The following is a 1,153,433-nucleotide window of genomic DNA, read 5'->3' as shown; positions in this document are numbered from 1 at the left end:
GCTCCTCCCACGGGCTCTAAAACAGTCGCATCTTGCATAGCTGAACCAGTTGCAGACTTCTGTTTTTGTTCCTTTTCCATACGCTTATGTGCAGCTCTTGTCATCCTGTTTTTTTGGGTCTTCCTTTAATATCAAATTCTGCTCTATGGCCTCCGGTTTCTGGATCTCCTCAGGGGGCAGTAACATTGCCTCTTCACTCAATTGTTTATCATCTTGTCTAGCTTCTGTTCTCTTAATTCGGGGAGATGGTGGTAAACCTGCTTTCAGGACCTTAGTGTAGAAATCTTTTGCTTTTAAGATTGTATCCAGTCTGTATCTGGTCCCTGCATAATTTACCACAATCCCAATAGGAATTTCCCATCTGAACTGGACTTGTCGCTTCTTAAGCTCATCAGACAAAAAGGCAAAGTCTTTCCTCTTTCCAAGAATTTTTGAAGGTATCTCCTTTAAGATCATAATATCTTGGCCTGCAATCTGGAATTTTTCCCGATAAAAGGCCTGGATAATAGAATTTCTAGTTGATCTCCTGGAAAAATAGATCACTACATCTCTAGGTAGACTTTTTTGCCTAGCAATCCAGGAGTTAACTCTAAATATCTTATCCATTTCCTTAAGTAATTCTTCAGGTTCCCATTTCAAAACAGGAGCCACTACTTGTGCTATTTCCCATTCCAGATTTTCTTTAGGATTCTCTTTGAGGCCTCTAATACGCAAAGCAAACTCCATGCTCTTATACTCTAATATAGTGACCTCATCCCCTGTTCTGTCAATCTTGGCCTCTGCTCTATCAACCTTCTGCTCAGCATCAGTAATTTTATTTTCCAAGTTCTCCACATACTCCATAACTGAATCCACACGAGCATCCAGGCATTCTATATGTGCTGCTAAGCCCTGGAGTGCAAGCACTATATCTTCCCTCATCTGGTTGTTTTGATTCTTTATTTCTTGTTGCAGAACTTGCGTTGACTGCATCACAACTTGCTGGATGTCTGTCAGTGTAAATGCAGGAGGTGGGGGAGAGGGTGGTTGTACTGTAGGTTTCATCGAAGTCTGCCCTGCAGTTTGTGGCATAGGTGAGGAGATAGCGTTCTTAGAAAGCGGGGGCCCTCCCCCACGTTTCGCAGCCATCTCTTAAGTTTCAATTTCCTCTGTCACCCAGCAGAATCAAAGTTCAGGAAGAAAAGGGGGGAAAAAAAAGTAACAATTCTCCCAGAGTTTTTAACTTTCAATAAGAAGAATAGGGAACAGGCTTTCAAATACACAAAATCAAATACACAAAATCCAATACTGAATAGAGTCAATTGCGAGTTGTATCTCTTGCTTTGTAGCAAAATATAACACTTTTCAAACACAGTCACTTCACACAGGAGAGAAACACTCCAGCGCCATTTTCACTCCATTTCACACTTGAAGCTTGAAGAAGATAATGAAACTGAGTTAAAGTTAAGATCCAGTTTAAAAATCCAGATCTTCCTGCTTTGCTCTGCCTGCTTTTCAAAATACTCACAGTCCCCTCTAAGCAGCAGGTGCAGTTGTCGCGTCTTGTTCCACTCCTTTTGGAGCGAAGACATCCTGGGAGCGGAGAAAGCCTGGGCTCCGAGGGAGCTCACCCTTTTATCCCCCAAACTACTTGGGAGGATCGTATGGGGGCTCTACCTCTATCCAGGCAGGCTCGCCTCTCCCTCTTCTCCCGAAGAAGAAGCTCCAGTGCCGCGGAACAGCTGGTTTTGCTGCCTCCGGGCGTTTTGACGCTTCCCAGGATCGGGCGGCTTCAGAACGCCGCCATTCGAAGCGGCAGTGCTGCCGGAAGTCCCTGAGAACCCTTCTATCATATCCACCTCTAGTCCTTCTTTTCTCTAGACTGCCTATAAAAAGTATATAAGTACTGCTGTTGTATAAACTATTTGATGTAGTGATTAAGGTGCTGGCCTAGAAACCAGGACACTGTGAGTTTTAGTCCTGCCTTTGGCATGAAACCTGGCCCTGTCACTTTGAACTTGGGCCAGTCAGCCCCGCTCACCTCACAGAGTTGTTATTGTAGGGAAATAGGAGGAGGTTTGCCATCTTGAAATAACTATAAAGTAATAAAGGATAAAAATGTAACACAAATAATAAAACAATGTAAAAGTCTCTATTGTAGAAATATATATATCAACAAGAAATGTCATAGGCTTTAGAGCCATTATTGTGGAACAGATGTATGACACTTGCCTCAAAAACTTCATTTTGGATAAAATTAAAATTATACTTTCCAAAAACAAATTCCAGAAAAATTGGAAAGATTGAAGTAATGACAGTTTGAGGGAGGGGTAACTGTGACTTCTTGAATGTTCCTAAAAATAAGAACAAATTACGTATCCTGAGGCAGCAAGTTTTCTTCAGTATATATGAGTGCTTGAATTTGATTCCTGGATAGTATTCAGTGAATTTAACGAGCCTTCTATACCTATTTTTTATTTACTTTATTTAATTAAATTTATATGCTGCCCATCTCTTTATAAACTTTTATATACAAAGCACTGCAGGCAGAATATAGCATAGTGACATATATCAAGTCAGTCTATTTATCCATCTACTCAAAGACTGTCTAGAAAAAAAATATCTAATCATATCCTAACTGGAAATGCCACAAACTATGACCTTCAGCATATACATCCATCACTGTAATCCCTTTCATTAATAGAAAATTAACAATTAGTAAAACTTTTTTTAAAAAAAATAGCACAAGTTTTTTTTAAAAAAAATAGCACAAGAAAGAACAATGAGCAAAAAACAAAACTAAACCTCTTTGCCTTTATTTATAAAAAATGAATACTTAGTAAAGACCCACTACATAGTTTGGGAGTATAATATTGTTACTCTTAAGAAAAAACAGAAAATTTGAAACATCCATATACAATTACAGTTATGATAGCAATTGGGACTGGAACAGCCATCACTGAGCAATATGCTCATAAAGCTCAACATCACATGACTGCATTGTTTAATGACAGCACTCCCCATTTTTATTGTAAACCAAATTTCACAGGTTGTTAGGCAAGCACCAGCCCGATCCAAACCATTCCTGGTTTGGTCCTTCTTAGCCCTGAGCCTCAGTTCTTTCAAAGTAAGGAATGCCTCCCCTTCAACTCCCACCCAATTGCCTATCCCCCCCATCTCTGCCCTTTTGACTACCTTCTACCCTGCCTTGCAAGGTAGCAAGCAACCCCAAGAATCACACAGCTCTGGAACTGCTTTCCAAAATGTGGTTCCGTGGTTTCTTAGTGTATCATGGCTCTGGGGCTGCAAGACGCCTTGAGCCATAATGCCCTGCACTCAGACACCTCTGTCACCCTGCACTCCACCATCCCAGCTGATCTTCACCATCTTCTTGCTGTTACTGCTGGCAAATCATGCCTATCCTGGCCCTTTGTGAGACAGCTGCTGGCCATTTGAGGCCTTCTTCCCCAGGTCTCATAATGAAACTGCAATGCACAACCTCAGGAAGAAAGCCTTGTGTGGTCAGCAATGTGATGGGTCAGCAGTGAGAGAAAGAAGACGGCAATGGTTAGTTGTGTAGCAGAATAGAGGACAGCATGAGCTGTGGCATGCAGGGGGCCAAAAGGGCATAGAGGCCAGGAGATTAGGCAGGGGGAAGAGTTGAAGTGTCACTGGGGTAGTAAGTGTGGGCCAGCTGCCAAGTGCCCAAATTTTGATCATGTGACCATGGGAGTGCTGCAATGGCTGCAATTTCAGGGATGAGACATAAATACCATTTATTCAACATCACTGCAACTCTGAACAGTCACTGAACAAATGACTGTAACTCGAGGTCTCTCTGTATCTAAAAAGATAGTGATATAGCTCAAGGTAATCAATTGGCTATTATTTTTTTATTAATATAGTATTTTATAATATATAATTTATCCATTAGAATGGAAGTAAAGCATCAGTAAAACAATCTTCATAGGATTTTTCAAGTTTCTTTAATATTGTGCTGATTTTTCAATATATGCTGTTCCCAACACTTTAAATACATGCAATAATAATCTGGTGACTAATAATAACATTAATTTAATTTCTTGGTTGTGTCATTGCATTAGACCTTTAGTCTTTTTTAGACCTCTTTTTTCAGGACCCAACACACACCAGGAGAATGTGGCAAGGAATCCACGCCATTACAGATTACAAGGTGACTCCATTGAGATGCAAGGATGACACAGACTTCATACACAAACTGAATGCATTTTTTGGTAGATTTGAGGCATCAAATAGCACTCCTGCTAGGAAAGCTGTGCCCCATCCTGACAAGAAAGTGCTAAGCTTTGATGTCACCTCTGTCTGGAAAACAGAAAGTTAACATTTGCAAAGCTGCAGGCCCAGATAACATCCCTGAACATGTCCTTAAGGAATGCATAGATGAGCTGGCTTGTGTTCTCACAGATATTTTCAGTCTCTCATTGCAGTAGACAGTGGTCCCATCATGTTTTAAGATGGCCATCATCTTGCCAGTACCAAAAAAATCCACAATTACAGGCCTCAACGATTACCGTCCGGTTGCACTGACATCCACCATTATGAAATGCTTTGAGAAGCTGATAAAGGACAATATTGTATTTAGCCTCCCACCAACATTTGACCTGCTTCAGTTTACCTACTGACCAAATCGCTCTACGGAGGATACTATTTCTTCTGCTCTCCATCTGAGCTTGAAGCACTTAGAGAAAAGAAATAAGCATGTGTGTTTGTTGTTTGTCGACTTCAGTTCAGCATTTAACACAATCATTCCCCAGCATCTAGTAGACAAACTGGGCCTTTTAGGCTTAAACACTCCTTTGTGCAACTGGATTCTTGATTTTCTTACCAGTTGGAACAAATACCTCTAATACCATTTTCTTGAGCACAGGTTCTCCTCAGGGCTGTGTCCTAAGTCTGCTGCTGTTCACCCTGTTGACCCATGACTGTTGTGTTTGGTTTGCCACCAACCATATTGTGAAGTTTGCAGATGATACAACAGTAGTGGGCCTTATTCATGATGACAATGAGGGTGCTTACCGCAAGGAGGTTGAGGTGAACTGGTGTAAGGAGAACAGCCTAGTTTTAAATACCGGAAAAACAAAAGTAATCATTGTTGATTTCAGAAAAGGCAGGCACAGCCACACTTCTCTGTGCATTAATGATTTACCTGTGGAAATGGTTACCAGCATTAAATTCCTGGGTGTGCAGTTAACAAGTAGGCTGGCTTGGTTGCTCAATTGTGAGACATTGGTGAAGCGGGCACAGCAGCGCCTGCATTTTCTGCATTGCACAAGAAAAACACATCTTCCTTCTCCTATCCTTACCACTTTCTACAGCGGGACGATCGAGAGCATCCTGTCATATAGCATCATAGTCTGGTTTGGAAGCATCACTGCTTCAGACAGGAAGGTGGTGCAGAGAGTGGTGAGGATGGTTGAAAAGATCATTGGCAGTTCCCTCCCTCCCATCTAGGACATAGCACAGAAGCATTGCTTGAGCAGGGTCTGTAAGATTATCTGGGACACTACACATCCTCTTCACAACCTGTTTTCCTTGTTACCTTCTGGGAGGCTTCTTCATGGTATCCGAAGCAGAACATCCAGATTCAGCCATAGTTTCATTCCATACAGCATTAACCTTGTGAACTCTCAAGCTTCCTCCTTCCATTATATATTCAAGATAGACAGTGTTTAATATTTCTTATGTATATGTAGGGGTGTGGGTCTATACATATGTTGTGTATAGTATGTTTAGATGTGTGTCATGTATGTGTTCACTTTGAGTACTCAAAAATAACCTGTCAAAGCAATTAAACAGTTTTGTCATCAAAAATTTCAGTATCAGCTGGTCTCTGGAACTAGAAAGATTTTTATTGTTTTATCACCATTTTAATTTTTAATGAGTTTTTTCCATAAATTACAAATTGTTAGGTTATTAAAGTAATGTATGTTGAGTATGTGATAATAAAATATCACCTACCAGTTATTTTTATACTACTAATTAAATTGCCTCATGTTACTTATTCTTACTTATTCTTTTTCTATTTTAAATAGTATTTAATTACTACTATTAATGGCATAAAGGATAAAGGTAAAGGAGTCCCTGTGGATTTTACTCTGTAGTTGTTGCTGACTAAAGGGGGCAATGCTCATCTCCATTTCAAGGCCATTGAGCCAGTGCTGTCTGAAGACATTTCCATGGAACTATGGCCAGCATGACATCACAAAGCACTGTTACCTTGCCACTGAAGTGCTACATATTTATTTACTCGCATTTGCATGCTTTCAAACTTCTAGGTTGGCAGCAGCTGGGGCAAGAACGGGAGCTTACCCTGTTGCATGGCGCTCAGGTTTTGAACCTGGGCTGCCAGCTTTCCATCCGATAAGCCCAGCATCTTAGCCGCTAAGCCATTGCACCACCCATTAATGGCATAAGTATATAATAACAGAATTCCTTACTCCAAAGTACCTCAGTTGCAACAAACCTTTTGAATCTTTTGAATATAGATTCCTTCCCTTAGGCCTTTTGAGAGCTATATAACAGTGATTTTTAAAACCAATTGATCTATATTGCTCAAGTGAACTTAGATTTCAAATAAGTAATTTGGAATACAGAATCAGAGAATCCAAATAAATGACCTCAAATTTTGAGAAATGTCAAATATGCTTCTTGTTATTTAAAAACTTGGTTGTATTTTTGGGTTATATTGGGCTCCTTGAAAATGTTTAAAGAAACTTAACTATCATATTTTCTGTGCTGGAAATGCAATACTGTACAATGCTCTGGGTTAGAGATTTTTGATTTCAGATAATATTGTTTTGAATTAGATGCTTGGAGTAAACTAAACTTCAAAGATAATGATATTCCAAATATTTAGCATTTGTCCATGTAGGACAAGAGCTATATCAGTAGCAAAAATAATGTTGCATTCTTAGAAAGAGTTTTAAAGTTGTTTAATTATATATGTCGTTTCTCAGCCTATGAAGTGGTCTTGTATTGATGGAGAGGCAAGAATATGATTCTGTGTGTTCTAACTTTAATTTATGTTCAAAACTGAATAAAACAATATACATTTTTATAGGCAATCGTTATTTATGGGTTCCATATTTGCAGATTCACCTACTGACTAAAATTAATTCATTCAAGAGGTAGTTACGTAACTTTACAGCACCAACAGTGCCAAAATGCCTTAAGGAATATCTCAATCATACTAATCTGTTCCTGGATTACATCTGCTCTCGTATTACATTTTTTGTTTTAAGTATGAGTTATAAAATGAAGTGGATGTTTCTATATAATATATATAATTAACACAAAATATATTATACAAAGGAGCAAAATATGATTCATTTTTTCATCTAAATATGTTATCAATAATAAGAAATCAGAACATTTTGTTTGCATCCTAATGCATATAGACACTTTCCAGGCTAAAAGGACATGATTGACCCAGTATTGATATATTTCATGAATGTATGAATTAATCAATATTCAATTACAAAACTAGTTCTTTCAGTTACTGTTTGAAATCCTGGGAAGAAGAAGAAAGAAAAAAGGAATGTTTGGAGTATTTTGATCAGAATTTTATTTTAAAAATAAATAAATTCAAATACTCACTTGGGATTCCAGGAACAGTTTTATTGAGATTTAAAACTTTTGCAAAAGTTGGTGGTCTTAGTCTCTCACAGGAGATGAAGCCACACCAATAATAGTTAAAATCACATATTTATACCCTTTTCATGATGCTGGTTTCCCACCACCCCTATCGCACTCAAGCCCACCTGCTTCAATCAGCTAATCTGGAGCGTTTAAACATAATAAATTTTGTTCATATCCTCCCATTAAAAAGGCCCTTTGCGCCTGTTGTACGTGCATCGTTTAACCATTTAACCATGACCTTTAGCTTAGCATAAACTCTATCTTTATTCTTGTGTTTCCTCTGCTTGCGGTTCTGCCTACCTTCTGTTAACCTACTTATGTAAACCACAACAGCTTATCTTGCATGTAGCCCCTAAAGTTAAAAGCCTGTTACTCCATTTTATAATTGATAAATTCACTCCTGAAATTTTAGTTAAGATTATTAAGATTAAGCGTCATTAAGCAATTTCTAATCTATATATTTGTATATATACTTTTGCCTCTTACAGGAGGAAGAAGAAATAGCAGAAGGAAATAAGAAGTAGAAAAGAGATAGGGCAAGGCAAGTATTACATGGCCAGTACCTAAAAAATCTAGCATGCAAAGCAGATAACAAGGTCTAGCAATAGTTAAGAGAAGGAAAGCTGAAGAAAGAGACCAAGGGTTTAATTCTGGTTGCACAAGACCAAATGCATATAAAGCCAGAACTGAGAAGACAGCAACAGACCACAAATTGCTTAGCACATTGATTTGTGCTTTAAATTGTAAGCCGCCCTGAGTCTTCGGAGAAGGGCGGGATACAAATGGGATTTTAAAAAAAAGCCAATTCTGCAAAGAAACTGGAGAAACAGCAGTCTATCTAATTAGCTGGTGCAGGTTCACACAGTCTGATTACAAACAATGACATGACAAAGTAACAACAATCATGCTTTGGAATATTGGCAAGAAATACCAGTTGCCTATGAGCAAAACAGACAAAACGACAGAAAAAGAAGTTCCGTGCTCAGAGTTTAGAATTCAAACAGATGATCACCAAACTTAACAAGGGTGTTAATTTTTCCAGGAAGAGATTTTTGATACAAACACAGAGACACTTATTTTTCTGAGCAGTATTTATTACCTTGAAGCTGTTTAATTTCAGAAGTTTGATTCCTTGGGAAAATAGCTTGCACACTTCCCAAAGAGGCAAAGCTGATGTAACTGCCTGTCCATTATCACCAAGTATAGATTGGATGCAGCACAGCATTAGGGTGGAAGTATGGTAATACATATAATAATAATAATAATAATAATAATAACATTTATATACCGCCCTTCTCCCTGAGGACTCAGGGCGGTTCACAGGGCAGAATAAAATACCAAATACAAACATTAAAAAAAGATTAAACAGTTGCCCTAGTTAAAACAATAGAAGTACAATTCTAAAAACCCCAAGATAAAATTAAGAGACCAAAGATAAAACAACCCCACCGATCCCCATCAGGCTAGGCCAGCTTGTACAAACAAAAACGTCTTGAGATCGCGACGAAAGGAGCGAAGATCGGGCGCCATCCGGAGCTCTACCGGTAGCTGATTCCACAGCTCCGGAGCGCCCACAGAGAAGGATCTCCCCCTGGGGGCCACCAATCGACATTCTCTGATCGGTGGCACCCTGAGGAGGCCCTCTCTGTGGGAACGCACAGGGCGCAGGGAGCTTGATGCCGGCAGCAGATGTTCCCTAAGGTACTCCGGCCCCATGCCATGGAGGGCTTTGAACACCATTACCAGTACCTTGAATCTCACCCGGAAGACAACTGGCAACCAATGCAGCTCACGGAGCAGAGGTGTAACGTGGGAGTATCGGGAGACTCCCAACACAACTCTCGCGGCTGCATTCTGTACCAGTTGGAGCTTCCGGGTGGTCCTCAAGGGCAGCCCCATGTAGAGAGCATTGCAGTAGTCCAGACGAGAGGACACGAGCGCATGAGTGACCGTGCACAAATCATCCCGGCTAAGATAGGGCCGCAACTGGCGCACCAGGCGAACCTGGGCGAAGGCCCCCCTAGTCACAGCTCCTATATGGTCTTCCAAGGTGAGCCGTGAATCTAGGAGGACTCCCAAGTTGCGAGCCCTATCTACGGGGGGTAATAGTTCACCCCCCATAGCCAGAGGTGGAATGTCCGAATAGACCCGGGATGAAGGTATGCAAAGCCACTCAGTCTTGTCGGGGTTGAGTTGAAGTCTGTTCCTCCCCATCCAGACCCGAACCACCTCCAGGCAACGGGACATCACGTTGAGGGCATCACTGGGGTGGTTTGGGGTCGAAAAGAAAAGTTGGGTATCATCAGCGTACTGATGATACCCAACTCCAAAGCCACGAATGATCTCACCCAGCGGTTTCATGTAGATGTTGAACAGGAGAGGCGAGAGGACCGACCCCTGAGGAACTCCACAAATGAGAGACCTCGCGGTCGACCTCTGCCCCCCTGCCAACACCGACTGCGAACGTCCCTGGAGATAGGAGGAGAACCACTGTAAAACTGTGCCTCCCACTCCCAGTCCCCTGAGACGCCGCAGCAAGATACCATGGTCGATGGTATCGAAAGCCGCCGAGAGGTCTAATAGGACTAGAACAGAGGAATGCCCCCTGTCCCGAGCCCTCCAGAGATCATTCACCAGCGCGACCAATGCCGTCTCCGTGCTGTGCCCGGGCCTGAAACCCGATTGGTACGGGTCTAGATAATCCGCTTCATCCAGGACCAGAGGGAGCTGATGCGCCACCACACTCTCAACAACCTTCGCAAGAAAGCGAAGGTTGGAGACAGGACGAAAGTTGTTCAATACAGCTGGGTCCAAGGCAGGCTTCTTGAGGAGAGGCCTCACCACCGCCTCCTTCAAGACGGCGGGGAAGATACCCTCACTCAGAGAAGCCGATATAACTGCCTGGAACCAGCTGCGTGTCCTCTCCCGGGCTGCATAGACCAGCCAGGAAGGGCACGGGTCCAATAAACATATTCACCTGGCTTTGAAGATGGTAGAGATGCAATCTCTGAAACCTAAAGTTTCCCAGGAATTCACTAACTTTAATAACATTTAGTTGCCTTTTTTTCATTTCAATATAAAGGATGAATTTCTACATTAAGCCCCCCCTCCCCCCAAAACTGCTGTGAATCACTGATTTGGAGACCAATTGGGAGGTTTTTAAGCATGGGAATGGAGGCAAGACATCTCTTGGAGATTTCTACTTCTACTGCTCAAGCCAAACAAATGCCTAAAAGGTCAATCCAAACATATTGATTTAAGACAGATTTGATAAGTTTAAATGGTGTGAATGGTCAGCAGATTGTTTGCCATGCTTTTATCCACATCCACTTCTGAAAGGGTGTCCAAGATGATTTAACATATTTCAGTCTTATTCTTTTCTGATGTCATTTGTCAGAAAATGGCTGCCACCCATTTTTATGTAATGCTTTCTTTGGATGTCTTTTTATTATCATATGAAACTAAAGACCTAGATAAACCCCTGGACATCCTGGTGTCAAACATTAAATAATTAATCTGAGAACTGATGTTATTTATGAAATGAAGAATTAATCCTGTGGCTACCTCAGACAAGGAATGTGAACTCCCATCAATTCCTATATGGAGAAGAGGAAGTATTCAGAATACAAATTAGAGCAAGACACAAAATGGGTAGGCTTTGTTGAAGGTTTCAGTGGGAGTGAAATTGAAACGATGGTAAACGAATTCCAGTTTATGAAACCAACGTGCCCAATCTATTAGGTTAAAATTAAGAATTATTATGAACTGTACCCAGTGGGAATCCACCACAATTTCAGTGCAATTACCTTTGTTGAAAGAAAAATCTTCATCAGGGTCTAGTCCAAGCTGGGAATAAACAACATGGAGACTACTTTAGAAAGAAGGTTGTAGTTTATTGAAGAGGAGAGCCAGACAGAAAGCCACATGGAGCAGAGTGGTGGGCTTTTTTACCTTCTGGGGCTCTTGAGGTTGTTTCCTGTTCCTGTTTGAGGCTTTGTATTTCCTGTGTCATGTACTTGACCTGAGTCTGAGTGTGCCCTTTTGGTATTGGTGGTACAATGTAGTCCCATAGTATATGTTATTGTAAAAAAAAAGACTAGTTTTTTTTGTAGAACAGTAAGAACTATCAAGTTTGATCTGAATATTTAGTGGAAAAGAAGGGAAGATATTGTCTCTATCATCACTGGGAAGTTGCGAGCAAAATTAAGCAATTTTAGGCTTGGTATAGATTATGTTTCTGATTGGTGTCTCCAAACACTAGTTTGGAGATTACTCATAGAGTAAATATGCTTGGGGGGACGGGAATGTTCTAATCCTGGACATCCTGGTGTCAAACATTAAATAATTAATCTGAGAACTGATGTTATTTACGAAATGAAGAATTAATCCTGTGGCTACCTCAGACAAGAATGTGAACTCCCATCAATTCCTATATGGAGAAGAGGAAGTATTCAGAATACAAATTAGAGCAAGACACAAAATGGGTAGGCTTTGTTTTTTTTTTATTTAAAAAGTTTTACAATACATTTTAACTTTAATCCCCCCCTCCCCCACCCCCACCCAACCCTCCCTATCCCTTCCCCCCATTCCCTCCTTCCCCCCCCCCCCGACTTCCCAGAGCTAAATACAGGGTATAAAATCAAAAAACAAACATAAGCACCCCTATGTTATCAGCAATAAACTATTAGTTCTATCTCCCTCTAGCTCATGTAAAATGAATACAAACAATATTAATATTACAAATAAAGTAAAAAAGAAAAAGAGAAAAACAGAAAGGAGCTTTACTCAGAATAGATTTTCTTAATCCCAGTCCTTATTCATATTAATTTCAAAGAAAAAAAAATAAACAAATTCTCAGTTATGCGCCAAAAGCGCCTATCTATTAGCCTTAATAATCTCCAACCAAACTAAACCATAATCAAAAATAATTCTTGCATGTATCGCACCAAATGTCTCACAGTTCCAAGTCATCCTTGAGTTCAAATAAAAAGAGTAAAAAAAAAAAGGTTTAAGCAGTCTGTAAGACAACTTGTTGTTAATTAGGAGCTTGCATACCCATTCTTAGTTCAACACATACTTTTAGTCCATAACCCTAATATACTTTTCTAACAAGCAAATAACATCCATCTTAAATTGTGTTAAATATTAAAAAAAAACTTTCTTTCTCCTCTATGATAAATTTAATCCATTAAGATACTAATTTAAAAATTTAATCAGCAATCTTAACGCCCCAAAACTTTTGGAGCACGTCTGTCATGACCCCCAAAACTTCTTTGGACCGCGCCCCTCCCACATCTTCACTGTAAATACACTTTGGAGATTCCATATTTCAGACCCCGTCCGACGAGTCACCAAAAGAATGAAACCGGAACGGGAGCTGGTTCTCCTAAGCCACGTTTATTAGCTTCATAAACAGTTGCTCGAAGACAGACGAAGTCAGCGTTGATTCTTCAGTATCATCAACGCTGATAAATAGCCAGCCAAGCCGACACCCTCCACCCCACCCCTAATTGTTTCACCACGCCCACACCCTACTTAACCACCACCCCCCATGGAACTTGCCCTTTGGCACCCGCCCCACCACCATTGCAGCCGGTAAGCCACCCCCCAGCCCAAACCACCCGCTCTGCCCCCGGAGCTCCGTACGCTTCCATCCTCCCCCCCAGCCCTCCACCGCGAGCCTTGCCCTGCGCCTCTCCTCGCCCCGCTGGGGGTCTCCACCACCCCCTGAGTTACTCTGGCGCCCATCTTCAATAGCCGGTAGGTTGCTCCCCGGCCGAATACGGCAGCCGCGCTCCCCGCCGGCTCGTTGGCCGCTTCCGGGAGCCGCCGGACTGGTCTGCGGCCTCCCCAGCTGACAGGCGGGCCGCCGCTGCGCCGTTACTCCGGCTGCCACTCTTCTTGGATTTCCAGGACGCCGTAGACGCTGGCGGCCGTTTTCGGAGCGCCGCAGCTTGTCGGGAAGAGGAGGAGGCTGGCAGGAGTCCCTGGAAGCAGGTAGGCTGTTTCGTAGCTTCCTCGGGCGCCGGGCGGCCGGGTGCTGGGGTGCAACCGCGGCCGAACACCTTCCCGGCCCTTCGGGACTCTGCGGCCGCCGGCAGTTGGCCTCGGGGCTTGGCGGGGCACTCCTTGGGCGGCGGTGGCGAGACTCGGGGCCCGGCAGGCCGCTCCGCAGCCGTCAGCGGTCTGGCGGGACGCTCCGCGGCCCGTCCGAATGTCGGGTGCGCCAGGCCCGACATGCTGCCCCCCCTACCAAGGGTCCTCCTGCAGATGTAGAGAACAAGGTCACAGGGTCAGTTACTCTGCATACACCTCTGTGTCCCCTACCCCCCGGCCTGCTAGGGTGGGCACGGTGGAATGCCCGGACCAAACGTGGAGCGTGGACGTCTTCCCGCGACACCCACGTTGCCTCCTCCACCGGGTACCCCTTCCACCGAAGGAGATACTGTATGGTGCCCCTTCGCACCCTGGAGTCCAACACCACCTGCACCTCATACTGGTCAGCGTGAACCGGACCGGGACCCCCCTCCCCTGCCGCTGCAGTAGCCGCTGGAGCAGGCTTCAGCAGGCTACTATGGAACACCGGGTGGACCTTACCTAAGAACTTAGGCAACCGCAATCGCACCGTCACCGGGTTTACCACTTGCACCACCCGGAGCGGCCCGAGGTATTTGGGTCCTAGCTTACGGCATGGGACCTGTAACCGTAAGTACTTGGTGGACAAGTAAACCAGGTCCCCCACCCGCGGTGTAACAAAGGGTTTTCGTTTCTTGTCCGCCTGTGCTTTGGTTGCCACGGCGGACCGATCTAATGCGTCCTTCGCCGCCCCCCAGGCGGCCGTGATTTGACGCATCCAGTCATGCGGTGAGCACGGAGACCCCTCCTCCTGGAGGCATTCAGCGAAGGGAACAAATTCGTGACCGGTGACCACCCGATATGGAGAGAAGCCAGTACTACTGTGAACCGCATTATTGTACGCCACTTCAGCAAGCGCTAACAGGTCTACCCAGTCCGTCTGCCGAAAGGAAACGTAGCTCCGTAGATAGCGTTCAACGGCAGCGTTGGCTCGTTCCGCGGCCCCGTTGGTGCTGGGGTGATAGGCAGTACTCAGTCCCTGCGACGAGCCGATATGACGCAGGAACTCTCTCCAAAACCGAGCCGTGAACTGCACCCCTCTGTCTGAGATCACACGCCGCGGCACTCCATGCAGTCGGTATACTTGTGTGAGAAACAGCCAAGCTAGTCGCCGAGCTGATGGTAACCCCTTGCACGGAACAAAGTGTGCCTGTTTGGAAAACAGGTCGACCACTGTCCAAATAACGGTGTGACCCTTACTCTCTGGGAGGTCCACAACGAAGTCCATGGCGATGTCCTGCCATGGCCGAGTCGGGTCAGCTACCTGCTGCAACAGCCCCAAAGGCTTCCCAACTTGGGGTTTTGTAGTGGCACAGACATGGCAACGCCGTACATACTGCTCGATATCACTCTTCATACGGGGCCACCAAAATTGACGACGTGCCAGATGTAAGGTTTTCACAAACCCGAAATGTCCCGCCTGTTTGGTGTCGTGACACCCATGCAGAACGCGTGGCCGCACAGCTTCAGGTACATACAATCGTGTTCCATGCCACGCTAGGCCGTCCCGCATAGTTAATAGTCCCGGATTACTCCGTAACCAGGCGTCCTCCTGCAAGGCCCTTTGGATGGCCTGGTTCAAACTCTCCTCCGCCACCTGTCCAGCACTCTCTGAACCAACCCCCTCCTTCGCCAGTGTCGGGATGAGTGCCTGCACTACCTCCTCCCTCTTGCTGTCAAACTGTGGCATGCGGGACAAAGCATCCGCCAGAAAGTTCCGTCCCCCCGGCACATACTTCAGCACAAACCGGAAGCGACGGAAGTATAAGGCCCACCGGACATGCTTAGGCGACAAGCGGCGAGGGGTTTGTAATGCTTCCAGATTTTTATGGTCCGTCCACAGTTCAAATGGACGGGAGGCCCCTTCCAGAAGGTGCCGCCAGGTCTCCAAAGCCCAACGGACCGCAAAAGCCTCCTTCTCCCACACCGCCCAGGCCCGTTCAGTGGGAGTCAGTTTCTTAGAGGCATAAGCACACGGCTGCAGGACCCCGGCACGGCTCCGCTGAAGAAGGACGGCCCCAAGAGCAACATCGCTTGCATCCGCCTGTACGACATAAGCCAGTTCGGGGTCGGGGTGTCGCAAAACGGGCTCCTTAGCGAAAAGGGACTTCAGTTCCTTGAACGCCCGCTGACACGCTGTGGACCACTCCAATTTAAGCCCCGGACGCGGGCGTGTCTTTAATTGTCGTGTGCGCAGAAGATCTGTTAACGGCAGGGCGATGGCCGCAAAGCGTGGGATGAACTGTCTGTAAAAGTTGGCAAAGCCAAGGAAACTTTGCAACTGTCGACGAGTCCGCGGAGCCTGCCACTGTTGGATGGCGTGTACCTTTCTAGGATCCATCTCCACACCTGCCGCCGATATACGATAACCAAGGTAGTCCAGCTGGGCCTTGTGGAACTCACACTTGGACAGTTTAACATAGAGCTGCGCTTCCAGCAGTCTTGTCAACACCTGGCGCACAAGGAGTACATGCTCCTCCAATGTGTCCGAGTAAATCAGGATGTCGTCTAAGTACACCAGAACACCCCGATACAGGAACTCATGCAGGACCTGATTGATCAATTGCATGAATACAGCTGGAGCTCCCTGTAGGCCAAACGGCATCACTCGGAACTGGAAACTACCAAGGGGACAATTAAACGCGGTCTTCCACTCATCCCCGGCTTTGACCCTCACCCGGTAATAAGCTTCCCTCAGGTCCAACTTGGTGAATACCCGGCCTGTTGCCAAATGGGCCAGCATGTCCTTCATCAAAGGAAGGGGATAGAGGTGCTCCACGCACACCGCATTAACCCCCCGGTAGTCCACACACAAGCGCAAGCCCCCATCCTTCTTCTCGCGAAAAAGTACTGGCGCCGCCACCCGAGATCGTGCTGGTTGGATAAACCCTCTCTCCAAGTTCTTATCTATGTACCGCCGTAACTCCTGCATCTCCTTCGGAGACATGGCGTACATACGGGGCTTAGGCAACCTGGCACCAGGTTCGAACTCGATGGCACAATCCGTCGGCCGGTGGGGTGGTAACGAATCGCACTCCCGCTCATTGAAGACGTCCATTAAGTCGGAGTAAACTCGGGGTACATGCACCTTCGAGTCATCCTTGACCCCGCAAACCTTCTCCCGCGTTCCCGTGTCCTCCGGCCCCAGCAAGGAATGGTGGGGGGGGGCTCGGGGCCCAGACCCACCCAGAGATGATGACAACCCCCCTCCCACCAAATCGTGGGGCCCCATTTGTCAAGCCACGTAAGGCCCAGGATAACAGCTTCAGTCATAGAGGGCACCACAACAAAACGCAGAGTCTCCCAGTGGGCCCCCAATTCCAGCCGGACTGGTTCGGTGACATGGGTGATAGGAGCCCCCCCAAGGAGCGACCCATCCACTTGCTGGAAGCGAAGAGGGGTTACCAGGCGTTGCAACCGGATACCCACTGTAGCCGCTGTTTTCCGGTTGATAAGACACCGGGTGCTCCCCGAATCGACCAAAGCCCTAACCGCCCGCCTTTGCCCAGACACGGGGCTCACTAATACCACCGGGAACACGAAGGGACACACCGGGGCGCTTACCATCGGATCCTCCTCCAACTCCAGATCCTCAAGGTCTTCTGTCGGCGAGGACTGGGTGGTTACGGGTCCGGTCGCCAAGGGAGGAGTCGTCACCCGACGGTTGTCGTCAGCTGCCTGATAAGCAGTTCGGGACCGCTCCGAGGTCTTCCTAGCAGGCAAAGCCCGTGTCGAGGTCGCTGGGGGAACCACTCGGGCTGGCGGGAGCGGGCATTCAGCCGCCCGATGACCCGGCTGGTCACACCGGAAACACCTTATACCAGGCCGTGGTGGCTGTACAGGGTTGACTTTGGCCGCCGGTAAGCCAGGCCGCTCCTCCACCTTCACCCTTTCGGCCGGCCGCCGGACTCCGGTCACCCCCTCAGATCTTACTCGAGTATCCTGTAAGCCAATGTCCAACTCAACAGCCACCCGGAACCAGTCCTGCAGACGGGCCGGCACCCCCCTTACCACACAAGCTCGCCGCAAGGCACTGTCTAGTCCAGCCTTGAAATGACGCACAAGAAGGCGTTCAGGCCACGACCGTAACCTCCCGGCCACCTTCCGGAACTCCCCAACATAACGCACCGCCGGTTTTCCTTGCTGGCGCAGATCCAACACTTCAGCCTCGGCGCGGAGCACCCGTGAGATGTCTTCAAAACGGGCCCGAAGAGCCTCCAGGAAAAGACCAAGGTCCCCAAGCTCACGGGCATGATCGCCGTATAGGTCGGCCGCCCAGGCTGCGGCCTCTCCTTGTAGACATGCCGTCACAGCCACTACCATTGCCCACTGGGACGTATAGGCCGGGCCGTATTGGTCCATATGATTAATCACCTGGCCGAGAAACATTGCCAGGCGGTCTGGATGGCCATCATAGACCGCGGTCAAGGGCGGAGGGCCCCACGCCAGCCCTGGACCCCAAGGACCCAGCGGCATCCCCTGGACTGGAACCCCCACATCTGGTCGTGACGGCTGTTGTCTCGGCCTTCCGGCCACACTATCCCAGGGGGCCATGCCGCTTGGAACTGCCGTTGCGGGAGCCGGGACCCCGGGACCTCCATGAACCTCAGGTTGGCGGACCGGTCCCTGGTATCTCGGGCTGTCCATACGGAAGCGGGGCGGGCTAGACCGCGGAGCAGGGCCACCTGGGAGGGACCACTGCCCCTGGTCTGACTCATCTGGAACAGACCAAAACCCAGGCTCCCGACCCCTCACTTCCCCGAACCGCTCTCTGAGAACCTCCATAGTACGGCTGCCCGGAGCAGTGGAGTAGCTCCATTCTTCACCGCTGTCCTCCATGAAACACCGCTCCCTCCACTCTGTAGACGCACCTTTAGGCCGGGTCATCTGGCCTTGGCCGAGCCCTCTACGATCCCCATCGGAGTGTGTCCACCGATCACTGCTGCGACCCCGCACTCCAGCCTCCTGAGGCCCCGGACCAGGGCCGTCGAGTGGGGGAGGCCTTTCCTTCCGCCGCACCGAGGGCAATGCCTCCTCCCCCACCTCTACCGACTCCAAGAGCCCAGCCACAGCTCCAGCTTCCTCCTGCTCCTCAGCCAGCGGTGCAGAATCCTCCGTACCTTCTGCCATAGCAAACTCCCAGGGAAAGAGCTCTCCACAAAGGATAAAGGAACGCTGACTTACTTTCAGACCCCGTCCGATGAGTCACCAAAAGAATGAAACCGGAACGGGAGCTGGTTCTCCTAAGCCACGTTTATTAGCTTCATAAACAGTTGCTCGAAGACAGACGAAGTCAGTGTTGATTCTTCAGTATCATCAACGCTGTTAAATAGCCAGCCAAGCCGACACCCTCCACCCCACCCCTAATTGTTTCACCACGCCCACATCCTACTTAACCACCCCCCCCATGGAACTTGCCCTTTGGCACCCGCCCCACCACCATTGCAGCCGGTAAGCCACCCCCCAGCCCAAACCACCCGCTCTGCCCCCGGAGCTCCGTACGCTTCCATCCTCCCCCCCAGCCCTCCAATCCACCGCGAGCCTTGCCCTGCGCCTCTCCTCGCCCCGCTGGGGGTCTCCACCACCCCCTGAGTTACTCTGGCACCCATCTTCAATAGCCGGTAGGTTGCTCCCCGGCCGAATACGGCAGCCGCGCTCCCCGCCGGCTCGTTGGCCGCTTCCGGGAGCCGCCGGACTGGTCTGCGGCCTCCCCAGCTGACGGGCGGGCCGCCGCTGTGCCGTTACTCCGGCTGCCGCTCTTCTTGGATTTCCAGGACGCCGTAGACGCTGGCGGCCATTTTCAGAGCGCCGCAGCTTGTCGGGAAGAGGAGGAGGCTGGCAGGAGTCCCTGGAAGCAGGTAGGCTGTTTCGTAGCTTCCTCGGGCGCCGGGCGGCCGGGTGCTGGGGTGCAACCGCGGCCGAACACCTTCCCGGCCCTTCGGGACTCCGCGGCCGCCGGCAGTTGGCCTCGGGGCTTGGCGGGGCGCTCCTTGGGCGGCGGTGGCGAGACTCGGGGCCCGGCAGGCCGCTCCACGGGCGTCGGCGGTCTGGCGGGACGCTCCGCGGCCCGTCCGAATGTCGGGCGCGCCAGGCCCGACACCATAACTATCTGCTGGTCTTGCTCTTGCTCTCGTCTCGCTCTTCTTAGGGCGGCACGGGTCTTCCTCTGGCCTCCTGCAACATCCAATGAAACTGTATCTTGATCCCCTCCAACACCATTGTCCTCTGTCTGTCTGCAACATCTTGAAGCTTTCCCTCGCCGTATCCCTTAACAGCTTCCAAAAATGATAGGGGGGTTGCTTTTAACACATTGCTATAAAAATCACGTGCCTGGGCCACAGTAACCAGATGCGTCACCACCAGTCCAACTGGAATCTCCCATCTAAACTTAATATCACATTTCTTAAGTTCCTGTACTAAAAATGCAAAATCTTTCCTTCTCCTTAAAATCTTCGGAGGAATCTCTTTTAAAACCAAGACTTCTTGCTCAGCCACTACCAGTTTAGTATCATAAGCAGCTTGAATAACTTCATCTCTAATTACTCTCTTTGTAAAATAGACCACCACATCTCTGGGTAACTTCCTTTGTCTTGCAATCCATGAATTTACACGAAAAATTTTGTCCATATTTCCCTCAATTTCAGATGCTGGCTGGCCCAATACCCCTTCCAGAGCCTCAGAAATCAGCTGCTTTAAATCTTCTTTACAGTTCTCCTTTAAACCCCTGATTCTAATAGCATACTGCATCTGATGATACTGAGCAAGGCTCAATTCTCCGTCCATTTTATCCCTTATATTTTCATTTTCTAATACCTTTGCTTCTAATATAGAGTTCTTTTGACTGAGATCCTTCACTTTTTCATCCAGCTGTTGCACACATTCAGCTACAGATTCAATCATAGACAACATGTCCACCCTCATTGCTCTAAACTTCTCTTCCATCTTCTTCTCCAGTTTCTCCTCCAACTTTTTCAGCTTTTCATCCATCATGTCAGACATCAATTGTGAATGCTTTCCAAGAGCGTCTTGTAAATCCTTAAGCGTCAATGCCGGAGGAGGTGCAGGAGGAAGCAAAGCTTGCAATGAGGTCTGTTGCACCAGGGAAGACCCCGCACTCCGAAGAGCTTTAGAAGTTTTAGCCGCCATCTTCCCCCACTTTCACTTATTGCGCACTTTCACTTTAAAGCTATAAAATCCATTGAGCTAGAGAGTAAAGATAAGAGTCCACATCACCTTGACCTCCTGTACCGCTCTGCCTGCATCTTGATAATCAAAAGTATTTCCTTTTGGCAGGGGTGGTTGCTAACGCCTGGCTCTGCTCCATAAATCCCGGAGCAGGGGCGCTGCGCAGCTCGGAGCAACCCAGGCTTCGGGGGGGCTCAATCCTTCAGCCGCCCAAACTCTCAGCTCAGGCGGCCCCAGAGAGCTCAACCCCTACCTGGGGCCTCACCCCTCCTCTTCTCCCGAGGAGGGGGCTTCAAATCCATCTAAACAGCTGATCGGCGCTGTTTACAACGGAAAAACACAGCTGCGGAGCGGGCAGCCCGAAAACGGCTGTCTTCGGCGTCGCGTCGCCACCAGAAGCCGGGTAGGCTTTGTTGAAGGTTTCAGTGGGAGTGAAATTGAAACGATGGTAAACTAAGTCCAATTTATGAAACCCACATGCCTAATCTATTAGGTTAGAATTAAGAATTATTATTAACTGTACCCAGTGGGAATCCACCACAATGTCAGTGCAATCGCCTTTGTTGAAAGAAAAATCTTCATCAGGAACCAGTCCAAGCTGGGAATAAACAATATGGAGACTACTTTAGAAAGAAGGTTGTAGTTTATTGAAGAGGAGAGCCAGACAGAAAGCCACATGGAGCAGAGTGGTGGGCTTTTTTACCTTCTGGGGCTCTTGAGGTTGTTTCCTGTTCCTGTCTGAGGCTGTCATGTACTCTGACCTGAGTCTGAGTGTGCCCTTTTGGTATTGGTGGGTTAATCCTATTATGTCTCCTGTCCTTAGAATTTGGGTGGGGGTATGTAGATTTTAGGTGTCTTTGTCTTCCTAATTTTTAGCTTCTTGGCTCCAACCTTCCTGCATGGATTATTACATCTGCATTTCTAAAAGCTGGTTTCTGCTGAGTTGTCTGGGGGCGGGGCGGGTGGAAGAAGTTTCTGCCTTTTTAAAGATCTCCATTATTCCTTTGGGAAAATATATTCTGCCTTTTTAATATTCCCCAAAATATTTCTTTCTCTGGATTCTTCCCACACATTATTTGCATTGTTCTTTGTTCTGATTCCTTTGAGCGGTCCATAATGCTTTGTGAGCTGGTTGTTTTCTTGCAGATATTTTATTATTCAAACATCACCATGCTGATGATGTTACCTAGTTTGGGTAATGAAACATCTGCAAAAAAACAACCGAATGCAGATAGCACCAAGGACTCCTCATTTTAACGTTGTGCTACAAATATTCTCCTTGATTGCTCTTTTATAATTCTGCTTCCAAACTCTTGCCCTTAACTTTTAATTTATTTGTTCCTTTGTAACTACTCTTTTTCATAAATTGCCTATGGAAGTGCTTGTTCACTAGCGGTTGGAAGCCACTATTGTATTAGTAATCTAATTACTAATGGGCATGATTTTAGATTCATACTGCCCGGAATTTGTTCCCCTGCTGATCAGTACATCCTAGATGATTAATCTAGTTTATATAATTCATACTACATATACATCCATGCACATACACATACAATATATGGTTTAGAAAAATAGAGATTGCTGAATCACCCATTTATATAGCTATAAGATCCTTCAGAATTTATAAATACAATAACAAAAATAAAAAACTTACATAACAGAATTGATGAAGAGAAAGTGAATGAGAGAATCTTTCTCACTCTCTTACTCTGTGTGTGTGAAAGAGAAGCTTTTAGTAAAACCCACCCATTTTGCATAACATTCACTGTCACATTCTTAGAACTGCTAGACAAAAATTTACACATTATGGATAATAATAGACCTATGGATTACTAAGAGTAAAGAAATATTCCAATCATCACCTCCACTTGACAGTTGGCTTATCAGGGGTCAGATTAATATGGCTTGTAAATCTCCATACAATTACAGTATGGTAGATGTGTCATATATCTTCTATAGCTCGAGGATCACATGGCAAAGGTGTTCATAGTAGATGAATCTTTTATTGTAAAAAGATCATGGTTGTAGTTATCTGAAGGAAAATTTTCTGAGTCTGTGTTATCAATCATAATCTCTCTGTTAACGATTAGAAGCAGTTAATAAACTCATAGATTTAAAAATAGTTGTAATAGAAAAGAGTTGAATATATCCTTTTCAAGGGGAAATTTAAATTAATATTATATACAATACTTTATAATATTAATTTGAAAAGGAATGGTGAAGCCTAGAAATGCACATAATGGCAAATTTAGGAAATTTTACCAGGTTGTTGGAAGTTTTCTTTCATTGTCCTTCTGTTGTAAAGAAAATCCCACCTAATCTGTATGTTGATAAATGTGATATAAGTTATCCTTCTAATGTTGTTTAATAATGGCTCTTGTCTCAATATATTATAAAGATATTATGCTTAGCCTTTCAAGTTCCCACAGAGATTATTGCCATGGCTCACGTGTGAAATATTGCAGTGTTTGGGACCCTAATAGAGAAGGAAGAAAAAGGAGTATTCAGTCAATGTCAATGTTTAGTGACCACGTAGATAGATTTTCTCAGGAAGATCTGCCCCATATGTAGTCCTTCAGTGTTTTAATACTCTTCAAACAAATTTATTTATTTATTTTATTTATTTATTTGTTCTTATATACCGCCCTTCTCCCGAGGGACTCGGGGCGGTGTACAGAGTAAGGTAGGTATACAGATTGAACAATAGTGAAAAACAATAGTAAAAACAACTGAGACCCCAAGAGCTATCAGGCCAGGCCGGACTGCTGGAACAGGTAAGTTTTTAAATCACGCCGGAAGGTGCGGAGGTCGGGGGCCATCCGGATTTCGGTAGGCAAGCAGTTCCAGAGGGCTGGCGCACCCACTGAGAATGCCCTCCCCCTGGGGGCCACCAGCCGACATTCCTTGAGCGGTGGCACCCTGAGGAGGCCCTCTCTGTGGGAGCGCACAGGACGGAGGGGTGTTGACGTTGGCAGAAGGTGTTCCCGTAGGTAGTCCGGACCCATGCCATGTAGGGCTTTGTATGTCATTGTTAGCACCTTGAATTTCACTCGGAAGGCAACCGGAAGCCAGTGCAGCTCACGGAGGAGAGGTGTGATATGGGAGTATCGGGAGGCCCCCAAAAGTGTCCGTGCAGCTGCACTTTGCACCAGTTGAAGCTTCCGAGTGGCTCTCAAGGGCAGCCCCATGTAGAGAGCGTTACAGTAGTCTAGGCGAGAGGTCACAAGTGCATGGGTGACTGTACGTAAGGCGTCCAGGTCCAGATAAGGTTGACTGGATCTCCAACGGCTCTCTAGGCCCCGTCTCCGACGCTTCATCTCCCGGAGCTCCGCAGTGAACCATGGGGCTCGCTGGGATCTGCGCCGGGTCAGATGAATGGTACAAGGTAGTACCATTTGGCGATTACTCATACAGTAAATGTGCTTGGGGGGAGGGGAATGTTCTAATCCTATGCCACGTGGTTAATCACTGATCCTCACTTGGAAAGTATTAAGTTGCTCAAGTGTTTAGTTGAAGAAAACAAATTCTTTATTGGATTTAATTCCTCTTTCCAAAGAAGAATAAGGGGACTTATTATTAGGCTATTTAATCTCTCCTCCCTTATCTTCTTTTCTGAGATTTATACAGAGCACAGAAAATATTTTTATCCCCACAAGATCTGGTAAAACTCTGCTAATAAAATATTACTACTAGTCATAATTACCTGACCATGTTACGTTGTTTTGCCAAATAAAGTGATTTACAGTTTTGACAAGAGTAATATTCAGAAAAACCTATGATGTGTAGCTACCACTTTCAACATATATGAGCTAATTGGTAAGGATGGATTTGGACATAAGTGCAGTATTCAAGAAGTGGCTTGCCCAAATTTTAAATTGCTTTTCCAGCTTCAAATAAATATACTGGCAATCATTGACCTACAACTATAAGTGAGCCTGGAATTATGGTCGTAAGTCACAATGGTCATAAAGTTGAGACATTGCATGACCAGACCTGATCTTTTAAAATTTTTGTGACAATTGTTAAGCAAATACATGGTCGTTAAATGAACACCATGGTTGTTAAATGAATCCATTTCACCCAATGGCCATTCTTGCTGGAAATCAGAAGTAAATGTTGCAAACTGGCAAAATACATCAAAAATCATGGTCACCTGCTCATAGGACACTGTAAAAAGCTGTAAAGGTGAGCTGATTGCTAAAAAGAAATCATGTAATCAAACAGGAAGTGCAGCCATTGTAACCTCAAAATCTGGTCATAAATAGCTTTGGGGATGTCTTGTACAGTCATAAGTTACAGGTCATAAGTCAAGGAGCACCTGTTTTGTAAGTTTTCTTAAAAAATGTCTTTGTAGGGGCTTCTTTGTTCCACTTGGAGTGGTATCTGTTTTGGAGCACAAGAACCTTAAGAAATCAAAATTCTTCAGTATTTACAATACTATAAGGTTTCATTGAGGTACAAGTAATTTTTCCCTCTTAATTATTAAAACCAATTCAAATACAATTACTTTAGGAACTGTTTAGAAGTGATTGAAGTACACAATCTTTATAAGAGGATTCAAGTGCTGAAATGTCCATACTAAAATGCATTGGTTTTTTTCTTTGTTGTTGTTAGCTGCGAAGTCATGTCTGACCCATCGCGACCCTATGGACAACGTTCCTCCAGGCCTTCCTGTCCTCTACCATCTTCTAGAGTCCATTTAAGCTCACGCCTACTGCTTCAGTGACTCCATCCAGCCACCTCATTCTCTGTCGCCCCCTTCTTCTCTTGCCATCAATCTTTCCCAGCATTAGGCTCTTCTCCAGTGAGTCCTTCCCTCATTAGGTGGCCAAAGTATTTGAGTTTTAGCTTCAGGATCTGGCATTCTAAAGAGCAGTCAGGGTTGATCTCCTCTAGGACTGACTGGTTTGATCACCTTGCAGTCCAAGGGAATCGCAGGAGTCTTCTCCAGCACCATAGTTCAAAGGCCTCAATTCTTTGGCGCTCAGCCTTTTTTATGGTCCAGCTTTCACTGCCATACATTGCAACTGGGAAGACCATAGCCTTGACTATATGCACTTTTGTTGACAGGGTGATGTCTCTGCTTTTTAGTGTGCTGTCTAGATTTGCCATGGCTTTCCTCCCCAGGAGCAAGCGTCTTTTAATTTCTTGGCTACAGTCCCCATATGCAATGATCCTGGAGCCCTCCATTTCTTCCCCATCTATTTTCCAGGAATTGAGATGGCCGGATGCCATGATCTTGGTTTTCTTAATGTTAAGTTTCAACCCAAGTTTTGCACTCTCCTTCATCTGCAACAAGAGGCTCTTTAGTTCTTCTTCACTTTCTGCCATTATAGTGGTATCATCTGCATATCTTAGGTTGTTGATATTTCTTCCGGCAATCTTAATTCTTTTGTATTCATCTAGCCCTGCCTTTCTCATGATGTGCTCTGCATATAAGTTAAATAGGCAGGGTGACAGTATACAGCCTTGCCGGACTCCTTTCCCAATTTTGAACCAATCAGTGGTTTCGTGTCCAGTTCTCACTGTTGCTTCTTGGCCCACATATAGGTTTCTCAAGAGACAAATAAGATGGTCTGGTACGCCCATCTCTTTAACAACTTGCCACAGTTTGTTATGATCCACACAATCAAAGGCTTTAGCATAGTCAATGAAGCAGAAGCTTCATTGAATTATGCAAGCCCCTTCGCCACGACAAGGCAGTAATCCCTGAAGGGGTTTTTCTTTTTACAATTTTAAAAATTCTCCAGAACTTTTCTGCTCCATATTCTCATTGCTGATATTTCTGCCTCTGCTTTTTATTTAGAGCTATTTTTCACTGGAACTGAGACTGTAAAAAGAAACCATAAATGCTGGCAATATAGGAATATGCCTGTAAGATATCAGGTGTGCCATTTGAGCTGGTTATCAATTGTTAATTGCCTAGAGATCCTTAAACTAGATACCTAAATTGAAAAGACTGCTATCAGCAGCATATGCAAATTATATATATCCTGTAGGTCAGGGGTGTCAAACTGTCAACGTCACGTGACATGTCACTATGTATCGCAACTTTTTTTCCATTGCCGGCAATGGGATGGGCACGGTTTCACCATGACGCATCCAGTCCATGGGCCTGCAGTTTGACACCCCTTCTGTAGGTGTTCAGGGCTTTAAAGGCAAGTGGGTTACTAAATTTTTGTTGCTTTTCTTTGCTGCTTCAATCTCAGTTTTTCTCCTTTGGTTAGAAAACTCACACTAAACTAGGGAAATAGTGCAATACAGTAAATACATTTCCTGTATTTTCATACCAAATGCAAATGCAACCAAATCCAATGTATGGAACCAACTTCCCACGGAACTTAGGACTGCCCCCGACCTTCGCTCATTTCGCCGGGACCTGAAAACTTGGCTCTTCGAGCTGTCTGGCCCAGGCTGAGGGGTTTTAATTTTTTATTGGGTTTTAGTTTTAAATTTCGGGGACTTGAATTAATTGTTTTAACTGATTTTAATTTTTGTATGTTATGTTTTTAATTTTTCCTGTAAACCACCCTGAGTCCTACGGGAATAGGGCGGTATATAAATTTAATAAAATAAAAATAAATAAAATAAATAAAAAATAAATATAAGACAATAATTGTGATTTATGGCACAGGCTTGAATTATTTAAAACTGAAACTAGGATTCATTTATGATGAGTGACAAAGTGTATTCTACAAAATCTCTGCGTGTCAAATATTCGTGATAAATTACAGTTCTTAGGAATAATTAGAAATGAGAATTTAATTTAAAAAAATCTGTGAAGTTTAAAATGGCATAAATTTGTTGAAAGAAAAATCTTCATCAGGGTCCAGTCCAAGCCAGGAAAAAAGAAAATGGAGACTGGTTTAGAAAGAAGGTTGTAGTTTATTGAAGAGCAGAGCCAGAAAGAAATGTGGCTCTGGGAAAAGCTGACTACATGTTGCTGGGAGTGATTAGTTTTTACACCTTCTTGGGCTTTTGTGTTTGAAGTTGTTCCTATGGCATGAACTTTGACCTGAGGTTCAGTGTACCTTTTTAGTATTCTGATGGTGGTGGGTTAATCCTATTATGTCTTAAAGGTCATATCCTGCTTCCCTGGGGCTGTAGCTGATGACTATGTCTTGTGTTGGTTTTTTGAGTGAGAGGTTGTTGCTTCAAAGGATCTTTGTCTTTCTAATCCCATCAGCTCTAAACTTCCTGGCTCCTGTCTTTCTGAAAGGATTATCAAATGTGCATTTCTAAAAGCTGGCCTGCTTGGTTTCTTCTTATGGGAGGGAGACTTGGCGCTGTCTTTGCCTAAGATTTTTTATTATTCCTTTGGGGAAATATAATATTCTGTCCTTTTTAATATTCCCCCAAATATTTCCTTCTCTAGGAGGGTGGGTGCTGACTTCCAACAAATTGAAATTATTAAATGTGAAAATATGATAGCTGTTCTGTAAAATCACCAATATTAGTGTATGTTCTTCCTTCCACTATAAAAACAGATGTGTGCAGGACAACAACAGGAAAAAGAAAACACACACAATAGCTCAAGAATTTTCAAAATGGCCATAAACTCCTTTCAAAATTCACTGCAAATTTAGCAAAGTGCAAAAATACTCTTTTATGGATAATCAATATTACTGTCTTAACAGTAATAACCCAGTCCAGAAAATATACAAGCTTTAGTTATGTGCTTATGTATGTATACCAATCAATATACATGCTTTATTTATGTGCTTATGTATGGATACCAATCAATTTTTAAGCCACCACAATCACAATGTAACCTTACATGAAATATAAAACATTGAAAACATTAAAACAAGACAAGAAAAACAATGAAAGTAAAATACCGGTAACCAACCTTAAATTATCATATTGAAAATGGAAAGGATTATAAAAATATTAAAATAATATTCCAATATCTGTGGTTCACAAATCACCTTGTCCTGAGCCTGGTGAACAAAGAAACATCTTTCAAGGCTTTATTAAAAGCAGGGTTAGGGCTGTGTGCACGTCAGAGGCAGATGCTACTCCATAAGGCAGGAACAGCTATTGAAAAGGCACATCTTCAACATCCCATAAGATGACCTAATTTTAGCAATGGGACCTGGAGTATAAGTTAGATTTCTATAGCTGAGAATAAACTTGAACCTTAGTCTACCTACTTTGCTTCAACACTGTAATCTCTATACACTACACTGTCATTCAGAAGGACAATGGATTTCAGCAGAATGATGGACTGCTTTTCTCCAGTAGGCAAGGGCAAAATATTTCATTGGTCAAAAGACAGACAACCTACTGGACTTAATTGTTTTGTCATGAGGCAAAGGGTAATAAAGATGAAGTTTCAGAACTGCTGACAGATTTACCTCCTATCATTCATTTAATCTGAAAAGAACTGAATCAACAGAATAAAGATCCCACAAAAACTTCACAGCAATCAACAATGCCCTTCAGAGTGATACTTTTGTCCTTTGAGGGTCATTCAGGTGCTTTAGAAAAATGATAGCTTAAGGCCTTAAGCATTAAAAATAGCAGAAAACATGCAAAGGAGAAGAGAAGGCCATTGTTCACATAAAATAATATATTGCACAGCTTTCTTTTTTCCCCTTTCTGCCTCTTTATTGTGTTATGTTTTGTTTTATAGTAATTATAACCAAAGTCTAATTAAAGAGTAAATGAAAAGGATTTTCTCTGGTACCAGAAGCAATGTCTGTTCTTCTACATCACTAGTAAAAGTGAATTGCTAACTTTAGGTATTACTCACTACAGCTCTCAGCATCCCTCATTATTGGGTATGTGACTTGAACTGATTAATATGTGATTATTTCATAAGAAAAGAAAGCTTTAACACTGATTAAACTTCACATTTAAAAAGTGCATAAATGCTACATATCACCTTTGTAAAAGTAATTTCAGTCAATATCACTACATACTGTATTTTTCTAAAGCATTTTAGTAGCTGACAGGACTACTGTTACATGTAAATTAAATAAATTAAATATAAATGATATTACATATAAATTAAATAAATGGCTTATGAGCTTCCCAATTTACTGCTTTTATTATTTGTTTAATGCATACATGATTTAGATCACTTATAATTCACTCTCCAAGTTTTGCTTCTTGGAAAACCTTTGGGAATTATTATAGACCCCTTCAAATTGAACACATATAATTTCAGAAATAATAATAATAATAATAATAATAATAATAATAATAATAATAATAATAATAATAATAATAATAATAATAATAATAATAATAATAATAATAATAATAATTTTATTTGTATACTGCCCTTCTCCCAAAGGACTCAGGGCGGTGAACAGGGCAAACATAAAAAATACAAGAGTACAAACATTAAAAGAGATTAAACAGGTGCCCAGAAACTAAGAACAATGAATTAAAATACATTAAAACAATATTAAAATCTAAACCCATCACCCATCAGGCCAGGCCGGCTTGTTCGAACAAGTAGGTCTTCAGATCGCGTCGGAAGGAGCGAAGGTCGGGCACCGTCCAGAGCTCAACCGGCAAACAGTTCCACAATTCTGGCGCGCCCACAGAGAAGGACCTCCCCCTGGGGGCCACCAGGCGACATTCTCTGACCGGTGGCACCCTGAGGAGGCCCTCTCTGTGTGAGCGCACAGGGCGGAGGGAAGTTGATGCCGGCAGCAGGTGATCCCTAAGGTACTCCAGACCCATGCCATGTAGGGCTTTAAAGACCATTACCATCACCTTGAATCTCACCCGGAAGGCAACTGGTAGCCAATGCAGCTCACGGAGCAAAGGTGTAACGTGGGAGTATCGGGAGACTCCCATCACGACTCTCGCGGCTGCATTCTGACTGTATCATGTAGCAGTCTTGAGAAATATGAAACTAATCTTTAATAACAACAATCTATTTCATTACATAATGTATCTGATACACTACATGAGTTCAAAAGGGCTAAAAGTATTTTGCTGCTGATTTGTACTCAGTGCACAATGCATCTCACTGCAGCGTCCAACAATAGTCAGCCAGCATTGATGCCCAGTTGCCCTGATAACTGTTTTTCCATTATGGCAATACCCTGATGAAAACTTTCAGGTTCATCAGTTTATCAGTGCTTTACAGGTGACTATTCTCTGGTCCTACTAACAGATCTTCAAACCTTTTGTCATTGATAATATATCTGATCTATGGACCACCAAAAATGCCTTCCTTAATCTTGCATTAGTTATTCTTGTAAACATCTCTTCTAAGTACAGAGAAGAGCAGCAAAGATTATCAGGGGACTGGAGGCTAAAATATATAAGGAATGGTTTCTGGAATTGGGTATGTCTAGTTTAATGAATAGAAGGATGAGGGCTGACATGATAGCAGTGTTCCAATATCTCAGGGGCTGCCACAAAGAAGAGGGAGTCGAGTTATTCTCCAAAGCACCTGAAGGCAGGACAAGAAGCAGTGGATGGAAACTAACCAAAGAGAGAAGCAACGTAGAACTAAGGAGAAATTTTCTGACAGTTAAAACATTTAACCAGTGGAACAACCTGCCTCCAGAAACTGCGAATGCTCCAATACTGGAAGTTTTTAAGAAGAGACAGCCATTTGTCTGAAATAGTATAGGGCAGGGGTCGGCAACTTGAAACAGCAAAAGAGCCACTCGGAACCGGTTCCGTCACACACACAAAAAAGTGGGAGCCGCAAAATGTGCGCACACATGCGTGCACACATGCGCATGCGCAGAACAAGGCAAAACGTGCACCAGCCCTGCCCCCCGTCCACCTCTAGTATGGATGGCTCTGCCGTCCTGGCTTTTCCTCCCTCAGAAAAAAACTGCTCTCCCCATGCCTTGCGCGCTCTCTCTCTGGGACTTTTTTCTTTCCGCCTTTTGTGAAGGTTCCAAAGAAGCGGAGGAGAGGCTTTGCGAAAGAGGGAGGCGGTGGTGGGATTAAAATAAAACGGGAGGGGGGAGGTTGAGGATGTATGCTTGTCAGGTTTGAAAGCCTCCGTTTAAGTCTGTGCATGTGCACAGACATAGGCTGACTCCTTGTCTCCTGCCCTTGCTGCCTCTCTTGTCTCTCTCTACCACTTAAAGCCATCCTGCACTCAAAGCCAGACACCCCTCTTCTTTTCCCTTTTCTCTCTCTCTGTGTGTGTTTGTGAGAGAGAGAGAGAGAGAGAGAAACGCCCAGCTCTTGAGGCACTGCTCACAGCAGAGCAGCCACTCAGCACCTCTTGCCACGTGGTGCCTCCCGCGGACAGCCCCCTCCGCTTTCCTCCGGCCAGGCAGAGCGGTTTCCCAGGATCACCACCTTTCGGTAGCGCACAAATGGCATTGCCCAGCAGCGGCTCCAAGGCCAACCGAATGCAGGGGGAGAAGGGTAGTAGTCGGGGGGAAGGAAAGGGTGGGTTACCGCAAAACAGGTGGGCCGAGCAATAAAAAGCCCACCCAGGGACACCGTAACTGCAAATGAAGTGCGTGGGTTCCAAACATAAAACTGAGCGTAAGCGCACGCCCTGGGCGCACTTTATTTTGCTTCTCGGTCAGAGGAAAAGGCATCGGAGGTGCTTTTGCTAAGCTTGGCTCCTCGCATGGCTTTGATTATGGTACTGCGCACACGTGTCCTGCTTTGGCATGAACATTGCCGAACGTATGTGAAATTTAGTTCCCGAATAAAAACAACATCTCTGAAGTAATGAAAGTCCCTCTCTGCAAAGAGTTTTTCTTCACAGCTTGCACCTCCTCCTGCTGCCGGCAGCATCGTCCACACCCACTTGCCAAGTACTGCCTGCCCCGTCGCCATTTGTGCAAGGACCCGAAAGCATCCCCACCCCCGTATGGGGATCTGCCTCCCTCCGCCGCCCCCTTCGTTTGGGCCAGGCAGCTGAGAGAAGGGGGCGGCAGAGGCTGGATCCCCCGAAAGAAAAGCAGCCAAAGGCAGCAGCTCTGCAAGCCTCTGCCCCCCCTTCTCTCAGCTGCCTGGCCTGAACAAAGCAGCAGCTCTGCAAGCCTCTGCCACCCCCTTGGTTCAGAATGGGGCGGCGGAGGCTTGCAGAGCTGCTGCTTCATTCAGGCAAGCCAGCTGAGAGAAGGAGACGGCCAAAAGGTGGGGGCCAACAGGGGAAGCTTCTGAGACCCCTGATGGGACCCCCCCGAGGCTAGCAGAGGTGGCGGCAGAGCAGGGCAAGGGGAGACCTGCTGGGCAGGGAAGAGGCAGGCCCGGGGCACCCCGAGACTGGCCTCCCCCATCCACGCAGCAGGTAGAAAAAGGGCCCACTCACCTTTCCAGTTCTCCCGTCTCTTCCTCCGCTGCCGCCCTTTGCAGTCCGAAGAAGCAAAGAGGTTTGTGGGCAGTCCCACAAATGGCTTGAGAAGTTCAACCAATCAATTCAAACTTCGGGAGATTTTTTTTGTGAGCATTTTGAATTGATTGATTGAACTTTTTTTACTCCCACTTTTTTTCAGAATTGCACATGGCAGAGGAGGAGTGGGAGCTGCAGGAGACAGCTTAAAGAGCCGCATGTGGCTCCGGAGCCACGGTTTGCCGACCCGTGGATAGGGTTTCCTGTCTGAGCAGGGGGTTGGACTAGATGACCTCCAAGGTCCCTTCCAACATTATTATTATTATTATATTATCATCATCAACAACAACAACAAAAACCTTCACCTTCCTCATTCATTGCTTTCACAAAATCTTTCATCAACCCATGTTTTCTTTGAAATGGAGGCAAAAATATCTTTGTTGGGTCAACCAGTGTTTCATATGCCACATTTTTTCTTCATTTTTTTTTCAGAGTGGCCACCTCTTTTTAATGTACTGTGATTCTCTTCCATGGCTGTTGAATTTGCACATAATACAACAGTACTTAGTATATCCAAGCTACATTTCAGCAGCATAGTTGTTACTGTTAGATATCTCCAGATATTCTGCTTGGTGTACTGGATGTGCTTCAATAACAATTCTATGTTTCTATATGTTTCTTTCATGTGTGTAGCATAGACAACAGGTACTGAAGGGTGTAAATTGCTATTGTGTAAAAACTGAAGATTTCTATAAAATGGTACATGATAGATTAAATTACAGGTTATTTTCCGGATTAGCAGCCCAAACTCTAGAAGATATATGCAAAAGTGTTCAGGAAGTAAAATCTTTGTTGTCCAGTGTAATTATAAAAGGTAAAGTTGGAAGGAATCTTAGAGTTCATGTTATCTGTCCCACTGCCCAAGAACACCTACTAAAGCATTTTCCCCAATGTAGGCCATTCAATCTCAATTTAAAGTCTTCTAAGGAAAATTTATCACCTCCCATGATATTTCCACTGTTGAATAACTGATTGACTTGGAAATCTTTCCTGATATCCTGCTGAATTCTGCTTCCTTATATTTTAAACAAACTCTCATGTTTAAATGACAGTCTTTCAGATACTTAAAAATAGACATTTCCCCTGCAGTCTTCTGATTGCCACGCTAAAAATATGTAGTGTTTTCCACTATTCTTTGTAAGATCTTTCTTACAAGCCTTTTACCATCTTGGTTGCTCTTTCTCCACTTTATCAATATTCTTCCTAAGGTGTAATACCCAGGTATGGACACAATAATATTCTAAATATGGTCTGACCAATATGAATAGAGAAGAATAGTTACATCTCTTAATCTTGACTCATCTACTGTTGATGCACCCTAGGATTATATCCATGGGCTGTCAGGCTCTTGAACAGGAAATAACTTTATGTATGATTGACTTGTGAGGCTGGTGTTTGTGCAATTAGCTCACATGGTGTAACAAAATGGTGGCTTTGTTGTCACTGTGAGTTGGGGGGGACACGAAGGGAGGCTCAGCCAATCTCAATGTATACATAGTTGTACTTTGACAATAAAAGGTTCATTCATTCATTCATATTATTTGTAATGTATTGGGCCTAGTTTAACTTGAGTTGTACCACGTGGGTTTGGTTGCTGTGAGATTGCTTAAGCAGAGAGCTGGGTAACAGTCGCCAGCTCCTCAGACAGTCAGTCTCCAGGACCACCATTGGTTGGCTCTAGGGCGGCAATAGGTTGCTTTAAACCTATTGGCCGCCACCTAGTGGCCAGAGTATAAATAGCTGCATTGCAGCCCTGGTTCTCAGTTCAGTTCCTGGATTCAAATAAAGCATGTTCCTGCCTGAACTCTCTTGCTTCAAGGAAAGAACCCAGTATACAACACTGGAGACGAAGCTGGGATGCTGCTCCTTCCAAAGAGCTGAGAGTCACTAGGGGGTGAGGCCAGCAAGTGCCTGGCAGGGAAAGCAATTTCCCCCCTTGGTCTGCCTAGCACAGCCACACTAGCGACCACAAGCCCTGTGGACCAGTCCCTGGGCCTACAAAGGAGCAGGACAAGGAAGAAGACGAGCCCCAGCCGTGAAGACTTCCCAAGATGGCGAAGGTCGGAAAGCTGGAAAGATGGTCTTCATACATCTCGAGGGTCAAAAACTACCTCAGCGCCAACCAAGTTGCCGAAGACAGCCTGAAGCTCCTGTGCATCTGCGGCCCAGCATCATTCGACATCGCAGAGAATTTGGTTGCACCGGCACAGCTGGAGTCCCTAACATTCGTGGACTTGAAGAAATGGCTCGGTGACCATTTCCAGCCCAATCTTTTGGTAATAGCTTGGAGGCATGCATTTGAACAGAGTGTTCAGCAGCCGGGTGAAACAGCCACCGAATTCATCGTGGCTTTGAGGCAAGCTTCACGCCTTGCCAGTTCACCGATTTAGAAGAGAGGCTTCAAGACCGACTCATCTGTGGCCTTCAGAGCAGAGACCTGCAGCAGAAGGTCTTTGCCGAAGAGACTCTATCGTTCCAAGATGTGTTGAAGGACATCATGGTGGACGAAACTGCCACCAGGGCTCTAAAAGCCATGTGGCCTGCCAAAAGCACACAGCACAAGGAGGCCATCCACCACGAGGACACTGAACTCACAAAAGACACTGAAAGTAGCCACAAAATGGACAAACTTCAATGGCACAATGACCAATGATGGCGCAACGACCAACAACCGGGGACTACTTACAAGGCAAGTCCCTTCTCTCGATGTCCGGGTTGTGGCGGCCACCACCAACGCATGGACTGCAGGTTCTGGACAGCCATGTGTTGGGCCTGCGGAAAGACTGGCCACATCCCTTCAGTCTGCAGAGGTCACCAGAGGGACCACCAATCGGACCAAATCAGACATTCCAATCAGGAGAGGTACTGAGGCCCCAGAACAGTTTAGCATTGGGTTTTGCTCCAACCGCTGGAGCATTTGCCGCACGGGAGCTTGTCGCCCCCTTAAGCCAAAATTTCGACTTCAGGTTGAGCTGCAAGGCATCCCTTGCAGGATGGAACTGGACATTGGGTCAGCCGTGTCCATCATTTTGCTTGAAACATTCTGGTTCATCTGCAACCGCAGCAAGAGGTGGGCCAAGCTTAGACCATCCAACATCATCCTGACCGACTTCCAGTACACTCGAGTCGCCGTCAAGGGCGAGGCCACACTGGCCGTCAAATTCAAGGGGTTTTCAGGGGTTCTGGACGTTACTGTAGTGGAGGGTCAGTGAACGAGCCTGATAGGACTCGATTGGTTTGATGCATTAGGCATCCAGGTCACTGGAATCAACCGGAAACAAATGGCGAACTTAGCATCAGTATGCGAGGAGTTCGCAGATGTTTTTGACACTAGCCTTGGAACGTACAAGGGCCCTCCGATAGCCTTTAAACTTGATCCTGCTGTAATGCCTATCAGGATCAAGCCCCGCAGAGTGCCATTTGCACTTAAACACAAGATAGATGCTGAGTTGGACAAGCTAGTTGAACAGGGGGTACTACAGCCCGTAGATGGGGGTGAACAGGAAACCCCAATTGTCACGCCACTTAAGGCCAATGGGGAGGTCAGGATTTGCACTGATTATTTAATTGGGCACTTAAGCAGCACGCGTACCCGGTGCCAGTCATGAGCCACATCCTGGCATCACTGCAGGGGGGTACGGTTTTCGCAAAATTAGATTTGGCACAGGCTTATCAACAGCTACCTGTGGACAAGGCCACAGCTGCTGCACAGACTATTGTAACACACAGGGGGGCTTTTAAGGTAAAGCGCCTCCAATTTGGGGTTAGCGTAGCCCCTGGCATTTTTCAAGGTATTATGGAGCGTACACTCAAGGGCATTCCGGGTGTCTGTCCCTACTTCAACGATGTAATCGCCGGTGAGTCCACTGAGGTGCTTGTAAGGAGGCTCAAGGCCGTCCTTCAATGGTTCCGTGAAGTGGGCCTCAAACTGAAAAAGAACACATGTAGCATAGGGGTCCCCTCAACTGAGTTCCTGGGTTTCTGTATTGATGCCAACGGCATCCACCCTGCCAAGTCCAAGCTGAAGGCCATTCAGATGGCATCTAGCCCCAGGTCAAAGGGAGAGCTCCAGGCATTCCTGGGCCTCCTCAATTTTTACATGCATTCCTTCCTAACAAGGCTGCATTGGCAAAGCTGTTACACCAGCTCTCAGATAAAAACACCCCATGGAAGTGGACCAGGGTCCACGAAAGCAGTTTTAAGGCAGTAAAGTTACTACTGTCTTCCAATTCAGTGCTCACTCACTTTAAAGAGTCATTGCCAGTATGCCTTGCGTGTCATGCATCCCCTTATGGAGTAGGGGCTGTTTTAAGTCATTTGGAGAGTGATGGGTCTCAAGTCCAAATTGCTTATTACTCTAGGACATTGTCCACTACTGAGCGCAATTATGCTCAAATTGAGAAAGTTTTTGGCCATTGTGGCTGTGGTGAAGAAATTCCATGATTACTTGTATGGCAGGGAATTCACCATCTTCACAGACCATAAGCCACTACTGGGGTTATTTACTACAGATAGGCAGACACCCCAAATCTTGTCCCCTGGGATGTTAAAATGGTCCGTTTTCTTGTCAGCCTACACCTTCAGGCTGGTTCACAAACCCGGCCAAGACATGGGCCACGCAGAAGGCCTCAGCCAGTTGCCATTGCCACAGACCGAGCCAGATCTGGCTCCAGCAGCTCGTATTTTGTCCATTCAGGATTTGCCTGAGTTTCCCCTCCATGCAGGGGATGTGGCTGCAGAAACTGCTGCAGACAAGGTTTTAAGCAGGGTGCTATCCTGGATTCACACAGAGTGGCTAGAAAACAGTCCTGGACCCGAGTTCCAGAGCTACTTCACATGTAGACACAAGCTTTCAGCTCACAAGGGTTGTATTTTATGGGGGAGCAGGGTCATTGTCCCCACTTCACTAAGAGACAGGGTACTTCAATCTCTACATGAGGGACATCCGGGCATTGTCTGGATGAAGGCATTGGCATGAAGCTACCTATGGTGGCCTGGGCTAGATAAGGCTATCGAGGCTCAAATACATGGGTGTTACAAGTGTCAACAGTCCAAGCCAGAAATGCTGCATGTTCCTGTTCACAGATGGGAGGAGACTCACACTCCCTGGTCAAGGATTCACATTGACTTCGCTGGGTCCTTTCGGGGATAGCTCTTTTTTATAGTGGTCGGCAGCCACTCTAAATGGCTGGAAGTTATTCCAATCGCAAGTATGACTACTGCTAGGACCATCCAGGTGCTTAGAAAGCTTTTTGCAACACATGGGCTGCCAGACGTTGTAGTGTCCGATAACGGGGCCCAGTTCACAGCGGCAGAGTTTCAAGCCCTCTTGAGGACTAACCTCATAAGGCATGCTATATCGGCTCCCTTCCACCCTTCGACTAACATGCAGGCCAAACGGATGGTGCACACCACAAAGGAGTCACTCAAGCACATAGTGACTGGGGATTGGCACCACAGGCTGGCTGATTTTTTGCTTTGCCAGCACACCACGCCTTGCACAGTGACAGGTAAGAGCCCAGCAGAGCTTTGCTGGGGGAAAAGGCTTATCAGTAAACTGGACAGGCTGCACCCAGACTGGGTGGCAGCAGACACCTCTCGCCCTAAGCTCCGAGGGGGTTGCAAGTGGGTGATGGGGTGTGGGCCCAGAACTATGGGCATGGGAACTTGTGGGTGCTAGGCAAAATTGCTAAACTCTTGGGCCCTCTCTCATACAAGGTGACTCAGGATGGCGGGCAAGTCGTTCGCTGCCATATTGATCAGCTGTGGAAACAGTTCCCAGAACGGCCACAAAGCGAGGACCTCGCCACAGGTCCGCTCCTAGAGCCAGAAACTGGCAGCCAAGCGGGACAATTCACATGCCCTGAGGATTTTAGCAGTCAGAACAATGGGGAGGTGGTCGTAGATGGACAAAGCCAGGGAGTGTAACATGGGTCCCCCAACGGGGAAAGTCAACCTGACCAAGACAGCCACTGTGCTAACTCTGCTCCAACAATGGACATTGGCTTGGGCCAACCCAGAATGGCCAGCCAGAGGGACTCGAGTCAGTCTGACTCTTGTGGACTCAAGAGTCCTGGTCTACCCAGCCTGGCGGGCAAGCTGGTAGACTGGGAGTTGCCTGGGTCCCCCAGGTGATCTACAAGGTCACATAAGCCTCCAGCTTATTTGCAGGATTTTGTCCTGAAATAATTGTACTATTGTTAATGATGTGTGACTGCTGTAATTGCTTCCTGTTCGGGAAAGTATCTGTATTATTGAAACCAATTGTACACTGATGTACTTATTTCTATTACTGTTTATACTATTGGAACTCTGTAAACTGCTGTACTTATTTTTCTTATGCTATTGTTTTATTATAATGTGTGTACATTCTAGGGGGGAGGGGTGTAATGTATTGGGCCTAGTTTAACTTGAGTTGTACCACATGGGTTTGTTTGCTGTGAGATTGCTGTAAGATTGCTTTAGCAGGGAGCTGGGTAACGGTCACCAGCTCCTCAGACAGTCAGTCTCCAGGACCACCATTGGTTGGCTCTAGGGTAGCAATAGGTTGCTTTAAACCTATTGGCCGCCGCCTAGTGGCCAGAGTATAAATAGCTGCATTGCAGCTCTGGTTCTCAGTTCAGTTCCTGCATTCAAATAAAGCATGTTCCTGCCTGAACTCTCTCGCCTCATGTCTTGCTTCAAGGAAAGAACCCAGTACACAACATTATTTATTTATTTCTTCTCTCTCTCCCTCTCCCTATCCTTCTGCAACTACATTACACTGTTGTTTCATGTTCACTTTTTAATCCATGAAGACACCTAGCTCTTTATGACATATACAATTATTCAGTATATTGCCTCCCATCCCTTCTAATTTTTCCTACCCAAAATTAAGATTCTGCATAGGTCTTTATGAAAATTGATCTTGCTAGTTGTTTCTCATTATTCTAATTTAACAAGAATCTTAATCTTGGCAATCTGTTGAATTTTAATATCATCTTTTGTTTACTAGCCACTTATCTATCATATCTAATCCTTTATCTGAGTCATATGCAAGGATGTTGAATATCATAGCTCAAGATTTTCAGATATAATTGGTATACTCCTGAAAACCTAATCACGGATTATGATCAGGCATTACTTTTTTTTTACTATTTTATTTTATTCAAACGGTTAAAATGCAAAATACAAAAGAAAAAATTAAACAGAAACAAAACAAAAATAAACAAAAACATTGAAAATAATGTGAATAAAAAAAGATACAAACATATATTATTTCCCCCTAGTTAAACACTGACAAATCGGTTGCAACAATAATAGCTTCCCCTCTCTTGCAAAGCAGGTCCAAAATTTATCTTGTATATCTATTTGTAACCAAGTGACCTGTCATACGTTACATATATGAAAGAAAAAATAGTTAACAGGTTAAACAACAGCGAAGTTAAAATTCAAAGCACTCTGTTAACAGTCTGTTATTGTAATTAAGTGATAGAAAGTCTACATGGAAAAAGAGAAAATATGTAATGGAAATAAAAATAAAAAGATGAATTTAGTAATATTTAGTGAACCACATACCTACTGAATTTACAGTTGATGGAGAAGAAGTGAAGAGAGTAGATCATTTGGTTCCCTTAGATTCAAACTGGAAAGGTTGGTGGTGGGGGGGGGGAGAAGCAGAAATTCTGGAAAAAAATGTTATTGACAATCTTTGCCTTTTCCTGAATATGACCTGGTGTTGCTTCTGTAGCACATTCCTTGAAAGAGCCACTGGCAATCAGGCCCTTTTATCCCTCTCCCAGGTGACCAGCCTGACCTGGCCCAGGAACACCAACACACCTTGGAAAGAGTTACAGGCTTTAATTAAAAATAATGGCCGTTGACATAAATCATTTTAAACAACACAATAATATAAAACATTAAATATTATGATGAACAATGTTGCTCAAACTAAAAAACGTGCCAAAGATTGTCTGTCTTTGGCCAATTGGCCCCTCCCTAATCTGTTGTCTCATAAAAAGATTTCTCTAGCAATCTTCTCCAAGGTCCTTTTCTGTCCCAATTCCAGGGCAAAGTCCCAAACAGGGAATGCTGATAATGGAGCAAGCCACATTTCTACACTTTCAAAGGCACACATGAAATAGATTTCTCCTATCTGGAAAAAAAAACCAAACATAGAAAAGATAAATAGGTACAAGGGACTTAAACTGATACAATATGTTCCCCAAATGAGTGCCTGGAATTGGTCTACTAGGAATCCTTGCAGTGAATTATGGTTTCATAATAGGTGAAGTAGAATGCTGCCCTGCCGTATTCTTTCTGTTATCTATTGATACTCCTAAATCTTTCTGCATCTTATCTTCTTTAGTTCTGGAGAATAAAATGGTTTTAGTAGGTTTGTCTCTTTTGTTATTTTTACTTGCTGTTTTAACCTTAATATATAAGAAAGGTATAGAAAACTAATTAAATAAATAAATATAAGCTGCCTACAGTTATTTCAGTGGCAAACAAGTTGTTAATGAATAAAAATTGTCTCCATATTTTTATCCTAAAATAAGATAGAAAAATGAGCCAGTTTGGTGTGTAGTAGTTGAGGTATCATAGAAAACAGAGACAATGTGTTTTGTGGCCTTAGGCACAAAGACAGCTGGATGACTTGAGCCAGACACCTTCTCTGAGCCCTAGGGAGGAGGCAATGGCATATCACTTCTGAAATTTTGTGGCAGGGACTTGTCTTAAGTAGTTGCCAAGAGTCAACACTTACTTTAAGGTGCATATGCACACATATACACACACAACAGGAACGCACTTTATTTCGCTTGATTTATTATGATATATTATTAATATTGGCACATGCAATATGGCCAGGATATATTGTTCCGAGCAATTCAGTAAGTTCATCAACTAAGATTTTGTTAAAACAAGCCCCCCCCCCAAAAAAAACCCAAAATCCCCAACCCAGTTTGTAAATACATAAACCAGAATATAACAATGCATCTGCTTGAACACAGCCTATTATGCAGTAATAATGGTTATTCTTTGGTTATTTATTTCTACTTGAAAGTATACAAGTGATCCAGAGTCATGTATGTGAGACAGGACACTATACAAATTGAACAATAAATCCTTTTATTCCTCAATACAGACATGTTCAAATATTTTCCAAATGACAGTTAATTTACATTCGTCTTTACTCCATCAGTTACCAGGACCTGTATCCTATAACCTGTGCTCATGGAGTCAATAGCCAAGGCTCAGCTACCTCTCCTCATGATCCCTTTGCCCTCCCTTCCAGGAGGCAGATAATTTTAACTTCAGCATCGAGTCTGACAATTGGCTGGCTATAGAAGGCTGAATTATTTAAGTTTGTGTTTAAGCCGGATTCCTAAATTTTAACCTGATTGTTATCTTCTGTAAAATTTATGCATGCGTGACTTCCCTGAAAGATGTTTTAAAAGATACCACATGAAAATGGTGCTAAATCACTTTTTGTTGCCAGGAAAACTGTCTGAATGTGTCAGTGAAATTTCCAGGAATAAATATTTTTTTTAACCTTTTTATCCTTGATGCTTGCTGTCCCTTCTACTCTAGGCCAGGGGTCCTCAACCCCTAGTCCATGGACCGGTACCAGGCCGTGCATGCCAGCAACTGGTCCACACAAACAAACGGTGCCTCAAATATTGGAACATTGCTATCATGTCACTCCAATTATTCTTTTCATTAAATTAGACATTCCAAATTCCTGCAACTGTTCTTCGTATGCTTTAGCCTCCAGTCCCCGAATCACCTTTGTTGCTTTTCTTTGCACTCTTTCTAGAGTCTCAACATCTTTTTTACATCGTGGTGACCAAAACTGGATGCAGTATTTCAAGTGTGGCCTTATCAAGCCATTGTAAAGTGGTATTAATACTTCACATGATCTTGATTAACTCTCTGTTAATGCAACCTAGGACTGTTTTGGCAGCTGCAGCACACTGCTGGCTCATATTTAAGCGATTGTCCACTGGGACTCCAAGATCCCTCTCACAATTACTACTAGCCAGGGACCATCTATTCTATTCCTGTGCATTTGATTTTTATTGCCTAATGAAAATAATAATTTTATAATTTTCTCATCATTGAATTTCATTTTGTTAGATAATGCCCAGTGTTTGATTCTGTCAAGATCGTTCTGTACCTTGAGCCTATCTTTTGGAGTCTTGGCTATACCTGCCAGCCTGGTGTCATCTGCAACTTTGATTAGTTTTCCTTTGTCTAAGTCCAAGTAAATTATTTTGTCACTTTGACAAATATGCAATACAATTTGTCTGGCATGATCTGTTTTTGACAAACCCATGTTGACTTTTGGTTATGACTTTGGTTGCAGATACTGTTGAAATTACTCAAGAGTAAATACTGTTACAAAAGGTAACCATACATAGGAAGTCCAAATGAAATGTAATCCTCCCACATTCCTAGGACTAAACTACCTGCAACAACCAATACATGAAATATCTTCTGATACAAGTTCTGCCCTCTTATTTATAGTAATAGAACATAACATGAAGGAGATTTTGAAATTGCACATAAAGTAATGTGAAGGAAATTTGGAACTGTTCTTTCAAAATATACTGCTCAAAAAAATAAAGGGAACACTTAAACAACATAATGTACTGTATTTAATAGTAGGATGTCTTATTTCTGTTCCCTTTATTTTTTTGAGCAGTATATTTCAGAGAAACTTTGACATTGGATAGGCATTGCTTCCTTAGCTATATTGCTGGTTGTTCTTAGGATTTTCAAACTCTTGACATTTATTGCAATAGGTAAAAGCCATGTAAGAATGTTGTCCTATAACAGGTCTATTCCTCTTAGGAGGTTCCCATCTTTTTCTTCAGCATCATATATTTGACATGGTCCAACACGTTCTTCATGTATCTGTTTCCCTTTGCTGCCTAATGGGCATGCCACACAATAAATTCAATGTCTGTAAATAATAGTCCTAAAATGAATTAGGAATGACACCCTAATAATCTTAATGTGTTTTTAGATGTAAAGGATGATGACTACCATCCGTCAAAATGAATTCATATCAGTAAACTTTTTTTTTGAGGTCTGTTGTAATCTGGTTCTTCTTAGTGGCAATCAAAATATCCAAACTTCTCCTGGAATTTTTTAATCAAATTTAACAATACCATGCAAATGATTAAACCGTAATCTTGTCTCTGAATTCAATCTGATTTAAAACATACCTGGCGTTCCTTGGTGTATTTGACAATCCAAGGCATAACAATAGGCTGTGCAAGTTAAAGAATTTTTTTACTTTGTTATAAAGGTGATAACTTATGTAATTTCATATTCATTGCACATTGGCATGTCCTAGAATGCATCCAGATACTTGAGCATGAAACCTTTTTAAGTAGAGCAGAACATAAAACCCCTTTATTCAAACTTTATCTGAATAAGGTCAGCCATTTTTTTTGGTCTTCCCCCTCTTCTCAGCTCATCTACTTTTCCTTCATATATTTGTTTTGTAATTAAATCCTCATTCATTTTCTTTATATGACCATATCATCTTAATGTACACATGTTTGTATTCAGTCCATTTTGAGTATTATATTCAGTCCACTTTGCATTATTGACCTGATTTTGTTTTACCAGACTTATTCTTAAATTACTCATTCCTCCTATTGTATGATTTCATATCTTTTCGCTAATTATGGTTATTAGACAAAAAAACACAAAAAAATTAACATTGTTGTATTTTTGGACTTCCGGTGGCGACGCGACGCTGAAGACAGCCATCTCCGGGCTGTCCGCTCCGCAGCTTTGTTGAATCACTGAAAACAGCGCCGATCAGCTGTTTTGGTGATTCGGAAGCCCCCTCCCTGGGAGAAGAGGAGGGGGTGAGGCCCCAGGTAGGGGTTGAGCTCTCCGGGGCCGCCTGAGCTTTAAGTTTGGGCGGCTGAAGGATCGAGCCCCCCCGAAGCCTGGGTTTGCTCCGGGCTGCGCAGCGTCTCTGCTCCGTGATTTTTGGAGCAGAGCCAAGCGTTAGCAACCACCCCTGCCAGAAGGAAAGACTCTTGAGTATGAAGACGCAGGCAGAGCGGTACAGGAGGTCAAGGTGAAGTGGACTTTTATCTTTACTCTCTAGCTCAATGGATTTTATGGCTTTAAAGTGAAAGTGCGCAGCAAGTGAAAGTGTGGGAAGATGGCGACGAAAGCCTCCAAAGTTCGGGGGCTTCCCCGGTGCAACAGACTTCGTTGCAAGCTTTGCTTCCTCCTGCACCTGCTCCGGCATTGACGCTTAAGGATTTACAGGATGCCTTTGAAAAGCATTCACAATTAATGTCAGATATGATGGAAAAGCTGGAGGAGAAACTGGAGGAGAAGATGGAAGAGAAGTTTAGAGCAATGAGGGCAGACATCTTGCCTACAATTGAAGGTGTGGCTGTATGTGTGCAACACTTGGATGAAAAAGTGGAGGATCTTAGTCAAAAGAACTCTATATTAGAAGCAAAAGTACTAGAGAATGAAAATATAAGGGATAAAATGGATGGAGACTTGAGCCTCGTCCAGTTCCATCAGTTGGAGTTTGCTATCAGAATCAGGGGCTTAAAAGAGAATCCTAAAGAAGATTTAAAGCAGCTGGTCTCTGAGGCTTTGGAAGTGGTACTGGGTCAGCCAGCAGCTGAAATTGAGGGAAGTATAGATAAAATCTTTCGTGTGAATTCATGGATTGCAAGGCAGAGGAAGCTACCTGGAGATGTGGTGGTTTACTTTACAAAGAGAGCAATTAGGGATGAAGTTATTCAAGTTGCTTATGATACTAAGTTTGTGGTTGCTGAGCAAGAAGTTTTGGTCTTAAAAGAGATTCCTCCAAAGATTTTAAGGAGAAGGAAAGATTTTGCCTTTCTAGCACAGGAACTTAAGAAATGTGACATCAAGTTTAGATGGGAGATTCCAGTGGGCATGGTGGTGATGCACGAAGGTAAAAGACATCGTCTGGTTACAGTGACTCAGGCACGTGATTTTTACAGTAAAGTTTTAAAAGCAACCCCTCTACCACTTCTGGAATCTGTAAAGGGAAATGGCGAGGGAAAGCCTCAAGATGCTGAAGGAATACAGATAGAGGAGAATGGTGCTGGAGGGGATCAAATTACAGTTTCATCGGCAGCTGTTGGAGAGCAGAGGATAACGCGTGCCGCCTTAAGACGAGTGAGACAAGAGCAAGAGCAAGATCAGCAGAAAGTTATGGAACCTCCAAAGCATACTTACAGTGAAGCTGTGGGAGGGGCGCGGCCTAAGGAAGTTAAAGGGGTCCTGGCAGACGTGCTCCAGAAGCTTCGGGATGCCAAGAATGGCGACTAAGTTCCTAACCTGGAATGTTAATGGATTAAACTCACCACAGAAGAGAAAGAAAGTTTTTCAATATTTAAAACAATTTAAGACTGATGTTATCTGTTTGCAAGAAACGCATATTAGGGTTATGGACCAAAAGTATTTGTTGAACTCAAGGCTGGGCATGCAATTTATTGCTTCTGCAATGAATAAGAAAAATGGAGTGGTTATTTATGTCAAGAGTACTCTGACAGCGGAACTAATTGAAGTAGACAAACAAGGAAGATATGTTATGATAGATTTGCTGTTAGAAGGCAAAAAAACGCTTTTAGTTGGACTGTATGCTCTTAATCAACAACAAACTGATTTTTTTAGTTTACTACATACAAAGATTACCCAGTTGGATTATAAATCTTTTATTTTTATGGGAGATTGGAATGGTGTCCTGGATGTACAGCTGGATAAATCTGGTTTCTTTAAGCGTGCCCCGAGTCATGCTAGACTGCCTAAATCTTTTTTTGAAATGAAGGATGATCTGGAATTGCGAGACATTTGGCGAGATACACACTTACATGAAAAGGATTATACTTTTTTTTCTGATAGACATCAATCTTTTTCTAGGATTGATTTTATACTACTGACTAATGATTTTTTTCTAGGACTAAGAAGATAAAGATTTGTGCAAGAACTATATCTGACCATAGTCCAGTCTGGTTAGAGATCAACAAGGACAATAGAGATAGGCGCTCCTGGCGCGTAAATGAGAATTTGTTTAGAAATCAGAGAAATGTGGAAGAATGTAAAAAGCAGATGAAGGATTTTTTTGAAATTAATATGAACAAGGATACCTCTATGGACATGGTTTGGGATGCTAGCAAAGCCTATATGAGAGGGGTGTTAATATATATGAATAATAAATACAGACGTAATTTGGAAGTTAGAAGGAAAGAACTGGAGAATGAAATTAGGGAAAAAGAAAAGGCCCTAATTTTGAATCCATCGGATGCGAAGATTAAGGAGGTCATTAACCTGCTAAGAGGACAATTTGATAAGTTGATGGCTGATCAGGTGGCAACTAACCTACGGTTTGCTAGGCATAATACTTTTTGCAATGCCAATAAACCAGGTAGGTGGTTAGCCTACAGGTTAAGGAAAAAACAAAGGGCTTCTAATATAGATAAAATTGAATACAAAGGAAAGGTTGTGTTTCAACAGGATCTTATCAAGGAAGCCTTTGTGGATTTTTATTCCAAATTATATGTTAAGTAGAAGATTAATGAAACAGATATTGATGTATATTTGAAGAATGCTAGCATCCCGGTTCTCACACAAGAACAAAAGGAAGAGATTAATCAATTGATAACAGAAGAAGAAATTCTTTTAGCAATTAAGGAATTGAAGGTGGACAAAGCGCCAGGTACGGATGGACTGACTGCGGTCTACTACAAAAATTTACAATTGGAGCTGATAAAGCCATTAAGGGAATTGTTTCAGACAATTCAGAGGGGGGGAAGGGTGCCTCCGTCTTGGAGAACTGCTTTTATTTCTTTGATTCCGAAGGAAGATCAGGATGCTACTCAAGTAAGAAATTACAGACCAATATCACTTTTAAATACAGACTACAAGATATTTGCTAAGGTGTTAGCTAACAGATTGATGAGGGTTTTGCAACAGATGATTCATGGGGATCAAACTGGGTTTATTAGTGGTAGACAAATGAAAAATAATGTGAGGCATATAGTTGATGTGCTGGAGTTTTTGGAAAGGAACAACCAGATCCCTGCGGCGCTAATTTTTTTAGATGCTGAAAAAGCTTTTGATCAACTGGATTGGCAATTTTTAATGAAAGTTTTAGATAAAATGAATTTTGGGGATAAATTTTTACAACCAATTAGGGCACTATATCAAAAACAAACTGCCCAAATAATAGTTAACAATAGCCTGACTGAAGTATTCAATATTGAGAAGGGCACAAGACAAGGGTGTCCGTTATCACCTTTATTATTTGTTTTAACATTGGAGATATTATTGATAAAAATACGAAACTCGGAAAAAATTAAGGGTATTCAAATTAGAGATCAGGATTATAGATTGAGGGCGTTTGCAGACGATCTGGTTGTTACGGTGACCCAGCCAGAAAACTCTGTTGTGGACCTGATGGAGATAATAATGCAATATGGGAAGGTTTCTGGATTTAAGGTTAATGTACAAAAAACAAAAATTTTAGCCAAAAATATGACAGCATTGCAAAAGGCCCTTTTAGAAGGATTAACTGGATTTGAGATTGTTAAAAGGGTTAAATATTTGGGGGTGTATTTGTCACCCTCCAATGCAAAGTTATATAAAAATAATTATGAAAAGTTATGGGGAAAAATTCAAAAAGAATTGGAAAGCTGGGAAAAACTGCAATTGTCTTTGCTGGGAAGAATTGCAGCAGTGAAAATGAATGTCCTGCCTAAATTTTTATTTTTATTCCAAATGATACCGGTCCTTAAAAAAGACTCTAATTTGGAAGAATGGCAATGGGGTATCAATAAATTTGTGTGGGCAGGGAAAAGGCCACGAGTTAAACTTAAGATTATGCAGGATACTCGTGAAAGAGGTGGTCTTAAAATGCCTAATCTTAAATTATATTATGAAGCTGCTGCGTTGTCAGGAATAAGTGACTGGATTAATTTGACACAAGGGAGATTATTAAATCTTGAGGGCCACGACTTGTTATTTGGCTGGCATGCATATTTGTTGTATGATAAGAAGGTAGATAATGTGTTTAAAGTGCATATTTTAAGACAGGCATTGTTGAGAGTTTGGAAGAAGTATAGACATAAGTTAGACTACAAGATGCCGTTGTGGGCAATCCCGAAACATGCAATAGAAAACATAAATGTTGGCTTCAAACATGATGTGACTACGTATAAGGAGATCTTAAGCTTGGAAAGGAACGTCTGGTGTTTGAAGCCGTACAATCTCTTGCGAGATGAGAAGATCATTCAAACTTGGTTTCAATATACTCAATTACGTGCCAGGTGGAAAGAAGATCAGAAAATTGGTTTCTCAATGACTGATGAAAATTTGATAAAGCAAATTAGAAACCAGGGGCCAGCACATATCAAACGGATTTATCTTACATTGATAGATATTGACTCAGAAACAGAACTTGTTAAAGACTGTATGATAAAATGGGCCCAGAATATTCAAGAAGTTATTACAATGGACACGTGGGAAAAGATCTGGGTGAGGAACGTAAAATTTACGCAAGCCCAAAACCTAAGAGAGAACTTTTATAAAATGTTTTATAGATGGCATTTAGATCCTAAAAAGCTTGCAAGTATGTATCCGAATTATCAACCTAAATGTTGGAGGTGTGGTGGCGAAGATGCAACGTATTTTCATATATGGTGGACCTGCAAAAAAGTTAAGGCTTTTTGGATAAAAATTTGGTGGAATATGCAGAAGATCTTCAAGCAAAGGATAAAGTTTTGTCCGCAATTGTTTTTATTGGGCATAATTACAGATGCTACTGTTGTGGACATTAAGTTGATGTTGAACTTAATCACAGCAGCAAGACTCTTAATAGGTCAATATTGGAAGAAGGAGGAACTGCCGACTATAGAAGAATGGACTCTAAAAGTTTCTGACCTGGCGGAAATGGCAAAGATTTCGGCTTACTTGAAAGATCATTCGCAAGAACGTTATATTATGGAGTGGAAAAAGTGGATTGATTATATCCAGAACAAATATGGGACTAAAAAGTTTCATTTAGCATTTGAATAAGTTTTTTTTCTTTTTCTTTTTTTTCTTTTTATATGTAATATTAGTATTGCTTGTAGTCATTTCATATGAGCTAGAGTGCGATAGAATTAATAGTTTGTTGTTGTTAGCATATGGATGTTTATGATTGTTCTTTGTTTTTATACCTTGTACTTAGCTCTGGGAAGTCGGGGGGGGAGGGGGGAATGGGGGGGAGGGATAGGGAGGGTTAGGTAGGGGTGGGTGGAGGGAGGGGGGGATTGTTAAAGATAAAATGTACTGTAAAACCTTTCAATAAAAAAACATTGTTGTATTTTTAAATTAAAATATTCCTTAGCTTTGTTCTCCATATACGGTTTTAAAAATATTTGAGCAGCACCTAGTTTTTGAGATGTTTAATTAGAAATTTAGTGACAGTTTCTTTTGGCTTTCTCACCTCAGATTTCATACAAATGCTACTTCACTGGTTCCATCAAATACTGTGAATACTGACTGAAGGTCAGGATAAGTAGTGGGATCTTATGGATGGATGGTGGGTGGAACATCTCCCACTCAGTGAGATTGAATTGGTGTGGTTGTTTTGGATATGATAATTTGTGTGTAAGAGGAAATTCTGTGTCGGTGTGTGTGTGTGTTAATGAGGGGTTTTTAGAGATGCTGAGATGTGCAAGCTGAAGGACCTTGGTATTCACAGTTGCCTTTCCTTGTTGTAGGATATGATGGCAATTAGTATGGAGTGTGGATCCCCTAGGCTTTCTTAGAGATGAGGGTGGCTGATGAATGAAATGCTGGGAGATCTGGGATTGGCCAGATATCTCTGTGGTAATTGCTATGGGCAATTATGATGGGAGACAAAAGGCAATTTGCTCTCAGGCAATGCATCCCCTGTGTTTACCAGTGCTATGCTCCAGCCTTCTGTGTTCAGTCCTAATTCCCAGTCATCATTAATTCCATCAGTGGCCCTGGCTTCCGGTTATTATTACTGAATGCCAAATCAATCTGTAAGGAACCCTCCCATATCAATGACTTGAGGGCTGACCTGGCATGTATCACCAAAACTGGTTGGATCCTGAGGTATTGTCCTGGTATTGATTTGTGACAGAAATATTAATTATGTTACATTTAATTGTCTTAATTGAAAGGCCAAAGCAATCTTCTGCCTGAGGAAATTTGTGTGTGTCTGTAGATTAGCAGATGGTTAATAGGTTTTTTTAAAATCTCTTTCAAAAATAGCTTTTGATATGGCTACTTCTAATTTGGAACCACATGGGAAACGGTAGCCCAATTTTGCAAAATATTTAAAAATGATCCTATGATTCAAAAATATGATGTTTATTATATTTGTGAAATTTAATTTTGCCTGTTCTATTTATACAGTAAGCTGTCTAGAGCCTGATTTCCATAAAGCTCAAACAGTGCGTGGTATAATGTTTTGCATGTGGGTTTTGTGTCTGTGTGCATTTTTGTGTCTACTAACCAGAGTAGAGTGGGAGGAATGTATAGTCAAAAGTTTTAGATTAATCTGTATAGAATTTATGTTGTATTCTATTCTCATTAGCTAATGCAAAGAATGCTTCACATATTTTCATGATAACCACATTTATTGTACTTCATGCAAGTATTGTACTTCATGCAATGCATACCATGAGATTTTACTTGAAGTTACCAAAATTGTTGGCTTTGAGTGAATTCAATAAATTCAGCACTGGAGACGTGCAGATATACCTTTTGCAATGAATTTACTGCTTATTTGGTCAAAGGATTAAATTTTCTCCAGTAGGAGCAGTAAAGCAGGAGTCTAGTTCTACCATATAAGCGATCTGGATTCAGAAGTTTTTATTTGATGCCTGCCTCTAGACTTTCCTGATGTCCCAGCTAGTGTTCTACTAGCTACTTAGAACACTTGGTTGACCATACCAAAGTAGCCAGGGTTATCCAAGTAGCCCGCCCTGATATTTGTTGTATGATTGGAAACATAATCAATAAAAGCTTGAATATTCCTGGAGGTATAGTATGTCATTTGCTAATCATGAAAGTCTTTCTGTATTTTATCTGAAATCTCAACGGTTTTTGTAATGAAGAAACCTTTCTCCTCATGTATACTGTAAATATGAGAAAGAACTTTTCAGTGGGCTAAACTGGAATTTTGCAAGCTAATGAATCTTGTCTGCCTGATATTCCAAGCAGGCCATCTATTTAGCACTGCAAAAGCAATGTTACTTCCTTTGATGCTAAGCAATTAGATGTTCTTAGTGTCCAAAAATTATTCCCAACAGCTGTGGAGGCTAAAAAATATGAAGAAATGTTGCAGGAATTGGTTATATCTAATTTAATGAAAAGAAGGACTAGGAGTGACATGATAGCAGTGTTCCAATATCTAATGGGAAGATGGGTCAATCTATTTTCCAAAACATCTGAGGGCAGGACAAGAAGCAATGGATGGAAACTAATCAAAGAGAGAAGCAACCTAGAATAAGGAGTAATTTCCTGTCAGTGAGAACAATTAATCAGTGACACGACTTGCTTCCAGGAGTTTTGGATACTCCAATATTGATCCAACAGAGATTGGACAACTGTTTGTCTGAAATGGTATAGGGTTTCCTGCTTGAACAGGGGATTAGAAGACCTCCAAGATCCCTTCCAACTGTGTTATTTGGAAAAGTCTTTAGAACATACAAAATTGATATTTGCTGATGAATCCCTCTTTAATCCATTTAAAATAAAGAAAAATAAGTGTTTCCAGCTCTGTGTGAATTTATTTATTTATTTATTTGTAATATACAGCAAAGGGGGACTATAGTGTTGTTTTAGTTTTTAAATGCAAAGAATTGGAAGAAATTGATTTAAAGAAAGATGTGGAAGTGAACTAAAAATATCCTCTCTTGTGGGACAGAATGTCTGTGTTGATAAATTTGAAGGCTACCCATTAAAAAACACCAGATGGCCTCCTTAGAGAAAATTTACAGCCAATGACCTTAAAGAATTGTGTGAGTTACTTAATCCTGTACTGCAACCAAAAAAAAGAAAAGCTCCTTTAAATAAAATTGAAAACGATATTATAGAGGACTCTGTGATCCCTAAGAAAGAGATGGAAATATTAGATATACAAATGAACCTAGAGGACTACTTAAAAACAATAGAGATATGCAAATAAGATACCAAAAGAATGATGTTGACTATATCACTTGAAAAATGAGAGCTTTGTTTGAGAAGCTACATTGAAAGTACAAATTGAATTTTATGAAATGCAAAGAGTTTTGAGGACAATCATTCTCTCTCAGGTCAACCTATTTCACATGGATGAAATTGTAGTGGAAAATAGTGGATATTACCTATTTGACTTATGAGCACAACTGAGCTCAAAATTTCTGTTTCTAAGTGAGACTGTTGCTAAGTGAGTTTTCCCCCATGTCACAACCTTTCTTGCCTCAGGTGTTAAGTGAATCATGGTTATTAAGTTAGAACATGTTTGTTACATGAATCTGGCTTCCCCACTGACTTTGCTCATCGGAAAATTACAAAAGCTGATCGTATAACCTTAGGACACTGGAACCATTATAAATATGAATCAGTTGCAAAGCATCTGAATTTAGATCATATGACCAGTGGTCATAAATTTGAAATGTGAAGTCATGTCATGTCACTTTTTCAGTGCCATTGTAACTCCAGTTGCTAAATGAACTATTTTAAATTAAGGACTATCTTACTAGTGTAAAAAAGAAATATCCAAGAACAATAGAAGAAAAATAGAACTCACAATAGGTATTTATGAGCTGAAATCTGTAAGCCTAAAGCCAACTAGATTTCATTGATTTTTCTTCCTTCATTCAGAGACTAACATTTCCCATTGTCTTCCCTTGCAAGATGCAGCTGTAGGAGGCAAACAGGTACAGCCCAGATTAGCGTTTGATTAATTTTCAACTGGGAACATCCCAATTATTGGCATTTCTGAGGGCTGAAATTGCTACATGTGAACTTCATTCCAAAATATTTTCTGCATTATCCAGCAACCTAGACTTTTTCCAGACTGAATCATACCCAAGAAGGCCAAAGTATATCCTCTTCTAGCATTTTTCTGTTCCAAAGGCAGCCTGTTACTTACGAACCCTGTGAAACATATTTTCCTAATTCCTTGGATTCAGGAAAAAGTAATTATGTTCTGAATTTAAAAATATGGTATTATTGGTGGAAAATCTCAAAATTAGGCCCTGTAGAAAATGTGGCGAGCAGATTAGTTAATTTATACAGAAATAGTTTTCATTCCCATCAATACACCATACTGTATACACTCCCACCCTATGATTATATAACATCCAATGGCATCAAGAAAATTAGCACACCATCTTATATGCACCTGTAATTCAGACATTTAACCTCAAATAGAGCCTAACTCATCTGCCTAAAGCTACAATTTATTCCAGAATCTATCAGCCTTTTTATTGGATAGAAAAGATTCCATCTCACACTTTCTTTTTCTTCTCCAAACATCGGTTCTGGCTGCCAAATCTGGAGCCTGTCCTTCTCATCCTGTCAAAGAGGAATAAAATGACACTTGAGTAACAATTGCCCAGTATAGAAACAATGACAAAAACTCTATCTATTTGTATTTTTTATTAAATTTATACCTTGCCTATGTGTTGTAGGTTACACGAGGCTGGATCCTAGCAGTTATCAATGCCTCACTAAGTGAAGGGTACTTCCCTGCCGCCTTGAAAGAGGCGGTGGTAAGGCCCCTCCTTAAGAAACCTGCATTGGATCCAGCTATTTTAAATAACTTTCGTCCTGTCTCCAACCTTCGCTTTCTTGCGAAGGTCGTTGAGAGCGTGGTGGCACGGCAGCTCCCTTTGGTTCTGCAGGAAACTGAGTATCTGGATCCGTACCAATCGGGTTTCAGGCCCGGGTATAGCACGGAGACGGCATTGGTCGCGCTGGTGAATGATCTCTGGCGGGCCCGAGATAGGGGTTATTCCTCTGTCCTGGTTCTATTAGATCTCTCAGCGGCTTTTGATACCATCGACCACGGTATCTTGCTGCATCGTCTTGAGGAGTTGGGAGTGGGAGGCACCGTTCTGCGGTGGTTCTCCTCCTACCTCTCGGGCCGTTCGCAGATGGTGTTGGCAGGGGGGCAGAGGTCAACCCCTAGGCCCCTTAGTTGTCGGGTGCCTCAGGGGTCGGTACTCTCGCCCCTCCTGTTCAACATCTATATGAAGCCGCTGGGAGAGATCATCCGTGGCTTCGGGGTGAGGTATCATCAATATGCTGATGATACCCAGCTTTTCATCTCCACCCCGAACCAACCCAGTGATGCCCTCGATGTGATGTCCTGTTGCCTGGAAGTGGTACAGATTTGGATGGGAAAGAACAGGGTCTGGCTCAACCTGGCCAAGACTGAGTGGCTTTACGTACCGGCATCTCGTTTAGTCCAAGAGGTTCCATCTTTGGTTATAGGAGGAGAGATGTTACCTCCCGTTGATAGAGCACGCAATCTAGGCGTCCTCCTGGATTCACGACTCAGTTTTGAAGATCATATTGGAGTCGTGGCTAGGGGGGCATTTGCCCAGATTCGCCTGGTATGCCAGTTGTGCCCCTTTCTGGACCGAGATGCCCTACGTACAGTCACCCACGCACTTGTTACCTCCCATATAGATTACTGCAATGCTCTCTACATGGGGCTGCCCTTAAAGACCACCCGGAGGCTTCAGCTGGTGCAGAGTGCGGCTGCACGGGTAGTGATGGGAGCACCCCGATACTCCCATATTACACCCCTCCTGCGTGAGCTGCATTGGTTACCGGTTGCCCTCCGGGTGAGATTTAAGGTGCTGGTACTTACCTTTAAAGCCCTACATGGCTTAGGCCCGGGATACTTGCAGGACCATCTGCTGCCGGGAATGAATTCCCATCGCCCAGTACGCTCACACAGAGAAGGCCTCCTCAGGGTACCGTCAGCTAGACAATGTTGGCTGGCGACCCCCAGGGGGAAGGCCTTCTCTGTGGGAGCACCAGCCCTGTGGAACCAGCTCCCCCATGAGCTTCGGATGGCCCCAGATCTCCAGTCCTTTCGCCGCGGCCTCAAAACACTCCTTTTCCACCTGGCTGACCTGGACTGACAGGGATTTTAATTAAGTTTTTAATTTTTTAACTCTAATTTTTAATTTATTTTAATTTTAATTTTAATTTATTGTACAGAGGCCTTTAATTTTAATTTTATCTTAACTTCTGTATTTATTGTATGTTATTGTTGTTAGCCGCCCTGAGTCCTTCGGGAGATAGGGTGGCATATAAGTCCCAATAATAATAAATAAATAAATAAATAAATAAATAAATAAATAAATAAATAAATAAATAAATAAATAAATAAATAAATAATTCACTAAGCTAAAGCAAGCCTGAAATCATTGATCCAAGCCTTGAAACTCAAAATTATCTCCTTAATTGTCAGGTGTCTTAGCTCTCTTTTGAATTTGTAATATTTTCTTGGGTCATTTCCTCACTAGCTAGGTAAATACATTCTTGGATTATATAAGGCACCAGAGCGGAAAACAGCACACAGTGAGTTCTAGTCATGCTTAAGGCATGAAAGCCAGCTGAGGGACTTTGAGCAAGTTTCTCTTTCTCAGCTCACCTCAGCTCTCTTCATTCCACAGAAACATTTTTGTGAGGAAAATTGGAAAAGGAAGGAGTGTTAAATAAGTTTGCTGCCTTTAGTTATTTATAAAAATAATAAAGGTGGGATAAAAAATAATAAAAATCATAATGACATGTTAATATTGCTGCAATGATGGCTATAAGCGAGTAGGACAAAAATGTCCTCTGTATCTTAAAAATGCCATAGAATCAAAATTGATTGCCATTTGAGTCAAAGCTCATTTAAATAAACAACCAGATTGGATACAAGATAAATATTTATGTTATTATATTTAGAAGGTTTTTGCATTGCACTGCATTGCATAGCATAGCATATAAAAATTCAAAAATTCAGTACCTGAAACCTAAAAGAGCAAATGGGTTAGCACAAAATAATCTCACAGGAATGCCTACTTTTCTTCATTAGCCTTTGATATCTAGTCAATGAAAATCTTTGCCTAGCTCTAATTTTTGTAATTAGAGAAACTGTTCATGAATTGTTACAGGACTGTTTATTCCTATTTCTCAATTAGTATTTTGCAACCCTTTAGAACAAAATAATGCACGAAGATGAATTCCACCACCCAAACCTACTGGATTACCAAACACAGTCACACTATGTGTGATCAATCAAAGTTGGCATTTCTGCTTGCAGCATCCTGAAATGATATGAAACTTGTCCACAGTTGTGTTCTGTCAGCATACAAGAAGGAGTAGGAATGCTAAAATCTGCTGTGATTCACTAGTTTCAAATCCTGCCATAGTTGAAATAATGTAGGTTAATCTTGGCCAGGGGTGTCAAACTGCCAGCCTGTGGGCTGAATGTGTCCACTTTACTTTTTTTTCTCTTCTCTTTGTATTCTGTCTGATGAGAGGATGTAGTCAGTTAAGTTCTTTCTTTGATTTTCCAATTAAAGTTTTATATACAGTAGAATATGCCTCAGGTTTCTTTATTTTTACCTGATGTTTACCATGCGTCAAAAGAACCATGGTTCATCACCCTCTGATAGGGAAGTATTGATTTATTTCCCTGACAATAACAACCATGGACTTGTGCCTCAATGTCCTTGTCAAGGCCAGGCCACCAAAGGTAGCTTCTTGCTAAAGCTTTCATTCTGATAATGTCTGGATGGCCTTCATGTAATGACTGTAAAACCCTGTCTCTCAGGAAGAGGGAATTATGACTGTTTCCCCATAATATGCACCCCTTGTGGGCTGATAGCTCATGCCTTCTGACAAAGTAATTCTGAAACTCAGAACCTGGGCTTTTATCCAACCACCCCGTGTGTACCCAAGAAAGCACTCTACTAAGTGTTCTATCTGTACCTGTTTCTGCAGCAATGTCCCCAGCATGGAGGGGAAATTCAGGCAGGTCCTGTATGGACAGAATTCTGGCTGCAGGAGCCAGGTCTGGTTCCATTAGTGGCAGTGGAAGTCTGCTGAGGCCATCAGCATGGCCCATTTCTTTACCAGGTTTGTGAACCAATTTAAAAGTGTACGCAGATAAGAAAATAGACCATCTCAGCATTCTTGGGAAAAGTATGTGGGGGGTTTGTTTGTCTGTTGTGAAAAGTCCCAGCAGAGGTTTGTGGTCTGTAAAGACCATGAAGTCCCTGCCATATAAATAGTCATGGATTTTTTTTTATTCCAGCAACAATGGCTAGGGCCTCTTTGTCAATTTGAGCATAGTTATGCTCAGCAGAGGACAGTGTCCATGAATAAAATACTATAGGGACCTATGTTCCATTCTTTTCTAAATGACTAAAAACTGCCCCCACCACGTAAGGAGATACATCACATGCTAAACAGACTGGTTTAGATTCTCTAAAATGAGTTACAGTGGATTTATCTGACAGGAGTGCCTTTAAGTCCTGGAAGCTTTTTTCATGAATGCCGGTCCATTTCCATGGAGCTTTCTTATCTAAGAGCCTGTGAAGAGGCTCTGCCAATGCAGTCTTGTTAGGCAGAAAGGCATGGTAGAAATTGAGGAGGCCCAAGAATGCTTGTAGCTTTCCTTTGGATTTAGGACCAGGAGCCATTTTAATGGCCTTCACTTTGGATTCAGCAGGGTGAATACCGTTAGCATCAATTTGAAATCCCAGAAATTCTGTTGAAGGGACCCCAATACTACATTTGCTCTTTTTTAATTTGAGGCCTGCTTCGCGAGCCTCTGTAGGACAGCCCTGAGCTTGCTGGCTAACACTTCTGTAGATTCCCCAGCAATAAGAACATCATCAAAATAAGGGCAGATGCCCTGAATGCCTTTAAGTGTGCGTTCCATGATCCCCTGGAAAATGCCTGGGGCAACGCTGACTCTAAACTGTAAATGCTTTACTTTGAAAGCCCCCCTGTAAGTCATGATCATCTGAGCCGCGGGTGTGGCCTCATCGACTGGCACTTGCTGATAAGCCTGTGCTAAATCTAATTTAGCGAAAATAGTACCCCCTTACAAGGAAGCTAAAATGTGGTTGACCACTGGGACAGGGTAAGCGTGTTGCTTAAGGGCTCTATTAATTGTACATTTATAGTCTGCACATATCCTAATTTCCCTGTTGGCCTTAAGCGGGGTGACTATAGGAGTTTCCCACTCCCCACCATCAACTGGTTGTAAAACGCCCTGTTCTACAAGCTTGTCTATTTCTGAGTCAATTTTATGTTTGAGGGCAAAAGGGACCCTTCGTGGCTTAACCCTAATGGGAACTATGTTGGGGTCTAGCTTGAATGAGATAGGCGGGCCTGTGTATGTTCCTAGGGCTGAATCAAAAACGTCTGCAAAGTCCTCACAAACTGACGAAAGGTTTGCAGCTTGTGTCTGGTTGATACCAGTAATCTGAATGCCTAAGGCATCAAACCAATAGAGTCCAATGAGACTCGTTCTCTGGCCCCCTACTACTAGGTGCCCATAAAACCCCTTAAATTTTACAGTCATGGTGGCTTCTCCCTTAACTTGAGCATTTTGAAAGTTAGTTAAAATTATGTCTGAGAGCCTCAGCTTGGCCCATTTGTTACTGCGCCTGCACACAAAATTGAAGGTGTCCTGGGAAATAATGGAGACAGCAGAGCCAGAGTCCAACTCCATTTTACATGGGACTCCTTGCAGCTCTACCAGCAGTTTGAGTTTAGATTTGAGGGGGTGTTGGGCCCCAGTGCCGCACACGCTTCTACGGCTTCTGCAAAACTCCACACTAAATGGACCTTGGGCCCTGGTACCTCTCCTGGTCGGATCTTCCGACTGGTGTTTGGGTGGCCGGTCCCTCTGGTGAGCTCTGCAGACCACTGTGATGTGGCCTGTCTTGCCCCAGGCCCTGCATGTGACTGACTGGAATCTGCAATTGGCGCAAAAATGATTGCTGCCGCACCCTTTACATCTAGGTAAGAGAACTGCCTTGTAAGTGTTCTCTTGCTGTTTTCTGCTGTGTTGCTGTGCATTGGTTTACTTGTGAAGCTTGTTGACTTCAGGATCTTCTTCCTCCAAAGATTCCTCTAAGCGCTTGGCATCCTCATGGTGGACTATTTCTTCATGTTTCATCGTTTTGGCAGGTTGGACTGTTTGGACTGCACCCCCAGCGGCCTCGTCTGCCATAACTTTGTCTTGAGCTTCTGAAAATGTTAATTTCAGTCTGACAAAAATTCTTTGTTGGAGCGTTCAGTTCCACAGGCCACAGACAAGCCGGTCTCGCAGTCGCTCCTCAAGGCTCGAAAATTTACAGAGGCGTGCGGCCTGTCTCAAGGCCACGATAAATTCTGATGCTGTTTCACCAGGTTGCTGTACTCGCTGATCAAACATGAAGCACCAGGCAATCTCTGACATCTTTGGCTGAAAATGTTCTCCCAGCTTCTTCTTGAGGTCCGTGTAGGAAATCGATTCTAGCGGTGTCAGAGCGAATAGGTTTTTGGCCAGGTCGAAGGTGGCTGGGCCGCACATGCAGAGCAACATGGCGGCCTACAGCCCCTCTTCTGTGATTTGGTTTGCCCTCTGGGTGCTTGACGTTGAATTCACAAAGTCTTCCGACCTTCAGCATTCTGTCTTCGGCTGGTTCCTGTGGTTTCCGATCCTGCTTCCCAAGGCCTAGGAAATGAATCCACTGAGCATGTGGTTTCTAGCATGGCTTGCTAGCCAACCGTGGGGGGGGGGAATGCCTTTTCCCTCCAGGCATGAGCTGCCTCTCCCCTAGTGGGCTTCAGCTCTTTTTGGGAAGCAGGATCCCACCTTCATCACCAGTGTTATGTAGTGGGTTCTTCACGCAGGAAAGGAGACGAGGCAAGTGAATTCAACAAAGCTCATGGTTTATTGCTTGCAGGATCTGAACTGAGAATTGGGCTGCAACTAGCAGCAATTTATAGCCTAGCCCCTAGGCAGCAGCCAATAGGTTTAAAGCAACCATTGCTGCCTAGAGACAGCCAATAGCAGCACTGGAGACCTGGAGTCTAGGTTGCTGGAGAGCCGTTAGCTGCTCCAGCTAACCACGTGGTATAACAATTGAGCCCAATACATAACATATACAGTATGTACTTGCTCTGCCCTGGGTATATGAATTGATTAAGAACCTGCTGGGTGCAGTCTAAACTGAATATTACCCACTGAAACTTTCCAATGATTAATTGATCATCCTGATTTGTAAAAACCTCATAGAAGACATTTTCTCAAAACTGAATGCAAAATTATAGAAACACTGGTGTCTGTTGATAAAATATGTGACATCCCATAAATACCTTCTAAGAAGGCTTTGTCTACCATGACTTCCTATCTCACTTCACCTATTGTGGGAACCCCCAAAGAAGGTATTCAAAGAAGACTAGGTTGTTTAAATCTGCAAAGTAGCTTTTCAAGATGGCGGACGTGTTGGGCTGAGCTCCGCAAGCTCCAGTTGTTGGGCGTCCCTTGGGAGCCCCCCAGGGGTCCTTTTGAGCCCCTGGGTAGGGGATTTGGACTATTAATTTTAGAGGCAAAGAATGAGGTAGCTTGCTGTTCGTTTTCTCCCATCTGTGAGTGGCTGTTTCCATCTGCTCCGTCTGCTGCTTCGCCCGCTGTTTCCATCTGCTTCGTTCGTGCTGCCGCTGTGTTTGCTGTGTTTGGTCTCGGCCTGCCGGTTTCTACAGCCTCGGCGTCTCCGGGCTGCTTCGCCTCGACGTCTCCGGGCTGCCTCGGGCTGCTCCTGACGGGTTGTAGCTGGTGGTGACGGCGTTCTCTGCTGTTTCGGGCAGCAGCGCTGTTGCTTCTGGCCGGCTCTCGGTGGTTTTCGGCGGCGTCTCTGAGGTTCCAGCTGATCGGCGGCGGCCTCGGAGTTCCAGCTGATCGGCGCCTCCATTTTGGCGCTTCCGTGTTGGCGGCGATGTCAGCGGCGGCCTCGGAGTTCCAGCTGATCGGCGGTGGCCTCGGAGCTCCAGCTGATCGGCGCCTCTATTTTGGCGCTTCTGTGTTGGCGGCGATGTCAGCGGCGGCGGCGGCGGGGATCTCTCTGTTGGACCTGCCTCGGGCCGCTTTCGGCGGCTGCGGCGTCTTCGGGCCGTTTCGACGGCGGAGGGGACGACCGCTGGTCAGCTTGGTGGCAGGGATGTCCCTGGTATTGTTTTTCGCGCCGCTGCCGGCGGCGGAGGTGGTGACGGTGACGGCATCCTCGGGCTGCCTTGGGCAGTGGAGAGGACGACCGCGGCGACGGCGGCGGTGCTGCTGCTTCGTTTGCTTTGTTCCGGCCTTCGACGGTGATGGCGACGACGGCGTTTTCGGGGCTTGCTGGCCCGTTCCATCGGCAGCGATATGGCGGTGGTCGGTGCTTTTCCATCTGGTCTGCGATGGCCGTAGCAGCTCCGGTGGACTGCCAATTACTAACTCTCCATCTGCCTCCCTATTCCCCTTTGGACTGGGACGGACCTGGGTGCAAGCCGCAGTGGGAGAGCGGCCTGTTTTCACATCGGCACTCCCATAGAGGTGGGAGCTCTATGGGTTATGCCCCACCCAGGGTGTACATTCTGGACCATCCCCCTGGTTCAGACTCTCGACCTGTCGTGGGAGGACGGGTTGGGATCTGCCCCCGGGAGCATCCAACCGGGTGGCAGTAGGTTGGTCGATGGCCCGAATGTTTCACTTCCGTCCTTTAGAACCTCCTACTGGACTTTTCCATTATGGGACTGCCTTATCTGGACTTGTTGGACTTATGTATAGATACTCCAGCACGGACTTGCTCGCCCTCAGGGGTGCCCCCCTCTCCTGGGTGCGTCCCGCCTTTTTTGCCTCTCCCAGTCTCAATGAAGGGCCCAATTATTGGGACCCTGAGAGATGGCCGGGTAAGGTCAGGGGCTCTCGATCCAAATTTAATAGGAGGCCCCTGGTTACTTTTTTAGTTAAATTTTTTAGGGGGTTAGGGAGAGGGGCGGGGGGTAATGGTTGTTTGACTATGGGGGGTGGCCATACAACCATGGTGCAGGCCAGGCCTGGGTCTGACTGCGTTCGGGGGGAGCGGGGTGTGGTTACATCTGGGGCTCAGGAGCGGGTCGTGGGATTACCGATTCCCACGACACTGGGGTATGGCAGCAGGCGTATGGACAGAGGGCCGTATCGTTACCGGGAGGGCCGTCCCCGCTGTTTACAAGCGGTGAGGCGCTCCGACCCTCTGTTTCTTCCCCGAGGTGCCGGGAGCGAGGATGCGCAGCCTCCTGAGCTCCGGCTGGTGTACCTGAATGCCAGGTCCGTGGTTAATAAGGCTCCCCTTGTGCGGGATTTGGTGGAGGGTGAGCATGCGGACCTGGCTTGTATTACCGAAACCTGGTTGGGCCCAGAGGGTGGGGTCCCTTTGGTTGATCTTTGCCCACCAGGTTTCCGAGCGTTACACCGGCCCCGGGCTCAAGGTAGGGGCGGGGGAGTGGCGGTAGTTATCAGGGAGACCTTATGTCCGCGGGAGACCACCGTCCCTCAGATAGTCGGGTGTGAGTCTCTCTTTTTGAGGTTTGGTTCGGGGGCGCAGTTGGGCTTGCTGCTGGTGTACGTTTCGCCTAGTCACACAGCGGCAGCCCTGCCTGAGCTACTCGATGTCCTCTCCGGTTTGGTGATTGAGTTCCCCAAACTTTTAGTTTTGGGTGACTTCAATCTACCATCCCTGGGAGGGTCATCTGAGTTGGCTCGGGAGTTCATGGCTTCCATGACGGCCATGGACCTGACGCAGGTAATTTCTGAACCAACTCATGAGGGAGGCCACACCCTGGACCTAGTTTTTTTATCTGGACGATGGTTGGATGATCTTGGTGGGGGCTTTCCATTTATCATGCCCCTGTCATGGACGGATCATCACCTCCTGCGGCTGGTCTTCCGTTTTACCACCCCCCGCCGTGGGGATACGGAACCAATTAGATGGTACCGCCCCAGGCGCTTAATGGACCCCGATGGGTTCCAGGCAGCGCTGGGATCCCCACCTGCCTCCGTCGCTCACAACTCGGCGGATGCCTTAGTGGAAGCCTGGGAAAGGGCAGCCACTGAGGCACTGGACCGAGTTGTACCCTTGCGGCCCCTGACCCGGTGCAGATCCCAACGAGCTCCATGGTTCTCCGCGGAGCTCCGGGAGATGAAGCGTCGGAAACGGGGCCTAGAGAGCTGCTGGAGGTCCAGCCGATCCGAATCCGACCGATTGCGGTTAAGAACCTATATTAGGTCTTATCTCGCTGCGATGAGGGTGGCGAGGTGTAATTACTTCTCCACCCTCATCGCGTCCGCAGATAATCGCCCGGCCGCCCTGTTTAGGGTGACTCGCTCACTTCTTAATCAGGAGGTGAGGGGGGATCCCTTACAGGGTCGTGCCGAGGAGTTTGGTCAGCATCTGTCGGATAAAATCGCTCGGATTCGGACCGGTTTGGACTCCAGCTGGGCAGAGTCTGACGATCAGGACACGGGCGGTCTTGTCAATGTTATCTGGGAGGAGTTTGATTCTGTGACCCCTGATGAAGTGGACAGGATTATGGGGAGGCTGAGCTCCACCACATGTTTATTGGACCCGTGCCCTTCCTGGCTGGTTTATGCAGCTAGGGAGAGGACACGAGGCTGGTTCCAGGTGGTGATATCTGCTTCTTTGAGTGAGGGTAATTTCCCCACCGTCTTGAAGGAGGCGGTGGTGAGACCCCTCCTCAAGAAGCCTGCCTTGGACCCAGCTGTGTTGAACAACTTTCGTCCAGTCTCCAACCTTCGCTTTCTTGCGAAGGTTGTTGAGAGTGTGGTGGCGCATCAGCTCCCTCTGGTCCTGGATGAAGCGGATTATCTGGATCCGTACCAATCGGGTTTCAGGCCCGGGTACAGCACGGAGACGGCATTGGTCGCTCTGGTGAATGATCTCTGGAGGGCTCGGGATAGGGGATGTTCCTCTGTCCTAGTCCTATTAGACCTCTCAGCGGCTTTCGATACCATCGACCATGGTATCCTGCTGCGGCGTCTCAGGGGATTGGGAGTGGGAGGCACAGTTCTTCGGTGGTTCTCCTCCTATCTCCTGGGACGTTCGCAGTCGGTGTTGGCAGGGGGGCAGAGATCGGCCCCTAGGTCTCTCGTTTGTGGAGTTCCTCAGGGGTCGGTTCTCTCGCCTCTCCTGTTCAACATCTACATGAAACCGCTGGGTGAGATCATTCGTGGTTTTGGAGTTGGGTATCATCAATATGCTGATGATACCCAACTTTTTATTTCTACCCCAAACCACCCCAGTGATGCCCTCGCTGTGATGTCCCGTTGCCTGGAGGCGGTTCGGGTCTGGATGGGGAGGAACAGACTTCAACTCAACCCGGACAAGACTGAGTGGCTGTACATTCCGGCATCCCAGGACATTCAAAATGTTCCATCCCTTTCTATGGGGGGTGAGCTGTTACCCCCCGTGGATAGGGCTCGCAACTTGGGAGTCCTCCTAGATTCACGACTTACCTTGGAAGATCATGTAGCAGCTGTGACTAGGGGGGCTTTCGCCCAGGTTCGCCCGGTGCGCCAGTTGCGGCCCTATCTGGACCGGGATGCCCTGTGTACGGTCACTCATGCGCTCGTGACCTCTCGCCTTGACTACTGTAATGCTCTCTACATGGGGCTTCCCTTGAAGACCACTCGGAGGCTCCAACTGGTACAGAATGCGGCCGCGAGAGTTGTCTTGGGAGTTTCCCGGTACTCCCATGTTACACCTTTGCTCCGCGAGCTACATTGGTTACCAGTTGTCTTCCGGGTGAGGTTCAAGGTCTTAGTGATGGTTTTTAAGTCCCTACATGGCATGGGTCCGGAATACCTCGGGGACCACCTGCTGCCGGCGTCAACTCCCCTCCGCCCTGTGCGTTCCCACAGAGAGGGCCTCCTCAGGGTGCCTCCAGTCAGAGAATGCCGGCTGGTGGCCCCCAGGGGGAGGGCCTTCTCTGTGGGCGCCCCGGCTTTGTGGAATCAACTGCCGGTGGAGCTCCGGATGGCACCGGATCTCCGCTCCTTCCGGCGCGGGTTAAAGACCCACCTGTTTGAACAAGCTGGCCTGGCCTGATGGGGAGTTAATTTGGGTTTTAAATATTTGTATATTTTATTGTTTTATCTTGGGCATTAATTTAATTCTATTTTAACTTTTGTAGTTTTGTATTTTTATCATATGCCCTGTTCACCGCCCTGAGTCCCTCGGGAGAAGGGCGGTATAAAAATTTAATAAAACTAAAACTAAACTAAACTAAACTAAATGTTGACTACTGTAAGAATAGGATGTTGAACTCAGTCATTCTCAATCACTCTCAAGGGAGGATGGTGGGTTTTGGTTTGATGTTGTTTGTTTGTTTGTTTGTTTTGGGGGTTTTTTGCTACATTGGATAGACATAACTTTCTTCTTCATTAGAATCAAGCACTGCTTACTGAGGAATGGCATGGGAACAAAACACATTTGAGTAACTCCCCTGCTTGAAATGTAATTTAATTTTAATTAAAAAGTTCAATTTTACAGACATATCTTGAAAACAATAAGCAATAAGCTTCCAACTCTGTTCCCCTTGATTTCCCTTACATTAAAATAAAGGATATATTAGAGGAGGATATATAGTACATGGACACTATATATCTTCACTTTCTGCTCCCAGATATTATGATAAATATGCTTTATCAGCCATCTGCAAGCTGCAGGGCTATGCCAGAGTCCATGAAAAGAAAGTGGTATAGGCCTTGTAGTTTGGAAGTGGATAATGAAATGTAAGCATTCCTTTACTTAGTAATTGTAAACTCCTTTGCAAACTCAAATGCTTTGCTGGCATTTAAGCTTTCCATTTCACCTTTAACCTCTCCAAAGGATTCAATTTTTATCCACTTAGATGGCACTTAATATGTTGCACAAAGACTGATTCAGGTCTCAAGATGGTAGATGTTATTCACACTAGAAATTGGTAAGGGGATAAGAGAGGAAGAATGAAAGAAAGGGATTGGAAGAAGAGACCGGAAGGGGAAAAATACAGCAGTGGAGAGAAGTAGAAACTGGAGATATTACAGTATCTAGGAGCTTCTTTTGACTCTCCTCTCCCTGAAAGGCAGAAATCGTGGCAGAGAGGAGACAGATCTTTTTTTAAAGAAAATGTTATTGGTTTTCTAGTTTTACATTTAAATATTGGAAAATATTGGAAAAGCAACGTGGTAGCTGAGTTGGTCAATAATTCAATAACATACAAATATATTTAGTACAGATCTCAAACTATTACATTAAATGTTTCCCCTCTTTTCCCTTTATTATTTACTGTCTCATCTTTAAATTAATACAATTTTTATTATATCAATTAAATAGAAAATATTGTAACTTTCTTGCATTTTGCAATAATTTTTAGTTTATACATATCCTAGTTGTTTTAACATTTAATCTTTTTAGACAATCAATGTCCTGGTTAATTTTTCCCAATTTTTGGTTTCCCATTAATATTTATATTTAATGTTTGATATTTATAATTGCCAAGTTTTAAATAACCCCAATTCCCTTTATCACAATTTATCACAAGATCTAATGTTCACAGTACACATCTTATCTATTTGAGTTCTCACCATCTTACATCAACAAATTAGTAATACAATATAATATTCTTATTTTCTGGTAATTTCTAGATATCTTAAATTTAGTAACCAAAATTCCTCCTATTTCAACGTTTAATACTTCCTGTCTTTTTCTCTTAATATCTACTATCTCATATTTAAGCTAATAATTTTTATTATTACCGCTAAGTAAAAAAAAAAATTACATTCATTGACTGATTTTTAGCTTATATATATCTTAATTACCTTTACATTTAACCTTTATAAGCAAATCAATGTTCAAATTTAACTATTAATATTTATACTTCTAAGTTATAACCAGTTTTCTTTATCTCATCTCATAACAATATCTAATATTTCAAAGTACACGTCTTATCTATTTGAGTATATTCTATTTTAATTCGCACAAGCAAGTCAAAACCCCAATTTTCTTCAGTCTTATTCTAACTTACTTTCTTTGCCAAATCATCTTCCATGTCCATGCTTTAGAGTCATTAAACAAATCTCCCTGTATTGTTATATAGATTGTTTGTCACAGAAAAAAACCATCTGGTCACCATTTTTTTGAGAGGACTAACAAATTGTCTCTTTATTTTTTCATCTCAACGTAATTGTCCTGAACTGTTTATCTTCTCTTCAATCTGTTCTTCTTCTTGATCCTCAGGTTCTTTTTGATTTATGTAGAAAGTCTTTTCCTTTTTCCATATTGTCAGTCTCTTTTCTGGGTTTTCCATTAACTGTATTTGTTGATCAGTTGAATCTTCTGCCATAATCTTTAATTGTTTCACCTTTCCAGTTATATTCTGTGTAGTTGATTTTTTAGATGTAATCAAAGTCTGAGTTTGCATATCTGGGCTGACATCTTGTTCTTTTCTGTAATCTCTTATTTCATCAGTAGCTGTAAGAATAGTTTGATGAATTACTTTCAACATAGAGAGAATCTGTTCCTGATCTTCATCCATATTCTCTTAGTAATGTATTAGGTTAAAAGCTTTACAATCAGAGAATGCAAAAAAAAAAAAAGATTTTGTCACTGAATAAGGAACACAGCTGGGCTTCTCTCAGCTGATGTCTCAAGGTTGCATAAGTCTTATCTATTGTCTGAGCTGCTGGCCAAGTCTCTTTTAAACAATAACAAATTGTAGTATCAGGTTTAGCCACAAGATGTCACCCCTACCCTTAAAAGTTTTCTTTTAAATCCAAAGTTTTTATAATCTTTTCAGTTTTGCTTCTTTCTTATAAGTAAAAACTGCAATCTTCAATAAGCATAGAAAATCTTTTAGTCCACAAACTTTAAAAAATAGAATTCCAATTAGGATCAATTTATTCTTTCAATGTTTTAAACTTCCCTAGATAGTTAGTCACCGCTGTTTCTAGAGGGAGGGGTAAAATCTCCCTTCCCTCTCCACAGGGGGGAAAGTACTTAAGGCAGCTTATGCAGGTAAAGAAAATAGTTAGGATTTAAGAGAGGTAGATTTCACCCAATCTCATTCACGTGCTTTAAAATTGCCTGGTGGTAATGTGACTTTGGCTGTCTGCAGCTAGTGATCACCCATATTACTATGGTTGGTTTTTTGTCTACTGGTTGGAGGGCTGCTCTGGATCAAGCGGAAGAGCTACCACCCTCACACGATCCAACGGGGATCCCCTCCTTGCTGGTCACTTCTATAGCATGATTTTCAACAGTTTCCAGGGTCCCCCAGTGAAGCGAAACTGAATGCAGAAGAAGGATCTTGCCTTCCAGACGTCCATGGCAGCTGCCTTGGCAAACGAGAAGCCAGGAGACAGATCTTCTCAAGGTGAGTCCGGGGAAGCAGGAAGAGAGGGGGAAGCAGTTGTGGGGGAGCACGGGGAGGGTACAGTGAATGTTGCAGAGCCTCTGCAGTTATTTGTAAGGGTGAACAACTGCCATGGTGATGCAACATTTGTAATTTTGGGATTTTCTCATAAGGGGTCGCTTATCACATAACTTCAAACGAGTGTTAAGTGAACACTCGTAACTCAGGAATTACCTGTATTGAAGTTTACCTTTATATTGAAGTTATCTAGCAATGGGGGATATTTTGTGGTACCTCACACTTAAAAACCATTAAGTTGTAACAATTCTTGTTGTACGTTGTTGAGAGCTTGACTGATTTAGTAGCATACAGATTTAATAGTGATAAAAATCAGACCCAACTATTTTCACCCTAATGCCCTTTAAAACAATGAATAACCTCCTCAGCAATCTTCTATTTAAATAAGCAGAGCATATAATAATAATAAACCTTTATTGTCAAAGTACAACATGTGTACATTGAGATTAGCTGAGCCTCCCCCCGTGCTCTCCCCCCAACACACAGTGACAACAAACCCTCCATCCTACCACACCATGTGAACCAACTACACCACACACCGGCCTCCCAAGTCAATTCTGCATAAGTTCACAGAGCTGCGAAGTTGTGTCCGAACCATCGCAACCCCATGGACAACGTTCCTCGGGGCCTTCCTGTCCTCTACCATCTTCTGGAGTCCATTTAAGCTTGTTGGAAAAGAGTGTTTGCTATGACCATCATATTCTCTTGACAAAATTCTATCAGCCTGTGCCCTGCTTCATTTTGTACTCCAAGGCCAAACATGCCTGTTATTCCGGTTATCTTTTGGTTTCCTACTTTAGCATTCCAATCTAATAATAATAATAAACCTTTATTGTCAAAGTACAACATGTGTACATTGAGATCAGCTGAGCCTCCCCCCGTGCTCTCTCCCCCCAACACACAGTGACAACAAACTCTCCATCCCACCACACCATGTGAACCAACAACACCACACACCAGCCTCCCAAGTCAATTCTGCATAAGATTTTGTCCCATTTAAAAGCCTAACAGCCCACGGATAAAAGCTATTTTTCAGCCTGTTGGTACAGCTGGCTATATTCTTATATCTCCTACCGGATGGTAGGAGAGTAAAGAGATACCGTCCAGGGTGTGAGTCATCCCTGAGAATCTTCCTCACTCTTCCAAGGCAACGAGCCCTGGCGATGTCATCCAGTGGTGTCAGGGAACAGCCCACAATGTCTTGTGCTGTGCTCACTACCCTCTGTAATACTTTCCTATCCACAGCTGTCAGACCAGCATACCAAACCAAAATACCATACGAGAGGACGCTCTCTATAGTAGACCGGTAAAAGAGGGTCATTAGCCGTTGTTCTACCCTGTTCTTCCGCAAGACCCTAAGAAAGTGAACCCTCTGTTGGGCCTTTCTAGCCACCTGGGTTGTGTTAACTTTCCAGGTCAGATCTTCACAGAGATCTCCCAGAAATTTAAAGGAGGAAACTCTCTCTACACAGTCCTCCCCGATGTAAAGTGGGGCAGGTTCCTCCTTTTTTCTCCGGAAGTCTAACACCATCTCTTTCGTCTTGCCGATGTTTAGGTGCAAGTTGTTGTTACTACACCATATGGATAGTTTTTGTACCTCCGCCCTATATGCTGTCTCATCCCCACCTGTAATGAGACCCACCACAGTTGTATCATCTGCAAACTTGATTATCGCAGTGGATGGGTCAGATGATACACAATCATAAGTGTATAAAGAGTACAGGTAGGGGCTAAGCACACAGCCCTGTGGCGTGCCGGTGCCCCACAGCTCTTTGCTGCAACTATCAGCAAAGGCTGCAAAGTAAATGTAATTTCCCCATTTGCACAGCCACTACTAATTATACCTTCTTTAATGACTTCCATACACCAAGAAATAATCACCTAAAGTAACCTAAAAATCAAATTCTCCCCTCACAACTCTTTTCAGTTCTTCAAATGCCACATATAATGTTCTTCATATCCAGAAGCAATGTCCATGCACTTTCCTTGAATTTCAAGTTCTTATTATTTCTTCCTAGACCTGTTCACTTCTTTCATATTCTGTCACCCAGAATTTATGTCCTTCACTGTATAAGTAGAATACCTCTGTTAATAATTAACAATGGTAGATTACTGAGGTCAATAATTAGCTACAGTTCCTTTCCACCATAAACACAATACTTCCCTACGCCCATTTCCTACAAGCTAGTTACAGTTTATGATTTTCACAACTTTCCTATTTCTTTTTTCCTTGTCCACCCACCCTTGACTTCACATTTATAATCTTCAATCTTTTCCTTGGTTCCCATCCTTCTTTGTTTCTTTTTTTTTTCCCTTTCCTTTCTCTCTTCATATACTATACACATGATATACTTCCAGCAATTTCTAAAATTGCAGCAATTTCTAAAATCATACCAAATTCCAAAATAGCATTCAGAAAACTGCCCTGCCCATCTTCATATCTTCTAACAGGCAACCGCAGTTCTTATTAAAAGAAAAAAGTATGCTTTCCCCACAAATGGCAATATGCATAAAATCTGATGTGCTTTGCTGTCCATTCAACTAGTGATGAGATCAGATGACTAACCAGGAACTTACTGGTCACTTTAAGTTGCTATGGACATTCTCCCTCTCTTCCTCCAACACCATTTTATTCCCTACCAAATGGTACCATTTTTCATAAAAGGCATATTCCATGAGTGTAGGAGGCTTTTCTCCCTCTGACAAATGTTGGGGGCCTTGTTTTTTGTGATCCTTCATCCCTATTTTTTATACTGTATGGTAGATGCAAACAGGGCAATTAGTCGAATTGCAATTGTCTAAAACTTACCTTATAAATACTGATGTAAGGCTGCAGCTGCTGTTGATGTTGTTGCATAAAGTAAAATTGCATAATGGTACAAGTGCTGCATTTTTCCTGCTTTTCTTGTGAGCGGTGTGTGTCGGTAGAAGTGAGGGAGAAAGAGAGGGAGAGAGATGATCCTATTCCCTTTTCAGTGTTTAATCTTTATTTATCAACAGAAAAGGCCCATGTCATTGTCACGACTGATGGAGGCTTTCCCACTTACAGTATTGTTGATATTCAAAGGGAAAAGCTCTGAAATTGCAGAATCAGAACTCCTACTCATAAGGAATTAGGAAAAAAAGACTTTTGGGATCCAAAACGAGAGAACAAATGCTGTGCAAGTATAGTTTTCTGTCAATTCAAGAAAAGCTAGCTCTGCCGTAGAGAAAAATCCTTAGCAATTTGTGTCCTTGATTTCTTTCTTTCTTTCACCACTTTACAAGTGAGGACATACTTTCAAAAATGTAATGATTTTATTCTTTTCTAGGAGTTCATAAGGAAAATTATGCTAAATGTTTAAGGGACATTATTCACCGAATTGACTGTTCAAACTGGTTATATCCCACCATTGTACTCTTGTCCAGAGAAACACCCTTCTTTAAGGTTTGGTCATATCAGAACTTGGGTCGCCTGTAGACTCACTGCTGGTCAAGCAGTGACCTCTACTGGTGTTGGATAGGAAGATACCTTAAAAACCTGGAAAGCTAAAATTGTTCCTTCACATTAAGTCCCATTTATAGATTTCTGACTCAACAGTTATGGATGAATAACATTAAAGGAACTTAAGTCGAATCTACCCTATATATGTCAGCATCCACAGCTTTCTTGTCCAATGCTTTATACATCCTTTAACAGATAAAAGTAGAAGAAAAATAAGCTTGACTTACTATGCTTAGATTCAGAAATAAACATACCAAAAAGCTTAAGAATTATTTCTCCAAATTGGGAAAGCACTTTCATCTTTTTTACTTTCAGTTTTAAATTGGGGAAGCTGTATCAAATGATGTTGAAGTCACTAGGGGAAAAAGATTTTCAGTTCTTTTCACATTTGAGGGAGGGAATTGGGAATGTTTAAGATACAAACAGAGGCATCAAGGTGACTGTCAAAAAAATTGCTCTCTTTGCTCCAAATTTTTGGTAATAAGATATGGGCATGTTCTATGGCTATAAAATAGGGCACTGGTTACAATATGTAGCAGGGGATTTGCTTCTCCTGTATAAGGAAAATACACACAAGAATGGAAATGAGGCTCTTGCAACACATTTCACAGAATAAATGAATTTAGATGACAGACTTGAATGAAGCTGAGGTAGTGGTAGTTCTTATTTTTGTTATTAAGTTTTTAGTTGCATCCAACTCTTTGTGACATGATGAAGATCAATTTGCCAGAATTGTCTGTCACTGAGTACTTCACTGAGTTGTTGTAAGGTCATGTTTTTGTCACCAATCATAGAATCTGGCCTCTTGCTTTTTGTCAGCCTCTTTTTCAATTACCTTCAATTTTTCAAAACATCAGGGTCTCCTCAAATAACTCTTCCAAACTACTTAAGCTTTAATGTCATTATTATTGCTTCAAGTGAGTAATCTAAAGAAATGACATAAGTCTGTAAACCCGCATCTAATAATATCCAAGATGTTTCAGATACTATATTTGTAAAGTTGAAGTTAAGTTTATTCTAAAATCTAAGGATCCAGGATCAGTATATTTGGAGACCTAAATTTTGCAATGGGCCAGAGTATTTTCTTCAAACAGTTGCTTCCAACACAATGTGAACAATTATCTGAAGATCAGCTATGTTCAGCAGTAGTAGCAGAATAGAAGGTTCACAAAACATAAATCTATGTTGATTAATTGCATGTTTTAAAGCATTTATTTCTATTTCATTAGCTAAAATATTCTCTCTCTCCCTTCCTCCCTCCCTCCTTCTCTCCCTCCCTCCCTCCCTCCCTTCCTTCTTCTGAATCCTTGTCGGCAACTTAATGCCATTGATACTCTGGCCAGCTGTTTTAAGGGATTTTCTCAAAGTATTGCTCTAAAAGAAATATTGTCCAAGCAACACTTTTTGGGCAGTAGACAAGATGGCAAGATGATTTAGAGAGCTCAGAGATCACACTGTAGGTGCAATAAAGCAAATTCTCCAGGAAGCATATCCAGAAAACACTATGTGCAAGTTTGGATTTAAAGCAGGTGGGGTCAGGAGAACTCCAATCTTTCTTTTTAAAAAACTATTTTTTCTTTATACTGATAAAATTAACATGATCACATTTACTGAACCAAGCACTGTCTTATCTCAGTATGGGTGCTCTTTTTAGAATTATAAAGAGAAATAGTTCTGTTATATCATGCAAACTATTTCTTGATCAAAGGTTAATCTTAAAGGCCATTATCTGGAACCTTAGGTAATGCCACACACTTAAAGCTGAAGATGTTACACAGATGTGAACAGACAAGGCTATAAAAAAATAATTGCCCCTTTGTTCTGAGTAAGGATTCATTCTATGTACCACTGAATGCACAATAAGTCAGCACTTGTAGGGCAATTTTCATCCTGAGGAGACGTAGTTGCCTATCTTGGGAATATCCCTTTGTAAATGAATTTAAGAATAAATACAAACAATATTCAAACCTTTTCTATTTATTCTCCAAACAGATAACACTTGTAGCGAGAAATAGAAACTGGCTAAGGACCAAAACTAAAGTATGAAGATATAGGGTGCATTATAGGTTCAAGTTTTCCCAGGGCTTGAAGGAAAGTATAAGGGGATATTTTTTTACATGTAGAGTCAGGCTCTTATCAATTTATTTCCACTGAAGTCAATTTAAGATACTACAGAACTGAATGTGATCTGAAAGATCTCAATGAAGGAGAGCTCTACACCCATCAGCTAAAAAAGTACCATGCATCTCATCTAACATTTAGATAAAATATTTATTTTCTTGGCTTCCTAAGCAACAACAAAAACTTTCATGCCATCTTTATTCAACAGTGAATCCTGAAAGATTTAAAATATCCAGTAGATGACACTTCAACTGCAGAGATTTATCTACATGATTCTTAACTGTTTGAATTTGGATTTATTTATTTAAATGTATATTAGCGCCAATGGATTTATAAAACAACAAAGTGACATAATAAAACCATAATTAAGTACCTTAATTTTTTAGCCGTGAGCACAAGGTTTAGGATGTTTTTCTAAGTGTGATTCAAGGATAAATCAATTTTAGACTGGTGGTACCATAAACCTTTGTAGTGGTGGCAGATAGATTATAGCTAGTCTTTGAGTTACAATTGAAGTTACCATAGACCCCAAATACCTAAAGATAAACTTATATTAAAATTATATTTCTACAGGCATCTGAATGGGTTCTTACCCAATTACACTTTTTGAATTGTCTTGGTAAATAATATTAGAATGATTAATATCAGAAACTGTTTGAATCTACCAGTTCTTCTGGATTTCTTTGCAATTTTCTATTGAGCAAGGCAATTCTCTGGATTCTCTGTTAACGACAGGCCTTGTTGACAGTATTTTGGTTTCTATCCTTCCTAAAAAAATCACTTAGGTGATGATTCTAGGGAGCTACTGTTTTACACCTAAGACTGTGATATCCTAGGATATTTATCCTGCCCTTTATATTATTCTAATATCTACAAGAAACTGCTAGTTAAGCTATTTGACATTTTGAAGTAAGATTCTGGCATCAGCATGCTAATGTGCCTTTGTTCTATTGTTCTGATTTGGAGAAATAAATCAGCACCCTTGAATGTTACTTAATTGTATGGGGTCTAGATAAGGGGGAGAAGGCTAACACTGAATCCAGGTACAATACAGGCACATTCTGTGAAAGCATTCCATGGAGACTGAAATGAAGCCCATTTAGATGTGGCAGCAGATTCACAGTTGGGAGCTGCCCCTTGATACCGTTGAATTGGCAAGGGATGACTATGACTGGTCTTAGGCTAGATTCATGGAAATTTAAACAGCTCAGTTAAAGATCTCTGGCTGCATTTAAATAATATTTGAAATGTGATTAATATTAATCTTTCTAACATACCCTTTTTCTTTTCTTTTTTTTTTCTTTTTGATAACTAGGTAACTTGTGCAAATATAATTTATGATAGCTGACTATGGATTCAGTTTCTATATGTTTCAGATCCAGAAACTGGATTAATTTAATTAAACATATTGTATCAAAAGTGCACTATAACTATGCACTTTTAACATTTTTTAATCCCAAAGTGCAATTTCATTGATTAATTTTGAGATGTTATACTACCCCTCTTCAGAATCCACAAGTTTTCTGGTAGACGTTCACAGTTATATAGAGCGCAATAGCAACATTCAAATTTGGATGGGAATTCAAGGTGACAGACATGGGAGCTGTTAAATAGTGGGCTCTGGACCACATGGCCAAGATGGACGACTCAGGACATCAGGGTTCAGCATAATCACTCTTTATTGATGTAGCACAGACTGGGCAAACAAAGGGGCAACTGCCCCACTTATATACCTAGCCAGGTATACTAGGAACCAATCCCATTATCTGGATTTCCCGCCAAAGACTACCCTACCAATCCGGACAGGGCACCCTGCCACCTGGTGGTGTCAGTGGTTTATGTCTGTGTAACATCCCCTATATACATAACAGGAGCTACTCTTTATTTTTATATCCCTGAGACACAGAGTGAAAATAGTTAAGAGGGACTGACTGCAAGAAATCCATTCAGCTCCAAGGTCAAATGTTATATGGCTATGAGATCTATACTTTTCTTGGCAATAAACCAGCAGTCTTAAGATAAGCAGCAACAAACAAATATAAACAGTGAAGGCAGCATGGCAAGCTACAAATGCATAATTATTTGTAGCCAGGATCTTTTGGCATTAGATACAAAATTAAAGATAGCAATTGTAAGCAACTCCAGAAAGAAGCAATAAGGTTATTTATATCTTCCAGTTTTTCAAGGATCCCTGCTGGTTTCAACCAATCACTTTACCTTAATTCCTTAATTCCTTCCTTTAGGAACTGAAGGAAGCACAAATTCTAACAGCTCTTCTTTTTTCCAACTGTTCCTGCTTTAAGAGTATTTGATTCTTTATCCTCCTATAATTCTGAAGCAGCATCACTTGCCCTTTTTTTCTGTATTATTGTTATTTTATATAATTTTATTGTACTGTATATCTACTTTTTAATTTTATTAATTATGGATTTTTGTATTTTATTATAGTGCTTTCTGATCTAAAGGCCATAATAAAGTTTTTGATTTTTAATCTGACAATTCTATAACCTTATAAGTCCAATAAATACATTTATGAATAGAAAATATTGTATTAATTTGGGAAAATAATATCCATCCTCCAAAGATACATTGCTTGACTTTTCACTGAAAAGTCACATTTTCACATTTCATCGTATTTCACAATTATATGTTTATTTGTTAGTTTATATCCCGCCTTTATTAATTTCACAAATAACTCAAGATAGAACATTCGCATTTCATCTTTGACAGTGAATTTGGTCAAAATCCTGCCCTCTTTGGAGTTTGAAATGTTCTTACTCTATCTTAATCAAACTTGCTTTTAGTAAAATTACTTTCAAAATCAATACTTTCTAGATTCCATATTATTGCCAATACAGATTTCATAGTTTAAAGATCAGGGCATTCCATCACCGCTAACCCTACCATTTTGCTGAATATCCAGCAATGAAAAAAGTTCTACAGACATTATGGCAGTTCTTATTAAAGAAATTGCCTTAAGTAATATAAAGGATGCCAGTTTTTTGTTGGCAGCCCTTAAGGCTCACATTGCTTTTTTTTTCCATTTTGAATGTTGTTGTGCAGCATTTTATCTCAGAAACTTGCTCCAGGGGTAGAGGGGGGAAATGATTGCTGAAAATTTGATATTGCAAAACTGCTTCAGGCATTATTGAAACTGATACTTTTCTCTCCAATTTGCGTGTTCTTTTTCTAAGCTGTTACACTGATATATTGTGTAAAGGTACTAGTGGGTTGTCATTGCTGTTGGATCATGGAACAATGGTAAAATACCAGATATTGTGTTACATTCCAGTTTGCAATTGACATCATCAATATCATTCTTACTGTAAATCACTCAATTCAGAAAATGTAGGGGTTATTAGCAAGGCATTTTCAGTGGCTCTATTATTAGAAATTGTAGATATAAATTCCTTTAGCTGCTTGTTTTATAGAAAATAGGAGTAAACAACCTGGTATCCAAAGACTTTTTTTGACAATTTCCACCATGCTGTTGCTTTTATGGACTTTTACTATTTTTATTCTTTAAAAATATATCAATAATAAGTAAGCAGAATTTTCCCAGAATTATCATGGATTCTAAAGAGACCCAACTTATTGACTTAAAATGTTTATTTACCTCTGAGTTACGTGGATTGTATTTTTGTCCACTTCCAAAGTGTCCATTATCTAAAGATAATATATAGTATGATTAGTGTCATAGCACTGAAAGAACGTTAGCCTTCAGTCCAGGGATAATACCCAAAGAACCAGGACAATTATAGCAACAGTGCAATCCTAAATTGCTATGAGACAAAACTGAGGTAAGACTCTGGGAAATGTCTTCAAATTACCCTGGCAGATTGGAGAAGATAGTTAAAACATGAATATTTGACGAGAAACAATGGATGAAAATTAATCAAGGAGAGAAGCAAGCTAGAAATAAGGAGAAATTTCCTAACAGTGAGAACAATTAACCAGTGGAATGGCTTGCTTTCAAAAGTTGTGGGTGCTCCATCACTGGAGGTTTTAAGAAGAAACTGGACAGCCACTTGTCTGAAATGGTATAGGATCTCCTGCCTCTACAAAGGATTGGACTAGAAGACCTCCAAGGTCCCTTCCAATTCTGTTATTCTGTTACTTCTGTTAAATGTAGAGAACAATGTTTTAAATTTGGTCTTTAAAAAACTGTATGGTCTAAAAACCCAACTATTCCAATTACAACTTGAGGTTCCATCTACAACCTGAATTAATCAGACAAACATTAATATGAAACAAGACTCAAATAGGGTATAAAACTTACTTCAAATTACTAGAAAAAGTTACTAACAAGGTAATAAATGACTCATATCTCAAGGCGCAAAATCATTCTAATTTTTTTGCTTTAATGGCCATTTCATCTTAATAGTTTAATCAAAAGGAAAGCAAACTTGGCTACTAAATTTCAGTGGCCCACATCCAGCTTCGGCTTTCTGGGTGACCTAGCACTAATTCTCAGCCAAATCAAGATGTTTGCACAGCATGACTGAATTAATGCTATGAAAAATCTACCCGGTAAATCTACCCAGAAATCCTCTGAATCTAAAGATGGAGAACAAACTTCCTACTAAGGTAGCTAATTCAGCGCTGCATTGTCTTTGACATCTTTCTAATAATGAAAAAGTAATGAAAACTAAAAGTGAAGATCTAAAAAAGATCAGTGTTCCATTTCTAATAGCAATAGCAATAGCACTTAGACTTACATACTGCTCCATAGTGCTTTACAGGACTCACTGAGTGGTTTACATTATCAGCATATTTCCCCCAACAATCTGGGTCCTCATTTTACTGACCTCAGAAAAATGGAAGGCTGAGTCAACTTCGAACCCTTCAGCATTGAACTTCAGACTGTGGCCACCAGTGGTTAGAATGCAATGTAAATGGTCCAGGTATAAAATCTTCCCTTTTTTAAAAAAAACAAAAAAAAAATTCTTTCAGATGCACTAGAAAGAAAAAAACTCAAAAGAATCTTCTCTACCCTTTTGTATCATTTTAGCTTAGACTATTCGGTAATGCTACAAAATGATTTATTTTAAACATTGAACATTTTTATCCTACATAGCTTTATCTGGAACAGATTTAACTAAAATTAATCAGACTTACTTCTAAACAAAAGGCATCTGGGATGTGGGTAGAAATTATAAAAAAAAATACTTGATTGGTCTTGATTCATGCATAGGAATTCTGATTTAGAGTTTGGTGCAACATATTATTAAGGCATAGTCCTTGCTTTCCCATCAAAGCTAAAAGGTTTTTTAAGAAAACAAAAAGAAGACTTCTACAATTAAAGGTATCTAATAAGCTCATTTCTTCTCTTTGTTCTCACTTGGTCCCTTTCAAAGCCAGTTGCCTTGGTAACTAGTTTCTGTTATGTCATTTGTTGGTCTTCTCTGGAAATAAGTATGCAAGTTACCTGGATTGGGAATATGTCTTTCCCCTTTTCTCTAGTGTGGGTATACCTAACTTCAACACAGTTCAGCACAGATGTTCTTCTAATTTCTTAAACCCAAACTCACTTTGAACATCACAGAAACTGTGGTCTATAAAACTAAAAGATGCTAAGAATACAGAAAAAGCCTTCTTCAGATGTATTTAACATTAAATTTTAAAATGCTGAGTAAAAGATAACAGAGAAAGAACAGAGCTACTCAAGTGTTATTCTCAGTGTTCTCTAAAAATAAGGTATGCACTCAATTAGGTAATTTTAAGAATTAGGGAGCAGATTCATACCTTGAATCTGATAGACATAGGCCTTTTGTAGAACACTATTTTTTTACCACTTCAATCACTGAAGTAATTCTAGGTGGCTTACATAGCAGAGTTAAGACCATCATAAAACCAATATAAATAACAAAAAAGAGTATACCACATAACCATACATCATTAGAAGAGTGAAGTAAGCAGTCAGTCTAGCAGCAATGTCTGGAAAGATTACAATCAGATTATAATGTGTTCAATATATAAGCACTTTGAAAATAATATAGTGATTACTAGAGGGCTGTTTATCATGAAACTTATCAGTCTAATCTTATTTCAGTGGATTGTGGGAATGCTATGAATTTTATCCTGATCTTAGCAAAAATTTGATAAAATACCCATGATATGCTTTTTTAAAAATTGGGCTCTAATAACATATTAGATGGACACCCTGTTGACTTGAAAATGATATTTAAAGAGTTCTCATCAACTGTTTTTCATCTTCTAGGATAGATATGAAATGGGATGCCACAGGCCATTATTGTGAAACAATTTTATTAATGATTTGACATATAAAGGGGAAAATGTGTCAGATATGTACAGCACACAAAATTGAATGAGACAGTTAACAGTTTAGAAAATCAAAAAGATCTTGCCACTTCAAAGAAGCAAGTTAAAAATAGCAATTTAAATACAGGCATGTGCAATTCCTTTTGCTTTATGCAAAATAAATAAAATGCACAGGTACCAACATTGCTGGGGATATGTGGCTTCCTAATAGTATACATGAAAAGTATCTTGAATTACAGTTGAAACTGAATATGAATTAGCAGTGTAGCAGGGTTATAAAAAAAGAAATACAATTTTAAGCTCCATAAACTCCAGTTCCTGGAGTCTGGATATCACATGTTTAATAACAATTCAGAGAAACTATTTCAGATACAAAGAAGGAGAAAAGGGATGATTAGGAAACTAGACATTAAATCTTCAACCCAAACTAGTTGCTAACTATGCCAAAGAAAATGATTTTTAAACCATGCTAATTATGAATGAAGGCAAATATACATGTCCCAGAATACTGTTGCAGGATTCAATCTGGGTCGGCCACAGGGACCAGAGGTTTAGTTTTCTGAGCTTTCAGATTCATGCTGGAGCCCATCCTGAAGGAAATGTCTATATAGATTCTCAGTCATCTAGGTCATGGTTGTCCCAAAGGTTTTTTTCCCAAATGGCAATTGGACTTTCTTTGTCTTTCCTTGAAGACATTTCACTTCTCATCCAAGAAGATCCTTCAGTTCTGGCTAAGTGGTGGAGAATGGAAGGATTTATATCGATTGCAGTTGTCTGCTCATTAGCACTCTCTGAGAGTCTTTGAGGCCACTTGGAGGTTTATCTGTGCCCTCAGGGTCACCTGTATAGTGCAAATGAGTGTGGAACCTTCTTGGAATTGCTGAAAGGACTATATTGTAAACAGGAGATAGGTAGTGTCATATCCCTCCCCCTCTGTGGAGAGAGGGCTGTTCAATTTTAATGTAGATGGCCTCTTTGACCCCTCTTTCAAAGCAGTGGTCCTTTCTACACAGAATGTGGACTTTGCTGTCTTCAAAAGTGTGACCTGTGTCTTTCAAATGCAGATGGACCCCTGAATCTTGTCCTGATGGGTTTGTTCTCCTATGTTGTGCCATGCATTTGAAGTGGTTGTTTTGTTTCTCCAATGTGCAGATCTGCATTGTACTGCATATGTCACATTTCTCAGTTTGTCTGAGTGTTTTATCTTTGGGGTGGACAAGCTTCTGCCTTAGTGTATTTTGGGGTTTAAAGTGTGTATGTATATTGTATTGGTTGAAAATCCTCCTGAGATTTTCAGATTTTCCTGCAATGTATGGAATGACTTTGTTTGTTGTTCTCTTCTTTGTTGTGGAGGAGCTCTTGCTGGGTCATTTTATGGATTTGATGAAGGCTCATTTGGGATAGCTACAAGTTCTGAGGGCTTCCTTGATGTGTTTTAGTTCTTTTTCTTTTCCATCTTTGCTAGTAGTCAAATCTTCAGCCCAATGGTGTAGGGTTCTGATCACTCCCATTTTGTGCTCCAGTGAGTGGTGAGAATCAAAACATAAATACTAATCTCTCTGTGTGGGTTTTCTGTAAGCTTCAATGTTAAAGTTTCTGTCTTACACATTAAGAGCACATTAAGGAAGAATCCCTCTGTGAAGAAGATGGGTGGTTCAAAAATGTGATAAATAAAAAGAAACATATTTGCCAAATATATGAAATATACAATGTATAGTGTATTCAGAAATATGAAAACATTTCATGAGAAATATGTAAGAATAATATTGGAGCAAAGTAAAGGAGAAAAAATATATAAAACAGCTGTAGTCTTAATACTCTTTTAGTAGTAAATTTAAGTAGTAAGAGTAGTACGCTTAATAGGCTTGGTAGAGGAGCCAAATTCCTTGTGTGTCTAATCACACTTGGCCAATAAATTTCTATTCTATTCTATTCTATTCTATTCTATTCTATTCTATTCTATTCTATTCTATTCTATTCTATTCTATTCTATTCTTGTCTTCAAAAAACACAAAAAATTGGGGAGGGGTAGCAGTTATTTTTTTCTTCTTTCTTTTGGAGATAGTATGTCTCCAAAATTAAAAATATAGGAAAAATGCTTTGGATCGCTTAATTTGTTTCCTCAATTGGGATTTTATTAAATTAGATTATTTTTCTTTTTTCTGTTTCTGCTCTCATCATGAACCCCAAATTAGACAAAAAAAAACAATTATACTTATGTCTGGGAAGGTTGTAGGATGCGATGTGGTCCTAAACTTCTTATTTGCTGTGTCCAAAAAACTGCTCTGTTACCTCGACAGAAGTACAAATTAAAAGACTTTTATGTATTTCTGTTTGATCTGCTTGGACTATATTATACTGAAATTGTGTATTTAATGTATGTTCTCCAGTCTTCCTGTACAAAAATGGCTGTATGTGTTAATGAATGAGCCATAATGTATTCCTTGCTTGTGGGTAATTATAGCAATCAAAATTGTTTGGTTACTGTACATATATCTTCTGGCTCATAAATCTAAATGAAGATCTCTGATGTCTGACAAAAAAACAGAAATAAGAAAAAAGAAGTGGGGATTTTACCAACACACAGTAAATTAGCAGTACACCTGGAAAAGGGAAGCCAAGCCTCCCAGATTTCTTATTGTTATTTGCACAATTTTCTTGTGCTTCTTATTCCGAACAGTTTTTTATTGAGAAAAGGACATGGTGCAAATTCAAACCAGTTCCCAGGATGGCATTAATTCACTAAATGCTCTTTAGATGATCATTATTTAGGAATAATTTTTATTATACCCATAAAATCTCAAAATCTCAATAGGAATAGCTATGTTTTCAGGAGAGGAGTGCATGTGTGATTTTCCATCGAACATACATTGATTATAGTTCTTGCACCAAAATATATTTCTGCACCCATAACAGGGAAAGTGACACTGAAGGTGATTCTCTGGGAGTTGTAAAATAGCCGCACTCAAGAAACATGCAATCTCAGCAATGCTCCAGGTAACATGGACTGTTGATGACTTCCTATTAAATGGATTCACTCATTTTCAATTAGGGCAGAACCAGAGCAAAGCATACAAGAGCAAAACATGACCTGGGGTTCCTATTCTCTTTTTTTTATTGAAAAGTTTTACAGTACATTTTATTTTTAACAAAACAAAACAAAACCCCTCCCAACCCCCTCCCCTCTTCCCAACCCTCCCCAACACCTACCTCCCTCCCCCTCCCCCTCCCCGACTTCCCAGAGCTAAATACAAGGTATAACAGTAAAAACAATCATAATCTACCATATGCAAACAACAATAACTATTAAATCTGTCGCACTTTAACTCTTATAAAATAACTACAAGCAATATAAATATCACATCAATACTTATTCAAATGCTAAGTGAAACTTTTTAGTCCCATATTTATTCTGGATATAATCAATCCATTTTTTCCACTCCACAATATATCTCTGTTGCGAATGGTCTTTCAAGTACGCTGAGATCTTTGCCATTTCTGCCAGGTTGGAAACTTTTAAAGTCCATTCTTCTATAGTCGGCAGTTCTTCCTTCTTCTCCACCTTCTTCTCCATTTATTCGAACAAGCTGGCCTGGCCTGATGGGGGAACGTTAGGGTTTTAATGGGTTTTATACTCTGATTGTTTTAATTGGGCAATTATTTAATCCTTTTTTTTAACTTTTGTATTTCTATTTATATGCCCTGTTCACCGCCCTGAGTCCTCCGGGAGAAGGGCGGTATAAAAATTTAATAAATAATAATAATAATAATACACCCCGTGCTATATCAAGGCCCCTCCCTCTAGCCCAGACATGTGCCATGGCGGTATTAATTCAATTCAGCCATGGCACCATGTTACTTACAAATGTTTGTATATCCCCAGTGACTTAGGTGGTCAAGCCAAGGCAGGCCACTGGAAAGTCCTTTATTACTCTCAACAAATGTTCCAGCAAACAGCCCTCCAATGACTAATAAGGGTCCACCGCAACACTACCCTGGAAGCAGCCACCCTCAGTCCATCAAACAACAGCCCCTATAGTACAGATAAAGCACAAAGAGTATGAGCATCCTGGCAGGGCAAGGTCCAGGGTTCCAAGTCCAGTCCACAAGGCAGAGTCCGGGCACAAGACAATGGCAATCTTCAGGGCAAAGAAAAGGTCCAAGGCAAGAAGCAGTTCCAAAGGCAGTATTTATTTATTTATTTATTTATTTATTTATTTTTATTGCATTTATATCCCGCCCTTCTCAAAGGCCAAAACCAGTCCACAAAAGAAGGGCTAGGTCCAAGACAAAAGGTGAAGAGCAATCTTCCAAGTGAGGCAAGGCAAACAGCAACAGGCACAAGTCAAAACGAGTCAAGGGCAGTGTAAGCCCAAACAAACAATTGTTCCTGTCAAAGACTAACTCCCCACGGCTTCCCTTTAAGGTCCCAAGAGATAATCACATGACTCTGGGACACTGAAACTATCATAAATGTGAACCAATTGTCAAACATTTGAATGTAAATCATGTGACCATGGGAAATGCTGCAACGGTCATAAGTGTGAAAATAGTAATAAGTCACTTTTTCAGTGCCATTTCAGTCACTAAATGAAGTTGAAGACTACCTGTATTTGCCTATTTGGTTCAATTATTCTCCCTTAATGCACACCCGACCCACACCCACACACTTAACACAGGTTAAGATTTCACAACCTTAAATGATACTGAATTATTGTCACAAAAGTTGGATGAAGATTCAGATTTACAAGGAGTGCTCAGTGTATCTAGGCCATTTGCTAAATCTTGCTTGTATTCATTCCTCACACTTGTATGATCAAAATATAATGGTGTTTGGTTGCAATATAAATTTTGTATGTTACAATCTTATTCAACCAGTCTTTTCTTGAACATTTGTTTTTTTACGCTTATGGCCATTGTCTTTTTTCTGTAACATTCAGGAGTCTTCCTTGAAGTTTCAAGGAGTCTGAAAATAAATATTATTAACTGAACTATTTACAGTATAATAAACGATCAGTAAAAAGATATTTTGGTATGGTCCTGGATGAAAGAGAAGTAACTGGATAAGCAATTAATTACTCAATTAAGAACTATCTAGTATCTAGTGTATTTAACACTAGATACTATATAGTTACAAGCAAGTTATCTTTCCTTTGAAATATGGCATTCTAATGATTGCACAAAAGGTAAACTGCAGAAAATTCAGCAATGTTAGAAGCAGATGCCCTTGTGATCTTATCCTTGCGACCTTGTAGCCACTGATATTACAAGAAAGAGCCAAATGAGATTTTTAAATGAAACTATTTTTTTTTAAAAAAGTAGCCATTTTGTTTTACCTGTAAAAAGAAAAAAAAAATAGATAAGATATCCATATTTTATTCATTCAAAGCAAACAACAGCTATGAGGTTTTCTAAGTTCTAAATTATCTCATTACTGCATATAAAATGTTTGATTTGTATCCTATCTGATATTTCTCCATCAAATCTGATTTACCACAAAAGAATTACTGATAATTTCTAGGAATCCAGAAATTTGTTCTTAATCAGTACTCAATGTTCTGTTATTAGTACTGCTTTTTTGTTGGCTAAATATAATAAAACATGACAACAAATGTTTGGAGATAGTGTGTAAAGAAACACATGGGAGATTTGCATCCAAGCGTATGCGTAAATAAAAAAACATGCAGTGTTTCTAAAAATTGAAGTGTGGTTTTCATTAACTGATTCTTTTTTCTCATTTTGAGACCTTGAGCAATGAAAGTTGGCAATTTTCAATCTGTTTCTTTCTTACTTTCTAGCACTGAAAATAGAATTATATGGTTCAGAAGCTATACACATTTTAGCTTAAATATGTATATTTTGCAAATTTATACACAAGAAAAATTGTTTCATGCTCTCATGTAACATGGGCTACTAATATCAGACAAATGCCTGAATAAAGTGGTTTATGAATTGGGTATAATTCTATCTATCAATGTGCCATTCATTGTTGTTGTTGTTAGCTGCGAAGTCGTGTCCAACCCATCGCGACCCTATGGACAACGTTCCTCCAGGCCTTCCTGTCCTCTACTATCTTCTGGAGTCCATTTAAGCTCACGCCTACAGCTTCGGTGACTCCATCCAGCCACCTCATTCTCTGTCGTCCCCTTCTTCTATTCCCCTCAATCTTTCCCAGCATTAGGCTCTTCTCTAGTGAGTCCTTCCTTCTCATTAAGTGGCCAAAGTATTTGAGTTTCAACTTAAGGATATGGCCTTCTAAAGAGCAGTCAGGGTTGATCTCTAGGACTGACTGGTTTGAATGCCTTGCAGTCCAAGGGACTTGCAGGAGTCTTCTCCAGCACCACAGTTCAAAGGCCTCAATTCTTTGGCGCTCAGCCTTTCTTATGGTCCAAATTTCACTGCCATACATTGCAACTGGGAAAACCATGGCCTTGACTATACACACTTTTGTTGGCAGGGTGATGTCTCTGCTTTTTAGTATGCTGTCTAGATATCCCATAGCTTTCCTCCCCAGGAGCAAGTGTCTTTTAATTTCTTGGCTGCAGTCCCTATCTGTGGTGATCTTGGAGCCCAGGAAAATAAAATCTGTCACTACCTCCATTTCTTCCCCATCTATTTGCCAGGAATTGAAAGGGCTGGATGCCATGATCTTGGTTTTCTTAATGTTGAGTTTCAAGCCCACTTTTGCACTCTCCTTCTTCACCTGCATCAAGAGGCTCTTTAGTTCCTCTTCACTTTCTGCCATTAGAGTGGTATCATCTTCATATCTGAGGTTGTTGATATTTCTCCCGGCAATCTTAATTCCAACTTTTGATTCATCTAGCCCTGCCTTTCTCATGATGTGTTCTGCATATAAATTAAATAGGCAGGGCGACAGTATACAACCTTGCTGGACTTCTTTCCCAATTTTGAACCCAGGGCTTTTTTTCTCATAGAACGCTCAGAACGGAGTTCCAGCACCTTTTTTGGATGGAGCCTTGTAGGGTAGGCAAGGCAGGTTGTATGACATGTGTGAGTTCTGGCACCTTTTTCTTTTACAAAAAAAGCACTGTTTGAACCAATCAGTGGTTCCGTGTCCAGTTCTCACTGTTGCTTCTTGACCAACTTATAGGTTTCTCAAGAGACAAATAAGATGGTCTGGTATTCCCATCTCTTTAAGAACTTGCCACAATTTGTTGTTATTCACACAGTCAAAGGCTTTAGCATAGTCAATGAAGCAGAAGTAGATGTTTTTCTGGAACTCCCTAGCTTTCTCCATGATCCAGCATATGTTGGCAATTTGATCTCTAGTTCCTATGCCTCTTCGAAATCCTGACTGTACTTCTGGTAGTTCTTGATACACATACTGCTGGAGTCTAGCTTGTAATATTTTAAGCATAACTTTACTAGCATGTGAAATGAGTGCAATGGTGCGATAGTTTGAACATTCTTTGGCATTGTCTTTCTTTGGAATTGGAATGTAAACTGACCTTTTCCAATCCTGTGGCCACTGTTGAGTTTTCCAAATTTGCTGGCAAATTGAGTGTAGCACTTTTACTGCACCGTCTTTTAAGATTTTGAATAGCTCAGCTGGAATACTGTCACCTCCACTAGCTTTGCTGTTGCTCAGATTTCTTAAGGCCCATTTCACTTCAAATTCTAGGATGTCTGGCTCAGGGTCAGTGACCACCCAATTGAGGATATCTGGGACATTAAGCTCATTCTTGTATAGTTCTCCTGTGTAGTTTTGCCAGCTCTTCTTAATCTCCTCTGCCTCTGTTAGGTCCTTGCCTTTATCATGCCCATCTTTGCATGAAATGTTCCCTTCATCTCTCCAATTTTCTTGAAGAGATCTCTGGTCCTCCCTATTCTATTGTTTTCTTCTATTTCTTTGCACTGTTCATTTAAGAAGGCATTCTTATCTCTTCTAGCTATTCTCTAGAATTCTACATTCAATTGGGTATATCTTTTTCTTTCTCCCTTGCCTTTTGCTTCCCTTCTTACCTCAGCTATTTGCAAAGCTTCCTCAGACAATCATTTTGCTTTCTTGCATTTCTTTTTCTTTGGGATGGTTTCAGTTGCTACCTCTTGTACAATGTTGTGAACCTCTGTCCATAATTTTTCAGGCACTCTGTCTATCAGATCTAATTCCTTAAATCTATTTGTCACCTCTACTGTGTATTCATCAGGGATATGATTTAGTTCATATCTGAGTGTCCTAGTGCTTTCCCCTACTTTCTTCAGTTTAAGCCTAAACGTTGCAACGAGAAGCTCCTGGTCTGAGCCACAGTCAGCTCCTGGTCTTGTTTTTACTGACTGTATAGAGCTTCTCCATCTTTGACTGCAGAGGACATAGTCAATCTGATTTCTGTATTGGCCATCTGGTGATGTCCTTGTGTAGAGCTGTCTCTTGGGTTGTTGGAAAAGAGTGTTTGCTATGACCATCATATTCTCTTGATAAAATTCTGTCAGCCTGTGCCCTGCTTCATTTTGTACTCTAAGGCCAAACTTGCCTGTTATTCCAGTTATCTTTTGGCTTCCTACTTTAGCATTCCAATCACCCATGATGATAAGGATATCATTTTTTGGTGTTATTTATGTATTTATGTATTTATGTATTTATGTATGTATGTATGTATGTATGTATGTATGTATTTATTTATTTATTTATTTATTTATTTATTTATTTATTTATTTATTTATTTATTTATTTATTTATTTATTTATTTATGGGACTTATATGCTGCCCTATCTCCCGAAGGACTCAGGGCGGCTAACAACAATAAAAACAACAATACAAAAGTTAAAAAAGAATTAAACAAACAGCCCCAAAATAAATTAGCTAAACAATTAAAAATTAAAACAATTTTAAAACCCGTCATCAATCCATGTCAGTTTGATAAAAAAAGGAGTGTTTTGAGGCCGCGGCAAAAGGACCGGAGATCCGGGGCCATCCGGAGCTCAAGGGGGAGTTGGTTCCACAGGGCTGGCGCTCCCACAGAGAAGGCCCTCCCCCTGGGGGTCACCAGCCGACATTGTCTAACCGACGGCACCCTACAGCTCCTTAGTTCTATAAGGAGCTGTAGGGTTTCATAGGACCAGTCAATTTCATCCTCTTCGGCACCAGTGGTTGGGGCATAGACATGAACTACAGTGATATTGGTTTTGATCATATTGATCATTCTGTCGGATTGTATCCCAGTATTGCTTTTCCTACTCTTTTATTGACTATGAAGGGTACTCCATTTCTTCTGAGGGATTCTTACCTGCAGTAGTATACCTGATGGTCATCTGAATTAAATTCACCCATTCCTGTCCATTTTAGTTTGCTGATTCCTAAGATGTCGATGTTCAGTCTTGTCATCTCTTGTTTGACCACATCCAGCTTGCCTTGATTCATGGATCTTACATTCCAGGTTTCTATGGAGAATAAATCTTTACAGCATCGGACTTTCCTTTTATCACCAGATGCATCCACAGCTGACCGTCCTTTCATTTTTGGCCCAGTCACTTCATTCTTTCTGGCACTACTAGTACTAGCCCTCTGCTCTTCCCCAGTAGCATATTGGACACCTTCCGACCTGAGGGGCTCATCTTCCAGCGTCATATCGTTTTGCCTTTTGGTACTGTCTGTAGGGTTTTCATGGCAAAGGTTTCCTTCTCCAGTGGATCACATTTTGTCAGATCTCTCTGCTATGACCTGTCCATCTTGGGTGGCCATGCACAGTATAGCTCATAGCTTCATTGAGTTACGCAAGCCCCTTCACCGCAACAAGGAAGTAATCCATAAAGGGGACTGGGCAGTAGTTTAATGAAATATCAACCAAATGAGGAAGATAAAAACTACAGTCACAGAATTTTCAAACATGTACAGTGTTCCTATCTTAAGGCTGCTTAAGTATATAATCTTTCATAATTTCCTTAATCAATATAATGATTTAAATGTTACTGATTTCTAGTTTTTCTATTAGCAATTGTAATTAAATTCCTAACAACACTTTTATTAATACTGCTTTTAGCTTACATATTCTCAGTTAAGACATAGGAAGCACTTGCTTTATAAGCAACTTTTAATATTAGGCTTTGATGCTTAAAATTGTTTGCCAAATCAAAATCATTACTAAATGCTATTCAGTTATTCAATAGTGATAGTATAATGTAATTTGGACTTGATAAATGTGTTACCAAAAAATCCTAACTGACAATAATGCATTCAACTTGTAAATGAAAGAGAATTGAAAAATCTAGCATCTGAGCAAGTTAAATATTTGGGAATCTTGGAAACATCAGAATTTGCACAGCCAAATAAAGAGAAAATTTAGCTCAGAATATTTCAAGCAGTTAAGGAAAATTCTAGAGTCTAACCTAAATGATGGAAAACAGATCTGTTGAATCAAAGGAGATACCAATAATTCAATATACTTCAGGAATAATTGATAGGATACAGATAGTTCTTGCAAACCAGAAAATTGATGCCTATGAATAATATCCTACAATTTATAGTTATCTTGTTAGATGATATCTTCGAAACAAGACTGGTGGGTACAGAGGTAAAACAAACTGTGGAGGAAGATAAATGACCATTTAATGATTATATTAAGACCACGGAAGAAAATTTATTGAAACAATTTCATTTGTATTTGCTGAATTGTAATGTAAACATATTATAAAACAATCATTTAATATGAGATTAGAATTGGTAATCAAAGTATTTCATGAGCATTTTTAAAGAAAGTGCAGAAAATCATATTACACTAGAACATATTGCACCACGCTCAGGTGAGGTGCTTCTTGATTGAAAGGATTTGCTGGTGAATCAGTGTTGCCCAGGTGATGCCCAGTTGGAGGTCCCTTTCATGTCCCTGGCAGGAGCTGGAGTGAATGACAGGAGCTCACCCCGTCCTACCACAGCACTTGGATCTTGAATACAGGCTTGCTCCTTGTCAACCCAGTGTCCTAACCACGGGAGTCCCTGTGCTCCTTACTAGAACACATAATAGCTTAAGAATAATATGTTAAAAAAGAAAACAGTTTTTTTTTGTTGCCTAAGAACATGCTACATGCTTGATGCCAATGTCATCAAGTCAAAGGTGCCATGATAAGGATGAAATAATGGATTATATAATAATGAATACAGCAAAATCTGACTGATTACACATGCACGCATACACACACACACAAAGAGGCATGATTGATTTGAGAAGATATTATACTGATAAGGCTGAGGAGAGGCAATAGTGAAGGGGCAAGCTGTACTGAATCTGTGCAGATTATTATTAAATCAATCTGTGCAGATTATTATTAAATCATTTTTTCTTTTCACGACCATTCTTATTTTCCTAGGAAAAATGCCATGTGGAAATTAATAATACACATGGTTAAAAAACAGCATTCCGTTCTCTAGGTTAATCTAAATCAGGGGTAGGCAACCTTGGCTCTTTTATGACTCATGGACTTCAACTCCCAGAATTCCTGAACCAGCATGGCTGGCTCAGGAATTCTGGGAGTTGAAGCCCATGAGTCATAAAAGAGCCAAGGTTGCCTACCCCTGGTCTAGATCTCCCATATGCTCCATTTCTACATTTATTAGTGGAAATGGATGTACAAAAATAAATTTCTATATGCAAAGTGTATAAAGTGACATTAACCACTAGGAAGCACCGCTCCATTTTTATTGAAACTCTTCAAAGACAGGTAGCCAGATGTTACTCAGAGTCGTCTATCAGGAATGTGCAAATCTTCATGGTTTTGATGACTGTATATAGCACATATGTTTTAGGAGCTATATAGGCATTGTTGCTCAGTGGTTTCTAGAAGAAAGATCTAAAAGCTCTTTAGAATGATACAGTATATATATTTCACCTTCTCTTGAGTACTCAAATAAGACATACAAATGTCACATTATGTTATGCTGGCATGCAAGGGGTTGAAGTCATATAAAACCTATACATGGAAACATGACATAATGTAACATTTTTATCTATTTCCTTCTTAAGGTAAACTACATATATATCAATTCATAGGACTTCTATCACACTAATTTGAGGTGTTGTAATTAGTTACTCACTGAAGCAGTAGGCGTGAGCTTAAATGGACTCCAGAAGATGGTAGAGGACAGGAAGGCCTGGAGGAACATTGTCCATAGGGTCGCGATGGGTCGGACACGACTTCGCAACTAACAACAACAAAAAATTAGTTACTGTTCTGTTTTGCAAAATGGAAACTTCGACAGTCCAAGGTGCCCCATAATGGAAAACAGATAATTTGATTTACACAGAAGTCTAGCTTCTGTATTGAAACCAAATAGCACTTCATACTCTTGAGTAGTAAAGACATTCACCAATGACTGTATATGTTCTTTAGGCAAGATGAGCAATCTTTTAATCTCCAGAAAGATTGATTGATTTTCCTGGCATAGTATGTAGACTGAATGACTTTTGTTTGTGCCTAGCACAATATAATTAAAAAAGAATAAATTTGCTCACAGCAGAGGATTTTAGAGGGAAAATTTGCTTCATGAAAATAATGCATAGTTGCCAATTTCCTCAAGCAAAAGTCTAAGTTAGCCAAGCATCTATGTTACAAAACTGGGTGACTAAATATAACATATTGCAAGTTCTTCTTGTTCTATTCAAAATCTATTAAATTCAATACACTCAAAATATACTAAGAAAATATAACTAGTGAGAAAGAAGTAAATGTACTATTTAGTTGTCATTGCTATTTTTCAAAAACTGAAAGAACATTTAATCATTTATTTGTATGAAAATTGAAAGGCCATCTTTCTAATGCATACATAACATTCAGGATGGATAAGAATCATTGAAATAGTTTAAAATTAAAATCATTTAAAATAAGAACAAGATAAAACCACTTCAAAAATACTGAGAGAAATTATCTCATAAATGCAAACTGATGCAGCAGATAACATATGCAAATAATTTGTACAATATCTAAGAAATAAATGCTTTTAAAATTAGGAAGGCCTTCTCTGAAAGGAAGTTCTATAGTTAAATCTGTGCCATCTGCAAGACCCTTCCTCTTTAAATAAACAATTACATTATAACAATGAGAGAACTGATGGAAAATTCAATAAAATTAACAGAAGCTATAATTATGGGGGGAGAGGTCATGTAGAAAACTTCAAAAGTACTGGAAAAAACACACAGAATTAATTAAAAGGTTAAAAAAAATTGAACCGAAACCTCAGGACTTTTTTTCTACCAGAAAACTTTTCAGAAGAGTGATATTGTTGTTGAATGTCAAAATTTAATATGACATATACCAGACCGGGCCATTTTATGGCCTGCAGGCCACATCCAGCCTGTATCGGGGTGGATTGAGAGAGGGCGGGGTGGTGGTGCAGCGTCATAGGTGAAGTGGGGGCATCAGCAGCATTGGGAATGAGGTGCTTGCAGGGGCAGAGTGTTGGTATAGCGGCATTGACGGGTGGCATTGGCAGAGACAGCATCAACACTGGACAGGGTGTCGACATAGTGTCAGTGGTGGGGGCAGGGCATTGACGGCAGCCCTCCACATCAGTCCCAGTTTCTCATGTGGTCACTTGGGAAAATTAATTGCCCACCCCTGATGTATAATTGGATGAGCAGGAGGGCAAATTTGGCCCAACACTGGAAAAGAGAAATTTGTCGATAATATCAGACTGGAAAACTAAATTTGAGGAATATGCAGCAATGACAAAATTAACAGTATGTATTCACAATGGAAGTTGACTAAATTTAAGCAACAACAACTTCCCCATATATTACACGTCACACAACAAGGCTAGCCTGTAAGAATTAGCAGTGCCAATAAGCTTGCATCATTGCTGTGCAGTTATGGTTAATAGAGCACTCACCACTCATGTGCTATATAGCTTAGAATTTGGCGTAGTTCTACTGTCACATCAGTGAATTGCATCAGCTGGAATAATCATAACATTTGCCAGCAACAGTTCACATGGGTTCCAGATGTTTTCACAACATGTTTGATTCAGGTGTAACTGCTGTATTATGTTATCAATGTAGTATTTAATTAAGATCTTGGTGAGGTTGGTGGAAGTTCTTTCTTTGGCATCTGCATGACCTGTCCATCACATTAAAAGAGAAAGAAACAATACAGCAAAAATCTGGTTTGTCTGTCAATTCATTTAATGCCTGTTTTGGCAAATGGATATCTAATAATGAGATGAGCTCTGTGTGCTGAGATGTCTGAAAACCTGCAATTCATTTGCAAGATGTGGCTGTCTGGGGAAATGCTGAGTATTAGAAACAGACGTCTGCCTTTCCTTCGTTGGATAATATATTTTAGCAGAAAGTATTCAAAAGAACAGACATTAAGCCGGTTGTAATTTTCAGTTAGTTTAACACTGTATATCCACTTTATTTTTTATTTTTTTATTAGTTTTCCAATATTGCAATAGTATCTTTAAAAAGTGTCTGGGTTAAAACAGTTCCATTTCAGACAAATACATATTATTACAAATCTCCAAATTGTTGTAACCAATACTTCCTCTCTCTTTTTTCCTTTAATACAGTACATACTATCTCTTATCTAAATTAACATACTTCTCATTGCTATCCAACAGTCATTTAATAGTTTTCTTATATTTATCAATACTTTAGTATATTTTATATTTTAACATTCCATCTTTAAAACATCAAACACCTTATATATTTTTCTAGCTTTAATTTTACATTGATATTAAAATTAAACGTTTAAAATTTCTCATTTTCATATTGCTAAATAACCTCCTTTCCCTTTACACATTTTTCTCCAATACCTAGTAATGTAATCCAGTTCTTATTTATCTCATTTCCATATCAATATTAGTAGTACAATATTAGAATAGTAGTCATTAGAATACCAATTGCAAGGAGGAGAAAGAGGAGGAGGACAATATAATATTCTTGTTTCTCATTTATAGTTTCCACATATTAAAAATTAACCAAAATTTCTTCCGTTTCAACATTTAATACATCCTGTCATGTCACTACATCCAAGTATATTAGTTACATTCTATCATTTTTAACATATATACATCTTAATACATATCATTTAAGGAACTCAATATTTCAATGTTAGTATTCATACATCTGTGTTTTATTTTTATTTTTTTTAATTAGTCAGTATTTTTATCTAATCAAAACAATCTCTCGTAATCCAAGTACAATCCTGTCTATTTTGGTATTATATATTTCAGGCCTCTTAAGAATGTTCATATTTCTTCAATCTTATTCTTGCTTTCTTCCTTTGCCATGTCATTTTTCGCTTCTTTGCCTCAGGATCATCAAAGCATTCTTGTGTTGTTATATCATATTGAAGTGGCCCTCCAATCTCCACTTTTGAAGGATTGAGGAGTCTGTTAACAGCACCAAATCTTCTCATTATTTTCGCCTCTTGATATAATTGTCCTGGTCTGAATAGGTTTTTTCCCCACCTTTTTTCCATTATAATCTTCAAAAATCCTAAAATGAAGAACATAGAAATATGTCCTCACAAAGCTACCTTACCCAGCCCACCCTAACCTCAGTGCATTCTTTGAATATTTTAAGGAGAAAGGATTGAGAAAAGGTGAAGCAAGAATCTGTATAGCTTCTTTAAACCTTTAGCTAAAGGTTATTTTTTTTCCTCAGGGCCTTGCACCATCAATCCTACAAGATAAATTCTGTTCATGGATCAAGGCTATTGAGTCCAATCTTGTCAAACTAGGCTTTTCTCCCTGCTCAATACTCAAAATGGACTGTGAGCAGGCAAAACAAACCCTGAGACAAAGGGTAGATGATGTTTAGAGAGGCAAGCAGACTTAGAGAAAGCTCCATTGTTTCTGGCTCCCAATTCTACCAAATATACTGTCAGTTATCTTAGCCAGTAGACATAGCAAATCATTGGAAAGCCTTTTCACTTGCACAATGCCATGCCCTTCTATCAGCCATCCTGGGTGGTAAATATAAAGGGATACCACTGGCTAAAAGGCTCTATCCCCGTGATTCTGGAGAGGTGAAAATCTATGGACATGTTCTTCTTTGCTGTTCTTTTTATAGAGACATTTGAACAAAATTTATCATGGTATAATTTATCTTATCTAATTAATAGGTATCCTGGCCATTCCAACACCATTATTTTCAGCAGCTGCTTAAAGAGGAATGGATCGTAGTCATAGTGTGGGTAGCTAGATTCTGTGCAGCTGCACTAAAGATTCGTCAGAACCTGATGAATAATTCATTATATCTATTTTGCACAATTAATGCATTAGGTCTTTTGGTATTATCACCTGGTTGCATTTTAGTATCTAACGAGCATAGGCCTTCACAATTTAAGGACTAATATTAGATTGTAGCTTAGGCTATGTTCTTGTTTATATACAACCAACAGAGAGGATGCCAAATTATGATTTTAACATAGATTTTATTTGTTATTGTTATGATTTTATTCTAGAATTTTTAACTACATCCTAGTTGAATTAATACACTCAAGCACTTTTCTGCCAGTAGCACATAACACATTATGTTTGTTGTGTCACACTACATCCTGTAATTATTTTACCATATTGTGCCATAACAGAGGCTGGAAGACTACGATTTGTGTCCTCACTCTTTTGGATGGATTTTTTGAAATTTGTTACACTATAATTGGGAATTGGGACACAGTGTGATGATACGAATGAACTCCTGTTAAGACCATGTATTGATGGACTCTGTTTAGGACATCATTTCAGTGTTATTTGTGAAGAGAATAAATTCACAGGGGACTGGGGAAGTCTATTTTGGTCTCCTGCTGCCAACCCAGATCTACTAGTTGTCACAATGACTTCTTCTAGGTAAATAATGCCATTCTTTAAGATATCTAATTTAGAGATAGATGTACAATTTCCTCGAGACAAAGGTATTTTCTTTTAAAATTCAGCTTCATATATACAGATTTTGCCTAGAATACAGAAAATAATGGCCAGAAATGCTAGCACCATTACAGATTCAAGCAAAAGCCATACCTGAAATAGCATAATTTTTGCCAGACTCTGCAAAACTGGCCTTAATAACATGTGCCTTAATTATTATGAAAAAGAATTTAAGAGGGCAAAGATGAAATCTGTTATTTAAACTAAACACACTGGTTTTGTAGTTGTGTTACCTAAAGGTAATAATAAGGTTTTTGTCATGTTAGATGTTCAAATGAGAGGTAATCAAACTGTCTTTTAAAAATAGATGTATTATTTCATCAAGATTTAAACATACACGTATACACACTGAATCACAACAATGCCAACAGACATTGGTATTCTCCAAATGTGACATAAACCGCTAATATTTCAAATAGGATTTATCTTTATGACCTTGATAACAGAAAGTCAGCAACTGGTTGTGAATAATATGTATAGTTCAACTTGTTAAATTGAATCTCTTGAGAAATGCATTGGTTTTGGAATGTAAGACCATCAGAAAAAGAATATTCCATATAAAGAATATTGTTGTAGATTGTGATGTTAAAGAAACCAATTTGATCTTGAATTTGATAACAGCAGCACGATTTCTAGTGGGACAATACTGGAAGAAGGATAGTTTGCCTACTATAGAAGAATGGGTGTTTAAAGTATCGAATCTTGCAGAAATGTCTAAGATTTCTGCTTATTTGAAGGATCATTCACAAGAAAGATATATTTCAGTTTGGAGGAGATGGATAGATTATATTCAGAATAAATATGGGACTATAAAGTTCCATTTAGCTTATGAGTAGATTTTAGAGGGATATTGTTATTAATTTTAGTGTTAGTCCCTTGTATGTATCTATGTTAAAGGGGAGTTAAAGCACATTATGAATTTGGTTAATTTTATATTATGGATAATTTTTAGTTAGAATATGATTATTATATCTATAACCCTCTGGGAAGTGGGGGGGAAGGGGTGGTGGTTTGGGGTGGGTGGGTTTTGGGGATATGTATTGTAAAATGTTTTTTTTTAAACTCTTTAATAAAAAAAAAGAATACAGGTAGTCCTCAACTTACAACCACAATTGAGCCCAAAATTTATGTGGTTAAGTGAGAAATTTGTTAAGTGAGTTTTGCCCCATTTTATGACTTTTCTCACCACATTTGTTAAGTGAATCACTGCAGTTCTTAAATTAGTAACATGGTTGTTAAGTGAATCTGGCTTCCCCATTGACTTTGCTTATCAGAAGATCACAAAAGGGGTGACATGACTCTGGGACACTGCAACCATCATAAAAGTGAGTCAGTTGTCAAACATCCAAATGCAAATCACATGACCAAGGGGATGCTGCAATGGTCATAAGTGTGAAAAATGGTTATAAGTCACTTTTTTCAGTGGCATTGTAACTTCAAATGGTCACTAAATGACCTATTGTAAAGATAAAACTATAATAAAATCACCATAGAAGCCATAGAATTGCAGTGTGATAGATATAATCTGATATCTCAGGAAGCTAATTATCAAACTGCTACTGATGTGGTTGTGATGGTACCTACTTAAGAAACTTTGCCTTAGTTCAGGCATGACCTGTCCTGATTCTATTCAGGTGGTTCTATATTTTTCGGGGCAACTGCATTCCTAGAAATTGTTTTATTAAGTGGTTGCTTAATAAGAAATGTTTAGAAAATGTGTTCCTACTTGCTTTATTCAGAGAACTGAAAACACAAAGAGGAAAGGCTTGTTATCCTTGTCCCAAAGGTGCTTTTTCAAAAGGCAACTGGACTTTGTTTTTTGTTTGCAAAAAATAAAGTCCAGTTGCCTTTTGAAAAAATACCTTTGGAACAGCCATGTTCTGGGTGATTGAGAATCTCCATAGATATTTGTTATCCTTCAAGTATGGATGGTGAATATATAAATACTTAGATTTAGTTCCTTACTTAACCCCTTTTAATATTGTTGATATGTTTAAATAATTAAAGTAATCTTATTATGGCTTTTATAGTTAAAAAGTATTTGCTATCCAAAATATATCAGCATTTCTGTGTAAAAATCTAATAAATAAAATAAAATAAATAAATAATGTAATATAATTGTGTGTTGAGAGAAATTTTCATCTTTTAACTGTATTTATGTAGCCTGAATTATAACACTGGAGCTAATACTGAGTTCAAGAGATGAATCACCGAGATATTTTCCAAGTAATTTCTTTTAGTTCCTATAAATTTTATTCTCATCAAACTTACTGCTGCACCCCTTTCTACCAGTGGGGGCGATCTAGAGAGAAGCTTCGCTTCTTGCAGTAGAAAAGAATATTTCACTTCTGTGAACATTTACAGTATTTGTTCATATAATTAGGAAAAATCACACAGGTACATGAGCAGTATACATATGTGTACAATTAAGAACTTTAAGGTATTAAATGAAAAGTCCACTATCCAAACACCAGCCAACTGCTGAGTCAGTGATGCCCAAAGAGTGGTGGACCACCACCACTGTAAGGTAATAGGAGTGGGCTACTAGAAGTAATGACATCTCAGTTAGGCAAGGGACTCAGCTGAATCAAACCATAGCAAAAGAAAGGCTGCCTAAGGGTTGAAAGAATGTTTGTTATAAATATTTGATAGCTTTCTTTTTCTTGGGGAAAAATGTCAGCAGATGATACTGTGAAAAAGACAACATTTGAAATAAGAAAACTTAGATTAAATAATTTTAGAATAAATATTTGAAATCTGTCTTCATAAATATAGTACAGTAATATATTCTCAATTCTAGGACTTCCTTGTCAGCATTCATATCGTTCCAAAATATTATACTTAATGATTTAACGATGATATTGAAAGCATAAAAGAGGTAAATTTTGCAGCTAATTATTATTGCACATTTAGATAGCAGCATTAAATATTTGACATATTTCATATAAGTGAACAAGGAGAAAAAGACCCATGTTCTACCAGCAGATGTTGCTACAGCAAGCTAGAAGTGAATTATGCAGGCACCCATCAGTTCATTTGCTGGATCTGTTAGCCAGTGCTGTCTCTCTCTTGACTTCTGACACTGTCTTTAAGTACTCATGCAAGTGGAATTGCTTCAAAAAATCACATTTATCTTACTATCACTTTTAGTAGAAAAGTATTCCCGGACAGGATTTTTTTACTCTTTCTTTCTAAACTTTCTAAAATGACAAAAGCTTTGCAACTATGAAAAAAAAATGGTCATGGATATATTTAGAGGGAAATTATTGATCTTGGCCTCATATATGAATGGTGTCCCGCAGAAAGTTGGATTCTGTTTTTAAAATATCCACATCAAGCAATGCATCCATTAATAGCTATTAAGCTATTTAGTTGAATATAATCCCAATAGTTATTTCAATATTTGGATTTCCCCATGAGTCCTATTTACCAAGCTATTGACTTAACAACTGAACAACAACAAAATCACAAGGATACAGTGAAATGAAAATGTATACAAGGCTTTTGAAATTAATATTCTGTTTCATATCACTGAGTTTTAAGAAAGAACAGAAATACCAGTTATTTCTCTTTAAAGCAGATATTTAAAACCAGGAAGTTTCTTTCGCACAGACTTCACAAAAAAACCTGCTGGAAATAATATTCCTGTGAGCAAAATCTACTGAGAAAATAAGGCATATAAAGTATTTCAGACATTCTATAGAGCATAGATTCCTAGGAGAATGATAAACTAATTATATTGGCAGGATAAAAATGCAGTATAGGATTAAATACTTTGAAATAAAGGTAGTCCTCTATTTACAACAGTTCATTTAGTAACAGTTTGAAGTTACATCACTGAAAAAAGTGACTTGTGACCATTTTTCACACAATCTTTGCAGCATCTCCATGGTCACATGATCAAATTTCAGATGCTTGGCAACTGGCTCATATTTATGACCATTGCTGTGTCTCAAAGTCATGTGATCACCTTTTGCGACCTTCTGACAAGGAAAGTCAATGGGAAAGCCAGATTCACTTTACAGCTGTGTTATTAACTTAACAACTGCAGTGATTCACTAAACAATTGGGGCTGGAAATATCATAAAATGGGGAAAAATTCACTTAACAAAGATCTCACTTAGCAACAGCATTTTAAGCTTACTTATGGTCATAAGTCGAGGACTACCTGTAATTTGAATCAATAGAATCTGCTCAATTTTTAGCTGTCTCACACACATAAGTAGTAGAATTTTTCTTTGGTTTGCTTTCCTGATGTTTGTGCACAGTTTTGTAATTCAGCTACCTTATTTCACATTCTGAGCCATGCTACATTCTTGCTGATGAAGTATACCACCAAATTATTGCAAAAATATCTCTATTACTTACAAGAAAATATCTCATGTATTGATTGATTACTCCCTGCATTGGATACCGTATTCAAAGTATCCAAATGCTCTTCTGTAACAATGCAGACAGGGGAAAAAAATAGTACATGCTATTTAGACAGCTGTTCAGATTCTGCTTCTTGCCTCAACATTTTTGCTTTCTGAATACACTTCCAGCTGGCGCAAACATAGTCTGGAGTGGAATGAAGCCTCAGCCAAATAAATGTTGCCTGTGAAGTTCAGCAGAAGTAAAGAAGAGAATAGAAATGCATGCACAAGATAGAAGTGAAATAACGTCATCCAGCATTTATTTTTTTATTTTATTTTAATTCCATTTATATCCCGCCCTTCTCCGAAGACTCAGGGCGGCTTACAAGCTTAGCAGTAGCCTTCATTCTATGTATATGCCTGCTTATTAGGGCTTTCACACACACACCCAAGCGGCATTATTACAAAGTCAGCTTAATTGCCCCCAACAATCTGGGTCCTCATTTTACCTACCTCGGAAGGATGGAAGGCTGAGTCAACCTTGAGCCTGGTGGGATGCGAACCTGCACTAATTGCAGGCAGCTGGTGTTACTTAAGGAGGCATTAGCCCACTGCTCCACCAAGGCTCTAAAAAAGCATCTGCTTTTTTCCCCTAAATAAAACTATAGTTTTAACAAATATTTTAACATTTGGTGGACATTACAGGATTACTTACATAAAACTTGCAGATATTAGGAATCACCACTAGGGATTTTATAAAACATTGTGCCAAGGATGGTCATTGGGAGTAATCTCAGGCATTTCATTTACAGTGGATCCATGATAAGATGAAAGCTAATAGAAACAAACTCTGGTTTCTATGGTGATTTATGAGAAAGATTGGACTAATGAACTTACTTTTTAAATGTGAGAAATGCAACCTCTCTTGTGGTGCAGAGACAATAATTTGGCTCTCAACACAACTAAGACCAAGGGGCTTATAGTACAGGGGTGTCAAACTGCCGGCCTACAGGCCGGTTGCATCCTGCAGAAGCCACGCCCACCCCAGCTCTGGCAATGGGAAAAAAGTCGCGATATGTCACGACACATCACGTGACATGGCGAGTTTGACACCCCTGTTATAATAGATTACAGAAGGAATAAATTAGACATTCAGCCCCTGATGATCAGCAGAGACTGTGTGCAGCAGGTGGCAAGCTTTAGGATTCTGGGTGTTACCATAAAGGAGGACCAGACCTGTAGTGCTCATGTTGTAGCATTGATTAAGAAGGCCCAGCAGAGATTATATTTCTTGAGACTTCTCAGGAAACAACAACAACAACTGAATGAAGTGACTTTCTACCATTGCTCCATGGAGAGCATTCTAACCTACGGCATTTGTGTGTGGTTTGATTGCTGCACAGTAACAGGAAAGTGCTCCAGAGGGTCATTACCATCGCCCAGAGGATTATTGGCTGCTCTCTCCTCCCCCCACCCCGGATGAACTGTACAGTTCCCATTGTCTTAGGAAAGCTCAAAATATTCTTATAGACTCATCTCATCTCAGACATTCTTTTTTTGAACTATTACCATCTGACAGATGGTACAGGATAATAAAAACTAAGACAAAAAGGCTGAAAAATAGTTTTTATCTCAGAGTTGTAACCATATTAAATATCACTGTATTGTGCAACACTGAAGTGCAATATTAGGGGCAGCACAATGGTGAATAAAATGTGAAGGATGTGTGTGTATGTTCTTATTTGTGGTTTTTTACTTGTGTGTAGTGTGCACTGCGGACAGCACTTAATTTTGTTGGGAGTTACACCATGACAATAAAGATTATTCTATTCTATTCTATTCTATTCTATTCTATTCTATTCTATTCTATTCTATTCTATTCTATTCTATTCTATTCTATTCTATTCTATTCTATTCTTCTATTCTATTCTATTCTATTCTATTCTATTCTATTCTATTCTATTCTATTCTATTCTATTCTATTCTATTCTATTCTATTCTATTCTATTCTATTCTATATCTTTCATCTTCTGTTTTCACACTATAAATTATCCTGCGTCTCTTACAACGGAACAAGATTTTTGACCCAAATTTCTGACTTTACTTTCTGGATTCAATGATAACACAATTGAATATAAACAAATTGGCTTACTAAGCCACTGGTTCTTGATTTTTTTTCCTGATTGATTCCAATTGAAGAACCATGGTGGCGCAGTGGTTAGAAGGCAGTATTGCAGGTTAATTCTGCTGACTGCCAGCAGTTCAATTCTCACCGGCTCAAGGTTGACTAAACCTTCCATTCTTCCAAGATTGGTAAAATGAGGATGCAAATTGTTGGGGGCAATATGCTGACTCAGTAAACTGCTTAGAGAGGGCTGTAAAGCACTGTGAAGTGATATGTAAGTGCTATTGCAATTTCTATTCTTCTCCCTCTTGCTCTCACGGTCAATTTAGGTTGCTGAATGTTTTCTTACAAATTGTCTTCTTAAGCAGTTCAAAGGTGCTGGGGGCATGGTATCTCAGAGGTTTGGTAGTGAAGGCAGCTCACCTGTGTAGGAGGGGGTATAACACAATGTAGATTTAAAAGGCAAAAGCCTGCTCCCAAAAGCAGACACATAAATGGAGTGTATTTACTCTGGTTCACTTTACACTAGACATTATAAAAAAAGGTACATTTGCCATGTTTTTCCTAACCATTTGAAATCATTCTTTTAAATTTTAAATTGCCTCTTTTTAAATTTAGCATTTATTTATTGTCTGAATATCAATTAAGCTATCAAAAACAGAATAAAAATAGCTTCTTGTGTCTCTGCCTTTTTTGTTATGAATTTGTGCTTGTCCTTTGCTGTGCAACATTGAATGGACTGAGTTGTAAGTTGTCCAGTTTACAAAATGTGGAAAGGATATGTTTTGGCTGGAAATAGCAGATGGGGATTTTTTATGTAGGATTTTATTTTTCTTGATCTTTTAATACCTCGTTTAACATATATTCTTCCTATATATTTAGAGGTGAATAGTCTGTAGCTTGATCTAATCCTGAAAGCACACATACCAATTTCTATCACTTCTCTTAAATTTATCAGAGTTGGAGATAATAGATGTGGCAATAATTCTAGCAATGGATATAATGCTCCCATCCATATCCAAGCACTTGGAAGATTGGCTTACCTAATTAAAAGCTGAGCTAAGGGATCAGACGGGAGGGTGGAGATACATCCATTTCCATGGAACAGGACAATAGGAAGCTGAAAATTTGGCAGATATATTCATAGATGCCTTTCTTCAACTTGAGTCTGGGATATCTGTAGCAGCAATTTGCAACATTAGTCTCTAAAACAGGGGTGTCAAACTGCCAGCCTACAGGCCGGTTGCATCATACAGAGACCGCACCCACCCCAGCTCCGGCAATGCAAAAAACGTCGTGATACGTTGCGACACATCACGTGGTGTGGCGAGTTTGACACCTATGCTCTAAACAAACAAGTTACTAAATGGTTAATAAAACAGCTACTTTAGATTTACTAATTGATATTATGTAGTAAGTTAGTAATTTGTTAATCTATTTTAAATGGCGGCAATGGATAATTAATTGCTATGGTATGCCCACAAAGAATTTTTAAAGCTCTCTGGAGAAACTATTAATTTTACTAAGTGATATATGAAGTGGTGAGTGAGAGACATCCAAATGGTTTAGAAAATAAAATAAAATATGAAATACATCCACAATTTCCTGTTGCGACAAAAGCTACTGAAATGTAGCTGCTTTTCTGCTTTGGATACATGGTTATTCATGCAGAGCAAAGGAGATATTTTTGCAGAATATATACATCTAGAAGTGAATTTATGGATATGCATTCATCAGGAATTCAAGGTAGCTCTTTAATCTCTATGAATTTCTGATTTAAGAAATCCTTAGGCAAGACATAATCATATTTGTTCTTTTTCATTTGTTTTATACTGTCAAATGCACATCACAAGAGTAGCTAGAAAATGTTATTCCTATTGTCCATTCCTTTAATCTAAGATAAGATAATCTTTATTGTCATTTTTTTACTGTGGGCATAATGGCGTACTTCAAAAATGAAATTTAGTTGCCCGCTCTCAAAGTGAGACACATACACGACACCCCCCCCAAAACATACTACATACAACCTATGTATAGACCCACACCCCTACATATACATAACAATAAAATATTAAATACTGTCCAACTTGAATATATAACAGAATATATAACCTTTGCTATTGGGAGGTGTGTTTTTAATGAGAAATTCTTTTAGTGAGGTAGGTTTTTAATCAATGCTGTCACTGTATACATCCATATTTAGACTTTTCTGAGTTAATATTAAAACTGGATTCACAATTCTGACATGTTTTTTCTATTTACCACAGGATGTTTTTAGCCCTACATCCTCTTCTATGAAACTGAACTTCTAATAATAACATACATATAACAATATTGTACTTACTTACATTCTTCAATCCATAATCCAGAACTCTAATTTGGCAGAAATCACAGAGAACAATTTCAACAGGGAGAGATGCTAAGTAATAAATATGAGCAGGAAAAATCAGAGGCACAATTATTAGAGGTGGAGGGACCTGATTGGACAGCAGAATATATTGAAAGTACCTGCATGCAAACATAGAAATAAATATATTGGTGATATTGACATTGATAATACCTCCCTATTCTTTATTAATCAGCTGTTTATTTGACTGCATTATTAACCAGCAATATTTTGTAGCCAACACAATGGACAGTATTTTCAAAGGCAGGAATGAAGAGATGTGGCAATGGCACAATATTACCAAAGAAGAAGAAGTGGATTTTTTTTTACCTTTTTTCACAATTTGAGAGCTTTTGATATATATTTTTTTAGAAAAAAGTTTTTCTGCAAAAAAATTTGAGGAGACCACTGGTTAGCCACTATTCTAGAGTTTAGAAAGCTTTGAGGAAGTGCAAAAATACTATTTCTAGAAACAGAAACACAATATTTAGATTATTCAGGCAGTACAATGAAAAGCTTCTTTTAAAAGAGAAGCTGGGAAAATATTGTTTCAGAGAACAATATAGACCAGGTTAATATATTATTGTGTCTGCCACAGTAGATCAATCTTTTAACTGTATTCGCATCTTAGTCTGCTAGAATTAGTTCATTTTCCAACAGTTTCCAAACAGTTTCCTATTTATGGAAGAGCAGGGAATAAATGTCTTATTTATTAGACTTGATACAGGTAGTCCTTGACTTACAACCACAACTGAGACTTGAATTACGGTTGTTAAACAAGGCAATTGTTAAATAAGTCATGCCAAATTTTATTACCTTTTTGCCATGGTTGTTAAGCAAATCACTGCAGTTGTTAAGTCATTACTTAATTGTTAAGCAAATCTGATTCCTTCATTGACTTTATTTATTTATTTATTTATTTATTTATTTATTTATTTATTTATTTATTTATTTTTATATACCGCCCTTCTCCCGAGGGACTCGGGGCGGTGTACAGAGTAAGGTAGGTATACAGTTGAACAATAGTAAAAACAATAGTAAAAAACAACTGAGACCCCAAGAGCTATCAGGCCAGGCCGGCCTGCTGGAACAGGTAAGTTTTTAAGTTGCGCCGGAAGGTGCGAAGGTCGGGGGCCGTCCGGATTTCGGTAGGCAAGCAGTTCCAGAGGGTTGGCGCACCCACTGAGAATGCCCTCCCCCTGGGGGCCACCAGCCGACATTCTTTGAGCGGTGGCACCCTGAGGAGGCCCTCTCTGTGGGATCGCACAGGACGGAGGGGCGTTGACGTTGGCAGAAGGTGCTCCCGTAGGTAGTCCGGACCCATGCCATGTAGGACTTTGTATGTCATTGTTAGCACCTTGAATTTCACTCGGAAGGCAACCGGAAGCCAGTGCAGCTCACGGAGGAGAGGTGTGATATGGGAGTATCGGGAGGCCCCCAAAAGTGTTCGTGCAGCTGCACTCTGCACCAGTTGAAGCTTCCGAGTGGCTCTCAAGGGCAGCCCCATGTAGAGAGCGTTACAGTAGTCAAGGCGAGAGGTCACAAGTGCATGGGTGACTGTACGTAAGGCATCCAGGTCCAGATAAGGTCGTAGTTGGCGCACCAGTCGAACCCGGGAGAAGGCCCCCTTGGTCACAGCTCCTATGTGATCTTCCAAGGTTAGCTGTGAGTCTAGGAGGACACCCAGGTTGCGGGCCCTATCAACAGGGGGTAATAACTCATCCCCGATGTTAAGGGATGGAATGTCCTGAGTATCCTGGCTTGCCGGTATGTACAGCCATTCAGTCTTGTCCGGGTTGAGTTGAAGCCTGTTCCTCCCCATCCATTCCCGGACCGCTTTCAGGCAACGGGACATCACGTCGAGGGCATCACTGATGCTGTTTAGGTTGCAAATGCGATCACATGACTCTGGATGCTGAAACCCATCATAAATACATCAAAATAAATGTTGGTCATGTGACAGTGGGGATGCTGCAATGGTTGTAAATATGAAGACCGATGCCTTTTTCAGTGCCTTATAACTTTGAATGGTTGCTAAAGGAATGGTTGTTAGTTGAGAACTACCTATAATTGAAACTATATTTATGCTATGGTGCTCAAGAATGTAGAATCCTTCATTCTGTTCTAAAACTGTTTTTATAGTGTTCCAATGGGTTAATATCCTGAAACTTCTAGGAGTGATATAAAGACAAAAAACTATAATGACCCTACCTCACAGCTTTTTTCTGGGGTCCAAAGTTTTCTTATAGACTTATGTCCACTGGAATCATTCTCTCTCTCTCCCCACCCCCCACTTCTATTTTGATCAGACACTCATGCTATATAACAAAGTGCTTTAAAATATTTGTGCATGTGTGTGCTTAAGAAACCAGAGGGAGCTTTTTGAGAAATGTAAGCTAAAATTTCCATCATTAACTTTACAGTACTTTAGATCCCAGCTTGTAACAGTAGAGGCAAATTTCAGCAGCAAGCTGCCAACATAAACCCACCCTTCTTTTTATATAATTCTTCTTTAAAAGATATTTCTTCAGTGAAATATTCTGGTTATGCAAGTATGCATTCCACATCTGAATAGCTACCACAATAAAAATGCACTTGAGAGTATTCTAAGAATATTTTATATCCATGCAACAGGAGATAATTTTAAATAAAAATTAGTAAATATTGGCATGGAACCTAAATGTCTTTATTTTCATGCTTAAGCAATGCTTCATCTCATGATCATAATCTATGAATTAAAAATAAAGGAACAAAAATGAGAATGTAATAAGAAAAACAGATTTATTATGGCTTCAGCAGTTTGATGTCTCCACTTTAAAGGAATCATCTTTGGACGTGAATGATCAGGTATTCTTTCTACTGTGATAATTTTAATAAAGCATGGACTGACATTTTTTAACATTCCCTATTAGAAATTTAAAAAATCAAGACTTGTCAGTAATCATATAATATTGAAAACAATGGCTTTGCATGGATGAGGAATATTGGGCTAAATTTGAGCCTTTCAGAAAACATTTGAAATATTTTCAAAGATACTTCTCATTTCATGTATACAATGAAGCATTATATCAATAGACAGGGAGAAATTCTTCCCCATCATTCAACATCAGATTTATTTAAATTACTTCTATCATCAGAAAGTTTGTATTACTGTTTGCTTTGTTCAAGACTGTGGCAGAAACTCATTTTTATGATGGTGCTGTAGCCAAGTTCTAAGATACTCTATTCTGGCAAAGGATAAATGCCCCTAAGCAGGCATAGGAAACCATTTGAAGATCATGTTTTTAAAAAGTAAGATTAAAACTAACACATTAACTTATATTTCCCCTGTAAGATGGAAAGCTTATGTTGTGATTATTTCTTGAGGATTTAGCAAGGTTGATATTTAAAGAGGGCAGGAGAGCAGTCATATTTTGTATTAGTATTCAATAATATATGACTGTTAATAAGAAGTGCTGATATCTCTAGTTATTGTAAATTTTAAAAATGTAGGAGATAACAGATCAATTGAGATAGAGAGATAGATAGACAGACAGACAGACAGACACTTTTAACATTTATGTATATCTAGCCAATCTCCCAGCATATCAAAATCAGACCAGAATGGAGTAGCTGTGCTATGCTTCCAAATTAAAATATATCTAACCATTCAATTATAATATTATAGTGGCCGAACCAGTTATAAATTTATATTTTTCCACCTAATCTATTTTGCAACTAACCTTTATTTTATTACTGTTTCTTATATTTCATGCTGTCTTTATTTCCAATATCACATTATAGCCTAGCTCAGACATGTCAAACTTGCAACGTCACGTGAGAAAGGGAAGGGAAGGAGGGAAGGGAAGGGGAAGGAAGGAAGGGGTTTAAAAATTGTTTTTAAAAATTAATGCACCCCATGGTGCAAAATTGAGATATATACAATTTCTTACCAAGCTTTTGAAACACAGCTGTAGCACAACTTAATAGAACTTCTTCTTTTAAGGGCAAATATTTTGAGAGGTTTACTATAGCATGAATCAGAAAATTTTGAGAGCTAATTCCATTTCCTAATGAGAAGTTTAAACAGAAATTATACAACTGAAATATGAGGTGTTGCCACAGTATTCACTAATTGGTTCTCTCCTCCTAAAATTTCACTTCCTTCTGAATAGCTATTCTGTGTCTTAAGAGGGATGCTTGGAGGAAGTGTAAACTCCAGTGTAAAACTTCAATAGTATAATATTCAAGCAGCCAGATGCCTACTGAAATACGCTTTCAGAAAAATTGCCCTTTTTGCTTTCACAAAACCTCTAGCTATTTCCATTTACTCTTCATTTCTCCACCCAGTCTCAAACTTTTTTTCTCATTTAGTCATAGGGACAAGATACAGTACTAGGCTCCCAATTCTGCCTGAATGTACTTGATGCTGTTATTTCCATGAACAAAGTTAAAAATTATACATTGGCAGATTCATTTAGCACCTAAAGCATGGCAGTCTGGTATTAAAATATACAAATATGGAGAGCATGCCAATTTGATTGACTAATGATAAGATGATGTATATTTTGAAAATGACAAGATATATCACAAAAGGGAATAATTAAAGAATGAAGAATGGCAGCTGTTTGGCAAAACCTATAAAAGAAAGCCTATTCATTAAGCAAAATTCCAAAATAAAACTAGGAGAAAACTACAGTAAAATAATTAGAAAGGCAATATTATTTTGAGAGTATGTACTATAATCACAGTACCTATGGTGCCCTGGAGATTACAACTAGAAAGATCAATTCTAAAAGAATCCCTGCCAGCAAATAATGGAAGGACCTTATCAGGCAGTAATACTGCCAACTGGTGGATCACACACTTGGGGAAGGGGAGGTTGTATTCCTGTTCCCCACACTTTTTATATAGCACACTGCTTAATATTTTTTTTTTTGCAATCTCTATACCCAAATCAGTTTCAGATGCACTTGAGGCTGCTTTACAATGCAGCCAGCAAGTAAAGTAAAAAAGAATCCAAATTTATAGAACAAGTTAAATGTGGCATGGAGTCTCATTCATATCCCATATTAGACTCTAAAAAATGTCAAAGCCAGAACACTATTTCTTTGCTATTATCTAGTAGAGCAATACATACGTAGAATTCAGTGCTGTCCAATACCTGTATTTCTTTGGCAAATGGTCATAACAGAATTCTGAAAAGAATTTCAACACATTCTTAAAATATTTGCATTTGGAACCGTATTGCATAAACATAAATGGACTTCTTAGTTATCAATAATTTTTGTGTTTTTCAGGAAACTTAAAAATAAAACCAACAATGCACAGCTATTGGAATGGTGACATAGGACAATCTACATATTCTTGTTGTTAGTTGCAAAGTCGTGTCCAACCCATTGTGACCCCATGGACAATGTTTCGGCAGGCGTTCCTGTCCTCTACCATCTTCTGGAGTCCATTTAAGCTCACACCTACTGCTTCAGTGACTCCATCCAGCCACCTCATTCTCTGTCGTCCCATTCTTCTCTTGCCCTCAATCTTTCCCAGCATTAGGCTCTTCTCCAGTAAGTCCTTCCTTCTCATTAGGTGGCCGAAGTATTTGAGTTTCAATTTCAGGATCTGGCCTTCTAAAGAGCAGTCAGGGTTGATCTCCTCTAGGACTGACCGGTTTGATTGCCTTGCAGTCCAAGGGACTTGCAGGAGTCTTCTTCAGCACCATAGTTCAAAGGCCTCAATTCTTTGGCGCTCAGCCTTTATTATGGTCCACCTTTCACAGCTATATACTTCATGTCAATTGTTACTGTTACTGTAATGTATTGGGGTTTTGTCTTACTAACGTGGGGTTAATTGCTGGAAGGTTGTTTAAGCAGGGAAGCTGACTAACGGCTCCCAGCTCCTCAGACAACCCATTCCCAGTGCCGCCATTGGCTGCCTCTAGGGTGGCAATAGGTTGCTTTAAACCTATTGGCCACCATCTAGAGGCCAGGGTATAAATAGCTGCATTCGCAGCCCTGTTTCCCAGTTCAGTTCCTGCAACCAAATAAAGGATTCTTGCTGAACTCACTCGCCTCTTCTCATCAATCAAGCAACGAACCCAGTATATAACACTGGCGACGAGGATGGGATCCTGCTTCTCCAACAGAGTGGAGAGTCACTAGGGGAGAGGCTGAAGGCGCCTGGCAGGAAAAGCAATTTCCCCTCCCCCTATGGTTGGCCTAGCACAGCCATGCTAGCAACCACACGCCCAGAGGACCAGTCCCTGAGCATACGGAGGAGTAGGATAAGAAGATGTCGAGCCCCAGCTGCGAAGACCAGCAGAAATGGCAAAGGCTGGAAAGCTGGAAGAATTTGATATAGCTCACCCAGAAAGATGGTGTTCATATCTACCCAGGGTTGAGAACTATCTAAGTGCGAATCAAGTCTCTGAGGACAGCCTGAAGGCTGCTACACTCCTGTGTGTGTGCGGCCCAGCCATGTTCGACATCGCAGAGAACTTGTTTGCGCCAACGCCATTGGAGTCCGTAACGTTCACGGACTTGAAGAAACGGCTCAGCGACCATTTCCAGCCCAAGCTGTTGGTAATCGCTTGGTGCCACACATTCGAACAGAGGGTTCAGCAACAAGGTGAAACAGTGTCCGAATTCATCATGGCCTTGAGGCAGGCCGCACGCCTGTGCCAATTCTCTGACGTAGAGGACAGGCTCCGAGACCAACTTGTCTGCGGTCTCCGGAATCGAGAGTTACAGCAAAAACTCTTCACCAAAGAGACTCTGTCGTTCCCAGATGCGCTGAAAGAGATCATGGTGGACGAAGCTGCCGGCGGGGTCGTACGAGCCATGCGGCCCGCCAAAACAGCACAACACAAGGAAGCTGTCCACCATGAGGACACCGAACACGTGGAAGACCCCTAAGACAACACGGAAGTTGACAAGCTACAAAAACACAACGACCAAAAGTGTCACAGTGACAAGCAACAAGGGGTGACTTACAAGGCAGATCCCTTCCTTAGGTGCCCAGGGTGTGGCAGATGCCACCAAAGCATGGACTGTAGGTTCCGCACAGCCATGTGCTGGGCCTGCGGGAAGACCGGCCATATCGCGTCCGTCTGCAGAGGTCACCAGAGGGACCGGCAATCGAATCGCCAGTCGGACATTCTGATTAGGAGAGGTACCGGGGCCCAGGGGCAGTATACTGTAGGGTTTTGCTCCATCCGCAGAAGCATTTGCTGCACGGGAGTTCACCGCTCTATTAAGCCAAAGTTTAGACTTCAGGTGGAACTGCAAGGGGTCCCTTGCAAGATGGAGCTGGACACAGGCTCAGCCGTATCCATTATTTCACTTGAGACATTTAATTTCATCTGCAATCGCAGTAAGAGATGGGCCAAGCTGAGGCCATATGACATTATACTGACCAACATCCAGAATGCCAGAGTCGCAGTCAAGGGTGAGGCCATACTGGCCGTCAAATTTAAGGGGTTTTCTGGGCACCTGGATGTTGTCATAGTAGGGGGTCAGTGAACAAGCCTGATCGGGCTTGACTGGTTTGATGCACTAGGCATCCAAGTAACCAGAATCAACCGGACGCAAGTTGCGAGTCTAGCGACAGTATGCGAGGAATTCGCACATGTGTTTGACTCAGGTCTGAGGGTGTACACAGGCCCACCAATGACATTTAAACTAGATCCTACTGTAGTGCCGGTCAGGATTAAACCTCGTAGAGTGCCATTTGCTCTTAAACACAAGATAGACGCTGAGTTAGATAAACCCGTAGAACAGGGAGTACTTCAGCCCGTAGATGGGGGTGAATGGGAGACCTCAATCATCACGCCACTAAAAGCCAACGGGGAGGTCAGAATCTGTGCTGATTACAAATGCACAATTAATCGTGCATTCAAACAGCATGGGTACCCTGTACCAGTAGTAAGCCACATCCTGGCGTCCTTGCAAGGTGGTACAATTTTTGCAAAAAAATTAGATTTGGCTCAGGCCTACCAACAGATTCCTGTAGACGAGGCCACAGCCACGGTACAGACAATTGTAACCCACAGGGGGGCGTTTAAAGTAAAATGCCTGCAATTTGGGGTCAGCGAAGCCCCTAGCATTTTTCAAGGCATCATGGAGCGAAAGCTCAAGGGCATTCCGGGGGTTTGCCCCTATTTCAATGATGTGCTCATCGCTGGTGAGTCCACTGAGATGCTGGCAAGGAGGCTCAGAGCCGTCCTTCAAAGGCTGCGTGAAGCAGGCCTCAAGCTTAAGTAGAATAAGTGTAGTATTGGAGTCCCTTCAACTGAATTCTTGGGTTTCCGTATCGATGCTGATGGCATTCACCCTGCTGAGTCAAAAGTGAAAGCCATTCAGATGGCACCCAGCCCCAAAACGAAGGGAGAGCTTCAGGCATTCCTAGGCCTCCTAAATTTTTACCATGCGTTCCTTCCTAACAAGGCCGCAGTGGCAGAGCTCTTGGACAAAAATACTGCGTGGAAGTGGACTAGTGTTCACAAAAGAAGCTTTCAGGAATTGAAGGCTCTACTATCCGTCAGTTCAACGATCACTCATTTCAAGGAATTGATGCCGGTATGCCTTGCATGTGACACATCCCCATACGAGGTGGGGGCTGTCCTAAGTCACATTCCAGAACACTGTCCTCCACAGAATGTAATTATGCACAAATTCATAAGGAGGCACTGGCCATAGTAGCTGGAGTAAAAAAATTCCACGACTACTTATACAGCAGGGACTTCATGGTCTTCACAGACCATAAACCGCTATTGGAGTTATTCACTACAGACAGACAGACACCCCACATCTTATCCTCTAGAATTTTAAGATGGTCCATTTTTTTATTGGCTTACAGTTTTAAGCTAATTCACAAACCCGGCAAGGATATGGGCCATGCAGATGGCCTGAGCAGGATTCCACTTCCTCAAATCGAGCCAGATCCAGCCCCAGCAGCCCATGTTTTGTCCATTCAGGACTTGCTGGAGTTTCCCCTCCACGCAGGACATAGCTGCAGAAACGGCAACAGACAAGACTCTAAGCAGAGTGCTATCTTGGGTCCACGCGGGGTGGCTATAGAAATGGGGGAACAGGGTCATTGTTCCCACCTCATTAAGGGACAGGGTATTGCAATCGCTTCATGAAGGTCATCTGGGTATTGTTTGCATGAAAGCTTTGGTATGAAGCTATTTATGGTGGCCAGGATTAGATAAAGCCATTGAAGCTCACGTACACGTACACGGGTGTTACACGTGTCAGCAGTCTAGGCCTGAAATGTCGCATGCTCCTGTGCATAGATGGGAGGAGACACACACACCCTGGTCAAGGATTCATATAGACTTCACTGGGCCATTTCAGGGACAGTTATTTCTTATAGTGATCAACAGCCACTCTAAATCGCTGGAAGTTATACCAATCGCAAATATGACTACTGCTAGGACCATCCAGCTGCTTTGGAAACTTTTTGCAATGCACGGGCTACTGGACATCGTAGTGTCCGATAATGGTGCCCAATTTACTGTGGCAGAATTTCAGGCTTTCCTGAGGGCAAACCTCATTAGGCATGCGACATTGGCTTCATTTCATCCATCTAGTGATGGGCAAGCCGAATGAATGGTGTGCACTACGAAAGAATCACTGAAGCGCATAGTGACTGGGGACTGGCACCACAGACTGGCCGACTTTTTGCTCTGCCAGCATTCCACATCGTGCACGGCAACGGGCAAAAGACCAGCAGAGCTGCGCTGGGGGAGGCGACTAATCACGAAACTGGACAGGTTGCACCCAGACTGGGTGGCAGCAGAGGCCTCTTGCCCAAGACCCCCGAGGGGGTTGCAAGTGGGCGACGGGGTGTGGGCCCGAAACTATGGGCATGGGAACTTGTGGGTGCCAGGGAAAATCACCAAAACATCGGGCCCTCTCTCATACAAAGTGGGCCTAGAGGGTGGGTGAGTCGTTCGTTGCCATATCGATCAGCTTAGGAAGCGTTTTCCAGAACGGCCACAAAGTGAGGACTTCATCCCAGGTCCCATCCATGGACCTCAAACCGGCAGCCAGGCCAATCAATCCATATGCTCTGAGGTCCCAAGCAGTCAAAGCAACAGGGTGGTGGTTGTAGAGGGGCAAAGGCTGGGAATGCAACATGGGGCCCCTAACGGAGAAAGTCAACCAGAACACTACAGCCACTGTGCTAACTCTGCGGAAGGATTAGACTCTGGGGTGGGCCGACCTGGAATGGCTATCCAGAGAATTCCGAGTCAGCCAGACTCGCTTGAACTTATGGACCCTGGTCTACCCAGCCCGGCAGGCAAGCTGGTAGACCGGGGAGTGCCCGGCTCTCCCAGGCGTTCCACGAGGGTTCGCAAGCCTCCTGCGTATTTACAAGATTTTGTTCCAAAATAACTGAGCTATAATGTTGTGTGATTGAATTGCTACTAGCCAGGAGAGTCTCTGTATTAGCAAATGGAAAAGGTGTACTTTGCATACTTCTTTTGTATCTCTGTAAAACTTGAAATTGCTGTAATCATCCCTTTTGTTATTATAATGTGTGTACATTCTAGGGGGGAGGGGTGTAATGTATTGGTTTTTTGTCTTACTACAGTAAAGAGTATCACGTGGGGTCAATTGCTGGAAGGTTGTTTAAGCAGGGAAGCTGGCTAACGGCTCCCAGCTCCTCAGACAACCTGTCTGCAGCGCCGCCATTGGCTGCCTCTAGGGCAGCAATAGGTTGCTTTAAACCTATTGGCCACCACCTAGAGGCCAGGGTATAAATAGCTGCATTCACAGCCCTGTTTCCCAGTTCAGTTCCTGCAACCAAATAAAGGATGATTCTTGCTGAACTCACTTGCCCCGTCTCATCAATCAAGCAACGAACCCAGAATATAACAGTTACTATGTTGATTGAGATTGTGTGTTCTATAAAATTATCTGGAGGTACTATGTTGAAGAATGTAGTGATTAGTTGCAAGCTTCCAATCTTCAACCAGTTATGAAACTTGAAAGAGGTCATGATAATATTTCATTTTTATTTTAGCATTTAAATATATTTGCCAATGACATGAAAACATAGGGTGGAAAATCTGATTTCAAAATTAAAATTTAAAAGCAAATAGATCTGCTGAGGAAAAAAGATCTGTCTTGCTATCTGTCAATTATTTTCCTATAATATACAGTATTTGATCATCTTCTTAGGTGATTTCCAATGTGGAAAGATAATTTTAAGATAGTTGTAAGATAATTTTGGGTGGAAATGATACATGATAGTATAAGTCACAGTTTGGAGAATATTTACTTTCTTTTAAAAAAAATACTTGTAACCATCCTCTTCTGATTCAGGGATGAACTCTTTCAGTATTTTCATCTCACTGAATAGCCCTGAACTTCCATTCTTAAAAGGCAGAGAAAATTTGCAGACTGGACTTTAGCTTGTTGTGGAAGAGAACTCAGCTAACTCATTTGGGATTGTCCATCAACATATTTCCCTAAGCTTTCTGCAGAGGTGCCCTTTTGCTTTAATTAATCAAGAAACCACCCAAGGAGAAAATCACCATACACACACCAAAACTGGCAGGAAATAATGGAACTGACCCACCTGACCCATGCTGACAGAGAAAGCATGCTGTGGAACCCATCAGTCAGGGAATTCCAGCTGGCAGGATCCAGGAAAAGGGCCTTCTCTGTTGTGGCTCCTGCAATTTGGAATGGGGAAGTATGGTGGAGGTGGTGGATGTATCAATAGCAGATCCCACCTCCCCACTCATATGTTCTTCCTTCCTCCCCAACTTTTAGTCATAATCTGTATTTTTATGGTGAATATATATATATATATATATATATATATATATATATATATATATATATATATATATATATATATATATATATATATATATATATATATATATATATATATATATATATATATATATATATATATATATATATATATATATATATATATATATATATATATATATATATATGTTTTCTGAGGTTTTCGCAGGTGTTTGTATGTGGATCTTTGGTTATTCGGGTTTTTCCCCGCGTAGAACTAAAGGTGTAGGTGCAACGTTTCGACGGAATCCCATCCGTCATCATCAGGCTGGTGGCTTTAGCTTCCTTCTTCTGGGAGAAGCATGTGGCTGTTTGTTCCTCTTTTTTAAACTGCCAGAGGGGGTGTGTTCTGTGGGTGGAGGTGTGCTCTGATTGGATATATATGTGTGTGTGTGTGTGTGTGTGTGTGTGTGTGTGTATGTTAAGTGTTTTGTTAAGTATTTAGAATACCTTGCTAGGCCCCAAACACGGGACAAATCTTATTTCCTGTTTCAGCCTAACCCAAGGCCATCCACAGGCAGTAGTCACAACAGTGACAGCTCATATTTGTGTAAATTCTTTTTTTTTGGGGGGATTCCCTTTCTTTGTTAGCAATCCAAAAAAAATTTACACACACACACACACACACACACACACAGATATATAGATGATATATAGATATATAGATATATAGATATATAGATAATGATTTTATTGTTTTCAGTGTTGTAAGCTGCCCAGAGTCACATTGTGGCAAGATAGGCAGCAAACAAATTTCATAAATAAGTAAATAAATATAAACAGGCAACCAATACCACACTCACTCACACTGATGAAGTTATCTAATGAAATGTTTGCAAGCTAACAACCAAGTTCAGCGAATATCAAGAACTCCACACATCAGTTGCAGTTGTTGCTATTATTTTTGTATACTGCCCAATTCCCAACAACTCTGGGTAGTTTGTAAGTATTTTTTTTAAAAAATATAATAAAATAATACAGCAAAGGATAAGAATAAAAGATGACAAGATGGACAAGAGCCAAAAATAACTTGCACTACCCAAGAAGGACTTCAATCATCCTTGCCAAAGGTCTGGGCAAAGACCCATGTCTTCAAGGTCCATTGAAACACCAGGAGGGGGAGGCCATCCAGATTTCAGGGAGAACCTCATTTCAGAGGGAAGGTGCAGAGACAGGGACAATTCTGCAGGCCTGAGAACATTCTGCTGACATAAATCCCAGGCAAAACTGTTATATTCAAACAGGTATTCTTTTAATTGTCATCTGCTTCAGCATATTTGTCTTTAAAAGAAATCTAAACATTTGTCCATATATTAGCTTAAACTAAGGAATGTGCTTAAGTATAACAACTCTTATAAAACACAGAACTTCCTATTTTTCATGTAATAATTACTTGATAAAAAAACACAAGTTCATGCAGCTTGTATGCATTCCAAGTTAATGAGGCATAGTGAATTGGTATGTGACTTTAGAAAATGGCATAGTTATAAAGAAAACACATGAACTTGGTTGCTGACACCCTGCTTTACCATAAGTAAAGCAGCAGTATTTCAAATATATTTTTCTCCTCCATTTCTCCCAATCTTGGCTGCAGTAAGTGTCCTATTAGTTAAATGATGATGTTTAATTTTGCATATCATGAATATGAAAGGCCAGGCCTATTTTGTTATGCATTGGATTCCACATGCTATGCAGGTAGAATTTATTACACAAAAGTTTTCTCTGCTGAAAGTTATATAGGCTATACCAGGGATCCCCAACCCCCGGTGCGTGGACCAGTACCGGGCCGCAGCACACCAGCAACTGGTCTGCACAAACAAGCAAAGCCCCATCTGCAGGATGCAGGCAGCACACAAAACTGTGCCCCCTCCAGTCCACAGAAAAACTTCTCTCTACGTAACTGGCCCCTGGTGCCCAAAAGGAGGGGACCTCTGGACTGTACCATTACATATAGCTCTCACATAACGTCTATTTCTTCAGTGACCATTCAAAGGTATGACAGTGCTGAATGGACAAACTTGCTACCCGTCCTCGAGATTCTGGCTGTTGCAGCTGCTCGTGGTCACATGAACAAAATTCAGGTCCACTCTGGCCCAGTCATATTTATGCCCCACTTTTGGCTGCCTGTCTACCCATTGTACCACCTGCCCTCCCCCTCCTCTTAGGCCTGCCTGCTGCTGTCACTGCCCCAGTATGCAAACCTATTGCATTGGCCGGGGCCACTTTTCATATCACCTTCTTTTGCACCAATTTCGTTTGTGCCTTGCTTAGAGCCTCCATTTGTATGCCAGACAGATCTCCATTCATAGCCTGCCCAGGGTCTTCATTTATGAAAGAAGCCCGGCATGTGAAAGAACACTTCTACCAGTAGTTCTCTACTTAGGCAGGCCACATGCAAGTTTGGGGGTACTGAAGTGCAGCACGAACGTAGGGAGACTGGGGAAAGAAGTCTCTCTGGCTTAGGGGTTCTTGGCATGCCATGGCTCTGGGCTACAAGAACTCCCTGACCCACATGCAGCATGAAGCTATGGATTTATGTTACCAGCTAAAGCTAGTAATAAAATGTTTACTCTAAAAATGTTTCTGCCTCAGAGGTAAGTTTTTAATTTAAGAATTGTTCTTTCTGATTGAGCCTTTCAGTCTGTTGGTGATATCTCAAAATTAAACCATAAAATTGTATTTTTGATAGAACTGCCTATTGCCATGGAAATAATAATATTCATTCTTTGTCTTCACTAGGGAATCCAAACAAATCTATATGTTCTGTATAAAGATGAATTCATTTAATCTCACGTCATCCATGAGCACAAGGCTAGGATTTTACAGATGGGAAGTATTAAATACAGAGGAAGTCTGTGGCTGAATGGGGAATAGACTCACAGTGGTTTGCCTCTCTGACTTCTTCTTTAATCACCAAATTGTTGACTTATTATCCTACAAATTTAAAAGTCATGTTAATGGAGACTGAACATGAGAGCATGATGCTTGCCATCTCTGGATTAAAAATCAAAGGTGAGATCATTTTTAAAAGATGTGCTTGAATTTATTCACACATTTTCATCCTCAGAATGCTATTTATGATTTACAGTATGACAGCAGTTATCAGTGGGATACTACAATTTGTAACTTTATTCCTCATTTTAGTTTCTAAAATCAGTTATCATTTATATTGGAGTTATTCATTGTGCTGATCTATAAGAATTTATTTTAGGCTCAATAAGCAGACAGTGCCTTACCACTTTCATAATTATTTTCAAACTTTACAAAATTGACCATTTCTTATTAGTAAGTTTTCAGAGGAAATTCACAAGTATAATTTTTCAAACTTTCCACTAAACTGTGGGTCTTCCAACCTTTCCAGCTTTGAGGAACAGCAGAGAGGGAGAAGGGATGGTTCTGCACGAGCAGCCAGTATGCACGCAAGTGCAGGTCCATTTTCACAAGTGGTGGGTGCATCTGCCCACAGCTCACACAAATGGAGCTTTGCTCGCAAGTGCCAGCACCTGCCAGTCATGCAAATGGACCTTGCTGCACAAGCGCCCATCGCTCACATGAATGGAGCTTGCTCAGCCAACAATCAGAGCCAACAGCTGCAGGACTACTGGAAGAAACATTGTTTATTTGTCACAAATATATGAAGACTGAAAACAAAAAAAATGATGATCTGCTTTTACAAATCAAGTCGAACAAGAAAAGGATATCTGAAGAGATGCATAGTACTGGAAAGAACAATATCCAGAATTAAAAATAACAGAGCTAGGAAATCCATGTTGATTTATAATATGAAATAAAGTATTCACAAAAGTAGAATTAGAAGCCGAGATCTTTGCCATCTCTGCCAGGTCAGAAACCTTTAAAGTCCATTCTTCTACAGTCGGCAGTTCCTCCTTGATCAACTTGAATGTGGCATGGATTGATTACAAGACATTTGACTCTCTGCCACATGATTGGATAATCAAATGCCTAGAAATAATAGGATTTAGGGGAAACATCAGAAACTTTGTGCAAAGATTGATGGCATATTGGAAGATACAGTTGCTGGTCAATGGTGATTGACTGCAGGAGGAGGAGGAGGTGGAGGTGGTAGTGGTTACAGGAATGCTGTCTGTGTGAGGCATGAAAAAACTCCAACCTGTGTATAAAAATAATCATAAACGTTGATTTTGGCTTCAGTACAAGCTACAGTCTGTTAGTCATTCTAGAAGGCTGTGGATATTTTCCTAGAATATAATAGAATAAGACTGAGACTATCCAAAAATTGGGAGTATAATAATATCTGTGTATCATGTCAAAAATCTGAGAATGTAAATGTCTGTAGGGGAAAAATTCTTCTTGGAGAGATCATAGTTTACAATGACCTAATCTAAGAAAAATCTAAGAGCCATATGTTCTCTTGGCCTGGTTTTTATTTCATTGAATGCTTTTAGAATACTAATATCCTTGGAAGAACTGACTCTGAGCATATGACTGCAAAAATTCCTCTTCCTATATTTTATTTTATTTGTGCTAATAGTTATTTATTCACATCAACCATATGCTGGGAGCCAGATATAATGTCCCTGCAGACAGAGGACCTAATAATACAATGGGGGGAGGGGGGAAACACACACAATATTGGAGGATCCATTGTCACACATACAGACTCACACATTTCAAACCAATCCCCTACAATTTGCTTTTTTTAAAAAAAAGCTGATTAGATATTATGTGCTTAAAATCTGAGATCAGAAAAAGAATATAAGATATGAAGTCTGTTTTAAAGTATAATTATAAATATACTTCTTTGCTCCTTAACACATATGAGGAGATGACTCAAAAATGATTGTTAGTATGAGGGTCAACAACAGAAATATATTTTCAAGTAAGTTTCCCCAAATTGGTTTCTGCAAATGTGCTGAATAATATACCAGTTTGGAGAAAGCTGACCTAAAGTTTACAGAGCAGACATGATTCATCAACCATGTTATCTAATCCTAAAAAAAACAACCTCTACACAATGCTTGGTTTTTAAATACTTCTTCTAATGGCATGTGAAAATGAGCTTGGGGAGAAGAGATGCAGCCAAGGGAATGGTCAGATAAAAGGCAGCTCATTGCAGAAGGAATTTTCCCTAGGTTCTTGGGCTGTAAAGGAGACAGGGAGAGAAATATAGTTTCAGATTTGTAAGATTCTGTTAATATAACCTCATAATAAAGTAGAATTAGTTCATTCTGATTGGGTTTTGTTAGAATATGTTGTTGAAAAAATGGTTTGTTTAACAGAGTATTATTAATACACAGTGGAAGTTGTACTGGGACTTTTAGGCAAACAGTAATGCACTAACACGAGTTTTATAACTTATTTTTACTCAGACAACAAAAAGAAACACAGTAAGAAATAGTCCAAGTATCAATCCAGTATCATGCACATAAAAGTCAGTCCATAAAAACATAGTATCAAAATACAAAAGCTGCTTACCAATATCAAAAACAATATACACTGTAGCAAGCAGTTGATTCTTGAGAGAATAAATATCAAGTTAGCAAACAAGAGAACAAGAGGTATCCAAACACTAACATCAAACACATATACAAGAACAACTACGTGTAACATCTAACTCTCTTTTATGTGGAATAATTACAGCCACACCCTTAGACTGTTTAACTCCTTAAAGGTGCTTTTACTCCATTATATAATATTGTCACCCAAATCAAGTTTAATCTCTAACAATCTCCCCTTTTGGGTGGCATATTATACATATATTTTTACAATCTCAAATTACACATATCACAAACAGATTTATGCTTTATAGCACCCTGAGCTTTAGTAAACTGGTCAGCAATATTATCTTCAGTTGCACAATATTCCAGTTTAATCAAATTATCTTTAACACATTGTCTGACATTTAGATACCGTAGATCCGTATGTTTTGATCTAGTTTTCACTGCAGCATTAGTTGCTAATTTTATAGCTGCTTGATTGTCTTCATACACTTTTATTGGTTCATTACAATTTAAACCCATATCAAACAATAATTGTTTCCATACCAATAGCTCAGTACATAATAAAGATAGACAAGAAAATTCGGATTCAGTTGTTGATAAGCCTATATGCTTCTGTCTGTTAGACCTCCATCCTACTAAAGCGTTTCCCAATAATACAACCAATCCTGAAGTGGATTTCCTGGTTACAGTATCAGATGCAAAACTAGCATCTGCAAATGCTTTTAGTTCCAATTCCTTTGTTGGCTCTAGATATAGAGAATAATGTATGGTGTGTTTCAAATATCTTAAAACTCTTTTCGCACCTTGCCAACATCTGGTTGTAGGATTCTCACAATATCTAGCTAAATGATTAACTGTAAATGCTATGTCAGGTCTTGACCAATTACATAAATACATCAAGCTGCCTATTAATGATTGATATATCTTTTTATCAAAGACATTGCTGTTATCTGCTGAACTCTCAAAACCTTGAACCATAGGTGTTTTTACTGGTTTACAGTTTTCCATATTATAACGTTTCAGCAAACCATTAATTTTCTTAGCTTGAGACAGTTTAAATCCTTTACTAGTCCTGACAATATCCAGCCCTAGATAATGACTAATAGCTCCTAGATCTTTTACTCTAAATTTTCTTTTTAACCCTGAAATTATTCTTTCAGTTTCTGTTTCATCTTTTGCTATAATAGCAATATCATCAGTGAATAATAATAACAATGATAATTCACTATTTTGCTGTTTTATAAATAAACAAGGATCTGCAATACTAGCTTTAAATCCCAAACTATTTAACTCTTTTACTAAACATCTATTCCACTCATAACCTGACTGTTTTAAACCATACAAACTCTTATTCAGTTTCCAACAGTACCCTACCTTACTTTCTATTCCTGATGGAACTTTCATATATATATCATGGTTTAATGTTGCATGCAAATAAGCAGTTTCAATATCTACATGTTTTATACTATAATTCTTATTTGCTGCCCAAACTAAAGCAGCCCTAAGAGTGGAAGCTCTTAACGTTGGGGAAAATACTACATCATAATCACTATTATTCTGTGCAAATCCTTGAGCAACTAATCTTGCTTTATGTATTACCTCTCCTGTAACACTTTCTTTCAGTTTAAAAACCCATTTACATCCAATTAACTTTTCTGTTTTAGGTATTTTAACCTCTTGATAAACATTAAGATCTTGCAAAGACTTTATTTCTTTATCCATAGCTACTTTCCAATTCTTTCTTTCATTCTCAGGATACATTTTTATTTCTTCAACATTAGAAGGTTCAATGTCTATTTGACAAATGCACTAACAGTAATGCACTAACACGAGTTTTATAACTTATTTTTACTCAGACAACAAAAAGAAACACAGTAAGAAATAGTCCAAGTATCAATCCAGTATCATGCACATAAAAGTCAGTCCATAAAAACATAGTATCAAAATACAAAAGCTGCTTACCAATATCAAAAACAATATACACTGTAGCAAGCAGTTGATTCTTGAGAGAATAAATATCAAGTTAGCAAACAAGAGAACAAGAGGTATCCAAACACTAACATCAAACACATATACAAGAACAACTACGTGTAACATCTAACTCTCTTTTATGTGGAATAATTACAGCCACACCCTTAGACTGTTTAACTCCTTAAAGGTGCTTTTACTCCATTATATAATATTGTCACCCAAATCAAGTTTAATCTCTAACAATCTCCCCTTTTGGGTGGCATATTATACATATATTTTTACAATCTCAAATTACACATATCACAAACAGATTTATGCTTTATAGCACCCTGAGCTTTAGTAAACTGGTCAGCAATATTATCTTCAGTTGCACAATATTCCAGTTTAATCAAATTATCTTTAACACATTGTCTGACATTTAGATACCGTAGATCCGTATGTTTTGATCTAGTTTTCACTGCAGCATTAGTTGCTAATTTTATAGCTGCTTGATTGTCTTCATACACTTTTATTGGTTCATTACAATTTAAACCCATATCAAACAATAATTGTTTCCATACCAATAGCTCAGTACATAATAAAGATAGACAAGAAAATTCGGATTCAGTTGTTGATAAGCCTATATGCTTCTGTCTGTTAGACCTCCATCCTACTAAAGCGTTTCCCAATAATACAACCAATCCTGAAGTGGATTTCCTGGTTACAGTATCAGATGCAAAACTAGCATCTGCAAATGCTTTTAGTTCCAATTCCTTTGTTGGCTCTAGATATAGAGAATAATGTATGGTGTGTTTCAAATATCTTAAAACTCTTTTCGCACCTTGCCAACATCTGGTTGTAGGATTCTCACAATATCTAGCTAAATGATTAACTGTAAATGCTATGTCAGGTCTTGACCAATTACATAAATACATCAAGCTGCCTATTAATGATTGATATATCTTTTTATCAAAGACATTGCTGTTATCTGCTGAACTCTCAAAACCTTGAACCATAGGTGTTTTTACTGGTTTACAGTTTTCCATATTATAACGTTTCAGCAAACCATTAATTTTCTTAGCTTGAGACAGTTTAAATCCTTTACTAGTCCTGACAATATCCAGCCCTAGATAATGACTAATAGCTCCTAGATCTTTTACTCTAAATTTTCTTTTTAACCCTGAAATTATTCTTTCAGTTTCTGTTTCATCTTTTGCTATAATAGCAATATCATCAGTGAATAATAATAACAATGATAATTCACTATTTTGCTGTTTTATAAATAAACAAGGATCTGCAATACTAGCTTTAAATCCCAAACTATTTAACTCTTTTACTAAACATCTATTCCACTCATAACCTGACTGTTTTAAACCATACAAACTCTTATTCAGTTTCCAACAGTACCCTACCTTACTTTCTATTCCTGATGGAACTTTCATATATATATCATGGTTTAATGTTGCATGCAAATAAGCAGTTTCAATATCTACATGTTTTATACTATAATTCTTATTTGCTGCCCAAACTAAAGCAGCCCTAAGAGTGGAAGCTCTTAACGTTGGGGAAAATACTACATCATAATCACTATTATTCTGTGCAAATCCTTGAGCAACTAATCTTGCTTTATGTATTACCTCTCCTGTAACACTTTCTTTCAGTTTAAAAACCCATTTACATCCAATTAACTTTTCTGTTTTAGGTATTTTAACCTCTTGATAAACATTAAGATCTTGCAAAGACTTTATTTCTTTATCCATAGCTACTTTCCAATTCTTTCTTTCATTCTCAGGATACATTTTTATTTCTTCAACATTAGAAGGTTCAATGTCTATTTGACAAATGCACTAACAGTAATGCACTAACACGAGTTTTATAACTTATTTTTACTCAGACAACAAAAAGAAACACAGTAAGAAATAGTCCAAGTATCAATCCAGTATCATGCACATAAAAGTCAGTCCATAAAAACATAGTATCAAAATACAAAAGCTGCTTACCAATATCAAAAACAATATACACTGTAGCAAGCAGTTGATTCTTGAGAGAATAAATATCAAGTTAGCAAACAAGAGAACAAGAGGTATCCAAACACTAACATCAAACACATATACAAGAACAACTACGTGTAACATCTAACTCTCTTTTATGTGGAATAATTACAGCCACACCCTTAGACTGTTTAACTCCTTAAAGGTGCTTTTACTCCATTATATAATATTGTCACCCAAATCAAGTTTAATCTCTAACAGGTTTCCTGTCTGGTCAATTTCACAAGGCTGGCACTTGTTTAAATTTACATCAATTCATGATTACAAGAAATCTGTTTTGTGGCAGGATGTGCCTGTAACTTCAAAACCTAGATTACTGACTCATGTGCACAGGTTAATTCTGTACAATACCCAGCAAGATAAAAACACTAGACAGACATAGTTCCTAAGCTGTGTCACAACATAGAGAAGTATTAAATCTAATATAAAAGGGGGGAAATGACATTGCCATAGGTGTATACTATAGGCCGCCCAACCAAGCAGAGGAAATAGATGAACTTTTTGCTAGTCAGCTAACTAAGGTATGTAAGAAGCACAACACAATAGTAATGGGGGGCTTTAATTACCCTGATATCAACTGGGAGACAAACTCTGCACCAAGTGGAAGATCTAACAGATTCCCGTCAAACCTAGCAGACAACTTTCTCTCCCAAAAAGTAGAGAAGAGAACTAGGGGATTAGCCATATTGGATTTAATTCTCACAAACAGAGATGAAATGATAGAAGTTGTCGAAGCCACAGGAACCTTGGGGGGAAGTGATCATGCAATATTGGAATTCAACATTCTGGAGCCACAAGCAATAGAATACAGCCAAACTAGAGTCTTGGACTTTAAAAGAGCTAATTTCAATAAACTTAGAGAGACCTTGGGAAGAATTCCATGGATGGGAATCCTAAAGGGGAAAACAACTCAAGAAGCTTGGGAAATTTTGAAAAGTGAGATAATAAAGGCCCAGTCTAGTACAATACCAACAAAGAAGAAAAATAACAGCTCTCAAAAGAAACCAGCATGGCTGCATAAAGAACTCTCTGATAAATTGAAAGATAAAAAGGACAAGTATAAGAATTGGAAAGAGGAGCACATAACTAAGTCAGAATATCAGCAAATAGCCCGTGCCTGCAAAGATAAAGTGAGGAAAGCTAAGGCTCAAAATGAACTAAGGCTTGCAACCAAAGTCAAAAATAACAAAAAATGCTTCTTTCAACATATAAGAAACAAGAAAAAATTTAAGGAAATGATTGGTCCATTAGTGGGGCAAAGTGGCAAGAAGGTGACAAGCAATAGGGAGAAAGCAGAACTATTTAATTCGTTTTTTGCATCTGTCTTTACACAAAGGGAAAAAACAGTCCAACCTACCCAAACCAGTGCCATAAAAAACAGAATAGAAACGCAAGTTAAGATAGGCAAGAAAATGGTAAGTGAGCACCTGTCCAGCCTAGACGAGTTCAAATCACCAGGACCAGATGGATTACACCCCAAGGTTCTCAAGGAACTGGCAGACGTGATCTCAGAACCACTGAACTATATTTTTCAAAGATCCTGGAGCACTGGGGAACTACCAAAGGACTGGAAGAGAGCTGATGTAGTTCCCATCTTCAAAAAAGGGAAAAAATACATCCAAGAAACTACAGACCTATCAGCCTGACCTCAATACCTGGGAAGATTCTGGAAAAGATAATCAAACAACAAATCAGCAAACACCTTGATGCAAACAAAGTCATCACTAAAAGTCAACATGGGTTTGTCAAAAACAGATCATGCCAGACAAATCTTATTACATTCTTTGACCAAGTGACAAAACTAGTGGACCAGAGGAATGCTGTAGATATAATTTACTTGGACTTCAGTAAGGCATTTGATAAAGTAGATCACAACCTACTACTTGATAAGATAGAAAAATGTGGGTTAGATAGCATTACCACCAGATGGATTCGTAGCTGGCTGACAGGCCGTACTCAGCGTGTGGTCCTCAATGGAACCGCATCTACATGGAAGGAAGTGTGTAGTGGGGTGCCCCAGGGCTCTGTTCTGGGCCCAGTGCTCTTCAATATCTTCATTAATGATTTGGATGAGGGGATAGATGGGGAACTCATCAAATTTGCAGACGACACCAAGCTGGCAGGAATAGCCAATACTCCAGAAGATAGGCTTAAGATACAGAAAGATCTGGACAGACTCGAACACTGGGCACTATCTAACAAAATGAAATTCAATGGTGAAAAAAGTAAGGTTCTACATTTAGGCAGGAAAAATCAAATGCATATGTATAGTATAGGTGGTATCTTGCTCAATAGTAGTAACTGTGAGAGGGATCTCAGAGTCTTAGTAGACAATCACTTCAATATGAGCCAGCAGTGTGCTGCAGCTGCCAAAAAAGCCAACACAGTGCTAGGCTGCATTAACAGAGGGATAGAATCAAGATCACGTGAAGTACTAATACCACTTTACAATGCTTTGGTAAGGCCACACCTGGAATACTGCATCCAGTTTTGGTCACCACGATGTAAAAAAGATGTCGAGACTCTAGAAAGGGTACAGAGAAGAGCAACAAAGACGTTTAGGGGGCTGGAGGCTAAAACATATAGGGAACGGTTCCTGGAATTGGGTATGTGTAGTTTAATGAAGAGAAGGGTGAGGGGTGACAAAGATTCACAAAGATTTACTTTTTAAACTCTCCTATACTTGTCCTATTTCAAAATGTCCTTAAGGAAGAAATGGTTGACTGTCAGTCTTTTTACTGCAGTGTGAGAAAAATTTCTGATTACTACCGATTATTGTATTGTTTTGAAACATTTTAGTTATGTTGAATTGTTAGCCATTTAGATAAAAGTGTACTTTTGTGTGTGTGTTCTGTTCCATTTCAGGATTGGCAAGGATTGCCATTTGTTCTGAAGGTTTCATTAACACAATTTGCCTAGGGCCTTCTGTCTTTGAATTAAAATTACTTCTTTCCTTTTCTAAATTAGAACAATTCATGAAAGTAGGGTGTGGTGCATCATTTCCTGGCTGGCAAAAAAGAGAGGAGAACTACCTGCCTAGGAGCAGTTGGCTACAGGCCTGCTTTTCAAACAATCATAAAGAAACTAGATAGAAAAAAAAGGCAGGCAAAGAGATTGCAACTTAGATTACGCCTCTCTTTATTTGACCTGCAGCAGTTGAAGGGGACGCATAATAATTTTTTTCCGGCCACCCACCCATCCTGCCTGCCTCCTTGCCTGCCTGCCTGCCATAATGGAATGGGCCAAAAGTCCAGCTAGTTTAATATCCTGTTCTTACAATAGCCATCCAAATGGAGATTCCACAGTACATCTCTACTTGTTTGTTTCTGGTACTCAGAACAATGGCAAATGGTGATAATATTTTCTAGGAGGAGAAACAGATATGTTAGGAAGTAACAGGCATAAAGCTGCAGCTGCTACATGTTTCTTACTATTCCTAGAGTTAGATAATGTAAGAATTGAGGCTTATAGTCAATGTTTATGCTGTAGTTTTTAATGTTATTTTTATGTACAGTTTTATTTTCAGGTAGCGAGTCATTACAATTTCTGTAGTCAGGCCACAGATACATTTAATGAATGGATAAATAAATAATAAGCAGAAATGAATGTCAATACAGCACATGAGGGTGGCCATTATTATTTGATTTTTTCTCCATCTCTCCATTGTTATCCTACTCCGGCCCCAACAGTGAATCATTCTAAAAAGTTTCTGCTAAAGTAAATGAGTATGCTCCAAAAAGCCTCTTAAGTCAAATTTTTGAAATGCTGCCTAATGAAAAGTATTATTCAGTTTTCAGTTACAACAAATAGTAATTTCTAAAGCTGCCAATTCTAACAGGAGGATTTAAGGACCTTTTTGATAACTTTAAAGAAAAGCTGCAGCTACTGCTTCGTATTTCTTTCTGTGGCCCAAATTGTACCAGTATTTACATACACAAGGAATTTCACCATAAAACATGTTTTGCTATCTAATATAAGGACAACTTCTTAAGAATATTCTTTCATCCCATCCATGACTGAATGATTGAATCCAACAAGATTTGTACTTTTAAGCATAAAAGTTATAAGTAAAATGCTCCCTTGCCCCCAAATGGTAAAATTAGATATGTGGTTTTATTCATTTTATAACATATTTTAAGGCATATCAATACTTTATTAATCCTAGTAGCCTGCTTACATAAGGTTTCTACAATATTTAAGATGGGGAAAGATATTTCTAGAGTCAACAAAATACATGTGTAGATATGAGGCAGCAACCACTTTTATTACTACTGAACATAGCAGTCACATAGTTTCCCTCATAGAAAAGGTATTCTTTGTGTACTGGGCAGTAGACAGACTCATGAAGGAGAACTCAGAAGGGGCCAGGTCTGCCCTCACATGAAACAGTTCTACTGTCTTACAAAAGTATTATAGATGAGTGGAGTACCTTTTTGAACAACCCAATTCACAGAGACCTTAAAGAAGTATGGCGACTTCATAATTTGTAGCAAGAAGGGCCAACTTACAAAGCCTCATAATCCCCTTGTATTCCTCTGTACGTTCTTTCAGCACAATATATGGGATAACAGTAGGCATCAACTGGGGATTATAAGGCTTGTAGAAACCACAATTGGTTCCTTTTCTTGAAATCTCTTAGGAACAGCTACTTTGAGATGGCAAAATCTGAGCATAAACATGGGTACAAGTAAGCTTTTGGTTCAGTTATGATCACAATCCAGATATTTAAATCAGTTGTTTTCACTCATGGTTTTCAACTCCCACAATCTTCAGTTCCTGAAGACATTATGTTGGGGGATGCTATTATAAACTTTAGGTAAAGGAACAAGAAAAGCAATGAGAGGTGGTTCCTCTAGATTACATGTCCTAGCAAGCACAAATAATAACAATAATTGCCATATTCAGATATATATGCACTTTCTAATAACAGAAGCTTTTGAAGTTTTGCTTACTGGGTGTTTTCACACTATGAATAATTTTGCTGATTTCAAGCATCATTATTCAGAGTGTAAAGGGATTTATCTCTAGTGTACTTAACTTAATGTTTGCATCAGAAATACAGAGTTGGCAGTGAAGTATCTATTTGATAATAATTCCAAGACAGGAAACAAGACAACATGTAGTTTTCACTTCCCTTACTGCCTATCCTTACTAAGGAAATACTATCCCACAAAAGCTATCATATGCTTTTATTGTGTAATCAATGTCTATCTAACATGTTCTAGGATTCATCTTATATATAAGTAACTAATCTGTAGTGTTGAAATGTGGAGATAAATCTGTAATAAAGCAAAGGTCACAAAACCTCCTGGTATGGACAAGGAAATAACAGCTATCCACTGATATGTTCCAAGGTAATTTAATTGGAGAGGAGAGAAGGATGTTTACCAAATATACAGCAATTTAATCAGAATTACTTTTTTCACTATGATTATACAAAAACGCAAGAAGCTTCGAATTACTTCAAATGAATGGGGAGAGGAGCAACTTTATTCAGAGAACCCTATGAGATTTCCCATATTTGCCTAATCATATCTTCTTTTTTTCTTAACACATAAATTATATAAATAGAGAAAAACAGAAACGCTTTATCCAGTCCCTTGGTTGTTTAGTGTTGTGTCATGCAGAAGCACTTTCAACTACAAGCATAGTGTAAAAGAACTTTTGATTGTTTCCCTCTTAAAAAACCTCTCATTGTGTATGATTCTTTGGGCATTTAAGAAAAATCAGATAAATTGTTCATGGCATAATATAATGTGATAAAAATATTTTTAATAGAAACAGGTATATAAACTGAGGCCTGCAGGAATTCTGCTTTCCATCTAACCAAATAGAGCTTGTTGAGAGTCTGACTCTTTATTTAAATTCTGGGCTCGAAACATTCAAGATTGTGGTATACTACACTAAAAATATAGAGTGGCCTCTAAACATTGCAAACAACATGTTTGACCTTCTCACCATCCATTCTGAATGCTAAGAAGCTAGCTAACTAATCCTTTTATAGGTTAATGAAAAACAATCAGGATGGAGAGTAGCAATAAGCATTTTGGAAGGAATTATAGCCAAATGATAGCTTACTTCATAACTGGGTAATACTTTTAACAGAACTAGTCAAAATAAAAGAAAGTGCCAGGTTTTTTTTATTTCTCCAGAACCCTGATTTCTCCTGAACTGTGTAAATTAAATTGTTACATGGGGCTTTAGAAGAAGCAAGAAAGTCTATTCATTAGGCTAAATTTATGTTTCTCAAAAAAGGGACGCGGTGGCTCAGTGGGTTAGGACGCTGAGCTTGTCGATCGGAAGGTCGGCAGTTTGGCGGGTCGAATCCCGAGTGCCGCGTAACAGAGTGAGCGCCTGTTACTTGTCCCAGCTTCTGCCAACCTAGCAGTTCGAAAGCACGTAAAAATGCAAGTAGAAAAATAGGGACCACTACGGTGGGAAGGTAACAGCGTTCCGTGCGCCTTTGGCGTCTAGTCATGCCGGCCACATGACCACGGAGATGTCCTCAGACAAGCGCTGGCTCTTCGGCATTGAAACGGAGATGAGCACCAGCCCCTAGAGTCAGAAACGACTAGCACGCATGTGCGGGGGAAACTTTACCTTTAACTTACGTTTCTCAAGCTCGGCAGATTTAAGATAGTTGGACACTCCCAGTGAAGCAAGGTTTGCTAGGGGATTCTGGAAGTCGAAGGCCACCCATCTCAAAGTTGCTAAGATTGAGAAGTAATAGCCCAGATGTTTCTACACATGGCAGTGCTGGATTTAGGCACAAAGCTAAACAAACTACAATTTAGGGCTTCACAAAATTTCAGATTTAGTGGGGAGGTGTAGCTTTTAGAATTTGATGTAGCTATTATGTGTAATGTAGTTTTTAAAATCTTATGTATCAATTTTTTATGTGCAGTTTTAAAATGGTTTTATATGTAATTAAAAGGCTCTTTGGCCTGACTTATCTGCTTGAACTTTCTTAGTACTTTCTCAGCTTTTGCCAAATACTCAGCCTTTAGATTCAAAAAATCACTGGTGACAATAACCCGATGACAGATGTAAACAGTTTCAAATATTTGGGAAGCGTTGTCTCAAGTGATAGGCCTTTGAATAAAGAAATTGACTCCAAGATCAGAAGGCCACTGGGGCAGCTGCATACTAGTTGTTTGTTTGCTCAACAAACACAATATCTCTATCTCCATAAAGCTAAACATTTACAGAACTGTGGTTATCCCTTCCCTCCTATAAGGATTCGAGTCCTGAGTTCTGTACCAAAAGCACATCAAACAACTGGAGAAGTTTCACATTGCACTCTCCACTCCATCCTTGGTATTTTTTTGCAAAACCGTGTCAGAACTGCTATCTTAGCTTTATTCATTTTCATTGTAGATACTGCTGCAATGCTAATTTTTGCCAGAGGAAGTCTTTGCATGATATTGGGACTCTGCAGCATCCAGATTGCTGTTCACGTGGAAACATGCATGCATAAAAGTCTTTCTTTACAGAGAGTAAGGAAAGTCACCTTGACAGAGATATGCATGAACCATTTCTTAAGCAAAAGGGGTTGAAATGTTTTTTTTAAAAAATCTAGAACATTGAGATGATATTTAGGAATCTATCAGGTGAGGCTGATATTTTCGTCTGTAGGTATCAGTGCTATAGTATCAGACCTCAAGACATTTGAGCAATTTCAATGCTGATGACATATACTGGTGCCTACCATGATGAGTGCATCTTTGCAGAGAGTTAAGGCTCTTTCATTAATCTATTATGCATGTATTTATTTTATTAATTTACTAACATTTATATTCCCCTTCATGGATTACTGCCTTGTCGTGGCAAAGGGGCTTGCGTAATTCAATGAACCTATGAGCTATGCCGTGCAGGGCCACCCAATATGGACAGGTCATAGCAGAGAGTTCTGACAAAACATGGTCCACTGGAGAAGGAAATGGCAACCCACTCCAGTATCTTTACCATGAAAACCCTATGGACAGTACCAAAAGACAAAATGATATGACGCTGGAAGATGAGCCCCTCAGGTCGGAAGGCGTCCAATATGCTACTGGGGAAGAGCAGAGGGCTAGTACTAGTAGCGCCAGAAAGAATGAAGCGACTGGGCCAAAGCCGAAAGGACGCTCAGCTGTGGATGTATCTGGTGGTGAAAGGAAAGTCCGATGCTGTAAAGATTTTTTCTCCATAGGAACCTGGAATGTAAGATCCATGAATCAAGGCAAGCTGGATGTGGTCAAACAAGAGATGACAAGACTGAACATCGACATCTTAGGAATCAGCGAACTAAAATGGACAGGAATGGGCGAATTTAATTCAGATGACCATCAGGTATACTACTGTGGGCAATCCCTCAGAATAAATGGAGTAGCCTTCATAGTCAATAAAAGAGTAGGAAAAGCAATACTGGGATACAATCCCCAAAATGACAGAATGATCTCAGTTCAAATCCAAGGCAAACCATTCAATATCACAGTAGACCAAGTCTATGCCCCAACCACTGGTGCTGAACAGGATAAAATTGACCGGTTCTACGAAGTCCTACACCACCTTATAGAACTAACACCAAAAAATGATGTCCTTATCATCATGGGAGATTGGAATGCTAAAGATAACCGGAATAACAGGCAAGTTTGGCCTTGGAGTACAAAATGAAGCAGGGCACAGAATTTTGTCAAGAGAATATGATGGTCATAGCAAACACTCTTTTCCAACAACCCAAGAGATGGCTCTACACATGGACATCACCAGACAGTCAACACAGAAATCAGATTGACTATGTGCTCTGCAGCCAAAGATGGAGAAGCTCTATACAGTCAGTAAAAACAAGACCAGGAGCTGACTGTGGCTCAGACCATGAGCTTCTCGTTGCAAAATTTAGGCTTAAACTGAAGAAAGTAGGGAAAAGCGCTAGGCCACTCAGGTATGAATTAAATCATATCCCTGATGATTATACAGTAGAGGTGACAAATAGATTTAAGGAATTAGATCTGATAGACAGAGTGCCTGAAGAACTATGGACAGAGGTTCGCAACACTGTACAAGAGGTAGCAACTAAAACCATCCCAAAGAAAAAGAAATGCAAGAAAGCAAAATGATTGTCTGAGGAAGCTTTGCAAATAGCTGAGGAAAGGAGGGAAGCGAAAGGCAAGGGAGAAAAAGAAAGATATGCCCAATTGAATGCAGAATTCCAGAGAATAGCTAGAAGAGATAAGAATGCCTTCTTAAATGAACAGTGCAAAGAAATAGAAGAAAACAATAGAATAAGGAGGACCAGAGATCTCTTCAAGAAAATTGGAGAGATGAAGGGAACGTTTCATGCAAAAATGGGCATGATAAAGGACCAAAATGGCAGGGACCTAACAGAGGCAGAAAAAATTAAGAAGAGGTGTCAAAATTACATAGAAGAACTATACAAGAACGAGCTTAACATTCCTGATAACCACGATGAGGTGGTCACTGACCTTGAGCCAGATATCCTAGAATGTGAAGTGAAGTGGGCCTTAGAAAAGCTGAGCAACAACAAAGCTAGTGGAGGTGACAGTATTCCAGCTGAGCTATTCAAAATCTTAAAAGACGGTGCAGTAAAAGTGCTATACTCAATTTGCCAGCAAATTTGGAAAACTCAGCAGTGGCCACAGGATTGGAAAAGATCAGTTTACATTCCAATTCCAAAGAAAGGCAGTGCCAAAGAATGTTTAAACTATCACACCATTGCACTCATTTCACATGTTAGTAAAGTTATGCTTAAAATCCTACAAACTAGGCTCCAGCAGTATGTGGATCAAGAACTACCAGAAGTACAGGCAGGATATCAAAGAGGCAGACGAACTACAGATCAAATTGCCAACATATGCTGGATCATGGAGAAAGCTAGAGAGTTCCAGAAAAACATCTACTTCTGCTTCATTGACTATGCTAAAGCCTTTGATTGTGTGGATCACAAAAAATGTAGCAAGTTCTTAAAGAGATGGACATACCAGAACATCTTATTTGTCTCTTGAGAAACCTATATGCAGGTCAAGAAGCAACAGTGAGAACTGGACACGGAACCACTGATTGGTTCAAAATTGGGAAAGGAGTCCGGCAAGGCTGTACTATACTGTCGCCCTGCCTATTTAACTTTCATGCAGAGCACATCATGAGAAACGCAGGGCCAGATGAATGAAAAGTTGGAATTAAGATGGCCAGGAGAAATATCAACCACCTCAGATATGCAGATGATACCATTCTAATGGTAGAAAGTGAAGAGAAACTAAAGAGCCTCTTGTTGCAGGTGAAGAAGGAGAGTGCAAAAGATGGGTTGAAACTTAACATTAAGAAAATTAAGATCATGGCATCCGGCCCTCTCAATTCCTGGAAAATAGATGGAGAAGAAATGGAGGTAGTGACAGATTTCATTTTCCTGTGCTCCAAGATCACCGCAGATAAGGACTGCAGCCAAGAAATTAAAAGACGCTTGCTCCTCGGGAGGAGAGCCATGGCAAATATAGACAGCACACTAAAAAGCACAGACATCACCCTGCCAACAAAAGTGCGTATAGTCAAGGCTATGCTCTTCCCAGTTGCAATGTATGGCAGTGAAATTTGGACCATAAGAAAGGCTGAGCACCAAAGAATTGAGGCCTTTGAACTATTGTGCTGGAGAAGACTCCTGCGAGTCCCTTGGATTGCAAGGCGATCAAACCGGTCAGTCCTAGAGGAGATCAACCCTGACTGCTCTTTAGAAGGCCAGATCCTGAAGTTGAAACTCAAATACTTTGGCCACCTAATGAGAAGGAAGGACTCACTGGAGAAGAGCCTAATGCTGGGAAAGATTGAGGGCAAGAGAAGAAGGGGACGACAGAAAATGAGGTGGGTGGATGGAGTCACTGAAGCAGTAGGCATGAGCTTAAATGGACTCCAGAAGATGGTAGAGGACAGGAAGGCCCCGAGGAACGTTGTCCATGGGGTTGCGATGGGTCGGACACAACTTCGCAGCTAACAACAACAACATCAACATTTATATTGCACTTTCCCCCAAAAGCTCTAAGTTGTTAATATTAAATAAGAAAATCATAACACTTCCAAGAGTAATAATCATCAAAAAGCATAACAACAATAAGAACAATGACAACACATCTCAAAGGACATAAGGGCTAAAAACAAATCCATTGCATCTCCTCTAATTTTCAATTTTTTTAAAAGTAGGTTTTTAGTTGCTTTGCATTGCAACATTACAGATTGCCAGAGGCAGCATATTCCATAGGGACAGGACACCTATATAACAAGCCTATTTTTATATCCATACTCCCTTTACATTCCCAGGAGGGAGAACTCAGAGCTCATGAGCTAATTGAACATAGAAGACAACTTACCTTTGGAGCTAGCAGTTTGATTGTGGTTCATAATTTCATGGTTCACTAACATGTGAATCACATTTGCCCCCTATTGGAAATGTTTCTTGTGTTCAGTACAGTACAGTAACAATTTGAAAGTTCTAAGGTTTTAATCCTGCAATCCTCTTTACTTAGAAAATAAATTTTAAGTAAGCAACAACAGAAAAGAGAAGCAGAAATTAGCAGGTATATTAACTAGAATCCATAGAATGTGTCAGAGCTGGCTTCCCTCTGGAGTGAAAGGAAGCTGCCTCTCTTGTCTTTCTACCAGCTTCTGAAAACAGTTTCCAGAGCAGATATCTTGAAAGCCTAAACATAATAGACTGACTTGTCATGCTTCTATCTAGCAATCCTGTTTCAAAGTTCTAATGGTCTATCTGTGAGGTTGACAGAAATTGTTTCATTTTCTGTGGCTCTCAGCACAATGAAGACTAGCCCTGACACAGGTCTGGTCCCAGTGTCCTGCTGACTAGCTTTGCAGCTGCTGCCTTAGTAGCAAAGCAAAAGGGAAGGAAAAAAAACACTGTCTCATTGTCAATAACAAACCATTTGCTTTTTTTCATGTAGTTGCTATGATTTGAACTATCTTCCCAAATTTTCAACAGAAAATTCATAGCTGCCATATTTCATCTCAATACAGCAGTGAATGATTACTCCAATAATTGTTACTGGGACACATGGACTACAACAGAGAAGGAAGAGATTAAATAAATTCACTCTTGGGCAGGGATTTCTTATGCTTACTTGCTGTTTTTAAGCAATTTTGCATTCTGGTGGTAGGTTCAGGATTTCAGCAATGAAAGTACTAAAAGATCTGATCACTACTTCCAGTTAAAGGTAGGTTTAGACTCTCTTAATGAGAGAAAATGGGCTACTATAATTAATGTTCCCTTAGCAAACAGAACAACATGTGCATACAGATAAAGCAACCAAGGCTGCTTCTGTATAATTAGTTCTTACAAACCAATAATCAAGAGCTAATTGCTTTTATTTCTGTTCTAACAGCTCACTAAATGGCTCTTTCCCTGCCTACTTCCAACCCTCTAATTTATTTTTAAAATGCTTAATTATTTTATCATTTTATAAGTAGGAGATTGAGTAGATATATATTCAAGTTCAGAGCTGAGGATAGTGGAATTTCTTTATCATGAAGAACAGAGGTTTCATTGATTTCAATGAGTCTTCTAAACATGGAATTTAGACTGGAACAGAAAACTTTACATTCTTATGTTTATTGCACTGATTTTTTTTACAGCCTTGGTTGCCCTATTATGCCTTCTATTCATTATAAATTTAGGATTCAAATACATTCTTTTAAAAAAAATCCCACTCCTACAATTGATTCTTATACTTATATTTCCAATTAAGCCTAAAAAGCAAGAGATAATAAGTTTTATACTATAATTATGGTGTAATCAGTAATTAGCATGGTTTTAAGATGGGAGGAACAAATATTAATATCTCTCTTATGGTAATACTATCCTAACAGCCAAAAATGCAAAGGATGTGCAAACTCTAGCAATAAAAGTCAAGAAAGAAAGTGAGAAAACGGACTATAATAAATAAAATAAAGTTCAAACTATTGACAACATGTAGATTAACCAGTCTTAACATTAACAACAAAGATATCAAAGTTGTGCGTGCCTTCTGTCTTTTATGATCAATCATCAACAGTAAAGGAACAAGTGATTACAAAATACACCCAGACTAGCATTTGGTAGGATTGTGATATTCTTTTGACATTCTTTGGAAGAGAAAGTTGGACTCTGAAGAAGAAAACAGGATGAATATTACTGCTTTTGAACTTTGGTGTTGGAGAAGATTCCTGAGAACATCATGGACAGCCAAGAAAACAAACGAATGAATCATCAAGCAAGAGTTTTTACTCAAGCCACAACAAGGCTGACTTTATCCAACTTTGGATACATTATGTGAAGATCTAGCTCTTTGGAGAAGCCTAATGCTGGGATATGTAGAAAGAAAGAGGGCATGAAGATGACCAGCAACAAAGTGGATGGATTCAGTTACAATGGTGGTGAACACACTGTAACTTGAAAGACCAGGCTAGGGACAAGTTGTCATGAAGAAAATATCTATCTGGTCATTAAGAGTGAACACTAATGGCACATAATCAATCCATCAATCAATGATTAAATTGTTTGTTTATAACTGTCACATGTGATCTTTCCTACTTTTTAAATTTCAGTTTGCAGGAATTCTGAAAAAATACCTGCCAGGTAAAACTGATGTAGGGAATGATATAAGTTACTTGGAAGTATTTCTGTTGACTCATTCAGAAGCCAACTGTTATGTTAATTTAGATGGAGCATTTATATGATTCAGAATCTAAATCAGTTTTCATTGTTTTTGTGAGTCTAAAACTGTTTAATTATAAGAGGAGTGCTTCACATATTCAGCAAATGAGCCCTTTAACTTCACACAATTATAAGAGAAGGTGTTAAATAAGATCATTTGTAGAAAAGGCCGCACTAAACAATTAAAACACTTCCTTGTAAAAATATGAAGAAATGCATTATCTCCTTTAAATCTTGCTAGTAACTGTAAATAAAGGAAACCACTGACAACTATATCCCTCTGCCACCAGCTCTTCTCTTCTCTTCATTTTATATACTTTCTTTTGAGAGCGGGCAACAGAATTTCATTTTTAATATGTGCCAGTGTACTCACAGTAAAAAACTGACAATAAAGGTTACCTTTATTTATCTTATCTATCTTATTTTACTTCACATTTTCCTTCCCAAAATTCTACTATTTTGAAATAAGTTAGCCATTTTTGTTTGCCTATTGTTTTTCATTTATAAAATGCTTCTAGGGATGGAAGCCACAAAGATACAAAACCTACGTTTTTATCTATTCCATATTGTCAATCAAGATTGCACATCTAACATAATGCTTTTTTAAAATCTCCATTAACCTTGACTTCGTCATACTACAAATACAGTATTCATGTCAGGTCAGGTCCTTCAAGGGCCTTCAATTTTTCAGCAGCACCCCCTTTTTCATCTAAACCAAACAGCAATCTGAAAAATATAATTTCAAATCTTGTAGACCCAAACTTCCATTTTCTTTGCATCTTGTAATACCTTATTTGTTGTGGTATTATTATTACGTTTTCTAAATAAAACATAAAAGATGTGTTTTTTAACCTTTTTTATGTACAGAGAACCACATTCTTGATATGAAGTAAATGAAGCCTGCATTTTATATTTGGCTTTAATATTTATAGAAATTGCTAGTCATTTGGGAAACTTTTTTTATTAGGATATGTGGGAAGTCAGCTCCCCAGAGAAGGAAATATTAAAAGGGCAGGAAAATACATTTCCTAAGAAGAAGTTAAAGAGGCAGAAAAGCAAGCCCAGTTTTTCTTAATAGCCCCAAGTCTCCCTCCCCCAAGCAGAAACCAACTCTATAGAAATGCAGATGTAAACCATTCAGGAAGGCTGAAGCTAAGAGGACTTCAGACATCTAAAATCTACATACCCCTGCCCCAGGGAGGTGGGCTGGGACATACAACCAGCAAGAATCCTAGAGGGGCACACCTGGGCTCAGGACAGAATACATGACAAAGGAAATACAAAGCTTGAAACAGGAAATAACTCCAGACAATAGAGTCCAGGGGGTATAACTACCCACATGTGGTCAGTCTCTTTTTTCTGTTGGATCCATCTTTCTGTCTGCCTTTCCTCTGCAATAAACTACAACCTTCTTCCCATAGCAGTTGCCATGTTTATTCCCCGCTTGGAGGAACCATGATGAAGACTTTTCTTCCAACAGATAAGAATACAAATGAATGAATCAAAATAATTTCCACTTCATTGTATTTCGCATGAAGGCCAGGCCAAGTCTATATTTTTCATTTACTGTTTCCTGATAAACTGAAATTTGAAATTCCAGTTATTTAAAGCAGCAGAATTCATCATTTATAGCTCTGATCATGCCAGACCTTTTAAAACTGTGTTCCTTTTTTCAGAGAAAGTGGTAGATGTTATAATTCTTGTTTATTACAAGATAAGACAATTATGTTTCTACCTGTTGAATATATTGGTGTGTGTGTGTGTGTGTGTGTGTGTGTGTGTGTGTGTGAGGGCAGAACCAAGTTGTTAGCCAGACTTCAGTGATATGATATCTTTATTACAAACTAGCCCCTGTATCCAGAATTCAATCCATAAAGAGCGTAAGAGAAAACCCAATGTCCTTATATTCTCAGTTAACTAATTTAGTTGCTGTTTTGTAACAGTTGCTGTTATCCTGGAGTAGGAGAAATGACTTTGGAAAGGCTGGATATGAAACAGGTTACATGATGTCAGGCTGTAGAGTCTTTCCTGATAATTTTTAAATATTTTGCACCTTAGGATAGAGGACCCTGAAACTTGAAGAATGAGAACAATATATTGCATCTTTTTATCTTTTCTAATTGAAAGTGTCTTTGGAGGTTGATGCTTCCTTAAAAGTGAAATGTAATAAATAGACTGACTATAATCCTGCTAGAAATTTACATCAGACTGACAGCTTGGTACTAAAATAAATTTTGTATCATTAAATATAGGAAAAGTCTTAATGTTAATTTCCATTTTAGAGATATAGAGGCAAATCCAGCAACTCATATTTGTCCATATTCATGTCTCCTATGAAAACCTGTATCAAAATATAGCCTAAAAAGGTAAAGGTAAAGGTTCCCCCACACATGCGTGCTAGTCGTTTCCGACTCTAGGGGGCGGTGCTCATCTCCGTTTCAAAGCCAAAGAGCCAGTGCTTGTCCGAGGATGTCTCTGTGGTCATGTGGCCGGCATGACTAGACGCCAAAGGCGCATGGAACGCTGTTACCTTCCCACCGTAGTGGTCCCTATTTTTCTACTTGCATTTTTACGTGCTTTCGAACTGCTAGGTTGGCAGAAGCTGGGACGAGTAACAGGCACTTATTCTGTTATGCGGCACTTGGGATTCGACCCACCAAACTGCCGACCATCTGATCGACAAGCTCAGCATCCTAACCCACTGAGCCACCGCGTCCCTTAAATATAGCCTACTGACTATATATTTTAATAGAATCTTTTTTAAAAATTCAGTGTATAGTTGTACTAAAATAATTGGATCAATGTAGTCATTTCATCGGTATCTTTTTATGAATTAATAATCAGCTTTAGCAATTATAGCACAAGCAATAAAGTCACTCCCATGAGTGTAAAAAATTATCAGTTTTTATTCATACTTCAGATGCATTTGCTTTGCAACAACTGCTTCATAGAAACCATAGTATACAGTTGGGAAAGATACTTCTTATTAAGGTTTAATTTATGTAAACTTTATAAAGCAAAATTAAAATAAAGTAGAGAGCACTGATAAAAAAACTAGCAAAAATGGAGTAAGAGAAATCTTCCTAATTCTTTCTATATTTTTAATCTTTCCTAAGAGTTATAATTAGGAAATAATCACTAAATATTATTGCTGCACAATATTCATTGAAACTTCAGTGAACTGTGACTGAAATCAAAAAGGTGTAGTTTTCCCTTTTAAGAGACATCTACCATAGGAGCTCATAGTTGTCTTACTAAGTATTCTAGTTCAGCCAGAGAGATCCTCCAGATTTCTTTGTTTCCTGGGAATTATTGAGCTTATAGTGCCATCAAGTTGATTCCATGTTTTTCCTTCTTATTAGTGGAAGGAATAAAAGTATTATTCAGAAATTTCTAATGAGTTTAAAGGTTGAAGCAGAAGCCAACTGAAGATCAGAAATAATATCTAAGTATTAACAAGTACAAATACAAAAAGCAGAAGTTAAAAATTGTAAGGAGCGGCCTGTAGAACACCAGATGGTGAAAGATAGGCTATGGACAAAGGGGCTTCCTGGAACATGGGAGGGACAATGGGTTTAGGCAGTCTGGAAAGTTTGTCGGATGATTAGGGAAGGGGTGTTGAGTGCGATAGGGGAGGTGGAATTTGCATAGGGGATAGGATATAAAAATGTGTTAAACAGCTCTGTAAGGTGTGGCTAAAATCCTGTGTGTGTTTCAGTACACCAAGCCTTTGCAAACGCTTCTTTTGAAATAAAAACTTTGTTGCTGGAATTCCAAGTGAGTTTGTTTTGTTTTGGATCTTGAGCCACGTTCCAAACATTAGCGTTAAAAAAATCACCTTTGTTTAGATGATAATATGCTGTATGTATGAAGGACTATCACCCAAAAGAAAGCCACAGCATTGTTCAGGACATGAAATTATAATCAGGAAAATAAAAGCCAGTTGATAATGGATACATTGGGAAAACAATGGGATCTCTTTTATTGCATATGATAGTCTGAGAATCTAATAGACATTGATCAGACATTTTAATTTAAATTCCTGCTCTGAGCAGAGGTTTGGAGCCTAAGACCTAACTAGCTTCCTTCAGCTCTATGAGATATGCTCATTTCATTTAACAAATAAATATATCAGAAAATATAAGCCACAGTTATTCTATCATATTAAAAAATCTACAGAGTAGATCTACATTAAATTATTGTATGCATACATTAAAATGAAATCCAGGTGGTATTATTTTAAACTTATATTTTGCAGGCATACTCTTCTATGGTATCACAATGGTGGCAATCAATCATATTACACTACTAGTATATAGTTGAAAATAAATACTTTGTATTCACATTTTCTGTATCTGAAGCATTGAAAACAATATTTTTGTAGTGGAATAAATTTCTACAAAAGGATGCTATAAAGCAGACATGTCAAACACAAGGCCCGGGGGCCGGATCCGGCCCGCGAAGTGGTTTCATGTGGCCCACAAAGCCATCCTGGAAACAGTGAGGGAACGGCCCCCACTGCCTTGGCCCTGGCCCTGAGACCCTCCTTCTGCCAAAGACCCTCAGATCTGTCCCACTCCTGCCCAGGCCCCCATAGGCACCCTTGATGTGAACGATGTAGAGCTGGCCATGCCCACCCAGTAGGCCATACGCACTCTAGCCATGAGCACCCAGTAGGCCACGCCCACCCAGGCCACACCCACCCGGCCCCTTGAGGGCAACCGCAATGCTGATGCGGCCCTCAATGAAATTGAGTTTGACACCCCTGCTATAAAGGCTTTTCAAGACATACAGCACCATTACCAAGCACAAAGTAGACTAAAGAAAAACAAACTGAGTATGAATGTTTGGAAATGGGAAATAGTGATGGGAAAGTAGGAATAATGAACATGTCTTTCAAAATTAGAGACATGTGCAGTACCAGCAATACATACATATTTAGTTAAAAGCAAATAACACTGAAAAAAATTAAAGTAACAAGCATGAAGAATATTGTAAAACCACTTGCAAGTCTAGGAAAAGGATGAAAGTACAGTGGTGGTTATTATTGTGTAGTGGGTCCGACGCAAGGAAGAGACGCCAGCCGGTGTGTGAGTTCAGCTCTTTATTGAAGGGGGTAGTGAACTGGGGAATGTGGGCTACCTGGCCTCCTTATATACCTGGCCAGGTAAGCTAACAGCCAATGGGGTTGGCCCTAGGTTTCCCGCCAAAACTGGGTTTCCCGCCGAAACCATCCAGGCCAACGCCCCCCTGGTGGCTGTTGCTATGCAGGTGCCTGCATACATAACAGTTATCTCAATCAGTTCAAGAGGAAAACTAGTAAAACCATTCCCAAAATTGTGATTTATATCACTGTTTCCAAAAGTCTACATTTCCTTCCTTTCCTTTTCTTCTTTACCATCCCTTTCTCAGTTTTGTTCTCCACCACCATCTAACACTCTCACACACATTTGTCTTTCAAGACACTGATCAACTACTCTGTAATCCAAGAAAGTTTAATGGACACTAAATTTATTGTTTTTTTTAAGCTGATGCTGCCTTCAATTCCTGAATAAAAGCTTAAATATAAATCTAACAAACAAATAATTAATTGCAATAATGTTTTCAATGCACATTTGGTTTTTAAACATTCCTACTACAGGAAAGACAAATGCAAAGGATAGATAAAACTCTTGCACAATTTGCTGCAGAGCCAAAGGAAAAATTGCAACAGATGTAACTATTCTCACCCCTGAACTATAAATGATACTTGCCAAAAAAGCTTCTTCCAAATAGCTTCCTTCAGAGTTGAGAATTACAGATATTGGCTGCATCCACACATCATATTAAACTTCGTTATTTTTAAGCTTATCCATCTCCCTGGAGTTCTACAGCAGATTGCACCACAAATTAAACACATTACAGTATCTTAAGTTCAAACAAGATGCAAAAATATAAATCCTAGCCAAATTAGTTGAGAATGTTGGCCAAACCACAGCTGCACAAATCGCTCTATTCCTATCTAATGGTTGTTTCATTAAGTAGCATTAGAACAGGCATGTCAAACTGTCGGATGCATCATACTGAAACCGCGCCCACCCCATTGCCGGCAAAGGGGGAAAAGTCACGATACGTCACACGATGTCATGTGACGTCACGAGTTGGACATGTCTGAATTAGAGTATTATTTTTCTGGTTTTGGGATTATACTAAGAAGCCATATAGGTTTCTAATGTATCTCTTGTTTCTAGCTGGTACATTAATAAAGTAATGTTTGCTTTATGCTTAGCTTTTGACATATTATATGAATTCTGTCATATAGTATTTAACACTCCTTTGAAATCAGTAGGGGAGCACATGACACATATCCAAGGAGAGTCTGACACATATCTGACCTCTCTTTTTTAAGATGTACAGATGAGGCAATGGAAGGCTAGACCACAAAAAAAAGGCAGAGACAAGGAAATTTTTGTCTTTGAATTTGTGAAGGAGAAAGTCTTGTCAATTCCTTGGACCATAAGACAGGGGTGTCAAACTCAATTTCATTGAGGGCCGCATCAGCATTGCGGTTGCCCTCAGGGGGCTGGGTGGGTGTGGCCAGGGTGGGCGTGGCCTTCTGGGCGGGCGAGGCTAGAGTGCATAGAGCCTATTGGGTGGGCATGGCCAGCTCTACATCGTTCGCATCAAGGGTGCCTATGGGGGCCTGGGCAGGAGTGGGACAGATCTGAGGGTCTCTGGGCCAGGGCCAAGGCAGTGGGGGCCATTCCCTCACTGTTTACAGGATGGCTTCACGGGCCACATGAAACCACTTCGTGGGCCGGATCCGGCCCCCGGGCCTTGTGTTTGACATGTTTGCCATAAGATGACATTACAATAGCCTGCTCACTGGTCTGTTAAAGCTTGAATAATCTGAACACGTAAAAAGAAAGCAAGGGATGCTGGACACGGCTCTTATGCTTGGGAAAAAACCCAGAGCAACAGAAAAATAGGCAACAACAATGCTGCATAATTCCTCTTCCACCTATGAATACAGGTAGTCCTTGACTTATGACCACAATTCAACCCAAAATTGATGTTGCTAAGTGAAACATTTGTTAAGTGAGTTTTGCCCCATTTTATGACCTTTCTTGCCACAGTTGCTAAGTGAATCTTTGCAGTTGTTAAGTTAGTAACACATTTGTTAAGTAAATCTAGCTTTCCCATTGGCTTGGTTTTTCAGGTGGCAAAAGGGGATCACGTGACCCTGTGACACTGCAACTGTCTTAACTATGAGTGAGTTGCCAAGCATCCGAATTTTGTTCACGTGACCAAGGGGATGCTGCAACAGTCCTAAGTGTGAAAAATGTCCATAGGTCACTTTTTTCCAGTGCCGTTGTAACTTTGAACCTTCACTAAATGAACTGTTGTAAGTCGACGACTAACCGTACCTGTAACGCAGTCGTTCAAGAATTCCCCAACCCCTTAGTAAACGGAGTAAATTGATTCGATTCTAATTTCAACCGTTTGAGTTGTATATCTCGCTCTCTTGGAAAAAAAAAGAAAAGAATTATTTTGGGATAGGCCCGGCGCTACTTCTTGGCTAAGCCGGCAATTCTCCCTTCGGTCACTTCTAGCAGGCGGAGGAAGGCGTGCGCGCGCCCGGGCCGAGGCAGGGAGGCGGCCGCTCGGTTGGCCTTTCCTCGCCAAGGGCGGGGCGGGAGCGAGGGAGGCGGAAAGGAAACGAAGCGGGAGTTCTTCGCCGGCGCTCCGGCTGGCAGCGAAGACCTGGCGGGTCGCTGCTTCTTCGCTCTCTTGAAAGGGAGAGAAACCCAATTTGGCTGGAAGCGATTCTTCCCTGGAGAAATCCAGGAAGTCGACCCAGCGAGCTTAGCGGGTGCGCGCGGGAGTTTTCCCCGAGCCTGTCCCGCCAGCTGTGGGACCGGGGCAGGCGGCGAGCTCCCAGTTTGCCTGCAGCAGGCTGGCAAGAGCTCCGCTGCAGCCTTCCCAGGTTGCTGAGCCAGGTGAGAATGAAGCAGGGAGCGGTCAGTATGGGCGGCTGAAAGCTGCCGAGCGCGCCGTCGATGGCTGGAGATCGCCGGGACCGCCTCGACGACTCCTCTCCTATCCCCACCCTGGACACTCCCGAGTCTTGGCCGGGTGACGTCTGCCATGGGCTCGCCCTTCCTCTTTGGGAAGACTCCTTGAGTCCTAATTTCTCTCAACGCCGCAGGGAGCTTCTCTCCTAGGGAAGTGGAAGGGACGAGCGACGCTGAACCCGGCTCTGCCGAGGGAAAATGCGAGCCGGGTGGTTGCTGGCCGGTTTCTCCGTGCTCAGCCTCCTCACTCGAGGTTACCTGGCTGGGGCGACGGCAGAAGACTCCGAGGGATCGAACGGGACGGCCAAGTTGGAAGAACTTTCCCCTTTCCAGCCCCACCTCATCTTCATTCTGGCGGACGACCAGGGCTTCAGAGACGTTGGTTATCACGGCTCGGAGATCCGGACTCCTACTCTGGATAAACTAGCCGCGGAAGGAGTTAAGCTAGAGAATTACTATGTCCAACCAATGTGCACCCCGTCCAGAAGTCAGTTCATCACTGGGAGGTAGGTGATATGGGGGTGTGTGTGATCATTAACTTGATCTCAGTGACCTTGTCTGAAAAAAAGATTTTTATTTTATTTAATGAATAGATTAGTCTTTTTTTTAAAAAAATAGTTTTTTTATTTTTATTTTTTAATCCCATTTATATCCCGCCCTTCTCCGAAGACTCAGGGCGGCTTACAATCTAAGCACAAATCAATGTGCTTAGCAATAGCCTTCATTCTATGTATATGCCTGCTTATTAGGGCTTTCGGGGGGGGGGCAAGCGGCATTTGGTGTGCTTATGTCCTCTTTTATTTCCCAAGTGCTCTTTGACAACACCACACAAATTTGAGGACATTCTAAACATCAATTTAGCATAATTCTAAATATGACCGCTCAGAATTAAGTCTCATTAGATTTAGCGGGTGGGCTTACTTCCGGTAAACTGAGAATCTTATTTTGCTGATGAGAGAATCTTACGAGGTCGTTTTCTTTTTAAAGCATCACAACTCCACATTGTTTGTTACAGACTAACATATCACACCTGGAAATGGGGACTTATTGGAAGCCCAAATCAATACCTGTACTTCATTAAATCCATTCTTTCTTAGGTAGATGTAACTTAAAATTACTGATTTCATAATATTTCGATAGCACCTAATTTATATAATTCCATGTTTTCGTCACTCTGTCCATGTCAGTAGTATCAGATAGCCCAGTTTATTTTTCTCAAACAGTATTCATTTTTAGAAAGTATAAAATTTAAGTAGTATATAACAAAAATACATAATAAAATAATAAAAAATATCAAATTAAACAATCCATACTATCAAAAAAGAAAGGAATGGAATGAAACAGAAAAAAACTACCTTATATATTAAACTCACAATCATTACCTTACAAAAAAATTGACATAATCTTAATGGAAAACATTATTGTATAATATCATAAAACCTATGCCAAAGAAGGACACATCAATTCATTCTTTGATAAGTATGAAACAGATAAGTTACACATTTTCAAAGGCAGTCTTTACTATCTGGAATAATGTCACTTTTCCAATTTTTCAGTGGTACAATCATACTTCCTCGTGGACAGTTATTCCAGAGCTGTGGTATATAATTGAATATCACATTAATATCTTTAATATTTAAAAATTTCCCCATAAAACCACTTGCATACAAAAAATATAATTCCTCCCAAAGTGTGGAAAGATTCACAGGATCTTTCTTATTATTCAGCTGGTATCAATACCATTTAAATACATTTAAATACCAATACCATTTAAACATGTTTAAGAACATGAATCTATTGATGGGACAATATTGAAGATTTCAATTCTGTAGCCCAGGGGTCTCCAAACTTGGTAATTTTAAGACTTGTGGACTCCCAGAATAGGAAAGCATCACATATGCTTCTGAAGCAGCCAAAATTTCTGGCCAGAATGAGCCATTAAATGTGTTTAAGTTGAAAATATGGCCACTGTTGTGAGTTCAGATGACCCAATTCTCTTTAAAGTCAGGAAAAATCCTTAAAAATAGTCTTATATAAGAATTTACTAAAGTTGTTATCCAGGCCCCCACCCATACTTTCCAATAAAATATTTATCACCTATTTTTAAAGTAGAATTTTTCCAAAGAGTTAGATTCATGATCAGAACCCAGTCTGCACCACAATATAGCCCAAGGATTTCTCCCAGCCTGTAGTCCTGGAAATAAGACTCCTTTCCCACTAGATGTTCTAAGAACTTATATCATGATTGCCAAAGGTATAAATAATAATTTTCCAATGAAGGCCATGATGCACTAAATTTTGATTTACATATTTATGACTGATATAATTTAAGTGCAATGATATTTTTGCAAATCAGATAAATTAAACCATCTTTCCTCAAATTGTAAGTAGTTCACCTAATGAAAGCGTTAGTGGACTACCATCCCAAATAAATTTCCTAAGTAACCTATCAACCTGAAATTTTTTTTTGCTATTAATGCTTCTAAGATACTTCTAGATATTTCTAAGATCATACATCAAATAAGGGAAAATATACATTTTAATAAAATTATTGTTACTCTCAGACACAATGGAATTTTAATACATCAATTTACAGTTAATTTTTTTTTAAGTTTCAACATATTTTTACCTATTTAGAAATCTTTTGGGGGAATATGCCATCCCAATTAATGAATATAATCAGTGGAAATCACAAAACTCAGATCTTTATACTCTTTACATACTGCAATGATATGCTGAACAGGGGTCTTCAAACTTGGCCCTTTTATGACTTATGGACTTCAACTCCCAGAATTCCTCAGCCAGCATGCCTGGCTGAGGAATTCTGGGAGTTGAAGTCCACAAGTCATAAAAGGGCCAAGATTGAAGGCCCTGTGCTAGAGACTGAGGAAAGTAAGCAAGATTTATCCCAGTTAATTTTATAGCCAGAAAATTTTCTAAACTGCTGTACTACCTATATAAATTATGCTGTGTATTTATTGCAAAATATCATTGGGCTATAAAAATAATATCCCACCAAAGCAAAATCCACATTGCCCAAAGGTTCCCATATAATCCTAGCTAAAGGATCAAGGATTAAATTGGAAAGCAAGGGTGGAGCGGCAGCCTGCCAGATACCACACTGTTGTGGTTTCTGACACTCTAATGTAGCATGGCAAATAATACATCTTAATCCAATGAACAAAACCCCTTAGAAAACCAGCAGAGCTAATTACTTGCTTTGAAAATTTAATCTGAACTAAATCAAAGGGCTTTTCTGAAACTATAGATATTAGTAAACTGAAGTCCCTTCTGTCTTCAGCTATATCTAATCAATTAATAAATATAAATTGCCTGTGGGAGGGAATTTTCTGAGGAATGGTAACGTGTAAATAGAATGGAAACATACAGTAAAAGAATGTAGCCTTGGAGTGTCCAGCTCACAGAAGTGTATCACAATATGCCTATGATAACCCACAGACATGTTTCTTTTTTATTAAGATATTTTTTAAAGATAGTAACAGTACAAGGGAGAGAAATAACTTGAGATCTATTACTTAATTAATATGTATGCTTATATCATCTGTTACCTCTGCATATGTATGCCTGCATCATTTTCTTTCCTTTCTGAAATATATAAATATCAGGGCATCTCTTTGCAGTGACTTTCACTCTTCTTTTGTTAGACCCCCTTCAGTACATACTGTCGAAAAACCACTATAATGATCCTTGATTGTTTGCCTTGGGTTCTGCATTTAATGCTTGTTGATTTTTTTATAAGCCTTGACTGGGAGAGTTGATTGCCTTCTGTAACCACCTAACCAATAAAGTAGTTAAAATCATACTATCCACATTATTTAATGAAATAGACCTATCACTTATGTATAACTTAATATCTTTACATAGTTTTAAAATCAGCCTTAGATATACCCCATAGAACAACAGCATCATTCTTGACCTGGTTTTATTTATACTGCCTGTCTTCCTGGGAAGGAAACATAAATCAAGGCCTTTGTGCACCATGAGGTTTTCACCTGCAAAATTAAAGTTTCAAGTGGATAAATGAAAGCTAGGATCGTTTCATCTTAAAATCTTAACTCCTTTTTGTGGCATTATTTATGGATTATCTAATCGGAAATGTGTCATCTGAAAGATATATAATTTTGCCAAATTTCAAATCCAATAAAACTTGATACAGGGGGAACACATCAATATACAGTTTTAACATACTTGGCATTCTTTTCCTCAGGTTGAGTTCATTCCATAATGGTTCTGGTTCTCTATCAACGAGGTTCAGGATTTCAAAGCAATTCCTGATGTTCTCCTTGAATTTCTGAAAATATACCTTTAGGTTTATTTCTAAAGTATTTCATTTTGAACCAATTTCAAGGGTCATGTTTGCTCTTAAGATAATACATCATTGGAGATGAACTTATTAACTTTAATTCCTGATGATATTTTAAGTTGTAGAACATCTCCAAAGAGACTTTGCTTGACCAAGTCCAGAAAAGACCATAAGCATCTTCTAAAAATGTTTAAATATGCTTACTATCAAAATGTTATCTTCTATATAAACATCTATTTATTTACTTACATATGTTAAAAATAGTTCTGGTCTCAGTTGTAGAGAAAAAATATCAAAGTTTGACTACTTTTCTGTGATGTTCTCAGATCTTTGAAGAATGCTAGAGGGCATGCTTAAATATTCTCTTCATGTAATTAATATTACTGCCAGTCTTACACACAGATCTGTTGGAGTTTCTAATGCTTTCAATGTCATATACTACAATTTCAAATGCTTATTAGATTTATTACTAAGAAATGTATTCCCATATAATTGTTAAATTATAGTTGTAGATATCATTACAGTCTCAAGGAGCTGCCTACTGATATGTATGTATATATGTGTGTATATATATTTAAAAAAGAGATTTCCTTTATTAAGATTCATTTAAATTTCTCATTCCGTGCCTACGTTTCTCCACCATACTCTTAACTATTTGGGTTAATGCCATTTCAGTGAGTTCTCTTTACAACATTGTGCTCAGGTTCACCTTACCTCTCTTCATTTATTGTAATTCACAGATGGAACAAAAATATAAAAAATATAGATTTATTAGCAGAGAAACATTTAGATGTATAACAATTGAGAAAGTCACTTAATGATACAAAAAGATTTAAGAATAATTATCTAAGAGCATAAAATCTATTGTAGTAATTGGATAACAAAGTAAGAAAAAAAATGAGAAAATTGATGTTTCTTACATGAGATCTCTGTATCAGAATTGTGTGATTTAACGATTCATGAGCGAGCGAAATGTAAATGGCTCTTGAAATGTCAGCAAATATTCATAGCTGTAATATTCAAAGCAAACAGAAAATCCAGAATTTTAGTCAAAAGAAGTTAGTGGAAATAAAGTGATAGATGGACTCCAACCTAAGTCAATACAAAATAAGAAATGATGGGGCAAAACCAATAAACACTCCTGATTTTAGCCATAACAATGTTAAATTATAGGTGAGTTATAACAATGTTAAATTATTGGTGAGTTATTGGAGGGAGTTTTAAATTGGTTGGTTGTTTGATTGGTTATGCTCCATCAAGTCAGTATCAGTTCTTAGTGATCAAAAAGGTAAATTTTTATTGAGGAGGATGTGTTTCCAATATGATCATTCAGGTCTTCCAGTAATGCACCAGTCACTGTTGTAACTGAGCTCATCTTGCTGCTGCTTGTCCTCCCTATTTTTTTTATTACTTTTTCCAAGGTTTATAGACACCTCTAAGAGGAGAAGTCTTCTCATATTATATTCAAAACATAATTTTCAGACTGGCTATTTGTGCCTGAAGTGAGAATTCTGGACTGAATTGGATTTTTTTCCCTTTGGTTGTCCATGATATTCTCTGGAGTCTTCTTGAACACCAAATTTCAAAAGTGTCAATGCTCTTTTTATTCTGCTTCTTCAAAGTCCAACTTTTGCTACCATAGACCATTGCCTGCATGACTATTTGTAGGTATCGACACATTTCAGCATCTTGGTATCTTTCCCAAGGCCTTCAGGTCTGCTCTACCAAATAGTAGTTTGTGGTGTATTTTTCATTGCTGGTTCCTTTACTGTTGATAGTTAATACTAAAAGGCAATAAATCTCTCTCTCATACACTTTTAGTGCCTCCAATTAGTTCGATATTTATATTTAATCTACTCCCACTTTTTCAATGTACTCCATGGCTTTTTCTACTACTGCATTTCTCAAGAATGTTCATTTTATAGCACTTGGCAGAACACATTTTTCTCTGCTGGAAGTATACAATATTATGTCAAATGACAATTGTTAGTGCAAAATATGTGTTCACTTTCACATTACTTCCAAAATAGCTACAATTGAGTACCCTTTTGTAAGAATACCTCTGCTTACTTATAGCAAGAATAATTCATGCCTATCTTTTTTTCATCAGATGAAAAGTCTAACTTGACCATTTAACTTATTATGAATAATGGACATTCAGATTTTTTTATAACAACATGCAATATAGTAGAGGTTCCACCCATTCTTCAGTTCCTAAGAAGTGTCAGTCATACAGTATTTGTAACGTTACAATGGGTCCTTCCAATTCCTCTCATTTCTTTGAAGATGGGTGTCTTATAGTATTACCATGAATGGAATACTTGACAAAGTTCATTGGTTCTTCAGTTGTTGAAAATAAGGTGTCCTAATCAATTTCATGTTAAAATATCCCTATATATTTTCCTCTTCAATTTAGAAGTCTTCTCTTTAACCTGTCCTGTATCATTTTGTCATTTTGTTTTCAGTTCCATACCAGGTCACTGAATAACTCAAAATAGCTTTAGTATCTTAGCAATGTTCTCTTTTTTTGCTGACAGGTTTTTTTTATTATGAATACCGCGAAATATTTACTAGACTAGATTAGTTTAGTAATCTTATCTTGACAGTCTTTTTAATTGACTGACAGTCTGACATTTCAAAGGTCTTCAGAAAGCAGAAGTTTGAGTCACAGATACTGTATCTTATATTCCGATATGTTTATTTAGGTAGTTTTGTTGGACTTGTCTTGTTATACATGAGCAAGGTTCCATTAAACAGGGTGGAACGTGTCCATTTTATAGTACCAGAGCCATTTAAACTTACCATTGAACTCCTTTCTTCCTATACTTGTGAACTTTCCACCATATGAAGCAAATTGTATTGCGTAGAAGGGAACCAGATGTGTGTTGGATTGTGAGCCAAAGATAGTGTGCTTTCTGGATATAGCATATTTAAAATATAGTGCTTTATTTCAGATTTTTACTTTAAAAGGCTAGAAGATGTGTTAAATACAATTTCAGTATTCCATTGCATTAAAAAAAATAATCCATGAACAAAAAACCACAAAAACCTAGTGGTAATATGTCAAGAAACAGGGAGATTAAAGAAATACAAAATACATTGTGAGCTTTGTTTTACAACTTGGGCACAAAAAATATTTTTTCAACATACAATATCTGTTATTATGTACATCTCTCAACAGAATGGGAGAATAATTGGGAAGCATTCTTTTTCCATCTTTCCTCTGTCTACAACAAAAGTAAACCAATGTTTCAGGGGAGTTAATGATGGCAGTTGTCTCAGGACACACATAGGCTCCTTCCACCATTCTCAGGTAGGAACGCCTCTTATAATTTCCAACAGAGCCTTGGGGCTCCCAGCAACCCTAGGAAAGTTGAGTGGATTAGTTCTGCATATTTATAAGCTCAGCTATTTCTCCAAAGGAAATATTGCATAACACTTTTGGAATGTTCTTTTGGGAGATACTGGGTAATGTAGCTTCCCATTGATGGGGAAGCTTGCCTTGCCTTTTTTTCCTGTAGGATTTCCTACCCACTTCCTGCAAGAGCCAAGACGTTATGCTGCCTCTCATCCACCTCAACTGAACAGCTTTGCCACTTCCACAATAAGAGCGAATATGGTAGCTATTTTTATTTTGTACCCTACAAAAGACTAACGTAAACAGGTAAAGAGTAGAATTGGGATGCTGTCTGTCTCTTGTTTTTCCTTTGCAGAACAGTAATGGTTGCTGTTGTATCATCTTAAGAAATTACAGGTAGTCCTCAACTTACAACAGTTCATTTAGTGACCATTCAAAGTTACAAGGGCACTGAAAAAAGTGACTTATGACCATTTTTCACACTTATGACCCTTACAACATTCCCAGAGTCACATGAATAAAATTCAGATGCTTGGCAACTGACTCATATTTATGACGGTTGCAGTGTCCCGGGGTCATGTGATCCCCTTTTTCGACCTTCTGACAAGCAAAATCAATGGGGAAATCAGATTCACTTAACAACTGTGTTAATAATTTAACAACTGCAGTGATTCACTTAACAAATGTGGCAAGAAAAGTCGTAAAATGGGGCAAAACTCACAACCAATCTCTCTCTTAACAACATAAATTTTGGGCTCAGTTGTGGTTATATATGAAAGACTACCTGTACTATCAACAAATTCCAGATGATTGCAGGTGGATATGAGCTGTTTTTAAAAGAAGTTTTCAATTTTAAAAAGAAGTTCTCATAAAATCAGTCTGACATCATTGCATGAAAAGATTTCAGAGCAGATCATAAAGGGAGTGATTTGTAAACACCTTGGAAAAAGTGTCGTAATTACCAGAAGTCAATCAGCATAGATTTCTTAGAAATCTTGCCAGACTAATTTTTTTCTCTTGTTTTTAAACAGCTGTTTGGGAATGCTGTAGACCTAATATAACTTGACCTTTGCAAAATATTTGACAAAGTACTCCACAACCTGTTGATAAGAAAGCTTTGATTTTCAGATAACATAACACCAGATGGGACAGCTAATAGCCTAAAGATGGAAAGAATATTCAAAATAATCTTAATAGGTTAGAGAAATGGGCTAAAAGTAACTAAGTGAAATTTAATAAAGACAATTCAAACACAGAGATATGGGATGGATATATCCAGCTTGTGTTTTTATGTGGGTTCAGTTTCTTTGGAATTATTTAAGTGGAGGCTAGAAAACCATTTCTTTGGGATGCAAGCATTTATTTCTTGCATTCATCAGGGGATTGACCTCTATCAACTAAATTCTAATTTTAAATTTTAACTAAATTTTATACTAAATTTTAATTCACATACATACATACAATGGTTTATTACATTGCTTTGGGGAGGAATTGTTTAAGTGGAGGCTAGAAAACCATTTCTTTGGGATGCAAGCATTTATTTCTTGCATTCATCAGGGGATTGACCTCTATCAACTAAATTCTAATTTTAAATTTTAACTAAATTTTATACTAAATTTTAATTCACATACATACATACAAGGGTTTATTACATTGCTTTGGGGAGGAATTGTTTAAGTGGAGGCTAGAAAACCATTTCTTTGGGATGCAAGCATTTATTTCTTGCATTCATCAGGGGATTGACCTCTATCAACTAAATTCTAATTTTAAATTTTAACTAAATTTTATACTAAATTTTAATTCACATACATACATACAATGGTTTATTACATTGCTTTGGGGAGGAATTGTTTAAGTGGAGGCTAGAAAACCATTTCTTTGGGATGCAAGCATTTATTTCTTGCATTCATCAGGGGATTGACCTCTATCAACTAAATTCTAATTTTAAATTTTAACTAAATTTTTATACTAAATTTTAATTCATATACATACATACAATGGTTTATTACATTGCTTTGGGGACCGGAGAGAGACAGATATCTCATCTATATCCATATCATGAATGTACCTACATGAACTCCTACATGTGACCATGTAGGCTTCATCTATTCCCACCTTTTCTGCTGGATTTTTCAGCCATGGTGCTGAATGGCTCTATGCATTGATACAGTCATAGAGGTGATACTTCAAGAAACACCATTTTTCCAGGAATTCATATTGATATCAGGAGAAACATAAATTTGTAATAATTCTGACCATTCAGAATTACTGGAAAGGAATATATCAAAATATTCAGGGAATTGCAAAAATAAAATTTCAGTTTAAAAGACTTTGTAACCATTCATTACAAATGATTCATAAGAGTATGAATGAAAAGTATCACAATTTATTGAAATAAATGCTGATAGCAGAAAGAAAGTGGCACAATACTGGAAAAACAAAAATCTTGCCAATCATATGATACTGAGGCAAAATTGGAGAATTTTGTATTGGAAGCGGAATGGGAGGGAAGAAAGGAGAGGAGAGAGGGAAGAGAGCAGAGGAGGGGGAAGGAAGTAGGAAGGTTGGAGGGAAAGAGGAGGAGAAGTGGTGAGAAACGGGAGGGGAGTGGTGAGGGAAAGAGGAGAGGAGAGGAAGAAGAGGGAAGTAGGAAAGAAAGGAGAAAGGGAGAAAGAAAGTAGAGAAGAGGGAAGAGAGAGAAGGAGGGTGGATACAGTGAAAGGGGAAATGGACAAGCAACACCCAAACTTACGTGTATGTATTTTATGTATGGTGATATATTTGTTGACTTGTTTGTGTAAGAAATGGGAAAATAAAATTGAATATTAAAAAATATATGAGGTAATGGTGAAAGTGACAGTATATATTTATAACTGGAGTCTAACCAAATTCAACAGGAATGGCTCCCTTTTAGACAACGTATTACAGACCAAGGCAAGCTAAAACATATAAACATAGCTTTTGAAGATAAGAAAGAAATTAACAAACAACTAAAAGACTTAAACAGACATAAACACCATCAGTACAAGTTTAAAGACAGTATAGATATCTAAGTAACAATTGGTGGTAGGGAAAAATAAAAGGAAGAGGGTGAAAATATTATTCATTTATTTAATTTCTATATTTGCTCATCTCAACAATTGACTGTGGGTAGTATCCATCATAAGACATTAAAACAATTAAAACAAGTCAGTACAAGTGGTGAATGCTCCAACACTGGAAGTTTTTAAGAAGAGACTGGACAGCCATTTGTCTGAAATGGTATAGGGTTTCCTGCCATAGCAGGGGGTTGGACTAGATGACCTCCAAGGTCCCTTCCAACTTATTATCATCATCATTATTATTATTATTATTATTATTATTATTATTATTATTATTATTATTATTATTATTATTATTATTATATATAAAATATAAATGGCACCAAGTAAAACTCTTATCAGTAATAAGTCTATGAAACAGGGCCCTTAACACAGAGAAGTTGAATATTACTTTTTTACAATGTCCTTTTTTATTATACTATATATTTTTTTATTTTTTTAAATTCCATTTATATCCCGCCCTTCTCCGAAGACTCAGGGCGGCTTACAAGCTTAGCAGTAGCCTTCATTCTATGTATATGCCTGCTTATTAGGGCTTTCACACACACACCCAAGCGGCATTATTACAAAGTCAGCTTAATTGCCCCCAACAATCTGGGTCCTCATTTTACCTACCTCGGAAGGATGGAAGGCTGGGTCAACCTTGAGCCTGGTGGGATGCGAACCTGCACTAATTGCAGGCAGCTGGTGTTACTTAAGGAGGCATTAGCCCACTGCTCCACCAAGGCTCTTCTTACATATCTATTTTTTATTTCCCACTTCACTACAATATTTAAGCAATAATAGCACTAATAAAAGGCTTTTTATTTTTATATTTTTAGAGAAATTATAAAGCTCTTGCTGCTCTCTGAGCTTTGTTGTTTGCTGGCAGATATTTCATTACCTGGCTAAGTAATGTCATCAGTGCAACACTGATAAAGTTTGTTAGATCAAACCCTGAGCTTTATATATTCTGCCCTATTGAAAGAAAAGAGAGCAGAACTCTGTGTACAAAGAGCTCAAAGCTGCAAAGGTGATTCTTTTACCATCTGCATCTCCTTCCCTTCATCTTCATTCCTGAAATATTCTATTTTATTCCCCATTCGCAAGGGAAGTAGTTCTGTGCAAAAGCTGCTCTTTCTTAGCAAATATTTTATGTGTGTCTTTGAGAGTGCTTTATCTTTGGGAAATTCTCCCACTTTGCTATGGCAGGAAAGCTAAAAAAGGAAATCTTGGCTTGCTTCTTTCTTTCTCTTTCTTTTTCTTCCTACAACTGAACATTGCATAAAAGGAATCGCTGTCCGCAGCCTTTCCCTTGCCACTCTCTTTGAACTACTGCTTTGTTGTTTCTTCACTCCGACTCTCTGAATTCCATCTGTCGCTGAAATGAATGTGCTAAAATCATCATAGATTGTCTGCTTATTATCTGATTGCTTGGAATACCACTACTTCAAGTATTATTTCAAATATTGTATCAATTGCCAACTATAATTTTATTTTTGACTTCTAAAACATGTCATCCAGTTTAATAACCTAAAGAGATCAAAGTCCCAAAAGAATTGGCACTACAAAAGACTCTAGTTCAGTGATGGAAAGTTTTTGGGCTCAGCATGTCAAAAATTCAGGAAATGCCTAACTTGACTCTGCAGGTGTGTCAACCCCCACTGAACAAAATGGAAGCAATTGTCTATCTCTTGTGGGACTTCCAGAGGGCCTGAAGGCCATGTGAGAGCACATCTGATCTTCACATGGCCTCCACAGCCTCCAAACATCACATGAAACAGGGCATGTTGTTAAAATAGTTGTTGTCAGGTCTTAATGAATACTGGCATGTCACCTAAAGTTTAATGGTGTGTCTCCTTTAACATGTGTTTCATAAATTCACATCAGTGTTCTAGATTACAGTATAGTATCCTAAATAGTAGAGCTACCTGGGCTTTATATTAATTCCTTTTTGCTAGCTCCATCTTTGTCAGATGTCTGGAAACCTTATTTATCAGACTCTTTCTTACCTTTCTCCCTGCCTTGGTTGTGTAGAACTGTGTGAAACAAAGTGCTTAGAACTCAGTTTCTCCTTGCTTGATTCTGTCCAAGAACATCATTCTTGTTGGATGAGCTTAAGAGCTCATTTAATTTGCTTTGGCAACTGGCTTTGGAACTGTTCTATCATACTGAATATTCTATAGTGGTATCTGAATTGACTTCTCTCAACCATCAGTTAGTTTTGCTAACAGTGCAAAACTGTTTTATGCAGCTTTTTTTTTTACTAATGCTAAGAGTGGAGTTAGCAGTTCTACAGCATGAGCTTTATTTTTTGGACTCTTTGTCAGGACCCACCCCAATTTACATCTTAGGAAATAAGGGCTCTTGGAGCCGAGTTGTCCAAAAGGAAATTTTTTTACTAAGGATAAGATTGGTTGTGGAGATATGAGAAAGGATCTGATCATGAGTCACATTTCAAATCTATATAAGCATTCCCGGTTCAACCCACTCCCCTCAAAACTCCATTTGGTTAGGATCCCATCAATTTGGTTGTCAGGTCCTTCCGTGGGAAGAAAGGAACTTCATGCATTCCTTTGTTGATTGCCTTCTTCCTACAGCCCCAACAGACAGATCACTCCCCCCCTTTGTTACCCCAGATCAAAGGTTCTTTGAAAGCAGCTACAGATAGACTGAATAAACAATCCCCCCTCCTTTTACCAGTATGGCAGAATCCCGGTAGGCACAATATTTTAACCATACATTTATGAATGTGATATCAATGGATTCTGACACTCTTTTTATGGGATTGCTGTTTGATGACTGTAGAGAATATAATGAGTCTTAACACAAATGACACAACCCAGGAAGTAGGAAGTCTTGACTCACTCTTGGTATCAAAAAATGCAATTCACAGAATATTTATGCACTGCTCAAAATGTGGAAAATGAAAGCTCACATGACTTATCAGAAAGTTGCCAAGTCTATATAAAATACAAATTTTTATTTCATATCAGCTATACAGTGATCTCTGCAATGTCTCCATCACAATTTATGAATATAATAAGAATTTACATTGTGTCTCCTATAAAGTTATAGACTAAGTATCTCACATATATAGACAGCTGGACAGAGCTAAGTATAAATATTCTGCCTGGAAAAAATACATATAACACAAAGGTAAATTTTGTTTAATGACATCAGGGGAAAATGAGTAGGGAAAAAGTTTAATTGAAGGCTAACTATGATGTCATTGAATTAAGAGGTGAGTATCTACTGGTAATATTTATTAGATTAACATCTTTAATATTACTATTGTTCTTTATTGTCCAGGGATACACAACTCTTGCTTACTAAAAGCACACTTGCTTTTTTCTCCTTCTTAAATGCAAAATTAAGAGTGGAGGAGAAACTGAATAGACTTTTTAACTGATTTAGTAAAATGCCTGCCAAGTGATCTACTCACTGAGTTGTTAGAGTAAGGTGCCGTAATAACAAACAATGGTAGCTAGTCTGAGAGAATAGAAGGAAATATAATTGCATTTGCAAAAATTGTCGCAGTCCTAAGATTCGTTTGGATGTTTGGATATTAAAACCAAAAACCATTTATCTATCTTTCAACTGCTAGAGTAATCAATATTTATTCGGTCAGTGACCAGAAAAGTTTAAAAGAACAAAAATAGAGCAAATCAATATAATAATACATGAACAACTAGAAAAGTAAATCATATTATAACTCTTTGATGTTCTATTACTATTTAATGCAATTCCATGGGTGGATATAAATCTAAAACATTGATCGGTATAAAATAGAAAACTGCTAGAGTTGAAAATCTAGTTTCCAAAACATTTGCAAAGCAAAATAAAAAAGGACTTTCCAATTAATTTAATCTGTTTACCTTGTCCCTCCAAGAAACAATCCTCAATATAATTTGAAGGAGTATATCAGTCTGTTTGGGTAATGTAAATGCATACAAAACTGGGTCAGATGATTCAAGTACTTAGTCTTTAATGTCATGATACATTTCAGCTGACTTATTTCAATCCTTGTTCTATAATGATGTATTCAAAAAGGAAATAGATATTTCCAAAAAGTCAGTTTACTCTTTCTCTTTCTCTCTCTCAAACACACAAATACATATATAAATAAGTATATTTAATATTTTATTTATTAAAAAAATATGGCTGCACAACTTAAGGTGACTCCAGGAGGCTTACAAAATTCCAGTACAAAACCCAATATATGATACTTTTAAAATTAATGTTGAGCTTGTTCTTGGAAATGAAGCTAATCTCCTCTGAGATAAAGTAATTTCATCTTGCATGCGTACATCGTGTTTGTACATTTGTGTTTTCAATAACAGAAAGCACCTTCTTTTATTATACCTGAAAATAAAAAGAAATTAGGTGTAAATCATAATCTTGTCCGCATATCACTTTTATTTTGTGATAATACTTTCCTAGCTTGGCATGCATCCTTACCCAAGAAATTGATTTCACAAATATTTCAAAAGCACATTGACCTAAATAGCTAATTCTACCACTGTTTCATGATCTAAATCAGGGGTAGGCAACCTCGGCTCTTTTATGACTCCTGGATTTCAACTCCCAGAGCTGAGACAGGAATTCTGGGAGTTGAAGTCCATGAGTCATAAAAGAGCCGAGGTTGCCTACCCCTGATCTAAATGAACCTGCCCACTCCCCATCTAATATTTTCTATTGGATTGCAACTCTCATCAATTTCTGCTAGCATTAATTATCTAGTTTTTCAGTTAGAAAATTCTGGACTTTAGAATAGTAGAGAATAGTTGTTTCATCAAAAAAAAAGGCAGGAGATAACCCTTGGAAATAAGGCCTTTTCTTGTCTTTACAATTCTTTTCCCATGATCTTTGGAACAGTCTCCAACAACTCCAGGAATGAGCAGAAAAAATATTGTCCCTGAATTCCTGGAGACTTGCAATTTATCAGTTTTGACAGCACTAGGTTAGATGGCTTGAGAATCTGACTTAGAAGGAAACGATCTCCCAAATGTCTTTTTTATAGCTTTTCAATTTTTTTATTTTTAATGTATCAGTTAACAATTATTTTATTTAAGAAAATAAATATTGGTTTCTTTTTATTTAAAAATGTTTTGCACTATTATGAATTTAATTGGTTGTTATATGTTTTAAAAAATGGCAATGTATTTTTATAAAATGTAAACAACTGCCATACATTGGTCAGGACCTAGAAAGTCAGTACTGCTAGAACAATTTAAAATGCACAATGATCTGGAACAAATTAGGAAATAGGTAAGAAACACCCCTGAACAAGATCATGTTGCCCAGGTAAGTTTCAGACAGAATAAGAAACCTTTCAATATCTGTTCAGAAAGTGGTAATTCACTGCAAGCAAAATTTTTCAACTTAATGCTACATTTGATAGGCCAGAATAAAAGTTTCTCCATCTAGCCTGAACAGTTTCTGATGAATATATATTGCAAATATTTCTTATAGTGCTAGTGGTTCTATAATAGAATACAGAGCTAATAGAATTACCGTATATACTTGAGTATAAGCCGACTCGAGTATAAGCCGAGACCCCCAATTTCACCCCCAAAAACTGGGAAAAGTTGTTGACTCGAGTATAAGCCGATCCGCCGTTCTGCATGCCTCAGAGGCTGGATCCGCGCTCTGCAAGCCTCTGCCGCCAGCAGAGGCTCGATCCGCCATTTTGCAAGCCTGAATACACAGGAATACCCTGTGTGGCCGCGGCTCTCGGGGAAGCCCTGGCTGTCCGCTTCCTCACTCCACGCTGCCATTCGGGGCCCGCGCGTTCCCCGGGCAAATCGCGGCGCCCAGCAGGCGAGGAAACACGCCCGTTCCAGTCGCCCCCCCTTCCCTCAGGAGACGCGAAGCAAGTGACCGCCCGGAGCTTACCGAGGACTTGCGCGCGGCCGAGGCTTCGGTACTTCCAGGATCGCGCGCACCTCTCCCAAGCCGCCGCCGTCCGGAGACCTGCCGAAGTTTGGGGAGGTTTGGGGAGGTACGCGCGCACCTCCCCAAACCTCCCCAAACGTCAGCAGGTCTCCGTTCCTCCGCGCAGACCTGCCGACGTTTGGGGAGGTTTGGGCGCCTCCCCAAACCTCCCCAGGTCTCCGTTCCTCCTGCCGAAGTTTGGGGAGGTTTGGGCGCCTCCCCAAACCTCCCCAGGTCTCCGTTCCTCCGCGCAGACCTGCCGACGTTTGGGGAGGTTTGGGCACCTCCCCAAACCTCCCCAGGTCTCCGTTCCTCCTGCCGAAGTTTGGGGAGGTTTGGGCGCCTCCCCAAACCTCCCCAGGTCTCACTATACACATTCACCCAGAAGTGACTCCCTCTGTCCTGACAGGGGATTATTCCCCTCCAAGTACATCTAGAATGGTAGTCAAAAGAATTGTTAAGTAGTTTTTACCTTTCACAAATCTCTTTCAACTTCTTTAGTTGATTGCTTTGGCATTCTTCTGCTACATCTGTTAGCTTTTGTATAAGCTTAGGAGGGGGAAAAAACAGATATGTCATAGACTGTACCAGCCACACATTCTGTTGATAAGTATTGCACAGATAGTCTTCAGGTTGTGACCCTAATGGAGACTGCCATTAAATAATGTTAAATGAACTGCCTCAAGTAATGACCAGCCATACGTATTCTCCTCAGTGCATTCATTAAAGAGTGCACTGGTCATTAATTGAGGGTGGGGGAGATCCTGGGAGGCCTAATGCAAGCACCAGCCCGCCTGCCTCAGGTCTCCCCCACCCCCAGATACTGGGCTTCAGCACAGCTGGCTGTCTTGCCAAAGAGAAACATCTGGGAAGGAAAACCCTGTCTTACCTCTTTCCCAATTCTGCCTCTGCCCTTCCTCCTACCAAGGTGTTCTGGGACTAGTTCCCTAGCCTTTTGGAGCTTTTGGTGTTCGCCCATCAGCTGTCTACGGGGAGGCAACAAAGCTGCCTCTCTAGGCTTTGAGAAAAGGCCCCTTGCACAAAAGGCAGCTTCAGGACGAGCTTCCAAAAACCCTTTCCTTCCTTAACGCCCTCCCCACCTTCCCCCAGAAAGCCATATTTCTTTTTTTTTTATTGAAAATTTTTATTGAAGTTACAATATTATCCCCTCCCCAACCCACCCCAGAACCCCTCCCCCTCCCCCATATTTCTTCAATAACAAAAACATAAAAAGCTGGTTGGGATGTACTCGCTGATTTCCCCCCCCCCTTTTTTTAGATGCTAAAACTAAACTCTCCCTCTGCCTTCCAACCAATATCCCTTTTTAAAATCTTACCTTGGCTCCAGATGGAAGAGTAGAGGAACTAAGCTAGTAAGGAGAGAATTTTTTTCTGCAACTTTTTACTCCTGAAGTAGTAGTAGTAGTAATAGTAGTAGTAGGAATAATAATAATAAATCCCTAAAAGTTGTGCCAGAAAATGGAGGACGCTGGGTCTTTGCAAGTTTTAGCTGTCTGTCAGACTGCCTGAAAAGGGTGGCCTTCAGGCAGCCAGGCGGACAGCTAAAGCTTGCAAAGACCCAGCGTCCTCCATTTTCTGGCATAACCTTCGGAGATTACTTTAAAAAAAACACAAAAAAAACTTCAGAGGAAAAACAGCTGCAGAAACATTTTGTCTCTTTGCTGGCTTGGTTCATCTACTCTTCAGCCAGGAGGGAGTCCAAGGCCTAGAGAAGGAGAGCTTTGCAGCATCCCTATGGACAGCTGATGGGCAGACAGCTGAAAGAAGCAGGCAGGCAGGGCGCGGAGGAACGGAGACCTGCAGGTCTCAGACGGCGGTGGCTTGGGAGAGGTGCGCGCGATCCCGGAAGCACCAAAGCCTCGGCCGCGCACAAGTCCTCGGTAAGTTTTTTTTGTTGACTGGAGTATAAGCCGAAGTGGAATTTTTCAGCCCAAAAAGTGGGCTGAAAAATTCGGCTTATACTCAAGTATATACGGTAGCTGAATGATAGCTAATTATTAACCCATACAAAAGGTTGTTTCATGCTAAATCACACAACTAATTTAGCCCAGGTTCAGCTGTTTTTTGACAGTGGCTTTCCAAAATTCTGCTATGTTATAGTTGGCATTCACTGAACAACTTTCCCCAATTTGTTATTGGTCAGATGCACTGCCTACAGCCCTCATAATTGAAATTTAACTTAGCCATTTGCTGGAGGACATAATGTTGTGGAATTTTATGTGCAATGGATAGGCTTTTAAACAGATTTTTTAATCAATTTGTAGTCGTCCAGTCTTTAAAACTTTAATCTTGATAATATGCTGTTGTTTTTCCTGGAGGAGCACTGAGCAGTTTAAAATTTTAATGAAGCCTACCCAAGGGATAAGGGACGCGGTGGCTCAGTGGGTTAGGACGCTGAGCTTGTTGATCAGAAGGTCGGCAGTTTGGCGGGTCGAATCCCAAGTGCCGCGTAGCAGAGTGAGCGTCTGTTACTCGTCCCAGCTTCTGCCAACCTAGCAGTTCGAAAGCACGTAAAAATGCAAGTAGAAAAATAGGGACCACTACGGTGGGAAGGTAACAGCGTTCCGTGCCCCTTTGGCGTCTAGTCATGCCGGCCACATGACCACGGAGACGTCCTCGGACAAGTGCTGGCTCTTTGGCTTTGAAACGGAGATGAGCACCGGCCCCTAGAGTCGGAAACGACTAGCACGCATGTGCGGGGGAACCTTTACCTTTACCTTTACCTTTACCCAAGGGATATTTCAGCAGAACATTCATATGTGCGTATAATAATTGCTTTTATTCTATCCATATTATGAAATTGTCACAAATAACATTTTTTCATTTGTAATATCTCGAGAGACCGTTATTATTTTAAATGTCTAAATGATTTTTAAAAATACTCTGATAACAGCTAACAGATAACAGCTAGTGATATATAATATGTGATTCACCAATGGGAAACATGCTTAATGAGATATTAAAATAGCTGGCGGAGTCGTCCTTGCAGATTAGAATAAATTCCCAAATTAGACACTCTCTCTGAAGAGTATTCCTTCAGAAGATTTGTGCCCAGGAGATAACAGAACAGGAAAGAAAAACAGCAGCTGGAGTGATTAGGGCACCAGAACAGATCACCTGAAAAAATGTTACAGTATTTGGGGTGGTCTTTAATTAAAGAAAACACAGTAAAAGTGTACAGGCACAGGTAGTCCTCAACTTATGACTACTTGCTTAGCAGTTGTTTGAAGTTACGATCTACCTGAAAAAGGGCACTTACAACCCAGATCCAAAGTTCTGATAGCACTTTGGACACTCAGCAGCATAGCTGCCTTCATGGCCATTTGAATTGTCCCATGATTACATGATTGCATTTTCTGCCAGTTTTGCTGAAGATCGGCACTGCCCAAAACCCATAGCAAACAATGGGGTCGCACTTATGGTGTCATTTTCATTTAAAAACCACAGCATTCACACTTATAAACACGTTTGCTGAACAACCACTACAGAAAACATTGTAAAAAGGGGTCGGTCACACATGACTGACCTGTTTTACAACTATCATGATATATGACCATAATGGGCAGGCTCAATTATAGTTGCACGTTGAGGACTATCTGTTGTCCTCCCTTAACGAACAAGTCACTTAATAATTGTTTGAAAATGCAACAACCCTGGAAGGGGGCTTTATAGTCTATAAAGCACTTCCCCCATCATAGAATGTCACTTTGGGCACTTATAACCAGCTCACATTTACAAGTGGTTGCAGCATCCGACAGCCACATAACTATGATTAATTATGGTCTTATTGTTGTTTTCCGAGGAAAAAAACGGGAAAAAAGTCCATTGGCTATGCTGGATTTGGTTGCAAAATTAAGTCAGGACAAGTAATGACCACCTCAGCTTACAAGCTAGGTTTCAGGCCCAATTGTGGTTATAAGTCAAGGACTCCCTGTATGCAGGTCAGGTCTGGAATTAAAAATACAAACACATAGTTTTTGTCCCTTGTTTTCAGTGCTAGAATAGAGAGTCGAATGTTGAAAACAAGTGTGGAGAAATTTGGGGGCATAGTTAAATTTTTGGGATGTGCTGCCATCATATTTGATGGCAAACAATTTAAACTAGCCAAATCCATGGGTATAATTATGCTATTTTTAAGTATAAAGGTTCTTTTTTGCCTCCTGAGTCTCAGGCAACAAACTTTTACCGTCAGCTGATGGAAATTATCAATGGAAGGTTACCATCCAGGGCACAGTGCTGCCCATGTTTTGTGAAATTCCTGAATGCATTTAATTCTTTTATTTAATAGTAAACAATAATAGACCCAAATTCTACATATCCTGTAAAGTTTTGTTTATGACTGGGAGGCAAATGGAACCAGTACAGTCCTTAAATTACTGTTGCTTCCATTAGCTCATTATATCACATGAGTTATTACTCTTTAAAATATTTCAGTGCTCCAAGTACTCAAGCTGTTGCATATGAACTCAGAATAGAGTTTAGCTAGATTTGGTGTTGATAGGTAGGAGCACTGGGTTTTTTTTTGTTTGTTTTTGATATACAGAGATTCAATACAATACAGCTGTAAAATTCCAGGAAAGATCAAGAATATATTACAGCAGTCCTCTTAAGACTGCTGCAAGAATTCCTTTAACCTTTTCAAATATTTATTTTTGACAAATACATCATCTTATGTAAAAGATATCAATTAAAAATAACAAGATTACACGAATGGACTGCAGGACAGCCTTAGAGGAAAGAAATAACAACATAAATGACTTTTCAAAGCAAGACAGTAGATTTAAATCACTGCTTCTGCAACGTTTTGAAAATGTGGACTATTACCGTAAATACATTCAGAAAATGTGGGCCCTGCCTCCCCCTACTTTTATCTTTAAGAGCACGGACTTCATGCTTTTCAGTGAATGAGGTACTTGTGTTTGTATATTCCTTCCATTTTCAAAGTGTTATTCAGTCATCCATTTGCATCTGTGACTTGTTTGAAATAATTTCACTGGTTTTTTTAAGTTTGTCTTTGTGTCATTGTATTGTCACCTCTTTTTTGAAAGCCTTTCATTTTTCTATGTATTCTCCCTTGACTTTTCCCTTTACATTATGCATTCAAAATATTTAACCTTTAGTTTCATTATTAATGCTTCTAGTGAGCATCCTAGTACTGAATAATTGGTCTTTCTAGCAGTCCAAGGTGATCTCAGACATTTTCTCCACCATCACAATTCAAAAGCATTATTTTACATTTTGTGTAACTTGTAACCAAAAATGTAATTGCTACAATGTCATCTGGGTGACATAGTGCTTATTCCATACAAAATAAACATGAGGATTCCTTGCATATGTTCCATATATTAGTTGGAATGATAACTGGGCTGTTTTTGATTAAAGATATAATGTATATTTATGCATGTGAATAATTAAAAACTCTGGAAGTTTTTTTTTAAAATCTAAACATTCCAAGCTTCTTTTTATAGGTTTTTTTGGCAGTGGTATTTGTACAACTAGCTCATAAGTGAGCATATTCTTTCTCCGATTGCTTTGCTGGGGTTGGATGGACAGGAAGATCTGCTTTTATTTAAAGCTCTCATTCTACAGGAAATGAGCATGACAAGTCAGCATCAAATTCCATCCAGCTTTCCTTTCTAGTGTTCATATAGATGCCTGTCTTCTGTAAATATAGTTTTTTTGTGTATTTGAAGATCCCATAATTATTTAGACTAATAAATGAAGTCACGGGGATTATTTCTTTTAATCCACCCAGTAAACAAAATGGTCTGCATGGATTACTATTATTTAAAATATTACAAAAATGTAAACACTGTAATAAATAAATAAAAACAATAAAATGCAAATTATACAGTAAGGTACAATTTTTAGCATAGGAAACAAAATGGCCACTATTCCAGTTACCGGTAGATCTTAAAATCTTAAACCCATATTGGTTTTAAAACTGTAAAAATGCCTGAGAGAAGAGAACTGGCTTTGCCTGGTGTCTGAAAGACATTATGCCAAGCATACCATCTTGGAGAAAGCACAATATTGGTGAGGTTCCATAACTGAGAAGGTCTCGTATCTACCCTCCATGTTACTTGGCAAAGAGCCTTCAGAGGATAAAGAAGGAATGCCTTTCTTGACTAAAGTGTTTCAGCAAGAATGACTCTTCACACAACAGATCCAAAATCTCAGATCTGGAACCCAGTATTTAGCTTGAGAATCATAAGGAATGTATGTGGGCTTGCTTCCAGGTAAAGATGGATAGAACTGTGCTCCTAGCTCCATTGTGCATTCCATCCTGTTTATGATACCTGTTTACATTGTGTCTCCTTTATCTAAGGCAGACATGTCAAACACAAGGCCCGGGGGCCGGATCCGGCCCACGAAGTGGTTTCATGTGGCCCGTGAAGCCATCCTGTAAACAGTGAGGGAATGGCCCCCACTGCCTTGGCCCTGGCTCAGAGACCCTCAGATCTGTCCCACTCCTGCCCAAGCCCCCATAGGCACCCTTGATGCGAACGATGTAGAGCTGGCCATGCCCACCCAATAGGCCCTATGCACTCTAGCCTCGCCCACCCAGAAGGCCACGCCCACCCTGGCCATACCCACCCGGCCCCGAGGGCAACCGCAATGCTGATGCGGCCCTCAATGAAATTGAGTTTGACACCCCTGATCTAAGGTGTATTTTCTTTCTTTCTTTCAGGTATCAAATCCATACAGGTCTTCAGCATTCTGTCATACGGCCCACCCAGCCAAACTGCCTGCCTTTGGACAATGTGACACTACCTCAAAAACTGAAAGAAGCAGGTTATTCAACCCACATGATTGGCAAATGGCACTTGGGCTTTTATCGTAAAGAATGTATGCCAACTCAACGGGGGTTTGATACCTTTTTTGGCTCTCTTTTGGGTAGTGGTGATTATTACACTCATTACAAATGTGACAGCCCTCGAATGTGTGGCTATGACTTATATGAAAATGACAATGTTGCTTGGGATCACGACAATGGAATGTATTCTACACAGATGTACACTCAAAGAGTGGAACAAATCTTAGCCTCCCATAACCCCAGAGAACCTATATTCTTATACCTTGCATACCAAGCTGTTCACTCACCACTTCAGGCCCCGGGCAAGTATTATGAACGTTATAGATCAATTAATAATATCAATCGGCGCAGATATGCTGCTATGCTGGCATGCTTGGATGAAGCTATCAACAATGTGACCCATGCATTAAAGCGATATGGTTATTATAGCAACAGTGTTATAATTTACTCTTCAGACAATGGAGGCCAGCCAACAGCTGGTGGAAATAACTGGCCTCTCAGAGGAAGCAAGGGTACTTACTGGGAGGGAGGGATTCGAGCCATTGGCTTTGTTCATAGCCCTTTACTTAAAATAAAGGGAAGTATATGCAAGGAGCTTATACATATAACTGACTGGTTTCCAACACTTATTACCTTAGCGGAAGGGCAGATTGATGAAGATATACAACTGGATGGCTATGATGTGTGGGAGACCATCAGTGAAGGCAGGCGGTCTCCAAGAATAGATATTTTACACAATATTGATCCCATATACACAAAAGCCAAAAATGGTTCTTGGGCAGCTGGCTTTGGAATATGGAACACTGCCATTCAGTCAGCCATACGTGTAAACCACTGGAAACTACTAACAGGAAATCCAGGATATGGTGACTGGGTCCCTCCTCAATCTTTTAGTAATGTTGGCCCCAATCGCTGGCACAATGAACGGGTTTCATGGACAGCTGGTAAAACTGTGTGGTTGTTCAATATCACGGCTGATCCTTATGAACGAGAGGATCTTTCTAGGAAATATCCAAGTATAGTCAAGCAGCTGCTGCGAAGGCTTTCCCAGTTCAATAAGACAGCCGTTCCTGTTCGCTACCCACCTAAAGACCCCAGGAGCAACCCAAATTTTAATGGAGGAGTCTGGGGCCCATGGTTTAAGGAGGATAAAAACAAGATATTAAATAAAAATAAACTAGGTAAAAAGCAAAAGAAAACCAAGAAGAAATCTAATAGGCAGCAAGGACATTCCTTGAATTGCCTTATAAATCAATGATTTCAGCTGGAGTTTTATGCTGCAATTCTTATCATACTTACCTTCGTCAAAAGCATTATAGGCTGACTTCCAGGTAAAGGTGTGTAGCCTCAGGATGTCACTACTGACATGAAAGTGAAATGTTCTCCAATATTTGTAATTGAAATATCAACACTAAAATGTCATTTTTGCATTCCTGCAGTTTTTGTTTAGGCTTTAATTGGAACAGAATAATCCATATGTAAGATGTGGTTAACATCAACACTTATGCAGAGAATTATAAAGTCTTATGGACAAGTGATATGTTTTGCACTCATGACTAAATCAACCCCAATTTCCAGGACACTTGACTATAGGGTCTTGAACTCAGACCCATCTGCACATTTAATTAGATGTGTAAAATCTCCATTGGATTAAAGAAAATAGACCAAAATGAAAAAGATAAAATGTTAAAAAAGAGTTTGGGGTTATCTCCTAATTTTGACTGGATGAAGCAGATTCAGACATTGCTACCAAAGTAACTTAAATAAGTTGTAAAAAGGCTGCTTTAGATTTTACCTGGCTTTCAACTGGAAAAGAATTTTTTTCTTTTCTAGAATGTGCCAGGCTATAATTCCTTCCAATAAAAATAAAATATACACAAAACTTCGTATAAATGGTTATAATTACAAAAAGATGTAAACTGAAATCCTGGATTAGATGATGGGTGCATGAGTACACTCAAATTACTACATTATCCACAAATAAGTTGGCAAAGAATGGCAGTCATGTAATACACCAAGTACTGCTAAGGAATATCCTCTATGTAAACTGAATACACATGATGTCTGAGATCACTATTAGAGAAATCTGAGCATGTTTTCACTGAAATGTATGATTCAAGATTTAAATACAAGATTCTACTTGAATCTGTTAGACATTTAATTCAATAACCACACAGGCATCTAGTAATAACCACAACATAATAAAAAAAACTTACATTGTGATATTACAATGTAACTCCAGCCTTTCATAGTTGGTATCCCTACATGTAAGTCATGTGATTTGCACTGCATTATCACAACATATTATCGTTTACCTTCATGCAGATGTGTCTTTTGTCATGGAGAAAATCTAAGTCAGGGGTTTTCAAACTTGGCCCTTTTATGACTTGTGGACTTCAATTCCCAGAATTCCTCAGCCAGGCTGGCTGAGGAATTCTGGGAGTTGAAGTCCACAAGTCATAAAAGGAGCAAGTTTGAAGACCCCTGATCTAAGTGGTTGCTAAGAATCAACACTGATTTGATAGACATTGTCCATTAATCTATGTGTCTACTCAGTAATAAACTCTTAAGGGGCAAGCATCAAAATGCCAGCATTTTGTTCAAACTATAAAATCAAATGAAAATCTGTGGATTCAAGGTTTCACCCAAATAAATCCTTGAGATATTTATATATATATCTTTAAGTCCCAAAGTAAAATGATAGCATCATACTCTCTCCATTGTCTATCAAAGAACATATAGATAACTATTTATATATTTATTATTGATTTATTGATAATTTTTCTTTCTACAGTTGTGAATATTTAAAATAGTTAAACTGTATTTATTTTAGATTTTTTTTTAAAAAAAATCCTACTTTTATTATTTTTATAAATAACTCAAGGTGGCAAACAGGTGGCCTAATAGTCCTTCCTCCTCCTATTTTCCACACACCAACAACTCTATAAGGTGAATTGGACTGAGAGAAAGTCACCCAGCTGGCTTTCATGCCTAAGGCAAAACTAGAACTCACAGTCTCCTGGCTTTCTAGTCTGCTACCTTAACCATTAGATCAAACTGGCCTATATTTAATAAAAAATAAATATTTGAGGCAACATTGCTAGTCCAACATTGTTTTAAAAATAGAAATATATCATAATTGCATATATAATGCACTACAATGTAACATTTACAATGACATAAAAATAGTTTGGATATATATGCATCCTAGAGTTCAAGCTGTAAACTCGGTCACTTTAGACTGAGCTAGGACAAGATATAGGAAATACAGGCAACAGCAGAAAAAAGATTTTATGTTGACTTTTGACTATAAATCAATAAATGTTTTAATCTGAGGGGAAAGTAGAAAAAGTAAGAGCATACAAACTGGATACAAAGCTGGGTTGGATTATACTACAAAATAGATTTGTCTGATAAATGGTATGATGTAATAAAAGGAATATAATGTAAATTTAGGGAAACATTGGAGGATCAAAAAGGTCATAGTAAAACTGATAAAAGGAGCAGAATAAATCCGAGTCTCCCTTTCAACAAACCTTCCTAATGAATTCTATCAGAAGAGGGAAACAGACAAGGGTAGCAAGGCAATTAAAATAATTGGCTTGCTACTCATGTCACTATCAGTTCATCACACCATTCAGCTTCTCTTTTCAGCTTTGAAAAACTGCAAGGGTGTTTGAAGATCTTACAAAGCCAAAATTTTCATTAACTCTCCTACACCCTTTAAAATCACTCTTGGCTGATTTGAAGAGACTGTTTCCCAGCCGTTTCAATAAATCTCATAGATTCAACATAAGCCAAGAAAGCCTGCAGCTAGGAGACCTTTATACTAGTTTTATAGTCATCATGTGAATTCATTTGGCAGAATTTAGCCACAAATATATCTTACTAACATATAAGGGAATTGCTTGTATGTAAGGGCAGTGGCTAAAAGCTAAACTCTCATGAACCAATATGCAATCCAGATCCAAGCTTTCTTGGTACTTCTTTATGTCTTGCTGGTTTTCAATATCTTGGAATTGTTTTGGAGAGTTGGGAATGAGAGACTATGCTTCAGTGGTTCTCCTTTCCTTTCTATTTGGTGCTGGGAAGGAAATAATAAACCTGAAGTCTTTGCTTTGTGGGATATTTCACAGTTGTCACTTACCCTGCTCTTTGTTAACATCTACAAAAAGCTGCTGTACATGATCATTGGCCAGCATGAGATCAGGTAACAATATGCTAAGTGATACAAATATGTGACACAATATGCTAAGTGATACAAATCCTATTCTGGATCAGTCACTGGGTGCGATTGGGGTCTAGAATTGGAGGAAATGGTTTAGATCTAACTCTAACAAAACTAGATCAGGGCTTTTCAACCAGTGGTACGGGTACCACCTGTGGTACATTGGCACCTGGCAGGTGGTACGCAACCATCCTAGAAAAGTGGTAGTGGGGGAGGGGAATGAGCTGAACCGGTGGCAGCACCACACAAGCCTGAGCGAGAGATGGCTGGAGCTGCAGGGCTGTCAGGGCTCAGTGGAAGCGCTAGATCAGCACTTCTTCAGGGCTGTCAGGGCTCAGTGGAAGTGCCAGGATCAGCGCCAGGCTCCAGCTGGAGCTCGGCGCTGATCCTGGTGCTTCTGAGCCCAGAAGAAGCACCGATCAGCTGGAATATTGCAGCATCTCCAGGGTCGTGATTTACATTCAGATGTTTGGCAACTGATTCATTTTTTCAGAGCCATTGAAACTTTGAACAGTCACTAAGCGAACTGTTGTAAATCGAGGACTACCTGTACTTCATCACTTTTTTCTTTTTTGTTGGTCATCAAGTTTTTGACACCTTGCTAGGTAACTAGTGGTACTCGGATGTTGCCATATCCTAAAAGTGGTACAATGGGTGAAAAGGTTGAAAAGCCCTGAACTAGATGACTTTGGATTTAGGGATTCTTCATTTTTAGGGTCTGTATAAGCTTACTGGCATGCAGTTTTGATGTCCTACCTAGATTCCTACTGTGAGCAAATGGCAGCTGCAGCTGGAAAAACTCTTCCACAGATTTATCTCCTGTAGTAATTGCACTCTTTTCCTGTATCAGAAGATCCTATTTCAACAGTCTACATGAGGTTGCCCTTCCTGGTTCTGGATCCAGAAGTATGAGCAGTTATTTCAGTATATCTTTACAGCAAGCCTTACCATTTAGATTTCACTTGCCATTCAAAGTGCTGATTGTTATCTAAAAAAAGCCCTTGATAGCTTAGGCTCTGTATATTACAGGATAACCTTTCTCCAATTGTTTCAACCTGTCCTACAAGAATTGTCAGGGTAAACATGCTCCAGCTCCCATCAAGACATCCTCCTCCTAATGAACCTTGGATATATACCTTCTCTATAGCTTCTATCCCTGGACCAGCATTATCCCATTGTCCATACAGTGTGTCACAAGTCCAAATATTTTGGCTTGTACTTTATGGGTGGTTAGTTTGTTACTCCATTGCTATTCCTAAGAGAATGCTGTTTCATGTAGCTGTAAATCAGAAAGACCTGTGGGGAAAAAACTTACTCAGGTGCATCTCTTCACTATGTGCTTGCCTCCCTTGTTTTCAAGGTAATGATTGGACTGTGTAACCAATTACTCTATTTTCTTGGGAAAAAGAAGAAAAAGCTATGTGACTATATTGTATATATCTATTAAAATAGTTTATTTTTATGAAAAGTTATACTCTGTTATGGCATTGACTTTTCAAATTTAAAAAATATATATGTTGAGATGGCTTTATAAAATATGGTAAAAGAATAGCCCAGAAAAGCAAAAAATCCACATGGCTCCAATCGTCTTGTAGCTGCTCCGCTACTCCAGAACGTGGTCCTGAGAAAGAAGAAAATGCCCTTAGCCATGGAAGAATAACCTACCCATGACTTAAGTCTTTTGGCAGGAGAAATGTTAACAAGTGTATGAAATGTGCAGTTACATGTACCGGTGGTAGTACAAGTTACTAGTTACTACTAACTGCCTGTTGTGCATCTTATACATTTTGCACAAAAGTTGCTTGCGTTAATTATAGAAATCCACACATACATTCTCTCTTGCTCTCCATACACACACATACGTGCACACTCATACATGAGTACAAATGAAATCTGTTGAAGAGTAACAATTGGCACAGCCTTCCCTAATAATGGGGAGGATTTCTGGACTACATAGTCTCAATATTGAAAGGTATGAGAGCAGAAAACACCACGGCCATAAGGAGTAGGGCTGGAAGTGGGAAAGACCCTATATTATACTAGATTTCTATACTAGGATTTCCATTTTTGTAAAATCATTGATGCTATTGTTCCTGTTGACACATTAAGGTTAAATCACTTATGCAGACAGATGCAATTATGTATGAGCAATGATATGAATGAATAACTAGAAAAATGTTCACAGAAAAGACTGAAATTAACCATGATCAGACTAGAAGACCTCCAAGGTCTCTTCCAATTCTGTTATTCTGTTATTCTAGTCTATTTTAACAAGAATCCATGCACAGGGAAGAGTCTCCATAAACAGGGCATACATATTCAAGGGGCCACAAAGACAGGAGGCAGCCTTCCCAATACAGGACTGTTGGATGCATTGGATCTGCATGATCCAGAAATCCTAGCCAATGTGGCTTGGAATTGTTTTACTGAAAACCGACTGTCCACAGTTACAAATGCACATACTGTATGAGAGGGATGAAAATGCAATTTAAAACTGAATTTAAACTATACATTTTAGAACCAGCTCATTTGAAATATGATCTTTTCTTTTACAAGGAAAATAAAGAGCTTCATTTGACAATTTCCATGTTGTGGCACAACCACTATCACCACCTCTTTCCTCTAAAAAGACAAATTGTCCTTTAGGGAATCATTTTAAGAGGATTGAGATGCATTATGGATTCATGCTGAGCAGAGGTAAATTTAATATTTCTGCAAACTGTTTTGTTTACATTTTAGCATTCTTACTAAATACAAAAAGATATTTGGGCTCTAACATTTCTTCGGTTCTTCAGATTCCTTTGAAATAATTTTGTCAATATCTACAGGTATATCTTCATTGTCTTAATCCTTGAAAGATCCTAAAAAGAATCTGATTATCAATAAATCAGCAGCTATTTATTGCCTATTAATATAATGTATAATAAATAATGCAGATGGCATTGCCAAAACAGGTGAAAAATACAGGTAGTCCTCCACTTACGGCCACAACTGAGACCAAAATTTATTTTACTAAGTAAGACATCAGTTAACTGAATTTGCTCCATTTTATGACCTTTCTTACCACAACTGTTAAGTGAATAACTGCACTTGTTAAATTAGCAACACAGTTGTTAAATGAATCTGACTTTGCTTGTCAAAAGGTCACAAAAGGTGATCACACAAATCCAGGATACTGCAACCACCATAAATATGAGTCAGTTGCCAAGCACCCAAAGTTTGATCACATGACCACAGGGATGCTACAATGGTCCTAAGTGTGAAAAATGTCGTAAGTCACTTTTTTCAGTGCTGTTATAATTTTGAACAGTCACTAAACAAATTGTTGTAAGTTGAGGACTACCTATATTGGCCCAAACTTCTTTCACACAAAGGTATCAATTTCCCCTAGGCTGAGGTTCCTGTCCTAAATGTACCACATAAAACTTTGATTTACAGACTCCATATATACTGTTGCTAAGACTACATATATACATACATACACACACACACACACACACACACACACATGGCATGTACAGTTCATTCAGAAAGTATTCAGACCCTCTTCACTTTTGTCAATTTTATTATGCTGCAACCTGATTTTACAGCTGTTGAAATTCATTTTTTTCTCATTAATCTATACTCAGTTTCCCATACTGACAAAGTGAAAACAGAATTTTAGAAACATCTGTAAATTTATAAACAAGAATAAGATGATTTCATAACAAAAATAATAAGATATATATTGACTGCTTTAGCAATGCACACTTACCTTTGAGGACCATGATAACCTTCAATTTGGGATTAATCTTAATAGACAAATTCTGTTGAATCTACAGCCTCCCCTGCTGTTTGAGTATAGGAATTTCAGGAGGGAGGTTGCAAATCACACATCCTAAATATGATTTCTAAATTAGCAATCTCTGGAAGATCACATATCCCCTATTAATAAGAAGAAGCAATCCATATTGCTTCTTCAGTATAGATCCATATATGTTACCAAAAAGAAAAAAAAATATTGTTTTAAACTGCTGTGGGAAAATGTTTTATTTATCTTTTCTGAATGAAATAAACATTTGCATTAGACTGGAAAGTTGAAGAAACATTCTGGAAAAAGGCATTGGCAAACCACTTCCACAATGCTGCCAAGAAAACTGTGTGGATGTAATCATCTGGAATCGAGCTTGACTCAAGGATGTCTTTACTATTCATGCCAAAGCAGCAAAACGGAATTAGATGTTGGATATGGTGGATTTATTATGTTTCACGTTGGACCCACTTCAGCATAAAACTCTTGTTATATTTTGCTTGGGGGCGGGATCCAAAGGTGCTTTTTCAAGAGGCAACTGGACTTTGTTTTTCCAAACTGAAGAAGCTTCTTGGATGAGAAGCGAAGCATTTTCACAGAAAAACAAGAATGTCCAGTTGCCTCTTGAAAAAGCACCTTTGGGACAACCATGACCTGGATGACTGAGAATCTCCATAGACTTGGGGTGGGGGGGACTTTCTCAGCATGTAAATTAATAAATAGCGAACATATAGGACTATACAGGTGTGGTGAAGGGCAAGCCAACACTTTGGTGGGCTGAAAATCATATTACAGCCTACTAAACTCAAACTATTTTTAAGACAAAGAAGGTAAGAAACAAAGAGTACAGCTTGATTCTTATCTTAGTTAGAACAGCAAGTAAATTTGTGGCATAAACAGTTGACTTCTCTGGAATTTTTGTGCAAGGAAGGAATGTCAATCCTTAATCATGTGTGATGGGCTAGCAAAAAGAAACCAAGATTCTTACAGATTCCCAGCACATAAAAGGTAAAAGTTTTTCCATTTGGTCATGTCCAACTGTAGGGGGCACTGAGGGAGTCAATGTTGTCAGAAGACATTTTCTGAAATTATGTGGCCAGCATGTCTGTATGCTCAGGGACATGGAGCACTGTTATTTTCTCTCCCAATGTAGACAAAGGCTGTTCTTAAGGAGGGTGGGGGGAAAAATCCCTTCCCTCTCTCCTCACAGGGGGAAGCAAATTCAAGAAGCTTTTGACAGGGAAAGTAGACAATTAGGAAAACAAGGAGGCAATTCTCACCCAGTTTTCAAGTGCTTTCAAGTGCTTTGTTGTTGATTATTGATTATTTTAATACTATAGGAGAGGGGTATCCTAGTCTTTAATGCTGCTGCTGTAGGAATGATCCAGTCCAATCAAAAAAGGAACACAGAATTACTTTTCGAAGTGAGAGGGGCAGAATATAAATTTAATAAATAATGCTGGATACATTCCATTTGGTTTTCCTAAGAACTGACCTAGTTAGAAGAACATGAAACAACAAAACCAGAATTTAGTTCCGCAGAGCCTTATTCCAAAATGAAAATTGCACTGACTTCTTTATAAATCCATTCCTATATAGCCCTCGACATACAGCCTCAACTGAGCCCAAAATTTCTGGTGTTCAGCAAGACATTTGTTAAGTCAGTTTTGCCCACTTTATGACCTTTCTTGTCACAGTTAAGTGTAGGACTGCACTTGTTAAATTAGTAACATAGCAGTTAAGTGAATCTGGCTTCCCCATTGACTTTGTCAGATCACAAAAGGTGATCCCATGACCCTGGGACACTGCAACTGTCATATCAGTTGCCAAATGTCTGAATTTTGATCACATGACCATGGGAATGTCGTAATGGTTGTTAAGTGTGAAAAATGGTCATAAGACACTATTTTCAGTGGTGTTGTAAATTCAGCCACTAAACAAACTGTTGTAATTCGAGGACTACTTACATTCTTGTATCCTTCCCTTTTTTTCTCTAGTCCTGCCCATGTTATGCCAATAAGACAGATCCTGTGACCATCTGAAGAAATTTCCTTTTTCTCCTGAACAGTGCAACAGCAACAGTAGACAATTGAAATATTTTACACCTATGCTCTTATGTACCACTGTGTTCTGGATGGCAAAGGGAAGAATCATACAATTTAAGTTTCCATCTAGAAAAGAATTCTGACAGACCAACAGGAAAAGCTCTTCTGACGACTCTCAGCAGCCGTCAGTCAAGCAGCAGTTTGACTATCTAGCATGTAAGAAATGGCTTCCTCCTAAACAGTACTGAAGTTTTCTTTAAGAGACGCACCTGGTCCCTCCTAATAAAATGTGAATGATCTTTTCAAAATAAGGAAGTAGAACTTGTTGATCTTTGCTTTGACAGATGTGAATAATATGTGAAAATACTTAGAGCCGGGTACTATCCCCCCCACAAAACATGCCAATGATGGGCACTGGCAATACAACTGTTGTATTTTTTTTTCTTTTAAATGTTCATTAGTATACATGAGAGTGATGTGAACTTAACTATGTGTGTAACTTTGGTGGCAAAAGTTTCCAAAATTCAGAGTTTTCTCCTACACGCAAAAGATGGGATTTTACATTTTCTATTGATATCTAGTACGGGTAGTCCTTGACTTACAACCACCCAGAAGGTCACGAAAGATGGTCACATGATCCCGGGACACTGCGAATATGATAAATATGAACCAGTTGACAAGCATCCAAAGGTAAATCATGTGACTCGGGGGGGGGTGTGCTGCAACGGTCACAAGTGTGAAAAAAGGTCATTAATCACTTTTCTCAGTGCTGTTGTAACTCTGAACAATCACTAAACAAACTGTTGTAAATCAAGGATTACCTGTATTTGCTCTGGATACCACTCTGTTTTATAGTTGCTTTTTGTTCCTTCCTTTCTTTTCCCTCTTGCATAAACATAAACAGAACTACCTAGGTCCAAAAGTAAAATTATTCCAGAATAATCTACCAAAGACATTTGGGATTTAAAAATTACTTTATGACTATAGTGGGCCTGAATGAATATGGTTATGACTGGTCCTCAGAATTCTGGCTGCCCCAGCACCCCACTGGTCACATGATCACAATTTAGGCATGTGGCAACCTGTTCACACTTATGACATATTGCAGCACCTCATGATCACATTATCACTGTTTGCAGCCTTTCCTGCCAGCTCCCTCAGAGAGTCAATGACAAGCGGAAAGGAAAGGTCGCAAATCTCTCTCTCTCCTATGTGTTCTGCCTCAACCTCTCTGCAGTAGCACCATGATGGCCATCATGCTCCCCAACCCTCACCACACCTCCCTTGCAGTCTCTCATGCACTCTCCCTTGCTCTCTCCCTGACCTGCTGCGCCTCTTACATACCACTTTACAACTGCATTGCTTAGCAACAGAAATTCCAGCCCCAACTGCTGTTGTAAGTTGAGGACCACCTGTAACGGCAAGTTTCCAAAATGTTTCATCTATATAAAGAAAAACACTGATTCAAAGTCAAGCAACTCTGTAGTGCATGAAGAAAATGTAAAATTGATGATGCTGAGATGTACAACATCTACATTCTTTATATTATTTAAACCTGTGCTGTTCCCTCAATCATAATTCAATTAAAATAACTTCAAGCAACAGCAGAACAACATAAAAACACAATTCCTATCGTTACTCTTGAACAACAAAGAGAAAAGGACTGGTGGGTTTTCAGTATTAGTCTAATAAGAGAAAATGACACATAATACTGCATTTATATAAAACAATTGCATAATTCAAAATAACAATTAGGATTAAGTAATAATGAAGATTTAAATGGAAATCCTCCAGACTGTATTAAGATAAAGACTGTGATCGGAGCAACCTGTGGATTCTCAGGCTTTGATAGATACTCAGTGCAAGACATGACATCAAGATTTGTTAAATCTTTTTATTAAGAAGCATATTAAAGTGAGAACATGAATTTTAATTTTTTAACCTCACTTGGCAAGCAAACTAACAAAATTTTTCCATCCTCTTAAGCCATAGTTGATAAGCAATTGCAGGAAGTCAGTCCCCCCCGCCCCGAGAAGGAAATAGTTTGAGGGATATTAAAAAAGGCAGAATATTATATTTCCCCAAAGGAATAATAGAAAATCTTAGACATAAATCAGCCCCCAGAAACCAACTCCCTCTCCCTGCCCCAAACAGAAACCAGTGCTGTAGAAATGCAGATTTGATAATCCTATTCAGGAAGACTGGGGCTGATGGGATTAGAAAGACAAAAACCCCTAAAATCTACATCCCCTACCCAAAATCTAAAGACATGACCTTTAGGACATACTAGGATTAACCCACCACCATTAGAATACCAATAGGGCACACTGAACCTCAGGTCAAAGTTCATTGCACAGGAACAGGAACAACCTCAAACAGGAACAACAACAACAACCCAAGAAGGTTTAAAAACCCACCACTCCCAGCTCCATTTTGTCAGCTTTCCCAGAACTGCATGCTGGTGTTGTTCAGTTCTTCAGTAAACTGAAACTTCTTTCCTAAGCAGCTTCCGATTGTTTATTCCCAGCTTGGACTGGACCTAAAGATTTTTCTTTCAACACAATTTAATTTGCAAATTGAGAACATTTAGGTGATTTTATTCAAGACAGCCTAAAGCATAATTCTACAAGTGCATATTTTCAGATTATGATGTGAGCTTAACTTTATCCCTACATCATATCCCTACATCATACTAGTTTTAGAGTTAAGAAAGGATTTTCAGAGATTAGTTGTAGGTTGCTTTCTCACGCTGGCAACTGGCCCTACTTTCTCTAGTTGGAAAACCTTTGATTTCTTTTTCTTCCAATTCTCTTCAACTTCACAAAGAATCTTCTGCCTGCAGTAAAGAAGTCCCTATAGCAGTTCCTCCTCTTCATATCTTCAGAACACTTCTCAGGATTGTACCCAACAACTCATTTCAGCAAACCTCTCCAGCACTCTCTCAGACCAACAATCCTTCAGCATGAAACATAGCCCATCCAACTTGAATTTACCAGCACATTTTGTTCTTTATTAAAGCTACATGTTTTCAAAAGCCAGAGCTGTCAACTCCATTTTAGTTCCAAGGCATTATCTCCATACTAGTTCTCTTCCTTTCTTCTTCCCAAAAAAGAAGAAAAGGTGGCCTTTAAAAAAGGCTTCTCTATTCTCCTCACAAAGCTTTTGTTGATGTTTACATTAAATATAGATATCAGATAAACTGACAAAAAGTCATGGTAATTGTAGGCATATCACAAGGTACGTTTTCCAGTGTTAGAAGGTAACACATGCATTTTGGAGCTACTAAAGCCGTTGCTGGAAGTAAGTCACTCCTAAAATGCCTTCCAAATAAGACAAATCCCACAAACATTTGTCATCATGACTACTGATGATGTGAGCTGGGAAACAACTGGAGCCAAATTGCAGCAAGTTGTAAATGACAACAAAGTAGGATAGGCTACTCTAAAGCAATATTTTTGAATCAGTAGACACAAATGAAAATTTGTCATGGGTGACCTCACAAATTGGCTGCCCATCATTGGACACCCAATGACCAACACCCTACCCCAGCAACTATAAGTTCAGGAAGTCATTATATATGGCAGCTATAAAACTCCCCAGATCAGCGCAAGAATGTGAGAGCACATACGCATAAAATAAGCAAGCTTATTTCAGAAGCTGGAATTCCAGGCAGACAAATTGAAGATGCAGGCAATAAAGATCAGCTAGGAAAAGAGAAATGGCACAGGAAATCAGGTTCAAGATGAGAAAGATTTGTGCCAACAAAAGTGTGACTCCCAAGCTCTTTTTATATGGCCCTGCCTCAAGCATGTCTATTTTACTGAATCGTCCCTATTCCTTTTAAGGAACTTCATTTAACATCTTTATTCTACTTGCTTGATCTTTCTGTGGGTCAAGGGCTAAGATCTTTTCTTCCTCAGTCTCTGGAGCTGCCAACTTAGCTTGTTGCTTGGTTTCTACAACAGGTAGCTAATTATCTGATTGCACCAGAGCTGCAGGCTCATGTTCCGCAGATCCTAATCTTTCTAAGCTCCATCTAGAGAGAATTGGCTTCTGAGTTGCAAGGTTAGAACCTCTTAAGCTCTGCTCCTCCAGTTCAGTGTGTGACTCATCTGAAAGCCAAACAAGCTGAGTGACTCCCAGCTGTACTGTCTAAACATTCTAATAACCTCTCTATCATTTGTTATAAATTTGTCTTTTTTATTGACAAGTGGCACTTTACCAAACAAAGCACTGGGTTACAAACACACATCATTTTTAATCTAAGAATGATTATTGGCCTATATGACACCTAAAGAATTTTTGCAGATAAAGATGCTGCTAAAATCTGGCACTTTACATTGCTATAGGTCAACCAACATTTGATTATGTTTAAATTTAAACCATCTTTTGTTTAAAAAAATGAAATCATGTGAATGTGGGAACCTGCTGAGAATCAAGGGATCAACCCCTGCTGTAGAGTACGCTAAACTATTTTGCATGCTTATCCAGGATTTTATAAATCATAGGTAGTCCTCCTTATGTGCGTACATAAAAAGACAATATTTTAAACATAGGTTTTATTTTATCATGACACTCCCATGATTGCTGAAAACTAATTACATGGATAAATGTAGCTACTACGTCTCATACATTAGAAAAGAAACCTAAGGCATTTCAGACCCATAACAATAATATGCAGACTATATTCTCAAAACTCTATGGGTCAAATACCTCAAGTGAACTATCACAGCTGAGAGTTGCAGTATCCACTAGGATGCCAGGTACAGGTTTTATCTAAACAGGTTCCAAAGACAGTAGCTTTTGTTTTAATAGAAACTAGAACTAACTTAGTTGTAATGTCATGGTTCCGACAGATGAATCTCTTCAAAAGAACTTCGAGGTATTGTTTTCCTTAAAGAATCTTTTATTCGAGAAACAAAGTATTGGCACTATAGAGTTGAAGCCAAAAACTGAATTCCCCTCCCCTGGCACAAAGAAGCAAAGCGCAATTCCCTCCTCCAATTAACAGTTATAAATCACATTCCCCAATTAACTTGAAGTGTGGGCTTTCTCCCCATCTCTCCTGCCCGCCAAATTTCTATCAACTCTGGATCTAATAACCTTGAGTTCCCACGGCTGAGTTATTATTGTTATGACTAGCTGGACTCTCATCCACATTCCCCCTCCCAGCATCAATGAACTCTAAAAGCAATAGAGAAAAGATGGCTATATTTCCATCTGTTGCCAAAACAAGAACATCCGATGTTAGCAGCATTGACATTTATCTGGAGTACACATGTGGAATGCAGGCCTTCAAAAGATGTTTGTTAACCTAGGCATGAATTCTATGTATTACAAACAGCTTTAAGATCCAGAATATTTTTATCAGTTTGGCAATGCTTATATATCATGTGCTTAGAGGAAGGGGAAGAGACTTGACCTCCCTTTTCTAAATTTCCATTACCACCCTGAGTATTTGGTCTCTCTTTTTGTATCACACTTAGCAGGCATCCACAACAAGTGCTCTGCAACAATCCCCTAACAGAAGCGCAAATCTAGAAGGCTACCTGACATGTGGCAGCTTACATTAAAACTTCTATATATAACCCAATACATAAGGCATGTAAACTAAGTCTAGAACATCATCAACACTAGGGTATTAAAATATACTTTCCAATTCCATTCTTTCAATTCTATTACATTTATGCTTATGATGTACCATGGCAAGACAGCTGTACTGCCTAAGGAAATAAAGGGAAAGGGGGTCTTATAAATTTTCCAAATGACTGTAAGGCCAAGTTCTGTGTATGGTTTTAATATTCTTCCTTCTCTTTTTCCCAAGATGTGCCTCCCATACATGTTATTGGATTCTTGGCTTGTTTTTCCATTTTGTGGAATATCTTGCTTTCATTATTGTTTTCCTTGTGAGACAGTTAATGGCCTCCCCGCTGAACAAAATTCTATCCGTTTGGCTGACATCAAGGTGGCTAAAGAAAAAATGCTAAAATGCATTTCTGAGCCAGGAAAAGGTACAGACATTTGATGAATCTGGATGCAACACAGATAAAAGCCTGTGATTTTGATTTTGTTATAAATTTCATCAGGGGTGGAATCAGTCCAACATAAAAAGGCCTTTTGCACAACAATTGAAGAGCTGGCAGGCAAGTAGGAACATATTGCTAAAATCAATGGTGTCCTTCAAGAAAGAAGAAGCAACATAAAAATACTTCATTTCATTCTTCCATTCTTTTGCTAAACCCCATAATCCGTAGGCATCAACTATACTGGACACTGTAGTAGTTCCACTCAGTCAAACAGCATCTAGTTGAAGGAAAATAGTTTTAATTATTTGGTGTTATAAAACCCAACTTAAAAACAAAACAGGATAACCTGTTTATAAGGTCTTATCTTGCGGCGATAAGGACGGCGAAGTCTAACTACTTTGCCGCCCTTATCGCGTCCGCAGATAATCGCCCGGCCGCCCTGTTTAGGGTGACTCGCTCCCTCCTTAACCAGGAGGTGAGAGAGGATCCCTTGCAGGGACGAGCCGAGGAGTTCAGTCATCATCTGGCGGACAAAATCGCTCGGATCCGGACCGGCCTGGACTCTGACTGGGCAGAGTCTGATGTGGAGGAATCAGGCGGTCTTGAGCACGTTATCTGGACTGAGTTCGACCCTGTTTCCCCTGATGATGTGGACAGGATCATGGGGAGACTGAGCACCACCACCTGTTTGTTGGATCCGTGCCCCTCCTGGCTAGCTTATGCGGCTCGGGAGGGAACACGAGGCTGGTTCCATGCAGTAATAACTGCTTCTCTGAAGGAGGGTGTCTTCCCTGCCGCCTTGAAGGAGGCGGTGGTGAGACCCCTTCTCAAGAAGCCTGCTTTGGACCCGGCTGCTTTAGACAACTACCGTCCAGTCTCCAACCTTCGCTTTCTGGCGAAGGTTGTTGAGAGTGTGGTGGCGCATCAGCTCCCTCTGTTCCTGGAGGAAACTGATTATCTGGACCCGTACCAATCGGGTTTCAGGCCCGGACACAGCACGGAGACGGCATTGGTCGCGCTGGTGAATGATCTCTGGAGGGCAAGGGACAGGGGTTGCTCCTCTGTCCTGGTCCTATTAGATCTCTCAGCGGCTTTCGATACCATCGACCATGGTATCCTGCTGCGGCGTCTCAGGGGGTTGGGAGTGGGAGGCACCATTTTACGGTGGTTCTCCTCCTACCTCCAGGGCCGCTCGCAGTCGGTGTTGACGGGAGGGCAGAGATCCGCCCCGAGGCCTCTCATTTGTGGAGTCCCTCAGGGGTCGGTTCTCTCGCCTCTCCTGTTCAACATCTATATGAAGCCGCTGGGCGAGATCATTCGTGGCTTCGGGGTGGGGTATCACCAGTACGCTGATGATACCCAACTTTTTCTTTCCACCCCGAACCAACCCAGCGATGCCCTCTCCGTGATGTCCCGGTGCCTGGAGGCGGTTCAGGTCTGGATGGGGAGAAACAGGCTTCGTCTCAATCCCGCCAAGACTGAGTGGCTGTGCATATCGGCATCTCGGGTTAACCAAGTTATTCCACCTCTAACGATGGGGGGGGTGAGGTGTTACCCCCCGTTGATAGGGCTCGCAACTTGGGCGTCCTCCTGGACTCACGGCTCAATTTTGAAGATCACATAGGAGCCGTGACCATGGGGGCTTTTGCACAGGTTCACCTGGTGCGCCAGTTGCGTCCCTATCTGGACCGAGACGCCCTACGCACAGTTACTCATGCGCTTGTGACCTCCTGTTTGGACTACTGTAACGCTCTCTACATGGGGCTGCCCTTGAAGACCACTCGGAGGCTTCAACTGGTGCAGAATGCGGCTGCGCGAGTTGTAATGGGGGTCTCCCGATACTCCCATGTAACACCTTTACTCCGCGAGCTGCATTGGCTTCCGGTTGCCCTCCGGGTGAAATTCAAGGTGCTGGTTATCACCTATAAAGCCCTACATGGCCTGGGTCCGGGGTATTTGAGGGAACACCTGCTGCCGGCATCAAACGCCCTTCGCCCAGTGCGCTCCCACAGGGAGGGTCTGCTCAGGGTCCCGCCGGTAAGAGATTGCCGGCGGGTGACACCCAGGGATAGGGCCTTCTCAGTGGGGGCGCCTGCCCTCTGGAACCAGCTGCCGGTGGAGCTGAGGACTGCTCCTGACCTCCGATCATTCCGCCGGGGCCTGAAGACCTGGCTCTTTGAGCTCTCAGGCCCAGGCTGAGGAGATATTCATTTTAATTGGGGTTTTTTAATAGTACAGGGTTGATTTAATATTTTTTAAATTGGGTTTTAACTTTTGTATAGTTGTTTTTTAACTCCCTGTAAACCGCCCTGAGTCCTCAGGGAAAGGGCGGTATATAAATGCAATAAATAAATAAATAAATAAATAAATAAACCTTAGAGAAATGGGATTAAACAGTACTCAGATATGCTACATAAATATGTCAGCTCCTATAGCTAGCTTTGAAAGAGATTGTTGCTAGGGCAGATTAATATTAGCATTAGGATTACTAAGGATTTGGAGAGTCATTGCAGGCTTTCCTTAAACTTGGTTAAATGGCACTCAGTGCCAAAGGTAGTGTCACATCTATATTTCTTTCAGAAATATTGTTGGTAATAGCCTCTGAAGTATGCCAGGTCTAAATTGGAAGAAATATTACATGGAGGCTACAGCATTTCTTATATGGCTACACAACAGAAAATCTACGAACCAGGAGCAATTTATTTAGGGGCAGCTTTGTACGTTCAAGCTAATCACAACCATTTTTCATCCTTCCAGTGTAGCTTTTAGACTTCTCGTCATTAGTTTTCTCTGCAGTGGCTTTCTACTTTGAGGCAATTTTAGGCCTCTTGAGATTCTATACTCAGTATATTGTGCCATTGCTTTGCCTGATTCACATACACAGGAAGGGATAAATTCTGAGTTGGACTTCTTTCATCTATAATCTTTTTAGATTTACTTTCTGCCTACTTCCTACTTTTTTTGTTCTGTATCACAGAAAATGTGTTACACAAGGAAGGATGTGGTGCAATGGCTTTTAATTGGTAGTCACTCGACAGCCGAGTGGCATACAAATTTAATCAATAAATAAATCACTCCAGAAGCTACTAGTATAATGCACTTGTTAATGTGCTGAACAACCAGTGGAATCATTAAGAAACTTGACAATCAAGCTCACTTGGTGATTTTGTGACCATCCCTCTTTCTGAGCCTGGCTGCCAGCCCTACACTAGGAAAAGTCTGGAAAAAGGCTCAACAAGTTTGACTGCAACTATATTTTACTGGTGTAGGCTATAGTTATAATCTTGAAAATCTGAATTTTCTATTTTCACTCTCTTATATGGTAGTGAATTAGGGTATGGCTGGTCTGAGCTTCTTCCTCACACTGTTTGCCAGGCTTAAACCATGTTTGCAAAGTTTCTCCAAGGTCATCTCCATGGCTCTCTATACCAAGCCATCAGATAATTGTAGTGGGGCTAACATTAGAAGAGCGCTTCCCATATATTATCTTGAGCAAGACTAGTTTTTAAACTAAAACCTTAATTTGCAGGGAAATCTGTTTTGTACCCAGTTCAGTATTAAGAGTCATCTTTCTCTTCTGTATAAACTTTCTTTCTAAAGCCTGAAGTTTGCATTACTTATCTAGGCTAGTCAGTCATCCATAAATGGAAAACATTTTCCAAAGGTTGAAATGACATGATTTTCATCATGCAATACTTCTCCCAACTCAACTGTTAAGATTGGAAGCTGCAAACATACTCATATTTCATCAATCCCTTTATGAAGAACTCCTTATTTCCAGCATCAGGAAGCACAGAATGTGGCCCATAAAGAAAAAAGCCTGAGCAATTGTGGAGCTTTAAAAAAAACTACCGGTAGTTCTTTTGTGAAGAAACGTTTGCTAAATTGAGCAAAATAAGGAGCAAATTTGCTTTCCATGATAAAGCAAGCAATAAACTACCTCTTTTGTTAATAAATCACTGACATTTTTGGAAAGATAGCCATACTAGTTCTTTGCCTCCTTGTCATGCTACATTAATTACATAGATTAATTATGTATTATCTAATACATAAATAAAAACAGACCTGCTGTGTCAAAGGAATCATGGTATTTTATGCCGTGCTAGTTCATGTGAGACTGGTCTTTTAAGTCCATAGTAGCATCTCTCAAATTAATTAGCTCTGTATTTTCCCTTAATTTGCCTTTCCCATGCCATCTTCCCATGACAATAGGTGCATGATGGCAGAGGTTTCTATCACGCTAAGGACTTCATGTGCAGAGGTGTCACTGCACGTTTTTTTATGTTCGTCAGAAAAGTTCATTTCTAACTGTACATTTTTCCCTGCTCTCTGCACCTGTTGTGATAACTTATCTGGTAACCATAGTGAATCCCATATGACTAGTTATGTTATGGTTTCAGTCTGTTTAGTGCGCATGTCTAGAAGAGGTTCCCACAGTTATTATTTTATTGTTTTATTCACTTTGCTGTTACTGACTGTTACGTTAGGATGTAGTGAGCTAGCTCTGTATAATATATATTTAGTAAAAGGTATTTAGTAAGATTATGCGTCGTGTTTTTCTTGCCTTCCTGCATGCATATCATGCATTCTCTGAAGCACGGTCCTTCGCCCTCTACAAAGGTGATTTTTACCTTGACAAGAGGGAATTCTGCAGCATCCTAAGAACTTGAGAATTACAGGGTTGAGTATATGCAAGAGATAAATGAATTCAGAAATCAGTCAAATGAATACAGGATTTAATAACTGAAATGGAATGTATGTTCTTGTTTCTTGATTTCACTCCCTTATTTTGGGAATCCTATACTTATTAAGTGTTGTTTTATTAATGCATTTAAATTGATATCTTATGTGTCCATACTAATTGAAAAATTACAAATAACTTTCCAACTATAATTATGATCATGTATTAGGTAAAGGTAAAGGTTCCCCCGCACATGCGTGCTAGTCGTTTCCAACTCTAGGGGCCGGTGCTCATCTCCGTTTCAAAGCCGAAGAGCCAGTGCTTGTCCGAGGACATCTCCGTGGTCATGTGACCAGCATGACTAGACGCCAAAGGCGCACGGAACACTGTTACCTTCCCACCGTCGTGGTCCCTATTTTTCTACTTGCATTTTTTACGTGCTTTCGAACTACTAGGTTGGCAGAAGCTGGGACGAGTAACAGGCGCTCACTCTGTTATGCGGCACTCGGGATTCGACCCGCCAAACTGCCGACCTTCTGATCGACAAACTCATGTATTAACCATTACCAAAAAACTAAATTATTATACTGCTATGAAACAGATAATTAAAATTGAGGTCCTAAACTTATCTGCCAACTATATAGAAAAATAAGGTTTTTTTTTAATCCTTGTGTCAACTGTCTAATAATGCCTAGGATATATCACAGCTATACTATAGAATGAAATACTACAGGAAGCTAGCCTTCCTTCCTAACATCAAGCATTAAATCACAAGCATTTTGCTTCTTTCTTTGTGATAAGCATTTTTCATTTTGGTAATTAGAAGGGAAAAAAAGGACAAGAAAGGCAGGCTAAGCACAATTTTGTGATATGTTTAAAGAGAAAAGGCAAGCAAGTGCACATACGTGACACTGCTATAAACAGTGCTGCTGGGATTATTTGGAAACATCATGAGTCATACTGATTTAATATTCATAAACTCCATTCAGCTTTATTATAGCTTGACCACCACCAAGGGATTTTAAGAAACAGGCAATAAGTGCTGCATGTCATCTTGACCATTTGGATAGACAGCTTGCAGCTACCCACACCAATTAGATGGTAAATGGGCATCTTTAGGTTTGGATTATGTCCAGTAATATATGCCCAATAGCCCACTGTTCAAGAGGGGATAGCTCAGAATGTATCATGGGCATGCCTTGCACATCTGTCTCTAGGAGGAATGCTATCCACACAATCTAGACTCATGACTGTTTATCAAGCTTTGTGATACTATTATGATGAGTGGCAATGTGTGAACATTAGACTAAAGACATAGATATGATGGGGCACTTTTCACCTCTGTCCTGCTGTTCTGGAACAGATATAGCATTGCATTTGCACATAACTCTCTAGATGCCACAATTATGTTAACATACCATATACATCAGGCTATATTTCTGTGTGATATGATGTTTGATGAAAGCTCATAATTTGCATTGTTTGTGTGATGACAACATCAGGCATTATCCACTGCTACCTGACTCCCCATATAACTGTTGCTTGCATTTGTGAACAAGTCAACTTCTGGCATACCCAATTCCATCATTATGGAAGAGCCGTGGTGATGCAGTAATTAGAATACATTTTAGGCTAATTCTGTCCACTGCCAGAAGTTTGATTCTGACTGGCTCAAAGTTGACTCATTCTTCCATCCTTCTGAGGTCAGTAAAATGAGAAGCCGGATTGTTGGGGGAAATATGCTGACTCTGTAAACCATTTAGAGAGCATTGCAAAGCACTATGATGGGGTATATAAAGTGCTATTGCCATTATTTGTTAGGAGATGTCTTCCTCTTCAAGTTCCTGAATCTGGAGCCTCCTTTAGGGTTTACCTGGATTCCCAATGAAAAGTTATTCATACACATTAACAAATGATACTCTAGCACAGTGATGGCGAACCTTTTAGAAACCAAGTGCCCAAACCACAACCCAAAACCCACTTATTTATTGCAAAGTGCCAGGGGCGCATCAGCATTGTGGTTCCCACAGGGAGGGTGGGGTGTGTGGCCCACTGTGGTTCCCTCAGGGAGGGTGGGATGTGTGGGCAGGGTGGTCACAGCAGACTGGGTGAGTGTGGCCAGCTAGGCGTGGCCACCTCAATGCTCTAACACCTCTACTTGAGCTTGCTAGCTGGCCATTTTGCCTGCTTTGTGCTGGGCAGGGCTGTTGCTCCGGGCGGCAGCAGCAGCGCCCTAAGGGACCTGCGTGAGCTGCTAGTGGTGGCGGTGTGCATGCCCACAAAGGTGTGCATGCCCACCTCTGGCACGCGTGCCATAGATTCGCCACCACTGCTCTAGCACATCCAATGCCAAACAGATCATTCTTAGTTTTATTTTATTTTGAGATTATAAAACCTGGATTAACTTCATAAAATGAGATTCCTAGCTTTACAGAGAGATGTCAATGGTGATCTAAACTTTGACCAATCCCCAAGATTGTATGTACTACTAATATAGTAATTGTATCCTTTTCTCCAATATTTTCAACCAGATATGTAGGTTACAATTACGGAATTGGTAAAGTGCAAATTAGTCTAAAAAAAAATCAACCTATGGCCACTGCCTTACAGCACTTGCTTATCTGAAATTGATAAAGCTAGAATGATCAATCAAATCTAATGACTCCCTAAGATAACTTTGGGTCTAAAATTATTTTTTTTAACATATGGTTATCGTGTTCAATACATTACAAAAATATTTACGAACACTAGCGTTTGCTATTTGAGACTCCCAATTGTAGAAATTTACCCTTAAAAGTGTACAGAAGCAGAAACATTAAAATGATAATGATGATGATTTAATACAGCCACCCACTTCTTTGACATGTTAGTCAATGCCAGAATTTATGATGCTACATAAAGGACAAGAAACCTCCTAAAAGGCATAAACCTAGTATAGGTTAATATTCATAAATCATTTGTAAATAGTGCCATAAATATTAAACAGTTGTTAATCCCAGAGATAACAAGCAGTAAAAGTTAAAGGATTTTTTTAAACCTATGCCACCAAACTGGTAATTTCTGTAATTTAGTGCCCTTGAAATCTATTATATGTTGACATGACTTTTAGGGTCATACAAACTTAAGATAATTAAAGATTGCAGGTGTATTTCCAGACACAAGTCTGGAAAGTCTTCATAAGAAATAAAATGTTGGTGCTTAGTCATAAAACACGTAGAATACATAAATCTTTGGAAGGGTTCGTTCTGGATACATACTTTAAAATCTGAATATTTTAATTGTAGTATTCTGAGAACTGGGGTTATTTTCACATTCAGTCAACGCTCAATTATGATTGCAATTATATTGTTTCATTTTAAATTATAGTGAGAAGTAAAGATTTGAGGCCACTGAGGAAGCATTTAAAATGCTTCTCACTTAACCAGTGCCAAAGTTTCTTTGAGATATTTCAAAACATTTCATCTCCTTCACATTATATTCTGCTACCATCCTCAGAGAACGGTAGAGACTTAGCAGAAGGCATTTCATACCACAACTATTGCAAGCAATTTAGTATGACCCTCTTTATTTTAAGAACTCCTTTCCCACCAGTTCACCTCCCGATGACCCTGATGTGATGTAACCTCCCCATCACAAGCCTCTCACTGAAGATTCACATCTGAACCTCACAAGACCCTCACTCAACATACCCACACCTGAAGCCCTTATAAACAGAAGAACACTGACACTGACATCCCCTATACCACAGGTCGGCAACCCACAGCTCTGGAGCCGCATGCGGCTCTTTGAGCCATCTCCTGCGGCTCCGTCGCCCGGTGTGCATGCACGTCTTCGAACGGGCGGAGGTGCGCGCACACGTCTTCGAACGGGTGGAGGTGCGCGCACACCTCTTCGAACGGGCGGAGGTGCGCGCGCACCTCTTCGAACGGGTGGAGGTGCGCGCGCACCTCTTCGAACGGGCAGAGGTGCGTGCGCACCTGCACGCGCACCTCCGCCCAAACGGGCAGTGGCGCCGCTCATTGGGAAAGCTGCTGCGGCCCGTTTGCAGAGCTGCCGCCTTCAGAGGAAGGCGGTAGCTCTGCAAACGGGCCGCGGCAGCAGGTCTGTAAACGGGTGGCGCCGCACATGCACCTCTCCGAACGGGTGGAGGTGCGTGCGCAGCTCTCCAAACCTTTGGAGAGCTGCGCGTGCACCTCTCCAAATGGAAAGTTGCCGCGGCCCGTTACTAAACTCTACATATTGCAGAGCACACATAACTTGCCAGTTTCTAAGGAAACTGACCGGGGCCTGCGCACACCGGTATCCCTCGCATACCTTCTCTATACCTGCGGGGGCGCGTACGCGGGGTGGTGGTGGTGGTGAGCACCCTACGCTTTGAAGTGCTATTGTTCAGCTTGCAACTATTTCCTGGAAAGCCTTGAATGTGGTGTCTTTGGCACCATCCACGCGCCCGGTGACAAGTCCAAATGGCGTGGATTTGCAAGGGAAATGCTAAAAGCCATGATTAAGGCATTGATTGCGGCCCTCCGCCGGGGGCTTAAAAGAAGCCAGTCAGGCTTGTCGCGGTCCGATGTTGATGACAAACAAGCTTACATTTCCTTTAAAATAAAATAAAATGGATTCCCCTTCCCCTCCTTCCACCCCCCCACCTTGCCCCCCGAAAGGAACACAGTACAACACTAGGCGTTTTACGTGAGGGGAAACGTCTCTCGTCTTCGCCCATCTTTGCCGCCGATGCTGTTTCCCGAGGCGCTCGGCTAAGGAGGAACTTTTTTTTTTGAGCGTGGCTCGGACGGAGGACTTGTCCTGCGCGTCCACAGGCAACGAGGGCAAAACCCCTTGCGACCTGGTTGTGAGAAATGGGGACAATGAACACCCCCCCACACACACACACTCGGCCTCCCCGTCGCCTATATTCTCACTTCCCCTTCAGGCGTGCTCTGAGACTCAGGCGCGCGGCACTTTTCGTTTGTGGAGCCGGGGGAAAAAAGTTGCCTTTCCCCAAAGTGCCGCAACTCCCTTGAAGTGACTCGTAGAGGGCCACGTTTTCCGCCCCCCCACCTCTGCGCAACTTCTGGCTATCCCCCGTTTGCCAGGTCTGCAACTAGAGGCGAGCGCCTCGCCTTCAGCCAAAGGGCAAAAGCCCAATCTCGTCCCACTCCCGTTCCCTCAGAGTGCTGCTTGACGGGCTCTCCGCGCGGGTTGAATGGTCGTCTCTGTCCATTCCCACCCCCCGCCCAACCCCATCGATTCTGTAAGTACCGCACACGACACTCCCCCCGGGGCAATTGAAGAAAATAGGATGATGAAGGACTGCAAACTAATACGTTACACGTCTCCATCGATTAACCATTATTTCCCTGAATGACAAGCAAGCCGGTGGTCAAGTAAGTGAGGCTGATGATTTATTTACACGTGAGACAGGGAGAGACGATTTCTTTATTCCGCCGGCGAGCTTGGCGCCCGGCAACCTTTGGCGAGTCAAGAGCGCGGCTCTGGGAAGCGCGACGGCCTTTCCTGCCTGGGTTTTATGAGGGACGAAGTGAGTTGGGCTGGAAAGCTGCGAAACGACCGCGCTTCTCCGTTCTGCCCGGGAGGATAAGGACGAATACCTGCAGTATAACTACAGTTAAGGAGAAGATCATTTTACGGATTCAATATTTACACGAATATTGATCGGTGTTTATTGAACTTTTAATTTAATTCTCTGGTTCACACAGCGTCTTATTGGCAGTTAAGCACAAATGTATAAAAGAAAGAATTAGAGAGGCTCCAGGTACTTTGAATATTTTGGCTTGAAGCCACTAGGCTTCGGTGACCGAGGCCGCGATCGCGGCGGGTAAGGAAAAGGGAATCGGGCTTCTTTCAAGGGTTTGTCTTATCTCTGCCACCCCCCTCCACCCAGTCTCGCCCCTTGTGGTCTTTCTGCTGCATGGGAGGCAGAAATACTGGGGCAGCCAGCGCTGCCTGAGGGCTGATCATGCTAAATTTCTGCCTTTCTCGTAGTTATTAAAGCATCGAATGGCACCAAGAAGAGGGGTGGGATTCTGCCATTTTGTCGAAATGGGAAAACGTTGAGGTTGGGGAGCAAGTTCCTCGGAACTCTCCTGGACTTTTTAAATTAAATCAGCACAATACTAGGCTGTGTGGAGAGCTGATGCAATGGAGGAGGGCTGCCAGTTTGTAAGGTTTGGGCTTTTATGTCGTGGGGAAAAGAGCACTTTAACAACAGGATCTTTTCTCATAAAGAAAAAACAAAAGGCTCACGCTCTGTGTTGCTTTTCTTTCTCCCTGTATTTCTAAGATTACGGAAGCTTTGCCAGAAAATTTTATGCGGGTGGTTGAAAGATGGCATCACAATAAGGAGGTGACCGTTTGACTGGGTGCCAGATTAATGTCGGCTCTGCAAATGGGCCGTCGCCGCTGTGCAACCGGTTCCATCAAACATAAAGTGGCAACCGCGCGTGCGCATCTGTGCAAGAAACAAAACGTTTTGCGCACGCACGCGGCTCCCACTTTTTTTATGTGTGATGGAACCGGTTCCCAGTGGCTCTTTTGCTTTTTCAGGTTGCCGACCCCTGCCCTATACTCAGCTGAAGATGTTACCTAGCCTGGTAACAAAACATTTGGAAACCAACCCTCAAGCTCAGAGAAGGAACTTTCACTCTCATTCCTCACTGGAGCTAGATATTCGCCACTATTGCAAACTTTATTTAAACATTTTATGCATGCTTATTTTTTTGCAACAGTATTTCCCATTTATATTTATTCTAGAGTTTTTGTTTTTGTTTATACTGCAATACCTAATCATCAGATACTTTATTTAAATTCTCTTAAATAACTCTCTGGATTTGGCTGGATCCATTTGACAATAAAAATAAGATCTAGCAAATGCTATCAACTTTAGTCTGGTAGATTTATTTATTTATTTATTTTATTAGATTTATATACCGCCCTTTCCCGAAGGACTCAGGGCGGTTTACAGGGCATTTTAAAATCATACCAATACAAAATACAAAGTTAAAAGACAAATAAAAGATTAAATTATCCCTGAAAATAAAACCCCAGTTAAAATTCTCAGCCTGGGCCAGAGAGCTCAAAGAGCCAAGTCTTCAGGTCTCGGCGGAATGAACGTAGGTCAGGGGTAGTCCTGAGCTCCACGGGCAGCTGGTTCCAGAAGGCAGGCGCACCCACAGAAAAGGCCCTCCCCCTGGGTGTTATCCGGCGGCAATCTTTTACCGGCGGCACCCTGAGAAGACCCTCCCTCTGCGAGCGCACTGGACGAAAGGAACTTGATGCTGGCAGCAGGTGTTCCCTCAAATAACCCGAACCCAAGCCATTTAGGGCTTTATAGGTCATCACCAGCACCTTGAATCTTACCCGGAGGGCAACCGGAAGCCAATGCAGCTCACGGAGTAGAGGTGTTACATGGGAGTATCGGGAAACCCCCATCACAACTCGTGCGGCCGCATTCTGCACCAGTTGAAGCCTCCGAGTGGTCCTCAAGGGCAGCCCCATGTAGACAGCGTTGCAGTAGTCTAAACGGGAGGTCACGAGCGCATGAGTGACTGTGCGTAGGGCATCTCGGTCCAGGTAGGGTCGCAACTGGCGCACCAGGCGAACCTGGGCAAAAGCTCCCCTGGTCATGGCTCCTATATCTTCAAAATTGATCTGTGAGTCCAGGAGGACGCCCAAGTTGCGAGCCCTATCAACGGGGGGTAACACCTCACCCCCCATCATTAAAGGGGGAATAGTTTGGTTAGCTCGAGATGCCAATACGCAAAGCCACTCAGTCTTGGCAGGATTGAGACGAAGCCTGTTTCTCCCCATCCAGACCTGGACCGCCTCCAGGCAACGGGACATCACGGCGAGGGCATCGCTGGGTTGGTTCGGGGTGGAGAGAAAAAGTTGGGTATCCCAGGCATCCACCAAGACATCAGCTGGGCTGTGAGTGAGGGTGGTAGGTATACAGTATTGCTAAAATGTTGCTAAAAAAACATTCCTGGCAAAGCTTTTCTTTCTAAGCATTTATGGATTGTGTCTTCCCTTTAGTAACCATTTATACTAATGATTGAGACAAAACATTTGCAAAATAAAATTATAATAAGCCTGAATGTCCTTTGCCAATTAACACAAATTATTCAAAAGTCATGGCCATTTAAGGCTACAGAAATAAGACTGTAGCTTAATGGTTTGCAATATTTTTAATCTATATATTTTCCTATATTTTAATTATAAGCACACATATAATTTACCACAATATTGAACAATGTCTCATACAAACCCTAAAATTATCAAGCTGATGATTAGTCTCATAATTTGGTAATTAAATACTCATTCTGTCATTATAGACATTCTAAAAATAAGTTCTGTATAAAACAGACACACTGCGTGAAACAATAACATTATAGTATGCTGCACTGAAATGGAAGTTTTCTTATAATTTTATATTTATTGGTGTTATTTTTGTGTTTTTGTAAATAAAATGTTCCTTTGATATCATCAGCTTGACATCATAAGCTGATGTCATTGGCTTTATTTGAACCTATGTGTAGAATCTACAGAGTATTTTTTAATTTTAAGAAGCGGTTCTTGCTTTGTATCAATGAAAGGCTCCAGGAAACTTGACTTTATTTATTTATTTATTTATTTAATAATATTTCTATACCGCCCTTCTCCCGAAGGACTCAGGGCGGTGAACAGGGCAAGAATAAAAATACAAACTACAAAAGTTAAAAATAGATTAAATAAATGCCCACATACTAACATACATCCATAAAACCTAGTAAAATAAAACTAGCAGACCCCCCCCCAATCCCCTCATCAGTGCCAAAAGGAAGAGTTGCCATAATTCATGAAAATACGCACACCTCCCAAAAGGAATGAAACCAGCAAGCTGCACTGAGATACAGTATAGATTTTTTAAAATCTTAATTAGCTACACAGTCATAATCACTCAAAGGCAATTCCCACAAATTAAATAACTCCAATAGCATATTCCTTATTCACACATGATGGCGTCAGTTGGAAAGAGAATGAATGGATGAGGCTGAGGAATTTCTATGTGAATTTTTGAAACGTAGAATACATTTGACTGAGCTCCGCTTCCTTAGCGAATAGCAGACATTGCAACTTTGAAAAGCATTACAGTATCTTAAATCAGGCTGACCAATATATAATTGTGTAAGCCCAAACCACATGTATAGGTAAATGGAAGGGCACTGGAATCCCCTATCTTTGTTCAAAGGACCCCGCTTTGTCCCTTACTCTCATAGACTTCAGCGAGATACCCCCACAATTACCTGCACCGTCGTTTGCACGGATTATGCGGAAAGCTTTTACAGTGTCACGTCTAAAAGCACACAGTGCCCGGATCACAGCCTTCTAATCTCATCTTAAAGACGTGACTCAGAATCCTTTCGAGTGGGAGGTGAGTGTGTGTGCTTACCCTGACATGCTCTTATTCCTATAAAGTATAATGCATAACTTAATTTTTTTTAAAAAAAATACAATTAAGACTTCCAATTTAAAAAAAAAAAAACAACCGCAGCGCCCTGCTAATCAAGACAGCTTACAGCCGAGCATCCTCCCTAAACGTTCCCCAGAACCCAACCGCCCCCTCCATATAAAATAGGCTGGGCTGTCTCGCGAGAATTGGAGAAGCGACGTTCGGCTTTCTCTCCTCCCTTTTTGTTTCCAAACGGGAGAGTGGCCGGATGGAGCGCACGAGGTTTCGTGTCGGTTGTGACGCCAAGGAATGGAAGGCGGAGGAGAAGGACGGGGCGGGGAGGCTTTCGCTCCTACAGCCTGGGAGTGGAACCTGCTTGGCTTCGGCTGCCTCTAAAGCTGGGCGATTTGGGCCGGAAGTCGTTCTAAAGCAGAAGCCCTGCGGTAAAGGCAGCAGTGCAAAAGATATCCGTGACCCGGCATTCTTTCTTAGCGCCCTCGCATCGCCAAATCTTTCCTTTCAGACGATCTGCTTAGAAAGCTTTACACGTTCGGCACATTCACACGTAGAGAAGGAAGGAAGGAAGGAAGGAGGGAGGGGCCCTCATGGAACTGGCCACAAAACCTGTTAGGGCGCTACATTCCGCAATCGGGGTAGAGACTTAAAGGAAAAGCCGGGAAGATCGGGGGCTGCTTTGCTCCGCTCTGCCCAGCCAGGCAACGGGGCTCGTCCAGCCGTCGCTAGAGGGAGGTGTGGTATAGAGAGAAAGGAAACAGCCGGGAGACTCGCCAAGGCGACGGCTGCTGGAGAGCGAGCAGGAAGGACAAGCTGCCGATCGGGCTTCCCTCGCTTTGAATCGAGCGCAAGAGTCCCCGGAGGCGCCGCTGGCGAGGCAGCCCTCGGGAAAGGGGCGCTTCGGGGGACTCCCGGTAGAAAGAGGCGGTCCTAAGAAGGGGCGGAATATGAGGTTGCCCGAGCAGGGGCAAGGGTGTCATCCTCCCCCGCCTCTGCTTCGTCCCGTTCCCTCCTGCTAAATCTGCCCGAGGGCTGCTGCTTCTCCCGCGTAAGCGCAGGCTCTGCTCGGCGGCTTGGGGTTTCCATTTTGGATGGGAGCGTTTCCCTAGCCAGCTCTACCCGGAGAGACCCCCGAAGCGTGCGCGCCGAGAGAGAGAGAGAAGTTCGCGGAGAAGCCCGCCCCTGCCTCCCCTCCGGCTCCCCTCCTAAACAAACAAGCCAGCCGGAAAGTCTCGAGAAGCTGCCAAGAAGGAGCGTGGCTGAGAGACTCGCCCGGAGGAAAAGAGGAGGCGGAGGAGGAGAAAAAGAAGCGCCTTTGCCCTCCCATCTTCCGTCCTGACCGCCTCCCTTTTGCTGAATCCACCTTCCCTCAGTCCTCTCCTTCCTCAGAAGCGCCAGGGGCTGCGAGAGCCGGACTAAGCATGGCTTCAACCGCAACCTGCACCAGGTTTACCGACGAGTATCAGCTCTTTGAGGAGCTTGGAAAGTAAGTGGCCGAAAAGCCGCGGAGGGGCTCGCCTTGCTAGCGGCCACCGGAGGGCTTTGGGCGGCGGTGCGGGGAGGAAGGAGCTTTGACAGCTGGGAGGAATGGCGCGCCAGCGAGGAGCTGCGCTCGGTCTAGCCCTGCCCTGAGGTCGCTCCTCGCGAAGGGGACAGCGCGCTTGTTCAGCGGCTCCTCCTCGCCGCCTTCGGGGCCCGCAGCCGGAGCTGCGGGAGGCTGAGCTGGGCTGATGGCCGGGCGGAGGGAGGGGAACGCAGGTGGCTCGGATAAAGACCATCAGCTTCCCTCGCCTGTTTTGCTCGGCGTGAAGCTTCCGACCGTCAACTGCCGCGTTTATCGACGCATAAAGTTCAGCCCGGGCTGCAGGGCGTGTTTCTGTGTGTGTGTCAGGTCTTCCCGCTCTGGTCTTGGTTTTTTACGCGGGGTGTAAGCTCTTGCAGCGGTCGGTCTTGTCGGGAACAAGATCCTGACGCGGGATTTTCCACCCTGCCCGCCTCTCGTAAAGTGGAGGGGGACACATGATCCTGGGAGAACCACCGATGACGAAATTGGCCCTTGGGCAGCGTGGGTGGCTTGCCTTCGGGCGTCCGTTCGAACGACGGCAATCGAAAAGAAATGTGGGCGGCAGGAGGCTTGACCCACGTTTAAGTACCGGGATATGTAACGCAAAGGTGCATTTTCTTCAGCGAAGATTGCAATTCAGAGTTAAATCATCAGGCTCCTCCTCTTGCTTCTTTTTATTACTGTATTTCCTTACCAAACAAACAAACAATCAATTCAGTCCCATGTTAAGTCTGTTACATAAACGACTTGAAAATGCTTGACCAATGGCAGGCAGAGTATTAGCGTTGGGAGCCTGTCATAAAGAATAGCCTTATTTCCGTGCTCGCTCTGCAAGGGAATTGCACATGAATGCTCGTGCTTAAAACTGCAGGTAGTGAGATTTATGGCATCCAAGCCACTCCATGCAGGGTTGAGCTTAAATAGAATGGGTGTTTTGGTTGGTATATCTGAGAAGAGGAAAAGGGATAAAATGTAAGAACATTATTCCCTGCAAAAAAAAAATATTCGCTCATATCTTTGAATCAAAGCACAGTAAAAACACAAAATGGGTGTGAAAAATTTACACAATTCTGGTGTTAAGGTAGCCACTTGCAACAGTACGTGCATGCATTCAATATATTTGAAGAAGATACCTTTTCTTTACAGTTTAAAACCATTGCTGCAAACCCAAATTAAGGCAGTATTTTTTAAGAAAAAAAATGTCTTGTTCTTGACACTGTTCAGATTATTAGATGGTTAAGTAGCCTAACCAAAATTGGCATTTATGTTACTCTTGTTTATTGATTTCCAGGGGAGCTTTCTCAGTGGTGAGAAGATGCATGAAAATCACTACAGGACAAGAATATGCTGCCAAAATTATCAACACTAAAAAGCTGTCAGCAAGGGGTGGGTACTCTTAAACTATTGTGAAATATACTTGTAGTAATGCAGATAGACATGAATTAACTAGATGGGAATGAAAACAAAGATGTTTGCTTTTTTGTTTTAGAAAGCCATATTTATTCTAATGTATTTTATGGGAAAATTTAAGAGTGCTTCCAGTGCTATTTAAATTAACTATTTAGATCTGTAATTTTGGAATTAGCTATTATATTTAGGTTTTCTGCTTTTCTTTGCTTTCATTGGAGAAATGGAGGACCAGTGTTAATTTAATAACACCCTTTTATCTACACACCCAAGTCAATTCAGTGTGGCATTAAAAAACAAAAAACATGTGGCATGCTTCTCTGTTAAAACATACTTGGTTTAAAGTAAAACTGATAGTTGTCTTTCTCCATGCTGTAAATTAAATATTTTCAGCTTGGTTCAGTCAAATTTCCCCCCTTTACATATAACTTTAAGATTTGCAGTCTTCAATGCATCAGGATTATGCAAATTCAATTTTAACATGTCTGGGGCACTCTCCAAAATATTACAAGTAACATTTATTTTTCCAAAAAACCTCTGCTAAGTTGGTTGGAAGTTGCGTAGAGCAAGCTTTTCTCTGGAGCTTCAGTGTTATTATGTAGGAAAGGCTTCCAATGGATTATGCTCTCTCTGTGTATGTGAGATTGTCTCCTTAAATTTGTTTGCTCGTTCATGGTAAAGCCATATTGATGTATTTCCATGGAATATTGAGATTATGGATTATTTTCTGATGACATATATCAGAATAATGTATAACTTTTTCATGAGTATGTAAATAAATGGAGCCTTTCAGTATACAAACCCATAATGTATAGCTTAACAATAAAAGCTATGGGATTGGAACACAACATTTATCATGTATTTATCATTGATAATGAACTGTTTCTGTACATTTGTTTTTACACATATATCAAACTATGATATTTAGAAGATTATTAATGGTAAATTGGCAGGCAGTTTTTGTCTGAAGGATGTTTGCTTAAAATTGATAAAACAGGTTTTAATAGAATATATGGCCTAATCCCTATGTATGTTTATTTTGAAATGTTACAGATACCTGGAAAATAGCAGTCCTAAATTTAAGGCAATCTTTTCTTTAAAAAAAAGCAAGATTAAATGAAAATAAATAATTTGTATAACGTATACTAAATATTCTTTCTCATTGTTTCCTTTAGTATTACATCCCTAGCCTTTTGCCATCTGGAGTTTGAAGTGATACACTGCAGTAGCATTTATTTGTTTGCTTGCTTGTTTGTTTGTTTTTTCTATTAACCACCAGAGCTATGTTGTAAACTGAAAAAGATTTAATGTATTTTAATATTTTGCAGCTCACAAACATTTCAGCCAGATTTTTCATTTCATTATAAATTCAGTAATTAGGATTTGATGGACCAAATTGTTAAATATTGTGCAGTTGCTTTGTAGATAGCTAATTGCATATTTTTAAAACTGTGCTGACTTTAGTATTTTCTGTATATGGAGGAAATAAAAAAATAATTTAAATAGACCTTTGGGAATTGTGGAAATGCCTAAAATAACCAACTATTATACTGGCTTTAGAAAATAAGTAATACAGACATTTAAATGTTCCATATTTAATTTAGATGTGAATGAGGTGAGCTTCAACTCTCCACCTTAGCTATTTCCATTGTCCTCCCAGATTAATATAAGAATGGCTTGAATTTTAAAAAAAACATTTTTATCTGAGATAACTCTAAAGAAGTATTTTTCCCATCTGTGGTTTGAAAGGGACTTCTTTATATGTTATTGTTATGAAATATGAAAGTTCAGGTGTGAACAACTCTGTGAATTTTATCAGTATACAGATTAGTGCTCTTAGGAACACTTAGCTTGAAAATATTAATATTATTTTGAATACCTACATTGTGTATCTAAATGTCCTTTGACATCATTTTAAGATTGTTTTATACAATATGCTATTCATTGGTGGACTTTCACTTTTGAGCATATTTATGTTGCTAACAGTTTGCTGTGATCCTGAAATGCTTTTTGTTATGAAAGAGAATTGTAACGAAGCAAAGGAAATAGGACCTATGATTCTTGTCACCCTGAGGGCATCCTTTCTGGAATACTAAGTGACTAAGAGGCTATTTTAGAAATAAAATGGATAAAGCGGTATTGTGAATCTGTTTACGCTTCTGTAGTCTAACTTGGGAACTTCAGACATCAATAAGTGATTTTTATAACTCCTGGATTGTAACTGGAAGTGATGTTCAGTGCTTGTTGGTCCAGTGCTTTCAGTCTGAAAATCATTTTTTTTCAATTCTTTATTTTCTTTGAAAAACTGCAGTCAGTTTTTGTATCTTTCAACACAGATACCAGTACTGTTTAATTTGTAATTTGAAAGGAAAAAAATAAGAACACATAGGGATGATTTCCTTAAGGTTAATATGGTTAAAAATCTTACTTTGAGGGGGCTTAATGCATTAAATATGATTTACAAATCAAACATACAATATTGTTAAGCAGAAAAGACAAATTCCATGCACATTATAGTCTATTTTTTTTCTCTTTCTCATCTTTTAAATCCATTACTGCTGCTGTTTGATGTGTTGTAGCATCACCCTCTCCTCATTTCCTCTTGTCTTGTTTTTGGAAAATGTCTTAATGCTTCTTTAGTAGCAATGCAAGAAGAATAGGAAGAATGAAAACAATGTTAGTTTTTTAATTTTTTCTAACTAAAATTAAAAAGCTAAAATTTTAGTTTAGTTTGTATATAAGTGGTTGTCCCTGTTGTTTCAGAAGTAAGGGCTGGCCATATCAATTCAGTTTTGTCTTCCTGGTATGATTGATGTGGAGCATAACCCATAGTGGTGCACTGGTTAGAATACAGTATAGCAGGTTAATTTTGCCGATTGCCAGCAGTTTGATTCTCACCAGCTCAAGGTTGACTCAGCCTTCTATCCTTCCGAGGTCGGTAAAATGAGGACCCAGATTGTTGGGGACAATATGTGACTCTGTAAACTGTTTAGAGAGGGCGGTAAAGCACTTTGAAGTAGTATATAAGTCTAAGTGCTATTGCTATCATTATAGGCAAAGAGGAAGACACCACAGGATGTACTTCCTCTGAGAGTAAACTAAACATCTGCTTAACTTTGAAGAAGTTTTACTATTCTTCTGTGTATCGATGTGAATGTATAGAGAAAGAGAAAATGAGACCTGCTGGCTTATGTTCATCTAGTCCAGTTTCTTATTTTCACACTGAATAGCTAGATACAAATAGAAGGCTAGGAAGAACTGCAAGCTATGGCATTTAACATGTAGTACCTTTCAATATATAGATTCCAGACAGTTATTATGGTTTAGAAATGTCAACAAAGCTGTTACCATTTCATTTGTCTATTCTCAGTTTGTTTGGGTTTAAGGAATGCAATACAAGAAGCTTGTTAATTTTCTTTGAACTAAAAACTAATATCCACATTGTGTTCTTTATTTTTTAATTATCACAATATGGTATATAATACATTTATTGTATAAATGCAAAGTCAATCTATGATGGTTTGGAGCTTTAACAGATTGGAATAGTCCTTGTTTTCCCTTGTGTACTAGTTCTTATGAAGTGTGTGCTTTGCTTTGTCTCAGAACTAGAACCATTGTGGTCTCATTCTAGTCCAAGTACAGGATGGAAGAAAGGGTTGAAAGGAAGAAGAATTTGCTAAGAAAATTGAAATAAAACAATTGGAAGTAGTTATTTAGCCTAATACCTACTCAGTATAAACCTCCAAATTAAAGCATCCACAGCAAAGGTGTGCCAACTTCTGCTTCATGATACTGTATTTCCTGCATAGGATGCTATAATTTCCTTTGGTAATTGATTCTGCTGTTTAGCTCTTCTTATTCATAAAACATTTTTTTCCATCCCTGAACTAAAAGCTGTTTTCTTGTAATTTAAGACTATTTAAAAACTGTTTTCTTGTAATTTAAGACTATTTTTCCATGTCTTTGCTCTGGGATAATAAAGAGTAAGTTGTGGTTGTCTCTGGTGCCCCTCCAAGGTACTTGAAAAGTGCTATCATATTTTCACTTGGTCTTTTCTTCTTAGGGATAAGCATTTCCAGTTTCCTCATTCTGTTTCAACTTTTAGTCCCTTGTTTACTTTCATTTCCCTCTTCCAAATTGCTAAATCCTTTTTAGAGCATGGTGGCCAGAACCGCACATAGCACGAGAAGCAGAATCTGACAGTGTGGAAAGTTACTACAGGTAGTCCTCAATCTAACAACAGTTCATTTAGTGACAGTTCAAAGTTACAATGACACTGGAAAAAAGTGACTTACGACTGTTTTTCACACTTAAATAACCATTGCAGCATCCCCATGGTCATATGATCGAAATTCAGATGCTTGGCAACTGACTCATATTTATGACAGTTGCGAAGTCCTGGAGTCATGTGATCCCTTTTGCAACCTTCTGACAAGCAAAGTCAGTAGGGAAGCCAGATTCATTAAACAACCGTGTTACTAGCTTAACAATTATAGTGATTCACTTAACAACTGTGGCAAGGAAAGTCGTAAAACAGGGCAAAACTCACTTTACAAATATCTCAGCAACAGAAATTTGGGACTCAAGTGTGTTCATAATTGGAGGACCAACTGTGTATAACTATACCCTGCTTGGCAGATTATCCCATATTGTTAATCCTTATTCAACCTGTGATCATTTAAAATTCTAAGATCCTTTTCACGTATGCTATTATCCAATCAGGCATATTGCATTCCTCTGCCTGAAGTGAAGGCTATGCTGAAATATGTTTAAACCTCATGTTTCCCTAATTTGGCCATTGTGATTTGAGCCCTGGAAATGTTCGTCTGCTTCCTAAAAGCTTCTACAACAAGGGGTGGAAAAAAGAGAGCCATCTATTCCATCTGTATAACAGACAGCAATGAATAGGACCCATTTCTGTTCCAAAGTTCCTACAGTTTAGCTGTCAACAGGAAAGAAGACATGGGACAACACGTGCTTTTGCACACATACACTTAATTATGAAACATAATTCTTTCTACAAGCTGGTCTCCAAGGAGAACGCAGTTTGTACCTAGCAGAATGTTTTGGTATATAGAATAATATGATGCAGAAAAGGATATTCCTGACTACGACCTTTTGTTCTTATATAAACCAGGAGAGAGGAACACTGTGCTGTTACACTTTAATAATAAGTTTGGAATATGAAATCCCAGTTTTTAATATATGAATGAGTTAGAAAGCACTCATCTTTCCCTAAAACTGAATTTCAAGGTCATTCATTCAAACTGAGAATATTGCAGTTTGCTGTTCCTTCTGTTTTGGGCTTATATGCCTTACATTTCTTGAGTGAATGAAGGAAAGGACTTAGAGGTCAGCGGCTGTTTTTGGCATATATTCATTGAGTGCTGATATTGCCTTCAGCTTTTATGTAATTTTAATGAGTATAACTGGATGTCAACATCTGGGTCAAAAACTAAGCAGGGCTAGGCCAGTTTAATGTTTGGATGGGAGACTTAGAAATAATACTGGGTGGACTCTATGGTAGGCTTCAAAGCTGAAAAAGTCCTGGAAGAAGATAATAGCAAAACATATTGCTGCCAAATCTCAACCCGTCAGAATCTACACAGAGATGACTATGAAGTCAGTCAGAGTTAGGCTTGACTTGAGGCACTTTAAAAAAAATTTGCAGAACCAAAAGATAAGAAAAGCAAACGGAAAGCCTTTCTAGTGCAATGTCTTACTTTCCTACAATGGCTGCTACATGCATCAAAAAAGCCAATCAACAACCACAATTAAGAATGAAAACTAATATTAAGTTTTGGTATTACAAGTTAGTATGGTTTATGATATCAACCCTTGAGGTTAAACTAGGTTAAACTTGAAGCAGAAAGCTCAAGAAATCCAGGAATGCTATTTGATTGCTGTAGGATATCATAACAGAATATTGAGTGGAGTTTCCCTCTGCCTATGTTATACCAAACAGTGTCAAAGTGGGGTCCTTTTGAATTTCTTATTTCTTCCCTAGGACTGAGTTATCTTTTATTTTCTTTAATTTCTCTTGTATACCTTCATCAAGATTATATCCACATTCCTCTATGAATAACAAGCCAATAATGCAGACCACCCATCTCTTGTATTTGTCATGCACGGTGCAGACTTTGTGCCTTTTTCCAGACTATACACTCATTTTATCCGCTTTCCTCCTATTATTGGGAACCTACTCGATTCTTAACCTGGATCTGGCTTTCCTTGCTGGCAAATTGGTGAAAAATAGAAGGTCAGAGAGGTCAAAAATTATTACCCTCTTCTTTGCTTCCTCTTGCGAGGTAAACTAAACTTTTGCCACTGCCGCCAATGGTCCAGCTGCTGTGCATCCTCAGGGATAAGAGTCACGTTTAAAGCTGGAACAACATCGGTCAGGGCAAGCTGGGGTCACAGACGATATGGAGAGGATGAAAAAGTGTCTCATGCATTTATCTAGCCCTGGGTGCTTTCTCTGTGCTCTGCTTACTAAGTGGCAGTGTGAGTGCAATTTGAAAAGGCCTGCAATAATTGCACACATAATCATTGAGAATTTGAGTGGACAATTTATGTACTTCAAGTGCTTCTGCATGTCACCATCCACTTTACATTCATGTTGAGGAGAGTTTGTTCCTCTTCATAGGATATCTCCACCACTACTCTTTACTTATTATATGCCTTATGGGCTGGAGCTAGCTATTGGACACCGTTAAATGTATTGCTGCAAATGTTAGTTAAAATTAATTATTTGTAATATATTAAATTAAATCTGAATGGTGTTCGTGGCAGCTACAGAAAAATTGTACACTGAAAATACTCTAATTTCTGTAGTCTAGATTTATTCATCATAGTAAAATGATACATTTGTGGCATATAGGATCACCTCTTTAAAGTCATTCCACATACAGCCTTCCCAAAATGAGCTACACTATTTTTCTAAAATCAAAGGAGCTCCTTTTTCTACAATATATTAAAAATATTCTAGTTTCTTATTTTAAGCAAATCAGCAAACTTTCCTTCTTTTGTTAGATGTTCTTTCTTTTGTTCTTTTGCTTAGGAAGGCACATGAAACTGTTTCAGAAGTAGACTTAATTTTCCAGGCAGTCCATACAATGTTTTTAAAGTAAATCTTTAAGCCTAGCATAATATTTTAATAAGCCAAATGTTCAGGGATTTGAGATTTTAATCAGTTTTGATTCATGAAATAGTTCATAGTTATTAGTTTTTATTAATATTTAGTTACATAAGAAGAACAATTACTCAGTAGAATAGCTTGCCTCTTGGAGTTGTCGATGCTCCATCACTGGAGATTTTCAACCATTTGACCGAGATGGTATAAGGTCTCTTAGTTTGAGCAGGGGATTGAGCTAGATGACCTCCAAGGTCCCTTCCAACCCTTTGATTCTTTGCCAACAGAAAGGAACCTAAGTTGTTGCTAGAGCAAACTAATATTTATGGAAGGGAACATGAGTGTATTTGAAACAAATGCATATATGTACAAATTGTATATGTATGCATACATGTATAAGTATGCATACGTATTCATAAGTAATGGATTTAGCTGGTTTGATAGAATATAAATATTTGAAAAGAGCTAAATTATATACATTTTTTATTATTGAAAACCCTGATGTGTACTGAATGACAGTAACAACATGAATAAACTGTCCAGAGAGAAATATCAGGACGGGAGGAGAAAGGGGTGTGTAAGTGCAAGACCTGACCCTTTTGTGTGTCTGAACATCTATCATTCTGTTAATATTACCCATGTTATTTACTAAATCTACTTTGTTATATTCAATAGTACCCTTCTCTAAAATTTAGAAGCCTCATGCAGACATGTCAAACTCATGACATCACGTGACGTCATGAGACGTATCGGGACTGTTTTGCCATTGCCGGCAATGGGGTGGGCGTGGCTTCTGGATGACATGTCCGGCCCGTGAGCCGGCAGTTTGACACCCCTGCAATGCAGTATTATAAAAATATCCCAGATCCTTAAGAGATGACACCCATCAACTTGCTCCCACCAATACCAATCCTACCAAGACAGTGGTATGACTAGTCTGCTTTAATTGAAAGACTATAGTGTTTTGAAATCTATTATAGTATTTAACATCTAACTAGCTTGAATATGTAAATCTAAATATATGTTCTTTTGCTCCGAATCTAAAATAAGGAATGGAAGCTTTCTAAGATCATTTCTCCCTTATACAAAATTATTGCTTGTTGAGGTTATGAGACGCTACACACAATACTTCCAGATTTTTCTTATTAATTCATTTCTGATGTCTTGGAAACTGTGGTGTGTGGTTGATGGTTCATGTATTCAGGTCAACGTTTTTTAGAAGCTATTCGGATATTTAAAATACCGTGTTTAAACTGCAGAAGCAGCCATCATAAAAGGGGGACAAAGTTCTTGCAGAATTAGACGTGGTGTGTTAGGACGCTGAGCTTGTCGATCAGAAGGTCGGCAGTTTGGTGGGTCGAATCCCGAGTGCCGCGTAACAGAGTGAGCACCTGTTACTCGTCCCAGCTTCTGCCAACCTAGCAGTTGGAAAGCATGTAAAAATGCAAATAGAAAAATAGGGACCACTATGGTGGGAAGGTAACAGAGTTCCGTGCGCTTTTGGCATCTAGTCATGCCGGCCACATGACCATGGAGATGTCCTTGGACAAGCACTGGCTGTTCGGCTTTGAAACGGAGATGAGCACCGGCCCCTAGAGTCGGAAACGACTAGCACGCATGTGTGGGGGAAACTTTACCTTTTTATACCTAATTATGCATTGGAATTAAAGAATTTACACCACAGCTAACCAACATAAAGGTAACCAACAGGAAGTTAGAATGCTGTTTATATGGTACTAATTTAAATTACACATACAGAACACACAGAATACACATATTAAAAAAGGAAAATAAAATCTTATCCAAACTAAAATAAAGTAAAAATAAATAAATAATGAAAAAGTTAAGATGATACTGTTTTACAACAGTTGTAAGTACAAATATGAGATTCAAGGTGCTGGTGATGACCTATAAAGCCCTTAATGGCTTGGGTCCGGGTTATCTGAGGGAACACCTGCTGCCGGCATCAAGCTCCCTTCGTCCCGTGTGCTCCCACAGGGAGGGCCTTCTCAGGATACCGCCGGTTAAGGAATGTCGGCGGGTTATTCCTAGGGGAAGAGCGTTCTCTGTGGGCGCGCCTGCCCTCTGGAATGATTTACCCGTGGAACTTAGGACCGCCCCCGATCTGCATTCATTTCGCCGGGACCTGAAAACCTGGTTTTTTGATCTATCAGGCCTGGACTGAAGGGGTTTTAGCTTTTTAAATATTGTTTTAATTGGGCTTAATTAATTTAATGTATTTTAATTTTATATTATCTTTTATATTGTATTTTATGCTGCCCTGTAAACCGCCCTGAGTCCTTCGGGAATAGGGCGGTATAGAAATTTAATTAAATAAATAAATAAAATAAATAAATATAAATTTACTTCTTGCTCTATGGTTATAGCATGACTCTCTTCCTTTATAGTCTATCCTGTCTAATCATCAAAACCATAGATCATAAGTTCATTTTTTTCTGTTTTACACAAAAAGTTTCTTGTCAGCTAATCAAAATTCTCCAATATACCATGAGCAATAAAAAATGAAATGTATGAATTAATTTCTCATCACAAGGGGAAAAGACAGTAAACAGCAGGTTAGAAATGACTTTTCCAGATGTTTTTTTGTTTTACAGATTTATTGTTATTTTAGTATTATTTCACCGGCTTCCCAGTTCTTTTGTTGTCATTCGTTGGAAGACAGATTCTCAAGAAAATGAAAACCACAAACTCTTCCGCTAACCAGGCAGCACCTGCTGGGTTCACAGTCTGGTAAACTAGACAGATGGCCAAAAATATTTTTTTTAAAAAATAATAATAATAACCCCTACCAACGAGTTTTGATATTTGCATATAAAAATATTACAGAGGAAAATGTATGTCAGTAATTGCCCTATTTCTGGCTATGAACTTGTTCAAGTACACAACCTTTCAGGTCCTTTCCCTGAAATCTAGTGGGACGTTGGAAGTGTGCCTTGTCCATGGCTGTCCCCACCTTATGGAATATTCCCTCCCCTTGGAGATTTGGCAGACTTTTTTAGCCTTTCAGAAGACCATCAAGTCTCGCATTTTAGCCAGGTGCTGGGACAGAATGATGACATTCGAAGCTGCTTGCAGGCATCTTGAGATGACTAAGGCACCATTTGATGATGATGATGATGATGATGATGATGATTTTATAGTTGTTGGTTTGATTGTTTGTGAACTTCCAAAGTTGTGTTTAAAATAGATTTCAGTTTTTTAAGTAAAAAATGCCTTCGTGCATTTACTATAGGTAGCCTTTGTATCAATAATAGAAGGATTTTTTTAAAAAAGTAATTCTACAGAAGAGCCATCGTTTTTTGGATCTATTAATTGCAACATGCAGAATTCAGATTCTTTCAGCAAGTAAGAACCTCTTTATAACTATTTTATTCTAGATTAATCATGTTTGAAGTTGAATGAAACATCTGCTTTGAGTCAGAAGGCCCCATCAGTCCAACTGTCAGTTCGCATTAGGAAATATAGCAAACCACCCTTGTGTTTATATTTAGGTATATATTTATAACTTTCTTCCTCTTCATGCAGTTGCAGTGTTACTGAAAATGCTTTTATGTTTGTTTACATCCTTTGCCACATTGCCCTATCTATACAATAATTCAGTATCTGAATTTTTCTCCATTCTGGTTTTATATTTTTCCCTTTTGTTGTCCCTCCTCCTCTTTTACTTGTGCTGCTTCTGCTACTTTTACCACCACCACAATTTACAAAGATTTAATGACAACTCACCGCAGCCAACTTGCCACGGCTAACTTGTCATGGTCAACTCACCATGGCCAACCATGGGACAAGAGTTACACTAATATAAAAGAAATAATCCAATAGAATCATTAAAGAATGGATACCAAAGGAGGGACAAAATAAAATGTGAATGATAAAAATTAAAATATTTTTTAAATTATTTTAAATAATTAAGTTGAATTGTTGAATTGTACTGCAGTGAGTTGTCCTGTGGTGAGTTGGCCATGACGAATTGTCCTGCAGCGAGTTGGCCTCAGTGAATTGGCCATGCTGAGTTGACTATGACAAATTGGCCGTGGCAAATTGGCTGTGGAAAGTTGTCCCATTCCACTTTACAAATGCCTTACCCAGAAACTGTTTGTAACTACTCTTGAAAGAGGTTGATTACAGAAAGCTGATTTGAACTAATGATTTTAATCTTACAGGTAGGAATGTCCCTATTAAGATGTAACTAAGTAGTTTAGATCATATTCCCAAATCTTTTTCAGATCCAAAGCCATACTTCTCCATTGAGTAACATGCTGGATATGCATTAAAAATGGGCACAGTTACGAAAAATAAATGGTGGGGCCAGGACAAAAACTAAGATTGATTTAATTTAACATTTAAAGGTGTAATTTAATATCCATTTGTACAATTATTTCTCAGGTTTTTAATAGTTTCCCTCATCTGTCACATTAAAATGTATAATTTGGTGAGAACCTTTTATGAAACTTGGGGAGGATATAAAGGCTATGTACCTCTTCTCTCTTTATTCTAATTGCAGATTTATTTATTGAAGAAATTCTCTAGACAGATGAGCAGTTTGCTTTTTCCTGCTAATGTTTTCATAAAATTTATTTTTGTTTTTCTCCTATGAGCTTGTATCCTGACCATCACAGTTGCATGTACAAAGGTTCCTTAGTAAACAAATCCTTGCTGAATATGCAGACATATTTGTAGACCACATGGCATTAGTGATCAGGTTCTTCTCCAGCACTCACTTAAAGTGTGTCTACTTTTATGTCTTTGTTCTTGGTCATATACAAAATTTACAAGCAGGTTTCTACTCACTAAACTGACTTTTTGAGATCATTTTCAGAGTAGTGCCTTGAATTGTAGATAGGCACCTTGTTTGCTGGGCATATATTCTGATGGTATGTGGAGCTTGACCCCTCCAAAAGCATCCATTAATCAAACAATCAACAGTCTCTAGGATGGTCTCTGCCATCTTAATGGAATTTTTGTGAAAAAGGCATTGCTTTAGATCAATAGGTTGATGGATTAAGACTGATGCTGTATGTTACAGCATGCCAACTCACTATTTATTTAAGTAAAAGACTCTTTTAAACAGGAATATGGAACATATAGCTTGGATAGCAACAAGGGTGATATCTATGTAACTTCTAAGCTTTAAAACTCATTTTCTGATCCCAGTGAATAACAGTTACCCTGCAAACATGGTTTATATTATATAAGGCCACCACTTTCGAGTAATATTTCATGCCTTTAGCTAAATAGATTCTTCCAGATTAGAGATCCTAGCTTGCATAGAATAGTATGATCTGAGAACTCCCTATATATGGAAGAATATATGATTTTTTTATATTAGAATTTTTTTTTGCCCAGAAGCATAGCATGCTAGTTTACTATGTATAGATTTTTTTATATGTATAATGTTTTTATGGATAAACATTAAGTTAACCCCAATGTGTGATCAGGAGTGATACAGAGGCATAAGTAGAATAATCTGGGGTGAAGTATCCATGGCCCGTATGAAATTCTGATGTCCCTGTTCTGTACATATCAGATGTCACCAAATTCAGCAGCAAAATATTGGTGTTGCTTGAGGATGGGAGCAGTTCTTGAATAATCTAAGCAAGTTAGCTTATGGACAGATAAGTATGGTGTACCTATTTTGATTGGTTTACTCTTTGAATTGAGACACTCTGGCTGTACTTCCTTCCTTGATGAAGCGGCTTACTAGTTCTTGCTATCATTACTTGTCCTGCAGAGGCATCCTTGTTTGTTTGACATTCTCAATCTTAACCCAGGTGAGTGAAATAAATAGGGATACTAGATCTTATATATTTTGTCAAGTAAAAAAAGGATTAAAAAACAACTGATAAATTCTATAGTGCCAATTCCTGGCTCTGAACCTTGTGACTAAGGAAATCAGTCTCCTCTTGTTAATGAGTTAGCTCAATCTCAAGGGCTATAATTATAATCATCCTTTATATGTTTAAAAAGAAAAGAGCAAAGGTAAAAATTCCTTTGAAAGCTGTCACATTCAAAACAGTGGTGAAGGAGATATCATTGTTCACAGCATAAATTGCTTTTGAAAAGGAAAGATACAAGATTCTGAGCAGATCATGACATAGAATTACTCCTCATTTAGAAGAAACTGTTCAGTTGTGCAAAACACACAGGAGTACTGAGTTAAGCATAAAGAAAATAAACATCAGAGACAATAATAGTAGAGCTTTATCACATCCTCATAGCTGATATCTTGCCCTTTTTTTAACCACCCCTGGGTTGAGCCTGTATTATGCTTATGAAGATCCTACTTGAGACATGATTTTGTTTTGAAGAAGAGTAATCTGTATAAGAGACAGCTGACTGTCTATTCTCTTGTCAAAGACAGTAGACAATAGTCCAAATTGCATGGCCCTGAAAAGAGACCGCAATAATAATGAGTTTTGATCCTAATCATTTGAAACCAACTTGCTGTTAAAAAAAACACTTCGTTTTGTGATAGATATCTTCATATTTGTATTTGTACAGTGTTGAGATTTACCAATTCATTGTCTAATAATAGCTTTGATTTGATTCCATAGAAGATAATGCATTTTATCATTCTTATAAATCAAAATATGATGCTTGATTGAGAATATTTTTAGAAAACCTGCATTTCAGAGAAGATTCGTATTATTCTACTAGATTAACTTGATTGATCCTGCCACAAGAGGTGCCTTTCCATGAACCCTAATGACGATTCAGCCTAATTTCAGGAACCTAACAACATTTCCATTTAACTTGTTAAGGTAGGGAGAAGTTATGGAATCATCTTTAATGAATAAGAACCATGGATGACAATATATATTGACAATATATATATGAATAAGAACCATGGATGACTACTGCAATGCTCTCTACATGGGGCTGCCCTTGAGGACCACTCGGAGGCTTCAGCTGGTGCAGAATGCGGCCGTGCGAGTTGTGATGGGAGTCTCCTGATACTCCCATGTAACACCTCTCCTCCGCGACCTGCATTGGCTTCTGGTTGCCCTCCAGGTGAGATTCAAGGTGCTGGTGATGACCTATAAAGCCCTAAATGGCATGGGTCCGGATTATCTTAGGGAGCACCTGCTGCCAGCATGAATTTCCCATCGTCCTGTGCGCTCCCACAGGGAGGGCCTCCTTAGGGTACCGCCAGTCAGGGAGTGCCGGCGGGTGATCCCCAGGGGAAGGGCCTTCTCTGTGGGTGCGCCTGCCCTGTGGAACGATCTGCCTGTGGAACTCCGGACTGCCCCCGACCTTCTTTTGTTTTGCCGGGACCTAAAAACTTGGTTATTTGATTTATCTGGCCTGGACTCTGAGGGGTTTTAATTTTTAAACTTTTAAATTTTAAACTTTGGGCTACTAATTGTTATTTAATCTTATTTTAATTCTATTTTAACTCTTATTTTGTCTTTTAATTTTGCCCTGTAAACCGCCCTGAGTCCTTCGGGAATAGGGCGGTATATAAAACTAATTAAATAAATAAATAAATAAATAAATAAATAAATAAATAAATAAATCATTGCATATTTGTACTCTATACCTTCTAAAGTTTATGTGGCCTACTTGAAAGCAAATTTTTCTTTTAAGTTTAGAGAAACTCAATATAGCAGTCAAATCAATACTATTTGTTTTGTTTTTTCTCTTTGCTGGTATATAAGGAATCAAGAAGCACTTCATTCATCAGCAGAGTACAAAACAGATTAAATAACCATGGCTTAGGCTTAGCAATGCAGTGTTTTATTTGATTACATGGGGTGAAAAGTACCTATCAGGAGCTTATAAAGTCCTAAAATGTGGTTGCATTTAAAACAAATTAAAAGCCACAAAATGTAGACTTTCAAATTCATCTTCGTAAAAAAACTATTGTTATTTGTACATGCTAGGCATCATAATATTTAAGATCTAGTCTGTGACAGTTTGCTTTGAAACTTGGATTTGGTTGTGGTTTTAACTTTTAAACACATTTTTTTAAAAATCTTATATCAGTGGAAGTGAATTGTATGTTTCATTTTACTGTTTGGTTGTGATCTGGTTGTAGGTTTATTGTGACATTTATTTATTTATTGCTATTATTCGTATTCCTTTTTTCAGGATCAAAATTGTTTCTAAACAATTGTAATAAATACATTTTAAAAAAAATAACATCAACAAAGTCCTGGGTTCTTTCCTACCAGCAATTGCTGGTTATGCTCTTTGGGTGAAAGAGGGAAGTGTCCTTTGAGCAGTCTTCTGGGATGGCCAGAAGTGTAGCCATCAGAAACAGAAAATACATGTTGGGGAGGCTATGGGGGACATGCCATATCTCCTGGTCCCCCATTAGCAGAAGCTGTGCTTTCTAGGTCTACATGATTGCTGTGCAGTCCCTGGAGAATACATGAAAGGAGCCACTAACAGGGTACTACAAAAGGATTTGTAGCAAGCCTGGTCATTATGCTTTTTATGATATAGTTTGCAGAGGATGGTTGTCACAGTATTTTTGTGGAGGAGGCTGCAGTGAGCAAAATGACCATGGAAATTGGGCAAAGCACTGTTACAGATAGAAGTGGGACTGTGATTTTAGATTTGGAAGAGATTTCTTAATTTAAATAATAAGGTTATTTAACTAGGATGCAGTTTAGGTTTGGGGTCTCGTCGTGTTTGCTACTTGAAATCTATGAAGGAAGTCGTATGCATGAATGATTTCTGCTTTCCTGGGATAATAGGCTAGTCAAATGGAATGAACTGTTCTCTTCCTCAGCATTCTGTAAATATTTTAAAGTATGAAGTTGGATCAATTTCATGAATAAGCAATTTAATTATAGAAAAAATAGAGCAATGCAATATGGTGCAGTGCTGATTATAATGCAGCATATATAAAATTATTGGAACAGTGTGGAGTTCCTATGATAGTAGCTTCCGAGTTCTTTTTACAGTTCACAGAGAGGGAATAGATTGGAAACTGTTCATTAATGTAGTATGTAAATATTAAGTGGCCAAAAGCATTAAAATGAGTTATTTTTTTACAATAATTCTAACAGAATTGAAGCGGATGGATTGATGGACAGATGGCTGGATAGGAGAGATGGGGAGAAAGAGATATTATATGTCATCAAATCAATGTTGACTCTTAAGATCCACATAGATAGATTTTCTCAAGGATGATTTGTCACCATCCTGGTCCTTCAGATATTCCAACTGTGTACTCATTGCTGCTGTAATTGAGTCCATTCACCTTGCAGTATTTCTGCTTGTCCTCTTCTCTTTCTTTCCAATGTTCCCAGTGCTATGGACCTCTCCAGAGAGTAGGGCTTTCACATAATGTGCGTGAACTATGATAATATAAGCCTGGCTATTTGTGCCATCAGTGAAAACCTGGAGTGGCCACCCATAGTATTCTCAGCAGTCTTCTCCAATTCAAAAGGTCAAAAGCATCAATGATGTTTCTGTGCTGTGACTTCAAAGTCCAACTTTCACTTCCATAGAGTGATACAAGAAAACCATTATCCACTTCTGATCTTTGTAGGTGTAGACATATCCTGGCATCTTAACCTTTTACAAGGCCTTCATGGCTACTCTTAACAAGTGCTAGTCTGCAGTGTATTGTGTGATGGTTCCTTTATTGATTATAATAAATTCTAAAAGGAAGTATCTTCATTGTCAATTCTAAAGCTGATTGCTGTGGTCATTTGGTTTCCTTTAAATAAACTTAGTCCCATTTTCTCATTATGCTCCTTGACTTTCATTACTATAGCTTGCAGATCATTTACATTTTCAGCTATCAAAGTAGCATCATCAGCATAGCACAGGTTATTGACCCTTCCTCCAGTTTTAAAACCATGCTTATCTTCCAGTCCAGCTTCTCTCAATATGTATTCAGCATACTGGTTGAATAAGTAAAAGGAAGGTATACAGTCTTGAATAAATAAGGGGAGAGCATACAGCCTTTTGACCTGTGAATAGGTTTCATCTGGGATGAAAAGGTGTTCAGGGATTCTCACTTTTCTAAGCATATTCCACAGCTCGATGTGACCATATCAATTGAAAGCTTTTCTATAATCAATGAACTATTTTTTGTATTCTTTAATTTTTTCTCAATTATCCAGCATGCATTGGCAATAATGTCTCATTTCCTTGGCCATTTCTAAAGCTAGTTTGAACATTTGACTTTTCTTTTTCCATGTAATGCTCTGATCTGCGGTGCATGATCCTAAGCTTTATTTTGCTTGCATGTGAAATTAAGAATATTGTATGATAGTTTGCACACTGTTACTTTCCTTATTCTTGGTCTGTATGTTGACCCCTTCAAATCTGCTCTGTCATTCTCCAGATTTCCTGCCATAGCAAATAATGGAAGTGGCATTATGGAAAGTGGCTGTTTCTGGCTTCCTATTTTTTTTTGAAGCTGTTTCTATGACCAAGATAGGTCCCATAGATGTTAGAAAACTGAAATAGTGCAGCCTAGTTTATTGATTGACAATGTCATCTGGTTCTGAAGAAAAGATGCAAAAATGGGAGTAGTAACAATAATAGATGATCACTAGGGAAACTGGCATCGTTGAAAATGAAAACAAACACTTTGAAGGCAAGAAGATAAAAGGTGAGTACGTCGTGAACATGATGTTAAAATCCAAGCTCAGTGGGGATAGACCATCAAGCAATTAATACATGGACAATTCAACAGCTGGAATAGTGGACTGGACCGAAGCAGAACTAAAAGCCCTGTATAGTAAGACCAGAAAAATAATAACAAGGTATCATGCTCTTCATCCACACAAAAATATTGACAGACTCTAGTTACTAAGGAAAATGGACACTGGACAGTTGAAGAAAAAAAAAGGCATTGGAAGAATATCTGAACGACAGTGAAAAAGATGCAGTGAAACTAGTATACCATGAAGGCTTACTAGGTACCGGAGTGATTAAGTGGCCTGTAAGAAAAAGACCAAGTGAAGAACAGAAAAGAGATATGCCGAGACAAAGTAATACATAACCAGTACATTAAAAAATGCAGGCAAAGCAGAAAACAACCTGGCAATGGTGAAGAGCAGGGGAATTGAAGAAAGAGACAGAGGCGCTAATTCTGACTGCACAAGACCAGCCTTAAGAACAAATACATGCAAGGCCAGAATTGAGAAGAGAGCAATAGAAAGCAGATAAAATAGGGTAAAATTCACTTAACAACTGTTTTGCTTTGCAATGGAAAGTTTGGGCTCAATTGTGCTTGTAAATCAAGGATTATCTGTACTGTACAACTGGATTCCATTGTTCATTTCCAGGGACTTTGAAGAATATCTCTTCTTCTCAGTTCACTGCATGCACTAATATTTTCCTTTCTCATTTTAAATGCACCCCTCTCCTCAAGCACCATCCTATTTCAATTAACCTTATTAAATAACTGCTATAGATTTTAAAAGGGACGTGGTGGCTCAGTGGGTTAGGACGCTGAGCTTGTCGATCGGAAGGTCGGCAGTTTGGCGGGTCGAATCCCGAGTGCCGCGTAACAGAGTGAGCGCCTGTTACTCGTCCCAGCTTCTGCCCACCTAGCAGTTCGAAAGCACGTAAAAATGCAAGTAGACAAATAGGGACCGCTACGGTGGGAAGGTAACAGCGTTCCGTGCGCCTTTGGCGTCTAGTCATGCCGGCCACATGACCACGGAGACGTCCTCGGACAAGCGCTGGCTCTTCGGCTATGAAATGGAGATGAGCACCGGCCCCTAGAGTCGGAAACGACTAGCACGCATGTGCGGGGGAACCTTTACCTTTACCTTTTTATAGATTTTAAGACACACAGAGAGAATACAGCATGAAAGGGTTTTACACAATACTGCAAGGTCCTGGAGAAATAAAAGGAGAGTCTCAGATTTCTGCAGCTGGCTGGGCATGTTGCTGCCAATACTAGATGACTGGCACAGTAAGGAAACATTTGTAATTGGACGCAGGTTTGAAATAATATGCTGCAGAAAGAGAAAAAGATTTCAGGCATAATAGGCTGCATCTACAAAACACTTGAATTATAAAATTTTAGTGCAGACAGGCTACTGATAATTATCAAATTTTTTTGGCCAAAGTGGTCTTTGCCAATTTGGTCCTCTCCATATCTCCTGGACCACTCTAATAATCCCTAAACAGATTGTCTGGGGGATTATATGAAGTTGTTTGACATATCTGGAGGACACCAGCCTAGAAAAGGCTAAAGGAAGTGGTAGGTCTGCTGCTTGTATCACCTTTTCCAGTTGTGGCTTAAAATGGCCAGTAAACTTCAAAGAGGTTAATCTGAATTCTGGCGTGGATAATTGGTGAATTGCAACTGCATTAGATTCATCAGGAAAAATGTAAACATTGCACTACAGATAGATGATATTTTAAAATTTAATGGCTGAAACCCTAAAATACTTCTGTTACCTAATACAGGTAGTTCTTGACTTACCAACACTACTGAGCCCAAAATTTCTGTTTCTAAGCAAGCTAGTTGGTAAGTGAGTTTTGCCCCATTTTTACGACTTTTCTTACCACAGTTGTTAAGTGAATCACTATAGTTGTTAAGTTAGTAACACGGTTGTTAAGTGAATCTGACTTCCCCTTTGGCTTTGCTAGTCAGAAGATCGCAAAAGGGATCACATGACCCAGCATAATGCATCTCTCATAAATACATGCCAGTTGCCAAATTTTGATCATGTGACCACAGGGATGTTGCAACAATCATAAGTGTGAAAAATAATCATGTCACTTTTTTCAGTGCCATTGTAACTTTGAATGATCATTAAACAAATGGCTGTAAGTTGAAGATTTACACTGCTATTGGCAGAAGTAGTATAGATTGTGAAAGAATGTCTGCCTTCTTCCTACAGTTTTTCAGCACTTATTTGAAAAGCAATTGTGAGGGAACTGAGGGACAGAAGAAACAATAGATCCCATTACATTAGTTTAAATTCAGTAGGTGAAGGTTAAATATTCTAAATTTTAATGTAAATATATGTAAATATATTTTATGCAACCTATCTCATTTTCTTATGGACTTCATGGTATCATACAATGAATTCTCAGGTGATTTCTGTAGCTCTGCATTTCTATGTAGCTTCTGCAAGCTCTGCAACTATAACAGTAACAGTATTGTTCTCTGTGAAATAAAACCCGGAAGCCATATCCATGCTACCTTGAGTTGTTCAAACTATGCGTCAAGCGCAGGGGAAATCAAGAAATCTGGGCAGTTCAAATGAATATAAAGATTTATTTAAAGTTTAAGCTCTCTACAACAATGGTCCCCAACCTTTGCTGCTTGGTGGCCCAGCTGTGTGTGTGGGAGAAAAGTGAACTGGGCCATATGTGTGATGGGCCGATGCGCACGCACATGCACATGCAGCTCTACAAGTTGAGTGCATGCATGTGCACCATCCTGCTGCTCGTACGAGTCAAGCTTTGTGCGTGTATGCTGGCCCACCACTTGCATGGCCCACTTGTGCATAGGCCATGGCCCGGTAGTCAGCCACACCCTGGGGTTTGTGGACCCCTGCTCTACAAGAATCTGGACTACTAACAGTCAAAGCAAATTGGCGGCAGATAAGAGTTAATGGAATTCAAAATGGGCTGGACTTAGATATCTTGGTGGCATGAAGGGACTCATAACTGATAACACATTTGATTCCTCCCTTGAGCTCAGCCTGGTCGTCTCCAACACTATAGAGAGGGGGGAAGAGATGGAGGAGGATGTGGAGGACAAAGATGAGGATAATTTTATACATGCAGTTAATATAATAGTTGCCATTTTATTGATGGTTACCTAATTCAGACATGCTTTTAGTTATAACAGCTTGTATATTATGTGCTGTGAAAAAGATGTTGTATTTATAGATACGTCCACCAGAAATGTTCTACTATTATAATGTATGCCTATTAAAGCATATTTATATTTAAGTATTAATTAATATAAGGAAAGTTTGCATAGTAAAACTTCATTTTAGACAGTATCAGCTTAAGTAATGTAATGATAGTGTAATTATTTTTAAATAATTGTATTTTAAAATATGCTTATTACATTTTTATGCAAAAATATATTCTACATTTCTACTTTCTTTGCATTACTGAAAAATACTTGAAAAAAATTAAATGTTAAGTTAAAGAAATATTAAAATGTTTTACAACCGCAGTACTATCAGTAAAGCTTAGCTTTACAAAAAAGAGCCAACTGTTTTAACAGGCAACTTCTGCTATATAAATTGTATTTTTTTGCCAGTTAGTAAAGAGATGGAGGCATCTGGAATTAGATATAAGAAAGAGAAAAAAATTGCAGGTTTGGTACAGCTAGATAAATAGCTTTATACCAGCCAAAGAACTGCAAATAAATGATCAAGGAAGAAGATTACAAAAGCCACACGTTAATACATTAGCAAAGGCCATCAGAAGCATGTTAGATTCATCAGAGCAGAATGTATTTTCAACCTATTTCCTGATGTTTCATTAACACAATCCATCACAGTTTATATGATAGCCTTCAAAAAGCCAATTAGTGCTACATGAGTGGGTGACTGTGTATAGGTTTTGTCTTACAAATTTGAGGTACTATTTTCAAAGGTTCTCTTTCCCTTCCTGAGAGATATTACTTAGCAACAAAATACTTATTCTTTACAAGGTATTTCACAATTCCATCAATAGATAAATATATTGTGCTGGAAGAGCAAATCATATTCTTTTATGCAGCTTCTAAGGAAACTGGCACAGGCTGTGATTGCTTAAGAATGGATAATTCTTGGATCCTTCACTAATTTATCCTATTTTTCTATTTTCTAAATGGGAGGTATGTGTGTGAAGATACTTGAATGGCAGAAATATTAATGTTGGAAGATACAGACCTAGGTTCAAGGTCTTTTCTGGGCTTGGCAATTTTAATGTAGTTACATATTGCACTTACATTGTATTTTCAAGATTCAGTTGCTTAGAATTTCTTGTATCAATAACAAAATTATTTTGTCAATTAGTCATTTATCCATATCAAGAATATAAACAGCAGCAAGAAAAAGGTAAAAACTCTAAGCAATGCATCTCATTCCATCCTACGGTGTTTTTTCTGCAAAACAGATTCCATGAAACTTATTGTACTTTGCCTTAGAACTGAGTCAGTGGCGTAGCGTGGGTTGTCAGCACCCGGGGCAATTTGCGCCCCCTAACCCGGTGATGTCATGGCACCGCCGAAAAGACGCGCCCCGCAGCGGCGTAGACTTTCCAAGAAGAGTCGCGCGCATGCGGGATGCTTCTGGGTCCCTCTCGAGGGCGGCTGGGCGGGGCTCCGACCTGCAAGAGCCGCTGCATTCAAGCTCGCACGTGAGCCCCGCTAAATAAAGCCACGCATGCGCACGAAGCTAGGCCAGCCGGCCGGCGGGTCCGTCTTCGCTCGGCCAAGCCTGCCAGGGCGCCTGCGGGGCGCTTGCGGTTGGCCTGAGCCTGGGCGGAGAGTTGGGCGCTTCTATTTATTTTATTCAGTTTATGTGGCCGCCCATCTCACCTGCCGGACTCGTTTCGCTTTGCAAGAAAGAGCAGCTCGAGAGCGGAGCCAAGCCGACTCTGTGCAGCCCTTGGGGATCCCTGAGCAGCTCAGTGCGAGCGCGCCCTCCCCAGATGTTGCGGCCGGTGCGGCCGGCCCCCCCTGCACCCCCCACGCTACACCACTGAACTGAGTTGCCATTGCTAGAGTAAATGTTTTGTAAATTCTAAATGCTTTTTTATCTGGAAAACAGATATATGTTGTGCCAGACTTTTCAAGGACTTAGCACATTCAAGAGATGTGAGGTCATCTTAGGCAGTAATATCCAAATTTGTTTGAAACCTTATTTTACTTCCCTGTTTGAACTGGGAATGAAACTGAAACCATTATAAAATTGTAGAATTTGAACAGCCAACCTGTGAGAGGACTTTTTGAAGCTTTGCTCTTCAAAGCATAGCTTTAGTAATATAATTGAGTCCATTGATAGAATCTTCAAGTAGTAATTAAATTCTATAATTGCATTAGGCTTAGGAATATTCCTAAATCTATCCTAAATGCAGATGCTGGAGTGGATTTATCCAACATACACACAGACACATATACACAGAGCAATCTGTAATTTTAATTGTATGAGGAATGACTGATTTACTGATTTACTCCTTGGACAATTTTACAACTTAAATTTTATTGAAATCTTTGCAGATCTGCCTACAATTTCAGTGGTCAGTGGTCAAAACGTTTTTGATAAACAAGTGCTTTGGCATTCTTCTCATTGCTTCTTTGTTATAATGATTGCATTTATTTTAATAATTTATTTATTTTATTTATTTATTTTGATTTATTTATTTTGATTTATATACCGCCCTTTTCCCAAGGGACTCAGGGCAGTTTACAGGGCAGGTTAAAACAATGCAATATACAAGTTAAAATAAAAATTAAATTAGATAGCCCCAAAAAATAAAAATAAAACTTTAAAAACCTTAAAAACCCTCAGTCCAGGCCGGCAAGCTCGAATAGCCAAGTCTTTAGGTCCCGGCGAAACGAGCGAAAGTCGGGGGCCATCCGGAGTTCCACCGGCAGCTGATTCCAAAGGGCAGGCGCGCCCACCGAGAGTGCTCTCCCCCTGGGGGCTGCCAGCCGGCACTCCCTGACCGGCGGCACCCTGAGGAGACCCTCCCTGTGGGAGCGCACAGGACGATGGGAAATTGATGCTGGCTGCAGGAGCTCCCAAAGATAGTCCGGACCCATGCCATTTAGGATTTTATAGGTCATCACCAGCACCTTGAAACTCACCCGGAGGGCAACCGGAAGCCAATGCAGCTCACGGAGAAGAGGTGTTGCATGGGAGTATCGAGAAACCCCCATCACAACTCGCGCGGCCGCATTCTGCACCAGCTGAAGCCTCCGAGTGGTCCTCAAGGGCAGCCCCATGTAGAGAGCATTGCAGTAGTCTATCCGGGAGGTCACAAGGGCATGAGTGACTTTACGTAGGGCATCTCGGTCCAGGTAGGGCCGCAACTGGCGCACCTGGCGAACCTGGGCAAAAGCCCCTGGTCACTGCTCCTATATGATCTTCCAAACTGAGCCGTGAGTCCAGGAGGACGCCCAAGTTGCAGGCCCTATCTACGGGGGGTAACACCTCACCCCCCATAATTAACGATGTAATAGAATGGTCAATCTGAGATGCCGGTATGCACAGACACTCAGTCTTGGGGTTAAGTCGAAGCCTGTTTCTCCCCATCCAGACCCGGACCGCCTCCAGGCAACGGGACATCACATCGAGGGCATCACTGGGTTGGTTCGGGGTGGAGAGAAAAAGCTGGGTATCATCAGCATACTGATGATAGCCCACCCCAAAACCACGAATGATCTCACTCAGCGGCTTCATATAGATGTTGAACAGGAGGGGAGAGATACATCATTGATGTATCCATTTTTCATACATTGTTTAGATTTAATGGAATGTCATTCAGGCCATTTGCTTTTCTGTGATGATCAAGTATTATTTCAAGGGCAATTTACTCTCTGGGTATTTAGTTATTGCTCTTTTTAACTACCAGTAGCAACACAGAGAAATTGGATGTATAATTTAATTAAGCTGCAGTTGATTTTTAAGGACATAGAATGTTAATACTTAAGAAGAAAGCTTTTTTCTAAATTTTGTTCATAGCAATGTAGCGTTGGAAGTAATTTATATATGGGGTTAGGGATAGTTTATATGTATAGTGCAATATTTTGACTTTTCAAGAATTGATAGTTGTAGTCTATTATTTTTATTATCTATAGTGCTGGTTATGGTAGAAGCCACTTAACTATCCTACTTTTCTGTGTTAATAATCAACTGTTATTTGGTTATGGATTATAGAAACAGCCTGCATCTTATCTACATGAAGAAGATAAGAACAACCAAAGGTTGATTTTTTTCTGGATTATAAAATTATATTATTTTCAAAATAGTGCATTTTTGTCTAAACATTATGTTATTGTCTGTTGTTAATCTTTGCTAAAACACATATTCAGAGGTCTGTATTGAAGGTTGCTTGAGATTTATGGTGGAGCTCAGTCTGGTACAAAATTTGAGAGGCTCTTATGCAAGAAATGACAACAATAGGCTTAAAGATCTATTTCATCCCTTAAGTGACTCTTTGCAGTTGTGATATACTGATAATTTTTGCCATTTCAGGTTTAACATGCTGTAATCTGGTGAAGTGATTCATAGTCCTCTCATTGTGTTACTCAAAGTGGAAGCAATGTTTAACCTATAAATAGATACTTCTTGTAAATCATGCAAATACATTTAGAAAGGGAAAACATATTGATGTGTGAATAATTTAGTCTGTTAAATTCATGTAATGGCTGTTTAGCATAAACTGTGAATGATATTTAATTTTGCTGAAACACTAACATCCATTCCATATGATGCATAATAACTGCCTCCCCCCTAAAATTTTGGTATTCTGTCTTAAGTTATCAGAACTAAAACTGCTGTGCCATACTGGTGTAATATTTTTGTTTAATTAAGTGCTAACAAAACTGGTAAAGTACTTTGCCTTATAAATATGCATATATATCAAATATTAAGTGTAGGATTGTTTTAATTTTTCCCTTCATACTGAAATTATATCAACTTCTTTCTATTGATTAATTGGTGAAGTGATTAATTTCTATGCTACTGCAGTTTTAAGATTGCTGGCAGTACACAACATAATCCAAAATAGTAAGGCAGTCAAGATAATAATAGGAATAAAATCAGCATCCATTTTAAAATGAATGAAACACCAGTGAATGTGTGTATCTTAAATGGGAAGATTGATGTATGATGTTTATATGATAATGTCATTCATTTAATCTATAAAGAAACTATAGAAGAACTCTTAACTGACTTCTAGACAGCATTTGGCACTAGGGAAAGTCTACCCTCTAAGGCAGGGCTGTCCAACCTTAGAAACTTTAAGACTTGTGGATTGCAACTCCCAGACTATCAGCAGTTTTTTTCCTGGTTATGCATATTAGACAGTTAATTATGGTTGGATAAGTGTTGTACGTTAAGACCCGCACTTTAAGTTCATTGACAATCCCTTGTAACACCCATTGCTCAAGTATGATATGTTCCTGGGACCTTACACTAGTTAATAATCAGGCTGCTACAAGTTATAGCAAGACTGCCAATTTGTCCACCAGTTCTGCTCATCCACCAACAACTTGAGAAGAAGCAAAGTCTTACTATAAGCAGATTGGTGTTTACCACCAACAATCTGAAGCCAGTGAAATAGCCAGTAGAGTCAGGATTGTTAACTTCAAGTTGAGAGAGCCATCAGATTGTGGATTTATCTTCTCTTCAGCCCATTCTCTTTCTGGCCCAGGGGGGCATATACTGCTTACTGCTACTATTCTGGACCTCTCTCTTGACATCTACATGGACAATAGAAAATCCTTGCAATCTTCCAAAATCATCCAGCCAATGGATGTGCTTACTGCTATCTTCAGAGATGATCCACCACTCTTGCTTTATTTGGCTGCTTGTACTCTTGGTCCCAGCTTCAACATGAGCAAAATTGATCTGTATCAACAGCAGCTGTCAGCCCACATTCTTCACATTCCATTGACCATATTGACATAAACAGTTCACAAGCCTGCCACAAGGCCAACAGTTCTGACTTTAAATCTCATTTTAGAAGTGTGACACTTGCTGCAAAGCTTCTAAAACCACTAGTGGGCCCAACACAAAACTCAACACAAACTATGTCCATAAATCTTTGTTTATGTTTCCCTCTTTATGTTTATGTTTCCCTCTTTGTTTATGTTTGTTTATGTTTATGTTTCCCTCTTTGTTTATGTTTCCTACTATCTTCTGTAATCTAACTTCTAGCTTTCTACATATATACCAAGGAGGTAAATTCCCATCTCTTTTATATAACCATCCAAAAACCATTAAAATATATATTTACAAATTACAAATCTGTCTTTCTAAAAACAGATGGTCCTTCATGGACAGATTTTTAATCCAATAGATATCTATTTTAATTTTTGGTGATTATCCCTTGTTATCTCATGCATTGTTGTTAAAGGATATCCAAATTATCTAAAATAGATTTTATGGGAATATAGAGGATAGCAGGGTACATTAGTTAAAATCATTTTCCCTTTCCCATTTTCTTTGAGAATGTAAAATTTCACTTACACCCAAAGTGGGCAATTCATAGCTGATTACATGAGATTTTCTGGAGCTGTTTTTTTTTCCTTTGAATATATTAGCGCGCAAAATTTTAGTGTGCTGGCATAAGAAATCCAGTTCAGTTTGACAATTCATAAAGCTATCTTGATTTAAAAGTAAAGGTAAAGGTTCCCCCGCACATGTGTGCTAGTCGTTTCCAACTCTAGGGGCCGGTGCTCATCTCCGTTTCAAAGCCGAAGAGCCAGCGCTTGTCCGAGGACGTTTCCGTGGTCATGTGGCCGGCATGACTAGACGCCAAAGGCGCACGGAACGCTGTTACCTTCCCACCGTAGTGGTCCCTATTTTTCTACTTGCATTTTTACGTGCTTTCAAACTGCTAGGTTGGCAGAAGCTGGGACGAGTAACAGGCGCTCACTCTGTTATGCGGCACTCGGGATTTGACCCGCCAAACTGCCGACCTTCTGATCGACAAGCTCAGCATCCTAACCCACTGAGCCACCGCGTCCCTTTATCTTGATTTAGGTGTTAGATTTGAGTAATCAGATTGATTCTGATTTTTTGACCCTATAAAAAGAAACATCAAATCATTTGAATCAATTGAAAAATATTCTGTTCAGTTTGGATATTCAGTTCCGGGTTCTAATTTGAGACAGCAGATTTATTTAACTTGGACATTGGTCAAATCAGCTTTCATCACAGTTGAATATCTGAAATGGAGCCTTAGAATATACAACCTATTTAATAGCTTTTCAATCTTCCATGACAGGCAGTCACCTTATTTGATTTTATGATGCTGCTAGCCTTGCTTCAGTAACAGTTGCCAGATGATGTAGTGACAACTTGGTATTCCTAGGGGTGAAGAAAGGCATTGCTGATCAGGCAGACTTTTGAGTCTCAGTCTTGCCGCTTTTAGATTTTTTTCAGAAAATGTATGTTTACAAATATCTTTGTTAAAAATAAGCTAACTACCTTCCTTTCCCCCCTTCTTGCATTTCATAACTCATAACTTTAGTAAAAGATCAAACATTATTACATTTTCATTGGACCTTAATCTTCTTTATGAAGTTTGAATTAATAATAATTAGTTGCGTGAAAATAGGGTTGAATATTTGGGGGTTTGTTGGGATCTTTTAAGTACCCTCCATCAGATTTTGGATAGAACAATATCTTAATCACCTAGTCAATTAAAAAAATGAGCAGTTTAGGGATTTGAAAGTTTAAGTATCTTGAAGTGCTCAAAATTGTGTAGTGTTACAAATTGTTTACATGATATGACCGTGTGCTCCAGTGCCTCCCTATTGGACAGAATTTGTTTCCCACATTAGATTTTTCTGAAAGACTTATTGGCTTTTATAGACGCACTCTCAGCCCTAATCTTGCCAGGAAAACTGTAGGGCTTCAGTCCAGGTAATTGTCAAGAGTCAATATTGACTCAAAAGCTCTATTTTTTTTTAAAAAAAATCAGAATACTGTACTGCAGCTGTTTGCTTAGTTCTGTTCCTCCTTAGATGAAGAAGTCTGTCTTTGGAGAATTAAAGACTCCTCCTTTTCTGGACATTAAGTGCCTGAATTTTCCACCTGTAGTGCTTGCTATTTATTTTAATGAAATGTACTGACTAATAACAATAATGCCTTAGTAGAGCTTTTTATCCATGCATGCTATTCTGTGGAAAGAGAAAAAAAATCCAATCTTTGATTACAATTATTGCTTAGAGCTGAATGCTTTTTCCTGCATTCTGAATGGAAACATGTAGTTTTTGTATGGCATGGAGCACATTTAAAAGTTGACACAAAGAATACATGGAACAGGAGTAGAGCCAAAATTAAAGCCTCATAATTTTCTGCTTCTTCTTGATTAGGTTAAGAGGAAGATTTTTGTATAGTTTACTTCTACCTTCTTGGCAAAAATCCCTTTCCCAAGGACAAATGTTTATGTACTACAGTACTGTAAATATTTGGCCACTTATACAGATATTTGAGCAGTGGAGAGAGGTCTCTTTCATAATAGATTGATGTGGATTTCATTTGCATAGCTTATTTGTGAAAATCTGTCTATAGAAACTAATCTAGAAAAGGTAAAGGCTTTTATAAAAAAAATTAAAATTGTTGTCATGGTAATGTGTTCCTGCACAGACAAAATTAAGATGCCAGAATAGGTTTTGGGTAGCTGATTACAGGTAGAGGATCATATGTCTAAATGAGTCCTCAAAAAGACAAAATGGACTTTCAAATTTTCATATATTATAAATATTTATAATAAACTCCTCTCTCTGGCAGATTTATGCAGGTAATCCTCGACTTACGACCACCACTGAGTCCAATTTTTTTTTTAATCCCATTTATATCCCGCCCTTCTCCGAAGACTCAGGGCGGCTTACAATTCTAAAGCACAAATCAATGAGCTTAGCAATAGCCTTCATTCTGTTGCTAAGTGAAACATTAAGTGATTTCTGCCCCCCCATTGTACTACTCTTCTTGCCACAGTTGTTAAGTGAATCACTGCAGTTAGTAAGTTAGTAACATGGTTGTTAAGTGAAGCAGGCTTTTCCATTGACTTTGCTTGCCAAAGGGAATCACATGAGCTAGTCCTAGGTCATAAATATGAACCAGCTGCCAAGCATCCAGATTTTGATCACATGTCTATGGGGATGCTGCAATGGTTGTATAAGTGTGAAAAACAGTCGTAAGTCACTTTTTTTCAATGCCGTTTTAACTTTGAACGGTCACTAAATGAACTGTTGTAAGTCAATGATTATCTGTATCTGCAAGGAGGGCTTGATTTGATGACGTATTTAACCCCACCTGTTTTCTACACAGTCCAGTAATCTTTCTTTTTACTGTTTTGTTTTTACTGCTAATGATACTCAATTATCCTCACTAAAACCTTTTGACTTTTTTTAAGTAGGTGATTTTTAAGTTCAGTGTCTGTTTGAGACATAATTGTCAGAATAGACCTTTGGGGGTTACGGTATATCCAAGCCATGGCACTTATACACTCTGTAGACTGGGTGCAAAAGAATTTGTAGCTTACTTTGGGGAAAGAATGAGTGACCTGTTAAAGAGGGATTTGATAAAAAGATTACAGTCTTCAGACTGAAGAAGCTTAAAACAATTCTGTTTTGTTTAGTAGAAGGTGGGACTGAAAACCACACAAGGTTTCAAAAATTCTATATCTTATAGCAATAAAATAGTACTCCTGGAATTCCTGCCTTAACTTTCAAAATTCTAATTTTTAAGCTCTTGATATGTTATTTGTTAATTTTTGTTAGACTTTTAACAATAGGTCTCCAAGTTTACAAGAAACTAGTAAAATGCACATATTCAAATGAAAATAAAGTCCAGTGGAAACAATGGAATCTTTAGGAAATCAAGAAATAGTCTGTCATGGTTCCGACAGATGAAACTCTTCAAAAGAACTTCGAGGCACTGTTTACCTTGAATCTTTTATTTGAGAAGCATGATATCGGCACTACATAATTGAAGCCAAAAACTGAATTCCCCTCCCCTTGGCCCAAAGTAGAAAAGCACAATTCCCTCCTCCAACTAACAGTCATAAATCACATTCCCCAATTAGCTTGAAACGTGGGCTCTCTCCACAGCTCTCCAGCCCGCCAAATTGTTATCAGCTCTGGGCTTAGTAACCTTGAATTCCCACAACTTGAAATTGTTGTTATGACTAACTGGACTCCCATCCACATCCCCCCTCCCAGCATCAATCAGCTCTAAAAGCGAAAGAGAAAAATGAATGCATTTCCATCTGTTGTCAAAGCAATAATACCTGAAGTTAGCAGCATCGACTTCGTCAGTATAACAAGACAAGTATCTTAATTTAAAAGGCAATATTTAGGAATGAATGATTCTTTAGATAGCACTTGTAACTCAAACAACCCTAAGGAACATCATCAAAATATATTAGCCCATGCTTAATTTCATCCTCTAGTTTCCTCTTTAAGAACCCAGAATATTAAAAATCTGAAAGAAACAACATAAAAATATGATAGACCGATTTGTGCTGGTAAGAACAGACAACACAGATGGAAAAGTTTACAAGAACAATCAAAGAATTCCAGCATAAGATCAAGAGCCTGGGCTCAGGAATATCTTTAGCCAGCTGAGACCTAACAAATGCATACTGAACCTCTAGACCTGGACTACAGGAATGAATTTGTCCAGTCAAATAGATTCAGAGGAATGATAAAAAAACTCTTGATGCATAACGTGATTTCTTTGCCTTTTAAAAAACAATTCTGTTCCATTTTGCATCAGTTTATTAAGCAAAAGTCACAAGAGATATTACTCTTTGAAAGAACTCCCCTACACTTTGCATTCTGTTTCACTGTTTCCAAGTACCTATAGCAAATTGCCCATATGTCTTACAGATTGTTTACATTCTACCTGCCTGAAATACTGTCCCATTTAGATTTCCTGTAACTAATGATCTTGAGACAGACTGAACAGAAAAAAACCTGATCAGGTGTCATTATTACTATCTTGGTATCCAGAAAGCTATACCAAAGAAGGTGTTATTTGTTCTGTGCCTGAACCTAGAAAAGGACTCCTTATCTAGCAGTATTTCTGCTCTCTGAATTTGTACAAGAGACCTAATTTTGTCTTAAGTCAATCATATTTTAAGCCGTTGTGATTTAAATAGAATTCATATCTGCATGGTAGGCAAAGCATTAAAGAAATTTCTCACAGTGTAACTCTGCAAAGGAAAATTTGACATTTTCATTTGGAAATGAAATAATACAACATGATGAAAAAGAAATCACAATAGGTTTTCCAATTAGTTGATGAATCAGTGACTTCTTACAGGGATCTAAACTTCTAAATGAAATTGTATAATGAAAAATGTGGCTGTTGTATTGCTACCTTTGGTATAGAGAGGATTTAGATTTTGGTATCTCAGGGCTGATATTTTATAATGTTGGGATTCAGATCATAGCTCAGAAATGAAAATATAATTATACATACTAAACGGATAAATATTTAAGCAGAGAAAAAAGCAACAAAGAATATAGTATTGAATACCTTATTGTATTAGGAGTAATGTTAATTAATTGGTTTAAAGGGAAAGCTGTACTTAAAAAGGCACCAATTGATAATGTAAGATGATTTTTTTTCCAGAATACATTCCTTTTGATTACATTATTGTCTGGCTAAAAGTTAACAATAAACAGGATATTGAACTATTTTATTTTCTGCCCAAAATGTCTGTGCTCACAGAACTAGAGCCTTCTCTATTTTGATGTATAAATTTTATTGCTTTAAAATACTGTTGACATATTTCAACTCAGCATCATTTAGTCTTTTTTTGCCATGTTTGTTTTTGTGAAAAAAGGATACAGAATCTTTATATACAGTAGTTGGATAGATTAGCTATACTGGTAGTCTTCAGGTTATGACTGTTCGTTCAATGACTATTCAAAATTACAAACAGGATGAATTAATGGTACTTAGTTACAGCTGTTGCAGCATCCTCCTAGTCATGTTATAATGATCCCTGTGCCCTGGTCCACCTTGCAATTATGTTACAATAAGCTATAGTCACATGGTTACATTTTCTGACATTTCCTGGTGGCTTCTTTCAAACAAAGTTAATAGGAAACCTGATAGGAAGTCAAAAGGTCACACGTGGTCCTTACTTAACAACCCACACAGTCTTTTAATCATACTGAAGGAATTGCTGTTGCTAGGTGATGTGGTCACATAATGTCATGTTACAACAGCATTGGTTGCCATTGTAAGTTGAAGATTACCTATAGCGGGTGTCAAACTTGCAATGTCACGTGACGTGTCGTGACGTATCGTGACTTTTTTTCCATTGCCAGCAATGGGGTGGGTACAGTTTCGCTATGACGCATCCGGCCTGTGGGCCGGCAGTTTGACACCCCTGACCTATATCCTTCTAAGCAGGTCAGAAGTTGAAGGGTGGTAGAGAGGATATTAAAAGTTTTTCAGATGGTTGTCACTTACAGCAGATTTAGAATCCTAAACAGTGTTTCCCCCTTTCAGTTTGACCATCATTTCAATATTACTGGAAAGTAAAAGGTATTAGCTCAACTGTACCTAGAAGACATCAATTTACAGAAGCAATAGCACTTAGGCTTATATATCACTTCATAGTGCTTTACAGCCCTCTCTAAGCAGTTTGCTGAGTCAATATATTGTCCCCCAACAATCTGGGTCCTCATTTTACCAACTTTGGAAGGATGGAAGGCTGAGTCAACTTTCAGCCAGTCAGGATCGAATTCCTGGCAATGGGCAGAGTCAGCCTGCAATACTGCATTCTAACCACTGTTAGGTAAGTTAAGAAGGTGGGTTAGCTAAGATAGATAGATGATAGATAGATAGATAGATAGATAGATAGATAGATAGATAGATAGATAGATGATAGATAGATAGATACACACACACACACACATACATACATACATTTGAAAAATTGCAAGAAGGTTGCAATTTAGAAGAGCTTTAATGTTATTATGAGATTTAGGTTTGAGCTGAATGAAATCACAACTTGATCTTTCTATAATAAATAAACAGATTGAGGAAATGGTAGAATGGACAAGCTTAGTCTACCAAATTCATTATTTTATATATATGCAACTACCTATATTTCAGTGAGGTTCTGTCTCTTTTGCTAGCAACTTGGGAGTTTATATCTATATTAGTCCCAGAAATAAATCAATTTCCTTGAAGATTCAAATTCAAAGGACAGAAATGAATCATTTTTAATATATAATATTTTGAAACTGATGGCTGATCTCAAAATATAGACATTTTGGATTGTACACTTGGAAATTAAACCCTAATATTACAAAATACTACATGTTACCTGCTGTATTCTTAAAAAGAAAGTGTAGGTAAGCACTTAAACATTTTATCTCAAGTGGAATCAAGTACACAAACCAGTAAAATCTCTGCTTTTGCTCTACTTATTATGAAAGAGTAAAGCTTTCAATATTAAATGAGAACAAATTTGTAAATATTAATAAAAAGTTGTCAGACCCATGACCTATTTAACATTGTGTTGACTCTGGGCAGTAGCTAAATGTGATTTTTGTTTATGTCCTATACTGTGGCTGAGATCAGAGGTAACAGATAAGCCACAATGAGTATAGTGTAGAAAATCCTCTTTTGTATTTTCACTGTGATATATTGAATATATCACTTTGTTTTTCAGATACGTTTACAGATTTCTTCCTTCAGGAAGGCCTGGCTTCCTTTGTCCTGTAAAGCATGTTTCTTTTCAAATGTAGAAACAGAGCAGAAATGTGGATAGAATTCTTAATTGAGATTTGCTCCCTTGGAATTACTATATCTGACAGAGCTGTGTCTGTTGATAGTAACATGTAAAGACTTTGTGGAAAGCTTAAAGCTATTTGGGGATCTTACTTTCCACTAAGGCAGGATGGGTAATTAATTAGCTGAAGGAACCTGATAAAGCTCCAGTTGCTTAACAACATAAAAGCAAACAAGATCTGCCACTTGTTTTCTCACTAAGTTCATTTATATCTAACATTGCATATTGCATGTCAACTGGGGAGGACAGATAAATATAATTCAGATAAATTATAGAGTTAAGTAATGTTAGATTGAAATCAGGTGTTGTGTATATTTTCCAATTTATGTATTGGAATATGAGTTATGTGTTTGCAAGGTTATGAGGAAGCTTTTATTTACACGGACTATTCTAGAAAAAGTAAAAATGAAAGGCAAATTTATTTTGGAAATACAATGGGTAGATACTTTTAAAAGAGTTGGATATTTTATAGGGTAGTAAGTCGGTTTGGTGTTGTTAAAGCGCCAGGCTAGAAATGGGGACATTATAAGTTCTAATCCTGCCTTAGGTTCAAAGCCAACTGGGTGACCTTAGTCTGGTTGCTGTCTCTCAGCCCTAGAAAGTGGAAAACCATTTCTGAAATTTTGTCAAGAAACCTGAAGGGACTTGTCCAGGTGGTCACCAGGAGTCAACATTAACTTAAAGGCACACACCCACACAAAAGTGATTCTAGGATTGCCATTAAGGTTTGACAAAAAGTTATTACTTTTCCTGGATTCCCAAAAAGTCTTTTTGAATGATATGTCAGTGCATTTTTAGGTATAGACTTCAAGCACAAAAAGGCACTTGAGTACTTTCTTTGTTGCAAAATTGCACACCCATTTTGTTTAAAACCACTTTTCGTGATTTCCTCTCATTTATCCACATTGCAAAATGCCTAAAAACAACTTTTAAAAAATTGTACTACTTTTTTTCTAAAACTTACACGCCAAAGCATGTGAGCTTATAAAAATGCAGTAATATGAACAGATTTAGGCTGATTTATGTTAAATGCTATGTATGGTATTAAGGAATACAGTACACATACAATGTAATCCATGAATATTTCTACAATTTTCACTTATGGCTACAATGCTTTGTTTCTTTCTTGTATTAATGACACTTAAGCCATTGTCTATAGACCTCACAGGTATTCTTTACATTTGTTTTTACCCTTACTTTCTTTGGAAAAAAAAATGATGGTTTAAGAATGTATTAAACAATATATGCTAATGGATAATTGCAAAATGCAGTGGGTGAATAATTTTGAGGATTCTTTTTTCTATGTGCACAAAATATAAACATCTCTATTCATGTATCATGTTAAACTATTTTTTGTAAAGGAGTCATTGAGACCAATAGACATCTTTTATTATAATCCCCTTGAACTGCTAATCTTCTCTAATTTTATTTAAAACTTTTACTTTCAGATTCAAATGACTCAGTTTCCTTAAGTGGGGCCAAATTTTGTCATGTAACATGTAAGATGGCCAGTCGTTTGTCTGATTGACATATTTACCTAATTAGTTACTGAGTATCATTTTTATGTACATAAGATGTTTTATGGACACTTCATTAACTACAGTGTTCTTCTTTTTGGTAGTATATAGAAACCTATACAAAATTGGACTCAAAACTGTTTTTCAGCTTCTTCTGATTGAGACCTTAATGGTTTTTAACCTAAGTACTGTAATTTTTTCAGGAAGAGAAATTTTCATCATGCATAATTCTCCACATCATATTGGTATGCAGGTGTTATTTCTATAGGTACAAAAATGTATCTATAGATACAAAAATGAAATTCAGTGCTGAAAAAAGCAAGGTTCTACGTTTAGACAAGAAAACCCAAATGCACAGGTACAGTATAGGTGGTACCTCACTTAATAGTAGTAACTGTGAGAGGGATCTTGGAGTCCTAGTGGACAATCACTTAAAATATGAGCCAGCAGTGTGCTGCAGCTGCCAAAAAAGCCAGCACAGTGCTAGGCTGTGTTAACAGAGGGATAGAATCAAGATCATGTGAAGTGTTAATACCACTTTATAATGTCTTGGTAAGGCCACACTTGGAATATTGCATCCAGCTTTGGTCACCACGATATAAAAAAGATGTTGAGACTCTAGAAAGAATGCAGAGAAGAGCAACAAAGATGATCAGGTAACTGGAGGATAAAACATGTGAAGAATGATTGCTGGAATTGGGTATGTCTAGTTTAATGAAAAGAAGGACTAGGGATGTCATGATAGCAGTGTTCCAATATATCAGGGGTTGCCACAAAGAAGAGGGAGTCAAGCTATTCTCCAAAGCACCTGAAGGCAGGTCAAGAAGCAATGGATGGAAATTAATCAAGGACAGAAACAACCTAGAACTAAGGAGAAATTTCCTGACAGAACAATTAATCAGTTGAACAACCTGCCTCCAGAAGTTGTGAATGCTCGAACATTGGAAATTTTAAAGAAGAGTTTAGACAACCATTTCTCTGAAATGGTATAGGGCAGAGCTCCCCAACCTTTTGGGCACTAGGTACTGGTTCCGTGAAGAGAGGTTTTTCCGTGGACCGGAGGGTGCATGATTTCATATGCTGCCTGCATCCCGCAGATGGGGCTTTACTTATTTATGCGGACAGGTTGCTGGCATGCTGCAATCTGGTACTGGTCCATGGACCGGGGGTTGGGGGGCCCTGGTATAGGGTTTCCTGCCTAAGCAGGGGGTTGGACTAGAAGATCTCAAAGGTCCCTTCCAACTCTGTTATTCTATTCTACTATAAATGTAATTAAAAACTTGGCTGTAATTTAATTTTAAAAATGCTGAAAATTCTGATGTATATACAAAAATATACCAATAAAGCATAACATCTTATCTTTTATAGAAAATAATAAACAAGAGAGGATAAAGAAGAGCTTGCTCCCTTACAGGAAGATAGAGTATGCTGGATATCATGTACAGGAAATATTTTTAAATTATGTCCTTGGGAGCAGCGATTAAAATACGACATTTCCTGTTTAAAATCCATAAAATCCATAATTTTAAATCATTTCTTTTAATTCAGTAATATTTATCAGAGGCTTTGGTTTTTACCTGGTTTGAGCTTTCAAAGCTAAAATGTTGAGTCAGAGGTTCAACTCAACTTACAATAGTTCATTTAGTGACTGTTCAAAGTTACAATAGCACTGAAGAATGTGACTTAAGACCATTTTTCACACTTACAACCATTGCAGCATCCCCAGGGTCACATGATCAAAATTCAAATGCTTGGCAACTGATTATAACAATTGCAGTGTACCAGGCTTATGTGATCACTTTTTGCGATCTGCTGACAAGCAAAGTCAATGGGAAAGCTAGATTCACTTAACAACCATGTTACCAACTTAACACCTGCAGTGATTCACTTAACAACTGTGGGAAAAAGGTCATAAAATGGGGCAAATTTTACTTAACAAATATTTCTCTTAGCAATAGAAATTTTGAGTTCAATTCTCTTAAGTCGTGGACTACCTGTATTGATAAATATAATAACCATAATGTAATTTTCTTTTTTAAAATGATGGCAGAAAACATTTCACATAATAATAGCTTTCAGTGCAACACATAAGCTTTTTTTTCTTCTTTGGCTTTTGCCTAATGAATCCATATGATGTGTATCTCCTAACTAGTGTTATGTGTTAGAGATGTAAATGTAGAGTCTCTTAAAAATTCTCATTAGTATTGAAATCTGGGAGGGAAAAAAATCATGAAATACCTTACTATATGATAGAAGCTTCATTTTCTATTCAATGTGATTATAATAATTTTTATTAAATTGTAGATACTTAGAAACAGTACCTTGTAGTGCTGTCTTTAATATACAGTAATATTAATGCAGCAAAAAGCTTCCCTTTTATTAGAGTTGGATGAGGAATATCTACATATATATGCAGAACAGACATAATCTGAATTCATTTCATAATATCAAATGTTAATTGGTAATCATTAACCAGACTTATATAAAACCTGTACAAATGCTATTCTGGCAATCCATGGAAAAGATTTCATAAAATGTATATTCATTTTATTTTAAAATTTTAGAAGCTAAGCTTAAATTTTGCTTGAATCAGGCATTGTGATATCTTGAAAATTTCATTGGTATCCAAAATCAAAAATAAAATGTTTTATCACCCAGTGATTTTATTCCTGTAAGAGAAGAAGACCAAGAGGAAAATTCTTCTTTTATATGCAAGTTGTACACCAGTACAGGGCAACAGTTACAGAGCAGTTCATAATTAGGTATTTGCATTTATCCAGCTATTTTTATCATCTGAATGCTTGCAAGCAATCGGGGCCCATGACAAGCTACCTTCACTTTTGTAAAAATGGGTTGTTGTTTTTTTATTTAAAAAGTTTTACAATACATTTTAACTTTAATCCCCCCTCCCCCACCCCCATCTAACCCTCCCTATCCCTCTCCCCCATTCCCACCTCCCCCCCCGACTTCCCAGAGCTAAATACAGGGTATAAAAACGAAAAACAAACATAAGCATCCATATGCTATCAACAATAAACTATTAATTCTATCACCCTCTGGCTCATGTAAGATGATTACAAACAGTAATAATATTACAGATAAGAAAAAAAAGGAAGAAAACAGAAAAGGAATTTTACTCAAATGCTAAATAAAATTTCTTAATCCCAATCCTTATTCATATTAATTTCAAAGAAAAAACTTTCATCTACTATTTACATTCTCCCACATTTCTCTAATCTCTAGACAAATTCTCAATTACGCACCAAAAGCGCCTATCTCTATTAACCTTATTAATCTCCAACCAAACTGAACTATAATCAAAAATAGTTCTTACATATATCACGCCAAATATCTCGCAGTTCCAGATCATCCATCTATACGTCTAGAACACCATTCCAATCTCCAATAAGAATAAAATAAAAAATGTAAAAAAATTATAATCCAATTAGGTAACCTTTGTTTATAGTAAGTTAAGAAAAATCAACTTGTTGTTGATTAGAAGCTTGCGTACAAATACTTTTAGTCCACAACCCTAATATACGTTTCTTGCAAACAGATAACATCAGTCTTAAATTGTTTTAAATATTAAAAAGCTTTCTTTCTCCTCTATGATGAATTCAATCCATTGACATTCTAATTAGAAATTTAGTCACCAATCTTGACACTCCAAAGCTTTTGGAGCATATCTGAAATGACCCCTTCAACTTCTTTAGACCGCGCCCCTCCCACAGCTTCACTGTAAGTACGCTTTGGAGGTTCCATAACTTTCTGCTGGTCTTGCTCTTGCTCTCGTCTCGCTCGTCTTAGGGCGGCACGCGTCATCCTCTGCTCTCCTGCAGCAACCGATGAGACTGTAACTTGATCCCCTCCAGCACCATTCTCCTCTGTCTGTCTATCTGCAACTTCTTGAAGCTTTCCCTCACCATATCCCTTTGCAGCTTCCAGAAGTGGTAGGGGAATTGCTTTTAACACATTGCTATAAAAATCACGTGCCTGGGCCACAGTAACCAAACGATGTCTTTTACCTTCATGCATCACCACCAGTCCAACTGGAATCTCCCATCTGAACTTAATATCACATTTCTTAAGTTCCTGTACAAGAAATGCAAAATCTTTCCTTCTCTTTAAAATCTTTGGAGGAATCTCTTTTAAAACCAAAACTTCTTGCTCAGCAACTACCAATTTAGTATCATAAGCAGCTTGAATGACTTCATCTCTAATTACTCTCTTTGTAAAATAGACCACCACATCTCTGGGTAACTTCCTCTGTCTTGCAATCCATGAATTAACACGAAAAATTTTATCCATACAGTACTTCCCTCAATTTCAGATGCTGGCTGGCCCAATACCGCTTCCAAAGCTTCAGAGATCAGCTGCTTTAAATCTTCTTTAGAATTCTCCTTTAAGCCCCTAATTCTAATAGCATACTGCATCTGATGATACTGAGCGAGGCTCAATTCTCTGTCCACTTTATCCCTTATATTTTCATTCTCTAATACCTTTGCTTCTAATATAGAGTTCTTTTGACTGAGATCCTCCACTTTTGCATCCAGCTGTTGCACACATTCAGCTACACTTTCAATCATAGACAACATGTCTACCCTCATTGCTCTAAACTTCTCTTCCATCTTCTTCTCCAACTTCTCCTCCAGCTTTTTCAACTTTTCATCCATCATATCAGATATTAATTGTGAATGCTTTTCAAGGGCATCTTGTAAATCCTTAAGCGTCAACGCCGGAGGAGGTACAGGAGGAAGCAAAGCTTGCAACGAGGTCTGTTGCACTGGGGAAAACCCCGCATTCCAAAGAGCTTTAGAAGTTTTGGCCGCCATCTTTCGTCACTTTCACTTATTGCGCACTTTCACTTTAAAGCTATAAAATCCGTTGAGCTAGAGAGTAAAAATAAAAGTCCACATCACCTTGACCTCCTGTACCGCTCTGCCTGCATCTTTATACTCAAAAGTATTCCTTCTGGCAGGGGTGGTTGCTAACGCCTGGCTCTGCTCCAAAAATCACGGAGCAGAGACACTGCGCAGCTCGGAGCAACCCAGGCTTCGGGGGGGCTCAATCCTTCAGCCGCCCAAACTCTCAGTTCAGGCAGCCCCGGAGAGCTCAACCCCTACCTGGGGCCTCACCCCCTCCTCTTCTCCCGAGGAGGGGGCTTCAAATCCATCTAAACAGCTGATCGGCGCTGTTTACGATGGAAAAACACAGCTGCGGAGCGGACAGCCCGGAGGCGGCTGTCTTCGGCGCCGCGTCGCCACCGGAAGTCAAAAATGGGTTGTTTTTTTGAAGAGAAATTGGTGTTCTTTTTTTCCATATATTTTATTGCATTTTTTAAACATAAATCACTTAATAGCTGGTAAAGTGTGTGTTTTCTGGGTTTACATTTGTAAAGAAAAATCATTAACAATTGGTTTCTATAATCCATAATCCACATAGTACATTTAGTTGATTTCCCCTTTTGCCCAAAATGTCTTCTTTGCAAACCTTGAAATAATACAGTTCTTATTATTTTGATAAATAACAGTTACATATATGATTTTTTCCCAATATTCCAAGAAATAATGATCACATCAATATAATATTTCTTTTCTATCTAATCATTCTGTTTGCCTCATCTTATATCCTGTTACAGTCCTTATTTAGATTTGTTTATCCCATAAAGTTCAAAGTATTCTTGCTGGTTAAGATTTTCTCAACAGTTAATTATATTTAAAGATTTAAATCCATTTTCCCATATAAACCATCTCAACACTTTTACATTTCTTAAAGAATAGGTAAACACAGTAAACAAAAGGGAAAGAGAGCAAGAGTAAAGAAACATAAAAAGTAAAATACTATTTAAAATATATATTCCTCCTAAGCTAATATATATTCATTCCCAAAATTTCTTATTCTTTTTAACCATAATTAAAAATATATTTAATCTTTAAATATTACATTTAATGTGACTAGTCATCTAATCCTTTAACTCTTATTCAAAACATTTTTTTCTCTTATACATTATAATTTCCCTAAATTCAAACACATTAAATTATCTAAAACATTTCCTAAGCCATTTCAACAGTATTATACCAAGAAATAAAATGGAAAAGGGAAAAACATACAGTATTATTTAAGTAATTCGTCCCTCTTAGAATGACATATGTATTCAGAATCTTTTCTATTTCTTTAACCATATTCAAACAAATGTTTCTTTTTAAAATATTCTCTGGTAGATCCCATCATCTATTTTCTTAATTTTCACTTTGATCTTTTTCCTTTGACCAGTATCTTTCTTGATCAATGTGTTTTGCTGAATCAAAAAGTTTTTCCATATGTTCATGACTTGCTGTAGGTATAAGAAGTAAATCATATAAAATGTCTTTATATGAGGTTTTTGCCTTTCCATGTTTCTTGAAAATCTTTTTCTTTTTCTCCCTTTCCTTTCTCTCTGATGTTTTCAACATCTCCACATTCCATTTTATCCAATCTGTTTTTATGTCAGATTTATTTTGTAGTCTTAAGGGATGAGTTGTTTTTTCCATTTCTTGTAAATTTTTCCCCACTAGGATTAAATCATGTTTTCTTGCTTTGTTAAGTTCCGCCTTTGAGTATTTTCAATTTTATGTCCACTTATTTGTTTTGTCTGCTCCTTCTCTGTTATTTTTTCCTGGAAGTTTTTTTGTTGTAGAGTTAACTTAGAAATAGATTGATTTATATTTTCAAAGTTATTTTGGATTTCATTGTGATTTAAACTCAGTGTTATTTGAATTAATTGCAGTACACTATGTAACTCCTCCTGAGAGGTATTTATGTTTTCTTGGTGTATTCTATCTACATGTCTGATCCATGATGGCCAAAAGTGGAAGTTTTCCTTCTTATCTGCAAATAGCTTTAGAGTCCCAATTAAATAGATATTTATAATCCAAAGAGTTCAAAAAAGATTTTTTTCCTAAAGTTTATAATTCTTTCTTTCTCTGCAGCGCAGATTGTTGTCTTTTTTTGTCACAGCTGTTCTTTGTTACTAAAGCTTTGAAGGTCACAAACACAGATTAGTTTTTCCCAGGTTTTGGCAAGTTCTCTATGGAAATCATAACTGTCATAATCTTCATCCACCACTAGGTGTCAGCATCTATTTAGTTTTCAATATGAACAATGGTCTTTAAAATGAGAGTCTTAACCATTCAACAATTTTAAACTTGTCCAAAGTTAAATTTTAGCTTTCAAGTTTATAAATTTATTTCACTACCATATATTTTGATCCTTAATGGAAATTTTAATTCACTGCTTCCGTTAGTATAATGGTGGAGCAGAAGTCCCCCTCCTTCACTTTCAGAGGTATTTTGCTTCTTGGGGATCTTTTCCAGGAAATTAAGTATAGAATAGAAAAGGGAAAATCAGATTCCTTACCTAGTTTCAAGCACGCTATTTACTGTTATGCTGGTTAGTTCTTTTGGACTTTGGTTGCAAGTAGCTTGGGCTGATCGGTGAAATACAGCCTTTCTCTTTTCTGGTTAGAAGGCTTTCCCCAAGATAAATGAAGCGACCGCCATCATTCCAGAGTCATTGGGGCACCCTTCTTTCTTCGCTGCCTCTCCGGGGTGGCTGAGATCCATTAGGGTCTCCAGGCAGGACGAAAATTAGCTGCGGAGGTGTGGCAGTTCACAAGCCCACAACCAGTCACTACCACACAAGATCAGAAGTTCCAGAAATTGGTGTTCTTTTCCTTCTTTAAGATGAACCAGGAATCTCATCTTGAAGAATCAATTGAAGGTTCCATAGATGCAGAATGGCTGAGCAAGCTTCTTCCCTTACATTGTTTTATACTCTACATTTTCTGAAAAAGGGATGGGTTGAATACCTCCTGCTTTGAATATCAGAGCCTAATTTTAAATAGGCTGTTATGCTCTATATAGCAGGTTATTGGGAAAGAGTTGGTTTACTTTGGAAGAGCAAACTAAAGAAGATTATTAACTGTTTACATTTGTCCAGGCAGGGGAAAGAAAGGAGAGGAGGCTAAAAGTTAGATCAGATTATATATTGCTCATTTATAAAGGCTGACATTAATTCCAAGTAAATTTCTATAGAAAGAGAGTTGTGCATTATTTTGGTATTCGGTACTTTGATTGGTTCGGCAGCAGGAAGGTAATAACCCCCTAATCTCTTGGTCTCCCACAAAGGGTCACAACATGGCTCTGAGGCCTTGCATGGGGGAGCACAGAGGACTCCGCAACCATAAGTCTGGCTAGTCTCTTCCGAGCCCTCCCCCCATGTAATAAAATAATGTTAAATGGCCATCTTAAGATTTCCCCCCCCTTTTTTAATTCCATTTATATCCCGCCCTTCTCCGAAGACTCATGGCGGCTTACAAGCTTAGCAGTAGCCTTCATTCTATGTATATGCCTGCTTATTAGGGCTTTCACACACATCCCAAGCGGCATTATTACAAAGTCAGTTTAATTATCATTATTCTATAATTTTTTAAAAAATAACCCTAATTTTAATGTTATTTTTCATATGTTGTTTTATTTATTGGTTATATTATATTATACACCACCCAGAGCCCCTCTTTGAGAGAAATGTGCTGTTTGGAAATATGATAGATAGACAGACAAACAGACAAGGAGCACACACCATTTGGAAAGATACTCACCATTATGAATTTTATCCTTTGTTTTTCACCTCAGGATACCCAGCCCACACCCTTGATTCCTTATCAGTAAAGTGAGAGCAATTAGTAGCACAGTCATTGAAAGATGTAAAAACTGTTGGATGTGTATTTTTCAAACTATATTTTCTAAAGCTGCTTTCTGATTTTTCATTTGTTCTTCTTCATATTGTAAAAAAACCGCAGCATTTTGTTGGATTTGTTTTCCCAACATTCAATCACATTGCGATGCTCTGTATTGGTTTCTTAGTTTGGTTTAGTTCCACACAAGTGGAATCTGTAACTATTTCAAGCTCCATGGTAATACACTCTGATTAAGGACTCCAGCCAACATAAAATAGCAGTTCTTATGTGGAAATATTTCTTAAGAGGAAAAGCGGGAACAGACAACAGTTCTGTTTCCTGTCTTCTTATTTTCCCCAATATGCTGGAATGTAATAGGTCCCAAGTCTCCAATAAAGAGTCCATAGTTGTCACGCTGACATCTCCCTTGGTTTTTGCCTAGCTTTATGCTCTTGAGGAAGCCATGAGGAAGCTGCAAAGAAAACAAATCAGCCTTCAGCATCACTTTTCTTTAGAGATATTTCTGAGCACTACTACCCAGACCCTTGATATATATGGGCTCCTTTTAGTGCCAGGTATCATACTTAATGTTTTTTTTAGACAAGTTTTATTGATTTTTTTAATATTTACATATACATGTATTTGTGAAACAATATGGTGGTTGGGTAGTTAAAATAAGAAATAACCAGTTGTAAATAGTTCAGGTTACACCAACAGAGATGCCCTCTCTACTTCCCTTAGTTATTACAAAATCAAAATAGGCAAGTTAGTACATTTCTAGTTGTAATCTAGTCAATCAACAAAACTTAAAATATATTTTCAGTAATACATATCAATGTCCTGTTTTTAAATTTTATCTAATTGCAATAGGATATTCTAGAGTGGCCTATAGTATATAGGAAAAAGCTTAATTTTTGGGTAACCCACAATTCCCTATTTCAATAAAGAATAATTCTTTTGTCTACAAAACTTATATTATTCATTACAAAGCATTCTTATATTTTACCATTAAAATCTAATTTTCATCTTAACAAATCACCAGTTATTAGAAATATGTTTTTTGCCTTAACCATTCAACAATTATTAAAATACTATCTTTTATATATAAAATTCTAGGTTCTATACTATGATTCAAAAGTGACCACTGAATATTCTATAAGTCATTTGACCGTACATCAATTATTAAAATACTATCTTTTGATATGTCATTCCAAGTTCTAAGATATAGTTTGGAGTTATATTCTAAAAGCTTACATTTGTTTACCTTTACAGATCTAAAAGCTAAATGTAAAATCAGTTATATTTTTTAGGGATTTCCCTTAATCCATAAAAAAGATATTTTTATAGTCTATCTTTAGGAATCCCAAAAGAGAAACAAGTTTAGTTTTTTAAAAAAATCTAACTCTTGCCTTCTTTTTGTGCCAATCATGCTTCCCTCTTGGCATCTTTAAAATCTCAAATGTATCTTCCTTTCTTTCTATACCCCTTATTTGAATCCAGGGAGCATATCCAAACGTCAATTTTGCAAGGAAGATGTCCCCTTTGTAACCATTGTATTTTTGATAATTCAGTTTTTGATGGTTGATATAATATAGTTGTCATTAAATCAGTCAAATCTTTTTGTTCTTCCAATTCTATCTGGGTTAGGTAGAAAGTAGTAGCTGGTATTATGATTGTCCTTTGATTAACAGTTCTCAATATATTGTATTTGAAGGCCTTTAGTGTCTTCACTCTTGGTGTTGTTTTTTCAGGTGCTGCTGCTTTTTGGGTTGCAAGTTTTGTAGTTGCCATTAAAGTTTGGACTTTAAGGCCTTCTGTAGGTTGTTTTTGTTGTTCTTTGAAATCTCCTATTTTAGTGTTAGTTTCCACTTCTTCTATTTGATTTTGGGTTATCTTTTCCTCATTTAAAATCAAAATTTGATTTGGCGGCTTTAAGTTGTCAGATTTTTCTTGCAATTTGACTTTAATTTGCTCTGTCATTGCCAAAATCGTGTCTAATATCAGTTTATAATCAAGTAGTGGGATGTATTTATCCATTTTGTTGTTGTTTGCGGTTAAATCTTCCATGGAGGCTGTTTTAATAATAGTCAAAAATTTTCTACCTCCTGGAGAGTTATATTCAGTGCCAGGTGTTCCCACCCTTATCTTAGTGTCAAGGACAGCTCTGTTATTCAGTGAGCTCTCACAAGAAAAAAAAGGAAATTTACTTGCTCTACCAGGTTTTGCCACAAGATGTCATCAGTAACATAACATGCAATGTAGGAATTTTCTTTTCTTTTTCCAAATTAATATAGAACTTTTGTAGGATTAGTCCAAATATTTTCCTTAATTCATACCTTAGAGAAAAGATAGGGTAGTGGATTCCTAGCAACAAATAGAAGCTTTTTAGTAAATACAGATGAAATTACTTAATTTCTTTGCTGAATTAATTAAAGTTCTTTTGTAGCTTTGAGGCTTTAAAATTTGTTCCCAGAGTAGATATTCGCCGTTTTCTCAAAAAATGAGGAAGGAGGTTTTCAGGAAAGTCCCACAGGAAGATGGTTAGGGAATAAGAAAGGTAAAAGCTCACACAGGTCCTCCAGATTGCTTCTTAGTGCTAGATAGTGCATTGGCTTTCAGCAGGGAGCGGCTTAATGATCGGCCATCATTATGGCCGGTCTCTACTTCTTCGAGCCAAAGGAGATGATTCTGGATTCCAGCGGAGGGCTGCCGCCCTTCCACGATCACAGGAAAGTCCTCATCTCGGTAATTGCCCCTCCAGGGCGATTTTTTACCCTTTTCAGGGTCTTCCAAAAAAGAAAAACGCACAGCAGGAAGCAGGCTGTTCCTGCACATCTGGAAGCGCCACGCGCGCAATCCGGAAGCCCATACTTAATGTTTCAATTATGCAAAATGAGTAAGGCAATGCTACATGATGTGCTCCAAGATTTTCTGTACATCTACTTTTGTTTGAGTTTTCTTTTTTAAAAAAAGTAAAGCTGTTTTAGTATTTATATTTGTGTGTGTGTGTGTCTGTGTGTGTGTTTTCTGTTTAGAATAATGGGTCACTATGTTGCCAGTTTTTGGCAGTTGCAGACCAAGAAGGGTCTGGAGGCCACGTAAATGGGATTTGGAGGCCATGTGTGTATTTGCAAAATGCACATTGTGCATCCTAAGCCATGAAATTTGGCTGAATTCATTAGGGTGATCCATTTTCCTTCTATATTTTCCCTGCTTTTTTCCCAATAGAATTTCTCTTCTGTTATTATTCAGAAAGGATCTATGATATATGTGTACATGCAAATGTTTTCTAGTATGATTTTTAGGCTAAATTATTTCAAGTATTGTACAATAATATGGTGTTTTGGAGCATTCCTACTTGTTAACTGGATAAATGATTGCAACGTTTTCTTTCCCAAAAATATTTTCACATATTCAGGTATTAAATTTGTTTTTCTCCCCTCCTTCCTAGGTTGCAAATTGACGGGGTACAGTTACAGAAGATCGGTTACAGTTTTAATGTAATGGCCATTAAAAAATCCTATAACTTTTACCATTTTGGTGGATTCAGTTATTTTCTGTGGTGACTTCATAAATACTAAATTTCTTTTAAAACTACCTACAAAATCAGCTCTTGAATTGTGGCACAACTTGCAGAAATGAAGACTAGCTAGGAATCTTATGTTATAATCTCTAAATGAAAAGCAGGACAAAATAAATATAAAGAGTGAAATCCAAGAGGAATATTTGCACCACAGAATTATTCTGTCATCCTAACCAGGCATATTTCTTTATCTCCTGAAACTGCCTCAACATACTTTGAAAATCTGCCCTGAAGGGCCTCAAATCTTCCAAAGCAGATTTTAAGAATTATAGGGGTTGGAAATAGGCAGAAAAGCCAGAGTCATGAAGAGAAGCCTGTTATTGTGACATCAGATTTTATCAGACGAAAACTACAACACAATATGTCTATATTATAAGTAGGGATATTGAGTTATGTAGATCCTGTCTGCAATTCTTTAAGACCAAATGCATCTTTTCCTGAGTTTGTGTTAAATGACACAGCCAAGCAATCCCTACCTATAAAATATACAGGGAGTTGGAGACAGATGTTTAAACTATTTCCACATGTTTAAAATCTGAAGCACTCCACAGCCTTAGTTATTAGAAATGATTATCATGTTTTTCCTTTGGATTGTAGGCTTTTTCCTTCACCACGAGTTAGCTGAAGGCTAAATAAGAGGATTTTGATTAAGCAGAGAATTTCTTTTAAAAGACTTAGGAACAGCAAGTCAAAATAATTTTTAAAAAGTATGTCTGCAATTTTATTCCAACCTTGGTAACCTTCAAAAATCCATAATAATTAGGAGAAGCTTTCAGGCAGGTATTTAGCTCAATTAACAATTATGTCCAAGTAGAAGAAAATGAGTCCCAGTTTTGTGAGATAAAAGGTTAACCATCTTCAGTTCTTTGTACTTGGGACTGTCGGACCTGCCAATAGGTGCTAACAAGTTTTGTGAAAATGAAACTCAATTCTATTTAGGTTTTCCTCCAGACTATTTAGAAGTGAAGTGAGGGGAAATCTGCAGATCCAATGTAAACCTTGTGTATGAATCTATTCCTTTTATTTTATTTATTATACAACAGCTTTGTCTAAGCTCAGTAAATTTAATAGCTGGGAGTTTTAAATAAAGTTTAAAGAAATGATAAGGTTGGCTATTTTACAAAAGATGTAGTTCCAGACCTAGGCACTTGGTGTTCGCCAGATGTTTTACAGCTCCCCTAATCTGATCAATAAACCTAATGTCTGGAATTTATGGAAATTATCATTTAAGACATCTGGAGGTGCCAGTTTGTCTCCACAATGTAACCAGTGGTGGGATCCAAATATGTGAACAACCGGTTCTCTGTGTGGATGCCACTTCCGGAAGTCCATTCTGGGCCTGGGCAACAAAAAATTAGCTACTGGTTCTGCAAAAGTGTTGTGAACTGGCTGAATCCCACCACTGAATGTAACCCCTAAGAAATTTACTAGCATTTTAAAACACCTAATTCCTTAGTAATTGTGCTTAGGCTGAAATTATAGTAATTTCAACAAGCATTTATAATAATATAATGACATTATACTAAATTCATTTTATACTTAAATATAGATTATTTACAGGGAAATTATTTTTCCCTGAAAGAAAATAGACATCTCAGAGTCATTTATATGCTGTTTTTGGAAACCACTTTGTATTTCTGAGTCATTTCTTGAATGTACTGAAGTGCTACTGGCCAAAATTTAGAAGGTTGGAATATTTAGGCAACAAAAAAGCAACAGAGCAAAGCTTCAAACATGACTCACCATTTATAAGCTATGAACTTTACTTCTCAATGGAACTCTTTGAGGATGAGGTCTAATGTCAAAAAGGAGACATGTCAGAAAGATGATTTAAATAGGACTTATTTTTATTCTAATACGTGATACTGAATGAAAGTTTGTCCACATTGTATATGCATTAGTGTTCAAAGAAGTCTATACCTCTTGACATATGATTTCTTATGTGAGGGAAGATGCCTGAATGTTTTGAGATTCTAGTCAGAGGTCTTAATTCTAAAAATTATGTTGCCTCTTATTCATCCAATCTGTCCTTAGGATTCTCTGGTCCAAAGAAATCATTGTTATTCTTTGCAACTTAAGACATAAGAGAGTAAATGGCCCAATAGTGAAAAATTAATTTTGTTTAGTCAAACATGGTTAAAGAAAATTTGATCCATTTCCTTATCTGAAAGTTGAAAACAAACTGTCTTGACCTTTGTGCCCATTTGTATATGGGTGATTAGGAACTGTCTTGATGCTTTCTTCCCAATTTGGCACCTCTTTTTGGAGATATTTAAGGTTCTAAATGAGTAGCCATTTAATATATAAAGGATATGTATACATTTTACAGTATACACCTTAAACAATATTTAAACAGTTTACACCAGTGGTGGTGGAACCTATGGCACTCAGAGCCCTCTCTGTGGGCATACATGCTGTCACCTCAGCCCCGCCTTCCCCCACAACCCCCTCCTCACCAGCAGCTCCCCCGGAGGAGACTCACCCCTGAGCGCAGCCCACACAGAGCAGCATAGCCAAGCACAAGGAGCTGGGCAGCAGGGACAAGCACAAGGAGCTGGGCAGCAGGGACAAGACTCCTCCCTCGCACTCCATTGCGCACAGATGCTCCTGCAGGGTGTGGGCAGAGGGCATGGCCGCCTTGGCACTGCTGGGCCACCTGGGCAATCTGCGGTGGGTTGTGGAGGCGGTGAGTGGCCTTGCGGACGGGCGGGGTGGGGGCGGAGCAGGCTGGGAGTGAGGTGGAGTGGTTGGGATGGAGTGGAGCAGGGTGGGGGCGGGTTTTGGGCACTCAGTCTCTAAAACCATCACTGGTTTACACCTTAAACAATTTTTTTAAAAAATAAGCCAGATGACTGGTAAGGAGTATGTTATTGAGCCTTACTTGAGTCTATCCCCTATCATGAAAATAATTTAGGGTAGCCTCAGCTTGAGATAGATGTAGCTTCTGTTTGTGGAACGAACCTTGAGTTAACTGCATTGCCTTCACATTTCTGAATTGTTCCTCCTGAACTGAAGGCATATTCCAGACTCTTGATAGTTAAGTGAAACTTAGTTTTATTTTGGGGAATATTATCTTTTCCCTTTCATAAAGTAGGATTACAATCTTAATTGCAAAAATTTGGATGACTGTTAGATGAGTATAAAGCGGTAGTCTGTCTCTTTGCTTCCATCTAGTGGTTCCCTGTAATTTTGCAACCCAGGACTGAGAATTCTGCATGAAATAAAGAGTAGGGGATGCAACATCAGTCTTCAACATTTCCATCCTAATTATAATGTTTTTTTCCACAGTTATCTTTAATAAAATATTTACATTTTTAAAAATCCTTATCCTACTTCGTCACTTCCATCAACACAGGCTCAGAATTTTGTAAACCTATCTATAATATGTGGGGAGGGAAGAAAAAGATATTTCCAATGCTCTCAATAGCCACAACTTCATTGGAAGATATATTTTGTCTGGTGTAATCGTGAAAAGTTAAGCTGAAGAGTTGTATCATTGTCAATAGAGACCACTAGACAATAGCAGAAATATAATCTAATCTAGGAATTTGAGGGGGTGGTGGTTGAATCCCGTAAGAAGACAAGGGCAAACTGCTTTCCTGTTGCCTTCATGAAAAAAAAACCTATGAATTTTAAAAAGCAGTTGCTATTAATTGTCACCTACAGGCAAAAATACTGTTTTTTGCAGAGTTAGTTTTGGAAAGGTTACTTCACTAAAACCAATGATTGACAAGATTATCAAGATAATATTTTGGGACACGTAGAGTCAGCCGCTAATTCCCATCTCAAGCAGTTATCAGGGAAACCTTAGCAAATGAGCCTGTTTGTCTAACTGTACTTTTCCTATCTCGTCCCCTTTACTTTCTTGGTTGAGACTTTTGCTCTGAAGTATATATAGCAAATTAACTATAAGGGAAACTTTTAATAAATAAGTATATAATGATCACTAATTTTCAGTTTACTTAGACATGATCTGCTGCTTTCTATACACCTTTGGCTTTCTTACGGAATCAGTCCAGGGATGATATAAAAATATGGAATGCACTTGATCACCAATAACTACAGCAAGATCCTCTCTTTCAAGAGATTTATTTCTAATAATTTAAACTACTGGAGAAAAAGTCATCTTCCTGTATGTAAATTAGAGACCTATGAATCTTTGATCATGCTTGCCCTAACATCAGCCAAAAGCATGATCTTCAACTCTGCAAAGAAGTGATCACCTTCCATATACTAATAGATTGACAAATTGTATTTCCAGTTATCATCATAACATGCAGACAGTACATCAAATAATACAAATACACAGTGCTTTTTTTGTAAAAGAAAAAGGTGCCGGAACTCACAAATGTCATACAACCCGCCTTGCCTACCCTACAAGGTTCCATCCAAAAAAGGTGCCGGAACTCCGTTCTGAGCGTTCTATGAGAAAAAAAGCCCTGCAAATACAAGATAATTGGCCAGGTATCTGAGAGCTATTTTTTTTTAGACAGAGTAAATACCTACCTCCCCACAGAGTATGAAAATTGAGAACTGTGAAAAACAGATCACAAGCCTGCACTCACACTGAAATACATTTCCATTTTCAGTTATGAAATACATCTTCAGTGTTGTCTATTCTTTTTAGCCTTTTTTGAGATCTGAACCAGTTAATATTTGAAACTTTAAAGATTAGTTATTGGGAATGCTGTAATTGTTGGATATTCTTACATTAGTTGTTGGTCTTTTTTCTGCGCAGGGGAGCAAAATAGATTTGTGTCTGTTGCTGGGGGAGATAAAATACAGATAAAAATCTCATTTGCTAAGGTTTTCATGTGTATACAGGTAGTCCTCGACTTAGAACAGTACATTTAGTGACCAGAGTTACAACGGCACTGAAAAAAGTGACATGACCATTTTTCATATGTACAACCGTTGCAGCATCCCCATGGTCACATGATCAAAATTCAGATGGTTGGCAAATGGTTCATATTTATCTATGATGTCCTGCCATCATGTGGTCAGTTTTGTGACCTTCTGACAAGCAAAGTCAATGGGGAAGCCAGATTCACTTAGCAACCATGTTACTAACTTAACAAATGCAATTATTCACTTAACAACTGTGGCAAAAAGTCAAAATGAGGCAAATTCATTTCACAAATGTTTCACTTAGTAATAGAAATTTTGGTCTCAATTGTGGATGTAACTCAAGAATTACTTGCATTTACTAAGATTGTCACATCCTTATGAGAAAAATGTGAATAGTAGGATATTTTTCTTTACATAAGTCTTTTTTTCCTCCCATCGTCTTCTTTTTTCCTTTCTTCATCCCTTCATTCCTGATACAGTGTTACGTATCAGATCTCAAGTTATTAATATGTAGGTACTACAGAATGCTCCTGTAGTAACCATATAGTTCCTAGATACACAACTGAGATATGGATTTTTTTTTCTGCCAAGGCAGCTCTAAGCATTTCTCTTTTTTCATATTATCTTTTGCTGTTGCATACAACAGTTCTTCATCTTTATTTTCCTATTTTCCTAAAAAGGAAATATTCATATAAGATATTAAAATAAATATATTAAGTGGTAGTTGTAACATTTACAAGTTCATTAAGATTTTCATTTTCTTTTAAATATTAAATTGAAATAAGCTATAGTTTCAGTAACTAGTACCAGTCAAGAATCAATATTTTTTTTCCAATTGTAATACTATATGCCATGGGCAAAACCACAGAATTTGCATGTATGTGTTTCTGTGTGTTTTAATATGCCAAAGGGAGTAAGTACAGAGCTTTTCATCTATGTAAGTCTCATTTTTAGAACCATTTTTTTAAACATAGATATTATTTCTGGAATTGTAAATTACATTAGTGTTTTTGAATTAGAATCTGAGTCTTCCTTAGAATGTGAATATGAAGATGTTGAATTACAGTTGAAGCTATAATTAAAGTAGTAATTAAAAAGAAACAAAAGGATAACTCAGGTAAAAGAATATTAGGAACATAAAATAATGAAAATATGAGTGGATGCATTGTTAGCTAGATATGAATTCATAGGATGACTATTAATTTGGCATTCTGCTGTTGAAAAGAATGACTACTGTCCACATTGCTGCCCATACAATGAGATTAAAAGTGAGTAGTCAAATTTATTCTGTGATCATTGTAGACCTTCACAGTGATTAGAAATTTGGGGAAATGAGAATTCTAATCATAGGAGGACCTAGGTCAGCGATGGCGAAACTTTTAGAGACCGAGTGCCCAAACTGCAACCCAAAACCCACTTATCTATCGCCAGGTGCCAGGTGGGTGTGGCCCACTGGGTGGGCGTGGCTGTGGTCATGGCAGATTGGGTGGATGTGGCCAAGGTGGGCATGGTCACATCAATGTTACTCGTGGTGAGGGACGCCTGTGGGGGGTGGGCAGGGATGGAAGAGATCCAGGAGTTATCTGGCAGGCAGGGTGGTAGGCAGGAGGCTTGTCCTGCGGGGTGAAGCGAGACAGGGCGTGGGCACCATAGCCATGGGGCAAAGCAAGGGCCGGGGCGGCTGTTGTTTGACACCATCAGCCCCTGCACACAGAGGCCAGCAAGCAGACGGGGGCCCTTGACTGGCACACTCTGGGGCTCTGCAGCCCACCATCAGCAGTTCAGAGAAGCCGCCTCTGAGCTGGATGGCCGGCTGACAGCTGAGGAGGCGATGCAGTGGGTTTTGCCCGGGAAAAGGAGAGCATGCGAGGCCAGGAGGGACGGGATGGAGGGTGGAGGGAAACCAGCCATGCTGGGATGCATCCAGCCACGTGGGACCTCAGCGAGTTAGTGGGCAGCTGCTTGAAGAGGGACGGTTGCCATCTCCAGGGCATGGTGAGCATGCCCACAGAGAGGGCTTTGAGTGCCGCCTCTGGCACGCGTGTCATAGGTTCGCCACCACTGCTCTACCCTATCATTAGGCTCACCAGATGTCCAGCAAAAGAAGGCTACTATGTCTTTTTAGTTTGATGAGCTCCATCTGGCAAGCATAGCTTTAAATACTATCCGTCTTTTTGGGTATCTCTTTGAGCAGCTTTTCTTCAGGTTTTAGCACTTCTTTAATATTAACCATAAGTGAACAAGCTCAGCTCTGTGACTTCCATTATTTGATTAGTACCCTCTCAAGGGCTTAAGCTACAGTCTGAAATTGGCAAAATCTTAATCAATTACATGCTTTTGCCCCCTAACCCCGTGGTGGCGAACCTATGGCACACGTGCCGCAGGTGGCACACAGAGCCCTCTCTGTGGGCACACGTGCCGTCGTTCCAGTCCTAGGCCTTCAGCTGGGTTTTATAAAACCTTTTTGCTTTAGGCCTCCTGTGCAAAAAAAAAAAGGTTCAATCAATCAATTTCAACTTCTCGCAGGAAAAAAGAGATCTCGCAAAGTTGGAATTGATTGATTGAACTTTTTAATCCTACCCAGTCTGCCGTTACCACCACAGCCATGCCCACCCAATGGGCCACACCCACCCAATGGGCCATGCCCACCCGGCACCCGAAGATACATAAAAGTGGGCTTTGGGTTGCAGTTTGGGCACTTGGTCTCTAAAAGGTTTGCCATCACTGCCCTAACCACTTCTCACACATTCCTTCAATTGAAGAGCCAGTCTTTCTGATAATGGAAATAGTAATATACGTGGGGGCCTATGTACTTTTTTCTTTTCTTTTCACAGTTTTTGTAGTTTGTACTTTTTGTCATGGATGCCAACAAAGTCCAACAGTCCTCTTTTACTTATTTGTCCTCTTTCCCAAGTGTCCGTGTCCTTCTTTGCCCTATTCAGATATTTGGTTACCCTATCTATCCCCCATTTGTATCAGTCGTTACAAAGTGTGTCAGATTAATTGAATATGTTTTGCCTAATCTTATTCAGAAGACTGAAGGAATGGCAGTGCCCATGCAAACAAATAACTTTAGGCATATTGTGTGTCCTCATTTAGTTTCCTTTCATCCAACAGGCCTTTAAAAATAATTGGCTCTTTTTATGGCATTGCCTACAAGAATCCATTATACTTTTGTAATCTGTGTGAGAGTTGTCTTGGCAATCATGGCTACCTGACAAGTATTTAAAAATAGGAAATATTAGTAAGACTGGGCTCTGCTGAAAGAGAAAAATACTTTTGCCATTGAAGTCTGTGATATATTAGAACCGGATCTTATTTGGGGGAACACCAGATAGCACTCCAGAGAAGTCATGAATAGAGAAGATAAATTCAAATGTTACCCTTGGAGAAGATTATGTTTCCTAAAGGATTTGGTTGGGGGAAGTAGGTTACTTTGAAAAGTCCAGAAACTAGCCCTGGCTTTAGAGAATTTTAGATGGATAGGGACCAAGGATTGTGTTCTTTCTCTTCAAAACTATTTGAACAGAATGGCTTCCTGGACAAGAAAGCCATGTACGATGTGACAAGAATAAGCAAGCTGTTTTTGAATTGTCTAGGTTTGGAAATCCACGTCTTGTGAAAAATAGCAGTTCTATAAAATGTCCTTGATTCTGAAAGAGAAAAATTAGAGTAGTTTCGGAAATGTTTGCAGTCTGGCATGTTTTGCTTGGATGTACTATTCAAATAAAAACAATTAGAAAACTTCCTTGAATACATACTAATTCTTAAGCATGTCCAAAATAAATTCTGGATGTTAGCCTCAACACTTTAAATAAAAATACTGGCTTGTGGTATAATCTGTTGCTGCTTGAATGGATTGCATCAAATTATGTTCAATGAAAATGAAAAGGAAAGATTTTTTATTAAAAAAAACAATTGGTAGCAATAGAAATTATCAGAAGTCCGACATAGTTTACATTAGACATTGTTTTAATTCTTTTCACAAAAAATGGAAAGATGTATTTTATTTCCAAAGTTCTCCATCTGCTATCCACAAAATTTGGTATCCCCAATGTTCTGCCATATTTAAGCAAATATGTATTTTCCATTTTTTTCTATTGAAGGTATGGGGGTGGTAGAAACATCCATCAACATGCAGAAAAGAAAAGGCTGTTACTTATCGCCACAGTTCTGCTTCTACCCCACACAGAGAGGAAAATCTGTTCCCCTTTTAATCAATGAGTGTTACGCTCATCTGCAGATACTGTCAATATTTCAACTCTTGTATGAAGAAACCCAAAGATGAGATCCCTCTCATATATAACCTGTCCCAGTTTTATGTCTTGGCTAAGGGACTGCATCAGGTCTTAGCCTCAACTCTTAGCCAGCTCTTGTCCAGCTTCTGCCATCAGGCCACTTAGTGCTTGATGCAAGTGAAAGACTGTTGGTTGATAAAATCCATTTTAGGCTATATTCCTATGGAAAATTTTAGACATCCAGGTCATGAAAAGGCAACTAGAATACCGGTATGTTTTTTCAAATTATATATTCTTTACTATCTGCCTGATTCCATACTTGAAATACTTTCTTTTTCTTGTTTCCTGTGATGGTGGGCAGTGCAACTTCCCCTGACTCCTTTTACTTTATATTTCTATTTGGTTTAAATCCAATGTTAACCTAATTAGTTGCACTTTTGCTTAGATTAACTTGAAAATTAAGATCAGATGACACACTGTAACAGGATAAATAGCAGTGCTCTTTTTTTAATATAAAGATTTAAATTTCAATTGACTGTGTAAAAATAGAGAAATATACTTCCTGATATATTACTTTTTATTATACCATTCATCATCAAATCTTCATAATAGTCAAAAATCAGCAAAATCAGATGATAACTGGAGTGTTTTCTCTGCCATAATACCTGTTTTGTTTACTGTTCATTATCAAGGAATATTTTAACAGCTTGGCATTAATGATTAGTATTGTGTAAAATGAGATAAATTATTAAGTGTGGTATGAAGTCCATTAGGTTGAGTAAACTTCATTTTAATTTATTTAGCGACTCTATAAGAAATTAAAATGTTTCACTTTTATATATGTCATTATGCAGGTGTTAAAATATTTTGCTCACCATGGGTAGCCAGACTAATTGAAAACACCAGCTAAAACATCAGAATAATTCATTTTATTTTATTTACTTCCTTAAGTGTTCAGCCATGTCAAATTTGTATGGTAATTCTTCTATTCACTATGAGTAGTGATTCATTATGAGATTAAAACATATTCAAAGTTTTCAGGGCAAGGCTGTTAGCAACTGCAACATAGGGCTGACTATCTCTTCAGTTTCAAAGGCTGAAATACATTCTGGGGTGGACCATGGCATTTGTAAGAGCCAAATATGTCTTTTCCTGGAATTATGCAACAATGAGGGATCCTGGATGGAAAAGTGCAGCTGCTTTAAGAAATTGCAGAAGGATGGTATGCTCACATCCTGTATGTGCAGAAGCATCTCTTCCCTTTATATTCAAGTCCTACACAGCCCTATTTATCCCAATTATATTATAATAGTTGTCTTAGAAATTCAGTTCCAAACCTGGCCACTTTTTAGGAGCATTGCAAGATACTTTGTAGAATGTACAGTATTGTTTTGTTTGCCTCATGACTCAAGTTTCCAAAATACTCTATTGTATATTATATTTATACAGATACAACATCTGATTGCATACCTGCCTCACATACCTGCGAGAATTTGACTTATATAGTCCATCTGTCATGGTTCCAATTAATGAGACAGATCAAAGAACACTGCATGATTGTTTATTCCAAAAAAGTCTATAATAATGAGAATGGAGCATCGGCAGTCATGGATGGATGCCAGAATCTGAATTTTCCTCCCCTTAACCCATCATATCATACAGAATCTCCCTCCCTTAATTACACGTCATGAATCACATTCACCAATTAGTTTAACACACAAAGTTTCACTTCCCTTCTGAAGCGCACTCTTACCTTCTCAAAACATCCGGCTTGAATTCCTCCCACGCTTTAGTGATTCAAAGCCAAATAGTTAAAGCAAAAGGATGCCTCTTGTATTGTCAGTGCAAAAATATGTCAGTGTTTGCAGCATTGACATCCGGCCCCCCTTACAAAAAGGACAGATCCTGTAATGTAAACAAAACACAAGTTAAGAGCTGGCTTTTGGTTTGTTGGGGTGTTTCTCATAAATTTTTTTGATAAGTCTGTCAGCTTTCATATCGCTAGATTTCACCCAAATGGCTTCAGACAATGGGTATCCCTTCCATTGTACTAAGTACTGTAATTTTCCCTTAAAGATTCTAGAGTCAAGAATACGTTTCACTTCATAATGGGTCTGACCCGCTACTACAAGGGGTCCAGGTGCCTTCTTAGGGGAGGTCTTAAAGTGGAGGCCCAAAAAGTTTTCAGTAAGCTACAATGGAAAACCGGGTGAATTTTTCCCAAAGGTCTTGGGAGTTTCAATTTTACTGTGACTGGGTTGATGATTCTCACAATAGGGAAAGGCCCCAAGAATTTCAGTCCTAATTTCTTGCTGGGTAATTTGAGGCATAAATATTTAGTTGACAGATTAACCTTTTCTCCAACTTGGAATGTTCTTTGGGGATTCCTCTTTTTATCAGCCTGTTTTTTATAAGTCTCAGGAGTCTTTTTTACTGCCATTTTCGTGTTTTTCCAAACCTCTTCCCACCCCCTCACCCATTGATCAAGTGTCTGGGAAGCGGGGGGCATCTGAGGGTAGTCAGGCATTGGGCTGAACTCTTTGCACCATTGACACCATCATTGTATATTCCACTGCCATATAAAAAACACATTCAGAACACTTACCTACTACTAAGACTGAACGGTTGCTCAGTGGCAGGTTAACTCAGGCAAAACTATGAACTCTTCTCAAAGAAGCAGAAAATTAGATTAAAGTTCATGAAATAATTGGCTTATAAATTATTTGCTCCATTGCTAGTAATAGCAGCACTCCTTGAGGCCTCCTATAATAAGCCCAGCTTGGGGCTATGATCCAATGATGCTCAGTTTCAGCTGCCTGTGTTAGCTCTCTACATACAAACATTTTTAGCCTCAAAAGCTTTAATGTTAAAAATTATATTGCTCAATTTTTAGTTATACTTTGTTAGCAAAAATGATTATCAGTAGTAAATACTAATTGCTTTCCTTATCCATATAGGCACAGAGATCCTTTTTTGGTATATATTTTATTGGTATTTTTTTATCATAACATAAATCATTCAGTAATTTGTAAACAGTATGTTGTCTGGGTAACATTCATAAGACAATCTTTAACAATTGATTTCTGTAATCTATATTCCATATGTTAATTTCAGTTGATTTCCCCTTTCCCCAAAGTATCTTTCTTTGCAAACATTAGATTAAAACAATTCTCATTATTTTAATAAACAACAATTAAGTATATAATTTTTCCAATATTCCTATTTGTCATTTTAGTTGCCTTATTGTAAATCCTGTTACTGTGCTTATTTCAGCTTATTTCTCCCCCCAAATTCTAAATATTCTTAGTAATGACAATTTTCTCAACAATTAACTACATTTACATTTGGTAGATTTAATTCTATTTTTTCCATATAAGCCCTCTCATACTTTTATATTTCTTAATCAATAGGTAAAAAAGTAGAAAGAGAAAAGAAAAGAGGAGAGAGACAAAAAAAGAAGAGGAAAAACAAGAAAGAAAAAAAGACAAAAGCACTTAAATACAAAAAATAACATACTACTTAAAATATATATCCCTCCTAATTTAATATATATTTATTCCCTCAATTTCTTATTCTTTTTTACCATAGCTGAGAGTGTATTTAATTTATTTAAACTTTAAGCATTCCATTCAATAGATCTAATCATCTAATCCTTTAACTCATTCAAAACACATTTTTATGCTTTTCTTATCATCACATTTAAATAACTAAAACGTTTGCTTTGTTTAAATCATTTCAACTTTTTTTTACAGAAAGAAAAAAGAAAAAAAGCATATTGTATTAGTTAAAAAAATATTCATCCCTCTAAAAGTAATGTATTCCAAATTTTTTCCATTTCTTTAGCCATATTCAAACAAATGTTTCTTATTGTATTAGTTAACAAAAAAAATCATCTCTCTAAGAGTAATATATTCCAAAGTTTTTCCATTTTTAGCCATATTCAAACAAATGTTTCTTTTTAAGTATTCTCTCTGATAAGTCCCATCATCTATTTTCTTGATTTCCATTTTAATCTTTTTTCTCTGGCCATTGTCTTTCTTAATCAGTATGTTTTGCTGCATCATTCGTTTCCCTGTAAAGTATTTTTTCCTAATACAAAGTGGATAAGCCTAGCATGAACTGTATTTGTCTGTCTGTCTGGGTTATATTTTTGGAAAAAAATTAGGGGAAGTAACATAATTAAATCTGGGTTTTATTATGGACTTGGATATTTTTTCCCTTAAATATACATAGTCCTTGACTTACAACCATTCATTTAGCAACTACCGGTATTTCAACTTTCAATGGCACTAAAAAAAGTGACTTATGACTGCTTGATACACTTACAACCATTGTAGTATCCCAGTGGTCACATGATTAAAATCTGGATGTTTAGCAACTGGCATGTATTTATGACAATTGCACTGTCCCGGGGCACGTGATCACCATTTGTAACTTTCCAGCTGGCTGGAAATCAACAGGGGAAGCTAGATTCACTTAACAACTGCAATGATTTGCTTAACAACTGTGACAAAAAAGCTCATAAAATGGGGTAAACAGTGAAAATGTTGGGCTCATTGGTGGTCGTAAATCAAGGAGTACCTGTAAACTAGGAGTTATTTGGATTAAGGGAGTGCAGTTGAAGAAGTTAGGCATATCTAGGTGGCAAATACTGGAGAACCATAGAGGGCAACAATCGAAGCTTTATGTACATTATCTGGTGGGCATCTAGATTTTTGCCATCAAGATATGGTATACCTACCTCTTCCTCTGCCTTCTCCGAATACATTTCTCTCCTTCACTCATTAATTATGGTTATCATTCACTGAAATTTCAAAACTGGAAGTGATTTGTATAAAACATAATTTCTGAAAGGTATTAATGATACTGTTCTGTTCCCCCCCTCCCGGGGTACAAACAGACAAACAAGCAGGCACGACTAGCAAGGGTTAATTCCTCAGGCTTTAGTAATTGCCTTCTGATAAGGCCTTGGCAGCAAAATACAAACAGTCAGAAGCAGCCGCTGGAATGAGATAACTTCCAAACAATTACTCAAAATGAGTCCAAGCAAACAAGCAAACAGTCCAGAAACAAAAGTCCAGAAGCGTTGTCAAGAATTCAGGCCAGGGTTTCAAACAGGTAGTAAATCCGACAGAATTCCGAAGATGTGACCAGAGGTTAATTAAATTATTGTTCATCACAAAGTCCTGAGAGCAGCCACACCCCCTTTTGTACCTTGTGGGGTGTGGCTCAGTGACTCAGCTAATCCCTGAACCTCCTACTCTTCCTACGCTGCTGTAAACGCTTGGCTCTGCGCCGTTCTCGGGGATCTAGCCATGATTCATCTCTGCTACTCTCCATCTGCTGCAGCTGCTATGGCTCACTCCCAGCCTGGCTAATCACAGGCTGCTCCTGTCGGCCTTCAGATGGAGATGGAGGCCTTGCCAGAGGGGAGGGTCCTGGAGAGGGAGGCCTTGCCAGTTCCTCCCCATCATCCTCAGAGTCCTCTTCCTCGGGTAGGACAGGCTTGGGGGTCGGGGCCACAACAGACACTGTTAAGCTTTTGTAGAAGAAGAGCAGGCCTATCTATTCTCTGATTGGAGTCTCTTCATTAAAGTTGTTCACAGTTATAGTGAAAGCCTATGCTCATATAATATATTTTCTCCTAATTGTTATACTTTCAAATATCTCCCTTAGGAAAGGGAAGAAGAATAAAGAAAAAGGGAGAGAATCAAATTAGGAGGTAGAACTAGAGGACATGGAAAACGCTGCTTTATTGTCCATGTCCACAATTTCTGACTTGCTTTTCCTTGTCAAAGCCAGAGTTTTATACTAAAAACTGAACAGGATATGAAAGTGAAATTTTATACTTTCAATTTTTGACTTGAGTAGGTGTGATGATCGTTTCTTGTTTTCTTTCTGACAGGAAAACGTCTACCTGGAATACAGAATTATTGCAATTTAAATTACACAAAGTGAATTATATATTGTATGCTCAGGTTATAATTTGTTTTGCCTCTGTTAAATCAAAAAAATATTTTTGTAAAATTATATATATTTTCATTTCTTACAGATCACCAGAAATTAGAGAGAGAAGCTAGAATCTGTCGCCTTTTGAAGCACCCTAATATTGGTAAGGAAGGATACCTCCATTGAGAATCTTAGTAGCGCAATTATCTTGAAGATAGTTCCATAAAAGTAAGAGGGGAAGCAATAATATTTTTACTCTGGTGTAGTACTGTTGTCAGACATAAGTTCCTTTCAGATGAGGATATTGTAATAAATGGTGGTCAAGCCTAGCATCTCTATCTCACCTTTAGATCTCAATCTCTTCCTTTTATGCCCAAAATGAGGAACTTGAAGAATTGATGGTAATTAGTGTCTTCTAAAAACTCTAAACTTGTTTTAGATAAACAAGTTTCATAAACTATGGTTTGCAGTTGGGTTGTTCAAAAAATTATAGTTATGATAAACAAGACTTTTGGTTCAAGCAGTATTATTTTAAAGTGGAGATGAAAACTTATAGTCTTTAGGGTTGTCCAAGAGGAAAAATGATTCCTTTTTATGACTAGGTTTGGAATCTGGCCTAGGAAAGCATTCTGTTTTCTCAGAATGTGCTGTATATTTTTGGATATGCAAATATTTCCCAGTTTCACAGAATTTCCCTTCGCCATTCAGAGACAATGATATGTCATTTTACTATACCTTGAACAAGGGACAATGGGGAAGGTCTTGCTAGATTTGACCTCATTCTTTGCTATAAAGTTGAAAACATTATAGCAAGTCAGATTCAGTTCTACACATTGTACAGGTAGTCCTTGACTTATAATCACTATTGTGACCAGCATTTCAGTTGTTAAGCAGTGTGGTCATAAGCATGATGTTGTATGACTGCATTGCTTAGCAATGGCAATCTTGACATTTGCTGTTGCTGTCATTAAGCAAAGTAGGCAAGAACCCACCCCAATCCAAGCCATTCCAGGTTTGAGCTGTCCCAGCCCTAAGATTTGGTTCTTCCAAGATAAGGAAATGCCTCCCCTTCAATTCCCCCAAGTACTTCTTCATTCCATCTCTTCCCTGGGAAACTCCCAAGAGCGTGATGCAAAGCCACAGCTTTACAGGAAGTATCCCAATCCAGTCCCAGCCATTGTTGCTCTCACCACTATGAACTCTGAGGCCCCTGCTGCTCCATCTAATCTTCATCTTCTTCCTTTTGCTGCTGACAAGGCGTTTCTACCCTGTCTCTTCAGTAGGGCCACCTGAAGCCATATCCCCCTGGTCTTGAGAGAAGACCACTGTGCATGACCTTGGGAAGAAAGTCTCATGCAGCTACCAGTTACCTCAGGAACGGCCAGGCTAGCCAGGCTTATTCAAGACTGGGAACAAAAGGACAGTGAAGGTCAGCTAAAGTGGCAGAGGCCCTGGAGTACAGGGGGCCAGAAGGGCATATATGGGGTGGAGAGAGTTGAAGTGCCCCTGTAGTCATAAGTGCAGGCAGCACCCATATTTTGATCATGTGACCACACGGGCATAGCATTGGTTTATAACTTCAGCAACCATTTCTGACTCCCTTTGTTCATTGCCACTGTAACAATCACTAAACAAATAGTTGTAAGTCGAGGACTACCTATACAGCTTAGCCATTCTTTCATATGGTTGCATTGCTCTGTTGCATTGTCCTGTCTAAACTGATGTTTTGGTGGTTCCTGTCAGTTTGAATATATTTATGGACATAGAAAAGCTATTGCTTGTCTTTGGGCCTCTGGCATAGAGTTCAGCAGTTTTTTTCTTGGGCCTTACCGTGCACCTCTGAAAAATACAGAATGTTAACATTATATAAGATTTGGCTATTTGGTCTGAGAAAATAATACCCACTTTCATAATGGTGAAATAAAAATGGTTTATTTTTCATTCTATATTATACTGTAGAAGAGAAAAATATGAAATAGGCAATTCCAGTGTGGCAGAGTTAGAAAAGACTTGAAGCCAAAAGATTATATTTTGTTTCTTGCATCAAAATGTTGGAGGTAATTTTCTCCTTGAGTTGCTACTCTTTGGGGAGGAAGGAAGTCAGAGACCAGAGTATTTCAAGGATAAAGGGCTTTCTGCCCGTTCCAGAATATATATCTCAGTATAATTAGTCTTGTAATTTTATCTTGCTTGAAACACTTGGTTTCCTTTTGTAATCACTAAAATTCAGTGTAATGCCTTTAATTATTTAGAAGACATGCATTTTAAAAAAGGGTTAAACATATTAATCTTTAAATAGAATGACTTAAAACTGCAATTATATGCACATACACATTATATATATATATCTTGATCAGTTTGGAAATTTATCTGCCTGCTCTGTTCTTCATTTTTAATGTGTAACTTGAAATTAGACACTCCACTCAAAGCATATCTGTCTTGATTTTTTAAATATATTCATTTTCAGACACAACTGTCTTGGTTTCTGATACCTTCATTTTCAGTTCAAGTGGTATGTTGCATCATTCAATCCATTTAGGATTTGCTGAAAATAATTTGGTTTTTCAGCCGAGACATAATCTGCATAAAAAAGTACACACGTTTAAATTCCAACCAACAAACCTCTTCCATCACCATGCACATTTGTTATACATTTAAGTATAAATACAGTAAACAACCAAGAAGAAATCACACATTCTAGGCTTCTGTCTTGAACCATTTGCCAAACATTGAATTTATTCTCCCACATATATTGCATTTAACAACTATCATTATTATCTCATTCAGCAACAATCTTTCATCTTGTAGATTTCTGACTTTTTTGCTCATCCTCCACCTTTCTCTTCATTGAGTACAGTTTATGTGTTTTCATTCATTCATGCACTTTACCAGTTACCTCTTACATTTCAAGTCAAGTCAATCTTCCAAATACACTGACTTCAAGTCACGTTCATCTTCCAAATACATGAACCATACTAGGTAAGCCCCAATATATTCATTGTAGCCATTCATCATAGCTTTGGTAAATTATTTTCTTGTAACACAATTTGGCAAGCTGGAGGAGGAAGAGATAGGTTGCCACCCTTAAATATTTCATACAAAATTTCCTTTCAGTAATAAGGATTGAACTATAATACATTTTGACCAGTGTGTTATAAAGATAATCAAGGTCCAAATTTATTCCATGCACGAACACACTGTTTTCTAATCTAGATGCTATTGATTGCATCCCACCAATTTGGATATATTATGCATGGAATGTAGTGGCACATCCTCAGGATATAAAATACTGTACTAGGTAGATAATGATGTCGATCATTAGTTTCATTTGAGAATTGTAAGATGAAATTGATATATATGAATAAGTTATTTGTAAGTACTATATTACTTTTATGTACATATTTGTGTCTCTGTACACAGATGCATAGGGACGCGGTGGCTCAGTGGGTTAGGACGCTGAGCTTGTCGATCAGAAGGTCGGCAGTTTGGCGGGTCGAATCCCGAGTGCCGCGTAACAGAGTGAGCGCCTGTTACTCGTCCCAGCTTCTGCCAACCTAGCAGTTCGAAAGCACGTAAAAATGCAAGTAGAAATATAGGGACCACTCCGGTGGGAAGGTAACAGCGTTCCGTGTGCCTTTGGCATCTAGTCATGCCGGCCACATGACCACGGAGATGTCCTTGGACAAGCGCTGGCTCTTCGGCTTTGAAACGGAGATGAGCACCGGCCCCTAGAGTCGGAAACGACTAGCACGCATGTGCGGGGGAACCTTTACCTTTACCTTTACACAGATGCATAAAGAGAGAGAGATTATAGTATAAAACCTCAGTGTCTTTCTGACTGTTTTCTACCCATGTACAATAAATACATGAAAGCTGGATGATGTTTAAGTATATAGACCCGGTGTGAATTTTTCTATACATAAAATCTGTACAAATAGAAAAGGAGATTGTTCCTATTCCTGCCATAGGCAGAAACCCAGCTGGGTAACCTTGGGCCAGTCATTGTCTCTCAGCTCTGGGAAGGAGGCAGTGGCAAACCACTTCCATAAAACTTTGCAAGAATGTTACAGGGACTTCTCCAGCCAGTCTCCAGGATCAAAAACTGATTCAAGGGTGCATATGCACCACCACAATATGCACACATTAAGAATGTGTTTCTTAACTTCTAGGCATCTTTGCACTGATTATACTAATGAGGAACTATGGAGACCACTATATAGGACTAGACAGAGAGAACCTGTCCATTATATACAATGAGCATAGCATATAGAAACGGTGGTAGTGGAGGTGGGCATATTAAATATATGGTTGTTACGTTTCACTTGTTTCTTGCCGTGCGTTTTCCATTTGTGTACAAACTATACATGTCATTGTGAAGATTCTCAATTGATAGCCAACAATTGGATTTGTTAGGAGAATGGCAACAATTCTAGGCATCATTGTAATAAACCTGCTAAAGTTTTCATTGATCAAATAAACATTCTTAAACCTTGGTGTCTGTCTGGGAAATTATTGGCACTTTAATTACCAGAGGAAGCATGTAAATCTTCAGAGGAACCATATGAAAGTATCAGTAAAGCAGTCATTGTTCCACATGCTTTTTAGAATGTCATTTGGTTCTAGAAGAAAATAGAGAAACAGCATTTAAAAATCCAAGAAAAATACAAAAAGCAACCCAGTTTTAAGTCTTCTGAAACGTCTTCCTTGTGTGTAGCTGGATGGCCACATGAAAAGGGCAATTGTGTCTGTGAAATGAATGGAATTTATGTAAGAGAGAAAGAGAGTTCGAACTTAGTTAAGGCTTCTTATGTAAGTTCTATTGAATAGCGCCAAATTTCCTTGGAAGTCAAAGGAAATGGTAGTGTGTGAGAAGAATCTGGGTCCTGAGGAAAATAGGGTCTGTCTGTCTTATCTGTCATTGCACACATTTCCTGACAGCTTTTTTTTTCCTTTGAATCAAGATCAGAGAATTTTCAGAAACTGATTTTATGAAGCTTTAGTCCATTGGCATATGTTTTTTTAATGAAATTAATTATTTATGTAAAATGTTTTTATCCCACTTTTCTACATCAAAAAGCACTTAAAGCTTCATTTAACATGAGATTAAATATTTTTACTTCAACTTTTCAACTTCTGAACAAGTTAAATAAATATTTCAACTGCCATAGTTGACCAGGAAATATACTTCTCCCAAATTATTATTAATGAAAACCTTTGTATCTTTGGAGAATTTGGGAGAATTAAAACTTATTCTTTAAAATGCAATTAAAATATAATCTTCTGCCATGATTGTCTATTCAAATAATTGGTACTGGTAAATATGTGCCATTCACCACTAGATGTATCTATAAAATTATTTCCTCTGAAGAATATTTTATTAAAAAGAAACCTTTTAAAAACAACATTGCATGGTAAAAATAAATTATCTGTTTGGATTTTCTCTTTCATTTTTGAAAAAAGAAAATATAATTTTAAAAGTCAGTTGGATGTTTACAGAAAGGAGTCGCAAAACCAGTATCTAATTCTCATCTAAAATATTATGAACTACTATTTAGAAGGAAAATATTATTACAGAACATTGCTGGGCAGGACATGAAATGCACATTACTTTTTTCAAAGTAAATTTGTTTTTGAGGAGAATACTGTATGTTAATATATCATCTATTTGTTGGTAGTTGCCTTATTTGTGCAACTAACTGATTTTTAACTATTTCTAATGAGAAATGGCAGTATCACAAAATAATTATAAATACGGCTTTGTAGATGAATATGGAGATCATGTTTAACTTTTTAAATATTTTAATCATTTAAACCTATACAAATAATAACAAAGATAATACAACAGTAAAAATTGCAAACAGAATTACTAAATTTCATTTCAGGTAAAATATTATACAAGAACTGGAGCCAGTTTGGTGATGGTTAAGGCATCAGCTAGAAATTAGGACACTGAGTTTCACATTAGGCACAAAGCCAGCTGGTTGATCTTGGGCCAATCATTTGCTGTCTGCCCTGTCAAGAAGGCAATGGCAAACTTTAGAAACTTTGCCAAAAATCTTGTAAGGACTTGTTCAATCAGCCACAAGGAGTCAAAAACTCAATATGGGACACTAAATAAATAATATACAACAACTACAGTATATGATAAAAACAAACTATAGAAGTATAAAAACAAAAAAAGAAAGGTTTCAAAATAATAATAATGAAATATACTATATAGCATTGTGTGCCTGTTATGCAGTGTCCTAATTCTGTTAGTGGGGCTGTTTTGCAAAATGTTGACTTGTAATTTTCACCAATCTATGTGTTATTGTTTATGTTGTAAGGGTAAGATAGTTGAGTAATTGCATAATTTAATTTGGAAAATGCACATTCTTAACACACTTTCGTGTATAAATTTGGAAATTGTAAAGAATTCAATCCTTTTTTGTGAGAGACTGAAAGAAATGAAGTTGGTTTGATAATTAGAATTATATTGGAACTATGGAAATAATGCATACAAATTTTAGAGTAAAAGTTTTTACTTGTATCTATAACAAAGAAAATTGGAAGTCAGTCTTTTTCTATTCTTTTTCTTTTTTGTACCTTTACTTCTTTTCTTCTCGGCCTTTTATTTTTTTCAATTTTTTTCTATTTGTCTTATCTTTTAATTTTGTATTTTTTTGAAAATCAGTAGATATAGAGGGAGAGAGAGAGAGAGGGTTTCACCCATTTAAATAATAGCTTTATTGTAAACTAATAGTCACATATATGCAGATGATTATAAAATATAGGATTTCCAATATTAATGAGTGTGTGTAGGGGTAAGTGTGTCTCTGTGTGTGTGTGTGTCTGTGTGTGTCTCTGTGTGTGTCTCTGTGTGTGTGTGTGTATAGGTAGACTTTGACTTACAACAGTTCATTTAATGACCATTCTAAGCCACAGCAGCAATGAAAAACAGTTGCTTATTACCATTTTTTGCACTTATGACTGTTGCAGCATCCCCATTGTCACATGATCAAAATTCAGATGCATGGCAACTGACTCATACATATGATGGTTGCAGTGTCCAGAGGTCATGTGATCATCTTTTGCGGCCATCTGACAAAGTCAATGGGGAAGCCAGATTCACTTAACAACTGTGTTACTAATTTAACAACTGCAGTGATTAACTTAACAACTGTGGCAAGAAAGTTAATAAAATGAGGCAAAACTCAGTTAACAAATATTTCACTTAACAACAGAGGTTTGGGGCTCAGTTGTAGTTGTAAGTCGAGGATTACCTGTATACATGTATGCCAACTCAAGGGTTTAAATCCTAGAGTCTTTCTGGCTCTCTTTTTGCTGTTCTTTTCCTAGAATATGAGACGGTGACACATTACCGTTTTTTCATAACAGGGTTGGTCTACAGCTCTTTCCTTCTGGCCTTGCAGGTTTTAGCCATCAAACTTTACAAAACCTGCAAGGTATGGTTATTTAACACACCTTGTTTAAATAAGATATCATAAGAGCCCTGGTGGTGCATTGGTTACAATGAAGTACTGCAGGCTGTTTCTGCTGATTCCCGGCTGCCAGCAGTTCAGCAATTCGAGTCTTACCGGCTCAAGGTTGACTCAGCCCTTCCATCCTTCTGAGGTTGGTAAAAAAGATTGTTGGGGGCAATATGCTGACTGTAACCGCTTAGAGAGGGCCGAAAAGCACTGTGAAGCAGTATATAAGTCTAAGTGCTAAGTGCTATTCACAATATGGTTGCAATTTTTATCTTTTCCTCATCTGGCTTTTTGATTTGATGGAGATTGACTTTTGGCAAATATATTTTTGTATATATACATATCTACATCTTCAAACCACATATACATTTGTTTTTATCTATCTTTAAATATCTATGAACAAATATTTACTTTGAAGGGTAAAATATCTACTACTGGTGTCTGTTAGAGTGGGCAGCCCCAAATTTTGTTTTTTCCTCATTCCATCTACTATTCTTATAGAATATAGAGGAAAGTTGTCGTATACCCAGGATTGTATTCTTTTAGGTAACTATATTAAAATAACGTTGTGATAATTCATTTCTCATAAGTTAAAAGAGTAATGAAAAGATTGAAAGCTATACCATTATTTCTGTGTGCACATAGAATTCAAGGCCACATATCTCAAGTAAAGGAACTGTTAGACACAATTTGATATATGTAATTGGAGAATAACAAGTATCATTTTTGTGGCTACAATAAGATTGCTTTTCTTGGATTCTATTTCCAGTGCAATTTACCTGTCTGTGTAGTTCAGGTAAAAATGTACATGATACTGCCAGAATTTTGCCTTTGCTGGTGCTTGAAATTACTCTTTAATTAAGCAATATATGAATCAGGATTAGTATCCATCAAATAAAGCTTTTAAGACCAATGACTCGTGATGTAATGTAACTGAATGACTGATGATATTTGGGCCCTTTAAGTTGACTATCCAGCTTTAATTTTGGATGGAGTTGAATAAGATTGGTGTTCAATCTGGGGATAGTCTTAGACTCAGAGTTCATGCTTGAAGAACATGTGACAGCTATGGCATGAAGACCTTTGTAAAGTTCTAGTTAATATGTATGTCCATGGATTGGGAGGCTCACTAGATAGTCATTTAAGATTTAATCACCATATGGTTGAACTATTGCAAATATATGAGGCTGCTCTTGAAGATGACTTGGAAATTACAGCTGGTGCAGAATCCAACAGGACAAGTGCTGGTTGCTGGTCACCTTCCAGGTACACATAGTGTCACAGATGGAAATGAGCACCTCACTACACTTCAGATTCTTCTGTATTGAAAGGACTAGCCAACTATAAACTGTTGCCCAGGAGAGGCCCAAATGAGTTAACAGCACACATACTTTGGGGAGGCCCTTTTCATGTACCTCAGACCCAGAGACACTCTGAACAAATGGGCCTATCCAGTGCCTTCTGCCCTTTGCAATTATGGTAACATGCAGACAACAACACATATGTATACCTGCCATTTGTGCCCTGATTAGTATATACTTAAGGACCTCATGGCAGCATGACAAAATGTAATTAATGTTGCAGGCTTCCAGTTTTGCGCAGTAGCACAAGTAGCTGAGGGATCATGGTGCTCTGCACCCTACGACCAATTCTTTTCTGTTTGGGGACCCTAAATGGGCCTAAAGTTGCCCCAGAGAGGCAGCAAAGAAGGACGGAAGCCCCACTGACCGTGGATAGACAGTAGTTGATCTGGTCATTCGGGGAAAGCCCTCCAGAAACCAACAGAAGAAAGGCTAGCTTTACTCCAGAGTCTAGCCCAAGCTACAAGCAGCTGAAGCAAAAAAGCACTAAGCTAAGCTTGATCGTAAACAATGTGTTTGGAACTGGGTAAGAATACTGATTCTCTCTCTTCTACTTGATAATTGATTTCCTGAAGAAAAAAAATCAAGACGCAAAAATCCTCCAAAAGTGAGAGAAAGGGGATTTTTGCTCCACCCTCCCACAGACGGAAGTGGCGAATTAATGTTTTATGGCGGACAGAAATATACTGAAATGAAATGAATATAAGACTTAAATCTGGATAAGTGTGAAATTGGTAGAATTAGTTAAGACCTTGGCAAAAGATTACCAATGAAAATTGAAGGCAGTTGCCTGTTTTGAAAACTGAAATGATGCTGACATCTAGTGGTGGATTAAAATATATAATTATAGCTGCTCTAATACAGGAACTGGCAAGCCCAAGAAAAGATAACTTGTTTTTCTGACCTTCAACACTTTAACTAAACAAAGAACAGTTTTAATAAAGTAAAGAAAACATTTTGGGCTATCTATAAAGTGAGAACCATAAAACCTAGGGAAAAATTGACCTTCCTGGATTATAAAGATTTATTGAATTGTGACTCTAAAGCTGTTTGCAAAGAAAGGAAAACTCTGATTTTTTGCTATCATGGAACATCAGAGATCTGCTGAAAAAACATATCAAGAAAAATGAAATACTTTCCAGGAGGAAATGTCTGCTATGTTACAACTAATACAAAGGATAATGACTTCAAACCATGAGGAAATTAAAAATAACTTTGAAAATTTAAATGAACACATCTTCAATTTAACTTTGCAACAAAAAAACTCTCAGAAAGTAAAAAAAAGGGAGCGATCAAGTAAAGCAGACAACTGAACATAAACCAGAGGAAAGAGATTTAAAGATGGAATTCAACAATAGAAGGAAATATGATTTAACCCAGGTAGAGAAAAACTTGCCAGAAATATTGGACATGGAAAAGACAAGTTATACTTCAAGATTGCAAAATAAGTCTAAGGACAAGAAAAAAGATTCAACAAAATGGATTACAGAGCTGTCAGGAGAACTACGAGAACTTGAGAGACAAAAAATGATAAGAGAAACTAAGAGAGAAAGAAAGAAAAAGATTTTCAAGGAATACGAAGGGGCAAAACATTCCCACAAAAACACCTTATTTAACTCCTCTCTTGTTCTTACAACAATATCTACAAAACTATGGGAAGACCTTTTGGTCCAGCAGAACATATTGATTAGGAAAGATGTTTGGCAAAAAACAAAAGGCTAAAGTTAGAATTAAGAAATTAGATGATGGGATTTATCAGATGGAATATTCAAAGATTAAGCACCTGTTTGAATATGGTTAATGAAATAAAAATTTAGCTATAAATGAATTTTAATTTAAGAGGGATAAGCTCCTTAAGTAACATAGTATTTTTTATGATATGAGAAATATAAAAATGTGGGGATGATTTATATGAGGCAAATGTTTTAGATACTCAAATGTAATGGATTTTGAGAAAATTTCAATGAATAGGAATGTTTTGAATAGTTCTAAAGGATTAGCTGTGGATTTATTGGACAGAATACTAAATATTTGTTTGAATATGGTTAAAAAGAATAGAAAATAATTTGGAAATAAATGTAATTTAGCTTAAGAGGGACATGATTTTTCAAATAGTATATTATTTCCTTTTTTTCTTTTTTCTTTTTGTTTTAAGGTATGAGAAATATAATTGTTGGGATGGCTTGTATGAGGAAAAAGACTCAAATACTTAAGTGTAATTAACTCTAAGAAAATCTTAACAGGTAAAAATGTATTCGAACATGGTGGGAAAAATAAATTTAAATAAGAACTTTTAAAACAAGATCTATGATAAGGTGATTAGGATGATTAATTAGAAAAGAAGTTTCACATTGATGTGTTGTTACTTGTAGAAATACTAGAAAAATGTTTATATTTAATTGTTATCTATTAAAATACTAAGAATTGTACTAATTTAAGGTTGACAAATGAGAATATTATTGGAAGAAGAGAAAATCAAGGAAAGCTACTATGTGGATTACAGAATTATAGAAATTAATTCTTATTGATTGTTTGTAAATATAATCCCACACAACACACTGTTTACCAATTATCAATGTGATTATGTTAAAAAAATTAATAAAATATATTTTTTTAAAAATGCAATTGATGTTGCTAGTTTCTGAGCAAGATTTGTTTAACTTGTCATGCTTTAATATTGTATTTTATATTTTATGTTTAAAATGCCTTATTTTAATTGTGATGCTTCTGACACAAATAAATAAACCTTCGAGGTACAATTCAGGTTGATGATTATCACCAATTAAGCCCTTCATGGCATAGCTTGTTTGAAGGACTTCCTATCTTCCATGGTTTCTACCTGTCTAATAAGAACTGGCAAACGTTGGGTCTTATCAATTAAATGTTGTCATCTACAAGAAGTAGAAAGCTTGCCTTTTGGAATAGCATTTCCCAGAGATTTAGGAAGTGCCTACCTTGGTGGTGTTGAATCTAATTATTCTCCCAGACCTTGGATATAGGATAGCAGTAGAACCCATTGTATATAATTTTATAGCATATTTACTTGTCTTTCTCAGATATGTTTTTTACTATTTTATTCTTTTAAAACGTAAGCCTCCCAGAATCATTCTGATTTCAAGCAGCCTTTAAATCTATCATCTGTCTGTCTAGCTATCTATTCTCTATCTGTCATCTATTTATTTACTATCTATATCTACACACACACACACACACACACACACACACACAAAATACATATATTTCTTTTAGAATCTCCTGTTTCAACCTGCTTGCATTTGGCTATACTGTACCATATTCTTACATTTATATCTTATCTGAAATACTGTCAAATAATAATAGGTTATTTGTTTTTGAAACTCGTCAGCCTGAGGAATTTTGTTGTGAAATTCAGATAGCTAGATGTTTGCATTAATAAGATATTCAGAAGTTGTCATTGTTTTCATCTCTGACTAAGTAAAAAAGATTTAGTGAGGAACCGGAAGATGGTAAAACTGATTAAATCAAGTTAGAAATAAATATACCATGTTTCCAATAAATGTGTTAATTAGGGAAATGTAAATTTAGACAGAGTGCATATTCTTTGTTTTGAGGGATAACACAGTGATGAATCATGAATTGATCAGTAGACAGAATGGAAAATGCAGAATTGGGAGGTGCCAAATAAAAGTCAAATTTCATGTCTACCTGTGTTTTATTAATCAAAATTGAAATAGCTCCTGCCAGCCATCAGTTTGATTGATTTTAGGAACCCTTGCTAAAATATTGAAACATTTCTGTTTCTAACAAAGTTGTGTGGAACTTGACTGCACAGACTTGACAACTGGAAGTGTAGTGCCAAATATAGCAGCAATGATTTCCTTCCCTTTCATTTCAAATGTTGTTTCTTCTGACCTCCTTCCCCTTTTCTTTCTCTCTCTCTCTCTGACATCTAAATGTATTTAATATAGTAAAGCAATTGCAGGCAATATGGAATGTGTAGGCAGTAGCATGACTATTTACCCAGTTGTCTAACCTGAATGAATGTTTAAAAGCTTCTTTTAATTATATAAAGCAGGGGTCCCCAACCTATGGTCCACAGCCTGGGACTAGGCCATGGGCTCTTGGCCAGTGGGCCACAGAAAGGGCTGGCCAGTGCATGCATGCGTGGGTGCGCATTCCCCCCCACTCATGTTAGTGCCCGCAGCCCTGTTTGCGCATGCATGCAAGCGTGAACAGGAATGCTAGTGGGGACAGGTGTTCGCAGCCCATTTGCTCATGTGCTGCTAGGCGCCATGGGGTCCTAGTTTCGCACCAGTGTGCATGGCCTCGTGCACGCGCACGCACACCAATTTTGAAGCTGCTCTCCTTTCCTCTGGTCCTCGAGCCCAGAAAGGTTGTAGACTTCTGATATAAAGCAAATAAAAAGGAAGCAGCATTCAACGAGGCAAAAATCTGTAGACTTCATCATATTACAACTTTTTTTTTAACAAAAGCCTCTGGGTCTAATAAGCATCTTTTAAAAAACAGATAAGATAGTTGGTTATAGCCCAATGTTAGAGAAATCTCATTTGTAAACACACTGCACAACAATTTAGGACAGGAAGAATTTCAGAACTGAATTTTGTCATTGCCTGTACATTATCATTTATATCCATGCTTCTTTTTTTTTAAAAAAAGTTTTTACTATTACAGTTTGTTTAGTTACACTAATAATATAAATTATGTCATTAGCTACTTTAAAATGGAATGCTCGTAGAGAAGGCCCAAGCTCTTATTTTGGTATATATTTATACCAAGAGCCGTGGTGGCGCAGTGTTTAGAATGCAGTATTGCAGGCTACTTCTGCTGATTGCTGGCTCCAGCAGTTTTCAGTTCTCACTGGCTCAAGGTTCCATCCTTCCGAGGTCAGTAAAATGAGGACCCAGATTGTTGGAGGCAATATGTTGACTCTGTAAACCACTTAGAGAGGGCTGTAAAGCACTGTGAAGCGGAATATAAGTCTTAAGTGTTATTGCTATTTCTTAATCATAATGAGCACAAAAAAGGAAAATAAATTTTAAAGCTTAATGAAATGTAAAACATTAGTTTACACAATAGCAAATTGTTCTTGTTCTGAAATATTCCGAAGACAAAAAATGCTAATAGTTTTGTCATTGTTTTAAAATTTTCATAGTCTTAAGTTTTATTACCACGAAATAAAGCTGTATAGGCTAGTAGAAAAAAAATAGGGAAGATACCATTAATATTGATACAAGGGCTACAGGAAGAACTAGCATCAGTCACAGTTAACATAATGGAGTGGTAATGAATTGATTTTGCATTTGCACACAAGGATGGAAAATAAATATTAGAAGCATGTCACTAATATAACAGCGCTCTTGGATTCAACTTAGATACATTTTTAAGGGGCCCCTTTAAAACTTCCATAACAGAAAAATAAACACAGTATTGATTTCTTTATTTATTAATCAAATTTGCATAGCAGACCATCTAACCAAAGGCGAGTCTATGTGTTTTGTTTTCATATGTTCATAGAATCATGCAGTCACTGAGGAGGTAATTTACGCTATTGATTCAAAACCTGTTTCAGTACTGAAATCTCAATAAAAACATGTTGAATGGATAGCTGTCTAGCATTCACTCATCCAGTCTAGAGGAAGTTATCACTGTCTTCATAGCTGGTTCCTCTATCAAACTGATCTACTGTTACAGATTTTTATTTCCTTAAAGGGTCAACGTATGCTGTTTCCTCAGACTCACCCTATAAAATTTAGTTTAGTAATCTGGTTATCCTTATTTCCTTTCTCTATACCTGCTCTTTCCTGAATCTGTGTTAAAATGCATTAACAAGAAAACATTAGTCAAATATTGCATAAAATTCCGAGTAACAAGCTAGTTAAGTTGGAAAGAGATAATTTAGACATTAGTCACATACAAAACTAGCTTAGAAATTATAGTGAAAGAAGCTAAGTAGTTCATAATATGATGCAAAGAAGCTTAATTTTCCTTACAGTCATGTGATTAAAGGAATATAGTATTTGGACTGCTGGAGACAGTAAAATGCCTGTATTCAAGACAGGATTTCAGTTGGGGACATAAATGATAATTCAAAGTGACGGGTGAAAGGAAAGACATCCAGCCTACATTGCTTGCCACAGCATATTTCTTCCTTCTCCTTTTTTAGAAATATGTATAGTTGGGAGAGGGTGGCTAAATATAAGTTACAGGTTCTCAGAGTTTTATTTTTACTTTTAAAATACAGTGCTATTTTCTGAAACAAAATAGTACCTGTTCTGAAATAAGAATTTGGATAACTGAAGAGGTGATAATGATGGTGGTGGTGGTGGTGGTTAAAAGATCATCAAGTGCAGGATCTGAAGCTGGCAGTTATCAGTGGCCAAATGTTATTTATTGAAGAATCATTCACTATGGGAAGGTATGGCTATGAATGCATTGTGGGTCCAGCTTTCAAGAAACCAAAATGATTTTTTGTTAGTCCATAAATTCCACTGATCATAAAGAAGTAAAAGAGGTTTTTGCAAGTGAAATGTATGCATTTCTACTTAGGAGTCAAATGAATACATAATACAATTAGTTGTTCACTTACAACAGTGGCCCCCAACCTTTAGGGCACCAAGGATCGGTTCCGTTGAGAGAGGTTTTTCTGCGGGCCAGGGGCAGCATGGTTTAGTGTACTGCCTGAATCCTATGGATGGGGCTTCATTTGTTTGTGTGGTCCGGTTTCTGGCATGCCGTGGACCAGTGCTGGTCCACGGACCGGGGGTTGGGGACCCCTGACTTAGAAGTTCAGACTACTGGTTTCAGCTATCAAAAATATGTTTTGAATCAAGGGTTATGTCATTTCAAGCTTGAACTTGAAAAATGGAAATATATGGTTAAACTAAACTACCTTTCTGTACAATAGATCTTCTGTCAGTATAAACTACCATGCCCTGACTGTAAAACAAAATATTTTGAGTTCCGTATCTATTCCTGTCTAGCTAGAACAAAGTGTTTTTGATAGATTGACTATGAAGTGTGTGAAAGAATGAGCCTTGATTATTGTATTATATCATTTGCATATTTTCATTTTTAAAGTAATGATTGATCAGCTTATTCTGTTTGCTACCCAGTATTTGCTGACACTTGAAACATTGTATGTGCTGATTTTTATTTAATGGATTCAAGAAAAAAACATTTTCTTTCTCTTAATGGATAGATTTCCTTACTCGGGGCCTGCATATAGCTATCAAAACTGAAATTTAATTTGCAAACATTTATGAATGTAAAAGAATATATTAACTGTTAATCTATAATATTTACAGAATTATGCTAAGATACTGTAAATGTATCTGTTTTGTATGACAGCATTGTTTTCAACTGAAGAAGTAATCCAAGGAAAAGAGTAGAATATTATATATTAACAGAAGGGTAGAAGGAAAGGATAATAAAATTATGAGTACCTAAGAAAAAATAGACAATTTTTTTTCTTCTTTCAACAGTGCGACTTCATGACAGCATATCAGAAGAAGGATTTCATTACTTAGTCTTTGATTTGTAAGTTGACTTGCTTGATTAGTTTGTCCTACATCATGTAATATATAAAATGAATGACTATGTCATATGATCCAGATAAAAAACAAAGGGAGCAGAGATTTCCAGAGGACCCCATAAACAAATCTCTAAACATATTTTTATATATTTAGCCCCAATAAGTTGTTGTTTTTGGCATACAAAGAACCAGTAACCATCTTCTATCTGCAAGGGAAGCCAGTGCCTTCCAGGCAACTGTGGTTCACCATTTCCAGACAGTATCACTGTGAAATCCATGTTTATAACTACTGAAAACTATTTATGGAATAGAAAGATTTTGATGGACTTTCTTAGGGGGATTCTAAGAATGAAAAAAGAATTGTGAAAAACAACCCAAATTATCTAAGCATAGCGCATAATATTGATGCTTGGTAATCATTATTCTAATAAAGAATAAAAGGAAGCTGTAGTCTGTACATTCTGATCAGTTCTTGATTTCTAGCTGGAGTTAAACTAGAATTTCCAGGTTAACAAAGCCAGGATGTTGTTTTCTGCAGCAACATTGATGCTATTTTGAAGAGAAATTAGAAGAAAACATACAACTTACACAAAATTAGATCAGAAATAGTCTGTGGTATGTTTTAAATTGTTTTTGTTGCTTGGTATGAATTTCTCATTTTATCAAGACAGATATTTCAAATAAACAAAATTATTACAATTTAAGCAGAAATGATGAAAAATAAATAAACTGGAAATAATTCAAAATCTGTAAGATTTGTCAGAAAAATGGGTACATTTTTATACTGTTTAGTTTTTCAGGCAACCCGATTTACTAAAAACATAATAAAGATAACTAAGCAAAATATATAATTGCTGTTAAGTAAATGTAGTCAATAAATATAAAACATCTTGCCCCCAGGGGTAAGGTGGGCGCCCCTACTCTTATGGTCTTCCACATGAGCATTAAGACCACCTTTGCCAACTGGCATGGGCATTTAAGAAGGATATGCCACCTTGGGAGTGGTTTGTACCTTAAGAGCACTCCTTTTGCCTCTTTAACTTTTTAACCTTTTAATTTTTAACATTTTAAAATTCTGTTTCTAACTCTGATTTTAATTACGCTTCTGCAGCAATGTGTGGTTTTTATTTGTAAACCACCTAGAGTTATTCAGGTGAAATGGGCAGTCTAGAAATTTGACAATAAATAAAAATAAAGCGTCCTTTCACCCAGTTATATTCAGCATTTAAGAATATTTTTATAAAGAATTTGTCTTTTGTTTATGAAGCACATTTCTCTTTGCTGAAAACACTATTGGGTGAAATGTAAAGGTCATTAAGTGGGCTTGTTGTTGCCTGAACATTTCTTGTTCAGACTTCACAGAACGATGTGTTTTGAACTAAATAAAAAAAATGAAATGAAAAGCCTCATTTTATATAAATTGTTTTCTCTCGATTCTTTATTGGATGCTTTATTTGGACTTTGTTTAAAAAATTAGCTAAATGTTGAAAATCTTCAGTATTTAAATAATGATGAATAAAAGATAAAGACTATATAAAATTCATCAAAATCATTAAAAAAATAATGTGATTTGAGCAGATGAGCAGAATTATACTCTGTTTGCAATGACGTCATTGGAACGCAATCCTCCTTTTTGTGTTGGAAAACCATCAAGTTAAGTGTTGAAGAATAGCCAAATAGAACTGGTATCTCATCCAAAGTGAGAGAGTGGCAGTTTGAAATGGTATAAACCCTTGGAAGATAATCCTTTGCTATTTTATCAGCTTAAAATAGTGTCATTGGACAGTGCAATAAATTGTGCAGTTGATTTATGCATTATATTATAAAGGTCCAACAATGAAATATACCTACTCATTCCTGGTTTTTCATGCAGTTTTGGAAAAAAAAACCCAGTAAAATAAGCCTTCCTTTTGAGAACTATATGATGCAGGCCAGAACAGTGAATGACTGAAAGACCATAATACTAAAAGAAGTTTCATACTTTATGTAGGCAAAACTTCACCTGTGCAGAATGTTTAGAAGTCAGTAATGTTAAAAAAAAATGTGTACGTCCAATAAATATTTATTTATTAAGGATATATAAATTATCTGTATCCAGAACCGAGTCTTGTTGCAGATCCTTCATTATATGAAGCAGCCATATAATTTAGCATTTGCAAAAAAGTTGGGTAAAAAATAAATTTCCAACTTAGTTTTTTTTAACTGTAAAAATGTTTTATATCATTACTAGAGTTACTGGAGGTGAATTATTTGAGGACATTGTTGCAAGAGAATATTACAGTGAAGCAGATGCAAGGTCAGTGCTATTTTTTATTTTTTTTAAAAAAATCATCTGGGTAGTCTTTAAATTTAATAAAATAAAAATAAATTTAGGCGATACCCTGCAACAAATTACAGTAACTTTTCTTAAATCTCAATCTTGGAAAACAGTATTCATTTAGCATATTGGGATTCCACCTGTTTGCCTTTACAGAGTCTATTTTTAGATATTTCTTTCCACAATGCATGTCTCTTTGGAATATTACCATATGAGAATTTAGTTCTACAAATAAATGTGCCATTATTATTCTATGGGTTGTATCAATACTACTTTCCTCTTATATTACCTTTCCTCTGTCATTAGACTAGAGCAACATGATGGTAGTAAAGTACGGTTTTTCTTTCTTCAAATACCACCCAAAATATCATATTCAACTATTCCTGAGGGAAAAAAGGAAAAATAGGTATGGCAGTGATTGATTTGCTCATGTAGAAAGTTTCATACTAGAGTTTTAAAAAGGAAAAGGGTGATACTTGTCTAAATAATTTGTGCCCATTAAAATCAAGGAAGCCAGCAAATTCTAAAAGATTCCAAAAGTAAGGAGTTCCAACACCCCTAACTAGCCTATATCTGGAACCCAAACCATCAGCTTTTTTTTCATCCTTTTCCACTGCAGACAATAAAAAACAGTTCATGTGGCTTTATTCTTTGCCTGCCACTGTAGTGGTGATATCAGAATAATGTTCAGTCTTTTAATCATTGACATCAATAAAAAAGTTCGTCTGTTGCTGTAAAAGCAAAGAATTAGTCTTTACTTTCTTTAGTACTGAACTCAAGGCATCTAAAGGCCTATCTTTATAATTTAGTATCTATTTTTTTCCATATTTAGCAAGTGTGTAATAAATATAATGGCTGAGGTAGAGAGAAAGATAAATAAATGAATGGGTTGAAGGGTGTGTCATCTCTAACACCAGAAAAGTAACGGTTCATAAGCAGAGTTATCTCTGCTGGAGAAAAGAAGTTATTTTTGCTGACTCTGCTTTCTCTAAAACATCATGGAGCACCTTATCAACTTCTGTGAAAGAGCACTGCAGGCATCTTTAGCAGAAGAGGAAGAAAAAAGAGATACCTCTTCTCAGTGCTTTTTTTGTAAAAGAAAAAGGTGCCGGAACTCACACATGTCATACTACAAGGTTCCATCCAAAAAAGGTGCCGGAACTCCGTTCTGAGCGTTCTATGAGAAAAAAAGCCCTGCCTCTTCTTCTTCAATGAGGTTATCTACTGAATTTCCCCCCTAGGATCCTACTAAATTAATTCCAGAGACTCCCTATTGTTTTTTTTAAAGATGACTGCTAGTAACTGACTGCTTCAAATGCACCTTTCAATTACACAAACTGATTCCCCCCCCCACCGTTTCCTGTTCTATTAAACTGTTTGGTTTTCAATAAGCTTTGTGCTTTTTTTAATTTGCTTTGTTTTACTTGTTTCCTTATGCACCTATATAAAAATGTTGTATATATGTTGGAGTTAAACATGAAAGAATAATGCACATAAAAATAGGCATTATGCCACTTATTAATATGTGGAAAGCATGCATATATTAGAAGGATTTGCATTGTATTTGTTTGTTGTTCAACTAATATGCACTCTCTGCTCTCTTAGTCCCACTACAGAATAGAATATAACCTACACTGGTTAGCAAATATTCATGCTCTTCAGGTTGTAAAATACCCATAATTTCATATTTTTCAGCATCATTCCAAGCACACTGACTAGTCATTGAGCAAAATTCTTTGTAGGTCGCTATGCTTATTCTTGACAATCATGACCAGTGGTTACATAAGTTCTCTGTGCTACTTATGTTGTTGTTTACACTGCACAATAAGCTAGAATAAGCTTGTATTATTTACTATAGATCTATCACCTAGTATATATTTAACTTTTCCTCTCACATTTCAGCAAATATTCCACCAAAAGTTTATATCTAGCAGCATTATATGTTATATGTTAAATGTCATTTCTTTTGAGTCTCTTGACAGTTTTTCCAAAGAGAAGGAGAAAAATGCTGTGTTTGAGTTCTGTGTGTAATTAAAACCTGTCCAAAATGTGATTTGATTATTTTAAGTTATTGCTATTTTAAGTTATTTCATTATTATTAAATTATTTTCTGTAATGTGATTCTGTGCCTTAAAATGTTTTCCCCCCTCCCATTCTGCCCTTGTATCTTTGCAGTCATTGTATACAGCAGATTCTAGAAAGTGTTAATCATTGTCACCTAAATGGCATAGTGCACAGAGACCTCAAGGTCAGTATCTGATGCCCCGTAGGTTTGCTAAGACGTTTTTATTATTTTTTTTGTTTTTGTCTCTCTTCTGTCTCTTTTCTTTTTTTCTTCCTGGCTTGAGTTTTAAGGGTGGGTCGGCTGAGAAGTTCCCTTGGCTATCCTCCTCACCCTTAATATGAGAAATGGGTAATGCATGATGCTGCTTTCCACTCTGCAAGTGTCACAGGTTTAATGTCCATCACAGAAAAAGGTAGAATATGTACGGCTAATACAGGGACCTTCCAAGAGGTGTGGTAGGTACCATAGGTATCAGGAACTGTTTTGGAAGGAAATTTCCTCAGTCCTGTAGCCTGTATCTGTAACTGACCTTTGTCTGTGATAGATGTTAGCCTGCAGGTTTAAAACACCACTTCTGTTCAGAGACAATGGGTTATTGTAGCAGAATGACTGGTTATGCATTGCTCTGCTAGAGTAGGATAGATCCCTCAGGCAACAGTGATCAAATAATTGTTCGACTAAATGAAACCATGAAGGGTGAATAACTCATCTCAAATACAAAACTACTTAAAGTAAATTTACTTTCAGGGTTGCTGGTGCAAAAAGGCCTCCAAGGCGGGTAAGGGAGAGAAGGAACAAACTGCACCAGATATTTAACCCAACCATATCAAAGCAATGATATGCTCTCATTGTCTTCTTTTCAATATATTATGTATATGCCCAAGAATATTGCCTTCAACCCTTTCGTTGAGGTTGAGCCCAAACATATCCCTATCCCTCCCATAATGCCCTACATAAAAGTGGGCTAAAGCATGCGTGTAATTGCAGTGCACATTCACAGTGTTTGAGGAAATAGCTGTTCTAGCAGAGGAATGCAGGTCCCTACATTTTTTAAGAGGTTGTGAATCACAATCTCAGCTTGTTCATCATTTTGCACTTTAACCCAGTCTCACTGAGGTTATACAGACAGTGAGTGTACTGCTTCGAACTAATATACGCCCCCTGGTGTTTGCATGCAGTCATTGCATTCAGCAGATCCTGGAGGCTGTGCTACACTGCCATCAGATGGGCGTAGTCCATCGGGACTTGAAGGTGAGTAATGCTGTGGGGGAAGATAATCATATATCACAGATTCAAAGCACTACATAGCTGCATTTTTGCATCTAGAAGCAAAGAGGCATCCACTGATTATTTTGCAAGTTGTTCATGGTGGCAAAAACTTTTTTCCTTGCAGATTTAGGATTCTTGTGATGCTTTGCTTACTTTATTCCCAGCTCTCTCTATATATATTAATTCAGTTATGCAAATATGGCTAAGGTTAATCAGCTTTCATATATGATTAGTTTTGTCAGTTTTTTCCTAATGTAACATTATTGACTAGCAGTTCCAACTGATTTTTTAAATCTTATTTCTACAATTAAAAAAAATCTTTAGACCTAAAATATATAGTTAGCAAATGTAGAACAGTAGTAATGAATATGAGCAAATGGTTTGTCATTCTTTTGAAACTTAATTCAGAACTTACATGCACTTACACATAAATGCACATTTTCTTTTCATAAATTTAGAACAACATATTTTCTATTATGTTTTACAAATTGTAACAATAATTTCTAAATAACCCAATCTGAAAACTAAGCAGAATCTCATAGATATAACATTTTAAAACAATTTCTTTCAGTTGCTTCCTGTTTGGAAGAGATCTGTACAGTAATAAATTATAGAACTGGCTGTTATTGTTGCAACACATTTTCAGAAGGAAGAGACTCAGTGGGGTCTCTGGAATTTAGTAATATATTTCATACTATGAACATTCATCAGAGCAAATCTGCATGGCTCACTTTAGATAACAGTAGTTCCTCTTGACAGTTATTTGGAATGATTTATTCCCAAACTAGATCATATTCTGCAGTCATTTATCCTCTGTATGTTACAGTACGTTGATGTATTTATTGCAATATCTTCATTGGCTAACCATAACAAATGTCCAACAGTACCTTACACTGGGTGAGGATAATTGGGGAGGTTGAGTGTGCATATATCCCTGTACATTATTTCTAATAATTGTCCTAAATATGCTTAAGGGACATGGTGGCTCAGTGGGTTAAGACGCTGAGCTTGTCGATTTGGCCAAATACCATTTTTCCAGAAGAATCATAGAGAAATTACCCCTTGTGACTTGTGATTTTTTTAAATTTTTTTTTTGCCAGCTAGGTCATCAAGTATGTGGTGGTAAAATATAAATTTAGATTTGTAATATTCTTTTAGGATACCATTTATACATACAGGTGAAACTTGAAAAATTAGAATATCGTGTAAAAGTTCATTTATTTCAGTAATGCAACTTAAAAGGGGAAACTAATATATGAGATCAGTGCTTTTTTTGTAAAAAAAAAAAAAAAGGTGCCGGAACTCACACATGTCATACAACCCACCTTGCCTACCCTACAAGGTTCCATCCAAAAAAGGTGCCGGAACTCCGTTCTGAGCATTCTATGAGAAAAAAAGCCCTGTATGAGATAGACTCATTACATGTAAAGCAAGATAGTTCAAGCCATGATTTGTCATAATTGTGATTATTATGGCGTACAGCTCATGAAAACCCCAAATCCACAATCTCAGAAAATTAGAATGTTGTGAAAAGGTGCAATATTCTAGGCTCAAAGTGTCCCACTCTAATCAGCTAATTAAGCCATAACACCTGCAAAGGGTTCCTGAGCCTTTAAATCAGGGATCTTCAAACTTGGCCCTTTTATGACTTGTGGACTTCAGCTCCCAGAATTCCTCAGCCAATATGCCTGGCTGAGGAATTTTGGGAGTTGAAGTCCACAAGTCATAAAAGGGCCAAGTTTGAAGACCCCTGCTTTAAATGGTCTCTCAGTCTGGTTCAGTAGGAATCACAATCATGGGTAGACTGCTGACTTGACAGTTGTGCAGAAAACCATCATTGACACCCTCCATAAGGAGGGAAAGCCTCAAAAGGTAATTGCAAAAGAAGTTGGATGTTCCCAAAGTGCTGTATCGAAGCACATTAATAGCAAGTTATGTGGAAGGGAAAAGTGTGGAAGAAAAAGGTGCACAAGCAACAGGGATGACCGCAGTCTGGAGAGGATTGTCAGGAAAAGGCCATTCAAAAGTATTGGGGACTTTCACAAGGAGTGGACTGAGGCTGGAGTCAGTGCATCAAGAGCCACCACACATAGGACATGGGCTTCAAATGTCGTATTCCTCTTGTCAAGCTGCTCCTGAACAACAAACAATGTCAGAAGCGTCTTACCTGGGCTAAAGAAAAACAGACCTGGTTTGTTGCTCAGTGGTCCAAAGTCCTCTTTTCTGATGAGAGCAACTTTTGCATCTCATTTGGAAACCAAGGACCCAGAGTCTGGAGGAAGAATGGAGAGGCACACACTGCAAGATGCTTGAAGTCCAGTGTGAAGTTTCCACAGTCTGTGTTGATTTGGGGAGCCATGTCATCTGCTGGTGTTGGTCCACTGTGCTACATTAAGTCCAGGGTTAGTGCAGCCGTCTACCAGGAGATTTTGGAGCACTTCATGCTTCCTTCTGCAGACGAGCTTTACGGGGATGCTGACTTCATTTTCCAGCAGGACTTGGCACCTGCCCACACTGCCAAAAGCACCAAAACCTGGTTCAAAGACCGTGGGATTACTGTGCTTGATTGGCCAGCAAACTTGCCTGACCTGAACCCTATAGAGAATCTATGGGGCATTGCCAAGAGAAAGATGAGAGACATGAGACCGAACAATGCAGAAGAGCTGAAGGCCGCTATTGAAGCATCCTGGTCTTCCATAACACCTCAGCAGTACCACAGGCTGATAGCTTCCATGCCACGCCGCATTGAGGCAGTAATTGCTGCAAAAGGGGCCCAAACCAAGTACTGAGTCCATATGCATGCTTATACTTTTCAGAGGTCTGATATTGTTCTATGTACACTCCTTGTTTTATTGATTGCATGTAATATTCTAATTTTCTGAGATTGTGGATTTGGGGTTTTCATGAGCTGTACGCCATAATAATCACAATTATGACAAATCACGGCTTGAACTATCTTGCTTTACATGTAATGAGTCTATCTCATACATTAATTTCCCCTTTTAAGTTGCATTACTGAAATAGATGAACTTTTGCACGATATTCTAATTTTTTGAGTTTCACCTGTACAGTTTAGTTATTAACACAAAATATGTTGTATGCTTCTTTTAACAGTATTATAATAAGCTCAAAAATAATTGTTTTCTGTCTACTATATGCACATCTGCAGCTAAAGTGCAACTTTGTGATCCACACACTGACTTGTTCCTTTCTTGGATGGAGTCTCCAGATTCCATCAAATCCCCCATATTTTTGTCCAGTTGTGTTCATTTGCCCCAACCTATTCAGAACTCATGCATGACAAATCTATTGACATTTACATCATCCTGAAATGGCTGATGCATGTTTTTAAGGGCATAGTCAGTTGCCCAGAAGTCAGATGAGCTTGCTATTGAATGTATGGCTGTTTTGTAATTATTCGACCATATTTCTTTCCTTATGACTGCAATATTTGCTTCACATATTTATGTCCAAAGTTACTTGTTTACAATATTCAGTGTTTCTCATGGAGTGAAGAAGATTAGGTTGTTATCCCAGTTTTGTGTTGTGCAAGACCTAGGTATTTGCCTATCGAAATGTAGAAATGTAATACAATGTGCTCTAAATTGACTTTATGAGAATTTTTGAAATTCCATTCCCAGCCATCCAAAAAGTGCGAGTTTAGACAGAAGCTGGTTTAACATGACAGCTCTTGCATAGGAAAGTTATAGATAGAAAGCATTGATAATCTTACTAAGAACTAAGCTTTAGTAACTTTTCTCCTGCCTCAAAAAACTTTACAGATTAATTAGCCCGGCAAATTATTTGTAAAATTGATGACACTTCTTATAATATTGTTATAAACAATCTTTTTTTAAAAAAGTTTAGATTCCAAAATACAAAAATACAGGTAGTTTTTGACTTACAACAGTTCATTTAGTGACCATTCAAAGTTACAATGCCAATGAAAAAAGTGACTTATGACCATTTTGTAGCATTCCCCACGATCATGCGATCAAAATTCAGATGCTGGCAACTGACTCAAGAGCCTTGGTGAAGCAGTGGGCTAATGCCTCCTTAAGTAACACCAGCTGCCTGCAATTAGTGCAGGTTCGCATCCCACCAGGCTCAAGGTTGACTCAGCCTTCCATCCTTCCAAGGTAGGTAAAATGAGGACCCAGATTGTTGGGGGCAATTAAGCTGACTTTGTAATAATGCCGCTTGGGGGGTGTGTGAAAGCCCTAACAAGCAGGCATATACATAGAATGAAGGCTACTGCTAAGCTTGTAAGCCGCCCTGAGTCTTCGGAGAAGGGCGGGATATAAATGGAATTAAAATAAAAAATAAATAAAATAAAAATTATTACCGTTGCTATTTCCCAAAATAATGTGGTCACTTTTTGTGATCTTTTGACGAGCAAAATCAGTGGGGAAGCCAGATTCACTTAACAACTATAGCAAGAAAGGTCGTAAAATGGGACGAATATCTCACTTAACAGAAATTTTGGACTCAATTGTGGTTGTAAGTTGAGGACTACCTGTAGTGTTGAGTATGTTTAGATATAATGGAATGTTGACATTTTAAGATGATCTTAATTATAATATAAGCTAAATCCTAGGACTATCATAACTGAATTGCAAGAAAGTTTTATTTGTATCTTTATTTGTATCTAGCAGTCATATAGATTTTGACAAGACAGATATAGGTAACATGTCTAGGTAATATTTCCTTTTTGTAATAAACTATGTTTATGATATATCTATTTTTTGCAAGGAAAAATATTTGAGGGTTGATCTCATATCAGTAATTGGTTATATGATACCTACAAGAGGAATGCTTTGAAGAGGTGGTTCTGTGGGCCATCTAATGTTCTCCAGAAGTGTTAAAGAGCTTGGAATTCTGGGAATTTCAGGCCAACTAATTTGATGGGCTTCAAGTTGGTGAAAGTTAATAATTCTATTATTGGGGGAAACTTCAGATTCCCGAATAAAATTTGTAAATACTTGACAGACCAGTTTTAGAGGCTTCTAAAAGGGTTTCTAAAGAGAACAGAGGGTTTAAAAATGTAACAGAATAAAACAGCCCTACTCTAAATAATTTGTGGATTTTGGATCCATTTAAAATTTCTTAGAATCAAACATTTATTAGTTATCTTTGAAAACAGGAAAAGCATGTTGTCTCTGTCTCCAACGTAATCTACATAAAGTAAGTACTGAATTAGAAATGCTGACTTAGCTTCTACTTTCTTTTTCCTTCCCCCCCACTTCTACCCTACATAAAGCCTGAGAACTTGCTTCTAGCAAGCAAGTCAAAAGGAGCAGCTGTAAAACTGGCAGATTTTGGATTAGCAATTGAAGTGCAAGGTGAACAACAGGCCTGGTTTGGTAAGAAAACATTTTCAGTTTGTATTATGCCTTCCCATTTATCCCAACATCGCTACACCATATTAAATTTGTGTGCCTGCAAGTGGGACATTAAAGAAATCTACTACAGATTTGCAAAGGTTGTCTTAATTATCATTGTATTAATAAACCAAGCTTTTCTAGCATCCATTTTTGTCCAGTTAGAAATCTACATTAACCCTTGCTCCCAAATTAGTATAAAATGCATGCCTTTTTTAAAAAAAAATCTGAAAGTTACAAAACTGACTATCTGTACCTATAAGCTTACTTTGGAGAAATATTTTTTTAAACCTGCATAAAAAGATTTTGAAAAAGTTCTCCCCAAAACTATATTTATATAGGTGATATTAAAAATATTTTTATAATTATACAAAATGAACAAAAATTCAGATGATGGAGATGTTAAAAGGGATGTGGTCATGCCAGAGGTCTTATTTACTATTGAAAAAGGGAATCATTAATTGGCTGCCCTTTTCTGTTTTCCAAAATATTCAAAAATCCCTAGAGCGGTGTCTCTCAACCTTGGCTGCTATAAGATATGTGGACCATCTCCCACTGTGCTGGCTGGGGAATTCTGAGAGTTGAAGTCCAACATCTTAAAGCAGCCAAAGTTGAGAGACACTGCCCTAAAGCATAAAACAAGTGGTAAAATGGTAAAAAAGGAAGGGTTAAAAAAACCCACATTGGTATAGGTTTGGAAATAATTCACAAATGTTTCTACAAGTATTCCTCGATGTATGGCCACAATTGGGGCCAGAATTCCCATTGTTAAATAAGGTGACTGTTAAGTGAGTTGCACCTCTTATTGCAACCTTTTTTGCCATGGTTGTTAAGCAAATCACTGCAGTTGTTAAGTAACAACTTTATTGATTAGCCCTTGGGCCATATCGAAGTGCAAAGTTCCAGCACAAATTGTTACTAAAATTTGATAAAAGCAATTTAAAATGGAATTAGAATAAAATACGATTTAAAATGAAATGGTAATAAAATACAATCTAAACTGAAATTGTAATAATGTACAATAATTTAAGATAAAGATAAAATATGATAAAATTATATTTCGGAGTCGCCCTTGCAATCTACCCAAATCAGTCCCACATATGCGGATCTCAACTGGACCATTTTGCAGTTGTTAAGTGAATCGGGCTTCCCCCAATAACCCCAGGACACTGTAATTGTAAATACATGCTGGTTGTCAAGCACCCAAATTTTGATCATGTAACTGTGGAGATGCTGCAACTCTCATAAGCGTGAGGATAGGTCGTAAGTGACTTTTTTCCATGCTGTTGTAACTTTGAACAATCGGTAATCGCGTGGTTGTAAGTTGAGGACTATACAGTATGTATTACAAAAGAGAGAGACGAGGGGAGGGAAGAGAGGGAGAGAGAGGTAAAGCTAAGGTAGAATAGATGGTGACAATGTAGCCTAAACACAGCTACTTAAAAAGGGATTTTAGTATTTGCTTTCTTCTGAATAGCTTACTATAGCCACTAAGCAGACTTACTTTTCAGGTTTTGCTGGTACACCAGGATACCTTTCCCCTGAGGTGCTACGAAAAGATCCATATGGGAAGCCGGTAGACATGTGGGCCTGTGGTAAGCCAGTTATGACTTTGTAGGATGGGGAGATAAGATTTGGGAATGCATACATATCATTAAAGCAGGCAACTTTGTTGTCCTTCTCTGTATATTATTGCTATATATATATATATATATATATGTGTGTATGTGTGTATGTGTGTGTATATGTATATATATACACACATACATACACACAGAGAGAAGGACAACAAAGTTGGCTGATATATATATGTGTGTGTGTGTCTATATATATATATATATATATATATATATATATATATATATATATATATATATATATATATATATATATATATATATATATATATATATATATATATATATATATATATATATATATATATATATATATATATATATATATATATATATATATATATATATATATATATATATATGTTAAATGTTTGTTAAGCATTCAGAATACACTTGCTTAGTCCCAGACACAGGACAAATCTTATTTCCTGTTTCAGCCTAGCCCAAGGCCATCTACAGGCAGTAGCCACAGCAGTGGCAGCTCATATTTGTGTAAATTTTTTGGCTTGCTAACAAAGAATAAAGGGAGACCGATATGATCATTTCAAACTTATTTGTTCTCATCAGTCAGGCATACCCTTCTGAGATTCGAACCTGGGCCGACTGCGTCTTAAGCAGTTGTTTTAACCCCTAGGCCACAGGCTCTCTCTCTCTCTCTCTCTCTGTTAGCTGAGAAGCAAGGAAGATATGTGTTAAATGTTTGTTAAGCATTCAGAATACACTTGCTTAGTCCCAGACATGGGACAAATCTTATTTCCTGTTTCAGCCTAGCCGAAGGCCATCTACAGGCAGTAGTCACAGCAGTGGCAGCTCATATTTTGTTGTCCTCTCTCTCTCTCTCTCTCTCTCTCTCTCTCTCTCTCTCTCTCTCTCTCTCTCTCTCTGTGTGTGTGTGTGTGTGTAAACAAAAAAAGGACTATATATATTTCATAATTAGGCCTCCTCTTTTCCATTTTGTTTTCTATCTTCTATCACCATGAAAATTTTAGCAACCCATGAGAGATTATAAAGAAACTGGGAAAGGAATGCAGTGGACATAATCAAGGGATAGTAGGCCTATCATCTAACAGCTGATTGCCCAAAGAGCAATTTAAGCCATATAGGAAAAAAATGGGAAGATATCTTTCAGATCATTCAAAGACAGTTTGTCTTAACTCAGTACAAATGAGGGATGGAAATTCCTCTTACTGTTTCTGTCCTTCTGGCTTGGCTAGAAACCAAGAGACTGTGAATTCTAGTCCCACCTAAGACACAAAGCCCAGCTGGTGACTGTGGCCTTGTCACTCTTTCTCAGCCATTGGAGGAAAGCAATGGCAAACCACTTCCTCCAAAGAAAACTGCAGAGACTTGTCCAGGCAGTGCAAGGAGTGAACACTGACCACCCCCAAAAAGTATTAAAATACCTTGTTGAAATATCTGTAGTTTTTGTTGATCTTCCCCAACTGTATGAAGCTTAATATTTATTAGTTTGTTTGTTTATTTATTTCCCACTTTAATTTTTTTTGGAAATAACTCAAGGTGGTGAACATACCTAATACTCCTTTTTCCCATGGCAATGAACTTGTGGATTGGACTGAGAGAGTGTGGCTGGTCCAAAGTCATCCAGCCAACTTTCATGCTTAAAGTGTGATTAGGACACCCAGTCTTCTGGTTTCTCATCTCGTGCCTTAATCACTAGACCAAACTGGCTCTCATACCCCTTGGGCAACCTTGGCTTACTCAGGAATTCTGGGAGTTGAAGTCCACAAGTCATAAAAGAGCCAAGGTTGCCTACTCCTGTGGGGCAATACATGCTAATAAGCATTATTATTCATTGATATAATTAATATATTGCTTTCTATCAACAAGCATTGGTCAGTTGCAAATTTTAGTGGTCTTGTGTGTATCCACCTTCAATTCGCACCTTAACTTGAAAACAATCTGTCTATCAGAATTAAAAAACAAGATAAGAGCAGTTGCAAAAAGAAAACCTACAAAATTTGTTGTAATATACTTTATTTAATTCATATACATTTGTATTTCATTAGTTTTCTGTAATATCAAGTGAAACCCTATAAACAGGTCAGAATGCTTATCAGATTCATGAAAATAGTTTACATTTCACACCAATGATGCTTTACATTTAAAAAGCTAAAAAATATAGTTAGAACAACATTAGGAATTCAGGGGACACATATTTCAATCTACTATAAGGATCAACATGATCTGAAGATATCAAGGCATCCATGAAACTTCTAGATAGTGTTCATGGAGAAATGGTTGCCAAATCTCCCATTTTTTGCACAGATATTTCAAGGTCTTAGGTTGGACAAACTGTCAACCTTGCAAGATTTCAGGTGAGATTATTTGGGAGGATGTAAGTTATTATATCACAGATGATACTTGATGCCTGAAAAGTTTGCTAACCTCAGTGTAGCTTTTAAGGAAAGACATTGTCTCTCCATTGTCTCCTGAAGTGATTATATTTGTAGATTTTCCAATGTGCAAATTATATCATGTATCCTCTAAATTTCACGACAATACTAGTTTAGATGTTTGCTTGCACACAGGTTTTCTCTTTGCAGACATCAACCTGTCAGTAAAAGGGAAGAATTAGTGTAACATGAGGCTATTGAGTAAGGTCATTCATTTAGCCTCTCTCCTTTTATACATGAAGAAATTGGTAACCCTAATGTTGTTTATTCTGTTTCAGACTGTATGTGGGTAAATATTTTTCATATTCTTCATATCTTTTCTTTCTATCTATTTGCAGGCTCTACTTTGGGGCTCTAAACAAAAACATTTACTGTTTTCAGCAATTCCATTATAACACTGGGTGCAACTCAATTTGATATTGTAGATAACTACAAAAAAGAGTGGGGCAAGTTTTAAAACCAACTCTGATAAATAAAAAAACCCTACTCTGCTGTGGCTGAATTGCAAAAATATATTTGAGGTTTGCACAACTGAGCAAAGGGAAAAAAATATCAGTCAAAGGAAACTATTTCTACAGGAAAATAGTTCCACCAGTCTATACTACAGGTAATCTCCGAGTTGCGAATGTTCCCTTAGCGAACATTCGAAGTTACGCAATAAGCGCCTCCTAGTGCTTACAAGCAAGTCCCAAAATTATGAATGTTGCTGCACCATGGCAGCCGTTCACACTTACGAACAACCACAGTGGCACTGCAACATTCACCCTGATTATTCCCTCCACCTCCACCCCGGGTCTCCATAGGCACTTAGGCCTTCAATACTCACCCTGCAAAGATCAAGGTCCTTCACTTTCTTGGCTGCTCCAGGCCTTCATTGCATTCACAGAGAATGAGGCCTAAAGTAATGCAAGATCATGTGTGATCTCATGGTACTTTAGGCCTCTGTTCTCTGCAACAAAAAATGGAACTGAAACAGGGGGACACTTCCACAGCCCTCTGGAGGCCCATCTAGGTGCCGGAGGCCTTTTCCAGGCCGCTGCCACCCAGAAATGGGCCTATAGAGGCATGCAGAAGCATCCCCTGGCCTCAGATTCAGGCGGCAGTGGCCTGGAAAAGGCCACCGACGCCTGGATCCAGCCTCCAGAGGCATGGAGAAGCATCCCCCAGCCTCAGATCCAGCCGGCAGCAGGAACCACAGTAGAGAGGAGACAGATTTTTTCAAGGTGAGTCCGGCATGGCAGGAAGATAGGGGGAAGCATGAGGTATCTTAGTGGATCAGGGAGGCCTTGGGGGCTTGTTCCATCACTAGGCCCTCCATGACCTTCCCCACCCTGAGATACCTCATGTGCAGTTAATGAACTGCACATTCGTCCATGCATTTGATTAGTGAATGCGTGGGTGAAAGCAGGGAGTGAATCATGTTCAAGGTACGAGATTCACTTCCACGAATTTTCGAGTTACGAATGTAATGAGTAGTCTCCATTACATTTGTAACTCAAGGACTACCTGTAATAGTTTCCCTCTTCCACTTCTCATAGATCTGAAATTCAAGTCTGCCCCTAATTTCTGTGGCCAGGATGCTTATGGAACATGCATGCACCTGCATTTGGGTCCCTATATTCAGGAAAAAGAAGGTTTAGTGAAAGAAAATGCTGCTGATCTTTCTTCAGCATGCTAGTCTGATTAAAATTAGTATCCATGTGCCTTATGCACTAGGACAGGGGTCGGCAACCTCGGCTCTTTTATGACTCGTGGACTTCAACTCCCAGAATTCCTGAGCCAGCATAGCTGGCTCAGGAATTCTGGGAGTTGAAGTCCACGAGTCATAAAAGAGCCGAGGTTGCCTACCCCTGCACTAGGAGATCTCATGGATTTCCCATGTATCTTCTCCCTCAGTTATTCTTTACGTGAGCTACTTTTACTTATTAGTTTAATACCATTTGCAGGTGTTATACTCTATATCCTCTTGGTCGGCTACCCTCCCTTTTGGGATGAAGATCAACATAGACTCTATCAACAGATCAAAGCTGGTGCTTATGATGTAAGTAACATAGGCCTCAATTTATGTTTGTTTTTATCATAATTATTTATTATCTCCAAAAACATAACACAATTAAGTATTTGTGATTCTGGCATTCTCCCTCCCTCCCAACCTCTGAAATTGTTCTGATGATTTATTTTTTTCCTTTGTAGTATTTTTTCTTCTATGTAGTATAACCCACTACTAGTTGGTACTCAAATTTAATTTAATTTAATTTAATAATTTTATTTATATACCGCCCTTCTCCCGGAGGACTCAGGGCGGTGAACAGGGCAGATATATAAAAAATGCAAAAATACAAAAGTTAAAAGAAAATAAAACATATGCCCAACTAAAAACAGTAAATACAGATATTAAAAATGACCATAAAAACCCAACCCATCCCCCATCAGGCCAGGCCGGCTTGTTCAAATAAGAGTGTCTTCAGATCGCGACGGAAGGAGCGAAGGTCGGGCGCCATCCGGAGCTCAACTGGCAACCGATTCCATAGCTCCAGGGCGCCCACAGAGAAGGACCTCCCCCTGGGGGCCACCAATCGACATTCTCTGATCGGTGGCACCCTGAGGAGGCCCTCTCTGTGGGAGCGCACAGGGCGGAGGGAAGTTGATGCCGGCAGCAGGTGCTCCCTAAGGTACTCCAGACCCATGCCATGTAGGGCCTTAAACACCATTACCAGTACCTTGAATCTCACTCGGAAGACAACTGGTAACCAATGCAGCTCACGGAGCAGAGGTGTAACATGGGAGTATCGGGAGACTCCCAACACGACTCTCGCGGCTGCATTCTGCACCAGTTGGAGCCTCCGAGTGGTCCTCAAGGGCAGCCCCATGTAGAGAGCATTGCAGTAGTCCAGACGAGAGGTCACGAGCGCGTGAGTGACCGTACATAAAGCATCCCGGTCTAGATAGGGCCGCAACTGGCGCACCAGGCGAACCTGGGCGAAGGCCCCCCTAGTCACAGCTACTATATGGTCTTCCAGAGTGAGCCGTGAATCTAGAAGGACTCCCAAGTTGCGAGCCCTATCTACGGGGGGTAATAGTTCACCCCCCATGGAAAGAGATGGAATGTTCTGAATGTCCCTGAATATAATTGTGCAGACTTGAGTATTTACAATACGTGCTTTCAAGAAGCACAATAAGAGTAAATTGATGCATGGTGATTGGCATGTAGTCCTATGTAGTAATATAATTTGATTTCTTTTAAAAGCAAAGTCAAAAATCTATTTTAGAAACAATAAATAAAGAATTTCTCACATAAGTATCTACGCAGCTATAGTTACAGTTTTGGAATCAGGCATAGAGATAGCTAGTTTGCTGTAGTGGTTAAGACACCACGTTAAACCAGGAGATTGTGAGTTCTAGTCCCTTTGTAGTTAAAAAGCTAGCTGACTGATCTTAGAGCAGTCACTCTCAGCAATAGGAAGAAGACAGTGGGAAGTCACTTCTTCGGAACTCTGTAGGAACTTGTCCAGGCAGTGTACAGGAGTCAACACTGACTCAAAGGCACGCGTGCATGCACACACACACACACACACACAAGAGAAGTAGCTACAATTTAAAAAAAAGGATTAGACAAATTCATGGCCATTAATCTTCCAGGCAGCAAGCCTTAAATATCAATTACTAAAGAGTGAGCATTGAAGTCTATCACCCCCCTGTTACCACTTGTGGGTTGCAGGAATGGGGGTGGTTTACCACTGTGTAATGCAACATGCTAAACCACATAGGTCCCTGGTTAAGCTGACTGATCTCTTACATTTTAAAATCAACCTTCCAGAGCTCTGGCTATCCATATATTTCCCATTTGCCCTTTGAGATACATACGTGCTCAAGTAAAAGCAGGACAGCCATCTGTTCATGAAGCATTTACTTCGATTCCTTGCTTGAGCACAAGGTTGAATTAGGAAGTCTGAATTGACCTGTCCAGCTTGAGGAATCTATTTTTCTAACCCACAGCCCTCCAGTACTGTTAGACTGCAGCTTTCATCATGCCAACCACAGTTAATGGGAGGTGTAGTCCAAAAGAGCTAGAAGGTAGCTAGTGATGCTGATGTAAATAAACATTGTCAGTATAGTTTTTCTGCCATCATATTGTGCCCATCCCTGACACATCACTCATTGACCACAGTTTATTACAGATTCCCACACCTGCAATCTGTATTGATATTTTTACAAGTTTGTGTATGTGGATCTGAGACAGAAAGATGTGAAATGAGCCATGAAGAACTGGTGCCGCCCACAATGTTTCCATCCTATTTTCTCACCACTCATAATTTTCAAGTCCAGCAATTGCAGCCACAAGAATCATTTTTTTAAAAAATGATAGGTTTTCCTCCCACCCTGCCTTTTAAGCACTGATGCCTATTGGAATGTATTTCCAAATAGACAAATATCTCTTCTGCAGCATGATTATCCTTCTTGCTATCTCAGAGGAGTCCATCATATAAATTGCTTTTCATAAAATAATAGCTTGCTTTCAGAAGGACAGCCAGTCTTACAGGCTTCAGCCATGCTGAAATGTACGTGAGTGATGGCTTTCCATAATCAACAGGCAAGAATCAGTGGCATGCAGTGGTCAATTCAAGAGTTGATTATCTTTCCCAATTATCTGAATCTATTACAGCTATATCCCTCTCTTCATATCTCATACAATTGAGTTTTCTTTTATCTAGTCTTGACTCAGGTTTTCTGTGTCTCAGTTCAATATTAATTAACTTGTTTGTTTTGATTAGTGCTACGCTATTCCATTCACCTTGTTTTTAATTGGTCAATTTGTGAGAATGGGAAGAATTCGAAGTGAAGTGAATGGGGGAAATAGCTGTACAAATGCTGTTGTAAGTTCATAGGAAGAGAGGGAAGATTGCCATATTTGAGAGAGGGAGAAAAGTCTTATCATTCACCCGCCCACATTAAGACAACCTCAAAGTCTGTGCAAAATTATTTATTCCGTAGAAAAGAGGCAAAACAATCCTTGCCTTGTTTTCAAGGAGTAAAGATCTCTACAAAAGCTGCAGCTCTACTTCAGAATATGGCTAAAAGACATACTCATTTACTTGGTGTTTTATCAAAAGCCTTCTTATCGTAATTCACAAATTAAAACAGTTCACTTCCATCTTGGTTGCTATATTGGTTTGATTTTACCTGAATTTGTGTTTTTCAAGTTTCCTTCCCCAGAATGGGATACGGTGACCCCAGAAGCAAAAGATCTTATCAACAAAATGCTTACAATCAATCCTGCCAAACGCATCCATGCGTCAGAGGCCCTCAAACACCCATGGATCTGTGTAAGCAGTATTTACTTCATTAATCAGGTTTTGCCCAGCAGTCATGTGGTTGGAGGCAAAATGCAAGGTTAGGTATTTGGTTACACATGAACATATACATACACACCTTCTCTATTCATTTTACTATTTTGCAGCCTATTAACTTCCTCCTATAAAATCTTAACTCAGTATTGTAGCTTACCCTCAGACACACAGAATTTATACCACAGTAGTAGAAGAGATTGGACAATCATTTGTCTGAAATGATAAAGGATTTCCTGCTTTGAGTAGGGAGCTGGACTTGCAAGGCCCCTTCCAACTCTTCTATTCTGTTAGCTGTGTTTTTTCCTTTGTTCTCCAGAGTACTGGGTGTTCTGTAGTGCCAATACATGAGGTTTCTGTTAGAGGGACGTCTAAGATAACAGCTATAGGTTATCCTCATATAGCAACTGCCTCATTTAGTGACCATTCATAATTACAACAGTGATGAAAAAGTATATTTGTGTTCAATCATATTTACAACCTTCACATAACTGTAAGCAAAGGAAAGCTGAAGTGAGATTGTAAGTATTGTTGCATTTTCACTTAGTGACTGCTTCACTTAATGACCAAGTTGCCAGGTCCAATTGTGGTCACTAAATCAGGAATACCTGTACTTTTAATTAAGCAACTAAATTAAACTTACAAAGCAGAAGATATAAAAGCAGGATCTGAATAATATCTTGGAATTGATAATCTGTGATCAACTTAAAGACAAAAAGGGTTTAAAGATCAAAAAGTCCCATATGTAGCGGCAACACAAATTAAATTGATCTTAAGTAGTGGGAAGGAACATTGTTATTCTGACTGGGAACTCGAATTGTCACTGACTTCTGGATGCATCTCCAAAAAAAGAGTTATATTAAATAACAGTGTAGATAAAGCTGCTTGCATTGAAACATATACTCTGTTCTTGTCTTTCAGCAACGCTCTACTGTTGCTTCTATGATGCATCGGCAGGAAACTGTAGATTGTTTGAAGAAGTTCAACGCAAGAAGGAAACTCAAGGTAAGAGGGCAATTTTTTACAAATCCTTTTGTTTTCTTTATTTATTGTTCTTTAAATAGCTGGCTGGGAAAATAGCATTCCAAAAATATATTCTAACTAATCCGTACTAATTAATTTTATATGTAAAAGTATCCAATTTACATGGATATCAGCTTTTATTCTTCTTCTTTGTGCAGATTTTGTATTGCCTTGTGGCAGAATTTGATGTCAGTACTCCTTTGTTTTAATATTCAAACTAATAAAATAAAGCCAGTTTCCCAATTTGTATGTGCAAATTCTTGCTCTCTGTGTGTGGGAGTACAGCATTCTCAAAATACTGAAAATAATGTAGCAGATACTGATTATCTGAAACCACATTTACATTGAGCCCTAGAGAGATTTCTCTTTTAATATTCCTTTTCCTCTCTTTTCTATGTGGGGCTGAATGTGTGTTTACATATGTGTACTTTGGAAGGGTGGAGGGAAATTTGTGTTCATGAGTGAAATTGAAAATAAATTGCAAGCTTAACTCCCTTTTTAATATGACATTGTGATGCTTTTTTTTTTTAAAAAAAGTACCAAGTATTGTCAGTTTATGTTTTTAATTGCGAATACAACTGACACATACTTTTACCATATTTGAAAACAAAACTTCAACAAATGCAAGAAGAAAAGTATACTGTCTATAAATACTATATATTATGATGAATAGATTTAGGAATCTATTTTGTATTTGATATTTAAAAAATCATAAGGTTTTATCTTCTAAAATATTGGCATTATGTTGGATTTTCAGGGAGCCATTTTAACAACAATGTTGGCTACAAGAAATTTCTCAGGTATGTGCAGTTCACTTCTGTGTCTCTGTATTGTTAACTGTAGATATGCATTCATGATTTTAAAAAATCATCAATTTGTTCACATACTATTTGGTTTGTTTTGCCAAATATATTTTTTTTATTTATGCATTCTCCAGTTATAAATGGAATGGGATGAAATAACCATTTCTTATCATTTCATTCTTTCTACAATGTTTTTTCTAGCTTCTTTTGATGTTACAGCTGAATATTCCACAAGATTTGAAAGCATTTATTAAAATACACAAACATGAGATTCACAACAAACCCTTTCCTAAATTTTGTTTTATATTTATATTGGAAAAGAATTCTATAATTAATTCTTGATAGACTTTATTAAAATATTTCTGTCAATTGTTCGAGTTACGTTTTCCTTTTAAATGTGTTTGGAGGAATATTTGGGTACATGATACGAAGGATTTTTCTTCAGTATTCAGTCAGTCCTCCTTCTGTATTAGATTACATCCTTGCCATATGCAGTATGTGATGAAAAACCGCTTGTTCAAAATGTATGGTAGTCGTCTGCTAGACTCCTATGCTAGGTATATCAGTTTCTTCCATAATCTCTTCATTGTGCCAAAAATATAATTTGAGCAGAAGTTCTGTGATTGTAACCTTAAAATGCTTCTGATATTTAAGTTTACTTATATTGTTCTAGATAAGACTTTTCCAGCTAGCATGAGAAATGACAGTAGGCAGTATTACAGGATTGTAATAAGTCAGCCAGATGTTTAGATTAGAGTTGACATTTTTGTCCACCTACCAAGTACCTTATACAGGCAGATGTTATTGTTTCATAATATTAAAGGCATTCTCCTAGAATAATATAAGCTGTTCCAAACATCTGGCTGCCTTTTGCAATTGATTTATGGCAGTTTTGTCAATGTGAACGATGCTCGAGTGATGCTATAGATTGTTTGGAATTACACCCAAGGTGCCGATTACTGTTGGTACTATCTTTGCTTTCTTTTGCCATAGTCTTTCTAAATTTTCTTTGCAGGTCTTTGCTATTTTGTGTTATGGTTGGTCTCACAGTTAGTCGGATGTTTAAAACTGGTTTTGGCATTTTTGTCCACCTATCAAGTCCTTCCCAAGGACTTGTATTATTATTTTTTATGGTTTGACGCATAGTCAGCCAGATGTTCAAACTGGATTTGGGATTTTTGTTCATTTATTTTCAAGGACCTGGGATAGGCAGATGTTTTTGTTTGATGGTGTTACAGACAACAGTGTGAAATCATAGCTGTCAGTTCTTTACTTGTTGTTGGTCTTCATACACATTGAGTTCTTCCCAAGAATATAAAATGTTGTAATGTATAAGTATAGTATATGTGCAGATTCAAGCAAGTGGTCAGTTTGATACTAAGGAGAACTTAGAACTAAGGAGAAATTTCCTGACAGTTAGAACAATTAATCAGTGGAACAACCTGCCTCTAGAAGTTGTGAATGCTCCAACACTGGAAGTTTTTAAGATGAGACTGGACAACCATTTGTCTGAAATGGTATAGTTTCCTGCCTGAGCAGGGGGTTGGGCTAGAAGACCTCAAAGGTCCCTTCCAACTTTATTATTGTTATTGTAATTGACAGGTAGAAATTTGTCAATGCACAGATTTTCTGAGTGCCAACCAATATTGTTTGGTATGATGCCTAGAGTGCAAATAACAACTGGGCTACCACAGTCTGTTTATGCCATAATCTTTCAACTTGGCTTTTCAGATCTTGATATTTTGTGATCTCCAATTCTTTGTCTGCTATTCCACAATTCCCTGGTATTGCCACATCAATTATCCACACTTTGTTCTTTTCAACTACTGTTAAATCTGGTCTGTGATGAACTAAGAGTTTTATAAACATTGTTTGCAAAAAGAATCAGTGCAGACTTCTTGCACAAGCTGAGTATATGATCCACTATCCACTGCCTCTTTGCACAATTTGCACTTTGATTCATTTGACAATTTTTCAATTCTGTCCTTGATTATATGAGTTTAAATAGCTTGCTCTTGAGCAGCCAAAATTAAACCTCCAGATTCTTTTTTAAAATCTTCCAGTCATAAGCCATTGCCAAATTTTATCTTTATCCACCATTCCCTTGATCTTTTGTAGAAATTGACCTTAGAATGCTTTTTCTTGCCAGCATTCTGTTCTTATTACATCATTTCAATATTCATGTTTTGTTTCCTGCACATTCAGTAAGTTCCAATTTTTAACTGGCATCAGTGCTTGTTCTTGGCTGTCTTATATGTAATCAGCCAAAGTTTGCTTTTCTTCTTTGACCATTTGTTTTACTTGAAGTAAACATCTACCTCCATTTCTGTGGGGCAGGTATAATCTATCAATATAGGATGTAGTGCATAGTAAATAATCATTAACTTTCTTGTTTTTCAGTTCAAACTGCCTGGTTCAGTTTGTGTCTAGTTAATAATTCCAGGAGTGTTTTGTATCCAAGGTATAGTCCAGGTATTGATGGCTGTGATGGTGTTTCCACCATCCAGTTTTGTCTTTAGCACTTTTCTCTCTCTAGATGTATCCTTTACTAATCACATTTTTAACTTTTCCACATTTATTATTATAGTCATGCACTCCAATGTACTTTGGGCACCTTACAAAATATTACTGTATTTATCTGCTTCTGTCTATTTACATGATATATATTCAAGTAGATGGATTGGTGTTCTATAATAAGATTATAAAACAAAACTAAATACAATTATAATTTAAAAAGCCAAGTTTCAAGATAAGATGTAGAATAGAAATATGAAAAAGTCAAATTTTCAAAATTTAGTCATTGTTTGCTCAGACGTCTTTTTCACTTCTCTTGTTTTACCCTTTGTTAATTGGGATTTTGAAAAATATGGAATTCGGCATATATTGTTTTCTGTATTCCTTTAGATTTTAAATCCATATTTGTACCCTACTACATGGAGACCTTTTTTAAAAAAAACAACTAACTGATGGAAATTATTTTGAACTTTGATGGAAGCTACATAAAAAATACACAAATTATATTTGAAAACTTAAAATAACCCAGTGATAATTGATTCATGTAGAATAAGAAAAAAAGCACAAATACATACAAGCGTATAATGAATTTATGTGTTATTTGGAACACCAGGATCAAGATCAATTCTTTTCTTTATTTTTTTGTATTTACTCTTTCTACAATTCCATTAGTGGCAGAGAGATATACACCTCTTACATGTAAAAGTTTACTTTTTTCAAATTTGGTAAGGCTACTCCATTGTTCAATCTAATAAATTCAAGCAGAGGTTTAATATAGAACAGCTTCCAAAGCATTTGGAGGGAGGATTGGCCCTTCATATCAAGAGGATCCTTACATTTATAATCTATAAATCTCTTCTATTCACAGAAGTTATGCAACCAAGAAAAATTAAGAATGTACAAATCTCCTAAATTTTAATAATTAAATATATTTATAATAATTTTGTTGGAGGAATTTAAACTTGCCATTCAGGTGGCCATTCACTTTTGCCTGTTTTGATAGCCAAAGGAAGCCCTGCTCTTTCATTTCGTCTTAATATGTATACTGAAGTCAGAACAATTTTGTAATGATTTCTGAATATATGTTCCAAATGGTTGTTTCACTTAAAAATGAAACTTTTGTGAAATACCTATTTCTGCTTAACTATAGATGGAGTTCCAGGAAAGATTCCTTATCATTAAAGATTTATAACAATACCTATCATTTTCAGCACTTACTGGTCCACTATGTCAAATGTGATTCTGTATCTTGATTTAGCTCTTTACTCTTTTCTTAATCAAGAGTTCTGTAGATCAGTTTTTGGTATGAAACTAGGTCATCCCCTGGGGTACACCTTGGAAAGCTTGCGAGCGTAAACCAAATGGGCTAGTAGTCTTAGGCAGCCAAACTGCCATACACTAAATAAATAATAATTGTAGATCAATTCTTTCATTCAACTTGTGTGTTGTTTGTTAATACATGTCATGGTACCCAGTGTATGTAATTTAAGACAATGTGGCACCCAGATATCACAAGGGCATTTGATTTTAATTTATTCATTTTCTTTTTGTACATGTTGTATACAACATGCTACTCTTACTTTTTTCTTTTAGTAATTTTTGTGCATTTCAATTTAGTTATAAACATATTTTACTTTTCCCCCCTTTTGATTCTTCCTGTAATGTAGAATATTTGTTTTTGTGAAGTAAGCTCTTAAGAAGCTGAAACTCCTAAGAAATGCTTGCTCAACCCATGTGATGTTGTTGCCTTTTGTATGCTGCTTTAGAACAGAACAAAATCTTACAGGAAGTACATCATAGTATCATGTTCAATATCCCCTCCATTAAATTGTCTATTGCTTATGTGACCATGGAAGTTTATAGCAGGATGACATGTTTCAAAATCCTAGATATTGAGGAGGAAAGCTGAGGACGCTTCGGGGCACTGCTTGTCATGGCTCCCATAACTTCCAGTTTCAGCCTCATATTCAGAGGAGTTCGTTCAGTTTGGATGTACATTTTACACTTTGTTACAATATAGCTTTGATGTCTGAACAGAAACCCCTCTTCTGTGGCATCTGTAATAAGCTACAATGATATCAAAACAGATGCAGTATGATATTGCACACAAGTCACAACTATGTATTTGTGTTACGATGTCTGACATACTTGCTTACTTTATTTTTCCTCTTTAGGAGGAATCTTTCTTTAGTTTTATGTCTGTCAAATTTTTCATGGACCCATTTACATAGAATATAAGATTCTTTTAACAAGATTTATTGAACGGGATTATGAAGATTTTAGAAATCTCGGTATCTGGATTGACAGCCCAGTTTTTGTTCCACATTCTAAAGCAAAAACTCTCAGTCTCTTATGGCTCTTGTGTGAACTAGTGAAAAGGCTGTTCCCTTACATGGTAAATGTACAGATACCATTTTAGTGTTCTTGGTATGACTGAAAAAGGGGGCTGTTTTAATATTTTATGTATCAATTCTTAAAACTCATATAAAGTATAGGCTTATAGGTTTTGATTAATAGACTAACATTTAACCACAGTTTCTCTTTCTGTACGATACATGCACAAGGCAATTTAGTTAATCAGGATTAAGACCATGAGGAGGCAAAGACTTGGAATGCATTGTCAATATCAGTCTCTTTCAATAAGATGCCCTTTAGATACATTGACCTGCAACTCCAAGAATTTTTAGCCGAGATGGGAATTCTGGGAAGTTATACCAATTTGGCTGGAGAAGGTTGGTGTAGATACTTTCAGTAATAAAAAGATGAGAAACATGATTACTAATTCAAAGCAAGTCCACAATTTTCATCACTGAGTTAGATTTGGACTTTTGTGCTTGATATTGTAACCTAGCATTTCAGCCATTGCTCTACAACACTGTGAGTGTTGTTTTAAATGCAGTTCTTAAAGAAGGATGGATTCATTTGGATCCTGTTAATATTTAGCTAAATGTAATCCAAAGAATTACAAAAAGTTAATCAGGTAGGTGCTTATTATACCCAAGCTAAAAGGCTACAAATTCACCAAGCTTAGTGATTAGTAAAATTATACTAATTTCATTTGTGCTTGTATCTATACATTGTTGTTATGTTTAGAAATGTGTTGTCCAAAAATATCAACTGCTGGAAGAATTATTCCTCAAATAATGTTTTACAAGAACCTTTCCTCATTGCTTCAACCACATAGGCAGTTTCAATTATTGAAGACTGATATTATTTTTGAAACATAAGAAGCATTAATATATTATTGTGGTAAACATGATAAAACTTTCTTGGTTGGGTTCTTGAAGTGGCAGGACTTACATAATTTCCCCATAATATATTTATTGGTTTAGAAAATTTATATTTTACCCATTTCCTTAATGGCTCTTTGCAGTGTACAAAAACAACAAAAGTAAAGTATCTTAAAAATAAAAAACACAAAAGAAAAAGGCCGAAAACACTAAAATATTAAAATGTATAAATACTCAATTTTAAAAAATCTGAGGAATTATATTTTAGTGAATAAATATACTTAGTCTTCCTAAAGTGTCTTATAAATTGGATTTTGCAATGGAGAAAGTAAAATTAAACAATGCTAACAAATACATTTGTTCTGGGACCTGCATCAGCCATCCAATTGTTGCTGGGCAAACTTTTGTACTCCTACTTCAATTTAAATATTTTGAGTTAAATTACACCTATAAAAGCAGCATAATCCTTCTGCCACAGAAGAAAGTTTTTGGAAAGTGCAAAGTCAAATTGTTTATGCAGATACAATCTTGTATATTTTTTTCTTTGCCATCTTGAAAACAGAATTCATATCCATAAAATATTTCTGTTCAGAGCGGAAGTTAATAGTGCCACAGATAATCCTTCACTCTCATTAAGATAATTGCATTTCTGTTTGGTAATATGATTTAATTTAGAAACCCATTTGCTCAAAATGGTTTGTTAAATTTCTAGTTCCAAATGCATTCATAATTTGAAAAGTTACTTATTTCACATGACAAGTAATGTTATTGCTATACAAACTTCATTTATATAGCAATAATGATATCTAAAGTATAAATTCTAACAATATTTTAGTTATATTATTAATGCTAATTTTTCATATATCTGTTAATGTTATGCTCATATAATTTCAACAAGAATACAAGTGAGGGTGGCACTGAAGAATAAGTCATATCTGCCCAATTTTCCAAATCTGATTTTCTCTTGGAAAAAAACAAAATAAATAGCTAGGTCATTTACAAAAGCTTATCAAATAGATTCATTATTCTTAAGTGTACAACTTTTACCTTTAAAAAAAATATTCAAGGACATGCCACAGGGTCATAGGTGTTAACACGCACCATTCAATCTTCTTTTAATCTTTCTGCTTTGTTCCTTTTTGGAGGACAAAATGTTTCTTGATACTTCTTCCCATCTTCTTTTTTTTTTATTCTCCGCTGCTGAGAATTCCTAAATCACATGATCCAGATCTTGAAATCTTCCCCAAACCATTAGGTAGAAATGAGGAGGAAAGGAAATGAGCTTCTGGAAAATCTCAATTTGATCAATCCCCTTATAGCTTGGCTTTCAACACCATTCTGCCAAGCATCCTGATTGAAAAGCTGACTGACTTGAATTTTCCCCCTCCATCTGAGATTGGATTAAGGGACCGGCTACAAACAGTGAGGGTCGGGTCTGTTTTATCCACCCCCCTGAAGCTTTGCACGGGCTTGCCACAGGACTGTGTGCTTAGCCCCTACCTGTACTCACTGTACACATACAATTGTGTATCGTCTGACCCGTCTACTGCGATCATTAAGTTCGCAGATGATACTACCATAGTGGGTCTTATTACAGGTGGAGATGAAACAGCATACAGGGGGGAGATACAAAAACTATCCATATGGTGTCTAGAGAACAACTTGCACCTGAACATCGGCAAGACAAAGGAGATGGTGCTAGACTTCTGGAGGAAAAGAGAGGAACCTGCCTGGCTTTACATTGGGGGGGCTGTGTGGAAAGAGTTTCCTCCTTTAAATTCCTGGGAGTCTACCTCTGTGAAGATCTTACCTGGAAAGTCAGTACAACCCAGGTGGCCAGAAAGGCCCAACAGAGACTCCACTTCCTCAGGGTCTTGCGGAAGAACAGGATAGAACAACGGCTAATGACCTTCTTTAGAGAGCATCCTCTCGCACTGTATTCTGGTTTGGTATGCGGGTCTGACAGCCGCGGATAGGAAAATATTACAGAGGGTGGTAAGCACAGCACAAAACATCGTGGGCTGTTCCCTGACACCACTGGATGACATTGCCAGGGCTTGCTGCCTTGGAAGAGTGAGGAAAGTTCTCAGGGACGACTCACACTCTGGTCGGTACCTCTTTACTGTCCTACCATCGGGTAAGAGATACAGGAGTATAGTCAGCCGTACCAACAGGCTGAAGAACAGCTTCTATCCATGGGCGGTCAGGCTCTTGAACGGGAAATAACTTTATGTATGTTTGTGCAATTAGCTCACATGGTGTAACAAGATGGTGGGTTTGTTGTCACTGTGATTTGGAGGGGGGGCACGAAGGGAGGCTCAGCCAATCTCAGTGTATAAATGGTTGTGGCTATATTTTATCATTTATATAGTACTTTATAATAGTAACAATAGCCTAATCTTTTTATAGATGGAAGGATTTACAGTAAGAAAAGTTTTTAAACTAACAAACAATAATGTAAGATCATATAAAATTGTGACCTATAATTTTCTGCAGTTTTGTCTGTTTCTCCTTTTTGTGTACTTTACATATCAAAATGGCAACAGTTTTGAGTAAGAGCTGGATATTACATTACATTTGCTTTCTTTTACTAGCAACCAATTGGGATTGTGCTAGATGCTTGATAAAATCTAATTTAAAATGATCACAGTACCTGGCAGAAACCGAATCCACCCTCCATATTTTCCAAAAGGTTTTGGATGACTCATAATTGTTGTTTGTTTAAGAAAGATATCACACTATTATGAAAAACCTTTGTTAAGAGATGGTACAAAAATGAAATGGCAAATAATGATAAATTCACAAAATTAAGAAAAATATTTTTCAGTTTTCTTGTTAAATTAGTTAACTGACACTATTTGTTTCCTTCTGATTTATAGCAGCCAAGAGTTTATTGAAGAAACCTGATGGAGTAAAGGTAAGTTACAAATATAAAGGGCAGCTAATTAGTGATAATTAGCTAATTGGTGATAATCTCACTAATTTTTCACTAGCAAATCACCTTCTAAATTCCATGGCTTTCGGCAATGATATAACTGCTCCTGTTCTTCATTTAGAAGTCTATATATGTATGCACATACACAAGAACATGCAAACAAATGTGCACACACATATACACCCAAACACAAACAGGATGGTATCATCACTGCCCTGTTGTTTTTTACAGTGAAGGGACGCGGTGGCTCAGTGGGTTAGGACGCTGAGCTTGTTGATCAGAAGGTTGGCAGTTTGGCGGGTCGAATCCCAAGTGCCACGTAACAGAGTGAGTGCCTGTTACTCGTCCCAGCTTCTGCCAACCTAGCAGTTCGAAAGCACGTAAAAATGCAAGTAGAAAAATAGGGACCACTACGGTGGAAAGGTAACAGCGTTCCATGCACCTTTGGCGTCTAGTCATGCCGGCCACATGGCCACGGAGACGTCCTCGGACAAGCGCTGGCTCTTGGGCTTTGAAATGGAGATGAGCACCGCCCCCTAGAGTTGGAAACGACTAGCACGCATGTGCGGGGGAACCTTTACCTTAAGAATACAGTTCTCTTTCTTTTTGCCTTCTTTTTAACAGAAAATTAAGTTTTTTTCCGAGAGGCCTTTGGGTCAGCAAATAATATTTACATAGAAGTAGGTGAGGCAAGGATAAATTATAATTACTTAGTTCAAAAGCCACATAATGTGTTTTACTTGTTGAATTTCTTAATATTTCAGAGTTGCATATGTTTTGATTTTCCTTGTGGCCTGCTTAGAGTCTCATCTTAGGAAGGGGCAATACATGAATTGATGTGTTTTTTAATTAATTTACTTTCTAGTCATGTTAGTGACTTATCCCTTTCTAGCCATGTTTTGAATAGCAGCCATTTTATGATATTAGCATTGAAAAAATTATCACAAAGTTGGTCAATCATTGACCTGTATACTGCAAGAAAAAATCAGTTTATCTGGCCAGAAAATAATGCATTTTAAGATTTCAATTACAAGTTCTGATCGAGTAAGCAATATTAGTAAGAAATAGAAGAAGGTTGTAGCTTTCCTATATGACATAGAATTTCTGAGCCTCTGGCCCTAGAATGGCATACAAGGAGAGATTGTTCCATGTATAATGTTTCAGGTAGTACATAAAAATTAGCTTAATCCAAGATTATTAGGATTAAATGAAATGTTTCAGTTGTTGTTAGAAGTGTAATCTCTATGGATCTTTCTGTTTATTTGAACATTCTTGGAGTTAAGTTTCTACTCTTGAATTTTTCTTTTCTTGAATCTGAACCTTTGAGTAAAAGACTCGTATGTTTCTATTAAAGTTGTGATATACATACATTTATATATTTCATGTTTAAGCACGCTGGTAATCTTAAGCCAGCCACTTTGAAACAACCAAATTCAATATGATTTATTTCTGGACCCGGCCGGTGCATTTCCCAAGATTAGCTGGACCTATTGAAGAATGCTATTTGTGGTACTGAGAATATGTTCTACTCCTTTTTCAACTAACCCCAATAACTATGTCAGATTTCTCTGTATCCAAAATCTATCTCTTCCAGTGAAACAAAATGGCTGCTTCTTTCCCACTATTGATCAGTTCAGTAGAAATGTCTTGCCTTAATGTATCTGTAATACTGAGTCCTTCGGGAGAAGGGCGGTATAGAAATTCAATTAAATAAATAAATAAATAAGTATGCCCCAATTCAGGTAGTTCAATAGTATTTTTATTGCAAATCTCTAACAGTCTCGGGTTAAAATTGTTCTATTTAAACAGATGTGCTGATGATAGTTACTACCAGCAATTTGCATTATTATTTTTGGAGTGGGGGTGTTATGACAAGTATTCAGAATTCTTTCTCATAACTGTTCTCATAGGGCACCATGAAAGGAGAATTCATTTTTCAGTGCCTATCAAACAGGAGATTCTATTCATATGCAAAATATTTCTCCCATTTCTGCAAATTGGGCATTTTTAAAATAAGCAGCCAAACTACAACAAACATGTTGTTCTCCATGCATTGATTCTTTAAATCCAACCAGTCATATTTTCTTCTTTTCCTTTCTCTCTGACTGGTCATATCAGAAAAGGAAGTCCAGTTCGAGTGTTCAGATGATGGTGAGGAACTTTATCTGCCAGACTTTTCATCCTATGAAATGTTCACACTTAGAAATGAAATAGATGTATTTATCATTGAGTTGGTAATGTAACATCAGAAGCTACAAGTCTTTTAAAATGCACACTTGTGACTTCTGTCATTGTAGTGTTACATCCTAAATAAATCATTTCCATTTTTTTACACACTGTGCAAATATTGGCATGAAACTGATGGAATACTGGCCATGATCCTATTCCAGTATAGTAGCATTGTTATTTGAAAGCCTTCCATATTTGTCCTATAAATGTCTTGAACTTAAATCAGGTAAATTTCTGGAAGGTAAAGAAAAAAAGTGATTACATTCATTCCACTAGTCTTAGAACCTGGCAGGAATTTGGAGGTGTCAATTTAAACCATCACTGGAGCCACTATCCACTGGTGGGTATTGTGCAGTATTTATACCAAATAATACAGTTTCTGTTATCACATACTTGTTTTAAATATAATTGAGTGTGATAGATGTTGAATCAGATAATTCAATTGAGTTTATTTCTGTAATATTTATTTTATCAATACGATTACTCTGGTTTTTAAAAAAAAATAAAAACTGTTTGAAAAGCTAGCTTTTTTTCTTTCTAGTGTTTTAATGTAGAACACTATGTTTACTATGTACTTAGAACTGCAAGCCTGTATTCATAGACATTTATCCATAAAAACAAGGAGCAAATAAAAACAAGTTATTAACAAATGTTGCAGAGTATCATAAATAGTTAACTCAAATTTTAAAAAAGTAAAATGACATTGGTGAACAGTAAATGTTGAATCCAACTTGACTATGCTTGTGTGTTTCCTGGGAGATTTTAAATCTTTGTTAAATTTTTAGGTGATTTAAATATTTTTATAATATTTAATATTGTGGCAAAATAGATTAGATGTGTGAATCAGTCAGTTAATATTGATTTTTCCTGTCAGAATAGTTTCCTTATTTTTCTGTTTCTATCATATTTGTAATACATCTGCAAAAGATGCACTCTGTCTAAATTAAGACAAAAGAAAAAGTATTTTTATCCTACTGATTCGTGGGATATCAGTCTTCACGAAAGGGTCTACAATTCCACATTCATTTTAAAAGGTATTGGTTAATATTACTTTGGAACCATAAAATTTTAAATTAGCTTCTAAAACCTTTTTCTAAATCTAAGTCCTTTTTTAAAAAAAGTATATGAGATTATATGCACTGAAGGTGATAACTATCATTATTAATAAAAATAATGCTCTTAATTGTAATTTCTGAATGGTTTGTATATAATTATAAAATGACTATGCAGATAGAGCCTGAAAACGCATGTAAGTTCTAAAAGGTATTTACACCACTGATGTACAGATTTACATTGTAAAGTATTTTCTGTTGGCCAGATATCCTTCTTGAAATTAAAATTGCTTGACTAATACTTAATATTTGATTCCTGCTCACGATTTTGATAAGCCACATTTTTTCTTTTTGTCTGTGGATATTTTCCTCTATTTTTAAAGTACTAATTTTGTGGTATGCCAGCTTGTGTTCATATTAACTTTATGACTTTCTTTTATTATGAGCTTGCTTGAGATTATAAGTTACTTTCATGTTATATAGAAAAAAAAGCATGAAATTAGTTTTTTCACCCATCTTTTAATTCAAAGTAAATTGGTAATTTTAAAAAAATGGTTTCATTGAAAGGATACAAAAGTTCCTGAACAATATAGGAGTGGCACATTGTCTGTGGACATATCTGTTATGTTTGTAGATTACTTAAATTGCCATTTACAGAGCTTAGCTAGTATGATTTTTGTCATACTGCAAGACCCCATTTCTAAAAAAATGATTACTGTTTATTATATATACTGTATTTTTTGTTAAAAGCATTGTGAATATTTCCCATTTTAAGCATACTGTAGGTCAGGGATCCCCAAACCCCGGTCCGTGGACCTGCACGAGTCCGCAGCATGACAGAAACCGGGCTGCACAAACGAGGAAAAACCTCTCTATGGAACTGGTCCGTGGTGCCCAAAAGGTTGGGGACCTCTGCTGTGGATGGTTAACGACAAACATAGTTGATATATCCCCCCGCCACATTGTTATATCTCACATCTATGCAAGATAAGCCATCACACAGTTTCAATCACTCCTGTGAATTGATTTTTTTGTTTTATTTTTATGGGTGACACTCATAACTTCTTTTCGCCTTAAGCTATCCTTTGAATTCCAAATTGTTACCATCTTCCCTTTAAATAACCACTTCAGATTCATCATCTGTGGGGTTTCAATGTTTTACTCCCATTCGTGCTTTTTTTAAAGATAGTAATGCATTTGACATCCAGTGTAGTCTGCCTGAAATATCACTTGCATAACCAATAATAAGTCTAAATGTGACATCATTAGCTGATCTGTATTCATATAATGTTGGTCAAAGAAGATGGGTGAAAAACAACAGTATTATTGTAAAAGTCTTCATTTTCTTTGTGTTGGTAGAAATAGCAATACAAAATATTCTGTGTTGCTAATCAGGTAAACCTTTTGTCTGTTCAGCTCTATTGTTTGATGGTTGCTTCCATTCTCCAATCCCTATGTTTCTCTGTGTTTATGCTTGTATATGTGGGTATGCAAGCATACATATAGACACACATACACCTGAAGCATACATATAGACACACATACACCAGATGCCTGAATATATATATGTGTGTGTGTGTGTGTGTGTGTGTGTGTAAATTACTAACAAAGAATTAAGGGAGGCTGAGATGCATTTCTGACTCATTAGTCTTCATCAGTCAGTAATACCCTTCTGAGATTAATTTACACAAATATATGAACTGTCCGGTGTGACTACAGCCTGTTCGATGGCCTTTGAGATAAGGCTGAAAACAGGAAATAAAGATTTGCCCCATGTTTGGGGCCTAGCAAGGTAATCTAATAGTTAACATATCTCTCTCACACACACACACACACACACACACACACACACACACACACACATATATATATATATATATATATATATATATATATGCATGATAGTTCTAAATTTTAATTTGCTTATATGATCAAGAAAAATAAGTCAAATTTCCAAAATTATATTTAACACGTGAGGCAGTTTTTTAAGCTGCAGATACAAAACATGCATTTAACACTAGTTCATAATGTGGATTAGACAAATTTTGGTTGAAATGATCTATTAATTTTCTATGTAATTTACTTTAAAATTTGCTTGACAACTAAAAAAAAATTATATATTCATTGTTATGAAAACTGTATGTTAATTATTCAACTGAGCAATGTTCATTAATTCAGTTCATGCCTAAAGTTAGATTTCAGGAAACCAATCTTTCTGACTACAATGTTTATTAAGGCTCAATATAGAGGAGATATTTACTATAGTACTTAAGTAATAATAAATATTTTATTATTGACTGAATTGATTTTGTATCTGGAGAAAAAAATATATTGTGCTGAAAATTTAGCATGAACTTTAGATAAGAACATTTTTCTTCCTTGATACTGAGTTAACATAATTTTTCATATTTAGAGATATTACTTAACAAAATAAAATTAATATTTTTCTGAAGAAATTGTTTTCTTATAAGTAACCTTGCCTGAGGTTGGATGGATGGATTCATTCATTCATTCATTCATTCATTCATTTATTAAATGTTTATGCCACCCATCACCCTGCAAGGTGAGTCTGGGCGACAGAGTCTATTTAAAGGTAGATACTGAATCTATGTGATCAATAGCAAGAAAATATTGCCTTATGTTTACAGTAGGAGACTGAGATATATGTCAGTCTGAAAGTGAACTCATACCTGAGATACTTCTTCAGTAATCAACAGCAAGCAATGGTTTGATTTTCAAATATTCAGTTCAGTTCAAATATACAGTTCCCATCTTTTTTTAAATAATTGGCAATGCTAGCTAAGGTTGATGAGATTCGAACAAAACATCTAGAAAACACTTCGTCATGTTCAGTAATATCTCATATAAATGTGGAAAGTGACAAATCAGCTTTTAGAAATGTGGTCCTATCTAAATTTACATTAATAACACATTGCTTAATACAAAATATTTTTAAGAAGCTGCTTTGTAACATGTTTGAAATATAATCTGTAAACTTCCTCCTATACAGCAATGTTAAACTGGATTGAAAAGATGGTGCAGTCGTTTCTCTTCTTGCCATTTTGTTGCTGTAAATTCATCTGTTTATCTTTATCATCACAGAGCAGCTATTCAATAGCATTCTGTAGAAGACAGACTCAATAGCATTTTACAGAGGCAGATATATAGATATGATTATGTGAAGTGAGAGGTCTAAGGCTTGTTTTGTTTCTATTTTCTGCATATCTACAGATAAACAACAAAACCAACGTAGTAACCAGCCCTAAAGAAAATATTCCCACCCCGGCGCTGGTATACCTGGCTTTATCCTTCACTTGTTTTTGAGTTCCATTTCCATCTTTTTTCTCACTCTCTTTCCTTTGTCTTTCTTTCACTTGTTTGTTTTTTAATTGTCGAGTTTTCTTCTTTTTCTGTTTCTTGGGAGCTGGGGATTGTACTTCTTAGGAGGCAGCTTATTGTCAAAAAGTGTGTTTCTAATTAGCCGGTGTACCATGGAAGCGGATGCACTTATGCAGTAACATTGATCGCTGCCACAGTTGAGTTTTCTTTGCATGCTGTGTAAGAAAGTGAATAGAGTGTGCTTTTGTGTTGCCTTTAGCTTTTTGCCTGATTGCTATTTCAGTATTTACAAATTAGGTTTCAACCAAATTTCTTCAATTTAAGAAGAGTGTCAAAGTCAAGGAGAGCTAATGAGATTATTGCTAGGCAACAACCAAGTAGACCTTATTCAGCTTTTCATTCCTTTACTTTCTCAGCAGGACTTTGCATGACTTTGCTTACTGAGATCTAGAGGCATCGAATACCGAAAACTTGCTATATACCACAGTTATCTTTTATTATATAAAAATCATTGTGCTGTAATAGCCTCTGTGGGGAATGTGTAACTAATGATTTGGCTATTTATATCATAACCTTGCTTCTTTTGTTTATTCTGATTTCTCAGGGCTATGTGGGAAAGCTTTAAAATTAAACCCTGTTTTTATTAATTGAAAGACCTATCTCACCTTGCATATTTCATAAGTTTGAAGAAATTTTGTTTTTGTCAAGTTTTGCAAGACACTCCTATTTACCTGGTGGTACTAGCTTGGTAACATATGTCTTCAAGGTATTTCCCAAATGCCTTTGCACAAATTATGAAAATGCCTAAATCCATCCCAGATAGAAAATGTTGGGCTCACATCTAAAGATTGTGTGGCCCTTGAAGACTCTAAATGAAATGAATTAGAGGCTGTCAGCACTCCTTATTGCTTCTTGGGTTGTTGCAAACCTATCAGTGCACATGCAGGGGCTTAGCCTATTATGGTCCCCTGTATTTTTGCAACTTCAATTGTGTCCTAGTTAATTAATATATTTTTCCCTCATGGAAACTGACATAAAATAGGATGGTATAAATGATGTAAAGAACAGGATGGTCATATAATGATCAGTGCATTTGCTTGAAAAATTCAGTGCCTCTCTAGATCTCCAGAACTTCAAAGCCCTGCGAGTTTCCAGATCATCACTAAGATTTTTTGCATGCTGCTACAGTATAGATATGATTACCTTTCTAGCAGTTTGGCCAGTAACATCCTCTGGCAGCGGTTAACATTGCTTTAGCTCGTCCATACTTAACACATTTCATCTGGTCATTTCATTCTTCCTTCTCTTACTAATGAAAATCTATTGACCAAGAACTGTTTTTTCTCTCTATTTTACTCTCACTCAGGAGCCCCAAACTACAGTAATCCACAATCCAGATGGAAATAAGGTATTCAGTAAGGGGAACTCTGCTCTGCTCTTTTCAAGTTCCATGTTCCATTCAGTTTTCCAAATCACTATGTTAATACAAGTATTAGCTAGGAAATTAATTAGGAATTCATGAAGTCTGTAGAGCCCTGTGCCATTTGTAACTGGATCCTGATGATCACTTTTCCTCGACCCCAATAGAGGTCAGATAGGTTGAGAATCAAGAAATTGTAGTGCGAGCTGTTTAATTCTTCTAGTTTCTATTTCAGCTTCTGGTTTGGAATAGGAAAAAAATGCAGTTTTCTTCAAATGCAGGATGGTCTTTTTTAATGCAGTAATTACTAAAATTCAAGGAAGACCCTTGGAGGTCTGTTTTGTCTTCTGTTTCTCAGCCTGGTCATTCATCTTTATGCAATCAAACTAGGGATTCTTTGACAAAGCACTGCTAATTTTAAATTCCCTGGTGGCCATACCTTTGTATGCATTTTAGCAGATGCTGTTCTCATAACGTTGTAATATCTCTTCCTCCATAGAAACTTGAATACAGATTATCAACTATGTTTGGTTATTTATTTCTTGATTGATTGATAAAATTTATATGGCTATCTATCTCATAAGAAGTGGCTAGGCAGCATACAGCAAAAAGTAGAAAAATAGTAAACATATCAAAAGCAGTCAAATTAAAAAGTTAAAAATGCATCAAACATAAGAGATTGCATCAGGCAAGGGACCTACCTCAAGATATCACCAGTCGGATCATCATCTTAAACTTTTCCAGTTATGAACAGCAATTCTGTTGTTGGCAGTCAAAATAAATTTATGTCCCTTATGTTCCTCTTTGCCTTCCTGGGGATTCCAATAGCCCACTGCATATAACAGGTTGATACAACCCTTGAAAAAGATGTAGAACCAACCAAAACAATATGGTCCATACAAGTAGCTTTCCCTTCCTAAATGGAAGAATAACTTCACCATTGAATTTCAAACTTCTTTCCAAAAATCAATCAGCTGCTCACACAATCAGGGACAAAATTGTTATTGTGGGTACTACCTGTTACATTTTTATTCTAATGTTCAGCTGTATGTGTAGGATTGAATTGTGTTAAAACTTCATTTTCTTTCTGTATAAACTTGAAAAGGGGCTAAGTGACTGTTAAATCCTGAGGTAAACAACTATCACTTTAAAGAAGAAACCCTGTGCTACAGTGTTTAATTTTACAATGTTTAATTCTACAATGTGATTATTGCTTCATAGTCCAGTAATTGCTATGTACTTTGTCATCAGTATTCTTGTCTGATTTAATTTACTTGTAATCATTCTGTTGTGTTTCTGGATGTTAGTATTAATACTATAATCTTTCCTCAAGCACATGTACTAGCTCATTTTATATAGATCTGTGACTTATTTTCATTTTTATATATGTTAGATTTTTAAGTTTGCTTTGCTATCACTTCCTCATTATATCATATTTTGGCTTTGATATTATATGTAAACAATATGAAATTTACACTGTATATTTTCACTAATATCAAAATTTTACTTGGCCTCAAAGTCCATATTATGCAAACCATCATAACTCTCTTTTCTCTGTATAATTATATAAATGGTTATAAATCTGCTCCTCCTACTACCTGTTAAACAGAAAACAAAATGAGTTTCAATATGGAAGAAAAAAAAACATTTGTAGAGGAAATATTTGTTAAATATGCATCACTTACCCCTGCCCCCAATAAAAATAAAGCCCCACATGATGGGCAAATTCTATGTTTCCATGGAGTTGGCTTCAAAGGTGTTGCATGAAATTTCTTCTGCATATGATGTGTGTCTAGGTTTCATAAGCATTTCTAAGAGTGACTTTTATAACCAAGCATGATACAACTCTCTGTATGTATCATTTTTAAACCAGTCAGAGCATGATGGTTCATTTGGAATGGATGGACAAATATTTGGGATGGTGTGGCATTCACTGACACATTTGTTGATGTGCATATATCTTGCTGACAATACATGTTTTATTTGAATTAGCATTACAGAAAGAAAGGACACTACCAAGATCTGTTCATATTGTTTGTGAATTATGTTTATCCCAAACAATAAGTTAAGACTTATAAATCTCAATCACATAATATAGTGTTGTAGTTTTCCCACATGTACATTTGGGATATGAAAAAAAGAATTGTCTCTTAACCTGGTGATGAATCTTAGTTGCTTCAATGGTTAAACTAATAGTCATATACAAGTCTATACTTTGTGGAAATCTTTATTTGATGAGCTGTTAACCTTATCCTTCAGTCATAAGAACTGTGCTTAAAAGGCTCTTAGTGCTCCATAATTCTTAGTCACATACCCTTAATTCTTAAATGAAGTTTTATATGTCTTTTCTTATTTTATTTATTTCTTATTTTACTTCTTATTTTATTTTTAATCTTATTTATTTTTCTGCTTTTGTTTTTTTCTCTTTTCCCAAGTTTCTATAAAAACCTTCGCAAAGTCATTTTTTTTAAAAAATATAAGACTAAACTTTTTACTATCTTTGATAGTGTCCTTTTAACTGTTTCAACTAACTATTTTTTGTTATTTATAATCCACCAAACATCAGAGGTACTTGCCTTTTTGATACTAAAGTAGGCTTTTAAAATCTGCTGTCTGAGAAACTAGTAATTTTAAACTGGCAGAGAACAACATGTCTGAAAAGGATAGAGTCAAAATTTCACAAAAAACAAACATAAACACGGGCATTGTTTGAGCACATCTATATTATGTAATTTGCCAATACTTCTCTATTGAATATATTTTTAAAAAAATTGCAATAAAATAAAAAGTGTTATTTATATTTCAGCTATATTTGTACTACAATATTTCTCAATACTGAAATATATAATATTCATAGGAATCCTTGTAAATCATCAACACCCACGTTGGACTGTCAACGCTTTTAAATCCTACAGTGTCTCTGTAATTTTAGTCATACCTTTAATAAAACACACTTTTATTTATGCATTCAGGATGAAGGCCTATTATACAATATCATGCCTTGGAACTCCCCATTTTCATATTATCAGAGGAAGTGGGAATGGTAGGGTAGGAGCTGCTACTGTTTAAGAAGCACATGCTTAGCAGCCCTTGAGCAAGTGGGACCTCTTGGTTTTAAAGTACTCTGAATCCTAGCAATAGAAAGCCAGTTTGGTCTTGTGCTTAAGGCTAGAAAGCAGGAGACCATCAGTTCAAGTCCCATCTTAGCCATGAAAGTCAGTGAGTGGCTTTTGGCCAGTTATTCTCTCTCAGCCCAACCCACCTCATAGAATTGTTGTTGTGGGGAAAATTGGAGAAGGAAGGTATTTTTGCTCCCTTGAGTTAGGTAAAATTAATAGAAAGGAGAACGCTAAATGTCAATAAATGCCACAGACTGAATTGTGTCAAGGTAAAATGGGAGGTTTTCTATGTCTTCAAAAGGTTGTAGATCGAGCTGCAGTATTGGCCTGTTTTTTTTACATGGACTATTTAGCTCTACATCTTGTGCTTGCCAGTCTTAAATGGCTAGTTCTGACAGTTAGTGTCCATAGGTTTGTTACCATTTGTCTAAAAAGTGTCAAAAGGGTTTAAGAAAACCAAATCTGTCCATTCTTCACAGTTGTATTTCCTTTTTGTTCCTATGAAGTCCAGCATAGGTCAATAGGAAATGCATCTCTTTCAATGTTCTTTCAAACTGCCTGATATTTGACTTAAACTAGAAGCAGTCATTCTCTGTGATTATTTGTCTGAGTCTTAAATTCATACGGTCTGCTTCAGAGCTTTGCATGATTTGTTTAATACTGTACATCCAAAGCAGATGTTAATAGTGTGGGATCATTTAACGAATTACTCTTGTACTTCAACAGGAATCAACAGAGAGTTCCAACACAACCATTGAAGATGAAGATGTAAAAGGTATGATGTGAAGAGATGTCATATTTTTTATACAAATGTAACTGTTCGCGTTTGGTATTATTTGTTTAACGCATTAAGTAAAAAAAATCATTATACTAGAAAAAAATTCATAGAATAGGAATATGAGGTGGGTTGCATCAATTCATCTGTCTATATAAGGGCATTTACATCACATTCAGAAGTTTGCTGACTTTAGAACTTTAGTAGTTTATTTTCCCAGCAGCTATAGGTTGTTTGTGCTGTTTTAACTATTATCCACCAGTCCTGAACTTGAACACCCTATGTTAATTGGCATGTGTATTATGGAGAGGACTCCATGCCATAGTTGTGCTGCTTCCTCAGATTTCTAGGAATATATTTTGTCTGGTCATTTGAAGTTCTGATGGACCTATCTGGTGGATATTTATGACAGATTTGGTTTCCCTCCTCTGCCCATGCACAGTCACATGACTGTATTTTGAGTACTCGTAACTAGGCTGCATTTACAACTCTGCAGCATCCCATGGTCATGTGACCATATTTTATGATGGTTTTCTTGAAAACTGGCCTTTACTTCTGGTTTTCAGCAAAAACACACCCATAGTGAACTGACAAGGCAGTCAGTAAACAGTGTCAGGTACAAGCTGAGAGATGAGACAGCAAGACCCAATCGAGTTTCACCCTTTATTTCCTTATACCTAATAGGCAGAATTTTGCCAAACTAAAGCTATAATTCTTACCTACTAGATGCATCCTGAAATATTCTAACGTACAGTATGACTACCTTGAATCTCGGGAATTACCCAGTCCCCTACCATCCAGCTCTGGACTGTACAATCTCTTAATCTAGACCTCCTACTGGGAAAGCTCTGTGTGGCCAAATGTTTCCCCTCTAGTCTTGCAAGTGCACATTCCATCAAATCAAGGACTTTTTACAGATACCAATGCAGACATAGATATAAACATAGATGTAGCTATAGCTATATGGAGTATTTTAAAAAATAAAACCTGTTTAGATGCTAGTTTTTGTAGCTTTCTAGGTAATTGTTAAAAATTTTGACTGATTTTTTTCTATTATGATAGCATGTTTTCAAAATAATTCAGATATGAATGGAAGACTCTGGCCATTTGGATATTAGCACACATCCCTGATCAGGGAAGGATGGAAATCATAACTTAACAATTTAAACAGTCATCAGTTTCTTACCTTTATTCTAGAGCTATGATCCCTCCAAAATTAAATGGCCGAAAAAGACTTTGCCATGTAAGTTCAAAGGCATATTTTTCTAAATAGAGCACTCCCTTGTACTGTAAATAGAACTAGATAGTCTATGGGCCATTGGGTCATTGTTTCAACAATGACAGAATTCCTAATCTACTGCCTTCACTGGAAATATTGGGATACATTCAGAGATGTATCTGCCATGAAAATAAACATCATTTTATATTATGTCATAAATTGTTTTATGATCATCTTTATGTCATAATTTTTTTAATATAAAATTTGCCATATTTCATTTCCATGGGAGTCATTGATCCCAGATTTTGGACACATTTTGTAAATTAGCTCATTTGAAGTATGTTGGTTCAAAATATTTTGACCTACAGTGCACCGTTTCGCCCAGGAAAAGGTTACAGGAGTCAGCGTTTTAGTAATATATAGATATACATTACAGGTGGCTAGTACGGAGACAAATTGTAGGAAAAGAAGAATTAAGAAGGCCTTCTCATACTGATAACATCCTAGGCGGGTTTTCGTTTTTTAAATAAATTCCTAAATTCTGAGATATTGTACCTCACCACTTTTTATTATTGGTAGTTTCAGTGTAGGATTTTCTCAATAGAGAGATAAAAGTTATAAATATTAATGCTATTTAACTATCCTTAGTTAAATGTATGTTAGAAATTAGAATAAACATGTAAAGGAAGTGGACAGGATTATGAGAAGGTTGAGCTCCTCCACATGCTTACTGGACCCGTGCCCTTCCTGGCTGGCCTATGCAGCTCGAGAGGCGACACGAGGCTGGTTCCTAGCGGTCATCTCTGCTTCTCTGAGTGAGGGTCACTTCCCCACCGCCTTGAAGGAGGCGGTGGTGAGACCTCTCCTCAAGAAGCCCACCTTGGACCCATCCTCTTTGAATAACTTTCGTCCAGTCTCCAATCTTCGCTTCCTTGCGAAGGTTGTTGAGAGCGTGGTGGCGCACCAACTTCCTCAGATCCTGGATGAAGCGGTTTATCTAGACCCGTACCAATCGGGTTTCAGGCCGGGCTACAGCACGGAGACGGCATTGGTCGCTCTGATGAATGATCTCTGGAGAGCCCGGGACAGGGGCCATTCCTCTGTCCTAGTCTTATTAGACCTCTCGGCGGCTTTCGATACCATCGACCATGGTATCTTGCTGCGACGCCTCAGGGGACTGGGAGTGGGAGGCACGGTTCTGCGTTGGTTCTCCTCCTTTCTCCAGGGTCGCTCGCAGTCGGTGCTGACAGGGGGACAGAGGTCGACCCCGAGGCCTCTCGCTTGCGGAGTCCCTCAGGGGTCGGTCCTCTCGCCTCTCCTGTTCAACATCTACATGAAACCGCTGGGTGAGATCATTCGCAGTTTTGGAGTAGGGTACCATCAGTATGCTGATGACACCCAGCTTTTTATCTCAACTCCTAACAATATCAGTGATGCCCTAGACGTGATGTCCCGCTGCCTGAAAGCGGTCCGGGAATGGATGGGGAGAAACAGGCTTCAACTGAACCCGGACAAGACTGAATGGCTGTACGTACCGGCAAGCCAGGAGATTCAGAACGTCCCACTGCTTAACATTGGGGACAAGTTACTTCCCCCTGTTGATAGGGCCCGCAACCTGGGTGTCCTCCTAGACTCGCAGCTCTCCCTGGAAGACCACATTGGAGCTGTGACCAAGGGGGCCTTCTCCCGGGTTCGACTAGTTCGCCAACTACGGCCTTATCTGGACCTGGATTCCTTACGTACAGTCACCCATGCCCTTGTGACATCTCGCCTAGACTATTGTAACGCTCTCTACATGGGGCTGCCCTTGAGATCCACTCGGAAGCTTCAACTGGTGCAAAGTGCGGCGGCACGGACACTCTTGGGAGCCTCCCGATACTCCCATATCACACCTCTCCTCCGTGCGCTGCACTGGCTTCCGGTTGCCTTCCGTGTGAAGTTCAAGGTGCTAACAATGACATTCAAAGCCCTACATGGCATGGGTCCGGACTACCTACGGGAGCACCTTCTGCCGATGTCAGCACCCCACCGTCCTGTGCGCTCCCACAGAGAGGGCCTCCTCAGGGTGCCACCGCTCAAGGAATGTCGGCTGGTGGCCCCCAGGGGGAGGGCATTCTCAGTGGGTGCGCCAGCCCTCTGGAACACCTTACCAACCGAAATCCGGATGGCCCCTGACCTCCGTACCTTCCGTCGCGACTTAAAAACTTTCCTGTTCCAGCAGGCTGGCCTGGCATGATAACGTTAATTGGGGTCCCAGTTTGTGTTCATTAGTGTTTCTTATTATTTTATTGTTCGGTCTGTATACCTTCCTTCCTCTGTACACCGCCCCGAGTCCCTCGGGAGAAGGGCGGTTTATAAAAACTAATAAATAAATAAATAAATAAATAAATAAAAAAATGAGAGCCTTTCAGTATCTTCCTAAGTATGAAACAACTGTATAACACAATATAAACTATTGCATCAATTATTTGTTTTTCAAGTCCTGGTTTTAGCAATGCTTTTTAAATTTGTTTGATAAGGTTAATTTATTCTTTCAATATTATGCAGTGGACTTCATCATTATAGTCATACGTTTGTTAGAAAGGACAATATAAGATAATAGTTTGGGACAAGATTTAATGGTTCACAACCAGGCTCAAGGTTGACTCAGCCTTCCATCCTTCCGAGGTAGGTAAAATGAGGACCCAGATTGTTGGGGGCAATAAGCTGACTTTGTAATAATGCCGCTTGGGGGGGGCGAAAGCCCTAATAAGCAGGCATATACATAGAATGAAGGCTATTGCTAAGCACATTGGTTTGTGCTTAAATTGTAAGCCGCCCTGAGTCTACGGAGAAGGGCGGGATATAAATGGGATTAAAAAATAAAAAAATTAAAAAAAATTAGTTGCAGCACATTATGGTTCTCTTATTCTTACGCAAGATACTTCCGTGCATTTTATGGAATCATTTTTCAAATTGGGAATTATTATTAAAGCTTGTAGTTCTTAGGACTAATAATCTGAGATATCCTCATTAGAATATGCATAATTAATGAAATTTGTATATTAATTAGAGGTTCATTTACTGATTTACATTATTTGTAGTTGGACCACAATGTTATAAACAAACAAGTATATTGACCTTGTTTATTATGATAATCATTTATCTTTGTAAGATGACATATCATTGTGGGAATTTAAGAATATCTTTTATGCTACTGGTATGTAAATTGAAACCAAATGTGATTTGTCAGTCTCTTTTTTTCTTATATATCTTATTGATGTTGCAGTGTTCTTTTTTCATTTGTTTGTGTACTTAAATTATTACTTTGGGGTTTTATTCTGGCCCTCTTTTCTTTTCCTTTTATCTCTATCTATCTCCCTCCACCTCCAGTACAGTTCTCAAAAAGAGGGTCACATGTAGATGTTAAGTACTATTCATCATTCCTCTTCTCCTGTGGTGGAATCACAGGCTGAAATAGAGTAGAATTAGACAACTCAGCTCAGCCAACTCATTGTGGTCAACTTGCCACTGTCAACTCGCCGCAACCAATTCACCATGGCCAGCTCATGGCAGAACAACTCACTCTGGCCAACTCGCTGTGGGAGAATTTAATAATTCAATTTAATTATTTAAAATAAAAAAATATTTAATTTTTTGTCATTCACATTTCATTTTGTCTCTCCTTTAGCAACTTTTCTTTGATGATTCTGTTCCACCATTTCTTTGATATTATATAACTTTTATCCCATGGTGAGTTGGCCGTGGCAAGTTGGCTATGGCGAATTGTCCCGTGGCCAGTTGGCTGTGGTGAGCTGACTGTGACAAGTTAGCCATGGCAAATTGTCATAGATCTGAAGTAGAAGGAGCCCTTCCAGGGTGGAGTAAAGAGACATTCCAGCATGGAGTCGATTTGGGGAAGAAAATCTCCGAGATCTAACCCTGCTGTTAGATCTGTATATCTTCTTTTTCCTAAGGGAGGGCAGTCAGTTTGGTAAGACTCTTGTAAATAGGTGTTCAACAAGAAAGGATAGTTTTATTCTATTCAGAGTTGTTCTGGTTGCTTGCATCTGACCTCTCCCCTTACTGTTTCATTTTACTGATCATGTTTTTATTGTCTTACTAGCTATTCCTATATCAATGTCTCCTGACGCTTCTCCTTATACTCTATAGTTTCATCTTTATTCAACTGTTGTGTTTCTTTCCATCAATTCAGTGGCAAGATTTAAGGATCTGACAGATTCACAGGATATCTTGCTTGAATGTGAGCCTTCTCAGTCCACTCCTTCCTCTCCTTTGTGCAAGTTGAGAGATATAGTACATGTAACTACTAATCCATTCCCAGTTGAAATTAAGAGATAAGTCATTTAAAAATAGCTTAAGGTGGAATGAAAATAGGTACTTACTAAAATTTGAAGGCTTAGTCCTTCTCTGTTGTTGTGGATGAATATATTTTCTTATTTCCATGATTTCATAATGAACAGGGACTAATACAATAAATCAGTGGTGGCAAGCCTATGGCAGAGGCGGTACTCAGAGCCCTATCTGTGGGCACCCGTGCCATCGCCCCAGCCCCGCCTCCCCCATGGACCCCTCCTTACCAGCTGCCCCCCCAGAGGAGAATCACCCCCGGGCGTGGCCTGTGCAGAGCAGCACAGCCAAGGACATGGCAGCCAGGTAGTTGAGATGAGACTCCGCCCTCATGCCCCGTCACGCGCAGATGATGCTGCAAGGTGCGGGCAGAGGGCGTGGTTGCCATGGCACTGCTGGGGCTGCTGGGCCCCTTGGTAGATCTGTGGCGGGCCGTGGAGGTGGTGGCTGGTCCAGCGGGTGGAGGGGGGTGGGGAAGGGGTGGGGCAGAGTGGTGGCAGGGTGGGGTGATGGGGCGGTGGCAGGGTGGTTTTGGGGCACTCGGTCTCTAAAAGATTCGCTATCACTGCAGTATATGAAAGAAAAAAAACTAAAGAATTATTTTTTCTCTGCAAAGTTAGTTGATTTTTAATTGTATTATATTGAGAATACATCAGGAAACATTTTTTCTAATGTATTATATATGGACACATATCAGTAAATAGTTAATGAGAAGACAGTTAAAGAATTTTGCTAATATTCTTGGATATATCATTTTGTCTTCTCTTCCTCAGTCTACTAAATCTAAGCTGCTACTGTTCAAGAGACATTCTCCTTGATAAATCCCATTGAATGAATTGGAACAACCCCATACTGTATCATGCTTACATTCACTTGAACTTCCAGAAAAGGAATATTTGGGTTATCAGGCCATTAGGTAGAAATTGTAAGTCAGTTTTCAATCATATATATTTCCCAACCATTCATGTTTTGTTTTAAGCATCCTACTTGGTATTTCATGTGCTGTATGTAGTGATATCTCAAGTTTGAGGTAGCTGTGCCTAAAAAATCTGTTCTTGAAAACCATAGTAAGGAATAAGGAAAAGTGAATGAATGGAAGAGAAGACCATCTGGTCTCTGAATAGCTTGGGATGATGTATTTGTTTCTATCATTCGCAGCCTGCTATTTGTTTTCAACAAAACCCAAGCATTTGCTATTCATATTGTTGTGTAGTTAAGGAACTTTGTGGGTAGGAATAATCAGATATTTATTCATTTGTTTGTTGCATATTTTCCCATCTTTCATCTGAAAGCCGCATATATAGCAATAGACTTTTCTTTGTTACTGTTAGACTACTTTACATATCAGTTTCCATTCCTGAAATTTTTAAAAAAATATCCATATAATTGATCATACATTATTTTCTTTGATAGACAGATTAACTGAACTGTCCTTTATGGTATCTGAATCAGGATAGGTATTTTTACAAGCATAGAATGAAAGGAAGGTCATGTTTCGACCCCAGTGATGCCCTTGACGTGATGTCCCGCTGCCTGGAGGCGGTCCGGGTCTGGATGGGGAGGAACAGGCTTCGACTCAACCCTGACAAGACTGAGTGGCTGTTCGTGCCGGCATCCCGGGAAATTCCGATTATCCCATCTTTGGCCATGGGGGGGTGAGCTATTACCCCCCGTAGATAGGGCGCGCAACTTGGGGGTCCTTCTAGATTCACAGCTCTCTTTAGAAGAGCATATCAGAGCTGTGACTAGGGGGGCCTTTGCCCAGGTTCGCCTGGTGCGCCAGTTGCGACCCTATCTAGACCGGGATGCCTTGTGTACAGTCACTCATGCGCTCGTGACTTCTCGTCTAGACTACTGTAATGCTCTCTACATGGGGCTGCCCTTGAAGTCCACTCGGAGGCTCCAACTGGTGCAGAATGCAGCCGCGCGAGTTGTGCTGGGGGTTTCCCGATACTCCCATGCTACACCTTTGCTCCGCGAGCTGCATTGGCTGCCGGTTGCCCTCCGGGTGAGATTCAAGGTGTTAGTAATGACTTACAAAGCCCTACATGGCATGGGTCCAGATTACCTACGGCAACACCTGCGGCCGGCGTCAACTTCCCTCCGTCCAGTGCGCTCCCACAGAGAGGGCCTCCTCAGGGTGCCTCTGATCAAAGAATGTCGATTGGTGGCCCCCAGGGGGAGAGCGTTCTCTGTGGGCGCGCCAGACCTATGGAACCGCTTTCCGGTTGAGCTCCGGACGGCCCCCGACCTTCGCTCCTTCCAGCGCGATCTAAAAACGTATCTTTGAGCAGTCTGACCTGGTCTGATGGGTTAGGGTTGGGGTTTTAAATACATTTTAATTATTGTTTTAACCTTGGGCATTTATTTAATCGCTTTTAACTTTTGTACCCTGTTTTGTATTTATTGCCCTGTACACCGCCCTGAGTCCTTCGGGAGAAGGGCGGTATAAAAATATAATAAATAATAATAATAATAATGTTTAATTCACATACAACTGCAGTAGAGAGTAATGTGCTGCCAAAAGCCAAAAGTGCTTATAGAATGAAGTATATGTAATTTAAAATTATAGAAATATATTCTTGAGGGAATGGATTATGTTATCTTTCTTCTTTGCAGACCTATGGTACTCTTGGCATGACATATTTTTGTTCAAATTTTAGAGTCATGATGACTTTAGATCAAGGGTGTCAAACTCTATTTCATTGAGGGCCACATCAGCATTGTTGTGCCCTTGGGGGGGGCGTGGCCCACTGGGTGGGCATAGCTGCGGTGGTCACAGCTGATGTGGTTGGTGTGGCCACCTTGACATTACTCATGGGGGAGGACACCTGTGGGGGCACAGCAGCTTGGGGGAGATCCAGGGGATCTCTGGTAGGTGGGGCAGTGGGCAGGAGGATTATCCTATGTGGTGAGGCAAGGCAGGGGCCAGGGCAGTTGTTGTCTGACACCATCGGCCCCCGCACACAGAGCCCAGCGAGCGCATCGGGACCAATGGTGTCCGTCAGCAACCAGAGCTTGCCGGCCCCTCGACCAGCACACTCTGGGGCTCTGCAGCCTGCTGTGAATACTGGGTCAGCCCTCCAGCAGCAGGTGGAGTAGAGGAGGGGGAGGCATGTGATGCAGACTGCCGGACATGCCTACTCCATCCCATCTGTTTTTGCTTGCGGTTGGAGAGCAGGTCACTGCTGATCATTTCCTTGGCCCCCTCACATATCTTGCTCTTGGCCTGCTTGTGGAGCCTGTTCCCCTCATGCACCCGATGCACCTTGGGCCCGCCTCGGGGCACTACCGCCAGCAGCTCGCGTAGGTCCACTAGGCTGCTGCCGCTGCCCAGAGCAGCAGGCCCGCCCAGCACAAAGGAGACAAAGCAGCCAGCTAGGAAGCCCTGAGTAGTGGTGCTAGAGCATGCCCAGCAACCAAAAGACCACCCTGAGCGGGGAAATCTGGATCCCCATCAGCGCCGTGGTCCCCCAGTCCCAGCTAGGATTGCATGCCTCCCCCCATCTCTGCTGGCCCTGGGTGGTCCTGGTGCCAATGGGGATCCAGCTTTCACCACTCAGGGTGGCCTTTTGCCTGCTGGTCCTGGGCGTGCTCTTCCACTTCTACTCAGGACTTCCTAGCCAACCGCTTCACCTCCTTCATGCTGGGAGGGCCTGCAGCTCTGGGCAGCAGCCTAATGGACCTGCATGAGAGGTTGGTGGCCGTGTTTGCGGCGGGTACCAAGGTTCGTGAGGGGAATGCACACCACCCACAGACTATGGGCAAGACCCACGAGGGATTGAGGATATCACTAGTGGCAACCTGCTCTCCAACAAAAAGAGATGGGATGGATTATGCGTGTCTGGGAGTCTGCATCACGTGCTACCAACCCCGACTCCACATGCTACAGGTGCCGCCGCAGCGCTGTTGCTGGAGGGCCAGCCTGATATTCACAATGGGGTACGCAGCCCCTGCTGACAGATGCTGTCAGCCCCCGCGCACTCACCACCTCTGATGTTTGCACCTTGGGGGCCACTGACCTGGCTGGGGCCAGGGCAGCGGGGGCCAGTCACAGCTCTGTTTTTGGAGCATTGGAAGCAGGCAACTTGATGGCCCCGCTGGGGGAGAGAGGAGAACCAGGCTATGTGAGCAGTGAGCCAGTGTGCACGTGCAGCTCCACTCATGCAAGAGAGAAGATAAGCCTTTGGGGCGCCGCTCACATGAATAGAGCTGTGTATGTGCACCGGCCCACCTCTCGTACAGCCCAGTTCTGAATAGACCATGGCTCGGTAGTGAGACACAGCCCGGAGGTTGGGGAGCCATGTTCTAACAGGCTGATGTTGTTGTTGTTGTTAGCTGCGAAGTCGTGTCCGACCCATCGCGACCCTATGGACAACATTCCTCCAGGCCTTCCTGTCTTCTACCATCTTCTGGAGTCCATCTAAGCTCACGCCTACTGTTTCAGTGACTCCATCCAGCCACCTCATTCTCTGTCGTCCCCTTCTTCTATTGCCCTCGATCTTTCCCAGCATTAGGCTCTTCTCCAGTGAGTCCTTCCTTCTCATTAGGTGGCCAAAGTATTTGAGTTTTAGCTTCAGGATCTGGCCTTCTAAAGAGCAGTCAGGATTGATCTCCTCTAGGACTGACCGGTTTGATCGCCTTGCAGTCCAAGGGACTCGCAGGAGTCTTCTCCAGCACCATAGTTCAAAGGCCTCAATTCTTTGGCGCTCAGCCTTTCTTATGGTCCAACTTTCACTGCCATACATTGCAACTGGGAAGACCATAGCCTTGACTATACGCACTTTTGTTGACAGGGTGATGTCTCTGCTTTTTAGTGTGCTGTCTAGGTTTGCCATGGCTTTCCTCCCCAGGAGCAAGCGTCTTTTAATTTCTTGGCTACAGTCCCCATCTGCAGTGATCTTGGAGCCCAGGAAAACAAAATCTGTCACTACCTCCATTTCTTCCCCATCTATTTGCCAGGAATTGAGAGGGCCAGTTGCCATGATCTTGGTTTTCTTAATGTTAAGTTTCAACCCAAGTTTTGCACTCTCCTTCTTCACCCGCAACAAGAGGCTCTTTAGTTCTTCTTCACTTTCTGCCATTAGAGTGGTATCATCTGCGTATCTTAGGTTGTTGATATTTCTTCCGGCAATCTTAATTCCAACTTTTGATTCATCTAGCCCTGCCTTTCTCATGATGTGCTCTGCATATAAGTTAAATAGGCAGGGCGACAGTATACAGCCTTGCCGGACTCCTTTCCCAATTTTGAACCAATCAGTGGTTCCGTGTCCAGTTCTCACTGTTGCTTCTTGACCCGCATATAGGTTTCTCAAGAGACAAATAAGATGGTCTGGTACTCCCATCTCTTTAAGAACTTGCCACAGTTTGTTATGATCCACACAATCAAAGGCTTTAGCATAGTCAATGAAGCAGAAGTAGATGTTTTTCTGGAACTCCCTAGCTTTCTCCATGATCCAGCGTATGTTGGCAATTTGATCTCTAGTTCCTCTGCCTCTTCGAAATCCTGCCTGTACTTCTGGTAGTTCTCGATCCACATACTGCTGAAGTCTAGCTTGTAGGATTTTAAGCATGACTTTACTAGCATGAGAAATGAGTGCAATGGTGCGATAGTTTGAACATTCTTTGGCACTGCCTTTCTTTGGAATTGGAATGTAAACTGATCTTTTCCAATCCTGTGGCCACTGTTGAGTTTTCCAAATTTGCTGGCAAATTGAGTGTAGCACTTTTACTGCACTGTCTTTTAAGATTTTGAATAGCTCAGCTGGAATACTGTCACCTCCACTAGCTTTGTTGTTGCTCAGCTTTTCTAAGGCCCACTTCACCTCACATTCTAGGATGTCTGGCTCGAGGTCAGTGACCACCTCATTGTGATTATCTGGGACGTTAAGCTCATTCTTGTATAGTTCTTCTGTGTAATTTTGCCACCTCTTCTTAATCTCTTCTGCCTCTGTTAGGTCCCTGCCATTTTGGTCCTTTATCATGCCCATTTTTGCATTAAACGTTCCCTTCATCTCTCCAATTTTCTTGAAAAGATCTCTGGTCCTCCCTATTCTATTGTTTTCTTCTATTTCTTTGCACTGTTCATTTAAGAAGGCATTCTTATCTCTTCTAGCTATTCTCTGGAATTCTGCATTCAATTGGGCATATCTATGTTTTTCTCCCTTGCCTTTCGCTTCCCTCCTTTCCTCAGCTATTTGCAAAGCTTCCTCAGACAGCCATTTTGCTTTCTTGCATTTCTTTTTCTTTGGGATAGTTTTGGTTGCTACCTGTTGTACAATGTCGCGAACCTCTGTCCATAGTTCTTCAGGCACTCTGTCTATCAGATCTAATTCCTTAAATCTATTTGTCACCTCTACTGTATATTCAACAGGGATATGATTTAATGCATACCTGACTGGCCTAGTGCTTTTCCCTACTTTCTTCAGTTTAAGCCTAAACTTTGCAAGGAGAAGCTCATGGTCTGAGCCACAGTCAGCTCCTGGTCTTGTTTTTACCGACTGTATAGAGCTTCTCCATCTTTGGCTGCAGAGCATATAGTCAATCTGATTTCTGTGTTGACCGTCTGGTGATGTCCATGTGTAGAGCCGTCTCTTGGGTTGTTGGAAAAGAGTGTTTGCTATGACCATCGTATTCTCTTGACAAAATTCTATCAGCCTGTGCCCTGCTTCATTTTGTACTCCAAGGCCAAACTTGCCTGTTATTCCAGTTATCTTTTGGCTTCCTACTTTAGCATTCCAATCCCCCATGATGATAAGGACATCATTTTTTGGTGTTACTTCTATAAGGTGCTGTAGGGCTTCATAGAACCGGTCAATTTCATCCTCTTCAGCACTGGTGGTTGGGGCATAGACTTGGACTACTGTGATATTGAATGGTTTGTCTTGGATTCGAACTGAGATCATTCTGTCATTTTGAGGATTGTATCCCAGTATTGATTTTCCTACTCTTTTATTGACTATGAAGGCTACTCCATTTCTTCTGAGGGATTCTTGCCCGCAGTAGTATACCTGATGGTCATCTGAATTAAATTCACCCATTCCTGTCCATTTTAGTTCGCTGATACCTAAGATGTCGATGTTCAGTCTTGTCATCTCTTGTTTGACCACGTCCAGCTTTCCTTGATTCATGGATCTTACATTCCAGGTTCCTATGGAGAAAAAATCTTTACAGCATCGGACTTTCCTTTCACCACCAGACATATCCACAGCTGAGCGTCCTTTCGGCTTTGGCCCAGTCGCTTCATTCTTTCTGGCGCTACTAGTACTAGCCCTCTGCTCTTCCCCAGTAGCATATTGGACGCCTTCCGACCTGAGGGGCTCATCTTCCAGCGTCATATCGTTTTGCCTTTTGGTACTGTCCATAGGGTTTTCATGGCAAAGATACTGGAGTTGGTTGCCATTTCCTTCTCCAGTGGATCACGTTTTGTCAGAACTCTCAGCTATGACCTGTCCGTCTTGGGTGGCCCTGCACGGCATAGCTCATAGCTTTATTGAATTACGCAAGCCCCTTCGCCACGACAAGGCAGTAATCCATGAAGGGGAACAGGCTGATGTAAACCAGAGTAAATGCTAAATATTAATAATATGACTGCAGATACTTTGCTTAAATAGGAATATTATGAAATCGATGAGTGGGACCATTTAAGTGGCTGCCTGGAAGTTCTCTGCACCCTGACTTGATTTTCACCCATAATTTTTAGTTCATTTGATAAAGGTGGCCCTGTGTCTAAAAACAGTAAAGCTTGAATCCCAGAACTAAAACAAATCTTCGTAAATAGGTGGGAATACCACATTAGTTCCTTATTATGAAACATAATAGAGTTCTGTATTGAATGTTAATTGCTGCTACAAACTTCAGAAATATCAGTGGGCAGGAAAATGTTAAGCATTTTAAATGAGAGATAGTGCGTTCAAGTAAGGGATTACAAGCATTCACTAGATTTGAGAACCAAAAGCATCTTGTTCCTAAAGTATATAGAAAACATTAGTATGTGACTTCTTACTAGATAGATATGTTGCAGCCCTTTTCTTTTCTAGATGATATTGTTGATTCCGAAAACGTGTGAAATGGATGGGGCTAATGAGGATGCTCTACGCAGCATCTATAACCAAACTTTGGACACAAAAGGAGAATGAAACCTCCCTCAGGAAATCAGGTCTGTGCCTTGCTTATCCGGAAATAATTGAGATGTGCCTCATTTCCCACGTATAGGCAAAAAAATATTGCGATGACTTCAAATGTAGGATTATTTGTTTATTAGATTTATATCCTATTTGTCCTCCAAGAGCTCAAGGTAACCTACATACAATCTCTCCCTTTGTGCTCCACACAGAAACTAACCCTGCGAAGTGGTTCTGCCTAAGAGATGCAGAGTCACTCAGGGAGCTTTTATGACAGAGGATACATTGGGTAGACCTCAGAATTAGGTTTCAATATCTGTTTTAAATCTTAATTATTTTTTTAACCTTCCCATTAACTCCTTGATTTCCTTTTTCTCCCCCAAAAGGAAAGCCTTGTACTGAGAATGAAAGAAGAGGAATAGTTGGAGGCTCTCTATGACTTCAAATCCTTCTTGATGTGTCTTTTTCCATTGGCTGTAAGCTGCAAGCCCCAAAATTTCTAGAAATGGATAACTCACGGGACATCCTTTCCCATCTTATTATTTTCCACGGTCTTTTTCTCAGATAAGGATTTCTTTGCTGGTACAATGGAGGGAAATAGCAGAAAAGAAAGAGAGAAGTGGTGCGATGCAGAGCCTCCCATTTTAATGAAGCTCACTCCTTGACTTGAATTCATTTAATCAGGAGCACGTTCTCGTTTTTTTGTTTTCGAACACGTCTTTCCCTATGTGTTAGAGTCTAAGACATGATGTGTTATAAAAAAGAATTTTTAAAAAATTATAGTCAGTATTAAAAATACTGATCCCAGAAGTAACCCGCCCCATAAATTCACATGCTGTGTGTTCTCACTCATAGTGTCACTAATTTAAAGACAGTGATAAAAGAAATTGTCTCTGCACTGCCAGCTAGCAATTTTATAGTATTATAGAATTTGAGGAAGTATAAATTTTCAGTTTTTTGACTTCCCCAAAGTCAAGGCATCTAGTCTTGCTGTTGCTGTTGGACAAAAGTACATGGACCAGACGTTTTCCACTACTGTGATCCCATATCTCTAATCTATTTGTACTTAATACAATCTATACTTGCATATAAGCCCATCCCTGGACAATCCAACACTTGACTTTTTAACCAAGGTATCATGAAAAATGTGCCACCCATGCATAAGGCCACCTTTGAATTTTGGTATTTTTAATTTTCACATTTGTTTTATTCATGGGTACATTAGCTAAAAAATCGAAAGCTTATCCATCGATGGGCTTTCTGCGATTATTTTTAAAAAGCTTGAGGGAAAATACTATATACACTTATGTATAATTAATATTCTCTATTATCTGTGTATAAACCAAACCCTATTTTTGGGGTATATATGAACACCTGAAAGTTTCGAGTATATATGACATGTGACAAGGATATTATTTACGTTACTCAATAAACGTTACTTTTTCAATTGCCACAACATAGTTCTTTCTCTATTTCTCTCCTTTAAAGACTGAGAATCATATTCCTTGGCCATGCATTTTCTCACTTTCTAGATCCCATATTTCAGTAGGTCCTGTTGCAGGTTGAGGTTGCTTATCAGTTCTTATTGGGTTATGCTTTTTTTGGGGGGGGGGGGAGAACCAATTGTTCATTGCTGATTGGTTGTAGCTAGTATACATCTTAGAATGCTTGTGATTGTTAGGCCCCATTCCACCATACGGTTTATGTTCAGTTTCAGTTCTTTCAATCAATTTTATTCAAAATAGAGCTGGAAGGGACCTTAGAGGTCTTCTAGTCCAACCCCCTGCTCAAGCAGGAGACCCTATACCATTTCAGACAAGTGACTGTCCAGTCTCTTAAATACCTCCAATGATGAAACACCTACAACTTCTGCCGGTGAGCTGTTCCACTGCTAGGAAGTTTCTCCTTAGTTCCAGGTTGCTTCTTTGCTTTCATGCACAACTTGTTTCTCCTTCAGTTCTCCAAGTCAATTCCCTTTCTCTCTTTCATCAACACCCACACTGTGTGCCTTCAAAGTTTCCCTTCATCTCTCTGAAGCACAGGTGTGACCCACTACATTCTTAAAGTCCTTGTATTTCTTCCAAATTTTAATTGTTTTTCACAATGTTCATAAGACATTTTTTCCTGTTTGGATGATGGAGGAAAGTTCTCACTTTGCTGGATTTCATGCTTGGAAGTAGCAAATATAATTGTTTTGGATTCAGAATTCTTCTAAATATTGAGTGAGTAAAAGAGCTTAACTTCTTGGTCAGCTCTATTTATCTATTTGGGTTGCAGTTGCTACTTTGTAAGTTTGAAAATTGTCCATGGATTGATAGACTTTCATGCCTTGAGATTGGCTTTGGTTTTGAGTCTTAGTTATTAATGATTAAATATACATATCTTAAAGCCTTTATTTAAATATTTGTGTACATGACAAGTGCCTACATTATAAGCACTTTTATGCTGCTGCTGCTATGGGTACTATGTTGACACCAGATGGAAGGACAATGAGAGGGAGGGAGAGAACGGAAGTGAGGGAGGGAAGGAGGAAGAGAGAAGGAAGGAGAGGAAGGACAATGAGGGAGGGAGAGACAATGGAAGGGATGGAGGGAAGGAGGAACAGAAAGGGAAGGAAGGAAGGAAGGAGGGGAAGGACAATGAGAGGGAGGGAGATACAATGGAAGGGAAGGAGGGAAGGAGGAAGAGACAGAAGGAAGGAAGGAAGGAAGGAGGGGAAGGAAAATGAGGGAGAGAAAGAATGAAAAGGATGGAGGGAAGGAGGATGAGACAGGGAAGGAAGGAAGGGGAAAGAATGAGGGAGGAAGAGACGAGGAAGGAAGGAGGGGAAGGACAATGAGGAAGGGAGAGACAATGGAAGGGATGGAGGGAAGGAGGAAGAGACAAAGAGGGAAGGAGGGGAAGGACAATGAGAGGGAGGGAACGACAATGGAAGGGATGGAGGGAAGGAGGAAGAGACAAAGTGGGAAGGAAAGGAAGGAAGGAGGGGAAGGACAATGAGGGAGGGAGAGACAATGGAAGGGAGGGAGGGAAGGAGGAAGAGACAAAGAGGGAGGGAAGGAAAGGAAGGAAAGGACAATGGGAGAGAGGGAGTGAAGGAAGGCCCCCACCCCCTCCACCAGAGACCCACGGATCCCCCCCACAGGCCCCCGGCAACCTGAGTGATAAGCTGGCCATGCCACGCCCCCCTGGCCATTGATCACATGACCCAGGGACACTGTGAATGTCATAAGTATGAATCAATTGCCAAGCATCTGAATGTAAATCACATGACCCTCGGGATGCTTGAACAGTCATAAGTGTGAAAAATGGTCATAAGGCACTTTTTTCAGTACCGTTGTAACTTCGAATAGTTACTAAGCGAATTGTTGTAAGTTGGGGACTACTTGTACTTTATCATTTTTTCCCTTTTTTTGGGGGGTCAAGTTTTTGACACCTTGCTGGGCAACTGGTGGTACTCGGATATTGCCTTATCCTAAAAGTGGTACAATGGGTGAAAAGGTTGAAAAGCCCTGCTCTATAAGAGTTGGGAGACCTCTACAAAATTATTTTTTATGGATAATTTAACTTTTCTTTAAGAAAGAACATTTCTCTAAGGTCTGATTAGAGGTCAGGTTGATGCAGAATGAGACACATTCCATGTGAGGCCCTTGGCTTTTAACATGTACGGTGGTCCAAACTCCAAATATTATGCTTTCTGTTCCTTGTTTATCCCAAATACACTTTTTCAAGAGGCAACTGTACTTTGTTTTTCTTTGAAGATGTTTTGCGTCTCCTCCAAGAAGCTCCCTTCCATTCTCCACCATCCAGTCAGAGCTGAAGAAATTTCTTGGATGAGAAGCAAAACATCTTCAAAGAAAAACAAGAACATCCAGTTCCCTCTTGAAAAAGCACCTTTGGGACAACCATGACCCGGATGATTGAGAATCTCCATAGATATGTTCCTTGTTTATTTATTTTCTTTTTGATCATTTTTGTAACCTTTTATTTACATGTGGGGTTAATATAGCTACTGCTTTGAATATTGTAACTGTTTAGATTGGTATTAGCCTCACTGGATGTTTTATTTCTGTTCATATCAAAGCAATTAAATGTTTGATTGCTGCGGGATAGAAATATTAAAAATAAATAAATGGTGCATTTTGTTGGGTGGAAATGTGTTTATCTTATAGAGTCATACAATTTTATTTCATATGTTTTGTGTAAACCATTCTGCAGCTCACAGGTCGGCAGTTTGGCGGGTCAAATCCCGAGTGCCGCATAACAGAGTGAGCGCCTGTTACTCGTCCCAGCTTCTGCCAACCTAGCAGTTCGAAAGCACGTAAAAATGCAAGTAGAAAAATAGGGACCACTACGGTGGGAAGGTAACAGCGTTCCATGCGCCTTTGGCGTCTAGTCATGCCGGCCACATGACCATGGAGACGTCCTCGGACAAGCGCTGGCTCTTCGGCTTTGAAACGGAGATGAGCACCGGCCCCTAGAGTCGGAAACGACTAGCACGCATGTGCGGGGGAACCTTTACCTTTACCTTTATATATATATATATATATATTTATATATATATATATATTGTTTTACTCCTCCTTTTCTGAGACTGTTGGTTGTTGTTCTCCATGCTAGAGCCTATCTATCTACCTACCTACCTACCTACCTACCTACCTATCTCATACATATTTCTTGACAGAGTTAAGTGCCCTGATCAAAAAATTGATTCTGTCTTCCTTTTCTTGTTTTACAATAAATTGAATGAGAAAGAGTTTTGCAGGACTGAGGGGAGAAGGTGATCTGAAAACTAAGAAGGAATGGAATGTATGTGATTACACTTGAGGAAAATGTACCTTCACTTGAGAGTAAGAAAACTCACTATTAGAAATTGGAAAGGGGAGTAATAGTACTTTCTCCTGCTCTGGGGAAGGTATTGTTTGTGTGCTATCAGCAGCCATAACCAATGTACCTGCACTCAGTTTACATGTGAATGATTATGATCTAACATTATTCATATTTAAATTTAAAAATGCAAATGATTGCTGCAATTAAAGGGTCCCATAAAAAAGAGTAAAGATTAAGGTTCTACAAAGTATTCAAATAGTCTTGTTCTATTTTGTGTTTTTATGTGATGGATAGATTTATTTTTATTTATTTATTTTATTTATTACATTTATATACCGCCCTTTCCTGAAGGACTCAGGGCGGTTTACAGGGTAATTAAAAACCAAAATACAAAAGTTAAAAACAAGTTTAAAAAAAAAATTAAATTTGTCCCTGTATAAGTAAAACCCCAGTTAAAAAAATTAATCCTCAGCCTGGGCCAGAGAGCTCGAAGAGCCAGGTCTTCAGGTCCCAACGGAATGAACGGAGGTCGGGGGCAGTCCTCAGCTCCACTGGCAGCTGGTTCCAAAGGGCAGGCGCCCCCACTGAGAAGGCCCTATCCCTGGGTGTCGTCCGCCGGCAATCTCTTACCGGTGGCACCCTGAGAAGACCCTCCCTGTGGGAGCGCACTGGACGAAGGGAACCTGATGCCGGCAGCAGGTGTTCCCTCAGATATCCCGGACCCAAGCCATGTAGGGCTTTATAGGTCATCACCAGCACCTTGAATCTCACCCGGAGGGCAACCGGAAGCCAATGCAGCTCGCGGAGTAGAGGTGTTACATGAGAGTATCGGGACACCCCCATCACAACTCGCGCGGCCGCATTCTGCACCAGCTGAAGCCTCCGAGTGGTCCTCAAGGGCAGCCCCATGTAGAGAGCATTGCAGTACTCCAAACGGGAGGTCACGAGCGCATGAGTGACTGTGCGTAGGGCATCTCGGTCCAGATAGGGTCGCAACTGGCGCACCAGGCGAACCTGGGCAAAAGCCCCCTGGTCACGGCTCCTATATGGTCTTCAAAATTGAGTCGTGAATCTAGGAGGACGCCCAAGTTGCGAGCCCTATCAACGGGGGGTAACACCTCACCCCCCATCGTTAGAGATGGAATAGTCTGGTTAACCCGAGATGCTGATATGCACAGCCACTCAGTCTTGGCGATAGACAAACATCATGGAACGAGTTTAAACTACAATTAAATCTGTCCATATGATGTGAAATTAAGGACACTTTCAAAAGATGCCATACAACCCACCTTTGAAATTACAAGGAGAATAAGAATAAATAACCTGCATGTGTATCAGAAAGATATTCTGTCAAATGCACGGAACTCATCAAAGGATTATTCTTATTATATCCATGCTTCCTTTTACATCCTTTCTGAATAGTTTTGAAGCTGCAAAATTCACTGAAGGCATAAAAAGCCATAGATTTCCAATTCTTGCCTCCGATTTGTCCACACAGAAATATATATTACATAAAATTGGAAACAACTCAACTTGTAGCTGTTTTAACAGCAAAGGATGAACACAGAAGCTGTTTGAATGCATGACAATCAATTGATCAGAGAGAGACAACTCTGTGATTGTGACTGTTATTCATACAGTCTTTTGTTCCATTGACTTTCATTATATATTTAATCTTGTCATTGTACATATTTTTCCCTTGTCTCTAGCTCGTAAACAAGAGATCATCAAGGTTACCGAGCAGCTGATAGAGGCTATCAATAATGGGGATTTTGAAGCCTACACGTAAGTTTCTTTCTACTCCCTATTCTGCTTTCTCTTACTTGGATATCAGTATAATGTTAGAGTATATTTCCATCAACTGGTTGTTTTAACAGAATGTGACTACAGTTCTCTTGATCATATTGAGGAGAAGAAGAAAGAATTTCTCATATTGGAGCTAAAGGACATTTTAATGGTCAGCCAGGTATTGAGGGTTATGATAAATCAGCTCATTATTTAAGTTTATATCACAGTTGTGGACAGAGATTGGGTTTTTCTGCTTTCAGGGAACAGAAGTTAAATTCTTCTTTCTTTTAACTGTTTGAAGTTTCCCTATATTTTTTGCCTCAGATTGGTAAGAAACCACACAACCAGGATTGTTAGATGGTGTTCAGCATGAAGATTTTCATATGTTTAATATATTTCCAAAATGTACTGTAGACAGTGACATGTAATCTGTGCAGTGTTTATCTCAGCTTACACACATCATCAAAAATTAGAGAGAAAAGAGAGAAGTGGGTCAAAGGTGCAACAGAACATTCTTGGAACATTTTCATCTAGTAGCATCCTTAGTGCTTCCTGTTGCAGAAATGCATGCATTAATGGGAGCTGGAAGAGCCTCCTGAAGGCAATCTCAGCTGAGGACACTATCAGCAATCTCAGAACTGGCTTCACCTACTGTGTCGTGCGTGTGTGTGTGTGTGTGTGTCAAAGAAAGGAGGAAAAGCACCAGGATAGCTCTTTTTCAAGGCAAAACTAGTGCCTTAAAGCTGTGGTTCTCCAAGGGGATCACAAGAAATTCAGGATTTAAGAGGCTTCTGGTTGGCACGTCCGGTGCTTCCGGACGTTCAGGAAGAGTCCGCTCCCTGTCGTCTGATCTTTCTTCCTTGGAGGACCCTGAAAAGGGTCGGAAGTCGCCCTGGAGGAGTGACCACCATGAGGAGGCCCTCCCTGTGATCGCGGAAGGGCGGCAGCCCTCCGCTTGAATCCGGAGCAGCTCCTTTGGCCCGAAGAAGAAGAGACCGGCCATTAAGATGGCTGACCATTAAGCCGCTCCTTGCCGAAAGCCAAAAGCACTACCTAGCACTAAGATGCAATCTGGAGGACCTGGGTGAGATGCTACAAAAGTTTTATATTAATATGGGGTGGGATTTACATTGCATTCTATATTCTCTTGATGACATCTTGTGGAGAAACTTGGTACAGCAAGTAAATCTTTTTCTTATTGTGAGAGCTGACTGAATAACAGAGCTGTACTTGACATTACTTTCAAAGATAAGTGAGGGAACACCTGGCACTGAAAACAATTCTTTTGGAGGTGGAAAATCATTGACTCTTATTAAAATAGCCTCCATGGAAGATTTAGCTGTAAACAACGAAATGGATGAATACATCCCACCACTTAATTACAAACTGATACTGGACATGATTTTGGCAATGACAGAGTAAATTAAAGCCAAACTGCAAGATAAATCTGACATCCTAAAGCAGGGGTGTCAAACTGCCGGCCCATGGGCTGGATGCATCACAAAGAAACCACGCCCACCCCATTGCCGGCAATGGGGGAAAAGTTCCGATACATTGCGTGACGTCATGTGACGTCGCGAGTTTGACATGTCTGTCTTAAAGCCACCAAATCAAACTCTGACCTTAAATGAGGAACTGACAATCCAAAAGCAAACAGAAGTGGACACTAACACTAAAATAGGAGACTTCAAAGAACAACAAATGCAACATACAGAAGTCCAAATTTCAACATCAACTACAAAACTTACAACTCAAAAAGTAACAGCACCCAAAGAAAGCAACATTAAGAGTGAAGATATTAAAGGCCTTCAAATACACTATGTTGAGGATTCAGCTAATCAAATGACAACCATAATACCAGCTACTACTTTGTACCTAACCCAGATGGAATTGGAAGAAGAAAAAGACCAGACTGATCTAATGACAACTATATTACATCAAACATCAAAAACTGAGTTATTAAAGCAAAATTTTAATGGCTACAAAGGGGACACTTTCTTTGCAAAACTGATATATGGATGGTCTCCCTGGATTCAAATAAGGGGTGTAGGAAGAAAGGGAGATAGATTTTAAAATTTAAAGATGCCAAAAGGGAAACCTGATTGGCACAAAAGGAAGGCGAGGGTTAGATTTAAAAAAATGAATTTGTCTCTTTTTTGGGATTCCTAAGGATAGAGTCTAAAATATCTTTTAATGAATTAAGGGGAATCTCTAAAAAATATAAACTGATTTTACATTTAGGTTTTAGATCTGTAAAGGAAAACAAATTTAAGCTTTTAGAATATAACTCTGAACTATATTATAGAATCTGGAATGACATATAGAATATATTAGTTGTAATGGTATAGACAGAAACTCATCTTGTATTCAACTTTTAAAGGAAAGTTGGTTATTAGAATCGATATATATTACAGAATTTGGAAAGGTATAATGTAAGATATTTTGCTATAATTGGTGAATTGTTAAGATGATAAATAGACGTTACTGGTAAAAAATAAGAATGTTTTGAAATGAACAATGTAAGTTTTGTAGACAGGATAATTACTCTCTATTGAAATAGGGAAATGTGGGTTACCCAAAAAGTAAGCTTTCTTCTATTTATCATAGGCTAACCTAGATTGTTGTTGTTAGTTGCGCAGTCGTGTCCGACCCATCGCGACCCTATGGACAATGTTCCTCCAGGCCTTCCTGTCCTCTACCATCTTCTGGAGTCCATCTAGGCTCACGCCTACTGCTTCAGTGACTCCATCCAGCCACCTCATTCTCTGTCGTCCCCTTCTTCTATTGCCCTCAATCTTTCCCAGCATTAGGCTCTTCTCCAGTGAGTCCTTCCTTCTCATTAGGTGGCCAAAATATTTGAGTTTTAGCTTCAGGATCTGGCCTTCTAAAGAGCAGTCAGGGTTGATCTCCTCTAGGACTGACCGGTTTGATCGCCTTGACCGGTTTGATCGCCTTAACCTAGATTACTTTATTGCAATTAGGGAAAACCTAAAAGCAGGATATTGATATGTATTAGTGAAAATATATTGAAAATTGTTTTAATTGACTAGGTCACAATTAGAAATGTATTAATTTGATTAATTTGACTACCGTATGTTATAACTAAGGGAATCGGAGAGGCAATCCTTGTTGATGTAACCTGAGCTATCTACAAATAACTTGTTATTTAATATCGTTTACTTTTGATTACCCAACCACCGTATTGCTTCACAAATATTTGAATGTAAATATTAAAAAAAATAAGAAATTCAGGATTTAAGGAAAGAACTGAGATTTTGTAAGGTGTCCTGCATGTAGATAATGGCTTTTCATTTTTCTCACATAATGTGTATAGGAGATTTTTTTTCCCTTTACTTTGTAGGAAAATCTGTGATCCTGGTCTGACTTCATTTGAGCCTGAAGCTTTGGGAAATCTTGTAGAAGGGATGGATTTCCACCGGTTTTATTTTGAAAATGGTAGGCAGTTACCTGATGTTTATGTCTTTTGAGTCAAACTTTTTAGATTACTGTTACAAAGTTCATATACAGATAGTTCTCGACGTATGACCACAATCGAACCCAAAATTTATATTATTAAGCAAGACATTTGCTAAGTGAGTTTTGCCCCATTTTACGACCTTTCTTGCCACAGTTGTTAAGTGAATCACTGAAATTGTTAAGTCAGCAACACAGTTGTTAAGTGAATCTGGTTTCCCTGTTGACTTTGCTCATCAGAAAGTCACAAAAAATGATCACGTGTCCCTGGGACACTGCCACTGTCATAAATATGGGTCAGTTGTCAAGCATTTTAACTTTGATCATGTGACCAAGGAGATGCTGCAACGTTCGTAAGTGTGAAAACCGGTCATAAGTTACTTTTTTCCAGTGCCATTGTAACTTTGAACGGTCACTAAATGAACTGCTGTAAATTGATGGGCATCTGTATAGCTAATCGTATCTACGGGAACATAAGCAGTTCCCAGCTGGATCAGATCCCTGCTCCATCTATTCTAGCACTATGTTCTCACAGTGGCTAACAAGCTGCAAAAAAGTGATCTCCCAGCAGATGGCCTTCACATTGCCATCAGCATTAATACCCATTGATCCTTATGACTTCCACGAATTGGTCCAACCCGTTTTTAAAGCCAGCAAATTCAGATAATTTAAGGAATTAACTTATATTGGGAGGCAACATTTCTTTGATCAAGGGCCACGGTTAGTTTCCCCAACCAACTGGAGGGTCACAAGTAACATCACTTGAAAAGGAATGACATCACCAGAAAAAATAAATGTTTTTGTTTGGGTGGGTTCAGAGCAGAAGTATAGGTCTTCAGAGGTTCTTCTACTCTCAAAAGGTTGTTTAGGATGTGTCAAAACTGCTGCTTGAGTAGAAATTGATTTTGTTTACAACCAGAAAGGACTGTTTTTCTGATTGTAAACCACCCAGAATTACCTTGAGATAAGAAGGGCAGCTAATTAATTAATTAATTAAGTGAGCAAATAAATAATTACTTTAGGGAATGATTTCCTCTACATAAAGAAAAATGAAAACGATAGGACTGAGGACAAGATGAAATTTGACCAAATCTAATGCATAGTTCTTCACATAGGGAAACCAAGACAAGTGGAAAGATAAATGACTGAAGGAAAGCTGTGGGCGTAAAAATAATTTAGTTTTGGGAGATGATGACTACATGTGCTACTCAATAAGCTTTATACTATGTTCTGTACTCAGAAAAATGGATTATAATGTGAACAAACAAGCTCTTATAAATTAATATGTTCAGATAGTATTAGCAACGATTACATTTTAGTTTGATTTTTTTAAAAAAAGATACTACTGCCCCTGATAATTGAAAAGCAAGATGTTATCTATCAGCAGCCTGAAGCTATTTGTAAACCAAATCATTTAATCTGAACATTGTATGTTTTGTATCTGTACTTTCCCAGTATAGACCTATTTTAGCAGTCAATAACTTTAGGAGAAATTCCTAACCACATTTTTTTCAAAAATACTCATGTTTTTCCTTAGCATTAAAACTAAGCAGTTATGTTTTCGAACTGGTAGAGCTGCATTAGTATCTTATTAGGGCTTTTCATTCTTTTCATTGTGAAGAACATGATTCCTCTTGAAGATTTTGCCACAAAATTTCAAGCTCTTTTTACTGTAAAATGAAGATGTGAGTTGAAAAAACACAGTGTTCCTTAAATGAGTTTGTATAAACTATAAATTATAATTTTAACACTTTGAAATATTAGAATAATGGTTCCATACAGGTGTTGTAAAAAAACTTTCATGTTTTACTGTATGTTGGAAGCAACCCATCAATATGCTACCGAAACTCTTTTGTTATAACCTTTACTTGGGCAAAATGGTGTGGCATAAACAAAACCTTTTGAACCAACATACCTTAAAAGCACTTATTAGAGGTTTTGTCATTGTTGGAAACATTGAGGAATTTGGTACGGGAATATCGCTGAAAGGATGACCCAAGGGGTCTTGAGTTGTCTAGTTGTATATAGAATGGAAAACCTATGGCGTTGTCAGTGAAAACCAAACTGAGTTTAGTTTTATTGTTCTCTTTGCTTCTTCCAACTGCTATAACTCCAGGGTTTGGGGGGGGGGAACCCAGCTTCGGAATGGTAGTCACCAGATGTTTGGAATTTTAGAGCTCTAAAGTTGAAACCTATTTGCTCTCAGTTGCTGTATGTAAGTGTCCTAGAAAATAACTTTGGATTTTATTTTATTTTTTGTTAAGTTTTAAGTCTATATACCAATCTCTCTAAAGGAGGACAACAAAATCATAAATAAATAAGATGGTAGGAACTGCAGACTCCTTCAGCAGAATAATTTATGATTTGATGCAGTAATGGCATATTTCACAGCAAAAATACCCCTGTTCAGGGCATGTTTTAGGCTGCAACAGGTGGACAATATTTAAAATGTCATAGATCCAATTTTGATCCTCACCTAATTTGGTCAAGAATTCATGTTTTTAACTACTCACTATGTAATTAAGATCTCCTGTGCCAATAAACATATATTGCTGTGTGATATATTCATTGGTGCTTTTACTCCGTGAACACAATCCATAGAATTTTAGAGGAGTTTATCGGTGGCTGCTCAGAATTTCTTTTTCTTTGATCCTAAGAGGGATCTGATGATCTGGAGTGCAACTGTTTTGTGCACGCAGGGTTTAGATATAATATGTCTTTCCTTCCATAGCTTTGTCTAAGAGCAACAAGCCAGTCCACACCATTATCCTGAATCCCCATGTCCACCTGGTAGGGGATGATGCTGCCTGCATTGCCTATATCCGACTGACTCAATATATGGATGGAAGTGGAATGCCAAAAACGATGCAGTCAGAAGAGACACGGGTTTGGCACCGCCGGGATGGAAAATGGCAAAATGTTCACTTTCACCGTTCAGGATCACCAACTGTCCCTATCAAGTGAGTAATGGATTCGTGTCCCCTCATTGCAACTTTTCTACGTAACTAAGTTTAGACCTTTGTTGCATCATTTCATCCATTTTATCTTTTGTATTTTTCTCATTCCACGTTTCTCTTTACCAATTCCACTCAAACTAATCATCTCTGGGAATTTGAAGTGATTTATTTTCCACCACCCAGCATCTGTATCAATTGGGGCAGTATAAAAATACTCTCAAATAAATAAAGCCCCATATTTACATCACCAGTGATTTGCATATTATTTTTCAGTAGAACTCTGTCCTGAGCAGCTCACAACATTAAAAAAATTAAAATAGATTGTACTAAAATCTGGTATATTTGCATAGCATGAATAAGTATTCAGTGCCATTTTGCATAAAATAAACCACACCGAGACAGTGGGAATTAATGGAGTTAGGGGCATATTGGATGTAGCCAAGCAGAAAAGATCACAAGAATAATTTCCACTTTGTATCTTTCTTATATTTATCAAATCAGCTTTGGGAAGGTGACAGATTGTTTCTTAGAATTTGCTTCAATGAACAGTCACAGATTCAAGAACAGATTTGAGTTGACTAGGCTGTAACAGATGAATGTTCTGATATTAATTTGGCTGTGGAAATAACCACAAATTATTACGTATTGTGTCAACAAATGAATAAAAATCTGAGACCTCAATCTGTTTCATAGCTTCAGACTAAAACAATGATTTAGCATGACATAACCCTTCAAACCAAATCTCCAGATAAGTATTGCCAAAAAGTACCAGAAATAGGGAAAAACGGTTCAGAACTATGCAACAATTTCAGAATGTTGTGTCCGAGCTTAGGTAGTCTTGATTAGAGTACAGTGTTCTGTCTTTTGTTGAGTGACCTTCATGTTCATTCTTGGCTTGCTAAATAATGTTCAGGAAGGATTTAACCTCTGTTCACATGCTTTTAATTTCCTTCATTACAATCAAGAAGTGGTGGGTTTATAATACAATAATGTTCATACAGAAATCACAACACCAATATCAATAGAATTGAATCGGTTGTCTGAATATGATGTAGATTATTACCCAATAATTGTTAATAGCAAGATGCAAAAAAAATCCTCTTGTACAAACTTAAATCAGTTTTTCCTACTTTTTAAAAAAATAATATAATTATTTGAATATAAATATACTCAGTATTAGTATTTGAAGAAGAAAATAGGTTTGGCATTTGATTTGTTTGGGTCTTTTTAATGAACAATAAAAATAAGTTTGTTTGAAAAATATTCCCTAAATTTAGCACAAAATAATGAATTAATAATTCATTCCCTCCTTTTTCTCCCTCCCTCCCTCCCTCTCTCTCTCTCTCTGTCTCTCTCTGTGCCTGTCTCTCTCTCTCCCTCTTTGCTTGTTGTCTTTTAGTTAAATGTCAGCGCCACCCACGTTGTGTCCACGCATTCTGCACTTGGTTGGCTCCCCTGAGCCATCCCTTGGCTCTCTTCATGCATGTTCTCCGAGTGCATGAAGCTGTGAAGTTTCTTCAAGTGATTGCATCATTTTGTTGTATATTCCATTGATAGCTTTTGTTTACCCTTCATTGAAGGAAATGTTTCATGGCAGTTGGAAAGAGAGGTACAAGAATAAAGTGTAAAGGGAAAAATTGAAATGTGAGAGTATATTCAGACTATACATCTCCAGCAAAAATACAAATATCATCTGCATGTGCACCCTATAAAAACAAAGGTTAAAAATAACTTTGTTTTCATTTTTATTCTTTTCTGAGTCATTTGTTTTTAAAGGTTGTTGCCTAATCCTTGTGTCATAGAAGGATTAATAAAATTCCTACAAACAGCATCTTTAATGTAGGATGTATGGTAGACATAATGACTTAGACCAAAGCATTTCTATAGGTTTGAGATCTTGGGAAGTTGCCTTTGCTGTGATTCACTATGTATAACTGGAAGAAGAAGAAAAAAGGACAACATTTGCAGATTTGACTTCAACAAGAATAATTTGTCACTGCAGTCATTTGTTCAGCAAATGTAATGGCAAATAGTTTTTTTCTTTCTTTTCTAATTGCTTATTCAGCATCATTTTGAGAGGGAAAAAACAGCATTTTTAGCTTTCAGAAGCCAAACAGTAAACAGATTCAATGTAGCTTCTGATGATATAGCTTATAGGTAAAATAAAACTTTTCTTAATCATTTTTTGGATGTACAGTACATTTATTAAAGTAAGATGTAGAGGATTTTTTAACTGATATTCTAATAAGATGAATAGAAATCTAGAACAATTAGGTCTTAAAAGGTTAGTATCAGAAATCTAAATTTACTTTGTATCAATTTATTACCAGGAAACACCTTTTTTCTAATAATGTTGTCAAATTTATCAGTAATTTATCCACTTTTCATGGCTTGTTGACAGCCTTGAAAGTATGAAATACAACAGTAATTGTAGATTTATTATTTTTTTTGTTTTCCTACATGTCAAATGTCCCTTAAACGTCTATTACTCCATGTATACCTGCAAAACAAGCAGTTGAACACATTATTTGGATAATGTTTGTTTGCTTTTCTTATATAAATATAACATTATATTTCCAAAAGTACTGCTCCTTCTATTTCAGTTTTTCTTAAAAAATGTATTAATACTTTTCTTTCTTATTAAAATATTTTTCTTTCATTAAGTAGGGCAATCAATTTTCGTAACACTGTATAGCGCATGATATTTTGATTAATATTCTTTTTGGTAACTAAAAATTTACAACTTATAACAGCTTGAAGATTTTTAAAGACAGAGGAAAAAAGTCCCGATTTGTATAACTTTCATTTCTCTATACTGATTATTAATCAAAAGTGGATCTTATTCTTTATACCTTGATGTTGTAAACATTATGTTAGAAAAATTTAAGCTTTTCTGATGATAATTATTATATACTTTCAACTCACAGAAGTATTGAGAACAATCATCAGTAAATGTCTCAAGCCATATTAATCTGCTAGTGGGATCTGTGAAAAGATAATGGCCTCATGCATAATTTTTATTAATAAATTTCTTTTGTGAAGCAGATTTAGGTGGCATTAGTGTATTTTTATGTTATGGAAATATGGCATAGATTTTTTTTACTCTTTTACCATAGCATGCGGTGATGCCATATTATTCTAGATCGTCTGTCTTCCACACTAAGATGTGAGAAATACAATGTGAGTTAGTTCTCTGCACTCAACCTGAATTACACATCTAATTTTTGCCATTTTAATACACTGCAGTTTACTATGAGACAGTGTATAGCTATTTGTGTGTTTATACATATATATGTCTCTGTGTGTACACATATATGTGTGTATGCATATATATGTACATATATGTGTGTGCGTGCGCGTGTATCTATATATTAATATATTGATATAGATATATAGATATATATCTCCTGCCATAATGGTAAAGAACTGACAAATATATTTAAGAATTAATAAATTTGTGATTTATGCTGACATTTGATGCTTCATTGTTTTCCTTTGAGATTGCAGGCTTCATCATTCCTTACCTTCCATTTACTACCAAAATGACCATTATCCTAAAGCATTGTATATATTGGGGCTATGTGAGGTGATTTGTATTCAAAATATTTTGCACTGTAATAATAGTTGTTTCAAGTTTAAAACAGGATATTCCCTCTTCCCAGAAATATTTTAGCACCACTGTCGTATTTTACAAAAATATCTGTGGTGGCACTCCAGTTTGTGGATAAAGAATCCAGACCATAGAAGATTTTTCAAAACAAAACAAAACAAAACACCCTTGTTCATTTCAAATTGCTATTAGTGGTGTTATTATATTGTACCGCCATCTAGTAGGCTATCTTCTAGTACTGTTCCAAGAATTGGTTTCAGAGCACTATAAGTTTAAGGGTTTTTTTTCTTTGTACTAATTATTCTGGACACTTTACTATATTAGCGACTTGTATTGAGGTTAATTTTGCATAACATAAATAATGTAGGGCATTTTTCAGTGCTGCAAACATATCTGTAAATGCAGTGACCTATTCAAATCTTGGTTCAAGACAAACAGCTACACCAAGACACTGGTAATTTCATATCAAAAGCTAATGAAAGCCAGGTTTCCTTAATATTTTAATTAAAGAGGTTGTGCTATTTTTTTAAAAAAAGGGGGGGGATTAATTTATCACATGAATTGTTTTAATTTACCTATTAATTATGTTCATTACTTTAATTTTATGTTTGATATAGGAATAGTCGGTGGATGTGGGAAAGTATGTGGTTTGCTTTGAGAAGATGGATAAAGTCTTCTGGTTACTGTATTTTTCAGTTTTCAGTGTAGTGTAGTGGTTCAGTGTGGTTCTAGTGGTGAACTGGCTCAGGATCAGGTTCATCCTTAGCCATGAAGACTCAAATGATCTAACAGATAAAAATTTTTAAAAAACCATTATGCTTTAAAAAACAAAGGTCCTTTCCAAACCAGCCATTCAGTTTTTCCAACAGGTTGATTTATAGCCATCACAATTAAAAGTTCATTCACTATTACTATTCATTCCATCAAAATACCATCAAGTGTCCATGGTATAATGGTAGGCTGAATTTGGTTGGATACAATACATGCAGTCTGATCTTAGAATTTTTCTCCAAGTGGAAATGATCATGATACTACATGCTGGCACATATGATCTATAAGATCATTTAATAATAATAATTATTATTATTATTATTATTTTATTTGTATACCGCCCTCCTCCCGAAGAACTCAGGGCGGTGAACAGGGCAATAAATACTAATACAAGGATACAAAAATTAAGAAAAAATTAAACAAAGTGCCCAATACCTTAAAACAATAAGTTAAAATACGTTAAAAGCAATAATAAAACCCAAAACCCATTAGGCCAGGCCGGCTTGTTCAAACAAGTAGGTCTTAAGATCGCGTCGGAAGGAGCGAAGGTCGGGCGCCGTCCGGAGCTCAACCGGTAAATGGTTCCAAAAATCCGGCGCACCCACAGAGAAGGACCTCCCCCTGGGGGCCACCAGATGGCATTCTCTGACCAGTGGCACCCTGAGGAGGCCCTCTCTGTGGGAGCGCACTGGGCGGAGGGAAGTTGATGCCGGCCGCAGGTGCTCCCTAAGGGACTCCGGACCCATTCCATGTAGGGCTTTAAAGGTCATTACCAGCACCTTGAATCTCACCCGGAAGACAACTGGAAGCCAATTCAGCTCACAGAGCAAAGGTGTAACATGGGAGTATCAGGAGACTCCCAACACGACTCTCGCGGCTGCATTCTGCACCAGTTGGAGCCTCTGAGTGGTCCTCAAGGGCAGCCCCATGTAGAGAGCATTGCAGTAGTCTAATCGAGAGGTCACGAGCGCATGAGTGACTGTACGCAAGGCATCCCGGTCTAGATAGGGCCGCAACTGGCGCACTAGGCGAACCTGGGCGAAGGCTCCCCTAGTCACAGTTAATATATGGTCTTCTAAAGAAAGCTGTGAATCTAGGAGGACTCCCAAGTTGCGAGCCCTATCTACGGGGGGTAATAACTCACCCCCCATAGAAAGAGATGGAATATTCTGAATTTCCCGAGATGCTGGTATGCACAGCCACTCAGTCTTGTGAGGGTTGAGCCGAAGCCTGTTCCTCCCCATCCAGACCCGAACCGCCTCCAGGCAACGGGACATCACGTCGAGGGCATCACTGGGGTGGTTTGGGGTCGAAATAAAAAGCTGGGTATCATCAGCATACTGATGATACCCAACTCCAAAACCACGAATGATCTCACCCAGCGGCTTCATATAGATGTTGAACAGGAGAGGCGAGAGGATTGACCCCTGAGGAACTCCACAAACAAGAGGCCTCGAGGTCGACCTCTGCCCCCCCTGCCAACACCAACTGCGAGCGTCCCAGGGGATAGGAGGAGAACCACTGAAGAACCGTGCCTCCCACTCCCAGTCCCCTGAGACGCCGCAGCAGGATACCATGGTCGATGGTATCGAAAGCCGCTGAGAGGTCTAATAGGACTAGGACAGAGGAATATCCCCTGTCCCGAGCCCTCCAGAGATCATTCACCAGAGCGACCAATGCCGTCTCCATGCTGTACCCGGGCCTGAAACCCGATTGGTACGGGTCTAGATAATCCGCTTCATCTAGAACCAGAGGGAGCTGATGCGCCACCATGCTCTCAACAACCTTCGCAAGAAAGCGAAGGTTGGAGACGGGACGAAAGTTGTTTAACACAGCTGGGTCCAAGGCAGGCTTCTTGAGGAGAGGTCTCACCACCGCCTCCTTCAAGACGGTGGGGAAACTACCCTCACTCAAAGATGCAGATATAACCGCCTGGAACCAGCCTCGTGTCCCCTCCCGAGCTGCATAAACCAGCCAGGAAGGGCACGGGTCCAATAAACACGTGGTGGAGCTCAGCCTCCCCATAATCCTGTGACTTCCTCCGGAGTCACAGGATCGAACTCCTCCCAGATAACATTGACAAGACCACCCATGTCCTGATCGTCAGACTCTGCCCAGTCGGAGTCCAAACCGGTCCGAATCCAAGCGATTTTGTCCGACAGATGTTGGCTAAACTCCTCGGCACGACCCTGCAAGTGTTCCTCCCTCACCTCCTGATTAAGGAGGGAGCGGGCCACCCTAAACAGGGCGGCCGGGCGGTTATCTGCAGACGCGATGAGGGTAGCGAAGTGATTAGACCTCGCCACCCTCATCGCCGTGAGATAAGACCTAATATAGGTTCTTAGTCGCAATCGGTCGGATTCAGACCGGCTGGATCTCCAACAGCTCTCTAGGCCCCGTCTCCGACGCTTGATCTCCTGGAGCTCCGCGGAAAACCATGGAGCCCGCTGGGATCTGCACCGGGTCAGGGGCAGCAAAGGTACAACTCGGTCAAGTGCCTCCATGGCCGCCCTTTCCCAAGCTTCCACTAAGGCATCAGCCGAGCTGCGAGCAAAGGAGGCAGGTGGGGACCCCAGTGCTGCCTGGAACCTCTCAGGGTCCATTAAGCGCCTGGGGCAGAACCATCTAGTTGGTTCAACACACCCACAGTGGGGAGTGGCAAAACGGAAGACCAGCCGCAGGAGATGATGATCGGTCCATGACAGGGGCAAAACAATTGGAAAAACCCCACCAAGACCATCTAACCACCATCCAGATAGAAAAACCAAATCAAGGGTGTGGCCCCCCACATGAGTCGGTCCATGAATTACTTGCGTCAGGTCCATGGCTGTCATGGAAGCCATGAACTCCCGAGCTAACTCAGATGATCCTCCCAGGGATGGCAGATTGAAGTCACCCAAAACCATACGTTTGGGGAACTCAATCACCAGCCCCGAGAGGATATCGAGAAGCTCAGGCAGGGCTGCTGCTGCGCGACTAGGCGAAAGGTACACCAGCAGCAAACCCAACTGCGCCCTAGGACCACATCTCAGGAGGAGGGACTCACACTCGACTATCTGGAGAACGGTGGCCTCCCGCGGACACAAGGTCTCCCTCATAACTACCGCCACTCCCCCGCCCCTACCCTGAGCCCGAGGCCAGTGCAGCACCCGGAAACCTGGTGGGCAAAGATCAACCAGAGGGATACCACCCTCTGGGCCCAACCAGGTCTCCGTGATGCAAGCCAGGTCCGCATGCTCACCCTCAACCAGATCCCGGATTAGAGGAGCCTTATTGACAATGGACCTGGCATTCAAGTACACCAGCCGGAGCTCAGGTGGCTGCACATCCTCGCTCCCGGAACCTCGGGGCGAAAACGGTCGGAGCGCCTCACCGCTTGTAAATAGCGGAGACGCACTCCCAGATGTCGATACGGCCCTCTGTTCGTACACCTGCTGCCATTCCCTAACGTGGGAATAGGTAATCCCACGACCCGCTCCAGAGCTCCGGAGGCAACCAACCCCAGCTCCCCCCCCCCACGCGGTCAATCCCGGACCTGGCCTGAACAACAGTTGGTGGGCTCCCCCCCATTTTCAACCAACCACGAAATCCCTCCCCCCTCCCTAACCCCACAAAGAATTTAACTAAAAAGGTAACCAGGGGCCTCTTATTAAATTTGTACCGGAGGCCCCTGCCCAGCCATCTCTCGGGGTCCCAACAATCGGGCCCTTCATCAAGATGAGAAGTGGAGAGAGAGGCGGGTCGCACCCAGGAAGGGGGGGCACCCCTGAGGGCGAACAAGTTCGTGCTAGTATAGCAAAGGCGAGTCATGATTGTCCAAGCAAGTCCACCAAAAGACAATCCCATAATTAATCAGGAGGGTCTAAGTCAGAAGGTAAGTGGGTATCCAGACCGCCGACCCAGCTCCACTGCCACTCAAGCTGGGTAAACCTCCAGAACAGATCAACCACCATCCTCTCACGACGGTCGCAGCTCTGATCCAGGGAGCGGCCTGGAACACACGCCCAGGATAAGGCATACCCCATAGATCTCTCACCTCTAGGGAGGACAGCAGATGTTAAGTCTAAGCCACTCTCTCACTGTGACTTTATACCCGGGTCCTTCTGAATCCTTTGGGGGCACGGCAGACAGAAGAATTAAGCAGCTATTCGTCCAAGGCATAAGAGCCTGATGAATCATAAAATAGCAAAATATCCCGGTTGCAAATGATCTTCTCCGTGGGAGGAGAGGGTCAGGTGATAAGTAGGCAAACAGGGGAGGAAACCAAGATCCCCGCCGATCTACTGCTAGGCCGCAAACTCGATCCAACTGGCCTCCCGGAGCATGAGCGACATAGAGATGGTCTGTACCGCCCAACCGTCTGCGACACGAACCATCCGCACTCCACCACTGGGCCGCAGGTCTCCACGTCTGAGCGGCCACAGCACTCCAGCTCACCTCCACACCAGCTGCTCCAGATGCCACCGCAATTCCTCTGCCACTCCACCATTCCAAGCGCTGTTCCAAGCCGTGGCTCCATAGGCTCCGAACATCAGCTGATCGGAGCCTTCCAGAGCGCGGCTCCTCCGGGCCTTCCAGGCTCTTCCAGGCTCCGCCGGGCTCCATCGGCACCAATAATCTACTGATAGGTGCCTCACAGAGTGCAGCTCTTCCGGGCTCCTCCGGTCCCACCAGGCTCTCCTAGGCTTCACGGGGCTCAGCCGAGGCCCCTCCGAAGGTCGCCGGGACTCACGGAACTCACAGAGGACCCCGCCGCCGCCACCAAAAACACTGAAAACGCTGCCGCCGCCAAAAAACACCACCCAAAAAACGCCGCCGCTGCCGCTGCCAAAAGCAGCAAACCAACAGCAAACCGACAGCCGTTTGTCTGCCTATCCTAACCCACCAACACAGAGGGCACAAAGCACCTCTGTGGGACTCCTGTGGGACGCCAAGCAGCTGGAACTCGCGGAGCTCAGCCAAGCACGTCCGCCATCTTGGGCATGCTCAGTAGATCAGTAGAAGCCCCTTTTTTTATTAAGAGCAATGGCAGAATTATTTTACTTTCACACTCAGCTTTCATAATTTAATATTAATGAATCCATCTGTTTTTCATTTCATTTTCCCTCCTTTTCCTGGCAGCTATTTGGCTCTTTTCTTTTGTTCTTGTAGCTTTGCCAAATGAATAATGCCTTGTTTTATTTTCAGAATTTATGGAGAATTTCTGCAAACACTTCATATCAAAATAAGTACTTGTAATGGGTTGCATTCAGTTTATGGCTGACACAAATGTGGGGAAAATAACTTACAAGAAGGATCAGATTTGAGGAAAGTAAAGACAATAAGTGCAGAATTGCTTATGCTTAAATTAATGATACAGAGTCATATTTTTCATTACAAATTTACAGGTTTCCTTTGGCCAGATAAATATGTTCTAAACATGTCAGAACCACTTTTAGTCTAGTGGTTAAGGCACCAGGCTAGAAACTGGGAGACTGTGAGTTCTAGTCTTACCTTAGACATGGAATGTTGCTGTGTGACTTTGAGCTAGTCAGTCTGTCTCCACCCAACTCATCTCAGATGATTGTTTTGGGAAAAATAGGAGGATATGGGAGTATTATATATGTTTGTCACCCTTGAGTTATTTATGAGGTAACGATGTGATAAAAATGGTCTTGTCCAGCAACAGGAAGGTAAAACACTAATCGCCAAAAGAGAATGATGATGATACTCAGGGTTTTGTTTAAGTTGTCTCCAGAAGCTGAATCATGTAATATTGAAGAAAACTTTTTTTCCTATGTTTCAATTCCACATCTCTTCAGAGGAAATATGTAGAATAAATGAATATAAATTATCCTACGCCAGACCACAGGCTGATGAAAAAACTTCCAGTGTGGTTCACCAGTGCTCTTATTTAAGTATGATTCAGTTGATATGATTTTTAAAAAAGGTGAAACCTATAACTGTCACCCTGAGATAACACTTAAACTTTAATCAGTAGAAACAAATGTTTTATGTCTTAGTCTTACTTGAACTTTAAAAGGATGTTCTTTCAGAGTGTCTCGTGTCTAGGATGCTACTCATTCTGCCAAATGTAATGTTGGGAGAGTTTCAACTTTTGCTTTCCGAATTTAATCGATACTGCCTTCCTGAATGTCCTGCTATTTTTGGGGCTTCTCTGACAGGCAATAAAACAAGAATGCTAAGGACATGAACATAGATCCTCAGGCATAAGGAGTCATATAATTCCAAACAAAAGCAATAAATATGGTAGCTAAAACAACCTACTGTCTCTATTCATTTCTGTAGGCTTCATTTTGATGGTACTTGCTTTCAGTTGGATAACCAAATTAACTTGTCAAAAGAGAATTATTAAAATAGGTCAATCATGAAAGGAAAAACTCATTTGAAGGATCACAAGCAATTAAACTACCTTGTGTTTTTTTTGTTCTACCTGTCTATGCTAGGGCCCACTCATAGCATTATTTAGATGATACATTGCTCTCCTGTGTGGATCCAGTTCTACATGCTTATCATAACCCAAAGCCAGAGTCACTTGGGGCCAGGGAAGAGGACGTTTTGCTTTAAACATGGATGGGTAGGCTTATTCTTGAATGGATATAATTTGCTAGATGCCAGTTTCCAGTTATTCGAAGAAGAAGCAACAATTACAATGTCAGAGAAAAATGTTCAATGGATGAAAAGTAAAAGGCTTTACAAAAATGTGTACACTGGGAAAAATATGTGCAAAGCAGCGTAATTGGATAAATGCACACAAACAAAGTTGTAAAACAAATAGATCCAGGAAGTTACAGACCAATCAGCCTAACATCAATACCTGTGAAGATCCTGGAAAAGATAATCAAGCAACAAATCTGCAAACACCTAGAAGCAAGCAAGTTATAACCAGATGCTGACAAATTACACTCAATTTGTACATCACCGTGGTATGCAGACATACACAGTGGGGTACCCCAAGGTTCTGTCTTAGGCCCAGTAATCTTCAACATCTTCATAAATGATTTAGATGAGGAATGGAAGGGGAGCTCATCAGATATGCAGACAACACCAAGCTGCAGGGAATAGCCAACACTCTAGAAATTAGGCTTATGATCCAGAAGGATCTCAACAGACTAGAACATGACCCTATCTAATAAAATGAAATTCAATGGTGAGAAAAGTAAGGTTCTACATTTAAGCAAGAAAAACCAAACACACAGGTGTAGAATAGGTGATACCTGGCTCAACAGTAGTAACTGAGAGGGATCTTGGAGTCCTAGTGGACAACTACTTAAATATGAGCCAGCAATGTGCTGCAGCTGCCAAAAAAGCCAATGTGGTCCTAGGCTATATTAACACGGATAGAGTCAAGATCGCATGAAGTTTTAGTATCACTTTATAATGCCTTGATAAGACCACACTTGGAATATTTATCCAGTTTTTTGTCATTATATAAAAAAGATTTTGAGACTAGAAATTGCAGAGAAGAGCAACAAAGAAGATTAGGGGACTGGAGGATAGAACATATGAAGAACAATTGCAGGAATTGTACATGTCTAGTCTGATAAAAAGAAGAACTAAGGTTGACATGATACTGTTCCAATATTTGAGAGGGTTACAAAAGGTTCATAGGTTCCTCATGGCCACTTTGGGTAAGTACTAAAAGACAAATTATTGTCACCAAATTGAATCAGAATTGTTAGAAAAGATACAAAAATCTCTCTTAGCATTTCATGTGTGTTTTTTTAACAAAAATGCATATATATTTTCTTGTCATATGTGTAATGGTTGAATGTGGATCAGAAAGACCCATGTTCAAATTTCCATTTGACTGCTTCAGTCAGTGGACATTTTTGGACAGTCCACAGTAGATGTTTTTCTGGAACTCCCTAGCTTTCTCCATGATCCAGCGTATGTTGGCAATTTGATCTCTAGTTACTCTGCCTCTTCGAAATCCTGCCTGTACTTCTGTTAGTTCTCGATCCACATACTGCTGGTAGCTTGTAGGATTTTAAGCATAACTTTACTAGCATGAGAAATGAGTGCAATGATGCGATAGTTTGAACATTCTTTGGCACTGCCTTTCTTTGGAATTGGAATGTAAACTGATCTTTTCCAATCCTGTGGCCACTGTTGAGTTTTCCAAATTTGCTGGCAAATTGAGTGTAGCACTTTTACTGTATCGTCTTTTAAGATTTTGAATAGCTCAGCTGGAATACTGTCACCTCCACTAGCTTTGTTGTTGCTCAGCTTTCCTAAGGCCCACTTCACTTCACATTCTAGGATGTCTGGCTCGAGGTCAGTGACCACCTCATTGTGGTTATCAGGGACGTTAAGCTCGTTCTTGTATAGTTCTATATAATTTTGCCACCTGTGGTTGGGGCATAGACTTGGACTACTGTGATATTGAATGGTTTGCCTTGGATTCGAACTGAGATCATTCTGTCATTTTGGGGATTGTATCCCAGTATTGCTTTTCCTACTCTTTTATTATGAAGGGTACTCCATTTATTCTGAGGGCTTCTTGCCCACAGTAGTATACCTGATTGTCATCTGAATTAAATTCACCCATTCCTGTCCATTTTAGTTCGCTGATTCCTAAGATGTCGATGTTCAGTCTTGTCATCTCTTGTTTGACCACGTCCAGCTTGCCTTGATTCATGGATCTTACATTCCAGGTTCCTATGGAGAAAACAAATCTTTACAGCATCGGACTTTCTTTTCACCACCAGATACATCCACTGCTGAGTGTCCTTTCGGCTTTGGCCCAGTTGCTTCATTCTTTCTGGCGCTACTAGTACTAGCCCTCTGCTCTTCCCCAGTAGCATATTGGACACCTTCCGACCTGAGGGGCTCATCTTCCAGCGTCATATCATTTTGCCTTTTGGTACTGTCCATGGGGTTTTCATGGCAAAGATACTGGAGTGGGTTGCCATTTCCTTCTCCAGTGGATCATGTTTTGTCAGAATTCTCTGCTATGACCTGTCCGTCTTGGGTGGCCCTGCATGGCATAGCTCATAGCTTCATTGAATTACGCAAGCCTCTTCGCCATGACAAGGCAGTAATCCATGAAGGGGTGTGCTTCTTTTACTGTTAGTTTAATGTCTGAATCCTCAATGAATATTTTTTTAATATAAAGTTTGATGCTCATGGACCCTCACCAGCAGCATTTGCTCTCTCCAGTATTTCTGTAGCATATTGGAGAGAAGCAACAGCAAGAAAATAGGATCTATCAATTCCATTTGCAAAATATGTGCTTGTGTTGTTGTGGTGTGCATCTCATTCTTAGCTGATGAATTTTTCAATTGTTCTCACTTGTAATGAGTACCCACTATAGGAAACAGATAAAGTCTCCCTCAAATCAATCTGGACATCTAATGATTGTTGATTCATCCATGTAAATTTCTTGGCAACAACATATAAATTATTTTCCATTGCTAAAATATTTAATTTTCCATTCTAGGCTACAAAAACAAATTTACTATTATTTTCCATCCAAATGTTTAGAGCTTTTACAGGTCTGCCAAGATCAGTTGCATCCTCTTGTTTTATTTTGTAATTTATTGTGAAAAGCCAAAAGTCTTTCTAAGAAAAGGAAGAATTGGGGCCTATGTAAATAATGCTGCAAAGGATCTGCAAGCTCTAGTATTAAAAAAATCAAAGGCCAAAACCCTAAAATTAAAGATCAAATTAAAAACAACTAGTACAATTGCTCTTAGGTTCGACAATTATTAAATGATGGGTAGTCTCTTCTGTTTAGAATCAACTATCAGTAGTAAAGGAACAAGCAGTCAAGAAATATGCCACAGACTGGGACTCAGTAGAGCAACTATGATTGAAAAACATATTCAAATGCCATGGTGTGTCTGTACCTACAGAGATCAGAAACATGCAAGCCATGGTATTCCTGTGACACGCTATGAAAATAAAAGTTAGACTTTAAAGAAGCATGATAGAAAGTGTATTAATACTTTTGAAAACAAACCGATGAATCATTGAACAAATCAAGCCACAGTTCTTGCTTGATATGCAAATGACCAGGATCACAATAACAGAGTTGGAAGGGATCGTAGAGGCAGTGGGGGGATTCAGCCAGTTCGCACCACTTCGGCAGAATCTGTAGCTAATTTTTTGTTGCCCAGGCCCAGAATGGACTTCTGGAAGTGGCATCCACACACAGAACCGGTTGTTCACATATTTGAATCCCACCACTGCCTAGGGGTCTTCTAGTCCAACCCCCTGCTCAGGCAGGAAACCTATACCAACCCTATATCAGGTTCAAATTGTCCTACTGCAGACAATTTATGCAAGACCCATCTCTCTGGAAAAGGCTCTAATGCTGGGAAAAAGATAAAAGAGGAGAGGATGGCCAGCGGCAAGTCAGATGAACTTAGTTATAGGTAAAGGTAAAGGTTCTCCCGCACATGCATGCTAGTCGTTTCCAACTCTAGGGGCCGGTGCTCATCCCCGTTTCAAAGCCGAAGAGCCAGCGCTTGTCCGAGGACGACTCCGTGGTCATGTGGCCAGCATGACTAGACGCCAAAGTGCACGGAACGCTGTTACCTCCCACCGCAGTGGTCCCTATTTTTCTACTTGCATTTTTACGTGCTTTCAAACTGCTAGGTTGGCAGAAGTTGGGACAAGTAACAGACGCTCACTCTGTTACGTGGCACTTGGGATTCGACCCGCCAAACTGCCGACCATCTGATTGACAAGCTCAGCGTCCTAACCCACTGAACCACCACGTCCCCCGAACTTAGAGATGATGAATTCATTTTTGGGAAACCTGAAAAACAAGTGAGGGATGGATTGTTTTGGAAGAAAAATTATCTGTGTGATTGCTAGGAATCAGAAAGCCTGGCACATAATCAGAAATACTAGTGATGTACGTTTAAATGACATATTGGCAATTTCTCTGTTACTTCTCTTCTTCCCAAAATGTAAAAGAATAGAAGTCATTGAACAATGCTAAAATACTGGTCTCTTCTTTCCTGCTGACAGATTTTAAAGTTCTGATTTATCTCAGATAGACAAATTGGGATGATCTAACTATAATGAAATAAGGAAGAAAATTTAATATGTGGACCAGCTCTTATTGCACAGAATAAAAGAGGTTCTCCAGAAAGAGCAGTCTAAATATGTTCATTCCCACTGGCCCAAAAAGCCATTCATGGGAATGGTGAGTTTGATTTCAAAAACCTGTCAGGTCTGCTGCCAAATGACTGTTATTTCGAGGGAGCTGATTTATTTGGTGTTGATGGCTTTCACAAGACAAATGTGCTGCTGTTAACATTGTTTTAGCAATAAATGTAATTTATAATTGTATCACTCAATCCTCTGAATCCCCAAAAATGGTTTTAGGTTTCACTCAGTGATCTCATTTAATGATGTGGATGAAGTTGCAAATAAAAGGCTCATATAATGAATTATATGTTCTTAAAGGAACTAAATAGCCTTCTCCAATGCGTCTTACTCCATTTCTAATTAAATCATGAGGTTTAATGCTTAGTTTTTATGACTATACTACTATAATGCCTGAGATCAGAATTTCATATTCAGGTCTCTATGATGACAAACATGAAATATGATATTAGGAGCTGAGCAATTGAGATTCTAAACTGGCTTTAGAAACCATTTGTATGTATGTAAATATTTATTTATTTATTTCAATTTACTGTATATATTTACTCATTGCATATCTGTGACTATATAAATGTAGATATTCTGTATTCAGTCTCATTGCATATATGCTGCTGCTTTTTCATTCTGACCAGCAAACAGAAAATACATCAGAAAAATTTCCTTCTGCAGCCAGGGTCTTTTATAACCAATGGTGAAAGTGATGCCAAAAAAGAAAAATATAATACTATAATTTATACGGATTTAATGCAGCATGCCGAAATGCCATTTTTAACATTGTGAAACATCACTAAATTACTATTTGTCTTTATTAAAGGTTTTGCTTTTAATAAAATAGATCTTTCTCTATTTTATTTTTTAAAAAATAGTGGAAAGAAACAAGAAAAATATTTTATATTTTTATTAACTTTGTATGCTTCTCAGCTCCTCTATAAGGTGACTCTGGGCAGCTTACAGATTATAAAAAGATAAATAGTAAAGTAATTTAAATAATAAAGTTGTAAAAAAGTTTTAATACCAAGTTTTAACAAGGCCAAAAGGGTAGGATCAGTTCTCACCTCCGATGATAGAGTGTTCCACAGGGTCAGGGCCACAACAGAAAAGTTCCCATCCATTGAAATTCCTTAGCAGACAGGGTCAATAGCAAGCTTCTCCCACTGGCATGAATGGGATGGGCTAATTCCATTGGGTGAGATAGCTCCTTAGAGACCCTTTTTAAAGTGCCATATACCAGCAATACATTGATACATGTTTTACAAAAAGTTTCAATAAGAGTGACCTTATTTCATTACAATTGTTCCTACATAATCAACCTGTGTAACTGACTCATTCATAAGTCACAAGTAACATCAGGTCTTCAATCCTACGAATAACAGGGGCCATATATTGAAGGACAAGTCTGATGGCAATCAGAAGATCATGGAGAATTCATTTGCATTGTCCTGCCATCGGTTTCCAGTAATAGGTATGTTATACGGAACAATAAGGACATGTGGAAATATTAAAATTTGTCTCAAAGTCAAATTAATAAATGAAATTACTTCCTTCCAGAATATAACTTTAATATGTTTCAAAATAAAAGATAAAGGAGTCCCTGCAGATTTTACTCCACTAGTTGTTGCTGACTCTGGGGTGGGGGCGGGTGGTGCTCATCTCTGTTTCAAGGCCTTTGAGCCAGCGCTGTCTGAAAACATTTCCGTAGTCATGTTGGCCAGCATTATGTCATGGAGCTACTTGCATTTGCATGTTTTCGAACTGCTAGGTTGGCAGGAGCTGGGGAGAGGATCGGAGCTCACCCCATCATGTGGCATTTGTGTCTCAAACCTGGGCTGCTGCCTTTCCAGCCGAAAAGCCCAGCATTTTAACTGCTGAGCCACACGTTTCAAAAACATGCTTTAATGACACATTATTCTGACTAACTCTCCAACAACACAACAGTTTAGTAATTCCTTTTCAGTACACATGCAATATTGTCCAATTAGTGCAGAACCTGTTTTTGTTGGCGAAGACATTGCTGCTGCATGGGGAGGGAGGTGTTACAGGTTTTTATGTTTTGGATCTTTGAATGTTGTAAGCCACTCACACCTATGTGTGAGTTGGGCAGCCATATAAATTTGTTTAATAAATAAAACTAAATTGAAGACATAAACTAAGATTTATTGGACTGTTTGATATTGACAGTTTTCTATTGTTTAAAAATGGGGATCTCGAATCCATATTCCAATCAGCTTTAATTTTTGCAAATTTATTGATTACAGGTGTTTATAAAGACCTATTGTGGAGTGTTTGTCTTAGGATTTAGTGATCATATGTAACACTTTAGTAACTCTGAAAATTAAAGTAAAGCTGAAAATTCTGCTAGTCCAAATTGAGATATCGTTAAAAGTTTTAGCCATAAATACTGCAAGTGGTTGTTAGGGATAAAATATATTTAACTTTTAACATGGAAAAGATTTTCATCCACCAGTTGATCTAAAATGAGCCTCCCTGCATCCATCCAAATTCTCCATATAGAACAGGGGTGTTAAACTTCTGGCCCACGGGCTGGATGCATCACGCAGAAGCCACACCAACCGAGCTCCGGCAAGGGGAAAAAAGTCGCAATACGTCATGACACATCATGTGACATGGCGAGTTTGACACCTCCGATACAGAAGGAAGTGAGGGAGTAATCAATTCTCAGATAAATTTATCATTATTTTAACATTATGACTTTTAAGTTGATTTAAATCAGATATTCCCAAATTCAGTAAATCTCAAAATCTTTTAATCAGTAAATCTCAAAATCATCAACTCATTTTTGTTCATTTTCAGGAAAAAAGTCCATAAAAGTCCATTCTTTGTAAAAAAAAAAAGTTGTTGTTCCTTTCCGAATCAAACAAATCAATTTGGCCAATTCAGCAAGTTCTGCCATGCTCACAATCCACTCCTCTATTGTGAGTATTTTTATATTTTTCTATGTTTGTGCATATAATAACTTTGCTGCAGTTACCATACCTAAAACCAATTTTCCATTAATCTTAAAATAAATCAAGATTCATTATGAATCATGTTCATAAGTCCTAGTAAAAATAGTTCTGGTTTCAACTGAAAGTTTTCAAAATTCTCTGCATCACCTTATACATCTTTGTCCAATATTTTTCACTTTTTGAAAGTCCGGCATGCATGGTAAAATGTCCCTTCATGCTTTTCACATTTCCAGAAAGAGATAGAAGTACTGTTATGTAGAACAGGGATCCCCAAGCCCCAGGCTGTGGACTGCTACCAGTCCACAGCCTGCTGGGAATCGGGCCATGGAAGAAGCGAGCAAGCATGCAAAGCTTCGTTTGCACATGTGTGGCATCTAGGTTGCATGCACAAAACCATTCTATTTCCCCTGCCCACCATCTCTGCCACTGCTGCCAGGCAGTGGAGCCAGAAAGGTGGGAACTGAACTGCTGTCTTAGATTGATTTTCTGGTGCCAAATACCAATGGCGCAACATTTTATAGAAATTCTCTCTTAAATTGTAAGACAATTGAATTTCAACGGACTAAAGCTTTTTGAGAAGGCTAATAATTCAATAGTCATTGGTTCATTAGTTTCAGCTAAAGAATTAGCTGAAAAGCAAGAAGTGGGAAAGAGCTCTGCCTGAAATCAAGGAAAACACTATAATTTGAATTGGTAGTTTGCTAGAAGAAAATCTTGCCAAAGATACAAGACAGCATTCTAGATTATTCATATCACCCCTTCCCCATGTGGATTTCAGATATGCTAATATACACATTGTGCCAGCCTTACAAGGTAGACCAGACAGGAAACATAAGCAGATGGATTAATTCTGCTTTATTGTAAAGCTACATGAACCAAATCTTGCCTGTTTGAAAATACAATTCTTCCCCCAATTCCTTTACCCCTCAGGAAACAAGGTGTTTCCCACATACCATTACACACTGGTATAAGCAATTTTTAATCTTTTATCTACATGAGGAAAATATTATGGATGAAGAGAGAAAGTATTGTATTGTTTTTGCTTTTCTAACAAAATGGGAACGTGGTTTGCAATTTGACCCATATTGCATGCATTTTGTCAGTGAAACAATGCGACTGATTGGCTTTTAGAAAGTTCTAGAATTGTTGTAACAGAGATGATAGAAGAATGAGAAATGGAATCATACTGAATGAATTAAAATTTTCATTCAGAAATGATTGTAGGAGGAATGTTACTATTGATTGATAGGGTTTTTTATAAGCCTACAATAAATGAGAGAAAAAGGAGAGGGGGGCAGGAGACCAAAGGTTATATATCCAACAAAATGCATATTAAATAATGATCCCTATTATAACATTAAATCTGCCTGCATATATTTGTACTTGAATATAAATAATTCTAGAGAATTATTTTTCATTTCCTGTTATATATACTCATGTTGCTTGGTCAAAGGACAAAAATCTAACATTTACAGTTGGACATAAATAAATAATTAGGAACAAAACGAAGAAGAAAAATTCTAAAATTAGTATGATGTTAAAGGCATGGTGAACAACTTAAAATCAGTTTCAAAATGGAGACATTAATATTAATGCAATAGGTACTATAAAGTAGCAGATTAAATTTAGTACTTGGAGAAATACTAATTGATTTTCATTTTATTCATCTAATCCTATCCCTCACATAATGTTCTGATAAAAACAGGGCAATTTGAATGCGTTGTTTAAAATAATAAATCTATTGGAATAGGTCCCTGAGAATTAACTAGCATGCACAGAATTCAGCCAATACTTTCACAAAAGCTTGTCCCCAAAGATTACATATTGGCAATTGCTGGAAAATTACTATCTACTGCCCTCCTGTGGCGCTACAGTATAGTCATTTGCATGATTTGTTTTAAGGAGAATGAGGGCATTTTGACTGTAAACTGCAAAAAGGTTTTCCTCAGAAAGAGAAGAAATGAAGAGAAGAAATAATACAGAAAAAATACTACAACTTTTGACAGCTTTCAACATTTAATGATGAATGTTGAATTTATCATTAATGTGGAATACCCTAATGTAGAAATGCATTAATTGCTGAAAATCAGATGCAAATTCCAGAAGTGTCCATTTTTTAAGGTTTCATGTGATAAAAAGAAACATTCTTAATTATATAGTTTAAGAGTTATCCTCTCAATTATATATTAAAATTATTTTTGTTCAATGGGGAAAAATAACCAAAACCCAGGATGAAGCACACTGTTTTTTAGAAATGAAAATATTTGGAGGGTCACTCAATATTTTGGATTGCACTCCTCAGCCTTTTTAGACCATCTCTATTTAACAAGAATGAGCAAAAACTTAAAGGCAGTTTGGTTGAATCATTCCTAAACTTTTCAGATGATTTAATCTGTTTCTGCTATGTACAACTTTCAGCCACTAATCTTATAAAATCTGTCAGAGATTTTCTTACCACAAAACTCCACCAATTTTACCAAAATGAGTGTCCTATGAGCCCTTGTCCCAGAAATGATAGCTGCAAAGCCTTGGGACATCACTAGTCCCCCAATTGATCAGTACATTTCAAGTTAGTATGAATTTGAGAGATGTGATCTGGGCTGAGAACTGAGTCTATAATGGAATAATGAGGGTGTGAGGAAAAACCAGGTGTCTAGCTTTTCCTGTAGTCTGGCTTTTATGGTAATATTGGTGTGCAATGAATCACAGAGGCTTCTTTGGTGCCCATCAACGTATCGTGTTTCCCTGAAAATAAGACCTGGTCTTATTTTATTTTGTCTCCAAAAGAGGCACCAGATCTTATTTTGGGGAGGTGTCTTTTCCACTCACCTCATGGTGGTGGCACCAACAGCCCTGCCCAGCCAGCCCACTTCCTCTGCGGCCGAAGGAGCAGCTTCATTCTGCAGCTGAGAATGGAGCTTGGGCCTGCATTTCGCAGTAAGAGGCCTTTCCAGAAGGCCTGCGCAGCTAAAAACTGAGCTATGGTCCATAGCTTGGTTCTTGGGTGCACAGGCCTTCTGAAAAGGCCTCTGACTGCAAAATGCAGGCCCGAGCTCCATTCTCAGCTGCAGAAGGAAGCTGCTCCTTCGGTCGCAGAGGAAGTGGGCCGGCGAGGCAAGTGTCAATCCATGGAAGGCCTGGCTGCAATGGTAAGCTCCAACCCACCTCCCCAGCTTGTTTTTTAGGCATGCACCTCGCCTCAAAACTAGGGCTTATTTTCAGGGTAGGGCTTATATTAGACCCATCCCCAAAAATCAAGCTAGGGCTTATTGTTGGTGTAGGCCTTACTTTCAGGGAAACATAGTAGACTTGATAGGAGGACACTTGTATGCAAAGGAAAACAAATTGCCAGCCTGCAACAATTTCTTTATTTTCTATTATTCCCCCGGTTCTAAATGACCTTCATGAGCTTCTTAAATAATTAAAATAATGACTGCTTACAGTGTTTTGGGGGTCCACCTGCTCAAACAAGGACAAAGTAATAATGGGAAGCTTTGGCTGGAATGCTGGAAGGTGAGATAGGCAGCATTTTGGCAAACAGCTGCTGTGCAGCTATCAAAGTGCTGCATGTCAACAATTCGTGAATGGACAAGTCCCACCAGCAGACTTTGGGGGAAATACAATGTTAAATAGCGGGTTCTTTGACGCAGGAATGAAGACGCGAACAGAGTACAAGTAACTCATACTTTATTTCGTGCTGTGACTGTACCAAGGGAAGTGGCTGCAACCATCTGCAATATATAGTCTAGCCCCTAGGCAGCAGCCAGCCAATAGGTTTGAATCAACCATTGCTGCCTGGGGATAGCCAATTGCAGCACAGGAGACTGATAGTCTGGGTTGCTGGAGAGCCGTTAGCTGCTCCAGCAACCCACGTGGTATTCCCTCAATAAGCCCAGTACATAACATACAACATCTTTCAAAATTCCAAATGTGCCCACTACCCCAATGTTAGAGATCCCTTTGATATTTGGCATGGTATGTTATCTACTGTACATTTTAAACACCACTTTAATAATTTAATTACACCACTACATCTGCATATAAAATAACAGGATTAAAACTTCATCTCATACTTAACATCCCTCCAATTTTGTCATGTTTCTCTGTGGACCATAGTTTCCGTTCTGTGTGCATTCCACCAGAAAACATTAAAGAGTTTTTGGAATTCTTCTATGACACCTCTCTTCTACTTAACAATGAATGGGAAAATTTGCCACATCAACTCACTGCTGCCAACTCGTCATGATCTACTTGCCACAGCCAACTTGCCTTGGCCAACTCTCATGGGACAATTAAATAATTCATTTTAATTATTTTAATTGTTGGCATTCACATTTCATTTTGTTCCTACTTTTTCATCCTTTCATTAACAATTCTATTCCACCATTTCTTTGATTTTAGTGTAACTCTTGTTCTGTGGCCAGTTGGCCATAGCAATTTGGCCATGGTGAATTGTCATAGACCTGCTGAAGAAGCTTGCATCAGGGCAATTTTTCTGTGTGTTGCCTGTCACCTTTGTTATCAATGGTATCAGTTTGTATTTGATTACAATAATCTATGCAATCTATTTCTTATATATGTATTTGGTGGCTTAGTCACCCTAGTTAACATTGCCTAACAACTTAGTGTATGCTGGGATTACAATATCTGAGCTGCATATGTTCACATGAACATTAGATGGCAGTGAAGTGAAGATACTAGGGTTTTTTTGCAGGGGGAATGGTGCCCTCTAGTGTTTTGGATAATATTATTTATTCTTGGAAAGAGAAAGATAATGGAGATAAATATTGATAAATATTGACAGAGATATCACGTTAGGAGTGGCATGGTGGCCTAGATGTGGAGCTCTTGCCTCACAGTTAGGAGGCTATGAGTGTGATCCTAGGTAGCGGCAGTTATTTCTCTCTCTGGGCTCAATGAGTAATTGTCTGCTGTGAACTTCACATAAGCACCAGGAAGGGCATACGACCAGTAAACCAATAATAAAAGTAACTGAATGAAACAATTAATATAGCATTGAATTGTCCCGTGGCAAGTTGTCCCATGATGAGTTGTCCGTGGTGAGTAGTCCAGCGGGGGAGTTAGCTGTGGCAAGTTGGCGATGGCAAGTTAGCCAAGGCAGGTTATCCCAAACCCCAAAGACAAGGCCTCAAAAATCTTAGTAGAACCAAGAATGGTTTTTTCTCAGCTCAATCCATGCAGTGAAACCCATAGAAATTGATTCTTACATTCTCCAACCTTATACATTTGGACTGTAGCACCAAAAATTCTGAAGTTCTATTTCCAACCTGGAATGCATGATTGAGACAAGAAAATATGTAGCTAGAATGGGGCAAAGATTAGCAATAGTGTTTGGTAATACTGTTTTATTTCTGTGTCTTTATTTTTATAAGCTGCCCAGAGATGTTGTTTATATCACAGGCAGCCTTATAACACAAATAATAAAATAAATATAAAATATAAAATAATAAAAGGCAAAAAGCCAGTTTGGTCTAGACTCTAGTGCTTAAGGCATCAGACTAGAAACCAGGAGACCGAGTTGTATTCCACCTGAAAACTGGCTGGGTGACTTTGGGCCAGTCACTCTCTCTTAGTCCATGATGTCAGGCTGGAAAAAAAGCAGGCTTTGCAGTTGTAGGTAAATACTAGGAAGAAAGAAGGAAGGAAGAAAGAAAGAAGCAAAGAGAAGGAAGGAAGGAAAAGATTTGAATGTATAAATAAAGCAATACTTCTATCCTTTTAAACTTTCTTCTTTGCCAGTCTTAGAATAGCTCTCTCCCCCTTTTAATTGACATGCACCATGAGAAAATGCAAGGCAATGTTTTTCTCACATTACATGATTGTTATTCATCATTGCTTGCAAATAAAAACAATCTTGGTTTTCCTGTATCCTGGAATATAATTTTTTTAAAACCTTGCCACATTTCCTTCACAATTAATCATTTCAGTTTGCCTGTTCTCTCCTAGCATTTTTGTTGAGGTGATTGAAACTGATCGATGTAAGAAAGTTTAGTCAAATGGCTTCCCTTAGAAAACAGCACACTCAGTATTCCATTTCCAATTGGCAAATATATGTGGTTTATATTTTGATTAAAATCTTAAGAATTGCATAGTAACCAATAAGAGGCAGTGCAAGTATCTAATAAATCATTTACTGCCAAGGAAATCTACAATAGCAAATGTATTGATGTCACTATGTTTTTTTTAAAGCATAAAAATATAAGGAATAGACAAACAAGCCCAAAGGATGTCAGTTCTACACGTTAGCATATTTTAGCTGTCCAAAGTTAGCAGCTGCTATCAAGTTATATTTCTTTAGAACTGACGAACAGTTGCCTCTAATGCTTCAGCTAGTATGCAAAAAGACTTTCAGCAAAAATCCAGTGTTCTGCTGAAAAACACAAATGTATGGGTGTCATTGTACAGGTATAACTTGCTTAACAACTGCTTTGTTTAGTGATCAAAATTACAACAATGCTGAAAAAGTAACTTTACAGCTAATCTTTGTGTTTACGATCATTGCAGTATTTTCCTAATCACATAATAGAAATGCAACTGGTGCATGCACTTACAATCATCATCGGACTGTCCTTCAGTCATGTGATCACCATCTGTGCACTTCACAACCAGCTTCCAACAAACAAAGTCAATGGAAAAGCCAGCAGTAAAATTTCAAGTCACAGTCACATGTCTCGCTTAGTGACATGTCATTTAGCAATGGACCTGCTGATCCCAATTGTGGTCTCTAAGCAAAGTTTACGTATATGCCATTATATGTATGTGTATTTACATATGCAACCTACATCGGGTTGTCCAACCATGCAAAATAAATTATTAATTTTACTCGATTTTTATTCTATTAAGTTACTTTAAAACAAAAACAAAAACAAACTAAAGCCAGTAATGAAAAATCCCCTAATAACAACAGGCAGAGATAGCAGGCAACATGTTTATCTCATCTTTAGAGTGAAAAAAGAGGCCTTGAGAAGTTGCCTTCTTTTGGAAGTTCTACATCAAGACGGACTTTTTCTTTGTTCAATCACATGAGCCTTTGCCATTGTTGGGACATAGAGAAAATTCTCTCAGATTTGAAGATTTAAGATGGACAGAATGGAAGAAATTGACCCTGGGTCCTTTAAGACCTTTGAAGGTCAAACATTAACACTGTGTAAAATTAATCATAACAGTGCCAGGTTTATAATTTTGCAATTAAAGTTTTCAAATAATTTCCCGATTCTAAGTTGCAAAAAAGAGAGCATACTCTCATGCTACATTTAACACTTTTACATTTTTATTTAATTAAATCAGCCATTGTACACATTGCAGCTATGTATTGTTAGTGCTGTTGTTTTACATCTTTAATACATGCCCTCATAGATATATTCAGTTAAGTGTTATCACCATGGGAACAAGATGCCAATTTATCAACTTAAAATCACCTTCTCACAGTATTCAAGTTCTCTGATAACACAGCAAAAATCAAAACTGAAAAAAGGAGAATAGCCATTATGCTGTTACACAGAACATCATCTGCACCGCAAATAACACAACAGAAATGCATTTCTTGTAGAGCCCCAGTCTTGAAGGTTAAACAGTGATGTTCTTGACAATGAGAAATGAGCTATTGTGTATCCTGCAATTAGGTCTCCTTTCATTTTGGCAGTCATTTAGTGCTTGTGTCCTGCTTTGCCAACAAAACAAATTTGTATGGCACTGAGTAGGGGTTTTTTTTAAACCAGGAAACCGAAACCTCCTCAAATGTTTCTTTTCTCTTGACCTTGTTTAATGATGAGGTGCCATTTGTAACATTTATTTTCAATGTTCTGAGCACTGAGTCTGGTTGTTTTGTTTAAAGAAACAAAGGCTAGCAGGGTTTTGAAAAATATTCAGCCCTAGAGGTCATCATCATTGCTGAATATGTTTTGTGTTTATCAAATAACTGACTCAAAATGTATATCATTTCATATTATATATATATATATATATATATATATATATATATATATATATATATATATATATATATATATATATATATATATATATATATATATATATATATATATATATATATATATATATATATATACATATATATATATATATATATATATATATATATATGCATATATATATGCATATATATATGCATATATATATGCATATATATATATATCTAATTACATATATATGTTAAAATACTACAGAGCTTCAGACCATTATTAGAATTAGGTACAGACCACAAAATAATTCCAGGGTCATATATGCCTTCTTGGAAAATCAAAGTGCAGACATTTACATGAATAATGCTTGAAAGGTGGTTAAGAACTATAAATAAAATAGCAAGAAAAAAAACTAAACAAATGCTCGGTGGATTCCTGTCTCCTTATAACTAAAAATCCAGAGAAAAACCTCAAACACGATGGTAATGTCTGTTTGCTCAGTGCTAGGAAGGATGAGAAGCAATTGGCATGATTATAGAGAGGTCATGTTTTTATACTCCAATGCCACATGCATGTTCCAGATTAAGAGACAATCTTGACAGAATGTGATAAATCAATTTTTCCAAAAAGTAAAGGTTTCTTTTCCTCCTTCAAAATGTCTATAGTGCAGTGGACAGCATAAACAACCACTTCTAAGACAGCGTGGTTAAAGGAGTGATCAAAACAGGATAAAAATCAGAACTATTGAATGCACCTATTTCATGTCCCTGATCTAAAAGATTTAAATACAGTATGCAAAAGTGCCACAGATACAGGTGCTAGCACGTTATATCTAACTGGGTATATTTTTCTTCAGGAAATCTTGAAGTGGCTTTCCCAGGAAGCAAAGAAGCAGTAATGGCTGCAATCAACTGTCTTGTAAGGAAAACAGCTGAAATTTGAGGCGTTGTTCTGACTCTTTTTAGTCAAGTAATTTATTACACTGGAAGTGCTATGAACACAGGAGGACCGATTTGCTTCGTTCTTTATAGAGCCATGTCCTAGCTGTAATGGATTGTTAGCAATATTACATCAATTATTCTTCAACGAATCTTACAGTCCTGATGCTAAAAGTATTTGCAATAGGCAGTGCTTCTTTCTTTCCGTCTTGTGAATCCACATATTTTCTCTATTTACAGTTTAAAGTTAATAATCTTTAAAAAAAAAACACATGTACACTGTCATTTCAAGAGGCCTGTGGAAGAAACGTATGTGTTTATGGATCTGGTGCAAAAACAAAGAACAATAAAAATGCCAAGGTTGACAGACAGTCAGGAGAGCACAAAGTCTATGATTTAGTCGATAAAACCATCCAGAATGAAGGATGTGATCTTTGGTCACAAATTAGCTTACAGATATTTAGAAACAAAGAAAATGAAATGGAAAACCTGCCCTATATGCTCAAAGTAGAAACAACAGTGTTCCCTGACGATTATGTTAAATAATAATACCTATGATAAAAGAAAGTTGGATAAAGCTGGACAGTTAATGGATATGCGTGGTGGTCTATGGGTGAGATTTAGCAGCATCTCATTTGGCCTCTTTCTTCTGGTCATCTTTGCAGAAATGCCTTAATAATTGCTGAAGTTCATGCTGAAGGTCATCCTGGGGTAACGCTTCTGGTGTGTCCTCCAGCAGCTCCACATGAATCCGGTTTCCGTATTGATCCTTAACCACAGTCCTCTTCTGTGTACTAGCTTTACTCATTGTTGTCCTATAAGAAGTCAAAGGGGCAATGAGTGACGTTGTAAGATTTTTTTTAAGAAATCGCATTCTGTTCTTCATTTAAAAATTTTAGCATGAGTTTTGAGTTCCTCTAGGTGAAAAGACAGTGACTGCACTTAAAGAGCAAAGAAAGGTGCTAAATATTTATATATAAAATACCAATAACATTATTTTTTTAAAAAAGTATTTTCCTTTCTTATGCTACACTTACACAATACAAGCCTAAATTTACAATCAGATTTAAACTGGTAGATTTGTTAAAATGTCAGCAACTTCTTGAGAAATTTCTTGTGGCATAAACTTGCGCAGGCAGGAAGAAATAATTGCCTAAAGCAGACATGTCAAACATAAGGCCCGTGGGCTAGATGTGACCTGCGAAGGGCCCAGATTTGGCTCCTGGGGCAGTTCCAGAAATGGCAAGGGACCAGCCACTGCTGCCCCAGCCCTGGCTCACCCCAACCCGGCTGGGAGCTCCCCATCAGTGCACACACAGGAAACAGTGAGTGGTTGGGGGCTGGTGGTATGCAGCAGCAGCTGCAGCTCATTTGCCTCACACACACACACACCGCCCCTCCTGGCCTCACTCTGTCATGCCTGGCCATACCCTGCTTTGCCAGGCCTCTCCTTGTCTGGCTCTGCTTTGCCGGGCCACACCTCACCACGCCTGCCTCACTTTGCAGGGTCTCACCTCTCCTCACTTGGGCCATGGAGTTCTGTAAGCCTAGTGCCCCAGAGCATGCCTGGCCTGTGGGATGAAAGGCAGGGAGATGGGAGCGTGTGGTGGCACAAGCTGAGCGTCATCCGGCTCCCAGTTGCCATTTCTGCCACGTGGTAGGACCAAAGAGGGGAACGCAGCACTCACACCGGATGCAGATCCACAGCCTAGAACTGCTGGCGGCTGGCAATGTGTGAGCCTCTGTGGCAGCTGGAGAGAAAGGGTGAGGAAAAGGAGAAAGCAAGAAGACTTTCTCTCTATTTGTCTCTCTCTCTCTCTCTGTGTGTGTGTGTGTGTGTGTGTGTGTGTGTGAGAGAGAGAGAGAGAGAGAGAGAGAGAGAGAGAGAAAGGAGGGGAAGAGGAGGAGGAAGCTGAGGTGTTACAAAAAAGGGGAGCTTCCCCCTTTCTCCCCTCTTACATTTCTTTTAACCTCCTCCCACTATATTCAGGTGCCAACTGGAGGAAAAGAGCAAGAAGGGAGAGAAAGCACTGAGAGTTTTTGTGAGAGAGCGAGAGATTGAGCCAGCAGGGAAGCGAAAGTGTGGGAAATGGGGAGTCTTGCAAACAGAGTAAGAAAACTTACAAAAAGGGGACCTCTCTCTCTCTCTCTCTCTCTCTCACACACACACACACACACACACACACACACACACACAGAAACTCTTCCTGCTTTCTTCTTCTCGCTCTTTCTCTCCAGCCGCCACAGAGGCTCACACGTTGCCAGCTGCCGGCATTTCCAGGCTGTGGCTCTGCATCCAGCATGTCATGTTCCCCTCTCCGGCCCTACCATATGGCAGAGAGGGCGACAGCCAATACTTGGCTTGTCCCATCGTGTGCTCCTAGCTCCCTGCCTTTCGTCCCATAGACCAGGTGGCCGTCAGGCTGGGCACCCCCTTTTGATATTCCTCCAGGGCGGTCCTGTGGATCTAAAACTGACCACGTTCTGGATGGCTGACACGAAGTTTAGATCAGTGCCCCCCATTAGCACCTCCATGGCTCACTTACCTGCCTGGTATTGCAGCCTGTGAGTGCTTCTCTTTCCCCGCCCCTGCATGGGAAAGCCAGACTAGATGCCAGGCAGTTTGCAGAAGGCCAGCAGGAAGGTGAGGCCCTTTGTGGGGGGCGGGTTAGTTGTGTTACGATTCTCAGAAAAGTGAGAGACCCGAAAGAAATATATGGAATTATCTGCAAAGGACTTCTGGGGAGATGGCTTGGAGCCATGTGCTGTATCGGGAAGGTGGTGTGTAGGCAGGAGAGAGAGCAAACTCGCAGATTGGCTTTGTGGTCTTTTCTTGCCACCTCCCCTCCCTAAATTCCAGCCGATAATAGAATTTTTGGATTGAATGGGAAGTCAAGAGGAATTGGCGTGAGTTGAAATTAAAATGTCGAGTCAACTCCCCCCCCAAATTATTTTGTTGGAGACGTGGAAAGTGTTTTTTGCTTCCACTTCCCCTCATCTGATCTTTTATAATTTAATCCAGCCTTACCCAAACTAATGTCTTTTGGGTACCATGGACCATAGTTCCTATCATCCTGTGGCTATGCTGGCTAGAAATGAAATGCCTTATTTTCTCTGCAGTATGCGCCTAGGAGGCAGTAGATCTGTGGGATTTAGATGTGCTTAAACATTTGCTTCTTCTGCCTAATTTAAGTCAATGTCTAATTCAAAATTAAATGTTTCGGAGAAATTCAGGGTGGTTTACAAGAAAACTCTCAAAGACAGTTATTGTAAAGCATCACCAGCACTGCTTAAAACAATATTAAAAGTGTGTATTTTAAGAAAGAAAAATATTAGTAGTAATTTACTTAGTGCTGTTTGACCATAAAATGTGTTGTTCAACATATGCCTGGCTGAACAGTGTGTTTGGAGTTGTCTCTAAATGGGTGAGGGATGCACTGTTCATATTTTCCTTGGGAGAAAGTTCTATAATTGGGGTGCTGTCTCTGAGAAGGCTCTGCTTGTGGCCACTGTTCTATGAACCAAACCAGGGGGACCATCTGGCCTAAATGGATGGTAAACAAAGATGATTAGGGTCTGGAGGCTAAAACACATGACAAATGTTTGTGGGAATTGGGTATGTCTAGCTTAGTGAAAAGGACTAGGGGTGGTGACAGGATAGAAATGTTCCACTATTTGACGGGCTGCCAAAGAAGAGGGGGTCAACCTATTTTCCAAAGCATCAGAAGGCAATAATAGATGGAAACTAATCAAGAAGAAAACCAGCCTAGAACTAAGGACTTGTGAAAACAACTAACCAGTGAAAAGGCTTGCCTTCAGAAGTTGTGGATGCTCCATCAATGGAGGCTTTTAAGAAGAGATTGGATATTCCATTGTCTGGAATGGTATAGGTCCCCTGCTTGAGCAGGGGGTTGGACCAGAAGACCTCAAAGGTCTCTTTCAAGTCAGTTATTCTTTGAGAGAAGCACTACCAACCTCTATCCCTCCCCTTCCTGGGCACAGAGAGAGGGAGGGAGGGAGGGAGGGAAGGAAGGAGGGGAGGGAAACAGGAAGAAAGGGAAGGAAGGAAGGAGATGGGAATAAAAAGGAAGGAGGCAAGGAAAGAGGGGAGGGAGGGAGGGAGGGAGGAAGGAAGGAAGGAAGGAAGGAAGGAAGGAAGGAAGGAAGGAAGGAAGGAAGGAAGGAAGGAAGGAAGGACGGACAAGATTTGAATGTATAAACAAAGCAATACTTCTATCCTTTTAGACTTTTTACTTTGCCAGTCTTAGAATAGCTCGCTCTCTTTTTAATTGACATACACCAGCATATTTCAAAGCTGTGAAACTAAACTCAGACAGGTTTGTATGATATATTGATTTCACGGAGGATAAAAAAGTATTGTTCTAACATACATATATAATAAAGCAAAGGAGGGAGATTGGAATGAGAGGGAGGGAGGGTATGAAGGAAGTCCTGCCACCAGCAGCCCTGATGCCCTTTCACCATCCCCTGGTGGTCTCCCATCCTTTTGCTGAGGATGTTTTGGTTACAAAGCCAGGTCTCTTCACATGGAGAGGGAGTGGGACTCCCTCTGACCCACGCACATTGCCCTCCTGCACCCACCATGAGCAACCTAGCCAAGGAGAACGAGCACAGCAGCGGCAGCCTTGAGGAGGTGGTAAACGCAGCTAGGCACCCCCTCGGGGAAGTGAGCCTGGACTACGCAGGGCTGTAGGGTCCCGATGCTGTGGCACTTGACCTCCACAGCCCAGGGCTCCGGGCAGTCTGTGCTACCGTCTAGGGCCCCCCCCCTGCATGGCCTGAGAGGAACGATGAGGCTCCTCCAGTGGACCATGCCCCTCCCACCACCCCATCTGCCGGAGACCCTCGGATCCGCCCCACTCCTGCCCAAGCCCATAAGTGATGCTGAGCTGGCCATGTCCACCCAGTAGGCTACGGCCACACCAGCCATGCCCACCCAGTAGGCTGCACCCCCTCTAGCCACACTCACCCGGCCACCCGAGGGCAACCACAATGCTGATGTGGCCCTCAATGAAATTGAGTTTGACACCCTGGCCTAAAGGAACTGTAGGTGTAGACTGTAGCCTGCTTCTGACTAAGATCAAAAGTTGAGTTAGTGCATAGTCACAATGCTATGTAGAGTTAGAATTGGATTCTTTAAACTGTCCTTTAGTATGGTTTGAACTTTTATGTAAACATTTTATCAGTCAGAAACTTTCAGTTATAAACATGTCTTAAGTTCTTTTCCTTCCCGATACTGGGAAAATTATTTTGAGAGACATTATTGCTTTGTAACTTCAGTGCCTACATTCGTATGTTCTAATCCAGCAACACTGATCTTTGTATGTTAGTCCTGCAACAAGGAATCATTAACAAGATAAATGACAGAAGGAGAACCATATCCCTCACTACAAACCTGCTCGTTTTTATCATTCCTGCCCATACTTTAATGAATCTCATTGATAGGAAGATGGAATACAAGTGAATAAATATAAATTTGTCATTCGGTATTATACATTGAGCCAAATGAAGGGACATAAGCTCTATTGTATACATATTTTTACTACTACTTCTCTTTAAGTAAGAGGTTTCTGCAGTGATGGGAATATACAGAATTACATCACAAAAATAATTTATTCAGTAGAAAGGACAGCTTTTTCCTTTGGGTTATATTCCTTGAAAATTTCAGCCCAGGCTACGGAGGTAGCCTCTGCTGACATTTTAGTTCTTGGAGATGAATATCAGGTTCATAGTAAGCATCAAGAAACAAATGAACTAGGCTGTTTAACTATTTGATAACCAAAAAAAGTCTCATTCTATTGTTATTAAATTACTAAAAACCTTTTTATTTTTCCTTCTATTTCTGATATTCAACCCATGAATGCTACTAGTTATATTGCTAAAATGGTGCCATCCCCACACAAGAAGGAAGGTCCATGGCTTAGGAAATGTGCGTGCTATTATATGCACAGACACTCACACCTGTGGAAGTTTGTAGAAATAGAAAATTAGAAATAGAAAATTAGAAGTAATACACTAGATTTCTATCAATAGCATTCCATGCTGCAACAAAAAAACCTTATCTTGTTGCCCTCTTCTTCCTAAATCAGGAAAAGAAATAACAATAAATACTATATCCTTCCCCAGAAATTTGGGCTGCATTCCCATCCCAACACATCTGCCTAGTACAAAATATGGGGAGGATATGATCTCATTGTCTATTTGGGGAGAATAGACATGTTCTAACTTCAAAGGTGGAAATGCAGCATCAGATTTTTCTTTGAGAACTGATTTTGATAATTCTGACATCAGAGAAGGAATGTGACAGTGAGAAACTGGAAATTTTGCCAATTATTGGACTGGCTTCACACGCTTTACAAATTATTGGCAGAAAAGTAAGCAAACAGTTGAATCAAGAAAGGAACAGAAAGAATAATAGGTTTATTCCCTCATTTTGACTGGAGTATAATTTTTAATATTTTAATTATATAACACTGCCAGAGTCATTTGGGAGCTGAGGAGCCATAAATTAATCAAATAAAACACATTAACAGGATTGTCCTGTCCAAGAGTTTGATGTGAAAGAAGTACATTTGTCTGACTGTGCCTGAAGCACTTCAACTGTTCTCAAAGATCTAAGAGGGAATTTAAATATTGAAGAAAATGGGTATGTATTACATGTATAAAAGATAATTAAGATCATCTTCAAACATTATAGTCCTCTTCATGTTGCCAGAGCAAATGTATTTTGTTTCAACAAAATTTAGGTTCTTTAACTGATAGATCTCCATTACAAAAAATGAAATTATTTGCAGCCACTCCCTAGTGTTAGCATCACTGCCTCAGCTCTATCTCAGACCATCAGGCATTAAATTCTCATAAGGGCACAGATCTGTAACCTGTAAACTGCATGTTAGGAATCTATGTTGCGTGCTCCTTCTCCCCACACCCCCATTCATGGAAAAAATGTCTTCCATGAATGCTGTCCCTAGTGCCAAAAAGGTTGGGGGACTGTTGTAGTATGGGGTATATTCTGCCTACATAGTTGTAGATATGAATATAGCATAGCAATGGCAATGAAATTATAATTAATCCCAGGTAATTAGCTTCAGTGACATGGACATTGACTGGGCTTTAGTTTAGCTCCTCTCCTCTAAAACCTGGGTATTATGGTATATAGACCTAAACCCAAAACATTTCAATTAATTAACTATCCAGATCTTTTCCTGTCCTCATGACACTCTGACCTCCCCAAGGCATACTTAAAATATGTCATGCAAAATTTTTCTACAATGCTAGCATTTAGAACTTAGACTTATAATTTAGCTATTTCCCAAATAACTGTTTGTTCCATCAATTGATTCTCCCCTCTTCCACCAAGTGAGTTAGTTTCCAAGTAAAGCTTAAGACACTGAGACTGTAAGTTGACATTATTTTAGTCAAGTACTATTACAGTTAGTCTGTTAAATCTTTGGTCATTGCACAGGCTAGTGTCATGCCAACTCAAACCTTTTAATAAGCGACCCATCCTCTTTCATGACCTCTTTCTCTACTAATGGGGGGACTTCAATTTTCATTTTGTTACCTATGTAATTCAGGGCCTAAAGTAAAACAGGAAGCATAACTGTAGCATAAAAGACCCAAATAACAACTTAATTTTATTAACCTGCTAAAATATCAGAATAACCAATGAGACAGATAATAGTTAAACATATAAGAAAAAAGTATTAATTGCATAATTTGCTAATTCTATACTCACTAAGAATTTAGAAATGTGTGACAAAACAATAGAATCTACTTTTACTGAGAATTCTTATACTGAACTCCTGACAGAGACAAATGGCCTCTTGTGAAGAACAAGGACTTTTCTTCTTGAAAGAACCCAGAGAGAGTAGAAAGAGCCCCAGTCTTACTAACAGATGGGATTTTGTTCATTAGGAAGAAGATTCTTAGACAATAAAAGTGATTTGATCCAGGATTATCCTTGGAATCACATATACATTACAAATAGGAAAGCCATACATCATATTTCTTATACCTTGAGTAGCCTGCTCTTTGGATTTATAAATAAAATAACCTCACTTGCAAATTGAGTTATATTGTTAAGTATACATTCATATTGGATATTTCTTTCCTAAAGTCCTCAACTATAATGCTTTCCACTGTGGTCTTGCATACTATGTTTAAATGTATCCAAACTAAGACTGGAGCATCTTATTCAAACTGGAAATATAGTTAAAAAGAGGATGTGCTGACATCACTCCCATTTGAACAGAAATTATCTATTTATTCAACCATACTGAGTCGTATTTTTAATCAAATAGGATTTTACAATCCTGCTCCAAATGCATCTGGAAAACAGTTCATATTTACTAATCTATGATAAGCTTCCAAGACCTACTGTACAATTAGTTCCAAATTGAGGGAATTTCATTTTCCTTTTGTCTGGAAAAATTGTCTGAAAGGTTCCAACTAAAATCACTGTATAATAATGAATTTCTCTATACAAATTGACCCCAGTTGACCTTGTCAAGAGTGGGGCGACATGTCTTACTGAAGCACTTTTGTTTCAATTGCTTTTTCTAGCAGATTCAGTAAGTAGAAAATAGTCCTGTTCCTGTGACTCTTCCTGTATCACTTCCTTTTAATGTGATACTGGAAGTAAACTATTGAACTAACAAGAAGCAGCAAAAAGGCTCCTGTGCATGCATAAAATATATGCAACCTCAATTTAGAAGCTCCTTCAAGATGACACCATCCAAGTGACAGTGAGTGAAGGATATGACAGTTTTGCTTTGTAGTCTAGAAGTGGATGGCAGCACTCCCTTTTCAAAGCAGCTTCAAATGAATGCTTTCCTTAAAACATTATCAAAGCAAAGCAAAGCAATTTTTACAGCTTTGTGTAAGACCTAAAATTAAGACACCAAGTAATTCTGTCACTGGATTCCATTAGATATTCTCAGATGTTTTTGAGAATGAAAAATCATTCTTTGTGAGAAATATTGAGTTTCTCTAAACGTACTGAAAAAATAAGAATTCCATGTTTGCTTCTACAGTTAGCTATTTCTAATTTTTCTATGTGTGTTTCTGCCATTAGTACTATTGCAGTCTAACAGTGTTGCCAAAACCATACAATTATCTCACCTCTTCGAAGTCATCTTTGGCTGATGGAAGATTCAATGCTAAACTAGAATCTCCATGATGTTTTTCCAGTCTCTCCCCATGCACTACGGTAGTTTTTATAACTTTGCTGACCTTGCGGCCTTCTACTGGTTCAGCCTGGAATTCTGAGGCACTTGGTAATACACTTGGCTCAGAAAAGGTCACCTGTGAAAGATATTTCATGAATAATGAAATATTATGGAGATAATCATGGTTATTGGCTGAGTAGATAATGCCCAAAATATTATTTTGCTACTTTCCTGTGGAAAATTTTGCGATAATGTTACTGATTCATTCATTTCTTGGAAAATGATGTAGTTGGGGGCTACCTTGTTAAAAAAACTGCTCTACAATTCTTAATTAATAATAATAATAATAATAATAATAATAATAGTAATAATAGTAATAGTAATAATAATAATAATAATAATAATAATAATAATAATAATAATAATAATAATAATAATAAGAAGAAGAAGAAGAAGAAGAAGAAGAAGAAGAAGAAGAAGAAGAAGAAGAAGAAGAAGTTGGAAGGGACCTTGGAGGTCATCTAGTCCAACCCCCTGCTCAGGCAGGAAACCCTATACCATTTCAGGCAAATGGCTGGCCAGTCTCTTCTTAAAAACTTCCGGTGTTGGAGCATTCACCACTTCTGGAGGCAGGTTGTTCCACTGGTTAATTGTTCTAAGTGTCAGGAAGTTTATCCTTAGTTCTAGGTTGCTTCTCTCCTTGACTAGTTTCCATCCGTTGCTTCTTGTCCTGCTTTCAGGTGCTTTGGAGAATAGCTTGACTCCCTCTTCTTTGTGGCAGCCCCTGAGATATTGGAACACTGCTATCATGTCACCCCTCACCCTTCTCTTCGTTAAACTACACATACCCAATTCCAGCAACTGTTCCCTATATGTTTTAGCCTCCAGTCCCCCAATCATCTTTGTTGCTCTTCTCTGTACCCTTTCTAGAGTCTCGACATCTTTTTTACATCATGGTGACCAAAATTGGATGCAGTATTCCAGGTGTGGCCTTACCAAAGCATTGTAAAGTGAGTAAATGATCTTCCAAGATTGTTTAAACAAGACATGTGAACTGAACCTTATGAAACAAAGTTTACAATTAAATGTAATGAGCAGAGTAATTTATAATGGATAATTCTAGTGCCAATTTCAAAAAATCACTTCTCAACAAATAAACCTTGGCAGAAAACAAAATAATCTAACCTCGGATTGTTCACTTTCACTCTTCAACACCACCCGCTTTATGACTTTGGAGTAACTGTCTCCCTCTTCCACTGTGACAGGATCTTGGGGCTCTCCCTGCATCACCACTTCTTCTTTTTCTGTGCCATCTGGTAAAACGAATCGCCTGATGATTTTCCTAGTGACCTGGCAGGGCGACATGTTCATCAAGAGTTATGTTAGCATGTAGCTGAATTTTAAATCATGGCAGCCATATTTGTTCTTTAAAATATCTAGCATTCTCTCTCATGCGCAAACACCAGTAAGCCTTAACTTGCTATTTCATTAGTAGGTAACATGAGGTACAATTTCAGTTAACAATTAGACCTTTGAAATGCTATTTCAAAGCAATTTTAATATATTCATTACATGATATATATTATTAAATACATGACAGTTTATTTTAACATGCTCCTACAAATGAAATAGAGAAACTATTTTATCAAAATGAAGAAAAAACCTCATAACCAATTTTGCAAAATATAGTTTCAACTATTCTGCTCCCAGTTCTCTTCTAAACTGAATAAGGACTTTCTAGTTTTGTGCAACAGTTATATAGGATAAAATGTTTTCCTTTATCCCAGGTGAAATAGTGTGAAATGCATAGAGCCTAAATCCTCACTTTCCACAAGAGATTTCTTGTTATGTATACAGGTAGTCCTCAACATACAACCAGAATTAAGCTCCAAATTTCTGTTGCTAAGTGAGACATTTGTTAAATGAGTTTTGCCCCATTTTATGACTTTCCTTACCACAGACGTTAAGTGAATCACTGCAGTTGTTAAGTTAGTAACACAGTTGTTAAGTGAAACTGACTTCCCCATTGATTTTGCTTGTTAAAAGGTTGCAAAAGGTAATCACATGACCCCGGGACACTGCAACCATCATTAAGTACATGCTAGTTGCCAAACTTTTGAATTTTGATAATGTGATTACAGGGGTACTGCAATGGCCATGTGATAAATGGTCGTAAGTCACTTTTTTCAGTGATGTAACTTTAAAAGATCATCAAACAGTTGTGAGTTGAGGACTACCTGTATTAAAGTATCCTAGAGCGGCACACACCTCAATTTAACTCTGAAAACCCTTGAAATGGGTCAAATATAATTAATGTACTAATTATATTCTAATGAATCATCAGCTGAATACCTTCTTCACCACAATATGGCCATGTTCATCCACATACTGTTCCTCCGTTACAGCTTCCGATGGTATTTCAGGCACATCATCAGCCTATTGAACAAAGAACAGAGTTCAGAAAAAATAACTATTTTAAATAAACTGCATAACAGAAGTTAGTTTGGCTCAAACAACAACAACATAAATTAAGCAAGGATCACTGAAGCAAATTGCTCCAATGCTATTAAATGTTCTGCAAATGTCCTTTTTAAAAGCATGCAAACATGGAACAAGAAAGAATTTGGCTAGTATGTGGTGCTGAAGCAGCAAATTAAACTGTCCTCTCAGAGAGATAGTCTCTTTCAAAATGCAAATTAAATATCCACCATTTGGATTTACATTCCTTTAGTTTCCAAATAAAATTAGAAAAAATATTTATGTTAATCAATTGACATGCATTACCCAGGAACATGCCAAATTCATCAGTGCATTGTCAGCCAAGGGGGTGTTTCAGGAACAGGATTTTGGGAAAAGGGTGGGTTTTAGAGATATAACCAGGGCATAATTGCCACTGATACGTGCAATAGTTCATACTCCTGTACCTGAATAATTACCCGGCGGCGAACGACCCTGGTAGTTACCATCTCTTCCTCATCTGAGCTGACCTCCAGCTCACCTAATTCCTCTGCTAGCTCCTAGTGGAAGCACGGAAGCATTGCTCTCATCATACTGGTACTGTACATATGAATGAATAACTGGGCCCCTTTCTAATAACAGAACGAACACCATACAAATGCTTGCTGGAATGAAATACACTACAAAATATCTATTTTGGGGCTGAATGTAAGAAATCTTTGAACATTTGATGTTACAATCTGAGGAAACCTGCCTTTAACTTTTTTTTTAATAAGGTAAGGTAAAGGTAAAGGTTCCCCCGCACATGCGTGCTAGTCGTTTCCAACTCTAGGGGCTGGTGCTCATCTCCGTTTCAAAGCCGAAGAGCCAGCGCTTGTCCGAGGATGTCTCCGTGGTCATGTGGCCGGCATGACTAGATGCCAAAGGCGCACGGAACGCTGTTACCTTCCCACCGTAGTGGTCCCTATTTTTCTACTTGCATTTTTACGTGCTTTCGAACTGCTAGGCTGACAGAAGCTGGGACGAGTAACAGGCGCTCACTCTGTTACGCGGCACTCGGGATTCGACCCACCAGACTGTCGACCTTCTGATCGACAAGCTCAGCGTCTTAACCCACTGAGCCACCACGTCCCTTTTTTTTAATACCATGTACTAAAAGCAGCGCATCAATTGAATAATGCAAATATGGTTACAGCTTTTTCTTCCATAAACCCATTAGACTAAACAGATAAGAGTTTCCAACAACTTGCTAATTATGAACTAGATCAGTTTTCTTTTCTTCACCACAAACCCTCTTTAAATATTTTTTATGGCCATGGACCATGGCCACGGACCACCAAGACTTAACTCAATATTTAAATCATATTTCTTCAAGCCTTCAGGAAACCTCTGTGACAACATCACAGCCCCCCACCCGTTGAGAACCACTAGACTAGATTATATTGCAATTTTCAGTTAGTTAATGAATAATTACTATTTTTGCTTCTGTCTTTTAGCCAGTAAAAATATATATAATTCCTTTAGACTTAGAAAAGACAGTTAATTTTAATTTAAATAGTTCTGGGATATTTTCAAAATCCTTTTCACCTTTGCAACAGCAGTCTCTTCAGGTAAAGATCCTGGAAATAAAATTTGCTCACTACATATTTACTGTTATGATTCTTCTGCAATGGGACTTGGGACAGGTTTCTTAAATGCTCATAATGATGACTGAGTTGTCATGGGAGCAACTTTCAAAGTGCCAGGTAACTGTGAAAGACTATAGGTGGGATGCATTTAGGTTACTGCTATATTGGTCAATCCAAACATCATAACTGAGTTTTTCAAGGGGGAAAAATGAATTATTTTCTACAGATGAATACAATCCTTGAAAGACGTGGTTTGGTGAAATACCTCTTTTTATACAGTTGAAGTAGCCATTTCTTTTTCAGGCTTGGGCGGTAGCATCAAAAGATGCTCCTGGGTGTATCCATGTACAGGTAATCCTCAACTTACAACAATTGACCCCAAAATTTCTGTTGCTAAGGGAGACATTTGTTATGTGTTTTGCCCCCATTTTATGACCTTTCTTGCCACAGTTGTTAAATGAAATCACTGCAGTTGTTAAGTTAGTTGTTAAATGAATCTTGCTTCCCCACTGACTTCGCTTGACAGAAGGTTGCAAAAGGTGATCACATGACCCAGGGACATTGCAACTGTCATAAATGTGAGCCAGTTGCCAAGCGGCTGAATTTTGATTACATCACTGTGGGAATGCTGCAATGGTCGTAAGTGTGAAAAACAGTGATGTTACTTTTTTTCAGTGCTGCTGTAACTTCGAAGAGTCACTAAACAAACTGTGGTAAGTCAAGGACTACCTGTATTTGTGCCTCTTCATTTCATTGTTTTCCAGTGAGTGCAATTGTTGTGCATAGTCAAGGATAGCTTCTGAAGCATCCATACAAACCTGGATAAAGCTGCTTTTCCATTTAAAGACAGCTGTTCCATGCATGCTCCTAAATGTTCCCAAACACTTCTTGGAAAAAAGTGTGCAGCTCTATTATTTTCTGATTTAACGGATTTCTTTTTTAATGAAAGGTTTTGACAATTCCCAATTGCCATGGGACAAAAGTGCATTGTCATTCACAATCTAATTACTAGCACATTTTTTAGGAATTAAAGCATGAAAAGTGTGCAATTTCAATGAATTCTTATTTTGCTGCAAATATGCACGTTTGGAAAAACTTTTGAAATATTTCTTGCCTTTTTTCTTTCCATATAGTACAAGCATATTGTATTGTATAAAAATTAAATTATTTTTTTTTATTATTATTATTATTATTATTATTATTATTATTATTATTATTATTATTATTATTATTATCTTAATCTTGCTAACTTTTTTCTTTCAAAGAATTCTTCTTACATCCATTTCATATTTTTCAGTTCAGACTTATTCTGTTCTTATTCAGCTGACAGTATATTTTTAGTTATATTTCTCTCTCTTCACTTCTGTGTTACTGCTTTACACATTTTTCAGTGTATCTGTCTTTCAATTTTCTTTTCATAGAATTGGCTTTTAATCTACAGTGTCTGAACATCTGTTTCTTATTATCTGTGTGTATTGTTCCAAGTATTAAATAAGATTATGTTAAAGATTTTCTTCTTCATAAATTCTTCAAAGGGCACCTACTTCACGAATCATATTATTGTTACAACTTACTTTTTCTAATAATTCTTCTTCATGTCTTTCTAATTCTTCAGGCTGTTCATCAGTGGATTCAACAATTACCAGGCTGTTTTTCCTCAGCTGTGTATCTTCTTGGTGAAAGTGATGGTCTTCAGGTTCTTCCACAATGGGGGAATCAGTTCGATCACTAGATGCCGAAGTATGAAATGGTGGCCTTTCAAGGTCTTCACATCCTGCGGTGGAATCCCCAGACTTGTCACTGGCAATGCTGGCTGTTTTCACACTTTGGAGCACTTGTGTCAAATCTGCTCCAGAAGTTGTGATACTGTTAATAAAGATTGGAGGAAACAGATGATTAGTTCTTCTAGCCTGTCTCTGAGGAATAAGATTTATTATAAAGCCACTTGGCTTGGTTTTGAAAAGTGACACGTAACATTCTGAAATGAATAAATCAGGATACAGTTTACAGTTTACAGTGAGAATACAAATGAGAATTCAATACCAATTGTCACGATTACAAATCTAATATTGTACAAGTTCTCCTATTTCTTTGGAAATATATTAGAACTTATTTTTAAGTAAACTGGGAATTATCAGACAAAAAAACGGCATCTAAAAATATTTTGTATAGACAGTTGTGTTAAACCAAACCAGTCTAGCTTTCCAGTACTCCCTTATGATTTATTTTGATTACAAATTGCGGGATTTTCTGATAGAAAAGAGTCCCTCAATTTCCTCCCTCTTAAACGGTGCTCATCTCCGTTTAAAAGCCGAAGAGCCAGCGCTTGTCCGAGGACGTCTCCGTGTTCATGTGGCTGGCATGACTAGACGCCAAAGGCGCACGGAACGCTATTACCTTCCCACCGTAGTGGTCCCTTTTTTTCTACTTGCATTTTTACGTGCTTTCGAACTGCTAGGCTGGCAGAAGCTGGGATGAGTAACAGGCGCTCACTCTGTTACGCGGCACTCGGGATTCGACCCGCCAAACTGCTGACCTTCTGATCGACAAGCTCAGCATCCTAACCCACTGAGCCACCGCGTCCCTAATAAAATCTTATTGTAGATAATTCAATGATCTATTTTTATTTAAATTAATAAGTCCAAAAATATTTTAAAGATATGTTGGTCATATATTTGCTTTACCATAAAATTTTAGAAATTTAGTTCATTGTTTTTTTTCTTGACAAAATTGAAGAATTTCTAGTGTTGCAAAATTTATATTTGTTCCTTGCTTATGAAGCATGATCTCTATGCTATATATGTCACCCTACTGTAGAATTCTTACACATATTCCTGTGTAGTAGGTGAATCTTCTGTCCATTCATGAGGCTTCCCTGAGAATTCAGCTTTCACATGATCTTTCTGTATTTGGTGTAGTAGTTCTACCACAGATACTTCTGCCTCAGCCTTAGATGTGCCTTCGTGCAAGGGTGAACAACTGAGAGAAAGGTCTTCTTCTGAAACAAGGGGAGGATGATCTGATGGCTCACTGTCTTTAGAAAAGGAATATTCTTCCTCTTTTTTATCTTTTGTGCTGCATAGATCTTCATGAAGTGCAGAGAATCCTGAGGGCAAAGTAAAACAACATTTAATCTTTATAAATGAAGTAATTGCTATCTAGATGCAGATTTGTAGTGATGTGATCTGCAGCAAAGGTTTCATTTTAAAAGACCATATAACAAGCAACTAAGCAGTTTCAAAATATGAATTAAAAGTTTGTTATATTTAACATAAATAGCCATGCCATGTGTTTAAATATAAGAACTTATTAGTGATTTCTACGAAGCCTATCTATAAAACTCCATATAGTCAAAATTTCAATAATTTTGTAGTTTAGGATTGAAGTGAGGGGTCCTTAGTGCTAAGCTTGTTTTATTTCAGATGTTTCATTACACAAACTAAGTAACGTCATCAGTACTAGTAAAGAGTGGGGTTTGCTCTGAATTTATATTCTAGTGGCTTGCCCTGTCACTGTTGGTGGGAATGGTCTTGGAGTTCTTTGGTTGGGTTGTTTATTGTTAGCTTGTTTGAAAGTTGCTTGATTGGGATATTGATTACTTCTTGACTGTTGGGTTGATGTTCTAATCTGGGTGCTGACTGCTGGTGTAGGGGAGTGTTTTGGTCTTTTTGTTCCCTTTTTAGCTTGTTTATTGTCTCTTTCACAAATATGTAGACATTATTTCCATCTATATGGCTATTGATGGCTAATTTATCAGAATGCCAGGCTTCTAGAAATTTCCTAGTGTTTTTGGACTTGGTTTGGTCTAAAGTCTAGGATGGTCAGTTTCCCAACTGAAACTATAATTAGGTTTGTACATATGTTGTGAAATTAAAGAGTTTTCATCATGTCTTCTAACTGCTAGAAATTAAAGAGTTTTCATCATGTCTTTTAACTGCTAGTTGGTGTTCATGGATGCATTCTGGCAGTCTTCTTCCTGTTTGTGCTATGTAGTGGCTTTTGCAGTCATTACACTGTATGTTGTAGATCAGAGTTCCCCAACCTTTTGGGATTGGTGGCCCGAAGCATAGGAAGGGAAAAGAAGGGACGGCTTTGTGGGGGAGTGAATGCACGCACATGTGCGCATGCATGAATACTCATTGCTTGCATGAGTGGGGCTGCAAACATCTGCGACACAGCGACACTCGTGTGAGTGGAGCTGTGTGCACACGCACACACTGGTCAGCCACTCACATGGCCTGTTGGCCAATGGGGTGCAGCCCAGTAGTGGGCTGTGGCCCACAGGTTGGGGACTCCTGTTGTAGATGACTCCTATTTTTTTATCTTGGGGATATGGGTTTTTTGGTTTACTTAGGATGTTTTGGAAGGTTTTAGTTGGTTTGTGTGCTACACTGATTTTTTATGGTTTTAGTAGTTTGTTAATGGTTTCTGAGATGTTCTTGATGTATTGGTAATGTTCTGCTTTTGTGGTGTATTGGTTTGAATGGTCAGGCACTTTTTCTTAAAGTTGCATGGATACTCATTTTATTAGAAGACATTGTGTAGATGGCTTTATTTCTTTTTTTCTGCTGTTCAGATTGCTGCAGTGAGTTTGTCCTTGTCTAAATAAAGTTGTAACACAACTTCTCTTGTGGAAGGTTGTATTATATTGCTTTGGTAGTGGAGCACTTATTGGTATAGGGTTTTTCAGTACACTTGTGTTTCTAGTTTGCCATCATGGTCTCTGGTGATCAGGGTGTCCAGGAAAGATAGTGAGTTGTTTTTGTCTTCTTCTCTGGTAAACTGGATTCTTTTGAAGATATTGAAGATCATCTACATATTGATCTCTCTATATTCAGTGATATAGTATAGGATGATTCACTTCTGATTATCACTACTATAGTGTTGGAAAGCACTATTTATTACTATATGAACTGATAGGAATGCACTCCATGGTATAGAATCACTGGTAGTTATCTCAGTAATTGCTGATGGGTATTATTTTATAACAATCAGTTATTGAATAGTAACCATGCATGTGTAAGCATATTCTCACCTTCACTGTGATCCAGTACCAATGTCTGTTCAATTTCTGCATAGGTGCGGCCATGATCTCGAGACATTTCAATGCTACTTTCCATTAGATGAACAATATCCATTCGATTAATTTTTTTAAGACACTCTGTGAGACCTGAATCTGTGTTATGGAAGAAAGAGCATTTATTTTTAACAATCTGTACGTACAGAGAATGTAATCTAACTCAGTTTTTGGATAACTGCTGTGAAGTCAGCCAATAGGAGGGTAGAGTGTAAGACTGTGTCTCTAACCACTTGAAAAACAGTGGCTATTCATTTTTCTTTCTTTTTGATCCCTCTAGCTGTCCTGATACTCACACTTATATATGATTGATTATATTCCTGGGGAGGGATATGAATTGCCTCCTGAAAGAGCTTTAAAAACAATCTTCCAAGTAACAATTGCCCACTAAATATATTCAGATATATGAAAAGGGTGACCCTATGGTAGCTTTGTACAAGTTATCTACACTTTTGTGAAAAGCAGCCCCAAAGTTGCACTATTAGTGGAATGTCTCTTCATTCCAATAGTAAGTACTTAACTAGGAGTCTATAGCAATATAGGTAGCCCTTGCTTAGTGACTGCCTTGTTTAGCAACTGTTTGCAGTTATGATGGTGATAAAAAATGTTTACCATCTTTTCAGATCTGTAAAGGAAAACTGAAGTGACATCATCAGTATAGTCACAATTTCACTTAGCAACCTCTTCAGTTAACGATAGAGTTGCCAGCCCCAATTGTGGGCACTAAATGTAGATTACTTGTACATAATAACAGAAAGATAATAATTATCTTGGTTGCTTAAATGAAATTATTTCTTGGGTTAAAGTAGCTAATAACAGTACTAGTACTGTTTGTGTTTTATTTATAAGCTGCCCTGCATCACGAATGTGAGATGGGTAGCTACAGTATATAAATTATAATTACATTATAAATTAAAAAGGAAGAAAATAAGAGTTCTATCCTCTATATATTATCTACCTATCTACCTAAATACTGGAGGAGTGCTATTAAAGTTTGGCAACCATATTATCAAGGAAAGACATGTCTATTCATAGAGCTGTCTCATTCTTTTGAGAATGTACAAATACAGGATGTCCTGGAGAATACACAGGATTTATCTGGAAATTATGCAGATACAGTTGCTCTGAAAGTGACAATTGCACAGGAAAATAAATTTACCCTTCGCTATTTGAATCATTTTTTGAATCATTTTTTAGTTTAAAACCATACTACCTTCAAGTTATTACATGTCCTCCAAGAAAAGCATATAAACAGAATATCAGCATGTTAGTTTATACCATTGGGATATAAACAGTTCTATATCACTGAAGACATAGAAAAAAAGAAACATTAGAAGTCCTTTTCATCAGTGCTGTAGACTGGTCTCAACTGTGTAGCTACATTTACAGACAGGAGAAAATTATCATCTATAGAAGTCCATATGTACTATAGGTGTTCTTATTTGTATGTAAGATCTTTATATTGTTTTGGTTTAGTATGACATTTGCATTCTCTTATGTACATTGCACTTGGCTGTCAGAAAGGAAAAGGTGTGAGGGATGGTAACTGCTAAAACAAATATACCAGTGGCATGTTTTCCATCTCTTTCCAGCCAATATTTCAGTAATGCATGACTCTGATCCTGAAGGGAATTAGGATTCTCAATTCGAATTTGATGAATTTGTTCTTCAGTGAAATCCAGTTCTCTTGCTAGCTCTGTAAGCACAAAGTATTCAAATAATTTTGACCAGTTGCAATTCTTTATAAATATCACTTATTGCTACTATTAGATTACAATTCTATATTCACCTTAGAATAAACCCTAATATACCATGTTCCCCCGAAAATAAGCCCTAGCTTGTTTTTTGGAGGACTAATATAAGCCCTATCCCAAAAATAAGCCCTAGTTTTAGGGCAAGGCACACACTTAAAAATCAAGCTATGGCAGGGGTATGGATCTGCCCCATGTGCCCCTCACCCACCTACCTTGCAGCCAGGCCTCTCCTTGCCAGCTCACTTTTTCTGCAGTGTCTTCTGCAGCCAGGCCTGCATTTTTTAGTTACAGGCCTTTCCAGAAGGCCTTTGCAGCCAAGAACCAAACTATGGATTCAATCCATAGCACGGTTCTGCAAGACCTCTGCAGCTGAGGACCATGGTATGGCTTGAATCCATAGCTCAGTACTTGGCTGTGTAGGCCATCTGGAAAAGCCTGACTGCAAAATGCAGGCCAGAGTGCAGTGCAGAATGAAGCTGCTCCTTTGGCCCCAAAAGTAATGGACCGGCTGGGTGGGGCTGTTGGTGCCGGGAGTTAAGACACCCCCCGAAAATAAAACCAGGCCTCTTTTGGAGGCAAGCAGAAGCAGGAGGAGGAGGAGGAGGAGGAGAAAAAGAAGAAGAAGAAGGAGGAGAAGGAGGAGGAAGAGGAAGAGGAAGAGGAGGAGGAGGAGGAGGAGAAGGAGAAGGAGAAGGAGAAGGAGAAGGAGAAGAAGAAGAAGAAGAAGAAGAAGAAGAAGAAGAAGAAGAAGAAGAAGAAGAAGAAGAAGAAGAAGAAGAAGAAGAAGAAGAAGAAGAAGAAGAAGAAGAAGAAGAAGAAGAAGAAGAAGAAGAAGAAGAAGAAGAAGAAGAAGAAGAAGAAGACGACCCGGTTTATTTTCAGGGAAATACAGTATAAATATTATACATTCAGATACACAGGTAGTTCTGATAATATTGAACAGCTCTGTCGAAATTGGAGACAATATTTTTTCTTTTGCTCACTATTACCATAATGTTTATTTAATTGAAGAATTCTCGGTAGCTTCAGGATCAGGAGTGGCACTCTTTCTACCCCTCTTTTTCATTCTCCTAGGGTCTCATTCTACAGTCATCAAATTTTGTGAGCAAATTGCTAATTATATGGGTGTGCAATTCAATAATGCATTGAGACTTCAATAAGTTTAATGCATCTACTTTTAATGTATTTTTAAAATATCTTCAGCATTTTAAATCAAGATAAATTGCACAACAATTTTCTTCTGGGAATATCATTGTGTTATCTCCATGCTCCCTGTAAAAATGATAAAAAACAATAGAGTCCAAAGTTGTAAAAAAGTTGCTATCTCTTGTTCTTGGACTCATGAATTTTGCTTTCTTATGGGACTAGTATTCTATTGTTTTTATGGAAAACTTACACAAGTGTTCAAACTTCATTTAAGTATTTTTAAAAAATACAACCCAGTTTCTATTAACATTAATTCAAAGCAACAATAATGCATCTGCATTACTCCTTAAGTGCATAGATCAGCTGGTCTTCTATCAGCAAAACAGATCATTCACATTTAGTACATCTCAAGAAGAAAGATTTATTATTAGAATTATCTTCTTTGTGCCTTTTCTTTTTATGCTAACAATAAAAATATAGATTATATTTTTGCTGCATTACAGTAGCCCAATTTTGTGAAGTGGTGTTTGTGTGAGAAATCAGAAAATGCTATTTTCCCCTCAATTTTTTTGTTTAGCAATTTTTTAAAACTATCCACATTCCTCACACAAGGATGATGAGGGACATGTTAGCCTGATCTTCGCAATGGCTTTTTGGGAATTACTAAATACTAAGCTTTTCCAGAAAGTTCTTAGGAAATGATACATTTCGTTATTTAGATCAGGGCTTTTCAACCTTTTCACCCATTGTACCACTTTTAGGATATGGCAACATCCGAGTACCACCAGTCGCTAGAAGGTGTCAAAAACTTGATGACCCCCCCAAAAAAGGAAAAAAGTGATGAAGTACAGGTAGTCCTCGACTTACAACAGTTCACTTAGTGACTGTTCAAAGTTACAATGGCACTGAAAAAGTGCCCCCCAAGCCACAGCCGAGCAAGACACCTACCTGCCCACCCGGTAGTGCTCTTCCTCCTGTCCAAGGTTTTCATTGTTGTCAGCATTTCTGTTGAGGATTGGCAGCGAGGGTGGGGGGGGTGATTGGTTTTTATTCCCCCCCATCTGCTGGGTGGTTGCAGCAGGTTTTGGTCACTTCACATGACCCTAGGACACTGTGACCGTCATAAATATGAATCAGTTGCCAAGCGTCTGAATGTAAATCACAATACCCTGGAGATGCTGCAACATTCCAGCTGATCGGCGCTTCTTCTGGGCTCAGCAGAAGTGCCAGGATCAGCGCTGAGCTCCAGCTGGAGCCTGGCACTGATCCTGGCGCTTCTGCTGAGCCCTGACAGCCCTGCAGCTTCAGCCGTCTCTCGCTCAGGCTTGTGCGGTGCTGCCACGGGTTCAGCTCATTCCCCTCCCCCTCTTCCACTTTTCTAGGATGATCACGTACCACCTGCCAGGTACCAATGTACCACAGGTGGTACCCGTACCACTGGTTGAAAAGCCCTGATTTAGATTTTCATTTATTTATTTAAAAATGCTAACTGATGTTCTCAGGTGTTTTTAAATGAACACATGGTGCTTTTTATTTACTATGCACATTTATAGTATTTTGGCATTTTGTGAACCACTGTGAGTCAGCAAAGATTGTTAGTAATAATAACAGTGAGTGCATATTTATTTTAGTACATATTTATTTTAGAACCCAGTCTTATAACTTCATGTGTGCATATCATATTTATATAGCAAGAAAGCATGCATAGATATACCAATTAAATCTGTACCATGCTAATAGCATTAAATCTTCAGCACATTTTACTGAAGAGAAGAGTTAAAATCAAGGGAGGGACTGGATTGCTATTAGCCTTTTTGAATTATAACTGTTCAGTCAGCATGTCCAATGATTCTGGAAGTTGTATTCAGAAAAATCAGAAAGTACCGGGTGGTATAAAATAAGCAAACATGTGAAAACTGTTGTTTCTGGCAAGAACACAGATTAACAACTGTGATCTCTCCTAGATTATACTTTACCTGTCCAGCTGAATCCAAGATGATCAGCAATATGTGCTAGTCTTTCTTCTATTCTTTCTTGATCATCTTGTTGTTCTAAAACAAGATTAATAGGACAGTTGTTTATTTGTATGAAAATATTTTTTAAAAATAAAAGGAGTCTCCATAAAATAGGCCAGTGTTTTTAGAACAGTGGCTGTTTTAAATGAATTAAAAGCTTCAATATATGACTAGATTTAAAATATTCTACTCTTCAGCATTCATTAAGAATTTCTTTCAAAGATATGCATTAATATCTTATTGGAAACACTGTCCTAAATTTTATGTAAGTTCCCATCTATTTTAAAGAAAAGAAAACAAAGGGAAATTAAATATTTTGCTGGGGCAGGGATTTAATTTTTCCATGCTACTTTGGTGTAACAAATTAAATGCATAATTGTGGTCTCTAGAATTATGCTCTGTGTCTTCTTCTCAAACACTGAACTAAATTTTAAGCCACATAACTGCAAACAGTTAAAACCAATTATGAATCATTATGTTAGGATGATATATTAAATCATATATTTATCTCAACATTTCTTCTTTTTTCCCCTCAATTTTTTTACTTCTTCACAAAAGTAGGCATGGAAAAGCAAGCATAAACTTGTTTGGAGAAAATATGCATAAAAGCAGCAGGAAAAATAGATATATTCAAAAGCCAAAGCAATATCAGCAGAGTTTGAGTTTTTGTTTTCCCATAGATATATTTTAGATCTTCAAAAAATCTATTAGGAAATATATTCAGAATCCCACTATCATTTTTCCTTAGTACTCTACCGTACTACTGTAGGAATGGATTCTTAAGAAAAAATATACATGAACATTCCTCTCTAAATTTTAGAGGATTGAATCCATTTATTCAGCATTTGAAAATAGCCTTCATTTAATTATGGAAGCAAAGTTCAATATGTTTCTAGATTCTGATAACTTCGATAAATGGATCTACATATCCAGAATTATAGTAATCTTACCTGTCTTTTTCTGTGTCAAAAATATTTCATTAAAAAGATTCAAGCAGAGTGATGAAAAATCAAAAACTAAAACTTGCATTGGTCAGCTGTACTACAAGTGAGATAATGTTATAAGTTTATTAGTGTTAAAACAACATTAGACAAGTGTGTGTTTTTCACACAAGAAAGCTTATTTTGTTATATTTATGCTTTCCATGAACATTTGCATTGTGCAATCTTGAGATTGTTTCAGAGACAGTAAAATACATAAAAAACACAAAACACAAAGCACATTAATAAACATAGGAAGCTTTTAAAAACGACACACAAACCACACACCAAAAGCAGGGCAAGGAGTAAAAGAGAAGAAACAACAAGCAAAACCTTGTGATTTATGACATGCTTATCAAAGGGAACCCAGTGGCTGGCAAATACCTTCAACATGATCAGGGACATTTTCATCAGGAATACGTTCAATCAGAGTCTCAATAGACTCATCCCAAATGGGCCTGGTGTCAAAGATGTCCTCGGCAAGTGACTGCTGGGTTTCAATGGATGGCACATTTTCAATAACTGAAACTTCTAGGGCACTACTACTTTCATCATCTGAAACTAATTCTTGTTCTCTTTCTGACTGTGTAAGTCTATCGACTAACTTGGAAGCTTCATCGCTAATCTCCTCAAAGAATTCTATAGAGTTTTTGTAAAGGTCAAAAAAATGTTCCTTACTTTCTTTTGAGGGACTAACAGCATTTCGGGAAGCTGAGGCACTTCTGCTCTTAACAGGTAATCGTGAAGAAAATATCTTTGGTCGGGCAGTCATCAACTCATCTGATTCTAGTTCAGGCTTCATCTCACCCACCCTGTCTCTGGTCTCTGCTTCTGCCTCAGTGTAACTTCTAGCTTTGACCGAAAGCTTAGCTTTTGAGTCTATGGAGGCACTGGCATCAGATTCAGATTTGCTCCTAATGTCTTGTTTCATAGGTACTTTGCTTGTTACATCAGAGACTTTAGATGATTCTGACTGCCAGGCAGGTGTTTCTGTCTCTGATGATTCTTGTTCACCTCTCTGAAAAATGGCCTTAACTGGAATTTTAGATTTTGGTTTGGAAGCATCATCCTGTGGTTCTTCCAAGTTGTCTATGAAGTCAACTGAAGGAAGGCTCTCAGCTTCTGACTTATCTGATGATAGAAATGTAGCTGGAGTATTCCTAATGGGGATTTTGGATTTGCTTTCAGTAGAAGGCACAGTCTCCATGGCAGCTGTGGGGATTTCAATCACAGATTTCTGCTCCTCTGGGGAGGAATCCGGGGAATCATCTTCTTTTTCAGCACAAACAGACCTAGTGATTGTGGAAAAATTTAAGTGTACATCAATCACTGTCTGCTCAGGATAGCTAGGACAAGGCATCTGGGAGCTAGCAAATGTATCACTAGAGGGGAGGTCATGATCAGAAGCTGTTGTTTCTTTCTTTGGTGATTTTGAAGAGGCTGAAATACCCATTTTAATAGGAATTCTAGATTTAATATCTTCTTTTGTACTATATAAAGCAGTGGCCTCATCCTCTGATACAGATATAAGGGAACTTTCCATAGCTGTTTCTGTTTTATTAAATTCAGAAGATGCAATGGAAATCAAAGATTGTTCCTCAGGGGAGCATTCTAGCCCTTCGGCTTCTCTTATTTCTTCAGATAATGACACTTCTTCCTGAGATGTCTCTCCCATCTGGAAAAAGTCTAAGCTTTCATCAGAATAATTCCTTTTAGTCATATCAATGGCACCACTTCTTGTCATTTCAAATAATTTTCCTTCCTGGAAAAGAAAGGGATTTTGTTCATTGGAAGGAGTCCCATCTTCAGTAGGTGTTCTGGCTGGTGTTGTATCAGGTGTGGTGCCCTGTGATCTCCTGTCTACCATTAAGCCAAATATTTTTTGTTCTTCCTCCTTCACCCTAGCCTCAAAAGCATCATCATCTTCACGAATTTGACTCCACTTGTCAGAATCCACATCTGTCCTAGTTATAATAACTTGGCTAATTATTTTTTCAGCTTCATCCCTGATACCTTGTAGAGCAGTTTCATCTAGTGATGTAGAGGCTGATGCTGAAGATTCTGAAGCTGGTCTTTTCTGAAAATTGTCCATTTGCTTGGATTCTGTCTCCATACAGACACTTTCTGGGACCTGAACTTCAGAACCTTCAGATAGGGTTCTATAAAGAGAATTCATTCTTGTATCTTCAGCCATTTTATTTTTTTCTTTATCAGAATGTTCTTCCTCAGATAACTGATCTATTCTTGTTTTTAAATCAATTTCTGGACTAATTTCATCAGTAAAAAAATGTTGTGAAGGGACATTTTCGTAAGGGCTTGTTATAGGCAAAGCACTACTTTTGCCAAATTCTTCTACATCACTTTCATACATATTTTGGGGGGTTGTTGGAGATGAGTATTTTATGGCATGCTCTATGCTAGAAAAAGCCCTGTCTGTCATCTCTAACCTGTGATCTGTTCCAGCCAAAGGGGAGTGGTCAGGTGAAACATTAGTAGCCAATACATTATTTGGTGAAACACAGCAATGAGAAGTCCCAGGTATACAGGAGCCCTGTGAAGTTCCTCCCATAGTAATTACGTCATTTGGTAGCACTCCTTCAGATGCTACACTATCTTTTAAAGAATCATCCTGTTGGTATGATGCCACTGAAGTTTCATATAACTCAGATATTTTTTGAGCATCATCATCAGCAGAATGGTAGAAAGATTCCTCAGGTGGCATCAAACGGCCATTAGGACTAACTGTGTCACTCTCATCTGTACTATAGCACTTTGATTCGCTAGCCTGCGCTATGATGCTGGCATCAGAAGCAAGTGAAGTATCACATGACATTTTGGTTTCCTCAGTTGGTTTATCAGATTCTGTGTTATCCTCCTCAGTACTGAATGCTTGCTGCTTAGACTCAATAGGCTTAAATCCTGTCTCTTCAGGACTAGAACTGGAATCCATATTGGAAAGATGAGATGAAGAAGGTTGCAGTCTCATTGTAGGTTCCATTAACAGCCCAGAATCAGCTTCTTTTTTCAGCTTTGTTAATTCTGGCTCACTTTCTGAGGACGAAGAGCTCTTTCTAGATACAACTCCAGAAGTCACTACTGTAGATAAAGTATTATCTTCTAGAGTTGTTGAAGGCAACCTTTCAGTTTCAGAAGCATCTTCAAAATCAGAAACTGAAATAATACCATCTTGTTTGAAATCCTTTCTATAGTCCCTCTTCTGTTTTGCTTCCTCTTCCATTTCGTCAAACATCTTAATTTTGGCCACCATTTTAAACATCTCCTCTTCTGGAGTGAATCTTCTCTTTGGTTCATCTTCTGAATCATCTTCTGGCTCTTCATTAACCTCAGGAATTACTGCGGACTTGGGTATATTTGCAAGAATCTGTGATTCAGTGATTTTGGGTGTGATTTCATAACTAATTTCTTCAGAGCTAGGAGTCTCAGGTGAAAGAGGACTTTTTCCTGAGCTCTCCAAAAGAGATGTTTGTTCTAAACTGTCATCTTCGGCGCTTCCATCAGGATCACGTAAGAGTCTAGACCGTACAGGGGCTAGTTCTGGGAAGTTTTCAGCTTTAGCAGGGGTAGCCTGAATTGGACCAGGACATGGAAGGAAGCCAGCCTTTGATTTCTGTTCTACAGGACTACTTTCCAGAGAATCACGACAGGGAGATTCTTTGGTTGGACTAGGTTCAAGTGAATCAGGTGTTTTACGTGAAGAATTATCTTCCAACACTGGGCTTGCTTCCAATGAATCTTTATGACTTATAGCTATGGATTCATCTGCAACTGGACTAAGACCTTCTCCCTCATGGCTAGGAAATGAAAGCTCTAGTCCTCTGCTAATGGTATATGGCTCAAAGGATGTATCCTCATCTTTTTCAATAAAAGAATCATTTTGTTCTGCTAATTTAGTTAAATGTCTTTGATCTGGCAGCACTGATGACTTATCATGGAGAGTATCTTTATCAATCAGAGTTGAACTAGAATCTTGGCCTTTGGAGTGTTCTTCTGACATATGATGGGAATGGGATTCTGTGGTTTCTGTCATATCTTTTAAGTCTTTGTCACAAATAGTAATCTCTTTTTCTGTTGGAGAAAGCCCCCTTGGTGAATGTGTTTCTGATGTCCTCTGCACTGCACTGGCTAATACAGTTTCTTCCATCTGGTCAGCAGCTTCTGTTTTCTTTGATGAAAGGCTCTCGGGGCTTGTTTCTGGAGTTTCTGCCAAGCCCTCATGCTTATAACTTTCCTCAGAACTGTTCTGGGGAGTTCCATCAAGCAGGCTACCGATTGGAGAATCTGCTATGCCTTCGTGTTTAAGACTTTCTGAGCTGCCATCCAAAGGACCACTTTGCAAGGAGAGTGTGGGCAAAAACCCATCTTTCATATATTCTGATGGAAATGTAATATTGAATGGACTGGTTAGAACTTGATCAAAGTGAAGCTCACCTTCCTCTGTAATTGAAATATGCCGCAACTGTTGGTATTTATCATTGTCTTCCAGCTCTTCTTTTATGACATCAGAAAAATCAGTTGATGTCTTTCTGTCTGGACTAATCTGAAGCTCAGTATCCCCTTGCTCATCAAATGTCAGGGCTACATCTTTGGATTTTTCTTCAACAATGACAGGAGGTTCTTTTTTGCTGTCACTCTGTGATTCTGTGATTAAATCCTTCTTCAAAGTTATATGAGGTATACTCTGTGTGATTTTTTTAGATTGCAAACCTACCTCTGTCTGAGGTTCCTGGTTCTTTTTGCTTTTAGGACTGTCTTTTTTATGTGTGTCTTTAGAGGTTGATGCTAGCTTCTTTTCACTTTCTGCTTGAGTAGCTCCTTTTTTAGTTGTCACTTTGTCTGAATCCTGTTGTTTCTGCTTTATAGACTTATGCTCAAAAAGTCCAGTTTTATGCTTTGATGGGTCTTGACCTGACTGGAAAGCTTTCATTAGTTCACGAACAGACATAGTCTCTTCAATTCTTTCTGTTTTGGAAGATGGTGACACAGAAGACTTCTTAGATGTAGGAGAAACAGGAGGCTTTTTAGCTGTAGGAGAAACTGATGGCTTTTTAATTGTGGGAGAAACTGGTGGTTTCCTTGATGTGGGAGAAAGAGCTGGCTTTTTTGTGGTAGGAGAAACAGCTGGCTTCTTAGTAGAAGAAGATGACAGTTTAGAAGGAGAGGAAGAAGCAGCAGAAGTCTTTGGGGAAGGTGGAATCTTTGTGGCTGATGGAGAAGCTGAAGTCTTTGTGGAAGAGGGAGAACCTGGAGGTTTTGTTTTACAAATAATCTTTTTAGTTTGCGATGGCTTTGTAACAGGCTTCTCGGATCCCTCTTTTCCTTGGAGTCGAACTGGCAACTTTGAACGGCCTTTCTGTTCATCTTCTACTCGCTTCTGAAGAGCTTTCACTTTATCTTTAATTGACCCAATAGGGGTTTCTTCTATAACTGGAGACACAGCAGTATCTTTCACAGGCTCTGCAGTAGATAATAGTTGCTCTTCATCTAAAGATTCCTCTGAACTGAATTTGTTTAGCCCTAAAGGTTTATCCTTTCCTTGGGTTTCTTCAACCTTTAGATTTAATTTATCTTTTAATTTCTTTCTAACAGGTTTTTTAACTTCCAGGGTAGGTTTGCATTGATCTTGCATCTTTTTGTCTTTTTTGTCTGCTTCAGAACCTCTGCTTACAACAACAGCTTCAAATCTTTCTTCTACTATGTCTTCTTGAAATGTCTGCGGTTGCATTTCATTCAAAGACACATAAACTTTTAGATCCTCACTGAGATAATCAACCATTCCTGTCATATCTTTTGTTTCTTTCTTTGATTTTCCTTTGCCTATTCTATTTTCTACACAAATAGGCTCACAAACTTCCAAAGGAACATTTTGCTTGGCCTCTTCAATTTCTTCATCACTTAAAAGAACCCAATCTTCTTCCACCAACTTTTTTTCAGAAGCAGATCTCTGCAAACCTGGCTTTTCTTTGGGGCAGCTCCCACTTCTTAGAATTTCATTCACTTTTTCCAAGTCTTCTTTAACTCTTTCCACAATTTCAAATGGTTCTCCAGGCTCTTCATCAGCAGCTTTTGTAAGGTCTTTTACTTTAACAGAATCTGTTTTTTCAGAAGAATCTGTTGTCAAAATTACAGTCATTTTTATCAAATCTTGTTTCATCTCAGAGACTTCAGACAGCAAATCTGGACTTGCTAGGACAGGAACATCATTGACAAGATGGCTTTTCAGGATAGATGTTTCTGTAGATTCTGTTTCGTCATCATCTTTGATGGAAATAGGGGAAAACATTGGAAATAAATGGAAATCAAAAATAGAGATTGTCAAATGTAATCAGGATTGAAATGACTGTTTTTGATTGCAGCAGTAGGAGGATCAACAAAATGATCTGGGAATGGTGGGTCCACAAATCTGATGGTGGAAAAAAAAAGCAAAGCAAAGCTAATAGGGAAAACTGAAAAGGAAAGTAAGCAGGAAATAACTTGCTTAGTTTTTGCAGTCCAACACATCCATACACACAAACACCAAAGCTTTTATAAACCAAGACACCATAAAAACAAATTCAGGAAAGGAAAAGAAAGTGTGGAATTTACACAAAAATAGATATCTCAAGATTGTTCAGATGTTACAGATCAATGCTCAAATAAAAATAGAACAAAAGAAGGATTATAATTGGTTGAAAATTGATGTCCTCAAAGAGAAAGCCAGTGGTAGCAAACTTCAGAACCGTAATTAGTTATTATATAAACATTATTCAATAATCAAAAGTAAAAATATCTATATTTACATTTAATTCTACAATACTTTACAATAAATGAAATACACTGATATCTGAGGTAGCTGCAAACCGGCATTTCATCTAAGGGGAATCTTACATCCAAATAATGACACAGACACAACACTTATTTCAGGAGGCATGGTCCTACTTTGGAACATCCTCATAAATAAATAAGATGGAAAAATAAGGGGAGGGGGTAATTAAAACGCCACCACCACAGAATAGAGAATTCAAATGTTCAGGGAGAAAATGTAATGAATGGCAACCAGAAACATTCATACAAAGATAGACAGACACAAACATACACACGATACATACATACATACATATATACATATATATGTAAGCCAAGTTATTTCCATGCAAAGCAAAGCTGTTGCATACATTGCAGGGTAACTATTCTTACATTAAAATAAGCCCAATAAAACTTAAAGATTAAAAATTAAAATGAAATTAAATCATGTGGAAAATACTGTGGTGAAGTTTGACTTTCCAGTATACTTCATATCTGATTTGGAAAAACCACTGGATATGACAAGAATAAAAATAAAAAGTTTTGCAGTAAGGCTCCTTTTAGAGACATTAAGGGCTTTATGCTGTAGCTATTTGTAATTTAGTTTGTCAGTCTGTCTTTTTCTATGATCAGCCAGGTGTGGCTGTGAGCTCTGGATATTAGTGATGTGCCTAATGCTATTTGTATATACTCAACTTGTTCCTCTTTCTCTCCTTTCTGGGTGGCCATGCATCTTCTGTGGCATTGGAGAGTTCATTATAATTGCTATTGATGAAAGCTTACTAGTTTTCTGCTAGTGCAAGAGGCCATGGTTTATCAGGCACTTCCTGAATAAAGTAGGTAGGGACTCAGTATTCCCCAAAAAACAAGGTTTGATTTAGCTACTACAATTGTCAAATAAGATTTGAGTGAGTTAGTGAGTTACTTTACTGTAAAGTTATCTTAACAAATTTTATATGTATATTTCTCTCCCTTTAAGTCCAAGAGAACTGGGGAGGGATTCTTTTGAGCCTTTAATTCAGACATGTCAAACTCACGACGTCACGTGACATTGCACAATGTATCGGGACAGTTTTGCCATTGCCGGCAATGAGGTGGGCGTGGCTTCCGGATGACACATCTGGCCCACGAGCCGGCAGTTTGACACCCCTGTTAATCCCACCCACATTTCTGCTGAAGGCTCAGCTGCCTTTTATCTGATTGTTCCCTAAATTACTCTCTTTGCCTTGACTCCCAAGATTGCTCCCACATACTACTGTATTACACTGATTGAGTTAGATAGGGTTGTTGGATTACTAGTCTCAATTACCTATTTCTGTAATGTGACTTCATTCTGTGTATACTTTGCAGCAGCTATCACAGGATATACAACATATATCTGGCACTATAGCACAAGAATGTTTGTTTCAAATAGCCATTTGTAGCATGAAGTAGAGAGCCAGTTTGGTATAGAGATTAAAGGCACCAGACTAGAAACCAGGAGACTAAATTCTAGTCCTGACTTAAACATAAAACCAGTTGGGTGTCTTTAGGCTAGTCATTCTCCCTCAACCCTAGGAAGAAGGCAATGGCAAACCACTTCCAAACATGTTTCCAAGAAAATCGCATAGATTTGTACAGGAAGTTGCCAAGACCATTTGACATCTATCCTCATTTGTAGCAAAAATAATTCATTTCCAGCAAACAAAATTCTAAGGCATAAAAAAACCTCACAGAAATACTTCACCAGAGTATTAAGACATAGATAGATGGTTTAAAGAACTTTTGTTACTTTCAACAGTATCACTTTTATACTAGCACCTAGACATTTCATGTGAGTAATTTCATGGTGAGTTTTGATAGTTTGAATATTTTAATTTTTAAAAGTGATACTGTAGTTTATGAAGTGAAATGAATTCAGGTCATGTAGTTAAAATAAGAGGGGGAAGGTATTATAGAGGGCTAACAGCAATAGCAGGGTTACCAGGTAATTAAAAAAGCCAAGAATACTTAAATGAACTAAATATTTTAATTTTAAATTATTAATAACAAATAACAGGTGTCATCTACAGATTATAGTTAGAGTATTATAAATTTATATTTATAAAGTTAATATGATCACCAGTGGCAATTAAAATTTGCAATCCCTTTCATGCTTTATTAGATAATTCATGCACACCATAATAGTTTTATTAAAGTCTTACGTTTTTCTGATGTCATGTCAGTCTGAAAAAGAACAAAGAATGGGTTATAGAAACATAATGTTACAATGGAAACTATTATCCTGAACTATGCCTAGATTATGATCTTTAATTTTATAAATGCACATGATAGTAACAGTTCAATTCTAAATATTCTCATTTAAAGAAAAACCAAACTGAATTCATTTTCTTCTTGATAGATATTCTTAGGACTACAGTTAAGTTAGTTACTTAGAGTGGTGGAATTAACCATGCTTTTAAGTTATTAGTGACCATGAATTCCATTTATATACATAATGCTAATAGTTAATTCACTGCATTTATACTGGATGTTAAAAAGTGAGGGCACTAGCCATTGAATTGGACAGGGAGAGATGGTAAATAATACAGAAATGGAAAGTGGGTTATTTTTAACCTGCACTTGGAAAGTATTTTGAGAAGTTAGTAGCAAAAGTGGGAACATATGATAAAGCTATAAATAGTCCAAAGGTCGTCTTTTAAAATTCAAAGCATTTATATTTATATTTTTCCATCCGTTGCTTCTTGTCCTGCCTTTAGGCACTTTGGAGAATAGCTTGACTCCCCCTTCTTTGTGGCAACCTCTGAGATATTGGAACACTGCTATGTCATCTCTACTCCTTTTTATTAAACTAGACATATCCAATTCCAGCAATGTTCTTTATATGTTTTAGCCTCCAGTCCTCTAATCATCTTTGTTGCTCTTCTCTGTACTTTTTCTAGAGTCTCAACATCTTTTTTATATCATGGCGACCAAAACTGGATGTAGTATTCCAAAGGTGCTCTTACCAAGGCATTATAAAACAGTATCAACATTTCACGTGATCTTGATTCTATCCCTCTGTTAATGCAGCCTAGAACTGTGTTGGCTTTTTTGGCAGTTGCAGCACACTGCTGTTGCAGCACACTGCTGGCTCATATTTAAGTGACTGTCCACTAGGACTCCAAGACCCCTCTAACAATTACTACTACTGAGCCAGGTACCATATACCAGGTATAGTATAATACCTGTGCATTTGGCTTTTATAATCTCACTTTTCAAAGTTTCCCAAGCTTCTTGGGTTGTTTTCACCTTGAGAATTCTCATCCATGGAATCCTTCTCAAGCTGTCTCTCTAAGTTTATTGAAATTAGTTCTTCTGGGAGGAGGCTTCGTGGTATCCATAACAGAACATCCAGATTCAGCCATAGTTTCATTCCATACAGCATTAACCTTGTGAACTCTCAAGCTTCCTCCTTCCATTATATATTCAAGATGGACAGTATTTAATATTTATTTGTTATGTATATGTAGGGGTGTGGGTTTATGCATATGTTGTATATAGTATGGTTAGGTGTTTGTCATGTATGTGTTTCACTTTGAGAGTGGGTAACTAAATTTCATTTTTGATTGTGCCGTTGTGCCCACAGTAATAAACTGACAATAAAGGTTATCTATCTATCTATCTATCTATCTATCTATCTATCTATCTATCTATCTATCTATCTATCTATCTATCTATCTATCTCAAAGTCCAAGACTCTAGTTTGACTTTGCTCTATTGCTTGTGCTTATGTAAAGCTAAATTCCAATATTGCATGATCAAACCCCCCCAACTTTTTTGTAGCTTCGACTCTTTCTAGCATTTCATAACTCTTAGTAAGAATTAAGTCCAATATGGCTGATCCCCTATTCACTTCTCTAGTTTTTAATTTAATAATTATTTTTGAATGTTCTATTTTTATTTAAATACCAATTTATTTATATGTTCTTTATTGGTCAGCAGCTGAAGATGTTAAGTGTTATTTAACTCATGATTTTATATTTACAGAGAATCATTTCCCATTACAATTTTGCCCATGCATTTTTTATTTTTTTACATTTCTGCTTTTAATAATTATCCATTGTCTGCATGTTTCTAGAACAGCCTTATGAAGAAAACTATTTCATCAAAATATCTCAATAGGGAACAGTTTTTGCTTACTGCAATTTACATCATTTTGCACTGTTTCAAGGGAAATTAAAATGGAGACAAATTACAATAGAATAACTCCAGTTAACTGAAAAACTACACAATTGGACTTATTTTTAGAAATTATAAAAGATTTTAAGAAATTGAGAAAAGTCATCCTTTCTTTCTAATTACTGTCTGCTTGCTTGACATTTATTTCTGGATAAAATTGCTAAAAGAACAAACTCATCTCAACTACAAGGTTGTAAACAAAAAAAGTTAAATCAGTTGTACGTTGAATTTTCATTATCCTTTGAGGACATCATTGATAAATATGTAGCTTTCACTTCAGAATCAGTGGATGGACTAAGTTGTTATATACACTATGTTATTAGGGTTTCCTGCCCAAGCAGGGGGTTGGACTAGATGACCTCCAAGGTCCCTTCCAACTTTATTGTTGTTGTTGTTGTTGTTAAGTAGCTTAGCTAATTTACAGGTGTACATTTTATATATTTAGATAAATTACTATTGTATATGTGTCTTGTTCATTGGCAATATATATTGATTCAAATTAGCAATTAACATTTACTGCTTATAAATATAATATTTCTTGAAAATATTTTCATCTCATTTTTCACACTCCAGAGTTATTTTTCTCTTTCACTTAATCTCCCCTCTTTCCAAAACAAAAAATGTAATAGAATAAATATGGATTACAGGGAGTTTATAACTGGATTGATTGCAAAGGGCTTATGAAACCTGGTCAATATTTACATGAAATTAATTTGAGATGGCGTCAATGCTGACCAATAGGCAATAAGTTATTCATACTTGACATGCAGTCATTTGGCATTCAACTAACTGCTCTTTCCCAATTTGGATCCTTATCATAGCAATTTTACAGCACAATTAGCAAAGTTACCTCTTCTTCCTGTTCTTGATCTGATTCTGATTCCTTTAATCCAATATGTCATGCAAGAAAAGAAAAACAGAGCAAGGAAAGATAGGATGCAATTAAAGGAAAAGTATGATTTCTGGACACATTTAATTGGTAAGAATACTTAATGAATACAATTTTTGCACTTTCTCCTAAGAAGGAAAGAAAAGAGAATAGGAAAGTTGGTTCAGTTAAGAAAAGTGGAGATTCAAGTAAGTTCAAAGAAGAAAAGCTATTTTATGTTAGGATTTTGTTTGATTATTATGCATTAAACTTACAACACTTTCTCAAATATGCCAAAATTCAATCTGTGTAGAAAAGTTTCTTAAAGATATCTTCTTAAAGATAACAACAAGAAAATGTAAGCATTAGCAGATTTATTTTTATGTCACTAGTGAAGTTTCAAATGTAATGTTGCTACAGTATATTTGAATTACATTGAAAGTTAGAATACGTGCATGTGGTATCTCATGCAATTTTCCTAATCATTTAACTAACTATATGAGTAATCTATGACCAAGACAATGCTGGAAAATAAAACAATTAGTTTGGGGCTGAGCAAGAAAGCTATAAAGTTTTTTTAAAAAAAAATGTTTAGCATTGCCCTGCTAATCGAGTGCACTATGTATGTAAATGCACACAAAAATGGCTTAATTATCATATGAGTGAGTGAAAACAATGTTGGCTGTTACCAATTACCGTATTTTCCGGCGTATAAGACGACTGGGCATATAAGATGACCCCCCAACTTTTGAGATGATTTTCAAGATTTTTCGTCTTATACGCCGGAAAATCAGCGAGCCCGGGAAGGCACGCCCTCCCCTCTCACTGTGGAGGAAGCAGGGCAGGCTGGCGTCTGGCGGGAGCAGGCAGGGCAGTCCTGCACACGCGCACGCTCCCCGGCTCCTAAGGAGTCCTCGGGGAGCCATGGCAGGCGCCTCACGCTCTTCCCTCGAGGCAGCATCGGCGGAGCCATCCGGCATCGGGCGGGAGCTGGCAGGGCAGTCCTGCGCATGCGCGCACTCACCGGCTGTTAAGGGCGTGCCTTCCCGGGCTCGCTGACTTGCAGCCAAGCCAGAGCCGAAAGGGGCTTTTCCTTCCACCCACCCTTTGGAATAGATGCAAGAGCTCCTGGGGTCTGGCATTTGCAAGGGGGAGGGGAAGGGGCTGAGAGGCTCTTGGGGGTGGGAAGGGAGAGTCACGTTGGAGGGGGGACTGGACTAAGGAGGCTTGAAGTTGCTTTGCAAAAACTTGATTGATTTATGTCCTATTTTCCGGCGTATAAGACGACTGGGCGTATAAGACGACCCCCCAACTTTTGAGATGATTTTCATGGGTTAAAAAGTCGTCTTATACGCCTGAAAATACAGTATTGATAAATGTTGACTCATCCTAAATAGCCATTGCTTCCATATAGAACTGTGCATCACCTGACTCTCAACACTCAAGGAAGCTAGAAAGCCTCTGACGGAAAGAATGCTACATAATTTACACATCCCAAATATGCGATATTAAATAACAGATATTTACATAATGCTATTAAGAATTTGTGAAAACTACAAAACTACAGAACAGGTTTAGTGCATTTTAAATTACAGTGTACAAGTGTAATATATGAGCAGGTTATATTTTAACTGGGCAATACCTTTGTGTATACTGGTAATGTGATATTCAGATTGCAGATAGCTTGATGTACCAGACCTCTTGAAGATTTAGGCTCTTTCATAAATGATAGACGTCCACAAGGTTCTTGTGTTGTATCCCGAACCTATTGCAGAAAAATAGCATGAGTTCAAACCCAAAACTCTGAGCACGTCAGTAAGGCACATATCTCTCTCTGAGGGCAGGATATGGGCAATAGTGTATTGGCTTCCAAAGTAATATCTTAAGGAGAAATCCTAACTTGCAAGGAATATACCTGGGATTTAGTTGTAATATGCTAGCAAAAAATGTGCCAGAAATAATCAGTACTTTCCTTACTCTTAGCAAGTATTATTGCATGTCACAGATAGAATTAAAGATAAAATCTTCAGTTGATCAAGGCATGATGAGTGGTCGAATGCTCATCTGATGACAACCATTACTGTGTTGTCATTTAGTTTGTCACTTACTGTGACTTAGAATGAAGAGGGTTAAAAGCATGTCTATGAATGAGACTAGGCAGAATTAAATGCTATAGATCTGGTTGAAGGTAGTCTGATCTTATTAAGTAGAGTTGCTCCCCAAATTTTCATGTGCCTAAGACTGCAGGTCACAGTCCCCATATTACTGTATACAGATAACCCTGCAGTTATTTCTTGTACACCTATTAAGCTTAAAAGTGTAATGAGAACACTTGTACATCACTGTATCAAAATCAGTTTGGACACAGATTACTAGAGATCCAAACTCATGTTTTTTTTGCCAAAACCCTATAACAGCAAACTTCTATAATTTACCAGAACAGGACTGAACAGATATACTGCTTTAAATATGTAGTAGTAGTTTTTCATGATAACAGACCCTCGAAAGTCTATCATGAATATATTCAGCAAGTCAGGCTACATAAAGTTTACTCCAAATGATATGAACTGATATTTCTCATGATAAAGCTTTTTAAAGCTGAAACATCTAAATATTTTATGCAGCTCAGGTTTACCTACATATGAAGAAAAATCCCCCCCCAAATTAGAAACCAAGTTTTAAGATCATACTACAGGATACCCCAGCAGGCTTGAGTTCGGGATGCCCAATATTGGACAAAGAGCATGGGAGACGATGTGTGACATGTTGGAAATATTTGGGCTTCCTTTTTCTTAGAGTTGCTATTGCTAGTTTTAGCTACTGATTATTTCTCTTTATGGACCAAAGCAATAGAAAAGAAATTAAGAATATCTGTGAGGCTGTAGATTCCTTATTAATTTTGGACTATGCTCCAGTCAAAAAGCTAGTGTTAAAAATACTGAGCTACATCAAATAATGTCCAAAGTCAGTTAACTCTGTCAGAGTTTAGGATAAATGCTAGAGATAGGCTTCTGAGAACCATAAAGTATTTGCACACCGTAACTTCCTTTAGCCTGAGGAAAGTATTTTTCAGGGCCAGGCAAATCCTCCCATCCACATTCTCACATGATAGGTATACCAACATTCTTCAATCACAAGGAATTTGATCAGTATGATGCCACATATCCTTTTTTTTCTGGTAAATTTTATAGGGATCTTGAAAAGGACAATCTCTTACTAACTGCACCTGGGAAAATGGCTGATTTTTATGCCCACTTTTTATTTCCAGACTAATATCATGAAACTACCTATATGGTAGCCAAAGGTAATGTTGCAGCTTTTAAAAAGAGGCAACAGTTAACTTCCAAGACAACCTGACAAAATTTGCTGTTTTATTTTTTCTTATTTTATTTGGTAATTTGTACATCTGATCTTTGGAAATAAAATAATGCAACATTTGAGATTGAGTTAATAAATATTTACAACCAAGTGGAGGTGTAGGTTTAATTATGAATCAAAAGATAAACTGGTGTTATCCAGCTTGCTACAAGTAAGTTTGAGAATACAAATATATGGGTTGACAATGGTATGTCCAAAGAATGGTGATAATAAAAGAACTAGGGATGAAATCTAGAAAAATATTGTGCAGTGCTAGCAATCAATGCAATTCAGAGGAATGTGGTGGGAACTCTGCTAGGTTCCACTAATGGCTGAATAAGAACAAGTCAAGAGACTCCCAAAAGTGATTTGGCCATTCATATATCTAAGAACAAAAGAGTATTATCTGTATCTGCTTAGAAAGAGTTCTGTTTGTTTCAAAAAGACTTTAGAAAAGGATACAAGGGTAAAAAAAAAGATTCTAAATGCGGGGCAGAATGTCAAGATTGGCTCTTGGAGAAAAATGGATATGCTAGAAAAGGAAAGAAATATGAGTGAACGTAAAAAGAATTCAGAAAGATAAAGTCTGTGGTCCATATGAAAGAATGTTAAAAGATTGGCTTCTGGTTCGAGCACATGGGGCTTCCGGACGCGCAGGGACAGTCTGCTTCCTGCCATCCGTTTCTTTCTTTTTTGGAGGACCCTGAAAAGGATCAAAAATCGCCCTGGAGGGGCGATTACCGAGAGGAGGACTTCCCTGAGATCACGGAAGGGTGGCAGCCCTCTGCTGGAATCTGGGATCATCTCCTTTAGCCCAAAGAAGAGACCAGCCATAAAGATGGCCGATCACTAAGCCGCTCCCTGCCGAAAGCCAAAAGTACTACCTAGCACTAAGAAGCAATCTGGAGGACCTGAGCTTTTACCTTTCCTTTTTCCTTAATCATCTTCCTGTGGGACTTTCCTGAAAATCTCCTTCCCCTTGTTTTGAGAAAACGGTGAATATCTATTTTGGGAACAAATCTTAAACCCTCAAAGTTACAAAAGAAATTCAATTAATTCAGCAAAGAATTTAAGCAATTTCATCTGTATCTACTAAAAAGCTTCTTTTTGTTACTGGGGATTCACTATCCCATTTTCTCTCTAAACTGTGAATTAAAGAAAAAAATTGGATTAATTTTTACAAAAGTTCTATATTAATTTGGAAAAAGAAAAAAAACCCTTACATTGCATGTTATATGTTATTGATGACATCTTGTGGCATAACCTGGTACAGCAAGTAAATTTCCTTTTTTTGTTGTGAGAGCTGACTGAATAACAAAGCTGTCGAAGATAAGTCTGGGAACAACTGGCACTGATTACAACTCTTCAGGAGGTGGAAAATCATTGACTATTATTAAAACAGCCTCCATGGAAGATTTAACTGCAAACAACAACGAAATGGATGAATACATCCCGCCACTTGATTATAAACTGATACTGGACACGATCTTGGCAATGACAGAGCAAATTAAAGCCAAACTGCAAGAAAAATCTGACAACTTAAAGCCACCAAATCAAACTCTGAATTTAAATGAGGAAAAGATAACCCAAAACCAAATAGAAGAAGTGGAAACTAACATCAAAATAAGAGATTTTAAAGAAAAACAAAAGCAACCTACATAAAACCTTAAAGTCCAAACTTTAATGGCAACTACAAAACTTACAAGCCAAAAAACAACAGCACCTGAACAAAGCAACATCAAGAGTGAAGACACTAAAGGCCTCCAAATATACTATATTGAGAATTTAATTAATCCAATGACAACCATAATACCAGCTACTACTTTCTACCTAACCCAGATAGAATTGGAAGTTCAAAAAGACTTGACTGATTTCATGACAACTATATTATATCAACCACCAAAAACCGAACTATCAAAGCAAAAATACAATGGTTACAAAGGGGACATCTTCCTTGCAAAACTGACATTTGGATATACTCCCTGGATTCAAATAAGGGGTATAGGAAGAAAGATACATTTGAGAATTTGAGACACCAAGAGCGAAGTATGATTGGCACAAAAGGAGCCAAGAGTTAGATTTAAAAAACTGAACTTGTTTCTATTTTGGGATTCCTAAAGATAGACTATAAAAATATCTTTCTATGGATCAAGGGGAATCTCAAAAAAAAATCACTGATTTTACATTTAGCTTTTAGATCTGTAAAGGAAATATAACTCCGAATCATATTATAGAATTTGGAATGACATATCAAAAGATAGTATGTTAATAATTGATGTACGGTTAAGATGATTTATAGAATATTCAGTGGCTATTTTTGAACTACAGTATATAATCTAGAATTTTACGATGAAAACTAAACTTTAATGGTAAAACACAGGAATGTTTTGTAATGATCAATATAAGTTTTGAAGACAAAAGAACTATTCTTAATTAAGCTTTCTTCTATATACTATAGGCTATTCTAGAATATCCTATTGCAATTAGATAAAATTTAAAAACAGGATATTGATATGTATTACTGAAAATATATCTTGAATTTTATTGATCGACTGGGCTATAACTAGAAATATACTAACTTGTTTATTTTGACTATGTAATCACTAAGGGAATTAGAGAGGGCATCTCTGTTGATGTAACCTGAACTATTTACAACTGGTTATTTTTTGTTTTAACTGACCAACCACCATATTGTTTCACAAATACATCTATATGTAAATATTAAAAAATCAATAAAACTTGTATTAAAAAGAGTGTTAAAAGATAGATTAATTTCCTAATAGAATAAATAGAAAGTGGGTATATTGGAAGAGGATTTGAAACTGCTTAGAACAAAATCAAAATAAACATATTACAAAGTGCCAAAATGTGTGTGGAATATTTTACATGTTTGAGTAAGAGCAATATGTTAAACAATGGAAATTAATCAAATGTTGACTGAGAACCTTAGTGAATCGATGATTCTATACAGAGCAATATGGATGTGAAAATTATAGTATCAAAGACTAAGGCAGTTAAATATGATGGGAAAATGGAGTGAATAATTGCAAGTTATGTATACATGGCAAAAAACTAAAACAAGTAAGCGGCTTTGTATATGTTGATAGAATGCTAACCAGGAGAGAAAATTATAAACTCTACAAATGCCGATAATGAATAATATATAGTCTGTGGCAACAGTTGAATGTTTATTAAAAGAAGCAAAGAGTATAAGGATTGTTTCAGCCTACTTTTGTTATATGAAAGTGAGCATTGGTTGTGCCACAAAAACCACAATAAGCTGAACATACTGGAAATAAGATTCTTAAGAAATCTGTGTGGTAAAAATATGACATTTTACCGGTCTACCATAGAGAGCGTCCTCTCGTATGGTATTGTGGTTTGGTATGCTGGTCTGACAGCCGCGGATAGGAAAGTATTGCAGAGGGTAGTGAGCACAGCACAAGACATTGTGGGCTGTTCCCTGACACCACTGGATGACATCGCCAGGGCTCGTTGCCTTGGAAGAGTGAGGAAGATTCTCAGGGATGACTCACACCCTGGACGGTATCTCTTTACTCTCCTACCATCCGGTAGGAGATATAAGAATATAGCCAGCCGTACCAACAGGCTGAAAAATAGCTTTTATCCGTGGGCTGTTAGGCTTTTAAATGGGACATAATCTTATGCAGAATTGACTTGGGAGGCCGGTGTGTGGTGTAGTTGGTTCACATAGTGTGGTGGGATGGAGGGTTTGTTGTCACTGTGTGTTGGGGGGAGAGAGCACAGGGGGAGGCTCAGCTAATCTCAATGTACACATGTTGTACTTTGACAATAAAGGTTTATTATTTATTATTATTATTATTACATGTTACAGAATGTAGGGAAGCTGATTGAATGTGGACTGACTATAATAAATGACCAATAGTAACAAAACACACTAAGTTGGTCATAAAGGGATAATGACTGTGGATCAAACTGCAAAACAAATAGATGAAAGAAAAGTTAATTGTTCAAGAGGAACAGGGTATCATTCTGAGACTGAAGAAGAGAACCTGACAGATACATAGCTTGAAATGGGGAACACATGCCCAGTTCAGATGCAGCCTACAGACTGCCAATTCAAAGAACAAGTTTCTAAAGGGGACAACAAATCTATAATAATATAAACTGGGCAGAAATATACACAACATTCTTAAAATAAACCATACTATTCTTTCCACTCAAAGCCTGTGTAAATAAGAACATTACATTATTATGTCTTGTAGAAAGTACCGAAGCTTTTGCAGAACCCTAAAGAAATCAAAACTCAGAACAGGTAACTAATTTTATATATAGGACATTATTTGTTAGCATCTAAATGGAACATATAGACAGTCTGCCTTTAAAAATTTAATTATCATGGTATTGGGATTTTTTTTTGTCACTTATTTCCCCCTTCTCCTGAGGGTAAACAACATAGACCAACACACTATAACTTTATTACTGGTATTGAAATAAAATAAAACCAAACTCAACATACATATTTATATCAAAATTACCTTGACAAACAATGGAAGTCTGTTTTCTTTGAAGGCATAAAAACTGAATATGTGATGTTGGCCACTCTTTGTTAATGGTACTAAATTCCCAAAGCAGTCCACAAATATAGGTTTTCCTTCTAATACCTACATATAATTAATAAGAAAATAAAATGTTCATGAATTTTGTTCTTATATTTATTTTGGCTAAGTTAAAATATATTGTTAGCCTTTAAAAAAAACAACACTATTAATATAAAGAAAAAGGTTTCCCCTGTCCCAATTGTGTCCAACTCTAGGGGGTGGTACTCATCTCTGTTTCTTAGCTGATGGAGCCAGCCTTGTCAAAAGACATTTTTGTGGTCATGTGGCCAGCATGACTATATGCCAACATGCATGGAACGCTGTTACCTTTCCATCAAGGTGGTACCTATTTATCTACTCGCATTTACATGCTTTCAAACTGCTACCTTAGCAGGAATGGGGCAATTAACAGGATCTCACCCTATTGCAATTACAAATAAACAGCAGCAGCAAAGTGGATTAACATGTATGCAAAAGATTCTAAATATATACAAATACATTATTATTTCCAGACAATCAACATTTCTTAGTAATTAAATCAAAGAATACATATATGCAATATGCCTCAATCCAATGCAAAATGCTGAAACATTTCAGGAAATTATTGTGTTTTTTCTTTCCTAAATTTTTACACAGTTTGTCAATAAAATCTTAAACAGATATAAATATCAGAGTAAGGAAAAATTTATTTAAATTTGATTAAATCAAATGTAAACAAAGTACCATAAATTAAAAAAAATAATAGGATTACCTCCTTGTTTTTAATTCATGAAACTGCTTTATAATGGGCAACAACCAAAGACCATAGTAAAACACAAAAGAAAAAAAGAAACTGTCAAAAAGACAACTAAGATAAAATATTCAACTTCTGATGGGTTCTACATGCAGTAGAATAGATTTTGCAACATTTAAAGAGATTCTGTTTCAGCAATAAATACTAAGGACAGACTGAGAGGAACTTAATTAAAATGTGGAAGAATTACAGTATAAAAGTAAAAAGAAAATTTACTGATATATACTCCACATGAACAAAGGTGGGATGCATAATGGAATTCTCTTGTCCTTCAATACAGCTATTGGAAACACATCAAGTGTTAACTGATTACACTCTTTAAAGATAGCAGTCTAACTTGATTTCAGTGATTTGTTAAAGGTAAAGGTAAAGGTTCCCCCGCACATGCATGCTAGTCGTTTCCGATATAGCCTGATACTATAAACCTGTTATCTCTGGTAGATAAGGTCCTGCCACATCTGTATACTGCTTTTTAAGAACAGATCAATCTAATTAAAGCCAAACCTAACAGAGATTTTTGCAAGAAATTGTCATAAAGCAAGTTATGCTGCAATGGTTTTATGACATCTTAAAATAGTCATGTCAATAGGTATAGTATTAAAAAAGTAATATACATCCTTAACCATAAAACAAAGATTCTTAACAATATTCTAGACTCTATTGTAGCAATATTACATTCTCAGATTTTTCATTTTATTACCATATAGTCAATAATTTTCCCCTGCCATCATACAGGAAAAGTTGGTAGGATTTTTAGAAAGATTCTTGGGTTTTGTATGTTTTGTTCAATAACTTATCCCATATCTTATCATGCTATTAATTGAGACACCTATTTGTTTGTTTGTATTATAAGCATTAACCACCAAGATTGCTATTAAAATAGCCAGTGGTTCCTATATTCTCTTTCTGTACTCTTATTTTGAAAGAACAAAAACAATATTTTAATGTATTTAATTGCAATGCTTATCATAGCTATTTTTGAACTAACCCAAATCGTAATACCAATACAATTCCAACTCAATCTGAATAAAAATATGAACTGTAGGAAAGGGAGCTGATTATATAACTATGTATAAGAACATTTAATTTGAAAATGCTGTTTTGCAATAAAGATCCATCATTTGGTTTCATTACACTTTTTCCATTTAACATTTATTGTTCTATTTATGTTTGCAGCATGTTCATCTCAGAGCAAATTAAGCTACAGGATAGCCTGTTTTTGCAAAGAAAAGAACATAAATGAAAAGTTTAATCCCTTCCACTATGCTGTGATTTTGAATTAATGGATTAAATATTCATGTGTTTAATATTTCACCTAAGTTCTGTAAAATAATGAAATATTTTTTTCTGTTTGCCCTATTTTTTTAACTCTTAAGACAACGGAAACAACATGTTTTAAACTAACATGTCCAAAAATGTAAACACAAATAATACCTCTACATCCCTGCTTCGAGCAACTTCAGCAAAGTTTTCTTGTTGCTCTAGTGTTTTATCCACTTTATCATCGGTCATGCAGAAACATCTTAGTCGGGCTTCTATGGGATCTTGAGATTTGGCAAACACTACAAATTTGGCCATGTAAGGTACACATATAATTTCTCTATATACTTGGGAAGCAAATGCTACAGATTCTTGTATCTGTCGACAATCTATCAACCAAAATCTGAAAATAAACAAACACATTAAATTATTACCAAAAAGAATCTAACAGGTGGGGAAAAAGCAATAATAAATGTGATGAAACTTCTAAAACTCTAGGAACTAGTACTGATTTCAAATAACTGATGTAAAAGACAAATTCAAATATTTACTTAATAATTCAGATTTAACAGTAATTGAACTGCCCCCTGGACTTTGATGTGAGGGATGGATCAGAACTGAAATGAATCTGAATGTATTGCTAGTTTATTCAAGATTATAGAATGTTTTCACTGACCCTTGTACCTTAATTTAAACCAAAGTATGAACAAGCTTTGCCCCAATACATTATACCTTTGTTTTTCCCATTCTATCTCTTGCAATTATTTATTTGTTATTTATTTATTTATTAAACTGATATGCCACCTATCTTGTTATCCAAACCACTTTTGTTCCCCTCTGTCTGGAATCCTCATTACTATTCTAAGCAATAGACTTAAAAGAAAGACAAAGAGAAAATTCTTATCAGCGTGCTCAATTTCTGAAATCAGGCCCACACTGTAATGCCTTAGAACAACAAGTTGCCAACACCTTAATTCTATGGAATCCTAAGGAAACAGTTGTTTAGAATTTAGTCGTAGGAGCAGCTGCCAGAGAACAATAAGTTTACTTGCACTGTTGGCATAAGATTTATTTTATTTAGTATAGCATTCAGAGTTAGTTATAATTTGATTTATCCCAGGATTAGATCAAAATTAAGGAAGGATCCTATTATAAATAGCATCTTTGCAATTTAGTAGGTGACTTATAGACAAGATTCATATGCATAATACATCGTCAGACTAAAGTTATGGTTCTGAAATGCTTTTTACAGTTTTATTACTGGTTACTGCTCTGTATGGTGGTACCTGGCAGACACGTTTGTGGTGAAGGAAACACATTCATTTACATATGTTAATGGTGTTGTCCCTGTTATGTCTTCCCACTGAGCAGGTGTTGTTCCACCTGAAACAAATAGGGAAAAACAGTAAGCATTTCCGCAAAATTGTAAAATTGGATGCATAAAATTCCTTTTAGTTAAATTTCCAATCATGCAAAGTCTGACCGAAGGATATCCCTAAAGTTTTTTGTCATTAAATTGATTCTGAGATCTGCCAGTATGACAGTTAAATGTTTAGTTTAGAAGACTAATATACATTATTATTCAAATCATAGGAGAAACTTGTATCTTCATTCATAAGCAATTAAAAAGTCTGTGATCTTTGGGATAAAAAAATTTTTGACCAATACTTCAAAAGATTCTATTACCTCAGTACCGAACAGAATCCAGGATTTAATTTTAGGGTACAAAATGAAACAAATAAAATACATGCGGTCCTCAACTATGATCACAATTGAGCCAAAATTTCTGTTGCTGAGCGAGACATTTGGTTTTTTTAAAAAAATTCCATTTGTTATGTGAGTTTTGCTCCATTTTACAACTTTTCTTGCCACAGTTATTAAATGAAGCGTTACAATCGTTAAGTTAATAACATGGTTGTTAAGTGAATCTGACTTCCCCATTGACTTTGCTTGTCAGAAGTCCTCAAAAGTGATCACATGATCCCAGGACACTGCAACTGTCGTAAATATAAGTTAGTTGCCAAGTGTCTGAATTTTGATCTGGTGACCATGGAGATACTGCAATGTTCATATGTGTGAAAAATGGGCATAAGTCACTTTCTCAATGCTGTTGTAACCTTGAACAGTTACTAAGCAAACTACTGTTAATGACTATCTGTAGTAAATTATTTACATTGATACTGTGCTAAAATCTGCACTGCAAACTTAATTTCTTTTGTATGCAAAAATAGCTTTCAATTTGTCGAAGATGCTATAGAGTATGTTTTGATTTTCTTTTTTGGGTGATAGTTTTGAGATTATTTTGAATTATGGGTGGTAAAGACTGCTGCTTTTGTTTTATGTTACTTATAATTTATATTATTTCACAGCTACTTTTCTCACCCACACTTCCTAATTGGAAAAATCCTAATGAGAGAATTTCCTTATTATTATTTCTCTGAGATTTAATTCAAGCATGAGAAGCTAAGGAGACTGTAGCTTTCTTCCTAGATGATAAACAGAAAATATTTATCTCCTGCCCTCTTTGTTACCAACTGGAAAAAAAAACCCAACATTATATGACCAACTTTCTTTTTTTATTTAAATGAATTAGAATTAATTTGAAAATAACAGCTTGTATATTTCCTCTTGACCTGATCCAATAGTGATATTCTTCTAACAGAACAGAATAACAGAGTTGGAAGGGAACTTGGAGGTCTTCTAGCCCAATCTCCCCGCTCAAGCAGGAAACACTATAACATTTCAGACAAATATTCTTATATTCTGACAATTTAAAACTCTGAAAAAATAGATCTGCCCTTTGTTTTACAAGGCAAATAAATTATTGATAAATAAAGAGTCAATGATTCTTTCCATTGGACAGCTCCTATTCTTAAACTATCCATTCTAGTCACTGAGCATAATTTTAAAATAAACCAATATAATTAAATTGGCAATTCATTGGTTATTTTATTGATAGTATTCATTGTTTGCTTAGACAATGTGTATTTTCACTATAAACCAATGCTCTTAACTATGATCTATGGAAGACAGTTTACATAATTCTGCAACAGGGCTTTAATGAAAATTTTAATGACCTAAACCAGCGATCCCCAACCTTTCTGGTTCTGCAGACCAGTGGTGATGACAACAGCGGGGGGGGGGGGGGAGGGGATGGTTTTGTGCTTGCTCACCAGGTTCCCAACAGGGTGTAGTCCGGCACTGGATCATGGACCGGGTGTTGGAGACCCCTGATCTAAACCAACAATCTAGCATCATGTATGTAATTTCAGAGACATATGAGAGCTTACCTGTTATGCTGCATAGTAGTCTTAGAGTAGGAGTCTCACCTCCATAACCATTTATCATCATATCACTGGAAGCTTTTGGAACAGGAATGGTCATAGTTATTGGCTTATGGAATTTTCTTCGCCTAGGTTCCAGTGTGACAATAGGGCTGAATGTGGCTTTGTTGCCTAAAATTTTCTTTATAAGTTCACTGTGCATAGGTTGGGCCTATTCAAACACAATGAGAAAATAAAATTTATTTTAATTAAAATTGCTTGTATAATGATTAACTACAATAATACACTTTGTTCTATGTGGTGATGATTTCTCTTGATTTGCTACTAAGTAAGATAAGATACCGGTAACCTTTATTGTCATTTTTTTACTGTGGGCACAACAGCACACATCAAAAATGAAATTTAGTTGCCACTCTCAAAGTGAAACACATACATGACACACACCTAAGCATACTATATCCACGCCCCTACATATACATAACAAATAAATATTAAATACTGTCCATCTTGAATATATAACGGAAGGAGGAAGCTTGAGAGTTCACAAGGTTAATGCTGTGTGAAATGAAACTATGGCTGAATCTGGATGTTCTGCTACGGATACCACGAAGCCTCCTCCCAGAAGGTAACAAGGAAAAGAGGTCTTGAAGAGGATGTGTAGTGTCCCAGACAATCTTACGGACCCTGCTCAAGCTCACACTCAAGTAACTGATGTCTTCTGCTGATACACTCTCCCTTACTAATTGGTCATGGGTCATTGCTAATAATTATCATTTAACAAAGCTCTGAGGTATTATGATTTCACAGAATTCTCAAGAAAAGAGAATTATGACAATTCTCTGAAAAATCTTTAAATCTATTTGAATTATGATGGGATAAATTCACTTATCTTTAGCCATTACAAACTGAATATCTTCATGTTCTTACAGTCATTTTATATTTTGTATATAGAATTCTTCCAGTGAAAAGTTTTAATTCTTTTGGATTATTTTTGAAGTAAACTAGACCTACAGCACGCTAATCATAAATTCGATAAAAGACAAAACTAGGGCAAATGCAACTAAATTCAATCAACTAAGCTCATAATTCAATCCTACACACAGAAAGTAAGTTTAATGAGACTCAACCCACAAAAGTGGGAAAATTAGTAGCCTAAATATTTTAAAAAGGAGACACATAGCTTTTATATATTACATGTGCATGCATGCACAGATACATGCATTATATATATGGCCATTACTTTTAAACATCTGCTGTAAACTCATAATAACTTTCCCTGAGTTTTTTTTCTTATACAACAATAAATACATTACTGTTTGTTGTACATCTTGGCTATAAAATGTAGATGATTGTTCTCAGTCCTTCTCCTTAGATTTTCTCACTAAATTTTGGATATATGACTCATTAAAAGTTATTACTGAAGTTGAACCTATGCTTTAGGTACGCGGTGGCTCAGTGGGTTAGGACGCTGAGCTTGTCGATCGGAAGGTCGGCAGTTTGGCGGGTCAAATCCCGAGTGCCGCGTAACAGAGTGAGCGCCTGTTCCTCGTTCCAGCTTCTGCCAACCTAGCAGTTCGAAAGCACGTAAAAATGCAAGTAGAAAAATAGAGACCACTACAGTGGGAAGGTAACAGCGTTCCGTGCGCCTTTGGCATCTAGTCATGCCGGCCACATGACCACGGAGATGTCCTTGGACAAGCGCTGGCTCTTCGGCTTTGAAATGGAGATGAGCACCGGCCCCTAGAGTCGGAAACGACTAGCACGCATGTGCGGGGGAACCTTTACCTTTACCTTTACCTATGAACCTATGCTTTAGTATTCTCTGTTTGGTTTTTATTCTAAATTCAGTATAACACTAAAGCTTAGAAAATATTACAAAATATTACAAAAAGGGGCACAATAGCAAAAGAGGAGGACTGAAAAAATCACTAGATGACAGCAAATAAATTTCTGGGTGTTCAATCTAGATTTTTGCCACCATGACTTGGTAGCTGTAAAAATAATTATTAATTGCACAATAATTTTAAGAAAGTGTTTTTATGTCTTTAGCATGTATGAATACATTTTTCAAATTTAAAAAACCTCAAAGATTTTTTTTATAAAAGGTACTACATAAAACTTTACTGTTTGTGTGCTATGGGGGGAAAGGAAGTTTCAAAAGTAATACTCTTTCACAAGGCCCTGAAGACCTGGTTTTGCCAATAGACCTTGGCAAAGCCCAAGAAGTTGCTTATTTGATTCCTTGTTGTCGCTGGGAGGTGGACAGTTATTGCTTTCATTCTTTTTATGTTGTTTTTTTTAAAATGTAAGTCGCCTAGAGTCACTGAAACCTCAGTGGGTGGCAATATAAATTCTCTAAACAAACAAACAAATAAATAAATCTGGCAAGAAACATTTTACCTGCCTCTTAAAGAGGCCTCTTTATTTAAATAAATGTTTTGAATGCATTATCAGTTTTACATATAGTTATGAAGAAATTTGGTTCAAACTTTTGCTACAAATTTGGGATATATAACTTAGTTAATACTTTGCACATTATAATGAGGCCAGTTTCCTCCAGTGGTACTGGAATTCAGGAGACATAAAATGCAAAAACCAAAAAAATACCATAGAGCAGGGGGTCTTCAAACCTGGCCCTTTTATGACTTGTGGACTTCAACTGCCAGAACTCCTCAGCCAGGCATGCTGGCTGAGGAATTCTGGCAGTTGAAGTCCACAAGTCATAAAACAGCCAAGTTTGAAGACTCCTGCCATAGAGGAATGACAATGAAATAGAATTACAGAAACTACTCTTATCCTCAACAGAAATATTGGCTTCAAGGATTATAATATTTTGATTTGTTTTCTCATACCTGAAGACCAACACGAATTCTCTTAGTTAATGCTCCCTCTGGAAAGACTGCTTGCACTTGTGGTACTACAGTACTGCTTAGTACACCACCCTCAGGTCCAATGAGGTTACTGTCTTGTTTAATCCGGGACACCACTGCAAAGTACTGCGGGAAATCTCGGGTGATAATACGGCAAATACGCTTCTTCTCCAGCTCTTCTGGGGTGTCAAGCACTGGGTGAAAAGAGAAAACATTACTTCAAATAGTAAACACTGGAATTGTTAAGAGAAAATCTTTATATTTATACACTTAATGCAGGGATGGGGAACAATGGCCTTTTATGACTTGTGGACTTCTGAAGTTGAATTCCTAAGCCAGCCATGCTCAGAAATTCTGGGAGTTGAAGTCCACAAGTCATAAAGGGGCCATCGTTCCCTACCCCTGTATTAATGTATGGATTTCTTAATGCTTCAAAAAATATTTTAACATGAATGAGACCTCCTTCAGATAACCTAATCTCTAGGTTTTTTTTCCTTTTCAGGATCACACAGAAGCTAGAAAAATATGCTCTAATGAACATCAGAAAGATGCTGTATTCTTCTGAGGTCAAAGTGCCTTTTCCAGATAAGCTTGCACAGTCCTAATATACATTTACACACCTTTTTGCTAATTGTACTTCTAACGTTAAGAGGTGGAACCAGAATAACTTTCTTAAAATTTGCTCTGAGTAGATTCAGGATTTGAATTTCACATGAACAGAACAATTCATTAATTGCAGCTTACACACAGTTATGACAGTTCCCTTTAAAAGCTGGTTGTGGATGATCTCATCCATATATTCAGGATCATATTGGGTCTATTATTGGATCTGTACTGATGCATATCAAGGATCACATAATGAGCAGCAAAACATCTCAAATTTTGGGGAGGAAACACCTGAGGCAGGAGTTGGTACATTCCAGTGACTCTGCCTAAATGACGTGTTCTGACTACTGAAGCTGCTTGGATGAGCAACGAAATGTCTCAAAATAATAGTAAGAATTAGTCCAGTTGCAATGTCTCAAGCTTCAAATAATTCTACCTGGATTACTGAGAATCTTCACTGACACTACGTATATGTTTAGAGGAGCTTGGTATGGTATACAATGTGAATTTCATCACAGATTTCGTATTTGCTTCCTTACATTGCTTTAACATATAGTCAGTAATGCAAATTTTATCAAAATAGTTTTATATAAAACACTAGTTTAAAATATGTTAACTAAACTATCCATAGTACACAATCCATGTTACTCCTAAATTACAATTTATAATGGATAAATGCTCCATGTTCCATTCTCCATTTACTAACAATTAGACTTCAGCACTTTGTACCTGGCTGACTCCATAGAGCAAACAGGAACAGATCTTGTGAATACTAAGATTGGAAACTGTTAGGATAGCCCTGCACTGAGAAATCAAAATCATCCCTAAGAAATAAGATTATGTAGTGTAGAAAACTACATGAATGCATTTACGGGTTACTACAGCACCTGCGTCCCACTGGGTCATTGTTTTAGAGTTATTTCCTTATCAGATTCTCAATGCACTCAACAATGCCAGAGCTTCTAATGAACTTGAAAAATTCTTAAAAATTTAGTAAGATATTCAGAGATGTACCTTCCTCGAAAGCAGCCCATGTTGAAAATAAATGTTTTATGTGATTTTTATTTATAAAGTTTGACAAATTTCAATTTCACAGGAGTCCTGTGTCCCAGAATTTGCATGCATTCTGTAAGTTAGCTCATTAAAGGTAATTCGTTTGAAAACGTTTTGCTCCATGGTGCACCATTTCATCCAGTTACAGACATGAGAGGTTTAGTAGATAAGAAATTTGGAATTTGTTTTATACTGCATTTTGCTCTCTTTCTGAAAATCTGTTAACATTTTACTATATAAGTATTTTCATTATTTTAAGTGCATAAGTAACTTACAGTAACTATAATGCAAATTAGAATTGCTATTTCTTCCAGCTACGTAAGCATAGGATTGCTACTTTGATTTCTTTTTATTTTAGCTTTAAGATCTTGTTTATAAAAATATGTACCTTCATCCATTCCATTTAGTATTTCATTTAACTCATCTTCTGTAAATTCACAGAAATGTTCTTTCCAGTTGTCCCCATTCTCACTACGCAAAATCACCAGCTCTCTTTCTTTACCACGTAATGCCGCAAAGTGAGGGATTTCAACAATCACAGGCCTATTACAGCAACAAATTAGGTTAAAAGATTGTGACAATAGAGAAACAAAGAGTTTTGTTTAAAGCCTGTAACAAAAAGACCTGGAACTCTGCCAGCTTCTTTATTATTCCTTGCTATGATTGCGAAAAAAGCATACTACAGCAATAGTACCTTCATACTGTAGGTAAGGATTATGATCAGCAAGCGTCCAGTTTTATTCTATATAAATAGAACCTTGCCAAAGACACAGTATATACATATTTGTTTTTAAACACTGATAAAATCCATGGAATTGAAAGTTATTTTGAAATATGGAACTGTATGCAGGAATCCTTATAAAGAATGTACTGTGTGTGTGTAAATGTTAAAGAAAAATTATGTTTTATAATACAGAGAGTCCTCCACTTATGACCATGAGCCCAAAATTTCTGTTGCTAAGCGAGACAGTTGTTAAGTGAGTTTTGCCCCATTTTACAACCTTTCTCATCACAGTTGTTACATTAGTAAAATCATTGTTAAGACAATCTGGCTTGCCCTTTGACTTTGTTTGTCAGAAGGTCGCAAAGGGTGATCACATGACCCTGGCACACTGCAGTCGTCATAAATATAAACCAGTTGCCAAGCATCTGAATTTTGATCACACGATCTTGGGGATGCTGCAATGGTCATAAGTGCGACAAACTTTTTTCAGTGCCATTGTAACTTCAAATGGTCACTAAACAAATGGTTGTAAGACGAGGACTATCTGTAGAGGATAAAAGAAACCACTTTAGGTAACAGGATATTTTATTTGCATTGACTTTAACTGGCTCTTTATTTTCATTCACATTTTCAAAACCTTTTTTTTAATATGGTGAATATATTGAAATAATTCATTTCAGATTATTTTATAAATGTAAAGGTTTATAAATGTTTATTATGCATATCTCTAATTCATTGTCTTAAAACATGCTTTCTACTTTTGTAGACTCTGTAAATACATTGTTATTTTAATAATTTCACAAGAAGAATTGAATTATGTATAGCTGTATTTATTGATCATGCTAAATGGTATATTGTATCCAATATGTAAGGTATCATACCGGGGACTATGGTAGCAAAATAATAATAGTAATAATGCAACAGATTCCTTTGCTTTCAGTCCAGGTTGCTTTGCTACAGACATCAAGCACATAACAGCAGAAGTGACTGGTACATTCTATAACTAATATTTTCTCATGCTAAATCAAAGGTGAGATCAAGGAACTTTAAGAAAAAGTAGAAACATATCACCAAAACAACAACCACATGTCACAAAGGCTAGAAATGGTCCACTAAAGGTTAGGAATACATAACTATAAAATCATAGAAAGGACAATGTCATGGGCACAAGGACATAAAAAATAATATTGCAGAAGGAGAAGAATGGGAAGGCCGGCATCCATCAATTTGTTTTAAGTCTCTCCTACCCAAGAAATTTGGTCCCTGGAGGCCCCAGCTGTAGGATTCGGCTGACCAAACTTTCTCCCTCATTAAGTGGGGGAGGAGCCGTAGGCAGGTGAAGTTTACTGAGTACATCCAAAGCAGCAGTGAAAGAAAGAAATAAAAAAAAATACCTTTATGTACTTTTTTTTTAACTGAACCCCAGTGCCACTGTCTGCTCAGAGTGGAATTAGGCTTACACTGAACAGGTTTCTGCCTTTGTTTGTTTGTTTGAAAATGACCCTCTTATCACAGCAATGCAAGAAATCAGTCTCCCATAATAGAGAAACTTATGGTTTATTAGTAGATCCAATGATACATTAGCATCACTTCTTGATATTAATGGGAGCCACTCAGAAATGATGAAAAAATGCACAACATGGCAACAAGATTTGGTTTGGCTAGAAGTGTTCAGTGTCTCTGATTTCACTGCCAGGACACCACCCAGGAAAATGACATGGTATAGGATATGGCCAGAAATTATATGAAAACTTTTCAATATATGCCAGTTTTCATAGACAATCCTCACTAGACTGAGAAAATAAACTTGGTCATTTTAAAAATGGAATTAACAGAGGAACCTAAAGTACATGATGTGCATAGGCACTTGATTAGGATTTGGTGCATTTTTTATTTAAACCTGTATGTAGTTTTGAATGAAGCTTCATTGAAATTCTAGCAGCAATCCTTCATTACTCATTGATTAAATTTAGGGATATTTTCATTTCCTTGCTAAAATACAGGAATAACAAATAATAACTTGATAGGAGATAGATGCTTTGCCTAGTTATAATACATATTAGATTCCCTCTAAAAACCCCAACCTCTAAAACAAGATATTATTAGAAAACAACTCAGACTTAAAACTTGGTTAACGGCCTTAGATATGTCTAATTTGCTTCATAACAGATTTAAACTGTTCCTTTTACACCTTCATCCCTTGGTTTCCAGCAGAAGCCATCCATTCATTCTAAGCAGTGGGGGGGTGGGGGGTGTCCTTTGACCATCCACTTTTGGATGCCACCACTGATAAGGGGAAAATGTCAGTAAAATAAAAGTATTGAAAAGGATAGTTTCAGCAAAAACAAATAACAAAAGGAAAACAAAAACGAAAATTGCCGAAACATTTGCAGCAAGTTTGATCTTTCTGTGAGGCCTTGCAATATAAGGATAAAATGCAGTCAGAGAAGTGGTTCTATTGCTTGGTCCCAGAAAAATCACTGGTTTCTGCTTCCCAGGAGGTCTCAATTACTGACAAAATACCTACTGAGAGAACACAAGTTCCTTGTGAAAGGAGCATAAGCTTGTGTTGCATTTTTCAACAGGTATTAACATCTGTATTGACAACATTTCTGCTGCTATTTTTATTTAACCTTAAAAGAGAATAATTAACTGATGTATTATAACAAAATGGGTTTTCTTTTACAGCTCAGCATGGCTTACACCAGTTGATTTCAGGAAGCGCAGTAAACCTGACTTGTTGCTTTAAATTAAAAGGTACACAAGCTGATTGAATTATCAGGTCCTTTTTGTGCACTGCAAATCTTTTCACTTCTACTGTTAAAATGCCAAACCACCCCACACTGCATCAAGTGAAATTATTATTTTCTTGTTAATTAGTATTTGGGATTACTAAAGGAAAATCCTTACCCAAGAAATTGAGCACCAGAAGGCCCAACTTCAATAAGGCGACTGGCAAGACCATCTCCTTCCACCATTGGAGGCATTGTGGCGAGTCTATGGCGTTTGACCAACCGGCAAGTAACTCGAGTTGGAGCAGTGCATTTCCGAGGTGGAATAATGATTCGAAGCCCATTGTGTCTGCAACCCCGCATAGCACCACCTCGAGCATCAACCATAAAACTGACCAGAAAACTGAAAATTGGGAAGAAAAATTAGGCATGAAAATGAATTATAATGTACGTTACAAAAAATATTTCAGAAGCAATGTATTTTAAATATGTGTACTAACCATTCTTAACAATCAAAATTAATAATATTTATGTATATTATGTACCTATAGTTAAGCTGTAGTTAGAGCTTTTAATTAATTGCACAGATAAAAAGCTCAGAAATATTTTTATTAGTTTTAGGGAGTCAAACCAATTAGCATAATACTAACAAAAACTCAGTTGATTAATTTGTACAAGTTGTCCTGCAGCAACATCCAGCTCTATAACTTATGCTAATAATGTTGATTAGAATATTGTATATAATATAAGAATACAACAAAATTATTAGCAAAAAAGAAAATATGAAAAATGGGTAGCAGTTTTCTCAGTGTCAACTTTTGTAAATGTTCTATCCTAGCAAGGAGTAAAATCTCTAGGATGTTATAAGACGTTGGAATTCTACCCATATAAGGAACCTGATGCACAATACCTGTTATTTGTCATCTGAAGTTTAAATGTAATAAGAATAATAAATGAATTTGACAACTAGCAAAATATAATGTAAAATGTATAGAAATATGGCCATGTGTGAAGTGGACATTTTTCATTGGTATCTTCTTGCAATTCTGTCCCCTAAGGTAAAACTAATAGATAATATAAATATTTTGTATGAAAAACAAATTCTGAATTTATTTCTTTTAAAGCATCTACTGCATTTTGATTTTTTCCAAGTGAATATCACATGCAAAATATAAATAAGCAAATCAATGTGGATGAAGATGAAGAACCATGATCTGCCATCTTGAAACATGCCATGCATCCTAAGTCTTTCTTATCCCTCATCTCCAGGGATGTCTGTACCTTTACCCCAAAGCGTTGTTGTTCCTCAATAACAGTAAAAAAAACATTAGCAGTTACAATGCTCCATGTTTACAGCTACAATGTCAACCACACTTTCTAATTTATGGTTATCATGTAGCTATAACTATACAACAGTTAGCCTACCCAAAGGAAAGTGGGGAGTTTGCCAATTCTAGATCTTACCAAATGCAATCAGGAATCCAGGAAGGGCATTTTATTTTAGGTTTCAAAGAGGGACTGTAGACAAACAGTTGGTAGTTTTGTAGTATAAAATTGCACAGAGAACAAACAACACAAAGTTATGGAAGAGTGCATGCATTGGTGGTTTCAACAAGGAAATAATATTTTTGTTAAAAAAAATGTTTTATTGTTTAAGAGTTTTGGAGTTTGGGGGGTTGGAAAGTAAGTCCCATTTTGACTAATGAAACTTTTAAATGTGCATCGATTATCTTTTCCTAACAGTCAAAGTTATATAACTGTATGTCCTAGGCCTGTATCAAAATTGCATATAGTCAAATCCTTCATTTAGTAATTCTTAAACCTTTCTAAATAATTCTAACAAATATTATCTGACAATTACAGGATGAAAATAAATGATACACTTGTCCCAAATATCTACCCCTGTCTTTTATACTCCACTGATCCCTGAGTAAATAAAACAATATTTCAAAATTTTGTTAAATCTCAAAATCTCCTAAGATTCTGCTTGAAAATTTCAAATCTTATACAAATCCACTAAAAACTGACTAAGTTTCAAGTTTCAGATTAATTGTCATTGCCAAGTATAATATCCAAAGTCTGGAAAAAACTGCCCATAAATAGTTCAATTCAATAGTTATTGGAAGAGGACTCTGTGTGTTTTATTTTTTAGCAGAACATTTTCTTTGCCATGAGACGAAAAGGCCTTTTTTCATGGTATACAAATATATTATTAACATCCCAAAAGAATAAATCAGCAGGATGCTTCAGAATCTAAGGGAAAACATATCCTTTCCCCCCTTTTTGTAGCGAGTAATCAAACACCCTTAAAAACTATACTCTTAGATCAAGAGAAAAGCTTAAATTTCACTATTTCTGGCTCATAGTCTAGATCAGGGGTCGGCAACCTGAAAAAGGAAAAGAGCCACTGGGAACCGGTTCCATCACACATAAAAAAAGTGGGAGCCGCGTGCGTGCGTCCATGCACGCGCATGCGCAAAAAACGTTTTTCTTGCGCGGGTTTTTCTTGCGCATGCACGGACGCGCGCACCTCTCGGAATGGGCAGCAGCACCGCTTGTTGGGAAAGCTGCTGCGGCTCGTTTGCAGAGCTGCCGCTTTCGGCAGCCTGCAAACGTGCGGCGGCAGCTTTCTCAAAGAGCGGCGCCGCTGCCCGTTCGCGCGGAGGTGCGTGCGCACCTCTCCAAAGGTTTAGGGAGGTGCGCGCGCACCTCCACTCGTTTGGAGAGGTGCGTGCGCACCTCTCGGAATGGGCAGCGGCGCCGCTTGTTGGGAAAGCTGCCGCGGCCCGTTTGCAGAGCTGCCGCGGCAGCTTTCTCAAAGAGCGGCGCCGCTGCCCGTTTGCGCGGAGGTGCGCGCGCACCTCTTCAAAGGTTTGGGGAGGTGCGCGCGCACCTCCGCCCGTTCGGAGAGGTGCGCGCACACCTCTCCAAACGGGCGGTGCCACTCTCCATTTGGAGAGGTGCGCGCGCACCACTGCCCGTTCGAAGATGTGCGCGCGCACCGGGCAGCTGGGAGCTGCAGGAGACGGCTCAAAGAGCCGCATGCGGCTCCGGAGCCGCGGGCTGCCGACCCGTGGTCTAGATATAAGAGTCTATTTCTTTGGATGTACATCTTTTCATTTGTCTTCTTAATTCATTTAAGTTGCTCATATTAAAGGAAACAAATGATTATTCTAGGCAGAATAATTCTGATAAAAACACACACTTTACATAAATGGCACACTTTTGGATAAAGCAGAAAAGTTAATATTTTTTTTAAAAAATTCTACCAATGACTTGAGATTGTTCCAGGAAATTTCAATTTTAAACCTACAAAACATGGTCTTTTTAAAAAAATAATTATAAAGTATCTCATTATATATATATACCCAAAAGTGCCTATACAATTAAACATTTAATTTAAATTACTACCTTTCTCCCACAAAATAGCTTTTTGGGAGAATTATCCAAACAAAAGACTAAAACTCTGCACAGCCCTGCTTACAAAAGATATTTGATAAGGATGTGACATATGGAAAATTACAAAAAAGATTTATATTAATAAATATAAATTAGATGTTTTAGATGTCTAAATATGATTTTCATGCAATCATAGTCAACAGCCACAGTCAATTAACTGTGGATGCGTATTTTTTTACTGGGGGAGATAGGAATAAAACACTGTGCATAATGAGCTCAGGTACAATAGTTAGTCAGTTACTCGTCACCATAAAGATGGAAAGGACAATTCTTTCTGGAGTATTTCCACAATACCCCCCAATACCAGAATTGTACTGTATTGACCATGTCAGGCAGGGGAAAAAAGGAAGGGGCAGCAACCAGTTAGTCAAGAGTGTGAAATAACTAGAGTTTGAGTAAATAGGCTTCAGCATTTCTCAAACATGTAAATAGTAGTAGTAATAATAATATCAAACAGGATATTCTGCATTTTAAAATGAAATGAAATGAAAAGATCACTAAAGTGCCCAATTAAAACCTAATTGTTGTGATTCAGGGTCAGCCTGTGGGTTCGGCAGTTGGGTCGGATGATTCAGAAGAGGAGGAGGAGGGGGGTGTTGGAAAGGTTGCTGAGGGGGTTGGAGAGCTTGCTGATGAGAGCCCTCAGCCAGGCCCCTCCCACCTGGTCACGACGCAGACCCAGCTGTGTGAGCCTGACAGCGTGGATGAAGATGACCCACAGCTGGCCCTGTTCAAGGACGCCTGATGCAGGAGGCAGTCAATTAGGAGTAAACAGAGGAAGGCAATGGGGCACCTCGGAAGGAGGCAGAGAGAAGCCACGCCCTGAACTGTATAAAAGGGGAATGCATGGGAGGGCTGGTTTGCTGAAGGCAACCGCTTGAATAGCTCCTGTTTCATGGTTCGTGTCTTGTTCTGTTTGCTTTTGTGTCCATAAATTTGGCAGGCTTAGTTCCAGCCTCTTGCCTTCTTGTAAAAGGGGTTGTCCCTGCCTTTTCTGCAGGGCCGGTAGCAGGCTGGTACAGAACACTAATGAGAGCAGTTTTTAAAAATGAATATAATTCAAATTGTTTGTTAATAGTAAAGCTGGGTTTCCAGCTTATAAATATGTACTCTCTGTATAGTTACATTTATTTTTACATAAGTCAGATTTTAAAAGTTTTTACTAAACTTATTGGATATCGGCATATGCATGTTGGAAGAAAAGTTAAATAGGGCTGCTAGTTTCACTTCTTTTTATTGACTGAATATTTAACTGAAGGTCTAATTTTCTTCCTTCAGAAATGTTTCAAAACAAATATATTTTAAAAACAAAGTCAATTACTTTAAATTGCCAAATTCCAGTATCCACAATTCTTGTGGAGTGCAGACATAAAAACTAAAAGATTGCATTTTGGTCCTTTGGAAGGCTTCCTACAGGAGTATTAGCCGATAATTGTATTGCTATTCTATGACATTAAATCTTAGCTCAAATGGTAAATATGAAGAGAATCAGTCTCCTACACTAAATAATGAATGAGCTCAAGGAAGTAGAGCATCGGAAAGTGAGTAAATTAAATGGATGGTAGAATAAAGAAGGGAAAAGGAAGTTAGCATTAACATGAAATTATATATAAGTTCACCTGCTGTTTTCATGGTCAAAATATGGAGAGGTGTGGCTGCAACAGAAGAGACAATTTAGCAAAACAAAGTAAAAAAGAATGAATGAATGAACAAATGAAATAAAATCAGTCAGAAAAGATATCTATCTACAAATGGAGAAGATGAAAACATTAAACATACAATATGAAGAGCGTATGCAATAGCTAAGGAAAGATGCATTCCTTTGTAACGTCTTTTAAATGGTACTCTTACCCCTAAAATCAACTTAAATCATCTAAATGTGGAACATTTCTTATGAATGTTCTAGGAAGTCAATAGATGTCAAGAATCTGCTTGCTAGCCATATTTATTGTGGACACGTTTCAGTCCACTTTCCCGGCATGCATGCATGCATGCATGTATATAGTTATAGAGCTTTTATGATAATCACATTATAAAGCTGAACAATAATCATTTGCCTCCATATGATAAGCCAACAATGTTTTAATTAATCATGAAGTGTCTTGCTAAACTGTTCTGCATTAAAAAGTTTTTTTTTAAAAAAGAACAAAGCACAACTTTGCAGCAGCAAATTGTAAAGACCTTAACACTGACTGCAAAGATATGTGTGACTGCTAAAAATTCAAAGTTCAATTAAGTTTTCAATTAAAGTTACCTCTAGATAATTATATATGCTTGCAACTTCTCAACTCATGTCAGTGGATATTAGTGAAAGTGGATTTAAAAAATTACCTTCAATCTTACATCCCTTTTTAAATTTTTTTCCCAAAAATCTGCTCACTAGTATTTAATTGCACATATCAGTTTCTTTTCAGATTATGCTGATCTGATAATATTTTGCATTTATTTTTCCACGTGTTTTTTCTCCATAATTTTTAGCTCAAATGCTGTCACTGTTTCCCTAATCATTTTCATTCTAGGTTTATTGCAACATATGATTTTCCTGTTGGTAGAAAAAAGGAACAAAATTTTTGTTTCTTTCTTCATGGTGCTGATCTAAAATTAACAAATATGTCATATATACTTTGTGCACTTATCTGACAAAACTAACTTTTAAAAAAAGTTTCAGAAACTATATAAGTATATTACCACTTCTTAAATGTATTCGATTTAATATTTTTTTAATAAAGCTTGGTTTCTAGCTGCTAGGTCCTGTTTCTTGTCAATCTTTGTGAAGATACTATATTAGGTAAAAGCAAGAAATATCATTTACCTTGTTAGCAATGATCCAATATCCTTTTTGGAAGACAGGCAGCTAAGAATAACAACTCTAATTACTTGTCAATTTTAAGTACTAGTCCCCTCCATACACCCCCCTCCAAACAAGAAGAAAGAACCAAAATATTAAAATTCTCTAAGAAAGTAATTCTTGAGCTAGTTTTTCTACAACTAAATATATTCATAAAAAGTATACACTATTTGAAAGTTACTGTTACAATAACTACTATAGATCCAATTTTGTAGCATACACACACACACACACACACACACACACACACACACACAAAGAGTGTTGTTACAAAATTGAGGATCACTCAATCCAGAATCTTCTTGTCAAAAAAAAGAACTGACCAGGAATATCTGCATAATAGAGACTGTGCACATATCTTCATGTATATGCACAGACCGCATAGACCAGGGGTGTCAAACTCAATTTCATTGAGGGCCGCATCAGCATTGCGGTTGCCCTCAGGGGGCCAGGTGGGTATGGCCTGGGTGGGCGTGGCCTACTGGGTGGGCGTGGCTAGAGTGCGTATGGCCTACTGGGTGGGCGTGGCCAGCTCTCCATGGTCCGCATCAAGGGTGCCTATGGGGGCCTGGGCAGGAGTGGGACAGATCTGAGGGTCTCTGGCAGAAGGAGGGTCTCTGGGCCAGGGCCAGGGCCAAGGCAATGGGGGCCGTTCCCTCACTGTTTCCAGGATGGCTTCGCGGGCCACATGAAACCACTTCACGGGCCGGATCTGGCCCCCGGGCCTTGTGTTTGACATGTCTGGCATAGACAAAGCCGATGCATAACAGCTTGTTATAAACTATAGAGACTACAATTCCAAAACATGGAAGACAATACTATAGAAGCAATTCCAATCTATCTCTAACATATTAATATAGTAATTTTTAATGATACAATTTTATTATACTTGAATATAAGTTTTCTTTGATCAAGTATTTTTTTCTAAATAAAAAGTATACTATATGAATGCTGCTTAAATACTTGGAAAATGTTCTTCTCCCATAGAAGTAACTAACTTAAGACAGCATTGAATTTTTAATTGAATATATAAATCAATTGAATACATTGAATTTATATTCATATTTCCTATTCCATATCCCTCAAAAGATTTCTATACAACTTTTCCAGTAAATTAACATTAAATATGCATAGAAAGGACTTGTTAGACTGTCTACTGTCTACTGTCATGCTGTTCTAAGAGAAAACTTACAGCTGTAAGCCAAGAAACCGTTCACATTCAGCATTATATGTCAGTAATGTTTTTGCCCCTAAGCTTTGCTGCCAATCATTTCAAAGCAGGCATTTGTCTACATTGATTATAACTATGCACCTATTAACTAAGAGCCTTGGTGGAGCAGTGGGCTAATGCCTCCTTAAATAACACCAGCTGCCTGCAATTAGTGCAGGTTCGAGTCCCACCAGGCTCAAGGTTGACTCAGCCTTCCATCCTTCCGAGGTAGGTAAAATGAGGACCCAGATTGTTGGGGGCAATTAAGCTGACTTTGTAATAATGCCGCTTGGGGTGTGTGCAGATTTCTTACAAGTTTGTTTAAAAGGCCATAAGGTTATCTGTCTCTCACAATCCCCTACCTCCAATATTATGAAAACGTATCATTAATTTACATGTTTTATCACACACAATTCATGAAAATGTTTTTTTATTTTTATTTTAAAATACATTAGCTTAAAATATATCTTTTAACTTTTTTGTGTTTAAATCTCATTCTAAAAGTTGGCATTGTGATACTTACACTAAACCCAATAAGAATGTTTTCATTTTCACTTCATTATAGAGCAGTTTCATATCCACACAGATACAGGTTATAAAGTTGCTTTATCTGCTGAAGTTTTGGTTTCAAGAATTTTTAATGGCTGCTGAATTAGAACCATACATTTTAACCATTTCCTTTCTGCTCCTATTAACTTTGCTTCACTGACCCTTCACCTTATCAAGATACCTGTCCATGTCTACACATCAGTACTATGCACAGTAGGGGGTCCTAATTGGAACAACTTTCTTGTCAAATAAAAGCTTATATCTGAAACGTTTATCACATGTAGGATCCCTCTAGATAGGTATGACACAGATGGAACCGGTGTCATACAAATCCACTGAGCTTAGTTCACAGTTTTTTTGCATGAAGATGTCTTAAAGTAGAGGTCTCCAACTTTTCTGGCTTTGCGACTGGCAAGCAGGAGATAAGGAATGGGTCCGTGGAAGCAGTGGGCAAGCACACTAATGCACACAGCTCATGGGCAAGAGGCGGGTGCGCGTGCCTGCCGCTTGTGCTAATTGTGCTTCCCATGTGACTGCAAGCACACATCACTTGCACAAATGGAGCTGCGCCGGTTCATGGGCCACTTGCATAGCCCAGTTCCAAATGAGCCATGGGCTGGTATCAGACCGTAGCCTGGGGGTTAAAGACTCCTATCTTAAGGAATTATCTCATGGTTCTCTCTGTTTGAAACTTAAATTTAAAAATTGATCTGATCGAACCTGGTAGAATAATTAATACCACATCCACAAGTATTACAGCAAAAGAACCAGAAAACTAGATACCATTTATTAGCTAGCATAAAACTACCATTCCTATTGACAATTTAACTCCAAATATTTTCATTATTTATCAGTTGTGAAAAATAACCTAACACAGTACCAATACCAAGTAATTTCAGAAGTTCATAACAATATTTAGAAGTTTGATGTCTACCTTATTGTATGTTCAAATTATTGATTTAAATCAATTTCAAATAGGTTTAAATGGGATGATCGTAAGAAATAATGTTTTGTAACCATAAAGCCATTAGGATAATCAAGAATGACTTTTCAACAATTTTAAAGATATAGTGAGAAACATGACTGAAATTTAAAATATGGTTGAAGATTAAAATTATTATTTTTCATTAATGAAATAAATTAATAAAAGATGCATCAAAAGAAATTAGTTCTGAACACTTACCCAGAATGAACAGGGCTAGCAGAAAGCGTTATGTTGTCCAGATTATCGGGACTCCAACTTAAACGATATGAATTTCTCTCACCTTCTTTGGTTAATGCGGATATCTGAAAAAGCAGAGAAACATGTTTCCTTTTTTTTCTCTGCATTGTCTCTAATCAATCCATTAAAATTTTTCCACGTTTGGATAAAATATATATTATTTTAGATTAATAAAACTCATGAGATAGGAAAAAACAATGTTTTAATTGCATCGACTGATTACAATAATCCTAGGATAACAATATAATCCCATTCATGACTACTTAGACGGAGTCAAATGCAGCTTACTCCTAGATAAATGTATACAAGACTGAAGCCTTAAACCTTCAGAAAAATCCACTTTTAGATTCTCTTGGTAGGACTATTTTTAGAGCTATTAATTTTAATATAAATTTGTTTTTAATAGTCTAGTATGCTATTATTTACTATCTAATCTTATTCTAATACTCCTTTTCAACTTCCTTTCTGTATAACAAGGATTATTATAAAGCTATATATTGATTAGATTTGCAAAATAATCTTACCTGGTGACTTGGGATAATGACGGTGTCATCAATCATAGTGCTGTCCCTCAAGTACGAGGTATGGCTCAGTGTACGGGACCTGTCTGAACTGAAGGATCGCAGGCTGGTAGATTGGTATTTGGGCAACATTTTCAGCAGTTGTGATGGTGTGGTGTAGATAGGATTATGAAGCAAAGCACAGGAGTGGAAAAAAAGCATGCTATTAGCAAACAGTGTAACTTCCAGGGGAAATTATTTTAATATACCCTCCACTATTCCTTGGAGTTTGTCATTCTTCTGGGATTTCCATTCGAATGCACATGAACAGAATCACAATATGTTCAATTGTTTGCTTACAAATACATCATGCATGTTTTGTGACTAATCAGTCGTACATGTTCTTTTTTTCTGATAGAAAAATCCATTATTTGTTTTTTTAAAACATGAGGGAATTTTTCTAGAAGAAAAGCAGAAAGGATCCCCTGGAAGGTACATAGAAAATGGACAGCCAACTGCTTTTACTACAGTGCAAGGTTTTCTTTTATATGCCAACAGCATTTAAAAGCTTGCAACCACATCCACTACTTACCTCTCTCATACACAGACAAAACTATAGAAAACCATTTGCTGAAGCAATGAAAGATGCAAAGCAAAAAAAGTGATGTACACACAACTAAAGTCTGAGCCTAATTGCCCTAGGTTTTGTCATTTTGAAAACCAAATTATATATTAAGCCTTATATGATTTCCATATAATTATAGAATATACAGTATATTTCAAATACTGATTTTGACATTACTGTCATTGGAGTAATTGCCAGATGATAATTCTCATTTTTTCTAATTGCCTGGAATCATTGCAAACTTAAGGTTTCAAATACTGACAAGCATTAAAATATTACTTAAGCAACATGATTTACTACTTCATCATGCTAAACTATACAGATTCTTCAGGGCTATATGCAAAGCAAAATATTGCATAAATTGTAGAAAATACATATAATGCTTCTATTTTAATATTTCTTATACTGCATCAGTTGACCAACTCTGCAGCCAGTAATATGTACGATCATACATACTAATTTTGATTAAATGAAACTAGACACAACTGAATTTAATAAGTGGATTGATTTCAGACAACAGAACACAATTCAAGTTCATGAAACCAAGTTTTCTTTTTTCTTTCCTCATCTTTTATTCCAGCATATTGCACAGCATATGGGAAACTGCTGCTAACATAAATCACATTTTTCCTTATGTAATAAAGCCAGCTAAATAAGTTTAGAATGGCAAGTTTAATAACAATCTGACTATAGCCAATGCAAAGGGTATTATCTTATATTCATCATTTTTTTTCTCTGAAATATAATTTGTAACAAAAGGATATTAAAGGATATTAAACAGGAATAATAATGTGGCTTATTACATCACTGTGGCTAATTCCAGTCAGAAATCATAGTGAGAAAGGATTTTTTTTCCTGTCCCATGCTATGTTCTTAATACAGTTAAAAAGTCCCATGACTTTCTGCTGTTCTTTAAAATGAAAGATATGAACCATATCCCATTATTGTTCCTAAATCTATAAAAATTTGATGGGCAGTTAAATTGCCTGTGATAACATTCAATTTTACCCTTTAAATAAGCAAATTCTAAGTAACTGGCCCATTTTTATACTAAATACTAGAAGCAGTGACATAAGTGGTTAGCAAAAGATTTGATAGCCCAAATTCATTACTTCTCTGTTAATAATCTATTCCAGTAAGTAACAAGCATTAGTACATAAGGATTTTATAAAAGTAAAATTATGAGTTTTGGGGGACAGCGTTTAACTAATTCTAGTGTTTGTAAAACAAAGCCCATGTATTTGTTTAGTACTTATTATAATATGGAAAATGTAATTAAATACAGGATTCTTAGTACAAAATAGGGATTTTGCCACTACAAAGATAGTAGAAATTTATGATGAATTTGGAGTAAAAAAAGCAAGTACCTTCTTCTGTAATTAATTAAAAATGCACTATTATCATACTTGAGCTGAATTTGATCTGACAGAAAAACATTCTATTATTTTGTCTGCTTCAAAACTCACTATTACTTTACCAATCTTTCGTCTTTACAACTCATGAATTTTCCAGCTTTGAGGCAGCACAAAACAAGAACATAATTTACTCCTGCACTGACACAAGGACTTTTTTTTTCTGCAGTCACCAATGTTTTCCCAAAGAACTCATTCCTATTCCTCCATACACAGACCAAACATGCTTTCTCTTTATTCTATTATTTTCTTATCTATTTCTGATACACTTCATTAAGTTAAGAAAAGTAAAAATAACTACAGTATATGGGAATAGAAAGTGACCAGAAAGAGAAGTATTATAGTATAGTACCTATCACTTCCCCCTGTAAGAAGTAATTTGGCTAGTAGTACGTAATAAGCATTCACACTGTGGCATTTTCTAAAGTTGATTTTCAATTAGCACTTTTCTAGATGTCATTATGGAGTGTGATAAAACTTTGGTTGAGCTATTTACTAACTGTAGTCAGAACAGATTTTAGTTGTCCTGTAAATTTCACCAACTTTAAAATGCTTTTCCTTGGCAAGCTTGCAAAATGGAATTGGGGAAAAAAAAGATAGATGCCATAAGGAAGAAGAGAAAGCATTGCTTCCAGGCCTCATAATACCTACCTGGGCATAGTACTATTGAAAGCATAAAAAGGAAGGAAAGCAGAAATAAAAAAACAACAACATGGAACACTTTTAAAGGTCCTCTGAGATTCTTCTTAATAAAATGAAACAATTCTTGAAATATGGTTGTGTAGGTGGATGGTAAGTATGAAATGTCCCATAGCAGAAACCAAGTAGCTTTGAGAACAAGCTTTGTTATCCGTAATAATGATCCATTTTTAAAGCAAGGTCATTTGTCATGTAGTGGCTACATATCTACTTACTACTAAAACTCTTTGGTCTGTAACCTTCAATTGCATGAAACAATGCATCATAGAGCAACAATTTTTTTAATCAATAAACCTCAAAGGTGCAACTTAAAAAATGCATCCAAAATTTGGGACCTATTACTCCTGTGGGATTGGAATTTGAGGAGGTCTTCAGGCTCTCTAAAAGAGACGCAGTGGCTCAGTGGGTTAGGACACTGAGCTTGTCGATCAGAAGGTCGGCAGTTTGGCAGGTCGAATCCCGAGTGCCGCGTAACAGAGTGAGCGCCTGTTACTCATCCCAGCTTCTGCCAACCTAGCAGTTCGAAAGCACATAAAAAATGCAAGTAGAAAAATAGGGACCACTACGGTGGGAAGGTAACAGCATTCCGTGCGCCTTTGCCATCTAGTCATGCCAGCCACATGACCACAGAGACATCCTTGGACAAGCGCTGGCTCTTCGGCTTTGAAACGGAGATGAGCACCAGCCCCTAGTCAGAAATGACTAGCACGCATGTGCGGGGGAACCTTTACCTTTACCTCAGGCTCTCTAAGCTTGGTTGTTTTCTTGCAGATGTTTCATTACCAAACTAGGTAACACCATCAGTTTTAGTAGAGTGGAGTTTGCTCTCATTTTATATTCTAATGGCTCAAATCATTAGAATATAAAATGAGAGCAAACCTCACTCCCTATGTTACCTTGTTTGGTAATGAATTGTCTGCAAGAAAATAATTAAGCCCAAAGAATACTAAGGACCCCTCATTTCAATCCTGACCTACAAATATTATCCTCTATTGGATTGAAACTTGGGAAACTTGTACCTACTTCAGCCATAGTAACATGATCATAATTTTTCATAGTCCCTGGAAACTTCCCACAAGAAAAGTCAATGGGGAAGCTGGGAGGAAATCAGATGTCACCCCAGCTTCCACTGTTTGTTTGGTTTTTTTGCCTTCCTATTGTCACTTATGTAAGTTTAGGTAAGGAAGGATCTCTGAAACAATGACCCAATGGGTCATAGATTGTCTAGGATTAATATGAAATTCTGGGAAGCCAATCTTGGCTGAAATTTAAAAGGTGCAATGCCAGTATATCTGGAGGACATGGACTGTCTTGCCTTTTATGTATTCACTGTATATAGGAGCCTGTAAAAGTGCTTAGATAAATATATTTGGGCTGTACAAAACATTTAAACAAGACGCTTCACAATATGCAGTAGCATAAACAAATTTAGAATGGTTAAACTAGCTGCATCTTTTGTAAAACTCACAAGGCTGTTTGGTATGCTGGTCTTGTCTGTCTCCACACATCTGTGAATGCACAATCACTGTGATTCACTGGGAAGTTGATTCTAACTAATATGCCTAAAACGTATTTGTAATAGTTACTTTATCATAAGTAGTTATGTTTTTTCTAGAGTCTTCTCCAACCTGGAGCATCTTTTAAAAACCTCGGCCATGATTTGTTTTGATGTAATTTTGTTCCTTGGTGTGAAGGAAGGTTGACAAGGTGAAAAGTTATTATTCATGTTATTCTCATTCTTTTTTTTTGCAATACTAGGTAGACGTTAGACCTTTTATCCAACATAACTCATTAGAACTTATTAAATATGTAAATATTATGTCTTTTTAGTTGCACAATCACATCTTCATTTATAAACCTGTTTTTATTTATACAATGAAGTCACTGTTATACTTTCATTTTTAATATAACAAAGGATGGAAATTTATTTTAAAATCCTCTGCTCTGAATATTTTTGATAATTTGCATTAAGTCTAAATTCTTAAATTAAGGAATCTTGTTAGCTGCGAAGTAGTGTCCGACCCATCGCGACCCCATGGACAATGTTCCTCCAGGCCTTATTGTCCTCTACCATCTTCTGGAGTCCATTTAAGCTCACGCCTACTGTTTCAGTGACTCCATCCAGCCACCACATTCTCTGTCGTCTCCTTCTTCTATTGCCCTCGATCTTTCCCAGCATGAGTCCTTCCTTCTCATTAGGTGGCCAAAGTATTTGAGTTTTAGCTTCAGGATCTGGCCTTCTAAAGAGCAGTCAGGGTTGAACTCCTCTAGGACTGACAGGTTTGATCGCCTTGCAGTCCAAGAGACTCGCAGGAGTCTTCTCCAGCACCATACTGTAGTTCAAAGGCCTCAATTCTTTGGCGCTCAGCCTTTCTTATGGTCCAACTTTCACTGCCATACATTGCAACTGGGAAGACCATAGCCTTGACTATACGCACTTTGTTGACAGGGTGATTTCTCTGCTTTTTAGTGTGCTGTCTAGATTTGTCATGGCTTTCCTCCCGAGGAGCAAGCATCTTTTAATTTCTTGGCTACAGTCCCCATCTGCAGTGATCTTGGAGCCCAGGAAAATAAAATCTGTCACTACCTCCATTTCTTCCCCATCTATTTGCCAGGAATTAAGAGGGCCGGATGCCATGATCTTCTTAATGTTAAGTTTCAAGCCAACTTTTGCACTCTCCTTCTTCACCCGCAACAAGAGGCTCTTTAGTTCTTCTTCACTTTCTGCCATTAGAGTGGTATCATCTGCATATCTTAGGTTGTTAATATTTCTCCTGGCAATCTTAATTCCAAATTTTCATTCATCTAGCCCTGCCTTTCTCATGATGTGCTCTGCATATAAGTTAAATAGGCAGGGTGACAGTATACAGCCTTGCCGGACTACTTTCCCAATTTTGAACCAATCAGTGGTTCCGTGTCCAGTTCTCACTGTTGCTTCTTGACCTGCATATAGGTTTCTCAAGAGACAAATAAGATGGTCTGGTACACCCATCTCTTTCAGAACTTGCCACAGTTTGTTGTGATCCACACAATCAAAGGCTTTAGCATAGTCAATGAAGCAGAAGTAGATGTTTTTCTGGAACTCCCTAGCTTTCTCCATGATCCAGCGTATGTTGGCAATTTGAACTCTAGTTCCTCTGCCTCTTTGAAATCCTGCCTGTACTTCTGGTAGTTCTTGATCCACATACTGCTGGAGTCCAGCTTGTAGGATTTTAAGCATAACTTTACTAGCATGTGAAATGAGTGCAATGGTGTGATAGTTTGGACATTCTTTGGCACTGGCCACTGTTGTTTTCCAAATTTGCTGGCAAACTGAGTGTAGCACTTTTACTGCATCATCTTTTAAAATTTTGAATAGCTCAGCTGGAATACTGTTGGTCAGTTTTTTTAAGGTCCACTTCACATTCTAGGATGTCTCGCTTGAGGTCAGTGACCACCTCATCGTGGTTATCAGGGACGTTAAGCTCATTCTTGTATAGTTCTTCTGTGTAATTTTGCCACCTCTTCTTAATCTCTTCTGCCTCTGTTAGGTCCCTGCCATTTTGGTCCTTTATCATGCCCATTTTTGCATGAAATGTTCCCTTCATCTCTCCAATTTTCTTGAAGAGATCTCTGGTCCTCCCTATTCTATTGTTTTCTTCTATTTCTTTGCACTGTTCATTTAAGAAGGCATTCTTATATCTTCTAGCTATTCTCTGGAATTCTGCATTCAATTGGGTGTACCTTTCTTTTTCTTCCTTGCCTTTTGCTTCCCTCCTTTCCTCAGCTATTTGCAAAGCTTCCTCAGACAGCCATTTTGCTTTCTTGCATTTCTTTTTCTTTGGGATGGTTTTAATTGCTGCCTCTTGTACAATGTAGCGAACCTCCGTCCATAGTTCTTCAGGCACTCTTGTCTTATCAGATCTAATTCCTTAAACCTATTTGTCACCTCTACTGTATATTCAACAGGGATATGATTTAATTCATACCTGAGTGGCCTAGTGCTTTTCCCTACTTTCTTCAGTTTAAGCCTAAATTTTGCAACAAGAAGCTCATGGTCTGAGCCACAGTCAGCTCCTGGTCTTGTTTTTACTGACTGTATAGAGCTTCTCCATCTTTGGCTGCAGAGCACATAGTCAATCTGATTTCTGTGTTGACCGTCTGGTGATGTCCATGTGTAGAGCCATCTCTTGGGTTGTTGGAAAAGAGTGTTTGCTATGACCATCGTATTCTCTTGACAAAATTCTATCAGCCTGTGCCCTGCTTCATTTTGTACTCCAAGGCCAAACTTGCCTGTTACTCCAGTTATCTTTTGGCTTCCTACTTTAGCATTCCAATCCCCCATGATGATAAGGACATCATTTTTTGGTGTTAGTTCTATAAGGTGCTGTAGGGCTTCATAGAACCAGTCAGTTTCATTCTCTTCAGCACCGGTGGTTGGGGCATAGACTTGGACTACTGTGATATTGAATGGTTTACCTTGCATTCGAATTGAGATCATTCTGTCATTTTGGGGGTTGTATCCCAGTATTGCTTTTCCTACTCTTTTATTGACTATGAAGGCTACTCCATTTATTGTGAAGGATTCTTGCCCGCAGTAGTATACCTGATGGTCATCTGAATTAAATTCACCCATTCCTGTCCATTTTAGTTCGCTGATTCCTAAGATGTCGATGTTCAGTCTTGTCATCTCTTGTTTGACCATGTCCAGCTTGACTTGATTCATGGATCTTACATTCCAGGTTCCTATGGAGAAAAAATCTTTACAGCATTGGACTTTCCTTTCACCATTAGATACATCCACAGCTGAGCGTCCTTTCGGCTTTGGGCCAGTCGCTTCATTCTTTCTGGTGCTACAAGTACTAGCCCTCTGCTCTTCCCCAGTAGCATATTGGACACCTTCCGACCTGAGGGTCTAATCTTCCAGTGTCATATCTTTTTGCCTTTTGGTACTGTCCATAGTGTTTTCATGGCAAAGATACTGGAGTGGGTTGCCCTTTCCTTCTCCAGTGGATCATGTTTTGTCAGAACTCTCTGCTATGACCTGTCCGTCTTGGGTGGCCCTGCACGGCATAGCTCATAGCTTCATTGAATTACGCAAGCCCCTTTGCCACGACAAGGCAGTAATCCATGAAGGGGTAAGGAATCTACTGACACACAAAGAAGAAAGTAGTCTGTTTTTATACTATGTGATTGCAGAGTTCTGAAATTAAAATCCCTAAATCCCTTTGTTTTTTAAAAAAATCTGTATTTAACTGTGTTTCTAATGCAAAAGATAAATACCTTTTTTGAATTTATAATACAAGAACTGCATTACTCATTGTGTTCCTTAGTTGTTTCTTTTGTTCTATGGTGAAAAATGCTCTTTTATAACCCAATATTTAAAAATCAGAGCTCTTGGAAGCTTATACTGTAAAGGAAGAAACTGACATTTCCAATTGTTACTGCTAACTTCTTTTCCAGCAGTATTTATTTTTCTCCTTAATGAAGCATGTTTAGGTTAAATCTCTCCTGAATACTTTTTCCTAATGCCTTTTAAGAAATAAAAGAGATCTATTTCATCCGTAGTAGTCATCTGCATTTTGAACAGCTGCTCAGAAAAAAAGAATACAGATGCAGTAGGAAATTTCCTACATTATTCATTAAGTGGTACCTGTCAGAGCGGCCTCCTTCCAGGCTGTATCTCAGGTAGTTCATGCCATCTAAGAACTGACTGCTAGGTAAGGAATCATCACCAAGTTCCTTCAGATCTTCAGGTCTCAGATATTCTCCCCCATCTCCTGTCATTGTGTCATCACCTTCATTCAATACACAAATTCCCAAAACCAGTTAGCAATAGAATTATTTTAGCATTTGAATGAGACATATATACAACAGACATGGTTACTGTCATTCTTGAAGCACAGCAAGCACAAAGAATTAATACATCTTTAGGAAACACTAGTCAGTTTCATAGGATTAAATTAATATAAGCTTTCTTAAAAAATCACATGCAATCATTTCTCTTGGGTCAGGTTAAATAGTATTGGCAGAACTAATTTCATGAGTTTTACTTCATTTGTTCAACTTGGTGGGATTCTGGAAGAATTTCTGAGTATGTTCAATATAAGAAAACAGATATGTCTCTATAAATCTATAAATCAAAAATGATATAATAATGACTGAAATATGCATATAGTGTTATAATGCCATATTTCAATTATTATTTGTCACACCATTTTTTTGTCGTCTTGGTGGAACTTTCTGCCTTGGCTCCTTCTCTTAAAATCTGGTTTTTAGGAAGACATTTGTTGTACAGAAAATGTAAATCTTAATCTGTTAACCAGCAGCTAACAATGTAATAAGTGCCACAATAATAAACTCATAATTGACTTTGTATTATCTGTTTTAATAGTGGTTTTCCAAGATCACAGGATGTACTCTTTCCCATGGCTTGCTATCTAATTATTTAAATTGAAATCCCAGATATTGTTCCTGGAATTATGAAGACCATCATGTGTATAACTGCACTGTGGCTTCTTCCATAGAGAAATAGCCTGAGTTCTGTGAAATATTTTCATAGTTCCTAGCAGTGTAATAGATATATATTGTCTTCCAAATCCAAGTCTGAAAGCTCGGAATTCAAAACCTCTGGTCTCGGTGACCAATCCTGCAACATTAACCTGGGACACGTATATTTGCCTTCATTCATCAGATATATACTACATGCATTTACTGGGAAATTAAAATAGTCTCACTGACAATTCATCAATCTTCATGGTTTGATGTGATAATCATATTATCTTCTTGCCCATCAAGCAACTGGTGTTAATTAACAGCTAAATAGGGCATTATCTTCAAGACAGTGAAGAGATTTCTATATTGGAAATATTACAAAAAGCAGTAGCTCTAGATTTGGGTATTTGCTTTCACTCATTTTACAGTGTTGTTCTTCATATAAATTTTGTAACCATAGTTACTATTCAGCTAAAAGTTCTGAAAAATATTACCCTGCTGCTTTAAAGAGTCATGTTGTCTGGCTAAAGACTCATAGAATTAGGAGTTAAGTAATTGCAGATGAAAATCATATCTTGTTAGTCATATATAACTCTGAAAGCACATCAGGAAACTAGGAAATTAAAAGCATGAACATCTGCTTTCACTTCATGACGAAAACTGAGACTGTCAAAGGCCACAGCCTACAAATGTCCATGTGGATATTTTAAAAAGCAATAAATTTAGGAATTGCCTATATTAAATAAATACATTGCATATTCTAATATTTTGCATGTGATAACTCTAGAATTTTTTAGAAAGCTATTTTACTGAAAATCTCAATAGTATGATTAGTTACCTGCTTTAATGCCAAATCAAATCAAAAGTCTCCAGGAGCTACACAATCCTAACACTGCATTAAATTCCTTCCATTTCTCTGCCCTTTCAACTTTCTAACACAGTGTTTGGGCAATCTTTTCAGCATAGGCCTCAGCATTTTTGATAAAAAAAACATGGTGGACGTGATCATAGGATCAAAACTCTACCTCTTTTTTATATGCATGAGTAGGACCGTATTGGTTGGAAACATGTGGAAGAGGCCTTCATCCTGCAGTGGATAGACAATGGCTAAAATGATGATGATATATGATATACATCAAAAGAGGGTAATGTTTCACTTTCACAACTGCCATCATGAGGGCTTTTTTACCCCTCACCTTTCTTTGGGATGATTTATTTCTTAGATCTGAAGTCTGTATGCTGTGCTCAGCGATGGATAGAAGACATAGAGAGAGTTGACTATTCCATTAGTCTCTTACAAATCATTATCGTTAGAAGGGTGAAAGAGACCTTTTCAAATACAGCTAATTTACCATTTTCTACTGCATGGGAATATATGCATGTATTGCACATATATCTAATATATGTATATATCTACCCTGCATATGAATATATTGCATAGAAATAGAGAATAGCATTGCTGCTTAGGAACCGCAGTCTTTTCTTCTTCCCTTCATGCTGCCTTCCACAGCTATTTCTGCTGATATTTAAAACTGGTTCTTCAGATAGCTCAAGCCTTGAGAGTATATAGAGCCACTCTGAGTGATTCTATGATCAATCATAGAAACCTCTCAGAGGACCTGCTAACAGAGAAAGTATCAGAATTGAGCAGTTGTATGCCAGCCTTTTGGAGAATGCCTTATTATGTGATTGCCTCACTGCAGCTACTACAGTAGCTGTTAACTAACTCACATGCTCTGTGTGATTTTGATAGAAGCCACATTTTAGAGGAAGAAGAAATAAAAATACATATGGACAGCAACTGCAATGAGGGGGCTTCTATAGAAAATTCCAAACAGAACCTGCACCTCTGACGGTCCTTGTCTAAATTGCTACCTTGCAACAACAGAAACAAATCTAAAACAATTATCAATTACCTTTGATAATATTTATTTTGGCTTTTCAAATCATACATTATGCACCTAGGTATCTACAGGTAGTCCTGATTTAGCAAGCACAATTGGGATGAACAACTTTGTCAGTAAGCGAAACAGATGCTTAGTGAAACTGCAACTTGGCTGATGATATTATTTCAGCTTTCCCTTTCTTTACAGACTGCAAATGTCATAAATACAGGCATTGGCCACAAAGTTACTTTTTCATCACTGTTGTAATAGCAAAGTCACTAAATGAGGCTGTTGCTAAGCAAGGACTACTTGTAGTCCATCACCAGGTACAAAGTTTCTAATGAAAACGTAGGAATTCAAGGACTAAAGGAACAATATTTCTTTTTGGAAAATATTTCTTTTAAGAATATATAATATTTCTGCTTTTGTAAAAAAAAAGTGGTAGTCAAATTCTTTTTATTATTTGAGTTCAGACATATAATGACTAGGGAGCAACCCCCAAAGATTATCAGTTAAAATCAAAAGCCTATCGTTTTATTTTATAATATAGTTGGTTCAGTTGAATACTCTTCAACACATTGTGTGGGGTGTGCATGGTTCCAGCTCATGTTACACGATAAAGTCTTTAACTTCCATTCATCTCAATACAAATGGAACACATTGTACAATTAAACAATGATAAAGTAGGGTTTCCAATCCTAACATTTTATACTGATGTTCAAGCAATCATGATTAGGAACTCACTGCAGATGCCCTTACTCAATAATGTGCAGCCAGAGAAATTATGGACACTATTTGTAGATAGTACTCTCTCTGTTCCTTACTTGTAGCAGCATTCTGTATTTATAATGACATCTTATAGCAGGGGTGTCAAACTGCCGGCCCATGGGCCGGTTGCATCATATAGAGGCTGCGGCCACCCCAGCTCCAGAAAGGCAAAAAAAAGTTGTGATGCATTGCGACACGTCATGTGACGTGGAGAGTTTGACACCCGTGCCTTATAGAATTTAAGAATGCATATCATGTTTACAATAAATAAAAAGATAAAATGTTTTTGCTATGTATGAACAGATGCTCAATCGTTAAATCCACCAAGTAACTGAAATATGTTGATGCAAATTATACATAGAAAGCTGTGTTTTGCATATTATACAGTAGCGTATGTGCTACGTATTGCAGAACAGTGTAAAGCAGGGGTGTCAAACTGGTGGCCCACGGGCCGAATGTGTAACGCACAGGCCATGCCCACCCCAGCTCTGCAAAGATAAACGCCACAATACGTCATGTGATGCAATCAACTTTGACACCGTGGTGAAAAGCATAGCGAATAAGGTGACTTGTAACATTCCTACTTTGAATATGACATCATTTATTAAGTCACCTTTCTTCTCAGTCTTATTCTCATAACTTCATCCTTCTATATTAATCAGATTAATAATGCTGAACTGCTTAAAAATCCTGATATGTAAAAAAATGTTATGTTGTATCATTTTGTTTTAAATTAGTGACATGAAATTATAGGAATATTACACTTCTAATTAACATTGTAAGATAGGCACATTCCCAAGACAATAATCAAATTCATATTAGTAATGTTTTAAACTATTTCCCTCTATTTGGAGAACAGAGGGTGGGACAAACTGTAAACATGCACAAATGCACAATCAAATTTAATGCCTAATCAGTGTTAGATGGTCAAATGTATTTTTAAACAAGGAAATCATTTAAGCTAGATTAAAAATATTTTCTTTGTACTCCAACAGTTGTTTCCACAGTACCTGCATCACTAAAGGCTTCCTCATCAGTGGAATGGTCATAATCAGAATGTTTTAAAGCTGCATAATACATACATTAATTTTAGGGGAAAATTGTTTACAAAGGAACATATAAGGATCAATTATACCAAAGTTGTATTTATAGATAATCCTCATTTAGTGACTACAATTGCTTCCAGCGACTCAGTCATTAAGCAAAGCAATTGTTAAATGAAATTACTTGTCCACACTACACTTATGACTTTACTTCAGCAATCAAAAGCTGAAATTGTCAGATCTTGTCAGTTTTAGGCAGCAGCTGCAAGCAGAAGTTTCTAACCAACTAATTAAGGTCACTGAAGTGAGTTTGTTACTTGCAGTTAGCACATTTAGGGATGTGGCGCACTGCTGAGAAAAGCAGCTCAGGAACAGGATAGTGCAACACATCAGGGACAGGACAACACTGTGATACAATACTGACTGTAATGGTGAACACATGACTGAAAAACAGATGCTGTGAAGGTCTTAAATGCAGGCATTGGTCATAAAGTTACACTGGCATTACTGTCATAATTGCAAAGAGTTGTGTTTGAGACAGTCAATAAATAAGGAAGACCTGTGATATGTTTCATTTAAAAATCATGCCGTACATAAGGAACAACAATGTGCGTATGCTTGCATGTAGGTAGTTTACACCAAAGAAAATGGCATTGGGATGGTTGATTTCCCCATCATTGATAATTGTTAGTCCATCTTAATCAGTATTGTCTTCATTTCCCAATTTTACATGCCATAGTCCAGGAACATCTGAAACAATGGCAATTGGCTTCCAAATGGCAACAAAAAATTGTGTAGGTACAGAAAAGTGGTAGAGCTTTGCTTGCCTCATTGTGTTGACACTTTAAAGCCAATTATTGTCACTATGGATGCTAGTACTATGGCCCAGCCTATTCAAATCACAGATATTTTACTTTATCAGAAACAAGTCTATAGCTAAATATATATTTTAGTAAGCATGGTACGTTTTTCAATTTATATTTCTATTTTCAGTAAGATATAACTACTTTAACTTTTTTATAACTTTAGCAACTACCCATGATGAAAGCAATATGTTTTATAAATAGATACATTAACAAGTGGTTCATAATGAACTCACCTTCCTCATCAGAAACATCCAAAATTTCAGTCATAGTCTCAGGTACATTGAGCTTGTGCTTCTCTGTGACAGTCTGTAATAAGACAAAAAAGAAAAAGAAATAATTTCTTTCTCTGTCTGTCTGTCTGCATGAGTACAGAAAGGAAGATTGTATTTAAATTCTATTCTCTCTCTCTCTCTCTCTCTCTCTCTCTCTCTCTCTCTCTCTCTCTCTCTCTCTCTCTCTCTCTCTCTCTCTCTCTCTCTGTATTAATTGGTGAGATGCCTGATTTTCTGCCAAAGCATAAAGCCACACCCAAAAGACATTCAAGTTGGCAGTAGATTTGTTCAATTATGACATTTTCCTGTCAACAGTAAATTCTTTTCCTAAACAGCAACTTTTTGGACATCACCTTAAGAATTGCTTGAAACTGCTTTATTTTTTTTTTAAAAAAGTTATACAGCAAGATATTTTTATTAAAAAATGTTTTCACTCCCATTTGAATACCTATTCCCTAAGATAATTTTAAATACAATGTTAAAGATATTTGTGAACCTTAACAGTCTGTTCTACTTAAAATTGTTTCTCCTTTACATTTTTCTGCTTCTCTATAAATATCAACAGTCATGTTACTGCCAAGCAAATGGATCTTGTTTGCATCTATTGTTAAAAGGACTAAAAGCTTAGTTTTGGGGAATTATTTGTAAATAGTAGGCTTCAGTGCGCTCCACTGTATAAGCTTGACAGGTAGAGAACCAAATAATTTCAATATTTTAAAATACTAACAATTATAAGACGAAGAACATTCCTGCTTTCAACCCATCCATTTCTGCCTCTAATTCCTTGTTTCTATCAAAGTGACTATTGTTTGTAAGCCTGATATCCAATAAATCCGAACTCACTTTCATGTAAGTATGAAAATAATCTTACTAACAACAAATATAATGTGGGAAATGGCAATCAAAACTTTAAGAGGGATATAGAATTACCTCTTAATTAATAAATAAAATATTCAAAGTAAGCAATGAATGAACCACCTGAAAATAGATTTAAAGTATGATTTAATTGGATCTGTATTGCCTTCCTAGTTACAAAATATTTATTCACTTCTTTTTTGCAATATGAAAATGTTTCAATAATCAGAGATACAGAAACTGCAGATTCCTATATTGACTGGCCATAGGACACTTCTTCTAAATATCAGAAAGAACAGATAATGAAAGGTGGCCCAAATAACTAAATCTGAAATGCAATGCACAATTGACAAGAAATTTAACTGGAAATGTTTGGAGTTCTGCAGAAAAGGCATACATTCAAATAACACTCTGGGGTATGTTTAATTACATTTATGAATATGCTTAATACTTCTCCATACAGATATGCCAATAAGTATTGAATTACACTGGACATAATTAATTTATCCTTTTTTTTAAAAAAGACTTCAAATAAGTAAAACCAGAATAAAATAATGGAAAAACGTCTGCTGTACTCACAGTTGTAGTAGTGATTACTTCCTCTGTTACAACCTTTAACGTATCTACCACTGAAATGTATCCTAGACGCTTAGCAATTGCTAAGGCAGTGTTGCCATTCTGAATGAAGAGAGAAGGAAAAGTAATACTGTGATATGAACCAATGAGATCACACCCAGAACTAAATGAACCAACACTTCCATCCAAAATAAGTCATTCACTATGGAAAAACCCTTTGCAACTTTGCTCAGACTATAGCAGCAATTGCCATGGTAACATAAACTCAGAACATCTGTTATACTGTATTTTTTTAAAAAATGCACACTTTTAATAATTTAACCCACAGCTTTCTGTATCCTATTAGATTTTTTTTAATTTGCTACATGTATTCCTGTAAAATTTTGACAATGCTTTTATTTGGCAGTGATTTTGATAATAGTATTAATATATCCCAGATACAGCAGGCATTTAAGAAGTTCCAACTCAGTAATATTAGATCAAATATTGACATGGTGCAGCTGATACACCCCCCCCAAAAAAAAAGAAGAATCAGTATACTTTAAACATGTTTACATACATTCTTTCATTAAAAAAAACAAATACACAATATTCAGATTCTAAAGTTTAACTTTAGGAAAAAGAAGAACTTTGGATTTAATTGCCAATGTAATAAGTTAATATAGAAGTGATAACTATTGTTCCTATCTATATTGTTTCAGTATCACAATATTATACAATCAAATCAGAATTCCTGTAAGTAATTCTCTAGGAATTCAACATTGTAAAAGTATAGATATATTTCATCAACATTTATAGAATGATCAGGAAAAACAAACCAATCAGAACTGGTTCTGTTGCAGTGATAAAAATATGTCTATGTGATAACATTATTTTTTCACTATTACCATTGCACTGTGTTATGTTTTTCAGCAGCCTCATGTTTAATCATAAGCATATATGTGCAATGATATCCATTCTATAATTTAAAGTCTTCATGAATACAATACATACCATTTTTCTTATTAAATTATTAATTATAATTTCTTTTTAGCTGACTTGTGCATCTTACTACAGGTTCTCCAAGTAGTTACATTCGTTCATCTACTCCCAGCTGACTAAACCAATTTACTTTCTAAGACATTTTGGAGCTCAAAACTTAAAACAAATCATTGCGACTCTATCATTAAGTATCCTACAATCTTACCGCAGTGACTGCATTTGGTTTGGCCCCATGTTGAAGAAGAACATTGATGATGTGAGTATGGCCTTGCTGAGCAGCTTGGTGCAGAGGGGTGTATCCATTCTGAAATCAGTGGTAGTTAGCACGTTTTAGAATATAAGGGGACAAAAATCCTATAGTAGATTTATTTTAATATTCTCCCGATTTTACAAAAGTATTAATCACAGTGATGTCAGCTGTTTTCATCAGGCAGCAAACATCAATAACCAATCATATGGATTTTTCATGTAGCATTAAGGATAGAAGGTAGGCTGACACCTACCAAATTAAGGTTAAGGTTAAAAAATTAAGGTTAAAAAAGAGAATAAGATAAAAAAGACATTAGATTCCCATTAAATATGATTGTGTTGGTGTTCTGTAGAATTATAAACCATAACCCTTTTATTTGAGTCTAGGTAACTGTCCCTTCAAGTTGCTGATGTTTTATTTGGAGTGGGGGAGTGGAGATAGGAAAACTAAAGCAAGCATTTATATGTTTTGCTCCGTATTACACGTATTCCACATACCTACAGCCCTGCAATTCTCACAGCATTTTAGTCTTAAGCCTGCCACCAATATCCCTGTTAAATTCTCACTATAGTAACATCATTGAATTTATTCTAAATATTGAATATGATTCAGATGATTCAGATGAGCAAATAGGGAAGTGGCAAAGATAATTTTGTGGCAGCACATATTTTGGAGCAAATTAAATTAAAAAAGCCATTTTTTAAATTCTAGTTTTCTTATGCATATAGCCAAGTATTCCCTCCTGGACTGTTTCTCAACTCATGAGGCAACCAGATTTACATAATACAGAGGTAAAATATTAACCATAAATAACAAGAAAGTGAAATTTTGTGATTTTTGTGATTCTTGTACATTTTAAAATTAAATTACTTAAAACTAATTAAATTATATCTACATATATTTATCTACAGTATATTTTTTACAATCATACAGTTGTTTTCCCAATTTTTTCTTGTAAATCTTTTCAAGAAGGCTTATCTTTTAAGGGTTCAGCACATAACACTGGTATGGAAAATTCAGAAATAAACACATATTTCCATAGAAGCAGCTCTACCAATGCCACAGTCCAGCATTTTATTTCTCACAATGATAACCCTGAGGTACTTATAAACCTTTCCTATGGTTATTCTCCTATAGCTAATATTTAGGTAAAGGTAAAGGTTCCCCCGCACATGCGTGCTAGTCGTTTCCGACTCTAGGGGCCGGTGCTCATTTCCATTTCAAAGCCGAAGAGCCAGCGCTTGTCCGAGGACGTCTCCGTGGTCATGTGGCCGGCATGACTAGACGCCAAAGGCGCACGGAATGCTGTTACCTTCCCACCGTAGTGGTCCCTATTCTTCTACTTGCGTTTTTACGTGCTTTCGAACTGCTAGGTTGGCAGAAGCTGGGACGAGTAACAGGCGTTCACTCTGTTATGCAGCACTCGGGATTTGACCCGCCAAACTGCCGACCTTCTGATCGACAAGCTCTGCGTCCTAACCCACTGAGCCACTGCGTTCCTTATAGCTAATATTTAAAAACATGCTATTCCCAACCCAGAAGTAAACCTCAGTTAAGAACGATACTCTTCAAATAGTATAATGGATTTATACTATCTCCTTTTAATCCATTACTATACTTCATAGTAATCAATTTCACAAATTAGTTATGCACTATGTTAGGGGTCCTCAACTCCCAGAGTGGATCGATACTGGCCCCCAGCCCAATGGGAAACAGGCCGTATAAATATTGGGCAAGCACGCGAAGCTCCATTTGTGCAAGCTGGTATGCTAAGTCAGAAAGGTTGGGGATTGCCTGTACTATGTGAAAAGGCCTTTTTTGTCCATTTCAAATCGCCTGCAAATCAACATTTCAGATGGCCCCTGGTCCTGATTTTTAGAGAAGGAGAAAATATTTTCTATACCCACTTTCTCTATACATTCAAACTTATATACACCTCAGTCACATCGCCCCCAAACTTTCTTTTTCCAAGCTCAAAACATTCTAACCCTTTCTCATGCAGAAGATGTTCAAGGCCTCCGATTATTTTGGCTGGTCTTTTTAGCACTTTTTCCAGGTATGTTATAATCTTTTTCTATATGAAGCCGCTGGGTGAGCTCATTCGTGGTTTCAGGGTGGGGTATCATCAGTATGCTGATGATACCCAGCTTTTTCTTTCCACCCCGAACCAACCCAGTGATGCCCTCGATGTGATGTCCTGTTGCCTGGAGGCGGTCCGGGTTTGGATGAGGAAGAACAGGCTCCAGCTCAACCCGGCCAAGACTGAGTGGCTGTGCATACTGGCATCTCAGACTAACCAATCTTTTCCATCGTTAACTATGGGGGGTGAGGTGTTACCCCCTGTTGATAGGGCCCGCAACTTGGGCGTCCTCCTGGATTCACGGCTCAGTTTGGAAGATCATATAGGAGCCGTGGCCAGGGGGGCTTTTGCCCAGGTTCGCCTGGTGCGCCAGTTACGGCCCTATCTGGACCGAGTTGCCCTACGCACAGTCACCCATGTGCTCGTGACCTCCCGGCTAGACTACTGCAATGCTCTCTACATGGGGCTGCCCCTGAGGACCACTCGGAGGCTTCAGCTGGTGCAGAATGCAGCCACGTGAGTTGTGATGGGTGTCTCCCGATACTCCCATGTAACACCTCTTCTCCGCAAGCTGCATTGGCTTCCAGTTGCCCTCCGGGTGAGATTCAAGGTGCTGGTGATGACCTATAAAGCCCTAAATGGAATGGGCCCGGATTATCTGAGAAAGCACCTGCTGCCAGGATCAATTTCCCATCGTCCTGTGCGCTCCCACAGGGAGGGCCTCCTCAGGGTACCGCCGGTCAAGGATTGGGTGTTCTCTGTGGGCACGCCTGCCCTATGGAATCAACTGCCAACGGAACTCCGGACTTCCCCCGACCTTCGTTCATTTCACCGGGACCTAAATACCTGGCTGTCTGAGCTATCTGGTCTGGACTGAGGGGTTTAATGTTTTTAAATTGTGATTTTAATTTTTTGCGGCTAAGCTTAATTTAATTTAATTTTAATTTTATATTGTATTGTTTTTAAATTTTGCCTTGTAAACCGCCCTGAGTCCTTTGGGAGTAGGGCGGTATATAAACCGAATAAATAAATAAATAAATAAGTGTAGCAGCCAGATCTGTACCTAGTACTTCACAGCCAGACATACTATATACATTTGTATAATGATATTATATTTGAATTTTTATTTTTAGTTCCTTTTCTAGGGATCCCTGTATAAAATACACCTTTTTCACAGAGCTCTTTACTTTGTTATGCACTATGATGCTTGGATCTTTTTTGTCATTCATATGTATTATTTGAGGAATTATCTCACCCATGTTGCTCCACCTGCACTGACATAAGAGGCATGCTGTGGACCCCATCAATCAAGGAATTTCAACTGGCAGGATCCAGGAGAAGAGCCTTTTCTGTCATGGCTCCTCTGGAACACTGTGCCCCCAAGGTGAAATCTGCCCCCAAGGTGAGATCCTTCTGAAAGAACCTGAAGACCTGGTTCTGACAATTGGCCTGGGGCCCTAATAGGGGCATGTCATACTTGAGGTGGTTAATGGACTGAGATAAGGCCTCACCTTCTCCTGCGTGCACCTTGCTCTCTTCCTTGACATACTTTTTAATTTTTAAGTCAATTTATTAATATTTATTATTTTAACATTTTATCTTGTTAAGTTTGTATGGGTTGTAAGCTGACTAGAATCGCCCCAAGCTGAGGGCAGCATATAAGCTTAATTAATAAATAAATAGGAAAGTAGACTTTACAGCATGCACTAACACTTTACACTTACCAATTTAAAATAATTATAACACTGTGCCTTGGTTTATCATTCATAACACTTTTAATTTTAATTGAATATTTTTAGAATAGCTTTCCTCAGACTGATGCCAAAGGAATGCATTAGCACTGTCATTTACAAAAGTCCAAAATTTCAGAATTCCACGGCCACACTGATAATTATTGGCTATGCATTATTGTCTGTACATAATCCAATACATTATTAATGTTGCATTATTCACAGACTACTGCATTGAAAAATTGACTCCTTTCAAATATTGCAAATTTCTTGCAAAGATAATATTCAAAATTTCTTAAATACAAATTAATTTAATTTAATTTAATTTAATAATATTTATATACCGCCCTTCTCCCTGAGGACTCAGGGTGGTTTACAGGGCAGAATAAAATACTGAATACAAATTAACATCAATGTGCTTGTTTGTAATTGAAAATGGAAGGAAACAATTAACAAACATTTACCTTTGTCTTAGCATTGACATTAGCTCCTTGCTTCAGAAGGAAGTTCACCATCTTGATGTTTCCATAGTGACAAGCCACAATTAGTGGAGTGTAACCCAGCTAAATGAAAAGGACCCCCCAAAAGCGTAAGTAGAGAATGTGATAAGGCATTGGAAAGTTATTTTATTGTCTTGGAAGTTACTGTTTGTTATACCTTAGTCTGGGCATCTTTGTTTGCTCCATGCTTTATCAGCATATCAGCTACATTTACTTTATCTTCTTGAGCTGCTAAATGTAAAGATGTCAATCCGCTCTGAAAATTAACAGCATAAGTATTTTAGTGATACAAATTAATAAAAGAAATTTATTTTACATTGCAATAATTAAAGTATTTTGACACCATTAAAGGTATCCCTTTGTTGCCACAAAATATCTCTGAATATAACCTGAGTAATAAGAGTCAAAACCTGAATGCCACAAGTTGTGATCACACTGCCTCATGGAACTGAAACCTAGCAAAGGCTGTAATTTAGTATGATATTCCTTAATATGTCATCTCAGAAGTATACCCAATGAAATTCAATTGACTTTACTTTCAAATAACTTCTAACAATTATCATTGTTAAAACTCTCCAGACTGTCAATTCATTCACAGTGTCTTTCCAATTCTTGTTATATATTGAAGAACACAAAGGTTATAAATGTGAACAACACAAGAGAGAGAGGAAGGAAATAAAACTTGGTATTATAGAATTCAACACCATGACCAGTGGCCTCATACACATGCTGGAGAAGAAAGGCAGAAAAAAATGAAATATTCTGCAAGCAAAAAAAAAATTCAATTTGGGGTGAAATTTTGCCATATCTCAACTTCAGCATGATGGAAACCTCAAAATGATGTAACATATTTAACTGCAGTTTCCAATTAACACTTAAGCAGAGATCAGAGCCATCAGAAACCTCTGTGGTTATATTATCTACTGTTTATATTATCTACTATTATCTACAATTATATTATCTACTTTTATCTACTATTTTTAATATTTAATATTACCCAAATATATTATTACACATTTTCCTGTTTTTAATTCTCTAATATAAATCAATATTTTGTATTGATTTGTTGAACACATCATTTTCTAGATCACACTTCAAAAGTTCATTCTTAATAGAAGGAGGACATTACCTTTGTGGCCACATGAATATTGGCTCCCTTCTCCAAAAGTAAGTTCACCATATCAGCATGACCTTCTTGAGAGGCCAAGTGAAGTGGAGTCACTCCTTGTTTGGTCAAAATATTGGTCTCTGCTCCATAGTTCAGTAGAGTTGTGGCTATCTGCATCTGATTCTTCTTAGCAGCAATGTGTAGAGGAGTATAGCCATTCTAAAACCAGTTGCCTTGCATTAATATAGGTTTTAATTTTCTTTTGTTTTATAATAAAATATCAATAAATTGCCTCTTTAGAGAATAGCCATTATTTTTTGTAGCTTTCACCTAAAGAATAATACTAGCCTTAGTTTCTTGCATGAAATCACAGTTGCAATCCAGGCAAAGCATATATTGGCACTGATAGTTCAAATGACCAATCTTAATTATAGAACACATAACCTTTACTAAGAATAGTTAAAACGCTTTCCTTTAAATGTATTATTCTTGATTAGAATTCATATAATTTTTTTAGAACTAAAGGTAAAAATAAAGCCTTCTTTAAGAACATATGTATGGACATATCCATACATTTTCTAGCACTAATATAGTTGTAGTTTGCCATTGCTTTTTTTCACTTCTCTAGCTAGCCTACTGTCCTAGTATTTCTTCATATTCTTCTGTGCTGGTATTAACCAAGCCTTCTGTGATCAGACAAGGTCAGCTTAATGGAAACAATACTACAATACATCTCTAACAATCATTCATACTTGCCTTCCTTAAATGGATTCCTTCCAGACATATTGGATATGCAACAGCTAGGGTGAAAGATAGCTATGATCCTACTAGTCTGGAAGGTTCTAGTTTGTTTATTTTAGAAGTGTTTTTCACACTTCCCCAACATACAAACTTCGGCAGACAACACATCTTAAAGTTGCCAAGTTTGAAAAACGCTGTTTTAGAACAACCATAACAAATTTACAGTAGACGCTAAATCTCACCTTGGCAGTAGCATGAGGAGAAGACCCTTTCTCCAGTAACAGAAGTGCCACTTTCTGATTGTCATAGTGAGCAGCAACATGGAGGGGAGTGAGACCATTCTGGAAAGGGCGGTTTATGTTAAGGCATTAAGTGGTGGTTAGCTTTGCTTAAACTAGCATTAATTACAAAACAACAACATAGATTAAATAAGCAATTGATCAGAAAAAATACAGCATTTTTAATTCAAAGTGAATTATTTCATATTAGACATGTTATTTAAATCAATAATAATATTAAGAATACTATTAAATCAGTATTAGATAAAAGAATATTGCTTTTTTTAAAAAAAAGAACAAGCCATTTCAAATTCATTAAATTTTCTGAATTGATATATTGTGTAGCAGAGCACAAAATACTTTGGATTTAAAATGTTTCAAGCTTGAAATACCCTATTTTGAGTTCATACCAGGTGTTTTGTCCTTATTGAAAGCTTTCTGACGTTCCTCCAACCACCATAAAAGTGGAGACAGTTAGAAAAAAAGACTTTTCCAGAGTGGTCAGAATATTATGAGAAGATATCCTTCATTATGATTAGGACAGCAGTTTCAAACTCAAAATATTTTATACAACCTTAATATATTCCAATCCTAACTATATACTTTCATTAACAAATTGCACTCTTGGGTTCCGGTTTGCGTGCGCGGTGCTTCCGGATGTGCAGGAACAGCCTGCTGTTTCTTTCTTTTTTAGAGGACCCTGAAAAGGGTCAAAAATCGCCCTGGAGGGGTGATTACCGAGAGGAGGACTTTCCTGTGATCGCGGAAGGGCGGCAGCCCTCTGCTGGAATCCAGAATCATCTCCTTTGGCCCGAAGAAGAGACTGGCCATAAAGATGGCCAATCATGAAGCCGCTCCCTGCCGAAAGCCAAAGCACTACCTAGCACTAAGAAGCAATCTGGAGGACCTGGGTGAGCTTTTACCTTTCTTATTCCCTAACCATCTTCCTGTGGGACTTTCCTGAAAACCTCCTTCCCCATTTTTTGAGAAAACGGTGAATATCTACTCTGGGAACAAATCTTAAAGCCTCAAAGCTACAAAAGAAGTTTAATTAATTCAGCAAAGAAATTAAGTAATTTTATCTGTATTTACTAAAAAGCTTCTATTTGTTGCTGGGAATCCACTACCCTATCTTTTCTCTAAGCTGTGAATTAAGGAAAAAAATTTGGACTAATCCTACAAAAGTTCTATATTAATTTGGAAAAAGAAAAGAAAATTCCTACATTGCATGTTATATGTTACTGAAGACATCCTGTGGCGAAACCTGGTACAGCAAGTAAATTTCCTTTTTGTTGTTGTGAGAGCTCACTTAATAACAGAACTGTCCTTGACACTGAGATAAGGGTGGGAACACCTGGCACTGAATACAACTCTTCAGGAGGTGGAAAATCTATGACTATTATTAAAACAGCCTCCATGGAAGATTTAACTGCAAACAATAACGAAATGGATGAATACATTCCACCACTTGATTATAAACTGATATTGGACACAATTTTGGCAATGACAGAGCAAATTAAAGCCAAATTGCAAGAAAAATCTGACAACCTAAAGCCACCAAATCAAAATTTGATTTTAAATGAGGAAAAGATAACCCAAAATCAAATAGAAGAAGTGGAAACTAATACTAAAATAGGAGATTTCAAAGAACATCAAAAGCAACCTACAGAAGACAAAGTCCAAACTTTAATGGCAACTACAAAACTTGCAACCCAAAAAGCAGCAGCACCTGAAAAAACAACACCAAGAGTGAAGACACTAAAGGCCTTCAAATACAATATATTGAGAACTCAGTTAATCAAAGGACAATCATAATACCAGCTACTACTTTCTACCTAACCCAGATAGAATTGGAAGAACAAAAAGATTTGACTGATTTAATGACAACTATATTATATCACACTGGAGAAGAGCCTAATGCTGGGAAAGATTGAGGGCAACAGAAGAAGGGGACGACAGAGAATGAGGTGGCTGGATGGAGTCACTGAAGCAGTAGGCGTGAGCTTAAATGGACTCCAGAAGATGGTAGAGGACAGGAAGGCCTGGAGGAACATTGTCCATAGGGTCGCGATGGGTTGGACACGACTTCGCAACTAACAACAACAAAAATATTATATCAACCATCAAAACCTGAATTATCAAAGCAAAATTACAATGGTTACAAAGGGAACATCTTCCTTGCAAAACTGACATTTGGATACACTCCCTGGATTCAAATAAGGGGTATAGGAAGAAAGGAAGATACATTTGAGATTTTAAAGATGCCAAGAGGGAAGCATGATTGGCACAAAAGGAAGGCAAGAGTTAGATTTAAAAAAAAACTGAACTTGTTTTTCTTTTCGGGTTCCTAAAGATAGACTATAAAAATATCTTTTTTATGGATTAAGGGGAATCCCTAAAAATATAACTGATTTTACATTTAGCTTTTAGATCTGTAAAGGTAAACAAATGTAAGCTTTTAGAATATAACTCCGAACTATATCTTAGAACTTGGAATGACATATCAAAAGATAGTATTTTAATAATTGATGTACGGTCAAGATGACTTATAGAATATTCAGTGGTTACTTTTGAATCATAGTATAGAACCTAGGATTTTATATATAAAAGATAGTATTTTAATAATTGTTGAATGGTTAAGGCAAAAAACATATTTCTAATAACTGGTGATTTGTTAAGATGAAAATTAGACTTTAATGGTAAAACATAAGAATGCTTTGTAATGAATAATATAAGTTTTGTAGACAAAAGAATTATTCTTTATTGAAATAGGGAATTGTGGGTTACCCCAAAATTAAGCTTTTTCCTATATACTATAGCCCACTCTAGAATATCCTATTGCAATTAGATAAAATTTAAAAACAGGATATTGATATGTATTACTGAAAATATATTTTAAGTTTTGTTGATTGAATAGGTTACAACTAGAAATGTACTAACTTGCCTATTTTGACTATGTAATAACTAAGGGAAGTAGAAAGGGCATCTCTGTTGATGTAACCTGAACTATTTACAACTGGTTATTTCTTATTTTAACTACCCAACCACCATATTGTTTCACAAATACATGTATATGTAAATATTAAAAAAATCAATAAAATTTGTCTAAAAAAATTGCAATCTTCAAGTACTTCATAGCAAAAAGTAAAATAAAGCACTTCTATTTTATCTATGGGATTTCTGGCAATCCTGGAAAAAAGCCATCCCATTGAAATATTTTATTATTGTTGTTGTTGTTGATGATGATGATGATCATTGCACAGTCACCCAGATGTTCAGACTGGATTTGGCATTTTTTGTCTACCTATTGAGTCCTTACCAAGGACCTGGGATAGGCAGATGTGGATGTTTGATGGTATTACAGATATCGTCGCAGGATGGAAGCAGTTCCTAGTAAGGCCGCCTTTTGCAATTGACTAATGGCAAATTTGTCAATGCCAATAGTGTTCCAGTGGTGCTTCAGTTGTTTTGGGATTGCACCCAAGGTGCCTATTACTATTGGTACCACCCTTGCTTGCCTTTGCCACAGTCTTTCTATTTCTATTTGTAGGTCTTTGTATTTTGTTATCTTCTCCAGTTCTTTGTCTTTTCTGCTGTCTCCAGGCACTGCCACATCCACTATCCAGACTTTTTTGTCTTTCTTATTGACAATTGTTAAGTCTGGGGTGTTATGTTGCAGGTGCTTGTCTGTTTGAATTCTGAAGTCCCAAAGCAGTTTAACTTTACAATTTTCCATGATTTTCTCTATTCTATGATCCCACCAGTTCTTGCTTACAGGCAAATGATATTTCTTGCAGATCTTCCAATGCACCATTGTTGCTACTTTGTCATGCCGCTGCTTGTAGTCAGTCTGTGCGATCTTCTTGTAGCAGCTTTCCAGGTGGTCCACTGTTTCTTCAGCTTCTTTGCATAGGCGGCACTTACTGTCTGTTGCTGTCTTCTCAATTTTGACTTTGTATGCACTTGTCCTTAAGGCTTGGCCTTGGGCAGACAGAATTAGTCTCTCAGTCTCTTTCTTCAACTTTCCTGCTCTTAGCCATTGCCAGGTCTTGTTATTATCTGCTTTCCCAGCTATTTTTTAATGTAATGGCCATGTAGTGCTTTGTCTTCCCATTCCTCTATTCTATTCTTCATTTGGTCTTTCTTGTAGGCCAGTTTGGTCTCTCCAGTAGTCAGTAAGCCTTCCTGATATACTAATTTCAGTGCATCTTCATCATTGTCCTTCAGATATTCTTCCAAAGCCATTTTTTCTTCTTCAACCATCTGATGTACTTGCAGCATTCCATATCCACCTATTTGCCTTGGTAGATAGAGTCTGTCAATGTCACTGCGTGGATGAAGGGCATGATTCATTGTCATTATTATTATTATTTATTATTATTATTATTTACAAAAATACTCAGGGTAAAATTACATGCGAGTGTACTTATAGAAAATAGTGGGATCCGCTCCCTTAATCCCTCATTGTACAATAATTGTACAATTCATTTCCAAGCAGTTGCATTGTTGCTGAAAGAATTACCACAAAGTTGCAGGTGAGGTCAAACTGGGAAGCAGAAGCAGTGTGAGGGAGGAAATTGCTGCAAGGTTATTTAAATCTCTGCCAAATAAATCCCCAAAATGTTTATAGAGAAGGAGGAAGCCAAACTGGGAGTCTCAGAATGCTATATTGACTGGGCAGGAAAGCAAGCTCATGTGAAAGCATCAAGTTGATCAAGACTAAATTTGTAAGGAAGGATGGGCAACCAAGTGCCTCTCCTAGGCTATTTGAGCAAGATACACAACATGGAAATATTGTTTATGGGATTCCATGTTAGCTTGAAGATAATACATATTTCCTCCCTTTTCAACTCTGAGTTGGAAAATTAAATATGTATCTAATGAGGTAACAGAATATTGACACTGAGATTGGCACTGACACATTGCAAAGAACAGTCTATTGCTAAATGTATCAATTTCTTTATCTTCCCTTTATAATACCTATTTTTGTTCCACCTTTTCTTGTCCAACTGCAGATCATTAACTATAATTGGCATGAACATGTAAGACTAGATTTTACCATATTTAGTAGATCTTATGAAATAAGTGTAGAAACATTGATATTGCTAACTATAATGTTCTGGGCTTTTTATGACATGGAAACTACATCTGAAAAGGAAGCCTTCACGTGATAGTCCTATAAAAAGTCAGTTAATGAAATCCATTGCCCTTTACAATAGGATATAAGCAGTATCTGTAACAAATAATAGTGGGAAAGCTTCTGTAAAAATAGAATAGACATAGTATTTGTGTAGTGTTATAAATGATATTTTTATTTTGATATCAACTTCTTCCTATTTAATATTGAATGCAACATCAGAACTAGGGTATTTAACACTTAGAACAAAAATTTCTTGGTTATTAGTAATTCAAACTGAAATAATAATTCCTACCTTCCCAGCTGAATCAACAGGTGCACGACGCTGCAACAGGAGCTTTGCCACATCAAGACTTCCATACTTTGATGCCACGTGTAGTGGTGTGAATCCCTTCTGCAAAATACAGAAGTAGAAAACTGGAAAGGAAAGCCTGTCATGCTTTACCCAAGAACACAACAGCTTTCTTACCTACCTACCTACGTATGTGTATACATACATACATACATATTCCTTGATAAGATTAAAAATGCGAATCCCAGGCATATTAAAATTAACAAACTAAGCGAACACTGGGATGGAATGAGAAAAACTAAAACAGTTTTTATTGCTAAAAGATCAAGCTTTTGTTGGCTAACTGCCAACGTCGTCACGATGGAAATGCTGGAGTGGGGAGATCATGTTTATACTGTTGGTGTCTGCACTCCTCTCATGGAGCGCCTCACTGGTCTGTTTGTTGAGGCCGGCCGTATTCCTTTGAGTTGTCGTGCATCTGTTTTTGGGGGATGTAGTTGTCTCTGGGTGTCTGTTGTCAAAAGTGGATTGCTGACAGTTCCATGTGTTATAGCCATAGCTCTAGTCATTGCCCGTGTTCTTATACCAATTTTGGCATGACATCTTGTACACAACCGAGGATTTTTCTTCACTGGGGGGTGGATCTTTAGGGCGCATGACACAAGCTTGTAAAGTCCGATCAGGTCTGTGAGCAACACCGACCTTGTGAGGGGCTAGTATGCGCGCTGTGGCCTCAGATACACCGTGGATATAAGGCAGTGTTATCCATGATGTTAAGGCATTTTCACATTGATGGCGGGTAGGTTTACCTGGCCTGCTGTATTGTCTAATGAAATTAGGTGGATACCTGTTGTTTCTGCAGACATGATAAAGGCGGCGTCTTTCTTCCCTTTTTGCCTTATTCGTGCTGCAATGCATGTCTATACATCTAAAGAGGGTCCTAATACAGCTGGCCTTATGAGTTGTGGGGTGATTACTTTCGTAATGAAGTATCCTGTCCATATGGGTGGATTTACGGTAGACCGATGTGTTTAACGAGCCGTCACGTTGATGTCTAACCAACACATCTAAAAGGCCAAAGCCCCATTGGTCTCTTCTTCCGCAGTGAAGTGGATATCAGGATAGATGGAACTGAACTTCCTCATCAGCCTGTCCTTGTCCTGCCTTTTGACGATCACAAAGGTGTCATCCACGTATCTTACCCAAAACTTGGGGTGATACGTGGACATCTCCCGGGTCTCTAACTGTTGCAGGACTGCCTCTGCAATGACACCAGAGATGGGGGACTCCATAGGGGTACCCTTCACCTGTTCATAAATGGTGCCTTGAAACGTAAAAAACGTTTTCAGACATAGAGACATAAGCTGAAGCAGATCTTCATTGCTAAGTGAATCTTGATTCTGTCCCAGTCCCTGCTGTTGCAAGCGGTCCCCAATTACAGCAAGTGCTAAGTCTTGTGGAACTGAGGTGACATCATAGGAAACCTCCCTATTCATAAAATTTGATAAAATTATAGGTGTTACTTGGCTAATATTGGAACATTAGAACCAAAACTTGAAAATTTACCTTGGTAGCCAAAGAATGTGCTGCACCTGCCTCCAGTAGAACTGATGCTACATCAACTTGGCCTTCTCGGGCAGAGATGTGTAGCGGTGTATATCCATTGGTCGTTGCAGCATCTGGGTGTGCCATGTGTTGCAGAAGTAGCTGCACAATTTCTGTTTTACCCAAGCGAGAAGCAATATGCAGTGGTGTCTGTTCCTCCTATAACTCAAAACAGGAAAGGAGTTATCTATCTATCTATCTGTCTGTCTGTCTGTCTGTCTGTCTATCATCTATCTATCTATCTATCTATCTATCTATCTATCTATCTATCTATCTATCTATCTATCTATCCTATCCATCCATTCATGTATCTGAGTTCTTCTCACTGAAGATTGCTAGAAAAAAATGAAACCTGTTCATCATTAATACATCTACAATTCTTCCAGCTTTTTAAAAAATGTTGCGTGACATATGTGAATACGTACCCTGGCTCGTGCATCAACCAAAGCACCATTCCTCAGGAGACAGCGCACCACTTCTACTTGTCCTGCACGAGCTGCCATGTGTAAAGCAGTCTCCCCACGCTGAAGAAGAATGACTGGGTCAAATTTGCTAGCCATCTGAATTAAACCTTCAAACTCATTTCACATAAGTTAGTCTTGTACATGATAAGTACATATTTTCCACATAATGTGAGTTAAAGCTATTGTTCTAATGATACAATATAAAAACCGAAGAGAGAAATCTAATGTCAATTTTCCTCTGACAGAACTTTTTCCTACATGATGCTAGACCCAAGTTGGAAGGAAAATGTGAAGAACCATAGCAACAAGAATTACCCCCTCTGTTTCTCTATTCCTAGATAGCAGAAAATTGCTAGAAAATTAACAATGTTCTAACAAAAAACCAATAGCTGGACTCAATCCTTGGTTTATAACATTAAATATATACCTTATCTTCATATGCTACTTATGGACATCAATCTGACAAATATATTTAAAAGTGAAAAACAGTAAATAATATAGATGTTATGGTTGTTATTCTTGAACATAATGGCTGGAAAAAATCTAGTTTGTAGCAATTGTGCAAGGTTTAGTTTTCAGTCTACATACAATTTCAGAGAGCTTGGAATACTTATTTATCATTGGAAAATTATTATTACCACAGACTTTTGAACATGCTGTATCATATATGGCCACCACTGGCACAACTCTGCTATTCCTATGAAGACATAGGAAGGTTGAGGAGTAAATAAAAACAAAAGATCCTGAAATTATTTATTTAGGATATTGCTTAGACATTGCTTTGAGATTTTGAAAATAAAAGTGTGTTTTAAAAATATTTACAAGACAAGCAGATGACCAAAAAAGGACCATATTGCATTTTGAATGTATCCCAGTAAGAAAGCTGGATAGAAAAGGTTTACAAAATACTAATTTCTAGTGTAGCTTCTGGTTAAGACACATCACAGCTAGCCTAGGATTATTCAAATCCAAGCCATACTCACAATGTTAGTGACATCTGGAGAAGCACCATTTTGCAGTAGAAGGAGAACTATGTTCAAATGCCCCATAAATGCAGCCACATGAATTGGCGTCAGGCCTGACTGTGAAATAAAGCAATAGCAATTTTACTCCTCTGCAAAATGCCTTTAAATTATGCCTGATTTATATATATATATATATAATATATATAAAGGAGAGTGTGAAGAAAAAGAAGAGATGGCCATAAGAGATGGCTCTTTGTGAAATTTCTCTACCTCTGTTATAGCTTGGATTGAAGCCCCATATTTCACCAGCAGTTCCATTACTTTAATGCGATTTTTCTTGCAAGCAATGTGCAGTGGAGTAAAACCATTCTGTGCAAAAAACAGTCATGTTAGTTAAAGCATGCACCTTCCATTGTCAAATAGATAGGTTATCTCCTTTTTAAAAAAAAGTCAGATTCTGACATATTGAAAAAACAGGAATACCAGGGCCACTGGAACAGCTGCAGCAATGACTCCAAAAGAGTATTTGTGAATGGACATCTTAAGCAGACAAAATGTCTGATTGGCAATTTAGTGTGTGTGGTATTCTTCATTCTTTTTGTTATAATAGTAGCTATGGAGACCACAGTAGTGCAGCATTACCCACCATGTGTAAATAATGCAAACTCACAATCAACAACATTGATATAGGACTGCACTGCACTAAAGTAGCTTCCATGCTGCTTAGAATATGAAGAAGGACATTAAAGTAAGAATGTTTTGTTTATATTGCCACCATTTTCTACGGCTCAGAATGGAAGCCTTCTAATTAATACTAGACTGTGTTAACTATAATGGAATAATTACTTCAGTAGTTAATTTGACCTTATCTTGTATAAAGGTCTACATGTAAATCTATACATTTTGAACAATTGTAGGACAATGCTGAAATGTTGCTTTTTTTTGCAAAGAAATAGAACATAGCAAGAGACCTCTGATTAATTATTGAGAGACCCTATGAGTCTTGAATAATGGGGTTTACAACAACCATAAGAAGTATGTCAATTTGTAATTTATTTTACAAGAAACCCAAATATGCATGATCCTACTCTCATTCATGCAGTACTCTCCCAAGAAGCTTTCTAAAAGTTCAGAATTGCTCTTGAATGCTCTGGTGGGATAGGAGGCGGCTCCACTGAAGGGCACTATTTGTTCCAAACTGGACAGAACTCTACAAATAGCCCCCCAGCACCCTTTATCTGTAGAAAGCCAAGGTTGACCATATGACATTATTCCAGAAGAGTCATGTGGCACAGAAAAGCCCCTTGGATAAGACAAGTAGAAAACTCAACATCCATGAACATCCCTGTCTGCATATTTTTTTTTAAAAAAACAGTCCACTTTAATCATCACTATGTACAAGAAATACAAGTTTTATAATGGGGTTTGAATTTGTTGTTATTGGCTCAACATACTTTATGGTATTTTAATGGTACGTCTGCAGAATCCTGTGAAATTAGTTTAATCCCTATGATATTTGTGGAAAATCGTAGATTATCTCCTAACTTTGAGGATGCCCATTACAGTAAGAGCAATCAATCCCTGTTTCCTTTTCTTCCGTTTTTTAAAATGCTTTTCATTTCAGTATTGCCAATTACTTATTGCCTGAATTTTTAATAATGCAAGTGTTTCTAATTCTAGCCAGAATAAAGCACCAATGAATGTTTTTGCCACTCCCAAGATGCTCCCAAAATGAAGTTATTTGCAATGATACTACCTGACCATCTAGGACCATTTGGGAATAAGAAAAAATAGTCACAGATTGATTTCTTTTAACATGTAAACTTGGCATATGGGTTTGGCACAAATAAAACAAGTCTTCTTTTAAGTTATTGGAATGCTTAGCAATTTCTAAGCTATTAGAAATGGAAAAGAAAGGAAATGTTCACTTTCTTGTCTCACATCTGAGACAAGCCCCCATCCTTTTTTGGCTTATCCTATTCTTGGCCCCAAATTTTCTCTCCTCCATCTGCAAATAAAGGGAATAAGCTGAGGATACTATTTCAGATCATTCTTAAAATTGTATCCATGATACCTAAAGGCAATTATATAGAACACAATCACAAAATACTACATTCTAGAACTGCACTGACTAAGCTAAACAAACAGTGTGATTTGTGTGCTACAAAAATGCACTATTTCAACAAAACAGGCAAATCATGCAAAAACAAATGCATGGTAATTGAATTCATGTTCAAAATAGAAACATACAGAAGTATGGGCATTTAATAGGAAAGGATGGGTGTGTTTTGACATTACAACACAAATTCCATTTCTTCTACATTTGTGTGTGATACTGTATCGATAATATGAAAGGGCAAAACATATGTCATATTTATGTTATATTGCATATTTCATTATTAGGGCATTATCATGGTTAAGTAAGGACACTTATGCACAGAAGGCATATACTCAGGAACAAATTATTTCTTTTATCAAAAACAAAAAAGAGACTTGGGTATCTTAAATGTTAACAAATGTACTATGTTAATTCTGCCTAAAAGTGTTACATAGTGTATTTCCAAGCAACATCAAATCAAAAAGTGTTTAAGGTTAAAACATGACTCATACATTGTGTATGAGTAAATCCGTATGTCATAAAAAAGTAAAAATTTCCTTTACGGGGAGTCTGATTTTGGTAACTTGGTTATTACATGGACACATCCATGTGTTTTTCTTAGCAACAGTTTGGCCATTGTATTTCTTTGCCTTCCTATCTGATCTATAGTTTTCTACCAAGGATTTAACAACGTTTAAGCTTGCTTAGTGTTTGAGCATCTAAAGATTCATGGAAAATTTTATACATTATACATTTAATGGTGCTGTGAAGTAGGTAGACATGTACAACCAACTTTATGGAGGTATATTAGATAAGGACAGTGCAGTTAAGTTTATCAGCTATATCAAGATATACGTAATCATTGTTACTTATACTTCATAATTGGTAGGTGTGGGCAACATTACACAGACTTGCAAAGCAGTCTCTAGAAGAGAATTTTAGCTTCCAAAGCATTACATGAATATCCTTGGAGTAAAACTTGCTTTGGTTATTTTATGGCATATTGGCCAAAATTTGCCTAACCAGGAATGTTCTTATCATTATCTAGGAATGGTGCAGGCGACGCTGATACAACTTAAAGTGGTGATCTAGACAATATTTCATTTCTTTTGCTAAAAAAAAACAAAAACAAAAAAACCTTGATTGACCAAAGTTGTGATGGGCAGAAAAAAGTGAATTATCTATGGATCCATACATAGAAGCCTATAACATGTAAAGTGAATGGTAAATGGTAAATAACATAAATTACTGAATAAGCTGAACAAAATACATATATTGGGTATCTGTGAAATTAAAAGAAGGGGGAAGGTGTGGCACCCACCCTCTGGAATATTCTTCCCCCTGAGATTACACTTGCCTGAACCCTACTGGCATTTTACAACATATTAAAAACTTGGTTCTGGCATCTAGGCTGTGACAGTATGGTTCATAGTTGATTTGAATATTGGATATTGTTGATGTTCTCAGCAGTTATTTTTATACTATTGGTTCATTTTTAAATTTTGTCTTTTTTATTTTGTTTTAATTGCTAGCCACGTATATGAAATGGGTGGCCATGTAAGATGATAAATCTGAATGAATGATTTTGTGAAGTTGATGAATGCATGCAAGAAAAGGAGAGGAATTTGAAATGGAATGGGTTCTAATAGAGCAGCTGGAAGAAGAACTATTCTGAAACAGATGAGTAAACTCTAGTATTCATATTCTGTATAGAAAAATCTATAAAAATGCTAACTTAGGCAATCAAATATATGTATCAAATCAGAATTATTAAGCAAATAAATATTGCTGACCATCTAGCAAACATATATTAGCTCAACCTTCCCCAAGTGATGGAGAAGATACAACACTCAGGTTTTGCAAACAGCATAAATATAATGGCTAGAAACTACTACCATATAGGATTTCCACACCAACACAACTTCATAGCACCTATGAAGAAGGCTGCATCATGCTGATGTCATTCACTACAGCATACTGCTTATGGTGAAGAATATAATGTAGACTGTGATGAGGAAACCCTTAATGTTTCAAAGTCTATGACTGTAATTCTGTGCAGAAGCTTCCCTTTCTCATGTACCATGACCATTCTATTTGCTTCACATTCTTTTCACATGACACTGTACCCATTAGATATCTTTTAATGTTCGATTGTTTCATTAACTACATGGATTTGTGGCAGAGTTATAGAGTGTCCTACTGAAAAGGCCAGCAACTGTCTTTATGTAGCCAATGGACTGAATGTGTAGAATCAATATTCCATATCCCTTTACACTCCACCAGAAATCTAGGAAAAGTTTACCAAAGCACGGGCATTTGGATTTGCTCTCTTATCCAGCAGAAGCTTGGTGACACGATAGTGACCACAGTGTGCAGCAACATGGAGGGCAGTCAGGTAATCCAGTGTAACATCATCAACAGGAGCCTTGTGCTGCAGTAGGTGTTTGACACACTCCACATGGTCACCCTGAGCAGCCATATGAAGTGGAGACAGTCCATTCTGAAACAAACAATGCAAAACATTATGCAGTGACAACTTGTAAATGCATGTGCATGCGCACACAACAAAACTAAATTTAAGTCTTGAAAAACTGCCTATAAAGTTAGCAGATGCATCCATCAAGTTACAATAATGCATTGCCTAGTTATATTTCAAAGCTGATTTTCAAGATATACTGTACAAACTTAAGATTTGCTTATTTACTTGGAAAACCTCACTCTGTTTTAGAAACTAAATGGGTATTCATGCATTTGTGCTTTGAGTCCAACCCACTGTCTACTGTAGTATATTAATACTGCTTTCCCTAAATGTGCATCTCATTTGTTCATATTTTAATTTTGTCTGCACATACTCTGCTTGTAGAAGTTTATGAATGCATTTTTACATAAAAAGCAATGAAAACAGTGCAGAAACAGAAGAGAATGAGAAAATAAAAAACTACATGATAAATATGAGAGCAAGGGTGTATGAATTTTAAAATATTTGATTACATTTTTATCAATTCCCCTACTAGTTATTATTCATTTTATTGCTGTGGATTTCAATAGCAAATAAACTCCCTTAAGATACTAGTCGGAATTATAAACACACCTTGGTTCTGGCAAGCAGTGGGGCACCTCGTTCCAGGAGAAGCTCTACAACTTGGTCATGTCCACTTCGTGCAGCACAGTGCAGTGGAGTCAGCCCATCCTTTGAAAACAGCAAAAGCAGAAACCCTGTTGTTTTATCTTAGAGTCAAACAGTCACTTGACTGTACTGTTAATACAAATCTTGAAGCAAAATTAGGTCTTTATTGAAGTGGCAATGATGAAGTATTTGCTTTAGGTATGTGTGTGTGTGTGTGTGTGTGTGTGTGTGTGTGTGTGTGTGTGTGTATATATATATATATATATATATATATATATACATATATACATATACATATACATATACATATACATATACATATACATATACATATACATATATATATATATATATATATATATATATATATATATATATATATATATATATATATATATATATATATATATATATATATATATATATATATAAATTTATTAGCAATGAAAAGAATAAGAACCATTAAGAATATGTCTCCTTCATAAATACCCAATCTGCCTATGTAATAGAAAATCATAAAAAAATCTTTTCAAAACATGTAATTATTTCTGAAGTGTGGGTTGATCAATTCAGGACATATGCATTCTAAAAAGGATGCTGAGGCCCTGCCCTCCACGCAAGCGAAGGAAAAGAAGGCCAGAAGACTACGTGTTTCTGTCTGTGTTCCATTCCTTGTGGAATAGAGAGTGCTTCCCTGGCAGTTTTCAGGAAGCAAAAAAACAGAACTGATTTTCAGAAATTTAAATTAAAGTTTATGGAGTTGGATTCTGTTGACCCGAGATAGTTGTTTATTGTTATTTTATTATGCGTGGTATACTGTACAAGTAGTCCTTGGTACAACCATTCATTTGGCAACGGTTTGAAGTTATAGTGGCATCAAAAAAGTTACTTACAATCAATAGTTATGATCATCAAGCATCCCCATGTGCACCTGATCAAAATTCAGGCAATCATCATGTATTTATAACAGATGCAGCATCCTGAGGTCACGTAATTGCCATTTGAGAGCTTCCCATTTGGCTTGTGACAAGCAAAGAAAATGGGGGAAGCCAGATTTACTTAATGACTGCATGTTTCACTTAACAACTATGGCAAAAAGGGCGTAAAATTGGGTGAGACTCACTTAACAACTTGGTTAGCAATGGAAATTCTGGTCTTGTGGTTGTAAGTCAAAAACTATCTGTAACTAATTCTCGGTCTACGGTTAAAATGCTAATTGCCCAGGAGGCCATGTGAAGTCAGCAGTATATAATAATGAAGAGACAGACGGACATTTTGTTCCATGGTAACAAAAATTGAGAAAAGGAACAATAAAAAGGGATAATAAGAATGTCAAATGAGATACCCAAAATCTTAAAACTGAGATGGCATCAGAATGATGCTAAATAAATAAAAAATATAAAATAGGAAAAAAGATGCCAGCCAAGGAAGACTAAACAGCATTTAAGCATTGTTTGACAAACTTGTTATCAGAACATGATTCTTGCATTCTTTTCTTTTCTTTCTTTTCTTTTTTCTTTGAGACGCTGTCTCAAATCACATCAAAGGCTTTTCTAGCATGAAACTCGCTGATTATCAGAAGGCAAACCAGTGAAAAATTTACTGATTCTGGATTACCAAGAACCAACAATGGAAAGCCGAAAAACAATAAAGCCTTAAAATAAACCAACAACTACAATGCCAAAGAAATGTAGAAAAACTTGGAAATTGTACTGTATGTTATCTTTGCAGACACTACAAACATGGTAATGATCTATGTAGGTCAACATTCAGTGAGTTCAGCACATTGAGCTCTCTAAGTTACAATTTATTTACTCTTAAGAGCCTAATGCTTAAATACAGACATACACATATATATGTATGCATGTACATATATGTATATGTGTATACGTATATACGAACATACATATACATACACACACACACTTATGTAATTGAAACTGTTTATTGTTAAAACAATATATTAAACTTTGTTTCTTTTTCCTTTTTTCTGTTGTATTTTTGTCACCTTTTTTAAAGCATTTGTTTTCCTTTTTTATTTGATAACGTATGTATTTTTATCATGATTATTTCTGTTTTATTCAGCTTTTATTTTTGTTATTTAAAAGCAGCAAATAAATAAGACCTGAAAGCTGTAACTGTAACTACCTTAGAATCCATTAATTTTAATGTTACTTTATTACCAATAGCTTGTGTTATGTTATATATGCACTTAAGTGGATGGTAGTCTTAAATGTCGCTAAAATTTCCCACCACAGAAATAAAGCAAGTCATTACATTTGAAAGTAGGTATCAGTTTCTAAATCCCAGAAATGGACTGAAGTATTGGATGACATAATAGCTTGATAATCCACTTTTAGCACCAATGGTTAGGGCAGGGCTTCTCATAGAAGAAGAAATAGTAGTACAGAGAATTTTCTATTTCTAAATGGACCTCAACTGTTCCACATTACTCCTGCCCAAATGCTACGTAAATAAACACGTCACTGCCCAAAGAATGACTAAAATGACTAAGAGCCTTGGTGGAGCAGTGGGCTAATGCCTCCTTAAGTAACACCAGCTGCCTGCAATTAGTGCAGGTTCGCATCCCACCAGGCTCAAGGTTGACTCAGCCTTCCATCCTTCCAAGGTAGGTAAAATGAGGACCCAGATTGTTGGGGGCAATAAGCTGACTTTGTAATAATGCCGCCTGAGATGGGGCCGAAAGCCCTAATAAGCAGGCATATACATAGAATGAAGGCTATTGCTAAGCACATTGATTTGTGCTTTAATTGTAAGCCGCCCTGAGTCTTCGGAGAAGGGCGGGATATAAATGGGATTAAAATTAAAATTAAATTAAAATTAAAATACAAGAATCTCTCCCTCCCCTCCCCGCCCCCGCAAAACGTAGCTACTTTTCTGTTCCTTTGTTTGTGTCTGTAATGCTGAAGGAAGAAGGAAAAAGGAAAACCATATTGGCTGTAAGCCTGTTCATATAGATTGAGTTGCATATGTGAAGGAATTGACCTAAGCAGAAAGTAGGACTTGCATGTTATCTCTACCATTCTCTCACCAGCTGGAACTCTGAAGGAGAACATACTTATATTTGTTTGAATGGAAATACAGTTCCCCGTGTGTTCCAGGGCTCTACTTTACTGTAGACTTGAACTATACAAATGGATATGTTTACAATTCAGGCTATAGGCAGCAAATGGCTTTTTTGACCTCTAGCATAACTCATGGAAGACAAAGAATGTCCCTTTGAGCAGATCTCAGCCTAGAAAAAGTTGAATGCCTTGCTCTGGTGCATTCACCAGGCACAAACACCAAAAGCCCAGGAGAAATCAATAGACACCATTATTACCATTATCACCAACTGGTAATATTCATACAAAAGGGCAATCTAGTAACCTTCTGCCAAAAATAGAGCACCTGGGGTCATCTCTTAATCCATGTAAAATCTGGAATTGTGTTCTGTAACTAAGTGAAACACATGCCAACATCTTAGCTTCTCAACTAACAGAAGTAGTTTGTGCCAAGATCTCAGGCAATTTGATGACCTAGTCTAATTGTATGTCTCCAACCAGGAAGCAAAGGCTACACAATACTGTAATAAATCCCATTATGGCAGATAAACTTTGCATGTAACAGGCAGAACTTTTAATATGGTTAGAAATTACCAAATGTTTATCAGAAAATAAAATTGTATACAAAGAAGTAGAGAAGATAAATACAGCGGAAAAACCATTACTTGTATGACTGTTTTTTTTATATGTAGGCACTTTTTTCACTGTGCTCCTTGACTTTTATTAGTAGAACTTCTAGATCCTTGTGTTTTCAGCTAGTGTGATCAATGTAGTGTGAATTACTGGCACTTCTTCCAATTTCAAAACTCATTTTCTTCTGGTCCAGCTTCCCTTAATATATATATTCCACATACAGATCAAAAAAATAAGGGGAAAATAAATAATCTTGTCTCACTGCTTTGCTGACCTGGAATCAATCTGTTTCACCATATACAGTACTATGGCTTCATGACCTGACTTGTATAGGTTTTGCATGAGGACAGTAGAGATTTCCACTTTTCTAAGCCCATTTCACAGCTTAACATGACTGATACAATCAAAGGCTTCTCCAGAGTCAATGAAGCATATACTGACTTACTTTTGGTATTCTTCAGCTTTCTCAATTATCCAGCATGCATCAATAATAATATCTAACATCTTGTGTTTCTTAGCCTTTTTAAACATCAGCTTTCCATGTAGGGTCCTCTGTACCATACTTTACATACTCTGTTATGTAGAGTGACCTCTTCCAACCTACTGGTCATTGTATTATTCTCCAGATTTGCTGGCACAGTTTGGTTAGAACCCGTATATATTCTTCTTCTATTGCTTGCCATATTTCTACAACTATTTTGTCAATTCCTGTAGCCTTACAACTTGGTAATCATCAAAATAGTGATCTAACTTCATCTTTAGTACCAAAGATCATGGTCTCAAAAGGTCTGCTTTTATGAGAAATGTTTGTGCTGACCAGTGTTAATGGTGTTTTATCTTGTAGTTGACTTAGGTAAATACAAGGGGTTTAGCACAGCGGTTCCCAACCTTTCTGGCTTGGTGAACCAGCGGGGGAGAGAAGGGATGGTGCCATTTGAGCAGCAGGCGCATATGTGAATGTGCGCAGCTCCGATGGTATGAGCAGTGAGCACCCACCAGTTGCACAAATGGAGCTTCATGCTTGAGTGCCACCATTCGTGCAAGTGGATCTGCATGTGTCCGCAAGCACCCACCACTTGCACAACCCGGTTCGGAATGGGCAGTGGGCTGCGGCCCAGAGGTTGGGGACCCCTGGTTTAGCAGGAATGATTAGCAGGTAACCTAGCAGTCTAAGCTTCACCTCTCTATGCTGGTCTAACCTTGCATAGAAGCTTGAAAGCATGACAATGTCTCTCTACCCCTAAAGTTGTAAAATGGAATCTTAAAAGCATGTAAATTTCTCTCTACTATATCTTAAACCAAACAAAACCAAGGGTTATTTTTAATTTCTTGCTCACACTTTCCTTTTTCCCTGGAGTGAATAATTTTTTCTCCTTCTTTAATTATTCATGTTCCTTTCTCCCTTCTGAGCCAAGTCTCTATTCATTCACAATTTATTAGGTTTTGCCTTAATGATAGTATATTGATATTGTCTTGTTTTTATGGTTTTTGTTATGTATGCAGGCATCTGCATAGCAACAGCCATCAGGGGGCGTTGGCCTGGACAGTTTCGGCGGGAAACCTAGGGCCAACCCCATTGGCTGTTAGCTTACCTGGCCAGGTATATAAGGAGGCCAGGTAGCCCACATTCCCCAGTTCACTTCCCCTTCCAATAAAGAGCTGAACTCACACACCGGCTGGCGTCTCTCTTGCGTCGGACCCACTACACAATAGTGGCGACGAGGATGGGATTGCTGCCGACCAAGAGCTGAAGTCACTGGGGAAACGCTCTGCGAGCTGAAGGGAAAGGCATTTTTCCTTCTTCCCCCCACGACCGCCAGCCAAACCGGCAACGCCAAGCGCCACATCCACGACCAACTGCCGCCATGGCTAGAGCCGGACAACCCCGCGAATTTGAGACCCGCCGCCCCGAAATCTGGACCCGTTACCTGGCTCACGTTGAATTGTACATGTGGTTCAATCAGATATCGGAGGACGGTGCAAAGGCGGCCGCCCTGCTCTGCCTTGGGGGACCAGCGCTGCTAGAAGTCGCCGCAAACCTGTTCCCCCAGGAGGCCATCAACACCGTCGCGTACCGAGACCTCGTGGCCAGGCTCAACGCACATTTCAGGCCCCGGCGCTCCAAGGTGGCCGCACGGTCACAATTCGAGAAAAGGGACCAGCGCCCCGACGAGACCGGCGCCGACTTCCTCGCCGCCCTGCGGGAAGCTGCCGTTGCTTGCAGGTTCACAAATTTGGAGGAGTGACTACGGGACTGGTTGATTTGCGGCCTATGCGACAGGCGGTTGCAGGAGCGCCTGTTCGAAAGAGAGGAGGTCTCTCTCCAGGAAGCCGAGGACGCCATCCTAGCACACGAAGCGGCCTGCGGGGCCGTCCAAGCCTGCCAGGGAAACCGGCCCGGCAACCAGGCAACCAGCGTCCACCGGCAAGGGGCCACAGAGGAGGACGACCTGAGCATCGACCTCCTCCAGCGGAAGTCGACCCCTGACCAGCGAGCCAGATGCCCAGACAGGCCCAGGCCTCCCAGCAACACCGCCGTTCCCCAGAGGTGCGCAGGGTGTGGTGGGAACCACATGCGCAGCCTCTGCAAGTTCCGGTCCGCCATGTGCCGGGCCTGCAAGAAAACAGGCCACATAGCCGCCATCTGCCGTAGCCACCGCCCCCGGGAGGAGATCCACGAGCTGCAGCCGGAGGAACTGCCGTTCGAAGGTACTGGGGCCCCCACCAAAACAAAAATTGGCTATGTCGAGAGCCGGCTGGCCATTAACCACACAGGTAGCCGCCGGCTGCTCAAACCCAAAATTAGATTAGCAATCCGTTTGCAAGGCGTCCCTTGCAGCATGGAGCTTGACTCCGGATCAGCGGTCTCGATTATTTCGGACGAGACCCTTAACCACATAATTAGCCGGAGCAAGCAACGGATTAAATTACAGCCTACTAAATTAACCCTGACCGATTTTCAGAATTCGCCGGTCAAGGTGAAGGGGGAGGCCACCATTTCAGTGGGGTTTAAGGGTCGTGAAGGGCACCTGGACATTGTAGTGGTAGAGGGCTGCAGAGCCAGCCTGGTTGGGTTGGACTGGTTTGAGGCCCTGGGAATCTCAGTATCCGGGATCCATCGGATCCAGGGGGACTCCGTTGAGGCCGTTTGCCGGGAGTTCGCCGACATCTTCGACGGGTCATTAGGCAAGTACACCGGGGCCCCCATATCGTTCAAGCTTAACTCAAACGTCTCCCCCGTTAGGGTCCGGCCGCGGCGAGTCCCGTTTGCGCTCAAACACAAAATCGAGCGCGAACTAGACAAGTTGGTGGCCCAGGGAATCTTAGAGCCCATAGATGGAGGGGAGTGGGAAACCCCCATCGTGACCCCCCTCAAATCCAACGGGGAAATAAGGATCTGCGCCAACTATAAGTGCTCGGTGAACTGCGCCCTAAACCCGCACGCTTACCCAGTTCCCGCGGTCAGCCACGTTCTCGCTTCCCTCCAAGGCGGCACCATCTTTGCAAGGCTCGATCTTGCACAGGCGTACCAGCAACTCACGGTCACTAGGGAAACAGCTGACATCCAAACCATAGTAACCCATAGGGGGGCGTTCCGGGTGAACAGGCTGCAGTTTGGAGTCAGCGTTGCTCCCGGCATTTTCCAGGAGGTTATGGAAAAGACACTCAAGGGCATTCCAGGAGTCTGCCCCTATTTTGATGACATCCTGATTGCAGGAGCATCAGCAGAGGAACTGGCAGGGAGGCTTAGGGAAGTGCTGGCAAGGCTGCGCACAGCTGGCCTCAAACTCAAAAAGGAAAAATGCAGCATAGGCGTTCCTTCCACAGAATTTTTGGGGTTCCGAGTAGACGCCAGGGGAATCCACCCCACAGAATCCAAGGTGAGGGCCATCAAACTAGCACCCACACCCAAGAACAAAGCAGAGCTTCAGGCATTCCTGGGTCTGCTGAATTTCTACCATACATTCCTCCCACACAAGGCAGCCATCGCTGAACCGCTCCACAGGCTGCTAGACAAACAGGCAACATGGGCCTGGACGGCCACCCATGATCAGAGCTTCAAGGCCCTGAAGGCATTGCTGTCGGACAAGTCCACAGTAACCCATTTCATCAAGTCCAAGCCCATTTGTATCGCCTGCGATGCATCCCCTTATGGTGTGGGCGCTGTCCTAAGCCACCTTGAGCCCAACGGGACACAAGTCCCCATAGCATACTATTCTAGGACACTGTCTGGAGCAGAAAGAAACTATGCCCTAATAGACAAAGAAGCCCTGGCAATCGTGGCAGGAATCAAGAAATTCCACGATTACTTATATGGCAGGGAGTTCACTGTCTTCACGGACCACAAACCACTCCTGGGCCTGTTCACCACAGATAGGCAAACCCCCCAGATTCTGTCCCCCAGGATGCTCCAGTGGTCCATCTTCCTTGCAGCATACAATTGCAAGCTGGTGCACAAGCCAGGGAAGGAGATGGGCCACGCAGACGGTCTAAGTAGGCTCCCCTTAGACACACACGACCCAGACCCAGCACCAGCCACACAGATCCTAGCCCTGCAGGAACTACCCGAGTGTCCAGTTCTTGCCAAGGACATTGCCAGCCACACAGCCACAGACAACATCATGGGCAGGGTGCACTCATGGGTTTGCACAGGGTGGCAGGACAAATCCCCGGGACCAGAGTTTCAGGCCTATTTCATTAGACGCGATGAAATCTCCACACACAAGGGGTGCCTCCTTTGGGGTAGCAGGGTCATCATTCCACCCGCACTACGCGCCAGGGTATTGGACTCCTTACACGAAGGGCACCCGGGGGTGGTCAGGATGAAGGCACTGGCTAGGAGCTACCTCTGGTGGCCCGGGTTGGACAAGGAGGTTGAGGATCGGGTCAAGGCCTGTTATACGTGCCAGAGATCCAGGCCAGAAGTGCCACATGCACCAGTACACCGGTGGGAGGCCACACACACGCCATGGTCCCGCATTCACATTGACTATGCGGGGCCATTCCAGGGTCAACTATTTTTAGTAGTGGTGGACAGTCACTCCAAGTGGTTAGAGGTAGTCCCTGTCCCCAACATGACCTCGGGGAGGACAATCCAGGTGCTCAGAGCTCTCTTTGCCACACACGGCCTCCCCGACGTAATTGTGTCTGATAATGGGCCTCAGTTTACTGCTGCTGATTTCCAGGCGTTCTTGAAGGCGAACTGGATTAGGCACGCCACCTCCGCGCCTTTCTATCCATCTACCAACGGGCAGGCCGAACGGATGGTAAGGACGACCAAAGACGCACTCCGGCGCATCATCAGCGGGGACTGGCACCACAGACTGGCCAAATTTTTACTAGCCCAACACACAACACCATGCGTGGCTACCGGCAAGAGCCCAGCAGAACTGCGATAGGGACGGCGCCTCATCACCAAGCTGGACCGCCTACACCCAGACCGGGTAGCAGCCGAAACCGGAAGGGCAACATCACCATCATCACCATCATCACCATCACCACCAGCATCACTACCATCACCATTGCCATCATCACCCACACACAGGGTCCTCAACCTGGGGGACCTGGTCTGGGCAAGGAACTATGGGGCTGGACATCCTTGGGTTCCAGGGACAGTGGTCGGGAAAACAGGACCCCTTTCGTACATTGTAGGGGTGGAGGGGGACAGACGCATAAGGCGACACATCGATCAGCTCAGAGGAAGAGTCCCTGAGCACGTCACACACGCCCCTGAGCACGTCACACACGTCCCTGAACTCAACGCACACGATCAACAGGAGGACCACACTCCAGGAGGGGTCAACCCAGCTGAGGACGTCACAGGGCAGGGACCAGAGGAGGAGGACTTCCTGATGCCGGCTCCTTGCAGCCCTGCACAAAGGCCTCAGGAACCCACAGTCCAAGCCCAGGGCCAAGCACACCCAGACGATCCACCCGTCCACACAGGACACCAGCCTACCTGTCGGACTATGTGTGCAAGTGACCCTCACACAAGGACACCACTGTTTTTTTTATATATATACTCATAGTTATAGTAGTTGCATGTTGTTGTTGTTATGTGGGTCTTCTCTAAGGGGGGAGGGGTGTTATGTATGCAGGCATCTGCATAGCAACAGCCATCAGGGGGCGTTGGCCTGGACAGTTTCGGCGGGAAACCTAGGGCCAACCCCATTGGCTGTTAGCTTACCTGGCCAGGTATATAAGGAGGCCAGGTAGCCCTCATTCCCCAGTTCACTTCCCCTTCCAATAAAGAGCTGAACTCACACACCGGCTGGCGTCTCTCTTGCGTCGGACCCACTACACAATAGTTTTGTTTTAGTAGCCTGGTATCTTCCTGTCACAGAATAAAAATAATTTCTTATTTTCTAAGTTTTGGCTGTTGGAGGGAGGTTGCACAGTGACATGGCAAAACTGATTGTTCCAATACATACTTTTTGCTACTGCTGACTTGACCGAGTTACACTGAATTTCAGGGGCTCCTAGCAACAGTGATAAAACAGATATGAGACTCTTACTTGTTTTTTCTGTAGTTACTAATACAATCCATTTTGGCAATATGTACACTATTTTTCGACTCGACAATCATATCTTTACCTGTAAGGCTTTTATATTATAAATTATGCAAATCATCATTATTCACTTACATATAATCATGACAAAGTAGACAAAGCAAGGAAATGATGCAAGCTGAATCAAAGTTGGACACAAAGATATTGCACAGTCACATGACGCCGACAAATGAAACCAAAATTCTGGAATCTCCCACACTGAAAAATGTCTTGAAAAATACACTAAATTTATGCAAATTGGATGTCAGTCCTTTCAGCTGTCAATATCTCTATGCTGGCAGCTCAGAGGAACACTCATCTGATGTGGGTGATAAATTAAAAAATAAAGTCATTTTAAATCTTTTTCAGAAGAGTAATCTTATGGAAATCATAGAATCTGTGATTATATTTTCATCAAGTATTGTTCCCTGTTTGGTAGAAGGAATAAAATAGACTATGGAATGTTAGAAGTGTTAGAATACTTTGATCTGTAATCATATCCAAGAATTTTGAATTAGAAAGGCCATTGATAGCTACCATATCCGGTTGCCTAAATAAATCTTTCATCTTCCTTATAGGAGTAGATGCTCCCTTGGTTTTTTTGTCTCTTCCAGCAGCTGTTTAGCTGGGTAGCTCAAGTTAATCAGACTTTTCTGCAGAAAGCTCTTCCTGAGCTTACTGTCCCCGCAACTTCATAAGCCACCTTCACTGTCAGCTTTTAGGAAAACTTTAAAGACCTGATAATTTTCTCGAGGCTTATCTTCAATGGATTCTATTAACCTCTTCTAGAATTTAAACATAATTGAATTTAAAGTAAACCCGCATTTTAGCAGAATTATTTTATTAAATCAAAACATTTGTATAGCAACCCATTTTAAAACAATTCTGGGCAGCTTGCAACCAATAAAATCATATAAAGTCAACAACAACAAATTAAAAAACAAACAGGGGGAAAAAACCAGATCTTGTCATTACAGCCACACTTCCCTGATGCATCCATATTCTAATCCTACCCAGACCTCACTCTATCCCAATGCCTGGGGAGAGAGCCAAGTTTTTAAGTATTCTAGGCAAAGACAAGGCAAAGAAGAGTGGGCCCATTGGATGTTAGCAGGGAGAATGTTCCATAAAGCAGGGGCTGAAATGGAAAAGGCATACTGCCAAGGTCTCACAAGCTGGCAATGTTTAAGGGAAAGAAACTGGAATGTTCCTATCCTATTCACTCTGGTGGTACAGAAAGAGACAGTCCCTCAGATTACTTGGTCCCATGCCATGTGGGACTTTAAAAATAGCACCCAGCACCTTGAATTGCACCCAGAGGAAAACAGAGAGTGCAGCTTTTGTTAGGAGTGCATTATACCACTGCATGCACCATTGCATTCTGGACCAGTTGTAACTTCCAGGTGGTCTTCCAAGGGCAGTCTCATGTAGGACAATTTGCCGTAACTCAAATTGGAAGTGATCAAGGTGTGAGTGCAAATTGTGCAAAACACTCCCACCCCAGGCTGTGATTATATTTGCTCATCAAGCAATAGCTAAATTGAGCACCAGCACTGTATAGAAAAGTGCAATCCCACCAGAATCAAAGATGACATATCACTTTTTCAGAATGATTTTCTGATAAGAACAAATGCTGCACTTGATCTTCACCAAAAGGCCCAAATTCTTTTTCAAAGTACATACAAGCGAAACAGAAATAGCATCTATTAAAAAAAGAGTTTTCACTCATGAAAGGGGATATATATTCATAGAAGAATTTCTTCCATGAATAAAATAGTACTTTGTGAATTTCTTTCTGCTCACAAAGAAAAACAAATCTTCTAAAAGAATGTGTTTTGATAATTAGAGTTCTAACTCCTACCAAGCAAAAAACTAAAATGCATGAGAACATACATTCAGGGAATAAAACACTCACCCTGGTTTTGGCATCGATCTGCCCTCCACGATCCAACAAGAGCTTCACCATGTTAGTGTTCCCCCTTTTGGAAGCCACATGCAGTGGGGTGATTCCATTCTACACCATGAAAAGAACAAACAAAAGCATGATGGGGTTGGAGACATTCAATGGGAATGGTTTTGCATTTTGACACAAAACAGTACAGAATATAAACAAGGATGTATCACAGAGCACATTAAACATTTAAAAACAATTCTGACTCATAAAGGCTGACAATCAAAACCTGACTCTAGGCATATAGTGTGTCTATCTATACATGACACAGCATAAAAGTTGTTATGTTTCTGATGGAGATGTGTATTAGAAACATAACATTTATGTTGTGTCGTGTTTTGCATTTCATTAGAGTGAAGAGATAGTTACTCTCAAGTTGAACTCAGATCATGGCGATGATCTGGGTAGTTTTCTAGGCAATGTAGCAGAAGTGATTGCCACTGCCTGCTTGGCTGGTTAGAAAAACTCCAAGCATGGATCCAAGCATTCTGAATGAAGCTTTTATAAAAGAATGTGTTTTGATGATCAGAGTTCTAATCCCTAGTCCTTATACCTTTCCTTATACCTTGCCATTAAGTCCAAGCAGGTCCAACCCATTTTAACTTTTTGCAAGATCAATTGAGGTCATTCAACATCCTTCTCCTTTATTACAGTGTACAACTAGAACAAGATAATTTAAAATAAACCAAGTGTTATCCCAAAATATAAAATAGTGTTAAAACAATTAATTGTACAATCTACTTATATCTGGATGAGCCATGGCTTATGAATAAGGAACACAACTTAACAATTAAGAAGGTATAGGTTTCCTGCTTGAGCAGGCGGGTGGCCTAGAAGACCTCCAAGGCCCATTCCAACTCTGTTATTCTGTTATTATTTTAAATAAATAAAATTTGATCAGGGTAGCTGGACAACCTTTTCCATTAGAGGGAAAATCACTGAAAGCATAGTTCCACATAGAGTGTACACCTTTGAAAAACATAATCAGGGATTTGTTAGATGTCTAAGTGTTACAGAGTTTCCATTATTTCTGCCATCCATGACTGCATAAGGGAAGGCATTCAAACATACCCTGGAGAAAGCCCATTAGTAATGGGTGCAAGATAACTTGTAAATAATGTGCAGGTTATTAATGCTGCCACCTTTTAGTATTTCACCTATTTTCAAGTCACTTGAGAGACATCTCTACCCAACTACCTCCCCATCCCCTCAGATCCAGCACTAGGGTTTTGTTGTGGATCCCATCCTCAAGGAGGAGACCCTGAAAGAAAACATTTTCTCCTATGGTACCCTATTGACTGTTTGGAAGGTCCTTAAAATGTGATTTTGTCATCAAGCCTGAAATTCCAGGAAGTATGGAGCCCACTAAATGATATTGTTTGTAAGTTTGGAATGACCTCTCCTATGGTTTTTATTTTAGGATAGTTTTAACTGAATTTTAAATGTTGTTCTTAATTGATTTGTTTTGAGTAGCCTAGATTAAATGTAATAAAAGCAATGATATATGTCCACATGTTTCTATTGATTCATGCAAGTAAACCCATAATTATTACATGTGCTTTTAAATATGTTCTTTTATATATGTGTGTTGCAGTGCACTATTTAAAATTTTAAAAGATCAAAACATCAAAAGTTTGCTACAGACATACACAAACAATATGAAAGACAAAATGACCTTCATAGTCTATATTTATATTCTATCAAATGCCTAAATACATAGACAACACATTAGCGCAACAACAATGAAGCCAATTATCATAACTAATTGTTTGCATTAAAATGTCTTAAACAGGTCTGAAGATTTTGTTTCATTTCATATTCATGAATAGTGGGTAAAGATTTAGCATGATGGTAGGAAAACAGAAAGAAAAAAGATTAAAAAGTACTTTAAATATATGAAGAAAACCAATCCTAATAAGATGTAGAAATTAAGCAGGGAAAAAACATTTAAGCTGAGCGTGTGCAGCCTATCAGACATTTAATAATAGCTGCTCTATGGGGGAAATAAGTAGTGTCTAAATATGACTAATAAATAGTTAGATGGTGTTATAAGATGTTCAAAATTAACAGCACTTCTGTGTAAGAATATGTATGATACAGGAGACTTCCAGCTGAAAAGCTGTAGTGTTGTTCTTGTCTTTTAAAAAGTAAGGTTTTATTTACACAAGAATTAAACAAAGTAGAAATGAGCACAGATTTCTAACTTTATATAAATAATCAAACAGTTTATTCAAACATTTCTAAATTTATTTTAGGATATTATTCTTTAAAGGCCAATACCTAATATATATATTTTTTAAAAATACAAATCAGTTTATCAAGAATAGTTAAAACATAAAAGCTTGGTCATCACAGAAATATAATTCTATAATTTCTAAGAGCTGCTGCAATAAGTAAGAGTTAAGTTGATGGCCTAATGAGGTGAATTTGATCACCATGAAATGATTCATAGAGATAAATCAAGGATACAATTGTTTTCCCCAAAACATAACATTCTAGATAAAGATAAGTCTTAGTGGATTTAGAGCTTGTGCTGATGTAAAACAAACCAATCACTGTATAGCTTAGAGAACAAAACAAATTATGAATTGTTGGTAACATGACCCTAAAGGAGTAACATGATCCATATGAAGATCTATATGGGAAAAACGGGTTAATAAAGCAAACTTTTCCAATCTACTATCTTGAGATATGAGGGATTACAACTGACCCTATTCTAAGTAGCTAGATAATAATTGTTACTCTTGTGATGATATGTGGGAAAGAACTTGGGAGACTGGGAAATTGCTAGATTCTATCAAAGTAGCTTTACAATACAGTAGAATTAATTTGTCTGGTTGTGATTCATTTCTGGTTTATGCCACAAAGCCAATGATAATCTCTCAACTCTGAAAATGCAATCCTCCCATCCCCACCTGCTTCACAGCCAGATACACTATGGAAGGTGCCTTCTACACCTCTTGTCCAACTCATTATCCACTTGTGGGCAATACTGTCTCGTATTCCCATTCCCTTGGCATGATGCCTTGTCTTGGTCACGTCTCCCAAGGTCTTTCCCATATATCGTCCTAGTTGTGCTTCAATATATATGTAAAAATTTAAAGGAAGCTTTCGTAAGAGAAAGTATGCTTCCATCTTCATCTGTCAGCAATGTGGGTGGAACAAGCAATACGATGATGGTTGAGAGAAAGCAGCAGATGCATTAAAGTCTGTCGAGGTGAACATGCTACAGAACAGGGGTCCCCAACCCCTGGTCCGTGGACCAGTACCAGGCTGAAGCATGCCAGCAAGTGGGCTGCAAAAACAAGCAAAACCCCATCTGCGGGATGCAGGAAGCACACAAAACCACGCCTCCTCCAGTCAGCAGAAAAAACTCTCTCCACGTAACCAGTCCCTGGTGCCCAAAAGGTTGGAGACCTCTGCTACAGAATACTAAAGCTTTTGGTTTTGCTACCATATATTTTTTCTTGCCCCTTCATGGATTACTGCTTTGTAGTGGCGAAGGGGCTTGTGTAATTCAATGAAGCTATGAGCTATGCCGTGCAGGGCCACCCAAGACGGACAGGTCATAGCAGAGAGTTCTGACAAAACGTGATCCACTGGAGAAGGAAATGGCAACCCACTCCAGTATCTTTGCCATGGACAGTACCAAAACGCAAAAAGATATGACACTGGAAGATGAGCCCCTCAGGTCGGAAGGCATCCAATATGCTACTGGGGAAGAGCAGAGGGCTAGTACTAGTAGCGCCAGAAAGAATGAAGCGACTGGGCCAAAGCCAAAAGGATGCTCAGCTGTGGATGTGTCTGGTGGTGAAAGGAAAGTCCGATGCTGTAAACATTTTTTTCTCCATAGGAACCTGGAATGTAAGATCCATGAATCAAGGCAAGCTGGACATGGTCAAACAAGAGATGACAAGACTGAACATCGACATCTTAGGAATCAGTGAACTAAAATAGACAGGATTAGGTGAATTTAATTCAGATAACCATCAGGTATATTACTGCGGGCAAGAATCCCTCAGATGAAATGGAATAGCCTTCATAGTCAATAAAAGAGTAGGAAAAGCAATACTGGGATACAATCCCCAAAATGACAGAATGATCTCAGTTCGAATCCAAGGCAAACCATTCAATATCACAGTAGTCCAAGTCTATGCCCCAACCACCAGTGCTGAAGAGGATGAAATTGACCGGTTCTATGAAGCCCTACACAATCTTATAGAACTAACATCAAAAATGATGTCCTTATCATCATGGGGGATTGGAATGCTAAAGTAGGAAGCCAAAAGATAACCGGAATGACAGGCAAGTTTGGCCTTGGAGTACAAAATGAAGCAGGGCACAGACTGACAGAATTTTGTCAAAAGAATACGACGGTCATAGCAAACACTCTTTTCCAACAACCCAAGAGACGGCTCTACACATGGACATCACCAGACGGTCAACACAGAAATCAGATTGACTATATGGTCTGCAGCCAAAGATGGAGAAGCTCTATACAGTCAGTAAAAACAAGACCAGGAGCTGACTGTGGCTCAGACCATGACTTTTTGTTGCAAAATTTAGGCTTAAACTGAAGAAAGTAGGGAAAAGCACTAGACCACTCAGGTATGAACTAAATCGTATCCCTGATGAATATACAGTAGAGTTAACAAATAGATTTAAGGAATTAGATCTGACAGAAAGAGTGCCTGAAGAACTATGGATGGAGGTTCGCAACATTGTACAAGAGGTAGCAACTAAAACCATCCCAAAGAAAAAGAAATGCAAGAAAGCAAAATGGCTGTCTGAGGAAGCTTTGCAAATAGCTGAGGAAAGAAGGGAAGCAAAAGGGAGAAAAAGAAAGATACGCCCAATTGAATGCAGAATTCCAGAGAATAGCTAGAAGAGATAAGAATGCCTTCTTAAATGAACAATGCAAAGAAATAGAAGAAAACAATAGAATAGGGAGGACCAGAGATCTCTTCAAGAAAATTGGAGAGATGAAGGGAACGTTTCACGCAAAATGGGCATGATAAAGGACCAAAATGGCAGGGACCTAACAGAAGCAGAAGAGATTAGGAAGAGGTGGCAAAATTACACAGAAGAACTATACAAGAATGAGCTTAACGTCCCTGATAACCACAATGAGGTGGTCACTGACCTCGGGCCAGACATCCTAGAATGTGAAGTGAAGTGGGCCTTTGAAAAACTGAGCAACAACAAAGCTAGTGGAGGTGACAGTATTCCAGCTGAGCTATTCAAAATCTTAAAAGATGATGCAGTAAAAGTGTTACACTTAATTTGCTAGCAAATTTGGAAAACTCAACAGTGGCCACAGGTTTGGAAAAGATCAGTTTACATTCCAATTCCAAAGAAAGGCAGTGCCAAAGAATGTTTAAACTATCACACCATTGCACTCATTTCACATGCTAGTAAAGTTATGCTTAAAATCCTACAAGCTAGACTCCAGCAGTATGTGGATCGAGAACTACCAGAAGTGCAGGCAGGATTTCAAAGAGGCAGAGGAACTAGAGATCAAATTGCCAACATACGCTGGATCATGGTGAAAGCTAGGGAGTTCCAGAAAAACATCTACTTCTGCTTCATTGACTATGCTAAAGCCTTTGATTGTGTGGATCACAAAAAACTGTGGCAAGTTCTGAAAGAGAAGGGAGTACCAAACCATCTTATTTGTCTCTTGAGAAACCTATATGTTGGTCAAGAAGCAACAGTAAGAACTGGACACGGAACCACTGATTGGTTCAAAATTGGGAAAGGAGTCTAGCAAGGCTCTATACTGTCGCCATGCCTATTTAACTTATATGCAGAGCACATCATGAGAAAGGCAGGGCTAGATGAATCAAAAGTTGGAATTAAGATTGCCAGGATATCAACAACCTAAGATATGCAGATGATACCACTCTACTGGCAGAAAGTGAAGAGGAACTAAACAGCCTCTTGTTGCGGGTGAAGAAGAAGTGTGCAAAAGTTGGCTTGAAACTTAACATTAAGAAAACCAAGATCATGGCATCCAGCCCTCTCAATTCCTGGCAAATAGATGGGGAAGAAATAGAGGTAGTGACAGATTTTATTTTCCTGGGCTACAAGATCACCGCAGATAGGGACTGCAGCCAAGAAATTAAAAGATGCTTGCTCCTGGGGAGGAAAGCCATGGCAAATCTAGACAGCACACTAAAAAGCAGAGACATCACCCTGCCAACAAAGGTGCGTATAGTCAAGGCTATGGCCTTCCCAGTTGCAATGTATGGATGTGAAAGTTGGACCATTAGAAAGGCTGAGCGCCAAAGAATTGAGGCCTTTGAACTATGGTGCTGGAGAAGACTCCTGCGAGTCCCTTGGACTGCAAGGAGATCAAATCGGTCAGTCCTAGAGGAGATCAGCCATGACTGCTCTTTAGAAGGCCAAATCCTGAAGTTGAAACTCAAATACTTTGGCCACCTAATGAGAAGGAAGGATTCACTGGAGAAGAGCCTAATGCTGGGAAAGATTGAGGGCAAGAGAAGAAGGGGACGACAGAGAATGAGATGGCTGGATGGAGTCACTGAAGCAGTAGGCGTGAGCTTAAATGGACTCCAGAAGATGGTAGAGGGTAGGAAGGCCTGGAGGAACATTGTCTATGGGGTCACGATGGGTTGGACACGACTTCGCAACAACAAATTTTTTCTCAAATGCCAAATTCATAACAATTCTTAACTTAAATATAATTAGTTAAAAATGAAAGAATATATCTATTATATTAATACAGGTAATCCTTGCTTAAAAACAGTTTGTTTAGTGACCGTTTGAAGTTACAATGGTACTGAAAAAGTGACATGATCATTTTCTACTTGACTGTTAAAGCATCCCCGTGGTCATGGGATCAAATTTCAGACTCATATTTATGATGGTTGCAACGTCCCGAGGTCATGTGATTACCTTTGTGACCTTTTGACAAGCATAGTCAATAGGGAAGTCAGATTCACTTAACAACCTTGTTACTAACTTAACAACTGCAGTGATTCACTGAACCACTGTGGTAAAAAAGGTCGTAAAGTGGGGCAAAGCTCACTTAGCAACTGTTTCACTTGGCAATAGAAATTTTGGCTTAATTGTGATCGTAAATAGAGGATTACTTGTATTAGATATATTTTTTGTTCATTTATAGTGGTACCCTGTAAAAATATAATGAATGTCTTACAGTCAACTATTTCTTTACTATGAAACATGATATTATTTCTAAGGGGAAGGGGGTTGGAGAATCATTGCCTTTAAATAAACAAATCTGTGAATAAAACAGATGTGCTGCTTCCTTTCCTTCCTTATTTCCTTCTTTCCTTTTCAATGCATTTAATGAAAATTTCCTTGAAAATTCACTGTTATTTCTATGTGCAGAAGATGAGAAAGCATACCCTTGCTGTGAAGTCTACAACAGCTCCTCGGTTGAGTAGAAGTGTCGCTACATTAACATTTCCATAATGTGCCGCTATATGCAAAGGTGTGAAGCCACTCTGCAAAAATGAAATAATTCTAATTAGAAAATCCAGTTTGTGGTGTTTTTTTTCACAAGACAATAGTTAGCTAAAATTTGAAGACTGTAAACCAGAATTATTCTTCTACTTCTGGACTACTTTAACTGTACAAGAATTAAATGTAATGGTTTCTTATTTGCTCATTTCATTATTTATTCTTCTTAGTTCAGATGCAAAACTCATTTTCTCTGTTTTCTAAGAAAAAAATTAATTTTTTATACTTATCAAGTACTGTATCAAATTTTGCCATACTACTTGTTGATTCTCCATATGATTTAGAAAGAGAGGGATGTTGCTAACAAAATTTGGGTCCAAGGGCTAATAAACTATAGCTGTCCATGCTTAGCTATCCATCTTCTATGGCAAATTTCTACAGCTGTCTACAGAAAGCAATTCTGTGAAATTAAGAAGTAGCTTCTGTAAAGTGCTTTCAACATCCAATTGTCAATATTTTTATCATTTTTTTCGTCAAGAAAATAGGATCTGAGCTCTGCTGAGCTGGGAATACTTTTAAATTGGAACAAAGTTCCACTGATTTCAGTATATTAAGTTGCCCAGAACTTGAAAACACAATAAATTATAAAGAGGGAAAGAAGCTGGAAAATTTTAAAAATGCCATCTGCAAGCAACAAAACAATCCAAACCAATTGTCCAGATGAATATTTTGGAATGGATTTACACTGCTACAGAAATAAATTTATTTATTGTTCTGTACTTAATAATTCCTCTGCAGGCCCACTATTTTAGTTCCCTACACTACTATGAAAAACAGATACAAAGAGCATCTCAAAGCCATAAAACAAAATAACATAAAAAAGATGAGACAATATATATTTCTGACAAGAGTAGATAAAAATGAAATGTGGTACACTCTGAACTGTATGGAACAAGGGGAGTGGGAATGAAATGGTTTTCAGTAAAAGGCTGGAAAGAATAGGTTAACAAAACTGTTGGTTTTGGTACCTCAGTTGTTCTATTCACCATCATCTGTTGAAGCATGTTTTGGGAAAAAGAGGAAAGATATTACAGATTGGTAGAATCACAAAAAGCTCACTTGTTCACTAAAATGAATTACAATCTCGTTACTGGGGGGGAAACCCTGATACATATGATTAATTTCTAATGTCAGTGTATGGAATCCCACATTTCCAGGGAACACACAGTCCACAATATTCTCAACAACACCACTTTTTAAAAGTTGTTTTCCCCTACTAAATAATCAAAAATCTAAATTTTATATTTCAAAATCCAAAGCACAGCATTAATTGGATTATATTTTCAAAAGATATAAAGTACAGAGAAGCCACAGATAGTCAACACAAGAAAAAGAAATCTGAAGCATGAATTGTGCCATTAAGTCCATATCTTCACTGTAAGAAAAAGGGAGGGTTTGTTGATTCAGCATCCATGTTAGTAGCTTTTATAATGCTGTATGCTTATTAACCAGGTTAAGATATTGTATAAATATGCTATATACTATAAATTAATACATGAATCATGCAAAAAGCTGCAAATGGTTGCACTTCCAATTTCATTGGAAAAACCATCCCTTTATCCTGCTCATTGGGGAAAAAATCATTGGAAACAGGACCGATCCTGAAACAAAGAGGTATTTTTGTACCTTAGACTGAACATCAGCATTATGATCATTCTGGAGAAGAAGTGCTGCTGATTTGGTGTCATCTTTTCTGGCAGCAATATGCAGTGCCGGCAGTCGCACTTTCCCCTTAGTGTCGTTCTCCAAAAGAATAGCCACTGCCTGATTGTGTCCTTGCTGCAATGCAACTGCGAGTGGAGTGAATCCATCCTGTTAGAATGGAAAGAAAAGAGATGCTGCATTAAACTAGTTTGGTCTAGGCAGGAGTTTGGAAGAAAAAGGCTCAAGCTCCATTCAGTGGAATAGGCTTGCTTTTGGCTACCACATTTCAAAGCTGGAGGATCACTCAGGTAATATTGCCATTTTAAACACAGTGTTCCTTAGGAGATCATTCACTCTAAGTTTAGAAAAAAGATGTCTAAAAGAAAACAAAAGACAAAATTCATATGGCCTTTTTTGGTATAAAGAGTCCTCACACAAATCCTATCATTTATCAATAGGCAATATTTTTATTATATTCAGGGTGAGATATTCAGTTGTAGAATCCCACACCAAAGCACATTGTTGACTGCATCATGTCTAATATGGAACTGCATCCCCAGTGACTGACTTCTCCTGACAGTAAACCTAATTTGAAAATAAAGTATGAGGCATAGCTACATTTTTGTGGTAGTATATGAGGTATTGAAAATGTATAGCCAGCCTTTGTATTTATCATTTAGGTGGAACAAATATATTTGATCACTGTAATTAAGAATATCATTTTCAATGTACAGAATGTAGATTTGTCACATTTCTTAACTTTGAAATACTGAAATTTCAGGAAAGTTTCCTAGAAGGCCATCTAATAGAATATAGGCAGAGAATATAAGAAAACATGGTAATGTTGAATTAGCCAATATAATGTTGACTATAGTTGGAATTCATGTGACACATAAAAGGAGACAGTAAGAAAGTGGCGAAGCCAAAGTGCCTTGTGGAGTTGATGATGAAAGAAAAGGGCTTCCAGTTTTGCATCATGGTGACACGGCCAAGGTATTGCGGAGCTCCGCACCCCACAGATGGTTTCACCCTGCCAGGGGACCCTAAATGGATCTAAAGTCGCCCCGGAGAGGCAACGAAAAAGGAGGGGCCCCCCATCAATCATAGAAAGATGGCGGTCGATCTGTTTGATCCAGGGGAAGCCCTCCAACCCAACAGGAGAAAAGCTAGCTGCACTCCAGTGACTAGCTCAAGCTACCAGCATCTGAAGTCCAAAAGAACAACTGTGAACAGCGTGTTTGGAACTGGCTGAGAACATAGATCTTCTCTTCTCTATTTTGAAAACGATTTCCTCAAAAAGATCCCCAAGAAGAAAAAAAACCCTCCAAAAGTGAGAAGGTGATTATAACCCTATCCCTTCCATAAATGGAAGTGGCGAATTAACTTTTATGGAGGACAGAAATATATTGAAATGGATGCATGTAAAGCTATAACCTTGATAAAACTGAAAACTATGGAAATTGTTAAGATTTTTCATTTGAAAGAATATTGAGAAAACTACAAGAAAAGATTTTTTTTTTCATTTTAAAAGTTGGAAAATAAATAGCTACTGACATCTAGTGGTGGATCAGAGTATAGAAAAACAGTTGCCCTGCCTCAGAAATTGGCAAGATGCCCCAAAATAAAGCACAACTTGTTCTTTTGATCCTCAGTGAATCTTAGCTAAACAGAGAATAGCTGGGAGTAGAAGAAAGAAAATACACTGGGGTATCTATTGTAGAATGAGAAACACAATTGTTATAAAATATGCTGACCTTCTCAGATTATAAACACTTACTGAGCTATGATATTTAAGTTCAAGAATCGTTTGCAGAGAAAGAAAAACCTTGACTTATTGGACACTTTTCTAGGGGGGAAATTACTGGATTGTTTTTAAGTGGTTAAACATTTTGGAATGTTCATAAAGATAAGAACTGTATAAGATTACGGTGGAACTTAAGACTTGCTGGTTTGATGAAAATGGACGTTGAACACATAACCAAAGTGGTAGGAAACCACACTCAATATTCCTTTCTAAAATCCCCAGTCTGGAATATCAGAGATCTGCAGGAGTAATACTTCAAGACAAGACAAATATCTTCCAGGAGGAAATGCATGCTATGTTGCAATTAATTCAAATAACAATTGTTTCAAATCATGATGAGATTAAAAATAATTTTAATTATATAAATGAGCACATCCTTGACCTAAGCTCACAATCAAAAAAACTCTTAGAAAATGATGACAAAGAATGAACAAATAAATCAGACAATAGAACAAAGACCAGAGGAAAGTGACCCAAAGATGGAGGCTACAAATGAAGAAAATCTCAGTTTAACACAGACAAAGAAAAATCTGCAAGATTCTGACATAATATTGGAAATTGAAAAGAGATTTTATCATTCAGCACTTCAAAATAAAACTGAGGATAAAAAAGAAGATTTGATAAAAAGGACTATAGAGCTGTCAGGAGAACCACTAGAGCTTGGGAGACAAAAGCTAAAAAGAGAAATTGAGGGAGAAGGAAAGTGGAAGCTTTTTAACAAATATAAATGGGTGAAACTCCCCCTCAAAAGCGCTTTACTCAATTTGTCTTTCCCATTTTTAACAACACTTATAAAAATACAGGAAGAATCCTCTGGCTAGCTGAACATACTGATTCGGAAAGCTGCCTGGCTTTGTGAAATAAGTTGATTAGAAAAGACACAACATATTGATATTATTGTTATTCCTATAAATATTAGAAAAATCTTTATATTCAACTTTATATGTATTGAAAATGCTAAGAACTATATTTGCTCAATGTTGGTAAAAAGAATATTATTGGAAGAAGAGAAGATCAAGAAAAGGTATTTCTAGTTAGTATGTTGATTATAAAAACATAGAAATTAACTATTATTGATTGTTAAATATATGAACCCAGACAACATGTTGTTTATCAAGTACTAAAGATTGTTACTATAAAAAAATCAATAAAATATATTTTTTAAAAAATAAAATGATAAAAGAAGAGTTCAGATAGTATCTAATCTTCAGGTGTGTTTCTTTCCTCCGGAAACTGTGAACAGAATATTAAAACAGGACTGGGGACCTAGGAACCATGTGAAAACACTGGAACCCAGAAGGTGGGATCAGAAATAGAAACGTGACGGAAGCAGAATCCTGATGCAATCCCTAGCATTTTTGAATGTATACTTATCTTTTGATGACAAAAGGAATGGGAATTGAATTGCAATGGCTGCTTTGATTACCTGTAACTTGTCTTTTTTGATATACACTCACATCCCAGCAAGTGCCATATTGTGCAAAGCCTTCCTACTACTCACATTCAAAACAAATTGCAATCTAGCAAAAAAGAAGTGTTAGGAAACCTAAAAGTTAATAATGTATTCCTGGTTTGGGCCACAATTTTGTTTGGTTAGCTGGTATAGCCCAGCAAGCACCAGTATGTGTAAATCCTTCCTTATACTCCCATTCAAAATAAACTCCAATATAGCAAAAGAAGCTTTAGGACAACAGAAGCTAATAATGAATCGTTGGTGTGGGGTTATAAACTTTCTTCTGTTTAAGAAGACAGAGAGTGACATGGTTTCACTCCAAATTTAAAAACACTCAGTAATGCCTATTAATAAGAAGGTGGTTTTAGAGCTAACAGAGAAAAAGTGTTATCCATCTCATCCTGTTCCATGTAGTCACTTAAAATAGAATAACGCAACTGCTACTCATTCCTAGCATAATATGAGTGCACTTTCAATTTCATATCCTCACAAGAAATGAATGAATGTACATGGGGAGACAACTGTGCAATATGTTATCATCATCACCATCATCAAATAGAGAAATGTAGGCATGAAGATCATCTACTGATTCATTCATTTGCACTCTTGTTTCTGTCCAGTTGCTTAGCAACCACACGATATTCCATATCCAGCAAAACTGCAATGGGAACATGGCTTCTGTCCATCCCAGCAACAAAAAGCTGCAATGTAACATGACCTCAATCTGTCCCAGCAGCAGAAAGGATTATTTTAAAAGCCACTGTGAAATGGAACAGTATCCATCCAATGAAAAGATAGCAAAACAGCTGTTGACAAAGGCAAGATTGGCTCCTCTGTTAAATACCGTACAATCTTGGATTCCCTGCAGTGGGATTACTGCATACCAAGAAAGGTGGCAAATTAAGAAATCAGTAAGGGATTGCTTCACATTACACAAATGCTAAAGGTAGAAGATTATTTTGTAAATACATTTATTCATGAATGAGTACTTCTGCAATATTAAATGTTATAATTGCACTGTAGTATCAAAACAGTTGGGAAATATTTTACTTAGAAATTTGGGAGGCATAGTGAAAACAAGATGATTTGCAAGGACACAAATGGGGAGTTTTAAACTAAAGTTAGCCATATTTATCTTTTTCTTCATGATGTTAATTACTTTTGCATACATGTGGTCCATTTAGTGATCGTTTGATGTTACAACAGGATTGAAAAAAGTGACTTATGATCGTTTTTCACACTTATGACCATTGCAGCATCCCCATGGTCACTTGATTAAAATTCAGATGCTTGGCAACTGACTCATACTTTTGATGGTTGCAGTGTCCTGGGATCACATGATCACCTTTTGTGACCTTCTGACAAGCAAAGTCAATGGGGAACCCTGATTCACTTAACAACCATGTTACTAACTTAACAATTTCTGAGATTCACTTAACAGGTTTGGCAAGAAACGTTGTAAAATGGGACAAAACACACTTCACAAATGTTTTATTTAACAACAGAAATTTGGGGCTCAATTGTGGTTGTAAGTTGAGGACTAGTATATGGTAATTTTCTCTACTTTTGATAATGCTGCTTACTCTGAAAGATAACTCAATGTTGGGTATGATTTGCGTTATCAGAAAACTAGGATAAAGTAGGAACCATGATTTTAAAGAAAAGGACAAACAGAGGAGGAGGAGGAGGAGGAAGATTTGAGTACTGTACCTCAGTAGCAGTGCTCTGATTGGCTCCGTTTTCCAAAAGATATTTTACTACATCGATATGGTTCTCCTGTGCTGCCATGTAGAGAGGCGTGAAGCCATTCTAAGGGAAAGTAAAGTAATATACAAACCATAAATATTAGAAACCAAAGCAAATTACACATAAAATAATGTGATTTGTGAAGCAAACTTAAGTAGAATCCAAAGGAAAAACAAACAAAACATTCCACTGAACAACTCAGTTCTAAGAAACATCAGGTACTTAAAAAATCTTCTTTTGGCAATACTATTTTAACACTTGTACCTTTTTAAACATTTACCGGTAATTTATAAAAGTAAATATCTTGTGAGCCCTATTAAATACGCATTAAGCATGAAACATGAGATTGAGACTTTATGTAGTTCTGTAAAGCTTAATATACCCTTCAGATTCTTTAAGCATTACTTAGGTTAACTTAGCATATACTGCAAGAAATAGGGTTTTCAAATAAATAATGTAAAAGTTACAAAATTTATGAAGAAAAGAAAAAATCTATTATTTATTGCTTGTATTTTATTGAAAGTAACTCACTGTCCTAGAATGTGAAGTGAAGTGGGCCTTAGAAAAGCTGAGCAACAACAAAGCTAGTGGAGGTGACAGTATTCCAGCTGAGCTATTCAAAATCTTAAAAGACGATGCAGTAAAAGTGCTACACTCAATTTGCTAGCAAATTTGGAAAACTCAACAGTGGCCACAGGATTGGAAAAGATCAGTTTACATTCCAATTCCAAAGAAAGGCAGTGCCAAAGAATGTTCAAACTATCGCACCATTGCACTCATTTCTCATGCTAGTAAAGTTATGCTTAAAATTCTACAAGCTAGACTCCAACAGTATGTGGATCGAGAACTACCAGAGGTACAGGCAGGATTTCGAAGAGGCAGAGGAACTAGAGATCAAATTGCTAACATACGCTGGATCATGGAGAAAGCTAGAGAGTTCCAGAAAAACATCTATTTCTGCTTCATTGAGTATGCTAAAGCCTTTGATTGTGTGGATCATAACAAACTGTGGCAAGTCCTTAAAGAGATGGGCATACCAGACCATCTTATTTGTCTCTTGAGAAACCTATATGCGGGCCAAGAAGCAACAGTGAGAACTGGACACGGAACCACTGATTGGTTCAAAATTGGGAAAGGAGTCCGGCAAGGCTGTATACTGTCGCCTTGCCTATTTAACTTATATGCAGAGCACATCATGAGAAAGGCAGGGCTAGATGAATCAAAAGTTGGAATTAAGATTGCCGGAAGAAACATCAACAACCTAAGATATGCAGATGATACCACTCTAATGGCAGAAAGTGAAGAGGAACTAAAGAGCCTCTTGTTGCGAGTGAAGAAGGAGAGTGCAAAACTTGGGTTGAAACTAAACATTAAGAAAACCAAGATCATGGCATCTGGCCCTCTCAACTCCTGGCAAATAGATGGGGAAGAAATGGAGGTAGTGACAGATTTTATTTTCCTGGGCTCCAAGATCACTGCAGATGGGGACTGTAGCCAAGAAATTAAAAGATGCTTGCTCCTCGGGAGGAAAGCCATGGCAAATCTAGACAGCACACTAAAAAGCAGAGACATCACCCTGTCAAAAAAAAGTGCGTATAGTCAAGGCTATGGTCTTCCCAGTTGCAATGTATGGCAGTGAAAGCTGGACCATAAGAAAGGCTGAGCGCCAAAGAATTGAAGCCTTTGAACTATGGTGCTGGAGAAGACTCCTGTGAGTCCCTTGGACTCGCAGTCAGTCAAACCAGTAAGTCCTAGAGGAGATCAACCCTGACTGCTCTTTAGAAGGCCAGATCCTGAAGCTAAAACTCAAATACTTTGGCCACCTAATGAGAAGGAAGGACTCACTGGAGAAGAGCCTAATGCTGGGAAAGATTGAGGGCAATAGAAGAAGGGGACGACAGAGAATGAGGTGGCTGGATGGAGTCACTGAAGCAGTAGGCATGAGCTTAAATGGACTCCAGAAGATGGTAGAGGACAGGAAGGCCTGGAGGAACATTGTCCATAGGGTCGCGATGGGTCGGACATGACTTCACAACAACAACAACAACAACAACAACTCACTGTCCAACATAGAATAGCGACCTTAATCATATCATGGAAGATTTATGGGCTGGAACAATATATATTCCATGGCACTATAATATAAGAAAACCTTGTTGATTATAATTTTTAATTTTTTAAAAATTTTTTAATCCCATTTATATCCCGCCCTTCTCCAAAGACTCAGGGCGGCTTACAATTTAAAGCACAAATCAATGTGCTTAGCAATAGCCTTCATTCTATGTATATGCCTGCTTATTAGGGCTTTCGCCCCCCCCCCAAGCGGCATTATTACAAAGTCAGCTTATTGCCCCCAACAATCTGGGTCCTCATTTTACCTACCTCGGAAGGATGGAAGGCTGAGTCAACCTTGAGCCTGGTGGGACGCGAACCTGCACTAATTGCAGGCAGCTGGTGTTACTTAAGGAGGCATTAGCCCACTGCTCCACCAAGGCTCACTAACAGAGCTGCAAAAGAACTTTTACAACTTGATAACCTGACCAGGAGACAAAAATGTGAACTCGGGACTTAAGAGGAGTGCAAGATTCATATTTTCAAGGAATACTTTGAAGAATAATAAAATTCATCCTAACCATCAGGTTTAATTCTTATAATGACATAGATTACAAAACAGTTGTGAGCAGGCTATTAATATAATATAATTGTGAGCAGGCTATTAACAGAGTCAGATAAAATATTTGTTGCTTGCATTTTATATATATCTTTGAAAATGACACTGAAGCATCTCATTAATCAAAAATAGAAAATAAGTAACTTTTATTTTGTTTAATTCATCCAAGAATAAAAACCAAACAATATATGCAATACACATTTTATTAGTTTTGAGCATCTCATTAAGTTATATATACACAGTACTCTGTAGATGTTAATATATTTTTATTAAAATGTGAATATAGTTTTAAATTATTGACTGTGTACAAAGCATATAACATAAGAATTCAGAACAGCTTAATGGATTTTATATTATGGTTTTTGAACACTAAGTCTTGCTATTTTTGTTTCAGGATTATTACATAGTTCTTCTTCACTTATGTTTTGAGGTCAGCATGCATTTCCTGGAAATGTATAACATTATGGTAATGCAAATGCATCATTAAACAAATTCTGTTTGTCATGCCATTTCATTTTTAGCTACCATATGAGCTCAATTAAGAAAAAGTCATCAATCAGTCATAAAATGTGTGATATGAAGTGCAATTTTAATGCACCATAAAAAGGCAGATTTACACAAACATTCCCTTTTAATAAATAAAATATACAAAGAAAATGTATTTGCCAACCAAACTAGAGTTCAAACAGTTTCAAATATGAGAATACAGTAAGTCAAAGATCTATTCAAAACAGTATACTACCAAATGCTGAGCAGCACATGGTATATCTCAACCAGTAAGTTCGAAGTACATAGAACCAACCCAACCCAATTATTTCCATAAATAAAGTGTCTTCCATTTCCTGGAGTTTTTTTTTATTCAAAAGCTAATTGTTATTTTAAAACATAATGAATTCTGTATAATTGTACATAGAATATCTGAGAATTCTCATTTTGCCTCAGGAAATCATTTTAATGCAGTTATGTGTAGAACACAGATATATCTTCATCCCAAATAATCGCCACATTTGAATAGGGCCACACATCTGAAATCACCAGGTTGCTTGGACCTGTATGAATTACATATCTCTTAAAAGAGCTATGGAAACTGATAATAACCCCACATCTAAGTACTAAAAAACCAAAAATTCTCAACGTAGAATATGGGAGAATGTAATTCACGTATAACCACTGTTATGTCTGAATTCTCAAATTATTGATTTGCAAACAAAATATGTAAATTTTTGGAAAGCTTAATTGTTATCAAAAGTAATTACTATAATTTACTATTAAATCAGTAGGCAGTAAATTCCAAAACCAGGCTACATTTACCTGTTGATTTCTTCCTAAGAGGTCTGCATTAAATTTCATTTGCAAGTTCAATATATTTTTTGGCATATGGTAAACAAAGGTTAGTAATTAAAGTTTATTTAATTAGAAAATGAAAAGGAAATTCAAGTTTCTTGAGCATCAGTAAATTTATCATAACTTTCCCCAAAGAAAGAAAGAACAGAAGGATAAAATTGGACCATATTTACTTTCAAAATCTAAACCAAAAGCTGAAAAAAAAATTAACCACTTTGATGGACATCATGTGTTATCATTTTTAAAAATGGTTATCAATTTGCTTCCAATGATCTGGAAAAGCAGATATTGAGAATTTTTAAAAAATTAGGATGTGGAAAAAAAAGGTTAATATTAGTAGATGTGTGTATATCCCATCTGGGACGCGGTGGCTCAGTGTGTTAGGACGCTGAGCTTGTCGATCTGAAGGTCGGCAGTTTGGCGGGTTGAATCCCGAGTGCCGCGTAGCAGAGTGAGCGCCAGTTACTCGTCCCAGCTTCTGCCAACCTTTACCTTTATATCCCATCTAATACTCTTCCATGATACTATGCCATGGAAACTATCCATAATATTTAGACATACTAATGTTGTGCAGGCATGCAATTAATATATTCAAGTATGTTGCCATTAATATATTTTAGCAGAAAACAAGTAAAATTATGTATCTGGAAGATGCTGCTCTGCTCTGTTCTTTCTTTCTTTTCTCTTCCTTTGTCTTCGATTCCTTTGCATAATATGAATCTTCAATTATAGATACTTTTTATTATGTAACACTGCTGCCTGTGAAGCAGCAAAAATATGTAGGATTCAAATCTAATTCCCATCTATGCATCATGGATTTGATACGTACATTCATACATATTTGCAAATGCAAAGTCAGCTACAGATGATGCTTAGGGTAGTCCAGCTGACCACAAGCATATTAATAAAGTATCATTAAAGTGTATATTTTTGTATTTTTTTCATATACTTTGTTTATAGATACATATATTTGTACACAGTGTACATCCCATACTAAATATACTATGTCAGTTTAAGCTCAGAAGCAGATAACTCATTAAAAATACAATTATTTCTAAATGTCACTGTTTAAACCTCATTGTCCAGACAACACACAATTTTAAAAAATCTGTTCATAAAATCAAGAAACATTGTAAAACAATAGAACATTTGAGAACCACATTAAAATTAAAATGGGACAAAATATAACACAGCCCTTAAAAGTTTAATTTACAATAATAACAAAGTTTCTAAGGTGAGAGATCTGTCTTGAATACCTACTAAGCTAGTTTCCATCAATGGTAGAACACAACTAACAGTAAACAGCACTTCACAAATATGGAAGACGCCATTCAAGTATTCCATCAACAAATGATTTAGGGATTTAGCAACCAAATAGCAGTTTGAAAACCATCCAAACTGGGAATTGCTTATTATAATGCCTGACCAAAATCTAGCTATCAGATTTTATGTAAGTATATCTTATAAATGTTTAACTGTTCAACGAAAGATTCTACCTAATGTGAAGTTTTGTTCATCAGACCTCCGATCCTTCCGTCGCGGGTTGAAGACCCATTTATTTGAACTAGCGGGTCTGGCCTGATGGGGGTATATGGGTTTTTATAGGCTTGTTTTATCATTCTTGTTTTAACTTGGGCATTGATTTAATTGTTTTTTAATTTTTGTATTGTTATTTATATATGCCCTGTGAACCGCCCTGAGTCCCCTAGGGAGAAGGGCGGTATAGAAATCTCAATAAATTAAATTTGTTTTTGAACCTTTAGGTCAGTGTTGACTCCTGGTGACTGCCTGGAGAATCCCTGAATTTTTGTTGGGAAGGTTTGTTTGGAGGTGCTTAGCCACCACTTCCTTCCTAGGGATGAGAGTGACTGGCCCAGGGTGACCCAGCTGGTTTCATGCCTAAGGCAGAACGAGAACTCATGGTTTCTGCTTTCTTTTATGTTGCTTTAACCATTACACCAAACTGGCACTATGGTCAACATTTTGAGGGCCAGAGCTGCCCTTAATGTTATATGAAGCATATCAGTTATAGTTACTGGCACAATATTATAGTCCCCAAGCTACTTAATTTTAACTTAATTTAAGAGCCAGCCCAGATAATTTTTGGCAAATTGCACTAGTGAATTTTGGATAAAATTCCAAGGATGATACAAAAGAAGCCATCTGTAAACATTGGGTGCAACTTGCCCACCTCAAGTAGGCTAAGCAGAATCTAGTCATAAGAGTGAATGCAGTTTTTTGTTGTAAGAACTCTGATTCAGTTTTTAAAAATGAACATTCCTTGATTAACTTTCTTGCTATTCCAACATTATGAAACAGCTTATCAACCATAAGACAAGAGGGGAGGGCTGAGCCCTTAGAGTATGATACTCTCTAGACCAGGGTGCCCAATCTTTCTGTCTTGGTGGACGGGCGGGGGGGAGGGAAGGGGATGGTTCCATGTGAGTGGCAGAGTTTTGGAGTTTCATCTGCCACTGCCTATCACTTGCACAAATGGAGCTTCACGCGTGAGTGCCCCCAGCTCATGTAAGTGGAGCTGCATGCAATCTCACGCTTTCCTGCCACTTGTGTGGCCCAGTTCCAAACAGGCCGTGGCTCGGTAGTGGGCTGCAGCCCAAGAGTTGGAGACACCTGCTTTAGACTATCCATACTAATATTATGCAGGCATGAAATTGGTGAGTACATATGTTTGTTTATAAATGTATTGCATGCAAATGAGTTTGCCAATTTCCCAAGTAAATGCCAACCATGTGAGATTACTTGAGATTGCTTTGACATGGGAACATGATCATTGTAAATTAATGCTGTAAAAATACTGACGCATGTAAAAATGCCTTCATATATTTTGAAGGAAATACACACTTTATACCTTAAGGGCCTTTTGTATGATGAACTTCAGTAGCATCATGCACAGATTAAGAATTTTCATCTGATTGTAGATGCCACTTTATTTAAAGATTTGTCAGCTCCTTTCTGCTCTTTCCCTCCCTCCAGAACAAGGAGGCCTCTTCTGTTTTGCTGGTGTGAGTCAGCAATTACAAAAATAGATCAAAGAATATTGTCTCAGATACCAAGGCATTTCCTGAATATAAGGGGTGGGTGAGTAGGAAAGCATTATTCCAGATGCTACCTTGTAGTTAGGGCTTGTGGATTATCACTGCTCATTATTATGATTATACTTTAGACTTTTAGAGAAAATAAAAACATAATAACACTATATTTTAAGTCTGTATTTTACATTTGCAAAGATTATAATGATTAAGCATGGACTAGTCCTTCCTAGGATGGAGAGGCAATAAATTAAAAACATATTCTTTGGTCACTTCTATTGGTAGTTCCTTGTTCATTAGACATACGGCTGTGTATGAACTAATTTCTAACATTTTTAGGAATGTTTAAAGATGTTATTGTGTTACTAAATTATTTTTAAACTACATCTAAAATTTAGGAAAAAAATGTGGCTATGTTATGCTTGGTATGTTGCAAAATGGTGACTGCTTTTGCAGAAGGATGTGTGAATACCAGATCATAAAGGATGGCTTAAATAATCTGGACAATGATTATTTGATATTATTGATGACAATATGTATCATTTATAAAATAGTTAATTCAGCTGCAACTGCTGGAAATTGTTAACATCAATCATGATACTGAATAAAGTGTGTACTTCACTGTATATGTCACCAATTAACCTTGAGACCATTTTTATTTAGATTAAAGTGCAACAAAAAGTTGCACATATACGTCAACTTACCTGAGACTGTGCATTAATATTAGCTCCTTCTTTAACTAGAACTTTGACCACTTCAGCCTGTCCCGCCAGGGAAGCAATATGTAGCGCAGTATTTCCCTTCTGCTTTGCACGGAATAAAAATGCACACATTAATTTAAATTGTACCTATAATTCAGAGCAACATACAGTATAATCTCTGTAATATTAATAAAAATATGAATTAAATGTTGAAATTTCTCCATTATAAAATGTTCAGTATCTTCCATTTCCCTTATAATCTGATTTAAATTAAGATTATCCAGACACATTTCTAGGAAAGTAATATATTTATTCTTTTTTTAAAAAATAAAATCAGTACTGTTGATAGGCATTTTCATTAGCAAGCACCACAATTTGGGAATAATTTTCTTAAATAGTTGTTTCTAATTATGAAATTCTGTCAGCAACATGAACATTGAAATGTAGTTATGCATACCATTTCCTAATAAATCAGAAGAATTGAGCTACTTTAGCATGTCTGTTGAAAGAAAATGATGGCTCTAATCCATAACGAAAGAAATTATGAAACTAATTCAAAATTTGCTTTTGGTTTATTTAGCAATTGAATAGAGTTCATTTTGAACAGTTCTTGGTTTCTTTCAAAAATAATAGAAATTAAAAATTCTACCAGCTGTACATAAGAAGGAGCAGGGAATGTGGAAACAAATAAGTTTATATTTGGTTCAGGTTTGCCCTGCCTATCTTAGTTAAATATTAAATCCTGATTTTAGCAAATCCAAAACAATAATTAGTTGCAATAAGTCTTACAAAGTTTCACAGAACTAAAATTGTGACTCATGTGCAGATGACATTTCATTCAGGATTAGGAGGAAAAAGCAATATGTAGAAATTATATGGGAAATAGCCATAGTTTAGAAATATTGCCTAAATAAACTTTAAATAATTAAAGCCGTGGTGGCAAACCTATGGCATGCACCATTGCCCCAGTCCTAGGCCTTCAGCTGGGTTTTATAAAACCTTTTCGCTTTAGGCCTCTGCCACAGTGTGCAAAAAAATAAATAAATAGGTTCAATCTATCAATTTCAACTTCTTGCTGGGGGGGGGGAATCTCGCAAAGTTGGAATTGATTGATTGAACTTTTTAGTCCCACCCAGTCTGCCGTTATCATAGCAGCCATGCCCACCCAATTGGCCACCCCTGCCCAATGGGCCACGCCCACCTGGCACCCGATGATACATAAGTGGGTTTTGGGTTACAGTTTGGGCACTCAGTCTCTAAAAGGTTTGCCATCACTGAATTAAAACATTTACCAATACATTTTACCATTCACTCTTTTGTGTTAATGATATTTTTCTAAGCACCTGGACAATGAATAATTACCTTCGTTGCAGAATCAACTGCAGATCCTCTTTCCAGCAATTCCTGAACCAAACCCACATGGCCTTCTTTGGCAGCCAGGTGTAAGGCATTAAGTCCATTCTGTATACAAATAAATTATACTGTTAATATGGAGGTTACATTGACATTTTGGAATATGTCATATTATGCATACTGTTTCTCAACTTCAGTATACGTCACAGAGCTGGCAAGATGAGAGCAATAATTCCCAGGGTGGGAAAACTATTAAATCAGCATAGAGCAAGTACTATCCAATGCGATAAATAAAACAGTCAAATAACATCCATAATTTAGTGTGTTTATTTAATTTATATTTTTCTATCTTTTCCAATTTTACAAGATTCTGAAGAATTCAACCATAAAAACAATATAAATATAAATAGCATCTATGTAAACATAGAAATTAACTGATTGGTTGCCCACCATCCTACCAAAGGAGAAAGTCCCTTTGAAATAAAATTGTTTTCTGAGTTTTTCAGAACCACATCTTCTCTTTTGATTACATAACTATGCTTAGATTTGCTACATAGATCACAAGCTTTCTAGCACCATGCATCAAACATATTCTGAATGAAACTTTATTGTCAAAGTACAACCATGTATACATTGAGATTGGCTGAGCCTCCCTTCGTGCCCCCACCCCCAACTTACAGTGACACAAACCCTCCATCTTATTACACCATGTGAGCTAATTGCACAACACACCGGCCTCGCAAGTCAATCATGCATAAAGTTTATAAAATTATTTCCCGTTCAAAAGCCTAACAGCCCATGGATAAAAGCTGTTCTTCAGCCTGTTGGTACGGCTGGCTATACTCCTATATCTCCTACCCAATGGTAAGAGAGTAAAGAGATGCCGTCCAGGATGTGAGTCATCCCTGAGAATTTTCCTCACTCTTCCAAGGCAGCGAGCCCTGGCGATGGCATCCAGTGGTGCCAGGGGACAGCCCACAATGTCTTGTGCTGTGCTCACCACCCTCTGTAATGCTTTCCTATCCGTGGCTGTCAGACCAGCATACCAAACCACAATACAGTACGAGAGGACGCTCTCTATAATAGACCGAAAAAAGAGGGTCATTAGCCGTTGTTCTACCCTGTTCTTCCGCAAGGTAGAACAACGGCTAATGACCCTCTTTTACCGGTCTATTATAGAGAGCATCCTCTTGTTTACAAGATACAAAAAAAAGATATTCATTATGTTGAGACAAGTATGTGAAAGTTATACATATAGGCAAAGGTATGGTGCATTAAATAAATTAACACAATATGAAACGTAAGTTTTGGTTGTAATAATCAGTGGAATCTGTAAAAGGTCAGTTGAGCACAATCAAATCTATTTAGAAGAGAGACTGGCTAGAAACCAAATAGTGCTTAACTGATTAAATGGATCAAAGTAGGAAAAAAGACACTGAGGGAAAAACTCATGTTGATTTTTCATTATCCAGAGATTTTTCTAGGTATCAGAAAACAGAAGATTCAGTGTTTTTTTAACTTTACACTAAAGTGTTCTATTTAATTTTAAGAAAATACTGCTGTGAACCTACAGGAAAGAGATATTTATGAAAGGAAAATAGAAAAGCAGGCCTTAAATAGTAGTTTTGTCTATCACTAAAATTGTCTCTTAAAAACGTAGTTTTGCATTTCTTTATGCAACCAAGAACCAGATTCATAATTAAAAGAGGTCACATAAAAGTGGGACAGGAATTAAATTAAACATGACTAAGTAACATTTAGCATGTTTAGCATGTTCCATTACTATCAGAGTAATATGTGTAAATAAAATTGTTTATTTCTTTTGTATCTAAGGGGATTTGGAAGGGTTACGATTCATTTATGGTAGCTAGGACAATTTAAATTCAGAAAATTATAACCCTCTTGGTTTATGAAATTATCAGAGCATCTGCTTTTATTGACATTTTAATGATTATGTAATATTACTAACATTCTTTATCTTTTAATTTCTTATTTAATGACATACAGGGACATGGAGGGGGAGGGAGAAAGAGAAATAATAGTGCATTTAAGCATTTAATTTTCCTCACTGTTTTTAAAATGTAATTTTTATGACAAACATTTGCCATATTTATCCGAGAGGAAAGAGATTATGTAATTTAGGACAACTAAAGGGAAAATCATGTCAAAAATAACTTGTCTATTTCATTATCGTGCTCTCAATAAATCTCAAAGTGCCCTTCCATTGTAGCATATATCTTTTGGCTTTAGATACTCTTCCAAATGGAAGAACACATTCAGTAGATGTTTTCTGAGCTGGTAAATATTTAACTGGTCAAAATATTCTCCTTGTTCGCCTGTACAGTTATTCCATTAGCAACAATAGGGTCAGAACAGTAGATCCTTCTACTGAAGAAGTAATCTGAGCAGAACTCTACTCAGGAGATTATTCTATTGATGGGACCAAATTTTGATTTTAACCCACTCAGTTAGCAATAATTAGCAATAAACTAGCAGCCTTCATATATAGTAAATATCTGTAACAAAAGACCTTAGCAAACATGTTGGAAAAGGCCGAAGAATCTATAATGTTTAATACATTGTGTTAATCTTTCTTTTATGTTTGGAATGTAATCTCAACAGTAAGTGGATGGGCAAGGAAAACAAACGTTTGGTGTCCACCTTCAAAATCAGATACTACAAGTATATCTACCTACAAGTTAGAGCTTTCTTAGGAGTTTGATTCACAGTTAAGGATTTAATTGTCTATTGAAAAATTGAGGCTATCACACATACCTATACATAAACAAACCTGCCCCTTATTCACATGAATCAAAATCCTGTTTAGGTGGATTTCTCCACAGCCTGAAGAAGAGAATGAAAGTTTAAAATAATCTAATTCCTTATTTATATCGTCCTCTTTAAAAAATATTTCAAAGCACACATACAAACTTTATGAGAAAAGTGGAACATGCTTCTAAAATGCTGCTTTTTTATTAATGTCACATACACCATGTTTTATAATGAAGAACCTGTGTAACTATTCTGATTGCCAGAGAGGAACATCAGCTTCTCAAATTTATTCTATCATACTTCAAGCTTTCCTAACAAAATACTTACTACCTAATATTCCATAAAAATAGTAAAGAAATCACACGCTTCCACATGTGGGATCACTAAACACCAGGTCCATTGTGGAGGAAGATCTGGGAGAAGATTTCAGTACTAGAAAGCCAAAGATTATATACTATGCTATCTCACTTAACAACTATGAACTAATTAATAAAATATTGCTGCCTTCAAATATTTCTATTCTGACTTCATGTTACTGATTTGTAGAATATATGCCCGTTTGTTCTTTGTTTTTCCTTTATATATTTATGTCTAACAACTGTATAGTAATAAGATACAAAGAATAAGTTTAACAGTTTCATGAGATATGGTAAATAATTTACTACATAGATAAGTTGTATTTAAATGCCTTTATCACATGTGCTTATTTGTACAACTGGCTGGTTTATATCTTCCAGAGTTGGAGCATGGATTACATTTCCTTTAATGTCATAAACATCTTCATACAATTTCTGGGTATCTCAATTTTGAGATAAAACATTCTTTAAAAAACAGGATATCAAACTGACACAGGAAAGAAATAAAAATGGAGTCCATTCATTTAGTATGCCAGTATATAATTAGAGGAGAACAAGTATATACTAAGATGTCATTTGATCACTGCTAGCCCCATAGTTGGTCCACTTGTCAATAGGTTCTTCCAACTACCGCAATCAACAATTGTTGACCAATTACTGTGATACTACTTTATTGAAACATATAGGGAGGCCATTATGGTAGGTATACTGTAACCTCCTATGAAAGCTGAAGCCTGTTTTTTGTTTATCATTATGCAGTCCTTTGGTTGTCCTCCTCTCTTCGAAATATATTTCTGGTCTATAGCTATCTGAAAGATGGATGGATGGAGACAGACTGATAGATGATAGAACATGGATTGATGGATATATAGACAGATAGATTTCCCATTTTAAAAGCTGATATTCTGAAAGATAATGCTTCACTTAGCTACCTGTCAAAAATATAGATTTTAATATACATAGAGGAACTCTCTCATGTGATAAGAATTGATTATCCTACAGAAAAGCGTCAGCTGAAGAAAGTTGAATATTACTTCTTCAGTGAAACTGTAATAAAAAATTAATTGTTTCTTGCAGCAACAGCATTCAGAATGCAGATTTATTTATAATTCTTTTGATGGTCTCATGGGCATTTGAAATACAATTATCCAATCAAAGAACAAATTTACAGATAAGATCTACATTAAAAATACTATTTTTCCCAATGACACAATATCAAATTTTCACTCTTCCTTAAATCGATTCTATCCCAATCTGTGGTATCTCTGATAGTTTTTCAAGGAACATCCTCTTTGTCACTCAATATATAACATTCTGATAGCTATCTGTAGTTGCTATAATGGCTACATATATATGCATTATAATTTGCAAATTTTTCTAAAATTCTGTCAAAATATTCAACAACTAATTAATATTTGGTCCTACATTTTTGCAGAGAATTTGGAAAAGGTGTCATGCCATCTTTGAAACAAAATAGATATACATTTTATTTAGAGCACTGTGGTAAGCTTGTAAGCCGCCCTGAGTCTTCGGAGAAGGGCGGGATATAAATGGAATTAAAATAAATAAATAAATAAATAAAAGAGAATCTGTCGTGTTTGTGGGAATTCTAACTTTTGACAGCATGGTAACCTCCATTTTTTTTTTATAACTGCAGTTCTCAGAATTCCAGGCCAAAATGATTTGAGGGAATTGTGCTGAAGAACATTGCTTAAGCCCATACAAGACAACTTTTTTATTTGAAATATAATTAAGAACATTTACTTCACACCAGTAAATAATTGTATATTAAATATAATTATATGGCCCCTAATATTTTAGCTGTGTGATGCTGTGTACTGTAGACCAGGGGTCCCCAAACCCGTCTGTGGACCGGTACCAGTCCGCAGCATGCCAGAAACCATGCCGCGCAAACAAACAAAGCCCCAGCCACAGGACGCAGGCAACACATGAAACCACAACCCTCCAAACTGTGGAAAAATCTCTCTCTACGGAACCAGTCCCTGATGCCCAAAAGGTTGATGGCCGCTGCTACAGACTGAACTACAGTCCATGGAGTGATCATCTAAACTGGCATTAATCAACAGGCATAATCAACAAGAATAACATTTGTTCCCAAAATTGACAATCTAGCTGTAACAATTTCCTATCTTCAATCTCTACATATAATGAACAATTCAGAAGACCATCTGTCTCACCTCTTTGGGAATAATTTCAGGTCTATGTATTTTTATCTATGATTGCCTTCTTTAGCAATTAAAGAACACTGGAGGAGGTGGTTCCCATTTATTCTTCAATATTACAGTACAATTTGGAGTTTATAAAACATAAGCCCACGTGTGGCTACTTATTTACCTGATTGCTTGTATTGATGTCTATTCCTCCTTTTAGATATTCCACTACTTTGTCCAAATTGCCAGCTCTGGCAGCTCGAAGGAAGCTTGCATTGCTGTCCGACTGTGAAAAGCAAAACAGAATAATTATATTATGTTCTGAACATAAGGAACAGAAACACATTACTATAGGAAAGTTTTTAGTTATGCTACTGATGTTTTTCCCAATTTTTATTGATTCAGTTACCCCTCTGGAAAAATTACATGAGCTTTTTTTATTTATAATACTTGCAAGTGGCTTTTTTAAAATATGCAGCACCACTATGTTCTTAAAGGAAGCATCAATAATCTCCCAGATGTAATCATTCTTGCCCCATTTAGCTGCCTGACAATGTGAGGGGCATGGATCCAATACACAAGTTAGGACTATGGAGGACCCTATTGACTTCCTCAAGTTTCACAAGTAGAAAGTAACATCAGATCACATCACAAATGTTTTAGTTGCAAAGTATCCAATGTGTTTATGTTGCATGCCTGGAACTGTTTCATCTTATCTTTCCCTAGAAATAGCTGTAAATGCAAAGAAGAATTGCTGTTTCACCAGCTTTATCACCATTGTGTAGGTTTGGACATAAACTCACAATTTAAATAAAGTCACATTTGTGATTGGTTTTTACCACTAGTGCTATAGGCATCTTTTTTAGTCTTTTCCTTTTTTTGAGTTCTTTGTAATCAAGGAAATCCTTAAAGTTGAAAACTGTGCAAAGATCTTGCAAAACAATCTTATCCAGCACTCTGGCCAACTCTACATTCTGCAGACCAACAGGGCATTAGGGAATTGCTTGTCAACCTTAATTATGAATTGTTTAATTCTTGCTTCACTTTCTTTATTCCACAACTAAATCCAAAATCAAGCCACAAAATGCATAATATATATGGAGCCACACAGGAAGACTATCGTTAAAACTATTGCCAGTAAATAGAGAGGACTTGATAAATAAGAAATTACTTGTTTTAATTATACAAAAGAAATATAAATTTGAGGAATATTCTATTATAGACTTGCAAATATATTAGCTATTTGGGATTCCTTCAAAAGATACTCATATAGCTGTATTATTTCTTATGCTTCATGTGAAAAATGAAAAATTAAGAAAAATTAGGAAAAAACTTAAGGATGTCTTGAGCATATATATAAGACCAACACTATTATTATTTATTTCTACAGTAAAATATAAACCAATTTAATTATTTCCTAAATATCTAGCATATAGAGTTGGAATATTTATACTAATAATGAATTCCTAATGGTTTAAAAGATTATTAGCTACGTGCATTAAAATACAAGGGAAGATTAATTCAACAAAATTATTGTTTGTAATGCTTTCTGGACATTCCTGATTATTATTTTTAAAAAAACTAACCTTTAATTTAATTAGGTCATAACAGTAAAGGAATTTTGCTCACATGGTATTTTATTATGTGCTCTATTACTCCATTTTGATTTGACACCCATAAGTTTGCTAATATGCTATAAAGAGCAATACAGGTGAAAAGTGTAAAAGAATTTTTAGAATCACAGACCAAAGGTATTATGTAAAGAATTATGGAAATATTAACAGTTGGGGGGTGGGGGTGGGATGAGGGATGGGCAGCAAAAGATCACTATTCAAAGTGGTAAAGTTAGAACTATTCCACATGTACAGGCTTGGATTACAGATATATGCTCATTTTTTGTTTATGATCAGGTTTTTTAGCAACAAAATGGAAAAAGTTATATTATTTTATGTAGGCAAGCTTAAATCATTAATTAAAAAACTAGATTTGATATGTTTCATACATATCTTCTTTTTTGTATGATAAAAAAACAAAAAATTTAAAAAAAATAAAATTATATCTTCACCTATCAAGTATCCAAGAAGGAAGAGAAAACGTTAACATCATACATATCTACTTCCTTGATTTTTTTTTACAATTTCTGTGTAATTTAATATCATTTCCTTAATTTTTTTTATCAAATGTAAATTCCTCAGCCTTTGGTATTGTAGTTTTTAGATTCATATTTTTTTGGTGACACACAAAATCTGACATTAGCTATGAATCAATTGAGTTCTTGGCCAACACACATTATAATCGTCTGTACATGTGATTTCAATATCAGCAAAGGCATTAAACAATCAAGAATAACCACACAGCCGAGTTTTATTCCCTGATCATCACTGGACCATTCATTCTATTCACTTCTTGTTTAGCACATGTCCCCTACTTATGGAATAAATTGTTAACTTCAAGGTGCTGGTGATGACCTATAAAGCCCTAAATGGCTTGGGTCCGGGATATCTGAGGGAACACCTGCTGCCGGCATCAAGTTCCCTTCGTCCAGTGCGCTCCCACAGGGAGGGTCTTCTCAGGGTGCCACCGGTAAGAGATTGCCGGCGGGTAACACCCAGGGATAGGGCCTTCTCAGTGGGGGCGCCTGCCCTTTGGAACCAGCTGCCAGTGGAGCTGAGGACTGCCCCCGACCTCCGTTCATTCTGCTGGGGCCTGAAGACCTGGCTCTTCGAGCTCTCTGGCCCAGGCTGAGGATTAATCTTATTTTAACTGGGGTTTTATTTATGCAGGGACAAATATATATATTTTTTAATTTGTTTTTAACTTTTGTATCTTGGTTTTTTAATCACCCTGTAAACCGCCCTGAGTCCTTCGGGAAAGGGCGGTATATAAATGTAATAAAATAAATAAATAAAATAAAATAAACTTACATTAAAAAAAAACCTAAACAAATACTACTGAAAGATTGTCAAAACACAGAGAGCTAATAATAGTGTATTGCCTCCATTCTAGTTATACATTACAGCTAATAACAACATGTCTACTTCTCTTAGTAGCAACATCTAAAACTGAAAAGTGGGGCAAATAAACATAGCAAGAAAGGCCACAGTTCTTTGCCTTTCTTCCTATTTCCTGAGTTCTCATTGGTAGGATTAATTTGAACAAATCAGTGAAGAATCCATATACATGCATATACTTCGACTCCTTTTGAAGAACTTTTGTTACATGACACAGAAGACAAAGGAGGCGGAAGCCGAAAGGCAAAATAAGACAGAGACAGAGAGTTGGCTTTAAGTTATCTAACAACCAAAATAAGCTGTTATTTATTCCTTTTGATAATGGCTATTAATATTTTCATTTCTATACTTTCTTTTTAATATATTAATAATATATTACTAGAATATTTATAATATTCCATATATTTCTAATACTGATAAAGAATCTATTAATGTATTTTTGTGCCACATTCAATCTGAACAGCTTATGTTAGCTTCCTTTCTTGTGGCATTAATTCACCAACGAGGTCTGTAGCTGGACATGAAAACTGTCCTTAATCCACCTTAACATGTTTATCTCTCGGTGTGTGCCTGGCATTGAGGTCAGGCAGCCCTGAAGGATCTTTGGAATGTCTTAGGGTGCCCTTTGGATTTGGCAGTGGATATTCAGCCTTGCATCTAACTCAAATTAGTTTTCAGTCTGTATGTTCAAGGATGCATATTACATTACCAAATAGTCAGTTCACTTGTAGCCAGAATGCATAACATGATAATGAAAAATACTTAGCCAATCATATTCTGAATCAAGACTATGAATTGCTTTCAGTCAAAAGATACCGTAAGATTAATACTTTGGAGTTATTGTTCTCACTTAATAAACTGCAAATGCTAATTAGGTTTTATTTTTAAAAAGTGATGCTAATTTTCTTCTCTACAGAATCACATTATTTAAAATCACCAAGAAATAACATATTTAATATTTTTTAAAAATGTTCAAATTATATTAATTTTCAAGCCAAAGGTACTTGAAAAAAATATTTTTCTTGATAAAAAGTACAATAATGACTTTCAACAAGACCTTAACTTACTTTTACTAGTCTTTTAAAATACAGTGGTTTTATGTTTCAATCAATGCTGCCAAATCCCATTAAATTAAATGACATTTTTGCAACTAATAAATAGTATCAGAGTAAATACAGTAAAATTGCAGTGGGAAAACAAGAGAAAGGCCTACTTTAGGGTACTCCTGGCTATCATGAAATGTTTGTACTGCAAAAGTTATGGCATCCACTGAAATTTTGCTTTCCGGTTGACTTGTGTTGAAAGACCAAACCTAAAGTGACCACGGTTGTGAAGCCAAGTTGGCTGGGCAGCTTTCAGCTGTCAGCTGAGTAGCTGTTCAGAATTCAAAAAATGTGGTGGGGATTGAGTTTGGCAGGAAACTGGAGGAAGGGATAGAAATAAACATGAAGTGATCAGAAAAGCATGAAACTACCTTTTAATTATTAGGTATTCTCTGCACCATTGGAAAAATGAAAGTGAGATTATAAAGACATATTTAAGTAGAAGAACATCAAGATTTTAATCAAATTCAGTATGGGTGTGCCTAATTATTGCTACAGTTTAACATTTACCTACTGTAACAATATGTGACTAAGATAAATAACTATGTCCATGTATCATAGCAACTGCAAGGATATGTTATAGAGGAGCGTGACTGTAACTTTAACAATTTATAATAAAGTTTTTTAAAAAGACAAGGCATGGGGGTGTACTGAAGCAGATTTTTTTCACTGTTTATTCATCATATTTTTCTGCTGAATTTCAGAGTCAATGTGATTTCAAGATCTTTTCCAGGAAAACTACAATTAATGCTTTTAAAAAACAACAACAGTGATTGTAAAACCAAACACTGACCTTCCTAATTTATAAAGGTTTAGCAAAATGTTACGATTTCATACGTCTAAAATATGATACTGCAGAATTATCTGTTGTTTTATAGAGTGGGAATAAGTCCAGTGTGTAGAAGTGGTAAAGCAGCAGAATTTAAGTAAATATTAAAATAAACTTCCTAAGAGTTTGTTTTGTTATATTCTACATCAGAATTAAATGGTAAAGAAAGTATTATACAAAAACTAATTATGTCATTTGGATACTTTCTTGACAAGAAGTGCTTTATACAAATCAAACATAAATAAGTATTCAAGTTAACTGAATTTGCATTGTTTCATGTCAAATTTACAAAGGATGTTCTTGAAAACAGAAAGTTACTATATATATACATATTAGAATGGCTAATATATAAAGTAGAAACTGACTGTCAATAATGAGGCTTTATGCTTATAAACATAGGAGGAAGTTCCTGAGGAACTGGTCCAAAGGTTCTTTGATGTTTATTCATTTTAAATCAACTATTTCCATCTGCATTTAAACTAAAGGATTAGAATAATCCTATGATTTCATAACTTGGTTCTAAACAATAAACTAGTCTCTAATGGAACAAGGTATGGCAATGTATGGCAGTGAAAGTTGGACCATAAAAAAGGCTGAGCACCAAAGAATTGAGGCCTTTGAACTATGGTGCTGGAGAAGACTCCTGCGAGTCCCTTGGACTGCAAGGTGATCAAACCGGTCAGTCCTAGAGGAGATCAACCCTGACTGCTCTTTAGAAGGCCAGATCCTGAAGCTAAAACTCAAATACTTTGGCCACCTAATGAGAAGGAAGGACTCACTGGAGAAGAGCCTAATGCTGGGAAAGATTGAGGGCAAGAGAAGAAGGGGATGACAGAGAATGAGGTGGCTGGATGGAGTCACTGAAGCAGTAGGCGTGAGCTTCAATGGCTTGGAGGAACATTGTCCATAGGGTCGCGATGGGTCGGACACGACTGAGCAACTAACAACAACAACAACAATGGAACAAGGATCAATCCATGCAAGGAAAATTGTTTTTGTTCAACCATCTTTCTCATACACAAAACATTTGAGATATTGAAACATCTTCTGCATTTAAATACTATATGGACTTCCTATGTAGAGACTGTAAACAGTGCAACCATTTATTTATGCAATTCCATAGGCAAGCATCTTCAGTTCATCCTCATGTATTTTTCATCAATAACATCTTTCTTTCTGCAGCACAGCAGCATACTGTATATAAAAAAGCAGTAAATCCCATTCCCACAACTGAAGGTGTTAACAGAGTTGATAGCAAAATGTCTGCAAACAACCAGATTCAGAGAGCAAATGCACAAAAGCACTTGAGGAGTTATAATATACTATATGGCAGGCTGACACATCTATATACTATGTAATTCTTGGCTTCCAGAAGACATTGTATTAGCTTATGTTAATTATAATATAGTTGAATTAATCTCTGAATTGCACCAGGCCCTATGAGAAACTGATTTTGTAAGTTTGGGTATAGTATAGATATTCCAGATTTAATGCTATCAAAACAATAATACAAAAATAACACTATAACCTGCTTTGTTTAAAATAAAAGAACTCTAATATTCAAGAGTGCATATCTATAAATTAGTAATTACAGTTTACATTCATTCACTTTTGTGAAATTATTAGAAATTATAAAATCATGCATGTTTTTAAAAATATTGATACTCTCAGACATCATAAGAAATTTCTGATTGATTCAGTGAACCTTGCTTCGTGTTAACCTTTGGATTAAAGAAAGCTCAAAGCTCATCTGTTACAGATGGATTTTTTAAAACTAATCTATAAAAATCATGTGTTTTGTTTTCTCTGTCTTCATATGTCCACAAAAATCCTCCATACATATAGTTAAGCTATTTTTATTAAAATAAAATCAAATATTAACATCTCTTAGGAAATTAAGATTTACTAATTGAGATAAATTATACTTGAGAACAAACATATGCAAAGAAACAAGCAGGAGAGAAACAATAGTGAATTTTGAACAATGAAGATGCAAACATACCATGTGAAAATTTAATGCAAAGTTTCTAACTGCAGATAAAAATATTCCAATTAAATACTAGTTCAATTTAAAAATAAAATAAACATGATTATTATAACATGCTGCAAAGCTATTCATTCTCAGAGTAGATTCATATTCATGTTTCTTTCTGTTAGAGATACAAAGATTGTAGCCCCAAGCAAACTGTTGTTTTACATTAAATCTAACTTAATTTACTGAGACCTAATTCCAAGCAAAATCTATATTATCTGTTAACTGTACAGAACAAAGTCATCAGTCTATCTTGCTCCTAGTAACTATAAACATTGATAATGTTGACTTATAAAAGCAAAGTTTGCTTTAGTTTACTAAAACAAGAAAATGTATTTATATCATACTGTATTCTGTCAAAAGCAATTGTTGTTCTTAGATTCCCAACTGTGCTAGTCCTTTTTTAAAAAAGTGTAAAATGCCATCTTACATTTCAACTACACTTTATCAGGAGGGCTCTAGTATCTATGATGTTTATACACTTAGATTTTATACACACACCAAAACATTCTGTGAGCTACTTTACTCAATCCCACATTGCCTAACCAACAGCATCTTAAGACACAACCATCCTGTATTTCAGCAGCTATTAACCAATTCCAAATGGTAAAGCTAACTCAGTATTTCCACATTATCTTCTTATAACAAGTTCCTTGTTCTCTCAGCTGTATTCTCTTTAGACTTACCAATCCCTCAGGATCTTTATTCACTCCATTATTGCATCCATAATAGTCAGGAATTTTATCTGCATCTTGCACATTCCCTTGCACTCTTACACCCTTGTCTGTGCCGCAAGCTTGGCAAATGGGTGCATTGCCCATATCCTTCTGTTAATTCCTGTAGTGGGTTTGAGCTCGCAGAGTATGGAATATTCCAAAAGGGCAGATGAGTTTTGAAAATCGAGAATGATAGTTGTAACTTATATTATTTGCTCTCCTGAGTTTTCTTTGGTAAAGGTTTCTCTCTACTGGCCTAGGTTAAAAAGAAACTTTAACAACTATAGCCAGCATTCAGTGATCATTTCCAATTCAGGCTCTGCCTGTCTATTTTTACACCTACTGGCCCAACTATGCATGTAAATTGAATGGGGAGGGAGGCAGCCTGACTAGCTTTGAGTTAAGGCCCTACTGTGTGAAATGCCTTCACATACAGAGGTTATTGAATTACCCAGCTGCATGCCTTTGAATGTTTTGATTTTTTTTTCTCTCCCTACTACATTATACATCAAATGGTTGCTTACAGCATTACATTAATGTTGCTCATTTCTAAGAGGAGGGGCTGAAAGCCTTTTACTGTAAAATGATAACTATTAGGAATTTATTATATAAACAATACCAAACTATATGGAGACACTTCAAAAAGTGACATTTCATGCAATTATAGCATATTCCTTCATACTGTGTGTTTTTTCCTTCATTGCATTTATGAGTCATTCTGTCCAGAATTCTTTTTTACAATTTGAAAGACTATGGCATTTGAGTAGTTTCTATAAATTAAACTACACAATAACTCAAAAATAAAACATGAAATTACCTATCTGATTTATGGTGATAAATATGTTTTTGGGAACAGTCCTAATCATAACTACCAGATGAAGGTGAGGGATGTGAAATTTTATCTAGTCAACTACTTTCTTCCATCTCCCCAACAGCCTTTTAAAAAACCCCACTGAATCTACTGAATAAAACCAATAAGAAATCTATCTTCACCCAAATTTGAAACATCTCTAGAAGAATACCTTGAAGGATGTCATCGAGATCTGCTGAAAGTTTAAGAGTTTTCAGGGATGTGATCTCCCCCATCCCATGCAACCCCATCCTGATAAGGGATCTTATAAATCCGTGATGGCAAACCCATGGCACGCGTGCCACAGGTGGCACGCAGAGCCTTCTCTGTGGGCACGCGCACAATTGCCCCAGTCCTAGGCTTTTAGCTGGGTTTTATAAAACCTTTTCACTTTAGGCCTCCACCGCCGTGTGCAAAAAAAAGGTTCAGTCAATCAATTTCAACATCTCGTAGGGAAAAAAAATCTCGCAAAGTTGGAATTGATTGATTGAACTTTTTAGTCCCATGCAATCTGCCACTACCACCACAGCCACGCCCACCCAATGGGCCACGCCCATCCAATGAGCCACACCCACCCAATGGGCTACACCCACCTAATGGGTCACGCCCACCCGGCAACCAATGATACATAAGTGGGTTTTAGGTTGCAGTTTGGGCACTCGGTCTCTAAAAGGTTCGCCATCACTGCTATAGATGGACAAGGCAGTTTAAAAACTTTTACTAAGCTTAAGGAGTCAGCAAGCCATTTTTTAATAAGTACAACACATTTGAATATTTGTCTGGAACACCAAGCAAAAGGATATGTTTTCATATCTTTAAGAAAACTGGGGCTATTTCCTCTTTTAGGCCAGAACTTTGCCTTCAATTTTCAAGGAAACATGACACAGAATCCCATCAAAACATCTCAGAAAGAACAGTGCTGTCTAATAATTTTATTACATGCATTAAAAGTAAACTGAAATCTTGTTAGATATATATTTATTGATACAGAAATATGTACTTAGTCTCCAAAGAGCCAGTTAGAATCAAATGCAAATGGGGCAATATAACAGTCTCATAAATAAATATACAGTTTATTTAGGAACTATCCAGCATATAATCTCAGCATAATGAATATAATTGGAATTTGACTATGGTTTTAAGTTTTGATAACATTTTGAAAGCATGCTGATTTTATACAAAATAATTCCCATTCTATGATCTATACCACCTATGTGAAAATGTCTAGATACTTACAATAACAATTGCATCATTTTTTACACTGCCCAAATAAACTGAAAAGAAAACTAAACGTCATTTTAAAAAACTTATTAAAAAGACAAACCATGACAATTAGCAACTGAAGTTGTTGAGGCAAAAACTTTTGAAAGTCTATTGAACCCAGAGTCCACAAACTGCAAGGAGTCATCAAATCCACCTCCAGACTGTCATCACCTTTATTTCACATAGTGCAGTAACACACGGCACTCCTTTTTGGAAAGAACGTACAACATAAGCAGAATTTTATAGGAAGAGATGGACTGGTAGATGCAACTATGGAGAACTAAGATCAGCACTTAGAATTGCACCCACTAACTAATTCAGTGACCAAAGCAATAGATTTATTGAATGAAGGCGAAGACATAACTCCCAGAATAATGTTGCAGGATCCAACAGAGCCTGGCGCTGATCCTGGCGCTTCTGCTGAGCGCTGACAGCCCTGAAGAAGTGCTGATCCTGGCGCTTCCGCTGAGCCCTGACAGCCCTGTAGCTCCAGCCATCTCTCGCTCAGGCTTGTGCAGTGCTGCCACCGGTTCAGCTCATTCCCCTCCCCTGATACCACTTTTCTAGGATGATCATGTACCACCTGCCAGGTGCCAATGTATCACAGGTGTTACCCATACCACTGGTTGTAAAGCCCTGATCTAAATTATATATCAATCTATTATACAATGAAAGCACAAACAATGTGAAACAGAAGTTTCTTTTTACTTTTGAAGTCTCTTGCACTTTTTTCAAAATACCCTAAGGGTCATTAAAAAGTGCAGAATATCTTAGATCTAACTGGTTTGTTGTACCATGAATGATTTGGTCCTAGGACTTTAACACTGTACCCTTTGGGGAACTAATATATTCTTAATTCCAGTTCTACATTAGATTTTAAAAACTAACATTTGTTAGGATTCTAAAAACACCATTAGAAGATGCTTTATGCTTTATCATTGCTTATTTCTATTTAAAACTTTACTGAATTTGTATATCCTATTTCACAAATAATAGTACTCAGAATAGCTAACACAAAGCTTGAAGCTATTCCATATATTGTTTCAATTATACATAACTGTATCTGCTCAAACTCTCAAAAAAGGTGTTCTACAGTTAGTCCTTGACTTAAGACTGGTCACTTGGTAACTTTTCAAAGTTATGACCAACCCATAAAAGATACATATTTGAAATTTTGATTACTGGCCCCCTCCATGGTCACGTGATTGCATTTTGGACTCTTGGCAACCAGCCTGCATTTATAGCTGTTTGCAGCATCCCACAGTCAAGTGATCACAATTTACAACATTTTTGCTAGAAATGTGATGAGCCACTTAATGACCAGCATGATTTATGACTGAATTTCCAAGCTTAATTATGGTTCTAACTATAGGACTATCTGTATACATTTCTGTTCCTTTACATATCCTCCAAATCCTTTTCTACTGAAAGAAGTGCTAATGTCTAATATGGTTTTTTTTCCTTTTTCCTTTCTGTAAAAAAAAAGTTGAAATGATTTAACCAAAGCAAATGTTTTAGTTACTTAAATTTGACGATAAGAAAAGCATTAAAAATGTGTTTTGAATTAGAGTTAAAGGATTAGATGATTAGATCTATTGAATGGAATACTTAAAGTTTAAGTAGATTAAATATATTCTCAGCTATGGTTAAAAAGAATAAGAAATTGAGGGAATAAATATATATTAAATTAGGAGGGATACATATTTTAAGTAGTATGTTATTATTTGTATTTCAGTGCTTTTGTCTTTTTTTCTTCTCTTTCTCCTCTTTTTTGTCCCTCTCCTCTTTTCTTTTCTACTTTTTTACCTATTGATTAAGAAATATAAAAGTATGAGAGGGCTTATATGGAAAAAATAGAATTAAATCCACCAATGTAAATGTAATTAATTGTTGAGAAAACTGTTTACAAATGACTGAATGACTTATGTTCTGTTAAAAAATACCAATAAAATATATACAAAAAAGAAGAAGTGACCAAGTGTATTAGCATTTCACTAATACTGCTAAATATATCCAAGAGAATCTATATAAAGCAGTGCTGCTACCAAGGATGTAACAGCACTATTTTTGCATTTATAGAATGGATGACAAATATTCAAAGTGCTTTGCCTACGTGATATTAAAAAAAATAATATAGCAATTCTAACTTTGTAAGGTAGCAATGCTAAGCTTTTAAAAGACAATGATATTACCGGAAACACAAAGGAGATGTGAAAATACTGGCTGCCCATGTACAAAGAAAAGCAATGAGAAAATTATTCCCTGTGCTGAAAACCTTTTGAGCCTGAAAACTTTTCTATTGTTGATTTTTGAGTACATGCCAAAGATGTAGGTTCATAATCATGGGTTGCATTCAGCCTGCCAAAACTACCCTTCCTGCAAGCATTTGCCTAGATTCTATTACCAAACTTCAGCGGCACTGAAAGCTTCCATTTCCTCTATCATCTACAACCATTACTAGTACTGTACCAATAGCACCATTTCTGCTTTCCTCAATCCTTCTTCACTTGATAGAATAAGATAAAGATATACAGTATAGATATATCTATGAGCCAGTTCGATGGAACTGGCTCATAGATATATCTATACTGTATATCTAGAAACCAAGAGACCATAAGTTCCGGTCTCTGGAGAGCCTAAACCCAAGCCATCTGGGTCACCATGGGCCAGTCACTCTCTCACAATCTTAAGACAGTGAAAAACCATTTCTAAAATCTTCCCAAATTAACTCTAGGGACTTGTCCAGGCAGTCTACAGGAAACAACAAACAACACTGACTTGAAGGAACAAAAAATAAAGGCAGTACACTGTACACTGTACTGTACTTGTATTCTCTCTCTCTCTCTCTCTCTCTCTCTCTCTCTCTCTCTCTCTCTCTCTCTCTCTCTCTCTCTCTCTCTCTCTCCAATAGCAGTATGGATTTGCTGTCATTTTTAAAAAAATTATCAGAAGCAATCTAACTATATTTAAGAATAAGTTCATTGATTGTTAACATTAAAATGTATGAAATTGCTATTCCTCTCTAAAGCCAATCATTTACTTAACAATGGCAGGCAATCCAACAGCGATTAGAAATTTTCCATTGATCCATATGTGCAAAATCCCTTCTCTTCTGCAAATCCTCTTACAGCAATTTTTTTTTGCTCTAGAAAACAGTAGGAGCTTTTATCCTACTAATGAGTTTATGCCATATAGATAAATAAAATACAGCAGCAGCATTTTATATCAGCTTTGCTATACTTGACATACATTTGGTGAAAACTGATCCATTTCATTTTTAGATATCCATAAACCTTGTGGTTGATTTGACAATAAGGATGAAATAACAATCTTGTGGAAAACAATCTGAGCCAAACTATCCATTAAAGTTTAATAATTAAATACTCAACCAATTAAAACTGCTTATTCTTAGCCATCTTTTAAAAATAATCCCCAGAAGGCTGTTCTTATATGTGAATTCATCAGTGCATTAATCACAATAATCCCTTCTTGCTAGTACCAGAGATAGAGCAAGCTTTTATCCGACATAAACACGTCTCTATATTCAGCATTCAGACATAAAAACACTCTATTCTAATATTTATTTATACGATTATTTATACAGGATTTCTGTCACATTGAATGACTCATAATAATCACATCATACCAATACAATATCACAATGAGAATACACATTATTAATTAGCCTAGCCAAATATATTAAAATGATGAATGATGAAATATGAATGAAATATGATAATTAAAATTTAACATAGTTTTATCACATGACACTGCATGTTTACCTCAGTTTTATCACAACATGATACTGCATGTGTACCTCACCTATGCATGGATGGAATAAACTATGAACTGTGAATACAGCTGTTTTGCCATACTGCTCTAAACCAGAGGTCCCCAACCTTTTGAGCACCAGGGACCAGTGGCATGGAGAGAGGTTTTTCCGTGGACCGGAGGGGGCATGGTTTCATGTACTGCTGCATCCCGTGGATGGGGCTTTGCTTGTTTACTTTTTGATAAAGGATTGTTAGTGTGGCCTTATGGCTTATACTGGATTTTGTTTAATCTTTCATTTTGTATCTTTCTGTTTTATATCTGTTTTAATGCCTTTTCCAAAGGTTATTTATCTGTGAGCTTTGTTTTTAAAACAAAGTTAAAAGTTAATTTCCCACAATTTATTTATTGGGATACTTGCTTTAAATATACTTTAAAACATGGATGGTTGCAATCTATATTCAAAGGTATATTGTGGATCCAAAAAACCCTTTCTGTTATAACTTTTTCACCAGCAACTTAAATAGTCCAACCTTACCATTGTTACATATTGTTCTGAAAATAAACTTTATAGGAAACATAGGTTTACCTGGTGATTTTCATTACATGGCAGTCCAACAGTCTGCTGTCAACTTCAGAAATGTCAAGCAGCGTAAAATTGTTATACAACATAATAGAAAGACTAAATAATTAAGCAGTGTGTGCATTATTAAACATAAAACATCTTAAAATGTTCGTGACTGGCAACATAATGGGAATTACATGAAATAGTAAAATTCTCAAATGCTTAAAAATAATAATTCCAGCTTTTCTGGCCAGATTATGAAAAGACCACGTCACACCCTCTTTGAATTCAAAGGAATAAATTTCCTAAATTTAGAGATTTAGAATTCATGTGTAAACATTCTGAAAGGGTCCTACAGAGAATGCCTCCATTTGGCAAACAGTCCATGTGTGGCTGCTTTTCGACAGATCTGAAAATAATTTTAAAATGGTGTTGGTTTGTGCAAAGAAAAAGAAAAATCTTGAGCCCTGAACTATTGAACCATAATCAGATCACCAAAAGGGTGAAATATTCTAATGCTCTACACTCATCACAGTCTTTTGTGATGTTTTTAATACAAAATTATGGGCAACTTGCAGATACAAGAAAGCTGTAGCAAAACCTTTTGTTATTTCAAATCAACATATTTTCGTTACTCCTAAAGCTCCTGCTACATACAATTCTCGTTCCTATGTGTTCTGTCTTCCTATTTGCATTGTCTCTTCCAGCATACTGACTAAAGCAGAGTAAAATCAACTAGGCAGAATAAAAGGAATACCTTTAGAGATAGTGCTAAAAATAGCTATTCAATTTTTTTAGTCCTCCCAACTCTGCTATACCCTTGGACTTTTCTGTGCAATAATCTTGTATTTCTCAAACCATCCTATTGCACACAGTGCATTATCCATATCCTAAATCTGATTCCCTACATGAAATGAGGAATGATGCTATTTTGCCCTTTGTGTTGAGAAACAAATTTCTTCAAAAGTCACTGAACTGAAGTGAGACAGTCATATCTATTTTAAATAACTTTCGTCCTGTCTCCAACCTTCGCTTTCTTGCGAAGGTTGTTGAGAGCGTGGTGGCACGGCAGCTCCCTTTGGTCCTGGAAGAAACTGAGTATCTGGATCCGTACCAATCGGGTTTCAGGCCCGGGTATAGCACGGAGACGGCATTGGTCGCGCTGGTAAATGATCTCTGGCGGGCCCGAGATAGGGGTTATTCCTCTGTCCTGGTCCTATTAGATCTCTGAGCAGCTTTTGATACCATCGACCATGGTATCTTGCTGCGACGTCTTGAGGGGTTAGGAGTGGGTGGCACCGTTTTATGGTGGTTCTCCTCCTACCTCTTGGGCCGTTCGCAGACGGTGTTGGCAGGGGGGCAGAGGTCAACCCCTAGGCCCCTTAGTTGTGGGGTGCCTCAGGGGTCGGTACTCTCGCCTCTCCTGTTCAACAGCTATATGAAGCCGCTGGGTGAGATCATCCGTGGCTTCGGGGTGAGGTATCATCAATATGCTGATGATACCCAGCTTTTCATCTCCACCCCGAACCAACCCAGTGATGCCCTCGATGTGATGTCCCACTGCCTGGAAGCAGTACAGATTTGGATGGGGAAGAACAGGCTCCAGCTCAACCCAGCAAAGACTGAGTGGCTTTACGTACCAGCATCTCGTTTAGTCCAAGAGGTTCCATCTTTGGTTATGGGAGGAGAGATGTTACCTCCCGTTGATAGGGCACGCAATCTAGGCGTCCTCCTAGATTCACGACTCAGTTTTGAAGATCATATTGGAGTCATGGCCAGGGGGGCATTTGCCCAGGTTCGCCTGGTACGCCAGTTGCACCCCTTTCTGGACCGAGAAGCCCTACGTACAGTCACCCACGCACTCGTTACCTCCCGTATAGATTACTGCAATGCTCTCTACATGGGGCTGCCCTTGAAGACCACCCGGAGGCTACAACTGGTGCAGAATGCGGCTGAGCGGGTAGTGATGGGAGCACCCCGATATTCCCATATTACACCCCTCCTGCGTGAGCTGCATTGGTTACCGGTTGTCCTCCGGGTGAGATTTAAGGTGCTGGTACTTACCTTTAAAGCCCTACATGGCTTAGGCCCGGGATACTTGCAGGACCATCTGCTGCCGGGAACGACTTCCCATCGCCCAGTGCACTCACACAGAGAGGGCCTCCTCAGGGTACCGTCGGCTAGACAATGTTGGCTGGCGACCCCCAGGGGGAGGGCCTTCTCTGTGGGAGCGCCAGCCCTATGGAACCAGCTCCCCCCTGAGCTTCGGATGGCCCCAGATCTCCGGTCCTTTCGCCGCGGCCTCAAAACACTCCTTTTCCATCAGGCTGACCTGGACTGACAGGGATTTTAATTATGTTTTTAATTTTTAACTTTAATTTTTAACTTATTTTAATTTTAATTTTAATTTATTCTACAGGGGCCATTAATTTATTTTTCTTTTAACTTCTGTATTATTGTATTTTATTGTTGTTAGCCGCCCTGAGTCCTTCGGGAGATAGGGCGGCATATAAGTCCCAATAATAAATAAATAAATAATAAATATCTGGGTTATTCCATTTTAGAATGCACACAGAAAATTACCATATCAGAGAAAGATCCTGGCTTCTATTTAATTTCTAATGGAAAGGTCATGTAGCATGTTGAAAACATTTACATTTACAGTATTTTTCTTGTTTTTCACAGGATTCCATATTCTAATTCATTTTTTTAGCTTTTTCTTTTCTTGGCTTATAATTTTTAAGGCTTCTTATTCAGCTGCTCTGTAAGACTTGATCAACTCAGCAATAGCCTTCACTAGCTGAGGAAATTGTTTGTCTTATGTTTTTTCTTATCATTCTTAGAAATCTACTGATACATATATTACTTTATTTTACTACTTTGCTTTGATTCATAAAGAATTAATAAATTAAATGAATACATATACCACATTATACCAGCAATAGGAATTCTGCAGCCTTCCAAAGTTTTCAGAAACCACAGTTCTGAATATTTGCATATTTATGACTATTGATCCTGCTGAGCAAAGCTCATCTGCAGAGCCTTCCCATCTCTATGTTAGTTTATAAATAGGCCAATGAGTTCCAAATTGAAACACTGAAATTGATCCACCTGCTAACATTGTGAATATTATTTCATTAATCATATATCATTTAACCTTCTTATTCAGCTCCTGTTTTATACTATTTCTTATAATTTTTGTACTAAGCCATGATTTGTTGGGTTTGCTATTGTAAAGGTAAAGGTAAAGGTAAAGGTTCCCCCGCACACGCGTGCTAGTCGTTTCCGACTCTAGGGGCCGGTGCTCATCTCCGTTTCAAAGCCGAAGAGCCAGCGCTTGTCCGAGGATGTCTCCGTGGTCATGTGGCCGGCATGACTAGAAGCTAAAGGCGCATGGAGCGCTGTTACCTTCCCACCGTAGTGGTCCCTATTTTTCTACTTGCATTTTTACGTGCTTTCGAACTGCTAGGTTGGCAGAAGCTGGGATGAGTAACAGGCGCTCACTCTGTTACGCGGCACTCGGGATTCGACCCGCCAAACTGCCAACCTTCTGATCGACAAGCTCAGCGTCCTAACCCACTGAGCCACAAAGAGATAAATCATGGTTTAAAAATTTAATGATCAGGTTCAGACAAGCAATGGGATTGTATAGGATTCACCTGTATCAGTTCAACCACACAGATCTATGCATGCATTTGCTCCATAAATTTTAGGATTAGAGATCACTTCCTCTTCTATGTCCCTCTTTCAATATGTGCTTTCTGCATCTTCCTTCCTCCAAGATGAACTTTTTGGATGAATTACAACCCCAGTGTTTACATGAATCACTCCGAGAAAACATGTAGCTTCACTCTTTGGTGGCCTGAACAAAATGGTACACCAAACTGTTTTCTCTGTGCATACAGTGAAGGGATTCAGCCAGTTCACACCACTTCAACAGAACCGGTAGTTAATTTTTTGTTGCCCAGGCCCAGAATGGACTTCCGGAAGTGGCATCCACACAGAGAACTGGTTGTTCACATATTTGAATCCCACTATATGCATGATGATATCTCACATACAGCTTATCAGACTTAAACTCACATTTATGTGTATAAATATCTATATAGGAAGTTTATACCTTTTTCTAAAGTTAAAAAAGAAGCCATCAAACAATGACAATTTCTCATACCAACATTTCAAGACACTTCATCTTTTCCACAGCTTTTACAACCAAATATACAGCATATGTACAGTTCTGACAATTATTATGCATTTGTTTTCATTAATATATACTTCTGCAAGGAAAAAAACAATAAAGTTAAACCACACTCACCTTATTAGAAAGGAAGTGTACCATACAGCTAAGATACCTATTTATGTAATACTGTATTGCTGCAGTAAAAGACAGGCATAGGGAAGCTGATGGAAGAATATGAAATGGAACAAAACAAACATAACTGTAATATGTTCCTTAAATATTCTGAACAGCACTGGCCTATCCTTATATCAGAACATCCTGATCTTTCCATCTTCTGTGGCCACTACATTAGTAACTTGTGCCTGTTCAATGTGTCTCTGGTTCTAATCAAAGCTGTGGAGCACTGTATAAAAAGGAAATGTCAGAAGATACTGATTTAATTATATCCACTTTAATTAAAAGCCCTAGCATCACATTTAAAACCAATTTAGAAAAGCAGAGATGTACAATATCTTATCACCACAAGCTATCCAATCCTTGAGCGTAACCTATAAGCATTTTTGAGCTCTATTCATATATTATGATAGATAGATAGATAGATAGATAGATAGATAGATAGATAGATAGATAGATAGATAGATAGATAGATAGATAGATAGATAGATAACCTTTATTGTCATTTTTTTCCTGTGGGCACAATGGCACACGTTAAAAATGAAATTTAGTTGCTTCCTCTCAAATATGTTTTAGTAGATCGGTTCACTGAAAGAAAATCACAACCAAGGGATTATTATTTCTACAGCATTCTGTTTGAAGAATTAGGATACTGAACACAATCTATCTGGGAGCATCAAGCTATGGCTGTACTCGAAATGATACTCATATTGTGCTAAAGAAAATTCTATTGCAACTCAATTAACACAGCAAACAAAATATTTAAAGAGTCAGACATATCACTTCAGGTATCACAAAGGTATTTAGCAACATAATAAATTGGCAGTTTAAGAAAAAAATATTAACATTAATTCATTCATTTCACAATGCCAGTATAAGAAAAATAGAAACAGTTCAGGCATATACCAAACAAGAACAGCAGGAACAGTAATTCTGGTAATTTGTGAAAAGATCTGTAAATTAAAATGAAGCATGACTGGACATATTCATTTGGCCTTAAGCAAATTATACATGATAGAATGTGTGTGCAGCTTACTATGAAGTGTTATAGAACACAAACAACTTGTACAAAAGGTAAGGTATTAATAAAAGGGAGTTAAAATATAGGTATTTCCTATATATTAATGGTTGTTTCACATATAAAGATTTCTTTTCCATATGAAATTATACTTTTCTGCAAAATAAGCAGGGTGCTATGGACTAAACGCTCATATCTATTTCAACAAGCCTATGGAGAGATTCAATTTGCCATTACTTCACAACTAGTGAAATGCAGAAATAAAAACACTTATATAATTGGTATCTGTGACTATATATTTTTAAAATGTCTAGGTCCATAAACATCCCTATATTCTGAAGCGTCTCCAAGCAATATAATGTCATAAGTACTTCCTCATTATGCTCATAATTATTATTTTCTCATTCAATATATGAAACAATTATACAACTAACTGTTGTTAATCAGCAAAATGAACAACCTGTTAGTATTTGGCAATTTGTGAGTGTGTTTATTTTTTAAAAAAACCCCACAAATCAACTGTTACTTATTTTCCTGTGCCAATCGCAATTCAAAATCAGTTGAATTACAATGCTTCTGAAAGAAATAATCCAAGAATGGTTGACCTGTGAGAATAAGGCCAAATTTTATTTTCAACTGAATTTACTTTAAACAACAATATGCTATACATCATTTTTCTATGCCTGGGTTGAGAAACATGGGACTATACAAAGAGTAGTTTACCAGAGTATTAAAATCTAATAGCCCATCATTGCAAGCAGAAGAACTTAAATTCGTTTACAGGATTTGATGTGAAACTGCATGCCATTTGAAGCAAAGAATAAGAAAGAGGAGAAACAGTACAAACCTCAAAACCTAACCTTATTAAATGGAGCACAAAGTCTCTTTCTGCCTGCTGGTAAATAATTTTAAGTCAGGCCTAAGAAATACCTGCCTTAAAAGTGATGAAAACAGACTTGTTTTGGTTTGAGGATAAACAAAAAACAATGTATTAGTGCCACTATCTTTATTTACACATCTGCGCTGCTGTCAGTGTAGCAAGACTACTGAAAGCACAGAATCATTTTTGAGAAGCAAAGGCATGCAGATATTCTGGAATGAAAGAACAAAATTGTTGTTATTATCTTGCTGAAGGTATCCTATACTATGCAGTACAGTAAAGGGAAATAATGTTTGCTCATACCTTGCGCTTCCGATTTTCTCTAGATAATCTCCTCTGCCTTTTCCTCTCCTTTTCTTTCTCCTTCTCCCTTTCATCAATTTCTGCTTCTCGGACTTTTTTGATAGAAGCAGCAGCATGAGCCATTTTGCAGAGGGGATATCAGCTTGGAGTTTCCGTTCTGGTACCCAGATATCCAAGAGATTTGTTTATCTTACAAGGACACTACCAAGGTAATGCTGGAAGCCAGATATTCCCTGGGCAACCCTTTCCTCCTCCTCCTCCTCCTCCTCCTCCTCCTCCTCTTCCTCCTCCTCCTCCTCAAGCTGTCTGTGATAGGTCACAGCTGTGCTCTAGCCTCTGCAGCATCCATAATTCAGCATGATACCCTGAATCTCTTGTGATCCCCTTGCATGAACACGGAATACACAGTAGCAGAAGAGTTCCTTGCAGCAAGCATGAAGCAACTGGAAATTTCTGTGACAGCTGAATGCAAAAATCCATCCAATATAAAAGATTTTCTTCACACTGAAAAGATCTATTGGGATTCCTCCAGATGGACTGTGCCTCTCAGAGGAAAGCCAAGATAAGCCCACCTCTGTATATCCGCTAGAAGTGGGTGGGTCCGTGGGTAGATGGGGGTGGACAGCTCCCTACCGCTGTTGCCACCATCACCCTCATACAGGGTGAGAAGAAAATGGTGCAGTCTGACTTAATTACTCGTTGCTACTGCTGCAAATGTCTCTGCTGAAGCAAGATGACAAGCTACACAAGCCACCATTCTATTTTTTCCCCTTCCATTTTTCTACCAGAGCTATCCCCCACCCCAAAGCAAAGAAGTTATAAAAAGAGGCCAGTACTGCTACATTCAGAGCAGACCAGCTGCAGTCGGTTCTGTCTGCAAAAAGCAGCTTTCTAGCTAAATCTGTGCTGGAACTAAGAAGGGGAGGGAGGGAGATCTGGGAACAGTCGGGTCCTTACTGTGCCATTTTCAACTCCACAAGAGGCTGCACTAAGGGAAATGCGTTAAACAGTCAGCCTGCTTCTGGTTGGAGAAGGGACTTAAGGGGAAAAATATGCAGCATAATCTGGGCTCCTATTATGCTACTCAGCTGGACTCTAAGGAGGAAGGATAATAAAGCATAGAGTATCTTTGCCTGCACTATATTATACGTAGCTGAAGACTGTCACCAGCCATTTGGAATAATGATTTGTGAACTGATTATGTTAGGAATAAAAAAGCAGGATAGCAGTAAATGGAATTTAACAAAAAATAAGAAGAAGGTGCCTCTTTTTAAATTATAATTACTCTCCCTCAGTGTTTTCATGATACATTAACTTGTTTTTATCTTAGATACGTGGAATCTCTTTTCCTTCAACTGCAAAACCTATAGCTGAAAAGTGACCTAGTAAAACATCAAGATGACATTCCAAAATAGAATTTGCTATTTCAAGTATTTGAAATTGCAGACCGGTTGCTTTCTAGGTATCCTAAACAGGTTGATGGGAAATTGATCAAACAGCTGCTGATAGTATCTGATTAAATCCATCCAAAATGTACACTGAAAAATGAAATTATTTTACAGTATATATTAAAACCATCCAATGTCAGTGCTCCAAGACAGAAATTATGCATCTTAAAATAATGTTCAAGGTACTATATTTTAAAAGATATTTTCCATGTATAGAATAGAATAGAATAGAATAGAATAGAATAGAATAGAATAGAATAGAATAGAATAGAATAGAATAGAATAGAATAGAATAGAATAGAATAGAACAGAATAGAACAGAATAGAAGCTGGAAGGAACCCTGGAGGTCTTCTAGTCCAGCCCCCTACTCAAGCAGGAGAACCTATACCTAACCCTAACCTATACCATATCAGACAGATGAATGTCTAGTCCAGACATGTCAAATTCGTGATGTCACGTGACGTCGCGCAACGTATTGGAGACTTTTCGCCATTGCCGGCCATGGGATGGGCATGGTTTCTAGATGACACGTCCAGCCCATGGGCCGGCAGTTTGACACCCCTGGTCTAGTCTCTTCTTAAAAACCTCCAGTGATGGAGTGCCCACAAGTTCTGGGGTAAGCTGTTCCACTGGTTGATTGTCCTCACTGTTAGGAAGTTTCTCCTTAATTCCAGGTTGCTTCTCTCTTTGATCAGTTTCCAACCATTGTTTCTCGTCCTTCCCTCTGGTGCTTTGGTGAACAACCTGGCCCACTCTGCCTTCTGGCAACCCCTCAGATACTGGAACACTGCTATCATGTCTCCCCTATTTCTTCTTTAGACTAGCCCAAGGGTGGGGAATATTGGCTCTTTTATGATCTGTGGACTTCAAACTCCCAGAATTCCTGAGCCAGCATGGCTGGCTCAGGAATTCTGGGGGTTGAAGTCCACAAGTCGTAAAAGAGCCAAGGTTCCCCATCCCTGGACTAGCCAAACCCAAGTCCTGTAACCGTTCTTCATATGTTTTAGTCTCCAGACCTTTGATCATTTTAGTTGCTCTTCTCTGAATTTTTTCCAAACTCTCAACATCTTTTTTGAAATATGGTGACCAAAATTGGCTGCAGTATTCCAGTTGTGGTTTTACTAGGGTTTTATAAAATGGTACTAATATTTTGCGTGATCTTGATTCTATGCCTCTGTTTATACAACCCAGGATTATATTAGCTTTTTTGGCTGCTGCTGCACACTGCTGACTCATAGTCAAGTGATTGTTCACTAGGACTCCAAGGTCCCTCTCACAGTTCCTGTTTTCGAGCAGGTCTCACCCAGTCTGTATTTGTACCTTTGGTTTTTCCTGCCTAAATGTAAGACTTTGCTTTTCTCCACATTGAAACTCATTTTGTTGGATAGGGCCCATTGTTCAAGTTTGTCAAGATCTTTTTGGATCCTGAGTTTGTCTTCTGGGGTGTTGGCTATTCCTGTCAGTTTGGTGTCATCTGCAAATTTGATGAGTTCCCCTTCAATTCCCTCATCTAAGTAATTTATGAAGATATTGAAGAGTACTGGGCATAAGACGGAACCTTGTGGTACCCCACTGCTTACTTCTCTCCATGTGGATGTGTAGTGCCATTAAGGACTACTCGTTGAGTGCGGTTTGTCAGCCAGCTACAGATCCACCTTTTCCTAGCTTACCAAGAAGTAGGTTGTGGTCTACTTTGTCAAATGCCTTACTGAAATCTAAGTATACTATGTCCACTGCGTTTCACTGGTCTACTAGTTTAGTCACTTTATCAAAGAATGAGATAAAATTGCTTTGGCATGATCTGTTTTTAACAAACCTGTGCTGGCTAATAGTTATGACTTGTTGGCAGATCTGTTTTTAAATAGAGTTTAATTGATATCATCACTAGGATGTGAAGCAATATGATTTAATTTATGTGGAAGAGATTTTTCTGTGTCATTGCTTTCTAATGATTAGGGCCAGCAAAGCATTTGGAAAGGAGATTAGATAGGCTTTAGATTAGTATTTCTCAACCTCAGCAACTTTAAAGTGTGTGGATTTCAATCAGAATTCCTCAGCCAGCATGCTGCCCAGGGAATTCTGGGAGGTACATACTTTTTTTAAAGTTGCTGAAGTTGAGATATTGCTTTAGAAAGCAAAACATAGATATGGGAAGTGAATGGAAGTTCCACTAAAACAAAGATTATGTTCTTCAGGGTGTTGGTGCTGAGTGCATCTGTTCATCAAAAGTGCAGGTTATCCGCCAGAAATCCTACCTTCCTTATTATTCAGGATAAGTAGTTTACCCCTCAAGTCACCAGAGCAGTGAGACTCTTTACACTTTCTGCACAATACTAGTGAAGCCTTAAGTCTTCCTTTCCATTTACTACTCTGCTTTAAATCTAGATCTAGATCTAGATGTAGAAAGAAAAGATTATTCCCACAATTAATCATGTGGGGTTTAGACATAGTGTTTATGGCATTTCTTTTCTAAGTTAGAAGATCCATGGGCATTTTGTGTCAGAAGAAGCAGTTATTTACAGTTTAATTTAGATAAGTGTTAGTGAATCACTAATATAGGATATCTCCAAAAAAACATTTAGTCATAGACTAATGAAATACTTTGGATTCCTGAAAGAAGCTAAAAGCTAATTTGACAGAAAGTATCCTATATTCTTTACCCTAACTCTGACTCTGGTACCTTGATGATATCATAACAGTGGAAATCAAGATATTTATCTAGTAATAAATGATGGTTTAATTTTAAATAGGCAGAGATCAGTGACTAGAAAAGATAAAAAAGATATTATACAAACATTCAAGATACTTGAAGGAATATTTAGCTTATGCAAATTTATTTCAGGAAATAAAAACTATAGGCATAGAGACAGACAGATGTTTGATGCAAGATTACAATTTGGATGAGATTATGATGATGGCCTATTACTATGATGCTTATTATGGCTTTTATGCAAAATTATTACCTATTAACACCAGCTATTTCTTAGGTGTAAACAGTAAAGTTTAAAACAGGAAGTGTATAAAAAGCAAAGTCATGCTGAAGGTACTTTCTCTATCCAGCTACCTTGTAAAATCATATCTTTTTTTAACATGTTTTTTTCAAAGAAACCTATTATCCTAATATGCTACAGTTTTTCATTCATAGCCAGTGTTGGCTATTTGAATGAATGCTGTCAAATCTAAATAAACTTTCTAAACTTTGCTACTTTTTTACTAATTTAATCTGTTACAAAACTTTAGGAAACAGAAAAATTAAATTTGGAGATTTTGTTCTTTGTTGGAGTTTTTTTCATCTGTATCTTTATGGTTGTTCTTCTGTATGTTTATGATCATAAAAGACATGTGTTAATAATGTATTTTTTTTTAAAAAACAGAGCCATGCAGTTGGATGTTTTAATAAAGGGCAATTGCTTGGAAATTCGTAGGTATGGTGGGATCCCTACAGTAGAATTATCAGTGCAAATACATTTTGTTGACAAAATAAGAGAAAAAGTTAATTCTATCAGAGAAGGATGAATAGCTAGTGAAGAACACTAGAGATTTGATTCTTCTGTGTTCCATAGTTAGAAAAGATGTCACATATTCATGAAAGGCAGACTGTATTAATCTAAACAGGTAATATATTCATATCTACCTTTCAAAGTCCTTCTTTTCATTTCTCACCAATTCATCTGGAGTTTGTCATCATTAGGATGTTTAATTATCATTATTAATGATTAGTTTGCATGTACCACATCATTTGTTCTTTATGTTTTCATTGCTAAGGTTTTTTTTCTCCTTCAGTTCCTAAATCATACCATACCTCATGCTAATTTAGCACAAATCAGTTTTTCCATCATGCACTTTGGTATGCAAAACCAAACAACATAGAGTATTTGCCATGTCAGTGTGAAATCTAATGGCTGTTAGCTTTGCCTTCCATATAGTCCTTTTTCATAAGCATCAATATACGTATCCATTTTTTCTTGGGGAAAAATAACAATGATAACAAATTGCAGCATGAGAGCTCAGAGAATTATTCCATCCCACATAAAATAAGGGGATGGTTTTTAAGAAGAGATAAAACCATATGCGCCATGTCACTCCACAGTTTATAACAATGTCCCAATGGGCCTTTGAGGCTCTGTGTCAAACGTAGAACTAACTATTATAAGATTGAAGGTTCTTTCTTCTTCTAGATCTAGATTCCAGAAGTATTCAGAACAGTGAATTTATTGTTTACTGTGGTAGTATTAGTCACAGGATTTTAATAATTATGAGTAGATTAGCTATGTTTATTTTTATGCTGATTTTGAAGTGTATTAGCTGTGCTCAGAACATTCTCTGGAAGGAGAAGGCCCTCAATTATTACTCAGCAAATATACATTATTTTCATGCAGAAGATCACCTGAGATTCCACAGTAGCACTTGAAAAATATAGTGAATATTGCCAAGAAAGATTTAACTGAGTAGAAGAACCCATTTCAGTTTACTTTATTTGCTTGATGGGAATTTTGGTTCACCGAACTTAAGTGAAGCTTAGTTCTCAGACTCATTAGGAATTGGATTGACAATCAGTGTGTACCATAACCATTCAGGTGATTTGTCTACAGTTCATGTAATATGAATTGGTTCTGGGAGATTATGCTAGATTAGCACTTTAGCAGTTCTTGCTTTATTGGTAGCGTTAAAGTACAAAAGTACTATATAGGCACACATATTTAAATGCTTTTAAAATCAAGCCATTGTGCAAGTAAGAGCGTCTACCTTCCATCAGTTTAAGGAGTACATCAAGAGACACATTTATAGTATACTTTTTGGAAAGAGAATTCATGGGTTTAAAAGTATAAAATAGGTATTCTGAGCATCAATAAGTTTCAAAATACTCATTTTGACCTTAAACATTCCAAAGGTTGGTTAGTTTGTTAAAGAAACAAAGGTTGAGCTCCATTCTGCAGTAGGAGACCACGAAAAAAATATTATTAGTCCAAATAAATACAGGACTTAAGCTACATTGTATGCATCACTGAACTACACACAATGTATACTGGAAGCTATACAAGCTAAAACTAAATTCAACTTTCCTAATAACAACTGCTGCAGAGTAGGTTTGTTTGGGGGGAAAAAACCATGCCTAAATAGCTCATCACAAGCAAGCGAATGTAATTGAAATGAAGATAGTAGACTTTTGATAATATTGGCTTTAAGATGTTCTACATTACATTGGAAAAAAACAGTGCTTGTTTTATCAAAGTACATGAAGAAGTGAACAGCCATTATCCAATGAATACTGCCTCACAGGAGATAAGTAGCTATCATTCAGAGCACCAGGTATTCAACATCCTGTTTTTTAAAAAAAGAAATGTAATTTTGTAGAGCATTTTCCCTCTTTCTAACTATTTTTCTCTGGTTTGAGTGCACTGTGCAGCTGAAATTCTTGTACAAATGGCATGTAGGAGGTGAGTGGGAGAGGAAGCAGATGCACAGTGAGCTCAAAAGAACAGAAGATCAGAAGAAAATATGCCTCTTCTGACATTGGCTTATTGCAACTAATTGTGTAGAGAAAAGATAAAGTGCAACAGAATTCCTTCAAGGATACTCTGATTCCAGGTTCTTCTTTGCAGCATTTTATGTATATTCAAATAATCTTCAATTAACAAACATAATTGGGACTGGCAACCTCACTGCTAAGCAGTGCAGCTGTAAAGTGAAAAAAATGATTACCATGCTGACTTACGACAGTAGACTAGACTAGACTAGACTAGACTAGACTAGACTAGACTAGACTAGACTAGACTAGACTAGACTAGAATAGAATAGAATAGAATAGAATAGAATAGAATAGAATAGAATAGAATAGAATAGAATAGAATAGAATAAATCTGGAAAGGACTTTGGAGGTCTTCTAGTCCAGCCCCCTGCTCAAGCAGGAGAACCTATACCATCTCAGACAAGTGACTGTCTAGCCTCTTCTTGAAAATCTCCAGTGATGCAGTGCCCACGATTTCTGGAGGCAAGCTGTTCCACTGGTTAAGGGAATCACACATCGCTAGTAAGTTCAATGTCATATGATCACAACTTACAACCTGCTGCTGTCTTTTCCATTGACTTTACTTGTCAGAAGCTGGAAGTGAAAGTTGCAAATGGCAATCACATGACTATGGGACACTTGACTGTTGTAATTGCACACTGGTTGTCAAGCACTCTAATTATTTTGATATGATTGCAGGGATGCTGTGATGGCCACAACCTCAAGAACCAATCATCAGTCTCCTCATTCAGCACTGTCATGTCTTTAAATGTTTGCTGAACAAATGATCAACAAGCAAGCATTACCTGTATCCTATAGCCGCATTCCTTTGGCTCTTAAGAAAATATAAGTTTGTTTTGTTCTAGATGCCTTAAGTAGGTCAAATACATGAGAATTATGTTCCTGATCTGTAGACGTCATGTTAAACATCACATTTATTGTAAATAATGATTACTGAGAAAAGGAACAATTAAGAACAATAAAAAAGCATAACTGAATGAAGTTAAGGATTTACCTAGTCCAGCGTTCTGTGTCACATATGGTCAACAGATGCTTTCAGAAAGATGAAAAGTTTAAACAAGGCAGATAGTTTTTTTGTTATATTTTTATCCCATCTTTTTCCCATATACAATTTAAAGTGACAATACTCCTTCCATTCTATTTTCCCCACAACAGCAATTATGTGAGACTGAGAGAAAGTGACTGGCCCTAGGTCAGCCAGCTGTTCTTCATGCCTAATATGGAACTAGAATTTACATGATCCTATTTCTAGGTCAGCATCCTAACTACTACACCAAACTGTCTCTCCTAATGGCACTTTCCAGATATTTGTTGTTGTTAGCTGCGAAGTCGTGTCCGACTCATCGCGACTCTATGGACAACGTTCCTCCAGGCCTTCCTGTCCTCTACCATCTTCCGGAGTCCATTTAAGCTCACGCCTACTGCTTCGGTGACTCCATCCACCCACCTCATTCTCTGTCGTCCCATTCTTCTATTGCCCTCAATCTTTCCCAGCATTAGGCTCTTCTCCAGTGAGTCCTTCCTTCTCATTAGGTGGCCAAAGTATTTGAGTTTTAGCTTCAGGATCTGGCCTTCTAAAGAGCAGTCAGGGTTGACCTCCTCTAGGACTGACCGGTTTGATCGCCTTGCAGTCCAAGGGACTCGCAGGAGTCTTCTCCAGCACCATAGTTCAAAGGCCTCAATTCTTTGGCGCTCAGCCTTTTTTATGGTCCAACTTTCACTGCCATACATTGCAACTGGGAAGACCATAGTCTTGACTATACGCACTTTTGTCGGCAGGGTGATGTCTCTGCTTTTTAGTGTGCTGTCTAGATTTGCCATTGCTTTCCTCCCAAGGAGCAAGCGTCTTTTAATTTCTTTCCAGATATTTAACATATGCTATATTTAAGTCAGAAATACACATCCATCCAGACTAATAGCCATTGAAAGAACAACCTCTGTGGATTTGTCCAGTCACTTTAAAAACTGTTGTATCCATTGGCCATCACAATTGATGGCAGCAAAGTATATATCTAAAGTTTGTGCTTTGTAAAGAAGTAAGATGGCTTTATCAGTCTTAAAAGAAATATTTATTCTTGTTGGTCCAGTACATATTGTACTGAAAAGCATTGTAATTCTAATTTCTTGGGGCATGCTGTGAAGTGACAATATCATCTCTTTTGGTTTCACAATGATACTTTCTAGATTATTCCATAATGACAGGCTCTTCAGATTGTCTAAAAGTAGGAAGAATAATTGCTGTATCCTAGATGGTAAGAAAAACCTTGTTCCAAACCCTTTGGCCTTCTGGAAGGGCATTAAAACCTGGCTCTGCAGTTGGCCTTAGACTATGACAGAGGTCCTCTACGCTGGAGACAGCTGGTGGACTAACAGAGAAGATGCTACCACTGTACTGATATTGCCTTTTGCTACTTGTCTCTGTTTAATATTTTTAAGTTTATTATTTTAAACTCTCGCTTTGCAGAGTTAGATGGGCAGAAAAAGAAAGAGAGAGAGAGAGAGAGACAGAAAGATCTTAGCCAAGTACTTTGTAATACAAGTTGTTCTTGTATTTTCTGATCTTACGAAGCTAAAGAGAGAAAAAAACAATATGAGGGAATCATTCTCAAATCCATTATTATGTGTCTTTTCTCTTACTAAATTGGTAGCCTCCAGGCAGAAAAGATTTGACATTGCTGACTGTTTCCTTTAACATTTAGAGGGGAATAAGGAAAATGTGCTAATATACATGACCTCTCTTAACATGTACAGCTTACTGTTCTATGCTCCCAATTATACATATAAACGACTTTTGCTACAAACTCAAGATGTTTATTGTAAATTTAAATCTCTAGTTCATAAATAAAGCACATTTCAGATATAACATTTCTTGCACATAAAACAAAGCTACAAGAGATAACTTTTCCAAATGAGTCTGGAGAAACAAATGACAGAGTGAAGGATCCACTAGTCAATGTCATATAAAAAATTCAGCACAGCTATGGAGCTTTGGGAAGTGGAGGATAGAATTTTATTTGCCACAAAGAGTCTTCATCCCTTTATAGATTTGACTACCAGTTTGACTAATTTGCTTCTTCTTTTCTAATAGAAAACATATTTTCTTTGCTCTACTTCATAGTTTCTGATAGGTTGTTCAGCTTGAAAGTATTAAAGATCATTTTCAGTTTTCGTATTTAGAGGCTGAAGAACCTCAGGAGTTAACTGACAAGAATACTGAAAACTGAAAATGATCTTTAATACTTTCATGATTTAAATGCATAGGGGGAAAAATCCTGTATTTGCTGAGTTGGAATAGAGCCACAAAAATTTGATTCCTTCATTCAAATGTTCACAAAGCTCACAATATTTTATTCACATGCAGTAGAAAATGATATTTGAGAGTTAACTATATCTGAAATGTATTTCAGACCAGTTTCATTGGTTCTGTCTCAAATCTTATTTCTTCAGAAATAACAATTTAAAGTTTTTTTTTACTAGCTTCCTTTTGAGTCTATACATTCCTAACATTTTAGTAATAAGTAAACCATTCTGTCTTCTAAAAAACAGATCACACTGTAGATCAATTCTATGAATTGAAACAGATGTTATCAAATCTTCTGCCTGCAAGACTGAGCCCAAATCATTTTTGTTAAATTTTACTCTTAATTATTGTATTTCCATCCAATTATTATTATTACACTAAAATTGAATAGAAACACTGGAGTAAATTAACTATGTAGTAATTATGTGCCCTATTGTACCTATCCTATTCTTATACTGCACTAGCAATTAAAGAAAAGATATTAAGGGGTATATCTAGCCTATTAATTTTGAAGAACAGCCATAAGTATGAAGAATAAAACTTAATTTTTCAGCAAACTCGCTTCTCAAAAGAAACATTTCCCTGAAAATTGTACAGATTTATTAAATACTGTAATCAGCATGTTTTACTGAGTTTATCACCTTAAAATTTTTCTTTTGTTTCACACAGATTCCCCTATGTAACATATAGGTGTACAAACACACATACATGCACACAATATGATTTGCTATAAATGTAATGAAGTGAATGCTTTGATTTCTTTTCAAATGATTTGAAAAAAACTAGCACCATGGACAGCACTAACTTAAAACCCAAGGTTTGGATTTATTTTTAATTTAATGCAGCAACAAAATATATTAATATTGATGGAAAAGCAGATGTTGTTAATTCCTGCAAAAAGGAACAAAATTTACCAATATTATCCTACTTCATAGTTTACTGCTCAAAAATAGTGGTCCAAAAAGATTGACTCTGGCAGTTTTTATTTTATTTATTTATTTATTAAACTTATTAAACCTTCTCCCGTAGGACTCAGGGCGGTTCACAAGGTTTTTTAAAAAAACAATAAAACAATTACAAAAATTAAAAACAATTAAAATGATTACATTAACCTTGAATACATAAAAATCCCAATTAGAATCCAATTAAAACCCTAATTAATACTCTCAGTCCAGGCCAGAAAGCTCAAAGAGCCAGGTCTTCAGGTCCCGGCGGAATAAGTGAAGGTCAGGGGCAGTCCTAAGCTCTACAGGCAGCTGGTTCCAAAGGGCAGGCGCACCCACAGAGAAGGCCCTCCCCCTGGGTATTGTACGCCGGCAATCTTTTACCGGCGGTACCCTGAGAAGACCCTCCCTGTGGGAGCGCACAGGACGAAGGGAGCTTGATGCTCCCTCAGATATCCCGGACCCAAGCCATTTAGGGCTTTATAGGTCATCACCAGCACCCTGAATCTCACCCGGAGGGCAATTAATACATTCAATAAGCATTTCAAATTTCAGATTCTAAATAGTAAATTCTTTTACTTCATTTCTGAATGCAGGGTGGCTTCAAATAAAGAAAAGTATTCTTATGGCCAAGAAAATTATTAGTAATTTGTAGCCCCCTGCTGGAGAAACAATACTTAACAAGTGCTAAGGGCAAATATAATAAAGGCCCAATATTTTAGGCTTAAAAGAAAGAGGTTTGCTACTGGGAGATATTGAAGTAATAAATGTTAATTAAAAACTGTAATAAGTGAGAAAATATGTTGTTCTTTTTCTTTAAAGATTAAGAAAACTATCCTTAGCATCTTAGGCAGCTTTCAAAATAGAACCAAATGGATGGAAACCATCTTATATTAACAGATATTGCCTTTGTCAGGAAAGCACAATGTATAGTTCAGTGGAATGCTTTTTCTTTTTTAGGAAAAGAATAAGAAGACATTTTTTCCAGCACAAAGTTAGCAACCTGGCACCTGAAATTCTTGTCAATAGCAATTGTAGGCACTGTTGCAATGCATACTTCACTGTTTTCCACACATCTTTCCTTTCTGCCACTCAACATTCTATGATAAAAGCTGGCATTCTTTTTTCTGACCAATGATTACTTGGGTCATTGGGTGAGAAATTATTAATCCTTATTTCTTTGGTCTCGAGATTCCATATGGAGACAAGATTGTTTTATCTTCATGTCAAGAAAAGAGAACAGTATTAAGCTGAAAACATCTTCCCTCTCCATCAAAAATCTATAGACTTACTGATTATATATATATAAACTCGATTATGGCACAAACATTTATACACTGTCATTGCACGAATCTTATCTGCTGTACACCGGAAGACAGTCATTAAAAAAAAACTCCCGAAGCAGATTTTTAAGAGAGCAACGTTCCAAATCTCTATCATATCCTGAAGTTTTAAATAGAACTGCTGGCCAGCAATTACAAAGCAAATGCATCCTAAAAGATACTGATGCCATGGAATTATTTTGTTCAATGTACAATTTAGAAATGGCATGCTAGAAAAGAGCATCCCGATAGGCAGGACTTTACGATCTTTTGGAGCACATATAGATAGCAAATAAAAAGAGAGTTACATTTTTATTATTTTGAAGGCATTTAGGTTTCTCACTTTCTTGTGGATAGGAAAAGCATTCCAAGAGAGCAGAGCCACCTGATTTAAGTTGCAGCTACAGGTCAGATTAAAAACTCTTTCCCAATTATCACATTAAATTTCCTTCGCAGATTACCTGCTGTCATACCCAGTTGTGCTCTCCCCTCACTAGAAATAATATGGGGATTATTGAACGCTTATGGAAAAATAAATCTATTGTTACACCAATTTTGGCTGGCTCCTTTCCTGAATGCTACTGAGCAAAGGGAAGCCATCTTTATCCATTCAGACAACAGAGGCCATCACATTCAATGGGACCCACTGACCGACATCAAGACATTGGAATGCCAATTCATCTTTAAAAATGAAAGGGTTATACAGGAGAAAAATATTTTTTAAATGGAATAAGAGAAATATTTTAAAAGGTTGAAGCTGGGTACGGAGAATGAGAGAGAGAGAGGGAAGAAAAAAAATTGTCCAATTAACAATGGAGTTGAAGAGCAGAATGTTTACTTCTATTGCCAAATTCAATACTCATAGCAACTTCTGTTGAAAGACACAAGTTTATAGAAAATGGGTAAGATAAAATTACAATTACCACAACTACAACAATTACCACAAAGGTGGAGGATACAGAGCACATGCAACTTCTCAGAGTCCCCTGCTGTTCATGACCTATGAAATATTATGGAGAGGTTAGGGATACCTCTACACTATTCAAATCCCAAAACCTAAGCTAGGACTGACACCTGAAAATCACAGAAGGAACTTCGTCTTTATGGCAGAAGTAACCAATTCCTATCAGAATTTTACCCAGCTGGTGCATATGTGTTAAAGCCAAAACCGTTAGAATGTCTTTGAGTGAATGCAACCTGAAATAATATTGAGCCAAATTTTCAGTTAGACCTATGATACGTCTTCCTAATGAGATCCAAGATGATAAAACCAGCAATAAAGATGGCAAGAAGGTGGAAAAATTCAACTCTCCAGCTGACTTGAATAGGTCCTAACATGACTTAGAGATTCCCGAGTGGGAGAAAATGTCAGTTAGGTTTAATCTGGGTGCTGTGTCACATCATGCATTACTCAACCCACCAATAGGAGGTAGCGATTTCCAAATGTTTAAATGAGAAGAAGGAGGACACAACTAAAATCACAGTTCTAAAGAGATGGCTCAAGTAAACCAGGCTGAGTCTAAAATGCACAGATCAGAGAAACTTTCTGGTACAGTTTTCTCTAATTTGAGTAAGGCTGCTTTTTTGCTTATGAGATGAATGGTATAGTGGGTAGAGTGAGAGTGAAATCACAGTCTCTACTGCACACATCTCATTTGTTTAGGATCAACACATGCACAATGAAACTGCAAAAGGACTAAGAATTTATTTAAAGTTAAAGTTAAACCTTAAATTAAAAATAAACCTGTTCAGTAAACCTGGGTGGTGAACAAACTTTAAATGAAGACCACAATTAAAACCTTAAAACATACAGTCCTGATATATATTGTTTTGATATATAAATCAAAACAAAATGGCAGCAGGGAATAAAAAGCTCCCCCAAATACTATAATATTAGCTTACTGACATCACAAGCCTCATGCCTAGGAAAACAACGAGATTTTTAAGCACTTTCAGCAAGGTTAGCAGGGTTAGAATCCACCTGATCTCAGCTGTAAAATGTACCTCTCAGACCAATGCGGAAAACATGTGTGATACCCTCCCAAACTAAGAGAAGGATCAAAGATCAGGAAAGATGGACCTCTCAGCCCTGACTTTGAAGGATCAAAATCCTGCTTGTAACACTATGATATCCCTGAAGGTGACACAACCAGAGCAGGAGAACCACATTCAACACCAGGTCAAGCAAGCATCATCTCTGATTCAAAGATACTTCAGTTCCAACTGGTTTTTGCACAATGTTTAGCGATCACATTGGGCTGTACGTTTTGGGCTGCATATCTTCCTCACAGTGCTGAGGTGAGATTCTAGAAACTACCCAAAATTATCCAATCATAATGTCCAGTAGATAGCCAAACTGATCTATGTTTTGATTGAAATATTCTAATCTACATGATATTTTCTTCTTAGCAACTCTTGGTGGTCCCCACAGCAATAATTCCTATCTTGAAAAAAAAGTCCATTTGTTTTCATAGTGAAGAGAGGGGAAAGGCAGTGGTTAAGGAAGCTGAACAAATACCTGCTTTTTAAACTAGAACATGGCTCTTTTTCAGCTTCTCTGAAAAACTTTCCACTACAAGGACAATTTGCTGTAAGTATTTGTATTGTTTTTGGATAAATCCTTTAGTTTCATATTTCTACTTTGTTATTTCAATTCTACCAATTTTCTAACTGGTAGAAAATATTTAATCTATCATTAGAAACTGTTATGATCCCTTAAGTCTAATTACAATAAAGTTATTCCTTAAATCATATTTTGTAAAACAGACAAGAGATCTTTTTTGTCTCTCTCTTGGTTTAAATTAAATGCTATTTACCCTAGCTGTCAAAAGAGGTCACACTTATTGTTTGAAATAATACTTGACCTATAAAGCAAATATTGTGCCCAGATTAAAGGTATTTTGAAATATCATTTTTTTCAAACACATAAGATTTCTAATACAGAAATCATCATTTTCATATATGCAATCTCTGGCTCCAGAATCTTGTTGGACTCTGACTGCAGTAATCCTTTGCTTTTCTCTATGATGGCTAAATCTGATGTAGGTTGGAACTTACAGATGTTCAAAAAAATCACATATTTCCTAAATTTGCTCTGAATCTAAATAATTTTAATCTAAATAATTTAATGATGTTCATGGAGAGATGTTAGAGATAAAAAGGAGTAATGAATTATCTGAATCATTAAGAAAATCAAGGTGGACTTCCTAAATTAATAAGCAAAGTTATTCTTCAAATCATATATTTTCCAAATTTTTCAATGTAGCTTTAATCTCAAAATAGATAGATAGACAGACAGACAGACATATATGTGCCATATTAAGAAAAGTTACATAGAATGCCAGGTTAAAAAAAATCTTATTACAATGAGTTATTAAATTCCAACTCACAAACAATACAGAATTTAACAGATTAGATGCAACAAATAATCTACGGTAAGTCTAAAAAAATACAATTATAAAAAGGACTTAAAACTTCAGGCAGTTTTAAGAAGAACTGAGGTGAAACCTGAAAGCACTGCTAATTTATAACTTCCCGGGCACTCTTTCTTTTTCACCACAAAATGGATTCCTGACCTATGAACTCAAAATTGCTGATGCAATTTGTTTTTCATTCTTGCTGCTTCATTCTTAGCTCTCAGTTCTCATTCCAATGATACATCTAAGTAAAAGTTAACCATACAATAGTATGACAGTTAACATCAAATTTTAAGTATTTATTTTTCATGCTAATAAAATAAAACTTTTGAGGGAGATGGTTAAGAAATATAAATAAAATAAAATAAAATAATAATAATAAAATAAAATAATAATAATAAAATAAAATAAAATAAAATAAAATAAAATAAAAAATAAAATAAAATAAAATAAAATAAAATAAAATAAAATAAAATAAAATATGGCATGTAGTAGGGGGCCTGAAACATCTACAGTGATGGTCTAAAGGAAAGCTGATATATCAATACAGAAGCACTTATATTTACATTCAGATTAATAGTATGAAGCCATGTGAACAATAAAGAAAAGCCATTCTATGGCCATATTTTGTTCTACTAGCAGCTCTAGATGCAAAAACAATGAAAGTGTCTTTAGTGAGAATAAATTATTTCCAGTTTAAAAGAATTGCTATAAAAACACATCTCTTTACCACCACTAGATGTCACTCAGTCCATAGCAATGGTATCAAACTACCACACCTAAATTTAAACATCCCTATGAGACAAAAATAAGCATTTTAAAAATTGTGTACCAGGCAAAAAAAAATAAATCACAAAGTTTTCTGCACTTGTGGATATTACTGTCTCAGTAAATAAGACTTGTTTCAAAGAAAAGCTAGTAACTCATTTTTATCATTTCTAAGAAGAAAAACAGCATTATGTGAGCTCAGCCAGTCAAACTTTTAAAATCCAGTTCATAGCCTAGAAATTGGTGAATTATTGAACAATCCTAATTATAGCATGGTACAATGTACATTGTAGGTGTAACATGCAAATATTTATTCAAGCATTTGATGTATGTGCAAATTTTATATAAATCTGAGCAGAAATTCCTTTAAACTCAGAAAAGCTTCTGAGTGAATCTCACAGAATTGGGATATAAATGTTTGTACAGTAGTACTTAATGACAGTAATAGGGACTGACAAATTCATCACTACACAACAGGCTCATAAAGCAAAAAATGAATGCACCAACTTATGATGGCAGTTGTAGCAAATCCTGCATGGTCATTAAGCAAGCATGTCATGTGCTTGTGACTTCCTGCCACACTCTTTCTGGACTGTTCTTGTGTGAAGTTGGCAGAGAAGGTTGCGAATGGCAGTCGTGTGACTGCAGGATGCTGCAATGGTCTGTGATGCAGGCCAGTTGCCAAGTGACCAAATCACAACCATGTAATACAATACTTTAGGACCAGTTGTAAGTCCCACTCTTTTAGCATCATTGTAACTCTGAACAGTCACTGAACGAGTGGTTGTTAAGTGAGGATTACCTGTACAATAGTTTCATAAGTCATACTTTCTGCACAACTAGCTGCTATCCAGGTTTAAAACTTTCTGTAAACCTATTTTTATGTATCATGAATTCTCACATCATTTCTATGATGGGTATATTTTATAACACTGAGAAATATACAGCTTGTATATATCTTTAATCATTTTAAATACTTGAATCCCAGATGTAAACATTTTAAAAATACCGGTAATAAAGCTACTGAACTCCGGGATATAAAAGAGCTTTTTAATCACTGAGCTTTCGTTAACCTCCTGTTGACATCATCAAAGTAAGGGCTAAAGAAACTACATATATACCTATATGGCCATTTAACGGTCAGGTCATAGAACATGTAATTGGCCTACCTGCCCCCCACTCTCCTGTGCGGCTGAATACGTGAGAGCAGGGGGCAGGCAGGCTAACTACACGTTCTATGACCAGACCGTTAAACGGCCACACAGGTATAGTAGTAGTTTCTTTCGACCTTTAGCCCTTACTTTGATGATGTCAACAGGAGGTTGACAAAAGCTCAGTGATTAAAAGGCTCTTTTATATCCCAGAGTTCAGTAGCTTTATTGTTTTTAAAACAGCTTGTATATGTATAATTTACTTATTTATTTTTATATTAAGAAATATTGAGAGAAAAAAGCAGTAAATAAATGGGAATGAATTATGTATACCCGCTATATGATATCCAACTATTTAATTTAAACATCTGAAACTCCAGCAAGATGATATAAACATGGTGATCAGTTCAGATCAGGCTATTAGGGAAGCATAATAAATATTATGTGGTTTTGCACTAAGATACTAGCAGGATCATTTGCTCCAACTGAATACCACATTCTAACTCACAGATCCTGGGAAAGCTCTTATTGGCCCCTCATTTTTCAAGGTTGGAGATGAGACTACAGGAACTTTATGCTGATGCATCTGCATTACCAAATAATCTCCTTCTGGAAAAACCCCTTTATTATCCTTCTGGGTAGTATTAAAAACAGAATGATTTGGGGAGAATTATGGAATTGATATTGTATGAAATCAGGAAATCCAGGTAGTTCAAATGTGTATAAAGATTTGTTGTAAGCTTAACCTCTCTCTACAAGAATCTGAACTAACAAAAGTCAAGTGGGAGCTAAAAATAGAAGGAATTCAGGCTGATCTCTTGTAGGTGTAAAGGGACTCATGACTGATGACATGTTTGACCTCTCTCTCAGGCTAACCTTGTCATCTCCTACAATACCATCTATTTTAAAGTTCCTGTTATTCTGATATATTAGTAATATGGAGGGAAGGGTCAATATTGCTAAATGCTTTTATTTAATTTAAATGCATTTACTATGGATAATTTAATTATTTATTATTTTTTGTGCAATTATTATGAACCACTGAAAATCTCATGGTAGCAAACATAACTCTAATAAATACACAAACAAACCAAAGAATTGTGGGAAAAAATATTGGCCAAAGAGAATATATAATCCAGCTGGTATGTCTGTATTCAAATAAAAGTAAAATAAAAGTAAATTTTAAAAATACCAGAATGCAACACATTCTTTGTATATAAACCAGCAGCCAAAGGAATTTTCACGACAAAGTGTCATCTGTTTTCTCCTGTTTATCTCTACTTAAAACCACTGTGAGCGGTAAAAGCCAAGAATTAAATGAATAAAAGAAAGGTAACCAGTTGGAATCCCTGATACATAAGGAAGCATCAACCCAAACAGCTTTGGAATTTTTTGCCTTCAAAGAAATGACTGATCCATAATTCTCTTCCTGAAAAGTGTAGCTGTGTTTGTGCACATGCTTTGATTTAGGTCTCTCCTTATGGAACAATACCATCCCTTCCTCCTGGTAACTGTGTTGCATGTCAAATGCTTAGAGTTCTGTGGCTCCACTTCACATTTTGTTGCTATTTCCAGCTCCATGCTGACCAGCACAGCTTGGTGTCCCAGATTTCCTTTTTATTCAGGCTAGTAGTTCTTGTTCTCTGTCTTTTGCCTTCTCATTAAACACCAAGGCCTTTTCTGAGATCCATTTTATCTTGATTTTGATTTTAGAGATCTATGAATACAAGTAGTCCTTGACTTGCAACATTTCATTTAGTGACCATTCAAAGTTACAACGGCACTGAAAAAGTGACTTATGACCGTTCTTCACAGTTACAGCCTTTACACCATCCCCATGATCTTGTGATCAAAATTCAAATACTTGGCAACTGGTTCATATCCAAGACAGTTGCTGTGTCCCAGGCTCACGTGATCCCCTTTTGTGACCTTCTGCCAAGCAAAGTTAATGGGGAAGCCAGATTCACTTAACAACCGGGTTGCTAACTTATCAACTGCAGTGATTCACTTAACAACCATGGCAAGAAAGGTCACAAAATGGGGTAAAACTCACTTAACAAATGTCTCAGTTAACAACAGGAATTTTGGACTCAATTGTAGTCATAAATTGAGGATTACCTGTATTTTAGTGACAGTAAAGCTGCACAAGCCTTGTGATCAATGTTCATATGTTTTTCCACTGAAAGCTCAAACCCCAAACATCTCCTGCTTACGTTTCCATGCTGTTTTTGTCTCATGATTCCTTCCATTCTCATTCAAGTTGTCTGTTAGGCCTGAGCTTTGAATGCCACACACACATAGCAAATAGTCATATTAGGCTATATTTATCTAGCTAAAGGGACGCAGTGGCTCAGTGGGTTAGGACGCTGAGCTTGTCGAACAGAAGATTGGTAGTTTGGAGGGTCGAATCCTGAGTGCCGCGTAGCAGAGTGAGCGCCTGTTACTCGTCCCAGCTTCTGCCAACCTAGCAGTTCGAAAGCACGTAAAAATGCAAGTAGAAAAATAGGGACCACTATGGTGGGAAGGTAACAGCGTTCCGTGCGCCTTTGGCGTCTAGTCATGCCAGCCACATGACCACGGAGATGTCCTCGGACAAGCTCTGGCTCTTCGGCTTTGAAACGGAGATGAGCACCGGCCCCTAGAGTCGGAAACGACTAGCACGCATTTGTGGGAGAAACTTTACCTTTATCTAGCTAAACTTGATTCTGTCTTGATTCAATATCTCATTTCATTCATCTTTAATCCTTTCTATTAACTTGCATCTGTTGAATATATCCGGACCTCTGCATTTCTTTTTTTGTTCTAAAATGCTGGCAGTTACCTTCTGTAGATAGAAAACAATTTTTTTTATCTCTGATCAAGGGTTTCTTTTCCTTATATATCATAAACTTTATGATTTAGACATGTCTTTAACAGGATATAGTTTATGAAAATGAACTGGTAGCTGGGATAAGGAGCCTGCCTAATGCACTGTAAATGGTTAAAAAAATTAAAAGCCAAGAATAAGAGAAAACAGGCGAGAGAGTTAAGGTAGGAAGGAACATTTGAAGTTCCTCACTGTGGTAAGTTGGGATTAGTGCTTCTTAAGCCATTTAATGGCAGAGGACATACTGGAGGAACGTTGTCCATAGGGTCGCGATGGGTCGGACACGACTTCGCAGCTAACAACAACAACAAGCCATTTAAAAATTAACATAGGAATAAGAAGGAAACTTGTCAAGCTTCAGACTGTACAAAATTAGTCAGGGTGATAATTCAGTTAAATAAAATATAAAGTGGATATCTTTGGGACAAATCAGTATCTCCTATATTGTCAAACCCAAACTTCCCAAGAAACTTAACACAGCAAATCAATCTATACTGTAGATTTATTTTATTTTATTTGTTGATTGATTCTACAATAGCACAGAATCTATTTCCAGTAGTTATGCCTTACAGTTGACACCGCTCTACCACCGTAAAACCCTTTTTGCTTGCTAATCAGTCATCACAAGATAGCCTCCAATACTCTAGAGATGTGCAAGCTTTCCTCCTGTTCCTGCAGGAATTGAGAGGCAACAATCTATTAGGTTCTAGGCAAGCTTGAATGTAGCGAAGCTTCCCAAGAAACTGAATATGGAACTTTTGGAAATCAATAATTATTGAAATACTAGCCTGGATACTATTTCCAGCAGCTGCTTCTGATAACTAAAGCTGTTGAGCCATTTTATAACTTTGGGTTAATTTTAGTGGCTTTCTTCCCCATTAGGTCTCACCATACTTACAAGGCTGAGCCATTTGGACAAGCTCACAAGTCCAGGCACTTCTGATAACTAATGGAAAAAAGTTAGAAAGCTATAACCCTAACCATTTCAACAAGTCATTTTTCAAGAAAAAAAACCTGTCTATAAAACAATATTTAAACTCTCCTGCATATTTTTCTCTTATCTTATCCAAGAAACAAACTATTTGCCCCCTTTTCATGCTGGCTGGTTTATTTCTCTCTGTCCTGTGTTTTTGCAACCATCAAATTTGTCATCATGTTGTTCTTCACTGTGTGAGAACTAATTCTAATGCACATATTTTCCGTAGCTCAAGTGGAATACCTGTGTTCTGCTTCCCACTTGGAAGTGGCAATTGGTTGTCAACATTTCCACATTCCAATCTGAAATGGAGGGGGTGGAGGTGGAGCACAGAGAGAATGGTGTATGGAAGAAACTCTTGTCTTCAATATATCTCGCACAATTTGTCTTGCTAAATATATCCATATTCAACAAACATATTATACTAATGCCTATTTCATAAACAGGCATTTCTGCCAAGATAGGCAAAAAAACCTGCTTAAAATTATTTCCCAGGACTGTTAAAATATACTTTACTGTTACGCTACAATACCATATAATAGTAGATCATTTGGGAGGGAAGGATGGGTCTTGATTATGACTTACAACTTATATCAAGAAATTGTGTTTGATTTTTCTTCATTAAGCTATGTTTCTTTGATATCAAATTGTGCAACTGTTTCAGCTTTTCCCTGCTATTAGTTCTAACTGTAGATTTATTGGTAGCATTTGAAGCTTAATATTTTCACCAACGTCCTTTTAAAGAAGGCATCTCCAAACTTGGCAACTTTAAGACTTGTGGACTTCAACTCCCAGAATTCCCCAGCCAGCATGGTTGGCTGAGGAATTTTGGGAGTTGAAATTGACAAGTCTTAAAGTAGCCAAGTTTGGAGACCCATGTATTAAAGCACTGTTATTTTCCAAATGATCAATATGAGGACCCCAGCATATACAGTATACAACCAAGCATAATTTATTCTTTGGTATAATAACAAATGGTCACGATATGTTGTCTATGTAACCTCATCCTCTATGAATTAAACTGCCAAATCCTCTTATTATATCATCAGAGACAATTCACAAGAGTGTTCTGCTTCAAAACATGCAAGGTTTCCAGTCATAGCCTCATGGGAAAGGCAGAAAGGATGACACAGGTGTTAATTCACACAAAGAAAATATATTGGCAAACTCCAGGAACAAAGAATGCCCCTATCGTATGTCTGCATTGATTGAACCAGATGGAACTGATTTAGATCAGTAACTACATTAGGATTTGGAGGCAGTTTGGTATCCCTTCTGACACTATTGCTTCTTGCTACTAATTATTCTTGCAGCAGGTCACAGTTACCATAGTAACTGGGTGTTTGATCTTCTAATCAGTGTTCAACTCTCCACTATTATATTACTTTACAGATACAAGCAAAGAAACATTACCTCTCTATAAAAGCTCTTGCTTTATTTTTTTCCCCTTTCTTTACTTTTACAACATAATACTGCATTTAAAAGAGTGCCTTCCACATAAGTTCCTCCCAAACAGATTTCACTTCTGGTATAATAATATCAGATTCCTATATGAAGTCTATTTTTAAAGCATTTCTCTTTCAATCATGTCTGGAGGACATAATACTCTAACTGTCCAGAGGGACCTGGCACTGAAGAGACAGGATAACCAGTTGTAAAGAAGTAAAAAAGAAGAAACCGTAAGAAGGCAACAAATAAATTGATAGATTAATATCAGATCTCACCCACCCACCCCACTTATCATACTCCTTCCTTCCCCAACTTTTAGCCATTGTATTTTATATGTTTATACTTTTGAAGTATTATATTTATATAGCTTTATTTTTTTTAATATTGTAAGCTGCCCAGTTATCCTGTGGGAAGATGGGTGGCCAAGAAAGCAGACAGACAGACAGACAAGCTGGATGGGAAAGAATAGGAATGCTATGGCTGTTATCTTAGTATGACTCTGCTGGGAAAAACAGAAACCAAAGTAAATTAGAGGCTGTTAGTGGTTTTCAAACTACAGCAGTTTACTGATTTACAGCAAAGAAACATTCTTTCAAATTAATATGCAAGGCTTTGTTCAAAGTAAAACCCATTTTTCAGGAATTATAAAATTGTAAGCTTCCCATTAAAAGGTTAATTCTGACCACTATCTACATATTATTGTTTGCAAGAATCATTTAATTGAATTCTTCATAAGCTATATAGGCTTTGCCTCATTTGAACCATTTGATTGCAGCCCTAGGTATATTTAAAGGTAAAGGTTCCCCCGCACATGCGTGCTAGTCGTTTCCAACTCTAGGGGCCGGTGTTCATCTCCGTTTCAAAGCCGAAGAGCCAGCGCTTGTCCGAGGACGTCTCCGTGGTCATGTGGCCGGCATGACTAGATGCCAAAGGCGCACGGAACGCTGTTACCTTCCCACCCTAATGGTCCCTATTTTTCTACTTGGATTTTTACGTGCTTTCAAACTGCTAGGTTGGCAGAAGCTGGGACGAGTATCAGGCACTCACACTGTTACGCGGCACTCGGGATTCGACCCGCCAAACTGCCGACCTTCTGATCGACAAGCTCAGCGTCCTAACCCACTGAGTCCCTTAGATATATTTACTAGAATATAAATCTCTTTGTGTTTACTTATCAATTGTTGTTGTTAGTTGCGAAGTCGTGTCCAACCCATCGCGAACCCATGGACAACATTGCTCCAGGACTTCCTGTCCTCTACCATCTTTTGGAGTCTATTTAAGCTCACGCCTACTGCTTCAGTGACTCCATCCAGCCACCTCATTCTCTGTCGTCCCCTTCTTCTATTGCCCTCAATCTTTCCCAGCATTAGGCTCTTCTCCAGTGAGTCCTTCCTTCTCATTAGGTGGCCATAGTATTTGAGTTTCAACTTCAGGATCTGGCCTTCTAAAGAGCAGTCAGGGTGGATCACCTTGCAGTTCAGGGGACTCGCAGGAGTCTTCTCCAGCACCATAGTTCAAAGGTCTCAATTCTTTGGCGCTCAGCCTTTCTTATGGTCCAACTTTCACAGCCATACATTGCAACTGGGAAGACCATAGCCTTGACTATAAGCACTTTTGTTGGCAGGGTGATGTCTTTGCTTTTTAGTATGCTGTCTAGATTTGCCACTATTACTTATCAATAAATCTGCTTAAAACTCTGTTACAAGAGTTTATTTATGAGAAACTCAATCATCTCCAATAAATTGCCCAAATAAGCATGAGCTGAAATGGCTAGGAGTCGTGGCTTAGATTTCCCACAGAACTTCCACAAAGATAAATCTAGCTATTATGAAAGTACAATGAAGTGTTGAAACAGAAGAACATAAAATACAAATTGGATACATACAATGTTATTAATTTCAATTTAGCATGATCATGTAGAAACTCCTGCCCATTTTTTAAAAACTCTGGATATATTACTCAATTGGAAACACCTGTTTCTATTATCTCATTCCACAATTTAAAAAATATGTCATTAAAATGCACAATATTTATTATCCTGTCCAGTTAAATTCTACCTATGACTCTATTCTTACAAAAAGTCTTTAAAAACTTCAAGTTATATATAATTTATAATAATAAGGCTGATTTACAGAAACCACAGAAATAAGGAACAAACTTTTAAAAGATGAAGAAAAAAGAGTATCTGAATTGTGAAATTCAACAAGTCTTGTACTTCAGATCTACAGATGCTATTTTGTCCACAATACAAAATATAATCAACTTTCTTATAGAAGACATCTATCTGTCATTAATAGGTAACTGCAAAATATTTGTGTTTTAAAATTGGAATATGGCTGCACAACCAACAGAGATACCTTAAGAATGTGCAAATGATTCTACATCATGCCAGACAAATCTTATTGCATTCTTTGACCAAGTGACAAAACTAGTGGACCAGAGGAACGCTGTAGATATAATTTACTTGGACTTCAGTAAGGCATTTGATAAAGTAGATTACAAACTACTACTTGATAAGATAGAAAAATGTGGGTTAGATAGCATCACCACCAGATGGATTCGTAGCTGGCTGACAGGCCGTACTCAGAGTGTGGTCCTCAATGGAACTGCATCTACATGGAAGGAAGAGTGTAGTGAGGTGCCCCAGGGCTCTGTTCTGGGCCCAGTGCTCTTCAACATCTTCATCAATGATTTGGATGAGGGGATAGATGGGGAACTCATCAAATTTGCAGACGACACCAAGCTGGCAGGAATAGCCAATACTCCAGAAGATAGGCTTAAGATACAGGAGGATCTGGACAGACTCGAACACCGGGCACTATCTAACAAAATGAAATTTAATGGTAAAAAAGTAAGGTTCTACATTTAGGCAGAAAAAATCAAATGCACAGGTATAGTATAGGTGGTACCTTGCTCAATAGTAGTAACTGTGAGAGAGATCTCGGAGTCCTAGTAGACAATCACTTAAATATGAGCCAGCAGTGTGCTGTAGCTGCCAAAAAAGCCAACACAGTGCTAGGCTGCATTAACAGAGGGATAGAATCAAGATCACGTGAAGTACTAATACCACTTTACAATGCCTTGGTAAGGCCACACCTGGAATACTGCATCCAGTTTTGGTCACCTCGATGTAAAAAAGATGTTGAGACTCTAGAAAGAGTACAGAGAAGAGCAACAAAGATGGGGGACTGGAGGCTAAAACATATAGGGAACGGTTGCTGGAATTGGGTATGTGTAGTTTAATGAAGAGAAGGGTGAGGGGTGACATGATAGCAGTGTTCCAATATCTCAGGGGCTGCCACAAAGAAGAGGGAGTCAAGCTATTCTCCAAAGGACCTGAAAGCAGGACAAGAAGCAACGGATGGAAATTAGTCAAGGAGAGAAGCAACCTAGAACTAAGGAGAAACTTCCTGACAGTTAGAACAATTAACCAGTGGAACAACCCGCCTCCAGAAGCTGTGAATGCTCCAACACTGGAAGTTTTTAAGAAGAGACTGGACAGCCATTTGTCTGAAATAGTATAGGGTTTCCTGCCTAAGCAGGGGGTTGGACTAGATGACCTCCAAGGTCCCTTCCAACTTATTATTATTATTTATAGAGGAGTACATTAATTAATGGACACAAAAAGAATAGAAAAAATCCATTTAGGAAATTTATAGGTTTGTATAAAACATGCCATATATATAATCCTCAAAGGAAACAGAAGAAAACCAGTTACACCATTTGAAGCTAGTATTTTATTTATTTATTTATTTTATTTATTTAATTAATTTGTATAGTAGGCTTTCAAAAAGCCACTAAAAAGGCAATTTTATTCAGCATGAGATGAATTGCAGTTAAATTGATTAAAGTATCTACATGCAAATGTCTGTACTCAATTAAGCTTAATTACCTAGTCAGGAATTGCTGGACTTGCTATTTAGCTATCCTATATGATGAACTATGAGCTCCTGGGTTCTGGTTCCTGGATCTCTTATAAAAAACTTGCAGTCCTGTCAGCAAATGAATTAAACTATAATACATTTGTGAATATGTTGTGCTGAATATAATGTTTTCAATAAAAAATCACAGACCTGATTATAATCTTGCAAAAGTTTCCATCAGCAGTCAATCCATGAAGATTAAGACAGAGTTCACAAAATATTTTCCCAGCATTATTTTCACCTAAATTTCTCCTGCCTAATATCCTCTCTAGAGGTGTTGAAATTAAGACTCTTTGAAATTCCCACCCTGCAGGCACTGATTAAAATTATGTGAGTTGTAGCTCAACAGATCTGGAAGGCACTAAGCTGAGGAAGCCATAACTAATAAAGAATGACAAGGCACGACACTTTGGAGGCAAATTAAAATATCCATGGAAAGAGTCTGGCTACAAAAATGAAGTCATGACATAAGATGTGATCTTTGTTCCAGGTCTCTTGTGTGATATTGTAACTAGTAACTTATCCAAGAAAAGGAAAAGTGCTGCTATGAAGAAATCAGCATGCTTTGTTTGTGTGGGAGGTAGGCAGGGAAAAATACAGAGGATCCCCTTAATCCGTTTGTGGTTGCTCCTTAAAGGAGAGAATTACAACTACATTTATTATGTGAATATATATGGTAACAAATATATCCAGTGCAATGCTTAAAACCACCTATTGTGCACCTGGGAGTGAGGCATCATATACATTTAATAATTTATTATTGCATTATCATTATCCTAAATAAGGGGACAGTCTATACAGAAATGGTAGAACCGAACAGCTTTGTCTGTGATTTGTAAAGGTATTTTAAACACTCTTATGTATTTTACAGCCAAGTGAGATGAAACATTTCCAGCAGCAAGAGACATTGAGTCCTACTGACTGGGTTGTCCCTGGGGCAGATACTTGCTAAGGAGCTCTCTGCATCAGTCTTTCATTTGTAGATTGAGAGGTGCTAAGCAATAGGGACTCCCGGGCTGTTATGCCTTTCAGGAACATTCATGGGTATAATCAATAGCATTATTTAATTCCAGCTTCATGCAGAAGCAGGCACCACAATAGATGTAGTAATAATACAGAGGACAAGGCTTATTACTGCTAATGCGATTCCACTCATAAAAAAACAAAGGCATTAAAAGTATATAGAGGCTAACAAATACTTTCCACCATGTAGATTGTGTACATAATATTTAATTCCAAAATTAAAAGTGTTTGGACAAAATGAGTGCAGCTGAATATGCAGGAAACAATACACCTCTATAGTTGGCAAAATGTTGCAGCATATGAAGCCTGGGGTACAATGGAGGAAGGGACTCTAATCACAGAAGGAAGAAAAGGTAAACACAGTGCCATTGTCAGTTGAGATACTGCTCATTAATTCAGAGAGGGTGGACTGTCAGAACCCAGACTGCCACTTCCCACTGTTCTTTGTCTGCATAGGAAACACATCTCTTGCAGTAGGAAGACTTGATTGATAACAGTTTTAGATACCTTAATGGAAACTTAACAAAAACGTTCCAAGAGTCCTTGCCAATCAAGGGCATATGTGAAACAGAGAAAAGTCCCCTGCAAATAATATCAAGAAGGGCCACTATATTACCCTCGTGACAAAAACCTGTTGTAGCATCATGAAGATCAGGCCAACCCTGCCACTTCACAAAATGATATAACAGCCTTGGGCAACCGATTTGGCTTTCCTTAAAATATAGTTAACATTAGTCCTTTCTTTCTACATGTAGGAATTTCCTGCTTTACAGACCAAAATAACATGATAAATCAAAACAAGGATGCTACCCTGAAGGCATAATAGGTCACTTGTGTTAAGCAACAAAATTTTATGGCATAAGCTTTCGTAATCAAGAGTCCAATTTTTTTAGCTAGCAGAAGTGTGAGTTTGCATGTTTGCAAGAGATGATCCTAAAAAGTCACATCAGTTCCTGGATCAAGAAAAAAAGGCATAAGTCCAGTGCCCCATCTTTCTTCCAAACAGAAGTAGTGGGAAGGGGAAAAAGGAATAAGGATTAACGCCATACTCCCAGAGCCATTCTGGTATATTGATTGGTTTCCTACTGTAAAAAACAACTGATTTTCTACGGAATCACTGACAAAGAGGAGAAACTCTCTTCTTCACAGTCTCTCTTTTCAAAAGCAATGGTTTCCTGTTTCTAACAACAGAAAACTATTGATCTTCCCTACCAGTCAGCTGGCTTAGCTTGTTTTCCATGGCCAAGTCAAATGTGAATGCTGTTTGAGGAATATATCTGACAGGAACTGGACTGTAAAGGTTGCAGAGGTGAGAAAGTACATTTGGACCAACCTGAAAACATAGTTGTCAAAAGCAAAAATGCCTACTCTCTGATGTTGATTTTAATACGGTTTTAAAGGCATGTTGATAAGATTCTGTTCTAGAAATTTATGATCCATGCTGCATAATATGTAATGGCATTGTGAAGATCCATTATAAATGAGTTCGATCCAAATCATTTTCATTTCTAGCACACAAACAACACTATGACTTTTAATAGCATGTTCAATAAAGTATTGGTGTCTTATACAGTATCACTGGTAATGATAAACTGGATGCTTCTTTTAACAGTGATTCAGCACTCAGAAAAAGTTCTTGTCTGATCTGCAAGAGGGAGCCTGTTATGATAAATGAGCCTGTTTTGAAAGCTTGAGCCTAATGCCACAGATTCCCTAGGTCTGAATTTCACAGCAAAATCAGAATATGTGGAGATTTATAGATCTTTGACTAGTAAATATTTAAAGCTAAGTGCAATTTTATTTGGATTTAAATTTCATATATTCACATTTTAATGTTCTCTTCTAATGCCTGAGAGGCATTTAATTCTTGATTATTTAGGATTGAGGGACTGAAACATATGATGTGATAAAAATAGTGCAAAATTTTAATTTGTTTTTAAATATTTAAATTTTAAATAACTACATGAATAAAGTTACAATGAAAAGCTTTACAACAATTCAATTAGTATGTTATTAATAGAATTATTTACAGAGAGGCTACTACAGGATGGAAGGATAGAGGTATGGACATTAGTTAAGACTCATGTATCTTTGTATCTTTCCTTTTTCTCATCCTCATATCCAGGAAGGAAATATGGAGGGCCACTATATACATACTTCCTGGAACAGGCTCCAAATAACCACAAATCTGATAATCACAAATTCTATGAACCATTGAGGCTCAACACATCTCCTCCACGGATTGATGTGAAGTGTTCACAGAGAAAAACGGATTCTGCCAACAGACATGATCCTAACCTTCTATCCAGCTTAAAACTCATATATTCAGTAGAACCTATGAAAAGTATTATTGATTCTTAGTAAGTCTTGATACATATTTATCAAGATTAAATATTACTACTGGTATGTAAAATTATATTTTACAACATTTCTGGAAAATGGAAATGTGCATAGGTACTCTTGGGGAGAAGAACAAGGGAGACAAAGGGAACAATAACAAAACATGCATCACAATTTTACCTCTATACTATAATACTGTAGGAAGAAAAGTCTTCACCATAGTTGCATCCAAGCCGGGGATAAACAACATGGAGACAGCTTTGGGAAGAGGGTTACAGTTTATTGCAGAAGAAAGCCAGACAGCAAGATGGATCCAGGAGAAGGAGGACTGACCACATGAGGGTAGTGGGTTTTTATACCCCCTGGACTCTATTGTTTGGAGTTATTTCCAGTTCCTGTTTGAGGCTATTTCCTGTGTGCCCTTAGTCCAGGTGGGCCCCTCTAGGAATCTTGCTGGTTGTGGGTATGGTATGTCCCAGCCCCTGCTTCCCTGGGGCTGGGGTATGTCTTTGTCTTTCCTAAGTGTCTAGCTCCAACCTTCTTGATGGCTCACATATGCATGTCTATAGAACTGGTTTTCTGCTTGGGGGAAGGAGACCTGAGACTGTTAAGAAAACTGAGCATGCTTTCCTGGTTCTTCAATTTCTTTTTAGGAAATATATTTTTATACCCTTTTAATATTTCCTTCTCTGGGGAGCTGACTTCCCTTAATACAAATATAAAAAATGGAGCTTTCATTATTACATCATGATACATCTTTAAAATTTTTGGCAGCATTGTGATTAGCAAAAGACACCTATGCTGTTAGTCCTAATTATAACTCTTTTTCTCCATTTGCAGTTGATGAAACAAATATGAACTTTGCATTAATTGGGTGTTTCTGAGGTTGGGATGGAGTGAGGTATTAAAATGTTTTAGTGACTTTTTAATCCACCAAATAACTTGTATTATTGGGCATTTCATATCTAAAACAAACAGTTAAATAAACACATTTTGTACTTCAAGCTTTCTTTTCTTTCTTTCTTTCTCTTCCTTCCTTCCTTCCTTCCTTCCTTCCTTCCTTCCTTCCTTCCTTCCTTCCTTCCTTCCTTCAATAAATTTGTATAATAAATACAAGCAAAACATTTCAGGAACTCAGAAACAGTAAAAATTACAGATAGTGGCATCAAAGAAACTTCACACAATTGCTACAGTTGCTAAAAAAGAAGTAACCTATTCTTCTCAAGAAATCAATGAGAAGAATTAAGCCTTCCCAGAAGAACATGATTTAGTGGTATTTTCAATAAATTATTCATTGCCTTCACCTTCAGAACATATACAAGACACAAGAATTCTGCCCTTAAAATTCTGATGTTTAATTGTGCCACAAAATATATTTAGATGAACATTTAAATGAGGTAGTTAACCTTTCGTTGCTTTATTGAAACTGGGTAATTTTCTCATCGTTCTCCTGATGGGCTCAGGAGTTCCCAGAAGAAATCTGCTTGCTTTTGATTAAGCTTAACAAAATCAAATCAGATTCACCTTTGTATATGTTGTTTGGCACAATAATTAGCCTACAATAATATGAATGTAGAAAATATAAGCAGATAAAAGTGCATTTTTAATAACTCCCCACTTTATTAGCTGCACCTCATATCCCGTGACACTGTAAAATATTCCAGCACCAGTTTTTTGGTTGTTGTTTCAGTACAAAGGAAACAACACAAAGAAACAAAATGCAAGAAAGTCCCTGGATTCTAGTTCTATAAAACTAAGCAGTATTTTTTACTGTTACTATTTATCTAAAGATAAATAAAACCTCTGGCTACATTTGTAAAATGCAAAACAGCAACTGTAGAAAAAGCAGTCAGATATATATGTATAACTGCTGAATTTATTTTGGCTTTGGAAAACATTTTATTCTATTTTTCCAATTACTAATTAATTAAGAACAATGCATCACGTGTTAGTATTGTTTTGTGCAGGCTCAAGAATGGGTGGATAGTAAGTACTTCAATTCAGCACTGGGAAAAGACTTAGGACTGCCATTGCAAATGATCTCAAATATCTTTCCTTCTGGAGAAGAAACCTGTCCAACTTATGTAGCCAAAAAATAGACAACAGACAACAATCTATTGACCTTTTCTACATCGGAAACTTTCCTTTTCAAAATCGTCCGGCTTTCAAATTTCCTAGAGCAGTTCCAAGTGCAACCAATCCCTGTACTGAAGAAATGGACATATTTCCCATAAAATATCCTGATGGTCTTCTATTCATGATGCTGAATAGAAGATCTGTGTTCTCTAACTGAAGTATTATGCCTCTGATGAAGCGGTGACATTTGGAATAGGAACAGAATGTGTTTCTAATCTTTGCTCGCATTCTCACTCACTGGCAGTCACCACAGTGCCATCAAATGGGATAAACTGTTTAAAACTTAATAGAACTGCCAATTCATCAGTCATCTTTCTTCATTGTTTCAAAGTCAATTAGTTTGAATCACAGCTATGCTAAAGGCTGTTGTATTTCCAATAAGTGTACTTATAAGGTTTCCCAAATATCACATTCATATTTTACTGTAATGTTAAGTTGCCATAAGTTCTTATAGGTTGCTATAGTCACATAAATACAACTACTTAAATAGTATGAATTTATTACTTAAAACAATCTAATAGCATATTAAAGATACACTTTAATATTCAAATGTACAAAACAAGACTATCACATGTAGCTATTATGTACAAAAGTGTCCAAGCAACCATACCTAGTGAAATCTATTTCACAACACAACAGATTTTTTAAAAATAGGTGTTACATACAACCCCATCCAGTAAAACTTATAAATATTACACTTTGTGCTTGCATTAGGACACTTGGATTGATTTGAGGTTACCTCTTATGAACTGTTTTTTACATCCAAACCCAAATGACCTATTTTTTAACCATAAACTATGAATTCAGGCAAGAATTTCCTATATAGAGTTCTTCAAAAATTATGTGTGGAACAGTCAATTTATAATTGGAGGTAGGGCTCTATGGCAGATATTACCATTACCTGATTGTGTGATACGCAAAATGACAAGTTAAGTTTAGGGTAGTTAGTATTAGCAGGACTGCAAATGGCATTAGATCTGGGACAAGGACAGGGGAAGGTTCTTGCTACAAGGATTGCCTACCCAGAAAACCATCTTGGTGAGCTTTTCAGTGGACTGAAAGGCAACAAGAAAGAGTTAAAAATAATTATTGCCTAGAACTTGGTGGTGCCTGACTGGAGGAAGGCAGTGGACGATGGTAGTGGCAATAGGAAGCATTATTATACATTACACAACAGGAAGGGTGAAAAGAGGTTGTGGTTGCTGCCTGGGACTAAGTTATTCTCAGGACTGCTTTTTCCAGCTTGAAACATTCCATTCAGTACATTCATCCCACAAGAAACTCTTGGTGCTTCCACACCTTCACATGTGGAATGAAGCCAAAGCCAGGAAGAATTCTTTATCTGAACATGGCCATAAGTGTACAACAGTCTCTGCCTGGAAATCAGATATAACATTTTAACACCCTTGAAAACACACAGATAGCTCCAAAGAGGGCTGCAGAAATGCTCTGCACAACATTTCCAAAAATAAAATTGTCAATGTCCAAAGCAACCAAGATGGGATATAAATAAAACCAGCTTTTCCATTAGAAACATCTGCAGCAAACCCTGGCTTTGTGCCCTCATGTTCCTGAATCCTGTTTGCTTCTTGAACCCCGTTTGTTTACTCCAAACCTGCTAAACTCTGTGATACCTGTACTCCTGCAGCATATTGCATTGTACTTTTTCATATTAAATATTGTTTGAGTGTGTGAATATGTGCACTTGCTAGCTTACTATCTATAACCATCTGCCAGGGCATTCGTGCAAAACAGTTCAGGGTGTGTTGTCACAGTTAAACAGGGCTGAGGAAGATAATAGTTAACACTATTGTTACCCTGAAATCGCAAATTCTGCCTTCCTTTTGAAATGTCAGCTTGGCTAGAGAGGGCACAAAGCAGGAGCAAGTCACAACAACCCTATGAGGTGAGTTGGGCTGAGACAGTGTGACTGGCTTATATTTCTTTCTCCCTCCTTTCTTGGAATGTCACTGGGGTGTCTTCAAGGCAGACAAAAAAAGTCAAGATAGTGTCCATAATTCTATGATTGAAACCCCACACTTTTTATGTGTGTTGCATATACAATTGGAATAACCTTTACAATGATTACAATAACAATGTAGAGTCCAATGCAGATGCACTGAGCTAGTATACCATGAAGGCTTACTGAATACTGAGGAGACCAAATTGGCCTATAAGAAAGACCAAAGGAACAATAGCAAAGAAACATGACAAAGCAAAGTATTGCATGGCCAATATTAAAAAAAAATCAGGCAAAGCAGATAACAAGATTTGGCAATGAATAAGAGCAGGAAAACTGAAAAAAAGAAACAGAGGAGTCATTTCTGGCTGCACAAGACCAGGCCTTAAGAATAAATACATACAAAGCCAAAATTGAGAACAGACAGCAAATGATGCCTCTGCAAAGGAGCTGAAGAATCTAGTCCAGGGGTGTCCGTGACGTGTCGCGACATATTATGACTTTTTTTCCATTGCCAGCAATGGGATGGGCGTGGTTTTGCCATGACGCATCTGGCCCGCGGGCCAGCAGTTTGACATCCCTGATCTAGTCAGCTTCTTTAGATCACACAAATTGACTACAAATAGCAGCATGGCAGAAGTAACACTGAGGCACTGAAATATCTGCAAGAAATGCCACTTGCCTGTAAGCAAGAACTTGATGGGACTACAAAATTCATAAATAGAAAATGAAAACACTAAAGTGGTCTGGATCTTTAGAATTCAAACATGCAAGCACCCACCACATAAAACTCAAGGTTTAAAAACTATTGGTAAAAAAAATAAAGTAGTCTGGATAGTGTAATATTTGGAGACAACAGAAAGAAAGAAAAAAGAATTGGAGACAATTACAAAATACGAAGACTTGCAAGCAGAAGTAAAGTGATTGTGGAAAGGAAAGCAAACATAGCACCAATAGTAATCTTGGGTACAATCCGAAAACATCTGAAGCACCACTTGAACACCATCAAGATTGACAAAATCACCATCAATCAATTGCAAAAGGCACCTTTATCTGGAACTGCTTACATCCTGTGACAATAACTTTAACAACATCTGCTTATCCCAGATTCCGGGGTGAATAAAAATGCCAAGTCTAATCTGAACATCTGGTTGAGTATGTGACCAATCATGATATACAAATAATATAGTATGCACCTTTTGAAATGTAAGCAAACATATACAGCTAAGGAATACACTTTGTTAGCACCTTTGAACTGATTGATATTGAAATATGAAGGGCAGAGTTGTATGCCTAAAATTATCAGGAATGATAATGAAAAAATACAGCTATTTAATATAGTAAATCCCACTTGGATCATTAATAAACATTTTCTTTAATGTTGGGATTACTAATATACTTTAAATGTACTTAAAATAAATTGGAACCTAGTTTTTGTAAAGGGGTAAACCTATAATTTGTAATAAAGTGAGATAAATACACTTTGATTACCGGTAGATGTGAAAATCTGTAATTCCATGGTATACTACAATAATCTTCATGATACAGCAAGGTGGGGTCACAATATCTTTTGCTACTTTTGTTTTCCTCAGTTGGAGTAAAAAGTATTCTTTCTATAATTTATATTTAAATGTCTATTTAAATTTAGGAAGGTGATACATAAGCATGGAAAAATTAATCTTCCCATTTTCAAGGCTTTTGACAAGTTTGTTTTTCTTATAACCTGATGTACTGAGTTCCTCTCAAGTTCCCATTTATTACAGAGGTTTATATTTTGGAAATCTTATGTTATAGCATTCTACACAAACATGAAACAAATGACTGCAAGATTTATCAGTGATTATGTGCTGCATTTTCCCCCGTGGGTTATATAGTCTCTACCAAAACATAGCATCTTCATTAAGATATAACTATGGAGTTTGATTATAGCTACTCTTGTAGGAAGATATGAAAAGGTGATAGGCAGCATGCAACCTGATATTTATTCTGAAGTTAATTTTCACTTTTGCAGTCTATCTTTACACACCAATAAATGTAATCATGTAAATGAAATAGGTTTAAAAATAACTCAATATAAGGACAGATGAAGGTGCATGAAGATTAATTTTATAACACCGGGGATACAACCATACTCAGAAATATCTAGAAATCAGTCTCACTAAATATAATACAATTGCTTCTGAGTAAAAATGCATCTTTACTTATAGCCTGAAAATCTTTTAATAAATACACTCTTTCCCATAGAGAAACTGGCTGAAATCTGGGTGTGGCCATGTATTGTAGTAGCCTACTATCACCAGCATTTAATTACAGGCATTTAAAAAAGGGGAATAATTATTTAGCTTTCTGTAGTTTTACCTGCCTGATTAAACATATCTGAACTAAATCTCAAAAGATAAGAAAATACCTGCTGTCAGATCCAGAAAAAGCAAGGTGCCATGCCTAACCATTCATTCACAGTATTCTCCATCACAACGGTATTATCTTCTTAAAAACACAGAGCATGATACTACAAAACTAACCTTGCCAGGCATAACAATGGTAATTGAAGAAATAGCAATGTGTTTTTTAAAAGGCACTTTTGTTCACTGCAAATTGGGATTGATGTTTGTATTGTCTAACATTTAATAACACTCAAAGATCTGTGTTCTTTATCAGCAAATTAGCTATTTATCAGCAATGACAACAAATCGCTACTACAGCCTTTACACACCAGAGACTTCTACCCGCCATAATGCTTTTAATGATTACACTGCTGTTACTGCTTTCTTTATGCAAAATATCACATAGGTCCATCAACCAAAAACATAACCAGGATTTACACAGCATGAAATGCACTAATGATATGAAAATACAAAGGATGAAGGGCTGCTAGACCCTACACCTTCGTTCTCAAGACTTCAGACCACTCCTACTGCCTGACTCTTCCATCACACATCTTGCTTTTCCCATCTACGTTACCTTCTTGGGTCTTTTCTTCCTCTGGTTACTTCCATTATACTTCTCCCCACCATCACTCTTCTGAGCTGCATCCTCATTCATCATTTTGAATCCTTCTTCAGAGCAAAGAGCTGTGCCATTAAACCCTTGCAAACATAGACTATCAGCAAATATGTCACTTACTGGATAGGAGGAGGGGGGGTGGACGGGGAGGGAGGGAAGAAGGAGGCAGAAAGGAAGGAGGGAGGGAAGAAGACATGAACATGATGACGTTGCTATGGTAGCAGCTAACACAACTGTATCTGATTGCATTGTTAAATCTGATTTATCCAATTACCATAAGATCTTGGTTCTCTCACAAAACAAAATGTTTGAATTGAATGTACAGAGTCAGAATGGAACTGAGAAATAAGTGTTATGACATATGCAGTTACAATAGAGGTAAAGAGAGACAGAGAAATATATAGATAAATATGATAAAACCTTCATACAAATCTGTCGCAATACTGAGGTCACTATAGCAACTTCTCTCATTTCTATAAAACAAATTATGTTTGCTATATTTTACTCTTATTATACCTGTTAAAAATTTTACTCTATTTTACTCTATTATACCTGTTAAATAAATTTTCTACAGTACTATCTTTTTGCATGAAATAGTAGCACATAACATTTGTTTTGTATTAGTGGAACTGGTATTCTGTAATGTTTTTTATGTTATTAGTACATGACTGGAGTAATTATTTTATTTTGGTTTTTAAGTTCTTTAAAACCCATATTGAGCAATTACCATCTGTGCTTTCTCCAAGATGAAAATAATATAGGAAGCAGATTCTTACTTCTAAGTACTTTCCTCATTTTATTTCAGCAAAGGAATAATAACTGGAAAAGCTGCATTTCATCCAATATGTTGTACTGGAATTGTAGTTTCTATGACCTTCCAGACCTGGTTAGAAATTCTGAAAGATGATGCCAAACTAAATGTGGAAACTGCTTTTGAAGACAGCTTCTCCAGTAACTTCTGCTATTCTACTCAATAGCTGGTCTCTTCTTAAAATTGGTAGTATTTCTCTTGGTTACGTATTTAGAGAAGCAAATACACTGACCCAGTTCTGTCTATCCCAACATATCAATCCTTCAAAGTAGACCAGTTTAGAAAATCAAAATTATGAATTCTAATACTACATTATAATGTTATAGTAACAGAATCTTGCAGGTCTGAATACATTTTCTCAATCCCTCCCTTTATCTGAAATTGGACTGTCAGCCTAGGAAACTAGAATGAAGGAGAAAGATTTACCAATTTGTAGCAATCCAGCTACATGCAGTCCTTGACTTATGACCACAGTTGAGCCCCAAATTGCTTAAGAGCACTGCAGCACTGAACCCATACTACAATGGCTTTTGTTTTATACTTTATAATAGTTTTTGTGAAAGGTTTTATAAAAAAGACCTCAATAAATAAATGTAAATTTTGCCACAAAATGATGTATCTGCTGTTAAGAATAATCATTATAATAACTGATTCTTTTTCTAATTAATAAATTGTAAAATTATTATCACTAGCAGTTTCCATGACTGTCTAGAAAAGGAGCTAGTTGCATTATTTTGAACAAAACTATGTCCAATTTGATAAGAAAAAATATATAAACATTACAAGTCATGAAATTTTGGAGTCTAATGACCAATACCTGGATGACCAATACTTAATAATTTGAAGATTAATTGGGAAAAATAGCATTTTGAACTGTCTGTTTAAGAAAATGAAATAGTGGTAGGGAAAAAATAAACCAAAACTAAACTAAAATTACCTCCAGGTTTTTAACTGGTCTTTTTTCCATCTACATCTATATATCTAATAAAAGTTGCCACAAAGCATATCTCAAAAATATTTATAGATGTCACAACATTTCAAAATACGTTTGGTTTTTAACAACTGTGTTATTTAAAAATGAGATATCAACATTATTAACATTTTGCCAGCAAGCAATATCCTGGTGAACTCAACACTATTTCTGTACATGTGAAGACCCAATTGTCATATATCAAAAATCTTATCAATAACCTAAAAATTTAATCTGCTATGGATATCCACATTTTGTTCCTTACCAACGATTATTTTTTCTCTGGATTTTAAATAATTGCGCTTGGTGTAGAATCCTGGAAATTTACAATTATTCTGCAAAACTTTAAAACAATTCCTAAATGGAGATTTTGCTCTTAGGAAAACTTTCTTAAAGAAGTTGTATGGTAGAGACTGAGGGAAAGAAGAGACCCCTCTAAAAATAACTCGAGTGGAGATTAAAGGGCCAAAATTGAGAAAATGGAAGGAACTTTTTGTGATTGGCTCCATAGGACAGTAATCATCGTTGTTGTTGTTGTTGTTGTTGTTATTGTAATCTTCTAGGGGAAACAGTGGTGCAGAGGCTTAATGATGCTGTAATTACTAGCCAGAAATGGGCCGCACTCCGGCGGTTTGAGCCCAGTTTTGTAAGAAAGAATAAGATGCAAAAGGTGTTTAGGAAGCCCCCAAACCCATGTATGGTGGTAATGATTCTGACTGGGGCATAGCAGATATTTGAATTTTAGAGAGGAATCTCTAGGAAAAAGAAAAACAAGAAGTAACAGACTCCCAGTCTCCTTTGTAGTGGTTAGGAGACTTTCAAAGATGCCACTTCATATTCGAACATCTGTATTGTGTGCTGCCATTACATGATGATAAATCTCTTTCTCCAAGGGAATAACTGCCTTGTTAAATGTGTTCTGTGAACACAACCAATATCTATTTCAATGAGCTGAAGTGAAGAAAGAGATGAAAGGGCAGCCTTGTAGAAAGTCTCTCTTCCCTCAAAAAGTATTGCTTGGCAGCAAATATTGTACCAAGGAGAAACAGGAATCAGAGGCATTCTAACATCTGAGAAACTATTTGCTTTCACACTTGACCTTTCTCCATTTGCTTGTTTTCTAAAATTTATATGCTGCCCATTTGCTAAGACTTTGGATGGCTAACATATATCAACATAAATGACAAAGCATGATTAAAATATATGCAAAGGTCAAAATAACTATGGCACAAGATCTTTAGCTCTAAATGTCTGTTAAAAGGTCAGGTCTCCATTGCAACATCCACAGAAATATGGCTTCCAGTGAAAATCAATCAGAATAGAGCTGGAAAGGACTTTGAAGGTCTTCTAGTCCAATCCCCTGCTCAAGCAGGAGACCCTATACCAGAAGTCTTCAAACTCGGCCCTTTTATGACTCATGGACTTCAACTCTCAGAATTTCTCAGCCAGGCATGCTGGCTGAGGAATTCTGGGAGTTGACGTCCATGAGTCATAAAAGGGCCGAGTTTGAAGACCCCTGCCCTATACCATTTCAGACAAGTCTGGGAATCGTAAACATCCAATGCCCTCAAATTCTCCTGTTTTTACTTGTGAAAAGGTTTACAATGTCTCCTATGCCTCCAGCCCTTTATTTTTACCTTTAATTTTTATTTTAAAGATTTGTTGTTTCCACCCTTTATCTCCCAAGCAAGTGAACTCTAAGCATCTCTTCCTGAGCCGATTAATGCTCATATTACAAATCTAGGGATAACAAATTGTAAGCAGTGTTTATTCAGGAGCTTCTTAGAAATATTGAGTCAGTTTTGAACTAAGATGATTAAACTGCATCCTGTCACCACTGCAAAAGAAAAGCTTGGCAAAATGGTTCAATTCTGTACTACTTCGAAAGCAGCCCAGGGTCCGCTTTTCTGCAATGCTTGCACAACACTCTTCCAGTGAAACTTCCTAAAAAGGAAGATTTGGGCCTCAGCTACTGCCAGGGTAATCAAAGAATCACAACATGTATATGATTCTTCTTTCCAAATCCATCAAGAAATATCACCTTACTCTAGAACAGGGGTAGGCAACCTTGGCTCTTTTATGACTCGTGGACTTCAACTCCCAGAATTCCTGAGCCAGCATGGCTCAGCATGGAAACCTCTCTCTTTTCCCTCAGCATGGCTGGCTCAGGAATTCTGGGAGTTGAAGTCCACGAGTCATAAAAGAGCCAAGGTTGCCTACCCCTGCTCTAGAATGACTAACATTATTGGCTAGACAAGGCCCTTTTCTTAGCAATATATTTAAAATTAAAAACTATTTCTCAAACCTGGGAAGATCTCAAGCTGCAGCAGTGAGTAAAAAAAAACACAAAATCCTACCACTGGTTTAAAAGAGACAATAATGGGACTGGAAAGAATGGCATGTTCTCAGACACTGTTAGAACATTCTGAATTCTCTCTTCACCAACAAAAGCTTCTTTTATAAGGAAGTGGGGGGAAAAGCCTTTTATTCTTTGGACTTTGATGGAATCACAGCAGGGCAAGGGCGCTGAGAAAACAAGCATTTGCTACACTGGTCAAATGGCTGTGAACTTAAGAGTTCCTTGAAGTGCTTTATCTGCATTCATTCATGATTACATGGTGTTATGGAGACTTCTAATAAAGGTTCATTTGAGATGAATAAAAGCAAAGGTCTTTCTGTTAAAAGTTATTTAGGATTCTGGTCTCGTGGGTTGCTAGTTGCTCCTACCAGGGTGGGCAGGATACCTGATACCGAGGTAATGGGAAAATGTTATGAGGAACAGAGTAAAATGCACATTTTATTTCTGCACACACTTGCATGTAATATTCACAAATGTATCTTCACTAAGCATAGGGTGGCTATTAAGCCAAGTGTTGTGCCACCTATAGGGCCCTTTTGTTGGGCTCAGTTTCACTCTTTGATGTCATTTCAAAATGCCCACATGCATACTGTGGCTCTCATACACTGGGGGAAACAGTGCCTTTACAGCCAACAATGAAGTAGCCCCAGGGACAGAGGTCTTTCTCTTTCACTATATTCCAGCCTCTCTTGTGTAGAATTTTCTGGAGACAATATTAGAGACATCTAAGTTGACAAGTTCCATCCTCACCAGTTTAGATTCAAACACAAAAACAAATTGAGATGGCAGAGCATAGTCCTTCACTTCAGTGCTTCGAGATACCCAATGGTGCAGGGGTGTCAAACTCAATTTCATTGAGGGCCGCATCAGCATTGCGGTTGCCCTCAAGGGGCCGGGTGGGTATGGCCAGGGTGGGCGTGGCCTACTGGGTGGGCATGGCTAGAGTGCGTGTGGCCTACTGGGTGGGCGTGGCCAGCTATACATCATTTGCATCAAGGGTGCCTATGGGGGCCTGGGCAGGAGTGGGAGAGATCTGAGGGTCTCTGGCAAGAGGTGGGTCTCTGGGCCAGAGCCAAGGCAGTGGGGGCCGTTCCCTCACTGTTTCCAGGATGGCTTTGCGGGCCACATGAAACCACTTCGCGGACCGGATCCGGCCCCTGGGCCTTGTGTTTGACATGTCTGCAATGGTGAGATTCAAATCCAGCAATTCCAAATACTTTTTTAAGACAACAACACTAAGATTGAGGTTATTTGTTGCAGCAAAAAGACAACCACACAGAAACCAACTCTAATAAAAAAGGGGGTGAGGAGGAGGAGGAGGAGGAGGAGGAGGAGGAGGAGGAGGAGGAGGAGGAGAGGAAGAATTTCAGGAAACATAAGTTTCTTTCAACAGATGTACAACTCCAAATAAATAGATATACATTTACAATCCTCAACTTACCACCCCTCATTTAACAATGGGTAAAAGTTACAATGGCATTGGAAAAAGTGACTTAGGACCAGATTTGCCCTTATGATCACTGCACCACCTCCACTGTCACATGATCACAATTCAAGTGTTTGGTAACTGGCTTGCATATAACTGGTTGCAGTGTCCTGAAGTCATATGATCACAAAAAATACCCATTGGAGAAGCTGGATTTGCTTAACAACCTTGTGATTTGCTTAAAGGTTGTTGTAAAAATTGTCATAAAATCAAATTTGACTTGACTTGATTTATGACTACGAGGATTTATGATGGAAATTTCAATCCCAATTGAGGTTGTAAGTTGAGAACTATTTTATATGTACCCTGAATAGAGACAAAAAGGTGATGATAATAAACAAAGGAATATTTACAAAGTTTGCCTCCAAAAAATTAAGATACAGGTCACAGTAATCTGTGGAAGCATGATTAACATCAAACATAAAAACCAATATTCATGGCTATGATTCATCCTAGATGATGGCTGATCAATAGTGCAAGTAGATACCTGATCATTTTCTAATATAAGTTATGTCATCAACTGTGAAGAGTATTCTTCTGTTACAGGCAGATCAATATATTTACAAGCATATTAGTGGAGATCAATCAGACTCTAAAATGATATTATTCAAAAATCAGTGAAGGATGTTTTCAAGCTCACAGACATTCTATAACAGTCCAAATCCACTTAAAAAGAAGCTTTAAAAGAATTCTCTCCAATGCACATTCACTAAACTGGAATTCATTGCAAATATGACAAGAAAACATGAAAAAGGAGACGCATGTTATCTGGAGGACTAAGAGGTTCACTTAATGACATTCAGTATCTGGTATTAGGCTCTTGCTATTCAAATCAACCTATTCCACATCCTTTCAATTAAAAAGTATGGTGTAAAAAGAGATTATGGAAATTAACAACTGACTATGTAGTCAATGCCACCAGGAGGGACTTGGGTCCCTCCCTCATTGACTATGTTCCCTATACAAAGTTTATGGGAAAGACTGCATATATTTTATTAGCACATTGTTTTACAAAAAATTCTAGGAAAGTTGCCAAATCTGAGAATGTTAGTGAAAAATGCTGTGTCTGAGTTTTGTCTAAGACTAAAAATACCAGCTAATTATATACTTTTTCCCTAAAAGGCTTTAGCAAGTTTTTCTTTCTATTAAACTTTGAAAATTCATATTTGAAGAAGTACTCCTATTCTGGATTTGCTATATTGGCTACCATAAAGCTTTTGTTAAAGAATGCTGTAAGTTCTTTTATGGCAAAGCTCTCTATGCATTTATTATTTATTTATTTATTTATTTATTTATTTATTTATTTATTTATTTATTTATTTATTTGGTTGGTTGGTTGGTTGGTTGGTTGGTTGGTTGGTTGGTTTATATACCGCCCTACTCCCAAAGGACTCAGGGCAGTTTACAAGGCAAAATTTAAAAACAATACAATATAAAAATAAAATAAAATAAAATTAAGTCTAGCCACAAAAAATTAAAATCACAATTTAAAAACATTAAACTCCTCAGTCCAGACCAGATAGCTCAAAAAGCCAGGTTTTTAGGTCCCAGAGAAATGAACGAAGGTCGGCGGCAGTCCGGAGTTCCGTTGGCAGTTGATTCCATAGGGCAGGCGCGCCCACAGAGAACGCCCTCCCCCTGGGGATCGCCCGTTGGCAATCCTTGACCGGCGGTACCCTGAGGAGGCCCTCCAGGTGGGAGCGCACAGGACGATGAGAAATTGATGCTGGCAGCAAGTGCTCCCTCAGATAATCCAGGCCCATGCCATTTAGGGCTTTATAGGTCATCACCAGCACCTTGAATCTCACCCGGAGGGCAACTGGAAGCCAATGCAGCTTGCGGAGAAGAGGTGTTACATGGGAGTATTGGGAGACTCCCATCACAACTCACGCGGCTGCATTCTGCACCAGCTGAAGCCTCCGAGTGGTCCTCAGGGGCCGTGAATCCAGGAGGACGCCCAAGTTGCGGGCCCTATCAACGGGGGGTAACACCTCACCCCCCATAGTTAACGATGGAAAAGATTGGTTAGTCTGAGATGCCAGTATGCACAGCCACTCAGTCTTGGCAGGATTGAGACGAAGCCTGTTACTCCCCATCCAAACCTGGACCACCTCCAGGCAACGGGACATCACGTCGAGGACATCACTGGGTTGGTTCGGGGTGGAAAGAAAAAGTTGGGTATCATCAGCATACTGATGATACCCCACCCCGAAACCACGAATGAGCTCACCCAGCGGCTTCATATAGATGTTGAACAAGAGAGGAAAGAGGACCGACCCCTGAGGAACTCCACAAACGAGAGGCCTCGGGGCAGACCTCTGCCCTCCCGTCAACACCGACTGTGAGCGGCCCAGGAGGTAGGAGGAGAACCACTGTAAAACAGTGCCCCCCACTCCCAACCCCCTGAGACGCCACAGTAGGATACCATGGTCGATGGTATCAAAAGCTGCTGAGAGGTCTAATAGGACTAGGACAGAGGAACAACCCCTGTCCCGAGTCTGCCAGAGATCATTCACCAGCACAACCAATGCCGTCTTCGTGCTGTACCCGGGCCTGAAACCCGATTGGTACGGGTCCAGATAATCAGTTTCCTCCAGGAACAGAGGAAGCTGAAGTGCCACCACGCTCTCAACCACCTTCACAAGAAAGCGAAGGTTGGAGACAGGACGATAGTTGTTCAAAATAGCCGGGTCCAGGGCAGGCTTCTTGAGGAGGGGCCTCACCACCGCCTCCTTCAAGGTGGCAGGGAAGGTACCCTCCGTCAAAGAAGCAGTTATTACTGCCTGGAACCAGCCTCGTGTCTCCTCCCGGGCTGCATATACCAGCCAGGAGGGGCACGGGTCCAATAAACACGTGTTGGAACTCAGTCTCCTCATGATCCTGTCCACCTCATCTGGGGTCACAGGATTGAAGTCACTCCAGGTAACATTCTCTAGACCACTCGATTCCTCCCCGTCAGTCTCTGCCCAGTCAGAATCCAAACCGGCTGAGAATCTGAGCGATTTTGTCCATCATATGATAGCTAACCTTCTCGGCCCGCCCCTGCAAGGGCTTCTCCCTCACCTCCTGATTAAGGAGGGAGTGAGTCACCCTAAACAGGGCGGCCGGGCGATTATCTGCGGACGCGATGAGGGCAGTGAAGTAATTAAACTTCGCTGTCCTCATCGCCGCGAGATAAGACCTTGTAAAGGTTCTTAACCGCAATCAGACTCAGACCGGCTGGATCTTCAACAGCTCTCTAGACCACGTCTCCGACGCCTCATCTCCCGGAGCTCCACAGAAAACCATGGAGCCCCCCGGGATCTGCGCCGGGTCAGGGGTCACAAGGGTACAACATGGTCATGCGCATCGGTGGCAGCCCTTTCCCAGGCATCCACCAAGGCGTCAACCGGGCTGTGAGCGAGGGGGATAGGTATAGACCCAAGCGCCATCTGGAACCATTCCAGATCCATTAGGTGCCTGGGGCGGAACCACCTGGTCGGTTCCGCAGCCCAGCAGCGGGGGGTGGCATAGCGGAAGACCAACCGCAGGAGGTGATGATCGGACCATGACAGGGGGACAATAGTTGGTGAGCCCCCTCCCAGATCATCAAACCACTGCCCAGATAAGAAAACTAGGTTGAGAGTGTGTCCTCCCCCATGAGTCGGACCCTGAATTACTTGGGTCAGGTCCATGGCTGTCATGGAGGCCATGAACTCCCGGGTCAACTCAGAAGACCCTCCCAGAGAAGGCAGGTTAAAGTCACCCAGAACTATAAGTCTGGGAAACTCAATTGTCAACCCTGAGAGGGTGTCAAGAAGCTTGGGCAGGGCTGTTGCTACACAGCTGGGTGCCAGGTATGTTAGCAACAAGCCCAACTGAGCCCCAGGGCCACACCTCAGGAGGAGGGATTCACTCCCGCCTATCTGTACAATAGTGGTCTCCCGTGGACATAAGGTCTCCCGTATAACTACCGCCACCCCACCGCCCCTGCCCTGAGCCCGCGGCCGATGTAACACACAGAAACCTGGAGGGCAAAGCTCAGTCAGAGGGACACCTCCCTCTGAGCCCAACCAGGTTTCTGTAATGCATGCCAGATCCGCGTGTTCCTCCTTCATCAAATCACGGACGAGGGGAGCCTTGTTCACAACGGATCTGGCATTAAAGTGCACCAGCCTGAGCTCAGGGGCCTGATCCCTCTCACCCCCGGATAAATGGGTACCAACCGGAGGGTCGGAGCACGCTACTGCTTGAAGACAGTGGGGGCGCGATCCCAGGTGTTGATATGGTCCTCCGTGTAACCGCCTGCTGCCATTCCCAATCGTGGAATTTGAAACCCCACCCCAATGCCAGGGAAACCAGGATACCCCAACCCCATCTTGCCGGGGACCATTTCAGGCCCGGACTTACAACCGGTTGGTGGGGTACACCCCAATTCCCTCCCAATCCTACCATTCCCCCCTAATCCTTTAAAACAGCCGGCTAGAAAACATATTAGGGGCCTCTTAATATATCTCCACCAGAGGCCCCTATCTATGCCCAACCACCTCTCGGGGTCCCAACAATTGGGCCCGTCCTTAAGGGGATTGGCGGAAAAGGCGGCAGGTCGTAACCAGGAGGGAGGTGCCCTCCTGAGGGCATACAGGTCAGCACTGGAGTAGCGCAAACGAGCCATATAATAATAAAAAATATCCACATAGGGCAGTTGTTAACAAATGGGTAGTCAGATGGTATTAAAATAATATCAAGATGACAAATTGAGTCCGGAAAGTACCACAGGTCCACCAATCCGGCTCCGCTCTCACCTGAGCCGGAACCAGGCAAAGAAAGCCCAACTGCCCTCTCACTACAGCTGGGCATCCAACCTGGGGTGGACAGAGTACAGGCTACTGGGATAAACCTACCCCAACTGGTCTCTCTATTTGAAATATTGAGATAAGAAGTTTCAATGGCCCTTTGGTCCTTTCATTAATTATAGGATGAGTATTATTATTATTATTATTATGGTTCATTGCACAGTCAGCCAGATGTTTAAACTGGGTTTGGCACTTTACAAGGACCTGACATATGGATGTCTGGATGGTACAAATATCATGTTACATCTGGATGGTGTTATAGATATCGTCACAGGATGGAAGCTGTTCTGATTAAAGCCATAATGATGATGATCATGATGATCATAATGATGAAGATTGGTTGCACAGTCAGCGAGATGTTTTAACTAAATTTGGCATTTTTATCTATCAAGCCCTTCCCAATAACCTGGAATAGGCAGATGTTAATAGTAATAATAATAGTAGTATGTGTTATGTGGATATTTGTATTGTTTTTAATTTTTTAGAGAGGTTAATATGATAAGTACATTGTCCTGAATTGTTCAGATTAGGTCAATTATTTATTATTGAAAAGAAATACATTAAAAATAAACAAGAGAATCACAAGGCAACAAAACAGAACATCATCTGATACAATACAAAGTATCTCTATTATTTGCTTTTGCAGAGTCACTTGCTCTTTTCTTCTCATAATTATTATGAACTCTTTGCCATTTGGGCCATATTTTTCAGTCAAGAATTTTAGCAATTTCAAAGCATTTATCGTCTGCCCATAAAATCTCCCTGACAAATAGTTCATGAAAAATTAGTTTTGCTAGGAGGAAATGTGAATAGTAGACTGTGATTACTCTGAGTGGAGTTATGCTCTCTTTTTCTTTTTATCTGTCAACAATTATAGTCACCCTTTTCTTCAAGAAGAATGCACTCTTCATAGACAAATGCAAAAATAAATGTTACTAGCTGTGAATTTTTCAAGCATGACAAAAATTAACCAATTAGCAAATCAAAATTATGTGAGCAAGACTGATGTAAGGCTTTTCTATTCTATATGACCCTACAATTATTTTCGCCTGAATAACTTGTCTTGGTACTTATGACAAGCCACAAAGCTTCTCCAATTTAAAATATGCACAGTAGTCTCCCTAGAGAGTCCATTAGGGCACAGAGATCTACCTTCAAATGTTACTGGAAGGTTATTAAGACTGATGGATACTGTAGATGCTGTACAACAAAGAGGCATTCAGCAGAGAGTCTACATCTTATGAGACAAGGGGATCCAAATAGCATGTGAATTCAGCAGAAAATGCATAAGATGACAAAAATAACTGCAAAACCTTTGTGGCATCTTAAAAATAATTTTTAAAGTTTTATAAGACTTTCTGTTGTTTCTACCACAAGCAAGTAACATATTAGCTCGTTAGAAGGATAACTAGTTTGCAAATAAATGTTGTTGAGATAAAAAGTTTACTTTCAAAGAACCAAGAGAAAAATTCTGACCTAAGATTGAAGCTATAAATACAATGCTTCACATTAAAATACATTTTCATGTATCATTTTACAATTATGATACTGCATCATTTCAGCTCAAAATGCTTCTCATCTATTTTCTCATTTTTAACTGTGCTGGCACTAAAGAGTTTGGTCATGGTTTAGATCACAGGTCTGCAACCCGCAGCTCCGGAGCCGCATGTGGCTCTTTCAGCCGTCTCCTAGTCCTCTGCCATGTGCAGTCCAAAAAAAAAAAGTGGGACTAAAAAAGTTCAACCAATTCAAATATGCAGGGTAGGTGCATATCTCGCCTTGGCTCCACTCTTCAGTCAAACTCTGTTCTGTGCATGCACGCATGTACGTGCATGTGCACACATTTTTTGCGGCTCCCAGTTTTTCCTTTTGTGAGGGAACCGGTTCCAAGTGGCTCTTTCACTGTTTCAGGTTGCTGACCCCTGGTTTAGATAATTGATAAGATTCCCTCCTCCACTGTTTTGCCCAGTGAGGTCAGGAGAGAGTCGGGCGAGACGGCAGCAGTGTGTTCAGAGGAGGGGAGCCCAAGGAAGTTGCAGCAGATGGGGAAAGGGTTGGATGGCCCTGCTACGAAAGAGTGGGGTGGGAAGAGAGTTGGGCGAGACGGCAGTGGTGTGTTTGGAGGAGGGGAGCCCAAGGAAGTTGCAGCAGATGGAAAAACGGCTGGATGGCCCTGCCGCGAAAGAGTGGGGTGGGAAGAGAGTTGGGTGAGACGGGAGCGGTGTGTTTGGAGGAGGGGAGCCTGAGGAAGTTGCAGCAGATGGGAAAACGGCCGAACGGCCCTGCTGCAAAAGACTGGGGTGAGAAGAAAGTCGGGCGAGACAGCAGCGTTGTGTTCGGAGGAGGGGAACCCAAGGAATTTGCAGCAGATGGGGAAAGGGTCGGATGGCCCTGCTACGAAAGAGTGGGGTGGGAAGAGAGTTGGGCGAGACGGCAGTGGTGTGTTTGGAGGAGGGGAGCCCAAGGAAGTTGCAGCAGATGGAAAAACGGCTGGATGGCCCTGCCGCGAAAGAGTGGGGTGGGAAGAGAGTCAGGCGAGATGGCAGTGGTGTGTTTGGAGGAGGGGAGCCTAAGGAAGGCGCAGCAGACGGAAAATGGGCCCACTCACATTTCCAGCAGTCCTCCAGTCTCTTCCTCCACTGCCGCCACGTGGAGTCCAAAGAAGAAAAGAGGTTTGTGGGCAGTCCCACAAACCAAAGAAGTTCAACCAATCAATTCAAACTTCACGGGGTTTTTTTTCATGAGAAGTTTGAATTGATTGGTTGAACTTTTTTAGTCCCACTTTTTTTTGGGGGGGGTCTGCACATGGCAGAGGACTGGGAGCCGCAGGAAATGGCTGAAAGAGCCGCATGCGGCTCTGGAGTCGCAGGTTGCCGACCCGTGCCTTAATCCATTGAAAGGTATTTTTGTACTCTATCTTTAGGAATCCCAAAAAAGAAACAAGTTCAGTTTTTTTAAATCTAACTCTTGCCTTCCTTTTGTGCCAACCACTTGGCATCTTTAAATTCTCAAATGTATCTTCCTTTCTTCCTATAGCAATAATAATAATAATAATAATAATAATAATAATAATAATAATAATAATAATAATAATAATAATAATAATAATAATAATAAGTTGGAAGGGACCTTAGAGGTCATCTAGTCCAACTCCCTGCTCAGGCAGGAAACCCTATACCATTTCAGGCAAATGGCTGTCCAGTCTCTTCTTAAAAACCTCCAATGTTGGAGCATTCACCACTTATTTGAATCCAGGGAACATATCCAAAAGTCAGTTTTGCAAGGAAGATGTCCCCTTTGTAACCATTGTATTTTTGCTTTGGTAGTTCACTTTTTGATGATTAATGTAATATGGTTGTCATTAGATCAGACAAGTCTTTTTGTTCTTCCAATTCTATCTGGGTTAGGAAGAAAGTAGTAGCTGGTATTATGATTGTCATTTGATTAGTTGAATTCTCAATATAGTATATTTGAAGGCCTTTAGTGTCTTCACTCTTTCTTCAAGTGCTGTTGCTTTTTCAGTTGTGAGTTTTGTAGTTGCCATTAAAGTTTGGACTTTCAGGTTTTCTATAGGTTGCTTTTGTTGTTCTTTGAAATCTCCTATTTTAGTGTTAGTTTCCACTTCTACTATTTGGTTTTGGGTTTTTTCTCATTTAAAGTCAGAATTTGATTTGGTGGCTTTGAGCTGTCAGATTTTTCTTGCAGTTTGGCTTTAATTTGCTCTGTCATTGCCAATATCGTGTCCAGTATCAATTTATAGTCAAGTGGTGGGATATATTCATCCATTTTGTTATTGTTTGCAGCTAAGTCTTCTATGGAGGCTATTTTAATAAGAATCAAGGATTATCCACCTCCAAAAGGGTTGCTTTCAGTGCCAGGTGTTCCCACACTTATCTTTAAGAATAATGTCAAGGACAGCTCTGTTATTCAGTCAACTCTCACAACAGAAAAAAGAAATTTACTTGCTGTACCAAGTTTCGCCACAAGATGTCATCAATAACATATAAAATGCAATGTAAAAACTTTCTTTTCTTTGTTTTTTTTCCAAATTAATATAGAACTTTTGTAACATTAGTCCATTTTCCCCCTTAATTCACAGCTTAGAGAGAAGATAGGATAGTGAATCCGCAGCAAAAATAGGAGCTTTTTAGTAAATACAGATGAAATTGCTTAATTTCTTTGCTGAATTAATTAAATTTCTTTTAAAGCTTTAAGGCTTTAAGATTTGTTCCCAGAGTAGATATTTGCCATTTTCTCAAAAAATGGGGAAGGAGATTTTCAGGAAAGTCCCACAGGAAGATGGTTAAGGGAATAGGAAAAGGTAAAGGCTCACCCAGGTCCTCCAGATTGCTTCTTAGTGCTGGGTAGTGCTTTTGGCTTTTGGCAGGGAGCGGCTTAGTGATCAGCCATCTTTATGGCTGGTCTCTTCTTCTTCAGGCCAAAGGAGATTGTCCTGGATTCAAGCGGAGGGCTGCCGCCCTTCCACGATCACAGGGAAGTCCTCCTCTCGGTAATCGCCCCTCCAGGGCGATTTTTGACCCTTTTCAGGTTCCTCCAAAAAAAAAAGAAACGGATGGCAGGAAGCAGACTGTTCCTATGCATCCAGAAGCACCGCGTGCGCGAACCGGAAGCATACTGTAATATAATCTTAATAAGCATGTTATTTTGAATATCAAAAATGGTTTGCTTATCTCATAACCATCTTATATACATCTCATTACTATTTATATAATTTTTAATATTTATATAATGAAACTTAAGAAATATTTATATTTTTTACCCAGCTATTATTTAGCTATCACCTAAATTCATCTACATTTTGCAAGTATTCACAGTTGTAATGACAATAGATCCTGTTCTGTCCGATGTGTTACTAATATATTTCTTGTACTGCATCTACCTAAGTAATCTAGTTAGTTAGTCACAAAAAAGTGAAAGCATGAAGATGTACTACTATGTTCAAAATAACCTTTTGGAAGGAGCTAAGCATAGGAATTGTCAAGTTTATCCCTGCTGAGACAAAAATAGGCTATCTATCCATATGATCTAAGAAGTGGGTCCATTAACAAAGGAAAATTGCCAACTGCTCTACTATAGCTGTGTCTGTTTTTTGAAGAAGAACAAAACAATCTGGTGTGGTCAGCATGAAGCACAAAGAAAAAGAGATGATTATACATAGCTTTATACACTTTCTTCAAGCTTTCATTCTAGTAAAGAAGGCTATTTTACTGTAACTCATTTAAAATTTGCCAGTCTGCAGCACCCCTGAACTATATTCTAAACCATTTTTTTAAAAAATAACCTATCTGTGCAAAATAAATAAATTATAACCTTTGTGCAAAGTGCTAGGGGATGAGAGTCCTATTTCTTTAGTGTAATATTTATGAGAATTGGGAATTAGGGAGGTAGCACTTATTTGAAATGCTAGGGTGAGGGGAAATAAAGCTGGTGCTATTTCTTCTTTTAGTCTAGTAAAATAATCCAAATTTCAGATTATTTTACACCCATCCACACACACACACGTGTGTACATACACAAATCTAATATGTAAAATAGTATTTTTATTAAAAACTCTTAGATGACTTTTTTAAAAAAATCATTTTTATCAGTAGTAATTCTACATACTGAAAGGAAACATGTATAAAATTACAGAAATTTTATTCAGCAGCACATTAATTAAAGGAAATAAACACATTATTTATTAGTCTAATAGTCTATTAGTCTAATTTTATAAATTATTAAGCTAACTTGCAAGGTTATATTGTTACTATATTGAACTTAGTAGCACATAAGCTGAATAATACATTTTAAAAGAAAGTTTATTATCTAAATTAATTTTATCAAGTGATTTCTTACAATGAAAACATACTAAAAAGAGAAAGACAGGAAAAGAAATATAGGCAAATCTATTTATAAAAGCTAGGGATCAAACCTCTACATTTAAGCATCACACACTTTATTTCTGTTCATTGTGATAGTATAATAATCTTTAGACAATTTTTTTTTACCAAAGCCACTCTTCCACTCTTTAATCTTAAGAAATAATTAGAATAGTTTTAAGATAACATGGAACATTATGAATAGCATTTATTATTTCCTATCAACTACAGCTAAGCACCTTTGAGGTTAAATATTAGTATTCCTTTGCTTAGACTAGCAGAGTGAAATCCACAGGGACTCCTTTACCATTACCTTCATTTTATTTTAAATGTTTTTCCTGGTTTCTGATTTTTGATTTTATAATACTGATGTTATGTCTGTAACTATTACATTTTAAACAGTTGTGTGGGATTTGTTCTAGATTAAACATGAATATACATCAAAATATATACATATATACACATAATAAATAAAAAAGAAAGAAAGAAAGAAAGAAAGAAAGAAAGAAAGAAAGAAAAAAAGAAAGAAAGAAAGACTAGAGATGTATCCTGAGACTCCTCAAGAGAAATGAAAATATCTGAGAGGCAATGTATGTTATTATTCCCCAGGTCTGTTTACTAGACTGTAATTATAAAACTAGTCCTCTTTTCACAGATGGGGCTTTTGGATTCTTTCCATTCCATAGATTTTATATTTTAACAAAACAATTGTGATCATTTATTTGAAACACACTGGATTTTTTTACAACTAAAAATATTTTTAAATAATTTGAATTTTCTTTTGTTATTTGTTGCAGTACTGCTAACATCCTACATAAGTATTTGATTAAAGTTATGTAACCTTAAGTACTCATTTCTTATTATCAGCCCAGAAAACTGCAATTTTGATTTTACTAGAAGAAAAATTTCTGTGGGATCAGAATTTAACTATTTGTAATAATTTTTACGGTCCTGGCATAAGGACAGAAAAAGAGAAAGGGATGGAAGGAAGGGGGGAGGGAGAGGGGGAGGGGGAGGGGAAGGGAGGAAGATGCACACTGCAATGCTATTATTTAAACAGCTTTTCTGTTATAAAGATAATTCTAAAACCACACTTAAGTCTTGGGGAGAAAATATTTTTAAAAGAATGTACTTATATTAATAATTCGTAATTTGTAAATCAATATGTTAATTTGGTACAGTATTTTGGATTTCACCAAATCATATTCTTAATTCACAAGAAAAGATTAGATGTTTAATAGATTCTAATGGTTTATTTCCACTGGCCAACTGTCCCATCACCAGAAAAGGCAGGCAATTGCTTTTGGAGGGAAGAAACAGATGTTACTCTATTCTAATTCCTCATATACCATCAAGGCAATCTCAGGCCATATTCCTCTGTTCCATTTTCAAACAATAGATCTTCATGTCATCATTTTAAGCACTCTTGTCCATTAACCATGAAACAAGATAACGTTATGAACATGGCACGGCTTTTTCAATGTATGATCTATGTGACTTTAACCATGTGATTGTAACCATTTTCTTGGCTTTTCAGACATCCTCCCCTTAGCAGGTACTCCAATTATCTATAATGCAGTTTTAGAGCTACCCTTATCATGAGGGCTACAATTTGATGGAAAATTCACCTGGAGAAACAGTGGAGGGAGCAAAAAACTTCCCCAAGGAGCAGACAATACATTCCAGAGAAAAGCCTAAATTCGGAGACTGGGCAGCTCAAGCTGGATGGGAAGGGGGAAAGAGGTTTGTACCCTAGAATCTCTAAGGATATATCTATTAAAATAAAGAGATCTTGCTTTAGCTTAGCAAAACTCTGTCCATTAGGTGTACATAAATACAGATTGGACACAAATGGATTTCATCTTTGTCTAGGGGCAGGAGTAGGCAACCTTGGCTCTTTTATAACTCGTGGACTTCAACTCCCAGAATTCCTAAGCCAGCATGAGAAGCGAAACATCTTCAAAGAAAAACAAAAAAGTCCAGTTGCCTTGTGAAAAAGCATCTTTGGGATAACTATGACCTGGGTGACTGAGAATCTCCATAAACATTCATGTTTATGACAGTTGCAGCATCCCGGGGTCATGTGACCATCTTTTGCAACCTTCTCACAAGCAAAGCCAACGGGAGAGCCAGATTCGCTTAAAAACTGTGTTACTAACTTAACAATTGCAGTGATTCACTTAACAACTGTGGCAAGAAAGATCATAAAATGGGACAAAAATCACTTAACAAATTTCTCACTTCAGGAAAGATATATTTCAGTTTGGAGGAGATGGATAGATTATATTCAGAATAAATATGGGACTAAAAAGTTCCATTTAGCTTATGAGTAGATTTTAAAGGGATATTGTTATTGATTGTTGGTACTTTGTATGTATTTATGTTAAAGGGGAGTTAAAGCACATTATGAATTTGGTTAATTGTATATTATGTATAATTTTTATTTAGAATATGATTATTATAACTATAATCCTGTATTTAGCTCGGGGAAGTGGGGGGGGTTTGGGGTGGGGGGGATTTGGGGATATATTGTAAAATCTTGTTTTTGTAAAACTCTTTAATAAAAAAAACAAAAAAAAACAAATTTTTCACTTAGCAGCACAAATTCTGGGTTCCCTTGTGGTCATAATTCTATATATCAGATGTGCCGTATCATCCTTAATAATTTGCCCAACTCCTATTTTTGCTAGTGTTTCTGATCACTGTTATCACCGATCTTCTTTCAGAACATAAGGCAATGAATACATTTCGTTGTAGCTGCTATTGTACCTTTTTTCTATCACCAATCTACCCCCCCCCCAATCTGTGGGTCAGAACAAAAGAACCAGAGGGTGACTAGATGACAAACAGTAGCAGATGGCGAGAAACTATTAGGGTATAGGCCAAAACAAATCAGTAACTAGGTAAAGCATCAATTCCTACCTGTAGTAGAAATGTTGTTCTACTTAAAGGAACATTAAAGTCACAGGAACGTTTGATTAATATACAAGTAGACCTCATTTAGCAACTACCTTATGTAGTGACCATACAAGTTATGGCTATGATGAAAAAGTAACTTTGCAACCAATCCTCACATCTACAATCTTCACAAACACTGTAAAGCAAAGGAAAGCTGAAATAAGATTGTAAGCACAGTTGTAATTTCACTTAGTGCTTGCTTTGCTAAACGACTGAGTTGTCACTGCCAATGTCACTAAATGAGGACTACCCAGGCCTTTTTTTCTCACAGAATGCTCAGAACGGCGTTCCAGCATCTTTTCTTTTTGCAAAAAAAAAAAAAAGCTTTTGCACAAGCTGTGCTGCTATTGGCTTAAGCCTATTGCAGGCTTTGCTCTTTTATGACTCATGGACTTCAACTCTCAGAATTCCTGAGTCACCTATGCTATTGGCTTTTGGAAGCCAATAGGAATTGCTGCTGAGCTTGCCAAAAGTCCCGGCAGGCAAATGTTGCACAGGCAAGTTGCAGCGAAGGCTCCCCAACTCCTCCCTGCTCCCCAACTCCACCATCTCAACTAGGTAAGTAAGATATTATTTGCAAATAGGATATCCAAGTATGACTCAAGGAAATTTTCCCTGCATGGAGGGAGTAGTGGTTTGTTTCACTTTGTTTTACTTTTCAAATTGCTGTAGGGAAGAAATGATGATTAGAAAAAGGCAGGAAGTTATTTTTATTAGGAAGAATTCATTTATCCCATGCTAGATCTTTGGGAGCTTAGTACCACCAGCACATAACATTTGCTTTTCTGAAACTTCATTCAAATTCAATTCCTGATAGGGGCATTTGAAAAAAAATGTTATTTATTAAATTTATATGCTGACTATCTCACCAGGATGACTCTGAAGTCAAGGAGAAGGCTTGCAACTTCTGTTTGTAGTTATCCACATTTCTGCACACTGAGATAATTGGCCATTGTACAAATACAGAGCCTATCATGCTTTTATATTTATATGGAACAGATACACTACCTGAAATTTTTGGAATATGTAAAAAATTTGAACCAACCCAGAAACTCATTTCCCATTGTTTGTGTATATAGAAAGTAAACCCTGAAATAGATTTGGAAAGAGCAAGGACTTTGATTAAATGGAAATGTTGCTAAGCATAGAACTGTTGAGTTAATTTGCAGCTGTTTCTGCTGTTTTCATGTGCTTATGATTTTACATTACATTTTAAAATCACCCAAATTGAATAGGAATAAGATTGTGACTGAAAGAATTCTAATTCTGAAATATAGTAAATATCTTTAACAAGTAACGTTAAATTTAGCTTTAGTGTAATTTGCTTGTTTACTGTAGCTAAAACTGGAAATCATATTTCTAAAGCATTAGTTTGGATCATTGGAAAGAAAAAAGATTTAATATTTATGATTCAAAATATACATATGTGAGAAACATGCTTTTAAAGACCTTTGCAGCTTGTTCTCATATATACCCTGCCACAAAGGAATAACTAAAATTATGAAATTTAGAATCTACCAAGCTTCCCTCCAACGGACAGAAGACAATCCATGGGAAATGTGAATCCGTAATCCATAGCTTTAGCAGCAATAATAAATCTAATTATGCTATGCATATTTAAGTTAGCCAAACCCTGGAGCAGTGGTAGCCATCTTCTATCACAATGGCAAGCCCTTTAAGATTATATACTGTTAATCATATAAGTGAAAAAGTGAGGAAAACTGTGGTTAAAGAAGATGTTTGATCCAATAATAAAATTTCATTGATAATTGATGAATCAACCACAATAAGCAAAAAAACTACCCTCATAGTATTTGTTCGATGCTGTATCGAAGGTATGGGAATGAATTCACCAGTAAACTTGTTTTTGGACTTGGTAGAACTTGAAAAAGTAACAGCAGAAGGAATATTTGATTCTTTACTCCAATGTCTTTACTCTTATGGGATGACAGAAGATTATTTGAAAAAATATTTGATTTCTCTGGCATGCGATGGCGCCGCTGTGATAATGGGATGTAAAAGTGGAGTGAAAAAATTGCTGTCAGAACGTTTTCCTTCTATTATAGTTTGGCATTGTGCTAATCACAAACTAGAATTATCAGTAGGTGATGCTGCCAAGGAAACTTCAGGAATAAATAGATTCCATATACCATGCTTCACCAAAGAATAGCAGAGTTGCATTCATGTGCAGAATTACTGGGGACTGAGCTGCTGAAAATTGGAAGAATTTTAAGTACCTGATTGGTGTCATCTAGTTTGCGTACAGTTTTGGCTGTATGGAATAATTTTGAATCCCTTGTGTATCATTTTGAACAAGCAATGCATGATCCTACAAGAGATAAAAATGATAAATGCACTTATGATGGCTTGAAAAGAAAAATAACATCTACAGAATTTTTATTGGACCAAGGATTGATGTGTGACGCTCTCCAAGAATTGTCAGATTTAAGTTTGGATCTACAGGACCGCAACATCGTCTTGTATAAGGCAAATAAGAAAATAAAAATACTGGTACAAGTTTTTGAAGAAAGAAGACAGAACTTTGGGCCCTATTATAAATGTGCTGTTGCTGCTGTAAGTGATCTTCGCTTTCATGGAGTTTTACTTCACAAAAGAGATTAAAAAAGGATCCTCCCATTGACCCAAGTATATTTTATACAAAATTGAGTGTCAATTGAAAAGAGCACTTGATAGCAAAGACGATGAGTTGGCGTATTGGTCTTGCGTACTTGATCAAAAACATTGGCCTGAAGATGTTAATACTCAACTGACATTTGGAGAAGTGGAAATTAGAAACTTATCAATCAGACTGCAACTAAATGAAAGAGAAATGATTCGTGGATTCCGTGAATATATTCTCAGAAAGACATATCCAGACAAACTGTTGCATTTGATACGGACGCTGAATACCATTCCTATTTCTTCAAGTGAATGTGAACATGGGTTTTCACAGATGAATCTAATTGCCACCCCAACAAAAGCTTTGTTAAAGACTAAGACAATTTCAGCACTTTTGTTCATCAAACTTGTCAGACCACCTCTGAGACTTTTCGATCCTTCAAAGTACATTGATCTGTGGTTACTCAGAGGACGACATTCAGCCATAGATACTAAGAGCAAGGAAAGGAGTCAAGAAGATTTGCCAGATGAGAATTGGACAAAAGTTTGGAATTTTCTATGAACATTTGCCTTAAATACAATAAATTAAATGTATGTTAAGAATTGAATATATAATTGTTTAATTATATAAATAAATATACAAATAAAATTATATAAATAAAAGATTAACAAGATGAGAGTTCCAGCACCTTTTTTATAGAAAAAAAGCCCTGGGACTACCTATATTATTGCTATAGGGTGAGAATATAATTATTTATTGGACAAAAGTCTTGACACTGGTAATCCAGAAAGCAATATTAGGAATCAAGATTCTCTGTTGTATTTTTTATAAATTTCCTAATAATTCCAAATAATCTTTAAAGCATGAAACACAATGCATGAAATAATTCACTCCTAATAACTATTAGTTCTAAAATATATTCATAAGACTAAAATGACCTTTCATGTAATTTCTGAAGGATTTTTTTTTACTGAAAGAACGGTTGCTTTGGATTTTCTGAGACAGCCTAATTTTTGGCAGCAGTCATCAATACTCTTCCTAAAAAGAATGTCCCTGGGTTATGGAAAAGCATATATTCTTACATAAGAAACAATTCAAGGTTTGTTTACAAAAATAAAGCCATGAGAATAATGAATTAAACTGTCCTAGTTTCATATTTGAATAAACAAGAACACTTTTTAGTTTTGAAGGAAGAAGGATAAATGAACTGCAGGGGACTTTTGTCTGAAATGTATTGAAAGAAAGAATTCATGCCACTCTTCTGTGCTGGGATCCAAACTGGTGTAACAATTGCTTTTATTTGGTATTTGCAGAGATGGGAAATAAAATCAAGTTTGAAAATTATGACAGAATATTTTAAACTATTTAAAATATGATCATGGAAAGTCTACCTCAATCTGTAACTGATATAATTACCAATATAGTTATTAAGACTTATATGGAAAATATCAATACAGTACAATGTAGCCTTAGTCAAGTGCGGTGAAGATTAGAACATCCACATGATAAGAGGAAGCATGAAATCATCTAGGAAAACAAAGTCAGAAATTCTAAAACATGCTCCCATCCTCCTTTCTTTGCTTAAAACTCTTCTGCTTTCTGATCACTGTTCCTATGACATTAATTTGCTTTGTGAATACAACTTTGTGTTAATGGTGACTTGGCTTTTGGCGATTTCTCTGACTCTGACTGATGGCCTGTGCTTAAATGACCCAGCTTTCTGGCCTGCAATTTCTTTGAGCAAATAGCCTTGCCCAGCTGATATAATTTACACAAGAACTCTGACTTTTATATTTTCATGTCTGTTGTGGTCTGTCTAATAACCTGGCCTTATATCTATCTGACCTGGCTCCTTTGAAAGATTTATGACAACCAGTTGAACAATCACAAACATATATCTGCCTTCCTTTCTATTTACCTCATGTCTTCCTTATGATAGCTAGTGAATGTTTCCCAGTATTAGCTTTCCTCAAACTAGCAGTCAGAACCCAAACCTATTTAGTCATAATACTTCATATATGGAAATGTTTATTGCATCTTGTAGCAGTAGATTTTGTAATTTCATTATAAAGTATATGTCAAAATACTTCCTTTTATCCACCCTGAATGGATTATCAGATCTATTTTATTGAGCTGCAGTATAATAAGGAAACAATTATCTGAATCCTTCACCCGTTATTGCTTGTTTGGAAAAAAGAGTGCTATTCTTACTTTTTCATTTCTTTACTTTTCAGATTTAAAAGCCCCAAAGAGTTTGTCCATTCTTAATAATAAGTATGTCCTGTGTCTTTAAATATCTTGATTGAGACTTATAGGACTTCTGCAAGTTCCAAATTTTTTGAAATGAGCCACAGAATGAGTTATATACAAGAAAATGTTTATTTCCTATGTAAATGCAGAGATCATAAAAAGTGATTTGCAACATAAGGGTTCAATTTCTGGCACTATGCTAAGGACTTGTATTAATGAAAAAGATAAATTCATAATTGATAAAGGCTGAGCCATAGCCAACATTCAGAGAAAAGTTTGAAATAAACATAGTAAAAAATATTTTGAGTCACCAAAACCATCTGGGCCTCTAGTGAACTTTTAAATCAAAAAACAACCCCTGCTACACATATGCACATGGGTGTCAAACTCGCTGTGTCATGTGTCATGATGTATCGTGACTTTTTTTGCATTGCTGGAATTGGGGTGGGTGCGGCCTCCGTATGATGCAACCAGCCTGTGGCTGGCAGTTTGACACCCCTGCATATGCAGATCTCCAGAACAATTTTCTGCATCTAGACACAGCGTCTCCACTTTTCTGAATTTAGTTCTTTTAATTGCCTGTCATCCAGCCTATTACCAATTTAGTTGAACTGCTGCATTAAGACATAAGCCCTCTGAGCTAATTCACTCTTGATGTTATCAGAGTATCATTTGCATATCCTACATGGCAGAGTTCAGTTTGGTGTGTTGGTTTATCCTATTTGGATACTTCATCATCAATCAATAAAAGCTTACATAAATCCAGTGAAAATATACGACCAATTAAAGCGCAGTGGTAAACACAGTAATCAAACCATGAGAAAAAAAATAAAGATAACAATGCAAGACAAAATGAGCATCAATCAATTTTTACTATGGTCACAGACCAGTATTACAAATAAAAGCATTAAAACATTAAAAACAATCATAATAATAAAAAATAAGACAAAATGCAAAACAACGTGAAATAGAAGTGTAAGATTACAATTTTAGAACAGTGACAATTAGTCGCCAAACTAATTGAGAACTAAGAATTCTCTCTTAAGTGGCTTCTGAAATATTACTGGCACAAGTCTTAATACAGGTAGTCCTTAACTTATATCATGATAAATTATAATATGATTTTGGCTCAGCATATTTTGTAAATTCAGTTTATATAATTTATAAACAGTAATTTATAACATAGATTATGTATGAACTTAAGTCAGTTGTAGTTTATTCAACTAATCATAGTTAATACCAACCTGTATTAGAGAGGTTGTTATATTATGACTGGGGATTTCCAAGTCAAACATTGATTCAGACACAAATCTAGTAGATGATTATCTACTAGATATTAGCTTCAAATCTCTCTCCCAAGTTCTCAGGTTCTTTTGAGGATCAGTTGGAACAGGTGTGTCAAACTTGATTTCATTGAGGGCCCCATCAGTATTATGGTTGTCCTCAGGGGGCTGAGTGGGCATGGCTGACTCGGTGGGCATGACCAGCTCAACATTGCTCATGTTGGGGGCTGCCTGTGGGGACGCAGGCAGGGATGGGGAGATCCAGGGGTCTCCAGCAGAAAGGGGTGGGACCAGGGTAGTGCAAGGCCTGATCCACTGGAAGAGCCTTGTCAGGCCATGTGGGGGGCCCAGATGCCAGCACAGGACTGGGCCATGGGGTGCTGGGACCCCACAGCCCGGCCCCACTTTCCCTCGGGAATGTCCGGCCATGCTTGCCTCCTCGAGGCTTCTGCTCTTATGCTCGCTCTCCTCGCCCAGGCTGGGCTTCCTGGGCTGGAGGAGGCTTGCCTTGCCTTCCAAATAGCGTTGACTCCTGATGACTGCCTGAAGAAAGCCCTGCAGTTTTCTTGGCAAAATTTCAGAAGTGTTTTGCCATTGCCTGCTTACTAGGACTGAAAGAGGGATTTCCCCATGTTCACACAGCTGGCTTTGAATCCTAGATGTGTCACTGCTTTTTTGTAAGTGTTTGTCAGCTACGCATGTCTCACTCTGTTTTTCTGCCAGCTGCATAGTAATCTTATCAATGTAACCAAGGTGATTGTCACATGTCCAGCCATGTTATGGTTTCAATCTGTTTTTTGCTATTAAGTGCGCATGTCTACAAAAAGTTGTCTCTCATTACTTTTTTGCTCTTCTCTTTGTATTCTGTCTGGTGAGAGGATGTAGACAAGATAGGTCTAGAATTCACAATTTCCTGGTTTCTAGCCTGCTCCCTTAACCACTACACTAATTTTTTGTTAACCCTTTTTGCTTTCTATGCTGTTAATGGATAGCTGTTTACTACAATACATGACTAGGGAACAAAGCTAACCAAAACCTGTAACTACAGAGTTTAATGTATTTGGGAACTTTTAGTTACTTAGTTAACATTGTTTAATTTAGTTAACAAGCAAGTAGTGGAGCGCATAACATCAGACATGTTACTAAAAAGCAAGATTACGCAACTGCTTCTCAGTTACTTTGGCCATGTCAGGCAGGAAAATTCAGTGGAGAAAGCAATTACCGTATTTTCCGGCGGATAAGACGACTGGGCGTATAAGACGACCCCCTACATTTCCTGTTAAATTATAGGGTTTGGGCTATACTCGCCGTATAAGACTACCCCTCTTCCAACTCACACCAAATAAAAATTAAAAAACATCAGATTTGATTTTAATATGGTAATTTTAATTCAAATTACCAACAAAGATGATTGGGGGACTGGAGGCTAAAACATATAGGGAACGGTTGCTGGAATTGGGTATGTGTAGTTTAATGAAGAGAAGGGTGAGGGGTGACATGATAGCAGTGTTCCAATATCTCAGGGGCTGCCACAAAGAAGAGGGAGCCAAGCTATTCTCCAAAGCACCTGAAAGCAGGACAAGAAGCAATGGATGGAAACTAGTCAAGGAGAGAAGCAACCTAGAACTAAGGAGAAATTTCCTGACAGTTAGAACAATTAATCAGTGGAACAAACTGTCTCCAGAAGTGGTGAATGCTCCAACACTGGAAGTTTTTAAGAAGAGACTGGACAGCCATTTGTCTGAAATGGCATAGGGTTTCCTGCCTTAGCAGGGGGTTGGACTAGATGACCTCCAAGGTCCCTTCCAACTTATTATTATTATTATTATTATTATTATTATTATTATTATTATTATTATTATTATTATTATTATATTATATTATTATACATGCAGGTACTTAGTAGGAAAACTGTCACTTATAAACATAAGGCTGTTTGTCATCAAACATGTAAACATAAAACAGTGCAAGTGAATTAAATTTTCCTAATTCACTCTAAAGCTTTCCCTGAGCAGAGCCTTAAGTAACACCAGCTGCCTGCAATTAGTGCAGGTTCGCATCCCACCAGGCTCAAGGTTGACTCAGCCTTCCATCTTTCCGAGGTAGGTAAAATGAGGACCCAGACTGTTGGGGGCAATAAGCTGACTTTGTAATAATGCTGCTGGGGGGGAAGCCCTAATAAGCAGGCATATACATAGAATGAAGGCTATTGCTAAGCACATTGATTTGTGCTTTAAATTGTAAGCCGCCCTGAGTCTTCGGAGAAGGGCGGGATATAAATGGGATTTAAAAAAAAGACCAAATGGGAGATCCGCTTCAGGTTTTCCAGCCAGCCAGCCCAGTTCCTAAGTCAAATGTGTCCTTAGAGCTAAGCAGCTGCTCTGGCTGCGGCATTCCCCACCTGCCTTTCAAGTTGGGATAGACTACAGCTGCTTTTCAACTTTAGAAGGAAAGACGCCCAGACCCCAGCCTGTAAAAAATCACAGACTGCAGCTTCTACTCCAATTGGTCACACTTTCCCTGAGCAGACTAAATGGGAGATCCGCTCCAGGTTTTCCAGCCAGCCCTGTCCCTAAAGTTTCAGCACCCGGCGTATAAGACGACCCCTGACTTTTGAGAAGATTTTCATGGGTTAAAAAGTCATCTTATACGCCGGAAAATACGGTATGTTTGGAAGAGTAAGCGGTAAAAGGAAACCAGGCCATCAAAGAACATAATGGCTGGACACTGCCAAAGCTTATACCAGCCAGAGCATAGAAAAACTCAAAGAAATAGTGCAAAATCAAAAGATGAAGAGAAACCTGGCTCACAGAATCACTAAGAGTTGGATTCAACTGAACAGATATCATCATCATCACTCTCATTTTAGTTAATAAACTGAAATATCTGTTGTGCCTTACAACAATGACAAAAGCAATAAACTAAACACTAGATACAATTGCTAGGCTTCGTTATTTGTTTCTTAGTAGCACAAGCCTTTAAAATGGAGTTTGCCATTTTGAAAATAATGTCATCATTCGAATTTGCCAGGGGATCTTAAATATAAATATATTTAGCAAGAAACCTAGCATTGGACCTATGTAAAAGAGAAGAGTATCGGTATAAAATTGGTAATATAACAAAACATGACCCTCAGATGTTCCTAAACAACAAGGCAGAACCTCCCTGCCAAGGGAATATAACAGTATCATGCTTCTGGTAAGGGTGAAGGCAGACCACTGAAATGGGCTGAGGTAAAAGCCCTGTGCCATTTTGCAGTACCAAGATTATACATATATTTAGCCTGGCAAAGACTTTAAATAGGTTTCCCTTCTCAAAGCAAAAAGGGGTCTTATTACTGTCTTTCCGTAAATCAATACCCATTATCTGCTGTCATACAGCTTTTTTAGCTGTGAGAAGATCTAGACTACTATGATCAGACCACAATTGTGTAGCTTCATCTCAAGTTTCCAACTTGAGTGAAACTTACCCAGTAGAATCAAAGAGAAAAGCTCTTGCTTACCTTTATCTACAGTTCTACTGAAATAGCTCGTCTCCATATTGAATGGCAATGCTGAAAACACAACGAGGTGTTCACAGCACAAGACAGCTGCATAATTTTTTATTTTAAAAAGCAAAATATTTTTTTCTTTTTACATGTTTTTATTAAACCTTAAAAAAATAAACTGGTAAAGAGAAGAAACAGGGTGGATGAAAAAGTAAATTGCAAACTAAAAAACAAAGGATTTACAAATATCACAGAGACTGTAATTTTCCTGTGCAGCTGGGTCTCCCTCGTCATGGCATCTGTATTCAGACAGATGTTCTTGTAGTGGCACTCCCGAAGTTCATCATATAAAAAGCTTGCTGCATTCAATTTGATGGTGGGACATATGCACCTTCAGTCTTGTGATGAGCAAAATCTGAGATGATGAAGTGTGATCTTATGCTGGGCTATTTGTGCTTAAAATTGTAAATCTTAATTGGCAAGCTTCTTTTGTGCAGGGTCCAGAAACTTGTGACACCACCACCATTTCCTCCTTCTCCACCTCTTAATTTGCCCTTGTTCTTGCCAGTTCTGAACAGGGTCATTTCCTCCAATTAATCTTATAGCCAGGGCTTTTTTTCTCATAGAACACTCAGAACGGAGTTCCGGCACCTTTTTTGGATGGAACCTTGTAGGGTAGGCAAGGCAGGTTGTATGACATGTGTGAGTTCTGGCACTTTTTTCTTTTACAAAAAAGCACTGCTTATAGCCATGTGTCATTATACTTTAGAGGAACCATAATTTCTAATATTCATAAACCTACTTTTCATGTGGACTACATATGCTGCTATAATGAAATATAAGTTAATCCTTCCTACCTAAATATTTTACTTGATTCCTGGAAACTGCAATATTGGTTCCAATATATAAATATATATTTAATATAAAAAAAATTATGGACAAATAGCTACATGCAGAGAATGAGAATTTAGAAAGAAAACTATTGAATTGTGCATGAAAAATAATGTAAGTTATTTATTCTCCATAAGAGGGCACTATTGCTTTATCTTTTCTTTAAAATACATTTTAAAATATCCACATTCTACCTATTTGAAAACTGCTACATCTTTTAAAAGATATTAATTTTTAAGACAGAAATGTATAATTTATTAAGGCTAATTATTGAATCTCTAATTCATGGTTGGCCAAAAATACGATTTCATTTTATGAAGGTTGGAAAAGTATTCAGACATTGGGAACTGAAGTACAATATGATAAATATTAAATTAACATTAAATGCACCATCACATAGAAGATGAAGTACTGTGCTGTCAGTACTATAAGTAGAACAGACCAATAAACCAATGACATTTAGGTCTAAAACTATTTTTATAGGAACAGCTATAGTGACAAAATCTTGCAAGGCTGAAGCCCCTCTCCCCTTGCTTTCTCTACACGTGAGGGGCTAATTTGAGACATTTACTCAAAAGTGGTTTCTTGGAATGGGCTCAAGCCTTACTTATCTGATTGTTGCTTTGGTAGTGGCTCTTCCTCCTGTCCTTCATGGCCATTAAGTATAACCTCTATACTAACTGTATAAGATTGATTTTGATGTATATATCTTTCAATTTTGAAAGCTGTTTTAAGCCTCTGGGAACTTATATGGAACAGCAAAAAAGCTGACTATTATAGATGCCCCGACACTATATTTGTTAAGATTCAAAATTATTTACTGAAGTTAGAATTCTGAAGTTTAAAAAGATAGTGTTGTCATTTTACAAATATGGAAAGAATTCTCACCAATTTATTTCTCTATGGATACATTCTATAGCAGAAATCCCCAACCTATGAGATGCAGTCCACTAGTGGGCCAGGAGAGGTTTGCAACCGGGCCGCGGAAACGGCTGGCGAGCATGGGCACACACATTCTCACCTGCAGTGGGTGAGTGCATGCACATATGCTATTTGCAGAGTGACAGGCATGTGTACACACTACTCCTACAAATGCAGCTGCATGCGTGCTTGCCGGCTGCTTGTGCAGTACCATCCTCTCTCCTACCCCGCCAGTCCTCAAAGCCAGAAACATTGGAGAACTCTGCTCTATAGCCATGCATTTCCATATATTTTCAATAATTACTTGATGAAGAAAATGAAAATAGGGTATAGTTAATTTCATTATTGCACTTTTTATTAGATGATCAAAATTTAGAGTTCTATTTGCAACAGTTCTTTGCTTCATATTTTCCTTTATTAAGAATAAATCCTTCCTTATACCAGAAGCTAGAATTTATGTGAAAAGCTTGCTATATTTAACATTCATCCTGTAGGCAGAAAAAAACTTTGTTTTCACTTGATTAACATATTAATAAGGTAGCAGGCCTCGCTGCTGTGATGATGTGTATCATTATATATAACTCTTTTTTAGTATGCTTCTCTGTTGTTATGCCTAGTAGGAAAAATTCTGGTCTATAATCTACACTCCGTCCTGATATTTCTTCTAACCATATCCGAATCCTTTGCCAATACTTTTGTGTCTTATTACAGGACCACCAAACATGAAAATAAGTACGTAATTCTTTGGAACACTTCCAACAGCTAGGAGATATTGTCTTGTACATTTTGGCTAATCGTGCTGGGGGGAGATGCCACCGGTAAAACATTTTATATAAATTTTCTTTATAAGCTGAGGCCAACGTTATCTTTTTATTTCTATCCTAGAGAATCTGCCAAATATCAAAATCTATGCCATGTCCCAAATTTTTAGGCCATGTCAGCATTGGTTCTTTAACTTGTTCCTCAAACATTTTATACTCCAATAGCAAACTATACAATTTCCTTATTTGTTTCTCATCTGGCCCCAATAAAATTTTATCCAATGCAGTTTCTTGAATATTTATCCCCCACTCTTTCTTATCTTTCCCGTATCGTGTTTGTATCTGTAAGTAAGCCCACCATTCCAATTTTATCCCTTGTTGTTCTAGCTCCTATCTAGATTTCAATTCTCCCACTTCATTCGTAATAGTACTGTTTTCCAAATTAAACAAATTTGGGTAAACTATCGCTTCAAGGGTGGACAACCAGACTGGTACTTTAATGTAATTTTGTTTTCTAATTTTATTCCAAATTTTAAGTAATGCTTGTCTAATCCGATGGTTTTGAAAATGTTGATATAGCCCTTGTTTCTCATTCCATAGGAATGTGTGCCAGCCTAATTGCAGACCATGGCCTTCTAGAATTAATAATCTTTTGTTCTTTAAAATTATCCATTCTCTAATCCAGGTTAACGCTGCTGCATGGTGATATGTTTCCCAGGCTGGTAGTCCAAAACCCCCATTTTCTTTAACATCCTGCAGATGTTTCATTTTAATCCTCAGTTTTTTCCCTTGCCATATGAAATTTAATGTCAACATATTCTCTTTCTTGAAGAGCATTTTCCAGTCAGTTGATGTACCTGAGGCTGCCTCAGTTTCCTTGCCACTGACTCTGACATAACAGCTGCTTCTCCCTGAACAAATGGATATTTTGTCTTCACAATAACTAGTGAGTTAATGCCAGGCAGGAGTGGGACAGCCTGAAGGTGGGAGGAAAAAGGAATCCCCCCTTTTGAAATAGTTCATTGTTTTTCACAAATTTAAGTGGGTCAAGGAAACCTCAAACAAAGACAAATTCATCAGCTCTCTGATTGCGTTCCCTGAAAACAAATGCTTTTAATGCTAAACGTTCATTTTAATTATAAGGATGTTATTAATTCTCAGGATCCTAGACAAAAATGCATGGCATGGTGGGTGGAAGAGTGGGTAGAGGAAGAATGAATAAACAGACTGTGTTTATTTTATTAAGATTCAAGTTTTCCTATCAGTTGTGGATTTTGTTTTCTTTTTAATATTTCACAGGTGAATGTGGTTATAGACAAATAAGAGCAATATTTTAAGATTATGAAAGGAGCACCTATACAGGTAGTCCTCAACTTAAAACAGTTCACTTAGTGACTGTTTAAAGTTACAACAGCACCGAAAAAATGACTTATGACTGTTTTTCACACTTGTGACCACTGCAGCATCCCCATGGTCACATGATCAAAATTCAGATGGTTGGCAACTGATTCATATGCATGATGGTTCATGTGATCACATTCTGCAAACTTCTGACAAGCAAAGTCAATGGGGAAGTCAGATTCACTTAACAACCATGTTACTAACTTAACAACTACAGTGATTTACTTAACAACTTTGGCAAGAAAGGTCATAAAATGGTGCAAAATTCACTTAACAACTGTCTCAGTTAGCAACAGTAATTTGGGGATCGTAAGTTGAGGCCTACCTATATAAACATACCTTGTGTGTGGTAAACTTTTTGTTTCTATTACTGTAATACAGGGGTGTCAAACTCAATTTCATTGAGGGCCGCATCAGCATTGCGGTTGCCCTCAGGGGGCCGGGTGGGTATGGCCAGGGTGGGCGTGGCCTACTGGGTGGGCGTGGCTAGAGTGCATATGGCCTACTGGGTGGGCGTGGCTAGAGTGCATATGGCCTACTGGGTGGGCATGGCCAGCTCTACATCGTTCGCATCAAGGGTGCCTATGGGGGCCTGGGCAGGAGTGGGACAGATCTGAGGGTCTCTGGCAGAAGGAGGGTCTCTGGGCCAGGGCCAAGGCAGTGGGGGCCGTTCCCTCACTGTTTCCAGGATGGCATCGCGGGCCACATGAAACCACTTTGCGGGCCGGATCTGGCCCCCGGGCCTTGTGTTTGACATGTCTGCTGTAATAGAACAATTCTGAAACAGAAATGTCAACCGGCTATTATTTGTTTTGGAATAGTTAATTTGGTTAGTAATCCTGGTGTTAATCTTTCTTTTTGCTATATGTATTGTGAAATCATGTATACTTTATTCAGTATTGTATTTAAATGGAACCAAACATGTTTCTAGTCTGTCCTCACATACATATAGTTCTACATAGTTGGAAAAGTAAATCAAACCATCTCAGTAAGTAATATTTAGGGTATACAAAAACAATTATAATAGTTAGAATCATCTTGGAGTTTTTCCAGACAGATTGCTCATTTTGTTATGTAAATGATCACGATAAACAAATATTTAAAATAGGTTCTCATTATGTATACCTTCTAGCATTCATATTCTATGTAGCACCCACTTCTGTGGGCAGAAAATGTTAGGATGTTTACTGTTTATGACAGTGTTTCCCAATGTTGACAACTCTCAAAATCTGCAGACTTCAACTCTCAGAATTCTCAACAATGATTTTGGTGATGAAGGAATTCTTATAATTGACAGTTACAAACCTGGGGGAGCCCATGTTGAAGGAAGTTGGATTATACCAACTAATAATTAATTTTCCTGCAAACTTGGCAATTATAAAAATTATTCCTTTTGTCATTTGTCTACAGTCTCTCCCATATTTTAGTTCAGTTTAGTTGTGCCCATGTTTTGACACTACAAATAACCTTTGATTTGCCGTATAAAGGAAAATAACCTACTAGAAGTTTGCTTTTGCAATTTTCTACCAATTTCCCACCCCTATTTGTTTGGTATAAACAGGATTATAGAGTAGTCTAAAAGGTAAAGGTTCCCCCGCACATGCATGCTAGTTGTTTCCAACTCTAGGGGCCAGTGCTCATCTCCGTTTCAAAGCCGAAGAGCCAGTGCTTGTCCGAGGACGTCTCCGTGGTCATGTGGCCGGCATGACTAGACGCCAAAGGCGCACGGAACGCTGTTACCTTCCCACCGGAGTGGTCCCTATTTTTCTACTTGCACTTTTACATGCTTTCAAACTGCTAGGTGGGCAGAAGCTGGGACGAGTAACAGGCGCTCACTCTGTTACGCGGCACTCGGGATTCGACCCGCCAAACTGCCGACCTTCCGATCGACAAGCTCTGCATCCTAACCCACTGAGCCACCGTGTTCCTTAATAGAGTAGTCTAGCAAGTAACAAAAAACAAAATCACAGAAGGGACAATAGCAAATCACTTGCAGAGTGTTGCCAAAATGACCACACAGTCATGTCCATGTCAAGCCTTTACCGTCAGCAATCTGCTAATTGATTGGATTGGAAGTACAAATGAATGAATGACTGTGCAGCCTTTGGAACTTAGCTATGTGTTTCATAATTATTTCAAAATAAGGAGGAGAGCATATTTCACTAAAGACAAAAAAGGTGAAGAAAAGTGGGAGATGTGAGGAAAATATACTGCATCCTTTGAAATCTGAAGGATGAAATATTTGGTCAATGCCTTTAAACACCATTGTTTACATGGACAAGGGTGAAATGGGTTGATTGATTAATGATACCACCACTAGGTAATTTTCTGAAGAAAATCCAGACACTTTGTTGCATGAGGATAAATTGGTGAATAGTGTGCTAGTCACAGAAAGGTTAATAAATTTCATTTAATTGGCATTCTGAAGAAATGTTCATAGGCAGTTTGTTGAGTTACACCATTTTTTTTCCAAAACAAAGCCTGTGAATCATTCTAACCTTGTAGTATCCTCTATATTTTACAAGTAATGGACTGAATGTTACACTGTTGAAAGAATGGAAACTCAGCTAATGATCAGCATTAGCAATTTATTCAGTCTGACATAAAATATAGATATACCAGTAGATGACTTTTGAAGGATATCTGACTCTCAAAATTAGAGTTTATGAATGAAATGCATATAAATGAGAATCAGACCTTAGAAACAGCTCTTTTTTGTAAAAGAAAAAAAGAACACTGCTAGCATAGCATCAAATTTAGATAAGAAATACAACTTATTCTTCAGTAAAGCACAAAGAAAATCACTATCTTCATGTCCCAATATAAATCTATATTTGAACTTATTCCAAAACAGCATTTAACTTGCAAATAAAGAAATCACAACGTTTTAATTACATCTCATTTAAAAGATTTGGTAGAATATGTATCTTTTTATTTTAGCCACTAGAATCGACCTTTCCAGATTCTGCATTTTATTCCCAGTTCATCCTTATTTAGTTAACATGCTCAATTTTTGTTACATTGTTTTGGATTTTTCCCATTTGGATTTTCTTTCTAAGCTATTCACCCCCTCTAAAAATCTTGTGATTTCCTGAAGATTTATAATACCTTCATCTTGTTCTTAGATTGTGCTGATTTAGCTATACAAAAATTCCAAATTAAATAATCAATTGACTATTATGAAAATACTTGGACTTAAAGAAAAAAAAAGATGAAAAGATTTTGCTATTAATATGCTACTGATTAAAATTACTGCTTCATAATGAGAACTGTAACTGTAGATTTGGGAGAAGAAAACTATATGCGTACCCACAGGGGAGCAAAGGGGCAAATGATGTCATGACCTTAAGATGCAAACGCTGCCCCTTTTGTACCCAAGTACTGTATATAAAAGACAATACTTGTACTAGACCAGGGGTCGGCAACCTAAAAAAGGAAAAGAGCCACCGGGAACCGGTTCCATCACAAATTAAAAAAACTGGGAGCCGCGTGCGTGTATCCATGCACGCGCATGCGCAAAAAAATTTTGCGCATGCACAAAACGGTTTTTTGCGCATGCACGGACGCACGTGGTTGCCATTTTTTTAAAAAGTGAGATGGAACCGGTTCCTGGTTGCCCGATGGCGACGGCCCGTCTGCAAAGCTGCCGCTTTCGGCAGCTTTGCAGACGGGCCGCGGCAGCTTCCTCAAAGAGCGACGCCGCGGCCCGTTCGCGCGGAGGTGCGCGCGCAGCTCCGCCCATTCGGGGAGGTGCGCGCGCACCTCTCGGAACGGGCCGCGGCGTCGCTCTTTCAGGAAGCTGCCGTGGCCCATCTGCAAAGCTGCCACTTTTGGCAGCTTTGCAGACGGGCCGCGGCAGCTTCCTCAAAGAACGACGCCGCGGCCCGTTCGCGCGGAGGTACGCGCGCACCTCTCCAAAGGTTTGGGGAGGTGCGCGCGCACCTCTCCAAATGGGCGGTGCCACTCTCCATTTGGAGAGGTGCGCGCGCACCACTGCCCGTTCAAAGAGGTGCGTGCGCACCGGGCGGCTGGGAGCCGCAGGAGACGGCTCAAAGAGCCGCATGCGGCTCCGGAGCCGCGGGTTGCCGACCCGTGTACTAGACCATCATGATAACATTTCATCACTTTGATAAAATCTCAGTTTGCTGCAGAGACTGTTGGGACTGTGAATATTTTTAAGACATGAAGCCCCACCAGAAAGGCAAATCAAAAGTTGTGTTTTATATGTCCAAGAATTATATAAATAATATTATTATTAATGTGGCTTTTAAGATTCCCACAATACAGCTTACATATTAAATTATCTATGCTTAATCTAAACTACAATTGTTGGTCTTAACTAGTAAAAATAAATAAATATTTATAATTCTTGGATAGGTTTGCATCAAAAATCATAGCAAAGGTAATGATGCTGTAGGGCCTCGTAGTTAATTAAAACTGTAATTTACTTAGCAGTGAAATGAAAGTGTTCCTTCTTTGTCCCAATTATTACTGGTCTTGTAGAAAGTAAGATCCAGTGGGAAAACCATGCATTCAGCATTCCATACAACTTGTATCTTATAAACCATATGACTATGAGTTTCTGTACAAGAGCATTCCAAACAAAGCTGGTAGTGGAAACTCCTTTGGAGAGAAGATATTTTTCTGAAATATAATGCAATATACTGCAATTTCCCTTCCTCTGGATCACTTCAGAAACACTGGCATTAGATCTCCCTAGCCAGCAACAGATATGCCATTATTATAAATAGTGCTTAAATCATTTATATGGCCACTGATCTCATGGTAGCAGCTCTGGGTAGCATACAAACTTAAAACTATAATTAAAACAATCCAAATAAATATAAAAGACCACAAACAATGAACTTAATTTATAGTAAAATAACATTACGTGGCAGAACCTGATTAACCTCTAGATTATCTGAAGTAACAGCCAGATATTTAATGCCTTGTGAAAGGTTTACAAGGTCGGGGCCATCTAGATATCCCATCTAGAAGGTATGCTATTTCATAGGGCAGATGATGACAAAGCAACACTGCTGGACCCAACAAGACAATATTGCTTAATGGAAGGGGTCTGGAGTATGGTCTCCTTGCTAGATCTGTTGAGTCAAGCAAAGGCAACAGAAGATAGGTGATCCTGCAACAGGCTGGTCCTATGCCATATAGGTCTTTTTAGGTGATAAATAGCATCTTAAATCACATCCAGAAGCCCACTGGGAGCCAGTGCAGCTTCGCAAGCAGTATTGTGATACGGGTATAATGGAAAATATCAAAAACCACCCACACTACATTCTGGACCACCATATGCTCTTCAAGGGCAGCCCCAGGTAGGGTGCATTACAGTAATCTAAACAGCAGGTGACTAAGGCATGATCATTGTGGGTATAGCCAAGCCCTGGCAAATTGTGCAAAGGTCCTTCTGATCATAATTATTATCAAGCAGAAGTCATGAATTCAGAAGCACCCCCAGAAAATGAATTAATTATGATTGGAAAAGTGCAGCCCATGTGAAGTTAGATACAAAGTCTCCAGATCCAGGAAGCCATAGAATAGCCACTACATCTTATCAGGATTAAGCCAGAGCATATTTGCTCATGTCTAATCCTTTCTATCTCACTTAGCCCACATCACAGAAATATACCTTGCATGGATGACATCACCTACCATTAGAAGTTCCATGTAGGTGTAAAACAAGAGTGAAAGGTAGTTGAGCCCTTAGGCACACAAAGCAGGGGACTCTGGCTTGATCTTTCACCCAAACCAGTACAGACTAGAACCAGCCTTGGAGAAATGAGAAGAATTGACAGTGCAGAAGGATACCATGATTAATGGCATCTAAAGACATTCAGAAATCATGGACATGCAGAATGGATGAATTATCACCATCCCAATCCCACCAAAGGTCACTGACAATAGCAATCAGTGCTATTGTTGTGATTCAGGGTCAGCCTGTGGGTTCGGCAGTTGGGTCGGATGATTCAGAGGAGGAGGAGGGGGGTGTTGGAGAGCCTGCAGAGGACAGCCCTGAGGCTTCGCAGAGCCCTCAGCCAGGCCCCTCCCATCTGGTTACGACACAGACCCAGCTGTGTGAGCCTGACAGCGTGGATGAAGATGACCCACAGCTGGCCCTGTTCAAGGACGCCCGATGCAGGAGGCAGTCAATCAGCAGTAAACAGAGGAAGGCAATGGGGCACCTCGGAAGGAGGCAGAGAGAAGCCACGCCTTGAACTGTTTAAAAGGGAATGTGTGGGAGGGCTGGTTTGCTGAAGGCAACCGTTTGAATAGCTCCTGTTTCATGGTTCGTGTTTTGGTTTTGCTCTGTTTGCTCTGTTTTGTGTCAATAAATTTGGCAGGCTTAGTTCCAGCCTCTTGCCTTTTTGTAAAGGGGTTGTCCCTGCCTTTTCTGCAGGGCCGGTAGTAGGCTGGTACAGAACAGCTATCTCTGCAATAAGGCCAGGTCTCAATCCAGAATGAAAGACCATCTATTTAATCTACCTCCTCAAAGGCCCACAGGAGCTAAAAGCCAACTACAGGGGTCCTCATTTAACAACCACTTGTTCAGCAATTTTTCTAATTTGCAATGGTGTTGAACAAGTCATACTTACAACTGGTCCTCAGAATACCAGCTGCCACAATGTTCCCGTATATCATTATGATGTCCAACATTTCCTGCTAGACAAGCAAAATCAATGGGGAGTGTGGTTGGAAGTCAGAAGTTGTGGTTATATGAGACCTTTGCTTAATCATCTGCGTAGTCCTGTTAACAATGCCAAATAGGACTGCTGTCAATAAACAGCACTGTCACAAAATCTTGCACATTATGACCAGGTCACTTAACAATGACAATAGCTACTGAATCTGGATTAATCTGAATAGCTACTGAATCTGGATTAAAAGCATCATGAAAAACCTTTCTATAATATATTTTCTCCTTCCCTTTCATTTACATTCAGCTACTGACTGCAATTTGGATATTAATGCTTTTCACTTTTAAGGTTAAAGATTCTTGGCAGTTTCTGTTTAAGAGCTAGAAAACTTATTCCAAGAAACCATATTCCTGTTTAAGTCCTAGAAACCATATTTTAATTATATAAATATGTCTTGCTATGTGATATGTTGTATATAAAGGAGCCATTCTAGCTTGAATTTGGTTAAACTTTTATTATACAATTTTGCTTTTGCAACATATTTTCTCATTTTAGTTTAATCTAAATATCGTCAGCAAGTTTCCTCTTTTCCAGTGTTGTACCAATTTTGTATTGCATCTGTCAACATCTATCTTACCGTGTTTCCCTGAAAATAAGACACAACCAGAAAATAAGACCTAGCATGATTTTTCAGGACACTCATAATATAAGCCCCACCCCAAAACTAAGCCCCAGTTAAGATCATCAATAGATGGACACATTTAGTAACGTATTTCCCCTAAAATAAGACCTAACTGGAAAATAAGCCCTAATGTGTCATTTGGAGCAAAAATTAATATAAGACCCAGTGTTATTTTCTAGGAAACACGGTAGTAAATTTGTTATATCTTTCATTTATGTTTTGGAATTATACCAAATAAAAATATATGTTGCTTCAACTCAAATTTTATTTTTAGAGTTTTCTAAATATTTTGATGTATTTCTTTCAAGTACTTTTGTGTTTTTTACATAACCACATGTGAGAAAATGTTTCTTTTCTTTGTTGTGGCATTTTCTACAATTGTTCTATGTTTTGTCTTTTTGGCAGTCGTTTATGGCATTATGTAGCAATGCCATATCCTCCTTTAAATTGTCGCTTGGAGTAAATTTTATTGATTTTGGTCCCATTAGTTTTCCCATTGATCCACAGTAATTGCTTCTTTGAAGTTTTTGCATTCATTTTTATCATGCAACTTTGTATTTGTGTTGTCTCTGCATTATTTTTCAGTAATAATTTTTAAATAATCCTAATAAGTGATTTGGGCTTTGTATAAGCATTTCAAATTCTATTATCTATTGTTGCTTGCCAGACAAATAACAAATAATTTTTTTCTGAAATTTGAACCAGCGTCCTTTAGAATAGAATGTTCATCTTAATGTTATTCAAGTATATTAATATTCATTATCTCAGTGTCCTAGACAAGAAAGAACTTTTTACTTCTCAAGGTAACCTCCCCCCAAAAGCTTCTACTACTGCATGAACTCAATCTCACGTCACCTCCCAAGAGATCTTGATCAACCAGGAGAGACAATATCTGAAATACAAATGGTGAACAGCTCTAATAGCCCTATCTACTTCATTAGGGCCAAGTAGATAAAATAAACGCGGTGGCTCAGTGGGTTAGGACGCTGAGCTTGTCGATCAGAAGGTCGGCAGTTTGGCGGGTTGAATCCCGAGTGCCGTGTAACAGAGTGAGCACCTGTTACTCATCCCAGTTTCTGCCCACCTAGGGTTCTATGTAACACAGAGAACTCTGATTTTTATAACACAAAAGTGTTTTCTGATTCCGGAATTCTCTTTGCTATCATATCATGGCCATTAACAGCTGTACAGCACAAACCTAGTAACTCTAATTATAAAATGTTCTATTTGGACAAGATTGGGAAAGTCATCTAGATTAAATAAACTATTCCATGCATGAATATTTCTGTTCAGTAAAAAGTGGAAACAAACCTGATCTTCCTGACTTATGCAGAACAGTAATAACTCTCTTAAACCTATAAATTTGCCAAAAGCAGCCAAGTTGTGATCTGCCTGACAACTCAGCTGCTACAAGCAAGGTAATTTATCAACCTGCAACCAGGTAAATGAAGTAGCTGTTGACATAATAGCATAAAACCTCTGAATAATTCATGTCAACAAGGAGCAATCATCACAAATCATCTACCACAAACTAATATTCATGGGACTCTCTCCCATAGATTGTCATCATCAGCTTACAGTTTTGAAAACTAAGTCATCTAAACAAAATAAAATGTAAAATACATTGTAATTTGTTTTAACATGATAATTTGCTTCTGTTGACATATGACAAGCCCTCAAAACCCACCTGTGACCTGTCCTTGCAACCAGGTCTGCAATCTAATGAGTCAGGATTTCATTACAAGTAGCTACTCCTAGGGCAGTTCTATTTTTAGTTGATGACAATAACAATTTCTGGAGTAGCATAAGATATTGATAGTTATGAATGCTACAAGATATATCCAAAGCTATCTTGTTGTCATCATTTATATGTAGAAAAAAATTCTGCTAAGCACATATTGTAAAATGGGAAGAAGAAACATGTTTTTGGATTCATCTATTTCATAATAGAGAAACTGCAGAGAAATGGAGCAACTTGTAAATATAAAATCTGACCAAATGCAGTACCAGAAGTATTTATTGCTGCAAATAAAACCACACTGAACACTCAATGTATTTAAGCAAATGTTTATGGTCCTCTGTGGTTATGTATAGATTGATAGGATTTAAGTCTTTTGTGATCAATTTCACTACTGATTCAAAAGCCTTGAAAATCATGTAATAATATGAAGAGAGACACTGGATAAGCGTTAGTAATTGGGTTGGAATCTAGCATTTATGTGTTTCTTTCCATTTGATCTAAGCCCCTCTCCTCAGTGTGGTTTTATATTTTTACATTATATAAGAATCTTGCTTTATTTATAGGATGAATATTATAATTCTACTTGTGCAGATTACTAACTCCCATGGTGCCAAAGTTATCTATGAATATATCTTCCCACTTTCTTCCTGTTTGATTTCCTCAAGGACGGATTTATAGCTAACACAATAACACAAATTTTATACAAAGTGTAATAAAGGCATAATGGTGAATATAGATTAGGTGAGACCTAATATACATTCACCATTATATTCATGTCTGTTATTTTAGAAATATTCAAAATTGGCTTTCTCTACTGAATTAATTGTCCATTCCAGTACTATGGTTTCCATACCAAATCTGAAGTGGTTCACTCTCAATTTTTCATTTAAACTTGTACTGTAGTCCCAGATGCTTGCACATAATCTTTCTATCTTGTTTCAGCAATATTGAATAACATCCATTTCTGCAATAGCATCCTGTGAGCAGGCTTTTAAATCTAATAATCTCAACTGAAGCAAGGCAATGAAAATGAGAAACTAATTATCATTGCAAAGTGGTGAGAGAGATGATAGTTTGGGATGATGCATTTCAAAAAGAAAGCTTTTTAGATTTCATGGGATTAGCAGTATGTCAGATGCATTAGATAAAATAGCTTGAAACAAATAAATATAATTTCATTTTTTGTCATTTAAGCTATCCCTTGCTTAATTCCTGAGTCATGAATTCTATTTCTAGATAAATTCCATACATAAAAGCCTAGAAAATATTGCACATAAAAAAACTATAAAAAACCCTTAGAGATTTTAAGACATGAGTTTGAATATATTTAAAATTCCTTAGTAATATCACATTATCCTTTTTAATGCTACATTCAGGTATTTTAACCCGACTAATATTCTATGTACTGTACATCAAGAAAACTTTACCAAAGAAGAATAGCTGTTGTTATGCAATAAGCTTTGAGATCATAGGAAATGCTATGGCCACCTTGAGTAGGATGCACGATATCACGAGGGAAGCTTAACTCTAGCTGCCCCAGATGGCTGTGTAAAGTTGTGCAGCATCCAGTCTTAATCAAGATTCTGGTGACTGGGATTAGAAGAAAAACAATGAATTCAATGTGCTAGAAATTAGTGCATGCACACCCTGAATGGGTACTGTGGGTATGCTCTGGTCTACTAGTTACTTTACCAAAAGAAAACAGAGTAGAGGGACAGAACAAGGAGGATGGCCAAATGAAGTTCATTCTTAGTACAGTATTATTAATAATCTGCGTTAGGTTGTAGTTTTGTGCAGATGTAGACTATGGCTCACATCCTAAATCTTGTTTGTTTCCTGGCTTATAGTACAGAAGAGGAAGAAACCATTTTTGTATTTTTATGCCTCCCACACAGACGCCTATGTGCCATTATAGTTGCCCACAGCATCCCTCAAATTGCTTTTCTTTCTTTCCTTAAAAGCATCCTGTGACTGAAATTTAATGTATCGGAACTGATTATCTAACCTAGTTCATTTTTTTAACGCATCTTAAAATGCAATATTCTATTGGAGTTTCAACCAGGATGCCAGTTTGCCCTATACAGTTTGCAAAGCAGTTATTTTATTATCTTATCAGATAACAAAATAATAAGCTCTGAATAAATGTTTGTTCTGTATTTTTTTAATTGTTAGAGTGAGAAATCCTGAAACAAAATTTAGCCATGATTTTTTAAAGCTGCAAATCTCAGGAAAGCATATTAGAGCAAGTACTTACATGCTGAAGCCATTTTCTGGCTGACACAGACTTATCAATCTGGAAAATAGCCAATAAACCTTTTGGGTTCTTCCAAGGTTATAGTGGATGCAATATATTGAAGAATCAGCTATGATGGTAAATCTGCTAATTTTATAAACCACTCTGAAGTATTGCTTTACATGCATAATAAAGAAACTATATGATAACTTTCCCCAATTGGACATTCTTGAAAAATATTGAGACTCCCAGATATTTCCAGATTGAAGAAAGCTGCTGTATGCCATTGAAACACAATGAAAATAATAAAAAAAACACTATTACAACTAAGTGAATCCAATCTCTATTTCATTATTTCTATATCTTTGTAAACTGTACATTATTTCTGGAGTCTGAGCAACAATTATTTCTATGGTTCTCATTTATGCTTTCAAATTTCCATCAATACCATCCCCTTTCATTTGGAAATAAACAGGACCATATTCTGTTGATAATGACCTTTCATATACTTACAAATACCTATAATAAGAAGAATGAAATTAAGTTTAGTCCATTAAGGAAATTAACACAAGAACTAGTTCGGGAAACTTGCTTAAATATGTTATTCAAACTAGAAAATTGCATCTGTGGCATTTTAAATCTATATTCATTTGTCCAGAAGGTAAAATAATATGAACAGTTATCTGCAATAATTTCAACCATGTTTGCTGAAGTTTCCTTCATGAAACTTTATGGCTGTTAAAGTAAAATGCCAGGGTACCTTTTGCAACATGGTGGTCATTAGAAATATGCCGATTCTTCATATCTCCATTCAGTACTTACCTAGAACAGAAAAGGCACATATTAGACCTTTATAACTTTGTTAGAATAGTCTCAATAAATATATACGTATTACAAACCTTAAAGAAAGGTGTTTTACAGGTAGTTCTTGACTTATGACCATAATTAAGCTGAAAATTTCAGTTGCTGAGTGAGAATGATTAAGTGAATTTTGCCCCATTTAATAATAATAATAATAATAATAATAATAATAATAATAATAATAATAATAATAATAATGAGGAGGAGGAAAGTTTGAAGGGACCTTGGAGGTCATCTAGTCCAACCCCCTGCTCAGGCAGGAAACCCTATGCCACTTCAGGCAAATGGCTGTCTTTATGATCTTTTTTGCCATTGTTGTTAAGTAAATCACTGCTGCAATTGCTAAGTTACTAACATGGCTGGCTTCCCCATGAACTTTGCTTGTCAGAAGATTGCAAAAGGTGATCACAGAACACTGCAACTACCATGTTTTCCCAAAAGTAAGGCCTACACCAACAATAAGCCCTAGCTTGATTTTGGGGGGTGAACCTAATATAAGCCCTTTCCCAAAAATAAGGCCTAGTTTTGGGGCGAGGCGCACATCTAAAAATCAAACTAGGGTGGGGGTGGGCTGTAGAGCTGCCCCACCCATCCCACACCCACTTACCTTGCAGCCAGACCTCTCCTTGCCGGCCCACTTCTTCTTCTGTGGTCTCTTCTGCAGCCAAGCCTGCATTTCTCAGTCACAGGGCTTTCTGGAAGGCCTGTGCAGCTAAGAGCCGAGCTATGGATTGAATCCATAGCTCGGTACTCAGCTGCTTAGGCCTTCTGGAAAGGCCTGACTGCAAAATGCAGACCCAAATGCAGCTGCAGAGCTACGAACCCAGAAGAAGTGGACCGGCTAGGTGGGGCTGTCAGTGCCAGAGGTGAGGTAAGGCCTACCCCAAAAATAAGACCTGGTGCCTCTTTTGGAGGAAAAAAAGAAAAAATGTCTTATTTTTGGGGAAACACGGTATCATAAATACATGCCAGTTGCCAAGCGCCCAAATTTGATCATCTAATCATGAGGATGCTACAACAGTAGTAAGTGTGAAAAACAGTCATGAGTCATTTTCTTCAAATGGTTACTAAATGAACTGTTGTAAGTTGAGGACTACCTATATTGTACTCTTAAAATTGTTTTTTTTTGCATGTATTCAATGCCCATGGTGGCAAAAACTATATACCTACATTTATTTGAATACAAGCCACATTCAACAGAGTTAGGCTTATTCTTAAGTACATACTGTATAAGATTTCACATTCAGGCTTATTTCTTTAATGGTAATTAAAGTCAGTGAAATTTGAGAGTTAATATCACAATATTACAACCATCAATGTCCCATGTATCTTTCTTATATGACTTAAAGTCCCAAGGTATAACTTTTATAAAGCTTTCATTTTAGTCTCACAGTTCCTTTATTAAAAGGAGGAATAAAAGCTTTAATTAATTTCACTGGGACTATTTTAAAATCTCTTGCTGAAGCTACTTTGAAATGCTAATGTTTTGATGCAAAGAACAATTCTGAGTAATCCGGAAGAAGGCAGAAATTCCTCAAAAATTTTAAGATCTAAACACAGACTTTGTTTTCTCTACCAATTATAACCTGTACATATCTATTCCAGCCATGGATTCTTACTGGATCTGTTGGATTTTCAGTGATGCCTAGGACCCATTTCAGATATTCTAGAAAAGTATTTGTACAACTGTATCTCTTAGTGTAGTAGTGCACAACTAAACAATTCTAAGCACCATTTCAATTGTTTGTTTGCTGTTAAATTTTCCACGTTTCTACTTCTCAACAATTCAGAGACTCTCACCAGTTCACATAAAGTAATCAAGTAATAAATAAATGAAACATCCACAATATATATAAATAAAACATCCACAATATTAGGAAAACAGTATAGGTAGTCCTCAACTTACAATTTATCATTCATTTAGCAATGGTTCAAAGTTGCAACAGCACTGAAAAAAGTTACTGACAATTGATCCTTCCACTTACAATCATTGCAGCATTCCCACAGTCATGTGATCAAAATTTGGGTACTTGGCAACTGGTGTATGCCATATTTATGACCATTGCAGCATCCCAGGATCATGTGATCACCAACTGTGACGTTCCCAGCAAAATCAATGAGGGAAGCTGAATTTAATAACTGCATGGTTCACTTAACAACTGCAGTGATTCGCTTAACAGCGATGACAAAAAAAAGTCATGGGTGCAATCCACTTAAGAACCACCATGCTTAGCAAAGGAAATTTTGATCTCAGTTCTGGTTGTAAGTTGAGGATTACCTGTAAAACAACACAAAACAAACAGTAGATCTAGAAAATGTAAATGGCATAATACATAATATCAGCATTGCCATAGAAAAGCAGAACCTCCTTGCTTCAGCCCTGCCACACAGGGCAAATATTTTATTTATTTATTTATTTATTTATTTGTTCTTATATACCGCCCTTCTCCCGAGGGACTCGGGGCGGTGTACAGAGTAAGGTAGGTATACAGATTGAACAATAGTGAAAAACAATAGTAAAAACAACTGAGACCCCAAGAGCTATCAGGCCAGGCCGGACTGCTGGAACAGGTAAGTTTTTAAATCGCGCCGGAAGGTGCGGAGGTCGGGGGCCATCCGGATTTCGGTAGGCAAGCAGTTCCAGAGGGCTGGCGCACCCACTGAGAATGCCCTCCCCCTGGGGGCCACCAGCCGACATTCCTTGAGCGGTGGCACCCTGAGGAGGCCCTCTCTGTGGGAGCGCACAGGACGGAGGGGTGTTGACGTTGGCAGAAGGTGCTCCCGTAGGTAGTCCGGACCCATGCCATGTAGGGCTTTGTATGTCATTGTTAGCACCTTGAATTTCACTCGGAAGGCAACCGGAAGCCAGTGCAGCTCACGGAGGAGAGGTGTGATATGGGAGTATCGGGAGGCCCCCAAAAGTGTCCGTGCAGCTGCACTTTGCACCAGTTGAAGCTTCCGAGTGGCTCTCAAGGGCAGCCTCATGTAGAGAGCGTTACAGTAGTCTAGGCGAGAGGTCACAAGTGCATGGGTGACTGTACGTAAGGCATCCAGGTCCAGATAAGGTTGTAGTTGGCGCACTAGTCGAACCCGGGAGAAGGCTCCCTTGGTCACAGCTCCTATGTGATCTTCCAGGGATAGCTGTGAGTCTAGGAGGACACCCAGGTTGCGGGCCCTATCAACAGGGGGTAATAACTCATCCCCGATGTTAAGGGATGGAATGATCTGAGTATCCTGGCTTGCCGGTATGTACAGCCATTCAGTCTTGTCCGGGTTGAGTTGAAGCCTGTTCCTCCCCATCCATTCCCGGACCGCTTTCAGGCAGCGGGACATCACGTCGAGGGCATCACTGATACTGTTTGGAGTTGAGATGAAAAGCTGGGTGTCATCAGCATACTGATGGTACCCTACTCCAAAACCACGAATGATCTCACCCAGCGGTTTCATGTAGATGTTGAACAGGAGAGGCGAGAGGACCGACCCCTGAGGGACTCCGCAAACGAGAGGCCTCGGGGTCGACCTCTGTACCCCTGCCAGCACCGACTGCGAGCGACCCTGGAGAAAGGAGGAGAACCACCGCAGAACCGTGCCTCCCACTCCCAGTCCCCTGAGGCACCGCAGCAAGATACCATGGTCGATGGTATCGAAAGCCGCCGAAAGGTCTAATAAGACTAGGACAGAGGAATGGCCCCTGTCCCGGGCTCTCCAGAGATCATTCATCAGAGCGACCAATGCCGTCTCCGTGCTGTAGCCCGGCCTGAAGCCCGATTGGCACGGGTCTAGATAAACCGCTTCATCCAGGACCTGAGGAAGCTGATGCGCCACCACGCTCTCAAAAACCTTCGCAAGGAAGGTTGGAGACTGGACGAAAGTTATTCAATGAGGTTGGGTCCAAGGTGGGCTTCTTGAGGAGAGGTCTCACCACCGCCTCCTTCAAGGCGGTGGGGAAGTGACCCTCACTCAGAGAAGCAGAGATGACCGCCAGAAACCATCCTCGTGTCCCCTCTCGAGCTGCATAAGCCAGCCAGGAAGGGCACAGGTCCAGTAAGCATGTGGAGGAGCTCAACCTCCTCATAATCCTGTCCACTTCCTTCGGAGTCACAGGATCAAATTCCTCCCAGATGACGTCGACAAGACTGTCCATGTCCTGTTCCTCCAACTCTGCCCAGTTGGAGTCCAGGCCGGTTCGAATCCGAGCGATTTTATCCAACAGATATTGACCGAATTCCTCGGCTCGACCCTGTAAGGGTTCCTCTCTCACCTCTTGGTTCAGTAGGGAGCGAGTCACTCTGAACAAGGCAGCCGGGCGATTATCTGCGGACGCGATGAGGGTGGAAAAGTAGTTGGATTTCGCCACCCTTATCGCTGCGAGATAAGACCTGGTGAGGATTCTTAGTCGCAATCGGTCGGATTCGGATCGACTGGATCTCCAACGGCTCTCTAGGCCCCGTCTCCGACGCTTCATCTCCCGGAGCTCCGCGGTGAACCATGGGGCTCGCTGGGATCTGCGCCGGGTCAGGGACCGCAGGGGTACAACTCGGTCCAGAGCCTCCGTGGCTACCCTTTCCCAGGCTTCCACTAAGGCGTCCGCCGAGCTGTGAGCAGGGAGTGCATGTGGGTTCCCAAGCGCTGCCTGGAACCTATCAGGGTCCATTAGGCGCCTAGGGCGGTACCATCTGGTTGGCACCGTGCACCCACGGTGGGGGGTGGCAAAGGGGAAGTCTAGCCGTAGGAGGTGATGATCGGTCCATGACAGGGGCGTAACGGTCGTGGTGCCCCCACTGATATCATCACGCCACCGTCCAGACAAGAAGACCAAGTCGGGGGTGTGGCCTCCCTCATGAGTCGGTCCAGAAATTATTTGCGACAGGTCCATGGCCGCCATGGAAGCCATGAACTCCCGAGCTAGTTCGGACGATCCTCCCAGGGATGGTAGGTTAAAGTCGCCCAAGACCATGAGTTTTGGGAATTCAACCACCAACCCTGAGAGGACATCGAGTAGCTTGGGCAGGGCTGCCGCTGCACGATTAGGTGGTAGGTACGCCAGCAGCAGGCCCAACTGCGCCCCTGGGCCGTATCTCAGAAGGAGAGACTCACACCCGGCTATCTGAGGGACGGTGGTCTCTCGCGGGCTAAGGGTCTCCCTGATGATTACTGCCACTCCTCCGCCCCTCCCATGGGCCCGAGGCTGGTGCAGCACCTGGAAACCTGGCGGGCAGAGGTCAACCAGAGGGACACCACCCTCTGGGCCCAGCCAGGTTTCCGTGATGCAAGCCAGGTCCGCGTGCTCACTCTCCACTAGGTCACGAACAAGGTGAGCCTTGTTAGCTACGGACCTGGCATTTAGGTAGACCAGCCTGAGCATAGGAGGCTGCACACCTTCGCTCCCGGGTCCTCGGGGGAAGTACAGAGGGTCGGAGCATCTCACCGCTTGTACAGAGCGGAGATGACTCTCCCGGTGACGATACGGCCCTCTGCTTGTGCACCTTCTGCCGTTCCCCACCATCCTGGGAATTGGCTGTTCGTCAGCTCGCCACTGGGCTTTGTCGGCGACTGGTCCTCGTTTTTCAATATGCAGGATGAGTAACTGTTTCTCTGATCTAATTGGTATTGGTTGGTATTGGTTAGTTTGGTATTATTTGGAGTAGGTCATCCTGCAGATATCCAGGCATTATAAATTATAAACTAATTTATACATTAAAACCAGCATCTTAAATTGTATCTGAAACCAATTTGACAACCAATGCAGAATCTGCAAAATTAGTATTTGATGCTTGCAATGAAAGGAGCCAGAAAATATCTGAACTGCTGTATTTTGATCAATATTAGGTTCCAAGTAGTTTTTTTAAGAGCAGCTCCCAATAGTTACAGTAGCTAGATCTTTCACCTTGAAATGGAATCACAGCTGACACATTACCCAAAGCTGGAGTAGGCTCCTCTGGCCACTGCCTCCACCTGCCATTCTAGGAAAAGCGGTGAGTCCAGATGGATCCCCATATTGTAAATCTGCTCACTAATACGTATTGTTTGTCTATCAAGCCACAACTCCAATGGCAACATAGAATACCAATATATCCACACCACCTCAGATTTACTTCAGGTTACCTTCAGCCTCCCCTTCATGGATTACTGCCTTGTCATGGTGAAGGGGCTTGCGTAATTCAATGAAGCTATGAGCTATGCCGTGCAGGGCCACCCAAGACGGACAGGTCATAGCAGAGAGTTCTGACAAAACATGATCCACTGGCGAAGGAAATGGCAACCCACTCCAGTATCTTTGCCATGAAAACCCTATGGACAGTACCAAAAGGCAAAACGATATGACACTGGAAGATGAGCCTCTCAGGTCGGAAGGCGTCCAATATGCTACTGGGGAAGAGCAGAGGGCTAGTACTAGTAGCGCCAGAAAGAATGAAGTGACTGGGCCAAAGCCGAAAGGACGCTCAGCTGTGGATGTATCTGGTGGTGAAAGGAAAGTCCGATACTGTAAAGATTTTTTCTCCATAGGAACCTGGAATGTAAGGTCCATGAATCAAGGCAAGCTGGACATGGTCAAAAAAGGATGACAAGACTAAACATCGACATCTTAGGAATCAGCGAACTAAAATGGACAGGAACGGGTGAATTTAATTCAGATGACCATCAGGTAGACTACTGCGGGCAAGAATCCCTCAGAAGAAATGGAGTAGCCCTCATAGTCAATAAAAGAGTAGGAAAAGCAATACTGGGATACAATTCCCAAAATTACAGAATGATCTCAATTTGAATCTAAGGTAAACCATTCAATATCACAGTAGTCCAAGTCTATGCCCCAACCACCAGTGCTGAGGAGGATGAAATTGACCGGTTCTATGAAGCCCTACAGCACCTTATAGAACTAACATCAAAAAATGATGTCCTTATCATGGGGGATTGGAATGCTAAAGTAGGAAGCCAAAAGATAACCGGAACAACAGGCAAGTTTGGCCTTGGAGTACAAAATGAAGCAGGGCACAGGCTGATAGAATTTTGTCAAGAGAATACGATGGTCATAGCACACACTCTTTTCCAACAACCCAAGAGATGGCTCTACACATGGACATCACCAGACGGTCAAAACAGAAATCAGATTGACTATGTGCTCTTCAGCCAAAGATGGAGAAGCTCTATACAGTCAGTAAAAACAAGACCAGGAGCTGACTGTGGCTCAGACCATGAGCTTCTCGTTGCAAAGTTTAGGCTTAAACTGAAGAAAGGAGGGAAAAGCACTAGGCCACTCAGGTATGAACTAAATTATATCCCTGACAAATATACAGTAGGGGTGACAAATAGATTTAAGGAATTAGATCTGATAGACAGAGTGCCTAAAGAACCATGGATGAAGGTTCGCAACATTGTACAAGAAGTAGCAACTAAAACCATTCCAAAGAAAAAGAAATATAAGAAAGCAAAATGGCTGTCTGAGGAAGCTTTGGAAATAGCTGAGGAAAGGAGGGAAGCGAAAGGCAAGGGAGAAAAAGAAAGATACGCCCAATTGAATGCAGAATTCCAGAGAATAGCTAAAAGAGATAAGAATGCCATCTTAAATGAACAGTGCAAAGAAATAGAAGAAAACAATAGAATAGGGAGGACCAGAGATCTCTTCAAGAAAATTGGAGAGATGAAGGGAACGTTTCATGCAAAAATGGGCATGATAAAGGACCAAAATGGCAGGGACCTAACAGAGGCAGAAGAGAATAAGAAGAGGTGGCAAAATTACACAGAAGAACTATACAAGAATGAGCTTAATGTCCCTGATAACCACGATGAGGTGGTCACTGACCTCGAGCCAGAGATCCTAGAATGTGAAGTGAAGTGGGCCTTAGAAAAGCTGAGCAACAACAAAGCTAGTGGAGGTGACAGTATTACAGCTGAGCTATTATAAAATCTTAAAAGACGATGCAGTAAAAGTGCTACGCTCAATTTGTCAGCAAATTTGGAAAACTCAACAGTGGCCACAGGATTGGAAAAGATCAGTTTACATTCCAATTCCAAAGAAAAGCAGTGCCAAAGAATGTTCAAACTATCGCACCATTGCACTCATTTCACATGCTAGTAAAGTTATGCTTAAAATCCTACAAGCTAGACTCCAGCAGTATGTGGATCGAGAACTACCAGAAGTACAGGCAGGATTTCAAAGAGGCAGAGGAACTAGAGATCAAACTGCCAACATACGCTGGATCATGGAGAAAGCTAGGGAGTTCCAGAAAAATATCTCCTTCTGTTTCATTGACTATGCTAAAGCCTTTCATTGTGTGGATCACAACAAACTGTGGCAAGTTCTTAAAGAGATGGGACTACCAGACCATCTTATTTGTCTCTTGAGAAACCTATATGCGGGTCAAGAAGCAACAGTGAGAACTGGACACAGAACCACTGGTTCAAAATTGGAAAAGGAGTCCTGCAAGGCTGTATACTGTTGCCCTGCCTATTTAACCTATATGCAGAGCACATCATGAGAAAGACAGAGCTAGATGAATCAAAAGTTGGAATTAAGATTGCCGGGAGAAATATCAACAACCTAAGATATGCAGATGATACCACTCTAATGGCAGAAAGTGAAGAAGAACTAAAGAGCCTCTTGTTGTGGGTGAAGAAGGAGAGTGCAAAAGCTGGCTTGAAACTTAACATTAAGAAAACCAAGATCATGGCATCCGGCCCTCTTAATTCCTGGCAAATAGATGGGGAAGAAATGGAGATAGTGACAGATTTTATTTTCCTGGGCTCCAAGATCACTGCAGATGGGGACTGTAGCCAAGAAATTAAAAGACGCTTGCTCCTGGGGAGGAAAGCAATGGCAAATCTAGACAGCACACTAAAAAGCAGAGACATCACCCTGTCAACAAATGTTTGTATAGTCAAGGCTATGGTCTTCCCAGTTGCAATGTATGGCAGTGAAAGTTGGACCATAAGAAAGGCTGAGCGCCAAAGAATTGAGGCCTTTGAACTATGGTGTTGGAGAAGACTCCTGCGAATCCCTTGGACTGCAAGGTGATCAAACCGGTCAGTCCTAGAGGAGATCAACCCTGACTGCTCTTTAGAAGGCCAGATCCTGAAGTTGAAACTCAAATACTTTGGCCAGCTAATGAGAAGGAAGGACTCACTGGAGAAGAGCCTAATGCTGGGAAACATTGAGGGCAAGAGAAGAAGGGGATGACAGAGAATGAGTTGGCTGGATGGAGTCACTGAAGCAGTAGGCGTGAGCTTAAATGGACTCCAGAAGATGGTAGAGGACAGGAAGGCCTGGAGGAATGTTGTCCATGGGGTCATGATTGGTCGGACACGACTTCGCAGCTAACAACAACAACCTTCAGCCTGTTCTCTTGCATTCATACCATAACAGTGTCCAGTCACTGGAAAAAAGATATCAATATTATCTCCCTCAAGCCTGTGGTAATCTTATACAGGTAGTGCTCCAATTACAACCATCTTTTTAGTGACCATTCAAATTACAACAGCACTAAAAAAAATACCTGTGATCAATTTTCAAACTTATCACCACTGCGATCAAAATCTGGATGCTTGGCAACTGGCATATATTTATGACAGTTGCACCATCCCAGGGTCATGTGATCATCATTTATAATCTTCCCAGGTGGTTTCTGACAAAGTGAATGGTGGAAGCCAAGATTTGCTTAGCAACCATATGATTCACTAAAGAACCTCAGTGTTTTGCTTAACAATCACGGCAAAAAGGTCATAAAATGGGGCATAACTCACTTAACAATCCTCTTGCTTAGCAATAGAAATTTGCGGTTCAAATGTGTTCAAAAGTCGAGGACTATCTGTACAGCTAAGCATTATGATACTCAGGGATGGCTTTATGCTAAGGCCAGGCACTGCCCTGTGGTGCTGAGATTTCAACAGTGCCAATACCACCTTCTGAATTGTTCTAAAAATGCCAATCAGGAGTGGTGCCATCAGTCATTGTGACCTACGAGCATCATCTACCTTTGAGCACTCACTGATTGTAACATACGTGAAATCATCAGTAGCTTCATATAAAGACACTGGGAGATAAAGAGCAGGTGGGGGACCTGAGCCCTGTGACACTCCACACATTGGAGGCCATCAAGCCTGCAATATTCCCATGCAACATATAGTGCAGTTGAGCAAAGTATTTGAACAAGGTGATTCACAGCATGCAAAAACACTAATGAAATGTCTTTCTTCAAAAAAGTTTAAAGCAGCTCTGTCTGAAAGCTATTCTTGTGCATGTGTGTACAGCCACTTCAAATTGAGGTATGACATCAAATGCATGTATCATCAGTGGCAGTAGTTACATAGATAAGATTTCAATAGCTAGGACTAAGTTCATATATACTTTTCTGTGATCCCCAGAGCCAGTTTTGTGTAGTAGTTAACGCAGCAGCCTAGAAACCAGATGACAGTGAGTTGTGGTCCTGTCTTAGGCACAAAGCCAGCTGGGTGTCTTTGGAGCAATTATTCTCTCTCAGTCCTAAGAAGATGATAATGGCAAACTACTTCCGAAAGTGGAGCCAAGAAAACTCCATAGTTTTGTCCAGACAGTTGCCAGGGGTCAAGACTGTCTCGAACACACAGATACTCAAACACACACACAGACACACACACACACTCTTCCCCAGAAAATGTTTATCCTTGTGACAGTTCTGGGGATGACAAGAGATATCTTGCATTCAGATGTCCTGACCAGAATGGAAGGAAGAAGGAAAGGATCTGTAATAGCCCCAAAGCAATACAGTATAACAAATACAGGCAAAATAAAAGAACGTGAAAAATGTTCTTCGTGTGACAGGCAAAGTTTCTAAATTGAAAGAACTCTTATGCAAATAACCAAAATTTCACACCTACTGCACAAAAGCAGTAGTGCCTGTAAGACTGTCTTATTCAGGCTTTGAAGGAGCTAACTTCCATTACTCCTTTTGGATTTTTTTTGTATTTGGTCAAACCTTTCAAAATTGCTATTGATCCCAAGTAAAACTCAGACATTCTCTAGTGGCTTGGTCTGCTTTAAATTTGACCATACTGTTTGTGCATTAGTAATGCAACACACTCTCTTTACCAACAATTGAAATATATCTGTAATCTAACTGCACAATGCTACCTTGATATTTCATATTTCATTTATTTGATTTGATTTATATGCTAATCAGCTAACATAATATATTGCACAATTTATTCTTTTAAGATTTTAAAATATCCCATATCTTAACATTTTTGCTTGATTCATTGCTTGTTTTATGTTTTCCTATTTGGGGTCAGTAACATTTCAGACTCTGGGTATGGCCAACCCAAGAAGGTCTTAATCTCAGCCTGGGATCTCATGCAAGAATGCTGAAATATTATGAAAAATGTAAGCAATCTTAGCAGATTCCTAAACTCATAGATGGTCAAAGGTTTCTGACATTTAGCATGTTTTAGGAAAACAGAATCCCCATGGCATGCAGATAATGACTTTGTATTTATATACAATAATCCATTATGAAAAGCTGTGTTATCAAAAATGGAGCATGGATAACACATATTTTAAAACAAAGGTCTTTTTTCCCCCTTCTGTTATGTTTAATTCTCAGAGACTGCCTGGATAAGTTCCTGTAGTTTTCTTGGCCTGGTTTTTCAGAAGTAGTTTGCCATTGCCTCCTTCCTAGGACTGAGATAAAGTGATTGACTTAAGGTCACTCAACTCTCTTTATGACTAATTTGGGACTAGAACACATAGTCTCCCAATTTGTAGCCTCATGCCTTAACCGCTACACCAAACTGATGCTCTGAAACAAGAGTATATGTTTCTCTAAATCAATGGAATTAGTTCCACCTATTTCTATTTACAGCCAGAATTTGTAGAATCATTTGCACCCTGTGCAGTTATGTGTTTGGAAATTAATGATTTGAGGACACCAGCAGATATCTATTTTTTTATTAATCGGTACAAATTTTGAATATCCAGTACGAAGACCAAAGGTGTGCCATATAATCTAACAGAAAACAATTAAATGATGCTTCATTTGAATATCTTCTAATATAGGGGGGAGGGTCTTCAAACTTGGCCCTTTTATGACTTGTGGGTTTCAATTCCCAGAATTCCTCAACCAGCGTGCCTGGCTGAGTAATTCTGGGAGTTGAAGTCCACAAGTCATAAAAGGGCCAAGTTTGAAGACCCCTGTTCTAATACTAGAAAAACAACTAATTCTAAAGTATTAATTCAAAACTCATAAGATATTGGAAGCTAAAATCTGTATCATGGCCCATAAAACTTTCATAGTTTATGGAATTACCTGCCTCATATTCAGATGTTGTGGGTTTTTGGATATACCTGTGCTCTACCATAGAGGACTGTTTATATATTTGTCATGAAAATTGAGAAACAACAACAAAATATTTTCAGCTCTGACTTCACAAAAGGTTCAAAAGTAGAAGCTATTCAATGAAGCTCACTCTACAATTAATTGTGCCTTTAATTTTAATTAAAGGCATAGTAAGCTTTATCAAAGGTTTTTGAACTTTTTAGAGAAGAATGAACTGGTCTGTCTTAGGGCTGGTGTTGTTTTCAGAGGCATCCCTCCACAGGGAAGATTAAGAAAAGAAAAGCAATGACAAAAGTAGCATTGCACCACTGCAATGCAAGTTTTGACTTGTTTGTATATGCATTTACATTTACATCACATGTGCCTACAAAAGGGGAGGGTCTAGGTTGTATTGAAATGGTGCAAAGCTGCTTTCATCATTTCAATACCATTGCTAGATCCTGCAGAGCCCTCTGGCTTACAGATTGTCATTTCATTCAGCTCCATTCAGGAATCCTTGTGAATATTTGGTTTCTGCTGGTATAATTTTGGTTTTGCTATCTATATCTTTGTTTGGATTTTTAAAATTTCTTTAGCATTAATATGTGATCTGTTTTCAAGGAATTGCATAGGTATAACCTGTCAAAGCAGTTCTGTTACAGAATTAAACTGTTTATTGCTGCATCTTCTTTTTAACATACATTTTGAAATAAGATGTCCACAATGTTCATAGATTTTACCTACAGATACAAAGCAGGCGAATTCAGTCTGATTATACGTACTATAGCTATTACAGGCCTTGCCCGTCAAGCAGAATTACCTTGTTTCAAATCTCTGCTGTCTTCTTTAATCATCATGATGCAAAGCAGGATTTCTGTAAATACTCAGCTCTATACAACATCATTTCTGTTCCTTAGCAAACAAATGTGCATGCAAAAATGTGCAGCCCAAACATTAATAGCTAGAAATTTCTACTGCAAACAGCTGAAATTATTTCTAGCACATATTTGTTAGGTTTAATTAAGATAAGCCTAGTTTGATGAAAGATGTACTGTAATAATAAGTTGATAAAGTGAATTAAGTGTTAAGAATTAGTGGTGAAATAATTGTGGTCTTCCCTGATCATCATTTAATCTCCAACCTTTCTTGGAATATCAGTGGCAGAAAAATGACAATCATGGGTTCTTTTTTTTTAAAGTACTGTATCACTAAAATGCAGTATAACAATATGTCATAATTTTTTCAAATCTCTTTAAAACTATTAGGACATAATAGATGAAAGATATAATATTTAATCTGTTGCTAGTACAAATTCTCAGTATCTTTTAATATAATGTATCTATAGCAGTTAAGGCCTTTTTAGACAACTAAGTTTTCCTAACTTATGACAAAACTTATGCTATATTATATTACTGTAACTTATGCTATATTATATTACTGTTTATCTCTATGCCTATATGTTCAAACTAATTCTAAACACTCCTATGAACAATTCTGTTCTCCTTTGTTGCCTAAACTTATAAAAAAAGTCTCTAGCTACCATTTACCTATCTTCAAGTTAGTTGCTATTATTGTCAACTGCTGTTCTAAACAGCTGCTGAAGCATTGGTTTTGCATTTTCTCAGCCTAAATTGTTTTCTGCTGCCTATAAGTTGGATCTAGATTGTGCTCTAGTGTAGCCTTTGAAATAAATAATTAATTTAAAATACATTTAAATTGATTTACTCTATATATCACTAATTCATAATTAATATATAATTGTAACTAACACCAAAATTTAACTCCATCAATGGTACATTTTAAACTAAAGTGGTATTTTAAAATGCTGCCCAATCCAATTCATGATGATTAATGTGTGAACATATTTCAGGAAAGTGTGCATAGAACTACAGAATTATATATAATTATTTATGTGCTTATTTCAAATGTATTTCAATTATAATTGCAGTTTGTACTTTCATAGTTTACAAAATTATAGTATTCCAATAAATAAAATAGCCAATCAATATAACACTGAAGTCAACTAGATGCTAAGAAATATCTATCTATCTATCATCTATCTATCTATCTATCTATCTATCTATCTACCTACCTATCCATCCATCCATCCATCCATCCATCCATCCATCCATCCATCCATGCGCCATGGTGGCACAGTAGTTAGAATGCAATACTGCAGGCTAAATCTGCTGACTGCCAGCAGTTTAGCAGTTCGATTCTCACTGGGTTGACTCCTCCTTCCATCCTTCTGAGGTCGGAAAAATGAGGATCCAGATTGTTGGGGGCAATATGTTGACTCTGTAAACTGCTTAGAGAGGGCTGTGGAGCACTGTGAAGCAGTATATAAGTCTAAGTGCTAGAGATAGTCCTAGTGCTAGTGCTATTGTATTGCTATCCATCCATCCATCCCAAAAAATATCAAACACATATGTAAGATCAAAATGGAACTATAATATAAAGAAAATAGTATTTAAAGAAAACAACATCAAATCACATCAGGGAAGGCTCGGTCTTCAAAGGCTTTTGAAAAAAACAGCAAAAGGTATTATAAGCTAAAAGATACTCTGCTTCCTAGTCTAGTGAGTCCTCCACAAAACCCTGCAACTGTTGATCTCGGACTGCAAACAAGGTGATTTAGGAGAAAGAACTCCATAGTGCCTTGCTGAGATTATTAGTTCTATACTGTACATTTCAACAGTGGAGTTTACCTTTCATCATTCAGTCAGCTGCATTTATAGTCAAAGCCCAATACATTTGGAAGAGGCATGAGACTGAAGGGCAAGGATGTACACATGTCTATTGACTTGAGTAATGATTAGTAGATTTCCGACCCCTCCCACTGGGGACTGGAATCTTCAAGACTCCCCTTCCCAGGTGGGTCCATAGCTGTCCAAAAGTCATCTTGTCATTCCTAAGCACTCAGTGTGGCTAAATCCTTGGAAAAAATCTACCGTATATACTTGAGTATAAGCCGAATTTTTCAGCCCACTTTTTGGGCTGAAAAATTCCACTTCGGCTTATACTCCAGTCAACAAAAAAAACTTACCGAGGACTTGTGCGCGGCCGAGGCTTTGGTGCTTCCGGGATCGCCCGCACCTCTCCCAAGCCACCGCCGTCCGAGACCTGCCGAAGTTTGGGGAGGTTTGGGGAGGTGCGCGCGCACCTCCCCAAACTCCGCGCCTTGCCTGCCTGCTTCTTTCCGCAGCGGAAAGAAGCAGGCAGGCAGGGCGCGGAGGAACGGAGACTTGCCGACGTTTGGGGAGGTTTGGGCGCCTCCCCAAACCTCGGCAGGTCTCCGTTCCTCCGCGCAGACCTGCCGACGTTTGGGGAGGTTTGGGCGCCTCCCCAAACCTCCCCAAACGTCGGCAGGTCTCCGTTCCTCCTGCCGACCTTTGGGGAGGTTTGGGCGCCTCCCCAAACCTCCCCAAACCTCGGCAGGTCTCCGTTCCTCCTGCCGACCTTTGGGGAGGTTTGGGCGCCTCCCCAAACCTCGGCAGGTCTCCGTTCCTCCTGCCGACCTTTGGGGAGGTTTGGGCGCCTCCCCAAACCTCGGCAGGTCTCCGTTCCTCCTGCCGACCTTTGGGGAGGTTTGGGCGCCTCCCCAAACCTCGGCAGGTCTCCGTTCCTCCTGCCGACCTTTGGGGAGGTTTGGGCGCCTCCCCAAACCTCCCCAGGTCTCCGTTCCTCCTGCCGACCTTTGGGGAGGTTTGGGCGCCTCCCCAAACCTCGGCAGGTCTCCGTTCCTCCTGCCGACCTTTGGGGAGGTTTGGGCGCCTCCCCAAACCTCGGCAGGTCTCCGTTCCTGTTTGGGGAGGTTTGGGCGCCTCCCCAAACCTCCCCAAACCTCGGCAGGTCTCCGTTCCTCCGCGCAGACCTGCCGACCTTTGGGGAGGTTTGGGCGCCTCCCCAAACCTCGGCAGGTCTCCGTTCTTCCTGCCGACCTTTGGGGAGGTTTGGGCGCCTCCCCAAACCTCCCCAAACGTCGGCAGGTCTGCGCGGAGGAACGGAGACCTGCCGAGGTTTGGGGAGGTTTGGGGAGGCGCCCAAACCTCCCCAAACAGGAACGGAGACCTGCCGAGGTTTGGGGAGGTTTGGGGAGGCGCCCAAACCTCCCCAAAGGTCGGCAGGTCTGCGCGGAGGAACGGAGACCTGCCGAGGTTTGGGGAGGTTTGGGGAGGCGCCCAAACCTCCCCAAACAGGAACGGAGACCTGCCGAGGTTTGGGGACGTTTGGGGAGGCGCCCAAACCTCCCCAAAGGTCGGCAGGTCTGCGCGGAGGAACGGAGACCTGCCGAGGTTTGGGGAGGTTTGGGGAGGCGCCCAAACCTCCCCAAACAGGAACGGAGACCTGCCGAGGTTTGGGGACGTTTGGGGAGGCGCCCAAACCTCCCCAAAGGTCGGCAGGTCTGCGCGGAGGAACGGAGACCTGCCGAGGTTTGGGGAGGTTTGGGGAGGCGCCCAAACCTCCCCAAACAGGAACGGAGACCTGCCGAGGTTTGGGGACGTTTGGGGAGGCGCCCAAACCTCCCCAAAGGTCGGCAGGTCTGCGCGGAGGAACGGAGACCTGCCGAGGTTTGGGGAGGTTTGGGGAGGCGCCCAAACCTCCCCAAACAGGAACGGAGACCTGCCGAGGTTTGGGGACGTTTGGGGAGGCGCCCAAACCTCCCCAAAGGTCGGCAGGTCTGCGCGGAGGAACGGAGACCTGCCGAGGTTTGGGGAGGTTTGGGGAGGCGCCCAAACCTCCCCAAACAGGAACGGAGACCTGCCGAGGTTTGGGGAGGTTTGGGGAGGCGCCCAAACCTCCCCAAACGTCGGCAGGTCTGCGCGGAGGAACGGAGACCTGCCGAGGTTTGGGGAGGTTTGGGGAGGCGCCCAAACCTCCCCAAACAGGAACGGAGACCTGCCGAGGTTTGGGGACGTTTGGGGAGGCGCCCAAACCTCCCCAAAGGTCGGCAGGTCTGCGCGGAGGAACGGAGACCTGCCGAGGTTTGGGGAGGCGCCCAAACCTCCCCAAAGGTCGGCAGGAGGAACGGAGACTTGCCGAGGTTTGGGGAGGTTTGGGGAGGCGCCCAAACCTCCCCAAAGGTCGGCAGGAGGAACGGAGACCTGCCGAGGTTTGGGGAGGTTTGGGGAGGCGCCCAAACCTCCCCAAAGGTCGGCAGGAGGAACGGAGACCTGCCGACGTTTGGGGAGGTTTGGGGAGGCGCCCAAACCTCCCCAAAGGTCGGCAGGAGGAACGGAGACCTGCCGACGAGCCGCGGCCACACAGGGTATTCCTGTGTATTCAGGCTTGCAGAACGGCGGATCGGCTTATACTCGAGTCAATAACTTTTTCCAGTTTTGGGGGGTGAAATTGGGGGTCTCGGCTTATACTCGAGTCGGCTTATACTCAAGTATATACGGTAATTATGTAGTTGTTAAAGAGTTGACACCAACTTAATGGCATATTGTTATAGGCAGTGGCGTAGCGTGGGTTGTCAGCACCCGGGGCAATTTGCGCCCCCTAACCCGGTGACGTCATGGCACCGCCGAAAAGACGCGCCCCGCAGCGGCGTAGACTTTCCAAGAAGAGTCGCGCGCATGCGGGATGCTTCCGGGTCCCTCTCGAGGGCGGCTGGGCGGGGCTCCGACCTGCAAGAGCCGCTGCATTCAAGCTCGCACGTGAGCCCCGCTAAATAAAGCCACGCATGCGCACGAAGCTAGGCCAGCCGGCCGGCGGGTCCGTCTTCGCTCGGCCAAGCCTGCTGGGGCGCCTGCGGGGCGCTTGCGGTTGGCCTGAGCCTGGGCGGAGAGTTAGGCGCTTCTATTTATTTTATTCAGTTTATGTGGCCGCCCATCTCACCTGCTGGACTCGTTTCGCTTTGCAAGAAAGAGCAGCTCGAGAGCGGAGCCAAGCCGACTCTGTGCAGCCCTTGGGGCTCCCTGAGCAGCTCAGTGCGAGCGCGCCCCCCCCAGATGTTGCGCCCGGTGCGACCGGCCCCCCCTGCACCCCCCACGCTACGCCACTGGTTATAGGTCACTTGCAGTACATATTTTGATGAGTAACCTGCATTTCATTTATTTTGAAAACATGCAAATACATCCCAGAAATAAATGTTAACACTGCCATAGCTTCCATTTTCAAAGAGAACAGTAATCATATTTTCTAGAACAGTCAGCCTCTACATTTTACTTGCCTCTAGTAATACCAAAATTATCAAGTTTAATTTTTACCTGAAGAGAAAACATGGAAGAAAGCATAGGGAAAAATCATTATTTTCTTAATTAATATTTAAATAAAAGTGTAACCAGAAGAAAAAAAAATCCTCATTATTTAAACTTAAGTTATCCAAAAGTATTTATTGTATACATGGGTCAGTTCTCAGTGTAAATCTAAATAAATAAGCTGCACTTCTCCTAACTGTCAAACTATCTAGTACTTCCCAAAATCCACATATATTACTTAAAATATCAACTAATCATCACCATCAAAAGTTAATTCAATACGAAATGGCCAGTCTTTCTCCACCCAGAGGTTCCTCAGTTTGTTATTATCTAACCGTGCTGGCTGAATGTTCTGGGAATTGTAGTTCTTTATAACTGTAGGGCATTGCTGTTATGTAGTGAAAGCATTTGCATTAAGTCCCCTTCTGTGGATAACTACAAAAGGGCAATCCATAACTTAAATGTGATCGAGACATTTAAATGGACAGGCAGCCTGCCCAGAAGCTATAATAATCCTAAAAGGGTTTTGGCTCAAACGATGGACACATTAGCATGAATTTAAGACTGCGTATGTGAGGTAACTGCTTGTGCTTTCTGTTCTTTCAATATCATACCACCCCTCGTACTTAACATTTTCAAAATGAGATTCAATTTTGGCCACTCAATGTCAAACAATATGCTGCCACTTATTTCTTTCTCCAAATTCATAAAGATCATTAAACTACTAAACAATCCCTCCTTTCCTTACATTTCCAACATGGGATTCAGACTATTGTACATTGCTTGGAAGTCTACGCTCTGTTTAAAATTTCACATTTCAAATCAATATTCCATGTGGACTAGAAATGCTCCTTACATTTAGTGCAAAGGAAATATGAGGAATTATTTTTATTCAAAAAGTAAATGAAATTTTGATTTTTGTTACTCATGTAAAAGAGCAGAACTGGGAAACCATTAAACATTTCAAATTTAACACATTTGTATACCTTCAGACACCTCTGTGTCTACTATTCTTTCACACATAGCCAAAGGAAATAACATTGGTAATAATTTATTATTTCTATTATTTGTATCTCACTTTTATTATTTTTACATATAATTCAAGGCAGCAAACATATCCAACATTCCTGCCTCCTCCTATTTGTCTCACAACAAAACTGTGAGGTGGGTTGGACTGAGATAAAGTGACTGACTCAAAGTGACTCAAGCTGGCTTTTATAGTTAATGTGGGACTTGAACTCATGGTCTTCCACTTTCTAGCCCAGTGCCTTAACTAACTCAGCCATGCTAAAACTAAATTAACCGGGCTAAAATTATATCTGCAGCAGCAGACCTGTCATTCATACGATGCAAGCAACCTTTCCTGATTAAATGTCATTTTAAAATGATATATAAATTTACATAAAGGAGAATATTTAGAATTCTTATCGGTATTTGCAATGTCATTTTGAAACCTGATTCTAGAAATATAAAGGAAGACACAAGAATCATAATTTTTTAAATACTGGCTTCTTAAAGTATTTGATTTTTTTCTCTCCTCCCTAGGATAAAAGCAATACCAGAAATAAAAACCTCCTAAAAAGCTGCATGAGTGAAAGAATGAAATAAATCAGATCTTTTATGGACGTGGGATTCCAGCATCTTGACTGTTTTCTGAAAACTGAGTCTTTTCTACCAGTGAGTTCACTTAGCAGATAATTTTGTTTCTTTTCCTGCTGGGACTCCAATAGAAGATACTTCCTCCTTGATAACACATAGTTTTGCCAATCCACACCATAGAAAAGCCCTTGCAGAAATGCCCCCCCATCTCCATTTCCATTACTCAATGTTTTTCTATCTATTTACAGCAAAAGACAGATGCTTTAATTAGGCAGTCACACTGCCTAGGTAAGTGACATTAGAACCTTCTTTTCATCCACTGGGAAAAACCCCCAAAACTTTTAACTTTTTAATATTTTAAATTCCATCATCCCATGTCCAGCATGGCAATTCATTGTGACACAACATTAGGCTTCAGTTTTCTGATCTTTCTCACAGGGCCCTTTTGGTATTCAGGTTAAAGACTGGTATGAACAACACAGAACATCAATTGGATTTGTTACTGGTGCCAAGATATTTTAAATTGAATAGAATTAAACTTTCCTGAAGCTAATACAGTGGTACTTTGGTATTCATCATTAATTAGTTCTGGAAGGCACAATGAGTACCAAAACTGATGAGTACCAAACAAATTTTTCCTATAAGGAGTAATGTAGGCAGCCAACATCGACAAGTTATAGCTTGTGAGTCAAGTACCAAACAAATAAGTATTTTCACTTCAAAATGTGTTGAGTACCAAATTTGATGAGTTTCAAAGCAGTCGAGTACCAAGATACCACTGTATAACAATCCCAATTACAAAAGAGACTTCTATATTAGAAAGAAATCAGATTCATTTCCAATCCAGGAATAAAGAACACAGAAGGCAGGTGACGTTTATTCTGAGTGCACAATACATAATCAGCTGGTCTGAAGATGGACACCCTGATCCCTCCTCTGCAACCCCCTTATTTAGAAAATCTTGTCTTTGTTCCTCAAAAGTGAGCAATACCACCCACCATCTAGAAATTTTTAAAAAGTGCAATTAGCTGGATTTCCAAAAGGGAGCATGCTGTGTTCAGGCATCCTGCTGAGTTTGTGATTTCTGCTTATTTAACACTGAAGATGGAAATGTCAATTTCTTGGTGGAAAGGGCCTTTGGTTATTTAATTAGGAGGATCTTGGAAGGAACGATCACCTGAGGCTGGTATCTCCAGCTACAATTTTATCTTGGTGTTGAGCCCATTGCGGTTTCTCATCTTTTAGACTGATGTAACTTGTAACTTTATGCCATGAAAGTGGTAGAAAGACTCTATGGGCAGGGGGACACTAAATGGCGGGACAGTTTGATTTCCTTCCTATGGGCTCTTAAGCTTGCACATTTTATTAGTATTTATGACTTATATCTTATTACTGGTGTTATGGTTCTTCCAGCATTACTGTGATGTGCGTATTTATCCTGGCTTTATAATGTGTATTATAAAGCTGGTTGAACTTTGTCTACTAGCTAATACATGAATAAAATTTATATTCTGGCTTTTTGATTGCTATAAAGGCAGTTTCTCCAATTTCTTTTAATATTGTGTCTAAAGTTACAGTTTCTGATTCTTTTGTTTTCAGTTTTTACACCAAATTATATTGTCTTGTATATGTCAGTGCATGGTCTGCACATGATCTGTTCACTGACTGTTAAATGATCAGATTTGATTTCATGTTTTCATAAATTTATTTTTATTTTTCGTTACAGGTAAGTCAGTGGTGGGATTCAAATATGTGAACAACCGATTCTCTGTGTGGATGCCGCTTCCGAAAGTCCATTCTGGGCCTGGGCTACAAAACATTACCTACCGATTCTGCCGAAGTGCGAACCAGCTGAATCCCACCACTAAGGTAAGTGACCTATAATATATACATGATTCTTGCAAACTACTCTAGATATTATTAAGCAGTTTCAAGATATTGAACATTAATCTGAATACAATACAAAAATTAATCAACCATGTCTTTAGGAGAGTCTTGAGTAACAAGCATCAGCCGTTTATCAGCCTTTTTTCAGAGTGGAGCTACACTTAGTCCTATAATAGCTCTATAATTATAGCATAGTTTTCACAAGCAAGTATTTTCTACAAGTGGTAATTTTTATACTACCCAATTGTCACTTAATGTGCAGATTTAAAAGCCAGAATTGCATACAGTTTACAATATTGCTCAAGCTTTGAGAGATAAACCGAATTTAGCCCATAGTGACATTATCCAACAACACGCTTTGTACCTACAAAGAATATGTAAAATTACAGGATTTTTCTTTTACAATTATCTTTGTAGCAAGCTTTGTGCCTAGTTTGTTCCAATTTCCAAATGCAGATTATGAAATCAGCCAGTTATGCCTTAGCACAAATTCATTTTCAAGCTCTATTTGGTTGGTTAGAAGACGGGCAGTTATATACATGTTTTAAATAATAACAACTTTAATATTTTTGAGAGTAAACTTGAATCTGTACTACCTTTATTTTTTCAGTCTGTGTTTCTTTCATATATGGCTTTAAGGTAAAATATCATTTTTTTATTTTACACACCTAAATCTTTTCTACAATAGTTCTTGTTTAAATTTTCAAACAAAATTTAAAAATAAGTTACTTGAGAAAAAATAAGCAGAAGTCTCAGATAAAGAGGCAGGTAATTCCATTTGGGAAGGAATTATCTTAAACTCATGATCGCTGTACTTTGTCCTTTTGGAAGAAGGATTATCTCTAAAAAATAAAGTTATGTAATTTTTGCAATTTTGCATTTTCTTTTTATAAATGAAATATAGAAGTAAATCTAGCCTAGTCTCATGAAGAATAATTACTGCTTATCCCAATGCATATTTATCCTGAATATTTCTACTGACCCCTGTGGGGATCACTCCCCAATAAAATGTTTCAGGCTCAAGCACTTCAGACAATCAAAATTCTGATTTGGCAGCATACAATATGGCGAAATCAGTTGTATTTATGAACTATCCTAGGCATTTTATAGAGAAAAAGTATTACCTATGCCTTATTAAAAATACAGGTTTCTATACAATAATAATATTTAGTTATCCCAAAAAGTTATTTGGGGAACTGGAAAGAAGGGTAGATGTGCTATATCAGCCACCTTCAAAGGCAGGTCAGTAATAATGGAATGGGAGAAGGGAAATTGATTGGAAACACATATCAGTATTCTGGACATGTTCCACAATTGCAGCCAGTTTAATTTATTAATTAATTAAATTAATTTATTAATTTAATTAATTTAAATTTAATTTAATATAATTATTAATTTCTCTGTGTTGAATAACCCTCGGGAGATGAGAGCTGCATTACTCATAGATGTAGCTAATGTTTTATAGGTTTCCTATGAATATCAGCTTTGTGTAAATTGTACTGAGAGGATCCCTATCTGGCAATTACAAACATAAAAACAAGATTTCCAGTATAAAATGTCTTGAATTATAAAATGTCTTTAAATTCACTACTAAAGACTTATTTCTATCGTCTAAAAGCTGCTTGAAAGAAAGTGATATTATACTTAATCAGTTATTTAATCTAACAGTAACATATATATTCCGTTATAAAATACTGACAATAAAATGTAAATCTTCACAGGGTCAATAAGTCATAGATAATATGAAAGAAGCTACTTTTATTGAATAAGATTTGCTTTTCATATTTTCCTGAATTACAAAGAGCCTTTTATAAATATACGGTATTCTCTACGTTTCTCCAATCAATTTCTTATCCATCAATTGAAATGACAAATGTTACCTTGTTCATTATGATTGCTTTTCTTTCTCACACAGCAAAATGTTGGGATTTAACCACCCCATCCTATTTTAACTACAGCTAATCAAAATTAACTACCAAATCACTAAATTCATAGCAATATCATATTCTGTACTATTTCTTAAAAGAGCAACCAAAAATAGGATGGAAATCATAATGCTATATTTATAAGCCATTTATAAGGATGTCATAGGACAACCTGTTGCTTTTCTATAATTTTTCAAATTCATATTTTAAAAGATAATACATATGTGGCTACCACCTGGGAAATGAACTACTGGATATACTTAGGATGAAGCCCTGAATCCAGTGAAGCTATTTCTTTATAAACAAGTAACACTTCTTTGTTAGTCACCATTTTCTGTTCTCTTTCTCTCGCTTTAAACATATGTTTCATGGTATATTTTTAATTATCTTTCAACTGAAGTTATCCTCATTTCTGGCTACAGTGTACCCGCGGAAGCAAAACACAGACATAAATACCTATCTCCCAAATCAAAAATGCTTTTTCTCTTCAAGAAAATAATAGAAATCAAAACATGATTTTTCTACAAGAATGTGTGGTACATCTGTACAAAGAAATACACAAGGAAAAAGAGATAGAATTCCTAGTCATCAAATGCATCATTCAGTTACTTAAAATAAAATACAGTTACTCACTGAAGAGCTTGGCCATTCTTCCCCACACCTCTTAGGAGAAGAGTCCTTCAGCCTTTCTTGCAAATGATGTCAAAGACAGAAAGCTTCTGTATTGCAGCCTTTTTACTGTAATCCATGTGTTTCATTCCAGCCAGTCCCTGCTGACCACACAACACTGCATGATATTCCCTTGTATATAAGAAATCACACCAGGTTTTGGCAGTCAGTGATTCTGGCTCTGATCAACTGCATCTGGGAGGAAGCAGCCTGTCTGAATGAGAAAGCAAGTAGGCTGTTCCCTTTCTCTCCAGTTTTCAATTTGAGAGAGAAAAAAATCCTGTGATATAAATAGGGATATTTATGGGCTCCAGTCTTCATGGATACCAGTTTGGTGCCTATTAGACATTCTCCCTCATCAAATTTTCACTTTTCATATATATTATACATGTGGACTTTTACTGGGCAAATTTCCACATAAAGCAGTTGGCTGAATTCTTGCTTTTTCAAAGAAGAATTACTAAATAAGAAGCCAAATTTGGTATTTGAACCTGCTATGCTGTCCAGGATATCTAAATTTGAATTGCATGGCTTGTGAAGCTGAACAATTGAAGAGTTTACTTATTAAAGCTCCATTCATAGCATCATCACACAGACTTAAATATAGCTCAGCCACAGATCCAGAAAAGTGCCCTTTGAGAACAGATTACCCCAGAGGTTAAAACATCTTCAGGTGTCAGGACTACTGTACAATTTTGTATAATATACAGTGGTGCCAAAATATATAAATATTGAATTACAATTTTAATGCCCAAATCTTGTGTGATGTCATGAGAGAACAATGTGTCAGGACATTTCAGTCATTTCATTCTTGAGTACCACAAGTAATCTCACCACAGCCATGTTGCCGATGCTAACATGCCCTAAGAATTTGTTACAAGTTCCTCTTCAGTATACATGAGGCTTCCTTAGCAATTAAGCCTATGTAGAAAACATTTCCCCAAAAGCAAAAACCTTAAAAATCACTCTTCTGGTTTGACGTTGTGGTTGACTAGGCAAAGAAAAGAACTTTGGAGAATGCCTACTTTAAAAAAAAACATTCAGGCTTGCTCCATTTATACAAATGAAATCAGTGATGCTTTCATTTTCTGTGTTCATAATTGGATCCTAGTAAAAGATAGTAAGGAATGAATTCAGTAAGACTAGCTTGCCAGTGAACATAATTTAGAACTGTGCTATCAATTAAGAGCCAAGCAACTGCTTGCTTAATTTATTTAAAATTAAAAACAAATCTTTGCCATCTGTGAAATTGTGTGTATGCAAAACTTTTTATTGTTGCTAGTTTTCTGTTAAGTAAAATCAGCAGTGCAAATTTTTCAGAAATCACAAAAGTAAACCCTACATGATGTAATTTCTTTTTGAGACATTTAGGCTGTGCACATAGTGAACACTGTTTTCATTGGCAGCATCTGTACTATGAACCATTTTCATATAGAAAGCAGAATTCTACTAGAGGAAAGGACACATGATGATGTTTCTGACTATACAATGGTAGACCAAAATACATTATGCAATTTTTTTCCTAAAGCAAGTTCCATTGCAAAACAAATACCATTTTATTTAAAAAGAATTATCTAGGTGTGACCACTTAAGTTGCTTCATATAACTTGATTCCAGAATTTTTTTTTATTTTTTTATTTTTTGTAATATTGGTTTACATGTTTCTAATGTTAAGTGGAGACCAAATGCATCAATTTGGACTAGAAGAGCTCTATTCATTTCTATAGCTCAGAAAGCTAAAAAGATCCATTTCGCTGCGTACATTAGCTACAGTCCTTCATGGAGAAGATAGATAGACCTTAACCATTACTTATGAACTCTATCTTGGGGTCTCTTTAAGGACAGCTCCAATCTCAGGTGATATAAAAAACAATCACGCAAGTGTTAATGAGGATGTGATGGTACAACATATGATCTACAAAACCTGAATTGCTATCAGTACATTTCTGAGAATTTAAAACATCAATTTCTAAAATATTGACTGCAATTTAAATTCAGGAATACACTTTTATTCATGCTTTCTTGCAACTGCTGAATTGTCTAAAATGAAGAAAAGGATTATTTCATTGTAGTCTAACAGTCATAGACTGTCTTTCCACATGAGTTTTAAGATACTTTCACTACTATCTTTTGAAAACCCAGTTAGCCAGATTTTCACCCATATCAAAAATGTGATTAGTTTTAGCATTTGGGAGATGTGTCTTAGCTTTTGGAAAAACTGCTTTTAAATGAGAACTAATATGATGTATTTTTTAGATGGACTAGAGCAGGGGTGTCAAACTGCCGGCCCGCAGGCTGGACACGTCATCTGGAAGCCGCACCCACCCCATTGCCGGCAATGGCAAAACTCTCCTAATACACTGTGCGATTTCACGTGACGTCTCAAGTTTGACATGTCTGGACTAGAGGCAGGGAGACATACATCATCAGTCATGGAAACTCATTGAGTGATTCTGGACCAATCTCCTTCATAGATGTGTTGCTGTGAACAAAACATTTTCTTGAGCTTTTGAATAAAAGATGAGGTCACAAGAAAATACATACTGGAATTGGGATGCCTATTACAATGAAGGGATTTTAGTTTTGTATACTGCCTTCAGAATGCTTTGCCATGAAAGCCTAGAAATATTTTATATAAATAAATCACTGTTGAATTTTAAAATGTTGCAATTGAATTAAAATATAATTCCTGGCTAATTCTCTGTCTCCACAGTTCCAGGAAGCAATATGAGACAGAAATACAATTTTATGCCTTCATTTGTACCAGGACTTTTTGGGGGGAGGAGGGGGTTCAAGTCAGTCTTGATTTCTGGCAACTTCTTGTTCTAGTCTGCCAATTTTCAGAAGTGGTTTGCCATTGCCTACTTTCTAGGGCTAAGAATGAATGACTGGGTCAAGTTTACCCAGCTCACTTGGTGTCTAATATGGGACTAGAATTCATGTTCTCCTAGTTTTTAGTCTGATGCTTTAACTTATTTGTTAATTGATTTACCAGGATTATAGCTTAATTAATATATTTGGGGAATAGAGGGAGCAATTTGCTGTCCCTTTATACAGAGTTAAGTGTTATGCAATGTTTATGTATTTGTAAGTATGACCACACCCTCTAAGATTTTAGATATACTATCCATGAATTAGTTATCATTTTCTTCACTGAGGATTGTGTATGTGTATATAAGGAGGAAACAGTAATAACATCTGAGGTTTTGATAATGTCTGAGCATTTGCACTTATGTTCATTTTTCATACTTGAAGGTTTTAAAAGCTTATTAAGAATTCAACTGCATCTTGTAATACAAGCTTTTTATTCATGTACCAGTAACAAGAACAAAAATCCCATCCAACTTCTTACAGATTTTGTAGCATTTAATGGAATTGTCCTTGATGAGAGATATGGAAGAAAATTCATTTCCTGTTAGCCTGACTCATGCTAATGGACTTTTAAATGCAGCCTCTGCACTAGGTTCTTAATGACTTGTTGCAATGGAGATGGGAGAATCATCACACAGCAATGCCATCTTCTGGCATAGTTCCGGTGAGAAAAGGAGTATGCTGAATACAGCTCAAAGAAAGCTTATTTTGTTTGGAAAAAAACAAGCTCAATCAGCCACATAATAAATCTTGAGAATTGGGAGGTTTTTCTCTTCAGTAACATAATGTTGAGTTGTGATTGTTCACAGAACTGAAAGAAAACAGGGAAAGAAAACCTACAATACTGAACTTGAAAGACAAACTCACTTTAATGGAGAAATTCAAACTGAACATGCTTGCAAGAGTACAGAGTGCTGCCAATTTATACACAACAGCTATGGATAAATACACTAAAGGTTGCAGACATAACCCTCTAAATTGCTCCATGCCATTTACTGAACTACAATGGGCTAAGGATGGATGGTTGCTCCTCTTTATAAAAAAGAGTTCTAAAACCAGGGAAAGTTTTAGCTTACTTCGGTCATTTGTCCCAAAGAGAAGAAAGCATTTTCCAAACAATAACATTTTATAGTTATATGTGCAAAGTTTACATATGCTACTTTAAATAGAATAGTTTTCAGTCTTAGAGGGTAGCTCTTGATTTAATTTCATGTGATCCCCAGCTTAATTTTAAAACTATACACAAGCAATTCAGACTTCTGGTAAAAGTTATTTACTGATTCTGTGACAACCAGCTGTGTGGGAAAAAAGAGGAAAAGAGAAGAGACAGAGAGGGTATTATGTGAACAAGAAAGAATAGGTAAAACTGTCTACTTTTAGCTCTGGTTCATGTTGGCATGTTGAGCCTAATTGGTGTCAAGGTAAAGTACTTCTAGCAGAAGTTGTAACCACCTTGAGTTAGTTTTTATGCATTAATATAAAATTGCTAAGTATTTTTATGGAAAAAGAAAAGCTACATCTTATATCAGCAGGGAAGACTGTGACCTGTCTGTTGACAAATTGCAAAATGGCAACAGAATTTCACAGTCTTAGTATCATTTTTTTTCTTTTAAATCTTTGTCTTTAAGACCAAGCGTGTCAAACTTGCAATGTCACATGATGTGTCACAACGTATCGTGACTTTTTTCCATTGCCAGCAATGGAGTGGGCACGGTTTTGCCATGACGCATTCGGCCCACGGGCCAGCAGTTTGACATCCCTGGAATAGACAATCCTTCCAGCAAAGAGCGATTTCATATAAATGTCTGTTCTCTAATAAGTTTTCAAACAGTACACTCTTATTTTAGAGGACCCTCCTCTTTAAAATAGAGTGTAAATTACCTTAGGTTAATATAGTAAAATATATTTTGAATTCCTTGGTGTCAGCACAAAAAAAATGTAGTAAAAAGAATGAACCCAGTGTTAGAAATGGCTGTGTAAACAGAACTCAACCTTAATAACAGAGCCAATCATATTATTACATTTTAAAATTATGCCCCTATTCTAATAAAATTCCTCATTTGCAATTTTAAAATATAACATTCATTTAGTAGTATTTAAAGTTAGTCCTATAAGGGACGCGGTGGCTCAGTGGGTTAGGACGCTGAGCTTGTCGATCGGAAGGTCGGCAGTTTGGCGGGTCGAATCCCGAGTGCCGCGTAACAGAGTGAGCGCCTGTTACTCGTCCCAGCTTCTGCCCACCTAGCAGTTCGAAAGCACGTAAAAATGCAAGTAGACAAATAGGGACCACTACGGTGGGAAGGTAACAGCGTTCCGTGCGCCTTTGGCGTCTAGTCATGCTGGCCACATGACCACGGAGACGTCCTCGGACAAGCGCTGGCTCTTCGGCTATGAAACGGAGATGAGCACCGGCCCCTAGAGTCGGAAACGACTAGCACGCATGTGCGGGGGAACCTTTACCTTTACCTTTAAAGTTAGTCCTACTTACCTTTTTACTGTAGCCTTTATAAAAATTTATAGGACTTAGTAATCATAAAATAGTGCATGGAATGTTGGCTTAGCATGGTTTGTAAACAGAGTTAAATGAGGCTTTTTCAATCATCAACTATTTTAACTGGTTTAGTATGATTTGTGAATTCAGGTATTGTGTAAATTTACTCCTTCGAAGTGCTACTTTTTGAATTTCATGGCCTTTCATGATTTGACCAAGGTCCATAAAAGAATCATCTCTATTAGATCATGTGTAGTAGAAGTGAAAAGGTCTTTTCTGTGGTGGCACCCTCATTGTGCAATGCAAATAGATCTTCTAGTACATCTCAAATCAAGCTTAGCTCTATTTTTTTCTTCTTTAACCTCTGCTGTTTATGTAGTTTCATGTACTATCACATGTCACTGTTTTGTTACTGGTTTTACTTTGTTTGCTTTTATTTTATAAATCACATTGAAAACTTAATGTTATAGAGCAACCTATAAATACTTTTCAAAAATAAAAATAAATGCTAAATATTTATTAAAAATCAATTTTTACTGAAAAAAACTAATAAAACCTATTAATGTTTTATATATAATTTGATCTTTTATAATTCTTCATAATAGAATAAAAAAGTAAGGTCTTCTTCCAGTCAAGCTTACTTCCTAATGATTTCTTGGGCACATCCATGAGATTATTTTACCAACAAAATTAAAGTAATCTGTTTTATCATAGCTTTTTCCAGAATTGTTTTATTTCCCAGTCCATTTTATGCCCTTATAGCATACCAGCCCAGCCCTAAAGATGTCAGGCCTTGTTTAACATTTCAAGATCAGTTAAAGTCAGCTGGGGATTCATATTCTGGCCTTCCTTAAATAGTAATCTTCAGATTTGTTGGGTTACCACTTTCCAACATGGCTAGCTGGAAGACACCAGGTTGGAGAAAACTGTGGTAAGTGAGAGCAACAACAAAGCAAATAAGCATTTGATTAGGTAAAATGTACCTATAAGATGTTTGAAAGGTGTCAGACCCAAAACACTGTCTAGCCCAGAATATTTTCCTGACACTTCTTGGAAAAATGAAATATGGCATGTTTTATTGAGTTCTCTCCTTCTCTTCTACTTAAAAAAGTAGGCACAGTAGTCTCAATAAAACAAGATTACAATTGAAAAATATATAGGTAGCATAAAAATAATCAGTCTTAGTTTTTTTAACCCCAAGCAATTAGTATTCAATACATGTGGCTCTGAAGGAAATTGCTCCATTTAACTTTTCAGTGAAATATTTAATAAAATTTGCTTTACATACTATATATTTAAAACTTCCCAGTCAAATAGTTGTTAACTGACATTATATTGTCAATTATTAAAATGTTTGGACATTCTTTTTTCCACCTTTCAAATACCTAAATTTATATACAAAGTTTAATACAAAACCGATTCTTAGAAAAGAAATAACAGGCAGTGGATCAATCGTCCCCACGTACCCCCTCCACACATACAAACACAAGCTTGCATATTTAATACATCCAATAAAATTTTAATTCCTTTTTATTATCCAGTGTTCTATTTAACATTAAAAATAACAAAAACCTAAGTAATTTATTAAAATCTGAAGTGGACAGCTCAAGTGCATATATAATTCTGACTATTATTGATTAGAGGTTAGAAATGGTGTATTATTTTAATTTTATTTTAGCACTTTAAAAAATTACTGTATTTTTCTCACATTGTATTATCTTGGAATTTCAGCACAGTCCAGATACAGTACGGATCCGTATGGCCTTTGCTTTATGTCTTTCTTGCCTTTTCTTTTAAATGCTATCAAATCACATTTTTATTAAGAACATAGACCAGAATAAGGATGGTGCAGTATGGTAATTAAGCATGAAGGATAATCAAAAATAAAAATAGAAATGTCTAAGGCCAATTTTTTAATTGGAAATTTAAAAAGCTGAGGTCTCCAAGCAACTGCAGCTAAGTATTTACCAATTATTTTTAAATGATCAATTGTGAACATCTCCAATTAGAAATAGTTTCACACAGAAACAAATATGCAAATTTGTCAGTAATGTGCGTATTTTCTCTTCCATTCTTTCTCAAAATAACAATGTCAAGTGGCAGAAGCAACTAAAATGACAGAAGGCTCCAAAAAGTAACTACTTACCAAAAAAAGAGACAGAGAGAAATTTACAGATTCCTAAATTAGAAATACTTATGAAAACAGTTTTCAGACAATTTTCTTCAGGAAAACTATTATTCTGCTGAAAAGAAAAGAACCTAAACAACTGTTCTTATCTTACACAAAAAGCATATCACAAATTATCACAAATTTTATGGGGGGAAAACTATGAGGGACAGTTTGTAAATAAACACTGAATACTGCATGAATTATAGCTCAAATCAGCCTTCTGCATCTTGCTGTCTTCCAGTTTACTGAATTAGGTTATAGCAATTGTCAGCAGGCTGAGCTAATGGGAGCTGACATTCAAAGGCATCAATCTGGAAAAGGTTGATTTACAAGAAGTGCATCTTGCGAAATGTAGAAGTTGTATTCACCCAAAAAGGCCAGTCCAGAGTTATCTTAAACCCATAATAAACTCACTTAGCCCTTTCATCCATTGATGTGAATCATATTTCAGATTAATTTCAAATAGATATCCAGAAAAACAAACAGAAATGTTCTTGTTGCAGTAGAATGATTAGAGAAATCTGAACTACATTAAATGTTTTATCAAAATATAGCCAACATTCATCTGTATACAACTAAAATTATGTTTGTCTGTTTGTATCATCGTTACCCCAAATGATTTTGCAACAATTTTTGAATTAAAGTTGCTAAAATCCCCTAGCCTATAGGGGGTGTAGGAGGTTACTCTTGTGGAATTGAAATTTTCAGTGTTCAGACTAGTGCTGTTCTCAAAGTTGTGACTGTTGCAACATCCCTGTGATCACATGATTGTGATTTACAACACACTCTGTCTTCTTTCCACAAGCAAAATCAATGGAGAAACCAAGAGGAAGTCAGATGTTGCTCTCACTCCCACTGCTTTTGTTTACCTGTGATCCTTCTATTTATATATTTAAGTTTTGAAGTATAATTATATACTTTTTCTATTTATGATATATACTTTTCTTAGATAATCACAGGATTGTTCAGCATTTGGGTAAAAAGAAATATGGTCACCAGGACTTCTGGTCCTGCACGGTATCAACTGGTAGCGGGCTAGCGGACCGCCGCACCCCCACAGCCAACTATCGTCCTGCCTGGAGACCCAAATGGGTACAAGCCGCCCCAGAGAGCCGGTAAAGAAAGAAGGGTGCCCCGGTGACTCTGGAATGACGTTCTGTTCATCTTGGGGAAAGCCTTCTAACCCAACAGGAGAAAGGCTGTATTTCATAGATCAGCCCAAGCTACTTGCAACCCTGAGTCCCTACCAAGGAGAAGGGCGGTATACAAATTAAATAAAACTTAAACTTAAACCAGAGTCCAAAAGAACTAACCAGCACTACAGTAAACAGTGTGCTTGAAACTGGGTGAGGAATCTGATTTTCCCTTTTCTATTCTATACTTAATTTCCTGGAAAAGATCCCCAAGAAGCAAAATACCTCCAAAAGTGAAGGAGGGGGACTTCTGCCCCATTCTTATACTAACAGAAGCAGCGAATTAAAATGTCTATGGAGGATCAAAATATATGGTAGTGAAATAAGTTCATAAACTTGAAAGCTAAAATTTAATTTTGGACAAGTTTAAGATTGTTGAATGGTTAAGACTCTCATTTTAAAGACCATTGAGCATATTGAAAACTAAATAGATGCTAACACCTAGTGGTGGATGAAGATTATGACAGCTATGATTTCCATAGAGAACTTGCCAAAACCTGGGAAAAGCTAATCTGTTTGTGACCGTCAAAGCTTTAATAATAAAGAACAGCTGTGACAAAAAAGACAACAATCTGGGCTGCAGACAAAGAATTATAAACTTTAGAAAAAAAATCTTTTTTGAACTCTTTGGATTACAAATATGTATTTAACAGGGACTCTAAAGCTATTTGCAGATAAGAAGGAAAATTCCAACTTTTGGCCATCATGGATCAGAGACATGTAGACAGAACACACCAAGAAAACATAAATACCTCTCAGGATGAGATATATAGTATACTGCAATTAATTCAAATAACACTGAGTTCAAATCACAAAGAAATCCAAAATAACTTTGAAAATATAAATCAATCTATCTCTAAGTTAACTTTACAACAAAAAAACTTCCAGGAAACAACAACAGAGAAGGAGCAGGCAAAACAAGTAAGTGGACATAAAATTGAAAATAGAGACTCAAAGACGGAACCTAACAAAGCAAGAAAACATGATTTAATCCTAGTGGGGGAAAATTTACAAGAAATGGAAAAAAAAACAACTCATCCCTTAAGACTACAAAATAAATCTGAGGACAAAAAAAACAATTGGATAAAATGGAATGTAGAGATGTTGAAAACATCAGAGAGAAAGGAAGTGATAAGAGAAGCAAAGAAGGAGAAAGAAAAACATTTTCAAGAAGCATGAAAAGGCAAAAGCCTCACATAAAGACATTTTATTCAATTTACTTCTTATACCTACAGCAACAGTGATGAATATATGGAAAAACTTTTTGATTCAGCAAAACACATTGATCAAGAAAGATACTGGTCAAAGGAAAAAGATCAAAGTGAAAATTAAGAAAATAGATGATGGAATCTACCAGAGAATATTTTAAAAAGAAACATTAGTTTGAATATGGTTAAAGAAAAAAAAGATTCTGAATACATATGTCATTCTAAGAGAGATGAATTCCTTAAATAATGCTGTATGCTTCCCCCCCCTTTTTATTTTATTTCTTGCTACAAATAATATAATACTGCTGAAATGGCCTAGATCAGGGATGGCGAACCTATGGCACGCGTGCCACAGGCGGCACTCGGAGCCGTCCCTGCTGGCACGCGAGCCATTTTGGGCCTCAGTTGCTTCCTTTGTCCTCTTCGTGCATGCCCAGCGTTTCGCGCACTCTGCGCATGCGTAGCTTTTGTGCTCGTGCAGAGACCTGCGCATGCACAGTCTGGAATAGGCAAGAAGATAAAAGCAGCAAATTGTGGAGGATGCATTTGCAACAGAAAGCGAGGGAGAGAGAGGACCAGTGGACAGTGAGCGAGCGAGCGACCAACCAACCAACCGACCGACTGACCAACCAAGCGAGCCGACAGCGGTAAGTTGTAGCAACAGGGGCAAAATGTTAATGGTGGCCGGGGGCGGGTGGTGCTGTATTGGCTAGTGTCCCCCTCGCAAGGTCCCCCTCCCCTACTGGGGCCCTGCTTACCCAGGTGGTGCCTAATTTGCCCTGGAAGCAGCGGCCTCTAGGGAGGGACTCCATCTCCCTCTGCCTTGGTGGTTGCGCACAGAGCAGGCTGGTAGCAGGAGTTTGCCGGCAGCTTCCGCCCAGCGGGCTGACCAGGCAGCGCACTTCGTTTCCCGGTGTGCTGCGCGTGGTGGGGTGTGAGGAGGTGGTACCTGCCCAAAGTTGGCGGGGAGGGCAAAGATGGCAGCAGCGGGGATGGTAAACATGGTGGCGGCGGCGGTGAGGAGGGCAAAGATGGCGGCGGCAGGGACAGTAAACATGGCGGCGGTGGTGGGGAGGGCAAAGATGACAACGGCAGGGACAGTAAACATGGCGGTGGTGGGGAGGGCAAAGATGGCGGTGGCAGCGGAGACGGCTGTGGCGAAGCACGTCCTCAACGCTGGCCCTAGCCTTTGTTGCATTGCTTTTTCTTTATTCGATCCAAGCGTGGCTTGGCAAACCAGAGAATTTGCAGCTCCCCGCAGGATCTGAGGGACAGTGCTGACTTTATTTGCTGTTGTTTGCCATCAATGAACATTCCTGCCTAGCCAGCTACCTTGTTGATCATTATTTGTCATCTGTGGGACCAGGGCTAGCAAGGTAATTCTTGTAAATAGAATTAAATTTATAATTTTACTATTTCTGCTGGGTTGAGCATTCTTGTTCTCCATTTAAGAGTTTCAGCCAATCATTTTTCTGTTAAAACTGGTTTAATTCTTCCATTTCTTTCTTTTTGTTCCCTTAAAACTAGTTTGATTCTTCCATTTAAAATTTAAAGTGGTTTGATTGCATTTATTTCCATTTATCTTAAAACTGGTTTAATTCTTCCATTCTTTCCTTTTGTTCCCTTAAAACTAGTTTGATTCTTCCATTTAAAATTTAAAGTGGTTTGATTGCATTTATTTCCATTTATCCTCTTAAAGCTGGTTTAATTCTTCCATTTATTTATTTCTGATCCAGGAAACCTAACCTCCATGCCATTTCTCACTCTTCTTATTCCTTTCTGATTTGCTTTTTATTCCCTCTCTTTTATATATTTTCTTTCATCTTCACTGAAAGAAAATCCCTCCAGGTCCCCACTATAAAGTTCAAATGAAAGCAGGCTGTTTTTATTTATTATTTACTAACTCTGTATAATGGTGGGGTGGGGGGCTACCTCGCCTCAGCTTGCTGCCAAGCCTCTTTGGGTGGTGGCAATGGGGGGGGGGTGCCTGGTGTCCGAAGCTGCCGAAGCTGGCCCCTGTGCTCAGCAGGCCCCAACAAGGCAGCATTCACACTCACTGGCTGCCCAGCCTCGTGGGCCAGTGGCAATGGTGTGTTTGGGGTGGCCTGGTTGTCTGAAGCTGCCTCAGCTGGCTGCTGTGCTCAGCAGGCCCCAACGAGGCAGCATTCACACTCACCGGCTGCCCAGCCTCGTGGCTGCCGCAAGGGGTGGGCGTGCATGCGGCAGAGTGTGAAAAATGGTCTTTTAAGTGTAATTGTCACTTCAAACCGTTACTAAGTGAACTGTTGTAAGGTGAGGACTACTGTACTTTATCACTTTTTTCCTTTTTGGGGGGGTCATCAAGTTTACATCAGGTTTTTGACACCGTGCTAGGCGACTGGAAAAGCCCTGTTACAGTACCCGGATTGCAGCTTTCTTGCAGGTATGTGGAATGGCCTGGGACCCACAGGGTTTGCAAAGTTAGGTGGGGAAGTTGGTTACAGCTTTTTAGGAAAGATAAAACAGACAATCAAGAATGCTTTACTGACCATTCTTTGTCCAGATTTTATATCAGTTGCATCTGCTAATACAAGCGTTCTGCTTCAGATTTCTCTGCTATTTTCAGTATCTGTTAAAATGAAGGAGTACTTTTCCAACAACCTGTAAAATCCAAGACACTGCTTTCATTGTTTAATTCCCCCCTCCTAGATTGTTGATTCAGGGAATATCCATTTCTTTAGTGTTAACTAATATTGTTAGTTATTTAGTGATAGATTTGTATTGTTTGCTTCATTTTTTTTAAATTTTGTGTTTTTTTAGATTCCAAGTCTTGTATACGCACCCAAAAATGACAACAGCCAAAAATCCAAATCAGACAGTGGAAGATCATTCCAAGAGGCCTGGACACAGTCATTTGGAGTGATTGAACTCAGTGGTAAAGCGTTATGTGTCCTATGCAACGAAAGTGTTGTGTGTTGCACATCAAGTATCAGACGGCACTTTGAAACCAACCATAAAAATGTAGCTCAACTTGGTGATAATGAAAGGAAAGAGTTTACTGAAGGGAAATATTAGTTTTTCCAACTATCTATCCAGAACCAATCATCTGACAGCTGCCAGTTTTAAAATTTCACTGTGCATAGCAAAACATGGTAAGCCCCCCTCTAATGGGGAGATTATCAAAACGGCCATTTTATCTGGGAGTGATTCTCTTTTTCATGATTTCCCAAACAAGGATAAAATCATGCAATGCTTATCTGAGACACCCCTGAGCAGAAACACAGTTAAAGATAGAGTCCAGCACACGGCAAGTGATGTTAGTCAGCAGCTCACCCCTGACTTACAAAAGGCAGCCAGTTACTCCATGTGCTTGGACGAAAGCACAGATATCAATAACCATGCCAGGCTGGCAGTAATTTTGCGTTATGCTGCTGGTGACACCATGAGAGAAGAGCTGCTGAAACTGATGTCTTTGCCTGAAAGAACACAAGATAGATATCTGCAATGCTGTGAAAGAAGCTTTTCTATTACAAGATGTAAGATCAGAAAAGGTGGTTTCAATTACAAGTGATGGAGCACCTTCTATGGTGGGGGCATCATCTGGTTTCGTACAGTTGTTTCTTCAAGAAACAAAACACAAAGTAATTCAGTTCCACTGCATCATTCACCAGGAAGCTCTCTGTGCCAAGGAAAGCAACAAACAATTTGACAATGTCCTCAAAGACATCATAAAAATAGTTAATTATATCATGGCTTGTGCTCTGAATTGCCGGCAATTTCAAGTACTACTTGAGGAGGTTCAGGCACAGTATGTTAGTTTAATTATGTACAACAATGTCTGGTGGCTGAACAGAGGACGGGTCCTGGAGAGATTTGTGGCCTGCTTGGATGAAATTCGGCTTTTTATGCATGAAAAAGGGCAAGAATATCCACAGCTCACTGATATGGCCTGGCTTACCAACCTCATGTTTTTCACAGACTTTACACACCACTTCAGCCTGCTGAATAAACAATTACAACAGGTGCAGGGAAAACAGCAGACAGAATGTTTGGTTATATCAAAACATTTGAGAGAAAACTGCAGGTTTTTGAAAGAGACCTTGAAAGTGGGCAGAATGTTCACTTAGAAAATTGTACATTTGCACACAATCCTACAAGCCATCAGGAAATCTACAAAGAGTTTTCTAGCATTGTTGCAGCTGCAAAAGTAAAATTTAGTAATAGATTTTCACAGTTCTGAAAAATGGAGACAACCCTGTGTTTTCTTACTGTTCCAGATAAAGCCAAATTTGAAGAACTTGATCTTTCCTGCTTAGAGTGGTTAGATTTAGGAAATCTGGAAATGGAGCTACTGGAATTCCAAGAACATGCTATCTGGAAAAATAAATTCTGTGACCTGCGTGAAACATTAGAGAAGATGGAACGGATGACAAAGGACAGCACAGTTATGTTTGAGAATGAAATCTTGAAAATGTGGAATTCTCTGCCAGATAATTTTAAATGCATGAAAGCACTTGGGATTGCTCTCCTTACTTTGTTTGGATCATCTTACGCTTGTGAGCAGCTGTTTTCAGCTATGAATTTTATCAAGTCAGACAACAGAAGTGGACTAACAGATGACCTGAGTGCTGCATGCGTTACTCTCAAAATTACAGACTATGAGCCAAGGGTAGATAAATTATCAGCAGCCATACAACAGCAAAAATCACATTAATTCTTTTACTTTTCAATAAAAACTTGTTTGTATCATTGAAAGCTCTGTTATTGTGTTTTTGGGAGGTGGAGTGAGTGGGGAATTTTTACTTTTTGCCTCGTGCTGTTTTAAAAAGAACACATCCCAATGCCCCCCTGCATAGCCAGAAGCCTTGGGCCATCTGCTGCTGTGCTCCCCCAGCCTCTCTTTCCCTTCCTTTGAAACAATCCGCCCCCCCCCCAATCCTCCCTTTCCTTCTGAATTAAAAAGAGAGAAAGCCAAGTTTTTTCTTTTGTGGTCTTTACATATTTAACCTGCAGCTAGAAGGAAGTGGGGAAGAAAACCATCATGCGACATTCTTCTGTTTTAACTGTTTTTCCTTGTCGCTTTTTGGAGTTTTCATCCTGCTTTTGTGAGAGGGCAGCGTTTGGGAGGAGGTGTAGCTGCCCTTCTCCTCAAAGCTATCAGCTTAGCAAGGTGCCCACCTGCCAGCACTCTTCCCCCTCTCTGAGGCTTTCGCGGGGGGGGGGATATTTGGTTTGTATTCCCCTCCCATCTGCTGGGTGGTTGCATCAGGTTTTGGTCTCTTCTGTCGTGCTTTGAGGTTACCCACGAAGAACATTGGGGGGATACCCAGTCTGGTTACTAAGCTTGCTTAAACCCTCTTCCACCACCTCAGCGGAGTCCCCCTTTATCTGCTACCCCAGCCCCTGACTCACCTTGCCTCACGGCAATGGCATGCCCTGCCCCCTCTCTTGCCTCACCTCACCTTGCAGGAAGAGCCTCCTACACACTGCCCCACCCGCCAGAGAACACCTGGATCTCCCCCAATCCTGCCTGCCCAGCCCTTCAAAGGCATTCCTTTCCAGGAGCGACATTGAGGTGGCCACGCCCACCCATGCTACCATGACTGTAGCCATGCCCACTTGGTGGCCACACCCACTTGGTGGCCACGCCCCCAGCACTCAGCGATGCATAAGAGGGTTTCGGGTTGCAGTTTTGGCACTCGGTCCCAAAAAGTTTCGCCACCACTGGCCTAGATGAAGGAAATGTTTTAGATAATTAAATGTGTCTGAATTTAGAGAAATTATAATGTATAAAAAAGAAAAAACTGTTTTGAATAAGAGTTAAAGGATTAGGTCAGGGCTTTTCACAAATTGTAACACTTTTAGGACATGACAATATTCAAGTACCACCCGTGCTTAACAAGGTGTCAAAAACTTGATAATAGAAAAGTAAACAGTTGAGGGGTTTTTTTGTTTTTTTTTAATCCCGTTTATATCCCGCCCTTCTCCGAACACTCAGGGCGGCTTACAATTTAAGAAGCACAAATCAATGTGCTTAGCAATAGCCTTCATTCTATGTATATGCCTGCTTATACCAAGCGGCATTTTTTACAAAGTCAGCTTATCGCTCCCAACAATCTGGGTCCTCATTTTACCTACCTCAGAAGGATGGAAGGCTGAGTCAACCTTGAGCCTGGTGGGACTCAAACCTGCACTAATTGCAGGCAGCTGGTGTTACTTAAGGAGGCATTAGCCCACTGCTCCAACAAGGTTCAATGTTAATGCTTCCTTCTACTCCTGCAACAGAGGAAGTCAGAAGTCAGTGCCTTTTCTTTTTCCCTTCCCCCCCTCACTTTTCCCTTTCTCTCACCCTTTGCTTGCAAAAGCCCCCCCTCACTCACTCACACTTTGCTCACAAAAGCCTCCACTCGCTCTCACTCACTCCTCCGTCTCTTTCAAAGGCACCTCGCTCGGTCTCTCCCCCACTCCCTCACTTACTGCCCCGTCGCTTCCAAACGCTTCCAAACGCCATTTGCTCGCTCACTCACTTACTGCGTTTCGAAGCGATGGGGCAGTAAGTGAATGACTGAAAAAGCAAGTGGCGATTGGAAGTGTTTGGAAGTGACGGGGCAATGAGTGAGTGAGTGAACGACCAAATGGTATTTGGAAGTGTTTAGAAGCGACAGGGCAGTAAGTGAGCAAGTGACATTTGGAAGTGTTTGGAAGCGATGGGGCAGTAAGCGAGCGAGCGAGCAAGAGGCCTTTGAAAGAGACGGAGTGAGTGGGTGAGAGACCGAGCAAAGTTCCTTTGAAAGAGATGGAGGAGTGAGAGCGAGTGGAGGCTGGGGCTTCACTTAGCAAGCAACATGTTTTCTGCAAGCAAGTGAGCTGGGCAGGAGCCCAGGATCAGCACCAGGCTACAGCTGATACAACCGCCTAGAAGTGCGGATGTGAGCATGTACTCAACCCTTGTGCCACCGTTGCTGCGAGTACTGAGGAGGCGGCAGCAGCGCCACTAGTATCACGCGGGTAGCAGTATTGCCACGAACCTTGTGCAGGCAGTGTCACGATCCTTGTACCTGGTGACATTGCTGCGGGCCATGGCATGATCCTAGCGCTGGTGGTAGCATTGCCGCGAGCCTGGTGGTGGCGGTACCACAAGCCTCACACAGATGCCGCTGACAGCCTTGTGTGCATGCTCACAGACCCGTTTTGCCCCATTTTACGAATTTCTCTTACCATATTTGTTCGGTGAATCCTTGCAGTTGTTAAGTTAGTCCCAGAGTTGTTTAACTGAATCTGGCTTGACTTTGCTTCTCAGGTTGGAAAAGGGGATCACGTGATCTCCCCGGGACAATGCAACTTGCAAGCAGCATGTTTTCCACAAGCGAGCTGGGCAGGAGCCCAGGATCGGCGTGTGCAGCTACAGCTGACCCGCACTTCTGGGAAGCTCTGCACAAGCGTGGGTCAGCTGTAGCTGCAGACGCTGATCCTGGGCTCCTGCCTAGCTCACTTGCTTGCACTTCTGGAAAACATGCTGATTGCTAACTGAAGCTCCAGGATCAGCACCGGGCTACAGCTGATCCATGCTTCTGGATGGCTATATCAGCTATAGCCCCCAGTACAATTAGCTAGGACTCGCGTACCACTGGTGGTATGCGTACCACCGGTTGAAAAGCCCTGGATTAGGTGACTAGACACATTAAATGGAATATTTAAAGATTAAATATATTTTTAATCATGGTTAAAAAGAATAAGAAATTTTGGGAATGAATATATATTAGCTTAGGAGGAATATATATTTTCAGTAGTATTTTACTTTTTATGTTGCTTTTTCCTTTTGTTCACTGTTTTTACCTATTCTTTAAGAAATGTAAAAGTGTTGAGATGGTTTATATGGGAAAAATGGATTTAAATCTTTAAATGTAATTAACTGTTCAGAAAATTTTAACCAGCAAGAATACTTTGAACTTTATGAGAGAAACAAATCTAAATAAGGACTGTAACAGGATATAAGATGAGGCAACCAGAATGATTAGATAGAAATGTTATATTGATGTGATCATTATTTCTAGGAATAATGGGAAAATATCATATATGTAACTGTTATTTATCAAAATAATAAAGAACTGTATTATTTCAAGGTTTGCAAAGAAAACATTTTGTGGAAAAGGGGAAATCAACTAAATGTACTATGTGGATTATGGATTATAGAAACCAATTGTTAATGATTTTTCTTTACAAATGTAAACCCAGCAAACACACACTTTACCAACTATTAAGTGATGTATGTTTTTAAAAAATCAATAAAACATATGGGAAATAAAAGAAATATGGTCATCCTAAAATTTAATGTCATTTTGGTCACATCAGACTACACTACGTTTCTCTTATAGTATGACACAATGGATCACAGGGTGGGCTAGTGGTTACTAAATTTCACTGCATTTACAAATTCAAACATTTATAGGCACCAGGTTAGAAACCAGGAGACTGAGAGTTACAATTCTACTTGAACAAAGTCAAATTCTCTCAGGAAAAAGGCAAGGGCAAACCCTTCCAAATATCTTGACAAGAAAACCACAGGGACTACTGTAGTCCAGACAATCAAGGAATCGAGATTGATGTGAAGGCACAAAAAACAAAAATGAAACACATATACTCTAATATTATGTTTTATTTCTGGATCTATTCTACATATCCCCCACCACTATTTTTTTAGGTTTAATCTCTGTGATATTGTTATTCTATGTGGATTTTTGTTCATTAAAATTTAAGATAAAGACTACCTTCTGTTTTGATTGCTAATGAATTTAAATCATCCTCATATGTTCTGTAGAGAAACATGCGCCCTCTGGTGGGTATATATTATATATCATGTATATAGATAGATAAAGATAGTTGTACCCCTTGGGTAGAGCTTTATTTCTGGACACAAAAATATCCAGTATCTTAGCAGTGCTATCAAAGTGATTGGTTATTGCCTTCTCAAAGTTTTCTGGCTTTTTTCCAGCTTAATGTACAACCCTGAGAATTTCCTGGTGTTTTCCCATCTAAGAACCAATCAGGCCAGATATTGCTTAGTTCATGCTTCAGAAAAGATCAGCCAGATGCTACCATCTGCTATGAAAAGAGATGCATATCAAATACAAACTTGCTTGACAGGCCAAGGAACATGAGATTAACTGTCATTCAGTAGGAGTACTGTTGTAGAAGGGCCTACCTTTATCTTTCAAAGCAATTTTGTTTAACTGATAATATGTAGGTCTGTTGAATTGGTTGCTCCCTAGATCAATGGTCCCCAAACTTTGCAACTTGGCGGCCCAGCTGGGGGGACAGGAGATCTGCGCCGCTTGAAGAGAACACATGCACAATCCTTGTGCAAGTGGCGGGCCAGGGCACACACATGCAGCTTGAGTTGCATAAGTGGTGGGCTGGCATGCACATAAGTGAGTTCCTGCTGGCCTGCTGCTCATGCAAGTTGAGTTGCGTGAGTGCACTCCGGCCAGCTACTTGTGCAGCCCAATTCTGAATAGGCCATGGCCTGGTAGTTTAGTTGGGGACCCCTGCCCTAAATGTATTCTTTTTTACTGGTATTGTCCCATTATTTTCTCTCTTAAAGAGATTTAGTGCATGTCATTTGCAGTTCTGAAAAGGTGGGATAAAATTCATATACATATATTAAGTGTAAAGGAAGCTTAAATAGTATTAACTTCATGTTTTAAAAAATGTAAGAAGTAGAAGTTGAGTGCAAATTGAGATAAAACACTGACATGTCCAAACAGCAGTATAGCCAGAAGCCTTCAGGATTAGGCAGCATTGTTTGGTTGCACCATTGTTTTACTATAATGTACAAATCAAGATTCTACAAGTCAGAAAGTGATAGCTAAGAACAAAACATGGCTCATTATTCCAAGTTATTAGAAAGGGAATACACCTGAAATCTTGCCTTACATGTCACAATAAACAAAGAATGGAATTTTGTCAGTGTAGCCTCTCTCACTGGCAGAAATTAAGTAATATTCAGAACTGTATTATTTATTATTAGGCAGAATCAATTATGTTATTATACAGATGATAGAAATACATGCATATTGTTAATAATAACATTGAGCAAAGTGGATATAATCAGTGATTTAAAGGTGCATATATATTTCTATTTCTGAACCTCTTGAAATTAAGTTTGCTAGCAAGAGTAAACCTAATCAAAAATCTGCTTATTTTATATGAAAAGTATAGTATACACATAAAATAGTAAATATGTTTGTCAATGGCTATTGTTCCAAGATTTAAGAAGAGAATAATCAGTAGGTGAGTCAAAGATCTTTTTAAAACTAGGAATATTTTTCCATGCATAACTAAATCTAGGGTTTCTAAGAAAACTAAAATGGGATTAGACTGCAAAACAGTCATACTTAATATCAAGATGTTTTTGAGGTATCTGTTACATCTAAAAACCATAGGATATGTAAGCAGATAACATTTAAGAAGCTTGCATCAATGCATCTTTTGCCTCCCTATACAGTGCCCATTATCACAAATGTCAGGAAAATTAAATTAAAAAGCTCTTAAAATAAAAAGCAATGAATCCACTGATTGTCAGTTGAGTACATTTTTTCAGCCATCTCTTCAGAAATGTATACAGTGAGATAACCTACATGACTGAATATAAGCATATCAGATATATTTCTAAGTGGTTACTCAAGAAGTAGCTAACAGACATTTAGGATTTCATTCAAACATGCTATATTAATGTGGCAGCACAAATACTGCACATATGCAGAATTTCATCTGTAACTACTTATAATATAAAGGCTAAAACAATAAGGTCTACTTTTAAAACGCATTGGAAAACATCAACCTTATGGAGTATTATTACATCAATATGAAGTGAAACCAGAATTCAGTTAGAGACAAATTTGGTTTCCATGCCAGAGCCTGATAATAATTAATCATTAATTTCTAGTTAAAATTATTTTTTTCCTGTATGTCTGGCACCACTGGTTTTCAGAAACCATTTTAAATCAATCTGAGTAACAAAAGCTCACAGCAAGCTCCAATCTTTAAGTCTCTCTTTGGAAAGCACTTGGCCATTAGGTTTTGAAAATGCCTGGAGACATCTTAAGCACACTACCTGAAATACTTATTTCCAGTGCTTTTTTTCTAAAAAAAAAAAAAAAAAGGTGCCGGAACTCTCATCTTGGCGGGCACAGGAGGCAGGGGGAGCAGTGCTGCTGCAGTCACAGGTGTGAAGGGTGCTGGCGGCGGGCTCCCCTCCCTGGGGCCAGAGCCGGCACGGCTGGTGCTGTGGGAGCAGCAGAGCCCACTCTATATGGCGGGGCTGCGCAATGCGGGCAGCGGAGGCGGTGCAGGCCAGGCGATGTTTTAATCTTATGATTTTAAAAATATATTTTTTCTATTGTAAGTTTCCCCAAACCTCGCCATGTGGATTGCATACAAATATTATATAATTGGTAAATAAAGGTAGAACATATGTTAAATATACATCAAATGATAATATGCTTCCCTACAAAGTCAATTCTTGCTCAATGGCAGACCAAGGAGTTAACTCGGAAAGGCAAGAGGAAAATCTAGAAGAGGTCTGTGCAGCTCTTCAACATCTTCAACTATTTGGATGAGGGGATAGATGGGGAACTCATCAAATTTGCAGACAACACCAAGCTGGCAGGAATAGCCAATACTCCAGAAGATAGGCTTAAGATACAGGAGGATCTGGACAGACTCGAACACTGGGCACTATCTAACAAAATGAAATTCAATGGTGAAAAAAGTAAGGTTCTACATTTAGGCAGGAAAAATCAAATGCACAGGTATAGTATAGGTGGTACCTTGCTCAATAGTAGTAACTGTGAGAGAGATCTCGGAGTCCTAGTGGACAATCACTTAAATATGAGCCAGCAGTGTGCTGCAGCTGCCAAAAAAGCCAACACAGTGCTAGGCTGCATTAACAGAGGGATAGAATCAAGATCACGTGAAGTACTAATACCACTTTACAATGCCTTGGTAAGGCCACACCTGGAATACTGCATCCAGTTTTGGTCACCACAATGTAAAAAAGATGTCGAGACTCTAGAAAGAGTACAGAGAAGAGCAACAAAGATGATTGGGGGACTGGAGGCGAAAACATATAGGGAACGGTTGCTGGAATTGGGTATGTGTAGTTTAATGAAGAGAAGGGTGAGGGGTGACATGATAGCAGTGTTCCAATATCTCAGGGGCTGCCACAAAGAAGAGGGAGTCAAGCTATTCTCCAAAGCACCTGAAAGCAGGACAAGAAGCAACGGATGGAAACTAGTCAAGCAACCTAGAACTAAGGAGAAATTTCCTGACAGTTAGAACAAATAACCAGTGGAACAACCTGCCTCCAGAAGTGGTGAATGCTCCAACACTGGAAGTTTTTAAGAAGAGACTGGCCAGCCATTTGCCTGAAATGGTATAGGGTTTCCTGCCTGAGCAGGGGGTTGGACTAGATGACCTCTAAGGTCCCTTCCAACCTCTTCTTCTTCTTCTTCTTCTTCTTCTTCTTCTTCTTCTTCTTCTTCTTCTTCTTCTTCTTCTTCTTCTTCTTCCTCTTCCTATTATTATTATTATTATTATTATTATTATTATTATTATTATTATTATTATTATTATTATTATTATTATTATTATTATTATTATCTTGTAGAAAGGAAAGGCCCACACTGATAAATTAAAAATCTTTGTGGTCTGCAAAGGAATGCTGGTGGGCTAATCAATGATTTGGTGACTAGAGGAGGATCTACAGTGTTGGAGCTTGTGGTCATGGTAAGCCATGGAGGCACTAGGCAACATGACTTTCAGGGCAGTGGTGGTGATTTTATTACTTTAAAAAAAAAGTCTGTGCTCTGTCCAAGGGTGCTTGGTAGGCTGCATGTACAGGCTTGGTCTAGAATTTATTTTGGAGCATTCAAATATCTAGAGCAGGCATGTCAAACTCATTTTGTTTGAGGCAACTTTTTATAAAAGAATTGCCATTAATTTGTTTTAATAAAATAATTTAAATCAATTTTTCACTTGATTTCAAATTAAATGAATGAGATTTTTTTAGTACAATTGCCAAATGCAATAAACTGGTTTTAGGTATATGGTACTGGAAGGAAAAAGCAATCCCTGTTGCGTTACTGATCCCAGAGAAACATCTGCATGTATGCAGGTATCCTTAGGGTGCCATAGTTATGGATGAGAAATATTGGTTGCAAAGTTGGCATTTCTGGATATAATACAGATATTTTGGACTTATTTTTGTTTCTTTGCATGTTTGATATTTTTAAAAAGGCATATGCTACTGACTACGCTTATGCACATATGTAACATGATCACTGCTTGTCCAAAATTTTACTATACAGATAATACCCCCAGAAATTATTTTAGCCTTTTTAATAAATGTTGTTATTGATGTTAAGCTCACCAGGGAAAACATCATATATTGTTATGTATATACTAGGTTAATTATTTAAAGAGTGAAGTGCAACATAACTAGATTCTAAATAATCTATTTTTCAAAACACACAACAGTCCAAACAGTAAAAGTAAAGTCCAAATTAAGAATATTTTGTTCTTAAGAATTGTTTAGATTCAAAATAGTTTTAAAGAGTGTACAAAAGATACTATTTTTTTCTAGAATCAGCTAAATTAGACATATTACATTGAGAAAAATGTTTCTCATTTCTTTCCTGTTACCTTTGATTTCATTGCAGAGATGTTAACATAAGAAATAGATTATTTTGTTATCTAATTTTACCTTCCAAAAGACAGAAGCAGATGAAAAATGTGAGGTTCTTTCCTGTTGGCTTTTCTGAATTAGCTGTTTTAGATTCTAAAAGTTTAGTTCCTAAAGAAGTAATCCTGTAAATAATTTTGATGTCCTCCTCTAGTGCAGGCTCTTTTATGACTCAACGACTTCCACTCCCAGAATTCCTGAGTCAGCATGGCTCAGCTTGGAAACCTCTCCCTTTCCCCTCAGCATGGCTGGCTCAGGATTTCTGGGAGTTGAAGTCCACAAGTCATTAAAAAAGAGCCAAGATTGCTAGCCCTGCAATAGGCTTAGAAAAACCAATAAGAGAGCAGAGTTGTTTGGGGTTTTGTTTTGCTTTTGCAAAAAAAAAAGGTTCCGGAACGCTGTTCTGAATGTTCTATGAGAAAAAAAGCCCTGCTTATTTCCAAACCAGTCTAAGCTTTGTATCCACCTCATAGTTCTTGGTTTTTTTTTCCAAATTTGTTGTTGTTGTTAGCTGCGAAGTCGTGTCCGACCCATCGCGACCCCATGGACAATGTTCCTCCAGGCCTTCCTGCCCTCTACCATCTTCTGGAATCCATTTAAGCTCACGCCTACTGCTTCAGTGACTCCATCCTGCCAACTCATTCTCTGTCGTCCCCTTCTTCTCTTGCCCTCTTTCCCAGCATTAGGCTCTTCTCCAGTGAGTCCTTCCTTCTCATTAGGTGGCCAGAGTATTTGAGTTTCAACTTCAGGATCTGGCCTTCTAAAGAGCAGACTGACCGGTTTGATCGCCTTGCAGTCCAAGGGACTCGCAGGAGTCTTCTCCAGCACCATAGTTCAAAGGCCTCAATTCTTTGGCGCTCAGCCTTTCTTATGGTCCAACTTTCACTGCCGTACATTGCAACTGGGAAGACCATAGCCTTAACTATACGCACTTTTGTTGACAGGGTGATGTGTCTGCTTTTTAGTGTGCTGTCTAGATTTGCCATGGCTTTCCTCCCCAGGAGCAAGCGTCTTTTAATTTCTTGGCTACAGTCCCCATCTTGGAGCCCAGGAAAATAAAATCTGTCACTACCTCCATTTCTTCCCCATCTATTTGCCAGGAATTGAGAGGGGCGGATGCCATGATCTTGGTTTTCTTAATGTTAAGTTTCAAGCCAGCTTTTGCACTCTCCTTCTTCACCCGCAACAAGAGGCTCTTTAGTTCTTCTTCACTTTCTGCCATTAGAGTGGTATCATCTGCATATCTTAGGTTGTTGTTATTTCAACCAGCAATCTTAATTCCAACTTTTGATTCATCTAGCCCTGCCTTTCTCATGATGTGCTCTGCATATAAGTTAAATAGGCAGGGCGACAATATACAGCCTTGCCAGACTCCTTTTCCAATTTTGAACCAATCAGTGGTTCCGTGTCCAGTTCTCACTGTTGCTTCTTGACCCGCATATAGGTTTCTCAAGAGACAAATAAGATGGTCTGGTAGTCCCATCTCTTTAAGAACTTGCCACAGTTTGTTGTGATCCACACAATCAAAGGCTTTAGCACAATGAAGCAGAAGTAGATGTTTTTCTGGAACTCCCTAGCTTTCTCCATGATCCAGCGTATGTTGGCAATTTGATCTCTAGTTCCTCTGCCTCTTTGAAATCCTGCCTGTACTTCTGGTAGTTCTCGATCCACATACTGCTGAAGTCTAGCTTGTAGGATTTTAAGCATAACTTTACTAGCATGTGAAATGAGTGCAATGGTATGATAGTTTGAACATTCTTTGGCACTGCCTTTCTTTGGAATTGGAATGTAAACTGATCTTTTCCAATCCTGTGGCCACCGTTGAGTTTTCCAAATTTGCTGACAAATTGAGTGTAGCACTTTTACTGCGTCTTTTAAGATTTTGAATAGCTCAGCTGGAATAGTCACCTCCACTAGCTTTGTTGTTGCTCAGTTTTTCTAAGGCCCACTTCACTTCACATTCTAGGATGTCTGGCTCGAGGTCAGTGACCACCTCATCGTGGTTATCAAGGATGTTAAGCTCATTCTTGTATAGTTCTTCTGTGTAATTTTGCCACCTCTTAATCTCTTCTGCCTCTGTTAGGTCCCTGCCATTTTGGTCCTTTATCATGCCCATTTTTGCATGAAACGTTCCCTTCATCTCTCCAATTTTCTTGAAGAGATCTCTGGTCGTCCCTATTCTATTGTTCTCTTCTATTTCTTTGCACTGTTCATTTAAGAAGGCACTCTTATCTCTTCTAGCTATTCTCTGGAATTCTGCATTCAATTGGGCGTATCTTTCTTTTTCTCCCTTGCCTTTCGCATCCCCCCTTTCCTCAGCTATTTGCAAAGGTTCCTCAGACAGCCATTTTGCTTTCTTGTATTTCTTTCTCTTTGGGATGGTTTTAGTTGCTACCTCTTGTACAATGTTGCGAACCTCTGTCCATAGTTCTTCAGGCACTCTGTCTATCAGATCTAATTCCTTAAATCTATTTGTCACCTCTACTGTATATTCAACAGGGATATGATTTAGTTCATACCTGAGTGGCCTAGTGCTTTTCCCTACTTTCTTCAGTTTAAGTCTAAACTTTGCAATGAGAAGCTCATGGTCTGAGCCACAGTCAGCTCCTGGTCTTGTTTTTACTGACTGTATAGAGCTTCTCCATCTTTGGCTGCAGAGCACATAGTCAATCTGATTTCTGTGTTGACCGTCTGGTCACATGGTGATGTCCATGTGTAGAGCCGTCTCTTGGGTTGTTGGAAAAGAGTGTTTGCTATGACCATCGTATTCTCTTGACAAAATTCTATCAGCCTGTGCCCTGCTTCATTTTGTACTCCGAGGCCAAACTTGCCTGTTATTCCAGTTATCTTTTGGCTTCCTACTTTAGCATTCCAATCCCCCATAATGATAAGGACATCATTTTTTGGTGTTAGTTTTATAAGGTGCTGTAGGGCTTCATAGAACCGGTCAATTTCATCCTCTTCAGCACTGGTGGTTGGGGCATAGACTTGGACTACTGTGATATATAAATGTAATAAAATAAATAAATAAAATAAATAAATATTGAATGGTTTGCCTTGGATTCGAACTGAGATCATTCTGTCATTTTGGGGACTGTATCCTAGTATTGCTTTTCCTACTCTTTTATTGACTATGAAGGCTACTCCATTTCTTCTGAGGGATTCTTGCCCAAAGTAGTATACCTGATGGTCATCTGAATTAAATTCACCTATTCCTGTCCATTTTAGTTTGCTGATTCCTAAGATGTCGATGTTCAGTCTTGTCATCTCTTTTTTGACCACGTCCAGCTTACCTTGATTCGTGCATCTTACATTCCAGGTTCTTATGGAGAAAAAAATCTTTACAGCATCGGACTTTCCTTTCACCACCAGATACATCCACAGCTGAGCGTCCTTTCGGCTTTGGCCCAGTCGCTTCATCTTTCTGGCGCTACTAGTACTAGCCCCCTGCTCTTCCCCAGTAGCATATTGGACGCCTTCTGACCTGAGGGGGCTCATCTTCCAGCATCATATCGTTTTGCCTTTTGGTACTGTCCATAGGGTTTTCATGGGAAAGATACTGGAGTGGGTTGCCATTTCCTTCTGCAGTGGATTATGTTTTGTCAGAACTCTGCTATGACCTGTCCGTCTTGGTGGCCCTGCACGGCATAGCTCGTAGCTTCACTGAATTACACAAGCCCCTTCGCCACGACAAGGCAGTAATCCATGAAGGGGTTTTTCCAAATAGGCATGTGCTATCATCCTTCCTGTCCTTTATTATAAATCTAAAATTTCACCGGGGCTTCATCTTAATTAAGCTAACCATGACACTGATGTTTCTTCCTAGGATGCCCATTTGGTGCCTCTATTTGTTCTATCTATGTAGGAAAAGAGCTGGCAAAGTTGGAGTAGCAGAGTTAAACATGTGATTAGCTTAAGAGCCATTACACTGCTGCAAGTGATCCAACTCCAACACCTCCTGAATTACATTGGCCCTTATCTGGCACAAATTTAGTGTAGACTAGATTCTTGTGTACAAACTTCAATAAATCTTCTATGCTTCAATCTAATGGATGGTCCTAATTCTTTGTGCCTGACAATTCATCTCATTTATGAATGAAGATTAGTATTATTCTTGGTTATTGCCACTATTATTTGTTCTTGCTTATTATTATTTTGTTATGTTATTGCATTGTATTTTATGCTTTTTATTCATATCTCTATGTATTTATATATATACACACACACACACTTTACATATTTGTATCATAAAGGTTATAATAAGGGATTTACTTATAATGTATTGATGGTATGCATAAATAATCTTTGTATATACACACTGTAATTAATATGGATATCCTTAAAATTTGTGCTGGAATTTTATAATCTTATAAAGTTTTAAGTTTGTTTTTATATTTTTAATACTATTTTTATCAAGGTTTTTATTCCATTTTGTAAACCTTAAAAAAATATCAAGTTTTAAATTTATTTATTTATATTTCTATAGCCACCTCTCACATGAAAGTGATTATGGGTGGTGTACAACACTTTCTAAATAAAATAAATAAACTATGTTTACAAGCTTTATCAGTAGGTTGTGTGTGCGTATGCACACGCGTGCATATTTGTGCCTTCAAGTCTAGTTCCTGAAGCTTTATGGGAGGAAAAAGGATGTATGTTAGCTCAGCACCACATATTTAATTTCCACTTTCATTACTTTTACAAATCTTTTGTAAATCCTGAGATAATCATCATGATCAGAGATGGAGTAGGCTCCAAAATTTCTAGATGGTACATTTACCTTGCCGTAGGAAGTGACTGCACATACAGTATCTAATACTACCTGATCAAAGTATATGAGAGTCTGACCTGGTTAATATTTGGGTGGGAGATTGATAGGAAAGGCCAGAGCCACATGTTGAACCAGGAAGTAAAAAATAAAATCAGGTAAAGACAAAGCAAACCACTACTATAGTGCTATCAAGAAACCAACATGGGTATGTCTATATCATGGCTGGGAGTTAAACCTCATTAGCAGGAAGTGATACTTACATTTAATATAGAGTAATGCCAAATGAACCTCTTTCGGAAAGACACTACTTCATCACAGAAAAAAAGTATTTCTTCTCATGATACTAATTTTTTATGTAAGTGGGCCATCAAGAGAAGGACTTTTCGGAAAGATGTAATAAGATGGGCAAACCAATGAAGAAATGGACAAAATTTAATTTCCTTAACCATACTGATGTATTGTAAATTTGAATTACCTTAACCTTATGATGTGTTGGTACCAAGTTATTTGGAACACTGCAAATTGACACCAACATATTAAATTTAATTTGGAAATAAAGTAACAACCAATGTGAGCATTCAAGAAAGGGAGTAATGGGTTCATTTCACCAATACCCATGTAAAAAATGCATCTTTGGGTCAGTATTAAATCATCTTTCGAGGTGAACCTGAAGATTCTTTGATTGGGTTCCTCTTCTGGCAGGACATTACTCAGTGCCTAAATGGGGCATTCCACTTCTATGACTGAAAAGATAACATTCAAACAGAATGGAAAACTAATTGATAGAACAGTACAGTATTTCTGAAATAATTCAGAAAAGATCCTTTGGAAAATATAAGAGAACGGAGTTAGCACTCACATGTAGCTCTTTAAAGCAGCCATAATATATAGTGTGTTGAAGGACTCCTGCCCTCTTTTATTGTTATGGCTGTTTTTAGTCTGTACTGTATGTTTTTTATTTATTTAACTTTTAACTGCTTATTTAGAATGTATAAGCTATCCAGAGTTTATTGGACTGGGCAGCCATAAGAAATGTAATTAATTTTAAACATTTAAATATATTTTTCCTCTGCAATCACTGTATGAATTTTAAGACATATGAAACTGCCAAACAGTTTCAGACATGCAACTTTTCTATGTATGCATGCCTTTGAAATGCCTTTTGAAGCTGAATCCCAAGCATTACATAACATCATTTTCTAACAAGACGCACAAATGGTATAAGCAATAGTGAAAACTGCTGAAAGATCATTTTTCCACAGAAAGAAATTAAGCTTCCACTGATCAAGATGAATCAAGGGTATTCCACAAGCCATAAATCTATTGCTAACAATGACATGCAATCTAGCCTATATAAATTAAATTCAATTCTCCATCATCAGTTACACAAAGCACACCTGCCTTTCAGTTTGTCTGACATCATATGTTCTATTCCTGGAATAAATGATTCTCTCTGGATCCAATTAAATATCAACAACAGTAGACTTCACTCCAAATGGAACAATTCCAGAACTTCATGAGATGGTGAATAAAGGAGATCCTGAAAAACATGGCATAGATGCCTGCAACAGAGAATAATATCTTTAGCATTGCCATTGGAACCAGTTTGGCAGAAAAGATCAAGATTGCTAGAACTGATGTTCCATTCAAGACAAGTATTCCAGAAAATCGTAAGTGCTATAGTCTGTTTTGATTCTATTGAGTCAGAGGCTGAACCATCTGATCCAACAATTTGTCAGCCTTGGAAGCCAGCAGGCAATCAATCACCTGAAGCAGTGAAAGGAGACAATGAGAAAGAATAGCTAAGGGCAGATGCAGATAATGAGGGAGAAGGTCCTGGCAGGGAGCCTAGCCATAGGATGCACCATCAACTTCCAAGGACAGAGCAAAGGCAATCTACTTAGCTACTCAGAAAGCAAGACAATAACACCTCTAAGTAAGCCATACCTTCAGCTGTGGCTGCTTAGGCGCACCTACCAATCTCTATTGAAAACAACTGTCCAAAGTTGAATCTGCATTTCTCTATCGTTCTCAGACTGGAGCTTTCTGGCACTTTAAGCCTTGATCCCCAGACCACTTTTCTTTCTTGCCACTCTCTTATCCCACTTTCTTGGATCTTTATACTGTTGGGTGCCCATCTTCGAGCCGTGACCTTTGTCTCTTATGGTTACTAGTCTGAACCTCTGGCTCTAGAGCTCTGAACTTTTAAGTTTTAACCCACATTAGCTACCAAACAAGATCTCACCATTCCAGTATTTCTCCTAGACTTTGTGAATGCTTAGTTGAGCATTCTACTAGCTTCTTAGTTGTCTGAATTACATACCCATCATGAAACCAGTTGGAACCTTCTACTGTTTGATTGCTCAGTCTTCTAGACCATAATATAAAAATCCAAAGCAATCTTTCCCTACCATTTATTCTTCACCATTGGTTATCAACCAGAAACAGCTATAATTAGATTTAGTCTTTTATCAAGGAAATGTAAAATAAAAGAGAACATTTAATAATGGAAGGATATACTTATTGATGTTTTCCTTTATGTACAATTACCAGAATGGTTTAAAGTGGATAAAAGATTTTATGGCTTTGAACAGTGTAAGGAACAGTTTGAAAAAGAGATATGTACAAATGATGAACATGTAATTGCTAAAGTATATAAACTTTTGTTGACATTTGAGACCTTAAGAGGAAGAGTAATAATTTATGATAAAATGGGATAAAAACTTTGATTATAATATACAAATGGTTAAGGGAAAATATACAGTTGAAAGGAATGAAATTTGCACTATATTCTATTTTATAAAATGATGTACTGTTGGTATTGCTCAATAAACAGACTGTCTAGAATGTATATCTATGCTGGAAATGTGAACATTATGAAGGGATATATTATGTCTGGTGGACTTGTAAGAAAGTGAAAAAATTGAAAATAAATATGTATACTAATTCAGATAATTTCAAACAAGTTATTAAACTTGTACACCACCCATCTCACCAAAGAGAACTCTAGGTGGCCTATAGATATTCAATTAAAATGCATTATAAAACATCAGAACAATAAGGAACATAAATTTAAATTCGATTAAAACAATTTAATTTGTTTTAATACAGGATGGAGAGGGAGGGAGCAAAGTACACAGAGAGTGGAGGTGGGTTATTATCTACGCCAAAGTGCCACACCCCATTGGGGCCCCAGGTTAGTTGGCACAGCCCTGCCTTCAAGGCCTTTTGGAAGAACAAAAGGGTGACTATGGATTTCAACTGAAGGGACATGATATTCCAGGGCAGGAGCCATGGCAGAAAAGGCTTTTCTTCCAAACCCTGCCAGCTGAAATTCCTTGGCTGATGGGTCCGCAGCATGCCCTTTTTGCCAGCGTAGGTGGGTGGACTAATCCCATCAGGGTGAGCCAGTTTCTCAGAGAGCTGATTTCATGCCAGGCAGTGCTTTAAAAGTAATAATCAACCTTGAATTGGACCCCGAAGCAAACTGGCAGCCACTGTAGTTTGCGGAACAGCGATGTACTATAGGCCATCCTAGGACCCTCAAGAACTGCCCACCCTGCTGTGTTCCAGATAGTCTTTAAGGGTAACCCCATGTAGAGCACATTGCAATAGTCCAACCATAAGATGACCAGGGCTTGAGTGACTGAGCGCAGGAACTCCCAGTCCAGGAAAGGACATAACACACAAAATTGCACAATGGCTCTCCTAGCCATGATTGCCACCTGCTCAACAAGCAGGAGTGTCAAGTCCAGGAAAACCCCCAGATTGCACACTAGATCTGTCTGAGATAGTCCAACCCCATCCAGTCTAAAAAGATGTTAAAAGTCTGGAATGGGAAGCTCCACACACTCAAAGCCACTCAGTCTTACCAGGCTTCAGCTGAAGTCTGTCCCCCCCCATCTAGACTCCCACAGCCTCCAGGCACTGCAAAAGGCAAATGACAACATCACTTGTGTCAGCTGGGATCGAGATGTAAACTTGAGTATCATCCCATTGTAGCGAATGAGCTTACCCAGCAGCTTCATGTAGATGTTAAAAAGCAGTGGAGACAACAAAGCCTTATAACACACCACAAAGGAGCAGCCATGCACTGAACCTTTCACTCCCTATCAAACCAATTAGGACCAGCCTTGGAGAAAGGAACCCAATCAGCTCAAGAGGCTACCCCCAGCCCAATATCACAACCAGCCCAAAATGATGCCATGCTCAATTATACTGAAAGTCGCTGAGAGGTCAAGGAGAGCAAGGATGGATGCTCATCCCACTCTCTCCAAGAAATTATTCACAAGTGCAACCAATGTTGATCTGTCCTATAATCATGCCTGAAACCAAACTGGAAGAGATCTAAATAATCTCTTTCAATCAGGATGCTCTGAAGCTGCTAAGCAACTATCTTCTCTATCATCTTCCCTAAGAAGAGAAGGTGGGAGACTGAACGGAAATTGTCCAGACTTGTGGGATCAAAAGATGGGGGGGTTGAGGAGGAAGATGAACCAGGGCCTCCTCAAAAGATCCTGGAAGTATCCCCTCCTGCAGTGATGAATTTATCACTGCCTGAATCTACCTGGCTATCACCATTCTGTACGCTTTCATCAGCCAGGAGGGACTGGGATCTAATTGACAGGTGATTGCACTGACAGCACTGAGGACCTTGTCCACATCATTAAGTCCAACAGGATCAAACTTTACAACCTTTCCCGAGGCATCATGCATGAACCTACACCAGACATGGGTTCCAACTGGGAACGAATCTGAGCAACTTTGTCCATCGGGTATTTCACAAATTTCTCTGCACAACCCTGAAGGTCCCAGGAGGGACCCAGGTGATCCTGAACAGAGCTACCGGGTGACACTCTGCCGATGTAATAAGCGCAGGGAAACAATCACTGGTATTTCTGCCATGAGGTAGATCTTAATATCAGCTTTAAGTTGTATCTTGTCGGCTTCATCCCTTAGTCCTTTTCAGAACATGCAGCTCCTCTGTCATCGATAGGGAGCATTGGGAGCAATGGGTCAATAGAAGCCACACAGGCGCAATTCTATCCAAAGCTTCGGACACCTTTTTGTTCCAGGACATGATCAGAGCTTTGGCAGGACCATTACAGCAAAGCCCTGAGATATCCCAGTTCCAACCCATTCAGGTCCACTAGTTGCCAGGGGCAGATGCTCAAATGGGTCTTGCCACCCTGAGGATGGGAGCAGCATAGGAGAACCTCAGACAGCAGTGCATGATCTGACCATGACAGAAAGAGCTCACTCCCAGTGCCAACAGACAGCAGACACTCAGGCTTTGGGGTTTGGCTGCTGCTGGTGAATGCTAGGTCAGTCAAGAATAAAGATCTCCTTGTCCAAGAAGTTATTGGCAAGGAGCAAGTCAACCTGGCATACATCACCAAGGCCTGGCTGACTCCAAAAAGTGGGGGTTCCCCTCTTAAAGATGTGCTCAGCCAGTTTTAGAGTTTGGCACCAGCTAAGGCCCCAGGCTGGGGTGATGGGAAGCAATGGTCATCTGAGAATCTCTCTTGGCCTTTTGACTAATGGACAGATAGCTAGAAAAATGAGCTTTGTTTATGTATATGACCACTACAGCGAGATTATTATATGCTCAACATTATCCATTAACAGAGGAATGTTCAGTGAAGATGACAGAATTTGCAGAGATGACTAAATTGACTTCCTTGGTCAAAGAAAAGACATCTACATTTATGGCTGTCTAGAAATCCTTTATAAACTTTTTGCATAAAACAGAAAAAAGGTACTTGTGATTTGTGGTTTTGATAATTAGAAGATTATAAAAAATGAGAGCTATTTTAGTAACCATAAAGTAAGAGATATCTTTGTAATACATAAATTTGCTGCAACAAAAATTGGAAGCTTCTGTTCCTTTTTTCTGCACTTGTTTTCTTTCTTTTTCTCAGTTTTTTTTCTTTATTCTGCATTATTTTTTGCTATTTTTATCTTCTCTTTAAAACTTTTAATAAAATTTATGCAAAAAAGTGTAGTTCTTCAACATTTACCTAGTTATCTCTTTGTTGCCGTGTAGTGATTGGTAGATTGATAAATTTAAAAATTAATGATTTTTTGAGAAATTTTGTGGAAAGAAAATTCCAGAGCTAAGCATCTCTTTCAGGCACATGAATTTTTTTTTGTGGAATTCTGGCTCCAAAAACATTTGAACAGTAGGTGCAACTGAGCAACACAAAGCCAGACCATTACTACTTTGTAATTAAAAGAGATCAATTCTTCATAATTTCCTATTATCCTGTTGTGTATATTCTCAACAGACCAACATAAATATAGATGCTTTCTCATTTAAAACTAATACTAATATCAGACGGGAATTTACAAAGATCACACAACCAGATCAGTCAGATGCTGTTTAGCAAATATATACATGCACAGGGCCTGCTGAGGAGATGGGGAACTCAACTAAAATTTTTATTAAGACTGCAGGTCTATCAAAAAGACCTAAACATAATTAAGAAAGATTAGAGTCATATAATTTCATAATAGTGGAATGGCATTTTAAACACATTTCAACATAAGCACCAAACAAAGGGTTAAAAACAATCTGGCTTCTGATTTACCAGCTATTAATCTTATGCTTCAAACTTTGGCTGAAACAGACATGCACTCTGTGACAGATTTGGTGAACAAAATGAAGAATCAGAAAATGAATTAACATGGTTTATTTAGCATAAGACAGGATTTGTATTCACTGCAATTTGTTGAGCAAAGAAGAGTCAAAAAGACAAGTAAAATAATCACCTCTTGTTTTATCAGCATCGGGTTTGTTTTTCCTCCGTTTGGTGTTTTTTTTCTGTACCCAGATTTCAAAAGGAATAAAAAGAACGAACCAGAACTAAAATATGAATAAGCCACAATTCAGGATTCAGGCATAATATAAAGCCATAAATAAAATAAGTCAGGCTTAGTGAACCAAGTCCAAATTTTATTGTTGTTAAAAATGTATGAATTTTGAAGGAAAATAGCTAAACAAATCAGTGTTTAGTATGTGATAGCCAGAAAAGAAAACAAAAAGCAAAGAAATCAAGATAGGCAGCCTACACTTTAAGCATTCAGTTATGCAACAGATTGGTAGAGACAGAGGCAGACACAAATGAAAAAGCAAAATCACTTACCACTGGCTACCGGTTAGTACTCTGCTTACCACCAGTGTTCAAGGAAATGCAACATGAAATTTGCATTAAAATGCAGATTAAAGAAGAGATGCTGTTATACATAGAGCCCTAGTTATAGCGGTATAGCTATAGCTTTGATTCCAGTATAGCTGGAATAAAATGGTTAACATAGTGTACACTCATCTCTAATCTTTTGCAAGCATTTCTGATGAATGAATCTTTTGTTACGTAAACAAAGATTCCTTTAGTATTGAAAAGTTTCAAGTCCTTGCTTCATTGTGCTCCTATATTCTGTGGAAGCAATTAAAGCATGCAGATAAGCCAGAGTACTTTACAACCATGCAGACTTCTCTTTTTAAAACTAAATTAGTTATACAATATGCAGTGCAAGATACTCGACAAAGTTCTCAGACTGCACAGTGTCAGGGTAGTCAGCTTTATTCCTCTTAGGGTGGGAACCACAGCCGTATTGTTGGACTCAACCACAGCCATGATTTGATTACCAACAACAGAAAAATGTGGAACAGGCACATATAATTGATCCCAGCAGTTGGTAGGAAAAACAAAAACAGCTATTATTTTAATGTTATCAGACAAATGACAGAGAAATCTATATGTTAATTGCAAATTTGAATCTTCCAAATAGTTCATACATAAAGGAATTGACTCGTGCCCATATGTTGGCTACAATCTGTTACTGCATTAAAACTTATAAACATCTACCATTTTTTTAATAGTTATGGATTATGCATTATATTCAGTAAGCCAAAATTTCACATTTTGTCATTAGGTTTTATGGCTATGACTGCAAACCTGTGGAATCTTACATAAGAGTGATCTGCACTGAATTCAGTGGGATTATTTTAAGCAGTAGATAAAAGAAAAATAGGTGTAAATAGTTTTTTAAACTTACTGTAAGAAAATGTAACTTTCACAAATCATTCCAAAAGATTTCTATAGTTGGAACTGTTTAGATATATTTAACTGTGAAAACTAATTGTTTTTACTAATTTGACTCATTGTTTCACCCTGAGCCAAAACAGAATAAAAATACAAACAAAATACTCACATTCTTTTTAGTTCTTCCCAATGTTTCTATCACAATTTCTACCTTACATTAACCAAGAGTTCCAGGTAATCTTATCTACTATAATTTTATCCATTTAGTATAAAGTTATTTCTGATGGTTGTCAAAGCTTTTCCTTTCTAATTAAGAGCTTCTTATTCATCCAGAGTTAATGAAAATATTGTTCCTAGGTCAAATTAATGACAGGAGGATGGGCAAGATATTCCTACTTTAAAATATAAGAAATTTATTTCACATCAGAAAAAAACTAGAAAATATAGCAGAATTCACTGGTAGATCTCAGATGATAAATAGGTCAGAAAAGATTTCTGATTTTCAGTTTTTCTATAATAATCACTGGTTCTATCCTAAATTATACAGCTGAAATAAATAACATAAATGAAACCCAAAGGAAATAATCCAGAATGGATTTATACGTAGAGAGCAAGAAAAAGTTAAAGCACATGGTTCAGTCATATTTCTGAGCTCAGATGTCATTAATTAATGTTGTGTTTTTGCATAGGCTTATGGTTACTGTACATTACAATTGTTAACAAAAAAATAATTTAAAAAAGATTTTCCAAACCCCAAGTCTGTCTTTGATATAAAAGAACTCATGAATTAGTTTCCCCACTTTTTCAGCACTGAAGCCTCTCTAACCACCTGAAAGCTGATTTTCCAAAACAATATGAGATGTGACATGAAAACATGGAAGTTTCAGGGGGAATTCCTGGAAATTGTGGTATCTCCCAATTGTGAATAAAAAATTTTCCAGGCATATAAGCAACTTTTTGAATCAATCCAGAGTTAAAAACTAAAACAGAATAAAAGTGGTTTGAATACTGAAGTTGGAAAGTTTTCTCTATGGTCATTGTCCAGAAGGAATTTAAAACTTAATTTCCCACTTTCAAAAATCTCTTGGACCACACCAGCTCTCAAAAATTATATAACCCTTTGTCTGACAAACTATAGGATTTTAATCCTTTTATTTTTAGTGAAAAGCTGTACAAATGTTTACAAAAAGATAATCTTGCCTTAGATTTTTAATTATAAAGATACAATACTGAAGGAAACAGAATGGAAGAGAAGAAAAACTTAAATTTAATGCAATGATTCTTAAAATATTTTTTCAATAATGAGCTAAATGCATTTTATTATATAAAATCCTGACAGGCATTTCATATATTATTGATATATAGAGTATATTTCTGCTTATTTTGTAGACTTTTGACCAATACTGAATTAGAGGGCTAATTGTTTGTCACCCCAAACAATGCCAGAATAACATGTACTGTCCCCCCTGCCAACCTCTTATCCTGTCTCTTCTGTGCCGTTTCTGAATCACTGCTGACTGATACTGTGCCACTCTTCACAGGAAACTTTATTGCTTTTTCCCTCTTGCTCCGATACTGGTTCCATTACCTGTTAATGAGGAAAACATCCAAAAAGCAGGACTAGGGTGGGCCCAGTTTCACTCATTCAGTTTATCTATCCCTCCTCCCACATCTCATTTTAGCATCTTCCAAGCTAAAATAAAGATATGGCAAGACAATAGGGCAGAAATATCTCCAGAAAGAACACTTAAGTCCTGCCTTGTTTGTGTAAATAAGTCCCAAGTTCTAAGAAGCTGGAAAATTGAAATTGACTAGCTATTGGTAAAGAATCAAAAAGTGAACTTGGGAAGTAAACTGGCAATTCAGTAACAAAAGTCTGATTCAACATCCCACCTTGTTTTCTGGAAGCTGAAATGAGTGGAACTGCTCTATTTTAAGGTAAAGATAGAGTTTAGAAAACAAAGTGGAATACCCCATATAAACTTCTTTTCCCCAGATAAAATGATAAGTCTATCCTCTTTTACTGGAAGCCTGGAAATAGTTTCAAAAGCAATAGAAGCAGTCAATAGATATGAAAGGAACTCAAAAAACAAAAGTACAAATGCTGGAAAAAAATAGTCAGTGTGATGGCATTCCCACCATTCCCAGGATTTGGCAAAGTACATCTGTAATCTCATCGTCAGCAAGTCAGCAAGCCTCATTTACAGGTATATAAGTAACGTATAACAACGTGTAAGATTTTACACATCTTGAAGCCGTGGTGAGCTGGTATCATCTTAAGAGGAAACAACTACGTACTTTAAATCTGGTATACCTAATGATAACTTACAGGGAAAAGAGTGGCATTGTCAGAGCATGATTGTGTTGTGGTAAAGTGCAAGTGAGGTCATGGCAAGTCACCCACAACATGAACTGTTAAAAGATAATACATCTTGACACCCTTTTTTTAAATCTTCACAGTTTCATTTGCACCTACACCTTCAAAAAAGAATAAAATCTTCAGCCATATTTATCACTCTAGAAATTTTTCCATTTGGTAATAGGATGCTCAATCAATAGTACCAGAGGCTCCTCACATGATACAGAGTTCAATAGAAGTTTCTTCTTAGAAGGCCGACAATCAAATCAAAAAAGGGTGGATTTATTAGATTTAGATTTTATTAGATTTATATACCGCCCTTTCCCGAAGGACTCAGGGTGGTTTACAGGGCATTTTAAAATCACATCAATATAAAATACAAAGTTAAAAGAGAATGGGTGAAGGCTGCTTTAAGGTACATATATGCAAAACAATTCTTTCCAATACTATCTTCTATAACACAACTTAAGCAAATGCCCATATTTATTTTCAAGAAAAGTTTAATAAGAAACTGAAGAATCTGATTAATACGATTAATCATAAAGCTAATCCAATTCAGGATTGAATGGAGTGATTATTTTTAATTCTACATTCGCTAGTCAATTCATCTCTTAAAGAGAGCCAGTTTAGTGGTGAAGGCATCAGTCTAGAAACTGAGAATGTGAATTCTGATCCCACCTTAGGCACAAAACCAATTAAGTGGGCCAGTCACTTTCTCTCAGTCTTAAGAAGCAGACAATAGCAAACCATTTCAGAAAACCTTGTCATGAAAACTGCAGGGACTTGTCCACAGAGTCATCAGGAATCAAAACTGAAAGCCCACATACACAAATATTTTTTAAGGAGCATAACCAGTTCAAACCTTACCATCTAGCTTACTATCCAATTACTTTATGAATGATAGCTCTTATATTAATAGATTAGGCAGTAGCCAGGAAAATGCAGGGCAGTATTTCTTGAGTATATTCCATAAGACATCAGTGTTCTGCAAACAGCCTGCGGAAATGTCATGTGAAAGTAATTGTGTACCTGGCCCAACTCTCTGCTACTTGTTATTATACATGTAAAGTTGTACAAATCTTTATCAAAGCAATTTGATTATCAGCCCAGTCAGCACTGTAGCACCTCAAGCAATATTAATCTGCTGTTATGTAAACTTCCCTACCTGTGAAGAAGTTTCATTCAAAGCAAAGGTTGAGATGATGCTGTTGAGTTGTTCTAATCAACAAGCAAGATAAATGTGTGCATCACTAGCCAACAAGCATTGGTGGGCGTGATCCCCTGGTTCAAGTCCATAGCCACTGGCTTCAACTTCAGCATGTAGCCTTCAAGTGCGCCTTACAATTACCAAGCATTCCAATTCCAAATGCAGCGAATAAAGCCTCAATGCCAAGTTCACAGTTCTCACCTGCTAACACTTGGCAACCATAAGCTAGCTAAGCAAAAGCAAGACAATATTTCTATTTTCACTTTTGAGCAATGTTCTACCTTGGTTTGTTACTGGACAAAAACCACCTGACTTTGCTGTCTTTATTACTGTCATTCAGCCACCTGAAAAATTCACCATTCGAGGCAAATGTGTCCTCCAAAAGAGGTTACATAGCCACACATTTTAGTTATTTTATGAAACAGGTATGTTAAAAAAAGCAAAGAAAACAAATTTTGGAGTCTTATAATGTTGAAAGGCTTTAGAAAAATATAATTGATTGTTCCCAAAAAGAATAACAAATCCTTTAAAATACAGTTTTAAAAATACTAGCTTCCAGTCAGGTCATTCAGCATGTTTACACAAGATGTTTGAACCAGTATAAAGCAACTGTGGATAAATTATTCACTGCCAAGCAACTGAAAAAAATTCAGATTATCCAGCAGCTTCTCTGGCAGCATTCCAACTGGCTATCATTTCATGTTGTTTAATCAGTTCCAAAATTTTTATTTTAATTGAAGGTAGTCCAGTTTGGCTTAGAAACTTTATCCATAATATCTTTGCTCCAAGTATGATACATATACACATATCTTAAGTCCCTACAAAGGTGGGAAGAAAAATTGGAAACAGGTAAAGAGAAAATGAAGCAACTAAAGATAAGTACACTAGAAACTTGCCCTGGATACAATGTGAGGGAGAGTATTTGCATTAACTATGGTTTATTCTAAGTTCAAGATTTGTGCAGCATACTGAATATTAATATGATTTAAATCCCTTTAAACATATGCTATGAAGGGACGCGGTGGCTCAGTGGGTTAGGATGCTGAGCTTGTCGATCAGAAGGTCAGCAGTTTGGCGGGTCGAATCCCGAGTGCCGCGTAACAGAGTGAGCGCCTGTTACTCGTCCCAGCTTCTGCCAACCTAGCAGTTCGAAAGCACGTAAAAATGGAAGTAGAAAAATAGGGACCACTCCGGTGGGAAGGTAACAGCGTTCCGTGCGCCTTTGGTGTCTAGTCATGCCGGCCACATGACCACGGAGACGTCCTCGGACAAGCGCTGGCTCTTCGGCTTTGAAACGGAGATGAGCACCGGCCCCTAGAGTTGGAAACGACTAGCACGCATGTGCGGGGGGGACCTTTACCTTTACCTAAACATATGCTACAAAGATAACATAAAGCGTCTGGGTTAAAGAAACCCAAGGTCAATGACCGAATGAGCAAATATCTGTATTTCAGTTATTAACCAGCAAAATGATAATCATGTTATGTTCAAATAACTTCAGTTAAAAGGTGATGTGACAAAAGGAATAAAAATAATGGCAGACAAACACCAATTAAGGTTTATATGGGAAGCATATAAATTTAATAAAACTATTATTATCATGTAACTATAATTCAATAATCCACGCTTAAGCAAATAAAGCCATTCAAAAAGAGTCAGATATGAAAATCAGCTTTTTCCTCACTGGAAATCTTATATTTGATGACTTTCTCATAAACAGTAGAGTCAAGGTGGACTGTTGATTAATATATATAATTTATGGTACAGCTCAGAAAGCTAGAGTCAGTTTAGTCTAGGTAAAATAAGATTAAGGTATCAAACTACAAAGTAGAAGAGACTGTGACTTCTGGTCCTGCCTTAGGCATGAAAGCCAGCCAAGTAACTTTCCGTCAGTTACTCTCTCTCAGCCCAACCTACCTCACAGGGTTATTGTTGTGGGGGGAAAGGGAGAAAGGAGTATTAGGTGTGTTCATTGCCTTGAATTATGTAGAAAAAAAATTAAAGATGAGATTAAAAATAAATAAGTTTGCATCTAAAAGTGATAAATGGTTTGTCTATTTGCTTCTCTATTATAGAACAGGCATGTGATTTGATACACATAAACTTTTAAAGTCAATTATGTTAAACATTAAAATTAATGCTAGTTAATTAGTCTCCAACCTCCTAACAAGCTAGATGATGAACCTATTTTTAATAAATAGGTAGACTTTTGATAATTTGTCACTAGAGCAAGTCTATAAGAGGACTTCACCAGATTATATTAGTTTAAGAAGCAAGCCAGTTAAGGCACAAGAGGGGGAAATGCAGACAAATAGCATATTATATTACTAGGTATGAATTGCAGAGGTATGGATTTGAATATACTATACGATCCAGAGTTCTATCTGAAATTTGCTGCATGCTGCATGCTGCATTAGTGAAATGAAAAACCCATTGCACATGGAAAAATATATGCAGTATTCAAATGCAGATCTTTACCAGCAATTTAGAATGATAAAGTTGAAAAATTACTAATTATATAAACTGTCTCTCTTGTAAATTTTATGAAACTGAGACACCAACCAACCAAGATCTTTAAACTCAGTTTTATACTTCATTATATTTTATTTCACAAGTCCTGAGACTGAAAAACAAACTCAGAATAAATTTTTATTCAGTTTTCTTCTTACTAAAAATAAACTAGGAGTGACTTTATTGGAAGTAGAGTCTTTCTAGCTGACTCTGAAACAAAAAAGCAGAGAAATATAAAATGACTAGAGTTATGATTTTGACCTTTCGGTATAGAGTTAAATGTTCGTTATTCAAGAAATTATCTGAACTTAATGTCTGTCTGAATTTCAAACCTTTGCAGTAAGTACATTGTCAATAGTTTATTGTCACATAGCAGACAGAATAACTATATATTACAAATTTCACTGCAAATGTTTTTAAAAATGTTTTACATGAAAAATAAATACTTCAGTGAATCTAAAGTAAACAACTGCTGTGAATGCAGGAAGGGACAACACCCTAAGTATCTCTATTCATTTCCAGAATATTCCATATTTTAAATTAATCTAGATATAATAAGAAGTGGGAGTATGCTTTTGAAAATCTGAACTTGGAAGTAGTTTTGGTATATGAAGTGACATCAGACAGGTAAACAATGCTAGCAAGCCCTTATATGTACATATACATACAAAAGCGATTGCAGGACTCTCTGAAAGGTGTATGTCTTTCAGTTTCATGTACTGCAAAAGAGTACAGAATGAAAATAATTAATTGGTAATTCCAAATGTGCATCACTTTGCATAATTGTTCCTTAACCAAAAGCATACAATTTGATTAAGATTTTTATATGACAGATACATTTTGATAAGAAGTGTTAATATATAGTACAAGTATACATTGTTCTACAGTTGTTTTCAGAATTTGATGTAGCACATTTTTATGTTACCCTTATTGGGGGGGAGGGGAGAGAGAGAGAGAGAGAGAGAGAGTTACTAAAGCCATGTGGTTCCTATTAGAATCCTAATAGTTATTTTGCAAGGTTCTGCTCACTGCAGCAGACAAATTCATTTTAGATAATTTAATAGATGGCACTGGAAACCAAATTCATTATCTCTCAAATCACATTGCTAGACATTACCTTTATCCATGACACAGCTTATCAGTCTAAGAAAAAAGCCAAAAGGAAAGTAAGACAACAGAAGGGTAGGTTCAGCTCATAATTTAGATATAAAACAGAATCAAATTTAGACGCAATACAAATTTATGTACAAAGAAAATGAATTGTACATATAAAATATCTGCAATCATAAAAATTAAAAGAGCAACCCCCTAAAAAGTTCAATGCTGATTTTTTAAAAAAAATAAATAAAAGACTAAATGACACTGCATTAATAGATAATCTTTGAAATTATTGTACTAAACTTTTTAGCACCATCACTGAAATCATTTTAGCTTCCTTTGCTGATATTGCAGCTCAAGCTACTTGCTAAATGACATCCCTCTCATTCTTCACATTATTTACTGATGACTGAATCCAGGCTGAGATGGAGCTAGTCTTACTCCCTTGTATTATAAATGTATGATAAAATACATTTCAGGTGAACTATAACATGTGCTCCTTTGCATTTTCCCAGTGTGGAACTGACTTTTTGGGTGCTTCTTCCATTTTCACACAAAATCACAATTCTGAAATACTCAAACTGCAGCACTATTCTGCTCTATACAGTGGAACTGCATTCTGTATCACTCGGTAACACACCATGGAATGTATCTCTGTATTATCACACAGAGCTTTATGACAATTAAATGTTATATTTTCCTTCCTTCCTTCCCAGGGTTATTTATTGAAACTGTACCCTCCGGCAAAACGGTGTCACTTTCAAAATAAGGCTTTTATACCTCAATAACATTTAAATATTATGTAACATCACATTTGACATACATGCTATCAATATTTTGTTGCTGAGAAAAATGTACTAGAATGTTGTCTCTTTGCTTACTAGGGGAAAGCAGTAGTAATATGAATTATGTTTCCTGATGAGATAAATGGAACTTTTCATATGTCATCACTGAATGTGATATGGTATATATATAGTATCTGTTAAGTATTTTAGAATACCTTGCAAGGCCCAAATATGGGCCAAATTTTATTGCCTGTATCAGCCTAACCTAAGGCCATCCACAGACTGTAGTCACAACTGTGACAACTCATTATTTCTGTACATTTTTTGGATTGCTAACAAAGAATTAAAGGGAGACTGATATGGCCATTTCAAACTCATTTGTTCTCATCAGTCAGCATACCCTCCCAGAAGAACGAAGCTGAAGTCACCAGCCTGAGGATGACGGATGAGATTTTGTCGAAACGTTGCCCTGATACCTCCAATTTTACGTGGGGAAAAACCCGAATGACCAAAGATCTACATACAAACACCCGCGAAAACCTCAGAAAACATATATATATATATATATGTGTGTGTGTGTGTGTGTCTGTGTATGTATATATGTATGTATATATATGTGTGTGTGTGTGTATATATATATATACACACACATATACACATACATACACACACACATACACACACACACACACACACACACACACATCCTGTATTTTGCATAATCTCTGAGCTAGGCAGCAAATGTGCATGAATGTTATATAGATAAATGATGTCATTTAGATGGAGGATGCAGCAATTGCTGTGTGGTATGCTGTATGAAATTCTGTACCTACATATAGTAAGTACATCAGTCTCTGCAGAAAAATAAGTAATGCTAAATAACCAGGCAACATGTTGTCTAGAGATCTTGCATACTGTTTAAATGGGGACATGTTCTGTATTGTAATAATGCAGATATGCTTGTATGACAGGGTGTTCCTGTGCACATGACATTTATAGGTTTTACTAGGGTAAAACTTCTCTATACTATTCATCTATAGCAAATAACATGGAATTTTCTCTCTCCTTAGTATAGGGTAGCATGAAGGCTAGAACACTCATTTGATATGACTGAAGGGCAGGGCATTAATTATCATGAAATTTGGCACAAAATGATGCCGAGAGGAATCTTAAGGAATTTTATATAAGCAGGGAGAGCTGAAACAGAAGATAGTCGTTTGACAGTTGATCTGTTGCAGAGTGCAACAGCACAAGGGAATAAGTGGTATCAACAAGCTTGTCTGATAACCTTGCGCGGCGAAGCGTTCAGTTCCTTTGCACTTGCGCGCACAAACCTGAATTGGTCATTCTCATTCCCCAGTGCAGCTGAAGAAAATGGACCTTTTTTTCCCCTTAGCATTGGACTTGCCACCCGACATGGTCTCGTCCCAACCGCGCCTCCTCGCAACCCAATCCCCACCGATCGCAACGTAGCTTCTTCCAAGATGTAAATAAAAGCGGAACCCCGGAATGGGAAAGCGTGGATATTTACGCGGATTTGTGTACGCGTGTGAGTAAAGGGTGGGGTGGGTGTAGTAGTGCCTGCCACCCTCTGCCTCCGCGGGACCTACAGCGCGCACCCACCTGCCGAAGGCGTGTCTGGCTGGAATGGGGCGATGTCCCGCCTCCAGGAGGGCCAGGGGAGGAGGGGGAAGCCATCTTCCGTCCCTTGGCTGAGTCTCCGTTCCGACGGTCCGCTCCAGTCCTACGAAAGGGTCGCCTGGTGGCAAGTGCCAACAACCGCCGTCTAGTCCCTTAAAGCAGCGCTGAGCTCCTTTTGCCGGGCTTCTCTCTCTCAGTCTCTCTCACCTTCCTCAGTGACCCGTCGCCCTTCTTCCTTCCAGCCTCTGGCAAAAGAGACTTGGCACAGCCGTTCCAGAAAGCATGCCCGAATTCCCCACCACCGCTCGCCTCCGCCTGCGAGGAAGTGGACGGGGGTCCGAGGGTGGCGGTGCAAGCGGGGGCCGGGAAGCGCGGGAAGGGCACGCGACTGGTCAGGGAATGACCTTCCCCGGGAAAGTCTGAGGCGCAGCTGCCGCCGCCGCCGCAGCAGCTGCTGCTTCCTTGCGCTCTGGCGGCGGACGCTGTGGCGCTCCTTCAGCGCCTGTGCTCAATCTGTTCCTCCGGGTCTTGGTGCGGCGGCAGCAGCAGCAGCAGCTTCATTTGCGCGCGTGCGCGTGGGTTGACTGGGGAGAAGGAGAGGAGCGCTTTTCTCTCCCTCAACGACACGCGCGCGCGCGCGTTCACACATAAGCGGAGCGAGAGGGAAAAGTTGGATCGAAAAAAAAAGGGGAGGCTGCATTGGCGATGAGGTCATGGACAGCGCCTTGAAATACGGCCGGTGGCTGCCGCTGCTTGCCGTGCCTTACCGGCTGGCGAAAAGCCAGAAGGAGAGGGTGAGGGCGTGGACACGGATATTAAGAATCCGCCTACTTCACCCCCTAAATATAACGCTAGACAGCCGTATGGTACGCACCGGCGTTTCTGCTCAACGAATTGCAGGATTGTAGCCAGTCGGCACTCGCCACAAAGGCGGCAGAGGTGTGGTCGCGCAGGGTTAAGGTTTTGCTTCTGTGCTCGGCAGGACGGTCGTAGGAAAGCGAAAGAAAGGGGGATTGGCAGAGCAAGCCTATTCAGGTCACCTTAGTAATTCCCAATTCCTAGATTCTAGGTTAAAGCAGCCGGATTCCCCTTGTTGTCACTGTGGCCGAAGCTGAATGTGAAGCATGGTTCAAACTCTGCTAGGGAGCCTTCTTTGGCTCTGGGACTGCAGCCTAAAGCTAAGCAGGTTTTACATCACCCCAACTTATTTGGGGCTAAGCCCCTTTAGCTCCATAACCATCAGCAGGCAGGACAGGGTTGCGTGTTGTAATTTTTCAGCGTACTAGCAAAGTGGACCTTTCCTGATCCAAGATAATATATCTGTCTTTAAACAGGGTTTTAAGTGCCGTGTAAAATGATAGATGCGTGTTTTTTAATTTTGACAGCCTTTTACCTTTATTTTGATGCAATGTTTTGTTGCTACGTTTATTTTATAATCTGTCTTGTATTCTAGATCAAAATAAAATAATGGATCACTGAAATCTCCCGTTAGCACAGTGGTCACCAATGGAAGCATTAAATAAATGCAGTATTTGTTCTTTTGAAGCAACAGGCAGGATTTTGTAATCTTAGAGTAGTATATCTAATGGTTGGATGTTTTTTCTATATTGGGAAAGTGCAGGATCTTTTACATAGCCTCAGAATATGGGGTTTTAAAAAATGGGAACTAGCATCCCGAAGGAATTGCAAGATTCTTCTGGCTGGTTACCACCTTTTCCCTATGAACCTTGATTTTCAGATCCTTAGAAAAGTTTTTTCTCCATCCTGTCCTCTGTGGCAAAGCTGATGAAAACACAAAAAATAAACCTTTTAATGGCTGTTCCTGCCAAAAGATAGAAACCTGGCTCCATATTTGAGGGCTTTCTGCCAGCAATCAAGGACATTTTATGACCAGACAAATAGATGTAAAAAAAAGGATCAACCATTAATTGATACAAGGTTGTTGACTGCTCTTTCCTCAAAATTTATTGATACGTTAAAATGGAATTTTAATATATTTACTTTAATATAGGAAAATTGTTTTATAGACTACTGCCTCAAATGTCTCTCATTTTTCTGATTTAAATAAAAAGTACCTCCAGTTAAATCTGTTTAAAATTGAAACCTTAAAAGTGTAAAATGAAGGTAGGCAACAGGAAAGTGTTGGCTCTGCTTGGTTCAGCAAAAAAAGGGTTCCCAGAATCACTTGGATCAAGATATTTTTAAAGATCACATCTAAAAAATTGATTCTAAAAAATCAATAGTCATTATAGTACTTTTGGTTATGTTGGGATGTAAATGGCTTCAGTTCCACAGACAGCTCACTTGATTCTTTTCTCTCTCTCTTATATTTCTCAATCAGAGCATATGTATATATTAATAATATACATATCACCCATCTATTAATCTATGTATCTGTCAGTTTCCTTAAAATTTCGGCAAACAATTTGTCCACTAATATATACTTTTTGAAATAGTTTAAAATACAACAACAGATCTTCTCAGGATCACATGATTCAAAGTCCAAATGTTTGTCATCTAGTTATTTGTGTTTCCATAGGAATTAAATGCTATTATCCATTTATAATTTCCTGTCTGCATTGCCGCTTAGTACTCCCTGTCATTTTTCTGGCTCCATCAATCCAGGTAGAGGTTTGCATGAAAAATTAACTTCCCTGACTTTAAAAATAGCAAGGTGCCAGTTCAGAATCAAGCTTAGCAGAAAAACTACCGGTAATCTGTTTTTATCGTAACCCAGGGATCTAGAGTTTTCTTGATTCTTCCAAGTAAAACCTCCTGATTGGGCATACAGTCACCTTCAAGACTTTCAGATTATGGGTAGTCCTTAGGTAATTTAGGACTGGAATTTCCATCACTAAGCAATGCAATCATAAAGAGCAATGTCACATGACCATACTATTTAATAAAAACAGTTCTTGCAGTACCTAGTTACTGTAATTAAGAAAATCATGGGTCATTAAGAAAGATGGCTTTCTGCTGGCTTCCCCATTTACTTTGCTTGTGGGCAACTGGCAGAAGTTGCAAATCACTATCATGTGGCCATAGGATACTGCGACAGATTAAAATGTAGGCTGGCTGCCCGAATCACATCTGTGTGACCTTGTGGGTGCTGCAGCTGCTGGAATTTTGACATCCAGTTGTAAATACATTTCAGTTACAAGTTCATGTGGTCACTGAACTAGTGGTCATTAAATGAGGAACATCTGTACATCCAAAAGTTGTTGCAGAAAAATGTAGGAGAAACAATCTATGTGTGGTATGCTGTGTTTTTTAATGGCCTGAAATGGTTGCTGTTGTGTTGCTATAAGTCAGCAAAAGGAGAAAAACAAGAAAGGAAGCTCACTTTTGTGACCACTGGCTGAAGGACAGGAGGCCCTTTGGGGAAAGTAATATTCTAGTTTAGAGTCCATTTGGGGAAAGAAATGTTTAAGGTCAAACTCTTCAATCTATATCTACCCAAGGAAAGACAAATAGTCTAAAGAGATCCTTGTAAACTGGTGATCAACAATGAAGAAACGTGGTTGACCCATTCTTGAGGCTGTTCTGTTTGCTTGCACCTGACAGTTCTAATCTTGAAGTACAGGTGTATTTTAAATACTTGAAATACAGGTGCAGTCTGATAAGTGGAACTGGCTGCTATCCAGGACTACTGTGGGGCAAATGTAGACCATGTCCCATGCTGCCAGTCTAACCCAAAATTAGAAACAGGAGAGAAAAATAAGGACTATAAAAACTATTCTAGAAGGGAGTGGCAAAAGTGGGAAAGTAAAGTTGACGTGTGTGTGGAGCATTTGTTGGTTCCCAGATTGCAGAGGGAGAAGAAAAGTCAACACATGGCTTCCCTAAAGGAAGAGATGCAAAATCCCAAAGATGGAATCTTCATCCAAGACCCAAGAGGGGAAGAAGAGAAATGGCTGGCTACAGACAGGGAGCTGGAGTCTTTGTTGAAACCCTAGTACTTTCTGGGAAAGGATGGAGCAGAAGACTCCTGAGAGAGATTTGTCTCCCAACGGAAAAATAGCAGATAGTGATCAGCTAAGAAGATTGATGGCTAGGAGATGAGTAGTACTGAGCACATGTAGGCTTAAATCCAGCATATTCCTTGCTTTTTACTCTGTTGGTAATTCCAGAAACTGGGAGAGAAAAATGAAGGAGGGGTAGGAAGTTAAGCATTTGGAGAGTAAAAGGGGAATAATCTCCAAATACCCTATCAGCTGGAGATGGGAAGTTTCATAGGCACTGAATAAAATTTTGCTGGATACATTGGCACCATAAGTACTGGGTGAATTAATCCTCTGTTAGGATATGCAATAATTTTGTCATTAACATTCTCCAGTGTGGAGTAACCATTTACCCTTGCCAAATCAAATAGTCTATTTTCCAAAGCATTTTAAATTTGTCTGTTTTTCCCAATAAGTTATAATTTTGTTGCTTTTTAATCTTGTTTCCAGTAAAGGTTACTTGTTATAATGGTTTATTTTATTGTGCTTTTATTGCACATTGCACCATCAAGATGAAAAACAGGCTAACAAATTGTAAACAAATGAATAATATCCCGGTGTGCAATGCTTTGTCAAATTTGATTATTAGGAATGTTTACCAATATTTTGATGTAAATGTTATTCCAGATGTAGTAGGTTTTAGCCTACTTTGGATTACTCTAGTCTTTTTTTTTTCCTATAAGAGCTATAATTTCACACTCCAGTTGTTCTTTCTGAAGAAATGGCCTTTAGGTTTTATATAACATATTTACTGTGAAATGTTACAACCATCAGTCCATAGAAACACTTGCATCATTACCATCTACTGCCAAATTATTTCATGCATAAAAGGTATTTACATAACACAGTTAATGTTTTCCTGATATTAACCATTTTTATTCCTTCATTTGCCTTTTCATCTCATAAAATAGGATTTTTCAATACCAATATACAGTACAATTCCCTTTGTGCCCTTTGCTTTAACTATATGTGGCAAGAATTCCTTGGGTGACTCTAGGTAATCGCTATAGCTCAGCACAATTTACTTCACAAAGATGAACTTACTGGAGGGATGGTGAGACATAAATATAATAAATGCAAATATCTTTTATAATAACATTTAGGATAAAATTCTATCTGCACACGTTCCACTGAATGAAGAGGGACTTAATTCTGAATCTCTATGCTGAATTATGCTGATAATATTGTTTTTTTTTTGTTTTTTTTAAGAAAGTCTTTCATCAAGGCTTCCCCATTAAATCTAACAAGAGAACTTAGCTATAGGTCTGGGACAATGGTTTAAAAAATCAAAACACTAAAAGGATAGATTCCTGTTATTTTGAAGATCTATATGAAGATTAATAGCATGATCCTGAGAAGCCCTAATTAGGAAGGAGTCCAACTGAGTTAGCCTCTGTAGAAAATGAGCCAAGAAATACAGGTTTAGTAATGGATGCTTTCTGGGCTCCTATTCTTTAAAGCGATGTTTCTCAATCTTGGCAACTTTAAGATGTGTGGACTTCAGGTCCCAAATTTCCCAGCCAGAATTCTGGGGAATTCTAAGAGTTGAACCGCCTGGGTGTTTTGGGGCCAGTCACTCTCTCTCAGCCCAATCCACCTCATGGGGAAAACAGATAGAGGAAGAAGTATTAGATATGTTTGCCACCCTATTTCTACTTATAAAAATAATTTGTGTGTGTCGCCAGGTTGGTGAAGAGTGGTATATAGGAATGCAATTTCAGCCATATCAACAACAAAAGCCAACCATAAGCAGGACATCACAGTAACTACAATTTATAGATACCTATTTCCATCTACATATGTTAATTTAATTCTGAACTTATATTGAAGATTTAAGAGCCTTGCTGGAGCAGTGGGCTAATGCCTCCTTAAGTAACACCAGCTGCCTGCAATTAGTGCAGGTTCGCATCCCACCAGGCTCAAGGTTGACTCAGCCTTCCATCCTTCCGAGGTAGGTAAAATGAGGACCCAGATTGTTGGGGGCAATTAAGCTGACTTTGTAATAATGCCGCTTGGGGGTGTGTGTGAAAGCCCTAATAAGCAGGCATATACATAGAATGAAGGCTACTGCTAAGCTTGTAAGCCGCCCTGAGTCTTCGGAGAAGGGCGGGATATAAATGGAATTAAAATAAATAAATAAAATAAATAAATAAATAAGGCAGAAAATAAAACAAATTTTGAAGGTAGTATAAACACTATTGGGAATAAGTTGCCTCTGCTTTTTTTGTGTGAATAATGAAGTAATTCACTTTTTCTGATAAAATTTGTACCTTGCTGTTTTGAAATGTTTCTGAGACTAGGAATCATTAAATGCCCTATTAAAAAGTGGATACTAATTAAAGTGGGTATCTAAAATTAGCATAGTACAAAAATGTAAGGAAATTCTTATTTTCTATTTATTGCTTCTTGTATGCTACCTGTCATGAATATAAACATGAAGTGGGCTATCTATATCTTTAAAAGCATATAATACTCTGCCATATATCAAAATTATCTTTTGTAATTATCTTTCATTAGGGACGCGGTGGCTCAGTGGGTTAGGACGCTGAGCTTGTCGATCGGAAGGTCGGCAGTTTGGCGGGTCGAATCCCGAGTGCCGCGTAACAGAGTGAGCGCCTGTTACTCGTCCCAGCTTCTGCCAACCTAGCAGTTCGAAAGCACGTAAAAATGCAAGTAGAAAAATAGGGACCACTACGGTGGGAAGGTAACAGCGTTCCGTGCGCCTTTGGCGTCTAGTCATGCCGGCCACATGACCACGGAGATGTCCTCGGACAAGCGCTGGCTCTTCGGCTTTGAAACGGAGATGAGCACCGGCCCCTAGAGTCGGAAACGACTAGCACGCATGTGCGGGGGAACCTTTACCTTTAATTATCTTTCTCAAATATACTTTCTCAAATATACTCTTTCGACTACTGGAGTAAAAAGCTATCCAACCATTTTATTTGTTTCCTCTGAAATTATGTTAAATTTACATTAAAGCAAAATAGCCATTCCCAAATAAATTAGTGAGAGACAGTTCCTGTCATCTCCTTTGTAGGAAGCTTAAGGAAAACTGATTTCAAAAACAAAGATAGGGAGATGATAGACATAAAATAAGCTCAGGAAAAAATATGTTCATGGGCAAGTCAAAGACTATGAGAAAAAAGAGATATGTATCAAACCCCTAGTAAGAGAAAACAAGATTTTTACAAAGATTTTTAGAATCAGATTTATTGAAAGAGAAAAGATTACAAAAATGCCAATGACTAGGTATTTTTCATTTTTAAAACCTAGTTCTTGTTGCTAGGCCAAAACTTTCTTAATTCTCTTGTTCTTGCTCTTGCTAACTATCCTTAAAATGTGTAGAAGAAATGTCTATTTTCCTGATAAAGGAAAAATGTACAGATGTTAATTTTTCCCCCAACACACAATTCTTTTTTTAAGTTCTGAGAAATCCATATCATGCTTACATCTCTTCATGCTCCCATAAAAGACCTACAATCTCACCCAAACAGGTTAGCTGATTGATTTTAAAGTTAATGGATAACCTAACCTAACAGATTTTATGATTTAAATTGGATAGTGTTGGAATAAAGTGGGAAAATATTCTAATCCATGTGCAACTATTGACAATTTAAGATTGAATCGTAGGTTGGAGATAAGAGCATGAGAACAGGAAAGGTTGTCTATGTAAAGCATGATTTGTCTATGGAGAAATGGAAGTATAGACTTTCTAAAATTACTTTTTAGAAGCAATTCAGATGAATCTGGCACAATTAAATAACATATTCTGGGGGGGGGGGGAAAGCTCAGCATTCCTGTCATATATACATCCCACTTTGTGACTCTAAAAAGTTGACATGATAGACTGAAAGGTCAATAAAGTCCAAATCTTATTCTGGGGAAATAGATTTTAAGCTAAGACTGGATTAATATCTATTAGGATAACATAAAAGTTCCTTGTAAGGGAACTAATATTAAAGACCGTGGTAAGTTGAAATCCTGGTCCCCTAAGGTTCTGAAACGTGTGTTTGAAAATATTTCCCAAAGGTCATGAGAAATAATTCATATCTACAAACTATCCTGTCATAGGTAGTATATGAGTAGATGGGTATGCCACTGTAAAAGTCAAAGTATACATATCTGGATTGGAGCCAGAAAAAAAGATTTTCTTCCTTGTCCACAAGAAAGAGGATAGAATGCTCTTTTACGCAAATTCTCTTTGTGTATTTCTTGCAATTGAATAAAACTGCTCCAGAGGACTGGCAGAAAATTTGTGCGAGATGACTAACGGGCCATAATAATTACTAAATATTCTTTGCTTATTATAAAATAGAGCTTCACAGGCTCCTTTATTATATACCAATATTAAAGAATTATTTTGGGTTACAAACAGAAAATATGGTGCTAAACCCCTGCTTCTTAATTTTGTAATTTTGATACTGCAAGTGGAATAAGACTGATGATATAAAACTTACATTCTACAATTTAGGTTTTCTTTAATGGAGTACATGGCGATACCTGGGTCACTAATTTCTCCTCTTCCCCTCATCAGAAAGCAAGAAAAAAATCCACTTTTAGCAGTCCTTTAGAATGAATTTTAGGATCTCTCATTTCAATTTATTTTAAGAAACAATGTTTCATTTTTTTATTTCATTCTTACAACAGCTTATAAAAATTCAGAATACTAAATATTTGTGCAAAAATACTTACAAGAGCTTGTTCAATGTATTCCTTCCAAACAGGCTCAAGTAGTATTCCATTCTACCAAATTCAGCACAATTTTATTTCTCTGATTGCATTATGAAACAATGAGATACTTTGTCATAAGTTTATTTCCTCTCTTCATAAGCATTTCATGCAAGTCATAAATTTACTCATCCTCAGAGAAACGGATATGCTTGCTTATCTCTTGAGTCTTTGCCAGTCTCATTTTTTCCGCTTTTGCTATCAGCTAGAAAAGAAAAAAATACATACTGTATTACCATTTTTAGAAAATATTAAAAATTATCCATAAAGCTATCATTTGTGACAAAAAACCTTTAAAAATCATATTTTATTTGGACAAGAACAGCCTTATGACCTGTAGAAAATTTTAATTTCCTTGATATTAATGAGTTATAAGCTCATTTTTGGCAATTTTATGCATTTGACTGTATTGCTCTTCAGATGTACCTCCAACTTAACAAAATCCTTTAAAAGGTTGAGCTACTTAATTTTATCCTCAAATATTTTTTAAAAGTTTTGCAGAAACTTAGTGGGCAATATGGATTTACCAAATGAGAAAATCTTATGAGCAATATGATGGAATGGGGATTCAAACCTGATTTATTTAGTCCCAATTAGTTCACCATGGTTTAGAATACGTTATTTGGCCAAGTGTGATCAGACACACAAGGAATTTGTCTCCAGTGCAGAGGCTCTTAGCAATTTCCACAAAGACTGAGGAGTTCTGGATGACGCAGTCTCAAATATTTTTTTCTTATCAGAACAATCTATACTTTGGAATTTAATCAATGATGGGATTGTAATTTGGATATTATACTATGAAAATAAATACTTTATTTTTAAACTTTTAATTTCTCTTTTTACATATCCCCAAAATCTACATTTGGCAATTGGGCAAGCATTAAAAAAAACTGAAATTGAAGAGTACTAATAATCTCCAATAAAATGCCAGTTTATTGATAAGTCTTGGTTTCCACAAGCAGTTAAGTCTATTCCCAATAGGGTGAAAAGAAAAAGGCTGATATAACAATTTTATTTAATATAAGGGTATTAAGAACCTTAATGGGTTTTGTTACTTTAGTAATGATAGGTTAGAAGACAGGAAATTGAGGTCATACATGTTAAAAATTGAATAAAACTTCTGATATTCAACAGAAACTTTATAAAGTAAAGAAAATTATACAGATAGTTATATAATTAGATAGATAGATAGATAGATAGATAGATAGATAGATAGATAGATAGATAGATAGATAGATAGATAGATAGATAGATATCTGTATTTAGGCAAAATGATAAATAATTTTTCTGTATATATACAGAAAATTATACAGAAAAATATAGATGAATTATAAACCTTTTCAAATTACTCCTCTGAAACATCAAACAAAAAGTCAAATAATATTATTAATATTAAACAGTTTATTTCAAATGAATATTTTGAGATTAATTTTTATCACTGAAAGAGGGCACTGGCAATTAATCATTCACATTAATTTATTAGAATTGCTTAATTTTAGGCAAAATTGTTTACACAATTTTCCAGAAATTCTTAAGTTTTCCCTTTAAATCAGTTATGTAATTTCATGGAAAACAATGCTTAATATATTTGAATAATGGCAACTTATTTCCAATGGACCTAATTGAATTTCACTGAATAGCAACAGAAGATAAAACATTTCTTTCATTCCATATCAAGGTAGAAAATAGAAACAAAAGTCTAATTTTGCTGAGTAGATTCCATACTGAAGTCATTGTAAATCCACCTGGAATTTCAGCCAATTAAAGTGTTCCATAGTTATGCAAAATTTACAAATATTAACAGCACAAAACAGTGTATCAAAAAGACCCTGGTATCTAAATGATAGTAGTTGCATATATTCAAAATGTAATTTGAATAGCAAGTAGGGTGCAGGATTCTTCGTATCTTTGAGTTTCATGATTATATATAGCTTTGAAAATATCTTTTAAATCAGACATGTCAAACTTGCGACGTCACATGACATCACACAACGTATCTGAGCTTTTTTGCCATTGCTGGCAATGGGGTGTGCACGGTTTCTTCATGACACATCCGGCCTCTGGGCTGGTAGCTTGACACCCGTTTTAAATGTACTAATTCTAGCGTAGTCCTTAAAGCATTTTTAACAGAAAATTAACAGTTAAGCTTTACTTTTGGACCCAGATCATCCATAAGTTTTAAACACAATCTATATTTTTAAAAATAATGCTTAATTCTGACTAACATTAGAATTCTCTATAATTGTATTGCTAAGCGATGTGGCCGCAAAACATGACACCAGGTTTCCACAACGCTTCATGATGGCAATCCCTGCAGTCCCCATTGCTATCGTTAAGTGACATTGGAGTCATTAACTAAGGACCTATTTGTAACTTTCTAAGGGCCTGTTTGTAACTTTCTGCAAGCTTCCAACAATTAAAGACAGTGGGGAAGGCAGCTTGCAAATAGGCTATCCTGCAAGTAAGTAGCTGCTACCACATAGGAGATGGTATGTGGTTGGCCAACAAAATATAGCACAAGTGCAGTGACAGTTGGGAAGGAGGAAAGTCAGGTAAGGCACGATGTGAACATGAGGTTCAGACAGAGTGTACAAGAATGGCTAGATATGTGTGGCTACCACACAGTGAGGGTGCAGGGAGGGTATGTGAATGTTGTTGAGATGCAGGGATACACAGTGTGTGTGGTATGAGTGTTTTTGGATGGAGGGTACTGGTGCAACTTGTGATCTTCCCTGCCAGTTTATACATTGACTTTGCTTCTGGAAACCAGCAGGGGAGGTTGCAAATGTCCATGTAACTGTGGAACATTGTAACTACTGTAATTGCAATCTAGTTACCAGGTACCCAATTGCTATCATGTGATTGTAAGGGTGCTGGGATGCCACAACCTGGAGGACTGGTTATACCGAGTAGTTGCTAACCAAGGAATACCTATATTAATATTAATAGTTAACACTGTTTTTTAGCCAAAATTCTTTTACCTTGATATAATCAATTTAGTTTGGATATTTGAATACCAATTCCCTTGTCCTGCTTAATGACCTCAATAAAGTTTTTTTGTTTCAGTTATTGGACTGCTGTTAGTATAGTTTTTCCTATATTCCTCAACAAAAAGAAGTTGAGATATATTAAAGACTAACAAATGTATTACTACATTACTACATTTTATAGCAGAATGTGATGATGGAAAATCTGTGCTGTAACAAATTTGTTCGCCTTTGAGATGGCACATAATTTTACTACAGAACCACTGAACTATCGTAAAAAATTTAAGCTGCTTTATATTGATCACTAGTTCTAATAGTGATAGATGGATCATTTATGTCTAGCTCACAAGACCTAATTCTGACTGGCATTAGGTCTCAAAAGTCTCAGTGCAACTGAATTTGTGCATCTTCCTTTGAATGAATGAAACCTGGGATTTTATTAACATCTGTGTATGAGTTCCAGATTATTTATCTTACTTTTTCTGTGCCCCGCTTCTTTTCTCTAGGTTGATTCAGTTTAGCTTGTCGGTCCACCAAGATCTTCTGCCAGTATCTTTGTTCATGATCACCTTAATACAAAAGTATTGATCCAAAGTACATAATTTTACTTAACTTTACTTAATGTCAATACATTATTATTCTTAAATTAGAAAGATGTACTTATCACATCTATAACAATACAGAAATCCGCACACATGAATAATAGGACTAAACTATGGTGGGAAACATGAACAGAAAGCATGTTGATCCAAAAGCACATAAAGTCCTATAAACCCATTTTTAAATCTCTACCTTAAGCACATATAGTAAAAATCATTAGACATGATATTTCGGAAGTAAAACTGTGATGTACAGCCATTTTCCTTATTTATTCCTACTTGGGTGAAAGTGACTGACATCTATAGTTTAATTCTTAAAAAGAAAACATTTTATGCAAGAAAAGACTGCAATTCTTTTCAAGTTATACAACATGCATCTTCTTTCTTTCTGTTTGTTTTGTGCTAACTCTGTACTGCATGAATAAATAAAATAAATACTGTCTTAAAATCCTACCAAAAAGAGTGGAAGAAGCGAAGATCAAATATAAGAACTCAAAACCTGTTCCTGATTTTACGCTCGTGGAAATATGACTAAGAGGGAGATAAAATACAGCACATACTGTATATAAATTTTAAAAATCATAATTATAAAAGATAAATGAAATCTCTAATTATTTTAGTCCCTTCCATCAGAAATCATTTATTGAACAACTCCACTTTTACACATTTGTTACTAACATATACGTGGATATTAGCATTTTTGAAACCAAGAGCTAAAACTTAAAGGAAAGCAGGGGAAAGAATTTTTACTTATGTAATAATTTGAAGGGTCAGAGAAAAAACTATAATGAGGGAATAAGGAACACAGCATTCTTAATCAGCTCATTTGTTTATATACTACTGGACTGCTCTCCATCATCCTAATTTAAAAGGGTGCATAGTTAGGCTTCGACTTATGACAACAACTGAGCCCAAAATTTGTATTGCTAAGTGAGATATTTGTTAAGTGAACTTTGCCTGATTTTATGATCCCTTTTGACTCGGTTGTTAAGTGAATCACTGCAGTTAAGTTAGAAACCCAGTTGTTAAGTGAATCTGAGTTCCCCATTGACTTTGCTTGTCAGAAGGTCACAAAAGGTGATTACATGACCTTGAGGAAAGCAATGGTCATAAATATGACTCAGTTGCCAAGCATCTGACTTTTAATCATGTGACCATGGGGGGATGCTGGAAAGGTCGTAACTATGAAAAACAGTCATAAGTCACTTTTTTCAATGGTGTTGTAACTTTGAGCGGTCACTAAATGAACTGTTATAAATTGAGGACTGCCTGTATTTAGCAACTGGCATTCTAGACAAATTGTAATCACTATTAACAGTGATTCTCTTTTTAACAAAGAGAAATACATGGTATAAGTTCCAGATCCAAACATAGAAGTGATACCAGTTAGATTTGGGGGGAAAATTATGGGGGGAAAAATACCAGAATACAGTCATAACACTGAACAAGTGTTAAAATATTCCCAAAACTGATATAACACGTGCACACCACATAAATGTAAAATGTATAAACCTCACCTGTAAGAACCTCAAGTTTCCAGTTGTTCTTTGTCTGCAGATCTTTTTGTGAGTTTATTAAAATTTGTGCATCTCCAGGTGTTTTAAGCCGTACATGACATTCTGTATCTCCTTCCAGCAGATCAACATAAGCAACATCAGCTAATGTTATCAGCATGTCCTATGATGAAATGGATGCACCACAGAAGATACATTCTATTACAAACTCTACTTAACTTATGTACTTTTTAAGAAGAGAGAGGCAGGAAAATAAAAATATTTTTAATCACACAGTGGAGACAAAAAAATGTACAAAGAGAAAAATAAGCAAATGCTGCAAATTTAGAAAAATATAATTAACTGCAATATGATAATACTGAAGAAATGAGTAAGAATTCTGTTTATGTCTGTATCTTTGTGAAATATATCTTACCTCCTTCACTCCCCATCTCTACCTCTGTCTTGCATACGGTGTTGTAGCTCTCTAAAATCCAATTGATTAGGACACAGATTTTCAAGTTATGCAGTTCTAATCAATGTCCAGCATGAAAGACCAGGGCTACATGTTAACTTCCAGTTAAACTGATTTGTTGGTCACGTCTATGCACAGGAATCTAGTCAACTAATGGTTAGCACTATTTTGGTGCTAGATAAAGGCTAATAGAATTCAAGAAGGGTTGGACTTAGTCCACTTGTGGAAATATAGAGATTCTAGGCTGATTCCTCTTTTGACTCCACCCCCCAGACTTTGCCACTACTTCTCTTACAGCCAGTAAACTTTTCATTTTCATGCTTTTTGCCAATTCAACTTGCCACTGTAACATCACAGAACAATTCAATAATTTGATTACAAAATGTGAAGCAAGTCTAAATGCTATTAATATTGCTATTTAAATCATGTGCATCACTACAGTAGCTTACAATCACTTTATTAAAAGTCATAATCACAGTCCTCTATCTGGGAGAAAGGCAGGTCAGAAATATGAAAAATAAATAAAATAAACACATATTCCAAGAAAATGATAATTGCATTTCTAAGAGTACCAAAGCATCACCTTGATATGCTTCCTGCCTGGCAGTGGATCAGTGCTAAGAATTTTCACAATCACTCCACTCTCAAACTGGGGACCCATTGGATGAATCTTCTCAGCAGGAGCTAAATCATTGCTGATACCTGTTAATTTGAAAAAAAGAACATCAATGGAAATTCTTAATTTGGTCTCGCAATAAATAAACTTCTTATGATTTCATATATGGAATGGAATAGTATTGTTACACTTAATTATGTTTCTTGTTACGGTTTGGCATACACAGATCACCTAATAACTTAATACTTAAAAGAATTCTAAATTCTATTATACTATATACTTTAATCAAATATTTTGAATTTGATAACATATGCAATCATAATCTTATTTTTAAGAGACTCCACATGTATTATTACCAAAAATATCTTGACAAAAAAATTTACTAACATTAATTTAGCAAATTTTAACTTTTTAAATTTAATTGATTCTGGAAAGATATATCTGTGAGAGACTTTCAGCCTTTTCTGAATGATAAATAACTACAGATAAATTTGATTCTTCTCAATTAAATGGCCAGAGAATCAAGTTAAAAAAGTATCTGTGTAATCAATATATAAAGAACCGCTATGAATACAACACAAATTTCAGATTTTAATTACTTGAAAGTGGACTGGAAAATGGAAAGTCTGATAAAGTATCATTTTCCCCTTCTAGAACTGCAAACTATATCAACTGCATCCAAATGAAAAAATAGTTATACGTTTTAAGATATATAAAGAGACAGACAGACAGACAAATGGAGGATTTATGAGCATATGCTTAATCTAACAATTTGTTTTCATTATCATAACACAACTCCAAGTTCTTTCATCTACAAACCATTGTAATGAAAGGAGACAATCAAACCAACTTAATCAACAGGGGAATCTTTTAATTTAAATCAACAAGCAAAGGACATATTGTAAATAATAAATTGTCCATGCTACTTAAAGGAAAATACAGACAAAACTGAATATTTTCTAGATGTTTTCTATAGTGCTTAAAATACTCACTTTCTAATGATTTCTAATTTCTAATTATTTCTATTGAGGCATAGGTAACACTTTGCTAATTGATTTCAAAACATGTATAAACATTGCAGACAAATATTGCCAACAGTAGTTTAGCAATATTTGTGTGAACAGTTAGGAACTCATGTAAAACATCAACATCTCTCTCTACTGTCTTCCCAAACATTTACAAATGCATTAGAATGTTGGTTTGTTATCTTTCTAGCCTGTTCACCAGGAATTTTGCTTTGAAAAAATACAAAAACCATGTGATAACTAAAGCAAGATTTATAGTTGGTGAAGCAAATCATAGAAATGTATTTATAAAGACAATTAGTATTTCCTGAAAATCCTGGAAGTACAGAAAGCGAAACTCACCAAATAATTTATCCTTTGGGGGAGGGGAGAATGGACAGTTCCAAGCCATAAAGTTTGTTGCCACTGTGAGTTGGGGGGGGGCATGAAGGGAGGCTCAGCCAATCTCACTGTACACATGTTGTACTTTGATAATAAAGGTTCATTCATTCAATTCCAAGCCATAAAGTAGTCAACAGTGACTGACACCCACCAGTTGTGTTAGATTACAATGGATTCCATTCCTCACTAGTAGAACCTCTGGAAACCCCCCTTTGCAATTACATGAAATTTTTCCTGTTCTATCAGGAAATACATATTTTTCTGTTTTATTTATTTAATTCATATGCTTATATGGCTTATATCACAAAAACCCAAATATAAAAAGATTAAAATATTACAAACATCAAAACCTTAAAATTAACAAAAAATGAGTAAACTAGGAACCAGTATATGAGCAGAATGGAAGTGGGATTCCTCTCCCCTTCCTTCAGCATGAAATTCCTCCATAGGGACTCAAGCCAACCTGCAGAGCCAGGTTTGGAGTCCATTTTGGACAGCCAAGAGGGTGGGAGCAGTTCTCACCTCCAGCAAAGGTAGAGAATGCACTGGTTGATTTTCTATGCAATGTGAACATCATTTGTCAGAAGGCCCTAAGATGAATAAGTACTCCATATCCAAAATCTATCTTCACTCCATGGAAGTTGGTTTTATTTTATTAAAATAAAACAATTTTGTAATATAATTTTAAGATTAAATTCATGTTTCTCATCCTCTTAAACCATAAGCTCTTGTCCTTAAAAAGAAACACAAGAAATTCACAATTATATTTACATTTGCCATTTCTTGTTGCAGAATCATCTGCCATACAGACATCTCTTTTCATTGTCCCAACAGTCACAGTGTTTTCTTTGGTCATTGCTTTTTTCAGAGATGACATGCTGGCTTTCTGCAGGGTCAAATACTCTTGCTTGAGCTGCATCCATTCATTCCTACAGAATGGACATTGAAAAAAGGTAATACAAAGGTTGGAAATGATGGAAAACAAAATGATAAATGTAAAAAGAATGGAATTTCCTTTGTACACAGGGATGAAAGGTTCCTATTTTTTAATATGACATAACTGGTTGTACGATGATTTAAAAGAGAGACTAAAATAATGATTCATACAAAAGGTGTGTGTGTGTATGTGTGTGTGTGTGTGTGTGTGTGTGTGACTTTTTGTAGTTCAATAGAACATTTCGTTTATTTGAAGAGACCTGAATTTACTGAAAGCTTATATAGTTGAGAAAACTGGTCTATTTATCAGAATTCTGTGTCACCTATTACATAATTCTTTTCAACTTGTTTCTAAAATACTAAAAAAATGCATAATTCAGTTTCTAGAACGTCACCTAATATCCATTAGTTGCTAGGAGTCTTTCTAGGAATTCCAGGCTACATAGATTTTGGATTGACCTTGAAAACACAAGCAACTGTACATACTTTATGCCTCTACACAAAGATTAGTTATGCATTAACTGTTTAAGAAAACTTAAAAACTCTCTAAAAGTTTGCTTGGATGTCCATCATTCTAGAGATCAGGAGATGAAAGCTTGAATACAGGTAGTCCTCATTCAGTGACTGTTAAAAATTGCTATAGTGCTGAACAAGTAATACAGGTCTTTGAAGCTCTGGCCATCTCAGCATCCCTATAGTCACCTGATCACGATCTGCTCACTTGGCAACTGGGTCATACTTATGAGGGCTGCTGTGTCCCGCAGTCACATAATTGCAATTTGTAACCTTCTCTGATGGCTTCCCATGACCAAAATAAATGGGGAAGCCAGCAAGGAAGATTGCAAATCACTCTAGTAAGTCACTTGCACCATGTTTCATTTTGTTTACTCCTTCCCACCTGGCAGCAATCTCCAGCAATCTCTCTGTGCTTTACCTGCCTGCCAGCCTGTTTGTGAGACACCTGGGACATGCTTAACAACCCACAGTCCTCCTTAACAATGGCAAGGGGAAGTGTTAGGATTGCCATCACTAAGTGATCCCAATTAACATCCCTAACCTGTAGTCCATTTTTTACTTACTATTATTGATTAAAGAAGAAATAAGTGATTTCTGAATTGCAGGTATTTTCTAGACTGAAAAAATACCATTCAAGGAGGGGTTCCTGAACTATATTTTATTTAATATAATCAATTTTCTTTTCTTGTAACACAATGAACTATATTGCACATGACACAATTTGCAGTAGAGGAAAGAGAAATTTATATTTACACTATCAAGTTCTCCTTAGCTACCAAAATACTTTCTTAATATACATTTAAAAATCAAATGAGCATTTTACAGTAGTTTAAAAAAACATTCAATAAAAATAGGTTACTGACAAGTATATGAGAAATTTTATGGGACAAGAACTATAGGAAGTTAAACAGATTAAATGTTTACAGTTGCTTGACTATCTACGACACTAACATTTTACAAATCATTAATTCAATCAGGAAAAAAATAACATTAATTAATTAACAAGTCTTTTAACACTTGTTATTCCACCTTCCTGTCAACAATATAGGCAAACATACTATCATTTCATCAGAAACAGTAAAAATACGTACAAGCTACTCTTCTGTAATATGGCAAACAAATCGAATATATTTTAACATACTTTGAGAGAACTCTCAGTGGAATAACTTCTTCTCCCATCTTATGTCTCTCTTTATGTTTCTTCTTGTGTTTTCTTTTAGACTTTGAAAGAGAGGTTTCTTTCTTATCACCAATCTCTCTCTCTTCTTCAGTAGAAATTTCTAAATAAAAATGGATTAAAGTTGCTATAAATAACTTGCAAGGAGTTCAGGTCAGTTTGTCTCTCATATGCAATATAATTCTATATTGTAGTGTAACTGATTAAGGTTACCCAATGATTTTCATGATTGAACTTTGGTTTTTCCAACCCAGAGTGATGCATTCAAACTGGCATTTTGATTAGTTTAAGACGGGTCTTCAAACTTGGCCCTTTTATGACTTGTGGACTTCAACTCCCAGAATTCCTCAGCCAACATGCTTGGCTGAGGAATTCTGGGAGTTGAAGTCCACAATTCATAAATGGGCCAAGTTTGAAGACCCTTGGTTTAAGACATATCTGGCATCATTCTTCACTACACAGCAGTAAACTCCTCTTTTTAAATCTAACATTAAATTTCTAGCCTAAGACTCAAATGCAAACATCTTGAAAACTGCATGTATGCATTTGGAAATATAGAATTGCAAATATGTAACCACTAATAAATCTTTTCAAGCACACTTTAGATCACATAATGTATTTCCTCTTCCCTACTTTTATCCTATCCTCCAGATACATAAAACACATTGCTGTATATGGATATGAAAACTTTCAGCACTTGGTCCACTGTCAAACCACATTAAGGGAACGGTAACAGTGGATCCAACCTATAAATTATACTGGGGAAAAATAACAAAATTATTTTATTTTTCCTACTTTCATCATTCCAAGAAAGAATTATGCCAAAAATAAGATTTTCTTCCCTTTTTCAAACTGGAACAAATTTTCATTCTCTTCCACAAAAGAATCCGTATCACTAGAATTTTTTTCCCAACCCTATTCATGATTAGGAAATCAATAGGAAAAATTAGTAATATAAAACTACCTTTGGAATCCTCCAGCCCTGCTGATAGCATCTTTCCAGAGTGAACATTATCTTTCTGAGAAATTTTCTTCACTTTTACAATTGACATATCTCCATCATCAGAGCGATTCCGTTTCCTCTTTCCTGATCTAGTTTCTCCTAGGCTTGAGCTTTGTGTTTTATCAAGCTTCTTCTTTTCTTTTTTTGAAGGGTGTCGTTGGCTTTCTGACAATTCTGTTTCAGAACTCTCCGATATCGTCCTATGACTTTTGGTGCATTCTGTAAAACTGGCCATGTATAATTCTTTTGCTCCAGTATTTGACTGCTGGCTGTTTTCCTTCTTTGTTTTAGATTTTTTCTTTTTCTTCTTCTTTTTTTCTTCTACGCAAAATAAGAACATTTATCTCAATAGTCTGAATAAATAAATTACCCTTTTACTCTCTTTGCTTCCAAGGAGTCCACAGAGATGTTTATAGCTTTTTATTTATTAAATTTATTTGCCACCCACCAGCAGTTTAACAGTATAATAAACATGAAAATCAACAAATATAAAATAACAGAACAGACAAAACAAAATCATTAACACAAGATGGAAAAAGAGGGAGCTGGTTATACGGAGGGGTGATTAGCTTTTAATTAGACAACCACCTCCAGTGTGAAACTCCCCCATTGAGACCCCAAACCATCTGGCAGAATCAGGTTTTAAGAAAGGAGGGTGAGAGCCAATATCACCTCAGGAGGCTAAGATATTCCAAACGACATCTTTTCCTCCCATGATTTTTCACAGCTCCCTTACTTGATGAAGATTAAGGAGTATAACAAAATCCACAGACAAAAATAAACGTATCAAGTTAATACTCACCAATTATGGTAGAATCACTTGTAGGTAATGTGGGAAAAACTTTGTTTTTTACTGTTTTGGGAAACATACCAGGTTTTCTCGGAGCGTCTTCTGGTGGATTATTCAAGAACTAAAAATGCAAAAGTCAGTTATTATCTATTTAAACATATAATCTATGATACAATATACATAGTTCTCGCTTAACGATCATTTGTTCAGCAACTATTTCAGATTATGATGACACTGAACGGAGCGTTTATGCCTGAAGTTATGAAAATTAAAATGCCACCATGGTCACAATCAAAATTCAGGCATTTGGCAATGTGCCATCCCTTGCAACCAAGGGGTGCTGGAACTTCCCCCTGCATCTAAGCCATTCTGCACAGCAGCACTCCACCACAGAACCAGACCTGGCCCTGAAGTAGAAGCCCAAGATTGTCAGCTGAGTCAGCCAGCTGCAACCACTCCAGGCCATGACATCAGTCCTAGCAACCCCACTACCCCTCAAAAATACCAGTTGCGCTTTTCCATAAAGCTCACCAGCCTTGAAGAATAGCAAGACTGCCCCACGCCAATCACTTCCAAGGATCTGCCACATGTCACTTACCTTCAGACATTTTTCTCCTACTGTTGAGAGGTCTGCAGAGCTTATCTTAACACAGCTCCCAGTTGTACCAGGCCTTTTTTTTTCCTGAAGCCACCTTGAAACCAGTTCTGCTGGGGCTTCAGAAGCAGGGGTGTCAAACTCAATTTCACTGAGGGCCACATCAGCATTGCGGTTGCCCTCAGGGGGCCGGGTGGGTATGGCCAGGGTGGGTGTGGCCTACTGGGTGGGCGTGGCTAGAGTGCGTATGGCCTACTGGGTGGGCATGGCCAACTCAACATCGTTCGCATCAAGGGTGCCTATGGGAGCCTGGGCAGGAGTGGGACAGATCTGAGGGTCCCTGGCAGAAGGAGGGTCTCTGGGCCAGGGCCAAGGCAGTGGGGGCCGTTCCCTCACTGTTTCCAGGATGGCTTCGCGGGCCACATGAAACCACTTCTTGGGCCAGATCTGGCCCCCGGGCCTTGTGTTTGACATGTCTGAGTTAAGACATGCAGGCCTCTTGGACTTACGGGTGGCAAGCCTCCGTCGATGGCGGTCATCTTGACCGTCAGCCCCGTTGACTCCGTTTAAATTGCGGAAACAGCGACAATCAGCTGCTTCGTGGTTTGGGAACCCTCCCCCCGGGAGAAGAGGGGAGGGTGAGTATTCAGGTAGAGGTAGAGCTCCCCTAGACCCCCAGAATGATCAATCTGGGAAGCGAAGGGCGAGAGCTCCCTCAGAGCCTGAATTAAACACCGGACTCGGGGATTCCTCTGTTTTAAGGCTTTAGAACAGAGCAGGACGCTGCAACCATCCCTGCATTCAAAGTTGAACTTTGGACTACTCGGACGCAGGCAGAGCTGAGCAAGAGAAGTTTGAAATTGCAAGTACATGATCTTTAACTCTGGAGTGCTATTTTTTTCCTCCTTCTCCAAAGTTTAATCTAAAAGAAAGGGGAGGAAGATGGCGCCGGAAAAGCTGTAAAAGATTTTTTAAAAAACATTTGAAGCTGGTATAAAAGAGATTTAAAAGATCTGGAGATTTAAAAGGAAAGTAATAAAGTTGTAACCTGGGTCTCTAAGTTAAATCGCAACCTTTATATAAGGATTGGGTGGAAAAGTGAAAGTGAGAAACGAAAGTTAATGGGTGTTAAAATGGCTTCTAAACCGCCTAGAGCTCCCGTTTCTAGAAGTGCGGGGGCATCACCAGTTCAACAACAATCTGCACTTCAAAACTTGATGCCATCCCCCGCAGTATCCTCATCAACATTAACGTTGAAAGATTTACAAGAGGCCTTAAAACTTCAATCTGAGCAAATGGCGGAGCTCATTAATGAGAAAAATAAGGAAATAAGAAAGGATATTTTACTGGCATTTCAGGGGCTGGCACTTCATATTGAGTGTTTGGATGAACACGTGGAAGAAGTTAACCAAAGTAATTTGATACTGGAAGCTAAAATGTGCGAAGTTGAGAATAAAATGGATAAGATCGATGATGAGGTGGTAATGATATAATATAGACATGGAGTTTGCTTTGAGGGTAGGAGGTTTGAAAGAAAATCCACAAGAAAATTTGGAAGAGATATTTGCAAATGCTGTAGCACCTATACTGGGATGGCGAGCTGAAGATTTTATAATGGAAATAGATAAAATATTTTGTGTCAACTACTGGACTGCTAGGCAAAGAAAGCTACCAAGAGATGTGGTTGTTTATTTTACAAAGAGAATGATTAGAAACGCAACTATTCAAGCTTTTTATAATAATAGATTTAAAGTGGCGGATCAAGAGGTCCTGATTTTGAAAGAAATTCCACCAAGAATTCTAAGAAAAAGGAAAGAATTTGTCTTCTTGGCAGATGAATTAAAAAAATGACAGCTCCAGTTCAGATGGGAGATACCAACTGCGATGGCGGTGAATTATGCAGGTACAAGATATCGTCTTAATATAGTTTTGGATGCAAGAGATTTTTACTATAATGTACTGAAAGCAGGTTCACCGCCATCCCTAGAATTCAAAAGAGGAAAGGAAGGAAGAGCACGACAGGCACAAATGGAAGGAATATAGCAAGATGAAGAGGTGACCCCGCTGACTGTAAAAGAAATACAGCAAACTCTGGAAACTGTGCAGCCCCTGGTACCATTAGAAGAACCAAAGGTTCAGAGAATGACACGGGCTGCAACCAGACAAAAGGAACAACAACAAGAACAACAGAAACAGTACCCTAAAATCACCACTCAAGAATCTATTATTACTGAAGCAGTGGGAGGAGTGAGGCCAAAGAGGCAGGTGCTTATGGATCTGCAAGATACGCTCCGAAAGCTTCAAGTTGCAATAGATGGCGACAAAGTTTCTAACATGGAATGTTAATGGTTTAAACTCTCCGCAAAAGAGAAAGAAAATGACGTTATATGTTTGCAGGAAACACACATTCATGTATCAGATCAAAAATATTTGATAAACTTTAGATTGGGTAAATAATTTATTGCATCAGCCCCGGACAAGAAAAACGGAGTAGTTATTTATGTGAAGAAGGACCTAACAGTTAACTTAATTGAAGCAGATAAACAATGAAGATATATTATAATTGAATTTTTAATAGAAGGGAAGAAAATACTTTTAATTGGAATATATGCGCCCAATCAACAGCAAGGAAAATTCTACAAACTTTTACATAATAAAATAATTCAATGGGATTATAAATCTTGTATTTTAATGGGAGACTGGAATGGAGTTTTGGACACAAAGAAAGACAAATATTGGAAGAAGGAGGATCTGCCTACTATAGAAGAGTGGACTCTAAAAGTTTTGAACCTAGCAGAAATGGCAAAAATCTCAGCATATTTGAAAGATCAATCGCAACAAAGATACATTTCGGAATGGAGAAGATGGATTGATTACATTCAGAATAAATATGGGACTAAAAAGTTTCATTTAGCTTATGAATGAGTATTAGAATTTAATAACATGTATTATTTAGTTATGTTTAATGGGAGTTAAAGTGTGATAGGATTTAAAATGTATTCAGTTAGTTAGCGTATTCTAGCTTAAGCTTGTTAGATGCAATACCCTATATTCAGCTCTGGGAAGTCGGGGGTGGGACGGGTGGGCTTTATGGGGAGGTCGGGTCAATTTATGTTTAAAATGTACTGTAAAACTTTTCAATAAAAATAAATAAATTAAAAAAAGACATGCAGGCCTCTTAACAGCAAGGATTGCTGAAAGATTGACAAACAAGTTCTATAGTGCCAGTGCCAGTAACAGGAAACTGTTAACATTCATAAAGTATTTTTTAGAGTTCTAAATATTTAATTGACACTATTAAGACATTTTCAGTAGAGAACAGTATCTTTCCTCAGATAACAATTTCTGTATTTTCAAGGTCTACTGCAGTATGTCAGTGACTGAAAAATTCACACTGAAAGACTGATCACTGAAGGACTCACGCTATACTACAAAAGGTTTTATAAAAACAGTATTTTTATAAAAGCTAGAATTGTATAAATAAATTAAGAACAAAACAATGTTTTCAATTGTTTATAAATCACCTCTATAGCTTTTTCAGCTTGTTCTTTTGTTTCAAATTCCACAAATGCAAATCCTTTAGGATCTTTGGAGGTCTTATAGCGAGGAATGCTGACATAAACTACGTTGCCACATTTTCCAAATACTCGTTCAATCCAACTGTGATTCACATTTTTAGGAAGTAATTCCTACATCAAGAGTTACAACAGAAATAAAGCTACATTTTTATATACATATACACACAAAAAACACCAACTTTATTTGCACATTTATGCACGAATCATTATACTAATATTTTATAATTAAAACTAGCAATTAAGTGATGTGGAAACCCAGAAGTATCACAAATAAATATGATCTCTATCGTTTATAAACAATTTTGGCAGAAAAATACATCCACACACATTTAGGAATGCTCAGTAATAGGGTGGCAGCAATGGCTTATGATTCTGTATTTGACAATATAAGTAATCTTTTGTCCTATGTACAAAAAATCCCAAGTAAAAAGTTGGGAATTACCTTTATTAAAATAACCATGTGCCATAAAATATGTATGTTAAATGTTTCTACCAAAACTATAATATTTCTTGATGCAGAAGAAATCGTCCTACTTCCTACACTGTCCCATAATTGTGTACCCATAAACTATTAGAGAGCCTGAATCTATATAAATCTATAATTGGCTTAGCTAGATGGTTGCAATTGAAAGTCTTCTAGAAAGAGTTGCAGTTTCTCATTCAGGTATAAAACTGTAAATAGAAAAGTTAGACTTCGCGATCTTTCACAAGAAGTTGATTTCTTGCAGGGGGCAGCGGATTACGAAGTAGGAATAGCACGGGGCTGGAAGTCAGGTAAGGAAAAAAAAGCAATTTCTGGGGGGAGCAAGAATTTCTTTCCTTACTTGCCCCACTTATTCCAAGGCCGCTTTCCACTCTGACATGTTGCTCTTGCCAATGGCCCGACCACCCACTTCAGAGCCCTTCCTCCCCGAGCCTCTGGTGCTCCACCTGCTGTTTCGGTCAGTCTGCTGGCCCCCACCTCAACAGAATGCAGCTGAAAGGCAGGTTAGTAAAAAAAACGCTTGGGGAGGCGGGGGTGGGCATGGCAACCTTACCCTGTGTGGGTATTGATACAGGTTGCTCATGGGCGGGACTGAAGGCCAAGGACTGGGGCGACAGCGCGCGCGCCCACAGAGAGGGCTCTGCGTGCCACCTGTGGCACGTGTGCCATAGGTTTGCCACCATGGCTCTAACCCAACTGATGAGTTGTAAGTGAAAAAAGTGATAGTACTAAAAAAAGTTGTAACAGAAGATAAATAATATGATAAAAATGATAAAAAAGCACACACACACACACACACACACACACACATATATAAAATTATATATATAAAAAATTTAAATCCACATTTTGTAAAATACATTTCATAAAAGTCTGGGATGGGTAAGCAAAGTCAGCAAAATATATATAGTATAAAGCTGATATTTCCACAGTTAATAGCTTAAAGTTTATGTAACCTAATTAAAATGAAGTTATAACAGCCAAAAGAATTATTGCACAGTTGTGCTAGTGGAAGAAGTACCAGTTCTGGTTTCATTGAATGGATTGACTGCTCCCTACCCCAATCTCAGAGGATTAAGAGAAGAGATTAAAGAAAGAGAAATCTTTCTCCATAAATCCTGTTCTCTCAGACAAACTCTTATCCAATTGCCACTTATCTACATATAGTTTCCACAGCACTCAGAAACTGAGGATTTTGCTTAAAAGGAGACAGAAGGAGCTGGCAAACCAAGGCTCTCCTGGCTTATACTGGACAATGTTTATTGTTGTGTTAAAGAGATCCAAAAATATTGTGCCAATTGGCTGAAGTTCTAAACAAGGGCACTTGGCTAGCTAAAGGTGTTTTAAAATTCTACTTATATAAAAACTATTCAATATTTAATTGGCTGTTTCTAAGGAAATATTAAAAGTAAAAAAGTAAAAGAAAATAGGCACTATCTTACCACATATACAGTACGATTATCCACATCTTTTGGCTGATCACCCAAAGGTTGCCGCCTTCTGATCCTGGTTCCTTCTAAATCCAACTATAAGGTATAAAATTAAATTAAAACTCTATTCCAAATATTTCCTCCTTTTGGCCTTAAATAATAAAAAACAGGGCTTTCATACTCACTTCTACAACAGATGAACTTTTAACTGCTCGTGCTATCAATTTTCTGTCAGTGGTTAATTTTTTCATTTTGTTAAAAGAAATCAGAAGTGATATGTCAACATCTAAAATTAAAAGAATTAAATTTAGTGCTAGAGATTGTAACAGGAATTGGGAAAAACTTGGTATACTGATCTTGGGAACTATTTGGTAAAATAAATGCTCCATTTTTCTGATTGAGAGAAAAGGGAAAAGAATAGTTGGTTTCAATGAAATATGAACTCTCGAAATGAGATGTTTATTTATTTTATTTATTTTAATTCCATTTATATCCCGCCCTTCTCCGAAGACTCAGGGCGGCTTACAAGCTTAGCAGTAGCCTTCATTCTATGTATATGCCTGCTTATTAGGGCTTTCACACACCCCCTAAGCGGCATTATTACAAAGTCAGCTTATTGCCCCCAACAATCCGGGTCCTCATTTTACCTACCTCAGAAGGATGGAAGGCTGAGTCAACCTTGAGCCTGGTGGGATGCGAACCTGCACTAATTGCAGGCAGCTGGTGTTACTTAAGGAGGCATTAGTGGGCAACTCATCACTCATAAGCATGAGGTCACTATTTTCACTTTAAATAGCTTACTGAAACTAAAAAGATATATAGTACAAAAGTACAAAAATGTATACAATATGCTTCCTTTTGGGCCCTGTATGTTTAAGTTCTACAATAAAGCCTGGGCTTGAATCAATTCATAAATTACTCCATAATTGATTTTAAAGTTTCATTACAATATTTTAGATTTTAGATTTAGATTTTATTAGATTTATATACCGCCCTTTTCCCGTAGGATTCATTACCTTTCAAATAACTATAGTCATAATGCAATGTAACTATGAGTTTCCAGGAAGAAATCAGATAAAAAGAATTTTACCACCATAAATACTTTGTATTTGTATTGCAAAACTGATAAAGCCTAACATATGGTGTTCGTTCTATCATTTGGATGAACTATTATTTTCAAGTACAAACATTTAAATTAGTCAGAAAAGGAGCAGAGGGCCAGTTGTGTATAAATTAATTAAATCCGTAGTTGATACAGATATCTGTAATAATGTGTGTATGTGCATGTATGTGTATATAACCAATAGAAACTATTTTTCAAGAATGTTCTAAGCCACCAGGGAGTTACCACGTTTGAATTGGGTGGCTATATAAATCTAATATATAAATGAATTTCAGTAATAATGTATTTTTACTGTTAGTTTAAAACAAGCAGACTTACATCCATCTCTAGATTTTTCTATTTGTTCTCTCAGAAATTTGTCTTTGTGAAGATTAACATCACCAAACCAGAAGTCAACTTGTTTTGCTATATCTGAAAGCACTTGCTTTACTCTAGATCTTTTCTTTTTTTCTCGTTCTTTTCTTTGTTCAGTAGTTTCTTTCTCCATAATTTTGCTTCTTATATTTTCTGTCTCCATTCCTAGCCCACTGTCATCTGAAAATAAAGCATAATTGTCATTTTCAACATAAATCCATCTACTTTACACTTACATTACACAATATGTTAATTAGCAAAGTAATTTTAAGAATTGATCTTCTTCTTAGAAAATATATGTAGAAGGGAGCAAAATTGGAGATGGCTGCTCAGTGGGAAACAACAAAGGATTACATTTGCAAATATGAAGCTATTAAAGGAATAACAGCCTGGAAATTTTCAGTAGTAGTTTGCTATTCTATATTCCTCAGACCAACTGCATTTTATTTTTTTTCAAAAATATAGCATTCTGACAAAACAATATGGCAATACTCAGCAGATAATGCATTTATTATAAAACACAAAGAAAGCAGTTCTTGTTGTATTTGCAAGACACACGAATATATGAGCAAATATATATTAACTCCAGAGGAAAACCAGAGTTTCCCAAGTGGGCAAACACATGCAACAGTGATGCAACTTTTCTTACTAAGATCTTTTACTTTTCAATACATGAATATGCAGCTCATGACATAAATTAATGTATAAAATTCACCATCAAAAAGCTAAGTCTCTGCTTCCACAAATGCTAAAGTAACTTTACAAACTCTGGAAAAGCAAAAAGAGAAACGGCCCGTCGCCGTTGCCTCCTCCTGAGGAAGGACAGGGCAGAGGCTTCTTGTCTGCGAATGACGGGAACGACAGCACAACGTTTCCGGAGGGACACTAAGCGAGGAGTGCCAAGTCTAAACCTAAGAGTCTCACCAACTCTTCGGGTTGCGGGCAAAGCCCTCTACGGTACCTCGAGCTACTCCGCCGGAAGGCAGATCACAGCAGCAGAAGCCCTCACAACTGGAGCCACCGTTCCCCACAGCCCGTTGCAAGCGCGCTTCCAGATAACGTCAGCAGCGCAAGCATCTCGACGGTTAAAAGGGCTCATTCACGGGCCCGGCCCGCGCTCAGCACGCGCCTTGACGAGCTGGATTCAGGTTCTCGTGCGCTAGGGAAGCGAAGGAGTAAGTAACCCCCCCCTTCCACGCACACCCCCTTCGTATCCACGTGCTCTCGAAAGGACCTGTACCTCGCCAGGTACCAGGATGAGGGGTTCAGAGTAACGTCATAGTCTGGAGCCGCTGGAAGCCCCGATTCTCCGCCCCACCCCGTCAACAACGCAGGATTAAATGCTCGCTCTTCCAGGGTTTCATTGGCTGACTGGAAAGCTAGCGAAGCCCGCAGGGGCGCACGAGAATCCATTTATATTGGATGCGCGATTTGTACCCGTTCCCGTTACGGATCCGCAGAGATACAAAAAGTTTAAACGTGTATCTGTATAGAAGAGCGATTTTTCAAACTTGGTGACTTCTAGGGGCGTGCTGGCTGGCGAATTCTGGGAATCGAAGCTACACCTATTAAAGCGGTCAAGTTTGAAAAACACTACTAAAAATCAATCGGTAACAAGGTGGCTTTTAGCGTCAATAATGCAAGCGCGTTGACTGTATATCACTGGAAATTGGGATAGAATTCCAGCCAAAAAGATCAAGAGAATTGGGTGACTTTCGCTCCCTCAAACAGACTCACTTTAGAGGGATGTTGTGTGGGTAAAATAAGAGAAATATTAGATACGTTTGCTTTGAAAAATACATGATAAACAGTATTTTCATCTACCACATGGCTTAAAAATGCATGAATTGATTGATCCTGGAAACTAAGTAAAGCTGACCCAAGTAAGATTTGGATGGGGATTTCATGCTTTCACTAGGTTGAGAAATTTGGAATAAAAATCAGGGGAAAAAAGGCTGTGGCAAAGACATGCTGCCACCAGGACTTGACCTTGAGTTCAGGTTAAATTCATCAGAGCTCCTTCCTAATACATAAGAATAAAACTGCAGTCCTCGCCTCCATCCGTCTACTACTCTAAGCTCACACTAGCACCACTCTGCCCTTATCAACTTTATGGTTTAAAACTCGCCAATGCTGTATTTTAAGGTCCATATGGGAGTCGGAGATCGTGACAGTGCAGCATTTTTGTCTCTATGGTATTTGTCGCATCCTAGAGACGTCATCGGGCTTGTGGAGCGGGAACTTTCGTAAGGTCAGACTGCTGAGAGGGGGGGGAGCGGTTGGGTGTGCCATCCCCGGGGTTTGTGAACGAGCTGAGTCGACAGGGTTATCAAGCCTCTAGGCGCCCTTTTGCCAACCCGGCTGAGGACTGTGGTATATGGATCCGTCAGTAGGTATGATTCGTTTTATATTCTTCTAAAAATGGTGTAACTTCAGATTTGGGTGCCGTTTCTTTCTGTTAGCCTCTAATGAAGAAGAGCCAACGGATTCACCCAGTTATCATATCTTCTTACCTCTGCAGGGTTCAAAGCTATGTTAGCTTGGGATGATAGTCTTTTAAGGCAGGGGTGAGCAATAAATGGTCCCCACAGCCCCTCTCAGCATGACTGAATTTAACTCCAATAATTACTGAAAATCAGGGCTTTTTTGTCATAGAACGCCCAGAACGGAGTTCCGGCACCTTTTTTTGGATGGAACCTTGTAGGGTAGGTAGGCAAGGCGGGTTGTGTGTGTGTGTGTGTGTCTGGCACCTTTTTTTTTTAAACAAAAAAAGCACTGCTGAAAATCACCGGCGCAGTTTCTTGTTATGGTGTGATAGGAGCCCCTAAACACTGTAGCATAGGTCATAAATAGGTTTAAGACGACTTTGTTTGAAAAGCCTTCCACCACCTAACAAAAGAGAGGAAATTCTGTGATCTACGCAGCATGTAATAGCTATGCCCATGTTCAGTGGTGGGATTCAGCCAGTTTGCAACAGTTTGGCAGAACCAATAGCTAATTTTTTGTTGCCCAGGCCCAGAATGGACTTCCTGAAGCAGCATCCACACAGAGAACCAGTTGTTCACATATCTGAATCCCACCACTACCCATGTTGCATTTGAGTCTCATTCCCATTCAACCTAAAGAAATTCAGTGTACGAAGGATTGCTGCCAGAAACTTGCCTGTTTCTCAGGGATTTAATTTATATAACCTAGTTGTTCCATAGAAGTATTTTGCAGTAGAAGAGACATTTATTTTTATTTATTTATATCTTGCCTTTATTATTTTCTCAAATAACTGAAGATGGTGAACATATCCAACATACCTTTCTCCTCCTATTTTCCCCACAACAACAACCCTGTGACATGAATTGGGCTGAGAAAGACAGACTGGCCCAAGGTTACCCAACTGGTTTTCATGGCTGGGGTATGACTTGAATTCACAGTCTTTTGCTTTCTAGCCTGGTGCCTTAACCATTAGACCAAACTGCCTCTCATGGCATAAAAGGGATGACATAAATGTCATCCATAACTCCATGGGGAAAAAGCATGGTAGAAATGTAATGAATAAGTGTTCAAAACTGTAGTTTAACGTCATATACTGTAATTTGTTGATAAGGGCAGAATGAAAATGAGATTAGCAAATTAAAACAGGGAGCAACAATGTCAGGCAAATTTAAAGTTCAGGGTAAAATAAAAAATAGGTTGCAATAATGACTAGAATTATAGATATATACTGTTTATATTAATTTAGCAAGTCTAATCTCTAGTAATTATATGCTACTGGTATCAAGTTAGTGGTGACTCTTAGTGATCACATAGGCAGGCCTTCTCCAGGATAATGTCTTCCCCCAAGCTGGCCCTTCAGGCCTCCAGTGGTGCACCCATTGCTGCTGTATCAGGCCTATTCTCTTTTCTTCCACCTTTTCCAGCATCAAAGGAATGTGTCTGAAATATAATTTGAGCCTGGTCATGAAAACTGGATGTATTTGTTTTGTGATTTTTTAAAATAATTATCTTGATTATTAATCTCATTACATAATTACAAAGTTTTTCTGAGAAAGATTTAAGTGAGACATCTTGTGGTCATTACATGGAATTGAACATATTGAGGGAATGGATTAGATTACACTTGTTAAAAACAACAAAATTCAAAAAAATCTTTTCTAAAAAACTCAGAATAAATTTCAGTTTAAGAGATATCATATAGCTAAGGCTATATTCCTATAGAAATTTAAGTATCTTCATTTAAAACAAGATTTATTTCTGAAGAAGTCTTATGGTAATGCACTGCTTGGTTGCAATTTTAAAAATATTTGCTCTGGAATAATTTTCATTGAAACTGGGATTTCTAGATGAACACATGTAAATCACCTTCTGAACCAGAGAATTCATATTCCTTGTATATTGTTAAGCAAACAATATAAAATGAAATGTATAAACTATAATAAATATTTAGCTTAGAATCTGAGAGATGTTATTTTAACAGGATGTTTCCTTTTGCAGATGATGTGATGAAGTGAAAGCAGGTGGTATGATCTTAGCATGCCAAAATAATGGCTTATCAGGAATTTATTGTGAGTTTATAATCTTTTTTATTTATTTCAATAATATCTCATACATTAAATATATCGTGAAATAAAAATATAAACAAAATAGTGAAATAGTAATCAAGAGCATATTTTCACATATCAATATAGGTTTTATACACACATCAGAAAACTAAAAAATCTAAAGTGTGGCAAGATGGAATTTTGAAGGCCGCATTTGGAGGAAATAAGGTAAACATGTAGGTTCAGTTTGGTGGTATAGTGTCAGCAGTTTTGTATCTGTTAATCCATTTATATCTGTACCTAATGAAATATCTACCATCTGTTTTATTTTTCTCATTTAATACAGGCAAACTTATTTGATGATAAAGGACAGCTTTTGGATAGTATTTTCATAAAATTTCAGGTATTTGTGCTTTATTTTTGTTTGTTCAGTGCAGATTGTTTTGAACTTATGACCACAATGGACCCCAGAATTTTGGTTACAAGTTGTTTTGATGGTAAGCCACCACATTATCATATTTGATTTTATGACCCTTTTTTATGTTGGTTGTAAAGTGAGTCATGATTTTTGTAAAACAAATATTTTGAGTGGGTGTGGGCTTTTTGCTGGAAACAGCAAAAAACATTGCAAACTGACTCTGCAAGTGTTAATAAGCCAGTTGTCAAAATCATGTGACCATTGCTGACCTGACACCAATCTGTTTCACCCTATTCCATCCAAACTGACTTTCTGTAAAGATGTCTTATTAGCCCAGTGAGATATTTTGGTATTTTAACTTTCTTAAGGAGATTGCCACTTTGATCAAGTCTATAACTTGGTTTTTAACTTACCTCAGTCAAAATGCATGATTAGCGTTGCCTGTCACATCCTTGTTTCTTTGTGTCCTATCAGCTCATCCATGACATTTTTGACTACCATCCTGGCTAATGTCATATCTATAATGTAAAGCCTTTGATTCCTTTCTCTTTTGACTCAGAAATTCCTATCTTCTATGTACTTCCCAGTAAGAAGATTGGATTAAATTGATGTCACTTGAGGCGTTCAACTTTGAGGAACTGATCTAAGTTTAGTGGAGACAAATATTAAATCTTGCCAACTCTTGAGAATATTGGAGTCATGACTCTCATACCTCTGCAGACACAATGCAGATGGCATTCACTCAGTAGGACACTCAAAAAAGTAATTTATTTTTCCTAAAAGACAGTTGAAACAGTGGCAGTTAGGCTTTTTCTAAACCAACCAATGCATAGTAAACTGTCTTTTTCCCATTCACACATTTTGCAGTGACCTAACTGAACAGCAAAAGTCTGTCTTTCAAACAAGTATATTTTCAGCAGTTATCACTAAAATTCAGCGAAAACAATAATGCATTAAATAATCTAAAAGATATAAATGTTTAAAATATTCAGCGAATATTATGTGTAATCAAGTTTACCTAGATATGCTTAAAGAATGCAGTAGAGAAGCAGCATTGACATACTGTGAAGTTATATAAATGTGCTGAAATTTAAAATATTTTTATCCATCTCTCTAGATAAAACCTGGTGATGACTTTGAGTCTGAACGATATTTAATCACTATAGAAAGTGAAAATGTTTCTAAAACTGATTATAATCAGTCAAAGAACACAGGACAGCAACAATTAACAAGCAATCCCTCGAAATCCCTTGCTACTTCATCGCTATGCTATCCAAAGCGAAAATATTCTGTATGTTGTCTTTTTCTTTGATACTTTTAACACTTGATAAGATCGTACAGTGATCTGGGTTTGAAAGAAAAAAGGTGATATAGAGTATTCAGGAATTCTCAAATAGTACTTATCAGATCTTTAAGGAATCATTACAGGTGGTCCTCAACAACAATTTGAAGTTATAACAATGCTGTAAAAAGTGATATATGATCTGTCTTCACACTTATGACTGTCACAGAACTCTTGTATCATATGATCAAAATTTGGGCTCTTGGCAACCAGTATGTATTTACAATGGTTGCAGTGTCCTGAAGTCATGTGATGAACATTTGGGACCTTCACAGAGACATATCAATAAGCTAAGTCAATTGGACACGTTAGATTTACTGAACAACTGTGTGATTCACTTAATGAACATGACAAAAAGGTAATAAAATCAGGTGCAACTCACTTAATGACCAGATTGCTTAGCGATGGAAGTTCTAGTTCCAATTGTAGACATAAGGTGAGGACTGTCTATATCTTTTCCTCTGTTTGTGCATTGCCTCCCACAAGATACATTTGCTATAAGCAGGTGCTAATAGGTGCCACATAGATACCATGCTCACTTCAAATCACCTTTTTCCCCTTTGGAACTTGATCACTTAAGTAAATTCTAATTCAGTAGCAGATTTTGTGTTTGTCCTTATTGGTATTGGCAATTGAACTGGAATTTCCATTGCTAAGTGATGCATTTGTAAAGTGTAACTGCATCACTTAGCAACAATAATCCTTGCATTCCCAGTTGCCATTCCTAATGAATTGCATAGTTATTAGGAGAGGCAGGTTCTGTCAGCTTTCCCCAATCAAGTCAATGGAGAAGCTAGCAGGAAGTGCAAGTCTCAGGTGGTTTGCAAGCAGACTGGCAAGCAGATGTAATTGGCTGTGGGAGAGATGAGCTTTGCGAAGGTTGGAATGCAAGAGTGGTTGGGAGAGTATACAGAGCCGCACATGGCCAGTGTGGCAGAAGCACAAAGGAGCCAGTCGGAGTCTCTGGATGGTGGATACTTACCCCAGCAACTTGTCACCTTCCCTGCTGTTTTCCCCATTGACTTTCTGAGAAAGCTGGCAGGGAAAGTTGCCAGTGGTGATCATATGATCACAGGGTGCTGGGACAGCCAAAACTCTGAAGACAAGTTGTAACCACCGTTTGTTCAGCGCCATCATAATGATTGCTGAATGAATGATCATAGGTTGAGGACTACCTATAATCAGCCATGTGTGCACACCCTACACTTAGTGACTGACAGCAGACCCTGAAAAAGGGACACGTGACCCAATCTCAAAGTTCCAAAGTCGTCGAGGGGAAGATTGCAGTCATGTGACTGCATTTTGGATGCTGGGTAACTAGCCTGCATTTACTGCCACTTCTGATGCCTTGTGGTCACATGGCCACCAGTACGACGTTTTTGCGAGAAACCAGCATTTATTTTTGGTTTACAGCAAAAAATGCCCCATTGCAAACAGTGGGTTTGCTTAACAACCAGCACCGAAAGGTCATAAAGTGGGTGTGCTTTACAAATCTCACAGGTTATGGCTGTAATTGCAGGGCTCAAGTATGGTTTTAACTTGAGGACCACCTGTACTGCCAGTGATTTTTGTTCCCTACCACCTGCAGTATCATTTATATTAGAAGTGAAATAATTCAAATAATCCACTGCATTTCATACTGCCAATAACCCAGATTATGAATGTTCGTAGCCGCAGGTATAATACATGCTGTTAGATCAGCAAAAGAAAATGAATAAAAGCGAACTGTAGTATGTTGTGCGAACTGTATGGATGCTACTGCATGTGAATATTAATCAGTTGTCTGAACTACTTTGCCGACAGTTAAATATGAAAAAATATATTGATTGATTGATGCAATATCATTGCTGCTATTGTATTAGTAATATTATTTCCGGTCACCTTAACTTGGCTTCACAGCTGAAACAGATACTTTCCAACTTTCATGAACTACACTTTGTAGAAATATATGAGTGAATTGCACTTGGTTTTTAAAAGAAAATAAACCCCCATTTAAGTTCTGTTATTCAGTTATAAATACTCAAAAGAATTGAAGTTCTTTTGTAAAATACATTGGCATGACCAAAGTAGTGCCTGTTAAAGCACTGAGAAAAGATTCCCTCTGTGAAATTCATTGCTGCCACTATAAAGGTCTTTCTAATCTAGATGGTCTTTGAATATTCAGAGAAAATCTTTCCAGTAGCTATGTTGGACCTTCTAGCGGACGCTGTTGCCTCTGTGATTTGTGGAAGGTTCTTTTCTTTAAATACTTTGTACAGCTTTATTGTATAGTAAGCATGTTATAAGTGATATGTTCATGATTGATATTTCATTCATTAAACTTGCCGTACATACAAAATATTCTTCCAGGGTTTCCAACTACCACGTCAGGTGGAAAAGAAAAAGTTAGTGGAAGAACCTGCATTGCCATCTACATCTGACAGTCCTCGTTCATCCTTCCCCCACCAATTTTATGCATCGTCTCCTTTATTTTCTGTTCCTTGCCAAAATAGGGAAGATACAGAGCCTGTTAGTTGTCTGGCTTCTACTTCTTTAGAAGATGAACATGAACTAGTACAGAATAAAAAATGCAATAGCAATAGTTTAGCTGTTGAATATTTGAAGCCAAAATTTCAGTTAGAAAATGCACTGGTCAATTCAGGATATCATGCATTTTCACAGAACATTCGAAGCAGAGCTAAAATTATAGCACTTTTGAGTCATGACCAACATGTTTCCAAGAGACTAGAAAGTGAGACTACTGCCTCACTGAAAAATCTACAGTTTTCAATGATACAATCAGAATCCAACCCAGAAGTTTTATTGCAAAGAAAAAGCCGATGGGATGCTTACATGCCATCATGTTTATCTGATGTACATAATGCAGAAAACAACGAAGAAAATACTAGCAATTTGCAATCAATTCAAAAGGGCTTAAATGAGAGTGACTGTGTAAACAGAAGCCAATACAATGACCATAAAGGAATTCCACAAATGCCTTCTTCTTGGAAACTTGATATTTCTGCTGTTAGTAAAGGTTCTATTGGAAGTCAGCCATCTAACTTTTTCCCAAGTGAATCCTTCATGAATGAAACCAATAACACTGAATTAAGTTCACTTCATAATGTTAATTTGAGCTGTGGAAATGCACCTAAAACATTTGAAGACTCATCAGAATCAAGCAGACATGGAATCATTGGTAATTTGGAAAGGAGTTGCTCAGGTGCTGACTTTGCAAATCCAGGAAAACAGTTTACAGAGGTTAACTTTAATCTTTTAAATATGCTGGATTTTAGTGACACAGAAGACAATAACCCTAATGAAAACAGCATTGTTTCACAAGGTTCTGTATGCCTAAGGCGAGAAATTAAAAATCAAGTTGAGGTCAGTGTTGAAAAAAACTGTGATGTAACACCATGCGGTAGTGAAAGGAAAGACAATATACAATTAGAATTTCTACAGGATCAGGATCTCGAGATCTCAGGATCACAGCCAGTACTTCTTTGTGATGAAATTTCTGCAAAGCCTGTCAACATTAAAGAAAAGAGTACAACTCTTTGGGACAAAAAATGGCAAAATTCAAAGGTTTTGATTAATGAGAAGATAGATACCAATACATTATATGCTCAGAATATGGATGTTCACCAGCAATTGCCTTGTGGTAGCAGAAACTTTGTAATGAAAAATGATGTGGACTGTGAAATACATGATAGTGAGTATTACACTTAATTAACTTAGAATAGAAAGAGTAACATTCCATATATTTTTGCTGCTTCATATATTTGCAAATAAAAATGTTTATAAAATACAGGTATTGAAACATAGTTATGGTAACTAATTCTTTTCAGTAAAATGTTACAAAAGTTCTGATGTTTTTCCCCCAGTGCATTTTAAACAAACATTAAAAAATGTTTGTTAGTTACTCCTTAAAAATAGCACATGCGTAAACTTTATAATTAGAAGATGCACAAAGTATTTTTAATTTTTTAAAAAACAAATCCAATGAAGAAAAAGATTTCAGTTTATATTACCCCTCAGCTATTGATTCTTGTCCTTCCTCACTTGATAAGTGGTTTAAGATTTATTAGTCTGTTTTTGAACATATTATGAACTTAGGAAGCCAATACACCCAGAGTGAGATTAATAGAAAAAGGCTGTTGCTTTTAATTCTGTAATATGATATAGTTTGAAGTATTTTTTCACTAATTTACCTTTTTCCTACCTGAATTTTAGAAATGTTGCAAAATATCTTTAATGTGAAAGTATTTTGTAGAGAGAGGCTATAGTTGCTTTAATTCTCAGAAAACTATATATGATTTGTGTAATATTTTTGCAATTTTGCACTGCTGATTAATAACATTTAAAATTAAAATCTGTTCACTAATCAGTTAACAATTTTACTTTTACTAATTCATTTTGGGAAAAGAACATTTCTTGTTTTATGATATTTTCTGTGAAATTACTCTTAAAGCGGCGTATATCTGCTTAAAAAGTCAAAATATCTAATACTGGAATAAATTAAAAGTGTAAACTTTTGCCTACAACTGAATTTTTTTGTAGGTGCTGTTTTTGGACAGGTTTCTGTGTTTCTTACTTCATCCTTTTATTGTGACATGGTCATAATAATGACTGCCAAATTATTGTAAAAACTACTAAATTTCAAAACAGAAATAATAATAATAAGTTGGAAGGGACCTTGGAGGTCATCTAGTCCAACCCCCTGCTCAGGTAGGAAACCCTATACCATTTCAGGCAAATGGCTGTCCAGTCTCCTCTTAAAAATTTCCAGTGTTGGAGCATTCACCGCTTCTGGAGGCAGGTTGTTCCACTGGTTAATTGTTCTAACTGTCAGGAAGTTTCTCCTTGGTTCTAGGTTGCTTCTCTCCTTGACTAGTTTCCATCCGTTGCTTCTTGTCCTGCTTTCAGGTGCTTTGGAGAATAGTTTGACTCCCTCTTCTTTGTGGCAGCCCCTGAGATATTGGAACACTGCTATCATGTCCCCCCTCGTCCTTCTCTTCACTAAACTACACATACCCAATTCCAGCAACCGTTCCCTATACGTTTTAGCCTCCAGTCCCCCGAAAATCTTTGTTGCCCTTCTCTGTACCCTTTCTATGTTGCATTACTTATCAAAACATTTGCTGTAAGACTAAGTTCTATTTTTAGTTTCTGTTCTTTATTTATTAAATTACTACGTCACCCATCTCCCCAAAGAGATGATATAAAACCATTTTTCCCTGTCCCATCTGAAAAGCAGAGCACATGAAACAAATTTCTCATTTTTTCCTCAGGTTTCTCTGAAAGTGGTGATCACTAAAAAAGATTATATAACTCTGATTCTTAACATGAATTCAGTAGATCTGAAAAGTCTTCTTATAATTTGTTCATAAGACCTAAATCTCAATTTATGGAGGTTATTTTAGATCAGGGGTCCCCAACCTGTGGGCCGCTGCCCACTACTGGTCTGTGGCCTGCTGTGCATTCACCTCCACTCACACTAGCGTCATCACTGCTATGCAAACAGGGTGCTATGCAGTGAAAACGGAGCGCTGTGCAGCAAAGAGTTGCTCTTGGCATAATGTGATTGGTAATGCCATTTATAAGTGATTTTAACACTATTTGGTTTTTCTTGTTAATAATTGATGTTACATTTTTTTTCAAATATATTATTGAAAAGTTTTTTTATTTCTTCTGTTTCTAATAATTTTTAGCTCTAGCAATTCTTCTATAATTTTGAATTTAACAATTTAATGTGTTGTTATTCTGATATGCAAAAACATTAATCCACAACAGACATACATATATTGATTTAGCCTGATGACTGAAGTTCATTGTTTCTTTCCCCCCTCCTCTTTGGTAGTTAAAGAAGGTTTTGCTGAAGCATTTTGTTCTGAAGATGAGCAGATAACTTGCCTGCATTCTGACTCACCAAATTTGGTAATCTTCTTTTGATGTTGTATCACAATAAAAATTCAAAATCCAGTTTGAAATATCTGGCTGACTGCAACCATCATCACTAATTATAATGGCTTTAATCTCTGTGTTACATAGTGCATTTTAAGGGGACTTTTCTATCTGCATTTTTCTTACTAACTAGTTATGGTCCTGCTTGCAGGCCTTTAGAGTCCTAAAATTCACTTCATTGTCGGGGGATTCTCCAGAGCAAGGTTTTGTTGATGAAAAAAAATCTTCAATCTCCTATATGAAAAGAAGTGTTGGCTTGAGAGATAGATAGGTAGGTAGATAGATAGATAGATAGATAGATAGATAGATAGATAGATAGATAGATAGATAGATATTATTTCATTAGTATTGCTTACTAAATGTGACACTGCCAGATACTCCGAGTAAATCATAAAGTTAAAAGCATGGAAAAAAAAATAAAGGCAAAGAGCAAAAAGACAGCAAAACTGAGCAACATTACACAGAAGGAGCTTCAAACACCATAGCCCAGTGATGGTGAACCTTTTAGAGACCGAGTGCCCAAAAACTGCCCCCCCACATGCCTGTGGAGCCACCCACTACGTCCATGGCCCACCGCAGATCACCTATGCGGCCCAGCAATGCCATGGCAGCCACGCCCTCTGCCCGCACCCCGCAGCATCAACTGTGAGATGGGTACAAGGGCGAAGTCTTGTCCCTGCTGCTCGGCTGCCATATCCTTGGCTGTGCTGCTCCACACGGGCTGCGCTCGGGGGCGACTCTCCTCCAGGGGGATCTGCTGGTGGGGCCATGGGAGGAGGTGGGTCTGGGGCAATGGCATGCGTGCCCACAAAGAGGGCTCTGAGTGCCGCCTCTGGCACCCATGCCATAGGTTCACCACCATTGCCCAAGCCAAAAGCCTGGACTATGAAACACCAGTACGATAGGAGCCATCGGGAGTGGGGAGGCGGGGGGGGGACTTAACTGATAGTGAAGCTTCACTTCCGGGCTGTGACAGATATTAGATGAAATTGAGTAAGGTCATTGTTACGGCTCACCAATGAATGTAAGGGTTAACAAACATCAAATGGAAATTTTTGCAATTGAACAAATTAATAATTTATTATTCTTTAAAAGAATGAGACAATAAAACGCAAAATATACCCACATTCTGAAGTTTTAAAGGTGTTTTGGTAGAATTCTATTTCTGAATCAAGTTTCAATATAAAATAAAATAAAAACTGCAACTTTGGAAATTTAAAATTAAAAATACTCAAATGCTTAAACCATAAGGCCAGTTTGCTATTATGGTTAACAGAATAAACAAATGTGACATATCCTTGCAAATTTTATTTTCCTTGGTGCTTGTTTTTTGGTCAGTGAATAGCATTGCTTTACAATATCTGTTCCATTAAATGCATAAAGGTAGTTGAATTTCACGGACACCAGGTGAAAGGCTCAGCAGCTAGTGAGATGATGACAAGAGGACGCTGCTCATATCACAAAAAGGATCCACCAAGTGATATGACCATGCCTGAAAGTGCTTCAAAGGATGCATTTTTTTTCTCAGCTCAACAACTGAGCTGTCCTGGGCTGCCTGAGTTTGTTAAGGTAAGATTTTTAAATGTATACATTTTTTAATCTATGAACATACTTTGAAAAAGTCAGTGTTGTAAGGGCTTAAATATCGTTGTATATGAAAGGAATAATCAATATCACTATCAGCAAATTCATAAGATAGAATATTGCTTGTAAGGATCAGATAGTTTAATCCTCATGGGGGAGGGAAGATCTATAAATATTTTATGCTACCAAATTTTTCAAGGGAATTACTGAGGCTCCTGTTTAGTGCCCTTATTTTCTTTATTAATTATTTGCCAAGCTGACATACAGCGATTAATGCCCAGAATTAATCCAAAAACCAATGTTATCCTGGAATGCATTAAATGTGTTTATGGGGGGGGGGGGGAATATTTATCCTTAGTCTCTAGGTTCAAGGAAACTTTCAGAAGATGACCTCAGTAACAGTGGAACTAAAACATTTAGAAAGGAATTCAATGTTTTTGAAGAAAAAGGCAATACTAAATTTTGTAAGTATCAATAAGAACAATTAATGACCAAAATGTAGCATTAGTCTTCAATATTTTGTATGTTTCTTCCTCTTGATAGTAACGAAGACTGCATCTTTTAAACCTCCAAGTCAGATTGTGACAAATTCTTGCTCAAATCTAGACTTTACTGAATCTGCTTCCAAGGAATTTAATAAGGTAATAACTGGGTGGCTCATTTTGTTTTATTAACAAAAAAATTACTACCACAAAGCTGCCTTAATTCTAGATACTTGCTAAGACATTATCCCATTATCCCAAGAATTTTGAAATGTTTTTCTCTCATTTTTTGAAGAATAAAATATTCTTCAAAAATATCTTTTTGTCCCTTTTCTTAAAATATGTATATATGTATCTAAACACACACACACACACACACACACATGTATACATACACATATATACACAGAGAGTAGTAATCAAGAACACCATTATGTATATCTGTTAGTAATTTTGAGTTAGAATTTATTTACATACTAAGTGAATATTAAAATTCAGTTCATTGTTTTCTGCAAAATATAGGAATAAATGCTTAGAAATGTAGACATTCGTATCTATTTGTAACTATATTTTTGCTTTTTACATTCCTTCTGTTCAGCTGTTAACAAAACAATGGGTTTCTTCACAGACTACTGGCTGTCATTTTTCCCCAACTCCAAGTAGTAAAGAAACAATACAAGAGCAGGAATTGCTGATGTCCAAAACTCATCCAGACTTGTATATGGATAATAAAAAATCCTTTTTCAGTAAGAAAGGTTTGGTTGTTAATGGTATAAATAACAGTTGTGCCAGATTTTTCTAAATGCTCAAGTTAGTGTTTGAGCATACTTAATCTAACAAAATGTAAGTCATATTTTAAAAAATGTTGCTGAAATTTCCTCCATCCCTGCCTATTTCCCTGGGTTCATGATTTTTCTGCTCATGAAAAGGACCTTCTGTGTCTCCTGATCTCTGTGACTGCAGCTTTTCATTCATGAGTTATTTTGTATCCATGGACAAAATAAATGTACTCAGTCTATATCTATCACATCCCACTTATTTTCTATTTATGACATAGGTACAGAAAGTTCAATATTAAGGAATGGAGACATTACAAAATGCTTTGATGTCTTCCCAACTTATAATCTAATTGATTTTGTTTAGAGTTATAGCGAGTGGTGGGATTCAGCCGGTTCGCACCACTTCGGCAGAACTGGTAGCTAATTTTTTGTTGCCCAGAGCCAGAATGGGCTTCCAGAAGCAGCATCCACACAAAGAACTGGTTTTTCACATATTTGAATCCCATCACTGGGTATAGCTATGTTAATAAAAGGAACTAGGAACTCAATTTGACTTTCAAATAACAGAAAGACACACTTTTATTCTTTACTCTTATGAAACTTTCTCCTGTACTTTAAAGCTTTAACTGTATTAGTTTTGAAGAATATAGCAATTCCAAATTTTCAAGAGTGTGTAAACAAAGTTTTAAGATCCTTTTCTTTTAACAAAATTACTAGTGTAGTTTTATTGTAACCTTCCAGTAAGAAATATATTGTGCTGTATTAGTAAGGATTGCAGTTGAAGTTTTGCTACTGAAAATATTTAGAGAAAGGCAGTCCGTTCCAAAAAATAATGCTAATATTAATGTTTCACTATATTATCAACAGAATTTTGTTTTCAAGTGTCCGCATACTGTACCCTGTTTTGTAGGAATGGGAGAGTCCACGTATCCAGAAAATGATATGTCTATCCTCTTACCTGCTCTTGGAACACAACCTCCAGTTGTTCCTGGACTTGTAGATAATCTACCTCCTGATTCCCAACTTTATTCCAGTGCAAAAATCTGTAAACAGATTCACCATCGTTGTGATTTCTCAGTAGTCAATACATATGACATGTCAGAAATGCTAGAGCCTAAGGACAGGATGTGTAAAATCTTTGTGGGTGAAAAGCACATAGGAGTAAGAGATAAGATAGCCATAGAGAGTGCATTGCCTAATGTGTCTGAACAAAAGGAACAAAGCAAATGGCAGAAATACCACAGTACAACTGGTTGTGATTTGAGATCTCAAAATAGCAACGAAGTTGCCATGGCTTCTGATATCAAAGCTGAGAGTTTTTTAGGAATGTCATTAGCATACAGAAGAGAGAATCAGAGTTATGTCAGCTATAAAAGCCCTCTGGACTCTGAGCATCTGGAGACAATAAAAAGCATGCTTTGTAAACAGCAGCAAAACTTTATCAGTCAAGATACTGTTTCAGAAAGAAAGAAACTTTTCCTGCACTTAAATCAACACTTTTCCACTGAGGAAGTTCTAAGTGACTTAGGTCACCCGAATTTCCCCAATATAACCAGAGATAGCAAGGTATGTAATTGTTCCCAATGTTAAGAAATGCTGTTAAATATTGTCCACCATGTGTAAATGCAGATTAGGTTTGTATGTGCCTAATGTTTTCTCTTGCAGGTTTTTTTAACAAGGTTTTCAAGAATACTGCGTTAACAGGTTTCAAAATATTTAAATTTAATACTCTCATAATCATATTATAGGTTATAAAATCAAGATATGTACGGTTTTTACTCATTCGTGAAACCATGACACCTCCTTTTGATGCAAACTGCTAAAACGAGGAATCTAATTAACCATAATCTCTTAATTAGACTAAACTGGGGCCCTGTACTTGCAAACAGCACAACAAGCCGGCATCTTCAGTCATTATTTTAAGTCCTTAAGGTGATTTTTATGAAACTCACAAAGTCAAACTCACAAAAATTATACATTACAGTATACATTCTGGAGATAGGATATTTCCACATTATTTAACATTACAATTTAGCACTCAAATACTGTATATGTATTTTAAAAGACCCAGGTCTTTTATTTATTCATAAAAACTGGAAGAATAGTCATAGTCTTAATAAATCTATATTCAGTGGTCTTAAATATACAGTAGGTAATTTATATGCATATGAGATTAGAAAAAAGGAAATAGGAATTTGTTTATTTTGTTTTACAGGACACTTGTGAGCTGTATTTCCCTAGGGCAGATATGGTAAAGAATACTAATGTACCTAAAAGACAACAATGCATCCCAGTTGAATTTCAGTCTCCAGCACACTATAAGAAAGTTTTTACTACTGCATTGATAGGTATGGTCCAACTTTTCATTTTAGTATAGGTACTCAAAATTAATAAATAGTTCTAAAAATGCATTGCAGTCAAGTTTTTGATTAGACTTCTCAAGAAGTCAATTTTTACAGGACCAGTAGGATTTCTAGCCATTTGACTTTCTGCTTTATACAAGGTTATTATAGTTATTAGCGTTTGCAAAAGAAAAATTACATACTAATTCTATCCTTGGCTCTTACTTTCAAAGTCTATTAGTACCTTTCATTTCCTTTCATTGGCATCATAGGTCAATGAAGGAATACTAGCAGTTGTATATGGTAGCCCATATTTAGCAGTAAAATACTTGCCAGAATTACTGATTATTTCCCCAAGATTTACCTCATCTTTTTTTCTGAATGACAGTGAAATTAAGAAATCCTTAGTTTTAAAGTTTTTAATTTAATTTTCCCCTTACCTAGAGACATTATTAAACTGGAAAAGTTGACCAGGTGACTGAAGCAATTTAATATTACTTGATATGAAATGAGCTATATTAAAATGCATGTTTTTCCCACTTTCTAATTGTAAAACATCTCATATTCCCTATTTTTATGTAAAGAACATTTAAACATATTATTATTTGAACTATCAAAAAACCTACATAAAGCTCTTGGGAAGGTGGATATATCCTTCTATACATCAGTGAAAGAAGGGCAACGAGAGAATTCTGCGCCTCTCTGCAGCCACAAAATAGCAACAAAACTTGTAATGGTTAGAAAAGAAGGCCGCAATAAGGTATGTTGTTAAAGGCTGGTTAAAACAAGTTATTGGATTTTTTTTTAACCATGGTTTACTAGGATAGACATTCATGGTGCAAGTTTATGAATTGCATAGATCTACACATTTTTGTGAAATTGCAACTTTAGCTTGTATTTGGGCAATAAAATAATTATACACTTTATCAGAATATTTACAGTAGCTGAAAAATATGGAAATTAATAACCATGACAAAATATTTTGAGTATTTTAACAGTAAGCTGCTGAAACAGCTCAGTTCTGTGCACACTGAGGCAAAGGGGAATGGCTTTCCTTTCAACAGAAAGTATTTCTGAAATTGAGTAGCCAGGGATATGATTCCTATCTATGTTTTCATAAGTGTAATAATGACTTGAGAAGTTTTGTCCCTGTGCAATTTTTTTCAGTGAATATCATTTTTTAACCTGCATTTGCTAGTACCAGTATGAAGGGAAGGGAGTCATTAAAAATTTTCAGTAATGGGGAAAATAAGTTTGTTTTAATAAATACCATATATTGGCTCAATAATCTAATATTATACAGGTAATCATCGACATACAACCACAACTGAGCCCAACATTTCTGTTATTAAGTGAGACATTTTTAAATGAGTTTTGCCCCCATTTTATGACTTCTTGCCATAATTGTTAAATGAATCACTGCAATTCTTAATTTAGTAACATGGTTGTTAAGTGAATCTGGCTGTCCCATTGACTTTGCTTGTCGAAAAGTCATAAAAAGTTGATCACATGACCCCGGGACACACAGTTGATCACAGCAACCCTCATAAATAGGAACCAGTTGCCAAGCATCTGAATTTTGATCACATGACCATGAGGATGCTGCAAAAGTTGTAACTGAAAAATGGTCATAAGTCACTTTTTTCAGTGCTGTTGCAACTTTGAATAGTCACTAAATGAAGTGTTGTAAGTCAAGGACTATCTTCACTTAGTTACAACTTTATACTGCAAGGAAAAAACCAGGTTAATTGAATCAGCATCTTTTGAGAGATTTGTTATACTATCCCAAAAGTCACTTGACCAATAATGTTAAGCTTTTTTTGTTCTCTCTCCCTTTCTCTCCTTCCCTCCCTCCCCCCCCCTCTTGAAAACTAGTCAGGTTGTCTGTTCGATGGATTAATATGGCTTGGATTTTGTTTCAGGGACGTCTCTTCTATGCTTGTGATGCTGCTAAAGCAGATCGATGTGATTTTTTTAAGTGGGTTGAAGATGTAAAACCTACACAGATGGAGAGTAAACCTTGTATTAAACTTCATGATATAAGGAGTATTGGAACTTATCTCAGATGTCAAAGAATTTCTATCTATGAAGAATGCCAACTTTTAATAAGGTATGTTGAAATGTTAGATACACTTGAATAGTAGTTTATAACTGAAAAGAAGTGATGCTAATGAATAATGAAGGTAGCATCTACATTACTTAAGTTTCCTTTAGAAAGAGTTAATAAAAAGTATTTAAAGTAAAAAATAGTAGTAATGATCCCAATATTATAAATTAATTTCAAACAGACTAAGCTGTTCTTTGGTCATGTATATCTCCCCTGCCAGATTTAGCACTTTCAATCAATATCTGTTACTGATATTAATATTGCTACTAATGAAGAGTTTATTCATTATTTTGAGTAATATTAAAGTTTGTGTCCCCAGTTTTGTTTTATTTTTTCATTTCATGAGAAATTATTTTTAGTATTTGGTTCTAAAAGCAAATTACAGGGTTCTTATATTTCATTTCTTCAGGAAAATGTTTGATACTCAAAGAAAACAATTTAGTAAGATGAAGAAATGTAATATTGCAAAGGCTAGCTTTAACTGTGATTCTAAGAGCAAATTATTTCTTAAACTGAACCGGAAGGAGCATTCATCTACATACAGCAAAGGTTGGTAACTTTGAAAATGTATGTTACATTTTGTTATATTACATTATGTTACAACATAATTTAACATTACATTTATTTGTTAACTGACTCAGTCTAATGACTGATAGCCTACTATAACTAAAAATATATAAATAATAATGTAATAAATAACTTGCAATATAACAAGAATATACAAGTATGAAGAAACTCTCATGCTAGAATCAGCAGGCTGGGCACGTATTCTGGGCTAATTGGGGCTTCCTGGTTGTCTCCAAAGACAGTTCCATAGACAGCATATTACAATAGTAGACCAAATCTGTCGTGATCAGGTAGTGAGTTATTGTTGCCAAGGCATCTTGAACTAGATAGGGTTACATTGTATCAGTGAAAGTTGGGCAAAGGCCCATCCAGGCTTCTACCTGCTGTTTGGCAAAAGCCCTAAGTCCAGAAGGGATCCTAAGTTACACATTTTGGGGGGGGGGGCGCATGTCACATAGATAACTCTGGCATTCCTTCATCTCCTGTTCTACATATATGTGACTGCTGGGCCACGTCATCTATTGCAATAAAATAATTATTGTAAAAGATGTAACAGATCATCAATAATTGATTGATGATTGATTGATTGATGATTGATTTGGATTGATTCCTGTAGCTGTCCACAAAACATCTGACTCAGTTCTGCTGATACCAAGCTGTGTATCTTGACCCCCTAACTGATCAAATGATACTGTTGAGGTTTTGTCCCAGTACCTGATTCTGTTGGGGTCTGCATGGGGAGGAATAGGATTAAGCCAGACACGAGCAATGGGTCCATGAACTATCTGACTCTGAGGATTTTCTAATTTTAGTTCTGGATGGATTGCACTTCCATAGACAGAACTGGTATATAGTTTGAAATTTTTTCTAGACTTGTAGCTCAAAAAGCAGATGGCAGCTGTGGCCAGGAAAGTTTTTGCATGGATTTATCATTTGCACCTTTGCCAGACTACGAGACCCTTCTTACAGTTACTCTGCCTTAATCACCTCGTGTATGGACTATTGAATATGTTCTCTATGGGGCTACTTTTTAAGATCACTTGGAAGCTCTAGCTGGTTCAGTGTACAGCATGAGTAGTGTTGGACACATCTTTCCAAATTGTTTAAAATCCTCAAAAAGGTGGCCTTAAAATTTAAATTATAGATATGCAAATAAATATTCTTATATTTTATTTAATTTTTAGCTTATATAGTAAAACAGTTATGAATGACTTTTTCTGTTCATAAACAATTAAATGATATACAGTATATGATAAAATTTAAAATACCTCCCAGAATAGTTTTTTAAATAGTGCCCTTAAGAATATGAAATTATTTAATATGAAAATAGATATTTACTCAATACATTCCTGATTAAGAGAAGGAAAAATCTCAGTGTTTTTGTTTTTTCAGTAAGAAGACATAGGAAATAAAAAAATAATTTTTTTTCAAAGTTTCAATTGTAGCTTTACTTAATTGCAAAATTGATTGCTTTGTGTAACTTATGCAAATGTATGTACTATGTTGACAGATGATCTTTGGGTTGTTTCCAAGACTTTGACCTTTGAACCCTTGGACACTTTCATTGCATATAGTGTTTTCTTTGGACCATCCTCTAATAATGAAGTGGAGTTGGAACCTCTCAATGGTTATAGCCCATCAAATTGGTGCTCAAATAGTAAGTTTCTGCTCAAGGTTTTTTTCCTGTAAGGTTTTACAATAGATTATTCAAAATATGACTGCTTAATATGCCATAAAATGGAATTCCAACAGCTTTTACTGGAAAAATTATCACTGAATCAGATCAGCTCTTAAAAGGACAGTGGGAAACCCAGTTCAGGGCATTTCATAAGTAGGAAAATCTAAATAGTCAAAATATTTTACTTATCCATAGGATATTTTGCTGCAACTGAAATATGTTTGCTTGAAATTTGTCTTAATTCATGGTCAGCTTGAGAAAGTTAAATATTTGCACAACTTTGATTAAATCCAAGACATAATATGTACACTTTGAAAGGATTAGTGGGAAAGCAGAGCTAGAGTGCGGGGAATACATTGAACTGAAACACAATTACCTGCTTTTCTTAAAGAAATATGGATGTGGTATGTGAAGAGATGGGGGCGGGAATCTAAATATATCCTTGTTAAGCAGACAAAATTAAATAATCATAATAATAATTTTTAAAAAAACTCTTCAGTTCCAGGGAACACAGGAATGGGAATTTTTTAGAGACATGTCATTTCTGAAAAATGTTGCTTTGAGACCAAGGAAATACAATATTCCCTAACCCACGAGTCTTGATACAAATTAGAATGTATCTCCCCATGCCTATTATTTACCTTAAAAATTATTGTTATAATTGATATTGGGATGTATAGTGTCCTGTATTTTTGGACTTAACTTAAGATTCAAATGGGTTTTTTTAGTCAAGTTCATCTCTAAATATTTCTTATTATATTTTCTTTCTTAGTGATTGTTCATGCCTTGTTCGTGTGTAATGCTAGCACTGAACTTACAAATTTGAGAAATATACAGGAAAATGTCAGTTTGATCACTTTGCCAATCATGCAGCATCTACTTTCAAAGTAAGTAGTAATACTGTCGCTTAAAAACAGAAACAGATTTGTACATTCATTGATACAAATACATTTGAATTACTTGACTGGAAATATATTTTCATTCTAGTGCTAAGTTCTAAATAGGTTAAATCTTTTCTTATATTTTAGGAGTTTCAAAGAATTATTTCCAGAAACCAAAGAAAGGAAACAAAAGTTTAAACCACCAGCACTAAATACAAATGCAATAAAATCTGAAGTGTTCAGCCCAGAAATAGTTATAAATCTTGCCGATAAAATTATTCAAGCTTTTCAGCTAAATAAAGATCAGGCCGCAGCAATGATGCGGATTGGTGCCATGATGACATCTCAAGAAATTAACACAGAAACAGGGAAGCGTCCGACTTTTCCAATAACAATAATACATGGTAAATTATTTTACAAGAGCTTCATTTTTTGGCTTCTCCAGTCCTACATTCAGTCCATATTTTAATGAACTATCTTCAATTTTGTCTTCCTTCTCTAAAACATTTTTTTCAGGATTTTAATTTAGATTTTTTTTACTACTATCAACCATTTATATTCAAACTGTTGAACTATGTACAATGCTAGATTTATATTCCACATTGCAGCTTCCCATGTACCCCACCAAATCTACTCTGGAAGGTTAGGATTTTGCCATGAGCATATTTGGGATATGTAGAAGTGTGCAATGAGGAGGAAAGTAGGAATTACTTAGGTTTATTTGGGAGGTTTTATACTGAATAGGTTGTGTTTTTTTGTGCAAACTACTTTAATATCCACTGACATGCAGGTTAAATGGAAAGGTAAATTCTACATATACAGAATTAGGAGAGAATATTACCCGAATCTTCTCACTATTCTAGCAAAAATTCCAGGCTTCATTACAGCCATAAGTCAAAGACTACCTATATTGCAATCAAAGCATTAGTGGGCTTTCCACTCTAATTCCAATATTACATTTCAGCTAATTCGATGCAATCACTGTATGCACAGCTAAGAATGCTTAGTTGATGTTTTCTCATGATGAATGTCTGATTTCTCTAACCTCCTTACTACTCAGCCCAATTTCAAAGAAAACACCTGTTCAAAAGAACAATACACAATATGTTTAATGTTCTTAATTTATTAAACTCAACATGTAGGTGTATTTGGATCTGGAAAAAGCTTATTGCTGGCTATTGTTATTTTATTCCTGGTACAAATATTTGAAATCAATGAAGCAGTTAATGGCAAACAGTCAGTGCCATGGAAAGTATTGGTTTCTTCTTCCACCAATGTTGCTGTAGACAGAATACTCTTGAGGTAAGTAATTTAGAAATCATTTATGCTCAGATTGTTTCCATAAAAGATGTTTTTTTACAATAATGCTGTATCTGCATATAATTCATCTTGGTGTATTCTTTATTTTTGCGAACTAATCAAATGCAGCTTTTTGTTTTTCTTTTGGATAGGAACCTAAAATGCTATTTTGGTGAACTCTAAAAGCACTTTCTAATCGAACTTTCACACTCGTAAATACTAGTTTAATCTAAGATTAGAAAACATTTTAAAAGCTTATAGCTGATAAGAATCAAATTAGAAAAAATGAAAAGAATGTTACTGGATTTTCTTTGGAAACTTGCAATTCTATGACGACCTATTGAAATTTGAACCAAACTCTGCCCCAAGAGCATTTTTTTCTGAGTCTCCTCTCCTAACTATTTAACCCTGCCACAGAGTGACAAAATGATTAATGTAGCAAGTTTCTACCCAAATTCCTCCAATTCGTAGTCCTTTTGCAGACTAAAAGGAGCATTAATATCCCTTTGTCCCTGGAGCATTCAGTGGAAAGACTCACTACTCAAATGGAGAAAAAGTGTTTAGATACTCCCTTCGCTCTCCTAACACATTTGGTGTCATGGTTAAGGCATCAGGCTGGAAACTGGGAGGCCACAAGTCCTGCCTCAGGCACAAAGCCAGCTGGGAGTCCTGGGCCGGTCATTCTCTCTCAGGAAGGAGGCTATGGTAAACTACTTCCAAAATCTTGCCAAGAAAACAGCAGGGACTAGTTCAGGTAATTGCCAGTAATTAATGCGGACTCAAAGGCGCGCACAAACACACAGAAAAGCCCCACCTCATGAGCCCTTGTAATTTGCTAAGGATATCCCAGTGTGATAGCTTCAGATTTCCACATGAATATTTCAATTTGTAAAGTGATGTGATTTAATGACCGTGACAAAATGTAAATGAAAGTATCAACATTTCTTTTAAGATATTTAAAATAATGAATTATTGCTTATTTCAGCCTACTAGACATTGGATTTGAAGACTTCATTAGAGTGGGAAGCATTAAAAAAATCGCAAAGCCAATACTTCCTTACAGGTAACTTGCTTAAAATCTTTAACCAGGTCCAAGAGTCGTATCTGGATCTACTAGAACAGGGATTCTCAACCCCCGGTCCGTGGACAAGCACTGGACCGCGGTATACCAGAAACAAGGCTGCGCAAACAAGCAAAGCCCCATCCGCAGGAACCAGTCCCTAGCACCCAAAAGGTTGGGAGCCACTGTACTAGGAGCCTTTGATCAAGCAGGTGTTTGTGAGGTACAAGCATAGACTAGTATTTTCAGAAGAGAACCGTATAAGCAGCTGTCACAGTTGCTTTCAAACTACAGGAAGCTAGGTGGAAATGCAAAATAATTTTTAGCAACTTATACAATTAGAATAATTATTTTATTGATTTCACCATAAACATTTTTTTCTAGATTCATTTACCATTACTCCCTATTCTCCAAAGGCAGCACGGGATAAGTGAGCACTGGGCATTCTGACAGTAGTTTTTATTAAAGGATGTAAGCCATTTTAAGTATTAGAAAGTATGGGACATAAATTAGCAAAATAAGCACTTGAAATGGATTCTTAATGAGGTTGAGGTGTTGAGTACTTCTATATCACTGTATCGCAGGACATTTTATTTTTCAGAACTTTTTTAAAAAGTCACGTGAATTTTTTTATGGTTTTATTGTTAACTGAATTCTGCTGTTCAATCATTTTAAATTATTTTTAAAAATTGGTTTTGATTTCTATAAGCTACTCTGGAAGAAACTGGTATAAAATGTTCATTTTATAACATGAGGTGCTTAGGATCGTGTTTGAGATAGTCCAATAAATCTAATAAGTAAAAAAATTCTTGCTGGCTACCATCTGTGTAAAATGTTTGAATGCACTCATATATAAACAAGTAAGTTCTAATGTAGGTTACTGCTTATAATTTATGATTTGGATGTAAATATAATTTTTTACACAAGGCTCATTTAGACAGATAATCCCTTCTTTATTCCATAAACAATATGCTAATACTATCTTTTGTGACATTGTAACTGGGATCTTCTCTTAGATTTCAGCTTCTACCTAAAGTAGAAGCAGCAGTCTTTTGTGCAGAGGCAACTTTTCATAAATGAACTGTTCCATTCAGTATTACTCCCTACAATTATGCAATATGTTAAAGCTTGCATGCTGACTCAGGATCTCAAAATGAACAGCTGAAAGAATTACTTGCCTTGATGAAGGAGGATTTAAGCCCAGTGGAAAAAATGTATGTGAAGAAGACTATTGAACAACATAAACTGGGCACCAATAAAGCTTCCCTGAAAAAGGTAATGATGAAGTGTATTTGCATGTGCCAATAGGTAGCATAGATTTTTTGTTGTTATGTTTAGATGCTCTGGTTAAGTAATAGAATGTGGCAGACAAAAATAATTTAAAAAATCAATAGAAAAATCATCTAGCCTAAAGCCAATGGAACAGTAAGAATACAATTAAATCTTATTTTAAAAGACATGCTGGAACTGTAAATTCCTGAGCAAAAAAGCATATATTCAGTTATTAAGAAAGTGAGGGAGCTGTTAGCATTTCCTTTGTGGACTCTTGCCCCAGTTATGCATTGATAGTGAAATGGAATATAATTATGGAGAAATCCTTCATTAGTAAATTTGTGGCATAAACATCATTAGCAAACGCTTCTAGCAATATTAATGTGGAATTATAGACTCAGTAGATCCAACTCAATGGTACTACAAATAAATAATTTGGAGAGGTATCATGATGAGCCTCTTTGGGAATTATGAAAATTACAGACAAAAATAGAATTATTTGAATATAATATGCTTTATTATATTTTATTATATGCATTATAATTTTTTATTATTTTATTATGACAAGCAAATTTTCCCTCTGCCAGTATTAATAAAAAGCTGCTCTGGAAGTTAAGTACATATAATGCTGTCTTATTTCAATTATATTATTAAGTAAAATAATGTTCATTTCTAGTAAACAGTTTTTCTTAACACATATACTTCTTGATTTAAGGCCACAATTCACCTTACTAAGCTATCTGGTTGTTAAGTGAGTCATGCCCAATTTTTGCAACTTTTTTGTCACAGTCATTAAGCGAGTCACATAGTGAATAAGCAAATCTGGCTTGCCCCATTGATTTTGCTTGTTGGCAGTTGACTAGGGAGGTTCCAAATGGGGATCACATAACACCGGGGTACTGCAACCATCATAAATACATGCTAGTTGTCAAACACACAAATCATACTCACATAACCATGAGGATACTGTGATGGTCATAAATGCAAATTCTAATAAATCACTTTTTTTCAACACTGTCATAACTTAAAATAGTCACTAAACGAATGGTTGGAAGTCGAGGATCATCTGTGATGAATTTGGAAACTGCATTTAGTGTTCTTTTTTTTAATGTGAAACAAATTACTGTAAAAGTAAATGTTTAAGAAATACAGTAGCTTTTCAGGTTAACAGACTAATGAGGCAAGGGTGTCCACTAAAACTGAATGTCTTTTAATTCAGAGTTCCCCAACCTTTCTGGTTTTCAGACTGGCCGGGGGGTGGGGGGAGAGAGGATGGTTCTGCGTGAGCAGTGGGCAAGCGTGTGCGTGCTCACCTGCTGCTCACACAAGTGGGGATACACACATGCTCGCCCACCACTTCCACGGCCTGGTTTCGAATAGCTCAAGGCCCGGTAGTGGGCAACAGTCTGGGAGTTGGATGTTGGGGAGGGGGCTCCTCGGGTATTCTTTTTATAGTCAAAGTCAGTTCAGTGTTATAGCCTCTAATTTACACATGAACATGTCAGTTTGTAAAGTCATATAGTATAATGACTATGACAATTTTAAAATAAAGGGATCAACATTTATTTAAAAATATTTCAAATACATTTGCAATGAGTTTGTCAAATGACAAATTCTTTGTGTAGTTATTATTGCCTGAAATCTGAACAAACTCATATCCAGCAGAATGACTGAACTACTCTCCCGTAAGTTGAGCATTTATTATAACTATGCAAGAGACTGGGCTATAAATAATCACTTGTCAAGACACACCTGACACACTCACACCTGAAAAGCCCTTATAAATAGAAGAGCACTAACAGTGAGGTCCCTTAAACGCTGCTGAAGTCTGGTAACAAAATGTTTGGAAACCAACCTTCCCCCTTATAATCAATTGTTTTTATTGAAATCAGTTAGCAAACATGGCATCACATGAATAAACTGAAATGAAGTGACTTGCATTTTTAATCTTTGCATGTTTTATTATTTTTTCAAAGCAAACTTCAAGCATAGGGGTAATAGAACCAGCATCATGGAGTCATATTTGCTCATTGGGTTTCATTATAAATTTGATATTTTTTTATTGGCAGTACCATTTTTGAATATAAATGCATTGAAATACCAAATAAATAAATTGAATTTTGATTGTACAATTTGTGGTTCCTTATTTATATGGGTATACAGATTGCTTTATTTTTCCTCTGTTGATACAGGTGAAGGTAGTGGGATCTACTTGTGCTGCCTGCTCATTTCCATGCATGAAAAGTCTTAAGTTTCCTATAGTGATTCTAGATGAGTGTAGTCAAATGACAGAACCATCTTCTCTGTTCCCTATTGCAAGGTATGGCATCATTTTACTTTATTAGACTCCTTGACTTTTAACCATCATTCAAACTTACAGCCAACTTCCCCAGGACTACATATAATCCAGATTCAACATTTCAATGGACAGCAACCCCCCATGGTCACATGATCATATTTTGGGCACTCAGCAACCACTCTGAATTTAGGGCTGTTTGCTGTATCCTATGCTCACATGACCACAAAGTATAATTGTTCTGCAGGAACCTAGCAAAATCCAGACAATGGATTCCCTTAAGAACCTTCACCTTCACTTAATGACTTCCATATTTGCTTAACAACCATGGTGATTCACTTAATGACTGTAGAAAAGGTCTCAAAATTGGGTGCGGTCCCATAATGATAACAATCAGCATGATTTAGGGATGTAATTGCAGGCTTAGTTATGGTCAGAAGTGGAGGACTACCATTAATTAAATTCAGTGTACTGATTGTTTTAACTTATGATGTATGTAAGTTGCTTTAAGATGTAAGCAAGAAAATATTTTATAACCAACTAATATAACTTATTATTGCAACAACTCAATGACCCCTTTGTAACTAAATTCTCAAAATGGAGTGTGAAATTGTGATGGCTTAGCTGACAGCAAGAATAGCTTTTAAATGCAATATATTATTTAGAAAACTAAAGCTAAAATAGCGAAAGAAATCTTCCAAGTATGGTGAATACAGCCAATATAGGTGAAGGTGAGAAACTCTTATAATTCCAGAATTGGGTCTCAGCAAGATATTATTTATCTTCAAGAAACTGGAAGCATTTTTTTCAAAGATTCTTGTTGAATCAGTTTGCTTTTAGCTGCTAGGTCAGGCAAATCCAGAAATACCTGATTAAGGTAGATTAGCCCTTTATCCATCCCAAAGTTCAGTATGTAGTTGTTAAAAGTGTAAAACACTTTACATTGGGTCAGTTTCAAGAAACAATTTTTTTTCCTACAACTTAATTTTATCCTAAGAGAGAATAAATACTGGCCAGGCATTAGAGCTAAGTTCGTAATGAAAGCCAATTTAAAGAGGGAAATGCTATAAACAATACAAAAGTTACAGTATGTATTTGCTTTGCCAGGTTTATTGAGAACAAGTAATCAATTAGTAATGTTTATTCATTCTGTTGAAAGACAGGTAATATTTTAATATATTTTTATTTGGGCTTCTGTATTAACAGTTTGGTAACATGCTCCAAGTTTTCTTGAACTTTGTGATGTGAAAGAAATTTAAAGATAATTGTTTTTAGCACAGAAGTGTGAAGCCTAATAGAAGTTTAAACTGTATGAACAGACATAAAGACATAATTTCAGCTCTGCGTTATCATTTACAGTTTACTAGGAAGCTGGTCAGGCAGCTAGAACTATCTGTCTATTTTGTCTTTAGACTTTTTTCGTCCAATGCTATGCTTTATTTATATGATATACGATTGCCTTTTACTGAAAGAAAGTTTTCCATTTTTTAAATATAATACGTGGTGTCCAAAAATATATTTCCATTTATAGTTTTGAATGTGAAAAGCTGATTCTTGTTGGAGATCCTAAACAGCTGCCACCTACCATTCAAGGTTCTGAAAGTGCACATGACAGCAGTTTGGAACAAACTCTCTTTGATCGACTCTGTTTGATGGTGTGTGCTTCTAATATCTAGAGACATAGACCTGATTTTTTTAATTTTACAAATATTTAGAGCCTAGAAAGTGAGTCAAAATCTTATCCAACAAAATGTGGCTTTCTTAATGTTATATGTTCTGTTTTTTATGAAAATATTTAGTACATACTGAGTACATATTTCAGTATGGAATACGTGTGAGTGACAGATCAGATGTCCATCGTGAACAGGCATTCACAAGGAAGATTATCATAAGGACTGGATAACTATCTTCTCTAAAAGTTCTTTCACGAAGAATTAGTGACACAGTTAAAATAAATGCTCCAATTAGAATGTTTCTAAAAATCACGGAATATATCATATTTTGAAGATTTCTGAATCAGGCAAGATCAATTTCAGTATCTGCGTTGAATAAAAAATGCCACTGTACTATTTTCACAAATACTTGTGCTTCTTTAATTTTTGAAAATGTTTTTATCAAATAACTTTCCTTTTTTAGATCTTTAATGTAAGATACTGTAGACTTGGCATATTTGGTCACATTTGTAGATAAGATGAAACTATTATGTTTCTTTTCTCAAAGAGTGGGTTTTGCAATTTCTTTATTAAAATAGAAAAAAAAATACAAATACATTCTAAATGTTGCTAATTAATAATCTGACAAGATAGTTGCTTCAAGGAAAATATTCACAAATTATAAATAAAAAGATAGTATGTAAATATATTTAGAAAAAACAAAGTTATGTGACCAAATTATCTTGCTTCTTTGTTGAAAAAAAGTCCAGTTTAAAAACATCATAAAGAACAACAATCTACATTTCAGGTTTGCAGGTAGATTTAGCATTCTGAGTGCATAAAACAATTATCTCAGTTCTCCATAGCTATGGATAAAAGGTTTATCTGAAACATTTTATAAACCAGAAGATAAGTATATTTTTCACCAGTATCAGTTATATAGAGTTAGACTAATAATCTTATTTATTTCATACACAGTATGATGATATGACAGCCCCAAAACTATAAATTAATATTCCAGTTCGTGGCAGCAAGGATTTTATAACAAATTTACATATTTTCTGAAATAATCAGCGTAAAATAAAAATACTGTTTCTTACGACCACTTCTGTGGATTCTTTTCTGTAATGACACAATTGTCTGAAATCTGTCTGATAAAATTCCTAAGCATTTTGAATGATTGGATTTACATTTTTTTAAAAAAAATTACATTACTTGTCCCATAGCACATATTACAACAAAAAGCCTGGCATAAAAAGAAATCTCAATATTGTATTATTATACAATAAGAGATAATAATAATAATAATAATAATAATAATAATAATAATAATAATAATAATAATAATAATAAACCTTTATTGTCAAAGTACAACATGTGTACATTGAGATTAGCTGAGCCTCCCCCTGTGCTCTCTCCCCCCAACACACAGTGACAACAAACCCTCCATCCTACCACACCATGTGAACCAACTACACCACACACCGGCCTCCCAAGTCAATTCTGCATAAGATTATGTCTCATTGAAAAGCCTAACAGCCCACGGATAAAAGCTATTTTTCAGCCTGTTGGTACGGCTGGCTATATTCCTATATCTCCTACCGGATGGTAGGAGAGTAAAGAGATACCGTCCAGGGTGTGAGTCATCCCTGAGAATCTTCCTCACTCTTCCAAGGCAATGAGCCCTGGCGATGTCATCCAGTGGTGTCAGGGGACAGCCCACAATGTCAGGCAGAAGGCATAATCTTTTATTGCATTATTATACAATATGTCGTTCTTCAAGTTGCAACATAGAAGATTTATTCAAGCCTATACACAAAACTGGTCAACTAACAGCACTAATTTGTGCTAGATAAGGGTCAAAAGAATTCAAGGGAGGGAGCAATGCAAGGACTCTATAAAGTGGTGATGTGTTTAACTCCAGCCCCTCCTAGCTCTCCTGCTGTTTTCCTACATTATATAATTTGTAACGTTATTTAATAGTGCTTTCAGTTATTTTTGCTCTCTTTTTCTACTTGCTATAATCACAGGGTTATGCACCTATATTACTTAGAACACAGTATCGTTGTCACCCTGTTATTGCTGCTATAACCAATGAGCTATTTTATGAAGGAATTATGTTGAATGGAATTTCTGAAACAGATCGAAGTCCTCTCTTGGACTGGCTACCAACTCTGTGCTTTTATAATGTTAATGGATCAGAACAAGTAAGTATTGCATTAATTGATGATAATTCCATTTCATACATTCAAGGCTAAAATAGTTAATTCATGCAAATGAACTTCCTTGAGCGTTGTACTTCTCTCAGTCTCATTTGACGGAGCACTCCAGTGGCAGCCATATGATAAATGTAATTTGAGAAACCGTCTTAAATTAATAGTACTACATTTCATTATTCTACCAAACCAATTAATTATCATATCGCTGACTTTTTTCATTATATAACTCAAAATCTGTTTTTTAGATTGAGGCAGACAACAGTTTCTACAATATGGCAGAATCATTTTTCATTGTCAAATTAATACAATCTCTGATTGCCAGCGGAGTAGATGGATCTATGATTGGGGTAATAACTCTCTACAAATCCCAAATGAGCAAGGTATGTTTTAGTCACCAAAACAATTCCAATGCAGTATTTTATTTTATTTTTGATATCATCATTTTGATCTTGTTCAAACAAAGACCCTCAGCTTCATTATGCTTTAAACTAATTAGGAATTTATCAGAGATGATTCTGTTTAAAAAGCACTATAAATTAAAAACCAAAAGTTTACAGTTCAGTAATGGGATGGCTTGCTTCAATTTTGAATATACTGTTTCTTGCATTACCATAAAAAAATTTCCATTGATATTGTGTTTTATGAATCCTTCTTTTTTATTCAACCTGCTCCAATGGTAGATAATTTAGGAACATATATCATTACCCATAATTTTATTTTATTCAATCTTTTACAAAGCTGTGGAGTGTCAGGGACTTTGTCTGTTTCTATTTGCAGATCCATAACTTGTTTGGTGCTATACACATGGATGCAGCCCAAATAAAGACTGTCCAGGTGTCTACAGTAGATGCTTTTCAGGGAGCAGAGAAAGAAATAATTGTTTTATCTTGTGTGAGGACAAGACAAGTTGGCTTCATAGATTCAGAAAAGAGAGTGAATGTGGCTCTGACTAGAGGAAAGAGACATTTATTGATAGTAGGAAATCTAAACTGTTTAAGAAAGAACAAGTTATGGGGAAGTATTATTCAGCATTGCACAGGTAAAGTAAGATATTTTAAAATATAAATCACTCACTTATTCATTCATTATACTTAGAGTCTGCCTGTTCTTTGAAATGCAAGAAAGGTGGGGAGGGAAACACCCCAATATTACATTTGCAATAGTAATTTGTTGGCATAGTCTGATGAGAGAATGGCTGAGCTAAAATCTTCAAGTTTTTTTATCCACCAGAGATTTCACCCAAGCTCTCTCTGCTCAAGGTGACACCTTTACAACAGCGGTCTCCAACCTTTCTGGCTTGGTGGACTGGCGGAGGGGATGAGATGGTTCTGTGTGACCAGCAGGCGTGCATGTAACTCCATTTGTGCGATCATTGCTTGCACAAATGGAGCTATGCATGTGCACAGTCGCCCACCACTTGCACAGCCCAGGAGTTGGGGACCTCTGCTTTACAACTTTAAATTATCTCTCTTTAAAGTCATACTATATCAAGCAGAATTATCATATGGTTCCTTGTAGATAGGTCAATGTGTTTAAAGTTTAATTATATATAATATATAAATAAACTATTCTGCTATTTATAGGGAGAAAAAATGGATTACAACATGCTAACCAATGTGAGCAGCAACTGAATGATATTGTTAAATCTTACTTCAAGAGAAAGATGGAAGAAGAAGCCATCACAAAAAAGAAAAAATCTAAAAATGAATCACTTTCTCAAAAAACAAACGCATAAATATACTGGATTATATCAATGATTTCATCTTGAAAATCAAAATTAAATTACAGTTTTGGTATTTTTAAGTGCCACCAGTAATACTGTTACATGAATTAAAGGGGTTTTTTAAAAGTTTAAATATAATAAATAACTTTATAACAATTAATTTCTAATGAAAGCTAACTTACTAGAAACTGTGTACATTTCATGACAACAAACGTTTTCCTCATATATAGCTGTTTTAATTCTTGAACTGCTCTATAAATACCATGGCATTAAATAAACTCGTATTTAAAATATTTCTCATGGATTTTTGAATAGGATACAAATGTATTCATAAATAATGGATTACAATTTTTGCTATTACAATAGATACCTACTTTCTGCAATCAGTTGTGTGACATCATTGTGAAGAAAAGCCGTACTTGGCTTTTTTTCTCTCTTACAATTATATCATCACTGTGCCAGAAGTGACTCTTTAATCTATCCATTCTAGCTCCCTATTTCAAGCAGGAATTCAAACTAAGCTTCTCTTACAAATAGCTGTAGCTAAATTAGAATGCATGCAAAGGATGGGTATTATATCTACCTAATTCTACAGGTAATTGGTTTCACCATTAAACCTCATTTTCTTTTAGTAAATATTTTCACTAATCTGTCTTCTTGGAACCTAAATTCGCTATTTCATGGCTTCACCTTTTATATAGTACCCTGTCATATTATTTCGGTGCCATCCTATCTCTTCTTCTTTTCTTTTCTGAACGCTTAATATAATATGTCCTTTACATTTCTGTACTTCTGACTTAATTTATAAAGTGTTACTATTATAAATAAACTATAATTTATTAAGCTTCTATAATTGTTTTGAAACATATTTTTTTTAAAAAATACTAAATATATCACAGCATATATTTTTGAATACCATTGTTCGCTTTGATCCTGCAATATCCTGCAATATTCACTTTATCAAACCTGTCATCTTTGGGATTTTAGGAGGCAATAAAATTAAAGTGTTATTTTAATAAGGATTCTGAAACTTATTAATATCAATATTAACCTATCTCACGCTCCTAAGAAATCATGATATTATACAACCCCCATGACTTTGTAATAACATTTTTTGATAATAATGGTACATAAAATACAGTTTTATTCATTTTACAAAAACTAGCAGCACAGAAGCTGTAGTTGCATGATCAGTTGAACATATATTCTCATTTTTTGTTTGTTCGAATTATAATTTAGAAACTGAATATCAAGATGTGTTGAAGTTAAAAGTCCCATCACATTAAGTACACATTTCAAAGCATCTAATGTATATGTGATAAGATGTATCAGCTTTACTTTAGATAGAAAAGTAATTTTAAGTAATGGTTTTGAATAGAAATAATTTAATCTTTTAAAAGAAATTAACCCTCCATTGTTTAGTCAGATATTACTGCTACTATATATCACAATGCTATTCCAGTTACTGTATGGAAAATAGTTAGGAATTTAAAATATTGCATTTTAGAAATATAAATTTTGTTTTTTGCAGAGTTAAGATTCTAGCTAAAATTTAAAAAAAACTGTCCGTTAGGTGGTGCCAGTGTTCTCTCTGCTTTTCATTTCACAGCATGAAGATAGCAAGCAAAGGTCAGCTATTTTTTTCTTTGAAATAATGACAATTTGCATAATCTCACATGAATTAAGATAATTATTCAAATGTGATGCAAAACTCTTACCAACAGACTTTGAAGTTCTCTTCAGCCAAACGGAAAATTGCACTCTAAACTTTGAAGACTATCTACATTTCAAAAGTGAAAGCAAGTTTCAACTATCATATTTTGGTTATTTCTGAGAAAGGTTTTCTTTTAGCTCAAGCTGTCACTAAACCCATGAATACACAAAGTGTGGAAGAAATAGTCAAGAGCTGAATAGCATCTTTTAAATTACTGGCGACACCCCTGTTCCAGCTCCCTAAAATCTCAATCAACAATCCATTAGAACGCAACAGGAGTAAAACTAAATCCTCGTTTAAGTGTATTTATCCGATCTCTTTTCTCTCTTTCAAATGCTAAATCCATTTCAGCATATGCCCCTTCTTTCTCTCGCCTTTCTCTAAAGGCTGGCAGCCTATACTTCTCTTGTAAATATGAAAGATGCTAATCATATGACATATCACGTCTCAGTCGGAGCTTGGAATAAAGCCTTGAGATTTGGGATCATTGCCTCCAGACAACAGCTTCATCAGCCGGAAAGTTGGGGGGTTTTTCTCCTTTCCTTCAACTCTCAATCCCTTCTTTGTCTAAGAAAAAACGCAGCCAACTCAAGCTACCCTGGCCATATGGTTCACTGTATTTTCTTGATTTGAATTCTGAATTGTTTCTGTGACTTGCTAAGAGATTTTTTTTTCCCCACTGAAAGTGCATATAAAGACATAGTCCTGCTATTTTATGTTAGGATGCCTTTCAATGCTACTGCTGCATGAACTTCCTATGTTGATTAAAATCAATGCACTCTTCATTGATTTTATTTAAACTACTTCCTACTCCTGAATGAATTCCCTCCTACTGAACTCTTAAGCATTCTTGGAAATAGAATCCCTTGACTTCCAACATTTGGAAATTGAATAAATAAATAACAAAATAAAAGTTAATAATTTTGTACTGTACTTTGAAGCACAGAATTTATTTTAATAGGGATATGTCAGATTTCTTTTTCCCCATTTTTTTTTTACAGATATGTGTTTGTCTATATTTTCTCCTGCCCCCTCCTTCCTCAAGACCCTTTCAACGAATCATTAAATTCTACAGAGGTGGTCAAGCCAGGCTTGCTTTTCATGCATTTGGGAAAAGAAAGGAGTTCTTGAAGTTTAGAAGATACCCAAGGAAAACTCCTTGAATGACATCAAAAGAATGGGTTTCCATAGCTGTTGAAGCACGAGAGCCATGTAAGCTGCACAAAGGCAGGTTGGGGCAGTGGGACTGTCCCGCTGCTCTATCCCAGCACAATTGGGTCACTGAAATAGGGAATTAATTACCATTGGAGAGTGGGCAACCCATTCACCACTGCCTGAGTTTTATTAAACGCCAATATAAATAACAAAACAACTCTTGTGGCTGCACTATTCCGACACGCCAAAGGAAGGATTAGCTTGGGGATTAACATCTTAAAGTCTATGAGACTTTCTGACTCAAGGCTCAGAGCTGGTAATCGTATTTGTCTCCTGGTTCAGCGATTAGTGCTCCCTTACTCCAACCTTCGCATGCTACCCAGTATCCCTTTTTGCAGGCTTCTCTTTTGGGGTATCCATTCCATCTCTGCTCACAATCGGCTGTTCTTTTAGCCAGGGACAGTGGGGGGAGAAAAGAAAGAATTGCATCTCAACCATGCAATCTTCAAGTTTCTGGAAAAATGGAGGAAAAGAGCTTATAGGCTCCTGAGGCTGGGGTGGAGAGAGTCCACCGCCCTAAAAGAAGGAGGGAGGGAGGGAGGAACAGCCTGAAGTTTAAAAATCACTGTTGAAGCCTGCACCTGCCATGCAAATGGGGCAGACAAAACAATCAGAGCACCATCACAAAGAGCGAGAGTTGGAGAGAAAGAATAATTGCAAGCAAGGGATGCCTGCAGGCTACATGGGTATAGGCATCTTCTGATGAGACCCCTAAAGGGCACCCATCTGTCAAACCAAAGGAAGTACAGGGAAATTGTTGTGCCCTTTGGAGCTTTATTTAAACAAGATCAATTTCTTCACCCAGTGTTCTTGCACTACTTTCTTCAGAGTTTCTGAGTGCCAAGTCTTAACAATAACAATAAATAATATACCATTAGAAACTCAAGTTTACAATTAAAGTGATATCCAAGAAAAGTTATGGTGGAAGGTATCTTATAAAACCTTTATGGTTACTTCTTTCTGGCCTATTTGACTAAGAGTAACAGGATGAAGAAGGCGGGGAGAGACTGATCATTCTGATCATTAAAAATCCTACACTAAGCTATCATTCCATCAGGTACAATGCCATGTAAGACAGAATCACTTGATGGAATGAAAACAGCAAAAGCATATCTGTACAGTTTTTGTGACAGTAATTCACACTTCTGAATCATTTTTATTAGCACCAAGGAAATTAACCTTATACTGCATTTCATTTGAAGAAAGATATTTTTCCTCTGTATTTTTTTAGGAATTATCACCATGGAGTATGATGTTCTTACAAGTATGTAGTTAGGGATTGCTCAAGGGATAGTGTGGACATCTTAGTTTTCATTGTATAGTACTCTCTTCAGTGACTTGCAGTTATGCTAACTCCCCACATTTCAACCCCATTCAAAGGAAAAACTCAGAGAGAACTGCCATGGGCTCTTTTACATGGCAGTTCCATTTTCTGCAGGGCAGTTCATGAATCAGAACTTTGTGAAATTTTATCTTCCACTGGAGAAGTTTAACTATTTTAAATTAATTCCAGAACAGGTTGGAATTCATACCATAAACCACAAATCTAAGAAACTACATCATGGTATAACATGACCTGTGAATAATCAACTATGCAGTTTAGGCACCCTAAGTAAAATTTAATTTCTTTGCTTGGCAAATAGGGGTTAAATAGGAATCTGTCAGAGATTGCTAGTTGTGACAAACGCCTTGGAGAGTGGAGTAGACCAGAAAGCAGATGCTACACAGAAAACTACAAAGAGTAAAGAGTTAATTGTTTATTTTTCTGAACTTGAGGGCTAAGCAAGATTGAGAAATGGAAAAATCACTTAGGGGAAAAAAAATAAACTACTGCAATATTGTTGGCTCAGGAAACTGCAGTGACTAGTCCATGGATTTACCAAATCTCAAGTCTGACCCGAATGCATCTTTAGGTGTGTGGAGATCAGTTAGCTAATTCTGGGATTACAGGTTTAACCTGCTGGCGGGCTTAGGTGACCCTGAGTTCGTACACCGCATTATTGTAAACCAAAATATCATTAGACCGGATGCTTACTTAGCACGTGATGTAAGTACCATCCCTATGGTTTGCGTCCACGCTTAGTGACCTAGCGCAAGTCGTGGATGGAGTCTCAGGTCGTTCAACAGATGATCGCCTCTTCCTCGCCCAGGCCAGTCCCGCTGTGTAAATGGGGAGGGGGAGAGAGAGGGAGGGAAGACGGGCGCCGTTGCGCCTTCCGACGAGATAAGCCCTCGCCCTGACCCCAGGACTTAACCTGAGCGTCCCACCGCGCAGCAAGCTTTCTCCCCGCCACGCCCCTTGCTGGAAACCTGCCGGCTGGCGCGTCTTGGGCGGTCGGCTTGAGCCAGCTCAGTCGCCTTCCCTTGGGCTCGGTTTCCCCTGCAACTTTTGGCCTCCGAGAGGTCGCCCCAGCGTTCAGGCGTCTTAAGCATCACAAAGGCTTCTCGCCAAGTCCCCCGGCCGATCCTGCCCGCTCCCTGCCCTTTCCCTTAAATTACGGACGTTTTCCTCGTTTCTTGATCCGCGCCTGCTTTGGCCTTTCATTGTTCTCCTAAAGCTGCGCGAAAAGAGCTGCGGTTGAACAGTTTGACCCTTGTTGGACCGATCGGATCCCGGGCCGGACAAGGATCTCCGGCCTTCTGCCCCCACCCAAGCGGTGCCACCCCTTTGCATAACAGTTCAGCCTCATTTCATCGGCACGCACTTAGCGGACCACACAAGCGCTCTCAGTGCCCGCCGTCCCGGTTTGTCGTCACTCCCGCTGGGCTTCAAAATGAGAAGGGACGCAAAATTAAGGTATTTCCCCTCCCCTCCATTTTCCTGATCAGAATGGTGGACAAATTGGGTGAGGCGCATGAACAGTTCCTGGGAATAAGAAAAGTAAACTTCATTGTTGCTTAGTGCCTAAAAATTCAGATCTATAGGGGTTCCCAAGGAAAGAGGATGTAACTTACATTCATTCATTCTTTCATTCATAACTCTTTTTTGCCGCCCATCTATCAAATGACTCTGGAAGGCTTACAACATAAAAATACTGAAAAACATTAAAATCATCCGTTGTAGAAAACAGCAGATAAAAACATTAAAGAGATAAAATCACAGACACAAGGTGGCAAAAAAGGGAGCTGAACATTTTAATTAGCCAAATACCTCTGTTATGAAGCTCCCACCTTGGTTCCCCCAAGCCATCTGGCAGAGCCAGGTCTTAAAGCTCTTACAGGAGGGTCAGAGCCAGTCTCACCTTAGGGAGTAACATGTTCCAGAGGACAGGAGACACAGCAAAGAAGGCTTTTCTCCTGGATCCCAACTGGCTGACAGGATCCACAGTACGCCTCCTTCTGCTGGCACGGGTGAGGCAGGCCAGTCCCCATCAGGGTGAGACAGTTCTTCAAATAGACTGGACCCATGCCATGCAAGGCTTTAAAGGTGATGACCAGCACCTTGAATTGCACCTGGAAGTAGACCCGCAACTGATTCAATGGTGTAACATGGGCCTCTCTAAGGGCCCTAAGAACTGCTCATGCTGCCACACTTTTGTGCCAGCTATAGCTTCCAAATTTTATTTTTATTTTTATTTTTTATTTTAATTCCATTTATATCCCGCCCTTCTCCAAAGACTCAGGGCGGCTTACAAGCTTAGCTTTTGTAGTTCCATGTACAAGGTGTTACAGTAGTCCAGATGTGAGATAATTCAGTCTTGAGTGACTGAGCACAGGGACTCCTGATCCAGGAAAGGCCGCAACTGGCACACAAAATGAAGTTGTGCAAAGGCTCTCCTAACTGCAACTGCCACCTACTTTTCGAACAGGAGTTGTGAGTCCATGAGAACCCCAAGTTGCGGACTGGCTTTGTATGGGTTAGTGCCACTCCATCCAGGACTAAAGATGTTAAAGTCCCAGATCTTGAAGCTCCATGCACCCAAAGCCACTCAGTCTTGCCAGGTTCAGCCAAAGTCTGTTTCCCCCTTCCAGGCCCCCACAGCCTCCAGGTACCGTGAAAGAGCAGCCACAGCATCACTTGGGTCACCAGGGATGAAGATATGAGTAGCATCAGTATACTGATACCTGTGCTGCCACCACGTGGCTGTTTTGGAGAAATTACAATGTGGGCAGTCAGACCCTCCTACCTTATGATGTATTTCCTCTTCCCTCCCCTTTCTGGGATGGACTTCCTCCTCCTTTGTCTCTGGAAAGAATCCCATCCTCCATTTTTACTCAGCTAACATGTGACAACAGCAGATGTGCAGTCGCTGGGAATATTACCATTTTCTGACTATTCTGGATCGAAGCTGCTGTACTTTAATTAATCTCTTGTTAAGACTTCTATGGTCTATATAAGCAGATGTCATTAACATTAATAGATCTCTCCAGATAGTTTGAACTCGTAGAAACACCTTTTATATAGAAATACCTTTATTGCATGTAGAATGAAATACAATAGGTGGATGCATTCAGATGGTATTCGTACAGCATTTCCAAGATATTCTCAAGATGTTCCCAAGGTCAGAAAATGGTAATATTCCCAGCAACTGCACAACTGTCACATGATAGCTGAATAATAATGGAGGATGGGATTCTCTCCAGAGACAAAGGAGGAGGAAGTCCATCCCAGAAAGGGGAGGGAAGAGGAAATACATCATAAGGTAGGAGGGTCTGACTGCCCACATTGTAATTTCTCCAAAACAGCCACGTGGTGGCAGCACAATACCTAAACCCATGGTGATGGATGATCTCACCTAGTGGCTTCATGTAGATGTAAAGAAGAGTGGAGAAAGTACCAAGCCCTGGGCTGGATGTCTAACTCTCTATTAACACTGAATGGAACCAGCGTTAGAGAAAGGAGCTGAACCAGCACAAGACTGTGCCATCTAGCACCAGCCCCTCCCCCCATAGCCGTTCCAAAAGGATACCCTGGTCAATGGTCTCAAAGGCCATTGAAAGGTCATGAAGAGTGAGGATGGTTGCACTATCTTTTCCCATTTTAGGGAGATTTCACACAACATGCTAAAGCAACATGTGCTTTGTTTAGTTTGGATTAGTGTTGTGTGAAGCCAGTCACAGTTGCTTCACACAACTAGTCTCCAGAGCTAGTCTTATGCGAAATAGACTTTTTGTTTTCAAAAGATTCTGGGTCTAAACTGCAAAATTTTCTGCATTGTGCCAAAGCCAGAAAAATTACCCCCCTGGCACATAATCTTCTGTAATCATATACTTTTCCATTTTAAGGATTTTTAAGTACCAGTTCTGGTCATTTTAGACCACCTGTGGAAAAGGTGTGCACTTCTATATGCCTGCAAGTAAATCTGTCTGAAGGAAGTCAAAATAATGCTATTTGATGCAATGAAGAATCAAAACAGTCAAGAAAGTCTACGTTGGGCTTTGTCTTGAAAAGATAATTTCTCTGTGCTTTATCAAATTAATTTCATAGAATCAATTTCAATTGTAAACTGCAGGTGGAATTAGTCAATTCAATGCTGGTCACACAAAAGATAAATGAATAAACAAAGCCCTGGAATGGATGTGATGGAAAGAATAACTGGATACTACAGAGATAAACAAACAGGAGCAAACTGAGTGCAGTCTTACTGAAATAAATGTACTGATACAATTTATTTGGAATATAACTTTCATTGTCTGGGTTGCACACATATACATTCATTGAATTAATGGAAGAGAGGCTGGTTGCATCCTGCTAAATCATCTTTAAGTAGCTGGGTTCATTACTGAAAGTAAAATGTGATTTACAAATTTAAGTGGCTAAATTCATGTAGCCTTGGAGCCTAAAACCAAACTAATGGTGGGTGGGCATGAGACTGATACCTTGCAGTCTTTCAGAGGAAGAAAAACAAGTCCTTTCTTTTCTTCTTTCCTGTTGTTGCTATTACTCTCTAAAGTGGTGTGCTTGGTAAGTTGTGATTTTAAATAAATGTGCTCCAGAAGCCAGAACATTTCTCAGAACTTTTATTACAATTCAGGCTTTACAGAACAAGCAGTCTCCACTGAAAGCCAAAACAACCTCTCAAACCAAGGCAAAGAAGAATCTCTCCACACTCTGGCATTAATGTGTGGCTTATTCCCTTGCCAGGGAATCCATTCTTCTGTCATGCTAACAAATCCTGTGCAAATCCCTTTGCTTTCAGCTGTCCAAGGCAGACCCTTTGGTGAGTCCCCCTAACTCTGGATCAGAGAGACCTTTAAGACTGGTCACCATGGCCAGCTACTTGGACCACTGTAGAGGAGAGGAAAATCTGATGGGGAAAGGTAAATAGGATGCTTGCCTGTTTGGCCCAAGATCATTGTTACGCCAAGATCATCGTTTCGCCTCCAAATGGCTTTGACCTGGAGTCTGTCGGGCCTGTAATCCTCCATTGCCTGTTCTCTCCCTTTTCCTTTTGTCATTGCATTAAAAATAACAATGTGAGCCAACAAAGAGTGATGACAAGGACAACTATTTCCTTGTGTCTGCCTCAGAATGCCCTAGCAATACTAACGGTCCCTTTTAAACACATAGCTTGATCCTGCCAGGATTTAAATATATTTCTCCTGCATAAAATGGTACAAAGACATTATAGTAAGAAGGAAAATTCCATAATTTGGGGGCTCCAAAGGAGGAGATACAAATGTTGGAGGAGGTTAATAGATTAGTATCAGATTCCCACCTTCCTGCCCCCGCTCATCCTACTTCTCCCTACCTATCTTTTAGCTATTGTATCTTGTATTTTTATATGTTTATAGTATTTTATACAGTTTTATATTTTTAATATTGTAAGCTACATCCTATGGTAAGATGGGCAACCAATAAATTAAAATAAATAAACACAAACAAACAAATAAATAATAAATCTTCACCATCTCTTCTGGGAGGCCACATTAATGATCTGTGGCCAGAGGAATTCTTGGGAATGTGTGAATGTACAGTTTTACTAGGGGCATACAATCACTGATATAATTTATCAGTAACACCAGCTGCCTGCAATTAGTGCAGGTTCGCATCCCACCAGGCTCAAGGTTGACTCAGCCTTCCATCCTTCCGAGGTAGGTAAAATGAGGACCCAGATTGTTGGGGGCAATTAAGCTGACTTTGTAGTAATGCCGCTTGGGGGTGTGTGTGTGAAAGCCCTAATAAGCAGGCATATACATAGAATGAAGGCTACTGCTAAGCTTGTAAGCTGCCCTGAGTCTTCAGAGAAGGGCGGGATATAAATGGAATTAAAAAATTGTATGGTGGCATTCAAACATTAGTAATGCACTATAAGTACAGTGAGGGCTAAATAATATGCTGAACTGTTAGTTAGAAAATCTTTCTTGAGGACAGGACATCATAAACTTTGGTGCATGTCAGAGGCAAGACTAAACTGAACTAACTAGAAGAAGGGAGTGGAGAAAGTGGGGAAAATATCATGCCCTCTCTCGAAGTAAGGGACTTAACTTATACAAGGCACTTCAGCAGAAGGATTCCAAGAAAGATTCCTGAATATCAAGGTTAATCATCAGGAGTGGCTGACTTCCACAAGATCTTGGATTGTTTCCCAGTCAGAGATCCAAGCCAAAATACCGGTAAATAAAACAAGTACCGTAGTTTATTTCAGCTGAAACCATTCTGTTGGTGTGAGTCTCTGAGTGTGATAGTAATCAATAGCAGGACAAAATAATAAAATAATTAAAGGAAAGTTATTTGAGGATCATCAGGGAGAGTGACATCTTACTTGCTTATGGAATCATGCAATCATAAACTTAGAAAGGGCTGGTTAAGGTGTTGAGTCCTCCCCACATACACCCACAGAGCTCACTAACAAAATCCAATTTAAACCACCCTTAAAAACTGTCTCTTAACATCACCAGCAAAGTGGGCCTACTAGCTCACAGATAAATGCTTACATTCCAGTGATCACAACTTTAGTAAGTTTTTCCCCTTAACACTCATTAATTTTACTAGTACAGATAGTCTTCAACTTAGAACTGTTTGTTTAGTGACTGAAGTTACAACAGCACTGAAAAAAGTGACATGACCGGTTTTCACACTTTACATCTTTATGGTCACACAATCAAAATTCAGATGTTTGGCAACTGCTTCACATTGATGATGGCTGCAGTGTCCCGCGGTCATGTGATCACCTTTTGCGACCTTCTGACAGGCAAAGTCAATGGGGGAAGCCAGATTCACTTAACAACCATGTTACTAACATAACAAAAGTGATTCACTTAACAACTTTGGTAAGAAAGATGGTAAAATAGGGCAAAACTGACTTAACTGTCCTGCTTAGCAACAGACATTTTGGGCTCAACTGTGGTCATAAGTTGAGAATTACTTGTATTTTAGGAAATCACAGAACATCTAACATTTATACTAAGTTTCTGTTCAGAGCATTCTGTGGTACATTAAAGACCGACAGCCTTTCATCACTAAGGATTCTTAGTGTAACTAAACACTTGCTATCCCAAAATAAGAATGGAAAAATATGTTGTGTGCTGACTGGGTCCTGACTTTCTGAAATTTAGGATTTTCCTAGGGATTGTACCAATGAATGTTCAAGTTTGGTCTGTTTCACAGCTTCTCGAAAAGGAAAAGAGAAGAGGGACATATGCAGCGTTTACTAATGTTATGGATCTGTGGTGGCTTTAGTAGAAAAAATGACCATTAGATTGTTTAGGGCAGGCCAACATTCTCTGACTAAGGATCCCAACAGTAGTTTTTTGAAGCAGGTCCTAGTGATGCTCAAATAATTATAATGTGCAACAATAATTCTTTAAAACATAAGATGAGAGGAGAATCCATTGTTTGCAAAAGTTAGTGTTCTAGAATTCTGTTAGTCTTTAAAGGGCTAAAAATTCTAGTTTTGCCACAATGGACAAGATAAAGTCCCCTGTAGATCCTGAATATGTATGTCCTAAAGATTTTGGCTTTATTTTCATTTCCAGATATTCATTAAATTGAGAAATTCCACTTAAAGGGCTAAAATTTCCTGATTCTAATGTGGGCTATTAAACAACTAGTATTAAAAGTCCAATTACACAAACAAATGAAGATTTCCCCCCCACACACACATTTCTATATGCATCTCCTAAGGAATTAGGAAAGTTCATCTCAAGTGATGCCCTGTGACATGTCTTGAATGCACTTCTTCAACCAATCCTGTACAGTATTCAGAAGAAAGTCCTTCTGTATTATATCTTTACTTCTAATAAGGGCTACAGGTTGATTAAAGGATTTGTTTGTTTTAGAGTGAAATTGCAGCAGGCTTGCACTGAACAAGTAAATTATCCATAGAATAAGGCTTCAGCAGCCTTTTTCTGAAATGCAATTAGCCTTATATCCATACCAGGAGCCCATAGTTTAATGAAAAAAGATTTAGCAATCCTGGTACAAGTAGTCCTTGACTTACAATCATTTGTTTAGTGACCATTCAAAGTTGCAGTACCACTGAAAAAAGCATCTTATGACTGTTCCTCACATTTACCTTTGAATTCATGTGATCAAAATTCATTTGCTTGACAACCTGCCTGTATTTAAGGTTTAATTTAATTGACTGGCTTCCCAAAGCAATGTCAATTGAGGAAGCTGGATCTGGTTAATGACCAGGTGATTCATTTAACAACCTCAGTGATTCGCTTAACAACCATGGCAAAAAAAGTCACAAAATTGAGTGTTGCTTAACAACTGCTTTGCTTAGCAACACAAAGTGCAATCCCAATTGCGACCCCACAAGTGAAGCCATAAACTGAAGTTTAAACAGGAGGAACAGCAATGGATGGGGCTCACAAGGAATCTACTAGTCTGTGGTGCAGCCTATTCGCTTCTTCTGAGAAGCTCCTTTTCTGAAGGGTGGCATTAGGGAAACTTTGATCAATATAAGGTGGAAGAGACTCAGTGCCTTTCATTATGCAAAAATACAACACACCCATGCTGTGCTCTTAAAGTACAAACACATATTTGTGGCTCTGGGTCTTTCTTTTCTGCTTTGAGCAGCCTCCTCTTTTCCAACCACTGCTTCCATTTTTGGCACACTCTTCTTTCTCCCCATTTGAAAAGGAAAGCAGAATGGAGCGCGGCGAGGTGCCCCTTCTGCTTGGGCTTGAAGAGTCACGCTTGGCATGGTGGAGGGCGAAGGCTGTGGGACAGACCCGCTTCCTCTCCCTCAGCGCAGCCCTCGGGCCTAATGAGTTGTCCGAAGGAAGCCGGTTCCAGCGCGCGTGGCTAAGGGGACGCTCTGATTGGCCAGCTGCGCCTCGCGACCCCCCCATTCATTAATAAATTAGCGGCACGCTCCAGCCGAGCGCAAGGCACCAATCACACCCCAGAATTGTCCCGGTTGCCAACACACTTTCGGAGGGTCAGATAAAAGGGAGGAGGAGGAGGGAGGAGAAAGAGGAGAGCACGCACACACGCAAACCCTAAAAAGAAAGAAAAGAGATGAGCGATGATAATGAAATGAAAAGGAAAGCTAAACCTGGGGAGGGGGGGGAGAGCCGAGGAGGCCCCCGGGGGTACATTTGATTGTTTTCCATGGGGTATATAAGGGGTTTTAAGTAGAGTCGTGTGCCAGACACACAGCCACAGAAACACAAGCAGCGTCGCTTTAACTGGAGGGTCCGGGCGCGTGCCGGCCGCTTTCCCCACTGAGCTGCCCTGTTTCTTACACACACGCAGGCCGGCGGCGAGGGGCCATAGCACCAGCCCTTTAAAGACATTCCCCCCCCCCGCCGCCCTCCTCCGAACGAGGCGCCTTGGACCCACACCAACACCCAGCCACGGTGGGACCTTCTCCAGCAACAGTGAGGGAACGGCGCGGGGCCAAGCTGAACGCTGAAGGTTGCCCCACGGGGCGGGGCGGAACGAGACAGGAGCAGCCAGCCACGTCTTCGGGCCAAAAAAAAAGGGGGCCGAGCGAAAAACAATTCGGTTACTTCCAAAAGAGCCAAGTAAGTTTCCGATTTTCCCTCTCTTTCCCCCTCCCCCCCCCATTTTCTCGAGGCGAACTTGGTTGGCTGAAAGCTGGTTTTCGGAGCGGCAGCCAAAACTCCCGCTTAGCGCTGAGGCGCAACCGCAGTGGCGCTCTCTGCCTCCCCTCCCGGCCGCAGAGTATCGGTAGGAAGGCCGAGGAGGCGCGGCTCGCTCCAAAGGCAAACGCCGCGGGTTTCTGCAATGCCTTGCCGAGCGGAGGGCCAGGAGCGCCCCTTCGGTTAGTTCGCACTCAAGTACACGAAACCTTCCAAGCAAACCCGAGGCAGCGAAGTCAACGGCACTCGTGAGCCCGAAGCGATCCGACCGAAATCCCCGAGAGCCGGGTGGTAGACTATAAAGCTCTTAGGAGCTAGCCGGCGGAGTCTAACCCTTAGGCTTTACGTGGACCTGAGCATCGACGCGCATCGCCGTTACATCGGTTGTCTGTCGATGCTCCGCACGTGCACTAAAAGACGAGGCCAGGTCTCTCGGGGAGCAGACGGCTTCCCCTCTTTTGTAAGGACGGGCCCATCCACCCCCGGGTGCCTCTTAACACGCGACGGGTTTGTCGGAGCGCTCTGAGTGGGGCGGAGGAGGGATTGTCCCCGCAGGAGCTCCAACCGCCTTCCTTCGAGGTGACCGCTTGTCTGCTTTTGTGTTCTTCTTGCAGGATGTTCGGGCAGCCAGAGACCTTGGAAGTGAAGGAGGAAGAGGGGCTCCTTGACACCCGGTCCTTGCCTCCTTCCTCCTCTTCGTCGTCTTCCTCCCCCTCCTCCTCCTCCTCCTCCTCCTCTCTCGCCCCTTTCTCGTCGGGCTCCGAGGGGGAGGACGACGTGGAAGAAGAGCCGTCCCACGTCCTGTCCCCCTCGGGGTCAGCGCCCGAGGTGGCCGCAAAAGCGGCGGAGCACGCGCGCCTGCCCCTCCTCGGCTTGAGACGGCACGACTGTAAGAGACGCTCCGGCCGGGCTCGAAACGCCTCCCGCCTGGCCAAGACGGCCGAGACGGTCCAACGGCTCAAGAAGAGCCGCCGCCTGAAGGCCAACAACCGCGAGCGGAACCGGATGCACAATCTGAACGCGGCGCTGGATGCCCTGCGGGAGGTGCTGCCCACCTTCCCGGAGGACGCGAAACTGACCAAGATCGAGACGCTTCGCTTCGCTCACAACTACATTTGGGCGCTCACCGAGACGCTCCGCTTGGCCGACCATTGCGGAGGCGGCGGAACGGCTGCCGCCGCTGCCGCCGCCGCCGCCGCCGCCGCCTTCTCCGAGGCAGTGCTGGGAAGTATTAGCGGCGGCGGAGGCGGCAGCAGCTGCAGCAGCGGCATCTCTCCAGCCGCCTCCTCGGGTTCCTGGAGCTGCACCACCAGCCCCGCTCCTTCGGCCGCCTCCTCCGCTTACAGCTGTACTTTGTCGCCCTCCAGCCCCGGCAGCTCCGCCTCAGAGTTGGACTTTTGGCAATCGGAAAATCCCGGCTATGTGCTGTCCAGAGATTTAATATGACGCCCGCTTGCTTCCCTCTCGTCCCTTCCCGCGTGGGCCGGAGGGTGGATAGACGGACTTGGCCCACCAATAGCGGAGGTCCCGTGAGTCGATTCCCGGGAAAGATTAGCCGTTCGCCGGAGCGGGCTGAGGCGCCCAGCAAGCGGCGCTTGAGGCTCAAGTATTAGGAGCGCCTGATCCCTGGGACGCTGACTGCGCTCCTCCGCCGGCCCTTTGTAGGGCCCTGAACGCTTTGAGTGTCTTCCTGTCCCCCGCACGATCCCTTCGGCGTTAGCGGTCTGGCCCTGGTGGCATCTGCTTGTTTCCCACTGCCTGCCTGGCGGCTGTGGGAATTACACCTGTCAAACCAAACTTTCTGTCACTGTGATGTGCACTTTCCCACAATGTCTTTTGTTCTTTTTCTCTCTCTGCCTCCCCCGCTCACGGCGACATAGATACCTCTTATTCCTTTCGCTTCCTCTGCTTTTAGTCAGTTGTCTCCTATGATTTATGCGGAGTGAAAAGGAGAGAAAATGAAAAGCAAGGGGGGGGGTTATCTGTTGATTTGCTTCTTTAGGTTGAGTTGCCGTAAAAGGCACCTCATAATTTGTAGGCTTTATCCTGATTAAACACAAGCGTGGAAATTTGGGGCGGGGGGGGGGAAATGAGAATGTAGAAGTGCAGTGGGGTGAAGAAGGATGGGATGGATGGAGCCTTTATGCAATAAGAGTCTCTTATGCATTATTTATCTCCACCTTTGATTGATGGAAAACGCCATTATTCTTTCAACAGACTAAAAATACAGACAGAAAAACATCGAAGAGATTATAAATTGTAATTAGCAACACACTTTTGCTTTTATTTATTGCAAAGGAAATAAATGTTTTTGTAAGACACGGGGGAAGGGAGAAGAGACACATATATTTTTGTATATTTTACAGAGTTTATTCTAGTATGTATTTACAGTTGCAGAGCAAGGAGGTGGTTCTTAAACATAAAATATAAATAAAGTATATAATTTTTCATGAGAGACGGTGGCTATCTGTGGCTTTGCTAATAGATTGAAGATTGTTTCTGAGTTGTGACTGATTTAGTCGATGTCCTTTAGCTACAGTCTTGGATGTAAATCCTAATGAACGTAGACTTTCTCTTTTATTTATGTGCTTTGCTAATAATGCATCATAGATCGGTTCTGAGGTATGGCTTTTTTAGGATCAATGAAATTAATACCATTATGAATATAACTGCATCCACAAGGGTCTAAAGAAAGTTATGGTTCTTTTGTTTTAAATCAATAGTAAAATTTTTGCTTCTTTATTTAAGTAAAGTATACACCTTACAGTGTAGGCAGGGATAATGTAATAATGATAATGACTGATGGAGGTTTTCTCTTCCTGATTCAGAAGGAAAAAAACCTTTTAATTTAAAAAAAAACATCCTTTAATACAGAAGGAACTTTACCATGATGTTTGCAAGAAAATTAGTAATTTTTAAACAAATAGTTAAACCATGTCTGCATGAAATAATCTTCAATACTTCCCTTATATTGATGAAGCATCTATTTGTAAACAAAAAATGAAACTTTTGTGTAATCCAAGATTGCAGATGAGAGGTTGCACTGTCTTCCCAACATGGCAAACTGATCTTCTATGCTGTCCGCCATGCTTGATAAATCCATAATTCTTTATATAGTGATCAGTTCTAAGTTTGTGATATACAGTATAATTAAGAGCCTTAGCCACAATTGGTTAATATGGGATATTCCATTTCCTTATTCCAGAGTTCTTGTATATAAGTAATACCCAATTTACTAATGCTCCTGGTTTATAAAGCATGCTATAGACTTAGAGGCAATCAAAACTAAGCCCCGTGCTAATAGTAATTCAGGAGCTGTGACAGTGCAAATGCACCTGTAAGAATAGCCTGAACCCCAGTCCATGACAGATATTTGGTTATGTTTCACAAGAAAGAGGATATTTGGAATAAATCAATTCTACATCAAAGGAAATACTATAACTGGATTCAGACAAATTCTTCCTTGTTTATTTCAGTACTGATGCAAGGCTGTGCTCCAAAGAAAGTTCTAATAATGTATTAAGACCTACTCCACAATTTAAGAATTGTGTCTTAAGATAACATTGAAATGGATCCTTTAGATAAAGATCAGATGGTTACTCCTAGTGAGCTACAATGATACCTGAAAGCAGCTTAAGAAGATTCAAAATGTGTTCAAAAGGGTATCACTTTTAATTAGTTTCACTGCACTTTTGTAAAGATGCGATGGTATTTGAAGAGTAAAACACACACACACACACACCCTGTAAAAATACAAGACTGTGGGGAGGAAAGTGTCATGCAAATATTTTATTCGTTTGATTGGAAAGTTGTAGGTTTCTCTCTTTTTGGATTTGTGGATGTACACAAAATCTAAGTTTTTGTCCAGAATTGTTCAGCACTTGATTCTATAAATACAGAGAAATCCATAAAGACACAATCTTTATCATCCTTGAAATACAATCCTATCTATGGCTATTTGGATACAAGTTTTATTAATGTTCACTTCCAAATAAATGGGTATAGAAACATAAGTTCATAAGAAGCACTAAGTTCCCACAGCAGAGAAATAATGATTTTAAGCCTTGTGTTGAACAAAAGTTGCTTTGTTCACATATAGTATTGTACCATAAATCATGGCTCATAAATCACAATAATTAGCTTCACATATCACACTATGCTCAAACAACATTATGATTTAGTTTAATATATGATCCAAGTAACTGCATGTGTAAAACAATAGGGATTAAAGCATAATACATTCTAGGCACACTTACCTGGGACTAAAACACACAATAATCAATGGAATTTATTTACAAATGCTTAATAAACCTCAACATGTTAAATAAGTTTATATCCAAGTAAGAATGCAGATTTTGTAACATGTTGGTGCAATTTTAAAAAGAGGTGGAAAAATCCATTCCATATTGTTCCTGCTTAAAAACAACGATCAAGCCATTTGGTCTTGTGGTTAAGGCATCAGACTAGAAGCCAGGAGACTATGATAGCTGGATGGGTGACTTTCGGTCAGTCACTCTCTCTAACCCACTTCCCAGGATTGTTGTTGTGAAGAACATTGGAGGAAGAAGGAGTGTTAAGTATGTTTTCCACCTTTAGTTTGTTTATAAAAATAATAAAGTTGGGATATCAATAAATAAATTTGAGTACAGTGCTTATTTCTTTCCTGGATTTATATCCCATTGGTCAACTAGCCAAGATCATTTCAAAAAACAAAATCTTCAATTTAATTTCAGATACAGTTTAAAACAAAACATTTTCCAAATATAAAAGACAATAATTGCTCAAATCAATCAGATCAGCCCTTCAGACACAGCCTGAATTTTTAATATCCATTAAACAGTAGTGGAAAAACCCAAGAGAGAAAATTTAAAGTTGGGTTGGCATCAAATTGCAAAGTCTGGAGTCCAGGAACAGGTCTTCTGGGATTGAGTTGAGAAAAGAAATGTGGTGCTTTGCTTGCTTGTAGTTTAGCATCTTGTGTAAACCAATGTAGCAAGTCATGTGGCTTAGTGTTTAGTGAGCTTGGAGACTTGTGAGGGTAGCAAACCATGATAAGAAGATACTGTAAAGCATCAGCATGAAACACAAAACAAGGGTTTGCTGGATGCTTCACAGACAAGTAATTCTCCAGCTGGGCAGCCAGCCAAAATGAAAGAGCAATATGGACGGAGCAGGGCAGAGGAAAAGCCTATTCCTCTGCCTTTCTTCACTCAACTTTATCCATTTGTAAATGGCTGAGTGACAGTCGGCAGACGCGCATCATGGGAGCCTTGTCTCAGCACGTGAGATCTGCCTCGGGGGAGCCCACCCCTTGTGGGAGGCAGCCAAGGATATCACCCAGCAGCCATAACTGAGGGGGACCCAAAGGGCAGAAAGAATAAAGTCCTTTACAGTACTATGAGGAAGTGAGAGTGAGCGTCTTGGAGGCAGTGTACTTGCCTCAGCCAGCCCAGGGTGCCATATATACATGGTTGTGATATTAAATGGGTATGTTGAGTTAAATGGGCATCTTTCTCTTCTTTTTCCATCCTTCTGGTCTACTGAAGCAGAAAACACTGCATGTGCATCTCACATCTGAGCAAAGTTTAGAATTATATATTAAATGGAGGTTCTTATTCAGCAATTGTCTATGAAGATTCTCAATCAGCCAGGTCATGGTTGTCCCAAAAGTGTTTTTCAGTTCGAAGAACTGAAGAAGCTTCTTGGATGACAAGCAAAACATTTTCAAGGAAAAAAAAATCAAGAAAGTCCAGCTGCCTTTTGGAAAAGCACCTTTGGGTTTTCCAGCAATTCTGTGTTCATGCACTGTATTAAGCAATGTATGGTATTTTAATCCAAACTGACTGGAATGGCAAAAGAGAGAAAATCACAAGTTAGAAATCAGAATAGCTGAATTTACCCATCACATTACTAAAGCTGTTTCTTCACTAGTGGTTTGCAGAGTCCTCCAGAATGATCCATCCATTGTTGTTAAATAAAGAAGATTGGTTTTATATTGCCCCATTAATAGTAAAGTCATTGTTTCTTCATCCCACCTTTTAACTGACTCCTTTGAGTCACCACTGAGGATGGGCCCCAAAACTAATCTTAGGCTGAGATGTGCTCCAATTCTGCGTATACTTGGCAATGAAGACTTTTTTCTTGGTATTTTAATATTTGTATTAACTAAAATACTAAATAAAAATCTACTGTACCTTGGAAAGATTCCAGATAACTTTATCACATCACAATACAATAAATGCAAAGTATCTCTAGTCTAGAGAAATTTGTTTCCTATTGACTAGGAATCAACTGTTTCCTTCATCAATAAAATGAGAGCCACTTGTTGTAACCTTCTTCTGAGATGTTTTTTTCCATTTCATATTTTGGACAAGACAAAAGCAGCCCAGCAATTTGGATCTGTGTTATCATTTCATGGGTAACTATTAGGGAATCCCACGCTGTAGACCAAACAAGAAAGCTGAAATGGCAAAACATGTCTTCTACAGTACATGGCACAACTTCTCACAAGTTTAGAAAATTACATTCCCCATTAAAATATGCAACAGTCAAACAAAACAGCAATTTAAAAAAACATGTAGAAAAGCAGCAGAATCAATTTTGTAAATGGAACTTTCACAAGATTAGAGGTGCTTAAAAATAAAGCTTTTATCTAATTTCAGAACTATGATAAAAAGTTGTTAAAAGATTCTCTTAACATTCTTTACTGAGGTACTAAGGTAAAGGTAAAGGTTCCCCCACACATGCATGCTAGTCGTTTCCAACTCTAGGGGCCGGTGCTCATCTCCGTTTCAAAGTCGAAGAGCCAGCGCTCGTCCAAGGACGTCTCTGTGGTCATGTGGCCAGCATGACTAGATGCTAAAGGCGCACGGAACGCTGTTACCTTCCCACTGTAGTGGTCCCTATTTTTCTACTTGCATTTTTACGTGCTTTCAAACTGCTAGGTTGGCAGAAGCTGGGACGAGTAATAGGTGCTCACTCTGTTACGTGGCACTCAGGAGTCGACCCGCGAAACTGCCGACCTTCTGATCGACAAGCTCAGCGTCCTAACCCACTGAGCCACCGCGTACTACCACCTGTTACAAAACATTATTTCTGTCCCCAAATTAATCCAAATGATACTAATTTATCTATCCACATGTCACTTTATAGACTGACTGAAGTTTAAAATCCAGTACTTAATTTGGCACACTTGAATTTATTCTGCTATTCCTGTCAAGGGCTGGATGCACACTCTTCTATTTCTTAGTCTTCTGATAAAACTGCGGCTGCTTATGCATTATGGACAAGACCAAGAACATAAAAAATATGGGGAAATAAAAAGGTATCATCCTGTTGAAAGAAGGGGGATGGGAGCTTCAAACTAAAGAGATCCAGAATCAGGAGAGAAAGGAGAAAAAAAAAGTTAAGATACTAGGCTTCTGCTGGAAAATGCAATATTTTTCAAAATAAATATTGTAATTGTTATTTTGATCATAAGTATTGAACAGAAAGTTTTGTGGTATAATTGTGACTTCATTTATTAAAACGTGTGGTAGCTCTTCCAACATTTAAGCATATGCAGTTTGTGATCTATCTCAAACTGTCTCCATTTATTTTTAATTCTTTGAAAGTAGTTGATTTCTGTCTAGAATTGTAATTAGCTACACCTCTTGCAGAAAAGCAGTCCTCCTTTCTTATGAAAACCTGAGAGTAAGCTTACCCACTCTTTTGTTCCTTCATTATTAAACCTAATGCAAGTAGTTCTCAATTTACGATTACAATAAGGATCAGAATTTCCATTTCTAACCAAGCCACCTGATTTTATGACTTTTGCCATGATTGTTAAAAGAATCACCCAGTTATTAAGTGAATCACATGTTTGTTAAACAAATCTGGCTTCTTCCATTGACATTGGTTGTTGGAAACCAGCTGAAGAGGTCGCAAATGGCAATTACATCGCCCTGGGATGCTGCAGCCGTTATAAATATGTGCCGGCTGCCAAGTGCCCAAATTTTGATCACATGACTGTGGGGATGCTGCAATGGTTATAAGTGTGACCACCAGTCCTATGTCTTTTTTTCCCCCAATGCTCTTGTAATTTCAAATGGTTGTAAGTCAAGGACTAACTATAATGACATTAACCAGCTATCGATTTTCATTTCTCTTTCCTCATGAGTCAGAAGAGGGATGAATTATACAAGGATGAATTATTGCCATATTTGTCCTAGGAACAGCACAAAAATTAGCATAAATTTTGAATTAATTCAACTTAATTGTTTTGAGGAGGTCTTAATTAGAAACTTTATTATGTATATTACTTAATAGTGGAATACCGCAGTAAAACCTTGGAACTTGAGCCAAGGAGCATAAAACTAACACATAGTATGCAAATGTAGGGCCAGCAAACAACAGTGAAAAGTTACAACAAATATGATTTGTTCCCCTAAGGGGCTGTCTGATTTTCATTTAGATTATTCATCACCAGGATCACAATTATTGTCCCCTTCATTTTTATTCTAGCCCTTTTTCTTTTCCACATTGCACACATAGAATACACTTTTTCTGCCATCTCTGAATATCAACACCTGGAAATAATTAGTTGGCAGCCAATTCTCAAATATCTATTGAATAGGATGTGCAGCTCATGAATCTATCGGATTGGATCCTGAAAGGCAGGTGGGGAGGGGGTGAAGGGGTGAGAGAGATGCCTGCAAAAAAAGAATTAATGAAATTAGGTTAGCTCCATAAACCCCCCACCTTTGTAGCCTTGGGCTAGAAGTGATCAGCTCTATTGTTTCCTAGCCAAGTAGGGGGTTTATTGTGTGATAAATAATTCTCCCCTCTCCCACCCTTTTAAAAGTGTGTATTTACATAATCATCGCTTTGATTTAAGCAGCAATCTGAGACTGAGAGGTCCAAATCTTGCAATTGGCTAGAAGGGACAAAACAAGAGCCAATCTTTTACTACCGTGACAGTGTGTGGTGCTGTGTCAGGACCAACTTTACACTTTGTAGGAGACAAAAAAAGGAGGAAAAAGAGAAGAGTGTCCCTTTTAATGATCAAACTTTGGGCATGCCAAAGCAGGAGGATGTTCTCTTTCTTTAGCTAAGAACTAGGTGAACATATGACTTTCCTTCCCATTTTAAAAAGGAACTTAATATGAGTTTTGGTTTATCCTGTATTAAGAGCAGAAACATTTATAAATAAGTCTATTAATTAAGGTTTTGGGTACAACCCATGGTAAATTATATCTAAACTCTGTGAAATCACCGAGAGTTAAGAATTTTGCAGTGTTCCAACTCTGCTCATGCATTTGACACTGAGCTATAAAACAAATTATTTGTTAAATATTCTAAATGTCACCTTTTTAAAAATTGGGGTAGACTTATGTTAGAAATCAGGGAAATGAAATAATTAAAATGAGTGGAGCAATCCAGTAATCAGGCTTATAATATTTGGATAAATAGACTTAATATCTTTTATTTCAGTAATTTGAATTCTATAAAGGAAGAATTATTTTGTCATAAAGAAACCTGGTCCACTTCCACATCTTCAGTGGAGTTCTCTTCTGAGTCCCATCCTTTTTCTTGCATTGTCAATATTGTTTCTTGGCTTTCTTTCTTCTCAGAGGTCTAATTGCTCAAATATTGAGAGAAAGATTGTAAGATCTTGTATCTCTGAAAGAGTTCAGTTTTCCATATGTAGTATTACTTTAGGAAGCCTGGGAGGTCACCAATAGGCCTTTTGCAGAAGGGTAAACTCCAGCAGATGCTCAACAATGCAACTGCTTTGACAATGGTTAACTGAGATGCTGAGAAGTAGTGACTTATCAAACGCCAATTGGAAAATTTATGGATTGAATAATGTTTAAACAGGGGCTTAGTAGTTTACAAGCCACTGAATTATACCGGAGGGATGAGGAAAATGTTTGTTTGTTACTCCAAATATAATGGCACCAATACAAGGCTGTTGAGTGTGCTTAAACCAGAAGGGAGATGCATGGTTTCAATGGGGCGATCTTGATTGGGTTGGGAAAATTGGAACTTATAATGATTGAGAGTGAGATCTGTTTGTACATATTATTCCTCACTTTTACCATTTCCAAATTAGATTTTCTTGGCTTTATTCAGCTTTAAAAAATAGAACATTTATCTCTTTTCAAAAATGCAGCCATAATTTTACACTAACTTCTAGTTACAGCTTAAGCCAATCTTTACAGAGTTAACAAAGAACAAATTTAAGAACAAATACTTCTACTGCTACTAATGGAACCAGAAGGCCTCATTTATTACTTATTTAAAATAATTGTATACAGCCTTTTATATATATTCTTTAAACATGATCTAGCTTATTTGGCTTTGATTTGTGCATCAAATGAAAACCACACATTGATAAATTAATCACTGTGGCTTATAAGCAATGTGATTCTCAGTCATCCAGGTCATAGTTGTCCCAAAGAAAAGCAATGTGAGCATTGAGAATCCCACAAACTTTAGGATGCTTTATATGCTGAAACCAGTGGGATATATATAGCACAAATATCCATGACGTTATTTTAATATGGTTTAATTTGGTTTACCAACAAAATGAGAAAGAATCCAATAGCATCTAACAAAGTTTATTCTAGCATAGCTTTTCATTTCATGAAGATTTGCAAAAGTCCTTTTTTCTGATTTCATGGCCAGCACAGTAATAAAAAATTATGCTTAATTAATAATTTCTTAATTAGAGTTATTTGTAGAGATGGGCAGCTATAGAAATCAAATAAACAAATTTCCTTAAATGTAGTAAGTCTACATTTATCAAGTTGGGTTCCACAAAAATGTTAATGTGGGTTATGTGGTGTGCTATGTAAACAAGACAACAAATGGACAACTGTCCATCCAAAATAAGTCATGCAAAGTAAAAGCTGCTTGTTTCCATAGCAGCTCTTTGTCATAAAAGCTTAATTTCTCCTGACAAAAAGGTCATCTTCCTTGAAAACGTCTTTATGATCCCTGTGTGTATTGTGCTTTTAGTATAAAAGCATCGCTATACTATCAATGCTCAACTGGCAGTTCTATGTCTCTCAAGGGGGTTTATTGCCCTCCTTGGCATAAGAATAGCATTGAGAAGCCAAACCTAGTGCCAGTGTGACAAAGACTAACCCCAAGAGCCTATGTTTGCTTTCTTTGGGATAATGCATACTTCTCAGAGCATAGCACCATAATTAAAAAGAGTGTTCCTGACACACAACCATAATTTGACTGTGTAATCTTAAACAAAGATATTTTCCCTGCCTCTTCTGGATGAATGTCTTACAACAAAGGGAGAAGCGACATGGATTATTATGGTGGTTGATCAGCTGTTCCTCCCTTAATTTTCTGTCATTGACCACAACATAAAATTCAAGAAGCCAAACATCAAAGCCTCTGGGGGATCAAAATTCTTTGCTTTTTTAAAGTTGTGTGACCATTGAAAAGAAAATTGATGATGCTTCAAAAATAGGAGAGAATGTAATCTCTGTCAAAAAAACTTGTATTTATACTTATGAATATTTAAAAGCAATGTAGGTTTCTAGTTATTGTTCTTTAAAGTGTAACACTGTCATTTAGCAAATACCTGTAATTCTATAGTTTGCAGGACAGAGGCTAAAGAGTTAGAGGATATATTGATTTTGGGGATTGGGAATTCCCTTATGTTGGAAAGAGCTGGTGTGGCTGTGGTAAAGGTAATAATAATAATAATAATAATAATAATAATAATAATAATAATAATAATAATAATAATAATAATAATAATAATAATATAAGTTCCAAGGTAAGCAAGATGACTTTGGATTTTAGCCTTCTGCAGATTGAAATGGAAGAAATATATATTTTTCTTGACAGACTTCCTTACAGTTGTTATTTTCACAGACTTGAACACTGGACCCTATACAGCAAAATGCAATTGTTAAAAAAATAAGGTCCTTCATTTAGGCAAGAAATACACACATCTGTAGAATAGGTAGTGCCTGGCTCAACAGTAGTAATTGTGAGAGGGATCTAGGTTTCCTACCTAGTGGGCCACAGCCAAGTATGAGCCAACAGTGTACTGTAGTTGCCAAAAAAGACAATGCAGGCTTAGGCTGCATCAACAGAGAGGTAGTATTCAGATCATGAAAAGTGATAATGGCACTTTATACTCCATTAATGTGAGACTACATACTAAAGTGTATGATGAACAGTTGAGGGAACTAAATATATCTAGTCTAACAAAGAGGAGGACTAGAGATAACATGATAGTAGTCTTCCATGGATTCTTGAGGGATTCTAGGAGAAAAGGGGGTTGACCTATTCTCCATAACACATGAGGTAGGACAAGAAGTAACAGGTGGAAGATCATTAAAGAGAGATCCAATCAAGAATTAAGGAGAAATTTCCTGATAGTGAAAATAATTAATCAGTGGAAGAGCTTGCCTGCAGAAACTGTGGGAGCTCCATCACTGGAGATTTTCCAGAAGAGATTGGACAACTATTTGTCTGGAATGGTACTATAAGGTCTCCTGCTTGACCAAGGATTTGGACTTGAGGAACTCCCTTTCAACCCTATTTTTCTATGTTATGTTATATACAAGCTGTAGAGTGGTATACATTTTTTCTCTCCTATTCAATCTCCTACTTCGGAATCACAGTTTAGTACAATCTTGATGTGAAATTAATGATGTTGAAGTGTTAAGGAAACAGAATAAAAATGGCTATGCAAACAAATATTAATCTAGTGATATAGTTTTGAACATCCAGACTTTGGGGAACTGGTTCAGTCACTGCTTAACTCTTAAATGTGCCAGTTAATTAATATTGTCTACTTTGTTACATTATTAGCATTGAAAACAAAGAAGCAATTTTCACAACTTCTTGGATGGTGGTCATCCAAAACCTGCACTTTTCCAATCAGTGATGGTTCCAAGAGGATTTCTAGCATATGCTTGCCACTAAGGCTGCTAAAATCCATGGGGCCACTAGATGAGAACAAAGAGCTGGAATTTTAGGTAACTCTTTACTTCTATCTAGTGTTGATATGATTATTTTCAGCCCAAGTATGATAGCTGTACTACCACAGCTTTAGCCATCCAGGCAATCTGTAGTTATGAGGTACCTACAGTGAAAATTCCTAGCTGGCAGGAATAATTCTGGCAAGTTTTTGTCCCCATGTGTCTGGAAAAATCAGGTTGGGAAAAGCTGCTTTACCACCACACACCACTCAAACTACCAAAAAGTATGCTTAGAAGAAAAGTACAGTCACTTTAAATTTCATCATCCTGATGTAATATGGATTTTGTTTGTTTTTTTTGCTTTTTCCCCCCAGCAAGCAAGAGATGCAGAGGGAATAGCAATTACACACTGATAATATGTGTGGGCTGTGAATTCTGGGTAATTTTGGGTCTTGTTGAATTTAACATTATTATTTAATGTTTAGTTTGCTTTAAAAAAAATCAAACTCATACTTCTGAAAATCAGAAAATTGCCATTGAATTTTGAAGGTGTAATCTGCTGGAAGCCCTTTGAAGGCAAGCACACAATTCAGCGATGATAAATCATTAATTTAAAATATTTACAATCGGTCTCTCTTCCATACAGTTCTAGATTTCTAGTGCGTTATATTAAATCACATATGTTAATTTAGTCATTCCTTGGGCCATAATGATTTGAATTGATATGTTCCTCAAGTGTGGTTTAATCATTAATTTTACATAACTTTGTAAAAGGATAAACATCAATGTAATAGTCTTAAAGTTATGCATTAAGAAGTGGCATGTATTAACTCAGATGATGCAGTTCTTTGTTTCTTGAGACCAAAGAGGAGAAGGTCTTAGAAATCATGGTATCAGCTATGTTATAGTTTTTTACTACAAGTTTTAAGATGCTGCATGTACACACAGAGACAACTGTGGTTTGAATAGTTGTGCCACAGGAACTCAATGCACTATTTTTGTCCATTAGAAATTTCTTAGCTGATTCTTCTAACCAAGATTTGTCATGCTGTCCAAGTCATCTAGTGTAAGTCTTATTTATGCTAGCTCCAAGACTTTTAGTTTAGGAGCCTGTTTTCAGTCTATTAGAGGAATTAGTGCACATTAATATGCCAATCCATGAGCAATTTCTTTATCAGTAACATCATGGTACTATATAAATACTTTCAACCACCTTCTGAAAAAGTATATCTCAAATTAGATAATTGATTTATGTAGTTCCAATATTTATGAAAATAAGTTTCTTTTCCCCAGAAAACCTTAATATAATAATAAGCTTACAAACATGGAAACAGAAACTTTTGAAAGACAGGATTGCTGTTTTTTCCAAAAACAATTCCGAAAAACCTTATATAACTTGATGATCTGATCATTTTTATTCTGACCCCATCCAATTTTGAAGTGTGTTTCTTCTAACATGGCAACCAGAAAGCTAATGTGATCTTATGTTGAAAATATTTGCACATCTTTCGTTTGTAGGATTGAACCCTCAGGCTGCAACCTAAACACATACTTAGTAAAGAGTCAATCCTATTTAGCATAGAGAGACTTAATTCCAAGTAAACATACTTTGGACTAAACTATGGAAATCTTTAGAAAGACATTGCGTGCACAATTCAGCTTAATAGGGGCTATTGCACAACAACACTTATTCTGCATTTGTTTGCATGACAGAAATGTGTATGGCACCAGCTCTATTCAGACCATCTTGGTGTTCCTCAGAAGCTTATTTCTGCCTGTTCATGAAATACTTGATGATCGTCTGCCACACATTTGACTGAAGCTTCACTTGACAATGTCAACTGGCCTTCTGTTTCACTTGACTGAAGTAATCAGATAAACTCAGCGTGAAGGAATAAAACGGAGCCAGGAGCAAGGCTGACAGTTAAATGGAAGCTAAGCCTGTTTTCTAGGCAAGCGTCATCAGAGCCTTATTGGGGAGATTTTGATTTGGTGGCAAGCAGCTCAGAACAGCTGCGCTCAGCAATACAATCACACTGTTGAAGGGCAGAACAGAACTGTGTCCCCTAATCGTATTTTCTTAGACATGGACAATAACATATAGAATTTTGCCCAATCAAGAAATTCAGAGCCAAAGAATGCTCTTAAGCTTTGCCCTTTAAAACACATAAGCAGATCCAAACATTATTCTTATTCTCAATTTCTCAATATCTTTCACAAGGAAAAACTGATTTGTGGTGTCTTTAACTGCCTCTCAGATTGGCAGGAGCTGCCTGAATAAAAATATGGCTGAAATTCCATTTTGCACTGACAATTAATCCGATGTGGCTTTTATTTTCCCTTTCTGGTTTGTTTGTTTGTTTTTAAAAAAAGAGTCATCCAGGTTGGATATTATCTCACAGACTGAACTAAAAGAGTGGCTGAAGAGAAAGATTTCAAGACTTGCCATATTACTCTAGGTGACTTTGGGCATTTAAATTATTTTTCAACCCTTTACCAATTTTTATCTTGTAAGCACCAAAAGTTGTTGGATACGAGTATATCTCAAATTAGATAATTGATTTATGTAGTTCCAATATTTATGAAAATAAGTTCAGCAAACAAATTTCATAATAAATAAAATAAATAAATTTAAAAAGAAATCACTCTTGAACACTCAACGTATTTGGATGCATTGCTGTAATGATCCAGAAATATTGTAGGAGCATTTATAGGGTAATTTGTGCATATTGTAACCACTGTAAATAATATAACCCTAAATTGAGACTATCTCCAAGGTATAGACATGAAAGCTGATGCTGAAATGAGGACTTATTTCATGAGTTACCCTTCCAAATGTGTGTAAGAAAGTAATAAGAGGACCTTTGTTTGGAGGTGATGGTGATGAATGTTATCTGAACTATTACTTGACACAATCCCCAGAATCAAAGTAGTGGGAGATTTATTAGGCAGCAGCCAGTGGAAACTAAAGCATGGCAGATAAAAGATAAACAAAGATACAACTTGTCAAAAAAGCTCTGATGAGGGAAAATGTTTTTTCAAACATCCATCCTTCCATCCATCCTTCCTTCCTTCCTTCCTTCCTTCCTTCCTTCCTTCCTTCCTTCCTTCCTTCCTTCCTCCCTCCCTCCCTCCCTGTATGCTACTTATTTCTGAAGTTACTAAAATTATAATAATGTCAGCATAAAATAGAAACTACCAGACCCCACATGCATGTAACAATAACATTTAAAAAATGCAAATGTCACATGCCCATGAACTTTCAGTTCCTAACATACTTTTCCCCTTGCATAGATGGAGCAGGTAGCTCTTTACCATTTTTCTGAAGTCCAAGACCTATGAAGCTAAAACCAGAAGAGTTTCAAAGAGTGGAAGTGGCTTTCAGTTTCAGCTTAGCAAAACGTGTGAACAAAATCAATGTAGTTTTTAATTCTGGGGTATATGTAGGATCAATATTGCGAATGACACTGTTGTTTAGCCACCTGTAACTGCGTACCTCCCCCCCCCCTTAAAACAAAGATAGAGACTGGTAGGTGCTAAGTAAAGTATCAATCTGGCGATTCAGGCCCTTGGGTGTTGCCTTTCTTAGTATCCACTCCATCTATGGGAAATTGCTTGCTGAAGCTTCACTAGAAGGAATGACAACTGTTCAAACTGAATGATGCTACACTGTATAAATGCATTTCTGGGTATTAATAATTGAATAACCAACAAATGGTTATGGTTATACAAAAATTATCTTCCAGGAAGAAGAAGAAGAAAAAAGAAAACATGTCATATGGTCATTCGCATACGTATTTGTATGAAGAGGTATATGAAATTTTATTTATCTCCTAACCATTTTAATTACCAAGAATACTTGAGGGTCATATTTTTTTAGTGTCTTAATTATTGTTGCATGTTTTCTGTGCCAGAATTTTCAAATGAGAGGATAATTGCATCAACTAATTGAGCATTATTCTTGGGTCTTGGAATCTCAGTAGTTATATTTTGCTCTTTCTTCCTACTATCTTTTGCTTCCTCTCTCCTGCTATTATTTTTTTTTTTTAAAAAAAGAGAAGCAAGGCAGCATGGACTACTGCTGATGGAATATTTACCTTCATGAGCTTTTTCTAAAAGTTAATTACTGCTTGGAGCAAGTTGATTTGGCTGTCTTGAGCTGTCTTTTATTAGTAGAGTCTTTCATTAATTTCCCTCGCTGGATTTGCTGTTAATAGCTGCTTGGTCTCAGGCAGCACAAAGCAGCATCTGTGCCATTGATGGGGGGTAGGAGGGGTGACGCCATTTACAAATCAGCTCTGATTAACATGATGCTGTAGTCTAAGGGGAGCAGCATCTCTCATCTACCACCAGCTTCAGGAACATCAGTCGCTGCTACTCCAGCTCCAGCATGATCAACTAGTGTCAGTTAGTAAAAGGAGGGGACAAAGCAACTTCTTACGTGGCAGCAGAGGACAACTGGTGTAACTAAATGAAGATGCCAATTGATGCATTGGACAAGAAAATGATTAAACATACAATGAAGTAAACAGAATGCAAAAACAGCTGCTGCCACTGATGGCTGTTAGAGGAATTTATCTGACCTTAGAAACATTTGAAAATTAAGAACATAAAATCACAGCCATGACTATTTAGCATTGTGCTCCTAAAGGCAACTAGCCAGATGCCCAGATATCTGGAGTTAGACTAGTAGTTAGTCCTGTTGTAACCGCCCCTCCCTTTCATATAGTGGGCTTTGTATATCACATCAAACCTTAATTTCAGTTAGTCATGTTTATTCAATACATGGCTTGAATAACTCATAAAACTTAATGTCCTAGTTTATAAACTAGCTGGATTAATATTCTGAGCTAAGGTCAGTCCAAATTAACCACACATGCAAGTGTAAGCATAGTCATTTAATCTAGTATGACTGCCCCATATTCGACTCTGCTGCACAGACTTTTGAAGCAAATCATTCTATAACTGAAAACAATTCACACATCATATTAAGTCATGGCTTGTTGAGTAAGCAACTGTGACTGATTCCTACATTGTGTCAAGTTACAAAAATCACAGTTTTCAGCTAACTAGAAATTACCCACTGAACGATGTTAGAGAAAAGAAAGATCTCACTGACTATTAAGCCTCATCTATTAGGAATATTTGCCATTTTGCTCAATAAGAAACCAATTATTTTTGAGTGGCTGATCAGAGGGTCTAATTATGGTGATTCTACATTCTACAACATAGAGCAGTGGTCTCCAACCTTTTTGGATCTGTGAACAGGCCGCCAGTGGTGGTGGTGGTGGTGGGCAGTTGTACGCATGCATGCACAATTCCATTTGTGCCAGTGGCGGACACTCACATGTAAAGCTCCATTTGCACAAATGGAGTTTTGCACGCTCACAACCGCTTGCATGGCCCAGTTCCCAAAGGACTATGACCCAGTACCAGCCCACGGCCTAGGGATTGGGGACTCCTGACTTACAGATCACACATAAAGAGAAATGAAAAACTGTAACTATTGGTATGATTCATCCAATTCATATTCTTAAGAAAGATTAAACAAATTAGCCTTTTGTGTCTGTTGAAATCTAACATGGGTAGCACTAGCACTAGCACTATTGTTAGTCATATGATTATAGCCTAACTGGTTGGGTTGGCAATATATAAGCCATGATTTGTAATGTATTGTATCCCTTTAAATGTGTAATGATTGGCCAACGCTGTGTTCTTTCAACGGCCATAAGAGGGAGCTAGAGACATAGCTTCTCTCTCTCTGTGTTAGTTACTCTGTTACATTGCTTGCTGATTATTGTTGATTGTGGTTTTGCTACTGTTTTCTAAACCCGAAGAACTGTGTTTTTGACTTTTGGACTGGTAAGACGACTTTGTATTGGATAACTCTTGAACTGTTGATATCTTCTCTGTACCTGTGTATGACCTGGACTGTTTATTCTTGACTTGTGCTACTCCTAAAAGTAAAGTTTTTTTTTCCTTTTTACACATCTCAGTGTATCAGTGTAGTTGCTGTGCAAAACCTGACTACTCTCAGTACCACTTCTTCTGTGCATTCTCCTTGTTGGCTCAGGAGATATTCTGCACAAACCCTGTCAACTATGACTTATCGTCATAGTGCTTTACAGTACTCTCTGAGCAGTATACAAATGTCAAATATTTAATTTAATTTTTAATTTTAATTCCATTTATATCCCGCCCTTCTCCGAAGACTCAGGGCGGCTTACAAGCTTAGCAGTAGCCTTCATTCTATGTATATGCCTGCTTATTAGGGCTTTCACACACACCCCAAGCGGCATTATTACAAAGTCAGATTAATTGCCCCCAACAATCTGGGTCCTCATTTTACCTACCTCGGAAGGATGGAAGGCTGAGTCAACCTTGAGCCTGGTGGGATGCGAACCTGCACTAATTGCAGGCAGCTGGTGTTACTTAAGGAGGCATTAGCCCACTGCTCCACCAAGGCTCACAATATTCCCCCTAACAATCTGGGCCCTCAGTTTACCAACCTCAGAAGGCTGGAAGGCTGTCAATCTTGACTGGGTCAGGATCGAATTCCTGGTTGTGGACAGAAATAGCCTGCAATATTACATTCTAACACTCTGCCACCACCAGTTTTGTTCCTCTACATGCAGGGAAAAAATATGCCATGGAGAAAATTTCAGTTCCACCCACTCTGATGACATAACATCCTCTGTATGTCCCCCAAACATAGAGGCCAAGTGGTTGCCCATCTCTGCTGTAACAAAAGATGTGTGTTCTGAGTCCTGGGAAAATTGTAGGACTCTGGGTTAGTGTTGGACAGTGCTATCATCCCCTGCAGTCTTTTTACAACCATTTGCCTGTAGTAGGGTATGACAAAGGGTTTCCTGCTTGAGCAGGAAGATTTCCAAAGTCCCGTCCAACTCTGTTATTCTGTAATTCACTTTTTAATGCAGAACTTTCCCAATTTCCTTGTTTTCTTTTAAAGACTTAATTTCCTGTTTATAATCCTTCTTACATTTCTTTAGGCCTAGTATCAATTTGTCTGAATATTTCTTAAATATGTTATCCAGAACTACATTTGGACTAAGTTGTAACTGAAATCAGTAGTGTATATTTTTTTAAAAAACCCTGACTTTTAAGACTTTTAATTATTCAAATTCTTTGTTTATAGCAAGGGTTCAGCAATAGACATAACTAGATAAAACTTGTTAAGAGAAAAGAAAAATGATTGTCAAGTTATATTTGTGAGTTTTTCCTTATTTTTATTAGTTCAGCAATTAATTTGGCTACTGTATAAGTGGTGAAGGTGTAGGTATGGGTTAAGTAGTTTTTCTGGGTTGAGTCTGAGAACATATGTATATGTATATGTATACACATATACACTCTGATTTCTCTTCAAATTATATAAATCTTTTGCTTTCTAAAACTATCATAGCTTAATAGCTACAGAGTTAATTAAATAGTATTTTTAAGAGTCAATTATAAGGACCATGCAGCCATAACACAACAAAGAATATGAACCTGAAGAATATTAAAAAATGGGGTACAACTAATTAAGGACTATCTAATATTGACGCTTACAGCTTATTCAGATACTTTTTCAGAGCAGTACCTCATTTTCAAAATACAAAGAAAACAATTACTAGGTTCATGCACTGCAGCTAGACCTACGGCACAGTGAGGAATGACCTACTTTGATTTTGGCTTGGTGGGATATGCAAACTAAGTTAATTAGCAATAAAACATATTAAAAAAACATGGCTTACAGCAATGTGTAGTCTATCCCATGTGTTATCCTGTTGACTACATATAGACTGGTATACTGATGCTTAGGAAGGCCAATTGGGCCAAGTTCCATAGATGCATGAACATGTTTTTCACAATTATTGTAAATCCTTAATATTGCACTTTATAAATCTCTTTTGGGATAAAGGCAAAGGTTCCCCTGCACATGCGTGCTAGTCGTTTCCAACTCTAGGGGCTGGTGCTCATCTCCATTTCAAAGCCAAAGAGCCAGCGCTTGTCCGAGGACGTCTCCGTGGTCATGTGGCCAGCATGACTAGACGCCAAAAGCGCATGGAACGCTATTACCTTCCCACCGTAGTGGTCCCTATTTTTCTACTTGCTTTTTTACGTGCTTTCGAACTGCTAGATTGGCAGAAGCTGGGACGAGTAACAGGCGCTCACTCTGTTACGCGGCACTCGGGATTCGACCCGCCAAACTGCCGACCATCTGTTCCGACGAGCTCAGCGTCCTAACCCACTGAGCCACCACGTCTTTTGGGATGCACTGCTGTAAAATAATTATATCTACTAAACTATGTCTGCTGAAAAAATATGGATTTATTTGACATTGTTAAGCAAACATGTCAACATGCAAGCTTATAAAATGAAAGAAACCACTATATTTTAGCTTAGCAGAATGGCTTGAAAAGAGTATGAGTATCTTCTTTCTATAGACAGAGCCCTGGCGCCTTGGTTAAATGTTGAGAGTAGATAGGTGTCTGTCTTTCTTAGCTGTGAACAAGAACTGGGATAATCTTCCCAGGAACACGTGAGCTGTCATGTATTGTTTTAATCTGCAAAACTCTGCAAGCAAATGTACTGTCACATGCTGATTTTCCTTTTCTTTGAGAAAGTAGCTCTGGGATCACTGATGGATTGTTTGCTCTCTTTTTAACACAGTCAAGATGCCGAATGCCCTCGAGTGATAGTGTGCAATACGAAGCAAAGCAGGACTGATGACCCAGTTCCAGTTCACCTTACAAAGCCTGAGCAGTCTTTGAGCAAGACTCCAGAAAAGGATTATTCACACTCGCATTATATTTTTGAATGCATTTTCTTCTTGTGCAGCTGCAAAAGTCCCAACACTGAAGATTTTGCACAGAGATTTAAAAGAGATTTAATTTTCTCCTCCTTTCTCTCTCCAGCTTTTTACTCTTGCTACCTAATTTCTTCTACAGCTCTGGACTATGGCAGAACATTTATGTTCTCAAACAATGCAGCACAAACATCATATTGGTGACAAAAAGAGGATAAAGAAACGGCCATACAAAATCTGAACTCTCTCTTCTTTGACAAAGAAAGCCGTTTCCTCTTCCTTAAGCTAAACTTTGTGGAAATCAGGCATTATTTTATGAAATATTCCTGATCTATCTCAAAATAACATAGATATTCATACATCTTTTAAAAAGGCACCTTCACTTAATTAACTGACCATACTTTCATAAAAAACAGCTCAAGGAAGTTTGTTAAAAGCTGCTATGCTCAGAAAATATTCCTGTTTTCTATTTTAAATAGCAAGAAAATTATATATGATCTCTATCACAAAATACATCATTTATAACAAATATATAGCATAATCTGCACATAAAACACTATGTAAGGGAATGGCAGGCTTGGTGCATAATACTGAGTTATAATGCATAATGCACAAAGCCTAGAACTAAGCAAATATATCTGAAATTTGACAAGTAACAGAACTCAGATTCAAAGAAAGATGAGTGAGATAGTTATTGAATTGTGCTCTATAAGGAGTTCATTTGCAACAACACAGATTGATTTGTTTCATTTTAGAACAGAACACCTCATCTTATGAAGCCTGAGCACAGAGTTCTTTATGAAAAACAAATTGCAAATACTCTCTTCACTCTGTAAATACTTGCAAATACTGTAGTCTGTTAACTCTGATCCTCTCTTTGAGCAAATTAATCAAAAGGGGTCCAAAGAATAGTCTGACCATGACAACAGATGGATGTAAATATCTTGATTGCTCTAACATAAACACTGCATTTAATGTTTCCACCTATATGTGTTAGGTCCAGTATAACTGGGACATCATTTGGTTGTGAATTCCTGGGCTGCTATCATAATCAGGATGGTAAGTAGAAGTTCCCCAAGAGTCAGAAACTCCAGTAAATATACTTCTCTTCAACAGAGGACAACAGATCAACAACAGACTTAGTCTGTCCTTGTCTGTGAATATGTCTAGTCAATGAAGCTACAAGTTATCTTTTCCCCCTGAAACTTCTTACCCCAAACTGCAGATGCTATCTCTAGTGCAGAAGATGTTCTGCTGCAGAGCAGCACCATAGGAACCAGTAATCCAGAGGTTGCTTCTGCTCCTGTCTGCTTTGCTTGCCTTGCCTCTAAGGCAGGGGTGTCAAACTCAATTTCATTGAGGGCCGCATCAGCATTGCGGTTGCCCTCAGGGGGCCGGGTGGGTATGGCCAGGGTGGGCGTGGCCTACTGGGTGGGCATGGCTAGAGTGCATATGGCCTACTGGGTGGGCGTGGCCAGCTCTACATTGTTCGCATCAAGGGTGCCTATGGGGGCCTGGGCAAGAATGGGACAGATCTGAGGGTCTCTGGCAGAAGGAGGGTCTCTGGGACAGGGCCAAGGCAGTGGGGGCCGTTCCCTCACTGTTTCCAGGATGGCTTCGCGGGCCACATGAAACCACTTTGTGGGCCGGATCCGGCCCCTGGGCCTTGTGTTTGACATGTCTGCTCTAAGGCCTGGAAATCAGCCACAGACCTTGAATTCCCCTGCCAAGCTCACTGCACACTGCCATCCAATCTTGACTTTTTCCAACCTAATAGCCCTGGTTTCTTTAGCGGCTTTCCAGGTTTGACTCCAACTTCACCCTTCTACTTTTTAAATTTCCATACTAGTCCTTGAGCATTTTAAAATCTCATTAACTACAGGTGAAACTCGAAAAATTAGAATATCGTGCAAAAGTTCATTTATTTCAGTAATGCAACTTAAAAGGGGAAACTAATATATGAGATAGACTCATTACATGCAAAGCAAGATAGTTCAAGCCGTGATTTGTCATAATTGTGATGATTATGGCGTACAGCTCATGAAAACCCCAAATCCACAATCTCAGAAAATTAGAATATTACATGCAATTAATAAAACAAGGAGTGTACATAGAACAATATCGGACCTCTGAAAAGTATAAGCATGCATATGTACTCAGTATTTGGTTTGGGCCCCTTTTGCAGCAATTACTGCCTCGATGCGGCGTGGCACGGAAGCTATCAGCCTGTGGCACTGCTGAGGTGTTACGGAAGTCCAGGATGCTTCAATAGCGGCCTTCAGCTCTTCTGCATTGTTTGGTCTCATGTCTCTCATCTTTCTCTTGGCAATGCCCCATAGATTCTCTATGGGGTTCAGGTCAGGCGAGTTTGCTGGCCAATCAAGCACGGTAATCCCATGGTCATTGAACCAGGTTTTGGTGCTTTTGGCAGTGTGGGCAGGTGCCACGTCCTGCTGGAAAATGAAGTCAGCATCCCCATAAAGCTCGTCTGCAGAAGGAAGCATGAAGTGCTCCAAAATCTCCTGGTAGACGGCTGCGCTGACCCTGGACGTAATGAAGCACAGTGGACCAACGCCAGCAGATGACATGCCTCCCTAAATCAACACAGACCGTGGAAACTTCACACTGGACTTCAAGCATCTTGCAGTGTGTGCCTCTCTATTCTTCCTCCAGACTCTGGGTCCTTGGTTTCCAAATGAGATGCAAAAGTTGCTCTCATCAGAAAAGAGGACTTTGGACCACTGAGCAACAGACCAGGTCTGTTTTTCTTTAGCCCAGGTAAGACGCTTCTGATGTTGTTTGTTGTTCAGGAGTGGCTTGACAAGAGGAATACAACATTTGAAGCCCATGTCCAGGATCCGTCTGTGTGTGGTGGCTCTTGATGCACTGACTCCAGCCTCAGTCCACTCCTTGTGAAAGTCCCCAACACTTGAATGGCCTTTTCCTGACAATCCTCTCCAGGCTGTGGTCATCCCTGCTGCTTGTGTACCTTTTTCTTCCACACTTTTCCCTTCCACATAACTTTCTATTAATGTGCTTTGATACAGCACTTTGGGAACATCCAACTTCTTTTGCAATTACCTTTTGAGGCTTTCCCTCCTTCTGGAGGGTGTCAATGATGGTTTTCTGCACAACTGTCAGGTCAGCAGTCTTCCCCATGATCGTGATTCCTACTGAACCAGACTGAGAGACCATTTAAAGGCTCAGGAACCCTTTGCAGGTGTTATGGCTTAATTAGCTGATTAGAGTGGGACACTTTGAGCCTATAATATTGCACCTTTTCACAACATTCTAATTTTCTGAGATTGTGGATTTGGGGTTTTCATGAGCTGTACGCCATAATCATCACAATTATGACAAATCATGGCTTGAACTATCTTGCTTTGCATGTAATGAGTCTATCTTATATATTAGTTTCCCCTTTTAAGTTGCATTACTGAAATAAATGAACTTTTGCACGATATTCTAATTTTTCGAGTTTCACCTGTATATTACATTCTCTTTAGCTTCTCGCTTTCATCTTTCTTTTCCATCCACTTACTAAAAATATCAATATTCTTCCACTCTCTATCATCAGTTGCATTTTAAGTCTAGATCTTGTCTTATTTTTTGTTTAGTCCTATGGGAACCTACTACTGTATTGGGGGTATGTGGAAATTTTCCTGTTTAATTGGGCCTTAGACCTCTGCCCCCAAATTCTGCCTTGTGAGCATCACTATTTTAATGTACATCCATATCAAATCAGGCATCACCCATCTAAAATGAGATTCTAAATAATTTTTTAAATAAATGGGTTTGCGATGAAACAATAAGCCAATCGCTGATCCAAATTTTCTCAGTCTGAAAATTATCAACTAACATTTTGTTAGAAATTCCAAGGTCATGTGAAATGGCACACTCAAAGAAATCCATATCAGAGGGTGGTACAAAACAGATGTCTGCTCTATAGCTGAAATCCCACCATTGTTTAACATTGGGAAAGCTGCAGAGGTAATCACTACTTTTAAAGGAGAAAAAGGGTTGAGAACCCCAGCAGATTTAGAAATTCTTCTCCCCCAATCTTAAAAAATGAAGAGGAATCATGTAACAGCTTCAGTTACAACAATGGATTTGGTGCAGGAAAATGTATAGTACTGTTATCTGGCAGTCAAATATTCCCATATGAATATTTAGGAAATGAAACAATGTAATTCCTCTATTGCTTCTTTTTTAAGCTCTCCAGCTGACAAAAGTCCAGGAAGGTCACATCCATGAATTATAAGCTTTGATCAAAAAACACAAAAGATTGCTTCATAAACAGAAATAAATAAATAAATAAATAAATAAATAAATAAATAAATAAATAAATAAATAATAAATACAAAAAAAGAAAAGGCAACAGCTGCTTTTACCCAGTGCAAGAACAGCATACATATCACAAAATATTCAAAGAGGATGTGTATCAAATCAGAAGCAGCCTGAATATGTTAGATAACTTTGAGCAACATCCTCTGTTCCAGAATCTGTGACAATATTTTTGGTCAATGTAATAAAATGAGAGACCACTTGATTCAGGAATAGCCCTGGGAAAGGAGCTCTGAGCTTTAAAATTAAGATTAGTAAACTAGCATAGAAAGTTAAGGCCCAATGGTTGTGAAGAATGTTTGCTAAAAACAGATGAATTTTATCATGCACCTAGCTCCCAATGCATTTCAAAATGATTTTGGGTAGCTGCATTCCACAACACTTATTCTTTCACTTGTTATGGAAGAATCTCCATTTATTCCAGTCTGTATAGCTTTACATCAGTTTAACAATTTAATAATTCTAATATTTTAATTACACATTAAACACACACGTCCAAACATATGTACATAAGTTCATGTACCATTAAGCTCTTAGATCCAAGCTCATTCCACAATTATATTTTTATTTTGAATTATTAAATAACACTTTTTAATTGTTATTCTTATTCAATTAGTTTTATTTTAAAGTTTGGTCTAGGTCTGTACATTCTTTAATAAACACTATTGAATAAATTAAGGCCAGTTTTAAATAGTTTTATGGAATCCATCTTTCTCACAAATCTGAGACTGGCATTAAAGATAATATTGAAGATTTTTGACACACTCACTTTTTAAGAAAAGAGTTAAATGTAGGGCTTAGTAATTGCTTTTAATTATTTTTTTTTATTGCTTTAAGGTTTTAGGGTGTATTGGTGGTGTTTAGGTTTTTATGATGTTAGTTTTGTTTTGAGTTGTTAGCTTTCAAGAAGTATATGATTTGTACCTCCGAAGACGCCAGACATTTGATGAAGAACATCAGGATAACAGATAATTAGACCATGACCTTCAAGCCCAGAAGGTAATCACAACTGGAAAAAAAAAGTTTCCTCCTTCCTTGTGAATTTTTTTGGATTACTTTGATTCCATGATTATAATACGAGGAGTTGTTTTTAACATGTTGGGAACTATTATCATATTTTCCTTTTTGGTCCCTGGCTAATACTAAGTTGATGATGAATCAGGGTCCATGGCTCAAATTCAAAGCAGAGCTCCCACTTAATATATAACTCTAGGCAGTTGTTGAAGTCTGCCAGCTAATGAATTTAACAGTGCTCAGCTAGTTTATTTGCGTTGCAGTTTTAACACAAGAAGGGAGAAATGCAGCCTTTTGGAAGAATATGTACTTAAAATGCATGACATAAAGAGCATGAATGTTGGCTGAGCTGAGAGTCTTACCAAGCCTATTTAGCTTTGCTCAGCTGCATTAATAATCATTTCCAGATAAGGTAAGGTGGTGTATAGGCTGCCTTTTATATGTACTGACTTTCCTATCAATGACTAATTTGTATGATGCTCAGGCACAGAGCTGTTTCTGTACTTAGAACAACATTTCTGTGCATACAACACTGCAATTGTACAAAGAGTAAGATAAAAAGAAGCAACTAAATGCAAGCTCTCTCCTTATGGGTAACATCTGGAGGTATTTAAGAAGAGACTGGACAGCCATTTGCCTGAAATGGTATAGGGCAGGGGTAGGCAACCTCGGCTCTTTTATGACTTATGGACTTGAAGTCCATAAGTCATAAAAGAGCCGAGGTTGCCTACCCCTGGTATAGGGTTTCCTGCCTGAGCAGGGGGTTGGACTAGATGACCTCCAAGGTCCCTTCCAACTTATTATTATTATTATTATTATTATTATTATTATTATTATTATTATTATTATTATTATTATTATATTATCTCTGCCTTGTTACAGAATGAGCTTTTGAAATTAGAACACACATAACACAATTTAATTGGTATTATGGAATTTAATTGATATTAAAAATAGGACAAGATGTTTGTGAAAATTCACAGCAGGGACTCTTGGATATAGCACCAAGGATTACCTAAAATCACTTTGGTTTCTCTATTGAAGGTCTTGTCAATGAAAGACGGGAACAGATTTCATTGCATTCTGTATGCTGATTATTGAAGAAATAGTAGATTCCTTTCTTTCCAAAGTTTGTGAGGCCTGATGTTTCTTTCTTAGAGACAGAATGGATCTGGGGATCAGTAAGATAAATGAGGCCTTTTCCATTATCAGTCACCCAGCCTGTCCAAAGGAAAAAAACAAAATGCCATTTTCTTAATGTAAGCATTATATAAACTAGCATGCAATTTTCTAAAAACAACAAGGTCAGAAAAATTATGTTTCTCTTACTATATTTGGACAAATTGATTAAAGGAAGCATGAATCAAGATTCATCAAAAGGGTCAACCTTACATTTTGTTCATAGGTGGCTATGCACATCTTGGAATGGGGATCTGCATATTTTGCAGGTTTCAGGACTTTCGGCTTTTTCCACCAATATTTTTTTAAGTCTTCCTTGAGTTGAACTTACATTCAAACAGGATTTTTTTGCAGCATAATGATGGAATTGGTTTGCCATTATCTATTTCCAGGATTTTAAAAAACTTTTTAGTGTAGCCTTATTAGCCAAGTATACCTTGATAACTTCCCATTCATGTACTAACCCGACCCTGATTTGGCTTAGCTTCCAAGCCAATACTAAAAATGAGGCTCCTCCTCTTTAAGCAAATATATATCATTGTCATAATAAAAAAAACAGCTCTAAATAATCCCAGACTTGCTGTCCAAAATGTCTCCTATCCTAAGCAAACGTAATAGTGAAAATGGAGAAAAAAGTATTTATTTATTAAACAAATTTATATGGCCACTCAACTCACACATGTTCACTAGTGATTTGTGCAACTTTGAAAATGTTTCCACTGATTAAAAGTTGTAATATTTTTTATTAGATTTATATTCCATTTTGATAGTATACGTAGCACTTCCTTATCCAATTTTCCGTGGCAACCGCCTTGTGTAGTGGGCTGGACCAAAAAAGAGTAACGGGCCTAATCACCAAGCAAGTTTCCATGGCTAAGGATGGATTGGAATCTAGCTCTATTTCAGTCTCTTAGTATTAAAGACGTATTTATTGGCAATGTAACAATTAAAAATCAAAGTACGAAGTACAGTGGAAGTAGAATTATATGCTCTTTTGATTCTATGTTCCTAAAATATTTCAGCAGTAAATACTAGTTCTGCAACTGGTTCAAAGGACAGAGGACCACAAGGCTAGAAACTGGGATTTTAAGAGTTTTAATTCTTTTTTTTTTACAAAGGCAAAGGTGAGTTTGGGTCAGTCACTCTTTCTCAGAATAAGGAAGAAGGCAACAGCAAGCACTTCAAACATTTTGCCCAGAAAACTGGAGGTATAAGTGTCAGAAATCAACACTGATTTGAACATACCAAATAAATATTCAGTGTCCCTTTGCTTGAACAGCCATGACACCATAACAACTTTAGTAGAAAAATGTCTTCAGAGTTATTTCACAAATGAGGATAAATGGAATCTAAATTATTTATGGAATCTATTTATGAGAAATTACTTATAGCTTATGTGAAATGGACATTAATCACTTACATCTTCTAATCAATCAGTTAAAAACCTGAACTGTTTTGCTGTTGTTGAGATACACTATTTCCATTTCATTCTACCTTCTGCCTGCCAAAATTTTTCTTCTACCTCTCATCTTCTTCCCATGTAATTATTTAGCATTCTATGGCCACTGAAATTAGAACTCTAAATAGTCACACAATGAAGAAGGTATGCCTGTTCAAAACAAACATCAGCTTTTAATAACCCATTGGCCTAATAAAGTGTTAGATTTTACCACATAATGACTGAATGTTTACAAACCTTGTAAATCGACCACCACATCTGTGCCTTGGGAAAATTCATAGCAGAAATGACCATATGCAAGTCCATATTCTGTGGCTTTGTACTCCATTTTTACTACATTGGTGTTGTTGGATAACTTCACAAATTCTCCTAGAATGTAGGGTTCCACGGTTACACATCCTTGGATAGACTTGCCTTCTAGTATCTGACAAAGAAATAAGAGGGCTGCATATGAATAGTATTTCCATATAGATACTGTCCACTATGTTCATAAGGATATTTCTCCCTTGTCTGCTGCTGAATTCCTTATAGCCTTTTGTTTTCTCCTTACCAAAAGTACCACCGATGGAATGTAAAAGATTTGTGTAGAGATGTTTTGCTCATACAGTCTTTTGTTGAATTCTGTCACATAGTACTGAGCTGTCATTTGCCGCTCCACATCATTGAAATGATACATAATCTCTTTTTCTTCTTTGTATTCTTTGCCAACATATCTAGGGATAATGTAATACACAGCACAAATAATATTCTCCATTTACTGGGACTAATATAACATATGCCACAGTAATATCTCATGTTTATCTAGGAAATGTGTTCATTGCTCTTCTCCAATAGCAGCTCAGATATGACATGAATATTATATATTTAATATAAACACATTAAATAGAATGACCCTATGAATGACCTGGAAGATTTTCCATAGCTGAGGAGTCACCATCTTTTTTTTTTTTATTAAAAAGTTTTAACATACAATTTTTCCCTTAAAAAAATCCCCCCTCCCCCCCTTCTCCCTCCCCCCCTTCCTCTCCCCCTCCCCCCCTCCCCCCCCCGACTTCCCAGAGCTAAATACAAGGTATATATAAAAAAAACAATCATAAACAACCATATACTAACAACCATAAACTCTAAAATCTATCACTCTCTAGCTTATATAGGATAATACAAACCTTAGTAATATTAAATATATATAAATATATATAAAAAAGCTAATATAGAAAAAAAAAATTAATAAAGAAAGAAGACTTATTCAAATATAAAACTTCTTAACCCTATACTTATTCTGAGTAAACTCAAGCCATTTTCTCCCTTCCATAATATAGCGTTCCTGCGAGTAATCTTTCAAATAGGCCGAAATCTTCACCATTTCGACCAGGTCGGAAACCTTTAAAATCCACTCTTCTATGGTCGGCAGTTCCTCTTTCCAGTACTATCCTATCAAAAGTCTTGCTGCCGTAATTAAATTCAACATCAACTTAGTATATTCCATCAGACTTTTATCCAAAAAGCCTTAACCTTTTTACAAGTCTACCATATATGAAAATATAAAAATATATTACGTCTTTATCACCGCACCTCCAACATTTAGGCTAATAATTCAGAGGAGTCACCATCTTATAAGTAGGTCTGGGTTCATAGTAGAAAAGGGAGCCATGGTTCTGAACCTCCTTCTGTTTTCCTTTATTTTCCCCTCCACCTTTTCATTCCCCCCCCCCCAAAGGAAGGAAAAATACTGTATGGCTGACTTAAGTTTTCCTCATGTTTGGAAAGTGTCTAAGGAAATAGGAAAGGATATAACTATATGCAATTGATGGGCTATTAAAATACTCTAGTAGTGGGAAGAGGGCTTGAAAAACATTGATAATATTGAAGGAAGACTTCTCCAGGAAGAACTCTGGTTTTCCTGTGGAGGAGGAGATTCATGATAACATGAATCACTGAAAGTTCCCCACCCTCAGGATTCAGGTTGACCTCTCCTGTTTCAACTTCAGAAGTAACCTGGTCTGTCAATTGAAACCTCTGCAGCAGGGGTGTCAAACTGCCGGCCCGCGGGCCAGATGTGTCACAAGGAAACCGCACCCACCCGATTGCTGGCAATGGGGAAAAAATTCCAATATGTCATGCAATGTCACGTGATGCTGCAAGTTTCACATGTTTGCTCTACAGTCATCTTTTGATAATAGGTGTGCTCAGTACATGTGAGTACTTCAAGTCAGCAATACCTCTATTGCTGGGGAATTCTGGGAATTGAAAACGAAGTCCATAATCTAGAGGGTACTCAGATTGGGAAAGATTATCTCAGGAAGCAGATGTAGGAATCAAGTAGTGGAAGACTTCTTGAGATTGTGTTGTATTTGCCACTTATCCTAGGCTGCTAAAACAACATGTGGCCTCAGCAATAGAACACTTTACAAAGGCCAAAGAACGATTCTGCTACCAGCAGCTCTATATTTAATCAAATGCAACATAACATGGAGCTTGTGTGAACTTTTCCAGATCATATGTTAACTTGAGGCACACCTTCCCAGGGTTTCTTCTTGGTGCAGAAAGTGTATCCAAAAAGCATTCCTCTGCTTGCCTTTCTTTGCCACACTCAAGTTGTCTCCAATATATGCAGCTGTCTCCTGAGCTGTCCACAACCCAGATATCTTAGAGTATTTCAAAAGAAGAGCATCTAGAGAGAAAAATGGATGAACAGAGCTACAGTATGCCACATGTGCTTTCACAAACTGATCTGTAAAACTGCAGCATAGTGCTATCAGTCTCATATGTGCAGAGAAAAGCAAAACAAGATGAATTGCTTTGGACTGAGAAGACATTTCTCAATAATGCCTTACCAATGACTACAGATTTAAAAAAAACCATGGTTATGCTCCCATGGAAAATATATTGTATATGATAACTACAAAAACACTAAAATCAAAATAAAGTCTTCTGCAGCAGATACAGAACTTTATTTGAAATATCTGAATATCAATATTTAGATTCTGCCTCTCATTAAATCTCATTAAAGTTTCTTTACATCTCAGATTTTTAAGAGTATAAATATGACACAAAATCCACAGAAAAAGACAATTGTATCAAGGATAATTGCAAGATATGACTTCAAAAGTCTTGATCTTAACTTCTGCACCCTCATTTCTTTTCCTTTATTTTTGAATGAAAAATACATTTTATTCAATTTTACACCAACATTTTGTTAAAATTCGCATTGGCAGGGTATGAAGCTTGTGTGTTTAATTAGCCTCAACATAGCCATAGGATGAGTATCATGTCCTTCACTGTACTACCCTCTTTCCCGCAACGAACTACAAATTTCCATGCAATCATCTGACATCAGCAGTCATAGAACTTCTGTATGTGTGGTCAACTGCATCTTAACTTTGAAGAAGAGAACCCAGCAAAAAGGAAGGGAGAGGCCCCTAGAACTACTAGCATTCTATCTGATGTCATGGTAGCATGGAAGGGATAGCATTAACTGCATCATTACCCCCAAAATGATTATGTGATTGGTTTTACATAATATGTAAAACTATCTGTACAATGTACAACCGTCTGCTACAAACAGTTCTAGTACCATACAGGATGCAGCCTGGATTTTGATGTTCATACATTAAGATAGAAATTGGGCAAGGAAAAAAAATACAAATTCAGAATATTAACTGATATTTATTCCTCAATGTTTGGTGGTAAATATGTAAGAAAATAAGCATAGTGCTATCTGCTGGCCTTAGCAGTAGGACCTACTGAGCTCCTGATCCCAAACAGGGTGGATGAACAGGTAACCCTACCACAAGCCAAATGGTCCAAATTTATAAATCAGTATGAAAGTGTCAAGATGCAATCAACTTCTGTTTCTGCAAATAGTATAGATTTACTGGGATCAAAATTCCTGGAACAAAGATAATGGTTTAGAAAATGGTTTAGAGTTTAGACTTACAGTGTGTTTTATGCAGGAGGTTTGGTTTAAAGAATCCTGTATTCTTCATTCTGTCAACTAGCCAAGCTTGTTCAACACCAGAAAGTAGCTTGTTATAATCATCATTGCTCAGAATACGAGCTTGTTGCATTTGTTCTTTGACCATGCTAATAAAGGAAAAAGAGCTTCCACTAGAATTCATTAAGGAGGGACTTCCCAGTTCAGAAAAACTACTGGAAAAACTTGGTCCTTTGTACCATGATTTCAGAGAGCCTGATCTGGGGGAGCTGTTCAAAATGCCTATTATATTTTCACCTTCATCTTCTTCAGTTGTAGTACAATCACTGGAATGATTTGCAACTGGCTTGTTGACCCATCGTGATGAACAACTTGGGGCCTCAGTCCTGAAATTTTGTGGATCTTTTATTGTACCTTCATTGGTATGATGGTCTTTTAACTCTATTCTGTCATCAGAAACCAGTTCCCAGTCATCTTCTGCTTGTGTTTTAACTTCAGATATTTTAGAGGAGCATCCGGTTAATATCATATTGGCAGATTGGTTAACCCAGTTTTGTACAAAATGGTCACATTCAGCTTTTAGTACATTGTCTCTTATAGAAGCAGGTACCGACTTTTCACTGAGTAGATCTGGGTTCATTAGTGAATCTTCTGTTCCATCTTCAGTTTCTCCTTCTAAGTCAACCATTTGCCAATGATTCCTATTCATTGGGCCTGAATCTCGTGCACAGTTTGCATTGTCTTCGATGCTTCCTTTTTTAATACTAGAAATAGTAGCATTGCTGCTGTCCTTGGTTCTGGAAACCTTCCCTGAAGAAATTATTCCAAAAGGATCTTTTTCAGATGTAATTGCTTTATCTTGTCTGGAGTTGCTAATACTAGCTCCTCTGAGTGACTGCTTTGAAGCATCCATTTTTGCCTCCATATGTTTCTTTCTTAAGTCTGGGTCCAATTCTTTTGGTGTATTAGTGAAAGGTATACTCTTTGGAAAGGGATGCTTTAAAGAACCCGTGTCACTTTGAGAATGTTGAAGTGCGATTTTGTGTATTTTATTAGTTAATAAACCAAGATCACTCTCTTGAATTTTATTTTCAACATCTTCAAGCAACTCTGTAGTGTTCTTTGTTTTCTGCACCTTATCTTGGGGTAGATCAATTTTATTATTGACAATTTCTTCCCAACTAGTACTGAAGCTTGATCTGGACAATTTGCTCCAAGTTCCCAGGACACTAAAGACTTTATTCTCACTTTGAGAATCAACTGAAATCTCAGCAGCTTTGCTTTGATCATCGGAAGTTTCACTTTCTGTCTCTTCATCAAGAGAAACCTGCCTTGTAACAATGTGAGAAATTTTCTTTCCCATTTGGTCTTTAAGACCATGATGTCTTTCCCTTGCTTTCTGTGAAATTGGGATTGCTACATTGTGATTTTCATAATGAGAATTTGCTTCAGTAGTACATATGGTATCTGTATTTCTGGTTTCGGTCTTCAACGTTGTTATACAGGTTCTTGGCTTCCCTTTTCCTGGTCTAATTTTATGGTTCCTGCAAGTACTTTCAAAAACATCACAGACTGATTCATGATGCTGAAAATACATTCTGAGAACCTCCTCAAAGATCAAATCACAATTCAGAACCTGTTTTTTGACATCTGTTTTGTAGCTATCTGGAATGTAGGATTTGGCATCTGAATTAGGGAAATTTTGCACTTGCAACTGTTCTTTAACTGACATGACCAGGGACATAATGTCATTAGCAAGCAGTTCTTTTTCCTGCTCTTCATTTTGAAGTGAGTAACTGTAAACATAAAGCTTCTCCAAAGCTTCCTGGCACAACTGATTCACCTGATTAAGGCTCTTGCTTTCCCCATAAAGCCCCTGATGTACTTTGGCGAGGGAAAAAGCTGCTTTGATAAAACTGTGGAGCTCCTGTTTGCTGGTGACTGGTTCTTTGTCCTTCTTGCTCAATAAACCAATTTCAAAGGACTCCTTTGCTTGTGATAAATAAAATGCTCTCTTTTCTGGAGGACATGCACTTGAACAGCTGTAAGTTAGCAAACATATTCCCCGGATATTCTGAAAAATAATTACAGTGGGAATGAATAGGATTTTGTCAAATTCATGCGTTAATATCTACTTCAACATGTAATCAGAATTGTTTTCATTAATTTTCAGTTGATTATTTTTTCTACACTTAGTGAAATATATTTGTTTTATTTATTTAACATAAATTTATTTAGCATAACATTTTAAATCACTAGTGATCTTTGTAGAAAATGGGGGAGCTTAGAGGAATAAGTAAAACACCTTGAAAAATATGAAAAGAACATAATCAGACTCAAATAAGAATTGATATAGTTATAACAGAAGCAGAAAAAAAACATAGAAATGAAAGATACAAAACATCCAGATTAACAACCCATTTTGTACGCTGCCCAGACTCATTTAGGTATGATGGGGGGTATAAACATGTGATGAATGAATAAATTACATATGGGAATGATAGCCTTGAAATGCAAAATAAACTACATTTTCTACTCTAGCATCAAGTAAAGCAAGATTAATAATGTCTTGTTGATTTCAACTTACTGGTAACTAAATATGGATTCTAATAGAAGCTGCATTTATAACTATACTTACCCTATGGTAAATGTCAGTGAAATAAAGGGAACATGCTTTTATCTATCTTTCTGAACTGCAACATGAATTCAGGCAATAACAAATAATTGTTTAGAATAACTTATAACTGTTTAGAGCAGGGGTGTCAAACTCAATTTCATTGAGGGCCGCATCAGCATTGTGGTTGCCCTCGGGGGGCCGGGTGGGTATGGCCAGGGTGGGCGCGGCCTACTGGGTGGGCACAGCTGGAGTGTGTATGGCCTACTGGGTGGTCATGGCCAGCTCTACATCATTGGCATCAAGGGTGCCTATGGGGGCCTGGGCAGGAGTGGGACAGATCTGGGGGTGTCTGGCAGAAGGAGGGTCTCTGGGCCAGGGCCAAGGCAGCGGGGACCGTTCCCTCACTGTTTCCAGGATGGCTTCGGGGGCCGCATGAAACCACTTCACGGGCCGGATCTGGCCCCCGGGCCTTGTGTTTGACATGTCTGGTTTAGAGTAAAAAACTTCAATCCCTAATGTATGGGGTGCAGTTTAATTTTTTGCTTTATATTTCATCTGCACTAGAAATTTAGATTATAATTTGAATCCCAAATATTGGCTAGGCAGGAGCATATTATATCAGTAGTAGACAAAGACTGCTGTAAAGAATTTTCAGAGTTGAAGAAAACAGTAACACTGACCACGATACTTACAACTGCAGTGAGCACAAACAATGGTGTGAACTGACTCAAGACTGCAGCCAGCTTGCAAGCTTCGGCAGCTGAAAGTAAACGATGATCAAATTCTATAAGAAGGTTCTAATAAAATAACAAGAAGAAAATGTACATTGGAAGTTACTCTTCTCATAGTTTGAAATGCATACTTTATATGACATAGATTCAGTCGCATCTCTTGATTCAGAGACAGTGTATGATAAAAAGAATAAGCTTGAATTACAAACTATTTTGCATGAATAAGAAACTAAAAATTGCTAAATGTGGCAAAAACAATATATGATAGCAATAAAACATGTGGAATAATGGAATTCTTACAAAATGATTCAATACTGAACTGGAGTAATACATAGGTGTATTATATCACCTGATTTGCGTAATGTATTTCTAGTCAAATAAATAAGGAATGCTGGTAGTATATTGGATGGGATAAGACATTAATGTATGTGTATTTTAGTAAGTAAAACATACCATCTAGGTTCCTGACAGCCTGAATAATTTGTAGTGAATGTAATATAAGTGTGTCTGATGCAATCAGAAATATGGATTTGAAAATTAATTAATGGTTCTTGCATTTGCATTAGAAAATGGAATATATAATGGAATGAATTAGAAAATGGAGTATATGTAATTGGAATAACTGGAGCAAGCATTTGTCTTTTTAAATAACATCTACTACACCAGGCTCAAGGTTGACTCAGCCTTCCATCCTTCCGAGGTAGGTAAAATGAGGACCCAGATTGTTGGGGGCAATTAAGCTGACTTTGTAATAATGCCGCTTGGGGGGGGCGAAAGCCCTAATAAGCAGGCATATACATAGAATGAAGGCTACTGCTAAGCTTGTAAGCCGCCCTGAGTCTTCAGAGAAGGGCGGGATATAAATGGAATTAAAATAAAAATAAAATAAATAAACGGAAAAAATGAATGGATTTTGAGTGATGAAAATGTTTGTAGAAAGGGAGTGGATACTATGTGGCTGGTTGTAAGGAAAGAATGTTGGCTGAAATACGTGAAAAATAGCTATAGTAACAGCCTGCCTACTTTGTTATACAGAAGGGAGAGTTGGGTGCATGCAGATAAACATAAAAGGAAGTTGGACACAAGGGGAAATGGGGAACTTAAAAAGTGGGTATGGCGGGGGGGGTTTGGGAAGGGGATAATATTGTAACCTTTTATAAAACTTTTCAATAAAAAAGAGAAAGAACAGCACATCTAATAAAATTCTCATGGAGTGAAGTACAAAAAAAAGTGGGTATGGTGAAACAAGTAATACAACAAATGGTCATGAATGGATGGATGATGCACAAATGTGGTTTGAATACAAACATCAATAAATGATGTAAAAAGATGTGTCATACAATGAAAATGATGAGCTTCAAACACAAAACAAATATATGAAACAAAGGTGAATGGTTTGAGACGAAGGTTGGATGGATAATGAAAGTCTTGAAAAGAAAGGTGAGAAAGAATAAAAGGCCAAATATTTGAACTGTATGGATGTGGTAGAAACAAGAATGGTTAGCAAGGAAAAACAGCTATAAAGCAATATGATGAATGATGTCGGCATAAATTAGTTTTAGCTAAGTTTATTTTTCTTTTTTCTTGTTTAATTCCTTTGGTTTATATTCTTTAGTCCTTTTCTGTACTCTGCACAATGCTTGCTCCAAAAAGTATGTATATATGAAAAATAGTTAAATCAGGTTCATATTTGCTGTAAAAATAGTTACCAGGCCAAGCTGAGAATTGTTTTTAAATCGGATGTAATCATCTTCACTCATGGATATAAAGATGTCTGCCAAAATACCCAGTGAGGTAGCTATTCCCTAAAAAAGAACACATATGAACAACTATATATATTTATTTGTTTGTTTCTATTTTAGGCTACTTCAAACATGTCAAAAGAAAGCAAAAACACCATCTAAGGCTCTTTATCTACCTAATTCCTAGTGGGACAAGGAAAGTCAGTTTTTCACTGATCAGGAAATATTAAAAGAATATTTGCTTTTTTCGAAGAAAATTTGCTTTTTCATTGCGACCAATTTGCAACAATCTATATCAGGGGTCGGCAACCTGAAACAGTGAAAGAGCCACTTGGAACTGGTTCCCTCACAAAAGAAAAAACTGGGAGCCACAAAGAAGGATGCGCATGTGCGCGCATGCGCAAAACAACAGGCTTGACAGAACAGTGGAGCCTAAGGGGAGACATGCAGCCACCCTGCCCCCTCCACTCTCATTCACTCACCTTTGCATGGAAAAGCTTCTCTCTTGCTCTCATTCACTCATGTTTTCTTTGCAAAAGCTTCTCTCTCGCTCTCTTATACCCTCACTTTTGCTCTAAAAAGCCTCTTTCACGCTCTCATTCACTCACACTGCTCAAAAAACATTTCTCTCTCGTTCTCATTCACTCACCAACTCAAAAGGCCAGCCGCGGCACCTCCATTGATTTCCATGGGGACGCTTGGCAATTAAAACCACTCCTGCTACTGCTGCTACTGTTAACTTTTTCACTTGCTGCTTGGTTCCGATTTAACCTGAGAATCCCCAGATGCCACTGCTGGGGGTGGAGGAGGCTGCCCAGGTTTGGCCGTAGCGGAAGCCAGCAACAGTAGCGGTGGAGGCAGCAGCGAGATGCTGGAGATCTGCCGCATCTCTGTCAGCCTCCGCCTGCCCCGCAGAAACAAATCCCCATGCCGGCCCCCATGGCAGCAGTGAGCCCCAAGGAATGGGTAATCGCTCCGCTGCCAGCAGCTGCTGTTGGGGCCCCCTAGTGCACTCGCTGAGACACTGGAGGATCTTTGGCGGCAGGAGTAGCAACACCTGCCTGCTGGGCGGAAAAAACAGAAAGGTTGGCAGCGGCAGCAGCTGCTTTTCAAGCAGCTTAGTGCCCTTGCTGAGATATGGAGGTGCTCCAGGCCCACGCTCCGCTCCTCTCCACTGTTGGTGACTCTGAACAGCTGGCCCTGACCTCCACCGACTGGAGCCCATCAGCGGAGGTCGGAGCCGGTGGTACAGAGTCGTCAGCTGATCAGCAGCCCTGTGTATGCATCCTCCCGGGCCCACAGGAGCTCTGGCGACTCTGTAAGGCCAGCCCCGAACTTCACAAGTGGAAATTGAGGGAGACTGCCAGGAACACGAGATCGGCATTTTTCCGCGCATGCTGATCCCGCACTCCTTACAGTCTCCTTCTCTTTGTTTCAGCTTGCTTTCTGCATTTGGGACAAAGACTCGAGATTTGGTGTTTCTCATGCAGAGAAACACCAAATCTCAAGTCTTCATCCCAAATCTTAATTCCAACTTTTGATCCATATAGCCCTGCCTTTCTCATGATGTGCTCTGCATATAAGTTAAATAGGCAGCCAGACTCCTTTCCCAATTTTGAACCAATCAGTGGTTCCGTGTCCAGTTCTCACTGTTGCTTCTTGACCCGCATATAGGTTTCTCAAGAGACAAATAAGATGGTCTGGTACTCCCATCTCTTTAAGAACTTGCCACAGTTTGTTGTGATCCACACAATCAAAGGCTTTAGCATAGTCAATGAAGCAGTAGATGTTTTTCTGGAACTCCCTAGCTTTCTCCATGATCCAGCGTATGTTGGCAATCTGATCTCTAGTTCCTCTGCCTCTTTGAAATCCTGCCTTTCTTTTAGTAGTACTTGATCCACATACTGCTAGAGTCTAGCTTGTAGGATTTTAAGCATAATTTTACTAGCATGTGAAATAAGTGCAATGGTGCGATAGTTTGAACATTCTTTGGCACTGCCTTTCTTTGGAATTGGAATGTAAACTGATCTTTTCCAATCCTGTGGCTACTGTTGAGTTTTCCAAATTTGCTGGCAAATTGAGTGTAGCACTTTTACTGCATCATCTTTTAAGAGTTTGAATAGCTCAAACTTTGATTTTGAATACCGCATTTTCCGGCGTATAAGACGACTTTTTAACCCATGAAAATCTTCTCAAAAGTTGGGGGTCGTCTTATACGCCCAGTCGTCTTATACGCCGGAAAATACTATTCACCTCTCTGATCTTTTCTCTTTTCTGCTGGACGGCGGGATTGCTGGGTGAATGGAGGTAGGTGATGGCGACCCGTGGTTAAGCGGCCAATGGCGAACGGGTGATGGAGGGCAAACTCTCGTCAGCTCCTGGGGCGGCTACTGCAGCCGCCGCCGTTGCTCTCTGTAGGACTGGCCATGCTGGCACTTCCAATGCTGGCTGTCAGGTCCCCGGAAAGAGGAGGGGCAGGCGGTCCCCAGAGGCGTGCTGCTCGACAGTAGGAAGGGAGCACCTTTGCTCCTGCCGAGGCACCGCCTGACCCACACCGACCGGAAGAATTGCTTGCCTGGTCACGGAGTGCGGAACAGCGGTACTTGGCACCTGTTAGGCATATGGTGTTAGCCTACAATGTTGGGTTGAAAATATATTAACCATAATGCTATGTCTTTAAGTAGTTAATTGGCCAATGGGTGTGTAAGTGTTCTCATGGCCATAAGAGGAAGCTAGGAACGTAGCTTCTCTCTCTCTCTGAATTCACTGATCTCTACTATTACTGTTTTTGCTCTGCTGTTGGTTTACTACTGTTGTAACCTGAACTGTGTATTGACCTCTGGACCGGTAAGAAGACTTTGTAGTTTGGATTACTCCTTGGACTGTTGCTATTGTGTATGACTTGGACTGTTTATTTTTGACTGTGCATTTTTGTTTTTACACCACCTCAAAAGTAAACTACTTTTTGTTTTTATAACTCAGTGTATTCTTGTGTGACTTTTACTGCTCTCAGTGCCCTTTCTTGTCTGTGCAACTCTTTGGTAGCACAAGGAGACCTCTGCACAACAAATTCCTTAATCACTGGTTATGGGCCCAGGCCTGTACTGAGAGTTAGTACACACAGTATTCCTAGCTGAGTTTGTGTTAGCTATTTGGTGTAAAATGGCACAAGAACAGTTGTCAGGCATCTCCTGGATAACCCGGTTGGATGGGACAAACTATGTTTCCTGGTCCACGAAATGCTGCTTGCTTTTGCGCAAGGAAGGACTATGGACTGTTGTAAATAACCCACCAGATACTACTGCTTGGGATCCAGATGACGAAGAGGATGCAAGGAAGATAGACGACTTTAAACGAAGCAATGAGAAAGCTCTTTGCATTATTGGACTAACACTGAATGACCAGCAGCTTGTCCATATTCGTGGTGAGGAGTCTGTTGCTAGGTGTTGGGGCATTTTGCGAAGGCTTTATGTTCGAGACAGTGTGGGTGCACATATACACCTTACACGTAAGCTGTTTAGGGCTCGTCTGCAGAAGAATGGAGATATGCTGACCCATTTAAACTACATGAAGGCAACTTTTCAAGAGCTTCATGAAAAGGAGCTGATTTTTTCAGAGTTGCATCAGGTCTACATTATTCTGTCATCTTTGGATGAGAGTTATGATGGGTATGTTTCTTCTTTGGAAGTCCTGACCAGAGAGGAACTGACTTTGACTAACATTACTGGGAGACTGCTGGAAGAGTCCAGAAGGAGGCGTGACAGAGACCAGCTGAGAGAGACACAGCCACGAGAGGAGCAGCCATTTACCACTGCTTACAACGTCAAGAAATGTTATTCTTGTGGGGCTAGAGGGCATATAGCCAAATTCTGTAGAAAGGGAAGAAAACAGAATGTGAATAGCAGTGGGAAGGCAAAGAAGGGCATTGGATTGGCTATTTCTGGTGAATCAACATGCAGAAACAATGAATTGTGGGTTGTTGATAGTGGGGCTTCACAATGCATTACTAAAGTGAAAAAGAGGTTTATTAATATGAAAAACAGCAACCAATATGTTTCACTGGCAAACGGTTGGAGGATGAAGGCCTCTGGTGAAGGTAATTCCTATTGTCCATGCATTGATGAACAGTTACCTATGTTATATATACCTAAACTAAGATTCAACCTTTTATCTGTAAGGGAATTGGTTAAAGTTGGGTTTGTGGTAACATTCAGAGGGGAGCAATGCACTATTGAGAGGAATGGAACCTGTGTAACTGCTAATTTGAAAAATGGTTTATTCGTTCTCACAAGTAACCAGGTTAGTACAGTTAAAGCTAACTCGATATGTGAGAACAAGAAGCCACATGATGAATGTATACATTTATTGCATAGGCGGCTAGGGCATGTAAACTTTAACTCACTACGTAAAACAGTTGAGTTAGTAGAAGGAATTAAACTGAAGCCATGTAGTAAGTATTTGAATTGCAATGCCTGTAATCAGGAAAAAAGTAAGGCAACTCCTGCAAACAGGTTAAACGGCTTCAAAACAACTGTACCTTTGGAAGTTGTGTTTGCTGATTTAATTGGACCCATGAAACCAAGTTTAGGAGGGTCATGTTATATTTTAAGTATCCTTGACCACTACTCTCGATATGGATTTTGTTATCTGCTTAAGTCAAAGGCAGACACTTTCCAACAATTTGCAAACTGGCTGAAGTTCGTGGAGAGAAAAACAAAGAGAAAGGTTCAGTGTATAATTACTGATAATGGTACTGAATTTACAAATAAGCGTTTTGTTGATATGCTAGAATCAGCTGGCATTGAGCATAAATGTTCAGCCCCTTATAGGCCTCAACATAATGCATTTGTTGAGAGACATGGGCAAACATTACAAGCCATGATGAGAACCATGTTAAGAGATTCTGGCTTAACAGATAGACTGTGGGGGGAGGCAGCAAAATGTGCAAACCATGTTCTGAATATAGTTGTTAATACTTCTACTGGTAAAATACCATATACAATATGGCATGGTAGAAAACCAAACCTTGATTACCTGCACACGTTTGGCACCCCAGCTTGGGTCCATATTCCTGCACAACTCAGGAGTAAAGGCCAATATAGGGCTAGGCAATTATACTTCGTAGGTTACGAAGCTAACCACAGATCCTATCGTTTCTGGGAACAGGGCACAACTAATGTATATAACAGTACTAGTGCAAAATTCCTTGAGCACATTGATTGGGATAGGTTAGAGCAAGGAACTGTTAATACTGATCCTCTAGTGTTTGAGGACTCCTCTGATAACGTAACTAGTAATGATAATACATCTCCTGTAAATATAAAAGATGAAGAGGAGATAGGGGAGATAAAAGAGGAATCAGAGGAAGGAAAGGAGTCAGAAACTCAAAACCCTGTAATTCCTTGGCATTCAACGCGTATCAGACATCCACCTGATCGCTATGAAGCTAGTATAATATGTCAAGTTAGTGTAGAGCCATCTAACTATGATGAGATCAGGATGTATCCTGAAAAGGAACAGGCATCATGGAAAGCTGCAATGAACAGGGAGTTGAAGTCTTTGCAGGATCTTAAGGTCTATGAGAAAGCAAAACTGCCACCTGGTGAGCAAGCTATAGGTTGTAAATGGATATATAAAATAAAGAAGGGTGTAGATGGGACCGTAATCCATAAGGCACGTTTGGTTGCACAAGGTTTTGCCCAAACTACTGAGGATTATGACGAGGTGTTTGCACCCAGTCTGAGGGCAACTACTTTAAGAGCAGCTTTAGTATGGGCAGCTAAAAGCCAATATATGGTTAACCATGTAGATGTTGAAACTGCATATTTACATGCTCCATTGCAACATACTATTTATTTAAGAATACCACCAGGATTGACCAATGATAGAGACCATGATTGTTGGAAGTTAAAGAAAAGCCTCTATGGATTGAAACAATCAGGCTATGAGTGGAACAAATGTATAGTTAAAGAGTTGATTGTAATAGGTTTTGTAGCCAGTAATGCTGATCCTTGTTTGTTTAGAAGAGAACACAACAGAGCATTATCTTTTCTTTTATTATTCATAGATGATATTGCAATTATAACAAAAACTGAGTTAGAAGCACAAACTATCATTTCAAGATTGCAAAATAAATTCACAATTAGAAATCTTGGAGAAATAAGCCACTATTTGGGGTTAGATATTGTGAAAACAAATAGGGGTTTTAAGGTGTCACAAGCCAGTAAAATATCCCAGTTATTAAAGAGATACAATATGGAAATGTGTAAACCAGCAAAAACTCCGATGGCTATGGATTTTAAGGACACTAATGTTGAGAGTCCTGTATTTGATAAGGCTATGTACCAATCTTTGATAGGAAGTCTTATGTATCTGAGTAATTGGACTAGACCTGATATTTCTTACTGTGTAAATCAATTGGCTTGGTAAATCACTTGGTAAATCAAGTGAAGAAGTGAAGAAGAACTAAAGAGCCTCTTGTTGCGGGTGAAGAAGGAGAGTGCAAAACTTGGGTTGAAACTTAACATTAAGAAAACCAAGATCATGGCATCCGGCCCTCTCAATTCCTGGCAAATAGATGGGGAAGAAATGGAGGTAGTGACAGATTTTATTTTCCTGGGCTCCAAGATCACTGCAGATGGGGACTGTAGCCAAGAAATTAAAAGACGTTTGCTCCTGGGGAGGAAAGCCATGGCAAATCTAGACAGCACACTAAAAAGCAGAGACATCACCCTGTCAACAAAAGTGCGTATAGTCAAGGCTATGGTCTTCCCAGTTGCAAGGTATGGCAGTGAAAGTTGGACCATAAGAAAGGCTGAGCGCCAAAGAATTGAGGCCTTTGAACTATGGTGCTGGAGAAGACTCCTGCGAGTCCCTTGGACTGCAAGGCGATCAAACCGGTCAGTCCTAGAGGAGATCAATCCTGACTGCTCTTTAGAAGGCCAGATCCTGAAATTGAAACTCAAATACTTTGGCCACCTGATGAGAAGGAAGGACTCACTGGAGAAGAGCCTAATGCTGGGAAAGATTGAGGGCAATAGAAGAAGGGGACGACAGAGAATGAGGTGGCTGGATGGAGTCACTGAAGCAGTAGGCGTGAGCTTAAATGGACTCCAGAAGATGGTAGAGGACAGGAAGGCCTGGAGGAACGTTGTCCATAGGGTCGCGATGGGTCGGACACGACTTCGCAGCTAACAACAACAAAATCAATTGGCTAGGTACAACAATAATCCAACTGTTAGACACTGGCAATCAGCTAAACGAGTATTAAGGTATTTGAAGCAAACTATTCACTACTCGTTATATTTAAAGCCAAATCGTGAGTTAATCCTTACAGTATATGCAGATGCGAGTTTTGCCTCTGATACAAGCACTCGTAAATCTACTTCAGGGTTGGCTATAATGTTGGGTGATTCTTTAATTGAATGGAAGTCTATTAGACAAAAACACATAAGCTTATCTACAATGGAGGCTGAATTTTCATGTCTATCAGTGTTATGTACAGAACTGCTAGTGTACAAACAATTATTGTTAGATATGGGTTTAAATGTAAATGATCCATTTATTGTATATGAGGACAATCAGGCTGCGATAAAGATGGCTAATAATGCTGCAATAAGAACAAGATCTAAACATACTGATCTTCGTTATTTAAATGTCAGACAATGTGTCAAGGATAAATTAATACAGCTAGAGTATTGTTCATCTGATGTAAATATTGCAGACCATTTAACGAAGGTACAAAGTGCTGTGAAGCACAATGCTAATTGTGAAAGAATGTGCATAAGATTGCAAGAGTTATATATTATTCTACCCAAAGGGGAGAATTTTAGGCATATGGTATTAGCCTACAATGTTGGGTTGAAAATATATTAACCATAATGCTATGTCTTTAAGTAGTTAATTGGCCAATGGGTGTGTAAGTGTTCTCATGGCCATAAGAGGAAGCTAGGAACGTAGCTTCTCTCTCTCTCTGAATTCACTGATCTCTACTATTACTGTTTTTGCTCTGCTGTTGGTTTACTACTGTTGTAACCTGAACTGTGTATTGACCTCTGGACCGGTAAGAAGACTTTGTAGTTTGGATTACTCCTTGGACTGTTGCTATTGTGTATGACTTGGACTGTTTATTTTTGACTGTGCATTTTTGTTTTTACACCACCTCAAAAGTAAACTACTTTTTGTTTTTATAACTCAGTGTATTCTTGTGTGACTTTTACTGCTCTCAGTGCCCTTTCTTGTCTGTGCAACTCTTTGGTAGCACAAGGAGACCTCTGCACAACAAATTCCTTAACAGCACCCCTCTTGCCCGCAGACCATGCAGCGGCCCTCGCCAGCCGGCCTCAGCATGGCCGCCCGAAGCCCGGCTCTCTAGCGCTTCTTCCGGGCCCTCCTGGCCAACTGTCTCCTGGGCGGGGCTTGGCTCCAGACGGCTGCTCCGTCTGCAAATGCTATCTCAAAGCCGGATTGTGCTTGGCTGTGCAGGCTGCCGAAAGGCGGGAACTCAGAGTTCCCGCGGTGGTTGCTGTTTGCAGAGTCTGGCCTGGAAGAGCGCGTGGCTTTGCACCATTTGCATCAGACGGGGCTGAATCGGGCTTGTGTCGGACACTTGGCAACTGGCAAGTAAGTATTTTCTGGCGTATAAGACGAAAAATCTTGAAAATCTTCTCAAAAGTCAGGGGTCGTCTTATACGCCAGTCGTCTTATACGCCAGAAAATACGGTAGCTCAAAAATGAACTCTGTAGACACTGGTAAATAATAGAGAACAGTGATATCAGGTACTTAAAGGTTTTATGCCTGCTGAAGCAACTCAAGATTAATTAGACATATTGTTAATAAGAAACAAAATTAGAATGTGCAGAATGCCTTGTACAAGGCTTGCAATGCACAAAGGAAAGTGTACTGGGACCTTTAAGAAGCAAACAGTAAAAGGCAAACTAACTTGAGTTGTATCATAACAATATTTTTACTCAGACAATATAACACAAAACAAAAAAAACACAATTACATATAGTCCAGTTTTCAATCCAAGGTCAGTAACGAAGAATCGCCGTTGAATAACAGTTCAGGAGTAAACAAAGTCAAAGTCAAAAATCCTTACCAGTTAAAAGTCAAATATCAATACACACAGTAACAACTCAGTCAGAGAAAAAACACTAGAGAGAGAGAGAGCATAAGTCTAACATCTGAAATTCATTTATGCTGAATAGAATTAGTCACACCCTTAGGCCATTTCTCTTCTTAAAGGTACACAACCATATTATATGTATTTCACCCAAACCAGGTTAGGACTTTAATTCCTAACAATCTCCCCTTTTGGGTGACATACACTTTTACACTTTTACAATCTTAAATTATATTCATTACATACAGTTTTATGTTTCACAGCACCCTGTGCCTTAGTAAACTGGTCAGCAATATTATCTTCTGTAGCACAATATTCCAATTTTATTAAATTATCTTTAATGCATTGTCTGACATTGAGATAACGTACATCTGTGTGTTTAGATCTAGTCTTTACTGCAGCGCTTGTTGCCAACTTAATAGCTGCTTGATTGTCTTCAAACACAGTTATTGGTTTCTTACATTCCAACCCCATATCAGACATTAACTGTTTCCAAACCAGTAGCTCAGTGCACAATAACGATAGACAGGAGAATTCAGATTCAGTTGTAGACAAGCTAACATGTTTCTGTCTCGTTTGATTTCCATCCTATCAAAGCGTTTCCCAATAATATAACCAAACCTGAAGTGGATTTTCTGGTAACAGTATCAGATGCAAAGCTGGCATCTGCAAACGCTTTCAGTTCCATTTCCCTTGTTGGCTCTAAATACAAATAATAATGTATGGTGTGCTTTAAATACCGTAAAACTCTTTTAGCATCTTGCCAGCATTTTACTGTTGGATTTTCGCAATATCTTGCCAGGTGATTTACAGTAAAAGCTATATCAGGTCTTGACCAGTTACACAGGTACATCAAACTCCCAATTAATGATTGGTATATGTTTTTATCAAACATATCAATATTTTTTCCAGATCAGTAGACAGATGAAGAATACTAATAAACTAATTCACATCACAGATGCAAATATAGAAATAAGGAAATATATTTAAATTTCACAATTAATTCCCCATCCATACCACCTACCATTCTTCTCTTCAGTTAATTTATCTCTAATTAATTTTCCACATTGATCCTGTTTAAAATTAAATTTGCCTTCAATTAATCACCCCCTTTCATCTTAAACCAAATTACTTTAAGGTATAAACGGCAGAGTCATACTTTTGTTGTGATGTTGTGGTGACAAATATGCCTGCCTGGATGCATGAATCCATGAGAGAAAGAACAAAGTGTCCACATTCTTCTAGGAACTCTATTTCTTTCTTAGATGCATGCATCTATATAAACCAGAGTCTCAAAACTTCAACAGCTATTTTACTTTTTAAACCAGAAAAGAGAGAACAAAACTGTTCCTTAGATGACAATGGCTCAAGCAACAAGGGCTTCAGAGAACATGGAATCTTGCCTCTTCAAAATATTTTTATGAAGCAGTCTGTTTCTTTATAATCATTTGAATGTATACAATCAGTGTATAACATGTCCATTTTTAATATGAGCTTCTAATAAGCACACAAAATGCTCCAACATAGGCCATTACTGGGTAGAAAATATTCAAGGTTTTTAAAAAATACATTTATTACCTTCTTATCTGGCTGGGGAAGTGTGAAATAACCCAAAATTGAGGCCCAAATCAGCTCTGCAGCTTCATACCACATCCCTGAAATACAACACACATAAAAGTTCATTTTTTAAGTTTGTTTTATTTTTCAAAAAGAGTTTTACTAGTGATGAATATTGGAGTTTACAAATAATGACAGGGATTGAGCATTTCATGATAGGAACTAATACTCTTAATGAGTATTTATAATTTATTTCTTACCATAGTCAAGAAAATGTATTTTATATGAATATCTACATCTATTTTTTCTCTATATTAAAAGACAGTAATTACATTTCAACATAATGCAAAACAGACTGTGTATTAGAAATTATATCAAATCTTTATATTTTTGTTAAGAAATATTTTTCAGCATGAACATTTTTACTCATACTAGAAGATCCTTTTGTTTGTGAATGAATATTCATATTAGTGCCTTCAAATCGGTCCTGAGGCCTGGCAATGACATGGAATTCATGAAGTTTTATTGGCAACTATAGATGGTTTTCAACTGCCTACTTCCTACACTTGATTGGGAATGACTGGCCCAAAGTCATCCAGTTGACTTTGGTGCCTAAGGCAAGTTAAGAAATCCAGTCTCCCAGCTACTAATCCAATGTCTTTAATCACTACACTAACTGGCTCTCAAGAGATCATTGCTCTTTTGTTATTAGTGTTATTATGTGCAACTTCTTATCTCCTTAAATATTTATTTTTATAGATTGGGTTTTCCACCAAGTTCGTCCATATGAACAGTTATTATGCAATCTGTTTCAAAGTTATAGCTCACAACATCAAAGAAAGTAAGATTTTTGGATTTATTTAACAAACCTACCCAGTTTCTGTAGAATCTGTCCTCTAATCTGTATACAGACAGCTTGAACAAGAATACGATCACTTTCTTTATAGTACTTCCATACTCCTAAAAAGCAAAAGGAAAAGGTCAGTAAAATATCATCCAGAGCTTTAAAGATGAGAAATAATAATAGTAAGACCAAAGTTTAACAATTGTTTGAAATTAATAGTTCTTGTTTTACAGCTAGTTGTTTTGTAACTTTAGCTCTGGGAGAGATTCAAATATGTAAATACATGATTATTTTATATTTTATTTAATTACCTATACTTATCATTGGATTATAATTACAATAGTATCTGCTTATATTATATATTTCTACAAAGATTCATTAACACACACACACACACACACACACATATTACAGTTCTTCAGTGAGCCAAAATACAGCTATTAAAAAAATAAAGATACATTAAAATTGGTTCCCAATAGACTTAATATGCAAGATGAAACATGAAAAATTGAAGACTAAAATGAAGTTTTCTCCCAACAAATTTCTTTATAACTTAAAGAAAATACAACCAAAATTATTTGCATATCCCAGTGTAGGCCATAATTATTAACAACTGGAATTTATCAATTAAAATGGAAAGAAATATAAAGACCATAATTTATTTACCTGTTGCACCATTGTCAATAATAAGACTGCTAAGAATATATTCAGCCTTCAATAATTTACCTAGAAATATTAAATATTTTTGTTATAATCAACATAACACGGCAATGCCACTTCATGAATAAGGCTCCTTGAGTTGAAATGATCACCAGGGTGAATACAGACAGCTGCACTACTTCACATACAACTGCACACACGCATCAACTTTGTGGTAATAATTTCTCACCATGCTTGACATAATGATAGGTTTTCTTTTAAATAAATGTAGCTTCCCTTTAGTGAAAAATGGCATATGGGGATCTATTTGTTAACTTGGGCTGTAGTGTCTTGTAATCATAGTGTAATGATCAAGACCCACCTTAAATTAGGCTGAGACCAAGCAGCAGCCTTGGTTCAAGACTGGCGATATATTGTAGATCAGGGGTCTCCAACCTTGGCAACTGTAAGAGTTGTGAACTTCAACTTCCAGAATTCCTCAGCCAGCTTTGCTGAAAGTTGAAGTCCACAAGTCTTAAAGGTTGAGGACCCCTGTTGTAAATGGTCTCAGTCTCAGCCTGTTAGCTGAAGCTGTTTTATTTATTTGGGAGTGAGCCCTGTTGAACACAGTGTATTAAACAATGAGACAATATACAACCTTGAAATGCTTAGTCGTATACATAGGCTCAGATTCATCCAAACAAATACTTAGTTCTCTTTGAGCTTTCATGCTTTTGATATGCTACTTTGACTGACACTGAATTAAAAGAATGAACAGAGACCCATCTCTCTATTTTGTTGACATATCTATTTTTCAGACTTGCCATGAGAATGCTAGAAAACTTAATATTTCTGCTTGTATTGTGTTGGAATGAAGTTATTTTAAAAAGATTATAATTTCATTACAGTTTACCAAGCTGCTGAACAAAAATAGATTTTATTTTCTTCTTACAATACCGGTAATCCTTCTTCCAAAAATAAAGAGCCAGTTTGACGTAGTGGTTAAGGGGCTGGTCTAAGAAAGCAGGAGACTGAGTTCTAGTCTTGCCTTAGGCATGAAATATGGTTGAGTGATTCAGGTTCAGTTACTCTCTCTCATCCCACCTCACAGGGTTCTTGTTATAGAGAAAAAAATGGTGAAAAAGGAGTATTATGTATGTTTTCTGCCTTGGGTTACTTATGAAGTAATGAAGGCAGGATAAAAATCAAATAAATAAAATAAATAAATCAGTAATATATTTGATATCTGAAAAACATCACAATACCATTTATGTTCTTTGCTGAAAGAAAATCCTCAGGTTAATTGTACAATAGTATTTTTAACCTTAAGTATCGGCAGATTTTTTTTAACCCTATATGCAGCTTGAACTGTACCCAGAAAATATTAGAAGTATGTAATCTATTTTAAGGCACTCTTGTTCCAAAAGACAGCAATTTATCCCTCAGTATTCAAAACAGCAGGGAGCAGCCTTCAGGTGACAAAAGCTCTAATTAGTGTTTTCCACATTCTTTCATAATTTTCTCCTGTTTTTCTGTCTCCATTAGAAACTTTGTGTTGGCAAAGTGTGTAGCATAAAGAAATGGCATCTTTAGAATGGGACAAAGTATCTTCTTGAAAGTCAAGCATCTTCTAATTGGAACTAGGCTAAGAAAATGGAGAAAGGGTCAAGGGGCTCGCAGACAACATTTCTTTACCTGAATTCACAGAGATGCGAGCCTGACGGATAACCAGCTGAGGAGCAATCGGTACCGTAGGCTCAAGCTGATGCAGCCTTTTAACAATTTGAAGAAGCTGGCTGGAACCATCGACCCAGTATAGAAATCGATCAACCAGGAACGCAATAGCTGTTGCTGTCAGATAGTCTCTATTGGCAATGGAGATTTTTAAGCAAACCTGAAAAGAGGACCAAAAACATGTGAATAGAAAGAAGCTGCCCTAGGCCTAGGGCAGACATGTCAAACACAAGGCTCGGGGGCCAGATCCGGCCCACGAAGTGGTTTCATTCGGCCCGCGAAGCCATCCTGGAAACAGTGAGGGAATGGCCCCCACTGCCTTGTCCCTGGCCCAGAGACCCTCCTTCTGCCAGAGACCCTCAGATCTGTCCCACTCCTGCCCAGGCCCCCATAGGCATCCTTGATGCGAACGATGTAGAGCTGGCCATGCCCACCCAGTAAGCCATACGCACTCTAGCCCCCCCCCCCCAGTAGGCCACGCCCACCCTGGCCATACCCACCCGGCCCCCTGAGAGCAACCGCAATGCTGATGCGGCCCTCAATGAAATTGAGTTTGACACCCCTGGCCTAGGGAACTCTTTGCAGGGGACGATCCATAAAATACATCATTCACCAGGAGATAGAGAAGGTACCAAGCTGTAATATTTGTTCACTTATTTGTCTGAAAGATGTTTACACTTCCCTTGAACTGCAGAAACCCGCGAGGCAAAGTTGGGAAATATTGCATCCAATGCAGAAAACGAGTAGAAAAGTTAGAAACAAATTTAAATAAGACTTTACAAAGTATGGTATACCCTTTCAATATAGCAGCCGGATATTTTACCTTTGTGTGCAGTGACATTTATTTCTGTAATTTTTCTGATTCACTCAGCTTGTTAACCAAAGTTAGATTATTCTGAGAAACTTAATCATGTAAACAAACATACATTGTACTAAGCCATCATTGGTTTAGTTTGTTTTTTTATAATATTTTATTAATTTTCCAATTTTACATTTAAGTATTTCAAAAGCAACATGGTGGCTGGGTTAATCAATAGTTCGATAACAAAATCTTTAGTACAAATCTTAAGTTACAACCTCAAATATTTCCTCTATTTTTCCCTTAACATTTACTGTCTCGTATTTAAGCTAATACAGTTCTTATTATATCAACTCAGTAAAAACATCATTATTACATTTATCAATACATTTTAGCTTATATGTATCTTATTTTTTACATTCAATCTTCATAAACAATCCATATCCTGTTATTAATTTTCCCCAATTTTTAGTTTCCCCTCAATATTCCAATTTAACCTTTGATATTTATAATTTTCAGGCTTTAGGTAACAAAGATTTCCCTTATCTCAGTTCATAACAGAATATAATATCCAAAATACATATTTTATCTATTTAAATATAATCTTGTTCTATTTCCTAAAAGTAATCTATTTCCCACGATATTAAATCATCTACTTAATAATATAATATGCCCTTTAATAATTCAAAACCATTATATATATTACCTGGGTTATTCAATAAATCAAACATATTCATAATAATTATTTTTAGGTCTAATTTTTAAATATTAAACAGATAAAATCCTTATTTTTAACTAATTTCCAAATATTTTAAGTCTAATGACCAGAATTCCCCTTATCTCAGCTTCTCCCTTTAACCCTCTAATTAATAATATGGAATCTCCTCTAATAAATCAAAACCCCAATTTTCTTCAGCCTAATTCTGGCTTTCTTCCTTTGCCAACTAGGCTTCCATATCAGTGCTTTTAGATCATCAAATAGATCTCCCTCTATTATTATATGTGTTATTTGAAATAAAGGAGACCATTTAATTGCCATTTTTTGGAAGGACTAGCCCATTTATATTGTTGTCTCCCTATTATTCCAATTCCCCATGATTGCCCTGATATGTTTATCTTCCATTCAATCTGTTCTTTTTCTTTCTCAAATTTCTTCTGATTTATATAGAAAGTCTTTTCCATTTTCAGTGTTGTCACTCCCTTTTCTGGATATTCATTAACTGTATTTGTTGGTCAATTGAGTCCTCTGTCTTAATATTTGATTGATCCACTTCTTCTGTTATCTTCTGCATTGTTAGTTCTTTGATTGTAGTCAAAGTTTGGGTTCGTGTATCCAAGCTGGCATCTTGATCTTTTATGTTAGGTCTTATTTTATCACAAGCTGAAAGAATGGTTTCATGTATTGCTTCCAACATGGAAAGGATCTTTTCCTGGTCTTCATCCATCTCTTTCACTTGTTTATAAATAGTCTTTATAGTAGAAATTGTTTGTCAAGCAAGATTTTATAGTCTAAGGTATTTCATCATCTTATATAGTAACCAATGTCCCTCAAATAAAGAGATAGGAAGGCAATTCCCCACATATAACTCTGAAAGTCAGTAAATATTTACATTCACAGTTCAAGTAGGCCAGCTATGCTGCCCAGCTGTTCTCTTATAGCTGAGTTTCTCACAGGTGGTGCCAAGGTCAGAAGAGTCTTATCTAAGGTCTGGGCTTCAACCCAAGTCTCTTTTAGGAAATAACAAGTTGTAATACCAAACTTCGCCACAGGATGTCACTGATGCCATTTAAGATTTTTTAACTCCAAAATTTTTATAATCCTTTTTCCAATTTTATTTCTTTTTTGTAAATAAAAGCAAAAGTCTCCAATAAAAATAGGAAAATTTTTGGTCCCCAAGTTTCAGGAACATATAAATCCAATTAGATTAAAGTTGTTCTTTTAATGCTTTAATTCCTCTGGGTGGTCAGTCGCCGCTATTCTTAGAAGGTGGGATAGAAATTCCCTTCCTTCTCTCCTCACAGAGGGAAAGACACTTCAGGCAGCTTTTACAGGAAAAGAAAGTACTTAGGGTAAAGAGAAGATTGGATCTCACCCAGTTTTATCCACAGTGCTTTCGAAGTGCTTGGTTGTAAGTTTGACTTCGGCTGTCTGCAGCCTAGGGACGGGCCATATTATTATGGCTGGTATTTCCTCCACCGGTTTGGAGGGCTGCCCCAAATCAAGCGGAGGGGCTGCCACCCTCCTGCAATCAAACGGGGGTCCCCTCCTTGTTCGTCACCCCTACAGTGTGACTTTCGACCCTTTCCAGGGTCCCTCAAAAGAGTGAAACTGAACACGGAAGACGGAGCTCGCCTACCAGCGTTCACGGCGGCTGCGATGGCAAACCGGAAGTCTTTAGTTTAGTTTATTGATTAATCCACTGTTGCTGGGTTCACAGATAATGCAAAAATATAAAATATAGTTTATAAACTACAGAGACTGAATTCACACCACAGGCTAAGCTAAGCCACAGTATAGTTTAAGTTTAATGTTCTAAGTTAGTTTACAGCTAAAAAAGTTAAGTTTGGTTCTCACTAAAATCAATGGGGCTTAAATTGTGTAGAATGTATTGTACAGATTTTAATCAGAACTAAAAAGGAAAAGCAATACATATTCAGATAAATCAATCTATCTGTTATGTTAAATAATAGAAACAAAATGAAGTTTAATAGAGAGATAGATATACGTCCTCTTCCTAATGTATTTTGGGATGAACCCAGGCCCATTCCATCCTTACTCTCATTTATATTCTAGAATAATTTATTGAGATTTGTTGCCATGCATAATATATCTGCATGGAGGACCAATGTTTTGGGGCTTCAAGAGAGAAGGCATCTTCACTGCCTAAAGGAACACAAATTCAGGGCACTTCTGAGATTACACATAGTCCTCGCTTGATGACTGATTGCTTAGTGACTGTGTGAAATTCCCAAGGACCTTCCCAGAGATATTTTTGACTGGATTTTAAAGTTGACAGCCACATTCCCCCCACCCCCACCATGTCATTGGATTTTGGTTGCTTGGCAGCCACCTTGCATTTATGACTATTAGCATCTTATAGGCATGTGACTGAATTTTTTGGCATTTTTTGCTGGTTTCCAGCATTTAGTTTTGGTTTTCAGCATAAATATACCCATATGGGAAAATGGGTTTGCTTTGTCCTGCTCCCTTAATGATGGCACTGTTTTCTTAACAGATAATTCTGTGCTCAATTACAGTTGTAAGTCAAAGACTCCCTATATTGTGCAATCCCTTGTCATGAAGGAGTTCTGGATAAAGCTTTCATACCTAGTTCAGAACATGTTATCTGTAGGAAGAACCTCAATGGTTTCAATGACGGTTGGTTGAGTTAGTGGGCCTTCAGACAAAAAATTAATTAGGAACAGTTAAAAGGAATTGATCTCAGCAGGCAGCCTCTCCTATCCAAATTTGGGCTTGGAAGCTAAACTGGGTAAGGCATGGTTATAACTAAATAAACTTTACAACAAAAGGTCCAAGAAAGAAAAAAAAGCACAAGGATAGATTTAGTTTAAGCCTTTAATTTGCTCTAGAAACTTATAACTTTTGCTTAAGCATTTTTTTTGCTTAATTTAATAAAACAAAATAAGGAGAAACTGAATAAAAAAATTAAAAAGAAACAAAAGAAATACGACAGAAGCAGCAAATATGTTGTTAATTCACCCAAGGACTCAGCTCAAAAACACAATTCAGAAATTTGAAAGCATCTTGACAATAATGTGGAAAAACTGAAGCTTCTTTCATAAAGGAATAAACATCCTGTTGTCAATTATTGGTCAATGACTGAAATAAAGTTTCTGTTGGTCTATCCTGTCGTTAATATTTGGACACTTTCCTGGCTGCCCTCTGCTTCTCTTGTATTGTCTTCCCTTAGGATTTAATTGATCACCAGAAGAAATGACAGAACAGTATCAGGGGGTATCCAGTTGGTCAGTCTAAAGAGAGTAGCATCATTCTGCAGACCCTACCTCTTTTGCATGTGCATTGTTATATTGCAACAAAATTGGTGGATCTTACAACATGACAATGTCACCCTTGCTTTTATTCTTTTAACAAAAGGACCCAGAATTGTGCACAGCCATCTCTTCACACAAGTGCAAGAACACTCTTACAGTCATGAGAATTTCACCACATGTCTCTTCTCCTTCTAAAGAAATGTTGAAAGCAGACTCCCTTTCACTATAGTGAGGAAAATTTTCCTGCATGATATTAGCAGGAATGCAGAATATATATTTACTCACAAGATCAGGGTGTCAATTACTTTGAAGTGCTCTTCAGATGATTTAGGCAATAAAAACATTCTTTTTGAGGATTTTTTTTATATAAAATAAAAGGTGGCAATTGAAAAGGATTCCCCTTTTACTGGAACATACACTGTCCACTATGGGAGGAATTTCCCATCTAGAAGCACCTGTAAATTGATACTGCCTAGGTATAAATTCTTCACAGTGCTCCAGCATCTACCATATGTATAAGCATTGCCTTCATTGCCTAATATATTTTTCTCCTTTGCTTTTGCCTTCCTTTAAGAAACTAAAACACAAAAGCATGGGAGAGGGTGACCTGCCAGACAAAAGAGTCTTTGAGTTCCTAGGAAAAGGAGATGTGAAGAAGGGTAGGAGGAATCCAAGTGGCCCTATTATTTCCACTTGCACTAATTAGACATTTTTCTGTCAGCTATTGAGCAGTGCTGAGAGGCCAAACTCACTGAATTCATTTCTAAAGTGTTTACAGAAGTTTGCATCTGTTTGTGTCTCTTCAGGAGGAAAATAAGCACTTCAATAGCATTGTGAAAAAAAATCTATACCAAGTTTCCCTATTCTGGAAGGCTGGGCAGCTGCATAATTTAACTCTCTGCTTTAATGCCGAAACCTCTTGTAACCCTCTTCAAAATCAAGTTGACATAAAATAGGGCAAAGTCAAGACAGGGAAGAATATTGCCTATTTTTTTCTTTTCCTTCAAGGTAAGGTGGCACTTTACTCTGATATATTTAGCTTGATATCAGTTGTTGATATTATAAAAAAAATTCTGGTGTCTCTCAACAACATGCTAATAAAATATGTGATTACTTCTTTGCCCATCAAATCATACAACAACATTTAGTCCACAAGAAAACTGTAAGACCTCTTCTCCCTAAAAAATATTTAAACATTATTAAAAAAAGTCAGACAAATCTGAAACAATTAAAAAGTGTAACAATTATTTCATACTTGAAGCCTAATAAAGGAACTCATTTCTTCCTCTCAAAATCATTTGTAGAGATCTAATAAAATTATTTCTCACAGGGCAAGAAACTAAATTCTGTCCAATTCAATTCTGTTGGTCTCAAAGACTATAATAAATACTTGGTCTGCCATCATTTCTTTAAAAAAATCTATGTGCTTTTGGAATCATCTTCTTTTGACAGATTAATGCTGAATTTTAGCAAAGCTACCTTCTCTTTTTGATAGCATGATGTAGCTGGAAGAATGGTACCCTAGTTCAAATGTTCCTATTCACCCAGATCAAGAAACTCATCTTGATGAAGCTAATGAAGAGGCTGAAGTCTTCCTTTTAGATAATCTGGTCAATAAACTAGGATTGGATTTAACAGTTTAGGAAAAACAACCCATCTTTGCAAACTTATTTTTTCACTTTCTATAGATAGCTGTAGTTAAAATTAGCTATAATCTAAGAGTTTTGAAAGCAAACCAGTAATCATAACTGAAAGAAAAGCAATTTGTTGTGTAACAATCTAATAATGCCCATGTACAATGATACTGATAGAAAAAAGGGAGAAATATGCTGATCAATTGGAAATGCATGGTATATGCTTATACATTACATCAGTATAAATGATTTACATTATTCCTTCCACATATGTATAATATGTAAGTTAAGAATAGTTGGTTTCTATATGACTTTCACATGGAATTACTATAACTTTTAAAGTCCATCATGCAACAATCTATTACATGTTTTTCAAAACCCTTGAAGATAATGTCTTACAAGTTATACTCAACTCCTGGAATCTATGTGCAAACATTCATACAATTTTCTTTGCAGTAGTACAGTAGTAGTACAGTTCTTATTGGCATCTTCCACGTTCCCAATTTAGTTTACAGACTTAATATTTCTTGTAGTCTCTGATCTAAATATAAATCAGGTCTGACTCAGTTCAGCTTTGCCAAGTTAAGGCAGGTGCTGCCACCTGCTGAGGCAAAAAAAGTTTGTACCGTTAATGATACCAAACTCCTGTCTTTTACAATAGTATCGTCCAGAGCACATAGTTGTCCTAGTGCTTGTATTTGAATGCTTCCATTCACTATATAAGCTCAGTGATTTTTTTTGCTAGTTTTGATCTTGCTGCTGGTTTTGTTTCCAATTCCACACATATGTCGCACCACCACATAAAAAGTGACTGGTACATATAGATGCAAATAGTGCACCTCCACAAAATTAGTATCATTTCAAATAAACCAAATTTATAATTGTAATTGTAGTTTTTCTGTCAAATGTAGCATAGAAATCATTGATTCATAGTAAATGCAAGCAGCCCAACCTTTAAAAACTCCTACTTTTTCAGAAACACCTGCTCCAGCAATTGTTATCAATATTACAAATACAAAAGTATTTTGTACTATGCTTGTGCATAGTACTTTAATAGAACAAAAGATAATAGAGGAAATTTCAATCAGCAAGAATTAAATGTCTTCGAAAAAGCTATGCTTTTCTTTTGCCTTCCCCTCGTCTTAAATAGATAATTGTGATTCCATTTTCTCTAGTTTTCCACTGAGGTTCCCACCACTGTCATTACAAAAACACTGTAATGGCAGGCCAGGCTGAGAAAGTAAATAAGTGACCCAGTCATCCATATATTTTAAATAAGGATTTCCATTTAACATCTCAAAATCTAGCTATTTATGTTTCACTTAGCGCTACCAGATCCAGGCTGTAAAAATATAGATGAACACTAGATTACAGTAAGAAGTTAGAATTGTCTATATCTTTTTGCTGCCATCTAACTGTTGTCTAAATCAGTGTTTGTCAACCTGATCAACTTTAAGATGTGTGGACTTCAACTCCCAGAATTTCCCAGGTGCTGGCAAGGGAAACCTGGGAGTTGAGCTCCACACATCTTAAAGTTGATCCAGTTGAGAAATACTGGTCTAGTTTGAAAGTTGTGGCTCTAATCATGCATACCTTGTGGCTTTACCTTCTACAATAAGAAGTCTAACATTCTTATGCAATTATGTATGTCTTTAGCAGAATCTAGATTTCATACAATGCAATTGATAAAGTATTATCACAGACAGGAAATTAGCTGCACAATTTCCTAAAAAAAGACATAAAAGGAAAAAAAAGGAATGTAGCTTTGGCTGCTGATTTATGCTAAAACATCTAACCAAGTTATCATGGTTAAATTAAGTAAAAAATGGACGTGCGACCTTCGGGAGTTATTGAATTCCAACTTTCATCACTTGCAATCAGATGATGGAATAGTTCCAATCAACATATAGATGACCATATGCACAGCTCTGCATAAAACCAATAATTTGCATGAAGATGCTATTCTTACATGTCAGAATATTTCTCACAATGAGAATAATGAAGCCAGTTGTGCAACTAGGGAAAGCTCAAGCTGTTTTATTTAATGTAACAAAGGGATACAGCTGTGAACTATGGAATGGACCCAGGTCCGATAGCTTAATTTTCTTCCCCTCTTTTGTTTGAACTACTTCCTCTCTTAAATTTACTTCTTATACTGTTTTGTAATTACTGCCTTCTTCTTTTTCGGTTCTCTCTTTTCTTAGGAGCTCTTCTCTGTTTTATCTATTTCCAGAAACTAAGCAACAGAGCCAATGGCTCCTAAAGTCCTTTGCTGGTTCTGATTCTGTATGTCATAAGGGCAGCTCAGTCACTCCTCACTAAAGACTGAATCACCGCCACCAAGTCCTTTAGAATTACAGCTGAAATATTAAGAGTCAGCTGGTTTTTCCATTATAATTCTGCAAGTTATGCTTTCTCATTAAATACAAATTTTCAAATAAATAAATTTGAATATCAATTAATGACATTGCAAATCCCAAATATTTTTTAGAGTATCTAAGAAATCTTATTTTCAAAAGTGTGCAGATTCTATCACAGTACATGTAGCTTAGCTGCATCAAGAATGAGGCTGACTTCAATGAATTTTGGGCAACTCTAGCTTGTGATCACAAAACACTCAACTAGAATCAACACCAGGCTATCAGATATCTATATTCCCAAATAGGGGCATCAATGAAGTCCCTTCTGGCCTATCCTTTGAAGGGAGCTGCCTTCATTTTGTGACCTATTTTTACCTTCTAATATGGAGATAGGGTATAGCACAATGGTTGAGACATGAGACTTAGTTCAGAAAGATCAGGTTCAAACTCTTCTCAAATAACAAAAGTTAATTGGGTGACATGGGGCAGCTACTAGCTTTCAACCTAGCTACACAACAGAACTGTTATAGGAAGAACTGGAAGAGAGAACCATATTTACACAACTTTGAAATCCTAGGATAAAGGCAGAATTACAAACCTAACAATTAAATAAAAACATGATTATGCTAGCCCTGGTGGATATTATCTGCTGAAGTGGAAAAACAGGCAAAAAGTAGGGGGGTGGGGGTAAGACTTCAAATATAACAATTGAAATAGCAAATATGAGTAAAAAGTGAATGTAGAAGTAATTCTAAGTTGATAGTTAAAATTCAAAATGTTTGGGCTTTTTTGAAAAAACCATTCAAATAACTTTAATAACTATTAAAAGTGTTCTTAGTGTCCAAAGGGACCATATTTTCTTCATTTTATTGAATCAACTAAACTTTTGTTATCGGATACATTAATCTGAATTTAAATTAATGAATGACGTCTGAACCACTTAAAGAATTCATGAACGATTGTGCTAAGAGTTACCATATCTTCTTTTCATTTCCAATTCCTAGCTAAAAGTTCCGCAGTGAAAATCATGATTAAGAGAAAAAATATATATATTGTAGGGTACACATCTCACTCCACCAATTTTTGAAGATTGATAAAACCAACAATATGGGGATTCTCTCCGCTCCCTGCCAGCTCCTCGGTGTCTTTTATGATCGTTCTCATTCTACTAGTTTTGTACAATAGGCTCCTGCAGCCAATGCCAAGCTGAACTGTTTAAAAGGCTGATGTAAGCAGCCCTGATTGCTTTGCATACTCAGCCAAGCAATGGTCTGCAAACAAAGCTTGGCTTGTGACAATGTAAAGCTAAGTCAAATTTTCAGACAGGAGACCCAAGTGCTCTCACAGAGATACTTTGAGATCAGGGAAGCTACTCAAGAAGTAAGATGCTACATGCTGTGAATAAGGACCACAAAATCTGTCCTTCCAGAATAATAAACACTTCATTCAAGGATCCCAGAGCATTTACAAACACTGGTTCATTCTGGTCGAGAGCTTATTCTAAACTCACCACTTTAGAATAAACCCAGACATAATGTGTTAACTGTTTTTCCCAACAATACCAACAAAGGGTTATTTGTGTTTTTGGGAGAATTAAAATAATTCCTCAAAACATATGAAAACAGGAAAAATTTCAATTTTTGCTGTCAAAAATTGTATTTTTTTAAAAAAATACATAGAATTCAATTGAAAATCTGATAATGCCTCAATTATTTAAAAGCAAAGGGGAAAAAAAATCAAAGCAGGAAAGGAAAAAGCCTTTCTTGACTAATACTAATAATATGGGTCAAAATGTCAGTCAACGTACGATTAAAAGGAAAACAAAAAGAAGTGTCTCTTTTCTCCTGCAGTACAATGGTACTGGAATATAAATTACCAACGAAACTGAAATAATACTTCAAAGCTCACAGGGAAAAGAGCACAGGATTTGGGAATAACGTCTTACGGTAGGACGAAACCACGAAAATGAGGGTAACCCACAAACCTTGGGACACTTGAGTGAATAGTTTCAAACTAGCATGACCTGGGGCCAAGAGATCTATAGCCTGTAACCCCAAGATCTGCTTTGTTTCGCTGGGGCAGCTGCAGTTATCAACAGATGTTTCCACAATAAATAATTGGTATCATCCCAGAAATGGTCCATCTACCTGGGGTGAGAATATAATGTGTGCAAACATGGCTTTGCTATTACAGCCACATTAATCTCCTATCTATCCAGGTTTCTCAGGGAGTTTTACTGCAGGTGTTTTTCCAAGGAGGGAGCAGACAAATGCTTTTGAGTCTAGGGGCTTTGTGGGCATTGTCAAAGGGTCAGCCTCTACCATAAATTTCTGTCTAAGGCCACACACCAGAAAGAAAAAGAAAGGTTAAAAAAAAAAGAAAAAGGAAAAAAGGAGCAGGGGGGTAGATGAGAGAGGTAGAAAATAGCCAAAACAAATTCAGAATCACAATAAAACTCCACTTAGTGCCAGGAATTTGTAAAACAGCAACTGAGCCCTCCTCCTCTGTCAAGGCGTGTAAGTCACATCACACAAATTAAACCAACTTGCTTATGGTGGTGGAGAAGAATGACTTGGTACTGTTTCAATAGAACTTTAAATATTACAGCTCTCAGGCAAGCACTGCATGATGTCAACATTCTATTTGAGCCCACTTGGATTCCTACATTTAACACATTTTGTTTGGTTAATGGTGTTAAGGAATTTTGTTGTGCAGAGGTCTCCTTGTGCTACCAAAGAGTTGCACAGACAAGGAAGGGTACTGAGAGCAGTAAGAGTCACACAGTAAACACAAGAGTACACTGAGTTGTAAAAGCAAAAAGTAGTTTACTTTTGAGGTGGTGTAAAAACAAAAAATGCACAGTCAAAAATAAACAGTCCAAGTAGCAATCCAAATACAAAGTCTTCTTACCGGTCCAGAGGTCAATACACAGTTCAGGTTTATAACAGTAACAGAGCAAAAACAGTAATAGTAGAGAGCAGTGAATTCAGAGAGAGAAAGAAGCTACGTTACTAGCTCCCTCTTATGGCTATGAGAACACTTACACACCCATTGGCCAATTAACATCTTAAAGACATAACATCTTGGTTAATATATTTTCAACCCAACATTGTAGGCTAACACCATATGCCTAACAAATGGTTCACAGTCCCTTGGATAAAGCTTGTAAATACATATCCATGCAAATACTTTTAGCTGAATAGAGCAGGAAGTGGGCAACTATTTTAGCAGAAGATGCTGCCAATAGGAAATTGGGTCCCTTGGATAGGAAGGGTCCAAATAAAAGATTTTGGAATCCAACAGGAGCATGCCAAATAGGAATATCTTCTCTGTATGCATTTGTCTAAAATGTAGTAAAGGCACAAATGAGCAAAAAGTGGAATTGTTTCATTAGAAAATTGCTCCAGACAATTTGTGGTACCTGATGAATTTTGGATATTATGTGAATGTTCAAGAGATTCAAATTCAAAGGAAAAGCATCATTTGGATCCTGAGTGGGTGTATATGAAACATTTTCTGGGACATCTTAAAGCAACTGCTTCTTTGTCTAGGCTTGTCTGGCTGCCCATCAAGGCTGTTGTTCTATTAAGGAAAAGATGTCTAGTTAAAGGTCCTAACAGGTGCTACATTGCACATGCACATAACTTTAAGTCACATTTTTGCCCTTTGAATAGATTTGAATTCATTCTTCAGCATGAAATATTTCTTCTATATGAGGAGGCTTAATTAATCTGTTGGAGCTAACAGTTTGGGTAAGGTGGAGGAAATAGGAGATAGCTACTTTCATGGGATATCTTAGTCTGTCTTCTTTTGTCAGCATCCTAAAATCTGATCCTCAAACCCTATGATAAAATAACCCAAAAGCACACTGGGTAATAATAATATAATAATAATAATAATAATAATAATAATAATAATAATAATAATAATAATAATAATAATAATAATAATAATAATAATAATAATAATAAACTAGGAAATAATATACAAATTTGCTTCCCCAAATACTCAAAATTAGCAACCCATGTCCTAGTAGCTTTGAGAAGAAAATCTCTAAAATGCTTTCAAATGGAAATACCCTTTTCAAAATTATAATCATAATGTAAGGAATAAAACCAGTTTGCTGACCCTTATTCCAACAGAGATCTAGGCAAGTTCACTAATGTCATCGGCTTGAATAGAAGCAGGCTAGCAACTGTCATGGGGTAGAAGCAACAGTGAAAAATGGTGGTGTGTGTGTCTGTGTGGGGGCACCGGTGTAACAAGGAACCTATACCATCTGTTGGGTCACTGTAAATTTAAGAGCTAGAGCAGGTTTCAAGGACAGGTGTCTTTGGTATCATACCAGTAAGTCATGCAGCCTTGCATTGATCATATCTTGCAAATTTGTTTTGTCTTCCAGGTCTATGGCTTGTTTGTATTGCCACCTTTCTGGCACAAAGGGCCACTTCATTTCCTTGGCCTCTTCGATGAGGGTCCTCAAATCAGCAGGGAGTGAAGCTGAAAGGGTCAAAGGGCAGGTAAGTGAGTCAGCCACAAAGGTTACAAGGTGATACCTTTCTGAAAGCATTCCCTTCCCCAGATTGCCTCTAAGGAACTACAAGCTGCCACTTCTTCCAGCAACAGACCAACAGGGAGAGAGGCTACCTGTCATCAGGTGACCTCTCATCCTTTGCCTGCAGCTAAACTGGAGCTGTCTGCCATTAAAGAAAGAAAATTAGCAGGACGAGAAAGACCAGATTGTTTCATGGGTATCAGGACAGAGCATAAGTTGGAAAGATATAGGATGTTCATAGAAAACTCATGAATTTGGATATAAAGGGTTAAATCAACAAACGCAAGGCTTGATTGTTCACTTTTTCAATATTATGCACACTAAATAAATACAGGCCATTTCATTATTATCTGATAGATTTATACCCTTCAGAAGTTCAACGTAGTTTATATAGATCCCTATTCATTTTAACCTTGCAAAACAATTCTGTGAGGTATGTTGGCCTGATTCAAAGTCACCCTGTGGATTTCTAAGGCTGAAAGTCTTTGTCCAACTTCTTGAACCATTATGCCACACTGATTCTCAATAAAACTGTTAACTATGTTTAACATTTTGCATCCCAAGCTAAGAACTCACACAAGTATCATAATGGATTGGATCCAGGTTTGAACACTCTTGTTCTCTAAATGGGGTTAGCGCAATGATTTTATTTTCTATCCTGCTAAAAAGTTGTTTAGAAGAAAGTGGGAGATATTGGGAAGACTGAAAAATTACCATCTCAGCCCAATTACCTAATGAATCCAAGTTCTCTTGGTGAAAAGCAGCTTTTCATGAAACACTATTCTGATATTAAATTAGGATAAGAGATAAATCTGCAACTATTATATGTGATTGTTAACTAGAATCTCAAGGAAAGCTAGTGATGTATAGTAGTAAAGACACTGAACTAGTGGAAAATCCAGCTTTAGGTCCATCCGCAACCATGATGTTATTTCTTAATCAATGAATCAGTTGTTTTTTTAAAACTTCACTAGAATTATTGATCAGTTTATGCATTGGGAATATTTGAAAAGTGTATGAAAATGTTATAGAAAAGGAACTAACATGGGAGATAAGAAAGATAGTGCTGCTGCAAGGCAAGGCAAAGCCAAAATATATTTATGAAAAATATTCATAATTTTATTTACCAATAATGAGCATTTGCATTTTATTTCAACAATCGGTGCTCAAGGTGATTTGGATGTTAATAATTTCAAGAATTATTTAATGGCTTAGGGACTTACAAACTGGAAAGAATCCTTTCCAAATCATCTTTTTCTCTCTTCTCCCTTTCATCTCCCAAATTCTGCCTCCTCTGAGCATCATAAAAGATAGTGATAACGGCTACTTGTTTTGAATTCACAAACCACCATAATATGCTGCACCATTCCTGTTACAAGCATGATGCATGGTTTATGAATTAGTTGCCAAAAATGCATGTTATAGCTTTGTGAGGTAAGCTTCGCCTCTTAACTACCTCTGTGTGAAGTTTGTAACACAAGTACTAAATGGAAAGACTTGCATTGTGATTCATAATGCATGTTTTATCACTAGGGATAGAAATGGACACCTACAAATTTTAAATTATATCATACAGAAAATCACATTAGGCCATGACCCAACTAACTGCATTTTAAGCCTAGTTTTTCTACAATTTCAACCACTGAAGAATCTAAAGCAATAATCTCTGTCACACATTGTGACATTTATTAATATGCCCTATTTCACTGGTTCAGACAAATTTTTACCCTTATCTCAGCTGAGGATAATCGATCCTAGGAACTCCGAGTCTCAGATCCTTCACTTCCTGAAGCAGGTTTCACCTGGAGGGCCCTCTCTAATGAGGTGATTATAAGGCACTGATGTAGCATATCTGGAACTAAAGCGATTGTTCACCAAGCTTTGCAGCATTTCACAAGGAAGGAAGCAAAGAAGAAGCCACCTGATTAGAAGCTGCACAGCCCATCTGAAGAGAAGCAATAAAGCTGAAACGAAATAGTGACAAGGAAGCAAAAGTACCCCTTATGGAATAAAAAGATTTATGCCTGCTAAACTATATTCTTAAATGAATGTGCACCGTAATGAACTATTGTATAATCAAACCTGAACATCAGCAATTCACAAACTGTAGTTCAAGAGGCTGTCTACACTCCCCAAGGGATATAGTTCATAGCACTTCAGCAAATAGTCACCAAAGGAAAAAAATATTAGATACAGGTAGTCCTCGACTTACAACTATCATTTAATGACTGTTCAAAGTTACAATGGCATTGAAAAAAGGGGCTTACAACTGGTTCTTGCACTTATGACTGTTGGTCATGTGATTAAAAAGGATAGGTATTTATGACAGTACTGACATCCTGGGGTTTTTTGATTGCCATTTGCAACCTTCCCAGCTGGTTTGCAATAAGCAAAATCAATGGGTGAAACTATACTTGCTTAACAAGTGCAGCGATTCACTTAACAATTATGGTAAAAAAAGAGTGTAAAATTTTGCATGATTTGCTTACTAATTGCCTTGCTTCGCAATGGAGATTCTAGTTACAAGTCAAGGACTACCTTTAAGGAGGAGTCATCAAATTAAAATAATGCATTAAATGTAAATTAAATGATCATGGATGAGTTATTACAAAATAGCAAGCACCACTAATGCCTCAGACTAGGTGGAGAGAAATCTCTGATCTGAGTGCCAGAAAAGATTGTTACAAAACCTGTTACAAGCAGAAAAACTATGGTACAGATAGGTGATTGTTTGGAGACTTTTAATGAATAAGAAAGCAAACAAAATTCTGATTTCTTGTTTGATATTATATAACTTGAGCAAACAGTTATTCTTCTAAAGGGTATGATGGCAGTGAATACGGTAGAAAACGTGGATGACTACTTTGTAATCCAATACATCGTTAGTCATTTGAAATTAGGCATAGACTTTGGAAACCCTTGCAAGTATCAGTCGTTTGCAAGTTTCCCTGCTTTAGTTTCCTTGATTTCAAATAGACTTACATTTGATCAAGAGTGCATAAATTTGCACTGTAAAATAACTTAAAGTTTTTGTTAACATATTGGGATAGCTTTCTGGAATAATATATCCAAGACTAAAAATGCTAGCTTTCTTTAGAAAGGGAAGAACAATAGAATTTTGTTGTATTTTTATGATTCATAAACTGATCATATCATAACCTCTCATAGGAAAGATCTTGCTTCATCATATGGCACACTATATTAATTTTCTAATATTAACAGAAATTTATGTGTGTGTGTGTATTTATTAAAAACATATATATTATACTGTATATATTTAGCATTTATGAGCCTTTGTTCAAACTATCAAAATACCAGATAATGTTCTTCCATTAAAGCATCTTGCTCTACTTTATTTTCAACAATGACCCATATAATGAAAAAGCAATTAAAGAATTCCAAAATAGGGAAATTTGTCAAATATGTTTGTAACAGAATGATTTTCAGCAAATGGAAAGAAAGTAACAGGCAGTATTCAGGAGTTTCATTATTATTTTTAATAATTTAAATGTATGTGTACTACCAATCTTTGGGAACGTTGTTTTTGTCAAGTGAAAACTGCTCCTGACAATCTATGTTTACTGAAGCTTGAAATGGAAACTGACAGCAATTCAATGGTATAATGTGGTAGAAGGCCTGCCTGCCTCTATACCCACATCCTGCTTGGGTTCTAGATGTTTTGACTGCTAGAAAGAATGGAGCACATTGGTGATCATACAAGTGTGGGTGGTCAGCCGTCTTGTATCTGATACTTAACATAATGATCTCACCTCCGAAGAGTTGCTTCTTGCTTTCCTTGGGCTGGTCTTCCATAATAAGTGAGGGCTGCTCCAGCATTTGCTTGCATTCTTGCAAAAGACAGTTCACCATTTTCTGATTATTCATGTTGCACACTCCTGCACTGTTGGAATCAAGAGGAACGGGTGTTCTGGTTGCACAGTGATCAATTACCTAGGAAAAGACACACATTTTAAATGAAAAGAATCCCTTTCAGGCTGACATACCTGGTGAACAAAAGAAGTAGTGGGGGAGGTGATTAACTAAAACATCATCAATTATCTGCAAGGCTCAAATAGGGTAGGATAATAGGATATGTATATTATAGCCTCCAAGGGCTTTATTAGAGAAGGGTATGAAATTACTCCAGGGTCCGCAAGACAAACTGAAGTACAACAAACATCTCCTTGCAAAGGGAGCACAAAGAAAGAATTTGCAATCCACAGTGTTTTAAAGCCCAAGCAGTGAAATGGCCAGTGACCTGTGAATAAGAGAATCACTTTACATATATACAACTTCCTGGGCTCAAGTGCTTTAAAAAATGGAAAAAAATGGGCAAGAAAGCATTCTGGCTTTGAATTACAGGAAAGAGACAGAATATTATATATACTAGCTGAGTTCTACCATATAATAAATCAATCAGAATAGAGCTGTAAGGGATCTTGCAGGTCTTCTAGTCCAACCCCCTGCTCAAGCAGTAGACTCTAAACCAGGAGTGTCAAACTGCTGGCCTGTGGGCCAGTTTCATCATACTGAAGCCACGCCCACCCCATTGCCGGCAATGCAAAAAGAGTTGTGATACGTCGTGACACGTCATGTGATGTGGCGAGTTTGACACCCGTGCTCTAAACCATTTCAGATAGGTGGCTGCCCAGTCTTTTCTTAAAAACCTCCAGTGATGAAGCACCTACAATTTCTAAAGGCAAGCTGTCCACTAGTTAATTGTCCTCACTGTTAGGAAGTTTCTCCTTAATTTCAGGTCACTTCTCTCCTTGATTAGTTTCCATCCATTGTTTCTGTCCTGCCTTCAGGTGCTTTGGAAAATAATTGACCCCCTCTTCTTTGTGGCAACCCCTTAAATATTGAAACATGCGATCATATCACCCCAGTCCTTCTTTTCTCTAGACTGGCGATACCCAATTCCTGGAACTATTCTTTATATGTTTTTGTCTTCAAAAGTTGTTCTTCTTTGCACTTTTTCCAAAGTCTCAACATCTTTTTTGTAATGTGGTGACCAAAGCTGGATGCAGTATTCCAGGTGTGGTCTTACTAAGGATTTATAAAGTGGTATTAGTTTAAATATACGATAAGTTCACTTTCCATCTTCGAGTTGGAAGATGGCAACCTCCACTTTTTCCCCAGCCAATAAACAGCAATGGTTCAACTTCCCGCATAAATAATCACATTTATAGCCCTTTCTTAAAAAATAGAGCTGCCAATGAACTTGACATTCTTTTGTTGGCTGGAATTCTGCAAGATTCACGATTAATATATTATGATGGACTCCAGGTGAGGAAAAACGCCCCCAATTTTTAATGCACAGTGCTCCCGATTTGGTTAACTCCTTATGTGCTGAACTTCATTTTCCATGATTCTGTAAACAAGCATGACCAAAAATTGCAGGGTGATAATGGGAAGAGAACAAGGTTGAGGAAAGTAGTCTACAGATGCCCCCTTTGAGATTAGAATGCCATCCTGTTGTGAGTTTCTCCACCCAAGAGTGGGAGGGAGAAATGTCATAAATGTCATATGATTTTGGCAGAAACCTAAGTATTCTCCAGATGGGAGTTTCCTTCAATACAGTTTCTAATTTGTCTCTATTTGCTAATTTTTCATTTCTAAATTCAAGGTAGTTCATATAATCTAAAAAGTTTAAACTTCTGCACTCAGTTTATGAAGTTGCTGCCCCACGCAACCAAGTTTTCTAAAGCAATAAGTATGTGTACAATATCCAGGACACTATATTTAAAAAGAATATACTTTGAAGTAGATCATAAATAGTTCATAAATGCTTATGCCATAATTTATTTATCTACAAGCAAATACAGCAAAACTACGGTGGTTTGTTTTTTTTTTTGCAATATATCAACATAGAAATTTTTTACATTTTATATTGTTAGAAACTGGATTTCACATTCTGAAAAGCCAATTAGATTACTTGAGCCCTTCTATTCTTTTTAAAAAATTACCCTAATTTTGATCTCAGGCTACACTATTTAATTCCAGAGGCCAATAAATGGGGAACAAAGACCTCATGAGTTCTATTTGGAGGCTGCATTTATGGATTAATCCCAACAGGGAACAAGTAAAGCTCCTCACAGGCGCCTTCACTGGGACTTAGTACAGTCAACGAGAAAAAGCATTTGTTATTTATGGCTACTGGTGTTTTGACTTTCAAATAAATATTTTAATTATTTCACATGCCACACCAAAAATTTCTTGTTCGCTGAATGGAGATCTGTGGTGGCCCTGAAATAGATGCAGCAGTAATTATACAAATCTTTTTGTTATGTTAGGATTCATTTGCGGAGCCAAACGGGGAATGAGTGATGCTTGAATTACTAGGGGATCTGGCAGCTGCAGGAAACACAAAGCTCATTATTACCATTAGGAGTTCCCTTATTTCCCTTTGGGGAAGGTAGGCTTCTCTTCTTCTTCTTCTTTAAAGTATTCAACTAAAGGATCTGAAAAAAAATGACTCTGGCTTTCAAGCATCAGAAAATTAATTATTCAAACATGGAGAGACACAGGCTTTCCCTACGTCCACTGAGTCCTTTCTTTGGCTGCTGTCTCCATCAGGAGACTTATCTTGAAGGATAATGCAGGCATGGAGTGAAAGTAGTATGGAACTGCTAACACTGTTCTAAAAACATTCTGAAATAACATAGTTTGTTTCCTGCTTTCTAAGTTGGTTTCTTTATTGCTTCATATAGCTTTATTTTTAAAAACATTTGACAGATGGTATACCACACAAGAAATGTCTGTTTTAGAATAATCAGTCTATCAGAGGTTTCGTTTCTCATCCAAGAAGCTTCTTGGATGAGAAACAAAATGTTTTCAAGCAAAACAAAGATAGTCCAGTTGCCTTTTGAAAAAGCACCTTTTGAGACAAGCATGACCTGGAGGACTGAGAATCTCCATAGCCAATGATTCTATCAGTTTAGATCTGTGGTTTGGTGCAATGCACTGCATTCCCCTGCAATGGGAATCACAAAGCTTGAGGCTATTTTTCCTCAGTCCGACCTACTCTACAGGGTTGTTATTAGAATAACATTAGAAGAGTTCTTACAAAAAAAGCCTGTGTAAAGCATGGCTACTTGGTTCATGCGGATTATCTCGCTTCCAATAGCTAGAACTCTGTTTTTCAAACTTGGCAACTTTTGGATGTATGGACTGGAACCCTCAGAATTCCACAGTCAGCACAGAGAACTTTGACTGGTGAATTCTGAGGTCTGAAATTCACACATCTTAGTTGCCAAGTTTGAAAAACACTGAGCTATATAGTCTACTTTGAGCTATGATATAAAGAAACAAGTTATCAAGGAGAACTACTGTGCTTTAATCAGCCATTTCACCAGAAGTGCCAACAAAAAGAGTCTTCTGCCCCTGTCAGAAGAAAGAACGGAGCAGAACCAGCACAAAAATGAAGTATGACTTAATTTAATAAAATTAATTTCATAAAATTAAATTAGATAAAAATCACAAGTGTTTTATCCAAAGCTAGACATATTTTCAACTATCAAAAAAAGAAAAAAAAAGAAAGGAAGTTGCAGTGAGCTGTATCTACCCATAGTATTTGCCTGGAAGGACCAGCCTTAACTATAGTATTGCTGTCAGGCACGGAAATCAGGAAAGCCAGGCAGTTCAAATGAACATAAGTATTTATTGTAAGCTTAAGCTCTCTATAAGAATCTCTATTACTAATGGTCAAAGTAAATTGGCAATATGTAAGAGTCAATAGAATTCAAGGAGAGCTGGACTTAGATCTCATGGGTATGAAAGGACTTGAGACTGATGACGCATTTGACCCTTCCCTTGGGCTCAGCCTGGTCATCTCCTACAATTGCATATTGCATGTTACTATATCAGAACCAAGCTTTTAATTTTAGAGCCAGAATTAGAACAAGTCAAGATTCTAAAAGTTTTTTTATTACTTATGGAATACAGGACATTTCACATTTCTTTTTCTTAAGGACAGTCAATGGATAATGTAGATGCTAGGGTCTATTTGTTTGTGTAGGAACTTTTCACTGCTCAGACATCTGCACTATAACCAGGTTTTTCCATTCCAGTCCTGGTAACTCAGGTCTATATTGATTGTATTATCCAGGCTTGTGTAAAGTAAATAAGCAATCTTTGTGACTGATATGCATCTACCCTCCCTAATTTAAAATAGTTAAAGTTTCACAAATTTATCAGTTTTAATACTGCATTTAGCCCTGAGATTTTCAGCAAAAATGCTGAAATGTTGCATATATTTTTTTATATCTTGCATCAACCATGCATGAGTGCCAGAATATTATGAAATAAACATCTTGTTATTAATTTTTATTGTTTTATTTGGAGCTGGAAATGGTGTATGGATACCATCTAAAGACTGTCAATACAGTAGCATTATCCACGCATAGAAGTTATGTCAGTATTGTATCGGATAACAATTTTACAATCACATGAATAGCAAAACCAGGGTTATTTCAGTTATACACCAGTGGAATAGATTAGAACTGTCATAAAAGCTTGTAAACATTATAACTACAGGAGATGGAGTCTATCATTAGGGACTGGCAGACAGTGTTGTAACAAACACAGAGCCTACTTTTTATTTGTTGTAGCAATACTGGAATGGAGGTTGCAGTCATTTCTCTCTCCTCTGATATTAGTTGAAAAAGCATTTTTAGAGAATTATGAACGAATGCATCCAATGTTCAGCCTGACTGCAAATTATCTTCCCTCTCCTACTGCACTTTGAACTGTGTGCTTATTAAAGCTACTTTGAACCCATGCCATTACGCTACAGTGCATTTTGTCTCTATTCTTTTAAAAGGGTGGGCTTTGCTCTCTTTGGAATTGAATAGCAGAAATCCTGTGGTCCTGTGAAGGGGAGAAGGACTGAGCCCCAAACACACGGCCTTTCCAAAGGTCAGATTTCATTTTTTTTATTTTCACGATAATGAGGCTTCTCCCCTTTTTGAAATCAGGAAAACCATATTTTATTTGCACTTTCTTCATTTTTTTTATCTGAAATTACATTTAAAGCAGGGTGGAGGGTGGGTGTGTGGGGAAAGGAGCTACCAGCTGTTTATTTTTGAAAAAGTTATTGAGACAAGTAAACATTAGCGTTGCTGGTCTCTCCCCATTTATTGCATTCTGTATTTTTGTTTTAACTTACTTTGCAGAGTTTTGTGAAATAAATACCCAGCCACTCTTTGAGCTCACAGTTATAAGAGCAGAAGGCATGAAGCCTTCCTCCTTCTCCTTCTTTTCCTCCTGGCAATTTTTGTCGCTTTTCAGTCATGTAATAGACATAATATTCCACACAGCACAGAATCAGTATAACACAATGATCTAATGTGTGATGAGCCAGCCAATTTGCTCATAGTCTTATTTCCATCTGATTTGGGGACTGCAAGGCTCAAGGCTTCCTTTTTTTCTGCATTGCTCAGTATACCAAATGACCCCAGCGGCATTAAAATAAGGAAAACCCTGACCAAGAAAAGCCTCTCCAAAGACAAGCTTACTTGTTAATATGCAGCTACATGAAAGGCTTTCTTTTCTCCTATACAACTATTGTAGTGTGTGTGTGTGTATGTGTATGTGTGTGCGCGCATGTGTAAATTGCAGGGGGCTCATTGGCATAAATCTTGGCTGCGACCTCTGAGGTAAACGGGATTTACATTACTTTCTGACAAGAATTAAATGAAGGCCTTGTGACTATATGAACAGCCTTCGAGACTGCAACAGATGGGCATGAATGCGCTCCCTAGGCAAACTATCAGTGACATCTGTGTCCCCCAAATTCTGGTGGTCTCGGCCAATTAACAGGCAAAATGAGGGAAAAGGGAGGGGGACCAAGAGAGGATGGTCCTACTCCACCCCCTTTCCTTAGCAAAAGCTGCAGCAGAAATACTTGTGTTTAGGAAGGAGATCAACAATAGTCTGGAGCAATGTAGAAATTGCAGAAATATAATAGAGATAATAGAGATAAACTTGGCATGAGGAGAGGAGTAAGTTTTATTAGATGTTAGTTCAGGACCAAGGTCCTTTTATAAAACAAACCTCCCTATCCTCAAGAGAACTATAAATTTATAGAAATGTGAAAAGATACAGAATTTAGTTTGGGAGGTTGAAATAGAGGTAGCTACACAACAAATATCTTGATTCTTCAATTGCCCTAAAATTTGCAGATTTCCTGCACTCCTATATTCATCTAGCATGTTTCCAGAAATTGGGTCCAGTTGTTGTTGGTCCTGATTTGACAGGAGCATCCAGCCTATGGTCCCAGAGCTACATGTGGTCAATGAAAAGCTTAGTGGGTGGCCTCTACAAACCCCTGCAAAGTTTACCATTAAAAGGCCTTTTCCAAAAGGACAGAAGGGGGGAAATAATCAGACAGATGAATGTACTTGAATAATTCAATTTTAATTTTGCTTCAATTACAGTAAGTTAAAGTTAGGCCCCTAACCCACCAAATTCTTTGTCATGGTCTCACAAACATTTTTGGTATATGGCCTCTGGCAAAGCATTCAACAGCCAAGAATGAGTTATTATGCCTATAGCATTATAACATGATCCTTCCTCCTATTCATCCACAATAATTATTTATTAAGTCACCTACAGTGGGAGATAAGTAATCATTTAGTCATGTTCAGTTTTACTAAGTCATCTGAGATCCTATACATAAATCCAGATCCAAAACAAGAAGCAGTCAATTTCACAACACTTTTCATATGGGAGGGAATTACTATGTTGTTGTTAGTTGCGAAGTCGTGTCCGACCCATCGCGACCCTATGGACAATGTTCCTCCAGGCCTTCCTGTCCTCTACCATCTTCTGGAGTCCATTTAAGCTCACGCCTACTGCTTCAGTGACTCCATCCAGCCACCTCATTCTCTGTCGTCCCCTTCTTCTCTTGCCCTCAATCTTTCCCAGCATTAGGCTCTTCTCCAGTGAGTCCTTCCTTCTCATTAGGTGGCCAAAGTATTTGAGTTTTAGCTTCAGGATCTGGCCTTCTAAAGAGCAGTCAGGGTTGATCTCCTCTAGGACTGACCGGTTTGATCGCCTTGCAGTCCAAGGGACTCGCAGGAGTCTTCTCCAGCACCATAGTTCAAAGGCTTCAATTCTTTGGCGCTCAGCCTTTCTTATGGTCCAGCTTTCACTGCCATACATTGCAACTGGGAAGACCATAGCCTTGACTATACGCACTTTTGTTGACAGGGTGATGTCTCTGCTTTTTAGTGTGCTGTCTAGATTTGCCATGGCTTTCCTCCCAAGGAGCAAGCGTCTTTTAATTTCTTGGCTACAGTCCCCATCTGCAGTGATCTTGGAGCCCAGGAAAATAAAATCTGTCACTACCTCCATTTCTTCCCCATCTATTTGCCAGGAATTGAGAGGGCTGGATGCCATGATCTTGGTTTTCTTAATGTTTAGTTTCAACCCAACGTCAACCTGATTACTATATCATGGCTCAATCTATCACTATTTATCTTTGGGTCAAAAAAATAACCCATACAGCTGGTATATAAAACTTTATTATTATATATACACAAGTTTGGCCAACTATATATACAGTACATGGACATATTTGCTAGGCATTCTAAGAGGTGCAAAAAAGTATTTTTAATACTGTATTTTACTTTTGAATTATAATGCAAATTTTCTTTAATAGAGACTACTTGAACTTCATGCTTTCCAAATCTGTCTCATTATAGGGATTATGCAAATTATAATCTAACAGGCAAAATGCTTAATATATATCACTCTATAATATGAGTTTTGATGGAGATGGTGAAGTGGAATAGATGACATGCATTCCCAGATTCCAAGCTTTCATTTTTTTTTAAAGTCAGTCTTAAGATGCAAGGTAAAAAGTGCAGGTATTATTCTCCTTCTTCTCTCTCCAAATATGTAACTGCTTATGATAAAAATATATTATACATTAAGTGTTGTTTGCTCAAAGAGTTGAAAATCTTGTTTTCCTTGGCATGGATGGTACAGCAATCAGCAAGATGGACAGAATAGGCAGAATATGTTGCTATGTCATCATGCTATCTCAAAGTTGCATAACCTTTTGCCCTCCAAACGACAGGTTTCTAAGCTCCAAAATTTCCTTGCATGTTGCTGGATGCCATACGGGACAATTCTGATCTACATTATATGTATTATATTGCTCCTTAGCCCAGAGCAATATAAAGTGTCAAAGTACAGTTCTCAGTTTAAAATTATTTGTTTAGTGACCATTCAAAATTACAACAGCACTGGAAAAAGTGTGACTTACAACTATTTCTTGCACTTATGGTTGTCACAACATCCCCACAGTCTTGTGCTTGGCAACTGGCATATATTTACAAAGTTTGCAGTGTTCTAGGGTCATGTGATCTTCATTTGAGACCTGGCTTCCAATGAGCAAAGTCAATGGGGGAAGTCAGATAAGCTTTATGACCGCATGGTTGCTTGACAACCATGGCAAAAAAGCTCATAAAATTAGACATGACTCACTTAACAACTGCTTTACTTAACAATGAAAACCTTGTCTCAGTTGTGTTCATAAGCTGAAGACTATGTGCATTAAATACTTAGTTCTCATAATGGAAAAATGAAGAAGAATGGAATTTTGCAGCAGAAATTCTGCTGTGCTCAACAATAAGAACAATAGTAACTATAACAAACACGGTAGTAATTATTCAGAAATATTAAGAATACTCCATTTACTTCTTTTATTTCCAATTAATCAATTGGTTCTCCTCCAAGTGAATTAGCCCAAGACAAGGTTGCATGAGCTAGGATAGGACCACTTGTTTTTTAGATCAGACCTACAGGCAGTGATTCCTTCAGGGGAAATAGAACAGGCACAATGACAGCTGTGGCATTGCAATCAAAGCCCTGCCCCTTTGTACTTATTTTTTTTAAAAAAATATTGTAACAAATATTTAATAGTAAAGCCAGAATAAGTGAGTAAACAGAATAAAAGGAATAAAAGGCCCAAGAACCCTAAAGTAATAAAGAAAGTTATGTATTGGATAAAATTTAATAAACATTTCAAAACAAAAATAGATTGATAAAAATAATCTTAACTGTTATTAGAATTTAGCAATCCCAATGAAAATGGTCAATAATTAATAAATATAGTCAATGTTATAAGAACCATTAATTAATTATGCATTCCTCTTTGACTTGTTCAGTTTCTATTTCAATAACAACTTACTGTATAAATAAGAGCCAAGAGATGTTCTGAAGTTTGTGTTGCAATGTTTTCAAATTCAGTCAGTGTTCTGCATTTTATGTAATACCTTTTGAGCTATATTGCTTATCTGAAAAAGATTGAAACCAGTGAAGTATTTGACCATTTTGTGGAGACAATGTCAAAGAATTCATCCTTTTTTTCAAGGATTAAATCTTGAAAATGTATCTGAAAAGTTATCTCTACATTATATTTTTTATACATTCACTTCTTGGAAATATTTAATACTGATGCAAGAAGTGATAGGTCTAGACTTACTCTTTTTCTCTTTTTAATCCTTTAAGTACACACTTTGATTAATCTTTTATAGGTAGCACTTTTCTTTTATACCCAACTAAATAATATTTGTATAAGCATTCTGGTATCTGGTTGCTTCAGTAGAAGTAATCTAGACAGAAAATACAATAATTCTATGTATGATCCAAATTTTTAATCCTTGTTTTCAAGGATTAAATCTTGAAAATGTATCTGAAAAGTTATCTCTATATTAAATTTTTTTTTATACATTCACTTCTTGAAAATATTTAATACTGATGCAAGAAGTGCTAGGTCTAGGCTTACTCTTTTTCTCTTTTTAACTCTTTAAGTACACACTTTGATTAATCTTTTATAGGTAGCACCTTTCTTTTATACCCAACTAAATAATATTTGTGTTATATGCTGGGTTCTGTGCTTGATTGAAGAGACGAGGCGAGTGAGTTCAGCAAGAATCATTCTTTATTTGCTTACAGGAACTGAACTGAGAAACAGGGCTGTGAATGCAGCTATTTATACCCTGGCCTCTAGGTGACGGCCAATAGGTTTAAAGCAACTTATTGCTGCCCTAGAAGCAGCCAATGGCGGCGCTGGAGACGGGTTGTCTGAGGAGCTGGGAGCCGTTAGCCAGCTTCCCTGCTTATGCAACCTTCCAGCAATTAACCCCATGTGATACTCTTTAGTAAGACAAAGCCCAATATATTACACCCCTCCCCCTAGAATTTACACACATTATAGTAACAAAAGGAATGATTACAGCAATTACAAAGTTTACAGAGATACAAAAGTAGTATGCAAAAGTACACATTGTTCCGTATTTTGCTAATACAGAGGCTCTCCTGGTTAGCAGCAATTCAATGACACATACAACATTATAGCTCAGTTGTTTTGGAACAAAATCCTGTAAATACACAGGAGGCCTGCAAACCCTTGTGGAATGCCTGGGAGAGCTGGGCATTCCCTGATCTACCAGCTTGCCCGCCGGGCTGGGTAGACCAGGGCCCATGAGTTCAAGCGAGTCTGGCTGACTCGGAATTCTCTGGCTGGCCATTCCAGGTTGGCCCACCTCAGAGTCTAATCCTTCTGCAGAGTTAGCACAGTGGCTGTAGTGTTCTGGTTGACTTTCTCTGTCAGGAGCCCCATGTTGCACTCCCGGGCTTTGCCCCTCTACGACCACCTCCCTGTTGCTCTGACTGCTTGGGACCTCAGAGCATGTGGATTGTTTGGTCTGGCTGCTGGTTTGAGGTCCATGGATGGGACCTGGGACGAAGTCCTCGTTTTGTAGCCGTTCTGGAAAACACTTCCTAAGCTGATTGATATGGCGGCGAATGACTCGCCCACCCTCTAGGCCCACTTCGTATGAGAGAGGGCCCAATGTTTTAGTGATTTTCCCTGGAACCCACAAGTTCCCATGCCCATAGTTCCGGGCCCACACCCCCTCACCCACTTGCAACCCTCTCGGGGGTCTTGGGTGAGAGGCCTCTGCTGCCACCGGGTCTGGGTGCAACCTGTCCAGTTTCGTGATTAGTCGCCTCCCCCAGTGCAGCTCTGCTGGGCTTTTGCTCGTTGCCATGCACCATGTGGAATGTTGGCAAAGCAAAAAGTCGGGCAGTCTGTGGTGCCAGTCCCCAGTCACTATGCACCTCAGTGATTCTTTCATGGTGTGCACTATTCGTTCGGCTTGCCCATTACTAGATGGATGAAATGGAGCCGATGTCGCATGCCTAATGAGGTTTGCCCTCAGGAAAGCCTGAAATTCTGCTGCAGTGAATTGGGCCCCATTATCGGACACTATAATGTCCGGCAGCCCGTGCATTGCAAAGAGTTTCCTAAGCACCTGGATAGTCCTAGCAGTAGACATATTTGCGATTGGTATAACTTCCAGCCATTTAGAGTGGCTGTCGACCACTATAAGAAATAGCTGCCCCTGAAAGGACCAAGCAAAGTCTATATGAATCCTTGACCAGGGTGTGTTTGTCTCCTCCCATCTATGGACAGGAGCGTGTGGCATTTCAGGCCTAGACTGCTGACACGTGTAACACCCGTGTACTTGAGCTTCAATGGCTTTATCTAATCCTGGCCACCATAAATAGCTTCGTGCTAAAGCTTTCATGTGAACAATACCCGGATGACCTTCATGAAGTGATTGCAATACCCTGTCCCTTAATGAGGTGGGAACAATGACTCTGTTCCCCCATAGAATACAACCCTTATGAGCTGAGAGCTCGTGTCTCCATGTGAAGTAGCTCTGGAACTCAGGTCCAGGGCTCTTTTCTAGCCACCCCATGTGGATCCAAGATAGCACTCTGCTTAGAGTCTTGTCTGCTGCCGTTTCTGTGGCTATGTCCCCCGCGTGGAGGGGAAACTTCGGCAAGTCCTGAATGGAAAAAACGTGGGCCTCTGGGGCTGGATCTGGCTTGATTTGCAGTAGTGGAAGCCTGCTCAGGCCATCTGCATGGCCCATATCCTTGCTGGGTTTGTGAATTAGCTTAAAGCTGTAAGCCGATAAAAAAATGGACCATCTTAACACTCTACGGGACCCTGGATAGATACGAAGACCATCTTTCCGGGTGAGCTATATCAAATTCTTCCAGCTTTCCGACCTTCGCCATTTCTGTTGGTCTTTGCGGCTGCAGCTCGTCGTCTTCTTATCCTGCTCCTCCGTATGCTCAGGGACTGGTCCTCTAGGTGCGTGGTCGCTAGCGTGGCTGTGCTAGACCCACCAAATTGCTTTTTCCCACCAGGCACGTTCCGGCCTCTCCCCTAGTGACTCTCGGCTCTGTTGGAGGAGCAGTATCCCACCCTCATCGCCAGTGTTATATGCTGGGTTCTGTGCTTGATTGAAGAGACGAGGTGAGTGAGTTCATCCCACCAGGCTCAAGGTTGACTCAGCCTTCCATCCTTCCGAGGTAGGTAAAATGAGGACCCAGATTGTTGTGGGCAATAAGCTGACTGTAATAATGCCGCTGGGGGGGGGCAAAGCCCTAATAAGCAGACATATACATAGAATGAAGGCTATTGCTAAGCACATTGATTTGTGCTTTAAATTGTAAGCCGCCCTGAGTCTTCGGAGAAGGGCAGGATATAAATGGGATTAAAAAAAAAAGAATCATTCTTTATTTGCTTACAGGAACTGAACTGAGAAACAGGGCTGTGAATGCAGCTATTTATACCCTGGCCTCTAGGTGGCGGCCAATAGGTTTAAAGCAACCTATTGCCGCCCTAGAAGCAGCCAATGGTGGCGCTGGAGACGGGTTGTCTGAGGAGCTGGGAGCTGTTAGCCAGCTTCCCTGCTTAAGCAACCTTCCAGCAATTAACCCCACGTGGTACTCTTTAGTAAGCCCAATACATCACAATTTGTATAAGCATTTTGGTATCTAGTTGCTTCAGTAGAAGTAATCTAGACAGAAAATACAATAATTCTATGTATGATCTGAATTTTTAATCCTTGTTTTCAAGGATTAATTCTTGAAAATGTATCTGAAAAGTTATCTCTACATTAATTATTTTTTTATATATTCACTTCTTGGAAATATTTAATACTGATGCAAGAAGTGCTAGGTCTAGACTTACTCTTTTTCTCTTTTTAACTCTTTAATTTAAGTACACACTTTGATTAATCTTTTATAGGTAGCACCTTTCTTTTATACCCAACTAAATATATTTGTATAAGTATTTGATATCTAGCTGCTTCAGTAGAAGTAATCTAGACAGAAAATACTATAATTCTGTGTATGATCCAAATTAACCAAATAAAATTATTTGTCTTTGCCACTTGTGTAACGCCATATTTTCATTTTTTTGAAAATCATTTGAAACTAATCCTCACTAAAACATTCCTTTTTCTTCCTAATCACAAGTTTAACTTTTTCCATCTTAAATTATCTACCGTTACTTTGATCCAAATCCATGAGCTTTAAAAATCTTTATTATATTTTATTAAGTAAAATTCTCAGGTACTTAGTTTTGCTAATATTAAACCTGTTAATTGCTGCAGATGTTGCTTTCCTTCTTCAGATAGATTTTGCATGATCACTTACATCCTCTTCTTATTACCCCATTACTGTAATCTCATACTGAATCATTCTATTGTACATGTTCCATGATCAATTCCATTCTTGTTATTTGTGATGCATGAACAAAAGGGCAGGGTTTCAGTGCAATGCTGGGATTGCTCTCTTACCTATTTTGATCTCTCTGCTGCAGATACTGCTGAGTGCACAGGCTGTTGCCTCAAGGAACCCCTCTCCAAGCCTTAGAGGCACTTAGAGGCACTTCAAAAGTTTCTGCCAAATCATAATTTTCGAATACGACAATGAAGAAAATATTAAATAGATGAAGGATAATCTACTGCATATGTCATTCTTATTTATTTATTTTTAAATTGGTCCTTCCTACTTCCTTGGTCTGGCTTTTCCTTCTTGTTGGATGCTCCCATTAAGCTTGGTAGGCAGAGGCCAGTACGGTTCTGTGTCTCAAAAGACTTACGCTCTTCCCCCTTGCAGACACAGTTTTTATATGCTGACATATCCAGGTCAAATATCCATCTGTTATTTAGTGAGCCATTTGGGTTACTAGACCTTGCTAGGGATATATTTAGGTCTGGGTGGCAAATTTAAAACATACCCACTTTTCTTATGTGATGAATTATTCTATTCATGAGTCCTACATTCTAACTATCCTCTGTATACAACTCCATTCAGGCAAGAGGATTCTGTGGCCAAAGGCAGAATCTGAAAGGAGTCACATTTAGGAACAAAAGCACCTGTTGTTTTCCATGACTAATGTTCTTAAAAGTACAAGTTTGGACTGTTCCTCTCTAAATATGGCCATTTCAAAACTACGCTATACGTTGAAGAGAGGATCAGCAATAAGAGCAATAAATTTAAGAAGCCCATTAAAAAGACATAATGAATTTGGTACACTACATATTTCTAGATCAAAGGTACCTTTGAAGTGACCAAACTCCAATCTGTGAACAACTGAAACTGATTCCTTTTTGTTCTGATCTTGCTTGGTGGTGTCCAATAAAATAGAAGTTAAGGAAATTGTCATTATCTGAATATGGTCAGAAGAAGTCATTAGTGAATGATAGCCTTGTCCCCAACAACAATTGGCAAAATCATTAGGAAGGCAAGGCCAAGTGATGCAAGGATTTTTTTTTCCCCCAGCTAATCTTGTCATTCAGCTGTTGTCACCCACAACTCCCATCCACTTGCTGTGTGAAACCAGCTTAGTCTTTGTCAGTGTTAACAGGGTCGGGAAAGACTTTCTCATTCATGAATATGTATCATCAGCTCACAAGTCTACAGAGACATACCCTTCAAAACTGCAATTAAAAAAAACAGCCCTCACCAGCCAACCAGCCACTAAAACCCTAAGCTATTGGGTTGAGAGAGCTGAAATGCTAGAGAGTAATGTGAGCTCACGCTTTTGAAATTAACCAGAGGAACTGTCTGTTTTAAACCTTTCTTTAGAGCTTGATGAGGTTTGTAGAATATTTCTTCATGTGCAAATTCTGTAAAACCATCACAGTCTCCCAGGGGAAAAGAAACAATTACGCATTTTAGGGATCTAGTACCTTTTATGTATTTCAAATGGGTTTCCAGATGCACCGTCCAGGGGTTAAATATTTACATCTATGTCTAAAATTGATGGGGCCTTATTTTTAAAGTGGCAAGACACCAACATCAACATAACTGCAAAACAAATCTGGAGAATTTTTTTAGATGACAAAAGACTCCTGACACATGTCTTACCTGATCATGAGTTATGAAAGCATTATCTAAGTCAATGTTTGATTTCAAAATCTTTATTATGTTTGAGATTCAAATATAAAGAAGTTAAAGTCTGTCAATTATGGTTTTCTACTTGGGTTTAACTAATAATATAATTTCAACCTAAAATTATGAGACTAATTTTGAGCATAATGACTTTAAGTGTCACCAATGCGTTTCAACACCTTGCTTTATTTTTAATGTTGACTCCTTGCATTTTAAAAAAGAAAAGAAAACAGAGATATAACAATTACAAATACAGTATTTCTGTAGAAGTGACACAACTTTAAATTTCTTCAATAAACAGGAGAAATAAAGCAAAGTCTAACATATCTTGTCCTACATAGACAAAATTTGTGAGTATTATTTAGACTACTATATAATATGGAACACTTTCAGCCTATGGAATGCGACAAAGGGTTTCAGATAAAGTAAATAGTGTAATAAAATAAAGAAAATAATAAGTTATGGTATGGAGTATGGAGAGCAGGTACCTACTGTACGTGATCAATTCAGGCAAAATGGGTACCCACAATCATTTGTCACAAGATGTGCATGCAATAAGATGGGGAGAGAAAGGAAGAAACAAGGTACAAGCCCAAACACACGGCACACCCTGCCATACATCAAAAACATTTTGGAAGCTGTAGAATGTAGCTTCCAAGATCTGCAAGTGGGCATCACACACTGCCCAGAGGCTATCATTCAAGGACAAATTATGCATTGTAAAGATTCCTTGGAGGTGGGAGATACTTCGAATGTAATCTACTGGATTCTTTACATGGATTGCCCCTGTGACTATGTAGGACAGACATGGAGGAAGCTTACCACCAGATTGCAAGAACACAAGTAGTCAGACAAGGAGACCCAAAGTCATTGGCAGCCTCACACTGCAACGACAAGGACATACATTTAATTTTGCAGCTACTAAAATTGTTGGACGAGCAGGTATAAAAATAGCCAGAGAAGTGATTGAAGCCTGAGAAACATGAATGTTGATTTACCACCAGCTTATCAAGTACTTAGGAGGCAAGGGCTGGGCAGCAGAAACAAACAACTACCAACGACTTAATAATCAAATATCAACACCCCAATCAACATCTAAAAAGTCACATACAACAGGCATCATATAAATACTACACACAGAGAAGTTTTCTAAAGATGAGCTCTAACACGAGTCCGAAAGCTCAGAAGATAAAACCGCTGGTCCCGATTCCCGACCCAGATTGGATCCTGAAACAAATTATTGTTCTCTTTATATGGACATAGGTCTGAGAATAGGATACTTTGAAATTATATTGTAGTCTTTAAAATCTTAGGAGCATGCATCTATATTCTTATGTTTTTGCAAAGAGGTATGCTTGCTTTTCACCTCAGAAAAATAATTTCCTTATCATACCAAAAGCATGCACCTACACATATGCAACAACTTATATCAGGTTTAGTACTTCCTAAGGTGACTACATTATTCATGATATTTCCCTTTTGCAGCAGAACCTCAGACAGGATGTAATTCTGTGATAGAGTTTCAGAAGATCCCAGGGACAATATATAATGTCTCCAAAAGCCAGGGAGCAGCGTGAGTATAGTCCTCTGAATGAAAGAATATAATGTAACTGTTTGTACAAGTGATTCCACAAGAAGCAATATGGAAACAATCACTTACATATAACTTCCTTCTTGGAAATATATGGACATCTAGGGACCAGCAATCTTCATGTACTCCATATTGTAGAAAGGGTATTTCTTGAACTGAGAAGATTTGAAATGGGACTTTAGTTCTAGCCTGTGTATTCTGGATTATTTTTGACACAGCATATTCTATTGCATTTACTCAGAAGACAATGGTGCTTGTTCCTGGTAATTTTCCAGATGAGTTCCCCCCCCCCCCCAAAACTGGTCTTTTCCAAATGTTAGGGTAGATATCCAGTTGTCACTCCAGCCAAGTGGGGATTGTATATCAACTTATTGCATTCACAAAAGGGAAAAAGATATAAATTTAAACTAGATTTGAGTAGCAAATATTCAGAACTCCGCTGGGTGACAGCAAAGAGAAAGAGAAAATTCTAAATTTGTGCTGCCATCTACTGGTTTAGAATATATAGTCCAGATGTAGCAATCCTACCAACAAAGTAGAATTTCTGACATAAAATTTTCATGGTGAATCAATTCACCCTAAGACGTGTGTTACTATTATTCTAACTGAGTAAAGTAAAACAAAATAAAAATACAAGTAAGTTTTTGCTTTACTTAATGTCTGGAGTAATTTTTGCATCTCAGAAAATGTATTGTTGTCAAGAAGAAAACACAAATATATTTCTTTTCTTATCTCTATTCTCTTTGTCGTGGTCAGATAATGCCCTGGTGATTTTTTTTTTAATGCTCTTCTTTTCTGCAGGGAGGTGACCTATTTGATTGGCCCACCCCGGCTATTGATGAACCCTGCTTATACTATGTCTAATATCTGTATTATGAGATGGGCCATAAATAACACACACTGATTACCACAGCACTGTCTGACAGATTCTCTTCAGACACCAGTGTACGAATTTGCCATATATTAATTCAATTACTGATACCACTTGGGATATAATTGTAAGTGGCAATTTCACGTTGAATGCATGTCATTTGAAGAACTTAACAATGGCAGTCAAAGTGCAGTACATTTTAAAATCACAATAAAAGCAGCTTTGGAATTCAAAATACTGGTTTCTTACCTCAGATGATATTGTACCTTATTTCTATACATGGTACTGCCATTTAGAGAATGCAACCATTATCTATTGTGTTCAGTATTGATTACAACAGTAGATGCCTGGTGATCTCATGTATATAATCTTATTATACAGTCGAGCACCAGCTCTCTAGGGTCTGACAATGCAATGGATTCAATCTAGGAGATTTTATATATGAAACCTGTGTTCCAGGACACACCCTTCCGCTCTTCCTCTTCTCCTCCTGAGCAAATTGCCACTAGGTTTTATGCATTATAATTTATACAATCAAACTAATTTAGTATATGTAAAGTGTTTTACACACAATATCTCAGTAATGTTTGCAATATTCTTTTTAAGTAGTTCTGTAGTAGTTTAAATGTTGTCTTCCAAATTACTTTCTCTAGGTATCACTAACTTCAGAATTTAAACTGATAGCAACTGGATAACGCAGAGGTGGGCAATTAATTTTCCCAGGAGGCCACATGACAAAATGGGACTGTTGTGAAGGGCCACTGTTCCCACACCACCTCCTCCCCTCTCACTGCCATAGACTGGACAGGGACAGTCAAAGGAGCAAATAAGGCCTTTGGGACATAAAATGCCTGGGTTTGGGTTAAAGACTTTGTCTATTGTCCCACTCTGCCATGGTGCCGCCTGGGCCACCATTAGTAATGGCCAATTACTAATTTTAAAGTATACTCTTTTAGTGCTGTTGTAATTTTGAACAGTCACTAAATGAACTGTTGTAAGTCGATGACTACCTATATTAGGTTTTCGTAGGACTGTTGTCACATGAAATTGGAATTCAGTCTCAGCCTACATTTTCTACCTCTTTCTATTCCCTCATTAATCTGGCTGGCAAAATTCTACACAGATATCCTAACTTCCAGTAAGCTCCCTCCAGAATTTAAGAGAACCAAGGTAATCGGCATATTAAAACCTGGAAAAGAAAGCAACAAGCCAGAAAACTATCGCCCCATTGCTCTGTTAAGTGTTTGTTATAAACTACTTGAAAGGTTGATACTTAACAGAATTGGACAGAAAATTAACGAACAAATACCGATTGAACAGGCTGGGTTTAGATCTTATCGGAGCTGTGCCGATCAAGTCCTTAGTCTTACTAGCCACATTGAAAGCAGCTATCAGAATAAATTGAAAACATCTGTTGTATTTGTGGATCTCACAGCAGCATACGATACAGTGTGGAGGGATGGTCTATTAAGCAAATTCCTCCACGCTGTCCCTTGTAGGACCATGGGCCGCCTAATAAATAACATGCTCTCAGCAAGGACCTTTCAAGTCATCATGGGCAATAAAATTAGTAAGCAAAGACATCTGAATGGACTCCCTCAGGGCTCTGTATTGGCCCCATCCTTATTCAACTTATATATTTCCGATATACCACCCACGCTATCAACAAAGTTCTCTTACGCTGATGACTTGGCATTAGCATATAGTCACAAGGACATCGAAGTTACAGAAGGTGTACTTACAGCCGACCTTACAACTCTGAGCACATACTTCCACCAATGGAGGTTAATCCCAAGCGTAAGTAAGACAGTCACATCATGTTTCCACCTTAATAATAAACTGGCAAAAAGAGAACTCAATGTATACCTAAATAACAAATTGCTCCCATATGAGGCAACTCCAAAATATCTGGGGGGTCACCTTAGACAGGACCCTGTCTTTTAAAAAACATATTCAGAATATGGCTGCCAAGGTTAACAGCAGAAACAACATTCTGCAAAAACTTGGGGAGCTTCAGCTCCAACTCTTCGATGCGCAGCCCTTGGGCTTTGCTACTCTGTAGCGGAATACTGCGTACCTGTATGGATAAACAGCTCACATACAAGACTTGTTGATGTTCAACTCAACCATAAGATGAGATTAATTACTGGGTGCATAAAATCTACACCTATTCACTGGCTACCAGTTCTTAGCCACATACTTCCCCCACACTTACGACGACAAGAAGCTCTCATTCGGGAGTATAGTAAGATCCTGCTAAACTCCTCTCTACCCATTCATGCCTATACCTCTGATCTCTTAAGATGTCGATTAAAGTCAAGAAATCCACCACTCCTCACAGTGCTTAAGCTGCTGGCTGAACATCAGAGCACTATACAAAAGTGGATGGAAGCAAGCTTCCGGTGGCGACGCGACGCCGAAGACAGCCATTTTTGGGCTGCCCGCTCTGCAGCTGTGTTTTTCCATCGTAAACAGTGCCGATCAGCTGTTTAGATGGATTTGAAGCCCCCTCCTCGGGAGAAGAGGAGGGGGTGAGGCCCCAGGTAGGGGTTGAGCTCTCCGGGGCCGCCTGAGCTGAGAGTTTGGGCGGCTGAAGGATTGAGCCCCCCCGAAGCCTGGGTTGCTCCGAGCTGCGCAGCGCCCCTGCTCCGGGATTTATGGAGCAGAGCCAGGCGTTAGCAACCACCCCTGCCGAAAGGAAATACTTTTGATTATCAAGATGCAGGCAGAGCGGTACAGGAGGTCAAGGTGATGTGGACTCTTATCTTTACTCTCTAGCTCAATGGATTTTATAGCTTTAAAGTGAAAGTGCGCAATAAGTGAAAGTGGGGGAAGATGGCAGCTAAAACCTCTAAAGCTCTTCGGAGTGCGGGGTCTTCCCTGGTGCAACAGACCTCATTGCAAGCTTTGCTTCCTCCTGCACCTCCTCCGGCATTGACGCTTAAGGATTTACAAGATGCTCTTGGAAAGCATTCACAATTGATGTCTGACATGATGGATGAAAAGCTGAAAAAGTTGGAGGAGAAACTGGAGAAGATGGAAGAGAAGTTTAGAGCAATGAGGGTGGACATGTTGTCTATGATTGAATCTGTAGCTGAATGTGTGCAACAGCTGGATGAAAAAGTGAAGGATCTCAGTCAAAAGAACTCTATATTAGAAGCAAAGGTATCAGAAAATGAAAATATAAGGGATAAAATGGACGGAGAATTGAGCCTTGCTCAGTATCATCAGATGCAGTATGCTATTAGAGTCAGGGGTTTAAAGGAGAACTGTAAAGAAGATTTAAAGCAGCTGATTTCTGAGGCTCTGGAAGGGGTATTGGGCCAGCCAGCATCTGAAATTGAGGGAAATATGGACAAAATTTTTCGTGTAAATTCATGGATTGCAAGACAAAGGAAGTTACCCAGAGATGTGGTGGTCTATTTTACAAAGAGAGTAATTAGAGATGAAGTTATTCAAGCTGCCTATGATACTAAACTGGTAGTGGCTGAGCAAGAAGTCTTGGTTTTAAAAGAGATTCCTCCGAAGATTTTAAGGAGAAGGAAAGATTTTGCATTTTTAGTACAGGAACTTAAGAAATGTGATATTAAGTTTAGATGGGAGATTCCAGTTGGACTGGTGGTGACGCATGAAGGTAAAAGACATCGTTTGGTTACTGTGGCCCAGGCACGTGATTTTTATAGCAATGTGTTAAAAGCAACCCCCCTATCATTTTTGGAAGCTGTTAAGGGATACGGTGAGGGAAAGCTTCAAGATGTTGCAGACAGACAGATAGAGGACAATGGTGTTGGAGGGGATCAAGATACAGTTTCATTGGATGTTGCAGGAGGCCAGAGGAAGACCCGTGCCGCCCTAAGAAGAGCGAGACGAGAGCAAGAGCAAGACCAGCAGATAGTTATGGAATCTCCAAAGTGTATTTACAGTGAAGATGTGGGAGGGGCGCGGTCCAAAGAAGTTTTGGGGGTCATGACAGACGTGCTCCAAAAGTTTTGGGGCGTTAAGATTGCTGATTAAATTTTTAAATTAGTATCTTAATGGATTAAATTTATCATAGAGGAGAAAGAAAGTTTTTTTTTAATATTTAACACAATTTAAGATGGATGTTATTTGCTTGTTAGAAAAGTATATTAGGGTTATGGACTAAAAGTGTGTGTTGAACTAAGAATGGGTATGCAAGCTCCTAATTAACAACAAGTTGTCTTACAGATTGCTTAACCCTTTTTTTTATTCTTTTTATTTGAACTCAAGGATGACTTGGAACTGCGAGACATTTGGTGTGATACATGCAAGAATTATTTTTGATTATGGTTTAGTTTGGTTGGAGATTATTAAGGTTAATAGATAGGCGCTTTTGGCGTGTAACTGAGAATTTGTTTATTTTTTTTCTTTGAAATTAATATGAATAAGGACTGGGATTAAGAAAATCTATTCTGAGTAAAGCTCCTTTCTGTTTTTCTCTTTTTCTTTTTTACTTTATTTGTAATATTAATATTGTTTGTATTCATTTTACATGAGCTAGAGGGAGATAGAACTAATAGTTTATTGCTGATAACATAGGGGTGCTTATGTTTGTTTTTTTATTTTATACCCTGTATTTAGCTCTGGGAAGTCGGGGGGGGGGAGGAGGGAATGGGGGGAAGGGATAGGGAGGGTTGGGTGGGGGAGGGGGGATTAAAGTCAAAATGTATTGTAAAACTTTTTAAATAAAAAAAAAGTGGATGGAAGCATGGAGTAGCTATACCTCCCAAGATATTTCTGAGCATATTAATCCTAATAGTATACCTCCAGGATTTAATCTACCCCGAAACATATGGGTGACATACAATAGAATTAGAATGACTCATGGGGTGTGTGCTGATTCTCTGTATAAATGGGAAAGACACCTTCAGCACAATGTGATTGCGGGGCTCCCCGACAGACTATCCAACATATAGTGAGGGAATGCACTAATAGAAGATACCCAGGAGATTTTAAGGACTTCCTCTGCGTAACAACGGCAGCTACTGACTGGATCTCCAAACTCGACATTAAACTCTGAAATGTTATTTCTGTTTTCCTCTTAGGTTTTATAATTGCTTCTTTTTTTAAAAAAAAAATTGTTTTAACTGTTCTAACTTGTAAATATGAAGTGCTTTTAATTCTGTGTGTGACCAGCCATACGCTAAATAAATAAATAAAATCTCACTTTGGATCAACGACATCTTTGTGTCACACCTATGTTTCATATCCTTATCCTTGTCATTGGTTTACTAATTTTTTAGTTCTTTGTTTGGCTTCTTTGTGATTGCTCATACAACATTTCGCTTATTATTCTTACCTTGGACTTTTATCTATGACTCCTCAATTCTAGTTTATTTCCTACTTTTGAAAACTGTGACAGCCACAACCTTCCTCTTGGGTTTGCTAGAGAATCAGGAGGAGGAAGTTTGTGATACTTCTCCAGTTTCTGCCTCTGCGCCTGTTTCAACAGCAAATAAAGGATTTCGTTTGCATAGTTATTGGTCCAGAACTTTTAATCCTGAACTTCTCAAAGGAAATGAACACAAGTAGAATAAGTCAGATTCAGTGAAAATTCTCATGTGCGTAAAAGGAGTAATGTACAGACATTCTGATAGGATCAGTTTCTGCTGAAGAACTAATTTTTCAGAAGTAGAACTAACCCAACTTTAATGGACTATGAACTAATAGACTATGTCTGATACAACACTGCCATCTAGTGATAGGAAAGAAAATGCAGCACTTTTATCTAAACCACATTCTAAATTTATACAGGTAATCCTCAACTTAAAACAGTTCATTTAGTAACAGTTCAAAGTTACAATGGCATTGAAAAAAGTGACTTATGCTTGTTTTTCACACTTATGATCATTGCAGTATCCCCATGGTCATGTGATCAAAATTCAGACGCTTGGCAACTGACTTGTATTTATGATGGATCCATGGATCATGTCATCACCTTTTGTAAACTTCTGACAAGCAAAGTCCATGGAGAAACCAGATTCATTTAACAACTTTGTTACTAACTTAAAAAATGCAGTGATTCACTTAACAACTGTGGCAAGAAAGGTTGTGAAACAGGGCAAAGCTCACTTAACAAACGTCTCACTTAGCAACTGAAATTTCGGACTCAATTGTAGTCGTAAGTTGAGGACTATTTGTATACAGTAGAGTGGCTGCAAAAAATTGGAAGGAATCCGTTATTACTTTCCCAACTAGCAATATTTATTAAAAGGAATAAGTATGATAGTCAGCAAAGATGGTTCCATACTCCTTTTTTTGTCATCATATATTAACATAGCTCTTCTCTTACAATATAGAATAGCATGAACTCTTTGAACTGGGCAATGCAATTTGTCAGGTAAATGTATCTGATTGAGATACGTGTTTTTTTCATTTGAGAAAATAATGTATGTGAATTTTTCTATAATTTTTATATTTACTCTATTCCTATTTTCCTAATTTCTTCTCTATTTTTTCCTTTCTTATTTGACTACTACTTTGCTCATTAGCAGGAGCTCATAAACATTTTTCCATCTCTGTGGAAATTGTACAGGCAATTTTAAAGCTTATTACAAAATTTGAAAGCTTATTAATAAAAGCAGAGTCAATTTAACTGTGCATTTCAATCTTCCAGTGAAATTGAAGCACTGTAAGAGTGTTGAATTTTGGTTACATCACATTCAATAATTATACTTAGAATATTTAGAATTTTTGTATTTAGAATAACTTGTGGTAAAAAGGATCTGTGACAGACCACTCAGTTCAATTGCTCCATTTTCTTATAAATATTTCTTTACTGAAAATTTGTTCCATATTTTCCCCAGACGTAGCTATTAGATGAAACTATTGGGGTTTTCCTATGCAACTCTGTAGGCTTAACCTCTTTTTTCTACTTCAAAGTAAGCCATGCCTTACTTTTTTATTCAAACGAGAACACTGGAGTTTTATTTGCTGAACTTCATTTACAGACCAGGTTCACAGGTTTATCATTTTGGCCCTTTCTGTAAAATATGCATTATTTCTAGAACATGCATCATAGCATGGGAGAGACTTATTGGCATTACAGGTAGCCATTGAATTAGAGCCATAATTGTAGAATATCTGACGTAAGTCACTGTGGTTGTAAGTTACAACTGTGGTTGTAAGTGAAATCATCACCTGATTGGACCCGATTTTATGACCAGTTTTATGATGGTCATAAGTTGAGTCACTTTGTTCGTAAGTCAAGTCATGTGGTCACGAGGAAAAACCCACCTTAACCAACGGCACCTGATTGGTGCTTGAGGTGCTGATTGGTGGTTACCATTCTGCATGCTTGGCAATCTGTTTGCAATTACGTAGTTGAGGTGTCCGATGGTTATGTGACTGCCTTTTGAAACCTTCCCTGATGGCTTCCCACCAGCAAAGTCAATGGGGGAGCTGCAGGAGGTTGCAAGCTGCTCCTGCAGTTTGTTCCCACTCTCCCACTTTTTCACCCAAGGAGCTCCCAGGAGGCATGGGGATCTCATGCTCCCTAGTGACCATCTGCCTGTATTACCTAGTTAGTGCCCACCTGTGACAATTACCTGCCTGTTCATACTCCACATACTCATTTGTGATAGTCATCTGCCCATAGCAATTGCCCACCAGCCTGCTTGCATGGAACACAGTTTCAGCAGCACAAGCAAACATTTCTGGATTCTCTCCTTTTCCCACATCATGGTCTCATGAGCTCATTGCTTAATGACCCTCGTGGTCCTTGTTTAATAATGGTAATGGTAACTGCTGGGACTGCTGTTGCTAAATGGCACAGTCAGGTGATGTCGTATTTTATGACTGCATTGTTTACTGACAGAAATTCAGTTCTCAATTGCGAAAGACGACCTGTGGTTTATTGCACGTAATTGTCACTTACTCACAGCATTCTTCAGCAACAGTTTGAAGTTACAACAATGCTGATAAAGGTAGGTTTATGACCGGTCCTTGAACTTGCAGCTGTTGCAATAACCCCATGGTTCTGTGATCATAACTTGGGTGCTCTACAACCATCACACATTGACAATGATCTCAGCACCCTGTCCATCCTTAATTAAGCTGGATTCACAATTATGATAGCAATTATGACTCAACTTAGGACCACAGTGATTTGACTTACTACCTTTATAAAAATAGTTGTAAAATCAGAACAGGTGATGATTAGTTGGTTAGGTGATGACTCAATTTAGACCACCATGACCTACAATGTCAATTCCAGTTCCAACTGTGCTCATAAATAGAGGACTATCTATAACACCAGTAAGTCTCTCCTATCACATTATTGCCATTTGCTATTTTCCGAGCTGATTTGTGATAAGCAAAGTCAATAGGGAAAGATGAGGTTACAAGACAGCTTGCTTAACAATGCTTAATGATGGCAGTGGAACTGAGGGAAGGAGAGAGAGAATAAAAATTATACTTAAGCAAACATGCAGAAACTTATTTTCAGTCCAAATAGATTTAGTTGGAGGTGAATACTGATAATTACAAGTGTGTGTTTAAAAGGGAGTAGAAAAATGTGAATCTAATTTATTGGCAGTTCAGTAATAACACACACACACACAGAGAGAGAGAGACAGAGAGAGAGAGAGAGAGAGAGAGAGAGAGAGAGAGAGAGAGAGAGAGAGACAGAGAGAGAGACAGAGAGAGACAGAGAGAGAGACAGAGAGCAAAAATTAGAGCAAATACACTAAATCAACGTTCTTTAAGTAATAAATCAATAATTCCTTGAATACAACTTTACTGAAACCTTTTCTTGTTTTATAGATAGCAATAAAGATATAATCAATGTTATTCAAAAGGAAGTTGTTTCATTCTGATTTGAAAAGCTTATGTTTCTTCTAAGACATTATTGAGAAAGAGAAAGCTAGTAGAGAGATTTGCAGGAAATTCACAGTGAAAAAATTGCTCTTCAAACATTGCTCAAACAGGAATTTCCAGAGATGTCAGTGCCAAGTGACATCAAGTCCTTGTTAGATATTATAGACTAATAAGGTGTTGTTTGGCTTATACAAACACTTTTTCAAACTGCAAATGAAAAATAAATCTTGCAGATACTGTATTTAAAATATTTTCCTCAAAAAATGTTCTAAATGAGCTTAACCAGAAACAGTACATAACAGCATATGTTAAACATGAGTAATGAATAATAACAATAACAACTCTGTAATTCATTAGTGGATTTAACTTTGACAAGGCTGGGTTCAGAGTGAATTAAGCCATTGTTTGTCAAAAAAGCAACAGTTAACTAAATTTGCAAATTGATCATCATTTTATATAACATGCTAAGCCACCTACAAGCAAGCAACGTTATGGCTTGTCAATACGAATCAATTAAATATGAAGAAAGCACTGATCATCATAAGAAATGAGATAAATGAGAATAGGTGTCTGTTCTTAACCACGAAACATGCATTGTGACTTCATGATGTAAGATACAAACTCTGCCACTTCTGTTGAAATATTGTATGCAAATGTGTAACAGACAGACTTAGCATCCCAATGTCATACAATACGAAGTTGATGAAATGTGCTTCCCTGTGGATGCCTATGTGAATGGGGTAGTTGGAATGGCTGAAAGGAAAGAAATGGTTATATGTGAATGAAATAATCCCATCAAAATGCAGGGCTTTTTTTCTCATAGAACGCTCAGAACGGAGTTCCGGCACCTTTTTTGGATGGAACCTTGTAGGGTAGGCAAGGTGAGTTGTATGACATGTGTGTGTTCCGGCACCTTTTTCTTTTACAAAAAAAGCACTGTCAAAATGCAACCATATATTTGGAATTATCTAGTGTAGGGAACCTTCTCTTGAATGAAGGCAAATATACGTGTCCCAGGATAACGTTGCAGGATCCAATCTGGGTTGGTCACCGGGACTCAGAGGTTTAGTCTTCCAAGCTTTCAGACTCATGCTGGAGCCTATCCTCAGGGAACTTCTCTCTAGCACTGGGGTCTGCAATCTTGACAATTTTAAGACTTGTGAACTTCAGCTCCCAGAATTCCTCAGCCAGCTAGCAGAATGCATGCTTTGGGGTATTCTCTCTGTGTTATTTATATAGTGCCTGGCTGTTTGTGGCTTTTTAGTTGCTGATTGGGGTGTTGATGGCTAGCTATTAAGTTATTGGCTGTTGTTTGCTTCTGCTGCCAAGTCCTCGCCCCCTAAGTACTTGGTAGCACACATTCCGCTAGAGAGAAGTTCCCTGAGGATGGGCCCCAGAACAAGTCCAAAAGCTTGGAAGACTAAACCTCTGGTCCAATTGACTGACCCAGATTGGATCCTGAAACCTTCTCTGTTCTACAGAAGTTACAGAAAAGAAATGGCTTTATCAAAAATCATAAATATAGTTACCAGTTTCCTAGAGACAACTGGCATTGATCTAGGAAATTCTCCGAGATATTTTACCATAATTATTTTTTTAAAAAAAATTTTTTAGGTACTTCATGGGAAGATTCACATAGAATATTAGACCATGATTTAACATACATACATCAAAATAAACAAATCTCAGTCAACGTCTAGATGTTCTTCCACATGGCTAAGAAGACATATTAACTAGAATTCAGTATGAAATTCATAATTCTCACTACATGCAAAATACATTTTAAAATAAATTATACTAAAGGCTAAATAACACGGCTGCAATCTTGATTTGTTTAAGATTTTTTTAAATTTTAGACCACAACTCTAGATTTTTAACAAAGGCATCAAGTAAAACAAAAATGATTCTTGGTACATTCTTCCTACTCATTAAACATCATTTGTTTAATGCTATCTTAATTCTTAATGCTAAACGCTAATCATTTAGCATTCAGAACTAGTGCTATTACTTAGCATTAAGATCTACTGCTATCCAAAAGCACTTTTTTCAACATTATTTTATTTATTTATATCCCAACTTTATTATTTTAATAAATAACTCAAGGTGGCAAACATACCTAATATTGCTTCCTCCTCCTATTTTCCACACAACTCTGTGAAATGAGTTGGGCTGAGACAGTGTTTAGCTCAAAACCACCCAGCTGGCTTTCATGCCTAAAATAGGACTAAAAATGATTCCTCATTTTTCATCAAGATGGGGTGATTTCTACAATTACACAAAAATGGTTTGTACAGAATATTGTTACTGGAAATTGACAGCAAAAAGTTAGAATTTTCTTTATTGCTTGGCTGCATCTATTTGGTCACAGGAGTTTTGTAGCCCAAATCTAATAGTACTAAGGCATAGTAACAACCGCCTCAACAAATACATAAAATGCCTCACCGAGCAAAAGCTCCTATGCAACAACACTATTGGACCACAACTCATGCAAAGATTAAACAGAGCCATTGAATGCAGAACAACAAACACAAGAGAAAAGAAGCACACTGCCCTGCAAAGCAAGCTATCCAGACTAACAACCAACAACCCCCACAACAAGGAACAAACCTGGATCAAGAACTTATCCAACCTCCAACTCAAAGATGAAGAACAACAAGTAAGTCCTGACAAAAGGACTCAACTTCAACCACAAAGATACGCTAAAAACAGAATTCCTAGCAAGCCTCGAATATGCCTTAAAATTGAAAGAAGACAATTCAAAGTGCACTGAAGATGTCCCGTCCCCCCCTCCCCCAATGGAGATGAAACATTTGCAGCCAAATCGCCAAGCTTGGAGATCAAACCCACAGCCCAACTACCATCCCGAGCTACTAATATTCAAACATACCTCAAGGCATAGTTTGTTAATTACGATTTTTTAAAAAAAGAAATAGATTCTTTTTACAAAATGGTAAATGTAAACTGTGTTTTTACAAGCTACAGTGCTGGTGAAACTTTGATATGATACACTTAAATGACTTTAGGTTAGCACTGACATGCAGAAGAAGCACAAAGCTGATATTCAATGACAGAGAAATATTGATATTGTTGTTTATCAATAAAATTGACCAACTTTAGGTCAATACTATGTACTTTCCTGTTTAAGACACATTTTATGAACAGTAATTTTCCCTTGGGGATTTATGATTAGATGATACTAACTACATGGTTCCTAATGTCACCACACAAATGTTACGAATGTATCACAATTGTGTAAATTTACATATTACTCTTCCCAAAACCATATTAAAAAATTATGAATAGTGAACTACAATGGTACAATAGTGAGACAAATCCACATTATTTGCATCAATGTCTTCTGACCCATTTTATGAGAGACAGTTTGGTGTAGTGGTTAAGATACCAGACTGGAAACTTCACTCTAATCCCACCTTAGACAGAAAGCTTTTAGGCCAGTCATTCTTTCTCAACCTTATAAGTAGGGCAATGGAAAGTCTGAAATATTGCCCAGAAAGCTGCAGGGTCAAGTCCAGTCAGTTGCCAGGAGTCAAGACTGACTCGAAGGTACCCCGAAATGTGAAAGTTATAAAAAGTTATAAAAATTTAATTAATAAAAGTTTATTCTTTGACCATGATGAACCAGGCAATCAACTCTTTTGAAATATTTCCGAATTTTCATCTACATGAAGGCCTAATACTGTAACCTTGGTGCAGGAGAGCCAGGTCAATGAAGGTCAGGAACTTTAAAAGTAGCTTATGAGAGTCTCAGCTGAAATTATGCTTTAAATGGCTTCATAAAGTTCATTACAGGTAGTCCTCGACTTACAACAGTTTGCTTAGTGACCATTCAAAGTTATAACGGCAGTGAAAAAAGTGACTTATGATGACTTTTTACACTTATGACCATTGCAGCATCCCCATGGTCATGCGATCAAAATTCACATGCTTGGAAACCGACTCACATTTATGACAGTTGCAGTGTCCCAGGTTCATATGATCCCTTTTTGCAACCTTTTGACAAACCTAGTCAAAGGGGAAGCCAGATTCACTTAACAACTGTGATACTAACTTAACAACTGCAATGATTCATTTAACAACTGTGGCAAGAAAGATTGTAAAATGGGGCAAAATTCATTTAACAAATGTCTCACTTAGCAACATAAATTTTGGGCTCAGTTATGGTCGTAAATTGAGGACTACCTATATTATTATTACCATTACCATTCATTTAGTGACCAAGTTACAACAGCACTGGAAAAAAGTGACTTCTTTTTAAATAGTCTTTACTTTAATATTCACACCTTTTAGCAACAGCACTTAGACTTACATATCGTTTCATAGTGCTTTTTACAGCTCTCTATAAACAGTTTATAGAGTCAGCATATTTTCCCCAACAATATGGGTCCTCATTCTATTGACCTCGGAAGGATGGAAGGCTGAGTCAACCTTGAGCTGGTCAGGATCGATCTCCTGCCTTTATGGGCAGAGTCAGCCTGCAATACACTCTAACTCCTGCACCACCTCAGCTCATAGATCTTACACAGCTGATACATCTTTTCCTCAAACATCGCAAGCAAATAAGCATAGGCAGAATAAAATATGGAGAGAATGCCACTGAACTGACAGACTATAAAGAATTTGCTACTTGGAATATTTTGCTTTAGCAACTATTGCACATTTTTAAAATAATTTTATTTATAATATAAAATATGAAAATACAAAAGCAAATAGTAAGGAACAACAATAGGGAAGTGTGGAAAAGGGGGGGGGGAAGAAAAAAAAGGTCTTGACTTCTGACTCCCTCTGTTGCAGTAAAATAAGGGATTAACATCGAACCTCAACTTTTTACATTTCTTTAGTAGTATGAACCAGCTATTTCTATATGAACAAATCAAACCCAGGGGTGTCAAACTGCCCGCCTGCGGGCTGGATGCATCACGCCGAAACCACACCCACCCTATTGCCGGCAATGGGCAAGAAGTCGTGATGAGTCGCGACACGTCATATGACATTGCAAGTTTGACACCCCTGATCTAATCAATAAAATCCAAAATCATAGTATCATTTTTTTCCACCTCAAGGAAAAAGTCCAGAAGTGGTTTCCAAGTAGAAACAAAGTACTTATATTCTTTTCTTTTATCAAAACAGTCAATTTAGCCATCTCTGCTAAAGTGACATGACTGATTTTTACACTTATGACCATTGCAGCATCCCCATGTCATGTGATCAGACTTTTGCCATTTGTGACCTTCCCAGCTGATTACTGACAAGCCAAGTCAAGGGGGGGAGGGACACAGATTCACTTAATAACTGCATGGTTTGCTTAACGTTAGCAGTTTGAAAGCACGTAAAAACGCAAGTAGAAAAATAGGGACCACTACGGTGGGAAGGTAACAGTGTTCCGTGTGCCTTTGGTGTCTAGTCATGCCAGCCACATGACCTTGGAGACGTCCTCGGACAAGCGCTGGCTCTTCGGCTTTGAAACGGAGATGAGCACCGGCTCCTAGAGTTGGAAACGACTAGCACGCATGTGCGGTGGAACCTTTACCTTTACCTTTGCTTAACGTCTGCAGTGATTCACTTAATAATTGTGGCAGAAAGATCATAAAATAGGGCACAAACTCACTTAACAACTGTCTTGTTTAGCAATAGAAATTTTGGGCTCCATTTTATTTATTTATTTATTTATTTTTGGGACTTATATGCCGCCCTATCTCCCAAAGGACTCGGGGCGGCTAACAACAATAAAATACAGCAATACAAAAGTTAAAAAGAATTAAATTAACAGCCCCAATAAAATAAATTAAAATTGAAATTAAAAATTAAAAAACATTTTAAAATCCCTGTCGTCAGTCCAGGTCAGCCTGATGGAAAAGGAATGTTTTAAGGCCACGGCGAAAGGACCGGAGATCCAGGGCCATCCGGAGCTCAAGGGGAAGTTGGTTCCATAGGGCTGGCGCTCCCACAGAGAAGGCCGTCCCCCTGGGGGCCGCCAGCCGACATTGTCTAGCTGACAGCACCCTGAGGAGGCCCTCTCTGTGTGAGCATACTGGGAGATGGGAGGTCGTTCCCGGCAGCAGATGGTCCTGCAAATATCCCGGGCCTAAGCCATGTAAGTACCAGCACCTTAAATCTCACCTGGAGGACAACCGGTAACCAATGCAGCTCACGCAGGAGGGGTGTAATATGGGAGTATCGGGATGCTCCCATCACTACCGGCGCGGCCGCATTCTGCACCAGCTGGAGCCTCCGGGTGGTCTTCAAGGGCAGCCCCATGTAGAGAGCATTGCAATAATACATACAGGAGGTAACGAGTGTGTGAGTGACTGTACGTAGGGCATCTTGGTCCAGATAGGGGCGCAACTGGCGCACCAGGCGAACCTGGGCAAATGCCCCACTGGCCACAACTCCTATATGATCTTCAAAACTGAGTCATGAATCCAGGAGGACGCCTAAATTGCGTGCCCTATCAACGGGAGGTAACACCTCTCCTCCCATAACCAAAGATGGAACCTCTTGGACTAAATAAGATGCCGGTACGTAAAGCCATTCAGTCTTGGCCGGGTTGAGCTGGTGCCTGTTCTTCCCCATCCAAATCCGTACCGCTTCCAGGCAATGGGACATCACGTCGAGGGCATCACTGGGTTGGTTCGGGGTGGAGATGAAAAGCTGGGTATCATCAGCATATTGATGATACCTCACCCCGAAACCATGGATGATCTCACCCAGCAGCTTCATATAGATGTTGAACAGGAGGGGCGAGAGTACCGACCCCTGAGGCACCCCACAACTAAGGGGCCTAGGGGTTAACCTCTGCCCCCTGCCAACACCGTCTGCGAACGGCCCAAGAGGTAGGAGAACCACTGTAAAACAGTGCCTCCCACTCCCAACCCCTCAAGACGTCGCAGCAAGATACCATGGTTGATGGTATCAAAAGCCGCTGAGAGGTCTAATAGGACCAGGACAGAGGTGGTCATAAATCAAGGATTACCTGTACACATAAAGTTTTGTTGAATTAATCTCATCTTGAGATAATTTAAAAATATGCTTGATATTCTTTAAGTTTTCACTACTGGTTTTTTTTTTTGAGCATAAGTTTCCAGCTCCTTACCATAAAGTGTTTGCAAACCGCTATCTACTGTTCATTAATTGCCTATTAAAAGTTATAGGTTTGAAATTGTCCAAAGCACTTTTCAGCATTCACAGTAATTTAGAAGTTCGTCTAGATGCGGCTAATGTGTCTGGAGAAAATTGTGAAGTTAAAAAAAGAGTTCAACCGAATACACTGCCATTCCATAGTATTAGACAATCCAAACTTCACTTGCAGGATCTCAAACGGTTTAAAACTTGAAATAAGTTGATTACAGTATGAAAACACCTAATACCCCTACCAAATCCGATAAATTTCAAAAGAAACGTTCAGATATGGAATGAACTTCAAAATGGAAATATCTTTTGATATTGTTTGGTTGTGAAACAATAATGTCTCCAGAGAAAGAAGTAACCGTCTTCCAATCTTCTCGGTATCGCTGATAAGGAGATGAGTCCTTATCGACATTTTACAATCTTGTTTACCAGCTCGCATGCCCCACCCTCCTTCTATTTTCGCGGTTGAAGAAAAGGAGGAACTTTGGTTATGCACCACAATTGAGACAAATCCCCTCCCCTTTTGCTGGGCGAGAAAAGAAAAGTAGATGTTTTTCTGCAGTTGCAGCGTGGCATCCTTTCGCGAGCCTGGTGGATCCGTTTCTTCCAGTTACTTGCTCTCTCGCTCTCTCTCTCTCTCTCATTGGTGCTGCTGCTACTTATGAGATCACTTTGAAAAGGTGAGTCCCAGGAGGAAGGCAAAACAAATCGTATTTTGAAGCCGATCTACCGATCTGTTAATATTGCAGGCTTTGAATCATTTGAATTTCTAATGCAGAGTTTGGTAGAGCCGACTCCCATTCAAATGATGGCTTTTGGCGCGAACCTACTCGTGCTACACTCAAAACCAGCAACATTACAGAAAATGACGGGGAGAAGCAATAGATTAAAGTAAGACTGACAGCTTACCTTGGCTTTTGCCCCGTGGCAAAGTTCAGATCAGAACGGGGTGAAGTGGGAGGTCAGCCAAGAAATCTTTAGACCCGCTTCATTTCAGATGAGAACGCCTGCCTGGATTTTTCGTGGGATGTTTCCGTAGAGTCATTACTTCCACTTACCACGCCGGAAACAGAAGCGAAAGTGCAACCCTCGTAGGGAAGGGCCTCCATTCTGTTTGCAAACGCAAGCAGAATTAAGACACGTGGGCGGGGAAGACTCCGCAGTCTGGTAACGCGGAGCTGAGACGCCTGCCTGAAAATAATTTAGATCAGGGGTCTTCAAACTTAGCCCTTTTATGACTTGTGGACTTCAACTCCCAGAATTCCTCAGCCAGCATACGCTGGCTGAGGAATTCTGGGAGTTGAAGTCCACAAGTCATAAAAGGGCCAAGTTTGAAGACCCCTGATTTAGATGTTCGACAGGAACTCTTTTTCCCTTTGGAAGGAAAACCAACACGAATAGGTGCCCCGGACCCCCTGTATATCCCCGGGTAAGGGATGAGAATGCTTGGTTTTAAGCCTCAAACTAAATATAGTTTCGTTTTTTGTTTTTAAACTAAAGTTATATCTTCTGCAATAGTTTTATGCTGCCTTTGTGGTTTTAATTTTATGTGCTGCCATGACTTTATAATGATGATGGATAGGGGTTTTAAAAGCCATAACTATCCCTTTAGGTCTCCCCATAAATGGCAGTATTTGAACCAATCAGATAAATCAATACTTCCTATGTAGTAAAAAGCAGTAAATTGAAATCTAATCTGAAGATTTTTTTTTCCATATTTGAAGTTTACTGGGACCAAACCTTGTAGCTTCCATCCCTGTCAAATATTTATGATCCCCATCAAAATGGACTTTGCTGCTGAGACAGGACATAAAAGTGAAGGCAGGACATAAAAGTGAGGCATAAAGAAAACGCATGTATAAGTTAGAAAAGAAAAAGGAAATGGAAAATGCCAAACCCACGAGTTCATCTGTCTCACACCTATTTAGTCAAGCATAGAGCTGTGATACTTCTAATCACGTATGTCTCGTTTGTAACTAACCACAAACACGGTGCTGGAAACTTAAGTGCTTCTTCAAGGAATATGTGACTTCGATCAGTAAAAGGTTGCAAGATATTCAGCTAAATTCAGCATAGCAACAAGGGGGGCTGGGGGCTGTATGACAAGGGGAGTTGGGGGCTGTAATTCAAGTAACCAATCAATGCTCATAAGTTACATTTCCGTGTTTTGCTACTTTTGAAGACTATATATGTACTTCCTTTTCCATGAAAACGTGTTCAGACATTGATAATGCTTTTTGCTCTGAACCTTTTGCACAAAATAAAACAAACTTCTTTTGATTCCGGAGTCTTGAGTGTCTTGATTCTGCAACACTGCAGCATGTTTGCTTCCATTTTTGGTGGCAGATTTTTTTTTGTTCTTCATGAGCCTTGGTGGAGCAGTGAGCTAATGCCTCCTTAAGTAACACCAGCTGCCTGCAATTATTGCAGGTTCGCATCCCACCAGGCTCAAGGTTGACTCAGCCTTCCATCCTTCCGAGGTAAGTAAAATGAGGACCCAGATTGTTGGGGGCAATAAGCTGACTTTGTAATAATGCCGCTTGGGAGGTGTGTGAAAGCCCTAATAAGCAGGCATATACATAGAATGAAGGCTACTGTTAAGCACATTGATTTGTGCTTAGATTGTAAGCCGCCCTGAGTCTTCGGAGAAGGGCGGGATATAAATGGGATTAAAATAAAAAAAAATGAACATCCAGCAAGTGTGCAGCAATTTGATTTTAAAATGATTTTAATATATACTTTGTTCTTTTAGGATTTTCTGAATTAGTACAGCCATGTCTGATTTTGAAACTGGAGATACTGAAGAGACTGTAACATGTCTGAAAATCACTATTTATCATCCAAAACAAGAAGAAAAAACAGTCTTTGGTGCTTTAAGATTCTGTCACCAACAACAGCTGAGAGCAGATGACACAGTGAAATTTGGAAGAGATTCAAAAATCTGTCATTTTCACTTTTTAGATTCACGGGTTTCACGTCTTCAGTTTGGACTTCAGTTTTTCAGGTACTTCAACAGCTCAGAGTTTGGTTTTGAGATTAAGAATCTGAGCAAAAAGGGAAAGTTAACTGTGGACGATGTTGAACTGGCCTATCTAAATAAAGTCAATCTACCAGATAAATGTATGGTTTGCTTTGGAGATTACCAGATGTTATTGCAAAAACAAGAAGGACAGTGTGAAGACTACTTTAACATCTGCTTTGAATTGTCCAGAACGTCACTGTTACAAGAAAAAAATCTAGTTTTGAAAAAACCAGTATGTGAAAGTAGCAGTTCATATTGCCACTCTCCAATAGAGATGGATGAGAGTGTATAAATTGGAAAATTCCATGAAAAACAATTTCAAACAATTGTGTATTCAGTGGTCAGCTTTACCTTGTATGCTATGGTAGTTGAAATGATATCTGTACATCCATATTTGTATCCTCACCTGCATTGCCAATAGATTAACATATTTCTGGAACTACCCGAGCCATTTGATGAATGGCTAGTCATAACAATTGAATAAATATTGTTTCAACATTGCTACCTTTTGGTATCTTTGAAAAAATCCCTTCCTTCCCTCCATCAACCACTCATAGCAGCTATTTCTCTGTATTTAGATCCAAGTTGTACTGATGTTTGTACTAGGAACTTAATGCTTCCATTTTTCTCTTCTTCTCTCCCAACATTTTCTTCTACATCAGGCATGTCAAACTGCCGGCCAGCGGGCTGGATGCATCACGCCAAAACCACGCCCACTCCATTGCCAGCAATGGGGAAAAAGTCGCGATACATCGCACGATGTCGCGAGTTTGACATGCCTGTTCTACATTATGTCTCTTACTTATAAAAGCATTTGATAGCTCAGTGTTTTAAATTGATGAACACAAGAGAAATATGTTTCTTTTTATAAATATCTTTAAGAAACATTTTGGCCAATGATGTGGTTAATACTTGGAAACCAATTTAATTTTTTAAAAAATATTTAAAGTCCTGAATTGGGGATTGCTTGAGTGGGCATTAAAGTCTGTAGATGAAGACTTCTTAAAAAGTGCAGTAATTTTAAAGACATAGATCTCAAAATCAAAAGATAATTGGACATCTATATAAAACAACCAGTAAAAGGCATCATAGAAAAGACAGTTCCTTGTTCTTCCTAAAACAAGTACAGGTAGTCCTCAGCTTACGACCACAACTGAGCACAACATTTCTGTTGCTAAGTGAGACATTTGTTAAGTGAATTTTGCTGAATTTTACAACCTTTCTTGCCAGTTATTAAGTGAATCATTGCACTTGTTAAGTTAGTAACACGGTTAAGTGAATCTGGCTTCCCCATTAAGTTTGCTTGTCAGAGGGTTGCTAAAGGGGATCACATGACCCCATGTCATAAATACGTGCCTATTGCCAAGGATCCAAATTTTGATCACATGACCATGAGATTGTAAGTGAAAAACTATCATAAATCACTTTTTCATTGATGTAACTTCAAACAGTCACTAAACAAACTATTGTAAGTTGAGGACTATATAATGGAACAATAAGACTCAAAAAATATAAGGCTAGTTATGAAGTGTAAAAAATTTATTCACAGCTTGATAAATCTAAACTTAAAGATTGGTAGCATAAACAAAAGTGACAGAAATCATGTTAAACCATATATAGGTCAAATGATGACCTTGGTATACATTACTTAAATTTTTACATATAAACATATAACTTTACTGTCGCTGACCTCTTTAAACCCATAACTCTGGAGATGTGAATAATGTAAACAATAAATATTCTGAATCTGGAATCATAACAACCATAATCTGTAAGTTAATCAAGCTATAAAAGAGTTAATGAATCAATGTGGCAATAATGTTTTTTACAGAGAAGCAAAGAGACAAATGCCAAGCACAAGCCTACCAAGTAGAATATATATAGTTATTAGTGTGCATTTTAGTGGTTTTAGAAACCACTACTGCCTTTGGTAGCAAAGGTACAGGAGATGTTCAGCAGATGGCAGCTCTGGTTAATTTTGTCAGTGCTTGGAACCCAATTAGTCAGATCTGAGTACTAGGGACAGTGATTCGTCAGTACCATAGCTATAGTCTAGAAGTGGAAAAAAGACACTGTCATGCAACTTCTATAGTGTTGCAAAAAAGAAAAGAAAAGAAAAAATAGTGGGTTTGGGAGAAAGTAACTTGGTTTTTTTTCCATATCCATGAACTTTTTTTTTGGTCAAACCTGACTTGAAAGAGACAAACTTTTTAAATAAAATAAATAATTTTCAGTATTGCAGTTTTGGTTTTCCTTTCCACTTGTAGCAGCAGCTGCTAGAAGGCATCATGTCTATATGTGTCTATGGTATTTCATTGTAAATGCTTTGCAAGAAAACTTTTGTTAGAAGTTTGTAAGTGCTTAGAGCATGACTGGTAGGACAAAATGAAATTCAACAACTCAAGGTAATGGAAGTAAATACTGCTGCTCCCTGATTTACAGTACTACATTGCTAAACTCTGAAAATGGTTATGAATTGTGAGGAAGACATGTCTGCTTTATCATACAAATGTAACCATCATTCCAAGGCAGATTTTGTCTCATCAGAAAAACAGCTTCATAAGAAGAGTTTTCTAATCCCAATGGTTAGAACCAATTAAGTACAGGAATTTGGGGGGGATTAAAGCGTACTGGTAATAAAAGTAACATTTTTGAATAACAGTATCATCACTCTATCCATGTTCAGAAGTTATTAAATCTGATAAACTGATTTTAATTAAATTACAACAGTGGAATGTTTCACATACCTCAGAAAGATTTGATTGTGCATTTGATGTGCATTTGCATTGATTCAGCCACAGAAAGTACTCATGCTTTCCATATTTTACAAATCAGAAGAGCACTCAGTTAACCATTAAACAATATTAATTTTACACAATTTAAAAATTAAGTAACTATATTAGAAGCATCTATAATTTTAATTTGGAAGAACAGTGGAACTTTAAAAAATGCAAATCTCTATTTTAGTATCCAATGTTTTTAAAGAAATAAAGATGTCTTCAATACTTCCAAATTTCTGTAGTTACATGGCTCATTACTGCCATGATTAATTTTACTTATAATGCTTTAGCACACATTTTAAATGTAAGACATTGTGCTTGAGATTTAATCTCAATAAAACACTAGGAGGAATAAAAACACATTCCAAAATTTATTTAATTTTCAAAACAAGTTGAACTGAATAATGTAAAACTGTTAGGGATGCTTTAGCTGAACATGTAGTTTGCTGTCACTATGTCCAGTCCTCAACATTTCCAGATAAATCTGGAAATTACTTGAAACATCAGAGAACTGGAATGCTTGGAACATTGGGCTATATGGATCAACGGACTGACTCAGTATAAGGCAGCATCCTATGTTTTTTTGAGAAGCCATAGCAGAATTCTTATTCCTAGTTTCATACTTCAAGTACAAAGGTGCTGATCAGATTTCCTGCTAAAATTATGCTAATGTAGGTACAGCAGTATTTTGGTACTCAAGTGCTTTATCGAATTTGGTGCTCAATGCATTTTGATGTGAAAATTTTGTCCTGGTACACATCATTTGGTACTCAATGCACAAGCTAGAATTTATTTGTGCTGGCTGATATTTTGACTCACTGTATTATTCCTTATGGGAAAAAATCGGTTTGGTACTCATCATCTTTGGTACTCATCGCACCTCCCAGAATCAATTAACGATGAGTACCGAGGTACCACTGTATTTAAAGAAAAAAAGAAAAAGACTGAAATAAAATAATCGATTAAAACATTAAGCCGTAACACTATATTTAATGCAGGCTGCTGTATGCTTAAACCTAAAAACAGACATAACAGAATCATTCAAGTATAAACATTTCAAAGATAGATGATAAAAATTGCACTTACAATTCAGAGAGCAAACCATATTAACAAACCATATTGTTTAATGGACATAAGGTAGCATAGATTCCTTTCCCCCCCCCCCCTAGAAATCTGGAGCTGAGTCACCAAGGCCAGTCACTGTGTCATTTCCTTATTATAAAAGGAGATTTTGCAGCAGCAGCAGTCATTAGAATATTGTGCACAATGCAGGTTTGTAGGTTTTCCAACTTCAACCATTCTGCTAGGCACCCAATGGCCAATTTCATTATCTCACTTGTTGATCAACACCAGAAGTTTTTTGGTCTGTTGCAGAAAGTTCTAAAACAGGATTTACAAATCCGGCATATTCTGAATTACCGTTATCATCCATTTCTGCACTAACAAAGTCATTCTCCCATTCCAAGCCAGTAGAATCATCAGATGTAGAAGTTGGGTTACTTCCAGTTTTCTTGCCATTAAATTTCAATGCTGCCCGGAGAATATCTTCTTCAGTTTTTGAACGTTCTCTCAAAGGGATCATTCTGTTTATACCTGCCATTTTAAAAAAAATGTTTTTAATAGAATTCTTGAATGATTTAAAAGTTTTCTTTCCACGGTTCTTAGGTTTCATGTAGATACATCCTGAATCAAATAACTACAATTTCTTTTGCAAAATGTCTAAGGTTGGGAGGCAAATCCATGTAGCAGCCAGGAAATGACACTTCAAACTTTTAGTGAATCAGCGTGGCATGAATGTTCACAGAACAGAATCCACTTCACCGATAGCCAAGTTTAGTGTGGTTTCAGAATTCAGCTTTAAAGCAAACTTTTGACAAAACATGTGATGAAGGAATATATTAAGAAAATCAATCAATTTTATTTACAGCCAAAAGGCCAAATGAGCAAGTCACAAACTCAATCTAAATTAATATACCGTGTTTCCCTGAAAGTAAGACCTACCCAGAAAATAAGCCTGTTTTAGGGTGAGGCGCATGCCTAAAAATCAAGCTAGGGTGGGGGTGGGAGCTGCCCCACACCCACTTACCAGGCCTCTCATGAATCAACACCTGCCTCTCCTTGCTGGCCCATTTCTTCTCCAGTGTCCCCTGCCCTGCATTTCTGGAAGGCCTCTGATGACAAAATGCAGGCCGGAGCTCCATTCTCAGCTGCAGAATGAAGATGCTACTTTGGCCGCAGAAGAAGTGGGCCGGCTGAGTGGGGCTGTTGGTGCTGCCTCAAGGTGAGTGGAAAAGACATGCCACAAAATAAGACCTGGTGCCACTTTTGGAGGCAAAATAAAAATAAGACCGGTCTTATTTTCTGGGAAACACAGTTTTAAGAAAATAAATAAACTCATAAATAGAGTAAACACTATGACAAAAAATAATCTTAGTCTTTTAAAATCCTACCTAGCTTATTTCTGCAGCTATTTTAGCTTATGAAAAAACATTTGAAAACTGTTTTCTAACATTAAAGAAATTATTTTTTAATTCTGACCAAAGTTTCAAAAGTGTACTTTCTCTTACCTTCCATGCATCAAATTTGTTCTTGTGTGATTACATATAAGCAATAGAAATATGCAGAACATTCTCTGTACTATTATATGTAGAATTATATATAAATAAATAGCCAGGCATTTATTTGCATGCTCTGTGAATCTAAGAATAAAGCAGCAACATACTGATTTTTCTAACAATATCTGTTTCAGTAGTAAAATTATTTTATGGTTGAGGAAAATTCATTTTTTTGCAATGCAGCAGGAGAATACTAGTAGTCCTCAGTTAACAAAAGTAATTGGGATCGGAACTTCCATTGATAAGCAATGTGGTCATGAAGCGCGACATCACACAACCACATTGCTTAGCTTCTGAGGCTTTCCAAAGCCTTGTGAGAATGGGGCATGCTATTCCACCACAGCACGAGCAGGAAGAAAGCCTGGCATGGCCACAGCTACCTCCCATAGGGCCAGATCAGGCATGTCTACTTAGCAGCAGAAGGAAGACAGATAAGGTCAGTTTGGTGCAGCAGGACCGGTGGAGAGCAGGGTGGCAAGGCCTTTGCACTATGGTGGCTAGCCTAGCATGGGGCTTGAGGCTTACTCCTAGGTACTGGCTACACTGAAATAGAAATCCAAAGACAATGATGGCCAGCTGAGACTGTTGAAGGTCCTGGGCCTCTATTCAACCTCAGCATTGCTGCCAAAAAGTGCCACAGGGAAGGGAGATAGGTGGTGGTGATGGGGTTGAAGGGACCCTGCAGTTCTAGGTATGGGCAAGCTGCCAAGCACCCGAAATTTCAGGGACTGGGTGCAGGTACCATTTGTTTAGGGCTGCTGTAACTCTGAATGGCTGCTGAACAAATAGCCATAACTTAGGGACTATCGACATAGCAAGTTTTTATATGTTCTGCTATTGTGGACTACTAAATATTTAAAAATATGGGGGAAGGTGCCCAAACACCTCCTATTTTGTTTTTAAGCATTATCTTTTCAATAAGATAATGCTTAGTTACATTTTTATATGCTTTGCTTTATCTTTATTTTTAAAGGCCTTTTAAAATTACATTTTGTATTAAAATGTATTCCCAAAGTATTTACCATTTGAATTATTTTGTATACCATGCCATGTCAAGAATGTTCTTTTGTCTGAATCTCTGAGTCCTAGGTTTTTCATATGTAAGGCTAATGTTGCATGATTTCTTGTACTAGGAGATTCATATTTGACTTGATGGTAGATAATTTGATCACAGAAACTATACAACATCAGAAAAGTTGCCAGGTAGTGAACATAAGGAGCAAGAATTGAGGGACTGAGCAGATTGTAATCAATGAATACAGAGAGACTGCAGACTGCCATTGATATGCTGGCCACTGCTATAAAGAATAGAACAACTAGGATAAAACTAGCAACTATCCCCAAAATACCTGTAGTTTTCAAGACCCATAGCACGTTCATCACAAGAGATTGGGAAACATAAATTTTATATGACTAAATTCAGGTATTTCAATACTAATATTACTTGTTTGTGCACATGCAAATATTCAGTCCAGTTTAAGATTACCTACTGCAATTTCTTCTTTGTTCATGCTTCCTTCAGAGGGATTGGAAACCTACACAGCTTATGAAATTTTAAAACAATAATGCAGTTCTGATTTTTAAAACTCAACAGTGTCCACTGTGTTGAATCAGTTTTGGATCACTTTAGATCAATTAAATAATTATTACAGGATAGAACACATACCTTCTTCATCTTCCCACTCTAAATCTAAGGAATTACTGTCATCATTTCCACTTGTAGATTTGGTTTTGGTCATTAAATCGCAACTGCTCTCTGTATTTGGTGTTAGAACAGTGGCATCTGATGAAAGTCCTGTAATAAAAAAATATTAAATATACTTGAAAAGAAGAGGAGGGGAATAGGAGGAAAAAGAACAGGAGAAATAATTCCTCATTTGCACACTGAAAAGTTCCCTACAAATTCCTTAGAAGTTATTTCAGAAAGTAATAGGATTTTTAGTAAAATCAATTAATTTACATTATTTTTCCATTTTTCAATTATTTCCATTTTTCAGTTATGATAAACAGGTAAATGAATGTTTTAGCAATATTAACATTTAGTAAACTAGTGGACTGGACTTCTTGAAAACAAAACTTGGTTCCACAGGTACTTCTGGTAAAGGAAAGCAATCTTTACTACCTAAAGCCATCTATAGTTTCCAAAAATTAACTATGGATATGTTGGGTGCAAAGAATCATGACCACATTTTATGTCCCAATTAAGCTGATGTATTACTCATACCTATAGTACTTAGCACTTAGACTTATATATCACTTCATAGTGCTTTACAGCACTCGCAAAGTGGTTTATAGAGTCAGTATATTGTCTCCCAACAGTCTGGGTTCTCATTTTACTAACCTCTGAAAGATGGAAGCCTGAATCAACCTTGAGTTGGTGGGGATTAAACTTCTAGCAAAGGCAGAGCCAGTCTGTAATACTGCATTCTAACCACTGTGTCACCATGGCTCAGAATCTAGTCAACTAATGGTCAGCGCAAAACTGGCGCTAGACAACAGTTAACGGAATTCAAGAGGAGGTTGGACTTGGACCACTCATGGGAATATGATGATTCCTCTCTTGATTCTGATCACAGGTTCTGCCTCTTGTTCTTCTATATCAGTGATGGCGAACCTTTTAGAGACTGAGTGCCCAAACCCCACTTATTTATCCAAAGTGCCAGGGCCGCATCAGCATTGTGGTGTCCTCGGGGGTGGGGTGTAAAATGCTTCCCCCTCCCTTTTCTTTCAGTCCGCCAATCAACAATGTTTGGTGATCTCTACTTGAGCTTGCTAGTTGGCCGCTTTGCCTCCTTTGTGCTAGGCATTGCTCCTGCTCCGGAAGGTGGTGGTGGCCTGATGGACCTGCTGCTGGTGGCAGCACGCGTGCCAACAGAGAGGGCTCTGCCGCCTCTGGCATGCGTGCCATAGGTTCGCCACCACTGTTCTATATCATGGAGCAAGTGATCTTCTTGGAGAGGATATAGGAACTACAGCAAATCTGCAAACATCTCTTTCCAACATTTCTTCTTTGTCAAACAAACCTTCCTAAATAAGAACTTCTGTCTTTCACTGCTTGTTTCGAAAAGAAATTGAATGGTTGTAATTCGTAATCATATTTTATGACTCATATGACATCATAGAATATTTTATGCTCACTGACATGTGGGTAAAATAGCAAATTTGTTTGTAATTTGCTATTTTTACCCACGTCAGTGAGCATAAAATATTCTATGATGTCTTACATGAGTCATAAAATATGATTATGAATTACAACCATTCAGTGAGCATAAAATATTCTATGATGTCTTATATATTGGAAACTTACTACTAGTGCGGAAAGCTTCATATGGCGATTTTACATTTCTCAAATAAGAATCCAAGTCTTCTTCTACCATGGAACTGTAAAAAGAAGTTATAACAAGTTGGCCAAGTTCAGAGAAATATTTTGGAAATGAAAACAAGTCTACTATGCTGACAAAATTTATTAACTTTGTTTTAATTTTAAGAAAAGCTTGCTGCATAATTGGCTGCCAAAATTCATTTATGGATGATCATAAGTAGAACTGAAAACCTTATCTAGTACAACTGGGTTTCTGAAAAAAATAGGATTAGCTTTTGCATTAATGCTAGCAGACTGGCCTTTTTTCATATATCTTCTTTTAAACATGTACGGTATAAAATTCTACTATTTGAAATTCAAATTTTAAATATTTTCTGACTGTACAGATTTAAAATTCCTCAACTTTAGTTGTTCCTCTTACCTTTGGGCATCTCCATGATTTGCTTTCTGAATTATTCTCTGCAACGTTTGTTGCTAACAAAAATAAGAAAAACAAGAAACAGCCACTTAAGTGATAAGATCCTCCAAGAGCATAAGTAGTATTATCATTATCCTAAGTAGCATATTACTTTCTAGGGTCAGTATTCAACAAAATAACATATATGTTCCTTTGTTCTCCATGTCTGATATATTGTTTCTCATTAACACTGGAATGTATTTATGTTATGTGAATAAAATAACATAGACTGCCAGAAATTATCAAATCAGACAATTCAAGTATGAGGATGAGTTAAAAATATCCATTATGTAATTTTGCTTGTAAATGAACAAAAATAATTTTTGTGACATCTCTGAGAATTCTATCTTGTAACAAATTAGGAATTAGAGAATATAATCCAAGATATAATCCTGATACTGAGATCATAGGACAACTCATTCTTGAAAAGGTAATGTTATATGGGAAAGGAAAAATAAATACCTGTTTTTGAAAGTGTAGAAAAAAGTATATTAAGACATTTCCTTTTGCTGAAAAAAATGCATTTGGGCATTTAAACACATTTCTCTAAATGAGTAATATGTAAAAGCAGCTTAGTATGTGGAACTGTTGTAGCAAGTTCTCATCTAATTCACTCTATGGACTGGGCTGTTAATATCTTCACTAAAGGAGCCTTTGAAACAATGGCATCTCTCACTTTTTTCTATATAAAGAGCACCATCCAACAAACTGTTTCAGATACTTGAGCACAGTATGTTTTTTTACACAGACGTGCACCCTCCATTGTTACTTATTCTATAGTCTTTCACATAGCAAATATAGAATTTCAGTCTTCATTTTTTGAGCATTAGCCTGCATGCTACTATTTCTATGACCTTAATGTGTTTTTGGTGTCTGAAATAAGTGATATAAAAACAGGCAAAATATATTATTTATTTGATAATATATTTATTTATTTAGACAATTTATATAGCTGCTCGCTCACTCTGTGACTCTGGGCAGCTTACAATCCGCAGGCCCGTTGGCAAAACCAGGTATTCAGGGCCTTGTGAAAGAGTGTCAAAGGGGAGGCCAGTCTAATGTCTGCAGGGATGATGTTCCAAAAGAAGGAACCGTTACAGGGTAGGCCCTTCTTGTGGGTCCCACAAGCTGTACCTCTTTAGGAGAAGGGACCAGCAACATTCCCTGCCTGCCTGCTCCTGTGGCTTGGGTGGATATAACTGAAGAAACAGTCCTTCAGATAACCTGGTCCCAAACCACGTAGGTCTTTAAAAGTGATAACCAGCACCTTGAATTGCATCTGGAAGCAAATAGGTAGCTAATGCAGCTCCCGCAAAAGAGGTGACACATGTGCACACCTGGGTCTGCACAAAATCATTAAGACCACTGCATTTTGAACCAGTTGAAGCTTTCAGATGCTTTTCAAGGGCAGCCCCACATTATATTCTTACACGGGCCTGGTGTTCCACTCACCTTTGATTTGGAGTCCTTTTCAATAAACAAACAAACAAACAAATAAACCCCCAGATTTGTTGAACCTGGGCAAACAATAAAGACTTCTAACAATGATCTCTCTTCTGATATACCTGGCTTTAGAGGAAAATTCCTAATTTATTAATTTCTTGTAGCTATCAATTCATTTATTAAACTGCCTTATAGGAGTTTTAAAATCAGCTAAACTGGTTTATGTTCCTGCTTTGTAGGAGAGTTAAATAATATTAGTCTTACAAGTAATCAGTTAGTGAATCAGAAAGGTTGAGCAAAAAAAATACTAGTAAAAACAAAAGAATCAAAGTTAAAAATTGTTTAAGAATCAAAACTAATATTTATTTATAGATGATTGTAATGACAATGATTTTATTCATATTCCAAACTGAAGAACATACATGGTTATTCCCTACAACACTCTGAGACAAATATAGTTAAAATATATTAATATTTGAGCCAGTTCTCAGTAAATTTCATAACTAATTGGATCTCATTCTATGTGTCCTATAATATGAAATGTCAATGACTATTTCCTGATGGTTTTCAGATTTATTTTATGGATATATTATATTTCCTTCCTTGCTTTCAATAATTTCCCTCTGCAACCTTAATATTCAAGTTTTTACCTTTCTTTTGGCAATGGGCCCTCTTGTTGCCAGTCAACAATTTTGAATAAGCCCATATATATCATATTTTTATACTAAGCTGTTAATGCAGAATTAAACATTTCATCTTATTTTTGTGAATTAAGAGTCTATATATAAATTCTACAGAAGAGCTTTGTGTGCAAATATAGATACTGAAATATTATGATTTATCCACAAATTAAAGCCAATAAATGCTGGAATTTAAAATAGGAAGAAAGCAAGGATCTTTGCATACATGTTATATTACACAAACCATGAACAGGACTCCTTTGTCTGTTCAGCAATTCTTATTGGCCAAAAGTAAAAACTGCAAATCAGAGAACATTAGCAACTTGTTAACATGGTATGAACTATAATTGTAAAAACAAAATGGCTTAGCATTCTAAGCCCATATCTAGTGAGAGATTAGAAAAAAAAAATAGAAACTGTTTCAAATCAGTGTTGATGTTGGATGTTGTTTAAAAAAGCACATGAATCTAAGAGGAAGATGTAAACACTCTAATACATATATTTTGGGGTATTTTCCCCTCACCTCCAAGAACTTTCTTTGCTTTGCTGCCCTGGCTCTTTCACGCTGCACAGCATATAAAGTCTCCTCTTCTATTCTTAACTTCTCCTCTTGTATGGCTAACTGTATATGAACAAAATAATAATGGTTAACAAAAGAAAACCTAGCTATCTCTCCTATGAAAGTAAGTGCACGAAATTTAAAGTAAAGGTACTTATAAAGAATCTGAACATAAAATATACTGAGATTTTAAAATATTTCCATATTTAACACAACTTTTAATTGTACTATGCATGCTATTTTAAAATTCTGTTAATTTTTTTTAGTTTAGTTAGTAATGTCATTTTCTATTACACTTTTTATATGAGCTGTGAGGTAGACGTTTAAAGCATTTAAAGTTAATGGTATTAACATATGTAAGATAAAGGAGAAGACCAAAAATAGCCCTTGAATACTGATAGAGAATGAAGTAATAATTACTCCCATTCTAAAACTAACATTGATTTGAGCCTGTATTCAGGCAGCAACAATCATTTATCCATGAAGCAAACAACAGTTGCTTGGTCTAAATTGAAATGGTTGCTCTGACCTTAGGCAACTATTTTCAAATTTGAGTGCCTTCATATGCATGATATCAACTGAAAGCAGAGTTATTTACTGTTGGAGTTACCTATTTAGACATGTTTTATGCTATCTACATTCATAGATGTAGTGTTCTAACTGCAATATATGGGAAGAAATTTCACCAGATTAAATTACACCGCATGTATCACAAGACAAATAGTGAGAAACATTTTTGTTACACAATACATTTTCAGTACTTCAACTACTCAAAGGACACATTTTTGCATTATTCCTTGTGTTTATAGTGATTACTGTAAAGCAGAATAGTAGCAAGGGGTCTCCTGTTAAATTTGTTTTCCCATGCCAAGCAGTTTTATAATAAAGGATGTTCAAGTGATTATTGGTCTTATTTCTAACTTTCAGAGTGATACTGAAATGAACATCTACAAACTTTTTCACGGTGGCATATGCTGTTACCATGCTCTCCTGTTTTCTTAATATATTTCTAAATTATTCATTAACTAAAAAATTCCTGGATACATTATAGTACCTTAAAGCAAACAAAGTAGCAATACTCAATAAAGTATTTGATAAAAATAAAATTTGATAGGAAGTTAGCTGAAAATAACAACAAAAATTTTACAGAATGGGAAAATAATATTAAGCTGAGTATCTGATATATCTCCCTAGGAACATAGCTGCACAACTTTTCTAATGTTACTCTTCACAGAAAAATATACATTGCTGCTATTTGAACATGCTACCTGATTTAGACAATTATTCCAGACTCCATAAGCACCAACTGTAAAGCTGGGTCCAAAGTTTGAAGCTTTCAATGCCATCAAGTATAAATTATTTGTTCATCAACAGTTACTATGCTTACATCTGATTGAAGCTTGTCATCTAAAGTTCTCTGTTTTTCAGCAATGGAATTATATTGCCTTTCTCGAAGAGCAGAAATTTCTTCTTCTGTCAGAGGTCTGAAGAAAAAGAAGAAAGAATGCCATGCCTGTCATTCTACTCTCTTTAGAGCAGGAAAGTCAGTTTCAACATTTAAGAATTAGAATGATAAGAAATTGTTGGCATACAAATATGTACTGAGGCATATTTTCTGAGCACAGAGACAAGTAGTCATTATAGGAGCCATGATGGTGAAGTGGTTACAATGCAGTATTGCATGCTAATTCTGCTGACTGCCAGAAGTTCGATTCTTACAGGCTCAAGGTTGACTCAGTCTTCTATCCTTCTGAGGTAGGTAAAATGAGGACCCAAATTGTTGGGGGGAATGTGCTGACTCTGTAAACTGCTTAGAGAGGTCTGTGAAGAACTGTCAAGCAGTATATAAATCTAAGTGATATTGCTATTGCTGCATTAAAAAACCCCCAACAATCCAATAGAGAAGTGAAGTTTTGCATCTATTTTTGTGTATATTTCAGTTTTACATCTTATTACTCAAATTATACTGAAACAGAGGCTTTACAAAGAGTTAGTATTTTAATATTTTAGAAAGCATATAGTATACAACTGATTTTATACAGTGCAATTCCTTTTTATGTTTTTTTTACTAAATTTACTGTGATCCATGTTCTTTTATCCAGTTCACCACCCTCTCCACTGTGGGACTCTAAATAAAAATATTTTAACAGAGGGCTGAGCAATCACATTAACTCATCCAATGAGAGGAATTCACCACAAACCAAAATGGAGTGTTTTGGATTGGATCATGTGCAGCACCACAAATCACTATCTGTTCTGGACAATATGCATAAGCCAACTTCAGAATGTTTGGATCAGTCTTGTTGAGGAAAAAACATGTTTCAACAGAAAGGTGTCACAGCTGAATTGCTCCATGCTGCACATCTGTATTCACCATCTTCCTTAGTTATTAGTTCCACAATTGTATTTAACTTCTTGTTAGCAAGTTTTTCCAAACACTCAATGGGAATCAATCTCCTTTTGACAAGAGAAAACACACAATGTTTTCCACCTCTTCATGCAAATCATTAATGAATATGTTGGAGAACATTAAGACAAGGACCAAATGCTATGAAACCTTACTGTATACCTCAGTCCACTTAGATTAGTTGCTGATTAATGTTCTTATCAAACAACTCACTAGGTTAATCTAGTTTTCTGAAATCCAATGTATGCATTTCACACTTAGCTTTAGTTTATGTTAATTTCAAGAATTCCACGATTAGACATTTTCTCTTGAAGTCAGCAAGTCTTCCCTATTAGTCAGAGATAACCATTTTATGTTTTTCTGCAAACCTGTGAAGAATAAACTTTCTAGGATCATAAGTAGCAGAATTTGTCTTACAAATGATATTCCAGTGATTAAAAATAACTTTCTATGAAATATATTTTCTTAAAAGAACAACACTACAATCAAATAAGTATTTTAGATTTCAAAAATGTCAACTTGCTGAAATGAATTAAGTTGAAAAAGTAGATGATTAAAAAGAATGAAGCAAGGAGCATATATAAGAGAGAGAAAGGAAAGCAAATCAATTCATAAATATAAACTCATACCTTTGGTTGCTTCCTGGACTTTCACCCTGTTTAAAAAAAATGCTTTTTAAAAATGAACCTAAATATCAAGTTATTTTCAAAATAGATCTGAAATATATGATTTTAAACCTCCAATCTTTTAAAATATTAAATCAATATAAAACTTTGTCAAATTAAAATATTTAGAAAAAGACCTATTGATATATTTTCAGTCTATAATATCTAAATCCTTCTTTTATTCTCCCCTGAACTGGAATTGCAACTGTCTGAATTTTAAATCAAATCGAACAGCAAGTCTAAGGAATGTAGATTTCAAAGCAAATATCATTTTTAATGGGATTATCAGTTGATCAATAGATATATTATTTTTATCATCTTCAGATTATATCTTAAGACTCAGAATTGTTTTGCCTCTTAGGGTTACACTAAATGTCACAGAAGCAAATCTGTTTAATCATAGGACTGTGGTTTCTCATGATTAGTGAGAAACTGGACATTCACATTTCACTCATGTCTTCTCATCTATAAGGATAGCTGTTAGGGTTTCTTAGAGGAGCACAAGATCATAAACAAGCTGTGAAGTTTATCTTCCTTTACTAAATAAGAGGATTTATTATTATTTAAAAAATAAAGATCTGCTTTACAAAGAAAATCTTGGATGCAATGCCAAATTCTTATATCTATATTGAATATATTATACATGTATCTATGATAAATTTATATTAAGGGTGCTTACAAAATTTTCCTTCAAAGTATGTCAGAGGCATGTTCAGCAAGCAAATGGGAAAAAGCCCATATAAAAGGCTTCTAAAATTGAATCCTTTCCTAGTATCTATACAGTATTTATATACAAGGAGGTGTGTAAAAGGATTGGATCTTCATTAGCATCTCTTTGGAAAAGCCAACACTATTATTTTCCCTGATCCAAGAGCTAAGTTTCTCACAAAGGATTCTTTATTACATAACAATATGAACATTATATAATTTGTCTAAAAAGAACATAATTTACCGGTAAATAACACAGAATTATGATTATTCTTAAAGCATGGAGTATAACATTTTCCCATCATTCTACCCTAATGCCAGAAACTAAAGGTAGTGGTGCAATTCATAAAATTAATTCTAGGAATTAAATAAATCTTAAGTGCCACCTCTTCTAAATAGTTTTCCAATTCATTACATTTTTAGTTGCTCTAATTTCAAATATCTTATAATCTAATTTGCATATATAATACATCTACTGAACTTAATAAAGTCAGTATGAAGAACTTACTTCATCACTTTCCACTAGGTTCTCAAACTGAAAATAGATACAATAGTTCAATTAATCAAGTGTTTATTGAAATACCAAATACATAGCTACTTCAGACAAAATAAGTGTCATGTGTAGTAAAGCTTAGCAGCTATTTTATAAAAACTGTAAATTATCATTTTAAATCCGTGCATAGTACAAATATATAATTTTGTTAATATATAACCTCCAAATATATTAGATATAGTTGTAAACAATATTGTAGAAAAATGTATTGCTCAGTTTTCCCTTTAAATAAATAAAAATCTGACCATGGATTACTATTGGTTTTAGGAATATATGAATTTATTCCACTCTGTATACAGACCATAAATTATATCAAACAGTTTTCATTTGCTTCATTTAATAAGGCTAATCTAGAATCCAGGACAACATTTTGCTTATTTATTTTCCTTATCTGAATACAAATTATTTGAATTTTTATATAAGACCACCACATATTGTATGTAAATATAATCTAATTTAGATACAGCTTTGCAAAAACCTTGGGCGTATCTCTGGTTCTACTGAACACAATTTCCTTAAGGTTAGAGACTATTTATGTAGCAACTACAATTAATGTCTCCTAATTTTAGCTGATAATGGTTTAAATTTGATTTTGCCCGTACAGAAGTTTAAAAACAGTTTAGAAACTTGATTTAAATATTTTAAACTGTCTTCAATTACTATAAAGTACCTATAGATCCTTTGATCAAATCTCATTAAATTAGAAATGCAAGTCTTTTTTTTCTGATTGGTTTGGGGATAAAGTGTTATGAAACCCAAAAAAGGGTTTCAAGTTTTATCTTTTTTGGACAGTTATAAAACAGTAATAGAATATAATATTTAAATGAAATTTATATCTGAAAATATTCTGATGTTATAAATATAAATATTCAATCTTATTGCATACTGTATCATCATAAACTGTGAATATTTATTCCTTATTTGCATTGCTGTACATAATTTTAGTCTCATGCCTTTCCCCCATGTGTACAGTTATTTATTAATCTTTTGCCACAATAACTACTTTATAAATAGCCAAATGAAGGCACTGAAATAAAAAAATAAACAGAAATATAAACAGAAATAAAAAATAAACAGTTTAGGGATTTTGATTAGCTTCCCTAAACAAGATAGATTTAATGATTTCCATAAATTAACCTTTGAATAATATTCTTAATATATCCAATAAGTGTAATTTTTAAGAACCTTTTTAACATTTTAGATATGATTACCTTCAAATAACTGAGGTATTTTATTTTAATTTTGTGCCTCATAAGCTCTGTAATATATTTGTAATTGTTTTTCTATATTAAGATAAACTGTTGTCAATTTAGTAAGATTCATATGTATACCTGTCAAATCACCAAAGTTCTTAAGAAGATTAATTTTGAAACGGGCTAAGACTGGAATTAACAAAAACTAGATGGTCTTCAAACAAATTAACTTTCAAATGAATTATTTTAAACAGTATTCTTTTAGTATTCTTTGGAGTATTCTCTAATTTCTACAGCAATTTAATTTCTAGGAAAAGCAAAAATATTGGTGAGAGAAGTTTTATCTGCTTAGCAGCCGTTTACAATCACATACATGCAAACTGATCTTTTGATGTTTTAAAGTCTTCTGGTAACTGAAAACCACAGATTTTCTTCTGCCATTTCTTAGCTTTTTTGATGTTTGACTTTTGCAATTTTGGGAAACTATATGAACTAATTCCTAGGGCAATCCTAGGAAAACACTATGTCAGGAAAGGGTACCAAAACCAGCAAAACAGGACAGAAATGTTAAGGAACCAGAGAGCTCAAAGAAGCTGGTAATTTGCCACCGCTTTCCATCCCTTTTGCCCAGTCACATAATGGAACATACCCAGTTCATAGTTGCATGAATGTTATTACATTTATGTTATCCCAAGATTACAGTATTTTATGTTTTCTTTGCATTTTAATGAACATAAACCGTAGCATACAGTGGTTTTAATTAGATTGTCATTCTTAAGAACAGATTGTTCCAAATTGATGTGATTGAAATTAGCAACAAATAATTTTAACTGCTCAAATTTATTTATTGCATAATGTTTCAGCCAGCAAATTTGCAATAAAAAACATACTAGTTTCATAATATGACTATAGTGGTACTTAAAATCTTTACTTACCTCTATAGTGAAATGTTCTCCTGTTGAGCATGTTCTGAAGTACTTTGATCTAGAATATAAACCAACAGTATCATAGCAGAATTACTGCTATATTTCAAGTCATCAGAATAATTTTTCCCTCATTAGAATTTGTTTAATAACCCTCCCATGTATAATATTGTATACTGTATTTTTTGTCATGAGAAGCCTGCACATGGTTACGTGCCCTTTTTCACACAACCTCGGAAATACTCTTTTAATAAAAGCTTGATCACAGTCTTGGGTATATTTAGCAAAGAAGGGCATGAAATTAGAACTTATGATTCCTAAATCAAAAGTTGCTGACATTAGGGTTTGGAAGTACTATGTACCGTCCTAAACATATTGAGTTTACATATCACAGACCATGATTGTTTAGATATGATTTTCTGAATAAATTATGATTTATTACATTAATACAAAACCAATTGGACCTTTTGATGGTGTAAAGCAATGGGTGAGCCAAACAACCATATACAAGCCTTATTTGGAAACAATATTTATCTGAATAATTGAAAAGAATCACCTAGCTTTGCTATATTCCAATACTGTAATTTCTGCCAGCATATATTAGCAAGATTGAATCTCCTTTCCTATCTTTCCAGAAGTAAAGAACTAGGAATGGTCAGTCTATTTTGCAGAAAATTAATTTATCCATCTAGCATTCTAATTGCCATGTTCTCAAGTGAATAAGTAATGTTGCATTGACCCTGTAAAAATAAGTGGTTGGCACATGCATTGAACACAGCTAGATTCCAATGTGTGTTCTACACATCACTGTTATTATTTATATATTCTGGATATATTCAAGATTATACTATGGAAGAAATTATTAAAGACAGCAAAGTCTGTCTTTAACTTATATCGTATGTAAAAAATACGTTTCAGCTATGAAAAGGGGGAGTACTTTTTACACCCTACTCCTTCCTGGAAAAAACTGACCAACTGGAACATGTAGTGACATGGAGGGTGAATTGAAAAAAATCCACTCTTCTTCCAGAGGAACCTCTACTGGGAGCCCTGGTGGCGCAGTGGTCAGAATGCAATATTGCAGGGTAACTCTGACCACAGCTAGGAGTTTGATCCTGACGGGCTCAAGGTTGACTTAGCTTTCCATCCTTCTGAGGTCGGTAAAATGAAGACCCAGACTGTTTTTAAACAAAGTGCATGATGCCTATTACTTTCTACAAAATAAAGGAGCATTATAAATTTAGTTATTCTCCAGATAGGATAATAAAAGTAATCCCAAAGCTCTTATTATATTTATTCCCATAAGCACTTAAAGAATAATGTTGTGATTCCTCTTGGGGTGAAATGAAAGTTGACAATGAAGATGCTGAAATTACACATGCTTGAATTTCTAATTACACCTGCAGCACAAAGAAGGCTTCTTTACAACAAACAATTTAAGCCAAAGGCAGCTATAATAAGCCATAATTATGTTAAAATAAAATACATGTCATATCATACAAACAAGATGTGTTATGAAATCCGATGCATTTCCTTGTGGACATCATGGTATACATGTTGTCATTTATTCCCTTGAAGATATCTATAATTATCTTGAGAAACTACTTCAAACTTTACATCTTCAAAATAAACAGCAAAGTGAGATTTGTTTTTTGTTGCATTAATCATGAAATATGTAGAGTTCCAGTTTCAAAAGAAACTTGTGAACCTTTTTGGCACTAGAAAAATTAATCCTCAGCTTTGGAAAACAAAAAGATCCTGAGCGCAATAGACAATCAAAGAACGGTATTTACCGGTATATATATATTTAAACTATCAGATTTGTTGTTTTATATTTCTCACAGCTTCCAGATTCCTAAGGGTACATTTTAGTTTAGATTAATATAAAAATATTGAATATTTAGGCATAAATGATCCTATGTTACTGCAAAATTGATGATGCAATCGTTTGGCCTAGTATAAATAATCTATTCATCCCAGCTTCATAATGGAAGGTATCTATTAAACCCATGAATCCAATCACTTGCTCAGTGCTAGAATCCAAATTAAAATATTTTGATAAGTGGATGCCTTTAAACATATTAGTGAAAGGAGAGACAGTTCTTCTGTGTAACTTGTTCCATTGCCAAATTGTCTCAAATTTGTAAGTCTTTTTTCTACCACTCAAGAATCTATCTTCCTGAAATTTGTCTATATTTTTTAGTGTTCTGTTACCTGGAACCAAATAAACAGTCCTTAATGTTCTATGTGAAATCTTTTGAGATATTTTAAGAGAACTAGTGTTAAAGCATCAGGCTAGAAAATGGAGATTGATGATTTTGAGCCAGTCACTTTCAGTCACTCCTAGAAAGAAGGCAATGGTAAACCACTTCCAAAAAATTGCCAAGAAAACCACACAGTCTCATCCAGGCGATCACAATGAGTCAAGATTGACTTAAAAGCACTAAAATAATAATACCGGTAATAATAAATCAATCTCTCTACTGGCTATAAATATTCCAGTGCTCTTCTCCTTTAATGTATTTCGATGCATTATGGCAGCAGATAAATGTAACCTATATACAGAGATATAGTAAACTGAAATACTGTTTAATGAGACTATATAGTACACAATACAGATGGAGATTGCCTTCAGGAAGAAGAGCCAGTCGATCCACCCATCTGCCTCCCTATAAAGTACTGAGGCTACATGGCGCCATTCCAGAAGCAAGCTCCATTTTGGAGTGGCCACAATTGACTGTGGCTGTTCCCAAAATGGCACCCACTTTCAGGACAGCACCATGTGTCTTCTGTTTAGGAAGGCTGCACAGTAGGACAGCTTCAAGAAGGGTTGATATGCCCTCGGTTTCCCTATAGAGTATGGACTGGCTGATTCCCAAAGGAGATCTACAGAAAATGTAAGTGGACTAAGCTGGGCTGAAGGTCTGGGGAGGAGTGTGTGGGACCCAGTGGGGTGGGAAGTGAAGCATAGGATACCTCACAGGGTGGGAGACACTCTGGGAAGCCATGTGTGAATTTGGGAGGTGCTGAAATGTAGGCTTGGGTATGTGATAGGACTGCCAGGGCCTTTCCCAACGGGAATCCTTCCGTGCTCTGCTCAATGACCCATGCAGTGACTTAAAGGGTGAGCAGGGATTGCAGTCATTAAGCAAAACAAGCACATGGGCACCTTGCTGGATGATCACCACAACTTATGACCACTAAGTCAAGAATTACCAGAACTACTGTACCTATATTAATATAGAGAGGTTAAAAGGGGGAATTAAATTCCTAGAGCAGAGGTGTCAAACTACTGGCCGAAACCATGCCCATCCCATTGCTGCCAATGGAAAAAAAGTTGAGATAGTCGTGACACATCACGTGATGTTGTGAGTTTGACACCACTGTCCTAGAGGCTAGGTTCATCGATGGTTACTAGCTAGATACCTGGTAATGCCTCCTTAAGTAAGACCAGCTGCCTGCAATTAGTGCAGGTTCGCATCCCACCAGGCTCAAGGTTGACTCAGCCTTCCATCCTTCTGAGGTAGGTAAAATGAGGACCCAGATTGTTGGGGACAATTAAGCTGACTTTGTAATAATGCCGCTTGGGGTGTGTGTGAAAGCCCTAATAAGCAGGCATATACATAGAATGAAGGCTACTGCTAAGCTTGTAAGCCGCCCTGAGTCTTCGGAGAAGGGCGGGATATAAATGGAATTAAAATAAAAAAAAATACTCCACACACAGAGGCAGATATAATTATTTCATCAGTTTTCAAAAAATCTTAGACAAAACAATGGAGGTTTTTTTTGTCTGCCCATGAATTATGAGGTTTTTTATGACCAAGCAAACAAATCTAAAGTGAAAGTAAGTTGGGAGGCTGAAGTCAACCTAAACTGTATGGTTAAAAAAAGTTAATAGCAATTGCCAACAGGGCTATATAGTCTTAATTATTGTCTTTTTATCCGTAGGAGGCTATGAAAATATGGAAATATAACGTGCTCATCAAAACAAAACTGTTTATACTTCCCCACTCCTTTTTTCTCAACCTCGGTATCGCCAAATAACACTGCAGCAGGGGCAAATGGGAAATGCTGCCACACTATTCATCATTTGTTCACTCTGAACACAATGAAGCACATTACTTAAATTGGCCTGTAAGTACAGCAAATGAGACCAAAATCGTTTATTCACCCTACGCCATCAGACTTTATTAAAAAAAAAAACAACCACGTGCAAGTCACGAGAAACCCAGTACACCACTGGATGACATAATTTTGCTAAGACAACCGTCACCGCCAACCGTTTTAGCCAGGGTGAGCTGATGGCCGCCCGTCTCTGGGGGACCTTCGAACCGCACGTGGCTGGCAACCCATCGCTGCTCCACCAGGCTGAAAGGTCACTTAATTCTACGCCGCAGAGGCCAACCTGATACCTTGGGAAAAGGCCCACAGGCCTGGCTTGAAGACCAGCGCCTTCAGACACGCCTGCCCCGCTGTTAACTAGGATTCAGATACACTGCCTGTGAATAGGGAGGCTTTATTCAACCCTCCCGGTTAACCAAGCGCGGATCGAGTTTCCAGCCGAATCCCCCTCTTCCAAGGCACCGGAGGCAAAGCTCCACACGCGGGGAAGCTCTGCCTTTCAAGTCACAGGCCGGCCTGTCCTAAATTCCCCCGGAAAGGCGGAATCGAAGTCAAACCGGCCCAGCGCTTACCCTCCTCCTCGCTGGAGGCGTCCCGCTTCCCGTCTCGGGAAGACCCAGCAACACCACTGCGCCGCCCAGCTGTTGCCCATGGCATGCTGAGAGTTGCGGCCGGGGGCGCTCGGTCACCCACCAACGTAGCGCCGGAATCGGTTACCACTGTCCCTCGGCGGCCGCGAGCGGAAGAAAGAGATGGCGGGGCAACAGCTGGGACGGCTACAGCTCTCGTGCATGGGCACGGGAGGAGAGGGACGCCCGACGGTCAGCCGTTACGGCGCGGCCGAGGAAAGCAGCGAGTCCGCTCCTTCCCCCGCCTCATTGCCCCCCTCACGTTGTGACGGCGAGCTCGGCAGTCGCGTGCAGCCGTCAGCCACGCCCTCGCCTCATTCATCGCCCGGGCCCCCGGTGCTGGGACTGAGCTGGCAGGGTAGCGCATGCGTAGACCGATACGTTGTGATTCTTCCCCCTGCTTTTAGATAGGAGTGGGTTCTCCCGCTGGGAAGAGATTGAAGGCTGGGTTTGTTTGGGTTTTTTTGGTGGAGGGGACGGTGGCTGTCGGATATCGGGAATTGAATGAATAAAATGATTATTCTAAATAGTCACAGAGGATGCCGGGATTTCCCTTGGCGGAGTCCCAAAACTTCTGGTTCCGAGACTCCGCGTTCAATCCATATTGATTGCTTTTAATCTAGAAATCCTCTTCCGGTTGTGATCATACGGGGAACGGTCTATATATATACACACAGTACTGCTCAGTATTGCAGGAAGTATAGGTATTCTCAGAAGCCTTAAGAGTGTTTGTTGGTTTGCTTTACAGCTGGGTATATTTTAAGGCAGTTCTGCCCTCTTGCTCTTCCCTGTGCTTTCAAACTTGAAATGCTTTATTGACGATGCAGTTTCAGCTTGGCTGCTGCTGTTTCGGTGGTCTAGCTTTGTTGTCTTCGCTGCTTTCTTCCCATTCCTACTTTATTTGCCATGAAGCAAGTGGCTCAGTGGGTTAGGATGCTGAGCTTGTCGATCAGAAGGTCGGCAGTTTGGCGGGTCGAATCCCAAGTGCTGCGTAGCAGAGTGAGTGCCTGTTACTCGTCCCAGCTTCTGCCCACGTTCGAAAGCACGTAAAAATGCAAGTAGAAAAATAGGGACCACTCCGGTGGGAAGGTAACAGCCGTGCGCCTTTGGCGTCTAGTCATGCCGGCCACATGACCATGGAGACGTCATCGGACAAGTGCTGGCTCTTTGGCTTTGAAACGGAGATGAGCACCGGCCCCTAGAGTCGGAAACGACTAGCATGCATGTGCGGGGGAACCTTTACCTTTAAGTAACAAAAGTGTTAGATCGTGGGCTCTGGACCGCATGGCCAAGATGGATGATGCAGGACAACAGGGTTCAGCATAACATTCTTTATTGATGTAGCACAGACTTGGCCAACAAAGGGGCAACTGCCTCTCTTATATACCTAGCCAGGTATACTTGAAACCAATCCCATTGTCCAGATTTCCCGCCAAAGACTGCCCTGCCAATCCTGACAGGGCACCCTGCCACCTGGTGGTGTCAGTGGCTATCTCTGTGAACATCTCCTATATACATATATACATAACACCCCTTCCCCCATACAAAAAAACAAATAATAATGGAAACAATAAACAACTAATGGAATAACAACCCTGCAGTGTGGAGCTTGATTTTTTTATAATACCCTAGCCTCAAGACCTTACATAGTCCCTTAGATACGCCGGTGGCCTATGGTTCCTTGCTGACCGTTTCACTGATTGCCCCGCATTCTGGTCACCCAGATCAGCAAGGGCAACTGGGTCTGCAATGTAGTCATCCCTTGGGACGCCATCAGGGTTCTGATTACCAGCCAGATGTTGCTCTGGAAACACATTTTGTGGCTTTTCAGGTTGTCTCTTCCTCAACTGGTCAATGTGTCTTCTCACCTCACGACTCTCCTCCACCTCTACAATGTAAGATACAGGCCCCGTTTTGCCCACTACCACCCCTTGAATCCAGGTAGGCCCTAGCCCATAGTTCCGGGCCCAAACCTTTTCACCAATGTGCAATTCTCTGGTGGTGTCTGGTTGCTCCTGTTGAGCTGCCACTCTGTCTAGGTGTAGTCTGTCCAACTTAGTAATGAGTCGCCGTCCCCAACGCAACTCAGCAGGGCTCTTGCCCGTGGCTGTACATAGAGTGGTATGTTGTGCCAAAAGAAACTGAGCTAACCGGTGATGCCAATCTCCACTGATGATGTGCCTCAATGTGTCCTTGGTTGTCCTTACCATTCGTTCTGCCAAACCGTTAGTCGACGGGTGGAAAGGTGCTGATGTGACGTGTCTAATCGACTTGGCTCTGATAAATACCTGGAAATCAGCAGATGTGAATTGTGGGCCATTATCAGAGACCAAGACATCAGGCAACCCATGAGTGGCAAATAGTCCCTGAAGCACTTGAATTGTCTTTGCAGTGGTCATGCTAGAGACTGGGACACTTCTAGCCATTTAGAGTGACTATCAACCACTACCAGGAACGATTGTCCCTGAAAAGGCCCAGCGTAATCGATGTGTAACCTAGACCATGGGGTGTGAGTCGCTCCCCATTTGTGAATGGGAGCCTGTGGCTGTTCTGGCCTTGACCTCTGACACGTGTAACACCCCGCTACCTGCTCCTCTATGGCTTTGTCAAGACCAGGCCACCATAAATAGTTCCTAGCTAGTGCCTTTGTCCTTACTATGCCAGGATGCCCCTCGTGTAACGATTGTAAGACCCTTTCCCTCAATTTCTCTGAAATAATAACTCTACTACCCCCACAGCAAACATCCTTTATGAGAAGACAACTCGTGCCTCCTCATAAAATATGCCTGGAATTCCGGCCCCGGGCTCTTGTCCTGCAACCCAGATGCTACCCATGAGCTGACCCTGCTCAGTACCTTGTCTGCTGTGGTGCCAGCAGCAATATCCTTCACCTGCAGAGGAGAATCTGGAAGATCTTGGATGAGTAGGATCTGTTCCGCCGGTGCTGGATCAGGGTCATTGCTCATCATTGGCAATCTGCTTAATGCATCTGCATGGCCCATGTCCTTTCCTGGTTTATGGACTAGTTTGCAAGCATAAGCGGATAGAAGAATGGACCACCTCAGCATTCTTGGGGAAAGAATTTGTGGTGTTTGTTTGTCAGTTGTGAACAACCCCAACAATGGTTTGTGATCAGTAAAAATGGTGAACTCCCTGCCATACAGGTAATCATGGAATTTTTTTACTCCTGACACAATTGCCAGTGCTTCCTTGTCAATTTGTGCATAATTCCTTTCTGCTTTGGACAGAGTTTGGGAGTAATATGCAATAGGCCTTTGCTCCCCATTTTCCTCTATATGACTTAATACAGCGCCCACACCATAAGGGGATGCATCACACGCGATGCAGATAGGCTTATTTTCTATAAAATGTGTGATCATTGAATCACTAGATAACAGTTGTTTAAGATTTGTAAAACTCTGTTCGTGGACCTTGGTCCAGATCCATGGAGTCTTCTTATCTAACAGCCTGTGTAAAGGTTCTGCAATTGCTGCTTTGTGGGGTAAAAACGCGTGATAGAAGTTAAGTAACCCCAGAAAAGCTTGCAATTCAGCCTTATTTGTTGGGGTTGGAGCCAACTTAATTGCTTTCACCTTAGAGTCAGTGGGGTGAATACCCTTGGCATCAATCCTGAACCCTAAGAACTCAGTGGATGCCACACCAATGCCACACCAATGCACACCACTTACTTTTTTAAGTTTAAGCCCAGCAGAGCGAAATCTGCTTAAAACAGCTTGCAGCCTGTCAGCCAAGATCTCCTCAGATTCCCCAGCGATGAGGACATCATCAAAATAGGGACATACACCTGGAATGCCCTTCAGAGTCCTCTCCATCACTTCCTGGAAAATCCCAGGAGCTACTGAGATACCAAACTGTAACCGGTTAACTCGGAAAGCTCCTCTATGTGTCACTATTGTTTGAGCGTCAGCTGCTTCCTTATTAACTGATAGCTGCTGATACGCTTGCACCAAATCAAGTTTTGCAAAGAGCACGCCACCTTGAACAGCGGCGAGGACTTGCCAGACTGACGGAACCGGGTAAGCGTGCAGATTTAAGACTCGGTTTACCGTAGCCTTATAATCAGCACATATTCTAATTTCTCCATTTGCCTTTAACGGAGTCACAATTTGAGTTTCCCAGTCTCCCCCATCCACCGGTTGTAACACTCCCTGTTCCACCAATTTGTCCAGTTCGCTCTCAATCTTATGTTTGAGAGCAAATGGGACTCTTCGGGGCTTGATACGAACCGGTGGAACGTTCGGGTTTAGTTTAAATTTAAGGGCCCGTGTACTTCCCCAGCCTGTCATCAAAAACGTCTGCAAATTCATTACAAACGGATTCAAGACGTTTGGGCTGGATGCTATTCACTCCCCCCAACCAAATGCCTAGGGCATCAAACCAATCCAGCCCTGCTAAACTAGTTCTCCGCCCATCGGTCACCAAAATATCTAAGGGACCCTGAAAGTCCTTAAACCCCACAGACACGGTGGCCTTTCCCCTGATTTTAATAGGGGTGTGCTGAAAATCTGATAGCTGTAAACTGGTGGGCTTTAAAGGAACCCTCTGCCTACTCCGATCGCAAATTCTTTTAAATGTCTCATAGGAGATTATTGAGACTGCAGAGCCGGAGTCCAGCTCCATCGTGCAAGGTACCCCTTGCAGATGGACCTGTATTGTTATTTTTGGATTGAGCAGCTGATGGACTTCCGTTTGAGACACAGTCCGACTGCTCTTTCCAGGGACTGAGGGATTGTGCCGGGGTTTGGGCCGAGGGAGAACAGTACCTTCAAGGTCCGATGCCATAGCTTGTAATTCATTCAGGCTGTCTCTGCTCCGATTCTGGCAGATGGCTGCAATGTGCCCAGTCTTGCTGCAGGAATGACACTTTACGGATCTGAACCGGCAGGTCGCTCGCAGATGGTTTCCCCCACAGCTGGTACATTTCTGGTTGGATGAGTTGGCTCCCCTCGGTTCCTTGCAGCCGCAGCTGCACGCTGTGCTCTTGTTGGCTGATGATTGTCTCTGCTGGCCCCTGTCATTGTCCCGCTGCAGTGGATGCTTTCCAGGTCTATGGTGTACTGCATCTACCTCTGCCTCTCCGTCCAGGTCACCGCTTCCGCCACTCGAAGCACACTTGTGATGTATGGTCGCTCCTGAGCTGCTGCTATTGCGGTGTGTGTGTTTGCCAGAGTCATTGGCTGCCTCGTAAGCCATCACCTCGTCTAAAACCTCCCGCAGATTAATCGGTGGCTTTGCGAGGATCCTTTGTCGGCATTGCTGGTCTCTCAGTCCAAACACCACTCTATCCCTGATCCTGTCTTCAAGATCAGGAAATTTACAGCCTGTCTCAGCTCCGAGACGAATTGAGAGGTCGGCTCACTCGGATGCTGGCTGCGCTGGATGAATTGATGCCGCCAATAGATTGGAGCTCTTGCTGGCATGAAATGCTCCTCCAACTTCTTTTTTTAAATCAGCATAAGAAACGTTTTCAACGGGCATTGGTGAGCACAGACCAACGGCCACATCATACATGTCCTGACCGCTTAGGCACAAAAGCGCCACTGCTTTCATTTTATCTTCTGTGATCTTGTTGATCATCAGGAACCCTTCGACTCGTCCCAGATGTGCTCCTCATTGCTCTGGCTCATCGATGTTGAAACGAAATTCACTGGTCGCTCCAAATTTAGCCATGTTGCACCGGTCCTAGAATGCTGCTTCGTTAGGAAGGTCTCAGAAATTTTTTCCTGCCTTTCCCGCTTCAGAGTGACTTCAGCTCTGATTGAAACAGCATCCCATCCTCGTCGCCACTGTTAGATCGTGGGCTCTGGACCACATGGCCAAGATGGACGACGCAGGACAACAGGGTTCAGCATAACATTCTTTATTGATGTAGCACTGACTTGGCCAACAAAGGGGCAACTGCCCCTCTTATACACCTAGCCAGGTATACTTGGAACCAATCCCATTGTCCGGATTTCCCGCCAAAGACTGCCCTGCCAATCCTGACAGGGCACCCTGCCACCTGGTGGTGTCAGTGGCTATCTCTGTGAGCATCTCCTATATACATATATACATAACAAAAAGATTGACAAGTAATTCAGAAGACTTTAGTGGCTTAGCTTTCTCTCTCCCTCCTCTGAAACTAAATTGAAACAATGTTGTTAAACTACAGTGCAGCCCACAATGTAGTACACTAAGAGGCTAAGTACCGAGTAATACTGTAGAATGGTAGAAGTTAACGGAAAAGGAGCGATGGATGAAAGAGTATATTTGTAGAATTCTTAAAGCCCCTTATATAATTTTTAATTCTTTGCTACTAACTTTCTTTAGGCATTTGGCTTTATATTTTAATAATATGAACAGAACAAATTATTTCCAGGAATCTTCACAATATGATCCATCTGGAATCAATTTAGTTGCTTCTTAGTCATTTCACATATTGCTAGTTAATGAAACAGTATAATGAAATAATGGTGTTCAGAGGCCTAGTTTGTTTAAAATCACAATGTGAACAATAATTTCAAAGCAATAGATTCTCTGTGACAACTATTGTCAGACTCCATAGAGAAATCTAGCAAATTTTACAGAGGCAGTATTTCTTCTGGAGACAAGTATTGTTTATCAGAGTGTCTCAGCCCATTAATCAAGCCAAGATGAAGTTAAGATTGAAAAAAGGGTATTTTACTCATAAATCCTCAGGATTATTAATATTACATATAACCCCATTTATTTCTTATAGCCCAAAAGTATCCCCTAGACTAGACATGTCAAACTCGCGATGTTCACATGATGTCGCACGACGTATTGGAGCTTTTTCCCCATTGCCAGCAATGGGGTGGGCGCGGTTTCATCGTGACGCATCCGGCCTGCGGGCTGGCAGTTTGACATCCCTGCCCTAGACCAATTAAGTTAACCTTATGATAGGAGACCTGAAAAAGCCAGAATTATTATTTTTTATTTCCTAGAATGCTCCTTTAAAATAGTTTCTTTAAAACTTTTTATAGAAAGCAGCCAGAATTTTTATAATTCAACTTCAGGAGTTTTAGAAAGGTAGGTTCAGACACTTTGTAATTTTCATTTTTTTTTTTTGCTTTATTTCTGCTTTTATACAACTATGCTCTAAAAAGAAAGGAATCAAGAGGAAGAAAGGAACCTATCTAACAATGCTACACAATAAACTCTATAGGAATTCTGAATCTCAAGAATTCCTGAATCCTAAGCAGGCAATATTAATTAAATTAATTTTATTTGTAATTTGGTATCAGTGATTCTAGCCTTCCCTTCTTTTTCCTATTTGGCCCTTTTTAAATTAAATGCTTTCTGTACTTATATATTAGATTATCAGTGCAGTAGTTCAAGACTGAGCACCATGTGATGGGGTGATTTCTCATCTTTGTCCCAACTCCTGCTAACCTAGCTGTTCAAAAGCATGCAAATGCAAGTAGATAAATAGGTATCACTTTGGTGGGAAAGTAACAGCGCTCCATGAAGTCATGCTGGCCACATGACCATGGAAATGTCTTCAGACAGCACTGGTTCAATGGTCTTGAAATGGAGATGAGCACTACCCCCTATATTTATCAACAACTATTCGAGTAAAATCCACAGGGAGTCCTTTTCCTTTTATTATATTTGATTATTGTTTCAAATGAAATTTTTAATATTCTCTTGCACAGTAATGCAGTGATATACAGCTTCCCCTTGTATAGTGCAATGTTTTTTAAATTTTATATTTTTGGGCCCTAAGCAGGAAAATTCAAAGCAACTTGCTTTTTAATTTTTCCATAGCTGAAATAGTCTATCACAGAAGAATTTTAAATCTGCAGTTGAATTAGAGCAGGGGTGTCAAATTGCTGGCCTGCGGGACAGATGCGTCATCAGGAAACTGCGCCCACCCCATTGCCGGCAATGGAGGAAAAGCTCTGACGTCATGTGACATTGCGAGTTTGACGTGTCTGAATTAGGGCATAAATAACCAATCAGAATCCAGCCCTCACCAACTTGTACCAATTGGGAACCATTTTGGCTAAAGACCAATCACAAGTCAGGACATCTGATTATTAAAACAGAATCCCAGTTAGTTTTTATTCAGTTGCCTATGGTCTGCTTAGCTAGCTATCTTATTTCCAAAGATGCCAGCCACATTTGCTAGTGAAATGTTGGGGAAACTTTGTCTAGGTTGGGGACACTGAAGCCTAACACTGCCCAGGCTCAAGGTACCTTATTCCCAAATAACTGAATATTAGAATTTCTGCCATCTTAAACCAAATCAAAACATGTAACTGTGCAATGGTTTGGACTTTATTCTAAAAGGGCACTTTAGCGCATATAAGAGGATGAATGTAGAAAGGGGTGTCAAACTGCCAGCCCGCAGGCCGGACACGTCATGATGAAACGCACCCACGCCATTGCCAGCAATGGGGAAAAAGTTATGGTATGTTGTGCGATGTCACGTGATGTCGCAAATTTGACATGTCTGATGTAGAACATGTTTGCAATCTTTTGCATCTTTTGTGGCATCTTTTCCTGGATTAGGAGGGCTGTTCTCTGCAGCTGCTGTGCAATTCTGGGAAAAGGTGTAGCTGAGGAATTAGAATGTACCTTTATACATTCTAACATACTTTTAAAATCATGAGCGTTGTGCAGTCCTATTGAAATGCACAAGTAGAATAAGTTAACATTGACTACATTTGCAACAACTTTGCAAACACATTTATTAGCCTCTCTCCTTTCTGACCTGTAGTTTGTAGCATATAAACAAAGTACAGGAAAATATATATTTATATGCTATGTTGCACAGATCTGAATAGTACCAACATAGCTGTCTCACAAATTGCTTTGCTGGCTGTTGCTCAAACAAATAAGCTTTCAAGCTCCTTGATGTTTGGCAAACAACCAGTTTTAAATTGCAGATGAGAGGCAATAGGTTAAGTTACTCTTATTATTAGCTTTGCCTTAAATTGGATGTAACAAGAACATTCTTTTAGCACCAGAAGCAAAATGTATGCTCCTTCAGTAAAATGAGAATAGTATAACTCTGCCCCCAATAAATCCTCTGAATAGGTGAAATTAGTTTCTATCAAATATGTTTAAAATTATTTCATTTTAGTTGTTCAAGACTTGGGATTTTTTGTGGCCCGAGTTTGTTACTATAGTTTGCTTTTTCCTGAGGAAAATGTCTCTAAACCAAGGAACATGGTTACTTCATAATTATCAAGAGTTTGTTAACTGAAATATATAATGATTTCTTTTTACTAAGTTGACCCAGCTGCAGTTGATTGTGTTGCCCAAACGTGAACTAACCATTAATGCATGGTTAAACAGCAATTGTTCTTTCATGGTCCTTCAACAGTATCTCTGTTGTTTCCTTTTGTTTTTGAAACTGCACAATTGCCTGGGGTCTGCACTTTAAAAAGAAAGAGGCTGGAGAAAAGATTAGATTGGGAACAAGAGCCAAAATGTGAATCGATCCATTTATAGTTTTTGCCTGCTAGGATTTGCCATAATAATTTGTAACCCAGGAACAAAACCATTGTACTGGTGGCTGGGATATTGATCAGAAAGAAGGCAATGGGCAAATTCTCTAGCAATGATTTTCTGTTTCATCTGCACTGCTTTCCTTGGCTGAATGCTTTGACTGTGATGGATTCCAAATCATGCTTAGGGCCTTTTCTCCACTGCACCTAACCACAGCATAAACGTTATTTTTAAAAAATTATTTCTCTTTTAGCAGTCAACGAAATGTGGCAGTTTAGTGAAAACAAACTGTCACGATATATCAAATATTCACAAAATGTTGCCATCAAATAAAACCTAGGAGAAGATATCAGCGGATTGGCCAGTTTAGACGGGATAGAGTGCCTCCTCCTTTATGGTTCCTGGTGCTGTCTCAAAGGCAATTCAGTGGTAAGAAAAGTAAGACCAGAATGGTAACAGGGAGCAAATTTTGTGCTGGCATAGTTTCATGCATAAGACTAGTCCTGAAGTGTCTAGGATAACTCACTGTGGGACAACTCACTATGGGACAATTCAATGCTGTATTCATCCTTTCAATCAATTATTATTGGTGACCATGTTTTTATCAAAATTTTTGTAACTTATATTTCTGAATTGACTTTGTTTTATTATTATTGGCCATGGTTCCAATATTAACTTTTGTATTTGTTGAATTGTCCTGTGAGGAGTTGGCTTGTGGCGAGTTGGCCGTGGCAATTTGGCCACAGCGAGTTGTCCCATTCCGTACCCTAAAAGTATTATGGTCTGATTGATGGTTGTAGTGTTCTTGCACATATTCCTGAAGATTTAAAAATAATAAAGAAAAGCAGTAAAAATGCTAGCACTCCTTCAAAAGAATATTGTACTAAACCCCCATGTTAAATAAAAATGAGAATAGCCATAAGCCTTTTAAAAGAACCTGGATAAGACATAATAAACATTATGGAAAGCATCGTTCTGGCATTATGCAGCAGATGCCTCTGTGGAAGTGAGGCATCATTTCTTTTCTGGAACCTGAGCAAAATTGGCCATGGAGGATTGGGCCCAGAAATTACAGGGAAAGGAGCTTGTTCACAGCAGTCTGAATGATCAAGGGGAGACTTTCCAATCTCTGACCACCTTAACAACCCAATGATTACTGAATCATGTGAGCTCTTATCCATGCCACAAATTGTGGGGCGGAAGAGCAAAGCATTAAAACTGAGCAGCTGACTTTAAAGATGTTTCAGATATGGACTGGGGATGAGATGTAGGCATGTGGACTTGGCAGAAAATGGCAGGTGCCAGGACATTTTCACGCTATGGTTAGGGCAGCTGTGGAAGCAGTATACATAGAATGAAGGCTATTGCTAAGCACATTTAATTTGTGCTTAGATTGTAAGCCGCCCTGAGTCTTCGGAGAAGGGCGGGATATAAATGGGATTAAAATAAAAAAATAAAAATAAAATAATGCCTCCTTAAGTAACACCAGCTGCCTGCAATTATTGCAGGTTCGCATCCCACCAGGCTCAAGGTTGACTCAGCCTTCCATCCTTCCGAGGTAGGTAAAATGAGGACCCAGATTGTTGGGGGCAATTAAGCTGACTTTGTAATAATGCCGCTTGGGGGGTGTATGAAAGCCCTAATAAGCAGGCATATACATAGAATGAAGGCTACTGCTAAGCTTGTAAGCCGCCCTGAGTCTTCGGAGAAGGGCGGGATATAAATGGAATTAAAATAAATAAATAAATAAAAATATGTTATATGAGTGCTACTGTGGCTTGAATTCACAGGCATTATGCTCTGATTTTATTAATGGTGCTTGTTAACTGCATTCAAACATCACCAGAAGTGAATGTTTCATTGCAGCACAGAATGTTTTTTTTACTTCTTTTAAAGGGAGCACTCAAAGCTTTGGATATGAGATAACTTTTTACTTCAGCAAATCTAATGTCCCCTTAGTAGCATTGAGTCTTCATAATTACCTTTCTTGTAAAGCCTTAGGAGTGGTGGAAAATTCTTTGTGATTAGGTACTATCTCTTGTAATGGTTTTTACTTCACAATGGAGATGGCAACCTCGTGGGAGAAAAGTTGAATTTTACAATGTATTTGTACATCTCAACAACTGGATCTATTAAGGAAATCTGGAATGCTTCCTTAGGGTGAATACTTTAAAATGATACATTTTAAATCATGATTAGGGCCTTTCCCAAGATACATATAAGCATAACATAAACATGGCCTAGCAACATTTTTTCTACCATATTGTTATTTCTAGCACTTGTTTTTCCATGTTCCATGCATGAGAAAAATTCTCATTTTGCTTTTCTGGAAATCATAAATGGCCCCTGGGTGGCACCAAAACAATACAGAGGAAGTTTACTGTCTGTCCAATAAGGCAGTAGTAACAGAAACAAGGGGAACAAAAGAACAACAGAACATAGGCACAAAAAGAAAAGAAACAAGCAGGGTCTTCTAAGAAGATGTGAAGAGCCCTATTGTTTTAGCCATTGACCCATCAAATCTACTTTTCTATATTGTATTCAACAGTAGGCAATCAGATGCATCAAGATGTTTACAAAATATGGACATGAGGATGATCACATTTTCCATCAATGCATCTTAGCAATGAGCATTGAAGGTGTGCCCTTTGGGATTTTAGAGGTAACAAGCTCCATCAAAATTATTAGCAATTGATGGCCCGGTTATTCCAGTCCTATTTAAAAATAATATAAAGTAGTGACCAACATCATATCTGATAGCAGCATCAGTGTAAGTTTGCATTGGGTAAAAAGTACATACTTGTATTGGTCCTTACCACATTTAGGATAAAGCCTTATTTTAATATTGTGAGATGGAGAGAAACTTCTCTCACCCATATTTTTCCTTTCATACATGAGTTTATATACATACCACTCTTGTCTTCCCAGTGACTGCCTTTGCTTAAAGTTAAAAAGAACCAGGCATTATTGTCTAGTACAGGACTTTTCAACGCAACCCCTAGCCAAGTGTAACGGAGGAGGGAACCAGCTAAAGCAGTCTTCCACAGACCTGGAGGAGATCAGCTGGAGCTGCAGAGCTTGGGAGAAGCCCCAGGATCGGCACACGTGGTGACATGGTAATTGGAGCTTCTGGCATACCTGGCAAAAAAAAGGAGGAGGAGGGCAGAGAGAAGAGAAGCATAAAAGGGGCAAGTTTTGGCAGGAGAGGGAGAGAAAGAGTGAGAAGAAAAGAGGCTTTTCTTACCAAAGCGGCGATGAGAGACAGAGCGAGCAGCCTGTTTTCGTGGGAAGGGCACATGACCGAGTGGCCTGTTTAAGTGAGCAGCGTGTTTTCAGGGGAAGGGTGAATGAGAAAGCAGTCTGTTTAGTGAGTGGCCTGTTTTCGTGGGAAGGGTGAATGAGCGAGCAGCATGTTTAGCAAGCGGCCTTTTTTGGGGGGAAGGGCGAGCAAGTGAGCTGGGAAGAAGCCCCAGGATCAGCGTGTACTTCTGCAGGGCTATGGGGGCTTGGCAGGAGCCCATGATTGGCCCGTGCAGCTACAGCTGATTAGCGCTTCTGCTGAGCCCCCCAGAAGCACTGATCAGCTGGAGCCCAGCACTGATCCTGGTGCTTTTATTGAGCCCCAAAGAAGCGCGGATCAGCTGTCAGGGTTCAGCAGAAGTACCAGGATCAGGGAAGGAAGGAAGGAGATGGGAATGAGAAGGAGGGAAAGAAGGAGGAAAGGAAGGAAGGAAGGAAGGAAGGAAGGAAGGAAGGAAGGAAGGAAGGAAGGAAGAAGGAAGGAAGGAGATGGGAATGAGAAGACAGGAGGGAGGGTGGGGAGGGAAAAAGGAAGGAAGGACCCCTCCCCCCCACGATAACCACAATGCTAATGCGGCCCTCAATGAAATTAAGTTTGACACTCCTCATATAAAAGGTTGTTATGTGAATCTGGTTCCCCCACTGACTTTGCTTGTCAAAAGGATGCAAAAGGGGATCACATGATCTTGAGACACTGCAGCCATCAAAAATATGAATCAGTTGCCAAGCATCTGAATGTAAATCACATGACCCTGGGAATGCTGAAATGGTCATAAGTGTGAAAAATGATCATAACTCACTTTTTTCAGTGCCGTTGTAACTTTGAACAGTCACTAAGCGAACTGTTGTAGGTTGAGGACTACCTGTACATTATCACTTTTTTCCTTTTTTTTGGGTCATCAAGTTTTTGAGACCTTGCTGGGCGACTGGTGGTACTCAGATATTGTGATATCCTAAAAGTGGTATAATGAGTGAAAAGGTTGAAAAGCCTTGGTCTAGTATATCAGCTACAGTATTTAACTAGGTTAGAAAGTTAACATAAAAACTCATAGGGCCAATCACTTTCTCTCATACCAACAATCCTATTTTACGGGATTATTAAAAATGTTAAATTGGAGATGGGAGTATTGCACATTGAGATCTTGGAAAGAAAAGGTAGGATATAAATCAAATAACCTTTCCTTGTTAGGTAAGTATTTTAGCTGTAAATTAAATAGAAAACAACTCATGAGTATTTGCAGAAATATTTCTTGCCCTTAAAGTAAATTATAGGTGTGTGTACACTATTAATTATTTGCCTCTTTCTATGTATATCATATATCATATTCTATTCTCTTAAGTGGCTTACAGATATTTAATTATTTTAGAGGTTTTCTTGATTTAGTGGGGCATACCTACATAAGATCAAATTCTTCATCCTTTAGTGATTAAATTATAAATTATCTGGTATAAATGATCACCTAACAGTTTAAAGATGCAGCGTTAGAACTCCTAAAGAAAGAGACTTTCCTGTTTTTGATGGTCATCACAAGAATTGCTGTTTAAATTTAGTATCTAGTCTAGTGCTTATTTCCTTGTTCACTGCATCCCCTTTCATGTTTTGCCATTTTGCGCTAGTGTTTCATACTATAAACATGAAAGCAGATTTTGCTGATAGCTACAATGGGAACATTTTGGCTGAACAATGTTAAAAAAATAACTTTCAATAAATAAATATTGAGAAGACTTCTTAGTGCCACAACAAATGAAAGTGAGTTGGTGATAGACTTAATTTTTCAACATTGTATCTTTTATTTACAGAATTCAGATACATAAGATTGTGTGCCTGCCTTGCCCCCCCCCGCCATACTCTCTGAAAATACATTTAAGGAGAAAAATGTTTCTTAATGACTAGGTTCATAAATCATGTTAAAGCATAAGCCAAGCGTGTCCTACGAAACCAGACATTATGGATTATAAATGATGTGTCAGAGTGTGCACAGTCCTGTTGCCTGCGACAACCCAGGAGCAAACACAGCAAACAGTGGTTTGTAACAAATGGTGGTTTATGTACAATACCTACAATGCTATACAAGTATCACTAGGAACAATATACATACACGTGCTATGAGCAGAATCCAACCAACAGCAAATACAGCAGGAAAAGGAAAGGAGAAAAAGACACACTAGCAGAGCCTCCCCTTTTTACATAGGCTCTTAAAGAGACAACAGCCAAAGACCCTGCTGACTCATTCCCATCATTGCATCAGCTGGTCAGCTCTTAAATCATCACCTTGACACTCTTCCCATTTAAAGCTGAACAGCTGTTAACCCAAAGGCTTTTACCTACTCTTGATGCTTGGCTGCATTTAAAGGCTTAGTTAACATATCGACTATATTGTTGTCAGTGGAACAATGCTGTAACTTTATCAGTTTATCCTTTACAGCCTCCCTGATGTTACAATACTTTATATCTACATGTTTACTTCTGCTTCTGATACTTTCTCCTGTTGCCATTTTTATACATGCAACATTGTCTTCAAATGTTGGTACAGCTCCTTGTACATCGATATGTACATCCCTTAGCAATTGAACATACCAGGTTATCTCAGAACATGCCTCAGACAGTGCTATGAATTCAGCTTCAGCAGTTGAAAGTGCTACTGAAAGTTGTCTTCTGGATTTCCATTCAATTACAGTGCCGGCAAACAATGTCACAAACCCCGAGTTTGATTTTCTGTCCCGCGTATCATTTGCCCAGTCACTATCTACATAGCATTGTAATGATAAGTCACCAGATGGCTGTTGTGATTCAGGGTCAGCCTGTGGGTTCGGCAGTTGGGTCGGACGATTCAGAGGAGGAGGAGGGGGGTGTTGGAGAGGTTGCTGAGGGTGTTGGAGAGCTTGCTGATGAGAGCCCTCAGCCAGGCCCCTCCCACCTGGTTACGACGCAGACCCAGCTGTGTGAGCCTGACAGCGTGGATGAAGATGACCCACAGCTGGCCCTGTTCAAGGACGCCCGACTCAGGAGGCAGTCAATCAGGAGTAAACAGAGGAAGGCAATGGGGCACCTCAGAAGGAGGCAGAGAGAAGCCACGCCCTGAACTGTTTAAAAGGGGAATGTGTGGGAGGGCTGGTTTCCTGAAGGCAACCGTTTGAATAGCTCCTGTTTCATGGTTCGTGTCTTGTTTTTGCTCTGTTTGCTTTTGTGTCCATAAATTTGGCAGGCTTAGTTCCAGCCTCTTGCCTTCTTGTAAAGGGGTTGTCCCTGCCTTATCTGCAGGGCCGGTAGTAGGCTGGTACAGAACAATGGCCTTATCCTCAATCCTAGGTCCTTTTAAATATCTTAATATTCTTTTAATCCCCAACCAGTGTTGTTGTTTGGGTGCTGAAGTGTGCCAATTCAAAATGCTAACCACACTGATTATATCTGGCCTTGACCACTGGGATAAATAGAATAAGCTATCTATAGTTGATTGGTACACTTCTTGGTTACATTCTGTGTTGTTTTCTGTTTCTACATCATTCTGGAAGCTTGGTGTCATAGGAGTTAATACACTGTTCCATCAGTGGTGGGATTCAGCCAGTTTGCACCAGTTCGGCAGAACCAGGAGATAATTTTTTATTGCCCAGGCCCAGAATGGACTTCCAGAAGTGGCATCCACACAAAGAGCTGGTTGTTCACATATACTGTGTTACATCCTAGCATATCATACTTTTCTAACAGCTGGTTTATTTTCTTTGGCTTAGCAGATATCCTCCTTGTTGTGGTTTTCTTATCTCCACACCTTGGTAATTCCTTATTTCTCCTAGGCTTTTTAATTGGGACTTTTTTTCCAGTTGCTTGGCAAAGGAGTAAGCCTGGGAGCAGTTCTTAGCAATAAAACAAAGGTCATCAACAAATGCTAACAGCAAACACTCTGCACCCTTATACTGTGCAGTGTATAAACATGGATCTGCCTTGCTGCTTCTAAATCCTAACCTTGTGAGAGCAGCATCTGATTCCAGTTTCTTGCTGACTGTTTCAACCCATATATGGCTTTATTTAATTTATATACATATCCAGGGTGCTTAGTTTCATAACCTGGGGCTTGTGCCATATATATGTCTTCTTCTAACTCTGCAGTTAAATATGCAGTGGTGATTTCAAGATGATATATGGTATAACTGCATGCAGCTGCTAAAGTCAATGCTAGCCTTATAGTCTCGCCACTTACTGTGGTGCAAACACTTTGTCATAATGAACATTTTTTTCTGTGCATAAATCCCTGCGCAACTAACCGTGCCTTGTGCTGCAGTTCATTGTTGTGTAAAACCTTATTTTTATATACCCATTTATACCCCATGGCCTTTTGTCCTTCTGGTAATCTCATGGGGGTAAAAACCTGATGCACATTCATAGACTTCATTTCTCTGTCCATAGCTTCCTTCCATTTGTCCTGTTCTGCCTTAGGCAACGACAACATCTCTTGGTAATTACGGGGTTCATACCTAACACTACACACTCTAATCCCACTTGCAGAGAACTGATCAGGAGGTACACCTTTATTGCTATGTTCAGACCTCCTTAGTTACATCTGTTCCTGTGATTCTGTGGCCTCTCTCTTTATCTCAGGCCTATCCTGTTCTATTTCTACTATTTCTGACCTGCTATCATCTTATCCCTTCATTAGGCTTTGTGTAGCTTCTTCCTGAGAACTAGTACTACACATTAGCATGAACGCTTCAGTGTTAGCATGCACCCTGTTCCAATTATTCTGTTCTGCAAAACTAGCGGACCATGAAATTACTACCTTTTTTGTTCATCTGTGAATCTATAACCTTTGGAACCTAGCTCATATCCAACAAACCTAAGTTTCTTGGCCTTTTTCTGTCCCTTTCTTCTGGTGCCTTTGGTAATATGCACCCAGACATAATTGTCAAATGTCCTTAGGTGAGCCAGTGAAGGTTTCCTTCCATATAACAGGTAATATGGAGTTTCATTTATGGCAACACTCCATACCCTATTTATCAAATAATTGGCTGTTTTCATGGCTCCCCCCCAGTACAATCTACTCATTCCTGCAGTGAGTCTTTCATGGTTTGCAATACGCCATTCCTTCTTTCAGCCACTCCATTTTCTACTGACAAGTACAGATTCGTACGTCTGTACGCCTAATGCCTAAATTCCTCAGCCACCTTTGGAAATTGTTAGACATGAACTCTTTTCCCCTGTCTGTTTGCAGCTGGCATACTTTACGGCCATATCTTCACTCTACAAAGTTCACCCATTGTCTGAACTGTTGTAATACTTCTGTCTTGCTTTTTAACAGATAGCAAAACCCATATCTAATGTAATCATCCACTATGACTAGTGCAGTGATGACGAACCTTTCAGAGACCAAGTGCCCAAACTGCAACCCAAAACCCACTTATGTATCGACGAGTGTCGGGTAGGCGTGGCCCATTGGGTGGGTGTGGTCCATTGTGTAGGCGTGACCCATTGGGTGGGTATGGCCAATTGTGTGACATGGCCCATTGGGTGGGCATGGCTGCAGTGATAATGGCAGACTGGGTGGGACTAAAAAGTTCAATCAATCAATTCCAACTTTGCGCAATCTTTTTTTTTCTGTGAGAAGTTGAAATTGATTGATTGAAACTTTTCTTTTTGGCACATGGTGGCAGAGGCTTAAAGCAAAAAGGTTTTATAAAACCCAGCTGAAGGCTTAGGACTGGGGCGATGGCGCGTGTGCCCACAGAGGGGGCTCTGCGTGCCACCTGTGGCACATGTGCCACAGGTGCACCAGCACAGGACTAGTGCATACCTAGCTCCTCCTAGAGAGGGTGCCATAGGGCTAATTAAATCAGTGTGCACTAACTGCAAAACTCTGTTTGCCCTGAGCTTTTCTTACTCACAGGATATACACTGGACTTTGACTCTTTACAAACACAATCTAAGTAAGTATTGCATTTCTTAATGTTTAGTCCCTCAGCTAGGTCTGGCATCTTTTGAAGCACTCTGAAACTTGCACGACGTAACCTCCTGTATAGTAAATGTACACAATTATCATGCTTGGGAGTGTTTGTAAGTGTTCATGCACAACCATACTTTTGCTTCCCTTGTATGTATAAATTATCCTGCTTAACACCTCATGTACAAATCCTACCACCTTTCCTGATGGTGTATTGTCTTTTAGCAAACAGTATTTCATACCCCTTATTATCCAAACTTGAAATACTTAACAAATTATGATCTACGTCTGGTACATACAATACATTGTCCAATGTTTCCCCAATATCAAATACATAAATTTTACCTTCCCCTTTAACAGCAGACGATTGTCCATTAGCCAAACTAAGAAATGTTTGCTTTAGCTGGTCTCAAGCTAGAAAATGTTTGTAGTTCATTTACAATATGCTGACTCATCCCACTCTCCAACAACCAAGTGTTTTTACTGTTCTCAGTCAATGTTGCTGCCAGGGAAAATAATGAACCATCCTTTGTCAGCTGCATAGCTCCATGACCTTGTCTGTAGAACCACATCATCATCACCATCATCATCATCATCATCGTCATCGTTATTATTGTTGTTGTTTTTATAATTATAATTATTAATATTATTTGGAGCACTGCTTTTCCAGATTCTGTCCACCATTTCAGATTTCATACAGAGCAAATCAAAAGAAGTACCGTAGTTTCCGGCGTATAAGACGACTTTTTAATCCATGAAAATATTCTCAAAAGTCAGGGGTCGTCTTATACGCCGGGTGCTGAAACTTTAGGGACAGGGCTGGCTGGAAAACCTGGAGTGGATCTCCCATTTAGTCTGCGCAGGGAAAGTGGGACCAATTGGAGCTGCAGTCTGTGATTTTTTACAGGCTGGGGTCTGGGCGTCTTTCCTTCTAAAGTTGAAGAGCAGCTGTAGGCAGGTGGGGAATGCAAGAGCAACTTGAAAGGCAGGTGGGGAATGCCGTAGCCAGAGCAGCTGCTTAGCTCTAAGGACACATTTGACTCAGGAACTGGGCAGGCTGGCTGGAAAACCTGGAGCGGATCTCCCATTTGGTCTTTTTTTTTAATCCCATTTATATCCCGTCCTTCTCCGAAGACTCAGGGCGGCTTACAATTTAAAGCACAAATCAATGTGCTTAGCAATAGCCTTCATTCTATGTATATGCCTGCTTATTAGAGCTTTCACCCCCCCCCCACAAGCAGCATTATTACAAAGTCAGCTTATTGCCCCCAACAGTCTGGGTCCTCATTTTACCTACCTCGGAAGGATGGAAGGCTGAGTCAACCTTGAGCCTGGTGGGATGCGAACCTGCACTAATTGCAGGCAGCTTGTGTTACTTAAGGCTCTGCGCAGGGAAAGCTTTAGAGTGAATTAGGAAAAGTGAAAAAGTGAATTAGGAAAATAGGGAATGGTTGCTGGAATCAGGGGCTGCCACAAAGAAGAGGGAGTCAAGCTATTCTCCAAAGCACCTGAAAGCAGGACAGTTAGAACAATTAACCTTGAGCCTGGTGGGATGCGAACCTGCACTAATTGCAGGCAGCTGGTGTTACTTAAGGCTCTGCGCAGGGAAAGCTTTAGAGTGAATTAGGAAAAGTGAAAAAGTGAATTAGGAAAATAGGAAACGGTTGCTGGAATTGGGTATGTGTAGTTTAACGAAGAGAAGGGTGAGGGGTGACATGATAGCAGTGATCCAATATCTCAGGGGCTGCCACAAAGAAGAGGGAGCCAAGCTATTCTCCAAAGCACCTGAAAGCAGGACAAGAAGCAATGGATGGAAACTAGTCAAGGAGAGAAGCAACCTAGAACTTAGGAGAAACTTCCTGACAGTTAGAACAATTAACCAGTGGAACAACCTGCCTCCAGAAGTGGTGAATGCTCCAACACTGGAAGTTTTTAAGAAGCTTTTTGTCTGAAATGGTATAGGGTTTCCTGCCTTAGCAGGGGGTTGGACTAGATGACCTCCAAGGTCCCTTCCAACTTCTTCTTCTTCTTCTTCTTCTTCTTCTTCTTCTTCTTCTTCTTCTTCTTCTTCTTCTTCTTCTTCTTCTTCTTCTTCTTCTTCTTCTTCTTCTTCTTCTTCTTCTTCTTCTTCTTCATTATTATTATTATTATTATTATTATTATTATTATTATTATTATTATTATTATTATTAAAGTTTAATCCACTTGCACTGTTTTATGTTTACATGTTTGATGACAAACAGCCTTATGTTTATAAGTGACAGTTTTCCTACTAAGTACCTGCATGTCATAAGCATTAAAATTACCATATTAAAATCAAATCTGATGTTTTTTAATTTTTATTTGGTGTGTGTTGGAAGAGGGGTAGTCTTATATGGCGAGTATAGCCCAAACCCTATAATTTAACAGGAAATGTAGGGGGTCGTCTTATACGCCCAGTCGTCTTATACGCCGGAAAATATGGTAGGTGGATTTGGCTCTGCTCTGCTCTGATGCCTATCTCTTTTTGTTCTTGGTTTGTTTGGCTTGTTGTACATAAAATTTCATTTTATCTTGCTCCAGAAATAAAAAAGATTAATTCTGATATTTTATATGTGTTTGATCACTGTGTATCAGAAATGTATTTGAGGTATTAGAAGACCTAAAGGTGAGCTAAGGGACGCGGTGGCTCAGTGGGTTAGGACGCTGAGCTTGTCGATCAGATGCTCAGCAGTTTGGTGGGTCGAATCCCGAGTGCCGCGTAACAGAGTGAGCGCCTGTTACTCGTCCCAGCTTCTGCCAACCTAGCAGTTTGAAAGCACGTAAAAATGCAAGTAGAAAAATAGGGACCACTCTGGTGGGAAGGTAACAGCGTTCCGTGCGCCTTTGGCGTCTAGTCATGCCGGCCACATGACCACGGAGACGTCCTCGGACAAGCGCTGGCTCTTCGGCTTTGAAACGGAGATGAGCACCGGCCCCTAGAGTCGGAAACGACTAGCACGCATGTGCGGGGGAACCTTTACCTTTTTTTTACCTTTAAAGGTGAGCTATTTCTTTTTCTGCAAAAGAAATTAAGAATGACTGGTACTAAATTCTTAACAAAGAATGCACTAACTAAGGTGTGGCACACAGGCTTTGTTAATATAACTTCTTATATTTATTTATTTATTTATTTATTTATTTATTTATTTATTTATTTATTTATTAATTATATTTTTATACCGCCCTTCTCCCGAAGGACTCAGGGCGGTGTATAGGGCAATAAATATAAAAAACAGAATACAAAACTTAAAAAACGATTAAATATAATGCCCAAATTTAAGATTTAAAACAATAATTAAAAACATATTAAAACATATTAAAAGTTAAAAACTCAAGCCTTTTAAGAGTCTGCATTTCAGAATATTTATTTATATGTAAAATAGCAATCTTTTACAGATTGCTGATGCCATTTAAATACAATGCTTCCACTTTTCTGTTCTTTTTGAAATGCTGTTGCCTCAGAAACCATGACCATATTTAAATGAAAAGCAAGAAAAATTAATAGCAAAATCATGTAACTTTGAAAGCAATGGAATGCTTAAAGTCATTGGAAGATTTCTTTGTGATATATATAAAGACATCAAATTAATGATGTGTTACTTGTTCCAGTTTTTGACCTCTCTCAGTGCAGACATTCCTTTGAAGCAATGGACTGTAGAGACAATTTGAAATAATTTAATAGAAATATTTGTTAGCAGTCTGAATGCTATCAGTCACCTGTCCCAAATTTTATGGTTTAATTAATATCCAGACTGATACTGTGATCCAAGTGATCTGTATCCAGTATAAAATGTGTATCATATGCCTACAGAATAGCCAAGTTAAAAAAAATGGTTAATTGTCTGTTTTTAATTATTGCATTTATTTTATGTACTTCTTGATTCATTTATCAAACTAAGTTGGTATATATGCTGTTCTGAGATGGCTTATTCTGTATATTTAATATTTGTTTATACCATTTTTAATAGGTAAATATGCAGAAAGTCCTCATTTATCGATGGTAATTGGGACTGGGAACTCCATGCTTAAGCAACATGGTCACTGTCACACGACCATGATGACTGACAACAGAAGTTTGGACAGTCCCAGTTGCAGTCATTAAATGAATCCTATCCGGTCAAAGCATCCTGCAGTCATATGATTGCCATTTGTGACCAGCTCGTTGACTTTGCTTGTCAGAAGTTAGCAGTGAAGTTGCAAATGGCAATCATATGACCATGAAATGCTGCAGTACCATAATTCTGAGCAAGTTGCTAAGTTCCCAAATTGCAATCACCTGACTGTAGAAATGCTGTGATGTTTGCAACTATGAGGACCCATCGTAAGTGCCCCTCATTGAGTGCTTATTGTAACTTTGAATGGTTGCTGAATAAATGTATATTAAACAAGGATTACCTGTAATAATGTAATTATATGCAAATAGCATTAATGGCATAAATAATTTAGATAGAATTACCATGGGTAAGCAAAAAAAAAAAAATCACTGGGAGGGGAGTGGCTTCTGACTTCCTATCGGCTTCCCTTTTGTGGGAAGCTAGCAATGAACATCAGAAATCTTCCCTTCTTTTCCCAGCAAGCAGATAAAGTGCTTGCTGCTGGGTGGAAGAGGGAGGGAGTGATTGACTTTCCTTGCAAGGGGAAAGCAAGGGGTGTTGTCAGTCATATCAGTTCCTTCTGCATTCCCCATCAACTTGTGGGAAGCTGTCAGGAAACATTGAAAATGAGATCATGTGATTGCAGGTTACCGAGTCAGTAAAATGGCATTGAACAGCAGCAGCACAGTGGAGCTCAAGTGGGGAAAAAATCCCCAAATGTCATCACCTCAGGAGTAATAGATCCTGGCACTTATAATTTTGCCTCAGTTGAAGGTTACAAAGTATCAAAACAGACAGGAAAGATTTAGTATAGTGGTGGCAAACCTATGGCATGCGTGCCAGAGGCGGCATTCAGAGCCCTCTCTGTGGGCACGTGCGCCGTTGCCCCAGCCCTATCTCCCCTGTGGCCCCCTCTTCACCAGCAGCCCCCCCAGAGGAGAGTTGCCCCCAGGTGCAGCCTGCGTGGAACAGCGCAGCCAAGCACATGGCAGCTAGGAAGCAGGGACAACACACTGCCCTTGTGGCCCCTTGCGCACAGATGCTGCTGCGGGGTGCGGGTGGAGGGTGTGGCCGCTGCAGGGCCACCTAGGCAATCTGCGGCGGGCCGTGGAGGCAGTGGGTGGCCCTGCGGTTGGGCAGGGTGGAGGCGGGGCGGGCAGGGTTTGGGCATTCGGTCTCTAAAAGGTTTGCCATCACTGGTTTAATAGTATATAGATGTGCTGTAGGTACCAGATAAATTATGTAAGATGTATAAAAGTATTTCTAATCAATGTTCAAAATGTGAAAGACATGAAGGGACATTTTACCATGCATAGTAGAAGTGGGGGGAAAAAGCAACCCCCCCCCACTCCCAAACAAACAAACCCACCCTCAAACAAAACACAACCTGGATGTAAATTCATATGATGCTGCAAATAATTTTAAAAATTAATATTCTGATGAAATCTGAGCTTTTAAATTGATAGCCAATTAAAAAAAGACTTATGGAAGATTAATTTTTATATGGTAACTGCAGGAGGCTATTATATTCACAAAGATGGAAAAACACTGAAATATCACAGTAGAACAGTAGATTGTAAATATAGAGGAATTTGCCTAGATGGTAAAGTTGACCTGTTTGATCAGGAATTAAACAATAAGTACTTTCAGAAAATACTGAAAAACTCTATGGGCTTTTGCTGAAAAAATGGAAAAATGATTTAGTGTTTTATGGCTTTGCTGATTAAAAAGGGTTGAATACGGAAAGGGAAATGTAATCTTGAAGCGAGAGGATATTAAGTGTGTAATTGCTGGTAAGAAGATTGGAAGCTGCTTCTTTAGATTTTTCTAGTTAAATTGTTTCTTATAATTTTTCTTTTCTTTTTTACCTATTTCTTAATTTTCCTTTTTATATTTTTAAAAATAAAAATATAATATATATAAAATATATTTTGTGTTTTTTCTGTTAAAATCTCTAACAAAAATTATATAAAAATATGCAGGGACAGTAAAAGCATTTTCCAGCTTTATAAGGTTCTTCATCCATCAACTTTTTTTTTCTTTCAGTAAATCTCAGGTCATAATGAAACCTATAAAACAAAATTGTCCCAAGATAATGAGCCGAATTCATGCTCCAGGTTTCCACTAGCAGCATTATGATCCTTAAGTATATAATGTTTTTATTTTCCACAGGGACACTCTAATGCATTTTACAGGAAAGCTAATGCAAGGAGTTCATAATGACAAGGAGCTGCAGACAAACAGCATTCATTTTTGTTTTAAAATGACAATCAGAGGATAATTGAATTCTACGTCTAGTGCTGCCCTCAGTCTGCATAATATTGTTAGGCTATACTTTCAAATGAAATACAGTAAAAACTATTTTAATTTTGTGAATACCTATTTAAACTCCCTTTTCATTTTATGTTACATGCACAATAAATGCTGAAAGAAATAAAGAAAGGGAGTTGCCTCCATAACATGGGGGAACAATATGAAAAACTTGCTCACCACAAAAATATGAGACAACTTGCTGTGGCAAAGTTCATGATGGAATTTTGGGATCACCCATCATTTTTACGCATCTTGCTTTAAAATTCATTTATGTTAACTCTTTGTGTACTTTAAAATTAGATTTTTTTTAAAAAAAATATGCTGGCCAGTTTACAAGACTGAATTATTCAGGCAATGCGATTGTTAAGGCCAGACTAAACAAAATTAAATCTCCTCCTCCTCTTCCTCCTCCTCCTCCTCCTCCTCGAATCATATTCAGCTGAAGATAGCATACACTTTTTGCCTTAAGAGATGAATTAGATTTTATTTCACATTGCTATTTAATTATAAAGAAATATTGTTCTGCAATCATGAATATAATAGTTTTATTCAATAATATTAAATGTTACAATTTGGTAACTTTTGGAGATCTTTGGGGGCAGCATTCAAGTTATGCATCTCAATCCAGAATCAATTCTCAGCAGATTAGCAGAATCAGTTTTCATGCACATTGACCAGAGAAATTAAACTTTATAAACTGTATTTTATTTTTGGTCAGTAGCTTGTCTTAATGCTTATCATTGCCAGAGACTACTTTTCCTAAATCTGTTTTTCTTGTAGAAATATTTGTTAGTTTTAGATATGTTCAAGAGCATATGTGAATATATAGGAGCTTAAAATGTCATCCCAAAATAGAAAAATAGTTGAGGTGACTGAAATGACTAAAATAACTGGGCTTGGTCGCTTAACAGTGAGACACCAGTGAAGCAGGCACAGCAGTGTCTGCATTTTCTGCGTCGCATGAAAAAAGTACATCTTCCTTCCCTTGTCCTTACCACTTTCTACAGAGGGACGAGAACATTCTGTCATATTGCATTACAGCCTGGTTTGGAAGCATTACTGTGTCAGATAGGAAGGCGGTGCAGAGAGTGGTGAGGATGGCAGAAAAGATTATTGGCAGTTCACTCCCTTCTATCCAGGATACAGCACATAAGCATTGCTTGAGCAGGATCTTCAGTATTGTCTGAGATGCTACACATGCTCTTCACGACCTGTTTTCCTTGTTACCTTCTGGGAGGAGGCTCTGTGGTATCCGAAGCAGAACATTCAGTTTCAGTCACAGTTTTGCTCCATACAGTATCAACCTTGTGAACTCTCAAGCTTCCTCTTTCCGCTATGCATTCAAGATGGACAGTGATTAATATTGATATGTATTTATATGAAAGGATGAAGATATATACATATGTATGCATATAGCAGGTTTATATGTGTGTTATGTATGTGTACATTTTTGAGAGTAGGCAACAGAATTTCATATTTAATGTGTGCCAGTGTGCTCACAGTAAAAAAAATGACAATAAAGGTTATCTAAAAAAAATCTAAAAATTATCTAAAACTGACTAGAATCAAACTATCCTTGGGGAAAGTGACTGCTAAAATGTTTGTGGCCATTATTAATGTATGCTATTAGTTTTAAAGCCATAATAATAGCAAAATATCTGCAAATAGAAATAGAATGACTGTGGCAAAAGAAAGCAAAGGTAGTATCAATAGTAATTGGTGCCTTGGGTACAATCTCAAGGCAACTAGAACACCACTTGAAGACCATCAGCCTTGACAAAATCACCATCAGTCAATTGCAAAAGGCAGCTTTACTCAAAACAGCTTAAATCCTGCCATGTTACCTTTAACACCATCAAAAATCAACATCTGCCTATCCCAAACCTTGAGAGGAACTCAATACCTGGATAAAAATGCCAAATCCAGTCTGAACACCTGGCTGATTGTGAGACAAACTATACTAAAAGGATCAGGTGTTGCCTTCTCTTTTCCTCTATTGAAACTCCCTAAGTTATATTATATTATTACAAGATAAATTGAAATATGATCAACTGAATGTTTTACCATTTATAGTTTTTCTTCACTGTAACAAACTGCAGATTCACGACTTGTTCTTGTTTTTTTCTTATTTGTAGCCTTAAATTGGCTTAAACTGCTACAGTATAGATTTTGGAATTTTTCTTCAACTAACAAGTATGTTAGTCGTCCCCTTTCTTTTTTATCCATATATATATTTCAAAATTATACATTGTGGAAATTAAATATTTATATTGTCTTCCTGAGAGGAGAGAAAGAGAAAATGATAATGATAGCTTGTGGGATATTATTTGGTAGAATTGAAGATCAAGACAAGGAAACTGAAGGAATTCAAAGTAGACATTTCGATTATATATATATGGAGAGATTCCTTTTGCTCTATTTCTTAAAGAAAGTGATAAATTGTAAAATAAGGTAGTTTTATTAGATTAAGGTTAAAATATTGTATTTTATTATTTCTGGTAGCTCTTAATAGACTTTTGCTTATTATAAATGAATAATGTTTTTTATACATTATTGATATGGGATGAGCCATGGGAAGAAAAGATTTTTACTGAATTATTAGAGAAGGTATTAAGATACTGAAGTTATTTTTACTTTTCTGGAAGTAGGGGGGAAGTCATCTTTTATATATCTTTTTCTTTTTTCCTTTTTTGGCTTCTTTGCACCTCTTTTTTTTTTACTTTTCATATTTTTTTAGTTTGTCAGACTTTTATTTTTGTATTTGTAAACTTTCATAATATTTTTGCAAAAACATATTAGAATGTAGTAACCACGAAATAGATAGATACATAGTTTATCCAACTGTAGTCAGTAAGTGGAAAAAGTCTTCTAGGAAAAAGGCAGTGGTAAGTCACTACTGCATTGTTGCCAAGAAAACTATATGAATATTGTCATGAAGTCATTAGGAGGAAAGCTCATTTTTAAATAAACATTCTTAAAGAAAATACTCCACAACTTATCCATTTTCACAAATGTCCAATTAAAACAAAAATAAATGCCCTGAACAGGTATAACAATCTTGGTTGTCTTGAATGCTTCTTGGTTGTTTTGATTTAGTTCAAAATATCAATATGCTGGACTTGGGAAGCATCTAAATGTTTTGAGTGTGTGTGTAATATATAATTATAGTAATATATTTTTCCTCTTGGTACATAAATTTTCTTTAGATAGCATACAAATTTAAGGAATCTGCTGATTGTATATTTTATTCAAAGAAATTACCTTTCAACAGCTCAACATTCAGTGAAGTTGCACATAGTCACTCAAATAATTAAAATTTAACATGTGTAATATTAATCACATATTAGAAATTCTGACTTATGTTTATGCAGTTTTCCTAAGAAGCATGTTCACTGCATTTAATGAGATGAAAAGTGCATAAATACTGTATGCCTGGTTTTCCAACGTGACCATTCGATAACATAATATTGAGAAGATATCTATTGGAGTATTTTTACATGTAGTCCTCATTTAGCAACCACATTGTGACAGGCAACTTGGTTGTTAAGTGAAGTGGTTGCTACGTAAAACTGTGACTGTGCTTTGATCAGCTTTCCTTTGCTTTATAGACTTGCGAGGATTGTTCAGTTACATTTTCATCACTGTCCTAACCACAAATGGTCCCTAAATGAGGCAATCACTAAATGAGGATTACCTGTACGCAAGCAGAATGAGTTTTATTATTCATTTCCTATAGAATCAGCAATGTAGTTCTTTTAATTTTTTGATTATATTTTTTAGAAAATATTAAAGTTCCTTGTCTGACTACAAGTCCTCGACTTATGATCACAATTGAGCCCAAAATTTCTGTTGTTAAGTGAGACATTTGTTAAATGAGTTTGCCCCATTTTATGACTTCTGTTGCCACAGTTGTTAAATGAATCATTGAAGTTGTTAAGTTAGTAACACGGTTGTAAAGTGAATCTGGCTTCCCCATTGACTTTGCTTGTCAGAAGGTTGCAAAAGGGATCATATGACCTTGGGAAACAGCAACAGTCTTAAGTATGAATCAGTCATCAAGCATCTAAATTTTGATCAAATAATCATGGGGATGCTTCAAAGGTCATAACTGTGAAAAACAGTCATAAGTCAATATTAATACAATTAATACAAAAAGCTGCCTTGTACCATTCTAGCTAATTTGTCCTTATAGATCAAGGCAATCTTCTTCAACTAGAAGTTCTCCAAGGTCTCAGGCGCAACAGAACTTCTCTTTCTTAGCCTGTTCATTGGAGATGTCATGTTTTTCACTATACAACAAGCTTACATTCTACTGCTAAGCTACGATCCTAATCCAGAATAAGATATAAGGATCTAAATTTTATTCCATTGCCATTGCATTCAAAGGGATTGGATAAGTGAAAACAGTCAAATAGATCTAGAGTTATAAGTTCCCTCCTCACACCCCATGTTTCTATTAGAACATAAGTAAAATCATTTTGCTATCTTCCACATAAGATTTACCTCCACCATTTGTCATGGGCATGCGTACCTTTCTTGGACATCTATATAAAACAACCAATAAAAGGCATCATAAAAAAGACAGTTCCTTGTTTTTCCTAAAACAAGAACAGGAAGTCCTCAACTTACAACCACAATTGAGCTGCAAAATTTCTGTTGTTAAGTGAGACATTTGATAATTGATTTTTGCCCCATTTTATGACCTTCCTTGCAAAAGTTGTTAAGTGAATCATTGCAGTTGATCAGTTAGAAATCCAGTTGTTAAGTGAATCTGACTTTCCCATTGACTTTGTCAGAAGGTTGCAAAAGGTGATCACGTGACCCCTGGACACTGCAACTGTCATAAATATGAACCAATTGCCAGGCATTCAAATTTTAATCACATGACCATAAGGATGCTACAGCAGTTGTAAGTGTGAAAAACAGACATAACTCACTTTTTCAGTGCAATTGTATCTTTGAATTGTCACTAAATGAACTGTTTTAAGTTGAGGACTAACCTGTAATTTCTAGTTATTGGAAATAATGTTTTTTAACAAAAACCTTCAGAATACAACTATGCCTTTTGAAGGTCCTATTTTACTAAAGATATTTCATTATAAATTTTCATTAATTTAAAAAATCAGACAAAAGCAATGTTTAAACCAAAAGAAAATTTATTTTTAAAAACCTGAATTTGTAGAAGCATAATTTCATACAAACACTTCTGAGGAAATAATTCAATATTAAAACCATTCTAGGTGTTACATTTTTCAGAGCAAATCCTTATCTGTGATCAGAAAATACTTTCAAAAGAATCTGTGAGGTTACCAGATTCGATGCCTGGTTGCATCTTCCTGAACAGTATACCTAATCCTGTTCCCCCCATCTGGTAGCATATTTTGACACGTAAAGAGCTTCAGCAGGGATTATTGACAACTAAACCATAGTGCATGGCTCTTCAGTATACTGTACAGTCAAGAATTCATATAAAATAGTATTTGCTCCATTCCTTTCCAAAACATATTAGATTTAAAAATAGTAGAATGGTAATAATTGAAGATCAAAAGATCAGATTTTTCATTTAAGAACCATTTCAAAATCATTGTAAATGGGCCAAATGATGGGCTCTAAATAAACATTCACACACCCACAGTATATATTATATACACATGCTACAGGTTTGAACTGAGTAGTTATTTGAAAATCATTTGAAAGTCATTCTTAGGATACTTGCACTTACTTCATCACCAATAACAGTTTTTTAAAAAATTAGTTTTCTGAATACCTATAAAGGCATTCTTTAGGTTCTAAAATTGGAGCACAATCTTGCCCCTAAAAAAGGATATAGAATTTAACACCCAGCTATACTGATTGCAAAGAGAAGCATCTTTGTATATGGTTTTTCTGCATATATTCTGACATTTCATTGAAACACATAAGCCTGCTTCTTCTCACAAAATGAATAAGAACTTTCAGATATCTATTAGTGAGCTGTAACAGCCATGCAGTATCAATAATCCTGATTCTGTACATTGTTTAGATAGGGTCATATCAACAGAACAAGTGATATTTTTAAAGTCTACAACAAAATAAATTGACAAGTTTTAATTTTAAAAAAATCTTTTCAATGAACTACATGAATAAAAAGTAAAAACTGATGACTCATTAATGAAATAAAAATTAACTATTAAAAGAGAGGCTGGAATTTCTCTTAAATTTAAATAACGAAAGCAAATTTCAGCTACAAATATCCTACTTAGAACAGCTAAAGTAAAAAGGAAAATTATATTACCATAAATAACAAATATTATGAAAGCTAGTTTTTGTCCAGTGGTGATCTTCCTTTTGCCTATAAACCGTTGATCTAGTGTAGGATATTGTTGTGTGGATATTTTCCTACATATTTCTTCAAAAATCTGTACCATACTTTGAACAGTAGAAAAATGACACAATAGTCTTGCAGATAAAAAGGAATCTCCAAATTTTACTTTTACATTGGATTCTTGCTATGGTAAACATGGCAAAAAGAACTTTTTATTTGTGGATTGAATTTGTTTGGCAATGCATTTCTATAGTTGTGATGGATAATTTATTATCCCAATTTTGCCCCACAAAAAATTCCACTTGGTAAATCAATGTAATCACCATACTTTTAAGATACACAAAGAGCTTCACTAAAAAAAATTCAGTGGGGTTCTAGAGTTGCACAATAGATACTGACTTAACAGAGTAACAGAAAACATGGCTTTGAGGAGGAATTGTGCAAGCTGTTTTTATCAACTACATTCTCCATGGTTCTTAAATAACTTAAATAACAGTGCAGCATTTATGATCTAACAGGTTCTCTGCAGTGAATATTCACATTGTAAAGTAAACTTGATAAAGAATGTTTATAATATTTTTGGCTCAATACATATCAGTCCTTGATTTTATAACTAGGAAATGTATTTATTTCTTCTCCCCAAAATACTCATTTAAAAGGGAAGATATGGACAATTTCAGAAAAAATACTTTATGTAGCTTGCTCTTATAATGTGTTTGCAGAGACTGCACATAAAATAATTAAACTGAGATAAATTAGGAGAAGTCCATTAAAAAGAAAGGAAGAATCCTAATTTATTTCCAGAGAAAGCTTTTTTATAAGTACACACATAATAAAAAATGAAATTAAAAATCACCAGATTTACTGTCACGTCTAAGAACTTTTAGACTGACATTTTTCTGATACACTTACAAGTCATTAAGATGAGTTCCTAAAGAACTCACTAAAGAAATTTGCAAAGAGATTTACAAGGTGATAAAAAATCATACAACACAAGAGCTCATAAAATTGGCTTTTTAACCTTTAGTTTTAATATAAAAGGTATTTTTTGAAAACTGTTGTTGCATGAATATAAAAGCACCATTCATATAATGAAAAGTATGTTTGTATCTCCAAACTTCTTAAAATTAGAATTTTTCCACTTAGTAATAGGATTTACGGTAGTAAATGAATGATTTGACTACACTGCCTCATACTGAGAATATTTTACTCACTTATTCATGACAGATAAGAATGTTTTTTTCTTTTTAAATTACAAAGATTGGACGAAAACCCCCCCCCATGCAAACATTTAATGGCTACATAATATTTAGCACAATAGTTAGTAGTAATGCCATTCTTGTTCAGCTAAATATGTAAATCCATGAATATATGAAATAGTCTATCCAGTATATTTTATTGCTGAACATATATAATAACAAGGCACAGGACAGCCACTAATCCAAGAGCTTGTAGTCCAAGAAACCACAGCATAACCCAGAAGAACAGGATTATTACAGGTTCTACAATCCTTTCTCCAAAATACATCCTTGTGAATCCTATTCTTATGAGGCTTTTATTGAGTTCACCAAAGAGAGTCCCCATCTTTTTATAGTCATCAGTAACTGATTCAGTGTCATTTTCCCTTTCTTCTTGTAGCACCTAGAATTAAAAGAGAACAAAGATTACTAATCTATCTATATATATAAAAACCTGTGATAGTAATTCTGCTTTTTAAAATGCAACCTTGCATGCAAAAATAGCTTTAATTTTTTTCCTTTTTTTATTGAAAAGTTTTTCAGTACATTTTATCTTTAACAAAACAAAATCCCTCCCAACCCCCCCTTCCCAACCCACCCCAGCCCTCCCTCCCTCCCCTTCCCCCCTCCCCGACTTCCCAGAGCTAAATACAAGGTATAAAAGTAAAAACAATCATAATCTACCATATGCTAACGACAATAAATTATTAAGTCTATCGCACTTTAACTCTTGTAAAATGACTACAAGCAATATAAATATCACATCAATACTTATTCAAATGCTAAATGAAACTTTTTAGTCCCATATTTATTTATTCTGGATGTAATCAATCCATTTTTCCACTCCACAATATATCTCTGTTGCGAATGGTCTTTCAAATACGTTGAGATCTTTGCCATTTCCGCCAGGTTAGAAACTTTTAGAGTCCATTCTTCCATAGTTGGCAGTTCTTCCTTCTTCCAATATTGCCCTACTAAAAGTCTTGCTGCCGTAATTAAATTCAACATCAACTTAGTGTCCACAACAGTAGTGTCTGTAATAATACCCAGTAAGAACAATTGCGGACAAAACTTTATCCTTCTCTTAAATATCTTCTGCATATTCCACCAAATTTTGATCCAAAAAGCTTTAACCTTTTTACAGGTCCACCATATATGAAAATACGTTGCATCTTCACCACCACACCTCCAACATTTAGGCTGGTAGTTCGGATACATACTTGCTAATTTTTTGGGATCTAAATGCCATCTATAAAACATTTTATAAAAATTCTCTCTTAAATTTTGAGCTTGTGTAAATTTTACATTTCTCACCCAAATCTTTCCCCAAGTATCCATTGTAATAACTTCTTGAAAATTCTGAGCCCACTTTATCATACAATCTTTAACAAGTTCTGTCTCTGAATCAATTTCTATCAGTGCAATTTTTTTCCTAAAGGGTAATAATCTGAAATATTTTGTCAAGATTAACTAGCTCTGTTTTATATTATTAAACAATTATCTTTTTTCAATAGTATTGTTATGCTGTCATATAACCAAATTAATATGCTATAACATGGCTCAGGGGTTAAAGACGTTGAGCTTGTCACCAGGAGCGGACAGCCCAGGTCCAAGGCCCAGCACCACGCAATCAGGTGAGCTCCTGTTCACCTAGCAATTCAAAAGTATTCAAATGCAAGTAGATTAATAGGTACCACTTCGATGGGAAGGTAACAACATTCCATGCGCCTTTGGCGTATAGCCCATGCTGACCACATGAATATAGAAAATGTCTTTGGACAACACTGGCTTTCTTGGCCAAGAAACAGAGATGGGCACTGTGCCCTAGACTGGACAGGGAAACCTTATATATGAAATATCTTTACTCTCCAATCTGTTTCAGTCATTTCAGCTCCTACATAAAGTACTAGCTTGCACTTGTATGGATATATTATATGAAATTTAATTCTTTATACAGTATTTATCTTTTTACTCTAAGAAAGTACAGTATGGCTTTCCACCTTCTAGCAATAATGCTCAACTGTACCACATGGGTCATAGACTAGAAAGGTTCTTTTTATCTCATTGTCCTCTTTAGTCTGTTAATAGGACTATAAAGGTAAAGGTAAAGGTTCCCCCGCACATGCGTGCTAGTCTTTTCTGACTCTAGGGGCCGGTGCTCATCTCTGTTTCAAAGCCGAAGAGCCAGCACTTGTCCAAGGACGTCTCTGTGGTCATGTGGCCGGCATGACTAGATGCCAAAGGTGCACGGAACGCTGCTAGGTTGGCAGAAGCTGGGACGAGTAACAGGCGCTCACTGTTATGCGGCACTCGGGATTCGACCCGCCAAACTGCCGACCTTCTGATCGACAAGCTCAGCATCCTAACCCACTGAGCCACCGCGTCCCTTACTAATAGGACTATAGGACTGACTAATAGATGCAAATTTAATTGTTTCTTCATATAGCTAAATCCTATACAATCCTATACATTTCAATGGTAAGATTTTTTTAAATAGATGAGTAATGCAATCACTAAATGATTTTGGCTAATGTTTATCATTATTACTCTTCAATTAATCACTCATCCAGTGACCATTCAAACTTGCAAAAGCACTCAACAAGTGGTACTTATGACTGCACCATGGTTCTGATTCTGGCCATCATAGCATCCTCACAGCACATGATCATGATTTGGATGCTTGGCAACTGCCTCACACTAATGATGCTTATAGTGTCCCGCAGTCATGGAATTGGCATTTGCAAACTCCCCTGTCAACTTCCCACAAGTAAAGTCAATAGAGAAGCTGGCAGGAAAAGTCACATGTCACTCCTTCTTCCCTAAGGAGTTGAGCTATGGAGTACAAGATACTCTGTAGCACATGCACCCACCTGCAGTATCCCCCTGCATTTTGTAGTACATGCCCACCTCCCCTTGTTAGTACTCTCCCCTGCCATTCCTCCTACAGTGCCACAGCACCCATCTGCCTACCTCCATAGCACTTATCTACCTACAAGCTTGCTTGCAAGCCTCCCAGGACTTGTGGCTTCCTGCCAACTATTCCATTAAATTTGCTTGCTGAAAGCTGGTAGGAAATTGCAAATTGTAGTCATGTGAGGTGTTCACTTCATGACAGAAATGAGGACTGCTGGGATTGCTGTTGCTAAGCAATGCAGTAATGTGACATCACATTTTATGACCACATTGCTCAGTGATAGAAATTCTGGTTCCAATCATAACTTGAGAACTACCTGTAGACCTTCCTTGCCATTTTGAACTAAAGTTTCTTCCTTAATGGCAGACATAAAACTAATATACCACTTAAACAATAAAACATGCAGATACTATCAAATCATTACAGTCATAGACCAACAAGAAAAACACAGAGACACACTGGCACCGTTCCCTTTCTCTGCTTTGTACAGGACTAATGTAGGTAATTTGATCTGGCCCAAATAATTAGTATTTTTTTTAATAGCTTTGAGTCAGAGTTGACTCCTAGCAACTGCCTGGACTAGTCTTTGAAACTGGCTTGCCTTTGCCTGAGAAAATGACTGGCCCAAAGTCACCCAAAAGCCTAGTGCCTTAACCACTACATCAGATTGGTTCTCAGTTGGTTAACAGCATTGGACAACAAAGTACCTCTTTGAAGCTGCAGCTGGCTATCTCTGCATTACACGCTTATATAACTACTTCACTTAGTGGCTATCATGTACATGCACACAGAGATTGTTGGGAAGTGTCTTTTGAAGCAGCCAAATAAAGCTTGTAAAGAATTAGACTATTTTAAGAATTTGAAAAGAGGCACTTTGTACATGCTCCTGTGTTGCAAAGCATTACTTTTTAAGACTGTTTAGAACAGATGTTTAATACTTTGTAATCAGTTTAAACAAGACCTTTCAGGGCATGTGGGGGGCCCCAAAAAGAGTTTACTGAAATCCAGAAAAGCAGTTTCCTATGTGTCTAAAGAATTTTTCCAAACTATTTCAAAAGAGCCCTAATTTGAAAATTCCAATTGAGTAATTTAAATGCATCTGCAGTTATGTGGGAAGTACTCAGAGAAAGGAAGCTTCTATACATCTAGGACACATTTAAGAGACCTTTTAGAGGACAGAGCAAAGGCAGGAAATTAAGAAAAGAGACTTGGAAATAACAGTACCAATTTAACATAAATTACAAACCCATTGCTCCAACTGATTTCACACAAATTTTGAATGAGTGTTAAGTGTTAGGAGCGTTAAGAAATAAGTTTTCCTTTTTATAGCTGGATATGTGGATATATGATATGGTACATGATTATTCTATTTTAAAACAAGTTCTAACAATGCAGTCAAGATGCATTATTGTTAAAATTTAAGTCTTAATGTAAAAATTGAATAGAATACACTTTTTCTTTCTATATTAGAATATATTTTAACCACAAGTCTAGTCATTTTAGAGCTATCTTAAGATGTTTATTTTAGATATTGTGTAACACTTCTGCTTTCGAGACAAACCGTGCACTACAATTACCAAATATTGTGGTCAAATACACAGAAACTGCCTGTAATTGTTAGGTGTGAAGATATAATATCAAATGAACTAATTTAATTCTTATAAGCAACTCAAATGAAATCAGCACTTAGTCATGAAGATAATGGTCCAGTAACAGAATTGAGAACAAATGTAGGTCAAGGAATCTTGACCTTACTGGAGTACAGTGAATAACTGAATAACTGAAACATTCCTGTACAAATTTACTCAAACGTGTTAGGATTTCATATTCTTTATTCCAGGAAGGTTAGTTTTAATTAGTCTGCTAAAAAGAAAAAACAGAATAGGCCCTGTAATAACTTAAAATGAATTTTAGGTGTATACTATCCAGGATGCTTTTTATTTCAGTTTTACTTTACAAGGCTTCAGTAATTAAGGGTATATAACAAAAGATGTAATTTTGTTCATAGTAAATAGAAATGTTATATACATTTGTGTAGCACATTGAGATCTAAAGAGCAAAAAGTAATACAAAGTACCCTTAATTGGAGTAAATATCTATTTCCATAGGAACTGTGAAATGAAGGATGTACTTGGGAAATAATTTCACTTCCTGAACCACCAAGCTTGTAACATATTTATATTAATTTTATTTAATTAATATAAACATATTTACATTAATTAATTTGCAGTACTTCATGGATTACTGCCTTGTCGTGGCGAAGGGGCTTGTGTAATTCAATGAAGCTATGAGCTATGCCGTGCAGGGCCACCCAAGACGGACAGGTCATAGCAGAGAGTTCTGACAAAACGTGATCCACTGGAGAAGGAAATGGCAACCCACTCCAGTATCTTTGCCATGGACAGTACCAAAAGGCAAAAAGATATGACACTGGAAGATGAGCCCCTCAGGTCGGAAGGCATCCAATATGCTACTGGGGAAGAGCAGAGGGCTAGTACTAGTAGCGCCAGAAAGAATGAAGCGACTGGGCCAAAGCCGAAAGGACGCTCAGCTGAGGATGTGTCTGGTGGTGAAAGGAAAGTCCGATGCTGTAAAGATTTTTTCTCCATAGGAACCTGGAATGTAAGATCCATGAATCAAGGAAAGCTGGATGTGGTCAAACAAGAGATGACAAGACTGAACATCGACATCTTAGGTATCAGCGAACTAAAATGGACAGGAATGGGTGAATTTAATTCAGATGACCATCAGGTATACTACTGCGGGCAAGAATCCCTCAGAAGAAATGGAGTAGCCTTCATAGTCAATAAAAGAGTAGGAAAAGCAATACTGGGATACAATCCTCCAAATGACAGAATGATCTCAGTTCGAATCCAAGGCAAACCATTCAATATCACAGTAGTCCAAGTCTATGCCCCAACCACCAGTGCTGAAAAGGATGAAATTGACCGGTTCTAAGAAGCCCTACAGCACCTTATAGAACTAACACCAAAAAATCATGTCCTTATCATCATGGGGGATTGGAATGCTAAAGTAGGAAGCCAAAAGATAACTGGAATAACAGGCAAGTTTGGCCTTGGAGTACAAAATGAAGCAGGGCACAGGCTGATAGAATTTTGTCAAGAGAATACGATGGTCATAGCAAACACTCTTTTCCAACAACCCAAGAGACGACTCTACACATGGACATCACCAGACGGTCAACACAGAAATCAGATTGACTATATGCTCTGCAGCCAAAGATGGAGAAGCTCTATACAGTCAGTAAAAACAAGACCAGGAGCTGACTGTGGCTCAGACCATGAGCTTCTCCTTGCAAAGTTTAGGCTTAAACTGAAGAAAGTAGGGAAAAGCACTAGGCCACTCAGGTATGAATTAAATCATATCCCTGTTGAATATACAGTAGAGGTGACAAATAGATTTAAGGAATTAGATCTGATAGACAGAGTGCCTGAAGAACTATGGACAGAGGTTCGCGAAATTGTACAACAGGTAGCAACCAAAACCATCCCAAAGAAAAAGAAATGCAAGAAAGCAAAATGGCTGTGTGAGGAAGCTTTGCAAATAGCTGAGGAAAGGAGGGAAGCGAAAGGCAAGGGAGAAATACATAGATATGCCCAATTGAATGCAGAATTCCAGAGAATAGCTAGAAGAGATAAGAATGCCTTCTTAAATGAACAGTGCAAAGAAATAGAAGAAAACAATAGAATAGGGAGGACCAGAGATCTTTTCAAGAAAATTGGAGAGATGAAGGGAACGTTTAATGCAAAAATGGGCATGATAAAGGACCAAAATGGCAGGGACCTAACAGAGGCAGAAGAGATTAAGAAGAGGTGGCAAAATTACACAGAAGAACTATACAAGAATGAGCTTAACGTCCCAGATAATCACAATGAGGTGGTCACTGACCTCGAGCCAGACATCCTAGAATGTGAAGTGAAGTGGGCCTTAGAAAAGCTGAGCAACAACAAAGCTAGTGGAGGTGACAGTATTCTAGCTGAGCTATTCAAAATCTTAAAAGACAATGCAGTAAAAGTGCTACACTCAATTTGCCAGCAAATTTGGAAAACTCAACAGTGGCCGCAGGATTGGAAAAGATCAGTTTACATTCCAATTCCAAAGAAAGGCAGTGCCAAAGAATGTTCAAACTATCGCACCATTGCACTCATTTCTCATGCTAGTAAAGTCATGCTTAAAATCCTACAAGCTAGACTTCAGCAGTATGTGGATTGAGAACTACCAGAAGTACAGGCAGGATTTCGAAGAGGCAGAGGAACTAGAGATCAAATTGCCAACATACGCTGGATCATGGAGAAAGCTAGGGAGTTCCAGAAAAACATCTACTTCTGCTTCATTGACTATGCTAAAGCCTTTGATTGTGTGGATCATAACAAACTGTGGCAAGTTCTTAAAGAGATGGGAGTACCAGACCATCTTATTTGTCTCTTGAGAAACCTATATGTGGGTCAAGAAGCAACAGTGAGAACTGGACATGGAACCACTGATTGGTTCAAAATTGGGAAAGGAGTCCGGCAAGGATGTATACTGTCGCCCTGCCTATTTAACTTATATGCAGAGCACATCATGAGAAAGGCAGGGCTAGATGAATCAAAAGTTGGAATTAAGATTGCCGGAAGAAATATCAACAACCTAAGATACGCAGATGATACCACTCTAATGGCAGAAAGTGAAGAGGAACTAAAGAGCCTCTTGTTGCGGGTGAAGAAGGAGAGTGCAAAACCTGGGTTGAAACTTAACATTAAGAAAACCAAGATCATGGCATCTGGCCCTCTCAATTCCTGGCAAATAGATGGGGAAGAAATGGAGGTACTGACAGATTTTATTTTCCTGGGCTCCAAGATCACTGCAGATGGGGACTGTAGCCAAGAAATTAAAAGACGCTTGCTCCTGGGGAGGAAAGCCATGGCAAATCTAGACAGCACACTAAAAAGCAGAGACATCACCCTGTCAACAAAAGTGCGTATAGTCAAGGCTATGGTCTTCCCAGTTGCAATGTATGGCAGTGAAAGGTGGACCATAAGAAAGGCTGAGCGCCAAAGAATTGAGGCCTTTGAACTATGGTGCTGGAGAAGACTCCTGCGAGTCCCTTGGACTGCAAGGCGATCAAACCGGTCAGTCCTAGAGGAGATCAATCCCGACTGCTCTTTAGAAGGCCAGATCCTGAAGCTAAAACTCAAATACTTTAGCCACCTAATGAGAAGGAAGGACTCACTGGAGAAGAGCCTAATGCTGGGAAAGATCGAGGGCAATAGAAGAAGGGGACGACAGAGAATGAGGTGGCTGGATGGAGTCACTGAAGCAGTAGGCGTGAGCTTAAATGGACTCCAGAAGATGGTAGAGGACAGGAAGGCCTGGAGGAAAGTTGTCCATAGGGTCGCGATGGGTCGGACACGACTTCGCAGCTAACAACAACAACTTTTAAAAATCAATTATTTAATAATGTCCTTGAAACATCTGCTCAGAGGTGGAAATTGTATCACAGTATTGTATAATTTTGAAACTACAGATGCCAGGTGTTTATTCTCTTTAATAAGTGCGTTCTGAAAATTATAGCCTCAAAGAAAATAAAATCTGCTAGGATATTAAATAATTAAAATAGAAAAGTTTAGCTGGAGCAAGTACCATACTAACATAGAAATTAAATCTCTTTTAATTTGGGGGGTGCTGTGTTTATTTGCAAAATTTGATGTTTTCTTCAATTTGGTAAGTGATTATCTTCCCATCACTTTGAATAAAATGGAATTCAGCTCTTTGAGCCACTCGCTCTTGGGACTAGTACAAACTAAGGATTATCATATGTGGATGAAGATCTTTGCAGAGAAATTCTATTTCACATAGTCTAATTGTTTACTTTGCACATTGTATACCTCTGCCATTAACAGTGAAATAGAGAAACTTAACAAAAACAATATATTTAAGAGTATTTAGGAGTTTTATGTGAAATATTCTGTTTTCTAATGTTTAGGTAAAGGTAAAGGTTCCCCCGCACATGTGTGCTAGTCGTTTCCAACTCTAGGGGCCGGTGCTCATCTCCGTTTCAAAGCCGAAGAGCCAGCGCTTGTCCGAGGACGTCTCCGTGGTCATGTGGCCAGCATGACTAGACGCCAAAGGCGCACGGAACGGTGTTACCTTCCCACCGTAGAGGTCCGTATTTTTCTACTTACATTTTTACGTGCTTTCGAACTGCTAGGTTGGCAGAAGCTGGGGCGAGTAACAGGCGCTCACTCTGTTACGTGGCACTTGGGATTCGACCCGCCAAACTGCCGACCATCTGATCGACAAGCTCAGCGTCCTAACCCACTGAGCCACCGCGTCCCTCTAATGTTTAGGATCAAATAAAAACAGAATGAATTTACAACTGCTTTTGTTTAACTGTAATAACAATCTCAATCAAATTTTGGAGACTGTCACTCATGCACTTTATTGCTTCATGATTGACTTATTGCAGTGCATCTGTTTAGAGATTTTGAAGATTAGCCAAGGTCAGTGGGATGCTGGCACCTGCTTAGTGTGAGAACATTCCGAACTCTTAGTGTTATCTCTGTCCATTTTTTCAAGTCATACTTGTGAGACTTAATTCTAATTATATGAGAATCTGTACATTCATTATTCAAATATTCATACTGTTCTTAGCAAAATATTCCAAGCACCCCTCCAGAAATCATAAGTACAGATACCTGAATGATGTGGCATCTTAGCTTAGGCTTATTATTATGCTAAGCATTTCTTCTCTCTGTGTGTGTTTTATTCTTTTTAAATTTTTATGGACATGAAAACTCCCTTTTAAAAAGGTCAACATTTCAATGAAATTCTCATTGGCAAGTGTGGAATTGTTACACGTTAGTCGTGATATGACTGTTTATTATACATTTATTCAACAACCTACTGAATTTCTTACACGTCTATCTCCAGGGAAAACATCAGAGGCCTCTGGAGTGGGTAGGACAAGCTGCAAAGGATGCTGAGGAATGATACAGTGATGGGTTACAGTCTAAGACAGCAACATCAAATATTCTCAAAGACATGAAATTTAAAGACACCTAAACAGGAGACTGAGAAGAAAAAAGCAATTAAATGTCAATACAGAATAGTTTTATAATGTGATGTTGCAGAACTTCCTGATTTTCTTTTTAAAACAATCAAATGTCCAGTCTGAGAAACAGTTCACAAGTAGGAAATAATCCTACTCCTACATAATAAAAATGTATCTAACAATATCAAAATGATCATGTTGTGCACGTTTTTCTTCACCCCAAACTGGGCAAGAAGACAATTCCATTATGCTTAGACGAAGTTTTCATGCTCTCCAGGAGCCTCTTCCCAACTTAACCAGGCAAAGGAGAAACTCAGATGCAACGCTGCCCTATTGTGGGGAAAAATGCTTGCTCTCGTTCTCCCAGAATGGGAGGAAAAAACACTTCGCCGCCGAGCTACAACACTGCGGCTCTGCCAGAAGGGGAGCGGATTACTGGGTCTGGCTGCCTCGTGCAAGTACGGTAGGTGTGTCGTTCCTCACACACACACAAGCCCCATTTCCCTCATGTCGGCACGGGAAGGCAAGAGCGGAACAAAGGCCTCGCGGTCCGGATTCCCTAAACCGACTCCCCCGACCTGGTCCCCTTTCCCCAGGAAAGTGAGACTCCGTGACACACCACCCGGCGATGCTTGACACGCGTCTCCGGCAAGTCGCCGCTTCTCACGAGAGCTTCTTGACGCTCACCTGCTGCTGCTGCGGCTTGTCCTCGTCCCCCGCCAGAGGCAGCGAGGAATGGGGGGGCTGTTGCTGCCGCCGCCGCTTGTGCCGGGATGCGCCCCCTCTGCCCCTTAAGGGCGGCAACGACGGCGCCGATTCCCGTTCCCATTCGCTTGCAAAGAGGTACTCGGGGGGCAGCAGCAGTTCCTCGGTCGAGCCCATGGCCGTCACCGCCCGTCCTGGTCCCGGCGGCTCCGAAAGCGGAGGGCCTCAGTACGGGCACCCCGCGCGGCTGCGGGTCGCTCCGGCGTCGTCGCGCTTGGCGGGCGGGCGGGCGGGCGGAGGCAGCGCGCGGCTGACCCCCCCAGCCTGCCGGCAAACAGCAGCTCTGGCCTGGCAGGGCGTGCCTCAAAGGCTGTCACGGGTTTGGCGGGAGGCAGGGGGAAGGAAGGAAGAAAGGAAGGAGGGAGGGAGAGACGGAGGGAAGGCGGGTAACGGATGTGTGTGAGGGAAAGAGCGGCGCGGGAACTGCGGCGTGGCAGAGGGGAGTTTGTCGTGGGGAAACGTGGGCGCTCGAAGACGAGAGAAAGACGCGGTGCACGTTTGAACTGCCGTTTTTCGTTGCACCTTTAAAGCTGCCTTTATAAAATCCCCGCCCCTGAGATGGAAGGGTGGGAGGGGCTTTTCGCCTCTTGGTAATGTCGGCCCGCCCGCTCTTTGTGAGGGGAAAAAGCAGGTGAAAGTGTTGTTTGTGTAAATGTCACGCTGTGGCTTTCTGCCTAGACTTTTATCTTTCGCTCTAATACCTCCGTTTCTACAGGCTAAACCGAGAAGGGGGTGCAGTCAGGACTGGATTTGCAGAGTTTGAAGAGAGTCCTTTCTGCTTCTCTACCCAGAACGCCTGCCACGGAAGGCTAGCCTTTTGGCAGGCTTTGTGTCGATGCTAGATAACTGGAATGCAGACGGTAATCATCTGGAATAACTGGATAACTGGAATCCAGACGATCACCAACGTATTAGCTCTTACACCAATTAGTGCCAGGTAGGGAGCAGCTTCTAGCCAACCTTGGCTGATGTCTTGAAGCTATGCTGGCTTGAAACCGGATATCGCAGGACTCGGAAGTTAAAAAGAAAATACCTAGAAGAAAGTAATATCAAATCATTTCCATATCGATGTCTGTGAAATCCACCAGAGGTTTTTGTTTAACCAAATGCTGCACAAGGTTTCAGCTTCTTCAGGAGCAGAAGAGTGGCAGAAATAAAATAGCAGAAAAATCTCTGAGCACATGATCAATTGGTAAATATCTTACTAGAACTTTGGCATCCCAGCTTCTGCCAACCTAGCAGTTCGAAAGCAGGTAAGAATGCAAGTAGAAAAATAGGGACCACTACGGTGGGAAGGTAACAGCGTTCCATGCACCTTTGGTGTCTAGTCATGCTGGTCACATGACCATGGAGACGTCCTCGGACAAGCGCTGGCTCTTCGGCTTTGAAACGGAGATGAGTAGTCCAAGTCTATGCCCCAACCACCAATGCTGAAGAGGATGAAATTGACTGGTTCTATGAAGCCCTACATAAGGGATGCGGTGGCTCAGTGGGTTAGGACGCTGAGCTTGTCGATCAGAAGGTCAGCAGTTTGGCGGGTCGAATCCCGAGTGCCGCGTAACAGAGTGAGCGCCTGTTACTCGTCCCAGCTTCTGCCAACCTAGCAGTTCGAAAGCACGTAAAAAATGCAAGTAGAAAAATAGGGACCACTACGGTGGGAAGGTAACAGCGTTCCGTGCGCCTTTGGCGTCTAGTCATGCCGGCCACATGACCACGGAGACGTCCTCGGACAAGCGCTGGCTCTTTGGCTTTGAAACGGAGATGAGCACCGGCCCCTAGAGTCGGAAACGACTAGCACACATGTGCGGGGGAACCTTTACCTTTACTTATGAAGCCCTACAGCACCTTATAGAACTAACACCAAAAAAATGATGTCCTTATCATCATGGGGGATTGGAATGCTAAAGTAGGAAGCCAAAAGTGGATGCCTTAGTGGAAGCCTGGGAAAGGGCAACCTCGGAGGCACTTGACCGAGTTGTACCCTTGTGGCCCCTGAGCCGGTGCAGATCCCAGCGAGCTCCATGGTTCTCTGCGGAGCTTCGGGAGATGAAGCATCGGAGACGGGGTCTAGAGAGCTGTTGGAGGTCCAGCCGATCCGAATCCGACCGATTGCGACTAAGAACCCACATTAGGTCTTATCTCGCAGCGATAAGGGCGGTGAGGTCTAATTACTTCTCCGCACTTATCGCGTCCGCAGATAACCGCCCGGCCGCCCTGTTTAGGGTGACTCGCTCCCTCCTCAATCAGGAGGTGAGGGAGGAACCCTTGCAGGGTCGTGCCGAGGAGTTTGGTCAATATCTGTCGGATAAAATCGCTCGGATTCGGACCGGTCTGGACTCCAGCTGGGCGGAGTCTGACGATCAGGACACGGGCGGTCTTGTCAATGTTATCTGGGAGGAGTTTGATTCTGTGACCCCTGAGGAAGTGGACAGGATTATGGGGAGATTGAGTTCCACCACATGTTTATTGGATCCGTGCCCTTCCTGGCTGGTGTATGCAGCTCAGGAGGGGACACGAGGCTGGTTCCAGGCGGTTATATCTGCCTCTTTGAGTGAGGGTAGTTTCCCTGCAGTCTTGAAGGAGGCGGTGGTGAGACCTCTCCTCAAGAAGCCTGCCTTGGACCCAGCTGTGTTAAATAACTTTCGTCCGGTCTCCAACCTTCGCTTTCTTGCGAAGGTTGTTGAGAGTGTGGTGGCGCATCAGCTCCCTCTAGTCCTGGATGAAGCGGATTATCTAGACCCGTACCAATCGGGTTTCAGGCCCGGGTACAGCACGGAGACGGCATTGGTCGCTCTGGTGAATGATCTCTGGAGGGCCCGGGACGGGATATTCCTCTGTCCTAGTCCTATTAGACCTCTCAGCGGCTTTCGATACCATCGACCATGGTATCCTGCTGCGGCGTCTCAGGGGATTGGGAGTTGGAGGCACGGTTCTTCAGTGGTTCTCCTCCTATCTCCTGGGACGTTTGCAGTCGGTGTTGGCAGGGGGGCAAAGGTCGACCCCGAGGTCTCTCGTTTGTGGAGTTCCTCAGGGGTCGGTCCTCTTGCCTCTCCTGTTCAACATCTATATGAAACCGCTGGGTGAGATCATTCGTGGTTTTGGAGTTGGGTATCATCAGTATGCTGATGATACCCAGCTTTTCATTTCGACCCCAAACCACCCCAGTGATGCCCTCGATGTGATGTCCCGTTGCCTGGAGGCGGTTCGGGTCTGGATGGGGAGGAACAGACTTCAACTCAACCCCGACAAGACTGAGTGGCTGTGCATCCCGGCATCCCGGGATATTCAGAATATTCCACCTCTTTCCATGGGGGGTGAGTTTTTACCCCCCGTAGATAGGGCTCGCAACTTGGGAGTCCTCCTAGATTCACGGCTTACTTTGGAAGATCATATAGTGGCTGTGACTAGGGGGGCTTTCGCCCAGGTTCGCCTGGTGCGCCAGTTGCGGTCCTATCTAGACCGGGATGCCCTGTGCACGGTCACTCACGTGCTCGTGACCTCTCGTCTGGACTACTGCAACGCTCTCTACATGGGGCTTCCCTTGAAGACCACTTGGAGGTTCCAGCTGGTACAGAATGCAGCTGCGAGAGTTGTCTTGGGAGTTTCCCGGTACTCCCATGTTACACCTTTGCTCCGCGAGCTGCATTGGCTACCAGTTGTCTTCCGGGTGAGGTTCAAGGTTTTGGTAATGGTTTTCAAGGCCCTACATGGCATGGGTCCGGAGTACCTCGGGGATCACCTGCTGCCGGCATCAACTTCCCTCCGCCCTGTGCGTTCCCACAGAGAGGGCCTCCTCAGGGTGCCACCGGTCAGAGAATGCCGGCTGGTGGCCCCCAGGGGGAGGTCCTTCTCTGTGAGCGCCCCGGCTTTATGGAATCAGCTGCCGGTTGAGCTCCGGATGACACCTGACCTTCGCTCCTTCTGACGCGGCCTGAAGACCTACTTATTTGAGCAAGCTGGCCTGGCCTGATGGGGGATGTGCTGGGGTTTTTATTGGGGATTTTTATTACGCTACTGTTTTTAGCTCGGGCTCTTATTTAATTCTTTTTTAATTTTGTATTTTGTATTTTTATGTGCCCTGTTCACCGCCCTGAGTCCTTCGGGAGAAGGGCGGTATATAAATATAATAAAGATAAAGATAAAAGATAACCGGAATAACAGGCAAGTTTGGCCTTGGAGTACAAAATGAAGCAGGGCACAGGCTGATAGAATTTTGTCAAGAGAATACGATGGTCATAGCAAACACTCTTTTCCAACAACCCAAGAGACGGCTCTACACATGGACATCACCAGACAGTCAACACAGAAATCAGATTGACTATGTGCTCTGCAGCCAAAGATGGAGAAGCTCTATACAGTCAGTAAAAACAAGACCAGGAGCTGACTGTGGCTCAGACCATGAGCTTCTCGTTGCAAAGTTTCGGCTTAAACTGAAGAAAGTAGGGAAAAGCACTAGGCCACTCAGGTATGAATTAAATCATATCCCTGTTGAATATACAGTAGAGGTGACAAATAGATTTAAGGAATTAGATCTGATAGACAGAGTGCCTGAAGAACTATGGACAGAGGTTCGCAACATTGTACAAAAGGTAGCAACTAAAACCATCCCAAAGAAAAAGGAATACAAGAAAGCAAAATGGCTGTGTGAGGAAGCTTTGCAAATAGCTGAGGAAAGGAGGGAAGTGAAAGGCAAGGGAGAAAAAGAAAGATATGCCCAATTGAATGCAGAATTCCAGAGAATAGCTAGAAGAGATAAAAATGCCTTCATAAATGAACAGTGCAAAGAAATAGAAGAAAACAATAGAATAGGGAGGACCAGAGATCTCTTCAAGAAAATTGAAGAGATGAAGGGAACATTTCATGCAAAAATGGGCATGATAAAGGACCAAAATGGCAGGGACCTAACAGAAGCAGAAGAGATTAAGAAGAGGTGGCAAAATTACACAGAAGAACTATACAAGAATGAGCTTAATGTCCCTGATAACCACGATGAGGTGGTCACTGACCTTGAGCCAGACATCCTAGAATGTGAAGTGAAGTGGGCCTTAGGACAGCTGAGCAACAACAAAGCTAGTGGAGGTGACAGTATTCCAGCTGAGCTATTCAAAATCTTAAAAGACGATGCAGTAAAAATGCTACACTCAATTTGCCAGAAAATTTGGAAAACTCAACAGTGGCCACAGGATTGGAAAAGATCAGTTTACATTCCAATTCCAAAGAAAGGCAGTGCCGAAGAATGTTCAAACTATCGCACCATTGCACTCATTTCTCATGCTAGTAAAGTTATGCTTAAAATCCTACAAGCTAGACTCCAGCAGTACGTGGATCGAGAACAACCATAAGTACAGGCAGGATTTCAAAGAGGCAGAGGAACTAGAGATTAAATTGCCAACATACGCTGGATCGTGGAGAAAGCTAGGGAGTTCCAGAAAAACATCTACTTCTGCTTCATTGACTATGCTAAAGCCTTTGCTTGTGTGGATCACAACAAACTGTGGCAAGTTCTTAAAGAGATGGGAGTACCAGACCATCTTATTTGTCTCTTGAGAAATCTATATGTGGGTCAAGAAGCAACAGTGAAAACTGGACATGGAACCACTGATTGGTTCAAAGTTGGGAAAGGAGTCCGGCAAGGCTGTATACTGTCGCCCTGCCTATTTAACTTATATGCAGAACACATCATGAGAAAGGCAGGGCTAGCTGAATCAAAAGTTGGAATTAAGTTTGCCGGGAGAAATATCAACAACCTAAGATATGCAGATGATACCACTCTAATGGCAGAAAGTGAAGAAGAACTAAAGAGCCTCTTGTTGCGGGTGAAGAAGGAGAGTGCAAAAGTTGGCTTGAAACTTAACATTAAGAAAACCAAGATCATGGCATCTGGCCCTCTCAATTCCTGGCAAATAGATGGAGAAGAAATGGAGATAGTGACAGATTTTATTTTTCTGGGCTCCAGGATCACTGCAGATGGGGACTGTAGCCAAGAAATTAAAAGATGCTTGCTCCTGGGGAGGAAAGCTATGGCAAATCTAGACAGCACACTAAAAATCAGAGACATCACCCTGCCAGCATATAGTCAAGGCTATGGTCTTCCCAGTTGCAATGTATGGCAGTGAAAGGTGGACCATAAGAAAGGCTGAGCGCCAAAGAATTGAGGCCTTTGAACTATGGTGCTAGAGAAGACTCCTGCGAGTCCCTTGGACTGCAAGGCGATCAAACCGGTCAGTCCTAGAGAAGATAAACTCTGACTGCTCTTTAGAAGGCCAGATCCTTCCGAGGTAGGTAAAATGAGGACCCAGATTGTTGGGGGCAATTAAGCTGACTTTGTAATAATGCTGCTTGGGGTGTGTGTGAAAGCCCTAATAAGCAGGCATATACATAGAATGAAGGCTACTGCTAAGCTTGTAAGCCGCCCTGAGTCTTTGGAGAAGGGCGGGATATAAGTGGAATAAAAATAAAAATAAATAAATAAAATAAATACTTTGGCCACCTAATGAGAAGGAAGGACTCACTGGAGAAGAGCCTAATGCTGGGAAAGATTGAGGGCAATAGAAGAAGGGGACGACAGAGAATGAGGTGGCTGGATGGAGTCACTGAAGCAGTAGGCATGAGCTTAAATGGACTCCAGAAGATGGTAGAGGACAGGAAGGCCTGGAGGAACGTTGTCCATGGGGTCGCGATGGGTCAGACACGACTTTGCAGCCAACAACAACAAATAAAAAGCGACAAGAGCCCTTAATTCACATGCCCACTTAACCATAAACACCCACTTCCTTGGGTGAAGACTTCTATCTGCTAAACCAGCCTGTTCATGTATTTACATTAGCGCAGATAACTTTTTAATACAATAAAAATGAATGAATCTGGGCTTAAGGGGCTTCTGATATGACAGAAGCCTGGATCTAATTTTTTCCTTAATTGCGAGCAGTAATAGACTTCCTCTCAAACAATGGGCAAAATTCATTGAACAATCCTTGCTGCTTCCCCTCAAAATGGGTTTTCTCTGGTATTGATAATAATATATATTGAGAGCCACTTTAGTATAATGGTTAAAGCACCAGGCTAGTATTCTGGAGATTGAATTCTAGTCCTACCTTAGATTTGTAGCCAGTTGGATTCCTGGGCTGCTTCCTCACATACTAAGAAGCAAGCAATAGCAAGGCACTTCCAAAAACCTTGCTACAAAAAAACCCTGCAGGGATAAGTCCAGGCATTTGTCAAGAGATAATGCTGACTTGAAGGCACTCATACAAAGACAGAAATCTCATATTATATATAAGTATGTTTTGAGGCTAAAAAGTGTTCCAATTTTCATCTAACACACTAAGATGTCATTTATCCAGCTTTAAGGGACATCCTTCCTTCCTTCATTAATCTATTAAATCCAGGGTTTAGTGTACAATTCTTTTTAGCTCAATTCTTTTGTTCAAAATTCACATCTAAACTTGCTTCATTTCAACAAGCTCAACCCTTGCTGAGTAATTAAATCTATAGACTTTGATCTACTTGTATTATTTGTGAATTTTGTAGAAAACACTACTGTCATATAAGAATCAGCTAATTTTCATGGTTGTGTCATTTAGAATTAAAGCTCATCTAGAAATCATTGGGAAAGGAAAATGGCTATTTCTGGGATGATGAGCAAACTATTAATATCCCCAGGATTATTTGGTTGTCACAAAATCTGCACCTGCTGGATGGGTAATCATGCTTGGATCTTAGTATTATCAATGTATAAAATGTTGTATGGGATTACATATAAAGATATTCATAACATACGTTAGGATTCACCTGCAGACTGCATTGTGGTGAATCAAGCCCTTTGCAAGATAATCCAGGGTTCTCCCTTGTGGGTTGAAAGATAAGACCTCATGGATAAAAATGATTTCAATGCATTTTAAATTCTCTTTCCTCTTTGCTAAACATTTAGAGAATGTTGTATACAATTAATAACTTTTTATCATTGAGTGCTACACTGGGTAGAGGTTTCCTTTCCCTGGTTTACAATTGTTTGAAAGCTTAGTAACATGCTAGTCAGTGGGTTATGTAAACATCTTCAATAAAATTAAAATCATAATAGATAGATTCTGATCCAGTGGTGATACAATTAGCTTCTAGGCCATACGGTGGCTAAATTACATAGTTACAGAATGTACAGTAGTCATTTATTTTTATTAAAAATATACAATTTTTATAATTAGTTTGTCATCTTTAAATTTTAATAGCGATTAAATAAGTAGGATAGAGGAAGAAACTAGTGTTGCTATCCATCTGGCAGAATCTGAGTACATAAAATTGAAGTAAGAGTAGTTCATTAGTAATTGTATTTTGAGCGAAAGAGTATGGAATCCACAGAGATCAGCTGCAAGCTGTTTCAAAAGTCTCTCAGATCTGGGGGTGTTGAAAAATATTCCTTCTGCTCATATTATCTATTTCTTCAGCACCCACAAGATAAAAATGTGCCCTTTAATTTTTTTTTCCTTTGAAATTTTATTTATAAATTATATCTTGGTGTCCATGTAGTCCAAGATACCTTTCTTGATAATATGATACACTAGTACACTATCTAGTATTATTGTTATTCATTATTATTATTCATTCATTTCCAACTTATTGTGGTCTGGTGTACAACAATTTGCCAGAACTGTCTACAGTATATGCAATTACTTGAAGTCCTCATAAGCTCATGCTTACATGATAAAATCTTGCCACCTGCTAATTTTTTGTGTTGGATTTTTCCAAGCATACTTTGTGAACATTGTTTCAAAAGATTAGCAGTTATTTGCACTGGCTTGGATGTAATCTTGTTTTTTGTTTAACAGAAATTAAGTGTCAGACTAGTTTTTGCACTTGGCTTTCACCTTCAGTAAGAGATAGATTAAGTCTTCCTCACTTTCTTCTACTGAAGCAATATCGTCAGCTTATATGAGTCTGTTAATATTTCTTGGAGCAATTTTTTTCTTCTCATCTCTGTTTCTTTCAGTCCAGCTCATGATATTTTATGCATATGTCAGATAGGATAGCAGTGTACAAGCTTGCAACACTGCTTTTCCGAATTTGAATTATGGAGTAATTTCATATTGTAACGAAGTGTTTCCTAAACTTAGGAACTTTAATTCTGGACTTCAAATCCCAGAATAACCTAGCCAGCTTTGCAATACAGTATGTCTATTCAGAAAATATTTTGTATCCTTTCACTTGGGGAAATGCTTTCATCTTCTAGAAACTGAATTTCATACTTGAAAATAACTTCTTTTTTTATAAATACAGCTGAGGATCTATTAAAATGCAAAGCTTACATTTATGAAGGAATTTACCTAGTTTCATTCCTGTCAGCTGGCTCTGTACCTGATTTTTCCTTTAATAGTGACCCTTCAGAAGTGTACGGATAGTCCTTGATTTACAACCATTCCTTTAGTGACCGTTCAAAGTTACAATGGCACTAAAAATGACTTAAAACCATTCCTCGCACTTAGGACTGTCACAGCATTCCCATGATCATGTGATCAAAATTTGGGCACTTGGCAACCAGCATGTATTTGCAGCAGTCTGGAGTTGTGTGTACTATTTGTGACCTTCTGACAAGCAAAGTCAATGGGGGAAGCCAGATTCCCTTAACAACCACATGATTCATTTAACTTCAGTGATTTGCTTAACAATCATGCCAAAAAGTCTTATAAAATTAGGTGTGGCTTACTTAACAACTGCCTTGCTTAAGAACCATTTCTGGTGTAAATTCTGACTTAGTACAAGAAACTGACCTGTTGTTACAGTGAGTGGAAGATTTATGCAGGAGGAGAGTGTTGTGTAGTGGGTTCTTTGGAAGCAGGAGGCGAGACGAGAGGGTTCAAACAGGAACATTGCTTTATTGAAGTAACGAACAGAACTGAGAACAGAGGCTTCTACGCAGCTACTTATACGGTTGGCCACTAGGCGGCGGCCACTAGGTTTAAAGGAACTTATTCCCGCCCCAGAGCCAACCAATGATTGTCCTGGAGACTGCATGTCTGGGCAGCCAGCGACGTTACACAGATACCCTAATTAAGCAATCTCAAGCAGCATTCAAAGACGTGAAAACAGTTCAAGTAAAAGGCCCAATACATTACAGACAACATCATCTATAGAAGACTGGCTGGATTTTACTGTACTTCATATTTGTGCTGCACTGGGCATAGTTGGTATGGTGGCATTATATGTGTGGATTTTCTGCTTCTTTGTTGGGATTCCTGTGGGGAAGGGAAGGTTTGAGGTCCTTCTTGTTTTTAAAAATTACTTAAGCTTCATTATAAGCTTTTACAGGTTTCCTTTCCCTGTTCTACAGAGTAACTAGTCCCTGCTACTGATTCTGTTAACAAAGAATTCACTATCTTGTGCTTCCATGTGTTACCATTTACATTCATATTTATAACAGACTTTAGACTTAGCATTTGCACAATGCTAAGAAGTCTATCATCAACTATATGTGTGAATCCTCAAAGTACAACATATCAACAGCATCTATCTACTTTTTACACCCTTTGATTCTTTTTTATAAGCAGAATTGCATCTGTGGAATGACAACCCTAATTTTGGAAGGAGGAAACAGAGGAGAAAGAAAAAGAGGCCTAGGAATGAGTAGTACAAGAATCTTAGAAAAAATTTGGAGGATTTGGACTTCTTATATTTATTGAATGACAATTACTGAGCTTAAGGAAGTTGTAGAATTGATTTCATGTTTTGCAGGACTGAGAATGCACTGTCTCTATTTCAGTCTTTTACTGGAAATAATAAAAATACAATATATCTGTAAGCCTTTATACTGCTACTGTGAATTTGTTCTTTTGTTTTATTGTAGCTATATTTTTAAATTATTGTGATATATCCTAAGTCCTGTAGTTAAAGCAACATAAAAATAGCTTAAATGTATTCATGAATGCATAAATGCTATGAACCAGGAAATCCTTAATTGAAGGTCATCAGTGCCTTACTAGCTCTTGTTAGATAAGCTGCCATTATTTTATCTTAGTGCCCTCCCTAACAAAAAGGAGTGTCAATGTTGTGAGGGTCTTATTCTTGTTCTTTGCATTAGTCCCACAATATCGCAGAGTCTGCAGTTTTTCATTTTGCCTGCCACTTGATCCAGTCCAAAGCATCGCTGGGGGCATATACCTTTGACTTGCATGTCTTCATGCAGGCAGTCACTTGTTTGATCATCCTTGGAGCCTCCATGTAAGGGTAAATGAAAAAAATAAAATTTGATTATACTGGTAGTCCTTGATTTACAACTGCTCATTTAATGACCATTCAAAGTTACCACGGCATTGAAAAAAATAACTTAGGACTGTTTTTCATAGTTATGACCTTTGAAGCATCCCCATGGTCGTGTGATTAAAATTTGAATGCCTGGTGATTGGTTCATATTTATGACAGTTGCAGTGTCCAGGGGTCACGTGATCACTTTTTGCAACTGGTGCAAAGTGCAGCTGCACGGACACTTTTGGGGGCCTCCCGATACTCCCATATCACACCTCTCCTCCGTGAGCTGCACTGGCTTCCGGTTGCCTTCCGAGTGAAATTCAAGGTGCTAACAATGACATACAAAGCCCTACATGGCATGGGTCCGGACTACCTACGGGAGCACCTTCTGCCAACGTCAACACCCCTCCGTCCTGTGCGCTCCCACAGAGAGGGCCTCCTCAGGGTGCCACCGCTCAAGGAATGTCGGCTGGTGGCCCCCAGGGGAGGGCATTCTCAGTGGGTGCACCAGCCCTCTGGAACTGCTTGCCTACCGAAATCCGGATGGCCCCCGACCTCCGCACCTTCCGGCGCGATTTAAAAACTTACCTGTTCCAGCAGTCCGGCCTGGCCTGATAGCTCTTGGGGTCTCAGTTGTTTTTACAATTGTTTTTCACTATTGTTCAATCTGTATACCTACCTTACTCTGTACACCGCCCCGAGTCCCTCGGGAGAAGGGCGGTATATAAGAACAAATAAATAAATAAATAAATAAATAAACCTGACAAGCAAAGTCAATGGGAAAGTCAGGTTCACTTAACAACTGGGTTACTAACTTATTAACTGCAGTGATTCACTTAACAACTGTGGCATGGAAGGTCGTAAAATGGGGTAAAACTCACTTAATAAATGTCTCACTTAACAACAGAAATTTTGAGCTCAGTTCTGGTTGTAAGTTGAGGACTACCTGTATTAAAGAAAGGTATGCATGCCCATGACAAACGGTGGAGGTAGTTCTAATAGAAACATGGGGAGGGAGGAGAGAACCTATGACTCTAGATCTATTTGACTGTATTCATTTATCCAATCCCTTTGATTGTAATGGCAATGGAATAAAATATAGATCCTTATATCTTATTCTGGATCATGATCGTAGCTTAGCAGTGGAATGTAAGCTTGTTGTATAGTGAAAAACATGACATCTCCAATGAACAGAGACCTTGGAGAACTTCTAGTTGAAGAAGATTGCCTTGACCTATAAGGACAAATTAGCTAGAATGGTACAAGGCAGCTTCTTGTATTAATATTATTAGACATTCATGAAATATTCTATTGCAAATTACCGGAATTACTTACTTCCTAAATATTATTAGAAATAATAAAAAATTTGCATTTTCAGCATATATAGTCCAGTGATTAAGGGAATGAAACAAGACTATTATAGGGTAGGTAAGACAATAATGTTGACACAAAGGCCATTTTTTCTATTGTGTTTTTAATACAAAATTATTTAAATTTCTATTTAAATACAGAAATATTTCTTTCAGAAAGTTATGCGTTTTCCTATTCATATTATTAACTGAAAACTGATGGGAATAGCAGTAAATCAGTATGATAATAAGATATTTTTCATTACAAAATGGATTTACTGTGAATGAAAATGTTCCATCTTTCATTTAATTCATATCCAATATGTTATTGTACCTAAATATAGTTACAACTCTCAACTCAGTATGCTTAGGGAAACTTGTCAGCTCGGTCCGTATAACCAGTAATGGTCATGTTTAGGCCTAAGCCTGGATTTTCAACTGATAAATTATCTAATTTTTTTCTGGTTTCTCAAGTGTGCTAAGAGATAGAAAAACCATTTTCTGTGGTGATATTAGATATGATCTAGGAATTACTGAAATTCAGAAAGCAGCTTTATTAAAATAGTCTAGATACAACCAAAATGAAAACATTCGTTTGGTCACTTCTTCTATTGCTGCTACTACTTATTTTAATTTGAATATATTAAGAATAGCTTCTAGCAGCAATTTTGTTTATTCCATAAAATGCTATTTATAAGAACTCATGGGTTCAGCCCATTTGATAAAAGCATGATTTTTAAGCAGCGTAGAGAATGGGACAAACAGGAAAGGGGATTTTAACATCCGTTTAATGCCAGTTGGTATGTGTGTCATCTTTTTGTATTATATATTTTAAAAGGCTGCTGTACAGTATACTAATTTAAAATGGTGATGTTTGTGTTGCTTGATACAGTGTCATAATCTTGCCAATGCTAAAGTGAGTAATGCTTCAAGAATTTGTCTTAGGGCACCCTCTCCAATCGTATATCCTACATTTTGATTATTGTTCCTATCAAATTCAACCTGAATGTACCTTGTCTGATTTGATGAAAACTATTACCAGCCTATCAGGCTGAGAGAGGTTGTTGAGTTTTCTCTGAACCTGACCCAGAGCTGCATAAGAGCCCTGCACCTGTCTACAAATGTCAAAAAAGAATCTGAAATTATCCTGGATAACTCTTGCTTCCTACAGACTAAAAATATGATGGTGATACATGTGAGGTACTTGGATACTGTAAGGATTTTTCCCTTGTGATGGATTTTTTTGTTTTAGAAAAAGAAAGCTGCAAATTCTTCTCCAAACTCTCCTTTTTTCTTTTCCTCTGCTTTTTGCCTCTACCTTTTCTCCCATCTCTCCTCTTCTGTTGCAAGTTCTTTTTTCCATTTCTCTGCTGTCTTTGTCCCCTCCCACCTGCATATGTAAACCAGAGCAATTAATGCGTAAGTAAAAAATGGCTATGTTTTTACTGTTTAAATAGCCTTTTAATTCTATCACAAAGACAACAATGAAAAGCCCTCACCTAAAAAAAGTTCATCTAGGAAGCAGGAAGTTAGAAATATTTCTTAACAATGAAATTTTTACACATAACCAAATATTCTTATTGTTCCAAACATGATGCTTGGAAGCAGATCTTTTTAAACCAACCTGTATCTTTTTCTATTGAGGTTTATCTAACCAAGCTTGGAATTCTGCACACAAATGAACTTTAGGGGATGAAGGAAAGGTAACTTGCATAAATTGGTACGTCACAAGCAGTGCTAATGTTTCTGCTGTTTTACCTAAATATTATATTATCTTTTGTAACTTCATTAATATGGGATCGCATAATTTTCAATCTCTGGAAATCTGCCTAGAAAAAAATATTAAGCCACTATTCATACATTCCATCAGCATAACTAGTGCTGTGATAACCAAAGAATGTTTTCAAATGTTCCTGTTGCTTGAAGTTGAACTATCAGTCCTAGAACTGTGGGAATCAGTATATTTACATGAAGGGATTAGAATGCTAAATTTGGTGTCCACATAAAGGTAAAGGTAAAGGTTCCCCCGCACATGCGTGCTAGTCGTTTCCAACTCTAGGGGCCGGTGCTCATCTCTGTTTCAAAGCCGAAGAGCCAGCGCTTGTCCGAGGCCGTTTCCGTGGTCATGTGGCCGGCATGACTAGACGCCAAAGATGCACGGAACGCTGTTACCTTTCCACCGTAGTGGTCCCTATTTTTCTACTTGCATTTTTTACGTGCTTTCGAACTGCTAGGTTGGCAGAAGCTGGGACGAGTAACACGCTCACTCTGCTACGCGGCACTTGGGATTCGACCTGCCAAACTGCTGACCTTCTGATCGACAAGCTCAGCGTCCCAACCCACTGAGCCACCGTGTCCACATAAAAATCCCCAAATCCACATAGGAGGGAATTTACCAGCCTTACCTGACTATGTAGTCTCCACATATATGCACTTATTCCCCAAATTCCCTAGCTGGCATGAATATCCCTAAGGATTTTTAGTGGATTGAAGTCTACAATTCTGGATGGAAAGGTTTAGGTCACTCCCAGTGAGAAAAGAATTCAGAAGATAGGGCTGTCTTAAGAAGTTGAGGATTTGATTTAATGCTTTCAGCTAAATTAGCCAGAAGGTAGAAATATGACTTGTGGACTAATTATAAGAAGAATTTTTTTCTCTCCCACAAATGCAACCATTTTATTTCTCCTTATAAGATGAACTATATTTTATCCATTATTTTGCCAGTTGCATGAATCTAAAGCTTTTAATTCCCTTTGCTTTCATATGTGCTGAATAACACTGTGAGCCCCTATTTGATTCCTGTTGTTGTTAGCTGCGAAGTCGTGTCCGACCCATCGCGACCCTATGGACAATGTTCCTCCAGGCCTTCCTGTCCTCTACCATCTTCTGGAGTCCATTTAAGCTCACGCCTACAGCTTCAGTGACTCCATCCAGCCACCTCATTCTCTGTCGTCCCCTTCTTCTATTGCCCTCGATCTTTCCCAGCATTAGGCTCTTCTCCAGTGAGTCCTTCCTTCTCATTAGGTGGCCAAAGTATTTGAGTTTTAGCTTCAGGATCTGGCCTTCTAAAGAGCAGTCAGGGTTTATCTCCTCTAGGACTGACCGGTTTGATCGCCTTGCAGTCCAAGGGACTCGCAGGAGTCTTCTCCAGCACCATAGTTCAAAGGCCTCAATTCTTTGGCGCTCAGCCTTTCTTATGGTCCAACTTTCACTGCCATACATTGCAACTGGGAAGACCATAGCCTTGACTATACGCACTTTTGTTGACAGGGTGATGTCTCTGCTTTTTAGTGTGCTGTCTAGATTTGCCATGGCTTTCCTCCCCAGGAGCAAGCGTCTTTTAATTTCTTGGCTACAGTCCCCATCTGCAGTGATCTTGGAGCCCAGGAAAATAAAATCTGTCACTACCTCCATTTCTTCCCCATCTATTTGCCAGGAATTGAGAGGGCCAGATGCCATGATCTTGGTTTTCTTAATGTTAAGTTTCAACCCAAGTTTTGCACTCTCCTTCTTCACCCGCAACAAGAGGCTCTTTAGTTCTTCTTCACTTTCTGCCATTAGAGTGGTATCATCTGCGTATCTTAGGTTGTTGATATTTCTTCCGGCAATCTTAATTCCAACTTTTGATTCATCTAGCCCTGCCTTTCTCATGATGTGCTCTGCATATAAGTTAAATAGGCAGGGTGACAGTATACAGCCTTGCCGGACTCCTTTCCCAATTTTGAACCAATCAGTGGTTCCGTGTCCAGTTCTCACTGTTGCTTCTTGACCCGCATATAGGTTTCTCAAGAGACAAATAAGATGGTCTGGTACTCCCATCTCTTTAAGAACTTGCCACAGTTTGTTATGATCCACACAATCAAAGGCTTTAGCATAGTCAATGAAGCAGAAGTAGATGTTTTTCTGGAACTCCCTAGCTTTCTCCATGATCCAGCGTATGTTGGCAATTTGATCTCTAGTTCCTCTGCCTCTTCGAAATCCTGCCTGTACTTCTGGTAGTTCTCGATCCACATACTGCTGAAGTCTAGCTTGTAGGATTTTAAGCATGACTTTACTAGCATGAGAAATGAGTGCAATGGTGCGATAGTTTGAACATTCTTTGGCACTGCCTTTCTTTGGAATTGGAATGTAAACTGATCTTTTCCAATCCTGTGGCCACTGTTGAGTTTTCCAAATTTGCTGGCAAATTGAGTGTAGCACTTTTACTGCACTGTCTTTTAAGATTTTGAATAGCTCAGCTGGAATACTGTCACCTCCACTAGCTTTGTTGTTGCTCAGCTTTTCTAAGGCCCACTTCACTTCACATTCTAGGATGTCTGGCTCGAGGTCAGTGACCAACTCATTGTGATTATCTGGGACATTAAGCTCATTCTTGTATAGTTCTTCTGTGTAATTTTGCCACCTCTTCTTAATCTCTTCTGCCTCTGTTAGGTCCCTGCCATTTTGGTCCTTTATCATGCCCATTTTTGCATTAAACGTTCCCTTCATCTCTCCAATTTTCTTGAAAAGATCTCTGGTCCTCCCTATTCTATTGTTTTCTTCTATTTCTTTGCACTGTTCATTTAAGAAGGCATTCTTATCTCTTCTAGCTATTCTCTGGAATTCTGCATTCAATTGGGCATATCTATGTTTTTCTCCCTTGCCTTTTGCTTCCCTCCTTTCCTCAGCTATTTGCAAAGCTTCCTCAGACAGCCATTTTGCTTTCTTGCATTTCTTTTTCTTTGGGATGGTTTTGGTTGCTACCTGTTGTACAATGTCGCGAACCTCTGTCCATAATTCTTCAGGCACTCTGTCTATCAGATCTAATTCCTTAAATCTATTTGTCACCTCTACTGTATATTCAACAGGGATATGATTTAATTCATACCTGAGTGGCCTAGTGCTTTTCCCTACTTTCTTCAGTTTAAGCTTAAACTTTGCAAGGAGAAGCTCATGATCTGAGCCACAGTCAGCTCCTGGTCTTGTTTTTACTGACTGTATAGAGCTTCTCCATCTTTGGCTGCAGAGCATATAGTCAATCTGATTTCTGTGTTGACCGTCTGGTGATGTCCATGTGTAGAGCCGTCTCTTGGGTTGTTGGAAAAGAGTGTTTGCTATGACCATCGTATTCTCTTGACAAAATTCTATCAGCCTGTGCCCTGCTTCATTTTGTACTCCAAGGCCAAACTTGCCTGTTATTCCAGTTATCTTTTGGCTTCCTACTTTAGCATTCCAATCCCCCATGATGATAAGGACATCATTTTTTGGTGTTAGTTCTATAAGGTGCTGTAGGGCTTCATAGAACTGGTCAATTTCATCCTCTTCAGCACTGGTGGTTGGGGCATAGACTTGGACTACTGTGATATTGAATGGTTTGCCTTGGATTCGAACTGAGATCATTCTGTCATTTTGAGGATTGTATCCCAGTATTGCTTTTCCTACTCTTTTATTGACTATGAAGGCTACTCCATTTCTTCTGAGGGATTCTTGCCCGCAGTAGTATACCTGATGGTCATCTGAATTAAATTCACCCATTCCTGTCCATTTTAGTTCGCTGATACCTAAGATGTCGATGTTCAGTCTTGTCATCTCTTGTTTGACCACGTCCAGCTTTCCTTGATTCATGGATCTTACATTCCAGGTTCCTATGGAGAAAAAATCTTTACAGCATCGGACTTTCCTTTCACCACCAGACACATCCACAGCTGAGCGTCCTTTCGGCTTTGGCCCAGTCGCTTCATTCTTTCTGGCGCTACTAGTACTAGCCCTCTGCTCTTCCCCAGTAGCATATTGGACGCCTTCCGACCTGAGGGGCTCATCTTCCAGCGTCATATCGTTTTGCCTTTTGGTACTGTCCATAGGGTTTTCATGGCAAAGATACTGGAGTGGGTTGCCATTTCCTTCTCCAGTGGATCACGTTTTGTCAGAACTCTCGGCTATGACCTGTCCGTCTTGGGTGGCCCTGCACGGCATAGCTCATAGCTTCATTGAATTACGCAAGCCCCTTCGCCACGACAAGGCAGTAATCCATGAAGGGGATTTGATTCCTACAAACATGTTATTGGAGTTATTCAGTTTCAGTTCACAGATAAGTTTCAGTTCTGGTTTACTGTTACTTTGACAATTTTTAAAAAGCAGTAAGTTCTCTGTTTTTCTTTAAACATACTCAGCAACAAAGCAGTTTCCTGAAACAAAAACTAAAAAAAATAATAATGCCAGAGTCAAATTACCATAGATCTTTGATGTTTTGTTATGGTGTCATTTTCAGTGTCTCTTTTAAAAATCATTTAAATAAGAGGTAGTTTAGAAGCCACCTATTTTCACATGTGGTGGACTTGTAGAAATATAAAAGCTTTTTGGATTAAAATTTGGTGGAACATTCAAAAGATTTTTAAGAGAAAGATAAAGTTTTCTCCGCAATTGTTTTTATTGGGTATTGTTGTAGATTGTGATGTTAAAGAAACTAATTTGATGTTGAATATGATAACAGCAGCACGGTTACTGGTGGGACAATATTGGAAGAAGGATAGTTTGCCTACTGTAGAAGAATGGGTGCTTAAAGTTTTGAATCTTGCAGAAATGTCTAAGATTTCTGCTTACTTGAAAGATCATTCACAGAAAAGATATATTTCAGTTTGGAGGAGATGGATAGATTATAATCAGAACAAATATGGGACTAAAAAGTTCCATTTAGCTTATGAGTAGATTTTAGTGGGATATTGTTATTGGTACTTTGTATGTAGTTATGTTAAAGGGGAGTTAAAGCACATTATGAATTTGGTTAATTGTATATTATGCATAATTTTTATTTAGAATATGATTATTATAACTATAATCCTGTATTTAGCTCTGGGAAGTGGGGGGGAAGTGGGCGGGTTTGGGGTGGGGGGGATTTGGGGATATATTGTAAAATTTTGTTTTTGTAAAACTCTTTAATAATTAAAAAAAATCATTTAAATACCGTATATACTTGAGTATAAGCCGACTCGAGTATAAGCCGAGACCCCCAATTTCACCCCCAAAAACTGGGAAAAGTTGTTGACTCGAGTATAAGCCGATCCGCCGTTCTGCAAGCCTCCGCCGCCGGCGGAGGCTGGATCCGCGCTCTGCAAGCCTCCGCCGCCGGCGGAGGCTGGATCCGCGCTCTGCAAGCCTCTGCCGCCAGCAGAGGCTCGATCCGCCATTTTGCAAGCCTGAATACACAGGAATACCCTGTGTGGCCGCGGCTCTCGGGGAAGCCCTGGCTGTCCGCTTCCTCGCTCCACGCTGCCATTCGGGGCCCGCGCGTTCCCCAGGCAAATCGCGGCGCCCAGCAGGCGAGGAAACACGCCCGCTCCAGTCGCCCCCCCTTCCCTCAGGAGACGCGAAGCAAGTGACCGCCCGGAGCTTACCGAGGACTTGCGCGCGGCTGAGGCTTCGGTGCTTCCAGGATCGCGCGCACCTCTCCCAAGCCGCCGCCGTCCGGAGACCTGCCGAAGTTTGGGGAGGTTTAGGGAGGTGCGCGCGGACCTCCCCAAACCTCCCCAAACGTCGGCAGGTCTCCGTTCCTCCGCGCAGACCTGCCGACGTTTGGGGAGGTTTGGGCGCCTCCCCAAACCTCCCCAAACCTCCCCAGGTCTCCGTTCCTCCGCGCAGACCTGCCGACATTTGGGGAGGTTTGGGCGCCTCCCCAAACCTCCCCAGGTCTCCGTTCCTCCGCGCAGACCTGCCGACGTTTGGGGAGGTTTGGGCGCCTCCCCAAACCTCCCCAAACGTCGGCAGGTCTCCGTTCCTCCTGCCGACGTTTGGGGACGTTTGGGCACCTCCCCAAACCTCCCCAGGTCTCCGTTCCTCCGCGCAGACCTGCCGACGTTTGGGGAGGTTTGGGCGCCTCCCCAAACCTCCCCAAACGTCGGCAGGTCTCTGTTCCTCCTGCCGACGTTTGGGGAGGTTTGGGCGCCTCCCCAAACCTCCCCAGGTCTCCGTTCCTCCGCGCAGACCTGCCGACGTTTGGGGAGGTTTGGGCGCCTCCCCAAACCTCCCCAGGTCTCCGTTCCTCCGCGCAGACCTGCCGACGTTTGGGGAGGTTTGGGCGCCTCCCCAAACCTCCCCAAACGTCGGCAGGTCTCCGTTCCTCCTGCCGACGTTTGGGGAGGTTTGGGCGCCTCCCCAAACCTCCCCAGGTCTCCGTTCCTCCGCGCAGACCTGCCGACGTTTGGGTAGGTTTGGGCGCCTCCCCAAACCTCCCCAAACGTCGGCAGGTCTCCGTTCCTCCTGCCGACGTTTGGGGACGTTTGGGCACCTCCCCAAACCTCCCCAGGTCTCCGTTCCTCCGCGCAGACCTGCCGACGTTTGGGGAGGTTTGGGCGCCTCCCCAAACCTCCCCAAATGTCGGCAGGTCTCTGTTCCTCCTGCCGACGTTTGGGGAGGTTTGGGCGCCTCCCCAAACCTCCCCAGGTCTCCGTTCCTCCGCGCAGACCTGCCGACGTTTGGGGAGGTTTGGGCGCCTCCCCAAACCTCCCCAAACGTCGGCAGGTCTCCGTTCCTCCTGCCGACGTTTGGGGAGGTTTGGGCACCTCCCCAAACCTCCCCAGGTCTCCGTTCCTCCGCACAGACCTGCCGACGTTTGGGGAGGTTTGGGCGCCTCCCGAAACCTCCCCAAACGTCGGCAGGTCTCCGTTCCTCCTGCCGACGTTTGGGGAGGTTTGGGCGCCTCCCCAAACCTCCCCAGGTCTCCGTTCCTCCGCGCAGACCTGCCGACGTTTGGGGAGGTTTGGGCGCCTCCCCAAACCTCCCCAAACGTCGGCAGGTCTCCGTTCCTCCTGCCGACGTTTGGGGAGGTTTGGGCGCCTCCCCAAACCTCCCCAGGTCTCCGTTCCTCCGCGCAGACCTGCCGACGTTTGGGGAGGTTTGGGCGCCTCCCGAAACCTCCCCAAACATCGGCAGGTCTCCGTTCCTCCTGCCGACGTTTGGGGAGGTTTGGGCGCCTCCCCAAACCTCCCCAGGTCTCCGTTCCTCCGCGCAGACCTGCCGACGTTTGGGGAGGTTTGGGCGCCTCCCCAAACCTCCCCAAACGTCGGCAGGTCTCTGTTCCTCCTGCCGACGTTTGGGGAGGTTTGGGCGCCTCCCCAAACCTCCCCAGGTCTCCGTTCCTCCGCGCAGACCTGCCGATGTTTGGGGAGGTTTGGGCGCCTCCCCAAACCTCCCCAAACGTCGGCAGGTCTGCGCGGAGGAACGGAGACCTGGGGAGGTTTGGGGAGGCGCCCAAACCTCCCCAAACGTCGGCAGGTCTCCGTTCCTCCGCGCCCTGCCTGCCTGCTTCTTTCCGCTGCGGAAAGAAGCAGGCAGGCAGGGCGCGGAGGAACGGAGACCTGCCGACGTTTGGGGAGGTTTGGGGAGGTGCGCGCGCACCTCCCCAAACCTCCCCAAACTTCGGCAGGTCTCGGACGGCGGTGGCTTGGGAGAGGTGCGCGCGATCCCGGAAGCACCAAAGCCTCGGCCGCGCACAAGTCCTCGGTAAGTTTTTTTGTTGACTGGAGTATAAGCCGAAGTGGAATTTTTCAGCCCAAAAAGTGGGCTGAAAAATTCGGCTTATACTCAAGTATATACGGTAAGTGTAGTATGTGTAAATATTATACAAGTAGCAGGGTGTATTAGCTCTTCAGAACTGTGAAACCTGAAATAAATTATTTCGTAGTTTCACAATGAGGGGAGCTTTGTTGGAATACATTGAAATAATTTTTACAAGGCAAGCTGCAGTAAACCTGGATCAGGACTACATGCCTCAAACGGAACAGCTTACATGACAGATGCATAACAAACTTTCTTGCTTTAAAATTCTCTATCCTGTCCTAAATGCCTTAAAGCCCTCAGTCATGGTTGTCTCATTCATAGTTTAACAACTTTTTCTTTCCAAAAATGATGGAAGAGAAATGAAAAAAGCCAGTAGCAAAAATAGCTGAAGGTGGTTGAGAGTGCCTACAAAAACTGGCATTCAATCAATTCCAACAAGAGAAATAAAAGCAATAAAAGAATAACGTGATTGTGTGAAACTTTTAGCAAAGACCTGAAAATGAAAAGACAGAAATAGATGTAGAGAACCACAGAAATGACCTTGGCAAAATAGCAGGGACCGTTACAATAATCTGGTCAAAAACATGCTTCAAGCATGGGAAATAAAATAGTAGAAAAAAGTCAGAGTGGCCCCATCCTACTTCTTCAGGGTATAAGAGGGATGAAAAGGAAAATGCAATCAGGTTTTCATGATATTGTTATATAGTCTATATCAGGGGTCCCCAAACCCTGGGCTGTGGCCCACTACTAGGCCATGAGTTGTTCAGAACCGGGCTGCCTGAAGTGGCAGGCGAGTGAGCACGAGAGCATCCCCGCTTTCATGAGCAACAAGTGAGCACCCACGTGCTCCATTTGTGTAAATGGAGGGTACGCACACTGCATGTGCAAATAGAGTTACATGCATGTGCCCACTACTCACACAGAACTATCTCTTCTCCCCCCACACTGGTTGGGGAACTCTGGTTTACAGCAATAATATTTCACTCAAATTTGTAGAGGTGGTTTCTTGGTCTGGCCTATCTCAAAGGGTACGAAGTGAGAACAGGTGAACTAGGAAGAGTGCAACAAATATGGAAATGTAGATATATGTCGAAGTAGCAAAAGGTCAAAATGAGTTGTTGGTTAAAAAAAAATCTGAAATAACTTGGATTTGATTCACTTAAAAGCTGCAGTGATTTGCTTAACAACTGTGGCAAAAAGCTTGTGAAATTGGGCATGACTCACTTAGTGGCCACCTAGATTAACAAATGAACATTCTGTTCTCAATTGTGCTTGTAAGTCAAGTACTACCTGTATCCTCTTTCATTCTTTATGGACTTAAAAGGAATTGGCTGTATGCTCATTTTTTTTCTTTTTAACTGCGTTTCAGATTGGTTTTTCTTTAAAGTTTCATTTTTTTCCTCCTCAAGCACAAAGTCCAGAAGCGATTTCCAAGTAGAAAGATTCTCAGAAATCTAAAAAGTATTTCATTGTTTTATTTTCTTATCTGTTTTCAAACATGCCAATCTCTAACATATATAATAAACATGAAACCTGCAGGGAGCCCCTGCAGAGGTCTCACATACCAGCAAAACTGTACACAAATAATGTGTAAAGTACATAACTGTAATGGGCATAAGATATAAGAACTCACTTTAGTCCTTACCTATCAATTTGCATGTATTAAAAATGGAACAGGAGAAAGATCTCTCATAAAAGATCTATCTTAAACCATGCTCTACAAAAATAATAATGAAAAGTAATTAGAATTTTCTCTCTCTTATCATGCAGCAGGCTCATTAATTACATTGTTCTAAGGGTAGAAATGTATTTCTAAGAAAACTAAATATTTTGTTCAACATCCACCATAAAAATGAAACTTTGACTATTCTGGCTATAAATTTTCACCTCTAAATTTTGGCATGTAACGTATTAAAATAAATGCAAAATTTCATTTGTCTTCATGTGAATGGCTAAATAAAGAAACACAATCTTAACAGGGAGTACACTAATTCTAAAAGCTAAACCTCTCCTTTCGTGCATATTCCCAGTCTAGATTGTATTTATCCTCAAAACTAATTTTAAGCTTATTGAAAGTTTTATTAATATTTTTGTTTTGAATTATTCACACAAGCATTACTAAAATGCTTAATTATATTTTGTCTAAAGTGGTGAAAGTCTACTTGATGTTGTTTAAATCCGGTATGAAAGTGCAGTGTGGTAATTTACCTTAAAAATATTTGGACGGTTGTACACTAGGACCTACTGCTATGAAAATTTCCAAGTTCATATCTAATTATATACTGCTGTAAAATTTCTGTAATTCTTTATGGGGTCCTTATGCCCTTCACTATTTAGACATCCCCAATCACTAGTTGAACTGAATTAAATAAGTTTCAGATTGGTATAAATTTGGGATAAGTCCATTTTAAATCACCCATGTCCATGTTTTCATGTCATAGTAAAATTTTTTTTAAAAAATATATTGAATGACCCAATTATATATTAGGCACAAAGTTTTTCCTTCTAGCACGCAGTGATTAAGAACTCAAAAATGCTTTCAAGGTTTGTTAATGGAGTTGAAAGGTTGGCTTTATACCCTGATACAAACCGGATCCTAGTTCGGAAGCTTGCTTAACTACTCCTATTAAAACCGCAAGAATAGTAATACTTCACAATATTTTATAAAAATGAAATTTGATTAAAGTGGCATCATATGCTTTTTAAATTAGAAATAAGATTTGCCATGTTCAGAGAATTGCAGTCCTGAAGAAATGTACTTGAACAGAACTTAGCCTTTGAATTCTGTCATTAAAGTCACGTAGAGCGCCATCTACAGTTCCAATTCAGGCATGATAAAACTCAGAAATCTGACTGATTCTCATTCTTTGTTATTCCAGAGGTCCTTAAAGACCTGACTGTTCTCCTGGCTTTTGGGCTAGGGTGGCTGGAGCCTTTTGTGGGGTGAGTGATATATGTTTTTGTGGTGTTGGCTGGATTTACCATTATGTTTCATGTTTTCTCTTCAGACCACTTTTAAAAATCTGTTTGATATATTGTGAGTTGTCCACAATATAAGGTAGGCACTGACTAAATAAAATAACTGAACTATAATTATAGCTCTGTATTACATTTTCTAATATTTTCATAACTCTTGATGTTATTTTGTTGTATCTTAAATAGCTAACCCTCTCCCTCGAAGAACTAGGACCTGGGTTGTCATAGTGAGAACAAAGGATAAGAGACTGGAGAGGAGTTGGAGTGGAAGGAATGAAAGCTCTATAGGGGAGACTTCATTAAAAGATGAAGATAAGGCTTCAAAATTAGGCTGTCCAAAATAACACCAGCTTTGCAAAGTTCTGAACTCAGTCTTAGAGTCTTAGACTTCTTATGGTATCAGAATTGGCGAAACCAGGGCTTTTTTTGTCATAGAACGCTCAGAACGGAGTTCCAGCACCTTTTTTGGATGGAACCTTGTAGGGTAGGCAAGGCGGGTTGTGTGATGTGTGAGTTTCGGCACCTTTTTCTTTTACAAAAAAAGCACTGGGCAAAACTGAACCATCTGTAGCTCCAGGCAGTACAAGTATTTGGAAGCCTATCTGTAAGGTGGACTTTGAGAACATAAAAAGTTTTCCCGGGAGTAGGTCTCCCTTTCACAAAGAAGGATTCTTTTCAGATGACCTTTGGATAGCAGTTGAGATTCTGTACTGCATAGGTCCCCAGTTGCTATGACTTACTAATTTGACACTGTAGAGCAGGGGTGTCAAACTGCCGGCCCATGGGCTGGATGCGTCACGCCAAAACTGCACCCAACCCACTGCCAGCAATGGGGAAAAAGTCACGCTACGTCATGACACATCACGTGACATGCTGTAGAGTTAAATTAGTGCTTTGTTTTCTTTAGAAAGTTTCTACTGATCCATCTGGATGGTATCAGATTTGGAAAGGCAATATAAGAAGCTCTGGACCAGCCCTGCATAACATGTTGATAAAATAATCGTGGGCTACAAAGGAATACCAGCAGCTAGCAGAGGGGTAGTAGTGCTGGAGACAATGAGACCTGGGGATGTGTGAGTGCTTGGCAGGTGCCTTTCAGACTGGCAGTGGTGAATTTATTGACTTTTTAAAGAACACTGGCAGGCATGAGTTTATTTGTGGACTGTATAGCATATTATTGTGTAGACAGTGTCTGCAGACGAATAGGCTAGTGACATAAATTTTAGTTGCAGCAGAATGTAGAATATTTTAGGCTATTCTGTCCTAAGGAGGATATTATTTGCTGATCAATGTGTAAAAAGTTTCTCTTAGCCTTTTAGGTTGTATAGCCACAGATTATAACTAGACCTTTACTGTATACTGCTCAGAAGTAATCTACCAGTGCTGAAAATGTTCTTCTTGTTGAACATCTAGAATCTAGATGCTTTTTTACTATTTTAGTGAATGATTCTTTTGTAAATTATCTCCTGTTTTCTTCATAAACCAAATGTTAAGCCGCCCCAAAAGTAGTTTGTTAAATTAGCTACAACAAATATGGTTCAAGATGGTAATGCACAATATACAGTATGTAAAGGAAACCAACTAACACTTTATTTTTTGCGTAAAGAATTGTTTTTGCATTTAGTATATTTCTCCAGTGCCCTATTTCAGCTATGTGAATGTAAAACTACAGATCTAATAAGCTACTAGCATTCTTACAAAAAGGTTGTTTTTTTTTGTGTGTATGTATAAATGTATTTATATAGTTAATGTGCATAATGTTCATTTATTCATAAAGGTAATTTTTGGATACTTTTAATGGAAAGAAAGAGATCACATCTGAAAGAAACTTTTGTTTTATCCTTCTGTTTAATGCAGGGGTTCCCAACCGGGGTTGCGAGAAGATATTCCAGGGGATGCGAAAACTTGGGTTTTCAAAATTATAGTGTATATGCATAATTTGTTGCCATTATTTTGAACTTTTGTAAGGGATGCAAGAATATATCAGAAGTGTTCTAGGGGTGTGGGGTATAGAAAAGGTTGGGAGCCTCTGGTTTAATGTATGCAAAGGCTTACACCATCAAGAAGTTTATGTGTGAACTTCTTGCTAGTGAAAAATTGGTTTTCTAATTTTTAACTTATATAAATCTAGCCAATACGTGAATCAGGGATCATGAAAATGGAAGCTCATAGATGGCAAGATGTAGAAGAAGGAGGATGCATGTAACTTTCCAATTAGGTTCTCTTCTAAGTAGTGTCTTTTTTGTTTGATAGCACACAATCAATGATAGTACGCAATCATTTACAAAACTTAATTGATTGTCGGAAAAATGTTGAGATCACATTATGTTTTTAAGCTCGCCCTTTAAGCATGTTTGAAGCTCTTTGTGAAACTATTTTTTAGTTTTAGAGTCTATATCCCAAAACTATATTTATATATTCCTGCAAGTTTTCTTGCTTTTTAGGCAGCTGTAAGTAGTGTAGTCTTTTAAAATACATTGATGCGACCACCAGATGGCACTGTTTCTCTATGCAAACCAAGGTAGCAAATCGGCTTACATCAATTTCTGAAACTTCTCACTCTTTCAGTTTTATAGACGTAATAAATGTTATCTCAACATACTGCATATGTTAGATGTTTTATGCATGATATAATTCTTTAAAATTACTGCTATATAATTCTTTTGACAGTGTGAATTGTCTTGTGATTATTTTTCAAAGTTAATTAAGAAGGAATATACACTAAAATAGGATTAAAAGAAACATCTGATTAAAATGGACCTTTAGAAGCATTACTAATATAGCTGCCACTTGCCTGAATCATCAATAGATTGCTAGATTGACAGGCAGACAGGCAGACAGATCAATAATGTTTGTATCTGAAGGAAGTCTTTCTCTTTTTAAACCTGAAAGAGGTTGTGCTTTTTCAAATTAACAATTTCAAATGAATGGACAAAAATACTTCTTTTGGGACTTAAATCCAGAATTCATTCCATGAAAACCTCAGGAATCCAACCCAAGTGGTTTGAAGCCAGCTTTCCCTATTTTAGTCCCTTCCAGATGTTTCTGAACCACAAGTTTATGAATCCTCAACCCAGATAATCCTCTCAGTGCATCTGGATGGCATCAGGATGGAGAAGAATAGGTTATGATGTTAATGATAATTAATGATAATAATACGTTAGGAACCGTGGTGGCATAGTGGTTAGAACGCAGTATTGCAGGCTAATTCTGCTGACTGCCAGGGCTTCAATCCTTACCGGCTCAAAGTTGACTCCTCCTTCCATCCTTCTGAGGTTGGTAAAATGAGGACCCAGATTGTTGGGGGCAATATGCAGACTCTGCACACCACTTAGAGAGGGCTGTATAAAGCACTGTGAAGAGGTACATAAGTTTAAGTGCTATTGCTATGATCATCTATTTGTTGCCACTAATTATTGGAGGCTATTACTTAATATTAAACATGCATTTGTTTTAATTTAATTTTAAATTTAAATTAATACATTTTAATTTATTTTAATATAATTAGGTTCAAATGTAGGTGACCCACATCACAAAGTTAATTTCATCATACTCCTTTTCATAGCATTTGCAGAAAGACACTTCTTGGGTATGACAATAAAACTGCAGGAATCATGTGAAAGCCAGCTGAAGAAAAATTGGTTATAATTTACCAAAACAAAACAACAAACAGCTGATGAGTGAGTGATAGCAACTTAATGTTGTATTACAATCAAAATGTCTGCTCAATATTGAAAAGAATGATGTCTAGACGTCTTGTCTCATTTCCAAACTCTGAGCTGCAGCCAGCTTCTCCAGCTTTAATGTTTTTGACTTTTGTGAAAGCCAAGAGTTGGAATTCAAATAACCTAAGAAATTATGTTTGAATTAAAGAAGAAAATTGGCAATGAAGATCAGGGTGAAATGCAATTCTGATACAATGTTGATGTGGACCCCCAGAATTTCTTACTAATTGTCAGATTTCTTTAGCAAATGGAATTGCCACCAGCTTTTAATCCTGATTATTAAATTGTTTGGAGTAAAACGAGATTATGTTTTAAAGAAAAAAAATAACAGTTTAACACATCAGTAAGTCAATTTATTATTTTTTCTGATTGGTTGATAAATGAGAATGTTGCCATTATTTAGAGAATTGAATTAAATGGAAGTGAACTTATTTAAAGGCAGAAATTTATGCTTAGATATATTATGGTTTATGCTAATTCTATCCCTGTTTTCATTTTACTCACTTTTTAAGAGCAATGCTTGCAGAAGACATTTCTCTAGGCCTTCACCCTGAAATGGCACCCTAAATCTCAAACACAAACTCAGACTTCAAGTTTCCAGAGAAAGGTCTGGTAGCATCTGTCAATAATCTTGATCCCTGTGCATATATTACAGACTTGAAATGAACTTGATCTAAAGCCCTAAGGCAGTTTAGGGCTTTTCAAAGCCATTGTTATCTCCGTATTTCTTATGGTAAATGAATTCCTGTTATTTCCTATTGCTACCGGGATCAATGATCTCAATGTAGTCAGCAGCTTGGCTTTTTCTTCCACCATCTTATAGCCCCCTTTCTTCAATATGAAATATTTGTATAGAATTTTTATATGCCGTATAAAATTCATGGTAAAAATGAAAAGGATATCCAGTTGATAATAAATGAAAAAGATCAATCTCAAGCCGGAGGAGGGAAGAATTCTGATTGCGAATAAATGCTGGAGTCATATCAAATGAATTGGCTACAGTACTAATGATTACAATATGAGATTACCATTTGTATAAAAGTCAATATAATTGCTGTAAAAAAAACTATTGGATTTCATACTGAAGAAAAGAGAAATGCAGTGTTTCCGAGATTAAGGATAAATATAATTGATTTATGATTAATATGTAGGCCTAGGCTTATTGAGCAAATATATTATATTTCACACAAATGAATATAAAAGCATTTTCCTCATTTCCATGTGAAACCCAATATTTTGCATGCCAAAGAATGAAGGAAGTTATTGGCTTCAGCTACTGGTGGATGAATCCTTGACATCAATTCTTGCCAAAGTCAAGTCCATCTGTTGTAGCATTGGAAAATGAATGGGAGTTCAGCACTCCAAAGAATAATATGAAGGAAACTCTAAAATAGCTATGCATGGAATGATCCAAATAAATGAAACAGAGCCACATTTTCAAATCAGTTTACTGAGAATTAATTAAGCAAACTGATATTCGACATATAATAAAATATAGGCATTTTAGGAATGAAAGGGAATCTGAAATTAATACTCCCCAAAACACCATGAGAAATTGAACAAATAAATAATACCTCTGTATTTTTCCAGCTGTCCACTAGTGTCAAGAAAATACTATGCCCCAAGTCCATATATTACAACTCTTTAAAAGATCTAGTCTTAATTTATGCCTAACTACTATTACAGAATGGCAAACTCTAGCCTTTAAAGGTGCTACATCTTTTCTTTTCTTGTCTAGGAACTGACCTTAGTAGAAATTATGATTTCTTGACAGAAATCATAATTTCTACTAAGAAGCTTTAAATTATTTTAATCTCAGTTATCACTCTGTTCAGGTCCCAGCTCAGGGATGGGAGTGATAGAGTTAAAAATGGTTCATTAATCCCTGCCATTTATTGGATTATTTGCAAAATAGCCTACATTTATACTAACAATCTTATGAATGTAGAAAAATCAGGAGTGAAAAATGTGGATGTAGAGTCAGTTATGTTTCTTCATACCTTCATTGTATGTCAGAAATGTTTTAGCCAATGATATATTCATTCCTTATATTTTGGAACATGAAAAAAATGTTTAATTCTAATTTGCTCAATTAAGGAAATGTTCGCTTATACAGCTTTATTTCTAATATGGCTGTTTTAGAGTTTTATTGTTACATCATTATTTATTGTTCATTAATTGATTCTTTATCATTCTTTATCAGCTATTTTGAACTTGACTGATGAATGATGAGTTTAAACCAGAAGCAGACAATCTTTTGATGATTAGGAGTCATTTTTTAAACTTTATTTTCATAGGTTAGGGCTGAAGGACATTGTAATTTTAGACAAATGGGCAGGATCAATTTGTCTGCTTTTAAAATAATGTCCTGGCATCTCTGGTTTGTTTGTTTTGCTGTTTAAAGTCATATTTGCTTCTACAAATCCTGCAGTCAAGAAAAAGGTATTTTCGAGAATAACCTAAAACCCTTATCATCACATTGAGTTCAAAATGCAGCAGCTCAGTTACTCCGCATGGTGAGCAGGTTCAGTAATAGACTGCTGACTCCTATATTAGTTATTAAAAGTTCCTCCTCCTCCTCCTCCTCCACTTCCATATTGACATTTTACTTAGAGTGATCATTTGATGGTTGGGAATATTGTTTTATTATTTATTATTGCAAACTACTTAAAGTCTTTGAAATTATCTTTCTCTGTATAGATAACATATAGAGACAGATAGATATGCAAATATATGAAGAGGATTTTGAGCCTGTGGCTTCAGTCATAAAATCTGACACTTATCTTGAATGTGTTTATCCCTTTGCTGTTGTAGGCAATAGCACAACTCAAAGGCTGAACAAATCAAGATATCCTCAACTGGTACTGGCTGTGAGTACAATGGAAATAGAGGTTGGTGTAGTAAATGTAGGATCCTCTCATTCCATTTTTTGTAGGCATGCTATTCCTAAGGATCTTGTCTAATAGAATCTTATCAAAAAAGAGTACTGCCCTGTAGAACTGTTACAGATATTTGTTGCAGTTTGATGTAGCCTTATGATCTTTTTTAGTTCTTTAACTTAGTTTAAAACTTTCCACCTCTGTGAAGTGTATGATTCCTCTTTGTGGCTGTGGCCTGAACTATCAGTTCTTTGTTGTCAACCTTTTGCTCCTATGTAATAATCATTTTTTTAATGTTTGGTATAGATCTTTTCTCTTCCTTTAGAGCTGTTTTGATTTAAATATAAAATGTTAGATTTGATTTAGATGTAAGGACCTGGAAGGCTTTGATCTTGACTGCCCTAATGTTTAGCAATGTAGAAGTCTACCAATTAAGTTTACAACCCCTATTTTAAGCACAATCTGGCTATACTACGGAGCTGGCCTTCCAGTTGTCTTCTATGCTCCAACTGGGTTATGATGAATTTAAGATACTATACTTATACAGCTTTTAGCATACATAGTAAAAGCAAGATAAAGTACTTAGTCCACTTATTTGATAATCCTCTTTACTAATTTGCATCTTTAGAATTTATTTTCATTTATTTATATTTTGCTTTAATCAAAGTGGCAGACAATATACAAAACACTTTCCTCCTCCTATTTTCCCCACAATAGCAAACCTGTAAGTTGGGCTGAGAGGGAATGACTGACTAAGGTTATGGCTAAGATGAGATTAGAACTCAGAGTCTCCTGGTTTCTAGCCCGATGCCTTAACCACTAGGCCAAACTGATTTGTTTTCCCATTTTTCCTCTTTTGTAGTTAGCATCCAAATATTGGAAGTCAAATTCATTGGTGCCTTTCTTGGGTCAATGTATGGATTTTTTATGTATTTGTAGCTAGAAAATTGTAACCATGATTAATTTTTATCAGATTACATGTATACAATCATATATATTGTCACATCTTGATCATGTATAATAAGAGGTGTAATGGTATGTGGGAATGACTTTGGGAGATAGGAGAAAGAGTTGCAGACTAGACTATGGTCAGATAACAGGCAGCTTAGCCAGAGAAGGAATGTGGGCATGGCAAAAGTCTCTGAAGGGACCCTCCCTAGTTTCTTGACCTGAAAAGGTGAGGGGATAGTGATATACTTTCAGACTGCCAAGATTCTGTTAATGTAACCTTACAAAAAATTTAGAACTAGATATGCTTCTCATCTGGATTGCCCTGATATCAATCTTACCTGAAAGTTTGTTTATGAAATTTATGAAAAAAGTGTCTGAAGTATTATCAGTCATACTAACCTTAATATTGTCAGATTTTTCCTATTTGCTAAGCCATGCTATGGGTTGTCCTGTTTAGCATATTGTGTGAATTGAACCGTTGTTGTTTACTCTAGGACAGGCATGTCAAACTGTGGGCCGGATGCATCATGCCGAAACTGCACCCACCCTATTGCCGGCAATGGGGAAAAAGTCGTGATACATCCTGCGACATCACATGACGTCATGAGTTTGATATGCCTGCTCTAGGAACTTTGGTTCAACAAACCATGGTTTAGTAGGATATACCAAATCACAGAGTGATGTATACTAGGTCCTGTGCTATATACCCAACTGGCCGATGACAAACCAAAGGTACCAAATCATGTTATCCTGATATATTTAAAGACTTGCAGCAATACAGGTTTGATCTGTTTTCTGTGGTCTGATTTCAGCCCTGCAGGTGGCAGATTGGAAAGAGTTTAAATAGCACAGCTTGTGACATGACCTTGGAGCCTGTAACATTTTGATGGACAATGGCTTAGTTTTGTATCTGTCACAGTTTCTCTTCTTGGTTGAATGAATCCTTTTCTTTTTTGTTTATCTTCATAATGAGAGGTGAAGAGATGATCAGGAGCAGTCAATCATGTGTCACATCCTCAAGAAGAAAGGATACTTTGAGTGCTTTGTATATTGCCGAGGCCAGATTTAGATTCTAGTTTTAAGTGCCAAAAGTCTGCCACTGAACTTGCTGGATGTGATGTAAAGTTAGAAAGCAAAATCTGTCCAGGCTCAAGAAAAACACAAAACAGGAGAAGAGGATCTTTCATCACTGCCACTGTAACAGATCACAGCGGCCATCACTAAATCTGCCTCGTTTTGTTGGTGCTGTGTCCATGCTGAATTAATTTACCTTGGCAGTTTCCTGATTGTTCCTATGTCCATTTGTTTAAAATGGAAACTGAGCTATGTTGTCTGCTCTCTCATTTTTTGGCATGTGGTCATATTGTGTCTCCCATTTTCATAATCAATCATCTACAGTATTATTTTCCATGGTGTGTCTCAGTTTTACAATATCTTTGGAGGCATTTTTATATAAAATTCAGACATATTCTTTTTTTAAAAAATAGGGAAATATCAGATCCATTAGACTCCAAATATGGGAAAAATACCTTAATACATTTAGATATTTGATTTGTGCATTTTAAAAACAATAGACCTTAAAATGTTGTTTCAATACTTTTCTAAGAAATAAAATTTGCAGCAGTGAATGTAATAGGCTTTTGGCTCACACGTACCTCAGCTTTCCCTGTAACCTTCCTGCTCTTAGATTAAGGGCAAGCCAGAGTGCTGCCAGGTTGATTTTAGTTTTAACTGAGTTTAGCCCAAATCCTCATGCTGGTCACTCCAAAAGTGTTGTATTAATCTTACCCAACCCAATGCTTTCCAACTGTTTGAGTCAGACATGTGGAAACTCCAACCACTTGAGGCTACATTTAATCAAACACACTTAGAGGGTTCACATGGGATGAACAAGCATATACCAAGTGTAGACTGTTGATCCATTTAGTTTATCAAAGCCATGTGAGGGGCCTGTGGTGTGGTGGATTTTGGCACCAGAATGCTTGTAACATTCATAGGTAATACTTGCAAAAATTATAAAATTAGTTGGTTTTTTTAAAAAGAACATTGGTAAACATCTCAGAAGAACATTAAAAGTAAGATTTCATGAAAAAATGTTTCTGCAAGATTTGAAGGATTATATGGCCAAAATCTCATGTGAAATGTCAGTCATTTTAATATTTTAAAATGTTGTTGGATATGCAATGGTGTCTAGGGCTTGAAAAGAATACTATGTGCTACACAGATTGATTATTCTGTTCCCATATTGTAGACAGGAAAGCTCTCTTCCAGTTTGCTAATCAAAAAGGTGGAAAGAAGAGTCCTGGATGGCAGTTCTTATAGACATTCTGATGTTATGTCTGAAATTAACCAGGACTGGGATGAATGGAATCTAAATTTTCCTCCTTATGTGTAACAGACAGTTCAGGAAATGGATTCTCCATGACCTTCTTACTGCTAAGAGACTAGTCCTTCAACAGTGGAAAAATAAATTTATGGTTTCAATTATTCAGTGGAGTGAAGACCTGATGATATTTGCAATTTACGATTGGGTTGCTTATAAAGGTAAAGGTAAAGGTTCCCCCGCACATGCGTGCTAGTCGTTTCCGACTCTAGGGGCCGGTGCTCATCTCCGTTTCAAAGCCGAAGAGCCAGCGTTTGTCCGAGGACGTCTCCGTGGTCATGTGGCCGGCATGACTAGACGCCAAAGGCGCACGGAACGCTGTTACCTTCCCACCGTAGTGGTCCCTATTTTTCTACTTGCATTTTTACGTGCTTTCGAACTGCTAGGTGGGCAGAAGCTGGGACGAGTAACAGGCGCTCACTCTGTTACGTGGCACTCGGGATTCGACCCGCCAAACTGCCGACCTTCTGATCGACAAGCTCAGCGTCCTAACCCACTGAGCCACCGCGTCCCTCGGGTTGCTTATAGACATAGATTATTGTGGGTATGAAATATGATTTTGATGAAATATATCTAATCTTTATTGAGACTGTTGTGTAAAATGTCATATAAATTTTATTTATTTATTTATTTATTTATTTATTTTTTAAAAATCCATTTTTTGATGGGACTTATATGCCGCCCTATCTCCCAAAGGACTCAGGGCAGCTAACAACAATAAAAATACAAGAGAATACAAATATTAAAATTAAAATTAAACTATATCTATAGCCCCAATTAATAAAACCTTAAAACCAGATTAAAAAAACCCATTATCTTCAGTCCAGGTCGGCCTGTTGGAAAAGAAATGTCTTAAGGTCACGACGAAAGGACCGGAGGTCTGGGGTCATCCGGAGCTCCAGGGGAAGTTGATTCCACAGGGCAGGTGCCCCCACAGAGAAGGCCCTCCCCCTGGGGGTCACCAGCCAACGTTGTCTGGCCGATGGCACCCTGAAGAGGCCCTCTCTGTGTGAGTGCACAGGGCGATGGGAAGTCGTTCCTGGGAGCAGACGGTCCTGCAAGTATCCCGGGCCTAAGCCATGTAGGGCTTTAAAGGTAAGAACCAGCACCTTAAATCTCACCCAGAGAGCAACCGGTAACCAATGCAGCTCACGCAGGAGGGGTGTAATATGGGAGTATCGGGATGCTCCCATCACAACCCACGCAACCGCATTCTGCACCAGCTGAAGTCTCCGGGTGGTCTTCAAGGGCAGCCCCATGTAGAGAGCATTGCAGTAATCAACACGGGAGGTAATGAGCGCATGAGTGACTGTACGTAAAGCATCTCGGTCCAGATACGGGCGCAACTGGCGCACCAGGCAAACCTGGGCAAATGCCCCCCTGGCCACGATTCCTATGTGTATATATGTATATGTGTATGTGTGTATATAAATTGCTTTTTTCCTTCCCTTCTTCTTTGATTTTGTTTTGTCCTCTCTTTGTTCTTGTTATATCTTTGGTTCTTTAGGCATTAAGCGAGACAAAGTGTTGAAGCAGCAAACAAGCAAGCTAATGGCTGCTGCACAGCTATTTATACGGTTGGCCTCTAGGCGGCGACCAATAGGTTTAAAGTAACAGTTTCCCGCCCCAAACCTAATTATCAACCTGGAGACAGCAAGTCTGGCTCAGTAACAGCAACCGTTACATAACACAGAAAAAGTAGGTCAGACATTAAGCAAGTGATCAGACATTAAGCAAGTGATTTTAAACAGAAATGGCCAATACTTTACAGTTCTGTTTTATTAAATGAACAGAGACTACTAAAAAAACTTTTTCCCATATAAGCCAAATGGCTGAGAGATCATGGATGAGCCCCATGATGGTGTGGTGGAAGAAGGACAAGTCCAATTCAGAGGCGTTCAGGCCACGCTTGACTTTGAGTGTGGTATACTCAGGCTGGACTAGACCAAAAATTAAGTCAGTTGGGCAAGAACAAAAACTAGATTTGATTTAATCAAATGTTAATGTCATTAACAACTATGCAGTTTTTAAGTTGAATGTGGTTATTTCCAAAGCTTTCATAATTTTCTCTATTACACCAAAAGGTAGAGGTCAGAAGCAAGAGGTGGAGAGGCCTTCCTGGATACTCTTCCATGTCATTTGAAAAACAAAAAAGAAAAGAAACCTGGAAGCTTTAATTATTTTTTTATTTTGTGGTTGCTCTGTGGTCTATATATGTATATCTAAAATTCATAATTATAATGCATATTTACCTGGAAAAAAGGCCTATGGGCAGTGGTGGGATTCAGCCAGTTCACACCACATCGGCAGAACCGATAGCTAATTTTTTGTTGCCCAGGCTCAGAATGGACTTCTGGAAGTGGCATCCACACAGAGAACCAGTTGTTCACATATTTGAATCCCACCACTGCCTGTGGGTCATAGCTATCAATAGGAGCTGTGTATGTCTATGTGTGAAAATCTGCAAGATGGTGGATGTGGCACTGTGATCCAAGAACCCACCCCTTCTGTATGTGTATGGAGATTGAAGCCTCTATTCAGTCTTGCAGAATTTGACCTTTTTGTTAGATACTCCTGCCGTGGATAATAATTTTACTCACTGCTGAATAAGCATGAATAGGAATTATTATAATGTTATACTTTTTCACTTACCTTTTTTAATTCCCTAGTTGGCTGTTACCTCTCTTGTCAAAGCCACCTTCTTGGTCAATCCTTATAGTGGGGTTTTGCAGATTTTTAATATCATAGGAAATGAAAAACACTACAACAATAATCCAACCATATTTGACATTATTCTTCTTAGAATATGGCTTGCCATTTTAATTCATAGGGTTGCAGTAAGCAATATTAATATTAAATGTTGTCTGGTGATATTTAGTGCACTAAACCACTGCATTAATTGTTTAAGTACAAAAATAATGTGAGAATCTCCAGGCACAATAACCATCAACACCCTTCTTTTTTTTGAAGCTCAAACATTTAACAATAAATATGGTTCTCTCTTAAATATGAACAATTTTTGGAGTGCTTAGAAAAGTCTGTCATGTTAGCTGGGATGATATATTTTTTGTTAATAGGAGAGTAGATATAACTCTCGGTTATTTTGTTTGTTCCCCTTGTACTATTTGTACTATTTGTTGTCATTTTTAATGTAAATAATAAAGATTATTTTAAAAAAGAAAAGAAAAGTCTGTCATGGTGATTTTATATGTGGTTATTTTAAAGACATTTTTGAAACATATTTACTCCACATTCAGTAGCTGGAGACCTGCAGGGCCAAAACCTGTACAGAATTAGAATCCAAATGATTCAGATCTACATTTTAAATAAGACCACATGAGCACTGAGGCGTGCTTCCTCCAGTATCAGTACACTCATTTACAGAACTAGTTTCTCAGTCATGTCAAAAAGAGGGTGATCTGTTGAGATGGCTGACAGATTAGACAACAGGCCTCTTAAGGAAGAAAGTTGCTATGCAGGTGTTCTACCGGTTTGCCCTCCAGCAGTTGTACAAATCAGCTAAACTATGCTTTGGCCTGATATAACCTGGACTTATCTAACCTGAAAGCACAATTTCATAGAGCTCTAGAATACAGGTCAAACTAGTTGTTCACTCTGTCTGATCACAATAAAGATTGTGAAATAAGGGTAAGGTGGATAACAATATTTCCTGCTACTGAGGCTCATACCTTTCTAGAGTTTCCATTGCTCACCTTTCCAGACTTCACATTGTTGATCTTCCCCTTTCAGCAATATAGTTCTGCTTGATTTCATCTGGAGACATGCTGTTCCATGTATGATGGGTTAAAAACTTTGCCACTAGCAGGTGTATAAACATGCATGTCAAAACAAATCCAGGAGTTGTGTAGATGACAATATCTCATCATTTCTAAATAGATGCTGTCCTTTCTAGTTACATTTTGAAATCATTTTAAAATCAGGAGTGGCAGACACCCAAGTAGGCTGATTTTTCTCATGTATGCACTACCATTACAATTTTTGAGTTATAGATGTGAAATTAAAGTTCATTTGTTAAACATTCTGGAATCCTTGTAACTTCCTAACCCTTTTGACCATTAATAGCAGAGGGCCGTATCGTCCTCAGGGAAGGCCTCTCCGCTGCTTAAGAGCGGTGGGGCACTCCGACCCTCTGGCTCCGCCCCAGGGCTCTGGGAGTGAGGAAGTGCAGCCCCCTGAGCTCCAGCTGGTGTACTTGAATGCCAGGTCTGTCGCCAATAAAGCTCCTCTCGTCCGTGATGTGGTCGAGGGTGAGCTGGCGGACCTGGCTTGCATCACGGAGACTTGGTTGGGCCCAGAGGGAGGGACTCCTCTGGTTGATCTTTGCCCACCAGGTTTCCGGGTGCTACACCGGCCTCGGGCTCAGGGTAGGGGTGGGGGTGTGGCTGTTGTCATGAGGGAGACCTTATGTCCGCGGGAGGCCACCGTTCCCCAGATAGTCGGGTGTGAGTCTCTCTTTTTGAGATGCGGCCCTGGTGCGCAGTTGGGCTTGCTGCTGGTGTACCTTTCGCCTAGTCACATAGCAGCAGCCCTGCCTGAGCTTCTCGATGTCCTCTCTGGGTTGGTGATTGAGTTCCCGAAACTTATAGTTTTGGGGGACTTCAATCTACCATCGCTGGGAGGATCATCTGAGTTGGCTCGGGAGTTCATGGCTTCCATGACGGCCATGGACCTGACGCAAGTAATTTCGGGACCGACTCATGAGGGAGGCCACACTCTTGACTTAGTTTTCTTATCTGGACGGTGGTTAGATGATCTTGGTGGGGGCTCCCCAATTGTTATGCCCCTGTCATGGACCGATCATCATCTCCTGCGGCTGGTCTTCCATTTTGCCACCCCCCGCCGTGGGAGTGTGGAACCAATTAAATGGTACCGCCCCAGACGCTTAATGGATCCCCAGAGGTTCCAGGCGGCGCTGGGGTCCCCACCTGCCTCCCTTGCTCACAGCTCGGCAGATGCCTTAGTGGAAGCCTGGGAAAGGGCAGCCACTGAGGCCCTTGACCGAGTTGTACCCCTGCGGCCCCTGACCCGGTGCAGATCCCGTCGAGCTCCATGGTTTTCCGCGGAGCTCCGGGAGATGAAGCGTCAGAGACGGGGCCTAGAGAGCGGTTGGAGATCCAGCCGATCCGAACCCGACCGATTGCGACTAAGAACCTACACTAGGTCTTATCTCGCTGCGATAAGGGAGGCGAGGTCTAACCACTTCGCCACCCTTATCGCGTCCGCAGATAATCGCCCGGCCGCCCTGTTTAGGGTGACTCGCTCCCTCCTGAATCAGGAGGTGAGGGAGGATCCCTTGCATGGTCGTGCCGAGGAGTTTAACCAGCATCTGTCGGACAAAATCGCTCGGATTCGGACCGGTTTGGACTCTGACTGGGCAGAGTCTGTCGAGCAGGACGCGGGCGGTCTTGTCGATGTCACCTGGGAGGAGTTTGATTCTGTGACTCCGGAGGAAGTGGACAGGATCATGGGGAGGCTGAGCACCACCACATGTTTATTGGACCCATGCCCTTCCTGGCTGGTCTATGCAGCCTGGGAGAGGACACGCAGCTGGTTCCAGGCAGTTATATCGGCTTCTCTGAGTGAGGGTAGCTTCCCCGCCGTCTTGAAAGAGGCGGTGGTGAGGCCTCTCCTCAAGAAGCCTGTCTTGGACCCAGCTGTATTGAACAACTTTCGTCCTGTCTCCAACCTTCGCTTTCTTGCGAAGGTTGTTGAGAGTGTGGTGGCACATCAGCTCCCTCTGGTCCTGGATGAAGCGGATTATCTAGACCCGTACCAATCGGGTTTCAGGCCCGGGTACAGCACGGAGACGGCATTGGTCGCGCTGGTGAATGATCTCTGGAGGGCTCGGGACAGGGGGCATTCCTCTGTTCTGGTCCTGTTAGACCTCTCAGCGGCTTTCGATACCATCGACCATGGTATCTTGCTGCGGCGTCTCAGGGGATTGGGAGTGGGAGGCACGGTTTTACAGTGGTTCTCCTCCTATCTCCAGGGACGTTCGCAGTCGGTGTTGGCAGGAGGGCAGAGGTCGACCGCGAGGTCTCTCATTTGTGGAGTTCCTCAGGGGTCGGTCCTCTCGCCTCTCCTGTTCAACATCTATATGAAACCGCTGGGTGAGATCATTCGTGGTTTTGGAGTTGGGTATCATCAGTATGCTGATGATACCCAGCTTTTCCTTTCGACCCCAAACCACCCCAGTGATGCCCTCAACGTGATGTCCCGTTGCCTGGAGGCGGTTCGGGTCTGGATGGGGAGGAACAGACTTCAACTCAACCCCGACAAGACCGAGTGGCTTTGCATACCTTCATCCCGGGTTTATTCGGACATTCCACCTCTTACTATGGGGGGTGAATTATTACCCCCCGTAGATAGGGCTCGCAACTTGGGAGTCCTCCTAGATTCACGGCTCACCCTGGAAGACCATATAGGAGCTGTGACTAGGGGGGCTTTCGCCCAGGTTCGCCTGGTGCGCCAGTTGCGGCCCTATCTAAGCCGGGATGATTTATGCACGGTCACTCATGCGCTCGTGACCTCTCGACTTGACTACTGCAACGCTCTCTACATGGGGCTGCCCTTGAGGACCACCCGGAAGCTCCAACTGGTACAGAATGCAGCCGCGAGAGTTGTGTTGGGAGTCTCCCGATACTCCCACGTTACACCTCTGCTCCGTGAGCTGCATTGGTTACCGGTTGCCTTCCGGGTGAGATTCAAGGTATTAGTAATGGTATTCAAAGCCCTCCATGGCAGGGGGCCGGAGTACCTGAGGGAACACCTGCTGCCGGCATCGACTTCCCTCCGCCCTGTGCGTTCCCACAGAGAGGGCCTCCTCAGGGTGCCACCGGTCAGAGAATGTCGACTGGTGGCCCCCAGGGGGAGATCCTTCTCTGTGGGCGCCCCGGAGCTATGGAATCAGCTCCCGGTTGAGCTCCGGACGGCGCCCGACCTTCGCTCCTTTCGCCGCGAGCTAAAAACATACTTTTTTGAACAAGCTGGCCTGGCCTGATGGGGGGATCGGGGGCTATTTATTAGGTTTTAAATATCTATTTTAGTATGTGGGCATTTATTTAATTTAGTTTTAACTTTTGTAATTTGTATTTTTATTCTTGCCCTGTTCACCGCCCTGAGTCCTGCGGGAGAAGGGCGGTATAGAAATATTATTAAATAAATAAATAAATAAAATAATAGTAAATTTTGTGGTCATAATAAGCCATAACTGAATGAAAGTTTAGAATTTAGCAGACATGAAATAAACCTTATATAATGGAGATTGGCAACCTTTTCTTGGCTAAGAACTGCACTTGGAAAGGAGCCATGTGAGGGACTCCAAAAGAAATTGGGTCAGATTACACATATAAGTAGTTTAGGGGATTATGGACCCTCCCTCCCTCCCTCCCTCCCTCCCTCCCTCCCTCCCTTCCTTCCTTCCTTCCTTCCTTCCTTCCTTCCATATATTTTAATATTACTTTTCATGTATTCCCACCTCCAAATATCTAATTCTTATCAAATATTAGTAGTACTAACTAATATTGAGTATTTTTTTAATATATCCACTTTCAAGTGGCAAGAAACTCTGCACTGTCACTTTTCAGCAGCCATGGTCAGTGAGCTATCTAAGAGCGATTACTGTAAAGAGTAAGCTTATGTCATCCATCATCTGACTAACAATGGATGGAGCAATCTATTCCTAGTCCCTATCACTTTCTTATATTGATATTTGACCATTCTATCCACTTTCTGCATTAATCTAACTTTCTGTGTTATTATATGCTTCAATGTAATAAATAGCTGAAAGTTGCACTGGAGAAGTAAACTTCCAAAGAAAACAATTCTCCAATTTTCATATCAATTTGCCTAATGAAAGTCTCAATTTATTCAGATTTACCATACTTTAAAAGTGAGAGATGCTCACCTCTGAAATCACAATGCTGCATTTTGAAGCTTATACAGAAGGAAAAGTCAAAAGGTTATTACAGGGGGATGTATATGGAAAATCCTCCTTCTTACTCCCTCCCCAACTTACAGATAAGACATTTTGTACAGGTTTAATGTTAATGCTACTTATAGAAATAAAACTTCCAGTGTAGAAAGATGAAGCAAATATATAGACATCCTGTTGAAAGAATTATAAATTTCATCACACTGAATGCAAATGAAAGAAGACATTTTGAAGGCAATCATTTAAAGACTATCAGTGCTGGGAAGCCCTTTTTAAATCTTGTCCATGGGTGAAAGGGTGATCCGGGGACCCCAATGAATAATCCATATTGGGAAGAGCAGTATCCAAATGCCCACACTTAGAATTGGGCTGGCCACTAAGTTCAGGAGAATCCTGGCTTTAGGAAGACAGAAAGCATGCTGAGCTGAAGCATACTCATGAACAGCTACTGATACACTACTCTCCTTCTGTTCCTATCATGAACCTCTGGATGCTCTAGGGATTACCAGTCTCTAGAATAGCCAAGGGAAACATACTATGGCCCTCCCATAGCTCTGATATCTGTCCACCTACAGACAATTTTCTGTACCATGTAAGGTGTTATTTCTAGGTTGTATTTACAGTAACTGTGGGTGGAATTGCACATAGAGCAGACAGAATTTTCAAACATGATTCCAATAACACCTACAACTGTAAGTCAAGAGTGGAGGAAAAATTAGTGTCACTGGGGGTGCAATGAATGCAACTCAGAGTTTTAAAAAGAAATCTATTACTTTTCTCTGGAAATTCCATATGCTAACTAGGGAGAGATCATAAAACAGATCAATATATTTTTAAAGCATGCTAAGTTAAAAAAAACCTGGTAGCTTCTCGAAAAGTAAGGGATCCAATTCCATTAAAGCGAAACCAGATTTTTGGCATGGATAAATGACTTGGTTTATAAGATTATTTGAATTAGAAATTCAAGTAAATTCAGCTGACATCTACTCAGAAAGAATGGGTGTAGGAAGAGAGATCTGCATAAGGTGTCAATTGTATTATTTTGATATATTTGTGATAGAAAATAAATTTTAACTGCACTGAATTTTAATACAAAGTAGTGTATCATCTTGGATTAGTATGCAACAGTTTTGTATTTCTACCAGTATCTTCAGTTAAAATCTTTCCAGATAGTCTGAAATTGTTCTTCTGCAGTATATGGGATATGGCATAGAGAATTAGACCTCCCATTTCTTGAATTCCATGTTTGTTTTTTAGTCTAGACATGGTACTCACAGGAGAATTATTTTGCATTTCAATTGTGTTTTATGCATTTCATAGGTTTTTATGTTTTGTAGAAATATTGCAGAAATTCTGTATAATATTGATGGCTAGCCTTACATGGATAAATTTCACTGCTCTGAGTGGCATTTCAAAATGTGCATAAATATAGAATTATCTTTTTGAAGGTACTTCATTTTAATGTGCATTAAAAATATTACTATTTTACCAAACTGAATATTACTCAAGGGCAAGAATTTATACCAAAGACTGGCATTAAGAATATAACTGATGAATTATAGGACAACAATAAATCAAGATTGGCAACCTGCATCGTTAGGGTCGTATGTGAACTAATTTCAAAAGTCTCCTACAAGCCATTAATTCAGAAGTCTGGCAGATGTAATTTGTCTTAGTCTGCAGGGCTAGTCTTTGGGGAATAGGGACAGGACAAGGCAGAGGAGAAGTGGGTGTTGAGACTAAAGAACAAGCTAGAGAAAGTATGCAGAGAATGGCTTCTGAAATTCTTTTCAAGCCCTTTGCCTGCAGTGGTCATAGAAACTGTGTCTTTCCTTCTGAAATGTATTCCATCCCTCTGGGTATATGTGTACAGGCATGTGTACATGCATATTTCTGGTCTCCCTTGGGTGGCATCTTCATGTTTTTATGTGCATGCTGTGTATATTTGTCTCTCTTGTGCTGTGACTGAAATAGGAAGATACCACACAATAGGCATAACTTGCTATTTTAATTATACAGTATATCATCATTTGGAATTTATACTTTTAATTAAATCCTTTTAAGTTACCGATTCTAAGAGATCAATCATCTAGGCTTTTTAAAAATTGTATTAGATACATTAACATACTACATTTTTGTCTCTCTAACAATATGGTATGTACTTTCCTCCAGTCTTAACTGTAAGGATTTAATTGTGTATATTTGATCCCATTATGTAGACAAAAATATGGTTTAAGGTTTAAAAAAATTAATACAGGAAGGCCTATGAAATAGGGTTCTTTGAAATAATACAATGCAACAAAAGTTAAGAATTTATTATTTTTTAACTCTAAAGGTAAAGCATGGGATTATTGTATATGACTTCTCAAATACCCTGTAAGTTTCTGATTGGTCTGTTTTCCAAGTTTTTCCTCTGGTTAATCAGTCTACAAGGAGAGACATATAAATTTTTTTCTATACAATTTCAGTCTCAGAATGAAGTTTCAGTGTGGACTATTTGTGATTACAGTTTGGTATTTACAGATGGAGGTATTCTGAATTAAAATAACCTTGAACTTTGAACTTGATTATACCTTCAATTCTCTTTCCAAAAAAGTATCAAACAGACCAATTTATAAGTCAGTTAAGGTAAATACATATAGGCAAACCCAATCAAACTGCACACTGTATTGTTAGCATATTTATAGCTTTTAGCCTTACTAAGAGTAGAAAATGCTGAATCATGAAAATGGTTAGTTATTATAAATTGACTATTGCAGGGCTTTTCAACTTTTTCACCCATTGTACCACTTTTAGGATATGGCAACATCAGAGTACCACCAGTACTCGGTGGTACTGATGTACAGGTAGTCCTCGACTTATAACAGTTTGCTTAGTGACTGTTCAAAGTTACAAAGTGCTCCCCAAGCCACAGCCACAGCCAAGCAAGACACCTGCCTGCCCGCCCGGCGGCGCTCTTCCTCCTGTCCGAGGTTTTCATTGTTGTGAGCATTTCTGTTGAGGATTGGCAGCGGGGGTGGGGTGGGGTGGGTGTTTGTTTTTTATTTCCCCTTGTCTGCTGGGTGGTTGCAGCAGGTTTTGGTCACTTCACATGACCCTGGGACACTGTGACCATCATAAATATGAATCAGTTGCCAAGTATCCCCTTTTACACTGAAAACAGCAAAATAAGTGATACTGGAAGAGTTGGGCTAGGTCAGGGGTAGGCAACCTCGGCTCTTTTATGACTCATGGACTTCAACTCCCAGAATTCCTGAGCCAGCCAAGCTGAAGACAAGCTGGCTCAGGAATTCTGGAAGTTGAAGTCCATGAGTCATAAAAGAGCCGAGGTTGCCTACCCCTGGGCTAGGTGCTAGGAGGCTCAGGAAATAAAATCTTTATGATTGGAAACCCCCGGGGTAATGTGGAGATTAGAATGTAATTCTCTTCTGGATTTTAAACGTTCAATTTTATAGTCCGTTCTGAGTTCAAAAGCAGAATTTATGTTTAAAATGCAAAATTTAGAAATAACTGTATTTAGGAAAAACCCCGCAAAATACATGTTTTGCAATAAATTTTCAATTATTCAAAAACATGATTTTTTATATAGATTAAAACATTTTCAGTCGATGCAGACACAGGCTGATGTGATTTATGAAGAAATGAAACATTAACACAGACTGGAAATATATGGATTCCTGAAAACTGTGAAAACAAAACTTTTGTACTATTTCACTGTATTTAAATCAGTCATATTCGTTTGACTTTGGTTCACTTTTCCAAAATGGCATTCAAGGAATAAAAAAGAAGTATAAAATCAGGACAAAATAATTAATTAGGCACACAAATATATCGATTAAAACACAGATAAATATATTATCAGTAAAAGGTAGACAATAGCTAGTAATTAAAACCCAACTTTGATATTTATTATTTATTTATTTATTTTATTTATTATATTTAACTTTGATATTTAAGAGAAATAATTATTTATAGATCACAACAAGATTCTGATTAATTTTAATGCACATACTTAAGATACTGTTCCTGAAAAATCCAGTGCTCTACTTATGCTGACATGTTTTCCCAGATAAGATGAAGAGTGTTTATAAGTACATAAATAAAACAGTACAGATAAAAAAAAATCTAAGGAATGGTGGTCTGAAAAATACAGAATTCCCATATGTAATGCAATGGAAGGGAATGGACAGCGTTCCCATCATATATTGACATGATATAGCATGTGTATGACTTGGCAAAAAAGGAGAACTGGAAAACTTTTTAAATCTATAATGTGGTATGCTTTCTTAGTAACTTGTGTGAAATACCCAATATTTCTAGCTTTGCATCTCTATAATTTTTGGTTTTGATAGAAAGGTGGAAGAAATTTTAGCTTCTTTATATTTGTATAGCTGTTGGTAGGTCTGGCTTTTGTTCACATTAAACTGAGTGTATTAAATGGATGTCCGGCTGTATTTTCTTTTAATCTGATCAGAGTTTTTTTTATTGAATATATTACATTCTGGATGAAAGGCAACTTTGTTGTTGTTAAATAAATACTGTTTTATGCTGAATATATGTAACTAATCAGAAGGAATTATATTGCTTTTATGAGAGTACTTATGAGCGTGTATCAATATATAATATATAAATTATAGATCTCTGTAATGAAAATAATAAAACTTTTTCTATTAGTTTACAAATGCATCTCAGATTTGCATATGTCTATGCTTCAATAAACCTGCTTTCAGATCTCGAGTTGTTGTGGTGATTGTACATTACTTTAATAAATAATGCAAAGAATATAGTATCATTCCAAAAAATAAAGATAAATTTTAAATATATAAAGTACACTTTCACTTTCAGGTTTCTGTAACAAGATTACTCATTTGTTCAACATTCATTTGTCATAACTTGGCTTTCTATGATCAACTGCAAGGAATTATTCAGAATAATATAATATCTGAAAGTAGGCAACAATTTCAAGAGAGTTCAATGAGAACAGCTGAAGAGAGCTTGCTGTGTGAAAACAGGAAAAGTAATGACATCAGAAGACTCCTTCTTCAAACAAAGTTGCTTACAGGGTTGAACAACATGAATGATGAATAAAGCTAGGGTGTGAAGCACATATGTCAGATCTTTTGTGTAAATAGTAAAGAGCTGCAGCCAAATGTTCTTTGTGTCCTTGAAGGTAGCTCAAGGTTAAGATCTCCCCAAAAAAGATCATTTCAGCTATGACATGATTGTGATATTCTGTGCTCTGCATGCTGACTAGCATGTAAAATAATCTGCTGGTACTGACAAAGTAGGTTTTAGGGTCCAAGAAAATAAAATTAATTCTTTTGCATAAAATATAATCCCATAATGGCTTTAATTTCTTCTACCTGGTGCCTTTTAAATGTATTAATTTCCTGGCCAATATTAATAATACCTGCTTCTCATGAGAACGCTTCTCATTCTTTGTGGATTCACAGACATTGGATAATATATTTAATTTACTTATTATTTCAGGCATCCACATTCCAGGTGGAATCACATTAGTGCACCAAAAACTCCAAAATAATTAAAACCATAATAAATCTTGAATTTATGTATAATGGTCTCTGGTCACGTCACCCTTCTCCACATTTTTTTGATAACTGGACAGTGAACCCAGGCAACATTAAATCATCCCTTCCTTAGCTCTTGGCTAGATTACTATAATATTTTTCCTATGGGCCAGGCCTAAATGATGATCCCCAAAATGCAAATGTACAATATGTGGTGACTAGAATACTAACAATTGTCACACCTTTTCTAGTTATTGCATGGGTCACCAAAGTTATCAAGTTATTCCATTTGCAGTGTTTTTACTCTATGTGACTTCAGAGTCTTTCCCCTTCAAATGGTTCTGTCCCATGTTTGCATTCAGAGGAGATTGCTAAGGATCCCATCCTTGCATCACATCAAGGAGACATGAAGACAGTTCTTTTTTGTAAACACTACATGTTGCGGAATATCTTGTCTCAGAAACATTCTCCTTATCAACAGGCATAAAGCCTATTATTTAATTGGTCATTTTGTGAATTATTTTTGTGGCTTTCTGAAAAAAATTATAGAAATTGAGCAGCAATATCGTTTTCAGAATATAATTACTGTTTTTCAGTTCTGGTTGTTTTTTGCTTTAACTTTTGCACATTTACATTCACATTTATATACCTAGGTATAAATGGCTGTAAAGAAATAATAGGAACTCCGGCTTGAGTAGGGGGTTGGACTAGAAGACCTCCAAGGTCTCTTCCAACTCTGTTATTCTGTTATTCTGTCATTCTTTTATTCTGTTATTGGTAGGCAAAATCCTAGCAGGCACATGCACTTCTGATCACAGCTGCTACCTGAACATCCAGAAGGAAATCTTCGTTGCAGTTCCATGTTGTGAATCCAATTATAGCTCTGTAATCTTAAATAAAATTGATATAGTACTCATTTAGTAACTATAATGTTCCTTACTGTGTAAGAAGTGAAATTTATGCATAATTAGCAAGACGTTTTGAAGATTTAATTATTTCCAACTTATCTATTGCATTTATATCATTGTTTTTTCAAAGGAATTCTGGGAAATGTTGTCTGAAGTGAATGCATTCATTTTCTTGCTTCATATTATTACAGTTCCCAAGGTACCTTCTGGGTGTGTAGTTGGCTTTTGAACTAGTTGAATATGGAAATGAAGGGTACTACTGCTGCTACTACTACTACTACTACTACTACTAACAACAACAACAACAACAACGACAACAACATGGGATAGTGAAATAGATGACAAAGAATTGTAGAACATCACAAAGTATCAAGATCTGAAAATCTTGAATGAAAATGGAAATATAAACTGGCTGTGGTGGTCCTACTGGTTATCAGCACACTGGGTACTGTACCCCCCCCCCCAAAACCTAAAATTAACATTTAGAAGATGGCACCAAGAAAATCTGTGCATTAACAAAATTTCCATCAATCAGTTGCAAAAGGCCACACTGCTTGTGTCCACACATATGCTATACCAATATCTTATATCCTAGGTTCTCGGGAAGAACTCAATGCATATGAAGGCCAACATTAGCTAAGAACTGATAGCTGTAATTTACATTGTTTTGAACTGATAATAATATATTAAACTTGTATAGAAAATGTATACTTATCTTTGAGCAGATGGTTGATCAGGTATAACTTGTATGAAGAAAGCTCTCACTTCATTCACAGGAGATGTGATTTTGTTGGTTGTATTGTATATGCTTAAAATATAATGGAATTTTTGGCAGGTAAAAATTAGGAAATTCAGACAAGGCTATGCAAATAAACTGTCAGATTAAGCTCAAACTATATTTGTCTAAACATGCCAAATTATATTTAAGCTTGGGCATATTCAAGATCTTTATCTGACTGAACCCATTTTGAAAGATGATAGGATCTTGGCAGAGAAATATTTATTAGCATGAAATGCTTCCAGGGCTTTGGTTGTACTGATTATTCTACTTTGGTGCTGTGCAAATTGATGCATCTTCCCATAACCAAAAGATCAGAAAGGAATTATATGACATAACATTGCCCACAGCGCTGACATAGCAGAGGTGTGCCTCACAGGAACACAGTGAAACATTTGGATTCCTGCAATAAGTAGAATATAGATGTACCTTTCAAAATAGTTTATGAATAGCAGCAAATTCAGAAGAAAGTAAAAATCTTATTAGTGGGAACTGAGCATACACGAAGACCATTGCTTTATCAGGTTCCAGATTTGGTAGGCCAAATCAGATCAAATTTGCTGGTTTTGATTCTTAAAATCATATGTGGGTTTGGTTAAGATTAATCAAACTTTCTTCAATATTTAATTAGCTAGCCTTTGAAATCTCATCCATGTGAGAAAGAAAGGGCTTCTCAAAGATGGTGTCACTTTGGCTATAGAATATGTTCCTCAAAAAGGTTACTGCCACCAGATTAAAAATAACACATTATTTTTCCAGGAATCTAATTACTTTTATTACAACAGGATTATAAAATTTGCATTACAGATACCATAAGAACAACCAAACCATATTATTCCAGTATAAACAAAGACAGGAACAAACAGAATATGGTGAGAGATCAAACCAACCAATTAAAATCCTTGGCCAACAAAAAGATCTTCAGTAGGTGTCAAAAACCTAGTATTGTTGGCAGCGGCATTACCAGAAAGGGAAGATTATAATTTTGGTGCTTCAGGCTGTCTCCACTAGTATATGGTGTATTTTACCTCTTGGAGAAGGGTTCCCTTTGATGATGAACAGGCTGGCTGACCTGGAAAGGAAGTTTTTTAAAACACTGGGACCTAAATGATGTAGAACTTCCAGAAGCAGCACTATTCTATCAGAATTGCTGTAATATAATTTTATTTGTTTGTATTGGTTCCAATTCCAACCAGCAGCTACCACATGAGCTAAAGGTTCTGGATTGCCTTCAAGAGAAACCTCATAATGTACAGCCCTGTGGAACCAACTCCCCCTTGAGCTCCGGATGGCCCCGGATCTCCGGTCCTTTCGCCGCAGCCTTAAAACATTCCTTTTTCATCAGGCTGACCTGGACTGACGATAGGGTTTTTTAAAATGTTTTTTTTAATTTTGAATTGTTTAGTTTAACTTATTTATTGGGGCTGTTTATTTAATTTCTTTTAACTTTTGTATTGTTGTTTTTATTGTTGTTAGCCGCCCTGAGTCCTTCGGGAGATAGGGCGGCATATAAGTCCCAAAAATAAATAAAATAAAAATAAATAAATTATGGTAATCCAATTATCATGTCAGTAGATGATACAGTGCTGTTTCCTATCTATGTCTGCTGAACAGCAAGAATAGTTGATGAGATGAAGCTAATAAAAGAAATTCCCAGCAATTGAGATCATATGCCTCAAATAACAAAGTAGGATCCAGAAATACTGTAAGCTATGTACCTAGTTTTGCAGGGCTAATTGCAACCCCAACTAGGACAGGTTGTACATCTAAGGAAGAGAGAGAGAACTGCCTGTCCTTCAAGTTCTCTCTCCTGTCAGTTTAAATTGTCTTTCAGTCATATTCTGCTTCAAAATGTGCCCAGGTTATCAGTTTCAGCCACAACTGATTCAGTCAATGAAGAGAAATAGAACTGGATATTATCACTTATTCATGACAAATCACCCAGGTTTTCTTAGTGACCTTATCCAACAACTTCTCTAACTATTAAAGATTACGTAGGAACCACATATAAAACCCTTTGAGTTTACAAAAGTATCTCTCCAAATTTCACTTCTTTGTATCACTATGATACTGTCATTTAAGTTGCACAGTTGATTTATGGTAGATTGTAACAAAATTGCTGAAAAAAATGGACCAACAACAGGCTTTGCAGAATAGACAGGAATTATTTAACACAATCTTCTTCAAAAGTATTTGAAGGATAATTTTCTGCAAAAACTATATATGTTTACCTCTTATTCAAATCACAATAGGATAATAATATGATCAGTATAGGTTAGCACTAGGCTTTGTGTTTGTTGTCAAAAATACACTCAGCAACCCAAAGCCTACATGCTGGTGTGACATATTTTCCATGAGAAATATTACCAGCAAGTGAGTGATTAAATGCTGTCACTTAAGGCATCCAAATAAAGCAGTGGTGGGATTCAAATATCTGAATAACTGGCTCTCTGCATGGATGCAGGCCTGGGCCTCCAAGGCCTAGAATGGACTTCCAGAAGTAGCATCCACGCACTTCCAGTGGGCCGTTCTACACCTGGGAGGCCTCCTTACTCATTAGTTACTTAATCAACCAATTAATCAACATCGCAGATGAAAGGTAATAAAACAATCCTTTAGCATTTCAGACTTTTAATTTCAGATGCTCGGTGGGCTGTTCTAGGCCCGGGAGGCCTCCTCCAGGCCTCCGAGGCCTAGAACAGACTTCCGGAAGCAGTGTGCACTCAGCCAGTTCTCCAAACTCAACAAAATTTAGCTACTGGTTCTGCCAAACCAGTGCGAACCAGCTGAATTCCACCACTGAAGTAAAGCTTCATGCTCACAACTAACCCTAACTTTATCTATAATCCTAAATGAATGCTTTAAGCAAGGATTACTCTTGCAGGCTACATCCAACAGAAACATTTGTAACTTCCTAGGTAGATTAAGTTGGGAAAAATATTTTTTATACATTGTGAGATAAAGCGTATCTGCCACCATAATCTGAAGCTAGATTGCAAATGTCTTTGATTTCATAGTTAGTGATGAGCAGATTATGCAGTTTATGTTCAAATTAAATCATAGATAGCAATTACTAATTGCCATCACAGTATTATGTGGTCAAATTGTGACACTTTATGAATGTGGACATAAAACCTCTTATTTTTTAATTTGGACCTCAAACCAACTTGACAATTAAACAGAGGTTCAAAGTATGGCCTTAGCTGCTTTTTATAAATCACTATCACTATCATCATCATCATCATCATTGCCATTGTCTATCCATTGCAGTATGTGGGTTTCTTCTTCATGTTTCCAACCAATATGGTCTTTTGGCAATTGATAAATAAGTAACTAAATATATATTTAAAATATCTAAATAACTAATATAAATCACTATAAATCTTTCCATTAAAATGCCACAAAATAGAAGAACTAGGAAGACTAGAATAGACTATGTATTTTGGTGATTCAGTTTATAAAGTCTATGATCTATTTTTTCTTTAAATTGAACTTTAATAAGTCACTTAACCTTTCAGGTAATCTCAGTGGAGCTCTTATCTATTTATACACCTGTACATGCATACAAATAGAGACAACTTTGAAAGCAGTCACATATATGTATAGTTGCTTTAACATTGTGAGGAGGAGTTTTATGCTCATGATAAACTGCCCTGCTCAATATCCCTTTCAGGTCCTTTGCACAACTCTAGAATTTATAAACTGCAATTATGAAACTATATGTAGGCCTGTTGTGATACTTTATCAATCACTGACCATGTCTGAGAACATAAATGGTTATCTGTTGACATCACCAAAAAACATTTTCAAAAATTGGACCATAATTTATGCTTGACTGTGTGACGGGAAATAAAATTGAGCAAGTTATTAAGGGAAACTCTTTTGGTACAATTCCCAAATGTATTTCTTTTCCCAAGCAGAATAACCGTTAGGTAGAATTCAAGTAATTCCAAAGTTTTACAGATTTATCTATTCTGTGCCTTGAAGTAATGTTTTGTTTGTTTGTTATATTTAGATTCTCTAGTTTTTCAGGAACTCAAGATTGGATAAATATAACTCTTTCCTCCAACTTTTTCTTTCTATTATTTTTATTTATTTTATTTATTTATTTTTTATTTTAATTCCATTTATATCCCGCCCTTCTCCGAAGACTCAGGGCGGCTTACAAGCTTAGCAGTATCTTAGCATTATCTTGTACAATAGGTTAAGCTGAGAGAATGAACTGCCATGTCTGAAAATGGAAATATACTTGTCTCTTCTTGATCCAATAGTTTACATTTTTAAATATTTTCTCATGTTTTTCAATTATATGTTATTCATCTAATAGTGTCTATGAAGTATTTCCAGTTTCTCTAGCTAGGTGTAGCACCATGACAATCTTGACTGATCTCAGCTAAGCAAAGAAACGAGCTTCTTAAAAGTTTGGATAACTGTTAGGACCAAGCTCTGATCTAATCCCAGTTAGCTCACACTGGTTATTTGAACATATTTCTTGACTGGGCCAAATACTGTTTCATCTCTAGCTATTTTTATCTTGTTTTGCTGTATTTTTTGAACTTGTGAGCTAGAATGCATGCTTGGAAAAGAGCATGAAAAAAAGCATTATCCCAGTCTCCAGTTCTGAAATGTTGGCAAGTATGTATTACTTTCAGTGTCAGGTGATGAACGCAGATATTAAACAGCTTGTTCAATTTCCTTGAAATAAATAAGTAGAAGTTTAAGAGGAAACTGTTGCAATAGTACTGCAATGCTAAAAAAATATGTCAGCATAAAAAATAAAAGTCAGTGTTTGAAAGAACTCTGGAGAGGAAAGGTTTATGTCCATCTTAAGATGGGGGCCCACCTATAATTTCATAATTGCAGATTTTTTTACTAAAAGTAGTAGGTAGGTAGGTAGGTAACACACTAATATCTTTCTATCTGTGAATTGGAAAATTCCACTGACAACTTTTTAAATGTACATTTGCCAAGACGAACAGAACAGTACATGCTAACCTGGCTTGCCCTAGGTTACAAACCTTTTATCTAAGCATTGCTATTTCTTATAGGAGAATGGGTCATGAAAATTATTCTGGGCCTGTTTGCCAGACCAAAATGTTCCTGATAGTATTTGTGTATTAGTACATGAATTTGTAATCACATGTTTAAGTCTTACTTTTGCACATTAAGCTATACTTAAGATAGGTTAGCTTGAAAGTGTTTTATTACTTATTATCCTTAAGAACCTGTATAGTTTTTCCATTTTTTATATTCTCAATTAGACTCATTTATTTGTTTGTTCATTTTCCATTTCAACCCCACTGCAATCCAGAGACCTTCAGCTGCTTATATAGAAATGGAGTTATATTGGTCTAAAAAGGTAAAGGTAAAGGTTCCCCCGCATGCGTGCTAGTCGTTTCCGACTCTAGGGGCCGGTGCTCATCTCCGTTTCGAAGCCGAAGAGCCAGCGCTTGTCCGAGGACCGTGGTCATGTAGCCGGCATGACTAGACGCCAAAGGCACATGGAACGCTGTTACCTTCCCACCGTAGTGGTCCCTATTTTTCTACTTGCATTTTTACATGCTTTCGAACTGCTAGGTTGGCAGAAGCTGGGACGAGTAACAGGCGCTCACTCTGTTACGCGGCACTCGGGATTCGACCCGCCAAACTGCCGACCTTCTGATCAACAAGCTCAGCGTCCTAACCCACTGAGCCACCGCGTCCCTTATTATATTGGTCTAGCTAAGCTAAATTTAGCTTGTACTTGGAAATAAAAGAACTGAATATGAATCTCAGAAAAAGGCAACAGCAAGTTACCTTTTGTTATTTACCTTTCATATTGTTGCCTCCATGGTCATGTATGTGTGGGTACCACGAGTCAAGTCTGTTGAGACGTTTATCATGTTTAAGGTATTTTGCAAGGGCAAATAGATGCTGAAAGGCTATTGTTATAAGGTTATAGTTTTGAGTATAGAATGACTGAATACTAAGCATTTTCAGTTTTGTGATGTTTGCTTAACAATTGCTGCAAAAAATTGTTGTAAAACTGAGTCAGTCATATGATGATCTGCTTAATGATCAGCATGAATTAGAGAAGACAAATGAAATCTTCCATGTATGGGGAGAAGATGTTTACTTGTACAAAATGTGTCACCTGCAACATGATCAAGAGAGAACTGTAATTGAATGTGAAATAATATATTTCATTAAAATGTCCCAAGTTTATTCTCTAACATCTCCAGCTAGGAATAGAATTCTGGCCTGGAACATAGAAGGACAGTCAGTCATCAATGATGCTACCTGTTTAAAATTTTATCTTTGCAATTTTCTCTAAACTGTAGCAAATGCAAGTTTATTGAATTACATTATAATATATACAAGAACTGACTGAATATGAAATCATAAATGCCTGGGTTAAACAAGGAGCCAGAAGATAGCTGCAAATTACAGTAATATATAAATTTAATAGGCTGTTCAGGGGAGAGAGATGTGTACTAAACCCAAAGATTTCTCCCCCTTTTCCCAAAAATTGAAGACAGGCTTTTACAAAAAAGTGATTCAGTGAAAGACAGTTTGAAAACTGTTCTAACGGATGTCATTCTTTATATCAGCCATACAAGGACTGTTTGTTTATTTAGCATATGGCGCTGATACATTAGTCAGGAGACTACAGCGTTAAAACACAATAGTTGTTTAGGTACCTAAGACTACTACAGGTAGTCTGTTTGGTTCACACTTGAGGGCTATCCAGAAGAGGGCGAACTAGCTCCACACTCAGAATAAGAAAGGAAGCATGATTTAAGCTGGAGTTGTAAAGGAGGAAAGGAATTCTTGCCGCACCATCTTTTCAATTTTTTTCTATCAACCCATTCACCAACCCATTGTAATCAAACCATCCTTCTTTCACCTTCTTTTGCTGCCTCCCTCATCCTGGTGTGCTTTCTGATTGAACTTAGCAGCCTCCCTCTTGATTTAGCTGTCATTGTGACTACCTGAAGCCGCTGTACATTTGCTTGTCCATTCTTACAATTCCTTCCTTCCTTCCTTCCTTCCTTCCTTCCTTCCTTCCTTCCTTCCTTCCTTCCTTCCTTCCTTCCTTCCTTCCTTCCTTCCTTCCTTCCTTCCTTCCTGTAATAGATTTTTAATATTACTTTTCATGTATTTCTCACCTCCAAATATCTAATTCTTATTAATTACTAGTAGTGCTAATATTGAGGTTTTTTTTAAAAAAATATATCCACTTCCTCCCTCCCTTCTCATCAAGAAGTTAATTATGAACTATGCATAGAAGTATAATATTTATTTATTTTCTAAGGGAAGCAGTGACTTGTCTAAAGTGCTTTCTCAAATAATGGACAAATTCACTTAAGGGAGGATTGGTTGGTAAAAAAATATTATTTTTTGCATTGGAAGGGTCCTAAATCTAAATCTATTTCTGAGAACCTTTTGTGGACAGAACCTACCTAGAACTAAGAATAAATTTCCTAATAGTTGGAGCAATTAATCTGGAACTACTTGCCTCCAGAGGTTGTGGGTGCTCCATCACTGGAGGTTTTTAAGAAGAGATTGGACAACAATTTGTCTGAAATGATATAAGCAGTGCTTTTTTTGTAAGTAAAAAGGCGCCAGAACTCACACCTTGTTAATCTTTTATTTAAAAAATTATACATTCAGTTCTTAGCAGGACCAGTGGTTGAGAAGTAATTAGTATTTTTTTTTTCATTTTTAAATTTGGGGTCACACTTTTATACTAAAGATTAAAAAAAGATTTTCAATTCACCAACGATTTTTTAAAATAAAGCAATTATTTACCTTTTGCTCGTAGTCAATCATTGTACACACGTCAGTTGTGTAATGAAACATAACGGTCGCCACCCACAGTAAGCACTCAGCGCACAACCACATGACCAATCATAAGCTGGGCAGTGCCACAAGCTGAGCAGCACCATCACAACCAATGCAGACGAAGTACACATGCATTGGACTTGACACACAAGCAGCCCGCACGCACCATTTTAATGATTTTGCCACTGACCTGCTATGCTCGACATGGCGATTCAAGTCCATGTGGTCCAAACACCAAATTTTCAAGTTACTTTTAAAACTTGGAAAATCGGTCAAAAGAAGGTGCCGGAACACTGTTCCGGTGTGTTCTATGACAAAAAAAGCACTGGATATAAGGCTTCATGCTTGAGCAGGGTTTGGACTAGAAGACTCCATGGTCCCTTCCAATTCTCTTGTTCTGTTATTCTGAAGATTTCCTCCCCCCCCGCCTTCAAATAGTAGATGTTTGAGTTGGCTGTTTTACAGATGGTAATTGCCTTTCCAATGCTGACTGTTTTGTTCATCTTCTCCTGTCTTTCTGTCAGGCTTAGACATGATTAGTTATCTAGTTCTTTAACTTTGCAGCTCCAACAGTTTGAGAGTCATCGGGAAAGATCTGATTCATTTCACTTTACTTGCGTGAGGATTGCACCTCAAAAGTTAGCAGCTGCCAAGTTTTATAAAGTGTATAAATAAATTATGAAACATGTTTGGCTTTGCTCCAGCTTTGGTTCAGATAGAAGTCATTCAGAATTTCTCAACTGTGAAAAAAAAGGTCTATCAACAATAATTGTACTTTTTTTAAAAAAAAAAATCTATGTAGAATGTGCATACTCTTTTAGAGAAACTTTGCTGGTATAGCTGTAGAACAATGAAAATGAAGCTGTTTTCATTTATGTTCCAGATTAGCTCCATGAATCTCCACATAATTTTTGTTGCTGTTATTTTTTTTATTTTGAGCTGTGCCGCTCCTAGACTGTCCTAACAGGTCAAATCTGGGAAACAACATGGATCTAACTACAGGCAGTCCTTAACTTACAACAGTTCTTTTAGTAACCGTTCAAAGTTACAACAGCACTGAAAAATGTGGCTTACGAGCGTTTTTCAGCATTCAATGATCATGTGATCAAAATTCAAATGCTTGACAACTGGTTCATACTTGCTATGTCCCAAGGTCATGTGATCCCCTTTTGCGACCTTCTGACACGCAAAGTAAATGGGGAAGCCAAATTTGCTTAACAACAGGGTTACTAATTTATCAGCTGCAGTGATTCACTTAACAGTTGTGGCCAGAAAGGTCGTAAAACAGGGCAAAACTCACTTAACAAATGTCTCACCTAACAACAGGAATTTTGGGCTCTATTGTGGTCATACGTTGAGGACTACCTGTAATAGAGGAACTTCGCATGGCATCATTTCTCGCTTCTAAATTCCCCTGAACACTTTGAAGTAGACCCACCAACTGTTTTCACTCCTGCTGATCTCAGAAAGTTAAGAGCAAACTAAAAACTCAAGGCCAAAGTCAGGGCCTTCCATTTACTTCACCCTAACCCAAGTCTTCTTTCTGATACAAAGAATAATTAAATAATTTAATACTTAATCATCCTTTCTATTTCATAAAAAATGAAATGAAATAAATTTCAATTTCCACCACACTTCACATTGCCAGTATATGTTGCATGTGTTAGTACTTTGCAAAAATATTTGCAGCAATAACAGCTTGGTAACCAGGTGAATCTGTCCAACTATTATCGTTCATATACTACAAGTCCCACTGAAATTTTTGAGTTCGGTATGATATTTTGTCATGAATTTTGCTTCTAAATGATGAGATTTTCTAACTTACTTTTTAAGCATTACCACATCGCTGCAGTGCAATTATTTCTATTTCATTGGAGTAACTCAAACCCCTTACCTACCCATTCCACTATTAAAAAAAAGGAAAAGGAAATCCAAAAGTTCAAGTAGTCTGATACTTTGGATACTCATTTGTCCTCTGTTAATAAGAAGGAAAGAACTTCATTGACTTCCCTTTTGTTAAATCATTCCAGCATTGCTGTTAGGGTGGCTTTTGCTGGCTGTTCAGTGCTGTAAGTGTCATAGAGGTGATTAGAGTCTGGTCAATCAGGAAAAAAAGTAATATTCCAGGATTGGTTTTAAAGGACACACTGCCTGATAACTGATGATATTTGGCCATGACTTTGCAATGCACAGGAGTATGCTTGAAGTTTTTCTGTGATTTAATAAGGCAGCCAATTTTCTGCACCTCTTAAATGATCAACAGAATGTGAACTAAGATCCAGACAGGAAGTTAAGATTTAAATATATAAATGGGTTGCTAAATAATATTTCTAAATTTGGAATATTTTATCTATATTTGAAGAAATTTGGATCTATCATTTTTGGAGAATTGAAAAAGAGACAGGTGTTTATGGAAACACACTTGTACCATATATCAAAAGACAACTTGGCCAAATGTGTATATATACAATACTTATATGGCCATTAACATTACGGAAGGATTGGATAATATGATCCTGTGTGGTCAAGGTTTAATTAGTTCAAACCAAAATTGAATTATTATATTTAGATTCACAATTTCCTTTTGTGTTATTTTATTTTCTTCTGTATCTTTTTGTGTGCATTATATATTGGTTTTTGTTTCTTTTTTCATGTTATTAAAGCAGTGTATTCAAAGCTATACACGAAAATGCTTCTATTAGCAAAAGTCCTATTTATCAGCGCTGTAGCTCCAATGTACTTTAAGTATTGTAAGTTCATAAAGGTTATAATGATGTATCCTGTATTTAACTGTATGGTATATATGGTAGAAGTGTTTTCTTATACTGTATACATAAAGAAAGTTATATACAGTGGGACACATTTAAGATGTAACTTATCTTTATAACAATTCATATATAGCTGAAAAAAAGATGACAATAACCACAAATGACTAATGATGATTTTAAGCAGTCATCTCAGAATTTTTCCTTGTAAAATTCCAGATGCTGACATCCATATTTTATGGGGAACAAAACAATATTATTTGAACTGCTGATTGGTTTACCAGATGAAGCATATTTTCAAAATATAGTAATATAATATGTATCTTTCCTCTCTGAGAAATGAAAAAAGGAATAATTTGTAAATGAATATTTCCCTTTCAATCAGATAATTGTGTCAGATAATTAGACTATTTTTCCATGATAACAATAATAGCAATGACTGGAATAGTTAAATCTCGAATATACACAATTATGAACACAACTGAGCCCAAAATTTCTGTTGTGGTCATTTAAGTGAATCTGGCTTTTTAAATTGACTTTGCTTGCTAGAAACCAGCTGGGAAGGTTAATAGTTTAATAGTTTATTATATTTGTATACCGCCCTTCTCCCGAAGGACTCAGGGCGGTGAACAGGGCACATATAAAATACAAAGTACAAAAGTTAAAAGAGAATTAAATACAAAGCCCGAGCTAAAACAATAAATAATAGTGTAAAAAACCACAATAAAACCCCCAACACATCCCCCATCAGGCCAGGCCGGCTTGTTCAAATAAATAGGTCTTCAGATCGCGTTGGAAGGAGCGAAGGTCAGGCGCCGTCCGGAGCTCAACCGGCAACTGATTCCATAAGTCCGGGGCGCCCACAGAGAAGGCCCTCCCCCTGGGGGCCACCAAACGACATTCTCTGACCGGTGGCACCCTGAGGAGGCCCTCTCTGTGGGAACGCACAGGGTGGAGGGAAGTTGACGCCGGCAGCAGGTGATCCCCAAGGTACTCCGGACCCATGCCATGTAGGGCCTTGAAAACAATTACCAAAACCTTGAATCTCACTCGGTTACACATGGTGATTACACAACCCCAGGACAGTGCAATTGTCATAAATACATGCCAGTTGCCGAGTGCCTGAATTTTGATCACATGACCATGGGGATGCTGCAATGGTTGTAAGGATAAGAACCAGTTTAAGCTTTTTTCAGTGCCATTGTAACTTCAGTGACTAAACAAATGGTTATAAGTTAAGAGCTACTTGTAACATAATTCTTGAGAAGTGATTTAAAACTTGTTGAAGATTGACAGAGAAAATCCAGCACTTGTTAATAAGCTAATATTTTGTTCAGTTTGAGGGAGCAGTAGCAGCAGAGCCATGGTGGTGCAGTGGTTAGAATGCAGCATTGCAGGCTAACTCACTGCTCACTGTCAGCAGTTTGATTCTGACCAGCTCAAGACTGACTCAGCCTTCCATCCTTCCGAGATTAATAAATGAGAACCCATATTGTTGGGGGTAATATGCTGATTTTGTAAACTGCCTAGAGAGGGCTGTAAAGCACTATGAAGAGGTATATCAGATTAAGTGCTATTGCTATTGCTAATATATTAACTAGAACCAGTAGGTTCTAGAACTAGGGCCTTGGAATTTTGGACCATCTTTGACCATCCATTTAACCCAGCTATGTTTTGTCTCCTTGTCATGGAGGCATTGCTTCCCCACTATTTTCTATACCACAGTTTATTCTCCTGACCTGTCCATCAGAGGTTGAAAGGGGTAAAAGAGTGAATCGGAGCTGAAAAATAATAGGGCATGGAAATATTAAACTTCTCAAACCATTTGTAATACAAAAAGATGCCTTGTGCATAATCACATCTTGGTTCAGTTAGCTCTCAGTAGCTGTTTATCTAGAGTGAGATATCCTATAACAGTGGTGGCAAACCTATGGCACATGTGCCAGAGGTGGCACTCAGAACCCTCTCTGTGGGCACGTGTGCCATTGCCACAGCACAGTTCGCCAGAGTAGCGAGCATGTGGCATTTGGAAGCGACAGGGCAGGAAGTGAGTGAGCAAGTGGCATTGGCCCCCTGGAGATGTCCTGGAGATGGCAAGGGACTGGCCCTGGCCACACTCACCCAATCTGCCATGACCACTGCAGCCACATCCACCCAGTGGGCCACACCCCCTCACCCCCCCTGAGGGCACCACAATGCTGATGCAGCCCTGGCACTTTGTGATAAATAAGTGGGTTTGGGGTTGCAGTTTGGGCACTCGGTCTCTAAAAGGTTCTCCATCACTGTCCTATAGCTTGCTGGTCAAATGTAGCCCTGAGCCCATTTTTAATATTCTTGGAGCCTCCAGATCATACTACCAAACTGACTGATCAACAAAGGAAATGAGAGCCAATTGGGTGTAGTGACTAAGGTTCTGGACTAAAAACCAGGAAACAGTGATTTCTAGGACTCATTTCAGGCCACTTGGATGACTGTGGGCCAGTCCCCATCGCATGGCTATTACTGTGGGGAACATCAGAGCCTTAGGTATGAAGGCTGCCTCAAACTGACCAAAAACAGGCTCATGCAGTTGGAGTTATAATGGATTAAAACTGGGTTAGAAAAATTGAGCTACAGAAACAGGAACATTTTCCCAAGTGGTCTTGTAAATACTAATCACTCTCAGTTGAAGTTAATTTCCAAGGCATGTTGGTGGACTGTTATGCAATAAATCTTTTTTTAATCTTAAAAAATGCTGAAATGGAACAAAGTTTTTGTAGTTGTTTTCCAAAGACAAAATTATTTTTCTCTTGCATTTAAGGTTAGGCATTGCCTCAGACATATACCACTAAATCCTGTGAACAATAACAGGCTACCACAAAATCATGAGTCTGTGATGTCTTTGGATAATAGTTCTTCCACAATTGCTCCCAAAAGAGTATACAATATGATAATACAAAAGGGAAACAACTTTATATTTATTATTATGGCAAAGCTGCTAGTAATAAATTATGGAGGAAAAAGAAAGGGCTGAAGGATAATTGAGTGAAAAACAAATGTCAGTCAGAGTAAACACAGCAGATTCTACTGAACCTATTTGCAAAATGTCAGAGGAGTTGTTTTCCCTCACAATATTTGTGCTGGTATAAAGGGACTGCAGTTTAATTAAATTTCCCCACTGACATTGGATATTCCACTTGATGTCACTTTGAGATCCTGCTAGAATGAAGTACAGCATTCTGATTAAAGGATGCAGCAATCTCCTCTCTGTATGAGGTCTAAATTAGATGAATGTTGGCCTATTTGTTCTGCTGAAAGAATACCAGTAATGTGGATAAGTTCAAAAATGTTCCTGCTATGACATCTTCAACGTCTGTTGAAAACTGCCCAAAAGTAGACAAAAGGATTTACCTCAAAGACTTAATCTCAAGTAACATATGGTATTTGGTGGTGTTCTTAGTGAACTGTGGCACATCCTATCTTAAGTTTAATTTTCCTTTAACAAATGGCAAATGGATTTAAAAAATAAAGAAGTTTCATCTTTGCAGTTCTATTTCTTAATATTTTGTTTATAATATTCAGACAGTCCCTAGGGAGTTTCTATCACAATATTTACAGGGTCAGTTAGTTCTGAGCAGCAGAACTAAATTGTGTTTGTAAGGTCTTTTATCTTTAAGTATCTTATAAATAATGATATAGAAGATTGTCTCGGTTTCTTTCTGCAGTCATGAAAGAGTGTGGTTGAGTCCATTTGATTCTACTGGTTGATTGGAATCTATGAGAATATTACAATTAAATTAAAGACTTGTCAGCTTCTTTTCCTAACAAAGAACAGGAACATGATCACAAATGAGAAATGATCATAATTTCTAATGTCTACATACTATGGTTGAATGTTTTGATGGATTATATGTGGGGGCAAGAGGCTGAGAGCAAGAGAGTTAGCTTACTTGTTCTAGAAACACTTGCAAAAATGGTTCAACCCAGTGACTGCCAACAAATATCCATTCATATCTAGTGGTCACCAGACTGAGTAAACTTGCTTTATATCTATTTGGTAAAATAGCAATATGTTGCATTAGTATTGGCCTATCCTCTGCTGGGGCACAGCTTCCCACAGTTTCAATATGGCAGCCAATGTTACTAAAAGGAAAGCACAATGACCTTGATAATGTAAATTCTACTTTAATGTTTGAAAGCTCTTGGTAACAAGGATATTCTGAGGATAGGAAACAGTGCTTTGAAGTCATTTCTCATTTCCAGTAACTGTTTAGATACAATGCATAAAAGCATTTGATTTATCCCAACTGAAAGTAAACCAGTACTTAATTTAGCAATCAGTCATCTATCAACCAACCAACCAACCAACCAACCAACCAATCAGATTATTTGGTTGTAGACAGAGAGTAGAATACAGAAACCACAGTGTATGTGTGTGTATATGTCTAAAAAGGGTTAGAGTTAATACTATGGTGTACTGTGCAGACAATTTATTCAATGATAACATTTTGAGCTAAAACATATTGGAATTACCAGGATAGAATAGATTAGAGCTGGAAGGGATCTTGGAGGTCTTTAGTCCAGTCCCCTGCTTGTGCAATCTACAGCAAAAATTATGATTATTCACAAAAACATACATTAGATGAAAAGAATAGGAGACCCATACCATGGACTAATGTTATTGAAATCAGTAGAATTTACTTTTTTTGAGTTAAGTTGCAAATTTATTATGCCATTTATTACAGAAAAGCTAGAATAATAGCTAAAGTTTCTTCTGATTACCTTTTTGACTTGCTGTTAAATGCTCATTAAAAATAGAAAGAATTAATAATAATATCTAATACCATACCCAGTATTATTTTCTCCTATTTTCAGAGGGCATGCAAGGTTTGTATAGAGAATAACACCGTTGATTATGGCTAAAGGAGCAGTGAATTAAAATGGAGGATTTTTGATATTCAGTTTTGCGTGGGATAATATATGTTAAAAGGTCTATAACGTGGAGTAAAATTCTTTAGCTGATTTCAACATCAGGAGAAAAAAGTTGCAGTGGAGAGAATTAATATCAGTTCAAAAAGCAGAATAAAACTAATAAAGGAATCTGATTTGTTATGTTTGTCCCCTGCCCCCCCCTTCCATCTCCTCATTTGAAATTAACCTTCTGATATGCTGTGCTCAGCTGTTAAAATTATATGCAATAAACAGTTGGTGTGAAAATGTCCAAGAAAAGTTGTTTTCTTTTCCTTTTTTTTAAGTGTAAAGAAAGGAATATGCCGGTGCATTAAACATTCAGTGTTTTTCAGTGCTTGCCAGAATGGTATCCCCAAAGCTTTCACAAGCTGCATTCTGTTTGTGCAGTAAACAAGCAGCAGCTTCTGCACCTATGCACATTTGTTTACTAAATATAAAGAAACAATGGAGTTCAATTAAAAGTAGATTAGTCGCACATGTACCAAAGGAACGTGTACTTCACTGACTATGGCAAATCTGACTCCAATTAAATCCTCAGAGAGGATGCTTCAGCATGCCTGTCTAGGCCTTGTCAGTAGCTTCCTGTTAGACTGAAGGCTGGGTGATTTTGAAATATGTTAAAATGAACATGTAATAATTGAAGGGCAGATGTTGTCTTAGCAGAGGTTTGCTGCAACTCTGCAGATGGGAGGATGGAAGCACTGTTTGATGCTACATTATTGCCTAGTTGAGCACCATATGTGCCTCTGGTCTCTCCTGCTGGTTTTTCTGTTTATTTGTTTCAAGGGGCATAAATAAAATTGAAGTCAGGATAATAGCATGTAAAAATAGGGCAGCACTGTTCCAAAAGTCTTTTACTAGCCTAGCTGAGATTTGTGTGTTTCACAATACTCTTGAAAAACTGGACTGATAACCTGTTGGGAAATTTGGTACTTTAAACTTGATAAAGATCAAGAGAAAAATCTACTCAGGAAGGCAATAATTAAGATTAATGTTTTGGAAGTTTTTCATTTTAGCTAAGTCTTGTTGGTCTTACCTTCACTGAGGCTCCTTAATTCAGAAATCAGTAGAGTACAAAGAATGCTTTTTAAAAATCAAGACAATTGTAGAGGGGGATGAAGGAAGCAAAAGGCTACATTGACTTTTGACATGCTGAGACTACATTTCCTAAAAAGAGCAAGGCCAGGACAAATACTTAATTTTAAAATAGACTTAAGTTTGAAGGAAATAAATACAACTAGTCCTATTATTTCAGTTTTTACTTCCTGCATCATATCAGAGTAGAAGTTGTCATCTATAAAACATAATTTTGTAGCAACTTTTGGAGAAGCTTTGAGGATTACATCTAAGGCTTTGGGCCCAAGCGCTACGCTGAGCCACAGGCAATGGATGCTATCTTGGACCATTAACCTAAGATACCATTCTGTTCTGTTTGATTTCTGATGCTTTGGTGCATGAATTCTGTGCATAAAAAGATAATTCTTAGTGGTTTCTATGAGATTATCTATATAACATTGGGAAAAAGGAATAAATATCCACCTGTCATCTAATATGAACTTATTTTTTTTTTTGTTTGTATATAACTTTTGGGCCTTTATATTTTCCATATCTGGTGCTGGAGAAGACTCCTGCGAGTCCCTTGGACTGCAAGACGATCAAAGCGGTCAGTCCTAGAGGAGATCAACCCCGACTGCTCCTTAGAAGGCCAGATCCTGAAGCTAAAACTCAAATACTTTGGCCACCTAATGAGAAGGAAGGACTCACTGGAGAAGAGCCTAATGCTGGGAAAGATCGAGGGCAATAGAAGAAAGGGACGACAGAGAATGAGGTGGCTGGATGGAGTCACTGAAGCAGTAGGCGTGAGCTTAAATGGTCTCCAGAAGATGGTAGAGGACAGGAAGGCCTGGAGGAACGTTGTCCATAGGGTTGCGATGGGTCGGACATGACTTCGCAGCTAACAACAACAACAAATTTTCCATATCAGAGAGCATGATTTTAAACTTGCAGATCTGAAAAACAAAACAAAACAAAATTAAATGCAAGAGCCTACGCCCTTCTAGGTTTTTGTTTGTTTGTTTGTTTCCTCCTTTTAACTGTGGCTATCCTTGGAAGTTGTCTGAACAAGTCCTTGCAGTTTTCTTGGCAAGCTTTTTCAGAAGCCTCCTCCTTCCTAGAGCTGAGAGACAGTGACTAGCTTAAGGTCACCCAACCGGCTTTGTGCCTAAAGTGGGACTAAAACTATAATCTCTAGGTTTCTAGCCTGATGCCTTAACGGCTGTACAAATTTTTAGCTAATTTAAAAATAAATCTAGTATATACTGGGTGAGACCTGAAGATGGGGCTGTTGGCAAAGAATTCACAGGAATAATGACAAATACAAAACTACATAGTTACAACAGAGAATGTAAATTGCTTTTCGCTATTGTATCCTTTATAATTTCAAGGAGAAGCATAGTTATATATACTGTCAGAGACTGTGCAATCTCATAAGGTCCAGTTCAGAATGTCAGTTTTGTTTTCACTTTTCACATTATTTGAAAAGGTTTCTACTGGATTTAATTTTTATTTGTTATTTAATTTGATGTCTGTTCAAGGGGTGGGTGCCAGATAATTTTTCAGGCAGTCAATTTGAGGCTTTGGCCTGGCAATATTCTTGGAAATATATTTATTTATGTGTTATACAGATAAACTCAGCAGCCACCTTTATGATCAGGAATTCACATCCCAATTCTGAGAACTGTTCTAATATTAATAGTAGTTCGCAATAGGAACAACAAATGTGATTTATTGTAATTCCTTTCAGAAAATCCTTAAGATGGGATATAGCCTGGGGACAAATAGCATATTATATTAGATACATTTTCCGTTGCATGTTTTTCTTCTAAAATAGCAGCTGTAGACAGGTCCCATCAGGATACAGTTCATAGTAAAAAAAAAAGTTGATATTCTCCTTCTGTGCCACTACATTACCCACAGCTGATATTTTAAAGCACAACTAAGGAAAGCAATATTATGCATTTAACACAGAATATAATTTGGTCTTTGCATGTATATTTGTCCAAGCTGTGAGTTAAATTTTGTTGCAGAAAAAAAGATCTGAAAAACAACAAACAAGTTTTACCAAGCACAGAATAGGCACCAGAAAATTATATGTCCAAAATATTTACAAAATATAGATTCACAAACACATTAATCCCCAATACTGAAATATTTCTCACCATTTGCATTGTTTAAAACCTAGATCCTAGTACAGTGTCCCTGCATATGCGACACTTCCTTGACCAAACTGAGATTTTGTTTTATTTGTTTCATTTTATTAAAATATATAAATCCATTGGAAGCTTGCAAAGGAAAGTTTCAGCCTCAGATATAACCCTTATTTTCACCAATGTTTCTAGGTTCCAGAGGCATTCTTAGAAAATAAAATGACAGGGGCACAAGCCCATTTTGCTTGAAGATGTGCCGTTGTGTCCAGAAAAAAAATGAAACACGTGATAGTAGATGGTAGTAATAGCAGGGAATATGTGTAGCTCGGGATTGAAATACTGGGAACTTGATGTTCACCGAGCTTGGCTCCTTCTTGCAAATGTTTCATTACAAACTAGGTACCGTATTTTCCGGCATATAAGACGACTGGGCGTATAAGACGACCCCCTACATTTCCTGTTAAATTATAGGGTTTGGGCTATACTCGCCGTATAAGACTACCCCTCTTCCAACGCACACCAAATAAAAATTAAAAAACATCAGATTTGATTTTAATATGGTAATTTTAATTCAAATGCTTATGACATGCAGGTGCTTAGTAGGAAAACTGTCACTTATAAACATAAGGCTGTTTGTCATCAAACATGTAAACATAAAACAGTGCAAGTGGATTAAATAATAATAATAATAATAATAATAATAATAATAATAATAATAATAATAATAATAATAATAATAAGTTGGAGGTGACCTTGGAGGTCATCTAGTCCAACCCCCTGCTAAGGCAGGAAACCCTATACCATTTCAGACAAATGGCTGTCCAGTCTCTTCTTAAAAACTTCCAGTGTTGGAGCATTCACCACTTCTGGAGGCAGGTTGTTCCACTGGTTAATTGTTCTAACTGTCAGGAAGTTTCTCCTTAGTTCTAGGTTGCGTCTCTCCTTGACTAGTTTCTATCCATTGCTTCTTGTCCTGCTTTCAGGTGCTTTGGAGAATAGCTTGGCTCCCTCTGCTTTGTGGCAGCCCCTGAGATATTGGATCACTGCTATCATGTCACCCCTCACCCTTCTCTTCGTTAAACTACACATACCCAATTCCAGCAACCGTTGCCTATTTTCCTAATTCACTTTTTCACTTTTCCTAATTCACTCTAAAGCTTTCCCTGCGCAGAGCCTTAAGTAACACCAGCTGCCTTTAATTAGTGCAGGTTCGCATCCCACCAGGCTCAAGGTTGACTCAGCTTTCCATCCTTCCAAGGTAGGTAAAATGAGGACCCAGATTGTTGGGGGCAATAAGCTGACTTTGTAATAATGCTGCTTGGGGGGTGTGAAAGCCCTAATAAACAGGCATATACACAGAATGAAGGCTATTGCTAAGCACATTGATTTGTGCTTTAAATTGTAAGCCACCCTGAGTCTTCGGAGAAGGGCAGGATATAAATGGGATTTTAAAAAAAAAAGACCAAATGGGAGATCCGCTCCAGGTTTTCCAGCCAGCACGCCCAGTTCCTGAGTCAAATGTGTCCTTAGAGCTAAGCCGCTGCTCTGGCTGCTGCCTTCCCCACCTGCCTTTCAAGTTGGGATATACTACAGCTGCTCTTCAACTTTAGAAGGAAAGATGCCCAGACCCCAGCCTGTAAAAAATCACAGACTGCAGCTTCTTCTCCAATTGGTCCCGCTTTCCCTGCGCAGGCTAAATGGGAGATCCGCTCCAGGTTTTCCAGCCAGCCCTGTCCCTAAATTTTCAGCACCCGGCCTATAAGACGACCCCTGACTTTTGAGAAGATTTTCATGGGTTAAAAAGTAGTCTTATACGCCGGAAACTACGGTATCCTAGTTTGGTAACAAAATATTTACAAGAATAAATCCAGGCTCAACGAACATGGAGATCTCAACATTGTAGATAGTGTAACTAAGGTTAATAGGATAAAATGTCAGCAGATTGCCTTTTGTAAAGGTTGGCTTAATTTGCCAGGGCCATCACCGCATTTAATATCTATAAAATATAAAATTGAGAATGTCAATAAAATCCATGATGTCCCCATGGTGTGGGAATCCTGATTTAACACATTGTACAAGCATATAAATTAATCATTGAGATAGGTTCTATATGCCAACTACATCATTACCATTTTCTTATTGATTTTTAAGGATGCAGCTCAAAGAACATACTGTAGGTGATAGGATAATGTATAAATAGTTAAAACTCTCTAAATGTGTCAATAGGCAAAGTAACCGTTCCTGGTTTTATACCTTTCCACATGGAAGAGGAGTTAAAGCCCAATATCTGAAACATTTTAAACAAAAACAGAACAACATGATTCTGGCAATCTAAAGTCATTGCACAGAGAGTTACCCTATATCTACTGTGTAAATAAACTATGATCTTCCCTGTTATCTCTGGGGTGAGAAATCAGATACACACCTGAGTGTTAAGCATAGCCTTTCCTTCTGTGCACCTTGTGTAGTAATGAGTACCCAATGCAATAAATATTGAAAATAAATATCTTGCCTCTAATTCTATGGAATACCACTATTGTATACAAGTAATTTTTAAAATGTATTTTTGGGAAAATGTTACATATTGTGCCCTTTTGGAAGATTTACAACAAGATAATGAGATAAAATTATCTCAATACAACATGACTAAAATCAGTTCTGAACAAAATCAACCATTATAAAACCAATTTAGAAGGACAATGGTGAATTATAATCTACTCCCAATTTTACTGGAATAACTGGAATGCATGGTCTTAAAAGCCATACCAGAGCAAGCAGAGTGGGCAACCCTTGAATCTCTGGGAGTGAAGTGTTCCAAATTGTGGGGGCTACTGCTGAAAAAGCATATCTTTGATCCCTACTTGTTTCAACATCAGCAGTTTGACAACTGTGTAAACATAGTGTAAGAGGAAACTCCAATAAAGGGAGTGATTTTTCCCCCCATTCAGCTGTTCAACCTTTTCTCATGAAGTATGAAATTTATTAACTAGAATACAAGTCTGACTTTTTGCCTAGGAATATTTTTTCTGTTTTCCCAAAGGTTGCACATACTCACTTAAAAATATAACTAATGTATGAAGTACTAATTATCAGGCAATATCCAGCACAGTTTGTGGAAGTTCATGAACTGGTTACTAGCATTGCACTAACCAGTTGGTTTTAATTATGGTTTGTTGAATTAATTAATTGTGAGTTTTCACAAGATGCTAAATGGAAACCAAGCAGATAATTTAATGTGTAATGTGAAACTAGATTCTTCTCTCTGTGTGTCTCAGTCAATGGTGGGATTCAAATATGTGAACAACCTGTTCTCTGTGTGGATGCCGCTTCAGGAAGTCCATTCTGGGCCTGGGCAACAAAAAATTAGCTACTGGTTCGGCCAAACTGGTGCAAACTGGCTGAATCCCACCACTTAATGTATTTATTCATTCATAGAATATGATATTTTTGAAAAGCCCAGGAAGAATTTTGGTAGAATAATACCTTGTTCTAAATAAAGTGAGAATAATATGGCATGTTGCCTGAAGGAATCCAGCATATTACTATTTTGGATGGATTAACATGTCAAACTGTAAGTGATTACTGTCTTCTGCAGAATCTTGGAAGTTTATTTAGTAAATCAACATTTTTCCTCTCCTTCCTCACCCATACACACTCACAGTTGCATGGATACACTGTAGGTTAGTTTTAATTAAGACATTTTAATCAAGTTCTAGGTCTAGTGTAGTAAGAATTAATCTTTGAATATTTCTGGATATAAAAATGCTGTCTGCTTTGTGATTAAATTTAGGTTTGAAAGAACTCTACATAAATAACATAAAAGATCACCAACCCCACCTCTAATTATAAGATTGAAGTAATTATGGAAGTTTTACAAAGTTTTAAAAAAATCCATAGACAAATATTAATAATAATAATTAAAAGACTGTAAATTAAGCAAAGTCAATAAACTGATGACAAGGAATAAACTTTACTAAACCAAAATGCACACATCCTCACATCGTGCAGATATGTAACTACTACTTTAATTAAAAACAACTCAATTCCTATTATTGCAAAACAGTACCACAAAACTCATGGTCGATGCTCATAAAAATGGGTCCTGTGTCTATCAAACCATTGCGGCAGCCTCCTTAATTTTTTCATTAATATCCTGATCTTGGCCCTATTCAATGCCACAGAAAAAGACTCATTTAAACTGTAAATATGTATGGGTAACCATGACATTTGCACAAGAAATATATTATGAAAAGCACTGCATTATACCAGGATTTTATTAGCATGTTTTAAAACAGCCTTTCTTATCCTAAAAGTAAATATAGTACAGATCCAAAGTCCAGGAGATTACTTGTGAACCATTGGGTCTAGGGACTGTGTGGTGTGTGTGTGCAAGAAGGACAAGTGACAAAATGTGCATCATGATATGAAGCAAACTCTAAGAACTCACAGTTATAGCTAATTGGTTGAAGAGAGCTGGCCACTACATGAGGTAATCTAAGCTGTGATTGGTTGCGTAAAGGGGGAATTTCCTTGTTTCCCACTTTTTTCCTCTGTGCTGCGTGTGCTCTGTAATTTATCTCAAGATGTTCCTGCTGTGTTGATTTACCTGATGATGGTGCTGTTTGTCTGGCTATCTAGTTTGCTGTATATACTGTATAGTTGTAAAATATATTTATTGATATAAAACTACAAGTTTGTGTCATTGTCTATGACTCCATTTGAACACTGGCTGTGTAATTCCTTGACACATACTTCTAATTTGGGGCTTTGGTACAATACAAAAGGGTGAAGTTTTCATATGACATCACCATGCACTTGTCACTATTCTTCTGTCATCATAACTAGCATTAGATATATGGTGAATTTTAATTTTTGTTTTCATGTTGAAATTGTTCATTTACAGAATTTATCACCTCCCTTAACATTTCACTCAAAATTTCTTATATACCAACACTACATTACTTAGTTAATGTTTGTTTTTTGCAAGTTTTAGGGAAAAATTTTATACTACTGGCAGAGGAGACTTGGAAGAGGGGGAAAAATGCCTTATTGGATTAAATTAGGAGTCTGGGACATTTTGGGGGGATATTTTTATGACTACCTTTGTGGAGTAAATCTCTGTATGAAGAGGTGGGCCTTCAGGACACAAAACAACTATGTTATTACTTCTTTTACTCGTCCAATGTCATACTACCTTGGTGTTGATACAATTGTTTTCAACTTGAACTTCACAAACCTTGCCTTGCTAGCTGCAACAAGTAAGGGATGTGAACAAAAGCTTTGCTATGGATCCATTTCTGTTTCAGTTACTAGGAGTTTTCTGCTACAAATGGATAGATTTCTATAATAAAGGTGATTATCATACAATATTTAAGCTTGTTATAATTATCATATGCTTTAATACAATCTATTGGAGAACAGTTAGATATATGCATAATAAATAAATGACAGTTATGAGAAAAGTACAGAAATATAATTATATATCTTTACCTGACACAGAAAATAATAATTAATCCTACGCATCATACAGCTGGAGCTGTTAGTTATATTAGTGCTGGCTGAAATTTTCTGAGTGTCCAATTGAAAACTATAGAAAATATATTAATTAAAATAATTTTGGCTTCATACCATAATTTCAGGACTGTAACTATACTGGGTATACTGAATATGAAGTATTCTTTTCTCATTAGTTAATCCTGTAAGTGGATTATATTTTTAATCCTTTGATTGAAGTCAAAAAGATTCATTGAAAATTGCTATTAGTAGACTCCAACAGTGTGTGTGAAATTTCTTTTAAAACGAAGAATATGGAAGAAAATGAGTAGTATTTTTTAAACATGATCAGTTTCACATGGGCAAATCTTTCATTGTACAGTTGTTGTATATCTCCTTCCAAGATGATAACACTCCAATTCTCAGAAACTGTCTGGACAAGTCACTACAGTTTGCTTGGCAAGTTTTTCAAAAGTGGTTTGCCATTGAGAGAGAAGGAAAAATGCATCCAAATTCCATTTATATTATATTTTTACTACTATTTTGAGGCACATACCAATTTTAGCACATGTATTTACATGTATTTAGCACATGTATTTAGCACATGTATCTACATCACACAAAATACTCATATTCAGTGTTACAGGTACTAATCTGACTTTCCAAGTTTTGACATATGCTACATGGTTACTATTTCTGTTTTCAAACTCATATTTCATGATTGGGTTTCTTATCTTCTTAATTGTCTATCTGCCCAGAGTTTAAATTAATTACACAATTTGAATGTCTGCTGGAGTAAGTACAGTACATCTGCACCTCTGGATTAGACTTCTGTTCTTCTGCTGTCTTCCTTATGATTACATGAACAATCATGGTGTGTCTGGTTAATTTTTTACTCTCTTGCAGTGGATTTCCTCATAATTTTCACTTGCAAACTTCTGGTAATAACCACCAAACATGCTGATATTTCATTTTCTTTCTTAAATTCCAACATTAGGAACGTCTGTGATTAGAACTCCATTTTATGTGCATTGCAGGTTCATTGGAACTTCCATCACACTACCATGGCTACCTTCTTGACTTTTCTGACCACATCCTCAGTTTAATGGAGGTTTGTGAATTAAATAAAAATTTCACTTTGTCCCATTGCTACTGATTACTATGGTTGTATTGACCTATTTCTTTCTGCAAGAATCCAGTGAAAGTTTCAGATGTGAGGAACTTCCTCTCCTTTTGCAAGAGCTTTTCTATGATGTCAACAGTACATCCTTCAGATATATCTTTGGATCTCAGCCGTGGAATTTCACAGGCATGTCAAAAGACACGATGACTGATTCACTTTAAGACAGTAATTTCTTCACAGATCTGTTGTTTTAATTAACAAGCTTCTGCTTTTCACCAGCTTACTCAGAGGCAGCACAATGACATGATCACAAATGGAGCAGATGAGTGAATGCCGATTGCATAATCACAATGTGTGACTCACATTGAATAGACATAGAGTATAGCTTATCAGGAGGAGAACATCCCATCATTTGTGATGTTCAGACAATTAGCTATTCAGTAAGTTCAAGTGAAGTTCTTTTTGGCCTGAGCTACACTTTCCTGTCATGCCAAGACAGGTAGATATAATTGTCTTCATTTACAATAATGCTGTTGATTTAAAATCTGGTGCTAAATAGCGCTTTTCTGAAAATTCATCTTTATGTTTCTCCAAATTCTATGTATATTTCGTTTACTATACAACTAAAATCTGTCAGTATCACCAGCTTACTATTTCATCAATGGCAAAAGACTTGTATATCAGCCAGTTGATGCATTCTCTATCTCTATCTCTATATCATAAATTTATCTACAATCTTGGCTTACATAATGTTGTGTAGTGAGTTCTTTGCTGGCAATAAGCGAGACGAGAGGTTGCAAACAGGAACATTGCTTTATTGAGGAAAACAGGAATAGAACTGAAATAGAGGCTTCTGCGCAGCTACTTATATGGTTGGCCACTAGGCGGCGGCCAATAGGTTTAAAGGAACTCATTCCCACCCCCCAAATCATCCAATGATCTTCTTGGAGACAGCAAGTCTGGTAGTCAGTGACTGTTACACAGACACACCAATTGAGCAATCTTAAGCAGCATTCGCGGACGCGGTGGCTCAGTGGGTTAGGACGCTGAGCTTGTCGATCAGATGGTCGGCAGTTTGGCGGGTCGAATCCCGAGTGCCGCGTAACAGAGTGAGCACCTGTTACTCGTCCCAGCTTCTGCCCACCTAGCAGTTCGAAAGCACGTAAAAATGCTAGTAGAAAAATAGGGACCACTACGGTGGGAAGGTAACAGCGTTCCGTGCGCCTTTGGCGTCTAGTCATGCTGGCCACATGACCACGGAGACGTCCTCGGACAAGCGCTGGCTCTTCGGCTTTGAAACGGAGATGAGCACCGGCCCCTAGAGTCGGCAACGACTAGCACGCATGTGCGGGGGAACCTTTACCTTACCTTTAAGCAGCATTCAAACAGACACGTGAAACAGTTCAAGTAAATCCCAATACATTACACCCCTCCCCGCTAGAATGTACATACATTATTTAAGAATATAATCTTGTAAATAGTGTGGTGGTCTACATGACCGTTCTGAATGCCTGGAGGATCCAGGCAACTTCTGGTCTACCAGCTTGCCTGCAGGGCTGGGTAGACCTGGGTTCTTAGGTTCACATGAGACGGATTGACTTGAGTCCCTTTGGCTGGCCATTCCTGGTCGGCCCAAACCAAAGTCCAATGAAGTATTTATTTATTTTATTTATTTATGGGACTTATATGCCGCCCTATCTCCCGAAGGACTCAGAACGGCTCACAACAATAAAACAGCTATAAAAAACAGTAATACAAATATTAAAAAAGAATTAAATTACAAAGCCCCATAATTAATTACTAAAACCAATAAATTAAAACAATATTAAAACCTCCCATCCTCAGTCCAGGTCGGCCAGTTGGAAAAGATACGTCTTTAGGTCGTGACGAAAGGACCGGAGATCTGGGGCCATCCAAAGTTCTTGGGGGAGCTGATTCCAAAAGACCGGCACCCCAACAGAGAAGGCCCTCCCCCTGGGTGTCACCAGCTGACACTGTCTAGCCAATGGCACCCTGAGGAGACCCTCTCTGTGTGAGCGCACAGGGTGGAGGGAAATCGTTCCTGGCAGCAGATGGTCCTGTAAGTATCCCGGACCTAAGCCATGTAGGGCTTTATAGGTGAGAACCAGCACCTTGAACCTCACCCGACCCGGAGGACAACCGGGAGGGGTGTAATATGGGAGTATTGGGATGCTCCCATCACAACCCGCGTGGCCGCATTCTGCACCAGCTGAAGCCTCCTGGTGGTCTTCAAGGGCAGCCCCATGTAGAGAGCGTTACAGTAATCTATACGGGAGGTAACGAGTGCATGAGTGACTGTACGTAAGGCATCTTGGTCCAGATAGGGGCGCAACTGGCGCACCAGGCGAACCTGGGCAAATGCCCCCCTGGCCACGGCTCCTATATGATGATATAAGTCGAGTCGTGCATCCAGGAGGACGCCTAAGTTGCACGCCCTATCAATGGGAGGCAACACCTCTCCCCCCATAACCAATGATGGTAAATCTTGGACAACACGAGATGCTGACATGTAGAGCCACTCGGTCTTGGCTGGGTTGAGCTGGAGCCTGTTCTTCCCCATCCAGATTCGTACCACTTCCAGGCAACGGGACATCACGTCGAGGGCATCACTGGGTTGGTTCGGGGTGGAGATGAAAAGCTGGGTATCATCAGCATATTGATGATACCTCACTCCGAAACCGCGTATGATCTCACCCAGTGGCTTCATATAGATGTTGAACAGGAGGGGAGAGAGGACTGACCCCTGAGGCACCCCACAATCAAGGGGCTTCAGGGTTGACCTCTGTCCTCCTGCCAACACCATCTGCGAACAGCCCGAGAGGTAGGAGGAGAACCACTGCAAAACAGTGCCTCCCACTCCCAACCCCCGAAGACGTCACAGCAAGATACCATGGTCGATGGTATCAAAAGCCGCTGAGAGGTCCAATAGGACCAGGACAGAGGAATAACCCCTATCCTGAGCCCGCCAGAGATCATCCACCAGCGCGACCAATGCCATCTCCATGCTGTACCCAGGCCTGAAACCCGATTGGTATGGATCCAGATACTCAGTTTCTTCCAGGACCACCAATTGAGCAACCTTAAGCAGCATTCAAACAGGCACGTGAAACAGTTCAAGTAAATCCCAATACATTACACATAACATGCTAGAGAAAGCTAAACAAGAACTTATATTGATTTGTTATATCCTTGATATATTAGATATCTACAAAAACATCTTCACCATACCTTTATCTTAGGTTATTAGATATAGCTTAAGATTTGATAAGTCTATCAGCCTAAGGCCCTAAACTGATATTGTGTCAGTTTAAACTATATGTTTGTGAAGTGCCAACTTTGAAGGAAAATTGAATTTAGATTGCAATTTAAATGACTTGAATGCAAGAATGAATAAATTGTGTTCCAATGAGAACCAGACTAATTTCTTCCCTTCACTTCAGGGGCATCAGTTTCATAGGAAGAAAAAAGGAAAGAGACAACAGGCAGTAAGGGGAAGGGATTTCCCCCTTTTGGCTTTCACTTTACCCAGTGTCATCATGAAACTACAGACAGGTACCTCTCAACAACAGCAGAAATTTTCTTTGCATGACATGCATACAGTATCTCATTGCAATAGGTATTACTGCCACAACATAGTTCACTTTAATGAAAAGGTATATTGAATAACAACTCTGCTATTGCCTTTATAAAATCTTTCCCTGCTACGGTCTGGGCTAGATATTGATGGCCTATCTAGAAAAGAAGATGAGAAAACCAAGATAGTCCTGGAATAAATTGGGGAGTGATTAAAATGCAAATAAACCAGAGCTCCATTTGGATGGTGGCTTCCCTTTACCAGAATGACAAGTCACTGTTTCTAATCTCAGGGTCATGTACAAATTCTTCTCTTAGTAATTGCTTAGGTTGACATCTATCTTGACCTTTATTTACTTTGTTCCTTCTGACTGAATCAGTGCAGGGGAAGAGGCCACAGAAGCACAGGAGCAAAAACTTATAGAATATAATGGTTAAAGAAAAAAAAAAGATGCAAACTATTTTAGCCTTGGCTAGAGATAGAAATACAATCTGAATTGAAGCCTAGTCTAGTAATCTTTCAGAGCACAGATTTCTTTCATGTTTTCTTGGAATTTTCCTTTCAATTTTGTTTTTAGTAATGTTAGTTCTCCTGTTACATTGCTTTTAATAAGGTCAGTAAAGTCACGTCGTTACATATCTATGGATAACTACAAAATAATCAGACAAAATTTTCAGTGAGTGTTTAGGAACTGATAGTAAATCACAATGAAAGATGAAATAATAATAATAATAATAATAATAATAATAATAATAATAATAATAATAATAATAATAATAATAATAATAATAATAATAATAATAATAATAATAATAATAATAATATAAACATCAGACGAGGAATCTTCCAAGGGGACTTACTTTCACCACTACTGTTCATTGACAATAATATTACAAAACACAAAACTGGGATACCACATCTCAAGGCAGCATGGCAAGCTAAACCATCTACTATACATGGATGACTTAAAACTGTATGCAAAAAGCCACACTGAATTTGAATCAATACTCAACACAGTTCAACTGTTTAGCAGTGACATCAGAATGGACTTTGGACTTGAATGGAAAAGTCAAAGAGTCAACACAAAAGGAATACATCAGAAGAGTCCGCAAAATACTAAAATCAAAGCTGAATGGTGGAAATTTAATTAAAGCCATTAATACATGGGCAGTCCCAGTGATACGCTACCCAGCTGGAATTATCAACTGGACATTGGCTGAATTGGAACACCTAGACCGGAAAATGTGTAAACTTTTGAACATGCACCATGCTCTACATCCACGAAGTGACATTGACAGATTGTAGCTGCCAAGAAGAATAGGGGGCAGAGGGCTACTGTAAATCCACCAAACTGTAGAAGAAGAAAAACGAAGTCTGAATGACTATGTGAATCAAAGTACAGAAAAATTGCTGCAGGCTGTGAAAACAGAGAGCATTATCAAAATAACAGAAACAAAGGCAGAATATAAGGAAAAATGGCTGGATGATAGATTAAATAGATGGAAAACCAAAGCTTTGCATGGACAACATTTGAAAAACATTGAAGGAAAATGTGATAACAACTTGACATGGGCATGGCTTAAGACGGGAACAATCAAGAAAGAAACAGAAGGCTTAATACTGGCTGCTCAAGAAAAAGCACTACAAACTAATGCCATGAAAGCGAAGATACAAAAATCTACTGACAATCCAAATTGCCAACTCTGCAACAACAAAGCTGAAACTGTTTCACATTTAATATGTGAGTGCAGCAAAATCATGCAAACTGATTACAAAGCTAGACATGACCAAGTTGCTAAACTAATCCACTGGGCATTGTGTAAAAAATATGACTTGTCTGTGTCCGAAAAGTCGTGGGAACATAGGGTGGAAAAAGTTGTCGAGAATGAGAGGGTGAAGATCTTGTGGGACTTCCGAATACAGACAGATTGCCATTTGGAACACAACATGCTAGATATCACAGTTGTAGAGAACCGAAGTGTACAGCTGATTGATATCGCTGTACCAGGAGATGCCAGAGTCAAAGAAAAAGAACTGGAAAAAATTATGAAATACCGCGACCTGGCCATTGAAACTCTGCGATTATGGATGAAACACTTAACAGTGATACCCATTGTCATCGGGGCACTGGGAACTATGTCCCAAAACTTTACAAAACACATCAAGAAATTGCAACTTCCTGCAATAACTCCAGCAAAGCTACAAAAAACTGCTACTCGGAACATCTTACATTTTAAGGAGATACCTGGTTGATACCTAGGATGCTGGCAGCAGCCCGTGTCAACCATTAGTGCCAGTCAATTTGAGTGTTCAGTTGACTGAGTTTCATGTTTTATGAATAAAAGTTTTATAATAATACTGTTATTATCTCTTTATTTCAATAGGCATGCATATACATTTTTTTTTAAAAAAGTTCTTAATTTTTTTAAAAAAATCATATTATTGGAGTAACATGCATGTATTGTTACGGTTAACATTTAACTTTATAATGGCTTTTATCTGCAAAGACCCCATTTTCCAATACTGCGAAAGGTAGAAAGAAAGAGATGAAAAGCCTGACTAGCAAGAAAAAGGATGCACTCAGTTACACAGGTGATGAATGCACTATTGGGAGACATGAAAGAGCAGGTTAGGTAGATCATCTTGAAGAAAATCTATCTATGTGGTTGCTAGGAGTTGAAAATGGTGTGATGACACATAATCAATCAATCAATTACAATAGCTACTGTTAATTTATTTGTTTATTTATAAATATTTATAGGCTGCCCATCTTACCTCGAGGTAACTCTTAATATTAAATTACCACTGTCTATAGGTCTGAATTAAAACTCAAATACTTTGGCCACCTAATGAGAAGGAAGGACTCACTGGAGAAGAGCCTAATGCTGGGAAAGGTTGAGGGCAAGAGAAGAAGGGGATGACAGAGAATGAGGTGGCTGGATGGAGTCAGTGAAGCAGAAGGTGTGAGCTTAAATGGACTCCAGAAGATGGTAGAGGACAGGAAGGCCTGGAGGAACGTTGTCCATAGGGTCGCGATGGGTCGGACACGACTTCGCAACTAACAACAACAACAACATAGGTCTGAATTTCATTTTCCTCTGATTTCACCCAATGCTATTACATTTATGGACATATATACTTGTAATTTGCAATATTTGCATATATATATATGCTTATGTATCTGATCAAGTGGTCCTCAGATCAACATTGTTGATTTGCAGTTTTTCTTCTGGTAGACCAAAGTTGTGGAGACAAAGATAGTAAGCTTAGGGCCATTCCATCTACTATTTATTAATGTGAACAAAAAGGGCCTAATCTGATATTTTATTTAAAGGATATGTTTTCTCAAGAATAAAGGGGCAGGTTAAATGTATGGATCAATTTTGTCTAATTTTGATACTAGGATTCTATTATTCATTTTAGCATTTTTTAAAAATAATTCCTTTCTTCCCATTCACCAAATGATTTCCAGACATGTAGATTTGACCAATCTAAAATTTCTCTATATCCACATTTATGAATGAAATTCTGAGCTGCCAGTTGAATTAGTGTGAACAATGTCTAATAATGCCAAGTATTGGCATCCAAACAAGTGTGGAAAGCAATTATTCATACCCGGGCCTGTTCCCAAAGAACTGAGGACTCCTCCCTCCTTGTGCAATATGCCAATGCCTCTGACTTATTGTTCATAAATATAGGTTGTCATTTTACTGTTGTAAATAATTCTGTAATTGATTAATCACTGCTCAAAAGAATAATTAACTCTTTTCATAAAGACACAATGGGACTTTTGTGTATCGCCATCTTTCCCTCCCACTCTCTTGTAGTTTAGTAGTGCTTTCACGATACAAGGATTCCATTTTGGCTGCAAGCATTTTTTACTTCATGCCACGGAAATGAATTGGCTGTAATACCTACTTTTTAGCTGTATATATGAATATTCTCTAATAAAGAGATAAATATTGTTCTAAGTACTATGATCTTCCTGAATCACATTTTTGTAGGTATGTAGTCAATCACAGTTGTTTATCTAATAGAAGTTTCTGCAGGTAAGGGGTTAAAAAAATCAAGATGGCAGCCACAAGCATGGAGGTTTTCAATACAGTCCAGCAGAAGAGGTATGCTCCAGGTGGGTCCCATACCTTAGGGAGGAGGAGAACCTTTTCTCTTGTAGTGCCTGCAAATGGAACAACATCCCACTAGGGAATTGATTTGCCCTGACCCTGTTGGCTTTTTCTAAGACCTTGAAATCATCGTTTTGCCACTGAATTTGGGCAGCAAGATGATGGCACAGCCTGTGCAATGGTTGTTAATTTATGAGTGTTTTTAATTTTAATTTAATTTTTAAATCTTTATGAACTTGAAATGAGTTACCATACAATTTGAAATAATAAACAAACGGCTTCCGGTTCCGGAATTTCAGTGCTTCCAGACGTGCAAGGGATTCGCTCCTAGTGTCACCTGGATTTCTTCATTGGGGGCCCCCTGTAAATGGGTCGAAGGTTGCCCTGGAGGGGCGATGAGCGGGGAGAGGTCTCTCCAGTTGGTGGTAGAAGGGCAGTGGCCCTCCTGTCAGCTTGGAGCTACTCTCCGAACCAAAGAAGAAAGAATTGGCCACTCCCATGGCCCATTATTTAGCCATTTCCTGCCGAAGCCAAAAGCACAACAAAGCACTTGAAAGCACTTGAAAACTGGGTGAGAATTGCCTTTGTGTCTTCTTAATTGTCTACTTGTTTCCCCCTGCGAGGAGAGAGGGAAGGGATTTTTTTCCCCCACCCTTCTTAAGAGCGGCCTTTGTCTACATTGGGAGAGAAAAGAAACAGCCTTCTACTAAATTATACTGCTTTATTGGACTTACTGCCTTTCTACTTTTGGCCCAAAGTTCCTATATTTACAAAAATGGACTATTCTACCTATTAGTCTAAAAAGGGGGACAAAAAAAGAAATAAATAAAAAGATACTGTCTTTTGAAGTACTCTGAGGATATTTAGTGAATACTATTGGCAAACAAGCTTACTCATATTTTGGACTGACCTTGGCATTAAGATAAAAAACCTGAAACAGCTGGAGAAGAATTTGGCTTAGACTTGTGGAGGTGGACTCTTACTGATTTTTGTTTGAAAAATAGCCTCCACCAAGGACTATTTATAATTATTACAAAATAGAGAAGGATCAGCCACAAACCTTGCTTGATTATAACCTCATACTTGAAACAATCTACAGAGTCACTGAGTTGTCTATCTCCAGATTTAATAATTTACATGCCAACCTTAAATCACAAATTGAAACCCAGACTGCAAATAAAGAATTTACACTTCAGAATATAACAAAATTGGAAGATATTACTATTGAGACAGAGGAATATAAGCAACAACTATCCAAAGAACCAACAACTTTAAAAGTACAAGGAACTATCACTATGGCTAATAACCTTAAGGACCAACAACATACTATGGGAAAACTTAATGTGCAAGATAGTGATGTTAACATAGAGGACGTGGAAGATCAACAAAGACAGTTTCCTGAAAGCCTGGATAGCCAACCATTAATTTCAAAATTGGATAAGAGTCTCTATTTAAAGCAGATGAACCCAGACAGAAGAGGAATCCAGACCGAACTGAAGATAAAGTTTTTAGAGCAAATACAGAGACTAGAACAGGGCAACAACATAATGATTACAAATGGTTTGGTTTTTGTGGACCACTGATGGCTAGATGGCCTCCTTCGATTCAAATAATATGTATTGGAGTGCAGGGAGACCTATCTGGCAATTCAAAGGCCTTGGTCTGGAAACCTGATTGGCAAAAAAAGAAAGCCCGAGTTAGATTTAAAAAGTGAGTTCTTAGAGAACCATTAAAGGTTATCCTTTTAGTAATCAGTGATCTATCAGGATCTAAAATAGAAAATGTTTATGAGATAGAACTAGAATGTGTTTATGTATTTATTAGGCTTAATTTAGACGTTATAATTTGTGCACTGAGATAATGGAAATTTGGTTTATAGATCCCACGTTTGATATTAAAAGATGTTTGATTATTCTATTCAAGAATTAAGAATTAGCTAAAATTTAAAACAGAATCTGGTTGTGTATAAATAGTTTGATAAACATAGGCTGTGGTCCTGTCAGTAACGTGTGATGTATTAGGATGTGTAACAGATGATCTTTATTAGGTAGAACATAGCTACTCAGCCACTGAGTACATGTTAGATGCTATAGTTTTTGCTGTAATGGAAAAAGGGAAATTTGGGTTGTGAATATTATTTGGGATGTTAAAGGCTAAATTTGAATAATATAATTAAAATTAGGTAAACAGGACATAGATATATCTCAATGAAATTGAACTGACAATTTTTTCAGCTGACCATGCTATTTCTAGAAATTTATTAGTTTAAACAAATGTTAAGGGAAATTGAGAAAGATGTTTTGATAATGTAACCTGAATTATGTACTGAAAACTCTGTTACTGAATCTCTGATTACCCAGTCATCATGATGCTTTCTAAATATGTAGATTTTAACTGAAAAGCCAATAAAACATGTTTAAGAAATAATAAACAAACAAACAAACAAACAAAATTTATGCCAGTGTTCCTTAGACGAGTCATATACTGATTTCTCCCCAGCTCTTGACTTCAGTTCATTATTGGAAAGTGTACTATAAGAACCAGTTTGGAGTAGTGATTAAAGTGCTAGACTGGAACTGGGAGACCATGAGTTCTAGTCCTCTGTTAGCTACAGAAACTGACCGGGAGACTTTTTGCTAGTCTTTCTCTCAGCCTCACTCATCTCTCAGCATGGTTGTTGTGAGGAAAAAGGACTCAGGAGAATTCTGTACATTGTCTTGAGTTGAACAAAATAAAAGTGGAATATAAATAAAAAAATAATTTTGGGCATGCTCTGATGTTTCTAATCCAAATAGATAATAACAGTTCTAGATTAAACAAACCTTTAATCTTTCCTACAGATCAAATAATTTAGCACTGTTCAGAATATTGTCCCTAAAGTAAGTATCTATGTCTTAACCATTGTTTTTATAGGTTTCATTTATTGCCCCTATTTGGCCTGGAATTTATTTAAGTTTTCTTGTAATATTTTTTATGACAAAGTATCTAGAGTGATTCACAAAATCCTATAAAATTAAGAATAAAAACATGTTCAAAAAAGTTTCTGAAACAAATGAATACAATACTTTTAAAGAACATTATCAACATTTTATTTAAATGTATAATGTATCCCACTTTTTAAATCTTTTTTTATTTTATTCAAAAAAGTTAAAATTCTTTTTTGAAAGAAACAAAGAAAAAACAAACAAGACATTAAAAAAGAAAAAGTGTATTTTAAAAAAGACTAACACATATACACATATTGTTCCTCCAGTTGAATGCTGATTAATATATTACAACAATATTAGTTCCCACTCCTTGCAGAATAGGTCCAAAGAATTTTAATCTACTAAACTACTAATTATATTTGCAAAGTTGTTAACCTGTCATATATATATTATATTAATGATAAAATAGGTAACAGGAAGAACAATAATAATAAAAAAGACAAGATTAAAATTCCAAAACTTTCTTAATATCATTTCTATTAAATTGGTGTCTGAATAGTCCAAGCTCCAAAGCCAGTCTATCTTCCCCTAAAAGTCCAGATGAAATTGTTCCCAAGTTAAATGTGATAAATCCATTCCCCAATCTTCTTCAATCCGCTTAACAAAGACCAATTTTATCCTTGAAGACAATTTTCTGTGGTGCGTAAGGGTCCAGGCTTGAACTTCAGGGAGGCATATGGAGTCAACTCTATTATTTTTAAGTCTGGGTCTTATTTCTTCTAAGTGAATTTACTGCTTTCAGATCACATTCCTTTTGTTGGTTTATTTACAGTCACTTGCCTCTGAATGTTTTCCACAACCTTAATGAGTTCATCAAACTTTTTTTAAAAAAGCTTTCAGCTAAGAATCGCATGTTGCCAGTTTTTTTTGAGTATCAGCCTCCTTCCCTTGTCTGTAATCTGATAAATTGTTGTTCTGTGTAGTAGATAAGAGAGTTCTTCAAAGCAGAATAAGAAAAAACACAAAGGAGCAGGGATGATATTTTTTGGATATTTCACTCCAAAATTAAAAGAAAGATTGAGAAAAATAAGCTCCAAATGTTTTTAAACTTGATAAAATACAAAATCCCTGTATTGAATGTCCAATAAAAATTTAATTCAAGTAAAAACACCTTCACCATCCAAAGATATGGCTTGTTTCCTTATAGAAAAGTGTAAGTTATTCAAAACAACAATATAAATCAAAGGAAAAAAGATTTAAAAAGATAGTGTCCAGTGGGGGGTGGTGGTGTTAAAATAAATCAGCATTCAGCCAAATGGTCACTTTTTCAAGAAAACCCCCAAAGTAAAACGAGCATTCAAAAAGTAAAGTTAAAACCCAGGAATACTTAAGAAAACAAACTGCTGACAAGAAGATGTGTGCCCAGTGGCTTTTTGACCACTCCCAGAGTAACTAGAATCTTCAAGACTCCTCTTCGCACATCGGTCCGCAGCTATCCAAAAGCCATCTTGGGTCATTCCTAAATGGTCCCATTCAGATTAGGGAGCAGCAGCTTTAGCAGCAAAATCAATAGATCATCGGCGAAAGAAAAAAATTCCCTTACCATAGGGCTTTTCAACTGGTGGTGTATTGGCACTTGTAGGTGATGAGCACGCAGAGCCTGGCATCCCTGGTGACTGTCCTGCCCCATAGGCTGACTGTCAGAATCCATTTATATCATATTCATAAATGGAATGTTTCAAACATATCCCATGGATTCTGCCATCTCCCGAAGAGAAGAGGATAGATGTGTATTGAACCGGCAATAGGCATTTCAAAGGAAAGGAGAAGCCTTTTGAACTGGGGAAACAAAAGGGGGGCTAGCATCTGGTTTTTGTCACGGTAGTCAGCAATAAACAAAAGGATCCTAACTTCCTTTTTCCCACGAGATGGATGATACAAGAGGAAGGATGGGGGACTGACCAAATGGGGATTAAGGGGGGGTTAAACCGGGAACTCTTTATAAGGGTCTACATCGTGGAAATATTAAGCCCTGTCTCATTTCCTACAACCAAGCATATCATAGTAAAGATTTCTTTTGGACTAAGATTTGGCTCCAAGAGTTTTTGTCTTCCTAAGACGTGGTTTGGGGTGGGTCCTGACACTGACTGCATTCTGAGTGCTTCCTTTTCACCGGGGATGCCAGGCCCTGCGTGGTCACCGCCTCCTGTGCACGTGCCCAGGCAGTTTGACTTCTTGCCAGCTTTGCCTTGCCTGGCCTCAGGGGATGGTATTTTTCCTCATTCCTGGTGGAGGGTGACACCTCCCCAGCTGTGTTTCTTGCCTGTTTTTCTCCCTCCCGCCACTCTGCTCTTAAGGCTGCGTGGCTCTTGTCCAGGAATTTAAACTGGCCTTTCAAGCCATGGCCACTGGCAGCACGGCCACCGGCCACGCTGGCAACCTCTCCCCCTCCCCTTGTCCCTTCCTGGACATGGAGGGAGGGAGGAAGGAAGGAAATGGGAATGAGATGGAGGGAGGCAGGGAAGGAGGGAGAGAGGGAAACAGGAAGGAAGAGAAAGAAAGAGATGGGAATGAGAAAGAGGGAGGGAGGGAGGGAAGGAGGGAAGGGGGAAACAGGAAGAAGGGAAGGAAGGAGATAGGAATGAGAAGGAGGGAGGCAGGGAAGGAGGGAGGGAAACAGGAAGAAAGGAAGGAGACTGGAATGAGAGGGAGGGAGAGTCTGAGGGAAGTCCTGCCTTAGCACTTGGCCACCAGCAGGCCTGCTGCCCTTTTGCCATCCCCTTGCCCCCTCCTCCTGGCTTATCCTGGTGGTCTCCTATCCTATCACTAAGGATGCTTTGGTTACAAAGCTGGGTCTTTGTGCATGGAGAGGGAGTGGGCCTCCCTCTGACCCACGCACTTTGCCCTCCTGCAACCATCATGAGCAACCTGGCCAAGGAGAGCGAGCACAGCAGCAGCAGTCTTGAGGAGGAGGTAAGCACAGCCTGGTGCCCCCTCGGGGAAGTGGGCCTGGACTGGGTTGGGGCGCAGGATCTTGGTGCCCCGGGAGCTTGAGGGCTGGGCTGGGCGTTTGCCCTCCTCTGCCCAGGGCTCCAGGCAGTCTGCGCCACCATCCAGGAGTCCCCTGCGCAGCCCAAGAGGGACAGTGAGGCTCCTCTAGTGGACCATTGACTTTGCTTGTCAAAAGTTTGCAAAGATCACATGACCCTGGGACACTGTGTCCATCATAAATATGAATCAGTTGCCAAGCTTCTGAATGTAAATCACATGACCCTGGGGATGCTGCAATGGTCATAAGTGTGAAAAATGGTCATAAGTCACTTTTTTCAGTGCTGTTGTAACTTTGAACAGTCACTAAGCCAACTGTTTTAAGTCTAGGACTATCTGTACTTTATCACTTTTCCCTTTTTTTTGGGTCGTCAGGTTTTTGACACATTGCTAGGCGACTGGTGGTACTCAAATATTGCCATATCCTAAAAGTGGTACAATCGGTGAAAAGGTTGAAAAGCCCCACCTTACTGTTCAACAGCCATCTTGGGGAAGAAGACTGAATATTTCCCACTTTTGAAAATGGAGGAAGTTCCAATCTTTAAGACAACTTAAGTACCCCAAGCAATTTAATATAAATCAGACATCTTGAAGAAAGTTTATTTTCTTTTTCATTTTAGAATAAAACATATAAAAACTAAGTTTAAAAAAGAAACTGAACAAAACTCAGGTTAAATGCTGGAAAAACCTTATTCAATTAGAAGCAAATATAATAGAGAATTAAAAATTGGGGAAGACAAACATAATAGGATAGGTTTTAAAATACAACTAAAAAAAATCAACACTGAGGTGACGGGAACCATATAATTTCTTGAGAAATGCTCCTCCCCCCAACTCCTGTATTTAAATAGTGTCAACATACTCTTTAATCTGTTATTCCCAGCGGATAAAGGAAGTTCAGATATGACATACAGGAATGAAGAGTTGAAAATAACTGGAAGCCAAAGATTTGGCTGATTAAGTTGCTGGGATAGATGGCTTAAGATATACTGCTTGTATCTTTGCTAATGTTAATGATTCACTGCAAAGAAATGTTGTTAGCTCTTGGTTGTATTCATTTCAAAATATGATTCATGAAATACATAAGTTGCTCATCTGGGTGGGATAACACTATACAGAGATGGGAACATTTTTGTGCTATTCTAATATAGGTCATCTGTAATATGTACACCAAATAGGGCCACCCATTTTCTGCCTCTCTTTTGAAATTTTTTTCTTCCCTATTAGCTAAGATATATGGATTTCATCTCCCAGTATTCCCAGCCTCTGCTTCTCAACCTCATCAACTTTCTCAGAAGAATAATTAGCATATGCTCTGGCATGCCTTTTAGCTTTCATATTTTCACATTTTGGCACAATCTGTACAATCAATGATATTGTTTTATTTCTTTATTTCTTTTGATTGATTATATTTTTATTTAGAAGATCTTAAAATGTTGCTTGCATGAAGAATTTGTACAATTGTTGTCTAATTTAGACATTCTCTTCCATCTCTATTCTTTTTTGATACGTAGGTACTACAAATAATCCATATTTACTCACACAATGATTGACATAGTGTAATAAACATATATAGTTTTCCTGTGGCATTTTCTTCTATCTTTACTTGCAAATGGATGAGTTGCTCAGCAAATGAATTGTCTTGGCATTAAGCCATTCTGCCCAAAGGGATGAATTGGAATGTTCTCTGTGGGACACAGTTTCTCCCATTGACATAAAAACATGAGCATGCTTGGAAGAATGGCATTCTCTTACTTCTTATTCTGAAATATATGACAGACTTTTGTGGTGGTAGAGACAGAGACATAACCCCTAGCAATGATTGACTGGGCTGCTGTAGTAGCAAACCAACCAACTAGCCAACCAATAAAAAAATGTCACTGATTGTATTACTTGTATCTTACAAAGAGATTAAAATAAACAAATATTTTAACTGGTAGTAGTAGAAATAAGCCCCCCAAAGAAGAAAAGTCTTAAGAACAAATTTAATTTCACAATTTACAAAACAGTAATTGGAAGTAGCACATGTTGGGAGGTGGATACTGTATAGGTGGTTAGAGGAGCTGCCTAGGGATCAATTACTATTTTATTTCATTGAGGTGAAATAGAGAATAGAATTTCATTGTTATTGATTGAATGTAACAAACTGGAAAAGGACATTAACATTCTTTGCAGTAGGAAGCAAATTTCATGGGAAAAGAGGCTGGGTGAAAAGAACAAGGGGAACTGCAAAATAAATTTGAGAATGGCAAATGGATTAGGAAAAGAAACATATATTATCTAAATGCAAAGAAGGATAAAAGTCATGTATGATTGACATGGCTAGCCCAAACCTCAACTGCAATCATCTAATATTACAATTACAGTTACTTGTAATGCAAGTAATTGTAAGATGTTTCATGTGTTGTGTGCCGGTTGTGTCCTTACCTGAATTGTGAGGCCCTGCACAGTCACTCATGACCTAGTCACCTCTCAGTTGGATTACTGCAATGTATTCTACATGAGGCTACCCTTGAAAAGTATTTGGAACTTACAGCTGATGCAGAATGCAGTGGTGCACAGATTCTGGGGGCCCTAGGGTGGCATGTGTAACACCGCTACTGTACAAGCTGCATTAGTTATCAGTTTGCTGTTATCAGGGTTCATTTCAAGGTGTTGTTAATTACAGCCCTATATGGTATATGTCTAGGGCAGGGGTCAGCAACCTGAAACAGTGAAAGAGCCACTCGGAACCGGTTCCCTCACAAAAGGAAAAACTGGGAGCCGCAAAAAATGTGTGCACATGCGCATACATGCGCAGAACAGGGTTTGACTGGAGAGTGGAGCCAAGATGAGATATGCACCTACCCTGCATATTTGAATTGATTGGTTGAACTTTTTTAGTCCCACTTTTTTTTTGGACTGCACATGGCAGAGGACTGGGAGCCACAGGAGACAGCTGAAAGAGCCACATGCGGCTCCGGAGCTGCGGGTTGCAGACCTGTGGTCTGGGGGTATCTGAAGAGCCATCTCATCACAAAGGAACTAGCCCACCACATTTGCACCTGCAGAAAAGGCCTGCTATAGACCTTGTTTGCTAAGGAATTTTGACAAGTGGTATCAAGGAGAAGAACCTTGCCCACTAAGGATCTGAGCCTGTGGAACACCCTGCCACTGGAGGTAAGAACTGGTCCCACTCTTTTGGCCTTCTGTAAGCGTATTAACCCCTTCATGGATTACTGCCTTGTCGTGGCGAAGGGGCTTGCGTAATTAAATGAAGCTATGAGCTATGCCGTGCAGGGCCACCCAAGACGGAAAGGTCATAGCAGAGAGTTCTGACAAAACGTGATCCACTGGAGAAGGAAATGGCAAACCACTCCAGTATCTTTGCCATGAAAACCCTATGGACAGTACCAAAAGGCAAAACGATATGACGCTGGAAGATGAGCCCCTCAGGTCGGAAGGCGTCCAATATGCTACTGGGGAAGAGCAGAGGGCTAGTACTAGTAGCGCCAGAAAGAATGAAGCGACTGGGCCAAAGCCGAAAGGACGCTCAGCTGTGGATATGTCTGGTGGTGAAAGGAAAGTCCGATGCTGTAAAGATTTTTTCTCCATAGGAACCTGGAATGCAAGATCCATGAATCAAGGCAAGCTGGACGTGGTCAAACAAGAGATGACAAGACTGAACATCGACATCTTAGGTATCAGCGAACTAAAATGGACAGGAATGGGTGAATTTAATTCAGATGACCATCAGGTATACTACTGCGGGCAAGAATCCCTCAGAAGAAATGGAGTAGCCTTCATAGTCAATAAAAGAGTAGGAAAAGCAATACTGGGATACAATCCTCAAAATGACAGAATGATCTCAGTTCGAATCCAAGGCAAACCATTCAATATCACAGTAGTCCAAGTCTATGCCCCAACCACCGGTGCTGAAGAGGATGAAATTGACCGGTTCTATGAAGCCCTACAGCACCTTATAGAACTAACACCAAAAAATGATGTCCTTATCATCATGGGGGATTGGAATGCTAAAGTAGGAAGCCAAAAGATAACCGGAATAACAGGCAAGTTTGGCCTTGGAGTACAAAATGAAGCAGGGCACAGGCTGATAGAATTTTGTCAAGAAAATACGATGGTCATAGCAAACACTCTTTTCCAACAACCCAAGAGACGGCTCTACACATGGACATCACCAGACGGTCAACACAGAAATCAGATTGACTATATGCTCTGAAGCCAAAGATGGAGAAGCTCTATACAGTCAGTAAAAACAAGACCAGAAGCTGACTGTGGCTCAGACCATGAGCTTCTTGTTGCAAAGTTTAGGCTTAAACTGAAGAAAGTAGGGAAAAGCACCAGGCCAGTCAGGTATGAATTAAATCATATCCCCGTTGAATATACAGTAGAGGTGACAAATAGATTTAAGGAATTAGATCTGATAGACAGAGTGCCTGAAGAACTATGGACAGAGGTTCGCAACATTGTACAACAGGTAGCAACCAAAACCATCCCAAACAAAAAGAAATGCAAGAAAGCAAAATGGCTGTCTGAGGAAGCTTTGCAAATAGCTGAGGAAAGGAGGGAAGCGAAAGGCAAGGGAGAAAAAGAAAGATACGCCCAATTAAATGCAGAATTCCAAAGAATAGCTAGAAGAGATAAGAATGCCTTCTTAAATGAACAATGCAAAGAAATAGAAGAAAACAATAGAATAGCGAGGACCAGAGATCTTTTCAAGAAAATTGGAGAGATGAAAGGAACGTTTCATGCAAAAATGGGCATGATAAAGGACCAAAATGGCAGGGACCTAACAGAGGCAGAAGAGATTAAGAAGAGGTGGCAAAATTACACAAAAGAACTATACAAGAATGAGCTTAACGTCCCTGATAATCACAATGAGGTGGTCATTGACCTCGAGCCAGACATCCTAGAATGTGAAGTGAAGTGGGCCTTAGAAAAGCTGAGCAACAACAAAGCTAGTGGAGGTGACAGTATTCCAGCTGAGCTATTCAAAATCTTAAAAGACGATGCAGTAAAAGTGCTACACTCAATTTGCCAGCAAATTTGGAAAACTCAACAGTGGCCACAGGATTGGAAAAGATCAGTTTACATTCCAATTCCAAAGAAAGGCAGTGCCAAAGAATGTTCAAACTATCGCACCATTGCACTCATTTCTCATGCTAGTAAAGTTATGCTTAAAATTCTACAAGCTAGACTCCAGCAGTATGTGGATCGAGAACTACCAGAACTACAGGCAGGATTTCGAAGAGGCAGAGGAACTAGAGATCAAATTGCTAACATACGCTGGATCATGGAGAAAGCTAGAGAGTTCCAGAAAAACATCTACTTCTGCTTCATTGACTATGCTAAAGCATTTGATTGTGTGGATCATAACAAACTCTGGCAAGTCCTTAAAGAGATGGGCATACCAGACCATCTTATTTGTCTCTTGAGAAATCTATATGCGGGCCAAGAAGCAACAGTGAGAACTGGACACGGAACCACTGATTGGTTCAAAATTGGGAAAGGAGTCCGGCAAGGCTGTATACTGTCGCCCTGCCTATTTAACTTATATGCAGAGCACATCATGAGAAAGGCAGGGCTAGATGAATCAAAAGTTGGAATTAAGATTGCCGGAAGAAACATCAACAACCTAAGATATGCAGATGATACCACTCTAATGGCAGAAAGTGAAGAAGAACTAAAGAGCCTCTTGTTGCAGGTGAAGAAGGAGAGTGCAAAACTTGGGTTGAAACTAAACATTAAGAAAACCAAGATCATGGCATCCAGCCCTCTCAATTCCTGGCAAATAGATGGGGAAGAAATGGAGGTAGTGACAGATTTTATTTTCCTGGGCTCCAAGATCACTGCAGATGGGGACTGTAGCCAAGAAATTAAAAGACGCTTGCTCCTTGGGAGGAAAGCCATGGCAAATCTAGACAGCACACTAAAAAGCAGAGACATCACCCTGTCAACAAAAGTGCATATAGTCAAGGCTATGGTCTTCCCAGTTGCAATGTATGGCAGTGAAAGGTGGACCATAAGAAAGGCTGAGCACCAAAGAATTGAAGCCTTTGAACTCTGGTGCTGGAGAAGACTCCTGCGAGTCCCTTGGACTGCAAGGCGATCAAACCGGTCAGTCCTAGAGGAGATCAACCCTGACTGCTCTTTAGAAGGCCAGATCCTGAAGCTAAAACTCAAATACTTTGGCCACCTAATGAGAAGAAAGGACTCACTGGAGAAGAGCCTAATGCTGGGAAAGATTGAGGGCAATAGAAGAAGGGGACGACAGAGAATGAGGTGGCTGGATGGAGTCACTGAAGCAGTAGGTGTGAGCCTAGATGGACTCCAGAAGATGGTAGAGGACAGGAAGGCCTGGAGGAACATTGTCCATAGGGTCGCGATGGGTCGGACACGACTTCGCAACTAACAACAACAAAAGCGCATTAAAACTTGGTTTTGCTGGCTGGCTTGTGGCCTCGACAGGGGCATTACTGCTGGAAGTGATTGACAGAGGAAGACCACCTCATCCCTATATACCACCCATCTCTTAGTCCTGGTTTTTGTACAGCTTTTAAATATTAATATGAATAGTTTTAATATTTTAATTACTTTGCTATTTATCCTTTTATAATCTGTAAGCCACCAAGAGACGCCTTATAGGGGAGATGGTAGCATAAAATTTTAATAAATAAATAAAGACATGTGGTCTATGCAGTCATGATACTTTATCATAATGGCTGTCAAATAGGATAACACTGGGCGCAATCATCAGGAAAAAAAGGTGGGTGGAGAGAATTGCAGCAATTGAATCAATCAAATTAAAGATGGTTAATTGTTAAAAAATAATATTATCTGTCTTCCTAATAACTACAGTTATTGTCACACAGTGGCATTACTGGTTTCTTCAAAATAGATGTGCTTAGATTGAAAACTCTCTATTGAATCTAGGCATATAACAAGAAGATATAATCCGTTGATATTAAAAATAGAAGCTTACCTTTATATCTGGGTTAAACAGTACAAATCCAGGAGAATAGGTGAATATTTTGAAGTCAAAATGAAGGGCAATGCTGCGGTTAAAATGGATTTGTCAAAGCATTATGGGTGATACTTTAGATATGGTTTAATATTAGGTCTAATAGACAGAGCATGAAGAAAAACAAGTTGAAGATAACTTATTTTCTGCATCCTTAAGCACTGAGCAAAATAAACATAACATCAAAAGAAATAGTATATAGTTATCTTGCTGTAAGTATTCAGATTTTAAAAATCCTATTTCATCACAAATGCTTATCTAGGGAACAGCTTTCACTCAGTCAGACAATCTGCAATAACAAAGTCTTTCTGTTTATTATTGATAGAAACTGTTTCAATATCAACCTATGAAAGATTGCTTGGAGGGACAGTCTGAAGGGAAATGACACTTTTCTGATTTCACCAGTTCCCTAAAAATAATATATCATGATTCTTTTTCAAAACGGCTAGTTTTCTTCAAGTTCATCTTGACTTTAAACCAAATAGGTATGTTAATGAACTTTATAAAATGCTTAGCTTTTGCTTTGGTTTTTTTCTTCTTCCCAGGTCTACAGCCCTTTGATCTGCTGTTAGTCTCCCATTCATTTATTAACTAGATTAATTCTGTTTATTTTTTCAAGATCAGCCAAGGTTGGTTAGATGCTGCTACATAGCTAGATTTTACAGTAAAAGATAATATTGGATAATATTATGCTTAACTGTGCTTCAGGTATCTGAAATTCTTTTGGCCTTTTTTATTTGTAATCTACCAGAAACGCACTTGAATGATTTTAAATCTCATTTTGGCCATATTTTTAAACTGTCTTTGAAGGTTTTGTTTTCTCTGATGCATCTTTCTGTCACTGTATACTCTCCCTACCTACCTGCACTTCCAGATCTAAAAATGCTCTATTAAAAAATTTCTCATGATATTTTCTCTTCTTAGGATTTAACTGAATTATGGGAAGATTGTTGTTGTTGTTAGCTGCGAAGTCGTGTCCAACCCATTGCGACCCTATGGACAACGTTCCTTCAGGCCTTCCTGTCCTCTACCATCTTCTGGCATCCATTTAAGCTCACGCCTACTACTTCAGTGACTCCATCCAGCCACCTCATTCTCTGTCGTCCCCTTCTTCTATTGCCCTCAACCTTTCCCAGCATTAGGCTCTTCTCCAGTGAGTCCTTCCTTCTCATTAGGTGGCCAAAGTATTTGAGTTTTAGCTTCAGGATCTGGCCTTCTAAAGAGTAGTCAGGGTTGATCTCCTCTAGGACTGACCGGTTTGATCACCTTGCAGTCCAAGGGACTCGCAGGAGTCTTCTCCAGCACCATAGCTCAAAGGCCTCAATTCTTTGGCGCTTGGCCTTTCTTACGGTCCAACATTCACTGCCATACATTGCAATATAGGAAGATGCATATCTCTAAAGGGAGGGCTGTACAATGGAACTCATATATTTCTAAATCTCTTATAATTAAAATGTAATCAGTACCCTATCAGTGTTAATGTAATGTTTCTCTCTCTTTGAGAGAGAAATAAGTTTCTTTTCCATCTAAAGGAATGGGAATGAGGGAAAGAAACACAATGCACATTTGTGTTTTTGTGTGCCCATGCGCGCGTGCACACACACACATGTATTTAATGTGTATATGTCTGTATAAACATTTAATACATGATTTCAACGTCTAAAAACTAGTCAGATGTGGATAACATTATTTTCTGTATCTGGCCTAAAGCATATAACTTAGATTATTCTTGCATTGTGGAAGTGTATTTAAACAGTACTCTCATTTTTGCAGAATGCTTATTTACTCATTAAAATGGAAGAAACATAGAATTCATTTCCTAAATAAAATGCAATGTCAGAATATATAGTGCCATAATTTACAATCACATAACCAAAATGAAAGATAAGATTCTGAGCCAAAGTAAGGATAACTGCTACTTGGGACACTTACTGATATAGTATGAGCAATTAAGAGCAGTTAGGTGCTCAAATAAACTAGTGACCTTGATCTTTTGTCTCTTTTTAAAATCTGAAAAGGCTCTTGTGCCAACATAAGAACACAACTTCTCTTGCTTTTCAGATAAGGAAAAAAAATCTATTTGCATTCTTTGTAGCAACTAACGGAGCCAATGACACAAATAGTCCAAAATGAATGTTCTGTGGACACCCCTTCAAAGCTGTCGATTATTATTAACTTCAAAGGCAAGCTTTACCAAATCTCAGATTAGGCTACTATGAAAAAAAGGACTAAGGGTAATAGTTAATTTTACTGGAAGCCCGTTTTTCCATTCAGTGCCTAGTTTTCAAACAGTGCGCAGACACAACTTTTTTTTTTACCATTTTGTACTTTATTATGAAAGCTAGATGAAAAATACCGGTACTTTAAATAATAACTTGAAATAATATGGTCATAGAGTAGTGTGGACAAACATAATAGGTACTACATAATAGTATCGTTTCCTTCCTTTAGTTTTATTGTCTGACATTTACAGTTATATAAAGGTGAGGTAAGCTACACTCATTGACCTTGTCCCATCTGCCATAGGTACATCATCTAATCCCATCATTATGTTAAAAAAATATGCACAATCAGTTCCAAACATGGGATGGAAGAATTGTTGCTTTCTAAACGCTGTAGAAAGATATTCTAAAAGAAAAAGGCATGGTTTTCTTTTATACATATTGAACATGCAAAATAATAGTTATTTTGAAGATACTTATTATAGCTTGGCTATTCAGTCACATTGAAAAACTGTGCAAACTAGCTGGACATTGAAGTTTAAACTGTTCCTAGCAATAAATCAGTATACAAGTAATCTTCAACTTACGACTGTTTGTTTAACAATGGTTGTGAAGTTACGATGGCATCAGAAAAAATGATTTATGATCCATCCTCAAAGTTATGGCTGTTGCACCATCCCTAGTCATTCGATCACAATTCAGGTACTTAGCACTGGCTCACATTTATGATGGTTGCAGTGATTTGCAATCACATATCCTTGCAGCGAGATAGGCAGCAAACAAAAGTGTGCTAATTCATTTACCACAACTGTGGTAAAAATGGTCATAAAATTGGGTCCGATCACACGATGAATCACCTTATGACTGCACCAACTAAACAATGGAAATTACAGTTTCAATTGTGGTTATAAACTGAGGATTATCTGCATCTTATCAACAAGAGTTGCCCTGCTTATTTAATTCATTATATACTACTTGCCATCAAAGTATCTTCTGGTAGTATGTATTGTCCAAATCCAACAACTACTGTGATTTAATTATATGATTCCTTTATCCCCCTTTAGCCACCTTTTCTTTCCCCTTTATTAGGAGTGGGCCATGGTCAGTAAATATGAGATAAAACAGAACCCAAGGGAGAAATCAGTAAACCAGATTAAACATTATCAAGACAGAAAATCAACCAGGGCTATAGACAGGGAAGTTGCCAGAAGATAGAACTGAACAATCTAGGAATAGAATTCAAGAAGATTATAAATACTCAATAGAACATCTATTTGTGTCTTGAGGATATAGTAACTGGCCTAGGTTTATGCTGAATGAATTCAGTCTAGGATAATTGCCTACAAATCAATTAATTTTTTATCCTTTCTGTTTCTCCATTATTTTCCCCCAGTATCAAAATTCTAGATTTTAACTGCAGAAATATAGTTATAATAGGCAAACAATTTATTATTTCTCCCTCTATATCTTTGTCTCTTCCTTTGTCTTTCAGTTATTCCCTTTGACAGTTTTTCAATTATTTTTTGTTCTACAATTAATTGTAATCCTTCTATTTCCTTTTCATTATTGTTTATTTTATTTTTCCTGTTATACAAAAAACCATTAATGAATGACTGGTTAAAAAATAAAACCTAAATGATCTCCTGACAAAAATGCACAAGCACATGTAATTGTTAAAATTATGAGTCAAAGATAAACTACTAGGTTTCTCCAGGCAAACTGAAACCCCTCAGTTAATGTAAGGCATGGGATAATAATATTAATTTCTCTTATTTGGTTGCTTAACGCAACTCAAGGTGCTGGTGATGACCTATAAAGCCCTAAATGGCTTGGGTCCGGGATATCTGAGGGAACACCTGCTGCCGGCATCAAGTTCCCTTCGTCCAGTGCGCTCCCACAGGGAGGGTCTTCTCAGGGTGCCACCGGTAAGAGATTGCCGGTGGACGACACCCAGGGATTGGGCCTTCTCAGTGGGGGCGCCTGCCCTTTGGAACCAGCTGCCAGTGGAGCTGAGGACTGCCCCCGACCTCCGTTCATTCCGCCGGGACCTGAAGACCTGGCTCTTCGAGCTCTCTGGCCCAGGCTGAGGATTAATCTTATTTTAACTGGGGTTTTATTTATACAGGGACAAATATAATTTCTTTTTAAACTTGTTTTTAACTTTTGTATCTTGTTTTTTAATTACCCTGTAAACCGCCCTGAGTCCTTCGGGAAAGGGCGGTATATAAATGTAATAAAATAAATAAATAAATAAATAAACTTGAGCTCTTGGATTTTATTCATGTCAGCTTTATGAAATCAATGGAATCTATAGTTATTGGAGAGTCAGGTATTATGATGGATTTTGAATATATATTGCTAAAGTATAGGTCCCAGCTTTCCTCTGAGAACATAAGATAAAAAAACACCAACCTTTTTCAATCTAGTCCTGCAGAAGTTGGACTCTAGCCAGAAAATACAGTGCTGAATTGGGATAATTTGGAGGGTGCTACATTGAGGGAATTTTGGTGAGAGTGTACTACTCACATCATATCCTCTCAAATCTATTTGGAAATTTATTGATGTCTTATCAAAGGTAGTTAGTAAATAATGTGGGCAAAATGTACACTTTGCGTATGGAGTGCAGTTTCTTGTCCATGAAGCATATCTGGCATTTAGGTCCCGTTAACAGCGTTCCGTGCACCTTTGGCGTCTAGTCATGCCAGCCACATGACCACGGAGACGTCCTCGGACAAGCGCTGGCTCTTCGGCTTTGAAACGGAGATGAGCACCGGCCCCTAGACTTGGAAACGACTAGCACACATGTGCGGGGGAACCTTTACCTTTACCTTTACCTTACTCTTTTTCAGCAGTGGGTGTGGAAATAGCTTACCATGTACTCAAACAATTTGGATAAAACAATGGGTTACAAATAGAATTAATAAAAGTATGGAATATCGTATCCACTTAATGAGCTGTATAATATATATTATATATACACACAGATATATATATACAGATGAGATTTCGTTGAAACATTGCCCTGATACCTCCAAAATCCAAGTCTAGTTTTTGAGACACCATGACTTCTGTTAAGCCTGAGGGCAGCCTGTTTCCTCATAGGCAGAAACTGGCTTCACCCTGCCACCCAATTTCTGGGGTTGCAGCCACCCTAACAGATCTTTCAAGGGGAAGGCATCTTAATAGCTTTTTAGTGCTTGATTACAGGAAATACTGGGATGTTTTTGTAGACAGGCAGACAAATGAATGCAACATGACTTAAGGATGGGGTTTTATGTGAATGTATGTCTGGGTATATGCAAGTGATTTAGTATACTTCCCTTTAGTGGAAAGTGTGGCTTTGGGGTTTTGTTGCTTTGTTTGTAAGAGCCTTGGTGGAGCAGTGGGCTAATGCCTCCTTAAGTAACACCAGCTGCCTGCAATTAGTGCAGGTTCGAGTCCCACCAGGCTCAAGGTTGACTCAGCCTTCCATCCTTCCGAGGTAGGTAAAATGAGGACCCAGATTGTTGGGGGCAATTAAGCTGACTTTGTAATAATGCCGCTTGGGAGGGGTGTGAAAGCCCTAATAAGCAGGCATATACATAGAATGAAGGCTACTGCTAAGTTTGTAAGCCGCCCTGAGTCTTCGGAGAAGGGCGGGATATAAATGGAATTAAAATAAAAATAAAAAAATAAATTTGTTTCTATAGGAGTTATGGCAGATGAGAGCAATGGTTTTTCCTCCTCATTTTCAGCAGAATTGGCAGCAAACGGCCTCAAACTGCTCCTTTTGGGGAGCACAAATAGTGGCAACATGAAGCTGTCCTTATTCATTAACTACACTGTTAATATGGATTAGACATTGCTCCAAAAGTCATTTGGACAGTGAAATATATTCCACCACTATAGGAATGGGAAATATGTAATTCCCTAGTGTTGAAAATGGAAAAGTTTGATTGTTTCTTTACAGCTCTTAACAACAACTTGGCCATGTTATACAATAATGGAGATCCAGAAATCTTATGATTGTGTCTGGACCTATATCTGTATGAGAGAAACAACTGCCTTTTGGCTAGTGGTTTTTGGCATGCATTTTTAAAATGTATATACAATATTGCAATATAATAAGGATGTGATTAGCTGTAATGAACAGGAGAAAAAAGGCCAATGTATTCTTCATTGCTATTTTCACAAAGATTATATTTAGTAATACTGGCATGCTCTCTGCAATTTATTTAATTAATACTATTTGACCCAATACTGAATTACGACTTCCCACATGTATGACATATCTAATGAACTGTGAAAGAGAAGTTATTCAGATGGTCACCAATAACCAATGCTTAGTTAATCTTTTAAATAAACCAGAGCTCACAATGTGTCCCTTTGAAGTCATAAATAATGTATATTTTTCTTTTGACTTTTAATAAGCCAGCAGAGTTCATCTCACAGTCTCCAAACACATATATTTTATTATGGGCCTCTGTAGTTTACTTTAATTAGTGTGTCTGAGTGCTTTGGGAGATTTAGCCCTACTGAAAACAAACAGAGTCTTACCATCTATAAAACATTAGCTCCCTTTGGTTTATCCTGATACAGCCGAGCTTCAGTGAGAAACACATGGTGTAAGTAAACACTCATAATTGCATTAGAATTCTCTAGTGTATTGGTAATTCAAGCTCAGCTTCATGATATTGTTATAGCAGTTAGAACAGGTTTACCACTCTGGATATCTTTAGGGATTCTGTGAAATTCCTCTTGGAGAGAATTTTAAATGATAAATCTAATAGATATACCAGAGGACAGAATAAAGCAAAACAGTATTAAAAATATTACAGTCTATGGTGAACACAAATGTCTATCATTCTTCCCAAAAGTGATAATATTATTACCTGTTTATCAATATTTGAATGCAGTGTAGAATGTGATTTATTTGTACTGTTTAGACATTGTGAATTCTGGTAGGAATATAATTTCCCATTTGTATTTATGAACTCTTCATGTCACATTACATCTCAATGAATATGTTAACAATAAAATAAACAACTTATTTAAAGGACATAGTTCAGTGGACAGACAGAATGTTCAGAAGACATATCAGTGGGGAATATTCATATTCTGGCAGATTTTGTAAGTAATAAATCACATATTTCTAGAATATAGAATAATTTGTTTTTGAAAATTCACAAGTGGAGCTGGTACAATAACAAAGCAATGCATAATAGCTTACAAAAATATATCTTATGAAAGCCATCCATGAAATGGAGGAAATGACTGACTGAAAGAAGTTTGGGATATAACAGTTTTAAGTTACTAAAAAGCAAGCTATGGCTTGAATGGCCTCAGTGAAGCTTAATCTTAGGAAACTTCTGTTCCTGAATTTATAGCTTGTATAGTTTAGGCTGACCTGAATATTTTATGGGACTTATTTGTCTCATAATATTTTGAAAGAAGCATTTGCTTTATCTTTATCAAGGCCTTGAAATAGCTTGGAACAATAGAACTAAAACTGTATGCTATATTTTACCTTCCAGGCATGAATGAACCACTTAGGCAATTTCATAAAAAAAATAATCCAAAAATTTCAGATAAGTATCATTTATTAATGAAAGTAGGAAGCTATAACTGGAAACAATTCAGCATCTGCTTGGTTCAAGAATGATACATAGCTAAAGACAAACACACACAAATACATGGACACAATGTCCAAACTCTTGTCATTTCATTTTTATTTCTATGTTATATAGTAGACTATTTGGCATTGTATTCTTGGGAAGACTTGTTTCTATCAGTATTTTTTTTTGTGGTAATTATCAGATTTGCTCTTATTTTTCCCCACTGACTACAAAAACTGAACCTTACAATGTGTTGCCATATAGTGAGCAATGCATACAGTACTCAAGGTCCTAAGTTGGTACAGATAGTCTTAGTGTCTTTAAAGTGTATCATTGGGCAATTATAAGCATGGCTCATGTTGGCTTTGTAGCCAGCTGAATTTGTACTTGATAAGACAGTGGAATGTTACCTACAAGATTAGGATCTTAAATGAAAGGAAAGAGAAACTGTTCTTGAATTGATAAGAATACATTTATATTATATATAAATGTATTAATCCAATATTCTCATAATCATATTTAAGTGAGAATGCTTTTAACAATAAATGTGGAGTAAAATAAACTGGTTATGTTTTCTGTTATTCAGTATTTGGAAATTGCACTTATACATTTTATAAACATATCTGTTGATACAAACTTAAGTTCATTCTGTCTTCTCCCATTGAAATTAATTGTTAAAGAATATGCTTCAAAAGTTGATTAAAACATTTATATTGGATTTTTACCTGATGCACAGATGAGGTATTGAAGCAAGGAAGGTATTTCCAATAGATGTGAACCTGACCCTAAGGATCTGGGGGAAAAGGGGGAGAATATCAGAATAGCTTTGATGAACTGGATTATCATAAGCAAAAATAAATATATACTTAAAGAAACGTATGCAAAGCACAAAATGGATTATCATGCCAGCAGATATGTGAAATGACTATAGGGCAGGGATCTTCAAACTTGGCCCTTTTATGACTTGTGAATTTCAACTCCCAGAATTCCTCAGCCAGCATTCCTGGCTGAGGAATTCTGGGAGTTGAAATCCACAAGTCATAAAAGGGCCAAGTTTGAAGGCCCCTGTGCTAGGGTTATCAGTTTATTGAAGATCCTGGACTGCTTACTGAGAAATTCATAACACTTGGCTTGCTGATGGGACATTGACCATATTGTTTTGATCAACTGAAAAGATAATCAACAGTGTTAGACTTAAGTGACTAATTAACATATTAAATTGTCATACATTAAGATATGCTAAAACATATTACTTTCCGAAAAGTATTTCCATGTTTTTAGATGATGCTCATACTTCTCATGGCAGCCAGCAGGGTTGGGAAGACCTTTATGTGTCAGCAATACATAGACACAGACACACTTAAATTGACTGTTTTTTTCCAATTGGGAACAACTTTTAAATTCATGCTTAATTATGAAAATTAATGAATTAGTTTGATATAGACTGCAGCTGCATATGAGTTATAGCCTAGAAAACATTTTTATTTTGCAATGATTTATAAGCACAGAGATTATAAATTAATGCTTAATCCTTGTATGCATTAATTCTAATCTTTGTATCTTGTTGCAAACTGTAGTGGATGTCATTAGAATATCAGCAGCTGTCTCAGTTCAGTCATTGTATAGGAAGGTGGTTACCAGCAAAATGGGACAGTCTATAGAAGAAATAATAGAAAAAAACTGAAATTATGACATGAGAAGAGGTAAATAATAGCCTATATATTTAACATAATAAAATAGTGTTGCAGGAATAATGGCAGTTCTGAAACCAATGAAAGATGAAGAGAATAGTGCCATTGCTGCAGAAAATATAGTAGAAAGTACCTCTTTTACTACACATGTTTTACCAGAAGTGAATTCCACTGCATTCTTATCTTCAAGTAAATGGATGTGGGATTGTAACCTTAATGTATTATATCTGGATGATGGCATAGTCATCAGAAATTGCATGAGTTTTAGAAGGAGATCTTGTGAAGGTGGAAGAATTGGCTAATTTGAAGGAAAGCTAAGCAACTATTCTAACTCCTCTTTTGTTTTGCTTTTTAATTATTTTAATTGCCTTTCTCCAAGGGATTCAGAGAAAAAAATAAACTAGGAAGAATACAATATTCTAACCTAGATAAGGACAGAGTTTCTATCTAATTTTGAAACAAGATTAGATATGAATTCCTTTTGGTTGATGGGTAGCTATATACATTTGTTTCACAAAATGCAAATAAAAATGGAGATGATGATACACTTTAACCCATAATACCCATTTCAGAAACAATCAACAGACTATTATAACCACATCAGTATAGCATAAAAACCAAGGTGAAGTACTCAAAACTTCTTAAGTAGCTCCAGAAGAAAACAACAGGAGTCATCTACGACATAGAGTGTAGGATTATAAGAGCTAATAGGTAGGACAGACAAACATTAGACTAGCAGATCCCGTCCCTGAAACATTAATTAAGTCAGAAAACTTGACAAAAACTCCTTAAACTCATAACAGATAGACAGACTCAGCCACTGTTTCAACTGGGAAACTGAGCATTCTACATGAAGCTAAATCCAATGATGGCAGGGAATTCCTGGAAGCTTGGCATTTAGTCAGATCAGCCACTGGTAAACACATAGAGATAAACCACATTTACAGACCATTAAAAAGAAACAACAAAAAAGCTAGAAAGAAACAAAAAGACCAGAACATCTCCTTTTTGGTAGCCTACACTGAGGTAAACAGGTAGTAATGCCAGATAGACAATCAAACAAGCAGAAAACAGTACCCTAAACAAGAAACTCTGAAGGAGAAAAGCATGGTCCGACCAACACTGGCAGGGCAAGCTATTGTATATAAACAGGGAGAAAAAAAAAACCCTCATTCACTAGCCCTGATAATGTTATCTAGTCTGGTAATGAAATGTCTGCAATAAACAACCAACCTCAGAGAGCATTAAGAACTCACAGTTCAACGCTGAGCTACATATATTCTGAGAAACCATCTAACCCAATGGGACTAACCCACCCCACTTGGTCCAGTGGAAAAGATCTACTTTGGGTCCTACTGGCCGAAGAATTTTGGCTGGCAGAGTTGAGGAGACAAATTTTTCTGCTGTGCCCCCCCCCGGAATATTCTCCCTGGAGGTGAGGTCCATTCCCACATTCCTGTTCTTCTAGAAAAGCCTAAAACTGGGCTCTGCTGCTTGGCCTGGGACCCTGACAGGGGTGTGCTACATTGAGAGTGGCTGACAGCGTGGAGAAGATTTTCACCTCAGGCCACGCATCTTCTTGGCTTTTAACTTTTAAATTATTTTTTATAATGTTAATTGTTTTTTAGCACTTCTTAACTTGTTATTGTTTTGTAAATTGCCCAGAGTCACTGTATCAGTGAGATGGGTGGTATAGATATAAAATAAATAAATAAATAAATATTCTCTTCTATTGGAAGTTTTAAATCTGCCTGATTGTTAAATGTTGGAAGCTGATATTATATGTGAACTAAACTTAATAATTATTTATTGTCATCTTTCAAATCTGAATCTTAGCACTCTTCCCAACGCAGTAATTCCTAGCTTGCTTTGAAACTACACAGTTGTTGCCAATGTTACATTAATGCCGGGATCTGGCTGTCTGTTATGCACATCGAATGGCTTAAGCAAGGCCTTCCAGACTTGAAGAAGCTGGTGAGGAACCTAAAGTATGCTTTAATCCAATTCTCATTTTCACGTCACAAAAGGTGCTATGGAATGATTGCCATTTGCAGAAGAAGAAGGCAAGCACAATTAAAAGCTGAACCACTAATCCCCTTTGCCTATGGCTTAGAGCTGCAGCCAAAAGAAATATTGTCTTAACAGGTACATTTCCCCCAGAGGGAAAAGCACACCCTCGACCACCTAGCAGGCAAGATGAAGAGATAATAGGATGCTGGGCTGTATCAGTGGCCAACAAATTGTGCCTTGGCTTCTGTGGCTGACAGAAGAGCATTGAATTAATGGGTGGCAAAGAGAAAGCTTTGCTTTTTGACAGTGGGTGGGTCAGCATTGTGGCGAAATCAAAGAATGCATTTTCCAAGCCCAGCCGCCAAGTCACATTGTGGTATGTGAGAAAATCTGTGTATGACTAACTGACATTTTGTGCAGAGGGATGTTTCAAAAGTGATTGAAGGGCCCTCTAAGCAGCAAAAGCAATAATTAGGCTAATTGACACTAAGAAGGCATGACTCAGCCCTTGCAAACCATCCTGTGATAGCAGCATTAGATTTTAGATACCTGAAACATTACTGACTGCAAATGCTTTCAAGTTTTGATACATTTAAAGGAGAGATCTATTAATTTATTCATTTTGCATGTGTGTGTGGGGAATTATGGGTCATAATTAGAGAAATTAGGTTTATTTCAAACAATCTTTCTTTTAATTTGTCATTCTTACTTTGCAAAACATGCAGATAGGTATTCAATGGCTTTGGCCAAAAAATGGACAACAATTGAATCCTATTATAGCAATGAAATTATTCTTTATTTAGTTGGGAGTGAAATTTTCAGATATACTCATAAATCAGATTAATTCTTCAGATTAGGTAACTATATTGGTCAGGGATTTTGTGAAACTGTCACCAAATGATTATAAGACAGTGTTCACATGCATAGCCTATCTTTTCTACCAAAAAATTTCAAGACTTTCATTAAATTTTTCACATTGGCATTTAACAGTTAAATTCTGGAAAATGTTTGGAAGCTAAGAACTATAGGTATGATGAAGTCACTGGAGAAATTGGGCAAAATAGAACTATATTTTGTCTTACGTTTTAAAAAATAAAAACCAAAGTATTATAATCATAACACATATCTCTCTGTTGAAAACATTCTAAAAACTGAGAAGAATTACTACTGATATTTGGTGGAATGATCCTCAAACACAACCATAAAAAATGGGCCTTGAGAACACATGGAATGTTAGACAACACAGGTTGTCCAATCCTATATTATATATATTTTGACAGACAATTATTAGGAAATTGTTTAAGGAACAGCTAGGCAATACTTTTATATATAAATTAAACGTTCCATAGGTGGGGAGTGTAGTCCATGAAGCAAGGTGTATATGAAAAATAATAACAGATTAAAAATGGATTTCCTCAAGTTTACATAAATAGAAATGCTGAGTAGGATATAAAGTAAGCAAACTGAGTAAGACAGGTTGGGGATATTTGGGCTAAAACTTTTAAAAGATATATATATGAGTAGATATCATTTTAGAAAGATATATATTCCATTAGGTGTCCATTGATTTGCTGTCATACCAAATTACCAAGAAACTAGACTGACAGGATCAGATGATAGAATGGAAAAACCTTAAGATTTATTTCATTGCGATAACTCAATATACTGTACATTATGATGTTATTATATTTTCTATGGAAATGGTATTAGATTCAATCACTTGCTGTGGAAGAGGGTAAAAATTTTGCATTTTATGATATTTTGCATTTTATGAACACCCTTCTGGAAGAATTAGAGGGAGTGTTTGAGTGTACTTTACTTAGCTTTAGTTAAAAAATAAAGATTTTTTTTCTGTTCTGCTTGTATTTTAGTACTGCTCTTTAGTGTTAATACTTCTTTCCTTTTGTTTTTTTCACTCGTTGTCACTGATCTCTTTATCTAGTTTCAGTGAGGCATCAAACGTGCAGAGTTATCTGTAAATTAACAAAACATACAAATTAATAAAACAGAAATATATGATTAAAATATAATGTATGATTTTTGGCATAAATAAGATATGATGCCATTAAATGTCTACTAGATCAATTTCCATTTTAGAACCTTAAAATAAGTTATAAAAATTAGATATTGTTAAAAAAAAGCTGCCTTTTCAAGTTCTGGAGGAAATTTAGAAGATATTTATATCTGAATCCACAACAATCATAAATTTAAATGGAAGCGTAAGTATAACTACTTTTCTCAGACATAAATGAACACTAGATGTCAGTCTAGCTATTCTTTATTCATGGCTGTATACATTATTTGCCAAACAAAGATGAGTCTCTGTGTATCTCATGGGCTTTGATAAAAACGATCATTTGTAAAAAAAATAGTACTAAATTAGTATTAAATTAGTACTAAAATGTACTATGAAATAGGGCATCAGGCTTAATTATTGTCCTCAATTAAAAAAATACTTTGTGACTTATGAGAAATTGATATATGCCAGCTTTCTATAATGTGGACTTCATTAGATGTGGTTTTACTACAACTCTCAGAATTTGGCGTAGTAATACTTGAAGATGTTGGGGATGTAAGGCCTATGGGCAGGGCTGTCATGCATTCTTCAAAGTTGGCAAACATGTTTATGAGTGAATATTAAAACAGTTCCATATATAAAATATATATTATGCTATGCAATACTGACACTCTGAGGTTTTAAAGTTTCTTTTTTAGACCAGTTTGGAGTTCCCAACAATTTTACACTTAGCAATGTGTTTCACCATTAGGCTACAGCTCTTCCTAAGACATATAAAAGTGCACTTTGTTGTTAGTTTACTGAATTCATATGGATCTGGCCAATGTGATTACAGTTGTTATATTGTATAGATTTCCATTCATAATACTGGCTATTTTAATCTCCTTCCATAAAACAATGGAATAAGCACGTACGGTAATATAAACTGATCATCAAGTAATTCTATATTATAATGATTTTTGCTTAGTTTTAATCTTATTTATATACCAAATATATTCAGAAACACAACACATTTATACACAATTAAGAACTGTAACTGCAGTAGAATTGGGGAATAAAATATATGTGTGATTTAAAAACACTTTGATCAATATGATCTGAAAAAAATTATTTTCCTCAGAAACCACACAAGATCTACTAGTTCCCTGGCCATGATGGATCTAATAGATCTCACCTTCCTGTGGGGGATGAGCAGTTAGCCAAAAAGTGATTATCAACCTTTGGCAAAGAGTTGACGGTATTGCCTCATATTACAACTGCCCTGAGGAAAAATAAAATAAAATAAAAATAAAGTTAGCATTTGGCCTCTGGTGTGTCTCAGTGACTTGGGTGAAATCCAAGGTTGCCATGAACTCACATACTTTTTGCCATCTGGGAGTAAGTTGAAGTCCCCAGGAACTATAAAACTTAGATATATCATCACCAAGCCAGTGACAGAATCTAGCCCTTCAGATAGAGATGTCAGTATGCAATAGGAAAGCTGACATAATAGCAACCAATGTAATTCTTCCCAAAGTCCAATTTTAGCCAAAGGTCTCACACTCAGTTATCCATGGAACATAGCCTCTGAAAGCCCTCAAAGTCTCCTGGATGTAATAGTCAGCTCCCTCCCATCTCTCAATGTCACAGCTGATGCCAAACCTGAAATCCAGGTGGTCATATCTCTCCAGGCCCACCCAAGTCTTGGTGATACATGCCAGTTTGGCTGCCTCATCTTTAACAAAACCATGGATAAGATTCAAATGAGCATCAACAGAACTGCTGATTCAGTTAGTAATATCATTCTCTCAATTAGTGATTAGTAATATAATTTTCTCAATTAGTAATTAGTAATACAATTGTCTCAAGGCTCCTTTGAAAGCTAATGGATTCAGCAGCCTCCTTGAGTTGACCAACTGTCACCCACAAAGGCTGAGTAAGTAAAACCTTAACCAGAACAATATCCTTTGACTGGCTTTTAAAAGTTATGTGTAAGGTATAGGGGACCCCCCCTCCCCTCAATGGCTCTTTTCACATTATTCTCTGCCTAATCCCACATATTGCTTCTGGGAATACCTGCTTTGAAGTTATCATTTGCCTGTAATAGCTATCTTAATGCCTGGACATGTACATTTAAACCTTTCAGGCTTTAAAATGCCTTCATCCACCTATGCCTCTCTGGGTGCAAAGGTTACTATTTGAAGGCTACCTCAATTATAGAGAGTTGGAGTTTAGGCAGGTAATGAAGAGAAAGGAGGAAGATCCTTCTGATTGTGGTTCCTTATCTATGGATTGCTCTATCCAGAGTGTCTTACTTTGTATGAATGAGATCCATATAAGAGCAACAATTGTAAATATGCAATTGCTCTTTTCTTGTGAAGTTGGAGACTGCAAGGAATAATGAGTAATGTCACACAAATTAGCAGAGCTGGAGGGTTAGCATTTCAGGGAAGTTAGCTTTTATTTATTGAATAGAAAGGATTTTTTTGTTTTGTACTTTAAGCTTAAAGGAAGAATTTTAATAATGTTAGTGTTTCCCTCACATAGAATGACTGTAAGAAATAAATCCTCTTTCTTTCTTAGCAGAGAAGTTTCTAAAGGTAACCGATCTCATGAATTACTGTGAGCTTTCTGAATGCTATTCCAGACAAAGGTTACAGAAATCTGGATGTATGAAGATTATTTATTCCTGTATTATTAATCATAAGAAAATATTGTTATTATATTGGGGTTATTTTGTTCTGTTAGAGTAGAACGTGTATTATTAGGTTAACATATGTGGTTCTGTTTTGTTCATGTTTTGCATTTCTAGTGTGAGCTAGAAATTCTAGTTCTAATATTTATTCAAAATTTATTCCAGTGACAAGCAACCATTGCTTTCAAATCCTTCCCTCTAATTTTTTTTGAAAAGTTTAATCCAGTTTAGATTGATTTGGAAGACCTTCCCTCTTTTTATGTGATCTTCACTGGTTCCTGGTTCATTTCTTGATACAGATACTGGTATTAACTAGGTGCTAATAGAAAACATAAAATGGGCATGGAAGAAAACAGTTCTATTCAAAATATCACATCAAAACATTTAAAGTTGAATACCTTCTGTATCATATCAGAACAAAGCTCGAGAGAAAGATTTCAAGACTTCTGGCTATGGGAAAAAGGAAATTTTAACTAATAGCTGCTTCCTTGTTTTCTCCTGAAGACTGCAAGGATAGGTGGGGTGGTAGTCTATGTTAAGACTTCCTGTCACACAAATTTCAGAAAATTTGGAAAATGATCCCAGTGATAATTCCTGGAAGATAATCATAAGTCTAAAACTTTTTTCCAGCAAATTTGCATTGGGGACTCTACGTGATTATTAGATTTTCTTGTTACTTTATGCAACTTTTATTTTACTGCAGGAAAAGTGCATTTCAATACACCTGGGAAAGGAGAAAAACAGTTTAGCTGCCCTATTTTGAAAGTAATTTTGGGAAACATTTTAGATTAGGAACACTGATATCAGCAATGCATGGTTGACAGTTGATCTTATAATTGTGATGGGCTTTTCAGTTCATTGTGTATAAATCTGTCAAAATAATGATACAAAAAACTGAAGATACATTAAAATATCCATACAGTATAAACTATTTTAAAGTCTAAGAAATGAATCCTTTGATAAAAGACACAGACAGTTCTAATTTTGGTTAAGAATAATCTAATACTGTGCAACACCTCATCTTTCCATCTTCTTGTGGTGTTTATGTTTGTCATTAAGCAATGTAAAAGTGGAGATGGAGAAGCTTAACACCTCAAAAACCAAGATCATGGTCGTCAGCAAACAACCTGTTAATTGACCACCAATAAATTCGGAAGGAATACCATTAGAAAAAGTTTAAAGGATCACACACCTCGGTTCTAATTTACATGAAAGCTGGGACATGACCACTGAAGTAAAGACAAGGATAGAGAAAGCTCGAACAGCATTCTTCAAACTGAAAAAGATCTTCTGCAGTCACGACATAAAGTATAAGATTGAAAATCAGGCTTGTCAGATGTTATATTTTTTCTATCCTGCTCTATGGAGTAGAGAGTTGGTCTCTGCCAGAAGGTCACCTGAAGAGACTAGAAGCATTTGAAATGTGGATTTACAGGCGGCTGTTACGCATAAGCTGGGTTGACAAGATTAGAAATGAGGAGGTGATAAACTGCCTGGGAAATCATCAAAACAATTAAAAAATGAAAGTTAGAATATTTTGGACATGTGTTGTGACACCCAGAAAAATACGGCATACTCCATTTAATCCTCCAGGGAAAGATTGAAGGCAAACGAGGTCCAGGCAGAAGAAGAACATCATGGCTTCAAAAATCTGAGGGACTGGTTTGGACAAAACTCAGCAGCACTTTTTCATGCAGCTGCTGATAAAAACAGGATTGCCAATATGATTGCCAACGTCTGATAATGGATATGGTACAAGAAGAAGAAGAAGAAAAAGAAGAAAAGCCCATAGCTATCCCACTAATACATAGTAGCTCTGCTTTACAACTCAATTATTCCTTGATTTATTTCTTTTAAGAGGAATACATATAAATATTTAAATGAGAAGAGCTATTAATCATTTATCCACATCAAAATAGTAGGTTTTTTCACACTACAATCAGAGTTAGCTATGGCCCCCAGGGAGAAGTACTTATTGCTTCAAACAGCTTCTCTGTTTGACAATGTAAATAATACCTGTTTGATCAGAAGTTGAAACAGGAATCCTGGATTTAGTTGTTCTCCTACACCAATTAAATTTGATTTCTATCTCCCAAATACATCAGGCTTCCTAAATATGCAACAGTCCTTTAATATATAATTTAAACAGATTTTTAAGAATGCAATTGATATGTGAACTTCAAAAAAAGGCAGACATGGTTGACTTTTGCTGGCATCCAGCAACTGAAGCTCAATAATAGAATTAATGAAAACAATATTTACAGAAACAAAATACAGTGCTCATGTGTCAAGCAAATATTGAAGCAAAAGATGATGTTAATCTTCCTAAAATTTGCTTCTTTTTCTACAAACTCAAGGTGAAGCATCCTTAATATCTGCAGTGTTAAAGTAAAATGCTAATTTCTCCGGGCTCAACAGCTGTAATTTAGCTTTAGGTTTTTAGAGGTTAAAAGTCAATCTGTTAATCAATTTGGAATAATTTACAATATCCCTTGAGAGGAAGTGTGAAAAAGGTTCAGCTGCGATTTAAGATGAAATCAAGTTGTGTTTTTCAGAAATGACAGCAGCATGTAATGATATAAAACTGTATGCTGATGGCTTGTCCAGTAATATGTTAGTGCACTAAAATGATAAAACTCATGATGCTAAGAAAAGGGAGGGCTATTGCTGCTATTAACTGATTGGTTCTGATTAGGTTTTAAGTCATAAAGCTCAACTTTATGTGCATTATGTAGCAGTAAGAGGCAGGTTTCTTATCTGTAGCATCCTGATGTAGAATTAATACTGTATTGCATTTTTATAAGTGTTTTTCTACTAATCTCTTTTAATTAATATATATGGATCTGAAAGGTTAATCTGTTTCTGGAAATATTATTTGTTGCTTCTTTGTGATTATTATCCACATGTAAAAGACAATAATATATACTAAGGCTACCTTCTCTAAATCTAGTTCTTAAATAGAGCAACGTACTGATAATTTGACTCAGGATTTGTCATCCCATGAGAGGAAAATTTTAGTTTTGCAAGCTAACATTATAGATTCCATGGTTGGGCTTAGAGTTTGTTTGTTTTTGTTTATTCATTCAATTTGAATAGCCACCCAGCTTGCATATTTGATGCCGGGTGGCTCACACAGATAACTCATCCCCAAAAGCAAATACAGTAGCAATATCCAGCAGTAACACATATGCTCAAAATATTAAAACACAATAAAACTATTAAAACCCTAAAAAAGCATAATCTGCAGAAAAGTGGCATCCATTTTATGAACAGTGTAAACATTTCACACGTTTCCTCTGCTCAGTCCCCAAGCATCACGGCAAAGCAATGGTCTTCAAGCCATCTGGAGGGCAAGGGTTAGGTTGGAGAGAGGCTGTATTAGGAAGCATTTATAACCCTTATGTGGAATTTATATTCTTATAGTGTACACTTATGTTAGATTACACAATTCCTCAAGCTGTCTGAGCTCTGATAAGCGTTGAACTATTCTATGCTTCACTGTTTTTTTTGGGATGGAGTTTTATATTATATTTATATTTATTAAATTTTTATACCGCCCTTCTCCCGAAGGACTCAGGGCGGTGTACAGGGCAATAAATATTAAAAAACAAAGTACAAAAGTGAAAAACAATTAAATAATTATGCCCGATATATACAATAATAAAACCATGTGAAAAACCCAACCCCAAACCCATCAAACCAGGCCGGATTGCTCAAATAAGTAAGTTTTTAGAACCCGCCGGAAGGAGCGAAGGTCGGGGGCCATCCGGAGCTCAACCGGCAAGTGGTTCCACAGGTCTGGCGCACCCACAGAGAACGCCCTCCCCCTGGGGGCCACCAGTCGACATTCTTTGATCGGAGGCACCCTGAGGAGGCCCCCTCTGTGGGAGCGCAGTGGATGGAGGGAAGTTGACGCCGGCCTCTTTTCATAAAAAAACAACTACTACTATTACTAACCTAATTTATTTCCAGAGTAGGAATTCAGAGATTGCAGGTGAATTCTTCAAAGGCTGGTCTGAATTTTCTTTTCATATTTTCTTTTTTCTATATATGTATTTTTCAGGCTTACTGTGTCTTGTAAAAGATTATTTGCATATGAAATTCATTTTAAAGGGTGGACCTATGGTAAAATGAATTCATTTATTGCTTCTAATGATTGTGTTGCTGCTTAAAAAATATATGAGAAAATCCTGTGATTAAATTATCTTGCCCAAAATTGGATGCAATATTTTAGATATGGTGTGATCAATGAAGAATAAAAAGGAATGTTGGCTTGTGTTGTTCTTCACATTATTCTTTTTCTGATACATGTAGTCTAGAATTGCATTTGCTTTTTTCCAGCTGCATTACAGTTAGCATACATATAGCTTGTGATCTACCAAAGTGGTTCTTTTGAAATCTTATGAGCATGTATACTATGATCTAATTTATTTTTATGTAGTAACTTGAATGTGAAGATGACGTGTTACTTCATCCTAAAGTTTCCACTTCTTTTGATTTTCAACTATGTCTTTGTTATTGATTAAAATCAGATCTAGGAGGGCCAATATTCTTGGGTATTCTTTAACTTTTTATAAAATGAAACAGTCAGCAAGATCACTGAGGTGTATTTGGGATCCTGCAGTTCAGAGTGAGTTTCTTTTCCCATAGGTATTCAGATAATTGAAATCTTCCATTATTACTACATTGTTTCCCCTGAAAAATTCTAAAATGTGGCCCAGAGGTTATTAGCCATATTTCTGCTGTTCTTGATAATCTATAGTATTTCCCCTGCTCCAGTATCCTGGCTATTTCTCCCTTTTATTCTTACTCCAATGCTCTAGACCAGTGGTTATCAACCTGTGGTCCATGGAGCCCTGGGGGTCCACAATGTCATCACAGGGTGTCCTCAAAGACTTGAAGAAATTTTATGATTTAAATCTTAAGTCTTGGTGGGCAATGGCCATGGTCCATGGCCACAAAAGATATCTAAGGGGGGGCATGGTAAAGAAAAGGTTGAGAACCACTGCACCATTTCATCCATTTATGAGTTTTGTATTATCAGGATTCAGTAATGTCAGTTTATTTCTGTTTGTTTTCCATACTGTATGCACTGAAGACACTGGATCATGTGATTTGATAAATTATATTCTGTATATGCTCATTATTGAGTGATTCCATATCTGCATATCTTCTAGTTATTGTACTATTTATTGGAGTCTTTTTTCTTTCACTGAATTACTTTAAAGCAAGGCACTTTCCAAACACTCATGTCCCATTGCTTATAAGCTGCAGTCTATCTCTTGCCAGGTATCTCCCATCTTCGAAATATATCACATTAGCAAAAAATCCAAACTATAGGCATCATTGGCCTAACCAAATGCTCACTTCTAAGTGTCTTCTTTCTATCTTCCTGGCTATGACTTTCAACAGCAAGGAGTAAAGAAAGTTGTACCCTTAGCTTTTTCGCCTTTCTGCCCAGTGTTTCAGAGTCCATTGCAATATCCTCAAGATTTTGCCTGGCTTTATTGTTCTTTTTATGGATCATAAAAAGAAAGAATTATCAGTGGGATTAAAGAGTCTTTGGAATCTATCTGACACATTCCAAATGTATAGCCGAGGAAAGCAGTACACTTTTATTTATCCAGTGCCTGACAAACAGGTTACTGCTTCAGCCTCATCTCTGATCATGACCGTTCATTGCTTCCTCTTTTTCTAGGCAAAAGCAGAAATTCTTCTCTACTTCTCAGTCTTTACAGTTGTCTTTAGCAGTTTTTAAAACTTGTGTAAAGGGTTTAAAAGGTAATTATTAAAACTGTATGCTGGGCAAGCGCCCATAATTCTGGGTGTCTTACAACAACCAAAGAAATTACAATAAATTGATGAAAGTTGGCCAAGTCTTCACCATTCGTCTGAAAAACGCTAATATGAAGGTCATCTAGAAATAGATCCTTATTCCAGAGGGCAGGTCCTGCTACAGAGATGTGCTTCCAAGATCCAAAGCACACACTCTGCTAGAGAGATGTTGTCTGAAGATGGGCTCCAGTCCAGAAGCTCAGAAAACAAAACCATTTGACCTGGTGACCGATCCAGTGATTGACCCAGATTGGATCCTGCAACATTATTCTGGGACATGTATATTTGCCATCATTCATGTGCTTCCAAGGTAGCTATAGATGACATTATTTAATCAAAGGAACCAGAGAAGGCCAACCATGCAAGATGGAAGTGATTGGGCAGGTACTATAGGAGACAGACAGCCCCTCAAGTAATTAAGTTCTACACTATTGATGGGAATACTTGGAATCTATTCTGAAGTCCAGAATTTAGATGTGCTTTGATCTTTGTACCACATTCATTCATCTCTCAGTCACCTCGCTTTTATTACATCTTGTAGGCCCCCTAATGCATTATCTGTCTGCAGGGATCTCTATGTCCAATTTAAGTAATACCCATTTTCCTTTATAAGCAATTTTGTCTCTAATATCTTCAAGACAATCTTGTACTTTTAGCATGTACTGTCATCTTTAGAAAGAAAAGCAAACATGGAACAACCCCTGCAAACCAAAAGAATTATCACCCTCTATCCCCATGTCCTTCTGATGAGCAATAAACAACAACAAAAAAGAGTGACTCTCCCTTGACCTCTTCTGCAAATTCATGTTTGCTCTCATTTCATTCATTGAACTCACTCTGGGAAGCTGGTTTCCCTACATGTTTCCTGAAAATGGATCAACTAGGTCAACATAAGACAATGCTAGGTTGCACATGTTGTGCAATCATGGTGCAAGCATGATACACAATCAGCAGCACTCAAATCAACACTAGAAATCAGTAAATCCCTCCCCCCCTGTGTTTGGCTCTTCTTTCTACTGTCTTCTCTTTCTTCTGCCTGATCCCTTTCCTCATTTGGACTTTTCTGCAAAATTCCTGTTCCTGTTAACATGCTCAACAAATGATGGATAGTCAAAGATAATTTCCACTGTGGCCAAATGAACATTATTTTTTCCCCTTGGTTAATAAAATGCTCTCTAAGCTGTCTTTTCCAAGCAGCAGCAGCTTACGAGGAAAACTGAAAAAAAACCAACACAAATTCAGCAGTCAGTACAATTGACAAAAACCCAGCATCAATAAATATAAAGCAAATTTAATTAGATAAAGAAAAAAAGACATGCATGGATATCAATAAAGTATTTTATTACCCAGTGTAAAATATTTTATTGCCCAATGTAAAGCTTATTACACAACCTTTAATGTGAAGACATTACAATTCTTCTATATAGTTTTATATCAAAGTACAAGTGAATTCAGAATCTGGAATCTTCTGAAGTTAGAATAAGTTTTTCATTAGCTTCTTCTAATGATTGCATCTTAATCAGGTATCACATGTCATCATTTTAAGTGTTTGCCCAAGTATGCATAGAATTTTTACAGCAGAAGCAACAACAGAAACATTCATAAAAGGTAATGTTTAACCAATTACAGTAGCATGAAGCAATTAACTAATAAAAGTCAAACAAATGCTGACAATTTTAAAGACGTTCTGTATCCTTAGTGGGGGTATTGAGTACAGCTCCTTATTTATTATTCAGGTGGCCCAGGGTAGTTTGCCCCTTGATGGATATGTGGGGTGGTTTGCTATGTTCTTCAACTAGCAGTATGATTGGGACCAGCCCTGGCATCAGAGCAAAATTTAAGACAAGCTCCAGCAAAGCTGGCTTGAAAACTAAGCAGGATGATATTCCTGGTCTTTGGAAAGTAATCCAAAGAGTTGATCTTATCCATATCTATGCACATAGACTATCATAGAACCTTAATTATGTAAATAATCAGGATGAAGATAACTTTATTCTTTTGATTATTATTTATTTAGTATATAATGAGAACATGATAGAAGAGAAGAAACATATTCAAACAATCCACACAAATATGTACAAAACTTCTATGGAGGTATGGCAATAGCCTCGTAACTGGATGTCCAAATCAGCTATCCAGGTGATTGCCTCTGGCATTGCTCTGTATGGATCTTCTGGGAAACCAGAAAATACATGTCATGGGCAATCTTGCAGCATATGTTTAACAGTTTGTATAGCAGTACCACAATCGCAACAAGGGGAATCTTTCCATCACCACTGCATAGAAGGCAGAGGCACCTATTCTAATATCACACCTAATTCTGTTCAATTTCGATCAGACAGAGTGAGGCAGGTCAAAACCAGGTGGCTTGGTGGAGGGATCACTAATGGTTAGGCCACAAGAAGGTACTTTGGACCATTCCTGTCGCCACGCATTCTCAGGGTTAAACTGGGCATATGTTAAGTGAATAGCTGTTTTCCATGCTGGCCTATGGGATTTAAATCCTGTGTTAGGTTGTGCATTGTCCTGGTGAATAGGGAGGAGGGCTTGTTGTTCAGCATCCTTGACCATAGCCAAATGCTCTTTTGATCTATAGAACAGTAAGAATGATTGTTGAAAGATAGGTAAAAGGTACTTGGCTAATAATTGGAAAGCAGTCAGTAAATTTTTATTTGGATTTCCCCTTTGCCATCAAATGACTTTATGACATACAATACAAATATGTCATAAAGTTGCCACAAAATGATAGCAGTGTTCCAATATCTAAGGGGCTGCCACAGAGAAGAGGGAGTCAAGCTATTCTTCAAAGCAGTCAGGACAAGAAGCAATGGATGGCAACTAATCCGGAACTAACCTAGAACTAAGGAGAAATCTCCTGACAGAACAATTAATCAGTGGAACAACCTGCCTCCAGAAGTTGTGAATGATCCAACACTGGAAGTTTTTAAGAGGAGACTGGACAACCATTTATCTGAAATGGTGTAGGGTTTCATCATCATCATCATCATCATCATCATCATCATCATCATCATCATCATCATCTAAAAACAAGCTAAACAATACTTTAGGGGGAAAAGAGAGGAATTATTCATCCACAATCTATCTCTTTTAGGTTTTGCAAAATGTTCTATCCTGCTAAATATCTCAGGTCTTGTTTCATCATTTTCTCTCTCTTTTTTTTAATCCAGAGGCAGAGAAAATTAGAATCAGTGTACAATCTGTTCTGAATCCAATAATCTGTTTGATCAATATTACGGTGAATGCCTCTTGTCCAGCTGCTAACTGATCATAAGAATAGGAAGGGCAACTTCATCTAATTAATGAAGGCTCACTTGCAGTAATGCCATGTTAATGAAAATGTCCTTGCTTTTGCTTGTTCAATAGGAAACAATGGAAGATGTTATTGGGAGAAAAATGCAAAAGTATTGGTGCTTTGAATTCAAGACTTAATCGACTTGCAAGCAAAGCAATACTTGAAGGAGCTAACATGGATTTCCCAGTTTCTTTTGAAAGCCTATGTGGTAAATTATCAAAAGATAACTTGTTTGCAGAATTCTTCTAACCTGTAAAGAAAAAGTAAACAATATTTGTGCTAAAACAATATCTAGGTTATTTATTTTGAGATAAAACAGTGTGGATCAGTTCTCTCTTTTAGTCAAAAGATAGATTATAATCTTTATAACATAAAGAATGATTTGCTCCAGTTGAGCTTGATTCTTGGTGAATATATGGACTATCCATGTACTTTTCTTGGCAATAATGTGAAATTTATTTTGCCTTTGCTTACTGAGATTTGTTTTCTTTTTCTTATTTTAAATTCCCAGTCTGGTTTACATTTCTGGGATTTCTTAATGGTCAAAGAGTAATTCAAGGAGTAATCATGTCTAACCTTGTTTTGCTTGTTTAAATAATCTATACAGTTGTGTATTTGCTGCCAATTATTGGGTAAACCAGCAGAAATGTTATTTTGGAACTTCTTGTTGCTGGTCACTTCAGCTGCTGTTCTGTAGATCTTAGTTCCTAAGCTAGAGAACACCAACAATGATTGAACATTTAAAAATCACTCAAGCTACAGTCCTTTACTAACAATTTAAGCATAATAAACACCAGACATATAGACATGCATTGTCCATACTCTTGTAATATAGCAGTGTACATAGTTGTGTGTATAATAAAGTCCATAATTTTAAATCACCTTTGTAGTATGGCATGGACAAAATAGAAATATGTTTGATTTCCAGCCCCACCAGAACAAGAAAATGTTTTGTGTACCTTGCCATAAGAAACAATGGGAAGCTCTTCTGCTTTACTTTTGTTTTAAAATAATAATAATAATAAAAAAACTAAGTGGTGATGGTCATCCACATGGAGTGCTACCCACCATCCTACCTGCAGAATGTTTTTAATAAAAATTATTCTTTTTTATATTAAATCGGTTTAAAAACTCCTCTTAGGAAACACTGAAAACAGTTTCAAAATACTTTTCTGGAGTCACATCAAAGTAGTCACATAGCAAAGTAAAGCAAACAAGCAAACAAACAAACAAATAAACAGTTTTTCTCTGAAAAAGCAAACGGGTTTCAATATATAGGTAGTCCTGAACAAATAAACTATTTGTTTATTGACCATTTGAAGTTACAGTGGAACTGAAAAAATGATTTATGATAGTTTTTCCACACTAACGACCGTTGTAGTATTCCCATGGTCAGGTGATTAAAATTCGGACACATGGCAGCTGGCATATATTTATGACAGTTGCAGTGTCCCACAGTCATGTGATCTCTTTTGCGACCTACTGCCAAGCAAAGTCAATGGGAAACCCAGTTCACTTAACAACTGTGTTATTAATTTAACAACTGCAGTTATTTATTAACTGTAGCAAGAAAGATTGTAAAATGGGCAAAACTTACTTAACAACTGTCTTATTTAGCAATGGAAATGTTGGGATCAGTTGGGGTTGTAAGTCACAGATAGTACCCAATTTCATTTATTTATTACAATATTTCTATACTATTACAATCATTAGTCATTGGGCAGTTTACAATCAATAAAACGACAATAGCATTCAAAACCAAACAACAGCAATTTTATAATTCTTACACATTAAAAACAACAGGCAGCAATTCAGAAATTGATGGATAAATTCCTAATTACTTCTTGGTTTTTTAATTTTATCAATTTATACTGATAAAATAAATCTTGACTTATATTGATTGTGTGCAGAAATTACAATTGCCCAATTAGATTGTGTTCCTAATTTTCCTACAGGTAAATTGCATTGGGGTCATTCTGTCTTCCTGGAGCAAGATGTTCCAAAATAATGAGGTTGCCATTTTATAATGCCTTGGTAAGGCCACACCTGGAATAGTGTATCCGGTTTTGGTTGCTACGATATAAAAAAGATGTTGCGACTCTAGAAAGAATGGAGAGAAGAGGAACAAAGATGATTAAGGGACTGAAGGCTAAAACATATAAAGAACAGTTGCAGGAATTGGTTTTGTCTAGTCTAGTGAAAAGAAGGACTAGGCATGACATGATACTGTAGCAGTGTTCCAATATCTAAGGGGCTGCCACAAAGAATAGAATAGAATAGAATAGAATAGAATAGAATAGAATAGAATAGAATAGAATAGAATAGAATAGAATAGAATAGAATAGAATAGAATAGAATAAGAATAGAATAGAATAGAATAGAATAGAATAGAATAGAATAGAATAGAATAGAATAGAATAGAATAGAATAGAATAGAAGTGGAAGGAAACCATGGAGGTCTTTTAGTTCAGCCCCCTGTCTAGTCTCTTCTTAAAAATCTCCAGTGATGAAGCACCCACAATTTCTGAAGGCAAGCTGTTCCACTGGTTAATTGTCCTCACTGTTAAGAAGTTTCTCTTTAATTCCAAGTTGTTTTTTCTCTTTGATCAGTTTCCAGCTTGTGTTTCTTGTTCTGCCTTCTAGTGCTTTGGAGAATAATTTGACCCCCTCTTCTTTGTGGCAGCCCTTCAATTATTGGAATACTGCTATCATATCACCCCTATTTCTTCTGTTCTTTAGACTAGCCAAACCCAATTCCTGCAGCCATTCTTCATGTGTTTAGTCTCCAGGCTTTGGATCATTTTAGATGCTCTTCTCTGAATTTTTTCCAAAGAAGAGGGAGTCAAGCTATTCTCCAAAGCACCTGAAGGCAGGACAAGAAGCAATGGATGGAAACCAATCAAGGAGAGAAGCAACCTAGAACTAAGGAAAAATTTCCAGACAATTAGAACAATTAATCAGTGGAATAACTTGCCTCCAGACGTTTTGTGTGCTCCAATACTGGAAGTTTTTAAGAAAAGATTGGACATCCATTTGTCTGAATTGGTATTGAATTTCTTCTTCAGCAGGGAGTTAGACTAGAAGACCTCCAAGATCCCTTCAACTCTGTTTTTCTATTATTTTTATGGGTCATCATTTGTCTCTCAAGGAGAGAGGAACCAGGCCTTTAATTTTGACTTAAGCTAATATCCTAAGAAGTTGTTACAAGTCAAAACCGACACTTTGAACTCTGCTTGGAAACCTCCTTGCAACCCATGTAACACTGATAAATTTTACATTATTATGGGAATTCTCACCCACAGTAAGCAGCCAATGGCAATCTGTATCAACAATAGTTTATGGGTAATTTTCAAAGGCAGCTCCAACTCTAGTGCATTAAAGTGCTCTACAATAATCACAATCATAATAGTAAAGTTGGAAGGGACCTTGGAGGTCATCTAGTCCAACCCCCTGCTCAGCCAGGAAACCCTATACCATTTCAGACAAATGGCTGTCCAGTCTCTTCTTAAAAACGTCCAGTGTAGGAGCATTCACAGCTTCTGGAGGCAGGTTGTTCCACTGGTTAATTGTTCTAACTGTCCGGAAGTTTCTCCTTAGTTCTAGGTTGCTTTTCTCCTTGATTAGTTTCCATCCATTGCTTCTTGTCCTGCCTTTGGGCACTTTGGAGAATAGCTTGCCTCCCTCTTCTTTGTGGCAGGCCCTGAGACACTGCTATCATGTCAACCCTAGTCCTTCTCTTCATTAAACTAGACATACCCAATTCTAGCAGCTGTTCCTTATATGTTTTAGCCTCCAGACCTCTAATCATCTTTGTTGCTCTTCTCTGTACTCTTTCCAGATTGTCAACAACTTTTTTACATCGTGGTGACCAAAACTGGATGCAGTATTCCAAGTGTGGCCTTACCAAGGCATTGTAAAGTCGTATTAATACTTCACGTGATCTTGATTCTATCCCTCTGTTAATGCAGCCTAGCACTGTGTTGGCTTTTTTGGCAGCTGCAGCACACTGCTGGCTCATATTTTAAGTGATTGTCCACTAGGACTCCAAGATCCATCTCACAGTTACTAATATTGAGCAAGGTACCCCCTATACCAGGGGTAGGCAACCTCGGCTCTTTTATGACTCATGGACTTCAACTCCCAGAATTCCTGAGTCAGCATCAGGAATTCTGGGAGTTGAAGTCCATGAGTCATAAAAGAGCCGAGGTTGCCTACCCCTGCCCTATACTATACCTATACATTTGGTTTTTCTTGCCTAAATGTAGAACCTTACTTTTTTCACCATTGAATTTCATTTTGTTAGATATGCCCAATGTTCCAATCTGTCAAGATCCTTCTGTATCTTAAGCCTATCTTCTGGAGTGTTGGCTATTCCTGCCAGCTTGGTGTCATCTGGAAATTTGATGAGTTCCCCATCTATCTCCTCATCCAAATCATTGATGAAGAAGTTGAAGAGCACTGGGCCCAGAACAAAGCCCTGGGGCACCCCATTGCACACTTCCCTCCATGTAGAAGTGATTCCATTGAGGACCACACTCTGAGTATTGCCAGTCAGCCAGCTACTAATCCATCTGCTGGTGATGCTGTTTAACCCACATTTTTCTATCTTATCAAGTAGTAGTTTGTGATTTACTTTATCAAATGCCTTACTGAAGTCCAAGTAAATTATATCCACAGCATTCCTCTGATCCACTAATTTTGTCACTTGGTCAAAGAATGCTATAAGATTTGTCTGGCATGATCTGTTTTTGACAAACCCATGCTGGCTTTCAGTAATGACTTTGTTTGCCTCTAGGTGCTCGCTGATTCATTGTTTGATTATGTTTTCCAGAATCTTCCCAGGTATGGAGGTCAGTCTGATAGGCCTGTAATTTCCTGGATCCATTTTTTCCCCTTTTTTGAAGATGGGAACTACATCAGCTCTTTTCCAGTCCTCCGGTAGTTCTCTAGTGCTCCAGGATCTTTGAAAAATATAGTTCAGTGGTTCTGAGATCACGTCTTCCATTTCCATGAGAACCCTGGGGTGTAATCCATCTGGTCCTGGTGATTTAAACTCGTCTAGGCTGGACAGGTGCTCACTTACCATTTTCTTGCCTATCTTAACTTGTCTTTATATTCTGTTTTTTATGGCACTATTTTTGATAGGTTGGTCTGTTTTTCCCTTTGTGTAAAGACAGATGCAAAAAACGAGTTAAATAGTTCTGCTTTCTCCCTGTTGCTTGTCACCTTCTTGCCACTTTCACCCAGGAGATGAAGGCATGAAGAGGCATTAGGGAATATTCTCTTTTAATACACATGAATACATTTGTAGGGTGAACCTTGTTTATGTGAAAGAAGTTTACAAAATGGCATGGACACTGACATGGTATTAACTGGTTCATGATGAGAGTTATGAATCACAGCAGCATATGTGCCTTTGTATGTCAAACTACCAGTGTGCCAGAATTTACCAGATCAAGCCAAACTCCAGTTTCTGCCTTTATTAAAGAAACTGGCCAATAATCGTACTGTCAGTTGATATGCATACTTCGTTTTTCTTACTTTCAATGTCTATCTGAAAATAAAGCCCAAAAATACAGAGGGAAGAATAGCATGACATTATCTTGTGAATTAAATTCAATTCCAACTTCTCCTTGTAAAAATAAATAGAAGTAAACGTATATGGAGATTCTTAATCATCCAGGTCATGATTGTCCCAAAGGTGCTGTTTCCAAAAGGCAGCTGGACTTTCTTGGGGGTTTTTTTGTGTTGAAAACATTTTGCTTCTCATCCAAGAAGCTTCTTTAAGCTGAAGAAGCTTCTTGGATGAGCAGCGAAATGTTTTCAAAGGAAAAAAAAACCCCAAGAAAGTCTACTTGCCTTTTGGAAACAGCACCTTTGGGATAGTAAATGTACATATCAGACAAGCAGCAATCTGTTTTGTATGTCTAAAATGGTCTAATTTTCTGAACACATGCTTAATTGACCGTTCCAACTCCAGTCTCCACTTTCCTCAATTTATAACCCTTTCCCCCTAGGTTTCTATCTAATAGCAACATAGGGAGTGAGAGATAGAACAGACTAATAATTAAAGATGAAAATCAGTCCTATAGTTATACTAGTAACAACCCTGCAATTCATATTCCTCTAATATCCTGTTGTGATTCAGGGTCAGCCTGTGGGTTCGGCAGTTGGGTCGGATGACTCAGAGGAGGAGGAGGAGGGGGTGTTGAAGAGCTTGCTGAGGGGATTGGACAGCTTGATGAGAGCCCCCAGCCAGGCCCCTCTCATCTGGTCACGACGCAGACCCAGCTGTGTGAGCCTGACAGCGTGGATGAAGATGACCCACAGCTGGCCCTGTTCAAGGACGCCCGACGCAGGAGGCAGTCAATCAGGAGTAAACAGAGGAAGGCAATGGGGCTCCTCGGAAGGAGGCAGAGAGAAGCCATGCCCTGAACTGTATTTAAGGGGGAATGCGTGGGAGGGCTGGTTTGCTGAAGGCAACCGCTTGAAAAGCTCCTGTTTCTTGGTTTGTGTCTTGTTCTATTTGTTTTTGTAGCAATAAATTTGGCAGGCGTAATTCCAGCCTCTTGCCTTCTTTTAAAAGGGGTTGTCCCTGCCTTTTCTGCAGGGCCGGTAGCAGGCTGGTACAGAACATATCCAATCCTTTCCCTCCAGCTGAGTTTCTCTCTGCAATGGTACTATTTAGGATTCGGAGGCTGAAGATCAAAACTTAAAGTTATCAGAAATTTCAAGGACTGCTTATGTTCCAGCTTTCTCTCCCTCTCATCCCTTCCGGATGTTTTTATTGTTTTAAATCTTTTTTAATGTTAATGGCTTTTATACTTTTAGAACTGTAAGCGGTCCAGAGTCACTGGCTGAGATGGGGAGGAGGCTATAGAATTTGAATAAATACATAAATAAATGAATAATAAGCAGGCCAGGCTCCATGTTTTAATTCCCCAAGAACTGATCTCTCTGAAGAAGCATCTGGGGTGAGAATTGCACTGCAGCTCCCATCGGATTATAATAATCACTTCCTGAGAGTTACATAAATATTTTTACCAAAAAGACTAAATTTTCAATGGGCAGAAAAGTTGTGTTTGTCATAGCTCAGTTGTACTCAGTTGTAGAGTTCCCAGATTCAGATATTGGAAGACCTTGACTCAGAGTACCCAAATAATTTGTCCCTGTATAGGGTTTAAAGGTAAAGCTAAAGGTTCCCCCGCACATGCGTGCTAGTCGTTTCCAACTCTAGGGGCCGGTGCTCATCTCCGTTTCAAAGCCGAAGAGCCAGCGTTTGTCCAAGGACATCTCCGTGGTCATGTGGCCGGCATGACTATATATATATATATATATATATATATATATATATATATATATATATATATATATATATATATATATATATATGGTTTAATTACTGTTATATCCTGTACGATTACTCTCTGCCGTGGGATTCATCATAGTGCATGCCATTTTCTCCATGCACATCATACTCAAGAAGTTAGACCAAGAAAAATCCTTTGAGTAGGATAACTTTGTAAAAAAACCCTACAAATGAACATGCAATTAGGAGCGAGTGCCTAATCTACAAAATGATCATCTTTTTTCCTGAAAAAAATCCTGTTACTATAGGCCTAAGACGTTGTCTTTTTAGATCCGAAGATACATGTAGATAAAAAAGTGGCTATTGAAAAGTTAAAAGAAGGCAAGAAGGAAATGGGAGGTGACCTGACTTGGCTCACAAGGCTGGGTTTCTTCATTGTATTGTTATAAGGATTGGTTGACATATTAAACTAATAAACATATACTAGACAATTGGCCACTGGCATAGTGATGTATTAAAGCTGTATTTCTGAGCAATGTAAACATGAAGGCAAATATAAAGCTGTCAGTTTGAATCCTGAGAAAAATTATCAGCTCATGCTTCTATCTGAAGCAAAGCAGTGAGGCCTCTTGCAATAATTAATTTGGGCCATTAGCTATAAGTCAAAGTTCATTGCAGCTCATCCGTCTTCCTCACACTTTGGCAAAAAATGCTATACAAAAACAAACATTGGCTTCATGTCTGTTTTGCCATTAAAGAACCCATGACTTGACAGATCCATTGTTAAGTACATTTGGGGGAACTTGGCTCTGACAGCAATAGCTTTCTCTGCTTTTGTTAACTATGTCAGGACTTTCGATACACACTCACTAGACATGCACAATTTTTGATTCACGTAGGGCAGCAAATAAAATCGTTTGGCACAACTGCAAAGTGGTTTTTACCTGTGGATAATCAATAGTTACTGATTTAAACAGAGAATTTACTACACTTGCATTTAGTATAAATATTCACACAACTGTAAAATACACGAAGTACATTTAAATCGTGAGCAATTCTTTTTCTCTGTGTTATGGATTTGCCACCAGAAAATACATGCTGGGTTGAGCTTCTCTGCTGGTAGAAGAATTCACTTCATGGACTTCTCATTTCTTGCTTTCAGAATAACAGAATTGGAAGGGACCTTGGAGGTCTTCTAGTCCAACCTCCTCCCCCCCACTACTCAGGCAGCAAACCCTATATCATTTCAGACAAATTGTTGTCCAATCTCAGTGTTGGAACATTCACAATTTCTGAAGGCAAGTTGTTCTACTGATTAATTGTTCTAACAACTTCAATGGGGGTGGAAGGAATATCCAATGAAATGGAAAATTAGACTGAGAATATTGCACTCATTGCTAATTTTATTTGCACTGGGTTTAACATTCGTTAGTCTATAGAAACATAACTAACAATTATACAGTGCATCATTATTAGGGTTTGTAATCTGATCATTATATGGAAGCAAAAGAGTTTTCCCTATCTCCCTATCTCCATCTAGTTGTCAACTAGATTTTAATACATCCACATAAGTAACTCTATTATTATGGAAGTTGAAATTTCTTTTTATTGTTTAGATATAATTTTTGTTAATTTTTAAAAAGAAAATAAAAACAATACAAAATTTGAAAGAAAATTAAAGAAAGAGTATTAAGAAAAAGGCACAAAGAAACAAAGGTAAAGAAAAAAGAGGAAAGAAAAATCAAAAAGGTATAAAGAAGTTGGTTCCTATCTTCATTACAAGTATGTACATTTATATTTTATCCTGTCTCTGAGGTTACAACATAATTTCCTTTTTTCCATTGCCTGTCCCTTCCCATCATCAAACCCATAAGTCACAAATTCATTTTTTCCCTTTTTCACCAAAAAGTCCATAAGTGGTTTCCAGTCACTAATGAATGTAGTAGTTGATCTTTTTGTAAGAAAGCAAGTTAATTTTGCTATCTCTGGTAGTGCCATCATCTTCAACAACCATTCCTCCATTGTCAGTATTTTAAAATATTTTCCATTTTTAATTATATGCAAGAAAATGGTGGATCTTTGCTAATTGTCTGTCCATTAATTCCAGCAAGAATGTTCTGATTTAAGTTAAATATTAATTTTTTAAAATTCTTTGTTTCATTGTGTGTATTTGAATCCAAAATGATCTTGAATCCAAATAGTTCACCAGGGATGATAAAATGATCCTTTGTGTCATCTACATTTTCAACATAAATTTGAAGTACCTTTATACATTCTAGACCAGGGGTGTCAAACTCAATTTCATTGAGGGCCACATCAGCATTGCGGTTGCCCTCAAGGGGCCGGGTGGGTATGGCCAGGGTGGGCGTGGCCTACTGGGTGGGCGTGGCTAGACTGTGTATGGCCTACTGGGTGGGCATGGCCAGCTCTACATTGTTCGCATCAAGGGTGCCTATAGGGGCCTGGGCAGGAGTGGGACAGATCTGAGGGTCTCTGGCAGAAGGAGGGTCTCTGGGCCAGGGCCAAGGCAGTGGGGGCCGTTCCCTCACTGTTTCCAGGATGGCTTTGTGGGCCACATGAAACCACTTCGCGGGCCGGATCCGGCCCCCGGGCCTTGTGTTTGACATGTCTGTTCTAGACAATTTGTCTGTGGTTATATACCAATAGTATATCATCTTAGAAAAATTATATTTTAAGTTATAATGTAAATTTCAGTCATCGTAATCACATATTTCCTCATTGTTATATCAATGTGTTATTTCCAAAGTTCTTAGCCTATTTTATCATGCATTCTTTCACTGCTCTTCTTCCATTTCAAATTTTGATAACAGCTTATATGTTGTTGTTAGCTGCGAAGTTGTGTCCGACCCATCGCAACGCCATGGACAATGTTTCTCCAGGCCTTCCTGTCCTCTACCATCTTCTGGAGTCCATTTAAGCTCACGCCTACTGCTTCAGTGACTCCATCCAGCCACTTCATTCTCTGTCGTCCCCTTCTTCTCTTGCCCTCAATCTTTCCCAGCATTAGGCTCTTCTCCAGTGAGTCCTTCCTTCTCATTAGGTGGCCAAAGTATTTGAGTTTTAACTTCAGGATCTGGTCTTCTAAAGAGCAGTCAAGGTTGATCTCCTCTAGGACTGACCGCTTTGATCGCCTTGCAGTCCAAGGGACTCGCAGGAGTCTTCTCCAGCACCATAGTTCAAAGGCCTCAATTCTTTGGTGCTCAGCCTTTCTTATGGTCCAACTTTCACTGCCATACATTGCAACTCCCTCCCCACCCCACTCTTTCGCAGCAGGGCTGCCCGGCCCTATTTCCACCTGCTGTGCCTTCCTCGGGCTCCCCTCTTCTGACCACGTTGCTGCTGTGTCGCCCAACGCCCTCCCCACCCCACTCTTTCACAGCAGGGCCATCCGGCCCTTTTTCCACCTGCTGCAACTTTGTTGGGCTCCCCTCCTCCAAACACACCACTGCCGTCTCGCCTGACTCTCTTTCCACCCCACTCTTTTGCGGAAAGGCTGTTCGGGTGTTTTTCCACCTGCTGCAACTTTGTTGGGCTCCCCTCCACCAAACACATCGCTGCCGTCTTGCCCGACTCTCTTTCCACCCCACTCTTCCGCGGCAGGGCCGTTTGGGCATTTTTCCACCTGCTGCAACTTTGTTGGGCTCCACTGTTTTGCCCAGTGAAGTCAGGAGAGAGTCGGTTGAGATGGCAGTGGTGTTTGGAGGAGGGGAGCTCGAGGAAGGCGCAGCAGGTGGAAAAACAGGTGAACAGCCCTGCTGCGAAAGAGTGGGGTGGAAAGAGAGTCGGGCGAGACGGCAGCGGTGTGTTTGGAGGAGGGCAGCCTGAGGAAGGCAAAGCACATGGAAAAATGCCCGAATGGCCCTTCCTCAAAAGAGTGGGGTGGAAAGAGAGTCAGGCGAGATGGCAGCGGTGTGTCTGGAAGAGGGGAGCCTGAGGAAAGCACAGCACATGGAAAAATGGCCGAACGGCCCTGCTGAAAAAAGAGTGGGGTAGCAAGAGAGTCGGGTGAGACGGCAGTGGTGTGTTTGGAGGAGGGGAGCCCAACGAATTTGCAGCAGGTGGAAAAACGCCCGAACGGCCCTGCCGCGAAAGGGTGGGGTGGAAAGAGAGTTGGGCGAGACGGCAGCAGTGTGTTTGGAGGAGGGGAGCCTGAGGAAGGCACAGCAGACGGAAAAACGGCTGAACGTCCCTGCCGCAAAAGAGTGGGGTGGAAAGAGAGTTGGGCGAGATGGCAGCAGTGTGTTTGGAAGAGGGGAGCCTGAGGAAGGTGCAGCAGGCGGAAAAACAGCCGAATGGCCCTGCCGCGAAACAGTGGGGTGGAAAGAGAATCGGGTGAGACAGCAGCAGTGTGTTCGGAGGAGGGGAGCCCAAGGAAGGCACAGCAGATGGAAAATTGGCCAACTCACCTTTCCAGCAGTCCTCCAGTGTCTTCCTCCACTGGTGCCATGTGGAGTCCGAAGAAGAAAGGAGGTTTGTGGGCAGTTCCACAAACCAAAGAAGTTCAACCAATCAATTCAAACTTCGCGAGTTTTTCCCCCCATGAGAAATGTGAATTGATTGGTTTTACTTTTTTAGTCCCACTTTTTTTTGGGGGGGACTGCACATGCCGGAGGACTGTGAGCTGCAGGAGACAGCTGAAAGAGCCACATGTGGCTCCGGAGCCGCGGGTTGCAGACCCGTGTTCTAGAATGTCTGGCTCGAGGTCAGTGACCACCTCATCGTAGTTATCAGGGACATTAAGCTCATTCTTGTATAGTTCTTTTGTGTAATTTTACCACCTCTTCTTAATCTCTTCTGCCTCTGTTATATCCCTGCCATTTTGGTCCTTTATCATGCCCATTTTTGCATGAAACGTTCCCTTCATCTCTCCAATTTTATTGAAGAGATCTCTGGTCCTCCCTATTCTATTGTTTTCTTCTATTTCTTTGCACTGTTCATTTAAGAAGGCATTCTTATCTCTTCTAGCTATTCTCTGGAATTCTGCATTCAATTGGGCGTAAGTTTCTTTTTCTCCCTTGCCTTTCGCTTCCCTCCTTTCCTCAGCTATTTGCAAAGCTTCCTCAGACAGCCATTTTGCTTTCTTGTATTTCTTTTTCTTTGGGATGGTTTTAGTTGCTACCTCTTGTACAATGTTGTGAACCTCTGTCCATAGTTCTTCAGGCACTCTATCTATCAGATCTAATTCCTTAAATCTATTTGTCACCTCTACTGTATATTCAACAGGGATATGATTTAATTCATACCTGAGTGGCCTAGTGCTTTTCCCTACTTTCTTCAGTTTAAGTCTAAGCTTTGCAACGAGGAGCTCATGGTCTGAGCCACAGTCAGCTCCTGGTCTTGTGTTTACTTACTGTACAGAGCTTCTCCATCTTTGGCTGCAGAGCACATAGTCAATCTGATTTCTGTGTTGACTGTCTGGTGATGTCCGTGTGTAGAGCCGTCTCTTGGGTTGTTGGAAAAGAGTGTTTGCTATGACCATCGTATTCTCTTGACAAAATTCTATCAGCCTGTGCCCTGCTTCATTTTGTACTCCAAGGCCAAACTTGCCTGTTATTCCGGTTATCTTTTGGCTTCCTACTTTAGCATTCCAATCCCCCATGATGATAAGAACATCATTTTTTGGTGTTAGTTCTATAAGGTGCTGTAGGGCTTCATAGAACCGGTCAATTTCATCCTCTTCAGCACTGGTGGTTGGGGCATAGACTTGGACTACTGCGATATTGAATGGTTTGCCTTGGATTCAAACTGAGATCATTCTGTCATTTTGGGGATTGTATCCCAGTATTGCTTTTCCTACTCTTTTATTGACTATGAAGGCTACTCCATTTCTTCTGAGGGATTCTTGCCCGCAGTAGTATACCTGATGGTCATCTGAATTAAATTCACCCATTCCTGTCCATTTTAGTTTGCTGATTTCTAAGATGTTGATGTTCAGTCTTGTCATTTCTTGTTTGACCATGTCCAGCCTTCCTTGATTCATGGATCTTACATTCCAGGTTCCTATGGAGAAAAAATCTTTACAGCATCGGACTTTCCTTTCACCACCAGATACACCCACAGCTGAGCGTCCTTTCGGCTTTGGCCCAGTTGCTTCATTCTTTCTGGCACTACTAGTACTAGCCCTCTGCTCTTCCTCAGTAGCATATTGGACACCTTCTGACCTGAGTGGGTCATCTTCCAGCGTCATATCATTTTGCCTTTTGGTACTGTCCATAGGGTTTTCATGGGAAAGATACTGGAGTGGGTTGCCATTCCCTTATCCAGTGGATCACGTTTTGTCAGAACTCTCTGCTATGACCTGTCCGTCTTGGGTGGCCCTGCACAGCATAGCTCATAGCTTCATTGAATTATGCAAGCCCCTTTGCCACGACAAGGCAGTAATCCATGAAGGGAAACAGTTTATATATTTTACTAATTATTTATTTTATTTTTTATTTTATTTCCATTTATATCCCGCCCTTCTCCGAAGACTCAGGGCGGCTTACAAGCTTAGCAGTAGCCTTCATTCTATGTATATGCCTGCTTATTAGGGCTTTCACACCCCCCCCCAAGGGGCATTATTACAAAGTCAGCTTATTGCCCCCAACAATCTGGGTCCTCATTTTACCTACCTCGGAAGGATGGAAGGCTTTGTTCATACACAGTTTATATACAGTTCATCTTCAAATTCTGTCTGCTCCTGCTCAATTACAAATATCATATTATCTATTTAAATCTTTCTTTTAACTGTGCATATAAAAAACCATTGAAAAGTAAATTGCTCTGCAGCCAGCTGTTTTTTTAATTTCATCTTATATTCTCCATGATCTTGGTCTAGCAATTTTCAATGGATTAACTATTTCTCTTTGTCTGCTGTTTCTTTCCTATAAAGTGCCTCTTCTATTGAGACACATAAAGGCATTTTTGGGCAGAGTCTGGGATTATATCTACAGGTAAACCACAACTGGGAGCGGAATTTCTGTTGTCTCAGTCATAAATTAAGTTGAACCCAATTTTATGATAAGTTTTACAATGGTTGTTAAATGAATTCCATGTTTGTTAAGCAAAGCCATGAGGGACTTAGTGGTTAAAGGCATTGAACTTGTCAGCTGGAAAGTTGACAACCTGGGTTAGAGACCCCAAGCACCGTGCGATGGGGTGAGCTCATGTTACTTGCCCCAGCTTCTGCCCACCTAGCAATTTGAAAGCATGCAAATATAACTGTATAAATAGATACCACTTCAGTGGGCAGGCACCTCAGTGTATAGTCATGATGGCCACATGACCATAGAAACGCCTTCGGAAAATGCTGGCTGCCTTAGCTAAGAAACAGAGATAAGTATAACCACCTAGAGTTGGAAATGACTGGACAGGGGAAACCTTTACCTTAAGCAAATCCAACTTCCTCAATGGGCTTTTTTGTTGTTGCCAGAAATTGGCAAAAAAGTGGCAAATTGTGACCACAGGACTATGGACACTGCAACTCATCATAAATGTGAGCCAGATGCCAGGCACTCAAATTGTGATCACATGACAAGGGTGATGATGCAACTGAGCAAAAGTCATAAGTTACTTTTTCCAAGGCCATCATAACTTTGAATTACTGTTAAACAAATAGTTGCAAATTGAAGACTACTTATATTCTCTATTTTCAATATGGCATTCCTAATATAATGATTCATACAATCTACCAGTAGAAGAGACATCTCACAAACACCAAACTATTACAACCACATGGTATCACCCAGTGAGAGCAATGGTGGGATTCAAATATGTGAACAACCGGTTGTCTGTGTGGATGTCGCTTCTGGAAGTCCATTCTGGGCCTGGGCAACAAAAAATTAGCTACCGGCTCTGCCGAAGTGGTACGAACTGGCTGAATTGCACCACAGGTATCACCATAGTAGACAAACCAGCTAAAGACCTCCAAAACATCTTAAGTAAACCAAAAAACCTTGTAGCCGAAGAAGGCTAGAAAGTGGTGGGTGACCGTGAGTTCTAGTCCCACCTTAGCTAGGAAAGCAAACTGGGTGACCTTAGCCCACAGGTCTGCAACCCGTGGCTCCGGAGCCGCATGCGGCTCTTTCATCCGTCTCCTGTGGCTCCCAGTCCTCTGCCATGTGCAGTTCAAAAAAAAAAGTGGGACTAAAAATGTTCAACCAATCAATTCAAATATGCAGGGTAGGTGCATATCTCGCCTTGGCTCCACTGTTCAGTCAAACCCTGTTCTGCGCATGCGTGCATGTACGCGCATGCGCACACATTTTTTTGCGGCTCCCAATTTTTCCTTTTGTGAGGGAACCGGTTCTGAGTGGCTCTTTCACTGTTTCAGGTTGCTGACCCCTGCCTTAGCCTGTCACTGTCTCTCAAGCCAACTTACTTTACAGAGTTGTTGTTGTAGGAACAATAGGAGAGGAAAGTGTATCCATATTCACTACATTGAGTTATTTGTAAAAATAATAAAGGTGAGATTACAAACAAACAAACAAATAAAAGAAAACACAGGAGGCATCTAGAACATAAAGTGTGAGGATTGTAACAGCCACTATGTACGACAGAGAGGCAGAAGACTACATGTATCCCTGAACACCAACTAGCAGTCAGAAGACATGATGAAAATTCCTTAATTTCACAACACATAGAAAGATTCAACCATAGTTTCAACTGGGAAATTGTTCAGCATCCTATCCCAAGCTAAACTCAAAAATGTGTTTTTCCACCATACTTTCTTTTCCCCTCCCCTTTCCTTTTTTCTCCTTCTAAATCTGCCTTATTTAAAAATTAATTTATTTTAATAGATTATTGAGTAGAATGTTCTTTGCTTTTTCCTTTTGTATAGTTTTTGAACTATGAAAAATATGAACCATTTGAATAATTGCACTGTGCAGTGCTTCAGTTTTGATATCAGTGCGTTTGGTGCTTATTGTTGAGAACAATAGTTTCTCAACAAAATATGAGAAATATTTTCAATGGCTAGAGTACTGAAAATATAGTAGCAAATGGTGGAAGCACCCATATTTGGCTATGAAATCCAACAACTCAAATCTTGCTTTAGAATAGGCCATCTTAAAAATTGTGTCAGATTCATTGACAGGTATTTTTCAGGTTGAAAAGTAGTTTTATTTTTAGCCAGTCAACTTAAGGATCTATTTTTAGCCAATAATTCCATGTCACTTTGAGCACTAGGACTCTTTTTTTAAAAAATCTTCTCTTGTCTCGAGAGTAGAACTTGGGTAGAAAATCCATGTTGTGAAATAACTTTGGAAACTTGTCTGATCCATATCTCTCCTGTTGAGTGTATTTTGGGAAGTCTGTCAGGGTCCATTGAATGGATCCTCTTCCAGTATGAGAAATCTTTAAAAATCAAATGACTTTGTAAGGAATGGATGCATGTTTCCTCTCTGATCACAGGGCAGATGTGTGGTCTTGCATCTTAAAAAATGGGTCAGAAGGTATTATTGTAAGCTATTGTATTCTATGCCATATAATTAAATGGAGTGAAGACTATTTATTGGCATACTGAGATATTGAGCTTTAAAGTCCTAAGATTCAAGTCTCATAATCAATCAGTTCTTCTTATAAACAGTTTCTGTAAACTTTGCCTTGCATTCAAAATTGGTGGTTGTAAAAAAAGTCCTAGGATATTAGACATTTGTTAAAAAAAAGCTTTGTGAAGAATGTTCTTTTGCAGATGAATATGTAGAACCTTTGACATGAAACTGGCCTTCAGCCCATATATTTTAGTTGTTGAGACTATAATCCTGGTACATGACATTTAAGTGGTTATATAATATGGTCCTTTATGTCTCTGAAAATCACCAGACAATGTTTGGAAAACATTGAAAAGTGTGTTATACTATTGGCTATGCAGATGAGTAGTGCTTTGAAAAATTGGAAATATACAGTAAGTACTGTTTATTGTAATTGAAATAGAAGAAACAGTAAAGAGATTTCCAAAGAAGTGAGTCAAAACATGGCAAATGCATTTTATGAAATAAAAAATGCCCCAGAGAAACTTGCTTTCCAATTTGGAGATTATTCAGTGAATTTTTACAACAGGCAATTGTTTTCATTCTAATAAGTCTGAACATTATATTCCACATTCTTATATATTGTGTGTATTTTTTACAGCTGGTCAAATAACTGTATAAAAATTGACAATGTTCATCACGTCAAAAAAGTGAAAAGTGGCTGACTGCACAAAAATAGTAAAATAATACATTCAAATTTATAGGAAGATATTACATTGTACTATGAAGAAGTTGTGTCAACTTCTCTTTACTGAAACATACATTTTGACCAGGGTGTCTAAATTTTTGCATGTAAGTGTATGTACAATTTTTAACCCAATTGCCTTTCACCACAACAGTATTTCTCTTATAAATTATGCCCATTTTTCACAAAGTTCCAGGAAACTATTTGCTGTTGACAGCTGCTAAGTTAATTCCCTAATTCATTTCCTTGATTGTATGACACAACCTTGTGATGGTGTATTGGAGCCAGATATTTAGACATTAATGACTTCAAAAGTGTAAGATAGCTTTCTTCAGTGAATTATTGCTGTGAAAATGGTCTATTCCTTCCATGCCCATTTACCACAGATAAAAGAATATGTGAACTGTCACATAGCTGAGCTTGACTAGAAAAGCCTAATGGGATTGTACTCAGTTGGTATTTAGATGAAAAACTGTAAAAAAAATATCCCATGGCTGAAAGTCATGTTGAAAAGTCATCCTAGAAGATAGTAATTATATACCACTTCCATATTTTTTACCAAGAAAGGTCATGTCCATGAAATAATCAGGAAATAAGCTTGATTTAAGGACAAATTTGTTTTAAACATGATACAATAGCTGTAGTTTATGATAATAACGATCAGATACACACACACATTAAAAAGACTAGGTTTCGCCTACAACCTGTTGGTTTAATACTCCACTGGGGTTAATTTTTAAAAAGAGGGGAGAATATCTCTGCTTGTTCTTTTTGTTTGGAATTGGTTTTTATGATGAGAGATTCAGATCGACACAAATGGCGTTTTCAGTGCATGAAACGAGATTTACCTCTGTTTCCTATGAGGATTTGTATAAATGTATTCAAAATGCTTTTAACAGACACCTGCTTGATAGCATTTTCGGCAGTATTGGTATCTGATAATATTCAGCACTGAATACAGGTATTTCTTAACTTACAACAGTTTGTTTAGTGATTGTTCAAAGTTTTACAATGGCAGTAAAAAAGTACCGTAACTTTTTCACACTTATGACAGTTGCAGCCTCCCCATGGTAATGTGACAAAAGTTCAGATGCTTGGCGACTGTTTCATATTTATGACAGTTGCAGTGTCCTAGGGTTATGTGATCACCATTTGTGATCTTTTGACAAGCAAAGTCAATGGGGAAGCCAGATTCACTTAACAACCATGTTACAAACTTAACAACTGCAGTGATTCACATAACAACTATGACAAGAAAGGTTGTAAAATGGTGCAAAATTCTCTTAACATTTCTGTTGTCTCACTCAACAACAGAAATTTTTGGCTCTATTATGGTCGTACGTCGAGGACTACCTGTACATGTAGCTTATTCTTGTGATTCTATGATGAAAAAAAAGAAGCTAGCCCTGATTTTCTATTGTTTGGTATGTCTGAAATCTTCAACCAATTTTGAATTTTGTGCTGATAAAACATGGAATATTCAAGCCATTTCGTGGTTTATTTTATTGGCACAAGGTCAATTCAAACCGTCCAAATGGTAAAAAAAATTAACCACCCCCAATTTGAGAAAGGATTAGGCACCAAAATCTCCCAGTGCAATTAAAATATTCTGTACTGTTCTCACAAATTGTGATGTTGTTAATCCACAGCATCAGTTGCAAAATCATAATTTAGGAAGAATACGTCTGTATCTTTCTATTAGTAAACTAAAATGTATGTGAAGAGGAAACTGTAGCTGCCTTCCTCCAATAAGGAGCAAGCCTGTATTTATATAAACAAATGGAAAGAAACTGAGAGTGTAGCAAAAAACAATAATTTTAGTTAGGAAGTAATTACATTCAAACAGAATATAATAAGGGCATTTTGTTCTTCATAATGATATCTATGAATTGTCCTCCCTCAATAGTTACAGTACAGATATATATATGAAATGCATATCAGTCTCCCTTTAATTCTGTGTTAGCAATAAAAAAAATTACACAAATATGAGCTGTCACTGCTGTGACTACTGCCTGTTGATGGCCTTGGGTTAGGCTGAAACAGGAAATAAGATTTGTCCCATGTTTGGGGCCTAGCAAGGTAATCTAAATACTTAACAAACATTATATATATATATGTGTGTGTGTGTGTGTGTGTATGTGTATGTGTATGTGTATATGTGTGTGTATATGTGTGTGTGTGTGTGTGTGTGTGTGTGTGAAGTATTTGTCAAGTCTTTTGAATACACCTTGCTAATTAAATCTTTCTTTCCTGTTTTGGCCTAACTCAAGGCTATCCACAGGATATAGTCACAACTTATGACAGCTCATTATTTGTGTAAATTATTCAAATTGCTAATAAAGAATAATAAAGAATAATAAAGAATAATAAAGAATAATAAGAATAATAATGCCTCCCTAAATTCTTTATTAGCAATTTGAATTATATATATATATATAATTGGCAAAAAGAGTCAGGGCCATCTCAACCTGGAAGGAATGCTACTCCATATGCCAAATGCTTTGACAGATGTTGTTGTTGTTAGTTGCGAAGTCATGTCCGACCCATTGCAACCCCATGGACAACATTCCTCCAGGCCTTCTTGTCCTCTACCATCTTCTGGAGTCCATTTAAGCTCACGCCTACTGCTTCAGTGACTCTATCCAGCCACCTCATTCTCTGTCATCCCCTTCTTCTCTAGCCCTCAACCTTTCCCAGCATTAGGCTCTTCTCCAGTGAGTCCTTCCTTCTCATTAGGTGGCCAAGGCATTTGAGTTTCAACTTCAGGATCTGGCCTTCTAAAGAGCAGTCAGGGTTGATCTCCTCTAGGACTGACCGCTTTGATCGCCTTGTAGTCCAAGAGACTCGCAGGAGTCTTCTCCAGTACCATAGTTCAAAGGCCTCAATTCTTTGGTGCTCAGCCTTTCTTATGGTCCAACTTTCACTGCCATACATTGCAACTGGGAAGACCATAGCCTTGACTATACGCACTTTTGTTGACAGGGTGATGTCTCTGCTTTTTAGTGTGCTGTCTAGATTTGCCATGGCTTTCCTCCCCAGGAGCAAGCATCTTTTAATTTCTTGGCTACGGTCCCCAGCTGCAGTGATCTTGGAGCCCAGGAAAATAAAATCTGTCACTACCTCCATTTCTTCCCCATCTATTTGCCAGGAATTGAGAGGGCCGGATGCCATGATCTTGTTTTTCTTAATGTTAAGTTTCAACCCAACTTTTGCACTCTCCTTCTTCACCTGCAACAAGAGGCTCTTTAGTTCTTCTTCACTTTCTGCCATTAGTGTGGTATCATCTGCATATCTTAGGTTGTTGATATTTCTCCCGGCAATCTTAATTCCAACTTTTGATTCATCTAGCCCTGCCTTTCTCATGATGTGCTCTGCATATAAGTTAAATAGGCAGGGCGACAGTATACAGCCTTGCCGGACTCCTTTCCCAATTTTGAACCAATCAGTGGTTCCGTGTCCAGTTCTCACTGTTGCTTCTTGACCCACATATAGGTTTCTCAAGAGCCAAATAAGATGGTCTGGTAGTCCCATCTCTTTAAGAACTTGCCACTGTTTGTTGTGATCCACACAATCAAAGGCAGAAATTTGAATTGGACTACAATCCTATATATAATAAATCAGTACAACTCACAAAGTAGTGATATTCCATGGGCATACCATGGTGCCTGCATTACTACTCATAGTGCTGCATTCTGGATCAATTGCAACTTCCAGACGATCTTCATAAACTATAGTATATATAGCAGGGCTTTTTTTTCTCATAGAACGCTCAGAACTGCATTCCGGCACCTTTTTTTTTTGCAAAAAAAAAACAACAACAACAACAACCCAGCTCCCTTATTGGTTTTCCTAAGCCTATTGACTCAGCCTTCCATCCTTCCGAGGTAGGTAAAATGAGGACCCAGATTGTTGGGGGCAATTAAGTTGACTTTGTAATAATGCCGCTTGGGGTGTGTGTGAAAGCCCTAATAAGCAGGCATATACATAGAATGAAGGCTACTGCTAAGCTTGTAAGCCGCCCTGAGTCTTCGGAGAAGGGCGGGATATAAATGGAATTAAAATAAATAAAAATAAATAAAAAAATAAAATATTGCAGGGCTAGCAATCTTGGCTCTTTTTTATGACTCGTAGACTTCAACTCCCAGAAATCCTGAGCCAGCCATGCTGAGGGGAAAGGGAGAGGTTTCCAAGCTGAGCCATGCTGGCTCAGGAATTCTGGGAGTTGAAGTCCTTGAGTCATAAAAAAAGAGCCAAGATTGCTAGCCTGCACTAGAGGAGGTCGTTAAAATTATTTACAGGATTACTTCTTTAGGAACTAAACTTTTAGAATCTAAAACAGCTAATTCAGAAAAGCCAACAGGAAAGAACCTCACATTTTTCAGCTGCTTCTGTCTTTTGGAAGGTAAAATTAGATAACAAAATAATATATTTCTTATGTTAACATCTCTGCAATGAAATCAAAAGTAACAGGAAAGAAATGAGAAACATTTTTCTCAATGTAATATGTCTAATTTAGCTGATTCTATAAAAAAATAGTCTAAAGGGGTGGTGGTGGTGACCAAAACATGAATGACTGCAAGTGGAAGAATGGATGCAATTGTCATACGAAATAGATTTCTTTTTCTTCTAGCAGGAGTGTAAGGGGATCCTCAAACTGCATGTAAGTTCTGCTTTGGATAATGCTACCTCTCCCAGGGTTTGGGAATGCTAAAACTGACAGACACTCAGAATTATGGTAAGAGTTAGATTCTGTTCTTCCCTATCCATACCCCCACAGTTTCTAGAAATGTTGACATCATCACTTTTTGGATAAGGTGGAGAACGATAACTGAGTATCATCAGCATATGGATAGTATCCTGGCCCTATACTGTAGTTACTGTACCACAGAGCTTACCCAGCAGTTTAATGCAGACATCAAATATGAGCAGAAAGAGAGTAGACCCAAGATAAGGAGGGATCTCAGGGCAGATATATCTCTTCCTACTCCATCCCACTAACTGGAATTGGCTCCAGATGTTTCTTCCCTCCTACTCCCTGACACTGACTGGAATTAGCCCCAGAAGAAAGAGAAGAATCATCAGAATACTGTGCCTGCCAGGGTTTCATAGATGACTACAGTCATTTCATCCTTGAAGACATGGTTGGTGCCATGCTTAAAAATCAAAAGGATGCATTTCTAAGAGGGAAATCATTCTCCTTGCCCAGAGAATAGATAGGTCAGCTCTCATCTTATATTACATGATTATATAAACCAATGATGGTGGTCCCAGTGGTTATTGGCACACTGGGTGCCATAGCAAAAATCTTGGATGACACTTTAAAAATCTGCACATTGACAAAATTCATCTTTTTCTTCAAATGTGGGGCTCTGTTACCAAGGGAAAAAAAAGATCTCAGCACTTTTTAAGTCCAGAACAATAGGATTACATTTGAAATCAGCTCAGACAGATACCTCCATAATACACTGAACTAGAGGAGGAGGAGGAGGAGGAGGAGGAGAAGAAGAAGAAGAAGAAGAAGAAGAAGAAGAAGAAGAAGAAGAAGAAGAAGAAGAAGAAGAAGAAGAAGAAGAAGAAGAAGAGGAGGAGGAGGAGGAGGAGGAGGAGGAGGAGGAGGAGGAGGAGGAGATCATTTTACATTTAAGGATTCATGCTTTACAAGGCCTAATATATTAATGCTCCCCATGGGACTTCTCTACAAGAGTGCATTGCACAGGTGGCCTCTGCAATTTATAGACAGGGTAATTGAACAGGAAAAATAAGAACCATGAGTCTTGATATCACATGGGATGCAGCTGGCTTGGTCGCTTAAGAGATAGGCATAACTTTTATATGAAAAAAGTCTATTTATAAAAGGAGCAGAGTTTTTCTCTCTTCCCTAAAAACAGAGAGACACACTTTCTTTTAGTGGCTTTTCTAATGGACATACAGGGGATGCTCCTGGAATCACTTTGTTAATCCCCAAAAGTGAACAATTTAATCCACTGTAATTTATATGGTCATGGAATTCTCTTTTGTGAACATCTGTTGAAGGCAGGTCTTAGTTTGAGAACTGTAGGAAGCAAGCAATTGTTGGAGAGTTGGTCTTAAAAGACAAACATAAAAACAAAAACAAATGACTATTTTATAGTTCTCTTTTTCAACTTTTTATGGGCTAATATCTACAAAGAACTTGTGGAAAGTTTTTTGAAGTAGTGTAGGACTGGAGCCCTCTGTTCTTTAGCTTCCTATTCATCTTCCAGTTTTAAGTAAAATAGTAATTTTAGGCTGGGACTTTTTGAATGTCATGATTAGAATAACTGAGAATGTCATGGTTATTGTTTGCATTTTAAAAATTCTAAAATATTATTAAGAATATTGTTTTGCAATTAAAGTTTGTATATACATAAAAGCTGAACTAAATATCAGTTCTGATTAAACTATTAAAATGGGATTTTCACACCTTTACTGTTGGTTTTTTAATGTTATTTTTCTTCTTGCTGAAGTGAGTGGGGAAAAGGGATGAAGAGAATGCTTCATCTAGAAACTATAACTTTCTATCAGAAATATTTTACTGAATGGCTTTCATCTACTCTGTACTCTTATTCATTTCTATTACATTTCAAGATCCACCCACCAGTCTTTAGGAAATACATACATATAAAATATGTATACAAATAAATACATCAGACCTACCACAGGAGGTCACTCAATAGCAATGCATATATTTCTAAATTTGTGTACAATGGAAGAATATAGATTCTCTGGAAAAAATGTTCAAACCATATTGGGAGAGGAAAAAAAAGAATTCATTCAGACATAACTGATAAACCCTAACTATGGATCAAATATGCCCTGCCATGATCTATTTTTAGCACTTTCTTTTATGATATTGTCATAGGACCAGTGCTTTTTTTGTAAAAGAAAAAGGTGCCGGAACTCACACATGTCATACAACCCACCTTGCCTACCCTACAAGGTTCCATCCAAAAAAGGTGCTGGAACTCCGTTCTGAGCATTCTATGAGAAAAAAAAGCCCTGCATAGGACTAAAATAATTAGCATCATGTCACAAACTCCACTCATTTGATATTTCTGTGTGTAATATTGTTTTTCTCCATTCCCTCATGGCCAAGGTTTTGCCTATCACAAATCTACCCATCTATCCACCCAAAATGAAGGAAAGCATTCCTGTTGTAGAACTTTATTTCTTTATCTTTCAACATTTGAAGTCCTGATAGAAAATTTCAAGCTCAGCAAGATAAAGTCTCTAAAACCCAGGAATACATTATATTTACTGTCACTGCAGTATGTATTCAGAACAAGTGATTTCTTTTTCAAGGACGTGTTGGGCTTGTCATTTGCCTTCTTTTATGCCTTTTTTGTTTAATGTCTCGCTGTTTGATTAAAAAAAAAAGCTTGGCAGGTAGAAGTGAATGGATGATTTCTGAGACTTTCTCCTTTTTTCCTGGACATCATGTTTTTTTCCTTCAATCTTCACATCTCTCTCAACTTCTGAATTTCTACTGTCCTACCTGTGTATATGCTTTGTATGTACAGCCTTTTTCCCCCCAGGTCCCTTCCTCATCATGGTATGATGGCTTAGCAGTTAAGACGCTGGGCTTGTCAGCCCAGGTTCGAGACTTGAGCGTTATGCAATGGGGCAAGCTGCCGTTACTTGACTCAGCTCCTGTCAATCTAGCAGTTCAAAAGCATGTAAATGCGAGTAGATAAATAGGTACCATTTTGGTGAGAAGGTAACAGTGCTTCATGACAGCATTCTGGCCACATGACTGTGGAAACAACTTTGGACAACGCTGGCTCAATGGCCTTGAAACAGAGATGAGCACCGCCCTCTATAATCGGCAATGACTAGCAGAGTAAAATCTGCAGGGATTTTACTCATAGATCCTGATCAGTTTAAAGGTCTTCTGAATTGCTTGGCTTGATTGCAACTCCCCCCACCATTCCTGAGTTCGGCCCTTTTCTTCCCTGCCTACCTCTCCAATATATTATAAAACACCATGGGATTCTTATTCTTATTATTTTTGGAAAAGTTGCTTTCTCAGTGGAATAGAACAATGAGAAATGTAGAGTTCTGGGCAGAGGCAGAAATGTTTCTTTTGGCTATTTTTTTTCTTGGTAGTTGAGAAAGACTTACCGGTATTTCTCCCAAACATCCATTTTGTCATGTTCTAGCCTCTCATCTAATATACCTATCAGGGTTGTGGTTATGCTTCTGACCCATTGTTTAGCCTTAAGAGTGGTAGACCAATGCTAGCTTTACCCTTTTTATATAAAGCTAAAATGAGGCAATAGTGAAACGATGGGTTCATCACTCCCTAACTAATCCCAGTTGTGAGATTATTTCAGTTATGCACAAAATCATTTCAGTACTTGCTGAACTATCAGGACAACCCCACAGAAGGTGGCAGAATACAGATTGGCAATATGACCAGTTAGCTCATGGTGGCATAGTATTTTGCTGACTCATAAATAGGAAGAACACCCTTTAACTCAGTAGTAGGTATCAGCCATTAGATCTTTATATTTGGTAGGTGAACACTGGCTGTCTATTAATCATTCTGTTTTTAGTCAAGGGCAATGGTGCAACCAGAGGGCTAAAGCAGTACCTTGTACTTTTTGTTATTCTCCTGAACAATCTAGGCTTTGTAGATGAAGAAACAAAGGTTTAGTGTGGCTGAAAGCTTTGTCTCTATAACTAATTTGCTGTGAAAACATCAGAAGAGTCCAACTCTTATTCCCTGGATATGTTTATTTGTTTATTGCTGCTGACCAACTTCCATGCACTCTGGGTGGCACACAAAACAAAAGAAAACATAACAAAACAAATCGATAAAACCCAGACAAAATCAAAATATGGGTCTGCCATTGAGCTGGTGTACTTATTTTCACTCTTATTAAAATCTATTTATGAAGGAAGAATGGGGAAGGAAGGAATACTGGCAAAGGATCAACCAAAGTATCTCCATCTTGAATTCTGCCTGCATGAACTGAGTCCTCTGGCTTCAAGTAGTGACTGTATCTTCTGCCATGGTCTGTTCTCTGCTGACTTGCAAGATAGTCCTGCTGTTTTTTAAAAAATAAAATGATATATTTGATTTTGGTGTTCTTCTCTACTCTGAGGAAAATGAGTAGATTCATTATCAAGAAAGGAAGTTGAAGTGCAATGGTTATTTTGCAAAAGTTGCATGACATCACATTTCAATAGTGTGCTTTGTACCAAATCTTCACTTGGTTCATTTCAAACTCCATAAAATTTGAATCCATTTCTCCAGTGCTTTTTTTTGTAAAAGAAAAAGGTGCCGGAACTCACACATGTCATACAACCCGCCTTGCCTAACCTACATGGTTCCATCAAAAAAAGGTGCCGGAACTCCGTTCTGAGCGTTCTATGAGAAAAAAAGCCCTGCATTTCTCTTTCATGAATGTACTGAACATAACATGACTCTTTGCTTCTTTGGCTAAGGTCAAATATATTCCTGTCTCACAGAATTCTTGTGACATATATAAAAGCAAATATTGGGGAATGGAAAAGAACCATGTACATTACAGTATTTACACAGTTTCCCATAAAACGGCATAAACTCACTGCTATGATGATCACAGAATGGGCTTGTGATAACAAATTATACAATGTCTGTGGCAAAATAAATAAAATACCCTTGCCTCAAATTTCTGATTGGTTTGTTGATTTGCTAACACTGTCTTTGATGGCTTATTAAATGTATGGGCCAGCAATTTATTAGGTGTTTCTCCAACTTTTAACTGCACTCTGCCTTTGCAGGGAAGCAAGCCATGTCTGTGGTATGGAAGATGAGTCTGTGGGTGATGAGAGCCATGTGTGCTAAGTCCTCATTTTTCATAACAGCTGTCATTTACAGATGTATGACCCTCTTTGCCTGGTTATAGAGAAGGGGTGGGGAAATGGGAAAGCAGATAATGTACAGGGTTCAGTAGAAGGAACTCTGCTAGTAGGCAGATACACAAATCATGTCAAGCAAACCAGACGGGGCAAAAAGAACATTGTATCCCTCTTCAGAAGACAATAACAGATAGGACAGAGAAAGATGGAGTCTGAGCTGATTAGGAAAACAGGAATGGTTAATGGATAACAGCAATGTGGCGCCAAGTAGTTCATTCCATGTCATAAAGATATGAGAGGCAGCACGAATAGAGAGCAGGTAAAAGGTCTTTGAAACTCATCCAATCATTGCAGATGATGCATTATATTCTCAGTGTTTCTAACTAAAGTAGATACACATTATGGAAATTAAGGTATAGTTTTCTTTGGGTGTTATTGTTATTATTTTGTACTGGTCTCACAAACAAGGTTAGAGTGATAATTTGGATTCTGATAAAGCAGATAGGGCTAACATACTGATAGCCACATTTGTCCCCAGTTAACAGTTATTCTTCATTATATTTAAAACTTGGAAGTTGTGTTCCCTGAAATCAAAATATTCAAGATTCCCTTCCCCTCCCACACACTAGAGGCAATGTTCAAATTCCCTGAGAATGATGAAAACCTACTCAAGATTCCTCCTTTTGATAAAGGCATTTAAAATGGATTGGAAGCACCCAAGATTTTAAGACTTGGATGTGAGAGTAAAATTCAAGATTTCAGCCAGCAGCATTCAGGGTGGAGATCAGTTTTGGCAAGACAGAGGACTGAGAATCAGGATGCAAACTTCATTCCTTTTGGCACACAAAGTACATATTTCTTTCTCTCTTCCTCGTCTGCCATCTTGTCAAATTTGTTACCCTACAAATAATACTTTTGAGACAGATTCTCTAGCTTTACTTACACCAAGGCTAAGTGAGCAAAATATACTATGAAAAAGAATATGTATTTAACTAGACTTTTTCACCCACTGTGCTATATCAGAAACTCCTAAACAGACTTCTATATCTTGATGCCTTCTAAGGATATTGGAACTTCAACTTCCAGAATACTTAGCCAGCACAGATATAAATTTGGGGAGGTATAATTTTAACAGTTCTCTACTAGGAGAACACCTGGAAAGCACCTTCTTTCTTTTGAACATTGGGGTGAAGCAATTGGCTGCTTAGGACATTAGTACTTCCAGGTTGCCTTTCTTGTGTGTATGGAACACCAAACCTTTTTGAAGAGCATGAATAGATGATATCAGCTTCCAGTCATCTGCAACCCATCATGATGAAACTTTTATTTGTGTTTTCCTAGTCTGTGTTGAAAGTAGTGTTTTACAGTTTGGGCCATCTCAAGCACTGATGTCAAAATTGTCTTCTATAAGTTACCTTTTTCTAGGCAACTCTGCATTTTGATGGAATGTGCCACATTTGAGTCCATGGTTGCTGATTTGCACCTCTCTATCATACTAACATCTGCGGCAGCTATTGATGATGTCTCTCTCCCTCCTTCTCTCTCTTTTTCAGCAGGATGGATTCAGTTTGGACTGCCAGGACAATCAATTCCCTATTGCTGGATCTTCCCGACTTTCTGTTCCAAGAAAAGAATAATTCTATCTATCTATCTATCTATCTATCTATCTATCTATCTATCTATCTATCTATCTATCTATCTATCTATCTATCTATCTATCTATCTATCTATCTATCTATCTATTCATCTCTATTATCCATCCATCCATCCAAATTTGTGTGAGTGGATGAGTGTGTATATACATAACAAGGTAACATCCTTCTACTCAAAGACCATTCTGATGCAAACTGGAAAAATGTAATATAGGGAAGTTTATTTTTAAGTTGGTTGTTCTATCACCATACAGATTTTGTTTTTGTTTTGACTACACATATGTATTTATGTGTATGTACCCATACATACATACATACATACATACCAGTGACTAAATAAAATACATCATAAAATACATATCACTAAACTGCCCCCAGGAGGGAAATAACTGGTAACTTAGAAAGGGAAATGGGAAAGGGATAGCAGTAGAAAAATGTTCTAATGTGTGTGTATGTGTGTGTGTGTGTGGGGGGCTATGGATAATTGAATCTCTTGCAAACTGCTGCAAAATTGTTTGAAGCCAGATGGTCTTAAACTTCTTAAACTAGCTGAAATTTAAGTCAGTTGGTTGAAAGAGTTGTGAAGAAATCTATTATTTAGCCCACAACAGTCTGAAGCAGCTTTTTGGAATTAAACCTAATTGCTGCACAGTCATATTATTCACACTGCTGATCTCTCCCAAGATTCCTGTCCCAACTATAGTTAGACCTTCGAGAGAACTTCAACATCTGATGAAGTTAAATACTGTATATAACTTTTAATATAATTTTAGAAAAAAACCTACTTTCCTTCATCCAAAAGTTTGTTTTCTTGACGTATTGTCCTGTGAAAGATGATTTTGTTCTTCTATCTCATTCTAAGGGTTTCTCACATTACTTCTGATGAAAGAAATGATTTTTGGATTGAGAATGTGCTGGGGTGGTGGGTACTGTTTTCTTTTTCTTTCCAACATATCTATCACTCTGCAGCTTCCTACTTGCCAATGTTTCCACTTCTGAAAAAGCACATTATATATTCTTTTTGGGTTTAAGTGAAGAGTGAGAAGCCAAGGAGGCTGTGGACAATTAAAGAGAGGCACATAGAATGACAGACAGGACACTCAGAATAACTTTTGGCTAACTTATAGTGAGGGTTGAGAATACCATATTTTAATCATGACAAGTCACCAGATTGATAAAACTGAAAAACAATTCCCACCTCCCCCATTAGAGTGAATGAAGATGCTTTGGGGAAAAGGGCAAAAAGGCTTGTTGCTGTGTATCTCATTTATCCTTACTATTTTCTTTATACAGCCTCCATTAAACTAGTGTGAAGAACTCATTGGAAATGATAATTTTTTCTTTTACTTTAAAAGTGTTTTATCCTGAAGACCCAGCTGGCTGGGCATAATTATTATTTTTAGTTTTTTTTAATATTTATGATTTTCTAAGGATGATCACAGAAATTTGTTAAATTCAGAAACTGAAATTACCTTTTTTTAAAAAGCAAATCAAAGTGATAGGTACCCAATGAATGTCATGGCATGAATATCAATCCAAATTTAGGTTTCTGTTCATTTATTCTCTATGGCAGTTCAGAAAAATGTTAATGGGTTAAAAGGTGGAGTTCAGATAGATTCTACCAAGCAAGGCACAATGAGAAACATCAAGATGTGAGGCTTCTGTCTCAAACATCATTTATCTAAATAAAAACAAAAAGAATCTTAATATTTTAAGATTGTGCATCAAAATTATTTTAGTAGCATTTTCAGCAACTGATTCTATAGCTATATGATAAATACTAAGTGATTATGTATTACTTTAATCACTTCCATACAAGGTAAACACATCTAAATGCATAACATCTAACATCTGAAATAATACCAATTTGTTAATTATTGCAAAATTCAGACTGCACTTCAACAAACAATACCACTTTTAAGATAACAGATGTAGGGAATGTAGGGATTACTCTCTGTGTGCATTGATTACATTGCTTTTCATAGAACTATCCAAGAAGCTGTTGTATATTTTAAAAATGTATCCTAATTAATAGATGGCTACAGAGAAAAAGAACGCAACAGAGAAAAATACATGAACAGTGGAAAGTATAAGGTAACTACGGAAATGACAGTAGGTTTTTAAGCGCAACTTGTCTAGAAATAGCTGCATTTTTTTCCTGATCAATGATTTAAAAAATCTGCTTTGTAGATTTGGCAAGTACCTAGATCTCTGCTTAACAAACAGATAAGGGGCTATAAATTGAGTTAAGATACCACATTGCAAACAAAATATTTCAGATTGCAGATGCTCTTTATGTCCATAAACACATCTCCTTCAGTGTAGATGGCAAGGCCTGCTCAGGTTATTTACTACCATAGACAATCATGCAAGATTTTAGCAGGAAATGTTTGGGCTCTAAGCCAAGGTCGTCCAATCTCAGCAGCATCCTGGGTGTGGTCCAGGATCCCACCCGCAAGGAAACTAGAATCCATGGCAATAATACTATCTTTTCATGAAAGAGTTTAGTTGAAGAGAGTTGTTGAGATAAAGAACAGGAGAAACTGTAATGTCCTTTGTTAATGGATAATGCAAGATTGTCTGAAAAACCTCTGCCTCACTGCACTGAATATTTTCTTTTCTATTTCCTTTCAAATAATTTGTTCGAAGGCAAATTGGTGGTGAAGGACAAAACTACCAACCTAGCACATTATGTGTCTTCCAGTGATCTGATTTCCAGTGTGTTTAAGGATACGGGTTGCTTCTTCTTATAATTGTGGAAGATTTCACCTGCAATAATGCAGACCATCTTAAATATTTCTTGTCTCCTGACTGAATGATCATTTGTTGTGATGCTTTAGATTATGACTTCCTCAGCAGATATAATGGGGGGTAAGAGGGCTAGATTTAAGGTGCTGGTACTTACCTTTAAAGCCCTACATGGCCTAGGCCCGGGATATTTGCAGGACCGTCTGCTGCCGGGGACGACTTCCCATCGCCCAGTGCACTCACACAGAGAGGGCCTCCTCAGGGTGCCGTCGGCTAGACAATGTCAGCTGGTGACCCCCAGGGGGAGGGCCTTCTCTGTGGGAGCGCCAGCCCTGTGGAACCAACTCCCCCTTGAGCTCCGGATGGCCCCGGATCTCCAGTCCTTTCGCCGCGACCTCAAAACTTTCCTTTTTCATCAGGCTGACCTGGATTGACGACGGGTTTTTAAAATGTTTTAATTTTTAATTGTTTAGTTAATTTATTTTGGGGCTGTTTATTTAATTTCTTTTAACTTTTGTATTGTTGTTTTTATTGTTGTTAGCCACCCTGAGTCCTTCGGGAGATAGGGCGGCATATAAGTCCCAAAAATATATAAATAAATAGTGTGGCTAAACTCTAGCCCAATTAGATTACTCCAACCTTAAGGCAGAAGTGGCAGTATTGAAAAGATTTTTAAAAAGATGCTGGCAAGGTGTTAGAGGAGAAAACAATTTGCCCCATGCATTATTTTTTTCCTAAGTCTGCTGCCTACAAGTGAGGAATGCTGATTCATTGCTAGTGTTTAAGAAAAATTCAGCTACCATACGCTCAGCTTTTAATCAAGGAATGCAGGAGTACTAATTAAGCCATTTCAGCCCAGTTCATGCAAACTGCTTGTTAAAATTTTATAAGTTACACATTCTCTTTTGTTGTTTCACACACATTAAGCAATGTATATTGTTTAAAACATACATTTTGAAACAATTTTTTATAAAATGTATAATGGGCTGGATAACTGATAGAAAGATCAGGTTGGATGTGTTGGTTCTGTGCATCTCTAGTACTTGTTTAATTTAACAAGAAAATCACTTTCATACATTTTTTTTAAAAAAAAGTAGTCTCAAACATGTAAAAGGAGCCATGTTGGCTTTAGCTGTTTCATAGCACAATCAATATCATTTACAGAAAGACAGATTGCTCTCTTGAAGAGATGTCAATGTAAAAATTCAGTGAACAGAAAGGCAAAGAGAGTTAGTGGAGGAATATATATTTATTTTAGTTCTTTGTTTATTTATTGTTCCACTAGGGCAGGGGTAGGCAACCTCGGCTCTTTTGTGACTCGTGGACTTCAACTCCCAGAATTCCTGAGCCAGCCATGCTGTGGGAAAAGGGAGAGGTTTCCAAGCTGAGACATGCTGACCCAGGAATTCTGGGAGCTGAAGTCCACGAGTCATAAAAGAGCTAAGGTTGCCTGCTCCTGGCCTAGACCTAGGCCGCTTTATGACTTGTGGACTTCAACTCCCAGAATTCCTGAGTCAGCAATGCTGAGGGAAAAGGGAGAAGTCTCCAAGCTGAGACATGCTGACTCAGGAATTCTGGGAGCTGAAGTCCATGAGTCATAAAAGAGCCGAGGTTGCCTACCCCTGCACTAGGGTATTTTATATTATAGTAGAATATGTGAATGAAAGAATAGTGTTAAAGGTTCTGAAAAAAACTAATAAAATAGGCTTCAAGGACTGAAGGAAGAGATGATTCATATAGGTCAACGTATTAATCAGGTTAATCACATATACTGCATATCTTATTGGATAGTTGCAAAATCAAATTATGCAGGCTCAAAAAAGGTGTCTATTCTTGTAAGATCTGTGGTAGAAAAGCATCCACCCACAGAGGGGTTTCCTTGTTAGGTTTCAACTTTTGCATGTAGTTATGTAAGAGCCAGGCGGTGCAGGGATACTGTACTTCCTCAACCCTTGAATCATAAAGTGATAAGGAAGGCTCTTAGGATTAACAGCCCTGTCAAGGAGAGTTCTCTGAAGTGCTTGTTTGCTTAGATGGAGAATTTCATTCATCATGGAGGAAGTGATAGAAATGGAAGTCCTCCCGACAGAATTTGAAGCCTACTTGGATATATATTAAGAGCTGGAAAATTAAAAGGAAAGTCCTTTTTTTGTTCGAAATGCAGCATTAAAGATGAAATGCATGTCTTGTGGGAAACGTAGGAAAAGAAGAAACTAGCTCCAAAGATTGACATTCACGAAAACACTGCAGATCCACCTGAAGGAATCCAGAAGACAGCAAGTGAAATTAGGACCTCTTGTCTTAACTAAAAGAAAGTCACTATGAAGTCATACCACTTTTCTCTTTTTTTGTATTCCTCACGTTAGATACATTTATCATTTTTTAAATTGGTAAAAAGATTTTCAAAAGTAGAATTTATACTACATCTGTTTTTCTCTTTCTGTATTTTTAAATTTACATACAATCTGCTGCATGGACTAAATTTATTTATGTATAGTACATTATTTTGGAAAAGCTAGATGGAGATTTATCATAATCACTTTTATATGGCTATAGACCATAGCACTCAAAACGACTCAAAACGACATTTAAAATATTATTTAAAAAAAATAATGGAAATGAGCATGACTTCAGTAATGAAGATGGAAATGGGAAATACATATTGGAATGGATTTGTGTTATGGCAATGGGAAAAGATGCATTATATGGCCAGAACTCTTGAGCTGGGGTACGATGTGGGTGAAACACTTAACACTCTGAACTAAATTTAATTAAAACAATTAAGGTTTTCTCCTGAGTAAATGTATTTGACCATTGTGATATAAATATTTTCAATACTATGTTTGACAGTACATAAAACAGAATCTAATTCATTTTCATTTACTCAAAACACATGATTTCATATTAGTTTAATGTTCAAATCTAGATGAAAGATGTAAGACAGCAGAGGAAAACAAGAGGCATAAAGGGTATTGATTCTAAATAAATGTTAACCAATCAGTTAACATTCATTCCAACTCTATAATTCTATGAAATTTAAGGTAATTTCTTCTGTCATTTTGATAATAGCTGTTGGCACAAGACACTTATGTGAGTTGGTAGGGGAAAGCTAAGGTGTCATATAAATAGCATAAACTAATTTATCCTGAAAATGAACCTAAATGGGATTACTTTTAGTCTGAAATAATCTCAGGCTGTTTCTAGTTAAGATAACTTTCCAAATCAGCTGTGTTTTGTGAATAAAATCATAGGGTTGAGGCTTGGCTTTCTCTCCTTACTTCTGAATCAGAAGTCTTAGAAAAGTTGCAAATAATAGAGAACGTTCTGTCTCTGTCTTCCTATTTTTCACTCTCAGTGGCCACACAAAACAAGTCAAAAGTGTGAGTGGATGGAATAAGCTGACATCTCTCTTTGAAGGGCTGCACTTCAATTTTTCCCAGCCGCAAATCTACCTCCTGATCCTAAAAAAAAACATTTAAAACAAAGCCTCCTTTGTGATAACTGGGAGAATCTAAAATGCCACTGTGTCACTGAATGGACTATGTCCTGCTAGCACATGGTTAATTGCCTCAGGTAGTAGTTGACAGTGTTATATTCACTTAAATTGAGCTAGTGCGTAAATGGGGGCTTATGGAGGAGATCTTGCCTGTTTCTGTGTGAAATAAACAATACTATTGATTAGTGAATCTGTTGTTCATCTTTATGTACTTTTTGATCTGAAATTTAAAAGCAGTATTAAAGCATTACATATGCTTTGAGACTGGGCTTTCACAGACAGTCTGAAAAATAATTTAAGTAATCAGACAAATATACAAATATATAAATGTAGGTAGCATTTATGGCATTAGCATCACAGGGGAGACATAGTAGAATAATTTTTAACAGTTGAATTTAGTTGCTATTGCATGATGTCTTTTCTTGCAATTATTGGTTTTACACATGCCCCAAAATTATGAATTCCCAAGCAAACACAGAACAGCAGTGTCTGCATTTTCATTATACTGTATATATTTATTAATTCACAAAATATAGTTGATCCAATTTTCTGCTATCTTCCCTCCCTCACCCTCTACATAGTAAATGACTAACCCAGTAAACAACCAGCAATTAAATATTGCCTAAAACCCAAAGGAACACATCCCTGGGCAGTTGGTATCATCAAGAAACCAGTTACTTTAATAGCTTCTTAAGGGGGGGGACAGTTATATCAGATAATAAGGCTAAGTAATGCTGTGCAAAACTTTGAAGGGTGGCTTCAAAGAAAGCAGTCTGTTGTTTTTAATGAAGCATCACAACTCTTTATTGAGCAAAATGTTTTACTCTGTGTCATTTTGACTCCGTATGCCAAGGCACCCAGTAGCACAAAAGAGAAGGTAGACAGAGCCATGCAAGGCAAATACTGTTATCTAAGGTGAAATACAAGGGGTCTTCATCTCTGTGAGATGAACACCATCATCACTGTGATGTAAACTGCCTTACTGAAGTGAATTGCAGCTTCTGAGAATATATCTAGAAAGAGAGAACAATTCATAAGAACCTTGTATAAAATGACAGTGGAGACCATAAATAATTTTGCTTCCTTTAATTTCTACCTGCACTATTTCTAACTGCTCAACACCCAGCTCCCTTAGAAAGTGCAAATTAAAACACTGGAGAAGCTCATCTAATATTTATAGTAGTGGTGGTATTGCACCAGATCATTTTGCAGTGCATGGAGAGCGTCATGAAAAAGGAATTAGACGCAGCATTGCTCTGAGCCCTTGCTAATCCTTCCCTGATTAGTGAGATTCTCATTGCCACCTATTCTGAATGCACTCCTCTCAGGATGTTGATAAAGCCTTTCAGTATTACTAGATGGACTTCCAAGCACAGTGCCAGCTTTTCTATCCAATCAAAGTGAAGCCCTTGGTTCACCTGGTTAAGCTACCCTAATCCTAAATCAGCTTTTAGATTGTCACTTAACAACTCTGAGGTACTCCAGAAGGATCCAGCACAAATCCAGCAGTAAATGAGGCCTACTCTGAGTGAAAATGAACAAACAAAAAAGCTGGGGGTGTGGTGCAAAGATTATATTTCTATATATATCTTTATCTCTTTACTTAAAACTTAGGAAAAAAAAACATTTGCACTGAGAATGTCCTCAACCTTCAAGTGCTTGTATACTGAAATCACATGCTATATGAAATAGCAGATTTTCTGTTTTGTTTTGTTTTTTGGTCTGAGGAACAGCTGGCAGCACTAAACAGTATTAACAACCTGAAAACTATGGTTCATCTGTATGTATTTGCTGACAGTAGCACCACCCTGGGCTGTTTGTCCTATTGATTGATTCAGCCCATGAGTTTTTCTACTTCTAATTAACCTTTATCCCAATAGCATTATTTTGTAGGAAGAAAAACTGGATATTATATCTATTAGATACCTGGAGCCCTGCAAATCTCAGCCCTCTACAGTATGTTGCCTATTTCAATAAGGGCAAGTTTGAGCATAGCTGCTGGACAATTTCTCCTTTGTAATTAAAGATGCAGAAAGCAAGCCAAGCTGAGCACAGAACACTTCATGCAGACATGCAGTAGCATTGTCATGGTTGCTTGGTAACGATTAGACTTCAAGAGATTCTTGCATGGATGAAGAGAAATGCTGGCAGGAGTTTCAAGTGTTCCAAGTTGGGCTTACTATTCATTTGACACATCTGTTTGAAGTGAAATGTAAAAACAAAAAACAAAAAAAACCCAGCTTATCTGCATTCACAAAGCTTTGAAATCTCACGCTTTAGTGGATAAAATTAAGATATCCTGTTCAGGATTTCTGAAAGCTTTGTTTCAAATGGAAAAAACAACTTTATGACTCTTATAGATTATATAGATTTAAAATAAAATGACATTAAATACTGCAGTCTTTTGGGGTTTTATATAAACCTTTGGCATTAAAATAAGCAAGAATCAATAATCACATCACGGTCCCAGCACTTATGTTTCAATATAAAGGATATAGTTAATAAATAGTACCAGCACTGTTTTGGTTGCAGCAATGTATTTATTTATTTATTTGGTAATGTCTCTCTGAAATGAATAAATAGAATTGTATTTTAAAATCCTGTTGATATCAGTGAGATTTAAAGATATGCATATGCTAAAAATATTTAATAAAGAAAAATAGATAGTATGCCCATTTGGGATAATTCTTAGCACGTGACAAACTGTTGTAAGTTAATTGTGCATTCCCAAACTTAAAAGCTCTAAAATCAGTTTTATGATCCATAACATCTCTCATTGCAGAATTTTTTATTCAGAGATAAGCCATTTATTTTGGCATTTTATTACCAAACCTTTTTTTCTAGCTTTAGAATTACTATATTACCAGTATTGTTTAATGTTATTATGACAAAAATGTATGTTTCTAAGTAAAATAGGGATGTATTGTATATAGTTGATTTCAGATTCTTACTGTATACCTATCATTTCCTTGGTACACATATGCTTCAAACTTTCTGTATTTTACAATTTTGTCAACTGCCTGTATGTTTGGGTTTTAAAATAATACTTTGCTTTGTGTTATTCTCCCAGAACTCAGGTCATAACAACTTGCAAAAAAATCCTCAGAGTTGTACAGTATTTATTATGAATTTTTTTCCAGGTAACTTGCAAAAAAATCCTCAGAGATGTACAACATTTATTATAAATACTGTACATCTCTGAAGATTTTTTTGCAAATTATTTGGAAAAAGGTTCTAATGTTCATACATAAATTGAGATAGATGCCACAGGGAATTAAAGCTGATGAACAAATTCAAATCTTCACTCTTTTATGAAGTTTCCTGAGAGATAGTTTGGGGCTTAAATTTAACCTCTCTTAAGTTGTGAAAATGACATGAGGGAAAAGACCAAGTATGTCACTTTCAAAATTAAATAAATGAATACATTGACCTCTCAAAATTTAATCTAAAGAGATAAAGAAATTGTCTTTCCTGTGTTATTTTTAGAGAACCCCTTTCCCAAACAAAAATAAACATTGATAATATAATCTATTTAGAAGCAAACTTTTAAGTTCATTGAGGCAGTGAACTGAAAGTGTTGTGACCTTGTTTAAAATAGAATCAAGACAAAGAAATAAATGACAACATGATCAAGAATTAGGCATTTAAAGTAGATAAACTAAGCAGCAGTGTAAATTGATGTGATAGTTCTAATTCCTCATTTTCACTGATCTAAGTTTATTATTTATCAATAAATTGTTTAGAAATAGTAAATTTAATACACAAACTCAGTTATATAATGGTTTATTTTGTTTTGTGAGAAGTTTGAGCAGCTCAGGGATTAGCCAGCTTTCCCCTACTATGAAGGGTCTGATATAAATCCATGTACCAAGAGCTTAAAGTCTTAATGCTGTTAGAAACTTCCATCAGTCAGTTAGTATGTTAATGAATAAAAAAGTCACTTGCTGATCTGACCTGTTCATTGCTCTTTGGACCAATGCCGAAGAGGTGCTGTCTAACTGCAGAAAACTCTTTCAAGAGCAAAACAGAGACCAATTGATGGTGACAGTGGCAGCAGTAGTAATAAATCAATAATAGCAAAAACAATAACTTGCACAAAAGGCTTCCACATGCTGGTTTGAAATAATAAAACAAAGAAATGACTGATATTATTTAGTATTCAAGGTTTATTAGATTCCTGGTGACAAAAAGTATTAAACATGTGCTTGCTTGTGCATTCAAGTTTTACCTGACTTATGTAATGGAACAAGATAGATTACAATGAAATAAAACATAGAACACAAAATATCAATTCAAAAGAGGAGTTAAATACAAGGCGGAGGTACAAAAAGTATCCATATGGTGTTGTAACAACAACTTGCACCTGAACATAGGCAAGACGAAAGAGATGGTGCTAGACTTCCGGAGGAAAAAGGAGGAACCTGCCCCACTTTACATCGGGGAAGACTGTGTGGAGAGAGTTTCCTCCTTTAAATTTCTGGGAGTCTACCTCTGTGAAGATCTGACCTGGAAAGTTCATACAACCCAGGTGGCCAGAAAGGCCCAACAGAGACTTCACTTTCTCAGGGTCTTGCAGAAGAACAGGGTAGAACAACAGCTTATGACCCTCTTTTACCAGTCTACTGTAGAGAGCGTTCTCTCGTATGGTATTGTGGTTTGGTATGCTGGTCTGACAGCCGCGGATAAGAAAGTATTACAGAGGGTGGTAAGCACAGCACAAGACATTGTGGGCTGTCCCCTGACACCACTGGATGACATTGCCAGGGCTCGCTGCCTTGGAAGAGTGAGGAAAATTCTCAGGGATGACTCACACCCTGGACAGTATCTCTTTACTCTCCTATCATCGGGTAGTAGATATAGGAGTATAGCCAGCCGTACTAACAGGCTGAAGAACAGCTTTTATCCATGGGCTGTTAGGCTTTTGAATGGGAAATAATTTTATAAACTTTATGCATAATTGACTTGCAAGGCCAGTGCGTTGTGCAATTAGCTCAGAGGGTGTAATAAGATGGAGGGTTTGTGTCACTGTAAGTTGGGGGTGGGGGCACGAAGGGAGGCTCAGCCAATCTCAATGTATACATGGTTGTACTTTGACAATAAAGGTTCATTCATTCATTCATAAATCCAATGGAAATCCTAATTAATAGTTTAAAGTTTGATGACAGCAATACATGATGACCATTCTTAAAGCAAGGTAAAACGGGGACAAAAAGCAACACCCCCATACATTTCTTTTTTTTTAAAATTGAAAAGTTTTACAATACATTTTTAAATACAAAAAGCCCCCCTCCTCCCCCTCCCCTCTCCCCAACCCCTCCCTCCCCTCCCCTCCCCCCTCCCAGACTTCCCAGAGCTGAATACAGGGTATAAAAATACAAACAAACATAATCTAAAATATGCTAACAACAATAAAAAAATTAGGTTCTATCGCACTTTAACTCTCCATCGTCAAATTATTAATAAAATAACTATTAACTAATTGTACATCATATAGATCCACTACTTATTCAAATATTAAATGAAACCTTTTAGTCCCATATTTATTCTGAATATATTCAATCCATCTCCTATTCCACAATGTATCTCTGTTGCGATTGGTCTTTCAAATACGCTGAAATCTTTGCCATTTCCGCCAAGTTAGAAACTTTTAAAGTCCATTCTTCTATAGTCGGCAGTTCTTCCTTCTTCCAATATTGAGCTACTAAAAGTCTCACTGCCGTAATTAAATTCAACATCAACTTAACATCTATAACAGTAGTATCTGTAATAATACCCAATAAAAACAATTGCGGAGAAAACTTTATCCTTTTCTTAAATATCTTTTGCATATTCCACCAAATTTTAATCCAAAAAGCTTTAACCTTTTTACAAGTCCACCATATATGAAAATACGTTGCATCCTCACAACCACACCTCCAACATTTGGGCTGGCAATTCGGATACATACTTGCTAATTTTTTAGGGTCTAGGTGCCACCTATAAAACATTTTATAAAAATTCTCTCTTAAATTTTGGGCTTGTGTAAATTTTACATTTCTAACCCAGATCTTTTCCCAAGTATCCATTGTTATAACTTCTTGAAAATTCTGAGCCCACTTTATCATACAGTCTTTAACAAGTTCCGTTTCTGAATCAATTTCTATCACTGCATTATATATCCTTTTTATATGTGCTTGACCTTGATCTCTAATTTGTTTTACCAAATTTTCATCAGTCATGGAAAAACCAACTTTCTGGTCCTCTTTCCATCTAGCCTGTAATTGCCCATACTGAAACCAAGTTTGTACAATTTTTTCTTCTTTTAAAATTTTATATGACTTTAGTTTCCATACATTCCTCTCTAAACTTAAAATTTCCTTATATGTAGTCACATCATGTTTAAATCCCACATTTATATTTTCTATTGCATGTTTAGGTATTGCCCAAATGGGTATCTTATAATTTAACTTACGGTATGTCTATGCTTTTTCCAAACCCGCAACAGAGCATACCTTAAAATATGTATCTTAAACACATTATCCACCTTCTTATCATACAATAAATATGCATGCCAACCAAATAACAAATCATGACCCTCAAGATTTAATAATCTCCCTTGCGTTAAATTAAACCAGTCACTTATCGCTGACAAAGCAGCAGCCTCATAATATAATCACCCCCATACATTTCTGTTTGGCAAATAAACCCCCCCCCCCCGCAAAGGGCATTCTTAGAAAGTATGTTCTAGAGTTCTTAATGGCAACAGAGGTTCATTGCGGGAGAGGAAACATCAAGGTAGTTTTCATGCATGTCCTTCGTCAACTGATATTTGATTTCCCAGCTATATATTGCAGACAGCCAGGGAGATAGTCATGGGAAAAATATTCGCAAACCTTTAGAAAAACAAAAAGAGCAGAAAAAGAGCTTTGGAAAGGAGGAAGTATTAGGCAAAGACTCAGCTTGCTTATCCCTGACTCACTGGGATAGAAAAGGGAGACGGAGATGAACACAATCAGACTTGCAAATTATGTTAATACAACCTAAAATAGATGGTGTTTTCCCCCCCTGAATTATAGCAAATAAATATCATAGCCATCCTTGCTACTAGATTTGCCTGCTTAGAAGGAAGACCTGATATCACCATATCTTCTGCTACCTAATCCCAATACTTCACCCTTTCTTCCATATTAATGCATAATAACAGATGATGAAATAAGCATAACCTTTTAAAGAGATAGGTTAATTCAATTATCATATTTATGTATTTATATGTTGATTTATTTATTCAATTTCTATACTAAGGCAAAAACATCATGATATGTCACGATAAGTCATGTGACGCGATCAGGTTTGACACTCGTGACTTAGAAGATGGTTGTATAATAGTATCACCAGAAAACAGTATTTAGTACCCATCACACTTTAAGTTGTTATTGTGGATCTATTATTATTTCATGTGAATGGATGTCCTGACAGAAAGGATGGACAGATTCTCTAAAGCATATATAGAAGAACATATGTCCATCTTGCCTCTTATTGTCAACATGTCTGGCAACATCTGCCAAGTTTCCAACTCTGTCTTAGTTTGCCAAGGATTGAATCTGGGAATTTTTGTAAGTAAAGCTGTTGGACTAATACAGAGTCACAATTTCTGTTATTCATTCACTTCTACTCAGATGGACTTATGTCCTTTCCAGGAGGGAAGGTCGGGGGGAACAAACCACATGCTGCACATTGAGCATTTGCTACACATTTTTTTTAGCTGATATTTATCCTGAAAGGTGATGAAGGCTACAGTGTCCCAAAGAATAGTGATTTTCCGTTTGATTGGATGCAATCTATCCCTGCCAAAAGGCTTTTCATAAAAGACCAGTCAATCACACACACACACACACACAAGTGATTCACAAAGCAATTCTACTAAATGTTATATAGACATCGTACTGACTTATGTTTACATGGTCACATGATAGAAGTCACTGACAAAAGGGGTCAGGTCAAGGGTGTATCTTGTCCCATTGCATTTGTACCTGAAAAAAACAAGCTAATAAAAGTTATCTTAGTTAATTTTTATAGCTCTATTAGTAAAATTTGGGTTGAGGAGGAAGGCAGAATTGTGATAGATTTAAAAAACAAATAGTATAACCGGACTGCACAAACACAAGAAAATATAGGTCACTGGCTAATCAAAGCTGACAGGGACAACAATGGGTTGGGAGTGACTGAAGGGCAGAGTTCAAGATATGAGATTAAAACTAAGAGCTTAAGTCCAAACATTTCAAATCAGTATGGTTGGGAATCCTCCTGGAATGAATGAGTTAGATCTATCTGCTAATAATGGCTTAATTGCCCTCAATATGTCCTGGTTCTTTTTAATGAAATAGCAACAAAAAAGAGTTTGGTCAGGATCAGGGCAAATGAAGAATTAGTTGTAAACTTCTGTTTTCTGTTCAATCGCTCATAATAGCAATAAGAAATGTGAATTGCTAAATGTTGTTTTGCTTGCAGTGGCATAGAAATATTTTTAATAAAACATTTTAATAAATGCACTCTGTTCTGAAACTATTATTGATTGCAAAAGGAACACTTTTATTGGTGCTTTAAGGATGCATGCTGAACCTCAGAACAACTTCCAAGGTGATGGAGATTTTTATTCAACTAACAGTATGGAAGAAAAGTGCTAAAATACTTGATATCAAATTCCAGTTTCCCTTTTTTTGTCTTTCTCCAACAGTTGTTTAAAAATTAGAATATACCTCATAACATATAGAACATAAATACAGAATATAGAATCCAACACAATTGTTTATTTCCCCAAATATCACATTTTTAGATTCCAAAAATCTTCAACTATGCATATAAACGTTAGTGACAAATATGTTTATTCTTGTGCCTATCATCTCAATATAATAAAAATAAAGGTGTCCATAGTACTTTGCTGTAAAGTTGGGTTTTACAAAATCATGCAAGTGTTGGGTGGTTTCATTATAACTCTATATACCTGCCCATCTTGGAGCATTCCATCTTTTGTAATTTTGTAATGTTTTTTTTTACATTTCTAAAGATTTTTAATCTTACATTTTGTTTTTAATGCTTAATTTTATTGATCAAATTGTAAACCTCCCAGAGCCCCTCTCTAGGGAGACGGGTGGTTAAGAAGTGTGAAATATAAACAAACAAACAAACAAACAAACATTACAAAGAAGCAAAATGACAAAACTAGCATTCAGTCAATTGCTGAATAGTATACACTTAGTGTACATTAATGATTTCATAGACAGGTTCTACATTCAGGGCATTTCAACATAATAATTCTCACCAATTTATTACACACATGAACAGAAATTAATTCTGCAGTTTATGCACATAAAAAAATGGTTCCTGTTTAGAAACTCTACTGAAAATGCGAAAGGGGTGTCCATAAACTGGGACAAGATTTTTTTGCCTACTCATGCTTTGTTAGCATAAATATCTATTCTGGCTAAAAGTTATCTTCCGATAGCAGGCACCTTTTTATGGCTGAGGCTGTACTTTAAAAAATTATATTTTCAATTTTTGAGGAGTGCTGACAATACAGCACTGAGAGGTTGATAACTCTGAAAGGAGATATTTACCAAGAGTCATCTGGGCAGATGCGCCAAACTCTGGATCAGTAATTAGGTTATCTGGATGGTGGGTGAGGAGAAGGCATGAGAAAACATTTTCAAACCAATTATTCATTTTTTTTACTGAATAAATGCATGACTATATTGTATGGTTCCTTAAGATTATGACTCCATGGATCTAAAAGTCATAATCCACAGGATTTTGCCAAACGAAAATGCCTATCCTTTATTTCACTTACTAAATGCTATTCATATTTTATGAATATGCAATTGGCATCCAATTCTTCCTCTATATTTACAGTGATGTACGTTGTAACCTTTATAAACTGCTAATGAGTCAACATAGTCTCTGAAATGAGATTATGGGACAACCAGTTTGATGTAGTATTTAAGGCATCAGACTAGAAACTGGAAAATCATAAGTTCCAGTTCTGCCTTAGCACAAAGCGAGCAGGGTCACCTCAGGCTGGTCATTCTTCCTTAGCCCTAGGCAGGGGGCAATGGCAAACCATTTCTGAAAATTTGCCGAGCAAATTGCAGCAAGAAAACTATATCATGTGGTAAAATTAAAGCTGAAGCAAAGTAACTTTCGTTGGAAAAGACTTTGTTAAATCAGTACTCTCTGCATCACCCGCTCTACATTGTCCTTTCACTGTTCATCTCACTAGGTTGCAACTTTTAAGGGCATTGAAAACCCATATCTGTTAATCTCTAAAGACACAGGTAACTTTGCTGACATCAATGTCCTGAATGTTGTAAAAATGCATGGACATAGAATTATTTGCTGACACAGGAAGTAAATGATAAACTACACAGAATTCAATCGGTCAGAACAAATCATACTGGCTGTGCTCCAGGATTTGTTGCTGGTAGTAAGAGTTTGGGAGACAGCTATCTGAAAGTAGATTCTTTTTACCGTTTAGAATGTGTGTTCTTCCTTTGAACAGAGTGGGCTGTTTATTTATCTGTATGTCTGCATAATAGACTGAGACAAGGTAAATCCTCACTTTTCTTTCTTGTCTCTCAGGTATTTTTCCATGCTTTCTTTGTGTAGCCCTGCCTGTTTGATTTTAGTAGGCCCTTTCTTTCCAAACCAATTGGGGAGTAAACAAAGCACATTTGTGTTATGGAAAAAGAGGCAGCTGAACAATAAGCCCAGCAAATAACACTAATTCCTTTTGGCACTTCTTCTTTTAAACCCTGTGAATTAGAGTAAATGCTTCTTTGAGTCTCAAAACAAACTCCCCCAAACTGCATCATCCTGTTCCCCCAAAAGAGACAAAAAGAAAAGCCCCCAAACGATAAAGAAAAGTCTACACAAATGCAGACCACAAATATTCAAACTATTTGCCTGTACAGGGATGTAGTGGGAGCGATTATGATAATTAGGAAACTGAGGAAAGTTACGCTGAATAAACTTTCATTGATTCTGCAGTTTGCGATAATAGTAATTTCTCAAAATGAAAGTTTAACTTTTTTGGTCTTATTTCAGGGTTCTTGTGAATTCTCTTCAAATTTCTTTCGATGGCATTTTTTGAAGTTACTTTATTTTTAGATCTGACACAGTATTGTTTTGTCTTACGCCTCTTTCCATCTACTGTAGCTTCCTTGGCTGCCCAAATTTTCCATCCTGGGTGGGGAATTTGCTCACAATGTCTTCTGTTGAGATTGAAGGGAAGTGTGGAAGCCAAAAAGGCTGCAGGCCACTGAAGAGAAAATTGCCCTGGAGAGATTTTTTTTACTGTGGAAGACATATCAGTTGTTCTCTCATTCGTCTTTGCTGATCTTGTAATAAACAAGTTCAAGAAAACTTCACTTATGAAAAATTTGCAGTTCTTCTTTCCCTTCGAAATAAATTTCAAAGGAAAATTAAAACTGAAAGAAAAAAACACAACACCAACTCTCTGCATTAATTTCTGGTGATACTTGTTAACATAAAAATTAATTACAAAGTCAAATGAGAAATATCTTGCTGTTTTTCTCTAGATGGCAGCATCTACCTTATGGTCAATCTTGCAACAGAACACAAATAAATGCTCAAGGGATAAAAACAACAAAGGATAAATAGAACTGCTGTTATTCTGGTTTGCTTTGAATGCACAATTCATTCAATTGTGTTAAAATATTTGCAGTGCGATCCTAGGTAAATATATTGAATAGTGTCTACTAGATTCAATGGACTATGTATATGCATCCTCATAAATATACAGAAGCCAGTGTAATATAGTACTTAACATGCCAGATGTAAATGTGGGGAACTGATGGTTAAGTCCCTATTCAAGCATGAAGTTCACTAGGCTATTTTGGACTAGTTACTCAGCCCAACCTACCACACACAACCATCATGAAAATAAAATCAGAGAAAGCTTCCATGAGCTCTAGGAAAAAAGTGAAATATAATTGAAGCAAACAAACAATAAGATTATATAGTCTTAACTAACAAAGGTTTTATACCAGGAATTACAGTCTATCAGTGCTTTGCATCCCTGAAGCAGATTCAGGAAGGTTAGGTAGCTACATTAACTGCAGTGAATTGGGAAGTTAACATCATTCAAGAATATTATTTGCAAGATTGAATTCTAGGTCTCCTTTAATCTTTTTGAATCAACAGCTTTATAACAGCTTATTTTCCAGCCTTGAAGACTTCCTTTATACAATAGGGAGAGAAAAGGGTTCAAAATCTCCCACTCACCAGTTTCAACACTTATACTATCTTCCTTTCAATCTTTAGCTTCACTTTCCCCTATGGATCTGGAGATGCTATGAGTAGCTTCTTCCCTCTTCCTCCTTTCATGGTACATTGAAAGACATTCTACTCCTTCTACTTCTGTTTCATCAACTGGATGTGACAAGATTTGCCCTCTTAATTCTTTTCTTTTGGTTACTGCTTTCAGGAATAAAAAGAATTTCCATTTCTTCTATAGTTGGAATTGGAACAAATTCTCTCCCATCCCATCCCAAATCAGTCAATTGTCAGCTTGAACCTTGGTAGGATCTACCAGATTTTGAGGAGAGGTTGCCAGTGTTGAAAAGTATCTTTGATGGCATAAAGATGTCAGTAGTGATTGAAAAAAAAGCACAATGAATGAACTGTTGTCAAACAATAGAGGAGATTGTGAAATTACTCTGCCCAAGATGAAACCAGAAGCATTAGCCTGAACCACAAAGAGGAATGAAACTAAGAAAGACCTCTTAAATTTCAGAAGTTCATCTCTCTTGAAGAGATGAGTATGAGATGCAGCAAAATTATGAATAAATTTATATTAAAACTGGAAAAGCCCATAACTCTAGTTGAGTCCATCACAGGGCTGGTAGAAAAGAGGAGACACAATAGATTCAGATTTAGCTGAATTCATTTGAATTTCTTCTGAAGAGAGGAAGTAGTCCAAGGCCAGTAGACCAAAGGAGTGTTTTTTAAGCTTAGAATACAGGCTGTAGTCATAAAAGTGCTGAAAGAATGTCCAAACCTATTCAGTGTGGAGAGTGTCAGATTTGATAAGCAATTTTTTCAAATAAACAATAAAAATTATCTAAGATATTAAAATGTTTCATGAAGACTACTGTAAGAGGCTTGATGCCAATCTGAATGGTGTTGCTATATAAAGTCCCCATAACAAATATTAAAGGCTATTATTATTATTATTATTATTATTATTATTATTATTATTATTATTATTATTATTATTATTATTATTATTATTATTATTATTATTATTATTTATTAAAAATTACTGTGATAATAATAAATCATTCAGAAAAGGTACAGATTTTCTCACAAACCTTTTCCAAGGACAGGAGATCAGAGACTGGAGGATAGTTGTAAATGATGTGCCTTTTCAATGTAAATGAAAGTTGAAGCTAAATAATATTGCAAGCATCTCAATTAATGTTAATGATGTTGAGGACAAGTTTACTATGCTTAGAAATGGATTATAAACATAAGAGCTGACCATCAGTACCTTGAATGTAAAGTGGGGGATCAAAAGGGTTGTTTAAGCAAAGATTAAGGATGGAGGATCCTGTGAAGTTACAAATGACATCAGAATCTATTAAGGCCTAGAGATATATTTCTGGGACCTTTGGGTCTGTAATAAATACAGCATTTGAATAAACATCAGTGAAATGTATCATACTTTTGTGTTGCATGTAATTTCGGAGATTGGGCCACACACATGTTTGATAGGTTAGGGCATTTGCTTACCATGTGCTCCCTTTGCTTTCAGATGTGACACTAAATATCCTTAGCAAGACACTCACATGCAAAATAACCAGGTTCTCCACAATAGAAACATAGACATTGCATGCCCTGATAGTTGTTCTTGCTCTGCTTGTCCTAGCTAGTGTAGGAAAAGAGAGGAACAAAAGAAAATACTGGTGTCTTCTTCTCCCATTGATACTTTACTATACTCCTTTGAATTTTCTATGAGCATCCAAGCAATGATGGATTATCATGGCCAATCACTCAACCTGCTGAGAGAGTTCATCCGTCAGTGATGATACTGACATTAGCATTCTAGCACAAATGCTGAGCTATTGACTGAAAATTAGATGTATACTTTTACTCAAAATATGTACTTTTCACAGGTGGAAAATATTGCTGTTACTGGTCATTTATTTAATAGGATTATTGACTATAGTCTTTGGGAATACTATAAAGTTGCTGATAAAGTCTGATTTGCTGTGTACCAGAAAAGGGAGCTATCTACTTTGCATATTCCAATTTCATTTGGCTGATTATAAAGTCTACTTGAGAACAGTTGATGACCAAATCCTTTGGTTTTGGGGAAATGTATAATTCACACTGAATGACATAGTAATACTGTAAGTTTGTCTAAATTATTATCATACATTGGGTTGAGAAATGGGTGTTAGAGGATTGCTGCTATTATGGCTGAAGTTTCTTGAGCAGGAGAGTATAGTGGAGCTGCTGCTTATTAAGACACAATTTTGTTTCCTCTTTTGAGATAGCTAATATCTAGATTAACTGGTTGATCTGCTCCTAGAGAAAACTCTAGCAATCTGATCAATAGTCAAGAGCTCTCCAGCCATTGCTTAATGTCAGAGTTGGAGTCTACATTGATGAGAGCACCATGTACAATGATTAGATTCTCTCCCTGCTCTACAGCAATTAACAATAAAAATGTATAACAACATTTTATATATAAGGTTTGAATTCTGGTATCTTCTCATTTTTTGGGCTATTTTGAAGGTTTTTATATCTGTTATTTATTTACAAAATAGTATTTATAATACGAGGATCAGAGATTCCTACTTCACCAGTTTCAACCCTTAGCTTAATTCAGTGCTGATTGCTTCTGACTGCATGGCCTTGGGTGTGTGACAATTTCAAGAGTTGTACTTCCAAAATTTGAACAGGGGTACAGATTAGGGCAGCACAACGAAGTCTGTATATTGCTTTCTCTTCCTTCCTCTCTTCACAGCAAATTGTTCAAATCCAGAATCCCAAATAATTTCTGCAAGACAAAAGGAGTTCCGATAGGAAGGAGAGAAACAGTTTTTCTGAATTCCTGTGCATTTTTGTGTCTTTTGCCCTGACATGATTTCTATGTTGGAATTAAAATTCCCTACTACAACAGTAGTATTGATGGGCAAATCTGTAGTAGTGACGGGATATTTGCTCTCAGATTTCTGTGAAATAATACTGTTGACTTAAGTTCAGAATTTTGGATTTAGCAAAGAAGGGTTAATACTGTAGAATATTTGAGGAAAATAACTCCATATAAACCAGTTGTTGGAAACTTTGACCTGAGAAAACAGATATAAAACATTTATAAAAAGAAGAAGGGACTTCCCAGTCAAGAATGATACCCTCTGTGTTTTGAAAAGTTGAAGAATAAAGGACAAATTACAGTTTATGAGTGAGATAGGGAAGAGAAGTTGCAAGAACTGATAGCTGATAGCTTATAAATTAGAATTTGCAGGAGTATATCTTAAGACATCCTACAGTGAAGATCTATCAGAGTTGATATCTGTTCTATATTCTTATATTTTAAAAATAACTAGCATACTATTGGACACCATACATTTCAAGTGATTTCCTTCCAATGTGTTGTGGTTATTTCACTTAATGATGTTTTTTGCCTAACCCTAATATGGGGCTTAAACCTAATTTGGGATTAACCCTAATATGACAGGTCTTCTTAATAAGAAGGAAGTACGTCCAAGTACATTTTGCCAATCTCTTAAACTTTGTTTCTGAATTCTTTTCTGTCAGATATATTCATCTATATTATCACTATGATCGGAGAGAAACATAATCATATCTAGCTCACTTTTAAAAAGAGAATGTCTAACAGCTACAAATATCATGCAAAATTCATAGACTTTTCTGAAGAACTAAAGCAGACTGCAATTATAGCAAGAAAGAAACAGAGATCGAGTGAGTGAGAAAGACAAAATGGTCCCAAGACTCAAAGACAGGAAATTGTTCTGAAGCACCCCACTCCTTCAAAATAACAAATACCTGTATAAATGAGTTGTGTGACTCAACTTGGTCATGCTGTTCATAATGTCAGAAAAGAAGCAAACCAAGCCAAGAAGGGTCATGTTTAATATAATAATAAAGTAATCCATAGGCATTAAAACAAATGGCATGCTCCAGATATGCTTTCAAAGAGCAGCAGAGTTATCATATTGAAATCAGATGCCATATACACCACATACGGTAATTTCTTTGTATTCTTTTTTTTCTAGCTTTGGAGATACATCTGTTTCTTCTCCCTCTGTTGATATGATCCAGTTAAATTCAAGCTTTGGAGACACTTGCATGAAACATTCAAGATTATTTGATTTTTCAGAGCATAAATCTCACGACTAGCCTCACTATGTAGGTTTATGGTATGAGGTAATTTTTCCAATGAAACATTATTTCTGCATTTGCAGCTATCTTGAGACCGTGGGCAAACATTATACTGTCAAAATTGATCTCCATAAAACACACCAAACAATTGTTTCTCCAGAACACTGATGAGAGGCAGAAACAAGGCAAAAAAATAATAATCTGCCCATTACTGAAAGTTCAACTTTTGCTACTAAAATTAAATTTAAATTAAAGATATAAAATAACCACAAATTCATGAGAAGTACATTTATTTAAAAATCTTATTTAGGATGTGTATGTTTATTCAATTCATATGGCTGCCCAACTGAAATACATGACTTTGGGTAGCTAACAACCGTTGTAAGCTTATATTAAAACAAAACAAAACAGAAATTCTGAAATTTCAGTAGCTAAATTGAGAGTCTCAGGAATCTTCAGAGATAAATCATTGTTCTACATTATATGATGAAATCTGACTCAAATCCTGATTGTTGTTTAGTCACTAAGTTGTGTCCAACTCCTTGTGACCCTATGGACCATAGCATGCCAGCCCTCCCTCCATCCTCCATCTCCCAGAGTTTGCCCAAATTCGTATCTATTACATCTATGACACTAACTAACCATTTCATCATCAAGTTATCAGTCCCTAATTTGATTCTTCCAAAATAAGCATCATTGGGTTTTGACTTGTGAAATGCATAAGATTCAAAGGACTTTTACTCAATTTCCAGCAAAGAGCTACTCATTTTGAATCTTCTATTTAATTAAATGTTCTGTTCTACATTATTATGACTTCTGAGTACAAATCAAGTGCTAGTTGTTACCTATGAAGCCTTTCAGGGCATAAGATCTAGATATTTAAGGGAACTGCCTGTGTTTAATCATTTCTGCCCACCCAGTACATCTGGGAAGAGTTGGGATGCACAAAGTGCCTTAAATTTAACATAGCCTTATGGCATCAAGGAAGCACGCTGTCTTTTTTTGCTTTCCTTCCCCTTTGGACCAGTACCTCACCCTCTTACCTCTGAGATATGTTTGGTGCCCACACTGCTGGGGTTCTGGAAGTCCATAAAAACATCCTGGGAATAATGTATTTGTGAGGCCCCTGTATGGTAGTTTTTAATACAGGATGCCATATTTCTTTCATGTATGCAGCTATTTTTTAATTCTTATTTGATTTTGTAAGCCTAGAGTTTTCAAAAATGGGTGGCCATAATAAATGTGATAAAACAAGTAAGTAATTAGAAAATATAGCACTGTTTTAGAAGTGTATAAAATGACTGCTTTGGCTCTCTAAGCTATTTGTGCAAAGTAGGAACACTGGAAATTTGGTATCAAATTACTGTGAGTAATTAATTGCCAGTTTATTTTTTGGCCTGCACATTCCTATATACAGATCACACAGAATTAATGCCATACAGCTAACTAAAATATAGTTTGATTTTTACGTATTAAAGATCAGACAACATAAACTGTTAACTGGCAAAAAGTAAGGCAAAACAAGAAGAGAGAACGACATAAACAACAGGTAAGCGTTTACATTTTTTCCCTCTATGTCTATTAAATGGCACATAACTTTCCAGAGCCACTGATAACAATATTGTGGATATTAGCATGGACAATTCCTAACAGAGAGACCTTTGGTTATTCCAGCTTTAAGCCTTTTGTGTATATAATGATAATAGCTCTGGAAAGTAGTAAACCAAGGTAATCCCTCATCTATTTTGTATCATGAAAAAAATGATTTGGTAGATTGGAATGATGTATGCAACACTTTCACTGCAAATGTCTGAGAGAAAGCAGCTTTCACAAATAAGAGAGAGTTAGTGTAATAAAGATACAGTAGTGTTACTTTTCATGGTTGGAGCTTCTTGTCTGGACTATCTCAAGGTGCTGACATAAATAGATTGTTTTTTTAAAAATCATGTACCATACACTTCTGTGTATTAGTATATAACCTGTGGTCTAGTCAACACACAGTGAAACAAGTATAAAAGGCATGATTACAAAATCTCATAAAACATTAAAAAATACATTATTTTAAAAAGCTGAAACAAATACTGGATTATAATATAACAAACATTCAGAAGATAGACTAAGAACACAAAATTTCTTCGATATGGGGAAAGGTCTAGATTCTAGAGAGTAAGAGTGTGTTTTTAAAGTCTACTTGAAGCAGCCCTGACATGAGGTGAATTGATCTCTCTCTCTCTCTCTCTCTCTCTCTCTCTCTCTCTCTCTCTCTCTCTCTCTCTCTCTCTCTCTCTCTCTCTCTCTCTCTCTCTCTCTCTCTCTCTCTCTCTCTCTCTCTCTCTCTCTCTCTCTCTCTCTCTCTCTCTCTCCCCTCTCCCTCTCCCTCTCCCCTCCCCTTTCTGTGTATGACAGAAAAAGATTTCAAAGCTCTGGAGTCACCACTAAGAATATCCTGTTTAGTGAATTTCAGGCAAGTCTCCTTCCATTGTAACATACTTAATAATTGTTTGGAATGCGGTATATGAATTGAAGCCATTCTTCTATGACCATTTAGGCTTAAAATTAAAATAAGCTGTTAAAATAAGCCATTACCAGTTGATCTGCTGATTGAAATTATAAGGCCATCATTTACTTTTCTCTCCCTTTCTCTATCTCTTAACTGTCTACCACACCTCAAAAGATGCCGCTTTGAAAAAAAGTCTCTAATCCCCTGGGAGAGCTTTTAGTAGGAGTAGAACTGGAAAGAACAGGTGGCTGAAAAGATCCAGCCCTCACTTTAGAACTTGGTTTATTTTTACATTCCCTGCTTCTTTTAAGTAGTTGAGATTTTGTCCTGACAAAATGATAGAGATTTACAAGCTTATACATCATTTTTTTTAAAAATAAAAACAATATCAGGAGTAACATTCCTGAGTCTCTTAGTTTTACTAATGAAAATACAATTAATCTTGTTGTATGCCTCCTACCTTAGTTGTACATTGTCCTCTGCATTTTTATACTTATGTTTATAGTGTATGGAGAAAGTTACTGAGAATCTTCTCAGAAACAAGGACTTGGGAAAAAAAACCACATACCAACAACTCAGGTCATCACCAGAAGGGAAGGATCTACAACAACTGCAACTACAGACAAGGTTTGATATTTGATGTGAGTAACTACGAAAGCAGGAACTCACTGGCTGGAGAGGAGTATAGGGATAAAAGAATCTCTTTGAAATGATACAAATATATAAAATTGAAAGTGTTCCAATAAGCTCTTTTAAATTTTTATTCTTTTGAACAGTAGGTTCAAATAAAGGTTTCTTTTAAACAAACATAATCTAATAAAAAAGCAAATAAGAATAAACAATATATAAATAAGAAGAAACATTAAGAGTTTGTTAAAAACATTAATAATAAAAATGTTACAGGTGGAGGAAAAGGACACATGTTTAGTTCTTATCCCATCTGATCATTTCAAGAACAGAACAAAGCCATATTGGCAACTTTATCAGAGTGCAGTTGTCCACTTAGTTGAGGCAGCTCTTCATCACACTCAGCTGCATTTAGGTTGAACAGTGAACTTTCTTTAGGCAAGGGACAAAGCAGTCCTGCACTATCATTAATTCGTATAGCCCAAGAAGAGTGTTAAATTTGTGATGTTCATAAACTAAGGAGGGAATAAACATTTGAGGTGTCTTTTTCTCCATCTGGGCTGGGAACTGTTTTTCAGCAATTACAAGAAAGATAAATGTAGCATAAAATGAATTAGCAAACTATTTTGAAAAGCTGTTCGAAATTCATGAGCTGCTCAAATAGCTCCTTCCCTCTTATGTTAAGGGCAGTTTGATAGCTGTGTAGAAATCACAAGGAGGCAAACTTTCTTTGCCCTTAATTTCCAAAAATACAGGTATCTTCAACTTACAACAGTTCTTTTAGTGACTGAATTTACAACAGCACTGGAAAAAGTGACTTATAACTGTTTTTTACATTTATGACCATTGCAGCATCCCCAAGGTCATGTGATCAAAATTACAAGGGCAATTAGGGAATAAACCTCTGTTTGGTTATCAATGACAGACGCTTGCAGATACATAACTTTTTTTTTATACACATTAGAAAAGTACATCATTACATTACTTTTTGACATAATCGCCATTCAAATTGAGACACTTGTCATAATGTCTTACAAGGTTTGAAATTCCTTAGTAGTAGTTGTTCGGTGCCAAATCTGGGCTATAGGGGTATGGAACTGCTTCAAAAGTTCTTGGGTGCATCTAGTGGTGTGCAGGTGAGCATTATTGTGAACCAACACCACACCAGAAGTCAGCATGCCCAGACACTTATTATGGATGGCTCTTCTGAGTTATCATAATGTTTCACAGTAGATTTCTGACTTGATGGTCAAACCACACTCCATGAACTCATATGAGCGATCCGTAAAAGTTTTGGGGCATGCTGATTTCCAGTGCGGTGTTGGTTCATGATAATGGTTGCCCACACACTGCTAGATGCACCCAAGAACTTTTGAAGCAGTTCTGTTGGGATGTTTTTGATCATTCCCCATAGCCCAGATTTGGCGCTGAGTGACTACTATTAAAGAATGTAAGACATTATGACAAGTACCTCAATTTGAATGGTGATTATGTCAAAAAGAAATGTAGTTTTCTTATGTGTATAATAAAAGTTTTGTATCTGCAAGTGTCTGTCATTGATAATGAAATGGAGGTTTATTTCTGAATTACCCTTGTAAGATGCTTGGCAACTGATGATTGCAGTGTTCCAGTATTCCAGGATCGTGTGAGCACCTTTTGCGATCAACTGATAAGTAAAGTCAATGGGAAACCAGATTCACTTAACAACTGTGTTACTAATTTAACAATTGCCATGATTTATTGTAACTTTTATAAAACTTTTCAATAAAAAAAACCAATTGCCATGATTTGCTTAACAACTGTGTCAAGAAAGGTTGTAAAATGGGGCAAAACTCACTTAACTGTTTCACCTAGCAACAGAAATTTTGGGATCGATTGTGGATGTGTATTGACAAAAAAGAAATTATTATTTAAGCTGAAAAGAGCATGTCTTATGTTCTACTCTTCAGTAAAGAAATTGCTTGCTAACTCTCTCAGTCAAAAGGATTTGATTATTTTGAAAAGCCTTGTTGAATCTCATGCCTACCACAAATAAAGTTCATGCTAATAATGTGGAGTGGGTTGGAAAGGCTCTTTAATTTGTTTGCACAGACAAATAAGCAATTGTAGAATGAAAAAAGTTGCTGAAGATTTTTTGTGATGAAATGTCTGCTAAATTTTGTGACACTGTCTGCTAAATCCCTATAATTAGCACACCCCTTCCTAGGCAAATGTCATGGGGGTATTTGATGAAACAGGGCATGAACTCTCAAGTAACACTCAGGGGGTCTGTAATGCTAGGCTGTGTGACTTTTGGAATTCAACTACTAGATAGGCTTCCCTTATCTAGAAAACACAAGGGAGAAAGGCATTTGTCCAGTCTAATGATCCTCGTTAACAGAACTGTGTCCCTTCATTATGGATGCTGTCCCTTGTTCATCAAAGAAAAGCATTACTTAGATAACTAAATAATATATCAGTATGGTGTAGCTACATCCTATTTCAGGTTTGATGTTTTTTTTATTTGTGCAAAGAAAATACCAGAGAGTTTACATATAGGAAAAGAATTTAAGTGCTTACAGCAAAATTCAGAGATTAGATTCTGTTTTAGGAAAATCCATCAGAATAGAATGCTGGATTTTGTATATTTTTATTCAGTTGGAGTATCAAGTGATGGTGGGGATGCATGTAAGATTTATCTACTTTGTTGCGGTACAGAAATGCAGGTCCAGAATAAGGACATCACCTTCAGGCAAGCACTGACAGCCCTAAAACCGCAGATGCTTAATACTGATATCCTTTTATTTGGTTAATTTGGGAGTGTGGCGTGGTGATACTAAAAGTTATGGAGCTGCTGCATCTTCTTTCAGTATTAGAGAAGCATCTTTCTATGCCACTACATTTATCAATTTCTGGGCTTCACTGTTCTTTGCAAACTGAAGGCAACATCTGGAAAGGAGTGCATCAAATACATGCTTGAGGTGCAGACTCAAGAAAGTGAGTGCAGGATAAACCAGGTTAATGACTTGCTAGTCAGAAGAACATTTAGATGCATCAATCCATCAGAATAAAGCCGAACAAAGATGAATAACTTGAGAGCAGCAAATGATCTTGGGCACAGGGTAGGGAACAGTCAAACCAATGCAAATAGTTTTGTGAATGATTTAGTTAAAACTATGCATTTTTAATTATCCCAATAATGAAATAAAATAAATAGAATAATAAATAAATGAAATAAAATGTATTCATTACATTTTCCAAGGCATTACTGGAATAGCATGCTATATTGCTGATTAAACGTATAGTTAAATACAAAGAGAAAAGAGGAGACTTACAATAAATCACTATTTGTATTTTTTTTAGCAGAGGATTTCAATATTTATGATCTTTGTGGATGATTGTGGCATATTTAAAAGTAGATGGACCTCTGACGGATTTCCCTAAAATAACCTGATAAACAGAACTTGCACAAAAGTTTATATGGGAATGTGCCATGTATTGGAGTGAAATTTTGACATAAATACTTGGGCAAGTGATAGTCAAGAAAAATGTTGAAAAATACTGGTTTTGCAATATTAAGGACTTGTTCTAAGATTAAATGTAAACTTAAAAGAAACAAATACTCTGCATTTATGTAATAAAATGTGATTATCCTCATGTCCAATCTTCCAGATATGTTGGATAGTTTGGGATTAAAATATCACAAAGTAACATTTTAATTTGAAAGCCATTGCATGTCTCATATCAACACAGCAGTGGCAGAACTTATTTGAAAGCCCTTTTGATTCCATGTACTTGAAGTTGCTACTTGAGCAGAGTAAAGCAATCAAATGATGCATATATGCCAAATATCTTCTGCTAAAAAAGCTGGCAGCTAAGATTGTAATGGCAAAAATCAGATCCTTTGGGGTTTATATGTCTTAGATTTTCCAAGTAATTTCCTCAGCCTCAAAAGTGCTTAGAGACAAATGACATGTTAATTAGTTTAGTGATGCACTATTGTTTCTTTCTTTCTTGTTAAGGTTGGATTGGAACCCGAGCAATCAGAGAAAAGGGGTTTAATTTTTTCCTCCAGTCATATTTCATTCCCACCAATTATTCTATAGAATCCAATTGGAGAAGACTGTCTTTTATATATCTGAATCCCAAAACTGTTTAAGATTTTGTTGGTTTACAATAAATCAACCATAACTGCTTGTTTTTTTCAGAGCTACCAAAACATTTGGTATAAATCATGCATTAAGTCATTTCCTCATAAGCCAGATGTTCAAATGGATTGATGTTACACACTTCTTTTCAGTGAAGTGATGGGATCAACAGATAATTTATTGCTTAGGTTACATCTTTGAATTACTACTTAACCTCCTTTATATTAAAAAGGGACAGTATATTGAAGGGAAAGTGGAAATTACTAATGGCCAAAAGAAGAAGACACAAACATCCTTTATTATACTTTGTCATGCGTTATGCATTTCTGAAAAGGGAAATAAATGAATAGTCCTACTTGAATCATATAATTTAATAAAATCATGGTTCTGGATACTGAGAAACAGAATTAATAATTGTAATGTTTATTTTGTTCTTCTGGATAAATGACTTGTGATCATTAAATTGTGATGCTCATATGTTTTAAAAGAGAGGCAGGACAGGTATGAAGCTTTCTGCTAATGGAAACCTTGAGTTCTTTATGAGCGAATGTTAGCAATTTAATATCAGATGCTTTTTGCAAGCTTTTTTCAATCTATTCCCTAGGGGAGAGATAACAGGCCTTGTGCGTACAGTCAAGATTGGATAAACTGTCTACTGCTTCAGCCAGAACATATTTTTGTTTCAAACATGTTTGTGCATATTTAACAAAGATTAGAACATGGATAGATAAAATTTAATACATGTAAACATTGGTAAAAAATGGGTAATTGCAGTTTGTTGAGAACTAAAACAACAGTGTAAAAGAATGTGTTTCTAACCATTTTATTATTTGGAAATGAATGTTGGATACAAACATAAAAATACACTGAATGCAGTGGGAATAGGGTACTTAATAAGTGTCTGCCATAAAATCGGATTGGGCAATGGATGAATGTGGATGAGTGACTACAAAAGTGAACAGCCACAATATAAATCCTTCCATTCCCCACCATCCAGTCAGAGCTGAAGAAGCTTCTTGGAGGAGAAGCAAAACGTCTTCAAAGAAAAACAAGAAAGTCCATTTACCTCTTGAAAAAGCACTTTTGGGACAACCATGGCCTGGATGATTGAGAATCTCCATAGACATTCAGCCAGTAGGAAATCAAGAATGTTGAGGTAGAGAGAATGAATAAGGATTGAATAACAAACAAGTATACAAAAGAAGAATGGATAAGTTGAGAGGAGGAAATGTAAGAGGAAGCTGGATAGAATTCAGGAGATCTCTCAAAAGAAACAGGTGACAGGTTTGAAGAAAAAAAGGCAGCGTTGAAAACAAAATATATCTAATGGAAACAAGGATGGTTTTCAGGGACAGAAAGATATGAAGAAGTACAGTAAGCAATGTTGGTATAAGGTCTATTTAACTATATATTTTTTCTTATAACATGTATTACCTTTAATTACTCTTTTTTAACCATTTCTATGTACTTTATAGAATGCTATTTTTTCCTGAAGGACATAACATAATGGCTATTTATGTAGCTTTAGTCCTAGGGAATCCAGAGTCTTCCTAGATTTTAAGGCTGAAGCAGGTATACTTCTGATGGTGTCAAAATTCCTCGGCACACCTTTAAAAAATGCGTCTCTCCTTCTCTTCTTCTCTCGCTGAAAATATGACAATTGCACTAACAATGAATGTATATTTGTACTTGTGTAGGATGGATATGAACTTGGAAAAAAAGAATACTGCAGATAACACATGTTAAAATAAAGTTGTCACCCAGCAGTCAATTTATTTTCTGTGCCTCTCAAGGATTTATTTATTCTAGAATTCCACCTCATTTTTTTCCATTGACCTTTTTTTCACCTGGTATTCAAGTTAGGGTTTTATGAGGAGGAAGATTCTATGAAATTGTCTCTTTATCTTTTTGCTGTGCTATTTCACAGCCAAGCTTTTGTGGAAATGTATCTTGTGAAACTTTTGGAGGCAGTTGGCGAGCTTTTCTTTTTATCCACAAAACTCCATAGTGCTTGTAGAACATATTAACTTACTCTGATGTGGTTTTACAAAAATCCAGCTGAAGAAAGAAATATAATTATTGCCACTCATATATTTAGTCCAACATTTATTTGCTTATAAAGTGGGAAACAGCATTATGTCTATAAATATTTACTTGGATGTAATTCCTCCTAAGACCTATGGATTTTTTATTTGCCACTAAATGCCGCTGAAAACTATGAAATTTATTTTTTGAATAGTTATATTTCTTATAATGCATTATTCTGTTTCAAGAATTACAACAGTATTTCAAATGGTTTTGTTTTATTTTCTATCATAATTGGCACATCAAATTTGTACCTTCAAAGAATGGTTTTGGGGCAGAGAGGAACTTGCATCATTCATTGTTGAATATCTTTTAGACACAATAGGGGAAAATATCCTTAGGAGATATTTAGAACTTCTTAAATAAAGAATATTTGTGCCAGCTAAGAGAATTCACCAAAAATATTTTCATTCCATTGAAGAGCAGGAATGAAAAGCTTAATTTGTATTTTTTATACTTATCACAGACTGCCAGGATAATAAATTAATTTTCCTCCCTCTTTTTCCACTGTGGTGAGTATTTACTCAGATCAGTGCAATAGTGCAATTTGAGTTATTAATTTCCCCCTTATTTGGTTTTATTTTGAAAATTCTCATAAACTATTCAAAGTTAAAAAGTGTACCTGGAGCAATTCATGTTTAAAACATTATTTTTCTGTAGTGTTGATCATTGATATTGGCTGAAATGGCACCCTTTAAATACAAAAAGTAGTCATCAAGGGAAAAAAATGAAATTATCAGTTATTAACGTTGAACAACTACAACAGTTTTTTTAAAAATTGGTAAACTAAAATTTAGTTAGCAGCCATATTTCAAGAGCTTACAGCAAAGGTCTGGGGAACTAACATCAATCCAGGAGCTATATTCAATTTTATAATAGCTATGGCAGATCATGTGATATTAAAGGCAAATCTTTAAACTCATACCTGCTTAAAGACATGTCCCAGATGTTGATGCCATCCATTTCTTTCTTCAGGAAGACATAACAAACCATTATTCTCCATCCCCTTTTGCACTCAAAAAAATACCCCCCTCAATTAAGGGTAAAGCAGGGACCCATTACTCTGCTTCTTTATGCGTTTCACCATTATATATACATTATATTGTACACATTCTCTCAATTCACCAAAAAAGCAGGAGACTGATAAATGGGAATATTTGTATGTCAGAGTTGAACTGCAAGATCAACTCTCTAAGCTTGGTTGTTCTCTTGCAGACATTTCATTACCAAACTATGTAATATCATCAGTAGGCAGTGGAGTTTAATGAAACATCTGCAAGAAAACAACCAACCTTAAAGAGCACCAAACAAACATTTCTTTTTCCTTTAATCAGCTTGACTGCGCCTTCTGCTTGAGAAGGCATACCAAGACTGAACCAACAACCATTAACCCCTCCTGCACATTAAATTTAATTTGTTATTTTCATTGTTCTTTAAATCAGAGGATGAGAAATCCAAGGGCTAGTGACAATTTTAATCCAATGTTTTAAAATATAAGTTTAATATTATTAAACTATTAAAAAGAAATAACAAACACTGTTAAAAAAACCCAACAATTTCAAATTATTAAAATTAGTGGAACTGCCAAGTTAACCAAATAAAATCTGACTTGAATTGCAAGTGGGTAAGGTCCTATGGGCAAAATGAGATAGCAGCTTTATCAATATTTGCTTTTCTTTTTTTTAAAATTTTGTTTTTTTACTGTTTCTCTCTGTCAGTTCAAATGACCTGGAATTTTTACCAGGAAGAATAGAATAACATTAATTATTAGAAGACTACACACAGTTTTAATGAAAAATGATGCCAGTATTTCATGAAATCAGACATAAGATCTTTCTGTAAATTTTTCACACTGGGTACATAAAACCATTGTGAGTCAGATTCCCATATTAAGTAGTGAATGGACTATGCAGAAATTAGTTTGTTTTTACTTTCAATTGGTTGTTCCTAGAAAGAGTGCCTCAGGAAATTGCAAAGTATTATAAAAAGAGAGTCACCAATTTTCTCAAGGGCAACCACAGGTGTTAAAATTGAAGCTTCAGAAATTCAGAATTCTCTCTCTGTCTCTCTGTCTCTGTCTCTGTCTCTCTCTCTCTCTCTCTGTATCTTCTTGCTATCTCTCATCAAGAAGATACAAAATAGAACAGTGACAAACTCACGTTCATGGGATAGCAAAGGAAAAAGCTAACGGACACAGATTTACAAATTATTAATGATTTCTCTTGCCATTTTTTGAAAAATGAATGCTGTGCACAGTGTCCCTCTCCCCAAACAGATTGCATTTTATTCCTCTGCAGTTTGTCCATCAGGCTTCACTCTGACAACATAATCCAAAACTAATCCACAGCATTCAGTTTTCCTTGTTGGCTCTCATGCACGCTGCTTACACAAATCCTTCTACCTGTCAGCCCTCCTGTGTGTGCCAGACAGCCTGCCAGGTTAACCCCTGGGGAAACAAAAGACCTAGTGACTTAACCCCTACTTCCCTTTTAATAATCCACTGTAAATACATAGTGTTAATGGGCTAACTGTGGTAATCAGAGTTGGATCCCTTAAAATCTGTTTCATACACACTTGTTAAGCAGTAGGGATTGGAGCATTACTGTTAGAAAAAAAGGAAGATAGTGCATCCAAGAATACCAGACTAAAGCAGCAGATGGAGAGGACACGTTGTAAGGTTTTAATCCATTAAAGCAGTGTGTGAAAACTCATGTATCTAGGCCACCGAGTTGCCTATAAACCCACCAAAGCTGTCAGCTGAAAGAAACGGTATCAAGAAACTGTAATTTTGGGTAAAAAAAACCATATCTGTGATCAATCATGCAAGTGTTCCTCCAGATTTTGCTTTTTATACTTTACATTTCTCTACTAATATCCCTCCATATACAGTCCTAATTCTTAGTTTGGAAACCTTCATTTAAAATTTAAGTATGAGAGGCCTTTGCTATTGTCATATTTCACAAAGTTCTGAGGTGTAAATTGTCCCTTGTCAAAGACTTTTCCATTGAAAGGTGCCCTACAATATGAAACACATAGTACAGCTTGAACAACAAAATTTTTCAAAGTACTCACTCTTTATGGGGAAGAGAAAACCCACCTAAAGCAAAGCACCACTGATCTTCATTGGAATGCAAGGCACATCACTCTGTCATTCTGTGGCAGCATCAACAATCTGCAGCAGAAGTATGGCATGCCGAGAGCTCAGCCACAGAGATCTGTAATAAAACATTGCTCAGCTCATTTAATGATTGGGAGGCATGATGTCCAGAACTCTAGGTTAATATCTGAAGGGGGGGAGGAGGTAAAATAACCCATGTGGAGGTGGTCCCGAGTTCTATCATAAAAGGAAGGAAAGGCATTTATTTTAACTCCATTTAAATTTCTGGCACTCTTAAGAGGAAAAAAGGGTATTGATTTAATTTCCCTTTGTGGTTATTTATCTATGCAAATTTTCTTAAATAATACCTTTGCCTCTTAAATTAAGAGAACATCCAGGATTGCAAACCCATAGGATTTTAAGAGAACTATCTTGATTTAAGCATCCTTAAAACTGGAAGAAATTTATAACATATCAAGTTAATATAATATATTTTCAGTTTCTACTAAATAAATGTTAACAACCTTTGGAATTTTTAAAAATTGGTTAAGACAATTTTTAGTTAATGCAAGTGTGTGCTTGTTTTTTTATCAATTACATTTTCTTAAATTCACTTTAAATAGTTCATTTGTTGCTTCTATTCTCTTTTTTTCCTTTTTCCTTTAACATATTTGTAGTTTCTTTAGAAATCATTACTATCCAGTATATAAACTATGTAATTATTTTAAACAATCCATATACATTAGTTTTTACTAAAGTTTTTTGCACAGTTTTATTATGAAGCAAGTGTCCTGAACAAGAATGAACAGAAGAGTTTTATACTTATTTTGGTGAAAGGATGTTTAACCCAGTTTCCGTGGCCATATAAAAGTTTAGTACTTGAAATATGGGACCAAAAAGTTTCATTTAGCATTTGTATAAGTTTTGATGTGATATTAATATTGCTTGTAGTCATTTTATACGAGCTAGAGTGCGATAGACTTAATAGTTTATTGTTGTTAGCGTATGGTTGTTTATGATTGTTTTTACTTTTATACCTTGTATTTAGCTCTGGGAAGTCGGGGATGGGGAGGGGGGAAGGGGAGGGGGGAGGGTTAGGGAGGGTTAGGAAGGGTTGGGTGGGGGGTGGGGGGAGGGATTGTTAAAGATAAAATGTATTGAAAAACTTTTCAATAAAAAAAAGTTTAGTACTTGATAAATTATAGAAATAAAGCATGCAATTGAGTAAAATATGAGTACTTCATGATCATATATTAAAAACTTTATTTGAACATTATACAAACACTATTCTTGTGCTGATTTCTAAACTTTTTAATAATTTTTTAATAAATGTAGATTTTTCAAGATAGCCTAGGTTAAATTGAATTAATGCAAACAATTAAAAAAACCATCTCTTTGGTAGAGAGTAACAACAGATGGCCAGTTTGCTAATCAAAATAAATAGATATATATACATTTTATGGAACTCTGCAAATTGTAGCCACCAAAATCATCTTGATCTTTGCTGCCAAAAGTTATTTAGTCTTCAGGGATGCAAAACAAATTAACTTTGAAATAGCCACATGCTGTAGTTATTTAGGAAATGTCTCTATTTGCAATTAATTTCACAAGTATTTTGTGCATACTCTTTTGAACTAGATTAGCAAGATCCATGAACTAACTGGTAAAATAATTACATTTTCATAAATACGCAAAAAATTGCTTTACTAGGTGTTGTGATTTTAAATAAATAAGTTTGATGATTTAGTTATGTGAAGCTTGTTAAATGAGGCTCAAAGTTATTTTCAAGTCTAGAAGCAATACTAGCTTACCATATTTTCAAACAATTTAATTGGAAGAAATCAGGTCTTTCAAAGTCCTCTTTCCCTTTGCACAGCATACTGGTTTTCATATTTAAAACTGGAATCTTAGGTATTATAACATTGCCTTGTATCAGCAAGAGGATATTACGCAAGTCATGCTCACTGTACCCTTAAATTTTGCAGTTTCACCATGAAGAAACATTGTTATTAGCTTATTTAGCTATTTGCTGAAAAGCATGAGTATATATGTGACGATGTGGACAGATTTGCCCCACCTTCCATGCTCTTATCCTGTTCAGTCCTTTTACTGATTTTACAGATTCTGGGGGAATCTGGAAGGATTGGGAGGGTGGAGGGTATATAAAAAAGTTAAGCTGGCAGCCACAGTTGTGATCAAAACCTTGTGTTCTTTTTACGCTTGATGCATGTGACAGAGGGTTGGGCTTTCGGTAGCCACAGTCCCCATCCTTTCTCTCACCTCATTTTTATGGACAACACTTTCTTGATCTCTGCTAGGAGTTCTGATAGGGAACTATGATTTCATTTTCTCGAATGAGAGCACAACCGTTCACATGATGTGCATCCAGAATGCATAGATTGTGGTATTCATATTGAGATGGCTATGTTTGTACCTCCTTCTTGGTCCTCCTCACTCATTGTGTGGAGGTGAAGGAGATCAAAGGTTGAGATAGCAATGACATTTTTATCTGTTTCACAAACAAATGGTCATTTATTTGTCCATGGAATAAATTATTCTGTTTTGGATTCTAAGTATAACTGGACTTGACTGTTTTAGGAAGAGATATTTTAATTTTGCAGTGTTGGATTTCATGTCATTTTAATTAAAAATAATTATTATAGTTACTGATTTCCCACCCTGATATTTATTTTATTTTATTTTATTTTATTAAATTTATATACCGCCCTTTCCCGTAGGACTCAGGGCGGTTTACAGGGCATAAAAACGTCAATACAAAAATTAAGAACAATTAAAAAGATTAAACTAAATCCCTGAAAAATATAAAACATATAAAACCCTAGTTAAAACCCCAATTAAAACTCAGCCTGGGCCAGAAAACTTGAAGAGCCAGGTCTTCAGGTCTCAGCGAAATGATCGAAGGTCGGGGGCAGTCCTAAGCTCCACGGGCAGCTGGTTCCAAAGGGCAGGCGCACCCACTGAGAAGGCCCTCCCCCTGGGTATTATCCGCCGGCATTCTTTTACCGGTGGCACCCTGAGAAGGCCCTCCCTGTGGGAGCGCACAGGACGAAGGGAACTTGATGCCGGCAGCAGGCGTTCCCTCAGAGACCCAAGCCATTTAGGGCTTTATAGGTCATCACCAGCACCTTGAATCTCACCCAGAGGGCAACTGGAAGCCAATGCAGCTCACAGAGCAGAGGTGTTACATGGGAGTAATGGGAAACCCCCATCACAACTCGCGAGGCTGCATTTTGCACCAGCTGAAGCCTCTGAGTGGTCCTCAAGGGCAGCCCCATGTAGAGAGCGTTGCAGTAGTCTAAATGGGAGGTCACGAGTGCATGAGTGACTGTGCGTAGGGCATCTCGGTCCAGGTAGGGTCGCAACTGGCGCACCAGGTGAACCTGGGCAAAAGCACCCCTGGTCACGGCTCCTATATGGTCTTCAAAACTGAGCTGTGAATCCAGGAGGACACCCAAGTTGCGAGCCCTATCAACGGGGGGTAACACCTCACCCCCCCATCGTTAATGATGGAATAGTCTGGTTAACCCGAGATGCCGGTATGCACAGCCACTCAGTCTTGGCAGGATTGATATGAAGCCTGTTTCTCCCCATCCAAACCCGGACCGCCTCCAGGCAGCGGGACATCACGGTGAGGGCATCACTGGGTTGGTTCGGGGTGGAGAAAAAAAGTTGGGTATCATCAGCGTACTGATGATACCCCACCCCAAAACCACGAATGATCTCGCCCAGCGGCTTCATATAGATGTTGAACAGGAGGGGAAAGAGAACCGACCCCCTGAGGGACTCCACAAACGAGAGGCCTCGGGGCGGATCTCTGCCCTCCCATCAACACCTACTGCGAGCGGCCCAGGAGATAGGAGGAGAACCACCATAAAATGGTACCTCCCACTCCCAACCCCCTGAGACGCCGCAGTAGAATACCATGTTCGATGGTATCAAAAGCCGCTGAGAGATCTAATAGGACTAGGACAGAGGAATGACCCCTGTCCCGAGCCCGCCAGAGATCATTCACCAGCGCGACCAATGCCGTCTCCATGCTGTGCCCGGGCCTGAAACCCGATTGGTACGGGTCCAGATAATCAGTTTCCTCCAGGAACAGGGGAAGCTGATGCGCCACCACACTCTCAACAACCTTTGCCAGAAAACGAAGGTTGGAGACCGGACGATAGTTGTTTAAAACAGCCGGGTCCAGGGCAGGCTTCTTGAGGAGGGGTCTCACCACTGCCTCCTTCAAGGCGGAGGGGAAGATACCCTCCTTCAAGGATGCAGTTATTACTGCCTGGAACCAGCCTTGTGTCTCCTCCCGGGCCGCAAAAACCAGCCAGGAGGGGCACGGGTCCAATAAACAGGTGGTGGAGCTCAGCCTCCCCATAATCCTGTCCACAATATCAGGGGAAAAAGGATCGAACTCAGTCCAGATAACATGCTCAAGACCGTACGATTCCTCCACATCAGACTCTGCCCAGTCTGAGTCCAAACCGGTCCGTATCTGAGCGATTTTGTCTGTCAGATGATGACTAAACTCCTCGGCCCGACCCTGCAAGGGATCCTCCCTCACCTCCTGGTTAAGAAGGGAGCGAGTCACCCTAAACAGGGCGTCCGGGCAATTATCTGCGGATGCGATGAGGGCAGCGAAATAATTAGCCTTCGCTGTCCTCATCGCCACAAGATAAGACCTTATGAAGGTTCTTAACTGCAATCGGTCAGATTCGGATCGGCTGGACCTCCAACCGCTCTCCAGACACCGTCTCCAACGCTTCATCTCCCGGAGCTCCACAGAAAACCATGGAGCCCAACAGGATCTGCGCCGGGTCAGGGGTCGCAAGGGTACAACACGGTCGAGTGCCTCGGTGGCCGCCCTTTCCAAGGCATCCACCAAGGCATCGGCCGGGCTTTGAATGAGGGCGATGGGTATAGACCCAAGCGCCATCTGGAACCGTTCTGGGTCCATTAGGTGCCTGGGGCGGAACCACCTGGTCGGCTCCGCAGCCCAGCGACGGGGGGTGGCATAGCGGAAGACCAGCCGCAGGAGATAATGATTGGACCATGACAGGGGGAAAATGGCTGGCAAACCCCCTCCCAGATCATCCAACCACTGCCCAGATAAAAACACCAGGTCGAGAGTGTGACCCCCCACATGAGTCGGGCCCTGAATTACCTGGGTGAGGTCCATGGCCGTCATGGAAGCCATGAACTCCCGAGCTAACTCTGACAACCCTCCCAGGGAAGGCAGGTTGAAGTCACCCAGCACTATAAGATATGGCACAGGTAAGGCCCTAAAGACTTGTGTCCAGGCCTGCGTTGTCAGTGTGTGAAGGATCTCATCTTCTGGCTCTGCTACTGATTGGTGATTCTGATACTTCCCTAGGCTACTGGAGTAATTTGTATTTATGATTGGAATTGTTTTCAACTTATTTTAAAACTGTTTGCTATCCAGAATCACTGGTGGAGATGGGCAATGATAGAAATTGAAATGAATAAATAAACAACAACAACAAAAGCTTAGTCATGAAAGACAGTCCAGAAACATTTATTAATTATTGTCATCTTAAATGTTTTAGGAAATTAAATATGAGAGCTACTATTTTAAATTCCAGAATGGAGTTGAGTTAATATTTTTAATACTAATAATACATTTCTTTTAGATGTGGTTATCATCAGTTCTTGGGGGTGACTTCCATTACCTGCCCATCCTATGAGTCTGCTATGGGGGCAGTTTCTAAGGATTTCATAGTGTATCCAAATCAAGGAAAATATAATTTATCCAATAAACAGAATAACTACATTTATTTCTTTAAAAGAACAACAAACTGAAAAATGTTGTGTTAAAAATGTCTTTGGTAATTGGTTTATACTGAATAGGCATATACAGAAAGCTTTATTTGCAAATGTTATCTTGTTCTATAGAATTTAATAGTATTTATAATGTTTGTAGGCTATTTTAAAAAATTGAAATGTGTGTTAGTAGTTTGGAAGTATTGGTCATCCCAAAAAGCTAAAACTGACTTGAATGTTAGTTTCTCCATCTTTTCAAGACAAAAAAAATTACACTGTGCAGCTATTAGTAACTTGTGGAATGTGAGCCTATTTAAATCTCAAGACAGAATAAACAATAGATACTATCCATCAGTCTTACTAATCATTTTGGAATGTTTTTTTAAAGACTTCATTTATTTTAGACTCTTCTCTTTCAGCGAAGGGAGGTTCTAAAAATTCATGTATGTAATGAATGATAAAGAAGTGATCAAAAAATGAGAATAATATTTTTAGGGATAATTTTGCATGAAATGAAATATGAATTTTGTATGTTTAGCTTTTCCTTGTGTGATGATTCTAATATCGGTCTGAGGCCAGATAAATACATGAAGAGAATCTACGTATTTTCTGAGATTTTAACCATCTCCGAGTTCCCCATGTAATCATTTAACTATTCTTTGTGTGACCTGACAAATTGCTCCTGAAATCTGAGTGATGTGTGAAATCTCTGCTGTAATGGGAAAATGTGCCAAAATTTTTGTTCATGTGCAGACATACTTTTGCACAACAATGAAGTTGTTCTTGTCCCTCTTCCTCTGATATGTTATAGAACACATGAAATACACATTTTCTAGAAAGCATAACACATTTTTCCTCTAATGTGAGTTTATTTCATTCTTGGCATTTATACAAATAGACATATATTTAAAGGAATGGCGAACTTTTTTTTTAGGACGCTGAGCTTGTCGATCAGAAGGTCGGCAGTTTGGCAGGTCGAATCCTGAGTGCCGCGTAACAGAGTGAGCACCTGTTACTCGTCCCGGCTTCTGCCAACCTAGCAGTTCGAAAGCACGTAAAAAATGCAAGTAGAAAAATAGGGACCACTATGGTGGGAAGGTAACAGCGTTCCATTTGGCGTCTAGTCATGCTGGCCACATGACCACGGAGACGTCCTCAGACAAGCGCTGGCTCTTCGGCTTTGAAATGGAGATGAGCACCGGCCCCTAGAGTTGGAAACGACTAGCACGCATGTGCAGGGGAACCTTTACCTTTTACCTTTACAATGTTACTAGCAAAGTCAAGGGAAGATGAGAAAAACGACAATCTTCAAACTTGTTCGTATGAGTTGGTTCTGGTTTCCTAGTGCCATAAGATTATTGTGCAATATTATTTTCTCTACAGAACTGTAGAATAGACCACATTCTTGCACAAGATACAAAGGAAGTTTCACTGCTTTCAAGTTCCAGAGATAGAATGCCTTTGAAGATCTGTATGTGATCCTTGTTTATTCTAAAATATTCTACATATCCCTTATTATAATCCTATAATTATACGCTCACTAAGGTAAGATTTGTCCTGTATTTTCAAAAATAGCAGTATGCTTCCAGTAAGCAATAAATGTAACCAGTAGTGAGGCAATAAATGTGTACTTAGCTGCTGGTTATGACATTTGGTTCCTTAACTTCTTTGCTTTCCTCCATTTAATTCACTCGAGCAGATAATCTGATATATCTGATACTCAGAGGAGAAAAAAAAAGGCAGCTGCTGGTTCTACAGGTCAAGCTGTGGAATGTAATTTTGTTTTCATGAGATACAGTAGTGGGCACACTGCTGCATGACTTTGGCCTAATTAAAGCAATGTGTAGTAGATATATTTACTTTGCCACTTGTGTTAGTCAGAACTGGGAGACCAAGTTAACATTTTAAAGGTGTCTTCAACAGCCTACTGTCACAGTGTAATTTTTTAAAGTTCCACTGAGGAAGACCAATATTTTGATGCAGGACTTGCTCTTACTTTGATCAAGTCTAACTATTATATATTTGAATAGTCCTAATCTCCATCCTTTTATGTTTTAGAGAATCTAAAAAAGTAGCGCTAACATTTTCTTAGGATTAAGAAAGGAGTCAGGATTTCAGACTCCTATAGCTGTAACACCAGTACTGAGCACATATTTATGGAACTACTGAAACAAGGCAATTGGTTGATGCTGTAAGCTACTGAGCCATATTTACAGAACATTGTTTTGTCAACAATTTAGTCATTACTGAGGCTGAAGAATGGAACCTGGATCGTTTTGTATTTGACACATATGCTCTATTAAGATAAAAATTTCTGGAGAGCTCAGAAGGAAAGGAAGGAATACTCCCAGCGTCTACTTTTTCTCTCTAATGGTAAAGTTGCTTCATCTTTCAAGCATTGATGATAAGAACTTGAGAACCTCTTTTGGATCTATAAAATGATGCATTATAACTTTTCAAGGAATGCAATTAGCATGTTTCCAATTTTTCAGGAATTCTGAGAACCTCTGCATTGTGGCAAGCAGAAAGTGGGCTATCTGATGATCGATCAGAGCCAAGACAAAATGCAAATGAAAACAGAAATAAAATATATGACCATAGAGAATCAGGTTGAAGCTATAGTTTGATTTCAAAATATAGACATCCTTCCCCCCCCCCCCCGCCCTTGAAATGACTGTAGTGGTCAGGATATAAGCAACCCTGTTTTATTTAAAGGGAGGCAGCAGTGTCTTAAAATAGCACTTATGTCGGCTTTTGTCGCATTAACTGTGGGAACTCTGATGGAAATACATTTAGGCACTTGAAGACTATACGTTCTGATAAGCCCAGCTGATAACTGTGAACAGCTTGCCTGAGAGGTAAATTGCATGCAGAAACTAAACATGACAGCCTGAGATAAAGCACTTATTATGATTAATACCAGAAGATGTAGCTGGCTTTACTTATTGCAGCCTCAGAAAACCTCATTTTTCTCTTTTCCTAATTCATTTGTATTTCAAAAGCAGATTTTGTTTTATTTGTTAGAGACCAGTTTATTTGGCAATTTCTCCAGCAATTTTCAACCTTATTGTTTAACAGTTTACAAGACTTAAATTTCTTGCACCAAATAGAATCCATTTTAGGTTGATTAAATGTGCATTGTTGATGGAAAGAAATGGGGAACTATGCTTTAACTGCACACTCCATGAAAAATATTTAATCCTACATTAAAAAAAGAAAAAAACAACCTAGTCTAATATGAAATTGCAAATAATATCCAAGAATGAAAGTTCACACATAGAGAGAAGAACTAGAGGAGGAGGAGGAGGAGGCGGCGAAAGATAGCTGAGGGAAAGTGAGAGATGGAAAGGGGAGGAGAGGGAAGAAGAAAGTTCAGAGAAAGAGAAATTGAGAATTTTCTTCTTCTTAATGTCATTATTCTTGAAAATCTGAAATTATCTTCAAGTACACAGTAATGAAGATTACAGCTTACCACATAATTTTTTACCAGTGTTCTGCAGAGGACAGATTTTTCCCTCTCCTTATAAGTGTTTTGAAAAAGAAAAAGAAAAGAAATATATAAATAAGGTTAAGCTCAAGCATGAAAGATCAGGTCTACACATGAAGGTCTAATTAAACTGATTTATTGCTAAATCAGCTTATGCACAGGAATCTTCTCAACTAACAGTTAGCACCTGCTTGGTGTTATTTAAGGGACCACCAAATTCAAAGAGGATTGGATTTAGTCCACTCCTGGCTTTATAGGGATTCTAATCTGATCCTTCTTTTAACTCTGTCCCCAGGTTCTGTCATTTCTTCTCCTATAACACGGGTGTCAAACTGCTGGCCCATGGGCGGGATGCGTCATACTGAAACCACGCCCACCCGATTGCCGGGAACGGAAAAAAAGTCACGATACGTCACGACACCTCATGTAACATTGCAAGTTTGCCACCCCTGTCCTATAAGGTGTCCTTTCATATTTCTGATGTTACAATTGAATTGAATTGAATTGAATTTATTACATTTATATGCCGCCCTTCTCCCTAAGGACTCAGGGTGGCTCACAACAATAAAAAGTTAAAAAACATAAAATACAAAATTTTAAAAAAGAATCAAACCATAAATGTAATAAATACATAACAGGGGCCATCCGCAGCTCCGGAGGCAACTCATTCCAGAGGGTCGGCGCACCCACAGAGAAGGTTCTTCCCCTGGGGGTCGCCAGCCGGCATTGCTTAGCCGACGGAACCCTGAGGAGGCCAACTCTATGGAAGCAAACAGGGCGATGGGAGGTTGACAATGGCAGCAGGTGGTCTCGCAAGTACCCTGGGCCTAAGCCATTTAGGGCTTTAAAGGTAATTACCAGCACCTTGAATCGCACCCGGAGGGCAACCGGAAGCCAATGCAGCTCGCGCAGGAGTGGTGTAACATGGGAGTATCGAGAAACTCCCATAAGCACCTGCATGGCTGCATTCTGCACCAGCTGAAGCCTCTGGGTGCACTTCAAGGGCAGCCCCATGTAGAGAGCATTGCAGTAATCCAGGCGAGAAGTGAAAAGGGCATGGGTGACCACGCATAGGGCATCTCGGTCGAAAAAGGGGTGCAACTGGCGCACCAGGCGAACCTGTGCAAAGGCCGCTCTGGTATCAGCAGCTAGATGATCCTCCAAGTTAAGCCGTGAATCCAGGAGGACACCCAAGTTGCGGGCCCTTTCTGAGGGGGGCAATACCTCCCCCCTCATCAAAAGAAATGGAACATGTTGGACAATACGAGATGCCGATATCCACAGCCACTCGGTTTTGGAGGGGTTCAGCCTGAGCCTGTTCCTTCCCATCCAGACCTGCACCGCCTCCTGGCACTGGGACATCATGTCAAGGGCATCACTGGGTTGGCTCGGGGTGGAGATGAACAACTAGGTATCATCCGCATATTGGTGATACCTCACCCCAAAGCCATGGATGATCTCACCCAGCGGCTTCATATAGATCTTAAACAGGAGGGGGGAGAGAACCGACCCCTGAGGCACCCCACAAGTGAAGGGCCTCGGGGTAGATCTCTGCCCCCCTGACAATACAAACTGTGAGCGGCCTGAGAGGTAGGAGGAGAACCACCATAGAACAGTGCCTCCCACTCCCAACCCCTCGAGCCGTCGCAGCAGGATACCATGGTCGATGGTATCAAAAGCCGCTGAGAGGTCAAGTAGGACCAGGACAGAGGAACAACCCCTGTCCCGGGCCCACCAGAGATTATCTACCAGTGTGACCAATGCCATTTCCATGCTGTAACTGGGCCTGAAACCAGACTGGTGTGGGTCCAGATAGTCCACTTCATGTTTTATGTCATTTTATAAGTCCCAGTATTAACTGGCATCAAGAACAGGCTTGCATTTTTTCTTCTGTTCAGAATCTTTAGTCCGGTTTCTAAAATCATCACTTATCTTCATTATGACTTACAATAGCCAGGATGGCCATAAATTTGTTTCCCATGAGAAGCTGTTTATATTTCATAATTAGTTCCAAAATCTTATAGTGAAAGTCAGTATTCCAAATTGATCTGGATCTTTAATCTGTTTATAAGTTTCTTAGATCAAAATCTTATTTAGCTTTTTATTCTTTATTTCAATTTTTAGAATGTTTATTGAAGTTTACAAATGCACAGATAAAAAAACCAATTCAAACTAATAAAAATGTAAAAAATTAAAATGTAAATATATAAAAAGGAAAAAAAATTATAAAGAAATTATTTTCCGTCTTCATGGAGACAAGAACGAATAATTACAGTAACTTATCACCTTCTATAACATCAACTAAAAATTTCTTCATCCCATATCTTGTGTTTTATCTATTAGCAAAAAGTAAAGCCTTAAGAGCTATTGGAAATAAATATATATTAATCTTTAAAAGCAAATAATTTCATATTTATCATAATAATTTATCATTTTTTTCCCAAACTTACAAACAAAATCCCTTCTTCCCATGTCTTAAATCTATAAACAAATCTTTAAAGCCACATCATTGAAACAAGGAAAAAAACATTGAATTACAAGAAATAACGTATTGAAAAAAATAATATTTCAACCTTTCAAATAATATACCACAAATTAAATTAAATTCTTTAAGTTCTTATGCTTATATTTTTTCTTTTGTTCAGAGTTGAAAATAAACTCACCCGATGAATATTTTTCAAACTTGTCATTCAGAACGTCTCTAATAGTTTTAAACCCATCTCCAAAAGTGATTAGAAAGTCAGGTTTGTGAACTTAGTGTCTTTTAAAAGGCTGTGCTTGGTTGCAATCAAGATTGTTCATACCATCATTTTCCAGCACTTAAATCTGCAGAAAACCACTGACTTGTGGTCTGCTCATGAATAGCAGCCATCTGGAGCGCATATAAGCAATATCCCATCTTCTCCAATGAACTAGTCTACTCACCAATTCCTTGGTCTGTGCCATAGTTGTCAATTCCGTGTTTACCATATTTCCCTAGAAGTCCCAATTCATAATAATTAAGAAGTTATTAGAAAATGAAATTGTGATTAATTTTAAACATGATGTATAAGGAGTTTCATTTTAAACTTTTGTTGTTCTACTATTTACAGTTTTCACTTTGTTTGGGTTTGGATGATGTGAAAAATTTCAACTCATCAAAAATGGAAGCCAAAACGTGCTACTATGTTGAATTTGGAGAATAGGTGTGGAAGTCCATTGACTGGTTACCATTAAAAGTATACATCTCTTTGTAGCAGCACTAAACCAAATTTAGTGAACATGTTTGAGTCAATGGAGACACAAGGAATTTTGAAACCTTGATTGTGGCCCTTAAAAATGTTGTCACAGGGGATGGGCTTGTCTATTCATAAAATAAGTGTCATGATACATGATTTAGAGCCATGATGACACAGTGGTTAGAATGTAGTATTGCATGCTAGTTCTGCTGACTGCCAGGAGTTTGATCCTGACCGGATCAAGGTTGACTCATGCTTCCATCCTTCCAAGGTCAGTAAAATTAGGATCCAGATTGTTGGGTGCAATATGCTGACTCTGTAAACCACTTAGAGAGGGCTGTAAAGCACTGTGAAGCGGTTTATAAGTCTAAGTGCTATTGCTTTCTATTTATTAGAAAGTAGATTAACATATTGTTATATCTGAATGGCCCAGTGGTATTCTTATAAATGCAGTTGGTTCTCTAGACTGACATTTGTTTTGTGGCACACCACTGCTTTGATTCTATTTTTAAAACTGAAAATAATTTTTTTAAAAAATAAATAAATTTAGATACAGAAGGGAGACTAGTGGATAGGAATATAGTAATCCCCACAGTGATACATTATTTCTCTAAAGTAATTAAATATCATATTTGAAGCAGTCACTCTCTGGCAAAAACTGTTCCAAAGATTGGAAGGAATGCTTATCAACTAAGCCTTTTTAACAAAAAGAAAAATGGAAATATTATTTAAATCATCTTTTCCTGATTACCTCTTGTATGATTTCCTAGTAGTAGCTAAAGTCATGGAAATCTTTCCCTTAATTAAATTAGACATGAAAGCAGTAGTATAGCTTCATCTCCCTATTTATATATTTTTTATTAATTAGGTTTGTACCATCTGTCTGTGTTTATCTCTTACTCAACCTTTTAATCTGTTGTTTTATGTTTATATGTTAAACACATATTGGTTTTCATAAGGGCTTTGCAGCTATTACCTTATGGCAGCAAAAACACTCCAGTTTTCATCCTGGCAAAACACATTAAAAAAGAAAAATTGAGAATGTCATATAAGTACTTAAGAGATAACAGAGAGGTTCACCAAAGCCTGAAAGGGGATGGCTGAACTAATATTGCCAATATGATGATGATAACTTTATTGTCACTTTGAATGTACACCAATCGGCATACATCAATATAGCTCATACAGGCCTTTTGAAGCTGTTAGGTAAACCGGGGATTCAGCATATCTGAGGGAACACCTGCTGCCGGCATCAAGCTCCCTTCATCCAGGGCGCTCCCACAGGGAGGGTCTTCTCAGGGTGCCGCCGATAAAAGATTGTCGGCAGATAACACCCAGGGGAAGGGCCTTCTCTGTGGGTGCACCTGCCCTCTGGAACCAGCTGCCCGTGGAGCTTAGGACTGCCCCCGACCTCCGCACATTTCGCCGGGACCTGAAAACCTGGCTCTTCAAGCTTTCCGGCCCAGGCTGAGAATTTTTAACTGGGGTTTTTAATTCTAGGGATGATTTAATCTTTTTAAATTTGTTTTTAACTTTTGTATTGGTTGTTTTAAATGCCCTGTAAACCGCCCTGAGTCCTTCGGGAAAGGGCAGTATATAAATTTAATAAAATAAAATAAATAAATGAATTAAAGCTTGGATGCATTAGTCTTCTGGGCACCTCAGTCTCTGATCAGATCAAAATAATTTAGTAGCAGAATAGATACTACTTGGACTGCAACATAGAGTTAAGACTAAACATGATGGGAGCTTTCTTCAACATGGTGCCCTCCAGATGTAATAGAGAATGCTCGTTATTTAAAGTCTAACAGAAGTTGGGAAAACACACCTAGAAATTTGATTGAATGTTCCAAGACCAGTACTTTTACTGGTACTATACTAAGAAAAAGAAGGAAACTAATTCTTCAGCTCAATTAGGGTTGGGGTTGGAAAGCAATATTTATGAAGATGCCATTAATTGGCTTTCCAGGCTTTTTGGAAAGGGGGGCATGTGGAAAGCTGACAGCCTGGGTTTGAGATCTGAATGCCTAGCAATGGGGTGACTTCCTGTTACTCACCCCAGCTCCTGCCCACCTAGCAGTTTGACAGCATGCAAATGTGAGTAGATTAATAGGTACCACTTCAGTGGGAAGGTATCAGTGTTTGGTGTGCTTTTGGCATATAACCATTCTGGTCACATGACCATGAAAAAGCTCTTTGGACAATGCTGGTTCCCTTGTCTAAGAAATGGAGATCAGCACCACTCCCTAGAGTTGTAAACAATTCAACAGGAGAAACCTTTTCCTTTACCTAGAATAGGTATTTTGAAATAGTATTTTATCTTTCTATCTGTAATTCAGTAAGTACATGCTAATTTTAAACATGGATCTAACCATCAACATCTAATCATGGATGTTGATGATTACAGTATATATTATTTGAATGAATGCTTAAGTATGACAAGTTTTGGCAGATGGCTGCATGTTCACTTTCTTACTGTTACCAAAAGGAGATCTTCATATAGATCAATTTGAGGCAATCTTTAGCCTTTATCATTACTGAAGTATAACAAAATTAGGTTCTAGCTCAGGTTTTCTCAGTAGAAATGATAATAATGATTAAATAGATCTCTTTTGAATATTGCTTGAAAGACTACTATCTGTTAAAAAATATAGATCTACTGTATATAAGTGATACAAATGAGTGACTCATCTTAGTATAGTTCAAATAATACTGCAGTTTGACTGTAATGGAAACAAAAGATGTTTAGCAGTTAGATAATAGTTCTGAAGAAAGAAAAAGCTAAGATTATTGGATGCCAAGTTGGTGCTAATGGATATA

General features: G+C 38.3%; 10 protein-coding genes and 1 long non-coding RNA gene across 20 annotated transcripts; 6 read left to right on the top strand and 5 right to left on the bottom strand.

The window, feature by feature from the left end:
- The first annotated feature begins 150,392 nt into the window (after positions 1-150,392).
- On the top strand, positions 150,393-175,817 carry ARSJ (arylsulfatase family member J). The gene is made up of 2 exons (XM_081332268.1): positions 150,393-151,011; positions 173,916-175,817. The coding sequence occupies exons 1-2, from the start codon at positions 150,704-150,706 to the stop codon at positions 175,297-175,299; spliced, it is 1,692 nt and encodes a 563-aa protein (XP_081188394.1). The 5' UTR covers positions 150,393-150,703; the 3' UTR covers positions 175,300-175,817.
- A 3,115-nt stretch (positions 175,818-178,932) lies between these two features.
- Positions 178,933-184,378, top strand: LOC308671258. The gene is made up of 3 exons (XR_014027167.1): positions 178,933-179,175; positions 180,826-180,966; positions 184,057-184,378. It is a non-coding gene; the product is annotated as an uncharacterized lncRNA (long non-coding RNA).
- Positions 184,379-205,068: 20,690 nt separating this feature from the next.
- On the top strand, positions 205,069-381,691 carry CAMK2D (calcium/calmodulin dependent protein kinase II delta; the record flags this gene model as incomplete). Of its 4 annotated transcripts, XM_081332589.1 has the most annotated exons (21): positions 205,069-205,760; positions 207,130-207,224; positions 270,788-270,847; positions 286,996-287,050; positions 289,276-289,341; positions 291,538-291,610; positions 297,957-298,059; positions 299,589-299,672; positions 304,075-304,169; positions 307,330-307,452; positions 308,395-308,478; positions 309,254-309,296; positions 317,923-317,960; positions 320,097-320,129; positions 329,864-329,912; positions 350,144-350,219; positions 353,584-353,678; positions 356,428-356,656; positions 373,529-373,617; positions 374,967-375,088; positions 381,647-381,691. In XM_081332589.1, exons 1-20 carry the CDS (start codon positions 205,696-205,698, stop codon positions 374,996-374,998), a joined length of 1,587 nt encoding a protein of 528 aa, XP_081188715.1. In that variant the 5' UTR covers positions 205,069-205,695. The 4 variants fall into 4 exon arrangements, with proteins under 4 accessions (XP_081188715.1, XP_081188716.1, XP_081188718.1 ...); XM_081332590.1 differs by lacking the exons at positions 373,529-373,617; positions 374,967-375,088; positions 381,647-381,691 and adding an exon at positions 358,053-360,117; XM_081332592.1 differs by lacking the exons at positions 291,538-291,610; positions 373,529-373,617; positions 374,967-375,088; positions 381,647-381,691 and adding an exon at positions 292,606-292,678 and having other exon boundaries at positions 356,428-356,660.
- Positions 381,692-383,284: 1,593 nt separating this feature from the next.
- Positions 383,285-703,342, bottom strand: ANK2 (ankyrin 2). The gene is made up of 49 exons (XM_081332775.1): positions 702,720-703,342; positions 528,954-529,055; positions 523,480-523,578; positions 522,121-522,222; positions 514,316-514,414; positions 509,331-509,516; positions 508,673-508,696; positions 507,590-507,688; positions 500,163-500,261; positions 487,966-488,064; positions 487,177-487,374; positions 483,047-483,145; positions 482,795-482,893; positions 481,773-481,871; positions 481,309-481,506; positions 479,746-479,844; positions 474,278-474,376; positions 473,316-473,513; positions 472,344-472,442; positions 472,151-472,249; positions 467,832-467,930; positions 466,649-466,747; positions 465,176-465,248; positions 459,538-459,682; positions 451,194-451,296; positions 450,631-450,734; positions 447,653-447,694; positions 446,460-446,495; positions 441,560-441,784; positions 438,314-438,468; positions 436,249-436,460; positions 433,403-433,607; positions 431,399-431,495; positions 430,287-430,515; positions 427,997-428,122; positions 421,762-421,884; positions 420,102-420,134; positions 417,235-417,256; positions 407,232-407,306; positions 403,920-404,051; positions 402,314-402,454; positions 400,105-400,384; positions 398,853-399,144; positions 396,118-396,210; positions 395,546-395,629; positions 394,379-394,543; positions 393,147-393,329; positions 391,512-391,603; positions 383,285-384,817 (listed from the first exon to the last, which is right to left on the bottom strand). The coding sequence occupies exons 1-49, from the start codon at positions 702,792-702,794 to the stop codon at positions 384,634-384,636; spliced, it is 6,120 nt and encodes a 2,039-aa protein (XP_081188901.1). The 5' UTR covers positions 702,795-703,342; the 3' UTR covers positions 383,285-384,633.
- An 8,192-nt stretch (positions 703,343-711,534) lies between these two features.
- Positions 711,535-732,331, bottom strand: LARP7 (La ribonucleoprotein 7, transcriptional regulator). 4 transcript variants are annotated; one of them, XM_081332940.1, is made up of 13 exons: positions 731,990-732,331; positions 730,993-731,208; positions 729,737-729,837; positions 729,564-729,647; positions 727,584-727,748; positions 723,477-723,585; positions 722,636-722,995; positions 721,636-721,774; positions 719,814-719,971; positions 717,604-717,722; positions 716,570-716,729; positions 714,931-715,022; positions 711,535-711,671 (listed from the first exon to the last, which is right to left on the bottom strand). In XM_081332940.1, exons 2-13 carry the CDS (start codon positions 731,189-731,191, stop codon positions 711,591-711,593), a joined length of 1,767 nt encoding a protein of 588 aa, XP_081189066.1. In that variant the 5' UTR covers positions 731,192-731,208; positions 731,990-732,331; the 3' UTR covers positions 711,535-711,590. The 4 variants fall into 4 exon arrangements, 3 of the variants coding, with proteins under 3 accessions (XP_081189066.1, XP_081189067.1, XP_081189068.1); XM_081332941.1 differs by having other exon boundaries at positions 731,953-732,184; XM_081332942.1 differs by lacking the exon at positions 731,990-732,331 and adding an exon at positions 731,744-731,765.
- On the top strand, positions 732,122-766,023 carry ZGRF1 (zinc finger GRF-type containing 1). Its single transcript, XM_081332936.1, has 26 exons — positions 732,122-732,203; positions 735,514-735,584; positions 735,708-735,788; positions 735,907-735,963; positions 737,096-737,269; positions 739,670-741,011; positions 743,160-743,236; positions 744,647-744,832; positions 745,206-745,311; positions 745,391-745,488; positions 748,324-748,456; positions 749,035-749,210; positions 750,373-750,560; positions 750,967-751,106; positions 752,635-752,781; positions 753,575-753,689; positions 753,831-754,087; positions 754,826-754,985; positions 755,968-756,045; positions 757,170-757,317; positions 759,507-759,634; positions 761,142-761,265; positions 763,293-763,469; positions 763,727-763,861; positions 764,259-764,520; positions 765,065-766,023. The coding sequence occupies exons 2-26, from the start codon at positions 735,564-735,566 to the stop codon at positions 765,214-765,216; spliced, it is 4,662 nt and encodes a 1,553-aa protein (XP_081189062.1). The 5' UTR covers positions 732,122-732,203; positions 735,514-735,563; the 3' UTR covers positions 765,217-766,023.
- Positions 766,024-779,746: 13,723 nt separating this feature from the next.
- Positions 779,747-780,577, top strand: NEUROG2 (neurogenin 2; the record flags this gene model as incomplete). The annotated part of the gene is made up of 1 exon (XM_081333343.1): positions 779,747-780,577. One exon carries the CDS (start codon positions 779,747-779,749, stop codon positions 780,575-780,577), a length of 831 nt encoding a protein of 276 aa, XP_081189469.1.
- Positions 780,578-807,157: 26,580 nt separating this feature from the next.
- ALPK1 (alpha kinase 1) lies at positions 807,158-884,029 on the bottom strand. Of its 2 annotated transcripts, XM_081332938.1 has the most exons (18): positions 883,781-884,029; positions 863,595-863,658; positions 862,829-862,931; positions 858,355-858,460; positions 857,862-857,978; positions 848,927-849,107; positions 844,947-845,101; positions 831,756-831,954; positions 830,088-830,147; positions 829,451-829,537; positions 828,599-828,675; positions 817,863-817,958; positions 816,115-816,219; positions 812,809-814,879; positions 811,389-811,542; positions 809,422-809,584; positions 809,109-809,295; positions 807,158-807,454 (listed from the first exon to the last, which is right to left on the bottom strand). In XM_081332938.1, the coding sequence occupies exons 6-18, from the start codon at positions 849,039-849,041 to the stop codon at positions 807,255-807,257; spliced, it is 3,669 nt and encodes a 1,222-aa protein (XP_081189064.1). In that variant the 5' UTR covers positions 849,042-849,107; positions 857,862-857,978; positions 858,355-858,460; positions 862,829-862,931; positions 863,595-863,658; positions 883,781-884,029; the 3' UTR covers positions 807,158-807,254. The 2 variants fall into 2 exon arrangements, with proteins under 2 accessions (XP_081189064.1, XP_081189065.1); XM_081332939.1 differs by lacking the exons at positions 857,862-857,978; positions 858,355-858,460; positions 862,829-862,931; positions 863,595-863,658.
- On the top strand, positions 883,374-886,603 carry TIFA (TRAF interacting protein with forkhead associated domain). Of its 2 annotated transcripts, none has more exons than XM_081332944.1 (2): positions 883,374-883,551; positions 885,624-886,603. In XM_081332944.1, the coding sequence occupies exon 2, from the start codon at positions 885,646-885,648 to the stop codon at positions 886,183-886,185; it is 540 nt and encodes a 179-aa protein (XP_081189070.1). In that variant the 5' UTR covers positions 883,374-883,551; positions 885,624-885,645; the 3' UTR covers positions 886,186-886,603. The 2 variants fall into 2 exon arrangements, with proteins under 2 accessions (XP_081189070.1, XP_081189071.1); XM_081332945.1 differs by having other exon boundaries at positions 883,550-883,762.
- Positions 886,604-887,411: 808 nt separating this feature from the next.
- AP1AR (adaptor related protein complex 1 associated regulatory protein) lies at positions 887,412-909,214 on the bottom strand. Its single transcript, XM_081332943.1, has 10 exons — positions 908,893-909,214; positions 904,211-904,259; positions 902,038-902,064; positions 900,786-900,811; positions 899,137-899,233; positions 897,714-897,812; positions 895,032-895,084; positions 894,596-894,669; positions 892,955-893,083; positions 887,412-890,266 (listed from the first exon to the last, which is right to left on the bottom strand). Exons 1-10 carry the CDS (start codon positions 908,970-908,972, stop codon positions 890,001-890,003), a joined length of 900 nt encoding a protein of 299 aa, XP_081189069.1. The 5' UTR covers positions 908,973-909,214; the 3' UTR covers positions 887,412-890,000.
- Positions 909,215-939,217: 30,003 nt separating this feature from the next.
- Positions 939,218-953,820, bottom strand: FAM241A (family with sequence similarity 241 member A). 2 transcript variants are annotated; one of them, XM_081332065.1, is made up of 2 exons: positions 952,282-953,820; positions 939,218-942,029 (listed from the first exon to the last, which is right to left on the bottom strand). In XM_081332065.1, exons 1-2 carry the CDS (start codon positions 952,474-952,476, stop codon positions 941,784-941,786), a joined length of 441 nt encoding a protein of 146 aa, XP_081188191.1. In that variant the 5' UTR covers positions 952,477-953,820; the 3' UTR covers positions 939,218-941,783. The 2 variants fall into 2 exon arrangements, 1 of the variants encoding a protein (XP_081188191.1); XR_014027027.1 differs by lacking the exon at positions 952,282-953,820 and adding an exon at positions 951,460-952,249 and having other exon boundaries at positions 941,789-942,029.
- Between the last annotated feature and the right edge of the window lie 199,613 nt (positions 953,821-1,153,433).

The sequence above is a fragment of the Vipera berus genome (genome assembly GCF_964194415.1).
Source record: "Vipera berus genome assembly, chromosome: 7".
Taxonomy (NCBI): domain Eukaryota; kingdom Metazoa; phylum Chordata; class Lepidosauria; order Squamata; family Viperidae; genus Vipera; species Vipera berus.
Note: the sequence above shows the minus strand (reverse complement) of the source record. Positions and strands in the feature narration are given on the sequence as shown.

Bases quoted from the DNA above. Each gene is read 5' to 3' on its own strand.
- ARSJ (XM_081332268.1), top strand. From the start codon at position 150,704: ATGCGAGCCGGGTGGTTGCTGGCCGGTTTCTCCGTGCTCAGCCTCCTC. The intron at 151,012-173,915 runs GTAGGTGATATG...TCTTTCTTTCAG, and splicing joins AGTCAGTTCATCACTGGGAG to GTATCAAATCCATACAGGTC.
- ANK2 (XM_081332775.1), bottom strand. From the start codon at position 702,794: ATGGCTTCCCCCTCCTCCCCTGGCCCTCCTGGAGGCGGGACATCGCCC. The intron at 481,872-482,794 runs GTGAGTATGGCT...ATTCTTCTTCAG, and splicing joins CTCCAGATGTCACTAACATT to CGTGGGGAGACTGCTTTACA. The intron at 474,377-479,745 runs GTAGGAATTATT...CGCCCTTTCCAG, and splicing joins CTGTTGATTCAGCTGGGAAG to AATGGTCTCACTCCCCTCCA.
- LARP7 (XM_081332940.1), bottom strand. From the start codon at position 731,191: ATGGAGACAGAAAATATAAGAAGCAAAATTATGGAGAAAGAAACTACT. The intron at 727,749-729,563 runs GTAAGATAGTGC...CTCTTGATGTAG, and splicing joins ATAATCGTACTGTATATGTG to GAATTACTTCCTAAAAATGT. The intron at 711,672-714,930 runs GTAAGATAAATA...TTTCTTTTCTAG, and splicing joins AGAAGCGGGGCACAGAAAAA to CTGATAGCAAAAGCGGAAAA.
- ZGRF1 (XM_081332936.1), top strand. From the start codon at position 735,564: ATGGCTTATCAGGAATTTATT. The intron at 745,489-748,323 runs GTAATAACTGGG...TTTGTTTTACAG, and splicing joins CTTCCAAGGAATTTAATAAG to GACACTTGTGAGCTGTATTT. The intron at 759,635-761,141 runs GTATGGCATCAT...TTCCATTTATAG, and splicing joins TCTCTGTTCCCTATTGCAAG to TTTTGAATGTGAAAAGCTGA.
- ALPK1 (XM_081332938.1), bottom strand. From the start codon at position 849,041: ATGAATAATCAGAAAATGGTGAACTGTCTTTTGCAAGAATGCAAGCAA. The intron at 845,102-848,926 runs GTGAGATCATTA...TGACCCTTTCAG, and splicing joins CAAGAAGCAACTCTTCGGAG to CTTCACTCCCTGCTGATTTG. The intron at 814,880-816,114 runs GTAAGTATCGTG...ATTATTTTTCAG, and splicing joins TGTTTGTGCTCACTGCAGTT to AATATCCGGGGAATATGTTT.
- TIFA (XM_081332944.1), top strand. From the start codon at position 885,646: ATGTCTGATTTTGAAACTGGAGATACTGAAGAGACTGTAACATGTCTG.
- AP1AR (XM_081332943.1), bottom strand. From the start codon at position 908,972: ATGGGCAACAGCTGGGCGGCGCAGTGGTGTTGCTGGGTCTTCCCGAGA. The intron at 904,260-908,892 runs GTAAGCGCTGGG...TTTATATTCTAG, and splicing joins CGCCTCCAGCGAGGAGGAGG to ATCAAAGTACTTCAGAACAT. The intron at 899,234-900,785 runs GTATGAGTTTAT...CTTTTTCTTCAG, and splicing joins AGTCCAGGAAGCAACCAAAG to ACCTCTGACAGAAGAAGAAA.
- FAM241A (XM_081332065.1), bottom strand. From the start codon at position 952,476: ATGGGCTCGACCGAGGAACTGCTGCTGCCCCCCGAGTACCTCTTTGCA. The intron at 942,030-952,281 runs GTGAGCGTCAAG...TTTTAATTCTAG, and splicing joins ACAAGCCGCAGCAGCAGCAG to GTGCTACAAGAAGAAAGGGA.